General features: G+C 42.9%; 10 protein-coding genes and 1 non-coding gene across 37 annotated transcripts; 5 read left to right on the top strand and 6 right to left on the bottom strand.

The window, feature by feature from the left end:
• Positions 1–270,711: 270,711 nt before the first annotated feature.
• On the top strand, positions 270,712–802,114 carry FBRSL1 (fibrosin like 1). 20 transcript variants are annotated; one of them, XM_031047800.2, is made up of 20 exons: positions 270,712–271,026; positions 415,019–415,219; positions 506,460–506,561; positions 517,561–517,596; positions 623,747–623,776; positions 702,785–702,838; positions 743,555–743,600; positions 773,340–773,736; positions 775,293–775,546; positions 779,826–780,040; positions 782,246–782,296; positions 783,233–783,328; positions 786,686–786,757; positions 787,320–787,349; positions 788,196–788,267; positions 789,565–789,697; positions 793,777–793,854; positions 795,638–795,721; positions 796,745–796,985; positions 798,992–802,114. In XM_031047800.2, exons 1-20 carry the CDS (start codon positions 270,733–270,735, stop codon positions 800,223–800,225), a joined length of 3,720 nt encoding a protein of 1,239 aa, XP_030903660.2. In that variant the 5' UTR covers positions 270,712–270,732; the 3' UTR covers positions 800,226–802,114. The 20 variants fall into 20 exon arrangements, with proteins under 20 accessions (XP_030903660.2, XP_030903659.2, XP_030903658.2 ...); XM_031047799.2 differs by having other exon boundaries at positions 787,320–787,358; XM_031047798.2 differs by having other exon boundaries at positions 779,826–780,061.
• Positions 802,115–841,192: 39,078 nt separating this feature from the next.
• CHFR (checkpoint with forkhead and ring finger domains) lies at positions 841,193–866,113 on the top strand. 2 transcript variants are annotated; one of them, XM_031047848.2, is made up of 18 exons: positions 841,193–841,212; positions 842,639–842,783; positions 844,962–845,061; positions 851,703–851,812; positions 852,730–852,789; positions 852,943–853,155; positions 854,126–854,341; positions 854,937–855,093; positions 855,380–855,534; positions 856,090–856,252; positions 857,171–857,313; positions 857,725–857,844; positions 858,110–858,193; positions 858,918–858,988; positions 859,951–860,038; positions 860,212–860,319; positions 861,406–861,478; positions 863,626–866,113. In XM_031047848.2, the coding sequence occupies exons 2-18, from the start codon at positions 842,651–842,653 to the stop codon at positions 863,666–863,668; spliced, it is 2,037 nt and encodes a 678-aa protein (XP_030903708.2). In that variant the 5' UTR covers positions 841,193–841,212; positions 842,639–842,650; the 3' UTR covers positions 863,669–866,113. The 2 variants fall into 2 exon arrangements, with proteins under 2 accessions (XP_030903708.2, XP_005147789.2); XM_005147732.3 differs by lacking the exon at positions 841,193–841,212 and adding an exon at positions 842,111–842,187.
• A 4,067-nt stretch (positions 866,114–870,180) lies between these two features.
• LOC101870432 (uncharacterized) lies at positions 870,181–900,561 on the bottom strand. The gene is made up of 7 exons (XM_031047899.2): positions 900,160–900,561; positions 885,333–886,324; positions 879,173–879,224; positions 878,970–879,072; positions 877,570–877,733; positions 873,474–873,719; positions 870,181–872,831 (listed from the first exon to the last, which is right to left on the bottom strand). Exons 1-7 carry the CDS (start codon positions 900,175–900,177, stop codon positions 872,094–872,096), a joined length of 2,313 nt encoding a protein of 770 aa, XP_030903759.2. The 5' UTR covers positions 900,178–900,561; the 3' UTR covers positions 870,181–872,093.
• Positions 900,562–914,099: 13,538 nt separating this feature from the next.
• On the top strand, positions 914,100–942,334 carry GOLGA3 (golgin A3). 3 transcript variants are annotated; one of them, XM_034068259.1, is made up of 24 exons: positions 914,100–914,408; positions 918,390–918,671; positions 919,556–919,668; positions 920,152–920,843; positions 922,039–922,150; positions 923,368–923,674; positions 924,288–924,490; positions 924,849–924,986; positions 925,930–926,091; positions 926,850–927,218; positions 928,372–928,449; positions 929,447–929,710; positions 930,234–930,328; positions 930,980–931,196; positions 931,971–932,114; positions 932,687–932,884; positions 933,438–933,554; positions 934,004–934,143; positions 934,956–935,088; positions 935,333–935,455; positions 935,924–936,088; positions 937,063–937,226; positions 938,189–938,432; positions 939,125–942,334. In XM_034068259.1, the coding sequence occupies exons 1-23, from the start codon at positions 914,276–914,278 to the stop codon at positions 938,394–938,396; spliced, it is 4,557 nt and encodes a 1,518-aa protein (XP_033924150.1). In that variant the 5' UTR covers positions 914,100–914,275; the 3' UTR covers positions 938,397–938,432; positions 939,125–942,334. The 3 variants fall into 3 exon arrangements, with proteins under 3 accessions (XP_033924150.1, XP_033924151.1, XP_033924149.1); XM_034068260.1 differs by having other exon boundaries at positions 918,390–918,548; positions 938,189–942,334; XM_034068258.1 differs by having other exon boundaries at positions 938,189–942,334.
• Positions 942,335–943,158: 824 nt separating this feature from the next.
• ANKLE2 (ankyrin repeat and LEM domain containing 2) lies at positions 943,159–962,467 on the top strand. Of its 3 annotated transcripts, none has more exons than XM_005147733.3 (13): positions 943,159–943,277; positions 947,810–948,292; positions 949,323–949,514; positions 950,738–950,931; positions 951,902–952,090; positions 952,360–952,482; positions 952,862–952,928; positions 953,367–953,548; positions 954,538–954,644; positions 955,480–955,673; positions 956,556–957,264; positions 957,811–957,942; positions 959,757–962,467. In XM_005147733.3, exons 2-13 carry the CDS (start codon positions 947,821–947,823, stop codon positions 959,992–959,994), a joined length of 2,799 nt encoding a protein of 932 aa, XP_005147790.2. In that variant the 5' UTR covers positions 943,159–943,277; positions 947,810–947,820; the 3' UTR covers positions 959,995–962,467. The 3 variants fall into 3 exon arrangements, with proteins under 3 accessions (XP_005147790.2, XP_033924462.1, XP_033924461.1); XM_034068571.1 differs by lacking the exon at positions 943,159–943,277 and adding an exon at positions 943,486–943,534; XM_034068570.1 differs by lacking the exon at positions 943,159–943,277 and adding an exon at positions 943,593–943,848.
• Positions 962,468–963,372: 905 nt separating this feature from the next.
• Positions 963,373–973,420, bottom strand: PGAM5 (PGAM family member 5, mitochondrial serine/threonine protein phosphatase). 3 transcript variants are annotated; one of them, XM_031047873.2, is made up of 6 exons: positions 973,102–973,420; positions 969,245–969,423; positions 967,764–967,889; positions 967,175–967,263; positions 966,827–966,960; positions 963,373–965,085 (listed from the first exon to the last, which is right to left on the bottom strand). In XM_031047873.2, the coding sequence occupies exons 1-6, from the start codon at positions 973,383–973,385 to the stop codon at positions 964,935–964,937; spliced, it is 963 nt and encodes a 320-aa protein (XP_030903733.1). In that variant the 5' UTR covers positions 973,386–973,420; the 3' UTR covers positions 963,373–964,934. The 3 variants fall into 3 exon arrangements, with proteins under 3 accessions (XP_030903733.1, XP_030903734.1, XP_033924463.1); XM_031047874.2 differs by having other exon boundaries at positions 966,827–966,957; XM_034068572.1 differs by lacking the exon at positions 963,373–965,085 and adding an exon at positions 965,974–966,330.
• Positions 973,421–987,967: 14,547 nt separating this feature from the next.
• ZDHHC8 (zinc finger DHHC-type palmitoyltransferase 8) lies at positions 987,968–1,104,825 on the bottom strand. The gene is made up of 11 exons (XM_031047871.2): positions 1,104,695–1,104,825; positions 1,013,964–1,014,085; positions 1,009,668–1,009,825; positions 1,006,327–1,006,499; positions 1,005,551–1,005,653; positions 1,003,184–1,003,275; positions 1,001,377–1,001,509; positions 1,000,408–1,000,525; positions 999,594–999,703; positions 995,584–996,620; positions 987,968–992,778 (listed from the first exon to the last, which is right to left on the bottom strand). The coding sequence occupies exons 1-11, from the start codon at positions 1,104,796–1,104,798 to the stop codon at positions 992,607–992,609; spliced, it is 2,322 nt and encodes a 773-aa protein (XP_030903731.2). The 5' UTR covers positions 1,104,799–1,104,825; the 3' UTR covers positions 987,968–992,606.
• An 8,592-nt stretch (positions 1,104,826–1,113,417) lies between these two features.
• On the bottom strand, positions 1,113,418–1,123,547 carry RANBP1 (RAN binding protein 1). The gene is made up of 6 exons (XM_005147737.3): positions 1,123,394–1,123,547; positions 1,121,271–1,121,407; positions 1,119,377–1,119,534; positions 1,117,382–1,117,510; positions 1,115,418–1,115,483; positions 1,113,418–1,114,489 (listed from the first exon to the last, which is right to left on the bottom strand). Exons 1-6 carry the CDS (start codon positions 1,123,406–1,123,408, stop codon positions 1,114,365–1,114,367), a joined length of 630 nt encoding a protein of 209 aa, XP_005147794.1. The 5' UTR covers positions 1,123,409–1,123,547; the 3' UTR covers positions 1,113,418–1,114,364.
• Positions 1,115,203–1,115,335, bottom strand: LOC115946309 (small nucleolar RNA SNORA77). The gene has a single exon (XR_004080411.2). It is a non-coding gene; the product is annotated as a small nucleolar RNA SNORA77 (small nucleolar RNA).
• Positions 1,123,548–1,123,646: 99 nt separating the features above from the next.
• On the top strand, positions 1,123,647–1,131,702 carry TRMT2A (tRNA methyltransferase 2 homolog A). Its single transcript, XM_005147844.4, has 11 exons — positions 1,123,647–1,124,733; positions 1,125,410–1,125,518; positions 1,126,012–1,126,193; positions 1,127,091–1,127,205; positions 1,127,452–1,127,567; positions 1,128,173–1,128,284; positions 1,129,270–1,129,392; positions 1,129,986–1,130,061; positions 1,130,588–1,130,704; positions 1,130,926–1,131,022; positions 1,131,325–1,131,702. The coding sequence occupies exons 1-11, from the start codon at positions 1,124,123–1,124,125 to the stop codon at positions 1,131,611–1,131,613; spliced, it is 1,947 nt and encodes a 648-aa protein (XP_005147901.3). The 5' UTR covers positions 1,123,647–1,124,122; the 3' UTR covers positions 1,131,614–1,131,702.
• Positions 1,131,703–1,132,636: 934 nt separating this feature from the next.
• Positions 1,132,637–1,153,167, bottom strand: DGCR8 (DGCR8 microprocessor complex subunit). Its single transcript, XM_034068236.1, has 14 exons — positions 1,153,064–1,153,167; positions 1,146,606–1,147,606; positions 1,145,995–1,146,157; positions 1,144,976–1,145,118; positions 1,143,912–1,144,194; positions 1,142,125–1,142,322; positions 1,141,456–1,141,557; positions 1,140,219–1,140,317; positions 1,138,958–1,139,040; positions 1,138,200–1,138,300; positions 1,137,661–1,137,767; positions 1,137,319–1,137,446; positions 1,136,796–1,136,909; positions 1,132,637–1,136,427 (listed from the first exon to the last, which is right to left on the bottom strand). Exons 2-14 carry the CDS (start codon positions 1,147,326–1,147,328, stop codon positions 1,136,344–1,136,346), a joined length of 2,328 nt encoding a protein of 775 aa, XP_033924127.1. The 5' UTR covers positions 1,147,329–1,147,606; positions 1,153,064–1,153,167; the 3' UTR covers positions 1,132,637–1,136,343.
• Between the last annotated feature and the right edge of the window lie 266 nt (positions 1,153,168–1,153,433).

Here is a 1,153,433-nt window from a genome sequence, read left to right as displayed (position 1 = left end):
AGATACTTAAATCTCTAAGAAAACTTACTAAGCACTTGGAGCCACTGAAGCCTGCAAATGTGGGCTCTGCAAGGGGAGCTTTTGCATCACCATGCAGACACAGACATGGGCTCTGTGTGGAATCAGGCAGGCTCCATCCTCCTGCAAGCCAGCTGAGCGAGGAAATGAACATCCTCCATCTCTGCCAAGCACAAAGAGTCACCGTGATTTCCAGCCTCCATGTTTCCTAACTGCACACACACAATTTGAACTGGAAAAACAAAGAAAACGACCCATCAAAACACTTGCAGCAGCTCTAAGCCACCACTTATGCATGCAAAAAGCAGGAACATGGCAGACCACTGCAAACCACCCCATGGGGTGTCTCAGCTCCTTCTTCACACTCGTTACTGCACTGTTCAAACACCATTTAGCAAACTGTGGCAGTCTCCTCCTGCTCACCCAACAGGGTTCTCAGCATCCTGACTCCACATTCATTGAGACAGGTGCAGAGGCAAACACAGAGTGACCAAGGTCTGACCGACAGCCTCTTCCCTGACTCCCAGTGCCTGACATTTCCAGCAGTTTCACTAACCAGTCCTGTGTCTTTCTAATTTAATTTCCCAAAACGTTTTTATTTCCATTCCCTTACCATTCTTTTCCATTCAGTTATCCCCACATCACGTATTTACTCCTTCTGACCTCACCACCTTGCACCCTTTCTTCTTTACATTCTTTTAAGCATATGCTGCTCTTCCCAAAGCTGTATTTTAAAGAGCTGTGAGTTACTCACTGTAACCAATGCTGGAATTACAGAGGTGTTTATTAGCATCCCCTAGTGAGTAGCAGATGACAGACTGCAGAAGACACTGCAGATACTCGACGCAGTTCCACTCCAACCCTGTCCAGACTGACACCTCCCAGTCTGGCTGGAAGAACTTACAGAGCAAGAGAACACACTCATCAGCTTGTAGAAACAGCAGCCAACAGATATTCTTGTCTCACATTCCCCCTTCATAAATGGTACCTCAAAGCTTCTCTATAACCAGTAACAGCCTCTTCATTACCTGCAGTGAGTTTGGACAAGACCGACCCAAAATAACAACCACAAAGTAAAACCCAGAGTATGTTATAAATTGTTAGACAAACAGTAACTTTACAAACAGACTGCAACAACATTTCGGTGCCTCCAAAAATGAGTCAGAAATTCCAATATTCACTTTTCCATAATAATTTAAACTCCCATTTAAGCTCACTAGAATGCCTATCCCAACAAAGCAAAGTACAGAAACAAAGGAAATAAGCAGTTAAGTCAGGCAAGCCCCAACTCCCATACAATCACCAGTTCCCAATCATACCCTCAATTACCTCCCTCTCACCACACACAGCCCACATCTCCCCACCCTCACCCCCAGGAGCCAGCACACTCACTTCATTCCCCCCACAATCACTGCTTGTTACAGCTGCTCAGATGGGAAGGGGTTGATGTGGCTTTCTTCAATTAGGCTGTAGAAATTAGGGTTGCTTTGTACCAGGATGACACAGAACAAGGGTTACTGCTCAGGTTTCCCCTGATGGGGTTGGATGTGGATTGCTCCAAGAGTTTCAGGAAAGCTTCCAGGTGCAATATGTGAATTCCACCAGAAACTTCAGTCTGAAAGTAATCTTAAACCTGTGATTTTGGCTTGTTCTTTTTGCTACAACTGGAGGCTGCTGCAATCCAGTGCAGTCTGCAGTTTGCTTTAAAACAAGAGCGTCTGGTGGGCATTGCTCCCATGGTTGAATCCCTGCACAAACCAAGCACTCGGCTAAACCTCAGGGGGCTTGCACGCTGCAGGGCACTGTGGATTCAAGAATGAGGACGACCACACAGTGAAGGGAGGAGAGAAGCAGAAATTAACATCTTGGGCATTAAGGTTTGACTAACTGGATGAGACAGGATTATTAAAATCTCAGGGATGGGAAGCAGGAGAGGCAGACAATTTTCCCTAACCTGCCCCATCCTGCCATTAACATTTAAATTGAAATGATGAATTACTGGAATAGCCATGGTCAAGGCCTCTGTATCCTCCCCTGCAATAAGTACCGTGATGCACTGTCATGTGCAAACAGCTCTTTCATGAGACACCAAAAGACTCTTAATAATGGATATTACACTTCTGCAATGATCACAGTGGAAAGCACCCAAAATTACCATCTTTCTTTGCAAAGTAATTTGTTATTTTAATGCTGTCAACCTGCAGAAATAGATTTATTGTTATTAATAATAGTGATTTGCCACATTTTGCTAGTTAAATTACAGTGCTGTATAGTTAGTTCCACAATAAAGGCCTGGAAGTGTGCCAGGAGATTGCTCATAGCTCAGTGTAACAGCAATTGGCACTGTTCCCATTAAGGCATTAAAATTTGAGTCAGAAACATAACAGATGCAAAACAAAACATGAGGTCGCTCGCGGGGATTATATAAAAACAATTAAAACAAATTAATTACCAGTTATGTTAGTGTTTCTCAGTGTACACGTAGAATGATTACAAATCCATGCAGAGGTCTTTTAAAGACCATAAAAGTCAATAAGGATCCCTGAGGGATTACAAGGGAACTTTTGGTTTCCAACACAGCAGTGGGTTTAGGGAGATGAAACACAGGAGGCACAGGCTGTGGGACAGGCCCCAGCTTCCCAGGAGCAGAAGCAGCTTCTGGAGGCTCCTGAGTACAAGAGTTAGGAGTGAAGACAGAATAAGGCACAGTCCCTTGGTGCTATAGATGGCAGTGAAGCCCAGGCACACAAGGAGTGGAGCTCTTTGGGGCAGCCCTGCCCAGGCTTAGAAAAGCTGGTCAGATGAACTGGAGTTGAGAGGATGCTCAAGAGCATGCAGCAGGATGAACGTCATGTAAGTGAGCAGTTTGTTGAACAGGCTGCAGTGATTTTCTCCCCATCCTCTCCTAAGCAAGCCTGCACATTTCTGGTCGTTGTGGAAAACTTGTTGGAAAGTTTCTATGTGAATCCCTATGAGGAGCCTGCCCATGGAGCACTCTTTGCAAAAAAAAAAAGGAAATTGTCTTTAGTATGTTAAAACAACTTCTTGTACCCCTGCTCCCCAGTACTGTTGCTCCTAACAATCCCTGCCAGTTCATTCCCTCCATCCTGTCTCCCCACATCCTACCTGATCAGTACATCAGGAGAGCTCAACAGAAAACAAGTACAGAGCTGTTTGGGTATCCTTTACATCCTAAACCTGGTCACATCAGCATCACATCAGAAACTCCAGGCACACATGAACCAGAGAAAGCAGTAAACTACAGATCCCCTTAAGAGCACCAGGACTTTCTGGAAACACATAGCGCCTTCAGCTTTCAATTACAGCAAAGGCTTCAGAACTGAAAGAAAACTCCTTGGACAGCACACAAGGTGTTACTTTCCTGTTGGATTGTTGTTTCTAGTTTTATATTACCAAGGAAAAGAAAAAGTATTTTAGTGTCTGAGTAATGGTGTGAAAACATTATCTTACTATTGCTCTCCAAGGGGTCTTTTAATTCATATTCTATCCTTTGGAATGCAGTAAGTATAGAATAAGCACACCAGTTCTTATTGAGCATGTATAATACCTGGTATTAAAGAAACAGAGATCAGTCTCACTACAAGCCTCTCCTTCTGTCCCTCCTATCTGCACATCCACACCATCATTTTTCCTATTAGTTCTTCATTAAGCAACATTTATATGCTTGACGCAGTACAGGATAGTACCCAGTCCTGCCCTCAGGAACACAGCTATCTCCTTTTTCAAGAGACATAAAAGTGCTCATGTAAGCACTGCTCGCGGGAGGTGGTCTAGGTACACTGCCAGGATTTAGGCCTAAAGCCACTTATAACCCCTCGAATAGGTGAAACAACCTGATTTCTTTCCAACACTCCATGTATTTAAATTAACCCACAGAAACCTCTTTTCCTGAATTGTTCTAATTTGCACAAATACTGGGAAGGAAGAAGAAAAAGAGGTGACACACAGCTCTATGGGACATAGACCTCCAGGTGCTAGAGACATGTCAGCAAACATCCTCCATCACTGTTGGGTGGAAACACACCCTTTTTCCCCAGATCACACCCTTCAAAGCAAGCAAGGCAGGGACAGACCATAGGAAGGAAAGAAGAAAGGTGTGTTAACTCTTGCAGGACATTCAGTAAGGAAGAAGGGAGACCAGAAGTGGTGGCAGCTCTGCCTCTTCATTGTGAAGAGGTTGTGGTCAGCAGACAACCAGCCCCTGCCAATTTCCTTTACGGCAGAAAGGCCGCAGGGAATAAACCCTGGCTTTAACCATAGACTTTCCATTAACATTTCACTGTTTCGCTCTGGAGAATTGACAGAGAGATTGGCAAAATATTTTTCATCGATAGAGAGCATTTTCTATCTTATCTGAACAGTCTTCCCCTAATTATTAGAAAGGATGAACCAGTTTGGATAAAACCAAAGCTCAAGGTCTGCAACAGTAATAACGCACCTACAGCACAGATTGCAGTCCCTGCACTTCAGGATGCATTAACAGTGATGGGAGAGCATCAAGAATTAAGAAATTTATGTCCCTTCTTCTCACTTTAGTAGCACAGGGCAGTTTATCACCCAGCCTCATCCACACACAGCAGCACAGCACCCTTCCCTGTGGTGCCACTGCTCTGCACCCAGCCTTAGCCCATGAACCATCAGCAGGCTGTAGCACAGACATACACAAACCGAAGGGAGCAAGCTGGCTGCCAGGAGCAACCCAAGTGCTTCACTCTAAATTACTTCTCAAGTCATAAGGAACTTGCAGACTTTAACTCCACCCTCTTTAAAAGCAGATGGAAACAGTAAATATTGATGGGTATCACCAGATGTCACTGTTGTACAAAGTCATTCAAGTTGCATTTCTGGGAGAGCACATGGTAGACTTGAAAAGACACTTTGGGCTTTGCCCTTACCTACCCCTGCAGGGCTCTCCTTGCCCTCAGCAGTCCAAGAAAATGTTCTACAAAGGGAGCAGCAGCAAAGTTTGCTCTCTGGTATGGGTGGTTTTAAAGCTAATTTCTTAAAGCAGAGGTATGCTAGGCTGTGGTTTGGGGAAGGAACCACAGTGCACCATGACAGCTTTTGTTTCAGGTCTATGTTTATATATTGAGCTTTACTTTCTAGCTTTGTTCCAATACATTTCTTTCTGCTGGAAAGCTAAATTGCAGGGCTGCAACCACTGCTACCAGCTAGCAAAGAGATAACAATAATTAATACTTAGTGATATTGGGCCTCGCATGCCTTTTGCATGATGCTGCGTTATTAGTTTCAGCAGGGATTCTCTGAGATAATCAACCCCAGGATTTTAGAGTTCATTTGCTTAAAGTTTGTTTCATACTGATTTTGAAGTACTTCTAAGATGGCTTAAGCATGAATATTTGCCTTCTAATAAGAAAGTATTGTTCCCTATCTGTGAGATATGAATCAGAAGAGTAGAGTGGTAATTAGAAAAGCTTAGGTTTGAACAAGATATGCGGCAGAACAATGTTCTTTCAAAAGCAAATCTGTTGAGGAAATAACTAAGAAAACAAACATAACTGGCACTGCATCAGAAGAGCAGTGCAATAATGCTGACCCACTGAAGGAACACACTTAATGTTTTAAAACAAAACAGATCTGTGCAAGAAAGTGTTTGCTCAAAATGTGTGCCTTTTTCTTGAGACACATTAAAAAAAGAAAGATGACAAAATATACACTCATATAGGGCCCTTCAGCTCAAGCATGCTGCTGATGGTTTGTTATGTATCATTGGCTATGCCTAGGGTGTTAAGTGTTACTTGAAAGCAGTTTAATCCAGAAGCAATTACAGATGAGAGAATGGTTTGGGCTGGAAGGGACCTTAAAGCTCATCCCGCTCCATATCCTGCCACAGGCAGGGACACCTTCCACTACAGCAGGTTGCTCCAAGCCCCTGTGTCCAACCTGGCCTTGAGCACTGCCAGGGATGGGGCAGCCACAGCTTCTCTGGGCACCCTGTGCCAGCGCCTCAGCACCCTCCAAGTAAAGGACTTCTTCCTTTAATCTAAATCTCTCCTCTGACAGTTTAAAGCCTTGTCCCATCACTGTATGCCCTTGTAAAAATTCCCTCTGCAACTTTCTTGTTGGCCCTTTTAGGCACTGGGAGCTGCTGTAAGGTCTCCCTTCAAGGAACCTTTTCTTCTCCAGGCTGAACAAGCCCAGCTCTCTCAGCTATTACATGTAACAGTGCTTCAGAAAAGTACACCAAATAAAGAAAGAAGACATGCCCACTGAGAAATGCGCTTCTCCACATTCAGGTCTTGAGGTGGCACACGCTCATCAGCTCCCTGGGAATACCTGGTCCCCACTGGTCAGAAAGACTAGGCAAGGTATTTCTATGGCAAGAGTTAATGGCAATTGGCCAGGCCTCTGCTTTACACTATCAAGGCATTTAAAAGACAGCTCCTTCTGCCACAAGTCCTGCTAGGAAATGTCTGCAAAGTTTGACTGTGGCACTGCATAGACTGGTACATCTGTGGTTAGAGGTGACTGGTAAAGAACCTTCAGATACTGTCAGCCCTCTGGTACCTCAGCTATGCCTGGGCATGTACATGCTCCTCACTTCCAGTAACAACAATCTTTACCAGTGTAAGACTCATCTCCCCTCTGTATAACTGGGTGATCAGGGATGCACACACCTATATGCTAAGGCCACATCACAGGCACCCTGGCAGTGAATGAGTCTCACACCTTGCTCTGGCATAGGCGTGCACCCACTGTCTCTCCACTGCTGTCTGCTGCTGGTTCTGCACAGCCACACTGTCATGCAGCCAGCAACCAAGAGCTGGCTCAATGCGAGGATCACAGCATATGAGCTATGCTGGATTGGTACCTTCAGTACTTATCAACACTAACATGAGCCATCCTCTCCCCTCAGGGCTGTTTTCACTAGGCTATTTTACTCTACACCTCATTTCACAAATGTACAGCAACTTTTTATTACCCATCAGCTTCCAATTTGGCTCAGCTACACACACCTCCATCCCTGTTTAATGCTGCTTTAATGAACACAGGAAAAACAAGGACCAGAAATGCATCAGCTTGAAGGGAGATACTCATGGGATACTACAGGGATTTGTCTGTAGTCTAGTACAATTTAAATTATTTTTATTAATGTGCTGAAAGCAGAGCACAGAGCAAACGGTGCACGAATTGAGTTCAGATCAATGCAGAATGAAATGCCTTGCAAGGAAATAAAAGGAAAATAAGAGGCCCAGGGAAGTTCACACAACACAGGATGGAGCAGCAAAATGATGTTCCAGGCAGGAAAATGTAGAGCTAATGTGTATGGCAGAGGTTGGAGAAATAAATCTCACGTGCAACAGCCTGAGGAGAAGGAAGATGCTCATGAGGCATGATAAGGGGAACACTCTGGGATGACAGCAAGGCTGTGTTCTGCAAGGGGCCAGCACAACACTGCTGCTGAGCTCTTCTCCCTCTTCCCACTATCTCCAGTTTTTCCAAGGGTCACACTGAGGGGAAACAAAGGCAGTTCAAGCTTTTAACAAGGAAGCATAAGGCAAGAGCTTTGGGAGAAAGCCTCCTCATTTCAGGATATAACCAAGCATGAGCTACCTGAGGTCAGGCAGTGAGCAGCCTGCCATCGGGCTGTAATTGCCTGCTGCAGGATCTCTGACATTTTCATCAAATACATCTGGTAGCACAGTGGGAGACAAAATATCCCACTCTGATCCGGCCCATGAGTAGACTTAATCTATCCTGCTCTCTCCCCCTGCCACCCTTAAGTAGTGTTTCCTACTTGTGCTCCAAATAAAACAAACCAAACAGTGCCAGCTTTCAAAAGACTCCAGGCAGTGCTCAGTGATGCCCGCAGCGGGTCAGCTACAGCAGCTATCTGATGGTCACCCAGGCAAGCCGGGGCTAGGTCACCAAACCAACCCAGATGTCCTCAATCCCAGCCACACGTACCTGAACTTGTAAAAGCTGCCTTGGCCTTGGTCTGACCTTTTAACACCTGCCAAGGGCTTGCTGCAGGGTGAGCTTTGCTGGGACCTCAGGTACCTGCCCCCTTCCCTCTGTGTAGACCAGAACCCGTATGAACCTAGGATGCTCAGGGCTGGTCACACTGCACCTGGATGCTCTTACTCCAGATGCTTGCCTGTCACCTTGCTGTGTCACTGCTGTCCTCACCTCCAGCTTGCTGCTTCTTCATACATCCTGCATCCCCAGACCTGCATGGAGCCTTTCCAGCTGCTGGCCTGTGGAGTTAACATCATCACCATCCCTAAACACAGGGTGACCTCAGAGCTGTCCTGCAGGGACACAGTCAGATTCATAACTTCAGGAGGGACCTACCAAGCACGTCCTAACCCCACTGCCTCTCACTCCCACTGACTCACGGCTGCCTCGGTTGCCAGCTCCCAGCAGGAATGACACCAATGAGATAGGGAAGAATAAAAATCACAGCAGAGGAATGGAGGAGAGCCCAAACCTGAAGAGGAGCAGCCCTCTGTGTTTGGTCTTGGCAGTGTTGCAATGCAGCCTGCAAAGGACTGGGCTCACAAAAGCCTCTTTGCAAAATGGAAAACAGAGAGCAACAAAGAGTCATGCATTACTTTGAAAGCCCTGTCTGGCTACTTCTGTGACTGGAGCAGCAAAAGTCGATCTTAGATTCTGAGGTCCCAAAACGCAGCAAAGCAAGCAGTGGAAGAGTGCTGTTTTCACTCTTTAGTCAGGTAGGAGCTCCTTTGAAAGAGGTAAAGTTAGCTACAGGGCCCAGAAGGCAGAGAACTGGGTTTGCTCCCTCCTATCCATATGATCAGCCCTAGAGCTGTCAGTGAAAAGTAAGTCCTAAAAAGCAGAGCAGAAATATCATGCACAAAGCTCAGAACTAACATGAAAATTAGTCCCATAGGAATCATCAGAAAATCCTGTTGGCTTTGAGTGGATGAGGGTATGTGCTAGACAGCAAAAAATCCCCCCACCCAGCTATTACCAGTTCACAGGCAGGTACAGAACAGGCAGGATGAAAGTACCACATATAAATAACATGACACTTGGCAGAGACTTCAGATCCCTTCAGTTCTCAACAGAAGCCTCCTGAAAAGTCCCCCTGAGCTCATGAAGACACCTTCTTCAGTGCAACACACACAGGTGCTCATCAGTGCTCCCACCTCCCACTGAAGGCTCTCCCTAGCATCTGCTCTGCAGCACCAAGCACAAACACACCAGCACCCATGGCATGTTCAGCACTGCAAGGGCAGGGGCCATTCCTGGCAGTGGGGTTAGGGCAAAGAAGTGTGAGGCTGTCAGCTTGGGAGATAAGGCAGGGAAATGAGAATCTGAGACAGCAGTAGGAAGGGGAAAGAGACGGAAAGGAAAAGCCTTTCCTAAACACTTGCACACGTAAGAACAACGGTTGCCTGAAGCTGATCTTTGAAGCAATTTCAGCCTTGCAACTGCACAGATTGTCCTTTTGCTCTCAAATAGGGCCTCTCAATGTCAGTGCAGATGAGCAGCACAAGCTAGAAAAACACTAAACCAAGAGGCACGGCAGCCATGCTGCAGACTCCAGCTGCACTGGAGAGCTCCTAAAGACAAAGAGGTATTACGGAGCAGGAACAGTCCTCTCCTGTTTCCTTAAGCCCTTCAGAAAGCTGGGGGAGCAATTACAGCCTTTCAGAGCTGGTGGTTTGACCCTCCCCTGACTGCCTGCTCCTGGCTGCTGATCCCCAGCATCCCCCTTAACACTGCACCCTAAACAGCCCCTCCTCCAAAGGAAACCGCAGCCTCGCTGGGGACATCTTGGCTTTGGATTGAATAGCCAAGTGCTGTCAAACAGCCAGAGCCTGACACTGGATAAATGCTGTCACCAAGCCAACAGCAGAGTCATCGGGGGCTAAAGAAAAGAGCAAATGTTTGTAATCAGAGCTGCTGCAAACTTACTGGTTCCTTGCTAAGCCCTAAGAAAAACAAGGAGATGAAAAGTTGGCTTCTGCCCTTTTTAGTAGGCACTGGAAATGCTTTGGCTCGCTGTGAACCAATAGTGTTTACACAGCCCCCCCATCGCCTCCTGCCTGCATTCACCCTGTAAGCAGCTTCTGTTTACAAGCAGCAGGGAATGGGATCTCTGTCCATGAAAATGGATGATGTCAGGGTTAATTAATCCGACCTGAGGTGACATGGCCAGGAGCAGGCACTGTGCCTCCCAGAAGGGAGACACTATAGATAGTTCTGTGACACGATGAGACGTATCAATCATGGAGCAAAGAAAACAAAGGAGGCACTTTGGTTTAACAGCAAATCCTGCTCTGCTATCCCAGGAAGGCTGAAACAGTTGAAACAGGAAAGTTGAATACAGGGCAAAGTGTATTTTCAGATGTGGCACTGATTGGTAGTGGTTTGCATCTTGAAAAAAAGGGCTGTTAGAAGATTTGTGCATCTTTAACGGAAATTTCCTTCTTAGTCTGGGGGTCACAGCTGTGCAAAACACCCAGCGGCTTGGCTTCCCCAGGGTACAGGAACATCGTGCTCAGTTCAAGCAGCAGACTTTGTCTCCCCTGATTTCTCTGGCAAATCAATCTGAGCTCAGAATGTGAAGCAAAAATCACTCAAATACCTAGGCAAAGCCACACACAGCCATGAATTCCTTCATGGGAAGCTATAAATCCACCTAGGGCTGCCCCTAAATGTTTCCCAAGCCTTTAGGGGACTCTTCAGCTATTTATTGGTGGGATTTCAGATACAGGATGCAGCTGAGCTAGGGTGATTCTCCTGCTGGGTTTGTTCCTGAGTCTTTCAGAGCTGCTGGGGAATAGCAGAAATCCTCCTCACTCTCTTTTGCTTCCCAACAATTACCTGACCATGAATCCAACCCCCTGATCGGTGCTATAAAAGCCAGTTTCAGGAACCAGCTGATGTTGTTGGACAGCACAACAACTAGAACAGGCTGAAATTTCCCTTTAACATAACACAATGTGATCTGAGTGTGTTGCAGAGATACTCAACAGACACCGTACGTGCCATGTACACCAAGAAGAGATGACGCTGGCCCTGAAAACCTACAATCAAGCACCAAAAGGATATTATTTAAATATATATATTTAAAGATTCAGAGAAAAAGGTCTGACGGCAGCAGAAAAATAAAGCCTGGAGTTTCAATAGCCACAGTGTAATGGGGGTAAGTGGGCATTAGCCCTGGGTGTAGACCCCCTATAGCAAGCATTTGGCTCAGCCCTTACTTTGTCAGACTAGAGAAATAGGAGTTCAGACATGGTTTAGAGCCCAGCCTCAAACCAAGCAGAGAACCTATGTGAGGTGTGGGAACAGCAGTTTAGAGCTGTGTTTGACGGGCAGCTGCTGCAGGATGCTCCTGTAGGGAAGCAACTCATCTGCATCACATCATAGGCTAGCAAACACCTTAAACTCAGGCAAATCCCACCCAGCAAACACCTGCTCTTGTGCTTGTTCTGCTCCAGTCGAGAAACTGATCTCCATGCCCTGAACTGCAGTCAGAAGTAACAGCAAGTACAGTTCTGTTTGCACTGCTGCAGGCCCTGGCTGATGTGCCAGACTGCAGATGGGCTGATGCTGCTCTGCAGCTTATGGAGGGCAGAGCACATAATGATAAACGCTCCCTCTTGGCCTTCAAATAGATTAATCTATAAATATTGATAGCCCTGAAGATTTAAGTGCTCTGTTTATCCACAAAACAGGTGAAATCTTGGCAACAGCCAAATATCTTCCTGGAAATGCCTCTATTTTATGCGCTTTCCCAGCCTGGAGAGAAGAAATCTGCAGCACGATGCATTAACAGGCTACCCAGCGATTGCCACCTAGCACTAACACCACTGCTGGCGGCTACAGCAAATCCATAAGGAAGAGCCAATTTGTGCTAGAGCAAAACCAGAGCTCTGGGACGAGGGATTTTCCTTGCTTAACTGAGGGACAAGAAGGAAAACTATTAAATCTAAAACTTCAACATCCCTCTGAAGTAAGACTCAAGTGATTGAGCACGGTAATGACACAGTGCAGGTGCAGCAGGGATTTCTCAATGACAAACGTGTGTGAGAAGAGTGTATGTTTATCCTGTAGGTACGCTGTGAAAAACAGAGCCCCCCCATCGGCACCATGCCTGAGCACGCAGCCTGCGGATCAGCACAGCCTGACAGCTGGGTATTATTTATGGCAGCTTTTCCAACTAGGTAGGCATTTACAAATCAAAATAACTGTCATCTGTGTTGTCTGAATGCGACTTCTGGTGTCGTTCATCCTCTGCCTTCCCTCACCTACTGTATTATCAACAGCCCTCGGCCTCTCCCTGCCAGTCTCTGTCTCCCTGTGGATGCCTTCCTGACATGTCACAGCCCCCAGACCAAAGCCCCCAGCCTGGTAGATGGCACTCAGTGGCTCCTGGGAAACCCACGTGCTTCCAGAGCTTTGCCCACCCAGCAAATGATGGGATAATTGAGATTGTGTGCAGGGATCCTAAGACCAAGAGCTCCCCCCTGGGCTATCCAGGGAAGCCTGAGCCACAACTGCTCTCTGCTAGGGGGGTTGCTGGACTCAGGTGGGTGCTGTGTGGTCACCCCAAGCCCTCCATGGAGCAGCCTGAGTTAGGGGATGGACACAGCACCCACTGTTCCATACTGGTCAGCCCACAGAGTGCAATTGCAAGGCAGGGAAGAGTGGGGTGGAGTTTGCACTGGTGTTCAAAACCTGCTAAGGCAGCCAAAGGGGAGGTGTTACAGCCATCCAGTTACTATAAGGGCTGTGGGAACAGTCCAGCTTAGGGCTACCTGGGACTGCTTCCCACTGGGATGCTTTCCCTGCAAAACTAAGCATGGGGCAGGTCATACTACAGACCTGGAAAATGCCTGCAGCAAACTCCCGGGGAAGCCCCAGGATCAGAATTTGGCTGGCAGCCTCTCAAGAGGGGAGACAACTTGTTCCAGCACAGCAGCTAACACCAAATGCACCTGCATTCTCCCTTAGGTTTTCCATGCAGCCACACAGAAGTGAGAGCCGGGGACAGGGAATCAAACTCCACCTGCAGTTCTGCTTCTCCCCCAGGGCAGTTTCATTATGGAAATGGAAATAAATAGATAAACACACCAACCCTCCTCACCTTCACTCTCCAGAATAATCATTACCCAAAGGCCACACAGATTTATCTTTACCCTTTTACTGCAATGGGAACTAACATTTGTTCCTAAAAAGCTGCATCTTTCACATCATGACCCATGACCTGGCTGTAAGTGGCACCTGCTTCAAGCAATATGTAGGTACATAGGTACATATGGCTGAGAACTTGGCAGGGGGTTCAATTAATGAGGGCTTAAGGAGGCTGCAGCCCTCCCCATTAGCTCTCTATCTCGAGCAGAAAGAGCAGCCATCCTACTGTGCAGCCCTTCCCATTCCCATGGAAACCACTGGTGCATCCAGCCAGGAGTATAAATAAACCTCTCGGATGAACTTCATCCTACGTGTCATTTTACAACTGTGATGTCTAACACTCTTATCTGGGGACAGGGGTGCCTCTGTGGTTGTGGTGCACCAGCATGGTGCTCTCCCCACATGTACCTCAATGCAGAGGCACCAGATCCCAAGGAAGTGAGGGACTATAGCCAGGAACGTAACAAGACATGGTCAAACACCGCATCTCTCAACCATGCAGAACCAAAACAGTCCTACCACCAATTTTAATTGTCCTGTATGGGGTTTTTAAGGTGACAAAGAACAATGCTAAAGACACACTTTAAAAGAACATAATTAATCTTATGGAGCTATGCAAAAACAGCCCTGCATCTGCCATTCCAGCTTTTACCTACAGACATTACCTGCTCCCACACACACCTTCTTTCCCGTGCTCCCATAAGCATTTTTACCAGGGGAAGGGGGTCTGTCCAAACAATTTCCATGTTTGCTTTACAGAAAGGATTAGACTTTGCACAATATAAAATCACCTGCTGCTGCACATCAGGATTAAAACTGTTAGTGCTATGAGCTGCCACAGCGCTTCTCATCCCAGACTCCAGCCCTTACGCACAGGCAGAATTAAACATTAGAAGGAATGGTAACAAGGGAAACGTCAAACCCTTCCAGCGTCCCCAAAACCTGCTGCCGCCTGCACTTTACCAACTATTATCACTAATAATTACCAGATTAAACTCCAGGTAGAGAAACTTCTCCAATTAATTACAGCCAGAAAAAGTAACAACAAAAGCATCGCCAGACCCCGATCAAGCTCCTCAGTGACTCTGTGAACCCGTGTTACAGCACCGAGCCGCTGACAGCAAGGGAAAAAGCCCTGCATGACTTTGTTGGAGTAATTTTATTAACTCTGGCTGGTTCTGTTAGTTGACAAAGTGACAGGATCCTGGGGAAAATTCCTCTGTGTGTTTAGTACATCTTTGGCAGGTGTCAAGGTACATTCTCTGGCTTGTCACTCACTGTGCTGCCCTTTAGATAGTTATTATTTCATGTAATTATGATTATTACATGCTGAGATGCCACCCTTATGAATAGCCTCTGGTTGCTGTCACTCACTGCAACATGATGCAGGAGGATGAGTTGTCAGGAAGGAGCTGCAGGGTATGAAATTGCCACATTTCCCTGGTTTAGAACAAATAACCCCACGTTTTTGCTGGTCATCCCATTCCATGCACCCAGTGCCATGCTCTGGGCAGAAACACTTGAGCAGCATGGACAGAAAGTCATTTGCTGCGAAGCACCCATGCCAGAGTCACACAGTAACAGCACCCACAATAACTGTGACATGAAGGTGCCAGGAGCAGGAAGGATAACCCCTGAGCTGCACACTAGTGCTGTCTTGTGAATTCTCTGCAGTGTTCCTCTTCCACAGATGCTTTCTCCTTAGCTGCTCAATTCAGAATAACTACTGCCCATGCCTAACCTCCAGGTGAGGTGCAATAGGACATCCACCATAACTTACACACTTACCCGACAGCTGAGCTGCCTTTTGAAGGACCCACACTCCACTTCCTATGGAGAGGGCAAACTGCACAGGATTTCACACTGCCTACTCAGATGTTCAGAGAGAATCCTCAGCATTGCAGAAGTGAGGTTTCTATAGCAGACATACCAATAATTCCTGCTCTGGGATTATTTCACATGAATCAAAGCATTTGACTCGGACTAAGTCAACTTTGATTCTTTCCCAGAGTTTGCTACACATGCTAAGTGATCTTGGGCAAATCATTTTGTACTGCTGAGGCCCTGCTGTGAAATGGAAGGAATGGTATTTTCTGGAAACTTTTTGGACCAAGTAATCATTGAGTAAAATCTGAAAAATGCAGCACAAGAAGGCTGCAATCTGGACTAAAGCCTTTTGGAGTAACTGCAATATTAAAAAGAAATGCACTTATTCAGTTGATTTCAGGTACCCAATGTTTCATACAGTACACAGGTTCCACAGGGCGTTATTCACAATTACAAGTAGATCAATATTCATAAATCACCTCCCTACAACAGCTGAACAAATCATTTGTAACAATTGATTTCCTTGACGAATTTTGCCTCTTTTTCAGTTTACAAATTACACTTGAACACAGTGGGATTTTCCACACAGGTGGGTTCTTTCCCCAAGCCTTTTTCCGTTCTATGTAATACCTGAGAACAGCTTTAAGCCCTGAAGAACTCCAGAACCAGGACCCTTGCCTGCCCAGAGCTCACAGTTGACCACAGCCATCATTAGCAGCAATCAACTCATTACCATCATGGTTGTTCTACTTGGTTTACTAGCACGTGTGAGCCGCTCAGCTGCCTGTTTCTTACTAGGATGAACACAGCAGTCACCATTAGGTTTCTAGTGCAAACAGGTAGAGCATCTAGGTTTGCCATCCTCTTGGAGATTAATTGATCCAGTTCCTCATGAACTGATCCAATCCCTCACGAGGAAAGGTCATCAATTGACCCTTCCTCATGAACACTCCTGCTGGTAAACATGCTTGCTAAAATGTGCACAGACCACTAAGACAAAAAGGACAAAGCAAAGGCAATATAGAAGCCAGGCCTGCTGAAGCATTTATTCAACTTAATACCTGGTCCAGCTCAGACACAGTTCTCCCTGCTCAGCCTCTTTCCCACACTGGGAGCCACGGATGATACACTAAGCATCCCAGCTCAAGGATGTTCCCCTGCATGCTCTGCACATTGCTCCCTCCTCCCTTGTGTGCAGAGCCATTGCTTAGACACAGCAAACTCAGAAAGGATGAAGAGGCATCGCTGCACACTGCAGTTCAGCATTTGCATCTCATCCAGATTTACCGCTTGAGCACGGCCTGCAACCCAAGACCGAAGGAGCAATCAGCTAAAAATAACAGCAGAAAACCAGCATCAGCTACAATTCCAGAGCAAAGCAGCATGAATGTGTCTGCAGCACAGCTAGATCTGCAAGCACAGGGCAGGACAAGTTGCCTTTCACATGGGTGCTCAGTGGAGCCCTTTTGGCCCTGCCTGCCCAGCTAGGACTGCACACATCCAGTCTGGGGCACATCTCCAACACTGGCTCCAAAGAACCCCTACAAAGGGGTGATGCCGGGACAGACACACACAGCTGACACCATGCTGCTCATAAAATGAAGAGCAGCAGCACAGAATTGCAGGCAGAGAGCCCAGATATGACTCCCATCTTCTTTCTAGTGCTGGAAGCCATCTCCCTCCCCCTGCTTAGCCAGCCCTCCTCCCTTCTTCCCAAGCATCCTCAGGTCTATTTTAAGCCCTCACCACCCCAGCCATGCTGCTGGGGGTAACCAGCTCCCTCCGGCTCAGGGCCACCTCTGCACCTCCATACTCTCACCCCGTAGCCATCAGGGATCTTGGTTCCACTTCACCAGCTCTGAGATCTGCTCTGCTCCACAGGGGAAAGACAGATTGATAATTAAATCCGCTATTGAGATATTCACATTCTGTTCCCTTGCCATTTAAGCAGACATAAAACATTTTATTATTCTGCTGATTTAGGAACCTGAATTTAAATATTAGAGTATTAAAGCGATCCTTAATTAGTTGACTGAATGTTCTCCCTTTTATCAGTGTTGACAGATCTTAATTATAGCATGGGCTGTGAAAACTGATAGAACAGCTGATGGCAGCAGCACTGCCAGGAATACTAAAGTGTGTCAGAATTACTTGTCTGTTTTCCCTCTTCCCTCTTGCTCTGTTCTTCAGGCACGCTCTGAAGTCCTTGGCAAATAAAGCTAATGCCACAGCCAAGCCTGAGCAGTTTGGCATTTACTGTCAAGGACATGAGAAACTGCTCACCCTTGAGAGAGGCATGGGCCAAGACTTGGAAAAAAAATAAAGAAACCTGCAAATGATGGGAAATTATCTCCCAGTTAATCATTTTCCTATCCACTAATCAAGTGGACATGGGGATTACTATAGAATCAGAGTGCTGAGGTTACTTATTCACTTAAGCCCTGCTTTAAAACATGATTTAAACATGTGGGAATTGTTGTCCCAGTGAAACCTGACCTTAATGCTTTTAGTTGCTATCATCCATGGCAAGCCCCTACTCCAGTGACAGCAGGGCTGGCTCTGATGACTGGCCATGGCAGGTAGATCAAGGTACACCACTGGCTCCTATCCCCTCAGCCACAGCCAGCCCTGACTGTCTGCCAGCACGGATCCAGCATGTTGGCACTGTGCCATTCCGATGCCACCCAGAAGAGGATGACAGTTCTGTCTACTTATTCATGGCCAAGGGCTCCACTGTGCTGCAGGGATGGATGATGGCTCTGGCAGGAGGCCTCTGCTGAGGTGAATTACATCTCACAGTAGCACATCCTTCACCTTCCCAGGATAATAACAAACATCCCACCTTCAGGGAAGGCGGCTGGCAGCAAGCATGTCTTGAAGAACATATATTTTACCTGCCTCCTGCAGAGGCCAATCCATTCTCTTTGAGGCAGTAGTATTTAACACCACTTTGCAGCAGTGGCAGTGACAAAACACAGCGCAGGCAACAGGAATGAAGAAATGGTAACTTGGTTTTAGGCTACAAGCCGACAAGGTTGGGCTAGTCACTTGTCCTGGATTCCTGACTCACTAGCCCACTTGCCTGAAAACTGCCATTAAATCTGGCGTAGGGCAATACAAGTATCTGACTTTGATTTTATTTTCCCATCTCTTGCTTTCGGCACAAATCAGATCTCCAGCTTTATTTCAATCCTGGTATTCTACAAGGTATTAGCAGATAAACTCCCCTTTGCCCAGGAAAGATGTTCAGCCTCATCCAGTCCCCAAACGCTCTAAATGCAGTTAATGCTGTCCCTTGACTGCTCAAGCAGGGACAGGAAGGACCACTGCACTTCAGGCTCATTTCTGCAAGTCCACTCCTTAGAAACTAGTGTAATAGAGTCTGTTTATGTTACATTGGTTGCAGAAAAAGGTTGCTATGAAATAAGGGAAGTAAATGAGGTAGAAGCAATGTATTGGAGTCAACTGTCTTCATCAACTAGAGTTTCAATCCCAAAACAGTCCCTAAACACCAGAAAGACAGCATGGCTCTCCAAAGTGCTGAGTGCTGATACATTTCAGCTCTGCATCCCCACCCATAATTTTTCAAGACTATTAAATTATCCCAACCCAATTTTATTCTGGGAATAAAATGTGGTAAAAATAGTCAATAAAATCAGTAATTTTCATCAGTCTGTGTATCCTGCCTTTAGCTCCTTCCTTTTAAGGCTGCAGAGAAAGAGAAGCTTAAATCCCTATAGTACATTGATGCTTTATAAGTTATTCCAGCATGACTGATCTCAACCTCAGGAATGATGTGTGCAAATGCTGCCAGAGCGGAGAAGACAGGCATGGAAGAAACCCTTTGTTGTCATGATTCAAGCATGTGATGGGTTCCCACACCTTTTCTCTGAGTACCATCCATCACTCACAGATGTTCAGCACTGAGCCACACTACCTGCTCACCAAAGGGGCATTTGATTTCCACTGCCAGGCACAGCTGGAGACAAAGCCCTTTTCTTTCCATTATTGAATGAGGTAATAAGTTAGCTTGCACTTAGTATACACAACACACTGGGCAGCAGAGGACCTCTGCACTGGCTAAAGGCATCTCTCTGCTACCCGATGTCATGGGCAGTGCTCCTATAGGTTAGACATGTCCTCATGAGGACAGCAGGACACTTGTCCCACTCCATTGATGGCCAGCACTCTCCAGGATCTCATCAGGGGATGCTGCACTCACTCTGAGCTCCAGGGGATGCACTATCAGCAGGTTCCCATAAACACCCATGTCCTTTACCAAAGTAACAGGGGATTATTTTACTCAGGCTGGCAAAGAGCCGAGGCACAATTATTTAAACAGCTATTACAATCCAGCCATTCCTAAGCCAACCACCCAGACCACATCCAGGAAGGCAGAGACTGGGAAATCTGGAAATCAGCATTAGAAAGAAAAAGTGGGCACAAAGTCTTTTCCATAAGATTGTTTTCCATTAGCATCCAACCCCAATAGGAACACTAGTTATTCCATACTTGTGACACAAGCCCAGCAAAGCAACAAACTCTTGTTTGTTCTTTAGTAATGGCTTTATAGCAGCCCAGGCAGGCAGTTGGTTTTGCTAGAGCAGATGTTCCTCAGACATGCTTTCTGTTGTTTTCTGCCTCTGATGGTGCTGATAACCCAGCTTCTCACCTTACTTACTGTATTTTCAGCATTTCTGCTGCTGGCTGGTACCCAAATAAACCAGAAAATAATGGTTTGGAGGGGAAGGGAGATGTTTACTCAGCTTCTACTAATAGTCCCCAAAAGTTCAAGTGGCAGCTTTGACTTTAAGCCAAATGATTTTTCCAGATGGGGCCTTGCTCCATCAAGGAGACAAAGCTGGTGTTGCTGTTTCCTTTCCCAGTGCCCACAGCTAATTCCAACCCTCAGCTGGGCTGGGAGAACGCCATGAAACAGTGAAACACCATGTGGAGTGGTTGATACAGACATATGGGTTTGTTTCAAAGGCTCCTTCCTTCCCAAAACCCTTGCCACTAGTCCCTTTAGGAAACCTAGGAGCAGGATAGCGGGGAAAGGTTTTGTTCTTGCCAAAGTTGGTCTTTTTTAACTCCAGCATTGCCACATTTAATTGCTCCAGCCTTTGGGCTGAAGGAGCACTGACACCTGAGTACTGAGCAGGTACCACCCAGGGCCACTCCAGGCTGCAGACCCATCCCTGCACTGCAGAGCAAGAAGCCACTCTGCCACCCTAGGGCAAAGAATGTGTCCCTATGGAAGGAACCCCCCTCCATAGAGCACAGCATCCAGCAAGGCACACAGCCAGTCCTTGGACCTGACTTGTGTTGGGGTTCTGTAGTTTAAAAGAGAACCTAGCTGGGAGCAGAATTACTCAGGCTTCATCCCCTTGCTGCTGGCTCAGATACAGCAGCGGGTCTGGATCAGTGGGGCCCTCCTGGCTCCTGGCCTTGCCTTTATAAACACACTTAATGATCAGCAATGAAGTCTTGGCGGCTTCACCCGCTTACACTAATGCCCATGTGCTGGAAGGGCATTCTGCCTACTTGCAAACAAGCCAATCCCGTTTAACAGGGCAGAGATTTAAGAGAGGCAGCCTGCATGGTGCAGCCGAGCAGCAGACAATCCTCTCCGCGCAGCAGCCCAGCTCCCTGCTGCCACAAAGCTCTTCACTTAATGAACCTGCCTCCCCCGAGGAGGGAAAAGGCATCGAGGGGAGAGAGCAGTTCTGGAGATCTGCTGATGCTGGTTCACAGCAGCCCTTTGCACCAGGCGAGGAGACGCTTCGCTGCCTCCCCAGCTCCCCACGCACTGACCAGCAGGGATAGGCAATGAGTTAATTTATCTAGTTGAGGTCTCCAGGGCTAAATGCCGCAGTAGCATCCTGCCCAGGCGATAAATCCACCCTGGATTCAACACACTGCACAGATAATCCAAGGCAAGGGGCAACAGTGAGAGATGGGGTCTGCCTGCCCTCCAGCCCCTCTCTCTTTGCCAAGGATACCCTAATGCTTTGGTGTTATTCTTCAGCAGTTCCTTGATAACTCCCAGCCCTAGACTGGTAAAAAAGGAGTAGGATGCAGTTACAACAGGGCTGAGTTTGTTGGAATGGAGCGGTCACCAGTTTGTGTTGCTGGTGTGGGATGTGTGTCACATCAGTCTCCTGCCCTACCCCAGTTCCATGTGCCTGGGGGATGCTCGGTGAGCACAGCTGCCACTCAGGGACTTCCCTTGAGCAATCCAGCCTTGAGTGCTTCAAAGGAGGATGTCACTTTCCTCCAAGGTAGCCCATTACACAGTCATCCAAAGCAAATCTGGCATGTTACAGAAGAGCACGTTTCAGAGATCCACACACCTGGGCAGCTGCCCACAGAGGGAAGAGGAGAAGAAACCATCTCAAAATTGGACTGTGTTTGACAAGCCATCTCTCGTCACTGACCTCAGCAAGCTTTCCTCCCACCATCAATGTTTTCCTGCTGCTACAATTACACTGAATGAGTTGTAGCATCTTCCTAACATACACTGCCTTTCTTTGGCCACCATCCAGTGTTTGCCCCACGAGTTCCCTTTCTGTCTCCAAGAAGCTGTCACAAATGGAGCCACAATAAACTTAATACACAGACCACAGCTTTCCAAAGAGTTGGCAGGCACAGCCAGCAATGATAAAAGATCAACAGGAATTTCAAGTGTTGTTTTAAATGCCTGTTAGGCTGCGAGCTCCCTACCTTTGATCACCAGCCACACACAGTGGGGTTGTTTTCTTCTCATTTAGTCTGTATGCACATGGTGCCCAAGAGGGTTAGGGTGCCATAGCGATGAGGGCCCTAGAAACAAAAGGTGCTGCCCATGGAGCCCTCCCCTTGATGTACAGATTGAGCTGGATATACAGAGAAAGCACAGAACCGGGTACCTTTTCCTCCAGATTTCTTTGCATTTAGGACAACTTATTTTTCAATACTCATCAATAAAAAGGAGCAAGACCCAGTTTTCTCAGCACACAGCCTGCAAGAGCCTTGTGTTGGTGCAAAGGGCTTCTCTCTGTGCAGAAAACAGATCAGATCCCTCCACTGCAGCACATCAGGCCTGGGCAAACACCAACTGCTGTGATGCTGCCCTGGCTTACACCAGCTGAGGCTGTGACCCCTTCTTGTGAACTGCAGCTGGCATTTCTCAGCCTCCTGCTGGCATTGCTCCTGGTGAGCAGCAATAGCTTCTACAACGCTGACGTTATGGGAGCTCACTGTCAGAGGACATAAACCACTTTGCAGCCAGCTGTAATATCATTTCTGAAAGCAGCACAATAAATCAATGGCTGTAAATTAAGCATTTTGTTTATGCTCCATGCAGCAAGGCTCTTCCCTGGATGTGAGGCCAGCATCAGAACCCTCTGCCATTGGATTTCATCGTATCCAGCCTCACCCGTGGCCAGAGGAGCCGCCTGGCACTCTGAGCTACTGAGCAAGCTGTGCCACCCTGCGAGGTATTGCAATGTGGAGGCACCCACCCAAGGGTCTGCTCCTGCTTCAGGCAGTGAGCAGTTTGCTGATGGCTCATAGATGCTTCAGTACTGCCTGCGTTGGCTGGAAGGCTGTGCAGCATCCACCACCAACATCCCTCATACTGGTACCAATAACATGATCCTCCAGTCACCTCCCAGCTGGTCCAGGCATTGCCACAGACTGTATGGATCACACCCTGCTTCTGCTTCTAGCTCTTCAGTAGACTAGTGCCCCACACCTCACACTGTTCCCCATAGGAACACCTTCAGCCCCAGCTCAAGTCAGTGTAATGATGCTTCCCCTTGCTCCCACCCTCTGGATGTGTGAGTGACAAGCCTTTTATTGGTACTTTTTATGGTTTCCTCGTAACATACATACGTGTCCCTTTACGGCAGAGGTGAGACTTCAACTCCTATAAACCACCAACACCACGAAGTCAAACAAGTCCCTCTCCCCACATAAACGGTGCAGAACAAGCACAGCAGTCACTCACCCGTGCTTCCAGGGATTTCTGCCCACACCCCCTTTTCCTTTCATCTGAGCTGCCACTTTCACCCTCCCTCCCAGTGCTCCATCCCCCCTGTCCTGCTTGTGCTGTCCATGGCATTTTCAGGCAAACACTGGATTAAGAGAAAAGCACGTCAGGAGCTTTGCTGCTATTGTTGGTCCTGCAGCCCGTCTCTATTCACTTTAACCATTATAATCCCTGCTTCTCGGTCAGACGTGGCTCCAGTCACACAGGAGACACGTTGGTCAGATCTTACATGACTGCTTTAAGCTAGAGCTTAATAGCACTTGGGTATCAGGGACTTCAGAGGACTACAGTATGAGATGCTGCATTGACATGAACAGTGGTAACCCCAAAGATGCACTGTACAGATGCATACAGGGACAGGCTGAGAGGGGAGGCAATTTACACAGCAAGTCAGGGAACAACACTCCAGACACAGTCCTGACAGCCTGGCCAAAAATCAGCACATCACCACCTCCTGCTCTTGTTCAAACACATGTGCACGCATGGCTGTACGTCACTGCTAGAACAGCCTGTTGCCTGGAGAAACAAATGGCAGTGGAAGGACCAGAGGCAGATGCTTTCTGCTTTGCCAGAGGCTGCACAGCCTCCTAGAGCAGAGTGCTATGGACAACAGGAGTTAGCACAGCAAGACACTACGTAATGATACTGGGATGACTCTGCCTCCTTCTCCCTCTGCAGTCATGGACATGGGCCCTGCAGGCAGAAGCCATTCTGCTCCATGGTTAACACTCAATGCTCATGAAAATCAGGCTGCTCTATTTTTCCCACTGAACTGCAGGCTTAACTCTGGATAAGCAACCCAGCAAACACCAAATGTATGTGATTTGTCTTTCCACTGCACATTGGTCCAGGAAGCATGACTTGCATCCCTCCCTAGACATGGCTTGAAGGTGACTTGAGCAGAGATAAATGTTATTTCCCATATCACAGGCTGAGGGATTACTGGGCTGCAACTGATGCACAGGCACATGGGGATGGCCAGCCCTGTAGATCTGCCTGTTTCATTGCATTGCCCTGGTCGCAGGTCTGCCTTCTGTCCAGGAAAGTGAATGGTGATCAGCAGCCAGATAAAAGAGAGGGGGAGAAAATGAGTTTGAGGTATACACACCCCTTTGTTTCTTCTGAAGGCCCATCCTTGGATATGCTTGCACTGAGCATTAGAGCGGAAAGGCTACAGAAGGACTTGTTTCTCCTGTCTCCAGCCAAAAGCTGGTCATATCACCCAAGAAAAGGGCAGAAAGCTGTTTGCAGGTAACTCAGTCATGCAGCTCCTTCTCTATCCTCAGGAGACGGCTGCATCTTAACAGCAAAGCAATCCCTGCACTTACTTGTAGTTAGCATGGTGGCTGCAGATCCTTTGGGATTAGGGACATTATATATGTGAATGACAGCAATATTTCAAAGGATGACAGTGATAGCCAATATACACTGTTGAGCTCCCTGCGAGGAAGTATTATGAAGCCCATAAAAGCTGCAAAGGACTTTGCAATTGCCATCAATTTAATGGAGAAGATGCTGTGATGATGGGCAACAGGCAAAAACCTGAAAACAGATTTCCCAGCTGAGACAGGAGGGAAATGGAACATTCTCAGCTAAAAACCACAGAAGGTAGGCAGCAGAGCTGAGAATTGAACATCGATTCCTGCATATCGAATCATGGCCATAGGCTACAACATGATAAGATTTCTAAGAGAACTCATTCAATAACTTACTGTGAGGGCTTTGCAGGGGTTTTGTGGTATGTTCGTTTTGTTGTGGGGTTTTCCCTGTGGTCCGTTGAAAATTGACTACTGTATAATTATTTGTGAACACATCTTTCCCACGTTTTCAGCCAGCTCCGAGGAGGTGAGAAAGCTGTATTTGTTCTAGTTCAAGTGCTCCGCCTCTCAGCAGAGCAAGTATGGAATAAGTCCCCAAGCCTCCCAAAGGGAGTGCATGGACCACTCTGAACTCCTCGACCCCTCTGCGATATTAGCCCTTGATTGCTCCTGGCAGCCCAGGCATGGGGATACAGCTACGCCACTTTACACCAGCTGGGAAAATAGATGGGAGCCTCTAAGCCTCTGCTCGTATCTCAGATAATGCTTTCATTTCAGTGTGAGGTGGGTACAGGTACCCTGGGATGAATTCAACTGTAAATATTCAGAGTGATTCATTGTTTGGCTTCTCTCTCCAGTCTAAATAGTCGGAGCTGTCAAAATTGATCTGAGTTTTTATGGTACAATACTTTAGAGAGAGAACAAACCGTGGATTAAATTTGCTGTTGTGGCCCAAAATAGTTTTCAAATATCAACACAGGCAAGATACACATAAAAGAGACTATTTCCTTGTGAAGCAAGGCAAGTTTCACATCTCCATTTAACCAGCTTTCTCCCTGGAGATGCACAGCAGAAAACTGAACGTTTGAGCTGTCTCACTCTCTCCTTCCCCACCACAAAACTGACTTGGGTCCAGTAAGCTGTCCAGGATGGCAGCAAAGCTAAAAATAATAAGGAGTGGCCCTTGCTTCTTTATTACATCATTAATTTAGTGCTAATCGGAACAGAATATTGGTTCTGTTCAGTGCCTCTAAATGGTGTAACTTCTATTTCTGTACTCTACACTCTTCCTGCCCCCCAGCAAAGAATAAAAAGGAGTATAGATCATCCAGCTCTCAGGTCCAGGGATGTTCATGGGTTTACACACCCCTCTGCAAGCACACAGGCCTCCTAACAGTGTCAATGATACTATCCTCTCTTTCCAATAAGAAGAGCCTGTTTCCTCCTCCATTGCAGGGAAGCCGCAGATCCAAGAGACTGATGGCAGAATAGGGATGCATATCCACAACAAGGAATTAGCTGCTTGCGAAAATAAACAACAGATAAAATCTCGTATCGTAATTGGCAGGTCTCCAGGACCTGAAGTGGTAACCTCTAAATGACAGCAGATGTATAAGGATACATGTATATTGATTGACCTGTCATTCTGATGGGGTGTATCACTCATCTTGGGTTCAGCCCTGAGACGCTGCAACGACAAGACGCTGCCCCACTGAGCCTGTCGTGGTGGCACCGATAACTTTGTTTTGATCACGTTGTTTTGGGATGACCCTTTCTCCACAGACACCCATTCCCAACAGATCCCCTCTGGCTGCAATTCCGCTACAGGCAGTGGGCAGCAGGGTGCATTTTGTCACTTCGTGGTGAGAAAGGAGCACAGTAATAAATGAAAAGCCCAGTCCAGAGGGAAAATAAAAAGACAGAAGCAGCAAAAAAGTTTCCCCAGCTAGAAAAAATATCCATGGGTGCTTATCACTAAAGCTTTCTAAATGTGAGCCACTGCCTAGGTGAGAAGCAGTCAGAAGCACATGTGGCTATTGGCTGTACTTTAAGGCAGATCCCATCCCACTGTAAGCACAGGACAATTTCAATTACAAGATGTGCTAGAGGAAAAGATAACATTTTCTTTTGTTGGTTTCAGTTAAAAAAGCAGAAGGCAGCAGTTTCTTGAGAAAAGGCCAGTTCTGCAGGAGGCACTTTCCACAATTCCATGCAAAAAATTATCAAGGAAGCCACTGTGAGGCGATATTATATTGAAAAAGACAAAAGCTGCATGGGCAGGTGAAATGTGTGGCAAGGCAGTTAAGAATTCCTCACACAAATACACCACCATCAGCAGCTCAGGGCTTATAGGAAAGCAAAAAAGGATGCAAGGAAAGAAAAAGCCGAAGGATGCTCTCAGGTCTTACAACTGTTTTTCATTATTCTCTTTGGACATCTCACAATGAAGTTAGGGATTTTTAAGGACACAATTGTAAAAGTCACCAAATGAACATTTTGACATTTGAATTCCAAGATGAAGATCAGTGCTGCAGTCACAGTCTCCACTATGTGACTTGGTGGATCTCTGCTAAAGAACAAGCTGTGACACTGACTCGCTTCCATCTCCAGACTACTTCCCAATGACCAGAATAAGCTCTAACTGAAAGAAATGCTATGAGATGCTTGTTGACTGTCACACAGATAGGAAGGCCATGCAAGTAAACCTGTGCCTCAGTTTTCCCATCACAAGATGCAGCTACAGCCTTTGCTTTCTCTGACTGCTCTCTGAAGCAAAAAGCCTTTTACTGTGGGTTTCTGCACCAGGATGTGCAGAGCAGAAATGGTGCTACAGGGACACACTAAATCAGGAATACTAAGCAAACTCCCTGCCTTGAGCTACAGTGCTTGTGACCACAGCCACACGGACACCATGCTGCGAAGAGGCATTTCCAAGGGAGAGGGACACATTTATAAGAACAACGCTGGAGGCAGGAGGAAGGGGCTGCTTCCCAAAGCACCAGGCTACTCTCCAGAAGCCACATTCCATCCTGCTGGATTCCCAGCAGCAGACAATTAATAATGTAGGGGCTGTCTGCTCCTGCGAGGGCCCCAGGGAGGCAGGCCAGCAGCTGCCTACTGCTCCATTATTGAACAGATCTAAGAACAAGTGTAATCTGTTTTTCCATTCACTTTCCAGGGATTACTGCATGCTGTCTTCGCCTAGAAACTGTCTCCACTTTTCAAGCCTTCTTCCATCAATTTGCATATCCACAGTTGGAATATCCCGATTTCATGGCTTATCTCTAGATCTCAGACCCCCTAACCATGCCATGCTGCAAAATCAGACCATGAATATCCAAGAACTGGAAGAGGAGAAACCAGTTTCACAGGGCTCCTCTGCAGAGCAGGTGAAGAATTGAGGAGTTGTAGGTGTCACAATTTGGGGAACAGTTGGAGATGCAGTCTTAGGTTCTTTAAACTGAAATCAAACAACCCAAAAGACACCAGTTGGGTTTATCGCTGGACCACAGCCATCTCTCCTCACTACCAGTATCAACCAACAGGAGATACCCCCACAGCACAGGATGAAGGCATTGCTCAGTCAAACAGGGGCAGATCTGTCACTTTGTTTGTCTTACAGCAGCAGTATCCAAGTCACCAAGGAAAGAGGGATATTTGCCTTTTGATTTACCTAAGACTACTGTAGCAGAGATTCTCTAACAACTCTTGGATCACAACTGCAAAGCAAACCCCATATCCACAATATATACAACAGGGGTCAGTGAAAGAAAACAGAATCTAATAGGATCCCTCTGCAGTGTCTCAGACCACATCCCTAGCGCCAAAAAAAGCACAAACATCTGCCCAGCAGATCACTTCAGCTGGACCCTTACGGCTGTCCCACTAGCATACCTACAGAGTGATGCCACTCCTGAAGTTTATAAACCAGGTAGGGCAGAGCAAGGCTCAGATTTGTTATTGCACTACGGACAGATGGATGATAAGGGTGACTAATCCCTGATCGCCAACCAAGAGACCTTTCAGCAAGATACAGAGCAGAAACATGAAATTACCATTCCCCAGGCTATTTCTACACAGTTCCCATTTGCAGCTGTCAGCAGGTGGTATGGGAAAGAGAATCTCATTTCTGTTGCCAGAGGCAAGGAGACCATGGACGACTCTTACAAATACAAGATTTTCTGAAAGCAATCTGCAACTTTTCGGTTCACTATTTTTGCCTCAGTCCCACAGCACTCAGTATACCTTTTCTACATGAAGAAACAGCTTAAAGTGCTATCATGAGCTAATAGACAAGTCTTAATGGGTCTGCACATCACTGCCCAACTTGCAGGCAAATGTTCCTCTGCATTAAAGCAGGGCTATTAGAGGAAGAGACACCCTTTGGAGTATTAGCTGGCATTTCCAACACCAGATAATGCTTTCCCTGCAGAGACATGAAGCATCTAAAGATGAAAGGAAGAAGAAAAACAGGATAAGAAGAGATACAAGAAAAATAGATGGAGCCTGCCAATGTTGCAAGATGTGCTGGCAACTGGGCAGTCAACTTCTCTCCACTTAAGATGTATTGTCACAAGGTCAGGCCTCAAGAACTTGACTGTTGGATCTGGTAAGCACACATTCATTTCCCTAAAGTTACACAGCTCCTCTGTAATCCCTGCTGGCTGCCAGGATGTCATTACAGAGTCAGACCTCTATCTAAGGACATGTGCCCCATAACAGGACCCCAAGGTTACAGTTAAGGTGCTGTTACTCTCAGGTCTAACCTCAGAGCTGAAGGAGTCAGAAGTTCCTGTTTCCCAGCAACACACCAGAGACCATTTAAGAGTTACTCAAAGAGACTTCATAAAGGCCAGGGCTGAAAACAAAAAGCCCTTTTGATACATATCTGCGACAACACTAACGTACATTAACCCACAGCACAAAAACTCTTTTAAACAGCATGAAGAAACCATTAAGCAAAGCCCACCAAAACCATATAAAAGCCATGCTTGCAGAGGAGGAAAGGGATGGGAGGAAATGTACAGTGCTTTCTGAATGTCTGGCTAGGGAGGAAATGTTTGCAAAAAGAATGCAAAGACCCCAAGGAATCCATTAAATTCAACATCACCACAATGCACTGCTAGTGTGGAAGGCTTAATTACACTCTAATCATAGCCTCTAACCCAAAGTGCAGACCTGCTTCACTGAGATTTGTACCTGGAGAGGATATGCAGTACTACTTATCAGAGATATTTGCCTGCTACCACCTCTTGCTCCAACACAAGAGGATATCTGATGTCTGCATGCACTGTGCCAAATCACAACACACTCCCGTCTCAGCATCTTGAAATAATTGAGTCCTTGGAGCCAAACGCAGAAGTGGCTTAGAAGCCATAAAGCAGTAGCACTTGGCTCCCATGCTGTGTGTTCACCTGAAGACCTCAAAGCTCTTCAAAAACATCAGTGTCAAAAGGACCTTGCTGAAGCCTTTATTAAACTCATTTAGCTGGTGGGTAGACAGAAGCCTAGACAGGATAAACAATCCTTCCACTCAAGACTCAGCTCTGCAATGACAGCCCAAAATGATCAACTCTTATTTTCCTATTATCCCAAACACTTTTCCATTCCACTGATAAGGCAACTTCTCCTTCTCCATCCCAATTCACTGTCCATCCCCATCTGCTTTGAGACAGCAGCAAGAGAATTACCATGGCTGCTTTTAACTTTGTGCTACTCAAACACAGTCATAACTGAGAAACACTACTCTCCTGCTATAACTGTCATGGGCAGATGACAAGTCTGTAGCTTAACAACAGGTTTTGGCAAGCAGGAGTTCTTGCCACACACCAAAGGCTGGATACAGAATCACAGAATCCCAAGGGTTGGAAGGGACCTCAAAAGATCATCTAGTCCAACCCACCTGCAAGAGCAGGGTAACCCAGAGTACATCACACAGGAACTTGTCCAGACGGGCCCTGAATATCTCTAACGCAGGAGACTCCACAACCCCCCTGGGCAACCTGTTCCAGTGCTCTGGCACTCTCCCAGTAAAGTTCTTCCTGATGTTCACGTGGAACCTCCTATGCTCCAGTTTATACCCATTGTCCCTTGTCCTGCCACTGGATATCACTGAAAAAAGCCTAGCTCCATCATCCTGACACCCATTCTTTACATATACAAAGAAGTAATGAAAAATTTGAACCATCCTTCTGTCACATTAAGGACATTGATCAATAAAAACATTATACTGAACAGCACAATAGAGTTGTTACAGATCATTGCTGCTTCTTCAGCTAAGAAGTCAGCTTCTGAAAAAAAGCTGGTTTATATGGAATCTGAGTAGATACAGAACTGGCTGAGATCACCAGCAGCGGTAAACTGATGCAGTTCCACAGATGACAGTGGAATTGCTTTGATTTAAAATCAGCTTAGGACTTGAGCACGTAGTGCTATGCAGGGATAAATAATACCCATAAACCTTAGGCAGAGATCGAGGGGTCAGACCAGACTGAAACTGTTTTCTGTCTTCAGTCTCCATGCCACTTCCATACCATGGAAGTCTCCATAGCACTCTACTTTCAATACTGTCAAGCTCCTCAGGGTCACCTCTGGGATCCTAGCTGGTACCACTGATCTGTGAGACTGTAACTCATGAACCAGGCTGTTTCCTTCAAACTGAAAACCAAGGATGACAATAGCATAATTCATCAGTTCAGGAAGGATCTCCCACTCCTGGCCTGCTGAGCCAACCTTTCCTACCCATCACTGATAAGAGACTGGTTGGGAACACCAGGCACTGTAGGCTTGGGACCTGATGGGATGAGTCCTAAGGGACCTGGATGAAACCACTGGGAGGCCACTCTAACCTCTGAAAGGTCATGGCACATCAGGGATGATTCCTGAGGACTGGAAGAGAGCAAATGACACTGACATCTTCACGAATGGCAAAAAGGAGGATCCAGAGAACTACACCTTGATCTGTGGAGAGGTGGTGGAGTGAAAGATCCCAGAAGATCCCCTGAAGGAGGAAAAACCTTCACTAAGATAGCATATACCCCCCAGGGACAAGGTACTGAGGTAGGCACGGGTGCAGATTCAAAAGGCAGGGGTAGCTTGTTTTGTACAAGCTTTGCTATACACAAAGCATCCATGATCTGCAGAAGCCCTAATCTGATCAACTTGGATTAAGCCCAGAGGGATCATTAAGGTTAGCAGGATTCCAAAGCATAATATCAAGCTGACTTCTCATGGGAACTAGACAGCTCTGCTTTGATATCCTCCCCTTAGGCTCAGGCACTAGACTGCTGCTTCTGGAAGCAAACAAAACTGGAGAGAATCAATCAACACCCAAAAAGCAGTTAAAAAAATGAATGATTTTCTGCCAGAGTCCCCCATAAGCTTTGCCTGGAAGGACATGAGTAATACCAATCCCAAAAGAATGAAAGAAAATGCAATGTGACTGCAGCACAGAGAAGGAAAGCATCTCCCACAAAACACTGCAGGGAGGAGACCAGCATTTGCCTGCACACTTCATGAACACCAGCAGCTCTGCCCATGACTGGTACCACCCATCCAAGGCAGGTACTTTTGTACCAGCCCAGAAGTGAGAGTCTGAGCTCAGATTCCTGCTCCTGCCCTTGGCCAACAACCTTCCATGCACAGGAGCTAAAACTGCCCTTGTTGCACCTTCAGGTACCACTGGGTCTCAGGTATTATTCTGTTTCACCCTTACAAGCTCAGAGCTCAAAATGGGCTTTTTCATCTTCCAAAGGAAGAAACCGCTTCGCTTGATCCTTTATGCCAAAACACAGGTAACTGGGGAGTAAGAGGTCTCCCAGCTCTCCTACCTGCTCACTTCTCTAACCACAGCAGACGTGTCTTCAGACTCCTCTGTGGCTGGTGCCACGAAGCACATTAGAGCAGTCAAGCTGCACACAGCCCTTTGCTGGCATCGCTTGCTCTGTTACCTTCCAGATGCTTGGCAGTCAGCAACTTCCCCAGCCCATAAATCGCATAGGACTCGAAATGAAGTACTCTGCTTCCGCTCCTGGTTTATTGACCCCGTGAGGCGTTAGGGGGCTTTTCAGAAGCAGAATGACAGATAAAGGGAAAGGTAATAAAGCAGAAGTGGCTCCCAGACAAACAAGCTTTACTCCCCACAGAGATGCTTTTGGTTCTATCTTTGAAACATTCACTCCAGCCATGGCTCTGCCACAAGCTCTGCAATAGAAATGCACTTGGCTACCAGCAGCTGATGATTTTCTAAAGATTCTGGCATAGCCACGAAGGAACAAGCAGCAATGCATCACGCTGTCTTCAGCAGGACACTTCAGGAGCATTTATGCTTTGCACACAGAACTCACGTCTCTACAATCCAACATCACCTTTAACACCTCTCCAAATGCTGGGCTCTCAAAAAAGCCGCCTCTCTCTGACTTTAAGGCAGAAAACACCAGCAGCTTTAGAGGCAGCAACATTTTCACCTATGTGAGCAATAGCTGTGCAGGTGTGAAAAAAAGATGCTCATATCACCTCATATTGCCTGGTATAAAGGACAGCACATGGGAGGATCTGGTGTCACTTCTGTCTCACTCCAGTAACAGCCTCCAGGCAGAGAAAAGTACTGTGACACCCAGGCCAGGGCTTATCCACCTCCTTAACATCAAAACCCCATCAGCGCGACAATGACAAGGGATGTTACAGTGACCTGTATCTCTAATAAGCTGCAAGGCCTCAGCGTTTCTTCACCTTGCTGCCCCTGTCTAGCGAGCAGCATCGCAGTAATCTGCTTATTTCACCTCGCCTTTGCCTGAAGTTTCCTGCCAACAACAACAAAACCCATTCTGTGCATTAGGTACGCCTCTGATCGCAATCACCGGGCCCTGTGTTACATCCTGCTCCCCAGAGAAGGAGCCTGCCGTGTTTTCCAATTCCATGCCCCAATCTCTTTAGACAGATTTCACAGTCATTGTGAAGCTGAGCCACCCGGGTTGCATGCAGCGCCTTCGCTTCAGTGTTTATCCAAGGTGTCGCAGGTCTCCAGCTAGGATCTGTCAGCGATTATTTCCATACCCTTCACTTCACCCCTGGATGCAAGCATGTACTGAGGAATGAGCAGTAATTAAAAGAATTGGGGTCTATTTAATTACCTTCTGACATGATAGTGCGATGGCTGCCTTCAAAGCAGCAAGAGTCCCAGCAAATGGAATCTAATGGAGCAGCAGCATGGGACCTGCATCGTATTAGCGCAGGTTGCCTCTGTTTGTAGGCGGAGAAGCAGCAAGCTTCTCATTTCCAATTAGGAAGCAATGTGCCACTTTCAGACCAAAAGTCAATGGCCTTCAGGCTGTGGTATCTCTTGGCCATGACAGGCTCAGTGGGGAGCAGGCTGAGGTTGTTGTAGAAAGAAGGCGGGTTGCCTGAATCCACCCAAATGAGCCAGAGAGATCTGGTTTTACACAGATCCACACAACTTTCCCCTCGCTCCTTAAGCCTCAATACATGTTTTGAAGTTAACACAGCCTGGGAAGACAACAGGAGATATGAATTGTGAATGTCTTCCACCTCAGGTAGACCCATGGCATGAGTGGTTCCTAAAGGAAATTCCAATAGCCTGCAAGTCCCAGCGTGAACTGGATACTAGGACTGAGCAATTCCACCTCTGCTTGCTGCTGTGCCAGGACATAATTGCTTCTCCTTATCACCCTTTCACCTGGATCCCATGGGCTGGGTCTGTGTGAGTTTGCACTTACAAAGGTCATGGCCCTGCAAAAGGCACCTTATTTTTATCCGCGTTTCAGGCAAAAGACAGGGCTGGAGCCATGGGGAAGGATCCTCCTTCCCTGCCTGCCAGTAGGTGACCTCAAACCTGTTGAAGGAGATGGCTTTTAGCAGCTCTCCCTCCTAACAAGCCTCACCTCTGAGCTGTATCCTTGACCCTCTCACACACCTTCTGCCTTTGGGAAAGGCATCATTCTCTTTGGAGACCTCTGGAAATTAAGGAAGCCTGTGTGATGGCTCAAACACCCCTGTACCAGGACCACCACTGCAGTGACAAGCACTTCCAGTCCTACCTTTGTGGATGCTGGCTCCCCACACCAATCTGTGACAAGCCTGCGGTGAAGAGACAGGATGTAGAACCCACAAACTGTTCCTCTGCAGAAAGGAAATGAAAACCAAGCAGAAAAATCTAACCACACATTCTCAAGCTCATCAGGAGAGTACCCGAAAGCAAGCAAGGGAGGGAGATCCTTCAAGATGACAGCAGCGTCCGTGCCACCAGCCTGATTCACACCAGCTCCAGAAGGAGATACGTGCAGAGTGCCTCTCAAAGCAATATGCTTTTAGCTTTGGAAGTCACCTAGGAACTCACAGACACAGGCCAGATGTTTCTTCAGAAACACATGGTACCATTTCCTCCTTTAACAGAAAGGATATTAGGAGAGGTTTCTTTAATGATAAAAATTCAGTTAAGTGAAAACCTTTTCCCCATAAACCATTCAATCTCTTCTGTCTCAACTTCTTTCCTATTTTTACTGGTGCAAACAAGGGAAGAAGATGCCTGTCTTCTCCTAAGCTGTTTGCTGGACATATTCACAATAGAGAATGTTCTGGTTGATTCTGGATGTAAGAATCAATGTCACATCTCTGTTCTGCAAGGAGCAGTTCCTCGGGACCCAGTGAGAATATTCACATTTATGACTTGAAATTAATTCTCTGGAAAAAGCGTTCCACGCTTTGTTTAAAATTCATTGTTTCTTGTAAACTCATTCGCTAGAATATTAACAGAAAGAAAGTATATAAAAGGAAAAAATACAGCTGACAGGAATTTGGTTAAAAATTCATACCAGTGTTCAGAGGACCTTTCAATCTCCCAGCTCTGGGTTGCATCATTTTTGATGCACAGGCCCTGAACAGGCCTGAATTCTAATGCTATTTTGAAAAGAAAAGGCATGATGAATGTTTTGGCAGATTCTTGATTTTCTCTTCAGCTCATTGTGAAGATATGACTGGAAATGCAAAGAGACAGCATGAAAAAAAAGGAAGGAGATGAAGGACAGGACGTTACGCAGGAGGAAAGAGCCTGCATAGGCAGAGGCCAAAAATTGTGTTTCTCCTAATACAAGCTTGGGTCCAAAGCAACCACAGTCAAGGCAGAATGGTGCACAAAACCACTTGCCTCTGGTGGTGCTCCACAGGGATGAGGAGATTGCTACAGGAGACAAGATCAGTGGCCTGGAAAACACTCATAGAATCATAGAATAGTTTGGGTTGGAAAGGACCTTAAGATCATCAGTTCCAACCCCCCTGCCATGGGCAGGGACACCTCACACTAAACCCTATCACCCAAGGCTTCATCCAACCTGGCCTTGAACACTGCCAGGGATGGAGCATTCACAACTTCCCTGGGCAACCCATTCCAGTACCTCACCACCCTAACGGTAAAGAATTTCTTCCTTATATCCAATCTAAACCTCTGCTGTTTAAGTTTCAATCCGTTACCCTTTGTCCTATCACTACTCATGTGCTTCTCTGTTGACTGTCCCAGTGACCAACCCACTCAAGCATTCAGGTCCTGTAACTACCTTGCTTACCACTGTATGTATTCCCATTAGACAAAACAAATACTTACGATCTAGAGCAATACTATTCTAAGTAACAGAATAAAAGAAAGTGGTGAAGGCAAGGAGAAATGACTGAAATAGTTGTTAATGAGGAACTACCCTGTAATTAAACCAATTACAAACACCCTGACAAAAGGCAGCAAAGCCGCACTGAATTAGCACCCAAACACTTCCAATAGGCACAAACTATTTCATAGCCAGAGCTCTCCTTACCACAGACCCTGCAAGTAGCAGAAGACTTGGCCTCACAGATGGCATCTGCTCTCCATCCACTCTGTTTCTCTCCAGCCGTAATTGAGCAAATCACCGGCAATCAGAGGAAGTCAGCTGCTCCCAGCCCATAATGAAACAGGGCTGGAACAGCTGTGCCACATCTTTTTGCAATTATCCTTCCTCCACCTCTCTAACTAATGACAGTTTCATGAAGAATAAGCCTTGCTACACCTGAAATACTTTTTTTTATAATTGCTATACCTGAAATAAAAGGATGCCCTGGCTCTGCTTCATCAGTAGCGATGAAGGGACCGCACCAGAGCAAGCTGCCTTACTACATCCATTCAGGCACTGCTATGGGTGTTAAAATACAACCTGTAAGACAAGCTGAGATACAAGCTGGTAGCCCTGGTGCAGGGCAAAATATCACATACCTAGGGAGAAACACACACACACACACCCAGCATTAAATACTACCCAGAGCACTGTTTGGCACTGTTACTAAATTAGCCTTTTGGCACCATGGCCATGGTACCTGCCTGCGAAGCCCTGAAGCCCTCCCTGCTGCACTGACAGCAGCATGGATGGCTGGATTCCAGCAAAACTCCCACCAAAACCAGGATCTGAATCCAACCCAGCTCTCTTATCTCCCCCCACCCCAGCTACATGCACACCCTTCTGCAGGAGGCAAACTGTTCTTCATGGAGAACCCCAAATTGCTATCACTGCAGTTGGGTGCTTGGAAGGAATTCTTTGGTGGGAAGCAGTCAGAGGCTCTTCCCAGGATAACAATTTGTCAGCACAATGTACACGTTCCCCAGCAGCTCACATCCCCCTTGCCAAGTTTGGTGCACCTCCAAGCTAAGCGCAGACAGGATGGGCCCCTGGGTACACGTCTGCATCTGCCATTATCAGGGGCAAAATTAGCTCCTGTTACTGACAGCACCTATCACTCATTCCTACTCTAATCTCTACCAGGGGAAAGATTTACAAGCAACAATGATGAAAGAGAAAAGAAAAAACAGTGATACAGAGGGGAGGAAAAAAAAAATATCAAAGCAAAGATAACAAAAGCATTTGTGAGGCTGGAAGAAACAAACTGCATTATATTACAGGGACCAAGGGATCCTTATCATGCCCAGATAAGATTTTCATTCAACATGTTGGGAGCTGGGGTTTTTTCACTGCTTAAGCAGATTCAAATACATTGCCAGGTACCTCCAGCTCTACAAGGGTTTTGTTTTAGCTATGCAACATTGCAGCAGCTTGCCTCAATAAAAATCCTAAGAAAACACATACAATGGGAAGCACATCAAAGGGATACAGGTGTTGTAAGATTCATACTGAACAGCTACAGGAGCTGAAGGTGGGAAAAAGATAAAGCTCAGATATTATGTCAGTGTTAGTCTTTAAAAGGTTTATTAACCCTTTAAAAGAGTTTATTAAAAAGCTATTAATTGCAGAATCATCAGTTAAAATGAACCTAACCCATAGATCGACACAGAGCACACTATTAGATAGCATGTATTAGTTAATGACTATGTAATGCAAAAACTAATGAGTCACAATGAAAACTGCTCTTCAAATAAAACACAACCAGGAGAAGAAAGAAACCACCTGCCTTGCTGCGGAAATCCCAAATCATCTTCCCTTTGTTTCCCTTAATAAACTTCTTGATTTCTTGGCTGAATTAACTGCCACAAATAAAACTTCTGGATGCACTATTCATTGAGCAGCCCACGGGGCGGACTCCTTCCTTCCCTGACAGCATACAGCTCATGCTGACTCAGGGGTACCTCACACCTATACTAACATCATCCAGAAGAACAGTGTGATTAAAGTGTGCCTTCTACCCACAGGTCTCAGAGTACCTGATCAATAATTATTAATGGAGCTGTACAGCAATCCATCCACACAGCCACTGCTGAAATTATGCTGTTCCTTTTGCCATCTCTCTGCCAGAGGGAGAGCCAGCCCTGAACTTCCAACCTGACTTCATTTCACACAGCCAGCTGCAGGTGTCAGGGGCCTGTCTGCATCATGTTATAAAGAAGAAGGAGGGAGGGAATAGATTAAGAACCTGACATGTCTTTAGAGCAAGTCTCCCATGAGGTTTCTCTAGAGAGCCCATACAGATGGGAATCCCTGTAGGATATAGGCTAATGGGAGCTGAGAGGTAGAGAGCCCAGTGTTCACAGAACATCCCACTGAAGCTGCTGCCACACAGGGTCTCACTAGGAAGAGCAGAAAGAGAACGTGAGGCTGTATTGCCACCTAATAGCATTCTGTCATTCCCTCTCCTTCTGCTCCTAGCAAAGGGAAGGGAAAGCATCAACATCACTCTTGAAACAACACTGAAATGAATGTGAGGAAATTAGCCATTTGCTAGGAGAGGCTATATGTATGCGGATGTGTTTTGGGATGTCTGATTTGCATTTCTGGGCCTCAGAGTGCCCCTAATAGAATTTACAGTGGGTTGTGAAGATTGCCATCCCAGCTAATCAAAAATAATAAATAGCTCTGGCTGAGCAGATGACTCTCCTACAGCATTGTGGTTATCAGAGGGATCGGTCTTAATTTGAGGCTCCATTCATCAGCCCTGCTAACAGGATTGTGCAGAGAGTGATATTTGACAGAAGTGTTTCTGAAATTCCTAAACTGAGAGAGTGCACTGAGGGAGACAAGATGGATGTTCCCATTACTGTGACTGTGCTGGATGTCGCAGTGTCCCCCTCTTCTCACCCAGCAACCAACAACTGATGGACACACACCATTACAGTGAATATGGTGGCCACAGATTTCTCTTCATTTTGTTTATCTACAGAAAAAGATTGAATTTATTCTAAGGATGAAGGGCGGCAGGAACCTGGCAAGAGCCTCAGCTCTGGGCTGTATAATCACCCTGACAATCAGCTCTGAAGCTCCATCTGGAGAAGGTGGTGAGGGCAGGAGAACCTTAAGGGGCACATACACATGTGCAGGGAGTCAGCCATGAGCTGCTGCAGCACCTTTCTGCAGCCCTGGGCAAAGGGGTTATTAAGGATTAAAGGGCAGAAAGAACCTCCTGATTTAGGGATCCCCATACCCTGCAGGCAGAAACATCAGATTATCCCTTTCTCCAAATTATCATGTATCACCTTAAATCCAGTTTAGTTCTTAATCCCCACCACTCTCACTATGCACCCTCACCATGCCGTGTTTTGTCTTGATCTTAACCTGCAGGAATGGTTCTCCCCTATGAATGCTTATCCTTCACCATATGTCTGAGGAGCCCTGTAACCTCTCTCAGCCTTTGCTCTGCTTGGCTGAACATCCCAATCTCTTCAACCTCCACTCATAACAGAAACCCAAGTGACTTCCTTTTACAGCCATGCCAAACTGAGCTCATCTTCCTTAGTCACCTGGGGCAACATCTTTGTACCGAAGCATTAACACATCTCTGCTTCTGCTAGCAACACCATAGGGGATATATTACAGATCTGCATCAGGATAAGCCCCGCTTTGATGACTCCTCCCCACACCTTGCTAGTCCCCAGTTTCACGAGCATCTGTGTGGCAAAGGGAGGGATGTCAGTCTGATTTACACTGCAACAGGGCTCAGTGTGGCAGACTACAGCCATGGCACAGCAAGAGTTTTGGCACAAGTCCTGCTGCAGGTGGAGTTATCCCTTGCAAATGCCTGCCCTTCCCCACCTTCTCAGGAACCTCTAAGAGCACTCAATCTCTTTCCAGTCTGTCTCCACTTCACAGGGACAGAGGTGGACTCCCTCCTGCCCTGGAGAGCTGTGATCAAAACAAGTACTTCAACAGCGAGAGGCAGAACTGGCCCACAGTAATGCAGGCAGGTCATACCCCGTTTGCCATGAGAAAACTCTCCCACAACAGATTAAGCCAGTAATGAGGGATTAATGAAAGACATTAATTATCACCACCACCACAACCACCACAGACCTGCACAGTTTGAGATGTGGTTGAGAACAGCTTTTGGCACTAAAATCTCCCATTTCGTGGGAGGACGATAATGCAAAGCCATTTTCTCCTTCTGTCAACAGCATGGGCTGAGGGGCAGATCAGACACAGCAAATTGCTGAAGGGAAGTAAGAAACCCTATTCCTGGATCAGCTGTGCAGCAGGCAGGTACATGGGGAGCAGTGAGTGCTCCTGCCTGCCACAGCCTCCTCTCTGCTGCATGGATCCAGGGGCTTATGGAGGTTGGTGGCTCCTGACAAAGAAAAAGGCAAAGAGGCAGAAAGGAGCCAGACAGAAGAACAGAGGGAGGAAGAAACCGGAATTATCACATTTCTCAGACCCATCATCCAAGCAGAACATTCTGCCCCAGATTTTGTAAACAAGAGCAGCAAATGATAAATCCATAAAGTTAAAGGAATTTCCCATATTCTCCCCACCTCCCCTTTAATTCTCTTCATGTGCAGCCATTCCCTTTGGCAGAAACAAAGGGGACATGAAATATGCTGGAAAAAGCTACTCAGCTCATGCCTGCTTGTTCTACCAAAGACCTTGAATAGCCACAGGGCCGAGAGTTACTGTCCCAGTGTGAAACAAGAAGCACTATGAATCCTCTTCAGAGACTACTCCATGCTCATGGGGCAGAGGGGAGATGAGACAGGTCAGCAAGGAAGAGGGGAAGGAAACAAGCATTTTAACAAACAAAAGGAAAGAGGGAAGCTTATTCTGCAAGTCAGACACAGCCTGGCATTTCCAAGTTAAATAAAAGCCAAGCCTCTGTCCGCATGCTTCATTGTAACACTGTTGCTCTAAATCCCCTTTTATCCCTTTAATTATGCATGAAAAAACCACACGACCTCCCTGCTCGTCTGCTCAGCCGAGCAGTGGCTCACAGTGCAGTAGGCTCATTATACAGCTTTAGTGGGGCTGAGTGCTCTGAATTATTTAAATCTCCATTAAGCCTCCACTATGGCATATCTGTGTGATAAACGGATCAGGTGCTGCTGGATTTCTCCCCTGGCCAACCCCCTCTCCCTTCTCCTTCCCCTTCTCTCTCTCCTTCCTCCTGCAGAACTCAGTAGGAAGGGAGATAATTGCCAAGAGGGAAGGAGTTTGCACTCGTGCTATCAAGTGTTCCGTTGTCATTTAAAAAAGGCCAACTGAGCCAAGTAATAAAGCCACTTAATCAGGATTAGCACTAGAGGGCATGGTAAGGTGGTCAATGCATAACTTGTTTAATGGCCATTTTATTGTTTAAATTAAATAAATCTTAAATCATTATGTTTTACTTAAGCAGTGCGAATGCCCCATCCCTGTCCCCACAGCACCACTGCAGGAGCACATAGAAGAAATGGTGTGTTGCCAGACATGGGCAGGTGTGATGATGGGGCTCAGTACCCAACACAGGGAGTCATCTAAAGAACCTTTTCATACGGCTGTTTAAAACACCTCTGCATGGCATGGGCAGACCTACCAAACAGCATCCCAGGGACCATGGGAGGAAAAGCACAGGTTTACACTTTTGTTTCCTTGGTTTCCTGTTGCCAGGGACAAGCAGACACACGTGCCATCCAGTCTGGGCACATGGCAGCCACCAAGTTTGGAAAAGAAATATCAGAAGTGTCAGGTAAAAATGCTTTCAGAATGCTTTTGGATTTGGGGAGGAAGTTCTTTCGATGGACAAGATCGACAGCCCCCAATATATCACCTTGCCTATCTCAACCTCATGAAAGAGGAAGGATGCCATGTCCTTCCATCATGTTGGACCAGGGCAAGTTGATGATGAGCTTGCTATGGGTACTGGCCTCAGTACCACTCATCCCCACAGCACATTCAGCTCATGGAGAGCTGTGTAACACCTGTGCACCATCACAAGCTACATGTGCCTGTCACCTAAGGTACAAACACACCTCAGTAAGAGGACCATTCACAGCAAGTCAGCCCACAATGGTTTGTAAGGGAAGCAACAACCCAAAAATACAGTTATTACATCAAATTAACAATTCCCTACCCCTGTCCCTAAAACACTGAACAGGATTTAGCTCCTGCTCAACCACAGGTTTCCTGAGTGGCAATGAATAAGTCCCAGATCTCCACAGGCTTTGGCTCCTTGGCTGCAAGATGGAGATAAGAGTCCATCTGTTACCCGTCACGGATGCAGCAAGGCCAGAGCATCACAAGGGGCTTTTGGAGGCTGAGATAACCGGGGAGCTCTCCCCACAGTCTCAGGAAGTGCTTACTGAATGGGGCAGGAAGGAGGTGCACTAAGTTATTTATTTGTGAAAGCAACTGGGAAATGTGCTGAGGAGCTGAAAGTGTTTGGTGTTAAAAATAACCTGTCAGAAAAAGAATAAAATAAAGGCCTCTTATTTTAAAAGTTTCTTTCTGTATTTACTTGAGATAAATGGCAATAGAACAGTGGCAGCATTTTCTTAAGACATGAGAAATAGACGGCAAGCCTCTAGAGAGACGTTTTGCCCATATATCATTCCCTTCCCCTCCCAGTCTCTGAGGGACACGTGTTGCTGTGACATCTTTTACTAAGATTTACAGAGCAGCCATCCTGTCAGGGCTGTGAAGGCAGCCTTGCTGCCACAAAGCTGCTGTCAAGCCTGCACCATGGTCAGGAGGCAGCAGTTAACCCTGTCTTCAAGCCACTGTCCTCAAGCCACCTAGAGAGGCAACAAAGCCCAGTCTGCTCCGCCTGCAAGGGGACTATTTGCTGTCTATTCACACCATCAGTTTTTAAACCTAGTATTTATTTTGCTGCTCTGGCAGTGTTTATTTCTCCAAGATGCAGAAAGTGATTAGAGCTGAGCATCCTGTTCCCAGCCCTGCTTCTGGTTCCCTCCTTGTTACCTTTGGGGGTGATGGGGAAGCCTGACCTCCTGAGCCTCAGTAGCAACACTGGAGCTGCCCCTGCCCTCAGTTTCTCTCGCTCTTGCCAGCTCCCATCTGTATGTTTAAAAATAGCATGAGTCAGGCATGAATCAACATCCTAAAATGTAAGGATCTGGTTTTAAATTCAGGCTGTGTTTTAAAGAGGAAGATGCTGTGTTGCTGGGTCTGGTTTTGGGTTCTTTTAATATGTGAAATCTCCAGCAATGACCTCTAGATGCTGCCACTTCCTTTTAAGTCTGAGATTGAGAGTAAATATACAATATTTACTAGCATGAATCACGGGTTTACAAAATAAGTGCAGTTTTGCTGACAACTCTCAGACTAACCTAACTATATCAAGATGTCCTTTCCCAGGGAAAACACACAACATAAAGCATTGCTTCCCATTAGTAATAAAGCCATAATACTAATAAGTAAGCCAGGATGGGCACTGAGACCTCACTGGGTGCCCCCAGCCCTGGTGGCAGTCTGGACCAAAGCTCCAGGGTTCTGCCAAAGAGAACCACCTTGGCAGCCTCCCATTGCCCCATCCATCCTCTGGGAAAGCCAGCGTGCCCATGTACTGCTCCCAACTTCCCGCAACTGATCCCATGCAAGTGCCTTGAGATGGATAACCAGAGAAACTTCAGTATTAAACGAAAACCACTATTAGTTTCTAATGCAATTAACAGCCCCCTGCCAAGAGAGCCAATAAGAGCACTTCATCAGACCATTATAACCCTGGAGGGTATAAGAGAGGCTGCCACGGTAACTCCTTTAATTGCCCTTAATGTTTCATTAAACACAATTACATTTAAACCTAAACTGTGCCATTTGTTGTGGTTTTAATTAGACAAAGGGCAAGATAAAAGGATTGGATTAACCCTCCTCTTCCCTGCCTCCCCTCTATCAGGGGCTGGCTGCAGTCTGAAACAGGATTCCTGAGGCAGTAGGGAGAAGAGTCTCAGCATGGATGGGAGCTCCAGATGGACACTGAAGGATGGCTTGAAGGAGAGGAATCCTGTACTTCCATAATCACACTGCTAAGAGCAATCAACAATCCTTGAGCTCATGTAGATTGTATTTCCCTATTCAATCTGTTTGAAATCACTCCAGTCATTTCCCTTGTATATACCTTTTACATCATGGATTAAAGGTTCTCTGAGCTTACCAACTTGTTTCTATGACCTGCTCCGGTAACCTTTGCAAGGGGAGCTGGCAGCACCTCTCTGCTCTGAGCCTTTCTTCTTCTTCCATGCTCTGTGCTACAGCTCCAGACTTTTAACATAATTCTGCAGTTTCTTTGGCATAAAGAGCAATTCCCATGGCCACACCTGTTACTTGTGTCTTCCCTCTGTTAGGGAGATGTGTCAACCCAACACTTCTAAAGAGAGTGTACACTCGATATACACTCAGACCCATATGATTGTAAAGCTGTCCTTGAAACATGCACAAAAATAATGCACAACCCCATTTATTTTAGCCTAATAAAGAAAACTGTTTCTTCCTTTGTGGAATTTATTCAGTACTTCCCCACATATTGCTTCTAAATTAGGTCTAAGGTTTAAATGCTGGGATTCCGCAACCCCTATTTGATGTTGTATATCATTTCAGCAAACCAGGCTGCCTCCTCCATTTTTTTCCTGAGCTTCTCAGTGATGTAGAGGAAACAGAAAAGCAGATTTAGCTGCAGTGCCACACACCCAAATCAGAACAAACTGCTGAAATGCTGCTCTGTGCAGAGATTTATGATACAATTAACATTTTCGTTGGTTTCTAATGACTTCTTTCTTCCTTTTTGAAGCTGACAAGAGAGTAGGAATAGCCACAGGGTATAATCAGACTGTCTGCAAGGTGGAAGGGAAATGAAGCAGAGCAGAAAGGGACCTCTGAAGCAGGCGGGTATCATTATTATCTCTTTGTGGGAGCATTAGCACCATTGGAGGGCACTCAGGCACCACTGGAACAAGAACAGCGTAAGAACTTGAATAGAACCGAGGAGAAGATGAAAAGAATGGAACAGGCACTCAGTGACAGGTCTGAACAGTCTCCTTTGTGCCACAAGACTTGCTGAGATTTTGCTATCGCCTGACAAGTGCCAAAACTCCACAAGTCTGATCCAAAGACTACACATGTCAACAGGAAGCCTCCCATTAAACTTCAGGGAAACTTAGCCCAAGCCAAGGTGTAATAGATCATGTACCACCGTTACAGGGAAATAAGTGAAATCCATCTTAGAATTCTCATTACTAATTTCCAGCAATTTTTCACAATACCTCTCATCATCAGAGTGTCTACTCACACAATAAATCAATGCTTTTGCAGAGCTGTGAGTAAAATGAGGGGATGGGGCAGATGAGAAAGATGGTAGAGAAAAACGTGTGCCATTGCTGAGAAGTAATAGCAGCAAGAACAAGCTCCCCCTTGGTTCGTTAACACAGCTATGTGCTGCAATGGTACAAGGTGGCCTCACCAACCATAGAGACAAAGCCTTATCTCCATTTGAAAGGGAACTGAGGCACAGATGAGGAGGTTAATCAACACTGCAGCAGGGCAAGAGCTGACACACAAACTGGGTCAGCCCATATACAAAGCAGAGGTGGGATATGTGGGGTGAGAATGTGCCTTTGTAGAAAAAGCTCCCAGTCCTACTAACTCCTAGATTAGAGAGCATCATTGTTTAGCATAGGGAAAAAGTGCCACCACAAGGAAAAGAGAACAGAGCAGCCCATGGAGGATAAAACTAGGCTTTCATTCTGAGGCTGTGCAGCGTGGAGCATGTCAGCCTGGGATCACAGTGCTACAAGGTAGAAATACAGAACTCTGAAGCCGTCAACAGTATCTGAGCAGGTTGCAAGCTGCCAGTGTTAAAAAGCTCCACAAGGGACACATCTTAATGTGCCATTTCCGATTTACTCCATCACTCCTTAAACTTTCAGTTTGCTCAGGAGTCAAGCTGTAACAGTCCAGGCTGCCGCTTCACCCCTCTGCAATCACCATTGGTAACTCCTTTCCCCTCTGCTGAGGTATGGAGAAAGGAACATCTCTTCTGACCATCACCATGGTCGAGACAACCCAACATTGGCATGATACAGGAATAAAAACGTAGGAGCAAGGACTTGTCCATCAGTGGAGGCTGCCTGCCTACAGTAAAGCTCCACCCACTGCTGGAGAGCATGCACACATCATTGCTTCTACCTCCAGGATTAAGGGGTGACCCTGAGGTTTGAGCTTTGGGGAGCAAGAGGGACTGAGGGGCAGGGGCATACGAGGGAGTGGGGAGAACAGCTGTTAAGCTCTTAGAGATAATAAATTGAATAGCTCTGAAATTGGACCCACAAGGATAAAAGTGATTTTAGTACCTATAAGACCGACTATAAACTCAATCTGTCAGACAGCAGCAGCTGTTAAAGATAATGGTCCTGGTAAATTTAACTTCCAAACTGCCACAAAGGGACTAGTGTGATGTTAAGTTTCTCCCTTCTTTGAAAGGAGGTGGAGAGAACAAAAAGAAAAAAGGCATCAAAAAACACACAAGATCTTAAACAAGCATCTCCAGTCAGCTAATCAAAAACCTGCTTTGAAGAGCCAGGATGGGCTGTGCCCCCATGGGGGAGAAGAGATCCCCCAGAGGCTTTTAGGCAGATGAATACCTCTGCGCTGCTTTGATAGAATTCCACAAACGATACCAAATATTTGCTAATCAGCCAAGGTCAGCAGGGAAAGAAATGACTCTCTGCTCCAAACCCAGGCAACTCTTCATTATTAAAGTCCATGCTGTGGCTTTATCATAAGCCCTAGGCAAAGAAAAGCATCTAGCTGGACTGCCCCTGAGCAGATAGTGACTCCAAAGCATCCCCTTTCCCTCAGTCCTCCCTTGCCCTGGAAGGAGGCAGCCCTTCAATCCACATCAGGCCCCTTTGGGACTGAATCCTTCCCCTAGGAGCCAGCCCAGCACAAGGAGCAGCAGGGCAGTGCAAGACCAGCCCTGCTGAGGGAAGCCCAATGCTGGCTGACCCTTACCATGGGTGCACTTACCAGCCCGCAGCAGTGTTGCTTGTAGCAAGTGTCCCACCAAAAACCCAGGGAATTTTATCATTGAACCCAGTCAGGGTCTGGCCCACGGAGATCAGACAGAAATCTCTAGGCTGGCAATGTAATTCTTCAAAAGCTATTTTCCCTGCCAAGCAGGTAATACAGCGTGATTGAGAAGGTGTTGTATGCAGACCACTGTTCCAAATAAGCTATTTGCAGCAAGTGTTTTTAATATGACAATTAAACTACTTAAGCAATTTTGTAAAGACGGCAGGATTTGGCTACAAGACCAGAAGCCAGTCCAATTACCTTCTCCTAACAAAGCAACCACATCATCAACTTCCTACAACGCAAACAAGACCTGAATGGTCCTGGGGAGAAGTGAGGAGGGATGGAGGCCTGACTCCTTCTGGATGCATTTCAGCAGCACTCATCATTTCTAACCAGCACTCAAAGAGCGTTAAAGGTCTCAAGTCAGCAGCAGAGCAATGTAAACTAGCTTGAAGCTACTTTGAGATTAAACCTCCTGATTTTATTCAACACTATGGATAATTTATCATTTTTGTTATTACCCAAGGACATAAGAAGAGCTCAATCAAACTTAAACACATGGAATATCTGGGGGAGCATTTACAGATACACTAATGAACAGATACCCCAAACCCCAGTGCTTACGTATCTGATTGCCACTGGAAAGCCCTACCTCAAAAGCAGCTCCTCCAGCCTTTTCTTCATCAGTGCCATGTGAGGACAGTACAGAAGGGATGTAGGATTAATCCCTGTGCAATGATTTATCCCTGCAACCATGGACAACACAGCTTTTGTCACAGTTGTCCATCTCTTCCCAGCAGTGAACCGGGGAACCTTATTCCCAGGAACATCCAAGTTTGCAACCAGAGTTCCCCTAAAGCAGCTCCCCAGCCATCAGCAGCCCCGTGCACATGACACACGCTGGTCATCTTCTCCCTCCCTCCACATTTCTTTGTGCTCTCAGAGGGGAAAAAAGAGAAAAGAGGAAAAGGGAGGCCTCTCCGGGCCCCGAGGTTAAACTGTGACCTACTTCAATCCATACTGTGGTCCATTATTACCAATCCAATTATTGCAGACAGGTTAACTCAGCTTTAATTTATGTCAATCCAATTACTTTCTTTTTTATTATTATTAAATAAAAAGATCAGTTCATGCTTCAAATGAGTTATGAACACTGGGTCACAGCATCACAGGGAAAGGACTTGGAAATGCTCAAGGTCAAGGTTGGCTCCATGCAGGAAATCCCTTTCAGAGTTTGGGGGGGAGCTTTACTCACCTCATCTGTGTTTTAATTGGATCTCTCACACAAAAGCCTGTGGCTTCCAGGGCTCTGCTCAGGGAGCAGGAATGGTTTTCTGATGGCAAATACGTTTTAGCTGAAGTAAGAGGCACCTAAATTAACCAGATCTGCTACACTGCTGCAGTATAATGGGACAGCTGAGCACAAAGCTTTCCCCTTCAGGGGAAAAAGGAACTCAGGATGGACGTTTTTCAAAGGCACAAAGGAGAGTCAGGTACCAAATTCCCAGAAATATCCGCTCAGTTCCCCTCTGTCAGCCTTCTCCAGAAGTCAACAGCAGCGGTGTTTTAAACAGCCCTGTCACTACCTTCACTCCTTCAGTCACTGCCAGGGTTCTGGCAAGCTTCACTGAGCAGTCACTAGGCTTGTCTTAGGGTAGTGGTAACGCCTGCTGAGCTGCTTCCCCTGAGCTAGATGTAAAGCCTCAGCCTCTTTGCCACCAGTGCCAGGACTGAGGCATCATGCGATGCTTTGGTTCCTTACATCTTCACAGCTGATATTCCACCTCTCTCCAAGCAAGGACTTCAGGTGACTCAGCTGAACTCCTACTTCTGTACTAAACCACCCAATGACCTTGGCAAACTCCTTTTGACTTGCATGCCCTGGTTTCCTCTCCCATGGAGCCACCCTTCCACTCTGCCTCCTACCTACATGCACCTCAGGTCAGTCACTACAGCCCCTGCAAAGAAGCAAACAAATGAGACCCTACAGCCTTTTGACAGAATACTTCCCTGGCTCCCAAACAGGCCATGAGCAGAGCTGGTGAAGTCTTTATCATGTATTTCTCAGTTATTTCTCCCCAGTGTTTCTAATTAGGATCACAAAAAAATGATCTTAGCTGCCAGGGCAGCAGGGTCAGTTCTACAGAGAGCTTGGATCCCAGGCCATTTCCAAGGCTTTGAGTTAAAACCTTGAGAGGTATAGCTTGAAGATAAGGGACAGCTGCTGAAAGTGGTGAGACCCAGCTTTCCAAACCCAATTCCAATAGCCAGGAAGACACACTCTATATGGGATGGTGCTTCCAAGGCAGCCCTGAAGCAGAGCCCTAGGAGTTAAGGCCACAGAGGAGTGGCTGAGTCACAAGAAGATGATGTAAAGCCTAACTGCAGACAGATTTCAAGGATGAACACTAAATCACTTCCAAAAAAAAACATTCTTTTGGAAGGGGAAAAGCACCTCAAATCAAGAATGTAATGTTAACAAAGTGTTTCTTTAATCTCCTTACCTGAACAAACCAAGGATTACCTACATCTTGGACTTCACTAGATTTGGACAACAGGAGTATTCAAAACCATCCCTGTCAAGGACAACACAACAAATCTTCTATCCAAAACAATGTCCAGACCTTCAAACACCGAGTAACTTTGGTATCCCAGCCTATATGTCCTTAAGGGGGAAAGCCAGACATTCAGCTGGGACACCCCACAATGCCAGACACCTTCCTGGGGCAGAGTCAGTTTAAAGCAGTGCCAATCTAAGTGAGGATCCCTGGATAAGAGGTGGGATGTTGAGGTAACATCTCAACCTCTCTTGCTTTTTCATTTTCATACTACCCAGTAATTCCCAGCAGCCTGGGGAGCATCTATTCCCTATGCCCCCCAACTTTACCTTGGGAATAGGAATGTTTCTTTTTCCCAAATACAGCTTTCCATTGAACATACTAAGAATAATTATCTGTGTGCACACACAACTGGACATTGACTAGATATGGCCATTCTACCCCAGTTTTAGATGGGGACACAAGGACAGGTCAGCAGGGTACTAATAGGGTACTTAGTACCCAAAGATACCACATTAAGTGGTGAAGGACTTCAGAACTTATTTACTACAAAGTTAAACACTGGATAAGGAAAGCACCAACATGCACAAGCCTATTACATTATTCTTTTCCTTATCCTCAGGCTGTGCCATTAGGAAAGTATATGAGAAAGTGGAATTTTGCTGTATGGCTACAGTAGATGCCCACATGCTTTTCTAGAGGACTTTCTGGATGCTGCTCTGTGGAATGCACAAATCCATTATGCTCCGAAGCAGTTGTTGAGTTGTCTGAGAACAGACAAACGAAAACACACCACCAACCAAAAATAACAGCTTTTGCAGAGGGATTTCTGGCGTTCAGGAAACGCATCAGTAAAGCCAGAGTACTTAAAGGTCCCCTTGGGCATGCCACTAAAGCAATGTGGATGGGCTTCCTTGGAGAGAAAAGAAGACCAGAAAACCCACACCAAAACAAACCTAAAAAGTCCCTGCCCACCAAGTGGCTTTGAAATGTCCATCCCAAACACCAAGATAACCCTTGGGCTAGGACAGCATTGTTTCAGTTACTGCTGCTCTGCCCCACCTAATTGTAAGAGTTGGAAACAGCCAACATTCTCAAAGGGCCACGAGCTCTTTCCCCTATTGTTTTAGGCTCAGCATCGACAGAGCAAGTGAAGGAGGGGTAACAGTGACAAACATGAGGAAAGCAGCTGTATTCACTTTCCTTAGGGCTATTTCTGCCAAGCCTTAAAATAACACTGGATCCTCCACCCTCCTCCCACTATACTTGCTACCACAGATGCCAGCTTTCTCCAAGGTTGTCTGTGACCTGGCACTGTGTTTCCTAAGTGGGATCCCTCCTGAGGGCAAAGTCGATTATGGGCAGATGAAAGAAAAAGCCTCGGTTACTGCTGTGAGAAGGTTGCTTTGGGGTGAATGCAAGGGAGAGAGTTTGCTTTCTGCAAACAAGGACTGGAAACGCTTTCAGCTTAGGTACACACTGAGTGGAACCAGTGCTTCAGGATCTCCTCTCTGCCCTTCATTTTGAAACCAGTCCCTGAGCAGGCTCCAGCTCAGCATGTATCTTCATTTCACTCATGACATGTGCTAGTGCTGGTTTCCTGCCCACCCTCTTCAAAAGCAACAAAGAGAAGACAAAAAAAGAAGAAAAAGTACAACAAAAAATGATGCCACTCTCAAGAAACGGCACTTTAGGCAGTCTCCACTACATCAGTAATGACAGTCACTAGTGCCTCCAAGGACTTGCTTTCTTCAAGTCAATACTACATTCTGACAGCCAGTTTATTCCTGGGATCCATGAGCCTCTCTTCCAGATTCAATCTGGCTCAGACAATCATTCCTCTGAGGCTTTTATCCAGCTTACAGATTGTAAAGAGATACAAGAGCCAAACGATGAAGAAGTCTTACTGCTGCTCTGCACTTCTTCACTAAGTGGCCATTCTACCTGCCAGGGTCACCCTCAGCACTAAGAAAGTCAGAGGTCAGTAGAAATAAAGCAGAGATGCTAAAACAAACACCACTTCCTGGATTCCACATGGCTCAGGCTTCAGGCAATCCTCTCCAACAGCTTTCTCAAGATTTTTACCACTATACTGGGTTGCATATGTATGCAACAAGAGGAAAGTGAGGCAGATAACATAACCTATATGAGGAAACCATGATTTAAAGTGTGCCGGCTTGACTGCCTGAGCCAGAGCTAAGGTTGTACCCACCAACATCTATCCCCAGTTCTGGTGTCTCAGAAAGGAAGGCTCCACCTTTACAAACTGCTCACCTGCATCACTGAAACATCTTTAGCCCACAGTCCTTTTCCTCAGGCTCAAGGAATAAAACCAGCCATTTTTAAAGTAGGCTTAGAGAGAAGAAAGCATGTACTAAAACAAGTTCAATGCAGCACGCCCCTGGCCTTCACCTGCAAAGACAAGCAGAATTGCAATATTAAACAGATACATGAAATGCCTCCAGGACATAAATGGGTTTTGCTGAGATCAGCAGCAGGGTCTGTGCTTTGGTGAGAGCAACCTTAGCAGCTTCCACACCAAAAGGTAGGTGCTTTGTGTTCATCTCCATTGCTGTCCCAATTTTACTCACATCCTTATATTTCAGCAATGTCCATCTCTGCTGTAAACCCCAGGCAGAGCCTTGGTTTTGGGGCACATTCAGAAAGGACTTGTTCCTGTTGCTGTGTTTTAATGTGCCTGCCTGTTGTGGGCTGCTGGGAAGAGCAGGATCCCTTCCTTGCCAGCTGGTGAGCAGCATGCGCAAAGAGAAAGAGTCACAGTAAATTAACCTGCTGCTTCCATCTTTGGAAGACCACAGTAGAAATGTCATGCCACAGAGCTGCAGTGGTGTCCTTGGGGTGCTAAGCCTTTCCTTTCTTATATGTCAAAAGCCTTTGATGAAATGAAAGCTGCCTATCAAAGAACATCTCTTCAGCAGCCAAACTTAGCTCTGCTTTATACATCACCACAGCCTCTGTCCTCCTCCCTGCACATCCAATGCCTGGAGTGAAGGAGTTAACATGAAGTTCTCTTGTGCTATAGCAACACCACACAGGCGGTGGTGTTCAATGGGTAGATCAGGATAAGCCTGGGAAACAAGGAATGAGATTCTCCTCCAGCACCCTACACTTTATACGTACCTCTGCAGCACCAGCAACAGAGCATTGCACTCCTAAGAACAAAACCTTCCAGTGCCACAGAAAATTCACCATCTCAACCTGAGAATTTCATACCTGGTTGGTGACTGCTGAAGTCCAGGGAGGTAAGGATGGCTGCTGTTTGTACAGCTACGGGGAAGAAGCTGCAAGAGGGCTCTGTAGATGAAATCAGTACATATTTGCACGTTAATGTAATTTAACCTGAAACCATTCTGTCTCTTAAACCTCTGGAGTGGCAGGGAAGACCCATGAGCAAACACGCAAAGAACATCTTTATTATGGAGAGGCTAAGGTGACACTCCATAATGTGTCAGACAAGTGAGGCTAGCAGAAGGCTGTAGATCTAAGCAAGAACAATGGTACCAAAATGTTCCTTGAAGGCATTCTCCACTATGCACAAAGAAAGGGAGAGTTTTGCCTGGCAAGTGCAGTTAAAGCAGTGTAAACCTCCACACTCACAAGTGACTTGTTTGCATGGCTGTACCCTTAGAAGGAGCTGCTTTAACAAAGCCAGATGTTCACACAAAGTCCCCAGAGGCTTCTGAAAATCCCCTGCAGTTAGGAGCTGTCACCATCAGTGTTTTGTATAAAGTAATGACAAGGACTGCTCAGCTCCCCACAGGGCAAGGTAACTCCTGGAGGTTGTTGTTACCTCAGCCTTCTTCTGCTTGTTCTGCTGATCCAGGACAAACTCACCTTGCAGGTCCAAAGCAATGATGACAGGTTGACTGTACTGCTTGGCTTTCTCCCAGCTCAACCTGTCCTTCCACAGATGGTGCACAAGTGTAACAAGTCACCTCCAGGGCTCCAGCTAATTCAGCAAACAGGAGTACAGACTGGGTGAGCTTGTAGCATGAAGAGCCTCAAATATCACCTGTGGACCTCCAACAAAACCTCTGTAGAGATGGGCCTTCAAGTGCAATGTATTTCAGGAAACCTGTATCTCCAACCCAGCCATGGCCACCATATACCACAGACATACTCTGAGCTGGCTCTCCCACCAGTAAGGGCTGTCCATGCATCCCAGGCAGGTATTCCCAGCCAAGCTGAGGTACCTGCTGTCTTCATTGGTCAGATCCCAACACTTGGGCCCAGGTCCCCAGCCTTCTGTATGCACAGCTCTGACAGCATGACTCCAAGCCTAAACCTGACAGCTTTGCTCAACTGGAGTCAAAGGTCTTTAATGAAGTAATAATGAACACAACACTGTTAAGAAGGGACTGAATCAGAACAAAGTAGTGGATAGAGCAGAGTCAGACTGTGTAAACTCATAGCATAAACCACTTTGAAACAAGTTGCCTCCTGAGCACATCTTCCTCAGAAAGAAGAGGTGTGTATGTGGGGGAAATCCTGTGAAGTGATTAAGGACATTGCTAAGAAAGATGTCACAAACTGTAGGATTTCTCATCACACCTTCAGGCTGAAACTACATGAGGCAGGATGCAGAGCTCTCTCCCACACAGCCCCTTTACTCTGCACTTCAGCCTGCAGGGAAAGTACTCCAGCTCTCATTAGCCACAGGACTGCTGTTACCCAGCCTTTTGACCACCCCTGCCTAAGTCAGGGAATCCAGAAATTGTCTGGACAAGTTCACTTTGCCTGTCCTCCATGGGACTCTCAGGGGGATGGCATATGCCCTAACCTTGTGATCCTGCACTGCTCCCCTTGTCTCAGCCACAGTTCCCACTGGCTGAAGTACAGGATGCTGAGCAGCTGGTCCACCAAAGCGAGAGAAGAACATTGCTTCCTGCCAGGTTGACTGCAATAGTATTACACAAGGAGCTTCAGTGAACATAAGCAGCCTCTGGTAAATACTGCACAGGCTTGTTTAGCCTGTGGCTCTTTACACGCACCCACCAGACTCTTTATATGTTCCAACATGGTGTTTCATATAGTGGAGGATAGTGTTATGCAAGGCTGAGCAATGAAAGCAGAGATTGTTACCAGCTTTAACAGGCTTTGGATTATGCCAAGAACAAGTCCCACACTGTTTTAGTTGCTTCAGTATGATATCCCACATCTTTTCTATAATAATCAGATGCTCCTACACTGCGATCGGGAGAGAAGACAAACGACTAGTAAACATATGAGCAACAATCTCTTTAAAGAGCTGAGAGTACTGCCAAGAATATTTGTAATCTGATTTCATCCCCTCCTCTTTGCCTTCCATGACCTGCCACTGGACCTCAGTGTGATCTACCCCGTGGTTTTCAGCCTGAGTACACAGATGACTCCTGAGCGGACCAAGAAAAGCAAACTGATTGGCAGGCTGAGATGCATTACAGACCCACATCATTGACACAGACCAACCCGCCAGCTCATTTATGAGAGTTTCACTTGGTTACAGGTCACTGAAGAAAAATTTAGTCTAGACTGGTGATGCATTTATTTCAGGAAAACAATCCACCTAATGATGACCTGAACATCAGTTCCCCGCTATCCACCATGCAATAGATGGACTAGAGATTGAAACAAACGTATAATCATCTCTGATGTAAAAAGACTTCTGTTGAACAACATATTGGGAGCATGCTCCCTCCCGGGTATAAAAAAGAAGTCTATTTACCATTTAGTGTCTGCCACAGCAGAGTTGAAATGCAAGAGCACAGCATGTGCTGCTCTACGCCCGAGAGGGAGAACTGCAGCCACTTGTCACCTCTTCCCCTGTGAGCTGCAATTCTAAGTGACACAGCAGATTTTTGAGGCATGTAATAGAACACACACAAAAAGGCAAAAAACATGCTTCACTGGAGGGAAAAAAAACCCTTGTGTTTCAGGTTGGGGAACCAGAATAATTGCTAGTACATGACAACACAACAGGTATCATGCCCTTATCCCAAATGGCCATTCAGAAACACACTCCTCTGCATCCAGCTTCACAGATCACCTTCCAAGTTTAAAAGCGACCACTTTGAAGGGACGTAAGTTTCCAGTGGCATTTCCCCCCCTTAAATAACTCTGGTTCTGCTGCTGAGTAAGGTAATCCCCACCCTAATTTAAGGTTCTGGGCTGCTTTTGGCAAGCTGTGGCAAGTCAGTCATTCCCTTTAAGTTTTCCCTAGGTTGACTTGCCTCTCCTTCAGAAATGGCCAATGGAAAAGAAAGAAGTCGCTGTTCCCAGATAAAGCCCCAGTCTGAACAAGTGATGTAAGAAATGAGTAACATGGTACAGCAGATTGCCTCCTGCTCAGGTACTACTATTAAAATGGTCAGGGTGGAGATGGAGATGAACAAAACAGCCCCTCTACTCACATCCTTTAGCCCATACTACAGCTCTCACATGCAGCCCTGCAGCTTCTACACACTTTGTACCTACACCAAGAGTCCCAAGGGCAGGCAGCACAAGAAAGCTTGTGAATCACAGGAGCCAATGGGGAAGAACAATAGGAGGCAGAGGGCAAATGGTTAATTTACACCTTTCTGTTGGAACATAATCACTGGCTTTAACAGTTTCCTGCAGAAAATGGGGAGGAGAAGGCAAACCACAGCCAATGGCACGCCTAATGATTCCTACACCTCAAAGGTTCTTCCCTTCTAGTATCACTCCAAAGCCAGCCACATGCACACACTGATATATACAGCAGCAGCGTGCAATTTAAATACAATGAGAGCAGACTGCTCCCTCCCTGGGTGCTACCCAGGAGTCTGGGTGGTGGTATGCAGCTGTGCATGAGCAATCCCCATCACACACAGAGCAAGGCTGGAGTCTGACTCCAGTAAATTCCTCTCCTCTTACCTCTGAGGAGAGAGGTCAGACCAGCTGGGAGGGAACCAAGAAGATCGATGTGTGGCTGCAGGCCTGCAGGGATTAACTAATTAAGCAGCACTTCTTACAGTGAAGCGAAGCTTATTTCACTTGGCCTGCTTAAAGCGTAAAGGGACAAGAAGCCCCATCATCTTGGGCACATTGCCACGACCACACAAAACAGCTGGTTTCAGAGGGACCCAGCACTAAGCCAGCGGTGCAGCCACAAAAGGACTAAGCAGGAGCAAAGTCCCTGCCTCCTGGGTGTTCTGCCATGGGGTCTGAGGTCCACAGGGAGAGATGGGTATGGAGTTTCCATCAATTGCCCCGCTATGTTCTTCCAATGGGACATGAAGTTGGGCTCTCTGCTCCTTTCCTGGTATGCAACCTGGAGATAAGTTCAAAGCAAGCCAGTCCAAGTCTTGCAGCTGTCCCTCATGGGACTGGAGCAAACATTTCCATAGGCCTGAACTGACACTACTCTTCTATTTGGGGATTACCTCTTTGCACATGGCAGCAGCCAGAGAAGTTTCTACTTCCAGATGAGGCAAACCAAAATGAAAAGGGACTTTTTAAAAAGTTAACTTAAAATAACCAGCATAATGTACTCAGTTTTGGTCTTACTGAGGTTCTATTTGCAATTTCTGTGGCTCATTCCTGAATAGAAAATGGGACATTTCTTTCATTCCTACAGACTGGTGGATGCTTTTGTCCCTTCTCTGCCCTTAAATGAGCAATCATCCCACCCCTTGAGCACACAGACCTTAGTGTTAAGAGGAGACAGAAAACGGTATCATATTCACAGAGATGTAAGGGAATTACTGTGTTCAAAGAGATACAGCCACCCCAGGAGGAACATCAGAGAACCTTTACAAGAAGAAAGAACTCAAAAGAGCAGAGGGCTGGATATCCTGCAGCACACACATTTCAGTAAATTCCCAGCCTTCAAAGCCTCATGGAGGCCTCTGACTAAGCACTAGCATGTGAGCAGGTCCCAGAATTGCCTCTCCAGGCCCTTAGGCTGCTTCAAATGCAGAACAAGCACAAGACATGGACAACATGGGTCTTTTCCCAAGCTTTCAACCAAACACCACCATTTCTTTAAGTTTCTGCTTCTCTAATCTCTGTGGGGAGTTGTCAGCAGCCTCCTGAGATGGACAGTCATTGCAGAGGGGTACCCAAATACATCTACACACAGGAAAGGCAAAGACACAAAAATCAGGTAGATTCCATCCCAAACCCCACAGCAAAGCCACTGGATCTTTTCCATGGTGGTTTCTTCATTAATTCTGCTCACCACGCTTTGTCAAACAGGTTAAAACCCAAGGTGTTTATCAGCAGTCAGTTGGTCAGACTCCATCAGCATCACCTCCCCTACATTTACATCTGTAAATTTACTCTGTATTGAATGCAGTGGTTTTACTTTGTTTTAAAATCTACTTGTAAGGAAGCAAGAGATCCCAATGTCCAATGGCTCTATTAAAGTACTACAAGAGAGTAAGCAAGCTACACAATGCACCCACATGGCAACACAATCCAAGCTAGCAGCCACAGTACTTTAAATTGTTACTTAGCAAAATAATCATCCCCTAGTCAATGTAGGTCACCAAGTTGATCAGGCACAAAATACCCCATAAAAATTAGCAGTTCCTCCTTCCCAGGAGCTTAGGAAAAAAACAGCACCCCACGCTCCTGAGGGAGACAGATCATGCAGGACAGAGACAGTGCCTAAATTGTCCCTGTAACACATCACACTCTGGACAGTCAGGACATTATTCTGTGGCCAGTGACACGCAGTGGAAAGCAGCCACACTGCTAAAGGAAGATCTCTGTCTTCAGGTTTTGGAGCAACATTTCACCTTAAGTGGTGTATATTCACTTTGGATGAGAAAGGGTATGTAAACTTCGATTGCAAGATGACCAGTGAAATATAAAGGACAGGCTCTTGACCATCAGGCAAAGTGCATGCAAATTAAGGGAAGGAAAGCGTTTGATAAGCTTCTCTAATCGTAAGACTCAGCATGATTTATCTAGTCCTTGCTAACCCAACAAGACCTACAGAAGAGTGAAAAACACTATTTACTGAAGACACACCATGATCTCAGCAGCAGCACCACGACTGTCTTGCCTTGCACAGGGTTCCTCTGCTCAGCCAAGGACCTTCTCTATAGGATGCACAGTAAAATATCTGCAACAAGTGACTTAATGCCTTCAGAGGGATAATATTCTAGCACAGCTCTTCATGCTCATTTACAATCAAGACACTGCACTAACTTATGCTTGTTTGCACATGAAAATTACTTAAACATTTACTGTACATTGGGGTGATCAGAACAGCTTTAGAGCTGCTGTTCTGTGGCCATCATACCATACAATTAAATACATTTCATTACTCATTTCAGGAAGAGCATCCACAGTTGCAAGGGAGAGACTGAAGCAGATGACAGGAGAGTTACATAAATGTTATTGATTCTGGTTCTCCAAATGCTCATGAAATAGGCCAGATAAACACACCAACAGGCTTTGCTCAACAATATAATGCATCATTCAGCTTTTCTGCAAAACATATCAAAGATCAGCTGTGCATAGCATACACACTTGATGCTGCCACAAAGGATCAAGGAAGGGGAAGTGGTGATCAGATAAAGGGTGCACATTCACTCCCTCCAGTAGCAATGCAGCAGCAGCTGTATTTCCCAAAGGCAGCAGAAATACAGTGGTATTTCTCATAGACCTAATGTGCTAAAATGTATCTTAAATCAGCCTATTTCTTAGCAATACCTGGAGTGATACAGGGGTCCTGCTCATCAACACAGCAAGAAAAATCCTCACCCTAACACTAGTATCAAAAGTAGTCATGACAAAAGATGAAGGAAAAGCTATCTTGTTCTTCCCACTTTCCAGATGGGAAAGTGAAAGATCCAAATGGCTAATGTGGTCACACACACACGCACACAAAAAGTCTCAGCGTTCTTGTGTTAGAGACAGGAAAAACAATGCTGGGGAGGAAATATCACCAAAAAGCGCAGCAGATACTTATGGGCAGATCATCTGCAAGACAGGGCGTTCCAGAAAACAAACCAAACCATGTGGCCAAGTACAGGGAAAATGTTGTCCTTGTTTCACCCACACCTTCTCTCCCAATATGTCTTTTTCTTCATCAGCTAGAGAGCTGATAAAAATTTTACATTAAGTAAAAAGAGACAAACTCAATTCTTCCATCTGCTCAGTGCCTGTTAGCTCACAAACCATGACAGTGTTTAAACAGCCATGGCAAGGAGTAAATGGACATGCAGAAAAGTGACAAAGCAGCCCAGTTTTTGCATGTAAAGACATGAAACACAAACCGCTTTAGTCTTTAAAGGGTTTGGGGACAGACTTTGCTCTTTGATACATCTAGTTCCATAAATTTCAAGACACAAGGACAGAAAAATCAATGGATAAGAGAGATGGATCATTCGCCTGAACCCAGAGAAATGAGTAGGTCTGTATCTGATCTGCCAATGAGGCCTAGGCAATCTGTCAGAGTGTGTGTTTCAGGGGGAATAACCCCTTTAACCAGGTGGGAGAAGCCAGAGGTACCAAGGCTGTGAAAACTTGATGGAGGAAGGTAAGAATTCCCAAAACATTTTAGGTGGTTTTTTATTTTAACTCCAAAGTGTTCTTCACTCTTTCACTCCATTCAAAAAGCCCAGACAGGTTACAGCTTCACTGTTGTATCACAGAACAAACTGATCCCCTATGGTTAACCAAAACACAACCCAGTATTTCCTTTGCTACAAAAAGTGAAGCTCTGCACCAGGAAACAAAGGTCAGCATCAGCGTTCCAGACCTTAATTACAAGAGGTTCTTATCCAAGCCTTAGAGTAGAACATTCAAAAGCATTTTACTTGCATCTAGCTTTAATGGAAGCGATTTTCATTCATACATTCAGAGACATTTAACACAGCAACAGACTGAACCTTTGTTCTACTCTGGTGTGCTCAGCGCTTCTTGAAGACACACTGGGAGACCCAACCAGGTCCTCAGGTCAAGCCAAGGGGCCTAGCAAAGGAAGAAGGGAAAAGCCATCTGTCTGCAGTGCCTGTCTCTGTGGGCAAGGACTGCATGGCATGTCCTAAAGCCCTGCCACAACGCCAGCTGGTACCAGCCCATAAGAAAGGGAACAGCACATGCTTTGGAAAGTCACACTCAAATCATTTACATTCATTGTCCTTCCATGGACCACATGTAGTTCAAGTTTCCCCTCCAGTGACTCAGCTGCCTCACCCTCATATTTTTAACATGCCTAGTTTGGATTTCTCTCCTATTTCTTCATAGCACAGCTTCACCTGTCACATCTCACAATCAGTCTGGGTGGGTTCTTTTTCCTCTCTCATTTTATTCTCAATGCATTTTGTGTGGGCAAGTACCTACACTTACATGTGGAATGAGGGCCACAGGGAGGGAGGAGAAGCAGGTGGTAAGGAACTGGAGATGCTTTTCCTTCTCTTTTTTCTGTTCTGGCAACCATGACTGAAATGCCACACCGAAGCCACCCTCTCCAAAAAACTTCAGTGGGTACAAATGCAGCAGCCCATCTGCTTAGCAACACATGGTGCCAGCAAATACTGTTTTCCAAGCCTCAGGCCGAGGTTTGTCGATACAGCGAAGACACATTGGGTTACCAACTCCAAGGACAGGCGCTCAGATAGGGGGTATGGCAAGAGTGGCCTTTCCATGGCAGGCAGATGCACTCAGCAGGACACACAGCATCATGCACCTATAACCTGATTTACAGTCTTCTATATTCTGTAATGATATTCAGATGCACCCTCTTCCTCTGCTCCTTCAGTACAAGGATCCTCTGTGTAAGCACACCTTTGCTAGAACATAGGAAGAACATCTCTAATCAGACACTCCTTTCTCCTCACTGGCAATCCAAAACATGTATTCAGATTTTCCCAAATACATTTTGACACCTTATGCTCCAAAACCAGATATATAAAAAGTTCAATCCCTATGGCATGAGCTATGCCTTGCAAATGCCCAGATGCTGGGGTGCTACCTGATTCATGTTCTTCTCCTTCCCATTTCCCAGTGAGCCCTTTCATCTCCCTCAGTGCCAGCCTATCCCAAAAAGGCTCAGCTCAGAGCAGCTTTATCTCTCTTTCTGCTATCTCCTTTCTGTCCTGGGCAAGGAATGAGGCTCACTTATGTTGCCCCACACCAGTGCTCTGCTGGCCTGTCATGTTCAGGTCATACATGGGAAGATGCTATGCACAGGGAGGCACAGCACAGACTGACAGCACTGTAGAGAAAGAGGTATCCAGTGGCTTTATGGGATCCGGCTGCAGGATTTCTGATGTATGTCATCCTTGATGCCAGCAGCTGCAAGAATTCACCACATTAGCGAAACACAATGAAAGCTGGCCTGTGGGTCACTCTGCAGGTCAGGATATTGTAGCTGCCCTGCCTAATGTGAGTCAAAGCACCCCAGGGAAACCTATTAGAAGATTAGCTTTATTTGAAGACATGCCTTCGATAAAATCCCACCCTAGGAATAGTGTCTGAGCACTGCTTAAAGGTCCTCCCCAGGATAGATATCCAAGGTATAGCCCAAACATAGTATTCCACAGCCCTGCTTTGGCCTGGGGAAATGCTAAAGAGCAGATGAAGCACCTGACCAAGAGAAATCCTGCTTTTTGACATCTCAAGTGCAGAGATCAGTCCGCATCAGTCCAAAATTCAGTATAAACTGTTGTAACTGAAGCCAAAGGAGCTATGGCTGCTCGTGCCAATCCAGGTTGCTCTGCACGGTGACAGAGTTCTGGCACTTGAAATTCTCTGTGGGTCAAGTGAGACTTCAGAGAGGTTTCTAAAAGAGAAGAGGAAGGCACTTGGTACAGAGTTAATCAAAAACCTGTGACGAGCATTAGAAACTGGTTTGAAAGGCTACAGAAAGTCAGGACGGGCAGGAAAAAAAGAGATAAAAAGATACAGAAATGCCTGAGTGATCATAAGGAAATGATGCTTTGTTATGTGATCCAAAGCCCTCTGCCATGGGTGCCATATAAATAATTATTAATTATGCTGTTGATTATCTGTGTGAGCAGTAGAACTAATGAGCTGGTTCTTGCAGGAGATAAATACAGCTTCTGAAGAGCAGGGCAGCCATTCTGCCAAAGGCAAGTAATTACAAGTATTTCTTCTCTGCTGAAAAGTTTGCCTGTTTTTTTTAACCTGAGGACAACCAATGCACACTGTAGATATTTGCTATTAAAAACCTACTGCATTCACAGTCCCAGTAGACATAAACTGCATTTCCCTTAATGACTGGGCCCAATTAACTGGAACCTGGAGCTCTACTTTGTAAGCAGCGGGGATCCTCTTTGGAGGCCTGGCCCCGATGGGCAGAAGACATCCAAAGGTTGAGGATTAAAGTTGCTTTGTTTCACTGAGCGTGCACACCATATTGCAGGGTGGTTGGCATGGGAACACAGCTCCGGAGAAGCCTGTAGTGCACAATAAACAGTCTCCATAAAACACAGAAGCAAATAACTGGGGAGATGAAGGGTAAACCCTTCACCTATCATTGGGAGAGCTCAGCAGATTGAGGAAGAGGGAGCAGCCCTTCCAGTTTGCAATTCTTCATCCATGCCTGAGGAACACCTGCTTCCAGGATTTTTGTTTTAACATTACTGCTTTAAGCCTTCACTGCATGTGTATACTCAACCCATTTCACCACCCAGTGACAGAGCCACGGGAATCCAAAAGTTCCACTTTAACTGCTCTTATCACTTATAGCTTTGAATTGCAATGTCTCCCGAGGTGCTGGTTAATCTCAGGACAGGGAGAAAAGGGCTGGTTTAAAGGGGCAGGATTAGACAGTCAATATTCCATGGGTTTCTTTGTCAGAATCATCAACAAAATCCTAACACTTCTTTCCAGCAGTGGAAGTTCAGGCCCTGATGCAGCTAATTAAACACAAATAGCTGTGGTCAACACAAGTGCTTATGCAGGTTAAAGAGGTACATAAGTACTTGTCTGGCTCAAGTACTGTTTCTTGCTTTGCTTGTCTGGTATCAGTTAAGCTGCCTGATCAGTGAACACTATACATTGGATACATAACCTCAGGTCCATGTATATCATATCCACTGTGTGATTTTACCTTGGTGGCTGAGGAAATACCCCATCAGTTACACCTCATGCAACACCATCAAGCCATTTGTCCAGTGAAGTGACACGAGATGGCCCATCCAGAGGTTATGGACAAGACAACCACTGCCAGCACTTCTGGAAGCAGAAAGAGCTGAGTGCACTCACCCACTGACTGCAGCCCAGATGCCCCATAAGCAGGCTGACATGCCTCAGACCACATCAAGTCCTCACTGCAGTTACCTCACCTTACCTTGCAGGAGCACCTCAGAGGTAAAGCGGGTGGCTCAGCCCCTGCTGCACCCTCACTGTGGGCAGCCACCCAAAAATGGAAGACCTGGAGACACTTGAGTACCTGTGTTATGAACTGGAATTTAGCCCACAAACACAGAGCTACAGGAACAACCCACGGATATGTCTGACTGCACAGCAGCCATCGCTGCTGCCTCCATCTCCTCCCCAGGGGCTGTAAGGAGCATCCTGGAACACAGCCATTCCAACAGAGAGCTGGCAGAGCCCAGGCAGCCAGCACACTGTGCTCACCCAGCACTGGAGTCATGGGCTGTCAGCTTCAATTTCCAGCTGAATTCCTGTCCAAGTTTGTACATGACCCTACCAGGGCATTTGACTTAGAGCTGAGGATTAGCACCTGCGTGCTTAGGGCTAAGCAAACAGAGAAGCTCTCCCAGCTGCAAGCTTTGCTGGAAATCGGCATTAACCCCCTTCAGTTCAAACCTGGCTGCAATTCATTCTCCCACACAACCCCGAAATGTGACACTCAACCAGGCCTCCCATTACATCTTTAATACAGCCGCATAATGACTGGAAGATACAGTACATATTTCACATGGGCAATGTTTGGCTATTTTACACACTTAAAAGGATCACTATGTGCTAGTTACCACAAATGGGTGTCCCAGTAACTAGGCAAGTCACCCAGGTGGTGCTTTACTGGTGCAGGACCAATTCCCCTCTCTATCCACCTTTCTAGTACAAAGCTAAAGTTCTCCTTTCCTTCCCAAGCACCTCTGAATATCTCCTCTATTAATAAAAGGGAAAGGGCACGTTTCCTCTGCAGGTAAGCTTCCTTTTTCTCAGTATCATAAACTTAAAAGTACTTGGACCCCAAGTCACTTAAATATTCCCTGCTAGAAAGTGCAGTAGCAAATCAGGAATAAAACTCACAGCCACACTTCTGCATAAGAGGGGAGATAGGGGAAGAGGGAGATGATCAACAAGCTTTAGAAACCTACAGGTTCTCTCTTAACATTTCGCTTTGCTACTTGTTCTACAGCAATATGGTCTGCAGATGAAACACCACAAGCATCTTCTGGAAGTTCCTATTGCTGTGATCTCATCCAGGGATGTTGTTCTAGTATGCTGACCTTCAGCCTGTAAATATTTCCTGATCCCGGCCAAAGCACTAGATAAAACTTCCAAAACACCCTTGGGATTTGCTCAAGAGACAGGAACGCAGAGGCTCAAGAAGGCAAAGCTGGAATTTATGGGCTTGCTGTCAGTCTGGCTACAGGATGGATAATGGTCTGCTGCAAGGGCTGGGAAAAGTCACCCTTTGGTACCAGACCAGAACAGTCACAATTGCCTGTAGACCCAAAACTATGAACTCCAGATACAAACCAGTTCCCCATCACCACTTCCCAGCAAAAGTAAAGACGCACTTATGCCAACCTAGCATGAAGACCTGATGTTGTTTCTCCATGGTTTTGAAGTATGCAGTGAGGAATTAGCACTTTTTAGGCTTTCAGGGAATATTTTTTTCTATGTTTAAAGAAGAAAACCCATGATGCACCAAAATAGGAACTTTGGAAATGTAGCTTAAAATTTATCACCCTAGGCACTGACCTACGCAGACTGCTTCACTCAGCCAGGCCATCCACTGCTTTATTAGACATGGCCCAGAGAGTCTTATGTATTCCCCTACATTTTAAAGGGATCAGACAAGAGCTTCCAAAACAGGCTTAGAGCTCCCAAACAGACCTCATTTTTCTCCCTCTTTTTTCCCTTCAGTAGCCATGTGCCAGGAGCAGGGCTCTGCATCCTGAGGTTATTACTCTAATGGATCCCCGTGCATAATAAATTAGCTCATTAATGAATTGATTTGAAGGAAGGGTTCACTGCAGGGGCCAGGAACCCAACGACACACACCTACAACTGAACAAATAAGTCACTTCTGCAATATCATATCCTGCATCCTGCTGGTGAAGGTCCCATTAAATCACCTTCCATTTCTGTTGCCTGTTCTCCACTCCACCATTATAAAAGATATATGGGAACTGCTTTTGACTTCACGACGACTTATTTGTGGAGGTCTGGTCTCATTTCTTACAGGCCTTTTCCATTTGGAACTGTCATGTTTGTTGTTCACATTAAGGGCGTCTGTGATTTTAGCACTAACTTTTGCAGTGCTTGAATTATTTGGATTGCAGCTCATTTGGACTGCAGTAGGGACTTGCAGGTCCACCCCGAGGGCTGTTACCAGACTGAACAATCCCAAGACTATGCTGCCTGCTTGCTATTGCTACCCAAAAAGAGGGAATCAAGTCTGGAAACAGCTGCCCCGAGCTGCTAACTGAATATTTCCAGATGAACCCAGGAACGTACCTCCATGCTCCAGCAATGAGCACTGCCTTGTAAACAAATGCCCTTATATAGGTCTGTGTGGGCAAAGTTAATTATCTCCAAATAGCTTCCAGAAGCCTCAAATCAATTTATGAAAACAAAAATTAACTTTCCATATAAACATAATTACAGTGAGACAACAGTATCCAGCCTGGTGTTACTGCTGGTTTTGGAAGCTGGGCAGAAAGCCAAATGAGTTCATTAGGCAGTGTAATTAATAATGCCTTTCCCCTGCTTTAGGAAGCCATTTATGGTCCTAAGAGGCAAAGGTACTGGGGGAAAAACCCCACAGCTGACAAGTTTTAAGAGGTGCGTCTGCATCAGTGATTTATTTAGAGCCTCCATGTGAATATATAGCATTTAATGAACATAAAAAGAGCAGAAAAAACAACACTGCAGCAAGATCCGTCCGTGCTGGTTGAAAAGGTGCCTTGGAAGACTTCTTGAGAAGGAACCACCAAGTTTCTCTTCAAGAAAGGAGCATCACCCACCTTACCATGCAACAGGCTGCATAGCCAGCTTGCCCTGGTCAGTCCTCCCCATGCCACAAGCCTACAATAGCAGGAGACCCTGAAAATGCAAGAGAAGCCCACAGGCAAACACTGTTTCATAGTTCTTATCCCAGTAAAACACAATATCTTTGTGTTTTAAGCAAATACAATTATTTCCTATCAGCTCTCAATGTCATTCTCTTATTCTCAGGCTACAGACAGATACGCATTTTGCAACCACTGATTGTTTCGTCTAAGTGCTTACTGGCACCATGCAATCTGAAGTGGAGCTTATGTTGATGCTACCAAGAAGGGGCCAGTCAGTGTTGATAGATAATACACTGGATGACAAACATGTAGGAACTGAGCCACATTTCACCACGTAGTCCTTCCTGCAGAAGCAGGAGGTCAGTACTGCACAAGCCACCAAACATCTCATTAACAGGACAAATTAAAAGCAGATGAAGACAGCACCCATCTCATCATTTATACCTACATATCTAGACTTTGAACAGCGCACCCTAAATGCCATCACCTCTCTCTACATCCTTCTATGACAGCAGCTCCCTGGATGCCTTGCACAGCTTGCAAACACATCACACAGCACCAGTGCTGACTGCAGTTGTCAGGTCACCAGCTGTTCTGCTGTCTCATGTCTAGCAGCAGCAAAGCCACACTAACCCACTCATACAAGGCAGCTGCAGAATCTCTGAGTAACCACTGGGAGCAGCTATCATGGGCATTCCTCCGTACCCGCCGAGTCTTACTGACCTGGGATGCATTATGTGGCTCAGAGCCACATAAAGGGAGTATTGGGGTATGCACACCCTTAAGCCCAGAAGGTTGGCAACCCCTGCCCTCTAACACCCCAACTCAGCATCTTGTTTGATTACTTCACTTCTTACAGCAGAGGGAAAAATCCCTACTGCATATTGCCTGGTGGAATACACAAACCCACAGCTCAATCAAGCTGCCTGCCTCCAGCACACCACAGCAGAGCAATGTAATCTATTTATGAATGGCAGCAGAACCCCTAGATTGAATTACAAGGCAGGTATTCAATCAAGCAGGATGTGTAGCTGCTTTCTAACAGACTGGAGGATTAAGGGAGCGATAGAATACATGCTTCCCTTCCACATGACAGCGTCTCTCTCTACTCTCTTCCTCAGTCAAGAAACTAGCAGAGGCTGTACTTAAAGAGAAGAGGATTTGCAATGCTCAGGGCCCATAGGAAGGATTAGAGAAAGGTTACAGAGAACATGCATACAAAGACAACTCCCCTGTATCATTCCCAGCAGAAGGATTATAAAACAACAGTCTGCACAAGACAGGGCCAACACACCTGAACCACCAGGAGGAGAAGAGGGTGCAGCTGGAAGAGCTGGCAGATGCTTAATGCCACACAGCCAACCGTTTGCACTGTGTCTACTGTAAGAATACAGCACCTGCTTTGAGCACAGCTCCAAGACAGGCTTCACAAGCTTTAAAATGCCTGTGCAGTGCAGAGAATTGCAAGCAAGAGAGACTGCAGTCAGCTATTCTTTATATTCCAATAACACCCAAGGTTTATTATTTCCAACGACATTAATTCCTGCACAAGCAGAAGGCAGAAAGAGTCCCTGCTCAAAAGAGCATGTCACATGCAATGTAGAGATTCCCATTTCACCCATTGCTACCATTCCTAGGGACATACGCTGTAGCAGAGCATGGCAAGAAAATAATGGAGTTTATTGCTTTGAGCCTAGAGAATAACTACAGTGCATGGATGTGAAAGTCATCCATGACAGAAAAAGGCTGCAGTCTAGTGCAAGAAGACAGAGGACAGTGTTTCACATGACGCAGAAAAGAAATTCTCTATCTGATGCAGCAGGATTACATCATGTCTGATGGCAGAGGCTCATTGTGCTCTCACTTGTAAAGGAGGATTACTGTATATCTGATCTGCAAGAAGGATTATTGTGTTTGAAGTGGGTCGAGTACAATCAGGATAAACTGAAAGGCAGTAATACACTGGTGGAAGGTTTCACTGGATTTGTGACAGCATAGATGGAAAACTGCATATCTATCACAGGCATTAGCAATAATGCATACACACATTGAGAACACCCCAGACCTCTTAGAGATGATTTCAGCATGTGACATGGGTCCACTTCACCACCAGCCCCCAGCTCAACTCTACAGGTTACCGAACAGAACTTATGCCTGAGTTTTGGAGGTCCATGCAGTACTTGGAAAGAAATGCCAGTATCTCAATTCTCCTCTTGATCTCAGCCCTCTTCAGTCTGGTCTGACCCTGCACCTATTTTCAGCCTTTCCCTTGCACATTCTTTCCTGTACTTGAAAGGCCACTTCTTTTTATTTATAATTAAAATCTTAATTGAATTTGACAGTGATAAACATGTGATGTATACCTTGATGTCTTACAGTATATTAACTCTGGAACATGGCATCTCTTGCATTCTCCATTATCAATAGTCCAATAAACTTCCCATTAAACCTTGTTACAAGAAAATTGAGTTTCCATTGAAATCTACAGGACTGGTCTATTACTGCAGGAACCATATCAGGGAAGACATCACAGCCATTCTACTACAACACAAGCCAGACCACATTTAACACACGGGATGGCATTTATCAAGATACAAACTATAAATCATTGTGATTGGAACTGCAAGAGAAGGAAGAGCCCAGCTGCCTGTTGGGATCATGCAGTCCCTATTTTACTTTATGCTGGGACATCGCAAGATTTGCCTTCAAGATTTTCTACATATGTTCTTTTAAATACCGTCCCATCAGCGAGGGAAAGCCCTGTGGCTCACCTGACCTAAAGCTTCTGCATTAGACATCACTTTCAGGGGCAGAATAATGGCCATGAGGATCTGGTAAGACTCATGCCAGCTCTCGAGCATGCAGCCTACAGACAACCCTCACAGCTCCTCATCTGAGCTACTAGGAGGTTCACACTCAGGTTTGGCACAAGAGCAGGGTGTCTTGATTAATATTCCCCCACAAACACACATCTCATTCTTTCCTCTTTCTCACCAAATCCTGCTAGAATCCATCCTTCAGGGAAGACGAAATAATCTGCAGCAAAGCAAGCAGATTTGCTGCACTCTCAGTATTTGACAGAAGGGAGAACAGATTGGGACTCCATGAAGAGTGACTCATTATCAGCAAATAGTTTTAAGTGATGATTGTTTCATCACCACCCACCCAGCTCTTCCCTCTGTCTGCAGGCTACAGCAAAAACTCATTGCAAGAGAATGACAAAAAGGAAGAATTAGGCAGATGACCTTACCCCTCACTTCCTCTCCCAGGATCGAGAGAACTGTCTAAAAAGGGAATGCACAACAGGCTTTGGAAACTGTGAGTTACAGAGTGCAGGCTTATGGGTTTTCTCTCCTTCCACAAGCAGTATGTAATATTGTCTCCCTTCTTAACCCATCCAAGAAAATACTGAAAAACACTTGGAGATATCTGCCCTTTCCCTGTGCATACATATGCTGAGCCTAACCCTTAGGGACACCAACACCCTTGCAGTCATTTAGCAGATAAACCCTTGCTGTAGGATCAAAGCTCAGTTGCAATGTGCCAATTGATGTTGCTGTAAATGAGCATTAGCACATTTGGGATCCAGCAGGACTGGTGCCTGAAGGTGAAGAATCCCATACTTACTTCAAGTCAAACACATCAAAACTCTCATCAATAGCAGGGTACAGAAGGTTATGGCAGCAAAAATGAAACCCCTGCCATAACACATTGCTCTCAGCAGCTACTTCCAGCAGTGAGCTGTGCTTAGGAGAACAGCTGCAGAGCAAATCTAAAGAGAGAGAAAAAGAGGGGAAAATCATCACATGCACTCTGCCCGGAGAGGATTTTTGAATCGAGATGGCTTGAGGGCAACCATATAAGTAAAACAGAGTTGTCTTGCTCCAGGCACGATAGCCTGGCTTCTCCTGTTGCAAGCAGGAGAAAAGGCAAAAGGCTAGAGGGAGGGAGAGAAGGCAAGAGAATGGGGCAGCCCCCATGGCACTGTCCTCCCTCCCACACAGCAGCCTTTGAGCAGAGGCAGCAGGTTCACACACACACACACCAGGCTTTCCAGGACCCTGACTTCCCTTGTCCAGCTTTCCATACAACAAAAAGCTGCTTCAAATTCCCAAACGCTCTCAAAAGGATCCTCCGCAGGGAAACCTGCTCACTGAGGAGCCGTTTCCATCACCTCCCAGCCCTTGCCAGGCAGAAAGGCACATGGGGAGTTCTGTTATGGAGAGATAATCGCATCCCCAGGGCATTACCAAGCATAAAATGCAGCTGTGCCTCTGGTCCTCTGGGTGCAGTTACCTCCTCACAAACCCTGCTCTCACCTGCCCTAACGCTGCCTGTAGTGCTATTATGAAATTGTAGCTCTACGTTGCTGTAAATTATTGAGCAGTATTTGAAGCCCTGGAAGGCATTGCTTGACATATCCAAAATAAGCAAATAAGCAAAGCCCCTTTCCATCAGAACATTCACTCAGGCTTGGAAATTTCACAAACAAACAAAATTGCCACAAAGTCCTAAAAAGAAATCCCCTTGTGTTATTAAACACAAACCCACACCAGGAAAAATGCTTCACAACTCCCATCGCTTGTACATCCAGATGAGCCTGCAGGCATTTTGTATCCCAGCTACCAGTGTGCGTTGTATTTTGCAGGCTTCTCATTGCTACCAAAGCTGGAGACAGCCATCATTGAGTATCTGGCCAAGCAGTGATCCAAACATAAACTACTCTTCAATTGCTTTTCTTTCTTTGTTCTGAGCTTGTTTCTGACCAGGGAGATTTATAACTTCTGCTTTCTTGCAACACTCTGAGGAATACAGAACCAGGTACGGTGAATAGGAAGCATTTTGCATATAGTTGTTCTTCTAGATTATTGCCACCGCTTTGTCCTTTAGAGGAGAACTGAAGATTTAATGACTTTGCTATTAGCTCTCTGTCACTATGCTTTAAAACATCTCTACAACACAGAGGTAGGAAGTGAGGAGAGAGAAAGACTGAAGTCAAAGTGACACAGCTCTTCCTGTCTGACAGAGGTAAGAGTCTGAAAGTTTCCATTATCCAACAACTCAACCCATTCTGGGTCATGCAAATGCCCACACAGGCCAAGGTCACCCTTAATCTCCATTAGCATTAGCCCTTGTTTATTTTCCAACCTTTACTCCCAGGAAATTGAAAGCCCAAAGCAGAGCAGGAGATACGATTCTTTTCCCTGGACACTTACTGCATTATTAAACATGGATTTATAGAAGATTTTCTATCTGTATGCTAAAATGACTCTTTTTTTCTTTAAGACAACTTTGCCTGAGGGAAACCGCTCTTTGTTTTGGCTTAACTGAACACCCATTAATTTTATCAGAAGGGTGTAGGGGGAAGGGCTTCTGTCTCCACAGATTTATAGCCTTTTCATGCCAACTGGGAAGGAAATTCTCACATGCTTGTGTAGCATCAGACTTCTCCCACAAAGCTCATATTTACAGAAGAATGCAAAGTTCCCCAAGGGAGTCTAGGAGCTGATGAGACTATGAGGATCTGTTATTTATATTACAAGAGTGTCCAAAATTGAGGGGAAGACGCAGCCGCTCCCCGGCAGGGTTCACGCTCATAGCAAATTATTCGCTTCCATGGAAATCAGCATGAGTTTCACGTGTTTTTCTAGAACAGAGCTATTAGTTCACACAAACCAGAGGCAACCCGATGCCTGCGTCAGGCCACTCCAGCAAACAATGAGCCTACTCATTCAGATCATAGTGGCTGTGCCCAAACTTGCCAAACAGGATTGTGGTCGAGCAACAGAAGAGCCACGCTGTGCCAGATGCACCAATCCACCCTGGAAGCAGCTCCACTAAAGTCACTGGAGCCTATTGTGAAAGAAATCTGTGTGTAATGTGAGTGATTTCATGAACTTGCTGGATTCCTGGGAGTACACTGAATCGACCAGCTGCTGACAGAGCTGGTGTCATCACTTCTTCAAGCCTCAACTGATTCCCTGCAGTTAACGTAACCCATTCTCCACTGGCATATGCTGAGAGGCACAGAGTGAAGGAAAGCTGCAGTATGGTTTGCCCTAGAGCCAGAGAACGCTTCCCCCCCCCATAAGAAATCCTTTGCTGAAGGGAAGAATGTTATTTCGTACACCTGAAAGCACCCACCAAGCTTACAGAGCCTTCAGGAGTGAAAAGGCTTATATAGACATTAATTTCCCTTTAATCCACTTTGTATTTGCCCAGAATTGCCTTGTGCAGACACTATGAGAGCTTTCTACTGTATCTACCTACAAAGAAGGGAGGGGGGAAAAAAGCACACAGATTATTCAGTTTAAGGAAAGGCCTAGGATGGATGGGGAAGAAGGAAAAGGCCCAATAAGGGTCAAATGTACAGCAGCCTACTGCAGGTTGGAAAGACCTTATCCTATCTGCAGTGCATGTGCAGAATAAAGAAGTGATGGATTTACAATTACAGAAAGGAAAATGTGGGTTAAAACGAAGAAAACCCTTTCTACCAGAATGAAAGTTTGTGAATAGGAGAGACCACAGCACCTCAGCTTTGGAGGTCTACAAAGCGCTGGTCAAGTGCATGTGGCCCCGTACAGGCTGGGAAAAAAGACGGGACAGCTTCATGGGGTCCCTTCCAGCCCTCCAACCAACAGAGAACTCCTGGAGAAGAAACAGTAGTACAGAAATTCAAAGCATTTCCTGACAGTAGAGCTCTGGGCTAGGCACATGGGGACAGTCTCCACTACATCCAAGTCCCTCAAGCACATACCAGACAGGCTGCATCTGAACAACAGAGCTCCAAGAGGCAGCTGGAGCCTGCTCAGGAGACCAGCAGAGCCCTCCTATCCTACCACCAGATTTGAGTACATCTATGTCAGAAACATGGATCTGAAGCAGCACAAGCAGTAACAACTGTATTTCCCAGATCTTGCCCAGAGCAACCCCACACACAGGATTCAGCCAGATTGAGCTCTTGCTCCCAGAACAAATCTCCTCAGAGCTCAGGTTCCTGAAGGTGATCTGAGCATCCTCAGGGCAGCAGACAAGTAGTACCAAGTCCCTTTCCACACCAGTTTTAACTTTCTGTTATTCCTTTTCTGATAGGGAGCAAAGCCTGTTGTCATGCAGAGGTTTGTAAGCGATGAACATTTCTGCAATGTAAGCGATGAGTATTTCTGCCTACGGAAAGCTGCCAAATCATAAAGCTCCATCCTGTTTGTAAAGCAAGCCCTAGGGTATTATTTTTCCTAAAGTCAATGATGTCACAGAAATACTACTTGAAAACAGAATCTAAAATTACACTCTTGAGTGCAACACATTCTGGAGTTTTCGTTGGCACTGCTAAAATTGTTCTGTTGTGTTTTTCTGGCACAGGCCATAGTCAGATAATTGCTTGGGGCTAATCTTGAGAAGGCAAAATATACACAACCAGCACAATTCCACTTCTGCTCCATCTTCTATTAAGAAACAAATATTCTCCACAGTGTGAAGTCGGGTAATCTTTGCCAACACTCTCCTAAATGAAGCAGAGTGAATTTGGGGAGTGGGAGTAGAGAGTGCAGTTTTGGCAGGGCCAAAAGGGTTTGTGAATTGTTGTATAGCCAAAGTGTTACCTTTATTTTATTCTTTTAAAGGGGGAAGAGAGGCTACATCAAGAGGTCAAAGAGTTGTGTTTAGTCTGAAGGATTTCCAAATTGTTTTCCCCACAGAAATACAGGTGGATGAAGGAGAAACACCTAGGCTATTTAGCCTACCCTGGCTCCAAATAGGATTTCATAACTGCTCCAGACAATTCAATCAGTCACTTTAAAGACCTTTCCACCTCCTAAATTTACTGGGTTATAAAAGATTTGCTGCACAGCATTTACCCACCCTACTTCCAGTAGTAGAAACTCAGTGCCAAGAGCCAGAGCACACAAAGCTATCACGGTGAGGTGGTAATAAGTGCCAAGTCCAGCTTTCAAGAACATGCCTTCAACACCACTGGTGTAATTGAGACAGATATTGTGTAACTCAGTGAGGTAGAGATTCACTTTATGATGACTGGCAGAAATAACCATCATTGCCAAAAGACTGGCGCTTTCACCCCAAACTTTGCTGTTGAGTGAGCTACAGCAACTTGTACTCTCCTGCATGTCCAGATATTCCTTGAGTACCTTCAGATGAACAGCCTTGCTTAAGCAAAGCAACATACTCAATTTGAGTCAATATACTGCAATATATTGTTTACAAAGGTCTTACAGAGGTTGATGCACCTTTGAAGGGTGTGTGAAACACATGCTTCCTTCTCTCTGTGAAGAGATGTTGTATAGGAAGAACAAAATACTACACAGGACCACCAAACCAAGATATTGGATGGGGCTCTGTGCAACCTAGTGTAGCGCAAGGTGTCTTACCATGGAAGAGGGTTTGGAACTATACAATATTTAAGGTCTCTTCCAACCCAAATCACCCTATGATTCTGATATTGCAATTTGAGAACCAGAGCACTTAACTTAGATGGCAAAAAGTCATCTATAGTATTTAGTCTGTCAAAACATCAAGCTGAGACTACTATAAGAAAGGCCAACCTTTCTGGACTTGGAGTGAGAATAACAAGAGTTGGACAAAACCCGACAGCATACACTGAACCAGTAATTCTGGTTGTACATTGCAAAATCCACATTCTTATTTGAACAATAAAGCAAAAGCCTGCAGAGGAGAAAAGTTGGGGAGAAATACAGAGGATGCCACCTCCCTTTGTGCTTAATATCGCAAGGTATTTCTAAATCTGTGCATTTAATACCAATAGTCATTTCAGGCACTGACTGAATGCCAGCTTGCATGAACTAGCCTAAGAGTCCCCAACCCAGGCAGCCCATTTGACAGGTGGTAGGCCAGCAGATACCTATCTTCAGCATAACCCAGCTCCCCACATCTGCAACTAAGGCCAGGCACCCCATTCCTCCTTCCCCTATACATTAGTATGAGAACTAAGAAAAGTCTATACAGGGAACCAGCAGCATTTCAAATCTGCTTTTTTAGATGCATTGCCAATGCTTCCAGCAAAACCATCCCATCCCAGCCAGCTAGGATTTCTAATTAGAATAAGAGGAAATTCAGCTTCAGCTGACAGCAAAATGCTTGAATGAGCCACAAGCCATGGTAATTCAGGATTCTGGTTTCTGTCATTCCCTGCAAAGCTGACACTACAATATGCAATTTCTGCAACGGAGAGAAGTCGAGTTTGTTCAAGATAAGGCCCTGACACAGTTTATTTACTTACACTCTTTCGGGAGCATTTAGCCAGCACTAGGAACAGGCAGAATAGGGTTATATGCTGGATTTTGATGATTTAGTCCATCAAGCAGAATTTGCACACTAACCCACCTTCCCAACACTCTTCAGATAACAGAGACAAGGGAGAGGAAAGGTGGAATTCTGACTAGAACCCAGGAAAAAGTGAGTGAAAAAGATGAAAGTTTTTACTTTAAGCACTGGACTAAAACCAACCAACCAAACCCAAAGAGTCAGCTTCTTACCCATCAAGGAATGTTGTTATAATTGAACTCAGAAATGCTAATTTTCTCCTCAGGCTCTTGTGGCATTTTGTTTGCAAATATTCCGGAGTGCAGTGATAGAAGTTTCTCAAATGCCAACAATGATTATTTAGGCTTCTCTTGAGCAACATCTCTATGAGCTGGGATCTTCCTTGGGAGCCATGACATGTGACATCTCTTTCAAAGCAGCACAACAACAACAGCATCTTAAATGTGTTCCTTCCTCTGCAATTTATCTAAGGGGCCCAGAACCTCCATGATAGATTAATATTTCAAATAAAGCTCACTGATTACCCTCACATTGCTTCCCAAAAGGGCTGGAAGGAAAAAGATGCTCTGCGCTATCTCCACTCCTGGATTCCTTCAAGGCAAATTGTTACACAATGAGGTAAGAAAACACTCAAGCTAACAACAGGCCCTCTTGCTTTGTTTTGTCAGGCTTGGAAAAGCCCAAGACCAGCCAGTCCTGCTTTATTCTGGCACCTACGCTATTGATCCCAGCTGCGGCCAGATACCCCAGAGCTGCGGAAACATTAAAGAGAACTACGCCACACTTCATCAAACCTCAAACCCCAAATCTTCAGAGTTTGGGCAAGTTCTCAAGTCACTTTTGTTTCATCTAAAGGTCGATCTCGATTAGAATAAGCAGATCTGTAAAAGAAAAACACACATATGCGCAGCTGAGTGTGCAGGTATCAAGGGAACACAGAGGTCAGGCTTCAACCACACACTCAATCCTTTGTTTATTTTTGCCCATCTTATACTTCTGATCTGAGGATGGAATAGGAACACAATGCTGAAAATAAAAACAAATACTTGGAGTTCAGCCTCAACACAGAAGCAGAAGTTTTAGGAGCCTCCTAAGAAAGCCAGCACCCACACTCTGGATTCCTATCCTGCAGTTTCAAAACAGCCTCTGAATTTGATGCCAAATCAGACAAAAATCCCAGTCTTCCAGGGCTGGCTTATAGTAATGAAGTGTTTATCAGCTATATTCATACATGTAGTCACCTAGGAATTGATGTGGTGGAACCTCATCAATAGCAGTTAGAGTTGATGTTATTTAAGTTATCCCTCAAGTGGTAAATGGCATCAGACCAAAGGAAACAAGCACCTATGAGTGTGAAGCACATGCCTCCTTCTCCTAGACACGATCTTGGTCTAGCATGTCTTACTGTTGTTTCCTTAAAGCCAGGGCTAAGTACTTTATTCAGTGCTGAGAACACATTTCCACAGCAGTGAAAACTGGTAAATCCCAGGATGCTGCAGGTCTTGCTTCCATGCTCAGCCACGTGCTCCTACACATTGTTCGGAAACAATAAAGGTTTCCAAACAGGAGGCTGCAGTCCTTGAAAGGCCACATGTCCCTTGTAGCACACTGCACAAGAGTAGTACACAGCAGTTCCACAGACATGAAGCATCTGAAGGGCTCCCTGTCTTCACTGGAAGGGTTTAGAGACCCTCAGAGGACATGAAAAGATGAGGGATATATGCTAGTGTACCCACCTGATGCTCAATGAAACTGAGAACCTGACAGATGCAGGGAACAAGGCAGCCCAGGTTCATCCTGAGGGGGCTGGAAGACTTGGTACCCCAGCCAGGGAGAAACCTCAGCTGAGGGGCAGGCTGCTCATTGCTAACTACATTTACCACCAAAGACTGGACGAGCACTACTTACCAGGGCAAGACACAGCTACAAGGCAACACCAAGAGCCCTGTACCTTCCTCCCTCACTGCCAAACTTGTGGTCAGTGTGATGAGAATCATCTTCAGTTGCATCAGGCTTTGAATGTTTCAAAGAAGGAAGAGGGGTGGGGAAAAGCCAGGAGGAGCCTTTTAAGTGTAGGAAACCCACTATCAGGATGGAAGTTGACACCTTTGCAAGGCTGGCATGCGAGAGTCCAACTTCAAAGCCATGAGAGCTGGAGGCAGGAGCTCTAAGAGGGTTTCAGCCTTTTCCAGGGAGCTCACAATATCTGCACATCACTGTGCTGCAGTCTCACATTCACATTTCCTCCAGCGTTACAAGGAATTTCACTGCAGATGAGTGATGCTTCCAGAAAGACGGATGTGTGGGAAGGCTGCATAAACAACATCACAGCTCAGCAAGCTCACTCACTGCTGTTCCAGGGGCACACATTAAAACTGCTCACAACATTTACTCATCCCTCACTCCCATAGGTAGCCAGAAGATGACAGACAGCAGGAAGGTCAGTGTATTTCCCTTGTCATCGTATAAGACAAGAAATGGCAACAACCTACATGCCCAGCTGCAGCTGGTCAGGAAGCCTGACCACATTTTTTAATTGCAGTGTCATTTTATAACAATCAAACCTTTGCAGAACAGTTTGAATAGGGATTACAGCTGGCAGAACCAGAAACAGCCTGTTATCCTCCCATAGGGCAGCCTACTTCTCTTGCTTCTGTGCAAAACAAGGACTCTCCTAAATCACTGGCAACCACTGCACACACAATGGTCACTATTCACATTAAATCAAAGCTCACATATTCATGTGGCTTACAGTGCTATCTTGATTTTCTTTTATCCTGAAATCCCATAATTAGAAAAAAAAGTGAACTGTGTAAAGACAACAACATGGGATAAACCAAGAACTACCTCGGCCTTTCCATAAGAAAGGCCCTATGCCCTCATCTCCATTGAGTCTTAGCCAGTGTCTCCACAGGGACACTGTCATACAGCTACCAAGCCCCAGCTGAGAAAGCAAGGCAGGAACTGGTGATCTCCAGAGCTTGCACAACTGGAAGAGGAGATCTAGAAGTCACCATCTTAAGGCTGTAGCAGCAACCACCATCCCATGCTGCTCCAACTGGGTTACAGCTCCTTAACACAGTTTTCACACTTGAGTCCCAGGGGAGTCTGGTCACAACCAAGCAACAGCCCTACTGACAGCACAGGCTTATACTGCTCAGGGAAGGCTGGGCAAGAAACAGTGTTTGAATCCAACAGCTGTGTTTTAGCACTGCCCTGAGGCCTCATGTCATAAATAAGAGTCCTGTTAAGCCTCAGGCTGTACAAGACAGACAGATAGCTCCAGGCCCAGGATACAGGCTATTTCAGCTGAAGATGAGGCAAGAGGGAAACAAAGTGAGTACAAAATGAAAGTGGGGAGCATGAAAGGAGCAGTCCTAGCATAGCAGCCACTTATTTGCAGAGTGTGTCAGCTCAAGAATAGGTTTAAATCTGAACTCTCATTAGTGTCAGAGGCACTGGCCTCACTACATCCCTTGGAACAGCTCTGAGGCTTGTGCTGCCATTCACTGAGCAGAAATAAGCTCAAACAAAACACCCACTCCCTCTGCTAGCAGTAAAGTAGCTGCTAGAGAGGCACCAGAAATTCAGAGGCATGCAGGAGGCCAGGAAAGCTTCTCTTCTGGTTTTGCTTTTAAGATCAGATTGTGGAGTGGTCCTGCAGGCATCTGTCAGATGATGACCCTGTGCCTGAAAGGCAAATGGTGGAGTTGCTCTAGTTAAATGTGACAAACAGGCAGTGAAACCTGCAGCACTGACCAACAACAGGAAACAGCAGCATGTAGAACATGTAAGGGTGAGAAGGCAAGCAGTTTGTGATAGAGGACTGGAAAAAGGCAAGGCAATCAAAGCTAGGCTATGATCCTCGTGGGTTACACTAAGGAAGTAGGGACACAGTTTGGGTGAGAAAGGCCAAGTACCTTTTGTGTATCATGCTGGTATTCAAGCTGTGGCAAGAGCCACTGGGAACAGATACCCTCCTGAAATGGGAAGATGCAACTTCCAGGAACACAACCCACAAGATGTGAAATCGGGAAAGGAGGAGGATGGGCACAAGCAGAGGCACAGAGTGAGCAAGTCAGATCAATTCCAGCTTAAAACAAAAGATAACTCAAAGTCAAAATGAAAGGCATCTGTTTATTGATAGGTATTTGAAACTGAGCTAAATTTAAGATCAGGAACACTCTGAAATGACACATTCTGCAGAGATGTGGTTATTTGTACAGCTTTGGTTAACACCCTTCCTGGCAGTGAAAGGAGCTTTAATGTGGTGAAGGCAGAGCAAGAACATTGCTCTCTTCTTCTCACCATGCCTTACACAGGTAGATTTTTGTCCTCTGTGCAGCCCCCATCCCCATAATCAGAGACCCTAGAAGATTACTCAAGTACCAGAAGGTTGATATCCTCAGTTGTCAGCACTACATTACATCCCAACCACCACTCAAAACAGAGCAAGCAGCACAGCCTGCAAAGCATGGACAGTCTCAGAGCTCCCTCAGCATCACCCAAGCCTGAAGAGAAGGCTGGCTCTTTCCAATAAATCCCAAGTCTGTCATTGCAGAGGGTCAAGACAGACTCCAGAGAGTCATAGGCTTCATGCTGTCACTCATATTAATGATGCAATGCTTTATTAATTGGAGTTTTCCTGAACAGCATGTGTACTATCAGTGACACTCATAATTAAATAGGCAGGCAGCTTTTCTCTTTTTTTTAAATGAGCAGAGAGTTAATTGAATTCTGGAGTCCCTGTGATCAGCTGTGAAATTTATACCTGCAATTTGTGCAGGCAGCAAGAACTAGAGCCTTTGGGGCCTTGTTATTCATCAAAAATAGGCTGATTTATTTGTGCCAAGTATCTCTGTAGGAGGCTCTTGGGCCCGATGTACAGTCACTTTCCTCCAATTAACCTCCCTGGCCTAGAGGGAAAAGAAAATTAGACATCTGTTAAAAGCACAAACCCAGTCTTGAGAAAGTAGGCACATTTCAGTGGAAGCCAGCTCTCATTTGAGTTAACCTCTGGCCACCAAGAGTTGAGGAGCTCCCAGCATGAAATATGTCAAGAACAGCTGAGACAAACTATGGGGCTGAAGTTACTCACAGATGATAGGAGGAGGAAAGGACCCAGTGTGAGGCAGCTGGACCAGTCTGCTTCAAAGAGACCAGGCTTCACACTGATCTGTTTTTGGGAACATCTCCAATGTCTGTTTTAAGGCTTCCAATGATGGTAGTGCCATAACAACTGCTATGCCTCCAAATACCTGATATTCCTTTCTCTTGACTGGTCCCATATATAACCTCCACAGGCATACAACTAGTTTGCAAACCTGGTTCATCTTCACCATTGGGTGCATGTTGCTTCTCATTTTATTTTTGGCACCAAGAGTGGTTCACTCACTGCTATACCCTCTGACATCCAGCTTATGCAGCCCAGAGACCTTGTCAGCCAGTATGTGGAAAGTCAGTTTTAACTGCCAAGTACCATATTCTAAATTAACAGGTCACAGTAGATCCCAACAGGGACATAAAGGAGATCATGAAGATAAACAGAATCAAAGGTGCCCAACCCTGCAAGCGAATCACAGAATCCCAAGGGTTGGAAGGGACCTCGAAAGATCATCTAGTCCAACCCACCTGCAAGAGCAGGGTAACCCAGAGTACATCACACAGGAACTTGTCCAGGCAGGCCTTGAATATCTCCAACGCAGGAGACTCCACAACCTCCCGGGGCAAGAGCCCCAGTGCTCTTTGCTTACCCAGATTGTACAGGGTAGGGGGTCCCTAGCTTAGGAGCCAGCTCCTGAGACAGATCCTTTCTGGACCTCCCCCCTTAGGACCAATCATCACTCAAGAGTACCCATGAAACTGTATGATAGAGGCAGGAACCCACAATATCCTTGCTCAATGGATTTTCCAGTCCAAGACTAACTCTGCCAACAATATGACAACATCGTTCTTCATCACTGCAGCACTGCACCAGTGTGCATTAGCTAATCCCCCTGACGTGTGTGGGAAACAGTTCCTGCAGTTGGCTCCTATAAGGCCTTCTATCAGAAACAGCTCCAAGGCATAGACAGACCTGCCCTGTAAACACTCTGAAGAGCCCACAGCATAACTAGTTTTGCATGGGAGAAATACAGGCCAGCATTTGTTTAATAATGTTTGGTTTTGCAGAGAAAGCCTGTGATGAAAATGGCACCTGCTGGTCTCAAAAGTACAGCAGAACAGTACAGCCAAATTGTCCACCCTGCTCTTGCTCACAGATTGCAGCATCAGGTTTCTATCTTCACCATGCTGTTTATATCTACGGGACCTGTGACTTTTGGTTGGAGTTTGTTTGTTTTAATGTTTGATTTCCTTTAAGAGGTTAGAGTTTGGTTTGCAATTTATTTTGACTGTCTTGGATATAAAGTTTACTCTGTCCACCATCCAGGAAAGCCCATTCCATATCCGACTCTGCTGGAAATCATGGGTCACCAATATGACACCTATCTCAAACAGGTCTCCCCCATCTAGTATCACTGGTTGGTTTTGGAAACAGTAATTCAGGGGGGAAAAAACAAACCACAACACACACACACACCATATTGACAGCCCAATTGGCTGTTAAAAATCTATCTTTCCTCATGGCTCAATGTAGCCACTTAAAATGAGCAGTCAAGACTTGTTAATGACTCTTGTAAAGACCATCAAAGATGCCCTGTGAGATCAATGTGACAAGAATCTATGTAAAAACTGTTTGCATAGAAACTGGTTTCACAGGCAAACTATTTAATAAACAGTTAGGAATTCCTTTTTGTATTTCAATTACTATTTCTTTATAAAATAGCTCAACATCAAATGCAACTCAACCACCAAACAGCTCAGGTGGCTGTTGGCAAAAGAAGGCAATGGCAGCAACTGCTCCCAGAGGCCAACCTGGGAACCTCTTATAGTAAGGACATTTAGTTCCCCCAGACACTCATGCCTTTGCAGCATGGCAGTTGCCATACAACAGTTGTAGCCTGCCTGTATTAGGTAAGATCTCCAGGAGGTTCAGAATTGCTCCAGTGACTCTGGAGGTCTGCAGCGATCTCGCAACAGGAGTGTCTCCAGGGAACACTTCATAGGAGTTGAACCATGCTTTCATGGCTGCTTTCAGCAGGGGTCTCAGCACGTACCTTTGCTCATTAGACAACAACAGCCCAGGTCATTTTTTGCTGATTCAGGGAATTTCCTACTGCCCTACTGCTAAATACCTGTCAATCCTCAGAAGCACACAGCTTCACATCCAACCGCCATCTACAGTGCACAGGTTCACCAAGCAGTAGAAATGCCACAGTATATGATTAGAAAAAAGACATAACACATGTACAACTGCAGAGAAATACATGACAGGAGTCAGATGCTTAAGAGCATGGGATTCACAGCTCCACAGTTAAGTAAAGCAATACCACAGAGGGAGCAACCTCCTACTGCCCAGACAGGACTACTAGCCGGGAGGATGTAACTAGTGCTTATGTAACAGCTCCTGACATTCACAGTGTATCCATAGCTGCTTCTTCGACTTGAGCTGTTTCAGCAGTATTTGAGTGCACTTGCCTTAAGCAAGCTTCATTAGTAAAAATGAGCTATTTGCACCAGAGAACTGGATACCAGACATCATACTCTGCTAAAGCCAGAGAGAGGAGCACACCAGCCCTGAGCCAGCCAGCCAGGACAATAAACATCCTTGCTGGCACCTGGGGCTCCCCCCAAGACCTCTGCAGAATCAGTTTGGTCTTTGGAGCTGCCTCCAGAAAGTCTCAGAGAGCTCATGGACCACAGGCTAAATTCACAGATACATTAGTTGGAGTCACTCCAGAGAAGTGAGGGCACAGAGGCAAACAAAATGAAGGGTTTTCAAGGCAGTTTGTGGCAGAGGATCCTCATGATTATTTGCATGCTAAAAAAAAAATACATATAATATATATACACCCATATGTAAACACACTTACAATGAAACTGGAACATTTACTACGAAGTTACTTATGCAACCTCTATAGGTTTAAGTCATAGACAAGAACATTGCATCCATCTGTCATGCTGGATCAGATAACTAATCCATCAAACTTAACAACTACTTCTGGAAAGCAGGCAAAAACCACACTGGCTTAATTGTGCCTCTTAAAGACACAGCCTCTCTCCTCACTCTGCAGGCAGGCAAGGAGCAACCCAGGCCTGAAAGGTCTGTGAGATACCAAAGGTTTGCTGCAGGTCTCAGAAAAATCCCAGTCAGCAATAACTACAGGACAGAACTCAAGCAGGCGCTCCAGGTGAGCCATCCAAAGCCAGCCACCAAGAACTGACCCCGAACAAAGCGGCCATCTCCCAACACAGGGCTTTGCTCACCATCCCACCCCAAACACAGCACAGCAAAACCTCCGATCCTCGGCGAAGAACCACCACCAGCAGCCCAACAATTGCCCAGAGCCCAGCCATCCCTCCCCGGCAGAGTGGGGCCGGGTGTTCCGGCCCTCCGCCATACCTCCATTCCTCAGTGCCACCGGGCCTCTGCTCCTCTCTATCCCAAAGGAAAACGCAAGCCTCCTGCAGCGCCAGCTCCGGACCGAAGCCAGTGGTGTATCCGCAGCGCTTCCGCCCTTCACGACAGAGTAAAGCAATGCCCACGTGTTTCTGGAAAGATCTATGTCTGCCATTGCTCCGAAGGGAGCTGCACTGCCCAGCCCAGCCCGACCCGACCCGGCCCCATAGCCCGAGCAGGACGGGCGATGGCCGAAGGTGCCGTCAGTTAGCTCGTTACCTCGTTAACTCGTTAGCTCGCGCTGACGACCTTAGGCTTGGTCATTAGCGCTGATGAGCGTTAACTGCTGGGGTCAACAGCTGAGGGAGGGCAGGGGGTGTAGGGAGCACAGAGCAGCTGGGAAGAGGCCGGGCTGGGAGGGCCATGGTGGCAGGAGCACACGCAGCCCACCCAGTTAGGATGCTGTACACCCACCCAGCCCTGCCCGCAGCATCCATCCCCAGCCGGCGGGCACCCACCGCAGCCCCAGGCCCAGCCGCCCGCTGGCCGGAGCCGCTTCCGGCTCGCCTGCCGCAAGAGGGGGACAGAGCACTGCAGAGCACTGCAGTGTGCGTGGCCGCCAACACACCCTGCCCCCGGGCCACGGGGAAGGGTAATGAAAGCCATGGAAAGGCAGAGGGGAGGTTCCCCTTGTTCCCCTTGTTCCCCACGTGGAATGGTTTGGGTTGGAAGGGACTTTAAAGCTCATCCAGCTCCAACCCCTGCCATGGGCAGGGACACCTTCCACTAGAGCAGGTTGCTCCAAGCCCCTGTGTCCAAACTTGCCTTCAACGCTGCCAGGGATGGGGCAGCCACAGCATCTCTGGGCACCCTGTGCCAGCGCCTCAGCACCCTCACAGGAAAGAGCTTTTTAATACCTAACCTAAATCTACCCTCTACATGCTTAGGGTGTTGGGTTTCGGGCCTCTCCTCTCAGCTGGCAAGCTGCCTGCCAGCTGTATGAGATGCAGCCAGGTGGAAAAGCATGGTGTGGTCCCACACAGCACCTACCCAGTGGCTGCTGCGCCGCAGCATGCTGCAGTTCTGCATCGCCGTCTGATCAAACACTACAAATAAAGTTGTTTATTTAAAAGATATCTGAGCAGCTCTTTACCATAAGTGACAAATCATTATTTAATTCCTTTGGTACTCATGGAAATAACATCAATCAAAATGAATGCATCTGCTAGCTAAGTACGAATGTAATCATCCATTAAAATGTTAACATTTATGAAAACTGTTTATTAAAATGAAGTTATAAGAATCTCATTGTGATTTGATAATCAGCTAATGTCCCCTTAAGGCAGAATTTGAACACTTGATGTTTGGAACTAGATAACATTTTAAATGCCCCATCAGTTTATAACTCCAGTCACTCTGAAAGATTATTAAGCCTTTGCATTGAAGCCCTGGAAACAGATGTCCTTTCTTTATCCTTGTGCCCATACACTGCAAAACAGACCTTCCCCTCCAGCCACATGTACAAACCCCAAATTTAGATACACAGTCAAAGATGAGCACATGGAGGTAAAGTGAAATCAAAACTGTGTGGTTTTGCCCTACCTGTTCTATTAGGGCTCACAAGACCATTTTCCCTTCAGGCATGGTAATACTGGGAGAGGATGGCAAAGGAGCATCCTCATTGCCCAACAGTCTGTGCTCAGGAAGACCTGGGGCCAAGAGAAACAGGAGCAGTGGTCCAACTACCCATGTGCCCATGCAATATGTGGCCTTATTGCCCACACTCAGTTCTTGTCCTTTTGTACATCCCAGCTGACACATCCACATGGACATGCAAAATGGCATCCTTTACCTCAAAACCAACCCTTTCCTTTTCTAGGAAGCAAGAAGCTGTACATGTAGTTAACATTTTGCTGTAAGAGAGCTGACAACCATAGGCAGGTTTCATTTTGAGTCACACTTTCAATTAAGAACCCATTAGGTCTGGTTCCTTAGGTCTCCAAGTAGCTTGCTGTGTGCCCAGGCTGGCAAGCAGGAACCACACAGTGAACTCATGTGCACTGAGGTTTTTTGCCTTTCCTGTTCTGGTAACACATCAATATAGTTTCGAATATGACTGTGACAAATTCAGTTGGTACCTGTTTGCTACATCTAGCATGTCAGCAGACAGCTCTGAGGGGAGCCAGGCTCTGAGTCCCTACTCTGCTTTAATCTCCAAGCTAGCTCAGGGGTATCTCTAGAAATCTCATATATGTCATTGTCCTCTGACAGGTGCAGCTTTATCCTAAAGTACTATTTCCACCACAAGTAGTAATGATTCATAATGCACATATCTTGCAATAACTTACCAAGGAACTTAACTATTTCAGACACCCCCAAAATTGGTAAGCTTAGTCATAAAATCCTATGTGGAAACATCAAACCTCCAATGCTGTGTGGGAATAAGGGAATTTTGTATCTTTGTTCTGTTCAGTGTGTTCTCTTCAAAAATCTTGATTCTTAACACATAAATAAGGGCTTTTTCTGCAGATTTCTGGGTTTCAGTTGTTTCAGTTGACTATAGTAAACAGTAGCTTCTTAATTCCCAAAAACTCGGCTATAAACCCCCAATCACCAGCAATTCATTACATATCAGCTTTAATGGGATATATCCAAATTTGTTTGATAACCACAAGGAAACTGTGAGCCCAGCCTTTGTCCTGGAGAATTTGCACTCTCATTCAGCATTAGCTGAGCACTAATGGCCATTAAAAGATACAGAATTGCTGGAGACTGTAAAAAATACATCATTTCGCCTTTCCCATGTGACTGAGGCCTTGAGAAATTGACTGGCATAGCTATAACAAAATAATTATCCTGTTATAGCTGTGCCTGTATAACTTCTCCACATGGACACTCTATTCTAAAGTTTAAGTGACTTTATTACAGAATAATTACTCAAGGACTTTCGTCTGGAATGAGGTTCTGCACAGGAGAGTTTTGCCAGTGTGGCTTTGGTGATTTAAATTCACTGTACTAAGCAGGTGAATTTTGCTGTGTGGACTCTCGGGAGAGTCTGTCAGCAGTATTAGATAAGACATCCCCATTCCGTATTATCTGAAAATTGAACTTCTGCACTGTACAGGGCATAGCATCCTATTTTGCATGCACTCTAAAACAGGCAGGGCTTTTGCCTCCTGGGGGAATAACCTCTCACAGCTTGGAAGAAAGGACAGATAGACATCATGCAGCTGCAGAAAAATAAGTGGGATTTGGTAAACCCAGGGTCCCATTTTTCAGGTGCTCTATCAGTTCCATTTGCAAATATGAATTCTGGATGTCCAGCCTTCCCACCCACTCGCCTATGCTTTTGGCTAGCAAAAGGCACCTCTTATGCCAAATTCACTTTCCTGACTGGTGTTCCATTAATGGGCTTTCAGAAACACACAGACCTCACATGGGTTACAGCTGGCCATTAGAAAATGCTATGTTCTTAGCACATGTGCTGTCAAGCCTCTGCCTTCAACAAGCCTCCTCTGACCAGCTGCTGGCTGCCAGCAGGGTTTGCCTGAGTCACCCTCGCCACAAATGAGTCATTAAAAGCCACCGAGGATCGTCACAAGCTGCATTGTTTTAAGGAGACTTCACACGCCCCCATTAAGAAACCTTGTCATGGTTTGGGAGCTGGAGACAGGGAGAACCTCAAACCTGGACTCCACAAGGGACTCATAACCTCCTCCTCACGTCAACCAGTTTCCCAATGACACAGTGGGCACTGACTATACCAGAGCAAGGAACCATGCTTTGCCTTTGTTCAGCAGCAGAAGCAGCCCTGGTCTCTGCACAGAGACCACCCGGGAACCTCGGGTGCTTCAGGCACGGAGTCATTTACCACGTGCTTGAAATTGAACTAGTGGAAAGATCTTGTTCAGTCCCAAAGCACAGCTGAGCTAACATACAGGAATCAAAGGAAACAAGCAGTCCTCTTAACAGCAGAATCAGTGAAGCCTGGTTTGTTGTGCATTTATCTTTCAAAGTTGAGCTCCTCTGTGGATTCCCTCGTGCCTAAAAGACTGAGTTTGTGCTTCTGCTTTGATGAACAAGTATACTGGGTTTGTGTGGCAAGGTTTTGGTAGTGGGAGAGCTACAGAGGTGGCTTCTGTGAGAAGCTGCTAGAAGCTTCCCCCATATCCAACAGAGCCAATGCCATCCAGCTCCAAGATGGACCCGCAGCTGGCCAAGGCTGAGCCCACCCCCAGATCAAATTTGCTTGGAATTAAACAATAAACTGTGTCTCTGTTGGAAACAGTGAGCATTACCCATTGGTGCAGGCAAGCAGAGTGGGAGGAAAAGAGCACAAAAATGGGCTTATTTATAGAAGTTCAAGAACTCATGCAGTTCCTGGATCAAAGACTTCCTGGGTACATGGGCAGGTGAATTATTATAGACTGTTCTACCACTTCCCCATCTGTCAGACAAGGATAGTATCGCCCTACTCCACACTGGTATCATGAAATTTGAGTGTAATACTTGTAAAAGCATCTGCAGACCAGGCTAGGTAATTTATGTTCAAATCAATTTTCAATGGTAGTAAATCTTATCATATCAGCTTCACAGTGGAAAAAAAAAAACCCATTCAGGGCAATGTATGTCCCCTTAACAAATTAAAGAGGTGAATAGCTCCAACTGTTCATTGACCAGAAACTAGAAAATGCCCAGTTGCCCAAACTGGAGTAGGTGACCACTGGTTTTGTTTGCCCTTCACTAACACAGACACCTCTGTTGCTCTAAAGAACAACTCCAGCTGTAAATGTCCTCTCTTCTCCAGAACCAAACCACTGTTCCATGCTTTCTCTGAAAGCATTGTCTCTGGTACTCCAGATGAAGTCTATTTGGTGGGAAGATCATGGCTATGTGCTCCCACAGGCATCCCTGTGTGAGATGGATGGCATTTCGATGAGCTGTGAACCACTCCACAGGACATCTGGGGAGAGGACTGAGCTGGAAAGAAGGGATGAACTGTCTTTCTGTGCAACTTCCTTCTTAGTCTGGAATGGAGTAGCAATACATGGAGCATCTTGTTTCTAAGGAGAAAGAGAAGTTACCCTTATTTTCCCCCAGAAGTTTTGACATTCCCCATTCTGGACTCCTGGTCACACCATAACTGGGTTTTACTGTCATGGGAAAAAAAGGGTTCTGAAGCATTAGAAAGCACGGAAATACTGAACAGTTCATGCCTTGCCCTGGGGTGTGACTCAGACTCCATCACAGTCCGAGCTAGGAATCCCACCGACGTCAGTGAGGCAGGGATTTCACTCCTGGAGGCTTGGGGTTTGTTCTGTATTGCTGTTAAAGAGCCTGGGAACCTGTGCTGGATAAGGTCAAGCAAGCCTAGCAGGGGTGATCCACTGCTCTTTTCCCCTCTCAAATCTCAGGCACAGCCCAGACCGCTGTGTGTGTCTGCATCTGAGTTATTTAACTGTCCGGCTGGTTAAAAATAGCACACCAGCAACTCCCTTTCCAGCCTTTGACTGTTAAATGGGCTGTCAGTGCCCAGCCAAGTGCAGAGGTCATGGCCTGGGCTCCACATGTGGACAGGGTGAGCTGGATGCCAGAGGGAGAGAGAAGCATGTCCCCACAAAGCCTAGTTCCAGCACGATGATATCAGCCTGTGGAAGACATGCAAGGCAAACTCAGAACATTATGAAGCTGCCAAAGAAAACACTGTCTTCACAATGAACAAAAGTCTGATTAATTATTAATTGCTTGCCAGCTAATTAGCATTCCCTCAGGCAGCTGTCTACAGAATGCCTTGTATTTCCAACCCACCCCGGGCCAACCTCATCTATGCAAATGGTTTTGAATTACAGTTAGCAACTGATTTGTTGCCTGAAACAAGTTGTTCCACTCCCATCTCCCCATCTCCTCCTGTCACCCTTCTTTTCTCCACCCAGGGACTTGAGCTCATTACAGTGTCAGCTGAGCAGAAAACATCCCTTGCTGAGGAATCTCTTTCCTCTGGTACTTTTCCATTGAAGCCGGACACCTCCCACCAGCCACCCCTGTGCACTGCCCTCAGCCTGTGTTAGGGGAGGGTGACTGCAGAGCCCCAGCCCTGACAAAAGCCTTGTTTGGCTGCTGTGTGGCCAGAGAGGAGGGAGAGCAGCTCTGGGCTGTGAGAAGCTGATCAGCTGCAGAGGCAGGGACCAGCTCTTGGCTTTAGAACTGAAGGCAGCATTTAGGGAATTCAGCCTCAGCTAATCATAGGAGCTTTTAGGTTAGAAAAGACCTTCAAGATAGAGTCCAAGTGCTAACCCAGCACTGCCAAGTGCACCAAGCCATATCCCCAACTGCCACATGTACACATCTTTTAAATACCTCTATGGATGGCAACTCAACCACTTTTGTGGCCAGCCCATTCCAGTGCTTGACAGCTCCTCTGATAAAGATGTTTTTATTAACATCCAGTCTAAACCTGCCTGCATTAAACTCCTGTTAACCTAATGGAACTTGCACACATGCACCAAGGGCAAGCAAACCCCTTTTGAGAGCAGAAGCATGAATTACAGCTGTGTACAGGCAGAGCAACCCTGCAGCTTTCTGGTTTACCATGCAAAAAAAGGTGCATTTTAAGAATTACTATCTTTTTAATGGATCAAGCCAATGTAGTTGGTGAAATACTGCAACAAAACATGAAAATATCTCAGTTTACCACCACACTGCTCAACAAAAGCTATCCACAAACCTGGGCAAACTAGGGCACTGGATTAGGATTACTGATGTCTCCAAGGTGCATCTCTCTGGAACTTAAGTATGTATCACAGTATCTCTGCAGTGATGGGCAAATCCCAAAGAGGGATTGTCATTTTCCCCAAGCACTTGAGCCAGCCTCTGTATTTTACACCCAACAGCTGAGTGTACCAGCAACTCCTATTCACTAGATGAAAATGTGCTTGAGAGCTTAACAGGAAAGCAGGTAATGTTTATAAGGAAAGATGGTGAAGGAAACAAGGATCAGCTCCAGAGGGGTCTCAAGTGTTAAACCTGACCATTAGATGCACCAGAGAATCCAGTACGAGGTGAGCTGACCTGGAATCCAGTGGTAATGGCTGTCTCTCCAACAACCTCAGACTGACGCTCCAGCTCCAGAGATTCGAGGAAGGATCCCTTCCCGTGCAGACAAGGCCACGTGAGAAAAGCTGCCACAGTTATCAGAGAGGCCTTCATGAACGGGAGCACAGGATCATCAGGCTGGGGAGCGGTTTCCCAATCTGTTTACATATTTTGTAGAACAAGGAGTCCTGCATGTAAGACCATGCCCTGGCTCTTACTGCAATATAAACATCATAAAGGGACTGTTTTCCCACCCCATAGCCAGAAGATAAGTGCTGATGCAGCTAGACAATTGCGATAAGAACAGTCGTCTTCAGAGTGAAGAGACGTAGTCTGTGGGAAGATTGTTTGGTTTTAGGCAGGGAACTTGGCCTGCCAAGTACAAAATAAGAATGTCCCAATTACCACAGTCAAATTCTTATTCTCATCCTACAGGTTTACTGTGCCTGCTGGTAGCTCCAGCCCTCCACCATGCCAAGAAGGCAGCACATTAGTCAAGTATGAGACCATTAAGTTACTTCTCTACAGATACAGGATATCACCCCTTGAAATATATAGGCTTTGCAGAGGCGCAGAATGTGGTTTTGTAGCACCCCTGTTAACACGACTGCAAAGAACCTTCAGCTACAATCCACAGCCAGGTGTTTTATTAGGCTACATTTTCCTTGCCTACATGTGTCATATAAAGTACATAAACTCATGAAGTCCAACTAAGACTAGCATAAATCAGCGATAACACCACTGAAGCCAATAGAGTTGCACTGGGATGAAAGTGGCATAAATCAGAGGCTGATCAGGTACACATTTTCTTTAAGGTAGACAGACCATTAAGTGGCTTACATAGACTCCTTATCACATTACAGTTCTGTAAGGTAAATAACAGCCACCATGCACTGTATATAATGAATTGCAGCCTGCAACATACAGCAAATGGCCATTTTTCTCAGGAATCTCTCAGCTCAGAGCTCTGGGACCAAAAATAATGGGCAATATTCTCCAGCATTCATGTGCGACATTCCCATTAGTATTAACAGGAGGTATGTGCCCAAAGTCAGGATGTATTCATCAGCAATCTGAATTGGATATTACTGAGGCTCCTGACGAACATTCCGGTTTCATCCCTAGCAATGATCCTCCTAGGGAGCAGCCACAGCTCTTTACTCATCTTTGCACAGCACTTGCACAGGAAGATATTTACTCAGTGGCAGGTAGAGCTGGGATCAGAGGAAGGAAGGCAGTCTTGTATTGCTTACCTTGGAGCTTCAATCCCCAAAGCAGCCTTGCTCAGCCCTGCACTGGCAGCTCAGTTGGTGCAGGTGCTGAGCATCCATTACAGCACCAGGGCTCACAGGCTGAATGATAGCTGAAGCCTGGAGAAGGCAAGAGAAATGACCACAAAGTCCCAGGGTAGATCTGCAATAGAGCTAGTGAAGCCAAGCCTCTGACCTTATAGTCAAATATTCCGTTATATGCTATCACCATCCTGCATTTACCCTAAAGGGCTGTAATCTCTCTCTTTCCCATAATGTTGAATTATGGACTTCAGAGAAGCTTGCAACTTTGTTTGAAAAGGTGAAAAAGAAATCTGATCTCCAAAGGGCAAGAGAAATAATCAGTGAAAAACTATCATTTGGTAAGCTTACTGATGAATGTTACAACAATATCCAGCCTGCCTGTTTTACTTCCAATAAATCCTGCTTTCTGCCTATGTACATGTGTTTTACCATTGTCTGCTTAATTTCTTATTTATACTTCAAGATGACTCAAATATAGAGGCTAAAGCAAGTTCAACAGGCAACCAAACTGTAGCCAACACAGGCAGAGTGTGCACGTGTACACAGCTTTGTTAACAAGAACAAATTGCTTCCTGCCCTGAATTGCACCTAAGAAGAGCTGTAAACTGGTTCAAAACTATATGCCACAGCATATGTGCTTGCTAGGAAGGTCATTAGAACATAGAGCTCATAGAGAGCAGTGTGGCAGGAGAGAGTAAACACAAGAATAAGATGCAGTGGAAACTGTGCAAGAGAAAAGAAGTGAAAGACACAGAAGGCCAGGGAGCACAGCTGCTTGAAATAATTCAAACAGAAGCCATACAGCTGCATGCCTTATCCTAACCCCCTGCCTCTGAAAGCATGAACCTTGGCAATGCTATTCCTCCCCTACCCAAGCATAAGGGATCAGGCACTATAAAGCACCTTACGGAGAGCCAAAAGTGAGACTGACCAACTAGCCTAAAGCATAAGGTCTTCAGATTCTGGAGGTGTTGGCTTTGCAATTTAAAAAAGCTGGTTTTAGCAAAGACTTTCTTTACTGCAGAGATAAAGACTACTTGCAGCTCTAAACGCAAGGGCTTAATCCCAAGAGTTACAGGGCCTGTAGACAAGTGTCCAAGAACACTGCCCATACCTTTGACAAGCTGTAATTAGTATAATAGAACAATGTAACCAGGACTAACTCAAAGATGACTGACAGCAATACAATAGAGGGGTCAGGGGGAAGCTAATCCAGAAATTCAGTGTGCACCCCCTTAAGCAAGGCATTTAAGTGCAACTAAAAATAGCAGGTGAGACTATCTGACAGCTAAATTGCCAGTGGTAGCTTAGCATGGATTCAGTTACATTGCTCAGCGACCCTCAGTGAATTAAATAGATTGAAATGCTAATGATAGAGTGAATTCCCAGCACAGAGGTAGAATAAAGTAGTCAGATTAGGTTTCAGACAAGGTGAGTTCAATGGCAGCAGAGAGATCAGAGTTTGTTTAGATCAAGGTACAAAGGTAATTTGTCTAGATCAGGGTAGAAAGATGGTTCTTTAAAGCTTAGGGGCTCCCCTATGTTAAGTAACACACTGAAAACAGTGTAGACCTAACAAGCTATTTCAGTGACTGTTATTTTATGTGATTTCCATCAACACTGGTACATTTCTCCCTGGTCTCAATATACTCTTAATGGCATCGGCATTTATCTCCTAATTAGTTAAATGCTACTCTGATGACAGATGTGTGACGGTTCACCTGGGCTGTCACTCAGACTGTATTTATTTCTTCTCAGTGAGTATTCTAACCAGCATACAGCTTTGGTGAAACCATGACTGTGGCATTTACTGTCTTCTGTGCTTACCATGGCATCACAACTGCAAAAGCACACAGAGATTCATCCTCACTGCTCCTCCTAGAAGTCTGCAAGCAATACTGCCACAGAAAGGAGGCACAGGCTAGATCAAAAGTCTTACCTGCCATTGCACAGACAGAGCTCAGGTCACCTGCTAACAAAATTTAAACCCTAAGCTAATGGCAATGCAAAGCAACACCCACAAAGCACACACAAAAAATAAGAACTGAGCCTGAAACTCCATCCAGGGTTCACCCCTTTAAAACAACCCTGGAGGCTCTCCAGAGTGGGTATATTACTACATAAATTCCAAGATCAATTTAGCCTGAAACAACTGATCCATCTCTTCTCATCCAAGGTCACACAGCAAGTCAATGCCATTAGATTAAGAAAAAAGCCCCAACAACTTGAAATAAGATGCACTATCCTAGCAGTAAGGGCAACTAACACCTTACTTGACAAGATAGGGGGCTCACCATCACTTGGAGCTTTAAAACTGAGATTAGGCATCTTTATAAAGGATGCATTTCAATTCACTACCCTTATAATTTGGGATAGTTATTCTTGTGAGAAAGTGACATTGCAACCTGTCATTTGACTATCAATTGGTGGTGTCATAATACCTCAGTGTCAGTTGTCTGTTTCCACTACAATAAATAAGACTTATGTATTTTAGTGAAGAAGCATTGTAATCCTGTGTAAGGTCAGGGGGTGGGAGTATAGCATGTTTTGCCCATGGGAGCTTCTTTTGCAGTAGTGCTTATAATCCTATAAGCAGGAAATCCAAGCTCTCCAACACCTTTACTTTTGGTCTATGCACCAGATTACACCATCTGGTCATTGGGATGATTACTATATAGGGAAAAATACAAGAAAACAAGATTTTCCAGAGTGATTATGTAATTTAGGGTGCTCTGTTCCATACAAACAGGACTGGTTCTGAGAAGGCAGCTGACTGTGCGGTAATTAGTCCCTTAGCTAGGCAGGCTGCATTTTGAGCAGCGCGCTTCAGATGCTGCATACGGGATAAGACTCACTTCTGCCTTCCTCTTCACCAAGGTCAGTTCTTTGTTTAGTTTCAATATTCCCAGAGGAAAAAGACTACATGGCCAGTAATTAGGAGCTGCATGAGACAGCTTTGATGACTGCTCTTGAACCTTATCCTCTGCATCAAAGGCTAAAGAGTCTGGGATCAATTCTCCCCTGCTATACCAGTGACAATCTCATCCCTTATGGTTCCAAGCCTGAGTGGGATTCAGCAAGTGGAAATGATCTTGAGAAGCAGAACTTTGATATGCTTTCTCCATTCATAGTAACAGTCTACTTTATGCCAAGTGACTCATTACCATGAGTGAAGGGAACATGATTCAACCAGAAACACGCATGTAATTTGCACAGATTACTTCCCCCACTTGGTTTTCATGCTGTGGAGTAACAGGGACTGCCTTCAAGACAAAAAAGGATAGTCCCATGAGTAATTCTTTGCTTAAATATTAAGAGATAATAGATTGAAGAGACATTCAGATACGGTAGTCTAGAACAAAAACAACATTATGAAGGAAGCCTTGTGTTCCACAACCCTTCCAGTGCTGCGGAAGTGAGATGAAACTAATGTTTGGAGGATGCTTCAAACACCACTTGTGAATTACGGAATGTTTCTTTGCAGCCCACAGAGGAAAGAAAGAGGAGGTGGCCTCAGGCGTGGGTTGGTTGGATTTCAAGATTTGCTTTTCTTGCCTGGCTGGGTGCAGCTTGTGTTTGTGTTCGGTGGTGACAGCACCCTCACAGCCGCTGTGGAAAGGCACACCACTGCTGCACCCGCTCCTGAAAAGGAGGTGCTCTCCTTCAGACTCACACCTTGCTCCGGACACTGCAGCGTTGTACAAGATAGGAACTCAGAGAGAGCTGTCAGCATTCATGTGTCAGACCATTAACCTAAAATGAGGATGTGATTTCACTTACAATTCAGCACTGAAATGCAGTAGCTGCAATGGATAGTTTATCATTTCTTTTGCTGAAGCTCCTGCTGGCAGAAGCACATGGGAATAAGCAACCAGTTCCAGTGCAGTCACAAGGGCAGATGCAAACTGCTTACTTTGTAGCATAAATGGTTTAATGTGACAGGGCATGGGGGAAGCAGAAGATCTGTCAGGGAAAATAAACAGAAAAGAAAAATATTCCTTCAGAATAACTCATCCCAAGTAAATGGTGCTTTCCAAAGCAGCAGCATGCAAAATACTTGATTTCAAGAGTTTCATCCTGGCTCCAGGCAATGTATGATGCTTCACTTGACAAACAAGCCAAGCTCAAGAAACCGACTTTGCTAGATTAAGAGAGCAAGGAGAGATCAGGGAGAACTGAAGTGACACGTGGCTCACCAGATACCGGGTTTATTTTACTGTAAGAGAGCAGCAAGGCTTTAGATGAGGCAGATAAGCATACGGACTTGAAACCCACAAAACCTTTCCCCACACTTTGAACCAGCTGCAAAGTTGACAACGCTATATTGTAAGAAGTGTGCAGAAGCAAAGTTGCACCTCCTTAGAGCAGCACAAAGCAGACATGCAAATCAGCATCCAGCTGCAAACCCATGGCTTTACTCAGCTTTCCATCCACAGGCTTAGGTCTCATGGAAACTGCTCCCTTTACCTCACATTTCTTATCCTACTGACTCAGCCAGCCTAAACCCACAATGCTGCTGGAAAAGGAGGTTCACCTCTGCTCTCCTGAAAGATGCCATATGCTACTGCAGGGGTGGGTGAAATTACACCCTCTACAAGGCACTCCCTTAATCTTCCAAGTTCTTTTTCTGGAACCACAAATAAGAAATCAGCTGGAAATTAAAGAGGAAACAGGCAATAGGAGGCACTGCAAAAATAAATAGAATCCAGCAGGAACAGAACAAAAATTAAAACCCTGTGAAGTGTCTGAAAATCAGCTTCACATTTTGAACTGGTTCAAAGCAGGGATGCCTCACGCTCCTGGGAAAACCAGGATGCAGGAAAGGATAGGAAATACCAAAATATCCTATACAGAAGTGTTCCCAGTTCCCACAACCCCACAAATCCCGTTATTACCTTTCCCATTCTTACCACATATTTCAAACTCCTTTGCTTTCCCACAGCACCTTGGCTGTGCTCCCAGCCACACTGGATGCATTTGCTTGAAGACAAAGCCCTGTGAGTCCATTCTCAGCAAAAACCATCACCCAGGACCTGGACACAGAAGAAGCCACATTTCCTTGAGAACTTCCTTTTAAATGGAAAAGTGATGCCCATTCTGGGAGATCTTACAGCAGGAGAGACCACATAGGTGATGAGACCATTGCTTCCAGCTGAGGAGCAAAAGGGTGTGGGCTCTCCTTAGGAGCTGGCAGAGGTTCTTGGCTACTTGGATTGGCTTTATTCTTGCTGCAGGCAAATTAGAGCAAACTCACTTCCAGAGTGTGTTTAATGGCATGCACTGAACCACATGGAGACAAAGCAAAGAGGTGGATGCAAGTTATTTTAATGTGAGATAAACTAACCTGCAACCGATTCCTGATGTAGGTAACCTCTGCTGCAAACACCCCTTCAGGATTTTGGGGCCAGCAGATCCATCCCTAGCAATATCCTCCCAGGTCTTGGTCTCCTTCAGCTTGTTCCACCTCCCACCCCAGTGAAATGGCTGATGCTCAGGATCCACATGGATGTTCTTGCCCTGCGGATCCTTTTGAGGAAGGGGGGGTGAATCAGCTCTGTCCCATCTCTGCTGCAGGAGGGGCCTTTGAGCCACTATCAAACAGGCACATGGCATTTCTTACACTACCAGCTCCTTGGCCTTCCCTAAGGAAAAGGGTTGGTTTTGTCCCTTTCAGAAGAGAGGAGGGAGGTGGGAGGAGATGAGACCAACAACAAGCCCTTGTGAGCACTGATACAGCCCTAAGGGCTTCTCCACATTAAAGCTGATCCAGCAGTGTAACTCCTACAGGCTGCTATTGTGGTTTCTGTTTGCTCTGTCTACTCTTTAATTACAACTGTTGCCTACAACTGTTTGCAAGACCACTTGCAGTTCTGTCTTGGAAATCAGATGTCAACAGTTACACCATGAATGGGCTTAAAGCAAATGAATAAAGACCATAAACTTGACACCAGAAAGTGTAAATATCCAAAAAAAGAAAGAATTGGACTTCAGGCATATGACAGAGGGTCCATGACCAGAGAAGACACTGAGGGAGCCTCAGGTCACCAGAAGAGTGCATGCACAGTGGTGTGTTTGCACCCAGTGGGTCAGTAGCTTTGCTTTCTTCTGCAACAATGACATGAAAACACAACACTGGTAATAATCTGCATCATCAATAGGTTTAAACCCTCCAAGACATCAAAACTGTAGCTTCTCAGCACTTCCAGGGGCTTTGGCAAGCAGGCCATGATTACAAGTGGCAGAAGCTGAAGAGCTCATCTCCAGCTGAGACATCCTTGGGCACAGCTCCATGGGCAAACAGAAGTCAAAATGCACTAGGTGAGAGTTTACAAATGGGGAACTGAGGCACAGGAAGATTAATAATAATGATACTCAGCATTTATTTATTGCTTTAAAAGGTCCACACCCATTTGCAGACGTTGACCCTCTCAATACCCGGGGGAGAGGTGACTGGCTATTATTATCCTGTTTTTCACAGATGGGGACAAAGAGGCTGAAATGTGGCTTTCCCCAGGCCAAAGAGCTAACAACTGGTGAACATAATTCTGTGCTTCAGGTCCAGCTCAAGCACTCCATATCCTCATGAAAGAATATATCACAGTGTGACCAACCTTGTCTTACTGCTCCTAGTAAGTTCAAGGCTAAGTGTGAGGTGGCTTCACCTGGTGAGGACACAGGACTTTTCCTTCAGACAACCCTCTCCCCCAGCCCTGCGCTCCGAGTGTGCATCCTTGCTGGGCTCACTCCTCATACACATCTTACTGCACCACCACTTTTATTGCTCCAGTGCTTCCCACAACAATATCCTCCTTTTCCCTTGCTTTTCCAGCTGAAGAAGGACCACACAGGGCTGGGAATGGGGCTGAGCGATGATTCCTAGGAGGATAAATAGAAAGAAGGGAAACAGCTACCAGGCAATGTTGACATAAGCCTGAGTGGAAGTTAAACAGTTTCTCACCAGCAGAGTGAGCTTCTGGAACAGACCTGGGAGAGCAATAGTGGGGGGTAAAAATCAAGGACAAAAAGACCCTTTAGCCAATCTATGTAGTTTTAAGATGGAGGTTAATAAATCTATAGGAATGGCTGCCTGGGACACATGGGATCACACCTACTGATGAAAGAGGTCTTTCCAGCCTGGTGCTCCCTCCAGCTTCCTTGAAAGCACTGAGCTGTGCAGCCTACAGCTGCCAAGCTTCATTTCTTCAAACAAACAAAGCTGGGACACCAAAGCGGTAATCAAGAGAATTGCATTGCAACACTGAGCTCCCACTGTGCTCCCCGAACTTTAGGAATTGTCTTCATTTCCTGATGGAACACTCCCTTCTCTCCTGTGGCAGGGGCTGCACTCCCACTTTAAGGAAGCCCTGGGGTGCCTTGCCGTAAGGCTGGCAGTCCCAGTGGCACTCAGCCTGCCTCCCACTGTCCCATCCAACTGCTCTGATTCATGTGGCTCTGCTCCTGCAATGAATTCACAGCCAGGGTTTCCTGTGGTTGGCATGTCCATGGATACGGATCACAGCCTTGTTTTGTCAAGCTTGTGGAGAAGGTTGTAACAACAGCAATGGGAGTTGGTGTGAGTGGGTAAAATGTGGGGAACTTCAATTCAAGAAGGCAAACCCTCCGCTCCCTTCCTTGCTTCCCCAGGCTGCAGACACTCCTCATCCCCCCCCAGACTCAGTGAGGCAACGGGCACGCTTCCAGCCAGAAGGGATGAAAGGGATGGGTCAGAGGCCAGGTCCTCCCTCCTGACCCATGTGGTGTCAGAAGCCCTGAAACTCATCCATCAAATGTAAGTGCTTGGTTATCACAGAGGGAGTGCTTGGGTCTTTGTCTCCATGGGAAGGTTGTGTTGGTATAGTTCAGGGTATGAACACAAATTGCTGCAATCCCTTGGGGCCCTTCTTTGCTAGGAAAATGTGAGTCCTTAATGCCCATTAATTAACTTGAAGTAGGCTTTGCAGGAAATGTGTAGTTTCCACATGAAGTTATATTAAAGACCAGCTCTGCATACTTTATTTGCTGTATGATTCAGCAAAACTCAAGCATGCACTTAAGTTCAAACATGCACTTTGAGCTCAGTGAAGTCAGCGGAAGGCTGCTAAAATGCTTCAGTGAATTGGAGCTTGTTTAGAATGTGTGATTTAGGGATAGGCATCAGCAATCAAAAACTCCCTATCCTTTACCTTGTACTGTAGTATCTGAACATGTCCTCCTTTCCTTGTGGCTGCAAAACTGCTAGTGCTATGAAAATAAGTAAGACTCAAGTCTAAGGAAGATGGGCTTGCTTAAGACTCAGTAGAGCTTTGTGGTCACAGTACAAAGATGTGTGGTTTTTCTGCAAGCCTAAGTCAGCCGCTCTGCAGTAAGGTTCAATACCCTGGTTTTCTGATGTCGTGAAAGCTTTTGCACTAGCTGACTGAACTGCTTTGTGCCAAGAGGCTACAAGGCACTGCCCAGATATGTTGGAAAGCTTGTGGAAACCGCTTTGTGTGTATGGAAAGCAGTAGGAGCCCTGGAATGACAAGTTACTGCTATAAAGTTGAGAGGAACATCTCCTGTTCATCTGTGCTTTCCTGCCTGGATAGTAGCAGGCATAAAGCATGAACAGCAAGAAATCATTTCCCATAGCTTTTTTTTTTCTCCTGCCATAAGAAGACAATATAGGAGGGGCCCAGAAGCTGTAAAAACACCATCCTTCAGGCTTGGGCCGCCTTGCAGCTGGGGCAGCAGATGCAAGACTCAGGCTGTTCCCCATTCTCTCCTGCCCCACTTAGCCTTTGAAAGGGCTCCCCTCCCTCCATGCATGCAGTGACAGCCACCAATGCCTAATTACGGCTCTTTAACCTTAAAATATGACAGCCCTGTGCTGCACTTATGTGATCCTGTAATCGTCTCTTCCTACAGATGCCCTTTTCATGCAGCTTAAATATTTTACAAATACATGTCTAAGTACAAATTTACTGCATTAACTCTTGTATAGAGGGTACTTATTTTCAGCATGGTGGCTGGGATTCCTATAAATATAATTTACCATGCAGTATGATATAGCTGGGCTAAAATGCACAGCTTTTACTAGCTAAAATACAATAAAATATGCTACACCATGTTTCACAGATGAATCACTTCTAAACCATGCCTTTAAGTATCATCTGTCACTGCAGTTCCTTATTGTAATACTTTGTGAGAGCTAAAGGAAAAGAGAGAGAAATTGCCCTTTAAATCTCTACAAAGCCTACCATCCAGAAGAAATTAGGGACATTTGTTCTTGGAGTCAGATGGGTTATGTAAGAGAAAGCTGTACACAACAGGTTTTATTGGGGTGGAGGTGAGGGGAATGTGTTTTCTCTTATTTATTTATGTGTTATTCGAGGCATGTTCAAGGACCAGCTCATGAGCAACAGCTCATGAACAACTCCCAAACTCTGTAAAGAGCAGCTGTAATCCAAAGCGTGCAGGAAATCGTTTCATCTCAGCCCAAGATGAGAAGCCACTGGGGTAGAGACCCCAGTAAAGCAGAACTGCCTGATACCTGCTTTAAATTAGGTCCCCAGCAGATAGTCTGCATGTGGACAACGCAGAGGAGTAGGTCAGGGAAATCATCAGCAGATAGTAAGATGTTCCCACATTCAGTAGGTGCCAGTTGTTGTACACAGTTCTTGCTTCAAAGAAGAACAATACTGGAAAGAGCTACTTAAAGCACAAACCCCCAACAGTCACAGACAACCTGAGGAGCAGTTATTTGGGAAACAGCCATAAAAGATCCATGCCAAAGGCCTTTGAACACTTCCCAATGTATAAAATCAAACTTAAGTCTGAGAGACCCAAAGTTACAGAAAGAGCAGTAATGATCTCCAATGGGATGTCTCCAGTCTGGCCAAAAGCTTTATATAACTTGTGTGATTGGAAAGCACGCACTTCATTTCTGCTACTAAATGCGTCTTCACTTGCCAGATCCCCAGGTTTTCCAGCATTCCCTGGCTTGCTGCAAGGGCCCTGGATCCAAGTGTAGGGTTATCCCCTGGGCTGCTGAAGTCCTTCACAGACCCAAGAGGTTTCCTGTACATTGCAGCAGGTTTTTCTAAGCCAGACTCTCCGTGGGGTCTTCTCTCTCTTCTTTAAAGCTACCACTGAAATAACGTAGTAAAGGCAGAGCTGGAGCAACAGGGATGTCACAGCTGGTGGCCACAGCTGTGAGTTTGGGCCAGAACACATTGTTCTTCCTTCTGCGGATGCTTTCTGTTAACAAGACGCTTTCTTTTTTGGGACTCTACAGCACAAACCAAAAGAGAAAGTCCATTTTTTTCATTTACCATTTTGGCAGGATAAACAAGAAACCAGGAATGATTCCATTCCACCTGACATGAATAAATAACACCCCTGTTGTTCATTGCCTGTCTAAAGTTTCATCAAAACCCAAGCTCAGGCTTACAAACATATCCAAAAGCCATTAAAATGCTTCATGATAGAATAAAACTTGACCTCTATTGCAGAGTAGCTTGGCACAAGTGCATCAGCTATGCACACTTGGTGCAGGGGTGTGCATACACAAGTAGCCTGATCACCACAGGGACTCTCATTACAGCTGCAGGCACCAGCTCCACTGTCCCTTGTCCACAGAAGATACAACCAGCATGGAAGTGATTCCAGCAGGTTTCTGCCCCTCCAACATACTACAGAGAGGCATCCTCTCCTACTCATCTGGATGCAAGCGTTGCAACTATTTCATCCTGAACCACAGCAATCTGTTGAGGTGAAAAGACACTGGATTGTGTCCCCCCACCTTTTGTTCATATGTATCTGAAAATAATGTAATCAGAGGGAAAAAACCAAGTATCATCCCAGTGCCAGTTTTCTGCCACCTTTGGGGAAAGGTGTGATTCAGGATCACTGGACATCTTTTTCATGCCCAGCACTAGTCCCAAGCCTTGTGTAGCTTGATGCAGCTTCTTGCTTCACTCCATCCCAAGAGCTCAGGTTTTCTGTCTCAGGCTGCACAGCTGAGTGTGTCTCAGTACAAAACCCATTATTAAGTCAGTTGGACTGATGCCTTCCCGCACATTTTGTAAACAGCTTCAGACCGTGGGGTTTCACTATGTCTCATGACTTCTCCAGAAGCAGGGTGAGTCAGAGCTGGCCAGTGAAGAAAGCTGTAGTGTCTGGGACCCCCACTTCATTCGTTTCAGTAGCTGGAAGGTGCACACTGTGCTTTGCATGCATTTTTCATTCACTTTCTTTAGTCACCCCGGTGATCTGGCAATGGGGAGGTGCGAATCCTTTCTCTTTTTGACAATACCAGAAAAAAACCCCAACAAACCCCAGAAGAACCAAGTCTCAGTTTTATGCAGGAACCTTCACAAAGCTCCCCCAGGCATTTGCATCCAGAATAACTCTGTCTCCAGGAAGCTGTTACAGCCACTCACATCACTTCCCATTGATCATCATCAAGTATCACCTCACCATGTGCCCTGTGGTCCCTGCAGTTGTACTCACATCCCAAAACACAGTGCTCACACCAGTGCAGGACAAAGCTGCTGGGTTTGTCTGCCCCTCTCCTACCCCCATGCCTGCTCGAAGGAAGGCTGCATGCTTTTGAAGGCATGCAAATCTCTGTCCTATAAACCTGACTCCGTTCAGCCTCTCTTTTAGCCCCAGAGATTTATGTATCCCCTCTGTTTTAAGTAAGCTCTCTTCCAAGAGCATGACTGCAAAGGTAAGTTCAGGCTTAAACCCATGTAAATTATACGGTCTGAGTTCCCTAGGGATTAGCATGGTTTCTGCAGTCTCTCTGCTACTCAAGCTCCCCCGTATGCTCCATAATCATTTCCAGCTTCCTTCATGCTCCCTGACTCAGGGCTATAACTCAAGCTGTCACCCTTTGTGCTCAAGAGGCCCCTCTGGTAGCTCCTTAGCTTGCCTGGGCACCAGCCTGCACACAAAGCCCCATGTCCTGGGCAGGAGGGATGGGGTGCTGGTGCCATGCACGGTGGCTTGGTGCAGCAGTGCCCTCCAAGGTGCCACTGCAAGAGCTCTGCATGTAAGACCCCCAAGAACAGAAACTAGGAGACAGAGGTCAGCTGCTGTGACCTGCCCCAGGTCAGACCCCCAACACAGCCCTAATGAGCCCCTGATTTGCCAGGGTGTGCAGCAGGAGCAGTGCAGCACACTACAGACAACCTCCCTGCCCATGGACAGCATAACGTCCTTATAGAGAGGATAAAACCTGTCCTAGGCTTTTATGTAGCTTGTACTGAAAAACATACACTGGTTTGTTTGGGGTTGTTGGCAGAGGAGGCTTGTGTGTTTTTTAAGACCATCTATTTGAAACCTACATTGAGAAGCTAAATTAATCTCATCCTTGCAGCAAATGACTTCTATAAAGACCAGCCATGGACATTGCTTATTGCCCATTGATTTCATGAATCAAGTGCACATGGCATGAGAGCTGACCCTTTGCACTGCAAACAGTTGTATAATTATGGGAAAGGTACACTTTAATGAGGGACCGACTACATTTTACTTAAAAGTGTATTTAAAAGGAGAAGACAGCTCCTAGAGCTTTTGAAGTCGGAAGCTGTTAAGCAGACAGTGGCTGGAAATTTAAAATGCCTTCACATCAGGGCTCTTGGATCTGTGATCAATAGGGATTAAGTCAGACAGGACTTTTCAAAGCCTCTAGCTTTATCAACAAACAGGAAACTGGAATGCTGAGACACTGCTGGAGACCCTTGTGAGACCTCGGTGCAAGAGAAAGGCACGGGGAGACCATTGCCTCTCCAGTGCTGAGGCAGCAATGTGGGCATCATACCAGGCTGACTCAACTATAGCCGCAGAAATGAAACCCAGATGCTAATTTTCCCTCCCTTTAATACTTGTCTATCTCCTGATCTCGTGCCAGTCTGCAGGGGAGGTTTCCTGCCAAATTTCTAGACACCCTACTTCTAAGTGTGTTGTTTTGGTACGTGTTTCCCATCAGGAGCAATCCACTGCAGCAGCATGGGGGTTGGTGTGTGGGGTTTTGCTTCCTTGATGACAGTATTTTTCTCCCTGGTGAAGAAGAGGTGAGCTGGGCACCCAGGAGGATGTCAGTGTCTGCTGCCCCAGGGCAGTAGTTTCTGTGGGACACCAGAGTGCCTTGGGCAAGCAGGCAGAGGCTGCCAGGGCAGGCATCCAGGCCTTGCTTGCAATAGAGGGATGCTCCGTGGCAGTTTGCTGCAGCTCAGATAGTCATCAGGTTCTGGAAGCAAAGACACCTGCAGGCAGACAGGGCAGGGAGAGCAGAGACTACTACACTGCAAAGCTCAGTGTGCCTGCATTTATTCTAATAAATAATCAGAGGAGGTTTTCTTGTAGTTTTTTTCTATAAGCTTAAAGCTTCTCAATCATCTCTGGGGACCTCAACTGAAGATGGAGCAGGTCCTCTTTAAAGCTGTGTCTGATGCAGGGTGCCACCACAGGTGACTTGTGCAGACAATCCCAGAGCCTTTTGCAGAACTTGTTTCTGCTGCTACTCAAAGCCCTAAGGCCTTTGACTTAAAAATGAAGTTGTGAATAAATTCCCTCTGCTGCATGTTCATACCACAAAGCAAGTGGACTGATCTGTGAAGAGCTCTATGTGTCATGTGAAAGTCAGCTGCCTATTTCTGGATATCTGGAACCACATGAGTGCATGTACATCACCTAGAGCCTCCAGGACCAGTTTTAACCCCTCCTCCACTACTTCATCTTCACACCTGCTGGATCTGGCTCGGATTCACTCATTGCCCCTCTGCATAAAACTCTTAGATACACAGAAGAGCAGTCAGAGTTGTGCTCATCTGTGCCCACTGGCAACCTCCAAACCATCAGTGAGCAGCTGGAGCTTGTTCAAGTCAGGCCCCTATTGCCCTTCTGTGTAACCTTGTGCTGCACCTTCCCTGCCCTGGAGCAGGGACAGGATCAGGGAACCCACCTCTGTGCTCTCTGAGAACTGCTGTGAAGAAATGCCTGGCTAAGGAGTTATGAGACCGTCCTCACCTGAGGAACACAAAAAGCAAAGCCAAAGAGTTGATTAAAATGTCTCTTTTCTCAGTTGTTTTTTGCTTGTTGGTTTAGTGTTTTTTGGTTGGTTGAGTTGGTTTTTTTTCTATCAAGAAAAGAGAAAAGAAATTCAGCTTCTTTCCCTTTCCCAGCATTTTCCACTTGAGCATGGACCAAATAATGCATTATGTCCTGAGCCAATAGAAGCAGCATCCAGGCAGCAATTCTATAAAAGAGGAACAAAGATTAAGAGCTTTCCTCTGATCAGATCCAGAAATCAATTTCTTCTTGCGGGATTCTTTTTATTTCCCAATTTTTGCAGATTTACTGGAGTTATAAATATGCTGCCTTCTGAGGAAAGAGTCCTGCAAAATCATGAAATCCAGTCCCTTCCTTTTTATATCTAGCAGGTGCAAGCTACCAAAAGAGATTTCCTTCTCAGCAGACACTGTATCTGAACGCTGTGGTTTCATTTACAATATTTCCTGCATGAATGAGCTAAGCCCTGTTGTTGCCACATCTTTGGATTTACGATGTGGTCAACAGTTTGTTATTGTCTTTGCCTTCCAATTGCCTTTGTCTCGCTCTGGCTGAGAGAGGCTGAGGTGAGTCATCTGGCCAGTGGAAACTGCTATGCATCTTAACCAAGTGGCAGCTTGAACCTCCGGGAACCCCAGTAGCGTGGCTCAGCCAGAGATGTATTTCAATGACAAATCACTGGGATGAACACAGCTCAGAGCCTGAGTCTGCTGTCCTCGGCACAACATCATCACATTGACTAGCAGAGCAAAATGCCTTATGTTGCTGTGAAAGGAACCAACACGGCTGGAGATGTAATCGTTTTGGATTCATCTTGGCATGATGCCACTAGTGCGTATAAATGGAGCATTTAATGTTTAATGTTCTGTTCTGACTGAGCTGTGACCTTCTCGTGCAGTTGCATGTCGGGGATTTCTGATGCCATGTCACTACAAGCAGTGCTGCCACTTATACCACTTGAACTGGGTGACACAGCAGCCTGCCCATGCAGGGGCTTGGTGTTCAGTTGAGGGTCCAGAACCAGCCTGGCAATGGTGGGATGCCTGGAGCACAGCACTATTGGCTTCCTGACTCAGCAGCACACGGTTGTGGTACATACTATGGTGCCCTAGGATGCGATTTCACAGACTACATCGAGCTGTGGCTACTAAATAACTGCAGGAGCTCAGAAAGGACATCCCTCTGATAGCATGTCCCTTGGTTTGGATAAATACAACAAGCTGGAAAATAAAGTAGCACAAACTGCAGAAGCTCCCTCTTCTCCTGCTTCACTCCAGGTGAGCTTTCCATAGCTGGAAAGCACAGTGAGAAGAGACTGAAGTCCTGCATCCCTGTCAAAGCATCAGGAGACCTGGATCTCTGCCTCACATTGTACTAAAATAGGATAAGTACTAAACCTGGTCCTACACCTGGGTTGGAGCAATACCAGGCACAGATACAGGTTGGGCAGAGAAAAGATTCAGAGCAGCTCTGCAGAGAAGCACTTGGGGGTATTGGTCAATGAGAAAATGAACATGAGCCATCAGTGTGTGCTTGCAGCCCAGAAACCAACAGTATTCTGGGCTGCATCAAAAGACGCATGACCAGCAGGTCAAAGGAGGTGATCCTGCCCCTCTACTCTGCTCTTGTGAGACCTCACTTGGAGCATTGTGTGCAGTTCTGGTGTCCTCAACATAAAAAGAACATGGAACTGTTGGAACAAGTCCAGAGGAGGCCACGAGGATGATCAGGGGACTGGAGCACCTCCCATATGAAGATAGGCTGAGAAAGTTGGGGCTGTTCAGCCTGGAGAAGAGAAGGCTGCAACGGAGACCTCATAGCAGCCTTCCAGTATCTGAAGGGGGCCTACAGGGATGCTGGGGAGCGACTATTCATTAGAGACTGTAGTGACAGGACAAGGGGTAACGGGTTGAAACTTAAACAGGGGAGGTTTAGATCGGATATAATGAAGAAGTTCTTTCCTGTAAGGGTGGTGAGGTACTGGAATGGGTTACCCAGAGAGGTTGTGAATGCTCCATCCCTGACAGTGTTCAAGGCCAGGTTGGACAGAGCCTTGGGTGGCATGGTTTAGTGTGAGGTGTCCCTGCCTCATGGCAGGGGGTTTGGGAACTAGATGATCTTAAGGTCCTTTCCAACCCTAACTATTCTATGATTCTAAACTATCATGAAAATCAAAGCGAAAGGGAAATGCTTATTTTTGTGCATGTATTTTTCCTTCTATTTCTCTCTGCAGCCCAGCAAAATGACAGACTCCTACAATGTGCAAGCTTCCTGAGGATGCCTTTATCAGCCAAAACAGGGATTGTTTGCAATGTTCCTCTCTTTCCCTCTGCCACATCATTTTTATTGGCTTGTTTGGTTTCCGCTGCATGTGCTTCTCAGTTCCCCACCAGAGGAAATGAGCAACACACAGGATAGGCATGAGAACGATATTAAAGAGAAAGAACTGAAAACCACTTAATGCAAAGTAACCCAGGATCAGATCCAGCCTATCTGTTCCCTATCCAATACCACTGTTGTGTTTTAAGAACATAAATGCTGGGAGAAAATTTCAAGTGGTGGTGCTTGTACTTTGCCCCAGTGTGGGTCAGACAGAATACAAAGCAAACTCCCACACTCTCTGCCTCAATAGGACTGCATTGATTTCCTCCTGTCCTAAGAATTAGGTATAGTGTGTGCCTGAACATTTCAAATGCCAAGTGCTGCAAGGTTTGCTCTAATTAAACTCGGTACTACTGCTGAGAAATCAGCTCAAAATCTGAGATATGTTATAGAATCATAGAATAGTTAGGGTTGGAAAGGACCTTAAGATCACCTAGTTCCAATCCCCCTGCCATGGGCAGGGACACCTCACACTAAACCATGCCACCCAAGGCTCTGTCCAACCTGGCCTTGAACACTGCCAGGGATGGAGCATTCACAACCTCCCCGAGCAACCCATTCCAGTGCCTCACCACCCTAAAAGTAAAGAATTTCTTCCTTATATCCAATCTAAACCTCTGCTGTTTAAGTTTTAACCCGTTACCCCTTTGTCCTGTCACTACAGTCCCTAATTTTGAGAATGTTCTTTTCTTTGAACATTTCTTCTGGATGCTGAACCTTACACCACTTCCAGTATCTGTTTGGTTTCTTGATGGGATTTCCCGGGACTGGAATGCACCTCAGGGACCTGCATAGTTCATCTTCTTCCCAGAGAAGGACTGGGTAATGAAGTCATCCCTGACAAACATTGACTGTTCTTAAAGACCTTTCCAAGGTGGAGGTCTTGCAGTCTCCTCAGGTGAGCCATTCCAGTGCTTCATATTAGTGAAAAATGTGTGACACCTTGGGAAAAATCTCCATAGCATTACTTCAATCCCACTCTACCATCTGCTTCAGCTTCAGTAATGACAGCTCCTGGCATCAGTGGAAATCTCGGACTCAGTATTTGCAGGACAATTGCACACACAGGTATCATCACAGTGAGAAAGCTTCCAGGAACAAACGGATTTCAAGAGATTTGCAGAGCTTCAGTTTTAAGGTTAGCTCTGGATATAAGAAGAAATCACAGAGGGCCTGTAAGAGGAGAAGAGCTGTGTTGCACAAAGAGGTGTGGAATTGTGCAAGAGCAGAGGACATCTGTCCTGACAAGCATCATTATCCAGTGGGAGGTATGACCTTATGCTGTGCACCTAAGGCAGTCAAATGTCACCCTTTCTGGTCATTGTCAGGGCAGAGCTGTCAGCCGACAAGCAACTAGGCAGGAATTGGCAACTCCTATCAAAGCACTGAACACCATCAGGAGAATGGAGGATGCTCATTTGTTACTAACATTGACTGATCTTGAACCTATGCAGTGAAAGGGAAAACACCTCTGAGTCATCCCAACTGTGTTTACTGTTAGCAGTGAGTGCTGGGAAAGGAGCAGCCTCCTGCCACGGAGACATACAAATGGGCAACACTTTGCAGAGCAAATAGAAAGGCTGTCTGCTGAGGAGAGCTGTTTCCTAGTGGGAAACAGTTCAGAGCAGAATGAGACTTGCTGTGGTTTCAGTTTGCATGTTCCAGCTTTTATCTCCAGCAAGTGCCCCTGCGTGCCCAGTTCTCAGGAATACATGTATTATGATCCATAATTTAACTTCTCCGGTAGGAAGTGCAGCTGGGTTCCTCACTCAAGCACTCATCCAGCCTGCTCAGAAAGGTTGTTGCACCTCATTTAATAGCTACCAGTCCCAGCTGTTTCCCATGCTGAGAAAGGCTGTTGTTGCCAAACCTTCCCTGTTGGAGGGAGGACCTTTTCTTCTTGCCTCCCAAGCAAGGGACCTGGTCCCATGTCCCTCAGCCATCATCAGCCCTGGGTGCAAAGAGCCGAGTCTCACAAATGTCAGAGCTGGGTCTGTGAATCCAGGGCTCAATCTAATCAATTAGAAAAGAGTCTCAATGCCACTGAGACAAGAGACCATGGGCAGATGGTGTCCTGTTCATATTCACACAAGGATTGCCAGCATGTGGAAGTGTTCCCAGGTTCTAACATGTTTGGGTTTCTTTTAAATATGGGGGTGTTTTTTTAATCCTCTCATACAGAAATGATTTTTTAATAAAATACTATTTGACACTAGCATAAAGCTGGGATCTGCTGAGGCCAAAAGTCCTGGGTAATTCTAACTGAGTGATGAAACAGTGCTCAGCTAGCCTGGTTAATGTGTTTATCTGGATGGTCTGTGGGTTTTCCCTTGTCTCCTAGACAAAACTTGAGAAAACACCTGCAGCCAAAGTCTTACCTGTGCTCTTCAGTTTTCTTCCCTCCCTCATCTCCCGCACCATGTGTTATTAATAGTTTCTTTCCCTCCTCCCACTTAGCCTGTTTATCAGCACAGCACTGGTTTTGTTAAAGCAATGCTACATTTCTAGGACCAGGCTCCAAGTGTTTGTGGAAGGATTTGGAAGTATTGTGCATTCTTCTGTTCAACAAACAGAAATAAGATGGGACCAAATCAATGAAGAAGCTTCAGGCTGATACCCCTGACCTCCCAGCTGAGATTGTGCACCAACAGGAGTCAGCCATGGCAGTGCATCCAAGCAGTGGTGACACTAAGCTACCCTGAGTCCCTCTCAGTCAGGTGCCAGTCCCCACCATAGCAGACACAGCAGAGATGGACAAAGGCAACAATCACTTACCAGCAGCCCAAGGAAATTGTGAGTAAATAAGAGTAGGTTGTGTTGGCCTGGGGAGCATGAAGACATCCAAGATGTTTGCAGATGGCTCATGTAGAAGGACAGTGCACAGTAAGACCTGGCTGCAGGGAAAGCATACCCCCAGCAACATCTCACTGGAGAGGGAAAAGGAGGGATTCACAGGAGGATAAAGCAGAGCCCTAGTTCCAGCATAGGTCTAGAATAAAGGCAACTCCAGCCTGATGACCCCAGGAAGAAGAAGGGAACAGCAGGTACTTGGCAGCTGTCCTTGATGTAACTGCAATGGAAGCTACAGCAACAACACAGCATCTCTGTCCCTGGTTAATTTATAATGGGAAGAGCAAGAAGTGAACAGAGGATGTCAGAAGATGTGCAAACAGAAAAGCAGATGGCTATGCATACCCAGAGACCTGACATGGAATGCATTTCACTGTACTTGAGAGACATCTCGCTGTTCTCCTCTGCATGGTGACACTGGACTCCCTTTATAGTCACAGGAGAGAAAGAGGCCCATTTACAGAATGATTCATCTGACCTATTTTAAACATTTACTCTAGCATACAATGACTCATGTCCTTGGGGTGCCCATTTCTTTCCTATAAACAAGAGTCTAGACAAGTAACTGAGATGTAGACATCCACAATTAGATGTCTACATTTGGACAGATGAATTCTGCTTCTAATGCTCAACCAGAAATCAACCTACAAGCTATGCCAAAGACAGCTCTGGTTGATAGCCACGATAGGGAAGAGAAACAGGGTCATTCATTCTTTCTGATGGTGCGTAGCTCCCTGCACAGAATGCTTCAAGCACTAGCTAAAAGATTAACCATCCTGTGAATGGCTGTGATAGTACTACTGAAACAGTAAAAGGAGATTCATTATTGCAACTATTTTTCTAACCTGCTCCTGTGTCAAATTAGCTGGTGTCAGATCCCTTTTCAAAGGCATTTGGCAAAAGGAACCACAAATCAAACAGGATTGTCATGCCATCTCCTCTCAGGGTGGGCTGGGTGGGAGTGTGGCCATGGGCTTCCACTCTTCCAGACCTGAGAGGCCACAAGAAAAGCTGGTGCCAAGTCTCTTGGTACTCCCAAGGGTCCCTTTTACTGTCTGCAGGGCTGGTGCTGTGCTTTCCAACATTGGGCTCTCAGGAGTCCCTTGGGGTAGTAGCAGGCAAGATCTTGCGAGGCTTTAGGAACCAATAATCTGGACAAGAAGTCAGACCACTGGGAAGGGTTTTTGTTTTGACAGGTTTAAAGTGTTTCCCATTTCAGCCTGTCAGTCTGATTTCCTATGGCTCGCACATTCACACTGTCTGAGTCTCCCTCAACATCTTTGAACCCATTGAGCAATTTCAGCCAAATCTGACAGAGCGATAACAGCCTCCGAGATGAGTTTCTCAGGGGTTCACAAAAATAGGCATCAACGTACAAGGAGGGAGATGTTATGAGTAACCTCAACTGAACAAGAGGCTGCGATGTGCGCTCAGACATGCTTAGACACTGGAGAATCCATAAGGGAAAAAGTCATTGCAGATCCCTCAGACCCTAACCCTGGGGACACTTCCTGAACTCCTCAGCAACCCAGACACCCAGCCACAGAGCAAACCCAGTTTAACCCAGCACCCTTAGGACCCCCAGGATTATTCTCAAAGGGGTTCTGGTAACAGCCAACTGAAGATGCAGTGCACAAACCCACCTCAAATTAAAACTCAGTTCTGTTTTAATGTTACGGCTGCAGTTTCACACATGTGAATTCAGGATATTTATGTCACTGAGCTGAGTTTTTGGAAAGCAAAGGAAAGCCTTTTCTTATTTAATGTGCTTGATGGGAAGGTTCCCCACCACCTCCTGCCATCTCACCCCTTGGGACAGCAGCTGCCTGGGCACCAGCTGGCACTGCTGGCACCAGCAAGCCAGTGGCCCTGCTTTAGGTGTGCATCCAGGAGCTGCTGGCTGTCCTTCCCTTCCCTGAGCAGGGAATGTTGGGGGAGTTGTCATCTGGTTCCTGATGCCACAGAGCTTCAGCTCTGCTTTAGGTCCCTCAAAGCTGTTTGTGTGCTCTGCCAACAACTCACAGAGACTGCAGGAGATGCTCTGAGCTTGGCAGAGGCCCTGGGGAGCCCTCTTGCTTCCCACTGATAAGGGGTGAGTGGACTGGAGGCTGCCAGCATCGCAGCCACAAACTCAGGGACGGGTCAGGGAGCCTTGCAGGAAGGAGAGGCTGGAAGGGGTATGCAGCTCTCAGGTTGGCACTATGGGAATCAGGGTAATTGGGCTCATAGGGTTGCTGCAGCTCTGGATGAAAAGGAACTGCTCCATGTTAGCAGGGAGCTTTGCATACTCTGGGCCAAACTCTCCATGGCTCACTCTGCAGTGAGAGCCAGGAGTCTGGCTGCAAGAGTAGCTCTGCTCCAGAGCCCAGGGATGGAGGAAGGCATTGCAGAGTTATAGCTGGATGCTCCTTATGGAGGGTGGCTGGGAGCCATTCACTCTGCATGCCAAAGGGCCTTGCCTGCAGGAAAAGGGCCACTGAAGAGTGGGTAAAAAATGAATCCATTCCGCAGCATCCCACAAAGCCACAAGAACTCCCAAGCCAAGTCTGGGAGACAGAAAAACCCATAGTTCTGTGTCTTCCTCTCATAGATCAAGTGGTGGGAGCAGCATTCTCAGGCTAGCAAGGGGGGCTCCTTATGGGGAAACACGGTTTTATCAGCCTGTACAAAACCTTACAACATCTGGCATGGGAGAGGCAAGAGCTGTGAGAACAAGGACTGAGGAGGAGGAAATCTGCAGCACCGTTTGATTTCTGTTGTCAACTTTCAACCGTCCCCTTTCCCTTCCCACACCACCCTAAGCTGTAGCACCTGCAAAAGGCCCAGAACAGCTTGGCTGTCCCAGAGGAGTCAGTATAAAAGGCAAGCCAAGGGCTCTGGCTTCTTTAGTTGCTGCCCCTCGCCAGAGCACAGAGTCCAGCCCTGCACTGCCTGGGAAATTCCTCTGGTCTGCCCCTCTGGTGACCCCCAAGCGATGAGTTTTTATTCCCTGACCTTATCACTCTCACAAGTGGCAGAAGCCAGAAAAGGCCAGAAATATGTGCTTGTCTGGGCAAAAAAACCAGCATCAGAAGCAGGGGCCTGACTCCGAGGGGAGAAGCACATAAAATGTTCCAGACATCCTGAAGAGCTCAGATGACATGAAGGCAGGCTGCCGGCCACCCTGAGGAAACACAGATAAGCCAGAAACCCACATCTCCTGCTTGCCAGCACTCTGTGAGCTGCAGAGCTCAGCCCCTCTGCAGCCAGAGCTGCATGGTTGCCAGAGACTTCCAACCAGCAGCCGGGTTCAGGAGAGATGCTCTTTCAAGGCATCACCTATGTCATTCAGGCACACACCAATCACACAGACACCAGCTTATTTTCAATACATGTATTCTCCCCCTAGCACATCTCCTTCTGCAGTTCAAGTAGCATGAGTGGTGCATCTTGCTACCTCATTTACCTTAATTGAGCTTTCTGCTGGTATTAAAGAAACAAACCTCTCTCCCTTTCACAGCCATGATATTGATAGACAGGACTAAGACCCCAAAGAATTCCAGGTCCTCACAGCAGCTCTACAGTGATGCTTTTCCATCCATATATATTCCAAAGTGGCAGGGGTATCAAAGATCACAGCAAGCTCTTTCAGATGTCCACCCTCAGCCCAACACTGCCTGCTACCTCTGTTTCCAGATGGCATTACCATCTCTGATGACACATCAGGACTATAAAACACCCTCTGAAAAACCACATGAGATGCTGGATTGGGTCAACCAGAGCAGCAGTGATGGAAGAACATGCTGGTGGGATGCAGAGCTCACACACCTGCACAGGTAGGAGACTGTCTGCAACAGTGGCTTTTAATGGTTTCTTACACACTGTTCTCCTGATTGATAGCTTACCACAGAGCTGTTAACACAGCAATATCCCAGCCCTATTTACAGGCATCTCTGCACATTTACTTTGTCACAAGTAAACTCTGCACAAGGCAATAAAGCTTAAGGTAATGACTTCTTCAGCACAAAGCCAGCAATTTCTGTCAGCTTGGTTTACAAACGGCTGACTCTGGGGTTAATTTTCAACTGTGGCTCCAAGATTGCTATGCAAAGTGGGGCATCCCTACACTGAGGGATGAACACCATGGGGCAAATCCACCTCGTGTTCCTGGGTCCTTGCCCACAGGCACACCATTTTGTTCTTCTCCCATCAGCAGAAAAGCAAGTGAATGGCAAGTCTCAGGCTAACTCTCACATGTTAAGGTTTTTATGCATCCTTCTCAAAGCTAACTTTGCTGCTACACAGCTGAGAACACAGTGCCAAAACCCAAGAGGAGACCACAGTGGGTTTCTCCTCCAGAGGTCTTTGAGGGAGAGGCGTGATGGAGTCAGGCACCTCAGCACACTTCCTACAGCATCATGCGGCAGTACTGGTGTGACCCGGGTGTGCACTGTAACCTGCACTGCTACCACTACCAAAGCACTCCAGCTAGCAGCAGCTCCACCGGCCCTGATGACCATGCAGAGGTATGGCATTAACAGCAGCAGAGCAGATCATCAGCCTGAACAAGCCTGTGAGTGCCTGCTTGGGCTTCAACACCCTTCTCTGGAGCACACAGAAACAGGGCAGCAAAGCCATAAACCAGCAGGCAGATCACCTGCATGCATCACCCACATCCAACCATCTCACTCCCTGTGTCAAGGAAAACAAAGTGGGTATTATTGCTGTCTCCTGCATGCATCAACTTTCACGTGCTGAAACCTGGAGCTCAACATCTCCAGCCTCCTTCTATAATTAGTGCAGAGAAGTGATGTCTGAGAACAGGAGCCTATTTTAGGTGGTGTGAGTCACCTTCCAGAGACATGTATCTGTTTTTGAACTGACCATATAGAAAGATCTGAAAGTAGATACCTAAAATAGATGGTATAAATATGCATTAGAAGCTTGGGGTACGCTGCCCTTTAACTGGGTTATGATGTTCTTCTTTAAACAAGGGTGTGAAAACACGTTGTCACGCTGAAATCTAAACCACTGCACCTAGGAGGGCTGTCAGCAGCTGACACAGGAACAGAGGGGACAAGATGATGCTGGTGGAGTTTCTGCAAACCATCTTGGTCCAGCATCTTAATCCCACTTGAAAGCAGCAAACTGCTCTGCCCTTGACTTGGTGTGGGCCTGTCTTGCTTTCCAGCATAGCACTGAACTGTGAGGAAACAACTCTGATATCACTGAAAAGGAGGGAGAAGTTAATATAATTCCATCTGTGAAAAAAGGGCCAAAGGATCAAAAGCCTCTCATGACTCTGTCTCCAAAAGGTGATGGTTTTGTTTGTAGCCATGGCTAAAAGGAGAAGAAACTAAAGATGGGAAAAGGCATCCTCTTGATGCAGTCCTGTGTGTCTGTGGAGGAAACAGCCTTATGGAAAGGGCTGCAGTGGAGCTTCAGAGTTTTTCCATACTACAGCTCAAGGTTTGGGGTCTTCTCCTTTTCCCTCATCTTCCTGGTTTTTATTTTCTCCACTCAATGTCCCTCTGCCCTTTCACAACAATCTCGGAAACAAACTTTGCATTGTTTAGAGGAGTCCCTTCTGTTTGCACAAGCCCAACCCTACACCTTTTTTGCTTATTGACATCTCACTTCCCATTGTTTCACTTTACCTAGAAACCCTTCAGTCTCCTGTTTCCATTATGAGCTATTGTATCTGTTTCCTTTTTCAGCCCTTTGCAATTTATCCTACAGCAAGATCCTCCTTTACCCTCCCAGTTTTTATGAAGATCCTATTAGTCCCTCTGTAAATGCTTCAGAGCTTTAGAGAACCGACCTCACTTTGGCTCCACATCCTCTCAAACCACTCACTGAATGTGCTTCATGTCAGTTTTCAGGATCTGTTAGAATTAAACCCCAGTAAGAAATGTGTCACTGTGGTGGGAGATAACACATTCATCACAGACACAGGCCTCTCCCCAGCTGCCTGGGCAGAGCCCAGCCTGGGATTGATAAATTACACATGGAGGTAACTAATAAATCTGAGGAGTCATTTGGGTTTTATGAACAGGAGCGGTGAGGGATCCGGCTGCCAAAGGAATCTGGGTGGAAGGAGAGCACCTGCTCCCTGCTGTACCTAATGTCCACCTGCAGACCTGCCACCAACCAGAGCAGGTCCTCCCATGCTGGGATGGGAAACACTTAGTCACTGGAGTTTGTTCTGAGGCACATGGCAGGAGTGCAGCCAGCACATCCTTCTGCTGATATGGGTCCATTGGTGGGGGTGGCATGGCTGAGCACAGCATCAGCCACCCAGGCAGGAGTGCAGGGCCAGCAGTGAGGAGGAAAGGATGTACTGGGGTTAAAGCCATGCCCCAGGACCCAGCAATGCTGCAGTCCTGCAATGGGCTTTGCAATCTGGAGACACTTTCTCCATCCATTCCTGCCTGTTCGCAGTCTCAGTGCAGGAGAAGCTCCTTACAAGGGGTAAGGCTGGACTTGGATATGGTATCCTGGGGCTCCCCAGCTCCTCTCACCCAAATGTTGCTGCCTTCTTCCCCACCATGGCTCTGACCAACTGTCCCTACTTCCCACTGAGCACAGACTCCAGAAGACAAAGGCATCCCTTGTACTACCATTTCAATACCCAGCACCAGGCACTGTTTTCTATCAACGTTACCATGATGCATATGTCAAATAACCACCCGATGGGAAACATTCTCTGCTATCAAAATGAGCATTTAGGCATTATCTCGGAAGTTTGGGAAACATATTCCTTATCTTTCTAGGTTGGAAACATGTTTACAATGCCCACATCATAGAAATCTGCAAAAAAAAATAGGATAAATCATTAACTAACTAATCATTATTAACTACATGTCTGGTCCTAGACAATACTGCAACCAATTCTATTCAAAAGCACAGAGGTTATGAAAAACCCCATCTGCTGTAGTACTGCCCAAAATACCATTTCCTGTTTTCTCCAGATCACAAACTCACCATGGCAAGCAGCCTTTCATACCTCTGCGTTTCACAGAGCTGAACACATAGTTGCTAACAAACACATAGCAACCACATTTCAGATATCCAAAAGGGAGGATCACAGGACGTGATCACAGCAGAGATCAGGCAAGACTTGAACATCATTAAGGCAGCCTGGAAGAGCTTTCCTGACACAACCAGCAGTTCCAAGAAAACCAGGAACGCTGATGAGCAGCTTGGCTCACCTCCTGGGTGCAAAAGGAGCAGGCCAGTGGCATCCACTTTATCTATCATGGGAAACAAATGCTTTCCCCTGATACGAGGTGTATTAGACATTAGAGCACAAGTTAGACGTTGAGCCTCAAATCACAAAGCTGCATTAAAGCTTGTATTTCCCCATTGACCTCATGAGAACAGAGGATCAGAAACTCGTTTGGAAATTCAGATGTGTTTGGGATTAAGCACTGCACACTGAGAGAGGCAGTCATTATTCTGCTCCCACCTTTGCTGGCCTCTCCTGAAACTCTCTCTGATTTATTTGGTACCAAATAGGATCTCTGACATCTAAATGTCATTTATTCAAAGCTGATCCCTCTCCGGGCAGGGAGGATGAAAGAAGAGTCTGTTCTGCACTCCTCATTGCCACGCCTGGGGGATAAATCTGTCCTCTCCCCTGGGGCATCAAGTACAGAGCTGGTTTAGGTGGTGTGACCCACCACAGCTACTATTAGGTGCAGAGCATCCAGGCTAAGGCACCCCCAGGAGACAAGCACTTCTGTGATAGTTATGCTGACAGACACCAGTGAGATGGGGCATTTTGATCCCACTGTGGCCAGACTTAGGGCAGGGGTGGCAGGAAAAGTCCCAGGAGAATTGCCAAAGCAGAGCCAGAATATCCCTGTCCTCTCTCCTGCACAAGAAATCACAGCAGTGCTATGCTACCTCCTGCTCGGAGGACATCCACAGTACTGAGCAATGCAACCTCCTCATCCAGAATCACACAGACACAGCGGATTTGGATATCACATCCAGTTAGAGGTCTCACAGTGCTCCTGGACCACGTCTGGTGTCTGCAACATGTTTTTCATTGCAGAACATCAACCCCAGATTCAGCCCCTTGGTCATAATCAGCAGCCGTGACTTTTTTCATCTCCTTTTGTAAACAGGGCTGCTCTGATTTGTTCACAATACGGGCTGTGTATAACATCAGAGGGGGATTACACATTGCCAATTACTACGTTAAAGTTCAAGTGGAACACTGTACTAATTGCCTTGTTACAGCTATTAAGTTATATTATGCAAGCAAGGCACTCTCTTAAGAGCATCTGCATGCTGCATGGTGATACATGAGGTATAACATGATCTCTTAAGAAGTGATTGCTGATAAAATCATAGCCTCTTTCATAATGTATAAATTATATTTTTATGTATTATATATAATTATAATAATAGGGGCTTTTATATACATATATATATGTATATATATAAAATAACAGAAACATTTAAGATCAAGGTTTGCCAAACCACTGAAAGCAACTGGTCTGTCACTGCCTGGCCACCAAATCAAAAGCACTTACACTGTACTGGGCATATCCAAACTCTTGAACATCACCAAATACAGCAAGAAGCACCACTCTTACAAAGAAGAGGAAAGGAGGCATCTCATCTCTTCCCAACAACATTACAACTGAGGGCTGCCTTACCAGCAGGTATTTCACTGATCCCTGCCTTCCCAGGGTCTGATCCCTCAGACATACAGGTATAAGGGAAGCTCCATGAGATTTCATGCAATGCTCTATTGCATCTTTGCAGGGAGCTGATTCACTGACTTTCAGAGGGCTTGCAGGCAGACAAATGTGTGAGCTGCTGGTGGGATTTACAGCTGTGGGTTGGTGGAGTGAGATGATGTGAATGGCACCATGGCTTTCTGCTGTCTCCCTGCTTTCCACCATCATGCCCAAATCAACCTCCTGGATCACAGCCAGATGCACAGACAGGAATCATATCTGCTGTTCAGACATTGCATGAAGGTGTCAGACTGTTAACAGGAGGTCACTAACTATTCCCTCATGGCAGTGTTGGTGAAAGGCAGGATGAAAGGACAGAATGAGACAGAAACCAACTTTAAAAGGCAGCTCTAGGGTTTTAGCCTCAATCAGGTTCACAGCTGAGTTTCATGTCCAGCTTCCAAAACCGCGGTTCAGACCACTGGAGTAGGGTCTGTGTCTATAAAATGCCTCCCCAAACTGGAAGCTATTTTGACACAGAAACCTAAAGACCTGAAGCAAGATGGAGATGAAGTGAAGAGCATGAAGTTCCCAGGCCAAAGGGGTGTGCACATCCATCTCCTGCACTGTTCCCAGTCCTCCCATGTGGTCCAGATGTGTAAAATCACCACAAACACTGGGTGTGCTGCCCAGCTGGTCTCCAGTGGATGCTATATGGCCACAGAGGCTTCAGTTTATGTGTCAGCAGGTATCTCAGCCACTCACTATTGTGGGACCAGAGCAAGGACAAAGGTCTCAGTCATTAATTTCTTGAACCTCCTTCACAGGTTCAGGTTGAGGACACCAGCAAAGCAAATGCTGTGGCCAGAAACTTCCATTGTGGTTGGCTGAAAGATTTTGGAGATTAAGGGAAATAACACGGAGAAAGAATCTCCCTTCTGTGCCAGAAAAGCACATAGCCAAAAGCTTTTCACCATGCAGGAGAGGATGGGGATTTGGGGGGCCTATATTAATACTCAGTAAAGTCAGTGGAAATATTTTGTGACTACTTCAGATCAGTGCTGAAGGATCCTTTAACCCTGAATTCAACTCTCCAAGAGCAAGTCTGGTCAGATTGCTATTCCTGTGTTTTTATGGGGAATTGACTGGGGATAAGAGACAGATAAGAGTTGGGGTCAAAAACTAATAATTGTTTTCTTTCTATTTGAAACTGTAGCTTAATTTTATCAGTACAAGCCTGGTACAGCCATGGTACCAGCAGTACTGCACAGGCTGGCTGGTCTCACCACTGAAGTACAATCCTTCCAGGTTTTATAGCATTGCATCAAAGGGAGGGCAGAGCAACGAATTCATTTTGGCATGATCTTTAATAGGACGTCTGAGAAAAACTGAGAAGAAGGCAGCATTTCACAGAGACAGTAATGAGAGATGCAGTAATATTCTGGTCTAAATATGAGCTCCTCTAAACTATCCAAATTAAGCTCCAGTCTGGATACATTTTATAGGGAGCATGCATCATGCTAGACATAAGCTACAACTATAAATAGGCAACTTTTAGCAAGGAAATAAGACTGCAAGCTAACCAAACAAATGGCTTCCACACAACTTCAACTCCAGCTTTGTCTCTCATGTTAACCGCTGCCTGGGTGTCCCTGTAGCACACAGGGACCTTAATGGCAGCATGACTCAGGGCACAGAAGCCCACACTTGTGTGGCCATTTGTAGGGCTGAAGCTGACTCTCCCCAAGCCCCAGTAAATCTGAGGTGATCTGGAGCAGGTGTTGCTGTGAGCTCTTAGGAAGCCAACAAATCCACCCAGAGTCAGCAGGACTCATGCTGGTACCTCTGCAGTCCAAGAGATTAAAGCAATATGCCAGCAGGCCTTTTATAAGGCATCAGTGTGTGCTTTAAAGCCCCGCAGGGGCACACTAACTCAATTACTGCACGATGTGGACTCCTCACCAACCCATCCCCTAATAATGAACAGACCTGCAGGTTCCAAATCTTTAAGGGGAAAGAAAACACCACCAAATAGATTAGCTCCACAGTTGTGCTATTAATTATGGGTCATTTAGTTCAGTTAATCAATAGGCAGACTTCTTTAACCGGCTAATTATGCCAAACTGCTTCCACAATGAGCAGGTTTGCTGCTAGTTGTTAACCATGAAGGGATAATATTTCACTGTAAAGATAAGCACAGTCCCAGTCCTCAGACAAATGCTTTGCAGGGCCCTGAGTTTACATTGTCACTGGTTGCAGTTTAACCTGTTTCACACCTAACAGACTTACAGAGGGACAAAAAGGTATCAGAATCACTGGCTTCTTGGTGCTGAACCATCAGGGTAAACCTGGTCATCTCCTTGAGGGAATCATTCAGGTCATTTATTCTCCAAATCCCTCCATGTCCAGGCTAAACAGGAGCTAAAAACTATCTTTGCAAACCAACCAGATGAACTTCTTAGTGTAGCCCAGGTAAAACCAACCAGCCTGTGTTGCCTTTCAGGCTGGGATATAGTTCCCCCCTTTGCTTTGCCAGGCAGTCGCATGAGACGGCATATCTCAGCCAAGGCGGGAGCCTGAAAAGCCAAGCCACATCCTCTGTCTGGACCCTGATAAAACAGATCAGCATGTGGAGGTGGGGGTCTAGGCCTTCAGTCTGCCAAAACAGATAAAAGGTCAAGACAACCTCTTGTTAATTGTAATTGTTTAGAAAAAGGAATGGATCCTGTTGCACGCTTGAAGAGCTGATTACTGGATTCAAGGCCTCTGTTGAGGTCATCAAATAGTTATTGCAATAGAGCAAGATAAGAGCCAAGTGATAGCAAAAGTCTGTAGCTGAATTTCCTGGATATTTGTTTTAACAAAACAACCCATGCTTGGGTTTGCTAGCAAATTGCTTTAGCTGAAGAATAGCAGGTTGCTGAGCAAGCATCTCCACCAGAGCACTGTCAGAGGTGCAAGGCAAGTTGGGGTCTCCTCTCCCACTGATGGGGTTTCAGACGTCCCTCACCTGAGAGACTCCATTCCCAGCCCCAAAGAGTGGTAACAGCACTGGCACATCGGCTCAGGGATTGTCCTCAGTGCTTCCACTGGCTTCTGAATGACTGTAACGCAAGTCACAGTTCCTGTCCTACTTGTATTCCCCTTTTTGAACTCCCATCTACTGGCAAACCAGACGTTGGCTTTTGCTGCTTGAGAAAGCATTATTGTAATAAAGAAATGCAAACACAAGCCCTGGCACTGTTTGCCAAAGATTTATCTCCATGGAAAAGTCATACTGTTGTAACTACACCAGGATGACTAATATAGTTTGATGCTGTCATAAAACCGCAACTAAACAACTAAAGACAACACAACTAAAGAGAACAAATAAGCTATGCCACTAGCATTAGTTACCTTTAACTAGAGGAGAGTTCAATGTGTCAATGTGAATGTTCAGAACAGCTTCAGATTAAATCACTGTGTGTCTAATTCAGCCCATTACACCAGTGCAAAACTTACATTTCTCTAAATCTCAATAACAGGAAGCTTGAAGCACACAGCCCAAGGTGGCACAGCAACCAATGTCCCACAGGCTGTCTCTGCCTCCTCTGTTTGCATCTCTGAAGGCCTTTCTGGGACCATTTCGCTGCATTCAAGCACAACGGACCTCAATAGATACAAGGCAGACGTTTATTGCAGGTGGAAGTTTTATCTTCACCTTCTTTCTGGCACTTGGAGATGTAGTGCTTCAAAAGGGAAGCAAAGCTTAACTTCACCATTTGTCTGCAATCAGCTGTAAGACATACTGCTGAAGCACAAGCTTTAGGTAAGCTTTCCAGGTTTAGATATTATTTTCTAACCTCCTAAAGCATTAAAAACGCTGCAGTGCTGACTGGAAAAAAATAGAAGACAGAGAAAAAAGGGCTTTGCTGAATCATTAAATCCTGAAGAAATGATAAGGTTTGTGTCCTCGAGGCTGCTTGTTAACCAACCACAGCTTTTTCCTGCTGAAAAACAAGATGCTATGAAAAAGGGCTACAAGTTGGATTCCAGGGGAGTTTGGACAGAACTGTAGGATCAGATTCCAGGCTAATTCCAGGATTACTCTGAAAAAGTGCTATTGAAATTTAAAACCTCTCCTTAACAGTACAAGTATCATACATTCCCACATGCAACTGATTTACTAAACAGGAGTGCATCTGCCAGGAGCTGGATTTTCAACCTCAAAATTGGGGATAAGAAGCTTAATAGTTTATGTAAAGAAACAAACAAAAAAAACCCCAGGACTTCTTACCCAGATCACTAGAAAACAATGGGATAAGGAGTATTCCTTTGGGACACGTGGTGCTAGATTGCAGATGTGATTTACAGAGACATTCAATCAGATGGCACATCAAAAGCAATGGTAAATTACACATCTTCAATAAAAAACCCCATTAAGTCATAGATACTTGGCCATGGAGGAAGGCAATTAGACTTCAGCATTATTTGTTAAACAACAGGCACAAGATGATACGTAGTGAATTTTTTGCAATAATAGCCATTCCTGGCCATTCATTTTGCAGGGAATAAATCTGTCACTTGAGTGAAAACAACTGACAGCACCATTTATTACCTTGCATGCTTCAGAATAACAGCACAATTTACATGTTGCCCTTTGGCACTGGGACTTTCAGCTTGCTTAGAAACAAGGCAAAAATATCTACAGACCTGGTAGCAAGGATTTAAGCAGCAGCTGACCTTATGTGGTTTATTTAAGCTTCTATAACAGTCCACTCTTGTTCAGCCCCTGGTTATAGAAGAAATAGGTTCTTCTGGAGAATCCACAGCCTCGAGACTCTGCAGCACAAGGGGTCACACAGAGGTCTCTGTATCTGATAGTTCAGAGTAACGTTTTAGTTCTGATCCTCTGAGATATCCCCTGGGAATTAAAGATATTTGGTTTTCTTTCAGAGGCTTTAAAGAGCTGGGTCTATTAAGAAAAAAAGGAAATTTTCCCCTAGCTCATGAAGATAAATCTTAGCTTTCTTTTTCACACGAAGAAGGACAGATCCTTCGTGACATCCAAGCCATTTAGCCCAGCAAAACCTAAGGGAAACGGTGTGCTACTAGAATAGAAAATACTCAGCCAAAACCATGAATATCCTAGGATGGTGCCCTTTATAGTAACATCTTTGCAATATTAGCCATTGGATGGCGTTTCTTTTTAATACGTTTACTAGAGAGGTTAATAGCCTTCCTATGGCACCTGTTATAAATACATGAGCCACTCAGATTACAAGAGCTAAAATATACAGCTTTTCCCACCACAAAACCACTCAATTCAGAGATGTCCATTCCAGCTCCTGAAGGTTCACGCTGCTCTTCCCTTTGGCAATGGATCCCCCAGTCCACAGAAAGGGCAGGGCAACACCTTGTAACAATCTCTCTCATTATACTTTAAATTTAGAGTGGGCTGCTATGTTTAGTCTCATTTTCCCTGCTGTTTGATAGCATACAACAAGGTCAAGAGACTGGCCATTTACTAGGAAGCTCTATTATTCCCAAGCACTGTTCTACACATTGTAAAATCCTAGGGAGATTAATACAGCTGGTGGTAGCACTTTCATTCTTAACACATACCCTGTGCCTTTGTGCCTCCTCCCACAGCACCCTGGTCTTTGTAGAGCTACCAAGAAGCTGTCACTCTGAAGTGTCCAATTCTCAGTACTGAGACAGGAGAAAGAAAATGAGATCTTGGGTTTCAGGGATCTTAGTGGAAGATTTTAGCCCTTTGCTCTTACAGAACATTCAGAACGATCCAGGCTATATCTGGTTTCTCAGTCTTCCTTTTTTTTCTTCTCCTATTGTAACTCCTGGAGATGCTAACATATAATCAAAATGTCTTTTTTTCCTTTTTCTTTCTTCTTTTCTAGTTGTCACCAATCTGTAGTTATGTTGTCAAATAAACTGCTGATACAGGTGTATCATTTACTGTAATTTCTAGCAATGCTGAGAGGGGAGCTTCTTTTTATTTTCCCTCTTTAAATACTGCAGCATGAAATTCCACCTGACTCACGTGTCATTTCAGAGCTCAAAAATCCCCTAAACTAAAATCTCCATTCGAGTTCATTGAATGACAAAGAAACAGACCTGGACAGCTCAGAACCGTGATATTCCAGAAACAGACCAGAAACTACTGAGGGACCCCAACCCCTTATAGCAAACAGCAAACATCTGGAGGTTTAAACCTCTCCCTCTCTGGTAAAGTCAAGAAAAGAAGACTCGAGGTAGGGGTTATTTAACCATTCATTCCAATATTCAGAGGATACAGCTGCTCCTCAGAAGAGCCAGGGTAAGATAGTATAAATTGTTCTTGGTTTTACACTGTTTTACACACAGATGTGCCAACATTTGGGAGCTCGATGCAGATTTCTGGTTTCCTCTAGGTCAAAAGTGTTTTTTCCCTTCCTGAGGCCTGATGTGTGTGTCCTGAAAAGGAATTGTGCTTAGTCTGGCTATAGCTTTGTAAGGTGAAAGCTAGGTCTTGCATTCTGTTAACCAGACCTAAAATTCTTTATCCCATTCCCTTCCTTGTCTCTTGCTCCACATCTGTCACCTTCTTAAAACAAACAAAATTTGGCAACAGATAGAGCAGCACAGTACCAGGCTTGTGAGGCAGAGGTCACATACCCCACCTTTCTATGGAGTCTAAGAGCAGAGTGCTCAGTGTTATTAGCTTTTCTGCATGAGAAAGCAGTCCCAAATTGGACATATGGGTGCCATGGACAGACTGATAAAAGTATAATTTATTTGTTCAAAATGGGCTATTTACTACTTACTCATAACTGCAGTAGTGGACTGGAAGCCATACTGCAATGATACGCTGCTATCGTACTTTGTGATAAAGCTGAAACCATTAGGCAGACAATAAATAATAAAAAAATAAAAGGGAAAGTGCTCATGTAAATGCTAGGAGAATACTCTAAGGCAAGCTGGACATGTGCATAGGGAAATGACACCCCTAAATTACTTCCTGGTTTCCTAGGTCTACTTCTGCTACTTCTTTGCAGGGATATCTGAAAGTATAAAATAGTCTCCTATCTATTTCAGGTAGGTGCTGTAGGATCCAGTTCCACCCACAAAAACTTCACCCAAAAGTCTATAGAACAGAGGGATCAGATGCTGTTTCCCTTTCTTAGTCATACTCAGAAATAGGAAGATGAGCAGTTATTACACAGCTTTCTGCACAGCCCTCAGTGAGGGATGACATCCTTTATTGTAGAAATGGGGAGAGCAAGTCACAGTCATGCACTGCCAGGCATGGCAGAGTTTCCCCATGTACTGCTGCGGGGCTTCACTCACCAGCAGAATAACAGCAAAAAAACCCACCAGATGAATCACATTAAAGTCCAGGTAACCTTCACTGCAGTCTCAGGAACAAACTGACACTAACACCCACACAGCCTGTAAGGCAGTGGGATGATTGCCTGGCTTTGACACAGTCTTCTCAGGGCCTTTCACTGTTCTCATTGCCTTTGTTTGAATTTGGAGTTTCTGCTTCCCAGGGAGCAGGACAGGTGCATACAACAGGAGGGCTTCTGACCAGCCTGGGGGCAAGCAGCTCTTCAGGAAGGTGACTACAAGGCCCATTGCAGCCCACATTCAGTCTTCCCTATTCTCAAGTGTCTAGAAGGAACTGAAAGAACTTGTGTCTTAGGATCAGGGAAATCAGAGCAGAGCACTGCCCTGAGTCCGGTCATGGCCTCTTGCAGCATAAGAGAGCCACCCATTTCTTTAAAATACTCCCTCAGCTTCTTTTTCTCTTGTTTCACTTCCCCTCTCTGCCCCACTCTTTGACACTGCAGACCTCATGTCAGGACTTTCAAACCCGGGAGCCAGCAGCCAGACAAGCTCAGGTCACTTCTCCCACTCACACCCCAGCAGTGTGGGCACACTTGGGTGTTTGCCTGGCTTGACAGCTTTTGCAGCACCATTTGCTCCACCACAGCATCCAAAGTGGTCTGAAATTCACTGCTTTAGTGCTCCTCAGATAACTCCCTGTACAAGCAGTGCTCTTCTCATGTGGCAAGCATGCTGATGTACACTAGCACATCTTACTTTGCTCCAGAAAGGTCTTCCCCCAGCTCCACCAGGAAACCATCACACAGAGGCTGAGGGTCCTGTCTGAGCACAGCAGACACCAAAGGAGCAGCACAAGAGCCAGAACCTGTACAAAACGGGGCAGAGTTTCCCAGCACCAGGAAACCCCAGTTATCTTAAACCCCTGACACCATGACCCAAACCAAATAACAACCCCTTATAACAGCACATTATTTATTTATTTGCATTACCAGAATAACTTGGGGGGAAAAAAAGAAAAAATCATTATTTAAAATGAGGAAAAATATTTCCATTTCAGAACTTTACAAGTTGCTCCAAGTCGTTTGCAGCCCAGCAATCTGAAATGTCTGCTCTTGCAAAGCTGTCTACATTTTTTGGCACAGCTTAGTTTTTCCCTGCAAATCCCCTGTGATTAATCTGTTCTTCAGAAAGCGAAAGGCAAATGAGGAAGTCCAGTTACGACAGAAACATATGGGAATCTTCTTGTGAGTTTTAATAGGAACTGAACTAAACCCTTGGTTAACTGAAGACATTGGAACACTCCCTGACTTGAGACAGACACAGTAAATGCTTGGGATGCCAGACATTAGGAACAGACCTCGAAGATCGACCTTCTGCATACCCAGATAGTGATACTCCCAGCTCCGTCTGACCAGCACAGCCGCTTGTAGGGCACCTAAAAACAGGAGCTGTATCCCAGAGAGCAGGGTCTCAAGGGTTTGTGATAGTTAACTATTGTGGCTGCCCCTCAAGGCTGCTTGATAAATGAATACAAACAGTGCACGCACACACCAGCCATATGTGCAATGCACCTTTTATGGGAGCCACAGCTAACCATGGGCCAGGGTCTGGCGGATTGCTTTACAGACCACCCATGGGCTGCAGCCCATCAGCCTCACACATGCCAGTGAGGGCTGGCTCTGCACCAGCAGAGAGCAGGAAACCTCCTTAGGAACATGAGTTCCTCCCTGACTGCAGAGACCACATAAACTACAGGAGACAACGTCAAGGGGGAAACTCTACCTGTGTCTAGGGTAAATCACAGGAACGAGACACCTTACAAGTCACCTTGTGCAGCTCCTTCAACAGCCACAGCTACCACAAGGCTTCTCCCTCCAGCATTCACCCTGTAAGAGCTTGTTAACAAAACAAGCCCATAAGCACTGCTGTTCTCCAAGCCAGACACATGAATCATGAGATCATAAATAGAGCTGATCGAATCATAACTAACATGCTTGATAGCTTTCACTGCTTGCTCTCCTTTTGTCATACACAATGGGGAGAAAAGGGGACTCGGAAATGAAAGCAGAAGCCCATGATATGTCATTGCAGCCTCAGAGGTGTTAACTGGGATTTGTGGGCAGCAATCGTGTTTCTTATGCTGCAATGTAAAACAGGCTGGATGCATCACATCCTGCGTGCTTGAGCACTGCAGCGAGGGATGTGATGCAGGCAACCTCCCAGCACAGCAGGCAGGGGCCCAAATGGGAAGCATATGGTGGAGGGAGGGAGATAGGGTGGTGCAGCACAATCCATCCTGGGCTGTTGAGCTGCAGGTATATGAGAATCATGCTGAAAGCATGATTTCTATAAACAGAAAGTGACAACCATAGTAAGTTATAACAATGAAGACAACTGATAAAAATCAGCAAGAGCCAGGAAAATATGCTTCCTATCTTCATCCATAAAACAAGGATAACAATATCCCCTTACCTGACAGGTAAAGCATTTCTGCGAGTCTTCAATTACAGGGTCAGGAGCATCTTCTGGGACTCAAGCAATACTCAATAAAACAAAGGCTCTTGCCTCAGGAGGTAACAAGCGGGGCAGCTGCAGAGGCAGCTCCAGCCCTGGGTATCAGGCACCTCTCAGTTAAGGCTGAGACAAACCATCACCCATGCATAGTGCCTGTCTCAGCAGGGCCAATGGCAAGGCAGAGCCATGGCAGAGCTGGGGACACTGCAGCATCACCAGGAAAAGAGGATGTCTCCAAGCAGAGCTAAAATGGGCTCCTAGAGCCACAGATGGGACCCATTGGAGCCATCAAGGCTAATTAGTACCCATCAGTCAAGTGCAGGTGAAGCTCTTACACCACTCTCCAAAAGCAACTGCTATGCAAGAGCCACCTCAGCCATAGCAGTTACCCCATGCTAGGTAAAAGCCACCATGCCATGGGGCCACTTCACTCATTTTGACTGTCCTAGCGCACGTAACCCAGGATTCAATTCAAGAGGTAGTTCAATGTTAAATGTAGATTCATCAATAAGAAAACTTACTGAAATTATTCATTTTATGCTGAGCATTCAGAACTTTGCCAAAATTCACGAAGATTGGGATTTGTTGAATTAATTCCACCCTTGTGAAATGTGCAGGTTTCAGCTGGCCTGCAGTGATGCAACACAGTTTACACACTCAGGCATTGAGTGCACTCAAATTAAAGGGAGGTAGAAGAAGATAAACCAGCTTGAAAGAGTGGCATTTACCCAGGGGAAAGGCTGGGAGAGGGATTCACAGCAGTGAACAGTGCAGACCACAGGGGAGAATATTTTAGGGAAAGAAAATGATGTAGGAGTGCTTAGACCCCACTGCAAGAGGATACAGGATTTGGCATTATAGGGGAAAACGTGGGATACAGAAGACCACCAGTGGCTTTGCAAACATGTCTTAATCCCCATGCGTCTTCAGGCTAAGCCAAGCCCAGCTTCAAAAATAGAAATACTTAAATAGACATGAGTCCATTCATTATTCCTCTGTGTTTCAGATCTTCCTCACCTTCTGCCTGGCTCATTTACTGCAATTAAATACGTGTAAACAAATTATACAAGGAGGCTACATTTTCCTAGTAAGTGGTCACCTTAACCTCCTCTGCTTTAACTGTAGCTGCTATTCCCCAGGTCACGCTGTAATTACTGAGTAATGGGACCAAAGTGAATTGCCAGGTCACTTGGTTCAACAGAACCATCTAGCATCCAAATCACGTATGGAACTGTGCTGCTCACTGCAGCAAGCACTGCTTAGAGCCAGGGAAAAAATGGTAGTGTTATAATTCCTAAAACTCTTAACAAATCTAGCCCTGAACACAGGACATATGCTGCTGGGTTGAACTAGTGAGTGTAGTAATGAACTCTAGCACTCATCTACTTTTGTTTTCTTGCTGGTTATGACCTTGTACACATTGTGAAACCAGCAAAGTGGAGCCTGCTGTGAAACAGTGCTCTGGAAACATAGATAAGCTTCACCAGGACATTCTAAGAACTGGGGTTTGATTGCCTTGTTTGTAGCTTGGTCCAAAATAAGCTTCATCGCAACCTATGGGCAGGGGGAGCTGTGTGAGCATCCAGTAGAACCTTTTAACAAGACTGTCTTTTTTAAATGCTTTGTTTGATTTTAGTGGCAAGGTCTGAGCTGAAATATTACTGACAGGGCCAAAGTTTATTACAGTTTCTCAGATGGGAAGTGTATTTTGAGGTAGTACAGATGAGGGTATCTCCACTGAATCAAATGGAGTTACCAGTTTATAGTAATTGGTAGTCTTTGTCTGTATTTTCTGTCCTCTTTGACACTGACTCTGTTGAACTGCATTGCTTGTTTCTAACAGCAAGAAGAAAAAAAAGCATAGGGGAGAATAAATGTTCCTTCCAGATTCAGATTAGAAGATTTTGTGCTCTCCTGAACAGGATTAGGCAGATCTATATGTCTATATGTCTATACCACTCCCCTCCCTTCCTCCAACACAAAAATCTCTGCAAAAATGAGTAAGAAAAGTGAAGTTGTCATGAAAAGGAAAGAAATACATTGCCTAAACTGAGCTTGTAGCATGAATTTTGCAGCTCATGAGAGTGCCCTCATGAGCTCACCTCTCTACATCCCTTTGGAGAAGCAATCTGAAAATATACACATGTGCTCTCCCCCAAGCCAGCACACTGTGCTTTCCTTACTGCCTAGACCTAGCAGCAGAGGGGAAAGGAGGCTCCTGCACGCAAGTCACTACAGGAAGCCAGGTCATTGTTTTTACATAACCATCTCTATTCTGAGATTTATGAAAAGTCCATAAAGGGAAGGAACAGAGAGCACAGTGACAATGCAACCAAAACTCAGAGATGCAGTGCAGTGCTTAGTGGTGTTTACCTGCTCCAATAATTCTGATCCCAGGGCAGAGCACTGAGGATTAGCTCCAGACCTCATTAGGCAGGATAGAATTATGTGGGTTAACAAAGTATTATTCTTGGCTTTCTTTTGCATTTTAAAAGTGGCTTGAGACCTATAAAATCCCTTTGAATTTTATTAAAAGTCTTCCGCGATCATTTTTCATCCTGCAGCCCAGTTGAGCTGAACTAATAAATTAGCATGTTATCTGTGAGGATATCCATTAGAGCTTCAAATGAATGTTATTAGAGCCAAAAAACTAACAATGCCAGTTACAACTGAGGACAAAGCAACCTGGCCCACTGAGCAATGGGTACTGAGATTAATGAATGAGGGACATATTAACCCTATGAGCCTGCAGGAGATGGGCAGCATGAGGAAGAGCCTCTCCAGCTGCCAAAAGGGCAGGCTTTGGATGCCCTGAGCAGGCAGCCAGAGGCAGGGAAAGCCAGGCAGGAGATCACTAGAACTGAGCATGTATGAAAGCTTCAGTGAAGCCTCATGAGGCTTACCCTTACTGCACTGCTCAGGTGAGTTTTTACTCATACTGAACAGGTACCAGTTGCCCACACACGAGTCCTTGCAAATCAGATCGAGTCCCTCCAAAAGCAGATCAGCTCTGCATTTTCCACTGAGTTGTCTGCCTCAGTTCAAATCCTGCTAAATGCAAGACTACCACAATATGAACATAAATTACACAACTTTCTAGTTGCTACGGCTTCAGGCAGCATAGTGGCAGACGTGGTTTGGAGTCGGAGTGATGTATTCATACTTGGCATCAGCTTCCCCCAAGTCTTCTGCTTTTTTCCCTCACACACTGAGATTCCTAACCCAAACGTCAATACAAGTAGAGTGTAATGCTTTTTTTGCTGCTTTGCAAAGCTCATAAACAGGCAAACTTGAAAAATGAACTCAGGCTATGAAAGACATGGATAACATGGAAAGCAGATGCTGGGAGACTGCCTCTTTAACAAGCTTCATCAGCAGTGCTCTTGGCCCGAGTGCTGTTTGCTCAGTGAATGTTGGCAGGATGCTGGCTACACCTCTTGCGGTCCTGAGCAGCTATCCAGAGAGCTGCATCTGGAACCTGCTGGTGTAACTGAAGCACATTGCAAGGGCAGAGCTGCGCAGCCCCTGAGCTCCCCACACCATCCCAAGCAGAGAGCCAGGGCTGTACATCCAGCCCCTAGGGAGCTGCATGCTGATTCCCACTTCCTAATGGCTCTCCAACAACCCAAAGAAACTGCGGGATCACAGTGAAGAGGGGATTAAAAGGGCTTTATACAAACACATGCACCTGGCCACTAAGCATGACCAAAAACCTTCAAAGGGAAAGCCACCAAACAAACCTATTTTCATCTTCTTGTCCATGCCCTCCTTCTCTTCTTCCCTGCCTCATCACTGCAGGACCCATCTTTCTCCCTGCTTGCCTACCTTCTCCTTTTTCCTTCTTATACCTGATTTATTTCCATCCCCTCTTGAAGGAGCATGAGGGTCACCTATGTGAGCAGGATTAAGGCACAAAAACCAGGAGTGCAAAAACAGGTTCATTTGCTTTCTCTTCAAGGTATTTCCCAAGGATTACTTTCAACCTCTCAACTGCTCTGATTCCCTTTCCCCGTCTCTGAAAGGGCAGGCAGCCCAGGCACATCCACAGGGTGCTGCATGGCTCCATTGTGAGCCCCCCAGCATCTCAGCTTCCCTTGAGCAATCTAATCACAAGGCAGGGATTTAAGGAAATGTCCTCACACCGCCTGGTTCACTGAGCCTCAGCAGCTTGGTTGTGCTTCTCTGGACTTGTTTCCTTTACCTTAAACAAGTCCCAGCTCCCTCTTTCAGGACTTCAGCCTCATACTTGTGCACCCTGCACCAACAACACGCCAACATTTAATGCAGACACGGGTTGTTCTTCCCCAAAAGTAAAAAAACTCCTGCTTGAGCCAAGTCTCATAATTCACCCAAAGTGAATTTCAAGACAACTCCAAGCTGCTGCTCTTTCCCTGGGGTCATAGAGACACCATTTTGGTACATCATCATTTTCAACCTTCCTCCTCTTCATCTAATTCCCTTTCACCTCCCACTCCTATGCTTTATTACTCTTCTATTCTTTTCTAAAAAGGAAAACGTTTCTTTTTACTCTCAATCTGTTCCTTTCCTCCTGTCATTCCCTTCATGTCTCATCCGCAATGATATTTTTGTTCATGCAATGACTAGTTTGCTCTTTCTCCTCTTCCCGCTGGGCTACTTTGATCTCCTGTTCCTATGTCTGTTTTACACATTCCTTTTCCTCCCTCCAAAGACACATCAGTCTGTTTCCCATCCCCTCCTCCTTACTCATCTCTCTTCTGCTGCTCTGATCTATTCTTGCTGCACCAAACTTGTTTCATGTGTGGATGGTTTTAAAGCCTGCTCTGCTGCCCTGATCAGCATTGCAGTAAGTGCTGGAGGATATGGTCTGTCAACCCAGTCACCTTGAACCAGCACAGGATGCCACTTGAACACCCTGCTTTAGCCATTCTTTATTAAGAACAACACTTGACTCCCAAAGGAAAACCTAACCCAGGGAGTATTTAGGACCATAATCCCTTGGTCACTTCAAGGTCAGAAGATGACACTGCAGCACAAACCTGGAAGAACCCCTGGGAACCCATCCCAGTCACTGCCTGGATCTTGAGCAGGAGAGGTGCCAACCAACAGTAATAGCCTTTTCATTGCTTGTAATCATGAAAATCCCCTGAAAAGGACTAAAATTCACTTGCAGCCTCACAGGACTGTGGAGAGAGGAACTTTTAGAGCTGTGTACCCTCAGTTACAATAAATCACAGCAAGATTTGCTGTCAAGCAGCAGGGAGCCTCCTGGCCCCCACAACAGGAAACCTGAGGGTGAAAATTACTCTTCCCCTTCACATGACAGCCTGTCCCTTGATCAGGGAGCCTGCAAGCAGGGAGGAATAGAAGTCTAAAAATCATGCTTTACCAACCTGTGCTAAACAAGACCCTAGCACTTTCTGCAATGCCTCCTGATGAAAACTCACTTCTACCTGAACTGCCTGCTCTGGGGAGAAAGTGGGAACAACTGGCAGGGGAACTGGTGTAGCATCCCCTCCAGAGACTGAATAACACTCACTCAGGGGCAGGCACTGAAAGCAGGACCTTTGCAGCTGAAGTTATGGAGACAGAGCACAAATGCCGTTTGGTGCCCAGCAAGTGCCTCCTGGGCACTAGGGCTGACTGCCAAGCTGTTTGCCCAGTTGCCTTACCTCAGGGGTTTGATAAACAGGACTTAATCTGAAGATTACAATGGAGTGTTTTGGGCACTTCAGTTTATATAATATCATCCAATGATTTCATTAACGCTGCAGAGCTGTGGGACTGGCACAAATGTTGGCATTCAGGCCTGGACAGGAGAAAAGAGGCTTACTTCATTTTAACTTTAACTCCAAAGTGGAGGCTATGGGCAGAAGTGACGCGCTTGTGATAGGACTGGTTTATCAGCAGAGTGAGTCCAAGTTAAAAGACTCAGTTGACAGCAAATGAAACATACTGCTAATTTACCAGAACATTTGCAGTGTCATTCCCAGAAATCTGGCATTGCTTTCTCTTACCTTACACAGCCATGTGAATCGGTCATTTCCAAGGTAACTGCAATGAGAGCCGTGGTAAGGCCAAGTTCTCCTCCCTGATCACCAGCCCTGAATCCCCCAGGCTCACTAATGACAGTGACTTGCAAGTGAGCTCTGTGTGTACTCAAGCACCCATGAAATAATAAAGCAGCCATAGCAATCTCCATGTCATTGCAAAGGTTAGGTGCAGGCTGCCCTTTGCATGCCCCAGATCCAGACCTGGTCTGTGCCCAAGTAGGAATAAGCAAATAAATAAATGAGATTAAAATCCAAATCAAGATGAAGCAAGCCTCTGTGATTGCTTCACACATACACATGCACACACAGCATGCTGTTTCATAGTAATGGTCTGAAGTATTATACTTCCCCAATGCTGTAACAGCATCACTTAGAGTCATTACATGAGCTTTATGCAGTTCAATCTGGCAGCATGCAGTTTGCCTGGGTTTTTTTAGTATAGAAAGGAAGAAATAGAAACCTCGTGAACCTTTGTGAGCCCATCCTAAATAATTTCACTGATATACAAATTACCATGCCTAAAGTCAGCTCAATCTCTGGGAAATTAAATTAGCCCATTTACTGAATATAGTTATTTCTGTATGCAAGGGAACAGTTTGAGTACCTGATGAGCAGCTATCGCCACTCTGACGTTTAACTGCGCCTGTTGCAAGTGGGCACAAGTCTCCTGCATCCTAGATGCCAACCATATGGCATGTCTCAAATGCTCTAGGGCATCACAAATGTCACACGACGCCTACATTTGGGCACCTGATTCACTCCCACATACCCTTGGCAATGGCAGGTGATGTAACGTGGTAAATCTCAGCATGGAAAATCTCTCCTCTGCATGATTTCCAACCCACTTCTGACCGTGATCTCACCAAGGCCTCAGAAAATTAACCTCTTGGTATGAAGCCAACTGATTTAATTAGAAAAGCATAATTAATATTAAACAGTCTACATATATAGGATAGATTTCACATGTAATTGTGCCTCTCTTGAGATTCTACTTACCAATAGTGACAAAATTCTGTCCTTCGAGGTATACTGAAAACCTGTTTCTCAGATCAGACTGTAGTCAAGGGCAGCGTTCGTGCATAAAGTGAAGTGACACAGGTTAATGGAGAAGAAAGATAATTTCATTATCTGAATCTGAACAAACCTGGTCATATGAAAAACAAAACACTTAATGTGGTGCTGATGGCAAATATTAGTAGATACCTTACTACCTATCATTGAATAAACCATATGAATACCTAACACAATGCTGTGTTAGAAAACAGCTTTAGACCTGCTGGTAACATTTCATTTTGAACTCAGCACTAGCCACAACCCCCAAGTCTTTTGAACCTGGAAAGATGCATACACTACACATGCAGTGAACTCCTAGCCCCGAGGCTGAATGTTGCCTTATTTGGTGAAAATTGATTAGATTTGTCAGGTGAATAAAATCCTTCATTAAATTTGCCTGGTTGAAAGCATGCCTGCAAATTTTAGTTTTCATTAGAGCACCACTGCATTTGTCTGAAGTAGTTAAGAGCATCACAGGTGATACACTGGTAACAATTGGACCAAGCCATGGCAGAAACCCCCCAGGAGAACACACTGCCTATGAAACTGAAGGCTAAATGCTGCTGGTTTCTATTTCTCCCTGCCAGAGGGGAGCAGAAGAGGGGTTAGGCTAGAAGAAGAGAAAATAAACCCCTCAAACCCACCTTTCCTCACCCATACAAACACTGCTGGCAGGGACAGCACAGACACATCACAATCAGCTGTGTAGTTCAGCAACATGCACTGGACCAGAGCACTAAGCAGGGTTGCCTGTTCCCCTCCCCTCTCCTGCTCCCCACCATCCTCTCCACAGAGAGCATATCCACCATCCTATGCCTGGGGAATTCGTTTCAGTTACCCGGGTCTGATTTCTAATTATGATGCAGGATGCACAGTAATAAATTTCCTATGGGATACTCATTATATAGAGCATATGAATGTGCTGTAATCAGGCGTATTTGTTGCTATGGAAAAACACAGCAAGCATGCAGAGCCTTCTGTGTGGCATCTTTAGTGTCCCCACACTCAGAGTGCTCCGATTCCTTGGCAGCGTGCAGCATAGCAACATGTTATCTGGCACAAAACCCGAGGATGTTACAAGTTTCAACTGAAAAACTTGCAGGGCTCCCTAGCTCATTGCATCTTCAAGGGGCATTAGACAACGTTTTGCATTATCCCCTTTTAAAGTAAAGGGATCAAAGTATTACAGGCAGCATGAGGCTGGAAGTGTGACCTTTCCCTCCTCGTTTCTAAAGCCTGTTGTTGTTTCCCTCATGTATATACTGGCCACAGCCACTTAAGAAGGTGAAATGGGATTGTTGGACCGTGTATTTGCAGTGTTACATGCCCTGGTTACACAGAGCTCAGTGTGACATTCCCTTTGCTCAGGTAAAGCAGTATTAGCCTGAATGCTGAACACCACATAGGGCAAGGCCCAGGTAGGACATTCTGTGCTATATAAAAGTGACCATGCTTATTAATGAAATCCCTGCTAATCCCTTCTGTGAGCAGCTGGGGGAGGTGGGGAGGGTGCCAAAGGGCAGTCCTCTCTGTGTTACTGAATTAAATGGATCTTGGTGGCACATGGAAACAGCCTGTTTGTTTTATGCCTCCTGTGTTTTAAAGCACTTAACCCACAGCCCAGGCCTGCAGCACATTCCCTGGGGACTCACACAGTCTCCATAGAGAGACAGGGACAGCGATGAAGCCACCTCACTTGGGAGCCTGCATCCTCCAAAGAGATGGGAAGATAACACTTCCATCCTCTTTAAACCGCACCCAGAGCTCTGTGTTTCTGGAGGCTTTGACCCAGAGGCAGCTTTTTCTGACCCGGTGCCTGAGCTGAGAAATGGTGAAGCTGTGAAGAATTACCATGAGTTTACTCATATTACAGCACCCACATTTCTGCCCACCTCAGGCTGGAGAAGAGATGTGATTTGAACTTAGCTTTGCTGTCCCTATGCAAAAAGTAAAGATAGAATGAATTTATTTTCTTTCATAAAGTGGGCACCGGTCCATTGACTGGAGTGGCACTAAGCAGGACTGCAACCAGCTATTTCTGTGATTTCTATCAAGAATAACAACTCCTACTTCAGCAGAAGGGGTTTGGAAAAATAGAAGCGCGTGTGTGCATGAGAAGTGTTGAAGCAGCCAGGCTCAGAGAGATGCTCTGCCTTCTTTGCTTTCCTCTGCTCCCATCTCCTCACCTGAACTCCACAACAGTAACACTATGATATCCAAGGCTGCGTCTGCCCAAGCCATGACTAGTCCCACAAGCAGCCAGTGCAGGACCCCACCAGCCTGTCACAGATTTCCACTTGTTCTTCCTCAAAATGAATCTATCCTTGTCCAATTCCCATCTCTACAGGAGCCATGATTCCTTAAGAGAGATCAGGCATGAGAAGGGGGCACCAGGAGCTGCAACAAGCCAGGAGATGAAGGCGACATATTCCTACGTGCACACTGCAGATGTGCCAGTCATGCAGCTGTCAGCCTCACTGCTGGATTTGGCTGACTTGAGCTGAGAAACCCTGTAATGTAGGAAATCCAAGCAAGTGAGTAACAGAGACCTCCCCATCTGTGTGGTCCATGCACAAGTTAACAAAAAGGGGCATTCTTTCCAGCAGTCCTCTGCTGGCATGGCCAACAACCCAGATCCAGCTGGGGCAGCCCAAACTAGTGCTGCTGGTCAACTTTTGTTAGCCTCTGAGCAGTAAGTTGGGAGCAGGCCAGTTCTGATAACTTGTAGGGATAATACCATATAAAGTGGCTTCCTCACAGTGCAAAACTCTCATAGCAGCCCAAGAGGGAGGTTTGGCTTTGCTCAGAGCCTGGCTGCCTAAACAGAAACACACAGCCATTGCGGGAGCCCAACGTTTCTTTCTTGGGCTTATTTTCATCTGAGCATCTTGGGGTACTCCACAAAATTAGATTAATACAACCAGTCCTATTGCTTTTGAAGACTGGCAGCTGGGGAGGGAAACACTAACAGGGTTCTTCTGAGTCACAACCAAGGCAGTGAAAAAGACAGGGCTTGGTTCAGACTTGCTGCCCTACTGGGATAGGTGGTGTTTCCTCCAGCCCGTACACTCTTAACCACAGCATCCCAATCCATCTTCTCCAAAGCATGGGCAGAACCACTGCATACCATTCATGCATGCAGAGAGCAAACTGAAGGTAAGCAGGTAATCTGCTTGACTGCCACTTCCCATCAGTTCTGAAGAAAATTCCACTCCCTGGAGAAGCTGTGATTTATTTGCCTGCTAATTCCAGTCTACAGCACATTTTGAGGAGACACCATTACCTATACACCTGTACAATGCCATCCCAACATCCTAACTGGTATAAAACATAAGCCTATGAACTTTATTAACATTTACCAGCATCTCAATCTCACAAGTATCTCCAAAACAAGTGCACTACTGAAAACTAGTGTCTCTACTAAGAGGCTGCTACATAAAACCAAGCTGACAAAAGACCAGAGACTGCCACACTCCCAAGTTCCTAGCAAGAAGGCAGGCTAATGGTGAAGTGGGGCTCATCAAACTTGAAGGAAAAGCATTCAAAACGTTCTTGGTTTGGTTAATGTAGATTTTCAAAGTGTTCTAAATGAGGAACTTGACAAGAAATGTGAATACACAATTTCTCAAACAAAACACACAGAAAAGAGTGAAATTCCCCTCCTACTTCAAGGGAAAAATGTCTCATTTGCTGATGCTGAATACCGATTTAAAACACTGGCAGATACAGACCACTAAAACTTCCCGTAATGAACTGCGGTTTTCAGTGTTGGTAAGAAACCTCAAAACACAACAGGAAATGAGGCAAAGGTTTTGTTTCTTTTCCCCTATTGCTGCTCATATAAAGGGGAAATTGTTATTGTTTATTGTTAAATCCATAGCCCAGAAAACAGGTCTGATGTTCCCATCCATCCTGCCCCAGCACAGGCCCCTCCATGCTCCCATGCACACATGTCTGGAGGAGCAGTATCAAAAGCAGTGCAGGTCTAGGTCATGCCATGTGTAAAGGAAAACAGAAGCTCAATTACTGATTTAAAGTCTTTCAAATGCTGCTTTTTTTTTGGGGGGGGGGGGGGGGGAAAGGCAAAACCCATTTTTCCTCTGTGTCCATTTTATCTTGCCTGCAAAACTGCCTTCATTACCATTGAGGGCTTTGGTGTTGATGGTGTGTGTGGGGCTTTCTTGCACTGCTGAAACTATTTGTATTTTGAATCTGTCTGCTGAAATATCTGATACTCCCATAGGGCTTTTCATGCCTCAAGCAGAGGAAACTCCTGCCTGGAAAGTTTTGGAGAAGTGATTTTTGTCTTGCACATGCAGCCTCCTCACACCTCTCATCACCCCCTTCTTATCCAAACAGCTTGTTAATGAAATCTGAGTACAAAACAAACGTGATGAAGCAGAGAAGTAAAGATGTTCTTAAAGCCATGCACTCACAGGAGGGATAGCTGGAGAGTGCAGCAGGTTGCTCTATTACTGCACCCATTTCATATGCTGGATAATTATCAATTCATAGAAGAAGTGAAAAGAGCTATTGTGAGTTCTCTTGTTTCTTGCCTGAGTGGGTCCATGGTGGCAGCTACTGGGACAGTACCAGTAAGCACATTCTGAAAACAATACCCCAAAAGATGACCCTCATTTCTGCTTTCAGCTTCTGGAATGCATCAGAACTCCCCTGCCTTCAGTGCTTAAACTGGTGGCAATTTAATGATCCTCAGATTTCTTCAACTCTGAGCTGAGGATGAATGCAAACATTTAAGATTGCACTCCCAGTCCTGGGGACTGACCACACTTCCAGGCTATCGAGTTTGCAAATCTTGAAATATAACACCTGCTTTCTGCAACAATTCTTGCCTAGAAACAACAGGCAGATCATTGTAAAAATCCATAGAAATATTGCAGGCATTTCCCCAAGTGCACTGAAATTAGCTGTGAATCTGAGCTATTAACTAAGGCAATACTAGCATACATGTAGCAGAGCAGCTCTTGGCTGTAATAGTCTGCCTGTGTCACTGCATATGTTCCCAAAGGACAGAAAATACACAGGATCAGCTCTCTGAAGCAAGTGGGAGTGTTGCTATCCCATGATCCCATGAACAGAATTAAACATAAACAAGACAGGAAAAAGAGGGGGGAAAATACCTTTGTTTTGAGGACAGAGTTCAAAGAAAGAGCAGTCAGGATCTCAGGACTGCATCACTTTGGTCATTCACCCAGAAGGTGACACAAATAAGGTCTGCAGGCCAGGATGCATTAGGGAGGCATGGAGATAGTTTTCCCAAGGATAGAGATGGTAATCTCTGCCCAGCTGCAAAGGGCTGCAGCTGCTGAATAATTGCTTCAATACCAACGGTTGCAGAGACAGCTTATCAGCCTGCCCTGTCCTGCCCTTGGGTGGGAGGTTAAGATCCAGGAACAGAGACAAATTTAGAGGGACAAAGAAATGATAAGTAGAAGGAAGAGGAAGGCCCCGGTTTGATTCCCATTACACTTCTAGTTTAGAGAGATAAGGACCCTTTTTTTTTTGGTCAGAGCAATAAAAGGAAAGTGGATTTGCTGTGTTGGCCAGGATTTTCCTCACGGACCTGGAGGGAGTAGGAAGCAGTGAGCTTCAGTTGTTGCTCCCGATGTCCAGCTGCTCCTGTGATATCCATGATAATGACTGTCCTAGAGGTGAGCAAAGTCTCTTCCACACGGGGTTTCACTCCATCGCAGGTAGTCCATATTTTAGGTGAAAAAATAATCATTACTTTCTACCACTTGTGCCAGATCAGATGGGATGTTTTTAGCAAGAAATAGCCCAGACCGAATAGCTGGGGCACAGCAGTGAGCTGATGGCACTCTACAGCTTCCAGATAATAAAGCAATGCCCAGCAGTTCAGCCTGCAGCAGTTCAGCTGCCTGTTCTGGCCTGAAAGATGACATCTTAAGAGCAGTGAAAATAAATACAAATACCCCTTTTAAACCTGAACCCAGACGCAGTGAGACAGAGGTCAGGTAGGTGGGGAGAGGGAACCCAAAAGCTCCGATGAAGAAGTTAAATCTCCTTTTGTTTTCAGATGGAAAATACACCATGGTATATTGTGTTAACACAGCAGTTCTGTGCTTAAAAAGTACCTTTGCAGGGGATTCTGCCCTCTTGGCAGCAGGACTGCACCCTGCTTCTGTGCTAAAATGCTTTGGAGCAATGGATCCTCTTGCCTACAGCAGGGCACAGGCAGCCCTCCTGTCCTCAGCCCGGGGCCTCCCACTTAGCTTCACCCTGGGGAAAAGCCCCATGGAAGGGCACAGCAGGTATCTCAGAACAACGTTTTTTAGCGGTTATCCATGGTTACACTGGGGTTTGTCAGACAGTTCAGCACTGTGATGATGTCACTTCTTAAACCACAGTTTAGCATAATTCTTAGGTGCCTTGATAAGTCTCATAGAACTCACAGAAAATTAAACAGATGATTATCTAATCAACAGCACAAACAGCAATAATTTTCCCTTATCTCCACATCAGCCTAGGATCTCAAAGCAATTTACAGACTGTGTAAGTTAAGACATGTAGCTATTCTCCAAGGGATGGTACTGTGCCCATTCTAGAAGTAGGGAAACTGAGGCACACAGTTTCCAAGCACAGATAACTATGCTTTCCCATTACACTGTCAACAAACTCATTACAACCTAGGGAATGACTGTAGAAATGGGAAAATTTGTCTCACGAATGAAGGGAATAGAAACAGCCCCAAAAGTCTGCATCAAGTTACATATGAAAGCACAGGGACAGGAAAAGGCCTAAAGAACACCAGCTCCTCGGTGCAGCAATGGCTCTGCCTCTTACAGACACATACAGAAAGTCTCTCTCTTTATGAATAGATACATATATATGTTCCTCTTTGAAATTCATTCTTACATTGCACTGTTGACTTACCAGCCCTGTGCAGCAAGGGAGGGGTGATGGATTCACATTAGTGTGCATCCCGGGAAGCAAGCACATCCCCAGGGGAGCAGCATGATTCATTTTTAATGACACTTCCCTGAGTCTGTAGGCCCCATAAGCCAAGAATTACAAGCCTTGAAAGTCATCATCACTGACTGAGCAGTTGTTGGTGAAGGAGGGTTTCCAGCCCAAGTGGGAGTCGTTACAGCAGAGGGATCATTTTAAGCTAAGTGACAAGAATATATTAGGGAAAGGAAAATTACACTTTTCAACAACTGAAGAAAATAAAAAACCACTTCCTGCCAGAAATTCTGATTCAGAAACAAGACAAGAAGGCAAATTGCTTCCCCCTGTCTACACTGCATGGAGCAAACCTACACGCATAGGTCAGAGGCCTAGCGAGAGCCTGAGGCTAAACTAATTATTGTGATTTGCTCGTCTTTTGTAATTAATCTAGGAAAGGCTTAAGGCTGTTAGCAGCTTTAAAGAAGTAAATCTGAAGGACCAATTAATTAAAAACAGCAGTGCTTAATGAGGACCTTTTGGTTCTCTCATGTTGATTGTTATATTTGTTGAAAGTTAAGTTTCCGCTGTCTGTCAGATCTTGTCTGGTCTTGTAAAATAGATCTTCTTACTTGGTGCTTAACCACTTGACACTGGAACAAAAGCTTTCGATTACAAAGCAATTTGTGGGGATTATAATGGAACGAGCTACACCCACACCCCTGATTTAACAATCAATTTGAAGCAATGTTCAATTCAACCAAGAAGCTTTAGGAATCCTGAAAGTACAGTTTGGATCTCCTGGTTCCTTGCCTCCAGGCTGGACCCCACAGGGGTTAATCATGGAGGCAGGTTGAAGCATGCACTGAAATCATCTTTTGAAAGCAGAAATACAAATGTACTTACTCAGCCTTGGCTGCAATTGGCAATGAAGCCCCCATCTGCCTCCATGTTTTCTGTGTAAGGGTAAATCTAGTGCAGACCAGGAGAATCATGGTTTGAACCCAGAACTGAGATTCAGCTGAGCACCACAGAGCTACTGTATTTTCTTACAGCCGAGGTCACAGAGCCAACAGTCAATCCATGTCTGAAATACCAGCTTGCATCCCTGGATCTGCTGTTACTATTAGAGTCCTTGAACCTGGAGATGTAAATGCAGTTGGGTGCCAGAGAAACAAGGAAGGTGTTATGGATGGCACAGTCAGCAACTGAGAGAAATGGCCAGTTCTGTTTCTGGTACACTTTGGGGTCTGGTATGTTCAGGACATCCTATGCAATTTCCCTGCACATGTAGAAAAATGTTGATGCTTTAGTTTATTTAATCAGGGGAACAAGTAATTCACCCCAAGAATATCCATTCTTTGTTTCTATTAAGCTGGACCTATGAACCAAATCCCAGCAGCAGAGCTCTGCCATGGGGAAAACCTGGACCAGCGTGCCACCTAAAGACCCTGAACACCTTGCAGAGAGCAATAATATTATTGAGGAAGTGAAAGAGGCATTTGTCATTGACAAAGACCAGGAACCTCCACATATCTGCTGTGGTACACAAAATGTTTTGTACTGGAGGAGGCAGACTAGGAAAGGAGCAAACAAGTGTGAAATGGATAAAGATCAGGTTACCAACTTAGCCCAGAAACAGCCCTCTGTGAACAAAATTGGGCTATTTTGCTTGGCAAGACAGAGGAAACATATCCGTGCTATTCTCCTTCAGACACCTTCCCTGTCATCTGTCCCCACAACCAGCATTTTTCACATGCAGCAAATTAATTTTACATTCTCAGCAGGCATCCCTTTTGGAGACCAGCAACTTCCTGATCATCTCTGTTCGGCTTTTTTATCAGCAGATCTACTTTAAATAAAAAGCTATGTGTTTTACAAAACATGAATGCCAGTAACACACAGGAAGAATGTGACATTTTTCTCCCCAGGATATTTTGACTGACACATGAAAAAGTCTATAATCTTACATCGGCTCAAGCTGCTCATGTTGACATCCAAATGTTTGGTGAAAAGGAACTTGATTGCCTTCCATGAAAGGTGTAGGCTTCTGATTCAGTCTCTCCATCCCAGAAAAAAGAGCTGACCTCAAGCTCTTTCCTCAAGGTATTTTATTTACCTGTCACAAGTGCAGCAGGTGAATTGTGGGTGAGTTGTCTTTCCACTGCTCAACTGACTCTCCACACAATATCTTACTTATCTTCATCACATTCTCACACTACTGGCTCATGTGAGGCAGCTGAGCCTGTCCCAAAAGCCATCTCAACCCAGCTTGGCAGAGATGTTCCCCAGCTTTTCCAATTTGATGCTTAGCTCAGTGGCCCATAAAAAAAACTCCACAGTTGTGATCCCCCACTACACATGGACATCTATAATCCTCCTGGAGAATTCATCACTCCCTGCAGAAAGGAAGCATCTGACTTGTCCGCAAAAGAGATAAAACCTTCCCCAACCCAACCACCGCTGTGCTGCATCAACTCAACATGATTCAACTTCAAAACCCTCCCAGACAGCAGCATGCAGCCTCCTTTGAGCCTGCTGTAAAATTAGTTAGGCTCCAAACAACAGCCAGGGAAAAGCTTTGTCGGTTTCTGGTATCCTTATGACCCTGTACCCAAGTGAAAGCACTCCAACACCAAGACAAAAAACATCCTCCAAGGGGTTTTCCCCATACACCACAGTGGAAACTCCACTTCATTGTTTCAGACTGATTGTTTCATCAGTGACTGGGAGAAACAGACTGGATTCACCCCTAACACCTGCAGGGCATGGAAAACCTGCTGGAGCTGGGAGTCACTGAGCAGAGATGCCCAAAATCAGCTCTGCCTCCCAACAAGGTGGAAGTAGACATGTTACCAGTGCAAACAAGTAGCTAATCTCTCCAGGATTATGAATGAACAGATTTCAAATTGTGTACATGAGGCAGCATTTGTGGGTTAAGTTTGTGGCTGAGCTGTATCAGCATGTAAGACATGAAAAATCTTATTTTTTGAGTGCAGGGAGAGGATATACTTGATGCTCTGGATTCTGCCTTTATAGCACCACAGGCTATCACACTGCCCAGGAAAAAGGTGAGACTTTCTCCATGTCAAAGCCCTGATGCTCAGGTCACTACATAATAGCAGGCAGAAGGCAGAGAAAGGATAGCTCTATGGAGAAATCCCTCCAGCTCTCAAATCTCAGCCTGGCAACACACCAGTTTGTCACACCAACAGCTGTGCCAGTGTTTTGTGTGTCCATACAGTGAACCGAGTTATCTAACTGATCCATTATAAACTGTGTATAGACAATTTTGCAGCTTCCCAAGCATGAATGCATGACAGGCAGAAAGCTGGCAAGTTGATAATCACTCTGGCTTGATGGCTGAACAGCCTCTGTCCACAGCAACTGGGAAGGGAACAAAAGATCCTGGTCCAGCAACATTAATTTCTTGTTTGTTTGGTTCAACTTGATAAAGACCATGGCAGCATCTGGCTGCTTTTAAACAGAGGGGGCAGAAGTGCATGAATATCTGATTAGTTGAGTATTATTCCTCTATAGCTGGACCTCAGCAGCTCTCCGGGTTTGGGATTTTTACATATTCACCTCAGGGTAGGACCCTGCTGGGAATAAGGGAATTTAGTGGCCACTGGAAACATTGATCTCAGACTCCCTGCAAATCGCAAAGCAGAGGGGAAAAAAATGTGTGCAATGCTTGTTCTTCCTGTAAATCAAAGTATATAACAACTGAGTGAGATATTCAGGAAAGAAATGTCTAAATACTCTGTGTTATACAGGACAAGAACACTTGCTTGGAAACAATCAGAAGATGCTTGATAACATGTTTGCAGCTATATCACAAGTGACCTATCAGCCTCCTTACATATGAAGATAGATGTCAAGGCTGAGCCATTGTGTATTCTTGAAATACAAAGGAGAATACTTTGAAAAGTAGTCCCAGAGCACTCCAGTCATCACCATGAGATGAAGCACAATAAGACATCTGAAAAGCTTTGGCAGTTGTTTTATCTCTGATATGTGTTTTTGTGAATAGCAGCTTCAGTAATTTATGTTCTCAGTTGAAAAGCTTTTTGTAGCCTTAATACACACAGTGGTTAACCCTTCTACGCCTCAGCTCAGGAATCTGTACAAGTCACGGAAGACAAATAACACTACCCTTGGCTCCATCTCCAGGGTTCTTTTCACATCTACACACTAACATCCCTTATTTCTTATGCATGTAGACTAGTTGCATCCCTGAAACACAGCAGATAGACACCCCAAAAGTAGTATCGTGAAGCATAAACACGACTTTCTCTATCCTTCTGGAGCTTACCCCTGTCCTTAATATTGTTCATTTTGCTCCTTGTTTCTTTCCTGAGGAATCCATCTTTTCCCTTCACTGCCTGTATAAACGTTGCCATCCAACCCTTCCTGCAAACATTTTGCAAGGGATCACTCCTCTAAAGATTGATTCCACACAGTTTCCAGTCTTCCTTGGGAAATGCAGGTTTTGCAGAATGACATCTACAAATCATTCCTGGCTACAGGGAAACCTGAGTTGTTCCCATCAGAGAAAACACTTCTTAGATGGTGGGACCTCAGCAGAAATATTTGTTGTAGTTTTGTGTATCTGTGCACATGCATAAAATGTAGGCGATTACAAAGACAAAAATATCACACAAACCAAGAACAGAGTGGATAATTCTTTATTACACTAATACCAAGTAGGACATAAAATTTAGTCTTACATGCTGGAAAACACAGAAATCATCCTTGCCTTCTAAAGGATACTACCTCTCCTGCCTCCATGCCTGTCCTCCCTCAGCCTACCCTCAGCCTACATTGGCCTGCAATGAAACCCTCAGCCTACATTGGCCTGCAATGAAACCCTCAGCCTACATTGGCCTGCAATGAAACCCTTACAGACAGCTAATACAGGGACACAAAATGCACTAAGGTCCTCTAAGGTGTTCACAAATCAGTGGAAAAAAGTGATATAGTAACAAGTCTGTACAATGTCTGCAGCTGCCTCTGTTGCACCGTACTGCCACTGCATGTCACTGTTAAGACAGAATGGCAATGAATGACAGGGATTTTAGGGAAGGCTATAAAATTGCAGTGGAGATGGACCCCACAGTCCTAGGAGCTGCCCCTGTTGTACTTTAGTCAGCCCCATTCTCCTAATGCAAATGCAGGATTGAAGACCTGAGGCCTCATTAGCATCTGGGCTAAGCTGAAAACAGAAGGAAAATACAAACACATGCTTGGAAGAGAGAAAAAGTGGGGAAATAGGTAGGAAGGGAAAAGGAAGAGGGAATGGCAAAGAGCAATGGTTACAGATCTCTTGCAAGCAGAGTCTGAGTTAAGTCATTACCTCTGCCGATGTCTACCAGCAACAAGGTCCTTACGAATTTCATAGCACTATAACAACATCTTTCTCCACTAACAAAAATAATCTATCAGTCTGCCCTAAATTAGGAGGAACTAATCAGGGACCAGTTCTTATTACACCTTGCTGAGCGTGAGCAGCCCATCGGAACTGCTCCTCAACAGCACTGTAATAGCACAACCTAAAAGAGGCACTATCAGAATCATCCCTTCGGCCACTACAGCCACAGGAGGCCCTTTGCTCAAGTGCAGGTCCTAGACCATCTTGTGTTTGGCCTTATGTGTTGTCCTCATTTCTAGTTATGAGATCTGGGAGACTCATTTGACATTAAACAAAAGGACTAAAGATTAGGTGTTCTGTAATTTAGTACTTCCTTTGCCTGCTTTATATTTAGCAGCTTTTGGCAAAGAAAAAGAACAGCAGCAGCCAAGATGGGCTCTTTCTGTGAATCCACACAACCTAACCAGAAACAAGAGCATGTCACTTGACTCTAGCTAGCTAGCTGACTTTTTATTTGGGGTCCCCTTCCAAACCCTGCACTTGCATTCATTCTGCCATCAAGCCATGTGGTTGTTTAACTAGCCTCATGGAAAACACATTAAAAAATAAACCATAGAGCAGATCCAGATGTTTTGAAATGCTAAACTTAGTGCCTCACACTCTTCCCTCCTCATCCAGCTTTCAAAAATTCCTGAAAAACTCCAAAGCATTCCTGAGCTGGTTTGTAATGAGCCATAACTTCATACTAAAAAGTGTACTCTAACACAGACTTAAGTAATCAATCTTTAAACCATAAACACGATTACCAAAATACTTTGAAGGTTTGGATCAACTTCATAAAAGGGTAAAAATTCTTTGCTCTCTTATTTTAAAAATTACTCTGGTTTCCAATAAAAGTTAGTTTTCACATTGAATATATACACACAGGCAAGATCCTATCTCTTACGAACCTCAAGATGATGCAGTAGGCAAGGAAGGCTTGGAGGTAAGGAGGCAAAGGAACTTTGCACTAAATTTTCAAGGTGTTATGCACAAGGCAGGAGAAACCAAGCTCAACAACGTTGCCTTGTTCAAACCATGCAGTAAGCACACACTTGTCCCTCACCAACTTAAAGAGCACTCATCATCACCCATCTTACTTACAGGCAGAGTTTGGGCTAGAGGGCCATAGGGTACCACTAGCACTCCTCTGCTCTTATTTGAAATCACTGAAGACCTTTATCTTCCATGTAAGTCTTAAATGCCCCCTGGTTTTGAGAACCTCACAGTTTCAGAAAGTTAGTGCCTCTGTTACCAGATCAGTATCTACTGCATCAAGGAGCCCTCACTCACCTGAAATCCAACAACATTCCATGGCCCAAAAGAGAACCAAGAAGGTGCTGGTAGAGCCATCTGCCCTGCCGGGCAGCCGAGGAGCCTGCATGCACCACAGACATGCATGATTTCCTCATGACTTCTGCAGAAACATTCACATATTCCTTGAAAGAGAAGTGAAAAGAGCATAACTACCAGCAGGACCAAGCCCTGCTCTAGTACCATGAAAAGGGAAGAGAGCAAAACTTTGCTAGTTCTCCTCAATTCTGGAGTTTGCTGCCATTTGCACATAACTTATTCCTCCCAATCCAATGTTTTATTTCCAGTGCAAGGATTTTTTACACTTGATCTTGTTCCCTCGGCCTGGCCAGGAACCTCCTCAGCTCACACCACAAGTCAGACTTATAGTTAAATAACTGCCACGCCAGAACCAGTTACATCATTCTCCCCTCTTTTCCAGGTATTCTCTAATAGCTCCTGAGCTCTCCCCCTATAATATAGCTTCCTATAGCTTTCAGGCAGTCTGAGAAACAATGGAGATCATGATTTATTTTTTATAACCCTAGACACAGTAATTGAAGCCTTGCAGCACTGAAAAGTAGTTGAGGGCTGTTCACTGAATGAATATGTCAAGTGCATTAATATATCCAGCCTTAGGTTCAGCCATGAGAAGCTTTACTGGGAAAGATATTAAGACTAGGTCAGGAGGATGAGAAAACTGAGATGGTGACCATCCTCTGTGTCCTTCAGGCCCAGTTTTCAGGCTTATTTATGCACAAATAAGAATGAACTAGCGAGTCAGCATGCTCAGGTGTTTTTGAGAATCCCCTTAAGGTACTCATCAGCAGCTATAAGCACTTTACTACCTCTGAAGCCTCGACCCACAAGCTCTTCTTTACATATGGTGCACAGAAACCCCATAAGCCACCTACATTTCCTAGATAGGGTGTTTCTAATCAATGAAACAACCTTGCTTCAAAATCATCCACTGAGATACATTAAGATTTAGACTGACAGTAGTATTTTAAGTGCTTTAAAAAGAAAGCTAAAAATACTTAGAAAGTATCAGTGAAAGAAAAATAAGAAAACATTTAGAAAAAATGTTTTTCTAAAAAGGTTTGCATCAAAATTGTCATTAAAATGTTCCCAATAGCATGGGTTGGGTCACGTCTGCGTATCCTCTCTGCACCTCCCCTCCTTCTCCCCCAACCCATTCAGAGAAGCCACTTTAGCCAGACCAGTTAATGGCTAGTGTAAGTCTATATGCATCAGTGAAGATTTTTCCCAATAGGTTTTGTTTAAAAACAAGTGTCCCAGCCCACCTGCCAATGCATTCCTTCAGGATCTTGGCCTTTGGGACTTACCTTAGCTACATGCTGCAGATCAGCTTTAAAATCAGCTCCAAAACATTCAGAAATTATTACAGTCCACTGGCTCTGTAATTATAAAAAGCTGAAATTACTTTGAAGCTTCAGTTAGAGAAGACTAATGCTGCAATTATCCAACAAAACCACTTGCAACCTGATTATCAATGAGGAGTGTTTGTTCATATCTGTGCATAAACCTAAACTGCTGAAGGACTGGACACTATGAACCATATACCTCCAGGCATCTCTTGTTAATATGCTGCCCTATAAAACAATCTTCTATAAACTAAGAAAATAATATATTACATGCTGGTTTAATTGTTAGTTACAGATTCCTTGTAAAGCAGCATATATAAGAGGGTTCTGTGAAAAGCTGGTAGGTTTTATAGAGGAGGCCAGCAAATCATGGTTCAGCTGTATGGAAATGATTAGCACCTGCATATCGGTACAAAGCAGCAAAGTTTAGAAACCATGATCTCAGCTTTTGGCAGAATGAAGAGCCTGAAAGGTCTGAAGTTTCCCTGGGCAATAAAGCCAGTGATTACTGAGATTTTATTAACTTAAATTAACTACCATCATTTTTGTGTAGCAGTGTAAAGAATCCTACTCAGATCTCGCCCAGCCGGGCATAATGTTAAAGAAATTGCTTCTTGTGGACTGGAAAGGTGATTTGCGTAGGAAGACCTGACCCTATGACTCACAGGAGCAGACTAATTCCAATACACATGCTGAGTAATCAAAAACTGACAAGTTTTAGAAGTTTTTGTGATAATGACTTCATTGGTAAAAATCTATTTTTCATTTACAATTCTTCAAATGTTGGCGGGGAGGTTGAAAAGTACATATGCAAACACACACACACATACACACAAGTAAATTCATTCTGCTGGTAGAGAAAAGCCTTTCAGCAATTTACTGACAAGCAAACATTTTTCCAGCCATTCTAGCAAGACAAAAATACAGTTCAAAATAATTCCTATGTAAAAACAGTGATTTGGCTCGTGAGGGTTTGTGTTGGTTTTTTGGTGTTTTGATTTGTTTTTTTACTCTGCTGTATTCATTTTGATTACTATTATTTGTGTGATGCAATGCAAAAACTTGTCAGAGTAAAACTGCAGAATTAAGGTCTCTTTAGTTATTCAGCCCATTCCAGCAAAACACTTTACAATCAAAGGGGTGCTTTGCCCAAAAGAAAGGTACTGTGCAAGGGCCACCACAACCCCTGTTCAAGAGCTGGTGCATTCTTGTGCACTAGGAAATCTGCTAGGTCATAACATTAATTTATCCTCCATTCACATGTGCTGTAATTTAGGAAAAGCAGTTGCTGGCTGGAAGCAGACATGACCATGGGCTGTAAAACCAGACAGAACCACCAGCCTTCTCCTGCAGTCACACACATTGCAGTGAAGAAGGGGAAGACAACTTCCCCATCCAGTCACTTCTTGTGGGTTTCCTTCCAGTTCTTACAGATGTGCAGCCCTTTTTCATCAGCAGGGCTGCATGGGCGCTGGAGGAAGGTTCTTAAACGTGTGTTTTATTACTATTGACCATCTTGCAGAGTGGAAAATGACATTCTTCTGCCTATCACTGCTGAGAAGATGATGAGCTTAGTAGGAAGCAGAAGAAAACAGCAGGATATCAGACATCTTCACCTCCCACCACCTGCAGGGACCTGGAGGAAGGCCTGGCATCTGCCTTGGGAGTGCTTGTTGGGGCTGGTGATGATCTCCACACAGCTGAGCCCTGTGCAGCATGAGCTGATAGACTCCAGCAGCCTCTCCGGGTTCACAAAGCATGCACAGCACCCAAGCAGCTCCCCAGACTTCACACAATTCTGCAGCATTAAGCAACTCATCACAGCCCAAACATCATCACAAACATCCCTTATCTAACTCCTAGGAACTACTTCAGCTCAGAGGAGAGCTAAGGCAGACAGGGTGTTACCGCCTGCCTTCAACTAGACACCACTTAGGAATAAAAGACTACTTTCTCCCTGGGTAATACTGCCACTTTCACTTAATTAAAACCTCCTAATAGGCATCTCCCTCCCTCACACCTCCCTGTTAGCAGATGTCTCATTCAGAGTAGGAAGATTAACAGCATTTTTGTTACTTTGATGTTACCCAGAACAAATTAAAAGTTGAATTAATCTAGTTAGTCACTTCTGGAGTAGAATGTATTCCTGTTAAGTAACTAGTTGGTATTATTTCCTTGTAGCCTGACACACAATCTAGAAAGTAATTGGATATTTGTATGTGTTGGAGCATTCAGATCTTCTGCATTAGTAACCCTGCCTTAAAGCTTTGAATCAAAACCATGAAGTCACAGGTAGTTGAGGAGGGAGAATAAAGTCTCCCCGTTCTACATTGTTATGCAAAATTATTGCGATCACTGCTTTACAGCTCTGATTATCCCAGGGGCTTATTTCAGTGCCATGTCCTGTTGTTTGGTAGTTTGACTTTGAACCAGAACTCATACAGCATTGCAGCAAACACAAACTCAGCCTGTCAGAGAGCAGAGTGCCAGATTAATAAAGGCTTGGAAAATTAACATTTTTTAGAAGATCCCACAAGTACAGAAAGGGATGCAAACAAGAGAGATGAAAAAAGGCAAAGCCAAACAAACCCTGTTTGCTTGTCTTCAAAAACCCCCAAACCAAGCACACAGAAACGTGGATTTTTGTTTCCTAGTAAGGGTTCAGAGATGTTCTGATTTTTTTTATGCTGCCTCTGCATTCCACCATCAGTCACAGAACTGCACACTGAGAAAGTTCATCTAACCTCAATTTTACACTTAAACAAATGACTCTGTGGGCTTGTTCCATTTTAAGTCCATCATCATAATAAAGTTAGTACCTGCAACCAAGTCTTACCTTTGCCCTCATTCAGTGAAACTTATTTACTGTCAGGTTAAATCAGATCCCCACATCCACCTAATCGCAGATGCTGTTCCTGACCTTGCATGGCACAATGTGTCTCAGAGGAAGAATCAAGGACTCTGCTGGGATAGAGGGAAATGCAGCTGCCCTTGCTGAGACGCTTATGGCAGCAAGACTAGATTCAGAGTCATTCAAGCTGCTCCAAATCTGAATAGCCCGAACTGCAGAGCCAGAGCATGACATAAGGAAGGGGCTAGCTGGAGGTCCCTGGTCCAACATCCCTCCTCACAGCAGCTCTGATTACATCAGGCTGCTCAGAACCATGTCCTGGTAAATTCTGAGCATCCCCAAAGATGGAGATCCAAAATCTTCTCTGTTCTCTAGCTCCAATCTTTGACCACCCTCATGGGGAAAAAAAAATAACAGCACAACAGCAGCTCTACCACTGTCAGGGCAACAAGGGGGTACAACTGTTAATCTTTTATCAAATGTGCAATCTGAAGCAGCCATGGTGTAACTGCATTACTGCCTGAAAACCTCCTGACCTCTGCTGAGCAGGCTGCCAAGAACATGTGCACAAGAAGGGAAGAGAAACTATTTGGAGAACATCTTTGCCTGCTGCCCATTTGGTTGCTGAGGGGTAGGTTGTTCCTCTCCCTTCCCATCGAAGCAAGCTGTTGTTTCACTCCTCCGATAAAGCTGTTGGTATGGTAAATCCAGCATCGAGATACAGAGGGTTCAACAGTGCAACAGTTCACCAAGCGAGCTGTGAAGCACACCCGTCAGTGGAGACAGCTCTGGCAGAAGTGACTGCTCAACCCGTTTCTATTAAACATATTCTGCTCCCTCTCCACACGGGTGTTTAGATGCTGCTTTCCCCCCTAGACAAAGGTGTTTTCCTCCCCACAGCTCAGAGCAGAGTATAAACGTGTAAGGAGGGAACTGTAGCTATTCCTGTTCACAGCTTTCTTACTGTAAGCTGAACCACATTGTTCCTCTCCAAATATTTTATCTGTTCCTAGCAGTGGGGGAAATTGCCTTCTTTCTTTTCTCCTATTTTGAATATAAATAATGAAGTAACAGTGTGGAGTGCCTCCTCTTTGCCACACCAGCTTGAACCAAGCCCCCAGGTTTAAGCCCAGGTTTTCAGAGAGATCAGATTTATCGGCTCAACAAGCACTTGTGTGCTCATGTCTGCCTCTCTTCTCTCTGACAGGATGCCCAGGCACATCAGACATCAACCCCCAGCTCCAACAACCCTGCAAGTCATCACCCTGGCCTCCTCACATTCACCATCTCCTGTGGTTTTCCTTGTCTCTCTGCAAAGCAGCTCTCACTGGGGCCATAAAGCTGCATCTCTGCACCACATTTTCTCATCCCTATATAAAGATGTCACACTTTAAGCCAGGTATGATCTCTCCCTCCCAAAGGTAACCATGAGCCTACAGTGATGCTTGAAAACGAAGAAGCCTATAAAAGCTACAATAATTACAGTTCCATTTTAATTCCTCTGTGCAGGGGAGGGAGGAGGTCTCCAGCACATGTTTTCCCACCACTACAACAGTTCATGCATTGTGCTATAAAATTTTTCGGTGCCATTTATTTTTATTTGGCCTGTGAAATACTTCGGGGAAGGCCTTCTCATAAATGGCCCATAAAGTTTGACAGGAACTAAACCTCCCACTGTTTTTGTGACTGATATAAAAGAAAACCAACTTAGCTGGCACCCTTAATGCATGCTTTATGGGAAAAGGAAGACTGTCCCTCTGTACAAGCAGCAGATTCCTGAGCAGACCAAGTTCAGTCCTGTAAGCATCTTTCGTGGTCTTTTGCGAGGTAAGGCTTTCCCTATAAAGTTCTGGCCTTGCCACAAATCCACTTCCCTCTGGGCTCATCCATTAATAAGTACTTTCATTAAAATTCCACCTTCTTAGAGAAACAGCCAAGCTAATTTAACAGGAAATTGACTTTCTCCATCACCCTCATGTCTTTGACTGCAGCAACACAAGCGAGCATTGGCCAAAGACATCCTGCCCATTAGTGTTTCTCCTTCATGCATCTATTTGCAAAAGCCACAGGGTTCCTTGCCCTTCTGGGGGGAAGAGGAAATGTGAAGGCCTCAGGACAATCACTCCAAAGATGTACTTGCTCAAAAGGACTGGGGACAAATAGTGATGGCACTGGTCTGAGTGTTGCTGGTGCAGTCAAACACACAGAAGATGAACAAGAAGAGGAGATCAATTTAAGAGAGATTAAGTGAGGGACAGGGTCACACAGACTATAGGCAGAGATCTGGTGCTCAGTCCACTGCACACAGTCATTATCCTCCTGGAGGTGTTAATCCATCACTACTAAAAGATCAATCCTATAAGGAAAAACCCCAGCTCATGACACAGACTATATCCCAGTAAATAAATTTCATCATCATGCCAATACTTTATGAGCAGAGAAGGAGGCCGAGTTCATCAAACACATTATCTGCATCCTGTATATTGGCAAACTTAGAAGAATTAAGAACTTTTTTGGCTTTCCATTCATCCATTTCATTCTCTTTGGCTTCCAAGACAAGCTTTCAGGTGGAAGGCTGTACATAACACCACTGTATTTAGAAATGAGAAACCAGAAACGACACTGACTCCATCTGTCCATAAAAAAAATATAGCATCGGAAAAAATCCATATGAATTTATCTTGCATTCTAGTGACGTATCTCTGCCTTTCACAAGAAAATGTCCAGGGAAAGTGACAGGTTTATTTTTAGCCTTTCTTTAATCTTTGCAGAGTATGGCAGCAGATTGCAACCCATCATGAGTGTCCCAAACTAGGCTGAGATATGCTGCCGAAAAAGAATGGGTTTAGATTGACTGTCATCCCGCAAAGATATGGAGATGTTCTTAACAACCAGCCCCACTCCAGCTATAAGAAATTTGATCATATGCATTTCATTCTCAGTGTCACATATAAGTGGGAGATACATTTGTCACTGGATAATACATTCAGAATTAACAAGAAGAACTTGTCAGGTTTTGGCTGCAACCACTGAAGCTAAAGCCTAGAGCGAAATAAACTGTCAGATCAGAGCTTTGTTAAAAGGATTAAACCCATTCTTAAGGGTGGAGCTGTGGAAAAGCTCTTAAGCTTTATACTTACACCTGAAAGGTTTTTAAACTGGCATTCCAACAAAGACTGACACAAAACAAAACGACAGCTAATCTGACCTTGTGAGAGGGACCATCTCCAGCATCAGCTGCATTGTGAACCATGGGCCAAGAAACCCTGGATCTGTCAGGCGGTCACTAATTATTGGCCACATTTTTTGGCATATGCTCAAGTTGCTGTAGAACCAGTAACTGTTTTGTTACTTGGTCTCATTACAGACCTCCTACAGTAATTGATTTGCACTGTGGCCATGTGGTAACCCATAAAACTTTGCACCGGGGTCCCAATTCTGCAAGTATTTCCTCCTGCGCTCATGGAGAACAAAGCACCCTCTGGAAGTCGGAGTTCAGCCACACTCTCTGTCTGCAAGCAAGCATGAAGAGGATCAGACCATAGCATTGCAGCCTTTATATCACAGGGAAAAAAAAACAACACTTCCCTATATTCAATTAATTGCAGAATTGTACCACATGATCCCCTTGTGAACCAAGTAGGTGTTACCGCACCACTCATCTTGCAGTTAGGGAAGCAGAGCTATGACTCAGAGGTGCAGCGAGCTGCTCAAGGTCACGCAGTATCTCAGTCATAAATAGCACCCAGGTGCCCTGCTCTTGCCTAACTCTGAGCTTTCTCACACTGCTTCAACAGTATTTTGGGAGTGTGACTTCAGCTTCAAAGAAGTTTTGAACCCACTCAGCATTTGGCCTGTCCTGCATCCGCTTCATCACCACTTCACCCAGCCTGCTCTGAACCATGGTGCCCTGTGGCTCACTGCCCTCCTGTCGCCTCTTGGTCTTCAGCTGACTGAGCCAAGCACAGACATCTCCTTAACAGCACTGATGTAAAGGAAACATGTAGTAACGTGCACTGGGTGAGATGCAACAAGCAGCATAGCAACGTGAACATGGCAATGTGTAGCAAACAACACAAACTCTGCAGCAGAGGCACTGCCAGACACCACAGCAGCTCACACTCACGGGCGGCTGCTGCTTGCTGGGAAGAGGCTGTGAGGGTCCTACCACATGGGTCCAAAAAGGCGCATCAAGAGGGGCACCTGGAAGCAAACTGAGGAGGTATCTGCGGGTCAGAATGTCCTTGTATGGCTCCAACAAAAAAATTCTACCAAAGAGGCCACAAATCCAGTCATCAGGTGAAAGATTTCACTATCACATGTAACCTGCAGGCAACAGCTTCATAGCACCTTGTTAACTTACAGGCTTTTTACATCCATATCATCCATCAAGCAAGGCTGGATTGGATGGGACCAGCTTCCACAACCTAGTCTAGTTGAAGGTGCCCCTGCCCACAGCAGAGGGGTTTGAACTAGGTGATCTTCAAAGTCCCTTCCAGCCCAAACCATTCTGTGATTCTATGATCAATATGATAAAAAGACTGAGTCATTCAAATGCCTAGCAAAGCCCAGGCACTCAGTTAAAGGTTTTCAGCCAGCTGACAGTCAGCTTTTCCTCACCTATTTGGGCTCAAAGTAAGGCTTCTGTGCTCTGCAGCTGAACCTGGGGGAGTTGAGATTTACAGGACTTGACCCCAAGGAATTAAAACACATGAACTGTGAACCTTCTGGCTTTGCAGAGGCTACAGGCCAGGGACAAAGAACCAGAACAAGTTTGCATCACACAACTTGGATATTCTTCTGAAAGTGCCATAAAGTGAATCTTGATAAGACTAAAGTTTAGTGATTCCAAGAGACATCAGACAGCACAGCATCAATGGTCTGGGACCACAAGAGAAGACATCTAATCTCCTTATAATATCGCTATAGTCATCTAGGAATATGACCCAATCTGTTAAATTCTCCATCTCTGCCACATGATAAGATACTTCTCTATCGACTCCATCTGTCCAGGTTATCAAGCCATCAGATCACAGCCTATTCCTCAGCAGTGCAACACCTGGCACAGCTGTAAAGCCCATAGTAGATAGCCTTTGACAACAGTCTCATATTTAATGCTGGTCTTTCTGTAGACAGTGATAAATCTTCTCAAGAAACACGGGCTTTTTTATGAAAGCAAGGAATTTTTGTTTCACATCTCAAGCCTATTTTGATTTTTGCCCCACCTGGGAGGAAAGGCACTGCAGCATCATGCATTTCCTAGTGCTCCGACCAGGCTATGAAGCATCAAACCTCCCAACACCTTTGATCATTACATACCACAACCATGCAGTATCACTTCTCGTGTGAAGCTGTTGCTGTTACCCATCCTGCTTTTTACACCAACCTGCTTGAGGGCTGGGGGGGGGTTTAATATTTGAACTCAATTGTGCTAAGAACCGTGTACTCGCTGAACTATCAATATACCCCTGGTGACCATCCCTGCCAGGTAATTAGGTTTGTTGCTTTCACAAAAATGAAAGCAAATAAAATAAAAGAAGTGTAATTATGGTTTGGAGAGCACTGGTCTCAATTTTTTCCCTTCTCAAAAGTCCTCTAGGGAAACAAAGAATGAGAGCTACTTATTGATTTCATCTTCCTGATGCTCAAACACAAGACTTTCTGGAAAACAGGACCCCTTGCTAGAAATCATCACTGTCCTCAGCTCCCCAGGGGAACAGGGAGAGAGAAGCAGAAGTGAAGGCACTTGAGCTTAAAAGAGAGGAAAAATAGAGAAGGAAAAAGAAAAAAATAAAAAGAGGGCAACAGTTTCGGCTTTCATTATAAGCGCTGTTATATCAACAATGGCTGGGGAACAAAGGAAGCCATTTCCACTAGTTCCTGCTTCACTTAGTTATTTGAACTAGTGAAGATTGTGCCACTTTATCTCCCCCTTGTAACATAATCATTGTATTTTACATCTCATGAGAAAAAAGGCCTGCCAGAGGACGTTATCTGGCTCTGGGTCATACATCACAGGAGATAACATCGTTATTCATGTCAAAAGGGATGATCAAGGTCTTCCTGTTTTATCAGCGATTAGCCAGGAAAGAAAAGCTGCTGCTGCTGCTGCTCTTGGCAGGTAGCCAGGCACTGTATGAGTACTACCATAGCTCTGCAGCCGGCATCACTCACCGCGAGACTGCGCTGGCTTTGGAGCCGCACAGAAACGGCTCTTTCAAACCCATTAAACCCCCGGCTGACAGGGAAGGCACTGAGCCTTCATTAGCTGGCAGCAGCAGGAGGTGGCCTCCTCCAAGAGAGGGTCCAATCCCGCTCCCACCTGCGATGCTTGTGCTCTGGCACACGCCACCATCTACCTCGCTGGGGTTCAGAGAGAGAGAAGCTGGCAGCACAGCCATGCTTTTAGCAACTTAGGATGGACTGGGAGGCACTTGAGTCACTGGGGCTTGACCCACACTGCTCCCTTGAACCCCAATGCCCCCACCTTGGCTGTTGCCATCTCCTTTCCACTTGCTGCTTGTACTGTTCTGTCTCATTCTCCCCCCAGATGGCATTGCATTAAAAGCTAGGGCAGAGCTCAGCCTCTGGCTTTGCCACTCGCTGAATTATTCCACTTCCCAAGCACCTTCCCTTGAGCTCAGAGCTCTTCACTCCTGAATGCTTAGCGTATTCCCAATTTAAACATCTTGAGCAGTTTACCTACTATCTGAGAGCAACAGTAAAACCTACCCACCTTATCTCTGCTACAAGCCCAAAGGGAGTTAGAATTCAGTGCCTTTATGCCTCAAATGCTAGCAAAAAGAAGAAAAACACTGCTATTTGAAAAAATATACCATGTTGAACTACAGAGGTACACTGCACAGTGGCTTCCTGAAGTGACTTGGCTTTATGTACCTGATGCAAGGTCCATTGAACCAAGAAAGTCTTTCCACTCACTCACCGAGCTCAAGCACTGCATCCTTTGGCAGTTAACACAGCATCATGGAAATTCAGTACTCAAAATCACCAGGCAAAACTATTCTGAACAAGCTTTAACTGTCTTCTCCCACACAATTGACAATACAGAAGCCCATTCATCATTAGTGCTGTAAATCAAAGCACACAGAAGATCCTGCTCAGGGGCTGGGTAACTCATTTAAGACCAAATCTACAATTCTTGTATGTTGCTAAAATGCAAAACTCATCAGTGCAATGAACAGACACAAAAGCACACGAGGGATACACAACCTCCTACTTTGGGGGAAAAAAAACTACCTTCAAGTGCACATTTTGGATAGATCCACTGTGTGGGTTTTATACCTCTCCCCAGATTATCTATCACTGGCAGTAGATGAGGAAAAACAGGCAGGAATTGCTATATTAAAACACTCCAGTACTTATTCCAACTATTTCAACAACAGTTACTCCAGCTCAGAGCCTAATACGCAATGATGTTGTTGCAGCAGCCAGCCTGAAACCTGAAGAGTGTTAACAGCAAAAGTCAAGTGTGAACCAAAACTTATTAAACCTTGTGATACATTAAAAATAATAACAAAAGGAATCTGAGACCAAACTCCATTTCCCTTCAAAGGCAGATAAAATTAAAAATGACTCAGCAACTATGAGTCAGGGCAGGAAACTTGACACAGAGCCAGTGATTGTAGCTCCAGTAGAAACGGGCATGAGGGCTCTGAACTGATGTCTCTGGCAAGGTCATCATCAGCAACGCAGCCAAACACAGTGTGTGACCTGTCTGCAAAACCACATATGACAAGCTTGCCATGAAGAACTTGAGAAAGTCAGATGTTCCTCCAGATGGGTTATGGAAAGGAGACGTAACTGCTCAAACAGACCACAAACCTCAGCCAGGTTAGCCAGGACAGCTGGGACTCCTGCAGGTCACACAGTTAAACAGGAAAGCAGCAAGGGTTCTGGGCACAGCTTTTTTAGAAGGGATTGCACTGAAAGGCCCAATGCTGACCTGTTCCTGTCTCAGATGCTGATCTCAGTGCAGTGCTTCCCTCCTGCCCACCCACAAGGTTAAGGTGATGATATAAAGCAGCTGCCCATAAACAGAAAGGTAAAGGGTACCCTGAGCCTTCCAGTCCTTTTGAGGCTGGACACAGAAGGATTTTATCTGCAGGACATGTTGTCTGACCAACCAGCAGCGGATCCATCCTGGCCTTCTTTCAGCAGAGCCATGGTTCAGGACTGCCTTAAAGCTCCTAAAACCAGGTCCCTGGCACCCACTGGAACTTGGGGTATCTCAGTGAAGCTCAGACTGAGGCCCTCCTCCTGCTCCCCACAGCATCAAGAGCAGGAAACCCTTATTGCCTCTGCATCCTGGGGCACTCCATGCTCCAGACCAGGGGAACTCCACTGGAGTTCTGCTCTGCAACATTCAGCTGATGTCCAAGCTGCTCATTAAGCAAATCATGGGAAGCTGAGCTGTACAGAGGGAAGCTACCTCCAGTGTCACTCATCAGGACAAAGTCAAGCTGACAGTTTTGTCTTCCACCCACAGACATCCTGGGCAAAACAGTCAGCCCTCATGATCTCCATTTGCTAGAAATCATGGGATCCAAACTGCCAAATAAACTCATGAGTGGTTAGCAAACCCTGCATTGCTCTTTAGGAGACAGAGCCAGAAGATCACTGTCTAGATAGAAGAACTCATAAGAGATCATATAAGCCCTGCAACCTTTAATAAAGCAATTGTAATTACAGAGGATTATTATTTTTTAAATCAAACATTTCAAGTACCAGGTATATAAAACACAGTAGCACAGGTTTGCCAAAAAAGAATCAAGAAATATATGTAATTTTCACAGTAATTAACATTCATTAGGGGTAATTTGCATGTGATCCCTCATCAGATCTAGAAATGCCAACCCTGAAGAACTGCCCAGTTTGTCCTTTGGGCATACTAGCCTTGCTCATATCCCATCAGACCTTACAGCCAAAGACCTCAAAACACCACCAGAAAGGCAAGGTACTTGTCGCCACAGGAGGATTCTTATCAAACATGTAGCAAACTCCTCACAGAGCACAGCAGCAACAGCTACAAAGCAAAACCTGTATCTGAGCTCTATTAATTAGCTGATATATCAGGAGTGCATTCTAATCTTCCCTCTTCAAAGGTGGTCCAGATCATCCCTGTGGTAGAGTCCTCCCAGGAAGCAAAGCCTCTCCTGCAGGATTCCCCTGCCTCCCCTCAAGCAGTTTCCCACGGCCTCAGCCCTGCACATCCCATCAGGAGCACCACCGCCCGCATTGCTCCAGCTCTGCGGATGGGGCCCACAGCCCCCAGTTAACTGGTTCAACACGGCTGGTGGGGTCTCTCCAGGAGCAAAGCCAGAAGCACTGGGCTGGATCCAACCTGGCAGGGGCAGCCTGAGCGCAGCCCAGTGCTGATCTGAGCCGGAAGGGTCTGTCACGGATAACGACTTCTACAACTGCCCTAGAAAAGGGTTTTGGTGTTGGGTTTTGAATACCAGGGAGATGAAATCCATCTGCAAGGGTTTCTTGTGGAAGAGCTGTAGGAACTGTACGTACTGCTCCTAGCCAAAAGTGTTACTTTGCATGGGCTGCACCACATGGATATTTTTATTACTACACTTCATAAAAAGATTTCTGAAGTTTCCTGGAAGATCCTGTTTCACATGCCACCAACAAACAGAAACCTTGCTCCAAGCAACTCCTGACACATATGCAGAGGAGGAGGAAAAGAAAATCACCTAGAGCCTTTTCAAAAGCCCTATCTTCCATGCATTGCAGAGATAAGAGCCACGAGTTGTGATGGATGGGGCCATCACTGGAGTCCCACTCATACAGAGCTTTCCCAGAAAACCACACACTCACTCCATCAGGGTTTTTCTTGTATCTCGGAGCGTAGGATGGTTTCCCACATAAGCTTCCAGATACACCCTGCCAACAACATGTTCCCCTCTGCTACCCAATAACTCCCACTTACAGTCATTCTGTGACTGTTGTAGCCAAAGGGGAACCAAAGAGACTCTCCAGGTGGAAAAAACATTACTCATGAGGACTTTGACCACAGCACACTGAGGTATCAGCCCCCTCTGCTCACACTCCTCCTCACCCTGTGATTTTAACTTTAGCCCTGCAGCAGTTGTACATCGGTAGCACAGAAGAGATCCCCAATGTTTGAGCCCACATGCTTTAGTTTCAGGCACTCTGCTTGCATGGATATCACTCACCAACATGGTTGCATATCTGCTCCACAGCATCTCCAGCAACTGGTATTTGCATCCCCGCTCCAGACCTGGAGCATCACTGTGGGGGTCAGCAGGGGTAAGTTTAGCCCATCTGCTTCAGCTGGTGGAGCAGGAAAGGCAAGGCAAAAAGAGCAGTATTTTAAAGACATAAACTGCTCAGAAGTGCTGCTCTGAGGCAGCAGCTTGAAGGAAAACAATGTCTGGTGGAAAAGCATTTTAAGTGGTGCTTGTTTATTCACCTATTTCTTAGGTGGTTGTCAGCTTGGCACGGGTTAGCAAGGCCTATCAGAGCCCTGAAAAATTACTTTGAAGTCTCATACTGTGACAAAATAATAGGTGGCTAAGAATAGAGTGACTTTTAAACCACACTTAGGAGATATTAATGAAGATATTCCCTAACTTCTAACTTACTGATATTGATTACATCTGTGTGATGAGGATGGATAGGATTTCAATCTGAACATTAACCCAACTGCTGAAATAACTGATTGGAGATGAAAACACTTCCGAGTCAGTTACCTCTCGGTTCTTTAGAAATGTTGACTTTGAAACACATCAACAGGTTACTGAGACCTTAAAAGAGAACATCCCAAATTCCTCCTTCATGCTTTAGTGTAGTGGGGTCCTCAGTGATTTCTTTCTGTATTTGTTACAAGTGTTTCACAAATAAAAGTATGGATCAAATATCTGTGTATGAGAAATGGTTAATTTTGCGAACCTTGACTGAAATCTTTACCACAGAAAATCTGAGGGGCTTCAGACAGGATCTAACCGGGGAGAGGAGCAGGAGAATCTCCAATTACTTTAGTTCCTTAGAAGCCAAAGGAAGATGAGACAAGTGTGAAAAGAAATAATAATCATAACCATGGGCATGCAAAATTCCTTTAGTCTGCTATAAAATGATTATTGCATTTGAATCCTTATAATGTCATAGAACAAATTACCAGGAGGACAGGGTCATTGTCCCATTGTTGCTGGATGCTGCTGCCAGCACAGTTAATAACTCCCTCCTGGATCCAAATGCAGATACTGGAAAAGAGATTTGTCTTTGCAAGTGTACAAATGGGGGGAAATAACAAAGAATGCTCATCCAAGTCTCTAAAATAGAAGCACAGATTTATCAAGCCCTTCTTCTAAGAATGTGACTGCCAGCGAGCCATAATGTCTTGAGATTAATTTTTCTGAATAAAAATTATGGAAGATGACACTAAGCAGTATTGAATCTCTGCTCATTTGATGTCCTAGCCTTATTTGTTGCTCCTGCCTCAATTTCTTTGCCTTTTCCTTTGCTCTACTTTCACCTAGAGTTCAACCACAAAATATGAGCCTAAAACTATTTGATTTCTAACTTCCTGTTTTATCTGAGTTCCCTATAATAAAGAACTTGAAAATGACATGCTCCAAAACCTATGCTCACTTCATTTGCTCCCTTTCCTGGTCTGACATGGGTGGTACAAACCTTTAAAATGTTCTTGTTTGGGAAAGCAGGGCCAGGAGTGATGGGATCCCACAGGCAGCCCCCAAGCTCACAGGGTCTCAGCCCCACTTCCCATAGGACAGGGGCTGTGCCACCCTGCCAGGGCAGCTCCCTCCTTGTATCCTGACTTGAAAAGAGCATCCCTCAGGAGACTGAACAGAGCTATTGGCCAGGAGGCACTAGAGCCCCAAATAGCCTCTTTGGACAGCTGCTGGATGGAGCAATTCAGCACAACCACACAGCCCCATTCAAAAGCGGACGTGCTTTTCCGCAGTTATGTTCATACAAACCACCCAATTTTAGGGGAGGAGGGGATGTATCCTGGGGAGGGAGGTGTTTAAGATAAGAGCAAAGATTTGTGCTGCTTTTTGGCTTAAAACTTTGCATACGTAATCAGTAGCCAAGGGATAATTTATAGACAAAGTTTGCGCAGATCAGACAAGGTGTTTGTGAGATGTGGGACTTTGACAAATGAAGTGCAATTCAGCCCTTGAAATATTCCTCTAACAATTTATTGTAAAGCCGTATCTCAAAACCTACTTGGCCTAGAAACTTCAGGTTTGTTTTATTTGAGAGTCCTTGGCTAGATTCAGTGCACAGGAATACTTCAGATAAGGTCAAAGTCTTATTTACTGTGTGCTTTGGCCCCCCATCCACCAATTTTATTTGTTTATTATTTGTTTTCTTAAGCCAAGCATTCCTTCAGTCTGGGAATAGACTGTAGGAGGACAGGTTTTGCCAGGATTTTGGCAGGGGGTTGTTACTGCATGAGAACATGGGCACAGACACACCAGTAGTGCTCAATTAGCTCTCCTTTAGAAGGTTAATACTTGCTCCCCAAGTAGTCACTGGCTCTGCACACACTGGTGCTTGAGTCACTCCTGCTGGAGCAGCACAGGCATCAGAGCAGACTGATCTTATGAACTATGTAAGGCAAAATCACTCATGTTCAGAGCCTGCACACACCAGCCCAAGCAGCAGCTTCCCTGCACACCTACAGCAGAGGGGCTTTCCAGGAACAGTAGATTTCCAGGCAAATCTCACACCATTATAATCATAGAATGGTTTGGGTTGGAAAGGACCTTAAAATCATCCAGTTCCAACCCCCTGTCGTGGGCAGAGACACCTCATACTAGGACATGTCACCCAAGGCTCTGTTCAACCTGGCCTTGAACACTGCCAACAATGGGGTATTCATTACTTCTCTGGGCAACCTGTGCCAGCACCTCAACACCCTCACATTAAAGAGCTTGTTCCTTACATCTAACCTGAACTTTCCCTGTTTAAGTTTAAACCAGGGGAAGTTCAGGTTAGGTATACGAAAAAGATGTAAGGAAAAGAAGAAAACCCTTGGGTTATCAAGTTTTCTGTGTTTCATGGCTCAAGGGCTCCAGCTTGAAAGCATCCCACATCTATATAGCAATACATCTGCTGTAGCCAGTGTTTAGAGACCTTTGCTAAGTCGAATACTCTGGTTATGTTCAGGATGCATCTAGGTAGGAAAATTTATCAGCATAGAGAGCATCAGTTTAGCTTTATGATTACAGAATGGGGCAGGTTTCACCCTGGGCAGGAAAGGGAACCAGAGCAGTTTCTAGACTTTCATTTCATTGAAGCTATTTTTAGAAGAACAGAAATAAAAAGCCTGCAACTGCTGAAAGCACAACAACTTCACCCTGGGTTTATGGATGCTAATTTAGCTTGATACAGTATTTGACAAAAGAGAGAACTCAGAAGTTCTACAAGTATTTTCCTTGTGGTATGTCACCTCCACTTAGTTTCTAACATTTAGACAGACACCTTATCTCAGCTCACCTCTGATATCAGTGCTGGCTTCTGGCAGATAAAAAGCGCTCAGGCTCCTGGAGTCAGGATAGCAAAAAGAATGAACAACAATCAGCAGTTTCTTGATGTATCAGAAAACATCACCCAGTTTTCCAAGCCCATACTTCAACCAAAACCCAAGGCTTCAGGCACCCCACTCCACTACTAGCCCAAGGACCTAAGACTGAAAACAAAACCCCTTCTCTAAACCTCTTTAACACCTCTGCCTTACCACTCTCATAAGTAGTCCTCTGCCTGACTCACCTGCTCCTTATCTGTGTTTGCCCTGGACCAGCATTGGCTATAAGTTGCCATCTGTGGCAAGTGGATTCAATTTCTTTTGACCTTACCATTTCAATAATCAGGTAGGATTCCCACCTGTCAGCTACCTTGACGAGCAAAGTGATGTTGCAAATAGGAATAAAACAGCAAGGAGGGAAAGAGAGCAGAAGAGGTGAGGAATGACAAGCCTTTTCCTATCTTGCCCCAGGTGAATGTTGCAAATTGGCAGCAGCGGTAAAGGAGTCACCCAGGGTTACCATGCCATGATTTGAGTATTAACAAGCATCCTTGCATTGTTTTCATCCAGAATGTATAATTAACCCCTTGGAGCCAACAAGTCTGGCAGTGTCATTGTTAGGGCTGATGTAAAAGGCGGTGTGGCATGTTGCACTGGGAATTCCTAACAGCCCACCATCAAAGGTTTAATCATAAGCAATTTTTGCCTTCACGGTTTATTATATATTGGAGCTTGCTGGAACCTCTCCTGTTATCATGCACTAACATGCAACAAATCTGGGTAATCTCCAGTTGAGTGCATTGTCTCATAAGTGCCCTTTTGCCATAGAAATAAAGCACTAACAAGATATTTTTAAACAGTCTAGACTGTAAATTGAATAGGAGGAGGCAGAGGCTGAGAATGAAAGATATGGATGCAGCTCCTTTCATATAGGACAGCACATATACATAACTTTAACTCTCATAGCTGTCTTGGAGCACCCAGCGGGAAGCCCAATCAGGGAGTTTTAACTCTTCAGGGCTCTTAAATGTTTCTGTTAGATATATATTACTTTTTGCAGATGCTATTTCCTAATACCCAATATATGCATTGTGCCACTTGGCAAACAGATTCGGTAACAACAGAGAACCATTTATTAAGATACACATTCAGCAGCAGCAGGCTGTCCAAAGGAACTGCTGGGACTCAGTTTTTATGCTTATAGTGTCAGCTCCAAGAAGCTCTGAGCCCTTCAGTGCTGACTGCTGCACATCTGCCCTGAGCACATCCCCAGCACTGCCTCACAGACTGCAGCATTTGGTGCTTTTGGCAGGACTTCACTTAAGTTAGGTGGTTCACTGATGGTTCTTTGTGCCTCCACTGTGTGTTGAATGGGCACATGCAGATTTCAGCTGGAATGTACCCATATAAATCAGGACATGTAGCTTCTTTCCTGGCTTCAGCAGTAGTTGTGCCCAGGCCCATCCCCACACACAAGACCAATGAGTTGAGTCTGGGGCAAGTCATGAGATTGGCCCAAACTTCTTATTTGAAGAAATAACAGATTCCAGCCACCTGGAGTCATCACCCTCTGGATCTTTGTTGCACTGGTGATAGTGAAGTACTTTTAAAAGATAAGGCAACCCCCAAAAATACCCAGCACCAAAAAAAACCCCGAAAACAGCATGTTCCTCATATAATCAATGAAGTCCAGAAATTGGGATATAAATATTGCATAAGATCTCACAAAGCTCACAGTCTGGTTAGCAGTGAACTGGGGGAAACTGGAAGGTCTTTAGCTCCAAATCCAAAAGTTAATCACCTAAAGCTCTTTTCTTATTTAAAACAATCTGCTGAGACACCTGCATCCAAGAGATCTCTGCCTGGCTCACCATCTGACCCACAGAAAGCAGGCAGGCAACAGGGAGGGAAATGCAATGTTGTCTTACAGATGAGGAACAAGACAATTAAGTGACTTGCACAATATACAGGGGAAATGGGGACTGAATTTAGACCTCATAAGCTGTCATCAAGGATTACTGGCACAAAGCTGGCACTCAGTGCCAGAGGAAAAGTCACCCAGAAGTCACAGTGTTAGAAATGACAGGACAGCTCCCAGATAACATATGTAAATAGATGTTCATTGCAAAATGTAGCAGGATGTTGTTCACATTATCGCCTTTCAAAGGTAAGGTCTCAGTACAGACAGAGATGTTTTCAAATAGAGAGGATTTACTGACACTGGTTCTGCAGCAAACACTGTTTATCTTTGCTGTAGTGATGTGACTGGAGGAATGGGACCATGTTATCATCATTCAGGTCTTGGAGTGACACAGAAGCTCCTCCAGCAATGACTGCAAAAGATAGCAGGATCGCATGGCATAACATCTGCTGTGGGAAATGTCTTCTCAGGGGATGACTCAGCTCTTCTGCTTTCCAATCTGCGTAGGAAAAAGGGATACATTTCATATTAGACCTTTTAAGATTGATATGTGGAGAAATCACCAATACACCATGGACTAATTCCTACCCCATGTTTATTGTGGGCAGGTTAAGGGGAATGCTCATCTCCGGGTTCCCTTAGTATGGCTTGAAAAATGCCTACCAGGAAAGGCCTGGGTATAGAATTACTCATGTCCCAAAAGAGCAGGATAGGCTAAAGGACATCTCTGTGCCTCCTCCAACCTCACTGTTCAGCAGAGGAATATGAAGACGAGTGACAGGTCCATCACAACCATTAGAAAAGAGACCATGCTGAAAAAGGCAGTGACTGGCAAGAGACAACCCTGGGGAGCAGGTACAAGTCCTGATGGTGGTTCATTTGGCATGCATGTTTTCTTCCTGAAGTCTGTTCTCATTTAAAAACAGAAGAAAAAGTCATGGGCTAAACATGAGCATTGCAAAGGTGAAGACCTGCAAAGTACCTCTCCAGGGTTGTCTCTGCAAAGTACCATCTGCAGGGCTGACAGTGACTGCCCAGTGTGGGGAGCACTGATGGGATTACTCCTTAAACAAACCCTCAGGAGAGCTGCTGTGCCCTGCAGCCCCTCTGGGCTCTGGCAGCCAGAGTAAAGGTGTCTTGAAATTATGGAAAACTGTCAATAGTGCTGAATGCCTGTGGTAAAATGAAAGTTGCTAAGAATCCAACCACACAGGCTTGTTACTCAGTTCCCACTCAACATCCATCTCACACATCCCCCCCACAGGGCTGTGCACCATATCTTTAAATCTTGTATAACCACCTCCTTTCTTCCTGCAATATTGTGCTGCGGATGTCTGTGCCGTGCTACCAGGGCATTTCCCTGGTGGGTGGGAATGAATTATGTATTCATCACTCTACAATGCAAACTCTTACGGCAGAGGAAGCAGAGGTCACAGAGGCATCGCTTGCCACTGCTAACCCTCCACTAGGCTTTCACACTGGAAGGTGGGGTTTGAGCAAATAACCTCAATTCCCACCCCAATGCCCCTTCCCGGCTGGATTTACAGCAAAAACAAAAGCAAGAGGCTAAATGTCTTGATGTAATCAGGCAACAGCTGTAAAAGGAGAAGCAGCAGTGGGCTGGTGGCGAGTGCTGGAATGCCATTCATCTCAGCTGGGGCTGTAAGTGAAGCCAGCTGCTGCTTAGAGGTGGTCTGGAGTGTTTTGTGGGGACCAGCCCACCTCTCCAGCATCTATCCACCACAAACTGGATTCCAGCCTCAGGTCTCATCTTTTGCTCCCCAGCCACGCATGTTGTCCTTCATTCCCTCTGAGGATGGCCAGAAAATGGGGGAAAGCTGCAGAGAGGTGGAGAGAAGCTCTACAACATGGCCATGCCCTTCCCTCTGTACCTTCATCCACAGAGCACCACTGTCCTACTCATTGCAGGGGTGTCCTCCCCACCCCGTGGTGGGTAACATTAGGGTCAAGAAAACCCAGGTTCAGTACCAGAAGGAGTTCTTCAAAAATGAGTGAGTTTTCACCATAGCATTATTGGTATGAATAAAGGCAGTTTAAGAACATGGCAATTGCTTCAGGCAACAACCAGTTATTTTTCAGTGTGGTATTGTTCACTTATTTTTCCTGTAATGTTCAGAATGGTCTGAACCTCTGGACCAACATCTCCCTCACACTTTGTACTTCAATACTCTTTCTAAACCTAACAATTTAGGCTATTCCGTCAAGAAAAGCAAAGAAGAAACCTCAGCTCATCCCTGTCCTAGATGTAGTTAATTGCCTCTGAGAAGAAAGAACTCCATTGAGAGAGAAAAAGACAGTCTATAAGCTAAAAGCCCATATTCTGATTTTTGCAGACTTCTCACACATCCTTTTTCCTCTCCTTTGAACAGCTACTGTCACATCAAAGTTCGTAACATCAAAGTTCATAACAGAGGTATCCACCCAGGAGCTAATAATTCACATATTTCACAACCAGGAAGTAATTTGGGCTTTAACCTCTCCGTTCTGGAATCCATGTTAACAAACCACTCTTTCTGGATCATTCCTTGTATATCCAGGCCCTTTACTGCGAGAAAAGCAATGGTTAGTCAAGGAAGAACTAAGAGGAAATAAGTCATTAAACTCAAAACCTTCAAAAAAGCCATATTCAGTTTAGGATAAGCAGAACTGTTGTAATCTCAATTGCTCTGGTTTCCGTTGCCAGCTCTGCAGACACACACACACACACACAGAGAAGTCAAACATTCCATGGCACTTGAGAGGAGGGATTGTGACAGATCAAAAGTGGTTTTGGGTGTGTTTCACTATCTCCTCTTAAGCCTGTTCAGTTGGTATCTATGAAGGAATCACTGCATGTTATTAAGATATCTCTTAATTAACAGTAGCTACATTACACTTCCATTTTTTCATGGGCAAAACAGATTTCTTTACAGCTGCATAATGTCAATAAGTGCTCTGTGGGATGAACCTCAACCTCACATATGTTCAGCTTAGAAAGAAGTGTAGCTTAAATCTGAAGTGTCCATCATGCAGAAAGAGACCTGATACAGAGACTGTACTTTTCCATCATGTTCTGCCTGCTCCCTAAACGTGAGTGCAATGCACAGACCTTCAGCTGAGCAGAGCACCTCCTAGGAAAGGGTATGGAAGCTATTAAAGTTTAAAATGCAATCATGTGCATGAAAGAGAGGTCATTCCTTCACACTGCCTTGAGATCAAGCAGAAGAAGGAAAAGGGAAGCTGATTAGAATAGGTCAATGGAAAAGGAGTAGAAAACAGGAGGGGGGGAGAGATCCCAAAATAACTTAGATTGCAGTGTCCACACCATGCACAGCACAAGGAGCCTGGCAACCTGGTCATGACACAGTGACCACCAGCATATCACTTAGCCTCTCCCGGCCTCAGCTGAGGAACTGAGGTGAAGGCAGGGCAGGGTAACACATCAGCTTTGCACAGTGGTAAGTTTTTCTTCATGGCTATTAGCACTTCAAGGTGAAAAATGGAAGATGAGAAACAGCTCTTGTGCAAATAACCATCCACCGGTCAGGGGCAGACCTCTGTCCTTCCGCTGTGCTGAGTGCAGGGATGCATAGGGATGGGGGACAGAGTGGGAAATGCCTCTCCCACCTCCCACCCTTCCCACAGGCTGTCCCTCCTGCACACTCACCCTGCACATGCCTGTCCCATGCATGGCCCAGCAGGAGGAAGGGCTAAAACATGAGAGGGATAGAGGTGACACTTGGGAGATGGGGTTATTTAAATTCTGCAATGCATTCCTCTGACTTACGAGTGTCCCTCACCAAAGGTGATGACAGACAAGGGATTAGAAGGACAAAATCAAATCTCCATGTGTGCAGCTCTGATGGAGCAGGGCAGAAGGCAACCTGCTGGATTAATACAAGCAGAACAAGTAAAGACAGAGGTGAGGGATGGCCTCAAAGACAGGCATGTTATTTTTTAACAGCAAAGCTCCAGAGAAATGTGGGGAGATGGTGACCTGTGACTCTCCAGCAACCTTAAGATCCACACGTATCTTTCATAAAATAATACATTCTTAACCCAGGTCCCTGTCAAGCTGCAATGTTGGTTGAGACTTGTAGAAGCAATGTTTGATAAATTATGAACAGTAGCAAACAAACAGCTTTTTCAGCATCTGCCATTGTTTGTGGAAGAGGTGTATGCAAAGCCCCAGGAGCCTTGAGGTGTCAACCAGCAAAACAAGCTAGTGCAAGTTTCCCCATCAATCAGAGTGACCAGCACATCTAACCACAGCTCAGAGGAGCAGAAAACAAATGCTTCCAACAAGCTGCTCTGTATTTATTCTGCTGACTAACAGCTTGGGGGGGGGGGGGAATAATTTGCAAGCAATTTATGAGTGGAAGAGAAAAAAGGTAACACTCGAATATTATTCATTGCAAATTATTCCTGCTCTTTTTCATGCAAGTAGTCTGTTCATTCATCACAATTTTTGCTCCATCCAGGGCTGGGAAACAAGCTGTTACTCATTTTTATTTCCTTGTATTGCACTCAAGGTACAATATATAAGGAAAGCCATAGTTGGCTGGTATAAAAGCCAGGGACAGAATTACAGAGAAACAAAACTGCAGGCAGCAGAGCCATAGGCTGCAGGCAGCTCTCCTGGGGAAAGGAATAGCATCAACAGGGGTAAATTCACCAAGGAAGGGCTGTTGTCATTGCAACAGGGAAAAGTGAGGCTTCACATCGCACCTTCAAACAATGCCACTTCTGGAATGTGGTCAGTGCAAAGCAGGGCACCATCACCTGCAGCCCTCCAGCACCCCACACCAGCACAGAGGGCCTCACCCTGCACCCAGCACATAACTCGATGCCTCCCCACTGCAAACCCCAAGCACTCAGCATTCCCTGTGGGGAGACAAGACAGTGACATGGTGGAATGAGCCGAGTTTTCCACCGGGTGGTCCAGAGCACCTTGGCCCTGCTGTGTGAGGTGGTGTGTGCACCAGGCAGACACATGCACCTGCACACAGATTGAGTCATTGCATGTGGCAGGTACCAGACGGGCCTTTGCATGCATAATTATTCACTGCATTTGTGATAATTGCCTGGGCGAATCCGGCAGCAGGCGGGTGTTATCCTGGGCTTGTTAGGCTGCTGATACTAGAGGAAAACAAAGACAAAGCAGTCAGACTTGCTTACGCATTCCTGTTCTGTTGTTTTTCCATTTCATTGATTAAAATGTGAGAGTGAATTTAGCCTTAATGAATGTCAAGGACTCTCTCACTGGAAGTAAAACTAGTTCAGGCGGTGCTCTGCAAACTTTCCACTCTGGCTGTGCCAAGGCAGAATGTCCTGACTTGCCAAGCTCCCTGCCCCAGCCAGTGCTGCCAGTGGGGCAGGGCACACCATGACCAGGATGCTGGCTCCCCACTGCTGCAGCATCCCAGCCTGGGTCATCCCTGACCACAGGGGTGAAGTCAGGTAGTCCAATGGGAAAACAAGCTAGCCTCAGCTCACATTGTTGGCTAACAGTTGGACTTCCCAATTGGAAAGGTCTTTTCCAGCCCAATTGATTCTACTGTTCTATGTAGAAATGCTGTGACCATCAGTCTGCTCCCAGAGCTCTTAACCCAGCTCAACCCCAGAGCTCCTGCTCTGCTTTTGCAGGGTGAAATGTTTACCTATAGCCCTGCCTTTCTGCAGCAGCTGGAAAGTAGGCTGAAATACAGGAAACATGACATCATTTGCCTTCTCCCAGCACAAGATAGATTAGCTCCTTTGTAAGGGGAAGCAGTGGTGAGAAACACACACCCCCAGCAGTAAATTCCACTGTTACAGAGACACATTTATTGGGAGATAACAAAAGAAAGCTGCTTCTGCAGTGACTTTTTGGATAGAAAAAAGAAGACATCTATTTTATTCTTTTGAAGTAGATGCTGTTAGGAAATGGCTAGCTTTTTACAGCTGGCTGTGTTTTCAGCTATAGCTTTCCCCAAACCTGCTCCTGAAGCTATGTGCTATATGAGTCACTCCATCAAATAAAGAGCAATAATAAGTTATTGTGAGCACCAGGCTTTTAGATTTCTCAGTCTTCTCATCTGAAGAATAAAAATTACCCCCCTCCTGACTTCTTAACTTTGTTGGCCAAACTTTAAAGCTGTGGCTGAAAACCAAGCAAAAAAGTACCGACCGCGCTACTGTAGTGCAACTGGTTTCAGGTAGTTCAAAGTCAACGTTCCTGGTTCATTTCCCACCTCAACCATGGCCTTTTCTTCTCGTTTTTTTTATTAAACCTTTAGCGAGTCATTTGATGAATTTCTCCTCTATAAAACACAGATGTCCTGAAGGACACCAGAAGGTGCAGAAATTCATCTGAGTAAATTGCTTTAAATTGTTCTTTGTTTGTATATAAAGCCAGATAAATTAATGATGAAATTAGTTACTTCTTCCTGAAGAGATTAAATTTAACTTAAATGTAATCCTCCTGCTCCCATGGCCCTCACATCCAGCAGGTTTTTTAGGGTAGGGAGGGAAGCTGATGTGACTGGGGCCTTTGAAAGGCCACATTGGCCACACCAAGGTGCTTTTGGTCAACCTGGGTTAGCTGTGTTCAGTTCAACACAGAAGATATAATGGCTTTCCTCATTCAGGCTGGTTTCTGCATTTTCCTGTCTCTCATATCAAAATCTCCCTCATATCACCCAGCTCCATCCCTGCACCCCCATTCCTTACTGGCCTGGATAGCTGGGGACAGGAGGAAAGGACCCATCAGTGCCTCTGCACTGTGGGTAGTTATCGCAGTGCTTTGGGTGGCAAGGACGACCTTGTGTGTCTGCAGCAGCTGATACAGCTCCAAGCCATGTGCTTCACACCCACAGAGAGAGAGGAAACCACCTCTTCCAGTGCCTCTGCTAATTCCCACAGAGCCGGGGAGCCTGCCAGGAAGGAGGATTTTCAAGAGAGCAGATCCTAGTGAGGTCTGATTTCTAGCTGGGAAATGCATTATGCATCTGGTACCTTGGGGAATCTATGGAAAAGGCTGCGAGAGCCTGTCAGTGGGTAGATATTAAATATATTGCAGCTATTATTATTATTACTGTTGAGAAGGCAGGCACTAGGATATCATTGAGGGAGGCTGAAGAAGAAATACAAGCAAATTACAAGCAGCACACATGAAATTAAACCATCTTCAGAAAGTAACAGAGGGAAACACAGAACCAAAGTACAACTAGCTGGAAGAGGCAATTTGTCTGCAAATGTCACATTCACCCCATCACCTGCTCCTCAGCCACAATCAGAGCCCCATTTTGCACTACAGTGGAGCGTTTAAACCTAGCAGCAATCCAGCAAAAGTAAAGGTTATGTGCTCAGTGTGAGATTTAGCAGCCAAAAGAGCTCGTTGACTCCAGGAGTCCCTGGGTCAGAGATACACTTGTACAGATTTGGTTGGAGTTATTCCAGGAAGGATGTTGGCTCATTCTCAGTGGCTGTGCTGGTGCAGCCATGCGTGTTTGGGAATATGTGGGATCGCGGTACCCTGAACCGTGAATGCTGGTTCACAGAGATCAAAGATGCTGTATCCCTGTAGGGCTGCAGTTTGGCATAGAGAGTAGATGGTCTGGGGCAGGAGCAAGCAAACTGCAGAGCAGGCATTCATTCCCTCATTTTGGCAGCAATACTGCCTTAAATGCAGTATTTCCTTAGAAATAAGAATTAAGGCTATTGTAATAATATCCGGTTTAGAGTCAAAGGCTCCACCCAAACCCCACTGAGGAGGAGTTTCTCAGCGTGCCTGAGACTTAGCCTACAGTGCAAGTTGCTCTCCTGATTTATTGGAGACTGAAGCTCACACTCCCAGGGGAATCCCAGCCAAAGAACAAACAGAATTAAGGCTGCTACCTCTGGAAATCGGATTTCAAGACAATTAGCAACTGCAAAAAGATTGCTGTTTGCATCACAGTCCCCCAAACTGCAACACTCTGCCTGTTATTATTCCTCAGAGATGCTGTGGTATTGCACAATTCTGTTAATATAAATAACCCTTTCCACGCATAAATATCCCTCTAGCTTTTAGACACCCCTCAGCTTTTTCTGTTCGTGTCCTGGATCTGCTACTGCTCTAAGAAAAACACATTAGAGCAGCATCCTTATTATTCTCACTTGTAAAGATTGTCATAGGAAAGTAGATACCGCATGACCTAAACACTCTACTTGGTGGAAATAAATCACTACATTATCACTTAAAATATGATGGAATTCACGGGCTCATGTCAAAAGCTGGATCTCTCTGTGCAAGGGGTGACACAGACTTCCAGCAGATAACCCCTATACAAAAAGCAGAAGGAAATGGAATAAAGGTGCATTGAAAGCACACCTTTATTCCATTTTATTGAAAGAATAAGAACTTTAGATGTGTTCCCAACTCTTTTCTTCTAAGAAAATCAATGGGACTATTGTCACCACTTTCAAAAGAAGCAAGATCAGGCCTTTCACTGAACATAGCAAAACAGAAAGAAATACAGTTTTGCTTCCTTGGAATACCGGCCAGCCTCGCCACTCTGCAAAAGGCAGGCAAAACAGCTGCCAGCTGCGGCACATTGGGACCACACCATGAGGGCCAATTACACTGAGAGAATTCAATATACTTGTCTTTACAGCACCCAGGCCCAGCTCAGGGGGTCAAACCTTTCTGGATACTTGGCAAAGCCTTTCCCAGTGTTGGAAGAGGGGGTCTGCACCCTTCCCCTCTCTCTATGGCAGAGTTCAGGACAGAGGTTTGCTACCCACCTCCAGCCTGCATTCCTAGGGACAAGCAGATATATGGAGGCAAAGCTCTTCCCATACTTCTTTTCTTTTCCAAACCTCTAGTTCCCAGAGAATTCCAAAATAAGGTTGTGTTCATTCCAAGTTAGACTGGAAGTTTCCAAATGGCAATGACATTTATGCCTGGCTCCAGGTTCAGACTGGCCCTCAGCAACTGGAAGTCTGTTGCTTCCTTTGCTGGAGGAGAGTGTAGAGCATCTTCTGTTTCACACACCGTATCACGCTGGCAATCTTATATCTGCCACCTGCTATTATTTTTATGGGCTTTTGATGAATGAACCATTGCCTACTTTATCAGGTGTTTGCTTCCACGTGCCAGTAATGGGTGCTTCTGCTGAAGCTAGTCAGGGAGGTTAACGTACCTCATCCTACTGCAGAGAAAGGCAAAAATCCCAAAGCGCTCCAGACATAGCTTCCAGCATGCAAGAGGTGCAGTAGCTCTCCATCTCCAAACGTCAAATCCTCCGATCCAGTGAAGCAGTGAGCAGGCAGCTGTAGGCTATCCCCCAAAGGTGGCACTGCTGAGTAGGCATCTACAGCAGGAGGGTCCCACTGGGACCCTCACACAGCTCTCCTCCACATTTCCCATCACAATATTCATGTATGAGGTGTTATCCAAGCTGGTGGTGAAGGGGCTTGTGAGCTCCACCCCCTTGCTAATGGCACAGGCTAGCAGCAGGGCCCATTCCAGAGAAAGCATGGCTGAAACCAGCCCTGTGCTGAGGCCCCTACTGATGGCCAGCTCCATCCTGGCCACCCTGCACCTCCCCAGAGCTCCCAGCAGCAGCTTTCCCAGCACACCCCTTTGTCAGCACTCCACGTGCTCAGAAACACAAATTAAACTTCCTTTCACCAGGCCTGTCTGGCCCTGGGCTTGGTTTGTGGGCAGGTCAAGGCTTGTGAAAGACACCACCTAATTGACTGCAGGGTATCTGATGCTGCCATGTGGTTGTTAAACCAGGCAAGGATTTCATCTTCCTTCCAACTTCCTTTGAAAAACCCAGCCCCAAGGTCTCTCTTTCTTTAGCTCTCACAAAGGGAAACTTGGGAGAGGATCTGAGGCAGTCAGGTTTGCCTACATGGGGGGTTTTTGACATCTACCTGGTCTGTACAGCATCCTTCTCTCTATGGCACGGGGTGGAGTGAGGTTCCACTTGGTCAAATGCTATTCCTCTTTCATCTCTTAATTTCCAGCCCTGCAAACAAGTACATCTGCCAGGCTGCATGTAAACAGAATAATGGGTTCTCTGGCCAGCAGGATGGTATGACTCATTAATTGCTTTACACCGCAGCATAGAAAGATATCAGTGTCTGCTATGGCAAATCTCCTTGTAGAAAAGGCATATTTGGATTGTATTTTTTGAAAGAAGGTTCTGTGTGCTCTGTCACTGTTTGCTATGCAAATTTTGGTGTTAATTGCACCAAAATGAGCAACATATTACTTAAATCAGTGCACTCTTCAGATGGGCATCAGCGCGTGTGTGTGATATTCTGCCAGATGTTATTTTATTACTGCAGTTTAATACCTAACCATCTGCTTCCTTCTTATTTTGTCATGGTTTGTATTTTCCCTGGGACCTCATTTTTGTTACACTGGCTTTTATCATCTGCATTATGTATTAGTATGGCCAAGGCTAAATGCTGGCAGTATCCCGAGCACCATATTTGAGCAGAGAAGCAAATAAGCAACAGATCATTAAAGTAAGAGCATGGAACTGATGCTCCAATTGGACCAAAGAATGAAGTTGATAAGAATAAAGATAAAATCAGAGTTGAATGTTTGAGGATTAGCTATAGGGATCCCAACCGAGACAGAGCTTGCTACACTCTCAAACACCTTGCAACTTGCACCACCCAGTAGCTTAAAAACCATAATGTTTTAAAGCCTATGAGGGTTGGAGAAGACAAAATACATTTTATTCAGTTATTTGAAATTAGGATTTTTGCTCTTTTCTCTTTCCAGACTGCTCAGTGCTGCAGATGCCCAGTCACAGACCAAAAGAAGGAACAGGAGCAGGGCTTTTAGCTCAACTTTACTGGAAAATAGAGAGACACTGGCACAGGTTGCCATATGAGATGCTGTGGCTGCCCCATCCCTGGCAGTGTTCAAGACCAGGTTGGACACAGGGGCTTGGAGCATTCTGCTCTAGTGGAAGGTGTCCCTGCCTGTGGCAGGGGTTTGGAACTGGAAAAGCTTTAAGGTCCCTTCCAACCCAAACCGTTCTATGATTACCTAGCTCTTTATATCCTCAAAGCGTCATACAAACACCAAAATAATGGACCCACATGATAATTGTCCAGTACAATAAAGAGCCAAGAGTGCAGCATTTACAGTAAGCACTGGAAGCACAAGATTTATTCCTCTCCACAGAAAAATCTCACTGTTTTGGGGGATCGTGTTACACCAGGACTGTGTCCCTCCCATGCTATCCCAGTTTGTGCAGTGATGCTATAACTGCGCTGTGAACAGAGCCCTGTAAATGCCATAAACCAAAATCAGTTGCATAACAGTAACCCATTTCTGGCTCCCTTTAAGTTAAGAACAAAATTAACTTTCAATTGATTAGGAATTAAAAGCATGACAGGGAATATAACCCAAATGCACTGCTGAATGGACAATGGACCTGAGCAGCAGAACCTCCTGCCTCCAACCTTTAAAGCTATTAACCCTGGCATGAATTTTTATTTAGTGTTAATTAGGGGACTGGCAGCAAAAATCAATTAATTAATTACATCTCAGATCCACTGGAAAGCATAATGGAAATCAAAGTGAGCTAGATTACCCTGCATCCATGGAGGAAAGGCTGTTGCAACAGTGCTGGACAATGGCACTTCTTTATTCTGTATGTGTAAAGAAATAAGTGCTTAAACCAAACCAAAACAAAATCTGAACAATATAATTTCTCTTAGTTGGAAACACCAAACCCTTCCTTGACTTATCCCACCCATCAGGACAATATCCCTGGCTCCTGCTTTCATTTTCACTCCTGGAGCTCTCTAATCCTGGGGATTTCTTTGTTCCAGTCCTGCAAAGTTTACCCTTTCTCCTGCCTGCTTACAAAGCACCACCCACAAACTACCCCACAAGTTCAGGGTACAAGACCTCTGGAGAAGATCCAGAAGGTCCCCAGGGGAGGTGTTTCTGCAGGATCAGAAGGAGACAACAGCACGTCACCAGTTCCCTGGCCATGTCCCTGTAGAGAACACACGTTTTGCTATTTTATCTATTGTGACCAAATTACGTACTGGGTTTGGGTTTGCTTTGGTGTCTGATGCCCAAGGTACAATTAGCTAACTAACATTACTGACAGTGATTAGCGGGTGCTAATTACAATGGAATTTCTGTCAAATTACATGGTGCATAAATACAGCCTGACAAGCTAGTTCAATCTTTAGACAAGAGGGAGCGAGCTGAGGGGCTGGTAGTGCCTGTGCTGCTGGCAGGCATCTCTCAGGCAGAGGCAGGGCAAAACCCCACCATCAATTAACACATATCCCATCTCAGGCAAGCATCTTACACAGAGGGATTTTTTTATTTGGCCTTCATGGTTTCAAGATATGAAAATGAAGATGTGAGCAAGAGCATGTGTTTGTGGTGGGTGTCAAGAGCTCAAAAACCTCCCACTGCTACAGCTTTTGTCCTATGGAAAACATTGGATTTCACTGCTGGGATGTTTGAGAACAGCTGGTTAATAAGGTCTTGGGTGTTCTAATTTGAAAAACTTTGATTGAGTTAATCAAGGGATACTGCCACCCTAATCGTGTTCCCAGCCTGCCCAGGAGAATGTTGCTGCTGGACCCACTTGCCTGGAGAGGACAAGGCAAAGAGGAGCATTGCAGTGAGCCTCCACCAGCGGTCCTGTGCTCAGCCATTTATCAGTGCCACCATGGGGAATAAATATTTATAAATGGTATGTCAGCTCTAATGTGATAAATTATCTCCAGTCATCACAGAGATGGTTTGAGATGTGTTAAGCTGGTTTTAAACATTCGGTTAAGAATATGTCTGAGAGGGGAATTGAAGGGGAGAAAGGAGGCTAAAAAACCAAACAACAAACTACATATACCAAAAAGAGAAGTACAAAACATTTACCCATTTGACTTTGCACCATACTTCTTGCTCCAGGTCTGTGAAGTGCAAGTAACCTGCCGAAGTACATTAAAACTCTCTCGACTAACCCCTGTTTATTGTAAATATTACAGCAAATCCATTGTAAACAGCAGCAAGAGGCTTTTGGGAGCCCATTAATCAAAATAAACTGCTCTGGAAAATGCCTCTGCTCAGCTTGTTTAACTAGCGCTGCAGCTCCACACTGCATAGCTGATTTCAAAAGATACAATTTATTGCCTTGGATGTCTTTGCTCAGAGTTAGATCTAAATTCCTCTGGGTACTTTAACATACAGTTAATCAAAGCACAATGCCACCCCTATCATATTTACAATCTGGCAGGCAATTAGTCAATAATAAATAAAATGCATTGGAAAGACTGTGTATGTATCGATGGGCTTATAGGCTCAAAAGATTTATCAGTACCACTGGAGAGAATAAATATTTATAAATGGATGTGTCACTCATAAAGTGATAAACTATCTGCAGTCATCACATGAAGAATGCATATTTTCAAGCTGACATACTTTATTATCTACCTAATCATTTTTCAAAAGGTGTTTTTCAACTTTATTAGCCATACTTAACAACTGGAGGAACTTATTATCATCATCATTGAATTGAAGTTGTACAGCAAAGCCCCACTCAGGATTTCCATTGCGGGTTGTACAAAGAGAAAAATCTTCTTTCCCCTTTCTTACCCTTTGGCCCCTAATGAGTAACCAAAGTCCTGCAAACCCTGTTTATGTGAGTACAACCACTTAAAAACATCAAAAATCATAGACTTCCCCCAAATAAAAGTGTCAACTTTCAAAATCTTTAAATTTCCAATGCCACTGATATAGAAATTAGATAGCCAGGACTCAAAACATGTCAGTTATTCTACCACAGCTCCATACTGGAAGCGAACAGAGTTTGAAACATCAGTATAAAAACATCTCTTTCCCTATGGTTCTTTTCCCACCATCTCCAAAACATAGGAGCCCTGCTTATACCTAGTCCTGCTGATTTGAATGAGTAACAGTTTCAGAACTAAGTATGAGTTTTAAAACCCCCATTCTTTCTTTTATATAGATATTGAAACAGGAGTGCCTTTGAGTAGCATAGCTTGTGTTAGCAGAAGTGTGAATGAAGTTATATCTGTATTAAATGTTTACCCTATAGCTGTATTTGTGGAGATTTAAACCAATATAACTGCATCCACACTTCGACATGTTCAGAGCAATAGCACAGAAAAGAGTAATTCTTTACTGCTTGCATCCTCACAAACAGATCATTAGCTAATGATTAACTCAGCCATAATTATTTATTGAACTTTGATTTTCATTTTATGTTATTATCTTTCACTTTATTGACTGAAAAGCTAAAGCAATGTATTCTAAAATACCTGTACAGCTATTTTAAGGCCATTAATAACCCCATAACTAAGCTTTAGCTTAGAAGTAAGATAAAAAAGCCAGGAGCTATGCCCTTGAATTAGTCCAACCAGACACCACAATTCTTCTAGGACAGACACTTCTATGTTTACGTATCTCAGCTGCTGTACCTATGGGTATCCTTCCCTCAGAGGCTGGAGCTGTACTTGGCTTGCACATTGAAGCTTGTGAGTAAGCAACAGGAACTGGATATTCTCCACATCTGCAAATCTCCCATGCCAGACAGTGCTGGTAGGATTTTAAATGCTCCCTTAGATGAAGTTTGGGGTTTTTTTAAACACTGCTGTTGTTATCCCACTCCTACATTTGTGTTTGGCAGAGGATGCCATTAGTGAATGTTCAGTGTCAATGGTGTCATGATGTTACTCAGAGATGTGTCAAGTACCATAGCATCATCTTGTTGCATTTAAAATTAACCGCAGCAGTAGGACTGTGCCAGTTTCCTGCATTAGATCCAGAACGGAGCCAGCAAAGGTGTCAGGTGCACAGAGCGTGGTTCAAGAACAAACAACAAAGGGAACTCCTTCCTTCTGCTGCTTTTTATTTTGCACCATGTCTTGTCATGCAAATTAATTGTTGGGTAAAATGTCTTTCTTCTACTCTGCTGTACTGAGCAGTCTGCCTCTGCAAAGAGAAGGTAGCTAGACAAAAGGGCCAAGACCCCTGGGAATTCTGTCAGACAGCCACTTACAACCTGGTTGTAACTTGTTTCTCATTCAGTACCCATTAAAGAAACTAACTTTGGAGGCAGGATGGATATTCAGATAAACCAAGCGGATCTGGTTACCTCGGAAAAGAAAAAGTGTACTTCAGAAGTGCATTGCCCAGGCCATGTTAGTTACCAGATCTCACTTTAAATGTACTTTTTTTCCCTGATGCAGTCACAGAGTTTTTCTCTGCAAACCATTTCTCAGTCTAAATCTTCAGTTTCATGGAAACCACATGACTGATGGTTCTCAATGCTCAAGCTCAGATAATCTATTGCACTTTAGCTGCAGAGTTGCCCACTCAGCATTATACATGGCTCTAGTTTGCAGAACTTGTTTTACAAGGTATAACACCAGCCTCATATCCTTTGTAGCCGAAGCTCTGACAAATACTTTGCTCTATGATTCAGACTGGAGGAAAGAAATGCATTTGTTGATTTGAGAGAAATGCTCACGTTAAACCATTTTCATCTTGCTTATTCACATGAAGAGGTTTGGAGTAGAAACCCTGAAGCATGTGTGTACAGAACCAGGGCTGTGCCAGAGACCTGACACATCAAAAACCAAGAACAGGTTGCCCAGGGTCATCAGCAGGACCTGTATGAGACCCAGAGCCACACCAGCCCTCACCCATGGCACCACCCAGGTTTTGATGGAGCTTTGGTTAGCTGCAGTTTCCACTGCAGTGGTTAAAAGGTTCCAAGCAAATGTATCATCCATCACAGACCCTTTTTTCCAGTTTGCCTGTGTGTTTCTATCAAAACACCTTCATCAACATCTGCCTGATGTGAATACTCTTACACACCACTTCCTTCTTGGCAAACAAGCAGTCTCCAACTCACCATCTTCCCAGCTACATGGCAGGTATCAATGTCCTCCACAGGACCTTGTATGGATGTCCTGCTGGGGAGTGTGTGCTTCTGCCTTGCTTCTCATCCAGCTTCAGTTCCCACTGACGCTGGTGCACCCACAAATGCCTGTCCTGGGAACTGCTCTCCAGCAACAGCTATACCAAACACCAGATCTGGCTCTCCTTCCTCCATACCATTCCCTACTCACTATTCCTTGCACTGCTGCTGGCTGAGAGCCCAGCTGTGTGTCTGGGGCATAACTCCTCAATCTCACACTCACTTCTGCTTTAACCCATCACACCCACAGCAACAAACATCCCTGTGACCCTCAACAACCAAGTGCTTTGATATTCTCTCACAAGCAGCAGTCCCAGCTCACAGAGGTGCTCCTTAAGGCAGCAAAGGTTTGTAACAGGATGAATATTGTTAACACACATTCACAGCAGACAAAACTCTGCCTGTCAGCAGGCTGGTGAAGTGGCCCAGCATAGAGGAGTCTCCACAAACAGCATCATTGCCCACAGCATGGTTTTCCCAATCTGTAATAAGAAGGTTTTGGCAAGTCCAGCACCTTAGCAAGCGTTGAAAAACCCAGCTCTGCTCTTGTTTCCTAACACAGTGCCAAGGACCAGCCTTCCCAAAGAGGCTTCTTATGCAACCAGTGTCATTACATCATCGACTGGGAATACTGCTGGAGTGGGGTCACCCAGGCCCTTCCCAGCTCCCTCTGTATGAGTGATGCAGTGGAGGAGCTTACCCTGAGTTAAGCCCCACTTCACAGAGTGCACAGCCAGGCTCTGGTGATCTCCCCATACAGGGGCCATGCCAGGGGCTGTCGGGTGAGGGAATCCTGGCCAGGCTGGCTGCAGTCTGCCTGTGCAGAGAACAGCCTGGGTTTGTACCGCTGGGATGAGGCTTGGTTGCTGTCTAACCTGATAGAGGTATTTCCTAGGGATGAGGATTTTTTTTGAGGGCTTGCAATAAGACAAAGTGCTGGAGGCAAAACCAACAAAACAGGGACTCTGAGCCCTGGTTTCCAGTGGGTCACTGAAGTTAAACTCTTTGAAAATAGCAATCTTTAATCCAAGTGCATCTCACCAAAACATTTCCAAGACAGATACCAAGTGACCTGCAACAAATCACCCTGGGTTATAGCTGAAGTGCCAGGAAAAGCTGAGCACAGGGAGCAGTGCCTGAGCTCACCTGCAGGAGAGGAGACTGCTTATGCTGTGAAAGGTTATTTGGGTGTTTAATAACAGAGAAATGATCTTTCAAGTTGAGGATTTCTCAGCTGAAGATGGCTGTTGAATAAGCCAGCATCAAGACTCAGAAGGACATCTGAAGGAGCTAATAATTCCTTACTGCAGTGCACTCTGCAAATGGCATTTTACTTCTAGCAGTTGAGCAAAATTGCAAACAGCTGCTGGATTGTTGGAACATTTTAAAGCATTTCTTTCAAGGTATTTTATTGCTTTCTTAAAAATAAATACACATGCCACACATTCCCCCCTTTGCAGACACAGGGAGCGTGGATCCCAAGGACCATTCTTTAGTTGGCGAGTTTCTTATTCAAAGGAAAATCTCTCCTCTAGTTTCTCTGCAGCAGTGAAATTCAGTTTCTTCCCCCCCCCCCCCCCCCCCAGCCTGGTATTCCCTCTTTACCAGGTAAACAAGTGCCTTCATATATCATAAAGGAGAAGAGGGCGATCACAGCACAGCTGTGTTATCATTGTGCTCACACTCCCTCATGGGGCACAACCCCTCTGCAGAGCATCCTGGCTCAGTGGGGTACGGACAGGGGTTTTCCAAAAGGTGGATGGAAAAACCTTATTACTTTATGCATGAGGAATCTGTCTTAAACACTGCTGTGAGGAGTCCCCAGAGGTCCCAAAAGCTAAGGACAGATTTTGGAAACTGTTCTTGCATATGGAGGGATGAAGGGATGACTGCATTCTTCCATTCCCAATAGCAAAGGTCAGGGATAGAAAGGCAGAAGTAAAAAATCCCAGTTCACAAACTGTCTCCTCTTGTGAATATCTTGCCACCAGCTGACTCTTACTGCAGCCAAAACTTCCTCCTACCCCCAAATCCTTCCTGTCCCTCCCTTCATCGTTGCTGAGAACACAAACATCCTCTCCACCACACAAGGTCACACGCATCCCCCAGACCCAGCCTGGATCTATGCTTCACTCGTCCTACCCTAGACCTGCACTTGTATCAAGTAGCACCTTTTATGTGTCAGTCTACAACAGTTTAATGGCAGTAAACCAACAGTAGGTACCAGGTGGAGACAACCAAAGACAAGGTGAAGCAACCCTCCAAAGTGAAGGGCACAGAGTCAACAGAGCACAGCTGCTGGAAACACTGCAGCCAGTGGGGGATACGGTGCTGCACACCATGCATTTTAACACAGGGTTTAATTGAATTCATTATGAGAACCACATCCCTACATTATGAACACCATACGGTATTTTGCAGCTGCAGTCGTAACTCAGCTTCACCAAAAACCTGCAGTGGCTCGGAACAAGCAATAGCAATGGCATATAACGTTTTCAAGGGCTATAGCACAGTATAATGCTACAGGCAAGTACATGCAAAGTCAAAGTTTCTTAATTTTAATGGCAGTTTTGGCCCATCAGAAGAAGAGACTCTTTTGCCTATAGATAAGATAAAAAGTACATATATACTAATTAGCAAATACAAGCGCTGAAAGTACAAGGTCTGTGCTATTAATGTACCTACGGGTGTATGTCACATCAGTGACAGTTCCCAGATTGAACCGCTCCAGGATCTGATGTTGCCACAGGGCTGTACCACACACAGTCCCTCTTGTCTTCTCTCTTCTCCATCCTTTCCTCTGTTCTCAGAAAACCACTATGTGCAACATCAGAGACGTGTCCTCACAGTCCAACTGCTTTAGCGCAGAGCAGCCTTTACCTTGGGATAACAGAGTCAATCCTTTATAAAGTGAACTTCATAAAATCACCGTTCTGTCTGGACTGACACACAAAGACATCGCAACAGAATTCATGCAGACTCAGTACATGTGACCTGTTTCCACAGATCTCAGTTAACTGATGCCTTACTGAGCTCTTCTGCATCCATGTGCCCAGTCAGGGATTTTCTGGGCACTTGGGGGGCTGTCCCTCCTCTCACAGGGATGAGCTTGTGGCAACAGTGGCTGAGCACTAAGAAGGGGCAGGTATGTGTTACAAGATCCTCTGCAGGACAATGGCAAGATTTTTCCTTTTCCGTCATATGGCAACTAAATATATTAACTTCATATCTTGCATTCCCCCTTTTCTATTATACCAGTCTTTAGAGATGTCCCCTGCATTATGCACATGGGCACACATGCACACACTCATCTACTTAAAAAGCCTCCTGTTTGATCCACGCCAGTTAAAGCATTACAGGCAGTGACAAGAAGTCCTTTCTCTCCCTGTGTGCTACAATCAAACTGTTGAGCAAGCCAAAGGACAAACACCTGACATTTCAACTCTGCTGATTATCCCTCTTATTTTACAGCCTTTCTCTTCTCCCTGTTTCAGAAGTGCCATTGCTTCCAGCAGCTCTCTGCTGCCTCATGTTTGGCAAGGGTCCCTTTAGGATGTAACTGCAGTTTCTTTAAGTAGACAGGGGCCTGAACTGAAAAAACTAGGAGGTTGGACAGGGCTTACATGTGAGGCTTTAGCAGGAGACTCTCTGAAGCCTGAGAAAAGGAAATTTCACAGAATGGTGTTACAAAAAAGGAGAAATCTGTAATCAGTCTAATTTGAAAACCAATTTGTCTCAGCCATGCTCTCACCCCTGCTTTTGATATGAATGTTCTTTCAAGACAAATGTCAGTGAGCTGGGCTGAAGTGTGAAATCCATCACAAGCACAGCCACCAGATGTGCCTGCTTTATGAACTTAGATTTCCTGAAGCTCTTGGTTAAAGATCATGTGTCCCTATTACTCAAGATCAGGAGCAGCGAATTCAGCGGCTAGCGATTGAGCCGTAGTGATTTCTTGAGAAGGTTCATCAGATGAGGTTATTCATCATGGATTTCATGCTCAATTCAAGTAGTTTCTAATTTTCCAACAATTATTTGGCTCATAGAGTCACTACTTGGATGCAAAATAATCTCATATTGTTATTTTCAGGTGTAAAAATTCAATAATGGACCCAAACTTGACTTGTTGAAGTCTCAGGGCTCAGCCTAAGAGACACATTAATCTCTAGAAACACAGACTTCTAATGCAAACTGTGAAATTATCCATTTGGGGCAAATCCTAAATCCCTAAGCCACACATGTGCATCGGAAAAGGCTTGATTTATATGACTGTAAAACTCTTGCAGGAAGCATACACTTTTTGACTTAGAAAGAAAGCTGTAAAGAGGAAGCCTGCTTCATTTGCAAATTAGGCATTCTTGTCTTCTGATTTCCCTGCAAAATGATTTTTAACATCATCACGCCAAGCAACATTGCATATGTGCCCATATTTATAGAACTTGCTGGTATTTCTATCAAACCAAGGCTTAAACTTAGTATTTTAGCTCATGCCACCTCTTGCTCACACAGCATGTGTGAGAGATGCCCCCTCCCCTGGGGGATCACAGCCCCCAGCAAAGAACTCTGGGGTGAGTAACCCCCTGCAAAGAAACACTGACAAAGCTGGAAGCGACCACAGGTGCCCCAAATCCAGGTTCAGCACCATGTTTGCAAACTTCACCTATCTGGTTACCTGTTACAAGCACCCATTCTTACAGAAAGCTGCAGGGAGCAGGTTGGATCCATACGGAATAGGAATCTATAATTTTTACACATTTCAATCTAAAATCTCTGCTGGGGTCCAGACAAAAGAACTGCACTGCTCATCTGTGCCTCCCTAATTTAGTTCCTTATGTCTGGGAATGAGACAAGGCATTCATTTCACATCCCACACTTTGAGACTGAATGCATTTCTCTTACTCAGCACCAAGAACACCACTGAAACAGACCTCAGCTGGGCATCTCAACTGGTGCTGGACGATGCCCAGCCCTGCTTTTCCACTCACCTTCTCTCTCTTTTCCACTTTTGATAACCAATCCGTTCCAAAAGCCAAGGAAAGCTCAGGGGATGATACGCCTTTTACAGCTTATCTGAGAGTGCAGTACAAAGGCAGGCCATGAATTTCCGAAGCAACCTCAGTGTAAATTGATGACCAGGCAATAAACCTGTCTTTAGATAAGTAGAACAGTTTGCATATGCTTTTGTGCGTGCACCTGCCTGTTCAGCGAGTCATCATTCATTTCACAGCTCATTTCGCTGACTGTGGTCTACAGGTTTTATCTTTTTAATTGGGCAAACAATACACACCTTGTCTCTGCACATGGAGTCCAGTGCTAACCTGCATCACTCCTACAAGTTGGTGGTTTGGGTTCTTTTCAATCAGCTCTCTGCAGTGCTGCACATTTAAGGTGGACCTGTTCTGCTTTTTGACAGCTCCCTATCTGCAATGCAAATACATTTCTGCAAAGATTTTGATTTTGCCTTAGGCAAATCTCCAAGAGCCCACATCAGTGTCCGTGAATGCCCAGGCAGAGAGTCCCTGTGATTTCAAATGGCTCTGGGACAGAGCCAACAGCGCTAAATAGAAAAGGCAAGAAGTGTGAGTGCCCCTCACTCCCTGGCAAGTAATATAAGCAGATAAAGAACAGCAGAAATTTAGCAGTTACCCTACTTCATGTGGTTTCTCTGGGAAACTATTTGGGTTATTTTAAATACACGAGCAGTGCATCACAGAGACCAGGTTTAGCATTTCCCGCAGAGGCCAGCAGAGTTAATGTCATTTATGCCAGCCACAGCCTTGGCCTGAGGGAGAAGCTAATGCAAAGAGCAGGTGAAACTGGCCAAGCAGAGCATGGTGCACCAGCGGCTGCATTTTCCCAGCTTCTACACTTCGCACTGCTCACTGCCATCAGGGGTTTAAATCCCATCCCACAGGGCCTGGGAGCAGGGCCCTGGTATGGGGACACAGACCAGCCCCACTCACTCAGCCCATGGACGCAGGGGGATGCCAATGGCTGCACTGCCTCCTGCCAACTGGCCCTGCATAACCAGCTCTGCTCTGGGGCTTCTGTTTGAGCTACCAAGACTCTAGCATCAGCACAAACCCAGCCAGACCTCAACTGAGGCCACTGCAGAGGAGATGAGCACCATTCCTGCTGGCCAGGCCAGCACAGCAGGAGAGAACCGCTCGATAGCACACACCACATCCCCTGCACACACACACACTTTGCAGCATGATTAGTTTTTGGCGAAGACACACTGAATGTATGGGGGGAAAAGTGCTGTCTTTGTTCTAGGATGCAAATGAGCATCTTTTTTAGAAGCTGAGAAAGAGCCCCAACTAACAAAAATTGCGCATTGACTGAAATAAGCCAGGCTGCCTTTCAGATGTAGACTTCAGACAGAAAATGAAACATATCAAAGTGTCTGATTTGACGTGGCTTGCAGCTGCAAGGCAAAGCGACTGTCCCATTTTTTCCCCCCGAGGCAAACACTCAAGATTTTCTTGATCTTATCTTTGTCTTTCTATAAGTCTTTGAAAACCATCTGTAGAGATTCATAAAGGGTATTTGTGTTTTAAGTAAACTGCAGAAGTGATCTATACCGAACAGATGGAAACAAATCAAAAAGCTTAACGGGATGCAGAAAACCAGCAACACTTAGAAAAATACTAGATATAAATGAGTAGGCAGGTTGTCTCCCATTTATACTGCATTTGGTGTAGCATCTCTTTCCCCTAGTAGCCTCCAAAGCCCGCACGGTCCAGTCTCACCGCTCTTCTCCTGTCTCCATTCATAGTCTGCAAAGCACTTCCCAGCTGCATTTGCTCTTCTGGACAAGCATCCCTTCAATGGGAATTGCTCAGCTCCTTGGCAGAGCCCAAACACCCACCCAGAGCCCTTAGCGCAGCTCCCTCAGAAATAGATTGCATTTGACAGCAAAGGGCTCTGATTTTTCACGGCTTGCCAAAACATTTCTGAACAGATAAGGTGGGGGAGAAAAGTGCTACAAATCAATCTCCATCTCCGGCAGGCTCGGGTTTGTTTGTTCAGGGTGATGTTTTTCTCCCTGACAATTTCCAAGAAGCACAACAGTGCTTCCTCAGTACCAGCTTTTCATAGAAGGCACAATAAGGTGCAAAATGATGTGTGTTACTGGAGTGAGTGGGAGTTAATGGGACTTCCTGAGCATACTAACAAAACCCACAGAGCAAAGAGAGAAACTTTATGCATTTTCCCCCAGTGTTTCAGCTGCAGCCCAGCCTGTTCTCTCCTCTCCCCATTAGTCAGAGTCCTACGTGCCCATTTTGAGGATGCTGTGACACTGATGGAGAGCATCTGTACTAGTTCAGATCAGTCATTGTAACCCCAAGCAAAAACCACGCTTGGCCACATCTTCACCACAAAGACAGTTTGTACATCAGCATAGCTCTGGCTTTGCAAGATTCCCAGCAGTGGGTCCGCAGAGGCCAGTCCCTGCTAACAAAGTCTGGGCTGTGTAATCCCCTCCATAAATTTATCAGCCTCCATCATAAAACCACACAGGCTCCACACATACACTCAGACATGCTATTGCTGCACAGATGTTTCATAACCTCACCCCTCCAGTGGTAGCAATACCTGGTTTATTTCCAGTTTATTAATGGCCAGTTTGTACCTTTTCCTCCCCTTCTCCTTTTCTTTTTCTTTCTTTTCCCACCATTCCCTAACAGACCCAAGGCAAAGGTTAAGGTAAATCCCAGATGGGAGAAGACTGCTGGAGTGACATCAAAGCACTCCTCCAACTTTGTTTCTGTAGGATGTTACATGACAGAAGTTCAAGATAAATGCCTGTTTCTATTGAGTTACTTCGTTTATTACAAAGCCAAGACACAGGTTCTGCCTTAAGCATCTTGGGAGGAAGGTGATCTTACCCTGCAGTCCTGCCTGGCCCCAGGATGTACACTAAGGACAGTCCTATCCCTTCAGATTCCAGGACCACACTTTGGTTGGGGGTCCCCAGACACACAAAAAGGGCACAAGAATGGACTATGTCAGATGAAATGACAGGGTGAGCTCCGACCCCACACTGCCCTTCCCTCACTGAGATGAAACTCCAGCACTCATAAATTGTGAGCTGAGCTCAGTGCAGACCCAGATGCATTCCTGCTACTGCCAAAGAGAATTCACCTTCTGCTTTGCAAGAGCTGAGCAGGACAATGCCAAAAGCATCTGAAAACTCAGCTCCCCTCTCATGCCAGGAGGCAGAGCTGGAGCAAACCCTTGATATCCCTCCTCTCCCTCAGTGTGGGGCTGGGGCCACAGGGTTCCAGCATGAGCAGATATGGAGATGGAGTGATGCCTGGGCAGCTGTGGTGGGAAAGGCCCTTCAGCTGACCATGTCTACCCACCAGGGAAATCACCACAGTGTGTTGCACAGTTTCTCATCATCCCTCTTAGCCATAGCATAAGGAAATGAAACATTCCTACGTATTCCTTTGCTCCAGAGGGGCTCACTGCCCTCCACTCAGCAACACTACCTTCTCCAGAAGAGAACAGGCAAAGACTGACTTTCACCCTTGCCCATCACACCACAGTCATGAGACCACATGTGGATAACATCTGGGGCATTGTCAGGCTAAATATATCCTTTTTTCCCCCCAGTCTGGAGCTGAGCCACTTCCAAACTCTGCCTCCTGAGCAAAGCATGAGACATCCCATGCTGTGGCCCCGGTGGACCTTTGGTATTTGGATCCATGTAAGAGCAGATTCCAAGTTCTATCCACCTAGCAGCCTGGAGAGCCTCACACGCAGAAACAGAGGCAATACTGTGACTGATATTTTTAGAAAGGGAATACATATGTAAATTATTCCCCTGAAAAACGTTCTGTGTGCGTCAGACTCTCCCCTGATTCAGAGAACATCCCTTCCTCAAGCACACGCTGCGTACAGCAAAGCCGAACATCTCAGGGAATCTGGTGGCAGAGAAGGTTGCTGCAAAAGTGATTCATCTATCACATCTTTCACAGCTTTGGTAAACTGGAACAGTGAGAATTTCTCTGCCCCCAGTCTTGGCTGCTCAAGAGCTTCCCGACTTCTCTCCCATTCACAGCTTCATGCGCGCGCAGCAAGAAGCGAGGAGCGCTGCTGGTTTCTTCACCTCCATGTCCCCAGCCTCCTGCCGTATGCTTCCTGCTGAGGATGCCGTCAGAATCCAGACAGGCCCATCTGCTGGGAACACTTTCTCAGTATCGGCAGCTCGGAGACTGCAGAATGATGTAGCTCTTGGCTGGTGCATTGGCAGGGCAGTGAGGAGCATCAGCAGCCTTCTGCATGCATGAGTAGGCGACCCTCATAGGCAACTCCTGCACTGAGCCCATCCCACTGGTGAGAGCTGAGCTAGCATCAGGGCTGCTCAGCCCAAGGCAGACCAGACATCCCACCCATGCTCAGTGCTGGGAAAATGAGGCCTCCCAAGAGGAGGTGGCACTTGCTGCCATCAAAACACGCAGCTGTGCTTCTCAACCCCCTCACATTCACACCCTGCATCCGTGTAACCTGCCCAGAACTCCCCCAGTCCTGGAGAGCACTCAGCAGCTAAGGCAGAGCAGGAGGACACCATCAGGCATCTCGCCAGTGCCCCACACTTTGGGAAGTAAACAGCACAGTCCTGACGTTATGTTCCATCACTGTCCAGAAGCTATTAGGAAGCTAATTAAAATGAATACATCACTTAAGTATTCAGAGTTCATATCCCATTAATCCAACAGTGCAAGATACAGAGAAAAAGACAAAGGCTGAAGAAAAGGCCAAGGACGGCACAGCAATGTTCCTTGCTGTGGATTTTTCCCCCCCTCTTTGTCATACAAAAGATAAGTCTGTCTTCTGGCTTATCTAAGTACAGTTGTAAAGATTAAAAAACACACTTCTTTGCCTTTGCATTTTGCTGTAAATGATTAGCCTGTGGTATCATTGAGCAGGGCACTCTGCCAGCCTTAAGATTCTGCTTTAAGCCATAAAGACAGGGAAATTCAGCGTTAAACCTGCTGCTGCCTGTGCATGGGACCAGTCAGGCAAGCAGGACCCTGCTGTTTCCCTGCCCTCACAGCCAGACGCAGAGATGGTGCTGCACACAGGTGATACAGCCTCAGCTCTACAGGAAAGGCTGACCCCAATTCCTGCACCCAGAGTGGGGAAAAAAGAGCATTTTCCTGTTTACTGGCACTATCTGGGCACAAGGACAGCAGCAGCCAGGCAAGGGGGTAGCTCCCAGATCCCTGACCTTATCATCGAGTCTGCTTATGCAAGGCTGGCTATGAGATAAGAAGTCTCCAGAGCCTCAGGCAGGACTCAAAAAGGTGTCCCTATGGAGAATGCAGTCCCAGGCATATCCCAGAAACACAGCTTGTCAGGGATGAGCTGGCAGAGAGAAATGGGATCATACCACCTTAAAAAAACCACACTGAAAAGTAGCTGTTGGGCATCCCCGGGGACAGTCTGCAGCCTTGGATATTTCTCTGTTGCAAAGATCTGTTTGCAATGTTTAACATGGGGCCCAGAAGAGAAAGATTCAAGAGTAGCTATGGTCCAGATCCCCACCTTTCACTGAAGGGTTCATGCTGCTGTACTGCTCAAGTCCCTTGCTTCATACCTCTTCTTAAAATGAGCACTACAGAACTTAAAGTCCTCCCTCTCTCTCCGAGTGTATTCCTGAGTCATAGAAACTCAGCTATAGGCATTCCACTGAAGAACACATGTGCTTGTACCCCCAAAACCTGTGGTCCAACATGTTTTGGAGCTCTCAGCTTAAGAAAACCTAACCCAAGGAAGTATATTTCTTTCTTTGTCACATTCCAGACCAACACAAATTAATGTATTGGCATTAAAAGACCATGAAAAATGGGGTTAATTACAGAAACAATGACCTTTACATACAGCAGCTCAGGCATGGGCTACTATCATATATCATAATGTTAGGAAGAGCCACTTACTGACACACAACAGCAAATAATAAATAATAAATAATAAATCCATCAACCTAAATTGAACCTTGTGTAATGTACTCCTGACAAACCACAGATTAATTTGCCTAATCCATCATTTGTTAATCTTTCATCCGCAAGAAAATGCACCGAAGTGCTACAACTGCAACATCTGAGTCTATTCATACAGGCACTGTGACTCAGGTACAGTCATCCAGAAGTCCATCAGCTGACTTCCCACCTTTAACAAATACTGCCAACGCACTGCAAGTGCCACATTTCAAAGGTAGATAACTGGAGCATCAGAAGTTCTGGATTTACAAAGCCACAAAAATAACAATCAGGGTTTTATACCATCCATAACTAAGACAATTATACTAAACTTCACACATTGTTTGCACTATATAAATACTAAATGCTAATATCTAATGTTAAAGGAAACTGAAGTGTAAATCCATACTAGTAGGTTTATACCATGGAGCTCATTGTATAAAAGCCTGCACAAGGATGAGGCTCTTGATAAAAGAAGGAAATTGAGGATTTTTACACTTATTGTATTTTATCCTGAGGCTGTTTAGGGTTTTCCAGCTGGAGAAGTAAGACAGCAGACCTGGGGAGCTGTAGGTGGGGAAGACACAGTGAAGGTGGATGTGTCCACCTTACTAGAAATACATCACCAATTTCCAGTGTTTATGTAGCAACTAAGGGCAAAGTGGTCCCAGAAAAGAATAACTGATGGGGATTAAATGCAATTAAAATTACCCAGTCTCTTTGCAGGAGCCAGAAACTGCTGCATTGAACTCAGTTGAAGGTGAAACCAACAACTGGCACTGAGCTCTCCGGTGGGAGTGGGCAGGAAGGAAGGCACTTCCCAAGCACCCTTGCTCCTCAGATCCACCCAACTTCCCATGTTAGGGGGGAATTTTTGACAGGATCCTCAAATATTAGAAAACCCAGCAACTTTTCCCCAATCCATGCTGAGTGACGAGTGACAAGTGCCACAGCAGCGGTACCTAAAATACTCACTTATTAAACCCATTCTTTGACACAAGAAGGATGTCTACTCCCACATGGGAGCTGGAAATCTGTGTCTATTTTTAAAGTGAAAGCCAAGAAGCAAACAATGGAAATATTTTCCCTCCCCAAACAGATTACTCTGAAATTAAGTTGTTTCCTGGTGTTGGTGTCAAATCTAATTAATCTGTTCTTTGCAACACTGCTTGCATTTGCTTTGTCAAGTGACACCATGAAGTGACAGTGCCAAACCTGCCCCAGAGCTGCAGTGGGCCCCTGCAGCTCTTCTCCATTCAACATTAACACCTCTCATGTTCACACTCAGCCAGTGCCTTGCTGCTACTCAGTCCTCACTGAGCAGATAGGTGAGAGTATGCAGGGCTGCAAGGGCTCCTACATCCAGACACAGGGACAAGGGGCACTGCACTGTGAGAATGCATCAGCCCAACAAAAGAAAGTCAGAAAACATTCCAAAGATGGCAGAAGCAGTGAGGACAGGAGGAGGGTCTTGTTTTGTTGCCATGCTTGGCAGTCAGGAACACCAACTTGCGTTGATCCTTCCCCACCACAGAAGTCTCCATCCCCAAGTGCTAAATATAGTTTGAAGGAAAAGCTTTCAAACAGGCAAGGCAGGAGAGCTAGGCAGAGGTTGGACAACACAGGCAATGTAAATACAACCAAGGCAAGACCTTTGCTACACTTCGGCAAGAAGGCAATGCACTCCTGACACGGTCTCTAGGGTAGCATTACAAAGTGCTAACATGTTTGGGCATTATATGTGCAGCAATGGCTGAAAGCTGGAAACAGTAGGTTAATGGAACCACCAGAGTCACCTGTGCTGAATGCATATTTAATGCTCTCAGGGGACAGCTGTGCCAACTGCTCAGCAGCCAGGAACCCTTAAAAGCTATTGTCATAAGCCTGTGATCAAGTTCATAAATAATCATCAAATGAAATGACTTATGGATTTGCTGAACTAAAGCTTTCCTATCTCTGCTCTTCACCCAGCTCCTCCTGGATGCTGGGAGAGGAGGGAGGTGGGGAATGGGAAGCAGCAGAGTTGTAAGAGTTAAGCTGAGATTGCTGGGTGCAGGTTTAAGGGTATGTCTTGCTTTGCAAAAGGCAGCCTGGACAACTTAACCTGGCATAGAGGTACCCATACAACTGGGCTCATGGGAGACCCAGCACTCTCCTTGGCTCCCAACAGCTGTGCCCACATCTGTCACCTCCGTTGGGTTGCTCCTGCTCTACACAACATCTTTCAGGTCCTGGCTTGTGCCAGGCTAAGAAAACATACCCCGAGGCAGTGATGGTTCAGCTACTATCTAGATACCAATCCCAAAAATCCCAGTCCCTTTTCTCCAGTTACCCCTTTATTCAGAAGGGCCAGGGCAAATAGAAACTGACACACTCAAGTGTTACATGATTATCGCTGTATAAATAAATGTCATCACATTTAAATCGCAACCTGATCTAACTTTGAGGTCAGTCCTACTTTGAGCAGATTGAACTTCAGGACCTTTAGAGATCCCTTGCAACCTAAATTATTCTTTGATCCTGTGATTTTGACAGAAATTTTCCATTCCTTTGAACAGAAGGAACTTATTGCAAGGCACAAGCAGAAAAAGTGTAATAACAGGTACCTCCTGCTTCGATGCTTCTTAGGATTCAAAGCTTTAGGGGAGGCAAAGGCATTTAAAAGGAATCACAGCCTTTAAAGGAGGGCACAGGATGCAATCCTGCAGCACTCCGCACAAGGCAAGCACCAGGTTCCAGTGCTGGCACAACTGCTTTCACACACATTGCTATTTCATTTTATTATAACGTCTAATTCCCTTTCATAGCATGGGAGACACAGACTTAAATGTGCTACAATTATATTTTCCAGTTGCTAAAGCCCAAATTCACTTGCAGTGATTTGCAGGTTGCCCTCCTCTCCTTGGGAGCACCAGTCAGCTCCCACCAGCATATTTATGGTTATAAAAACTCGGGGCTTTTGTGGCCCCCCAAAAATGCCTTTCTCTTGCCAAAAGCAGGGGTGTCCCCACAGCACCATGGCACGAAGCAACCCCAGCTGCTGCAAGGATCAGGCCATGCTTGTGTCAGGCTTTGATGTTCCCGGGTGGAAGGAGCTTTAACTGTGCAGTGGAGTGTTGTTTTTACACAAGATTTATCAGTACAGTTAACACACTGCCACAGAGCTGCTATTTGAGCATGCCCTGAATGTTAATGAGCACACACAAGGCAGGCTGCCGCTGCAGGTACATGCTAACATTCACCTTCAAAGAGCTTTATAAACATTAGCTTGGCGGGTCTCACCTCTGCCTCCCGAAGGAGCGCTCAGCTCCGTTTCATGGGGAACAGGAAGAGGCACGGAGGTCACGGACAGGTTTTGCAATGGTCTTGGGAGAGCCAGGATTCAAAAGAGATTTAAGTATCTTATTTTCGCACAGACATTTATAGAGGGCTTATGCATTGTACTGCCTGGAGGAACCTCGTACTTGGGCATGTGAGACTTTTGGTGGGTTAGGATCTATTTCATCCCAAGCCGTGTAATTTCTCAATATCCATCAGGATGAGCTGCTCTGTAAAAGAGAGTTCTCAAACAGCAGCTTTGTTGAATTTTAACAGACACACATCAATGAATCCCCACTGATATCCTAGGGAGATTAAACAGGAGGCTAGAAAAACACATAGGAGAAAGCATTTTGGATCTTTTGGGGGAAAACTAGCAAAGCATCATAGCAAAACATAAAGCTTGATTTGGTATCAAGGGGTCATCCAGTCCAGTATTTTTCAACCTTTAAAAATCAATTAACTAACTCCTTCATTTAAGAAGTCACACACTACCTTGTATACTGTTGGCACAACTGCCATACTTGCAAACACCAACAATATTAGGATCAATGCTAAGACATCAGGGTTTTTAATTTTCCCATTTTCTTTTATGGTTGTCTTATGAGCTGCCCTGTGGACACTCCTGGCCTCACTTCTAAAATCACAGGTCCCACCAAAGCCACCTGCACTAGACTAAGACAAAACACCATTCCCTTCTGTGACATCCATCCAACAGCTCATGCAGCTGAGTTCAGGGCTCCTGTGGTTTGCATGCCTCACCTCTGGGGTCACTGCACACAGACATCCTCTGATGTTGTCTTACTATATACTCTTTAAAATAGAGCATCTCTTAACACACCTCTTGTCAAAATATTCCCAGTTTCTTCCAGGCAAAGCTGGGATGAGTAGGTCTAAGAAAAGCGAATGGGTCTTACTAGGCCTGCAAAGAAAGATTGCTCTGAGATACCAGAGTCAGCCTCAAACCTCTGTGGACAGCACATTTTACAGATCCAGCCATGCTGCTGAACAGAAAAGCCCAGTTATTCAAACAAATACTATGCCTCTAAACCTTGTAGCTTACTATCCTCCCCAAGTCTGACTGTCTCCTGAGCTACACTGTGCTATAGGAAAGGCTCATCATTACACATGGACACAAGATCATTTGTGCAGACTCTGTACAAGATCCTCCTGACCTCACTCAGAGCCAATCCCACCTGCCTTACATCTCAGTCCAGGACTACAGGCACAAAGCCATCCTCCCGTCAGGATGCACATCCTTTGGGATAACACCAAGTGGGTATTTTTTTCATATTCAGGCAGATGGAAGTGAGTATTTCCCACACCTTTCCCACACCTCCTCCCTGGAGCAAACCCAGCCCATCCAGCTTTCCCTAACCACAGGAACAGCGATTCTGTGTGGCTTGTGTATGTAACTAATGCACAGAGGTCTGTTTTTGTTTAAATAGCTGTGAAAAGCACTGTGTGTGTTTTACCCAGAGATATATTACACTTGATTAGGCGGTGCGCTGGAGCGCAAATGGTACAACAGGAGACGGACGTGCTTAACTAGTGGTTTCAGCCCGCTCTCCAGTATTGGGAGGTCAAGGGAAAGATTAACTATATCTGACTGCCGTGTCAAAACACTCAATTGGAGCATTTATAAACCCACAGAACTAGTTGCCACAGTCAGCAAAGCAGATTTATTTCCCTCCACGTAGCTCCCACAAAGCAAACCAGGGCAGTTGCCAGGTCCAGATTTGCTTTCGGCTCCTTGCAAAGAGCAGAGAGGTGTGAAAGATTCAGAAGGAGTTAAACCAAGAGAAAAAATGATGATTTTCAATCACCTCTGCATATAGGTGACCCACAGCCAGGCAGACTCCAGCTCTGGAAGTAGCCTGTCTAAACAGTTTTAATAGAGAAAAAAGAAACCAATTTCCCTGCCCTGACAGGTATAACATATGCAGAACATCTTGTTTTACACTCAAAACTCTTGTGAAAAGAAGTCCTGCTTTTCACACGTCAGGGACATTTGGATCTTTCTGTGCACAACAAGTTGAAGACAACCCCTGAAGAAAAGTTCCCAAAGGAGCTCTCCCATTATCAAAATCAGCATCCTTTTAGGATATCATGTTTTAAATTCACAATTAGGTCTGGAATTGTACATAGAGCTCTTGAGGTGAAAGTCTAATCCTTTTCATCTCAGTATACACCTCCACTGAAAGAGACTGAGCAATGCCCAGTGGAAGCATATGACTGCAGAGGGTGGCCACTGATAATCAGGATTTGAACAACTCATACCACCATTTTAAATACAAACCAACAAAAAGCATAGCTTCAGTTTTACAACATACCTATGACAAAGGAAAACAGATTTGCTTCCCTTCTACTCCCAAACTGAAAATTACTTTTCAGCATCCAGATTCAGTTCTGTCAAACTTGTCACCTCAAATTGCCCTCCTGTTCTATGTCAAACTCAGTAGTCACCATGTGATGTGCAGTGACAGCTTATTCCTTCCGATTTCATCTATGGTTTCAGCATTAAGGTCTGGACCAGAGATGTCACAGGCACTTAAAGGAAGGAGTGCCAAACACGTAGGGTCAGCTTCCTGAGAGCACACCTTTTCTACATCTAACACATTGCAGGTACTTTAAGGAGCCACTGCTTCATGCTCTGCAAAAGCAGCAACTTTCATGTATTTCAAGACTGTAAGGAGCGACTTTGGGTCCAGGGGTAGGGTCAGTGCATCCAACAGGTACCACACTTTGAAGAACGCATCCTGCAAACCCTCCTATGCATTTCTAACTCTTTTCCAGGCCACGTGGACTCTTCAGGTTGAAACAGCTTATATTCAAGGGTTCCTTCTCCACATCCTGCTGCACAAAGCAGACATGCCCATATTACCCTGGCAGAAGGCAGCAGACAAGACTTCTCTTCTCAAGTCACAGGAATGTTCTGGGTTGAGACCGTCTGGATAAACCAGATGCTTCAGCACCCTCAGCTATGCTGCAGGGGTGCGATTTTGTTTTTAAACTGCACTTAGCAGCGTTCTGACTTGCAGGTTTCACTTTTTAATAGTAAACACATTTTGTAGGTGCCAGAGAACATTTCAAAGCATTTCAGTGGAGTCCTTTTACCTTCACAGCCTGGGGGCACATACACTGAAACAACAGCTGAAATCCAATTACTGAAGGAATATTCTCAAGTGCATTTCCATAGGTAATTTGTTAGTCTGTTGGAACATGCAAAGTGATTTTTCTCCACTTCTTGATGCTGTACCTCAGGCTCCTTGGGTGAAGATTTCTATCCAGATTGCATAGTAACTACCACTGAAGAGGAATCCACATGACTGCTGCCTCCTCTGGGGGAGCAACCTCCCAGCATCTTCCAAGACCCAGCCCTTCCTTATAATTTGACAAAAAAATCCATCATCCCACCACACTGCGATGCCTGCTACCAGCCAAGCTTCTCATTGCCCAATCAGTGTGATGCATAAAGACATAAGAAACCTAAAAGTATTTTTCCTTCAGCATCTTGTGTATTGATTTAGCAGGGAGCTGACACAGATGTACAGTTCTAGAGACAAGCTGTAATACAATCCCTTCATCTGCTGTCACTCAATCGCACAGGCTGACTGCTGCCATAAGGTGAGGAGTAGCCACTCTCCTTGGTTTGAGGCTGGCAAACAACCCAGCCATGAGCTTGTTCTCATTAGGGAGGTATCCCCAGCTTGACACCACATCCACATTGCGTGCGCCTTCACCCTATATCAAACACCATGATCAGGAAACCCCCATGTGCTGGGTACACAGAGGTGGTCACAATACCCTCCCCAGTCTGGAAACCACCACTGTGATGACCCTGCTTGGGTTACTTTCATGCCGTGTTATTAGGTAACTGCAGCCTCAACCCCGTGTGGGGACTCCAGCTGGGTCCCTCCCAACCATGTCAGTAATGCATGACAGGTTCAAATCATGGGCTGGCTTCCAACAGAAGCAGCTGAAGAGTTCATCATGCACAACATTCACCACTCAGTATCATTAGCACGGGGGAGATACTGTTGAAAATGGGTCTATTTTCAGAAAGAGGAGACAGAAATTAAACAGACAAAGTTTGGGTCAGAGTGACACAGAACACAATCAGAAAAGAGCATAGATGAACTGCCTGTGGGTTAAAGATAATTCAGGGCAAATTAAAGCATCTGAAATCCTACTGAGAGTCACTGATTTAGAATTATGAAGTTAACTTACAGCAATCATTTTCTATATGAAAGCAATTACAGATGGGTTAAAAGCTTCTGTTATTATGGATTGTGTATGACTGCCACAGAGGGTTCAGTCTCCCAGGATGAAATTTTAGCCTTCATGAAAAGCTACTACATCCTGTATGTTAAATCTTGTTCACCCATCAGAAAGCCATTGAACATTATCCATTTTATTAACCAATGCAAATGCATACAGCCAGGGAGAGGTAGATAGGGAACATCCTGCTCACCAATAAAACACATACACACAAATCACCATGGTTCACTTCCCAAAATAATCACACAGGCTCAAACTTGCAGCTGTGATGAATGGCAAATTTCCAAGTCTTAATGCATCAGAAAGCAGAACCATTGTTCGAAGTGGTCATCTCTTGAAGGGAAGGGAAAAGCCATGGGAAAACTTGCGAGAAGCCTGCAAATGCAAGGCCATCCCCAAAACAGCTTGCATGAAGGACACCAACAGTGATGGCAGTGGCCTCCTCCATCCCCTGTCTTGCTGCTACCGGGACAGAGCCTCAAAAGCACATCCAACAGCAGCACACAGTGGGGTTGCCTCTGTAAAACAAGGTGATGGCAGAGAGCCATAGCCTGGCTCATCATACCCACCAGCAGAAGGAAAGGGGTCACAGAGTCTGGTAGCACAGCCCCTCCTGGGAGACACGATCCACATCTCCTCCATCATCCCCAGAGCTAGGAGGCAGCAGCCCCCCAGGAATGCTGCCTGCACCTAAGCCAGCCCCAGTCCTGCGGCAGGTTTGCATAGCAACAGCTTGCAAATGGAGCTGACGAAACCACTTACCAAAACAATCTATTATAGTGAGCCTCTTCTTTCTCTTTATTCTTAATTGAGCTTTATTTCTTGTTTGGTGTTTTCTGTGTAGTTAAACGAGCTGACAGACCTTTTGTTTCTGGAATGAAAATGAGGTTTTGACTGCGACGTGCATGGCAATGAGCCGAGCATGCACCTCCATCACGCCTCTTTCAGGAATGAGATTTGAAAGAGAGAGAAAAAAGGAAACCTGACCAAGACCTAGTGGAAACCAAACACTTGTGCACAGGTGATCTGTCAGTAGGTGCAATAATGTAAATATTTGGGTTTTTCCTGCTGCAAAGGCTATGAGAGCAAGAGGGGTGTGAAGTGACAGCCAGCACAGCCCCTGTGCCAGCCCCTCCGAAGGCAGGGAACAGCCTTGGGGCACCACAGGCATCATTAGGCTAATCAGACAGGGACACACTTACTCCACAGGGGCCAGAAGGGACTCAATAGAAGGCTCCTACGGCCAGCATGGATCTGTAATTGATGGTTATAATAAACGAAATTTAGTAGCTAAACTCAGAGGGTTATAATAACAGCACTGAACTCAACATCATTGGAAAGACAGTGAGAAAGCAAGGCTGGCTGCATAATGTATGAGGGGAAAACTCATGGTATTGACAGCAAGAGCTAAAAACTGGTTAGAGAGAGGCGAAAAATCCTCATTGGATTCAATGGAGCCTGAGTCTTAATGAGACAACGGAGCAGCTTGTTCTTGTTACAGCACTACTCCACTCCATCTTTCCTGATGGGACCCCAGATCCTGACTCCTTTTGCTCACCCTAAGGGAGAGTGTAGAAGTCTCTTGGCACAAGGGCTATAAGCCTGCACACTGGGATCCAAAGGCACTTCTATGCTCTCTTAATTTCATCTTTACATGCTATGCACAGTCAGAAGTACTCCTGGGCAAATGAGACAAAAGGTCCTTGTGATTTCTCCAAGGCCATGCAGAAAACCTATGGCAAAGCGCAGCTCTAAGCACTGCCCAGACAACGTAGCATCCTTCCTGCAGCCCTTGGACAGCTTTAGGTGCTTGTTCACTGCATGGGTTCCTAACTCAAAGGTAAAGGTGGTAAGTGAAACAAAGCTTTGCATTCCTAGAAATCCTCTGTTAAGGTGGACTTGGATTCAGGAGTTTTCTTATTTCCACCTCAATTGCTCCAGCCAAAGAGCTCAACTCTTCTTCAGGGAGAAACCCCAAAGCTCACAGTAAGAATTAATAAATTATCACTGGGAAGCAACAGAACAAACTCAATATTCTTTCACTTTCTCATCTTTTCTATGAAAGTTTTCCATGGCATAGTCAACACAGAAATTGCACCTATTTAGCACTATTGATCCAGCTTACTTCAGTAACAAACCACATTAAGTTAAAATCAATACCAGCCACTCTTACACTGATTTAGGAGTGTCCACACAAAGGGACTCACACCAATTTAGACAGATCTGTTCTGTAACCAATTTAGTTAAAACATGCAATCTAAGCACTGAGCTCTAGGCAGCCCAGAGGCATTAATCCCCAAGTCTCATCAATGGTTCTCAAGGGACAGGACACAAAAGGTTTATGTGTCACTGACCAAGTTCATCTTTCCTGGCAAAGTAAGATGGCTCCAGAAGCCAGATTCCTGGGGAGAAACACAAAGATCTTGGGGTTAATTTATTTCTGCAGCTCAAACTTTGCATCAAAAACATCAAATTGCCAAACTGAAGATGCTGGAGAAACAGGTCAGAAGAACTATTTTTGATTTCTCCCTCTGGAACATTTACTCTACAAGACACTGCAGATAGCTTTGCCCACTATAAATCCACCAATACTGTGCTTTGCTGTTCATTTTGCAGCCATATCCAAGTGACCAAGGTTAGGAACCACAGCACAAGAAAGAGTTTGCGAGTGCTGTGTATCACAGTAGCTCAGCTGTGTTTAGACACCTTTTGCTGGTTTAATATCTAAGGGTCTGTCCGTGTGCAGAAGAGGCTCAAGGTGAGCACTGAGGAGTGGAGCACAGATTTCATCATCATGACATCATTGTACCACAGGCAACTCTGAGCCAGGCTGTAAATCACCCTCATGAGAAGGGTGAAAAAAGGATTCTTGCTTCAGACTCGAAGGGAATGAAGCTTTAATGTGCAAGCTCAGGGGTCTCCATCACAGCTGAAATGTTGCACTTTCCCATGCCTCCTAACAGCACAAGGCATCTGTCTCCAAAGAGAAGGGAAGGATGAGACAAGTGTGTGAGCTCCCAGTGCACAAGGACTTCAGTAAATCCTTCAGGGAATAAAGATCAAGTCCCAGCTTTATCTTCTTACAATAAAAACAAACAAAAAAAAGACCTAGTTAAAAACAAAACAAAACATGAAACTCAAATATTGCCTTTAGGATCTTTTTTGGGTTAGAGAAAATGAGATAGTATAGGGCAATATTATTTGTTTGGTTTAAAACCAGACCTTTAAGTTTTAGTTGTTCCTGGGTTCATGGTGGAAACAGACATGGAATGGTCTCCAGAGTGTTTACACAATGCTGCTGGACCTACCTCCTACCAAGTCATCAACCACAGAACTCACACTTCTCTAGTCTCTAATCCCTGTTATTTTATTTCTGCTCCTGCCTCCTTTCTCCCCACTCCTTCCCTGGAGCCACAAGCATCATTTCCCCTCCTTATTCATTACCTTGGGAGAACAGAATCAGCCAACACACTGAAAACCCTCCAAAAGACAGGAAATGCCACACTTCATTGCTGCTCATCCACCTACAATATGCATGTTCAGACATCTTCTCATCCAAGCTACTTTTAAACCTACTGTTCAGAAGTGGTTTGAGGTTTGAGTTTCAGGCTTTAATTCTGCTTTGTGATATTCTGGGTACCTAGAAAAGATTGAGATAAATTTTCCTACTATTACCAGGTAATAATTTGTTCCACAGCACTATTCAGAAGTCCAACTTATGTTGTTTAAACACAAGAATGTTTTAAACAGAATTAAACCTCCTTCACCACCTTTTTCAAAAAGGGGTTTATTTTACTTTAAATCCTCAGGCACTTGAATTCCACTGTTCCATAAAAACACAAGGAACGGGTCACTTCCCATAGTAAATAAGTTAAAGAAAACATCACTTTCCACACTTTGTTGCTAGGTATAGAACATCCTTAAAAAGGGATGAATCCTACAGAGATTCTGCCTGGGGTATCCAAGGGCAATAGGCACTCAGGTTCCAGGAGCCAAGCAGGGTGTTGTACTTGCATCACAAGCTCCATGGGAAATGAGTTGCCCCAGCCCACCATTGTATCTCCACATTAACTGCTCCAGCCACCACTATCAAGTGCTCAAGCCCATCTCACACTGGAAGCAAACACATTCAGCAGAGAAGCCATCACCTTTCCCCAACACTACACTGAAACCCTTATATAGCCAGCAAAATGTTCCTGATCCCACTCACTCCAGACACCACAATGGAACTGGAAGAGCTGGCATCTGTCATCAGTTTTAATGCTCCAGCTGAAAGGCTGAGCCAAGGCTTTGTGAGCTGTAACATCGGATGACAAATTTCAGATCAAGGACACTGACCACGTGTCTACAATTACCATCAGGGGTTTATTGGCAGGGAAAGACAGCATGCAGCTCCCATGGCCATTTAAGGCCTTTTCTGATGCAGAGAAGGAAAGAAAATCCCATCTGGTAGGTGCCCTGGTGCAGGGAAACATGGATTAAGAGACTTCCTCTAGTGAGGAACCCCTTTCCAAATCACCAACCCTAAACAAAGCCCCACACCCTTACCAACACAAAGCTCACATTTGTAGAAGCTTCTACCACCCTGAAGAGCATCTTTAATGCCAAATGCTAACACCAACTGCACTGATGTTGGCAAGACAGTGACATTTATCCCAATCTCTTGCATTTCAGCATCTAAGTACATTTTCGCAGTGGCAAGCACACTTTGCAACAAGAAGACTGAAAACCCAATCGCAAAATACTCTGCCTGCAGTGATAAGAAATTAATCTATTTTCACTGTCTATCAAAATTCATGCGGGAAGGCTCCTGCCACCCCACTGCACCTACCATGGTCTAATCTGGAAGAGCCTGGTCACTCTGCACAGGTCGCTCTCTTTGTGCTTTCGTCAGAGCTACAAGAGCAGCTGGAATGGGAAACAACTGCAGCATCTCAAGACAACATCTCCAAGATCAGCATTTGAACCCCCACCAGCCCCCGCGGTATTTACAGCCAGCCCTTAAGTCGGTTTTAGTCCCAGAAAAGGCCACAAAGACATCGGGTTTGTATTATCCCAGGAAAGAAAAAAATGAAAAGGAAAAAGATCAGGGTTTGTGGCTTTGAAAGAAGCACTTAAGTGCCTACGGACCACATCCTCACAATCCTTTCTGCTCTCCATATCTGACAGGAGTTAGATACATTTAAACCTTGTGCAGCCCCCCTGCAGCACAGCCTCCCTCAGGGGCTCAGGATGTTGCAGGGGCTGGTGCCCCGCATCACTTTCTCTTCCTCCCCTGCTGTGAAGCTGATGTTATCAACACTCTGCGAAGCATCCCTTAAGAAGAGCCCAGGAAGCTGCCCTTACCTCTGGTCAGCAGCCAGGAAAACGTTTTTAAGTCAAAGACACTGTCAGGTTAAGGTGGAAGTAGAAATAAATACCTTTCTGTTGTGAGTCAGGCTAACAGTGTGGAAGAGATCACAGGAGAGGTACAGGCTGTATTTATCCCAGGTTCCATTGCTCACCATCCCAACTCTGCCCATGCTCGCTCCCTCAATCTGCTGAGCATTCTCGAAGACAAATGCTCACATCTGCCTTTAAATTCGCACTGCATAAGGAACCAGGAGCCTTGATCTCTCTCCCCATGTGTGCATATGATGCAAAGGGATTCTTGGCACCCAGAAGAAGCCTTTATTAGTATGGGCTGCCAGGATCCACAGAACTGAACCCGAATGGGCTGCAGTGGTGGACTCCCACCTCTCTCCTGCGCTGTGGTCATTTGCCAGCCCAGATAATAAGAACAAATCGAGACCACTGCTCTTGCACACCAGCACCCCACCACGAACAGGGCAGCTCAGGACAAGCACTGGGAGAGAGGGACAAAGCCACCCCAGACCTCCTGTTGTGGCTGGTTTTAGCCGTAAGTCAGTTAGGAGAGCAGCAACCAGCTCCAGGGCACCTGCTTCTATTTGCAGCACTGCCATTGAGAGAGGTTAAGAAAGTGGCTTTTCCACATCCTGACAATACAGGGATTTTAAAAACACATTAAAAAGCCATTAACTAAGGTTTGTTTAATCAGGACTTGCAAAGCACGGAGAGATACTCAGGCACCATTAAGTGCAGACTAACATCACCACATGCTAATCACCAAGTGTCAAGATGTACAGAGTTGCCTATAAGGAGGCATTTAGCCTACAAAAGGCCCCCTGGAAGGCCAAGCACCTCATTTAAACCTCCCTGAGCTCTTTCATTGCTCCTGGAGGTACCTGTGTGAGCACGGGTTGTGGATTTACAAAGAGATGCAATGCTTCCAGATGAAAGCTCCAGGGATTAGCCTGAAGGGAGATGAGGATCGATTTCTTCTCCTAAGAAGTGATAGGACAAAAGGCAATGGCTCAAGCTGCACCAGGGGAGGTTTAGATTGGGCATTAGGAACAATTTCTTCATTGGGAGGGTGCTCAGGCATTGGAGCAGATTGCCCAGGGAGTCATCATCCCTGGAAGTGTTCACAAACAGTGTAGATGAACCCTCAGTGGTATGGTTCAGTGGTGGGCTTGGCAGTGCTGGGGTAATGGTTGGACCCGATGATCTTTTTCAACCCAGTTGATTCTATGGTTTGAATGCACCCAGGATGGGGGCTTTGGCTGGGTGACAGCTGACAGGACAAAGCCTCCATGGTCCAGGGGCACCTTTGGTTCCTCAAACTGCTTTGGCTGCTAAAATAAAGCACCTTGCCTTTGAGATGAGGCACCGGGGGAAGCAGAGCTTCTCCAGCTGTCCTACCTAAACTGCATCTTCTCTTTTCCTTACCTTCGAAGCAATAACCACAAGAGGATTTATTGCTTTTTAACAAGTGCCACAGAACATGCATTTCATTAATTTACAAGGGGTGCAGAGATGCCAGTTCCATAAATTCTCTCAGACTATTGCTTTGAAACAAACAACTCCGTGCGTCCGGGCTGTGGATGTCACAGCAGAGGCTTTTATCCAGATGAGCTGTGAGTTCAACAGGATGACTGAAATGCTTCAAGAAAACAAGAAAAGAGAGGGTGGAGACAAAGACGCTGCTCTCTACAAAAGGCAACACATCCCTGACACGTTGTTTGAACTCCCTGTGGTGTATTAAGAAAATCAAAATAACCCCCCTCTGAACCGCAGCCCGCACTGCTGTGTTATTGTAGCTGGGAGGGAAAAGCTACATTTGCTGATGCCTTTTTCTGCTCTCTTCCCCCCCACCCAGAGAGGAAAAAGCGTTTGTTTGTCTTAGGGCCAGTGTTTACTGTGTGGATGGTGCAGCTCCGCTCCCTTGGGACTGGAGAGAAAGGAGAGTGTTTGGAGAGGGGTGGCTTCAGGGCGGGATCCTTCCCATCTGATTTACAGGCGAGGCTAGAGCAAATAAAAGGAATCGGCTTCCCCCCACCCCGCGCACAGCAGGGCTGCAGATGTGAACAGTGAATACAAAATCCCGCCTGAGCCCACAGCATTTCTATGACAATAGAAAATAAATAGCTCCATATTTGTTTATTTAGTTAACTTCTGAGGGATTCATTTTGTGCTACTGAAGGAGAGGAAATGGGGATGAGATGAGGGTGATTGGGCGGCCCCACTGCTCCATCCTTGCCGCAAAGCTCAACGCTCTCCTGACTGCATCACCCCAGGGAAGCCTGCGGGGATGCGGTGCTGGCCTTTGGCAACCAAACACATCCCAGAGGGATGCCTGAGATGAAGTGCCCCAAGCTGAGAGGCAGGTGCTGCTCCTTGACCACCCAGGCACTCACCAGGGATCCAAGGTCCAGGGGCTCATCCCAGCTTTACCCTGTGACTAAGGACCACCACACCACTTAGCACACCTGCACAGCTACACAGGGTCAGCAATACATAATCCAGCAGTCAGTGCACAGGATGGTTGGGGGGGTACCTAATATCAGTTATTTATCTCACCTGTGCTGCTCCCTGCACATCATTGCTGTAGAACCTTTGCTCTAGGGAATGATGGGCTTGGGATGCAATGAAGCTGGAATGGGGATACAGGACAGGCAGCATGATGGGTGTCTGCATCAAGAGGGGATGCTCCTTGCCTGCACAAACAACTGCACAATGTCAGAAACTGTAGCCCTAAGACACTGAAGGAGCAGGAGGATGGAGCAGTGAAATGCCAGTTGATTTTAATCAGTCTGCTGCAGAGCAGGACAAGAACTTTTACCTGCTGGCAACTATTGTAACACAGGTTTCCATTGGATTATGGCATAATGACTAGTGCTTTAATTACACAAGCTTTGGGCTTCCCAGTTTGCATTTTGCCTTTCCATTTCGTATCAATTCTCTTACAGAAAGCAATCCAGACGCAGACAAATATCAACATGTGCAAACACATACTTAGTCTTGCCATCCAGAAGAACATATCAAACAAATCTGACATCAGTAGCTCAAGCACATACTTCTCTCTCCCCATGCTATTCTCAGTAGATTTTATTTGGAGCAAACCTTTCGTTTGCACACCTATGTCTGAAATCCACAGACTTCATCTAAAAACAGACCAAGAAAGCAAAGCAGAACAGCACAGTGAAGGTACCTGCCCCTAAGCTGGGGATCAGCAGACACTCACCAGTGCCCCAGACACATCTGAGGCTTGTTCCACAATTAGTACTGCAGAAAGCCACTGACAGTTCTATTGAAGGTACTTAAGTATCAGGAAAAGCAGCTGGGGCTCTGAGAACTGTCCTGAATAACCCCCAGCAGTGAGATACCAGCCTGCTAGGGAGCTGCTAAGCCTCATGAAACACCCATTGGTATTTGAAGCACGTCCTGTCCTCCACACTTCCTCTTGGAAACTGGCTGTGTTTCCTCCAGCGCAATACACCCCATTTCAAGATTTTTTTCCATCATTACCAGAAAATGAACTCCATTCAAACCCACAGGCAAGGGATTTTCCAGTCCTTTTCTGGTTCCTCCATGCCTTTTCCTCACCAAGCACCAAGACTTGTGGCCACAGGAAGCCACTGTCCTTAGCAACCTCTAAAGGCAAATATTGAAGCAAAGGCTTGCGGGTGTTTGTTTAAACAATTAGCAAATACATGGCTCTTATCAGAAGTGTTCCGTTTTATCTGTTCTGCCATCAGATAAAAGCAGAGGGGTTTCCTAAAAACTGTAACGAAACATTACTTATTCCCTCAATAATTACTCTTCAAGTTTTTTAGTTATAAAAAGGGGGATGATTTTTAAGATTTCCTGATAACTTCCAGACTTGTTTTGAAAAAGCCTTCCCACAAATACCAACATTCCTGCTGCCTCCAGTTTCTGCCATGCTCATCACTGCTGTATGTAAGCACCTCACAAATCTCAATTAACCTCAGTCATCTCGGGAGGTAAAAACATATTAATAATCCTGTCTCAGATATGGATAGGCCAAAATAGTGAGAGAACAAGGCCAGCATTTCACACTGAGTGCCAAGGCACAGTCTCCAGCTGACACAGCCTGATTTGGGAAGCAAGGAGGTAAATGGCAGATTTAGGGCTCTGCACATTCCCAGCAGCATGTCAGGAGCACACAGTACAGCAAAGCAGCTCCAAGGGCTGGTGACAAAGCCCATTCAACTGGAGTATGGAGTAATTACATCTTAGTAGCATCACTGAACTATTTCTGCTCAACAAGATGCAGTGTCTAAGCTGCTAGACCAGTATTTTCAGAAGTATTACAAATGTTGAACCCAGGATTGCTGCATTTCAACCCTAAATTAAATCCTATTGCTTTCTTTGTTCCCCATCACACACATGCATTTTTCCTGTGCTCTGCTATGGATCCCGTCCCCACTTCCTTGTAACTTGTACTGCACTGACCTACATGGAATCTGTAAGATACAAACTGATGTTCTTCTAATTGCAAAGCAAAGACTGGAGCACAGACAAGTTAATTTGGTTAGCTGCTATTATAAGTATCTATAGCACAGCAAGGAGAGGGACACCCCAAGTCATAGGCTCAACTTAGCATCCATTCAGCTGTTCCCCAACTCCTCTATCAACTGAGATTTGACCTTGTAGCTGCTTGAGCAAGGAGAGGGAGCTGTAATAGAACCTTCAAGGGAACACTATTACACAGCTGCTTCCTATATCATGCAAAGATAATACTAGCATGTTTTTAAATTATGCAGTACAAAAGAGGGCAATGCAAGATTAAGGCTACTCATATTTTCCCCAGTAGAAATATTCAGTTTTTTTTACAGCAGCTTTGTCACAAAGTTTAAGGCTCACAGAACTGCAGTTACTCTGCTTTATTCCCCCTCTGACCCTCCCAAAAGGCAATTTCCCAGGTTATAGACCCACCTAAAGTGTAACACAATACCTTCCTCCTGCCTTCCTATAAGCATTAGCTCATGCAACACAATAGTAAGCAATCTCCAAAGCCTTGACCACAAGCAGAAGAGCCCGAACTCTGACAGCTTACAGGCAACATCCTCCACTTCTTGGGGACACCTACCTGGGAAAGGCATCACTATGCAGCAGCACAAAAAGCTCACCCATTTATCACCTACAGCCCAGGCTAATAGCTTCTTCTGCCACCTTAAATAGGAGTTTTTCTTCCATCAAACATAGCTTCTCATCTTTCCTCTTCATTTGTTACAAATGAGCCACTTAGCTAGTAATTAAAGCTAACTTCCAGGGCCCAGAAGCTTTTAGGGTACCACTTTCCAAGATAAGCATGCATTTCTGTCTGAGGGGTTTTGCTGTTCTCACAACTCCAGGGCGATTCATGATGCAGTGACTGTGATTTCCCCAGCTCGATGCCCACCTCAGTTGCTGTTCTCCTTTTCTTTCTCCTTGCTGCCACAGATAAACACCAACGCAAGGAACCAGCGCTCTTGGTCCCTTGCCAAAGTCCCTTCCTCTCTGCAAATTGCCCGGAAGAAAGCCTGTGACACCAGCCTTTGCACTGCCTTTTTTTCCTGTTCTTTTTTCTTATTTCAATCCTGCCCTCCCTGCTGGAGTCCTTCCCCCCTCCCCAGCCCAAGCCCTTTGCAGCTCCCTGATCCATGCTCCATCACAGCTGCTGCCTTTGCCCGTGCTCCCCTCTCACAGGGTGTGTGGTTTCCCTCACCTGCTCGTTTGACGTGCTATAAGCTGTCTGTTTGCTAAGCTTAGAGATTACTCTGCCAGCCAGGAAACCATGTGAGATCGGTGGCGAGACCCAAACTGAAAACAAAACTCAAAACAAAAGCGTTCAAAGAGGCTGCAAAAACTGCTCAGATTAACAGCAGGCGACAAAGAGGCTCTTACAGGCAGGCCGGTAGCACAGGCTCTGCTTTCCCTGTGCTGCTTTTGTGTTACTCACAAATAACGTGAATTTGCTGATCTTAGGTGCCAAGAAAGAGAAAAGTAATAAGAGCTTGATCCAAAGAGAAAATCCTTCCACAGCTGGCCTTCTGTTGGGGCAGGATGGGATGGGCTGGCAAAGCAGGACCTGCTTTCCCCAGCCACAATGAGAAGCTGAGCCCCTGCTCCCCACCCTGCCCTGGGGATGCTCACTTCTATTTCTCCCTCTGGAGCAACACATGCACCCATCATATATATGTCATTATATATATGTAATGACTTACATTAATTGTTTATGGAAGAAAATAAGTATTTCCTTTCTCTTTTCTCCTCCTGCACTCAGGTGGGATGGTAGCAAAGGCCACTGGGCTGATGTTCCCTTGGCAGCAGCAGGCACCCGGGGAGGCAGTGGGAGCTCAGCCCAGCACATGCTGCATGGGGTGGGATGGGGTAATTCAGTTGGATGTCAGTCAGCAAAGATGTGATTGCCTCCAGCTAAAAGCAGAAACATTTCTGTAAGAAGCGTGCCTCTGAGTCACGATGCTCCAGGGACCAGTGCTGTGCTGTCTTATCCACCAGACTTGCTTGGGGACTTTCTTAAGGTCAGGATCTGGGCTTGAAATTGCCCAGCTGTGAACAGAATCAACACTTGGTCATGTTTGCTCACTCGAGCTAAAGGTGAGTCACTTGTAATAACTTTCAGAGGGAAAATTACATGAGTAATACTTTGAGAAAAAAAGGTATGAAAAATACGGAGAGGGAGATTTGTGATGTATTTCATAGGCACGAGCCATCACAGAATCATGCTCCTCTCAAAGGCTCCTAACCTTCACCGTCATTCTCTTGTACTGCTCTGGAGCTCGCTAGCCCTAAAATGTTCTGCAAATACATTTGTGTCGCTCAGCTCTATCTGTGTTTAGAGAGCGTCTTGGAGAACACATTAAACACTTGAGCTGCTAAAGCGAGTGTCAGCGCTGTCCCAAGAGCCTCTGAAGTAAATGATGTCGTTAACCATGCCATGGGAATACTCATATTAATCTCCTGTCTCTGTGCAAACCTGCGCTGCTACACCAGAGCCACAAGTGTCAAACTTGGTGTGTTGGCACATTCTCAGCAGTGGGGAATGCTGTGAGGCCAGAACCTGCTGCTGGCTCCCACTGAGCTGCAAATGGAGAAGCAGTGGGAGACCCTGGCCAGGGATCCCCACAACCAGAACTTGGCTCTTCACTCTCCAGCATCTCCCCCCAGTGCTGGCCACCGTGCTTCCAGCCCCACAGAGCACAGCCAGTGCAGCACATCGGCCTGAGGCTGAGCCCCTGCTCTGTGTGATAACCCCAGACCAGATGCAGACAGACAGCTGCTGATGGGTTATACCCCTGAGATTTCATATAGGGCAGTGCACGGAAAACCTGTGTCTTTTTCAAGGAAAAGAGCCCCCGGGGGTTGGGGGGCTTTCTGCAGAGGAAGCATGAAAGGTGCTCCACAGCGACCACAGGACTCACGACACCTCCAGGTGGGTATCTGGCTCTGAGGCAAGGTGTTCACCGATGGGATTTCTCAGGAAAGAGAGTGGATGGCATTCAGCATGGGCTTGGCTGGTTCCCAGGCAAAACACGAGCCTGCCAAGAGCCGGGTTTAGGGCATAGGCAGCATCCTCCTGCACAGCAGTGGGCACCACTCACCCACTTCCCCCGGCAGCACTGCCTTCACCTCCCTGGCACCCAGCTTTACCAGTCTGTGCTTGCTGTTGCTGCCTGTACGTGCATCCAGGCAGCACCAAGACATGCCTCTGCACCACTGGTGGCAGCAGAGATGAGCACAGGTGAAATGGTGAAGCTTAGACCCTGGTTGTGTCCTCAGGGGCTAAGCTCAGCCCTAACAGCACTAACAACTGTTCTGACATGCAGTGCTATACTAAGCCCAGAGAGGCAACGCTATCACTGCCAAGAAGCAATGAAAAAAAAAGGTTTCCATGGCTATTGTATCCCATCAGCTCTTCTCATCTCCTCAAATATAATTGTTCCTTAGGAGGTTTTTTGTTATAATTAATGTACATAAAATGCATCCTTCTGTGCCATTCCCTGCTTCGTATGTCAGCCTGTGTTTTATGCATTTTCTGCACAGATGCAGGGGTACTTCCATCAGGCATGCAGAAAAGTTTGACAAGGGCAAGAAGCTCTTGGTTCCCCTGGCCACCATTCCCAGGTTAATGCATTTGCAAGCCAAACTGTTGTCAGAATCCTTAGGGGCAATCCCTAGGGATGACACTTTGGAAATGAAGGTATTTACTCCTAGATGGACAAACAGATAACAGGCTATAGATAATCTCAAGAGTACGCAGAGATTCACAGCATCTCAGAGACAAGAACTGGGACTTGGAGCCATGAGAAGGCTGTGGGCAGGTGGTGTCATTTGTCTTGGTGTGTGATGAAGCCTGGCCATGACCCCACGTGGCCGGAATCCTGGCTGCTCCTATAGTACAGCTCTTGCAGTATGCCAAGATCTGGTCTTGAAGGCTGGCCAAATCCCTGGAGAAGCTCCAGCATCTGTTCTGCACATCAAGCCTTGAGCTTGCTGGCATGTTTTACGGCATGTTAGAGCATCATGGGGGGCTCAGAGAAGGCTGAGCTCTGGGTGCACACGTAGCAGAGTATCTCTGCAAGCCATGGGCAGAGCTGCGGGTGCCCCAGCCATGGTGCAGGCAGATGCCAGAGCAGATCCCTGCCCTGCCACTGCTGTAGGTATGGGCTATGCATGGCAGGGCGAGGAGCTCCTCACTGCCCTTGTTAATTTGCACCAGGAAGCCTTGCTAATGCTGCTGGGCAGCAGGACTCCTGACACGGCTCTAATGTAATTTTGCATGTGTTAATTTCATTTCTTGGCTTTGCTTAATATCAGTTCTTACTCTGCTGAGATTGTAACCAGGAACGGGTGAAGCTGGTTGAGAGAAAACAGCCAAACCCATGCCTTTCATTTCCCCTCTCCTTCCAGCTGCTGTGACCTTTGCCCATTATTAGAACCAAAACTGAAATAAGCCTTTTTCTTTCTGAGGCTCTGAAAGACTCAGCTCTGAGTCAAATTCATGGAACAAGGGAACTAATTCAGCCAGCCACAAGCTATTGTTTCATTTCCACCTTAAAGCAGTTCCAGCTCTATCAGCTCTTTTCTTTCTTCCTTTTAAAACACAGCTGGGAGCAGCCCAGTAAGAGGCCAGTTGATGCTGGGGCGGAGGCACTGTGCTGCCCTCGGCTGCCTTCCAAACCCCACATCCCCAGACAACACCACAGCAGCACACATCTCCCACACTATCCTGCCCAGGCAGGAGCTACCTGTCACTTGGGGGACAAACCCTGTGTATCACCATCCTGCTAGGAAACCAGCATCTATTGGTATAGGTACAGAAGCAAATACTGTGTGGGTGGCTCCTGTGGCATGAATTGGTCTTTTGGAGTAGGAAGAAATCACTTCAAGGTTTCACCAGCTCCCCAGAAAGCCAGCAGCTGGTACTTTAAACCTTAAAGTAGTGAAGCAGCCCCACTCGAAGAACTGCTCTGTCCAGTCTCACTCCACTATAGCACACTTAATACTAGTCACCACCATGACAAACTCTGCTTGGACATCAATGCAACCTGCACTGATGAATTGCACTGGTGTAAGCATTTTCTCCAATCTCATTATGTTTCTGAACCACAGGTTTGTATTGGTACAGAGGCCTTGGTGTAGCTACACCCATGCTCAATTCTCTGGAGTAGGTAAGCCAAGCCCCTAGGAAAAAGGCTATTATGGGTGCTCTGAGTCACCATGTGCCTTCTCCAGTTGTACTTAAACCTGATACTGACCCATGCCTTTGTTGAAATCAGAAATTAAGCATATGAACAAGTAGCTGGGAAAGCACTTTTAGGACTTTTCCATCAAAGGTGATTTCAAACTATTTTCCAACTCGGCATCCTTTACTGTAAATATACCACCCAGGCTTCCAGAGGCCTTTGGGATAAGAAGATCAGTGTTGTAAGGAAGCATCTCCTTTGCCAAAGCCTGATATTTGAGGAGCTCCTACTTGCAAAATAACACAGGCACCTGTTGTTTGCTTTGGCAATTCTGAAATCACAGTGTTCCCATAGACTCCAAACACATGCACCGGCTCTGGGAGAGCCCTCACTCTCAGCACTGGAAGAGATAGTGTTATTTATGTAAAATAATCCTCAAGGTTTCTGAGTGGTTTAACAAAGATTACATGGAAAAACTGCTCTGCAATTGTCAAATAGTTGAGATTCGGGCCTAAAGGCCAAGAGAGTTGCTTGTTCTTATCTTCATTGGAAGGAAAACATACAGCCGTGAGCACAGCTGCTGGTTACAGAAGCAGCTCCCACAGAAGACGGGATTTGCTTTTGGAGCAACCTTTGTTACCCAGTCCCATGGAAGCATCTCATGTAACGTGGGACCTACTCGTCCCTTAGGTGTTTTATGGCCATCTACACATGGGATGTGATTCATCTCTGGACCACAATGGGCTCAAGTCAGAATAATGATCCAGATTTGGACATTCAAGAGTGAACCCAGAAAGCTGAGTGGTCCTGCCCAGCTTTGGTGATGCAGGATGGTGTCAGAGCATCAGCAGGTACAAAGGGTTGGGGAGGCAGAACAGCCTGCAAAGCCGAGCAGAAACCCTAATGCAGGCAAATCTCATGCTGACTCTGGAACACAGACTTCAGATTTCTCCTCTTCTTGGCATCTCTAGGTTATAGTTTGAAGCCAGTAGGAGATACATCCAGACAACATGCTGGCAGAACAGGTAAAATCCAGATTCAAACTAAGAGCTTGGTGTTGGTGTATGCAGTCTTGAAGATGTGTCAGTGCAGGGATAGGCATGCGGAAACTCAGCACCACACTAGGGAGGATGGTAAATTGCCTGCAAAGAGGCTTTTTATCTTATTCCATTAAAAAAGCAAACCCATAGATCTTAACTACAGTGTCGTGTGTGAAATAGCAGTCTGTTACCTTAACACCCAGCTTCGTGCCTGGAACATGTTTGTTTTGTACAGTGCTTATGCAGAAAAATTTTTCAGACACCTAAGACAGTTGTGATTACTCACCTTAATGTTCAGCATTTATCCATATCTATCTCAGGGTAGTTAACATACACAAGTCAGCCAGGCTTAGCAAATCTTTGCCCTTTTCTACGTTATTGATCTGACATTTCCTCTGGAGTATTTCAACGGAGAATTAAATTAACGCCGTATCTCTGGACATTACCTAGTTAAAGCAGAGCAGCTGCATAGACTGGCACACCCTTTGTTTAGTCAATCACAATCTTCCTTTTATTAATTCACAAAACCTTGTTGTTATTTCTTAAAAGTGGAAGATGCCATTAGCAATGTTAATGAAAACTACCAGACTCATTATAGGCGGTGCCCTTCAGACAACCCCAAAAGAGCTCGCTCCATACTACAGAGGCTTCACTCTGCAATTCCCAGGCAATAACAATACATTGTTTGTTTTTCATCAGGCATGTTCCTGGGAAACGATATACCTAACCATTACCTGTGTCATGACCAGATGTACCAGCCCACTGCCAAACATGGGGCTTCTCCAGCCATCCCCTGGAACAGGCCCATGTTAGTCCTGGCACCAAGAAGAAGACAGCACAGCTGTGAAACACATCATCTCAGCTCTTCACCTTGCTTCCCAAGTTCTCTTTTCAAGCTTTAACTATCGGGTTATTTCCACAGTTAAATATTCATTTTCCCTTTTGCTTTTATGTCATGGAAACACCACTGAAGGATCAGCAGGAAAAACAAATGACTTGGAAAAGATTGCTTAGCCTGAGGAAGAGGTGTCCTCAGCATAGACTCAACTGCCTTCCTGGATTTACAGGGCTTTCTTTGGTATTTAATAAAGACTGCTGTTCTGACAATAAAGAGAAACATCTGCTGCCTTGTAAGTGTCTGGCCTGCGTTAACAGCCTTTATTTTTCCTTTTTAAGAGAACAGTTTGGATTGATTAAGGCCCAAGCAAGTATTTTATACTTTGATACATCCCCAGCTTGTTGAAATCTTACGTGAAACCTTAACAAAACCCTACCCCAAAGAACACTACACTAAATGAAAGTCTGGAGGACACGTGAAGGCCCAGAGACTTCAAAGAAGCACTTTCAAGGCTGAAGACTAGATCTAAAAACCTTTATATTGCTCCAGCACAAAGGAGGCCTTCAGATGGGCTCAGGGCTGGAGCTTCACTTGCACAAAGCTCTGCTGCAGCTGAGGGGAGTCATACAAGCATACAAGCCTCAGGAAGACTAAACTGGGGTACAATGTTTAGGCTTTCACTGTGGCTGATCTTCTACCAGCTGAAGAGCAAAGCATCCAAGAGCTACACATTGCTTGATGACTTAAGAGAGGTCATGGGAGAAACTGAGGATGCTCTAAGCCTGACAGAACTGGGTCTTCAGACTGGAACAACATGACTTTTCAGTTTGAGGAACAATAGTAAACGTATAATAAAGAAAACAAATTTGAGATGTCTTTTATCACATATAAAGCTCTGAACAGGAATCCGTGCAGACTTGCTGGCTCCTAGCATAAAATACCTCTGGGTAAATAAAAATCCTTATGCCACATGTATTGCCCTGGGTTATTCCTCCATGGAATACCTAAAAAGAGGTTTTTGCTGTAAGATGACGCATGCTTCTTCTAAACTCTTTTACTCTTCATTTGCAAAAAGGAAAGCTGCAATAGAAGATGATAAATGCTAATGTTGGTAAATGCACTGTGCTGGGTAAAGTCATATAGCATTCAGGCAGATGATATCTCTCTGTAAAAGAGTTTCAGAAGGGAGATCAGGCTTAGGGCTGGTTTGATGCTGTAATATGCTCCAGGTTGCTGCTCTGCACCTCATTGGGAAGAGGCACGAGGCAAGGGATTAAGCACATGCAGCAAGTGTGTGCAGCCTCTGAACTGTAGTGAGGAGACACCACCTGAACAGCTCTGCTCAGCAAAATGTTTTCTTCATTTCAGAGATAGGGAAATTATGCGCTACAGTTCCTCGCACAGCTTAGCTGATGCTCTTGAGGAATAATCCGCCTTGCTTCTGCTGCCAAATATAAAAACATCTTTGCCTCTACGCACCTGAAGCTTCCAATTGTATCAAAGCATGCGGTACATTCTGTAACATGGGCAAAACATGCACTGGGGATTAGGCTGGGACCTCTAAACTCCTTTCACTTGGATGATAAGAGATAGTAAAGCTCAGGTCCCCAGAGGTAGGAGGTAGAAGCTTCTGCCCCCATACTGTGCAGCTACAGTCACCTCCAAGCCCTCTCTGCATTTTGTTTCCCTCAATGACTGTCCCAGTGTTAGCAGGGGCATTTAATTCACTCCCCTCTCCTGTAGTTTAATTACCAAAATTATGTTATAGAACTGGAGGACACAAACTATACAAACCAAAGCCCTGGAAACACCCCAGCACCCAACCCTGATCCACCTCTCTTTGCAAAGAAGTCACTCTGGGTCAGCTTCTACACAGCCAGTTTATTCAGCAAAGACAAAAAGACAAGAGAGCTGTTGGAGCAAATAATTGAGGAATAATATGTAAAACACAATATTATCAATAGCTGCCGTTACTGATGGGCCTTTGACTGAGATGTGCTCAGTGTGCCACACGTGCCTCACTTGCTGTCATCTCCTTGCTCCACACAGGTTTGCTGAAGATTTGAGGCCTAATCTGTGCAATGTAACATTATCTACAACATCTGTATTTGTATGCTGATCTTCAGTGGTTAGACATAGGCTTTTGCTCCCAGGGGGACTCCCTAACACAATTTAATCATATCTGTTCCAAATAACTGCTTGCTAGTTTTTATATGGAGAAAAGGGGTTTTCTTTTAAAAAATAATTTTTAAAATAGCAACTTATTTTTGGTGCCTGACCCTGACACTCACTCTGGATTTTCAGAACTGCAAAGCAGCAAAGGCATCCACCAACTTTGCCAAAGGGCCTCATCCAGGTGCCCGAAGCAAAGTCTCTGGTCACTGCTGTAAAAGTTGCTTGAGGGGGTCCATCCCACAGCCTTTCCCAAGTGCTCCAGCCTGGGGGAAGATGGGGCAGCATCATGTGAACTGTGAGCCTCACTCTGCAACCTGGCTGGCAGCTCCTGCCCACATGAGCAGTCTTCACAATCAGGCCATAACTCACAAGTGGTTACAGAGACAGTCAAATTATGTTGAGCACAGAGGAGACCCTCAGCTGATGTAAATCAGTGAGAGTCCACAGATACCATTCATACACCAGCCAAAGATGTCTCTGAATCACTTTGCACTGAAAATGCAAGAAGCCAAACACAGACCCTAAACAGCTAGCAATTAATGTTGGGTTTTTAATATGCTCAAAATGATATGGGCTATGTCAGGAGCATTATGCTGAAAGGGAAGAGCACCTGCCACTGCTATGGTCACAGTGTCCCTTTTTCTTTATCTTGGGCTTCTGACTCCTTAATCTGCTGTGGAATGTCATTTAATTAAGCATTTTGAGGGTTCACTCTAGGCCGTGGGATTATGCTGTAAGTAGGCAGTGCTGGCCTGAAGTTGCAATAATTAAGGCCACAAAGGACAGCTTGGCACATTGTCTAATCAGGGAGCCAACATAAATATGCCAGGGCTGGTACTAAATATTTCTGTGGTAGAAGCATTCAGATACACTAGATGGGGCTTCCCCTAATTCTACAAGGAACAGAGAAATTTTAAAAGCACATTTTTTTAGATAAAATAAATTTGAAAAGAAATAAAATACATTAGAAACATACTTGACATTGCAGCACCTGCCCAGGTTTATAGCCTTTTAAAAAGGGCTTACTGAACACTAGAAATAAGAAGAGCTGGCCAGCGCATGGCACTGCAGTCTTCACGTCCTGGCTCCAAACCAGACCTCAACCTTTGGACTTGATGCTGGTACACGATCCAAAGTAACAAGAGATAGGATAAGAAGTAACAGCCACAAGCTGTGCCAGGAGAGGTTTAGACTTGGTATTAGGAAACATTTCTTTATAAAGAGGGTAATCAGGCATTGGAACAGGCTTCCCAGGGAAGTGGTGGAATCACCATCCCTGGAAGCGCTCAAAAACTGTGTAGATGAGGCCCTAAGTGACATGGTTCAGTGGTGGTCTTACCTGGGGTAATGGCTGAACCTGATGATCTCATAGGTCTTTTTCAACCTAGTTGACTGTATGACTTGTGAGCAGCTCTGCAAGGTCCAGCTCTTCTGGACTTGGTGCAGTTGGGCTGCCACTGGCACCAACTGTGTTGGTCCCCACATACCCCGTGGCAGCTCAGCTTGATGTCCACTCAGCTGAAGTGGAGTGTGGGTCAGGGATGCAGCTGGTGAGCACTGGCACCCTGCCACCAGCTCCACAAAGCAGTTGCTTCCTTCCATTGCAGGGTATCATGGTGAGCAGGGCAGCTGGGCTCTCACTGCACCAGTTTACAACCTGGGGGAAGTAAAAGAAGAAGTGGCCTCCCAAGTCACATGTGTTCGCTTGCTATGCACCTCTGTGCAATTGTTTACTGCCCATTGATGTCTCTATACAGCCCAAGTGCACCCCTGGTTCACATGAAGCAACACAACCTCCTCCTCCTCTACTGCAGATACAGAGGTGTTTCTTGTATTCCTGCCTCCATCTCTTACCTTTAGCTCCAGCTGAGTTGCCCAGACTGCTTCCTGGTATCACCTCTTCACCTGATTGTTCTCCATTCTTTCCCTCCCACTCTCATCCTGTGCTCCACACCCTTAGATTACACAGAATCAGAGAAATCCCTCTGGAGAGAGACAGAAAACCTCAGCACTTGAGAAGACTGCCTACCTGGCAGGTTGCCAGGCTGGTGATGGCCAGTGGCCACCTACCACCCAGTACTGATATCCACCCACTCCCAGCCTAGAGTCTGTACATGGACCACACCTCCAGGCATCTTCCCCTGCTCCCTACTCCTCCCATGTGATGGGAATTTACACAACGTGATGTTTCTCTTGCTGATAACCCTTTCCCAGTTTGCTGGAGCTTACATGCTGACAGAGGTTTGTTATATTCTTCAACTTGCTTAAATGCAGCAGATAGATACAACCAGCACTGGTAGCTGCTCAAAAGTCTGTATTATGGTTACACTATGAATGCCTACAGAAAGTTCTTTGAAAATTAACAAGTGTGACACTGAAGTTCTGGTTTCAGGAACTCCTACTGTTTCCAGTATTGCCAGACAGGAAAAGTTCATGTAATACAACAGAATTGAGGACATTACAAAGGAAAAGAGGAATGATGCATTCAATTAAACCAACATGAATATCAAAGGAAGACAAAAATGCTGGTTAAAAGAGACAAACAGGAAAGAGCTATATACTCTAAGCATAATTTCAGATAATAAACTCCCCTGATTGCTAAACTGCAAATTTTACCAGACAGGGAGAAACCTGTGTCCCCTGATTGTACAGCACCTATCACAAACAGGGCTTTGGGCCCTTTGATCAGATGCACCAGCAGATTGCACAGCTGCAATTCAAATAAAGACTTGCAGGAGCCAGGTCATTCTCCCCCTTTTATGTGCACCTGAGCAAAACACAAACCAGACTAGAAACAAGCAACATTCTCCCGTTTTGTTTTCTGCCCAGCAGGCCACAGAACAGACAGCTTCAGGGCTGCTAAAGCAGTGTTACTTCCCCTGGCACCTCCTCATTACAAATGTCTCCTGAAACAAGCTCTGTGTCATATCCATTTAGCGTCGAGTGACAGGCATTTTCTTCTGTAGCATTCACTTTAACAGTGGTATTATTACTTTTAGTTGAGTGCTTTGATTTAAGCCACAGGAGATGTCACAAATTAGTGTTTACAAAACTTAACACGAGGGGGCTGTCAGTACTTGCTTGAAGACAAGGATTCAGACGGTTGAGACCCCATTGCGGAGGTACCAGACTAATTACAGGAGCCAGGGTAAAGAAGGATTTCAGACCTAAGTGCCACCTCAAGCAGAAGTGAAATTCATGATGCTCAGAGGACTGAACACCCCCCCCTTCTGTTTTTATTTGTTTTACATAGCGCAAGAAAGAATTAAAATACCAGAGTAAAATAATCCAGCTCAGCTTGGTAACTGCTCCACCTGCTTACAGCAATGTACACCCCGATGCTGCCCATTAGATACATGAACACGCTTAAGCCATAAGCACCTCTCAGCTAACCTTACTCATAAAATGGCACTGGAGTTAACATGTTGCAAGGGAACAGATTCCAAGAGAGCTTCAATAAATAAATTGCCTGGTGATTCAAGGAGAAAATAGAAAATTTTCTACAATCCAAGAATTCACTGATATTACCTGTTAGTTGGAAGATTTTGTTTTCTAGCTGTTAGTTATCCAAGTTGAAGAAAGCTGGTTTGCACTTGGAAAAGCTTGAAAAACATATGTAATTGCTCTGATTAATAAACAGGAAAAATACAAACTTCATAAAAGTATGATATCAAAATCCTTCTAGGTATAAGTACAGAAGATAACAACGTGCAGAGGAATGCAGAGTATCCCTTGGAAACACAGCTCTCCTAAGAGGCCCTTCAGCAAAGCATGGGATTCCCATGATCACCATTAATGAACAAAAACATGCCACTAAAACCACACTAGCGTTAATTCAGCAATGAAGGTTTTTATGCAGGAGCAGGTTTCTCTGTGAAATGCACACACCACCTCAGAGCCATCAGTGCAGCAGGAAGTCCCATCAGAAATCTCTCCAGCCTTTCATCGTGATTCATTGCGCCATTCAGTGTAAGTCACAAGCTACAAAATTGCATTATCAGTACAGCTCTTTTTAATCAATTCAAGGTACTGGTGGTTAAATATCTCCTGCACTAAGAAGCAACTGCTGTTTAGATCCAATTTTTTTCTTACAGAAATCATTATAACATTCTCATAATTGCTTATCTCCTAGAGGAAGATAACCCAGACACAGCTACTATTTCAAAAGACATTTTTTACACGTAGCTCGAACTGTCACATCTGAAATACAGCAGAGATTCTCTCTAATTCAGGAACCTATTTATTGCTGACTGCATTGTGTGACAGTTCCACAGCCTCAGTTACACTCCCAGCAGAGGTATTTATACACTCATTTGCCTAAGGACTTCCTCTGTTGGGCCCCTGTTCAGCAGAACATTGCAATTGATGTTCGAGATGATGCTCAGGTGATTTACTGAAGAGGGCCAAGCGTGTCTCTGCTGGCTTTGGGAGCTCTTGTTTTCCACTCAATGTTCCTCCCCTTATTTCTGAGGCAGTCACGCAGAGCACCTCATGCTGCTCCACCAAGCACCTCTGCCCAGCATGGGTGCGTTCAAAGCCCTGCAGCTGCAGGCCTGCCTCTCTAATAGGAAACCTCAGAAAAATATCTGTGTGGTAGATAAGGTCACATAATGCTGCTGAGGTCAACAGCAATCTCTATCTGGATTTTAAAGAGGAAATATGGCCTTGACTTGAAATTGAGTATCCCCCTGGCCTGCAGGTAAGTCAGTGCTTCCTGCTCTCTATGAAAAGGGATGTTGCTTCCCCAGCCAACAGAGCTGTACCAGTAAGGATACTTCTCTGCAGATGTTCAAATATGAGTGGCCAGGATCAAGACAGCACCCCCTGATAAATATAATAGGTCATATTATCTGACCTATTATTGACTTCCACAGGTTTCCTTCTCCCATATCTGCATTCCCTTTTTAACTTGTGTGCTTGGTCCTGTCCTGCCTCTCAGCCCAGCAGGGAGTGGATGTTCTTCCAGGAGGCTGCACACAGCAGTATCCTTAGAGAGGGTCTCCAGAGCATCATCTGTCCCACCTTCCCAGGGAGCAGAATAATTCCTTATCAGCACCCTCTAATGCAGTGTCTTCTCTAGCGAGTACGTTTGGAGGCTCTGTGAGATTGCGACCCATATTTCAATCACTGATAGAGACCCCAGGAGCCTTCCAAAAGCCAAGATTACTACTCATTTTGCAAATAATCCATTGTCCTTAGTCTGATGTGACCTGAGATACAGATCTCCAGCTCCATACTACATACTCCTTGAGGCACAGACTTTGCACATGTGTTGAAATCCTTCTATACTTTCCTGCAAGCAAGGTCAGAGCTAAACAGATCCCAAGCACCAGGTTTGGGAACTACAAGACATGGTGGACCATCAAAACTATCCATCTTCCACATAGTAAAGGCCATATAACTTCCAAAAATTAATGCCAGGGGAAAACCAGAGGCAGCTCTTAGGAAAACATACCTCCTGACCTTACTGTTGCTAGTACGGGAGAACCCACTGGTGCTTTTGTTGTTCCAGTGGCTAATTATCTTCACTTCTAAAAGCCTGAGCCCTTTTTCCCTTATAGAAATCTATGCCAACAAATTAATCAAGCTAATCAGTGTCCTGACTCACTACCTAACAACTAAGAACAGGAAAAAGACCATATAAAATACACAGGCAATACAGATTCTAGAAAGCTACAGATAAAAATGTGCTGAAAACTAGGTTAAATTAGCAGAAAGTTAAAGCACATTAGGAAACAGGAGGGTATGAATCGATAATTTACATCTCAGAAGAGTTACTTAGACAAGAGCTTTCAAACGCCTGTCCCCTCATCCCTCTCCAAAACTTGACCCTGACAATGATCCCCAGCAATTTCCTCAGAACTGAAGTAATTGAAATTTTGCTTTCAAGAACATGGCAAGTGAATGGAAAGAGGAAATTCTGGTTGGAGGAGGGGATCCAGGATCCACAGTGATTTCCCACCACTTATAATTTAAATTAGCTATTAATGCAGTTCTACTGCTAAACATTGTACTCAGTAACACAAAAGCTCCCTGTCACTGTTAACACAGCTGGACTACCAGCTCAGAAATGTCAACTTTCTTCCCTACATTGTAAAAGCTCTACTGTTAATTTTGACATCTGGTTTTTAGCAAGATGCATTTCTTGCAGAGCAAATGTACACTGACAAATCTGGGGCCCTCTGTGTATTTTGGTAAATTGCAATCCATTACAAATATATATCTTCCTCTAATGAAATGTTAGCTTTGCAGTTGAAATGCAAGCTGTCCAAGTATCTGGTGGGAACATTTAATAACAATAATATTGTGCTGAAGATAACACAGCTACCTCATTTAGGTATTCCTAATACACTCGCCTGGATGAGTATTTTCCCTTGATATATTAACAGTTTAATAGTACACAGGTGAAAGCAACTTGGTGATATTGAGATAAAAAACTGCCCTGGCAGCTTAGGGCCTTTCTGCAGAGGAAGCAGAACATTGACAAGCCTGCAGCAGCTCCCCCTGGGATCTTGCTGACAGCAAACATCATGGATCAAGACAACCTAAAAGCATGCACAGCTCAATTACTGCACACTGCTTGCCCCTGAGTGTGGTTTGAGGGTCTGACCACATGTCCTGAGGATCTGGGGCTATGATGGGCGCATTGAGCATGTCCTTCCCATAGGGAAGTAAGCAAGGCTAATGGAAAGCATTCTCTGCTCCTGCTTTCCAGCATGGCAAAGAAAGAGAGACCTCCCTTTTTTAGATTATAAACTTGAGGGGTTTTTTTTTCACCTTCATTTAGCCCAAAAGATTCTGAACATAAATTAGCAGACCCTGATACAAAGGGTCACATCTGTCTGATGACTGAACATGTGGGGTGTGCTTTATACATGGATACCACAGAACCACTGCATGCTCCCTGCAGCACTGGCAAGCCTCTGAATGCTCACTGCATCCCAGAATTGTGCCTTCAAATGCTGCTTCCAAGTAATTCTGCACCAGCAGCCAAAGCACTGCTTGCATTCAAGGCAGACTATATATTCTGGGCTGCATATAGTCCTGACCTAAATCAAGATCCACTTGATCTGTTGTCTTAGTTTGACTTTGCTCTGGATAAGTATCCTAGTAAATCATCCCCTGTCAACAGGACAATCTCCTGAAGGAAAGTCTGGTGGCACACTCCTTCCCTCCCATTTCAGTGGGGTGGGCTGTGTTCTGCTGACCTAGATGAATATCTGGTGACAGGAATGATCAGCAAAGCTTTGTCTTACAAGATCACATTGCTAAAGTGCAAGTCCCCAGCAAACAGCAAGTCAGCACAGAGCTGCCATTCCCCAGCTGGAAATGCTGCTCTGGTCCTTGCCTAAAGGCAGCACTTCCAGGCTCCATAAGTCCAGAGCAAGCATCTGACCTCTGCCTGCAGGCAGCACCATACAGTAGGTGGTCAAGAGCATGAGGCTGCAGTGGTGTGCTTCAGACACAAAGGAGAGAGGATAAAATGGAGAACTGGGATCTGTGTAGTGCACAGACTCAGATACCCAAGATACCATGCTCAGCCAATGCTGGTCTCATCAGCTGAAGGCCAGGGCAAGGAGAACAGATCAGGAAAGCACCCCAGAAGGTCCAGCTGACTCAGCTCTTCAAAGTTAGAAGTTTTCTGAGCACAAGCAAGTTATCAAAGCAAAAAAGCAAGCACCAGCACAGCAGATCCAGCTCTCAGCAGGTTGAAAACCTGGCTGCCCCTCTATTCAGCATCATGTTCTTCTGCTGTGTCGCAGTTATTCAACTTGAGGAATAGCTGACTCTACCTGATAGCAAGGATTCTGCTGGGGGAAAGAAATCAAAAGGAGAAAACTGTTGAGTAAATAATTGCAAGTTACGACAAAAACCTCACAGTGAGGCCTAGACACCAGATCAACAGACCAAAGAGATATTTAGACACAAACATAATTTGCAACCCCATTTGTTTCACAAGAAGGGCTATTTTAAGTTATATAAAATAAAATGATAGCATCTAGAAAGAGAACCTCCAGTTGTCATTAAAACTTTTGATGCTGTTTATAATCAAGAAAAACACACAGGCAAAGCAGGGAGAAGGCAAACCAGCAACAGGAGTGTTACAGCTCCCTGGGATTTATGAGGAGGCTTGGTACAGGGCAGAGTGGAGCTTCCCCCAAAGCTCTGAATCCAGACTGCATACAGCAACTGTGATGAGTTTTACATGACAGGCTCAATGCAAATCAAATCACAGGTTCTTATTTCTTCTAAATTGCCCATCATGTTTTGCTCTAGCACATAAAATTTGGAGTGCTATCCAACACATATCAAGACTTCACATATTTAAAACTAGAAGAAATTAGCCCTTTTTCATCTCAAAGTGGTATCTTGTCCAGCTACTGAAATAGTCCTGATACTAGTAAAAAGCAGCTTGCACCATCTGTTATTACTGTCAAATCCATTATTATTATATTTGGTTGTATTGTATTTTAAAGGGTTACTTCATAGGAGAGATGCAAAGCTCACTGTGGAAAGACATAACTGACATTAGGGATCAGGCCCTTAGTGAGTGGAAGAGAATTAATAGTAATTCTTAACTTTCCTATTTGAGCATGACATGCCCCCGGGCTTACTGCTTGGCTTAGCAGAATCACCATCTCCTGTTTAGGCATGACAGTATTTGTCAAGTGTAATGCTCATTAGTTTGCTGGTGTGGTCAGGCTAGCAGTGTATAAACACTGTGGAAGATCAGGTAGGGACTAAAGGTCTGCTCTTTGTGGTCAATTATAGCTATCAACATTAATGATATCACCATGGAGAGCTATGCAGGCAGAAGAGAGAAGTGCTTTTCCAAGGTTAGTCTCGACAATGTACCTTGGCTGCAACGAGCTGGCAATGAAAAATGCAGTGTGCACCTCCAGCCTCTGTCTAACCCTCTCAGTGATTTATTTCAAGAATAGTCTAGTGGCTTTTTTTCTTTAAATACCTGAATAAGAGACATGCTTTCCAACCTGAAGTGCATTCTCTTGTATTCTTCACAACTCACATTGTTGATGATACTTAAACCTGATGTTTAATCAAAGAGAGAAAAAGCAGCACAGGGACTGATAAAAGCTTCCCATCTCTGCCTTCATTTTTGACTCTACATTTTCTCCTAAACCCTAGGATTTCTGAGTAAAGCTGAGATTTTCACTCTATTTGCTTGGAGAGAGTTCATGTCCCAGGTCCTGTGTGAACTCAGAAAAACAGTAAGGTTTATTTTCCCCTGTGAAAAATGACATGTCTCTTCTAATTATGACTAAAATGGAGCTACAGGTTTGTAGATCTCTTAAAAAGAGCAATATTTAAAAAATCGCTTTATTTCTTACAAAAGCAGAAAGACTTGGCAATATTAAAAATATTAGCCAAAGAAAAAAGAAATCATTATTGTAAAACATAACAATATAGATAATCATCCTCAACTGGCAATTCACTACCACTTACTACCAAAGGAGAAGGACCACTTGTCAGCCCCCTGCTGCCAAGCCATTGCAAGGTAGAGCTCTGGTGAAAGCATCATAAATGAAAGCAGAAATAGCATGAGCTTTGGAAATCCTCATACAGTTCCCCAAGCCTACTAGAGCACTATAAATACAAATGAGTGTGAGAGAGCAAATAGCATGTCCTGACATCCTGATGAAATTAGGCATATGCCTAACTGCCTCCTAACTGAGAAAATTAACCTGAAAGTGCATGGTCCAGCCCTTCCCTAAGCAGGACATTACTTAAGTACATGCTCAATCTTAAGCAGGACTTAAATAAATGTATTGAACTTTAGGATAAATGTAATGCTTTGCTGAAGAAGTGCTTTGATCAGTCATCATTAACCTTTGACTATTGATTTCTGTTTAATTGGCATCCATCATCTTCACCAATACAGTGTAAAAGAGTGATAATATTGGGGTTCCAGACATATTCCATCTATTTAATTGCATTTGTCAGCCTAAACAGAACCCTAAAGGTGGGGTTATTTGCATACTTGCCCATGGAACAGACTGCACAGCAAACTAGCACTCAATATTTGAGGCATTCTCTAAAAAGAAAACCACATTTCCAGTAAGTGAGGTGTAGCTCAGTCAGTAATTCAAACTCTCAGCATCCATGAAATCCTGCAATCCATTTATGTCTGCTTTGTAGAACTGACGTTTGCTTGGTGGTCTAAAGCCTTTTATTTTTCTCTTTTCCTTTCCAGCATGTGCTCTTGTACTTACCAGGGCACTTACAATATTATTTAGGTTGCTGCCTGCGATATTTTCAAGCTACTAGAAGACAGTTTCTTAGACATTTTCATAATGTTTTGAAATGCTGATGAGGACTTAGCATTAAAATTAATGGCAGCCAGCCGTGGTCTTTCAGATGTGAAAGACTGAACAGTATTTTCTGGGAAAAAAAAAGGGGGAGCAGTGGGGAGAAGAATGGAGATATAAATAGCCCATCTTGCTTTTCTGCAGGCAGGATCCTTTTAATCATGTAAAATAGATTTTAAAGATTAAAGACTCTAGGCTCTGTTCTGCCTTTGCTCATGTCTCATATCACCAAGTTTTTTTTGTACGTAATTTGAATGAAAAAGGACACACATGGTGTTTTCATTTGCATTACCCCAAAATGGAATTTCCCCTTGAAGAACATAGCCCCTACCTCCTCTGTAGTGAGAAGAAAACCACCACACCTGGGTGGAACAATAGAAAACAGGAGAAAAACCAATTCCAAATCATTACCCTACTTCTTGGACCTGGAACCTTGTTTTACTGAGATTCTATTTAGAGCTGTGTTTTATAAGCTGAAAAGGAGACAGAAGAATTACTGGTCCAGCAGCTATATCTGTATATGTATGAGCTGCAGTCCCAGATTTCATCCAGACATCACCATACTGCACACGGAAAAGCCTACACTAATTGAAATAGGAGCATCAGCACTGGAAAAACTGGCTGCATCATGGCATGAAAGATCTCTCTGTCCTGTTAGAAAGTTCAGTGATACCAGGGGTGTTCTGCAGGAACTGCCAAAGATGGAGGGCAGAGAGGAAAGCCCCAGTTCCACAGAGAAATGGTGAATCAAAGTTCTCCTGCAGGAACAACATGGCCCGACGAAGAGCTAGAGGAGATGCTGGGAAGACAGAGCAGGTCAAACAACTGTAAAGCTGGGGCAGAATAAACTACCCATGACCATCAACAGTCTGTTGGCAGAGCTGGAACTAAGAGGCTTCCTTCTGCCACTGGCAAGATAAACCCTATTTTGCCATATCACTCCCTCTCACCAAAGCACACTACACAAGTTGCATCTCAGCACAGATGAGTCTTCATTCCTAAATTTATTTTCCTAAGGCAAGTTGCAATCAATTCTTCTTATGCATTGACTAAAGCGTCCTTTTCCCACATTACATCATCAGACTTGCAGCTATAGTCCCACCTGGTTTGCAGTCACAACACTTTGGGAGCAGGAAGTTTCTCATCTCCTCCAAGATTCTGAGGCTGACAAAAATCAATGCTGGAATGTATTGATCTTATTATGTATACTTAGTCGTACTTCTCAAATGAAGTACAGGACATCTGGATAATTCTCTTTGATTACATTTGTAAACACCCAGAGCATCCTAACTTTATTCCATGTGCTAAAATATCAATGGCCTCATCAGTAAAGAGCATGAAGCCCTCCTTAAGGGACCATCAAAAGTCATCAGCTTTCCCCTAGATACTCTTCCAGAATCATAAGCTAGAGAAGAGAAAGGAAACAAAGGACACTTCATCAGATACTAACCAATAAATCTTTCTAATGACATTTGAAATTCACCTGGAAATCCTGGCCAAACCTGAGATAGTTTTCTTGTGGAGTTCATCTCCATGGGTCTAACAAGCAGAGTCCTGTAACCTACACAACTCCTCTGCCATGCACATGGCTTATGGAAAAAGAAAGACATATGAGCAAAAGAACAGGATTTGAAAGCAAGATATTGTTATCATTCTAAGCAATGGCTTCTTGTTGGGACAGTATGCTTAGAGTAAAAAGAAATGTGTGCAACTCTATTATAAGAAAATAAAACATGTCTGTAATTGCAACAAAAGACTTTATCTTGACAGCCTTGGAACTGAAAGTTCACAAAGCACATACAGTGTGGGAAGTGTCAGCATAAGCCTCCCACACATGTCTCCACCAGTGTAACCAGGGGATAGGGGCAGTGTGTTCCCAGTCTCTTGGCCTGCTTCTGCCTCTCTGTTGAAAACAGTCATCAATGTTTTTAATCCATTCCAGGTGGTTTTGTACCACAAGCACTGATCACCTTGGAGCTGAAACAAAACTGCTCCCCTCACTGCACAGACAGTAAACATACTCCAAGCAGTCCCAGCCTGCAGATCTGTTTCAAGGTCCTGACCTTAGTTTTTAAAGCCCTTAATAGGCAAGAGCCTAATAAACCTTGGAGATTGCTTCTTATTCCACACTCTGAAGCAACAACTGTGATTGCTGTGGGTGAGCAGAGCTAGGGGAGCTCAGGATGAAACCCTCCTTCCTTTCTGCATCCAAGCCTCTTACCACCAAAACCTCAGCCCTGTCTCTTAGCATGAATAACATCTTCAGACCCTCATCTGCAGTCCTGCTGCAGCCGTTTTCACTATTGCTGGCTGCAGTATTCATTAAAATACAGCACAAGATAAAGAAAAGATGTGTTTTAGGAAAACACATTCCTTAAGGTCTTTGCAGGAAACAGTCCTGGTGTGACCATGTCCCCTAGAGCAAAGGGAGAAGGACACTTTTTCTGAAGTTATAGAAAAGTAGGGTTGAGAGAGAACTTCAGAGGTCAATACCTCATCCCTTTTTGGCTACAGCAAGGGGAGCTCAGGTACCAGAGTCCTGATGGAGCAGCTTTACAGTTAGTAGGACCAGTGCACTTCATGTCTGGGGCAGCACAGCCAGAGTCCTCACAATGTGACCCTTCCTAGCAAGCTTTGGGTGAGGCCAAAACCAGGACACCATGACAGATGAAAGCAAAGGCAGCACTCTCTGTAGGTGATCTGAAAGAACAAATTTCCTGTTTCTGATGTATTAATGCTCCCTGGTTTGCTTATCAGTCTCTTCTGACTCTTCCACATGCAGCCAGTGCTTTTTCTGCTATAAAACTATGAATAGAAATACAGAATTAGCCTACACCCCAATTCTGGTTTGAAAGCTTGTCTGTATCTCCATCCTCCTTGCCACACACTATCTCATACTTTAATATCAACTTTAAAATAGATTAGAGGCTGATGAGCTGAAATAAATCCAGATCATTACTCTTAGAGTACTAGCACCACTCTCCCTGTAGCCTTCCCTCTTCTTCATATCCATCCTCCCTTTGTCTCCATCTTCACCATCTGCAATATCCCTTCAGCATCAGTGCAAAGCACTTGCTCAGCCAGTGCACTAAGACACAGCGGGGTGCTTCAAGCAAGTGCCTACACCTTTCAGTAACCCCCCTTTATCTTGCCAAGCAACTCATCCCGCTCTTCCCAACCTTTGAACTTCATCTAGTCACATTGGGTCCTTTTAGACAGCACGTTCATCTGCTTTCATATCCTGCTCTGTTTTGTAAGAGCAGGTTCCTTCAAAAGAATAAGCAGCAATTACTGCAGCCACACCTATACTGGAAATGCCTGTGCAATGATCTATAGTTTATGCTCACAAAGAAAACAAAAGCTGTAAAGAAATAAGCATCCATTCACTTTGAACTTCGGTATCTGGTCCTTTTCTGCAGCAGGGACCTGATTCTTTGAAGCACTGGGCAGCTATATGCCCTGAGGGACTTGAGTTTCTCACACATGCAAATACAAATCAGAAGTTGCTCTATTGAAGCCAAGTGAATTATGCAGGTGTAACCTCAGCGTGATAGAGAGGGCTCATGGATGTCAGCAGCAACTGGAATAGGTGCCCTTTCATTTTTCACATGGTGATTTTTCATTTTCAGCCACTTGGTTTTGCACAGCTACAATAGCACATATACAGCTGTGATGCAATAGGACACGATGGCTGATATTTAGGAGAAATCACACTCTTAGATCAATGCACACTGCAGGTATTCAGCTGGAACCAAATGTGTTGGAAGCAACGTAAACCCCAGGGGCTTGTTTGCTAATCAATAAACACAAGGAATGCATGCCACTGAGTTATTGCTGCAGTGTTAATTGTAGCTATACAAGATGTTTGGGGTTTGGTTTTTTTTTACACTTTGCTGAAGAAACAGACATCTTCAAGAACTATGAACAAAACATATGATATGAAAAATGCATTGCTATTCACTTCTCTGATGCTTTCAACTTTAGGAAAAATATAGAACCTCATTAGAAGCTCTCCGTGCTGCCTCATGAAGGAGGAAGGGAAGCTCCTAGTGCTTCCAGCCCCCTGGTTTACCACAAGTGACATTTAAGTAGTCACCTGGGGGAAAATCCCAATGGGATCACTGACAAAGCTTACCATTTGAAAAAGGTCACACCTTCTACTCTTGCTTGGAATAGATGGTGCTGACATTAAAAACCTCCTAGACTCAGTCCCCCCCTCCTCATAAGCATATGATGGAGCAGCCAGCTGGGGCAGTTCTACCCAGGAGGAGGTGCAGGGCATCATTGCTCTGCAGAGTTTTCTTATTCCTTGTTTTCCTCTTGACAAATTACAGATAACTCATCTGCAAGCAGGTGGCTCAGGAGCGTCAGCAGCACAGGCACCAGCACACCAGCACAAGGCAGGGCACAGGCTGCAGTGGAGAAGGGAGTTGCCTCTTTCCACAGTGGCTACCTTGAAAACATAGCAAAAATGCAGCAGCATTCAAATCCCTGGTGGACAGTGCTTTCTGTGTGATAGCAAAATGGGGATTCACAAAGACAACCTTTAACCAAGGCAATTGAGAGCAGCATTTCCCCTTTAGCAGCTCTGATTCAGCCTTTGGAAGTGTCTGTTAGATACAGACACTGCAAGAACTAGTCTTACTCAGCTGAAGTCAGCTTGGTGAGACCACTCTTCTTGTTTTACTGGTTGAAGACCTCTCCCCACACATCATTTCTATGGGGGAAAAAAGGGCAAACAAATTGAGAAATAGTATTTCCACCCTGCACTGAAACCAAACCTCTGGTATCACCTTTAGCACAAGATCAGGCAAAGACCTCATAGCAAAAATTAAGCCCAGATTAAAGAGGTTCTATCTCAGGCTCTTAACTGCGAGTTCCTCTTCTTTCTCATGTGATCTGACCCTCTGAGTCTGAACTTGTAAGTATTCAGTGCTACACGTGCAAAGTCCTCAACTTTACTGAGGATTGCAGTCCCAGCACCAGGTCCTAAAACTACCACAACACCAGGTAGCTGGATACAAATGTAACTCCCTCCCCCTCATCAGTACAGCTATGAGAGGCTGATCCTCCACACGGGCTGCAGAAGAGTAGACTTCCGACTGAGTCATCCAGTGGGATGAAACAGGACAGCCCACAGTGGTAATCCCAAATGCTGCAGTATGCTAGAAAATCAGCCCCTAGCTGCTGCAGTCACAAAAATACAATAAACATACCCTATGATTCCATTTTTAGTTGCTTTTCAATGCAGCGCTGCAGTTTGTCAGTCTTTCTTGTCCCAGCTGGAATAGATGAATTGCTGATGCTTTTTAGGACCATTGGCAGAGGAGCACAATAGAAACATAGCTCAGATATTGATGACTAATGCACACAGAACGTTTCCAAAAACTGTGTTGCCATCGCAGCTAAACAAAGTGTACTAAATTAACATTCACATGGAAGGAGAAGAGCTCATTTCCACATATTCAGCATTTAAATGAACCTATGGCACCACTGGCAAAGTCAGCTGAAACCAAAACGGGGCCATGGTTCTCTTGAAAGTTTCATAGACCTCCATAACCCTAACTCAGGTTTCAGGTTGGCAGCAAAGCCTGGAATCTCCTACAGGGTTTGGGATTTCATTAGAGAAATTTCTAGCAGCTACTAGGAGGGCTTCTCTTGGGTCACAGACCTCCAGACCTCTAGATATCATCCTCACTTTAAATAATCATTGCCTTGTTATAACAGTGACATGTATTACTTGTAAGGTACAGCCTGGCACATTTCAAAGCTCACAGAAGTCTTTTACCAGCCCAAATGGATTAGATCAGCTTCTTCATGGGAAGCCTCCTAGACAGTTTTTCCTTTAGGACTGAAAGTAATCTGCCTGAGTACAGCACGAGGCAGGGCGAACCTGCAGAGATAGAAAATCCTTACAATGGCTGAAAATGCCACTGCCATGAGAACTGAAAGCACAGGAAAAAGAGAACCTCATTTAGATTTAAAATTAAAAAACCCCAAACCAGCCACCAGCACATCTATCAGCAAGACAATGAAGCTCAGAGACTGACTAATAAAGCAAAAGGAAGAGCCCTGTCTGGAGCAGGATTAAGTAGATGACTCATGAAGGAGTTCTGTTGCTGTCATCTCTGACTAAACCTCATACTGAAGTCCAGATACAAAATGATCTGACTCAATGAAGAGTTAGAGCAGTCAGAGGGAGCCAGCACTCCCAACTCCAGTTCCCATTTGAGGACTCCTACACAAGTGATCCATCCACTTGAAAATTTATAAGCAAAAAATACTTTGTGTGCTCTCAAGCTTCCTCTTACAGCAACAGCAAAACATAAATGCAAAAGCAGAACAGAGACCATTTCAAGTCTGAGAGATGTGACTGGTTGTTTTGTGGCTGAAGTGTCTAAACACCTGCTGATTCTTAGACACTTTGGGGGTTGATGTTTTAACACACTTAAATTGTCTTCAATACTTTTTTCTAAACATCTGTATAGGTTATAGCTTGTTCTTAGATACAATGGACAACAAAAACAGCCCTCAGTATCTCTGGCTGTGTATTTAATGGTATTAAACATCACCTTTAGATTACCTTTTTGTAAGGATTTCGAACACCTTTGCTCAGGTAAAACTTTTATTGACTCACAGTGTGGTTTTTGCAATGCTATCAAGCAATTAAGAACCCTAGATACTGACTCATACTTCATGGATAAATACCTATTATTCTTCTTCAAACAGGAATATCACCTCCATGCTCCTGGTTATCACAACTGCTGAAATCCAAACAGGGGGGAAATATTTTAACAACCCAGCCTGCCTCTTGGAAGCTCCCTTCCAACAGACTGAAGCCATGTTTGTGAAATTAGTGACAGGGGGAAGGGGAGAACAGGAAATGCTCTCAAAAACAAGAGAATAGTAGAATGTTTTTACACATCTCATGGATTTCTGTTTCACTAGATTAGGAAGCAGTGCCTTTAATGTAACTACCATGTGGCAACCACAGGGTAACCACAGTGAGTAAATCTCCCCTTCAGGAGGAAGCTGAAATGCAGCAGTGTTTGCTTCAACTTCTGGGAAGGAATCAAAAAACCTTTTTAGTACTAGCTGCCACAGGGGGTGGAAGGGAGGAGAACTAGAATACACTAATAGTGACAGCTGAAAACAGAAATCTCACAGCATTTGTGGGTGGAGGAATCAAACAGGTCCCAGCATCCTGTCAATGCTCCTGCCCATGCTCCAGATTTGTTGTTGTTGGGGGAAAAAAAGAAAGCAGAGCAATAGATCTGAAAGGGAAATGCTTGAGGTGGTCTTAAACATGATAAATATATTTAATAACAACAGTTAATCATAACACGTTCGGAGATGAACACATTGATGTGCAAAACCCATACAAGCTAGAGGAATTGCAGCAAGGCTGTGTAGTTCAAATTACCCTGTTGTTGGGAGCTCACAGCCGTTTTCACTGCTCTCCTTCAATATTCCCATCAGGACTGCAGCTCCCTTGCTTTGTTCCTGAGACAGCCCAGCATTTAACAGATGTCCAGAGTAAATCATGATCATTTGATAGGTTTGGGGAATAGAAGCTAGATGGAAAAGTCAGTCTATTAAAACCATCAGAAAAGTACTAGTGCATTACAGGCCATTTCAAAATAAATTGGGGTATCTTTTAAATCTCTCCACAACAGTTTGTATTTTAAATCAAGAGACCATATGTATTGACTTCCCCCTGAGTAATCTAGGTGTCAGCGCGCTCTGAGGTGCAGTAATAGGATGCAAGTGAAGAAGTGGGTATTATTTTATCCTTACTGTGATAATCTGAATGCATCACTGCCCAGCATCATAAACAGTGAAATGAACATGAACAGCACTTTCAAACTCCCCATGCATTTGGGGATTGTAGGAGGAGGCAGGGGTCCCTGTTTCCAGTGAGAAGGAATGCAAACATTTAAAACTAAAGGAGAAACAACATTATATTGTTTAAGACCTAAACAAGAGGAAAACTTTAAAAGCTTGTTTTTCTCCTCTCCAAGAAGGAAAAAAAAAAGCAAGACAGAAGTAATGTCAAGAAATATTATTGCATACAAAGTGCAGCTCTTAATAATCATCAGTACTTTAAAGATATTCCTGAAGTTTTGCACTGAGACACTGTAACTAAAGAAAGAAATCAAGGCTTACCAGTTACCATCTGCCTGGAGCAGGGAAGGAGAAGATACTGTAGGATCTTTTCCACAGAGTAATGCACACTGCAGATGTATCAGGAACAGAAAATGAAGTAGAAAAGACATTACAGACACCAGCAACCATCCCATAGGTCACACACAAGAAAAGCTATCCAGAATGGGTTTCCTCCCCCCCAGACAAGCCCTTGGCACAGCCCCCCTCCCACAGTCACACTACACTCCCCCCCCCCGGGATGGAGCCAGCCACCTCTGCCCAGCATCCCACCACCGCACAGGGAGAGGGGTGCTTGAGGCTTCATTTAAATTATACCAGGAATTGGAACCAAGCTTTTAAACTGCTGCTCACACACGGGCTGGTGTGAACAATGCAGCCAGTTGAGAGCAGGATTATCTAGAGAAAGACTTAGCTCAGTTCCACGTTGTGCCTGAACCAATAACGACAACTTAATCATTTTTAAAGCATGAAGACAGAGAAAAGGATCATTATATGTAACTATTTTAATGTCCTTCTCAATGTGAACTGTGAAGTTTATGCTACACAAGCAGAGGAGCCCACAGAGGTTTATCATTCTGGAAAAGGATTCTCTCACAGAGATTTGTTTCTCAGGAGATAGCTTTATCTGCTTACCTACCTGCATCCTCCACAGCCCACTGAGAACCACAGACACTACCCAAACAGGGCACAGAGCTCCCTCCTCCTCCTCCTCTTGGCTTGCAAAGATATTCTGTGCATTGGCTGACAGACAACTGGGATCAAAGAGCAGAACATGCCACAGAGGGAAGACACATCTACTCCTCTGCACCAAATCTGGAAAAGAAAAAGGTGGCAACTGATAATTACATGCAACAGTTTCTAATTTATAAGTCACCCACCATGAAAACTCTTAAGTGCTTTCACAGAAACTGCACCAACAGCATGTTGCCCTATGCAAAACTCCTGGTTTTCTCCAGAATATCCCCTCTCTCTTCTTCAACTCACAGTACAAGGATCCAGTGTTGTGGGCTTGCATATATTTGCACATCATTCTCATTTAATATCTTGCATCTGTCATTTCTCTTAACTTTCTACAGAAAGGGCAGAGAACACTAAATAGAACTTATATGCCAGCAGAACCCAAAGGAAAATCCAGGTACAGCTTCAGCAGGTTAGATACCTGCACTGAAAAAAACCCTTATAGACTGATCTGTAAGTTGCTCCCAAATTACTAAGGGTGATTGGATCTGAGAAACATAATAGCTTTGTACACCAAGCCACTCTTCCTTTGACTCCAGATGCAAAATTACCATTTTTCTGCTGAAAGGGTGATTTCATGCCATAACTTGCATGACTAAGGTTTTCAGAGAAGACTTTTGTTTTGATAAGGACAAGAGATGCCCTGAGGCTTGTATTGTAATGTTATATGGATATATAGATAGAGAAAGAAATTTTTTGTTGAGCTGAGGGAGTGGTGTGATTTTTATCTGCATGATTACTTACTGACAGACACTGGGAACAGAGAGATTCTTCTTGACCTTTTTTCACCCCTGCCTCATTGCAAACTTAAAAGTCAGCCAGCTTTTGCAGCACCTGGGTACCACAGGCAGCCTGAGCTGCAGCTGGCTGCTCTGTGCACAACTGTCATTCCATTGAACACTGAGCTACCTTTAAAATAGAGCAGTTTGCCACTTGAAATACAATCTGTAGCTCTAGGAAGAAAAAAATAAACTGGTGCTGGCAATGGTCCCAAAGGAAAATGGTCAACAGAAAAGCTTCTTCTGTGCTGGTATTTTTAACAGCTCCTGGGACTTGCCCTCCACTTGCATTATTAAATAAGCTTGCACTTGCAGTGCTTTTGATATACTTTCAACCTCCAGCTAGAGCAATCTGCATTACAAAGCAAGCTGCAGAGCTCTGGGTATAACAGCGGTTGGATGGCCACCAGCATGTGAGTGCTGATGTTCTCCCCCTGTTTACCCTTCTGTGGTGGGTGTAGTCCCTTCATTAATGCATGACAGATAGTGGTTAGATAGGATGAGGTGCTGCAGGGAAAAGATTAACTTTTGGAACGTTGCTGGAAACTTCACTGTGTGTCTTGTCTGAGGCTACTCACTATTTTTCACGTCTTCTACTTGAGACAGTAGATAATCTTAGTTCAGATTACTGAATAGCTGTAAAACTATCTCAGCCTAAAAATTAACTCTCAGTAATTTCTGAACTCGGGAGCAAGAGATTGGATGGTTTTGATTCAGTAACATCTAAGCCAGACTCACTAAAGAGACAGCTAATTACAATAACCGAGTCTTTTCACCCACAGATTTCAAACCAATTCAGAAAATTAGAAGTTATGCCCATTTTACAGACGAGAAAGGACAAATGAGTTACCAGGCTTTCAGGGAGTGACATAACCTTCAACTTTTGTCTAAGGAAAGTTGCAATAGGACAACAGAGAAAGACCCTAGCATAAGGACCCTCATCTGCTTCCTCTTGAATAAGCCACTCCTGTCACTGCTGGCACCAGTTTACTGACCTAGGACCATAGTAGTTTGGTTAAACAAACAAGCAGCAAACAGCTGGTCTCCAAGTTTGCAGCTCCACACATTTCCCCACAAGCACTTCTAATTGATATCCCAAAGCAAAAGTCTTAAGCTTGTCTTTAAACATAAGCATAATCTCAGACTCAACCAAACAATTCTCCTCCAGGAATATAAGGACAAGTCATCTGCACCAGTGAACCTGAGCCATGAACAACTCATGTATATGGTATTTCACAATAGTGACTGTCATTTTCTCGGTGATACATAATTTCATGGGATACTCTGCTTTGTCCATTCATCCAAGCTTCAAAAGGCAAATTTAAATTTACTGCTATTTTTCTAGCTGGAAGAAAGTGCACAAAAGTGCAACAGTTGTAGTTCAGGTGCCATAATTCAACAGTACCATTACAACATCACCTGATAGCCAGCCAAACAAGTACCCTATTAATTCAAGTAATTGGGATGAGGGACTAGAAAAAGATGTATGAAAATGAGCATGCACCTAAAATGTACTCTAACTCTGGAAGCATCAGAACATGAAAGAAATATTTTCCATGAAGTTTCATTGCTAACAAAACAGTCTGAAAAGTTTCAGTATTTTTTTCCCCCTCTTATTTTTGCTTTTAGACTGTTCATGATGCAGCACAGCATCCTGTGTTAAGAAGATCAAACTCTGTTACTTTAAGCTTAAAGACTCTTCACACTTCCAGCCTTATCCTTATTCAGCTACAGGAAGGGAAATAATCTATCTTGGATTTTACTCCATATTTCAAAACACCAAAACCATCCAAACAAGAACCGCTTGTGTACAGGGCAAAGTCTGTTTTGACTGGCACCCAGGAGGAATTATGACATACTATCATCAAAGCAAACTCTGCAGCTTATGGGGTAAGCAAAACAAGTTCTCTCGGTTTTCCAAGTTTTCTCATCATACAAATATCTTTGTAATTAAACAAGTAAAATGTACGGGAGTTACAACCTTAGAACCAATGTAGTAAATTGGTTAGAAAAAGAAAGTAGCTACCATCTATACAGAAGATGTTTCCTGAGCATATGAAAATCATATGCAATTTTATTATGTATCTGCTTTTAAATAAAATCTTTTCTGATTTTCTGGACATGCATACACATGACAGAAGTATTTAACACACCCACATCATAGTCACATATGTGCACAAAGGCAGTGTTCTGTAGTGGAGGAAATAATTTCCTTTACACAGTTCTGTATAGGAGCTACTAATCTGTCAGAAGTCCCCTCTTAACATTAAGTCTAATTTGTGCCTTGGAAAGAGGTGCAGTTCTGAAGCTTCAAAAAGTCTGGCAACCAAGTTAAAACTATTAGAGGTTCATTTAGCCCTAACACTGTATGGAAAATTAGGTTGATTTATGGAGAGATGTTTCTACAGGAAAAGACGTCATGGCTATGTAGACAGATACTAACCCAGGTATTAAGCACAGATACTAAAAGAGCATGAAATTGAAACATATCTGTAAGCTTCATTAAAACCTTATATAGACTTCGAAGATGCAACAAACTGATCCGAATTGGGTATCGCAAAATAAACACTGGGCACACACAAAAAATGAGGTCTTTGTGAAAGTCATTGCTTTTACATCACCACACTGACAAGGTGAGTAGGGCAGCCAGATACTGTCACTGTATCTCTAAATGAATAACGTAACAGAGAAGGACAAACATGAAGATTTCCAACCAAAATGCAAATAAGAAACTCCATACTTTTGAAAGTCTGCTTTTCATCAATTTTGCCCTCAAACATTTGTTTTTCATAATCCCACTGTTCTAACAAAGCTTTTTTCCAAGTCCTCTAATCGATGTGTATTTGTAAAGCCATACAGGTCCTTTGTTGAAGCTTATATTCTAATCTTGGAACTTTAATTTTTGGAGAAGCCGATTCCTTAGTGGTACGGAAGCATCAAGATGAAGGTTCAGTGAACTCGAGGTCAATAAGTCATGCATCTCTTTTGACTACTATTTGTTCTTGACAAGCAAGCTGCTCACAAATCCCTTTTGCAAGTTTAAGGCTCTGTGTAGCCTGCAGAGACAAAATTAGAATATAAACATCTACTCACTAGAGAAAACAAGGGAGTTATTGTCACTGTAAAGAAGGAGACATCTAAACCATACCCTCTCTGCATTAATTCCATTATTGTGCACAGGCAAGCTGACAGTTATACCAGTGAGTAAACTGCAGTTATCTAGTCAAATGATCATTTAATGTTCTTTATTTTACTTTTTCTAAGGAAAATTGATTTCTTGCTATTTATGTTCAGGATATTTCATTGTGCTGTGATTATAAACTAGACTGAATGCATTTCCACTGACTCCCTGCAAAGTGTGTTTTACAGTCCTTCCTGTTCATACCGTGCAAGATGTCTTTTTTAATTGCCAGTCTTTTCTCTTTTATTTTAAGTAGAATGCTTGCTTCTTTATTTACTCAAACTCTGCAAGAGCCAGGCTGGACTCCAGTCTTTAGACAAGCTGCTATGAGATATGGAAGGAAACATCACCAGTAATGATGTTTGCTACGTAAATGACAAAAGTGCCCATTAAACTTCATGAAGACTTTGCAGATATTTGAAGTTTAGCTTGTAAGGACAATTCCTAGGGTGGGTTCTGGGTCATGATGGTCCCTCATGAGCTCTCTTCTGTTCTGCGGTACAATACATCTCCTGGAGGCCAGCAGCCAGGCAGGGGCAAAGCACAGCCAGCTTCTGCAGCCAGAAATTGTGTGACCTGTGCCTAGCATGGTCCTGGCCACCATAGCCTTACCATGGACACCAAGACATGCAGCTCCTGCAGCTGTTAAACCCCACCAGGAGAAACATCCATATTGCAGCAATCAGCACACAGTTCGGCAAGGGATTTTCAGATGGTTTTGTGCAAATTGCTTCATCTCTGAGGAAAAGAAGTGACCCTGTACTTGGGAAAGTGCAAACTTCCCAGCTCTCCTCAAGTACTGCTCATGTAATTAGTTTAACAGCCCCCAGGTTGAGAGCCTTTTAAGGACAGATATTAGGCACAGGTTTTGAAACCCATTCAACATCCTGTGATTATTTTTCCCCCCCTTTCTTTCCCACATCTCAGTATGTAAAATCTTATTGCTGTGGAAATAAAGGTGTGAAAAATCAATCAGGGACCTTTGCAAGCTATTAAAAAAACCTAACATAGCCTCTTTTTAACTGCTGGTGGTAAACCTGTAATGCTATCTCTGAATCTCTGTTGGAAATACTCCACGTGACATAAGGATTTTGACAGACATACAGAGTGTTTTGAATAATCCAGCAACTATTTACTTAGAAAACCACAGTCACTTTCACAAATTCATACCTCTATAAATATTATTTTACTGCTGATGTTTTACTATCCTTTCTTGGTAAAACCATCTCTTGTAAAAACATTTATTTAGAGGGATGGGTTAGACTTGGCTGTTAATATCAATTGTTAAAAAACCCAAAGAACAATGCAGGGGGGTTATTCCCACCCACTTTTAGCTGCACATTTGTCTTGTCTGCAGTACTGTTCATTGCTTCTCAGTTATAAAGAACTACCTCTCTCCTGCTGCCTGCTTTGATTCCACATGTGCAGCAGGGAAGCAGATGAGAAGCCCATGGTGCTGTGTGGTGTGGACAGGAGGATGCCCCTGTCCCAGCAGCTTCACCACCCAGCACAGCAACACAAGCACCGGTGAGCAACCCCACAGCCTACAGTAGGTAAGAACAAGGTAACGTGCTTTTGGTCAAAGTTCAGATTTCTGCCTCCTCAACCCCCTGAGCACCTTACCCAGCTGTGGTCTCTGCTCCACCAACACTCCTGACCATTGCACCCTGCTGTCTCTTCTCCATGCTTTCTGTAGCTATGGAACATTTTACAAAGAGCAATTTCTATGCCAGCATCTTACTCTGCTTCCAAAGAACACATGGATAAATTTTTATTCCACTATTATCCCTGTAATACTGTGAAGACTAGAAGACCTTTCCTACTTGTCTCCACTGAACGTCCGCAGAAAGCATCCTTTTGTCCATCTCGCAGCAGACCCTGTATCAGAGATGCTACTGTCCTGACCACCTCTAGCATCCCACAGACAACCCTGAAACACTCAGGAAAAGTGGGATCTTGGCAGCTGAATAGTTGTCAGAGCCCCACACACACACTGCTTCCAGCTACAAGAAGTTTTCTTGGCTGCCCATACAGAATATTCATGAAATCTGCAGTGAATAGCATGGAACAGAGGTCAGCAAAAATGCAAGAGTCACTTCATCAGCACGAGTGTCAGCTCTTTGCCTACAGTAAAAAGGAAGTTCATCACAGCTTAACTCAACAGGGACAGATCTACATTTGAAAGAATGAAAAGCAAATAAATTCACCTTAATCCAGTCTTGCAAAATGCTGCTCTCATACTTCACAGCTGCCCAGACTGGAGAGTGTTGTGACACCTTTGCAGGACGCATCTAATCATCAGCATGACCTGACCTGCTCTAGAGGGAGAGCCCTTTATGTACACATTCCAGCTCTGACCTGTGTTGCAGCATTGCTGGAGCTTACTCTACCGTTACAGAACACTTTTCTGTCACAGAAGTGTGTCCTGTGTGGCATGGCCCATTAGCTCTCTGAGCCCAAAGCGGCACTAGCTGTCTCCAACCACCTCAACCACACTCCTCTTTGGGTTAAACGGAAGTGCACTAGCACTCTAAAGACCTTTCAAATACCCAGCTATGCCTTTTTAATGGCTTGTCCCTAAAAGAACAACAACTTCTAGAAGCAGACTCTGCTACTTAGATGCATTTCTCAGAATTCTCAAAGGCAAATAGCTGAAGAGGGGGTAAGCCAGACAAGCACATTAAGCTCTGCATGAATCCGTGCATGCACTTTATTTTGCAGACAAGTCATTAGCAGAGCTATTTTCCAGTCCGATTAAGAGGAAAATCCAAGAGTCGTAAAGCTGAAGTTTCAGGCCCTGACTCTCTGCTGCTTTGTAAAACCATAGTGAAAATTTCAGCTAAAGCAAGTGTAAGATAATGCCTCACCAAAACCACCAGGACCATGTCCATCAGTTTCAAAAGACTTAAAGAACATATCATATCGTCTCATTTATTAACCATGGTGATGGAGCTATTCCCACAGGAAGTCCAGTTGCAAGTGAGAACTATGGGGAGCTGTGAGAAAATGCTTCTCCCAGGTTCTGGTTTGTTTTAAGGAGAAACCCTCCCAGCTCTTGGCCACAGCTCCACTTCTTGCAGGTTTGTGAGGAAGCTCACATCGCTGATGGCACTGAGCTCATGTGAGTGTCAGTTATTTTGGAGTCTCTCCAGAGAGAAATATTTTGACAGTTATATTCTGTTCATTATTCTTCCAAGAGAGGAAATACGCATGTCGTTATCTAAAGGAATACAGTCAGCCCACCATGCTCTTGCCTGAGTGGCTGGCTTATCTTGATAAATGCCGGCTAAGATCAGGACTTAGTGCCATTAGATGTGTCTAAAACATGAAGCTGTCATTACTGTGTCAGCACCAAGGATTGTTTCCAACCATGATAATGGTGGGGCCACATTTTGAACAAAGACAGATTTTAGTCTGAAATGGCCTACCACACCAGCTGGTTCCCATTACAGCACAGAGACCTTTTGCTCATGATTATGAGCTTCACCATTATATTTTCTTTAATTGGAAACCAGAAATATCCTCCTCATCTATGACTCATACTGGACCTAGCACACAGTTACCTCATGGTTAGGGACTGGCAGAGTTGAAGTCTGCAGCAGTTCAAAGATGTATTTTATCCAAAGCCTGAAGAACACTGGGATAAATAAACAGCTGCAGACTGCAACCAGCCCTGCCACACAGACCTGCATCCTCAAAGCACTAGCAGTAGCAAGTGCATCACGTACCTAGAGTTAATAAAACAACACTGATGCAAAATCATATCTTCTCTGTACCACCTTTTGACACTGGTCTTCAAAGCACTGGTTATTAACTAAGGTTATTTCATGCCAACACTGAGAGAACTCTAATTCATTCTGAACCGACTCAGCCCAACACTCAAGCAAAATACTAAAGTACTTTCCTATCCAGCAAAGCACTTAAACATGTGGTTTAATTTTTAAAAGGTAAGGAAATGTTTATGTGCTTTGGACTGTTGAACTGGCAACTACTATACCAAGTGCTAGATATGTATATATAATTACATATAGACAACTGTTGCTAAAACTATATCTGTAGCTGGTTTTAATCTCAGGTTTTAAGGATTCTCAGTGGGTTTGTAGAAATTACATAGCCCTGCAAGCAAGCGTAATTACATACATCATTCAAGTTGCTTTCCATTTTCCCTAGCAGAGATCTGTCCCTGCAAGGCAGTAACCTGTGCTTTATTCCCCTAAACCAGCACCTGAAGCTGTCGTGATTCTGTTCCCATCAGACTGAGAGCAGAAGATTTCACATGAATATAGATTTATGACTTGCTGCTTGAAAATGTGCAATGTCAAGTTTCCCACTGAGTTTTATTGAGTTGGCTGTGGCAGTACATACTACCCAGTGCAGTGTGATCATTTCAGACTCTAATCCTGCCTAATCCTGTTCTACAGGGTTTCATTTTCTGACCCCCTCCCTGTCCTCTCTGCCTGACAATTTTGGCATCTACACCTCACACCCTGTGCTACTTGTACTGAAAATTAAGATCAAATGGGCATCTTAAAGTTAGGACTTTTGCTGACCACAGGACTAAAGTTCGGACTTTTGCTGACCAACAAACAACACCTTGTATTCTCACCTCTGAGTTCTATCCTATCTTGCCTCAAACCACTTAGATTCAGTTGTACTGATAGCTCCCTACATTTTGCTCAGTTTACACTTCAGTTCATGGCATCTCTTATTTATGCTACATTGTAATGCAAATTGTTTGCAGCTATTCAGCATAGCAATACAAAGATTTCAGAAGCAGCAGAAAACATGTGCCTTTTCATTTGTTCCTCTATAGCAAACCAACTGTCCCTAAAACAAAACCAGTTTAAAAATAATGTCATTAATTTCCTAGTACACACATGCAGCATCAGATGTAGCTTGTTGGACTGTCTCATCAGCTCTACAGGGTTAACATCAGGTGGAAAGTTGCCTTTTGCTTGAATAGGAACTGGCAGTTTTAGAACAGGCCTGGGCATCCTCCTCCTCCCATGGAAAGGAAGTGCTTTGTAGGTGCCCAGCCACCACAGAGCCACAGGCTTGTTGCCATTCACTAATTGCCAAGTTTAACATTTATAAAGTGATTTGCTTCCATAAAGACAGTTATTATGCCTGTATTTCTCCTAAAACGGGGAGAGACATGAACCCACAAAGCAGAAGACAAAGGGGAGACAGTAAGATGGCCTCGTAAACAACTTCCAATGGAGACAGTGGAGCACAGTAGCACGCTACTAATATCCAATCCCTAGAAAAATGACAGGGTTCCTGAAAACCGTTATGGACATTGCAAGGTGATAGTGAGCTTCAGAGATTGCAAGAGCATCACTTGAAAAGCTAGATGCATATTTTAAAGCTGCCTTTAGAGCAAGTATAATTAAGCAAACCAAGGAGAAAGAAAAATAACCACCAAGAGCCAGCTCCTTGCTTGAATATGTCAACTTACCATCCCAAGTGGGCAGCAGTAAGAAAGGAAATTGCTTACTACTCTCCTGACAGTGTCTGACAGCCCCTCCTTTAAGGTAAAACATGTAAAGCTATCTCAAGGACCAACCAGAAAGTTTCAAATGGCACGTACCTCTGCCAGCAGTCAGAGAGAGCTTCCTAAGCCACAGTCCAAGATTCTAGGATAAAGATTTCAAGGAGGCTGCAGGGCAACTGGAATCCAACATCCCCAGTTAAACACAACAAGATCTGGTACTTGTTTTGGCCCCTAAAAACTGTAATGTTTCAGAACCTTTCCATCGAGCACAAGGAGATTCACTGATAGTGGTTTTGGAGCACCTAGATCTATTCACTAGGTAAGGTCTAGCTGTTCACACACCTTCCAAGAGTATTTGGAGAGAACCAGAGGAGAGAGGAAGGATGGCCCAAAGCCTGTGCTGCTGGGACAGGGAAGTCAGAGTTCATTTCCCCAGTGCAAGCAGCTATGACTCACGCTTCCTCTTTCTGCTTGGGTATCTCATCTGTGCAGTCAGACTGTGCTAACAGTAATCCTTTACCTTCCAGACTACTTGTAGTCAGCTACTGCAGGCTTCCCAGTCCCATAGAGGCCTTGAACTAGAAGTGATACAATGTATGGTAGATCATAGCAGAATGGATTTTCCCATGAAAGCAGCAGATACCTTAGTCAGGGGTTGAGTGCAGTTAACACATTCCAAAATCATTCCTCTATCATATGTTGTCACTACTCAGCAACAAGAAAAAGAGATATATATTTTTATGCCTTGAACTTTCTCTTTTTGACAAAGCACTTTTGCCGAGTATTTTGGAAGGTTGCTACATGACTCTGACTTTGTTCAAGCGTCCCCTGTGACAGCCATATCCTGGAGTGTATTGAGTTTAAAAATACAGCAACAAGATAAGCAGTGGCAGGAAGACAGAGAAATTCAGAACTTTGAGACTCAGAAGAAAAGATATTTCTAATCTCTGCTGAAAATATAAGACAAAGTGCATAAGGCAGTGAAGCACAAGGAGACTGTTACAAACTGGAGGAGAGGTTGGAAAGAGGGAAAGGAAGAAAGGAGAGGAGCTTCTCACACCAGCAAGCAAACTATTAAGCAAGATGAGAGGGAGGTCACAGGAAGACAAGTACAGCAAGCAAGCAGAGCTCCAGAGAGACATAGTCTAGAAGACAGGTCAGGGCAAGCCTATGTCTATGCTTCACTTTGTTCTTATTTTTGGCTTTCCACATACCTTCAAAAGAAGAGATTATCAGATAAGAACTGATGGGACACCATTAAGACAGAAGGTTTTTCCACCTCTATTGTGTGCATGACATTCCTTTCCCTCTGGTCTCCAGAGATCTCATGCATCTGGAGATGTAATTTGCAAGGCATGCAAACGCAACTACACAGCAATGCTGCCTTTGGTTAGCAATTTGATCAAAGGTGCAATTCAAAGTGGGTGTTTAACAGCCTCATAGTGTTTCTTCACCATGGGATTGTACAGCCCAGCCTGTAACATACACTTCTGTGCTACCAACAGGTGCTGGGAAACATGCCAGTTCTCCTCGTCTCATGAACAGCTTCTGCTTTTCCTCATGATGTCCATGCACTCTGGGGTAAAGGAATTCTAGACCTTCACTGCTGTAAGGCAGGAGATTCAACCACCTCAGCTAAAGAACAATAATTGGTACCAGATGCCTGAGGGCTAATTCTACATGAAGATAATATATTGAAAACAAAAAAAAACCGTATCATAGCAGCGCGCTGGGAATTCAGGAGAGATGTAAATGGAAAGGCTGGCTTCCACTGCAGCAGTCAGAAGTGCCATATTTCCAAAGGTCAGAAGAATCTGCATAATCAACATGGGAAAAAAAGATTGGTGTGGAACAGTTGGAAAAACAAACCAGCAACCATAGAGCTGTATAATAGTGTTACCACTAGTGCTGCCAAGGTGAAAGAGGACCTGATGTTAACTTGCTGAATACATATTAAGACACAAGCAGAAGAGATGGGGGTTTAAATGGGAGGAATTACTGTTCTAAGATTCAACCTTTTTTTTTACAGGAGCCTACCAATTTCTCCCTTCTCTGTACTTTCTTTCCATTCACTTTCACACTGAATGATCTCCAACAGTTCCATTCTTGAAGCATTTTGCAAGTTGTCCACCATGTTCACTAAATTTTAACCACTTATGCCTTGCATCAAAATAGCTTCAGTTGTTAAGAAACTCAAGCGCTTACACATTGCCACATGGACTCAGGCAGACAGTACTGGACAACTGCTCAGCACCCACATTCTTGCAGAACTTCAACTTACACACAATACACAACTATGCAGGGCACATGCTGCTCAAAACAACCCATATCATGAGCCATGTCCCTCCCAGCAGCAGGCCAAACATGGGACACGGGAGAAAGCAGAAGCTGTGACATGGCTAAACCTAGAGGGTATGGGAACAAGTCAGAAACATGGTAGAACTATGGTTAATGGTGTCAGAGACAGAGGAGACTGACAGCAGGAAAGATGGGAGAGCTGAGGATATTGCACAGGAAAAATCATAGGGAGTATGAAAAGGCTACAGAGACTGCTGCAGTGGAGTAGCATACAAGAGACTGGTCAAAACCCCGTGGCTTGTGCAACAGCTCCTCTTTTATCATTTAATATTCAGTGCTATTTTATAGCAGCAGGATATCCCCGACTCTTCCTCTGCTTTGGAATGTAAATAGCAGCTGTCTGTATTTTGTTGGTGCAGAGGCATGCTGTAGGCATGCTCTGTCTGTGCTATCAGCAGGGCCTCTCAGGAGGCAGTCAGGAGAAAGCATGGTTTCTTAATCTTGACAGGGCTTAGGAGAGAGATCAGATTTGAACAGTTCAGCATCAACACGGCTTGGATAATTCTAGACATACAGAGAAGAGCTTTAAGTACCTAAGGAACCCTCTTGGTGGTGATACTCAGCTGCTTAGGAAGGTAGGTGGGAGCAGTGAGGATTATCCTTTTGGATTTAGGTGCCTAAAATCTTCCTCAAGTTCCTCCTTAGGTACCTATTCCTTTCTGTAAATCCAGCACTCAAAAATCACCATCCCTTCTTTTCCCTATCCATGGAGCACAGGTTAAAAATACCTGAATATCCAAATAAATCCTGGCGTCTGAAGCCTCATTTGCTCTTCACAGTCTTGCAGCTGACTTCAGTGCAGTAGAGTGATATTATAGAACCATAGAATAGCTTAAGTTGGAAAAGACCTTTAAGACCAAGTTCAAGTGTTAAACAGAAGATAAATAACAGATAAACATCCCACAGAAACAGGCAACAGTGCAGGGAACAAATAACTACAGCAGGAGGACTCTAGCCAAAAAATACCAAAAAGGTAAAAGGGCTGATCCACTTCTGCCTCCGTGAAGTAAATCACATCATTGTTGCTGACCCTGGGATTACCTCTGTGATCTCATCAAATTGACCACAGCCACACAATTGAAGTGGAGAGGGCTAATCATCATTTTTCCCTTTTTACTGTAATTTGGCCCCAAGAAGGCCTCACAGCAACCTTTTCTAATACCTTATCTCCTTTACTAATTATAAAAGAGTACAGATATTAAGATCCTCTTGATAGGAACCTGAGGATTCCTGCAGAGTTTATTTCAATGTAAATCTCCTTAGTAACAAAGGAAATGGAGGGGGAAAGAGAGAAGTCTGCACAGAATTTGCAGCCTGCCTTTCTAGGGGAGTTTGCTCCCTTGCTGCTCCAGAGATTGTTCAGCCTCTCCCCCATCAGCACTCCTCATTGCTCCTAACTTCTGGCAAGGATCATTCAAGAGGAATAGGGTTTTTTTTCCCCAAAGTTCTCAATGAGGCATCAGCTGTTCTTTAGAGGGATTATAGTGAGAGCATTCCTAGCACATTGACTCCACTGTGCAGCCAGCCTTGCGATTAAATGGCTCAGCAAAGGTGGTTTCCAAGGATAAACTGTGCCAGGGATGACAACATTTCCTCACCAAATTGGAGAGAATCTAATAAAAAATAAGGATAGAGGAAAAATGCTCTAGCTCTACAGCTATTATTAGTGTCTCAGAGCATTGTCACTACTTTGCCTGTGCTGTCAGATGTCACTTTACATCAGTTCTGGGCAATGCTCAGAAGAAAAATGGTGGAACTCATTTAATTCTGCAATGCATGACTGGGCTCCGCAGCAGGGCTGCACAGAGGGTTAAGTGACCTCTTAATGCTGGTGGGAGCACTGCTCAACAAGTTCAAGTGGACTCTCCAATAATTTATGCAAACACCTTTTTGCATAGACCTGCAATTTATAGTAATTTATACCTTCTATCTAGCTGCTCTCACAAAGCATAAAGCAAGTACTTACAAGTGAGTTGCAGCCCTCAGTCCTACTGTCCCCTAGAGCAGCTCCCTACTTTACAGGCAAACTGAATGGAGGAAAAAAAAAGACAACTGAGGCACATAAATGACATATAATGAACACACACACACACACACTTTTGGGGACAAACTGTGCTTGGAACCCAAGCCTGAGCCCATGAGCACCATGCATAGCATAGCAGCGAACCCAGCCAGCACACACGTTCTCTGGCAATATGCTTTTCCATATCCTTTTTGCTTATTGGAGGATCAACCTTTTCACGAGCACTTTTTTAATCCCCATTTGCTTTTTCAGGGACAGCTTCTTAGGCTAAAGCTGAGCAACTTTGTCTCAGTAAAAACTTTGGCACCCAGCAGACACTGCTTTTTTCTGCTTTGAGGAAACATATAATGAACATCCTTTGCACTCCTCCACAAGGAATCCAGATTATTAAATCCTTTTTACTGCTCAGAATGACATAATGGTTAATTTTGCTGACCATGTAGCAGTTTACTTTGAACTATATGTATAAGCAAAGTTAATCAGAGTTGACTCAAGATCTACACTCATCCTATAGTACTTTCATTACACCCTTCAAAATGCCTGCCTTTGCTCTGAACTGAAAGCCACATCCACCAAAATGAACTTAACTAGTTTGTTTTATGATCTTAGTCACCTGCCAACACACTTTGCTAGAGAAGGACACAGGATTGTTTAACAGCTACCTGAATGCAAATTAAAATGGCAGCTTCAGGGAAAAAGAAACAAAACCTCAGGTGTCAGTGATTTCTCTAAGTGGACTAAAATCACACCTCCACATTCAAACTGTAGACAGAGCCTGTATTCTTGAGGTGAATTTTAGGAAGCTAATTTAACTCCTCCTTTCAAAACATCTATTAGCTATTCAACACACTTGATGTGACTGGGAGTAATGTCATGCTGACGGCTGCAAGATTTCAGCCAGACTTGTAGATCGGAGTACCTGATGGATTGCACTCCTAAGTACCTGCATAGCTCTAGAGCTCAAATTGGCTGTCTTTAAGAGTCTTTCTGTACTACTGCCTTTGAATGCTTGGCTTTAATGAAAACCTTTGTTTTGACCACATCATCCAAATCTCAGAATATACAGAGCTCTTCATTGAGGAAAAAGTTTTTTTTTTTTTCCTTTTTTCTGAAGACAACAAAAGGCAGCTGTGTATACACACATGCTGTGATGTAACATTAGGAAAATCAGAGATAGATTGAAGTCCTCTTTGTATACAGACACACCTGATTCACTAGGAGAAGCAAATACGCTGGCATGAATTCTCTGTGGTCATACTAGAGGAGGAAGACAGCTGTGACAGTTGCTTGATGAGACAGACCCCACAGCTCCCATTCCATCAAGGGCCATGTCCTCTCCATCTGCTGGGCTCTGCTCCATTACAAGCTTATTACTGGCCTTGTCCTGCTATTTTGAGAGTCAAAAGCTTCAGTAAGCATTGGGTTTTTTTCTGCTAGACTAAGTCAGGAACAACCCCAGAACTACAGGAGGAGGCAAGCAAAACAAAATATCAGCTCAAAGACTTGTGCCTGAGAAGTATCACTGGGGAACAATTAGGCTAGAAAGCACAAACAAGATTTAGTAATCATGCAAAGATATAGCTGTGGAAGCATTTGAATTCCAATGTTAGGACTAAACTCTTTGAGTCAAGCTCCTTTGCTTTCAAGGTCTATATTTGTATTATATTTCTTAGCAGCAGTGCTACTGGTAATGCTTTCCTCCTTCCCCCAAGAAAAAATAGTAATGCCTTCTTTAATTTGTTTTCTCTTAGCTGCTACCTTTGAGCTTTTCAGAGCAACACAGAAGTCTAAGCAAAGCTTCACTGACTTCAAATTCTTTTCTTTTAGTTTAATCACAGCTAAGAAAGCTCGAGTAACAAGTACCTAAAACCTCAAACCCAAGTATAAAACGAAAAGGGTGATGTACACCAAGTGCATCAGAAGTCTGCCTGGCAGAAAACAAATAGCTAGATTCACAGAGGTGGTTCCTGCTTACAGAATAACTGCTCAGCCCCAGCTATTTCATTAGCAGTGCTCTAAAAGGTCCTAGGGACTTTCTTTTTGAGGTGTAGGCAATTCAGAGAGCTGAAAGATGACTGTAATTTGGCCTATGAAAAATGAGTAGGTGTTCACACTTCATTTCCCAATAGAGAAAGTCATGCTCATCACAGAAACCATCATCATGCACAGAGCTAATAGCTGCCCTGCTTGGCAGGCACACCCATGCACATTAAGGAAGCCTTGCAGTGCTCCAGCTGTTACCACCTATGAACAAGAGACTTTGGCTAGCAACACTGTGAGCAAGGCACATTTATTTTTTTCCACATCTACAATGGCATGAAAAAAAATATAATGATGTTCTAAGTAAGCAAATACAAACAGCCAAAACTAGACTTTTGGAACCACAAGACAAATAGAAAACTATGAAGTATTCCCAAAGAAACTCCCTGTTCCCAAATGAACTGGAATAAAAATCACAGTGGAAGAGTCATAAACACAAAAAGTTAAGGATATGGGGAGAGGATGCGAAGCTAGCAAAATGTTGAATCAATGGAATAAAACATGCTGCCACTTATCTGAATGATTAACATCAGCTGCAGTCAAAGGGCAATGGCTGGACAGGAGTTGGTATTTACCCATTTCTTATATAAGCAAAGGAAAGTGCAAGACCTGGGAACAACAGAGCACCAGCTCTTGGAATTCCAACAGTCAGTTATATGACTGTGCAGGGACTCTGCCCTAATCCCATGCAGTCTTAAAAACCTCAAGGCCCCTCTAGAAGAGCATTTAGCAACGGACTTCTGCTTGGATATTGCCAAAATAAACTGAACTCAAAGTTAGACCTGCCTGAGTCCAATTTCATCTTGATTAGTATTTACATAACGCAGAGAGAAACACAAGAAGAACACATAAATAATGTACTGTTTGTTGTAGGCATCTCAGGAGGAGAGTTCTCAGCTATAATATTGATCCTCATGTACACTCCAGCTCACTGTGCAAAAACCCGAAATCTTCTTCTCTATGTACAGAAGTAACTTCCAGAAGCTAAGCTGCACAGGTTGGGTTGCAGACTGCTGCTTTATCATACGAGATCTAGGAGCCAGAGCTGCACTTTGGATAACAGCCTCATGTAGAAAAAAAACCCCAACCCTAATCATGGGGAATTTCCAGATCTGGTTAATGTAGAAGACATCTTCCATTTCCTTCACTTCTTTCCTCCTAGTGGATTTGACATTTCTAACCATACTCCCAGGAAATGGAAGCTTGGGAGAAGCTGGTTGTTGCATTCTTTCTCCTGTTACAGTACCACTGCTTATCCACCCAGTCTTAACACAATTCAGGGGGAATCCAAACCAAAAGTGTTACTTAGGAATGGCTCAGTACCATCACTTTCTGAGGCAGCCATATAATACAATATTACTCAACAGCCACAAGGAGTCTGTGCCACCTGTGAGAATAGTTCCTCTTCCCTGTTCTTACTCTTTTCTTGTTGAAGGAAGGGCTTAACTTCATACCCAGTCCATGCGGACAAAGATGAAGGGCATCTGGACATTGCTTCTTTTCTACCCCTTTGAGAACATTGTTAGGAGAATTATTCCAATACTTTGATTTGAAGAGACACTTCCACTACTTCACCTAAAGATGCCACAACTCCCCAACACCTTGCTCCCCCAAAGCACCTTGGTCAAGCACCGGCTGTACCTGATCCTGGTTTGCAGCTTGCTAGGTTCTGGTAAGCCATCTGCATACCTTCAACCCACCTGAAAAATGGCTGACTGGCAAAACTAAGTGTGGTCAGAACCCACAGTGTGCCTCTGCTGGTTTACAGCCACAAAACAAAGTAGCTGAGGATATCATTATTGGTTTAAAAGGCATCTAAAGCACCCAGCACAGCAAATATTCTCTGATATTCATACTGAGCCAGCAAGAGAGGTAGTGCAAAGATTCAGCATTACTATTTTTCTGATGCATCAGTGTCTCATAAGTTTGCAGCAGATGAATGTCATTCTCCATACTGTTAGGAAAGATTGCTTAAAATTAATTAGCTTAGTAACAATGGCCTGTCATTATACTACTAAGTCACCAGCATGAGCACATAAGTTACAGTGACAGCTCAGGGTATAAAATAAGTGCCTTTATATTGGAATTTGCAAAGTGCTAGCAGTCAAATGCCAATCTATTCCCTTCTGGTAATATTACATAGTTTGTTCTTAACAGACTGCTCCAAACTCCCACACAAAAGTATGACTTATTTTACTACAGAGAAGTCTTTCTACTTCATACACTGACCGTGCCCAAATTTAGAAAGCTTTTTAAAGTGTATTTATTTGTAGAAAGTTGATTCATTCAACATCAAGTTGAATGTGAAATATAGAACAAGACATTAAAAAAAGGCTGAAGGTAATGGAAAACAAAAAATCTCTCAAGTGACTTATCAGGGGATGCATGATAAACTGGAGGCAAGGACTGAATTGTGAGGGGCAAGAACATCAGCAGTTCCCACATTCAGCACTTTACAAGATTTCCCCAGTAGAGAAGGAAATAGTTATTGCTATAATTATTTCATAGTTCCAGTCAGCTGCATTCAGTTGTACTGTTATATTCCAATGGCAGGAAAAAGGAATACAGTAAACTATAAATATCTGTCAGAATTCCTTTGAAAGGACAACAGTTAATTGCATAGCTTGATCTCCTGCCATGCAGAGCTTGCATTTCAGGTTAGAAAGGTACAGATTGTTATTGATTTAATTCTCTTGAAACATGTGCAGTATAAAACTGTTCAAAAGACTTATGGGGAAGAAATATATGCTTCCAAAGGAAGTCCTATAGCACAGGACTGTGGCAGGCTTCCTTCTTGTAAAATGCTTTCTGAAATTCAATACAGCCCCTTGCAAAGGCCCTCACAATCCCCTCATAAATTGAGGTTCCTTGCTTCCTTTGCAGCAGTGAAATTAAGTCTGTGAATCAGATGAAGAACAACAAAAGATCAGCAATAGTAGGAAGAATGTGCAAAAAATAGTCCTCTACATTAAGAGTAATTCAGTCCTTATTACACACTCACTCTAATAGCGAGTAATACATTTCAATCTCCCCTGTTTTCCTTTCATTTAGCTTCCACTTCTGTATTTCTCTTCAAATTTTTCTGGAATCAAAATAATTCCAGACAGTCAAGCCAACATTTTAGCTCTTGTATTCTCCTAATATCTTCTAATCCACTTCTGATTTAGCTCATGCAAAGTTGGTCTGACCACCCAAAGACATTAGAACATGTAACTGTGCAGTAATTTGTAAAGCCTTGTCCATTCTGGGAAAAAACTCCCCATTATAACCACTGACAACAGTGAGGCTGAAGCCCTGTTTAACACTTGTCCAGCTCACCTCCTTTCCACAAAGGGTAACTTGACCCAGTATAAATTATATATCATGGTGATTTTGCCAGTCTACAGCTGTGTTTAGACTGCTGCTGGTACACAGGGAGCTGAAATCCCCAGTGCAGAAGCTTTTATTAACAAGTTACACACATACTAGTAAACTCCTTGCTCCCAGATACTGCAATTAAGATGACACATCTTCCTGATGGTTGCTTTAAAGAGACAAAGTATTAATGCAGGAAATACTGCTAACATGTTTTAGCACCTGCTTATCATTAATAGCTGACCACTTGTTAAGATACACTTGCACACCCTCCTTTATTAGGGGAGTTCTGGAAGTTGTAGGTTGTCAGATACATCTTCTGAGCTTGTTTTTGCTATCTCTCCCCCCAGTTTCCAGGCTTAGAATGGAAAAATATATTTACAGTCTAAATTTTCAGGGTTCACAAGGGGGTGGGGTTTGGGGTTTTTTTGTTTGGGATTTTTAAGAGTTTTCTTTCCAACATTAGCTGAATAATATACACCAAAAGATTAAAATAAAATGTATTACTCCAAGAAATTTAAGACTAAAATGAACACAACCTACAACACACTCAGAAGCAGCTTCCATCCAAGGAAAATTTCCAATGGTAGCACTTAATAATGCTGACTGAGAAGATTTTAATTTGTACTCACCCCAAAACATCATGTACCACACGGCACACTGAGCACTGGATAAGGTGGTTGTATACCAGCAACGTTCTAAAAGCAAGCAGAAGAATCATTAAATAGATTACTGAGCCCAACAGGATTTAGGCATACCTAGTCAAGCAAGACATAGTATTAGGTACTGATCATTCTGCTGCAGGGCCTGACAACAGACACAGCAGTTTTCAGACTTCACACATATGAAGCAAGAGGCAGCGCATACCCTGCAAGGGGTACAGCCTCCTGAAATCTGACCCATACATATGCAAATCCACAGGCAGAGAACATCAAACTTCATAAGGCTGCAGGCAGGAGTCAGAGCCTGCCCACATGGAACAAGTTCGACAGCTAGAACCTGAGGGAGATCAGACAGGCAAAAATACAGGCAACAAGTTAGGTAGGAGAAGGGTGGGGAAAGTTTTACTGAGATGAAGTAGGCAAGAAGGAATCTCTGGGGGAGAAAAAAAATATATAGATTTAAGATAACAAACAGTAACAGCAGACAGGATGCAAATGGGGAATTCTTCCAACAGATTTCTACCACGCAGGATCTCAGAAAGCATTTGTGCTCACCACCACACAGATGAGGAAGACAGCCTACTGAAGTTACTGGAGAAGAATACTGAGGGCTTGTCCCTGTTTCTCTATTTCTCCAATTTAAAATGAGACTAAAGATAATAACATCCTGTCCTGATACAATTTCAGCAGCTAAATAGAGTATATAGGGTCAAGTGAAATTAAGCTGTTATTAACTACCACCTTTTCTTACCTATGATATCAGAAAAAAAAAGATAGTTTCTTTGAACAAAAGAATATCATAGGAACTACCATTCATACTACTATTACTCATGAAAACAAAACATTGCTATCTGGCTATTACAGAAAGACTTGATGTCCTTCTATTTCCTATTACAATTCCCTTCCCTCTCCTTTGTGCACTTGGAATGTAGAGCCAACTTCTCTTACACACTGGCTGCACCATAGCTGAGGCTAGGAGCTGAAACCAGCTAAACTCCCAGCTACCATACTGTGTACCTGCCTGGCACAAAAGCTGAACACGTGAGACCAGTACCCCTACCCCTCCTTTATGCCTTTACAGGCCAGCAAAATCACTGCAATGTCAGCATATGGAAGTGGTTAGTAAACGAGGGGAGGGTCAGATGCATTGATTGCAAGCACACACTTTCTCCCAAAAGCAAAAAAAGAGAAAGGCATACTTGAACCCTTAACGCAGACAGGCTGCAGCTGATTTATTGGGGTGATTTAGATCAGTTAAAACAAATTTAATTTTGAATACAATTTTATATCAATTAACAGAGTCTCACAAGTGTAGCCATTAAGGAATCTCTTTCCAAAACCAAAGCCAAATATTCAAGATTTATGAGATGGACTTGCTATATTGGAAGTAACTAATTATTCGTAATGATTCTTTGTACTCTGACAGTGATTATGTATTTTCAGTGCAAATGACCATGCTGAAGCAAGTGATAAAGGCAGCCTATGTTTGTGGAAGGGATACCAAGCAGTTAAGGCCTGATCGTTATAGCCAATCATTGGGGTAGCAGGGGGAGCAACAACAGACACCAGCTAAGCCCAGTGATGCAAAACCCAGCTTATTTAACATCAAGTGTGGTCTGCTGCATGTCAGAACTGTAATGTGGTCTCATTTTACTGCCTTAAGAAAGTCTGAATTTGTGTGTGTGTTTTTTTTTTTTATTTTGACCTTTTGGTTGTCTTTCCACCTTGGACATGATAAATCTTTAATAGAGCAAGGCCTCACAGATTCAGCTTGGAGTGTTTGCAACAGATTATAAAGTACATTTGGGGTGAGAAGAACAACCACAGGCTTGGAGCCTAATTCTCACTTGCACTGGTTTCTTCACCTTGCTCTGAGAGCAAAAGGCAGGGAAAGTGTAATAGCAGCCCTGCTTCCAGCTCCACAGGATGAAGGAAATGTCTCTGGATTACACTGCTCTGATTAAAGTCCCTGGGAATCTGAAAATGATAGTTAGACAGGGACTGGGTCGATTTTCATATTGCCTCAGGCTACAGAGAATATAAAAGCACCACCTTTCTCCCCATAACTTCCAGTCCTACCCCAGACACAGGAATAGAGTAATTGAGAACAAAGTCCCCGTTCCAGTGAGGTGTTCCAGTGCCAGCAAGGTTAATGTCCAGGGGCAAGCTGGTGGCGGAGCAATGCCATGTTTACTGCTATGGTAGCTGCTCTTCTGATGCTGTATGTGCTCAAGCTACGAACAAGGCTTTAATTTCTGATCCTCAAAAAACAAAGGCAGAGCAAGTTGGTCATTAAAATCTGCAGCAGCATGCATGTGATTAAAATGTTAATGTCAATATTGTAATCAAGGTCTGACTCACAGGACAGCTGGTAAGAGACCTGATCTGTATTGCTTAGCCCCGGTCACCTTACGCAGACCAGGGTTACAAAAAAGGTTGTGCCCAGCACAGGGCAGGGATCAGCATCCACTGCTTGGTGTGGTAAGCTGTGGGCTGGTGTCTGAAAAGAGGAAATCAGATCAAATACAAGTGCAGTATTGACAAGTTCAGTTATACCTGCACTCCTGTAAGAGGAAAGCTTTCTATAGATCTCCTTGGTATCATCTAAGTTGCAGTTCTGCTGCAACAGTCCTTTAAGTATCTCCTATTTGCCTTTGGTGCTGCTGCCAGGCTATCTTCCCTCCTTCTCTCTCTGGCCCATCTCTTTTGCTTCTTTTGGAATTTTCTGTGCTAGTTTCTATCTAGTTGAGTTTTATCCATTTAAGCCTGTGGTAAATTTTGCCTGGTGTTGTCTGAACACCACAAGAGCTATAGTCTGCAAAGCTTCTTTTCAGTAAATTCAGGATTAATGAAGAAGGCCTCTCTATTGTTGGAATGTCTGATAGAATTATGAATTGAATGAACGGACCAGGCAGCAGTGGAGGGCTCCCAGGTTTGTGGCAGGGAATTGCGTGTTCTAACATCCATCTGTTTTCATTCCCTCTGATCCATTACCATTCACCTAGAGTTGTAACACGATGAATATCATTGTGCAAAAAGCCATTTGATGCAGGGGAGGGGAAGGAATTCACTGTAGCTCTGCCTTCTATTGAAAACACGAAATTGCCTTGGTGGAAGGAAAGGCACGATTGATTCAGAGATGCTGTTTCAAATAGAGCTCTTTCACACATGGACAGTTTGATTTTGTTAATTCCTCTGGACAACCCTTCTGCTGAGTCAACAAAAATATACATATATACAAAATTGGGGATAACGATGGATATCACAGAGCTGCTGAAGGTGTGGAGTTAATTAGAAACGAAATTGTATTCACAACTTTCCCCAGAAGGCACCTTTGGTTTACATTCGCGGTGACATTAAACTGCTGAATGTAAACATAGGCGGGATTTGAATCTTGATGACCCTGCTGACAGGAAATAAAAGAACTATACAGGCAATTTCCACTGTCCTTGCTGGTCAGCAAATTTGGAAGTGAATGAAAAAAAAAGAGACCTAGAAATGCATATTAATGATGACAGACCTAAAGCACAATGGGACTGGAATGAGTGCTAAAAATTCCCCAGTTTCTCTTTCTTAATGACTTACTCTTATGATACACTTATAAGCAACAGAGAAATTACCTTGTAAATGAAGGGACAGCCTCTCAAATGTAAAAACAGCTCACTGGACTCAGTGTAAATGCTCTTTTCTAGAAAGTGACTCTTCAAGAATTGGTGAAGCAAATACAGTTGTTAAGCTCAATTCACTGTTTAACTGAGTGTATCTAAACTCCAGATTTTTCATTAACAACCATCCCCTAGATTTTGGCTATAGCTCTAAAATACCATACATCTAAAAAATTATAGTACTGTCCTTCAGAGAAACAGGAGAGAAAACACCCTGTTGGAAATCCACAGTCCAACAAAACCCACAGCATATAACTGTGACTCCCAACTAGCCTTGTAATTACCCAAGGAAGCGGCTAGACTCAGCTATCTTCCCTGTTTAATTGGCACGGAAAAGATTATAGGATTTTATTAGGACACAAATGACACCGATACAAGTGTGATTGAGGCATGCAATGCTTGACTGACTATTTGCATTAAGAGGCTTTGTACCACACATGGGATTTCTACCTTTGGTTTTAAATTGCTTAAATTTAAATGACATTTCTATGCTGCATTTTAAAAGGATGATACTTTTAGCTCTTGTTTAAGTAAGGTAGGGCAAAGGTGTTGTCAGACACCAGACATCTTTCTAACTGTGCCTGTTGGGACAAGGTGGAAGCAGGCTGATTTTTGACTGCTCCGTCACTACAGTTAGATCAGGAAGGTAGGAAAAGGGGCGAAAGGTAGGAATTGTGTTTCTCACATTAAAGCCTTTGACCACTGTGTTAGACACCCACCTACCAGCCTGCTGCCGTGGGGGACACTGGCCCGAGGAAGTCACTATCCCTGGTGGTGACTGAACTGGAACATAAGTGGTGGCAAGAGGCACTTTTTGGCTTCCCTTACTTCCACAGCTCCCATGAACACTGAATCTCCTTAATGGATTTTTCCCTACTTATTTATGAAGCTCGGTGGACTTCTTCAGGTTTTATTTCACACCATCCTTCCAGCTCCTCTCACATCCAGAACTGGAGGCTACCCCCTGGGGAAGGCAAAAGCAGCTAAAGACATAAGGAATGAAGCCAAGACTGTCAAATGGAGCAAAGCCAGCCACACACAAGGAAGGGAGTATGCAGGAGCAATGGTAATGTGTGGTAGTATCTGACTGGGTGCAATAAAAGATGATAACAAGGAGGATTAAGTCCTGCTACCACTGCGATATGTGAGGCAGCCAGGGCTCTATGCTGGAGCCCTGAACCCCACACACCCTCCTCAGTGGTCTCCCTGGGGCTGGACATTACACAGTTCCCACTAAGCAATCCCTTTTCCTGTGAAGTGTCCAGGGACCAAGCCCCAATGGAGATAATCCTGGAGAGAGGGCCTGAAACAGCAGAGAAACAAGATGGGAACTCCTAAACCTCAGGTGTTGCAGAGCCTGAAGTAAGCTTCATCAAGGTGGACAGACGGGGAGCAGGGGCTAAAGGACAGAAGGCTCTCCTGCCTTCATTTCTGTGACCCCAGCCTTGGCCCTTGTGCTGCTCCATGTCCCACCTGCGGCTCGGGATGCCCAGCTCCTGTGCCCTCACCACCATCGTTCCCTAACTTGTCCCTTGACTCCCACGCTGCTCCCGGGCTCATCCCTCAGCTCTTCCCATCCCTTTCAGCTCCCTGTGTCCCTCAGGTTGTCCTCAACTCCCAACCCATCCCTCAGCCCGTCCCCCATCCCTCAGCTCATCGTTTAACCCGCACCTCATCCCTCGGGTCGCTCCTCACCCCGGCTCATCCTGACCCCCAGCCTGTCCCTCAGTTCTGTTTATCCCATAATCCCCAGCACACCCCAAGCTCACCCCTTGTCCTCAGCTCGCCCCCTGTCCCCTTCCCTTGCCCTTCGACCTCGGCCAGCCCCCCGCCATTTCCCGGGGCTCCCCCGGCCCCGTGAGGCAGGAGCCAGGCCGGGGGGAAACTTTTCCCTGCGTGGGGCGAGGTTGGGCCTGGGGCCTCCCCCTGCCCCGGTCCCAGCTGAGGCGAGGGGGGGAAGCGGCGGCGGGGCGGGAAGGAGGAGGAGGAGGAAGGGGGGGGGGCCGGGGGCACGGCCGGGCCTGCGCCGGGGAATGACGCGCAGCTGGCAGCCCTGCTCATGCGCGGCCGGCCGGGCGGTGCTAGCGCCGCGTCCCAGCTCGGGGAGAATGGGGCGGCATCCGGGCAGCGCCGACTGAGCGGCTTCTGGGGGCCGGGGCTGCGCCGCGCCGCGGGCGGCCGGGCTGGGGCGGGCGGGCGAGCGCCATCCGGCAGCGGGCGGCGGCCGCGGGGGCGCCGCGGGGGGCTGCGAGCCGCCGGCGGCGCCCGGCGAGGAGGGGTCGGCGGCAGCGGGCGGCGGCGGCGGGCGGCGGCGGGGGCTGCCCAGGGATTGTCTCGCTCGCTCCGCGGCAAGAAAGTTGGGCGGCGAGCGCGGCGGCGGCGGCGGCCCCCCCGCCGCGGTGTGCGGCGGCCGGAGCGGGGCCCCGGAGCGGCGCTGCCCCCGGGGAAGGGGCGCCGCGCCTGGATTATCCCGAGCTGGGTCGAGCCTCCTGGATCTGCCTCTCTCTTCCGCGCCGAGTGAAGCCGAGGTGTCCTCGTCCTGATCCACAGAGATCTTCCCCTCCTCTCTTTTTATTTTTCCTTTTTTTTTCCTCCCCTCCTCTTCCCGTCTCTGCTTTTTTTGGGGGGTGGGGGGGGGCGGGGGGTGGAAATTTGTCAAGGTCATTCCGTGGATTTAATATTTTTGTGTGTGTGTGTGCCGCTCGCCCCACCGCCACCCAGCCTTGCTCTGTGGATTATCATCGCCCTGGATCCGAGGGTCTGAACAGCAGGATTTTTGTTGTTGTTTCATTATTATTTTTTTTGCCCTTTTTTAATTATTATTTTTGAAGGGCTCCGGGGTTTGGAGAGGGGAAGCGGTGAGTTGGAGGGGGCGACTTTTCTCTCCCCCCCCCCCTTCCGTGCCACCCCCCACTCCCCCCCCCCGCGCGCCCGGCCTTCTTTATTTTCTTAATTTTTTAGTTATTATTATTATTTTTAAATATTATTTTTAATTCGCTGCTTCTTTCGGCGATGGATGGGAAAATCCGGCAGAGCCGGAGGTCGAGGTCGCAGCGGGACCGCGTGCGGCGGCGGGAGGCGGCGGCCCGCGACCCGCGGAACCAGAGCCCTTCCTCGGGCTCCGAGAAGGAGCCGAGCCCCGGCAAGGAGAACGGCGGCCAGAACTGCACCGCCCCGCGGGGCCCACCGCCCGCCGCCCGCGCCGCACGGCCCCCGCGCCGCCGCCGCCGAGAGTCCAGCTCCCAGGAAGAGGACCTGATCGATGGCTTCGCCATAGCCAGCTTCAACACCCTGGAAGCCCTGGAGGTAAGAGCGGAGGGGGCCGGGGGGCTCTGACCTCTTGCGAGGTGGGGGCTGTGGAGGGGGGCATGGAAGGGAAGAAAAAGAAAGAAAATAATAACAATAAAATATAAAAAACGCGGCGCTTTCAGGCTGCTGAATTTTGCAAATAGCAATTAACGTGCATTAATCCTGGTGTCAGCCCGGAGGGATCTCGGGCTGCGGTCGGCAGGGTGGTGAGCCAGCCCGGGTGCTCGCAGCCCCGCTGGCAGCTTGCTGCCCCCCACCTCCCTTCTTCCCCTTCTTCCTTCCCCTACTCACCCCTCCCTCCTTCTCCCGGCTCCGGTGGGTGTTAGCGATCACTTAGGGCAAGTCAAATGTTTGTTTGGGGTTTTAATTGGTTGGCGAAGGGCTGCAAAATATTCCTGGCGTGTTGGGATGGTCCGGTGTTGTTGTGAATGGTGGAGCTTCCCCCTCCCGCCCTCCTTCCTTCCCCCCCCCCCCCTCGGTTCGAGGAGTTTGTGTTTGCTTTGCCAAAATGTTACTTTATCTGTCTCCGGAGATTGTTAGCGAATGGCTAGTGTTTGACATTTTGTGGAAAAGAGATGTTTAAATGGATAATAATCCCTTGGTTGTAATTCCCATTTTTGAAGTAATTGAACAAATTCTTCATCTCTTGTTGACTGTACATATTTTTCTGATGTTAATAGGCTGGCAAAAAATATTGCTTGTCTAACTTATTACAAACAATATTTGCTGAGCAAATACTGCCTGCCTTGTCTGAGCTAAGTTAAGCGGAGCAGGAAATTTAATATTTTCAGAGGGGCATTGACAAACTAAGACTTTGGCTTTGGCTTTTTGGTTTGGTTGTGTACGAGGGGAAGAATAAGTTGTTGAGAGAAGGCACCCAACAAGTTGCTTGATTGACGCAGTAACTTGGGTTCCCAGCAAATAAGAGCAGTTCTGGTGCTTTTGCCCACTTTCTTTGGCATGCAGTGGTAGGAACGTGGGCAAAGTTTTGGGTGCTTTGCTTGCTTCAGGTTTCCTGTCACTTGTGTGTCTATTAACCAGTGTTCCAGTGCAGGCTGATGAATACTCTCGGGTTTGCCTTGGGATCTCCAGCATCTTTGGCACAGGCTTTGAGATCCCATTTTGTCCATGAGCTTTGTTTCTCCTCAGCCCACCCCTCCTGCCTTCAGGCCTCTGGGATCTGGTGTCATGGAACCAACTTTTTTGCTCATGGAACAAACTTCTCAAAGTCCCAGAGATGGTCCCTGTGCTCTCATGGAGGTGTCAGCAGTGGCCTTGGTCACCTACCCTGGTGCCAGGGTGATGAAATCTTTGCTTGGAGATCCTGTGCTCCTGCTCAGGAGGGACCTTTAGTTTAGCCTGACAGTCCCCGAGCAGCAGTAGGTGTACAGGTACTGAGGTGGGAAGATGATTTGTGTGAGCTTAGTAATGGTTATTCTTTGGCCTTTCAGAGCATCATTTTTGAGGTGTTGTCCCAACAGGAAAACCAACTGCTGATAATGAGGGAGTAATTTGTGTGCCTTTAAAACAAGCTATGGACCTGTCTGTATCTTCTTTTTCTTTTCTTGGGTATGCTGTGCTCTTAGTCAAATATGCATCAGCAGGTAGGTCCAATTAAACCCTTGAGTCTCTGCTGAGCTGTCAGTGGAGAAAGTAAAATTCATCTTCCTGTAGAAATTTTCTACCATGATGAGCACATTATCAGGAAATAGAATTCAAATGATAGTGCAGTACCTCCAGGGCTGACATGGAAAACTCTGGGCTTTTCAAATGGGATAAGCCTTGTTATCAAATCAACCAAACCATAACCTTGATAACAGGGCGCAGAAGGATGGAAGGTGACCTTAAACTTCTGCCACCCTCAAGTACATCTGTCTGTGGGAGCACTTCTGTTTTTTCTTAAAAATAAATAAATAACTAAAAGTTTTTGCAAAAGTGTCTCCTCTCAGATTCACAGAATACTCAAATACCAAGTAAAATTAATTGATTTTTGCTGTATTCACCAGCACCAAGAGACTGTGTACACCTCAGCATCTTGGTTGGTAGCTGGCACCTCAGAGGGGGAATAGTGTGAGCAGAGAACACCTGTTTCGGGTGCTGAACTAGGAGATATGTTGTCTTGGAGGTTCTTGGCCCCTAATGATAGTGTGCATTTTGTAAATGCCAGTAACAGTAAAAAGGCGAAAATATTCTGTGCTACATGGATTTTTCCATGCAGCACTGTGTTTAACCATAAGTCATGTTTGGCAGGTTTGATGCAGCAGCAGGGCAAGGGGATTGTTAAGGCAAAACTACTTTAAAGCAATATATGCCCATTTAAATGGCTGGAACGGCAAGGTCATCTTGTGTGGTATAGGAGCTGTGTTCTTAGGAACTTGTCTGCAGCAAGTGGGATTCTTCTGCTTTGGAGATTTGTATTTCAGTGTGTGTTTGTTTTTAAAAAGGACTTAAAATAATCTGTGATGATATATTGAAAATAAATGAGAATAGAAACCTTCTGTGTTTATGAGGGGGGAGAAGGAATAAGAGTACACAGCCTAGGGACAGTACTGGACAAAAAAGACTTTCATTTCTAATCCTAAAAGGAGCTTTTGTTGCATGTGTGGTAATTAGTTGTGATCCTTTCTTGTGGTGATGTTCTTAGGTTGGTTTGTCTCTTGACGTTACAGTGGTCTGTGATTACGTATAGCAGGATAGCTAAGCTCTGGGCTTCCCCTTGGAAATCAGATTTCTCGGTGGTTAGGCAGAACTTAATGGTAGAAGCATTTGGGACGGTTATAGTGGCTTTTTGTTTGTTTTTCTTTAGATCTCAAAATATTGTGAATTCCCCTTCCCCGCTGAAGAAAATTCTCACCACTGGTATTCCTGGAAATAAAGGGTTCTTTAAAGAATAAATAAATATACATTCTTCCTTTCTGTTGACCTGGGGGTATGAGCACTTAAGTTTAATACTGAGGGATGGCTTTGTGCAATCTCCTTTAGCACTTTGGTGTGAATTTTAAGCAATCTGGATTTTGATTTAACGCATGTGGCAGTGTTTCCTTTGGCAGTTGTCACCTGAAAATGTTGCTTCTTGTTTCAGTGACACTTGTGACTTGACTTATGGATCCTCTCTCCTACCATCTTTCACATAAAGACAGAGTTGATTATATATATGTGCATTTTTTTAAATTAAGGGAAAAGATGAAATAAATCCCACAGACAAGCCAGCAGCAGCCTCCTTCTGTGCAGAATAAATTAAAACTTCCCCTTTCCCTTCCTTCCCCTGGATCTTCTTGTATAAATCTGTCTCCAGCTCAGGTTACAAGCAGCTGGGGTGTGTGTAGTGTTGGATTTTAATACCCAGCCACCGAACACAACTTTAGAGTTAACCTGGAAGCTTAGTTTGCCCTGACCTGCAGGCTTGAGGTGGTCAGTGGGACTGGCAGCTGCTGGGACACCATCAGGTGATGGTTCCTGTGCTGGGATCAGAAAAGCTGGCAAGCTGAGAAACAGGGGATTTCTCACCACCTTCCGAAATGAATGGTATGGATGTGAGCATGTGTGTATATTCATTACGTTCAGACGAAGCTGCTAATTATTCTTGAAGGTGATTGGTGAATCAGAGGGAGAGAATCTAAATGAGTGAGTTGGTAGTTGAGGGCTCTCTCTGATCATAGCTGTTCCTTTCAAGTATGAAAAACAGCGCTAAAAGGGAACTTCATCAGAATGTTAATGAATGCGATCTTTGAGAGCAATTGTTCTCCCAAAGTAGTTGGAAAGACAAGGGGTTGTGTTTTCTTTTTGGCTGTTGTTTACCATTTTTACAGATTCCAGCAAAGCTTTGGAATGCCGTATGGAAATGTTAACTCTCCTGGTCTGTGTGTATAGGTTTGGTGTCTGTGCATATGGATTTTTTAGGAATGTTTAACTTATTTATAGAATTTCATGGAGAATCTACTCGCAAATGCGTGCGGAGCAAGGTGTTGTCTAGAAGTAGATCCCTGAGCTGAGAAGGGCATAGCCTGACTTTGTGCATGTTCTGTTCAAGTGGTGATGCTGCCCTTACAAGCTGAGTTAGGGCCCAGCTGCATCTGGTTGCAAACCCTGAGGAGATTAAGACTTTACCCACTTTTGTTCCTATCCAGAGGTCTGGCGGTGCTGAATCCCAGTCCCTTCTCTGCTGTTTGCGCTTGAATGTAGAATATAGAAAGCTGATGGTGATGGTAGACTTCTGGACAGAATCCCTAAGTTCTTTGGCTGTTATCTTGATAAGGCTGTTTTCACATGTGTGTTGTACACTGTGCTGTTACTGTTGCTCTGATCTCTCATTGATAAGAAAACCGGTGTATTTAACTGCAGCTTCCTGTTCCAAAGGTTTTGTTCTAGTTCCACTGACCTAGCTTTGTAACTTCTCATTTATCCTTGTATCTTTGTGTATCTACGTTGCAGCTTAGTTTTCTCCGTACCTAGTTTCATGTTTTAAACCAGGCTCCTAGATATTTAAGTATTTTCACCTTCTATTTAATTGTCAAGTGATGGTGTAACAACTTAGTGTTCCTGATGGCTGGTTATTCCTTTAAAAAGGTGCTTTTAACCTCAGGAAAGCTAGTGATTTTCTGGATGATGCCCTAAAGGCACTAAATGCCTTTTGGTTTTCCGTAAGGCTGGTTAGTCTCCATTGATTTGTTCTCCTAGCTGTTGATTTTTTGCATCTTGTCCAAAGCAGGTACTTAAGGTATTTTTATTGTTGTTGTTAAGGAGCAAGAGGTGGTTAATGCAGAGCTAAAACAGAGCTCTGGAAAGCCTGAAGTATGTGATTGGTTAGGCCAGGCACTAAGGAGAGGTAGATGCCCTGCACACCTTACCCTCCTTGCACACCCTGGGTGACGGGCAGCGGTGAGGAATGATCCAGCTGTTCTGTTGGAGTTTTCTACCTCATCAATAAAACCTGCTGGGTTTTAACATGGCTGCGAAGGTATCTGAGAGAGGACACAGTTTGCTAACCTGAGCCTGGGCTGTGGAAGTCCCAGCTAAGCTCAGGGGTCACCCTCATACCCACCTGAGGTTTCATTTTTGGCTCCCACTGCACTTGATGCTGTCTGTCTGGGTGTTTTGAAACACCTCTTTAGTATTATACTAATTTTTACAAAATGGTTTCCGGTAGCACAACTGCTCTGCCTTTCTTCAGCAGTCTGAAACCTGGGCTAGAACATGAGATGAAGCTTGCCAAAATGTCAAGTGGGCCAAGCAGCACAGAGAAATTCAGACGATAAATGATAGTAAATTGAAAACTGGAATCTGTCATGTTTGATAACATAAGGCGCTCTGTAGCGCACAGGTAAGATTCTTTTAATCAAAGGGATAAAATAAAACTAGTATTCCACTTCACCCAAATAATAAATGATATTGAATCCAAATTCATGTTTACTTCTAGTAGTGTGTTTGACTTTTTGTCTAGTAAGAACTGAAAACTTCACTGTCCTCTCCGTATGATAAAATGGTGCAATTCTTATCATTTATCTCGATTATTTTGCAGAATGGGACTGACTATCACAGTGTTACTGTCTGGGAAATGCTATCAGTGGCCAAGGCAGCTGGGTAGGACGAGATCAGCCTGGTTATTTCACTTATTCCCTGATAGATTCCTGCTTGCTCTGTAGAAGGGCTGATGTATCACCCAACTGTTTAAAGAGTCACAGAGGTACAGAGATATGATACCTGGGCTGGAGACACTTACACTGATAGCAAGGTTTTGGGGTATGGGCTTTTTTCCCCCCTCTTGGTATGCTCCTGCTTTCTGTTTCTTGGTGTGAAGTGCTGAATTCATACTGCTACTGCGGGTTGCTCCCCCCGTATCAGGCTTAACTAGGATTGGTGGGCTTGTAGATTCTAAACCTGTGTGCACCTTGACTGGGGAAAGTGTTACCAAAATGTACTTATTGCTTCATGTTCTCTCATGCCTGGTCTTTATCCTTGTGCTAAAGGCTGTGGGGAACACTGTGTAGTTTGTGTTGCTGCAGCAAGTAGTTGAGAGCCAACAGTATCAGCAGAACTGAAACACTGTGTCCTGCTTGATGCAATAGTTTTTTCAAATGAAGATTTGAAATACAGTGTGTGGGACGTGCATCTTGGTATCAGTTGTATGTGAACATCCAGCTCTAAGTGGGAACAATTTCCAATTCACTGCACTTTAATGCCTCCAGTTTATCACAGTAAAGGTATAAAAGAGTTTTATGTAGGTGAAGTGGCTCTTGCTGTTTAAATATCTCTTGGCTCTGCTGTGTTCTGCACAACAGAGGCTGTGACCGCTGCAGCCGTGCTCCTCAGAGAAGAGTTGGAGAACTGTTTTACTGGCCTTGATCCATCTCCTTGAAACACAGTCTCTTTTCCAAATTGGGTGGACTGTTAACGATACTGCTCAGATGCTGAAAGGAGAATCAGCCTTTATGTTATTAATCCAGAATGCTTAAAATGGAGGAGAGGGTTAAACAGCTTCCGAGCCGCCTAGACCTGCCAGCATTTAGTTGTTGGTCCAGTTCCTCTGGTGCAAGCAATTGTGAAAGCTGGGCAGGTACAAACTGCACCGGCTGCAGGGCTCTCCCACCCTGTGCCCAGCCAGGCCAGCAGCTGTGTTGGGCCCTAATGACAGCCAAATAAGGGCAAATCAATTTTTGTAGCCTAATTATTTTGTACTGAGTGACTGGGTCTGAAGTTCAGAAGTACCTGGTATGGAAGGGGGCTCAGAGGCAGCTCTGTACATAGCACTTCCAGGATCTGAGATGAAGGGAGAGTATTTCCTTTGCAGCTCTGTCTTGTTTCGAGCCAAAAAGGGCCTAAACTTGAACAAAAGTTGCATCTGCAAGTTTGGCGGTTGGCATGGATAAGGGGATTGAAGGGATCAAAATTATTTCCCTGCCTTGCTGGCTGCAAAACATGAGCTTATGGCACCATTCCTGTCTCTCCCTTTGTGCTCAGAGCAAAGCTTTTTTTAATCTTGTGTCAGCTATCTATAGTTGGGCCATACAAACATGGCAATTTAAGTCAAATGCTCTATTTTGGGGACTGTTGGGCACTGTCAGCAGGGTAAAGGAGCTGTGTTTGAGCTCCTCTCCTCTGTCTAAAGCCTGCCTTGGTCTGCTCAGAACAGGTTGTGATAGAGACACATTCAGAAAGTATGTGTGTGTGTGTGTATGTATATATAATATATATATGATGCACTTGTGCCTGTAGTCTGCAGTAATTGCAGTTGGATATCATTGCATTATCATCTTCTCAACAGATGTTCTTTCTATCTTCATAATAATATAACTATATTTGTGGTATTTTTTCCAGTTTTAAATATAGATTGACTCTGGTGCTAGGGTATCCCTGATGTAGCCTGTACTTAGTGCAGAGGTGCTTCAGTCAGGAGGAAGCACGCAGCCCAAGTTGGGAACCAAATGATAAGTTAGGGTTCCTGGCTGTTCAGTGGGCTGTGGTGTGCTGATGGACACTGAGCTCATGTCTTTAACCCCTCTTGTTGATTAGCAAGGCTGCAGATTCTTTTCTGCCGGCTCTTATTTGTACAGAGGAGCTAAAACCCCAAAGAATTTTAAGGTAAAATATGTCTTAAACTTTAGAATAACATCGAGTGCATCAGCTAGTAAATGTATTATTGCTGTTGATTTTTTGGTGGCTCATAAATGTCTCTTGCACTGCTGTCAAAGAGGACGTGCAGCCTCTTTATTCCACTTAGCCCAAGCACATACTTGCACTCAGGGGGAGCAAGGCTCAAGATAGTGTGTAGCTAAGAGATGTTTATGGAATCAGTCAAACTTGATATAAAATAATTATGCTGTTTTGACAGCTTGTTAATAACTTGCAGCCATTGGAAGAAATGGAATTATGGTGCTCTTGGTCCTTGATGGAACCTTGGCATTTCTTTTGGATTGTAAAATTAAAGAAAAAATGTGAAAGCCATTAAAATAGTTGGATGTGGTGCCTGGGAAAAATGATGGGCTGCTTAATTGAAAAAATGCTTCGTTCCGGTTGAAATTCATTGCAGTTCAGTTCTGCCTGTTTCCCTGTATTGGTAATGGAGAAGGAAGAGGGCTGATTGCCCCAAAATCTGTCTGGGAGAGGGTTTTGGGTGTCACTCAGTTCTTCATGATATCTGTGAATGAAGTGGAAGGAAATCCTAGTGAGCATTAGACATGAGAGAAAAGTCTTGTCACCTGTAATGACTAAAATCCCCTGAAGTGTTGCCAGCGTGTACTTTAGGAATCATATAATTATATGATTATTGAAAGAGACATAAAAGACCTCATGGCAAAAACCTTAGAAAGGGGGAGGAAGGAAATCCGTATGCAAATGAAGATACACAGAATTTGCCGTCTCTCTCTTTTTTTGGTAGTTATTTTTCAGTCCAAAGCTCAGTAATTGCCTTTATGGGAATTACTTAATAAAACTGGGGCATGCAAAGGAGGGAGAAATTGTTTATGCTGCATCACAGGGCTGGCTTGCAATCCTGCAGAGTTGGAGTAAAAATGGATTTTTTTTTTTAAAGTAAAACTACAAAGTGGGTTTTCTGCTAACAGAAAATAGCTATTTGTTGAAATGTTATCCTACAATAAAAGTGTTTTGTGGTCTGGTGGTTAGCAGAGGGGTCCGGAAGTTGAGATAATGGGGTTTTCTTTCTGACTCTGCCACAAGTTTCCTCTCTGAGCTCCAGGCAGGTTTTTTCATCGCTGCCTGTGTTGCCTCAGTTGCCAGTACCGTTGCTGGGTACCTGATGGGAGGCTGGAATTGCTGCTCAGGTCATCTCATGTCACCCCTCTGACTTAAGGGAGCTGTCTCTCAACCCTGGTATGTGTAACCTGAAATGCATGCTGTGTTAGCGAAGGAGGTGATGGGAGAGGCTTGGGTGAAGGAGTTGCTTGTGTTGTCAGTGCTTAGGAGCCACAGCAGTATTCTGTATTTGCCATGTTATGGTATAGAGATGTGCTTGTCTATGGTTGGATGCTTCCAGTGATGGGTCCTGGTCATGTACAGGATGTTACAATGGGGAGCAAGTATACTCATTTGTACCTTTTGGCCTCATTTGTCACTTGAGTAGCTTGAAGCCAAAGTTGGTATCTCCTGTGTGAACCACTAGTGAAATGTGTCCTCTCTGCCCCAGTGCAGGTTCATATGTGGTGTGTAAGCATCATGTGGGATGTACTGACCGGTGCAGTGTCCTGCTGGGTGAGCTACACTTAGGGTACTGCTGCAAGTGTAAAGTCAGCATGAGATTTTCCCAAGCTTTAGTTCTCTATTTCCTCTTAAAGTACAGACCTTTGGCTCAGGGCTTCTTAAGTTCTCCTGGGTTTCATCAGTCTTTACTGATGCTATGGATTATAATCTTGTGTCTCATAGAGCACTCATTCATGCATTTACTATGAAACCCTCCTGATGCAGAACAGATATATATCTCAGCAGAGGTTTTGTTGCAAGATACGCAAAATCCTCCTTCCCTTTTTTTCTTTGAAGCTAAACAGTACCAAGTTGTGATGTGAGTTTGCTAATGTGATTTTTAGCTGAAAATGACAATGGTTATTCAACCAGATGGATTCTATAACTCGCCTGCTATCAGCTCATCCATCAAGCTCCGCAGATGTCTGTCTGTTCATTATAACCTGCACATGGTAATGTTGTTGATTACAACAAACAAACTGATAACCGGATTCAAGGCCTATTAATGCTCTCTGGGCAGCTCCCCTGCTGTGGGTTTGGGCTGTCCCTGCAGGTACTAGATGGAAATTTGGAGTTGAGCTGCTTTCTCAGATTCTTTCCATTGCTGTGGAGGTGGCTGCATCTGTGGGGTCGATGTAACTTGTGTAGAAAGAACCATTTTGAGATGACTTTGATACAGGCGCTGACGTTTCCAATGCTGTTTCCATTGGGAAGAGGGTTAATGAAAGAGAAATGAGAGCCTCTGGGCTGCACATGGTCTGTAACTGGATTTCATACAGCTCATGACTCTTCTTCCACATCGCTGGATGACGCTAAGTCACATAGGGTATGTGACTTAAAAAATTGCTATCTACATCTAGGCAGAAGTGCTTGCAGGGCTCGATCAGAAGAATGTTCCCATGATTGCTGCTAAGTCATCTGTACAAGTTTTAGGGTTTTTGTGAGAAAAGATGATCTTTTTAGCAGCTGTTGGTTAGGAGGTTGTCTGGAGCCTCCTCTTAACATCAAACCCAATTACCTCAGTTAGAAAATGAGCTTGTGTTTTGTTGAGGGTAGGATGTGCCATTTCCAAAACAGAGGTTATGAACTGCTGTAATGGGGGGGCCTATGTAATGTAAACTCCCAGGTGATACCTTGGATAAGGAACTATATGTAGTTCATTTTCTTGAATTATATCTGCAGTTAGTCCTTTCTAAAAGACCAAACTGTTTACACAAGCTGTTTCCAGACAGAGCATCTCTGGTTTCTTAGCTTCAGCCATGAGGTGTCCTGAGGAATACATTAACGGGTTGTGAAGTCTCTGAGCGTCTTGCCTGGTTTTCCTCCACCCAGGAGGCTGTCATCCCAGGGCTTATGAAGTTCCAGGTCTCTAGGGAAGTGCTGCTCTTCTGATGCAGCTTTGAGGCAAGCCAGGCTACTGAATTTTAAGATCTTAGAATTATTTCTCTTCATTATTGAAATGTGCTGTGCTGCTCAGATGTGTGGGTTTCCAGGCGAGGGTGTTAAAGCCTCCCTGTTGGACAGGAGTGAGGTCTTTGGTTTCCTGATCACTGCTTCCTGGTCAAAACATATCCAGTGGATTTTCTATAGCGCTGCCAAAATAAATGCTGCAGATAATCCAGGGCCAGGAATGTCATCATCATCGGGTTACTGAGTTTCTGTCTGAAGGTCAGCTAGCTGTGACTGTTACTAAATGGCTGTTTGCGGTATGTCTGTGGTCTGCGCTGGTACACATGCGTGGTTGCATGTCTTCAGTGTTGCTCTGGTCTAAGGCTGTGTAGCCAGAATGGGAGAATGTTTTGTGATACTTCTCTGTAACTTTGTAAAGTTGCTACAGCCTGTGAGGATATTAATTTGACCTCAAAAAGAACAGAATGTAGATTGCTGGTGTTCATCTGTGTTAAGTACAAGTTATCCACAATCAAGCTGTTTGGTTTACTTTGTGGTTCATGTGTGTTGCCAGAAAGATGGGTCCTTTCTTTTTAACACCTAGCAATTGGCAGATTCTTCTGCCATCGCTTACTGCAGTTGCTTGGAGATGAGAGGCTTGTGCACTGCACCAGCAGGACTGAGAGACAACCTGTTTGTGCAAGAAACCCGTCGCTGTTGGGAAGCAAGCGAGTGATGTAGAGTCACTGAAATAACACTGGTAAGCTCACAAACTGGCCCCAAACTTCAGCTGAGCCTGGCTTTCAGGAAATGCCAGATCTGGGCTGGATGGAAACAGGCAGCAAAAGCTGTCAGGAGGCTGCTGATGGGCTGTGCTGCCATGGGGCCAGGAGCCAGAGAGGTCCTGCTGTCCCTGCCCATGCCCACTTGGATTGGGTGGACATCTGCTTCCCTGGTGTGCCTATCCTCTGCTCCTGGCATGGTCTTGTGAGTGTGGTGAGATGCTGTAATGTGGAGTGTGCTTCAGTATTAGGGCTAGTAAATGGGCAGCTTCTGGTGGTGTTCCCTGCAAATAAATAAAGTGTGCCTTCATTTGAGGTATTTCTTGGTTTGATCTCTATGTAATTCTGGTTTTCTGTTAATCACCAGTAGGTGAATTGTCACTGTTTCACTGCGCTTACCTGAGCAAAAAGGAGCAGCTACTGAGAAGGGGGAATAGATTTTTTGTCTCAAGCAATAGATTAATTCTTTTTGTTCTTTTACATCTCTCTCCTTTTGTGCATCTGTGTGTTAAAATCCCATTCCCTATTTATAAATGTTTAGCAGATGAAGTCGCTGGTGTTTTTTCTAGTATTACCTTTGTGATGTTCAGAACATAAGCAAAATGTGATTATTCACAGAGTCTCTGCTGAATACTGTAGGAATAATGAGTCTGTGCCTAAAGTGTAAACCCAGACACAAAAAGCATGCCAATAAGAATGCAGACCTGGGAGGGGAAAATGCAAAGTGCAGCTTATTTTACCAATTTCACTGGAGCATTCTTGTACCTATTTTGGGGCTGGGAAGGGGGTAATCATGGGGTAAGACTGGCTTTTCTGATGCCAGGGAGCAGAAAATGATGTGAGCATGGGGGTCTCCCCCAGGGGTAGAAAGATGCAAGGGAGAGTAGCAGCTTAACCAGGGTGCTTCTGGAAGCAGGACTGGGAGTGAAAAAGCATGGGAAAGAAAATAAATCAGCAGTCTTTGTGTCTTCATGGTGATGCAGCCTTTTCAAAGAGTAAATGCTGGTGTCTTGCAAAGTATCCCTGATGCTGGTGAAGGAGCAGAAATAGGCTGGAGGTTTTCCTGACCAGTGAATTGACATCTCAGTGCTGACGCTTCCCAGACAGCTGCCAAACGAGAATAATTCAAATGTCTTTTTCTGGGAGCTGCAGGTCCCTTTCAGGAAGGTCAGAATTTGGGTTGCAGCTGAATTACAAGGTAAAACCTTTGCAGTGACTACAGAAATCAGAGGGTTTTTTTAAGACTTTCTAGTTCTAATAATACCCTGTCAGGCTTTAAAGCTGAATGAACTTTAAATATCATCAGTGTTTAACAGCACTTAATTTTTCTGTTTTCTATTTTGTTCATTCTGAAGAAAGAAATAGTGTTGTGTTCTCTTCAGTCTATGGTAATTGAAATGGGTTGTCTGTATTTTTAAATAAAGAAGGAGAATTTGGGTGCCTGGATACTTAGAGCTGTTCCTTTGAATGGTGAAAGTTCATCCTTTGCCCCCACTCTTCTTAATGGAATTTTTTAAAACAGCATCTAAAAATGTGTTTAAAAGACCTAATTAGTGTTGATATTTCAGTATCTGGACTTATAATTTGGCTTTTTTAATAGGACACCTGGGTATCAGCACTAAATGTGAAGAAAACTGAACTTCTACCCGAAGTGAATGTGTGTAACTTTAATTAGGAGTGGGGGAAGAAACAACCCTAAAACTTCAGACTAAATTGGTTGGTGTGGTGCTTGTCCTGTGTTCCTGGTGCCACATGGAGAGAAGGGGGGAGATGGTACTTAATTAGTGCTTAAGTGATGCCTTACTTATTGAGCTTTATGGGGTTAGAAAAATCTGCCTAAGCAAACACATCCGGACAGATATCTGTTTGGTCGATATTATTTTAAGTCTGATGAAGCATTGTTCACACCTTCTTGGAATGTAACACAGGAATAAATGGGAAACCCAATCTCCTTAGCACTGTGTCACACAGTCAGGCCGTGCTCTGATACAGGGATTTATTTCATGCATGGTGGCCTAGACATGAAGCAAATGTGTAGAAAAGGGAATTATGTAAAATTGAAAGTGACAATTATGCAAACATTCCGGTTGAGGAAGAAGTAAATTCTTCTCTTTTTCCATGTGCTCAGCTTCAGAGCTAACACGTAGCCTCTTGGGGCCTTTGGTCTGTGTGTTTGTATCTGTCATATCTTTCTCATCTCGCTGCTTCTTGTTTCATTTTCTTTTTCTTCTTCCTTTTTTTTTGTTTGACCTTATTTTCCCTTTTGTTCCATGGAGTCATTCAATCTTTGTACTGTGGAGTTTGTTTGCCAGAGAAAACGTTAGCACCCTTCCATTTAGGAGTCCCTTGCAGCACAGCACCATGGCCTTTACTCCATACCTGCTTGCAGGAACATGGTGACTGATGGGGTCCAAATCCCTTTATTCAATTTTTACTTTGTTTTTAAAGAGAGGGGAAGCTCCTAAGAGAAGAAACAAGCTGTGAAAATAGCTCTGTGTTTAGACAGACACCCTTTTGCAAAGCTAAACAACTTGATCTTCCATGCTGCTTGGTAGTTCCCACGCTTGCAGAAATAGGGAGAGAGGGAGCTGAGGCTGTGACCACTTGAGTCTGACATAAGAATGTTTTTGCTGAAGGGGATGGTCCTTTCCTGTCCTGGCTGCTTGTCCTGATTACCTCCCTTGTGCCAGCGTTAGCATTTGTACTGCCAGGAAAACTAATTCCCTGGTTCTGTGGACTGGCTCGCTGCATAGCCACGCAGATGTCCTTCTGGCACAGGGAGAGGGGGATGTGAAGCAGATGTTTATTGATTAAGGAAACCCTTCAAATACGGCCTGAGCCTTTGTAGCAGGAGTATAGCTACATGTTCTTCCTGTGTTTCAGGTCATCTTCTAAGTCGGGGTTCTGTGGATGGTGATAAATGGTGATGGAATGACTCTGGTCTTGCTTGTGAAGTTAGGATGATGGGGTCATATATGGAGTAGCAGAGAGTGGCTGAGGATAGAAGGGGTTACTTGGAAAGATAAAACCTCCCTTGCAATTTAATTGCTCTGAAAACCCGGTTTCTACCTTGTTTTCACTGATTAGTTTCAATGTGACAGGGAGAGAGAAGAGACAAGCTTTTATTTGTGCTTGGTTGGGTGCTTGAAGTGGATGATGTATCTAACCCTTTTGATGGCAGAAGGCTGAAAGTAGTTCAGTCTGCAAATGGCATTTGTAGCTCAGTTCACACAAGGAATTCCTTCTTTTTTAGCCTTTTTTTTTTCCCCTCCTGTCTTTCTTTCTGTACTATATCATGTGCATGTGCTATATAAAGGAGAAGTCTCTACTGGATATTAAATCCAGCAAGTAGAGAAGAAGCAGCTCTTCTCATCAGTGTCATTTGCCCTGCTGTAATCCCACGGAGGGATTGAAGAAAGTGTTGGGAGGATAAAATCAGTGTTTGAGCCTGGCTAAGCACTGGCTCTGCTGCAGAAAATGGTTTTAGTGGAGGCTGTTTGTGTGGGGAGGGTGAGAAAATGGCACACAAATTGTGCAGATTTCTAAATAAAAAGCATTTAATTGCATTAAAAGAGGGGGAGGGACCCTCTTGTGTGCACATTGGAGACTTCAGTGAGCATAAGTAACCTCTGTGGCGCAGTAGTCATTGACCTTGTCAAATCATGCCATTGGAGGTCATGTGTGGTGAAGTGGGTTGCCACAGGGGATTAGCACATCTGGGCAGGGGGTTTTTACATCTGAGCATGCATGCCAAATCCCATCTCCAGCAGTGCATATGGATTCATCAGAAAACACAAGGAGAAGATGGGAAAGCTCCTGTCAGAAATTCGTGGGAGAAACTTGTCTGGAGCCGGGGTTCTCTTGACCCCAGCTGCAGGAGAAGGAGCAGTTGGTTATACCCCAGACTCCCAGCTCCCAGAAGATGGACTTGAAATTTAATGATAAGAAACCTGCAAGCTTCCTTTGGTAATCTCATAGTAGGGCAATCTCGGACACATGTCTGTCTTTTTGCCTTGGTTTCCCCCATAGTTTCACATGTACAAAGGTTCTTTTTCATCCTGCCTTGTCGGTTTGGTTTGAACAGGCACAGTTTTGTGCAGGGGATTCACTTGTGTATGCTTTAAGGTTTGTATTTTGGGCTGAAAACGTGAACAGAGGATGAAGATTTGTTGTAAGTCTCAGAAGATAAGAAATGAGATGACAGTGGTATATCAACTCCAAATGTAGAACTAAAATGTATGTCTAGATTGATGGAGATACTAGGCCCATTCCACAGATGGGAATGCCTGGAGCACAGGGAAAGCGAATAAGTACTAGCAACTGATCTGTGTGCTCTGTTCCTAGAAGAGAGAATATTCAAGGTTTTAACTTCCCTGCTTTATTCAAGTGTTTAGTAGAAAGCTTGCTGGCATGGAGTCCTAGAAGTCTAAGCATTTGAGTGTGAGGTTTTAGACAGACTTGTTCTGCTTTGCCTCTTATGTGCTTCTATAGTTCTGCCTTAGTTGATTTAATTTCATTTCCCACAAAGGCAGCATTAAAAGAAAATCAGCAATACTTCCAACAGGAAAATAGCTGGTATCTTAGCAGATAAGTGGTGTTAAAGTTGAAGCAAGCTAGTCTTTGTGTTTGCAAGTAACAGAAGTCATTTGTCACTGATTTCCATTGCCTCCTGGATGAGGGGAAAGATGACTAATGCTTTACCCCTGCCTTAGTGTGAGGATCTCTAATGGAGCTGGTTGTAGTTACTAAAAGTCTAAATGGTGATGGGGTTTTATAATTGTGCTGAATTTTTGCTATGCAGGAAAACGTGGGAGTTCTGCAAAGTTGTGAGTTTTAGAAAGTGCTGTTGGAATAACATCAGAAAACCAGTGCTGAAGGTGCTCTGTTTAGGAGAGAGTGCCTGTCCTGACAGATAGATGGGCTTAAGAGTGGCATTGGTGACAACAAAGCAGCAGTGCAGCCCATACTGGGGCTTTCAACACTGGTGGCTTCTAAGGCTTCAGCAGATCTAGTTCCTATAACAATTTGTTCAAGACTGCTGGGAATGACTATGCTTTTTCTTCCCCTTGACTTCCCTCTGGGAATTGCAGGGTGCAGATTAAAGTCTGTACTTGTGGTGGAGCTCTGGATGGAGCCTAGTTTTTTTCTGCTTCTCACTTTGTTGCAGTACTTACTGTACCATATTGCGTCCAAAATAGTAAGTTGGACTTGGAGAATTAAGTGGTGCAATTATGAAGCAGAGGGAGAAAACACTTATGTGGTGGCTGTGATAGATTAGTCGTTTTGTACCTCCAAATAGCCAATTATTCCTCTGACTGGCTTTTATCTGCCCAATTTGCATGTGCAGTCATGGTAACTGGTTTGCAGATTAGGTGCAGGATTTCACGTACATCTGATGTTGCGTTTTGGTCTCATAAGCTTGGTGCTCCTTAAAAGCAAAACTCACGGGTGATGCTTTCTGTGTAACTGATTACCATTAGCTGCTTTGTATTTCTTCACTCTGAAAGCTTTTTCACACTCGAAGGAAACAAGATGGCTCACTTTTATTGTAGCCTTTTCTTCTTTGTTTTTTTCCTTTTAATATCTGTCAGGACGCTATAAAGTGGCCCCAGCTCTGTAGAAGCTGCAGCCCAGATTTCATTTGTGTTGGTGTTCTCAGCTGTATAGTTTGAGAACACATTGTTTGAGGGCTGGGAACTCTCTGGAGCTGCAGTGTGTTTCAGAAGAGCTGTGAAAGGAGAGAACAAAAAAGAGCTGGAGGAAAGAAGGAAAAATAAACTGAAGCAGCATGGAGTGACCAGGGGTGAGATCCTGCTTCCCTGAAGCCAGCGTCAAAACTTTGTCTTCACTGGTGCCAAGTTTCCATGTCTACTCTCTGATTTTGATCTTCACTGGTGGGCTAAAAATGAACAAATGGTACTAGATTTAACACTGTGCACCTAGAGACCCAAGTGAGGTCTTAATTTGAAGGATATTAATTATTCAGATAGCTGAAATTTGTTAGTAGGTTAAATACAAGCTCTGTTTCTGTCAGGGATTTGTGTCGATTTGGTGTGCTGCGGACTTTGTAGAATCTGTGATATGAACAGTCTTTGAAGTAGAGAAATGGTCTAAAATATTTGCCAGCAGCCAGCTAGCTCTTTAGAAGCTTCATTTGCTTCAAATAAGCAAGTCCTTTTTAAAAAGCAAACAACAGTTTGCAAGTGCAAGAATAACAAGATACTTTCTCAAAAGCCATTTTTTTCCCCATACAGGCTCCAGCAACTCAGCTGTAGTTAACTTGGTCTCCAGTGCTGCTAAAGACAAATTAAGCTAATAAAACAGTATCTCGCAACATCATAGCAAATAAATTAGCTATTCTGTATTCAAGTTTCTTGCTATGCAAATGTAAACTGCTTAAGCATTTCCTTTTCTGATGAAGGTAGAGGGTTTTATAAATGTAACCTTTCCAAGGGTCTGTGAAACAATGCCTCATCGAGCATGCAGCAGTCTTCTGCTGCGCTCACAGAGTAAAGATTGTAGGTTGAGGAGTGCTTTAAGGAATCTATATATTTATTTTCTTGTGTCAGCTTCCTCCTAAACTGATAATAAGTTTGTACATTAGAAGGTGGGTTCAAAGGAAGCAGTTGTCACCCAACTTCACTGGTAGCTGAAGGAGTTTCTTCTTTTGCATCATATACTCTCCATATACCAGCTAAAATTAAGTGTGTGTGTGTGCACATCCATACATGAACAGAAGTGTTTTCTCTTTCATGTACTTACAATAGTTGGACCTGTCTCAGTTTTCTTGTAAACTCATGTTTGTTCCTTTGCCTGTTCTTTTGGGACTGACCTCTCATGGCACTGTGCATTGATTTTTGAACAGTGCAGCACCTGTGAAGTCTCCTGGCCTTGCATGCAGCCTGCTGCTCACATAATTACAGGTGCACAAGCACCTAGTTTGAGTTCTCTGAGCTCTTTCAACTTGTGAGGCTTTTCATGTCCTGCTGATTGAGCATCAGTGTGTAAGTTGTATTAAACAGTGTGACTTCTTTGCAGATATTTCCTCTGCAGTAGCTGCTCAAGAGCCCCTCCAAAGGACTTTGAGCACAGCTTGGGATGGGGGCTGCAAAAATGAGAGTTGAAAATTGGGGCATGTCCTTTTTCCCCCCCTGTCTAGATGAGTTATTTAATCTCAGTCCCTGTTTCTTCTGTAGAACAAGGATAACTCATCTCCTGTACTTCTACTGCTTCACAGTTGTAAACCCGGCATGCAGGATCTTTTTGATAGGAAGTACATTAAGATTAAAGTACATAGTGTTTTGTTCTGAAGAGTTTGAAGATGAAATTTACAGGCAACCATAAGATGTGTGTTTGTTTATGATAAAATTGGGAGATGAAGTATAAAGGAACAGGCACTGGTACTGGCCGTGTAACTCACAGCTTTACATTACAAACAGGCTCTTGTTTGTGGTGATAAAGGCAAGAAATCGGTGTATTCTACCAGCCACAGATAGCTATGTGGGGTAGAGTTTTTCACTCTGTAAAAGTGATCTGTTTCTCATTCTCAAATCAGTCTTTCAGCTGTTCCTGTTAAGAGCCTTCTCTCCACCTGTTTAGTAACTGTGAATTTTTGTGACTAGCGCTGAAAAGCATCTTTCACTGCTGAACATCCTTCGGCTGTCACTGTTCCCTCCTCCCCTGCCGCCTTCTACATTCTCAGGATTTAGCTTGTGAAATTTCCCCCCCCCCCCCCCCCACCACTGCAATCCTTTGGCTTAATCAGTTGGAAAGTGCAGACAGCAGCATAGCAGGGCAAGAGGTTGCTCTCAGTGATCCCTTTCCCCACTGTTTCCTGCCTCTCCTTGGGTCTGTAAAATGCCTGTGAATTCATCCTTTCTCCCAGGCGTGCACAGCTTTGGCATTGCCTGCTGATGTGGCCGGGACTGCTGAAGCACGTGAGAGCAGAGCTGCCCAGAGCAGATTCCTTCCTGCGCATGCTGCCCTTGGGATTTCTGCGTCTCATCTTCCGGAGGTCTGCCAAGAGCAGTACAAACCCTGCTGTGCACACACAGGGACCACTTTTCCCCCTCCCCATCCCTTCTGGATTTTGTGTAAATGTTAGAGGGGGGAAGTGTGTTTGTGCGGGTGCTGAAGGATTTTGGAGGGGGAAATGGTTTTGGCAGCCTTGGGGTGTGATTTTATAACTGATGCAGGAGATGTCTCTTCACTTCTCTCTAATGGAGCCACTGCTTTTTGGTGACAGGATCCAAAATTGATTTTTAATCATCCATGAGGGGAAAGCTGCATCCTATTCCTGGATGTGTATCTGTGTGTTGTTCTTCATTGCCAGCCCCTTCTGCAAACACAGCTCATCATTTTGTTGTGCCGTGGATTGTTCCCTTGTGGTTTTGAGCCAGAAAATCTCAAAGGTTTCTCATACCTGCTTAGGGGACTTGTTACTAACACTGGGCTGCTGGAGACAGATGTCCTGGAAAGCTTTTCAGTGGTGGATCAAAAGTAGGAATAAAAGGAAAAGTAATAATTGAAAACCCCAAAGCACCCAACCCCAAACCTCCCCAAATTGCATAATGCATATCATCAAGATTGTGAGCAGTTTGCTTCCCCAGAATTCAAACTAGTGCACCACTTAACCCACGATGTGGGTTAACTATGCATAAGAGAGCTTGTGCTAGCACAAGCCTTAGATCTTGGGAAATGAGCAAATTATAGTTTAGTCAGCTGCATGAAAGGCTACTTTAAAAAGAGCAGAGGGCCATATTACTGTGGTTGTAGCTGGAATAACCAGGAGAGTGATGCATGTAGGTACTGCAATAGTTGCTGCCAGGTCAGCTCCACATCCCTCGCAAGTCCTTGTATTAAGAGGGTGGTGGGGGAAATTTCATCCTCATATTACCATGTTTGCATCAAATCAGTGCTGAGTCAGGGCTAGGGCACTTCCTCTAGAGCATTGCCTAAAGAGGGAAACTAGCAATGGCAGAGGAGCACCAGGGAGAAAATATTCCTTTGGGACGTCATTCCTATTGTTCTGCTGATACCGTTTTAATAAATCACAAGAACGAGCAGCAGCGTGCCCAGCTATAGCAGAGCAGGCAGTGGTGGTTGGTCAGTGTGTGGGGTGTATGCATGCAGTAGTTGTTACTGGTCATAAAATGACCAGTTGTTGAATTCTCTGTCTCTCTTTGCTTTCCATGGACATCATAGATGGGGAAATTGCAGGGAAGACTTGCACAAAGCTGCCTTTCTTGTCATTTCTGCTTAAATCTCACGTGACACTTGGACAGAAGCTGTTTTCACTGCATGAAGTGAGGGGGAGGTGAAATGGGTGATGGATTTTTAAAGAAAAACTATATATACTTATTTTTCTGCATGCAGGCGGCTTGTGTTTGTGGTGGTGTGGGCAAGGAAGCACCTCATTATGCAATCTCTATCAGATCTATAGTGGAAAGAGCTCAATTTCCTCCTGAGTACAGATTTATCCCCCTTGTCAAGCGAGTTGGGATGCCCTGTGAGTTATAAGCCTCTTTTGACAAAGGGGATTGATTCTGTCTTTCCTTCCCCACTGGTGGCTGCCGCGGGAGCTGCCTGCAGGGTGTATTTTGCCTTTTTCTTTCTTCTTATTTTTTCTTCTGATTTAATTTCTCTCTTGCCTTCCTTTTAGTGGGACTTTGGTGCAGAGTGGAGGACTTCCTAAATCACATTAATTGCTTGTGATGCTGCTCCAGTCTCTCTCCAGAGCTGACCAGTCAGGGCCAGTCATCACCCCTTCAGCATGGGCAGACTGATCTGGGCTTGCATTGCCTGAGCAGCTCAGTCTCATGAGAACTGGAGAGCACCCAGTGTAACTGTGACTGGGGTTCCCTGGTGTGACTGCAGCAGCTGCAGTTCTGTCTCCCCTGGATTGGGGCTGGACAGGCAGAGCTATTGCTTGCTATTGTGTGGGGTCAGTAATGCCATTGAGCTGTGCCCTGGCCAGGGGTTTGCAGCTGCATGGTGCAGATTAGCAAGCTGCAGGAAGTGGCAGGGCTGCACTTCCTCCATCTGCTGCTGCCGCCTTCCCACTGTTGCTCTCCCTATGGCTGGAGGCATGTGCTGTGCTGCTGGAGGGTCAAGGGGGACTTCAGAGGTGGGGTGGGTATGGTGGGCTGTGTAGGTGCCCTCCACAGCTGAAAGTGAAGGACAGTGAGGTGAGTTACAGTAAATGTTCAAAGAATAGAGAACTAGCCATGTTTGGCCCTCCATCATCACTTCCTTCACCCTGAGATTGGTCCTATGTGGGGAGCTGGCTCTGGTCTGGTTCCCGTTGGGCATTGCTCCTATTGCCAAGGAGCAGGAGGGAGGTGAAGGAGCCTGAATAAAACAGTCAAGGCTGCAGGCTAAAAGCAGAAATGGATATGATCCCCACAGGCTTGAGCTCCAAGGAAGCTCCTCGCCAGCCCTCCCAGTGGTAGCATGGTGCCTGCTATGAGGTCTGGTGAGCCAGGGAAAGGATTGGTGACCAGGTCATCATCCTTCACCCGCTGTTCCTTGGGCTGGGCTGTATACAGCAGATCTGTCTTTACCATGTGGCTTAGTGCTAGGTTTCACTTGGTCATCTCTCTCGGTACGTGTCCTGATTTATTGGCATTTGGCCATAAAGTTTGAGCTGGAGAAATCAGGAGTGGATGGCTCTGTGTGGGTGAGCTGGGGGCACACGGGCCTGGCTCTCCTATTGCTATTGCAGCAGCTAAAAAGGAGCTAAACCTCAGGTTTCAGGTTGTGTTTTAAAACCATACACTCCTCAAAACAGCAGTTAGGACTGTGATGCTGTACTGTATGGGTGAGAGGAGCAGGTGACATGGGTGTTTCGCTTCAGGTTATCTTCAGTGTGATAGTCCTATTGGTGCTTGGTCTTTAAATAACTGAAAGTAAATTTACTTCCTTGTTGATTTAGATCCCCACATCCCTGACTTTGGGCAAGTTCAGGTGTAAAACTGAGGCCTTATTTTAGTGCAGAATCCTCTTTTCTCTCATTTCTGGCACTTCTCTCTTGTTGTCACCCCTGCCTGGGCTCCTCTGGCTGCTGAACTCGTTCCACTGCTTTTCTCCCTCCGAAGGGTGTGGGGATGCAGGGCCGGGCTGCAGCTCCCTTAACGGGCTTGGGCTGAGCAGTGAGCCAGGCTTTGTGCAGAGGCTGCGAGCGGGTAACGTTATCCAGGGCTGGCGTTTGTGTTCCCTGGGTTCAGCAGGACACACGGTGTTCTGCTGCCTGTTGGGAACAGGCGGGAGAATGAGCACCATTGTTTGTGGGGGGATAATGTCTGCACAGTGTGAAAGTCAGCTGGAGACTCCACACAACAGAACTGCAGCGTGCACATGCACGTGGTGCGTGAAGCCCTCGGGACAGCCGGTGCTCCTGTCTGCCTGCCTATCTTCTGGTGTGGTCCTCTGCCTGCTGGGTGCGGGTCAGGCACGCTTCAGCAAGTCCAGGTCTGTTCGCTTGAGTCGGCAAGTCCGACTGCGTGCGCAGGGTCTAATGCAATGTTTAGTGGGAAGGATGGGTGATCAATTTTAGTTTGGTTTATTTTAAGTTGCTTTCATGATTGCATAGAGAAGAGACAACTTGCGAGAGGAGAAGGAATAAAGGTTGTTGTTCACACACACCAAAAAGGCATGGCAAAAATACATTGAAATTGAACTGATTTTCTTCACCACTGTGGTTTTATTGGACTAGAAAGGAAACGGGACCCTGAGGGACATATATTGGAGAGGTGACCTTGTGGAGTCCAAGGGAAAAATAATTTGTCCAAAAGCCTACAGTTATTTATTAAAAGTTGTCACCTTCCTACCCCCTCTCCATATCTTTCTCCAGTTGGTTTTTTGCCTCAATCCTGTAGATTGTTGTTGCTGGCTTATTTGCTGGCTGTACATGTGTGCCACTTGTCCGTTCTTTCTCAATCTGGTTCTCTCTGGTCATCTAAAACCTTCTTTGGCAAGGAAGGAGCATCAAGCAGCAGGGATACAGGCAAATGTGAGTAAACAGCAGAACAGGATTTGAACGTTACTGCATGTTTTGAAAACTGGTGCTCTTGCCCCTGAAGGATTCAGCTCTCCAACCTGGCTCTGGCAATCCCCCTAAATTGGACTTGGCTTTCTCTAGGAACTATAAACCCAGCGAATTTTCAAAACCTTCTGCTAATGGCTCACTGAGCACAGATCAATAGAGATGCTGAGAGGAGCCAGGCCTGGAAAAAGAACATATAATGCAAGCTGCCTGATTAATTTGCTCTAGAGAATAAAAGCCTTCAGAGATGAGAGCCGGGTATAAAATAAGCAGTTATAGACTTCCTATCCACTGAGTAGAAAATGTTAACTTCTTCAGTGTGGTAAAGGGTTTCCAGTGTTACTTTTGTAATGACATATTATATTTGGTGTAAGAGGGAATAGCTGGGATATGGACAAGGACCCTGCCTATTCCTCTGCCACCCAAGGCCACCTTTACTCAATGTGTCAGGCAAGTGCTGGAAAGGAGATGTGTTTGACACTGTGTGTGTCTGCATCTAATCCTCAGATGAGGTTCACCATTTCAGTTTTCAGTGCAGGAATTCAAATAGCCCTCAGTATAAACAATAATAAGAATCTGTTTTCTTCCCTTTTTTGGCAGTTAAAATACTATTTCTTCAGAACTAAGGTGTCATCTCTGTTCACTGAGTCATGTTTAACCAATTTGTTGAGCAGCCACTTCTGGGATGCAGCATGTCTTGGGTGAGCAGCTGGGTCCTGAAGGTGAAGGTAGTGGATAAAGCAGCCATTAGAAGTGTGTGCATGCTTGCCTTTCAAATGCTGCTAATGCAGAGGACTGTATCCTTCCCAAGCCATGTGACTTGTGTGCTCATGGCATTATTTTGGTGTTGCTGATTTTCTTCTGTATGGCTCAGGTTAGGGAAAAGTCAGTTTTCTGAAAGAAAAGAGCTTCACAGAGGCTGCTTTCCCACACAGTCTTGTGATGCTCAGACCATTACTGCTAAAGAAGGGAAATCAGGAATTTTCCCAGAGATTTTGGCCGAGAGAATGGAGGTTGTGTGTTTCCTCTGCTTAGAAAGGTTTCTTAACCACAGCTGTCCAGAACTTCCAATTGGTCTGGTGGTACTTCGCCAGTGGCAGAGGTGTGGTGATGGTGATGGAGTAGATCCTGGCATGATTACTTGGGCTTTCTGCAGGACTGTGTTTCCATTGGGAAGAAAAACGTTATCCTAAAATCTTGGTTTTGTGTTTGTTCTCAAGCTACTTAACATGCATGGTTTATTTTTAGAGAAAACAATGTCAGCCAGATTTGTGCTAATTGTTGGCAACAGTGTGTTAGCCCCTCAAAGGCTGACAGGGAGACAATGTTTGGTGATTGCAGCCATGCAAAGCTAAAAATGACTTTAATTAAACAATCATGAAGTATACTTTGCAATGTAGGAACTGAACAGTGGGGTTTTTGGTTTGGAGTTTTATTTATGTAGGTTTTCTCACTCAGCTGATGGCAGGTGTTGTGTGACAAATGGGGTCTCGTTGTGTTCTGACTTTTAATTATTATTCCTGAATATATGAAGAAATCAAAAACTATCATCTCTGAATTGGTGACAAGTTTCTCTCCTCACTCCCCCTCCCCTTTGCTAGCATTGTTGCTACTCTGTACTTTAATTGCATTTATAAGTGTATTTGTTTGATTTTTAATTTGCTGTGGTAGGGGTTTTGGTGGCATTTCTTTGGTTGAGTTTTGACAGGTCTTTTTCTTCTTGGAACGTTTGAAGAACTCATCTCACTTCATAGAGCTGAGACTCAGCTGAATGACAAACACATTTTCTTGCTTTGTGGGTGAGAGCAGAGCAGGTTGGGTCACAGCTTCCCTGTGGGCCAGGTTATGGAGTGCAGCATGGATAGGTCCTCACCTTCCTCCTAAGCTGCTCTTCCTCCCTTGGGTCTGGGGAGCCCAACAGGTACATGTCCTCCAGCTGCAGGGTCTTCAGTGAGTCCTGTGAGTGCACTTAGTATTGCTTCCTTTTTGGCTGTGGGAAGTAAAAAGCAAAGCTATGATTTAGACCCCTCACTTGCTCGTGGTAGAGACTTCAGGGGTAAGGATGTGGTTGATGCTCATGGCTTTTTGTATGTCACTAGTACCCTGGTGATGCTCATGGGTCACTTTAGAAAGCCCTTAGTAGTAGTTTGCTCCCCATACTCAAGTGAAAGGCCGAGTCATTAGGATTCTTTGAAGATGCTGTGCTGTGTGGTGGCAGTACGAGTGGGAGCTGTGCTGCAAACCAGCAAACCCGTGAAATCAGCCTCTCTTCAGGCTGTGCTTGTAATGGCCTCAGGCTCCAGCTCTTTTCAAGATAGAAATCAGCCCTTCTATCTTTGCTACAACTGCAAAGATGTTAGTGGTGTGTCAGACATGCTGCAAAGAGAAAAGGTTTCTGGCTGCTGCCAGCCTGCCCATGGCTCTGAGTGCCACCAGCTATTTGCTCTTTTGTCCAGAGCTGAGCAGCACAGTGCATTGCTTGCCTCAAAAGTGTTTGTTTTCCTTTTTTTTGTCTTGCTGGCAAAGGTAGACAAGTGCTTAAAGATGCAGAAACAGGAACAGAGAGGAGAAATGATGGATGGAGCTGAAAGGCCATTTCTGGCCACTGCATGTATTTGCTGTAGTCTTTCATTTTTGGACAAGTTGCTTGTAGTTCACTGCATCATCACCCAGCTTTGACTTCCCTGGAGTGGTTTGTGGTTGTGGCTTTTCACCTGCTGTTCGTGCTGCGTACAGTACAGCTCTCTTGTTTTTCTGACTTCCTCTGCTCAGTAAGGTGGCTGCTAAGGTATATAAATAGAGTGTACAGTATATTTCCTATAGAGAGATTGAGTGGCAAGTCCTCAGAAAATTATATTCAGTGAGACTTGAATGGATGGATGTTTTGGCGAAGTGTGGAGGTTAAAGCTGCTGTGGGATGCCTAACTTCAGCCTGTTGATGGAGAAAATCTGATCAGTTTGTCCTTTTTGGGCTGTAACCGTAGGAGCACTGCAGTTTGGTCACACTCACTCCAAGTGTTTAAGGTGATGTTAACACTCCTGGCTGAAAAACTGGTTTAGAGGAGCTCTGAAAGGGTAGATCTCTGTGGAGGGCTGGGCTCTGGCTGCTGAAGTGTTGTGATATATGTAAGACTCTGTCTTACAAAGCATGAAGGAGAATAAATTGGTATTACTGGAGGCCAACGAAGTGGAGGATAATCATTCTGTTACTGATCATGCCTGGCTAGTCTTGCATATGTACAATGGCTTTATCTGCTCACCCTTTTGAAATTTATTCTCTGTGTCTCTGCTTCCTGTTTTCTCCAGTCAAAATATTCTCAATGCTACTTTCCCCCCTCTTTTCTAACCTAATGTATGACCTGCCGAGCATCTTAAACCTTGTTTCCCTCCAGAGCAGTGGGATAGTGCTGAGCAGCTCCCCGGTTTCTAAACTGTCTCTGTCTCAGGATGTTCTGAAACCCCCTGAGAGCCTGGCTTGGCCTTTGGGGGAGAGGAGCATTTGCAGTCTGAGGACACACAAATAGTTCCTGTGCAGCTGGTGGAATTACCAACTGACTCATTTGGAAGTGTACTTAGGCACCATGTGGTTTATTGTCAAGTTTCATTATAATTTCACAAAATCTTAATAAGGAAGTTTGGAAAGGGGAAAAAAACCACTCAGGAATGATAAATGTTCTCCAAAGTAATGTTATTAAATTTATTTTTAATTTAATTTTTCTTTACGTCTGTATATGCTGGTAGAAGTGGATGCTTCTGACTCAAGGGAGGTTCTTGTTAACAGCCCTGTGGTCCTGTTGATGGCAATTGCAGTAAATGAATTTTAATAAATAAGAAATTATGATTCAGTTGCACTTCCCCTACCCTATTTAAATACAACCCTGATTTGGCCTGAAATGCACCTTTTTACTTCTGTTCTATAGAATAATGAGGCTTATGGGGCTGATCTTTTCTCTTTCTTTTCCTTGGGAAGTCAATTGTATATTTTATGTGATGGCAGTGCATTCCCGAGTGGAGTAAAGAGCACAGCAGCAACTTGACTCTGATTTCAGTGTTGCATCTTGTCTACCTTAAATCTCTAGCCATTTTAAAACCACTTAGAATTAATTATCTAGGCTTTAAAGCTCTCCTTCCATGGCTCATGCCTACAGTAGCCAGCCACAGAAAAGAGGACTTGGATATAAATAAATGGTGTTGCATTGCATTCTCTAGTTTGAAGACGTCTTTTTTTCCTTTCATTTATAGCCTTTCAAGTGGAATTGCCTATTGAAATGTGACTGTTGGTGCTGAATCAAGTGGCAGAACTCCACAAGGCTTCAGAGTGTTGTGCAGTGACAGTGCAGAGGAAATTAGGTGTTTCAAAGAACCGAACAAATTAGAAGGCAGTGAGTGCTTCTTACAGCATATTAAAATGGCACAGTTTTAAAGGGCCTTTGAACTTATTTTTCAGTGGCTGGGTCAGAAACATGCTGTTTAGCTTGACAAAACTGTTCTTTCCCTTTTGTTTGCTTGCATTGCTGGGTTAAGGGGAAGCAAGAAAGGAGATTTTACATAAGCAGGCTGGTGCAAAAGCTTGCTTGCAAAATCAGTTGGGTTTGTTGTTAGGGTTTCCTAAATATTCTTTAGCACTACTAGCACTGATCATGTATTGCTTAAGCCTTGCTTTGCCATTATTAAATCCTTCTGCCACCACAACTCAAAAGGCTTCTGCTCCAGTGGGTGCTGTTGGCCACTGGAGCTTCTTCCAGAAGATAAATGTATTTGTGTAACACCTTTAGAGCATCTTCATCACCTTTAGCAGTTTGCAGTTCAGTTTGTTACTGCTGTAAGCTGGTTTTATTCATGAATGCCCCTGTGCACCAGTATCTACTTTGAATTTAAAAAGCATAGAGCAAGTGTTCTACAAGCAGGAGGATTTAGTTCCTTGTTTTGCTTGTGCATGAAAATGTGCTAGGAAAGAAAAAACCCAGGAGAAAGGGGTTGAATGAGATGATCTTAAGGTTCTTTCTTAACCAAACCATTCTATGATTCTAAGGGCTTGTTTGTAGTTGGAGGAGCTGGCTGTGCTGGCTCCTCATGTGATGCCATGGTCCGGCTGATGATGGATGTCTCCAGGTGAAGAGGCAGCTATCGAGTAGACCCTGGCAATGGGCAAGAGGGCTGTCCCCTGCCTCTCCCTGCCATGCAGAAGGAGGAGCACATGAGTTGGGAAGAAGGTAGGGAATCAGAATGGTATCAGTGGGAGTGATGCCTGGTTGTCTACAAGGGAAATAAGGGGATATTCCTGAATTTGTGGGACCTGAGTGCAAGCGACTGGGTGTAGCTGTTGGTATCTGAAGGTTGAAGGTGATTTGAGGTTCACCTGTGTTTGTGTGAATTGTATAATAAAATAAAAAGCAATGCCCCCCCTTAAAAACAGCCCCACCAGTGCCTAATGAAGATGGGCAGCTTGAATTATTTTGGCCATATTAAAAGTAGCTGACAATATTGTTTGTAAATAGATGATTTTGCAGTAAAAAGGGGAGAGCAGTGAAGGGAGAGTAACAGTGGAAGTGTGTTCATTGGGATGTTGCCTACCTGTTTTAACTGCTTTTATCCCACCTCCCATCTCTCAACTAAAGCACCAGGCACACGGAGATGTGGCCATCTCTGATCAAACAGCTTTTATTTTTGCTCTTTAATGTGAGAAACTGGAGCAATTTTCGTAATACATTGGGTCAAAACCAGCTTCAGAGACGACTTGGTTGGAGGAAACTTGGCATATCCCAATTAGCCAGAGGAGGCAAGAAGAAAAACATTGAGAGCAAACCCAAGCGAGCAGCCAGGAAAGCCGGCACTGTTTATTTTTGGCAGGAGCTGCTCAATGGAAGCTGCTTGTAGTTAATGCTGTTGGTGGCAAGACTCAGCCAGGGTCAAGTTACAGCTCTGATTCAGTGACCAGTAAATGGTTTTCCTCTTCCTCCCTCTCTCTTCATTTATTCCCCTTCTCCTCCTTTTGCATAGATGTTTGGAGGACTTCTCTGTTCCTCCCTGGCCCTGGGTGCCCTAGGAGAAAGATGCTGGGGTGGTGAAATGACTTCCAGCAAACCCAAGCCATTTAGAAGCTATTGCACATTGCAGACGAGTCTGAATATGCCTGTTGTACTGATCCTGACACTGAGAGCTGCTTGTGTTTCAAAGCATTGCTTTACAGGGAGAGCCAGACTGGGCCAATGCAGTGAACTGGGCCAGTACAGCTTTGGCAGGGGGGGGCAGGAGCTGCTGTAATCACTTCTAGCTGTGGTTTCATGGTGTTGTTTGGCCACTGAGATCAGGTCCGTATGCAGATCCAGGCAGGTATGAAATCAGCATGCATGCAGTGTATTAAATAGATCATGTCTTGTAATGCGGGAGTCTGATCACAGCAATGTGCAGAAATGAAGGCTTTTGATATGAGTGAAATACCCTTTTGAAAGATAAGTAGAGGATTTCCTTAGAAAACAACTGGGACATCTGCTGGAAGATAGAAAATGCATTCGCAGGTGGGTGGGAAGGGAGCTCTTTTCTTGCCTAATGTTGGTCCTCCAGTGCCTCTCAGGCCTCTGTTACCTGTGGCAGCTGGGTGGTCATTGCCATCTATGGGGCAGAATTAACCGGGGGAAGAGGAGAGCTGTCACTGCATGTGAAAGGGATCTGGGAAGGCGAGACTTCCTTCCTCACATCAGAATGTGAGGGTTAGGTACTTTTCTGCTGTTGCATCCCATCACACTGGTAGAGCAGCTGTTTTCCAGTGCAGTTCTCTGAAGATGGCTTTATTCTCAGTGGCAGATTTTCACTTACTAGGATGTTGAGTTAGGGCCTTGGGGTCCCTCACCGCAGTTGCATGGGGGATGATATGGGTGATTGACTTGGGTGTACAATGGGGCTGAGTGAGCTTCTGGACCCTTTGGGGCCTGCCCAGCTGAGGACTTGACACCATGGGGTGTTGCTGTCACATCAGAAGGATGTGGCTTCTGGTAGAACATCTATAAAACTGGCACAGGATGCAGGGATTTCAGGGTTGCTTTTTGTTTGCTCCTTTATGGAATCATTAAAGGAGATAAAACTGAAACTGAAAACCAACCCCACAACAAAACCCAACCAACCAGCTCCCCTTCCCCCCCCCAAGTCCAACCAAACAGGAACCCCAACTGCCCACAAACAACAACAGAAAGCCCTCAAACAATTGAAACCCCATGTTTTGTTGTTGTCTCCCTCCTTCCAATTGCTCTGTTGCTTGTTTTCTTTCAAGGAGCAAAACCCCAAAGCATAATTTGTCTACGTTTGTAGGTTCCAAGAGATGTACTCCTCTCAAAACAGAATATGGAGTAGAAGTTTAAATAGACTTTTCCAAGGTAAACAGTTTCCCTCAGTTTTCCAGTGCAACTGCTTTAAATACTTGTATTCCCTGTTTTATAGTTCCTGGATTGAAGCAGCAAAGCAAAATCCCCCCCAGCTTCTACTGACATGTGGGCAGAGCTCTATTATCTGCCCACAGTCTGGTTTTATTAATACCTTTTGCTACAGTGTTACGGTTCATTAACACCAAGTTGGGAAGTTTTAAATCCAGACAACAAATACTTGCTAATTAGAGTTAATGGATAGCTTGTTGCAGCTGTAATCTTCTGTTTTGCTTTAATGGCTTTGGAAAAAGAAAAAAACAACCCACATCATAAGAATTTTCTTTTTGTGTGGCAGAACTATTGGAAAATTGGTCATCTCCTGGCAGGGAATGTCCGTGTCATTTTTCTTTCCCCTCCCTACAAATCAATGATTATAACTAGTTTTTGCCTTATGGTTCCCTTTCTGGCAACTGCACAAGAGTTCATCTATGAAATACGGCATTTACATTTCTGTATGGAAGTGCAGAATTGAGATGCATTGGCTGTAGTGTTGGAGAGCCCTGCTGCATTTTTCATATTCCCATTTAGTGAGCAGCAGAGATTAGCTGCAGCTCAGTCATCCTGCAACATTTCTGGAAGTCACTGAAAATCCATCTAATTGCTAAGCCAAAAACTAATAAAAAGCACATATGTGCAAGTCTCACAAAGGAGAGCAGCTACGTATTGGAAGGCTATTGTAATCTTATCTCAGTGGGGAAAAAATTAAGGATTTATTTGGCTCAAGTTATTCTCTTTGTCTGCTTAGCTGTGTCTGATGAGCATCAATAATAACCATCTCCATACAAAGCTGGAGTTTGAGTCACTTCTCTCACTTGCTTTCCTGGGAAGGACACTTGATAGTGGTGGGGGTGAACCCCTTTAGTTCAGTTGGCTGGCAAAACTCTGGTACCTGGCACTGAAGCTGGAATTAACACCAGCAGAGCTGAGCTTTTTTGCCATGGGTTACTCTCAACCCACCTTTTGTTATGGCTACTGAAAGTTTTCCATAAAGGGACTGAGTTTTCCTAAATGCTTATGTAGTGTCCACTTTGTATTATTGCTGGGATAATAATATGCTTTTTTCCCAAAGATTAGGAATTCCAAAGATGAGGCCTTTTGAATGATACCCTTAAGCACTGGAGGCGCTTGCATTTTGAGATTAACCTGACTAGACTGTGGTCACACAGATGCTAATAGTTACACCCAGTTAACAGGTACACTGCTGACTTAAACTGCTTTGCTTGTAAACTAAGGGAGGGAAGGGCAGAGAGTAAATAAACACACTGGTACATTTCCTTCAGTACACATACCTGAGATGAGTTTCCAATAGAGGCACTTGATTCACTTCATTCAAATGCATTGGCAGTGCCCCCTGAGAGTGGTGTGGGACCAAGCAGTAACTTGAGAATTGTAATATTGAAACAATTGCTCTTTCCTACTGGAAAAAACCCTTGGATGATTTCTTTTTCAAAGGAAACGCGTGGAAGCTCTGCATGGAAATGTCTGGTTCTGGAAAAAACCAATATACTGCTGTTTCTGGAAAAACCAGTATGCTGAGCAGTAACCAGCAGCTACATTTGTTCCTTTCAAAGTGTCTGCTGGAAGAGCTCATGGGGAAGAAGCATGTTGGAGACACTTGTGTGAGGGAATCTGATGCTCCTAACCGAGCACATGGATATTTGCATACTTAAGAACTGAGTTTAAAGTTTAATGGGCAAGTGTAACTGTTGAGAAAGCAGATGTACTACTTTTAGTTCAGTCGTGCAGAGACTTCTCGCATGTTTACAGTTAAGGAAATGGGAAGTCCCATGGGAAGTTGTGGGAAGCACTTGAAAACATGCTGTGGATCTCTGCTGAATCAAGACTAATGCTGTATTCCTTCTTTTTATTTCTTCTTTTTCTCTCTCCCCTTCTACTAATGTGTTGTTGGCCAAAAAACTAGAAGCTGCACTGTAACTGTACAGTGGTGCTTCCAGTTGAACTCCTATTCACAAAGTCCTGGAGTGATTCCTAGATTTTTTTGGTCAGCTATTGAGATGACCCTCATTTCACTGCTGCTAATACCAACCTGGCTAGTGAGACAAAACAGCAGTTTGCTTTACCTGGACTTGGATGGGCTGCAGTGGTGTCCCTGCAAGAACTGACCCCAAACCCTTATGGAGTAGCCCAGTTGCCTGTTCTTCCCACACACATTGTGCTGGGTCTCTCCTCTCTGTGCTTGTCTGCAGTTTCCCCATACACTGCACTTACTCTATGAAGAGGAATAAACTGTGCTACAATATTATGCCCTATAAACGAGCCTGTGTAATCTTTTAATTCGCTTTAGTGAGCTTCACCCACTCCTTGGAGCCAGATGGGAGATTGCCTGGCAATGCTCTGGGAGGGTTTGTGCTGGCCATTGCTCAAAGCACTTTTGGGCCTTTTGAAAGTAGAATTAAGACTTCAAGAAATGGTGTGGTTTGTTGGCAGAAAACGCAATGACAGAGTGCATTTTCTATGAGCACCTTACCTCATTCCTTTAGCAGAGATTCTTCTTCTAGAGCAGTGAATTTGAATGAACTTGAGCTTTCTCTGGTTTCTTGGTTTTAAGGTTGCTGTAACTGTAAAGAGAGGGAGATGTCTGACAGCTACAGTGCAGCAAACCACTAACTTCATCATCAGGTCTTAAATTCAAAACAGAGTGTTTCACTGAAATACTGCTTTGTCTGGGCATTGCTTGCAGTCAAAAGTAGATTGAAAGTAAGCTATTGAGCTGAAATAAGTAAGAGCAGTTATTCTTCATCTGCAGCAGGTAAAATAGAGTTTCAGTGATTCTTACTTAGTTCTTTGGGGTATTTTGGTTTTGTGTGGGTTTTCTTTCAGTGCAGTGGTACATACTCTGGAGATAGGGAGCATTAGTAACTGAGGAACTTGCCTAGGTTTGCTTTCAACTGAGCTGTCCATGAAAGGCATCATGCAGTGCAGATGACACGGCATGTTTGGGAAAGCAGAGGGTGTTGAACTAAGACAGAAAACCCCAGCTATTATTTGAACTACTCAGTCAGTTCCTCCTGGCTGTGACCAAGTCCAGGGCCTTGCTGTGCTTGCTCTGCTGTTGAAGATGGGACAAGTTCTCCCCCAGGGAGCTTGTGGTCCTCGTGGATACGCTGGTGTTCCTGCCCTTGCTTCCAGGAGAGCAAAGAAAGCCAGCGACTCAGTTGAAACAACTTGTCTACCACTGCGGGTTGAATTTGGAGTTGTGATTTCCCCTGCCCACCTACTCCATAGAGACTTCCCTGCACAATTAGAGGCTGCTCAGAGTTTTTAATGGGTTTTTTGTCAGTTGCATTATTTTTGCAGCAAAATACTGTGGTGGAGGCTGAGTGGCTGAGGATTGCCATGTATGCGACTCCTTCAGACTTGCTTTTGGAAGTGAGCCTGAGGTGGAAGGCAGTGAAACGTGCCTAGCAGTGAGGATTATTTCCCTCCCACCTGCCTTTGAACAGGTTGGGTTTGATGGCTGAGGAAATGACAGTGTGACATGTCTGTAAGGTCAGTGGGATCCAAGTGCTTTCTGTTAAATCTCTGTTTCTAATATTTTCTGAAGTTCTTGAATTCGGTCCAACACTCATTTCCTAGTTTGTCAGGAAATTGTTTTGCTGCTTTATTGAATGAACTGTAAAATAATCCCGAGGAGGGGAAAATGTCTTAAAGACAGTCTCAGCATTGCTTCAGCTGCTGGTGCCTGGTAGAATTGCATAGATCAAAGGTATCCATCTAGCTTCATTTTATCCTTACTTCTTTCAGCCATGATATTAAATTGATTCTCAGGCAACTGGAAGATTCACACTTGAAGTTAATCAATAGAAGCACAGCAGTATCTCTCCATCCATGCCAGCAGGACCCTGGTTGATGGAGGAGCCACTTCAGGTCTGTAGAACTCTGAATGCACCAGAGGCAAAGCTGCTGTGAAGTTGTTCTTGCTCAGAAATCTGGTGGAAGGTTTTTGAGCTGTGTTAATGATCTTCAGCCTTCTGGGATGTAGTTTTGATGTTGGGTCATGGCCGGGTTTGATGTTGGCCTTTTGGAGTGTACTTCCTTTTGGATGTGAGACTGTTCTTCCACCTTTATGGCCAAACAATGAATAATAGCCCATAAGGAATTCCACATTTTACATCAGTGTGACTTGTAATTTACACTATTATGGAAACAAGATCTGAGTTTTCCCCTCCTTTCATAGGTCATACTTGCTATTTACTTTATTATGTGTTCTCTGATAGTGTCCCACCCTCTTGCTGCACAACTTGTTTTCCTGGAGGCTGGACCTGCCTCTAGTTGAAAATATTGCCAGGCCAAAACTAAATAGCTGGCTCAGATTAACTGCTGGAAAATGGTTCTACTAAATCTGTGTAGGAGGATAGAAAGGGAGAGGCTATGTCCTGGCTGCAGAATAATGCAGAAATCATAAGGTAAGTAACTTCCAGTAAGTAGTGAAGTTTTTCACTAAGTTGGTATTAAGAAATGTGAAAAAGTGACAAAATAATAGTGCACTTTGAGTATTGTCTCCTTCTGTGCACTGGCCAGGCTTCTGCTGTGCCTGCCAAAGCCCCAGCTTCATATAATAGATGCTTTCTTAAAATAAAGCTGTATTGAAAACCAGTGAGAGGCTTTAGTGACACTGAACCCCCACCCAGATATGAAATGCTCAAAGGGGTTTTTGTGTTTGGTTTTGGTAATTTTTTTCCCTGTTGTGGTAAAGCTGTCAATGACTGAGGAGATCAGGGGAGGGGCTCGAGCTTGAACGTTTGCTTTTAGAAACACCCAGACTTTGGATGTTTTATTGCTGAGGTGAAAGAGGCACTGAGGAGCCAGGTCTGGCCCGTCCCCTCCTGGGCTGTGTACAGTCCAGAACAATACAGGCCAGTGCCAGCAGCCTTTTAAGGGAAACCCTGGCTGGGGGTAGCACCAAGTCCCTTCCAAAGGGTTAAGTAACATCCAAAGATCTATCCCCTTTGAGATGTCAGTGTCTGATCCAAGCCACAAGCAGCTGTGTGAAAACCCAGAGTAATTTACCCAATTCCTGCTCCAGGAGGCTTTTGTTTTTGATGTATGACTTGATGGATGCCTTGGGGAAGGTGTGAAATTCCCTTCTGATACCAGTTCTGGAGCTGAGGGAATGAACTTTGCATCGAGGCTCGTGGCCCATGCAGTGAAGCAAAGCCATGTTACTTCCCTGGAGCCAGAGGCAGTGGAAACAATCTTGGAATAGAAGCTTGAGGTACAAAGAATTTTTGCCACAAATGCAGCTCATCCTGGGCTTGTTGATGCTCATTATCCCCTTCCTCTTTGTGCCCCCCACTTGTTTTGGAGCTTGTTACAGCCCTGGATTGGGAGCTGATACAGCAGGTCAGCTTGGAGAATCTGCAAAGCTGGGCTCTGTCCATACACTGCCATGGGCAGCCTTTGGAAGGAACACCTTTCTGACAAGGAGATGGTCTCTGTTTTCATTCTAAACAGTGCAGGTCTCTGGGCAAATACATGGGGTCTGTGTCTCAGCAGGGGAGCTCTGCTGTGTGTGCATACCAGGCAATCCTGCTTATGTTATGTATTCCTGTTTCTATAGCACTACAGCACTCTGAAGGCATGTACAGTAGCTTTGTCTATTGGTATTGCTGTAGGTAAGAGCTCTCTCTAGGCTTATCTCTATCCCCTATAAGAAGGGACGTGTCAGACCTTAATTCCCTTGGGTCTGTGTCATTGAACCGCAGCATCTCATTTTATCCCGTTATACAGAGACTCAAGGAAGATACAGTCATCCGAGTGCTGCAGCCATGCTGGGGCTGGACCTGAGTGGTGCTCTGAGAGGATCTGCCTGAGCCTCTGATGTGGATTTCTGGCATTTCTTTTCAGTCACATGGGTTCCTGCTCTGTCTGCTCACAGGCTTCTCTGTGAGCTGAGGCCGGGTGCTCATGCTCTGTGCATAAAGAGCTGCTGTGTTGCTTCTGGGATCCTTAACGCAGTGCTAGGAGCCGTCTGGTTTGTCTTTTCCTCTTCAAATAATTCTTCAAACTTGTAAGAAGTCTGAGTGCAAATTTCAGGATGGAGGAACCTCATGTAGAGAACCCAGGCTGTTCTGCAGGAAGGGTTTGTGCCTGAGCTTCTGCAACATGTTGCAGAGCAGAGGGGAAAATTGTGTATGTATACATGTGGATATATATTTATATTTGTATACCTGCATGTCAGGTGGGATGGGGATGCCTCAGGATGGTGCAGAATTTGCCATGGTCTGCTCAGCTGGTGAAGGTGCAGGGAGAGGTTTGTTAAACTATGGCCTGTTAAGCTATGGTGTGCAAAGTGTCTCCATGAGATCACAGAGATCATCAGATCTATAGATCTATCAGGTCTGTATGTCAGGGAGTCTGATCAAATGCAATCAAACAAAACATTTTTAGTTTCTCACCGTTTTTTTAAACTTTACAATCAACTTTAAAATGAGTTTTGAAGTGGACTTGGTTGTCTCTTTAATTGTGCAGGGTTTTATGTTCCTCTTGCTGCAAGGGGAAGGAAACCACCAGTACAAGGATTAATTGTTTGATAGGGTGAATGGCTCTATCAGCTCACTTGACCTGGGGGGGTTCCAGAGGCTGCCAGTCACTGAACTTCTCACCTGCACAGTCATCACATTAATTCTTAGAGAAAGTGAATGGCTGCTGCCTCATTCTGTGCTGTTAGCTGGCGAGGAGGGAGTTTCAGCATCGTGCCCTTTCATCAGCCCAGGCGTCACCAATTTGAATTCAACCTCCAAGGAATGTTGGAGGAATTTCGAAATCTTTTGTTCCTGATACAAAGCCCAGAACAGTTTCAGTGAGAAGGCATGCTTGGTTGTCCTCCAGCAGCCAGACGTGCGTTCAGTCCTGCTGTTCCTGCCTGCCCTCTGTAAACTTCTGTAGAAGGCAGATTGAATTGTGGTAACAAGGAGCTTGCATTGGTAGACAAGTACAATAAATGCAAAATATGACTTCCTACTCCTTTTCCTGTGGCGCAGCTTGGGTACCCAGCTTATATTTGATGAAATTAAGTGGTTTATTCTGAGTAAGTGTATAAGACTTTATTCTTTGCTTGTGTTGGAAAGACGAGCACATATCCTACTATCCTATTTCTTCCTGATGGGGAAAACACTATGCTAACTAACCAAAGACAAAAATACTCTTTTTTTCTCAGACTGAGAAGCTACATCAGTGCAGATACAAATCATAATTAGAAGCCCTACTGTTAGAATTAGAGTGGAAGATCTGGCACAATCCGAATTACAATTTGCTTAGTGTAAAGGGCATGTAGTGGGAGAAGCTTTAAAGATCCAGGTCCAGGTGAGAGGTTTGAATTCTGGGTTTGCTTTGACCCATGAAACAGTTTATAATAGCAGATTTCCTCCATCTGACTTGCCCTCACTCTCCAAGGGCTGTACAGTCTGCTGCAGGATTGTAATTCTCTTGGTAATAAAGTACTTCATCATAGAAATGGTCATACAAGTGCCAGTGCAACACTGCTGTGGCAGACCTGGGCTATCGGGACTGTTGACTTTCATTAGTGTTATCGGGAGGCTGAAAGGGAAAGGAACTGCTAATATGTCTTGAAACAATGGCCAAAACCCAAGGGAGGGAGGCCAGAGGCATGCACAAATGTCATAGTTAAACACTTAATAGGATTTGGAGGAATTCTATTTTTCCCCTCTAGATTGGTTCTCTTGATTTTTCTGGGATCTCTATAGAGCTGTGCTGTTCTTCAGTGAACTTGAAACCAATTAGGGCAGAAGTTCTGACTTAAAGTGTGAATTTTCAAGTTTAAACCAAGTTACAGAGAGCTTTCAAGGTCAGTACGTGGTTGCATGCTATGAAATTTAATTGATATTTTTCTTCCCTAAAGCATCGACATCCTAGCAGACAGCTCATCACTTGCACAGAATTCCCCTGGACATCATTAGATTTAACCTGGGATGCTTTATCTCTGAAGGACTTATATTCAAATTTTAAATGCTTTCTTCTTCCAGATATAAGGGATAAATTCTACTTATTGTTTCCAAAGTAAAGTGTGCACTATGAGAAATAGAGGAGGATGAGGTATTGAAGTGTGGGAGTGCTCACACATAATACTGAGCAGAAATGCTTTAGAAGGAAAAAGATTGGGGAGCTGAGATTAAAGCTTTTAAGAGCAAAACAAAGCAGAGAGTTTACAGGCATAAATATCACCAAGTTAGAAGTAATTTTATGTTAAAATATTTTAATCTAAAATAATGGCTTTGCCATTATTGTGATTTATAGATGAACAGAATGCTTAGAGATCAGTCCCAAGGGTATTAGCAAATGTATAGAGAACAAGCACCGTTTGTTCGCAAAAGAGCATGTTTTTGGGGATCATTTAAATCACATAAAGGTAATATGCAGAAAGTGCTTGCCCCCTTCAGAGATTTGGACTCTATTCAAGTTTTGCATTGAGTATCTAAGCAAGACATTCCGGATTATTAATCACCTTAACTAAAGTCCAAGTTTTTCATAGCTAATGAGATTTTTCCAGAGTGGCCAGTACCTGAACAGTGCATTTAGTGTAATAACATACAATAACAGAAAAACGATACACGAGCCAAAAGCTATGTGATTCCTATGCTGGACTCTGGCCTATTTATTCCTGGCAAGAGATCACGTACCATAAGGGAGCAGTGATGCTTCCAGAAATCTGTGGCACATGATGTGTTTTTCTTCACTGAGGCACGAGGCGACGTGCCATGAAATGTCAGCTCCCTCTCCGTTTCATAAGCGAGTTTGTTCGTTCAAGGGAGATGGCAGCATTTGTAATTAGGCAGGTGAAATTGCTAGGAGGAGCATCCCATGCCCCTTTCCAAATGCAGGTCAAGGTTTTGTGTGCACGTAATCAAATACAGAGTATAATTTGTATGTATGGCATAAGTCAGCGTGAGCAAAACCCTGGCCTGTGAGAAGCCAGAGAGCAGAGGGGGGTTTATTTTCTTACATAATCAAGTGAAAGGAACAATATCTCTTTTATGTTGATAGCCAGGATTAAATTATTTTTGGACTCATTAGTAAATGAAGCATATGATTAAATATTGAAATGAAGACTAATATTTTTCATATCTGCATTGGAATGAGGAAAAGGAAAAAAAAAAACCCAACACATGGATGAGTCAGTTCCTGTATCCAAAGCAGTGGGGGAGAAGGAAGCTGTTTCCTTGCAGACATTGAATCCTAAGCTTGGAGCCTGGTGTGGAAGAGATGCTTCTTTACATGTGATTCTTGGGGGGAATATCTATTAGTTACTCCACATCTCAGGTTTGCAGGTGGAAGGGTGAACCTTTTGTAGGTGCATCATGAAGACCATCAGTGCTTGGCATTATGCTCTAGAAGCTGGTGCTTTTCTCAAAGGGATCCTGTCCCTGTGAGTGCTGGGAGATAATGATCTCCCAGAAGACCCAATTTCCTGCTGACTTACATGTGTGTATGCCTCTTAAAGCAGATGCTGGCTCAAAACACACACATAAGTGGGTAAATAAATGCAATAATATTTTGTTGCTGCTGCTGTAGGTTGCAGAGATCCCAGTGAGGTTACTGTGATGCTGAATCCTGTGTGACAGGGCTGTGTTTTACTCTGCTGCCCTAAGAGCTGTGTCCCAGGGGTCTGCAGAGCAAAAGCGATGGACAAAAAGGAAAAGGAAGATTATTAACCCTGAGCTGCGGGAGCTGTGCTTCAGGTCCCCAGTTTGCAGGTACAGTTCTCTGAAGCTGTGTTGAAAGGCTTCCCAGGGGTTTGAACCCATTTCCTTGTTTGTGGCATGGTTACATGTGTGTGCATGTAAATTAAATGCACACACCCCATCTTGCAGCATATTTATGGGTGGCAGTGAATATGCTTCTTTGCTTGCTGTCTATGGCAAGGAAGCCAAATAGGTAAAAGTATGCCTGAGGGAGATGTGGTATTTGTAGAGAATTAAGGGTATCATAAGGGATAGAGATTGAGAGGGCAAGTGAAGTTGTCAGGCATGATTTGCTGTATATAAACCAGTCTGATGAGGGGAGCTTGGGAACCCAGGCTGTCCCCCCCCCAAATAAATTCTTAAGGACCCAGAAAGTGATGTTTTGGCAACTTGTGTGCTATAAAACCTCTTTATAAAACTTGCTTGTTTCTGAGACAGTAGTTACAAGACAGTAAAATGCAGTTAGGAGTGCTTTAGATAGCAGCTGTGTTATGTTATCAGCACTTCCTTATGGCAGCTGTCTGTCTTGCTTGGTTTAGTTTGGTTTCTGCATTCACTCCTACGATAAGGTGGTTAAAGCAGAATGACCCTTTTTCTCCCAAATGAAACTGGAAAGTTTTAATTGGTTTCCCTGACATGCCCACAGGCCTTGAGGAGTTTTCCCTTGTGCAGTTACAGGACTTTTCCACATGGTCAGAAAATAAGAGTTTGAAAAGGCAGAGGAAATCTGTGGATCAGAAATTGTCTGATCTGAAATTCCCATTGTATTACGTGTGACAGTTTGCAGTGTAAGCTGAGTGAATAGAAAAGCTTTGTGTTGTTGTGATGTACCATTATTAACCTCTGTCTCTGAAGGTGTATCCCTCTTTGTCTTGCATCGCTCCCAATTCCCAGCAGTGGGTTTAGAAGGAAGAGTGTGTGAGAAACTTGGTCTTTCTCAAAGGCTGGAAAAGTCAAGCTCTCCTGACTCCAGCCATAGTGAAGCACATGAAAGTTTGCTTCTTATGTTACAAATAAGATCCTCAGTGTTTTTGTTTCTGCCAGATCTCAGAGGTGTGATTATGGCTGCAACCCTGAGATGGCCTGGTGGCTCAGAGCTTTTGATGTCCCTCAGCCCATCACTGTCCCCTCCCATACCACACTGTCTTTATGCAGTCTTTGTACTTGTGCTCTTCCTTGAAACAGGGCGAAGGAGCTGCCCAAATCATCACAAGGCTGATTCCAGTGATGAACAAAGCTGTATTAATTGCAAGGAACACGAGTTAGTAGCACAGCAGTACATGTGTTTTATAAAGCTTCTTTTTGCAACTATGGTGTATTGAACTCTACTGCTGTTCTTGCATGGTTTGTTGCTTGTTTTGTAAACTTTCTACTACTGCTATTAAAAGTATTTAGTTTATTGCTGCATTGATGGTGCTATTAATAGTCTAACTTGGTAGGAATGAGTGGAAGTTGATGCAGAAGTACAGATAGGCCTTACCCAGGCTCCATTTTGTTATTTTTATTAGTGACAGATGTATTTTGTTGGCACAGTGTCCCACACAGCTGAACTGCATCAAACTCCTCATGCTCTTGGAACTATACTTTAAAAACGGAGTGGTTCAAACTGCAGAGCTGAATTTTAGATGGAGTCTACTGGGTTGTTTGTGTAATGACTCAGAAGTTTATCCCCAACTTGCTGAGCAGTGTTTATAAATCAGGCTTTAATAGAGTTTGCAGTGTCAATAAACCTCACCAATGACTTGGCAGTTGGCTTTTGAACTGTTGGTGGGCAAAGTACAGATGCAGCCGATCCTGTGTCATGAGCGTTACTGAAATGTCCTACTGGACAAGCGTGTAGAGTTTAGTTTTAGTGTGTGTTTTCCTGTACCTGGGACCCCTGAGTTCTTATAGCGATCCAAGGACCTGCCGCTGTTGTCTTGATTCACGTCTTTAAATAATGAAACCAGCCACAGCCTGATAGCATTGATTCCAAACTGGCAGCTAATGGAGCAGATCAGATGCACCAGGGATGCTCTGGTCTTCCAGAAGTTCAAGTTTTTGTTATAGAAGTGTGGAAATGGGAGAATATTAATTTTGTTCTCTTTGCAGTTATTATTAAATCCTATTTATTTCATGTGCTCTCAATTCTTTTCGGTTTTGACATTTCAGTGCACATGAGATCCATGGAAAAAACCCCCAGTCACTCTAGAACTAGTTACTGATAGATCTGAAAGAGTTTTACAGGGGGAGACCTGGGTTTGGTTTTGCTGCCTCTGATGCTGAAACGTCCATAATGAAATTGCTCTTAGCAGTGCAGAAGTGTGCATCTCTGCAGCTTGGGAGATAGAATTGTGCTGTTTATACCAGAGCTTCCCCTTCTGAGGCTTCCATAAATGTGAGTAGAAGCAGAATGCTTCTGCTTATGTACTAGCACCATTTCTAGGTGGAAAACAGTGTGAAAAAGAGGGCTTTTGTCCAAGTCTGCAATGGGGATTTCCTAAGCACGTATAAGCCTGAGTTAGGAAACCATAAAGGGGAAGGTCTGAAAGATAAGATTTTTTTACTCCTATTAATACTTAGAGGAGGCTTCCCAAGATGCTTACAGTGAAGAGCATTATGGATTTTATTTTAAAGCTATACCATGTTTAACTTCATTGCACAACTGGAAAGATCCCAGCGCTAAGTCAAACTAAACTCTTTTCCCTCCTGCTGCTGCATTGCAGGTTTGATCCCTAGATACAGAAGATCAGCAGAAATCCCCTACCATTTAAAAGGATTAGAACTGGATGGTGAGATTTTGGCTGTAGAATTAACTGGTGGGAGTGGTTTTACAGTAATAATGCACTGGTCAGACACAAGGCTGAGTTGCTTGTTTGTGCACCAGAGCAGAAGGCAAGGTGCAGTATTCCTTTAGCACATCTAGCAGTCTTGCCTGCTCAGAATGTGCTTTCATTTTTGTTTTCATTACTTCCCTTCTCATGTGGCACCTGTATTTCAATTACTTGTATTGCCTTGTACTTCCTGACTTACCTTTCTCAGTCCAAGCAGTCCCTTTCTTTCCAAGCGTAATTCCCCATCTGCTCTGCTGGTCATCCCTCTGGTGTGGAACCTGTTCAGCTGGTGATGGTGATTAATGACCACACCAGGCAGGGTTGTCTAAACTCCTGTTTTTGTTCTGGCACACAGTGAGAGGCTGAGGGATCTGGCAGGCCTCACCACGGCAGCTTTTCACTTTGCTTCATTGCCTGCCGCTGCTCTCGTACTTGCTAAAGCTTCCTTGTATTTCTTGGAGCAGTGAGACCGGGCTCATGCACAGTGCTATGGTAGTGAGGCAGGGGAGAGCTCGAGCAGTTGGGGTGCAGGTGGATCTGGTTACCCAGAGGTGCTCAGCACAGGGAGAATGATCCCCACAGTTTATTTGTTCTTCTGCAGTCTGTTTTCTATGTGCCATTGTAGCTTTTCCCTTTCCAGTCAATAGAAAGAGAGGTTCAAAATCTTGTGCTAATAGATCCTGTTTTCAAAACTGGATGAATCTGATCTTTGTTAGTAGCTTTGGGAACTCAATGGGACTTGACTGTACCTGAGTACTCCTTATGCTGTTAAATCTGGAACTTATTTTCTTAGAAATGGAAGTGAACCTTCTGGGCTTGATTTATTTCCTGTAAGTTTATTTTTCATTCTCAGCTAATGTTCCCAATGACTTTTTTTGGTGCCATCAGTAGACCTGACCGAACAGTTCCATTACATTAATCCAGGCTATTTTCAACTCGGTATTAAGCCAGGATTTTTAAGGAGAATGTCCATCAAACTGACTTTGGACAACCTTTGTCCTCCTGTAACTGGCTGACTCTAATCTCTGCTCTGAAGAGTTCTGTGACCACTTCAGCGTGTGTCTGTCCAGTGGTGGCATTACTTGGGTGTGTGTTGGTTGCCTGTGACATGATCACAGCATCCTTAACTTTTAAGGGCTACAAGGATGCTTCTTTTATAACACAGTTCTGGATGTCAGAGAAACTGTTGGGAACTCTCTGAAGGAAGTGAAAGAAAACTGAAGTGGAATGGGTTTCCTGAATAAATTGAGGGTTATGTCCCTGTGCAAGGGAGTAGAGACCGTCTTCTCCTACAAGGGTGAGGGCACCCATCTGTGCAGTTAGCTTATGAGCTCCTTGGAAGAAAATTCAACTTTGGAACCTATCCAGATTTCCACCTGTCAGAAAGTACCTTGCAAAACTGGCTCCAGTTACTGTGTTCTGGGGTTGGCTTCTTGTTACTCTTGGAGAAGGGAGGGTTGGTTTGGGTTTGGTTTTGGGTTTTACTTGCTAGTCATCTTAAACAGGGCTCCAAACCTTCTCTGGCTTGGGCTAAAAAAGACCTGTCCTCAGAAGTGAATAATTTTCTGGCTATGCTTTGCTGTATGTATGAGCTGGAAAGAGCTCTTCACTCTGAGAAATTCAATGAGCCATGTGAAGAGTGAAGTTTCTGGTGATTTGAGTGTCTCTTGATGTGTATATTGAGCCAAATCTGTGAGTGCAGCTTTCTCTGTGTAATGGCGGATTGATGTACACTGGTTTTGTCATAGATGCTGCTGTGTTGTAGGGATTGGGGCAGGTACACACATTTCATACCAAATATTAAATATCGCTGTTGAAATTAGATATTAATTTGGGTTAGTGTCCAGTTTCATAGCTAATTTTTAGGGAGAAAATCTTTTGTATAAACCAATGTTTTACATTTCAACAGCTAGCCTGAAGTGACTAAATAATATCCAGAAGTATGCAGAACTATTGGTCTTACTTGACTGCAACATTAGTCTTCATTTTTAGAAATGGAGTGTATTGGCCTAGGCATGGAGCTTGGGAGCTCTAAATACAGATAGTGTTATCAGTGAGATTGCTGCAGATATGAAACCAGGGCAAAAGTAAACAATTTGCCTGAGGTCAAGTAAGAGATAGCTACTGATGTCCACTTACTCTTTTCTTGCCTTGTCTGCTTAGAGTTTGTCAGGAGCAACCTAGCACCTAGCAGTCTGGTTTTGATTTAAGCCTTTGGCCTTTGATTTAAGAGTAGGGGAGCTACTGAACATGGTAATGCTGAGCCCTTGGAGTCTCTCAGAATGTAATGATGATCATTTGGATAGAAGTAGCAAAAGGATTGTGAATACTCTAATTCCTTTTCTTGTGCTGTCTGCTGTCTTGCTAATAAATTTGCAGAGCTTGTATGATTAAAAATGTGAGAACCTGGTGCACTCTGTGCACTCTAATTAAAAGTGGTGGAAAAAATGAAGCTTTCTTTGAAGGGCCATACAAATCTGAAGGTAGCTTTGAAAGCTGGTTGCAGAGGACAAGCCTGTGGTGCTGTCATGGGATTTGCTGCAGGGGCAGGATGTGGTTCTGTGCTGATCATACCTGGCCATGACTCGGCAGCTCCAATCGTCACGTTTGGGTGTCTTGATACATTAAATGTCTTACTGAGTCAGAAGCATCTTAGTTTGACTGTGTATTTTGCTCAGTGCTGCAGTGGGTCACTGCCTGTGATGTGGTCGAGTTACTGAAGTGAGCAGAAGAAGTGTTAGTAAAAATAAATGCTTTTTGCTAGCATCTAGTCTGTGGAAGTGGTATGCTTGCAGGGTGAGAGTCCATGTTTAGTGGTTCCAGAATTAAAACCTGTTCAATCTTTGCCTCCAGATCCAAGAGTGGCCCTTCCATCCTGCCCCTGTAAACTGGTGTGCTGCAGGAGCTGCACCTCTGCTCTCTCTGCTCTAACCAGCAGTTGTAGTGCCACTGAGGGAATGGGGGGAAATATCTTCATATGAAGTGTTAATGAAATGGGACCAGTGTTTTAATTAGGAGCAGTGGGCAGCTGAAGTCTGCTGTGGCTGGGCAGCCTCATGTCTGTCCAGAAGCTGGATGATGCCATAGCTGTGGGTGAGGTGAAGGCTGGAGGCTTTAATGTTCAACATTTGGCTGTCACCACTCAGTGAAAGCCATCACTGCCCTCCTCGCTGAAAGAAATTGAAGTAAACCAGTGTCAGGCTGTCCCCAGCCCTCCACGTTTCACAGCATGGCTTTAACCACAGTGCTGTGTCTCTCTTAATTGGGTCTACTCTTGATTGACTGAAAGAAATGAATGTAATTTGAGGTTCGAGTTGGTGCCCAGCCTCCTGGGTGGGCAGAACTGTGTTGAGGAAATCCCCTGATAAACTTTGGCTTCTTGGCTGTTAACCTGAGCTGACTAATGCTGAATGAATCACCTCCATACAGCAGCAGCCTGGGGAAGGACTTTCCTTCCAGGATCGATCCTGCAGTCTTAGTGGCCTGAAGTGCAGTGGCTGTGGCACATACATGGCGTATGAGCTATGAGGGTCACTCTCGGTTAGGATGCAACATGCTGTACTTAAAGAAGCACAGGAGTCCAGCTGCGAGTGCTGGTGTCTGCCCTGGATCCCAGGGAACCAGAATCTGCTGGAAGCTTGATTTTATTACAGAGCAATCAGCAGTGGATATGAGCATAACTTACTGGGTATCAGAAGGTCTCTTTAAACACTGCACTGAATTAAAAAAGAAAAACTGCTGTGCACAGTTTTATTGTCTCTTTATGAAATACAGCTGTTGAATTTGTATTTTCCCCATTATATTCCCTGTCTCCCAGCCATTCATCATTACAGCTCTCTGGAGTCGTGATTGCTCCCCAGTCTCCAGTATTAAAAGCCCATCAGAAGAGTCCAGTTGGAATTTCCCAAGCATGCGTGGCATCTCGGCATCACAGCTCTCATTAATTTTGGTGACATTAAGGGTTGGGATCCCACAGGCAGTCTTTTGGAAATACTTCAGTTTCCATGAAGAAAAAAAGTGGTGAGGGAATTTCTGCCTCCCAACTATTTTTTCCCCACTCTTTTATTTCTCTTTTAAGTGAATAGAAGCAAGCACTTGTGTTGTGTTAGACCATTTGCGGAACCTCCCCTCCAGCAGTAAATGGGAGTTGTTGGTGTGGTTGGGAGCCCGTAGCTGGCACACTGAAGGCTCGAATTAAAGCAGCATCTCTGCAGGTACATATTTAAAACTAAAATATTACAGCAAGTTAAAACAACTTTGGCAGCATGTGCAAATTACTTGGCAAAAGTGTTAATTTCCTTGTTAAACGTCGTAGCAGAAAGGGCCTTTGATCCCAGCAGCCTGTTGGGAGTCCTTCCTAATTGTTATCAAACTATCCTGTAGCTTTAAACAGATAAGACCTAATTAGCTAAAGTGGTGTTGCGTTTTTCAAAATAAAGAGTGCCCTCTCAATGTTAGGCACCTGTGTTTCTGCTCTTTCAGCTAGAATTACATCTCTGGCGCTCAGCCCAACATATGACTTCAAGCGAGGGCTGCTATCTGGTGGCATTCAGTGACTTCCAGCAGCAGAGGAGAGGGGGCTGAGGCTTGCATTTACCCCATGGCCTGAGCCCTGTGTACAAATAACCCCCTTCAGACAGGAGGCAGGTTTTAAACATTTTTAATGACAGGAATATGAAGGGCTGATGTAAAAGTCTCTTTTTTTGTATCCTTTACATTTATGAAAAGGAAGAGGGGAAAATTGCCTTGATGGCGTAAGGTCTGCCTTCCTTGCCTCGATATGAAGAGTCTTTTCCACATCAGAAGATCACTTTAATGATTAATCTGAAATCTTCTTTACTGCTTTTAACCTCAGGCTGTTAGTGAGGCCACCACAGAGAAGGAGTAAGGAGAGAGATGTTGGAAATGCAAGGTTCTTCTTTCTGTCTCCTTCACCCATCTGCTTCCAATGGGAAAACTGAAGCATTGAAGATTTGGTTCAACACCTGTTAGGTTACTCAAGGAAACACAAAGACTTTACCAGATGTTTAAGAAGAAACATATGGCAGGCAGGGAAGGAGAAACTGTGCCAGTTTGTCTGTTTAATCAATCAAACTTGTAACAATCAATGCTATTGTCCATACCCTTAATAAATAATTGTTCACATGAAATAGAGTTTAATGCAGTGTAGAACTTCACTAATTGCCCATTGCAGTGGGCAGAATGAAGGGTGCAGTAGATTCTCCTTCCTTCCCTTACTGATGGTAGAGAGCTTTTGGATTTCTTTTACCTCATGTTTTTAAGCCCCCAAACACAATAAATCAGTCCTGGGAATAGGCTGAAACAGAATTCACAGCCCACCTGCACAGTTTGCAGAGGTTACAAGGAAAGTAAAGAATATAGGTTTAGTTTTGCAAGGTATTTTGTGAAGGTGAATGTTGATACTTTGAAGATCTGAAGCTTAAGTTCTTTCTTGATGTTTTTAATAGTATGTAAAACAAATATAAAAATACCAGCATTGTTTTCACCACAAGCTACCACCAATTGCAGTTTATCTAGAAAAATATTGTTGCTGTAAATCCAGAGAAGCCCCTCTTATGGTGTAACTTGCGTGTAAAAGACAGTGGTTTTCAGTTGTTTCCTAGAGAAACTATTTACACCAGCTACCACCAAAGATGCTTTTCGTTTAGGTACCATCAAGGATGGAACCCTGATTGTTTCACCTGTCCAGTGGTACCCTGGCTGCATCTTTTAGCTACTGGCCATGGGTCAGAAGGAAATAAGTCGAGGATGCTTCTCAGTCATACCAATGTGGAGCATGTTAGGATAAGCATCTTATCATTAGAGGCAGGGCACAGTTCAGTTCCTGATATTATCTCACAGTAGTACGCCTTCTGTCACATCGTAATGATTAATCACAGCTTCGTACCATGTGTTACCAGGCAGCCTGCATTTGCTTAACAGTTGGTAACTACTATACATACTTTGCCTGCTTAATCCCTAGTGGCTGTTTTCTAATGCTAACAGTGCTGAACAATGGAATATCATGACAGTTTGTGATTGATTTTGGCCCTCCCTCCCCTTTCGAAGAATGGAGAATTTCCCAGTTTCAGAGGCTTACTTAGTTACCTTTTACTGTCAATGGTTGAGCATTGCACTGGTTGCTGCCATTATGGAGTAACTTGTAACTCTTCTCTAATTTAGTATTTGGGCAGTTTAAAAGCAAGGGTATTTCCTTTCTGTAAGTTCACCATGTGCTGGTGTTGGTAACTAAGTATTAGGTCAATCGGGGGGGAGCATTTGGAGCTCAGGTTTGCTTTGGTTTTGCTGTACAGTTCATCCCTCTTCAGGCTCTGGAGAGGGTGAGGAGGCTGAAAGACCTTTTATCTTTAATAAGTCTCCATGAACCTCCTTGGATAACAGTTCTGCAGTCTTTTCATCATTAAATGCAGATGGAACTTGTTTTATTCTGTTTAGAAAACAACCAGTTGTCACGATGAATATACAGTTTGTGAAAGGGGAGTCAGAGTTTGTCTTGGTCTTCATCATGTAAATTGGATGGGAGAACTCTGCTCCATAGGATGTGGGAACAAAATGATTTTAACAGGTACTAAAGTCGGCTCAAGACTATTTTTCTGAATTCAAACCTTTTTACTGGTGTTATGCAAAGCATTACAGGAGAAGAAAGCTTGCTGAGACCTGGATCAGTGTATGCTTTATCTGTCAAGCTCTTTGTGAACACGGCGATTATTAAGTGAGGCATATGCTGATCCGGGTCTAAATATGTTTTTCCTCTACTGCCTGACACTGCATTAATTAAAACACCCCATTGCTGTAGGAGCTGATGATGGCAAGTGCCATCTTGTTTCCTTAGCAAGGCTCTGCTCAGGTCAGGTTCTGCTGCCAGCAAAGGGATGGGGAGGGTGTGTGGAGCCTGGCTCTCCTTCCACTGAACTTTGTGCCTTTAACCCAAACTGAGTTATTACTGGAGACATAGGTTAAAACCAGGTTTTCTCAAAACCTGAAGATTTTGGCTGAGTCTGAACATTTTAGGGCCATTTCTTCCCTATCCTGTGCCCTGCAGAGGCTTGATTTTTTTTCTGGGAAGGAGAGATGCCAGGATGTAGAAGGAGAAAGGACTGTGTGGCTTCTCCTTTTTTCCCTGAACCTCATATAATCTCCTTAATTTTCTTTGGATAAACTGATTTTCATTTCCTGGTATTCCCAAACACCTCTTTTCAAGCTGCTGGAGGCATTAGGTCTGCTGAACTCCATCCTGCAATAATGAAACTTTGTTTTGCATTAGGGCCTAAATGATGCCCCTGTAGAATTTTAGTTGTTCTTTTATTCCCCCCCTCCCTGACTTTCTGGGTGTGTGGAGTGGGCTTTCCTGCTTTAATCCAGATCACTGGGATTTGCTTATATATCAGATGCAAATCTCTTTGCATCCGTAATCCTTCTTTATAAACTATTGTTGACTTTTCCATTGAGTGTTTTTTTTGTTTTATGCCCTATCTCAATGGCTACATATGGTCTGAAGTTTTGAGAAGTGCATCCCAAGTGAGTTATGAGCCAGATCTGTGCTAATACGGTGGGACAGTCTGCTGTGAGGTTTGGAGGAGGATTGTGCTGAAATACAGTATCCTGTGTAATATATCTTGTAGAATATATATCCTACTCTGTCTAAGCTCTTGCATTTTGTCAGAGATACAAGGATGATAAATTTGTCCCTGCTCTGACAACTTATTTTGTGTGTTCCCCAGAATTTGAGACTTAGGGAGTGCTGTGCTCTGTGATCATCAATGCTTGCTTTGGCATTGAGTTGTTGAGCAAAGTGCAGGGTGTCTGTAGTGCTTGAAAAGATGTTGAGCATTGGGGTGAGGAGTGCTGGAGCTGGCAGTGGAGCTGTGATTACTGCAGTGTCTGTGCATCCCACTCCTTGCTTGGATGTTCTCTCCTGTTCACAAGCCTCCAGGGGAAGGAAGCAAAGCGGAGCTGTGGCTTATCCAACATAAATGGGATCCGAGGGTGTCACAGCTCAGTGTTTTCACAGAGAGTACAACGTGCTTCAAATCTGTGAGGGTCATAACAGAGAAAAGAGGAATTCTGTAATTGAAATTACTCTGAAGACAGCTGGGTTTAGAACAAGTGCATTAAGTAATTTGTGAGGCAGTGGAAAACATCGCTTCCATGGTTGAAAGAAGAGCAAAGATGAAGATGTCTTGGAGTCTGATTAATTTATGATCTGATGCTTTGCTGCCCTTTGCTACGGAGGAAATAAATCCCCAGGATGACTTATTAAATGATTAGTTTTATCTTTGTGTAGTTGGCTGATTGCAGTACAATAAGTAATTTTGTTGCTATTGCTGTTCAAAATTACAGTATGATCTGGGGTAGAACAGAAGTATAACAAATAGGGGAAAACTTAATGGCACCAAATGCCATGATTAGAGACTGCAAACAAAAACAAACTGAGGAATTATGTGGAGAGACAGAAAAAGATGATTGTGGTAACTGATCAAGGATGGCTAGTCCTCTGGGATGGGTTGGATATCAGAAAGACAGCAAATGCCTTCTGCTTCAGCACATCTCTGCATTTTCCTGGCCATTCCCTTATGTTCTGGTGTAAACAGTATAGTTCACATCAGTCTGTTAGAAAAGATGACTTAATACTTCTGGTTTAGGAAAGCAAATCATAGGTTTAAAGTCTTCTATGTGTAAAAATCTGTCTTGCAGGCTGGTCTGTTAGGACTAAGGAGGGGCCTCACAAGCCTTTTTCATAAAGGAAGTGGCTTGAAGCTGTTGTCCTTGCTGTGGTAGCTGTGATTGTATAAGTGTTATAGCACTAAATAATCCCTAGATTTGGGAAACTGAGGAGTCCCAGTTTCCCTGGCAACTGATCTGGAAAAGGTGGTGGAAAAAACAATCGGTCCCCAAACCCTTACAGTCCTTTGTCTGCCTGGAGCTGTAGATTAAGGGACTGGATTCAGCATGGGACAGTCCCTCTTGATCCTCTGTGTTTGTGAAGATGCAGAGTGATTACTTTGTCTAGTAATCTGCATTTAGTTATTCCTAAGGAAAAAAACATCTCTTCTAGGCGCAAGTATCAGTGACCCTCATGACCGATTTTGTCTCTTGAAGTAGATATAGCAATATAAACCAGGTCTGTCCGCAGCTGCGGTGGACGGCATCTTCTGTGTTGGGTGCTTTAATAATAGGAAAAGAAAGAAAAAAACCCCAAACCTCAACAAACCAAATGTATTTTTATCTTAACTGGAATGCACCTAATTAAAAACAACAACAAAAAGGCATCCAGATTGTAATAGCAAAATACACTTTAATCACAGTGGGGCCCTTTTATAATGGTTTTCCTGTCATAAGTGTAATTGCTGATGCTTTGATACTTCCACCAGTGTGGCTTATGAAAGTTGCAACATGAATGTAGAAAGGATGTGTACTAAGTTTTGCAGTTTTAAAAACATCAAAGCAGATCTGTGGCATTGATTTCTGTTCTTTTGTTGTTCAGCTGTGTGTTCTTGCATCTATAGGAAAGCAGGTAGTGACTAACAGCTTGTGAATACTTATGAGAGTGCTTTGGGGTTAGTACAAGGTTAAAAGACTAAGCAGTTATCCAAGATCTATTATGTATTTACGTGCAGCTGATTACCTTTAGAAGCAATTGTTCTAATATTTAAAAGCTAACTTTTGCTGTCACCTTGTTGTAGGACAATTTCCTTGTGTTGTGACAGCAGCAGAAATGCTGATGTTTTGTCAGTGGATTTTCATTGCTCAACATCCTTAAACAGAGTTGGGGACTTTGATGATGTTTCCCTCTGACAATTTTTTGCTCCCACCTTCACAGACTCATGGAATGGTTAGAAGGGACCTTTTAAAGCTCATCCAGCTCCAACCCCTGCCACAGGCAGGGACACCTTCCACTAGAGCAGGGTGCTCCAAGCCCCTGTGTCCAACCTGGCCTTGAACACTGCCAGGGATGGGGCAGCCACAGCTTCTCTGGGCACCCTGTGCCAGTGCCTCAGCACCCTCACAGGGAAGAACTTATGGAGGCCCAACCTTCATTTCTTCGTATGCATCTTACAGGGTGCTGTAGCAGTTAAAGGAGGTTTGGTGTTAATAAGCTTGATGGGATTTTTTGCTCAGATGGCACAAATTTCTCTTAATGAAAGTAAAGGTGCTCCTTGATGGCACAGTCCAGAAGCAACCCCAAACATAAAGCTTTTTAGCCCAGTAATGTGCTGGGGTCGAGACAGCAGCATTTATGCCATGTCCTTGGTGAAGAGCTTAAACGATTGTATTATTAATTCCCTTTCTAGAAAGTGTGACTCTTCCAGCATCCTCACCCCCGCCTGCGTGAGGGAGCAGCCTCGCACGCCGGGGAGTTGCAGTGAGCAGGCTGTCAGTTTGCGAGGCAGACAATTGAATCAAGGCACTAAAACATGCCACTCCAAAGCTGTTTAAATCATCGTAATGCGAATTATGAATTTATTACAATACATATTACCTCAGGGGACAGCGAGGGAAGGGAGATCTGAAGGGGCTGTTTGTAAACATGTAAAACAATAAGCATTTCCTGTGTTGCCACCACGACAGGGGAGCTTGCCTGCTGGAATAGAACCAGAATAAATGTGTGCAAAGGCAGCAGCTCACCTGGGGTCAGATGGCTCTTGGGGGTCAGGGAACAGATTCAACAAAAGAACCTCAAAACCCATAGAAACCAAGGAAACCTCCTCTGTAGATAGGAAGGTCCTAGATTTCTGTTTTTAAAGCCCACCCCAATTTGTTTTTCATCAGTGGCCATCTCTATCTCCCCTTTCCCATCTTTTCCTCCCCCACTCCACTGCTTCTTCTCCCATATAAACACCCCCTGGCGCTGCTTATCTCAGGGTGTACCTGAGTTCCCACAAAGCTTTAGCAGATGGGTATTAGTGTGTTCAAGATGGAGCTAAAACAGTCACTCTGAAGCCATGAGGTTGTGGGGTACATGCATATGAGAGTTGTGCTTGCTCCGTGCCTGCAAACCAAGCAGTGCTGAATGTAAAGTCCTGGCTCATTTTCTCCCCAGCTGTATGTAGATGGTCTAAGCTGACCGGGATGCCACCAGCCTCTGGCACCATACATCTGCTCCTGCAGCATGAGCTGCTGCAACCATCAATTTAGTGCTGGTTTGGGTAAGGTTTGGAAACCTTGGTGGGCTTGAGCCTCTTGCTGCCCCTCTGGGCTTCGCTGCAAGTGTGTGAGGGGCAGCTCACACTGGAGGTCTCTTGTGAGTGCCTGGTTAGCCTGAACAGTGAATCTTTCTGCTGTGTTTTGGCTCTCCTGCTGAGGGACATGTGTCATGCAGCAGGCATGAGAAGTGGAGTGAGTTTTGCTAAGAGATTTCCGGGAAAACATTGATAAGGCTTTCACTGGCCCAGTTCCTTCCCAATGAAAGGGATTTCTCATGCTAGGTGAGCCAATTATTATGATTATGTGTGCTCTGATGTTCTCCACCATGCGGCTGGTGGATCCTGCAGTGAGCCCTGTGCCCTGCAAAAAGGGGCTTGGTCTGTGAATGTCATGCTATGCTGTTTGTGGGACACAAGTGCTGTGCTGTTGGAAGGCATAATGTGTCCTGTGCTTTGGACAAGCTGCCACACATAGAAGAGGCAGCTGAGGCTGGAAAACTGCAAATTCATCAGTGCTTCCTAATGGGGGAGAAAAGAAGTGCAAACTTTTCAGGGAGCATCACAAACAGTACATGGACCCTCTGCATTTCCCTAAACAGCATTTTTGAGTGCATATGGGGGTTATTTTGGGGGGTTTATCTTTGTTTTTTAGCAGCAGTGCTGATCCTTGGTATCTGACAGTGGTAGCCTCAGCTATGATCCCTCTCAGATGCTTTGGAGGGTGAGAAGATAAGCAGCTGCCTTCTCCACCTTTGGGTCTTCATTCTGTTGGTGGGCTATCTGCTCAAAAGAAGATGGGCATCCCCCAGTGGTGCAGAGTCCTACTAGTCGCTCCATACAATTTATTGCAGAGCAGTGCTGGGATAATGAATTTTAGTCATTACTGGCGAGGAGAACATAATAAAGGAACTGGCAGCTTGCAGAGGGATAGCTCCGTATCCCATTACTTCTGCAGTCTGAGAAGCAGCATGCTTCAAGTGAGCTCTAAAGGGGATGGTGCTGATTGATGTGGAGGTAATGATTTATAAAGCGGAGAACCTAAACTTAGTGCAGGCTGCATTTGCCAGCATGCTGGCTGTCCTTAAAGGACTCCTGAATATGCTGCATTGCAAGACTGCAGCAATTTGGCTGCAAGCTATATTTAGCCTATTTATTCTTTGTTGGTGTATAATGTGCAGTTCAGTGGAAAACTTGGTCTCTCCAAAAAGGAGATTTGAACTGGAGTCAAGACAGGGAAAACACCATCTGTGTAGAAAACATTCTTAAGTGATTTGAAGGGAAAAGCTGTGTATGGAAGATACATGTACATGTTGCTTGGTGTGCTGCTTGGGTATTTTTGGTTAAATTTGGGGGGTTTTTATTCAGTGATCTCCCATCCTTTAGGTACTAAAGTCTTTTAAAAACACAGATAGAAAATGCACCTTATAGTAATGCTTTTTAGACCAAGTCTTTAGTAAGAAAATGAGAATTTCTTTCTACTCACAGTGATTTACTCCAGTGTTAGGGTAAGAATTAACTGTGTTGAGGAGGAGGTTGTTCATGTTACACAAGGATTAGCCCTGTTGTGGTAAGGAACAGAAAAGAGCAACAAATACTGTCTGTGTTTTAAAGTGCTTACAGCCTGGATTAAAGGTTTGCAAACTTAATTGGTCATTGTGAGCAGGAACAGGCTCTCTGGTGGCTCCCAGCAGTTCGTATGTGCAGGAAATATTTGTGCTCTGGTTTGCCAAGGAATGTGTGCCATGGCTTTGAAACCGGTTCAGGAATTACCTTTGGGAAGTGCCTGTAGTTTGTGTACACCCCTGGGATTTGCTTCTGAGAGACCTAATCTGGCTGCATTGATCAGCCCCCAGCCAGTGAACTTGCTCTCCCTCTTTGAGCAAGGCTCAGCGCTGACCTTTAGGCCACAATGTGAGGCTTTGTCATGGAATTCTTCATCCGGAAAGAGCTAAGTCCATGGTTTTTTAGGTGAAGAAATTTGGGGAGAGGGTTTTGTCTTTTTGGAGGGCTTTTGGTTGATGAACTGTTGATATCAGTTGGGAAAAATGGATTGAAAAGATGACACTGTGTGAATGAAGCAGAGATGGAGGGAAGGTGGAATCTTTGCATGCATTAGCTGTAGAAAGGAAAATATTTTGATGTTTAAGATGGAGAAGTTTTTAAAGCTTAATTATTGTCAGATTCCTGATCATTATTTGCCTAATTGGGAAATGCAGTTGTGCATAACTTGAGCAACCCATTGCATTAACCCCACTGGACATGGTCCTGAACAGCCTGCTCTGGCTGCTCCTGCTTTTGAGCGGGGTTGGGACTGGGTGGTCTCCAGAGATCCCTCCTGTCCAGCCTCCACTCTTAGGTGATTAAAGCAGATACTCAGTGTTGGAAATTAGAGCCTGATCACCTTCCCAAATAGGTAATACAGAAGATGTTTGCATGTTGGCTACTAGGAAAAGATAAATTCTGAAAGCTTCATTAGGTGTTGTATTTTCTGAGTTCATAAATTGTGCCTACTTACTGATACGTATATATTAAAATACCTCTGTAAAATCACTGCACAAATAAACTCTTGGTATATCATACCCTGAACAAAATTCCACCTATCCTTTACGAGCTTAAATAGATAAAGAGTCTTTATGCAGATAACACTTTATCAGATAACATTTTTTTAGTTTTAATAATGTTATATATGAAATATTGCTTTTTATGGCTGTGCAGTATCCTTTTATTCTGTTTCTTGGGTGTCTGTTCATCTGTCTCCATAATTATATTTTACTTCCTGGAATCATGCAATCCATCAACGTCGGGAGGGGCAGGATGGTTAAGGGTTGCTCTGAGACTCATCAGGCAAATGCAATGCATTGCTAGCAGTTAAAATTGTGTCCTTATTAAAACTGAGGTATTCTCCTTACCCCTTCTTAACATCCATGATTTTTAAAAAAGCTCTCATAAAAAGGAAATCTCAATTTCTTGTCATGGTTTTATAAATTTAGAAATGAATTTAAAATGGGCCTTGGTGAATGTTTTTAAATTAATTGTTCTTTGGCTTTGATACAGCACGCAAATATCAGAGTCTGTCTGTAATGATGTTTGATCACTGCCTGGCTGTTCTTGCTCTGGAGACTTGCTGTGGGATAACATAGGTTGTGCTTGGGGAATGCTACAGCAGCACTGACTGCTGTGTGCTGGGAAGTAATTGGCCCCTGAACTACATGTGTGGGTAAGTGCTGCAGGAAATGCCTCTGTGCCTGAAGAGGTGAAAAGCATAAACCAGAGCATGGTGGATTTTTTTAAACAGCCTGAGTTCTCCATGGTGGCTGTTAATGACAGCTTTAAAGACTGAAAAAAAGGGAAAAAGAAGAATTCCAGACAGATCTATTAAGGGAAATGAACAAATAAATATATATAGAGACTATGCACCTTAACTAATACATGGTTTGAAAGACTGAAGTAACCATTTTGGGGATTTCAAATGGAAAATGCAAGGGGATGGATTCTTGGGAGACACTTTGATGTTTCATGACCTGTATCCCCCTCTGTCTTGTACCAAAGTGAATCCATATCCATACTGCCCTGGCAGGTGCTGGTAAAAGATGATTTGATTTGCTTTTGATGTGAAAGATGCTTTTTGGATAGTTGATGTCAATGTGATGCTGCTGTAGAACCACAATCAGTGTTACTGATATGTTACTGTCATTGTTAACCCACCCTGGAGGCTTGAGTGCCTGGTTTACCATGGAGCAGGCTACTAGGTCTTAGGAAGAAGTATAAAAAGAAGCAAGGTCTTGACCTCAGTTGGCACTTTAGATAGTTGTGGTGATAAAGACGGACAGCAGGAATGCTGCAGAGCTGGTGTTTGTGTAAGTGTGCTCTGATGAGCAGTAATGCTTTTGGAGCCCATTTCAACATCTGTAATCTGGCTGAGGCTGTTTCACCCCAAGAGTTCAGTGTTTTGAGAGTCTGATGCATTTTATTCTGCTGAGGGGAAAAACAAACCTGAATGTTTAATTTGTGATGCAGTGGTGGCTTTTTTCTCCTCCTCATTTTATGCACGGTGGTGAATATTGGGCAAGCAGGTGTTCTCTGGCTCTCCTTCAGCCTTTGCCATGCACAGGAATTCACATGTCAGACTGGATATCAGCATGAAGTGTGAATCCATAAATTATAGAGGCATGCTGATAAGTGGGAGAGGCTGCAGGTGCACTTCAGCGCTGGAGTCTATTAAATCCTTGTAGCTGAGGGTTTTCTTCTCTTCCCTTTTCTTCCTCAGCAGTTAAGCATAAAGGCCTTGGGCTTTGCTTCCACCTCCTTGAATTCTTCAGAGTGCACATCACAGTGTCTTTAAACAGTGTGAGACGTGTCGGGGAACTGAAGGCATTAGCAGAGCTCTGGGATTTATTGGCAGATTGACAACCTGATAGGCACGCTCCCTTTCTTCTCTGTTTGTCACTCTTTGATACTTCCCTTTTCACCCTCCAAGGGGAGGGAGTCCCACTGTAGCACTGGGTGTCTTCAGCATTTCTACTCTGCAAAATGCTTTAACTTGGTTTAAGATTCTGATTTTCTGTAATGTCTGAAGTTCACCTTATCCTGAAAGGTGCATAATTTACCAGGCCTCTTGTGATAGCTTTGTGTCTTGCAGAGAAACTGAAATGGGAACTGAGCTCATTAAAACTAAATTAGTTTAAAAAGGAAAAAGAAGTTTCTCCTTCATGGGAATGCTTGTAACTCATATGAAAGTGAAGATGCTGCTGCTTTGTTGGTGTGAGGATAGAAAATGAGGTGGTATCTTGGGGAAACCGAATATCTCTCATGAGTGTGGAAAAGTGTTTAATTTCAGGCTTAAAAGACTAGAAGAGGTTGGTTACGTGGGTAAGGCTGGGATTTAAATCCAGTTCTGACCTCTGATGTTTCACAGGTAGCTTAATCTCTTTGTGGCTCCTTTCTCTGACACTTGAAGCTCTTCAGCCTTTTTCATTTAATAGATATTTGAATCCAGGAGTGCTGCAAGTATTTTTGACTGATTGCATCTGCACACTGTGCAGTGAGCCAGACTGGGGTGCAGACCAATAGAAGTAGTTTATTTTAACCTATATGAGACAGCACAAGACATTGATCCTTAGCCTCAGTTTACTCCTCCAGCTGTTGCCAGCCTTGATCTACCCTCGAGCTGAGCAGCGCCAGCCAATATTGCTTACCCTGGATCCTCTGTGTGCAGCAGATAATGCCTCAAAGCTCCTTCCTCCTGTGCATTTAAAGTACACAGAGTATTAGGAGATTAAGTTACTTTGAACAGGAACAGCTCCCTGTATTGTAACTCGGGCTGGTTTTCACTTTGTTCCACTTAAGATATTGCCAAGACTCACTGTGACTTTTTTCCCCCCGTGAAGTAGTTTAAGAGCATGAAATTGTTTGGTGCTGGATAATACATGGGGCTATTGCTCTTATCTTTAATGTACTAGGCAGATGTAATTCTTTATGGCATTTGAAGTTCAGGTAAGTTGGTTACTGTGGATTGGTAGGGCCTTCTTTTTTTCGTGGTGGATGTTATTTCTGCTGCTTCTTGTTTTGTAGAGGTTCTTTGCTGCCTGACTTTGTACTTCACCAGACTGTCAGATGAGGAATGAATACATTTGGTAGAGGAGTTAGACGATTAATTCCAGAAGATGTTTTTAGAGATACTTCAAGTTCTCAATTTGATAGGAAGGACTGGATGGAGAAGGAAACCATCTGATCACTTCAGATTGAGCAATTAACTACTTAACAGCTGGAAAAAAGCTTGCGAGTGATGTGATTCTGCACACCAGCAGCACTTAGCTATTCCATCCACAGTTCTAAAATGCTTTGAACAGGAGATTAGTATCTTGCTCATTTTGCAGATGAGCAAACAGAAGTACAGAGGGGAGATGAATAGGCTCAAGCAGCAGGTCAACAGCAGAGCCAAAAGATTGAATCCCGGCTGTCTAAATCTGATCTCTTAGAGCCAAGGCAGTGATGTTTCCTGAAGGATTATTTCATCTGCAGTACTGACAGGGCCAAAATTGTCAAGGTTTGGGTTTGTTTTTATTTTAATTCCCTTTTTCCCCCCCTCTTTAATGTGTGTGTGTGTCTGCGAATGAGATCCCTGGCTGTGTTCAAGGCCAGGTTGGACAGAGCCTTGGGTGGCATGGTTTAGTGTGAGGTGTCCCTGCCCATGGCAGGGGGCTTGGAACTGGATGATCTTAAGCTCATTTCCAACCTTAACTGTTCTATGATTCTATGAATGCATGTACAGCTTTCCAAACCCCTGAGGCCCCCTGGTTCAGGCTGGAATGCATAAAGTCTTATCTTTGCAATACCAATTGTATTGTTTACAGTAATAAATAGCAAAAGCAAAATGCTTCCTAGTTCATTGATCCTTGTGCTGTTACTGAGCCCCAGATCAGTATGCTGGTCACCTTTTCCATACCCTTGGTGATGTTTTGCAGCATGTCTAGAAAGGGAAGTAATGGGAACAGGGCTCTGTTGGTTTCTAAATCATGGAGGCAGCCAGTTGTGCATCCTGCATGGTGCGGAGAGCCAGGAAACTTCTCCTCCTGGCTCTCCTGCTGCCTGTGCTTGGGCAGATCAGTTCAGTTTCCCTTGCCTCCATACTCCTGGGGCTCTGATCTCACGTAGCTCTTCCATGGCACTGATTCACCGTTAATCACGAAACTGCAGCTAATTTTGGGTTTGAGTTTGGCTTTGGGAGTTCATCCAGGCTCCGCTTCTCACTTGAGAAGTCTTGCTGTTCCCCGTGCTCTGTTGTTCTTTAGCTGGGTTTAAAATATATGCTGTTGCTGGCATTTGAATCCATATCTGCTCCCAACATATGCTATTGGCACAATACCAACAGATGCTGTTAAGCGGTATCAAATCTTAAAGTGCAGCTATGTTCTGAAGTGCGACTGTGAAAATGGCACCGTAGGGTTCCTCCTGTGTGTCTCGGTGATTTGCACGTTAAGTTCTCTCTTAAGAAGTAGAAGATGTTGACTGTTTGTTTTTAACAGTCTCCCCAAACTAAACCTGTTTGTTCTAAGGGAGGTCTCAGCAGGGCTGGTGCATGTTTCTTGCTCCTGTACTTGCTGTTGTCCTTGCTCACAGCTCCTGTCCTCCCACCCTCTCACCATCTCAGCTACATGGTGTGGAAGCTCTCAGGGCTGGGAAATGGGGTGTTTGTCAGTGCCATAGAATTCAGACTGCTCTTGCAGGTTATACAGGTTTCCGTTTTGCTGTTTAATAACAAGGTGGTCATGGTCCATTTGAAACTCTCTTCAAAATGCAAAAATCCATTTGTGGGGAACAGAAATGTCAGAAATGTCAACAATTACCATTGTCAGGAGAGGGGTTTTACTTAAATAATAAAGTGAATGTGCACTGAATTAATATTCTTCTTTCGCTTTTTCCATCTTATTCTCCTTTTGTTTGAGATTAAATGATAATAAGCAAACTTACTGCACAACTGACTCTTTGCTTATTGTTCTTCCTCCTATGAAGTGCGGTGCCATCTGGCACATGGACAAGTAGGGAAGATTGATGGCTAACAAAGAGCACCATTCATTTTCCTCTACCAGATTTGGACAGAAAGCAAATGTTTTTAATCAAATCTATATGTTTCTAAGGAATATTGGCTGCTGAAAATTTGCCAACAGCTGAATTTTCCCTGTTTTCTTGCCCTGTGAGAATTACATCCTGCCAGGCTAATGCATGGATGGGACAATATGCATGCTTTTTCTCTTGTGCATCATTTTCTTTGATATTATTGAGAGAGCAGTAAGGTTAAGGGGATATTGGTGTCGAGGAGAAAGAAAAATGGGAATGGTTATATGCTTTAGTGCAAATAATCTTAAAATGTAGGAGTATAGTTCTTCTAATGGCCTCGCAATGAATCATGCAAGACAACTGTCTGAACAAAACACACAGTTGCTTTCAATGAAGCAACCAAAACATCAGTGGAAAGTTTGCCTGCAGTGGTTTTGCATTTCTCAGAGAGAAATTAATGATTTATGTATTGCCTCCACCATGCCATCTTCTCTCAATAATTAGGCAGTCATGGGATAATTCCCATGGAATTCTGGATCTGTGGGTCATAGGGAACTCAGCCATGATCCTCAGCTGGGAGAGGGAGGTTCAGCTTTTCCTAGGAGGGAGGAAGGGTTGAAGTGCAGTATGGAGCAGCATGCAGTGAACCTTAGACCTCTCAGGTTGGGGAGCTTGGGGGAAGTTCTGGGAAGTAGCTTGGTTTCTCATCATAAGGAAGGAGGTTGTTAAGGAAGAGATGGTGTCCATTTTAGGGTTCAGGGAATACTGTCTCTGATGTTTATTACTGCAGGTGCTGGATGGATGCAGGCCTTGCTTAGCTGTGTTTCTTTACTAGGCACACATAATAAGAAGGGCTTTTGCTTTATGATAAGATACACAAAGAAAAAAATAAGACTTGGCCATTTGGATATTAAATTCAGATGCCGTTAATAACACCTATAAATTAATAGGATTTCATGCGCAGCTTTCAAAAGCATTGTAAAGAGGATGTGGGATGTGTAAAGATAGAACGGATTGTGTAGAGCTTTATAGCTGTGGAAGGAAAATGATTTTCATTTTGATTTTTTGAAACTATATTTTTCCCCTTTGAAGTGTAATAATGGAGTTAATTAGCTCTGAGCACCTGGATTTGGAGCTTTGAAAACGATCCTTTCATTGCAGTGGTAGTGAATTTTCTGGAAGGCTGCATCCACACGTACACAGCTTTGTCATGGCATATGCAGCCTTGTACAATGTGCATGTGGAGGCAGGGACTGTAACTCAGAGGGACTTGGAGAAGACCTCTGTTCTTTTAGTATTGGAAAGTTCCTGCTGTTCTAAAAAGCAGTGTCTCTGATAAGTCTCTGATGTCCTAGTTTCCACGTTGGGAAGTTTTGGCAGTGCTTTCCCCTGCCAAGTTCTCATCTGTGACTTGGGTAAATAGATGAGGATGATGATGATGCAGTGTGGGAGCGCTGGTCCTGAAACTGCTGAATGATGAACAGAGCCTCTGGGCAGCAGGGACATTTCCTTAGTGTTCACCCTGCAGCAGCAGCCCTACTGCCTCCCTGCCAGAGGAGGACACTGATGTGACCTTGCTTCCGACAGTGCTAATTCAATTTGAGTTTACTATGTTCTGCATGTCTATACTCATCTTAAATGTCTTCACTCCTTAGCTCCTCTGGATTGAGCACAGGGTTATGGACACTTGGCTGTAGCATGCCTGAGGGTTCATCACAGCTTGTCAAAGACTAAAATGCTAAAGTGCTAAAATTGCCCTCTCCCTTCTGCTTTGCTCTGGTGCTGGTAGAAGGCACAGCTTGGAGGTCTTGGGCCAGTGCTGGGGCTTGGAGCCAGGGTCCCCAAGGGGGGTGAGAGTATCTGGTGGCTGTGCCAGAGGGGAGGAGAGACAGCTCTGCTGCATGGCGTTTGGAGGAGAAATAAACCAACTGAGAGAAGGGAGTGACTGTGTTGACACAGAAAGTTTCCAACTGTTATATTTATATAACAGTTCAGAGCTTAAATTGCTCTTGAAGCAGGCAGATTTATATCCCTTCCAAGCCTTGCTGCATACTGTTCCCCTCTTCTTCCTGCCGCTATAAATCTGGATGCTCTTGTTGATATAAATATTCTGTCTTTTAAAGAATTTTACCAAACTTTGTGGGCATTGAGTCAAGTCTCATGGGCTTTGCTCTGCATTGGGTGGCTGAGTTTTTCCTTTGTCAGCCTTTAATTTGCTACCTTTTAGATATTGCCTTGCTCCTTTTTTTATATAATGAGAAAATGTCAAAAGAAAGTGTATTTCTGATATAGTGACATCTGGCATTTCTGTTTGGAAGAGAAAACTTGCATTTCTCTGCTTTTAGGATGGTTGGTAGAACAAAAGTGCCTCTGAAGAGAGCAGCATGGCCAGGAAAAGGTTCGGGGTGCGAGTGTGCATATTCTCTTCTCCTTTAAAACATGCTGATGCAGCCTCTTAGCAGGACTAAAGTGAGAAGCAGTGGCAGAACATGGAGGGTTTTATTTCTTCCCTCCTATGAATCTCCACAAAGGCTTTAATAAATGAATCCAGTGCCTGTGGTGCTCCTCCAGGGATACCCTGAGCCATTCTGTACCCAGGAGGGTGCAGAGTCCCGGCTCCCTGGGTCTGACAGTGCTGTGCTGGGGACAGCCCTGACAAGAGTCCCTTGGGTTAACCCACAGGACTTCAGTTTGTGGAGGGGCTTTAGCTGAGTGTGTGAGATGAAAATGTGCAGATCTCAGTGCTGTGAAGAGAGGGCTTTTGGTGCCCAACAAACCCATGGGTGGGCTGGAGAAGCAGCACGAAGCAGCGGTTGGGGCTGGGTGCTGGGTGTCCACCCACCCTCTCCTGAGTGGTGTTCGTGATGGTTTTCATGTCTTAAATGTGTACTTAAGCAGTAGCACGGCTAAGAGAGCTGATGTGCAGCCAGGAGGAGTAAAGGGGAGGCTTTCCATTGTCTTTAGTGGGTTGTGGATTAAGTCTCGGGAGAATAATAATATCATGGTTTACTTGGCAGTAACAATGCTAGCGGTGCTGTCTCACTGCAGACAATAAACTGCGCAAGTTATGGAGAGCATGATAGCCCTCTCCTGAACAGGAGGGGAGTCACTCAGACGTGAAAGCAATCCATTTTGTGTACGATTTCTGTGGGGAACTTTCAACAGGGTATTTTGACATATGGCTTCGATGTAGATGAAGTGCCAGAGATTAACTAGATAAAGGTATAATTAAATATTCAGTGAAGTCACTCGGAGCAAAGTATGGAACATTTTCTGAATGCTCCTGGGTTAGGTACCTCTCTGCATGTTCGAGATGCAGAGATCTGGCACTGGGGTGCTTGTTGGATGTGAGCTGCAGTAGCCAGGAATCATGAGCTTGCTGTAGTACACAGGGCTGGGCACCAGAAACCTGTTAAGATTCCCCCTTTACCAGTATTGCTCTGAAGCTGGTTTGTCAGGTCTGGGAAGGGATGTTCTTTGATTGTTGTTTCATACAAACATCCTGCACTTTTTCACCATTACGGGTGTGTTCCTGCTGATTAGAGCTGCTGTCATCAGAAATCTCTGAGTATCGGTTGAGGAAATGCTCTGGGTTTGATGCTGAGTTAATGAAGTGGACTCTCAAGCATTAACATTCTTCCTGCAGATGGATGGAAGCGGAGCAGCACTTGTATATTCATAGAGGTTTAGTTTCCAGCATAGCTTTCCTTCACCATATGATGGAGGAAGCCTTCTTCCTGTGTTCACTGAATCTGCTTTTCCTTGTAAATCCTGGGTAGCTTTGTATAGAAATCAGAGAAGCGAGGGGTGCAGGGGAAAGCAGCACTTAAATAAAACATACCCTGGTTAACCAGGACAGTCCTATGCGAGTAGCATGGGTAACAAATGCTTTTATTGCACACCACAACATAGTTTTCCTGGCATCTTGTTTTGGTATCACCAATCAAATGTATTTGATATAGCAAGAGGTTGAGTTTCTGATTGCTGACCTTTCCAGCACAGGCCAGCTGGCAAGGGGAGACTGCAGACTGCCGCAGGTATGCCAGGGTTGCTGACGGAGTAATGCACAGCGCAGAGGTTTTGGGGGAGAAGGCAGGGAGTCAGGTCGTGTTTGCTTCACATCCTTTGACAGAATTCTGTATTATTCCTTTGAAAAAAAAGAGGAAAGGAAAATAAAAATGAAACAAACCACAAGAAAACACTACTTGCTGCAGTGGGTTACAGCTGGCCTGTGCTTTCCTGGATGTTAGTGCAGCTCCCAAGGCAAATGACTGGGGGAGAGTGAGCACGGCTGAGCAAAAGGCTGGTTCTGTGCCATGGAAGCAGGTTTTAACATCAGCTCTTGTTCACTATAATTCAGTGCTAGTTCAACAGTTTGAGGCAGGAGCAGGAATTCCCAAATTGTCTGTCTCCTAATGGTCCATTAGGCACCAGAACTTCAGAGTACCCCCGGTAGCAAAGCACTTGCCATCACTGATGGAGCGATGCTTACAGCATGGCAATGGGAGCTGCCTCAGCAGCCATTTGCTTCAACTCCAGAGGCAACTGGTGGCAGGAAAGTGAATACAAATATACATCATCCAGCTGTTCAGATCACTTGTTCTTCCTTCATGGGAGGAAGTTTTATACCCAATAACACAGGATCTTTTGGGGAGCTCAAAGCAGTGGATGCATGAATCTCACTAAGCCTATAAAACTGTGTAAAGGGCACAATTCTGTTATTTGAGCAGAACTGCTTGATGTATTCAGCCAGAAGAGTTCTTGCAAGGCAGCAGCAATCTCAGGCCTTCAACTTAATGCTGGTCTCTGCATGAGACATCAGCATGTAGGTGGTTGTTACTGACTTACTTGACAGTATTTGTGGTCCTGTTTGGTTTCTTTTGTTTGTGGATGGCAATTTGAAATACAGAGCTGCTTTTAAAAAAGGGGGAGCAAAAGAAGACCATTATGTTGTGTGCTTATATAAAATAAGGTGGAGAAAACTGAGCAGAGAATAAGCCAGTGTTTTTAAAGTGGAGGAGTGCAAATCCTCAAGGAACCCAGTGGTCTGATCCTCAGAGGTAATTAGTAGGTAGCCCTATTAATTTTAATGGCAGCTCTGAGCTGTTAAAGCCTGGCTATTGCCTCTATATTTTAAATATTATTAAATGCTACATACTCTTAAGGACTTCATTGCTCTCATTTAAGAAAAGTCAGCTTGTTCATTGGGTACCTCATTTAGAGTTACATTTATTTTTAGTGCCTCTTGGAAAACGGGTGTACTCTGCTGGGAGGCAAGCTGCCATTAGGATAATTGTACTCCTGTGCTGCTCACAGCTTCAGGGAAGTCCCCTCAGTCTGTACTCGGGAAGAAGCACCAGGTGATGAAGATGTGTGTTGATAATCCTTGGCTTTGAACGGTTCTCCAAAAACAAAGCTGTGCCACAACAGAGCAGCTGAATGATGGATGCTGGAAGTGTCATGCGGTGCCATAAGAAGTCATTTGACACTGGAGCAGGGATGAGCGGCCCTGCCAAGTTTTAACAGCCTTTTATTTCTCTGTCTGGTAGGTGCAATTCTTGAGTGGCAGGGGCTGCTTTGAAAGGATCTCACCTGGCGTTTCCAGAAGCTATTACGTGCCTCCCCTTGCTCCCCCAAAGCAGGAGCCTGGGATCTAAATGCAGCTTCTGAAACATGCTAAAAAAACCTGACCCAAACCCCAACCAAACCCAACAAAACAACCCCCCAAACCCCATGAAAATACAGTTGTTGTGAACACCTGCTTCTGTGCGGGGTTCTACCAGGCAGATGCAAAGGTTTGTGTGTGTGGGGAAATAATGACTTGTTGCAAGAGGGGAGGATGGTGTGGCTGGCTGCCCTGGGGCTGGTGCTGCACTGCACAGATGTGACCCTTGTCTGGGTTTGGGAGTGGAAGTGAGGAGCATTTAACCTTTCCCTGGTGTTCCGTGGTGTGTGGGGTGAGATGAGTTCTAGTGATTTCTTTGAGGAGGCCCTGGCAGCCTGTCACATCCCTGGTGCAACATTAATTGCTTTTCAAGTGGAGGAGACAAGAACATTTTCTAGGCTTTTACTTACTTTACACCCAGCTTATTCTGGGGTCGTGTTGTGAATGGGGCCATGCCCCAGAAATGGGCAAGCCTTCCATCTCACCCTGCGTGCAGTGGGGTTTCCATTGCCATGGGGTGTCAGGAGCTGGTTGGTGTTTGCAGGTTTTTTTAGGGCCTGGGGTAGTCCTGAGGGCTTCTGATGTGATGTGGTAAGAGGTGTTTGAGAGGGTTTCTGTGTTGAAGACAGGCGTGGCACAAGCAAATACCCTCTTGGGAGAGCAGGCAGAATGAATTGCAGTGGCAGCCTGGGTGGTGCCCAAAAATCTCTTGCAGATTGCTCCTGTGCTGATCCTTCTATACTGGTTTCAGGGATAAAATATGTCCTGCAGCTTCTCCCTCTGGTACCAATGTCCTCCCACAGCTCCCTTTTACTGGAATGCATGTAAAGTGTTTCAAAACTTGCCTATTCTTTTTATATTGAAGGATTGGAAAGACGGTAGTAAGACTGAGGCCGCTGCCATTTCCAAGCAACCTTATTTGCCTGGCACTGAAACTTATTGCTGCTTGCAGTTTCCTGCCTTTACAAATGGCTGTTAAAGCAAGAAGTGAGCTGTCTCTGGATGTATGTCTTCCTCTGCCTCCCACCCTTAGGAAGCAGGCTCCCTGTGTAGTTTATGCTTAGAGGTGGGTTGTTTCAAGCTTCAGATGAACTTTGTGTGTATGTGCGTGGTTGGAAAAGTGCTATAATGAACAAACAGGATGTGTGTATGAATAGATTAAATGTATAAAGAAGATGAGTTAATTCCTCAGTCGCTGAAAGCCTTTTACAGTAACAGTAATAAAGAAACATTGTAATGCTCCTTCTCCTGTGGATGTTTACTTCTCTTTTTCAGGGGCGATTTTACCCTCCAGTTTGTATAATGAAGGTTTCAATGGGCATGTCCTTAAAAAGAGCTTGTCCTTTCATATGCACAGAGTTGTAGAGCCTGGATGCAGACTGCTAAATAGTGCAGAGCTTGTCTGTCTTCCTGCCCCTTTCCACCTGGTCTCATCATTAGCATGCTTGAGTAGATACTATAGCCAGTGAAGCCCTGACTGAGTAGAAGGGAAGAGCAAAGGCTGAGAGGTAGTTAACCACTCACCCTAAGTTAGCAGCATTCTTGTTTATGAAGGATTAATTTTCGGCTAAGACAATACCTTTCTGTAATGCTTAATCCTTCTGTATAAGCTTTTAATCAGAGTCACTTGTGTTTTTATGTCGTCTTGTTACAACAGTTACACTTTCACCATAGCTGGTGATTGAAATACCATAAAGCTCTTGGGTAACGTGGCAGATTGAAGAAGCAAAGAAACCACTTTGTTCCTCCAAAGGACTAGCCTTGTTGGACAGTATTTCGTACACTGCATTGCACTTCAGAAAAAACCCTCCCTAATTAATACTTAATAAGTATTAATACTTGCAAAGTAATTAAAAAGCTCTCTGAAACGTGTTTTCCTTTGCTGCTGCTGACTTAATGGCAAATAGGTTGTTTTTGTTCTAGTTTGTTCTAGCTTGCTTTTCTTTGAGCATTGCAATTCTGAGCTTAAAGTCTAGTGTTGTCTTTTAACTATCTCATGGATGTAATCCAGGTTTTGTTTTCTTTAAAATCAATTGGTTTATGAATTCCCCTTTTCTCCATGTGTTAATGGAGTGGAAGTAAAATAGGAAGTTGTCACATTGATCCAGCTAACTTCCCCTAACTTCACTCGGTATTTTCAGCAGTAAGAGTTACACCAGGTTGACAGTAATTTAGCACAGACAGAGTTTTACAAGCCACTCTGAGAACATCTCAGGTCAATCCCATGATGGTGTATGATGATAATTATGCTTTAACAGAATAGGCCCATTCGATGAGCAGTTCAGATTGAAAGACCTATATCCAGACTGCTTTAAGGTCTGGAATTCATTCAGTGTTACAAATTACCTTTTCTTCTCGGTGTATTCATATCCTATGTGTGGGATTAGCTTGCTGACTGTGTAAAACTCACCATCTATTTTCTGTTTGTGTGAACCTGCCTACTATGAATGATCTTCCTGGTGTCACAGAAAGTGACTAAGTCCCAGCAATGTCTTCTCTGAGTAAATGTTCTCAGAAGATGTCCTCATTTAATTGTAATTGAAAATGAATTTTTCAGCTGTGGCTGCTTTCTTCATGCCTCACATATTCTGCCCAGTAACATTCTTCTGCCATATGATTCATTAGTCTTCAGATTGCTTAAAAATATCCTGGACAAGGAAGACATATTAGTGAAGTTGTAACTATATTGGTGGATGAAAATCATCTCTTTTCAAGTATCTGCGTGCGTGCCAAGATCACATCGTGCATAAAGAGAATAACTGAGTGGGCTTGTGAATGAACAGGCTTTGAAGGGCTTCTTTTGTTAATCACTAGCAAAAGTGGTCAGAGAGCTTGCAGACTTGAAAGGAAAATCCAGTGGATGTTTTTCAGAGATTTTACCACCTTTTAGTCATCATCACGATGCTTTTTTCTGTTATCTTATATGTAAGAACTCCTTGTCCACCTGTTCTCCTGTGAAATTACTTGCTCTAGGCCTCAAATCAGCTATTTTAATGTGCATAATAGCTTGATAGTCCTCAGTCTTGAAGGCTGCTCAAGTCATGTAATATGTAGTAAACTTTTTAGAAGTATAGAATTGCTATATTAATCTTACCATATAGTTACAGATTTTTTGTGGCCTGCTTGGCCTGACATGTGCATATCCTTCCTGGCAGAGCTGGGGGGCAGCCCCTGAATGCTCACTGTGTAGAAATAAGAAGGATTTTCTGAAGAATTGGTGTTACCTGAGAGTTAAAAATCCACTGTAGGGAAATTGTGATTCGTGTTTGAGGTGTAACTGATTCACTGTGATTTGCCATGATTTCCTTGGTTTGCAAATCAGACCCAGTTGAGGGAAACCATCCTGTGGAAGATGGATGGGAAGATAATCCCAGAAGAGATCTGTGTGTGTGTTCCCAGCTGCTGCTGGGGGCTCGGGAGCGCTCTTGTATCTGCTTGGGAATGACTTTTTTGCTAACAGCATTTAGCTGGTTTTTATGATGGATGATTTAAACACGGGGTCTTGAGTTTAGCTTTGGGAGAGAAGAAATGACGGAATTGACAGAATTGGCCTTAAATGGTGAGTGCGGGTGCATGTACTATTGGTGCAGAACACCATGCAACTTTAAATGTGATCGTTCTGCTGCATCAAGGAAGAGGAAGAGATGGAAAAAATCTTATGGACCTGAAGTGTGACCTCTGACCTATTTGTATGTGTTAAGTTTCTATCTGTTCCACAAACACTGATGAGCAGGTGTTGGTCATAGTGTGGCAATCAGCAGGACGGGCTGTGCCTCAGGTGTGTCTGGTTGCAGGATTAGTCTTCAGCCAACCTGACTGGTCAATGGATCTCAGTTTGGTGAAACAGTAGTGTGTGTCAGGCTTTCCTTTTGGTTACCTTCATAGGTTATTATGTAGGACATCCGAAGTGTCTTTCTAAATATGGTGAGATTTAGTACTAGGAGTACTAAAGGAGTACAAGGACATTAAAATGGAAAGCATAACCAGGCATTTATAAATGATTGAACTAAATTATACTCACTAGAATGAGCTGCAGCTGTGACAAGGATGTTTCTTTCCTCAGGTAAATAACTTTACCCATCATTATTGGTCATGCTTAAAGGCCATAATTCCATGTTAACATGCCTTATTGCAGCTTGATAAGTCATAATCTAATCTTCCATTACCAGACTGCCCATAAATATTAGAGATACGTGGAGCAGGGAAGGTAAGGAATGAAATCTGGTATTGATGGAGTGCTATCAGCATTGCCTGGCCTCTGACCCTACAGAGCTGAGTCGTTTTAGGTAAAGCGATTCTTGTGATGCATATGACTCTCCATTTTTATTTCCTTAAGCATGAAGCTGTATTGGCACCTATTCACTTTTTTTAAAGAACAAATATTTGTTTGTTCCAAAAAGCCTTGGTAACTTGTGCACGTGAGGAAATAGAAGTTTCAGCTTTAAGGTTGTGGGTGTGTTGTGTTGCTGTACCACAAATGCAATACCGCTGTAGTTTTCACTTCAGTAAGTTACTGCTTTTTGTGGACAATAAAAACCACAGGCTGTTGAAATTATATGGTATAATAATGGAGTCAAATCTACATGCCCAAGTGATCCTGTGTGTTTCTGACATTTTGTTGAATTGAGTAGGTAAAAGGATGAGTTTGTTTTGGTTTTTGTCTTTGCTAAGCTAAAACCAGAGAACCAGTTAACTAGTCCTAGAGAACATCATTGGCATTTTAGTTCTTCTGGCAAAAGCAGTCAAGGATGGTCCATCCTTTTGGATGGTGTGGATGTGGACACTGTAGTCTCTTCAGTTTGAAGTCTTTAACTTCTGAATTCATGGTGAATTTCAAGCACAGGCTAGTTTACTACAGAAGCATTTAGCCTGAAGTTGAAATCAATGGATTAGCTTTGTTTTGTGACCCTTTCAAAAACATTGCATGTCAAATCCACCGAAACAATCTCCATTGTAAAGCTCAATGCATTTGTTCCTGGTTGTTTTGCATGACAGAATGTGCAAGAGCAGTGCTTTTACTATTTTAAACTAACAGGAGTGGCAAAGAGAAGTGTGATACCATTACGTGACTAACCACAGGTGACTCTTGCCAACTCTATGCTCTGCTCCTTCAAGTTGGAATAGAAAAAGGGGCACATAAATACCTGTCCTGGACAACCTCATCCGTGGGATGGGGTGAGAAAGAGAGTGCTCTGTGATGTGTCTAAAAGGTAAATTATTTGGGCTCTAATGGAGCAAAAGCTGACTGATAATTGGAAAAATCCTTCCTGGGAGAAGGGGAAGAAGAAACTTTACACAGGGGTATGAAGAAATCAGCATGGAACAAGTTAGGGCATGGACTGAGGCAACACCTGTGATAGCTGTGTGCAGTGAGCACAGGGAAGCCTGTCCATTTTCCCCAGCTGCAGAGACCAGTCTGCCTGGATTTGGGAATAACATTGGCAGGACTGTAAGGATAGATACACTTGTGGTATTTTCCCCAGGAAAGCAGGAGTGTGCACAGCATTGCTCTGAAGACAACCATGGTTTTGCAGAAATAAGTTGAATTTATTTCCATCTCTCTGTTGCATGTTTTCCTCTGATTCAGGCTTGAACTTTGCTGGTTTTTTTTTCATGTTCTCTGTTGTGTGAACACCATTCTGTGCTTTCAAAGCTCTCTTTCCCTGCCTTAAATTTATTGAGGGAGCATGAGGAGAAAAATGAAATGAAGCAATATGTTTTGCTTGTTGTTGCCTTGCTGTCAATTGAGCCTTAGTGGTACCATTAGTCATTTTATGACACATCACCTTACCTGGGTGAATTTTGCTCCTCTCTTTCTGTTTATTTGGCTGAATTTTTAAACATGCTTTTGTGGCTTGCCATACATCCTGCAACTGGATAGTGTGCCTTTATAAACTCAGTTACTTTTGGAGCTTTCAACGCTTTCCTCCCCTCACCCCCTTTCTCTCAGCCTGTATTTGTGAGTGCTTTCCAGGGCTGGAAGTGAGCTTTATCTGTGTTGGCACAATTAGCTGGTTCACCATGTGAGTGTGACAGCGACTGTACACTCTTCTGATGGAATGTAATTACAGAGCAACCACAGATCCCCAAAGAAAACTGTAATAGTGAAGACGACCAAGAAATCTTTCTTTCTGCAGAGCTCTGCACTGTAGGGCTGCATAGGAGAATCCCAAAGCTTATTTTACGTACATGAATGTTCAGAACGGTTGGCTTGGTTACATTTATCTTGGTAGCATCCATTTCTGTTCCTAACCAAAATGATCACATTCATAGATGCTCAGTGAAGCTACTGGTGAGCTTCAGGAGACTTCGCTCTGGGTGACTAAGAGGGGGATGGAGCTGAGCTCAGTACATACACTCTGTGCTTTCCTACTTCTTCCTTGCAAACTCCAAGTACAGTAGAAATTTGTCATGAACTTTATATAGTCTTAAGAGAAACTGAAGTTTATTTTCTGTGTGTGGAGTCGTCTGTGTGTGCACATGCAGCTTATGATTCCTATTCATAACAATTGGTTTATAAAATGTGGTTACTGGAATTGGCAGTGTGTATTGGCAGCAAGGCAGTACAATAGTGAAGGAGCTGAATGCAAGCAGCAGGCCGTCAATGCACCCCTACAGTATCCTTGTTTGTGCACTTTTAAGTGACTATCTTTGGACTGTACATGCACTAATTGCTTCTTGAGTTCAGCTACTAGAAATACAAAGATCCTGATAGCAAATAACTAGCTAACTTGTACTGGTTAAAACAGAAGTGTTAAATATGTTTTCAGTGAGAAAGCTTGTAGCTGAAGACTACAATAGCAGATCACAGACTGGTTCTGATCCCAACTCTCTTGAAAGTAAAACTTACTTCCCACTGCTCCTCCTGACTGTTGAATCATTCCGCTGTCTCCCTTGGCATGAACCATCAAACTGTGTCTCTGCACAGTGCAAGATCAGACCAGTCCGGAAACTTGGGTTGTCAAGTTCAATTTAAGGAAAGAGGGTTTTTATTTAGTTTGGTTTCTTCAAATGTGAACATCAGGAAGACAAGCCAATGGCATGTACCACATTATTGCTGTGTTGTGTTTAGGGTTATAAAGCTTACTGTAAAACTAACACAGTCTGGCATCTGTTTTGTTTCAGCTTTAGTGATTGAAGATTACCCAAAGCATCATGCTTTTGAGACCAAGTCAGATAATACAGGGGAAGGGTTAGCCGAGAAGCCCACTCAAATTGAGACTGTTACCCCTACTCACATGTCTCTGTGGGTGACTTGGATGTTGGTAAGAAACTCGCATGTTGGTTTGGAGGAAAATTCTTTTGAACCTAGAGAGTAATTTCATAATTAGCCCTCAAAATTACATGGTAGTGAAAACTCGGGAAACGTTAAAGATCACAAACATTAGAGCATCTGTTTTATATTTTAGCTTTTCTCAACTTAATCCCTCTTGCTGCCCTCAAAAAAGGAAATAAAAAAGATAGTGTGCTTTGAGTTAGTGTGAGGACTAGTTAGAAGGGTAAGGATGATTAGAAACAGCTACTGAACTGGCCATAAGCACAGGCCATGGGGATCCTGGGAAAGGACAGTGTATGATTTTTGCACAGCAGAAGCATGTGTGCACTGAACAGATTTCATCTTCACTATCTTTAATATTCACTGTTGTAAAGCTGAGTCCATGTAACATCGTTTTTCAAGCATTGACACAGCAGTGATGCTTGTAGAGTACAGGATTTTCTATCTCTTTAACATGAGCTTTGTGAGTTCAGGAAAGACTTCCAGTGAACAGAATTCATAAATCTTAATTGAAAAAGAAAATCTAAAGATTTGCTAAAAAGGGTGTGAAACTGTTTCCACTGGTGTTTTCCACTTAGATTTTTCATTTTCCTTGTGGTAAAAGCTTGTTGCTCAAAAAGAAGCAGTAAATGGTGATACTGGAATAAACTGTTGTACCATATGACTAAAATTTAATCCTGGTTGCCCTTATCACAACCACCTTCTTTTTCTTAGAAGCTGAGAGTTGTTCAAGGGTAAGTCCATTTTTGGGGCATTCCAATTGCCTGGGTTGCACGTACACAGTGAGTTCAGGAGCTTCTTTTCAGACATGGGCATTCTAAACCAGCTCAGGCCCTAATTATAAGGCCACTTAAGGTCAAGGCATTTGAAGTGTTTTTAGAGCTTGTCCACAGGAGACTGCACCTATTTACTATGTTATTCTAAAATCACACCTTTGTGTTGGAGTAGGTGGAACCGCATGGCTGGGTCAGGCCTTGTAATTATCATCCACCTGTGTCCAAATAGAGTTACAGCCCAAAGCTCTGTAGGCTGGAGCTGTTGGGGTTTCGTTTCTGTCTCTAGTACTTGAGAAAAAGCTTCTTGTTGTACAGAAATGTGAACTGTTTTCAGCACCCCCATTGATAATTGGCTAGACTGATGAGTTAGGGACCAAAAATATGCAGGAAAATCAATTTAGCAGTCTTTGACATTGTATTGGAGAGAAGGAAGGTACAACTTCATTTCTTTTCTGTACTAGTAGAGGGCTTTTAGAAACTGTTGAAAAACATTTGCATTAATTTTGAGTCTAAAGAGTGTTTAAGATATTTTCTGTCTAATCTCTTCTTCCTGTATAGACTTCCTTTTTAAATGTCAATTTGCTTTTCTGTAAAATTAAGGGTAAGGTGTGGTGACGAACATCACAGCTATACCCGACAACTTAAACATTTGCATATTCCTAGGGCCTTCACTCAAGTCAAACAAACAGAAAGACTAGGTAGGAACAAATCCTCTCAGGGAATGCATTAGTGATAGACTCATAGGATCAGCAAATGTGTTGTCTTCTGAATTGTGATTTTCCCACCAAATCCATGTAGGTTTCTTGCTTTTGTTTGGGGTTTTTTTGCCTCTTGGGGAGCATCTGTGTGAGACTTGGAAGCCCAGATCTGCCCCAGCTCTAAAGGAAAGAATGGAGTTGCTTCCTTCCTTCCAGAATAGGTATTGCTTGTGGAGAACCCAGGGCCATTAAGTCCTCATTCTGGAATACCTAATGGAGTAGGCAGTTCCTGGCACTTGAGAGAAAAATGCAAAAGAGCACCTTTCCTTGGGTCTGTAATTACACACAGATGGTGATTATTCATGAGACTCAAGTGTTGAAAGTTAGTAGTGGAAGTTGAACCTCTGGCATGCAGATTCTGCTTGGGCTTCATGGTGCCAGTGATGGGCATGTCCTCAGCCCAGTAACAGCAGAAAGCCACATGGTTGGGTTTGAATCCGTTTTCTTTTTGGCTTTGACATGGGTTTGTGTTATTGCTGAACGTGTGCTCAGGTGCTCTGGGGTTTGCTGTTTTGCCACAAAACTGGTCAGTATTACGTGGTGCCATCAAAAGAGCAGGAACTTAATGCAGGGTACGCCAAGGTGCTGAGGCTTGATTGTGTTTAACACCTTGTTGAAAGAGCAGTGAATTTTTAAAATTATCAGTCTTGTCATCACGGTGCTTTCCTGCCTCTTGTCACCTTCATGCCCATTCTACTTACAGAGTATTTTAAAGGACTGAAACGTTAGCACTTATAGCTTAAGTATCTCTTGAAAACATAACAACAAAATCATGTATTGCTGTATGACAGTTCAGCAGAACTAGGCTAGAGACATCTCCAGCCTACGTTTTCTTACAGACTTACTGTAATCTCTTGTTTCAGAGAGCACTTAAAGCTCCCATGCATGCTCTGCAGGAAGCTCTTATTGACTGGTCTCTGCACCATGCTATCTGCTGAGCTGGTTGCTGGCTGCTGGGATGTTAACCTATTGAATTTATATAAAGTAGGGTATTTTCTGACTGCTGACACTGTTCAAACCTCTCAAATCCACAAACCTCTAACGCTGCTCTCAGGAAGGAGACTGTTGTAACAGATGTACCTCATCTTTTGCAGGGTGGTCTAGACTGTCATGGTGGTTTAGAAATAAGGTGTATTAATAATTAGTGTTCATAACACCACCATTATTATTAGTGTTATTTATTCACAGCTGCTTTGATCCTTCTTTCTTCTGTCTCAGCTGCAGTGCAAGGGGCACCATAAAACTTGTGATTTGAAGCCCTGGTGAGGAGGGGTGAGCAGGGGCAAAGGGAAGTTCCTCCATGTGGAACAAACACAGCACGTGAGGGTGATTTCTGCTGGGAAAAGGGCAAGGGAAGGGAATGGGAAAAGAAGTTAAAGTATCTTTGAGGCCAAGAGTGCCTCTTTGTTTAAACAAACTTTTGTAGTTAAAAAGGTTGAAAGAAGGGAGGGTATGGTGTTGCAGGTTGAAAACATGAGTTCAGCAGCATGGATGTGAAGATCTGGCAGTCTAAGGTGTGGTGGAATTGCTGTATATCCAGCCCAAGCAGCAAGATGGGGGTTTCAGACTTAACCAGAGCCATTTAGCTGCTGTGGCAGTACCTGTTGACAGCCGGGTTTTTTTGGTGCATCCCCTGCCTCCTGAGGGCTGCAAAGATCCCAGCTTGCATTTATGCTGGGGGGAGAACTTAAATGAAAATAGAAACTGCAAACAGAAATTGTACCCCAGTTTCAAAGGGGGTAGTAAGTGGAAAAAACTCTGCGTGACCTGCTGGTATGAGAGGGAGCTTTATTCCAGGCAAACCTTTAAAATATTTATTTCCAATACATATTCCCAGCCAAGTTAAGATGCTTCTCAGGTTTTTGTTCCCAGGGCCAACCCACCCTCAATGTTCATGAGCAAATAAAAGCACCACATGACCCACACACTTGGCTAGCACTACCCCAGCCATCTTGTTAGCATTTGAAGTAATAGTACAACTTGCATAGATTTCTCAAGCAAGCCCAGTAATTTTATGTTTGGAGAATTTGAGCCAACGGGTCCTACTTCCAAGAGAAACACTGCATGTTCACCCACTCTACCTTTAAAACAAGGGAGAGGGAAAGGTTTTGTATGGCTTGTGTTTTGTACTCTCTCCCATGGGGGTGCATAACTGCCCTCCTGAAAATGCTTTTATGGTTAAAATAGTGGCTTTCAACTTTATTCTTCTTGAGTTCCCTGAAAAAAATAAGTAAAAAGAAATCAATGAGGTGCTAGTCCCCATGGAGGGAATTAAGGCTTACTTGGTGACTGGCTTGTATTGTTCATAGTTACCTTTTGCAGACTCTTCTAGAAAGTACTCAAAATACCATAAACTAGAAATCACTGCTGTAGAAACATAGGAGACTGCTGCAGTGACGTACCTGTTGTACCCTCAGAAAGGGATAGGCTGTCTCTACCATCTTTCCATCTGTCCCAGCTTTGGATTTGTGAAAAGGCTGGAGGGAATTGGAGGGTTGCTGGTAGACTTTACCAGTTTGAAAAGGCTAAGGGGGGAAGTAAATGTGCTTGAAGCAGCCTCTGGGGATATTGATGAATGAACATCTGGTAAAAATTATGTATTACTTACTGCAATAAAAAAAGCAAAATGCAGGGTGGCTAACAGCCAGGAGATATCTGATGATATAGAGTGGATTACATTCTGCAAACTGCAGAGAGGTCTAGTCTTCTGCTTCCACCTCGAGCTATACAAGCCTATATACAGCATAGATAGTACCTACTGCTGTTTCTTGGGCTTTCCCCAGCTCTGCTCTAGAGCATCAGGCATCTGCCTTCTAACATCCTAACCAGTGCTGTGAAATGACCTGTGACCATGACAGATGATTCATAAACACGTGTGTTTTATTTAGGTGGTCAAATTGTGATTTGTTTTAATAGGGTCTTCACAGGAGGTATTTTCAGAAAATTGGGTCCCTGATTGTAAAAAGGGCCAAACCTAAGTTTGAACACTGGTGGAAAATAGCCATCTGGTATGAAAATAGCTTTCATCTTAACCACTGCATCCTCAGCTGAGGGGTCCACTCAGTTTATGGTTTCCGGTTTATATATATATATGACCTTTCTTGTTGCTTTCTTTTGCACCATGGCCAAATTCATTTCAAATCATGATGAGTCTGTCTCTCTTGTCCTGCATTAAGGTAACAGTTTGGTTTGTAATGCAGCAGAGTGAATTGTTACAGAACCAGCAGGTCTGGGTTGTGAAGTAACTTCAGGGTTTTCTAAAGTGCTTAATAAAATAATTTTGGTAATTTGACAGTATTCTGTATGAAAACAAACCAGACAAATCATGTGTTCACTGCTGTCAAGTGTCAACAGTGGCTTGATTAATGCAAAGTAATGTTGTCTGGCTGACCGTTTGTAGCTGTCCATAAAATCTTGAATTTGAATGTGGGGTTGTACATTAATGAGCTAGGGAGCATTTTTCACTCTTCATAGTGGTCCAGCCCCAGATTTTGACCGCTATGCAGGGTTTGGAAACGTGAAGGATAAATGATTTGATATGGATGTGCTGTCTTTGCAAGGGAGAGAACATCATGTTCTTGTAAGTACTTTTTTAGCAAGGGATTTGCTTTAGAGATGGTGTGTCATGCTCCAGCCCTGGGCTGATACACCACCATGCTTCTAGCTCTGTCCCACCACCAGTCCAGAAGACTGGTATCTCAAGACAGGTTGTAAAAGTTCATACAAGCTTCTTTTTAATGTTTATTCTTTTAAAATTTAGTGGTGCAAAACCATTTTGATGGCAAAAGCCACAAAAATGGGGCTTATGGGCATACTTCCAGCTTTTAGCAACAGCTTTAGATATCTCAGATGCTTCCCTTTTTCGACTAAACTGTGGAGAATTGTGCTTACTTCGGAGCAAGTACAGAATACCACAGAACAAGATGAAATGTCCTCTTTGGATATAGTTATAGAGTTGCATGAATGTACTCAGATTTTGTGCATATAGAAGTAATTTCTGTGGTCAGTGAGAATTATTTTCCTGGAAGCTATTTCTAGTGAATGATAATCTTCGATATTTGGCATATTCCGTCCTTGTTAGAAGGACGTTCTGATTCCCATGCAAGATGAGAGTTCTGTTTCATGTGAGCAATTTTATAAGCTGTCACAGAGCAGGCAAGGTTCATTTGCAGTACTTGGTCACTGATGTACCTGAGTTGAATTCAACAAACCTACTTGGGTGATTATTTAAAATGGTATTTAGTGCCTCAAGTGCACCATGTGTTTTCCAAATACAGGAAAAAGTGTTTTCTCTGAAAAGCATCTTTCAAGTGCCCTGTGTGTCAGTCCCTGTTTATTTCTAGTCTTCCTCAGTTTTCCAGCTGATCTTAACCAATTTAAATAAATTGACCTTTGGGGTTTTTTGAGATAGAAAGGAATAAAGATGCAACTAAAATGTCATGAAAACCGCTGGGTTGACTCTAGGGATCTCTGCTCCATGTTATCTTTCCTTTTATCTAAGACTCTGTTCTGATGTGCTTTGATCTTGGAGGATTTCTAAAACATGCTTTTTTTAATGTGCAAATGGCCACTAAAAAGTTTTCAGATTCACAGCATGTGTGCTGTGTCAGGCGCTCTCAAGACTGCTTTTGAAATGTGACTATATCCACATAAAAATCCTTGAGCACCTAAGCAAGCTCACTCTGTATGGTAATACCTGGGTCTTACACAGTGTGTTTTGTCTCTGGGTACAGAGGCTTTTTAAAGGCTTGGTTTCATTTTCCTCATTTTACAGGGGGTGGGAATGGGAACTGGAGAATAGTTATTTAGGCTTGGGAGTGAGAGAGAGAAAGAGGGAGTAATTTTCATTTCCAGAAGGGCTGGGAAATGGAGGTACAAATAGCAACTGCTTTGCCTGAAAACCCAGTCTTGCAGTCTGTAGGATTGCATATGTTTATTCTCCCGGGCATGCAGGCCTACAGCTGATGAGATATATGATGTCTGATGTTTTGGTTTACATGAACATTTATTTTTATTTTGCAAAGGTTTTTAGTATCTCATGAATATGTTTATTGTGCCTTAAAATCCAATTTTCCCTTGCATGATTTTCAGCCTCTGGAGGACTTTTAATATCTCAGTTGAAACCAAAGCCCAGTCTTTCTGTTTGGTTCTGGCAGACATTACAGAAGCTAAACAAAGAAAAATAAAATCAGTGAAGCTTTTCTGTTTATTTGTAGTGCAGGCTTACTTGGGTTCTGGTGGAGCAGGAGTATGGTACAAGACTGCAGTGAGTGCAGTACCAGTGGTATAGGAAGAGAAATAGGAGGAGAAGGATGTTACCTCTTTCTGATTGCACAGTTAGACTGTGGATTGCAGTAGCTGAACATTTTCATGTGCTTAACTAATTTGTTGTAACACAAGGCTAGCTGACAGCAATATTCTAAGGAATCCTGACTGGAAATAGTCATGCAAATTACTTGGCACCTTTCAGTGACCAACAAAGCCATTAGTTTCCTTGGAGAATATTGAGAGGAACATTAATTAAATCAACAGGAATGGACAGGGGAAGGAGTGGTAGATAAGCAGCTGTTTGCAGAGGAGAAAAAAAATCATGGAGCGGGATACATGGTGTGTGGGGAAGAGGGGAGATCCCATAAGTACTTGGATAGTGGCATCCAGTAGTGAGAGACACCCTCCCTCTTCCCAGATCTTTCCCACAGCCTCTGGAAAAGAGACTGAGATCAGGGAAGCAAGCACTGGTCTTGGTGACCCTTCTTTGCTAATGCCTTCCCTCCCTGCCACTTCCCGAGAACTGGCACAGCTTTGCTGCACCAGCAGGCGCGTCTCTCCTGCCATCTGTACTGCGTGCAAAGAAGCAAAGGTGCCAAATTTCAGCCAGGGTCTGGTGAGAGACTTGTTGTGTTTGGGGTGGGAGACTGAACAGAATTGGAGCTCCTCCCCACGCCTTCCAGCATGGTTTTCTCTCTATGGTCCTGCCCACTCCTCTGGAGTGTGTCTGGGTGACCTGGGGTGATGAAGGTGTAGGTAGCCTGGAGCTGCTGCTTGATTAAGGTGTGAGTCCCGTAGTTAATTTATCGAGTCAGGCAGGGAACTCAAACAGTAAGGAGGCAGAGAAGAATTGTGGTATATTGAGGAGGGTTACAGCCAAGATGTGTGCTCTTGCTCCTCTTCACCTGCTGGCGGTTGGCTCTGTTTTTTCCCAGTGCACTGCTCAAAGCTGCTGTAAACTGCAGTCGAATTTGATAGTGCCAAATGCAAGTTAAAATGTCAGAACATTTCTCAAATCCTCTTTTAAAATTACAAACTTCTGAGGCACTCTCCTCCCAGTATTTTCTCTTCTTTTTCTTCTATGATTCATAAAGTGACCCTTTGCTTCTGTGCATTAAAGGAAAAAAAACCCCAAGCATTATGTTCACGATGTGTAAGATCACAGGGAGCTACTTTTTGCTGGCACATTCGTACAAGCTCCTATTCTCCATAGTTGGAATATTTTCATGCTGGCTTCCAAAATTCATGAGCAAGGGCAAGCTAGGTTTTTGCGTTGGACAGAAATCAAAGGATCTGGAAATGTAGCCAGTGACTGTAGAATAAAAGCAATTATCACATGCAACAGTATGTAAATGTGTTTATTAGGAATGTGTATGTCCCTTATTATGTGTATCTCAGAGCCACAGTGTCTTTGATGCTGAGAGTGGTCTTGTGAAACATAACAGCACTGTTCTTCCCATTTTGCAAAGCTTCATCCTAAATAACTTCCCTTGCAGATTTGTTCTCTTGGCCTCCCCTTCAGATATACTGTTATTTTCTTAGCAGCCGTCTAGTGATGTGGTTAACCTTGGTTTTCATATCCTAAAGGCCAGATCAACTACTTCCTAAAAAAATAGTTGACCAAGGGGAAATGCAAGGCAGGACAGAGATTTCTGATGTATTCTGCTTTCTGTGCACAAGTTAGATGGTGATGAGGGATGCAAAGCCTGTGGAGTAGCCTCAGAGGCAGCTGCAGAGAGGATGATCAGGTAATTCTCACCTGCAAATCTTTCAGTGCTGCCTCTGTGCTTAAAAGTGAGCACTCCATACACCCGAAATATACAGAAACAAGACTGTGGGCCAGGGAGGTTTGTTATACCTAGGTAAGAAAGAAAACCTGACAACTGGTTAAAGGCACAGGTGGGGTGGTGCGGTGCAGGGCTGCTCTGTAGAAACATTTTGTGAAGCTTTTTTGTTGTCTTTACCTTGAACCACATCTGTGCAACATCTGTTACTTTAAAAGCACATACCTGTCATTAAGTATACATAATTAAACTTAATTTCATTTGAAACTCTGTTTAATTTCTTATAATGACTGCACAGGCCGGTTTTCTCTGCTGTGTGGAAACTTGGTTTAGGAGTACGCTTACAGCAAGTGAGTCTGCCCTAAAATGTAAAAGCAGCAGAGCTTTTGGTCTTAAAAAGAGGGTGAAGATCTCTGACGAAAACACCTTCCATTTAATAATGTGCTTCTTGCAGGAAAGGTTTCTTCATGACACAAAGTTTATCTTATCCAACCAAACATCCCATTTGTGTGGCATTACTTTAAAGAGAGTTAAATAGATCACCTGTCATGTTTACTCCCAGAGCCTATGCAAGGTGCCTCTCCTGTCTCCTGTGACCACCAGCCCATCGCTGCTGAAACGCATAGCATGGCGTCTGCCGAATTCACCTCCTTTTCCGACTTGTGAGAGCTGTCCTGAAGGCTGGAAACAGGAGAGCAGTGAGCTTGAGCCAGGGTGGCTTTGGGAGAAAGGGGAAAGTAAATAAAAAGCGCAGACTGCAGCTCAGGATATGAAAATCCCTTCCTTCCTGTAAGCAGTGGCGCAGGGATGGGGATCGGTGTGGCGACTGGTGCTCACCCACTGGTGACTTTCCCAGCAGCTGTCATAATGTTATTCTTTTCAGCAGCCTCTTGTTTTTTGTTAAGAAATTGTTTCAAACATTTCAGCTCTGATCCTGTGAGAAGGAATTAAAAGTTTTGGCAGCTGGGCTTCATCTACTGCTCCCTTCCCTCCCCTCAGAAGCACTCCCTATGGAGCTTTGGCCCCAATTACTGTCTGCACGGATGGGTGCAGGGCAGCTGGCAGCTGAGCGATGCCTGGGTGAGTGGAAATGGCAATGCTCTGTGGTGAAGCAGCTGTAAGAGGCTTTCCTGCCATGAGCGAGGGAGCCCTTAATAAGAATTGAAGGCTTATTCTTGCCATGGGATGTGGTTCAAAAGGCAACATGGGCTGTGATGGGGTCTTGTGGGGATGTGCTGGCGCCATGATGGCCACTGGGGATGGAGAGGAGGGGGTAGCCCCTCCGCTTGTCACTGCTCCTTTATCTGTTCACTGAAGGAAGGAAGGGGTTACTAGAAAGGCCCTGAAAGCTGTTTTACCTCGTTTTTAGTGTTTACCTGGTGGTGAATGGAGGGCTGTGCTGGTGCCCTGGTTAGCTTAACCATGACACCCAGCAGTGCCAGTGTGGCCCCTGCCTGAGGAGATCCCTCCCTGAGGGGGTCTCCACAGCTTGTGTCATGTTCAAGCTGGGGAGAGAGGCTGAGGATGGTGCAGCCTGTCCTTCATCTCTCTTCATCAGCAGCAGTGCTTCAGCTTGGCTCTACAGGATGCAGAACAAAACCCCCAGCAAATGGGGTTTTCTTTCTGTAGTGCTCTCTGTCTTCAGAGGTCCTGCTGCCAGCCTGTGTCTCCATGTCTGGAAACACCATGAGCTGGGGCCCTTGCTGTCTGGGAGGCTGTGGCGAGCATGTGGGGAGGAGAGCAGCAAGAGGTGAGTTGGGTGGTGGCTGGGATGAAATATGAAGTTTGTGAGGAAAAACTGTAGGGATTTTATTTGAGCATGAATCATAGAGTGTGGATGTGCCTGCAGGAGGAGAGAAGTAGTAGTGCTGAGAAATGAAGGCCTGAAGAAATGGTGGGGTGCATGTGGAAACAGGGGTGGAGGCCAGGAGCGTGAGGTAAAACTGAGCCAGCTCTGCAGGCAAACTGCCACAGAGCTGCCAAAACCACAGAGCCAAGCAGATTTGGTGCCCTATGCAGGGCTTGACAGGGCAGCTTTGCCTCAGAGATCATAGGGTCCCGTGTGTTGGGGAGGCCATGTTGCTCTGCAAAATGGAGGAGGTTTCAAACCACCTCCGCCATGCCTGCAGCAGCTGCCTGTGAGCTGCCAGCCACAGACCAAGTGTGCTGAGAAAGTGTTGATGGAAACAAAAGCACAATAAGGACGCTCAGGTCAGCTGGTACAAAGTGAAAAACTGGAAGATGGAAAAGCAGTGCAACTGGGAGAGGAAGGGTGTGTTGTTGCTGTTGGAGTAGTGCTGCTTCTGTACCACATACAGGGGATGGATGCATTTCTGTGGCACTTGGGGAACATCTGTTTCTGGAGGCCTTTTTTCTTTTGTTTTTCTTTTTTTCCTCCAGTTAATTTCACACAAAAGGTCATGGCCTGCTGTGGTCATGGCTGATTGGCAAAATCCTGCTCAGGAGGGTTGTGGATCTTTATACTTTAAGGACTATTTGGTCAGGGCCTCAGTTTGATTCCAGTCCACCTGCTTGTTATTCATACTGGCAAAAACTGTTCTCTGCACTTTTTCCCAAAGTAAGGTTGTGATTTTTCTTGGTTTTGCAGTGATTTACCTCTCTCCTGATATAATTTAGACAGGGAAGTGTAATCAATCAATCAGCAAAGTAATTGCCTGTTTAGCATTGACGACAGCTGAGAGATTGCCTTGCATTTAACAAGTCTTCTCTGGTTGAGGCAGAGCTCAGAGGTCAACACCCTCTGATTCCAGGGATACACTCCTTGAGGAACATGTGGCTCTTTTTTCTGGGGATACAGGGGGGAGAGAGCAGTGTAGTTTAACTTGTATTGCTTGTTGTATGGGTATGGTGTCCTTGAAAAGAATGGAAGTGGTAGGACTTTGTGGGATCATGGCTGCTTTGGCTAGTATGTCATCATAGGAAATACTTCAAGGAGAAATCACATGGTCAATTAATGTCTTGGGTTAGTTGGAGATTAAAGGTGGTATTTGCTTGTCTTTGGGAAGGTAGTGTGGGAGATGTTATCGAGGATTTCAGCTGATAGAGAACATGTTTTGTAAACTCACTCTTCAGTATATCTCTGAAGAGGAGGACCAGTGCATTGAAACAAAGGGAAAAGACAGCTTGCCTGCAGGACACGTAGAAGTATAGTAACATCATTTGGTAAGCAGACTATGAAGATTATTCCAGATACAGTTATGCTTCCTGTGATACTGTTTTCAAACTTACTGATTTTACTTTGTCAGGTAGGAAGACCCTAGTGGGTTTTGATCAACCTATTTTTCTTGCCCATCTGCATAACATCTTGCTGTCAGGCAGATGTTTACAGCTGTTACTGTCCCAAAGTTCCTTTTCAAAAGGCAGTAATCCATATAAATGGTGGTTCTTGCAGAGAAGCCATTTCAAATTGTTGGTCAATGAACCACACAGTTCTTCTTCTATAAAACCACTACTGCTAGTTGCAATGTTAGAAACATGTTAAAAGTGTATGGCTTTGTCCCTTCTCTTTCCCTTGACAACTGCTGTGTGGTGATCCCAGAACGTTAACTTACACTGCCATTATCAGCAGGAGCTTGCTGGTTGTGTTCAGCAACCACCAAAACCTCATACATTTTTCCAACAATTTGATTTCAGAAGCTCTCCCAACAACCAAGTAATAATAGAACATGAAATCAACAAACACTGCTTAAAATCATGTCAGAAAAATAAAGGTCAGTAAGTGGCATTAAGATGTAAAATCTGAGACAATATAAAAACAAATGAGTTTTTGAAGAGGAAACATCAGTGGATTCGAGCACACCAGAAATCTGAGCTCCAGTCCAGATGCCTGCAGTTGACTGTGTCCAATTAAACTGGGGACACATCTCGCTGGTATGCAGTTCTCAGCAATACCAGTATGAGTGGTCTCATGTTTCTCATTGCCACACACATGATGTGCTGAACCAGTGTGAGGGTTCTGAGATGGCTGAGCCCTTCCACACTGTCTGGTTCCCTTCCCCTTCACCAGTTCAGGCAGTTGGTAGATGCTTGAGGGCAGTGAACTGTTCTGTGAAACCGCATTGTCAGTTGTGCCAGCACAAGATGGTCTCCTCCTCCCCTCAATATTTTATTTTCTAATGTGAAAGGAGGGTGTTAATTCCTTCTGCCATTCTTCATTTCCTGATCTGAATGGATGTTGAAATAGTTGTGCTGCCACAACTTGCAGCAGGGAGCATACAGTGGCATGAGGCCGGGCATGTAGTGGGCAGTAGAGGAAAGGGAGAGAGCGTGACAGGAACTGCTGTAAGCCACTGTTACTGCCAAGCACATCACATCACTGAACCACAGCTTAAGTGCTACTGAAAGACTTAATAAATATTCAACAGCAGAAATATGTTCATTGTGAACTAAATTGAAAAGAAAATAGTTAATGCAGATTTGGACATCCGATAGGAGGGTTTCTGTAGTTGGCTGCAGAATTGCTCTTAACAATTGAATTGTTTTCTGCTTATTGTTTGGACTTCCAGTGGAAGTTTGATACTTGGTTTCTGAAGCCTATTTAAAGACAGTCTTTTGACTGTTTAACACCTTAGAGGGGTGGGGAGGGAAATTCCATTGCAGTCTAAACAGAGGAGATAAGCACATCTTAAACTATTGAATGTCATTAAAAAGCAGCTGATGAGCATTTTACTGTGGGTCTTTGCATGTTATGGCTGTTGTTGAGTCTCTTTAATGGGGTATAGGGGTGTACATCATTAGGTAGTGTACAGAAGCTGAGACAAGGTACAACTCTAGAAATCACACTGAAATGCTGCATCTAAACTGGGGAAGAAGAAAAGGATAAACCTGGTTAGGTCCCTTTTCTGAAGACTCTTTAAAGCTCTGGGTTACATAAGGAGTGAGTTGCCAGGTTTCCTTCCTTGCTGGCTCCTGGTCTGATCAACTAGAACACTTGCTCTCTTCTGCCCATCTCCAAAGGCTCTTAATGAACACCAGATTGCAGAACAGGTGCTATGTGACTCTTGCTCTCTAGCGAGGTGATGGAGTTGCATTTGCTTGTGGTTTGCAGCAGTAGTTTGTGTGTAATTTAAGTAGTTTCCCTGTTCTCTGAGAAGGTTTAAAAAATACCCCGAAAATCAAAGCCTCACCTTGTGTCTTTATCTATCCAATTTTCACTGCTGTGAAGTAGTTGGCACCACGCTGCGTGGCAGTATGAAGCCATGCCTTGCCAGAAGGCTGGCAGGTATTTTTAGCATAGCCTGTTTGGCAAGGAAAGGAAAAGTGTCCCTCTTTCCCCCCTGAAAGGAACAGGGACTGCAGGCTGTGCTGTGGTTGGATGGTGTTCGACTATTGCTTTTTGAAGTCTTACTGGGGTAACTGGTTGCCTTCACCTCTTGTTTGCAAAATGTTTAATGCATGGGTGCTCCAGTTGCCACAGCTGTCTTAGCTTTTGCCTTTCCCTGTCTGTCTCTCCCTATTTTTTCCTCTCTTTGTCTCAAATTAGCGCCACAATTAAAGTGTGAAGCCTGCTGGCAGCTCACTAGTAATTACTGTACAATGAAAGAGAGGAACATCTGTCAAAGCTGGGACAAGATAACAGCTGTAATTGATTGCCACATCATGGAGCTTGACCACCAGCAGATGGCTGCGGCCAGTTTTTAATAACTGATCACAGTAGTGGTCCCAGGGATTTGGTGTCACTCCTCAGAGGTGACTGCCTGTGAGTTACACCTGTTCAAAAGCAGCCACGCAAGGCTCCATCCTTTTGCCTCCTTTATTTTATTTTACTTACATGAGTTTGTGCTTGCCTCTGAAGCCGTACCACAGAGCAGCATATGCCTCTGCTCTTGCTAGGCAGGGAGCAGCAGGGAAGAGCGAGTGAGGCACTGGAGCTGCAAGCGATGGCTGGATGGGAATTGGCAACATTTGGTGCTCTGCGGCACAGGAAGTGCCTCCAGTCACTGAAGCACTTGCAAAAAAGCACAAAGGCAAGTTCAAATTCATTGCAAAACAGAGGAATCCCTTCAGAGGCAAGATTTTAAAAAGCAAATGAAGCCATTTGCTGCAGAACATGGGGCTCCTGCATCACAGTTAAATCGCTCTGAGTACTTGCCCTGTGATTGTACAGTTTGGGTGTCCCTTCGTAGCTCAGAGCTCCTGCTCTCATGTCCTGTGTTGTGCCTCGATGGCAGAATTGACAGGAAATGGTCTGAGTTTATTACAGCGTCACAATTCATAAAACCCGCAGACTAAAACTAACCAAGGAACTGTCATTATTTCCACTACAGTGTTGGCCATCAGTGTGACTGCATTGTTAGAGCATGCTGGTGGCGCATTCTCTCCTTCACTAGAAATGTTGCTGTAGAAGTAGAGAATAAATAATCTGGAGATACGGTTATAACTTTTATTATACTTTATTAACTTTTATTACAATGGCCTTTGCTTTGTGGTAGCAATGAGATAAGGCCCGAAGAATCAGGTCTGTCTTTAAAGCACATAGGATTTTTCTTTTCCAGTGTCATCAAACCTGAAGGAATAAGTGTGTGGCAGGAGGGGGTTGGGGGAATCTTATGTTGTTTTCAGTGAGAAAGCAGAATGTCTCAATGTAAATGAATAGCAGAGATTGCATGTGAATCCCAAACTCTGCAGAGAGCCTGAATAGCTGCTGCCATTCAGCTCTCCTGGTGTTCAGTCATAGGGTTAATTGTTAAACAATTACTGCTGCATTTCAAAGGCAGTAAGACAAATTAGGTCAGGTATCTGAGCAGTTTCACCTTGCACACCATCCTCCTCCCATCCTTGCAGTGACTCAGTTGGACAGAGTTTCTTGGGTTATTGTGTAAAACAGCAGTTTGTTTTACACAGTGCAATCTGTCATTAATTCAGCTAATAAATCACAGCATAAGAACAAGAATCTTGCAAGATTAACATCTACAATCAATTGGGAATTACAACATCGGCTTTCATAGGCAAAGTTGATCGTTAAGTCATGGAAAATTTATTACCTTACAAATCTGCTTATAAAAAGTGTTGACTTGAAGCCTTTATAGATTGTACTTATTGCTATTAGATATTCACAGTTTTTTTGATGAAAGGTTAAATAAACTACAGTTGTGCTCTATGTTTTCATCAGATTACAAAAAGTGATGGACAGTCTTCTAGGGTAGACTGAAATTTTTGTGGAATGATCCTACCAAGTATTCAGTTCCTGTGAATCACAATCCTCTTAGCATGCCAAAACCTGTGTTGTATGTCAGAGGAGGCCAAAACCACCTTGTTCAAACAAATCTTCAAACCAAACCTTTCTGGTGCAAACTGAAGTGAGATGTATTATTTTTTTCCTTTGCCTGCAACAGGGAGAATTGTTTTGGAGCTGTAACACCACCATTGTCAAGGATTTCATATCCTGTAATGACCAAGAAAGTCTGTGGAAGTTTCGTGTTAAGGAAAACATTGGCTATCTATGCAAAATAAAACAGTCCAAAGAACATACAGTACAGTGAGTCCTTGGTCTGTTGTGTTAGTTTGGAGCTTTCTTCATCCCTAAAATTAAGCACCACTTAAGTGAGAACAGGGATTCTGCACCTTAAGTATGAGAGTAACTTCTGTTCAAAATAACCAGAAGGTAACAGGACACTGTGTATGTTATACTGCATTTTTGTCATGTGAAGAACATGTAATCTTAATTGAAAGTGTTACTGGATATTCCAGTGGCAGATCACCCTGACTGGGGCTGAGCAGCTGGATGCTGGGGATAACTGAGTTTCTATTCTTATTTTTTTAAGCTGGATTTTTAATAGTTTTGCAACATTCATAAAACGTGCTGTTGTACAGATAGGATGCCGGTAACTGGTTGCTTGGCACCTATTTAGTTATGTAGCAGTCCTCACCTACCTTGTATACAAGGTGTTTCTTCAGGCTTGGGAAAGTAACCCAAGTACTGGTGTCTGTCTTACCCTGATTTGAGAAGACCCCTCTTCTTTTTCTTTTTTTTTTTTTTTTAATATAGATATATTGTCTCTTGCTGTGATTTAATAACAGAATTGTTGCAGATGAAGCTGGGAGCTGGGGAAAGGCAGCAGTCAGTGAATTAGGCACAGGATCTGGAGCCCAGCTTGGTGGAGGCTGAGGGTGGAAGAGGTGATGTCAGCATCTGGGGCACGTGCCAGTTCGGTGCCATTCATGCTGTACGTCGGCCTCGCAGTGTGTTGGCAGCAGTCTGCACAGAGAGTGCAAGAAGATGAAGAAATAGAGGGGGAGGGCAGAGAATGCAGGGAAAATAGCTTTGAAAAAAAAAAAAGAGGAGAGCAAATGCACAGATCGATAAAAGAACAGCCTTTATGTTGTGTGGACAGGGTGCAGTAGCAGCTGGACTACCTGAAACTATCATACAGCTTCAGAAATCAATTCCTTATTCTCTCACCCCTGTGCCTTGTTGGTGGCACCTTGGGGTTAGTGTCCTCTGCATTTATATGCATTCCAGAGTGGTGGAAACGGCAGCAGCCAGCACACTTGACATGGAGAGCCCCTTTGTGCTCCTGAGCAGCAGGTCAGCGAGTGAGCAGAGTTTGAATAAGCAGCCCTTGTGCCTTCATATGTCTCTCTGATCCCTTGAACAAAACCAGCATACGAAAGGCAGCAAGGCAATGTGAAGGCCTCCTAAATGTCACTGTAATGTCAGCAGCATTGGGAGCAGAGCAGCCTTGGAAGAGCAGAAAGCTTTGTAATATTTATAGAAACAGAATTTGTTAAAAATATATTTGCCTGTTACAGTTCAACCTTTTTGAGTCCTTACTTCTTTCAGCTCTGGAAGTGGGTGGTGAGTTGAGAGTCTTTGCATGTGTTTCAGGCTGGGTCTAGGTTGTTGCAGTCAGTCTGGGCTCCTAGAAAATGTAAAAACCTGAGGGTCTGCTAATTCTGTGGTCCAGGAAGAGTCCTGGTCCTACTGAAAAAGCTCAAAGTCTTTTGAAATAAACCTTTGCTACCTTTCTCAATGTAAACATAAAGGGCCTCTGGACCAATTTTGCATCTGCAAAACAAGGGTAAATACAGTGCAGAGAGTGACTTGTCTATGCTATAACAAGCCAGTGGCAGTACATGGGATACCTGGTATCCTGTCCCTGAAAACTCTGTTTTGTCTCTCAGTAGCTTGGACTCTGGAACTGACTGCCAAGAACAAAGCAGACCTGTCTGCTTGTTTTTGCGGAGCGTGCTCCCTTTATCTGCACTATCATCGTGGTATGTCTTGTCACCATGATCACAGGCATGTAATGCTTTTACAGCACAACAAAATGGACCTGGAAAACAACCAGGAAATGGAGCAAGAGAATGCTGTGAAATTATCCTGGATAAACCTGCCTCATGTTGTGCAGGAATACCAGTGATGGCTCTGCTGTTCCATGCTGCCTGTCAAATAGCAGTGGTGGCAGGCAGCAGGCAGGCAGTGTCTGTGACCCAGCAATCAGCAGTGCTTCCTGACACAGCCTCAGCCTGTTTGAACTACTGGGAGATCTGGTCCATGTGTTGCAGGAGACAGCTTTTGCTCTTAAACAGCACTGCTTTCAATAGCACTAACAGCAAACTCATCCAGCCTGGTCACCTGAAGTCACAGGCTCCTATGCAACAGAAAAATGATTTTTAGTAGCAAGCAAGAACTGCTGTTTTCTCCTCTTGGTGGTTGATTTTTTTTTCCTGCTCTTGATTTCTGTTCCTAAGGGTAAGTGCTTCTTCAGTTTAGGGAAGCACCCTCTTTAATGTGGTCAATCTGCACCATATCCAGGATTGTTAAAAGACAAATTACAGCTTAACAAATGCTGTGAATTCCTCTACTTTCCCTCTCATTTCCCCCATTTCCAAATCTTAATTGCTTAAATTCTTGATGCTTCCGGTGAGCAGGAGGCTGGAAGATGCATTGATTTCTGACTTCCAGCTTGATGCTACAGAAACCTGGGCTTCTTGTTTCCATTTACTTGAGCTTTGTTTCAGTGAGGTGGCAAAAACATCACCAGTCCTACCAAATCCATGTTTATGTTGATCGGACAGCTGCTGTATTTTAGATCATAACATAAGCATGGATATCGTATATTCCAGTGGGGGAATAGGAAACCATTCTTTTGTTCTGTGTGTTTGACATTACACAACATTTCCTGGTACCAGATTTGCTACTGTGCTCCCCGCCTCTCACTTGTGTCTTCTTGTGTGTAGCAGCATGCTGGTAGAGCAAAGCACTTATTGCCCCTACTTGCTCAAACCATATGTTTTGCCAAGGCTTTTTCTTCTCTCCCCACTGTTCTGAGCAGGAAAGGTCCAACAGAACATTACCAGTTCCTGCTCGTTTTCCTTCCCTGCATATTAAAGTCACTGAAAAAGTCAGCACTTTAATATTGTGAACTGAAAGCTGCCAGAGCTCAGGTGTAGGACCGAACCTGCTCATGCACTGCTTGCTGTCCCAGCAGAAAGCCCCAAAATCTGGGGCAAGGCAGCTGGCCCGAAATCTGCTGTTGTTTGCGAGTTAACACAGTGATGTTTTTGCTTCACGTTCATTGCCTACCCTCATCAGAACTGCTCCCACAGGAGCTGGAAATCGAAGTGAGGGAGGGAGGCTTTGTTTTACTTGCTTGGGATGGCTACAGAGTGAAGGGATGGAGCAGTGATGCTTAGTGGATTAATAGTGTTTCTCAGCAGTTAGTGCTTGCTTTGATTACAGTACTTTTTTTAATGACCACTTGACTGCAGGTGGTGAAGGATGGCTTGAAAATGTCCTTTCAAAATTACTTTCAGACTCTACAAAGAAATATAAAATCATACTTTTCCCTCTTACAGCAGAGCTCTAGCAGTGCTGTGTTACCTGCTTCTGGCATATAGAAATATGTGCACCTTTTGATATGTTTCTTTTATCAGTCTTTTCTTGTACGTTTTTTCCCTGTGGGCAACTAAATGACTCTGGAGGGAGGAGGAGGAAGATTAATGAAACTAGTGTTTATCCATCTTAATTAGTGCTCTGTTGACACAAATTATTTTGAGTATTTACTGCACAGTAGTTACTGCTCATGTAAATCTTTTTTTTTTCCCCTTGAATTAACATGTTTATTTCTTGCACTAAGTTATTGCTGCAGCTTAGCACAGCTGGCTACTGATTCCCCTGTGCAACCAGACACTTAGTGGCTTTTTTTGGCCAGTCACTTGTCCTCCATTTGCTTGCAGGGTTCCCATAGACAGTACTTACAGTACAGTCTGTGGCGGTTTGAAGCAGGGGAGCTGAGCTCTGGGAAGAAGCTGAGGTCACCTGGTTTTGCAGTAGCACCATTAGAGGTTTGGAGCTGCAGTGCAGCCCTTGATCATAAACAGAGTGACTGAACACAGGGTGGCTGGAAGGAGGCTTCAAAGAGAGAAGTTAACAGGACACATCAGAATTAAATGAGGATCCATTTTGTGTCAGGGCCTCAACCCTGCATGCTATCAGAGGCAGAAATGTTGGGCAGAAGGACTTGAATGCTGCGCAGAGGCACTCCTTGTTTTCTCTGGGTTTTTTTGGAAGACTGCAGTAGCTTGGTTCGTTAATCCTGTGATGCACATGGGAAGTTTTGTAGCAAAAGCTCAGCTGTTCTGCAGCTTGGAGAGGAAGTAAAATACCTCATGGGTTTTGAAGGGGTTTGTGGATTTGTTTGGATCTTGCACTGTGTTAAAAACTACTCCAGCTCTTCCAGACCACAACTTTTTGGAATAGCTGCTCAAAATTGCTCAGGAGTTTGATAGGGGACTGACACTATGCCTTTCCAAGAGCAGTTAGGCATTAAGTTATGGTATGCACTGATGTCTGGTGCTGAGCTTGCTGGTGCTTATAAATATCTCCCCTTCACAAGCTAGAAATGGTGTTCAGTGGAAAATTCTCTGTAAAATTCCTTTTGTCGCACTGTGGTGATGTACAGTTGTGCACTAAAGAAAATAGAAATTCATAACAGGATGAGATGTTAAGATGTGAGGAGTCGATTTTCTCCACATACTTAGATGAAAAGCTGGCCGTGTAGCTCATCCTAGGTTTAAGTAGTCCTGATCACCAGTGGCTGGTTTAATCTCAGGGTTAGTGAAAATAACTCTAAAGTGAAAGTACCACATGGCCATAGAGGTGGAAGGTTGCCATCACTAATGCTTTACAGAGTGCCTTGAAATTCTTATGTGGAGGATACTAATAGATGGTCTTCAAGACTTTGTGGTATTGCACTAACAACTTCCGAAGACAATCCCTGCTTGTCTTGTTCTCTCCCATCTCCCCACTCTGCCTCAGGTTTTGAAAGAACTGTGGCAGGAGCATTTCAATTTTTAACAGAACTTTTCAAGTCTAATGTGAAAAAACTCCTGCCTCCGCGCTTTACTGACTCCTTGGGTAATGTCCCTTTAAAGCAGCAGCTGCTGCCAAGGTCTGGATGCCCTGGTCACTAAATCATTTAGAGCTGTGCTGTAGCTGAGGGCTTCCAGCTTCGCCTTTTGTTACTGTCACACAGTGGGACCTGGAAGAGCGCCAGGGCTGCAGGCGCCCATTGTGCAGGAAAGCCGCACATCTGCAGTGGAAGGCGAAAACTGGATGTCAGCTGCCTGAGCAAAACTTCTCAAAAGTGGTGTCGTAAGGCCCTGAAAAGGGGGCTGGCAGGTTTTTTTTCTTGGTGCAGCCGGGCTGCTCCAGCGTGTTTTGAATCCTGATGTGCTTCTGTGTTTTTAAGCTCTACCTTCCATTTTGGTGAAGGGGATGATGGTGGTAAGAGAAGCGTGGCCAGAATCTTTATAACTGTAATAGACTGCAACAAAAGATCTATTCACTTCTTGATGAACCAGGGATTTACATGAGTTAGTCCCCACTCTGTACCAGAGGGGAAGACTGCTGGATGAATGGAGAAAATTCCTCTATTCTTTGCATCCCTCACGTAACCCCCCCTCCCCCCTCCCCAAGTCAATCCATGGTGTCTGATGGGGCTGTTTAGTAACTGGGAATTGGCAAACTCTGTGCTTGGGATATGAGGGAATGAAGTGTTTCTGTTCATTGCTTTCTTGATCAGGCGGAGCAGCAGGAGCTCTTTTATTTATTTTAGTTTTCTATTAATTTTAATTTTCAGTCTAAATATATGCAAACATAAATTAAGTAGGGATGGGTTTACATCACAGCTAAGATACTTGTTAAATGAGATTTGTGTATAATGTGCATATATATAGTACAGTAACAGCACGCTTGTCTCATTAGTGCAGTCACAATTGCTCAGTCTGAACATTTATGTTGTAGCAATGTCCACAAGATTTTCATAAAAGGCTATGCTGCTGCATGCTGTCTGAACATGTGCAGCCTGTCTCAAGGACAATATTTGCAATGCTAAAATAGTGCATGAGAACAGGGTGGAGTGAGCAAAAGTGAATGAGTTTCAGAGCTTACTCAAAAGTTCCAAACAGAGCTGGTTTTCCTTGGGTCAAGAGAATAACTGTTTCTTGCAATGTATTTCTTTACCCTTCCCACCTCCCAGTACTTCCTCAAAGACTCTTCCTGAAAGATCCTGAGGTCAGATGTAACCCACTGAGCCAGTCTCTGTGTAGTGTGTAGGCTGAGCCCATGCTCTGCATTTAATGGAGAGGGTTGGGCTTCCATTGGCCACCACGTGTTCGTAGTGTTTCATGGCAGCACGGTTATGGTAGAAGCTGAGGTGTTTGTCTATCTCTGTGCCTTGAGCTGAAGCTACTGATGCAAAATACCTTGTGAAGAGTGTGGAAGCCAAATTCGCTATACTGCGGTTTTTCTGGGAGCTTGTGTTGACTGGGGAAGATTGTTCAAAATAGCAACGTATCTGTATATGTGATGTAATGCGGAGGAAAACACCAACTCCTGTGTCATCCAGCGCCTTCCTGTCAACTAATGCTGAAGAGGTCTGACCCTTGGCGTGTGCTGCTGTCCTTTTGTACTTGTAGAAGTCTGGTCGGGGAGGATAGGAAGGAGAAGTGCGGCTTTCCTTTAAAAACAGAGTGGAGGACAGGAAGGAACAGCTGGTCTGTAAGCAGCCTTCTACTGATGCAAATACATTTTCCATTAAGACACAATTGGGAACCGTGTACCCACGCTAAGGGAAGAGCCAATGCTGCAGTGTTGATGCTTTGGGGCTGGAAAAGTGACTTTATCCTGTTGCCATAGCACTCTGCTTTGGGAGCTCCTTTGTTCAGGCCCCTGCATGCTGCCAAAATACAAATGTTTTTCTAGGGACATGGGAAAGACTCAAGTTCTTCATTCCTATGAAAAGCAAGTTCTCTGAACCGTCTCCTTGGACAGGAGAAGCCAACACAAAGAACTACATTTTCGTTTCTTCTTTTAACATTTAAGCATGACCCTGTACTACAGTTCATGAGGTCAAAGCTGTGAATCCCCACTCCCCTGAGGCTTTCTACTAGCTGTCTTCATCTCTGGGATAATATGCCAAAAAAACTCCTTGGGTTTATGAAACCACAGACTGACTGGATTACACTAGTAGTATATTTGGAAATGCAATTGGTCTCTTGAAACCAAAAATAACAGTGCACTATCTTTCATATGGGGGATCATACTGCTGATACAGCTAATGATTGGAGAAGATTCGGAAAAGAGTTATAACCAATCATAAAACTAAAACTGAACTGAGGTAATAATTCAGGAGGAACCTTTGGTAAGTCCAGGCATGTAATATTTTCTATAGTTAGTTAATTCTGTACAGCCTGCATGTTAGCATCCATTATCTGGTCTAACCAGAATAAACCTTTATTTTTCATGGGATTATATTTTGTAGCACTCTGACAGCCTACTTTTATAGTTACTGACAGCTATAGTTGAATTTTGGAAGGTGGATTATTCCTCTTCCCTTCTTTATACCTTGCCTCAGCATAGCTCACCTGCAATACAGATGAATATAGCCGTGCTGGGCAGAGGCATTGCAGAGGCACCAGGGAATCCAGCACAACAGGCTGATCGTTTTGGCACCAGTTAGCATGATGGTATTTTGGTTGCACATGTGCTGCTGTGGTGCTTAAAACACCAGATAGGTGTCTGCTAGGGGAATGAGAAGAATGAGGGTAAAATAGTATAGTCTACAGTGGGGTTAGCCTTCTGAAAAAGCCAGCCAAGTTTTGATCTTGAGGATCATTCTACTACTAGTAGTGCTTAAATGGACCTTAATAGACAGAGTTTGAAACGGGAGCCCCCGTGAATTACTGATGTGTTCATCTTTATAGTTGTTGGCCATGGGAGGGGGCACGGGATTTGCGTGTTGGTGGTATGATGTGCTGGTCCATAGCTAATACTGGCAGCCAGGAGCATCTTTAGCTTATGCAAATGACCAATGCATTATTAGCGAGGCACTCTTCAATTTTTAATGTGGTACATGGCAACATAGTGATATTACTGCCATTATTTAATTAGAAAGTTGTCTGGGTAACCATTGCAATCCTACTTTGAATTTTTGCATGTTAATAACCGCTTTATACAGCGTTGGGAGTGCCCGGTTTTAATAACATCACATGTGTAAATACTGTTGTCTTCAGATTGTGAAGACCTTTTAGCAATACTGAGGGGAGTGGAGCAGTCTGTATACAAATGTTTAAACTTCATTCTGACCTTGTAAATCCTGTTTCCTCCCCAAGTGCAAATCTGGTGCAATGCAAACAGCAGTGCTTCAAAAATAACCCTAATTAGCAATTAGCTGCAATAAATCAAGCTTGGATGGTGTGCTCAGTGCTGTTGAATTTGATACTGTATTATGGCACAAGTTGTGTAATAGACATTTAACTGTTTTAGCTTGTAGTGCTGCTTTTCTCACATTAAGTAAAATATCTAAATGTCACGAGTTTCAGCAGCAGTTTAGCTGATTGTATATTCACTTCTTGTCTAGTGGAGACATGCTTTCTGCATAAAGAGAACAGATAATCTTAGCTGTGTGTTTCTGAGGTACCCACGTCTTTATTCAGTATTAATAAATACAAAAAAAATCAACCCTTCTGGTTTCCTGCTGAAATGCATCAAGTTTAAATGTAATGATTTCTGATACCAACCAGAAAAAGTGAGTGTCATTAGAGGGATCTGGGGTCTAATTGGGCTTGTAAAAAGGCAAATGGTATTTTGATGATGTTCTAACCAGAATAATAAGTGAATTTTCATGGCCCTGGATTCATGCGTTTTCCAAGGTCCTTTAGAAGTAACTGGAAAGCTGTTCAGCATTTGGTAATGTGTCCTATGGTGTTTGTAAGGACTGGAGATGCAATTCTTGTCTGAAAATAATCTGTGTTTTGGAAGCAAACCTTTAGAGGTTCTGGGTTTGCTGGTGATCTCAGGTGTGGAAAGACAACACTGGTCACCACAGCAGCAGTAAAATGCCTTCACAGCATGAGATTTAAAAAAAAAAAAGAAGCTTTTAACTAACATTCTTATAAATTGGTTTTTATTTAAAATGCACCTTTTTGTACAGCTGTAGTGCTCTGAGTGTAATTCTGCAGTGTGTGGGGTCTGTGAGGAATAGCAAAACTACTCCTGTCCCCTGAGCCCCTTTGGTAGGGAATTGCCCTACAGCTGTCAGCTTCAAGGAGGCGGCTGTGAGGCAGTGCGCAACGGTGCTATGTAAGCCCAGTGACTAACAGATACTGCACCAGCAGATCTCATTCCTGTGGTAGTAATTTAGGGATGGAGTTCTTTGCTTTCAGTGGGATCTTATTGCTTTGTTTCTTCTGGCTAGTTTGGGCATTTACTTGACAAGTGAGTTCTTATTTACTCAATTTGAATAGTCCTTGAAATTTTCTATCACTGTTAAATTGATATTTTGATAACAAAATCTGTATTTTTGGGGAGTTTGCCAAAGTTGTTGTCAAATTAAAATGTCAATATATTTCTAAAAAGTATACACTGGTGAATCAGTGTCTTAAAAAGCAGTGATACTAATAGAACTTTATATTTCACATGCATAGTATTTTACCTAATGTTTCTGTTTTGTTTAGAACTTCTATAAGCTACATAAATATTGCTATGTGCACCTGGGTCTGGTGCTGAGACTAGGACCCTTTTTTGTTGATTCCCAGTCTCACACCTCAGTTAAAAGATTACATTGACTGGATTTATCTTTATTTAAAGTTGCCATAGTGTGAGCACTGTGACCTGGTATTATATTCAGGGCCTCTAAAATGGCCATAAATCGTGTCCTGACTTGGTCAGACAGTGTGCTTTCTTTTGTTGAAAAAAGTCAATGTGATATTATTTGCAGGAGAAGATGCCATTAGTGTCTTGTACACTTCAGTTTCCTTGAAAGAGAATGTACTTATTGGTACTGATTAGGATGGTGGATCCCTGATTTATCACTTGCTGTGTTCCCAGTGTAGTTTACGTAATCCTTTCTTGATTGTTTTAATCTATGCCTTAGAGAACAGTAATGCTGTTCTTACAGGTCACTCTTCAGCTTATGGATGGATTGTGCATTGTTGAAGTTATACTGAGGCAAGAATCATACTGTTGTGTAAAGAAGGGGCAGAGAAAAGTGGGTGACCTGGGATCTGATTTTTGTAGTTGAAAGAACTCTTTGTGAATGTTGTGGTGAGTAAGGAGAAGCATTGTGTGTCACATGATCAAGTAGCAAACTTGACAGTTTCTTTTTGTGACTTACTGAGCTTTGGGGAGTAGGAAAAAATCAAGATGCACTTGCAGGAAGTCAGATAAAACCTCTAATTCTAGATGTGTGGGTGGGGAAGGTTCTTTTATGGGGTAAAATCCATGAATTTGAAGACCAGACCAACTTAGGGGTGATTAATCCTTGTGCAAGGACAGCATACATAGCTTTTAATTTGAAGTAAGTGCTTCCTTTGGGGCTGTTTTTATATCTTTTGTTCTTATGATTCATTATTTCTACCGAGTTTTGCTGTATGTCATCACTGCCAAGGCTCATTGCAACTTTAAGGGCAGGCAGCTGCTTTTAGGACAAGCTGCTGTTGTGCTGCTCCAGGAGGTGTCTGTGGTACTGACTCCGCAGTGCTGCCTGCTTGGCAGGGCACCAGGGCTGCCTATGTTCTTCTTACCCTCTCTTTTACTCTTCCATATGTTATAAGGTCGGTTTGACTGAATTCATTAGTTAAATTATATTCTCTGCAATAATTGAGTTGTAGGATTTACACCAAACATAGGAGAGTGTCATTTTTCTCCGCCTGTTTTTGGTTCTTTGAATTTGTATGCAAAGGCCTTCTCAGTCTGTTTTGAAGACAGGTAGTTTCATTTGGAACACTGCTTTAAAGGGTGCTGGCTCTTATTCAAGTAATAAGTGAAATCCTGTAACAGCTCCAAGCTTAACCTGGAATTTGTGTTGGCTTCTCCATAAGCTTACTCCACTCGTAAGTGACTGTATGTCATGTAGTAGCAAAGATGCTGATAGTGTTGTCAGCACCAGCTGTCCCTCTTTGCAGCAGTTTCTTGTACTAAATTATTTACTACTGGGATTTATGCTATGTATATGGTGTAAAAGTTTTATCACAGCAATTGTACATGTAGTACTGGGTACGGAGATGGTCCCCAAAGTGTTAGAAGAAAGCTAAAGGGAAGGACTCTGATTTAATTGGTTTTATCTGTGGCTCCAGATTTATTCATTCTTCTCTTTATCTGTAGTTTAACAAATAATCAGTCTCCATAATTTGACACGTTATATGGCTGAGTAATTATGTTTTAATTGTGGCATCCCTGAAGTGAAAGGTATAGTTTCACCAAAGGTTTGGGTCTTTTATTACTGGTAGGCACATTTCCATGGGATCTTTTTTTCAATTGAATGTGAAAGTCCAGAGTAGTGGAGAACTTCAGATTCTTACTGTTCAGACAGTGAAACAGGAATTGGTAATGAAGAGAAAAATGACAGAGTTGAAGGTCAGCTGCTGGCCAAAATATGGTTAGTGGTTTTGGTGCAGCTAGCAAGGATTACACTACTTAAACTGAATTGAAAGGGAGGAGGGCACCTGACTCAAAAATTACTGTGTGGTACATTGAAATGTAAGTAGGAGATTTAAGTAGTTTCATGTACCTGTGACTCGCATCTTTTTTTGGTGACCCTTTTCTGGGTATTTTTCTTTAGATAAAAAAAAGCACTAAAGTGTATCCGTTATATGGCTGTTGTAATAGTTCAGTACTTGTCCAAAGTGAAAGTCAGCAGGTGATTCTTTAAAAATAACAATAAAATCCAAGTTATGAAAGACTCAAAACCATAGTGAGTGCAGCCCTGGCCAGGATTGTCACTGAAAGCAAGGTCACCATGGCTCTTGGGTGGAAGATCCTGGAGTGTATTTGTTAGAAGTTTAGGCCCCATTGTTCACTGATGCTTTTCTGGGTAAAGACCCCCTCTTATCTGTCTTAACCTGCTCCATTAGAGTTGCCTCCCTTACATTTGTAAAGAAGATTTTTAGTAATCATTTTGTTTAAATGTTCATTTAAGTGAAAATGTTGTCTTTCCACTGAGCAAGACTGAGAGTGCTTGAAGAAAACACTGGTGTGCTAGAAAAGCTAAAGGTGCCAGATGTGTTGGGTCATTTTTAAGGAGTTTGAAAGTATTAGCAAAAGCACAGAACAGAGGTGTTAAATGCTTTGGCAAAGACAGCACTTGTCAGTTGCCAGCTGTTCCCTGCTAGAGTAGGGGAGAAATGCCTTCTCCTCAATCCTCTTCGAAAAGACTGGTTTAAGGGCTGTGTTATCTGGTATTATCAAAGATAACATTGCAGAGCTTAATACTCTTCTGAAGATTATGTGCTCCTATTTTTGTTGTGGTGTAACTAACATCTTGCATCTATTAAGACCTGGAATTGTTATGGGATGCATGACAAATTCCCAACCATGTAATTTGATGCTGGTTTGTTTGACAAAGGTATGTCGCTCCAAGTTGCCAGGGTGCAAGTGGCAAGTGATAAATCACAGGTGTGGTGCTTAGCTAGGGACTGCTGAATTGTTTCCATAATCCCCAGAGTATGTGGAGGTGGTGGTGGAAAGCTGACCTCCAGATTCGGTTTTGTGGGACTGTAGGGTTTGGTGGAGGCAAGAGGGAAACAACAGAGGGAAAACCTCAGCGCCATTCCTGTGCATGCGCATAGGGACTGGAAAGCCAGTTGCATCTTCCACCTTTACTGGAGTTACGCTTTTTTGGTATGTGGCATAATACCGCTTTTAGTTTAGCTGACTGGGTAAATATTGAAGAATTGCATTGCCTTCAGTTTTAGGGAGGGATGAAGGAGATTTATTTTCTTGTACTTGAGCTGTGCTAAGTAGACATGAGAAGTACAGTTGCTGTTGGTACTTGGGACAAGGTGAGGGCAGGGGTGAACATGTGCATAATACACATGCACAAATGCAGGGTTTTTTCTAAGTGTGTTTGCCAGGGTGATCTTTTAAAAAGAAGTGTGTGAAGATTTATTTATCCAGTAGTCTTCAGGCAGAGGAACTCAGAGATGGATGTCACATCCTCCTGGAGTCCAAAAAGAAATAGCAGATCATGGGTAATAAATATTCTTCTCTGCCAGAGGAGTTCAGAGGGGGAAGTGCATGATCTGATCCAGAGGTGGACTGTCCTTTAGTTATCAAACATGATATAGAGAGCCATTTGTGCAGTCAAGTTGTCCAGCCAGCTTTTGGTATTGTTTCTGTTTAAACTTCTTTCCTGAGGAAGAGGCTCTTACTGCCTTACTTGTTAAAGGGTATTGTGCTTCACTACCAGTGGGTAGAATTTGGCTCTTCAGAGACCTCCTATTAAATGCTTTAGGGAATATGTCGTACATGATGTGTTCATTTCCTTAGTATAATTCCCTATCACCAATGCCATTAAATGCACCATTACCAGCCATCTTATGTAAATGATTTTTCCAGTCTTTTCTCTTAGTTCAAAATACCCTTTTGGAGGGCTCTTGATGAGTTGAACTCAATTTGCTCAAAGGTTAGCATGTTAAATTGGTATTTGGTTTTCATTAACCTGTGGAGTAATATCTTGTCATTAGGAAAGTCCTTTTGCAGGGTCTCTGTCATCATTCATTTCTTGTAGCTAGGTGCCTTGCTTTTTCCTTTTCCATCCAATTCCTGCTGTCAAGGATGGTGCCTTAAAAAAATCTCTTTTCCTTTGTGTCACATAAGAAAAAGCTCTGTGGCAGCCTGTTAACCCAGAAGTGTCCGATGCAGTGTGCTCAGTTTTTAGCAAGAGTATTTGTTTCATTCAGAATTTTTTTTGTTAGGATTTAATTAGCTTTCTGTGAGGTTTTTTCATAGTTACAATTCCTTAAGGTAAGAGTATTTATTGCTTTGCTGACCGAGGCACAATTGAGTGATCAAAAATAACACTATAAAGAAAGAAACCAGCAGGAACTGGTAATTTTTCCTGCAGTGGCAGACTTTCAAGAAACACAAACTAGAAAATCCAAAATATATTGCTAAGAAAGAAATAAATAAGAGGGCTTATAAGTATAGAGTGTATCTGCAATGTAAAAGCACAATTCTAAATGTAGAGTTGCAGTAGCCTTCAGAATAATGCTTGGACTGTCTGTTACCTGGCAATTGCTACCTATCAAAACTGCATTGTATTAATATGACTGATCATCTGAGGTGGCTTGGTCATCTGCTCCTGTCCTTCCCAATGCCTCATTGTGAAGTACAATCATGTTTCTTTCTCCTGATGCATCTCTTCTCCCTCATACCAAATTGATAAAAGCAACGTATTTGAACATAAATAAAATTAATGGGGCAATAAAACAAAAGAAATTGTATTCTGCTAAATCCTGTTTGCTTTGCTTAAAAAGACAATGTGTTACTCTAGGGATAAAGAAAAGCAGCACAAGATGAGCTTTGAATCAAGTGAGTTTCTTATATGCTTTCCATCTCCAAAGAGGGAAGCATTCACTGAAACACTTATTGTAAGAAAGCAAAACCAGCAAGTTAATTTTAGTGCTCAGCACTGACATTAGGGTATGGAGTGTGACTTTTTCCAGTTCTGGACAAAAGCTAAATTTTTTGCAAAGGAAAGATGTCAGATTCCAAGGAAAATGTGAATAATAGCATTTTTCTCTTGTAGGCTGGAAATTCAGCCTACTCATGATTTATTAATGTTATCAACTTGCCAGTTCTGGCTGCAGAAAGTGTCATGAGTTTTGCATAACGGAAGTGTATAAAGTATGTTTTTTATTATTACTATGTTAACAATACTGCTTGTAGAAGGATGTGTGGCAGTGGGCAGCTCTCCTCCCCAGCCCCCTTTGCCTCTAGAGCTGCAGCACAAATCATATTTCTGCTGAAATGCTGCAGGTTGGTGTCATTTCTTAATGACAGCTGGTGACTGAACTGATTTAAGGAGTGCCTGTATGGCCATTCTCTGAGGTCTCTTAGCAGTGAGACTGCTTCCCTTACAGAATTGCTCTGATGTGCTTGGAGTGTTTGAATGCTTTGGGCATTTGAATGTTCTGTGCAAAGCTTTGCTGTATTAAAATTACAGAAAAAGTAGAAAAACTATAAGCACCAAAACTCTTTGTTACCTTACAGAAAGCCAAGAGGAGAAACAACCCAATCTATTATGCTTCATTAAACAGGGATTTAGAAAATCCCCTTAATGATTATTTTTTTTCAGTTCATTTACCAAATTTTTGTAGTCTTTTGTTTGTTCTGTATTTGCTCTTTCACCCTGACGAAGGGTTCCACTTTTAAAAGCTAGTCCTGGCATTGACAGAAAGAACCAGATTTGTCTTCTGTGTTGCAGCAGCCTTGTGCTGTTGGCTTCATTTGGCAGTTTGAGCCTTTCTGCTTAGGCTGGGTAAGCAGCTTGTTCCCAAAACACCAGCAGAAAAATCAAAGATGATAAGGATGCTTTCCTCTCCCCCCTGCCTCCAAACATGTGCTAATAAAGAACTTGGCAAATGGATTTAAACCGAAGCCCAGAAATACGCTGTCTGAAGAAGCTGACTGTTCCTCTCTGGAATGAGCCCTAAGTGAAGCTCTGAGTTTCCTCAACCTTTTAATCAGTTTGAAGCAAGATGTCATGAAGTAATCAGGATCAGTTTAGAAGAATTGCCTGGGATTGTTGCAGGCCAAACCGTTAAGAGCAAAGAGTGGAGAAATAGTTTATTGAATCTAATAACCAAGCTCACCTTTGATACTTCTACATTCCAAATCAAAGAGCTCTTAAAATGGCTTTCTTGTGTGCTTCTCAGCAGCACTGTGTGGATGAATGTATTCTTTTAAAGAGTTTGCTTAGGGATGTAAATATGTGCTTTGTGGGAATGAAGTATTTTTCTGTGTTGTACGGCTGTGTCCCCTGGTGGGAGGACTGGCAGCAGAAGCCCAGATGGCTGCATCATCTTGGTTATGTGGCAAAGTACTCTCAGGACTGGGTCCTTGAGCAGGCTTCTGATTTCTCCAGTAACCCAAACAGCAGTACCTGAATGGGAGTCTTCAGGGAGGGGTGGGGGGAAATGTCATGTGGAAAATAACTTGCAGAGCGGACACTATGCATCAGTTTTTCCTATTGCTCCAAATTCATTGGGTCTTTGGGTGTGTGTTTTGCTGTTTTTTTTTCTTTTGAACATTGCCTTTTGAGGACACAGGGTTTCCTCTGACAGGACTGAAGCCGGGTCATAGTAACAAAAATTAATTGCTAAATATTAGGCCTAATTATATTAATACGTGGTTTAGATGAATCTGGCTGGTGTAGCATACAAAGTATCCTTGGTTAGCCATGTAAATGGGGCCTTTATTAGTGGGCTCTGTTCTGCTGCCTCTCCACCCAGCTCTCAGGTGCTGTAACCCTTTAGGGAGCACTAAACAGCTAATGCTGACTCTGGGTGGGGTGCAGCTGCCCTTCTTTCACCCTAAACCACTGGGAAATGGGAATAATTTCTGGGAGAGTGAAAGAGGGAGTGGGACATGCCGTTGCTGACAGCGAGTGGAGAATGCAGGCTGTAGGCTGGAGTTGCACTGTCTAGGTAAGACTGTATGTGTCTTAAAAACTTCATTAGGGATTGGTTAGACTAAAAGGCTTGTGCCTTTGCTCCTTAGCTTCACTTGGAGGAAAGTATACCAGCTCTTGTGTGCTTTTGTTGGTTTTATTCTCCTTTAAACCACTTTTGGAAAGGGGGAATCAAAAACTAACTTGAGAGCAGGCAGGAAAATGAAGCAAAACAGTTGCGGGCGTAAGCTTTCAGCAGAAGCAGCTGGCCCAGGCACACGTCCAGGCAAGTGACCATCCTGACTTGTAAAAGCACATGCCACTTCTGGTTGGGATCGTGTCATGATCCTGGAACAGTCCTGGAGTTCTTAACCTTGCAGAAGTTCTTCTGATGCTGAGAACTAAGCTGGGCAGGATCGTGTTCAAACAGCTCCGTCTACTTCTGTCCCCCAAGGTTCTGTTTTCCTCCATCTCCTGTCCCTGAAAGAGTGAAACCTGAGGTTTTTTTCTGGGCTGTCTGGGCTGTGTGGGAGAAGGCCAGGTCAGGAGAGAAGGGCTTGGTGCATGTCATTTTGATGCAAAACAACAAAAAGGAACATATTCCTACATCAGTGGCAGCAGAGCTGCTCATCTGTAACTGTGCTCCTATGTGCCACCCCTTGTGAATCGCTGCAGAGTGGGTGGAAGTGGGTTTTCCCTTTCCTGCATGTATTCAGTGCTGAGCTATGATTTTGTCATGTTGGCGTTCTTGATGGCGTATCATTGTGCTAAATATCATGTGTAGGAATTAGCATGTGAAGGTGTGCCTTCAAATACAAATGTGCTAGGGATAGTTAGCAGTATGCTTGCTTTTCAGCAATGAGACGTGATGAGAAATAATTTAGATCTGGGGTTTTCAGAACAGTATGTGCAGATGCGGTGTATGAATATTCCCATGAGGAAAATTAGGTGCCTGATTCCTTTGGACTTTTGTTATGGATTCCTTATGTGTCTTTAAGTATATTGGTGAATTTAGTGGTGCAAACTCTGTAGGATCCATGTGTGAGTGCAGTTGTGTGTATTGCAGTGTCACTCTAAAACACCTCGTTACTTGGTCCTCAGTAATATAAGCTTTAGTAACAAATTCTAGTGTATTAGCCTTGCCAAAACTATGTATGCCAAACAGCCTGTACTGAAAACTGGAGTGGTAAAAAATCATTCGTGTTTAAGACTTTCCTGTTTTGCATAGTTGTTTTACCCTCCTAAAACTGGTGTCTCAACCATTGTACCTTCCCAAGCCTTGATCAAAGTTTGCTTCCTCCAAAGCACTGGTTTGGTTTTCTGTTCCTTCCACACAGCGCTGTCTCAACGTCTGGAAGAAATATTTTAGCCTTTTGGGGCTAGAATCTGTGGATAATTATCAAGGCTCCAAGCAAGTTGAATAATAAAAGCAAGTTCGTGTGTGTGCTGTAGAGCAGTGCTTGTGTATGAAAATTCTTAAGGTGTTCACTGGAAAATTGGCAGGAGGTCTCAGTTTGCAAAGGCTGTAAATCATTGCTTTATTCATCCATCAGGCCCTTTGTTTTGCACGATTTCTTGATAAAGGAATACAAAATAGGTTGTGTTAGAAACCATATCCCTTCCCCTCACTCACACATGCACTCTGTTATGAATTTAAACTGAACCCATAATACCATTTGTATTTCATATATGTGTTAGTTTCTTTGATTCTTTTTTTGTTGACTGAAGAAGAACCTTTCATGGGAGTTCAGAGAATTTGCTTTAAATGATGTATTATTTACACAGTGGTAATGGCTCCTTTGTAAAGATGTCTTTTGAAACTTTTTAGCATGCGTATTATCATTTAAATTCACACAGAGAGACTATTTAAAATGTGTATTACAGTGTACATATGTATTTAGGGGCTTGTGTATATTATTTTATCTTAATGAGTAATCCATCTTTTCACTGTGTATTTAGGGACCCTTAAATCCATGGATTATTCAGCACTTGAGCCATGCAGTTTAGTCTTGCAAGCTGAAATTCAGATGAAATGTAACTGTGTAAAAAGAAACACCCCAAAATGAGGAGCAAATTGGCTTTCCTTGCACTGCTCTTGGGCAGTGAACCCCTACGAATCAGTCTGTATGTTTTTTTTTGCCTTGAGCTGTTTCCTTGATGTCAGAAAAAAAACTAAAGAAAAAGCTCTCCAGTAATCAGTTGTGCTCTTACTCCTTAGCTCTGTTCTCTTTGCATTCCCTTCAGGTTCCAGACCCACAGCAAGGAACCTAAACAGTTTTAATTTAAGAAAGAAGGTTTCTCTTCATTCTTGGCAGTAGCTCTGCCTACTAGGAAAGCAGAAAAACATTTTCTTTGTCAAAACTGCTGTCACTTGAAGTAGTAGGAATTGGCAGGTTTGAAAAATGCTACTTTATGAAAACTTAATATTCAGGCTTCAATCTGGTCACTTTTTGGATGGAGAAATACTAATGACAAGCTTAATTCTGATCTCATTTTGCACGTGTGCTTTGACTGAAACCAAGAAGAAACACGTTAAGGTTGGCTTGCTTTTCTTTTTCTAACCAGCTGACAAAAGCCAGACCTGCTGGCACTGTGCAGGAAGCTTTGTTGTGTAGAAATAATATAAATGATGCATTTCTCTCTGTTTACTTGTTTACTTCCACGAGTTGTAACATGAAAACACCATCTTTCAGGAGAATTCATGGGCTTCTGGGGCAGTCTTGAAATGTAGCTAGCAATCAATGCTGCTTGTTCAAGGAACACAAAATAGCAGCTTCCAAGTAATAGTGGGCTGATATTTGCTCTTATTTAACAAATCGTATCATGATATTTGAGGTGGGCCAGGCTTATGAGATAGAAATGTGCAGGCAGGGAAGCAGATTCCAGCAGCTCATGAGGTAGCTCTTTCCCTTGTGAAATCATGCTGCACAGAGAGGAGAGAGGAGCAGCCTCAGGACACTGCCTCCCACCGCAGGAGCTGTTTTGTGCTTCCAGGGTTTTGTGTTGTTTTTAAGGGTGCTAATCCATGACAGTTGCCACTGAATTTGGGAGTAGCGGCTATAATGCACTGATTTTTCTTAAAAGATCTGTGACTATTTTTGCTCTGAAGTCCCTTCAAACACTGGGTGAATATGGGAATGGTGCTAAAGCTGGGTAGCAGCAAAAAGAAATGGAATACAGAAATAATTTCTGTTCAGTTGTGGTAGAGGAGCTGAAGTCTATAAGCAGAGTGCAGGTGCAAAGGGGCATCTTGAACAGCAGCCTCTGTGCATCCATTGCCTGCAGTCCTCCTCAAATCAACTCTTTGATATGCAAAAAGGAAACGGATTGGAGTCAACCATCCGAGACAAGGCAGTTCAGGCAATGAACACTCAAGCAGAGAAAGCAAGCATGTCCTGAAGAATGAGCCGCTTGTACCTACTGAAGTCAAGCAAGCAGATGTCTTTCTGCTCACTTGTATTCCACAAATACGGTATTTGCTGCTGTATAAGCAGCTATGCAAGCCAGTTGCTAGAGTATCTTTTCATCAAATGGCACAAAATTGTTAATCAGCACTATCTATTTCAAGAAGAAGGATGACATGCAGCAGAAAAACAGTGAAGTGGTGGGTTTTACCAAGCCTACAGAGTTGAGACATGGCCCTGGTTAAAGTTTGTTGGCTGTCTATAGAAAGGGGTATTGGAGCTGCTGCCATCTGAGACACTGTGTCTTTTTTTTCTGGGTTTTTCTGGGGGTTGGATTTTTTCCCAGGGATGTTATCTTTTTGATTGTGCAGTTTTCTAATACTCAGCTGCACCCAGAATTTCAGTTGATGGCAACAGAGGGGCTGCTTCATCATAATATGTTTCAGCTCTAGGCTGGTGCTATTGGTCTGCTATGAACTATGGCTACAACAGACCATCAGTCCTGCTGACAACAGCAAGTGCTGTTCCCTTGGAGTGTCTTGTGCTGGAAGTAGCTGAGCTTAGGGAACATCCAAACTTAAAGTCACTGTTCTGCTCTTCTGATTTTTGGCATAAACACTGTAATTAACTTTTGATCACCATCAATTTTCATATGCCCAATTCCATGGAAATGTTAATGTAAGATAGCAAAGGCTTCAACATTTATCAGCTCTCAACCCAGTAATGTATGGGTGTATGTCCTGAAAGTGCTTTAGGTTTCTGACACTGGTGTGTTATTTACCATTTTCCCAAATATCTCTTAAAGGCGGTGGTGAGTGAAGAGACGATACGAAAGCACAAAATGTCAAGCTTCTTACCATCTTTAATGGGTCATTTTGACAGCTTTCTCCAAACCCCAGCTGTCCTGAATTAAATACTGCTAGGTAGATGTTACAGCATTTGCCTTCTGCATGAGCAGAGTTTTTTCCACCCCCACTTTTCAGCCTACTATTAGCCACTACAAGAGGTTTGTCATCCTACACTTCTTAAGGAAGCCAGATTTTTGGCTCGGGTTCAAGCATATGCTTCTCTGCTGCTGCCTGTGTGCTCTCTGATCTGCCATTGGAAAACAGTTTCAACTGATGCTCTTCCCCACATTTCCTTCCCCCACTCCTGAAATGTTGCAATTATGTATGAAGTATGGCCAGTGGGTTGAGAAGAAAATTCCTGTCTCCTCAGACCGGTCAACTTTTGTATTTTATGACCACTTAATAGATTTATCAGTTTGTTAAAAAATAATTAAAAATCTATAGAAAGTTATTAGAGACATCAGTAACTGTACTAAAAAGAAAGGCACTCTATTTATTAATAGCAGTGTTATTATTATTAAAAGATTTGATGGAGAAATTATAGACTGTCCATTGGCTGCTGCACAGGAGTTTCAAGGACCTGAATTCCCATGTTAGCAATTTGTACGGGTTTGTGATGCTTTCTAGTCGGTGTGAATGTGACCTGCATCTAAATGAAAGCAGCTGGGGGAGGCATGAAGTAGGAAGCACTGTATTCAGATGCCTGAAAACTGGCTGCTCCTGTGGGCAGACAGTGTCCTGGGACCTTGGTGCTTCCAGGTTTTGGAAGTTTTAATACCCAGTTTGGGAGAATGGTTGTCCTGTGGCTTTGTAACTGTGACATGCTCATATTGTTTCAGCCTGTAGTGAAGTGTCAGCAAGAGGATGCTCAGTGGGGTTACTGTTGATGTGTTTTTAATAAGTACCTCTATGGGGGGGGGGGTTGGGAGGGGGTGTGAAAACACACCAGACTTCCACTATGTGAGAGGAGGCTTAAACTTGGCTAACTCCCAAGTCACCTGAGGCATGAGGGACAGATAAGTGCTTTTATTTACTCAGTTAGGAAATATCAGAGGATTTAGGAGCTGCTCAGTTGTGTGAAGTCAAGACTTATTGTAAGGTTTGTGTAGTCCTCTTTTATTTTGTCACAGGTAACTTCAAACATTGCATTAAAGAAAAAAGGCCACTTTCAAAGTCCCAGTACTCTGTGGATGTTTTTCTTGTATTATTAACATCTAGAATATCTCTTCATGCACATCTTGACTCTTTAAATGAACCTGCTGCTCCTGCCTGCTAATCAGTTACTGCAGCTTGCAGTTGGTGCCCGCAGTCTCGGATTTGGGCAAGCATTTGCCCTGGCACTTTGCTGCCAGCCCTGTGAACCTGGCCCTTTGGTTCTGGTGCTTGTTTTCTTTAGTGGTAGTAAACTCCTTGGCCAGGGATGCCAGTTGCAGTAATTGCAGAGGACTCAGTCCATTGACTAAGCTCACAGTGACTTTACTGATCCATTTCTCACCCCAACTCCTCTAGTCATGAATCTCTACTTTTATAAGGGAAGCAGCCATAAAAATGAACAAAAGTATAAATTCTGGAAAGGGTAAATTAAAATTAACAGGTTTAAGTCTGGGTTTTCTCCCACATTTTGGGAGTAGAGAGAAGTTTTTGGGTCATCTCTAGCAGTTTTTGGTGGACTTGTTCCAGCAACAGGAATAACATATCCCCTCCTACTGCAGTATGTATTTGCTAGAAAGCAGAGCTCCCTGGAGCTGTTGCCTTACCTGTCCTGGGCACCACCTCTCTGTTCCTACCCGCTAGTAGACAGATCACAGCTTAATCTTCCTGTAATGGCTGAAGCAGCAGGAACCATTTGTCCAAAATAAGGCATTTTCAAGTATTTATTTATTCAGGGCTAAGGTTTCCAATAAGCTATGTAAATATACAATAGTGGATGTAGGTACAGTGGTAGTTTTAATGACTCCTTAAACAGCTTTCTATAAGCAGATGAAGTGGGCTAAACTGGGCTCAACAGGGCTAAGCTGTGCTGGACTGGTCTGAATTGGGCTAAACCCTGCTAAACTGTGCTAAATAGGTCCGGGCTAAAATGGGCAGAACTGGGCTGGGCTAAATTGGTCTGGACAGGGCTAAACTAGGCTGGGCTAAACTGGAATGGACTGTGCTAAAGTTGGCTGTGCTGGGCTAAGCGGGCTGGGATGAGCTGGAATGGGCTGAACAGGGCTAAACTGGGCTGTGCTGAACTGGGGTAAAGTGTCTAAACTGAGATAAACTGGGCTGGACTGGTGTGCACTGGGCTAAACTGGGCTGGAATAAGCTGGGCTGAACTCGCTATAACTGGGCTAAACTGGTCCAAACTGTGCTAGGTTGGGCTGCATTGGTCTGAACTGGGCTAAACCTGACTTAACTGGACTAAATTCGGCTGAACTGGACTAAGGCAGGGTGAACTGGGCTGGACTGATTTGAACTGGGCTAAACTTGCCTGAACTGGGCTAGACTGGGCTAAACGGTGCTGGGCTTGGCTTGGCTAAACTGGGTTATCTTTTTCTTGCTTTCCAGGCAGATCATTGTTAATATCAAGTGTTTCTGAGCGATCATTCCAAGACTGGGAATCCTGTTGGGCTCAATGGTTGTGTTTTGGCTCGGGGTGTGAGTGGGAGGTTGTAATCTGAAGGCTCCGCAGATAGCAGGAAAATATTCTTTGCAACTCAGATTTGCCAGAGCCGAATTCCCTTGTTCAACAAGTCTGACATTAAAGAGCCCCCATCATCCAAAGCCTGAATGCCATTAAATACAAAAATCCTCTCCCAGGAATGCTGCTGTGATGGTTGTGGGACTCGCTAAGGGGAGCGCCTGGCTCTACTGGGTGCTGGTACACAGTAGCTAGGGCATGGGCTTCTGTTACTGTTGGAGACAGTGACACTGAGCGGCCGCGGGGAACAAGTGCTTCCGGCGGGAGGGATGGGAAGGGGGACACGATCCCCTCTGCATCCCGGGACAGCAGTCCCGCCCCGATGCGACTCCCCCCCTTCCGCTGCCGGGCTGCCCCAGACCCCCTCGGTTCTCCGCCGTGCTGAGCCGTGCCGAGCCGAACCGTGCCGAGCCGTGCCGTGCCTTGCAGATTCTGTCCCTGCCCATGGCAGAGGGCTTGGCCCTAGGCAATCTTAAGGTCCTTTCCAACTCTTAACTATTCTATGATTCTATTCTATGACTTATTTGATTTCTCAAAACAGGACCTCAGTAGGGGATTTGGTGGGCTTTCTGTTCTCCAGGGCTAGGTTTCACGTGGGGACCCAAGGGTTACAGCTCATTTTTCTACCCCAGCTTCATTTTCATACCATCTCTATTGAGACTAGAACCACATGAATTTTCCAGTGAATGGCTGAGGTGAGTAGCTTGAGAGAGGGAGGCCGCCTTCACCACCGAAGCGGAGGGAGATCAGTGCCCAGGAGCCTCAACTCAGAGCGGCAAGAGCCACCGGGGGAGCCTCAAGTCCTCGGCAGGACTTGCCCAGGAGCCGGCAGCTCAGCTGATGCGAGCAGGGATTCACAGGGGACAGAGCCAGGAGAAGCGGCATTAGCCGTGAGGGGTTGAAACCTTGCCCCTGGGAGCGCGGGGTGATGAGCACTCCCAGTATGACCAAGGTCCGGTCTGGGAACACAGCCCCGGCGGTGGCCAGCGTGGGCACCCAGACAGAGCCGATGGGAGGGAAGGCTGCAGTGCAGAGCTTGGAGTGTGGAGAGTGCTTGCACTGGTCTGGTGAGGGAAGGATGCACAATGGGCAGGGCTGAACTCGGTGCTCCCTGGTGGAGGTCCTCCTGCAGCAGGTGACTGAGCTGTGGGATGCTATTAATAAGCTGCAAGATGTCGGGGAAGCTGAGAGGAAACAGGTCTGCTTGCTCCAGGCCCAAACAGTGTAGGGGCCTCAAGCTTCCCCTCTAGCTCGTGGAGGAAAGAAGGAGGCTGTTAACCAGGGAAACTGGGAGTTAGTAACAAAAGAAACAACAAAAGGAGGAAGAGAGCAATTAAAAGCAAGGGGCTTCCTCCTAAATCTGTTGTCCCCATGCAGAACTGCTTTGCTGTCCTGCAGGAGGCTGATGAGGAAATGCACCAGAAACAGCTGGCTGGTGTACTGGTACAGAAGATCTCTACCGGTGCTGCCAGGAAAAAGCGGCGCGTTGTAGTAGTAGGGGACTCTACTTTGAAAGGGACAGAAGCGCTCATCTGTCAGCCTGACCCAGTTGCAAGGGAGGTGTGTTGCCTATGTGGGGCACGGATCAGCAATGTTGCAGAGACACTGCCTGCTCTAGTAAGTCCTACGGACTATATTACTCTCTTCTAGTGATACATGTGGGTGCTAGGGATATAGATAGTAGTAGCCTGGGGAACATAAAGAAGGGCTACAGAGCCCTTGGAGAGGTGGTTGGGGGCTCCGGAGCTCAGGTAGTCTTTTTGTCAATTCTCCAGGATACAGGGGAGGACCTTCTAAAGGCAAGGAGGATTGGACAGGTTAATAAATGGTTGAAAGGGTGGTGTCATAGTCAAGGGTTTGGGTGTCTTGAACATGGGGCCCACATTTATAGGCCAGGCCTACTGGGGTCTGGTGGAACTGCTCTGGTAAAGAAAGGGAAGAGTGGTTTTGCTGGGAGGCTTGCCAAACTGGTCAAGGATGCTTTAAACTAGTTGTGTTGGGGGAGGGGAGCATCATTCCATCCCAACACACCCTGTCAGTTGCCAGCACCTATAATAAATGCTCAGAGCAATGTAGTGATATTCTAGCCGCTCCAGCCACTGAGCCGGCTTTATTTGGAGCTTGGCTCAGATGCCTCTATGCAAACGCCCATAGCATGGGGACACAGACAAGAGGAATTAGAGATGTGGGCATGTCTATGGGGGTATGATATAATAGGCTTCACAGAAACATGGTGGGATGGCTCCTATGACTGGAGTGTTGGAATGGAAGGTTACAGGCTCTTTAGAAAAGACAGGCCTGGTAGGCAGGGAGGGGGAGTTGCCCTTTATGTTAGCGATAGGCTGGAGAGTATGGAACTCTCTCTGGGGACAGATGATCAGTGAACAGAGAGTTTGTGGGTCAGGGTTAAGGGGAAAACAGCGATAGGGAGGCCTTTCCAACCCTAACTATTCTATGATTCTGAGATTCTATGCTTAAAATACATTTTCCAAACCCTTAATTTTTTCTGTTCCGAATAAAAAGTAGTAACAACTTGATTGGAAAGAACAACAGAAAGAAACACCCATTTAAAAAATCCATTCGAAGTCCTAGGAGTGAGTGTGGGCAGAGCCTTGGCAACTTTTTTCTTCTGGCAGCATCGTCCCATGGAGCTGCCTTGGGCAGTGGTCTATCAGATTTACAGACAGCAAGTCTAAGCTGGCAGACTTCACAGCCAGCACATTGCTTAAACTGAGGGGAAGGCTTTTCAGGGAGTGAAGAAGGTGGATAGTCCTAAAGTTCTCAGCAGCAATGAGAGATGTTTATTACTGAAGAAAAGTGTGTTAGGGTTTCATTTGTGCCTTTGTTCTAAAATTGAGGACTAATTCAAGTGTAGGTTGAAAAAAAAAAAGTGGAAGGCTTTGTAGTGGGAAGCGCAGGTCAGGAGGAAAATTGAAAGGACTTGTTCAGGAACCAAAGCTCTTGACTGACAAACTCTTGTCTTTTTGTTCCACTGGCCCTCTCCAAGCCTAAATACTAACGTTACTTTTTTTCCAAGTGCTCCTCCTGACTTGATCTCTCTGCCTGTACTGATAAAACACTGTCCATGTCCTTCTCATCTCTTGATGGCTTTAAGCCTCTCATTGCTGACCTCTTCCGCATAGGTCCTATACTTTTTCTTTCTCTGCTTGCACAGTTGTTGAAGATGCAATTTAGACATAATCTCTCTGTGCCATGCTTGGTGTTACTGTGTGGTATTAAAAAGACGAAAGGAGCTACCTTCAGAATTAGTGAATGTGAGCAGCAGACAAGAGGTTTGTCCCAGAAAAGTCCAGGTATTTGCTGTGTGGTGAGATCCCAGCAGAATCACTTGTTCATTCTCCCACTACCCAGCCTGCTGTGGCTGGAGGTGTTCTGATATCAAAAAGGCTGGTTACTCTATTGGTGGCAGTACATGTTTGCTTTATCTTTAACCTGACAAGCCATTTGTGCTCCAGGGCATGTGTAAGAAGAATTAAATGCAAACAGTCAGAGTCCTCTGCAGGTTAGAGACAAGAAAGATAGTGCAAAGGGATTAGGGATTAAAGGGAGAACAGCCATAAGCGGGATGGAAGGTTCATTTATGCACTTGGCTCCAACTAGATAAATATTTATGAGCAAAGGGAATGGATGGTTGTAAGAATGTCTGAGGTTTGTATAAGCAGAGCAAATACAAAATTCTTGAAGATTTTGGCACTATTGACATTCAGAGCTGCTTTTTTTTAGCAGTTTGAAGGAGTTAGGAACACACATCCCATTAAAGACCTCATTAGGCAGATATTTATGGCCACTTCAGTTCTCTTCTGAAGTTTGAAAAGATTGTATTTCTTGGTTGAGCTCTACTTGATCTCCTCTTAATATTCTTTTCACTTGCATCTCTTCAGAGTAAGTTTTCTATTAATGGATTTTCCCTATTGTATATTTATAATGTACTACCCTCACTGCATGGTATATTCTCAATTTATTGTGTAGATCCTGACATAATAAGTAGCACAAAGTGAGAGGGCTTTTTGACCTGGGAATTATTTATCTATTTAGTTATTTATTAACAAAGAAGAAAAAAGCATTGAGAGGGGTGGGAAATCTGTTGGCAATGGAGGTGAAAGAAAGATTCCTTGAAAATGAGATGGTGACTCCAGTCCAAATTCCAATATTTCAGGGAGATACTTGGGTAAAGGCTGCAGGGAAGTGAAGCATGTTAATTGTTTGCCTTGAAGTATTAAATGATTATGAGAGAATATACCTACACTTAGAGTGACTGGATGCTTTGGCTTCTTGACTGGCAGCAGTCATTTGTGCAGTCTCGAGTGTCTATGTTGGATTTAACCTGCCAACTTTTGGCAGACAAGATAAAGGTTTTACACTGACTTGGCTAAAAACATTGACAAGCATCAGAAAAGCTCATTTATATAATTTTGGTGATAAGTTGTTATATGAATATATTCAGAACCTCATTTTGCAGAGATGAGTCAAATCATCTTTGTAGGGGTGTTTAAACAAAAACTTTGGATGGGGCAGACATGCAGTTGTAGCACTTTCAGATCTAAAAGGAAAATGAGGAGTTTTGCCTGGCTGATGTTGCAGACTTGCTTCAAGAAGTCCTCGTGGCTGTTCCTGTCAGGCCAGCATCAGGGGCTTCCCAGTTCCAGGGACACAAATTGCGAAGCCGCTGAACGATGCTACAGCCAAATTTGTCAGGTACTTCCCTTGGTGTTGTCACAGTAGTGGTAGAGAAAATGTAAGGAAGAAAAATCCTCAGTGAGCAGACAAACTGCTTGCAGAGCTCTGTGGGACTGACACAGCTGTCAGCTTCTCCAGGGCTGGATATTGCAGTAGAGCTCCCAGGCTCTGCTGCTGGGACCTGCTCACCCAGGCTCACTGCCTGCTCTCTGCCTTACACCAAGCTATTCCTGCCAAGTACAAAGAAAAGCGTACTCCTTCTGCAGCAGGATGTGCTTAGTGCAGGGGATAAGGTGCTGTTCAGGCACTTGCTACTGTGCAATAGGCAGTATTGCCCATGAAACTGCCATTTTATATTGATTTCCAACACCCCTGCATGAATTCTTCACTAACAGCTTTATCATGCTGTTCTCATGAGAAATTCCAGATTGTTGCCCCTGGGAAGTTTGTCCAGGGCTATCTTTATAAAGCTTTGGGAGTGGGAAGGAGAATCTAAGCAGGGATTTAATGTCTCTTGATGTGGGGGTATTAGACATACCTTTTCTGCAGCTAATAATAGATTTTCTTTCTATTTAATTGTATGCCTCTTATGTCTATCCTTAGTGCTGAATCTCAGCACTGACAGGGACTAGTCAGTCACAACCTCACTAATTTTTAGGTGAAGTTGGTTGTGTTTTCACTGATGTCATTGATCCATTAATTTTACCTGGATGCTGTAATAACTCACACTTCAAAAGCACCACATTTTCTTCCGCTGATTCTGTATCACATGGGGTTTGTGTTGTGGTATACGCTCTGAAGAATTGGGTTGTTAACCATAAACATCCAGGGACCCCAGTTTGGGTCATCAGTCATCGCAAGGAAGGATGAAGCCTGCTAAGGTAAAGAGGAAGGTGTCTTGCTCCTAAGTCATTCCTGCTTCTGTGTGCAGGTGAGACTTCAGAGCAGAAATCCTTTTTGAAATGTCTCACTAATGCAGAAAATGGTCATTTTTTTCATAGCACACACAGGCAGCAAAAACACAATTTCACTTTTTCTTGCACTGGCTGTTTAGATCCCTGAGTAGCATTTAAAGTCTGTGGTTTCCAGATCTTACGTTTGGAGTGGCTCATGATCAAAGTTGTTTTAAAGGTTAAGCTACTTATGATTTTATGCCAACAGGAGCACTTCTTAAAGAATAAAATTTGCTTTGATTGAGAGCTAGCAGCAATCCAAGAGACAAATGGTAGAAATTGTCATTGACTTCTGCACTGTGCAAGCATGGTCATGGTGCTGCTGGGAAGAAAAGCAGAGCAGTGGCAGGCACTGGTGTCACGAGGATGGATTCTGAGTTTTAGACCCAGAGGATTCAACTGTGTATGTTTAGGTATTGTGTTGTTTCTTCAGAGCATTCCTTGCATCCCATTTCTCATGTTTGCTTGTCCATCAGGGACTTAGCTCTAACAGGGCTTGTGGAAACATGATTTTGTCTGTGGCTGTGGCTTTTCTAAGAGGCTGTGAAGCAGAAGAAAGAGTTGGCAGTTATGGTATTTTGATGTAGAGAAATGTAAGTTAAGCACAAAATGGGGAGTGTGAGGTCTGGTGGCAAGTGGAGGTGTTGTCTGGTTTCCTGATCTGTCATTTGGTGGAGATGTGGGAGGAGGGGGGATGCATTTCATCACTGCATTCACCATCTTGTCTGCATGACCTCCTGCCCCTTCTCCACCAGAGCAGCAAGCACTCATTTGCAGAGCACATTTTTCTAGGATTTAGAAGAAATCATGGAGTAAACCTAGAAAATAACTTGTAATATTATAGATCAGCAGGCATGCTCTTAAAGTACCCTATTTTCTTCAAGCAGGGCTGCACAGCGTGGTTGTCCCGTGCAGCTGTGTGCTGTGGGTGGGGTGAGGCTTGTAGCTGCATGATGGAGCAGGCTGAGCTCATGCTGGGGCCACTCGGCGCTCTGCACGCAATGGGGCATGTCTTGCATGGTCTTATAACTCTGCTGTTGTGCTCATTTGGAGAGTGTTGTTCTCATTGCATTTAAATCTCCTTGCATTACAGATAATCTAATTCTATCATGTTAGGATTAGGGGACCTCACTGAGAGAAGTTAAGAGCACCAGCTGCTCTGTGCTTCAAAGGCACAACCCTGGTTTGTCTAATCTGGGGAAGGGCACCTATATAACCCTGAGGAGTTTGTTCTGGGAGCAGCAGCTATCCTTTTCTCTGCTGGATGTGCTGCCAGTACTCCTCTCATGCAGGATAGTGTGTCAGGTGTGTGCCACCACCTCCAGCAGCAACCACTAAACATGCAGCTCTGTTCTATAGAGGGACAGCAGCAGAGCAGGCAGCTGGATATGGGCTGCTGGACTCTTATGGTAGTTCATAGATCTGTTTTTCTCTGAGATCTTTTTCGATCAGCTGTGAAAGCCCCAGATACTTGATTTAATATATTTGGAAGTTGGGTGGTTTTGTCTCAGCTTTATTATTTTGTTAATGCAGATATTTCATAGAAGCAGCATGAAAACTGGGTTCAAAACTGTCTAACTGGAAGGTTTCAAAATAGAGCAGGCAAAGAAACAGCAGCTTCCAGAAGGTATGTTTGTAGTAGGTCCTTCGCATAGCACTATTTAACTTATTTTAATCAGTGACCCGGAAAAAAAAGAAGAAACCATTACTAATAAAGTCCTCAGATAACACAGATTAGGTGGAGTGCAAGATAAGGAACAGGACCTGAGTGACTGGGATTGCTTTGTGAACAGTGTGTTCTGATGCAATAAAATGCCCTACTCTGGAGACAAAATAAGGGCCCTTGTATAATGAGGAGGTGAGGGAGGAGACGGCTGTGTCCTCAGAAATGGCTTACCTGAAAGGGCTTGGGTATCAAGATGGATAACCATTTGAACTGGAGTTTTCACAGCTTAGCTATGCCCAGGATCTAAGGGCTCTAGGAGCTCTGTCTGGTTTATTGTAAGAGGGTAAGGGATGACATGATTTCAATTTATAACAGCTTCTATAGGGAAGAGAAACTTGATAATAGAGAGTTCTTCTGTCTGGAATCAAAACTGTCAGGAGAACCAGTGGCTGGGAGGCTACATTGATATGTTTAAATTAGAGACAGGCTGCAAAATTTTACCAGGATAAAAAATGAACGACTGTAGAAGTTTATCAAGGATTGTGATGACTCCTTCATCGCTAAATATCTTTGAACTGAACTTTTCTTAAACAAGAGGCTGTGTTTCAGTCTGGAATCAATTCAGATCAGTCCAGTGGCTTGTGTCATGGTAGTGTGCCTGCAATGAGGGGTTTTGAGGCAATATATTTTTCTGTTAAAACAGCCCGGGGATGAATTCTGTCCTTGTTTACACCTGAGGAGCTAATGCTGCTGCCAGGCTATGTGAATTTTAAGAGTGCTTTGTGCCATAGTCCTTTTCCTGTGTTGTTCTCAGAGGTCTTGAGCAGTTACAGCTTGCAGGTGCTGCTACAGCTCTTGCTAGGAAAAGTGCTTTTTTGTGGTTAGTTGTGTACCAAAGGGAAGTGGATCTCTTTTTCCCTGTCATGCTGCTACTTCTAAAGATTCAAAACCACTGGAGCAACAGCATGTGCTATTTTTTTTCCAGGATGTTTCAGTGGTACTTTGTAAGCTGATGGATGTCTAGGAGGAACTTTTGAAATGGGAGGGATGGGGACACTTAGCACCTTTGATGCATTGGTCCCTTTTGTTTGCAGGGTTTGTATTGAACTACACTGATGTATGTTTGTGCTGAAGAGTTATCTAAGCCTTCACTTTTTACCTAGCTGTAAAGGATCCTGCCTGCCTGCCTCCCTCTCCTGATTTCAGGGGAATATATTAGCAACTGACATTAATGTTGTTGAGAAAACATTGTAATGTAGGTGCACTAAAATTGCTAGGGCTCTAAGCACTCTAATCTCTTGCTGCTTTATGAGGTTTGTGCTTGTTTTGCTTTTATGTCACCAAGTGGGTCATGACTCAAATTTAGCCAGCACTGTTATTAATGCTGGAACAAGTCTTCAGCAGGCTATTTTTAGCAGTCAGGGCTGTTGTTGAGAGCTTGCGATTGCTAAAAATGCCTTGGAAGGATTTCACAAGCGATACTGTCTGTGGTGGAATTTGCGCACCAGCTGTCTGTCTTCAGGCCAGTTGATTGTGTTGACACGTATTCCCTGTGATTTGTCATCTCTGACTCCTGCTTTGCGATGCCTGTGACAGGCGTGCTATCAGTGTCTGATGGGAGAGAGTGAATGAGGGGGTAAGTGACAGCAGCAGCCTCATTACTGACAGCTTGGGAAGTGCTGAGATGGCAGAGGGGACTTTGGCCTTTGCTGAGATTTCATTTTTCCTTTACCACCCCATCTCCTGAAGCATAACTCCTTGCTGCCATCTTCCTCAGGAAATACCCGTTCTGCCACTGAGGCCTTTTCTTGTATCCCCTCAGTGGGATTTTAAATGTTTTCCTGACTTAAGTGGCATCCTCCAGGCAGAGCAGCTGTTGAGCTTTATTTTGTTGCTATCTTGATCTTCTATCCTAAGGTAGTCTCCTCTCATGTAAGCCAAATTTTCTGAGATAATGTCCCAAGGAGCAAGGCTTAAAGGTGGCACCACCGAAAGCTGTTTCTGAGTATGACTTGGCTACTCTGTGTGTAGTCTGACCATGTTGGATGCAGTTTTCCCACCAGAAATGATAATTAAAATTGATTACCTACTGCATATCCTGGATAGCTTTCAACCTGCAAATAAAAGCCCTTGCTCATAGTGGTGAGTGCCCTCACTCCTGTAAAAACAATACACAGAGGTGTGAAACTACACTTGTAACTGTTTCTTAGTGACATGACTATTTCATTTAGTGCAAAGGTGTTAACTCTTATCCAGTGATTTTAAGGTGTTTAAACCCTAGGAATACAGAGTCGAGGCGTTCTTTTATGTTCTGGGGCTGCTGTAATCAAATGACTATGAATTAATTTCAGTTTTCTGTTTTATAACAAATCCACTGATGAATGCAAACAGCACCAAAATTTCAATTCACACACCTTCAAAGCAACTATTTGCTATTGTCTCTTCAATTATAATCTGAAATACCCCATCTCTTTTTTTAATGTTACACATATGTGGATTTGAATCAATGTAAAAATATGCAAGGAAGGCAAATAAGCAGCCAGTGATGATTTATGGTACTGCTGTTTTGTTTGCCTCCAAGAGACCTCGATTCAAATCTTGGCCCAAGCTTTAAGAGGAAATGAGTTTGGGTTTAGACTAATTCTTGGTGGATTTTTGTCCACGTTACAAATGGTGTGTGGCTTATCTGGCAGTTGGAAACCTTCCTCGAGTAAAGGCTGAATGTGTTTTAATAAGGCTTCATGGGGAAACGTGTCTGGATGAACCTCTGACCAATTTTGTATAACTTGTCTTTATTAGTACTAAGTTTGGAATACGCTTGGGACACACACACATGAACTGTCAGTAGGGGGTATATTTCTAATTTGCTATAGAAAGCAGTGTCTCATCCGGAGTCTGTATTGGTGTTTGTGCCATCTTGATTTTTATACATAGTGTTGTATATCTGTTCTTTACCTCATGAGTTTTGCCACATGAGAGAGCCTCTGTTCCAACACAAAGGGATTTTTTTCTTTCTGCGTCAGTCTGAGGCAGACACCAAGTTGTCTGTCCAGAAAGTGAAGGGGCTATGAAGAGACTACTCCAGCAGCAGTAAGGAGTGGCTAGAAGCACTGTGCACATGGCTCTGAAATAATTCAGTTGGCAGGTAGCTCACACTTGCACTCTTTAAAATGAGTGCATTACCTGAGAGCCTGCTTGAGGCTTTTTGGTTCTGTATTCTTGGAAGTGATTACAGAGGAAGGTGTTTGAATTGTGCCTAAAATAATTTATGCCAAAAAAAGCTTTTGGGACAAGAAATGTTTTTTGAGACCTTAAGCTATGGGGGTGCTGCTGCCTTACACTGCAGAGGTGATGTGGAGGGCACTCAGTTCCAGTCCCTGCACTGGGGGACCTGCCCAGGGTCTTTGTTTCTGGCTGCTCAACAGCTGAATTTCTTTGTGGGCAAACTTTCTGGAGAGCCCAGATGTTTTCTTCAGAGTGCATGAAAACTGAGGGCTGGAGGGATGGGAATTCCTGCACTGTCTTCAAAAGAAATACATCCTTCTTAGCCCAGCTGTTTGAAAAATAATCTTTATTTCCTTTACTGTTTCATTCCCAATATCTGTATTTTCTTCTTCTCAGCACTTCCCTTCCAGTGACTTACCCATTTTTACCTTGGCTGAAGGCTGAGATTAACTCTGTGTGTGTGGACGGTGCAGACAGCTTCAAATTACATATTCCAATATTAGAGAAAGATCCCAAATGAAGTGTTCTGGGAAGCAAGCAGCAAAGGGGAGGGAAAGCAGGCAAGGAAAGCTTGCTGGGCTGACTGGCGAAGCAACTTGTCAAAAACTGTGTGATACAGCAACCCGCTGCTGCCAGGGTGGTAAGCATGGATGGAGCGGTTTTCAGGATTCCTCTGATGCTGTCAGTTGGTAAATTGCAGTGTGAATGTGAATATTCAGTGCTAGGGAATGAAGAAAAGCAGATTTAGGAGGTTGCAACTTCAGGTTGCAGTTTTGCAAGTGGTTGACTCTGCTCTGTACTGGGATCAGAAGCTGCTCCGATGTTTGGTCATGTTTAATTTTTAACTTGTTAATACACCTAATTTATGAACTAGTCATTTGTGCATTGCTGCCTTTAGTTTTTGAAAGTCTTTTTGGCTCAGAAGTTCACTTCTCAGCTGTTTGATGGTGATCGCTAGGAACTGACATACCTGGATTTTTCCTTGCAGTTTTTGGACAGAACAAATGTGAGTGCTATGTTTTTTTTGCAGTTGGCTACATAGTGGTTCATTTATTTAACAGATTAAACTCAGTGGGTTTGTCTATTAGGAGTGGTGTCTGTGATGAAAGAAGAAAACACAGCAGTACATCTTAACTGATTAATGTGACAGCAAATGCATCTGCTGCTTCTGAAAGTGTTTGCTGTTTAGTTATCACTATGAATCTCCAAGTTTGTTCTGATTTATTAGTTAATCCATTTAATCTGTTCTAAAGAGATTCAAACCTGGAGTTTTGTGTATTGTTCTTTTATCCCTCTCTTAACATCCTTCATGCATCCTTGACATAAGTCATCATGGCATGTTCAGAGCAACAGCAGTTTGTGGTTCTTTCTTATAGCCGGAACTTTTTAGAAGGTGCAGCGATGGTTCCTTACTCAGATTTATAGCCACTTACTATCAGCTCTGACTGATAAGAGTAACTGGAAATAAGTATATACACTTTACTGCAGTGTCCTTAAATATCCTTTACACTTGAGCAAAGGCCTATGAGTTTATTTAAAGGATATGAAACCATTTGGATTTGGTGACCTTTTTCAGACGAACTCTGGTGGAGCTTCATCATCTCTTCTGAGTAAGATGATTTGACCTTTCTCAGGAATTTAAAACCTCTGGACTCAAAAGAAGAATGAAAAAAGGATCTACTGCTTTCAGAGTAATTCTGAGTGTATAGATAGATACAGCAGAACCATTTCTTTTTAACTGGAGTCATTTGCTCTACACAAGTATGTGCAGAGCCTCAGCATTACTAAAGCAGGCTGAAGTGAAAGAGAATTCCTGCATTTTCCATAATATTCCAGGTTCTGTCTTTATTTTCTTCACAGTTGAAATGTTTCCCTGTGGAAACCAGGTGGGGGTAACTAGCATGATTATTTACACAAGTAACTTAAAACACACAGCAGAAGAGAAGCCAGTCTGTGGCATTATACATTCTTATGCAGGATCAAGCTTTGCAGGCAAAGATCAATTTCATGCCCATGAGGAGGTTACAGGGGCCTTAGAACAGTGAAATCCTGTTTCTTCACTGTTTTCTAGGCCCAAAGACAAGGTAAATAAAGTACTTCTATAAAAGTATTCTTTGGGGGGAGAATGAAATCTGCACTGCTGAGTGAATAAATTCAGGTGGAGTAGATTATTTCCCCTTCCTCTGCTGCACACAAGTACTTTGCTTCTTTTAAGTCTTAATAAACCCCTTAATTTTGTGTGGTTAGCTTTCATTCACAGTTCTCCTTTTTAATTTCTTTTATTTCTCCTATCTCTGTAACTGACAAGCTGCATTAATCCTTTCTGTATACATAGATTAATAATCTGTTGTTGGAAGTATTATCCTCTGCTTTTAGGGATCAGATGTCAGAACCAGTGAGTTTGGAATTCTCTTTTTCTCCAGATTGCTGTAGTGCTTGTTGATGCTACAGTTCTCTTCTTTATTGGATATAGGATAAATCATTCTCTTCCTGAAGAGAGGAGGACTTACACAGCCTTTCTGAAAACTGTATCCCAGCGTAATGGTTTTAACTTTGTAATGAACAGTTACTCTTCTTTTAACAGATAAGGAACAAAAGCAAAGACCCTAGGGCTGCAGATTCATTATCCCTGTGGGGTTCTGCTGCAGCAGCTGAAGGTGATTTAGCTGTGATCAATTTATAGTTTACAGTAATCCATCAGATTATGAACCGCAGGGGCTGGGGGCTGGATACACTCTTCTGTCAGCTGTACTTGTGGAGTGGTAAATTCCTGCAGAAGGGCAGGGAGGAGGCACATGATGGCTCCTTTCAGTCACTGTCATTAACTCCAGCAGAGATCCTGGGTCCAGAGCATTAAGGACACACCTGTACATCATTCCCACAACTGAAGGGATAACCCAGCTTAGTTTGGCTGGTTACCAGCAGCACCCAGCTCAGGACATCTGCAGGGCTGCTGCAGGTGTGAGGTTTGCACTTTGTTGCACAGGATGCTGTGGCTGTGGACAACGTGGCCAGCTTTGAAAGACCACTGCATATTGCAGTCCCCTGGTGCCTGCTGGCAAAACCAGCATTACGCAGTCATTAAATTGTCCCAACCAAACCCCAAATCTTGCTCCTTTCAGACGGTGATCCTCCAGAAGCCTTGTACCTGCCTTTGTGGCAGGTGCTTGTTTTGCCTGCAGCCCTGGGAGGAGCTTTGCTAATGGTTTTCTTGCAATGGTCCTGAAATTTCAATCTCAATTACTTTCAGCTGCACTTCTCTGAGAACTGTGCTTCCACAGTACATGCTAAATGGTTTGGAAGGACTACATATGCCTTAGGATCAAAATGCACAAGAAACATCAGCAGCACGTCTAAATAAACATCTCTGCCTCTCTTACAAGAGTGTTTAGCAGCTCTGTTGGCAGGTGTTTCTATAAAATGTTAAATACAGTGTTTTTCAAACCTCCAAAATGTTTGTAATGCAGTAAATAGAAAAGAACAGGGAACCAGCTGGGGAAGGTGTGTCAAAGACCTAAATAATAATCATAATTGGTGCTTCTTCTGAAACAGAAAGTGAAGCTGGATCTTGGTAATCTGCATTTCATTGATAACACTGCAGTTTAAACTGATTTATTACTGAGGTGCATTGTTTCAGCTGTGCAATAGTGCAGAGGGCAGTAGGGGTTGGTTTAACGCAGGTAAGGGGTTTGTGACTGATGTGTGAATTTAATCATCAGGGGTTTCTACTTGCATATTTGTATCAGCGTCAAGTGTTTATCTAGCAAGTTTTAGAAGTGCAAACCCTGACTAGAACTCAGTGTTTTGGGGTTTTTCCCTCGCATCCTCCTGCAATGCTAATTTATGTTTTCTTATAATTTAAACTTTGGTTCTAAGGGGAGAAGGGACTCATTCTTCCTTTTACAGTCCCCTTTTGTCTTCTGTCTCTGCATTCCCTCCTCATACACTATGTTTCAACTTGAGCTCAGGGTTATCTTTGTTTTAAAACTTTTTGGTGACTGCTGACTGAGGCAGTCAGGGACATGGTGTCCTCGGCTCCTCAGGTTCCGCTGTCTGCTGCATGTGTCAGTGCTGCTGTCCCTGTAGCTGGCTCAGCAAATGGGTCCAGCTCACTGTGCTGCTGCCCAAATCTGTGCTGGTGCTGCATGGGACTGCTAAAGCCATTTGAGTTGTATCATGAGTGACTGCATCACACTTTGCCCAGGAAGGAAGGAGAAAGGCTTTCCCAAGGTCATTCCTGGTAGGTCAAGGGGCATCTGGGGTGGGTAGCAGGGCTCGGGACCCGGTCTGCTGCTGCAGAATGGGGCTCTTGCACCAACACCTCCTCACTGGCCAGCACAGACAATTAGCGCTTTAATTCTAATCTCACTGGGTGCTTCTGCAGTCTGTTTTTCTTTCAAATGCTTTAAATGCCAGACCTGTGATACTATGAAGTAGTGTAAAGTAAGATTAGATAAGGGCAAGTAGTAACTGTGTGCTGAGGGCGAAGCTAGTGGATGTTGCCTAACTGAAACCTTTGCATGGGTATAGCATGCTGTGCAGGCTCAGGGAGCAGTGGGGCCCTTTCCTTATGCCTCTGTCCCCATGTTTCTTGGCTCTGGAAGGAGGCACCACCCCATGTGTCATGGTTCATGCTGGAAAGGAGACAACCCACTTGTTCTCTTGGACAGATTGTCATTTGTGCTGTTACTTAAGTACTCTCATTTCCTTACTGCTAAATCATCAGTTAAATGCTAGAAAATGAATATGGAAGAATCTGTGCATTGCATCCTGATAGCAGGAGAGAAGGAAGGAGAGTGGCCTGTGCCATATTGGAAAGGCCAAACTTTCAGAAGTTCTAAGCCATAGAATAACATGTTGGTTTTGACTGCATGTGATGCCAGGATAGCATCATGCAAGAGTGAATGTAAAAACAGAGGTGGAAAAAATCAGGCTTTTGAATTTAGGGTTTAGCTTTGAGGCATGGGGGGAAATGTGATGCACTCTGCTTCAGATCTACAAAAGGAAAAGCAGTTTGCTTTTTCTGGGTTTGGGGGGTTTTTTTGGGTTTTTTTTTTGGTTGTTTTGTTTTGTTTTGTGCTATTGGCAATGTTTCCTACAAACATTTACCCAGACCACATGTGTGTGAGACATTCTCAGCCCTCATATTGCCCTCAAGTCACTAAACTGGCCTCGTGTTTCCAGCGTGCTTAGCTGGCTTTAAAAACTCTGAAGAGATTTCAAGTCCGTGTTGCTGCATTGATATGTCACTTTATCTGTCAGCCAGGAGTCTCTTCTGTCCTCTTTGTATACATATGCCCATGCTAGCCAGATGGTGCTGGATTTGGGTGCCATCCAAAGTAGCGCATTAGAAAGGCCGGGTTATGTGTCATATTTCAGAAGCCAAAAAGAGCTGCCAGTTCTTCTCTTTTGGTAACAAACAGCTTGACTTAATATATTGATCATGTTGTCTTTGCTGTTCCCAAGCTGATTTTATCTAAGGGTCTCAGAAGGATATAAGGTTGAAGCTGTACAAATTCCACCTGTTGCATCCTCCGTAGCTAGTATCTGTGTTTGCATTTACTGTGTGTCCTAGAAAAATCTGCTCTCTACCACCATGAAATCCTTTCTAGTGTCAGAAGGAGATTTCAGTGCTCTTTAACTGTGGGTTCTCCTGTTGCTGTACCTTCTAGGAGTTGGGAGGTGCAGTTTCTCCTCCTAGATTTGTCAGAGGACTGATGGTTGCTTTTGAGGAGGTTGCTTTGTATTTACTGATTTCTCATTCTGTAGCACAGAGGTCAAAATGCTGATTCCCTTTGTCTGGTGCTGTAAGAATTGCTAATGAAAAAGGCCCAATAAAAGCCAAATAGTGATGTTATTTATAAATTATGGAAGAATTTCCCCCCACCTTCTCAGCATGCCTCTTTTTAACTTTTTTTTCTTAGATGGAGGCTTTTCCTAGTGGGATTTGAAAACCACAGACCTCGTGTATCAGTATGAGAGTATGTGTGGAGAGAGCTGGGGGATGAACTGCTGTTAAGCAGACATTAATTTAACATGGCCCTGCACTCCCCAGGTTCTGTGGGGTGGGTGGATGTTAGAGCTGGTCTTTCTGGCTTTTAAAGCCTTTATACTGTCTGTGTCTCAAAGACATTTGCCTTTGGCATCATTGCAAAAAGAGTGCTTGTGACTTGGTCATCTGCTTTTACAGATTCTGCTGCAGCCTGACAACTAACACCTATAATTTTGCTGGGTCATGGTGGGGACCTTGGGAAATCCATATTCTTCACTGGAAACAAATACCTGGAAACGCCTGTGTTTTAGATGCATTTCAGTCTTTTAGCAAGCACTTCTGATGTGTGAAATTTCCCCTTCTGCCCTTTTATCTGCTTTTGAAATGTAGTATTCTTGATATTATCTTTTTATCTGCAGTTTTTACTATCAGGGCTCCCTGAATGCCTTGACAAGAGTGGCTTTACACATGAAAGCAAGATTATCAAGGGCTACCAGAGAGACACCGTGGCCCATTGGGTGCTGCTAGGGAATGGGGCCGAGGTCTGGGTGGGCAGAGCCAGAGGATTTTGCAGATAACGGCGGCACTTTGTCGCTTAGCAACAGGCTCCCGAGATGGAGGTGGCAGAGAATAGATGCCCTGAGTATATCCCTGCTCTGCCTGCCGGTACGATAGGCAGTGGGAATAGGTGTGCACCAAGAGCCCCCTGGGTTACCTCTGTGGTGGGATGAGAGCTTTATTCATAGTAAACTGTAGTTGTGAAATGCTTTCTAGCTCTGTTTTTCATCTTGAAAGTTCTTTATATCATAATGCCCTTGAGACGTGCTGCAGCTCTTACCTGATCTTATGAGTGCTTTTTAGAACCATTTATGAAGTGGGTATCTTGCATATGGTTGCATACAGAATTGGTGTCAGAGCCTGGATGAGAATTCAGGATGTGCTTATTCTCTATAGCCCGTGCTGTTGTAGCAGTGAGGGCTGTTAAGGTAGTCTGTGTGTGTAATATAATTGTCATGTCAGCTTTTCTGTTTCTGGTTATCTACATAAAGAAGCAGATAGCTGGTGGAGATGTCAGCTGTGATGTAGCTTATTAAGAGCTACAAGACAGAAGTAATCACAAGAAACCCTGCTTCCATGCACACTGTTCTCCAGAGTCTCTGGTTGCATCTGTTCTGTCTTAACCCTTCCCACATAGACTTTTTTTTTTCTCTCACCAAAGGGTTATGCCTGTTTGAACAAGTAAATGTTGTGTGCTACATCTGTATTTCTCATTCTCTGATGTTTAGCATTGACAAGGTGCTGTGAACAGTAAATGAGAAGCAAAGTTAAGCCCTCAAGAGATGTGAATTGTGAGATGTGCAAGGGCTCTTAACTAATTTGAGTGGGTTAACAGTGATGAAAGTTGCTGCTCTGTATAATGTTTGAATTCCCTATTGAATTTCAAAATTGAGGGCTAGCAGCAAATGGAAAACTTTTGCCTGAGTGCCCCTTTCCCTCAGCTGTGGCTGGTAAAGCCTTGTTCCAGACAGGAAGAAACCAGGTCCTACAATGCAGCTGGCCTTTGGTTCCAGGTCTGTGAAGTGCAGATAGAGGATTCTGGATCTGAAAATTAAGCATTTAGCATGGATTGAGGAGGTGGTTGCAGAGACCCAGTTTAACCCTGCTTGGATGGGGGGAAACACAAATCCTTTAAACATAAGGAAAGAGAGTGGCAAAGCCAAAGAAACTTGTTCTGGCTTTGCTGAGGCAGCCAGGAGTGATTGATGGCACCTGCTCTGCTGAGGTCTTTCTCTGCAGTGGGTTATTGTCCTGTCAGCTCTGCTTGCCTGAGGCCTTATTTGACATGCTTGGATAAGTGGGTCGCATCATTTTGATTCTGCACATGTTCTCCTCTGCAGTTTGCTGGTTTTGTTCACTCTTGAGCATTAATTGTCTACTGTCCTGGTGGACTGTTTGTGTGGTTGCTTCTTCCATAGTGCCAAGCAGTCTAACCAGACAAAAGTACGGATCTCCTTTCAGGAACGTTAATGAATGAGCTGATTTATCTGCTCCTTATTGTGTCACATATTGCAAACTGATGTACCCAAGAATTGGTGTTGTCATTTGTCAGAGAAGTCTGACAAATGTCTTAGAGAAGACATTTGTCTTAGAGAAGTCTTTCTTCCTATTAGCACTGCTCTTGCCCTCTGTTCTTTGCTTTCAGTTTCATCTCCCAGAGGAAACTGGGATGGAAATGAGAATGAAATATGGGTTTCCTTTTTAAAAATAAAATAAACCAAACCTTAAGGGCTTCCTATTGGAATATGATGGGATTGGGCTTCTCTCTTATCCTTTGAAAATCCCAGCTGGAATTATTTAATGTCAAAGCATGGAATTTCCCAGTGTGAAATTCATTGCTCGCTAAGGATGCACTGGGGATTAGAGAGACATCACTGCCAGCACAGCGTTGCTGTCACCACAGGAGACCTCACTTGCACAAAGGGATGTTGCTGGTCTGTCCTGCTTCAAAGCTAAATCTTGGGGATGAGATTCTTCAATTCCCATTGAGATTACATGCTGTGTGACTGACAGCTGGATTTGGGCAGAATAAACCAGAGTGGGTAACACTTCCCACTGCCTGGGAATAGAGGGGAAACAGTAAGAGGCAAGAGCAAAACCTAATTTGCTGATTTTTATATTTGGGAAGGGGCAGTTTGCTAAGGCACTTCCAGTCTTTCCTTTAAACTGCTTCCCAGTTGGGTGGTTTTGCTCATTTGACTGCATGATAAAAGGCTCAGATTAGATGATTACCATGGTTTCTTCTGGTCCAAAATGAAAATAAACTAAAAATCTCTAGTGTGGAAGCCTGATGTCTTACAAAGCTTTAACTTAGATCACAACACTCTCCTTAGGAGAAATCTCTAGGTTTTGGAGGGTGTCAGTTTCTAAGTACTTGCATAAAGAAGTGGGAGCATATTCAGACATTTCACTGGGTAACCACTAAATGCCTTAATGCTTTTTTTTCTTCCTCCTCTGATCAAAGATGATTATTTTAAGGAGGCATCAATGTCTGTGTTAGGGATCTATAAAGCACTTAAACAAAATACAGGCTGATGGCTGTTTGTGCACTGCTGGGGTGGTGTTAACAAGGTGCAGTGCTGTTTCTGAGACTTGTAAATCGGCAGTGGTTTAGGTGATGGACGGAGAGAGAGGAGTATTTCTGTCACATTACAAGAATAACCTTCCTGGCCTCTTTTTCTAAACTGGTGATGTCTTTCATAAAGAGGATTTGCCCTGCTGTTCTAAAAAGAGTTGTAAAATAACACATGTGTAATTAGAATTTAATAATGATCTGTGTGACTGGATCTACAGCACAAGCCAGTTCAAGTGATTGTGTAACCTTTGCATTGTGTTCATTATCTAATGTTGAAATAACAGCTGGAAGTTGAGAGACTGACATGTAGTTCTAAAATTACAGAGCTTGAAATTGCTGCTGTCTGTAAACATATGAAAATCTATTAATGACCTTTGAGCTCTCTGACTGAAAATGTTTTGTAACATAGAATACATCAAAATTGGCTGCTACTATTGTGCATGTTTCCTCTTTCTCAGCACTTGCCTAAGATATAAATGAATGCTTCATTCCTGACACAGATATCAGAATATTTGGAACTGTTCTAGGAAGCCCTAAGGATATATGGAAACATTTGGTCGCTTGTTGTTTGTTCTAGCAAACCAGTTATAGATGAGCTGCTCATGAGCACGTGGTGTGCTAAGCCGCTCGACATGGGAGAACATAGCTGCTGGCAAGACTGACAGCTGTAGACCTCTGCTGTACAATATATGTCTCCAGCAGCATGTTAGAGGAGGAGAAGGGTGATGAGGGTGGCACAGATGCATGGTCCTGGACTTTTCATTAGCCCCTGTGACATTTAGATACTTAGAAAAGCATTTCTCACCAGCTAGAAGTCACCTCTCAGTTTTCCCCTTAGGTTGAAGCAGTGTGCTGTGGGCAGCTGTTTCTGGAGACGGCTGCTTCTACATATTTCTTGTTGTTGGATCGTTTATATTTCTTCTCATTTGTTTCCTCGCCAAAAGAAACTACCAGAGGACTAATTATTTAATACACATTGTAGACCTCATGACAGCTGAACTGAAAATTGTTGCCTGCCACTGAGGGCAACTGCAGAGTTGGTAAAAGATGCCTCTAGTGTCATAGTGTTTAAACATAAATTAATCTCTCATGCAGCACCATGGGTCAGGGTATGGCTGTTTTTTTCCTCTGGGGCCTCTCACCCCTACAATAGAGTTGGCAGAAGTGAATTTGTGAGTGTTGGTTGGCTTTGTGTGAGCTGTGTCAAACCCCAATTGAAATTAAGCTTGCAGACTGCTGCTGCAGAACATTGTGTCGCTGTACTGCAGTGTCTTTGGGAATGGCACCTTTCCTAAGAGAGTGGTAATAAAGAGTGTAGGCTGGAAGCAGAGTCGCAGAAACGTCCGCACCTACTTGTGGAGTGAATGTGTTTGAGGCTGTCACCACGTGGGAGATTCGTCTGGAGCTTTCGTTCCATAGGTGCCACTGCCTTCGGAGCGGTACAGTTCATGGCTGTGTTTTAAAAGTAGGTACCAAATGAGTGGAGATGACACATGTGGTTGAATCAGGAATCCTAGAAAATAAGACTTTGCATTTGTAGTTAGTGAGTGGAAGCTTTGAATTACTCAAGAAGTATGGCCTGAGATTCTTGAACCCATGACTGAGCTACCTAAGGATATAGTGGTATCTTTCAAGTCTCAAGTATGAAGCTATTCAGATGACAGTCAGTACAGTCATAATGTGGTTGCTGCATACTTTGTGCTATGAAGATCAGAACCTTCAATGCAGAAGCATAGATCAGGAGACCAATTTAGACCCCTGCCTTTGGTAAATGAGCCATACGACCAGTCCATCTGCCTAGCCTCAGGTTGGCTGAACTTCATTTCCAGAGTCCGGCTCATGGAAGCATGACATCCCCCTTTCAGCAGAGTTTGAAACAGTTCTGTCTTCTTATTAATTTTAAAGAGAGAGACAGTATTCCTAAGCATTCCTGTCAATAGTGACAAATAGGCTGGAGACATCGTTTATTTCACAGTGCCTTCCTAGTTTTTCTGACTAGTTCAGCTGAAAATTCTAAGGGGTGAAAGCATCCAGCTGCTGTACCAGTTTGTGCTGGTAGGACCCTCATGCCTTTCCTTCAGCAGATTGGGGCCAGCTGGTGCAGCTGGAAACTGGGGCTTGTGTTACCTTCCTGGCAAGATTGGAAATGAATGATAAAATGGCCACATCTGGCTTCAAGCAAAGAGCTGCTGCTTCAGGTCCTGATTCTGTCACCATGAGCTATTGAATTCAGTATGGGTGTCTGTTTAAATAATCTGGGGAGAAGGGGAATTAGTAGAGATTAAGTGTTAAAGGCTGTTCTGTAAACAGGCTTGTGATTGCTGCCTATCAGCAGTGTGGGCCCAGCAGTGTCATTGAATATTGGCATGCTTGAGGAATGTCTTCCCAAACCAGTGGACGTGGAGCGTGTGCCTACCCGTGCCTCTTACTTGCTGGATACCTTTGGAAGTTCATTGAGGTTGATGTCCCTCACATCACATTGTTTAAAATGGAGGTGTTATGCATAGCCTGTCACTTGGGAAACGGGTTTCATTGGTACTGTTGCCATCCGGACTGCTTGGGAAGGCACTTGCCAAGATAGAGTGAGTTTGCAGGAGGCACGTGCTCTGTGTTCATACCCAGCAGTGCAACAATGCTGCTCAAATAAGCACAAGTGGGTGCTGTCAGATAAGCACAAGCTCTTTCCCAACTCCTTCATGCACTACATACACTGGGCAGGCTGAATTCCCAGTCCTGGCTGAAAGCAGCTTCAACCAAACGTGCTTTTATCTGCTGTGAAAGCTGGGCAGGTTGGCTTCGCCATGCACACCCAGCAGCACCTTTCAGCACTCCTGCAGGCTGTGAAAGCTGGGCAGGCTGGGCCTGCCTCATTTCCTCTACCTGCAAATGGTTCCCAAGCTTCCCTTCAATCATTCAAGCTCCCTTGCTCTGACACACTTTCCGCTCACAGTAATTCTGTGAGCACTCGTCGGGCATTTACTGCCATCACTAGAGGAAATACTGATGGCTTAAAATGGGATCATTTCCTTTCTGATGGACAGCAAGCACCTGTGGGAGTTTTAATAGCTGTTACAGTATGCCTGCTAGTAGCGAGGAAGATGGGTGCAGCTTTCTGCAGTGACGTTCCTGCAGGCCCTGAAGAGGAAATTAGAGGAGAGGGAGAAAGCCACCCCGCTTCCTCTTGAGCTTGCAAAGTGCAGCTTAAACCAGTAGATTTTGTGTATCCATCTCCCCTATGGGTGGTGGCGGGGAAGGATTTATACCAAGTAAGTGGATAACCTTATGCATGCTTTCATGCGGATTTCCTTGACCTCTTACTAAAGAGAAGATATTTGCTTTATGTGTTTTTCTTTTATAGTTCCCAAAATTACTGTTAAACGCTGTTTCCAGGAACTTGATGCTACTGGGGAGGGACGGGGCTGGTTTTTTTCCTGCTGTTCTTTCCTCAAGTAATTGAGAAGGAAGGGAATAGTACCAGCCCCTGCTCCCCAGCTTTTAAAACTAGTTACTGCTCAGCACTTTGTTTATTCAGATCTCATGCAAACTAAAAGAGCACTCAAAGCCTTGTAAAATCATAGTGATTGAAGTATATTTAAAAGCAGAGTGATTTTGAGCTTCTCTGTTGTATTTTTTGGCTACTTTGTGTTGGACAGCTGTCCAAGGTGTCTCTAGTTGGTATTGTGTCTTCAAGGTCCTAGCAGCAAGTCTTAATTCTTGGGTGTCATTACAAGTGGGTATTTAGCACAGTAGTGGCGACTTGCTCCTCAGCTCTTCACAGGTGAAAGGAGCGCAGCCTCTGGTAATAAATTTGACTGGTTCAATTACAGTGAGTTTCTCAGTTCATCCACTTTTATTTTTAAGTTAAATCATGTATCATAAACCTGCAAACCAATGGCTGCTTCAAATGTCTTAACATTTCCAAAGCTGTCTGGTCAGAAAGTCATCTTATTCTTGAGCTAAACATGTGACAGGGTCAGAGCAAATGTGATGCATTTTAAAAAGTGAGACCCAAATTCATCTGGAACATGTCAGCTTCGGAAAGAGAATTGCAGTCTAAGGTTAAACAAGCAAGGGTTTCATTTGGAATCATTTTAATTGATATTGATTGCGTTACTTGAATGTAGGGTCAAAGCAAGAAAGTCACTTTGAATCTAGATTAATTTTTTTGCCTTTTAAAAAACGCTTTGGTGGCTTTGGCTGAAGGGCTGGGGCTTGAGTTACATCTTCAGTGAAGCTTGCAGTGGAGGAGAAGAAAGGGAGGGGAAGTAAAGTAAGTGTATGTTATATTGGAGGAAAAATGGCAACTTTCCTGTCCATGAGAAGGGCAGCGTGTGGCTGGAGGTTCCAGCAGGCTGCAGGCTGCCTCCCGGAGTGCCCTGTGCCCTTCCAGCTGGAGCTGCTGTGCCGTACTGCCAGCCAGTCCCAGCTCTGCTGCAGCCTCACTGCCTGCTCCTTCTCCCAGCTCTCCAGAGAGAACTCTCAAACTTCTCTCCCAGTGTTCAAGTGTGTTCCTGCTTGTTTTTAGATCTCCACTTGCATTTGCTGCCTGTTCACCACACTGAGTTCAAATTAAATCACCTTGGTGTGGTCCTAACCAATACCCTCTGGTAGAGTTACCTCTTATCCCATTCCTTTTTTCTTCCCCTTTTCTTTTTTTCCTCTCCTTATTATTCACCTCATTTTGTTTGCCTGTTGGCTACTCTTCTTGGCTGGCTCCTGTTCTTGCAGTGGTTTCTCTCTCTATGGAGCCATCTTCAAATCCGTGCCTTAATTTCTTTGATGTACATTTCTCATGTATATCTCCAGTATTATCTTTCCATTTGAATTACTGTCTCCTGTGCCACATTTATGCAAATAAATGGACAGCAGATTTCCCTTGGTAGTGGTCCTGTCTGTGTTTGTGATGTGCTTTGTCTACATAGAAAGCATGAGAATATGAAGTCAGCATTTGTTTCTATGTTGCTGTTCTATTAACTGGGTATCAGGTCAATAGGAATATTTAAAAAGTAACCTAATTAAAAAGAAATCTGTTTCAGTTCCTCTCTGAGCCAGGATCTCTCCCTGAACTATTAAACAAACGCATTTGACAACCCTATGCTAATTGCATGATGAAGTTGATATAAGGGTAGATGGTGTTTAGATCCTCAGAGGCTTTTCCATTGCTATTTTGCTGTGAGAAGCTGGAAGCTGAAACAGGGACAAGCACGGTCTGTTTTAGAGACAGCAGTGGGGTTTTTATTTCCTTTGTGTGGATCCTTCTCCTGTTTGATGTTCAGTGGGATATTTCACGTTCCTCAGCTTAAGGAGTAAGTGCTACAGTGAAGAGCTGTGGAGAGAGAAGCTGGAGGCTGTTCCCCTACTGGGAAATCAGCCCATATAATCTTGTGAAGTTGGCAGAGGCCGTCTGGCAGGAGCACTCTAACCGGGCCTTGCCTGAGCCTTGCAATGTCCAACAGGCCCTGGGGACAGGGGCTTGTAATGGACTTGATTTCACACCAGTGCTGAGTTCTGAATGGATGCTTGAGGGCTGAGGGTAGTTATTTTATTAACTGTAGGTGTATTTTTTTCCTCTGCACCCCTGCAGCATGCTCAAGGTTTTTCATCTACTTGTGTGGGTTTTCCACCTTTTTTTCAGGTTCAGCAAGTGTTCCCTGTGTCTGAAAGGCATTTGCAACTCCAGCCTCCCCCACGTGCTTTCTGACATCTCAGAGCTGTGTAAACTTGGAGGATTAAGGCAGAGTTAGAGCTGGGCTGAGCAAATACACAGTGGTAGCTCCAGCCATGGATGCTGTGAATGTGGATCTCGCATCAGGGTCCTTTAGGGCTGATCATTATTTCTTGATCCAACAGACAGCATGGAGTCCACTGTACTCTTGCTGTGGCATTTTGGGGGCGAGAAGAGTCTCATTCCAAAGCTGAAGTCTGTGCACCCTCATTATTCACAGCTTTATTTATACGCTGAGTGGTGTGTGCACCTTGAGTGTCTTTGGAGATTGCAGCTGTGCCTTGGTGACAGAAGAAAAATGGCTTTTCAGGAAGGAGTCTTCTAAGTGATTAAGGATGCAGCCAGCTCTGCTGCAAGCAGAGGAGCAGTTGCATAACTTTAGCTTGGGCTAAATAGTGATCAAAAACCTCAGATTTCTATTGGACTCTCAAAATCTGTTGCAAAGCTGAGGTTGCATACTTGGGTTGCCAGCCTGTGCTGAGGTCTTTGCCAGTGTACCGTCACATCTAGGGGTCTGCAAGTTATGTCAGGTAGAGCTCGAGGAGGTACCACAATTACATTTTCAGCTGAAGTGTTCTTTGGTATCTGTGCATCTGAATAGGAAAATGGGGAGGTGGAATTTGTATGCTTTGTGCAGTAGCTGCCAAGAAAGAGGCTCTAAAGAAGGGCCTACTCTTCCTTATCTGTACCCATGCAGCCAATTAGAACCATCTGCTCTCTGTCTGCAGCCTAGACAGAAGGCTGCAGCCTGACCTGGAAGGTGTAAGAGAGATTCCTAAGTGAGGACAGGTAGGAGACAGCTCTGGAAGCAGTGAGTAATAAAGAACAAAATAGTTTTGTATATTCTGGAACAGAATTTGGCAATCTCCTTACTGGAACTGAGAAGAGAGAATGAACCTGGATCCACGAGCCTTCCTTGGAAAAGGGGACTTACTGGCCCTGACAGCAAAGGTAGCCACGTCTGCTGGCTCCGGAGTTGAGCAGAAACCGCAAGGCTGGATATGGAGACCTTTTAACTTCAGGGCCTGACTTCAGACATTGTCATTATGTGAGCCCTTAGGCTTTACATGGTGTGCAAAAGGCAATAACTGCTGGTCTGGGCTTGTCTGGGGGCAAGGCTCCAATGCAGCAGTTTGTCAGAGGCCAGTCTCACCTCCCCGCTGGCATTTCTGAATTGAAGTCAAGGTGTGTCAATAAACATTGTTCACTGTAGTGATGTACTGTATATTCCGTATGTGCTTAAGTTTTCCAGCGATTGCCTGTGCACAAGCACAGATTCACATCCCAAAATAGTAAGTTCTTGCACTGAGGTCCCCAACTTGGAGGTCATAAACTTGAGTAAAAGAGCAATTGCTGGAAGACTCTTTTAGCAGAGTAAATAGAAAGGAAACAAAGGTGGCAGGAACAGAAACCCCATTAGCCCCCTCCTGCTCTCTGCCTGAGGCTGCAAAGAGGTCTGCATTTAGCAGCATAGAAAGCAGCCCCGCTGTCACCCTCTGTCAGTGACGAGAAGCTGAGTTCAGTTCCCAGAAAAAGCCAAGTCCTGTGAGCTGAATCCTCTGCTGAAGTGGGGAGGAACATGGAATAGCTTGTCTTGTCCCAAGGCAGGAAAACTTGGCTTCTTCCCCACAGCTGCCCCATGCTGTGGAGCTGAGGATGACTCCTTCTGCCTTCCTCCTGCGGGAGACAAGCAGCAGCCTGGCTACCAGGGCTTGGAGCTTAATTCAGGGCTGTTTGGAAAGTACTTGAGATTCTTGGATGCAAGTGGCACTACAAGTGAATGCATTATTTCCTTGGCTTTAATCCAGCTATGACTGTATTCCCTGAATTAATTTTGCTAGTGGCTCAGTGATGAGACAGGCCTTAAATCTTCAGACAAAATGGGGATAAAAAGCTAAATTATTAAGTAGGGAATTTTATAGGATTCAGTAAGGGGAAAACCACAGCTTTCCAGACTAGTTATGCAGTGAAGCAAATTATCTAAAACCTGCAGTGAATGTGCTGTGGGCACCGAGAGAAGGCTTTTCCTAAGGCATTGAGTCACCAGTCACCATGTGAAGCCATGTAGAATTTAAACTAAAAGTGGCCATTTGCTGCCTTTGAAAGCATCTTTGAAAGCGAATATTACACACTGAGCTAGGAGTGAGTTGTTTGTTGGTGCTTTCAGGTGGGGTTATTCCTGCTTTCTCCCTTACTGGGGCCCCTGTCACCTCATGCAACATCTTCCATGTGTCTGCTGTCACGTTGCAGCTGCATCTGGCTTTATAAAGAAGTGCAGGTTTCTGGTGACTTCTGTTTCTGATATTTTGCTGAGTATTAGTTAACACATGTCATTTCCATTGCACTAGTTTTTGATTAGATACTAAAGCTTAGCATTTAGATTTATACCTCAGCAACTTCCCAGTAAACAGGACAATCAATGTGACCTTCTGTAAGTGCCATCTGAAGCTGGTGGTTTAGTGTGTTACCTTAAAGCTAAAAACCAAAGGGAGCAACTAAACATTTACTTGAATTCCTCATTTTATCGTTCATGGGGAATAATGCCAGACAATCATTTTCCTTGCTCATTCATTAGTTAAGGCCTTGGTGAGCTGATCTGTATTCTGGTGTGTTCTACGTCTTTGAGACAGTGCTACTGGCTTTAATTTTGGAGTGGGGGTTTTATCTTGGGGGTTTGGCCACTTGCTGTGTATGTATCTGCTGTAAGAGGAGATTGCCAGACCCACAGGACCATTGTGCAGGGTGTTTAGGGGTTGGATACTTGGCTGATTGTCTTTGAGCCTGTGTTGGGCTAGAAAGCAGCTGCATAGGTGTTGATGTTGTGATCGAAATGTCAGTGTCTCTGTGATCCTAAAGTTTTAGTACATCATCTTGCTTCACAGGGAAGGGTAACTTTTAAGCAGCAAGTGATTTGGAGTGGAATCAGCATGTTGCACACTGAGGCAGTCAATTCACTAATGAAATGAGGGGGGAGGAAGTAATCTGGAGCAGTCAGCAGGACATTTCATCCCAATTCCTCATTGTCTTTGTTGTTGAGCTTTAGTTTTGGAGAGACTAGAGAGCTAATGATTTTCATGAGCTCTTTTGCTCATGAAGGTGTGTGTGTTAATGTGAGTAGTTGTACTGCGAGTTCCTTCCGTGATGTAATGGCTTGAGTCGGAAGCAAGGCACTGAGAGCAGGGGAGATGACAAATTGCCGTGGCTGAAGCTGACAAATTTTGGCATGGTAAACAGGGCTTTCTAAAGTATCTCCTAATCTGATATATTTTCCTCTCATAAAAAATTAATTGGGATAGAGATTCTGTGGAACATTCCAAAAAGAGTTTAGTTTTTACCCTGGAGCAGTTAATAAAAAGCACTGGGGGAAAAAATGTATCTAGCTGTTGTGAACTAACGTCATAGTGATTTGGCATGTTATTTCTTTCTTAAACTCTCTTCAAGTGGTGTGTGTAGGGGGAGAGTTTGACACTGTCACCATGAGTTCAGCTTTCAGTCCTCAAAGATGCCAGGGATAGCAGTAGTAATTCCCTTCTCTGATCTCACTTCCGATGTTAATCATTCTGACATGACATACCCGCTTTTAAAGTGTGCTTAGATTGTATGTTATAGTCCTGATTCAGGGCAGACACTTAACACTTAGAAGTGTTCAACCTCTGTTATGTGTTTAGATCCCATTGATCTCAACTTGCTTATTGAATGCATGGTAGGCTTTAGAAGTGCATTTCTCCATATGAATGCTACTGTGAATCAGACTGTCAGGCCCAGGGGGGCTGATATGTTGCTTTCTGAGATCAGAAGCAAAATAAAACCCACCTCTGTTTCAGTTGAACAGTTAAAGGCTTTCCTTTACGATGCTGATTTGTTCATATACTGTTGATGTATGGTTTCTGAATTAATCTGAAGCAAACTCATTTTCATAACCAGTTCCAGCATCTCTGAAATTAATCAAACACATAGCCTGGAGAGTATTCATCCTAATCTAATCTAAAATTACTGTTTGCATTGTGTGTGCCTAATTATTCATCTTAAGTCATCTCTGGAAAAACATGCTGTCTTGTTTGTGTTTTTGTTCAATATTGATATTGCTTATTGCTTAAAAGTAGTCTCAGAGAACTTAATGTTTCCCTCCTTTACAGAAGGACATGTCACTAAAGCCTCAGGAGCGGAAGGAGAAATGGGAGAGGCATCCAGGAAAGAAACCTAGAGAATCTGAAAACTGTGTTTCTGCTGAGCCAAGTGAAAATGGCCATAACAATGATGCTGGGAGCTCGGAGAGAGAGGCAGAGAGAGGCAAAGAACGGATGAAGAAGAAGCTCCCCTTGAAGCTGTCCAAACAGGTAGGGAAATTACTTCTCATTTGTAGTGACGGTACTGTGGCATGGGCCACTGTGAAATGTTGTCCAAGGTTGGTGTTAATGTGACTGGCTTCTCTGGTAACTTGTGCTGGTGAAAACAATGTCTTTTGCAAGACTTCTGGCTATGTGCACAAATCCTGCGTTGTGGAGAAGTTTCATAAGCTAAAATGGAAGATCAGATGTATTGGGTAGCGTAGGAAGGAAGGAGCAGACCTCCCGTGTATCCTGCAGCTTTGAGACAGTGTGGTAATTCACACCATTAGTTGTGGCTCTTACAATTTTAAATGCAAATAGAAATCGTCAGTCAGACCATAGCTGCATTTGGGGAAAATGTGCTTGTTAATGTGTGCCTGGAAGTTGCAAACATGAGTGTGTCCATCCCATGAGTCAAGTTCATGTGCCCCTAAAACAGTATGTTGAGAAAGAGAAAATACTCGAGTATTTTAGGTGGAAAGTCAGTTTCAAAGAAGACATGCTCTGGGGAGTCTTTTCTTTGTGTCCTTCTAAAATGTGGTAGAGCATTAATGAATGAAGAGTTGTCATGCTGGAGGGGACAATTGCCGGCTCCCATCTGAACCGCAGCATGGAGAGAGCCAGGAGGTGACAAAGAGGAGGCAGTATGCCTGGCAGGCTGTTTATCACTTAACTGCTGCTCAGCAGGGAGAGCTGTTGGTGACTCAGTGTTCGTTCATTGGTTTGAAATCCACATGGCACAGCAGCATATAGTTATGAACAAACACTTTCCCAGTTGTCTGTTAGCACGGTGCCAAATGGCAGCCAGCGGGAAGAGCAATGAACTTGACCCTCCAGCATTTGTTCTGCACTAAGAAGTACGCTATGGTGGAAAACTACTTTTGTTCTCTGTGATGCAGAGAAAAGAGCTGTTTAACCCAAGCACACCTTCACTGCTGTGAACCTAGTTCTGTGTGTGTGCCAGACTGTGAAAGACTGAACTGTCCAGTTACTGACAGTGTTTTTTTCAGACTTGGAATATTTTAGGATTTGAAAGGATCATTAAGGTTACCTAATGTCACCCCCCACAGAACTTCACCCCCCCACACAATCTTTGGTAGCATATTCGTTCAGAAGGGCTCATCGCATTTAACGATATAAATTCTAATGATCTGCTTATGGCCCCACTGATTAACAAATTAGGAATCTTTTGTTTTCTTCTTGATTTAAAAAGAGTAGTTGGAATAATTCCATACGAATAACTTTAGTGAAGATGTCAGTATTTTTCTGCTTGCAAACATTTAGGTAGCAAATCATGTAACCGTGCACTTCTAGTAAAATACTTGCCAGGTTTGTTTTCTTTTAACTCCCCAAGTGATACCAAATGTTTTGTTTCTAGGCTCATCAGTGTATATGTAGTTAAAATGTATCAAGTTTCTTGTTTGTTTTTCCTAGTAATTGAGTGATAGGGTTTCAGTTCCCCCTCTGGTAACAGGTGCAAGGAGTTTGCGCACAACTGTTCATTCTGTGCAAATTAAAATGACTGTTTATTATGGGTGAATGGATGCACATTTTAGTTCTGATGGAAGTTTGAACAAATAGGATCCTCTTTTTGGCATCTAAACCCACAAAATGCTAAGTACATTATTTCACCAGAAGTTCCTGGCTTTGATATAGAATGTTTTTGAAGCAGTGGTGCTGAATGGTGATGCTGGATGCTACTGCTGCCTGCCAGGACTGTGGTATTGTACTTCACCAGCTCCTCTGCCTCTAAAAGCTGCTGTTGTGTCAGAGATACTTATGTGAAAAGCCCCCAAACAACAATCCGGTGACCCTTGCAAAGCATACATGGAGCTGGCTCACTTTCTGCTCTAGTCCAGGGAGTAACCTTACACATGCTCATGTTGATGCAACTGAGAGTGGATGTAGTTGGAGTATGGAAACAAGGAGCACTGTGGGAGGTCGTTAGGTCTTGATTGCCACCTGAATATCTCTAACATGAAAGCCTGACTTCAGTAGATAACTGCCTTTCCACGAGCTAGAGTTGTTCCTTCAGGTGCTGTGTTTCCCTGCAGGAGTTCAGTGCTGTGGATGTGGGAGGCTGTGCCCTGCTGGGCAGTGGGGAGGCCCTTTCCTGGAGCTGGGAGCAGCTGGTTCCTTACCTCCTGCAGAGGAGGGAAGTGTTGTTAGTAGTGACACCTTTAAGTTGCAAGTAGCTGTGGCCAGTAGTGGGATTTCATGACTCTTCCTTAGAAAGCCTTGAGGTAGAAGTTCTGTTACACTGACCAAACACCGGTTCCTGTAATGACACACTGCTGCCCCAGTCTACCAGCCATTTAGATTATTTGTATTTCGGTTCTGAAAACTGAGGACATCATTACCTACTTTGTTACCTGTTTCTTCTGGCTAGTATTTGGCTGCCATCATGACGTAATAGGGTATTTGCTGCCATATTAGTGAAAACCTGAATTCATCTTTCATTGTTTAATCTTTCTTTCCCTGTAAGAATAGGTAACAAATGCCAAAGAGATTAAGAATTTGTACAAAGAGTATAAAAAATAAAGCCTGTGATGAGTGACTCATTAATACATGATGCCTCTTTAAACAAGTCACACTTGAATTCATCTTTTATTGAAAAGGGAGGGGTTTGAAATACTTCTTATTATCCTACCTGATAGAGCTGTGAAAAGCAGACAAGTGTGCAGGTCTGTAAGGTTGATGGAAGTAGCAGGGAAATTGAAGCTGGATAAACCAGGCTATTCTTAGTTCAAACTCATTATGTAAATGATATAGGCAAGTTCAATAATTTTTCCTTTTTTTTAATACCCACAAAGTTCACACCTAGAGTTCTGACATTTCCTGCCAAACTGTCTAGACAAATTGGCTGTAATATGAAGTTTCCTGGATTTTGGGGTGATTTTTGCATCTCTGTCTTATTAAATGTAGGTTTATACCTAATTTGGAAAGCTTACTGTAATTAATGCTAATTATGTTGAGAGGTTGCTTAGAAATTACTCTTCTATTTGGTGCTTTCCTTACATTCTCATCCTTTCTCTTTACAAGGCTACTGAATTGTCACCTTCTCTATACAGCCTCCTCCAATAAATCAAATTGGGCATTATAATTATGGCATTCTGCAAATTCTTGTAGAGAGGTGCAAAGTGGCAAGCTGATTGGAATGCCAGGTTGTCTGCTTTGTTTAGAAAATTAGGTTAATACTTCACTTCTTTTGACAAAGCATCCAGACTATGATTTGCTTCTGAATACTTGGTTCTGTTGTACCTCTGGCTGTGGGGAGAGAGTTGCAAAAGCCAGTCTGTCCTTTCCAGCCTATTATTACAACTGCATATAGACAGCATTCAAACACGTTTATCTGCTACTGTAATGAAGCAGAGGGGGAAGAAAGCATTTCAAATAGTTTAAGTCTTTTTGCCAAAGTTTTGTCATGATTTGGGGCTGTTCTCAACATGTCTGTGCAGGGAAAGGGGCTGACTTGAAACTGCTGCTCTGTGATGAGAATTAACGACAGATATGGGAAGAAGACCCCATCACCTCTGTAAAAGATTCCTTGATAGTTGGGTGTATAATTCACATAAATTAAAAGGTAGACATAAGATGAAACTTCTTTGTTCCAGTTTTGCTTCCTTGGATTGTTCTAAGTCAATCTAATTTTGTGAGAGACACCCTTAGAACTTTGAGTCTTTTATTAACCTTAGCTGAGCTGTTTTCTGGGTTCATTCTTGGAGTTACTTTTTCCTCTGAATGTATGAGCAGCCTGGGGCCACCCTGGTTGCAGAACAGTGGGAGGTCTCTGAGTTTTGGGACCCATTGCCCTTTCTGTACATGGACTAAAAATGGGCTGGCCTCCTTCTGTAAGGAGTTGGAGTAGTGGGAAAGAGTTGCAGATACTTCAAGTTAGCTTAACCTCAAGCTCTGTAGTTAGTCAGCCCAGGAGCATCATGGTGTATTGAATATGTTTAGATGTTAAATGTGGCTGTAATAACACTCTGTTCTGCAAGTAGTGATTTGTCACGAAGATGAGTGTCTTACACCTCCTCCTTCCTTTTCTCACCCACTGTTTAAATCACTCAAGATGAGGAAGAATCTCAAAGAAGCTGAGGAGAACAGGGTGGTGTAGCACATATTTAGTGCTCATAAATAGCCTGCTGGGTTTGGAGCATGGGAGGAAAGGGCAGGAAAGCTAATGCTGTCACGTTGCTCTGAAGGTGTGACATCTCTGTGACTTCAGCAGAGCTTCCTGGAGGGAGGGAAAGCAGAGTTAATGACTGTGTCTCATTCACTCCCCAGCCTTGTCAAACTGCTCAGCACAATTGATGATTCATGTATATTGTTGCTGTGGCTCTTGCTGGACTGGAACGGCTGAATTACATTAACATGTTTGATTACCTATTCATGGGGTTTTTCTGTGATGCTCACCAGCTTGTTATCCAACATTCATTGATGAATATAGCAACCTCTCTGCTCCCCTAGGAAAGCACTGCTCTGGGTGACTGCTGATCTGAGCTGAAGGTGATACACTAAGGCCTTTTCCATCTAGGATGCATGTTGTTTCTTCTGATGTCTAGGTGAAAGTTGATAGTTTGTCTTCAAACTAATTACATAGCCTTAGCCTCATTTTGTGTGTGATGCTGGTACTGAAAGGCTATGGGGCTCTTACCAAGAGAGTAATGGTCTAGAAACATACCTGGCTAATGAAGTATTTTGTGTGGGCAATCTCGTTTGGCATCATTCTTCTTGTGCTGATGGTTGGGAGCCTGTAGCTGCTTGATTTTTATTTTTCCAGATAATGGTAAATGGTAAATCAAAGACTCGGACATGCATTGAAGCTGCTTGTGGGCTGGAGGCTGATTGTTCCTGAAGTGTACCTTTCTTAGCTGAGGTTCAGCAGCCATGTAGGAGAATAACCTTTGGAGTGTTTTTCTATAGGCCAGAGGACAGGTATGGTTATGTCTGTCCTTCTATGACTTAATGTAGCATTTAGAAACAAACTGTGTCTGAGAGGGTCTAAACATATTAGTAACTTACTCAGTTACCATCAGTATTTCAGACTATAAAGCAAATGAATTCTCGGCAGACGGCTTACAAAAAAAAGCCCGCAAGAAAGGTTGCCTTTAATGTGGGTTTTGGGGATTGGTTTGGTTTGGTGTGTGCTCCTTTGGTGTTTGCATTTCACCGCTTTTGAACAGTGAAATTATAGAAATGGGTTTCTTTTTGTTTCTAGTTGATGTTACCCTTTTTGTTAGCAGATATTGTTATTTAAACGTTCTTTGAAACTAAACAACAAAGCAAAAGGGAAAAAAAGTCCATTTTCTTTTAATCAGGAAAATGTTGCTTCATGTATTGCTTAAACCCAGGATCCATTTCTACCTTTGTAAGTACAAGAATTTACAATTTGGACATGAAAGCTCAGTGCCAATTAGTTTTAAGCACACATTTATTATTCCTGGGAGAGTTGGGTTGTTAACATGGTGCTTTTTGTCTGGGTGAAGTTCCTCTACCACTGACTCCAGCCAGGCTGTCTGCAAGCCCGGGAGGCGGCTTAGGTTGGTTCTTGGAGTACAGTCAGCTTGAGCCAAGGACAGTGTTGGAGGCCTCCTCCAGTGGAGGCTCTTTGAGGTGTGATCCTGCGCCAGCAAACCCTTCTCAAGTATGTGTTTGCTGTTCAGCATGGGATCAGTTTCTCGCTGGCTTCAAAGCTCTTACTGAGCTTGTAGTGCTGGGGGCCCTGTCCCATGGGATTTCGGAGGAGGTCCTTATTTCCGGCTGAGTAGTGCTGCACACACAGACACAGATGGCCTTGCCTTGCTCTCTCACGCTAATCTGCCAGTGCAGAGGCTTCACAGCTGCCTGGGAAACCACTGGGGACTAACAGTGCAAAGTACTGCAACGGGCAATACAGTATTTAGTCATTAGGTTTGCTAATCCAAGGCCTAAAATCAGCCTCATTTCAATCAACAGCAATCTGTTTGCACTGTCAGGAACTAATTTAAAAATCTGCTTTAAGTCCTGGTTAGGCACTTGGTGTTCTGTTTTCTGCATCAAAGTGGAGGGGAAGCAGTGGGCATAGCACAGCAGTGGCAGGAGGAGGAAAAATCCTTTGTAAATAAATGGTGGATGTTTATTTCCCAAATGAAACCCTGCTATTACAAAGAACTGCTGTTTCTGCTAAATTTATCCAGGAATTCATCAAGATTCTTGAAGTGGCTGCAGAACCCACTCTGCAAGAGAGGGAGCTTTGCTGTGTGTTTAGTTCAGTGTTTCTTTAAAGTCTTCTACAAATCTTAAACGCTGAAGGTTTGCATTATAGCTGTGGCACAGCTAACTTCATCACTGCAGCCATGTTTTGAGAGCTACAACACAGCTTCCATAACAGATCCCTGCAACACGTTGTGCTTCCGGAGGAGTACTGCAAAGTAGTGCCATAAAACCTCTGGGAACTATGGCAGGAGGAGGCCTTTGCTTAAGCTGGAAAAATGGATTTCCAAACCCTCTGCAGTTCTGGTAGGGAAACACAAATTGAGGAGACCATGTTTATTAGAACTGGGGGCATCCAACTGTTTTTAGACTAATGCTTAGGTATGAAACAGAAGCATAGGCTGGGTTTCATTTCACCACAAATACTATTTTCTGAATGAAGTGATGTAAACTGTGTTTTGACTGCTGAAAGTGTTATTCACAGGAGAAGGTGGATTTATCTTTTTCACTAACGTAGTGAAATACTTGCTCATTAGTCTGTACCAGTGAGTTTCCCTTTCATAGCTGACCCTCACTTGTTAATATTGGTACTTACAATGTGCTCCACTTGTCCCTGCTCTTGTAGGACTCACCTGATCTTCCTAGAGAGGATCAGCCACCTTTGAGCACAGCTTCTGGTGTGCCCCAGCTAAGGAGCAGAGTTGGGGGATGCTGGGTCTGCAGGGCTTACCTGGGCCAGCACCCTACTGGCATGCACCTCATTGGCTGGGTGACAGACGAAGCAGAGGTTGGGTGGCCCTGGGGATGCAGTGTTTTGATACATGTGCTCTGCTCCCTGCCTTGTATTTAAGAATCGTAATGCTCTGATGGTATTGATCCTCCTGTGCTCAGATCTGGACCCCAAGGCTTTGCCTGCAGCACTGGCTTCAACCTTCCTTGTTTCTACTTTTCCTCTTCTCCAGAATTCCCTGTCCCCATTCACCTCTCCCACTTCATCACACTTGAGCAGAAGCAATGTGTTCACCCTCCAGGTGGCTGCTGGCATTTTAACATGTTAGAGCAGGTTTAGAGAGCACGGTGATGAAAGTGCTGGATGCTACCAGTGTATTGGGACTTCTTGCACTACCACCAGTGGAGCTGAACCCAAGTGTCTTCAGCATCTTACGTTACCATCTCATTGCCCATCTGAGAAGATGCAATAGCTGCAGACCCAGTGAGGTGCCCGAGCAGACCTCTGTAATCAAGACACACAGACACTTTGTAAAAGGAGCAGAGTGAAGGAAGCTGCTCAGAGCAGCTCTCATCTCACAAGACTCCTTCCTGGCAAACAAGGTTTGATCTAACATTCCTGGTGTTGTCAAAGTTAAAAAAGGCAAGAAAATTCAAGTAACAGAAAGGCTGTTAAGCCACACTGCTTGGGTGTAGGGAAGTTAGATTGCGTGTATTGAAGAATCAAACCAGTTGTAGGCTCCATGTTATAAAATTCTCACAGGTCATCTTCAACTTCTCTGCCTGCAGTTAGATAACTGATAAGGACCTTAGGTCACATTTGCTTAAATATAGTCTCAGACAAGAGCAGAATAAGGAGAAACAAAGCAATCCTCTCTTCTCGCTGATGTTCTCTAAGTAGCTGTGAATGAATCTCATACAATGGCTTCTTTTGAAAAGAAGAAATAAAGAGGAAATTTCATTGCTGACAACTTATATGGCATCAGACCCTATTAAAAAGGTTGTTGGTGGTCATCGGTTACATTGTTATAAAAGAAGAGCTAAATGGTTTGCAATTTAGAGAGGGGGATTTAATTGCATGAAGTAATTTACAGGCAGCTATAACCACTTGTATCTTTTTCCTCTGTTGAATTTAATTGGTTGATACAATGCACAAAGCGTTCTTTCTTTTCCTTCTTCCCTGCTCTCTTTTTGTTGTTGTTTTATTTGTATATTTTCTTTTGGTGAAGAGAAGGCACTAAGACATAGGGCTTGTATTGTATCCTGTGATTTGAGCAAACTGAAGAATGGTGAAACACAGCAGTGCTTGAATGGTTCTCTGTCTCCTGCTAGTCTTGCTAGTGTGCGCTGTTTGAAGAGATTCAGAGCCTTGGCTGGAGGTTTCTCTTGTACATCTTTTCATGACAGTGAGACAGGGCCTGTTCCAGGTTTCCTGTGGGCTGTGTAGAGCCCCTTTCCCTGGATGTATCTCAGATGCCAGAGAAGCGGCTGGGACCTACAAGTAGCTGCAGCAGCCATGGCGTTTTCATGTATTGTTTTTCTGGTTTGGACAATAAGTATCTAAAGGGTTATTCCAGCTTGGTTTAAGCACCAGCTGCCTAATACTTAAGCTAGCTTCCCATAAGGGTTTGGGATCTGTTACCTAATAGTAGTCATTGTTCTTGAGCTTGTAAAATTCAAGGTCTCTGAATGGCAGCAGGTAGAGTGTGGTTCCTTGTGAACATTTCTGTCACTTTTGCCATGATTGCAGGCTGGGTTTTGCATGTGTGTGTGAAAAGGGTAGTAGATGCAGATGGACAATATTATATCACAATATTATTTCTCCTGCATGCTTATCAGTATAATAACTAAACCATCTGCACAGCGCCAGTCTAAATCTGAGCTGATTTGAAACATAAAAAAGACATCCCAATGTCATTTGTGGTTGAGGCAGAATAAATATCTTTGTCATGAGGTACCATTACTTTTAAGATGCAGAAATTGTCCTTGCTTGCTGCTGGCCATGGATCGCCATTTCTGCATGAGACTGCTAGGATCAGTGCACCAGGAGCTGTAGCAGAATCACTTTGGCAGTTGCCAGTCTTAGCCTGAAGTCATTCAGTGGCACTGGTCCAGCTCACTTGGCTTTCCACGTGGAAGCGTATCAAAGATGATGCTGTTTTCCACCTCTCGGTTGCTCTCGCCTTGCAAACTGCAGCCTCAGGCGGCGTTACCCACATCCCTCAGCCTCTTTTCTCTGTGGATTCTGAAGGGAGCTAATTTTCATACTTCTGCCTGATGGATGGCTTACACGAACTGTTGAGAATATACACAGCTTGAGTAAGCATGTCTTTGGTTTGGAGACGTCTCTTAAGTAAAATAAGCACTTATTTTTTACCTTCAAGCAAGGTTACTAGCAGCTATTCAGGTGAATGCCATTGCACTATTTCTCTGGCAAAATCAGTCTATTAAACCCATGCTATTTTGTCTAAGATCATGTCTAAAAGAAACTAAAGAATTAAGTAAAGCCAGCAGGGGTTTGTGATAGATTTAAAGCTCTTCCAAGCTTAGGTTGAGGGAATCCTAAGGCATAGTTGGGTATGTATCTTTTAACTCAGCAGTTGAAATATGCTCTATGTGTAGCAACTGTTAGCACTGTAAATTGATTCTAATATTTTTCTGAAGCAAAGCCTTGAAATTATTTTGTTTAAAGAAAAACAAATATCCTAGCAAGGAAGGTATTTCAGATGTTAAGTTTACGAATTACACTTACAAATTCTTATATGTAACTGTTTCAGTGGTCTTTTCCCCTTCTTTTTCTGGTAGCTTCCTCTCAGTTCTGTTTCTTTGCAATTGGAGTTGTGGATATTACAAAGTAAAATAATTTGGGTGGCTGCTGGATTCTGAATATAAGTGTTTAAAGTCAATTGCATAAATATGTGCTGCTCGTAATTTAAAAACTAATCTTTTGTCTTCATCCTTCCTTCCACGTTCCACTTTCTTCTGGTTAAAGGCTTTGATTTTGGCACTAGGGAAGGAGCACAGGCTCTATTCTTCCTTGAGTTCAGATCCAAAGTGCAAGCTAAAGTTGAAGGCTAGTAACAGGTTTTGTTTTGCACTCTAATGTTTCCTCTTCCAGCCCTGCTTGACTCATGGACACTGAATAGTAAAAACAAGGGAAAAACCTTTTCCAGACGAAACCTTATCTAGTGGAATAATATTGCTAAAAGAATCCAGGGACTAGATAATAGATCAAGTAGTGGATGCTGTCCAAGGCAGCTAAAATAACAGTGCTATGATGAATAGTCCTCCGATGCTGTAATATTGCAGCCTCCTGGAAGGTGATGCTGGATCTCATAAACTTGTCTTCTTGTTGCTTCTCAAAACTTTGGAGTGGCTGTAGGGCAACATTTTGTAATGAAACATGACGTTTATTGGTTATAGTGTCAGTCATGGGTATCTTTTTGGAGTTAGTGTCTCAATGTTTTAAAATCAAAGATGGAGATAGTTTCGCTGGTCAGATAGGGCTGCTGTGAAGTACATCTGCAGCTTTAACATGAAAAATAAATGTACTTCCAGTTAATTTTCATCTCCTATTAGTAATTTCAGTGTATAAAGGTGTAAACAGGGATGACATGAACCAAGATAGCTGTATTACAAGCGTTGCCTGAATTGAGGCTTTTAAAACTTGTTCCTCATTTGTACATGTGCTCTTTTTCATCCAGGTGCATACTGCCAAAAGCAGTAATGTAAAAATACAGAAGTTATTCTTTGCTTACCACATAGGAAATCACAAAACCTGAACCCCATTCTGAAGAGCTGAATTCAGTGTTTCCCCAGCACGTGTCTGCGCTGCCCTGCACGAGGGGCTGGCAGCACGGACAGAGCGGTACCGGGTATGTGGTGGTGTGATGGCTGCATGCCATTGCACATCACTTCCCCATTTGCCTCTCCTGCTTTCCTTGCGACTGGCTCGTTTTGTTCATAAAGCAGCTTGTAATTGAGTGTTTGACAAAGAAGTGTTTACAAGCAGTGTTTCTTGTGCATAACTGCCTAGCTGAGGGGAATAACAATTTGGTCTGAATTTCAGCCCTCCTTTGTCACTGTCGTATCATCGTCAGCGGTGGTGCTGTCTCTGCTTAAAGAGACAGATGGATTAACATTGTGACAGGCTATGGCACCGGAGTTGTGGAGAGGGAATGCTTGCTCCTTCAAGAAGCTTGTGACAGCTCCTTGTGCCCATGCTTGTTGTTTGTGTCTTGCCTTTGTACCCCACCAAGGTGTCTGCTAATTACATGTGTGGTGACTTCTGGGGTTTCAGAGATGAACTCTGTTACTTTAGGGGGAGTTTTATTCTGATCATATGAAATGTGGAGGTTGGAGTTTTGCCAAGTTTGAAGCCTGCTTCAGCCATGGTGTGGGGTGAGGTATTGTAGCTGTTCTAATATGGTGGAGTTCATTCTTCATGGGGTGAAACCTACAGTGCAGATGGGACCTGTGTTATCAAAAGAAAAGTCTCATTTAGCTGTCGCTCAGAAAGAACAGGACTCTGGGAACAAGCTTTTCGTTCAGGCAGCATGTGGGTGTTTCAATTGTCCATGCCAAAACCCTTCTGCAAATTATGCCAACTGGGCAGGGTGTGGAGAGAACAGAAGCCATGAAGTTATGCATGAGTAAGGAACAGCTCAAGCTTTATTTAGACGCATTATAGGTCATTTGCAGAGGGGACTTTTTTTCTTGCTTTGTTGAAGGGGTGTTTTTTTAACAGGGCTGCTCATTCCATGTTTGCAGGAATTCCCATGTTTCATCAGAAGTGATGGAAATCTGTACATAGTGAATTAGAAAGACAATCCTAAGAATCCTCTACTAATAGCTGGATGTACCTGAAGCTCTGCTGTTCCCCAGTTGCAGGGCTGAATAGGGCTGTTCCCATTAACGTCAGGGCCAGTCTGTGACTAAAACCCACGCATAGAGATGAAAACAAATCACAGCATATGAAACAAAAGTCACGCCATGGGGCATGAGTAAGAGTGGTACTCAGCCCTTTTGGCCAATGAGTTTAACTCCTTCCCTACTGCCTGACTGCAAACAGGAAGTGGTTTCTGTAGCAAGTCTCCTCATATTGAATCTGCTTTGCTGGGTATAGTCATTACTTAATGGTAATTCGGAGCTGTTGAGCAAAAGTTGATAAACTGACAGCTAGGTTAACACAATGGCTACACTGCTAGGAACATCTCTGAATTAGTGCTATTGCTTGTCAGAATGTTTTCACTCTGGCAATGTACCGAACTGCTAAATTCCTGTATGAAGAAGACCACATGACACTCGCATCCAGGGTGCCTTTTATTTGTCCTCATGCAAAATAGCTTTGCAGGTGTTTTGCTAAGACATCTTCGCAATCCCCTTAGCCTTTTTCTGAATCATCCTCATACATTGAACAGCTTGGTAAATAAACAGTATGTTTTGATGTGCCTGTACAAACACTGGTCTCTTACAGTCCTTTGCAGCTAGATATTCCCTCCCTGTGTACCTGACTTGTCAAGAGCAGAGGGAGAAGAAAAATGTCTTTGTGGCAGCTTTTTTTGTTTCCTTGCAGTGAAGCAAAGGAATAAAGGGAATATTTTCTTCTTCCCCAGACAGTCTCCACACAGCAGCAGCACTATGGACCTTTAGTAAATTGATCAAGGGACACATCTGACCTTAGGGCTGCTTGTTAGAGAACATTATTATAGGCACTTGTAATAGCAGATGTAATAAAGTCTGCATTGTCCCAGAGAGGAAAAAAAAGGAAGTATGTTTTGTGGGGAGTATTGGTGCTTTTGTGTGTATGCTTGTGTGTTATTTGGTAGGAGCTGAATTATTGTCTGGCAACCTTGGGTCACCTCGGATAGGCACAAGCCTAAGGCAAAGCCAAAGGCAAATGAGTGACAGAGTAAGTTGTATGGAAACTTGACAAATACCTGTTTGTTATTGTTTATTGAAACTGAAAGCCCAGGGAAAAATGGGTTTATGAAAAAATTATTTCAACTGCAGAATGAACAAGAAGGTGTGAGTTGTGGCAGGAAAGGAGCAGTGATGTGGACCCTGGAAGCTTGCACTTGCGTAGCTCTGCCCTTATCAGGTAGAGGAGAACTCACACATATGAGGCTTTTGGTCCTGAATTGCTTGGGAAGGCAGCTCTTGGATATTCCTCAGTGTCATCCTGCTGGATTAGGAGGGTGAGAAGTGGGAGCTCTTCCAGACTTGTGCTCTTTTGGTAAGAGGCAGTTTTGTATAGCAAAGCAGGAAACAAGTAAGCTCTCTGTAAACACAAATAAAAATGATGCTCCTACAAAAAAATTACCACTATAAGGATTCAGTTAGTTGAGAGCCTAAACCCCAGTGACTTCTTGGTACAATGTGCTCCTCACTTCAGCATTTACATGAATCCTACTTACCACTTTACTCTTATTTCAATTCTTATATTCTGGTACCTCTTACTAGAATAAATGTGTTTCTTCTATTTTGATAGATCCAGGCAAATAAAACGCGCAAGCTGTTGCAAGATGTATGTTGTGTTCTATTAATGGGACTCAAAATAGGATTTCTGATCATTTCAGAGGCTTCCTTCTGTGGCATCATGTGCTTATTTTCCTCTGTGTTGTTATTTATTTTGGCAGAATAACTTACATTGGTAATGACAGGAATTTATACTGCTTCAACTGTATTCATTTGCACAATGTAGAGAACAGACTTTTTGGGGGTGTTCAGAACCCTGTGACTTTACATTGGGAACGTGTATCCTGCTGATCAAAGACTTACTGAGATGTGCTGTAAGTCCTTAAGGTGTACCTGCTAAAACAGTCTGAAAAGCTTTGTTGTTTTATGCAACAAAGGTTGTTAATACAAGTACCCAAATGAGAGCCTGTTGTTAATTCCTAGTTCAGTATTGATGTACTTGTTGATTTGAAGCTTGTTCTGGCAGAATTAGGATTTAATCAGTAAAAGTCAATCTTTTCCTTCTACTAATCAGAAAACGAGTAGTTCCCAATGCTGAGCTATGTATATTAACTTAAAAATTGAACAAGTGATAGGATCTGTTCCACTGTCAGATACTGGCTTCCACCTGGTAGTCACTCCAGAAGGACTTAGCTTGTATGTGATGCTCTTATTTCTGAACTGAATGGATATCTTGATCCCTGGCATGATGCATGTTGCTATCCAAGTTGGGTTTTTTTTCTACTTGCAGATGCTGCCAGACTCATGATTTGAAAACCGTTTTCTTTTACTCCTCAAAAATAACCGTCTGGGAGAGGAGAAGCTGTGTTCTTGCCAGTAGTGCTAATTGGTGGAGCTGTTGAGGTTAAAGGATTTATGCTACCAGGTTCTGGTGCTAGATTATTGGGCAACATGGTGAATTACTCAGCAATCCACCATCTGATTGCTTATCTGTGACATGGAGATAACAATTTTTACTTCCTTTTTAAAATGCTTGCAATATACAGAAGAAAAGTAATAGGGACATGATGATTATTTTATTACCATACAGGAAAATACAAGGCTGTTTTTTCAAGCTCAAGAAGGAAGGGAGTAGGTCATCGCCGTAAGAGTCTTGGTCTTGCTAGCAAGATTTAAGGGACTGGCCTGAAGTTATGGAACATCACACAGAGACATGAGTAGGTCTGTAAACAGCACTGCCGCATCAGCTCAGAGCTGACCCAAAGCACAACAAACTGGTTCAGATGAAGGACATCAGAGAAATCTCTCCATCCAGCCAATATTTCTGCATCATGCCATGTGAATGTGCCACATGAGGTGCCCAGGATGGATGCCAGCTGCACTTTCAAACAGCTTGCTTAGAGCTGCTGAGCACCATTCAATAATTCAATCTACCAAGAGCCTTGCAGAAAGCTGAGGCAGTTGCTGAGGATGATCTAATGCTGGTATTAATCATTTTGTCATGATGGAGAACTAGGTGTGAATGCTGAGGGTGTTTTCACTGTGCAAACCCAGGGAAGGATCTTGATAGCAAACTCGCTGGGCCAGTTTTCTAGCCTAAGCGTTTTCTTTTTCTTAATTATAAATCCTCCAGAGGTCTTCTGGGGTGAATAGCTGGTTATAAATACAGAGTATATAATTTTGTGGTTTTCTGTCTTTAGTAACTGGCTTCCCGGGAAGCTTTAGGAGGGAATAGATCCACTTAGGCATGCTTGAAAAAGGGCTCAGGTATCTATTACTCTGAAATAGCCCCACTCGATTATGCAGTTTGGAGTATAGGATATACATAAAAAGGGCTTTCAAAGCCCTGGCTTGCCAAGCAAAACATTTTTTGCAATTCAGTATGAATTCATGCCTTTTATTCTTCCCAGTGGTGGGATTTGTCTATGTACTGCCCTTACCTCAGAGACTCAGACATTCACCTCCAGCATGCTTCTCCGATCCTCCCTGGAGTCACTGCCTAGAGGAGCTTTGCTCTTCCCTCACTGATCTCAGGTGGGAAGAGGCAAAAGGAGTTGTTAAGGTCCATCTGGGTGTGAGGGTGGTAGATCTGTGCTTCAGGGGGGTTGGCATCCAAAAGATTTTCCCTAGCAGAAGACGTGAGGGGAGTAGCAGCTGCCAGTGAGCGGTGTTGGCACCTCCAGTGCTGGTGGGTTACATTCTGTTTTCTGAAACCAACTGGAGAATATTCCAAATTCCTAAAATTCTGCCTGCCCAGCAGAATGAAGGGGGAGTGTGGCATTACTGGCCATGTGAATGATTGCTTCATTTAGCAACAAGTTATGACTATTCAGTGGCACAGGCTTCAGCAGAGAGGAGGAACAGGAATGTAAACCCACAGGGATCCACGCTTGTTAATCTCTGCTACCTTGGGCTCTGCTACCCTGTCTGTGTGCTACCTGGAAGGGAATTATTGCAGGTGCATTCATCCATGCCGCAACTGAACCTTCAGTTTGCTTTGTACATGCTCCTTTGGAGCTTCTCATGTGGAAGTGGGACAGTTGGGCTTTGTATGAATGCAGATGCATGCACGTCTGTCAAGTTTACTTTCACAGCTTAACTGTAATTCATTACATAAAGCCTGTTTGTCACACATGGCTTTAAAAATCACAGGCCAATTCAAGTAATAATTCCAGTGCTGATTTCAAATACAGCAACATAGGGGATGCAGGTTACCTGAGTTCTAGGCTTAGAAGGTGAATGTGGTTTATAATGCGAATCTTGCTTCTAACCCAGCTCTGTAGCTGTCTGGATTGAAACACCAGGAGGTCAAATGACTTGTCAAGGTTGCAGAGTGAGGGAGCAACTCCAACTGACATTTGATACCAGGAGCCTTCTGTTTCCCAGCCTGCTGCTGATTTACACGTTCATCCTCCAGTACACATAACTGCTGCTTGAATTAAGCTGTGACACATCTTCACATCAGTGTAAAATTAGTTCAAGTTATCCCTTGCAGAGGGAATGCTGTTCCTTCTGCAAACACTGTGTAGGTTTAGTCCGTTCCCACCTGGTCCATGTGCTAGCTCAGCACCACCAGCTAATAAATTACAATTATTGAGGTATCAATTCATCATGTCTCAGCAATGGTGTTGATTGTTCCACTGCATTGACCGAAGCCCTTTGCTAGCTGGCTGATGTACTGCGGTTTTACTCTTTCTTGTCCCATAATGATGGGATCCCTTGTACCAATTTGAATCCTATTACCTTGCAATTAATTTCTCCTTACTCCAAACTGAGCCTCAGTCAAATGCTGTTCAGTGTTGAGCTACCACATGGATATATCAAAAGGGTGAAGTGCTAAGAAAGACCCCAGCCTGAGCAGTATTTTAATCTGCACCTCATGTTCCCCATCTTCCCTGATTGCTGTAATTAGCAAACCAAATTCAGTGCTGTGGGAGCACTAATGGGAGTATCGTGGTTTAACCCTAGTGAAGAGAGAAAGAATAACTGGATGCTTTAAGAATGAATTTCAGAAAGGAGGACAATTGCAGAGGACTTGTAGGAGAGGGATATCTCTCTGCCTTTACATATAAAAGGCTTTTAATAGCATTGCAGTGGGACATTCTAGTGTAGGACTCTTTGAGCTGGTTATACCTCACAGTGATTAATTTAATGTGTGGAAAGTCCTGCTACAGGATCCATGGAGGAGCCTGTTCAAGCTTTGCTTCAATGTTTGTAGTACAGGAGTGCCTGGGCAAGGTTAGTGTTGGGCTAGAATCCTGCAGTTGGTGCAGGCATAGCCTAACGGGCACAATCATTTTAGACCAGTTGCATTGTGAAATCCTCTCCAGTAGGGAAATAGCTGGAGCTTTGGGAAGTAGAGGGAAATCTGTAAATGTTCTTCTTAAGCTTTAACTCTATGAACACCCTGAGAGTGCCAATGCACAGTGCAGTCACCTAGTGTATAGTAGAAAATAAAGCTGCTCCCCTGAGGAAAATTGAATAAAAGCTTGGGGCAAGAGCTCACATCTGCCCTGCTTGCTTGTCAGTACAGTGCTTGAGCTATGCATTCAGTGCTAGAGAAGGATTTAAATGTCAGCGTGCAGCCATAAAACAATAATTGTGTTTTATGATTTAAGCTCAGATTTCAGAGAAGGAGGAACCTGACTGCACCATCACAATGCGGTTTCTGCTGGATAAATTGATCCTTGGAGGCAAACTAGATAAATACTAGGAGGAGACAGATTTAGAATTTGCCCTTCTCTGTGGTTTCTATAAACTGAGGAATACTTCTGGGCTCTTTGTTGCTCTAGCAATTTTCTCTCTGTTGGATGATGACCCTTTCAATAAGTGGTCATCCACATTGAATTTTTCTGACTCAGAGCTTAAAAACCAGGGGTTTTATTGACTGTAGAATTCCCACACTGTAGCTTGACCTCTCTGTCGGCTTTCTTTGGAGACTATACAGAGATTTCAGCTAATGCCAAAAGAAGCTGTTCACCTTTTAAGCTTGCTTTTCCCTGGCTCATAATCTACATCTGAGTGAAATATAAAGTATTGCTTATCTCCTATCTGCAAAGCTTCAGTAAGCTCTGGGCTACGTGTTTGCTACCCGGCAGCTGTACTGCTGCTCCACCAGGTGCTTGGAGCTGTTGTACACCTTCCCTGGAAGGCAGGTTTTGGGGTGGGCAGTTCTTCAGACAAGGTGAGCATACTGCTTTACTTCTGTTATTTACTTACAGGATCACAGAATCATTTAGGTTGGAAAAGACCTTTAAGATATGATCAACCATTTTAGATCATTACCTCCCTTGATTTTTATCTCTGTGGCCATTGGGATCTATTCCTTGCAGTATATAAAAGAGATTTAATAAGCTTTGTTTGTTGTTATACATTTGGATACATGTTCACATGTATGATTAAAATAAATAATCACTGAAGTCCTTCTGCTCACACAGATCTCTGAAGTAGCTGAGACTACAGCAAAATGCATGTGTCACCAGCTGTCCGTACGTGCCAGACGTACATTCAGGAGTTGTATTTTGGTTTAGCAAGAAGCTTATCAGTGTTTGGTGGTGTGTTTTGTTTGCTTACCCTTAGATAATGCTGCTTGTGAACTGTATTTGAGTATTAAAATGGATCCAAGCCACTAAACCCAGTACATAGTGGGTTCTTGAGAGCCAAGCTGGGGCACGCATGCAGATCCTGTTTCAAAAGAGCACTCTCCTTGAGGAGAGAAGCCCGTTGTAGTTATACTTGCAGAATATTTTGTATTTGCATGTAGGCTTTGAAAAGGTACCATCTTTCATTAGCTTATGCTGTCCCGTATTGCATTATGAGCCTCTTCAGTGCAGTAAAACCTCTGAAAAAGAGAAGGGATAGAAACTCACTGTAAATCCAGACAAGGGGGGGGGGGGGAAGGGGGGAGCATTGCATGTTATTATTTACAATTCACATTTGAAATCTTTGGTTAAATTTGTTCCAATTTTTTGTTGGGCTTTCATTAAGAATTTGCAGCTCTCTGGGGATATTATCACAAAACAGTTGTTTGAGGTTGTATGTAAAGGAGAAGGAATGGAAGGGTGGGAGAAGATTTTGGATGATGCAGAGGGATTCAGAAAGCTTCTACTAAACTCTAATTCTAGCATTTAATTTGCAAGTTGAAATGGGTTTATCTCTAATTCTGAGGCACCCTGAGCACTATGTGCTGATTTTCTCCTTAATTAACATAATTTTGGTTTATTACATAGATTGAACATGTTTTATTCCTGTAAGTAAGTGGCTAAAATAATACCTCTAAACAAGGCTTCTTGAAATGACTTAAAGTCAGTGTTTGTGTGTAGTTGTGGTTTTGGGGTCTTTCCAGTGGAAAGAAATGTTTCACCCTATTTTATGTTATGTAAAAATCCCCTTTAGGTACTAACACAGTCATACAAGGAAGAATGGCTGTTTCTTGAATACGCAGTAAGGTATGAAAGGCTCATGGGTCATCTATAGATTTCAAATGCCACCTTTGGTAGGTTGGTTAAGGTACTTTTCTCCTTCCTGTTTCATGTCTAAAAATAGGCATAATATCTTCCTATTTGACACAGAAGTTACAAGCTGACATTTGGTGACCATTCGGTACTTTAGTATGGATGAGAGGCTTGGATAGCGTATAATGGAAAACATTCTAACCTTTCCTGTGCTAGTAGCAGGAATTTGACTTTCAAAGACCCCATCAGAACAGACCTAATAGAAAGCTATTAAATCTACATCTCAGATAAAAAACATGTAAATGCTCTTGATGGTGGGTCAAGGGTACAAATGGCAGCCTCTAGATCCTGTCAAAACGTTATAAAATCAAGCTTGAATAAACAAAGGTTTTGAGAGCATCTTGCTAGATATGTTTGTGTGAGGATTTCATGCTGGGCTTCTGCATGGAATTACTCATTGCTGGTTAGCAAAGGAGAGGCTATAGCTTTACACCTGTGTATACTGGCTGAATGCAGCCTGCAGGAAGTGTAGGGGATTTTGCCTGTATTTGAAAGATGTCTCTGGATGATGGATTCTCTGAGTAATTCTTAAAATAATGGAGCAAGCATGCAGGGGAATTAGGTCTGTCAGCATAACGTGCACTGAACTGTGCCCTCTCTTTGGGAAGTGCAGCATGGCCCAGATAAGCACATGTATCTGAAGCTCCAGGGGAGCAGTGCATAGCCAGGTCTCCACTCCGGTTGTGGACTTTGAATGATATATTTCCCCCCCCTTGGCTCTGTATCTGCCACCTTCTCCTCCTCAGAATTGCTTTGCCTTACGAGCTGCCCCAGTGACTTCAGTGAGTATTTGAGTCCAACTCTGCAAGCCAGCGTGCAATCAGAGGAGTTATTTTTACAGTTTACATTACTGGAGGATCTGGCCCGAGTTCCCTCTTTGCAGCTATGTCTTCTCATGCTCTGCCAGGGATGTGAACCGCAGAACATTTCCCAACGTGCACTTGACAGTTTCTGCCTGTCTTTCTCCGGCTGGGCAGGGTGTGAGGGTTGTGTGCATTGATTGCTAACCCTTTGAAATGCTTGGCTCTTCCAATTGCTTGAATTTTTAATAAATATTAAATTTCTGCATAAATGATCTCGTACAATTTTTACAAAGCATTAAAGAGGAGAGGTTAAATTGGAAATGAGGTATATTGGACTTCAGAGCACAAAGATAAATACCTATTTATGGTGAAGTTTAAATGAATAGCTCCTCTGGATATGTACTAGTGGGTTCAGAGGGTCATTTTTTTTTAACCTTAATGTATTCCATTCTAGCTGTGCAGATCTAATTAGTGCTAGCAGCCCTGAGAGTACTGTGGCTCTGTTGGGTGTGTGGCAAACTGTGGAAGCAGAAGAAAACCAGATTCAGTGTTGTTCTGGTCTTTTTCCCCATTTGTCATTAAGCTTCATTCATCTAAGTCTTGTCAACTTGCTGATGTTTTCTGTCAGTGGCCCAGCCAGGGAGGCTATTCTGTGTGCATCAGTGTGAAGGGTGGGCTCCCAAATGTACTGCAAGGTAGTAAACCATCAGTTTTTCTTTCCATTTGCTTTTTCTCCCCTCTTCCTTCCTTATGACTTTTCTTGTTCACTGGTAAGTGGTACCTGAAGAAGCTAAGTGATAGCCAAATGTGTTTTGTCTTTGTTTTTTTTGCTAGTGCATCTTCAAAGGATGTGACCATCTCCTTTTGTTCCTCTGCAACTTGGCCTGTCCAATTTGGTTTCTTACAGAAGTGATAGACTTTGCATAGATCCATTTGTGCTCTTTTAAGGGGGCCCTGTTTGGAAAACTCATCTTCCAGAAAGGAAGTATTTAAAAAATACTGCTGGGTGTTTCTACAGTAATAGACACCTTGTGGATATCCTCAGAGGTATTTCCATGTCAAAGATGGTTCAGAAAAGTAAATAAGGCCATTATATCATGTAAGAATCAATGGATTATGATTGCTCCATTATCTTAACATCAGTCACAACTGTGTGTAAGTCAGCACAATTGTGCAGCTGTAACAAAAATGGGAATTGGGACTGTCACTTTTGAGAATGATCAAAGTTTTATAGAGAGACAAGGAACAGAAACCCTGCATGTTGTAAACCTGATGTTTGGTAACCACTCTGAGGGTGGTGAGGCACTAGAACAGGTTGTCCAGAGAAGCCCCATCCCTGGCAGTGTTCAAGGCCAGGTTGGGCAGGGCTTGGAGCAACCTGCTCTACTGGAAGGTGTCCCTGCCTGTGGCAGGGGGTGGGAACTTTAAGGTTCCTTCCAACCCAAACCAGTCTGTGGTTCAGAATGATAATACTGCCCTGAAAATAGATGATGCTTCAACATAAAATTGTAAATCTTTATCCTTGCTCTTTAGGTGAGTAACTTTGAACCCTGCAGTGATGAGGGTGGCCAGAAAATGCTTTTAATAAAGGAAGAAAATTCAGATTTTCAGATCACGTGAGTCCAGGGGCTTGAATTTGAGAAAAATCAACTAACTATCAGAAGACTGCCAACTCTCTTGAGTTAATGAATGTGTTCTCCCATCACAATGGTTGTGCTTCATTTTGCATTACAATGTTGTCTAACAGCAAGTGGCACTTCTGATTCTTTTGTAATTTCCAAGCAAAATGCTGTTTGCAAAATAAGCGTGCTGAGAGTTTCCTCAAGCTAATGTCATCAACAGAAGTGAACTGCACAGCTAGGTCAGTTCTTTGGTGGAATAGAGGTGGGTAGGTTCTCTTAATAGTTGCTGCACAGATGTGAGCCCCAAATTGTTTTCTTCCTTCCTTAAGCTGGAGCAGATTGCAGCTGTGCTGTGTCGATTTATTGCTGTGCAGTGGAGAATGAAGCAAAACCTCTTCTGACTTTGCTGCTTTTCAACACAGTTGGCAATAAGACAAAGCAGAATTGCTGTGCTACTGTTGTGAGAGCTCTGCTCTGGTGGAATGGCCTGAGGACTGCTGCCACACGACATGGTTTGAGTACTGGCTAAGGACACATCTTGTAAATAGAATTGAACATTTCTCCTTTGTATCTACTCTCCTTAGGGAAGGGAGGGAGAAAAAAAAGGAGGTTTACTTAACCCTATGGCTGTGGATTACTACATTATAGAATTAGAATAATATAATAATTAGTAATATAATGAAAATATATATTCTGTAATTGAATAAATGGGGGGCAGTGACACACTGAGTTGGCATTTCTTCTCCACATCTTTTAATGTTAGGCCAGTTAAAGGCAGAAATTCACATAGCTGTAGCAATGAAGCATATACTGGGCCAACTTGAGTGGGATGTGATCACGGTTTTCTTTAGCCAAGACTGAGTTTCTTCTTCAGAGAAGCCTTCAAAATTTAGGGGAAAATGTCATTAATGAGCATGATCGCTGTCACCTCTTCACATGTGTGGAGTTTATTTGCCTTCTGTGCATGAAATACTTCCTTATATTAGATGAAAAGCTTGAGTGCAGCACACAATTGTTGGTAATAATCAACTAGCCACAAAATTTACCTTTTGTCATTAATTTCTTCGTCTTCTGCAGAAAAGTTCAGAATTACTATTGAAGTGTTGAAGGTGTCAAAACTGAAAGCAGGTTTGTGATGAGTGTTGGATTAGTTGTGCACCTCCAGCAAGCAAGCAGGAGGATTAGAATCAGAGGTCAGGTCCCTTATATTGTTAGACTGATGGGACTGCATTTCCTCACTGTTATTAAGCCTGCATTACAAGTGGAGATAACTTTCAAGAGGAAAACCACAGGAGAGCAGTCAGCCTTATAGTGGTATTTGAGTTTGTTCGTACACATGGGCGATAACTGCTGGTAGTTAGATAGCACCGTAGGAAAACTGCGGGTAAACGTTGATTCATGTTTTTAAGGGTATCCACTGTGTGAGCGGAGGAGGTACTGAAGTTGTCTCTGTGTATGTGTGTAGGAGGGTTATTAAAGATCCAACTTGTCAGGGTGTAAATTCATGCCAGAATGAAGAAAAGAGAACACTCAAAGTGGAGGCTTGCTTTATGGTTAAATTCCCGTGGTGCATCAGTGACACAATGAAGATGATGCAGACCTAATACTGAGGTTGTGTGATGCAGGGGAATTAGAAAGGAAACCACAAAACCCTGCTCTCAGTGCAAATGAGAGCAGTAGTGGCAGTGAAGATTCATGTCGTTTGAGAAAGCTTCAGCTGTAGGCAGGGTAGAGGGAGCCTACAGGTCAGGATGATGGACCTGGTGGGCTGTTGGTAAATTGATCTAAACCACAGTAATGAACTGCCTTAAAAATTTGCATGTCATCTGTTGAACCTTCTTGGAACAGAAGCTGCAGAAAGAAAAGGGAACTAGGACAAAAAACTAGTTAGCAGCTGTCAGCAAACTCTGACACCACAGAGTGGTGCGTGTGTTTTAGACTTCTGTTGTTCTTGTAGAGCACATGCCCGCACACATCACCAGCACATCCCACTTGGAAAGAGCAAATGGCCCAGGCACTCCTGTCTGCAGTGCCTGCCATTGGCATGCAACTGCTCCGTGCTATCTTCTGGTAACTTAACTCAATATTTATTGCTTGAACCACAAGCCAGCCAAGCCAGTCAGACCCAGTCTGGAAGAGCTGAAAATATGACAGCATGAGTAAGTACCATTTGAGAGTATCAAAGAGCTGTAATAATATGGATAGCATTACATTAGAAAACCAAGGTGGGAGGATTACATGAAAGCAAAACGCACAGACAGGCCCCAAGGGGAGACCATCCACCACAAAGGATAATTTCCTATGGGATTCAGACCCAAGAGCACATTCCTCTGAGGCTGCTTTAAAGCATCCAGGCAAGACATCTAAAGAGACGAAAAATGCATAATGCTTTTTTTAAACAACTGTGTAGCTGGAGCAGCTGCACGATGCCTGGTCTGCAGCTCTAGCCTTTCGTCTGGACTCCTACATGTTTTCCTCCCTGTGATCTCCTCCTCAACCTAAGAAGGATGTTGTTTTTTGGTTTGGGTTGGGTTTTTTTTCTCCCTTCAGGGAAAGAAGAGGGGAAACATCTTTCATCTGTGTTTTGGTTTTTTTGCTTTTGCTGTGTAGACAGTGCTGCAGTCAGATCCAAGGTGTTCCCAGGGAATTGCTTTGACTTTGCAGGACAGAACGGAGCTGTTACCGTGGCTTTTGCCGCAAATCTGAAAGGTTTTCAGAGTGTGCTCAGCACTTAGTCTTGGTGGTTGACAGACCCTGATTCAGTAACTCGTATTTTTTATCTTCCCCACCACAAGTGAGCTGTCTTGAAGAGATGCTCTTTACAGTCCTTTCCCCCAGACATCTTTCGGAGTAACTGAATCCCACACAAACGTGTATATATGCCTGTACATGTAGTGTCTGTATACATTAATCCAAAGGATAATGTACAGTCATGGACATGGTGGGTTTAGACTCTTAGCAGAGCTGTTATGCTGCTTTGCCCTTTAGTGTTTGTGTGAAGGGCCAGGGGTTTCCTCCTTTTTTCCCCTCTAGTCCATGATGGAAGCACAGCAGCACCATGACATTAAGAGTTGCTGCTGTTGCAGACAAGTGCCTTGGCAGGGGTGGAAGGAGGCTTGGGGGGGGCATGTGTGGCACAGGTTTCTTGTGTGTCAGAAGACAGTGGGATCTCTGTGTGTGGGTTTCAGTGCAGAGGAAAGCTGTAGTGCAGTTTGTCATTTCAGCTTCAGGTCTGTGGAACAGAGAGACTTTTATTATGAGGAATGTGCCAGGGAAGGAGCAGTAGCATTAAAAAAAAAGTCCAGTTCCTCTATATGACAGTAAAATATTCAGAGAAATATGTGTTCTTTATGCAGGAGGCATCCTGAAACAAGGCATTGGCACCTCTGTAATACAGAAACTGAAGCAAGATGTTTGGAAAAGACAGATAGACAGCTGGTTTGTGCCCAACTTGTGGTTGTATGTAATCCATCACTGCCAGGCCTGAAAACAAGCAGGAGCTCACAGGCACTGACTTCCTGGCACTGTGTCTATTCAGCAAAAGCTCAGTGGTGGCATGAAGTTTTTCAGGGCTGTAGAGAGATGCAAACAATCCCCTCATTCTCCCTTCACTGGGGAAGCCGCTGGTAGGTGGAACCAGCCTAAGTCCTTGGAGATTTGCAGTCTTGCAAGAGCTGGGAGCTGGATGTATTATTCCTCATGCTAAATTGGCACTGGCACGCTGGCCAACTGCTGGGATAAACAGTTTTTTAAAGGAAGAAGTAAATGAAGCAGGATTGGGCTTGGGTCTGTAGGTTGTGTTAGTTTGCTCAGAAGTCTTTTACAGTTCTTGCCTGAAGTTTGGTTGCTAGCTTTTGTTGTTGTTATTCCTGGAGCCTGCAATGGGATACAGATTTCTTCTGGCTATAGTGCCAGTATTGTGCCCTCAAGTGCTGATGCCAGAGCAGTATGTGGGCCACACAGTCAAGAAAGAGCTATGTCTACATTAAAATATCCATCTTTTTGCCATGAATCTTCTGGCGACTGTGTTCCTTGTTACTTCATTTGTCTGAATTACAGGATCCGGGTATGGACACCAAGCTCTTGTAGCTTATGTGAAGGCCATAGCTTGGATACTCATAGTCATGTGTGTGTGAACTGAAGTTGATGGCTGTGAGGGTTCTCTGGGTGGGTTTTGTTTTTATAAGGACCATAGGAGAGCCTGTAGTGCTGTGTGTTTCAGAGCACACTGAAGCAGTAGGAAATTGCCTGTGGAGGATTTGGAAACCAGCCAAACATCATTTTATCGCAGATTTCATGTATTTGTCTTAAAATCATTGCTACTGAATGTATGTTGAGGCCTGCTAGTGATTAACAGCCAACAGGGAAATATCCTCTTTTCCCAATATTGTTAACGATTTACAAGCTGGTGCTGATGTGGAGAGGCATTTCCGTTCTGGGCTTTACACAGCATAGGATTGGGCTTGGTGCTAACTTCAGATATCTAGTATCAACAGTTCCAACTTTTGTAACAAAATAGCAAAGAAATTACAGTATCATGTAATTAAATATCCTATTACAAGCCCTAAAGGCAAAGCATAGAACTGTAGAAAGGACCTAATTCCACATTTCTTTTGCTTTTGAGGCCAGACTTCAACTTTTTAACGCTGAGTTTGTGCTGCTCTCTCAGTGTAGAGCTCCTCTCGCTGCCTTGTATAGGCTGAATAATGTGCCCCTTCCCTGCAACAGATGAATAAAATACTTGGGGAATTATTGTGTAAACTGGCTTAGCTCTGCTGACTTCGGTGTAACTGTTGACGTACTTGGGGTTCACTCTTTGTTGTTCCAAAAACAACAGTCTCTGTGATTCGGAGTTTGATTTTTCCCATAACCTTCCTCCCCAATGTACTATTATACAAATATTGCACAATCTCAGAGATCTTCAGTGACTTTCTTGCACTTAATTTCAGCATGTTTACGACAGCTTCTGCTCCTCTGTAGTGATGATTGGTAATAACGTACATTCCAGTCAAAGTGACACAAACAAACAAGTGTTTCTGCAAGAAGTCCTACTAAAAACATGGTAACAAATACAAAGCCTGTGGCACAGTGTATTTTCCTGTGGCAGTAATTGTTCTGCTCTTTGTATTATCTTACACAACATGACCACACCACCCGCTGCTCTGACTTTTGAAAAACAAAACTGTTCATCCATGAGCCAAGAGGGACCAGAGTGATTCTAAATTGTATAACTTGTAGAGGAAATGACTTGTTCATTTGGGCCACTTAACTACTGAACCAGCCTCTCTTCATCTGCAGCGTGACATAGATCAACCTCTATGAAATTTCTATTACACACAGGTGTCTGAGGGCTGTTGTAGAAGCTGAAATGCCAGATGTGGATGCTGGTGGGTTCAAGCACATGCTGGTGGACTCTGCTGAGTCATTAGGATCCAGGATGGTGTCTTGGTAGGCACAGACATAGGATTGCATAGCAGGAAACCTGAGGACAGGACTCCTGGCATCTTTACCACCCTAAAATAGGCTTTCTGGCCTTCAATCAGCTACATGATGCTGCCAATCTAAAAACCACATCCCAGCTGTATGCAAATGAACCAGAATTACAGCAGAACTGCAGTGCTTCCCAGTGTTTTAACTTAGGACAGATGTGTCCATTACTTGACTAAAACATACTTTGCTTTTTAGCTTTTAATACTGCTTTTTATTTTAGCAGTTAAACACATCTCAATTCCCAGGGCTTTTGCTGGGAAAATCTCCCCCAGACACTGTCTTACCACACATCCTCCCTCATTCTCATTTTGCATCCCCTGTAAAACGACAGTTTCCCAAAGGGGAATTCACCTTAACGGTTGCTAAGTTGTTTCTTTCCCTGGGTCCCCAGTATCCTGCCATTTCCCCATCCCCAGACAACTGGAGGGTTTAATTTGTTCCCTGTCTCTGGTGGGCTGTGTCCTGTCCTTGCAGGGGATGGAGTGTGTAATCTAATAGGTGGTTTGTTTGCTTCCTCTCAAAGTGAATAGTCATGTTTCTGTTGGAAAACCTGTTCTGTTTTTGAGGATAATGAACATTAGCAAATCACTGAAAATAAAAATAGAGAAGGAATGTAGGTGAGATACCACTGCAAGCTTGGCTTGTGCTTTGTGGATCGTTTTCTAATAGCAAAAAAAAGTGACATCAGCTCTGCTGCAGGCATGAATTAAAGATGAGAACTTAATAAAACTTGTTGGAGGGGAGAGGGAGGAAGGAAAGTGGAGCTAAAGCAACGATGTCTTTATTTTTAAGCAGACAGCACCACCTCTGCTTCAGCTCTTTGAGATAGTGATGGAGAATAAAAAAACAACAGCATCCGAAGTGGTCTGTGAATCAAAAGTGCCCTCTGCTGGGAAAACCCTGCATAGAGGAGCAGTTCCAGACAGTGCTTCCAGCTGATACCCAAAAGCTTAATTACCCTCTTTTGTTGGGGAAGAGGCTGGATATTATCCAGGATGCTCTCAGCAGTTGCCTTTGCCATTACATGCCCAGTAGGGATTGCAGTCTGAACATGTCACTGGGTATTAGTGGCGTCTGTGATTTCATTAGGGTTTGACATCACGTGTGCGTGGTTGCTCAGTCACTACTCTGTTCCTTATGAACAGAAAACAGGAATTTGCATTTGCAATATTGCCACATGAAAGATAAGAATCTGGGTGTGAATACTGTGCAGATAGCATCACTCTTGGCAAAGAAACAAGTGATAAAAAAGGGATGGAGCTAGGAAGGAGCCTTCAGTAGCCCTGATTTAACTCTTGTTTGTTTTACATGAGCAGCGTTGATGAAGCATGCAGTGTCAATGCCAAGCTCCTCCAGCAAGCCTTTCTTGTTCCAAGGCTCCAGACCTTAAGTACAGACACTGCCTGAGTCTGAACCTGCAGGTGATTCTGTTGCCACAGCAGGAATATTCATGTGAGCTCTGCTGGTCAATCCAGTAGTTCTTGCTTCTACATCTTCCTTCATCTCTTACATGGGACTGTATAGAGCGGGCTTCAAGAGTGGAGAATGAAGGGCTTTGGGGAATATATTGGTGTGTGTGACCATAAAGCATGTCAGGAGGTAAGTGCTCAGATGCTTCCTGCAGATGTCGTGGGGTTCTGTGGGTGTCCAGCCTTCCTGCCAGCATGGCTCTTGCAAACTTGCTTGCAACCTGGACCTCCTTCAGATCTGGAAAGAGTCCAGGCTCTGTCTGCATGCAAGTCCCATGACACAAACCCATTACTTTGCAAAATGGACTATATCAGAATGCAAAAATAGAGCTTTCACCAACTAGATCCTTGCTGTAAATTCAGCTGCTGGCCTTTTCCAACTAGGTGTTGCTGTTCTGGTCTATCAGTCCTTGGCCTCTGAGGAGTGTGCAGAAGCATGAGCAAGAGAAACAAACCAAGAACAATAAAAATCCAACTAAATCTGTCAACTTCAGTGTATCATGTTTCAGCTGTTTGGTACTTTGTTGTATCTTCAGCAATTCCAGTGATAAGGGCTGTTTCTTATCTAAAATACTTTATCTTCACATCTGGAACAAAAAGGAATTGATCTCTCTTGTTATTTCTCATCACAAAAGACTGTTTTAGAAGATGAATAGTCAGAGATATAAAAATAGCAGAAATCAGAGGAAATAGATAAATCAAACTTAAAAATACTGTTAGTACTAATATGCTGTTCATGCCCCTTGGGAAGAGAAGCTGCCATGTGATTCGTCGTGTTGATGTTATATAGCAGCGAGGAGTGATACTGATGAATTCTGAAGGAAGAGCTGGCCAGGAAAAGAGGGAAATAATCCCTGTGGCTATGAAACAAGCTTGAAATCCTCAGGGATTTGTAACGGAAGCCTTTTTCCTCAAAGGAGCTGTAGAGCTGGTGTCCCATGTTTCACTGTGCTGGCAGTGGTTGACTTTGGCAGGCACCAGTTTTTCCTATAATTGTCCTTGAGAAGCCTTTGATTGTTCTGCCTGTGCTCATGGGTGGGAAAGCAGCTTTATTTAAGGAGGAATAAATATTTATTCTCTTCGAGCGCTTGCCACAGCTGCTGCTTTGCAAAAAGATGGTGGGTTCAGTTAGAAGCGAGTCATGCAAACTCTGTGCTTTTATGAATTTGCACCTGCTGAGCTGTGGTTTGGGTTTGAATGAATCTAAAACCTCAGAGGTAAAGTTCACCAAAAGTGGGAAGTTTTGACTGTCAAAACCTGGTGAATTATTCATTCCTTTCTCCCAGTACCATTAAATTGACACCCAAAGCTTCTGCCTGCACTCTGAGCTGATTTCTTAGTAAATGTAGCCCATTTCAGGTGCACAGTAATCGTTTGACCTGTTTTCAGATTTGATTTCAGAAGAATCGCAGAGCTAAGTCTTACAATCCATAACACCTGGGAATTCAGACACAGGGGGTTTTGGTGCCTAATTCAAATCATTTATTGAATTGACAGGGCAATTTCTGTCTGTTTCTGTTTACAGCTCGAAATGGTAGTTTTGAACAATGTGAAATGCTTCAGGTGTAGAGAGTTGTTATCTCTGAAACCTACTGACAGTTAAATGTCATATTAACTGTAAGAGTGCATGGTGTGCTTGGTATGATGGCGGACTTGAGTCAAATGAGGATTGTGCAGGAAGAATTTACATTATACTTACAGTTTTAACAGCATTTGGGTTTTAGTTACTGGATGTTTGTTAGCTGTGATCTGTATTGGCACTTAATGCTGATGATGACTTTTATATCCAGATATTCATGAAGTGACTCTTTAGAGTTGCAGGAATAGAGAAATATACTGCAGACAAAACATGAGTTCGAATGCTGTGAATGCTGGATTTCTGTAATTGGCTTCCTTCAGAAATGGAGAATTTAATTGCCTTTTTATAGTTACTTTTTAATCCACTCCAGTTTCTTCCAGTATCTCCGTGCATGCTTCCCAGAGAGTTTTTTACTTTTAACATGGAAGTTATGGATTCAAGGCACTCTTTCAGATAGGGAATTTGAATCAGAACAGTGAGATTAAAAAATAAGGGAAAGCCGTCATATATAATGCTTATTGTTAGGTAGTATTCACTGCATTCGGAAGGAAGAGTGAGGATAATGTTTTCCGAGAGATTCAGTATTCTGTTCAGAGCCAGGATTTGGTAATATTGTAATAGAGAGGCTTACACTGGACTGCTGAAAAAAGGCACCTGCTGCTGAAAGCCTCTCCAGCACAGTGTCCTGGGACCACACGTGCTCTTCCTCTTTCCTTGTGGAAACTTTCTGGATAGTTGGAACTGGAGCATACAAAATTCATGAGTCACGTCCGCCTTAAACAGGACAAACAGCAGCTGGCAGTGCCTGAGGGGCAGTCCTGGCCTCACCTCCCAGCACAAAGCAGAGTCAGAGCAGCTTAGTTCCCTCAGCCGTAGGTCAGTGGGACTAGGTCGGCAGGACGGGTGCTTGGGACGGGTGGCTTTGCATCAGGAGAGAGCAAAGCAGAGGTGATGGGGAGGAATGGCTTCAGGATTGCTGATGTGCCTGTACCATAACAGAATTTGGTTTCTTAATGCACACCGGAGTTGCCTGGAAAAGGTACAGGCAGTGCTTTTCAATTGCAGCTCAGGCATCATCAGCATGGAGATCTGCACCCGGTGATGGAAACAGGCACAATTGAAAGAGGTTTTCTAAAAAACAGATTTGTTTCCTGCAGGCTTCTCATCTGGAAAAGCAGCACATTGCTTTCTTAACACGTTAGTGAAAGGGGATACATTTCAAGGGATTGATCCATTCGTTCAGAGTACGTGTTTAGTTGACAAATCAAAGGAAACCCAGCTGAGAGAACTGCCTTGCAATCTCAGCATGGGTCTGACGTGTGAAGTGAGATCTGTAAAATGACTCCTCCTGTTAATTTGTCTCATTAGCAAGATGGGGGGCTGTACGTGATGCAGTGTTCCCTTTCTGTTATTCCCCATTTTGGTGATGTCTAAATATAAGAAACAAAATACCTTGTGCAGAAACAGTCCCTGAAGGCAGTTGTTCCATTTATATTCCTCATCTTTGCACCTTACTTCTGTGTTTCTGCATGGAGAAACAACTGCTTGTCTCTGTGTAGAAAGTAACAGATCACAAATCAGTGCTTTGTTGCTCCTTTGCCAGCATTTCCATGTGGGTTTTCTCCACAGAGTAAGTTTAATGTTTCAAACTCCCCACAGCTAAAGCAGGATGTGCTGCTGTCTCTGCCCCTTGCCAGGGAGACAAGGGCAGCCTGCAGCTTTGGTGTGTCCACTTATGAGATCAGACCTTCTTGTCTCTTCCTTTCAATGCTTTTCCTTTTTCCAGTTTGGGATTAAATGAGGCTATCCTGGCAGACAGGAATGCCAGGTACTCCTGGTGTGTCTGGGTGGTTTGTTTCTAAAACATCCTATTGAACTTTGTTCGTATTTCACTAGTACTTAAAAAAGGAAAATGAAAACCCATACAGCAGTCTTCACTATTTTGATCATGATGCTTTTCAAAGAGTTTTTTCTAATACGAGGTTCTGTTGCATACATGGAGTTTAATAGTGTTTGGTTGTTAAGAATAAACTGTAAGAGGAAGTGAAATTTTAGGAATTTCCTCTTACAGTGAAATAATAGGCTTTGCTTGTGTGGGGTATTGCAGATACCAGTGCTCTCCTGATTCTCACCACGTGTCACCCCAGGACATGTACCTTGGTCTGCAGCGAAACGTGCAGCTGGGTAGGCAGAGAGAAACTGAGTGTCTGATGGGCATCGGATTTGTGCCATCAACTGAGCTGGATGAAGCCTCATCATCCAAACTGTGTCAGTGGAATGGGAGCTTGTGAGTGTGCCCTGGAGTTGTCATGTGTGTAGAAAGCCTCAAGTGCTGGAGGAATGGTGACTCTTTACCAGAAGAATGCTGGAAAGTCAAATGAAGAAAGCAGCAAATCTGATACTAAGTTTAAGCATGTTTGGGTGTGCAACCAATTAAGAAACTTATCTCAAGTTGGTTCCTAAGCATTGCCAGAGCCATAAAGTGTTTCTGGAGATACCTATTGATGTCTGCATTGGTAAGCACCTCCTGCTTAATGACCTTGTTTAGCTGTAGGGCTGCCTTTGCTGCTGAACATGAAGTGCTGGTGGGAACCAGTCCTGCTGGTGATTTGTTCTGCTACTGGTTGAACTGGTATTTGCAAACGTTCAGGCAAATCACAACACAGTGTTGTGATTTGCAGGGCTTTTCCCTCCAGAGGAAAAAGCTGATTCCCTCCAGATTCCCTCCAGAGGAAAAAGCTGCTGCCTTGCACATGGTGAAGTGCTTAAGCACACCTTCTTGGGCAGGATCCTTGCTGTCAGGGTACGGTTAAAAGAAGATGCTTGAACCCTTCTAAAGCTACTGATTATTGAACAGAAACCTGAGCTCAAGAAAGCTATTAATATGCTAAACTACACTTGTTCTCTCACTTAAAGTGAGTAACTGTATTTTAAATTGATGCTGGGAAGAACTGGGAAAAGCTCTCTGAGAGGCTTTTTCCTTGCTGTTAGAATAACCTCATTTCAGGCTCCACCGTGAGACTTCATGTGGCAGCTCCTCTGTGTTGGAAGGTTGCCCCAGGTGACTTATGGTTCATGCACTCTTGTAAGTGCTGTTAATTTGTGAGGTTTCAGTGGTTAGACTGAGCTGCTAAGTGGGCTCTGAGCAGATAATGAGGTCAAACAGGGAAGAGAGGGAAGAGTCCTGCTGGTTCCCGCTTGGCCTTTGTACCCAGGTTACATGTTCTATGGAGATGTTGTCCTAAAAGCAAAGCTCTTGTGAAGTTGACATTTTGGAGAGGTGATTTGCAATACTTGTCCAAACCTGACAACAAACCCAATAGCTTGTGCTCAGTGCAGTCCTGCTGTTGAGATGCTGCTGGCATGCTGAAATGCAAATTCGCTGGTGTTTGGTTTGGATTATTTTGTTCTGCATTAGAATGAAGAAACTACTCAATGCTGATTCTTCTCTGAGGGGTTTTTTACAAGGTAAGTTGCACCTTCAGTGAGGTGAAATGGCATTGTGGAATAGCACCATTTTGAATGTTCTTTGAGAAAGCAGATGAATGGAGCAAAGGAGGGTACAAAACTAGATGTGGAAGGAACATTACAGTCTTATATTCATTAGTTGGAAAGACTCAAATACAATAACAGGAGGAGTTTGCAAACAGTTGTCTTCTATATTTTACCCTAACCAGCTCCCTGACTTTGATCTTATATAATAATCTCCATATTATATCACAGTGGTCCCAGGTTACACAGAATTTTGTCATTTCTGGGATTTAGTATATCCATTACATTCACTCTGAAAGTTTCAAATACAGTCATTCAGTGTACCTAAGAAAGAAGGTAGCTATGAGTATCTCGTGAGAGGCCCTCTTTTTGTATCTGATACGGGTGCATGACCCTCCACTCTTAAGAGTTGACAGGAATGAAGCTGTCAGTGGATATGGACTCAAACCAAGAGTTAAAGGAAAGTCCCTCTGTTTCTGGTGGTGTACAGCAATCCTGTCAATTGATGCTTTTCATGTAATGCTTAATTCTTGCAGGACTTATTCTACTGTTTAACTTCCAGGCAGTAATTTGAGTGGGACTACTGGTAGTGTATAAAGTTAAGTGCTAATGTAGGATCAAGATCTTTAAATCTGCTCCCTGTGGGTCCAGATACAAGTGGAGTATCCTGCAAACTGGAATTGGCAGCACTGGCTGAGGTTTACAGGCAACTGCTCATTCACAGATGAATCAGAAGTTACTTGAAGAAACTATGTCTTGAAAGAATCTCCTTCTGAAAGCATGATATGATTTTCAACAGCTGTCTTATTGACCCAAGCAAGTACAACTGTCGTTTTTAATAGAGCAATGAGAACATGCCTATTCAGTAATACTGCAGATGGCAAATATTTCTGTACAGTGCAGAAACTGTTGGGTGAAGGTGACCGTGATAGTCATAAGATGTTTCTGTAATAACGTACCGTGATTTCAAGATACACGTTTAAGCTCCCTTGACACTTACTTGTTCAGTGCTCAGGGTTTCATTAACATTGTAGTGATTATCTTCGGTTGGGTTCAATTTGCATGCAGCATACTTGTTGAAAAAGGGGTACGTGGCCGAGTTTTTTGTTGCCTTTTGGCTGATGGGTCTTTCCTGCCAAGTCACATAGACCAACATTTCCCTTGGGTACAGCTCAGCGAATAGCAGAGCAGTCCATCATTGCGCTGTTGCACTTTCCATTAACTTCTTTCAGAGGGCGGTATTTGCATTGTGGTAACCTACTGTTCTGTAAGTGCCATCACACATGGGTCACATTGTGACTAGGGATCTTGCCTAAGCAATATGCTGGATGATGGTATCATTTGTTTTTTTTAAAGTGTGAATGGAAGACGGGGTCATGGTAGTTGGCATCACTGCAGCAGAGCTGAATGGGATATTTGGAGGCTGTGGAGGGCTTCAAAGTGAAAAGCTGCTCAGGTTTAGTGTCATTAAACCCAGTTGTGTGTTGAAGCGATGGAAGGGAAGGATGCTCGACTGGGAGCAGGGAAGTAGCAGGGAGTTTTGTAGCCACCCTACTATGACAGAGTAGGTAAATGGTGCTATTGTGATTATAGCAAAGGATGCACAGTGCAGTCCTGGGCAAGTGCTTCACCTCTGTGGAAAGAGAGATGTTAGTAAAGTGGAAAATGTTTTAAAAACACCATGGTTATGGGAACACAGTATGGGTCTTCCGTTGAAAACAACAGTCTGTGGAAAGGCTGGTGCTGGAAGCTGAAGTGAAGAATAATGAGGTTAGGGAACAGCTTTGGGAGGTCAGCACTGTGGTAGCAGTACTCTGAGCTACCCTACCTTTGGAGTCATCCTCTTGGGTTTACATGGCACGCAGGTCTGCAGAGGCACAACTCTGCTCTCTTGCTTACCTAGCCAAGGCATGACTGTATCTTCTACCACAAGTGGTGGTTCAAGTGCTCCATTGAGCTCTGCAGGGAATGTAGCTCCCTGCTCTTCACCTGCTCTGTGGAGGGCTTGGAGAGCAGCTGAGCACATGAGCCACTTACTCTTGTAAGCCTGTCCTTAGGTCTGGGCAGCTGAGCGTGTGAGAAAGTGTGTACTGTTTTGCCCAGGAACCTGCTTGAGTAGAGTGGGAAAGTTTGATATTAAAAAATACAAATTAAAATGTAAATAAATGTACAAGTGTAAGTCACCCACCCTGCAGACCCCTTTACTGTCAGTGTTACTTGTAGAATAATGTATTAGAACCCTTCTCAAGGTGGGAGCTAATGGCACTAAGCAAATTGCTGCCTACTGCATGTTTTTTTCTTGTTTACATTGAACTACTGATGCCTAGAAAATAGAGGAGGAAGCTCAGCTGTCACAGCTGAAGTCATAGTGCTTGTTAATAACAGGGTTTGGATATTAAAGCATGTATCACCAAAGGAAAAATGTGGCAACCTTGTTCTGTTTTCCTCATTTGTTGCCAGATGTTAGTCATAGGCTACTACAGCAGTGAACTCAGAAAGCAGCGAGTTCTTTCTGGAATTGTAACCACTTTCTCCAGCCTTCATAAGTTTTAATTAAAAGGAGCATGTAATGATTCTGGGATTGAATCGATTTCATATGCTCTTTAAATTGAGAAATAAAATTATTTCCATCAGGCTTTTAGTTCGGGGTTTGTAACTGCAGGATCATTTCCTTTTTCATCAGTTTCTGAGTTTTAAAATGGCTTATGAACTTTAGTGAAATCATTTAGAAATGGATTTCATGCAGAATAGTTAATAAATGAATAGCACAGCCCTGTAGTGAAATGAATCTTGTCTGCATCTCAAGCAGCACAAATCTAAATAGAACACAGGGCTTGTGTAGCAGCATTTGGTTTTACTGTGGCAGTGTTGTTCAAGGCACCTCCAATATCCTTCATTTTTCACAGGGATATCTTTGGCAGCAAGGAGGATTTTCAGGGGCTGATTTGAGGTACATAATTGGAGCAGTAAGTCTACACACACAAAGTGTCACTTAATGTATGAGGCTCGTTTAATTGTAGGCTGCTCAGAAATAACCCAAGAAACACTTCACTGGTAGCTAATGCAGAGGTGTAATTAGACTTCAGCACAAGTGTAATTAGGCTGATTGCACAGAAAGAATGAGAGTTCAAAAGGTTTTTTAAATGTGTCTCTGAGTCATTTTGTCTCAACTGTCTTGTCCCGAAGCTTCTGCCATATTTGTGTTGGACTTAAGTGCATTGCTCTTTAGCAATTACAGGTAATTCTCCTTCCTTCCACAGTGGGGTTTGTTGTTGGTTGGGTGGGTTTAAATAAAGCTCAGTCATAGCCATGCCCATGGAGGAGGGAAAAAACCCTGCCTACCTTTTAGGCAATGTCCTAGTGAGTCAGTGGCGTTTCTGAGCGTAGAATCATAGAATAGTTAGGGTTGGAAAGCACCTTAAGATCATCCAGTTCCCAACCCCCCTGCCATGGGCAGAGACACCTCACACTAAAACATGCCACCCAAGGCTTCGTCTAACCTGGCCTGGAACACCACCAGGGATGGAGCATTCACAACCTCTCTGGATAACCCATTCCAGTGCCTCATCACCTTAACAGTAAAGAATTTCTTCCTTATATCCAATCTAAACCTCCCCTGTTTAAGTTTCAACCCGTTACCCTTTGTCCTGTCACTACAGTCCCTAGTGAATAGTCCATCCCCAGCATCCCTATCAGATACTGGAAGGCTGCTAAGAGGTCTCCATGCAACCTTCTCTTCTCCAGGCTGAACAACCCCAACTTTCTTAGCCTGGGTGCTCCAGCCCCTGATCATCCTCGTGGCCTCCTCTGGACTTGTTCCAACAGTTCCATGTTCTTTTTATGTTGAGGACACCAGAACTGCACACAATGCTCCAAGTGAGGTCTCTCAAGAGCAGAGTAGAGGGGCAGGATCACCTCCTTTGACCTGCTGCTCATGCTCCTTTTGATGCAGCCCAGGATACAGTTGCTTTCTGGGTTGTGAGCGCACACTGAAGCCAACTCATGTTCATTTTCTCATCGACCAACACCCCTAAGTCCTTCTCTGCAGGGCTGCTCTGAATCTCTTCTTTGCCCAGCCTGTAGCTGTGCCTGGGATTGCTCCGACCCAGGTGTAGGACCTTGCACTTGTCATGGTAGATGACATCCTGCTTATTTCTGGCTTGTTTTTTCTATGGAAATTTGCCTAATGCAGCTGTGTGTGTGTGGTATGGAAACAGCTTTCACAGGATCCGGGGCTCAGTGTGAGCACTAAGAGATATGGGTGAAGTTCTTGTTGGCTTCTCTTATCCCCATGTATGTTGCAAATTCCAGCTCAGCTGATCGTGTAGTTACTTCCTGAACTGAAACCAGTCACTGCAGGCACTGTAACCGCAGCGGGATACGGTTCAGTTCAGACTGACACACAAACCAGGGGCACTTCTTAGATCAGAGTAAAGGTATGTGAGATACCACCAATCTCTCAGACACGGGTGTCTCACTGGAAACAAATCATTTGCCTCAGTGCATCACCAGGTGTCTTTGATGATTTTGTTGTTGGGGGGATGTGAGTAACATGAGAGAAAAATCACTACTTCCAGATCTTTTCCTGAAGTTTTTTCATAATTCTGTTTTGCCTTTTACATTTATTGAGGAATGTGCTATCCTGTGAAATGCAGTATACGTCAATCATTCCCTTACTTGTTATTTATCCAGTATACCTCATGGAAGCCTGAAGTGATACAATCTCTAGCAGACTAATAGTACAGATTCACAGAATGTAAATTTGTTGGCTTATTTCTTCTAGTAACACTTCAATACAGTTTTAAACAATATTCTAGTGTCTACAGAATGTAGAGAAACATACCTATTGCTTTCATTTTTCTTTCCGATTTTTGAAATCACCATAAATACTGCTTGTGTGTGTGTATATATGTATGGTTTATGAGTATATGTATATACATATATGACTTTTAACATATATATTTATACATTCTAGAAACTATCCGTGTGTTTTTTATCTCGGTATGGTCCTGGTATAAAAAGCACATCAATACAGGGAGGCAAATGTAAAATACCAACCCAGTTACTTCTGCAATGCTGACACTTCATTCTTTGCTGTCAGAAAATCACCTTTTGGCAAAGCTGTAGAGCAGGAGGGAGGTTATTTAAAAGATTAGCACTTGTATGGAAATCTCTGTATTTGCTTTGAATTGCTTCCTGCATTAATAATTTTCTTGCAGTTATCATTTTTAGCTGGAGCTGTTCCCTGGGAGTACATTGCTGTACATACTCCATACAGCACTCAGATAAGGTAGCTCCTGGTTTTACCAGCCTGGGTTTTGAGGAATGCCATCTAGGATTTTTCTGCAGTTATTCATGTACTGGTAAAGAGAAGGAGAACGTTTGCAGTAATCAATAGCTGTTGCCAGTTGTGAGCGTATAGAAACCCAGAAGAAACGTAGCTCTGGATTAGTATAAAATACAGGACTATTTCAGGCAGCATCTAACAAGGGAAACAATTTTTACTATAAAAGGCAAATGTGCTGCACAGGTGAGAGACACAGAAGGGATGCTGTGGATTTGTTTATATCAGTATGAATCAAAAAGTGAAAGGCCTGTATTGGATGTTCTCTGGATTCCACATAACTGAGGAATGGAGATAAACAAGCAATGCAGAGTGCTTATGAGCTGTCGTTTAAATGCAGCAAACCCACATTTTAATCTGTGTCCCCACTTCTGCTCCCAGCATGCCAGTGCGCATCTGGCTGAGCCCTCTTTGGACTAAGGGGCAGAAGTGTTCTTAATCTCAGTTTTGGAGAGGATGACCTAGAGTCAGATGGTTTAGTAGTTTTCTAAGTCAGCTGTGGATCCATCCATACTTCCAAGTTATCTACTTTCCTGTTGTGAAGGAAGTTGCAGGTAGTTCCAGCATTATTGTGCTGGGTATATTCTTACGAAGAGTAACTAGTTAGGTAAGTAACTTATATGAAAAATGAGTCTCACAAAGAAGTATCTTAAGTTTGCTAATTCATACTTCCACACTAGAGTATCTCTGAATGTTTTTGTGGTGTAAAGGCCAACATATGGCTCAAAGTTGAGTATAAAATACAGACACTTCTGTGTAGGTATCTGGCTCCATTCTTTTCACTGCTTGGTAATGACAATAACTGTTCTGTCTGACAGCTGTGCAGTGGCTGTACAGAATGAGGTGGTGGATCTGGTCCAGTTCCCAGAGTGCCAGCATCTGCACTCATTGGCTCCTTTTTTCTTTTGGCAGTCCTAACTGAGAAAGCAGTATTAATTCAGCAGAGAGAATGAAGCTGAAGGCTGACCCATTGAAGAGCTGCTGCTAGTCAATGGAGAGGCACACTGGTGTATTAGGAAAATTGAATAACCTTCAGGTCTCATACTAATTTTATTGTGTGTAAACATGATTTCAGCATCTTATTACATCCATGCAAGAGCAGGGGCAGTTTCTCTGAAACCTCTGGATGCAGTGGTGCCCTGTATCATGATGGGATGGCCAACTGGCCTGGGCACCTCTTGGTTTTGTCTCTGCTGCAAAACCAGAGGGAATTGCTCCCATAACTAAAGTTAGAGCACAGGGAAACCACATTGGAAGAAGTCAAATGTGCAGCTTGAGGGAGGGATCTGAAGAAGCAGCCTGGGAGGTAGTAACAGGAGGTACACAGTACAGAAAAGAGAGAAGAGGAGAAGAAAGTCTCCTATACCATCATATTGTCATCAGTCATGCTTTGACACAGGGTAGTATTAATGCCATGTGGGCTCAGAAACAGAGCTCTGGAGGCTTTGCAGGCATTTGGTAACTATTTATTTCCTGTTCTGAATTCATCATGTTGCTTAAGCAGAAGATTCCTGACCAAATCCTTAGCTTTGGGGATTTTCAGAGGACTTTTGGCTCCCAAATGCTTCCTCATCAAATATAATGGGAAAGAATATAGAAAAGCACTGTCCTTAGCTGCTGTTACAGGCTGGTACTCATAGCTGTTCAGCTACCTTTAGCTGAGGCTGTGAAACCAAATGTAGCTTATTCTATAGGTTTCTTAAGTGGTAGCATATATTATCTGCCAGGTGCTAGTAAGTTGTGTGATTACAAGTGCTTGTGTTTGTCTTTGCCCTCTAGCTCAGATGGCTCTTCCAAGCCTCAGTAAGTGAAGAAACACCATCTGGCTGCTGCTGCAGGATGCTGGGAGATTTCCATCCTTCAAATCTTTAGAGCTGGAGTCTTCTTTTTTACCTTTCAGAAAGCCTGGGGACTCTTCAGCTTTGTTTTCCCCTTGCTTCTTTCTGAGCTGGAGAATGTCTCTTACCCTCTTATTTACAGCCTCTTGCTCCAGGCATGCTTTGTCAGAGTGCGAAGAGCTGACATAGCTTTTCAGGGTTACTGCCTCCCTGGTTTCCTGGTAATTTAGATGAGAGTATCCTGGTGGTAACTCACTGAAATGTCTGCCAGAGAATTGTTTTTGTGAAACTGGTGCAGGTAGTACATAGCTGATCAGAGCCAGGGGGTGTCTGTATTTCCCCCACCCACAGAGCATGTAGGTCTGTTTCTGGGAGAAGAACCCTGTCCTTGATGACGTGTGTGTGTCAAGTGACAAGGTGTGTAACAGCAACTCAAATCTGACCAGGGTTTTGGGTTTAAGTTAATATTTATACCAGGAGGGAGAAATATATCTAATTGTTATTGCCATGCAGAGCTAAAGGTAGCAGTGAGTGAGTTGGGGGAGCAGCAGGATCTGAGTAGGTCAGCTCTCATCTACCTGCTCTGCAGGTGCATTAAAAATGTTTGTTATAAAATATCTATTCTCAATCTAATGAGGTAATGTATCCATTCCTCCATATACCTATAGCTGCTGTAATAAGGCAGTGTAATTTCACAAAGCAGATGAGGTAAGATACAGGAATATTGCTCAGGACATGGGGTTAAGGGTGACCTGTGTGGGTGGGAGATGTTTGCTCTTCACTGTGCTTTTGTAGATGCAGTGGTGGCTGCAGGCTGTCTTCATGGGTTGTTTTTTTGCCATTCACCCTCCAGTGGGGAAAACCAGGATATTATTTTCCCTTGAGAAATATCGAATGCTTGAGGCCTCACCCATCTCCTTGTGTTAGCAGCTCTTGGTGGTACAGTCTGTGGAGGAACTGGATGGTGAGCTTCCAAGAGCATGCTTGAAATAGAGCTCATACTTTCCGCTCAGGGCTTCATCCTTGGCTCTGCTTTCATGCTCCTGTGGTGTGAGGATTAAAACTGGCTTGAAGAATGACAAATCTGTTTTCTTGCAGCTTCTGAGATTGCAAAGTTTGTTTTGGTTCAATGTTGTAACAAAAGAAAGTTTGTGAATGTTGCTTGCAACATAAGCATGTGTTGAAACACCTCATTTTAGCCAGCATCTGTGGGGATCGGCCAAGTAGCTATCAGTACCTAAAATGGCTGAAGACAGCTCTGTGTTAGAAGGGAGGAGAATGTGCATGTGGGGATTGTATTTTGTTTCCCTGGCCTTTTTCTTTAACAGAGCACTCCTGTCATCAGAGAAAATAACACTCTTGCTTTGGAGGCCCAAAATAGCCACCTAACAGCCACCTCCAGAGTTTGCTCCTTAATGCTCTATGGGGTGCATTTACTGCATATGTTTTGGAGCAAGGTTTTGTATAGGCTCTGAGCTCATACTGCTGCAAAGAGGCACTCTTTCCAGTTGGAATTTCTTCCTGATGCCTGCTGTTGTGGGTAAGGATCATAGTGGGTTTGTTGTTGTGGTTCTATTTGTTAGGGTTTTGGGTTTTTTTTCCCCCCCAGTTTTTACCATTTTCCTGATGTGCACCATCCCTTTTGCTAGGGTGCAGGAGCAGCAGTGACCCAGAGCAGGAAGGTGCCACACTTCTGGCTGCTTTGTTGGCTTGTGTCACACTGAAGCACATGTGAAATTATGTCCTTAAGGTTGCAGCACACACTGATATGTTATACTCATTAACCTCTTGAAGCTGAGGGATTATTGAGATGAATAAATCTTGACAGCACAGAGGATTTAGAGGAGAGGAGGAGAACTTATATTTAACAAAATTGTATACATATCTATATATCTCCAGCCAGCAAGCCCCAGCATTCTGCAGGGAGCTGCCTTATCCAGCCACAACAGTTTACAAGAGCTAAAACAATCACAGGCTGTGGTGTATGATTGCAGGTTTGTCATGTGAGGGTTTAGTTAAGCAATACTCTGCCACTGTTTGTGGACAAAACCACCTGTAATTTTAGCAGCACATTAAAGGGGTTTTAGTTTTCCAGCAGTACAAGCTATGACAAATCATGACTTCTTCAATTAAAATCGATAATGGTGTAAGCTAAATAAAAGATTTAATGGCAAGAGGGTGGCCTAGCTGGTAAATTGATTTTTCGTCGGGTGCAGGTGAATGTGGATGACAGTACCTCCATCATTAAATAACTTCTGTGATGAGAGACACAATCAGCTTTATTAATGTGACTATTCTTGTAGACTTCCAACATAAATCAATGCCTGCTGGAAAACATCACATAATTGGTTAGAGAGATGTCAAAGCAATATATTAGACAGCAATTTACTAATCTTTGCCAAGTGGATTAAAAAGCGTGTTGTCTGCAGAGGAGTAGTAACAGTTCAGACTCTCCTGTGCAGAGTAAAATCAAAATGAAGCTTACACAGTTTTAACAAGGAAAAATCTACAGGATTAACATCTTCCCTCTGCTGGTGCTACTGTAACTTGAATGCATGATCAAACCCAAGATTGTATTCTTTTAGTGACACAACTGGACAAAGTTCTGGATACTTCATATTTGCAAATGGTTTTCAACTGTGGAAAGATCACAAAATGACTGGGATATTGTGAATTGAGCTGGTTAATATTACACTGCAAGTGATAAGATAGGAGACTGAAAAGTCCCTGAGTCTTTACCTTCCTTATCTCTTATCACTCTCCTTAATAGTTATAGTTTTAGATTAAATAACCTCTCTATCATAAAATAATTTACAGTTTATTGGTGCATGATACTATTTTGCTTCCTATTGTCATTTATTGAGCTTTCAAAAATGTCAAAGGTCAGTCCTTTTTTTGTCGCATGTGGCAAGTGCTTTTCAGTTCATAACCAAGAGCATTGCTGCTTAAAAGAGACTAATTTCCACTTACCTCATCAAAGTTTGTAAGAGAATAAACCAGAGGAGAGGACTTAAATCTAAGAGGTGATATTAGAAGCCAGACGTACTTCTTTCAGGTTGCTGTGCCTTTCTCTGTGGCTTTAAGCTCGTTCCCCACCTCAGTTTCCCCCTCTGCAAAATGGAGAAAAGACTCAACCATGTACTTTCCTTACTGTGGCTTTAACTGCTGGTTAAACATTTTTAAAGATGTAGGGGATAGTAAGTCCTCAGTGTTAATAATTAACCTGGCTCTGTAACTGTCCTGCACTGTGGCTTTCACTTCTCCGAGTTTTGCATTTTTCTCTGGCTGTTAATCTTGGTGACTCCCATCATGTCTTGTTCTCCTTCCAGTGAAGAACCAACTTTCCCTGTCCAGTGAACAGTGTGGGGTTGTGTTAGCCCAAGTAAACCTGGGCTCTGGTGTTGGACTGTGGCTGGGCAGGATGGGCTTTCAGTGGCAGTCAGTGAAAACAAACCTTGTGAATCGTGGCTGCATATAGCTGAAGATGGGAGATAAGAAGGAAATGGTTCTGGTCCTGCCTTCCTCTTTGGTTTCTCTGTTGTGTGGGTGCAGCCAGCATGTTTTGGCTGCTTGCTGTTGGTTCAGTGGGGTACTTTGATCTTATTTTGTTTAATTTTGTTTAATTTTTTTCTTTTCCTTATTTTCCAAAACCAACTTTCTGCGGTTTTGGTGGGGGTGGTTGTTGTTGTTTGTAACAGTGCACTGTACTGAGTGGAGATCCCGATCCTGTTTTCCGTCCTTGTGTAACTGAGAAACCACTCTAGTTTTCTTAGTGGAAAATGAAAATACACTGTAAGTTGCTTAAAGCTTCATTATTGCATAGGGCAGATCTCCATTTGAAGGCGAAGCTTGAAGTGTTCAATGACAATAGACTCATCCTTCAATGGGAGATTCTGTGCTGTAATGCTGTAGGTAGAAAAAGGGTCCTTTGTTTTTAGTACCATTGATTACATCTATCTTTTTCATCTGGCATCTGCTGAGTGCAGACATTGGCCCTGTTTTTCCATCACAAGCGTCCTGACCATTTACTGAACACCAAAGGAGGGTTGTATCTCTCAGATAAAACATATCTGACTGTTTTTTAACCTGTGGGGAAGCCTTACATCTCAAGTCAAAACAGATGCTGCTTTAGTTTCCTTTGCAGTCTTTCCAAGCTCCCCCTTTCCCTGTGGAAGCCATGCTAGCTCAGCTGGGATTATTCTGCCTTCGCTTTTCTCTCCCTTATGTACTTTCAGCTTAGAAAATGAGAAAAGACAAGTTCAATGAAGTTTACAAAGCGATTTGGTTTTTTATAGCCCAGGTTTGCCAGTGTTACATTGCATCTTTAAACTGTAGACTTAGGGCTTTTAGGGAAGAATGTTCTCTCACCATGAGGTTGAGCCTCTGCTGGCCTGTGTGTACTGCCAAGCTGCACATACTAATAACAGCAACAAATGAGGCTGTTTCTCCCTCTGCCTGTACTTGCGGGCTCTTGGTGGGCTATTCTCTGCTTGACCAGCTGATGCAGCCATCGGGCAATACTGATGGTGGTGGTGGTACTTTTGACATGGGACATCTGTCTGCTGCGAATTCGAGAGCAACCTATTCCATGTAAACCACTTCACAGCTGTGCAATACCTGCCTGGATTGGAAAGGTTTTAGGCTGAGTTGTCTGTGGCTCGTGTTGAGCTGCTTCATTTGTATTCCAGTCTCCTATTAAGGCATAGTAAGCCGGCGTTACTGAAATACCAGTTATATTGCACTGACTGGTGAATAGAAATGAACTAGTTAACGTGCTCCTCTTTGAAAAAAAAAAGATTATCCTCCCTGTAATTAAGGTCTTAGAGAACTCCAAAGGAATAAAATACAAACCATATTTCCAAATCCTCTACCAATTTGTGAATCATATTAGTATTGATCAAGAAATGTTGTGTGGTACAAAGCACTGAGTAGGGGTTTTGAATGATGGCTGCGGCGTGTGATTCTCTGAATACCAAATCTGTGTTAATGAAAACATTTCTGGAGCCTGCGGAGTTAAGATCACGAACAGGAACGAGAGTTCTGATGCTCAGCTGTTCCAACATGCAGCAGATGGTTATCTTGCCTTCACAGTCTTTGACAAATTGAGTAAATTCTCAGGACTACCCGTGATCTTTCAACCCATTCCCAATTTTTTGAGCACTAGTAAAAGAATAATTTGCAAATCAGTTCAGGCTGTGGAAAGGGAAGCATTTTGCCATAGTGACAAAGCATGAGTCAGAAAGAAGACCTCAGATTCTAATTGCAGCATGTTGCCTACTGCAGGTTGCTCTTCTGGAAACTGGGAATCTTGTCCTTGAGGTGGCTGTGAAATGAGCTGTTTAATGCTTATTCTCTGATAGTCTTGGGTGAAGTGCAATACAGAAGTGCTTTGTGTTGACATTCTTGAAATTATCCCAGCAATGCTATGAGGAATAATGTTATTCTAAGTTATCTTTTCCTGTAATATCAGCACTAATTCCTGTTTCTCTGATATTTTATCTCCACTGATCTCTCACAGAATCTGAGTTTTGCTTCAGCATTTTTCATGCGTTTTTCTTTTATTTCCTTCATGAGGAATTCAATTTGCTGCAGTAAAATAATCTTAGTGCTGAAATAATAGATATATTAAAGTATGAATTACCTTGGTGGCAATAAAGGACAGGTTTTTATAGCTTGCTTATCAAGGAGGGCTTGTGTTTATGTGTTCACTGAGTTGTAAGTGCATTACGTTAGAACTAAATTTAACCTGGCTTTGTAACAACAGCATCCATAGGTAATCCGTGAATACAGAACAGATTTATATGGCAATGATTTTTTAAAGAAGCAATAAAAAATTGAAGTGCTTTCATGTTTTTTTCCCCAGAGAAGTTGCTATTTAAAAAGATTTTAATTAAAAAAACAACCAGTTAATCAAGTCCTAGATCAAGACCACTCAGAGTCATCCATGGAGGAGCTCAGGCTGCAGCTCAGGTAGGAGGTGAGGTACTAGGAGCTGTGGTGGCAGGATGCTCCTCAGGGCAGACCTAACATCCCATGCAGCATTTTCAGCAGCCCTGTATTTTTAGGGCTTGTTTACAAGGAGAAAGAACCTAAAGAGCTCACCATGTGGCTCTCGCAGCAGTTTACCTTAATTCAGTAAAGTGAACTGCAAAAGGCTCTTTTTCTGAAAGGAATATTGTGGATAGCAATTCATATCCTGCCTCAATTGGAGTCATTTCTGTCTGTAGTGAGGCTGTAAGAGTTGTAAGCAGCAGTGGGCAAGTTGAGCTTAGCAGAGCACTATAAAAGAGTGTGTGCTTGGCTGTGTGGCAGCAGAATAATAGGAAGATGTCTTTACAGCTAGTCAGAAAAATATTAACACTGATTGCCTTTGGTGGTGGCACAGAGAGAAGTGAGTTGTACATGCACAAAACCTGGCAAATATCACTGCAGTAATTTGGATAATACTGATTAAAATCAATCTCTGTAAGTGCAACTGAATGTTCTTTATTCCAGATAATACAGCTCAGCAAAATAAAATTATTGTTAACAACAGGTTATAGATGCCAAATGTTTTATTCTTAGATCCTATCAAAAGTAGAGAATAGACACTTCCTAGGGTAATTCCATTTTTCAGGTTAATTTGTCATTTCTGATGGGGGGTAGATGTGTTCGAAGGAACCTTCTGCATGCCTCAGGAGCATGGGTTCACCAGGACTGTGCAATTCTGTGTGTGGGTAGTGTAAAGTCAGCTGTCAGCAACTCAGCACCTGAAATTCTTCTGATCTTTTTTAGTTTAGGAACCTAACTGTATGCATGTAAATACAAACAGTTGAGTTTAATAACAGTTGTTTCAGAAAGCGTGAATAATCATACAGGAAACATGCTTCTAGGTATCCATCTGGCTGCTGTTTACAGGGTTACTTTCCAGTGCCACTGCTGTAAACTTGTGGATGAAAGGTGATCTATAATGGTATCAACTGTTAAACTATAGTTAATTAGATGATTGTTAATTAAGTTAATGTAAGTTACAGGCAGTAAGTTGGATCCAACCTGTTCTGTTTGAAGGGGCTTTTGTTACTTTGCCAGTAAGAGAGCAGAAGTCTAACAGCCACTGCAGGAGTAACTCATTCTGCATGGAGAAATGTGCCTTTTGAAGGGAGCTTTAATAGTTGTATTGGTCAAACAAAAATACTTGCTTCTGTGTGCTTCAGAAATGCCCTTGTTCATGCAACTTGTTCATGCCCTTTGTGCAAGCAACCTTCGTTGTGTTGCTGAGGTGCAGGCAGATGCACAGGGAGGGCTGGCGCAAGCAAACACTGCCCTGGTGGCCATCGATCCCTGCAGGTGGGCACAGGTGAGGGCCTCTGGTGGCACAAGCTGCGTTTATGGATTTTTGTTCAGTTCAGCAAGGTTCTGTAGGGGATTGTTCCCATGTGCCTAGCTCTAAAGATAGGACTTTGCTTTCAAGGGCAGACAAGGAGGAAGCAAGTCTATGAAGTCTGGGCAATGTAGCTTTAATTGAAGTCATGAGTCTTGATGGAGCAGAGGTAAAGAGGAGGAGGCCATGTGGTGTAACCTTTATTTTTGTTAGGTTCCCTGATAAGCCATTGATTTGATAAGAAATGCTGCTCCATTGGCTGAGCTCACAGGGTGTAGTTGTTCCCTGATAAGCATGTGTTTACTGTCTACCATAAATGCCTGAAGTGACAGTTTATGACAGGTTGGATTGGATGTTTTAAATGCTGAGTGGATGTATCATAATTGTGCTTTCACAGGCCAGTTTGCTGGGCACTTGGGTTGGTTGACAAAATGGGTTGAACTCTGATGTTCATTTGTTTTTGAAGCAGACCAGTTGGACCCAGGAGAAAAGCACAGTCCTTGCAAAACATATACAACAGAGTCTATTTGAATACAAGCCCAAATAAACCCCCCAAAAAGCCACAGAGGAGGAACACGCTGATGATGTACAAACTGCACATCCATTTAGAACGAGATGATTGTTTTCTTCCTTTATGTTAGATATGCAATCTGGATCATGACCTAGCTTCCTTCAGAACAATGTTCAGACGCATCAAGACTTTCAAACCTAGTAAATCAACTAATATCTGGCTGGTTTCCCTGGTGCCAGAGACCAAGTTCTGTCCCAGTCAGAGGTATTCAGGAATGAAAATATCCCACCCCTGGTGGTGTTGAAGCCCAGGTTGGATGGGGCTTGCAGCAAGCAGCTCTAGTGGAAGGTGTCCCTGCCCGTGGCAGGGGGTTGGAACTGGATGAGCCTCAAGGTCTCTTCCAACCCAAGTCATTGAATCTATGAAGAAACTATTAGTCTTCATACTATAAGAGAAAGGCAGTAACTCATGGCTCTTGGGTTAGTGAAGGTTCCATGTTATATTTATATGTTCTGTTCCTACTTGAGCTGGGTGATTTTTCTGAAACTCAAGATGTTTTTTCTGATTAAAATCTGAAGACATTCTATTATTTCTATAACCACATTTAAGTCTTGTAATTTAAACAAATTAGTTTGTATTTCACATGTCACACACAATCATTTATAGAGGAAAATGGGATTTTGCATCTGTTTTGTCTCTTGATTCATTAAGTTTTGATTGAAGAAAGCTTTTGAAATAGGGTGTAAAGGAATTTTCCATCCTCAGTGAAGGCATTTCTTGGTTTCTGCAGCATCTGGTTAGGATTTTTTTCCCCTCTGTGCATATGCCAAGAAATCTTGAATTCTCTTTCCTGATTTTGTGAGTTCAACCTGGGGGAATTGAGCAATTTCTCTCATTTACACCATTCACTTTCTGTCCAGATGAAGACAACAGCTCTGACACAGTTATGGCACCACAGAAGGGACCTGGTTGCAGTTTGCTCCAGGAACTTTCCTCTAGTTATTTGAGTAGCTTTAGTAGCTTTGACTGCTGTTGCTGATGCACTTGCAGATGCTGGGTGTGCCCAGGGTGATTGCACAAGAGCCTCGTGGGAGCAGTGAAAAGCCAGTGGTAAACTCCTTTTATTCTAAAGCTGTTCTGCCCTGACTTATGTACATAAGCGTTATGCGATATAGGCAAGTTGCTGCTTAGCTTTGGAGAACAGGAATGTGTTAGTAGATTAAGATTACTTTTCTGCTCCAGCATAAGGAGAGAAATAATGAGGAATTGTGTCAAGGCAGAGTCTAGCCTCCAGAAGAAATTGCATCAGATGGACTGATGCTTCTGTCCAGTTGTGGTAGCTGGTTTTGTTTTGGTTTTGGATGTCACTTGCCAACTGCATTCAGCATGAGTAAGTCTTTTCAGATGTCCCATAAATCAAAGTCTGGCCTGATTAAAGAAGTCTGTTATAAGCAAAAATGGAGAAAAAAGTACTGGATTTTCTGGCAAGTTAATGATTTTGGAACAGGAGACATTGAACTAAAAGGCTCCTGAGCCAGTCCTGCTTTGTGATCTGTGTGTGAGATGTTCTAGGTGAAAATCCCACAGGGCTACAAATAACATTTGTATTGTGTTATACCCAGTCACACCAGGGCCAAGGCTGATTCTGCCTCGTATTTGCTGCCTTTGATTTCCCTTTCCATTCCCACATAGCAGCTTGTGACAGATGTAGCCACCGCTTTTAATGATGGACCTTTGTCAAGCCAGCGAAAACAGCCACTTGAATTCAGAGAGAAAATAATGATCCTTTTGATTAAGCCAGCGTTGGTGGATGGGCCGCACACACCAAAGGGGAGAGCTCAAAGGGCACCTGCCCATAACACAGGCGATGGCAGGAAGTACACCCGGCTGTAAGAGAAAAATTGGCCCCATGTTTGGAAAGAGCAGAGGAAGAGAGATTAGAGGTTAAACTGGAAAGAGTGTTAAAATATTCTCCATGTATGATGGCTGTAGCTGTGGATTTAAATTGCTGAAATTACCTTGTCAGGATGCCTTATCAGCTGCTGTTCTAGTGATTGTTTGGTTTAGATAAGAACTGGAGTGTGATAAAACCTTGATAACAGTTTAGAGATTACAGCTCTTTTGAAACTGCTGGCACTTGCTAGGGGCTCATTGAGCTGCCCAGAAGCTACGGTTGGATTTATTCCACTGCGTACCTTTTTCAACGCGGCTCCTCTTTTCTTCTTGTGTTTCATGGTTTTGTTTAAGCGCTTAAGCTCTTGGTTTGGATCATTGTTATTTTGAGACACGCAGCCTCTTCTGAGGCACTTTCTGGAAACAGTGCATGTGTGCAGAGGAGGGACCTGTGCGGAGGAGTGGAAGTGAATGCTGAGAGGAAGAAGAAAAACAAGGTACTCCTGCGTCTCTTGCCATCTGATCTAATTAGATGCTGAGCTGCATGCAGGCTTTCAGAAGCTACGGGGACACACAAGGCTCAGTGTGCTTGGTAGCATTCTCCTGGTACTTCCCAAAATACAAGGTTCCTGTAAAAATCTATTACTTTATGACAATTCATTTAATGGGATGTAAAATACCAGTCTTTAAAAATCTACCTTTTTGTTGCTTATACTAGTTTTGACTGTTACATTTTGGGGTTTGTGATTTTGTGGATTTTTTTAGATAGAGGCTAATAACAAACCTCATCCCATATATATGTGCTGAATGGGACAGAAGCAGGGTTTTTGTTGTGGTGTTTTTGTTGAAGGTGGTTTATATGGTATGGCGGTATGGCCTTATTTTGCTTCTGCCTTTCTTGTAATAAATGATGTCCTCAGCAGCTCTTGCACATCTGAAAGTGTGCTACTGCTGCTGCTTAGTTTTTCAAAATAATCTAAATTGATTTGTTTTTCATGTAAATAGAATTTGAAATGAGGAAGCAGAGAACAATGGTGCTCAGATGAACAGTAGGAAAATACTGAAATTGTAGGATTATGGCTAGAAAACAGAAATTCAGGATGAATTTTCATGGTGACAACCTTTTTAATGTTGTTTGCTTTTAGATTTTGCTCATGCTCTTTAGGCTTAATATTAAAGCAGTGCGTTCAGGCATTCCTTGTCTGCAGATGTGGTTTTTAGTCTGTCCAGCAAAAAGCTAAACTCAAAACTTCATGAAAGAACCCTGGGGAAGAAATATCTGCTGAGATAATGACATATCTTGTGTGTTGTATTTAGAAAATCCCGAAATAATCTGTGACTGGTCACAGTTAAACCTTTCTTGATTTGGTTGGCAGTGGAGCTGTTGCACTACACCGCTTGTTCTCTCACCTAGAAGCATTACCACCTTCAACAACATACTACAGATGACTACCAGGTTTTGCCAGCACAACGTGACAGTTGTAATTTGTATAGCAAAGAGCATTGGTAACACACTGATATGTAACAAATACTCTGTTGCTATACAGATATTAAGAGGAGTGACCTGTTGGTAAGACTGGATCTCTACCTTGTCTTTTACAATGCTGTGCTACTGTGTTTACCATATGACATGGTTTTGTCCTGTGGTTGTTGAGGATGCAGTTTCATCGGGAGCTGGGGCAGGCAGGGCAGTGGGATTGCAGGTGCTGAACAGAGCAGGTATCTAATGGGGAAGATTTACAGGTTAGATGTTTTGCCCTTGCATGTGCAAGAGTGGAGAAAAGATTATTTGGGACAATATGTGAGGAAGCCTTAACTGCAGCTTTCAAGTACACTTCTTTATGTTTTGGGCTAAAATACATGATAATGTATTCGCTATGGAGCCCCTGTTGTTGAGCTGTTGAGGTCTCAGCAGCTGAGGTTGTTGAGAAGCTGGATGATGCATAGCTGAAGGTGTTGATTACTAGCGCTGTTCATCTCACCAAAGAGTTTTGAGATGTCAAGGGGGTTACAACATCCTACTTTGTGTAATGTGCTTGAATTTTTGTATTTTGTTGTGGTTTTTTGACTTGGTGTTTGTGAGGAGCTGATTTTGTGCCACTTACTGATTTCCTTGGTGTATTCTTTAGTAGTAAATCTAGAGTATCCTCTGTTCCACCATTCAGGCTGACAACACACTCTAGTTGGCACAGGCACAACGTGTTCTACAAAGTCTACAACAAAACTTTGGACCACATCAGTTTGACTATCTGGGGATGTGTCAATAATTGCAACACAGAGTACCAGGGAAAAGGTACTCTGGAATAACCAGACTTTGCTTGGTTGTTGGTTTTGTTTTATTTTCCTTGTTTTTGACCCAAAAGGCTTCATTTTTTCCTGTAATATGGGAGGAACCCTTTTGGCAGTTGACTTACTGAATGTACGCCCATGTGTGCTTGCAACTGCTGAAACACATCGTCTAAATCACTGGTAAGAGAAATACAGATTTAAGAGGCTGCTCATATGTGGGGGAGAGCATATCCCTGGCAAGTTTTTAATGGGATGGTGCATGTGTTGGGGCTCTGATTCCTGTTCCAGAAGCAGGTTAATTGTTGAGATTGTAAGGATTAGGTTTCCAATGTGATTTGTTGATTCTTGTATTAGTTAGGTACTCATATTGGAGACTTTGAGAAGCACAGTGTAAACTCTCTCTAGCCCTAGAAGAGATGACAGTGGGTAAATACGGCTGTCAGTGTTGGAAGAATAAAAATGATCAGCCTTTATTGTTAGAAAAGCTGGACTGAGGTGTAGGGTGACTGCATGATTTCCTCAGGGTTATACAGGAGGCCTGGGAAAGAGCAATTAAGCAGAAGATGAACCACAGCAGAAATACAACTCCAAAGTATTTGAGTTATCTAATCAAATAGTAAGAATGAACAAATAAGCTCCTCAGCAACCAAGATACTTAATGAGTACTGGGTTAGATGCTGCTTAATTGCATTCAGGCGCTCATGGGCTGTATTTTCAGGTCTGTGTTTATGACTTGAGACTGTACACTTGGTTTTTTCCTCTTAATGAAAGCTCAACATTTCTTTTGCTCCAGCAAATTTCAGAACTTAAAGGATAATGCTGAATTATCACATGCCTCACAACAAAACAAAGAGCTGGCAGCACTGCCTTTCTTGGGGGAACTGTGGAAATATCCCAGGCTCCCTCCAGCCATACTGTAATTTGAGGTTTAACGCTCTGTTAATACCAGTCCATCACTTGAGTGCATGTGGGCTGGGACTGGTTAAGAAAGAGGAGTTGCTAGCCACTGAGCTGTGTGGGGATGGTCAGAACCTAGAGCTTGCAAAGGGAGAGTTAGGTGGCTTTTACCACCCAGGTCAGACGGTGCACGAGGATTGTAAATGAAGCCGTATGTGAGCTGCTATGACAGTTTTAGTTTCTTGTGGGGTGACTTGCAGCTGGTTAATCTTCCATCAGAAGTTTGCAGTCAATGGTTTGGGTCAAAGTCATCCTTGTGGGTGTCCTCCCTTCAAGACGCATAGTTTCATAGAGCTGCTGAGGGTACAGACTCACAGATTCCTGTGCAAGATATGATCAAAGCTTTGGAGGGGCATTTGAAAGATTTCTTTGCAAAACTCAGAGGTTTCACTTTTTACCCTACAGTTTCATTTTGAGTCTCCGCTCCATTTCAGGTGATGCTAAAAGTGAAACTCAGCTAGATCTTCTTGGCTGGAGCAGTTACCAGAGACTGTCTCACAAATCGTGTGCAGTTTGTATGCCTGCAAAGCAGCAGGATAGGAAATACATGATAGATCCTTCTTCTGGTTCTTGAGAAGCACCTTTTGGAGAGTTACAAAGACCTGGATGTACCTGCTTTCTGGATGGTTTTACTCAGGACTTGCAGAAGGAGACATCACCTTACCGTTCCTTTCATTACATGCTGCTTTGGCAATTAGGAGGTAAACTCTGCATTACTTGTGGTCTGGTGCTTCCTAGTAGAGACAGGACAGTGGTGTCCCTTCCTCTAGAGTCTGCCTTTGAGTTACTGTTACACCATTCTTGAAAATATTTGTATCTCCTACATACCAGTAATTGTTATTGTTCTCTACCACCAAAAAAGCAGGAACTTAAATTACACTGAGAAGACAGTGCCAATCACTGTTGTGGCTGTGGACCTTTACACCACATCTGTCTGAAGGAAAGGGTGGTGACAGAGCTGCAACCCTCAGTTTGCTCATCTTCTTTTGTGTATGTGTGTGAAAATAGAGCATATATACAAAGATGGTCCTACTAGTGAAACAACAGTGCTGTTCCTACAGAGGCTCAGAAGTTACGACTCTGTCCAAAGACCTGCTGGGCACCTTTCTCATGTCTCTTAAGACACGAATGATGGTAAAAATTTAAATGCAATTACAGTGCTCAGAACAGTTTCAAAGTGGCCAAGCTAATTTTGGGGTTGAGTCTGATGCCAGAACCAGTTCAGTTGCATGGGATGTCAGGCTTGCATCTTGAACTTCACGACTAAACCACACCAATTTATTTCCTACAGTGAAGAATTTGAATTATTCTGGTTTGTTTTTTTCTTGCCTTTTTCCCTTATAACTTCTCAAGAAAGGCAAACTTTAAGCTACCACACACAGCTGGTGTCTCTAATAAGACACAGATGTGTTTTGGGATCTCTCCCATCTCCTGTAACATTTAAATGTAGATAAATAGAACTTAATCAGCTATAAATAACAGCATGTCATGCCTGTGGATCACTAACCTTCTCTGGGGCTCCCACAGGACTAAGGTTAAGCTTAATTACTTCAGTCTACTACAAACAACAGCATCATCAGCTGTTGTATATTGCATGGGGGAAGGTGCAGGGAGCATAAAAGCAGCAAGTCAGCATCCATAGCTGGTGACATGATGCCCAGTGCTCAGAGCAGGATGGGATTCTTCTATTCCCTGTTTTGGATTCAGTGCACTGGAGGTTTAATGGCAGTACTACTAGTTCTAAAAACATATTAAGGAGGCACCTATGGACTCTTTTTTTGTCTCTTTGGGGATAACTGCTCAGATCTGCTGGAATAAGAAGCTGGTGGTTGTGGCTCTTTAGCTCTGTTGTAGATGAAGGGAAGTTATTCCTCTGTGACCATTCCATGTTGCTCATTTAGGAGGGCAGATTGGTATGTCTGGTCTGGAGTATGGTGACCGTCAGCCACAGGCAGTTTGTGTAGCCTGTGGCATGCAATGTCTGTCAGCCTGCAGCACTGGGATCTGGGTGTCTGGCCAGGCTGGTCTGCATGGGAATGTGCTGTGGGGCTGCTCTCTTCTAGCAGCACTCTGTTCTGCTGAAGCAAATGTGAGCCACATGCTGGTGAAGCCACTGAGACACATCTGCCTTCGCTGCCAGGTTCTGGTCTTCAGCACAGCACTCTGGTGTCAGCTGTGCCTTCACTAGCTGCTGGGCAAACCATGGTTATGTAAATACCAGAGGTTACCACAGATGAATAATGAAAAGAGCTGCCACAAGGGCAGTGCCGTGTTCATGTGTGGAGTTGGTATTTCTCCTCTAGAACTCAGTGCTCATCTTTTGATCCTTTCTGAGATGTAGGCTTGCAGTGTCTTGTCTGCCTCTGTGTGATTGTCACACCTCTTGATGTCTGTTGCACTTGAGCTGAAATATCTATAATATACAATCACTAATAGGTTGTCTTAAATGTATTTTGTGTGTTAATCCAGAGGTGCCAGTTTGAACATGATGTCCTTTGACCTTTGCTCAGTACACAGCCTGGCTTTTCCAGTTAGAAGTGCCCAGTGGCATCACCCTTCCAAATAGCAGGCCATGACAAGGGAAACCGACATCCCAAATTGCTCAGTTGTTCCCATTTGCATTGCTATGAGTGAAGTACATTTTTGCTTAGTAATTTGTTCTTTGATATGTTTTTGGTCAATTATCATTTCTCTCAGAGCACTGCCAAGAAGGTATTTCATAGACATTTTTCTGTGTTGGCTTCTAATCTTGCATGATGGTTAACATAAATGAAGTCTGTGATTTGCATAGCCTTTATAACCTTTTCCCAGATTTGGCTTCTTACAGTAGGTTTGATTTACAGCGGAATTGTTCCTGTCCGATGTATGTGCTCTCTGCTATCACAAGTGTGCGGCTGGTAAAGTTGGTGAAGCCATGGGTGCTTCAGCCAGGAGCTGAGGGCTGTCCTTACAGCTCTGCTCAGCAAAAGGGCCTCAAAAGGGCTGTCTGAAAGAACAACAGCAGTGCTTTGTCGTTCAGGGCTTGGTTTGTGGTGCAGGTTACATGCAGTTCAACTGCAGGGAGTCTGGGTTGGGCTTGGCTCTGCACTGCCGGGGTTTTGATGTGTGTGGTGTCCCTGCACGCCTTTCTGAGCGAGAGCAGGTTTTGGGGTGTACAGTTAACACAAGATTGCCTGTTTGCCTTTTTCTCTTTCCTTGTGGCCGTGTAAGCTGCGTTTCCTTCAGGCTGATGTAGTGAAAACACTGATGGGGCAGAGCCAGCCCCGAAGCACTGCTCCTGTGGCCGCCCTGCAGGGTGAGCTGGGCTGGCAGCCCCGTGGGTTGATCCCCCCGCTGCGGGCCAGGCGCAGCAGACCAGGGAATACTTATTTATAAGCTGCCTGTACAGATGTTTTCGTTGTGGTTTGCGGTGCATTGGTGCCACTTAGTGGGGGGAGAATTGAATTGACAGCTTTAACAGTGCAGGGGAAAACAAGGCGAGCCGGGGTTCGTGTTGCAGCCCCACCTCTCCCCACCAGCAGTATTTCTGCAGTTGAAAGACAAATTCAAGTGTTCCACTCACCCAAGAGCTGCTGTGGGCAGTGGGAGTGGCTGGTCGTGGTGCTGGCAGACTGGATGTGTGCTGACCCTTGTCCCAACAAGAAAACTGCACTGCAAGCACTGCTGAATATTAGGTTAAATAGTCTGGCTTTGCTGGTAGAAAAAGTTAATGCAGCAATGCCTTGTGTTACACAAGGTTTTGGCAGGCTTAAAAGTCATTCTCTCTGTGTGTTATGATTTCCACAGTTTTAGGTGTAACAGGAAGGATGATGGAATAGGATGGTATTAGCTTAGATTCTACTTTTGGAGGAGCAAATCCATACAAAATGTTAGCAGTGTTTATTAAAAATCATTTAACTAGATTTTCTATTGATCTTCCCACAGAAGGGCCTGTGGGAAAAAAGCAAACCCTGTGCTGTGGTGTTTGTAAGCAACCTACTCTGCCCCCCAGAATGAATGCTAAGGGTACCTGGAAAAGAGGCATGGATGTCTGCTTGTTGCAGTTACAGAAATGGCCATCAGCCACAGAGGTCCACAAGCGCTTGGACTGTCACTGCAAGGTTGCAATGGACCATGTTGCACTCAGAGTGCTTTGAGCATCCTCTGGTTTGTATGGGGCAGGGGCAGTGTGGTTGTAGGAAAGGTTCTGTCTTGTCAAGACGCTTAAGAATATCTTGCATTCCATTGATATCTATGTATTTTTGTCTCATGTAGGAAAGGACACTTCAGGGTGATTTTATCTTGAGTTGAACAGAGTTATTGAATTGCTCTTTTGGGTTTTTTCACATGGGCTCCTTACTTTGTTGAGTGGTTTCTCTGTGTTCCTCTGCCGGGTCTGTAGCATGCAGTGCCCCAGGGCTCCAGGGAATCTGAGCCTGGTCTTACAGCCACATGGGGAGCTGCTGCTAATTTTAGTGAAATCTCTGGATGTGGAACAATTACACTTTTCAGTCCTAAAGAAAACATACCACGACCAAGGATCACTTACTGGCCCTAATCATCCCTATAGCTTTCATCTTAGCTAGTCCCATTACCCTCAGCAGGAAAAGCAGCACTTCACCGGGGTCAGCAGGTCCCTGGGTCTGAAATGTTTCCCGGAGCCCTTGGTAGCCTCCTTTGTGCTCTGTGGAGTTCTTGGCTCCTCCAGGAGGGCAATGAATGCTGGCACAGACACGTGTCCTGGTGTCACCTCTTCATAGCTCTGCCTGCAGCCAAACCTTCTGTGCACTGCCCATAGCACACGTGGTTCCTTTCTGTCCATGCCACTGCCAAGCTGAGGGCTTTGGGGCGATGATGGCACAAATCCTCACATCTTCCACCCGGGTGTCAAACCCCTTTGTGTGTCTCTTGCGCTCTCACCAGAGGGCACTGCACAACATGTTGCAGCCTAATAAATAACCTCTTAACCTGCTTAGCTGCTTTATGCTCAGTGGCATGTTTTACAACGTTACCTGGAGTCCTTGAATGCTGGTTCCCATGGCAACCTGATATAGCATTTTTATTCTTTATTACTATCACTGTTTTATTGCTGCCTTGTTCAAATGTGCTGTCATCTTTATTTTGCCTTGGTTGGGGGGGGGATGTGTGCGTGTGAGCCACAAATCTCTGCTAAAAATTATATTATTAAACCATTTAGTGAATTTGGAGAAAGGGTGATGATCTGTCACTGTTGATTTAGTATTAAATGGAGAAGCAGCACCATAAATGGAAACAAGCTAGAAAGAAAAAATAAACCAGCAATCCAAATATTAATACAGACAGCTTAGAATGTTTGATGGAGATGCAAGTAGTTAGATAAAAGGAAATCAGAAGGAGGAAGACTGCTTCTGTAGGGAACATTATAATCTCAATTTCTGTGAGAGGGCAGTAGTGTGTCCACATGTTCTTAGGAGTGGGTTTTGGCCAAAGAGTATGGGAGCAAGGACCTAAATTGTTTTAAGATGGGCTTGAAACATTTGCAAAAGGAGCTGTGCATCCCAATAGGGAATGTATGTATTAAGGATCCTTATTACCAGATATTCAGCTGTTAATATGGATCCTTCGTACAGATCAAGTTGTGGATAACTCAGTGTTTGCACTAGATTTATACCGTATTAATCCTCTGGCTGATTTGTCCAGCTTCTCTGCAAGGGCAAAGCAAGATTTCTTCTTCTGGACTGGGTAATAATTGGGCTTCAGGAGTGGTGACAGGAGAATTGCCTTTGCTGAAGGATTGGTGGTGAAGCTGGAGCTGGAGTGCTGGTCTTCCCAGCCATGCTGCTCAGTTCCTAGCTGCTAAGATCACAGATCTTAGCTAAATTGACAGCTTTGATGCTGGGAAGCAAGGTGGATTCCTGCAGGTAGGATTAACAGGGACCCTGGGGAGAGAATTTCCTTTCCTTCTGAGTGCAGGGTACAGTCAGTTCCCTGGGATTGTTTGGGGATTTTACCTAAAACACGGGTTTTTGCTGTTGCAGAGATAATGTATGATAGTGGTGATGGGGATTTGAAGGACCTGAAATGTATTTCTTGAACAGGCCTCCTCAGGGCAGCTCCCAGCTCCCTGAGTGCCGGTGGAGCAGTGAGGCACCCACGGGGCTGGCTGGGACCAGCTAATCACAGTGCACAGCCAGAGGGGATTTTCCTGGAGGGCAAAGACTGCCTTTCTGGGAATGGTGGAGCAAACAGAGTTAAAGGCAGTGTGATCTTGTGCATACAGGAGCCAGCTGGCAAACCCCAGATAACAGATATCTTTCTAAGCACATGTTAGGAGCAGTGCTGTTTTCAATGGCTCCCTTGTACAGGCTGTCGTCTTCCTTCCCTACTCAAAGTATTAGGGGCTGCTATAAAAATATTTGTTCTTTCTTAGCTCCTCTGTGTAAGTCACTCTTTCCTATTGACTGCTACTGTGCAGCTAAGCACAACAGTAGGATATAAGTATCCCTTGTACAGAGAGAGGATGTTGAAAGGACTGGGGTCAGGGCTGCCTCCTCGAGGGTGATCTCCCATGTTTAAGGAATGGAGAGGCATCATTTGGAAAGGTATAAATTATCTAGGACAACACAGAATTTTACAACCTGTACTTAAATCCTTCATTATATCTTGTGTCAGCAGCAAGGCGGATTCTACAGCCTTTCTAAGGATGCTAACCTAGGGATTCAGATGCTTTGGATGATGCGCCTGTCCTTCCAGAAAAGTCTGAGATTTATTTATTAACCCCTTCATTCTTTGCACTTTCCTCTGTTTGGGGGTGATGCTTTGTAGCAGGACAAGTTTGGCTGTGAGGCTTTGGCAGGGGAATTAATTCAAAGTGCTCGAAGTACATCGTTATTCATGTCCAGAACCTGAAGCAGAACATGTGGAAGCTAATCTGTAACTCAAAATCAGTCCTTGGTTGGGAAATTCAGGGAATAATTCTTCTTAGGCAGAACAGCTTTTCTGAAATAAAAGCATTTCTGGATTGCCAGACTGCTAATTATTAAGAAAAATGCAAGAGCAGCAGCACGGGGAAGATGATGGGTTTCAAGGAAGTGGATTTCAGTCAGCTTAGAGCTATGGGCTTGGCAAGCTGCTCGGAGTGAAAAAGAAGTTTGAGAGTTGAAAGTGTCTTAGAGAAGCAAATTTAATGGCACAAGTATGAACTCCCTTAATGGAGAGGACAGATGGGAAACGTAGTACGAGATTACTTTAGCTAAATCATGGGCTTTTTAATGACCTGAAACTCAAAAGCAACATAAAAAAACTGGACAGTAGGTCAAACTATTGAGAACAATTTTAGCATGAACATGCAAAGAAAAATGAGAGGGCCAAAGTCCAAATGAGCTACAGTTGGCAAAAGACATAAAGGGCAGCCAGAGGGGTTTCTATAAATGTATTTGTAGCAAGAGCCTGGCCAGGGAATGAGTTAGTCCACTGCTCAGTGGAAGGGAAAGGCTCTGAAAAGCTGGAAGTGAGAAAGCAGAAGTGTTGAATGACTTTTTTATCCATTCTGTTCTTCGTGAGGGGGTCAGCTGCAGCCCTGCAGCCAGCACGCTATCAGGGAATAGGGGAGGAATAGGTTTGAATGCTTAAGTTAGCAGAGCCTGGAGGAATTCAGCTTTGGGTAGTTAGAAGACTGGCTGGAGCGATTTCAGTGCCATTAGTGATAATCTTTGAAAATCTGTGGAGGACAAATGAGGCTTGAGAAAAGTGGAGGAAAGAAAACTTAATGGGGCTCTCTTTCAAATAGGGAGGAAGGAAGGAGCTGAGAGAATTTCTTTCAGAAAAGTACCATAAAGATGATCAAATTGTTTCTAAGCACATAGAAGGCAGCAGTGTCTGGAAGAGCTGGAGACCTGCAGCTCCGCTGTAGTCACTGCTTCCGTTAATACTCGGCTGACATCGCAGAGCACGCTCAGTCACTTTGCAGAGCATGCTAAGCTGAGACAGGTACAAGCACAGGACTGGCAATTCAGGGGGATTTGAAATGATAGAAATGGTCTGGAAAAGAGTAGTTACAGCTTATCCATGCTCAGCAGAGAAGGAATGAACGACTGTAAAAGACCAGAACTGGTCAGGTACTTGTTCTGCCAGAAATCCTAACAGGCAGTGTGCATGGAGGGTTTTGGGATTACAGCAGATCACTAAATCTCCCTGGGTCTGCAATGCCATCTTGTTATAAGGGAAAAAAATAAGTCATCGGGACATAGAAATATGGTTTACTATAAAATATGCAAGGCATTCTGTTCATTGAATTCAGTTCTGGTGGTGGGTGCAATATGTTTCATTCGGAATGTCACCATTCATGGAGGATACTGGCTGTCAAAAGAGATATTAGGGAAACTTGCCACAAGAAGGCTGGTTAAGCATGGACACCAGCTTCCCTGAGGAGGCTGCAGCTGGAATGAACCAGGTGATTTTTCTACCCAAGATGAGATTTATTTATTTATTTTAAACCATCCTTTTACCTTGTGGCAGAAAACCTGAGAGATTTAGTCATGCCCAGGGAGTTGTAGTGGGAAGTAAATGAAAATGCAGAATTCCAACGTAGTTAGAAAAGAAGAGCTTTTTTGAACATGCAGATAACCAGGTAAGACATGAGCTTTGCGGCATCTCATGGAAAGCCTGTGTACCTGGAAGTGGCTTTTGTTTTCTTTTCTTCTTTGGGCCCATATGGGTAATAACAATAAAGGTCCAACTCCTTCCTGTAACTTTGTCACTTGGAGCCGTAGACTGTTCCAGTTAAAGCATCGGCAGAACTGTAAAATACTCTTGTGTTCTCTGTGTACTCAAAAGTTAAATTTTCTAAGTTTATTATGTTGTGGTTTGAATGTTAGTGAGACCCTAATTTAAACCCTTCTGTTGTGCATGAAATGCTGCAGTATGTTGCTGGAAATTCCTGAGTCCATTGTTGATTTTTCATATCTCCTGTCTAGCATTAAGGGTGCCCAAAGACCTATAAAAACATGCAAACCTGAATAGGCAGAAATTAATACCAAGTTCTTCAAAAGGGAAATGGAGAATGTAAGTGGTGTCTGGGGTGACATCAACATTTGGATCCCCCTCTTTCAGTCTAAAATCAGGCTCAGGATGGAGATGAAATAGCATCCAAGTGTTTCCATGACAGGAAGAGTCTTCAGACATCAGAAGACTCTTTAATTATGGGCAGAGTGATTCATTCAGTGGTCAGCATCTGTATCTCATTAAAATATGAAATCCTTCACTGTTTCTCCTTTAACTATGAAGGTACCCCTGTTTTATCTTTTCTGGCTCAGCAGAGCCATATTTTATGTCAGATCGTTGTAGCGTCCCTTTTGAGTGAGCTTGAGTTATGTGCAGATTATTTAATGCTGAAAACATTGAGCAAATGTAATTCACCTGTGTTGCTTTCCCCGGAATCTTTTCTTCTTCAGCAGCCAAGCACAGCAGCAAAGCAGCTTGAAATGAAATTGGGAGATTAATTTCAAATTATTTGGGGAATGGGCGTAATCAATAAAAATAAACCATTCATTGTGGGGTTTTTTCTTGCTGAGCCCTAATCAACAAGAGAGGATTTTCCTGAAGCAAACTATCTCAACAGGCCCATCCCAACCCCTGTTAAAATTGATGGAGGGAGAAATATCTCCCAAGGACTTCAATGAGAGCAGCCTGCTTTGAACGGGCTTTTACTGTGGTGGGGAAATAGGCATTTTGTCTGCAAGAGATTGACCGTAAATACCTGTGCAGATGAATACATCTGCCACGTGGTGCAGCAGTGTGAAGCTGTGTGAGAGTCAGGAAAGATAATAACAGGTAAAAGCCTTTCATTATGCATTTCTTTTCCCCTGCCCCACCAGAAATAAACTGGAGGTATATTTAGGATCAATAAGGAGCATTTTTAAGCTAAAAGAGTCATCATAACTTGCCAGAACAGCCCCACTTTTTCCACCATCTTGCTGTGATTTCAGATTTTTGGGAAGTAAGGGTGCACATGCATAGAATTTTACACCAGATTAGAAGCAATTAATGTTTTCCAGTTTTCTTACATCAGCTGTGATTAGCACAAAGGCTTTCTACTCTACCACCTCTTTCCAAAGTGTGTTAAGGCTGTCAGATCTATACATTGAAGGCACCAAAGCACTTTCTCCATAGGGTTATGAGCTGGTCTGTATTGCAGATTGCTCTGAATTCTCCAGTGTGCCAAGCACAAATTGCATTTTAAAAGCAATATTTTATTTGGCCAGTGTGTATTAATCTGACTGTGCTCAGCAGCTGCGAGGTTAAATTCTGGCTTGCCAGTTGGCTTTGGGGTTTGAAAGAGGAACAGCAGCAACAGGTTTCTCAGCCTCGCCTGTGATAAAGTGACACTGGAAAGAGTGGGAGAGGAGAGAGCGTGGAGATGCCTTAATTTGTCGAGGGCAAGCACTTAGCCACGCAGCCATTTGTCACTCCTCAGTGGGTGTTATGATCTGCCCAGAAATACTGCAAAGAGGGAGAACGAGGTGGAAAGTTGGGACAAAAATATATAAGGAGCTGGAAAGAGGGCTGGCTGCCAAACTCAGTGGTGTTACAGTTGGCCCCCAGCTTTGCTCCTTGCTTGTCTTGGCGCTCTAGTTGCAAGACAAATATATTTGTATTACTGTTGTTGGTGCAATCTGGCTGCGTAGTGAGTGGTGCTAAGCAGAAGGAGGCTTCATCTCATGAGTCATCTGTGAACCAGGAGTAGGATGGGAGGGTGATGATTCGGGTCATGCAGGCTGGGCCATGGGGTTTTCCATATTCTCTTTCATAAGCACTTCAGCAGCAAGAAGTGGTCACAGGATGAAGCCTTCTCTCCTGCAGAGTGGGTCAGCAGTACTCTGCTAGCGTGAGGCTAGCTGATAAAGCAGAGAATTTGGGATGATCCATGAGTTCTTTCTTGCTATCCCATGGGGAAACGGGTGTGGGGAGTAAGAGGAAGAATAGCTGGTAGTTGCAGCATCCTGATTCAGATTAAGTCTCCTTGAAGCAACAAAGAGCTGAATTCAGTCTTGTAGCCTTGCTCTTTATGTGTGTAACAGAAATCATGCCAGTGCCCAGCTTGCTGGAGCACTGTGAGGATAAATCCACTGAGGACTCTGAAGTGCTCGGATAAATACTTGTGAGAGCACAGGGAGGCATTTGTGCTTGTATGAGGGATAAGTGCTTTATTAGTAATGACCCGGAAAGGACAGAGCTACTTGCAGGTGTAGTAAGCACAAGCAAGTACCTCCTGTAGTTGACAGGCTCTTGGTATAAATCATCTGTGAATAAATGACACAAGAGAATTCATGCTTCCTAGTGGAGAAGAAAAGGAGTCTCTGCTGAGCTTAATAAAAATGAAGATTTGGTAATGGATAATAGGAGTCTAGAGGGGGTCACAGTCTGCTTGACAGGAGCTGTAAGGTCAAAGATTAAGTAGGTGCCCAAGTTGATTGCAGCAATATACAGGAGATGGTTGAAGGAAGATGCATCCCGGGGATCTCCCACAGAATAGCAAGACCTGGGATAGTCGTAGCTCTGGTTTTACAGAGGAGAATTCAAAGAACTTACTGCAGCAAAAAACCTGTGTATTTGACATCCTGCCTTTGAAACAGCAAGTGGGCTCCAGGATCCTCCTTTTTTGACCTCTGTCTCCTGAGAATGGGAGAAACGCATGAAGCTGTGGTCAAGTTGTTTCGCACATGGCAGCACACAGACTACTGCTGCTCCATGGTGCTCTGTCTAATCCTTCCCTGTCAGTGTCAGTGCTGTTGTGCTTTTTGCATGGTGTGTTCCAGTGAAGGAGTGCTGGAGGCAGCATCCTTGTTATGTTCTTTCAAAAACTGGGTTGGCTGGGGAGCAACAAGCAACTGCTGCTGCATCACAGTGGTCAGAACCTAGAAGAGATCCAGGCACATACCTGGACAGGTTCTATTTCTAAAACAGCATGAATTTGAGCTCATTAAACCACAAGCCTCCAAAAGTTGAGGTCAGGAAGCAGCTGTAAATTGAGTGACTGGAAAGGAAACCCAATTAGCTGTGTGTCACTTTTCCAAGTTCCTGCATGGAGGTCATGCTGATGTTCGTCATAGCAAAGGCCTCCAAGTTGGTGCAGTTCATCTCAATCGATACAGGCTTTCACTCTCCTGCAGTGATGTTCCCTGGTACTTACCTTCAACTGTAGAAAGAAACTGAGAAAAGGTCTCTCTTCTATATAGCTGTTCTTTACCCATTATAATAGTTTAGTCTTCTTCTGCTACTCTTAATTCCTCCTACTCTCCAGAATTCATATTCTTTAGGCATATAACAAGTGCTCCCAGTTATTTTCCCCACTGTGATCACTGCAGAGCCAAGTTATACATCTCATGGTTTAGAAATCTTCTTTTAAAAACATGTTACTTCAACTGCAATAATAAGGTTCGGTGGTTTTTTCCCTTCCAACAACTGTATTAGTGTCTGCAGTTAAGCTGCACTCACACCACAGAGGTGCTGTTCTCTCCTTTCTCCCTGCAGTGATGGGCTTGCCCAGGCACTCCACCTTGCCGTGCTGTGTCCTGTTGCCTGGGATGCTGTTTTTCCTCATTGCCCCTGGGCACTGTATGTGCAAGATGCACTCAGCTCATGAGACACAAAGCCACTCTCGCATTACTTTGCAGTGTGACTGTGTTAATAAGATGCTTACTGGCCTGGTAATCTCACAGCTAAGCCAAGGGGTTTGCAATTCAAGAATGAAACTTTCACTATTACCCTGAAAACAGAAGCCTGGAAGGAATTAATTTGGAAAGAGCTTCATGTAAAAATTTTATATGCCATCCTGCTGCCAAGATACCCTGCCAATTGGGTGGTAGTAGCATGGGTTTTGACTTCTGTCTCTGTATACAAACAGGATGACTTCACCTCTTCCTCTTTATCCTTGAACAAAAAAAAGCTCATGATTTGAACAGATGTTTTGCAAATTGGTAGCTGGCTGGTGGTGCAGTAGGGAGGCAGTGTGGGCTTTGAGCAAAGCTTTGTCATTTGCCCTCGGTGCTTCTCGGGTCCTTCTTCCAAAGGACGGAGATCACAGGGAGAATCCAAAACAAAAGCAACTGACAACAGGAAAAGCTGGCAGATGGTGCCTGGTGGTGGCCAGCCACACTGAGCCCTCAGGAGGAGCAGCTCCACGAGCCAAGCTCTTGGGTACTAATGGCAGGAAGGCAGCACGGGAGAGGAGGAAGGGGTGGAGATACGGGTGCCTGAAATTGTGTGGTGTTGCCTAGACAGGGGGATGATAAAGAAAGGTTTTGGATACGCACCAACAAGTGAGAATCCAAGTCTGCGAAGTTGATTACAGTGGCTTGAATGGCTCCTTCCTCATGCAATGTGGGGAGGAATATGGGGCCCTCCCAGGTCTCCTTAATCCAAAGAAATTGCAGCAATTTAAGCTCTCGTTTTCTGAATACACATTTTTAAACTGGTGTGCTCTGTTAGCAGGAGTGCTCAAATTGGTTTAAGAGTGGCTGATATAGATCAAATATATTGGAACTGCCTAATTTGAGGGTGTCCGTGTGTGGGGGTTATGCCAATTTAACTTCATCAATTTAGACGCTGGTAGTTGCATTAGTTTGGGGTGTGAATGCAGACTAACAGGGAGAGCAACTAGGAAACAGCTTGAAGAGGTATTTTTCACTCAGTGTGTAAAGCTAGTGAAATTAATAAAATGTTTGAGTATTTAGAGCAGAAATTGTGATAACTTCTCAGAGGGCCTTGATCTTTCTGGGGAAAGAAGGGATCTTAATGCTGTTTATTTTTCAAGAAAGGAAAGATTAGGGGAAGTACATAATTGATGTATTTTATGCTTGTATCACCTAACATCTTTCAGAACCGTTCTTCCTAAAGTACAAATCTTAAGACTCTTTGAGAGCTAGATTTGGGTCTGGATGACAGTCAGGTGTCCCAGCATGTGGGAATAGTCAAAAATGGAAAAATAAGTATAATCTTTCTACATACATGAGTGGTTGACATCCCTCAAGGTTGCTATCATGACTAACTAAAGTTGGTATTTAAGCACTATATCTCTTCCTTCCTACACTTGAGATATTTCTCCCCTTCCTGGTGTTCCTGTGCTTCCCTAAGTACAATTAAAATGTTGACACCTGGCTTGGCTGTGCAGATTAGGTTTTGATTTTCTGTAATTATATGTTATCGCTCACATTCAGTAGCAATTTTACCTTCTGTACAGTATGATAACACTTATTAATTCAATAAAAGAAATCAATTCACAGGCAATTTCCAAACGTAACACCTTGGTAACTGAGTAGTAACCAATCAGATTATGCATCTGACATTGTGCCTTGTCATTTAATCAGTAATGGGTGATTGCAAAAGCAGATATATGTCAGATGTTAATTAAGAATAACACAGTTTGGGACCATAATGTTAGCAGTGCCTGTTTTGTTTTGATGCTGTTCTGAATATAGCTAATATTTGACTTGCACTTAAGTATTATTTACAGTAAATGGAATGATAAGGGTATTTATTCTGTCTCTGTGTTCCGACAGATGTATTAAACTTTCTTTTTAATCAGTGGAACACATTGAGTGTTAATGGACAACTGCATAGTACGTGTCTGTCTATGTGGGATGTGGAGGTGGTTTTGTTTATAGTGAACGCACTCTGTCTTATCTTCTGCAAAGTTGTATAGTCTTACTGTTCCATGGCTTTGTTTTATCTTCTCTGTTTTATTTGGCATCTGCCAATCAACTCTTTCCATCAGGTTATTGTTACAGTGTTGAAAACTAAATGTGAAAGCTGTGGGTATGCACCACCTCGGAATGTGCTGAAACCCTCCCACCTCTCCCTCCTCATCACTTGCAGCAGATACCGGGTAAAATGTGCTCTCCTTCACTAGGGACACTGCCTAAAGACAGCTTAAGTGCTGCAGTTCAGGGGTGCTTGGTGGCACTGACCTCCAGGACTTTCACTGGCGATGAGGGACATGAGGACCTGGCCCTTAATTTTGTATCTTTGTATTTTAAAGATCCATTTGTTTTGTGTGATTAGGACCTACTAGTCCAGTTAAATTAAGATGAGAACAGGTGAAATATGCCTGAAACTGGCATTTCAGCTTAGCCAAATGTTATCATGCTGACACAACCTTCCTTTCTGATCTGTAATTAAGTTAGAGTCAAGGCCACCAGCTATTACTCTCTACAAAGCAAATGCGTAAGATGCAAGGAATCTCCAATAAAGTTGTAAACCTCAATTAGGTGGCACCAGCCCAGGGTCCTGAGCTTTCATTGGATGCTGAACTAATTTTATTATAACAGCAGCATCCTAAATGAGCAGCTCTGGGGCATAATCTGTTCATTTAACAGTCTGCATATTCATTAAATCTTACCAGTTTGCCTCAGAGTTTTGTTTTTAGCAACTTATTCATTGGAAAAGGGAAGCACATTCAGTGTTAGGTCACTACTGGCTGATAAACCAGTTTGTGAAACTTAAAAATTCCATCAAGAGCTGTCTCTTTCACCCCAAGACACTGATTTCAGGGAAGTGGAAGGATTGCAGGCAGAGATGACAACAGCGGAGGTTCCCTGCTTTTCTCTGCAATAGTCTCTTTCACCTCCCTCCATTTCACTAACCATTAGGGGGTTTTCTAAATCACATTTAGATATTACCATCTTCTGCTGTGATTTCCCATAAGAAAAAGGTGCTTCAAAATAACAATTGCTCTGTTAAATTCTCTGTATTGTAATTTCATATTCAGTATTCCAGGATGGGGCCTTGTTTTGGCTTCTTCTTTCATTATTGTTCTTCCTTGTAATTGAAGCAGTTAGAACTTCAGTGATTTAAGCAGAGCTCTGACAACTCGTATCCTGATGTGGGAATCTTGGCTTATTACTCGAGTGTGGCTTTCCTGAACTTCTAAGGAAGCAGAGTGTTTATTTTCAAATGTGCCTGCCAGTAATGAAGCAATCCTGTATTTTGCAATAACTGATGAATATATCTGGAGAGAGTCCAAACCTTGGAAACTGTCAGTTTTTAAACTGTGTTGTTATACTAAAGTCGAGGAAATACACTTCAAGAGGTCTTATTGTGCTCTATTTTGTGTTTCTGTAATGAAAGATAATTATGGCCTTAACTCTAGTCAGGAAAAGCATAACAAGCTATTGTACCATGAGAACTTTCACCACTAATTTGGATCTTACTGCAAGTTTTCTCAGTGTCCTTAAGAGACTGAATAAAGTTTTCTCATGAATAGCCACTTTCATAGTTTATGTTCTGCTGCTTATCCTGTCTGCGCAGGGAGCTCGGAGGTGATTAGAGTTCCCAAACTCTTTCTGTGGGAGGAAGTGATGCTTATGAAATTGAGATGGATCAATCCATTTTTCAAAATACCCACAGATTCCACATCCAGAATGGTGAAATGATAATGAATGTTGGGTGTTGGGCTAAGAATGGAAAACTGTCCCCCAGTAAATGGTTTTGATAAGGTACTTCTTATTGAGAGCTTTGGGTTTACTGCATGGATTTTCTTAAGGGGAAGAAAAAGATCACAAAATTCTGAGTTGCTTCAAGCTGGATTCCCTGTCATAAAGTCACATCATTATTTCTTGCTTCGTTAGCTGCTCATTTTCACAAGTTCAAGAAGAGCTACCAATTTTCTAGCCCATAGCATGGCAACTTCTAACAGCACTTGTTTTTAAGGGAGTCTGCTACTTGTGATGTACTTTGTAATCTGTACTGTCCTCAAAGGCAACTGATAAAAAGAAGGGGCCTGTTACAATAATGGACAACAAGCATGTTCTTAACCCTTAGTGTTGAATTACCTCTTCTCCTGAATAGGAAAATAATCTGTAACTTGTGGGGATCAGGCCTGAATATATGTGTAGAAATCAGGACCCAGTATATGTGCAGAAAATAAAGTGTCCTACAGATTCAGTGGGCAAGTTAAATGACCCTCAGTCACCAGAGATGACAGGGCTTTGCTTCCCATAGTTCCTCCTCTGAAACAGGGCCTGGGTGCAAAGCATGACCATGGTGTTTTCATGGCAATTTCAGGGTGTAACTGATAGATAAATTGATACTAGAAATAATCCAGAACTACTGAAGTTAGGTCAAACTGCTGGTTTGTCTCTGATACAGGAAACTTCTATTTATTCTTCAGAAGGGATTTATAATGGGATTCTCTGCATGCTTTTGTATATAGAAGGAAAAGCAGATCACAGGCTGCAGGGTTTGATGGAGCTAGGACAGAACAGTGATTTTTAACAGGGCAGTGCTGGCAGAAGTGGTGAAGATTTTGTAAATGTGCAAATAACCTCATGTCACACAGGGATTATGCCTTTAATGCGTTTATGCCTGTATCAAGGATGGGATGGCTTTGTTGCCTAGCTATATACCATTAACTTGCTACTATCTGAGAAATAATACCCATTAGTAAGTTCTGACTTATGTATTTATTTCCCATGCTCCTTATCTGGTGTTAGTTGATATAAATCCTTCTCCTGCCAATTCAGAACATGGATGAGCTTCCTCTGGCAAAAACTGATACTGCAGCTTGTCCTTTAGCTCTCAGGCCTCACGGGTTTAACAACAGTGGTTTGACCTCTCTCTGTTCAAAGGATAACGTGAGCGTTGCTATCTGCAGAGATGCATGATGACAGAGTAATGGGACTTTGCACTGAAGATTACCATGCTTTTGGCAGTCACAGATAAACTCTGCCTCACAAACTGAGTGTGTTGACATTATGTACATTTTCCTAAATACAAACCAGTTGTACACGGTTTGTATTTAGGAAAATAAAAAAGGATGAGAAGGAAGCACAGATGAACATGCCTAAGGTCAGAGCTAGCGGTAGAACTTGTGTGTGTCACATATGCTAATTCCTGTGCTGGATGACCATCTTGTTTTTTGCTGGATAAGCAGATGTCCTGGAGAATTGGGAACTGCTGTCATGGCCTGATGGCAAGAGTGCAATCTGCTCTTTGACATGGAGGCTTTGCCTTTATTGTGTCTCCATATGTGTATTTTCCTGCCCAGGGATTTCATGGAAATAACTGCTAGACACTGAGCTGAGTGAAACTCCTCAAGGTCACTTTCTTGTGTGAGTAGGCAGCATTGCATGGCCTCTCTTGTGAGTAATTGAGTCTTCCTAAAGCTACGTGGTGAAAAACGTAACAGAGCTCAGTCTTCTCCCAGCAGGACCTATACATGCCACAGAAACTGTATCTTAACAAAGACATGTAGAAAACACTTCTAAGAACATATATTCCTTTCTTATATTTAAATCTGACTACTATCATAGGTTTTATCTCAATAGTTTTATGGCCACTAAGCAGGTTCACTAAGTCTGGGGAGCTGTCTGGCCTGTATTGCTTCTACTCACTTAAGTGACAAACATTAGCCAGAAAGCAAGTAGAATTTTGGCCTGTAACAAGCCCTGTACATCGGCAGATAACGTATCAAGACTTCAACATTCTCAAATAGGGTTGGAAGGATACAATATAGATCTTAAAAAGCATGGTTGGTTTAGTTCAAGCTGTGATATTAAGGATGGATAAAACCAGAAATAAGCTTTTGCCTTCAAGGTCATTATTTCTCAGTTCTAGGTCATTTGATGCATTTGCCAGTGTACTGCAGGCTCTGAGTAGCTGCTTATCCATGGTAACAGTTTTATTTTACCCCACCTAGTATTGCTGCTGATTGGTGGAGTAAAACCTGGCTTTCAACCGTGATGTAGGGACACAGAAACATTTCATGGCAAAACTGGAATCTCTTCCTTTGTGTTGAACCGTGAGATTTGTCAAAGCATACTGTAAATTAGAACCACACTCATTCAGACTTGCTCTTTATCACCCGATTTCTCCATGGGAAATCAGAAATCCATCATAACACCAAAGCACTTCATTTTAAGGCATCTGTGGGTCTCTCGAGAAGATGGGAGAGAATTGGGTTGAATTAAAACCATATTGTGAGGGGTGATCATGGTCCTACTCTGTGTGTGTTTCCTGCATTAATTTAGGAGCATGTTTAGGAGAAGAGGGAAAGGACTTGATGTTGCAAGTCATCATGCTGGGAATATAGTCCCTGGGGCGCTTTTTTCTTTAAGGGAGCTGTACTCCAGAGTCATAGGAGTTGGGATGGAAGTTCATCAGGTAATTCAAATTAGTCCTCAGAATGCTGACCATTGCGTAACTATTCCTGTCTCAGCCATGCAAGGAATCTGTCTCCTGCCTTTCTGCCCTCACCCCTTCTTCCCTTTCATTTACCCTTCCTGTCTGTCATGCTCTGCAGCAGTGTATCTTACTGAGTTTCTGAGAAGATAAGTAAGATCTGTAAGATCTGGGGGAAAATGTCTGGAGAGGACAAATGGTATTGCACTTGGTAGCTAACAGCAGTAAGTAGTCTACAGTGTATGACTACATCTTTGCAGTGAAGTATCTACTGCAGAACCTGTCCCCTACTTAGGCTCCACTTGTCTTTACAGAAAGGCTTTTGGATGTCTTAGTATGTAAACCTTGTGCTCGTCCTCTGCACGCAGCTGTAGTTAATCCCAAAAGTGTGTTCCAGGTTGTTCTTCTGATCAGAAATGTGGGAAGAAAGCAGTTTTGTGGGAAGATGGGAGAAGGCTTTGCATTCCCACGCGTGACAGCAGCTCTGCGGTTTCTGGGCTGTGTGAGGAAGGAAGAAGGGTGGTGGCTGGGGGGAGGCTTGGGAGAGCAGCAGCAGAGTAAAGTCACTTCAGTTCTGCTTAGGGCTGCAGTTAAAACTTGCAGAGATTTGAAGTTCCTGTGTCCAATGTGAGAGACTCCCCTGCCAAATGACGTGATGAAAACCAGAGCAGATGATGTCAAGGCTCTCTTACAGATGTCCCCCAGCACCACCACCACCGCTCTTGGATTGATCATAAGGAATTAAAGAGCCTTCACAGCAGCTAAGCAGGGGTGTGCATCTTTCATAGTACCCCGAGCTGCTTACATGGTTTATATTTCCATGGTATATCAGGAACAAAGCAGCCTGGGTACAAAGCCTGTTTGAAAATTGATCCTCAGTGAAATGGGAATTTACAAATGTGGTGTGTTCTTCTCCAAAATAAAACTGAGCTTTACCCTTATTACTATTAAAGTCTAAAGCTTTAATTATGCCCTAAATCCACTCCTGTAGCTGGGGGGCTCACATGATTAGCAGCAAGGTAGGAAAAAAAAAGGCATCTGGAGAGGCTGTGTGGTGCCGTGTTTTCCCATATGTGAAATTTTATACAGTACAAATTATTAAACACCAAACCTCCGGAGAAAGATTGTAATGAAAAATTTAGCACTCCCCCATCAGGCTGTGACTAATTTGCCTTCTGACTAGAACTGCAAGAGCAGAGGGCTGTGCTGGGGTAAGCCTTGATGAGTAGCTGGCAGGAGGAAGCAAGATGTGTTATAAGAATGCAGTGCAATAGGAGCAGCGCTGTGATACTTGTGGGGATAGCATCACTGAGAGACAGGTGAGGTACCAGTAAAGGGAAGATAAAAACCACCATTTTCAGTCAGTCTCTGGGAGCTTATCTTGTTCTTTCTATTTTGATTTTGGCCTCAAGCTCCAAATTTTCACCTAGCAACACTTCTTTGTAATAAAGATGTACAGGACAAAAGAGAAATCAGACCTGGAATGGATGCTGTCTTGCTCATGTGTTGGACAGTCCCATCTTGTTCATGCACATGGGCCTCTGTGCACCTTCTCTCTCACGTGGTCTTGCACCTTCTCCCTACCCTTACGCTGCTCACATCCAGTCCCAGGATGCTGCCTGCAGCACAGCACACCCAGACCCTGAAACACTGACCCATGCACACTGTTGGGCTTCAGATGTGAGAACACGAGGAGCTGCTTAGGAACTCAGACTGCAGTAAATGCTGGCATGGCCAAGCTGTGGACTCCCTCCTTCCCAGCTTCTTGTGCTCTAAGCACAGAAACATGGGACATGGGGCAGTTTCTGGCATGTGAGAGCTGCTTTTTAAGTATCTGCACAGATAGGGTGCTCTTCTGAAATACAACCTCCAGTCATCACTGAGAGGTTTGTCTGCATCCATGCCACTGCTTGACCTGACTGCAGAAGCCAGTGATCCACTCAGTAGTGGCAGGGGCTATTCCCTGGCTTGGAAACCCCCTGAATCTCCAATTTTGTGGAACAACAACTTCCCCCACCATCCATAAGCTCATATTTGCCCCTAAAATGTATTGGTTTAGTCTGGATGCTTCAGAAGGAAAGGGCTGTAGGCACAAAAAAACCTGTCTCCCCACTGAGTCAATCTAAAATCCAGATTTTACAGTCTAAGTTCAAGGAAAGCCAGCACCGGCAGATTGCTCCTGGCCCCTGCCTGGCAGGGTGTTGATTAATAATTTGAACCTGCAAATCCTCTTTCAACTTCTGTGAAATCTAAATTGTCCATCTGAGGCTTGCTTCTTTCAAAACAATTCTACTGTGATTTTCACTGCTAGCATAATTCTTTGTAAAATAGATAACCCTGTCAGTGGCAAAGCTGTGCCGCACACCTGGAAGGCAGCACAGCTGCCTGTGTGCTGGTGTACAAATGTGGAGAGCAGACAGTAGCAGGAGATCAGAATTTAAACTGAATTTGGATATATCCACCTGCATTCTGCTTCCTTTGCTCTGTACCATATATATTTGTCTGTTCTGGGAGATGTGTTTATTTTTTAAGGCTGAAATGTTGAGGTAGAACATGAGGGATTTGGAATCTCAACACCTTTAGGAGTCAAGATACCTGAGGCACGTCAGAAAATCTCAGCTCTGGGACTCAGCAGAAGATAAAGGTGCAGCCGCTTAGTCAAGCACAGGTCAGTGTTTGATCCTGCTCCTGAGCTGTGGGCCGAAAGAGCTGTTTCAGGGGATAAACCAACAAATTTCTGTGAGATGAGCTGTGGGCTGTGAGGTGGGAGCATGCTGGTCCTGCTGGGTGGATGATTTTCTAGGAAGGACATTATCATGTGTTGACAACCATGGCATAGTTTGTATGAGATGCTTTCGTGTTTTGTGCTTAGCTGTTCTGTTTCCATTTTGGGTCCTTGTTTTGTGGTTTCAGGCAAAGGATATAATTTTACTCTTGCATCAGTGCAAATCCATAGTAATTTTATTAATGAAAGGAAAGAAACCCAAACACCTAGGTTTAGAAAGTGTGAGAAAAAGGATCACCTCTGGTGCTTTTGGAAAAGGACCTTGTTTGCCCAGTAATTCAATATTGCTCTGTCATCCTAGTAATGAGAGTTCAGCTGGTAGTGGCAGCACATTACAAAAAAGGCCATATTTAAACATGTTGTAAAGCCAACTAATAAGTATGAATTGATTTTTAAGGGGAAAAAATGTGCACAAAATTAGTCTTTTGCCATATGTTTCAACTCTACCAGAAACCTTTCTTGAATGGTATTTCAATGTGCTTTACCTATTGTGTTGCAAACTTTTTCAGACTCTGTCAAGTTGTACTAAAGCTTTTAAAATACAGATGGTGGTAAAATCCCCAGTGGAAAACAGGCTTCTATTTCAAACTTCAGTGCTGTTTTTTTCTCTTCTAGTTCATAGCAGATTTTGACAGATCAGAAGAAATATTCACAGCTTGATGCAGCTGGATTCTTCTTTGGCATGAGCAGAAACATCTGGCCCCAAAGCAGTGCATTTCACCAAAGGGCCGCAATACATGCACATGCATCTGTTGTGCTAATATATTTTCCTGTGAACTCAGATGTTAATTGCTTTGTTTAGCCGAGACAACACTGTTGGTTCAGTGAATAAGATTGTTTCCTTCAGCCCTCTGTTAATGGCTTCCTTTAGCAGTAATATTGTTTTTAATAGGAAGCTGTCAGGTATATTGTGAACAGCAGTAAGGTGAAGTGTTTTGAGGAAGAGTATTTATAGTGCTATGGTAGCTAGACATGTACTGTTACATACAATTTGCATACTGACTGAGACAACTATTAGCATAAAAGCTCCATGTGAGACCAGTTTTACATCTCTAGGAGACATGTTCAGTTTTTGCATCACGATTTTAGAGGCTTTCGCCCTTCCCACTTGCTAACTTTATTGTTCTCTTGTTGCTCATCCACAAGAGAATGTTAAAGATCTGAATCATTACCTGGTTATCCAGCCCTACCCACAGTTCTGCCTTTGTGAACTCTGCTGTTCTGGGCTTTGTTCCTTCTTTTACGCTTGCTCTTACAGGAAGAGCTGCAGTTTGGAGAAGTTCTTTTGCTGACTCTTGGTCTCTGGATTGAGTTTTCAGGTTTGTTCTCTGTGGCTATAGTAGTTCTGGGCCCCAGTGCTGCTTGTAAAGTTGTGTGACAGACTTTGGCCACTTCCCATATCTGTGTCCATGGTACCTTGAAGCGCTCAGACACAGGTCTTTCTATACCCAGAGTAAAACCTCATGGTCCCTTGTATCAAGAGCAGCCCTGCATCCCATTGTATCTCCCCAGTAAGCAGAGATGTGCTCCCCTACCCCTCTTCCACAAAACCCTCCTATGTGATGGCTTCTTTTTTTCACATTGTATTTCTGAGCCTCTTTAGAAAACATTTCTGGTGAATGTGCAGAGTTTCCATGCAGAATCCAGAAAAGCAGCTTTTTTTTCTTGCTTTCCGTAAGCTCTTCCCAGTTAACATTATACTTTCTTTCTAAGAAATAATTACTTGCACTTCAGCCAGGGAGAGCAATTTGTGGTCAAGATGCAAGATGGTTGCTATTAAAAGCTGCAGTGCTTTTAGCCATCCAGTTTTCACTATAGTTGTAGTCCTAGCCTTGTCTTAGGTCTGTTGCTTGACGTTCCTAAAGGTATCTAATCTTTTAGTGCCTGCTGAGAAGGATGATAATACTGCCCACTGCACATCCGTGCTGTTTAACTTGATAGGCATTTGTAGAATGTTGGAGATGCTCTCAGGAAATGTTAGTAGGATCATTAATAAATGCATCTTGCTATTACTACGTTATTCTCTAAGGTGCTGTTTGTATAACTCTAGACATTCCCTTTGAACAAGTAGAGAAAACAGATACCTATTACTGTTTAAAATACCTTTCTGCACCAAATGTGACATGGAAGATAAGCATTTCCTGCAGCTAAGACCATTCTTACGGGAAGGACTGCAGCAGTCTTAAGTTAACTAGGCTGTTACTTGAATTTTGCTTTAAAAGCTGCTTCTTGCAATTCAAGTTAGTCTGAACAAAACTAGGGTTTGCCTTAAAGGTTGGTAAGCATGCTATACACCATTTACAGCAGTTCAGATGAGCTTCAAATCAGGCTTTTAGTTCAAGTAGTGGACTTTGTTTTGATGCTTGAGAAGTCTTTGTGCCCTCGGTGAAGTGATGCAGCTGCTTGTTTTTCTTTGGGGCAGCCTTAGGCAGGTTTCCCCTCCTCTGACCCTGGCTCATCCCCAGGCACAGCCTGACTCCTCTCTGAAAGGCACCAGCACAGCTTTGCTCTCCAGAATCAGTGAGGAGAGGATGTCTCCTCTCACAGGGAGCAATTCAGACCAGCTGGATAACCTTCAGTAGGTGGTGTGACTATCTGCTACTTCTGAAGTTTGCCCTTTCAACTGTATCAGACCGTAGTTCACACATTTGGAGGATCAGGACATGCTAGTGTGTGTGTGTCAGGGGGGTCCTTCAATTTTTATCTGTAACTATCACGAGAAGAATAACCTGAGCAAACAGTTTGCATTTGGATTTTGGATGCATCCAAGCCAGGAAGAGCACTCCTGACACTCTACATGCACAAGGACACTTGAATTAGCTGCTCTGTCATGATAGAAAATACTGTGTGAAATCCAGATCCTGTTTTTCACTCACAGCTACGGCATTTCAGCCAGTCCTTTTGTGTCTGAGAAATGTTAAAAGCTGTGATTGTGGGGTATATATAGGTAGTGCCAAGCCATTCTTGTGCTGCACATCAGGAGTGTATAGTACAGGCCAACAGGAAGCATTTTACTCCACCATAAATTGATGCTGTGTTATGGGATGTGCTCTGTAGGAAGAGGGTAGGGCAGGCTCACAGTCCATCTTTACTGAGCTTTCTGTGCTTTCTTTACTTCATTGCATCTTTGGGCAATGCACTGTGCCTCTTGATAGCAAGTTTCAACCAGCTATTTCACAGAGCTCTGGGCTTTGCTGAACAGCAGTGTTGCCTTCTAAAGAGCTGCTTCCTGTTCCTCAGCTGCGGATGTTAATCTCAAAGTTCAGTGATCATTAGCTAAAATTAATTGTCACTCCTTTTTAGTCATTCAGGGCTGAAAATTACCAAAGGGCTTCACCTTAGTTGCTTTGGCTTTAATTATTCTTAGATTTTTGTTTTCTTCAGGATGTCAGACAGCAAACAGGATGTCCCCTGGGCACTTAGAGGAAATTGCTTCTCTGTTTCATTGTGGAGTTGGCTGTGCTTTCTCTGGTAGTTATAACACTGTTTTCTCAAATCAAAAGACTTGTAGTGGTAGGGTAGGGTCTCATGGCCTTACTGAAAGTTTCCTTGACAACATTGATGTCTTGACTGGTCACAACCAGACAGCAGTGGTGTTTCAGGTTGCCTCTGCTTCAAGTGCAGAGGCAGGGGGGGCTGCTTTCCAGACCTGTAGAGGTGTAAGGTTTGCTCTGATTTTTGCCAGAGGGCTTGGTTCATCTGCTGGTGCAGGGAGCCCGGAGAAAACTGCTCTTGTTCTTGTTGGGGTTTAGCTGAAGCAGCTGTGGTTAGTGTTCCAGTGCCTGTGGGTGATGAGGGACAGTTGGCTGGGGGATGGAGAGCAGCCAGGGAAAGGACAGGTCCCAGGAAGTCTATTCAGAGTACCGGTAGGGGCTTAATAGAATTTGAATTAGAGATAAAAGTAAATTGTAGGTCAGACGAGAACAAGTTGGAATGAAAATATTCATGGTGGTGGTGTTGGCACGGGGGCTTGTCTCTGCTTTGCTAAATTCACATCATACCACAGCTTGTGCCAACCATCCATCCATTCCCTCTGCACTGAAGTGGTGGTTCTCCTGCCTTTCCCCAGCCTTTCCCCCAGCTGCTGCCACGCTGGAGGAACTTGCAGGGTCTTCAGACAGAAGAGGGACGTGATTGTGGGCTGGTTTGTGGAACGTCTGAAAACACGCGATTTAGGCTTGTGAAAGACTGACTGCTGTCTCCTGTGATTTAAACCCTGCAGTGAAGCTTGACCTTATGTCAGTAATGGGCAAAAAAACAGGTTGGTCTATGTTTGGTGTCTGTTTCCACTACACGCAGGGTCCCTGTTCAGATGAGCTGAGGCCATGCTGTGCCCGCACTGCTCCCACCTGTGGCTCTGTGCTCAGCACCATGATCTTTGACAGCAGTTTCTGCAAAATTCAGCATTCCCTGGGCAGCCTTTGTATTTATTTATTTACTTTGTTTCTTTTCTCTTTTCACTTTAGTTTATTAATTGCATGTGTGGCTCTATCTAGAAAAAACTGCATGCATGCCTACAGTAGCATATGTTTTATATATTGGGTTTATAGGCATGGTACTGATTCCTGAATTAATTCGAACAGCAAATTGTTGTTGTATCTGCACACAGTATGTCTTTTCTTTTTTTAACATGTATTATATGACACACATCTGGTGGTGTTTTAATTGTGTTATTGTGGTGCCTCAGAGTCCTAGTAATGAATTTGAAACCCTACTGTACTGAGCATGGGTTTTCACATGGGACGCTTAGAGGCATTGAGTGAATTGTTGAGTGAGAATGTGTGGATGGTTTTGTCCTTGCCTTGAACTACAGACAAGAACCCACAGCCTTTGCAGGTTGCCATTACAAAATCCTCCTTCACCATCAGTGTCAGGAAGATAACCTTTGTTCCGTGCTCTCAGTAAGGAGAAATCTGCTCTTCATAATGCATGGGTAGTTGCTGGCAATTTTTGCACTTTCTAATGGCAATTTGATTGATCTCTGTAGTCCTTGTAAGAAGGACTTGAGCAGTTCAAGACAGCTATCCCAAGTTTGTACCACAGGTCAGAGTGTAGCTGCTGTGGGTTTCTCTCTGTAGTAGCAGCAGGCATCCACCCTTGTTCTTCATGATCATAGTACAGCTTTCTTTTTGGGATAGGTTTTTTTCTGATGAGGTGTGTTTTTCAAAGAATCAAAGCTGCTGCCTAAAACTGCCTTCTTTCCTTATTTATTTCTAAACAGGTATTGTTGGCATCTGAATTTGGTTTGCAGTGACTTTGATAGTATTTTTCTCCGTTATTGATGGAGCTATTGAGTAACTGCAAGCTTTGTTTAAATCCTTTTACTTCCTGTAGCAAGCATTAATGATTATTTATTGACACTACTTGTTGATAGCTGATGCATTCCCCACTTAAAATATGTTTTATTGATATTTATATAGCACTAATTTTTATCAGAATGTCTTGCAGTGTGAATACATCAACACCCCTAAATGTATCACATCTATCTAGCTCCCTTTTCAAACAAACTTATTGAAGAAATGAAGGCTTATTCAAGAAGGTTAATTTTCCAGAAAACCTTGTTGACTGGAATAGTTTAATTCAGTCAGTTGAATCCAGAACTGGTTTTTTCCTGGTCTCACAGCATTGCCCAGCCAGGCCTGGTTGCTCCTTTGAAATATTTCTCCAACACTTGTCTTTTATCAGTTTTCTCAGTGACTGTTCCAAGATCTATTAAAGCATCTCTGTGCACATGGTCTCCCATTCTATGGCTTGTGCAACAGGTCTGGACTTTGTTCTTAGCAAATGTTGTCTAATATCTTCCTTTTGTTATCAGAAGACTGAGGAATGACTGTTTCCTTCTCCAGGACAAAGCAGAACTGGGTTAAATGTTTTGCCCATCTGACATCTTTAGTAATCTATTTACCTTGCTTTTGGGGATCTTCTCTTCCTAGAATCACTTCTGAAGGTTATCATCACATTTTGTATTAGATTCAAACCCCTTGCTTTTGGTGGGTAATATTACTAGAAGAGAAATATAGGATACAGATTGTTCTTGGTTGAATTTCCTAATATATTTTGAAGCATCTCCTGCAGCTTTGGATAATTTCATATGTATATTAAATCTACTTTTGCTTTGAACATCACAGCTGTTGATATTAGCCTTTAATAGATGGTATCTGTATGAATAGATGGCAGCAATGTTAAAGCTGTCAATTCTGATTGCCTCCTACATGATGTTTAAAAGCACTTTGTAAACTCAACCTAATTTAGGCCATTGGCTCCAGCTGAACACAGCTCTATCCTTGCTAAATGGATCCTTAAGTCAATCATATCTCCATCCTGCTCAGTTACTTTCCATACAGTGATCCTTTCGATATGGGCAGCTGCACTGGTGTCAGTAACACTTGATGCATCTGTTGTAAGAGTCCTGAGCTGATCTTTAGTGTATCCAATTTTTCCCATCACCAAAAATATGTGCAAAAATCAACTTCTAATTTGGTGCATATTGGACGGCATTGTGTAACTGAGAGTCATGGGTCTGAATCACCTTAATGTGAAACTTGAAGCTACAAACCTTATACTGTAACTTGCTCAGAGGCTTTTAGCTCTCTCATGGAGTATTCACTGGATGCTATTCCTTTAGGCCTGTCACTAAATTAAAGTGTAGTTCAGGCATCTGATTCTGGCTGAGCACTACAGCTGGTGCAGTAATTATTGAATGCTGCTTTTTGTTGAGAGTGATTACGTCTGTCCTAGCCCACCTATGGTTTCATTCTCATCTCCCAGCTCTACAGGCTGCTTCTGTTCAGTCACCAAGTAGTGTGTCGTTTCGTTGGATTTTTTGTTTTGTTATTTGGGGGGTTTTGTGATTGCAGATGCTTTTGTTTATTTAGATGCTCTTTGGGCATGCCCCTGCTCTGGCATGTGGTCCTCCATGTGCTGCAGGGCACAGTCTGGCTCACCATAGTCTGTACCATGGGCTGCAGGGGAATCTGCTCCAGAGCCTGGAGCACTTCCTCCTCTCCTCCTTCACTCAGTTAGGTGTCTGCAGAGCTGTTCCTCTCCCATTCGCACTCCTGTCTCCAGCTTGCCCAGGTTTTTTCTTCCCCTTCTTAAATACATTATCCCAGAGGTGCTCCCATTGTCACTGATGGTCTTGGCCTTGGCCAGGATCTTGGAGCTGGCTAGTGTTGGCTGTGTTGGACATGAGAGAAGCTTCTAGCAGCTTCTCACAGAAGCCACCTCTGTAGTCACCCCCCCCCTCCCAAACCTTGCCACACAAACCCAGTACATTACCTCTTTATCACCCTGCCTGCAGCTCCAGACAGCCCCGAGGGCTCGTTGGTGCCGTCTGTGTACCCTGTTGTGGATGGCAGGTTTTAGCTAAATTAGTTAGGAATGCTATTTACCCTTCGCCAGTGAAAGTCTCACTCCTGCACACATGCTAGTGAGCTGTAACCTAAGCAGGTCTACACTGACACAGTTTATCATTGACGTATGTCAAACCCAGATTTTCCCAGCTGTCTGCTACCATCTGCCAAGTACGGCTGGGGGCATGCAGAGTGCAGTTTGCTATGCAGGCCTGATGGCAGCTGTAAAATCGAGCAGTTTTGCCTGCTTAAGCACCAGCTTTTCTCCAAAATAAGCATTAGGTCTCGCATGGCAATGCATTCCCACTATGGAGAGCGCCGGCTGCTGCGGGACACGGTGCCGACTCTGCTCCGTGGCCACCTGCCAGCCCAGAAGCTCAGGAAAAGCTTTACAGCAGTTCCAATGCATCCGTTGAACTGCAGAAAGACCAACCCCGCTTGTCCTTATGGCCTCCTTGTGCTGGGCACTAGTGCAGAAGGCTTCTCCAGTCCTTGAGGGCATGGGCCCACTCATTTGGCTGCACCTCTCAAAAATGATGAGATCAAAGATATTTTCTCTCTAGTGAGATATGGCACCAGATCTGGAGAAGTGTCTCTTTGAGAGCTAAAGCTGTGCTTGTTGCAGGATGTTACCCTGGCTAATCAGAGCCCTATTTAGCAATTCTCCCAAAAATGAGCTGGGCTTTCATTTGGTTTTAAAAATGGAAGGTGGCCCACACGTCTACTTGCAAGCATTAGGATGCAAGGACAGGTTTTTAATGAGCAGTTAACATTGCTTAAGTAGCTAAGAAACTAATAATAGCTTTTGAGTATTTTGATTTTTCACTAATAATACTTTTTATTACAGTAGGTTGTTGTATTTGCCTTCCTGCAGCAGCCGACTCTGACAGCTTCTAAGCACAGAAATCCTTTAGCTAACATTAATTCAACCTCCCTGCATCCCAGGGAGAGGTAAAAATTAACCACAGTGTCACAGACTGCTTGAGTTCAGTACAGGTTATTGAAGTAGCTTAACCAGAGGAAACAGGTAAGCCAGGATTAGAAACCAGGAGTCTGCATGCCAGTTAAATGTATAAATGCTAACCTTCAAAATGAATGAATGAATGCTTACAGAAAAAGGACAAATTTCCTTCAGTTTCGTAACACTGCTGCTGTTTTCTGCTTCATCACAGTAAGTAAAAATGGTCATGTCATATTTAAAATGAGTTACAGCAAAGGTAGCAGGTCACAGCATCTGCAGCAGCACCACCCAATTAGAAAAACTGCTCTAATCTAACCTGATGCTACTGTCATTTTTTAAAATGAGTCCTACTTCAATCATAAAATACTCGGACCATAGCAGTGCTTTCTACACCATATGTCCTTATTTAGAGGGAAAAAAATGATTGCACCCTTAATTCAAAGGGAACGTTTCCCTCTGAGCCAGAACTCAATAAAATGTATCAAAAAAATTGTGGAAAAGGGCAAGCAAAGAAAATCAAATTGCAGCGTGTGAAACGATTTAAGAAGGGACCTGGGGAATACATAATCTCCAAACTGCCAAGTTAGAGCAAGTATAAAATATACAAACAAGCCTGATATTTTTCCCAGTTGATCTCATTATGAGGTATGCTTGGGATAGATAAATTTTGTTAGAATGCATTAAGGCTGGATTTTCAAGGAAACAAATCAGAAGTAATGTGTTTAGCTGATTCCACCTTGTTTTGATACATGGGTCTTTTCAGGTTTAAAGAAGTACATTTTTAAAGCCAAATGGTTTGTTTTGTTTCAAGCATTAAAACCAGAGGCAACTGGGTGACTTTTGTTTTTCTCCCTGCTGGAAAACAGACGTTTATAATTTCAGCATGCTCTTTAATCATCAGGGTAGAGCTCTGTGCAGTATGTTTCACTGCCACTTATTGTTGCCTGTTTAAAATACACTGAACTAGCCTTGAGTGCAATCCCTTAACAGACTGTTTCGTCCACAAATAGTACTTTTTCCAAGTCTCCAATATATTTTAATTAAATTGTCCATTTGTATTTATTAAGGCAGTTTACTGTCTCCTGCTGCAGAAACCTGCTACTGCTGATAGTCTACCAATAGAAACCTGAGCTTATCTGGGATAATAAAACGCGGGCATATGTGAGCAAAAAAGTCTTCCCAAAATATTGTTTAAGCATCATGTTCGTGTGTGTTGGGAAGGGGACAGGCCATACAATTAGTTAGTAAGTTTTTGGAACAGTTGCTCTTAATCCTTGTAGCCATGGGCAATCATCATCTTTGTTAGCAGGAAATGTTTCCTGCAGTAGATTTTTCTTCCTTAGATTGACCCTATAGAAAGAGTTGGAAAAGAATCCTTTGGCAGAACAGATGATAAAGTCATTACACACTGATGAGATGTAAAGTGGCGTTCAGCAGCATTAGTTCAGATAGATGAGCATGATAAGGTGAATTCATCCCTATCTCTGGTGATCTGAAAGCTTGGACCTAAACTCTGGTACTTGGACGCCTCTCAGCTGTACTTGCTTATCTCCAAGTAGCTTCTGCCAAAACAGATTTGCCATGAAGTCAGTAAAATCCCAAATCTAAAGGTTGTGTTTGGTCTGTCCTTTCTCGGAAGACAAATGAAAGTTGATCACCCAGAGCTCTAAAAAAGGAATTAAACTTTCCTTCTTGAGGAGTTAATGTGTTCCTGAAAGGAGGCAGTGTGGTCACTGCTGCCAGGGGTATCTTTGCTCCTTCTGATCTGTATGAGCTGCTTGTTTTCAATCAGATTATTCCCTGCTCCCAAGTGTAGCACAAAGATGTGGGTGCCATTCCTGCTGGTGCCTCTCCACTGGCAGAGGTGAGAGGATTAGTGGAGTAATAGACCCATCTGAGGCACTGGAGGAGGCATCTCTGAAATGAGTATTTTAATGATGTACCTCCCCGAGGTTGCTGCTTTCTCTCCTGCCTTCAGAACGGAGGGAGGTTGCTGAGAATCCATTTCCCACTGTGTGTATATGCAAGATCCATTTAGTAAAAAGCAGACACAAACCCAAGCACCAACAAGAGGTTTAAAATCAGACTGCTGTGACTTTAAGAGTGAGGAAAAAAAACCTGTTAAGGAAGGAAAATAAAAATCCCACAGCCTGTTGTAGCAGCTGTAGCTTCAGATCGTGTGGAAAATGAAGGCAGATGATTCAATTTGGCCTGTGCCCCGAGTACATTTCCAAATGCTTCTGTGTGTGCGCAAGATAATGAACAAATATATTGAGATGGCACAAGATCAGTCCAAGTTTGCCGCTGCGCAAGCCGTGGAGCTCCCAGTAGGAGCACACTAGCTGTGCTGGGTTAATGGGGGTGAGGGTCAGGAAGCCCAGCACCTTTCAGAACAACTTAAGAAAAGAATTTGTCTCCTTTTGCCCCAGGCTCCCCGTGGCACTCAAACGGAGCTTGTGATAAATCGAAGTGTATTTATTAATAATGAGCAGGGGCAGCGTGCTCGTGATTTGAAAATAGGTGCGCCCAATAAAAATGTGCTTTCCTCTGACATCGGAAAAGCTTAAATAAATGGTGAGCAGGCTGATCTATTATGATGGAAAAGAGGGGGCTGAGAGCCAGCCTAGCAATAATGAAAAAGCCATTTTAGGGAAGCAAGACCTGCTCTTGCCCATTCATATATTTCTCCACCCCCGCCCCATAAGATGAACTAGGGAGGGGGGAAGTTGGATGGGAGAGATGAAAAGGCAGCAGCAATCCAGGATGGCAGAACTGGACTTTAATGAGGGCTGGAGTTATTACCAGAATGAGTTATGATATTTAATCATGCTACATGATGTCCAACAGCGCAAGGTTCATAATTCTTGGCTCCGAACATGGCCTGGGACTGTCCATGAGCACCTGCAGCATACAAATTGATCATGGCTTTCAGACCTTGCCCCTGGTCGCTCCCTGCCAAGCCAGCCCAGGCTGCAGTGCTGGCTCACTCTCACAAGAGCTGGAAATGGCGTCTTCCCTACTCTCTAACAGGAATGTGCAGTTTCTGCTAAAGGCTGAACGGGAGCTGTTGCACATAGGTGGGATTGCTTACCATCGGCTTTTCTCTGCGGTGTGAGGTGTGTTAGTTATCTTGTGGGAGGCTGCACTGGTCTGATTTTAAAGCAGCTTTGGGTTAAATTCATGCTTTTGGAGACTTCTGTTAAATTCGGTGATTAAATAGGCTCTGCTTGAGTGAAACTCAGGCACCTGTTTAATGTTTCAGTGAATATATACTGACGTGAATGTCTCACTGACTTAGGGTTTGGATGTGGACAGGATTTGGCCTTTGGAGGAGATAAATTACCAGAAAACTTCACTTGCCCCCTTGTGCCTTTTTGTGTTGCTCCAGCCTGGCTGTCCTGAAGTGACACAGCAGCCAGCCTACGTTTCAGAACAGATTCCCTCCCACCCCTGCCCTCGGGAGGCACCTTCCCCACACTGTCTCTTGCTGAGCTGTGGTGGGTTATTTTGAGAGTTTCTGTTTCTCAGATGACTCCTGCAGTGCTCTGAGCAGACCTGACGGCAGCACCGCCAAACACACTCCCATTTGGCCCACATACGCTTGTACCTGCTGCATCCCCATCTCTGTTGCACTGACTGGAAGGCGCCATGGCAGGGCCTGGGGAGGGCCCTTCACTGCCCTCAGAGCAGAAAACAGCAGCGCGCTCTGCGGGTGCTTTCAGATGGGCAAAGTCATGAGAGAAGAGAGAGGGCTCCTTCCGAAACACTGCTTGTAAGTGATTTTAGTGCTTTGCTGACACAGTAGTAGGGCAGCTTTATCTAAGTGAGAAGGCAGCTTCTCTCAGATGGGCCCTCTCCTTCCCAAGCCTGTGTTCAGGTGGGTTATTTGGCTGCTCTACCTGAGGTAATTAATAATGGCGCTGGTTGCTCTGGTAAGCAGCATCTCTCTGGTAGTGTGTTCTGTGTGTGAGGTGTGGCGGCCATTTTGTGCCCGTGCTGGGGCTGGGATCCCACCTTGCCTCTGGCCCTCAGAGACTTTGTAGGCTCTGGAAAAGCAGTGACCTTTCCAAAGGGAGAGGAATTACAAGTTTTAATAGTAAAGCTCAATCAGGGAGCATGGTCAGGAGGAATTCCTGGAACTCAAGGAAAAACACCCTGAGAAAATCACTAGAAATCAAGCAGCCGAGCCAGAAGCAACTTTGGGAAAGAAGCTTTTGACCAGTTTGCTAATACCCAGGTCTGCAGAGAGTGCCCATGAAACCAATGCATCCATTTAGCAGAACAACTTGTCCCCCTGGTTGGGTCCTGCATGTGGCTCATTAGGGTAATTACTGATGAATTAAGGCAGCTTGGCTCAGCGCTCGGCTGCGGGTGTGCGGGCTCCCCTGCTGGCAGGCAGCAGGTGTAAATGAACAAGATCTGTCAAAAAGGCTGATGACCCTCTTAATTCACAGCAGCAAACTGGGGACAGAGGTAGTGCAGCAAGTTTAATAATTGATATTTACTTGGAAAGGTTAATGGCAGCAGTGATGCTTCTAATTTGCTTGCCCGTGCAAGACCTTGTCAGGTCAAATTGTCTCAATTTGTTACCGTGGGTGTAGGTGTAGTTTTCCTTTAATGAAATTTGGAGAAAAGAAACAGGTGGTGTTGGGAGCCGACTGTAACTTAAGGAAAACAGCAAAAGGTTTGAGTCTGGTAACAGGTTGGGTGAGTCTGTGCTAACTTTAAGCAGCTGTCTATGAGTTGTTTAGGTCAAAAGTATAATGGTTTTGACAGGCTTTGATGTGTTCCTGGGTGGGAGCAATGGGGTTATTTGATCAGAAATCAGTAAGCCACAGAACTCGGTGGGTGTTGCTGTACTGTATTTAGGAAAATTGTAATTCTACTGTAATGGTGAAGTGGCTCCTGTTTCAGGGACAGGCAGCACCTGCTGTGTCTGGAAGTGTTGGAATTGGCAGGTCAGATACTTCACGCCTGAGTTTTCAGAAGAGCTGGCTGATGACTGGGAACTGGTAGAGTTGGGGTTTGAGAAAGTGTACAAAGATCCAGATGACTCAAGTAAGCTGGTGTGCCAGTGGTTTTGGAAGGCTGCAATTAATGGGGTATTACCACTTGGCCTATTGGCTTGGCAGCAGTCCTTGGCAGGATAACAGGATAGCTGAAACCATAGTTGGTTAATAAAGACCTAAGAAAGAAAAAAATAAGTGAATGACAATTGTATCTTTAGAAAAAAATCTTATCAAATTTATTGAATTAAATATGGGTTTAAAAAATTGATTTATAATGGCCACAGCATTGATGTAGTATAACGAGATTTCTGTGCTTGATTCTGTTGACCTTTTTATTGGGGAAACAGATAGTATGGATTCAGCATGCTGAATTTCAAGTGGATTATTTCCTGCTTTTACACCTGATGCTGGTAGTTGGGAATGCAGGCTCGCTGTTGGTTGGAAATGCTCCTAGCAGATCCCACCAGGGATTACCTCCCGTTGCTGTGTTGTTTGAACATTTTGATTTAGGGGCAAAGACAAAAAAATATTCCTGATAAAAGTTTGCAGGCGGGCAGCATATTGTAAAGGTGGTTTACAATGGCTGAGATGGGCAACTGATGGTGAAAGTAGTGGTTGTGTGACAAGGCTGTGAGCAAATTCCTGTTTCTAACACTTTGATGTAGCTGAGTCTAAAAGTCTTACCCTTAGGAAAGAAGTGTATTGATGAGGTGTAAGGTGGCAGAAAAGCATGCAGAGGAAGGACTTCAATCAGAAACATACTGTTGCTTGAAAATGAGCATGGTATCCCTGTCTTTTACTCTACAGGGCTGTGTATTGCAGAGTGGATGAGTACTGGAGCTTGTTTTCCATATAGCATTCTGAATATTGTATTAAAATATGAGTAGGCTGTGGGGAGCTTAGCTGGCAGCAATGTTGAACATCCATGGGATTGCAGTGCTCAGTGTGTGCTGGGGGCCGAGGTTGCAGTGTGTGCATTGTGGCAGTGTGCCCACCCAGCACGGCTCCTTGGGCTGCAGGGGCAGGCAGGTTTCATCAGAGCACCATAGCAAACCCCACTAGCTGCTGAGACTGCAGGGAGATAGGACAGAAAGAAACTAGGGGATTTTATTGCCAGTTAAAGTACCAATTTGTACAAGCCGACATTTTAAATAGTGTAATTTTAATGGAACCAAACTGATATGAATAGAACCTATTAATAAATTAAACACTTCTTTCCACCCAATATTTCACAAGGGAATTAGCAGAATAATTTGTTAGTAAATGAGCCCAGGAATGAAGCTGTGAATGACATCTATCCTATCCTTCTCCTCCCCCTGTAAAACTCTGCAGATGTTAAGTGGAAAGTTGTTGTGATGTCAAATATTGGCATCCGTCCTTATGTACAAATGACAAGCACAGCTTCAAGAGAAGAAAGAAGGGTGATCTAGTGGTTAGAAAACTGGCCTTAGCTATAGGAGTTAATCTTGCTTTACTTCAAGTTTTTTGTGTTATCTCAAGCAAGTTGTTTCAGGCTAGCATCCTTCATGGCATTTAGGCACCCAGCCATCTTGCTGGTACTGACCTCCTAGTGCAGTTACCAGGGGTTGGCCCCAACGCACGTCTCTGGACTAGGAACTGGAGACCTGGCTGTTGGGTCATCAATGGCCTGTCAGCAAATAGCAGTACTGAAACACCAGCATCATAGTTAAGGTTTGTTGGTAGCAAAGAGCGAAGGGGGCTGTCTGTCTGCTTCCCTCTTGCATTGAGCCCCAGGACTTTGGCACAGCCCTGCCTGCTTCCAGGAGTGCTAAAAGCACCCCTTCCCTTGCATGTGAGTGAAAGGGAATATGGACACATGTGGTCAAGTACAACTTCAGAGAAGCCCCTTGCACTCAAATGCATCCTCTCCACAGTGCCGTGGGTGTAGGAGACATTGAGTAAACACCACTGTTGGCAACCTCGGGAACAGGTGGCAGAGCAGTGCTTGAAAATCTCCTTTTTCCCCCTCCTTCTTCTCCCTCTAGATGAAGGTCCCTACAAGCAGAAGTGGCAGAAATAGCGAGGAAGACAGCATCAGGGAGGCCACAAGCTCTCAGCGGAGCAGCTCAAGGGACCGTCTCAGTGATGTAAGTACCATTCAGGAGAAAGCATCGCTTCATTGCAGCAATTCCCGCTGCTGACATGGCTTTTCATAAATCTTGCTGAACAAATGTTGGCATCCAGAGGTCACTGTGTAATAACTTTTTTTTATGTCATGATTGAGTGTTATGGCATAAGTGGTTGAGCTGCCTTGCAAACACTATAATCATGGTGCAAATAATATGATAAGTGAAAGATCAGAGATGGGAAAACAAAATGGAATTGTTATTCCTTGGGGAGAAATGGCTTGATGTTTTGTTTTCTCAAAGAAGTTGTGTTAAAAAGCTTCTTACAGTGTCTTTGGGTTTAGCTGTTGCACATAATCATGTAGTTTGGGTGCAAAGTCACTTCATCCAATTTTGTGCTTCCTGCCTCCAAGATAAGAAAGGGTTTTTGGGGAAAGCTGCCTTTCTCTTAGGAAATTCTATGTTATGTTGAGTGAAATGTTATGATAAAACAAAAGCAAACGGTGCCTTAGTGTGTAAACACACAAATGGGCTTTTGAGTCACCAAGAAATCAATGGCAGTGCTGGGATAATTTTATATGAAGGCTTTTTGTGTTAGCAATTAGCATTTCGCCTTCATTAAAACATGATTTTTTACTAATTAGGACCTTTCCCGTTAGGAGAGATTTAAATGAAGAACAATAATCAAACGCTGGCACGAGCATGTCTGAAATATTAAATTTGCCATTTCAATGGCAAGCCACAGAAATCCCAGAGCGAGTGGTTTTCATGTTGAGTTCTATTAATGTAAAATATGCTTCATAACTAAAACCTGTCACAGAAAACGGCTCACACCAGCTAAATTCAATTGGACAGTTAATTTAGCTTTAAAATTGAAAACACTACATCCGCTTCAGGATGCAAAAGAAGGGGGGGGGGAAGCCTTTGATAAGTGTAATGTATTTGCTATTAAGGCTTTCAGAGCCCATTCTACAGGAGGAGAAGGGAGAAAAAGGGGAAAAAATGGCTCCCACAAATGTGTTTAAAAGCTGAAAGTATTTATTAAAAATGTCAGCAGAAAAGTGCTTTTGGCAGATTAAAGCGGGATTCAGCTTGACAGCTCTGACAGGGAAATGTGACGGGGGAAAATTCTCTCTACATGTTTGGAGTGCGAATGGGGCGCTGTAAACAGCCGACGCAGTGGGAGGAAGAGAAAAATAACGTTGTCCTGTGATCTGCTTCCAGGATTGCAAACCCACGCGCCGTGGTGGGGAAAGTCAGCAGGGGGGAGGGTGTCTTAGGCAAATCCCCTTGCTGCGGGGTGTCTTGGCTGTGTTATTAATCAGTAATGATCGTCATTTTATATATACATATATTTACGTGATTCTCTCCTTCCCCTCCCCTTGGCCACTCTTGACAGGTACTTGAGCAGGGCCACCTGGTAGCATTGCTGTTCTGTAACACGGGGCTGTGGGAGAGGAGTAAGATCTTCAGACTTTGTGCTTAGCTAGGTCTTGGAGTCTCCAAGTGGTCTTGGAGACTTTTTTTGTCAAGCTGATGCACTTGCAGTTTTTTCTTTCCTTTTGCCCCCAGAGTTGCAGCTGAACAGGCAAGAATTGAGTCTAAGTGCCTAAATCCTGCAAAATCTTCAAAGGTAGTTCAGCAGCCAGTGGAATTCTGTGGAAAATAGGCACTCTATTCTTTTTTAGTCAACGGGGACATACAGGCAGTGCCTGAAGGCCGGGGCACACTTCAGAGCTTTGCTGAAGCTGCTCCCATGACCTGACGACCCATTGCAAATGAGAATTTTTCAAATTAGTAATTAAACAGTTTGAAAAATAAGGTTCATGAATCACAGAATGCTCTTCGTTCATTATTTGATGAGTGCAATTTAGCTTTAATTACGTATAACGCTTCCTCGCGTACTAGTAAATGTTCTGTAGTCTATTTAGTGACTGTCAGAAAGTCTTCGAAAATCCCGCGGGTGCAATCAGATGGTTTTCCCCATTTGTGGGCACAGGAATAAGGCAGCAGGCTTCTCCTTTTCATAGAGGGAGCAGGGAAGTGGTGAAAAGACAAGGACATGCTACTGAGTGTTGATTCCTGCAGGTTTTCTGTCCAGTCATGCCTGGTCTCTGCATGGCTCTGAGGCTACTTTGCAGCACGCTGTGTGCAGCTGAAGTGAGGCAACCCCATACATGTGGTACTGAGGATTAAAAAGCCACAGTGAGGGCATGAAGGGAAGGCAGAGGTGGTTTTCCCTTGTGGTAGCAGTTACAAATCGAGGCTGTAGTGCATGGCTGTGCTTGGGGTTGCCCTTGCCCTTGCACACGGATGCTCTGTGGCAGGAGGCACCTGGGCTGTTTCTCGCTCTCCCCTGAGGAGCTCTCCTGCTGTTTCTTGGTGCATTTGGCCTTCGGGACTGTTTTTCATGCTGCCTTTCCCTCCCATCTCTTTCCCCATTAGCTTGGGTGAACAATGGAGTTAATGAGGCGGGAGGTGGCAGGTTTGGCTGCTGTATGGCAGCACACAGCAGGTGTGGTGGGAAATGTGTGTGTATGAAAGTGTTGGCTGTAGTGTTCAGTGTTGCCACCTCAGGAGCACTGGAGTCCTCCCTTTGGCTTCATTGTTGGTCTCCATTTAGAAGGCACTATTATGAACAGCTTAGCTCCTCTGTGTGATTTGTTTCTTGAGGTGACTTGTTCAATGGGATGCCAGCAAGTTGTTCTTTATTTACATTAATGCATGTCATTAGTCTCTAATGGACCATGAAGTCAAGAGGTGGCCTGGGCTGTCATCAAATAATTGCACTCTAAAGAAAACTGAAGCAAATGATTGATTATGTCTTGCACAAGCACACACAGAGACATTGGTCTGTCCACAACAAAACCCAGGGCATTTTGCTGCTTCTTTGCTACAATGAAACTTCTGTGGGGAGAGAGTGATACAACTTCATAGTAAGACAGCAGTTGCCTGTCTTGTATAGTATGTCTTCACAGACATTACACTGAGTGCCATTTATTATGGGTCATTGGGGAAAAAAATGCTTATTATGATCTAGTGAAATCATCTCTGGCTGCAGAGGTTTGATTTGTTGAGGCAGGTCTCCTCTTTGGGATGATGCAACTTCGGAGCAGAAAACTAAAGAAGTTTTAGCCCAGGTCTGCACAACAGACAGTGTGGTGTGGGGAGAGAGGGTGGGAATTTGACGGTCCTTTATGTTCCCAGTGTCAATGTAAAATTCCCTAAAAATATGCTACAAAGCTGACATCCCTCTTACACATGTACTCTCGGGTCTTCTACAACCAACATAGAGTCAACAGCCTTTTTCCAAAATGGGATTTTCCTCTGCTGTCTTTCATAGTGAGGTAATTGGAAATTGCTAGAGAATTAAGAGCCAGATAAGCCATATTGCTATTTTGTTGTGTTGACCCAAGTAAAAGTGGAAGGCTTGGGCATTTTGTTTTGGTTTTTCCCCATGTTCCATAATTGACCTAATCTTTTCTGATGTCCTGAGCAGTCCAAAAATCCACACAGAGCCTTGTATAATGGCTTGAAAAAAAAGGGTTTTATCTTTTTCTTGACCCATCAGCTTAAGAACTGCCTGCTTTTTAATGGATTTTCTCCCTCACTAAATTGAATGGATCGTCCCTCATTATCATTTAAATAGAAGCCTCACTCCCTGTGAACATGGAAGATTTGAATGTGGTGGTAGAGCTGTGATAATTTGAAATATTCGGAAGGTGGGGGCATGGAGGGGGAGCAGGAGGCAGAGTGCAGAATTGCTGAATGTAATTGTCATGGATTCTCAATTTTGTTGCCACAAGATGGGAAAATAGACTAATAATTGTCTTCCAACCCTAGTAGAATAGTTGCCCTAGTTAGCTGAAGCTAACACTCTAATTGTCAAGGGGGCACAGAGATGAATGAGGATGTATGCAGGGCACAGCCAGGGCTAAATTGAGTGATATACTAAGGCAAAGAGCAAATTGGCAATTATTGGCCCAGCTGAAAAGGTTGGCAGGTGTGCTGCTTTCTCACGAGCCCTTAGGGGGAAATTGGAAATATAAAATATCGACCATAAATACTCACTGATTAGGAAATATGTTGCAAGAGGTGCCGGCCACTTAAGAGTCAAAACTCTCCTTTTCAGGGGATTGGCTTCAACTGCGCATAAAAGCAGCGAGCGCTGCTACCAAGTTGTTCAGAGCCTCTTCTACTCGTCCCCCATCCCCAAGGCTATCTTCTCTAATTTTCCATCATCCTCTATCCTCATATGTTTGTTTGTTTTTTCTTTAACCATAATAAATGAAAAGCAGTCTTTCAGGAAACACTGAGATTTTCCTCTCTCTAAATGTTCTTTGATAAGTGTTTAGCATATTCTATAGACTAGATATAAAATTCTCTCTCTGGTAGATGAATGCAAAATAACTTCTGTGATTTCTAATTCAAACAGTTCACAGTGATCTGTTTTTCTTTGTGTGCCATCACAGGCACTATCTCTTCCTACCCTCCTACTTTCTGTATTATGCTTCCTCTCTTGGGGCAAAAGGATTAAAGCAGCAGCAGGATACAAAGCTGCAGGTCTGTTGTGTGTGCCTCAGGCTGAAGTACCTTGCCATGATCAAATACACCTCTGAAGTGACAACTGGACCACAGATGTACCACAAGGTCCATGTTTATCTACTTTGCAAACTTTGGCACATGTGGGATGCCTGGTTTTTGCTTTGGGCAGGGTGGTGGTCGGAGAGCAGAGCTTGGCATGTCTTAGGCCAGTGCAATAGTCAGGGATGTTACCGAGTGTGTTGAAGGAGATTTTTGGAAAGCCTTGGAGAGAGCAACATGGAGGCTACAAACTCTTTGTGGGATGCACTGTCTCTATTCCCCATGTATGACACACTAGAATCTCATCTGCAGTTTGAAGAGCATTGCATGGCTTAGTGAAATAAAGGCATCAAGAATATAGTTTGAAGACCTCCTCCTCAAACCGTGAGTCTTGGGAAGCTGCTTTGAATATACATTCAATGATTCTGAAACCTTTCAAGTCACATTCTTCTGGAGGCAAAAAATTTACGTCCGTCCAGCATGCTATCTACTTTTATGTTTGTAGCCCTCGAAATAGCAAAAGGTTGCATGAAAACTGCTGCAGCAGAAGTTAAGACTTGCATAAAACTTCAGGTAGTGAAGCATAGCTAGGAAGAAAGGAAGTCTCGAGAAAGTTTTGTGAAGTTGTCTGAGAGGTGATGGTTTGAGCAGGAGCAGCACCTAGGCATGTTCCCTGTCTTTTGGAAATGTGAGGTCTTTTCATATTGTTCCTGGGTTGCTGGATACAGTCACTTGTTCCACCTTTTCTTCCACTGTTCATAGCCATCTTCTGTAGGAATCAAAGTGTATTGGCTGGAAGCTGTTATGTAGCTTATCAAGCCAGTTACAGATGTTTAGACCTTGTGTAGTTTGCTGTCTTATTTAACTGGTTTTGCAGTATTTCCAATAATAACCTCCTTTGTTTATCCAACTAGTAAGTGAATTAAAGAAGGAACATATTAAAGTTTTGCATGACATCCAAAATCATTCATCATGTATTGTGATTATCTTGTCAGGTCCTGGCTTCTAATCTAACTGAACATCATGTGCACTCTGTGACCTTTGCCAAGTCAATTGAACTCATTGTGTTAACAGACAGGCATGTGACTGTGGAAATTAATTGTGTTAAGAGACTCGGTGTTAAGGTCTGGGATATCTTCTGCCCTTGGCCCTTTTTGCCCTCCTTCTCACTTACTCCTCTCATTCCAAGACACTTGAGTTGTATAAGGGACTTGCTTGGAAAGGGAATACTAGATTTCATCAGTATTTAAAGATGACCTGGTATTCTGTTGTTGAATGCTCTATAAATGACCTAGTGGATGGGTAAATATGCATGCTTCCTTGTGCCTCGGTCCTATCTGGCTGTAGGATTGGAGTAACTTAGGAATAGTGGGAGACAGGTACAGCTGAGTTTTCATCATGAGTTTCAATGCTATAAAACATAACTGCAAATTAGTTCTCTCTGTATTATTGCTGAACTCTGCCAAGTGCTCGTCAACCAAATCAGGATTGCAGCATCAGGCTGTATGGTAGTTTAGGCCTGTGATTTGGCACTCAGTAGGAGCTGGGAAGTCTGCCTCGGTTCCCTCCTCTGCTGGCGTCTCCTCAGGTGACACTGGGCATGTCTCAGTCTTTCTCTGCCTCAGTTTCCACATTACCATGGGGGTGGTGTTGACAGCAGTGCTGGGAGGCTCTTCTGGGGGATGGTCCTGTGCCCAAGTAGGAGTAGTTGCTTGCTGAAACTGGCTGTGTCAGCAACTGATTTGGAGTCACTTGATGCACTTTTGGTTTGAGCCAACAGAAGTGGCACATTTCAGAAAAGCTGGAATGAACTCTTGATGTGTCTGGAATATGTGAATTTGGGTCTTTCAGCTAACGAGGAGGGGAGAGTATACTAGAAACAGGAGCTAATTCTGTTGTCATGCTGCATCACCTCCTTTCATCTAATCCCCTTACAGTTAGTTCATATATCAGGGATACAGAGGATCCAAGTTGAAACCTGATTGACCCATTGAGAGTGGGGAATTGGCTATTACTTTGATTATTGCTGGATTTTAAAGCCCTTCCTACTGTCTCTCTAGTTTAAGAAACTGAACACAGAGTGTCCTGATTTCTTTTACATCATGAGAACCGTGGAAAGCCGTGCTTTTATTTGTACAAGGGAAATAACTTTTTCTGACAATTTAATAGACTAGATCTTTGGAAAGCCTGTATGATTTTCTTTCCCAAATTGTAATTACAGTGTTTATCAGGGATAAAGGAAGAAATCTTTTAAATACTATTGCAGATTGCAGTGTAACTCAGACTCTCAAGGACATCGGGTGGGGGGATAGTAGTCTTTCAACAGTGAGATTTTGTATTTGCTGCCAGAAAGGTGTATTTTTTATATCCAGTGTAATTAACACGAGAGCTATCCCGGGGTAGAAATAATTCACTCTGTGACATAACTGAAATGTCTTGTCTGTGCTGTCTGGTTTTGTTTTTAACCTTGGGCTTAAAAGGAACGAAAAATCTTTAGTTGTAAAAGAGCACATCATCTGCAAAGTATTATGAGCCATTTATCTTTATGCACAAATGCCATCTAGCACTGTAGTTCCACTTACGCATCGTTAAATGCACAGACCACACTCATTTTGCCCCTAACTAGTAACAGTCGCCCTTAGAAACCCAGCGCTGCAAGAGGCATGGGAGGCACAAAAGCTGGTGCTTAAGCCAGGCAGGAGGGTCTGTGCCCTCCCCAGGGGTCTGCTGAGGATCACTTCAAGTGGCAGCTGCAGCCGGTGGGATCAGTGTCTGTAAGCTTGGCATGGATGTCTGCTGCAGCAGCTTCAGCCTCTGCCCAATGGCCCTGCTGCCTCTGAGCAGACAGCACGTGGGTTCATGGACATGTGGCTCTCACTTATCTCACTTCTACAGTGTTGGGATTTGTAGATGTGAAGGTTTTGGAAAGGCCTGGTGTGGCAGCTGTTCTGCATCTGGCTGTAGAGTTGGCTAGGTGGGGTCAGGACCCTCAGTCTTTGAATGGTGTGTTTGGCTGCTTTCTTCTTTGGAGGGCCGGAGCTGAGCCTGTTTGGTGCCTGCATCAACACAGTAAGATCTGGTTTGGGTTTTGCTCTTGGGTGAACTAAAGCTACTAGGCAGATGCTGTGCTGGTCACTGCAGCACTAACGTGTGTGGCTTGCTGGGTACCACAGTGACCATCATGTCCTGCTGCTTGAGGTACCTTCAGACAAGGAAAAAATTGGCCAAAGTAACAAATTGACTATTTTGAGAAGAATTTTACAACAGTCCTCCATGTAAGTGTTCCTTTCCCATAGGTAAGAGCCTCTGTTAAGTCATTCCAGCTGAAGATCTGCCCTAGTGACTGTTCTTGCCAGACAAGCACTCATTCATAGTCAAAGGAGGTTTCTTCAACTTTGGGTACATGCCAAGTTAAACTTCCACTAAGATTTCTTGTATTTGCAGGCACGATTGATTACTTTTCTCATTATTTGATCTTGATATAGAGACATATGGATTGAGCTATGTTTATATCAACCCCCAAAGTTTTTTTCTTTAGGAACATCCATCACAGTTGCACGCAAACTGTTCTGCTCTGGCACTCATAGCTCATATTAGCTGGGGCTTTCAAAGTTTCTCCATGTGGCAGTTGGTGTGGATCCTCCTAAAGAGCCCGCAGTGTTCCCAGTTAACCAAGAAAGCAACAGCAATTTGCTAGATGTGCAGAAAAATGCATGCAAACAGCTCTGGAGAGTGTGGGACATGGCTGCGCATAAACCTAATTGTTGGAAAGGATTTTATGAGTTAAATCCAAGTATTCACCAGTTACTAACTTCATGCATGAAATAAAAATTCTGGGGGGAGAGGGGAAGAAGTCTCCTTTTCCTCTCTGATTTCCAGGAAATCTGACATTATTTGTAAGGGAGGAAGAAGTTCTTAGATGTGAGAAATGCCAGAGTAAATTGCCATTCAGTTTTAATTATTTCTGATGTAACACTTTATTCAGCAACTGCTTTTATTGTTTTCTACTCAGTGATCTTAAATCAGTGGTCTGGAGATTCCTGGGGTTCTTGGACAGCTTGGGATGCCTGAAAGTTATCTATGAAAAGCAGGTCTGTTGTTAGCGTGTTTGAGTGTGTTATCCAAGGCTCTGCTCCATCCCAGGAAAATATTTTGGGCGTGCGCAAGATTCAAAGACTGAAAATAACTGTTACAGTGAGAACGCTCTGAGAGGCTGTTTCCCTGGAGAAAAGCTTCTAATGAAACCTCTTGTTTCTGGTTTCGATTATTATTTCCAATTTGTTAGACGTTGTCAATCTTTGTTAAATCTGAGTTGACGGGGGAAGAGAACTGCCACCCTTTCTCCTTTCCTGCCTCTCCAAGCAGGTAATTTGCCTTTTCCTCATTTCGTTGTGTACTTTAGGTGAACTGCTTGATCAAGCTATCCAAAGTGTCAGAACAGATGATTGTGTTCAACTGTTCAGCATACTTGTGTAGATAGCAGGATATTGCTATTAACCTTTTTCTCTATACAAGGCTGAATTCCATGAGTTGCTTGGGGTTTTTTAAGAAGTATTTAGAGGGAGGCACAGATTTGTCTTAGTTTCTCAAAACCAAATAAATGCCGCTGCCCTTCATTTCACCAGTCTATGGCTTTATTTCTGTGCAGTTTACATTAAAGAGGCTTATAAATAACTCTACCTTTTTGTAGTGTTTGAAGGCAGAGGCCAAATCAATATGCAATGTGGAAAAGGTGGGAAGTTAAATGCTGTCACCAGTTTTTCCACAGACACCCTGTGGAAGCCGTTATTTCCCTGCAGAGCAGAGGTCTCTTGAGCTACAGCAGGACAGAGGTGCGGGTGCTGCATGTCAGGGATGGGAACTGTCACCCAGCCACACACTGTGGCTAGACCTGTGTGTAAGGCCCATGAAGAGCTGTGCCCCAGCTTTCCTTCTGCTGCACCCTGGTTCCTGTGCCAGCTGCTGACAGGGTTTACGGTTACACTCACTTAATTGTAGGGCTTTGCTATTGTCTCCTCTTCGCTTTGGAAACTTTCCTCCTTGGGCACTTGGCTGGCAAATCGCCTCTCTGATGGCCAGGGCAGTTGCAAGACAGTGGCGCAGAGCATGCATGAGCAGACCAACAAGACAATCACATCTTCCATTGAGAGCAGGAGTCTGGAAAGGCTTCAGCATTTATCTAGGTATCTTCTGATCAAAAGCTTTGCAAACTGGTAGTACAAAGGAGCTGTTATCTTACCGGTGGAAAATTACAAGTATTTGCAGTAGCCTGCCATCAGTTTGCATCAATCTTTGAGAGTTTTGTGCTGTTGTGCTGATTTAGTAACATGATAACTTCTGGTGCTGCTACAAAAAGACAAATAATCGTCAAGACCAGCCTGCAACAATTCCTTGGTTTTATTCAGGCTTTGGTACCCTCTAGAACATCAGTCTTGGAAAGAGGACTGCTAAGGCTCCCTGAATCTTGTTTAGTAAAATCACATAGCAAGAGCATCATGATTATAAATCACACTTGGAAATTGCCCTGCAGAGTACTTGTTGGGTCATGTGGTGTCATATGCCACCAATGTGCCTGTCTTCTTTTTAATTTCTGAAAACAAAGCAAATAGCAGCAGCTGGAGATAGAGGTGGAATTCATTTAGCTGCTTTGAGAAAGCTATTGGCAGCAGAAAACAGCCGCTCAACAGCCCTTGGGTCTGAGAGAGGGGAAAGGGATCCAAGTGACTGTAGATGGTGTAATGAAAAGGAAAAGAACCAAATGATTTGGCAGCCTGTAAAAGAGGTAAGGATGTGGTAGAGAAAGGAGCAGGAGGAGCTGAAATGAAGAGCAGGAGTAAACAATGTAATTTAACTTATTCAAAAGGGACAGAATGCTTATTAAAGCTCTGAGAGATGATAAATCAGAGCTTTGCTGCTATTGTTGTTCCAGATAGAGTTGTCATATGGTAATACTGCAGTGATGAAAGCTGGAGGCTCATGAATTCATACAGGGGAATGAAAGTGGGATATATGGTTACATGATTGAAAGTTGGAGTTGATGAGGTAAAATGTGCAGCCCTGATTCAGGAGAGCATCCTTACACATGCGTGCTGTTCCTTGGAAGCTGGAGAAGGACTGTTCAGAACATGTACTCTGCTGCTGTGAAGACATATCCCACACTGAGAGTTTTCACCTTAGTTGGGAGGTGCTGTCAAAGCTCTGCTCTAGCTTATGAAACCCTTGTTTGATACAGCCCCAGAGCCCGCACCTGGAAATGCTTTTGCTGTTACTCCTGTGGCAGCACGCAGAATGTCAGAAGATCATTTGAGGTGTTCTGTTTGCAAAGTTTTCCCCTAAGGAATACTGGGCTGGGGGAGGGAATCGCAAAATGATTCTTATCTTACATTACACAGAATCTCTTGCATTACTTACTGTGGCATATTGTTTCCTCCCACAGAGTTCTGCTCAGTCGCTTTCAGGAAGAGGCTACTCCGTAAGTCATTTTACAGCTAATTCTTTCACTTCTGTTGATGTTGATTGCAGAGGTTTACACTACCTGTTGCATATCCACTGACATGAAAGAAACGTGGAGCATAAAAACTAGGGTTAGAGCACCTGGCAGGGGACAGCCCTAATCTGCGAGAGCACATGAAGAGAGTCTGGGGGCTTCTTCAGTTTAGTTTTATACTTCTAGAGAGGGGTTTTTGTTGTTTAATAGTTGACTTTAGCTATGTCACCTCCTTAGAATTAAGAGTAGGGAGAGTTTTCAACATTGGAGGGAGGTGCTTCCTTCCTCTCTTCCCTCCACCATACACGTTTTCATTTGTGCGTTAAATACAAGGATCAAATTTACTGTGTTTTGAGAACTGTGACCCTCACCAGTGTGAACGAAAAAAGGTCAATATTCTCTTATTTACAGGCTGTGACTTAGAAAACAAGCTCCCTTGTTTTCAGAGAAGGGTATTGCTGGTGTTTTCTTTACAGGAGTGCTATAGGTACCAGCATTACTGGGCCAGGACATGTCTGCATGAGTATGCAATATAACTGTGATGTTTAATTTCCCATTTCTGTTCACATGTACCTTATTTGTATGTGCAATAATGACATTTGTTCACATAGAGGTGGTATAATTTTGTGTGTGTTTTGAGTACCTTTGCTGCTCAGCTGTCCCAAAGGCAGGCACGTAGACCTTATTTTATATATTAATAAGGAAATAAGAGAGGGTGTGAGTGGCTTAGTAATGTCAATGTGGAAATTCCTGGAATCACATTATGTCTGACTCTCATAACAAATGTATGGTGTGTAGATGTCTGTTATCATACCCTGGTTGTTCAGCCAGTAAGTCACATGTACTTGCTAGTGGAAAGACTGTAGATGAAGGCGTATGCTAACCTCGTATGCAAGTCTGAATGAGAATGTCTCAGTCCAACTACAGTTCCTGTCCTTACTGACAGCTGCCATTTCACCCCTTCTGATGTGGTAAAGTTTGGCCTCCTAGATGGATGGTTCCAAACTCTGTTTCTTACCTAGAGCTATAACTGTTCCCTTTTCATAGAGCAGAACAAGGCTGGATTTTATATAGTGCAGAAAGTTGATGTGGAGACCTGGTACACTTTTGGTGATAATCACATGAATGATTTTTCTTTCAATATTTGTCATATGTTCAGAGTTGTGTGATGGAACCAGTGAGCTCCTGCACAGAGAAAAATTACTTGGCAGTGCAGAATTTATGGTCTTATGTCATAGTGCTGCTGTCGCAGGCTATCATACATGCTGTCAGAAATCCATAATACAAGACTACATTTGAATCATAAAGCCATTACAGGATAACATATGACTTGAAAAGTCTTACGCTTTTAATGAAATAATGTCACAAATTTTTAGACAGTAATGGCATGTCTTCTATGTATCCTCCTATCTAAATCTTTTCAGCATCCCAGGTGAGTATCATTGCTTAATTCACTGAGTGATGAGGAATGTTTGTTCTAGGACCAGTTGAGCGCTGCCTCCCATACACGTGAACAGTTGGATTCACCTAAGTTTCTAAAGGCAGATGCTGTATCTTCTTTTTGTCTGTAAAATGACATGCATGCCTGTGGCACCACATAAATAATAATGAATCATCTTCACAGATTTTATGGCTGAGGGCATGGTTTGGGAATTAAACAATTTCCCACTGGCTATAACATAGGTTGCAAAATCTCAGTGGAAAAAGGCCAAAGAATTCTTTTTGCAGTCTCAAGGTCAATAAATCTTAGTGCTGTTTTCCTCCCTTGCTGGCTGTTAAGAAATTTACTTTGTCTCTCAGAGAAATGATTTGGAGAAAATTTCTAGCTCCTTCTCTGTGCATGTGTAGGGACAAGGTTCTTTTCTTCAGCCAACCCATAACTTCTCAAGGGAGGTAAGAGCTTTCTGTGTGCCAGTGCAGCATTTTGAGATCATGAGCAGTGTGAGCTGGGGTTGCTTTTCCTTATGGGTTGTCATTTTGCCTACTAAACTGGCTTCTGCCTCACCATGTACCAGCTGTTGAGGCTGACCATTTCCCTTAAAACTCTGATGCTGCTCTAAATTGATTTAGCATAAGGCAGACACTATCATTTCCAGCACTACCAGACCTCACTGGCCCAAACCTGCATTGGAAGTTGATTCTCCCAGGTGGCAGAGAGTCGTTCAAACCCACCAGTTCAAGACAAGTGGCCCCAAACCAGGGGTTGTCTGTAATATCTTGTAACACTTTTCTTTCTCTCTTGAAAGCAGCTGTATATGAAACACTAAGTCAGTATTTTGGCTCTACCCCTGTTTACATCAAATAGGTTGTTTGCCAGACATGATGAAAGCATGATAGAAAATAGCACTAGCAGGAGGCATGATGGAGACACTGTTCTTGCACTGAGTGTTCCTCTTGATATCTGTGCAGGGCTTGTGGTGTGGAAGACTGTCACTTGTGGAGTGATGATATATATCGTTACTCGGCCAAGTTCTTGTACTGGGTTTCATAAGCAGCTGTTTAAATACCACAAACTATTCTGTGCCTGTTCCTTTTTAATTAGCCCGTTTCGAGTCTGCACGCTTCAATATCCACTTGCTTGAGCCCTCCTTGCAGAGATGTTTGCTTCAGAAGCATTTGTAGAAAATGCACATTTAAAGGAAATGTGCATTTTCAAAAAGAGGACTTAAACCCTGTGGGAGTGATCTTGTATGAAAGATCTTAGTAGAAAGTCCAGCTCACCCAGCTGGGCTGCAGAGAGAACGCAGGCAAGGCCTGTCTGTACAGCCAGGCTACTATTGAAAACCTTGGCAAATTGCTCATACATAAGGTACAGACAATGGAGCTAGAGTTAAAAAGAAAACTAAATTCAAATGTCTAAATAATAACTCCTGAGCATTGAACATTCCAGCAACTTCATTGACTTCAGGCTTCCCATGGAATGTTAAGTGCTTAAATAAAGACCATGCTTGAAATAACTCCATGAAATTCTGGTCTGATTGAAGTTACCACATAACCTCTGGTTAACTTCAGCTGCACCTAGATTTGCATTGTAGCCTCAGAACTAGTGTTAACAGTGACTTGGCGCATTGTTTCACAGCATCTGCAGATATCACCGACAACATTTCCTATAAATCTATCTCCCAAAATAAAGTTTTGAGTGGCATTTACTTTTACTTGGATAACATGAGACATATCAAAGCCTGTGCTGTTTCTGCAGGCTCCTTATCTCATCAGCAGCATATGTTTCATATCCTTATCTTATTAAATGTATAATTCCGCTGTGCTGAGAAATAGATGCTAGTTTGTTTATGAAGGTTGATATCTTACTCCCTTTATGACTTGATGGTTACATACGTGTGATAAACTACTCCAGCCATTTGTCGCACTTCCTGCATGCACAAATGAGATTAATGATTTTAGTCAGAAAGGTCGATCTGTCCTATGAGCAGGCAAAACAGATTTTTTTTATGGTAACAGGATGAAGCCTGTCTACCTGAAAATGCACCAATTTGCCTACAAATACACAGAGGACTAGAAAGTAACTGTATGTTGAGGTTTCTAGAGATCACTGATACATACCCATCCTGTGGAGCATTTTTCAAATCCATTTCTGATAGTGAAGTCAATTTAGGACTTAACAAAGTTACAAAGTAGTTACAATGAAGGTAGAATCGGTACATGCAGTTTGTTGTTAGTGGCTGAAAAGTTGCAGTTGTTTATAAGAGTGAGCACACTGTATAGACAAACCCAGGCTGCAGTTGAACTCAGCTCAGATATGTAGAGAGCACGGACCAGGATAGAATAGGGAATATGTGGTAGCTTAAAGAAATAAACAAAAAACCTCTTCCAATAAATTATGTAGTTTATTTATAGAGCATCTGTGCAGCTGTTCCTCTGCTGAAATGGAAGGAGCTAAAATGTAGGAATGAATAAAAGAATAAACTTGAAAGCATATGGCAGATGGATAAGCCAGTGAAGCAACCTGTACCTTGGAACAAAAGTACAGGAGGATGAGATGTCTTTGTTTGGGTTTATTTGTTCTTGGAAGATTATTTTTTTAATAAAAACAGTAACACACATTTGGCAACAGCAGCAGCTGATTCTTATTCCGAGCTTCTGTAAAATATCAAAGTCTTTGCAGCCTAGTCAAATCCCTGGCAGCTCATCAAATTCTGTTGATTTTACATCTTCCTTGTTGAGCGCCGGAAACCAGTGTCTCGGATAACTCAGACTGCAGCTCACGGATAGAGAGGAACGTGCAAAGCACCATAAGGCTTGCAGAAACATTTGGGTCATCCGGAATCAACTTAGTGCTCTCTGCATCCTTCTTGCCTTCTGCTTGGTGATGTAGCCTGAGAGTGATTAACACCTTACCCGACGAAGCTGGAACCTGAGGTGGTACAGGCAAGCAGTGAGCACCCTGAGCCTCTGCCTTCACCCCAGTCTGCTCCTTCCTTGGTGTTTCTCTCAGATTATATTGTTGATTTTTAGGACTGGCTTTCCAATTGCTAATGATGATCTTTACAGCCTCCCAGGACTCGTGTCCTGTGCTGTGTGCTTGGTGTTGGTGTACAGGGGGCTGTCACCCAAAACAGCTGCCTGTGACTGCCACTTACATCTTTTTAGCTCATACCCATGAGCACACTTGCCAGAACAGCAAGTGCTGAGCTGTAATTTACCTGATTTACAGCATGGAGGTAATGTCCAGTGCAATGAGCTCAGGGGGAAGCAGCACAGATATGAATGACTGCAAAGCAGTGGGTAATCATCAGCATAGGAACTGTTGACTCTTAGCAGGTTTATATACCCTTGTATACCCTACAAAGCTCTTCTTATGGCCTGTTTTAGTTCTGTGCCAGCTCAGTGCAGTTCTGTGAAACACTGAAGCAGATGGTCCCCGCTAAGGAGGCTGTTCCCATGCCAGAAATCCTCGGTGCATGCACAGGCAGGTTCTCTGTCTCAGTGTAACGGTGACAGAAGCCTGCTGAAGATTACACCATCAGCATTCCCCTGATCTGCTCTGTGCTTCAAGGATGTTTTTGTGTCCTGGGCTGGGGACCAAATTGACAGTCTTGGAAAGGCAGCTTCAACAGCATCTTTCCTTTACAGAGCTTAAGTCAGTACCATTTCCTACGTGGAGCATGGTCCAAGACCCTCGGGTACCTTGCTGTCTTTGAGATTGCAATAGAGAAACGGCTGTCCTGAAAAAGATACGTTTCTACATGAAGATCAACAAAATTATTGCTGTATTGGTTGGGAATTGAGTGTACTTCATCTCATGGATGTGGAAGCAGGATCGGTGATGAGAGGCAAACCTGAATTGTAACTAATGGGGTTTCTCCACTAATGAAAAATCTCTCCTCTGTAGGTAGGAAGGTAACATTTCTTAGCTGGACTGGAAAATTCATTGTATTTTAGGACCTTTGATAAATTAGCATTTTTACTTGCCAAAAATCAATATTAGAAACAGGGCTCTTGTTAAGAATCTAAAAATCTTTGAGCTGGAGCCAAAGTTAAATGATAAAAGTTAATTTAATATGTATTTTCTACAGTAGCGTGCCTGTGAGCTGGCAACATGAGCAAGACATTCTGGATAAGATTTATGAACAGGAAAGTAATAATTCCAAAATAAGTATCAATCTCATTTTGCCATGATGCCAAGTATAAAAGAGGAACTATAATTGTCTTTTTCTTCTGGACAAGAAAAAGAATAGCAGATACGTCTCCTTGAGGTGGAACAATACTCTGTCTTCTTTGAAGACAGATACTTACAGAAAAGGAAAAGGGACTGTAATGAAGTGATGTGGCCTGCAACAGCAATGACAGCAAAAAGGATTAAAATAAAATAGATTAATAATAATATGTAATATAAACATAAAGAATTTTGAAAGGAGTTCTCCCTCTTAAGACAGCAGGTATTTCAGAGAGCCAGGCATATAATGGTAGGTGTCAGTCTAAAACACTTAACTTTTCCTGGTTTTCTTTTCATGTGTTCCTAAATAGCTTTTAAGCTTAGCTTTACAATAACTATCCCCATGCTTGAACTCATGTGGGTAAGCTGAGTTCGCTGAAGAAATGAGGAGTTGCTGGGAGTGCTTTGTGCAATGGAGCCAGGTTGCTGTAAACCAACCAGGCAGCTGGCCCCTTCACTCCAGAGGCTGCCCCATAACCCATGAACTCAAATGCTTTTGAGCAATTAGTGCACATATTATCCCAGATCTGTGGGAGCTCTTGAGGGTTTTTGAAATGTCCCATGAAAAGTGTGAGCAGAAGTACAAACATAAATAAACTACATACTTCAGCTTTACAAATACTGAAGTCTGTGAACTTCCTTACAACACACTTTCCTTTTGAAGTTCCTCTTTTTGAAAGTCTGTTTCTTCTTAGATGACCTCTGCTTTTAATTAGGACAGAAAGTCTGATAAGTTTTTGCTCCTCTCCACAGCTGTAAATCAGCACAAAGGGTTCTCTCTGGCTGAATTTGCCTGCCTGAACCAGTGGCCATGGCAGAAGGCTGCTGAGGGGCTCCCATCCCAGCAGCAGTGCCCCTTTGTCTCTGCAGCTGGAGCACATGGGATGATGGTGATTTCCATACCTCCCAGCTGCAGGGGAAGCACAGCCAGCTGACACCACGAGTCCTTCTGAGCCCCTTGGGGAGTGGAGCATATGACTGCTGTGTGATTTTTGCCCACTTTTTTAATCTCGCCTACCATAGCCCTCAACTCAGCTCAGGGTGGTGGTGGAACAGCTCTCTAATCTGACTAGAAAGACACTATTGTTATGCAGATGCAGCCCCTGAAATTCCCAGTGCTCCATAGCTTTTGGGGTAGGGTAACCTCACTGTCACTGGTCTTGCATATTAAAATGAAGAGTTGTCCTAAATCCATCTTGAATTCACCAGCCTGGAAAGGATTACATCCTGCTGAAGAGGAAAGGCAAAGGATTTGGAGACTATCTGGTCTTTTTTTCTGGACCTTTTTGATTAAGACTGTCCTGCGGCAGTTGTGTCATAGCTATGTTGTAGCTTTCTTTGTGTAATAGGGCTAGGTGTTTGCTTGTCTGTCTCAGCTATTTTCACATTGTTATTTGCTCTCACGGCTCTCTTTCCTTACAATCCATTGCCTTGTTTTAATTCTCTTTTCCCTTTACCAAACCCAAGAAAAAGATGATTAAAGCAGACCGTTGATTAGAATCAGGGCTACTTATCTGATGAGCAGGGGTTAAGTGTGGGGCCTCTTGGGGGATTTGCTTTTGATTTCTCTTTAATTCTCTGAGAGTCTTCAGCAGTGAGAATTGGCAGTGCTGGAGTTTTATAACAAGAGAAGGTGTTAAAATAGCTCATTTCTGAGGGCTGCCAGAGTACAGTGTTTGTTGTGCTGGGTGCTGTGGTAGGTTCTTTGGGGAGGAAGGAGGGAAACAGGGTTCACACTCTTGTTTGATCTCATATCTCAATGTGCCCTTGCAGAAACCTGCACCCAAAACCACGGAGTGTAAGGGGAGCAGCAGCAACTGTGAATGCTATTGTAGAAAAAAAAGATGAACAATATGTTTTGTTAGCCTTAAAAGCAGGTAAACAAAAGAGAGCAAGGAAAAGGGATTGAGTGCATCAACCTTGTGGGTGGTGTTGGCTTAGAGAACATTGTCCATTGTCTTAAAGCATTCTAAGATTTAAAATACTTAATTGTGTGGCTCAGTGGAATACCCTGTTGTAATCTCTGCTCAGTCCCAAAATGCTTTTCCCTGTGTTAAACTGCAGCGAAAAAAGCTAGTTTGGAGAGGGTAAGTTATTTAGGTTAGTGATAAATCTGGTCACTACCCATCCTGAATGTGAGGAAGGTTCCCTGTGGGTCAGTGGTCTTTACTCAATTTCATCACTTGTATTTTTTCCTCATTGTTTTTTTCTTTAACTGGGATATGTATTGAAGGCTGGAGAGAGATCTTCAGTTTCTTCCCTGTCCTGACAGAAGATAAAGATGCAACTTTAATTTAACAAAACAACAGATGCAATCCTAAGTCAGATCTCACACCAAAGAAAGCTTTTGGTAACATGCTGAAGGTGTGGTGGTTCTGCTGTGAAAACTGCAAATGGGGGGAAATCTGGTGTAGGTTGAGGTTTCTCTCCTCGCTTCATGTTTCAGCTTGGCTGTGATATACCTGGCTGCTGAAATGTAAATAGACTGAGGCATGTAGTTGCATCTGCAGTGGAAAGGCAGCACTCCCCCGTTCCCAGGGAGTGAGAGAACAGAGAAATGGCACCACACCACTGACAGAGGGGAGAATTTAGATTAGATATTAGGAAGTTCTTCCCTGTAAGGGTGCTGAGGCGCTGGCACAAGGTGCCCAGAGAAGCTGTGGCTGCCCCATCCCTAGCAGCATTCAAGGCCAGGTTGGACACAGGGGCTTGGAGCAACCTGCTCAGTGGAAGGTGTCCCTGCTTGTGGCAGGGGGTTGGAACTGGATGAGCTTTAAGGTCCCTTCCCACCCAAACTAATCTGTGATTCTGTGCTTGCTTCTGTAAGATGGTGGTTCAGGAAGGATCCCAGGGTTCATGGGCTGCCTTTCTAGGAATGATTAAGCTCCTGCTGCAAGAGTAAAATGGCTGCTGAAGAGCCTGGATTTCTCATCCGCAGTCCTCATGTTGCTGGAAGAGAAGCGTTCGGGAGGAAGCCCTGGTCAGCCGTGTGAAATGTTTCTAGCACAGGGTCAGTGTTTTCAATTCTCACCACCTTAGCATTTCAGCATTGAGTTCCTCATGCTCAGCTCCAGCCCCAGTCACCATGACTTGCTTGTATTGCGTTAGAAAGGTGTCCTTTCTCCTTTTTATAGCAAATAAGTAAATGAAACTTAGAGTTTTCGTCTTGATGTGGAAGTACCAACTGCAATTCTAGAAAGCCAAGGAATGCAGGGCAAAGGCAGAAATGTAGGCGACTGCATTGCGCGTGACTTGTGCTTGAGATAGGAATCATGCAGGGTGGGAGACCTTTGCAATACCGTCTGACAACTGGTAAGGCCAAGTACTCACTGCTTTTTCTTCAACTCTTTGTTTTATTAAATGGCTTTAGGGAGACAATGATGTAATGCCAAAATTCAGGCACTGCCATACCGCAAAGTTGTTTTAAAAGCCATTGATCAATGAGACTAATTTCTTGGAGACATTTTTAACTTCCAGTTCCCAATACCCAGTGTTTCAGCTTAGTTTTCAAGTGATTGTAGCTGTTCTCTCATTTTTCAGCTTATCACAGGTCAGGAACTGAAAGGTGCTGAGGTTGAGTGAAGCAACAGTTCCTCACTCTGAGCTCTGCTTTGTTTTTGTGGGAATTGTCTGCTTCTGTAGACTTTTGGTTTCATTACTTTTTTAAAGTTTGGTTTACTAACCTGCTCCTGGAACAGATACAACCACCAAAGCTGCTTTTTAATTAGCCCTGTGGTCCATCCGGTGTGTATGTGCTAACATCTTGGCTGTACAATGTACTTCCAATGAAAGGAAGCAGTCTGCCATAGATTCTTGTAACCTTGGGGTCAGTTTTGAGCTCAAAATTGCTTTTGATTATGGTGTTAGTATGTGTCTCAGAAAAAAATCAAGAAATCCAGCAAGCACTGGTGGTTCTTACATGGTGCTGTTGAGCGACACGCTCAGATGGGATCACATCTAGATTTTAATAGTATTAACTGTTTTAATTATTTACTACTGTGCTACTGGTTGTGAATATTCTGAGTTTTGCAGTCAGGATGGTGGAAAATCAGCACACAGTTCCATAAGTGTGGACATGCCTGCAGTGGTTTCTACAGGAATGTAGCCTGGTTCATAACTTTACTGTCTGCATTTCATCCCTGTGCTATATGATGGATAAGACCTTCTCTGCCTGAACACTTAGGGCCTAGATCTGTAGTACCATGAAGAATTTTCTTGTCTGATTAATTCAGCACACATGTTCTCCAGAAAGCCTCATGACATTGGCAATCTTTGAGAAACATATTAGGGCTATGTAGATGCTAGTGTTTGCAAACCTCAGTTCTGTTGGAACTTGGCTATCTGTAAGCAGCAGGAGGGATTTTGGTTTGGTTCAGAAGCTGTTAGTGTGATTCTGGAGTCTTCTGTACACCGTCATGCTCAGTGTTGGAATGGTTCACACTACCCTTGAAATTGGCTAACCAAAGCAGGATGATGGACGTGACATAGCAGTTGGGGTGCTATAGGTGAAGGGTGGTATAGACTGCTTACTAGTGTGTGCTTTTAACTCATGCAGCATCATACTCAGAGCAGTTGGTAATTACCAAAGGAGAAATTATTACAGTGGTGGCAGTGAGAGACATTTCTGACTGGCTTCACTAGGTGAGGACTAGGACCACAGGCTCTGTGAGCAGCAGTGTGAGCAGCTGAGAAGCTAAACTTAATGTGATATTTGTAATGAACCAGAGATTCAAAATCACTGATTTAAAAGGCTTTTCTCTGTAAGCATTCTTTGTAGCAAAATACAAGCAGATGTTGGCACAAGCATGATAGTAAGGCTCGTGGTAAAAGTTACATCAAACCTCCCCTTGCAGAAGACATTCTCCCCACTGTATTTATGTTGTTCTTCTAAAGCTGCTTAATAGCATCTAGGCCAAGTGGCACACTGGTTTGAGAGAAAAAGAGCTTGAAGCATGAAGATTAGGATATCATGGTGAAGATGCCTAAGGCCACTAGGCATTGTGTAACCGGCAGGCATTGAGTTGTAACAGGTGGAGGGTGATCACAGACTTCTAAGCATCTTTTCCTCCCACTAAGGACTTCTGTGCTCTGAAGAGCTCTAATTCATCTCATTTCTAGAGAGCCAGGAAAGAGGGTGGGAGAGAGCAGTAAGTGGTCCCTTGAAAACAAGAGTCAGTAACACACACCAGGGACCTAGAGGACCTAGACAGCCTGTTTAACCGCAACCAGTTTCCTGCTGAAGATTCATTTTGGAGAGATGTGAGAGCACTCAAACAGGAAGCTGCAAATTCACCAAACAGTTTCGGTATCAGTGTGTTATCTGTGGTCATTCCGCTCCCCAGCTTGCGGCTGGCTTCTGGTTAGCAGAGCAAGACACTTTGAGCTGAGCTGGCATCAGTTCCCACCTACTTAATCAGTTAAGCTGTGAGCCGTGTGGTTAGCGCGAATCCCCTGGTTGTCTTGTGGATTGCCAGTGACAGGAAGGAGATGCATTGAGTGGTTCAGACAGGAATAGCTTGGTTATCTGATGGTCACCCCAGAGACTGATAATATTATGTTAGCTCTTTTCTGAGAAGATATCAAAGCAGCAGAATCTGTTGGCTCTAACCACCTGAGGAGTTTACAACGTCAAGGGAAATTTTGCTTATCTTTAAAGCCTCGGAACTGTTAACCTGTCTTCACTGCTGCAGACCACAGCAGGGCCTTAGACTCTCAGTGCACAGAATGAAGCCTACAGAGCATTGCGTGCAAAGCTGTAAAATCTTACTGAGGAAATATTATAGTTCAGATCTTCCAAAATTACTTTGGTACTTCAAATTCAGAGGTGAACAACTTGAAATATATCAGAAGAACCAGTGTTTTCTAAGGGAGTTTTCCCTCCATATTTTTAGGGAACTCGTCCTCTTTTAGGCTGACACATTGTCAGGAGTTAGGGATGCAAAGGGAAAAGACACTTTTTAAAGCATACCTTGTTTGATGAGCCTGAACTAATCTGAAGCCAAAATGATGGTGGCTGTAACATGGGCGTGCAAGGGTTAAACCAGAGAAGGTGATCACATCTTTGGGATCACTTAGGGTTTGATTTTATCACATGTTTTATAATATATTTGATGAGCAAACCTCAGGGTTAGAAGGAACAGGTTTCAGTGAGAAATCTTGAAAAAATTAGATTTTAAATTAATATTCTCAAAGTGGCCTTGGGCAGGTTGATTTGACCCTCAGTGCCTGAATTTCTCCAGCTTTAAAATGGGGTATGGTAGTCATCTCCTTTGTACAATGAGATGCACAGTTTGAATTTTACCCAGCATTTACTAAAACAGGCAAGGTACTTCTGAATAAAGGGTCCTCCTAATTTTTGTGTTTTATGCCTCGAGTATAAGGAGCTCTGTGCTATTTGTCTTGTGTCCCTGTCTAACTATCGGTCTCCTCAGCTCCTGTCCTCAGGTGCAGCCCCACTCCCTATGGTGTAGGTGCGCACCCTGGCAGCAGATGATACCCTGCCGAGCACCCATGGGGAAGGCAGTGCCTGCCACTGGAGCGAGGGGCTGGGATGTCTTACACCAATGAGGCAGAGACTCCCCTGGCCCAGAGCCCTTGTACCCACTGGGGCCCTTCCTTGCTGCCAGCCTTAGAATAAAAGCAAAGGTGGGCTCAGCAGCAGGGCTCTGGCAGCGCAGCCTCACCCTGTTACCTGCATGTCATCAAAACTTCCTATTGAATTCACACAGTCTGGAGTGTGATTTGTAGCTGTAATGAGTCCCATAGTGAAATCCTGCTTGTCTGTTGGTTTTGTTCAGGTTTTGAAATAAAGCCGATGTGTTTGTAAGGGCATGTGTCTGTACAGGAGGCATGTTAGGATGCTTTTGTCTGCTGATGTTGCTTGGCTCAGCCTCTGTCAATGACAACCATAACAATCAGTGCATTTTTGACTCAAAGCTATTTCCTTTCCTGGTGCAGATTATGTCTGGTATGCATAACGTGTTAATTTAACAAAGCAGTTCTTTTGATACAGCTTTAATTTTTTAACAACAGCTCGGGGGCAATGATGTACAGATTATATAGTGTCAGTTTCCCAATTAAAGTTTTACAGGAAGATACTCTGGTTTTGCTTTAAGCCTGTGTTGAATCTTCCTTCTGGCACTTGTGCAAATGGAAACTGTGCTATTGCAAAGCATCCATTTGAAACCTTGAAATATTTATTGAGGCTGCATTGAATACTGAAACAGGAATCTTCCTGTAGGCTTGTTGATGTCTGTCATACGCATATATTTTGTAATTAAATGTCTGGAAGCTTGTGTGTGTGCGTATGTGGTTGGTTTCTTGTGGGTTTTCTTTGCAGGTCTTGTTGTTGTTACACTGTTTTTCCTGATAAATGCATTTAACACATCCCTTTTAAGAGTTCCTATGAAATCTTATCCAAGGCAAGACCACATCTTTGATGTATAGCGATGAAGCTCCTACTAATTGTTGCACAGAACACTGAGGAGGTTGCTAAACTGCTGCCCTTCCTAGAATGCCAGGCCTTGTGAAGATAATTCCTGCAGCATAATGGGCCTGTTTGGAGGGTGTGGGGTAGAGAGCACTTGAAGGGACTAGAAGAAAAGACCTAATTCTTAAAACACTGCCCACAAACTTGAAAGAGTTTTTTTATATTTCATTTTTTTTCTTCTCACCTCTTCTTCCCAGCCCTTTGTCTTGGCTAATACCAGGTCAGTGACTTTCCCTGTTTGCATCCCTTGGACACAACAGGGACTCACCATATCCAAAACTGTCTGCGGGTCTTGGAAAGCCTGTGGCCCAGAGCGTGCTCCAAGGGATAAGATTGTGCAGAGCGTAAGCTGAGACTCAAAGGGCAAAGCAGAGTAGCACTGGCATTAGACAGGACTAGGAGTCATCAGCTCCAGTGACAAAAGAGCAAGTCACTGTGAACCTGCAGAACCAAGAGCTGATGGCATCTCTATTTTGTCCTGGTCTCTGATGTCCCGGTGACACTTTCAAAGTACAAGCCCCTGCTCAGTCCAACTATTACCCACCTGGATGTTGATGATGAGATGAACTGGAGTATCAGATACCTAATTTAGGTTAACCTGCAGCTTGCTTCAGCATTAGTCAGTGCCCAGATTTGCAGTTGTAGTATGAAGATATCTGCCACTGCATCTAAATCTGGCCATTAGTGGGGAAGTACAGCTGCTGTTGCAGGAGAGTGAGCATGGTCTGTGAACCTGCGCCGACCAAGCAGGATGGGGCTGGAGCAGGCAGCTTCTCTGCCTTCAAATTGTGCTGAGAGCCTGAAACACTCTCTGCTACCAAAGTGCCAGGGAAGCCACCTGGCCCACTTTGAAACCAAATGCTGCAGTCTCATGTGTTTATCACTTTCCTTGTTTTCTTTCATTTTCTATTTCCAACTAATCTCTTTGGATTAGTCTTACTGCTAGATAATTATGACTTTCAGATCTATATCTTTTTCTCAAGCTTGCCTGCTTTGGTTTTGGGCAGCTATTTAAGACTTTTATTATTTTTTAAAACACATTATGTCCTTATTTGCATTTTGGAACAAACAGACAAGGATATTTCTCCCAGTACATCATTCTTCAAATATTTTTCTTAACAAGTAGAACTTTTTCAGGCATGCCAGAATCAGCTTCATTATATGAATCCTATTTATGGATCCTATTTAGAGCATGAGAGGGGAGGGAATTAAAGGGGCTGTTTCCACAAACACTGTATCTGGTGTCATGTAAGAAGGTGGGGTAAAAGTTAGTTAATATGTCAACGAAATTATAGTAATTCTCTGGAAGAAAGGCTTTTGTTTTTCTTTCTTTTTTCTTCTCAGTGTTTCTTCTGCACTATTTCCTTCCTCAGACACTGGGGCAGAGACTGAGGACCAAAGCAGAAGGGCAGAAGGTCTAGGGAACTGGGTTGGGTCTGCAGGATGAGGGGAACTATATAAAAATCCTTAGTAGACACTAAACAAGATAAACACACCAATCTGTTACATTGCTGTGGTATGATGGGTTCTAGATACACATACAAAAAAATAGACATTTATGGGGGAAATAAGTGCCAAGGCATTCATTTTCAGAACGAAAAGAAATTGATTCTGCAGCGGTGTTTTATTTCAGTGACTTTATTTGTGTAATGGCCAATGACTGATGTAAAGTTAATCGTTTTATCTGAAAGATGTAAGCACAAGCAGACAGTGTGTACATCACTGATGGGTTTCACTGTCATTGGTGCAGAGAGCAAAGGTTTGTCAGGCCCAGCTTCATCCATGAACTTGGTAGGTTTTGAAGCATCCTGGGGGAAGGGAGGGACAGCAAACCAACCCTGAGGTTTTCCAGAGCGTTTCTGTTGAGTTCCTCCTTCGAATGATGGCTACTGAGCTATTGGGTTGGCAGGATTGATGTGGTAGTTGCCTTTTGGAACTGAATACTGAAATTTGAATAGTCTTGCAAATATTGAGGAAGTCAGTTCCTCAAAAGCTTCCAGTACTACTGCAGCATTGAATGAGAGAAATAATGGAACCTGTTCTAGGCATTGTAGTTTAAATGAAGTGTGCATGTTTAAACATGCATGAAGAGCAATGCAAATTAACTTTTGATTAACCTCATGCTTTGGAAGGAGGAGTTTGACATGTTTTTAACTCAAGTGTCCACATGCTGCCCATCTTGTTAGCGCAAAGTGCTCTGACACACTGTGTGTGCATCAGCAACTTGTGCTTCAAAGTTTCAGTCAGATGGTTGGGTCAGCAATCAAAACAGGCTCACTGGGAAGATCAAAGAGGAGGGCAGGTCCACAAAAGAGAAAGAAAAATTAGACGGGCAGTTTGCAGTTTCACATTAATTTTCTTCATTGCTATGCTGGACAGCTGGGGAAAGTGAGGAGATGATGATTGCATGGAAGAATTGAGTCCTCCAGACTTGCTCCGACAGCTCCATCTCCTTCTTATGTTGAGACTAGAAGAACAGCACATTTGGCACCTACTGGTTTTATCTAGAGTTTTCTGGGGGCAACAAAGGGGGTTTTGGAGGTTTTGGCTTTGTTTTACTTGAGGAGTAGAGTGTGAGAGATCCTCAATAGGTCTGGTTTCTGCTTCACCTCATGGGTATTTTACACCTGATCTGATCAGAACCTTATCTCTGATCTGTCTTTGCCTTGGGCAAACATCCTTGTGCTGTTCTGTTCAGGTAGCTCTTTACCTCACTGGCCTTAGACAATGAGTAGGAGAACAGTAGGATTTCTTTCATCTATATCAGTGGCAGCAGTAGGAAATTGCAGGAGTCCCAGAAAAGCCCAATATATGGAGGGAGAGGGTCTTCGCTGGCTAAGCAGGACCACAGCGTGGCTGTGACCTGCGGCTTTACTGCAGGTGGTATTTTTCACTCACCAGTACCTTCTCAGTCAAATTGATTGATTTTGTCAGAATTTGAGTTAAAAGAAGTGAATTCTTATCAGCAGTTGTGAAACCTAAGGCAAACATGTCACTGAAAATAAGCTTACAATTGCTTGATCAAGATCTCATGAATTGAGGTTTTCAGACATTTAAATGTGTTCAATTGCTGTAAAGCTGGGAGCACAGGTAGGAAGGACTCGACATTAAAGTTGCATTGCGAGGAGCCAGGTTCAGAATTCCATGGAGCCTTCCTGTTGGCATCTTCTGATTTCAGACTTATAGTAATGTGCTTTTAATATTTTGGGAGTTTCAGTTTGCTCAAAGTCTGTTGTTCTTTCGCCCAGATCTCCTTTTTCATGGTAGGTTTCTCTCATACCTCACTTGGTGGTTTTCAACCTCTTCCAGTTTGCAAACACCCTAAGAGAAACACCACTAAGGTTGCAAAGCCCCATACTTTCAGTTTAAGGCCATCTTGACCACAGGCTTGCTTTTCTTCGCTACCTTTTTACAGCTCACTGAGGAAGTACTCAGCAAAGCTGGAGGTCTGATGTCCCAGGGCTGAAAACCAGTAGTTTGATGTAGTGGGGCCCTGTTTCTGGCCCCTGCTTCTGAGCACTGCTGTAGCATGTATATAGACTGTGCAAACCACATTTTACAGAAACTGTGTTCTATAAAAGTGTATCTTTAGCATCAGAGCAGATTCTGCTGCAGTGGGATCTCCTCCTGACTGGAGTGGGGTCACGTTGGTTTGGATGTTGTGGTGGACTCTGACGCCTACTTAATTTTGTTAGTGGTATTTTTGTGACACTGTGGTGCCGTGGGAGCTGTAAATGATCCCGTTACTCAAGTAGACTTTGGATTTGGTTGGAAAATTGCTTTGCAGTGAAACTAAGCCTGAAAGGTACCATGTTCATTAGCCACTGAAGTGGCCTACAGTAGTGTGGCTCGTGGATTATTTTACAGTAGCTGCTTTTCTGGTTGCTTGCACAAATGTAATGCGAAAGTTGCTTTTATATTAATCTTTAAAGTTGCAGCCTTGAATGCTTATAATTTCAGCATCCTGAATGCTAACCAACAAAGGAAGCATGGTTTTGTGTTCAAAGCCAGGAGGAGGAGACAGGAGGTCTGTGTTGTATTCCCAGTACTCCTATAATCTTGCCCTGCGATCTCGGGCATGCTGTTTGTTGTGCCTCGGTTAACTCATGCGTGGGGCAGGGAGACCTTCGGGTGCGTTGAGAGGCCCAGTTGTGTGAAGGCTTTAATGGTCTATGAGATCTGCTGGTAGAAAAATGTGATGTTGTTCAAAGTGCAGGAATCCGTGGGTTTAAATTTAACCCCAAGAATTAAAATTGGAGTTTCCTCCACTACTGTCCAGGGCTGACATCTGCCCTGAACATCTTCATCTTCGATATTATTTTCCTCCATTATATTTTGCACAGAGAGGCTCAAGAAGAAGGGGAATTTTGGAATCAGTGAAAGAACAGGTGATGGCTTATGCTTGAATCCCATCTGGGTATCCATGTGTAAGGTTACCTCTCTCTGTAAAAGTTCTTGCAGAAGCCTGGCACAGCATGTTACAGATGGCCCCTTATTAACTCTGAATTTCCGTAGTTTCTTTGCTTTTCCAGGTTTGAGTTAGCTGGCTTGATGTTACTTCAGAGCAGTCCTTTTGATGGCTGGAAACGATAATAGCCTGTGTCATCTGCCCTTTAGATGGAAGGGTTATGCCTCGTCCTTTATTCCTCGGCTCTCCCTACAAAACCCATCCCACAATGCACCCGAGCCGCTCGCAGGTGTTCCCGCGGATCTGCCCTCTCACATGCACCGCTAATTAGTAACAGAAGCTAATGGCCCAGCATGCGGCCATCAAAGGGCTGACAATTCCAGCCTTTCCAAAGGGCCCTTTATGTCAAAGCCCCCCACGAGACCTGTCCGGCTGAAAAGACTATTTGTCTGTCCCTGTGTGCGGGCCTGCTGCAGCGCCGCGGCCGGCTGCTGGCCTCACGCTGCGCCCCTGACTGTTGCTGCTAGCAACAGATAAAAATCACTGTTAACCACAGCGGGGCCCACAGCACATCAATCATCTGGCCCAGATAAAGGCCTCGGGCCTTTGGCCCTATCCCTCGGTTGTTTCTAAATAATTTCCAGTGGCTGAGCATGCTATGGTGTAGGCTGGGTAATTCAGTCCAGAAAACTTCATTTCACTAAAAATGCTTTGATTCCTTTTTTCCTTTTTTTTAGAAGACTGTTTTTGTTCAAATAGATGTTTGTTTCGAAAGGGGGAATTTCCCCAATGAAAGGGATGCCATGGAAGTTCAGAGTGAGAATAATAAATAAAACTGTGTGGTTAAATGTAAAGTACAACCCAACGGGCAGCAAAAGGAATTAGCATTTACTAGGAGTAACAAAGCAACTCGGCACTTTAGAAGACGCCTCTCTTGGCTTCAGCAGCGTTCAGCTTCCTGAATTTATATATATTTAAATAGAGATTAATCTTTATATATGGGTAACATCATTTCCACCACACCTTTATTAAAGAGATTTATAGCCGAGTATCAAATTACACTTTTAATACAGCCTAGTTGATTTTTTGGTAGCAGCAAATCATATTTGTAACTCCAAATAACTAAACAAATTTGACAGTAGCAAATTTTCTCCTTGACACAGCTAATTCTTCATCCTGTCTTAATGCTCTGCTATAAAGCCATAAGAAATTGTGGTGCTTAGAGCCTGACAGTCATAGGTTTTGTTCTTGCCACTTAGCAATCCTTCAAAGAAGAAACCAGTGCAGTTTAAATTGAGGGACATCACAGGCTTATGGCAGGGAAACACTCTCTGTAGATAAGCCCTGTTTTGCAATCTTGCTGCCTGGTGCTGTAAGGATAGTCTAGGTAGGATATAGTGGGATGCTGAAGGTAAAATCAAGTGTTAGGTCACAAATAAAATCTCTGTGGAAACCCTAAAAATTAAGCCTCAGTCAGCCTGCCTCCTGCACAAGCATCTTTGCATACTAATTTCATAGGCCTTTGTATTATTGTAGATACTAATTACCACTAGTTCTCAGTGGGAATTGGACACCTAATTCTCTAATGCTGCTTTTAACCTCCCAGCTTACAAGCCTTGCATTTCAAGGCACCTCGATTCCGCTGGTATTTTCCAAGTACAGACTGCCTCAGCGCATGTGCACTGCTGCTCATTAGGTGACAAAGAATCCTGGAGAATTTTACAGCCGGCTCAACATTTCTGAGTTGGATCATGGACTCCAGCAGCAGCTGGACAGGTTGGCTGAAACCATAATCCAGAAGCTGCTCTATGTTACCTTCTTCTTGCTTGTATGGTAATGCTTAGTCTAAAATGGACAATTAGAAAGAGTTAAATTCTTACCTGGCTGGTACTAATGGGAGGTGAGCTTTTCCTTTCAGGTAGACAAGACTTCATCCAGAATGCATTTAACAAAGCACTGAGCTTCTGAAGTATGACTTGTTGCTTTGTGGTATGTGTTTCATACTTTACTGGATGAATATGATGAAGAATTTGGGAACTTTTAGGTAGAAACTGGAGGGACATCAGCCTGAAAAAATACACTCGTGCAGTTATGTCCTTCAGTATCGTCTCTGAAGACGAAATATTAAGATTGATCCTGGTGGATTTTGAAATAGGCAAAGTAAAATATTTTTCAGTGAGCAAGGTCACTGTAAATGCCTGCCTCAGGTCTGAATGGTCCCACTATCCTGTTCTTCCTTTTGCCTTTTTTTTAATTCCTATATAATGCTGCCTAAGAAATAATGCAGAGAATGACAGAGGAGGGTAGGCTTAAATAACCCTGATGGTGCTTATCTTCCTTGGCATTAACTTCATATACACATCCATTATGTGAATGGGCCAGGGAAACTGTTTCTCTGACAAATTGGAGTGCAGGGTAGGTTGAACAGGCTCAGTTCAATTTTAGGTAATGGTATATAATCATCTATACAGTTATGTGCAGTGCATGGTGTAGTCCCTCATTTAGAGAAGTTTGAATGCATAAAGCCCTATAAGAAACACTGTGATAACTCAGTTTCTTCTTTTTAGGAAGAGTTGCAGTGCCTCCATTCCCTCCCCTCCCTTCTTTTAATAACTCCAGTAGAGCTTCCCTCCATCTCTAATACTACCTTGTCAGAGCTGAACTTTCAGTGTAGCTGCAGTTGTGAGGAGGATGGGGGGGCACGTGAGAGATCCTTGGGCAGGAGATTGACAGGCACATTGACATGGCCATGATTATTCCATGGCAGACAGGATAGGTTTCTCTTCCATTGCACCACTGCACGCATATATCAAGACACAAGACAGTTTCAGTCTGAATGGGAAGACGAGTGGAGTCAGTACTTTGCTGCAAGATGCGTGATACTTGAGCAGAGCAGCTTCCAGAATCTTAACTAGCATGTCTTATCCTTGCTGTACAGAATGGCCAGTGTTGTGCTGAAAGGCTGCTTGTGGAAAATGCAACAGCATTTGTTGATAAATGTTCTTTGTGCTAATTGACCACCGTGTTTACAGACAGATGTGCTGACCTAAAGCTTCCCACATGCTCGTGCAAATCCCTGAGATGGGCTAATTAACTTCTCCATCTTCATTTCCATGGCAAAACCCACTTAACAGGGTTATGCAAAACAAGTGAAAGAAAACATTGGGCTATGAGGAGGAGGAGGTTGCATATAGTTAGTGTGTTAAGAAACAGCCAATGCTGGGTATCTTTCTTCAGTGGAAAGACACAAAATGTCCTCTTCAGTGGGTAGGTGAGAGTATCATAGACAGTAAGGAATGATCAGAAAGTCAGGATTATGTTTTCCCTACCAATTTTTTGATTCTCATTTAATAGAACTGAAGCTCTTAATTCTTCAGTAGTAATGGCATTTTTTTAAGCTTTATGTGCCCTCAATAAGCTGATAGCAGTAGTTTTAACCTAGACTTAGCATGGGGTCTTGTTTGGGACAGATCTAACAGACCTTAATCTTGGAAGCAGTTCCTCTGAAGCTGAACAAATCACTGCAGTGAGCAAATGGAGTAAATGCTCACCTGAACCCAGGGAGCTGTCACGCCTCGCTGGCTGCTGGCACCCTCCAGTTGCTTGTTGTAGGCCATGCAGGCTCTGCACTTCACAGGGGGTTGGATCACATCTGAGCTCTGCAGCTGTAAACAGTCAAGAAGTGTTGAATAAATGGCATTTCCTGTGCAAGTCTAAGCTAATATGTAAGACACTCTGTGATAATGGAAAAAAACACATTGTCCTTTTGCCTTAATAGATGCCATTCCTTGGGATAGAAGAAATGCTTTTTTTGTAGAAGATATCAGAGTTTTCTTGTTTTTCTACACAAACTAGGCCATGACTTTTGAATGTCATTGTGAGTTATAAATGGCAGCTAATACGTGTTGACATAATGTATTGCTCACAGACCAATTGTAGGTGTTGCTCAAAAGTGGGCCCTAACACCCACCCTATATTGGTTCTGTTTCTTTTTTTTGTTGAAAGGGAATCCAGAGCCTGTCCCCTTTTGGGATCCCTCTGCAAGCTGCTTCTAAACAGAAAACCAGCAAGCTTTATCCTGGTTTTTTAAGGCTTTTTGATAGGTACATTTTGGGAATCATTTTAATCACAGTGACCACTGCTAGGCAGAGGGAGGTTTGCTTTAGTTCTTTTAATTACATTACATACAGTTCTGCTGGCAACATTTGCTTCCATTTGTGTTAGACTGATGCCTGGCTCGACCTAAACAGTTCATAACTGTCATAACTTTCCAGCGTTACTGCCTTAGTTTAATGGTGTCCACTGGTTATCGTATGCTGTGTATCACCCTATTGATCACAATCCGACTCATGTTTCTAATCCACAAGAGGATGAGATTAAGTTGTTGTGCATGGCATCTTTCCAGTATGGGGTGCTAACACTGGGGCCTGTCTTGCCACATCTTTGACCATGGTGTTGATCCCGCTACCTTGTGTGTTTAAATTATTGCTAAATTGCAGGATTTTGAAGCCACAGGAATATTGCTTGAAGAACTCTTCTCATAAAGCAGCTCATTAATATGTGTGCTATTAAGGGGTTGCCAGAAGTTTTGTGGTCTGTCTTGCCTCCTCCACTCTTCACTCCTCTCCGCCGTCAAAATGTCTGCAGGAAAGCGTGGGCAAAATTCATTCCCCTGTGGCTGTTTCAAACTACATAGTTCAGGCTCATCCTTTGATCCCTCCTCATGACTTTATTTCATTATCCCTTAAGTATAAGGAGGAAAGTTAATGACATCATAAAAACTAGAACTCTATAAAAGATGTTTCTGCTGATTTACTGCCAATGTACTAGCAGCATGTCATATAACTGCCCATTAAAGATGGTGAGTTGCTCTCCTGCCTGCAGCTTTCCTTATCACCAGCCCTTTTATTTATGACCAGATTATAGGGATTGGGTGTGCACAGTAAAACATAAAACTTATTTTTATCATGCATATAATTAACCCTTTAATTATAGAATTAAGTTGCATCCATCCTCCTTTTTTATTTAAAGAAGTATTATTAAATATTTCTGTTTGTCTTCAAAGAGCTTAGTGTGTCACCGAGAGAATGCAGTTCATGGTTTCTGGTTATACCATGTTTGCCTTTCCCTTTCCAAGCATTACCTAAAGAATTCCAGATCAGGGAAGAGGCCAACAGAGGTAATAGAAGCTTCTTTACTAAGATAAACAAAATCAGATTTTCCCAGTTCAGGGAAGTTGAATCTGGTCTGTAGAAACTCTGATCATCTTCCTTGCCTGTTTCTTAAACTTCCAGCTCTTTAGACATCCTTCTTCCAGCCCCTCAGGATACATGGCTTGGTAAGAAATCATTTGAGACACCATTTCCTATCACAGCATCCATCACCACTCTCACTGTGATGGCTGATTTGTTTGGTTGTGCCACTTAAGGCTCTTGCTTTGTGCAGCAGAACATGTGTGCTTCTGTAACACCCTTCTGGTTGGACTCAGTGCCAGCTGTTTCAAAGCAAGCCTGTAATTTTGGCTACCAGTAATGATTCTGAATGCCAAACACCCCCTTTCTCCCACCTATAACTCTAGATATTTCAAGATAAGCTTCATATTCTGAAAGCAAGGCTACTCTTCAAGTGACTCAAGTTGCAGACACAGCTGGGGGAAAGGTTGGATATTCAAAGTGATACCTTGTTCCTGAGAACCTTGGCTAGTGAAGTTACTTGTTTGAAATTAATCATGTTCCCTGTACATCAGGCATCTTCTGTTAATGCAATCATAATGGTTTGTTTGCTAGATACTGGCATTGGATCTCAGTCTTGGGAATGCACTGTGATCAACCTTATACATTATTAAAAGCTGTTTGTCTTTCAGTCTTTTACCCAGTTAGTTGTTCTGATTTCATTTTGCTGATTGTGAATTGCTGACAAATAGGCATTCCTCAAGTGAAAAGCAAGAACAAAGCTTTCTGTTCACACCGTCATACCCTGGCTTTATGTTAATACCTATGCAGTTCTTGAGAACATCTAAGAACAAATGTTCTTTAATAGCTATTTTGCTGGGATTTTCCTTGGCTGAGGTATTTCCATGTGCAGTGCTGATAGGCTGTCACAGGGAGACGATAGCGAGAGGAATGCTGTGCCAGCTACACGTTTGTCACTTGTCCCAACTGGGGAAAGCTCTCTGATGGTTTCAATTGTTTTGAGCTGGTTTCCTCCCCCTCCTTGCAGGAAAGGGAGGGAAATGTGATGTATGATTGCATAAGCTTGTTTTTACTCATGTGACTGATGGAATAGGAGAAGTTCCAAATGAGGAAGTCATAAAGAAAAATAATAAAGGAAGGAAGCAATGAATTAAAGTCCCAATGCTTTGTTGTATGGCTGTGATTTATAGAGGTATTTATTTATTTCTTACTGAAGGAATTCCATCTCTGCATAGAGTAAGATGAATAATAATGTTTAAAAATAAAATATTACTGTGTCCATCCTGGACCTTGGCTGTCTGTGATCAGCTCACATTCATTTTCTTCTGTGAATCTATGATTCTATTTAATATACACTAGATATTGCTAAGCAGACAATAGCACTGATGCTGGAAGTCCAAGCAATAGGCAATAGGGTTTTTTTTCATATATCCCCATTTTGAGAGGAGTAACGAGTAACAAGTACCATCCTGTTCTGAGGAAAAGGTATTTAGCATAAAATACATTCTTAATTACAAAACTGTTCTTGTTGATCTGATGGCTTCAAACGATGCAGTACAATGCTGTTGCCTCCAAGGCAAATCTTGCTGCCTAACTCTGTATTAGGTGGGTGTTCAAATTGAATGAAGACTTCTCAGGTCCCTAGGTGCCTAATCCTGAGAATCAGAACTTGTCTGACAGGCAAGGGAAGCCTTTTCCATGAACCTGATCTTACGTACCTGGTTTTAAGGGTAACGGTATCTCACTTCATTGGCTTAATAAGAAAAGGCCTTCTAAATCATGAAGGTTAGATATTCCATGTATGTGTTGGACCAGGTATTCCAGGAGTCCCCCTCCCCCTTGCCTTGGCTTCCAAAGATCCTGTGCTCATTGAAAGCTTAATTAATTAATGAGTAATCAGTTCTCAGCTCTAGGGTATCAATTTGAAGGAAAAATTGATTTTCAAACCCAAATGTCTTATACTTAGACCATTTATATTCTGAAACTCCTGTGCATGTCATTGTCCTATTTAGAAAAGTGTCCAACTTCACTCAAGGGCAGGCAGCCTGAGGAATAAATTAATTCTTACCCATCAGAGAGTGAGTATTACAGAGAGGCTTTGAATATCAGTGTGCTGGTGGGAAGGAAGCTTGTGATTCTCATACCTGAATCGAAATTGGCCAAGTATTTAAAATGCACTTTTCATTGCTGCCAGACATTTACCTAGCATGAGCATTAATAGGATGAGAGGGGAAAAAATTAGAGGTTCAACAATAATTCGGAGTTCTCTGTTTATAATGTGAGAAATCATCAATTAATTCCATACCTGGAATAAAACATGCCCTGAGGCCTACCATCTGCCCACATTTAAACTTGAAGATAATAGATTTGGAAGAGAAGTTTATAATTATTTGCTAGGTGGTGCTGATTAATTTACAAGGAAAATTGCTAATACCGATAGTATATTACCCTAGGGCCAAGTGGAAATCACAGGATTGCAGAAAGGGATAACATGTAAATGATGGCTTCTGCGTTATCTGTTAGGCTGATTGGACACTCTGATTATTTTTCTTAAGCCACTAATGGATGCCTGTAAGATTAGTGTGTGCTTTGGACAACATGACTATAATTCTCACCTAACAGGCTGTGGAAAATAGGAAGTAAATATATCCCAATGGCATTCTTAGAAATTAAAAATGCTAAAGCCTGGATTATGAAATTATTACAGATTTACACCAGCATGACTGAGAGCAGAATCCTGCCTTGTAGCACTGAAAAATACATTTATGGAGTGATCTATACTGGAAGCCTCAGAAATTATCATATAGGGGATGCACATGAGCAGTCTACTCCAACAAGTACCCGTGTGCTTTAAAGTTGTGCTGAATAAGCCATTGTAGAGTCTTGCATTAAATACAAGTTGAAACAGACTTTACTGGACTATTGCCCAGTGGGTATGGACGAAGATAATTTGTCTGGAACTCTGGAATATTTAGGTTTGGCTGCTATTTACCCATATTTGAGAACACTGTGAGCCTTCTGTGCACCATTACAGTTACAGCTGCACAGCTGCATGATTAAAGGCTGACCTTTAAAAAGAGTGTGAATTCTGTGTTGCCAAGGTACAACTGGTAGAGCAAAAGGCATGTATGATGTATGTAGGCCTGCAATAACAGAGGAGAATGGTATGGTGAGGTAGAAAACCCCTGTCTCCATGGCTGCTGGCCAGAGCCGCTGCTATCACCTTTGCTGCTTCTCCAGCCCGTTCTGTTCCTATGTGGTTTACTCAGTTGTAGCAGAAGCTGAATGGCAAAGGATCTCTAGGGTACTATAGGTGGGGCTTTAGATTTGGGTAAAACTACCTCATCCATTTGAAAGAGCAACAACCACCCACACAGTGTGTCCTTCCGTATGCCAGAGTTCTCTGCTCATGTGGATTTACAAAGAACATGTCTCCCTGCAATCCTTTATCCCCTGTTATCTGTGTGCTTCCACCACCCCTAAATCAAATGCCAGCACAGCACTCCATATGAAAACGAGGCAGAAACTTAAGCAAGTCATTACCACTGATTCTTTGCTTGGGGATGGGAGTTGCGAGCAGTAGTTTCACTATTTCCTCTCTATGATCTTTGTGCTGGCTCATACTTAAATGCTGTAGGGATCATTAGCTGTAGATGTTATTAGTTGGTGCCTAACAACTGTATCTCATATATTGTTTCAGAGGCTGTAAATTTTCACTTAATGGAAAAAATGTTGTATGTATGTGTAACAGAAGGTTTGAGGCTTTATGCTGATACCAAGTAAATAGGTCTGAGGTTCACCTTCATGTGATAGCTGAACCATTCACTTTTCTTCTCCCTCTCTGCAAAGTGATGTAATTCAATGCAGCCAGCAAGGCACCCCTGTTTAGAGTGCAGGATGGCTGGACACCAGTCATGGAAATGGTTGCAAGACAATTCCAGTTTTCTCCAAATCTCCCTTTAAATGCGGTAATGAGACCTCTGCCCTATGGGAGAGTGAAATCAGAGCTGTCACAAGGTGCACATTAGATAAACCTAATGGGTTTTGTGTTCATTTACACAGAATGTTCTTGTATCCTAAAGTGCAGCACCTTCATGACCTGCTTTCAGTAAATAACAGCTCTTGTGCAGCAGCTCCTGGCATGTTCAAGAGGAATAATATTACCATGAGCAAAATTTTGCTGGATATAGAAATGATCAGCTTTGAAGGAATACAGTAAGACTTTAAGACCTTGGTGCTTTTTCTCAGATTGACATCTTGTCCCATCCCATCACGATCATATGATATGCAAATGAAATAATAAACACACCCAGTGACTTCAGTTAAAATACAAAATAAATGTTCCCTTCAGCGATTTCCTTCCTAATTTTTGTTATTGTACGTGATAATTGAAATTCTGATGTTATCCTGGAGGATTAAAGTGATTATTGTCTTAATATAAAGTACAGGTCCTTGTATGTCACTGAGATAATCTCATGTAGCTGGGATGGAGCAGGGAAGCAGAGCATGTTGGATCTGTATGCTCAGCAGCTCGTCTGCATAGCCTTGTGCCTGGCAACTTACACAGCATCTCCCTCAATTTCATCAGACCAAATAAGTTATGAGTCTTTAGCCCCTGACAGCCTGCTGCATTTTTAGCAGAGAGAGGTATCAGTCATAACAGAGGAAACAACAGATTGGAATAGGTTCTTGTTTTCCTTCTCTGTTTCCCCATGTTGTGTTTTCTCTCTCATTGTTGAACTTTCCCTTACCTCATCCCTTCTGCTGAGAGCTCTCCTAGCTGCCACTCATCTTTAAATAGTCTTGATAACTTGCAATATCAGTTTTGTGCTGGTGGATTGTTGCCATACGCCGATGTAAATTGTCAGTGAGCATCTGAAGCCGTCAGCCAATCCACTCTTTCGAATCCCTGCTGCTGTGTGAGCCAGGGAGCCTACCCTGAAGCTACTGCCTTGCCCCGGGATAAGGCTTTGCTTTTGGGGTGTAGGGAGGACAGGGACAGCTGTGCTGGTACAAGACCTCGCAATGATGCTGATAGGGATCTGGGCAAAAATCTGTTCCCATGATCAAGTGCCTAATGGAGGGTTGAGCTGGTGGAGCAGTGAGAGGAAAAGCCCTGGAAGTGTGCTCTAGGGCACGGGGTTGTCCCCATGTTATGGGTAGGTCCATCAGCTCTCTGGGCTCCTTCTTACCCTGCTCTCCACCTTTCGTGCAGGGGAATTGTGTCTGCCTGGGGAGATGAGTGTTGGGAGAAGGTGTCAGGTCTGCCTCATGCTGCAGGAACTTTGGCAATAGGTTTGGTAATCATTTCCCCTGGTTTAATCGTTCAGACAACTGTCTACCATCAGTATTTACAGCGCTTTCGTTGAAGCTAAACAGACACATGTGCCTTGTCACTGTGTCAGGAAAGTTACGGATGCTTCATTTCCAACACTACCTTTTGTTGTTCACAAACTACTGTGGAGAAACTAGAAAGGGCTACCTGCCATCTGCATTGTCTTGCCTGGATCTACTTAGTTATATTTCAGCCCTTCATTTTCAGAGAGTTTTATCTGAGCATAATGTGGGTTTTTTTCCCTCTGGTTACTTTTTAATTAATATCCCACAACTGTTTCAAACTTGGGAGAAAAGAGTTTTTTGATTTTTCTTTTACAGGTTAATTTTAATTATTCACACCACCAACTTCACTGAGTTTAAACACTGTAATCTTATGTGTGAAACTGATCCTTGGAACGACAGGGAAATTATTCCTACTTTTTTGGAAGCAAAATGGCTGAAGTGCCACCAAAGTCAGGTGTCCCTGCTCTGCTGTGTCCTGATGGGTGATGCCCCCAGTCTTCCCTCCTCTACACTGACCCGAAGGATTAAATATACGAATTCAATTACGTTAGTTCCAGCTTCTGTCTGTACTTTTTCATTGCTGTTCCATAGCTATGAGACTAAAACAGTGTTGACAGGCACAAAAGGGGACATTGGAAGCAGTGTGGTGAGTTTGCTACGTGATTGCTGATGTTCACCATCCTGTGGCATCCAATGAAACATCTTTGCTTTAGCAAAACACTTTCAGCTTTTGAACTCAGGCATCTTAATGGAGAAAGCTTGTGTCTCAGTTATGTCTCGCAGCATCAAATATGAAAATACTCTAACTAGCAGGATGGTAACCCCCTGCCTATTGTTGTGAAATGCACATTGTTGGCAATATTGCAAATGAAAACAGGAAAATATGGTGTGAAGGAGCATTGTTTCAGCAACTTCAGTGCTCCTTCAGTTGGATTTATTTAGATGTTGCCTGTGGATTTTGGTATTTTTACATTCCTATTGTTTTTAGTAATTATGTTTATTGTGGCAATGTATAAGGATCCCACTTGCATTAAATGCCAAGCCCTGTGTTGTTCTGTTCAATTGAGCTTAACTTTAGCCACTGCTCATCCTGTCACTTTTCAAACCGGCTGCCAAAGTCATTAACACCTTTTAATAATTGTTTGTATAGGTGCTTATCATTACAGAAGTACCAGCAGCTACTTTCCTAGTGCCAGTGCAGATGGGGCACAGATTAAATGTTAAAATGACACTAATAACCTCTGGTCCACACCAAATCCAGATCAGAAGCAATGGTGCAGAGCAGTGCTCACAGCCCTCCAGAGGGTTACAGTCCTATGAGCTGTCCTCTCACTTGGTCATGCAGGGGCTTCACTGAGCCGTGGGTGCTAATTGGCGCATCCTAGTTGAACTGCAGCAGGAACTATCTCCCTGTAGCACAGCTATGTACTCTCACTGGTATCTGTTCTAACTAAGTAGATGAACATGTTTTTTAAAGAGTGACAGTGCAAGCTCCTGTCTTCAGTAGGCAGGTTTTGTCTTTTGATGTAAAATAAAACCAGGAGCTGCAAATTGCCCATTAATCATATAACAACAGGTCTGGTCTGAAATGCCGCTGGGTCCTGTGCCCTGAAATCCTTTATGAGGCAGGACAAGAAAATTAGACTTCCGAGTTAATTTGACATTTAAAAATATATATAAACAGGCAAGAAAGTATGTCCAAATCAATCATTGAGAAGTGTATTTTGAGCTGCAGAACATTTTTAGCCTTGCAGAATGACAGTTAAAACATTGCTGTTAAAGCAGCAAACGTAAATTTCAGTTGCTTGTCAAAACAAGCAGCGCTTTCCTTCTAGGCAGTGTAAGATGCTGAACAATAGGCAGCACCTTTCAAAACGTCATCTTCATTATAGTCAGGTTTCTAATGTAATCTTTTCATCCACGAATAGTGTATTATTTCTCCATAACACTTTATAATAAGTGGACATTAAATTAATGCTACATGACAGTGGAATCCCTGCAGAGTTATGTACTACCCAGGGATCAGTGCCAAAGGAATTTGGTACAATTAAAAGGAGACAGTAGAAGGAGGGGGGTATTGATGGCTTAACTGCAGGTGCCTCAGCTGAGCTGAGAATAACAGGACTGTCTGAGGGTTGCAAGCTTGAGGAAAGGCTAAGAAAATACGCAAGCCTAAGCCTGAACTTGAACCTTAAACATGAGGCTCAGGTTGGTGGGAAAAATACTAATATTCTTTGTTACTTTCTTGCAACTTTAATCATTAAAATCCTGTTGTCTTCATGGTGAGCAGGATGCTTGAGTGAATTTGGCTCTGTGGATCAGAGCCATGGGAAGCTGTAGCTGAGGGGAGTGTTTGGTTCTGTGTGTCACAAGGGGGACTTCAGCTGTCCCCACCAGCCTGCCTCTCAGTTTGTTCCTGGACTCTGGTCTGCATGGGCTTGGCTGGCTCCTTTCCTGAGGTCATCTGGGTACAAGTGACACAGAAGGTGACTTCAGGTGACCAGCCCCATAGCGTTGGGCCTTGTTCCCGCACTACCCCAGTGTGCCCAGTTCTGCCCAGCATGTCAGGGCACAGCCTCAGCTGTGTGCTGTGGGAATGCCACCTGGGAAGGCTGCAGTGCAGCTCTCTGATTTTCACACACTTTGAACCAAAAAAGGCAGGAGAAAATCATAGTTGTCGGATATTCACAGGGGAATGATACCAGCTCCTTAAGAGACCTGTGATGAGGCTATGCCACATGTATAAAACCTTCACTGGCAAGAGATCTGCTTTCTTCCCCTTCCTCCTATCCAGGGTACTGAGTTGCAGCATCCTGGTGAAATGTATTTTTAAAAGGAAATAAGAACAAAGCGTGAAGAAGAAAGAGCAGCAACATTTGCTGTCTTCTTGAACGTGATGGAGTCCCTTGGGCTTTATAGCTGGAGAGGACAAGAGGAAAAGCTTGTATTCATCTTTTCCATGCAAAGCTGAATTACAAGTAATGGAGAGTCCTGTCCCTCTCCACTGCCATTGCCCATCTCATTGTTCTGCCTCTGAAAGTACCAATTTTAACCTGAATGGGGACTCAAGAGCAGCATATTCATGACAAAATTGATAGGTGTCTTTCTCATGAGTATTAGTAACATCCAGTGGCAGTCAGTACATGTTTTTCTTGTATGCTACAAAGCAGTAGCAGATAGTTAGCAGAGCAAGCACGCTGTATCATCATCCCTGTGGAGAACAGAAGTAGCAGACAGCTTCCTTCCTTCATGGCAGACAGCCTGTAAATGAAATCTTTTCTCTGAAGACACAGAAGAGGCCAGATGGGAGAGGAAACGTAATCTGGAGTGTAAAAGCAGCATCCTGCTGCTGACTTCTTGGAGGACAACAAACAGTCAGAAGCAGCCTTTGACCAGCTCAGTTGGTGGTAGGTGCTGATGAATAATTGGGCAAAAGGCAGTGAGTGCTGCTGTTTCATGCCACCAAGACATATTTTGGCCTGAAGCAGAAGTTATTTTCTCTCTGGTGCAGCAAGAGCTGTGTGTTCAGTGAGCATCCTTATCTCCAGGGGCTGGAGTAACACTGGCCCTACGGGAAGATGCAAGCCTCATCCTTTCCGCTAAAGACAGCAAGAATTGGACAGTTCACTCCAGGAAGCTGTAGCCCTGCTTGTCTAAAGAGGTGGTGATATCTATTCCCAGATCTGATTTATCCCCATTGCTTGTAAGAGGAAACTGGCATCCTACTTCAGTGTAGCCTGAGTGCAAGCTGTGAGAGCTCGTGGGTAATTGGTTCCCTGTTTGGCTGAGCTGTGACCTTCCAGAAAGGGTCCCTGCATTTGTGCAGCACTTGGTAATAGTTCTCAAACTCAATCCCAAAATCTCACTTTGGTTTGGAGTAATTGTAAAAATGAGTTTCTTGAAAAATAAATAAGTAAAGCTCATCCTTGTTAGCAAGTGCTACTTGAGGCTGTCAGGAAGCTGTGCCTGACAGTGCGTTCTGCTTCCACAAAGCTGTCTGTATTCAGGAGGGTACAGCATGCAATTCACAGCCTTGGCTGCTGTTTTCCACCTTTTCCTAAAAGAGCTGCAGCCTCCTTGTGAGCAGATGTTACCTAATCAGTCTACCCTGAACCCTTTATAAAGCCTTTTCAGGTAACTCATCCTTCTTTCTCCTCTTTGATGTTCTGATTTTTGAAACACATTCAACCAAGAAATACTACAAATAATTTAAATAGCATAGAGCTCTTTCTTCTTGGTGCCTTAAAGATAACAATGTCTGCCAGTGGTGTGCTCATGGCAAATAAGTATCAAAAATAAGATAGTCTAAAAGGATGTCTCAGAAAAAGAAAACAAAGATATAGGCAGAGATACAAAGATAAGTAGGTACAAAGAAACATCACGAGCTAATTATTCTCAGTGCATTATCAGAGATGAATTGCACATATGTCATGTACAGTTACCTTCCTGTGAACCAGAAAGTATAGATTAGTAGCAGCTGTATCTGCTAGGTCTTGATGGTCAGTTGGGGTGATCAGTAACATCAAGTCCTGTCTTCCTTTTCTCTAGATTAAACTAAACTGTCTTGTAGTTTGGAGGCCCCCGAGCTGGTGTGAGAACAGGCTGCTGTGGGGACCTTGAAACGCTTTCTGTGACAAGCTTGCCTGAGTTCTGTAGCAAAGTATTACTGCACAAATAGGAACAGCAGGAACCACAACAAACATTACTTGAAAGGGTTTGGATCAGCAGGGTTTTTGTTTTTAACCGAATGGTGATAAATGCAACATATTGTGAAGGAAAAACTAGTAGTATTTAATGCATACCTACCAGCAGATACTTGCTGTATAATCTCATAAAAGGACAGTATGCTTCTGTTCAGGGTTGCAAGAGAAGTTCCTTCTTCCCAATGTTTTCCTTAGGAAAAACCTTTGCCTGCCATGCTAAATTATACCATTTCTGTTTCATGCTAAAGTCTGAGCTACGTCCATGGAATTTTCCATGACTTCCTCCCTCCCCACATCTCTGAAAAATGTGCTTGGGCTGCCCCTTCTCTGTCCACAGCCCATGTTACCATCAGAGAAGGTGCTATTCACAGTTTCGTTGTCTCTTCCATCCAAATGCAGGTGCTTTTCATGCTGTTAGTTGATTTTCTTTCCCTGTATCCACTTTTTTTCTGACATTCCTACCCTAGCTTAAATCTTTTCAGCCTAGGCTTTCTAGAAGGATGCTTTCATAACATATTATGCTGAACTGGGATTGACGATTTGTGGTTTCAGTTTCAATTAACTTTTGTGGTCTATATCCACAAGGCACTGAGCTGATAAATTCCCACTGGTTATACTTACTTGTCCACCCATAAAATGGGTTGAATTTTCCTGCTTGAAAAGGTGGCATGGGATAAATTCCTCATAGGTACTAAAGACTTCTGAGGAAGGGAATTATGAAAAGGGAAATACAAGTGAGCTATGGAATGGGGGGGGGGGGGGAAGGGCTGGGAATCTGAGGTGTATCTTGTGTTTCTAGCTTTGCTGCTAGCTGTGGTAAGATGACTTGGTGACCAGATTTTGTAAAACCAAGGTTCTGAGCTTTATAAAGTGAGTTCTGGGAATTAGATTGTGATGAACTTTCTATCTGTTCCTAGTGTCATTAATGTAAAGTCATACAGCATGTTTTACTTGTATAGATACTAATTTGTTGCACAAGCTGCATTTCTACATAGCAAATCTGATCCTGATTTACTTATTCTTCTTCTACGCTATTAGGAAATACAGGTGAAGTAAATGAAGAGCACAGTTTCTTCCCCATTGCCTTATTCTGGGCTGTGCTTTCTGGTCTGTGACTTGGGAAGCGAGGGTCAGGTTGGTTCATTGCCTCTCTCAATCTTTTTTCCGTGTGAATTTATGGTTTCTTCCTCCAATTCTGCTTGAATTTCAAAAACCAATGGGCCAGACCTTTAGCAGGAGTAAATTGTCATAGCTCCATTGATTTCAACCGAGCATGTCAGCTTTCCCAGTGAAAAATCTGTCCTGTAAGCTGAAATGATTAACTTACGAAAACATTTGATTATCACATTTGTAGTTTTCTCTTGTTTTAATGTACTGTGACAGTCTTTAGAAGGATGATGGCTCATGATTGAATTATCTTTTTGTCCTTTTTTCTGAGTTTTGTTATTTTTTGTTCTCTTAAGGGGAGAGATCTCTTTCTCTGTGTTCAGAGTATTTCTTTCACAGTGAGGATGCTTTGCAAATGCCAGTGAAATGCAAGCTCCATGGGATTTGAATTCGACCTTCTGCTTTATAGTTACCACTTTAAACCTCCGCCCATGAATGACTGGGTATGATTTGTACTGCACTTGCACATTATCTGCCAGTAATGCACAGTGATGGGAGAATGCTTGTGAATTTGTGGGCTTACTAGAATAGACCAGGTCAGCAGCTGGAATAAATGGGCAGCATTATCTTTATTTCCCATCAGTTAGAAATCTGGATCAACCTATAAAGATTACCACAGAAGAATTTTGATGTACATAATCCCATCTCTGTGCCAACAGCATTTGGGCTGATTCGGTGAAGACTATTACAAAGCACTGTGTAATGGTGGTGAGTGTGATGTTAAAGGAGGTTCTGTCTCCTATTGTACTGTGCCACAAGCAGCTCCAGCCATTTCCTTCCAGATTTGAGTCTGAGTCAGGAATGGCAAAGAAAAATTTGGTAATTTTAGGCTTGGATTTCTTGTAAACAAGGGAAAAAAAAACTTTACCTGTGCTTAGTGCTTGCAGGAAGTAATTATTCTGGTTTTGTGCAATACCTTTCCCTACACTGAGTGACACAGGGCATTCATCATTTGCCGTTTGACCTGGGTTTTATAGAACATACTTAAATGCGGTTTAATTTCGTCAAGATTTATTCACAGTAAATTTCCAAGTATTACTCATGTCTTAACGGCTTCATCCAGAAAGCTTGAAGCTTTTCCCCAGCACATCATCAGATGTTCTTTAGCACTATAAAATTAGTTAGAAAGTAATTTTCTTAATTTGGTTTCTTGCAACCAAATAAATGAAAATCCATCTCCAGCTGAAGCTGCGGGATTTAGAGTTTTCCTTTATTAAAGAGAAATGATAATCTATAAAGTAGGGATGTGGCTGGGGACAAATATTAACTACTAAAAGGCTTATCGCCTATAATATCTTAGAGATGCTTTGGCAACTAGCGATTCCCCATTGACATATTTTTATGTGTTTTGCTTGCAGCAGGAAGCAGGACAGCTCTTACATATCCTAAGGAAAAAATGGAAGAGCTGGTTAAATACCATCTCTTCTGCATGACTCATGACATGCTGGAACAAAAACAGCAAGGACCCTGATTTAATATAAGTTTGACACCAATTCAGGGAAGCATTTAAGCATTTGCTTAAGTACATTCTTGTTCAAGAAAGCACTTAAAACATGCTTAGCTCCAGGCACTTTCTTTAAGTCCTGTTAATTTTAATGAAATTTAAGCATGTGTCTAACTTTAAATAGATGTTCAGCAGCTTGGTGGAGTGCTGCGTTTTAGATATGTGACACTCTTGTTCTTCCTTTTATCGTGAAAAGAAACAATAATTCCCCATGGATCTGATTACTAAAAGACATTGAGACATGCTGTGATTGATTGCAGATAGAGGGAGCAAAATGACACACTGCAGGTGTTGCTGGCAGAAGTTGAAGTGGAATTAGACCCCACCTTTCAATCTGCTTATGAAGGTTGCTTGCTGTTTCCATCCTAAGGCAGATAGAACTGTGGTAGGTAGATGTGATACTAAGCACACCAAACACAGAGCTGTGCTGGAAGTGTTATATCTAAAAGTCAGTCAGTGGTCTGTCCTTTGATGGCTAGTCTAAGCCAAGACTTCAGGAAGCCTTTAGCCCGGCCAGTAAACAGTCTAAGTTTCTAGACAAGAAACCAGAGAAACTCGTAGAGTTCCTTCTTCTTTCAGACTCCTGTTTTTACTGGAGGCTGCTCATTGGTCTGATCACTGCAGCACCAAATGTATGAGCTGACCCCAGATCTGAAATTCCAAGCTCCTCCAAAGCCTTGTATGTCTTTGAGCTGTCTGAGCAAGGTTCGGTTTTGAAGTCTAAGGTTCTCTCCTGTGTATTCACAGTGCAAACCCTGTTCCTGTGGGTTAAGGTCCTGTCACTTTGCTCTGTCATCTCTTTGTCAAGTTTTCCATGTTTTGTTGATGGGCACTATTAAGTAAGCTGACCTCAAACCATTGCCATAAGCACAGATGATAATCAGGGCACCCAGCAGCCAACATTAACCATGCCAGCTCCCTGTCTTCTGCAAAGAAACACATAAAATGTGATAATGAGTAAATGAAGTGTGAAGGCTTTCCTTCCTCTGATTTATGTGCAGAAGTGTTTCTAATTTTCCTGATGTTATCTCCCTTTACAGGATATAATTACCTGATTTACTTGATTGCCTTCTGGGAATATTTTTTATAAATTGACTTAAAATTGTTTATACTGTTGCAAACTGATAATTTCATAAAGTGCCTGCTAATCTGCTTGAGTTGTTTGTTGTATTTTAGTTTGTATTTTTCCTCTTTGCCCTTTATTACTTCCATTTGTAGTTATTATGGGAAGTTGATATCATGCATAGGAGTAAACTGAAAGTACAATGGCTTGTCAAGACTTCTCATGTTGTTGTCTCAACATATTACTAAGAATAGTCTCCCTTCGTTCACTTCATCAAACAAAATCAGGGCTTTAACTTCTACTGTGCATGACAGCACCTCAGGAGGTCTTCAGATGAAGTCTCCATGTGAAATGTAGTGCATAAGATCCCTTGTATCATTAGTTTAGTTATATTCAAACATATGTTAGTGAGAAGTCCTCTGACTTCACCTGTTTTAAACTCCTAAAACCTGAAGGCTGGAACTGAGCAATAAAGCATGTTTCCACTGTCCTCAAAGACACTGAGGAAGGGAACTTCAGGAGCAACTTTTGGGCTTCCTTGAAGTTCATGACTAGACAATTAATGCTAGACTTTTGTATTTCCAGTTGTTATATGGACACCGGTAGTGGTTTGGCCCTTGAAATATGTAAAGCTGTATTTGGGAACAAACAAATGAGCATGTTGAAAAACATCAAGTATTTGGTTTGTATTTTACATAGCTAAATGACTTGTAGATGTAACGCTTGTGGATGCCTCGAAGATCTTTGTATTTTCAGAGAGGAAGGCCATTTCTGGAGATATTTTATGTGCACTCTATTCCACTGCCGAGAGCTATGTGCTCCTCCTCCATAGTAGTGATGATGCCTCCCTGGTACCGTGGCAGATTGGTCATTTGGACCAGTATTTCGTTGCATCCTGGCTAACACCTGTTCTGGGTGGTTTTACCTCTTCACCTCTCACACTAAATCTCTGGCTCTCATTTTCATATTTTGTCCTGTTCCACTCTGTGCCTATTACCCTGATGTGAACACACATGTGCTAAAGAGATGCCAGAAATAAAGATGCTTTCAGCTACCTCAGGGCCAAGCTTATGTGAAGATCCCCATGGTGAAAAGGTAAATGGACACACTGCAAATCAAGCGTTGATTTTGGTGCTGTTTTAGTAGCTCATAGTGTTTTTATTTTGGGTTTGTGACTTCAGATGTGTTACAGTTAGAGAAGAGCTAACAAGTGCTTGGTGTTGTTAAAGAGAGGGATAATTATGATTTTATTTAGCAGCTCCTCTAACATGCTGCTTTATCTTATTACCATAAACTAAGCACTAAGTGAAGTGAAGAAGCCTCTTCGCTATTCCACTCGCTGTGTTTATTGTTTCTGTGCACATCTCCCCCTGCCAGAGAAGCCTTTCGGTTGATAGCTTGCATTTGTTCAATGATACTTTACCTCCAGCACTCCCAAAATGGCATCTGTTGCCCGGAGGCCACATGCTCCTCCTGTATAGGCAATTGTGTGATCTGTAAATAGCTATTAGACTGGCATGGCCTAAATTAACTGCAAATTGACAACTCAATTGTAAAACAAAAAATGACCTAGTAATTAGCAGGATATTTCCATAAAGGCATAATTGCCATTTAGCAGGGCGCTATTTGTACTTCCCTTTATTCTAATAAACCCTTACTCCTTTTTTATCCTCTTCTGCAATGGAAAATATTATTGTTTCAATCTTCATCAAATTTTCAAGCTGACTTTAGAAAAACAAATGGGGATGAGGAGTCGGTCTGTGTCCTCCCCTTCCCTCTCCTGTAGGGAAGAGATGAGTTTGTACCGAACAATCTTCCCTTAGCAGGGGTTTGGTTTCTTTGTTTAAACTTGGCGATAGCATCTTAACTCTGCTCCTCAAAGTTAAGGGCCTTCCTCTTTTTGTCACTTACAATCAATGGTGTGTTTGGCTCTCCTGGCAGCTATTCCCCACCCCCTCGTCCCTTCTCCTCCTCCAGCCCAGGGAAATAACGGCACTGATGAGCTCTTATCTTTTTGTCACACTCCTGCCAGCAGAGGAGACAAATTGATTTATGTATGTGGCATCCTACTCCTGATAGTGCCATAATTTACCACTAAATATTGCTTTGACACAATAGTTTTGTAACAAATACATAATGCATATTGCTCTATTTTCCCTCCACCTCAATCGGTTTTTGAATTAATGGAGTGAGACTCCCTCAATTCAGAGGAATCTCATGTCCAACGCCTGTGTGGAGCCTCGCAGAATACCAATCTGCTGCCTCTCCTCTTTCTCTGCTTAGTGTCACCTTGAAATGAAGCTGGCTCCCCCATTAGGTTTTTTTCCCCTTCCTTGCACTGTCAAATGAGGCGGTTCTTCACTCCTTCACAAGGAGCGATGCTTTACTCAAAAAGGCCTGACTTGATTTATTAGATAAAGAAATAAATTGTGTAAAAGGCTGGAAGGCTTTGCGTGTCCTTGCACCGAGCTGAAGTGCTACATGGGAGCTTGCAAGCGCTGGTTTCATTAAAGTGGAGCAACACACTTGGAAATGCAAAATCCTTTTTGAATAAAAAGGACAGGCTCGCTCTGTCTGGCTTGATTGATAGACTGTTTCTGCCTCCATCCTCACTGCCACAGAAGAACATATCCCACGAAGGGGATTCTGCATCCTCAGTAATTATTCGGGCAAGTGAACAGTTCAGTGCTGATTTTTTTTTTTTAACTATACCATCCACAATGTTTATACTACTAAAATCACCATCATGTTTGCTCATCTCCTGGTTTAAGAACAAAGCAGCAAAAGCAAAGGTGAAACTGGGAAGTGGAGGGCTTGGAGGCTTTTCAGGATATGTGGTATGAAATGCAGGATTAAGTTGGAAATGAGACAAACTGGTTGAAAGGATGGAGGTGTATGATGACTTGGTCTCTCTTTCTTTTTAGTCCTTTTGCTGGTGTACATCAGACTCAGTACAGTTTTCCTCAGTTAACCTTCTGAGTACTGAGATTTCTTTTTTTCTGTATGATTCTGTAAGTACTCTGGACTGCAAAGGGAGCCAACATTGAAATCATTCTGTATTTGTATGGGGAGCGGTTTGCTGAGGCTAACAGAAACCAGGTAGTTTTGCCCTCCAGAGCAGTCTGTAAGTTTCCGTGATTCCCAAAGCCTTAGCATTTTGCTTGCCTGTTTTCTGTGTTGCCCCTTCCTCTCTTTCTTGCTTGCAATTTCTTCTTTACCAGCCAGGGGGTAGAGAGCCTTGAGGTACAGATGAAAAGCTTGAGGAGCAGCTGCTTACCACTGGTAACACAGGACAAGCTTGGCAGGGGCTGAAATGTCATCTTTAAACCCAGACATTTTGCACCGATTCCTGAATTCAGGTGTGCTACCCCACCTCCCTCATCCCTTCTTGCAGTTCAGAGCAACCCTGCACCTGCTTTGTGGCAATTACCTTACACTTATGTGTTACTAATAATGGATGTTTGCTCCCTGCAGGTCTCATATTAATTTTCAGTCAAGCTCCACTATTGAAAGAGAGGAACTTCTGAAATGATTATGGGTTGTAAACTCTATCTGGCAAATTACTGCATATTTCTAGCACAGTTTCAGTTGTCAGAGATGCTTCTCAGCCTTCCAAACAGTCCTATCAATTATGTTTCTTTTGACGTTCGAGTGGAGCTACTGTCAGCTTGCTTTGCAGCGGCTTCTCTCTGCTTTTGCAGCTTGCTTGTGTAACCAAGTATGAGACTCTCAGGGGAGTCTCAATCCTAAAGCACTGATAAATGAAAAGTTCTGTTTTGTATCATATTTTATTTTCTAGCTGTGAGAGAGGTTATTTACAGGCAGGCCAGATTTGAATTTCAAATGACTGTGGAAGATAAGAGATAGAAAAGACAGTTTGTCTCAGTTCGTCCTCTTGCAGATAACTGGGATGTGCCCTGCCATGCACGTGGTACATTAATATTTCCCCTTTTTAGGTGCGTACATTGTTCAATGTTTTGTTGTAGTTTTTCTCAGCATTGTTTTAATGACAACATACTTGCACTCTGCCATTGCATTCTTGCATGGCTATTACTGTCAGGGCCTTCTTATTCAGTCTGTTCTGTTGTAACTCATGAGCAAATTGCTTCAGTTCCCTAATTATTTTTGCTGTTTGATTCTCTCCAGTTGAGTAACATCATCGTAATTCAGAAAGGTCTATTGCTGACCGTGGTCTTTAAGCAGTATCAAAGCTGTTAGACACAGAATGATGGATCTTCCTCCTCTCTGTCATGTAGTGCTGGTCATGCGACATGGTGATACATCATTATTAGAAGTTTTTTAAATGAGTGTATTAAACTGAAAACACATGACCCAACCAGCTAGCCTTAACTAACACTGATATTAATGCTTATGATTTGGAAACAGAAGACAGCAATATTGCAGCAGTACATGTAGATAATCAACTTGCTTGTTCTGGATAAGCAAAGGAACAGTATTCTGCCCGGCTACTGTATGGGTATGCTGAGAATGTGGTACTGAATATAAACCTCTTGATGTTTTAACCAGCCTTTACTGCTGCCCATTTCATGGTTTTGTTGTCTTGCATCTTTTCAGGAAGGTCTTTTGCAGCATCTTTGGTTGGTACCATTTTATTACTTGACCTCGTGAATTGTCATGTTGTCAGATGCTCGTACATTTTGGGAGGGAGGCTATTAAATGCAATTCCTTCAGCAAACTCAAGAGCTGGTAATCTGTCATTACATATGGCCAAGAAAATTTGTTACCTGAGCCCAATGTCATTTCTAGGTGTGGAATATTAATATTTCTTTCGACTTTCTCATTTATGCAATGCAAAAAGCAATGCTGATGAGGATTATGTGCAGTAGTTAACAAAACAAGACTGTCCAGTTCTGGATTATTGCGGTTTCCTTAAGTCTCTCTTCTTGAAAATCATAGCATCGATTTACTTTAAATATTGCCTAAGCAACCAATAGTGAGCCAACTCCTTCCATTCCTCTCTTGTCTGAGAAATCCCTTCTTAAATTGCTCAGTAAAATTGTAGCATTTAGGGAGAGGGAAATAGCTCACAGTCATCAACATTATCTCTTCAATCTAAAGAATACCAGTGTCTTATCACTCAGGCAGTTGTTGAGCAATTCGTTTCTCTGCCTCTATGCAAGAGGAAACAAAACAGCTGGGTGCCTATGAGAAACATTCATTATAATGCCAGAGTAATTAAGAGGTTCTCTTAAATGACAACTTTGCTGAGCTTTCAGATGTTCTAAAGTAGGATGCCTGCTAAGGTTGCAATGTACAGGCTACATTATTGTCAGAGTCAGTTAATTACTGTCCTACAAATCATTAAAGTTTAAAAGAAGAGCAGTGCTGGTTGCTGCTAGTTTTGTGTGTGTTTGGAAGTACAACAGCATGGAAGAGAGCAGCAGTGAAGGCAGTGAGCGTTTCTTACATTGGAGATGTTTGATAGCATCTATGCTCCTCACAAAACAAAAGATACACCTCTTGCTTTAAACCTTGTATTTGTATCTCTTCCTTCAGTTCCCTTTCAAGCATTTTATGTCCAGGAGCTATTATCAAGATTGGATTTTGCCACAAGGAAAAGGGGCAAGGTTAGAAATTACCAAGCAAGTGGTTCTAATTTGCAGGATTACTGTGTGTGATTGCAGGTGATCCCCAGTGAAGCTTTTAGTTGAGCTTGTCAACTAGATCCTTAGTTGTCCCCAGAAGGGTAATATGGATGACATTTACCTTTGTCTTTAGAGTTAAGGATACATGCATACACCAGTCTGCTTTCTCCAGTTGTATCACTTTTGCTGCTGAGGGACAGCCTAGAAGATGTTTTCCTACCCACATGGTTGTGCTAGTGCTGTGCAAAGCTGTAATTCTGATCAAAGAATCTGAATTCTAATTGGCATCTTTTAAAATGAATAGCTTTCTGAAAGCAGCCTTTCCCATTTTTCACAGCAAAGGTCCCTCCTTTGCTACAGGTAAGGTAAATCAGCTGGTTCCTTGCCAAATTGTCCAGAATTTGGTACATGTCAGGAAACTACCAGGCCTTTAAAGTATGGAAAAACAACAGCTGAAGTATTTGTGCTGTAGTTCATGGCCACCTTAATATTTCCAATCAGGGGTACTGACAGTTCAAGTACAATGCAGCCAAGTGCACTGTCTAATAAGGTTGTATAATTTTGATATAACAGCCTAGCTCTGTTGTACTATTAAAGCTTTAAAATATTAATGCTCGTTAATGGTGTCACTCAGCCATTTTATATGATTAGTTTTAAGTCTCTCTTGGGTAGGCAAGAAGGGGAATTTTTAATGAAATGTTCCCTGCTCATCTGACCTGCTGTATTACTGCATGAATGCCATTTTTATGAGGCAGGTTTATGACGTTCATTACTCTGCTCCTTGAGCCACTTCATGGCTGCTGTAATTTTTAAAGAAGAGATAAAAATAAGTCAGTTCTTTCTTTGCAGTCAAGAAGCTCTGCATTCTAGCTTTGACCTTTAAGCTGTCATGCATGGATTAATCACATTTCAGCTGGAGATTGTTTTAGGCTTAATACTAGCAGTAGACTGATTAGCTTACTTGCCTTACTGACGACTTCTTAAGGAGGTTTGTCAATGATTTAGACAAAAAAAAAGACATATTCCAAATAGTTCTCTGTTTCTAACCTGCCAGCTTTGTGTGTGTAAGTGCATCATGTATGTATGTATGTCAGATCTATGTGCTAATGCATATATTTTTTATGTAGATACATGCAGATTGTTAGCATAGAAAACAGTGAGTTGAGCCACACTGGTACAGGAACCAAAATTCCTGATGCCCGCTTCAGAGCTGTAACTAAAGGAGCTTTTACTTTGGAAAGATGAAAGAAACATTAATGAAAGAAAAAGTTACCCCAAAATCTCAGTTCTTGCATAGCTGTTTCCAGGTGAAATGGTATCATGTTTTTATCTGCTGTACATGGGATCAGAAGTTTAACTGCAGCCAGCAGCTGGGTACAGAAATTTGACAGAACAATAGCACAGAGCCGCTGCTGTTATTAGCAGCAGCATAAGGTTTATGACCTTTGATAAGCAAATCTGGTGGGAACACTTCAGTGGAGTGCCCAGGACTGGCAAACCCAGGGCATTTCATGGTTCAGTGATCGTTTAAAGAAAGTTCTTGAAGCAGAAAAAGAAATGAAGTGATGCCTTGGTCAGAGCTGCAGAGTGGGAGCAGAATCTCTACTGTTGGAAAGTGCCAAGACATAAGGAAAGCCTTTAACATGCTAAGTGACAAATGTGAAAGTCTGAGGAGTCCTTAACTTGTAACATAAGGGTTGTTTTCCTTTTGCTGTCAGAACATTCCTGTAAGCACTGGAAAGAACACTTGCTTCCTAAACCAGATGTTTTGAGGACAAATGTGAGACATCACATTGTAGAATGTTCACTTACATAGTGAGAGCTGTGGTGCTACACAGTGAGTGAAACTTTTAGCCAGTAGGTCAGGTTTGCATGTATTTTCTTGTTGACAAGGTCCTGCACCTCTGTAACATAGCTCTTTATTAGCTGACTGGGCAAAGATCATGATTTGAGTCATCAGTAGCTCTTGGGAAAAGACAAGAAGGGTCAAGTCACTTCGTGACCCTCCTGCTGCCACTGTGCAAAACATCAGAGAGCAGCTAGTAGGACCATGGTTAAGTGTTCACATGGAGAAATACAGAAATGAGAATGACAGAAGAGAGACACAAAGCTCAGTCTAGGTCCCCTGTACAGAGGAGCAACACAACACCCCTGTGATGTGCTGTAGTGTGAAACAGAGACCATTTCTTGTCAAACTGCATGTAACAGGCTCCCTTTTACTGGGGTTTCAGGGTGATAAAATAAATCATGACAGCAGAGTCAAAGTGGTTGCTGCATTCAGCTAGAAGAGCCCTGTGATAAAAATAAAGCTGCATAATGCATATTATGTAGATGTACTTTACTGTTTGATACTTGTATAGCAATGAAAGGTGAAGATATTTTATTCCAGTGTCTAAAATGTCTATTTGCAAATGGCTGGATGTGCTTTATCTGTGATGCCACTGCATTTGTGTGACCTTCTGTGAGCTCCTTTCCCCCAGAGAACTGCTGCCTCCCTCATATTGTAGTGATTGGGGGGCGGGGGGGGGGCTGAAGAAATACTACTGCACTACAGTAGCTGTATTTAAGAACCTGAGTTTTCATTTGTGACAGCAATTTGAGTAACATTACAGTATATTATTGCAGTATATGGCATCACTTAGTGAAATATAAGGCTCTAACATACGCTATTTTAGAGTCCTGGTTGAGAAACAAACCTATTAGGCATGCATACATCTGCTTTTACTAAAGTGACAGGTACTAACTGTGCTGCTGTTCTCTTCCATTCATGTTTTTAATATGATTATCTGACTGTTTCAACAGAGCATAATTTGGAGAATGGGTTATATACTGAGCATTCTTAATAAGATATGATACAAGAGCAATTCATTTACTCCTCCTCTAAGTTTCACATGAGCTGAGGGAAACTTTTGCCAGTGCTTCTTTTGTGGAAGAAGACAAAACTCCTTGGTGCTGGGAACTGGTCTTGGGCATCCTGGTTTCTTACTCACCTGTATAGGTAACGAGACAAAGCATGCTACAGATATTAACACATCAGTTGGATTCAAAGGAGGAATGGTAAGCTCAATCCTTTTTCATGGACAAATTGAGTTGTTTGTACATGTGGACCATTATTGTGACAGAGTTAAAATAAGAAACCTGAAATTCCCTTCCCTTGACCTCTTTCATCTGAGGAGCATGTTCAGTACAACAGGGACGGCCTTGGTGCTGCTGAGGATGAGGCCAGGAATGTGATACTTCTCCACTCAGAGCACAGACCATCCTACGTGTCTTCATCCCTTGATGATAACGTTTAACCACATCAGCTCCTGCATTTGAAACACTGCTGGCTTCATCCTCACCCTTTTTTTTCTTTTTTCCTTTTTTTTCCCACTAAAAATGATGGTGCAATTATTTCCTCTCAAAGTCAGCAACTGTAGCTTTATCCTTTTCTCACTTTACCTGCCATTGAATCACAGTAAAAAGCTTCCTCAGGAAAGGTTAGGGAAGAGGTGAGGTACCCAGACAGTCTTTTATTGGACAAACTGCTCTAGCTGGAGAAAACAGACAAACCCTTCCTTAAGTCTGGAGCAGAAGTATCAGACTTCACACTGAGTGCAGCTTGGGAACAGGTAAATGGGATGAGCTTATTGTGTTCTTCAAGCACCTCTAGTCTTAGAAATATAAAATATGGGGAAGCAGAAGCAAATCCAGCTTAATTCATCTTGTTGAGGCTCATGATGTGGCATGTTTTTCTCTTGCTGGATGGTTATTTGTTCTTGGAAGCCATTAGATATTTCCAACACTAGGCAAAACGTGCCATGTTGTTCAGAACTCTCAACTCGGCCTCAGTCTGTGAGGGATCAGCTCTTCATAAAAATAGAGTAATTATCTTAGCATGGACAGGGAGGTGCTTACTGTGGAGTGACACAGGAAGTACCTGCTCTGTATGCCGAAATACCTGTTTTCCCACAAAAATACCTGTCGACAACAGCACTCCTCCCTGGCTATGATGGCTTTTTCTTCCCTATATTAGTGGTGTGGGATATGTACAGGAGAGCTAAACCTGTGCAGGTAGCGCTGTGTTACAATGCACTTCAAGGTGTAGAGTTGGATACATAACATAATATCAATTTAATGGAGTTGCAAAATCAATAAATTAAGTTGGACATGCAGACTGATCAGGCACCCCATCCTGCATACACAGTCTTTATCTACACATTCACTTCTGTGTTTCCTCAGTTGCAAACTTAAAATCTTGGTGGTGTGACCTCAGGCAGGTACCTACCATCTGTGCCTGTTACCTCCTAGGCAAATGCTGACTGTATTTACAAAATGCTTTTTGATTCTCATTGGGAGCTTTACATAGGCAAGTTTCTAGCAATTAATTACTTTATGTGACCTACATGCTTTTATTTGTACACTGTGATTTTATCATGGTATGAAGGCTCCTAAATACCTTGCAGCACATTGGATTCCATCTGCAGGCACCAGAAAAGAAATGTGTGTCTGTTGTGTTGTGCATGACCCTCCCAAGGGAGTTAGGCACTGTGGTTTTTACGATATCATGGACAAAATAAGAAAAGAAAGGTGATCTTGCAGCAACAAAATACCTTTTAGTATTACAAGTGCTGTGTTGCAGTCCCTCCCCTGCCTGGGTCCTGGAGTCGGGACCCTCCCTCCTCAAATGAGTTGCATGTATGCGTATCTTACACTTACGTATGCTTGTAAAATGATTCTAAAGACAGACTTTGTTCTGTTGCTTCCCACTTTCTAAACACTGCCTATCACCCCCTTCCTCCAATAAAATAATCCTGGAAGCCAGGCTTATTGTGGTGGCCTTCCCATCGAACTGTATATCATACAGCCGTCTCTGAGACAGCTATAAATTCCAGCGTTTATGTACCCTGAGCTTCCAAGTATCTTCAACTTTTATTGAAAAAGACAACATTAAATTACAGAGTCTGAGTAGATCTCCTCCTCTCCTCCCATCTGGCACGAGGCTGCCCTGTATTTCCATGTTGTATGCTGTGGGTGAAGCTTGTGCAGACCTTTGATGAATTCACAGTCAGTCTCTCCTGAGGTTACATTTTCTTCCGTGATACTGAGCATCTATCAACATGTGGGACCTTCATTTACATCTACCCTTTTGTAGCTCTCATAAATACACCATCTCAACACCTTACTCTGAAGGACTGGTGGGAAGCGTAGTGCTCTCCTGCAGTAGATGAGCTCTTATGCTAAGGCACAAAGGCAGGAGTGTTGTCTTTGTTGTGCCGGAACCTATCAGCACATTGCTAATTAACTCAACGTTATTTATACCTCACTTCTTGAAGTCTGGAACACAATCCTTCCATTTTAATTTGAGCTCTAGTCTTGAAGCTGAAAGATAAAACCAAAACATTACATTTACATGGAGATATCTGCTGGGAAACAATTTGGACAACAATTAGGATACAGTCAGAGGGGGGGAAACTCCTCATGTGGTGTGTCTTTAAGGAAGTACCAGAAGATAATGTTTTTCAAACTTATAGTAATGTTCTGGGCACTCTAGCTGAAACAGCAAAGACATGTGGCAAGCAGCTAGGACTCATCTTCATCAGTGTTTTACTGATGGCTGTACCACTGTTGTCTTTCATGGCTTTCCTGCTTTGGCCAAACATTGTATGTTTTGGAATAAAAACAACTTAATGTTCATTTTGCACTGTCTAGAAAGAAATCAGCCTCTTCATACCAAATGGCTGGAAAACTGCGTTCATGCTGCCACCAGTTATCATTCACTGGGGGCTCCTTGTAGCCAGAGCTTCTGTGTACTGTAAATCTTTACACTAGTTAGAGCCAGCAGGCACTAACTGTGAACTGAATTGAATTGGAGGTGGCCACCGGTGCTGTCCTGGGTATCTAGCCTGGTCATGCCTGTCGAGTGACTTCTTCCTTCCATAGCCATGGGCTTCTTCTGATTGTTCAGGAGCTGTCTGCTACCACCACTTGTATTCTCACAATGTTAAATTGTTCTCAATTTCAATTGTCTTGCTAAATCATATAAAACCTAGTAACTAGTGGCCTTGTTGAAGCAGATATTTGCTGCACATCAGCTGCATGTATTAGTAGAGAGTACCCATCATCAATGTGTCTTATTTTGTAATGAGAAATTCTGGACTGCATGTGCAAGTAAAAAATTCACTGTAGCTGCTTATTAGTTACCATTGTCATTCCATACCCAGTGTTCTCTCTAAGCGTTATACCATTGCTTCATTCTTATATTTCACTACCTAGAAAAGTGGATGGCAGAGGAGTCAGAAAGTCCTTCTGATCTACAATTGTATCTTAAAACTAAGAATTGCATCTTTATCTTATGTTACTGTTCTCCTATCATGTATGCCAAAGATGGATCTTTTGTTTAAAGGGGTTACAGACAGGTTAACTAACTTCTGACTTAGTAAAAACCCATATTTCTCTTGAAAGTCCTATATTCTAAAACTGATTCAATTGTTCTAAATTTGGAGGAAGCTGTGCTCTGTTTTCCCTTTAGAGCTCTCCCATATGCTAATGCTCATTTTATATCATAAATATGCAGCGACAGCACTCGTGGGTTTTCTCTTTTTTCACACCATACATTATGTTACATGTTTGAGAGCAGAATTCATCATTTACACCCTGACTGGAAGGATGCTCAGTGCCATGCACAAGTTGTTTGGGTTTGTCCCTGTCAGATACTGGTGGCAAGTGCCTGTGCGGGATTGAGGCAAAGGCTGTGTCTGTGCTGATATTGGAGGTTCTACTTCATTTCTAGTTTATGTTTTCTGGCTACATTTTAAATGTACTTCAGTGATTATGTATTCTCCATTTAAAAAGTGCGGGGGACAGGACATGGGGGGACAAGGTCACACCAGGAGGCAGGGAGAAAGAGAAATAGGGATGGCCAATCTGAGCAGTTTGCTTCAGCTTCCCTTTTATTTCCAGTACAACAAGCTGTAGGTTTTCCTTCCAAAGCACTTGTTTAATTACAGCTTCAGGAACATAAAGCCTGTTATTATTTTAACGGAAGGAGCTGAGACTGAAATAAAACTGAGCTGGGCCCGTATCTTTTCTTGGCAACTTGTAATTTCATGGATGGAAAAAACACCTGTTCAGTGGGGAATCCTTATCATTATGCTTTAGATTTCCCCATTAATTTATTTTACAGTCTTTAAGCACATATACAGATGGAAAGCAATCACGTTTAAGGCCTCTCATCACTCTCTCCCTTGAAATTATGGTGGGGATGTCGCTTCTTCATTAATTTACTGCAGGCAGGCTCAGGATTTACCTGTGCAGTGAGTGCTCATTCGGAGACTTGGGGGACATAGGGAGTATGCTGTCCAGCCCATGGGCACAAGTGATCTCCGCCCATGGGTGGAGGTCACCTGCAGCTCAGGGACTTAACAGTGCCCTGGGGCTTGATCTTCAGGTAGAGCCACCTACCTAGCAGTTATAAAATCTGGGCTTTTTGGTGAAATAGTAGGAACAGTTAAACTCAAAAAGGGATCTTTGTGTCCTTGTAGGCTGAATTAAGCAGCGTTTGGTTCTGTAGGTGGCTGCCTTTAGATCCAAGCCCCAGGGCAGGTTTTTGAGGATGCAGTGTTCCCCGTTGCTTGAAGTAGCAGGCAGACAGTGTGAGCCACAGCAGGAAGGTGAGCTGTGCTCCTGTAGCCACACAGAGTGTGCAACTTGGAGGGAAACAAGGAATTCCTGGAGTGAGCAGTTGGAATTGCAGCCATTAGGCTGTATTTGAATGAAAACAGCACATCTTTGGAGTGCTGAAAACAATGATTTGCTTCTTTGATCTTTATTCTGTTAAGGAATATATAATTATATTTTCATGCTGTAGAAGTAGAATAAGGTGTGACCGTTGAACTGGAGTGACTCTTCACAAGACCAAAGGACTGCATCTGGAGAGGAAGGCTGCCCCTAGTTTGGGTTGGAGTGATTAGCTTATATTACAAATTACAGAATGAGAAGGTGGTGATGGGGTCTCCCAAGCTTGGGGAACCACTAGTGGGGTGCAGAGATTTCCACATTCACTGACCAGCCCAAGTCAGTATCAGTTAAAAATTTTAGCTACCTGATGGCTGGCTAGCACTCAGTCCAGGATGGACTGGATGATGGCATACTGTGTCCCTGCAGTTAGTGGTGGGTGTTATCCAGACACCTCTGCAGTGGGGCTGGCCCCATGGGTGCTGGGCTCTGATGCCTGTATGCACCTTTGCTTCAGCCAGAGTGGGGACAGCCTAGGCAAGGAGCAGCTGTGGTAGTCCCAAGCTAGCTAGCACAAACATGATCCCATGGCAGTAAGGGGGCAGGAATCTGTTGTGGTGTGCAGAGAGTTTTGTGCCATTTCTCCAAGTTCTGGAACTAGAAACTTTAAGGTGCCGTGTGGACAGCAGGTCCTGGTGCTGTTGCACTAGTGGTATCCTGCCTTCAGCAGGGTTTGGTAAGGCAGAGGAATGCTGCTTGTTGTATGATAAACTGAAGAGCTGCTATTCTAGCAATGTACTGTTAATAAATATGTATAAAAATCAAAACAAAAGAGTATCAATGATACCTGATGGTCATTTGCTTAAAATCCCCAACGAGGAGGAAAGCAGTCTGTTGTGGGGGGAGAGCAGGGAGGCTTCTCTTATTTCATCTTCCCCTCCATCATTCGTCTTTTAATAAAGAAAATCACTTTTCTTTGTCACCATTTTAATGATTCCCAGGGTGCTTCACAGCACAGACATAAATCTGGAAATCAGCTCTCAGAAAGAATGAGAGATTTCTCTTCTCTAAATCACAAAAGTATGCTGAGCTCTTTGTAAATCCCCACAACAATGTAATTGCGGTTCTCCCATCATTATGTGGAATGTTTTTGGTGGCTTGTTTACAAGCTAAATAAATAGCAGTGCAAAACATCTGGAACCACAGTATGTCTTAAAAGGCTGCTTTTAGCAGGGCTTAGAAGCTCAGTTATTACTGGTCTTAAGTCTTTCTGATCTGATTGGGATATATTAATAAACTGAATTGAAATATTTGCCTGAAATATGATTAATGCTTTTAATTATTCATAGTGAGAGTTAGAATGATGAGTGCTTTAGGAAAAAAAATGCATTGATCTTTCTGTATATTAAAAAAAAACCCCACACAAACCCAAGGCGTAAATTCTTTATGTCTGGGTGGTTCTGCTGTCCAGTTTATGTTAACTACCTACAAGTAACAGGGACTGGGGTGGCAGTAGGAGTGTGATGGTGTAGGAATGTTTGTCAAAATCGTATGAGGTGCCTAAGCCCATAAACTCTTGGGGTTCCAGTGGTTTTGTGTCACAGGCTTTGTGCTCTGGAGCAATGGTGGGATTTAACCCTTCAAGTACCTTTATGAAGAAGAGAAGCCAGTCCACTGAAGCTCAGCAGATAGTAAATAACAATGATAGGCTATGGAAAGGCAGCTTAGTTTCTTGTGAAGTCTTGGCTGCAGCATCTTGGCTAACCTCAGTACACCCATCAGCTCACAGTACTTGCATGCTTCTCAGTTACACCCTTCAGTACTGATGTCAGGCTTTGCACAGTTACTGTTTGAACCGGTTTTGAACCCAATGGTTCACATCCTATTACATTTCTGCAAGCCTAGCAGAGCAATCCCATTTCAATGAACTTTTTAAGCCAGATGGGAAAGCACATGAGTAGGTAAACATTTTCCTTTGTTCCAGGAGGAGCATGCTACTTTCTCTACAGTCTGTGATTCACTCTACCTTTGTATGGTCCTCTGATACCTGCTGTTGGGTGCGCATTATGGATTGGTAGGAGATAGGGTGCCTGTACTCTAGCTCAGCTGGAAACCAGGGAGCTCTGAGTACATCAGAACAATTATCATTTGAGTTCTGCAACATCCAACATAAGTTTTAGTTCCAGCAGTCATGTAAGGACTTAGTAAATCAACATGAAATGTATGGTACTTACTGTACTGGTAAATCACGTTGCCTGGGTCATTGCTCACATTAGCCTAACACAGTAGCTCTTGTGATTTGTATGGGTTGTCAGTGCTGGGCTGTGTCTGGTACAGGTCTATGTGTTGTTTTCAGACCAAAAAGGAGTTGTGATTAGGCTGTTCCAGAGCAAACATTCTCCCGTGTGTTTTGGGAATTCATCTAAAATGGCTGTTGAAACCCTGAGGCAAACAGGGATGGAAAAGTATATGAGGACACTATGGAAAACTTTGCAAAGGTGAGGGCACAGGCATGCTAGGGTGGATCACTGCTCTTCCAGCAAAGAGCAGGTGGTGGCTGATCCTAAGACAAAGGAGGCACTAGATGATTCCGTTCGGAGTTGTCGTGCTGTGAACGCTGCAGGGTGATGAAGTTCTTCCCAAATAATAATCCCAATTTAACCGGTCAAAAGTCAAAGTTGGGTGGCAGGGCCTGGAGGCTGCTACTCCCACTGAGCATCTGCCTCATTCTGCTCATTTCCTGGGGCTTCAGGAAGCACCTGGGATTCTCACCAGAGATTGAGCAGTTCTCTATTCCTTTTATTTCCAATGAGTTTTTTGTCATGGCAGCTATTTGGAGGTTTCTTCTTCCCTAATACCCAAGGGAATTATGGGCTCTGAGAGCAAGTGCTGCAACAGCCAGGAACCTTTGAGATGATAGCCCAGTCTTCAGAAGGCTTTGTATAACTGTGGGCCATTTGCTGCGGTTACCAAAATGTTGAGAGAGGGGAAAATTGGCAGATTGCTGTCCTTGTCACGTACAGTGAAAAAGGATTGACCCAGAAACCTCCAGTACTTTTCCCTATCAGGTATTTGGGAGTTGCCCGCTTGTGGCCCTGTGAAAAAAAATAAACTGAATCAAACCAAAACAATTTAGATTAATATGTGATTAAAACAAGCTTTTCTAGGCTTAGCACTAGTTCTTGTGCTGGTTATTGAATACAATGGAAATTGCACTGTAAATTGTACATGCAACATTGAGAAAATAATACTAACAGTATGTTTGATGGTCTTTTACACTGCAATTAACAGGGAAAGATTGCTTTGGGGAAGGGTTTTCCCTTTTAAATACATTTCAGGATGGAATAAGACTTTGTTTACTAGGCTGGCATTGAAATGATTACTTTTAAAGCGTGACTTGAGCAATCATGATTGCCTCGTGCAGTGAAGGCGGAGAAAATGAAATTCCCATTTTCTAGCAGAGGAAAGTCTCTTTCCTTGTGTTGCTTGAAGGATCTGTTGTGCTCGGCCGCATTAATTGAGTCCTACTGATTCCAAGAGTTTTGCTTTTTAAATTTCAGAAGAGGTGCACCGGTTGTAAGTTTTATGAGGAAAAATCTGTTATAGAATAAGCCTAAAAGGGAAAAGAAAACATGTCTGTCCAGGCTGGCCAGCTGGCACAGGCCTCCATAGTAGTAAAATGGGTAATTTTCAGCCACATGGGCCAGGGAAGATCCAGAACTGGGCTTTTTTCCTTCCTTCTTTCAAAAGACTTTGGAGACTTCTAAAATAAACCAGGGTTGAGGCCAAGAAAATAGCCACTCGAAAATGATTTCCATGCGTGGTCGGGGGTATGTCACACCGGGGTTTACTGGAGCTCTGTGCAAAGCCTGTGCACTTGTCAAAAAAAACAACCAAAGACCAGGGGGAACGGACCTACCTCGTCTCCTCTTTCTTCAAACCACCCCTCTTTCATGCGCCTTCCCAAATCTGTCATAAAAGGTATCCCAAGGTGGTTGTTAGTGAGCTCCCCTCATGAGAGGTGATTAAAGCCAGATGAGACAGAGCCCTGAAACACAGTCCCTTTGTTAGAGAAAACAAAGGCCTTGGTAATTGGATTCACATTGAGTGAGGCACTTAAAACAGCAAAGTAACAAGAAAAATCTGCCGGGTTATGTCATAACTGCCAGGGTGGGTGTTTTGTTATTTTAAAAGAGCATGACCGTCTCATTTTTTTACTAGCTTAGTCTGGTATATTGAAGTGGAAGATTAAAAAAAGTCATAATATCCCCAATTGCAACATATTTTATCCAACTGACAGAGTTTGGGACGCAGAAAGCAATGGGATAGGAAGCAGGTCACCGTGCTGTTGAAGAGCTATAAAGCAAGGAGCTATTTTTATCTGTTTGCCAACGTTGCGACGCCTTGTGTAGGATATAGCTTCCATGAGCCTTTGGTGGGGGCAAAGAGTCAATCCCAGCGTATCAGTCATCCTTAAACCTCATTTGTTTGGCTCGTGTATAAACTATTCAGCTTCCAGTTGGCCTACAGAGTCATTTTCCATAGCTCGGGAGCAGGCATGTACGGATGGGAACTAGTTGTCACCATCTTCTGCTGTGTTTGGGGAAAAAACTAATAAATACCAAATTCAAGGGAGACCTGAGCTGTCTTAGGGATTTACTGCAGAAGCGCGTGTCTTCCAGACCTTTTATCATGGGTTTTGCTCAGAGCACTGACTGTACAAGGAGCAGCTGAATGTGCCAGGTTATCAGGTCTCCAGAAAAACAGGTTGGTGTTACTTACAGAGGTGCTAGTGAGATCTTGCAGGAAGGATGTGAAGTGGCTTTCAAGAATTGCTGTTCACTGTGTCATGGCAAACAATTTTAGATTTAATATGCAAATGTCTGCCAAAGAAAAGTATCTGGTTTGGCAAAGGCTGATTTATTCCATCATAGGCTCCAGAGTAAAAATAAAAACAACTACAGAAAAAAGTCTGCTCTGAAGATCCCAGCGCCCATAAAAGATCAGTCTTCAGAAGAGTTAGCAGAGTGTTGAAAAATGTCATGTCTTGTTTTCCATTGAAACTTGGCTGGCAATCTTGGACAGAAAACCCAGGATCACAGCGCCTGACACCCACAAAGCTCAGCACTTTTCAGCTCAGATTAAAGCACTTGTAGTCTTCTACTTTCTTGTAGCAAAGGTGTGATACACACAGCTCCTGGGAAGAATGAAGATTTGATGATCAGGTTGCTCATTAGGTATGGGGCAAGGCTCATTCCTCACTTCAGAGATGGTGGAGATCTTCTTTATTAAAATTTTTCAAAGCCCTCTGGGGATTAAGGCACCAAATTTCCGTTAATTTAAGGCTCCAGATCCTGCTGGCAGCTTTGTGAAAGCACAGCTTTCCTGTCTCACAGTTCATGTTCCTCTAGTTCAAAGGGTTTCGTGTGGATCTCAACATCCCCAGCAGCAGCTGTAGCTCCTGAGCCAGGGAGGAGAGGTTCAGCATAAAGCAGCAGCAGGTTTAGCAAATGTAGTCAAACTCATTCCCTTTAACAGGCCACCAAGACAATGGTTAGCGGAGTAATAGGGTTTTTTTCCTTTATTCCCTTTTTTCTTTAGGTGAGGTTACTGTCCCTTGAAGTAGCTCAATGAGCTGCAGCTTACATGCTTCACAGAGTGTCTGCCTTTCTCTTCCCTAGCAGCATGGTCACTTGTCTGAGCTCTTGGTGCTTCTCTGTCATTACTGTTCAGACCCATGGTCTTCTGGAGGTCTGTCAGCAGCAGCCTTTCCCTGTGCTGGGCTCTCCTGGTTCCCATTCAACCTCTGGGTCTAGGTTCCCAGGAAAAGAGAAGATACCTTTGTAAGGCTAAAGAGTTCCCACTTCATTCTTCACTTAGATGAGAAAGGATTTAATTCTTCTCTCCTTGTCCTTGCTGACCCTGAGAATGGAGAGAGAAACCTGCCAACGCTTCTGTTTGGCTGAGTTGTTCCAGGATTTAGAGCCTAAAGTCATGTCTCATTTCTGTAAGGCCCTCATGCTCTGTTGGTAATCTCTGAACTGTTTCTTCGGGGATGAACAAACTTTGGTCACTGAGTGTGAACTGAAAAAAACAAATAGTGGGCTGGTGCTGATTTTGCAGGAGCTGTGACCAGAGGCTGGTGTATTCCACCCGAGTGCAGAGGCATTTCCCTCCTGCACGTGTTGTTACATCTCTGCTCTTGGTCCAGCATGAAAGTAATTTCCCAAGACACTTCTGGGAGAACAATTGTGAATACAAGCCTTAAGTCCTAGCCGAGCCCTTATATCTTAGGTCTTGATAGGGTTGGGTTGACATAAATGAAGCTTAACCTGTAAATCAGTTTGATCATTACTCAAAATTGGCATGGGACACCAGTTGAAACCCACTTCTACAGCTGCAGATGAGGGATTTGCAGAAGCTTATGAATTTGGAGAGCATCTAGGGGAGAGCAGGGAGATCGACGGACCCAGCTGAGGCAGATGCAAGAGCAGAACCAAGTGCCAGAGCCTTTGGACAGTCTTCCCAGCCCTATCCCATGTGGTTCAGGTGTACCAGGAGAAGGCGTTAGCACATGTCCATACCAGTCCCAATTAGAAATAACAATAACAGGACAATAAACAGTTCAGTATCTAGAATTGTTTTGGGGTGGAGGGAGTCACAGCACTTCTCACTGCTGCAGACCCATGCCACATTTGTCTCCAGTTGGGCTTATTGCTTATAGAAACCTGAACTGCCTGTAATGTACCAGATGTGCAAAAAGAGCAGCCGTTCCTCTTGCTATCATAGGCAGCCACACTTACAACAACAGCGACTTGTGCTTTGATTGCTTGTCTAAAACTAAAATTCAATTATGCAGTGCAGGCAGGCTTTGCTGTGACACAGAGGGTTAGAAATTAATGTTAACACTGTTTCTGGTTAAGACTTTTTGTGTTGATAAATAATTCATAAGGCAGTTAGCTCTTTGAGTCTGACAACACAAGAATATATTAATACAGTAGACTCAGCTAAAGGTCAGCCCTGAACAGTGAAGCATCTGAGCCATCTTTTATTCATTTTCTGACACAGACTCATTAATTATTACCGCATTTGAAGGTCTGCACGGGAAAAGTGCTAATGAGAAAAAGGATATTGGGTTTGATATCTGACGCTCACTCTTTGAAATGACTTTAGATTAAAAAAAAGAGAGAGCAGAGAGAACAATACAAAACAGGCCAGGTAAGACCTTTACTTTAATAAAACTTAAAATTAAAAAATGAAAGACTAAAGATAGAGTTGGGAGACATTCAATCAAAACACAGATGCTGCTGGGCTGCAAGCTTGAGTGGCTGGTGGCTGATGAAGTTTCTAAGAAAGCATTAATATAGACATGATTAAAAGATGGCCCTCGCTAGGTGAGATGTAGTTGCTTTGAATCTTGTTTGTTGCCTTCAGGTTTGTTTTCCACATTTTTCATCTTGGCTGACCATTTGCCTTCCTGCACTGTTTATGATCTCCAAATGAGTACTGGTCTTCCATAGTGCTGTTGTTGCCTGATGTTTTCCCATACCTTTTCCATGCCATGTTAGTTTTAAATACCTTACAAAACCTAACTTCATACACTCAACCTTGCAGCAATCTACCCTAAAAGGAGATTGTTTTCTGTTTTATCCTGGTTTCCTAGGAAAACTAGATTTATACAATCACGTGTCCTTGTGTCTCTCCCTGTGCTTCCCCCATTCTAATAATTTTGTTAAGCCCATCAAGGTGGTTGGTCCATCAGATTTGTTGGAACAATAAACATCTCAAACCTAGTAAATTCTTGCAGTGTTTATAGGGAAAAAAGAAAAGAGCTCATCTTCAGTATTCCCACTAGGCAAAATGTGGAAGCTTAAGCTTACGCCTTATTAGATATCAGAGAGTATGTGCAAGGAACTCTAAGCATAGGCCAAAGGCAACAGAGCCTCATTAGCAGCTCTGTTTGGGGAAGTGTCTGTAAGGTACAGGGCATGAGCAGAGCTCTCTTTATCCCTAAGACAAGTAAGAGAGCCTCATGGTTTTGAATTCATTAACATAGGCGTGTCTATGTATTAACAAATGTGCAGGAACCAGATCTTTAGTGACTGCTATAAATCAGTGCAGTTCGTGGGATTCACTGGGACTGTGATGGTGCCAGCTTGAGAGTTTGATGTGTGGATGCAACTTGGAAAAATATACACTTCCAGCTCCTGGACTTCCAGATAATGGCTTATCTTTAACATCGGGTTAAAGTCAGGCCAACAGTATACCCAGTAATCTTTACTGCTTACTGCAGGTTTCTGTGGTGTTACTCAGGAAATAAAACATGCTTGCAGAACTGCACTGCTTACATTATTTTGATGTGAAACGTTCCTTATTTACATAGTCCTGTGTTTTGGAGTGATACTATGCCTGTGAAAGAGGTGAGCTAAGGTTTTATGTGCATTGGTAGGTACATGGAAACCTGTCTAATACGGGCAGAAATAAATGAGCTATATGACCTATCTGTTTTGAGACTCAGTTAGTCTTGCTCAGAAAAAAATACATTTTCTTTAACAAAGATGAAATGGATTTTTTAAAGATAAAGCTTTTCTCCATTCAATCAAAATAGTATTAAAAGAGACACCCACTATTGATGTGAAAATTGAACCACATTGAAATATGTTTATAATACCATGGGTTTGATGTAGTCATTGAGAAGAGAACACAGGAGTTGAGAACAAAACTCTGCCCTTCACTTTCATGCCACTCTGTCTTGGCACTGCTCGGTGTGTATGAGGGGAAAGCCCACTTCTAACACTGGACCATAATTTGGGGATATCATGCTTTGCCATAGGTAATCCTGTCTACCTAAAGGAGTTTGCAAAAACTTCTTGTCTCCTCACACAGTAAAACATTCACAACCTGATTGCAAACCTAAAGCTTCCAGCACAATGTCACCTGCTCCAGAGCATCTTAGACTCCTGCAAATAAGTACATGTATTTGTTGAAAAGGAATGGAATAGTATTTCTTCCTAAATTAAGGCAGAACTTAGAAGTTTAAAGGTAAATGTCACTCACCTTGGTTAAAAGTCCCCTTATATTTCAAGAAGGCTTTAAAATACAGAGTCCCACTTCTCTTCACCCCCTGGGCAACAGCTGCTGGTAAAGTGTGAGAGCCCTTCCTTTTGGCAGGCCTTGGCCGAGTAAACTGGCAAACTCTATTCACTAAAGCAGTGAATGATGTTCCAAGGCTGTGAAAATATTAGCATGTAATGTAACATCTCTGGAAATGTAATGTTTGCTACAGCTGTGTATAAATTTGTTTAATGGGTCTCTAACTCACCATCAGACTCATAAAGGCAGCCACTGTACAGGCTATTAGGCTGCAGTAACTTAATTGCTCGTTAATTGGGTAATTAGTGCTTTGTTTTGCTTTAAAGCCTAAACACTCATAAAAAGTGAATTAGCTGAGTAAACAAGAATGGAATGTTCATGCTATGCTGTCCCAGATATTGCACATCATTAATCAACCTTTTATTATCATTCCTTTTTTTCCCCCTCCTCCTGAGGTGACTGCCTCAGGTAAGCTGGGTAAACATCCCAGCTCAAACCCAAAGGAAGGCATCCCGAGTACATCTGCATTCCACAGTCAAAGGTGGTTTGTGTACCGTCCTAGCACCACTCGTTGCACCCAGAAGTAGAGAAGCTCATGGGCAGCCCAAGAGGCCAGAACCTGTGGAGCCAAGTGGCTCTTAGGTGGAGAGTTGCACAAGAAGGGACTCATTTACCTATTCCCATTTCCCACCATACATGGTGTTCAGTTCCATAGCGCAGACTAATCTACCAGAAATGTAAATGAAAACCTAGCAGCCTGGAAAACTGGTTTATTTAACCAAGATGTGCATTAACATGAAACTGTTGCTGTACTACTTTAGGTATTTGGGCAAGAGATGGGCCTGCAAATGAATGCACTTAGCAGCAAATGTTCCTCCCAGCTTTAACACAGGTAGTTAAACTAAATATTGGAAGAGGGAAAAGTTAATGGAAAGCCTGTTTGCACCCAACTATAGGAGGCTTAATTTGCACCCCCAGACAGGATTGCAGCCCCCCCCCCATCTCTGCCAGGGGCACACAGGGTCTTGAATGCTGGAAGGATTGCAATTGCTTGCGCTGCTTAAATGGTGTCCTTAATTGGGATTACAGCCTTTGCTCTGAGGAGCAGTTGCAGCAGTGCTGTAGGTGCTCCATGCTGCTCTTTCTTACATTGCTGGGCCTGACTGTTTAATGATGTCTTAATTGGCTTTGAGAACTCCTCCAGAGGAGGAGAGCTGGAGAGAAAGGAATGTGTGAGTATTTAATATTTATCCTTGCTTTAGAGAAGAACTTCAAAGGAGGGAAGCTGACATAGAATACTACTCATGTAGTATAATATTGCATGTAGAATTCTACACGTAAAAGACATTTTGGTTCCAATATAAAGTGATGGAAGTTAATGCTGGATTTCTTCATTGAAGGGAGGTTAAGTATTTACTGGTAGAAGTTGCCTGAGCATGCACTGAGTACAGCTAAAGCATTTGGCTCACAAAGAGAGCACAAAACGCGATGAAAGCAAGTCCTAGTAACTTTTATATTTGGCACTTGTGGTCAGATGTTGATACTAAATATAAGCAGAACTTTACTGTAAAAATTAGACCTCCTTTATTGTAGAGCAATTGAGGTTTTACAAAGAATGGAACCAATCCACAGAGACTTTTTCCTAGGGAGCTGATAAAGGGAACAGCTGTGAAGTTTGATGCATAGAAAGTTTAAGTTAGAAATCTTTGATCTGGTTGAATACTTATAAAGTTAAGCACTTCTTTCATGCAGCACGTTTTCCAGATTCAGCACTGTCTATGGTTGCTTTCTTGGCTGCGCTCTGTACGGTTGTCAGTTAACGAAGGGCTAAATGGCCTGTGAAGGAGAGCACCAGGCTGTTCCCTTCAACGTTGTAGGTTGGCTGCAGATGGCCTCCTGGGAACAGAGTTTCTTTGAGATCTGGTTTGGTGTGTGCTTTTATTTAAAACCCATTTGTCAGTAACGTGCAGAATTTTGCCATGTAGACAGTGCTGTGTTATGAAAGATGAGAGCTGGTGGTGTGACTGTTCAAAATGCCAGTTGGATATGGTCATTTCATTCACAAGTACAGCTCAAATAAAAGAAAGGCCTAGCCAGGTGCAGGAACTTGCGTGCCCGGAGTTACAGTAGCCCCATGAATCCTCCTCTCTTACAGACCTGGCCTTTCTTGAAGTCACTAATTAAGCAATAAATACTCCTCTTTTCTTGACTGCAGTAAGTCCACTAGACCATCACTTACTGGTTTAACTTCTTGAGGCACTGGGCCCCACACAAAACCTACAAAAACTCAGGAAAGAGACAGGCTACTGGTATGAAAAGACTTAGAGGAAAACTGAATGAGTGATCTTAATGAAAGAAATATAAGTTATTTGAAATACCTTGTCTCTCTGATGTGCTTTTATTATCTGTGCTGCAAAATTCCCTACAAAAACGCTGAGTTACAAAAAAGGTATGTATTTTTTTTCCATGTAGTCTCACACACTTACCTTTCTTTTTAAGAAGCATTCCAGGTAAGTTCGCAGAAGCTGTATTCAATAATTTGTACTATTCATGTACTTTCAGGGTTATTTTTCCCTTTTGCAAAGATTTTTCCAACCTACAATGAAATATTGGCTCCTCCAAAACTATACTGGAATTTCTGAACTTGGCTGAAGGTTTAAATGCCTGGGATTAACAAACTTCAACCTTTTTATATGAACATGTATTAAGCTATGTATAAAATACATATTTCTACCAAAGAGCAATTTATCATCTATTAGTATGCAGGCTGCAGTGTCTGGCACAAGCTGCACTGAGTAGACATCAGGTTTCCCGTTTACCGCTGCTTGCCTCTGCCCATGAAATACACCCATCCATGTTCACCCCAAACAGGGTGCAGATTTGCAAGCAGACTGCTGCTGAAGTGAGGCAAACTTGATTTATTGTTTCACAGTTGTGTAGGTTCTGCTTGTGTTTTGGAAACTTCACTTGCTTGGTAGCTGCTGAGGAGATAGGAAAAGGAGGAGACAACTGGTAAGCACCAGTGCTCAGTGAGTTGTGCACTTTCTGTCTCTTTTGATGTGATAGTTTATTAGTAGCAGTCAGCATCCAAATTGGAACTCATCCAGTGAAGACAATCTTTGCAACTGAGCTTCTTGTACGTTTTGCCTTTGATGAAGCACACAATATACACGCTCGTACACATATCTAACCAAGTGAAAGGTAAGTTTACCTATTTGGTTAACCCATTTCAGTGGGCTTAGCTCACTGGCCAAATGAAAAATCCTCTCACTTTTGATCAAGAGCTTTGTTGCTACTGTGTTTTCTCTGGTTTTCAGGATTATATCTTTCCATTTTCATTTGTGAATTACCTTCCTTGAAAGCACAGTTCATAGTGGAAAAACCCTTTAGTGGATGCCGTGTGTTCCTTACCGAAATTGAGCTTAAGGAAGAAAGTGAGCACTGGTAGAGCTGAGGGGAGTTGTTACCTGGAAGCTGGCACTGACTTTTAGCTGTAACAGGGATCAGTGAAGTTTCTGGCAGGCTTGTTATTAGATGTGGCCACCTAGTAATGAAAGCAGAGAGATTGCAGTGGGGTGCAGCTTTACTGTGGGAGAGCCACTGTCAGTGAATCACCCAGATGTCAGATGAATGATGGGGTGCGATTCTTGTTTTTAAGCATCTTCCCCTCAAGCCTTTGGACCAAACCAAGGAAACCAGAAGACAAGCATGCAGACATTTCTTCTCCCTCCCAGCTCTTTTGCTGTGACAAGAGTGGTTCAGCTTGATGTTACCATCATTATTATCGCTAATATGATAATAAGGGTGAGAGTCTTGTCCTGGTGGGGATACAGCCCTCTGTAGAGAGTCCCACCTTTGAAAGGCTGTGATATTGTTTGGAAGCTGCCTTGATCTCTCTGTCTTCAGGGAGTTTTCAGAAAGACTGTAGGCAGTGATAAAGGCTGATGGGGAAGATCCAGGTGATAAATAGTGAGAAAATTTCACATACAAACCCCAGCAAATCTGAAAACAGAGCCACAGCAACAGAGAGATTTATGCATTATGTATTGAAACATGCTTCGTAAAATGCGCAATGGCCAGCTCTCCTGAGCTGGGGTTTGCACTCTATTAAATTACTGTGGGCTGCAGTCTGTTACAGTAAATCGTTTGCATAGCACCTCTGGAGCACACTGCCAGCAGAAAAATAGAGACCACTTTTCCTCTGAAAAGCCTGCAGCCTGACCAGTGGGGTCACAAATGGGACAGTGAGGAGGAGATGGAAGAATTATTAGGAAGCAGGATGGCAAAGGAGTGTTTCCTGGGAGGGCTGTTTTATATAGTGGCTGTGGAAGAGGACAGGAGTTGGGGCTATTGGGGTACCTGAAAGATTAAGGAGGAAGATGCTGGAACTGTTAGAAAGCAAAAGAAGAGAGCAGGAGGGGATTTCTATCCTTCAGACTATATGGGATCGAATGCATTACTACTCTGAATAATGCCCTCGTTTAGCTCAGTTGTGTGATGGATTTGAAGCTTCAAAACATAAATGAAACTAAGGGCCTAGATAGCCTAATGCTGTTATAAATTTTGAAGACCTAATTTCAAATATGATTCAGGGGCCTTAGTGAAATGTGTTTGGGGATCTCAGCTCCATCCCTGTTGGGTAATTGCACACATCACAGAAACATCACATCTTGGCATGATGCTGGTGCTCTGCCAAATGGAAGCTCCAAGGCTGCAATAGCAAGGGCAGCTGCAAGTTGTGATTTAAGGATGTTGGCTGGGAGATGTGGAGGAAAAGTCCACAAAGTTTCTGCCTAGAAAGCATTAAAAACAAAAAACAAAAAAAAAACAACCCTCAAAGTTATTTCTCTTTTGTGGAGAAAAAGCACATTGGAAAAGAGGCGAGTACTTTGTGAAATTGCCAATGCCCCATTTTCCTGGGGTATAAAACTTCTGGCATATATCAGCTGTATTCCCCTCCCCTGTCAGTTAGATATAGCGTTTTAAATACTTTTTTAAACATTCCCCAACTCACAACATTAAAAGTGTGAGTAAAATCTGCTAGGTCAGAGATGAAATGCTGGCCTAATGCATAGCAAAATTAGCTGCATCCCTTAATGCTGCTATTGTAAAACTCATGGGCACTGTCTGATTGTGTCCACCACTTGGAATTAGTGACATTTTTCTCTGGCGTTCAAAAATACAGAAAAACTTAGGCTGGAAACATCCTCAACTCTGTTTGAGTAGCTCTAATTTACATGACTTAGGTAGGCGTAAAAAGTGAGAAATGACCTTTTCAACATGACTTCAGATATTAAAACGATCTTACAATCTTATTATCATGAGAACATTTCGCAGAGTATTAAGCTCAATAAATTACCTTTTCCCCAAGCTGCTAACCCTCGATCCCTCAGGGGCAGCTGCAGCAACGATGTTGGTTCACGGCCTTCTTATTTTAGCTGAATTGCTTAATTGGTATGTGTTCTACATCCCCGATTGAGTATTTGGAGCACAAATGAAGGTTAGAACCTTTGCGCTAGTTATCGACTGGAAGAAAATTGATTCACGCTCAGGAGTGCAGTTGGGAGACAATTCACAAGCCTCCCTAGGAAGGAAAGATCCTGCTCTTCTCTTTTCCCCTGGATTTCTTACAAAGGTCACTCTGGCTGAGCACTATCATAGTTTTGGTTTGGTGGTTGCTTTTTTTGACACAGCAAATCACTGCTCAGGAACCTGAGGTTTAGTTTCCCAGACATGTTCATAGCTGAGCTTGAAATTGTGGTGCTGTTGACGCTCTCCTTTCTCCTTCTTGCCTCCCTTTCTTTGCACCTGCATTTGTTGTTCTCTGGGAGACCCTGCTGTGTGGGACATCTATGGAAAAACAAGTTATAATCCCCTAAGTGTTTTCCACCTTTGTTGAATCCAAGACAGGGCAGGAAAGGGTTATGGCTGAACATTAATGTTCTAGCTTCCAGCCTCAAGATGTATCCTATAAAATGACTTTTAACAAACATGTTTCCATCATAATGAACATCTTTAGCTCAGTGAGTGAAGATAAACCCTTAAGTAAAGGTCATTCAAGAGGAAGTTCAGGAATGCCAGAAAGTGACAGCAAAACGTACCAAATAGCTGTGTTGAACGAATTTAAACTAAATTCATGTGCCTTGTATTGCCTAATAATTGCTCTTTTCTTTTCAACATGATCAAGCCCTTCTGTGCATCAACTGCTACAAATCCCTTTGTGTTTCTGTGATCTTTGTAGCAGGAACCTGAGCTTTCTTGTGGCCTGCATTAATGGAAACATCAAAATGCCATAGATTCTGCTTTCTTTTTAATGTTTGTTAAAGGGCAAGCATGTGACTTAGCCAGCCTCAGCAAGATTCCCTCTGGCTCCATGAGCATGCCAAAAAGAGAGACACGGCAGCCAAAGCAAGAGGCATTCCTGGACTACAGTGCGTGTTACACATAATCCAGAAGGGAAATGGAAAGAAAAAGCTTAAAAGTCAGACAGACACGGAGGGGGCAGCAGGATGTCAGCTCAGCATGTTGACATGCCGCAATCTGTTACCTCAGTCTCATTGATACAAAGGCCAGTGAGAAAGGAGATAGATGGGACTGGAGGAGGGAATTTGGCAACGTCAAATAAACTCAGATACAGGCACTGAGGTGTTGTGAGATGCTTCATCTGTGGAATGTTGTAAAATCTTGAATTCACCCCTGAGGAGTGTGCAACCTTGAGTGTTTTGTTCGGTGGGTGGTACCTAATATGAGAATTGATAGGTTTTCCCTATTGCACCAAGGCTCAAATATACACTAGAAACAGTGATTTTTGTATAATACATCACCAGGTACTATGAGAGAGCACATTATCTGTGACAGGTCTTGCCTCTGTAATCTGTTCAACCTGTGGGCTCTGCAGAGCTTGGATGTGCTATTGGATAGCATCCAGGAGTCAGTAGCTTTCCCAGTCACTGCACAGCCTGGATGTTTGTGGAGGCTTAAGTGTGTGAGACTGCTGGTACCTTAAAGGTGATTTCAGTGTTGGCTGTTGTCTGAAGACAGGTAATTGCCATAGTCTGAAGAAGCATATGGGAAGGTTGGAAGTCATTTTAATTGGCCACTTGCTGTTATTTCTTGTATTTTATAGCACCTTATGCTTTGATTTAAAGGCTTTTGATGTCACTGAGGGTCTTAAAACTTGTGAAAAGCATCATGGTAGTTTAAACATATCAATTCGTTCTTCTGTTAAAAGAGTGTTTTAGGCACTTGCACACAAAGTCGTGTGAAAATCTAATAGAAAATTAACTGCTGCATAGAATGTAATGCAGGAAGATACAGAAGGCTGGCTTAGTAATCTGTAAGGTAAAAATATAGCAAAATGAGCTACACATTTCTGTCAGCATTTAGAGATGGTGACAGTCTCCAGTTCTGTTGAAGTCCTGTGGACGTCTTGGTTTGTCTGTGGATTTACCCTGAGTGAGTTGTGTATTTAGTTTTAACACAGCTAAGATTTCAGAGCCAAAGTCAAATATCAGCACGATCAGTGACTGACCATAAAAATAAGTAAATGGAGCACTCCCCTGATTTTTGGCTCTTCTGAAATGTTTTTCCTTGGTATTGTTTGGAAGAGTCTCTGGGGAGCTTCAAAATGAAAATGTTTCCGTATGTTTTCTCTTCCATTAAGTCTGGCACTGAACTGGAGGGTTACTCTTAACTGTCAAACTGTTAGTGTTAGTGTTTGGGATTTCTGTTTGGGAGGGTTTTTGAGGAAAGAAAAAAGCTTTAAATAATTTATTTGAAATTCTCTTGCATCCCACACACGCACAGTTAAAACAGGGCTGGAGACGAATCATGGCTGAAGCAGAAAAAGCAGTATTTGCTTCATATGTTGCAATACTTATTCAGCCTTGGCTTGTAGTACCATGCTGTGCTGATAGAAACAGCACATAGTTAGGCAAATACTTTCTTCCTAGTATCACCGTATGTAGGGACACAAAGTGCCCATACATCTATTGTAGGTTGGTCCAGATCCCCTTTGTGCTTGCAGGAGGTGGAAATTCCACCCTTTTCTATGGAGGAGACACCCTTCCCAGGGAGCAGTAGGCACAAGGGCCAGAAGTGTTTCCCAGGGTTTTCCCCAAGGAAATCCTTCAGACATGGGTGGGTTAGGAAACACAAGAGAGGTGCAGTTATCTCATGCTGAAAGCAGACTGGGTGAACTGCCCCTCCTGCCATGAGCATCCCCAGCAAAAGACCCTCCTGATGGACCATGTGCTCCCCCATGTTGGCTTGGTGACAGGGAAGAAAACTCAGCTCTTATCGTTTGCCTTTGAAACTTATTGACAGATTTCTCTCCTTCCAAAAGAAAAATATACACACATAGATTTTCTGTGGCCTAAATGTATTTATAATTCTTCCAATAACCTGAAGGGTTATCCTGACTGCGCCTGTGCTACGACGTGGCTGTGGTTCATTTTGCCATTCTGATAAAAGCAGCCTAGTCCTTAAACCCCTTGAGATCTCTCTTCCCAAAGAAGAAATATGTTTGTTATTAGGCTGTGTAGGGGAACATAAATAATTGTATTGGGAGTGAGATAATATTTGTAGCTGTTATTTATATTATGAATGCTTGCAGCAAAAGGTCTAAGGAGCAAACAAGCAAATACCTTCTTTTTCCAGTGTCTGTATCATGCACATTGTCTGTGGATACCAGACATTGATTCTGTAACTTAAGAGTTCTAGCAAAGCTAACTGTAAATATGTCAACGTTTTCTTTGTCATCCCAGAACACTCAATAATCTCTTAGATAACTTGGATGTTAGCCGGGGAGTGCCGTAGCAATAAGGTCCAAGGCTTTGAACTTGATTCAGAACTGTATGGAAACTTATTGTCAACATGAAGATTTTGATGTTCTTGCAGTAAGTTCTCTTGCCAAAGGGACGAATTCCAGTATTTTATATTACTTAGGGTTTTTTGAGTGCTGTACACTTCATGCCATCAGTTCTGTGACCTACACAACAGCATGGCAACTGCAGTCCACCCTCCCCTCTTGACTGTGTCCTTTAGTTTCACCCCAGATTTTTAACTTCTATGTGTAGATCTTTCATATGAAGACAAATCCATTCTTGTATGAAGTTTCCAAGCTTTCTGTGGCAGTGAAAACACCAAAGTGGTGGCAGTTTGAATGTCAAGTGAATGAGGCATGTGGCATTTCAGAGACTTTTTGCTTTTGTTTCTGCCTTCTTGAAACTGAGATCATTCTATGGTGATGAACCTTCAAGAGCCATTACTGTTGACTTGTTAGTGCAAGGATGAGAATATGTCCCATCTTTCCTCAATATGCTGTCATTGAAAGGAATAGTCAAGTTCCTGAAAGACAGGAGTCCTGGTGGTTGCCCAAGGGAAGTGGGGAAGCAGAGACACCACAGACACCACTGCTTTAGCAGCAGTGCCCAGGCCAAGCCAGGGGCACGAGCTCCATGGGGAGAAGGGAGCAGAAGCATCCAATTCTCACCCTGCCAGCTCCAGGCTGGCAAACCTCCCTGCTGGCAGCCAAGCTGCTGGGGGCAGCCTCCGACTGAATTTCCAAGCCTGGAAAATCTTCTAAGAAAGGAAAAAGAGTTAAACCAAAAATAAGGGAAAACATGCCAAATGGCAGCCAGGAAGCAGAGTGCAGCTTCTAGGCCAGAGGCCAGCAAGTGTGAGCACAGCAGAGTCTGACACGTGGTAATTAGTCATTATGGCGAAAGAGCCCTTTACCTTGCACAGAAGCAGCCAGTATTGGTGGCAGTGGGGTTTTCCAAAGGAAAGAGCCCTCCAAGTCTTTTTAGGAAAAGCAAGTTCTTGGGGCAGAAGTAATGACTTTTTAGGAAAAACAAGTCAAGTGAACACAGAAGTGTACAATTCTGATTCCTCAAGCCAATTTTTAATGAATTCTTTTTACCATTTTTTCATGGTCTGGTTTCTCAAAGAAATGTTTAAGTTTCAGGGTGAAAGTGGTACTTGTGAGGCAGAGAGCAGCTATGAAGGCATGAAGTGGGAGGTGCATGAGAGCAGACTGAGCACTAGGAAGGCATCTAGATGAATGATGCCAAGCAGCCACCTCACAGTCAGACTGAAGGGATCAAATACATTTGGCTAGAAACTTTAGGGAGTTCTAAGCCAACATAGCAAAGTATTCTTTCAAAGGAAGTAGGTTTTTAGGGCCAGATGGAACTAGCTCCTTCAGCCACTTCAGCTTATGTATTACCCAAGCCAAGTAATACTATTCTTTCAGTCTTGTAGTGAGCCCATTAGCTTGTGTTTAACCAGTTCACATAATCCATCAGATCACCTAGTCTGAATCAGAAGACTTCGGGCAGTGATGCACTGTAGCAGGTAGGCTGGCAGCTGGGGGAGGGAGTGCTCTGAGTGGCACCTTTGTGGGAACAGCTAGACAGGTACCTCTTTACCTGCATATCACACACACTGCATATCACAGTTGCATCCTTCAGGACAGGGCAAATCCACCATTTCTCTTTCTCTTTTTTGTGCACGTTATCTGCAGTGGTGACTCAGCAACATCTTGCACCATATTTCTGAATTTGTCCAGCTTTACCATCCCACCATTTCTTCTTTATAAGTTGTCTGTTCACCAAGGAGTAAAACCAATTATATTAGCAATAAATATCTTCAAAACCAGTGAAGGAAACTGTGAAAAAACTGGGATGTTGTGGCCTTAGCTTTGGCTTAAAGGAAAGAAGCCCTTGGGTGTCCAGCATATATGTAATTCTAGCTTCTGTCTTCTGGAGCTCCTGAATCATCCGTAGGGATTCCACCCAAATTTGGAGGGTACGTATGAACTCAAAAGCTATGAGATTCTCAGATCTCTCTGTTCTTGGAAAGGGTGGGAATAAAAATAAGACACAGAATGTTCTCGTAAGCTTTCCCAGGGAAAATGATATAGTAACTTGAGAAAATACACATGTGGAAGGAATGTTCTCTTAAGATGGAGGCACTAAAGAGGGAACTCTTGGGCACAAGATGCATTTTCCCGATGAATTCTCATTGGGTGCACGTGTGACCAAGGACAGAAGGATAATGAGCACGAGCAAGACATGCTTATGTCTTCTCTGCTGTACCCTCCTGGTGCACCTTTTCTGGTGGATTCCTCAGCTCAGACCTTCATTCCAGTTTTAGGAGGAGAGTTGTGCTTTGAAACTGCCTGGTTTATATCATCACCCAGGCTCCTTCAGGGTGGTTGTGTCACCAATTTCGCGTGAAGTTACAGTTACGCAAAAGCCATTTCTTCTCAGTGAGTTGAGCAAGTTTCCTCCTCCCGTTTCTTAGAAGGACACTGAGAAGCAGATCAGAACTGGGAAGCAGGAACTGAGAAATGTTTATTAACGCTTGCTTTGAATGTGTTTTGCTGCAAAGAAGCTAAGAATCAATATATATTTTAATTGCTGTAAAGGAGGGAAGGGTGACTCACTGACAAAACTCCAGTGTCTGTTGAGTGGAGTTTTGGGGGTTTATGTTTGTTGACATTAATATCCTACAAATTGCCAGGTTTAATTAAATAATCTGACCCTAGTAAGAAATGTTGTTTCTTTAATGTGAAAGAAGCCAAATCTTGCAAAACTGTCTCACCCATTCAGATCAGGATGTAAGTTTATCAGATAAAAAGTGCACTTTCTTTGTTCCTAAATGGAGGGTTGGGTGTTTTTTAGCACGTAGCCATCCCAAGTCACTCAACCACAGATGACTTTTCAAAGGTATTTAAATTGACAATACAGCCCAACATAAAGAACTTGCTTTTGTTTCTGTTTTCATGACAAAGAATTACATTAAATGGGGGAAGTTATCAGGCTGAATCTTTGTTTTTCTGAACTTCTGTTTGGAATAGAATAAATTACAGGATTGGGTTCCTCTGTAGTCGCTGCTGGATTTCGTGACCATGTAACTGAATATGAAATGATGACCTAGTTTTTTGGAAGTGGGAGAATACACAAATACAACCAAAGATTTCTTTGATGTGGTCTTTGTTTTTTTGCAGTGGTAGTTTTTAAACATGCAAACAAGCTTTTGCTGAAACCTGTGAGACAAAGGTGATGATTAGGAACCAAAATGCTTGCCCTTGAAAGAGTATTTGAGACCCAGATTTGCTTGTGTTGAGGAGATGTGGAAAAGGGGAATTACTTGGTGATAGCTTCTGCTTCCTGTGAAGCACATACCCACATGGCAAAAGATGCCGCATTCATACAGTGTCAGTGACAAATGTGTGAAGAGGGGCTGTAGTCTCCATTACAGCAGTGGTCTCGTTCCTCCCTCAGACTCCATGTTTTCTAAATAGTTGCATTGATTTCTTGTGTTTGGGATGTTATTTGATTCCTGAATGATAAGATTTTTTGGGTGTGAGGACTGTGTTTACTCTAAAGGAGCTAAAAGTGCCTGAGAAGAGAGTAAACAGTTAATGTGTTCAGGAAACAGACTTCAAAGTTTGTTGTGAGAGTAACATTCTTCCTTCCTGAAAGTTCAAAATGCCAGAGTCTAAAAGCCACTCAGTACTTCAAAAGCAAATGTATGGCAGTAATGCATAACCTTCCAGATAAGGTGTCTCCTGCCAGCAGGAAAAAAGTGTGTGTGTGAGGGAGATGGACAGAGGGATGCAGGGTTCGGTTGGCAGGATCTGGGTTACAGCTGCAGAGATGCTTTTCCTCAGTGAAATCCTGAAGTGGGGCTGGAGGGGGAGCTGAGAGCTCTTAGGTGACACTTGACTTCATCCCATCTCTCCATATTCCTTGTGGCAAGAGGTGTGATAGAGTGGGAAGCTGTTACACTGCACTGTTCCTGGTCAGTCCAGGAGCATGGAAATTATTCTTAGCTACATCAAAGCCCATGCGTGCTCTTGTGTCCTCCACATTTCTCAGTATTTCCAGTCCTGTTGCAGAAATCTGTGTCTGCAGCACATTCAGGATGCTCACCAGGAGCACACAAGGAGCATTTGGCAAATGCTTTGCTGCATGCAGGTTTTTTTGGAAAGCAAGTCAAAGTGGGAGTAATCACTTTCATGAATCATTGTGGTAATAGAGAAATTCTCTTCTTTATTGACCTGTGTAGCATGGCACTGATATCAATCAGTACTCTGAGCGGCTATGGGAAACCTTATGAACATCATTCATTCAAGCAATAAACACCAAAAAAAAAAAAGCATCTAGGCTACATTTTGTTCTAATTGCAGCCTTCTTGGCAAAGGACTGTCTCTAATCCATTGTGATTGTTTAAAGTTTCATATATATATTCATTATTATTATTCCCGAATTGAAATTGTCTGCAAAGACATTTTAATTGTTATTTTTTGCTATTAAAAGCATCGTTTTCCTTCAAAAAAAAGTAAAGCATGTTACTAACTGGCTGATGGTCAAGCAGTAACTGTGTGACAGCAAACTTTGTGTGTTGGTGGGAGAGTAATTTCAGAGACCTTTGCTGGGAGGCCAAAGGCAGTTTTTTACCTCTGATGCTGTTTGCCATCCAGATGCTTAGTACATTATAGGACTCAGTTTCCTTCCCCCCCTCTGCAGCTGGTTGCATCACCCCAAAGAGAATAAAGAGCTGTCTCCAAGCACCAAGTGTGAGCCTTAGCAGGATGTGGTGGGTCTGTTAGAAGAACAGGATTCTGCCTTCAGCTCCACTTCCAAAGCTGCTGCAATCCTCGGTAAGGGCAATTCCTGCAGCTTCTTTATCTTTGGAGCAGCAGAAGTCTTTAATGCTGTGTTGGCACGGTGCCTGAGGATGGGCAAATGAGAAAGAACTCTTTTTTCCTGTCCTACCACCAGATAGATAGGTGTGTAGATAGGTAGATAAGGATGTAAGTAAAAATATTTATTCTGTTTCAAACTGCAGCAGTTAGACTGCCCTCTCCCACTGATGCGTATCAGATAAGTGCATAAAACCATGCAGCTTCTTTTCACCTCCAAGTACTCTTGAGTATTCTGTGCTGTTTTCAATAGCGGTACAGCTGCAGCAGGGCTAGCAAAAACCAAATGCTCATGTAGACAAGGCCTATTTTATCCGTGCACTCTCAGTTTTTCTTATGACATTGTAATAAGAACACCTGAGCCCTGTCTATTTTCAGGTACATGGATGTTGAAAAATGGGTATGTTTTGCAGTGTACCAGAGACCACAGAGACCAAGCTTCTCGGTCTATAACAAATACCACTGGAGAACATTAAGCAGCAATTTCACTGTTTCGTTGGCAGGAAATAAGATGTTTTTGAAGTGTGACAATGTGTCTGTTTAAATTTTGATGAGACACAGGTTCACGAAAGGTAATAAGGGTTTGTTAACCATCCTGCAGTGCTTGCTGCAGAAGTAGGTGTCTGTTTTCAGCGTCAGCTGATGGGAAAGAACATTTGTTGGCCAGAGCTGTGACACATGGCTCATTCACTGTATCTGTTCCCCACATATTAAGAAGAGGGACAGAAAAGTGTCACTGTTCACTGTTACCTTGAAAATAAGCTATTCAAACATGCTTGAGGTATGCACTAGAAAGAGTCCTTAATTAAAACTCAGTTGGAATTAGAGCGTAGTACGGGCCAGGTAGTTGAACAGCACTGCAGAGAGAGGAGGCTCGTGGTATTTTACGTGTTAATTTGTTATAAGTGCTGTATGTCTTTTCCTAGTTGCCAGGGCTGATGCTCTTAGAATGGGGCTTTCTCTGCACTAACTTCCACCTTCCTTTGTAAGGCTTCTATCCTGGTTTTTGAGTGGTCCTTTCAGAGCAGACCTGTGCTTCAGGAGCACTGTGGGATTGTTGGAGTCTTGCTGCGTCATCCTGTGCACTTACTTTTGCAAGGTAGAAAGTGAGTTCATAAGGTAGCTCCATTTCAAAGCTGAGGTGTCTTTATCCACTTCTTGTCTTCTGCTGAGAACTATTAGCAGCATTTGCTTTCTTCTTTCTCAGATGTTTGAGATGTACTTTGGACTGTTCTACATTTGTTTGTGTAAAGTACAGTAAAAGCTGCAAATAGGAAGGATGTATGTGATTGCCTGCTGGTTATGAAAGCTCCCGTGAGCGCCAGCTTGGAACAAAGGAAGCACTGAAAAAGGCAACTGTAAAGAAGCAAAGGATTAATTTTAATGCAGTTTAGAAATTCCAGCAACTTTTCTCTGAGTATAGAATAAACATTTTAGTGAATCGAGTGAAACAATCTGGAGGAAACAGGGATTTGTGTTCTTGATGGAGCTGATCCAATTTTTAGTGGAAATTAGCCTTCAAAGCTTTACTGAGGCCCAGATTAGAAGAAAAGCAGCCCTTCATATCAAGCCTGTTCAGATGAATCATTGTTCATTCTTTGTGTTATACATTAGTGACTGGTTGCTTCAATCAAGATAGATGCTCTGCCATATGCAAGCACATATTAGAGATAGTCTTTGCCAAGAACCTTCTAGATAGCTAAAGTGGGAAGAAGTATGGAAGAGGAGGAGGAAAGGGAGGTTGAAGGATGTACCAAGCACCAACAGAGGATGGGATTTCCAAAAAAACCCTCCACTGAAAGCCTGCAGCAGAGGCAGAATAAAACCAAGGTTGCCTCCCCACACATCTTCCTTTAATAGCTCATCATCCATGAACTCCCAAGACATTTGATTGCACCTACCTCTTCCTTCTGTGCATCTCCTTAGCTGGGAAATCACACTGTCTCTGAGCATGATTTATTAAGGCTCAAATTGAAATGCCATAAATAATGGGATCTGAACTTGGTGGAGCTGTGCTGCTGTCCAGAGCACCAGCATGATGAAGGTCACAGCACATGCAGAAGAGTGTCACCTTCACAGCTTGGTTTCTTAGCCATTATTCCTGGACTTAGTGCTAGACTTAGAAGGAGAATTAATAGAAACATCCCAGCAGTAGTGGTTATACAGCAGTCCGAATGCACCACGTTTTCATTTGATTCAGCATCAAATACAGTCTACAATTCTTATCTCCATCTCCTCAAATCAAAACTAAGTAAGACACAGGTTCTCCAACCTGTTCTGCATTACTATACTCATCCTCTGCAACTGAATCAGAATGAGGTGAAAAGAGGATTAATTACCACATATTAGTGCATCAGAATCCACAGATTTAGGAATTATGACACTATTCAAAAAATTGCTAGAGATTTAGAGATAAATGTTTTGCTCCTCATCAACAAGAAAGTTCCCTCTCTGGAAACATCCCATCCTTCCAGCACATGTGATCCCAAACTGAAGCAGAGACTATACATTGCACCACACTCTTGGGTAGGAAGGGAAGCATTTCAGAACCAAGTCATTCCTGTAGCCTTATTCTGGTTCATAGATTTGGTGGCTGAACATCATCATGGATGTTTTGCAATTAAGGAAATAGGACAGCAGAGGTTTTGGGCCATCTCTTCAGAAGTAAGAATCACTTATCCTGACTCCATTGCCTGGTTCCTAATGTGCCCAGGGGGGTCTGCAGTCAGCCAGACGTGGACGTGTGTTGGAGCTGTGGAGACAGGTTATCTTTCACTAAAATATCCCATCCTGATTTTCAAGTGTTACAAGGTATTACGGTGTTAATGATGGACTGCCATATTCAGACACCTCCCTTCTGTGTTTGGCATCAGGCACATCATCTACTTTTTACTCCTTTTTACTCCTAATAATAGTTTAATTTGTTCCCTGGTTTCTGGAGGTACTTATAAATAGTGCCATAGTTTTTCTCTCCATTTTTGCCAGTTGTAATTACATGTTACAGTAACTTTATATCATTGTTCTTATAATGTTAGGAAGACAAAATCTAGAAAGCTATTATGAGATAATAGCTTTCATTTTTGTAGCATTTTCATTCCAATTCTGGAAAACCCAGCAGTGGTGAAGGAACTGAAACTCCCCCAACAGAGAAACCAAGGCACAGCTGAACCAAGTGGTTTGTAGCTCGGTTAGGAGCAGAGGTCTCTCCTCTGGAGCTTGGGATCTCTCAGACAAACTGGGAAGCTGTTAGGTTCTGTGGGCCTCCTCAAAGGCTTTCAAATCATCTTTTTACCTTTCTTTCCTCTGAAGAAAGGTGTTAAATAGGATTGCTTTCACGAGGAGTGCATAAAGGCAGCAGCTGTTACCAAGCTCTGAATAGACCTGATTAATCAGATGTATCCACACCGGGCTGTTGTGTGCCTTGTGTGTAATTTGGACTTGTGTGTTTTTACCTCTAGCACACCTTAAAAATCTCTCTGGATAATTCTCCGTAAGTCTTCTCCATCGATCATAAGGAATTTTTCAGCTGAAATCTGCTTTCCATTTACTTTTCACCTTCAAATTGCAGTTCCCCAAGGTCCTTTATAGAGAACTATAAATTGTAGATAGACGTTTTTGATTCTTTTTATTCAAGCTTAATATCTTGCTCAGTTAGTGAACCCTTAGGAATTGCCGTGTGGCCCCTTGTAACCGGGGTGGTAATAAAGTGGCGGATTTGCAGAAACCCTATAAAAATGTGTGCAACGGTAAATTGTATTTAGGCTACTACTGGGGAGAGAGGCATGAATGTACAATTATGAGAAGGATGTCCCTGAAGAGAGATTTCAATCCGTTGCCATAGTCTAAATCCTCTATCTTCTGGTGCACAAGGTAATTCAGGCATAGAGCAGAGGATTTTTTTTTTCCTAAAGAGATTATATTACCCATCTCCTCTGTTGATGGATTTTATTGCACAGGTTCACTGAGAGTTTTATTATTGCATTACTTAATCTGTTTTTGAGGTTCCTGAAACATTTTAAATATAATAATGAGTTGGGCTGTATGCCTGTGCTGGGCTCTGCTCAACCCGAGCGAGAGCCACCAGCCGGGGACCTGCCACCAGCAGTGCTGAGCAAAGCCAACTGCTGTGCTGGATCCCCGAGTGCTGATTCCCTGGAGAACGCTGTGAATGCTAAACAGGCTTGTCGGATAGTGTCTAAATAACAGATTCCAGTCCTTTGCCTTCTTCCAAAATAGGGCAAGGGTGAGTTATGACAGCGATGGAGATGTCTGTGGGACATAGCCGTGATTGGCAGCCTGCTTCTGCCTCTCAAGCCTCTTGTGCCACGTGTCGTTTGAAAAGCCAGCTGCTCAGATAGCAAAGTGTCATTAAGAGGCATGACACTTGTCATACCATTTTAAAGAAGTGTTGTGGTGTTATTAAAAAAAAAAAAAAAGCATTCCCATGTGGAAACCCTGGCATAATATCCTGCTTAATAGTGCGATAATGGGGAGGATAGTCTTAGTTCTCTTCAAACAGATAAGAACTTCTTCCTAATTGTCAAGAGTTTAGTGTGTTGATAGGCCTGGTTTCTAAATGGGACTTAATCCAGACCTTTAAACACGAATATTTTTTTCTGACAGGTTCTTTTTCATATAGAAAACACAGGATTTTGCCTGCCTGGCTGTGTAATTTTTTGTTGTTCTCAGAAGAGCAGGAGTGGTAGATATATCTGTTGTAATAGTTCAGCATTCATAAATTCTGCTTGCTAAACCAATCTGAAAGCAGCATGGGAATATAGATCACTCTTACAGTGAATTCCCATACTGCTAACATCAAAAATGATTCAGTGTTTTGGTAAAAGGGCTACTTCCGTGACAGGCAGTTCTGGGTTTCGTAAACCAGAAATGAACACACCCCCCCCCCCCCCCCCTTTATTCTGAATCTCAATTCATAGTTCAGATGTAGCTAAAACTGCTCTTCACAGCAAACTTTTTGTGGTGGGTTGACCCTGGCTGGACACCAGTTGCCCACCAAAGCTGTTCTATCAATGCCCTCCTCAGCTGGAAGGGGAGAGAAAATACAATGAAAGGATGCTGGGTCAACATAAGGACAGGGAGAGATCAGAAATTACCTTCAGTCAGAAATTACCTTCACAGGCAAAACAGACTCAACTGGGGGAAATCAGTTTAATTTATTATTAAATCAGATTAGAATAATGAGAAAATTTAAAAACCCACAAAAACCTAAATCTTAAAACACATCCCCCCTACCCTGCCTTGTTCCCAGACTGAACTTCAGTCCCAATTTCTCTACATCCTCCCCACCGGCAGCAAGGGGGGACGTAGGATGGGAGCTGTGGTCAGTTCATCACACATTATTTCTGCCACTCCCTCCTTCTCAGAGGAGGACTCCTCACACTCTTCCCATGCTCCAGTATGGACCTCCATAATCTGCACCACAGGCTGCAGGGAAGTCTCTGTTCCAATCTGGAGTATCTCATTCTTCCCCAGCCTTGGTGTCTGCAGAGCATCTCTGTGAGGCTCTGTGAGTTTCTTTCACATGTTCTCACTCCTCTCTCCAGCTGCAATTGCTGCTTCTGTTGTAGTTTTTTCCTTCTTCTTAAATATACTATCCCAGAGGCATTACCACTATCACTGATGGGCTCAGCCTTGGCTGAGAGCAATTTGTGTACTGCCAGGCACTGCCAGTGCTTGAGGTTCATGCCTTGCGATGGCACCCAGCACTTGTGCCTGTGGTCATGCACTGCCATGCACTGCCATGGCTGAGACAAGCATCTGAGCAATCCTGTTTGATTTCTTTGACTTAATTTTGTTCTCAAGTGGGTACATGGTTACCTGCAGCAGCAGAAAGTTCTCTCAACAAGAAGTTTTGTGCACACTACAGGGCATAATGAATTCAATTTGTAGCCATTTCTTCATTAATGAAAGCCCACAGTAATTAAGTAGAATGCATGCAAATACAGACTTTTAACAGCTTGGTCTATTTTGAATTAAACCCTCAAATGAGTTTACTTGAAAGTTTATATTCATTACATACAAAGCCATGCTTAATGTGAGGCAGTAATACTGGAGAGCCTCTCCAGTTTAAGTCTTTTCCTGTGTTCTTAACCCAGTGAATGACCTGGATCTAGAGTTTAGGATTTAGCATCTGAATGTGGGGGTGAACTGAAACTATTTATCCTACTATGAAGATGATGTAGCAGCTGGATATAAAGGAATTGTGTCTCTATACTCTGTAAAGTTGCTTTATTGAAAACAAATCCACTTTGTTCTTAATGTTTTTTTCTTTTCTCTTATCACAAAGATCTGGCTTCCTTTTTGTGTTACCTGTACCTTGCAGTATTTCTGATGCTGGTGAAATAGCAAGTATCAGGCTTACATGCTCAAAAACTCCTTTGGGATTACATTCAGTACAACCAAAGCAGCCTGCCTGTGTCTAGTAATCTCTCTTCTATAAGCCACATCCATGAATAAAAAACCCCTGGATAGCCAGCTGGAGACAAGGAAAATGTCCTACTATTGCATGGCTGAGGACAGCTAATCTGGCTGCCTTCGTTAGTTGATGCTTAACTGATAATGAGTCTCAGCAAATGGCCTGCATTCAGCATAAACTCTCTTGTGTGTTTGAATGTTTCACCAGTCCACAATATAACTTAAACTTTATGCTTCTAATTTTACTCAATGGAAACCAGATGAAATGAAAACAGGAATAGTCAAAAGAAAATACTGTGTTTGAAATATAGGCCTGTGAGCAAGGAAAAACCCTGAGTTTTTTCTAAACCCAGATGAGTCACTAACCCAGTGTAAGACATGCCTAAATCACTTGAGTACTCTCCATCTTTTATTAAGCTCAGCAGGAAAATAGCTTAAGCCATGATAAAAACTGACCCTGCAGCTGCATTACTTTCTTGGGTAAATAACCATTGGATGGAGTGGAGGATTCTGTGATTGTAAGATCAAAATGGTGGAGATTTGCCACAGGACTGTTTCATGCAGCACATTAGTCACTGCTCTAGTGGCTTTGCCTGGTTATATTCCCCTCTGCTTCACCATCAGCCACACTCAATTTGGCTGTATCTATAGAGAGTTTCATCTTTGTGGTGGGTGTGTGGGAGGCTGGATTTTGGTTCTCATGAAAGCAAGAAGTGAAGGGTGGCCAGACTCAGTGCATGCAGGTGCTGCACGAGCCCTCCAGTCATAACCCCACTCTGCACCTCAGTTTAGACCCGAAACTGCCACTCTACTCAAATGTAACTGCACCCGTCCTTCAGCAGTACCCAGTTGTCTGGTGTTTGAGGGATATCGACATGCTTCCACAGAGATGAATCTGTGAATATGAATCTTATTTACATTGCTAGTGGACACAGATAATTCTTTAAACCTAGATCTTTAAAATGTCAGGATTAGATATTAGCACAGTTTAAACTTATTAGGAAGTAATAAATGGAAATAAACCTCTTAAATGCAAGAATTCTGGGAACAGGCATGCTTTAAAGCTTCTCTTTTTCAGTCAAGGATTTTTCCTTTCCAAGTTCTGTGTCTTCAGTCAGAGTTTATCTTGTACATTGGACCTAGAGCTGAAAGGAAAAATACACAAGCAAAGAGAGGTGTCTCAAGGTGTCATGTAGTTTGGTACCATCTAAGGCAAGTGCCTTTTTAAATGGCACATGATACACCAGCTCTGAGTTCCCTCTTTACTTTCTGAATACTGAGACATACTAATCTTTTGCAAAGCTATTTCCAGCCCAGTTTCAGCTCAGTCTTTCCGATTCCAGGGGTATCTGGGAAAAACACAAGGGACCCACTGTCTGAATATGTAAGTCATTAGGCTTGTCTGTTCCCTTGGAGGTTTAATTACAGGATTTCTGGTAAAGTAGAAACCAAATTGGTCATGCTGGTAGTACTGGTGACTCATATCTAGACACTTCCATACTCAGAACTGGAGCACAGTGTTGCAGTTTGCTGTGTCTGCAGCTCTAGTGTGATAAATGTGTTGGGTGAGGAACAATGGATAAAACCTGCCCTGATTCACCCCATGATGTTCTCAGTGAGGAGCCCCAGGGCACAACCCAGACTACAAACTGGTCAATGTGAGATACTGATATGAAAACCTACAGGGCACTCTGTTGCATTTGTTGCTCTGTGGTCTGGCAGACTTCACCTGCAACTTTGCAGTGATCTGAAATGAAAGACAGTGCTTCCCACCGTGGCAGGAACAAAAAGGATTGCAAGGGAAGAGCAGGCAGGGGAAGAGACAGCTTGCTTTGATTTAAAGCAAGCAAAAAAAGGAAGGCACTTGGCAGGAGTGAAAACTTGGAAAAAATGGTTTGTGGAGGATTCACGGTAGCTCACAGTGAAAGCAAGCAGTGGAGCCCAAACACTCATTTCAGAAGGAAGCTGGTCAGGATCTCAGTAACCTCAGTGGGAGCCTGTACCAGCAAAAGGAAACTTTACATCAGTGTAGGATTGACGCCTGAAGTCAGCTCTGATGTTCCTAAGTGCAGAGCCAGAAATTCTTAGAGATGTATATTTATTTTTTCTCTTCCTATTGGGGTCACAGCAGTGTTGTGTGATAAAGAGCTGGATTTTGGATTATTCTGTTCTGTTATCAGGCCAGGTAGTTTCTTAGGAACCACAGAGTCTTGTTGTGCTTGGGTCATGCTGGAATCAGGCTCAAGCTGTGACCAGAAATCCAACTTAAACACTCCCCACCCCATGCTGAACTCTCTGCCAGGTCCACAGGCACTGAAACAGCCACATATGAATGGGGTTTGCTAGCATGGTCTGTCCAAAGGACACAGTGAGCACAGGGTCAGCCGTAGGAAAGTAAAAGCAGTAATTTAGATCAGTGCTCTTTCCCCTCTCACTGTCCCCAGCAGATTTCGAGTGCAGCTAAGAATCCATCCTCACAATTTTGCTGGTAAGGCAAATCTCTAAAAGATGTTTCCTGCAACAAAAATACATGTCCCAAGTAGGAGAGGATTGTTTGCTCAGAGGAGTGCAGCCAGGGAGCAAAGTGTGGAAAAGAACAGCTGGGAAGAGCAATATTGTGCCTTGTTGCACCCAGAAGAACTGAGGGGGGTGGCGGAGGCAGTAATGGGAGGCTGCAGCATGAAAGCTGAATGTGGTTAGCTGAGAGCTACAGTGCTCACAGCACACAGAGCAGTGTGGGTACTCCAGAGAAGCATGTTGATGTTAAATGCACTGTATCTTTCTTTAGCACCAGTCTAGACACAGAACTGATGAAACCAGTGTGCTTATTTATTTCTCCTTTGACTTTTCATCTCGATTTACTGTGTTTTCTCTAAACATCAACAGTTATCTCTCAAAGACCAGAATGACATTTATCAGCAACGGCTTATGAAAGAAGGAAGCTGCTAGCATTCTTTCCTGTCATTTGATTGTAAAACAAAGACTTAATATTCTTAATAACTTCTTACTTTTAGCCTAGAAGCTTAATCATTGCTCTTCTAGTCAGGGAGGTGGTGGCAACAATTGAGTGACTTCTCAGCAGATGTGAAGGAAAAAGTATTTTGACTAGAGGGTTTGCTGCTTGTAATGGTTTGTAGTTCTCTGGAACTTGGAACTTCTTGATTTTGGTGGCAACAACTTGAGGGGAAAAAAAAAACAAACAGATACATTTGTCTACATTTGAGGGTTATATGAGTGTTCATAGTCTCCTGCTTTAACTGATGGGCTGCAGCCTTACTTCTAAAGGCTTAGGAGTAAAGTACTCCTTAGTTTCCAGTTAGTACTGGTAAATGGATGTTGCCTTCTAGTTCCAGTGTCCTTGTTAGAAAACACTGGTAAATACCTCTGTGACTGTGAAAACCCTTCTGGGTTTAGTGGTGCCAACACTAGTGAGAGAAACATCTCCCAGGCACAAGTAGCAGTGTGGTGTCCCATATGAAACTAAGCTATATGAAACTCAGCTATACGAGCCAAGCACAGGTATAGGAAACACCTGCAAACCATTCGGACTAGGAAACTGGTTCTAAAGATGAGTCTAATTTCAAAACTTACTTGAGAGAATCAGTGTATGTGTGTGAGCCTTTGGCTGCAGTGAGGTCTTAAACACTGACATGATTATGAGAGGTTTCTCCTTGTTCGTCAGTATTTTTAGCTGACACTTGCCTAACTTCAAAGACTTCAGCATATGTTACCAAAAGGCTTTCTGGGAAGGAAATGAAATAAAAAATTGTCTTAAATTCACAGTTCAGGATTCTCATCTTGCAGCATATTCTGTGCTACTGAGTTGTTGTGTTTGTGTGAAAATCAGTGCAGGTAGAGCACAGAGATTATGTTTGTGACTATCACCTTGTCTTGTCCAATAGTCTGTGTTCTGGAAGAGATGCTATGTTGAGACTTTTGGTGCAGAATCATTTTTAGAAGTGTGGGGCCATGGATTAAAGAAGATTTTTATTTGAAGAATGATTCTTCATGACTCACCTGAGGGATTTCTCTTTATTAAACTAACAAGGAAAGAAAACACTGAGCAGTTCAGACTGCGAAGACCTCATCAAATTCCTGCTTCTGCTATGGTGAATTTGATTAGGGAAGGGAGGGAGTTTCACATGATCCCAAAAGCTTTTGTGTTATGCGTGTTTCTTGTTAGTCCACTAAACAGCCGTATTCTCCTCACACTTGATCTGTGCCTGACCGACATGTCAGCAAACAGCAGCTTCTTTTTGTAACCTTTAAAAAACCCTCAGATGAGATTTAATAAAGGAACAGCCAGCTTGCAGAACATCCACATGTCTAAAGCCAGTTCTTTAAGAAGAGATTTTAGATCTAAGAAGCCATGGTGGGGTCTTTATTCCCAGTTAGAGTGACATTTTGGACTGCATGGAGTCCAATCACAGTCTGCAACTGGCAAAGTTTCCCTGAACCCACTCTTTAGTTGTCAGCACATGGGTACATCTAGACCATTTTGGAGTGATGTGTGAACATCAGCATTTCTTGACATCCGATGAACCATCTTAGTTGCTATGTTATGGTCAGATTGGTGTTGCAAGTGCTCTGTCCTTAGGAAGACAGGCATTTTAGTCTTTGGGTTTTATTGTAAACTGGGTGAATGATGCTGGAAGACACTGTTGGCCAGTGAAAATACATTGACAAGGTCACATGTAGCCTATAAAATTCCTGTTGCTTTAGATCCAGCTGACAGGCATCCTTTAGACTTGAATATTGCTGTGTAACCTTCCCAAGGACCTCCGGAGCTGAAATATTTGACAAGAAAACTGAAGCTCAACACCAAGGTCTTCCCTGCTCATGAATTTTTCATGTCTTTGTCTGAAAAATGCTCGGCAGTAAAACCCTCTGGTTATCTGTGCTGTAAGGCACAGTAATTAACATTCACACTGGGAAAAAACCCCAAAACAAAACAGAAAGAACTTTCTTGTTTCTGTTGAAGCTTAATTGCTTTGTTAATTTTATCTTTCGGGTTTGTGTTTGTTAGTGAATTGTCCCCACTCACCCTCTCTTCTTTCTCTTCCTGGCTCACCCTTCCAATTACAGATGCCAACATCAATCTGTAGACCATTGGCTATGGTCAGGTCAGGATTCAGTCTTGAATCCTACATCTTCTCACAAAACAGGATTAGTTCTCTAACCCTGCAGACAGTTGCTCTCCTTTGCATTAGGTGCTGATAAAGTGTTTTGTCATGATCGGTTTAGTAAAAGCGATGGTATCTTACACTTAGCAGCCAAGACTGAAACAGTCTGTGCAGCAATTACTCCATCCTGTTGTGCTCTTCCATCCCGAGTTTGTATCAGGTTGATACCCAGTATCACAGTTCTGTTAAAAGCTTCGTATTTGAAGTTACAGTCAGAGCAAACCTTGTGTTGGAGAAGGGTAGACTGATACACGCTGGCATGTATCCAGACATGCCCAGATCTCGCACTGCTATCCCAGTAAAATACTGCCAGCCTGAAAATATATTCTGGAGAATTGTCTAAAGTTTATCTAAAAGCCCTTAAAATATGAAAGAGCCCTTAAAATATATAGAGAGATTCATTGTCCTTAAAGGGAATCATCTTTATCAAGTGGTAGAACTGGCACATTCCAGGTGTCACTTTTCTCAGGAAATGAGATCTGATGCCTCCTAGAGTTGCACTTTCCAGTTCCTTCTCTGACCCGCACTCATTCGTAAGTATGACCAGAGAGAAGATGCATGAGGTCTGTATTCCTCAGCCTTTCTATAGTAACTGAAATGAACTTTTCATCTTGTTAATGTTCCTCATAGTCTGTGACAGTGGCTTTGAGTTGCTGTTTTTGGTAGAGGATTATGAAAATCAAAACCTTTGCACAACTGTTGTGCATTCCCACCAAGCCCACCATGTCTTTGTACTGAGTCTGAAACCAAATAACAGATGAATAAGTTTCTCTGCAGTATTTGTTATTATAGAGTTTCTGTTACTCTTACTGAAGAGAGGGATGTGTGGAGCAGCACACAAGAGTAGTTCTAGACTACTACCCAGGAGTTAAGCAGTTTCCCTTCTCACTGATGGGATTTCATCTGCTTAAGGGGTGAGGAAATGTGCATGAAGTAACTCCTCAAAGTCCTAAAGCTGGAAGAGAGCAGGAACCCACCCTGACATCTTTCTCCTCACTGGCCCAGAACCATTTTCATCTTGCAATCTGATGTCATTCCCCACACTAGGTTTTTAAACTTCCTGGTGCTGGGAGTTGCTTTTCAAATGCACCATAAAAACTGCAGTAACTCAGTTATCTTGGAGCCTGAGATACCATCTCTCCTCTGATGAACTGAGATGGTGCATGCTGTGTAGACCCAGTTGTGCAGATCTCCAGGGGTTGGTACCTGTTCTATGCACTGCAGGCAAATGTGAGATTGCAAGTGTTAATGTAAAAAACTGTGTCACCTCACTTGGCTTTTTTGGTGCCAAAAGCTATGGATTGTGCACATATGAGAAGTTATTGTGCATTATAAAGTAGCACAATGGCTTTAGCGCGATCTGCGATATGATAGCAGGAGTGTTGGAACAGATTAACCACCAGTCAGCTCGCTGGGAAACTCTCCTAACCCCTAATTATCAGCTGCTTTATCAATGAATATCTGAGCATTTGGTTCTGGGTTTTTTAAATGGAAAATCCTGAATCTAGTCCTTATTGCTGCTGAAAGGGAAATGAGTATGCTGATTACCTACATGCCAGTTGCTCCATCAAGTCAGTGTAGGAAAACAATTATGGTTTGGAAAATTTGCAGTTCATTTGCATTAAGAGAGAAAAAAAAATCTTCATTCAAAGATAATTATTGCTTAAGAACTTGCTACAAAAATACCAATGGATTTTTTTTTCTTTTAAAATATTTAATATTCATAATCTGTTACACCAAAGAAAAGTACATATACCTGCCTATCTGTCAAAGGTAGGACTCGTGAACAATAGATACTGTTCTACATGGGAAGTGTAAAAAGCTTTAGCTAGGATAAGGGTCATTATCATCATTAGTATTATCATTTTATTCCTCCTTAAACTCTGAAATAAATTGAACTAAGACTTTTCAACAGTTAAGAACCTGATGGAGTTTAATTAACCCGTTAAAGAGAATTCCACTACAGTTTAAGACTGATGAGGAAAAATTTAACTTAATGTATTTTAGTTGATCAAAGCACAATCCGTGGAACAAAAGCTTTTGAACATAATTCTTTTCACCTCCCCTAGATGTTGAAGAGCATTAAGCCTTTAAAAATTAGCATTAATGTATGTCAACTCCCCCAGTTTCATTTTCTAGAGACTTTGAGCAGATGTAGTTCACATTTATAACCAGCATGATCTTCACCATCTGAACATTCATGATTTTATGAAATAAGACCCTTGAGACATAATGTTTTATTCCCTCGGGGCGAGATGTACCCATGAAGTGACTCAGATGGAAAGCTTGTATCTGTTACACTGACTACACTTTCTCTCTGTGGTGGCACCCAGCCTGTCAAGTCGGTGGGCGGCGTGGTTTGATTGGCAGCACCGTTTTGAAGGTCGTTGTGCTCAATGTATTCAAAGTGAGACAGATGTGGCTTTTTTTTTCCAGTTCTTACTCTGATTAATTGCCTCATTCAATTTCAACTCTATTGCAGTTAAACATTAATTCAGTAGGACTTAATAATGTATTCATTTATGATCTTGCTTATGCATTAATGACAATGATTTGCTGTTTTTTTAATTATAGGGATCCATGCAATGCGTATTTTACATCCACTTACAGGAAAATGCTATACACTCTTGTTCTTTTATGTCAGATAAATTAAACACTCAAAGAAGTGCTGAAGTACTTTATGAAATATTTTATTCTAAATATTTGCTGCAAAATATGTATTGCTACCGAGGCTGGCTTTAAAAACACTTGGAAAAGATTTGTATATACCTAGGGATTACATCTGTTCATACATTATGTGAGTGATAGTCCTAGACCTCTACAAGAGCACGCTACAGAAAAATGTGCCTCCTGCTTAATAAGAAAGTGCCTTTGTTTCATTTTAACACTAATTAGGAGCTTTGCTTTGTTTTGGCTTCCTTCTGTCTCAGTTCTTTCCAGTAATTCAGGCATTGGAGGATGAGTGCTTTAATGTGGTTCCTGCATCATGACAACATGCCTTCTAACCACTGGGCATCTCCAGCAGACCCCTCTTTCCCTGTCCCCCAAATGCTGGTTTTGAAGTCAGCTCACAAAGGATTTGCTAAGCTGGAAGTGCAACTGCATTGCATCTGTGGTGGCTTTAAGTCTACGTGTTTTCTGTATTATTGGGACTTACCTCAGTCACGTTTCTTATTCCATAAAACATACCGCAGTACAAAACCAGTTTTTGTTCCCTAGGTTTCCATGTCTATTTCTGCATCGTAATAGAGATCAAAAGTAAATATTCATGTGCCAAGTATTTCCTTGTTTGGCACCTACTGTTTTAGTACATTTCATCATTACTTGATTTGAAACCGAAGGGTAAAGGACCATTACATGCAGTCTCTGCTCCCACAGATATGGTTGTCCAATGGTATTTCGTACCTATAAAGAATTGGAGCCACACGTCTCCTCTTGGTGGCACGGAGCACGGTTGTCTCCTGTGACATCAGTCTCAATCCAGATGTGGCTGGAGCTGAAAGTACTGATTTGCCTGGAAATCCTTAGCTGGTTACCAGATTGTGCAGTACCCATCTTCCTATGGGAGTATTAATACTACACATGGTTCCTGCTAGCAGAATTACTTAGTGTAGCTTGAAAGGTCTGATCACCTACCGCTAAAATGACACTTTAATGAGGTTTTCCAGCTTGAGTGTTCAGGAGCTTTAATTAAGCAGGAAAAAGCCAGATCAGTAGCAGAGTCATCATCTCTCTGTTGAGTGGCATTTCTGGTTTGATTCTGAGCTCTATATTGGCCCTGTGCAGGTGATGTATTGGGGTGGCCTTTTTGCTGTAAATGATTTTACATATTCTGCTCACTAAAACTAATTGGATGCTGTGAGGCACGTATTGTTCATGTGCTGCAAGTTTCATTCTTTCCCCCATCCTCAAGTCCACTTTTGAAATTTCTGATGAAAGCTACAGAGGATTTTCCTCTTTTTCTCTCTTTTCCACTCTCAAGTCTGAGGCTACATCCTTGTCTCCTTTGCACTTGTCAAACTAAGTTATTTATTTCATTCTCATTACTACAGAACGACTCATGGGAAGACACTTGTTTATGTTCCACTGAGGTCATTAGATTTTAAAGTTTTGGTTCAGCAAATATTTACAGGTTCCTGTGCTATCTATCTCAGGAGCTAACGGGAGTATTTCTGGTGATGATATAGGGAAGTGTACCTGTATTTTTCAATAATTACCAGCTATATGTTTCTGTCTTAAATATCTTCACTGGGGCATTGAATTCTCCCTCTCTCTCTCCTTAATACCTTTGTTTAGCCACTTGAAATTTAAAGCATTTCTTAGTGTCTCCTGGGTTCTTCAATCTCTGGGCAGTTAGTTTAAATTTCTGCGTGGTTTTTTATTTACTGATCTGGATTGCACTGGGGCATCAACCAGCCTAATCCAGAAATTCTAATTAGCACTTCACATCTTCAAAGCATTGTACAAATGTGAACTAATCATATATTAATCATGCTGAGTTTTATGTTGGCTTATGTATTCTCTCTCGTGTGCTGCACATTACAACCTGTCATATTAAAAGCCATAGTATTTGAGAGATGGATCCAAGCTCTTCAGCTTTGTGTTCTTCAGAAAAAGGCAACTGTCTCAAAATAACTGCTACTGCTTCTCTTCATTGTCCTTAACATTTGGTACTATCATTAGTCATTTGAAAAATGAGTATCCTTATGTCTATGGATTAATGATGTTTGCCCTAATCCTTTCACTCTGATTTCTGCTTATTCTGATTGTTGATTCCCTTTGCTGTTTTCTGTCATTATGTGAGTTCTGGAGTATCAAAATAGTATGTAGTATTGGGTTAATTTAAGAAAAAAAATGTGTAATGTTCATGCCAAAAGTTGATTACTATTAGTATTCTTCACTAAGCCCATTTAATTAAGTTGGAATCTCCCTCTCTCTCCTTGTTACTTGTTCTTAAATAAAATAGTAAAAAGTTGTTAGGATACCAATAGTGGATCGTTCAATGAGTGCATTCGTGCTGTGCTAGGTCTGTCTGTTAGAAATGCAACCCTGTTGCTAGTGCAATGGTTCTGATTCACATCTTGTCAGGCGTGACTTAGTTACAGGATCTGCTAAAAATAAAACCACAGTAGGGGTTTTTTTTTTAATAGTCTCTCCTTGAGGAAAATAAGCAAATTTAATTGTGAGGAAAATTAGCAAGAGAGCATCTAATAAAGTGTCCTGCTCTCACACTGCAGGTGAGAATTTAGAACTCAGTCCTACAGGATACGAGTTCATCATTTCCCACCATCTACAGCTCATTGCAAAAGCTGTGCCCAAGTGATTTCCATGCTTCAGACAGATCCTCCAGGAGCAGTGCTCAGCACCATGGGTTGGTAATGAGCAGCAGAGCATCTGAGTTGGCAGGGTGTTTTGTGGGTGCTGCACAATCCTGTAGGCTTTCAGGTTACTGAGCATCATAGGAACTTGTAATTCATGCTGGCTCTGCTCAGGGGATTGTTTCTGATCTGACCTCTATTAGCTCTAGAATGATGTAATTTGCCTAGACATTACCATGCTAATTACATGTTAACTTCCCATACTTACCATATACTGTACCTCCCAGAGGAAAATACTGTATTTAGAACAAAAAAGATTTAGAGTTCGTACACTTAGAAGAATGCATAAAACTTAGGAACAGAATATTAAAGTGATGTATCTCCTAATATCCAAAATAAGCAGAACTGTGTTGCAGCTGTAGGAATGTTTCAGTTAGCCTTGGTTAGTTGTTTGAAATATGTTAGGATGATAGTTCCCACTCAGATATTTCATTTGTTTGTCATCTTGTTTAACGTGGAGAACTTCTGAGAACAGATTGTGCTGAAAACCTTTATGAACTAACTGCCGAAAGTACAAAATGTGTGTGGACCAAAGTTACAAATACACTTTAGAGCAAAATATACTTTTTGTGGGTATTTAATGGCTTAGTGCTGCATTTCTTAACATTATATTAAACCAGATCAATACAGTAGAGGAGGGAACATGCTGCGCTGTGCATTTATCGAGCACATCATTGTCCTTAGAGGTCATCAGATAAGCAAATAAAAAAGTGAGTTCTCATTTCTTATTTTCAATGAGCAATTACTAGTAATGTTGAAGTATATTATGCATCATTACTTGTTCAGTGTCCTTATTAAAAAAGGAGAAGTGTAAAGGTTTAATGAAAGGGTTTAGGTAACCAGAAAGTTGTAGAAGTAGCGGGCGCTCACTTGAAGCAGATTTTTTATGGAAGGTGAAGAGTTACACATTTTCTTCATCAGTTTCTTGAGCAGAATGTTCTCAAAACAGGACTGTGTGATGAAAGATGCATCATTGCTATTCTTAAGGAGTCAAGAGGTTTGAGGCACACAGTCACACAGCAAACTGTTGTTCAAGTTAGGGAGTAAACTCAGTTCGTATTTGCACTTTTGTCTTCTAACCACTTCACTGCTTTCAAAACCTCCAGTGTTTGAGCAGCAGCAGAGAGGAAGGAAAAATTAATCTTACCAGTAACATTTGTAATAAAATAAATAGGAGCTATTTTATCAACTCCTGGTGCAGTGGAGGGGTACCTTTGTGGCATCAGTGGTGGAGGAACAGCCAGGGTAAAGAAGCAAACATGTAGCAAAGGTGGCTCATGTGCAGAGCAATGCCTCTTGTTCTGCTTCGCTAATGGTAGCTATGGCAACCTCAGGACATTAACTTATGCAGTGATTGCAAGCCGTGAGCATCAAAGCAAGTAATTAGGGAGACAAATGGGAAGTCTTGATGGATTCTTCCATCAAGATCAAAGCTTTGTATAAGTTTTTCATTAATTTAGGAACAAGCACTGAGGTGATTTGTATGTTCTAGTAGGCTATCAATGAAAATCAGGAACAGAGCTGGATTGTTCTGTAATTTTTCAAGGAATGCCCACTCAACCCAGTCAAAAACCTTCTGAGTAGCAGTGATAGTAAATCAGGAGTGCGCTAGTTGAATCAGGCCATTGGCGTATTCAGCATACTCCCGGATGTTTTCAGCAGAAATACAATTGTGCTAAACTTAGGTTGCTCTCATCATTACCAGGATCATTAACTGTAACTCACAAATTTGAAGACTGCAGTATTTAATGCATGACATGTGCTTCTGATAATTCATAAGATCAGGGGATTCACTCTCAGTATCTTTAACTCAAGAACTGGTTGAAACTTAATGACCTGTGCTATGTAGGTGCTTTGAAATGATGGACTGTGGTCACTTCCAGCTTTATACTATAACCTGTCTTTGTTAATGAAGGAGTCTAGGCAGTGTAAACCCTATGGACAGCATGAAGTCCTCAAATAATAGGGGAGATGATAAATTGTCTGAAGCAACAATTAGTAATTGTAATGTAGATCTTTACACAAACTTTTGAATGGACTAGTTCTCTCTATATGGAGTGAATCCCAACTGCAAGCAGTTGAATAACCCTAGGCTACATTTCCCTATTTCCAGGATTTGCTTTTCTGAAACGTAACTTACCTGCATTGGGCAGGAGTTTTCCAAATCAGTAAAACTTCCACAGCACTTATTTGGGTCTAGAGCTTTCTGTAGGATGCAGCAATAGTCCCTAGAGCATCAATAACTTCATTTTGTTGGGATTTTGAGGCAGGCATTAATATTTGGGTTGGGCTTTCATTTTTAATTGATGAGGGAAAAGACTGTCTGCCTTTCTTTCCTCCTTGATAACACAGGCTTCTCTTTAGTAACTTCAAACACCCCAATTCTTCAGTTAAAGGCGAATTAAGTTTTCCTGTATTTCAAATTAGCTCTCTGAGGGTGGCATCAGCTCTGTTTCTTTTATGTTTAAGTCCCAGTTCTTTAATCTGTTTCTAATACATTCTGTTCAGCAATTTTGCATTTCTGTTTTAGTGGAAGCAATGCTGATTAATTCCTTCTCATGACATCTGTGGCTGCATCCTAGATTAAACCTACTCTAATACAGAGCCTATCATTAAGTGTTAAATATTCTTGCAAGGCTACTTAAATTAGATTCAACATCAGTGGATCATTTAGTAGAGAGTCGTTAATTCTCCATCTTACGGCAAGGCCACATTCTGGTGATGCCTTTAATCACAAGATTATTGAGGTATGATTTGAAAGGGATATGCTGCCCATATTTTGCCTTTGGGCAAATTATGAAAGGTCAAGTTGCCAAGGAAACAAAACTAAGATAACATTACTAATTCCTGAGTCCAAGAGTTGTCTTTTCTGATCATATCATTTGCTCAACATACATGCTTGGAAAAGATACCAGCTAACAGTATCTCTGCCAATTCGATCAACAGAAAATGGCTTTATAATTCTTGCTTTTCTAGATAGTGTTTGTGGTGATGACAAGGCTCACCAGAACACTCTGCCTCTATAGAAGTCAGATTGGTTCATTTGATGGTTTACAGATATGGTAAATGTTATTCCGGATTTACAGAAGGGAAAAGAACAAAGGGAAGGGTTAAGATTTACATATTCAGAGGTAGCTGCAAACTTAAGATTTTACCAATTTTGACAGTCTAATTTGCAGGCCTTTAGAGAATCCTCATGTTCATAAAGTGAAGAGCAATTGATAACACAACTTCATTAAGGCACCTCAAGTTAAATACTCAGAATCACAAAGCCCTGAAATCTTTCTTCTGGTCACAAGTCAGGCCTGTGGCAGAGCCAGAGGGAGCTCTCCAATATTTGCTGCTACTCAAAGTGTAGTGCTTCCTTTTTTTCTGTTATTTCCTTTTTTCATTAATATAGCATTGGCTCCAGAACATGAAAGCCTGTATGGAATAGTAGCATGCTATAATGAGTCTCTTACTGCTCTTTTGTCCCTTCCATCCATAGATATGTGTGTGTTTGTGTCTGATTCCTTGTCCTTCCTTTGGACAACTTATGAAAAGAGAATAATTTAATTCCCTGAAGTATCAGCATCTGAGATTGTGGTAGATTCTGTCCTTAAATTTTCATTCTGAACTCTGCTGTGTCATAGGGCACTGCATAATGAATACGACCCTGCCAATCAAGACACTCTGTTTTATATCACTTATTACTAAATTGAAAATGGTGTTTTACTACAGCAATAAAGGGCTGGTACAGCATGAGGTACATTTTTATACAACTCTATGAACTTTGTCATTGAAAACATTATAGCCTTGAATTTGAGAGCACAGTGGAAGGCAATATAATTTGATTACCTATATTAATCAAGTAGAGTACAACATATAAAACCAGTAATGCATAAGTCTGACTGGAGCCAGATAACCCTCTTGTGCATCTTAGAAAGATTTATTTTCAGTAATATAATTCATTTGACATGAAAGTATCATAATTGCAGTTGCTAGGAAGGATTTTTCTCTTTCCTTTTTTAGGAAAAAAGATCATGCTTTCAAGAGCAGCTTCTTCTTTTAAAACTCTGCTTACTAAAAATTGAAAACAAAGATTTGGGTTTGTAATTGTGTCAGTTTTTCCTTAGCCAGCTGAGCTAACAAAGTGCTTTGGTTTGAATGCAATTTCTGCTTCATAAACAAAAGTGCTAGGGGTGAATGTAAAAGAATTTCTTTAATGCACATTGATTAGCATGAGACCCTGTCATTGTCAACCTGTGCTGCTAAAACCTGGCCAGAAGTTCTTGAGCTTTCAGTTATCTGTGTAAGTACTTCACATAAATGCTGAGGAGAACCTTCCCACACTCCAGCTCTGTGAAAAGGCTTTAAAGCATATTTAAAGATGCCTAATTACTCTTGCAGTCCATGAAAGCCCCTGTTGTTATTATATGTGCAATAGCGACACTTACTAATAATAGCATTATCGTGAGTTGCTGTTTATGCATTTTATTGCTACATGTGGCTGCAAACCACACGTGAGTTGGTTGGTTTATCACAGCTGATGCAGCAAAAATTACAAGTGACAAAGGAAGTACTGGCTGTTCTGCACATCCCACTGGAGCAGGAAGACCTGCCTGCTACATAGTGCCAGTGCACGCAGACTGAGAGGGGCTAAAACACTGTGGTCAAGGCATTTTCCAATTTTTCAAACAGATTTCACATTCACCTTTGTTCATAATAACCTATTGGAAAATGAAAAGTTTCTATAATTCACTCCATGATGAATACGTAGTTCCATCTAATTATTAGCAGTTTTATCTTTGTGCAAGTAATAATGGTTTCTGATTAAAGGTGATAGAGTTCATTCCCAAACAATGTTTGTAGTCCCCTCTCATTATTGGTCCACAGTGCACAGTGCAGTAAGCTGTTTATTCCATTCTTGCTCTTCAGTATTCTTCCTTATTTCCCCTCCTGTTGAGACGTTTCCTCTTTCTTCTATTCTCTAATCACTCTGGTCTGTGTTAGCCATAGTAGGGGCTGTCACTACTGAGGAAAGACTTCAGTGTGTTGGAGCTTCTATTCATAAATGACATCTATCCACACAACTGAGCATTTCCACTTCAGTCCTGGCAGAAAAGCGCAAATGAAAGAAGTCCATAGTGACAACAGGAAGGATAAATGTCCCCAAGCCTGTTCGGAAAGTTTCAGGATAGTTTAGCTGAAGACTCTTTCATTCCCATCTTTCAACATGTACTACCAGCCATGGCTTGATCTCTGAAGTCAGTGCAGGTCAAACTACCTTTGCAGTGTGAAAGCAGAACAGTGAGGTAGGAGGCTTCATCTTGTAAATCATTACATTTACATCCATCATTGACATTTTGGGGGCTGACAAGAACAAATGAGTATCTCAGGGGGTCAGAAGAGAGGAGCAGTAGTACTTAGAGCCAGACTAAGAGAGTGGAGAGTCCTTACAATTTCACCTTAAATAGCAAATACATTTTTTAAAATTGCTTAATGTTTAAAGGCTTGTCATTTAGTGGTCCAAAGAAGTATTTTCCAGGTAATGGCATAGACCTTGAAGCTTTTATGTTTAGCTTTGTCAAGACATAATTTTGTAAGAGTGAGTAACCAACTACATTATTTTCTTATCCATTTAGCTTGCAGCCTCTGCTATATTCCTTAGATTATATTGAAGACACCCAAATGTATGCCCTGGGCAATGCTTGTCCTTCACTTCCAAGACTTACCTACTTTAATATTTTAAGATCTAAATGGAATGAAGGGAAACAAAAAAACTATATTTAATTTGCATTGTATTAATGATTGCTGCTGGAGATCTTTTTTTGTGGTGTAGGTGTGGTTTTACTTTTCATATTTAAAATCTTTTCTTTCTATCTTGGTGAATTTCTTTGTTGCAGGGTAGCTTGCCTGTGGCAAGTGGGGCATACATCCCTCAAGGTTTATGTTAAAAGCAGCGGATGAAATCTGCAAGCACATGCTCTGAGGGTTTCCTTGGAGGAATAGGTCTTCCATAGATGGCTCAATTCTTGTGCTAAATCTTTTACCAGCTTTGAATTTTAATGTTCAATAATGCAGACATTAATGGGAGCCATTATAAGCTTTATATTTTTTAGTCACAACAACATAACCCTTGATATGAGTTAAATAGCAGTGGAATTAAATAATTTTATTGTATTAATTATACATAAGTGTTGTAAATCTTGTCCCTGACAGCAACAGGGACTTGTCTTCTCAGTGGCTAAAGGCATTCAACAAAACAAAGCAGCTGATTCACATAACTTCTTAGATTCATTAAATTAAGAGTGAACTCTACTTCATTTTACTGAATTCATGTATGTTGAGAGCACAGTAAGTGCTTTAGATTGTTTTCCAAGTTCACAGCTCCTAAATGTGTGTTAAAATGTTACATACAGCATCATAGTGCTATGTTTCAAGGTAGTCTGTCATTCCACCTGAATTCAAATTCAGCACACTCATCCTGACAGGTCCAGAATGAATGGTTACAAGGACAACAGGTATTAACCTTCATACGTAAAAGATACCAGTTGTGATTCTGAAAATAATCTCTGCTTCCGAGTGTTTGTGTTAGGAATTCTTGGGGTGTCCAGCTCACATTCGAATGCAAAAATCTGTGATACACTTAGGGGGGAACTTCAGAGTCATCAGGTGGAAGTCTTCATGCATAGTCTGGTATGTTCTTTTGTCACTGCACCACTTAAACTTGCAGGGAGAAGTAAGGACGAAAGCAGTTGTCAGAAAAACTGTGTGAATGTATATATATGTATATAAAAGATTGAAATGCATAAATGAAATAAAATAAACATTCATGTGAATCAGCTCTAACAAACCACAGCTAGTTTCATAACCAGAAATCTATCACTCTCACTCTGGAGGGTGACTGTTACTAAGCAGGAGACTAAAGTATGAAGAAGTGCCTTTCCTCCTGAGTTCCATGCTGAAATCCCCTCTAACAGCTTCCTGCGGCTAATAATGTTTCTGCACTGAGGGAAGACAGCCATGCATGTGCTCCACTAAATAAATATGTAAATGAAACTTCCAAGCAGAGTGGAGTCATAGAGCTGAGAATAACTAAATGCTTTCCATTAAAGCAAGGCTACTTTAACAAATCTTATTGTTTCGTACTGGACGAGTACTTTTTGGCCACTCCTTAGTGACATGGACATGGCATAGTAATGGACTAGATTTGCAGTCCAAATTGAAGAAGAAAACTGATGTTTATAGTAAGTGGAGAATTACTAGACAGACCATTATGGTTAAAGTGGCTTTTGGCTATATGCATATTAAGTCCTAAACTCCTCTTAATTTTTAAAAAAGCTTATAACCCTCCCTCAAACTGCAGCAGCCTCTTATTGTAAATAATGGTTTGAAGCCACTTTTTTCCTGTCGGATGTCCTGTTTAAGCATCCTTGCATTAAACAAAATCAGAGTTGCTCTGTGCAGGGAGTCGCTGTGAATCCTCTCCTGGTTTCTGCTCCTCCCTGGAGAGCATGAGGGACCAAAGCACCTGAACAGAGGCGTCCAGGTAGCTCAAAGCCAGGAGGCTCATGATAAAGGGCAGGCAGCAAGACGTCTCTTGCAAGCAGATTATGTTGGTCATAGCTTAAAACTGTACAACAAGAAAGTAATGGAAGTTTCTTTGGTTCCTTCGTGAAAACCCTCATACAGCATTTAAGCTGTAAATGTCTCCAAGAGTGTCTTGTCTAATGAAAAGAAAATGAGTGACAGGTGACACAATGCCTAAGTGAGGGGAGAATGAAAAGAACCTCTGAGCACTTCACAGGAGAAGCAAACAGCATCTCTTTTCTTGTCAGAGTCTCCTCCGTTTCGTAAATTGGTGAAATGCAGTGTCAGCCATTCAACTTCATGTGCACTCTCCTTTCAATTACCCAAGCATGGCTGTAGGATTGCACCACTGGGGCTGTGTGGAAATCAGCTGAAATAGGGAAGAGGTGAAAAAGCCTCAGTTCGTTGTTTGTATGGTCCTTGCAAATGCTGAGCTAAATTTGGCCTATAATTCACATTACCCCTTGGTGTTACAAGTGAAAGTGACCTCCCGCTTTGTCCAATCTCCCTCTTTCTTGGCAAATGTGGGCTGAAATTAAGCATGAGATTGTAAGTATGAAATGGCTGTCTTTGGGTTTCCCAAAGCATCCATCCCAAAGGTACCAAGATTCTGCAGCCGTGGATACAGTGAGTCAATCACAATCAGTAAATTGACTTCAAGGCAGCTATATCAACCTACCATTACATACTTAGAATGAGTCCAGATAGAGAGAGGGAGGGAGAGATTATATATTGGAAGCGATATATGGAGATCAATCAATCAATCAGTCTACTTTTTTTCTAACCATAGAGCAGAATAGATTGATCCTGGAAAAGGCATCATTAAATCATCCAAAAATTATGGAAAAACATTATACTGGTATATTAAGGCCGAAAGTAGGAGGTATCATATGGTAAACCAGGCAGAAAGCCTCTCTTGAATGTGGTACAAACATTGCTGTGTAGATGGCCCTGGATGCTGACATTTCTATTTTTAATGAATGTGTCTTTATTAAACGCTTATGTAGCAATATTCATCTGTGTAGACTCCAGTGAAACATTGCATTATGAAAAGATATTTCTACCTTTCCTACAGGGGGGAAGGGCAGGGATCTAGTGGCTTTTGACAGCTTTTTCAGGATGGGTTGGTCACTCTCCTGTGAACTAGGTCATTTTTCGACTTGGCTTGAAAGTAGGCAGCTGTAGATCCTACTTTGTAGATCTGAAGGAGTAATTTGTGATTACCCCTTTTTTTTCCAAGAGTGCCTTCCTGTATATAGGTGTAATAATAAAGAAACCATTTTCAGCTTTAAAGATGTGCTTGTCAAACCACAGCAATGATTTTCCAGTTGCTGGCTTTTTTAGTTGCGCAGCCTTTTAATATTTCTGCTTGAATTCTTTCACGACAGAAGCAAATGAAAATTACACCGTGGTTTTTAGGTCTCTGTTCCCTGATTTTTGCTTGTCATGTCATGAACTTCTTCGAAGCAGTGAAATGGCAGCCCATCTCCCTGAGAGCTCCAGACAGATTTCTAAAGTTGTCTTGTTAACAGCTTGTCAGAAACCTACATTTCAGTCTCGCTGAGTTTATATCATGCAAAGAAAAAAAAAAAAGGGAAAAAAAAAAGTTGCTGGAAATTATGATTTTTACAGGTTCTGACATTTTTCTAAAGAACTGAAATGCTCAAGGCTGCTGTCTCCCTTAACAGGCTGTGCTGTTTTGGGTAATATTCTGCGTTGCATCAACTGAACATCAGAGCAACATTCAGTTTCTTCCCTTTAACATGTTCTTTGAATTATTTAAGGTGTTTTGATGTTGGCTAGAATTTGTAACAAAGTCCTCCAGCTTTTATCCTAAAATATCAAAAAGGTTGAGATTTTTTCCTCCCCCCCCCCGCTTCTTTTTCTCCCTCTTCCCTAACCCTTCCTTCCTCCCTCCTCCCGCTTTAATAGATCCTTGCATGGATCATCAGGGGACTTTCTTTTATGTTGTACAGCATGAAATGACTTAGTCAGGGTCTTCCTGATTAATTTATGAGTGCTAAGGAAAAGGGAAGGGGAAAAAAAACAGTCCTTGAGGGACTGACCCTAAGCTGCAGCAGATCAACTCAATTTTATGGAATGAAAAGAGACTTAACCAGTATTTTTAGCGTTGGTTCCTTGACCTGCAGAGATAGGGAAGCTCCCTGTGTCTGGCCAGCTGAAGCAGGGCAAGAGGTACCCATCTCTCCCAGTGGCTGATGGAGTGGAGTTTGTCTCTTCGCAGGCACCGAGCCTTTTTAGAGTCAAAGCTGTGGCAGATTGGTGGATTAATGTGCTCTGCCTCCAAGGGACAAATGCTCTTTTTTTTCCCCCTTTCCTTTTTTTCCCTGTTCCCTTCCCCTTGCTCCCTCCTTCCCTACTCTGGGATTGCAGATGACAGCTGTTGGTCACTTAACAAAATGTCCTCTTGATTGCTGCTTCACAACAGGAGCCCCCTCAGACCAAACAGCACATAGCCCGTACAATGCATCACTGCCCCTCAAAATTAGTTATAGTGCTCAGGGCTATTCTCGGCTGCCATAGCTAATACTCTCTTGCTGTTCTTCTCTCTCCCCTTCACCCTCCCCCTGCGCAGACAAAGGCTCAGCCTATACATCTGTAGTGCTCATAACCTCCCCCTTCCCCCAGCCAAATGCTGAGGAGAGAAAGGGAAGGGAAAAAAAAAATTGCTGCCCTGAGGCTCAATCTGTTTCTTACAGCTCTACCCGGCACTTGGAAGCCTGAGCTGGTCTAGCCATAGGGAGGCCCTGACTCATTTCATCAAACTGTCAGGGAGGCAGTGGAGCTAAGAGGACTCTGCTGCCTGGGGCAAGTTCAAGTCAACATTCGATTTCCATCCTCCCCCCGGCCCCCGCCTTTCGCTTGGACACTTTCTGTGCTCTGGATCTAAACTTCTCCCGGAGCTGCAGCAGCTCACAGCTTCTTGCCAGGAGGAAGGACTTGTGGGACCTTATAAAGGACACAGTGGCAAAATTGCTGCAATAAATCAGTGGCCCTCTGACACTTGGCGGTAGCTTAATGTTTTGGCACTTTCTTTCCTGTGTATGCCTCAAGTCCCATTAGCAGGCTTTTCTGTCAGTCTGGCTCATGATAAAACTCTCTCTTCCTATCATCTTAAGCAAGCCCCTGCAGACACGAATCCAATGCCAGACTTAATAGGAAACAACACCTTCCCCTTGCACACACAAGCGCGCATCCATACGCGCTGCTGATGCTGCGAGCTGCTCCTGGGAAGTTGGCTCAGAGGACAGGGAGAGGGGGAGGGCTCTTATAAATAGGCTTGACTTATTCCTTTAAAAGAAACATTAACAGACCGGGATTTAAGCCTAATGCTTCCCTGAGCCTTGCTATTAAAGGAAAATTCAGTAACTAAATATGGTTGGAAATAATAAGATAGCGGTAACATGGCCGTCCTCTGGGACTGTGTGAGTGGGTGTGCTGACTCCATAGGTATCTATATTGTTCACATGTTCTGTGCAACGTTTTACATATATATTCTACCCTGCCAGCATGCATTGTTATATTATGGACTGTATAGTTAACATTTTTACCTCCTCTGCTCTCAGCCTTACACTTCCCCAGACAATTTTAGTTGCAGGTAGACTGGTTAGATTACATGTCCCTCCAGGCAAGGATCTGTTTTTTCACACGGCTTAGCTTAAATGTCTGTCACCCTCTGCTTAATCATAATATAAATAATATCTGTAGGTATGTGTGTGCAAAGGAAAAACAAACCTTTCTGTCAGCTGTCTGGGCAGGAACCTGTAACTTCAGTGCTGTGTAGAATCTGGCACAACAGGGCCCTGCAGCCTTGAGGCTGTGAAGGCACAACCTCCATCATAAACCTCTGTGTTTGGGTGGAATAGGATATACCACATTGATGTGAGTAACCTGAGGTGACTTCTGTGCAATTTCAACAGCTTGGAGGATGTGGCCCCGTTTCAGATAAGAGTGTTTCTCTGCACCTCACCGATGGCATAACACCCAAGTGTTGCCAATGTTGCAGTCTTGCAAGTCTTGGGTTGTTTTTATTTATGTTTCTTGGAGCGCTCATTCCTGGCATGAGGCAGTTGATACGAGTATCTGATTTCATGTTAACCAGTGTGGTGCTTTTACAATGTGAAGAAAATCTGGAAGTTAAAACACTGGGGGTAAGAAAAGAGTCAAAGGATGTTTTATGGTTCTCAAAGTCACAAGAAAACATCCAGAATCACAGGACAAACAATTTTAATACACATTGCATGAGTCTGCTGTAATGGAGGGGATCTTGAGATGTGATTTCCACCTCAGCCATCAGAAGAAGAAAGAAGCCCCAGGGCCTGGTTTACACTTACAAGAACTCTTTCTCAGGTGTTTTGGGTGCGAGAGGGGAATGGAGGACTGGCTGCAGTTGCTCAGGTGGAGATCAGAAAAGCAACAGCTTCTCTTCCTGCTTCACTCCCTGCTTCATCTGGAGCCTGAACCTTCATCTGTAGGCAGATTCTGCCCTGTCCTGGTGACCCATGGGCACCATTGGGCAGGGGCTTTTTGGCGCCAAGTCATCCTGTGTGGAGGGCCGACATGTTCAACAGCCTCTGTGGGGGGCAGCAGGAAGGAGGGAGGGAAGAGGCCTTTGCACAGCTCCCTCAGCCAATTCCACCTGAATTACGTGTTGTTTCTGCTTAACTTTACCTCACGGGAGGCTTTTTTCTGACGGGAATCTGTCACTGCAAGAAATTGTTTCCAGAAAGCAGCACAATTAGGGGTCGGCTTTGCAAACATTCTTGGTGGAATTGAGAGGCAATTGGCACAGCCCAGTGAATAATCCTTTTAGGAGCCTTTATGAACCCGGCACAATGGCTGTTTACAGTTTCGCTTATAGACCAGGAGTGTTAACAGGCCTTTAGAAAAATCCAGGTAATTGAAGCTTTTGTCTTTCAATGAGCCCCCGTAGCTGTCAACAGTTGCCATTCTCCACGTTTTCTTTAACTTTTTTGTTTTGACAAGGGCTTTTGTCCCTTCACAACAGCTGTGTGGGAGGCAGTGGCCTTCGCAGGGAGCACCACCGGCCTGCTCCTCACCAGACCAGAATAAGTTGTCTTTTAAGACACAGAAAACCCTCTGGGTCAAAACAAAGTTTCTCCTATGGCTTCATTATTCGTTTAAACATCCCAGCCTCACAGCACCAGCCTCGGTTTCTCTTTGTTGACCCAGGGCTTTGCAAGGGCGAGGAAGGCTGGAGAAGAGCGGGTGTGTGGAGACCAAGGGCTGTTACCACAGAAACTGAACCAGAACTGTGAAATGGTGGTTTTTAACACCCTCTCCAAAGGCAAGGGGTCAGCTGTGGTTCTGGTTTTCACAGGTCTGTCCAGGAGGGTTTAGTTTTACTCTAGTTGGGGTTTTTTGGCCTGTTCAGCAGCCTGTGAGTTCCTGTTTCTCGATGTGAACGTGGGACCCTGTTCCTTTAAAACAGAAAGAAGGAAACCAAAGTGAATTATGAGGCCTGGGAGGTTTTCCACCAAAGCTGTCTATTTTCTTCAGGAGTCGGTGGGGGATGAGCATGGGTTGGCAGCCATGAGTCTCAAGCTCTCCGTTTTCCAGGATGATGTATGTTAAGCAGAACTCCAGGTTTTATAAATAATGGTGTGTTAATTCTTCCCCAACATCTCTCATCCTTTCCAACCCTAACTATTCTATGATTCTATCATGTAGACTGCTTTTGGGTCAGACTGGGAGTTCATTCACATGGATTAAGATGTGATATTTTGGTGGTTTAAAGCCACGTGGTGGGAATTGATGAGGGCATTTTGTGTTCATAAGCACTGCATAGCTTGGAGAGGTGTGAGAAGACAGCTATTTCATACAGCAAACAAAAAGTTATGCAACTTGCTTCCAGAAGTACATTTTTAAAGCACCCATGTTGCAGTCGCAGCTGCACAGCAGGCTCCATGTTCACACAGAGCTGCATTCACATGTGGATCTGCATCCACATCCCCGCTGGCTTCTTCAGTTGCAAGACTGATGCAGTCATGATTAAAGTAAGGAAGATGTAAGCTAAAATGAAACGAAGTTCTTTGCTGTCCTTTCCATTTTAAAAACAATTAATTATGGACTACTTACAGATCCTGCATGGGGAAAAATACATCCTCAGAGAGCAGATGTTTGCTTCATTCGTATGCCTGTTTATGAAACTTAACATGTGGATTTGATGGTTCACTGGCTTTTTGCATCTTCCACATACCTACATGAGACAAAGTTGCATATTGGTACAAAGCAAAATTAGGCATCTAAATGAGGCAATTCTGCACCTTTTAGTAATGCAAACCATCTGTAGTAGGGTTTTATACTCATTATATTAATTTTTGAGGTCAAATCTGGTTTCAGCATGAAAACTTGTGCTCTTTTTATTTAAATATTACCATGCCATAAGAAATAGGAAGACAAGTATTGTTACAAAACCAGAGAGCAAGACTGAAATACTGCATTTTATTTGAATAATAAAGTTCCCCAAAATTGTTTACATTTGCTCTCAAATATTTTTAATCTCAAACTGATTAAGGGTTACAGTACTGTGGTTTTATTAAACCAGTGCTCCTAGGCAAAAGTGTCTGAGTTTTAATGATAATTTTGAATGTTTTCTAGTCAATATATTTCTGAATTTAATTTATTTGGGGTTTTTATTACCTCAGCATATCATTCTTGAAGTCCCTTTAAGCATTAAAACCTGTGTTGCCTAAGCCTACAATTTTAGGCAACACAGGTCTGACTATACAAACTTAAGTTTTATGCTGTTTTGTGATAGGTGTAATTCCCCTGTAACATGCTTTAGTCTGAACTGTGCAGGTTGAATCACGTTATCCATATATTCTGCCTCTAAAATAGGAGTGTGCAGCTTGAATGAGCACCGTGATTAAAATGGTGACGTAGGATACTTTAGCATAGACCAGTTTAAAGGGTAAAATAACGTGGTCTTCGTGACCCACTCAATTATGCTGGTAATTTGAGGGGATGCGCACTCCCTGCAGCACTCTGACTTGATTTGAGCCCCTCGGGTGGAGGTGAAAGGTTTCCCTTGAGTCAGCCAGCATTTCTTGGAGCCTGTAAATAATAACAAGTGTATTGCTGTGCCTGCATCTTCCCCCGCCCCCCACCTTGGTTTTGATGAATGTGTTGCTTCCTCAGCATAAATTAGCACTGTCTTGAGCCAGCACAAATGCAGCAGGTACGGGAGCAGCCTTTGCCCACCAAACCTGCTTCAGCGTGTCTCAGTGGTGATGTTCATTCAGTCCCATTCCAGGCCCAGAGCAGAGACTTCTGATTGTTAGTGGTTATGTGGCATGGGTTTGGGAAAGTGAGCAAAAGGCTGCTGATGGTGATTTGTCAGGACTGATACTACTTTTGGTCTGAACGTCTAATTTGAGGGCTCCACAGCCCCTGCAGAGTAGTGTCCTCCTTCCTGTTGTTTCTTCCAGTTCTGCTTCTTTTTTTCCAAATGGTTACAAATACGATTAGGTCTGTGTGCAGATACAAACAGTTGGATTTCTTTGTGCAGAAACATGCTGTGGACCAGGTGAAGCAATGTAAAATGGTTTAATTTTGGGAGAAAAAGAGGTCTGCTTAGTCAAGACTGTAGAAAACCAGGTGCCTTAAATGCAGTTAAATTGAAATAAGGAATTAGTTGGGAAGGTGAGCAGTCTCACTGCAGAATCACCATGGGAGACCCCCTTCAATGTATCATGGCTCTTCACAGGCTTGGTGTGTTTCAGAGAATTTAAGAGTAAAAGGTTGTTTAAGTGCTTGGGGTCAATCATTTCATGTGCCAAAGAGAAGAGGAGATTAAACAGTCTCTCAAAAATCTGCAGAAAACTAAGAATGGAACAGCTGAAATTTCTGCTTCATAATTTAGTATGAAAGGATGTGACAGGAACATTTCCCCTTCCTGCTCTGAGGAGCAGGATCTGGACAAAATGACCAAACTATTCCTTCTTTTACATTTATGAAACCGAAGCATGTGCATCCTTGTGGACCATTTCCACATTTGTAGCTTGTCATTGCTGTCTTGCAGAGTCCCCTCTTGTTGAAGCAAGGGACTCAATAGGGTGCTGCCAGTTATGGAAAGCCATGGACCATCCATCTCTGTCAGTGAGTGGCTGAAGGAGAAAATTCCCATTGGGCACAAAAGCTACAAAGTACACTAGCTACTCTCTGTCAGTATAAGACACACCAAGAGATTTATTTCTGTTGCCCATTATGAATCTTTCTCAGCTCTAGCCAACAAGATATGCATGTCCTGATATGTTCGAGGCTCAAGTTATCATTTGTGCTGTGAAAATAGAGCATTTCATTTTCAGAGGCTGTAAGAGATCACACTCCAAAACTCTTTAAGTAAACACTTCCTCCTGGGATCATGATCTCATTCAAACTAAAAAATGTATCAGAATTTATGATGTATTTTAATTACTATTCTTGGTACCACTCATTAAATTAGAAATTGATTGCCAGTTTCACAGTTTCCTTGTTAGATGACAAAGTGCTTATCAAGGTGAAGCAATGCAAAACTGTTACTATATATTCCACAATTTGAGATGATAAAAAGGCATGCTTTTTGTTGTGGTATTCATTACAGTCATTACTATAATGCATCACTGATGGTCTTTTTTGTTTAAAGTTCACTTTCATCATCCAAGTAATAGTATTCCATATTTTTGTATAAGAAAGGAGAATCTGGCTTTGGTTTATGCTAGCAATCTAAAAGGCATTACTGCAGACATCAAAAGTGTGTTTTATTGAACTGAGAACATCATAAACAGCTATGCTAAAGATTTAAGAGGATGATGCAACAGATCCCTATACATAAAGGTGTTTATCAAAATCTTTTTTTCTCTCTCTAATCCACAGTGTGACAGCGAGAGTGATATTGACGATAAGGTAAGACTGAATTTTCTTCTTTCATGTGCTTTACTAGCTTGGAAATTCCCTCATAGTCAAAATAAGGATGAATTTGAAAAGAATATTTTTCCTCCAGTCTTCATGTCAAATTTAAAATACCTATGATTGAATGAAAAAACATTGGATCTGGCAGTGTGTGATCTTCACTAGCTTCTGTTTACAGGAGGGGAACTTCCATTAACATAATAGTCCTTCTGGATTAGTATGTGAGTATTTGGTGAGACTCAGTTCATAACATCTAGTGCTGTTTTAGAGGAAGTCTCCTCCCATAACTTGTCAGGAGCACATATTTTATTTATAGTAATCTTGAAGATGTCAATTTTGTAATCAGCTTAGAAGATGGGACAACTGGTACCTGCCCTCAAAGGCAGTATGGTAACTGTCAAAGAGTGTTTTGTCATGTTGCATGCATATTTATCACAGAGCAATGATTTCCCTGACCTTCTGTTGGATATAGAGGTGGGTCATTGAAAGGCTGTAGTTGTGTGGTTTTCTATAGGGATTCCTTGTTTCACCTTTGCGAGGCAGAGAAGTCCCACTATGTAGCAACATTTGCACCATGCTTTTAAGCATCAAATGTGTAAAAGACTTGAGTATCCCTTGCTGACTTCTCTTCTGGCAGATCAAACTTGGCAGTCTCAGGTTAGATCTTCATCAAACTTTTATCATATTTTGGCTGTCCAGTCTCTTGCATTCATTCATGAGAAGCTGTGGCATGGAGATTTCTACTGGATCAGCATTACAAAAGTAAAGGCTGACTTCAGATAGCCCTGTCTCCTTGGCAGCACACTTGGCTGCAGCCATACATACATCGGAGGTTACCGTGAGTTCAAGAGACTACGCTAAAAGCTTCTTCTGGTTAAGCCTTTTTTTTTTTCCTTTTTTCTTTTTTTTTTCTTTTTTTTTTTTTTTAATATTGTTACAGTTTGGGAAGCATTAAGGTTTTTTCAGCTGCTTCTTCTAAAATCCCATCAGACACCAAATATCCCTGGAGTATGGCATAAGCTGTGTTCCGAGATGAAACACTTAAATTATATATGTTGAGTGAAAGATACTGTACATGTTTTGTTTTGTTTTGTTTTGTTTTGTTTTATTTTATTTTATTTTATTTTATTTTATTTTATTTTATTTATATATAAAGTCACTCCCTGAAGCCACCCCTGCTCCCTGAGTTCTGTTTCTCACAAGGTTACATACCAGCAGAGCTGATGGTGAGGGTGAAAAATGATTCCCTAAAAGCTTAGATACCATGGGGTTAAAACATTTCTTAGGCTGCCCAATCAAAGAAAGTAAAAGCAATCACTTAGAAAACTGTTTAAAGATCTGCCAGTCAAACCCCAGATGAAGTTGTAAGTGACATGTAGTTTTATTATACAGCTATGCTATTAATGATTATCTAAATTACACTGGTAGACCCAGCTAGCGGCATTACATCTGAGACTGACGTTTGTTAGATTACGTTTGACTTCACCTTGTAGAGAAGAAATTGAAATCTGAACAACATTGATTAGCTTTCAGAATGTGGGATCTGAGGTTACCTTCAGAGGAAGCTGCATTGTGTTTGGCTGGTAACCTACTGTCCTTTACAGCAATGAAAGGCTATCACAGTGTTCTTTACCATTAATATGGCATTTCTTTACATATCTATAACTGTAATTTGACCTTCTAGGCTCACATATTTCCCAGCTACCTTCTCCTTAAGGTGACTCCACCTTAATAATAACATTTATTTTCTCCATAAGGAGAGCAGCATGAGATCATCATTTTTCTCTCTCTTTCCTGATCTGTAGAGATACGAGACATGTCATTGGTTCTGTTTAACAGGTCTCTGGAATTAGGTAGGGTTGCTTTTCCTGTCAGCAAAAACATGTGCACATGCATGTAAACTCACCAAGGTTGAAGTGAAGAGACTTCAAACCTTTCATGGGGATATGTAAATGCAACATTGCCTTCCAGTTGGGGAACACAAGGGCAACCTGGCTTCTTCCCCTGGAAAAACATTCAGTATTTGTCTAAAACTTAACTTGGCTGATACAACAAGAAGCTATAAAAGTATTGGTGTGAATGTCCCGAGGGATTACCTGAGTGTTTTTTTTCCCACTTCCATTTGTTGGCAAAATACATCTTCTAATAATGCTCTCTGGCTAGTACAGCCAGATGGATTTTTCAACTCTGGTCTAGCCCAGCATCAGGCTTCCCAAATGATGTGTAGGGTTGGCTTCATTTCACAGCACTGTGGAACAACCTTGCTTTCCTGCATGGTCAGCAAGAAGCAGCTTTCTCTAGGTATACCTACACACTGGCACTAATGACAGGCAGGGCAGGAATTACTAATGTACTTCTGATTTGCCTAACATTTTTTGTTAGTCATAAACAGCAGATCACTGTCGTCTGTGTGTAACTCATGAGGAAAACAGACAAAAAGAGAAGTTCATGTGCAAGTACAAATTGAGTCAGTGAAGCAAAACTGAATTTTTCTGCCTCCTACTTCTCTCTCTATACCATGTGACTAATTATCCACTATTCATTTAGTTTGTTCCTATATGAGCTATTGGAGCTCTTGATGTTTTAAAACATAGTGTAAAATTAAGGCTTTACCTTCACTGCATTGAAAAATATAAACACTCCTGATGGTTTTGGTTTTTAAGTTGCGCAGTGTTGTGCAGGACTCCAGGGGACAAAAGTAATTGAGCATAGTCACTTGTACGTGGTGTCTGTCCAAGTTGAGGAGCCGTTACTTCAGTGCAAGGCAGAGTTTTGCAGCAGATTGTGAGAACATTTCCAACCAGTGTGCTGCTGGTTTTAATAATCAGAGAAGAGCAGCTCAAAGCTGGGGACTTGTCCATTCCATCTACTTTCTGAGAACTGTCTCTGGCCAAGTGTAGCCTTTCACTTCTGAATCACTGTTGAAATCTCAAAGGAAGTAAGTGGGATGATACATTCTCACACCTATCATTCTGTCACCATGCACTTTTCCAACTGTTTGAGATACCAAACTAATAAAGTGAGCTGTCCAGCCATTTAACCAAGCGAGAAAGTTACCAAGTTGTGCGTTTCCAGAAATGGAAATGCAAGTCCTGTTTCTTTTACTGTATATTCATTGAACGACGTCAGTTTGGACTCTGCTACTGTTAGGAAGATTGAAGAATAGTTTGTGGAAGCTGTGGAAATGGTACTGTGCTTTTTGTGAGGGAGGAGGGAGAGAAAGGGAGTTAGTCTGATAATAGTATTATGCTGTCTCTGCTCTGTGCAATAGCTGTGATGTGAGGCTCACGGTCCATAAACATTGTTACTGAAAATATATACTTCCTTTAATAGCAACAACAGCATTAACAGATAGCAATTACCCTTCATTTTCAGGAACTATAAAGTCTCCATTAATTCAAGATTTATGTAGTTATAGCATTTAGCACAGGAATAACACCACAGAGAATTGGTTTATACACATGTAATGAGAGAGCTTATGGCATACTTTAGTGAACATTAACATAATAGAGTAATATAAACCATCAACAGTTCCACTTATTGTCTCTTACCTGCTTTAGCATCACTGTGAAAAGTGGCTAGCAGCTTGGTAATGTGCCCTGTTAAATGGTGTTCTGCAGAAAGCCAAAAGTCAACTTGTGTAAAACAAGGGAATGAGTAATCTCTGCTCGTTACTCCAAAATGTTGCTCTCATTTCTTTAATAACAGTGTTCAAGATTGCATTGGGAAAAAAAAACCTCTGTTGCTTTCTTTAAAAGTAATTCAGTGTTCATGTTCCCTCAGTCTTGGACTTCTGTCTACTGTGTGCCAAATTGTAGGTTGTCAGCTTAGTTACATGGCCCCGCTGTATGAGTCTCCAAATCAGGGGTTAGATATCAGGCATTCCTTTGTTTATGTGCTGCTAAGGGAGATGTACAAAAAATGACACTGTATTTCTAAGTTGAATCAGCGTTTCCTGTATATTGTTCTGTAGTTTATGGGAGTTTTTTAGCTATATCCAAGATGGAAGAAAAAAGTTTTGAAGTAAGGTGTCTAAAACAGTGTTTTCCCACTACTTGTACCAGCACAGTGAGTTTATTAGGCTCTGCTTGCAGCTGTGTGAATTCAGCCTTGCTGGTGCTGTCGTTTGCTGTGCTAATTTCTGAGTCCCAATAGGTGCCTGGAAGCTTGCAGCATGGCATGAGCAGTAGAGATATAGCCCTTAATACCTAGGAGAACATAGTAGGGCTGTGATCGCTCCACCACAGACTGGATTCCCCTGCTACTGCGTGGAGGTGCTTATTTGAAAGTTTAACAAGGGGGAGATCAAGTCAGACTAGTGAGAGATGAGAGTTTACATCCATACTGTCAGTGTTGGGAAGAAGAGGTAAGCTGTGAAAGAGTCAAAACATGGAGAATGATAGTTTGCAATTTCGACAGTGCGAAGCTGTGTAGGGAGCAAAGCCATGGACTAGCAAAATGATCTTGCAGCAGCTTTTTCCTTGGTGCAAGGACAACAGTTATATTTGCCATCACCATAGGAGAGGATGAAATGGTAAATGAAGGGTGGAGTAGTGAAAGCTTGACCAAGAACTCAGTTATATGCGTGAATAGAAGATGCTCATTATGTCATAAGGAAAGAGAATATACAGAACTTAAACATAGGTTGGATGTCAAGATGTTGGGAGTGGTGTGAGTCAGAGTGCTGAGAACTATGGGCTTGAGTGAGAGGTGGAAGTGATAAGAGTGGAAGCAATGAGGAGAGTAAACTGTGTGGAAGATGTGGGGGATGAAATTATCACTTCTGTTTCAGCTGTGTTAACCTTGAAAGGGTGTTTATAAGCCCACAGGAAAACTCATAGTTTAGGCAGCAGGAGAAGGGGATGTAATAATGAAGAGAAATACAGGAGTCGCTGTAGTAGCAGCGGTCATTCTGTGTATGTGTTTGTGTAGGAGATTACCCAGAAATAACATAAAGCCGCATGACACCAGATGAAAAAGCTCAAGGAAGATGGTCTTAACAGTGCTCAGAATTACAGCAGCAGTTGCAGAGGCAGGAACAGAGGAGACAGGAGCTGCTAAAGCCCAGAGACAAAAGAGCTGTGTCATTTAGCTGGTGAGATCCAGAGAAGGGGATTATGAAAGACTTTGGAAGTTGAGATGCAGTTCAGTGGGGGAGAGGAAGCCAAACTGCACAGTCTCTGTTCCCAAAGATCCTACATCAGTCCAAATTTCCATGTGTTTTGTTGCATCTTTACCCTCCTGCTCTCATGGCCTCATTTGTCAATGCACCAGTACAACATCAGTGTGTTGTTTCATGATGCTGGAATAAGCCTTCAGTCCCTGGACCCCACAGTGCCACTCATTTGAAGTCCATGTGGGCCATTATTGCCAAAGGCTTCTTTGTCCCTGTGCCTCATATTTTATCCTAGTGATGGAAAAAGTGGATTCCATCTGTCTGTCATTTCTGTGAGGCTGGAAGTTTAGTTCCCACCTCAGGTAATCTGCTGTTTGCTATTTTTGAAGCCTACCCAAGCCAAGGTCCACAAATTGGTTTTGTTCATCTTTGAATTGTCCCTTTCTCTGAGAGATGAAACTTGGTACTTTTCCAGCAATCCCAATTCCTACTAGTTGCAGCAGAAGGGAAAGATCAAACACAGAATTGAACTGTGGGCTTTCACATGGCAGTATTTGCACTTCTGTTAGCATTACTCTTCAATCTATGACAGTTTTCAGCTGTGACTAACAACGAGAAGCCTACATTTGTCAGTTACTTCCCAGCTGGGTTTTCAGACAGTATTTAAGTGGTCCTTTAACCATAGTATGCTCTTTCTTATGGAGAGCAACGCTGAATGGAGTTGCAGAAGCATGTCCTAGTCCCTGTTGCAGGCTTAGCAGCATGCCATAGTGTAGCATATACACATGTGCATGCACATAGATGCACAGAATTGGTGTTTCTTCTAAAGTTTAATTCTTACAGACTAAAAGTGATAGGGAGTGAGAATCAGTGAGAAACCTGAGTCCCATATAATAATAGCTGGGTAGAGGTGGTTAGTTCTCTTAATGGAAGAAAGTTTGACAGATGAGCTGCATGTTGTTATTAAGCAGATCTGTTTTTTAAACAACATGAAAATATTGAATTTAGAATAACCTTGTAGCCCTTGAAACATTTGGGTGCTATAAACAGGAAAACATGATGTTGTTGGCAGTACAGGAGGACAGAAATTCACTGCTCAGTGAATTTCTTTTATGTCATCATTCTCCATGAGCAGTTTTACCAGGGAAATTGAATCCTGCAAGCCCACTGAACACCCAGTTCACTCAGTTGCTCTTTAGCAAATGCCAGATGGGGGAGAGGCTTGGCATGCCCTCAGCTTCCATTGTTCCACCCACCATGTGCATGGAGCAGACGCAAAGGTTCCCACTGAGACCTGGGGCAACTGAGTTAGGTTCTGTAAGCCCTTCCAGAGGAAAAGGAGCCCTCCAAGTTGTCCTTCCCAAGAAGAGAGTCTGCAACTCCAGGAAAAGTATTAGTAATAATGGTCTTTCTTGATCTTTTTATTTAAGTCAAGCAAGAATGCAATAGAACAGATTAATCAGACTCAAAGATTCGGCACCAATGTTCTCCCCTCCTACTGAGATTTTGTTTTTCTTTTATCCAGACAAACCCTCAAATTTTAAGTACGTTAGTCTGTATGTGGCAAGCTGAGTCATCACAGGCTGTGGTGTCCATATTCATTCTTGAAAATGTAGGGGAAAAAAAATTAGAGCAAACAATGAGAAGAGCCTTCTAGTTTGCTGACAAAACTCCATCATTAATTCACATAAAAGAGCTGAAGAGATCTTATGGAGAGGTCTTGGGCAAGACAGGATAATACCAATTCTGTCGCTGGCAGTCACAATGTCCCTAACTGTCTGCTTTCTCTATTATTTAACATCTCCCTATTCCAGTTCCCCATTCATAAGCATTTTCTTATCTTACCATGGGCCTTCTGAAGAAACTTCAAAGATCTGAGGCAATAGGGAAGAGAACAGTCTTGCACAGCTTCTGCCCATATCAGCTCGAACGTAGTCATAAATCCACTGTTCAATGGCAGTAACTCCTTGGAAGATGATCGGATAGAACAGGTGGGTGATGGGAATTGGCAGTTGAGTTAAGCAATTCCATTAATTACATTGAATTATTTAATTAACTATAAAGGTGCCAAGAAGATGGGAATTTTGGAGAACACATACTCCAAGAGCTGCAATTGCAGGCCCTCATTTGGCTTGCAAAGCTTTTCATCACTGTACTCCAGAATTGTTTTACCAGGTTAAATAAAACAGAAAAGCATAGTATTCAGCACTGTGTGTTCTATGCAGGCATAAAGAATACAACACGAGGATGGCCCAAGAGTCAGCTTAGGGTTTTGTAGCATTCCAATAGTTCTTGCTTCTGGGTCCAATTTGCAGTAAAATCCAGACTAGGTTTTACTGCGGGAGTTTTCCAGATATGTATGAGGCAGCAACAGCATTTGAATCAGTAGTAAAGACTGGAAGTAATGTCTGCCTGACCTTGCTTGGGAATTCACCCTTATCCAAAGCATCATGATTGAAATGGGTATTCCTCTGCCTAAGTGAGTCTCCTAACACTTATCAGCTGCTGTTTTCACTTATCAGCTGCTTATCAACCGCTGCTTTTGTCTACAGAATCAGTAAGGGGCTTGCCATGGCACCCTGAGTCAGGGGAGAAGTTTCAGGTGGTGCTGCCCAGCCTTTGCTGTACACCCTCTGGGGACAAAGTCCCCCAGAGCCAGAGTTCTGGCTTTCCACATACACAAACCAGTGAGGTACTTCTCAAGGAGAGAAAACTCAAAGCGACAGAGATCGAAATAACTGTGTAAATAAGTCTCCCTCTGCTCCCTGCAGGGTCACCCCTTGGTTCCAGTGCTGGCTGTGGTACAGACAAACTGGCTCTATGCAGTTCTTCCCCAGCAGCAAGGAGAAGTCTTTGTCTTTCATTCACCTGTGAACCTTCAGTGCTGGGTCTGCCCAGGGTTGAGACAGGCATTTTTCATGGTGTAAGCTGACTTCCTACCATCTCTTCCACTCCCCGCATAAGACAAGATGATGAGTCTGAGCAGGATGAGTGCAGGTTAAAGCAAAGATAGGCTCTGTGGTACACAGCCTTGCACGCTCCCATCAGCACTGTGTCCAGAGTGTCATTAGCATCAGCAATTCTGCTTGATCCTATCCACTGATGCCCAGTCTTCCACTCTTTGATGGGTCAGATTGAAACATCTCACACGCACACACAAAAGCCTTTGGTTTCCAAAGCATACAGCCCAACTTACAGCATCTATTTCTTTGGCCTTTCACACACCTGTGTCAAAATGAGTTGGAGATCTTTGCCTAAATCTGTGGCAGCAGCTGACTTAATTTGTGGTTTACTACTCCTGACAGTTTATTGGGGAAGCAAAGCGCGCCTTCATCTCCAATAATAAACAGCCCACCCGCCGACACTTTGACAGACTTAATGGTTTTTTTATACAAAAATGGACAGACTTAATGTTTCGACTGTAGCGATCATCTGTCCTGATCTCCTTAATGAAATTAGATTAAGTGCACCTGGGAAAATGCTGAGACGGCACATTGCCTTCATCACCTTCCTTAATTTAAAACCAATTTGCGGGGAAAATATCCTCTGAAGCTGAGGGAGGCAGAGAGAAGGGGGAGGGAAGGGGATTTTAAAATCTATCTGGATAGCTACTGGCAGTTTTAATTCCTTTCCCTGCTGGCAATGTGAAATATTAACAGCCTTAAGAACTGAGAGTTTAAAGACTTAGTAACCTTTCTGCCTTTCTTGGGGGAAAAAGAAACAACACAGAATCTTTACCATCAAGACCACATACAGGGACAAAGTCCGGGACATGCTGGGGCTTGGAGGTGGGGCTGAGCAGGGAATATCTGGTTAAAATATGGGAGTTTCTTCTTCCAAGATTTTCCTAAAATGCATTGTATCCACTAGCTGTTGGTGACACTTGCTTTCTGCTGGTACCTTGATAATGATTCAGTTGTGCAGAAAACCAGTAATTTGACCACGTAGCTGTGAAATCAGCTGCATTAGGTACAATCTAAAGGAACCTGAAATTGATTACAAATGTTCCTTGGGCTCATTCTGAAGAGAGCAAGAAACATGGCTTTTTAATTAAAAAGAAAATGTTGCAAATAATAACCATAACTTGTTTTTCCATGAAGGATGGTTCCTGTTCGCTCACTCTGAGCCCACTGATGAAAAACACACTAATGCTTAGCTTAAGGTCTTCCACCCGTGGGGGTGGTGAGAGAGCAATCTCTGATAGGCTGGACAGTTTCTTTATAGCAGAGTTTTAAAAGTCTGCAGCCTTTGTCACTTGGACTGTCGTAGTCCAGGCTCAATAGTGCAGTTGATTCATCCATCTCCTGTCTCAGATTTCAGTGTTGCTGGAACAGAAGTGCTCCTGGTAGAGATGGGCAGTTTCTGCTGCTTGGAGATGCTTTTCTTCATTTGCTTAGAGTCAGTTTTGCTCTTAGTGAAAGTCTTCATAGCCCAGGTTCTGCAGAGATGTCCCCCTTGTGTCTGGCCACTGTCAGGAACACCTGGAACCAACACTGAAGAGGTAACGCAGTGTTCTAGAAATGTCTCGCAGCAGGCGTGGGTTTTGTCATGGTGCTCAGTGCACACTCACTCATACTCCTTCAGCTGTGAGCAGTCACCACTAAGATCCTCAGTCCTGGTAACCTTTGAAGAAAATACCATTCAGAATCACCACGTTGAAAGTCTCGGTTAAATTGTATTTATTAGTGAAGAAGGGGACCAATTTTCAAAAGTACCCCTCACTCTAATCAAAGTTAGCAGTATCTGTGGATGCTCAGTGCATCCCAGAGTGTGCTCAGCCATCTTCATCCACTTGACTGGTCCTGTCACTGGGGCTCCTTATGTAAGTGGGAGTTTGCATGAGTAGCCCAATTGCTGTCAATGAATAATTTAAATGATTTAAGCCTCAGACATGCTGCTTAATAATGAGAGAAATCAGCCCCATATGTCCTTGTCCATAAATACTAGAAGATAGGGACAAGTCACTTTTAAATGGGATTCATTTATTTTTAAATGGAATCATGATAAGTATTTTAAAGGTAATCAAGCTTGTGTAGCTATCCTGAATATTATAAATATAAAAGAACATTAGCCTAAAATTGAAAGGGATCCCATTTATATATAAAGTGAGTTAAGGGTATCGTGTGAGGATAAAACTGCAGAGTAACCTTTGATAACCAACAATGATTTCAAAGTGTCTGTTCTTTTTATTAATCTCGACAAAGGTGGCTGAAGTGTTCAATGTGTTTTACATGTCACTATGTATTATGGACACTCAGATCCTGATTACTGAGTGACTGCAGTCACTTTCCCCCTCTTTAAATCCTTAGATAACCTCAACCTACCAGGAGAAGGTGCAGTTTAAGTAGAATTTCTTGTATTGTGGTTATTCAGCTTGTCACCATAAAAAGATATTGTATATCTCACCAAAAAGGTCTCTCTCCCATCCTTGTCCATTTTTAGTCTCCCCTTTTTTGTGAAATGTGAGTTTCTCCTCCTGCTTTTCCAGATCCTGCACCATGCTACTTTCTCCCATCTCTCTTTTTATCTGATGGCATCACTTGCACCTCCTCTGCTTTGCCCATGCTACAGCCTCTGGGCTGTGAGTCCACAATCCCTCATGGGTGGTTTTCCCCAGGAGATAGGCTGTCTACAAGAACTAAGCTGTAGTTTCTTCCCCACAAAGCCTACCAAATGTTACTCATAAGGTGGTGTCCATGAAGTGGTAGTTTGTATTTACTGCAAACATTACATTTAGGATCCATAAGACAGAGAGTGTGTCCTCCTATGAAGGAGGTGACCTAGCATTTTATGATCATTCCTAGAGTACAAATAGCATACAGAAATTATTTTTGAGGATGTTTTATCCAAAATCTGTTAGGAGATTGTATTTTCCACTGAAGAAACAGGCTGAGATAAAATGTGACTTACCTGTGGTCCTGCGGTGAATCAGTCAGAAGTATTGCAGGACACAGATTCCTGGTTGTCTTGTTCTTTGCTCTAAACCCTCTCCATGCAGGCCTGGATGGCAGATTGTGCTGTCTCAGCCAACACTAACCATTCGATGTTTGCCTTCTACACCCTGTTTCCACTGGTGATGGATGGTTCCTGAGAAAATAATTACCTTTAGCTGAACTGGAATATGTTTTAGTTTTGCTTTGTTAAGAAGTCATAAAGCTTTATATATTACATTGGAAATCTTATTCTGAGGCATTGGAGGCTGTTTTCAAAACTTCACAGGAGAAGTGTCTTTTAAGGTGGTGGAGTATCAAGATGTTTTTTGGACGACTGTTTCCTTTGAACTCTTTAACACACAGAGATCATTTGTGCAACTGCAACAAATTAAAAGGTGGCTCCAGGGAGGGAGAGCAGGGTTGGAAGAAGTGACAGCAGCGACAGCTTCTTGGTGTGCATTTCTGTGTTTAGTCAAAACAATCATAGAATCATGGAATTGCTTAGGTTGGAAAAGATCTTTAAGATCATCAAGTGCAACCCTTAATCCAGCACTGCCAAGTCCACCACTAAACCATATTTCTGAGCACCACATCTACACATCTTCTGAATACCTCCAGGGATGATGACTCAACCAATTCTCTGGGCAACCCTTTTGGTGGAGAAATTTTTCAAAATATCCAATCTAAACCTCCTCTGGCACAGCTTGAGGCCATTTCCTGTTGTCCTATTGCTTGTTACTTGGGAGAAGAGACACAACCTCCTTTCAGGTAGTTGTAGAAAGCTATAAGGTCCTCCCTGAGCCTCCTTTTCTGCAGGCTAAATAACCTCAGTTCCCTCAGCCATTCCTTATAAGACTTATTCTCCAGATACTTCACCAGCTTTGTTGCTCTTCTTTGGACGTACTCCAGCACCTCAATGTGTTTCTTGTAGTGAGGGGCGCAGAACTGAGCACAGTATTCAGGGTGCGGCCTCACCAGTGCTGAGTACAGGGGGATGATCACTGCCCTGGTCCCGCTGGCCACACTATTGCTGATACAAGCCAGGATGCACAGATAGTAGTGGGGACCTTCACCAGTGGAGGTTGGAGGGGAAGCACTCTTTCTTCCCTCTATTCAGGATAATGACTGAGTAGTGCTAAAGTCTGATTATGTACCTAAGCCTCCTCTGCATTAGTTTAAATACATGCTGAAGTGCTGTGGGACAGGGGTTTAAATGTGCCCGAGTGCCCTGCTAAAATGAGACTTCTGTTTTCACTCATTCCTAAACTTACAAAGCCTACAGGCATTAGGAGTGTGCTTGGAGTCTGGGATGTAGTGGCAGAAGCAACTATTTCTTGTGGCTGATTGCTAAAGCTTGCTGTTCTAGGACCTTCAGTTGTGGCTGTGTCTCAGGCTTGTACCTTAGGCAAAATTCCCATTCATCATGCCACTGCAAAGAGAAACATTTGGGGGGCAAAATAACTCTGTGGCGAGAATCAGATGATGCAGTTCAAGTCCGTGGCCTAATTCCTCTCGTGATGTTGTTTAAAACATTATTTTCTCATTATCCTTTGTGAGCTGAGCTTCAGAGCTCTCCATTAAAATAACAGCAGTGACTTGAATTAATTGCTTAGAAAACATTTCTTCTCTCAGCCATGTTCCACAACAAAACCGGGGGAAGCCAAGAAAAATGCTGGCCCAAATTGAGACGAAGTTTTGTTTAGAGGCCTGAAGCCTACATGTTGCTGTGCAGACAAATCCACACATCCATGGCTCTGTTGGAAGTGCTTTGGTTTTACAGGAGGATAAGCCAGGCAGGCTGCAGGGCTCAGAAACAGTTGCTCTCCAGATTCTGATTTATTTGACAGCCTCCGTAATAAAGTAACTATTTGTCTAACTCTTCCTGATTAGTCTGAAGAGGTCTGCCAATCTGGAGAGGATTGACTAGGCAGGAAACCACTGGTATTTTGGCTTTTGGGGCCTTTTGGGTTTTAGTTTTTTTCCTTCAGGGTTGTGATATTATTTGCAATAATTTCTCCTTTATTAAGTTTGGCATTTCAAAATAATTCACTGCTGCAATGTGAACATTTTCCACATCAACAATAAGTCTATTACGGAGAAATTTACAAAAACAAAATGACTTCATATTGCTTGCAGATGTATTCTGTAAAAATAATTGTTTTTCACTAGATTTTAATGTTTCTAGGCCTTTGTAAACATAATGCCTAAATACTTTTATTCAATAAACGAGACCCATTCAGTAATTGCTTGCACATTTGAAGTCCAGTAAATAAGGACCAGATTTTGACCAAAATCTGTGTATCATTTAAGCTGCTTAGGTCACAGCCCAAGGGCGGAAAAGAACTGGTGAGAAACTTGTGTTTTCAGAAGTGGAGAACTATGACTTCAGAAACCAAGACAAATAAGCCCCATTTCTCTTTAATTAGTGGATTCCTACTTATGGGCCAGGCTTTCTTTATTCTTGGTTCAGTAAGGCTGGAAATTCAAAGGAGGCTGGAGATGTTAAGCATTCTGTTCTCTGGACTTTCTTTATAGTCTAGGGGTAGCAAAGTCCTTCAGGCTCCATTGGAAATCCTGTCACACAAACCCATATATTTTGCTTGAATGCATTGTTTTCAGGTTGGAAACACCATTGTGCATAGATGGAGCAAATACACGCACACATGTGGAGGGGAGGTTGTGGCTGATGTCACTCATTGCGTGCTATGTTTTTATGTGTATTAGGTTTAGTATGTACTAATTTTTAAGAGCCAGCAGTACAGGAGACCTGGTTGAAGCCAGAACCACTCTAGTAAGCATCTTGTGGTCTCAAACTTGGGCAAAATGTCAACTTCAAACAAAACAAAAAAGGCAGTGCATGAATAATTGGATATTGCTTGTCATGCAAGAAAAACAACTTACAAAGCAAAGTAGAATCCAGAAATAAAATTGAAATAAAAACAAAAACAAACAAATACCACATGTATTGTAATTCCTGTGCGAGACATGTTTTGGGGAGTCCTTAAATCAACTAGCTTTGACTGCATTGATGAGCTCTCATCAGGCCTGATGAAAGTTAATACTAAGTGAATTATTCTCTGTAGTGGTTTGTTTTCCTCTACAGATATTTTGCAAGGCACAAAGACCTTTTAATGGAATCAAGGAGGGCAAAATATCTCAGACAAGGTGGTTCAAAAGATAATGTGTGGTTTTTCCTTGGACTTTGTTACGTTCTGTTCTCCAGACACTGTATTCTCATGGGTGAAACTCCGGCATGTTCAGAGGCAGTTATAAAACTCTATTTAATATGACCAGGATTTCAGCTCATATCAGCAAGAATACACCTCACTTCCCCTTAGGCCACCATGGTCTTTTAACACAGAAGTATATGTAAATAGTGACAAAGCAGCCTTTTGATTTGATGGAGAAGCTGGGTGCAGGAAATGAGCGGTCGCCTCTCATGGTACTGGGAGTGCAGGAGACAAAGTGGGTCACAGTGACCCTGTTCCAGGTGACAAATCATGAAAAGCAAATCCTTAGAACAAAACAGCTTCGTATGTATCAGTCCTTAATCTTTGGCTCGTGTGTGTGACTGTGCTTTCCTGTGATCACAGGTCAGCCTCAGTCAGCTCACTCCATATCTAATTCCCTCTCTTTTCCCCCTTTCCTATCCAAAGAGCAGCAGCCTTCAAACCCTATAGAGTTTTGCAGCAGTTTTTGCACATGATTAAATCGTTCTGGGTAATCCTCGCCCGGTGCCTTTCATACAGTGGTGGAGGGATAGCAGTGAAGCCACCACTGTGATTTGATTACTGGGGTTCCTGTGCAGATCAGCTGTGATGTTTCCAGGGCTTGGAAAAGCTTCACACAGGAAAGAGCTGTTCACTGTAGCAGCTGCCTCTGCCTGCACAGGGTGAAGGAGACACATAGCAGGAGTATAGCTTTGGGCTCCATACCTGGATGGTGCCTGTGGCTCGGATAATGTCCAGCTTGTAGCAGACCCTGTGTCCAGTAGCACCACCAGGCACAGAGGAGGTAGACAGTAGTTTCTGCCTCTGTTGAAGCCACCTGAGATGAGTTTTCTCATGGCCAGAGGTTTGTACACATCTTTGACCCGGGCAAAGGTTGGAAGAGACATTAAGACACAGCAAGGTGAAAGGTGTAAAATTATACAATTAGAAATAATTGCATGCCCAAAGGTGTGATCTCACTTATGTTCAGTTAGAAGAGAAGAGTGTAAAACCAGGCAGGCTTAGTCAGAAGCATGACAAAATCTCTGTATGAGTTAATACAAGCACTATGGCTTTTCCTCTACCTGTAGGAGATCAAAGGCTTTAGCTAATGAAACAAGCCTCTTACATTTTGCACAGCTTTGTATTTCACATAGGCAGGTGTGTCTATTCAAAGTGAACCCTGCGTTGGGTACCTGTTTCTCACTAATACAGCAAAATTTTCTGGTTTGCAGGCTTCATTGGGGTATTAAGCAGCACTGATTATTGATTTACTTACATGGCACCAGAAAAGCCGACAGGGAAGCACAGGCTGGTCAAGCGTCCGTCCCTCAGAATTTTGGCCACGGCACAGATTTTTATGGGCTGTGTTGTATAACAGTGCCCCCGAAAATAAGAAAAGCTGTTTGTTTTAGTGAGCAATGTAGCCTTGAGCCCTTGCCTCATGAACCTCTAGACAGGCTACTGTGACCCTTTGCTTTTAGAAAGTCCCCTACTGGTTTGGGGTTTATTTACCATTTTCCCATGGTCATAGGTGTGCCCATTTCTACACCTTCTTGTAGTTTTTGGGTCTTATTTTTTCAGACACTCTGTGTCATAGCATAGTGTCATCTTCATGTGTTGAAGAGAAAGAAATAAAGGGTATTTAGAAGTGACCCTTGAGCATCAAGAACTGCAGGTTTCTTCAGGAGTCTGCAGGGCCTGTAGTGTTTTTCAGAGCAGGAGAAAAATGAGAAGTGTTTTTTACTTCAGGAAAGTCAGTGCAATGAACAGGGGCATACCAAAGCCTTTTTTTCTCACTGGGTAATCTCTCCGGAGAATTCTGTATGCTGAATATTGCCATGATACTCTTTATTATGTCTCTCAGTGCACATCATCACTGCTGAAAGCACTTCCATTCATTTGTCATCTAATCTCTGTCATCAGAAGTCAATGGATACAGGCCAAGGTCCTCCTTTGGCATATTTCCAAGCAAAAGCCCCATGCTTCTTGAAAGAGCCTGTTTCAAATGGGGTATAAGCTGGGATTTGCCTCACATGTTGGCTAGGAATCCAGGTTCTTCTAAGTTTCATTTGTGGGTCTGTTTGCAGATTTCTGAACCCTTGTTGCAGGAGAGGCTGTGGATTAGATGCTTTGATAGTCAGTCTTGCAACCTTGTCACTGATTTGCAAAGAAAGCTCTGCTTTGTGATGCTGGAATCATACCAATCTTATTTGGTCTATCAAAGGCCCCAGGAGCTCTGGCTAAGGACCATGTATGTCCACACTGGGTTATGTACCTCATGAAAAGCCTGTCCCCACTCTAAGGAGTTCATGTTCCAAGGGAAAAGGAAGGGAGAGTATGCATGGGCTCTAGAGGGTTCCCATAAACCAACATGGTAAGCAATGGCCTCATCATGCCCGATAGGCCCTGCTGCCATCAGTGCCATTGCTGTAAAGGAAAATCTTGAGGAGAATAATGAGGCAGCTCTGTAGATGTCAGTGGGAAGCTCTGGTGGGTATGAGGGGAGGCCTGGAACAAAGCATGGCCCAAGAATTGGGTGCAGGAGACTGGTCTCAACCTGTTCTCATTTGCTGTTGGGGGTGTAATTGCTCTCCAGACGACTGGAAAACGATTAGAGAAGGGGAGATGCAAAGGAGATGCAATGTTTTGTGCAGTAGCGGTGTTTTGTAATAACCTCTGTTATTAGAGAAACAGAGGTTTGCATCATAAGAAAAACACACAGTTGATAGGTTATCCTGTAGTCTGACAAGACAAATGCATAGAGTAAGGTCACATCAGAATAATTGGATTACCTAATAAATAGCTGGATGTGGGTCTGTTACAGACAGGGAAGGCTTGCAAAGCACTCCCACTTCTTTAATTGCTGCTTTAGCCTGCTGGTAGGAATGGGGAGGTATTGGGAAATGACATTTACAATAGCAGGTTCAGAGGTACTGGTCATGAATCAGTGTTTCAGTGCATCCTCTGCTCGTCTGTGTCATACAACAAGGGGATTTTTATGAGGATTTTGTTTGTCCCTATGATTTATTCCTAGCATTCTTCTGAAGCTGCCAAGGCAAGGTAGAGGATGCTTTTGACTCAGTGTGGTTTTGTAAGTCTAAGTTCAGGGTTATTTTCTAAAGGCAAGATGACTTTGGAAAATCTTGTCCCATCTGAGCGCTGTTTTTTCCCTTGAAATGGCATTTGTCTCTGTCATGTGCAGATACTTCATTCTCTGCTAGAAGCTTTTTTACTGACAAGCTCTACTGTCATCCTGGATACATAACTTGTCCTTTTTTATATGGGAGGATCTTGAGAGGTGTGTTCTCTTCATTCTCAAAGTCACAAAACATAGAGGTCTTTCCCATCCTCCTGTAAACAGGACAGGAAGGGAAGCCAAATGTTATGGTTGTATTACAATTGGTACATGAGGCTTTGCTTTATTGTGCTTACAGTCTGGCCAGACTTTGTCGCTGAGAATTTCTTTGCTGAGAATCTTCTTCAGACTGCATAACTTGTGTGGATTTCCACCGAAACACTTCAGCACAGGATGTTCATCCACTTACATCTCCTTGCTGCCAGCAAAGTTCTGGAGCAGAAAAGATGGGTAGATGGCAAAAGCACATCCCGTTTACACTTACAGCTTTTCCTGTTGGCACCCGGCAGCGGGGAGGAAGATGGCAGATGCTGCATGGTGGAGGTGTGGGCCTGATGTGCTGATAGGGGAACCAGAGCCTGTGATGGGGTTGCTGAGGAAACAGGGGTGCCAGTTTTGAAAACAAAAAGGGGCTTACTGCACAACTAAAACATGCGTGCAAAGGAGAGCTACATTCAGGTTGTGTGGATAACCCTCAGTATTTTTTCTGCCAATTTTTTAAAATGCTTTACTTTGCGTCTTTAAGCATTTATTTTTTTTCATGCCTGGTTGTATGACACTCAAAATGGGTGAGACTACATAAAAAGTGTTAAATTTTGTGTGAGCCAAAGAGCCATCCTAAAGTGAGAAGAAAGTGTTTATCAAATTCCTGTGTATGTTTTAGGGTGCAAACAGATGTTCTGTATGTGAAACTTGGATAGAAACACAGTTTAGCAAAGCCTTCTCTCCACTTTTGCTGCTGTTTTTAGGGATGTATCAGCCTTTCAGAGCTCATGCTCTGCAGATCATACAAGCCATTGTTTTTTCCTAACAAGGTTTGCCAAGCTTGTCCCTGATTGTAAACCTTTATTTCCTGTAATTTAGACAAGCAATGTATTTCAGAAGTGACTCAGTTCCTTAAAATAAAGTTGTCTTTCTGCTAGCTGACTAAATGGAAGCCTGATTTATCTATACTGCTGCCTTGCCCAAAGCCTACTTCATAGCCCATAATGCTGCATTCAGTTCTCTCAACTTTTCCCTGAATACTTCTACAATCTCTTTCAAGTACAACTTGAATCTGAAGAAAGTGTTTGGATAAGTTTTCAAACTGCCTATATATGAGTGGGGTGGAAAAAAGGAAAGCAGGTTTTTCTAGGCCTGATGCTGCTTTCCAGAAGAGCAGGTGTGTGTTTGAGGTGATCCCTGGCTTTGTGTCTGTCAGGGTACACAGAAAAACTAATGCAAGTCATCTACAATGATAAAGCCAAGTAAAAGCATGTCCACATGGAGGTTGCCTTTTGAGCCTAAGTGGCATTTAATTACTGAACTATACTATAAAGATCGAAAGCCGTTTTGTGTTGTAGAACTATTTGAACTAATCTACCTGCCTTTAAACCTTTACTTGCCTTCTCTTACCTTTCTTTACCGTTCCTCTATTTTGGGTATCATAATACTAGTCTGAAGCTCAGAAACCTCTGACTGTTGCCTCTAGTTAACATTAATTCTTCTGTCAAACCTGTCTAACTTGTTGTCTGACGACCCATTAAGCAATTGTTTGTGATTAGCAAGCAAACAACTGGTTTGCAATGCAAGGATTCAACAGCAAAATAAAACATTCAGCTTCTGGAAAGTGTGGGTTGAGTTATTCACAGTGCTACTTGTAAGCTTCTTGAGTGTATTTATTAAAAGCAGCAAAGGTTGGTAACTGACAGGCTCCTTATCTTGTACCAGTGTCTTTGGTAAGCAATGAGAAAGAAGATGGTGGTTCCTTCTTTTTGAAAAAGCCTAAATTGGGTACATTACTGACGAGAACAGAGTTCATCAGATACTTGTGGTCAGCCAGAGAGATTTGCACAGGCTTCAGACACCTGCATAAGAGTTGCAAAACCTGTTGTTGGAATGAATGATATGCAGGGACTCTACCAAAACTCTCCTTAGATTTCAGCATACGTGAAAACAAATGTTCTGCTGTAAATATCCCCCGGGTGAATACGTTTATTCTCTTCACAGCTTTGAAACAGGCTTCAGGCTAGAGAGGCTCCCTGGAGAGGGAATTTAGCACTCAGAGCCAAAGGTCAGGGTCAGGTCACTCTGCTCCATTTGAAATTTGGCACCTAGGTACATATGGCAACTGCATCATCCCAGGGGCTAATTTGCCAAATCAGATTGCATCCTCTTTCATTGCTCTGTGCCAAGCTCTTCTGTCAGTCTTCCCCCTGCAAAGCTGAATGCTGAACATCCAAGACCTGCTTCTAATACCAGCCACTTCCAGCAGCTGAGCTCTTCTGGAAGAAAACCAGAGCACACCTACCTGATAATAACAGAGACATTTACATAGTGGGTTTGATTTCAAAACTTTATTAAGCATCAAAGGGAAAGTTGTGCTTGACCCTTGGAGGCATTTACAAGGAACTCTTACTTGCTAATACACAAGCTCAGTGGGGTGAGTGGATGTAAACTATAGCCTCCATAGAGACTAGTGCAGACCCTGACTTGCAGCCTCTTCAGGGAAGCCAGCACCTCTCAGGAGTTTCCTGAGAGCTTATAATCAAAGCACAGATGCATGAGAGAAGGAAGCAGAGACACAGGAGAAGGTAAATGGTAAGAAAATAGGTATGCAAGTATGCTTGTTTACCTGAGTGCAGAATCCACGATGCTCTCAGCGTTATCACGCTTGAGTCAGTCAGGTTATTACAAAGCCCCATGTGGGATGCCATGGTTATCTTTACACTACAGGTTCTAGCAGCTTAATTAAGTTGGTCTGGGGTAGAAGGAGATCAGCAAAAACCCTTGCTGCACATGCAGTTGTGCTGAGAAACAATCTTTTTTCCAGTACAGCTTTGCTTTGGTAGGTTTGGCTGCTGGATGAGTTGCATGCAGTGTTTTGCTGTTCCTGGTATTGACACACATACATTGTTAATGGCTCCTAAACCTAGATGTCCTTTCTTAAAGGTGGAAAAAATGAGGCACAGACATTAAACAATGAAAGAACTGCAGCGAGTTTCTGCCACTGATTATACTGAGATTGGGATGTTTTTATTCCTGCTCCTGTACCCAGGCAGCTATAAAAGGCATCTCTGTTGTGTCAGTCATCTGGATGCACTCACTTTTACAAAGGCTGGGCCAGGGAGGGAGGCCGCAGGGGAGGACAGAGGAAATGCTGAGATAGAGAGGGAAACCTGGGAGAACCCAGAAGGTGCTGGAGGCTTCAGCTTGCTTCAATTAGTGGAAGTCAGCGTGCACCTCCTTCCCTCGCTGCCTAACTTTGATCTTCCTTAAAGGTGTAATGCTAGAAACAGATTTAATCATGATACAAAATACCTGGGAAATGCAGTCTGTAGCTTTTATGATTCTTCTCCAAAAAGGGCCTTGGAGATTTTAGCTTTTCCTTTCTTGTGGCCTCTGAGATAGACATGTTCATATAACCCTGCAGTTTTATCATTTGTATCAGTAACGTGCTCACTGCCAAGATACAGCATTTCCTGATACAGAATCTGTGCCTAAAAATTGCAGCTCTGAGGGTTTTCGATTACGATGGTTGTTTTTCTGGCAGAGGCCGGGCTGAGCAGTGGTTCTGGGTAGTGTGTTCCCTGCCCCATAATGGTGCACCCACCCTTTGCCCTCTGTTTCTGCTGAGCAGTCAGCTGGCTGATTTGTATTGCTCTTCTCTGCCTGTGCTCTTTTTTTCCCCTCTCCCTTTTCTCATTTTTTACCATGACAAAAGGTTCATGTGTTTAACCTTTAGAGTCATTCCTGTTGGTCTCTGTTCCCCTTGCCAAGAGGATGGGGATATTTCTGAGTAATGAAGTCCGGGAGTGGGGTGGGACTTCAGACCAGAAGGTTGTGTTTATCTGCTGTGGCATCCTCACCGCAGTCATGCAGCTGAGAGGAAAGATAATCTTGTATTTTGAGTGAGTGAAGCCTCCTAGCAGGAGAAATACCTCTCAAAAGAACAGCTCGCTGAATACCCATCGGTATTATGCTATGTCCAAAAGTCAGTGAGGAATTTTTAGCCCATCAAGCTACTGAGAGTAAATGCGGGCCATGTTTTAGCCTAATTCAGTAAAATAAAACCCAAGCCAAAATGTTTTGTAAAAATTAGTCTTTGATCTTGCCTAATGCACAGCCTGTGTTAGTGGTCACAGCTGTCCAACTCTCTCAGCCTGTTTCTGTTCTCCCTGATGCCATTTTTACATTGGTGCAGTTTCAGTGGCGTCAGTGGAGCGGTTCCAGATTTATACCAACAGTTTGGCAAACACCAGATGCTTCAAAATCATGAGTCAGGCTCCAGAAAATAATGTGATTGTTCTTCAAAATCACCATTCAGAACAACGTATTGAATTAGGGGTATGGGTTTTAATCTGCCTTTCAATGTTTCTGCTGATGGTGCTTTTCAGGCTCTTTTTTAATATATCTTAAAGGTCTGGAAGGTTGGTCAGTAGTTGCCAATGGAAGCTGTGACTCCTGCTTAAGCACGGGACTCTTTTAAAACTTAATCTGGGAACTTCTGACGCACAGCATTTCTCACATATTCTTGCTGTTTGTCTGGGCAGCACTTGGAGGGAAATCTCTTTCCTGGCCCAGGCTCTGAACATCTACTTGTATTTGAGATGTGATAATTATCAACACAATCAACAACCATCATTTCAATCAACATAATTGTCAATATAACAGTCATCAATACTTCATATTAAAATCCTGACTGCTCTCATCATTGCATTTCCGTAAGAACAGGGTGCCAATGATTCGCCCCTTTGTTGACTCATTTTTATCTAAGTCTATAGGTAGAACACAAAACTTCCTACCCTAAGTGAGTTTGGGTTTAGCTTGAAACAGCAGTACCAAGAAAGTAGGCAAGTGTTGGAGCTCACTATTTTATACTCATGGTTGGATTAGTTAAACTGCTCGGCAGGAAAGCCTGTGTATGCATGCACTTGCACGGATCTAAACAGTGCTCCTTATATACATACAGGAAGCCTGCCAGCTACTCCATTGATTATGGTTTTGTCTTTCTGTTGCCCATGCCTATGCCTTTTATCATTTATTTGGAAAGTTAATGAAAACAAGCTTAGTACAAGGAAAAGCACCCAGCAGAGCAGCTATCAATGCTGCAGAAGTTTCTTCTTGCCTGCTTATAATTAATGCCTCTTCCAGCAGAGAGAGACTTCATGTGGCAAAGCCAGCCAGCATATGCATCAGGCTGCTGGAACAGTGATTATTGATAATGGCTGGGAGGGAAGGCTGCCTTAGGTGAAGAGAAGCCAGCATGTCCTACCTTGGAGCCAGGGAAGTGTGAAAGCTGTCATTTGATTGAAAATTATTTCAAAAATGAGTATTTTCTCTTCACCTTCCTCTGCCATCCACACCAGCAGCGCCGAGTGGTGTCAGTGCTGTTGTACAGCTGCTCTGAAAGACTTCACATGTATTAAAAGTCCAGCCTGGCATTCCTGTGTGCAAAGGCCACCCTCTTTGAGCAAAACAGTGAGCAAATGTGTTTTAGAAATGAAAGATGAGCCAAGTGTGGTGTTTCTGCTCAGTGTAAATCATGGGCTATGTGAACCTGGAGTAAATATGCATTGAGCCTAATGAGGGCAGTTGTAAACTAAGCAGAAGAGTGATGGGGTGATCTCCACTGAGGTGGTCATGAAGATCTACTAGAGTAAACATGGTAGGATTTGTACTGATCCATAGCATGAGACTCACTGTGAAGTCTTGCAGGCCTTGGCCTTGGGCTTTGGAGACACTGCCCAGAAATGTGCCTTCAGCCCAACTGTGGATATGGTTTTTCTGCTGTGGGATTTTAGAATTCCTGAGTAGATGGTGAGTCAAGAACCCAGAAATTAATTGCTTCATGCAACAGCATTAATAATAGGTGTTCTCTTACCCCATTTCATATAGTATACGAACTGCCCACTCAACATCTGCAGCTAGAATGGGCAAGATGACAGAACTGCACACATTCCCTCACTGAGCATGCTGCTCTGACGTCAGGGACATGGTCTCAGTTTAGTGCTGTACCATGGACATAAATTGTATCAACAGCAACTGAAGCTGCTGGAAAACTTTTTGCCCAGTAACTGAGAGCACTGGTTGATCATGATGAAGAGAAGGGGTAGTGAGAGGTCAGTTTTTCGGATTAAGATTTATGCTTTTCTTACAGAAAGCCATATTTTAGTTGATACCTACCTGGTTACTGGAGAAAAGAGTATTAAAAACTCTGACGTAAACCCACATCAGCAAGAGGAGAACACAATTGACTTGAATGTCCTTATCTACACAGAGTATTGTTAGTTTTGTTTTCTCAATGCACATTTCTTATTCTTGCAGCTCTGCCTTTGGGACCCCCGATAACAAATCATTTTCACTTCATTATCTAGGACTTCTTCCTTTTTGCAGATTATTAAATGATTATTAATGTTTAAACATTACGTGCAGGATACCATTAACGTGCCTCTCAAGCTACTGCACTACTGGGATAGATACTTAGAAATATAGACATATGTTTTCAAGGAGAACATTTCTAGGAGGAGTTAGATTTAATAGTGACTGGTGTTTAACCTGGTGTGAGGTTTGATGGCAACTGAGGCTGGTCTAAGCTGGTGTTGCTGTGACCACCTGTTCCCCTGGCACTGCCACCACTTGTATTTGTGCAGTGAGCTAGTATTGCAGTAAACTCATCTAGCTGAAAAGTTGTGGATTTAGGGATACTTGTGTATGGCGTCTCTCCAGCTGGGTCTGCTCTGGATTTCTGCGTTACTTCACAAATACTAGTGCTAGCACTGAGGAGGAGATGGAAACATGCAACCAGGGAGCCCACACTGTTTGAAGCTGCTCTGGCAGAGCACCTAAGTATCAAAGATGGAGGAAGTTTCTTTCTAATCAACCGGTGTTACATTTCAATCAAAGAGTTTAAATTTATACACATAAATAATTCATGCACTTATTATGCTACACATTCAGAATGCGGAACACACATTAACTTGTCCTTGTCCCACTCTAACAGATCAGCAAGTGTGATCATCCTTTTATTAGGGAAAAATGGTACCAAAGGTGAGCTCCTAGTGCATTAGAATTGACAACAAAATTCTTACAGACCACAGCGCAACTAGATCTTCACTTGGAATAACTGAGATCAGTGGCTGTTGCTTTTCAAGTACCAGTGGCTCGCCTTCCAGCTCCAGTGCAATGTTTGTGTCACAGAAAGGATATTAGTGATGTGGGAGAAATGAGTGAGTGTGGCATTGCCTCAGTGCTCCCAGGAATTAATAACCCTGTGGGGATTTGCATACATCTTACCTGCAATGCCATTCTTAATCCACTTCTCTTCTGAAAAACAGAGATCATTGTGATCACTAATGCTTTATACTGACAAATACATCCTTGCCACTTACAGATGGGTAAAATTTAATGATGAGCTTGATTGTGTTCAGTTAAAAACGTAATCTTTGGCTAGTTCCTGAAAGAATATGTTATACATGTTTGTATAACAAGCTTATTTGTTCCCCCAAGCCAAAGCTTGGGGGAAGTGTTGTGCCTTTCCAGTTGCTGCTCTGTTTTGTGGTGTTCTAATTCTTTTTCTTTGTTTGATTTTTATCTTTCCAAGGTCTTGACTTGTTATTTTACAGTTTGAGGAATTTCCATTTCCTTTTGATTGATGATACAATTTAATACATGTAAAAAATGTATTGCAGCAAGTGTCACCTGAAATGTCTAAAGCAGATTCCAAATACGAATAATGGATAAGTCTTTCATGTTGTACAGAGTAGCTGTGGTGGATTCATCTTCCACTACTATAAAGTTCCCCAGCTGTGTGGCTGTGCCTTCTTACACTCCAGCCTCCACATTGTTAGCAATCTACTCACAATACACACCACAAATCACTTCTCCTGACTCCTTAAGAATAGCTGCTTGGGAGAGGGCATGGACCTGACTCAGTGCCCATGCAGTCCTGGCCAGGCTGCAGGTGGAGCTGGAAGCCCTTCCCAGCTCTGGGATTGTCTGGCACTTCCCCTTGCAGGGCTGCTGTCAATTGCTTGTAGCTTTGCCAAACTTAAGCTGTTGAAGCTGAAATTTTCCATGTCGTATGTCTGCCTGCAGCTGATTTCCTTTTCTTTGAAAGTTCAAATAAAAAGATTTGGCTCCCTCAAAAAAATAAGATGGGAGGGAAATAAATTGGTTTGGTCATCCTATAAGCACTTGCAAGTAATTTGATGAGAAGCTTGCACACTTCCATATTTTGGAGCAAGGATGTGAAATTTGGCACGGGCTTAGCCTCGTGTGAGACAGATGCCTTTTGCTATCCCTGCAAAAGTTGCATCAGATCCAGCCAAGTAAGAATACTCCTCAAAGGATCAGTTTGCACATTCTAAAGGTTTCAGGAGAACAAAGCCCTCATGATTGTGCAGGTAAGCTTTTGAAAGGAAAAGACTATTTCCTAAGTAATTTTCTGGATAGTCTGTATGAGGAATTTCCCAAAAGTCAACTCATAAGGACATGTCTTCCATCAGGAGAAAAAATGAATGCTCAGAACTGCTTAGCAGTCAAGATCACCAGAAACCCCAAGTATACTTAAAGGGCACCTGATGAGATGAGTGAAAAAATAGCCATTGCCTCTGGAATGTCATGTAATTCTGTCTGCACTTGCCTTTCACACTTTGTATTGAAAACATAAAGGGGTGGGGGAGTGTTGGAGCAGATTAGCTGATTGATTGATTGATTGATTGATTATTTAGGAGGAATCAAAGGGACAATGATGTCTTTTTAAAAGAGAGGTGTCAAGGCAAATCATCTGATGATTAGTTTACCCATATGCACAGTTTGACATGTGCAACACCACGGCATCCATTTGAACGCAAATCATGCACCAGGGTTTATCCTAACACATTGGAAGAGAATTTAACATGCCTCTCTCAAAACCACAAAAGCAAAGCCATGGTGCATTAAGAATGAAATATTTAGCTCTGGCAGCAAGTGCTTGTCTACCTCGTGGATGCCAGTAGAGGTTTCAGCGCAGTATGACCATGGTTTTGCTGAATGTACCAGGGCCAAATCCCTCTCCTGCTTATTTCTGGGCCAGGGACAGGCCCATGAAGAATGTGTGTTAATGTGCACCATATTCTCAGCCATCTGTTGACCCCATCTGACTTGTTCTTGCATGTGCCTGTGGGGCTGCTCTCTGGGGAGAGCACAAAGGTCAGGAGGGCACCAAATCCTTGTAAGCTGCCAAGTGGCAGTACCATCTGTAAGACTTTCTTCCTTTGCTTCTGTTCCAGATCCGCCTTCTTTAGGGGGGTGGGCAAGTATGTTGATGTAATTAGTTTATCCTGGAAAAGCCAAGCCCCAACAGTCAGCAGTCCCATCCCGGCTGGAGCAGACCCACCAAAGGGAGGGACCTGCAAGTTCATTCTGGTTGTGTTTGCTGACAGCCCTCTAACCCCATGGGGATAGGTTGGCCAGAAGAGATTTCTTGCAATGAATGGTGTGATTTGTGCCAAGCGTTACAAGGCCAGCTTTTTTTTTTCTCTCTTTTTTTCCTGAATATTCACATATTTAAGCCCTGCCGTGTGATTGCCAGTTCTTTTGTCTGGGGATGGGTACTTATCTTTTGGGTATTTTGAAATTTAAGCACTTTTCTTAGTAGCAAACGCAAGTTCTCATATGCTTCCCCTGGTAACAGTCACTCTTGGATGACTGTTACAAACTTGGCAAGCAAAGATGAAGGATCAAGCACAGAATCTGCCCTCCTGTCCCAATTGCCTTGATTTCTTATCTCTGAAGCAGAATTATTTTGCACAGATCTTGCTGTTTCGTACGTTTCCCTTTGCTTTCACAGTACTATTTCAATTAATGCCATCCTGGGGACACATGAGCCCAGTGTAAAACATCATCACAGTGTTTGAAAGGGGTTTTGAGAGTCTGTTCTGCATGTATAAAAAAACTGTGTCAATACATAGGCTTTTAAAAGTGGTGTTTATAGCACTGTAATTACTCTGTATCTAGGTCTTGAATCAGAACAGGGTGTGGGCCCTTTACAATGTGAATACAATAAGGTGTATTAAATAACATTAAGAAGTTACTGCCACAGTAGCCAATTTTCCAATGTTAATACCCGAGAACAACAAATAGCAAGTGAGGCTGGCCAGGCTGGTGGCCTGGGGCCAGCTCTTCCCCAGGGAGGGCTCTGAAGTCAGCCTGGTAAAGGTGAGCTTGCTGCTCGGTGGGGCTGAGCCTTTGCAAGCACCAGCACCCATTTCCTCCCCCTCTGAAAGCAGGAACTGTGGCTGGGCTATGCACAGCACCCAGGGGAGCCTGACCTGCTTCCCACGGCTGCCCTGGGGTGGCCGGACAGGCAGCCAGAGTTTAGAGACCCTGATGTGAAAGTGTTGATCTAGATCCTCAGGAAATCCTGTTAAGCAACAACAGAAGTGCCTGGGGCAGAGGAAAAAAAATCTGTCTGCTCTAAGCTGTGGCCCTTTCATTTGCATGCAACATATGTCCTCTTCGTTTGCATGTCAAAATAACCCTGCCCCAATTGCCGCAAGCGGAAAGATTAGATCTGGGGAGGAGGCTTACACCAGGACAACTTTTAGCACAACAAGGAAATTCTAAAAGAGTAAAGATAATTAAAAGCAAGAGATGAAAGCTAGCTCAGTCAGCTTGCTTGACACAGCCAAGTATCTCCCAATAACTTGAGAAACCTCTCAGTATCCAGAACTGTCCATCATCCAGCCTGTTTTCCCCTGCCAGCACGACTTGGCATTTGAAAATCAAAATTGTTGTGCTTGTCCTGCTGACTCATATGTTGTGCATCTCTCTTCTGTCCAGATTTGGGATGAAATCTTGGCCCGGTGCTGTGTGCAGGAGGTCAGAGCAGTTAATCAAAATGGATCATTCTAGCTTTATAGCATAAAAGTCAGTTAAGTCATTGGCAAAATTCCTGCTGATGCCTATAAATGCAGAATCCGAACTATATAACCTCAAGACATCCAAGTGGCTGCTGTATGATTCTCTGTCTTAGTCCAGCTCTTCCATCAGGAGTGCAGAGCTGCTCTGGTTATTTACTTTCCTTTTTTCTGCATGCATCCATGGATTTGAAATGCTGAGCCTTTTTTAATGACAAGAGCAAAGCCTTATTTCTTAGGAAGAAAATGCGGTTTATTCTTTTTTTGACTGAAAATGAATGACTTGAAAATACCCCCAAACCATTTGTTACCTTTTCCCTTCGAATTTTCTTTTACCTTTGCAATAAAGGGAATTTATTTTTAATAGGATCGAAGGGAAAAAATCTTGGCTGGGTTTGCACGATATTTCTGCCTACAGCTAAAATCTCAAATCTAAACCATAAACCCTTAAAAATAGTGAGGAAAAAAAGATCATTAATAACCCTAAAACTAGTTTTGAGACTCACCATAAGAACATTATCTGTAAAGGCAACATGTCAGTTACACTGACTTAGCAATAATAAGCAATAAAAATAGAACACACTGCAGGGCCCAACCAAGTGTGGAAACCCTGAAATGTGAATTTTAGGATGTTCTGTAGGGACGTGTCCAGGGCACAAAAGGCTCCTGGATTCAGGGTTTCTGCCCTTTCTCCTGCTCTTCATTAGCCCCATGGCTAGAAAATGCTCATGCAGCACCAAGGATATAGCTGGCGATGCATCTGTGAAACAAGGTGCCTATCAGACCTTCATTTTAAATGAGTCCTAACTAAAAGGAAAACTAGCCTTGGATCAAATGCCCAATTATCTTTGTGTCTTCTCTATGGGCTGGGAACTCTCCATGGGACAGAAAGAGCTCAAGTAAGTTATGCAAACGCTATTGTGTTAGACTTGTGTAAGGGATAAATCATTTTAGCCTCTGGGCTAAATTATTTGATTGGATGGAAACCATTTAAGATCAGACTATTTTCTTTTTTCTCCTTGAAAAAAAGTTTATTCCCTGACCACATTTAAGTAGCTAGAATGTTTTGCTTGGTGGAGTGTGTGATTGTGGGGGGTAGAGAGCAAGGGAAAGGGAATTGGGAATTGTTTTTGTGGATATCCCAAAATAACCCAAATGAAGACAACCCAACCTGAAATGTAAGAATTCCCAGAGGCTGCTTGGTCACAGGATGTATTTCCACATTGTATTAGAGCAATTCCCTGGACTGGAGAGGACAGAGGCAGTACTGGCTGTCTTGTAGTTTTACTGCCCGGTTGTTTATTAGCAATCCTGCTGTGCAAAAGCATTGAAGAAATGGAAGTGATTCAGAGGCAGCTCAGAGCCAGACTTGATTGTTAGCAGCTTTAGGGATTTGGCTATTAGCTGGTGCCTTCTGTGGTAATGGAATATTGTAAAAATGTTTGTATAAAAAAGTGCAAATATCAAGGCAGTGTGTGTGGATGTGAGCACCTCTTCCTACAGCAGTGCTTCTTACAAGCAGAATTTACCACAAGTGTAATACAACAAAAAGTTGCTTTGGCAGATACACTTGGGTTTTAAGTTACTTTGCTACAAAACAAGGTCCTTTACCCTGCACTGCATGCCAGGCCCAAATTACAGGGTTTGGAACCCCACAACTGTCTGACCTGACTGCTGATGCTCAAGTCAATTCTTGCTATTATTGCCATGAGGTTTGCAGCAGGCTGCAGGGTTGTGCACTGAAAGTGCATCAGTGCTTTTAGGGTGAACTGGTGTTTTAGGTTGATCGGTTGGAGACAAATTGGAGCTTTCAGCACCCACTAAAGAGATGGAGGTAATTTTTTTTTTCTCTTTTTCATCAGCAATTGGCACAGCCATTTCCAGTAATGGGGATAGGACACATCACAGTTTGGGGGCTAAGGGTGACTTCAACAGCAGAGCATAAAAAAGTATAACCCTCTTGTCTTTATCATACCAACTCTCAGCTTCACCTGACTGCTCTGCTGTTCCTGTCTCCCAAAACTGCTGGTGTTTCTAGACAGCCATAGAAGTGTATGTTAATTAAAGCCATTGTTACATAGTCAGGCAGTTGTACTCATCTCCAGCCTATGCTTGGTGGGTTTCTGAATAAATGCCCACTCGTGCTGTCTCAGGGTCACTCTTTCTGCCTGTTTCCAGGCTCAGATAGCCTGGTTGCATCAGCTTGCACTCTGAAGGTTATCTACCCAACCAGTAGGATTACAAGGGCAATATATTTCTTAATGAGAATGTTGATTCTGGAGTACAGTTATAGGGTCATTTACATTATTATGCACATAATCTCCACCATAATCTCTTTCAGAGCAGGGGGTCTAGAATGACCTTTTAAGGTCCCTTTCTGTACTGCATTTCTATGATTCTGTGAAGTCCTTGCTGAAAACAAATAAATGTTATCAACATTCCTATAAATTATTCATTTTTTAAATCCACTGGTCATTATAAAATGATTGGCATAAGTAATAATCTGTGTTAGGGATGCGAGGGAAAGCAAAATGATAAAAAGCCTCCTTGATGTTCTGCTGCTGTTTGTCATCTTTTTGGAGAGAAAGAGGGCTCTGACAAACCTCCAGCTTTGCCCTCGGAGGACTTGGGCTCCAGTCCCTGCACTTCCACTGCTCCTTTTGTGGTCTTGACAAGTCATTAGTGAAAGACTGAAACACTGTTTTCTGAGCATCTTAACTGTGCTTTCAGCTGGCTGCCCTCCTCCTCCCATCCCCCAGACTGCCCAGACTTGCAGACTGCATTAATCAAAGCTGTCCATAGACATGCAGCCAGTTGTATCCATCTCCAGCTTATCCTGCTTCTGTTTGGCCCTTAAATAGTTTTTAAATGTGCTTCTTAGCTGTATTTTGACTTTTCGAAGTTTCTAAGGTCTTTGCTTTGCATTTCTGGTTTCAAAAATCGATTGTAAAACATAGTTATTCTCTACATAAATACTGTGCCTTCTTTCTTCTCCCTCTGCTGACAAAGAGAAGAGTTGAGCCTCTTTTAAGTAAGCTGCCCCATGGTTTGAACACATCTGACTAGATACGCTGCAGCTTCATTCCACTGTGCTCGGGTCAGTGAAGTAACCACAAATACGGGGCTCTGTTCCTCCCTGGCTAACCAGAGTGCTGCATGGGAATAACAGTAAAAACAAAGAATAAGAAATAAAGCTGCTCATAGTCATTTGGCTGCAATAAATGGGTTTAAAACATAATTCTTTGGTTTCCTCTGTAGACACTTTCAAACGCCATCCTTACAGTTATTATTGTTAATCCCTGCGGACTCACAGCATGGGCCAGACACTAGTGACCATGATGGCGTGGGTTACACTACAGCTCCTTGAAATGCTGATTGTGAATCTAACTTAACCAAATGTTGCTGGTGGGCTCAGATACGTACAATTAGCTCACTTAAAATGATGCCTCCGGTGTGCTAAGACACTTAAAATTAGGACCAGAAGTTAGGCAGTTAATCTGTAAAGCTCAATAAAGCCCCCTGTTTCATCCAAGGGTTGTCAGAAAATTCGTTCCACATCTGTACAGAAAAAAGCGAGGTGTAAACTGCCAAGAACCATTTTAATGATGGCTGGAGAAAAAAGCAGCCAGATGGCAGGCTCTGCTGTGGCTGCGGTTGGTATTTAACTGCTTTTTTATTGGAAAAATATGGGGTGAAAAATTGTGTGGGACTCATTAGGCAGCCTGCTGCGATTCTGATCAGCTTGCCAATCTGTTCAGTGTGGCAAAGATCCAAACAGCCATAAATTTTTAGCAGCGGCTTATAATCTATGACTTGGAGCTTGTTAAAGCTTCTCTGCTCCCCCCACTTTTGTACATTGCTTGGTTTGGGGTTTTTTCCCTTTTTTATTTTTTTAATAAAAGCTTCAGGGCTCAAGCTGTGCTGAAAAAAAAAAGGGAGCTGGGGGGGGAAAGTCTCTCACAAAAAGCTCCAGTGAATAGCACGTCTCTTTGCTCCTCAAAGTAAGGCTCCGGAACACAAGTTTAATTTTCCTCATTCTGCATATTAACTAAAAAATTGGGTGTGCAGCAACATCTAAAGCGAGAGAGTGAGTGGTGTTATCTTTGCATTGGTGTAGAGGAGCGGTGGAAATCTTCCTCCTCCTCCTCCTCTTTTCATGTTCAGGGGGCCGCAGGTTGTCCGAGGAGTGGGCTGTGGTCGCAGGCAGCTCCGCGGTGTTCCACCTTTTAGCTGAAACAAGCCCAAAGTGAAGAATATGCAGATTTCAGGATTTCATAGCTTGGAGCGAAGTGTTGGGATCACAGCATGCCTGGCGCTCAGGGGAGACAGCAAACTGCTGGCAGGGGTTTCATTTTCCGTCGTAGCGGTGTCTGGATTCTGCAGGATTCACAAAGGATCCTAAGAGGAAACTTAAAGCTTCCTTTTTCTTAATATTTGCATATTACAGAAATCAATTTCAGACAAAGGAGAAAGAGGGTTTAGAGGCTGCTGTGACATGTTTCCAAGAAACATACACAGAGCTATTGATCTGACCACTTTTACGGAGATGGAAAATAAGCAGCCAGCACTCCTTCATGGGAGTATAAATATTGGTCTTGAAAGATTTATGGAAAGCAGCGGCCAGCAGCAGTATATATGGTCTCTCGTATACGTGCTGTAAAAAATACTGAAGTATTTCTCAGAAATTGCCCCAAGTAGTGAAGTAAAATTATAGGCTGTGTAGTTTTGGTGCTTAGCTGAAGCATTACTGTACTGTAACATTTTTATAACGGTAACACTGAACTTGGGTACGCACTTACACTGCAGGTTCAAGGGTGTTTCGAGGAGATGTTTTAAGCAGAGCAGAGAGCCAGCTAAAAAGATGTGTATGCAAATGGATGGGTGTGCACAGTGGCTGTGGAGATGTATACAAGTTGGATTGCTGTCACAAATGTCCAAAGATCTTTCCCACTTGGCCATGGCAAAGGTGTTGACTCCTGCAGAAAGTGAGTGGGACTTCAGCTGGTTAACTTTGATTTTATGTGCAATGAGTATGTACATTGAAAAGAGCATCTGCACAACCCATGTGTCAATGATTTAAGTTTTTTTTTTTATATGAACTAACATTCCAAAGCATGTCCCTTCTCATTATATTTTGGTCTAACAGTGCAGCAGAAATAGAGAAGAGCTAGCAGACCTCCTTGCAAGTGTCATCCAGTCAGTTTTAATGCTGGCCAAGCCTTCTTTAGCTAATTACCTGCTCCAAAATCAAAGCCCTCATAGATGGATGCTCTTCTGTTTACGTCCAAGCCTACATGTACCTATTTCCTTCACCTTCTACTATGCAGTATGGCATTTCTAGCTGATTTTTTCAAGCTGCTACCTTTGTGTAGAGTACACATGTAAATAGGGAAGATAAAAGGTTACTTCTTTCTTTTCACAGCATTTATTGTAAAGAACAGAAAAGAATGGTTTGAAAAAGCCTAGGGAGGTTGGCTCATTATTTGTTATAAATATAATACAATCAGGAAGTCTTTATGTTGTGAAAAGAGCATGAATGAGCAGATAGCAGTAACAAAATCCAGGGGTGCAGTGATGTACTTGAAGGCTTCCTTTCCTTTTCTGTTCTGCCAGTGGGAATATTTGTATATTACTGTTCAAAGTAAACCTGGCTGTTTTCTTCCTAAAGTAATAGTTTATGATATATGAAGGACACTTTTTAATTCACACTGACTTGTCTGTGTTTAAAGAAAGTTGAGTTTTTCCTTCTCTTAGTACAGGGCTTAGGGGGTTGGGGCTGGTTACAGGGGTTTTTTTTTGACATTTCTGACACTTTTTGTGGGTTTTATTTAAACAAAAAGTTGAATCACGCCTCTGTCTTCCCAGCTGGCCCCAGCCTTTGCAAAGACAGCCAGTTTTTCTTCACTTCCAGGAAACTGGTTTATTCCTTCCCCTCCCCAACTCAAAATATATATTCATAACACAGCTCCTTGCCATGAAAAAGCTCCTCTCGCCCTCAAGCACGCAGCATCTCCTTAAAGGTGTTGAGAGGACTCTACTCTCTGTTGCCACCTTCTTTCTCATTTCTCTTTCTGCCTGTCTGTGGGGTGTGTAGCCATGAGAACAGCCTTATCGCAGCCTGTCTAGCAATAAGGTCCAGGAATCCTTTGGCTGTTCCCCAGGATGGTGTGAGCACGGCATGGCTGTCACTCACAGCAGAGCTGGGAGGGGAGCGGCAGGGTGGCAGCCCAGGCGCTGAATGCTGTTTGATGTGGGAGGAGGCTGAAGAGGGACCACTGTAGTGTCACTGAATCCTGTCATTTTACTGCTAAATGGTCCCTTAAAGGCACAGATCCTGGAATTCTGCAGTGAGAAAAGGATTTTTGACTTCCATGTCAAATGTTTAATGTTCAAGAAAAATTAACCCATGCAGTGACTGAGGAGATTTGTCAGTAGGAGTCACCCCACTGCAAAGCCAGCAAGCAAAGTAAAGGAATGCACACTGTATTTATTAAATCAAGTTTTCATCTTACTATTTGGAAACAATTCCCTGATTCGGTGGGGAGAGAAGGAGGAAGATATGCGCAAAGAGTGATTTGGGTTTTGTACCTCTTTACCTATTTGTCGTAAACAAGAATTGCCAGCACATATGACTAACAGTTTCCACTAGGAAGAGCTTTTCTTCCTTGTTATGAAGAAGTAAAAGGATGAGATGGGATAGGATGGAATCTTCCCAGGCACCAGTAATTTTTCTTGTCTCCAGAGACTTCCAGAAAAGACTGGCTGTGATTTTGTGAGGTGATTTTGTGAGTAAGAGGCAGATTCAGCCTTTTCCTCTCTGACATAAAGCATAAAATGAAACATAGAGGCTGGACTCAGTTTGGGTCAGTATCCTGGAAAATAAGGACCAAGTCCACTAACAGATCTCCGAACAGTGATTTTTCTAACTGTATAAAGCAAAGCATCCTCCTATCCAGCCTCTTCAGTGCGGGATGGTGTCTGGAAGGTGATGTCCCTTGGAGTTGTGCCCATTGCTGTGAGCAAGGCAGTGGCTGCTAAGCCCCATGTTGGGAAAAGGAGCCCATGCCAGCTCAGAACAGGTCCCAGCTTGGCACAGCCATGCTTCAGTTCTGGTGTTCACCAGGATCATCATCTGCTGCACAAGCTACATATGAACAGTGCTGCTCTTAAGCAGCATCTCCAGGACTAAGCCTTTGGGTTAACAGATAGAGAAGATTTGTGTGTAGTTGCTATTATTTAAAGGGCAGCATGAATACCAGCTGGCTGTATTTAGTCACTATGATTTTTTTCTGTGCATCATCAATGTACAGAAAATGTTTACCTTATTTTAAATGCCATGTTTCTATGCACAGCAGCTTTCTGGGGGTTACAGTGCCCTCCCAGTGCTGGGGTCATCAGCCCATTCCCCATACCACCTGCATGAACAGACTGCTGTAACAGCCTCACTTTATAAGATGCTCTTTTAAATAAATAAAGACAACTCCCAGCAGATACTAGCCCTTTACTTGCTAATAACACTCAAGTCCTTTTGGCTCTTCAAAACATCCCTTAAGAGAGGGGATTCTGCATTAAGCAACTTGTTCTGTCAGGAGCGATTCGCTCTGCGACAGGTCTGGCCCGTGGAAGAGACAGTTGTCGTCTGTGCAGCCTCTGCCTGGGGAGGAGGAGACACGATAAATGAAAGAGATTAGTCATCTACAGGAGGACTTGGTCGTCTGTCTTCCCAGATCTCTACGCTTCCAATGGAAGATCTAATTTTTCAATAAAGATAATTCAATTAGGAGGTTTTAATTAGGGAGTTGAAGCTGAGTCCCCCCCACCCCTTCCTGTAGCTGTCAGCCTCTGCACGGGAGCATCCATGCCCCTCCGTCCCTGCTTCTCTTTTATTTATTTCTTTTCATTCCTAATCATCCTGGTGGAAAAAAGCAGGGAAGGGGGAAAGATGATGGAGGGAGAACAGGGACATAAAAAAAGAAAATACAAAAGAAAGCCCCACAGCATGTTGTGTCATTAAAAAGTGCCTTGTATTACCCGGGAGCTTCTCCATCTGCTTTCGGTGGGCATCCCAGGAGGACTTGGCGATTATGAAGGAATTCTCGGAGGCCATTACTGGGAAGAGGAAAAAAGGCTTGCTGCAGACAGCTTAATGGACTAATTTGTAACTGTGAGAGCAGGAGAAATGAGTTGTTGGCCACGTTTTAATTTGACAGCAAGTGGCAGAACGAATGCGAAATGTGATGAGTGAGCAGGCACGTTCATTTTCATGGTGCACTCTGCAAGGGGCTCTTGGCTTTCCCATGGGGGCTGTCACTGTTATTTTTTGTCTTCCCCACCCAAGCAAGGACAGTGGGGGCAAAGTGATGGGGAGGCGCAGGGGGTGAGGACAGGTTGGAGGAGGGGAAGTGTGATCAAGCAAGCGAGGCTCAGGATCTGATTTTATGCCAGCACTTTGAAGACAGAAGAGGACAGGCTAAAGAAATTAGCAGCATCTTAACTCTTTCTGGGACAAATGGGAGGAAGGTTCCTTATGAAGAGCATTTTTTCCATACATGGTGACTTTGTTGTCATCTGATGGATATGCAGTCCCACCTTTTTTGTTCCACTTGACCATAAGTCATGGGTGATATTTCACCAGCCAAAGCAAAATTTGGCTGTCTTCCCAGGGGACATGGGAGCTCTTAAATGGGTTCATGAAGCTGATGTGCAGTTCTTGACCCTTATCCAAAACTTGGGTCCTCACTACAGCCACTCAGAGGCTGTTGCCCTCTGATGTCAGTGCTTCTACCCAGAGACCTCCTTGCTGCTATGATGCTGCCCAGTCCTACCTGTGCTCTTTAGACCATGGTGTTAATTCAGGTGATACCCAATGTGGAGCCAGGCCTGTTTGTTGCTCCTATATTTAAACCCCGAAAGTCACCTCATGTGGGGCTTCAGCACCCCCCTTACCCTCAAGTGCCTCTGGGCACATCTCTCAGCCTTTGGACTGAGGCTCCTACCCAAGGGTGAGGGCAGTGCTTTGCCTTCTCTGCATCAGGAGGACACTGTTCTACTCTGACATTTTGTCAGATCAGTTGTTCTTTAGCTTGTGATGTATAAAAATCGATGTTTCCACACCCGGAGGCTATAATAGAGCAGCTTGTATGAACTGAAACATAGATAAATAAGTGTGGTTCTGTAGATGCTACTTTCTTGGCAGCCAGTGCTCACCATTGTTCCCCATCATACACTGTATTTTTTTTTCGTTATATGTTCTTTACTGAAGCTCTCATAAGGGGAAGAAAATCCCAATTGGCTGCTGTGTTTTGTGCGTTCTTTTCAGTGGCCTGTTGTTAAATTGTGTGATTAAACAGAGAAAAGACTAATTTTGCCAGAGAAACACACATGGACTGGTAAAAGAATAAATTCATATATATGAGCTGAGATGATTATTTATGGCTCTCTTCCCAGGCTGCAGTACCAAAGTATGATCATACCATAAATTGCATGACAGTTTCTTGCAAGGCAGCAGAGCAGGTATCATCTCACGCCATTATGGGCTGTAGGGGTGGTCTCGGGGAGTCTGTATGAAAACAAGACAAAATTCCAGTTCCCTCTCTTGAACTGCTGTTTCTCACAGCTACGTGCTGCACCGAGGGCTCTTGTATGGGGGGGAGAATCCACTGCATGGCCTCTCTGTCATGTTCTTTCAGTGCCTGTGAAACCTAGTAGCTACAGTTCAGGGAGTCATAAACCTCCACACAGGTTTTACAAAGCATCTAGAAGAAAAACGGATTATGGGAATAGCAGATGAGGAGGAGGAAGAAGGAGGAAGGACCTTTCCTGTTTTCTGCAAGTACGTTAGCACAGAAGAGAACATGGGGTATGAAGAGGTGTGTGTAGGCAGTGATTTTGCTGAGCAAACACTTGACTGTTCTGGTCTGTCAAAGGGTGGGTTGTTTTCTTGGAAATTGTTGGCTGGAGCAAAATGCTGTCAGCAGTGTGTCTTCTAGCACTGTGCTGAGGACAAGGGATCCTGCTGGATCTCAGCTCCAAGCATTGCTGGATCAGGCTGGGAGCAGCTGCCCATTGTTACTTTGAAGATACACTGAGCCTGGTCAAGACCCAACACGTCATCGGGAAAAGTCCCACTGGCTTCAGTAGGTTTTCCTTCAAAATTTGCATTGGGTCTGAAGATGTCAGTGAAGAGCAGCATGGAAAGGGTATGAGCTGGGACTCATGTGCTGTTGACTGGCATGGGAATTCTTGTGCAAGCTTCTCTTTGTTTTTGCTGGTCTTCATTCTTAGATTTGTTAGAGTTTTGTCCTTTTGAAAAGTACACTGACACTTGCAGGAGGGGAGAATGGAGAGCAGTCTTCGCCATGTGTGTGAGAATGGAGAACAGCTTTGCCATGTGTCATGAATTGTGTTCCTGGTTATCTCACTAAGGTATTGCCATATTATTAGCAGCAAGTGGCCTGAGTGGAGGAAGGAAGAAGAGCTGTGACTTCCATCTCCTTTCCTCCTGTTGACTCCCTCTGTAGCTTCAGACAAATTACTCATGTGCCCTTCTTATCTTCTCATCAGTAAAACAGGATTGAGATAGAGCTTGAATGGGTGTCATGCAGTAAGTGGCAAGTAACATCCTTTCAAAAAATGAAGTACTGCACTTCCGCTGCCTCCGACAAGCCAGAGCATTCATTCCAGTTTAGGCATCACATGAGGCTCTGTCATCCCCAGACCATGGTGGAGCTGCACTCGTCCCAGCCAGGCCTCTGGATATTGCAAGGTAGCTGAGAGATGTTGCTTTGAATGAGTTTATCAGTGTGCTGAAACAAGATCTTTTCATTTATATATGGTAGATATAATATGTGGTTGGTGTACATACTTCCCAAATTAGGTAGGCTTGTATGAGCACACAGATGCCCAATGTGATTTATGATTTAATGGATGCTGATTTTGTACTGATGTAACTCTATGGGACTTGAAGAGAAAGGTTGAATTTCACTGTGATAGTTGTATACCATTTCTGAAGGTGAAAATCCAGTAATTAACTCATGAGTATGTGACTGGGGCTGATATTTGTTTTCTGTTTCCTTCAAAAAAAAAACACAAAATATGTTGGAATTCTACGTTTTTCTCTTTTCCCCCTTGCTCTTTCTCATGATAAGAAATACCCTTTGAAAAAGCTTTCTTTTTTTTTTAATATAAAATATTGCATATGACTTTAGAACTGGGCTGTTTCTCTTGTTTGTTAGCTTTTGTTTTTTCATTAAGAACATCTGCAAATGATACATACAGTCATCATGTATAGAAATCTTACCAGCAGGTTTAATGGTATTGCTTTGTCCTGCACAAGACAAAGGTTTGTCATCCTCCACTCTTTGAGAGAGGCTTGAGTGAATCTGACGCTACCTGAGTTGGATTACAGGAATGTATTTTTATTCCTGCTGTTGGAAGGGATACAACATCCAAACCCCCTGGATTTTCTAAATGTTTCTTTGGAGATCAACTAACATTGTTTGAAACCTTCACATTAGTCACCTTAATTATATGTAGTACTGGGCTTTTAAAACAGGGTGGGAGAAGACCCAGGAAGACAGAAGCTTGTGCTTGGTGATGGCATGGAGAGAGGATTTCAAAAAGGAGAGACATGTTCCCAATCAGAACAAAATACTGGCCTTGTGCCTCCTTAACTCATTAAGCCTCAGCTCTTGCTTTGGTGTTTTGAGAGAGGGTGACAGGCAAAGGGCTCATTTTAATCTCACCTACTTGCCTCTTTCATCTCTATCTCTGAACACTGATCTCTAGGAGAGAAAGCTTTGGGGTTTCTCCAAGCTGTCACCCAGCCCTGGGATGTGATCAGTCTAGGGCAGCAAGGAAACTAAAGGAAGACAGAGTGTGTATGGCAGTATTTATCAAGAAGACTAAGTGAATGAAATCCATGTTGCCTCCGGGATTTTTGTTCACACCTCAACCTGTCCCTTTTGAATTTAGAAACAGGACCCTCTGGTTTCAATCCTGAATGCACAGACATATGAATGGAAACTGAAATTCCTAGATAGCAGCGGGCAAGACCATTAATTTACCCAAGCCGTGATCTTACACCGACCGGGGAGTCCCTCTCACTCTGATCCATTAAGTCCACCATAAGCAGGTTTGCAGGGCTGGAGAACTGGCATTAAGGAAGCTTCAGGTTGTTTCATTCCCAGATAAATTTCCTCTTTTAAGGATCATGTAGACTTCTAGGGGATCCTGTGCCCCCTTGTCTGTGGTCCCTCAAAAAGCAGAGCCAGGGTTTGGTGCTTGTCTGGATTCCTGCCTTAGTGCAGCTTCCCTTCTGCAGATAGCACAGCTCTGCGGCTGCCATGGCCACTCACACCCCCCCACACCCCCCCCTCCGCTTTTACCTTCCAGCTCACTGCGTCTGTTCCTGGAGGCCCCGGGAGGCTTTAACAACCACTAGATTGTTAGTGACAGTCAGACACTTTAACACTTAAAGTAGAAGGTTTGATTTAATCGCAAGGCTGTCATTTATTATTTGTCTGCTGTGTTCCGCTGGGGCGCCCGCTGATCAACTGCCTGCTCCCAGGAGGGCTTTTTTTTTGTGTGTGTTATGTCTAAATCCTCAATACAAATTGCAGCGCTCCCAGATCTCCCAGCGGGACCCATTACCGCCTGTGGGGCATTAAGGATCATTAATAGTGCTGTCAGCAAGCTAGCCAGTTGGTTAGCTTCTCATAAATAGGAAATTAATCCATCTACTTCATTAATAATGCCGAGTGTAGCTATTTTGTTGCACTTGATGTAAGGGGCCTTGTGTTTGTCTGTAATGCGATAAGACAGGACTCCAAATTAGCATTGAATGTCTGATACATGAGCGCAGACTCAATTACTTAGTGGAAAGGTTTTTGTTTTGGTTGGGGGTTTTTGTTGCTTTTTTCCCCAAACGTCTTTAAAGTTCTTGAGCAGCAAGGAAGAAAGAAAGCAACACTGATTTGCTTCATTATTTGTTCTGTTTCCATCGTTTGCTTCTGCTTTTGAAGAATAAATTGCTGGGGAGGGAAACCAGTGAGTGAGAAATGGGACCACACCTGGCAGGAAAGCAAACTGCCGTAATTAGAGCCAGGGCTAACTAGCTGTGCTCATCTTGCCTTTGTGCTGAGAGTTTGGGGGGATTGCTTTGCTTTTGCCTTGCATCTCTAGTTAAGGAATCATTACAATGCTGACGGGTGTTGTATTTCACTTTGGAGGAGGAGCAGGGAGAGTATAGGTTAAAGGAGAAAATGAGCCATGATAACAGTCGTCCAGCTTTTTATGAGAAAATCATTTGCCTACCCAGCAAATGCAGAGCCCCCGATGGGTGGTATTGGAATCACTCAGAGGATATGAGGAATTCTGAGTACGTTTATCTATCACATTTCTAATTAGTTTTATTCAATAATATCTAGGCACCAGAAGCAAAATAGAGATTTACGTGGCAATTACCCATAAAAGTACTTCATCCTATGCATCTGTGCCATTCGGATCTTCCTGGGTTTCCTTCCTTCCGATAAATTTCTCATCAGTGTGTGGGAAAATGCAAGTAATTTTTCAGCCTTAATTATTAAAGAACAGCTTTTCAAGGTTTCTTTCCTGCCCTTGAAACACTGCATGTTTGCCTTTTTGTACTCCAGTCTTTTGCGTTTGTTTTCAGCCAAACAAAAACTTCAGCTAGGATGACCGACTCCTGCTGAAGTCTGGAGTATGGGGAACCACTCATCTTTCTGGGATTTTTATCCAAAGCTTTGGGGAAACTTTGTTGGCAGTCTCCTTTGTGATACTTGAAGAATCTGCTTCTACTGGCTTTCGAGCAAGTGTAGAGAAAGGATTATAAACATATAACCATATCAGGTCCCAGCCTGTGTCTGGGGCTCCAAGGCACTGCCACAACATAAATAATAATCATGATAACTAATTACTGTTTGGGCATTGGGGAGGGAGAGCACTTGTATTTATTTTTATAATGGGAGGTAAATACATTTCTGAAATATGAAGAGGAGGGAGGAAAGAGCTACAAAGTGATGAGATAAATAGATCTGGAAACATTCCAGTTCTCAGAAGCCAGTAGTCTGGAATGAATGTTTTCTGTTGACAAACTCTTCAAACCATGTGAGCTGTGCTGTATTTATTTACATCATTCCTGCAGTAGAAATGTGTTTGCCAAAAGTGGTGTGTGACCAAAGAAGTACAGTGCAGCAACAGGGATGACCCCAAAATTCAGAGGAGCTGCAGGAAAGCATTTATGGGGACTTCCATCCCAGGCAGTGGAGATGCTTGCACCATTTGTGTTAGATTTGTGTCGTACTACCATGCCATCTGGGAAGTGGCCCTGAAGGGGAAAATATACAAAGAGACACAGGAGGCATAAACCCTATCTCTAAGCATCTCACTATGGGTGCCCTCAAACTTCACAAGTATTCATTGTCCGAATTCCAGTGATGGTTCTGGATTTCACAATTGCCCTCTAGGATAAGCAAGAACAAAAGGATAAAACCAAACAGCTTTGAATCTAGAGTTGCACTAGAGGGAGAAGGAGGGTTCAGTGTTGGAAATTCATATGTATGAATTGTGGAGATTGGCTCTGTTTCCAGAGTATTTTGTCTAACTACTGCCTTTTCCTGTTTGGAACTGGTTTGCAGTGTAGGGTGAGTAGCAGTCCCAGCAAACTGCCTGTCTCCATGTCCCCTCACCTATATGTATATTATTAGCAGCGGTGGTGCCGAGAATCCAGTGGCCGTAAAAAGCTCAGCTGCAGCCAAAATCCTAATGCACTTCCAATTCCCACTGCATTAAGCTTGGAGGAGTCTGCTGTGTGTTATCCCAGGCTCTGTCCAGTTTCTCTAGAGGTTTCCTAGTGCTAAAATCTTTGCAAGCATTTTTGTCAAAAGCTTAGTGCTTTAAAACTTAACCTCATTAAACTCCAGTCTATTTCTGTATTGAAGGAGAAAGGAGCATGGGAAGGATCTTTTCCCTGAAAATAAAAAGTCCAGCCAACATAAGTTAGATGCTTTGGAGGTTCTTTTATTGTAAACTACAGGAAAGGACTTTGGCAACGTGTTGAAATTGTTAGATTAAAGCTTTCCCCTCCATCACCCCCCATTCTGCCACTAAAGACCAATGCTGCTGTAAACAATTTATGGCTTTCTTAAAGGAAGTCAGATAATCCTGGCTGATTTGTGGCCATTCCTTTATTGCCTTGCCAAACTCTGCTTTGTCATTTCTGGTTGGAGGAGAAAGCACACACAGCCACATATGTTCAAGTTTCTGACCTCATTTTGACTGTTATGAGAGAGTGAGCACATGTGTCTTTGGGAAAAAAAGTAAAGGAAGAAATCTTGGAGTAAAAGAAGAATAATTTCTCTGGTAATTGTGTTTTTTAAGAAATATGGGGTGTAAAATATACCATTAATGATTTTACAATCACTTGTCCAGTCAGGCAGGAGAGCTGGCTGACCCAGCCTAGTAGAGAGCACCACTCCACATTAGTGTCAAAATGGATGTTTAGTCGTGTGCAGCCATGGTGAAATTGGAAGTGGAAAGGAGCCAATGCCTCTTTCAGAAAGAGGAGAATAAAAACCCCTCTCTCTTGTTTTACAAATCTCTCTAGGGGTGATGAAAAGGGCTCTCTTCAGCATCCATCTCCTGCTTAGTTCTAGATCAACACATGTGGTAGGAAAATACCCTGCAAAGATATGTCATGGCTTCAGAGAAACTGTGAAAATAAAAGGGGCACGTTCCTCCCCTCTGCAGCCCTCCTCCTCCTGCCTTTTGAGTAATCATGTTACTGATTAGTGAATATTTATTGTTATAACCAGAGCTTGTAGCTGTGCATATAATGACAGTGAGCTGGCACATTTCATGATTAGGTCTGGTTTCCGCTAGTGTGCGTGCGTTGCCCATCTCTATTTGGTGTGGTGTAGCTATAGCCTGGTTGGAGATCAAATCACTTCAGTTTTAGGATGGCACAGTTATGTCAACAAGCAATGTAGAGAAAGACATGGATTTAAACCAGACCAAAATGAAAGACCAAGCACCAGCATAGATACAGTTTTATCAACAAGAAATTCTGTTGTTGGCTCAACTTGTTTGTTTTTTAGGAAACTGGTATTCTCTTGCCCAGCAGAAGCTGAGTCTCCGTCTTCTGCAAAAGCTTTATTGGTAGACCCTTTTCGGCATACATAAGGTCTAACCTGCAGGTAGTCGTAGAAATTAGAGTTGGAGAACATGTGTTAGGTCACTTCATCCATCCTGCTGACAAGATAGTATTTTCTATTTAAATATATTTTCCAGTTCTTGTCCAATTCAGCCTTAAGTAACCAAATGACAGCTTCGTCAGCCCCCTTAGGAAATCATTCCAGAACCTAATAGCTCTCACAGTCAAACAGACAGCTCTTTTGCATGCAAAGCCTGGTTCTCACTTAAACTAAAGGTCATTCATACCTAGTGTGGCCCTGTGAGATAACGTATAACAGAAACTGTAGTTGTACTCATGTTACATTCTCCTGTGCAGCCAGAACAGCATTGAGTAGACTGAACATAATTACACTGAAGATCAACAGAGCGTAAGCTATCCTGTCTTACCCCCATCATCTCTGCTCTTCAAATGGACATCCCACCTCCACTGTTACTCGACCACAGTGGAGCATACAGCCAAGGGTTAGAGAGGGATGTATGGCTGTAGAGTAAATCATCATCTGCAGGTATGGTTTTGCTTCTGCTGGAAGCAGTGGAAGCATTGCAGTATTCACATGGCAGAACTCAGCAGCTGAAGGTGTTTAAAGCACAGAGCTTCTTCCAGCCTGCACTTGCAAAGCATTTGTTAGGTACTCATAATGTAGCAAATCTCATATCTCTGATGTGACCTATATGAGCATTGCCATGAAATAGATGATGCAAATGAGGTACAGAGAATTATTTTCATGAACTATTGCTTGAAATACCCAGTGCAAAAGTTGTTGAGCGCTCAATACTCCCATGACCGTAGGAGGGTTTGCAGGTGCTCACCTCCTTGGGAAGCTGGGCCAGAGGTGTTTTAAGAAACACACCCTGAAATTCAGGGATACAGAATTATTTTGCTGTTCTTTTTCTTAAGAAATTGTGATTCTAAGATTTGTGTCCAGATCCACGTGGCAAGTCTTTGACAAAACCAGACTTTCCACTTCCAAGAATCTGCATTCTTGGAACTTTCTGAAAAGCAAGAACATTGTGTCCTGTACCATAATGGAAAATTCTTTCAGGAAAAGACTGTCTCTCAATTCCAAATCTGGGGGTATTTTGAAAAGCTGTAGTGAGGAAATTAAATTTACATTGCTCAGAAATGGCAGCAATGGAGAAGACTTGTTCTGGTTCTCGTGCCACTGTACTGCTACAGACTGTTTACATACCAGCTTAATTTTTCGTTCTTTCATTTTCCTTCTGTCCAGCTCAGCAGTGCGTGAAACGCAGACTACACTGGAGGTAACTCAGTTGTAAAATGTCATTTGACAAACTGTTAAAAGCTCTCCTGAATGGAACATCATCCATGTTTGTGGTGAGGTTGAGATGATTATGCTATGAAATGGCATTTGATGCAAACCAAAGTGTTGCCACAGCAATAATTTCCAACACTGAGCTCTAACAATAAGTCAGCCCCAGATCCTTACCACAGAGGGCTGGGCTCTGTGTTTACAGTCAGAATAAGAATTGTGAGACTGCAGCCCCACTTGGCTTAAGCAAGAGCTGTGGCATCTCACCAGCATTATATTAATAAGGAAGCTAGCAAGAACCTACATGGCTGAGTCATGTCTCTAGTGTGCGACAACCACTGTCCTGAAAGATATCGTCTGAGCGCAGCTTCTCCTCAGTCAGTGTCAGCAATGCCCAGCAGTCAGCCAGGAGGGGATCTGCCTCTGGGGAAGCAAAACCTGGGGAGGGAGAGATGTGGGCACTCACTGTGAACACCTCACATCATTTCTGTGAACCCACACTTAGAGGTGGCTCCTTTCTCCAGTTTCACTGTCAAGCTGGAGTTGTGGAAGCCTGAGGTAGTACAGCTATAGTAATGCCTCCATTTCTTCAGAAAGTCAATGGTACATGAACATATCCTTTCAAAGCACATGTAACATCTGTAGGTCTTTACTACTTTCCTTTTCTTTCACCTGCCAGGTAAAGAATGCTGTCACATGAATGTGATGCTTGGACCTTGAGATTCCTTGGGTCCAGGTTCTGTGATCAGCCTCCATGACATCACCTACACTCCCATCTTTCCCTTAAGCAAAAGAGTTATATTTTATTTTTATAAGTATCGTTTAATAAAGGGACAGTATTGTTACAGATTAGTAATGAACATATCCCCCTTTGAAGTATATAGATTTTATTAGCCTCTTCCTAGCACAGCCTATTTTTCAGGTAGTGATAAGTTCTCCTACTTATTCTTTACTTCATAAATTTTAGGTTTAATACATGCATGCCTGCAATAGTGAAAATGGCCTTTGAAGAGATGTTTGTACCTTCCTTTAGCCCATTTTTCGAAACATACTTTATTTTTTCTTTAGAACAAGTGATTTTTATTATTGTGAGGAGGACTTTTTTTGTTTTAAAGTCATAATCAATAGAGATTGCAGAAGAGCCCAGAGGACTCTCTGGTTTTGTAATGCCAGGGAAGCCTAGGTAGGCTTTTGAGATACAGTTCATTGATATCTGATGATGGTTTAACTTAAAAGATAAAGAGATTTTCCCTTTAACTCCATGTTTTGGTGATGTTCCACTTATTCACTGGCTTTCATCTGCCAATTTCCACTACTCACAGCAAAGAGAAAAACAGTAAATGAAACACCAAAATATTTGGGGTTTTCAACAGTTTCTGGCAAATCCCAGCTTCAGCAGTAGCCATTAGATCTCTTTAAACTGTACGATCTCAAGCAGGAGCACATAGAAGTGTTCGGCACTTTCTCCAGCATCTTGGAGCAAAGCCGTTGCACCACTGCTTGCTCACTCCTAGTGACTATATCCTGAGGTTGTTACTGAGCCCATTTCCCCTCATTTTGGTTTAAAATCATTGAACAGTCCCACTGCCACTTCTTTATTGACAGTCTGGATTTGTCAAGCTGTAAAATTCAACTGGATGTGAAATGCTGCAATTAGGCTTCAGTAATTACGTGGTTTTAACATGAAATCATCTCTGCATTTAATCCTGTCCCTTCCTGCTGTTTCATATCGCAGTGCTCCTAATCTTTGAGAGTGCAGTTAGCTCCCTCTGCATGGAGTAGGAGCCCTGGATTTCCCTCCAACCCTCTGCGTCTCGGTCAAGGCAAACCCCATCTGGCTAATTTATGGGCAGTACTAATGGGTCCTCAAGGGACCCCATCAGCAGTCTCATCCAGGACACGATAACCGTGACACAAACCTCCAGGGGACATGGAGGCGGGTTCTAGGAAGAAGCTTGGAATGAATGGGGAACCAAAGCACAGGGTGTCTCTGGGACATGGAGAAATTACAGCCCCCCAGCTGCCATTGTTCTGTCTCTCATGAACTCTGAACAAATGTCCCTGCATCATCAGGTCAGAAATCTGCACAAGAAAATTTATGTGACATGTTTTTCCTCTCCTGTGTTTAATGTCAACCCAGTTGATAAATAATTATTAAGCGATGATATAAGAGCTGCACTATCAGAAAATTCAAACTTTTAGGTTCAGGAAAATGAATTCATCCAGTTAAAAACACCTTTGTGCAATAAAGACTTGAGAAAGTAAAATGAGATTGTGGGCTTTCTTTCCCCAGGCTTGGATATTGCTTTATCAATACAGTTCTGTCAATAAGCTGTGAACAAACGCAGGCCTTGTCAGATTTACTAACTAATCACAGAAAAGTGTTGGCAGGGCTTAAAGGATTGAGTGACCAGACATAGTAACTCATTTTAAGTGCTCCTGCTTGCTGCACTTTTTTCTTCTTCTTTTTCCTTTCCCACTCCCTACTTTTGCTCTCTAAAGTGGATAGGACAGCAGATATCTTCATCTGGCACCTTCTGTCACACAGAAAGATGTGCAAGTTCCACAGCTTTTGCGTGGCTTCAGCCTTTTTCTTGAGCTACAGCCACAAAAATATGTATGAGCATAAATAATGTCGCTCATTTAGTGCACCCAAGTCTTTACAAGCAAATGCATGCATTATGTGTGTGTACTGTCTGTGAGCACTCTGCAGTTTTTAATTGAAGAAGCTCCACTGGCACTGATGGCTCTACAGTGATTCCCACCCTCAGCTTTAGTGGAGCTGTTCATTTGGGCTCTTGATAACAGGTTTTCCTTTAACTGGAAAGATGAAATGAGTACATTGGAAATGCTTTTTTCTCTTTCTCTCCATAATTTCTGTCATGAATTCCTCTGTTTTTGCTGTTCGTTCCCTGCTGGCAGTTGCCATCTGTAGCAATTTTTCTTCTGCCAGAAGGATTGGCAAGCAACTCCCTGCAGTGCCCACATCAGTGATGCCTGGGCGACAGCCGGGTGCCAGGGAGCTGCACTACCTCCACCTCTCCCCATCCTCCCCTATTCATACGAACTCAGTATGTCACCTATGAACAAAGCTCTGCTGCTGGTGACCTAAAATACCCATCAATCTGCCTGGAGACTCCTCAGGTCCAGCATGTCTGCATCTCATGAGCATGCCCCAAAGAGGGAAGGCTGTGTTTTTTTACAGGATGATACCTCAGTATGGCTTGCTTGAAAGACACTGCTTAGCTGAAGCACTGCATAGCTACAGCTTAAATTTGCTCTCCATTGGGAGATTCAGACCTAAAGTTGTAGTTAATTAAGTCAATAGACCCTGTTAGAAATGCCACAAAGCAATGATCGTGTGAGGAGAATCCTCCTTCTCAAAGACTGGCTTTTAGTTTCAAGGCATTAATCTTTGCAAGGGTGAAGTAAAGAAAGGGAAAACAGCCATGACTCAAGTATGACAATTTGGTAGATCCCAAATAAAAGACAGTGTTGTCATGTGAGGGAGCAGATCCTCCATTTGCTGAAAAATGCCAAGAAAAGTCTGTTATGCAAATTACAAATATTTCTGTATGTGTGAGGGTTGCAATGGTTACTAACCTGCTGTTTTGCTGATGTGGTTTGAAGGATGGAGCTGGTGTTCTTTGTTTAGAGGCAAGCTTTAGTTTGTTTGTTGTAAAGGAACAGATACATCTGTATATGCATATATTCACAAGATATATGTTTGCATGTAGACTTTTGCTTCCTTTAAAGCACCCATTCTGTGTTCCTAATGTCTGAGGCTTTGCATCATCTTGAAGGAAGTTCAAACAATGACAACTCGTAACTCAGTGCAGCGGTGGAGGTAATCTGGCAGCTAGAAGATGTGTTGGGGTTATCACAGCTGCCATAAATATCTCTGAGACCTGCAAGGAGCGTGGTGCAGTGGCTTGGTGTACGTAGGGGCATGAGAGGCAGGCAGTAACCACCTCTAGTTGAACATGTGTGGGTCGGGGTGAGCAGGAGGGATATGGAGCGTGCTGGAGGCAGCACAGTCCCTTGGGGGCTCACCTGGCTAGTCACACCAGTGGAGTGAATTGATGCTTTGATGCAGTTGTGGTGATGAGCAATGGCCTGGGCTGCTATTAATTTCTCCACGTCTAAGCACATGCCTATCTATTTTAGTTAGTGCAGTGACAGTGAAAACAAACTGGTCTGTTATTTCCGAAGTTGAAAAGAGTAACATATGCTGCAAAGACTGGGGTCTCTGGTATGCCAGGATTTGTTGTTTGCGGCTGTGGGTGAATTTGGCCTTGGAACAAGTGGTTGCAGGTCTCACAGGACCCGTGTGTGTCAGGCCTGGATGCAGTTCCCTGCACTCAGTTAAGCCTTGTGCCTGTGAGTGACTTGAAGGGAGGATATGGCATCGCGAACCCCATCTCCCTCAGCACCTTTCTTCCTTTCCAGAACCCCCCAAGCCCTGTCTCCAGCTGTGTTTCACAGTCAGGCTCTTCCCCTCATTTCCCTCGTGGCAGCCCAGAAGGACCTGAACCGGCTACCTAACAGCTCCTCATGGAGAGAGCATGCTCGTATTTCACCCGGCAGTCAGCGCTCAGTCGCTTTCCCCCAACATCTCCGCTGGTGCAAGAGCAGTTTCGGTGGCTCAGGCTCTGGTGGAAAGACTTAAAGAGTCTCTTTTTCCCCCAGCTGTCAAGGAAACTCGAGGAGGCATTCAAATGAGAGACACATGGATGTTTATAATTCACAGTTTTGCCATTGTTGTCACCAGAGATTTGTTCTTCCTGCTTGGTGAGGGGGAAAAAAGGAAGGATAAAATTGGTACCATAACATGGCCAGACATAACTTGTTTGAAAGATGGGCCTCCAATTATTTACTTAAGGAAATAGTGGGAGATTTATTAATAACCTCTGGCGACTTAAATAGCTCTAGTGATTTCCATGTGTGACCTGAGGCCTCAGCCTTCCTGGCTGATTAGACACGAAACTCAACTAAAGAGCTGACCTGGTTGGTTTCAAGCACTCTGCTGGTTAACTCCCAGATGTGAGGCCGAGGAAAAACAACGTCTGTCAGAGCCATTACGGAGCGCTCCGCTACAACAGATTTAATCTTGCCCCTGATTTCAGAGGAAACAGTGCAGTAGGAGGGCTGAAGCTGTAATGAACTCTTAACACAAAAAAACTATTCTCTTGCAATCATCTGAGAGTGAGCAAAAGTCCTCATCTATCACTGCCTGCGCCGGCAAGTCTCTGCTGCTGTTTGTGGATATGTCACTTTTTTATTCTTGACAAAAAAGGACTTTATTTAAATAAAACCTGGAATACTCTACTTTTTTCTGGTGATGTGTACCAGTATTTCCTGGGGCTGGTATCCATATTGCTGCTGGATGGGTTTGCCAGATGTTGTATGCATAAGATAGCTGGTGACCCTGAAATATCTCTTAGGCTTTACGTCACCACAACAGGATCTGCTCATTCTCTTTGTTTCCCTCCTAGTAGAAGCTGCCATAGGTTGGAAGCAAAAAACCTTTCCTAATAATCACAGAAGACTCTTCCTGCCTTCCCATTGCCTCCAAATAAACAGGAGAAAAGTAGGACAGGAGGGGATAAGAAAGAAGAGTAGACCAGAGGGAAAAGTTTGTAAGTGGGGACCAGGACTTGCTTGGGTTTTGCTGGGGTCATCACTGATTTCAGATGCCTTGAGCTCAGCGTGGGCAACTTAGCGCAGTTTCCAGTATGTTGCCAACTGATGAGGATGACAAGTGGTAACACCATCACTTGCAGACTTCTCCTGGGACTAAAAGACAAAAAGCAAATTAGGGTAAGGCAACAGAAATTAAAATGGCTGGAACTGCATTAGCATAGCGTAGTTCTGGTTGAAATTAAGGAGATGTTCAGTTACCAAGTGGCTGCTGGTATCTGACCTGAAAACAACTGAGTCTGATGCAACAAATTGAATAAAATGGCACTGAAAAATAGTTTAGATCGACTTAAAGAATATGCTGATGGTGTGGAACTCGATGCTGTGTGAGCATTCATCTCGATCCCTGGCTTCAAACTGGCTTCAGCACTCAGGCCCTGCTCATGCCTTTTCTTTAATGTTGCTAAATTTGTGCCTAATAGAAATTGAAAGAAACCGACATTTGTCTTGTCTATAGATGGTACCTTTAGAAAGGAAAAGAGAGGCTGGTGTACTTCTCCATGCTTTAAAAAGCTAAAGGCTGACTGGGGAAGTTAGGGGGTTGGTTTGTTCTTTAAATCCTGGTGATTTTCTGCTAGACATCTGGTCGTGCATTGTCCAGCAGGCACTTAAGGACCTATGGAATCCATGAAATTACACATCCATGAAGGATCATGACATGGAAAGCTTGGAAGAAGAAAATATTTTTACTGATGCTGTTTAGGCTTTCTGCTGCTGAAGTTTCTTGTGTTACAAATACAGTGGATAAAATCTCAGCAGGTGTATACACATAATGTTAAATATATTTTGGAAGGTTCCTGTGCAGGACAAGTTAACACAAAAAGCACAAGCAAACAGCTTCTTAAAGAAGTCTTTTCTAAGAATTATTTTAGAAGTGCTAAAAAGTAAAACTCCTGCCCTAGGTATTGTTTGTATTCACAGTCGTATCAGTCAGTAACTAAGGGCATGGCTTAAATCATTGAGCTTCAACTACGTGGAACTCTGAATGGACATTTTTGTTTCTTTTTAAACTGGGGCTAAATAGATTTGTCTTGATCTTTGTTTAAACTTGACTAAGCTTAAATCAAATTGAATTTGAAACAACTGATGTAAGTTTTGTCACACATTAGCAAAACTGGTTTTTAAACCAGTGGAAATTTATACATAGATGGGCTGTTCCTGTGAATTTGGCTTTTTAACTGATTAGATGTCTCTGACTAGTGGTTAACCAAGGATTTTGGTTCATGACATTTTCCTTACATCTTGTGACAGACTCATGCAGGTTCATTCCAAATCTGTGTCATGCTCTATAATTGAGTTATGAGACCAGAGAATTTTTGCTACTTTGGGGCTCACAGAATAGGAAATTTAAACTACATCTGGGTGCTTGCACTTTAGGGCTCGGTTGTGTCTAGTAAAGAGATTCAAGCTACATCATCAAATATTATGGGTCTCAGAAAATATTTTGGTTTTAAGCAGGAGGTCTTGGTTTTTAAATGAGGTCTTTTTCTCTGCCTTACCCCAGCCTTTGGGGATGAGGGAATGCATTTAGATCACATTTTTAAGCTTCACAGTGCTAGAAATTTATCATTTTCTGTTTCATCGACCACCAAGATTCTCACAGAATTACACTTGGAGATGGGCTTCATGAAAAGTACCAACAATCATAAGACTTAAAAATTGCACTGTAAATAAGTCTGAGAAGGAGCTCTAGCCCTCAGAGTTATATCCCTGTGTGTCTGCACCTCGTTGAAGCAGACTCCTCCTGCAGAAAAAGCTGTAATAATTCTACTTTTGCAAGACATTTGGACACAGCGTTGTTTAAATTACTGAAAGGAATATGAGTCAAAAAACTGCTGAATATGTTCAGCTGTTTCACCAGGGTTTGGTCAAAAGAATAAAACCAGTTGTAGTACAGCTGCATGATACCAATAGGAATAAACAATGTATTCTGTTATGTTTAGTATCTTCGGATCTCCTTTCTAAATGGTGAGGGGGGCAAGAAGTGTGAGATGCATTGTCACTGAAGTGGTTAGTAAAGCTTTGTTTTTATTGAGAATCATGGAAAACTTTTCAAGATGTGAGAAAACAGCATTCCACGTGTTACCAAATTCCCTGCTTTGCAGCATATTTTAGCTCAGATCCAAATGTGAAGATCAGAGGAATTACCATATGGGGACAGTTTGTCTAGCACAGAAATCCCTGCTCCATCAGTGGTCAACAGGAGATGCTCAGGAAGGAATATAAGAAACAGGATTGTACAGCTTGAACCTTTCCCCGGTCTTATCCTCCCCGCGTCTGGCAATCGGTACTTTAGGAACTTCCTGAGCCAGAGGTCATATCCAGACCATTGTGTTTAATTGCCACTGGTGGACTTATCCCCCGTGAATTTGTCTAATCTTTTTTTGAACTCATTTATATTTTTGGCCTCTGCAACATCCTGTGGTAGCGAATTCCACAGTTTAATGACATGTCATGTGGAAAAACTGCTTCCTTGAGTTCGCTGTTAAAAAAAGAAGTCTACAGGTTTCATTCAGCGAAACTGATTTCATTTCAAGGTAAACATCAAAAGTAAGCACTTTTCTGAAGCGAGGTCTTGATTCAGAGCTCTCTGAAGTCAAGGAGAAGTTCTTCATTATATTTTTTGGTCAGAATTAAAAGCGTTTTAAGTCTCCAGACTTGTTTTACACTCACAACATATTTTTCTGTCACTCAGGCAAATTATGTGAAAGAATTTGGTCATACCACTCAGGGGATGGGTTTGTGACTCTTACAGCTAATTCAGTTGCTCTTATTGATGGTGTTAGTAGTAAAAACTTACTAATACCCAGGCTAGGAGTAGAGTGATAGCCAACATATGGTGCTAACTGAAGTCCCTGAGTTTCTTCACAATTTCACTGATAGCAAGAAGCATTTGTGCTGGAAGTAGACAGGCATTATTTGTAGTGGAGTATGTTTTACTTCATTTTGACCACTTCAAACAAACACGTTGCATTGGCTTGCTCCAGTTCTTGGTGACATTTCAAGACTTCAGTCAGTGGAGAATTGGCCCAAGAATTACTCCGGGGCTGGAGAGGGAGCAGATTTGGAGCCTTTCAAGAGAAAGGAGCACACTTCTGCTTCCTACTGTGTCATCCTCCCAGCTCAGCTTCCCTCCCCTCCACAGAACCAGAAAGGAAGCACGCCTGGGAGTCCTCAGTGAGCTGCTGACTGCATCCAGAAGCCTGGAGCTGGCAGGCTGAGTGCTCGCTTGGAAGTGGTGGGTCCCTGACAGCAGGCCTTCCTTCAGAAAGGAAAAGACAGGGAAAACATGATGAATAACCAAAATAACGCAGTGATTCCAAGTGTGAAATGGAACATCAGCCTCCTTCTTCACTGAGGGGATGCAGCAGGGCAGGATGCAGAGGGAAGGAGAGGGTGCCTGGTGTTTGGCCAGCAGATGGAATTGGGGCAAAAGGAGGAGTTTTCTGGCACACAGCCCTTACAGAAAGGCCACTGCAGACTTCTTCAGGAGAGATCAGTGCACTTGGCATTTGTTATCCAGCTGGTTAATGTCATTAGAAAGATCACCTCTGCCTATAAACCTCAGCCTGTTCTGATGGTGGTACAGAGGGTTTAACTAGGTGATGAGGAATCGTCATTCATCCAGCAGCTCTCCCTTCTTATTGCTGGGTATCTGACAGTAATAGAACACAGGGCTCTTTTGGCCGTTTCTAAAATAGAAGTGTGAAAACCCATGCATCTTTCCATACTTTTTCCCTAAATATTCCATGTCCTAGTCTCTTACTCTTAGTGGTGGAAGTTTTTCCTTCAGCTTCAGGGTCTACTTGAAGATGAGGAGTTGCAGAGGGCAGAGCTGTCCCACAGCTCATCTTACTGCTTTGGTGTCTGGGAGACCCAGAAGGAGAACAGATATTTCCCAAGCAGGGATTTCACTTTAGGTGTTAATGTTAGGAGGTTTAGTTAAATCTTTGCCTATCCTGTAAACTTGTTAATGTAGGTGCCAAAAGCTAAGAACCAAAATCCATTTTTGAGTTTTCCATTTGTCTTGATTTCCAGAGCTCCTTATCTCATATTGACTTCGGTGTCTAATGACCCAATTCATCAAGTAGTTTAAGCATGTCACTAATTTTAATCAAGTGCATAATCCCACATTCAGTTAGGCACATGTGTAAGTATCTCACTGAATGAAAAATGGGTATAAAGCCTAATTTAAGGCAAATCCCTGCTTGAGTGCGCTGCCTTTGTTCTTCATGAGGAAAACGAAGCGAGTATTTTTATAAGGACATGGGGCAGCCAGCAGCTCTTGAGCATGGAGCCACCAATGTGCAGGTGAGCTCTTCCCCTCCAACTGCCGTCTGTAACCTACGGTAGCTGAGGCTTCTCCAAGCTCCTCCTCATCTGCTGACCCTCGCCTCCCTGACATCCATTCCCCTCGCCTAACAATGACAAATGGAGTTATAATATTGGTTGTTGAACCATAAGCTGTAGATAAATGTGCTTCTGAGAACCACCATTAAGTCCCTAAATGGATTATATATATTTGGTTTAGAAACCTAATATTTAATATTAGTGTACTCTCCAGCGGTTGGCTTTATTTCTCTTGATAATCTATTCCCACTCCATTTCCTTTTAGATTTCTAACCTCATTAAACCTTTCATATCACAGTTATTTTCTGTTCTAAACAAAATTAAAGACACACCATCCCCAGGTTTTAAGAGTCTAATTTTACTCCCGAACTGGAGAAAATACAGAGATAAACATTCTTTTCAGTGATGAATTTTAAAAGCGCTTTACGAGTCAGCTGGAATTGCTAACCATATTGAGGATTGTAAAAGTCTGTGAAAGGCAGCATAATAAATGATGCTTGAAATGGCATTTGTTGTATGGGAGTTCAGATGCTTACATGCTATCTTTCCCTTCTTGGTTTTGTATAAAATGTAAGGATCTCACATCGTACAGTACCTGAAGAATTTATAACATTTTGCTTCTGGCCTGATTGTCTGCAAGGAATCTCAGTTACCAGCAGGGGTTCCTTGAATTCACATGGCCAGGAGAAAGCGGTATCTGTGTAATATTCTGCTCCCAGTGTGCACATTAAACTGTTTTTTCTTGATTGGGGACACATTTCTTCCTTATCATCAGACACTTTGGCACATTGCTTGTTCTGATATATATATAAGTATTGCACTCTGCCTTACTAGACACATTAAAATTGTGTTTGACCATTCTTCTTGTTATACAATGCCCTGGCCCCTACAGCAGCTGCTTTAAGAAAAAAAATGCAGTATATGTGGCATTGAAAAGAAATCTGCAGTCTGGAGGAGGCTCTAAAGTACATCCTGTATTTGCCCAAATCCTTTTCTCTTTCCCTTGTTCTTCTGTAAGGCCTGTAACACCTCTGTTAGTTATCAGATAGCATTAATGACATCAAATAGGGTTATATACTTTATAGTCCATCTGCCCCTTCTCTCTCCACTTCCACCTGAGTCATACTGCTGAATGATGACATCAGTGTGTGACATGACCATCACAGCTGATTGTGATCTCCTAAGTCCAAGTTCATGGTTTCACTCAGGGTTGAACAGGGGCTCTCTACAGGTGGAGTAGGTTTCTGTTCTAGGAGAAAACTTGTTGCTAGGGCCACAGTTGAAACCTTTCTGTGAAGCAGCTGAATAAAATCCCACCCCCCTTTTTCTTAATGGTGAAGTCTGTTGCAGGCCTGTTGTATGTGGTGACTGCAACAGTAGCTTGCATAATTTTGCTGCTTCTAATTCCAAGACTTGCAGTCTGAATACTAGCAATTAGCACTTTGCATCTTAAAAAGTCTTAGGTTCCCTTTGCCTCATAGCAGGAGATAATGCTATTTTCCATCCCTGTTCTGCACACAGGTAGGGTTGAGGCAGGAGCAGGGTGCCTAGGATACTGCACATCAACAGCCAGAATTACCACCTGGCTCCCTGTCCTTTGCTCATCTGTTGATTTATAAGGTGAGAGCTAACATTTTAGGGATTTAAAATCCGAGACAGGGGTCTCTGCAATTTGCAGAAGCTCTCAACATTGCCACAGGAGCAGGCCTGGTGACAATAGGCATTTGTTTGACACAGAAAAATGATAGAGAAAATTGGCTGAGCAGTTTCTGATCACTGAAGTCCCTGCTGATAGCTTTGTGCTACTCTTGTTTGAATTCACAGTACGAAACAGCATGGTGCTAATCACTGGGTAGGGAAGTTCTGGGAGAAGGCTGGTCAGCAGGGTGCTTATAGGAAGAGTGATGTGATGAAATGATAGGGAAATAGGTCTTTATGCTGACCCTTTTCCTCTCCGTTCCAGTTGTGCAAAGCAGTTAACAATGACCAGAAGCTTTCCTGGCATTCTCTGCCTAGCAGTTTTGCTAATTTACATTTGTTTTCAAGGGTTCAGCATCATTGTCTTTAATAGGATGCTTTTGTCCGGGACTTGCTTGCGGCTGTTTATGAGGTCCCTACATTTATGGTCTCCTGTTTTCTTCCACCATACATAATGTCTTTTTGATGAGGACAATGTCCTTGAGAGCCCTGCATTGCAAGAGGATGCATTATTACCACAAGTCTATTTTCAGCCAGTTTCCACCAGGTTTATTACACCCTGTGAATTCATTACACTCCAGCTCACCTGTGTTAGATGCATGTGGCAGTATTATCATCCTCCTTTCAGAGGGCAGGAGAAGGCACCTGAGCTGCTCAGTTTTAAGTTCTAATGGCTGCTTATTTAGTACCGTTACATCTTCACCCATCCATAGCAATCATCTCCTTAAAAATCACCTCCATTATAACCATTCTGTTCTCCACTGCTGAACAAATCAATGCACCTCCAACAGTCTGAGATTGTGTCAGTGATTCTGAGGAAGCATCGAACCCAGGTGCATCCAAGGGGATTAGTAGTTTTCCCCAGGGAGAAACGGCTGGCGATACTGGCCCCTGTTCTCATGACTCAGCAGCTCCACTCCAATTTCCCATCTCAAACACAGAGCAGCAAGCTCTAAATCTTCCATGCCTGAGTGCAGAGTGGAGAGCCCAATACAAAGTTACATTTCACTTTGTACTGACAGATGGAAAGCTATAATAACATCCCTTTCTTCATGATGAGTGATGGGTTCCCACAACACAGGAGAGGTTTGGAGTGCCGCTGCCGAGGCACAGGTGGTGCCAGGAGCTGGATGTTTGTGTGAGAATCCAGCGGATGTCGTTTGGTGTCTTGCCCTAAGTGGGATGGTTGCCATCTGTTCTGTAGTGGTGGTGTCTCAGGCTGTTTGCAAATCCTCTCTGGTACCCCCAGAATGTTGGATGTGGAAGCAGGCAAGGGGAGTCCATCGGTCTAGGATAGATTTCAGGTTAATAGGAGGTCAGGGTGAGAAAGCATGCTTCTGCTCCATTGAACAAGTGAAGGAGACAAAGGATTTCACATGAGGGGTTGGTAGTTCTCAACAATATTAAATTTATTCTTAGCCACTGTTATGGGGTAACTGAACCAACTGATGCTGAGCAGCCATCAGCATGAAAGAGCAGATCCTTAGGACCATAAAATACTGATAATCCTATGCCATAATGTTAATGAGCATCAGTTTTTCATGCTTGCCATATGCAACCCCCCTTATGGCTTTAGTAGACACTACCATATGTGTCAGAGGTCCAGAATCAGCCTATTTCCCATGTTGGAAGAGACTCCTTTCTGCAGAGAAAATCTGCAAGTTTGCCTGTAGGTCAAAATAAAACATTTTTCCATCAAAGGAGCAAGTTTCCTTCCCATTGAGCTCACTGGTGCTTTCAGAAGCTCTTCTCATTTATGTCCAACGTGCCAAGTCAACTCTTGGTGTTCCTGTGTAGTAGATGCTCAGCATGCCTCAGACTGACTCTGCGAGTTGGGAGCAGATGTTGGCTCCGTGACAGGTCTGTGTCAGCAGTGTGTTTTGATAAGAACAGACTATTCCCAGCTGGTTTCTGAAGAGTTTTTCTCTGCTTTCCTCTTCTCTTGCTTTGAGCCCTTCTTCATCAGGCTCAGAGCATGCATTCTCGAAGGATGTGCCCAGTTCTTTTCTTGATGTTGGTTTATTTTCTGCATCATTCATGTTTTGAGGCTTTTTTGAATCACTGTCCTTCACATGGTTGAGAATCTCTGAAATTCTGCTTTTCCTTCTCTAACTGATTTCCCTGGAAGAAAAGTCTGCATTTCTTCCAGTCTGGAAAGAGCATGGAGAGATGCAGTCCCTGCTTAATGTAGGTCTGCCATCAGAAACCCAATAAAAACCCAGATTTAACACAGCTACATCCATTCTGTGAGCTCTTGGTCTGCAGCCCAGGGCTGAGCTTTGGTATCACGGATCTGGGCGTGCTGTGGGATATGGGCACAGCTGAGCCTAGGGAGTGTCAGCAGCGGAGAATCACGTCCAAATGGGAATGTGTTCCCTGCCTGCAGCCCAGCAGTGCTGTCAGCCAAACCGTGGTTTTCTGTCAATGTGTTACTGGCCTCCAAATAAAGACTTGAAGAGGCGGAAGCTTGTGATGTCTCTCTAGATTAAATGTGGGAACTGAAGTTCACCCACTGCTCTTCTTATCTTCGATCAGATTCGAAGTTAGATTAATGTTAGAAGACTGTTGAATGAGTTGGGATAATTCTTTATTCCACCTCCACCTTCATACATCTGCTTACCTGGTTAGTTGTGGTTGAAAAATCCTGCAAGCCCCGGTTTTAAATACATATGACATTTCTGCTGCCTCAGCAGGGCAGGAGCTCTATGCTGGGCCCACACTGCTAGAGGATACTTCAGAAACAGATCAATTCAGAGAGGCAAAAGCCAGCTTCCAGGCACATTATTGAAGCAGTGTGTGACTGTGAACTAGTCACTTGACCTCTTTATACTGTAAATCTATAAAACTGGTAGAAAAGTAGAACCTTGGGGAGCTCCAGACAATTCACATCTGCTGCATTCTCTTGGGTGAAGCTGCACGAGCCATGCCAGCACAAGTAAATACCACTCCTTATTCACCAGGAGTCTGAGAGACCTGGTTGTTTGTTCACCTACTTTCTCCTTGAGTCTCACACTCCCTGGAGCAGTTTCTGGGCGAGCAGCAGGTTTGGGGACTGTGTTGTAATGGGAAACCTCTGTTTCCCTTTTAACCAGGACTTAAACCCAACAAAACAATCAGCTCTTCCCTTTCCATTGAGAGGCAGCAGTATCTAATCAGGTTTCACTCCTTTGTTGTATCTATTGATCCTCAGCACTGTAAGATGCAAATTGCCATGCCTGACAGGATTCAGGGTGTTTTATCATCAATGGAGAGTAATTATCCTTGGCTGCACCAATATTGGATTGTTAAGCCCCAGGATAATGCACAAGGTAAAGACATTTAGAAGGCAGTCCACCTTGGGGATTTCTGTAAATGTGATGGATAGAGTGAGAGCAGGATAGCTGAATTACAGCCCCAGGGACTGACAGCTGCATGGGGGTGTAGCCTTGATAATCCTTGCAGAGAAGCTAGTGCTGCAGTTGGTATTGAGACACAAAGTGTGTCTAAAGCTGTAAGTTTCCCTTTCTGTTTAATCCTTGTAATGTGTATATGCTGAAGAAGAAAACATATGCAAGATTTTGAATGGATTCTGTGTGCTTGCAAGACTGGCCAAGTAACTACTTCTGTTCATTTATTTATCTAACCATAATTCAAGCTTTTCATGTGTGCATATTGTAGAGGCACAAGGGGTTTGGATGCTTATTTCTTTGTCTGTGGATTTCAATTCCATACTAAAAGAAGAATTAGAAATGAATAAGTATGAGATACTTTCCTTTTCGAAATCATCTGGTTAACCATTGCATATTCTGGTGTATAAAGTAGTTAAGCTGCCTTAGCTGTGAGGAGAAAATGTATGTCAACAGAGATGGCTGTGTTAGCTGACTAATCCTCGACTGATAGCAGCAAACCTGAAAGTAGACTTGGGGAAGGAAATCTCTTTTTCCAGAGTTATCCATATGAGCTCAGTCTTCTACCTGTCACTTCTCTTCCCTCCCCCCCCCCTTTTTTTTGTATAACCAGACCATTTCTGTAGTTGCAAAATAAACAAGAACAGGGCTATAAAGAGGAACAGGAGTGTTGGTGCCTGAGAACTCCTGCTGAGATGGATGTTGAGGGCAGCTCCTGAAGACCATCAGGCTTCAGATACAGCACTGAACTTGCAAACATTTTTAAATGGTTTTAGTTGCAGTTCTTTCTTGTCAAGCAACAACTTGTGTTTGACCAAGGCCGTGACTAAGATCAGCCAACTCGCTTGGCATGCAAAGCATGCTTTATTCTTGTTGAAGCTGCTAAGGACGCTGAGGAGTAAATGCCAGAAACTTCAGCGAATAGCCCGTGCTTTACAAGAACTGTGCCAGACTTTGCAGCTCTGTGCTGGCAGCACGTGCCCTGCTCTGCCATGGAGGTGTTGAGGTGACTGTTCCCCTGTGGGATTTTTCTGACATCCTTCACAAGCGCCCCTGGCTGCTTCATTTCACGCATTATCATTGAAGTGTGCAACAAGCTCCTTACGTAGCTCCATACCTTCAAACAAGCAGGAAAGGGTTTTGCTCCACAGTCATTTTTAACTGCAGTTTTGAAACAGGAGAAAATTGAGAAAGATTAAGAAAATTGTCTCGCATACCTACGCAGTTTGTCATGGTTTTAGAAGGGAGCAAGTCTGGCACATGGTTTGATTGCCAAGTCAGAGACGCACTGCTTGGGAGGGTGAAACACAGGGGAACTTGTGTCACGGGGGGGAATTGGCACCGCTGTTCCCTTTCTTCTGCCTGTCAAAATAGCCCCCCCCCCCCCCCCCCCCCCGAGCCAGAAGGGGGTTCTGTGAATGGAGAAAAATTATGCAGCAGGAGCTGATGCGGTTTGGGCTTCTCCCCCCTGCTCCCCCGGCATCCTGCACTGCTCCGCAGGTAACACGCTGTGAGCGCAGGAGCCCCGCAGCCGCTCAGGCAGATGCTGCGAGCGAGCAGCCTGGAGCCTCACATCCCTAATGGGCTCCCTGCAGCGCCGCGGCTCCCACTTCACCCACGATCTCCCTGGGAGGCTGCAGCACCGTCCCTGCCGCCGTGCCCTGACAGCCCATGGGCAGCCCATGGGTATGGACAGTACATTAAATCACCCCAGTGTGTGAGGCACCGACAGCCTCCAGCAGAAGCACGTAGATTCCACGTTGCGTCTGCTGCTTTCCTGCCCGTGCTCCTCGTGCACTGCGAAGGAATGGTGGTGCTGCTCCCAGCTGTCGAATTCGTGGCTGATTTCTGGAAATGTCACTGCATGTAGGGCATTATCTTAAGGGAATTGTTGTTGCTTGCTCCCTGTTCCCCACAATCACTCTTTTTTTCCTAGAAGAGATTCAAAGCTGTGTGGTTCTGCAATTGAAATTTGCCATGGCTCTTGGAGCTCCTTGGCATGCAGAGAAGCAGGTTTCTGCCCAGAAGACAGGCTTTCTCCACAGCTCTAACCATTGCTTTCAGAGAGGGACACAGAAGTAGAACCATATTGTAAAGATGAACCAATGGCAAAATTCCAAAACCAACAATCCTTGAGTTTGGGCATCTCAGGATCAAGACCCCCATTTTGTGGCAGGGTCTGAATCTTAAACAGACCGAGCCAAAAAACATGTGAGCTGAGAGGTTTGGTCCTTGGGTGGGGGGAGATGCCAGTTCAGACCCAGAGCTCAGGGTTGAGACCTCCCATGCCCCATGGCGTTGTACCATAACGCAGAGCTTGCAGAATCCCGTGGTCGGGATGGATATTTTAGGTGAAGGGTATGTGAGTGGAGGATCAATACCATATGGCATGTGTGTTAAAATAAAAACATGCATGCACTCACGGCTCTATTTGCTATATTCCACACGAAAGTAGTTATTTTTTTTATTGGGAAAATTGTTAGATTTGATGGTGGTATGTAATTAGTAGTTTGCCAGCAATAATTACAGGGCTGTGCTCCAGAATAAATGATGTAGCATTCCTGTGCCTATAATATGGTATACCACAAAATAGGAGTTGGAAAATTGCAACATTGCTGGATCATCATATATCTGACATGTTGAAGGGGTTTTTTTTTGCTCTGATAGTTTATGAAAAATAGTAAGTATGGTGCACTGTGAACCAAAAGGCTTTCTTTGTTAAATTAACCACAATTGCAACCACAAATTATGGCTTCACAAACTATAGATTTAAGACTGGCTTTTCATAAATAGAGCTTCTTTGTGTTGTAACAAAACATACATAAAAGAACTGAGCTGTACACTGATGCCAAAGTAGCACTTTCAAAATTATCAGCCCATTCAAGCTTTTGGAATACAATCATAATACTTGTTTTAAGTTTAATATCCAGGAAAGGAATTCACAGAAATCCCATAAGCTTAACATAGTTCTAATGTCATTTCTATGTGCCTTAATGAAACAATATCAATATAGAGGCCTTCAAAAGATAGATTTGTATGCATTTGAAAGTCCATATACATTTGAAAGTTTCATTTATGTAAGTGAATAATTGGTCACTAAGTGACTAAGCAAAGGATCTGCAATAGGAAACATGACGGGAAAATCCTGGTGTGGATATTTTACACATACCATGACCATATATGTGAAGGACCCAAATCTTCCAAAGCAGAGGAGTTATGCCAGTTTCCACCAAAGACAAATTTGCCCAGAAAGAGTCTCCTCCAACACTGGATGATTGCTGTACATCTCTCCAAGTTTTAAAATAACCTACAGATTATTGGCATGCTCATCCCAATTTTGAAAGGCATACTTTTGGCAGCAGCAGGCTGAGGAGAGCCATGTGTTAACATCCTGGTTTAGCAATATGTATTCCCACATGCTAAGCTCTCGTACAAATGCAGTTTTTATTGCTGTTGACTTCAAACAAAGATGCTTTGACATCTAAAGTTGTATATGTTACAGATGCAATGCCTAACCATACTCATGCTGTATATTTTAGGATGAGCTGGCTGTGGTCCCAATTATACAATCAAGTATAAACACTCCTAGGATACAGGGCCCCATACGGAGAGTCACTTATCTTTGTTGTGCTGTGTAGTACTGCACTGTAACATCTTGCCACGTCTGATATTTTGTTCTCCAGCTCATTTGCACATTGTTGCTTAACACAATATATAAATAACATCTCGGAGCAGGCAACATTGCTTGTCTCTGGATGTGGAACCAGTATCATCAACGTATCGCTTAGTCGCTCCCAAATCCACAGCGTGGGTGTTGCCCGTGCAGGGTAGCAGGCTGTGCCTTACTTTCTCGTTCTGTATTTTCTCATCCTTACACTAACAGTGAGGAGGAGGATAATAATCCAGTCAGGAAGCATTTTTAAGGAAAAAAAAAAAAAAGTATATTTATTGGCCAAAATCTTTTCTGCCAAGCACAGAAACTGCAGTTTAAGGCCTGGTATTTTGAAATAATGGTTGGTGGTTGGCTGCTCAGCCTTGCAGAAATAGCTTGTTTTTCTGGGAAAAATCCTTAGAAAGTTGAGTAAATCCTCCTTCTCCTTCCCAGGCTGTCCTCAGAAGGAAAAGGGAGTTCTGCTTTACCTCTGCACTCATCTTTATGAGAACTGTAAGCCTGTAAGGGCCAGCTGGGACTATCTTCTTCATAAATCCGGGTTTAGTCCTGGCTGTTGGAATAGCTGGGTACTTGGGGTGGGTGGAAGTTACGCACCCACTTTCACTTCGATTCATCTGCTGCCTATTCTGTTTAGACTTTCCCCAACAATAGAAGTCCTGCCACTCCTTTCATTTGCATCCAGGAGACAGTTGAGCCGTCACTTCTGAGCACCCCTTCCTCGCTCAGCAGCATCCCTTCGGGGCCCTGTTTGCAGGTTGGCTGCATGGGGGTGGCCAGGAAGGAGGTCCCACAGGGCTGAGGGGTACATGGGGAGCTGGGGAGCCCTGGGGGCTGCCCCACACTGGTGACCACATTTGGCAGGAGTCCTGAAGACAAGTCTTGCCGTCTCCTTGTGTCTAACTGAATTTGTGCGTGAGGTTTTCACTCCTATAGCTGGCAGCGTGTACAGGAGTTCTTGTAATAATAATTAGCTGTAAACATTTTGCATCTAATTCTGAAAGGTTACTTCAAAGAAACGTTTCTTCTTATCGCTTGGGATCTTTTCTTCTGTTGAAATACACATTCATGAGTGAAGTATTGCAATTACAAGGATGTTTAGAGAATCACAAAGGTATTTATTCTTGTCCTGGCTAGTTTATAGTAGCAAAAATTGCAAGTGGAAAGGCTAAGAAAATGTATTCTAAAAACAAATGTGTAATTGTTTTGTTGAGAGTTAGAGTCAACTGTGTTTATTCATGAGGCTTAGCTGCCCCAGGCGAGAGCAATCAGACTGGAGGTACCACCTCCTGTATCCTTGTTCTCTTTAATTGGAGCCATAGCCTTGGATGCCCTGAGGCGAAGGGCCGTCTCTAACTGTATTCTGTTCGGTTCATGAACATTTGAAAGTGCAGTGGAAAAAAACATTCTTTTGTTTAGACAGTTCCAGGCTTCCCCTCCCTTTTCTGTTCAGCAAGTGAAAATTGTATGTCGAAATAAAGCTCTTGAGCAGCTATAGATTTTGCATGTAATGTGAAACTCCAATGGCTAAATAGTTCTGCAGTGTTATTAGGATGGGAGAAGAGCCATGCGCCACCAGCACTCAGGGATGGAGAGCTCAGCCTCACTGTCCGCATTCAGGTCCGCGGCTCCCGGTGTCCATGAGGCTAGAATGCCACGCTGGCTCCCAGCACCTTCTCTTTAAGCAAATCAGAGCATATCTTAACAGTCTCCCTGCAAATTCCTATGTCACTCCACTTATATTTTTAGGCCCTGGTGAGGGTACCAGCCATAGCTACCAGCCTAGAGACAGACTCAATACAAGATTCAGTAAAACTTCTTCCTGGCTGCCTTGCAGCAGAAGTCCAGGTGGGGGCACGGAGTGCAGGAGGCAGCTGGCATCTCTTACTGAATCTAGCCCCGAGTTTATCCAAGCTCTTCCTGAGTGTTTTTCTGCTCTCCCTACTGTAAAATCCTGATTTCCTTATGCAGCGCTATGGTTAAGTGCTTTCTTCTCCTATTGTTAGCGTTGCCAGTCTCAAATTGCTTGAAGCTTTTAGCTCCAAAACAAGTAGCATGGTCTGGCTTTGAGTGTGAGGAGAGTTCTCTGTGCTCTCTTCCAAGCACCAGTCAGGTCAGATGGAGGCCTGTCTGGAGTGAGGGCTCTCCCTTTGGGATAGACAATGCTGGTAGAGCGGCTGGCTGTGATCCTGCTGCCTTGAGCCAGATCTGAGTAAAAGCGATAGCAGCCTATCTTATCTCATCTCCTCTCTCTGCGAGTGCTCACACTGTCCCCACACCCTGATATCCCAGCATCTTCAAGAGATTAGTTCAAGCTTGGTATGGAGTCCCTTGTGTGGCCTTCTCACACTGTGTGTAAGTTGTTGGTGGTCAGGTGGCATTTTGAAAAGATGAGAAAAAAAGAATACACTTCACCTAAGCTTTGCCTTCACAGTGCCCCAGCCCATGCCTGGCCACGCTGCTCCGAGAGGAGAGTTCAAGCAAGGAATGCCCAACATTGACATCGTGGTTTGCACATTCTAGGGCTGAAGCGAGAATGCTAAATAAGTATCTGAGATTGCACCCTTCCTGATCCACTCACCCCTCCATTCTCTGCTTTCCTGGAAGCGTGTTAGGCAGTTTCTGCTACTTTGGGTTTCCTTTGCCCCGCTTCAAGCCAGCTTTGTCCCCTGTGGTAGTCACTGCAGTCAGAGGTAGGTAAGAAGGCAAAGGGACAGTGTGACAGGTGATGGATGGGATGGGTGGAGTCCTTGGTCCAGGATCACTCACGGTGACTGGTTGCTGGTTTATCCTGCTCCTGTAGGTCAATGTGAATAGAGATTCTGAGCTCTTCGATAGCTCTTCCAGGGCAATGGCCTTTTGCTACATTTTGAGGCAGTTACCGAGTAGTTTACCAGATACCCCGTATTTTCTAGGATATCACTCCAGTCATATATTCACTGCAGCAAATAGCAAGGCTTTAAGAGGCACTTATTTATTTAGTAATTCCATGCAGCTGGCAAGGGTTAAGAGCCATCCCTGGATGATAGCAGTTCTAGTGAGAAGTATGTCATAGCTCTGGAGACTTTATCTAAATACTCACATACTTTGTGGTGCGCAGGTTTCAGATTTGAGTTACTAGTTTCAAACTCCTGGTCTTAGGAAAACACCTCCCCATCCGTCTCATTTCACTGCCCCTGAACCAAGGTTGGACTGTCTAGAGGATGGCATAATATCTGCTGTGTGTTTGCCTTGATGAATGATTAATTCCCAGTTGGATCGTGGGGGTTTGCTGAGCACTGGGGCCAGCAGGCTCCTTGGCTTCCTTTCCGAGCATATTTGTTTAAATGCAGCAAGTCCTTTCTCCAATGTTGTCTTTGCAAAATCTGGAGGGGTGAGCCTTTTGATGTTTGTATTTACAGTGTTTTCACATCTGGATGTCATTTGTGACACAGGCTCTCCTCCTTTTTCTATCCCTGTGTCTTCCTGTAAAATTCATTTTGAACATATAAGCTCATGTGGCTTTAATGTGTAGTAGTCGGCCAATGTATTTAGCAGGCCTGTAGTAGGCCAATAAAGAGGTACCTTGGGTCATGCTGTGCGCTCTTGTAAATTTATCCCGAATTAACCCTGATTGGCATCCAGCTCCCCTGCTGTAGAGATACAGATGTGCACACTCTCCAACATCTGCTGTTTCATGAGGAGCTGTGCCATAAATCCATGAGCCCCAGTGACCTGGAGTCTGAGCTGAGGCTTTGGGGATGCTTTTGCTCCTGTGCCTCACGGTCAGGAAAGCTCACAGGACAGGTACCTGCAAGATGCAGGTGGCAGTGCTGCTGGTGGAAGGGCAAGCTCTGTCCTTGTGTTTTCACATAAAAACCCTGTCGGTGTTGCAGGAGGGTGTTCTCCCTGAGCAACACCGAGATACGGCCTTCAGTGCATATCCTTCTTGTGGCTCCCCTTTCCGTGCAAGTGGTTTGAATATCCTTGTCCAACAGGTTTCTTTGGGGCTTGTATTAATTCAGCTTCATCTTTTAAAATGCAAACTTGGGCATGGCAGAGCAAGCTCCTTCATCTGCCTTTACTTGCAGAGGAGAGCAGGGGAAGAAGATCAGAGCAGGCAGTGTGTCGCTGCAGTCCTGCAGGCAGCCTGGATGCAAGAGGAAAAACATAGCCATCAATTTCTAAATATCAGCAGAGATCCCCTGGAAATTATTTATTGCATCTGCTGTCGTATTTAATGATTTAACAATATACTAATAATCATAATATATTAACTTTGTGTAGTGATATACCAATCAATATAAAATAATGAACACATCTAATGGGTTTAATAGTATACAGATGTTTACCGCCGTTCTCCCCAAAGGTTTTCATACAGCTCCTCAAGGCCGTGCGCGGGCAGTTCCGACCCCAATCCCTGAGCAGCCGCAGTGCTATGGCTGTGCCGGCTGCTGGTGAGTGTGGGGTCACCGCAGGGAGCAATGTGGCCATTGATCAACCCTTTAAAGCGCCTATGAATCACCACAGTGGTGATTGTATGAAACGTACCTACTAACAACTGCTTAGCAATGTGAAGGTTAATCACGATGAAACATTTCCTTTGGTTTTCTTCTATCCTTCCACCCAGATCCAAACCACCAAAGATCCAAATGTGTATTAGGGACACTGGAGGCTGCAACCAGCATAGAAGGCAAAGGTGCTCAACCTCAGCCCACCAGAAGGACCGGGTGGGTCTGGCAGTGTGCACACACTCGTCTCTGTGTTCAGAGAGCACAAACATGCACTCTCTGCACTCGTGGGGGCCATGTGCACCCACTGCACAGAGCTGCAGACTGTGCGCACACACACACAGACCTGTGCGCAGACACGGTGTGCATACGCGCACACTGTGTGCACAGGCAACACACACACACCATGCACACACCATCGCCATGAGTGCACAGATAGTGGCTGTGCACACACACACCAGTGAGGCACACACGCCTTGAACACAAACTGTGCATAACACCCAGGCCACACACATTGATACAGATGCCATGTGTGCACACACATACACACATATAAATTGCATGCATGCGCCAGGCCCATGCTGACCATGCACATGGACACAGCTTGTGCACAGACCGCACTGAGCTATAGACCATGCACACACACAGTGTGCACATACTCGTTGTACACATGGCCGCGCACACACACACAGTGTGCACATACTCGTTGTACACATGGCCGCGCACACACACAGTGTGCACATACCCGTTGTACACATGGCCGCGCACACACACACAGTGTGCACATACCCGTTGTACACATGGCCGCGCACACACACACAGTGTGCACATACTCGTTGTACACATGGCCGCGCACACACACAGTGTGCACATACCCGTTGTACACATGGCCGCGCACACACACGCGTACACGCGCGCTTCCCCCCTCCCACCAGCTCCGGGGCCGCCCGCGCGCCCTCATCCGGGTGCGCGCTCGAGCGCCCCGCGCCCGCCGCCTCGACGGCGGGTCCCGCGCGTGCCCCGCGGCGGGGCGGGGCGGGCGCGCGCGCGGCGGGGATCGGCGTCTCGCGGGTGGATTGGTCTGGCCTGGCGGCGGGCGGGCGCGGGGCGGGCGGTGCTGGGCGCGGAGCAGTCGCGCCGCGGAGCGCCCGAGGAGCGGCACCGCCGCGGCGGAGCGGAGCCGAGCGGCTGCTCCTCGTACATGTGTGGGAATAATGGTTACCGAGGCGTGAGCCGCAGCGAGAGCGAGACAGCCGCCGCCGGGGGAAGCCCCTGCATGGGGCCGGGCTGGGGCTGCCTGCGGGGCTGAGCTTTCCCCCTCTCCCTCGTCGGATGCCGGCCGGAGCCGCCTGGGTCGCTTCTTTTGCTGGTTTCTTTTTTTATTCTTTTTTTATTCTTTTTTTCTCTCCTTTTTTTTTTTTTTGGTGTGTCCGTGGGCTTTTGCCCCCCCCCCCCCTCCCCCCGCTTGTTTTCGGCCCCGCCGCGGCCCCGCGGGTGATGGACCCGTAGCGCCGTCTGCGCGGCTCCTCCGGGGCTGACCGGGCGGCGGGGACGCGGCCCGCCAGGCGCGAACTTCGAGCCCTGGGTTCGGCCAGCCGGGGGGAAAGAAAAGAACAGGGGGAAAGAAAAGAAGGGGATAAAGAAAGGTGAAGAGACGCGCTGCTGCACGCCGCGGAGGAACGAAGGAGCAGCAGCGAGCGGCGGAGGACTGCGGCGGGGGCCGGCGGGACCCCCGGGGCACCTCCGGGCCGGGCGCCGCGTTGTGCCGCTGCGGGGGGGCCCCGAGCGGCTCCGCTCCTCGCCGCGCCCGCGGGGGCCGCCCGGTCTCACCCCGTGGATCGTCCCGCGGGGGCCCGGCTCGCCGGCGGGGCTCGCCATGGTCTGCGCGCTGCGGGGTAAGTACCGGCGGGGCGGGTGGGATCCCCGCGCTGTTTCCTCCATACCCGGAGCCCCGTTGCGTTGCGGGGCAGCGCTTTTCTGCCGGGCTGTGGGAGCCGGGGAGCTGGGCGGGTTCGCGGGCAGACGGGAGAAGGAAATCGCAGCGCTTTCCGCCGGTGCGATCGCTGGGTGCGTGCGGGGCTTTTTGTTTCTTGTGCTTTTTTCGGTGCAGCCAACGAGGTGGTTTGGTTTTTCCGGCCGCGCCGTTTGCTCGGTATCCCCCTCTCCTGCCCAGCCCCGGCTGCTTTCGGGGCCGGTTCATGTCCCTTTCTGCCGGGAGGGGAGGTGGGGAGGATGTTGGGGTGCGGCGGAGTGAAGCGCGGAGAGGCGGAAACCGGTCGTTACTCGTTGCCGGAGGCGAACCGAGGAGCTGTGCGTACGGAATTGTGGAGAAGGACTGTTCTGGGGGGAAACTGGGTGTGTGTGAATTAAATAACATAATAGAACAGAGCCGCAGCAGCGGGGAGCTGCCGGGATACGCTGCGCTCCCAAGCTGCTTTTTTTTCACCCCATTTCGCACATTCCTCCAGTGCGACCGCATCCCGCTTCCCGCCCCCACTTCCAGGAGGGGATACACACACAAAACTAATAGCGATTGAACCACTGCCTCCGTCAGGGGACCGAGAGAGGGGCCAGGGCGAGACACCCCCCCTCTCCGGTACCCAGGTGCCCCCGAGCCGTGCGGACTCGGTTTCCCCCCCGCTGACCGCCGCCCGTCAGTGCTCCTCTTCGGCAGAACGAGGCGGTTCGGCTCCTTGGGGTGCTCTCTGGGCAGGCGGAGCTGTACCGGGGCTGCCGGGCGAGGACAGCGTTAGGTCCGGCATTGCTGGCGATCAGAACCGGTGACAAACTCCCAGATCTGTAGCCGGCGATTTAACCCCTTCGAAGCCGACCCGAGACCCTTCTGCGCACAAAGAAATACCAACTCTGAACATGGTTTTCGTGCGTTGTTTTCTCCGTGTGTCTTTTGGCTTGAGAGCTGCCCCGTCCTCCTCCCATCCTGGCAGATGGTGCTGGAGGCGCTGCTGCTGTGCCCCTCTGCCCAGCTCCAGAGAAAAATTAATCCAATTAAGAAACTAAACCTTGTGTGTTTAAAGTGACAAATTTGAAAGGAGAAAGGGAGAATGAAGGCGCATTTCCAGATCACTGGTTAGCCAAAGGTGGTTTGGAAGAAGAGCTCAGGAATAAGGGGAAGGCAAGAGGGACCTTTTTAAATGGCAAAGGCTTCTGTGTCTCTCTGGAATTTAAACCGGTTTTTAGGCTTGTAAAATCTTCTTGAAGTTGCGCATTTATCTCGGGAGGCTGCTCGCGAGCTAATCTTCTCAAGGCATGTCCTGATTTTTTTGTAACATTGTAGTATCTGAGGTCCTTTTAACCTAATTCTGTAACAGAGATAATTTCTTGTTATGTAAGTTACTGTTCTAAATGATTGCTTTGGGTCTTGGAGATCGTCCTTAACCGCTCTCCCCTGTGCCGCCGAAACTGGAATTATTTACTTCGTTATCGATTCTTGACAGAAAGCCTCGCTCAGCTGGGAAAGGCTGCTGAGGTATTACAGGAAAACAGTCTCCCCATTCTTCTTTCTAGAGAGTTAAATCTCTGGTCATCCCTGATCAGAGGTTTATGTTTATGTATAAATCCGATTTTCCCCACATACAGACTTACAAGGGCGAGCTGCTTGATTTATACACACAGCATTAACTTCCTACAAGTGGCAGACTTGTAAAGCTCTTCAAGAATTTTCTTCTTTGCTGAACACGGTTCTCTCAAACTGCCCTGTGCTAAAGCCAAAAGGCACTAGCTCGGACTGCCGGATCCTCTTTTCCAGAGGAGATTAATGGTATAGAGCAAGCAGGCAGCGTTTTATGTAGCTGGATACTGAGTTTTTGCTGGTACAGAGTGATTTTAAATTGGAAGGTGGGTTATTCTGAGTGAAACCTAAAGCCTTGTTTATCGGAGAGTGGCACTCTGTTCTCATAAATAAATGTAGGAGCAAAATACATCCTAGTATTACTCTGTCAGGACACGCAGTCGTGTTGGACCTTTTGGCCTGGGCTGGGTGAATCGAATAGTGGTGTCACAAGTAGCTCTTGCCTTAAGTTAAAGAAGGGATTGGAGTGTGCTTCAAATTCCAGTGATAAACTACAGATATTTAGCAGTAGTTGGTATTTATTTTGCAAGAATGATGCAATTTAAAGTGTTAACTTTTGGTAAGAGGTGCAGATACCAGTGTTTGCTGTTGTTGCTTTTCAAACCAAGAGCTGTTGAGATGTTTAGTGGTGAGATGTTGATAAAAGTGGCAATGAAGAGGGCTGCATTCTTCAGTGAGCCCCTGTGCTGCATTGCTTTGGGAAAGCACAGATGTGTATGTCATTTTCTGCCTTAAATCTTTTATTTCTTCTTTTTTCCTTGGCTCCCAGCATCCTTGTGTCAAGTGACCCATAATAGCTAGGGGTTGTGCTGTCTGGGTACACTTGAATATGAAGCAGTCTTTTGAAGGCCATTATGGAAGATGTAGGCAAGTCAAATTATTTGTATCATTGGAATAGGAAATGTAACCTGGTTAATTTTAATGACTTGATGAATTTGCAAGATCTGAAGTCAGGCAGGTATAAGAGCGCGTTGCTCCTTGCTTAATAGCATGTTTGAGCAAAGACTGGCATTCTGCATCAGAAATGGAAATTTTAGGGTTTCTTGCAGCCTTTTATTCTTTTGAATAAGATGGAAATTCTGCACTAGGTAAAGAAACATATGGGTTTACCAGAAATTATTTCCTACACTGATCAATTACCAGGAGATGTAATGAGAAATACACTCCTTAGGGAGAGGAAGGAGGGATTGCCATTACATAATATCCCCTGGGAGAATTTCTGTATCCTGTAATGAGGTTGGTGATGGAGCATTTGGGGAAAATGCCTATGGATAGGAATTTATTCTTCAGATTTCCATAAGGAAAACATATTACTGAAAAATAGGCTTGTTAAAAGTAGTACTGATATGTTAGTAGGTGGGTGCTTTGCCTTTACACACATTTCTTTTGTTCTCATAACTACTATGTAAGAGATTAGGTAACCATAAGATTAAAACATCTGCAAAATGAGAGATGCTCCTGAATAAATTCCCTTACTTATTTAACACCAAGGGTAAACCATTAAGGGTTTATGTTCTGTTCTAGGCTGTGTTAAATCATTTCTGTTTCTGTATTAAAAATAGGTCCTAAGGACAAGGAAATCTCTAGTCTTAATGATGTAAACACAAACGACCTTATCCTCATGCTGGTGCAAATAAAATACGTAGAAATGCATATATGTGATACTGTGGATTCAGTAAAACTTGGTAGCTGGATACGTGTTTTCAGAGTTCTTGTAATATCCGAAGGATTGCTTAGGAGCTGTCAGGTGGAGAAGAAAGCACTTTAAAATGAGTTAAATACCCTTAACTTATTTAGTAGCAGTTGCTTTAAACAGGAAAACAATTCATCCCCACACACCTGCCCTTCACCACGTTTCACACTCAGAGCCCAATGGTGAGCACGGAGCTGCTCAGGCACAGAGGTGTTAAAACCAACAGAGGAAAAGGTGAACAGCCTTAACACCTCTGTCACTGCTGGGGAATTTGCCTAATTGGAGCTGCTGCTTTAAAACCCTCGGTGACTCGGATAATTCTTGTCCAGCTTTTGTCCCCTGAGTTAGGGATGGGTGGGTTTCTCTGAACATGGCCCTGGGGCAGGTTCCAGCAGCCGAGGTGGTGCAGGGACCCCAGAGGGAGGCTCTGGAGAGGGAGCCAGGTCTGCACCGCTCTCTTCATGGGGAAGTTGGAGGTGCAGTGGCTATTCTCAAGTCCTGGCCTTGATTTCAGTGTTTCATTGATAATATTTCATAGTATTCCGTGTGCCACCTCGTGGCTGCGGGCGCACATTGCAGCCCGGGGGGTGCCTTCGCCCCGTTTTGGGGTGGTCTTGGTGGTTTTGCTTTGTGTCAGTTACCTGTTCTGCTTCACCTAACAGTGACTCAGTTGGAAATACAAGCCAGAGTGGTGCCCACTCGCTGCTGACCACTGTGTGGCTTTCAAAGTTTGTGGTAGGGTTTGGCTTTCCAAAAAGGGGGAAAATGGTGGTAGATTTAAGTACTGAGAGTGGAATCGGTGATCTTTCTGTGCCCTGTAGAAATGGTTGCCATCAAGGGAACTGAAAACTGAGACTGATACTGGTGGAAGGGCTTGACTGTAGATGGTGACACCAGGGTGGTCATCTTCCCTGCTGCCCCAGCCCCTTACCCTGCCAGAGCTTTACAAACAGGGATCCCTGCATTAACCCCCTCACAGGTGGGATTTAGCACAAGAGCATCTCTCAAGGTAGCTAACTTCATTTCAGACTGTAAGAATGGCAACCTGTGATTGCTGGTTCTTCTAAACTTAAACTAGGATGGTGCTGTTGACATGGGTGTAGAAAAATAGGCTCTCCAGAACATCCATCTGTACCTTATATGGCTGCATTGAAGGGGTGAATGATTAAAAAAAGTGTATTCTTTAATACTATAAAAATAAACCTTGCTTTCTGGTGGGTGGTAGGAGAAGTGTTAGAGTTTACATGAGGGCAGCATTTCAAGGTGGCTGTTTGTGCTGTTACCAAAGATATTTCTAGCTTGCTTACAAAATGAGATTTTTTAGAAATACTTTTAATTTTGAAAGCACTCAGCCTGGCTTCTTGTGGAAAAAATGTTGCCATGGAAGATAGCTACAGGCTTTTTAATACTGAGTCAACGCAAGCTGGGTATGTTGTTTGCAATAATGTTGTTGTCAGGGGTAAAAAACATCTGTACGTGGATGCTGTTTCTGCAGTAACTGCTGTACCAAAGAGGAATCAGGGACATAATGGGTATACATTTGGGGGATTTTTTTTCCCATGGATTAATCAGCAATAGAAAGAAAGCCTTTTGGCTATTAAGATACCTGCAAGTAGATCCTTACTCCAGAACTGTAGGTTATGAAGTTATAGTCTGCCTTCAAAATGGTTGGAAATCTGTCATAAATATCTCCTTACCACATACCTCCTATCTCCCTGGATGATTGGCTCTCTAGCAAAGCCTTCCGTAGAGGGTGTACTGTAATCCTTTTACGTTACTACTTCAGTGCAGATTACACAGCAAGAAATAATTAGGAGATTAATTTTCACCTGTCACTGCCAATAATAGATAACCTTGATACAGTGACAGGGCGAGGAATTTGGGGAGCGGAGAAGCTGTTAACCCTGTAGTGATTGCTGCAGGGAGCAGCCAGAAAATGGTTGCCAGAACATGACCTCCCTGCTCGCTGTCAGCGAGGGGAGAGACGTGTTCATCCTCCCCCTTCCCCATCTCCTGCGGATGCCGTGCCTCTTCCCACAGCCTGCACTGTGGAATCCGCTCTGTGCTGCAGTGGGGCCACACGCGCCTCGTGCTAATCAGCCTCGAGCAGGCGTCAGAGACCTTTGTAGCCTCATCTTTTAATTCAGATGCAGTTCTGTTGCTTTTCATGCTTTCCATTCCCAACCTGACTGGTGTTCCTAGTCTGCGAGGGAAAGGAGCAAACTAATGAAGATGGCTTCATTAGGCAGAGCGCGGTTTAGCCTTTGCTTCTCTCCAGCAAATGCAGCTGAAAAAACATCCCACAAGTAACTGTGCTTTTGGTCTTCAGAGAGGGCAAAGCTGAGGTGCTTCTGCCTCCCTTTCAAAACTAATTACTAGCTTGCATCAGGTGAGCCGAAAACCATAGCTTGTGCCCTAAGACAGGGAAGAAAGCCCCCACCCTTCCCCTTCCACTTCTCTTGTAGTTCTTGCTTTTGTGCCTAAGTTGAAATCTACAATCTGTTGAAAACGTAATAGGAAACCAGCCTACAGAAAATGCCATTATTCATATCATCGTGAGCTCATTTATTTTATCTGCAATAGTAATGATAAGACAGACTGCTTGGCAATGCTGATAAGCTGAGAAATATCTTAGAGCTATTTGTAAAAGTTAAAGCAGATCTTGGTACTGAGAGATAGGGAAACTGATGAGCCTTTGGGCAATCTGCAGAGCTGAAAGCTAATAAAGATTTTAATGGCAAGGCCTCATTAGGATTAGGGGGAAGATCTATTATCTGGGATTTGCACAACACAAACACTGGGGCAACTTTAATTTTTGCTGCTTTGTTCACTAAATAGTATTGCTGAATGTGAAGCCTTTTAGCTCTGATCTGGATCTCTTCGTACTTTCAAGGAGCCATCACTGCTGTTGGTTGAGGAAAGATGGAAGGGCACTTTGTGTGGGAATGCATTTGCCACGCGTGAGAAGTGCCAGACCCCATCATGTTCAGGGGCCAGTCACTTTCTGGAGGTGCAGAAATACAATTGTTTGCAGGTGCCCGGGTGGGAGGGTTTTCAGTATCATCATTTTTCCTGTTGTGAATGGCATTTCTAATCTTTGGGCCCTGAAGAACATCTTTAGACAGAAATTAACATATTGCTGTTGTGCTGGTTCTTCTGATGGTGAGACTGAAATACTATTCCTGGACAGCTTGTCTGCCCATTCAGCCTCATGTTGTACTGCTAACTCCCAGTTCCACAGTGATGGCTTTTTTGTTAGTTGTGATACCCACATGGATAAGACTGTTTTGGCAGAGGAGCTGTCTGCACTGCCACCAGAGCTGGTATGGTAGGAGTATGTGCCATGGGTGAGATGATCAAATGGCTTGGTAATTAAACAGCAGGATTGAGTTAGCACTGTGTGTTTGCTTGTGCCTGTGATGTACAGGACATTCACTTTCTGAGGACCCTCAGTGTGTGTGCCAACACCTATCTCATGGGCTTAGTGGCTTTATTCCTCATGTTCAACAAAGTATATAAGGTGCATGTAAGCTGCTGAAAAAGCATTAGCTTATCCAGGGCTTAGAGATGTATTTAATACTTTTTCTCCCAAGGACCATCCAAACTTACTTTTGTGGTTGAACTGAATTGGGAAGCAGGAGAAGCCATGCTGGAACATTTTTTGGTTTGCTTTTGAAGACCAAGCATGTTGTAACCTGATTCTGCTAACCTGCAGTTTAAACCACTTTTACACACAGCCAATGAGATCTAGTTGAAACTTTAATGCAGATTAAGGGGTTTGGTAGGTGATATCCATGCTGGCTGTGAAAACCACGTGTGTGACTACATGTGTGTTTGGGAGCTGTCTCGTTTCTTCCTTGTGTGGAGCACCGATGAGTACAGGAGTCTCAGCTTCTCCCTGTTCTCATGGCACAGACCAACTCCTCTCCTGCTGGATCAGATAACCCTAGTTGTAACTACAGGAAGTATTGCTTCCATAGAAGAGTGATGTTTGGAAACCATGTTCTTGTATTTTCAGTTATCTTGAATGTGACATAGCAGCCAAAAACCAAAAGGGAGCTCAGCACCATGAGCCACAGGGAGGCTTATTCCAGACAATAGTTTGGGTTCTGCTGGTTTAAACTAGAGCCTACAGTAGACAGGGTAATGATAGATTTAACTCCAAGTATTTCATCTTCCATGTGCTTAAGGTACTTGCTTTGTGGAGACAGATGGGCAGGCTGGCTGCACCCACTGCCCGGGACATAAAACACATTCCTTCAAGCAGGCTGGTGTCAGTTCATTGCAGTTTGTTGGTAACAACTCACAGTTTATGTCAGCAAACCAGTGTGGCCTCCTAAAGAACTAGCACGGTTTGCACGTAACATGTTGCTCCAGCAGGGCTGCCGTTTGAGAAGTTTCTAATACTTATGTTTGATATGAATGAAACTTTTTGTTTTGTCTGTAGACCGCAACGGAACTGGAGCTGACTCGTATCAGGAGTGCCTTGATAACAAGCAAGGTATGAGATCAAGTCTCTCCAACATGGGCACTTGGGACTGATTTAGCTTTATTTCTTGCAGCTGAATTGGTTGCTGTCTCTGTGTCTCTCGCTTTGTCTCCCCTTTTTACTTTCTTTTTTTTCCCCCTCCACTGTCTCCAAGCCAATTCACTGTTAACAGCTCCATGTCAGCTAACCTGTTAGCTCAGGGTCTCATTACACGTTTGTAATAAGGCTTCTCATTTTTACCATCCCCAAACCCTCTCTTATTCAGGGAGGAAGTGGGAAGGTTGTAAAATAAAAGTAGCATGTGCTCTTGCTTGCAGCTATCTTCTTCCTTGAGCTTTAGTTGCACAGCCAAGCAGAAAAACGTATTGAAGTAAAAGTTGAGTTCAGGGAAGGCACGTGCTAGGCTGGGTTACCTTAATGCCAGACATGCTGTGAGGATTTGTGTGCTGTGCTGACATGCTGGCCCAGACTTGTCCAGTCTGCTGTCTTCTGTGGCAAAGTCGATGAGAGCTGGAAAAGTCCCTTGTGTCTTACAAGGGAGTGATGATGGTGAAGGAGGGACCTGTTATCCTTTCACTGTAAACATGGAAAGAAGAAGAGTCAGTAGAAATGAAAATTGTAGAAGTGTCTCTGAAACAGGACCCAAAGGCAAGGTTATTGATTTTGTACTTAGAGAAAGGGTTGGTGTATTATGTTCTCTTCAGATGTCCTCTCTCAGAACTGCAATCAGAAGTGCTACTCCATCGCTGTAGCTGTGAAGTGAGTGTTGAACCTTCTGGTAATCAGGGAGAACAAGCACTCTTCAGTCCAGAATTTCATTCACTATAAGCTACAGCAGAGAGAGAAGAGGAAATACTTATCCTGACCAGGTTATAGGCATCAGTTACATGTCAGTTTTCACTCTGCTGTTGACCCAGATCTGTAACAGTACCTAAAAGGATAATTTGCTGAAATTTTGACTCTTCTTGCACAATTTAGTGAAGTAGTACCAAGAAACACACACAAAAAAAAACCTATCCCAATTTTGGTGCTTGGTTGGGTTTAATTTTCCACTGGTGTCTTTGCTTTCAGTATCCATCAATCAATGTTATATGTGCTTCAAGTCAAAGCTGCTGTGAAGTGCATCCCCCTGCTGTCATTGGGTTTTGGGGAGGGTTGCTTGGGAGGGGGGTGGTTGTTTCTTGTGTTTAGTTTTGTTTTCCTCCTCTCAAAAAAACCCAAAAGGTTCATTGTCTCTCTGGTGACCTTTCTGCTCATCTTTTTTCACTACTTCCCTCTGCTGATTGTGGTAAATACCTAATCATTGCTAAGCTTTTATTTCAGAAGTTACAACTGGAAGAATAATGTGGAAGAACTGTAATCAATAATGGCTTTTATTATTAGATTAACTTTAAAAGTCTTCTATAGCAATGTAATTCAAGATGCTCCTTTGATAGTTTGTTCTTGGGAAGAAGGTTTTTTTCCAGTGACGTTTTTCTGGTTGTTGGGGAGGGATGGGGAGTTGTTGCATTTGACATTTTGTAGAAAGCAACTGAGTTTTAGGTTTAAAAACACTGAGTATTATCACCTTTTGAAACCAATTGAGTCCCTGAGATGCACCAGTTACCCTGGGTTATCCAGCAGGTGGTTTTAAAGGGCATTATATCCATCACTTTCATTTGTCTTTCAGTACCCCAGATATATCCTATAGTGTGTTTTGTTGATGGGTTTCTTCTACTTCATTGTTAACATGTGAACAAGCTGTATCACTGTAAGTGCTTTCAATCCAGTCTGAATTGGATCTGGTTTGGGTAATTTACCGTGTCCATGCTACGTGTTAAAGCAACAACCTTTAAGAACACAGAGGTTTAAAGGTGAAAATATACACAGTAACTTGTAGTCAGTCTCTTACTGTCCAATTCACCTTACATTTTGTGAGTGTGCAGCAGAGCTGAATCCACCATTTGCAGCAATTTACGGAATATAAAATACACAGCTGCCAGTGGACCCATTTTTCTGGTTGCTTTCAGTTATCTTCAAAACAAAACACCACCAATGGCTGGAAGTAGCAGTTGCTCTTTAAAAGTATTAAATCTTCAAGCTATGTGAAATGCAATTGCCATGGCTTCTTTTTGTAACAGCATGCTTGTCTCTTAGAAATTATGCTATAATGAGGTTTGGTTTATATATTTTACCCCTTTCCTCATTAAAGTGCTATCTCTCGGAAGAAGCGCTTTGTGTCTTGAAATACTGTTCGGTTAAAATGAAGGCAGGTTTATAAGGATTTAATGTACTTAGGAGCCAGGGTTTTGCAGCTTTATGGCAAAGATGTTTTAACAAAGGGCTTTACGGTAAGGGTGTGCTGTATTTTAGTCAGGCAGTTGCTTAAGGGAAAATTTTCAGTGTGAACTCGTCACAGCAGCAAGGAGAAATTCAGGGAATTCAGGCCTCTGAGATCCAGTCACCGTCTTGGCTGATGTTAAGTCTTAATTCTTTGCAATTTCAAGCCCTGAATCTTTTTTTACCTTTTGGCTCAAGGAAGACAAAGTCTTGTGCCATGTCATGCAACAACACGAGCAGGTCATGTAGGTTTCTCATAGTGCTCAAAGGCAGGGTGCCTGAGAGCATGCCCAGGACAGATGGCATCTGAATCCTTGAAGATTCACATCTTCTCAGGCTAGAGCTTGATTTTTCAACCTTTTATCTCCAATACTCATTCTTAAATTCATACCTTAAAAGCAGACTTTCTGAGGGTTGGGATTTGGAAGTGAAGAAGGCAGCAGTTCTGAGCACTTGGCCATCCACTGCAGCAGAAGACGTGTCCTGGATCTGCCTATTTCTCTGGGATGCAGTTAATACCCCATGGCTTCCTGAGAGCCAGGGGTTCTGCCATGGAAAACAGGTATAAAATTACAACCAGACACAGTTGTTGCTGGAGCTTCTCAATAGGAACTCACTGTTAAAAATAAAACAATTCTGTTTTAAAGGTTAGGCAATGAAAAGCACTCAGCTAGGGCTTTGATGGCAGCCAGCAGACACAACCTCGCATCCTTGAAATAGTGTGTAGAGAGGTGGTCTTGGAAAGTGATTCCAAGTGTTTCATGCTGTCATTTGCAGCACCTTCTCTTATCCATAGAAAATAGTGGTTTACTTCAGTGGTCTTCTCCTTCCCCATGCGTTTAATGGGTATTTCGCCCTACTGGCTGTTAGCTTTCCAAGCAGGTTCCTTCTGGAAGAACCCAACACCTTTCCCTTTTCCATCTTTCTCTTTCTTGCTGATTATCATGGTTCTGTGTTACTTTTCCACAGATGAATTAGTTTCTGTTTTCCCAGGAGGAATGTGGTTGCATCTTTCTGATGGCACTATTGACTTCCTAGGACTCTTTATATTTCTTCCCTGGCGTTTTACACCACGTCCTAAATTCAGTACTGCTTATTGATTTTGTTTGCTCACCTCTAGAGTGAGGATAGATGTGATTTGGAGCAATGTTTGGGAGCAAGGACAGAGGGTAGTTAATCTTGACAGTGATCAAAATCTGGCTGCAGTCGAGGTGATAGCAGTGCCTCTGTCATGAGTTTATGGAGGACCCTGGGTTTGTGCTGAGTGGTTCTTGGGCAGGTTGCTGAGTAATTGTCACAGTCTGTAGGGCTTCATTTTGAAATAGTGGCCATAAACCGAAGACTCTTCATCCTGCTACCAGTCCCCTGGGCCGTGCAGTCCCAGTGTGTGTCATCTCCTATTAGTCTTGATGCAACCAGTGACCTTGTTTGTGTGAGCACATTAAGCACAACATTAATACCTAATTTGACTACTTTGAATTCAGACAGGCTGTAATCAATCATCTGAACTCTCTTGACAGTGAATATGGCTGGGCAGGGTAAGGAGAACAGATGAAACGCATGCTTGGGCCTAAACTGTAGGAAATTAGAAATCTGCTTGTGAGCCTGTGCAGCTGCTGTAACTGTAGCAGTTGGTGGAAACGGGTTCTTCACTGGAAAGCAAAAGCAAGAAATTTGTGGTCTTTGTAGTGTGGTCTGTTCAGCCTTCTTCCTGCCCGTTAAATACCAGCATGGTAAATGAGACTGCCAAGATACAGAGGCACCTTTCTGAAGGTGTTACTGGGAGAAGTTCTGATATATACCAGTCTTTGGATCCCTTCTGAACCCCAGCAGGGTTAGTTTCAGGATGGCAAAGATGAATTATGAGGCAGATAAATAAAAGTGGCAGAGCGGCATGGCTGGATTGAAAAGTGCGGTCAAAACAGCTCTGTTGCTGAGGACATTATTTCCATTAAATGTTTTGAGATTTATTATTGATTTCAGTGAAATTACCCTTGAAAACAGATTTCCTCCAAACCTTTACTTTTAGATATTTGTTTTGGAGCTCCTTTAGGAGGCAGAAAAAATGAAACTCCTGCTTCAAACAGTTTTTATGTTTTGAAATTGGCTTTTTTCACTGTATGAACAGTTTAAAAGATATTATTTATTATTTGTATTCCAGTCATGCCTATGCACTCTAGTTATGGCCTAAACGTCATTCTGCTAACCACAATGCAGACAGGGGGAGGGGGATCAGTTTCTGCCTGAAAAAGCGTTGGGGTTTGTATTTCTTAACTGGGGCTGCATTGATTGAGGGTGCCTGTTTCCAAAAGAAAGAAAAACTAGAAAGAAGCAGCAAAAAACCCAAACCCCAACCTTCTCATTTTACAATATGTTGGCTGCCTTTTTGTTTAAAGAATTATAAATACATCAGCAGATTTTCCACAAAAACACATATGCTTTCTTCCTGGTGAGCGTGATGACGCACTGCGGATCCTTGCGAGAGGCCTTGAATCTCCTTCGAGTAGAGGATAGTGCTGAGGTTGAAACTGAAATTTTAAAGAAGTGTCTTCATTACAGAAGATGCTGGTGGGGCCTCGTTAGCTGAAGAATTGCCATTTTCTGACTAATTTTTTCTTTTGCCAGCATGGGAACAAAGAAAGAAAGGAGAAGGCAGAATAAAAGCCTGTGTGAGTGTACGTACAGAGGCTGCAGCTCTTAACTGGTAATGGTATCTGGAAAGAGTCCAGGCTGTTGTAAATATGAACTTTTGTCAATATTCCCCAAGCTTCTTTGGACTCTAGGGTGGGCTTTATTAGCTGAAGGTCACACCATTGTGCTGTCTCCCTCTCCTGAGACCTCTGATACCTTCCTGAAAGGACAGCCCATTATCCCTGGGCTTAGAAGCCAGCTTTCTCTTCAGTGGTGCTGAAGCTGATAAGCTTAAGAGGCATATTTCATCCCCCTGCTGCTGCTTTCAGGAGACAAACAGTGTTTATCGTCCCTGATTAATTCCAGTTGAACAAAAAAACAAAATAGGAGGTATGTGTGTGTGCACACGTGCGCACACGCACAGACACACGGGGTTGACTCTTGGTTTAGACTGGTGCTCGTGCATAAGGTCGACTCATCACGCTGGCCATGGTGAGCAGCGCCTGGTGCTGCCTCTTTGTTTTTCCTAGGTGGTGTGTCTGAAGATTGATTTAGTAACATGAGAGGATCCTGGGCTGCGATCAGTACAAAGAGAAAGGGGTAGAAAGGGGGACAGGGTAGCAGCAGCCTGAGCATCGAGGTTGGAATTGATTTGTGGCAATTAAACATTAAGGTCTGTGAGAGCAGGACCACCCGCTGGGAGAGTGGCTTTCCATCACCTGCGAAAGATGAATAGCCCTAGGAGAGAGAAGGGCAGGGATTTCATACTCAGGTACCTGAAGAGAATCATAAAAACACACTGTATCTCGCCTCTGTATCTTACAGCCCTGTTCATCACAGCTAAATCCCTTTGCTGGGAATTGTATGCAAGAGAGTTGGAATATATAAATGCTAATTGCTTCTACTGCTTTGGTTTCTCCATTTCACTCTTTGGATCTGGCTTGAAATTTGTCAGGAGGTGTCTTGCTGATTTTTTTGTTGCTACTCTTTGGGTAGGAATGTGTTCCATGCATGGCTCCCAGTTTCGTAGGGTTACTTTTTCCCTTGTGCTGAGATTCAGAGTACAGAATGAATAACAATGGATAACACGTGCGGTGAATAGCATATTGTCCCTCTCAGTGCTCCTCTGTTAAATGCCCAGGTAACATGCCGGTGGCTGGGGCATCCAGGGCTGAGACCTGTGCTGTGTGCTCTCTAGGGCACACCATGCTGTGCAGGACACCTCGCCTACCTGTGCCTGAGGTTTTATGGTGGAAAATGAGAAGACTGGGACTGTGCATGGTAGCGTTTGTTTAGATGATCATGTAGTTGCAGTCCAAGTAAGGCCTTTTACAAAGGACTCTGTATTTCCTTCAGTTTTGTTGTGTGGTACTTGCCAAGGTTGAGGAGTAAAAGAAGTCACACATGGTTGGAAGGAGCCTGTTGGTATTGGGGCCAGAGGAGAGTTTTTACTTTGTAAAACTCTGAATTTTTCAGCCTTTTGCAAAAAAAGAAAAAGAAGGCTACAAATATTACAGAGCTGAGGTGAGTGGATGCTTTCTCTCGCTTTTTTTGTTCATACTAAACAAATGGGCCCTGACAGTACGTGAGGGGCTTCACTGCTCTGCCCCCCACTCTGTGGCAGAGCTGCTGCATGTGGGGCATGTTTAAAGCAGAATGTAGGTACTCTGGTTACACTGAACTTCATTTCCTTTGCTAGAACAGACAGAGATGGAACAGTATTAGAAATAATTTTACTAAACTATGTTTACTTCTTACCACTGAAGACAATATTTAAAGATGGATTTTGCTATTACAGCTCCAGTGCTAGTGTAAACAGGGTCTAATGGGAAAGGCTGTAAAGTAATAGGGCTATTGGTCATCTCTGGGGAAAAAGGAATTTACATAATGCATTTCAAACTAGAATGGATCTGAAGCTTCGGCTGACCAAACACAACTAGCATTTCTGCATTAAAATGTGTACAGTAGCATGAAATGGGAGTGGTGGGCCTCTAATACTATTTTTTCAAGGTAAGCTGCACAAGCCTGTGTCTACTGGGTGCACTTATATGCCTTTGTGGATTGGGTTAAATTTGTCATTCTTCACTTAAAATAGAACACAGTTAAGTTTTAGATGAGAACCTCCATAAATATACCACAGACTCCTTTTTCAGGGCAGAGTAGATTTAAGGGATCTGAATTGTTAATGGCTCTTTCTCCAGATTGGACAGCGCAATGAAGGATGCTCAGTAGTCCAGTGGTGCACCATAGACTGCACCAAGATATGGACTTGCTTGGGCCCCAGGTTCGGTGATAAGTGACATGTTAATAATACGTGCTTGGCAGAGCAAGCTCTTCATTTCCCTTAAAATGGAGGGGGCAGAAATGATCTCATTGGACAAGATGTCTTTGGGCTACTGCCCATCGTTAGGTACGGCCTAGACAAGATTGATTTACTCGGTGTGGACAGATTATTTCCCCTTCTCTCCGCAAATACGGTTTGCAGTAGCTGCTAGCAAGAGCTTTTCACCTCCTGTATCACATGAAGCATTTTAGCTCTTGTTGAAATATGAAGCTCCCTTTCTTTATTAAAATTAAGAAGCACTTTCTCACATGGCAAAGTGATAATAAAGGCTGAAATTGGATCTATAACTTCATGAAAAGAAAGAGAATTTTTTTTTTAAGGCAAATCATGCATGGTAATACCTCCATTGTTCTCTCACTGTGTTCTTTGTATTGCTTAACTCCCTGCGAACAAAGAACCCATAACTGGAATTGTAAAAATAATCCAAGCATTTAAGTCAAAACTCAAAAGGCCCTTGGGAATCTCATGCAAAGGTGTGCCCTTGAAATGGTGGTTTATGAATTGTCTGAACAGGTTTGAACATCCTAGCCCTGAGGAAATCTATGGGAATTTCGCTGCTGACTGCAGTGGGGTCAGGATTTCACACTTGGCGCTTTGTACGTACATTGAGCGGGGCTGGCTTTCAGGCTTTGAGAAAGTCTGACTCCCTCCTTGGAAGCAGCCGGGAGATTTTCTAGTTGATTGCACTTGTGAATTCTAGTTAAGGGAATTGCTTTTGGTCCCCCCCATCTTTGTCACTTACTTAAACAAATAGGCAAACTGGAAACATGCACGTGCTCAAGCTTGAGCAGTAATGCTTCCTCAAGAGCCCTTGTTACTGATCTAGAACTGAAACTGGTTGGGAATGTGGTTTTAAGCTAAGGTTCAACCCTGCTTAAATGAAACCAGTTCAGCAGAGAGATAGGAAATTTTATTCCTACTTGCAGATGGCTGAACCCAGCTAGTTTGAAGTGTGAAGGTTTGGTCTCTGAGCTTCAGCATACATCAGCAGGGAGGCTGCATTATGAATTGAAGCTATGAGTACTTCTTCACCAGTTTATTGCAAAATAATGTGTTTTTAAAAGTACAGAGTTATCCAGGGTCAAAGTCACTGGAAAAGAAGGTACTTAAATGGACAGTGAGGGAATTAGTCCAAAATTTGTGTGCAGATTCAGCTGAATGTAGAAGTTAAGCCCTGTCTGAGGAGGAGGTTGAGCCAGGCGATGTCTCCAAGTCCCTCCCACTAAGTGACTCTGTGCTTCTCTGATGTCTCATGCCTGCCCAAGGTGTTTGATCAAACCATTCGATTGTCTGCCTCTGATCATTGTAAACAAGGATATCATATTCCTCTACCATGTTATGGGCCATGGAAAGTCACCAGAGTTGTAGCAAACTCCACTTTGTCCTCAGGTCTTTCATATTCATTGTGCACTGGCCAGTGACATCATCTGTTGTTTAAAAACTGCCGCTGTTGATGGAGTAAGCTCTATATATAATGAAAAACAGAACTCAAAGAAACCATAATCCCCAAAACACATGATTCAGGGCTCCAGGAAAATGGAACATTTAAGTTACCTAATCATGGTTCTCCATCAAGAGAGAGAGTTTAGGAAAAATTACTAGGAAAACCTTTGAAGCTGTCAGCAGCGATCTCCCACAGACTGTTGTCAGCCCAAAGTAGTTCCACAAAGCTCAACAAGCTGATGTCTGTTGAACTTGTTTGCATCTCATTCTAGTAGAACTTGGATCAAAAATGTGGGCTGTGTGCCCCTCGTGTTATTATCAGTAGTTGTAAGGGGGAGCTGGAAAGCTACATCATGTGTACAACATGAAAGTTAATTTGGACTCTTATGCTGCTCAGGGGATCACAGGAATGTTGCAGTGCCTGAAAGCTTGGCTGTAACTTTTCCATGCTTAGCTGTAATGGAATGTGCAAAAACATAACAATTCCTTGATGGAGCCTGGAGACACCCAGCCCTGGTGCCGGTAGTGGTACACACTGACGGCTGCTCAAGGGAGGGACGTTTCTCAGAGCAGTCTGCACAAAGTAACAATCACAGCCCAGCAGGGACAATTAGAGAACGTTAGAAGTAAATGGTTCATTTCCAACTTTTTGTGCCCAAACACAGCCAACAGACACTTAAAAAACCCCTAAATGAAAAAAGCTGGGTTGTTCCTCACTGTAGCTGTGTCTTGAAGGCTTTCCTTAATGAGCTGTCTCCTTCTGTCCAGTATGGAAAGAAAAACAAAAGAGTTAGGGACCTTCCTTTGTCTCCGTGTGATTTTAATCTGATCTATTCATTCCTAATCATCTTGAAGGATTATAAAAGCAAAACCTGTTAGTTCTTACTTCTTTTCTTCCTCTCCCCAACATCATCATTTGTTCTTTTATCATGTTGCATTTCTTTACCCGTGAATCAGCTGCCTTTTAATTTTTTTCCTATATAACCAAAGTCGGACAGGGAGGGAGGAGGGTGATGGGACTGCTGCTGTCTTTGATTCATTTGACACACAAGTGTTCCTTGGCCTTTCATACCGAGGAGTGGATGTGGCTCTTGAACAAATTGGACCTACTTGTTTGCTGGCCTAGGCCATCTTGTTATCCAGCCAGCTGTGTTTTGATCTTGGAGGGCCGTTTGAAGATTAAATTGAGACATCTTTTGTTACTATTAAGTGCAGTAATTAAATCAGCTCAGTGTTATTTAAGTGTGGAAAATGTCGCTTCGCTGGCCCATGGGTGCCTGAAGTTGCCATTAGACAGCTGTGTTGCTTCCAGTGCTAATGATGAAGAGGTGGGAGAAAAGAGCCAAGTGCTCTCCAAATAATTTTCAACTCTTTCTGGGTTATGCTGCATCCCCTCCCCACCTTTTTGTGTGGCATTTCTCCCCCATCTCTCCTCAATTCATGAAGAACAAGGTTTTTGAGAAGGAACTCCAGTTTTTGTGGATAAAGAGCTGGAAGCTAGTGCCCTGTCCCGTGTGGAGGGGTGGTGTGCAATGGTGAGTTCCCTGGATCAGCAGCTGCTGCTTCATCCCTGAGTTTGCAGGCTGTTGACTCTGTGAACGACAAAGGAGGCTGAGCTAGCAGGATGGATGCAGTAAATGAGCAAAGTTGTCTGCTTCCCCCCTTCCTCTGTAGGGGGGAGTCTGCCAGTCAAGTCAATCATGGCAAGTACATTTGTTCCCATGAGGGTCATTGTAATACAATTTGCTGGTGAAGACTGGCCTGACTGTGAAGTGGTGGCACCTGGGAGATGTGAACTCTGGCTTAGGCCAGGGCTGGTATCATTCAGAGGTCACCTAAGGCTTAACAAGCTGAGAGTCAGTTGCCCTTACCCGGCCCCCTTTGCCTTCTGCTTGCCAAGCAGATTGCTTTGAGAGCAGTGGCTGGACGTGATGATTGGCAGCAGGGAGCGGAGCAGAGAGATGCTGGAAGAGAAAGCGAGATCCTCAGTGGGAGAAGCAGTTCTTCGGAGGTCGAGTATGTTTTAATGCCAGGTTAAGTTGCGCAGCAGTATTGGTTCATTGCTACTGGCAGCACTGATCACTTGAGCATTGCCTTACTCTTTCCCATCATGCCCTTTAAAAAACCCGTCTTGCCTCCTGTCTGCAGCTGAACATACAACTTGCTGCTTCTCTGGTTTCCACAATGAAATTTGGCACTCTCACTTCTTGATAGTGGAGCAGAGCAGCAGACAGGATCACCCTCAGCCTCTTTTGGCTACTGTGCTGCCTGTTGAGGTGAAGCAGTGTACTCCTCCCTGAGCTCAGGCTCCAGCCTTGCTTCTGAGCCATCTTGTTATTCTGTCCTCCCGGATGCACCCGACCATCCAGCTTCCATCTCCAGTAATTGCCCAGCAACATCTATTTGCATTGCTTTGTACGCTTCTGTGTTTTATAGAGGGGGAAGTGTATTTGCACTTTGCGAGTGTTTTTGAGCTGTGGCAAGGGCAGAAGTATGGCAGATGGGTGGGGATGAGAGAATCAGGAGCATGATGAATCTGTTTTTCTTACCTTGTTTAAAATTGCCTGTTAAAATTCAGCAGCCGCACCTCCGATCAGCCTAATAGTGTCTGCCATGTTGCGAATACACAGTCATTAGTTGGTCCAATTCATGCATGCTGAGGTAGGAGGGTGATGTGAATGCAAAGGAGATGGAGAGAATAGGAGTTGGGGGGGCAGAGGAAGGAGGGGGAGAAGCTTGGTAATACAGTGACAATGAAACATACGGTAGTCACACTGGAAAACTTTCTCCTTCATTAGCAGGGATCTGTTGAGTTTCTGCTCACATTAGGGTAATTAACACAAGTACAGATTGTTGAACATCTGTGCAGTTTAACTATATGGCCGGTTCCCAGGCTTTAAACAGGGCTGTGAGGAGCCAAATGCAAAGCAGTATGAAAAGCCCACACACTATTCATTTTACTGAAATTAGCATTTCTGGATGAAAGCTGATGTTGCACGTCGGCTATAAATTTTCTCTGGTCGGTTGCCAGGCTGGCTAATGATCTGAGGGGAGGGTTTGTTAAAAAATGTGAAATTTGTTACTTTTAATATTCTGGAGGGGAAGGTTCTATCTTGCTCTTCCTTTCTTATAAGGCAAAACAAAAAGCCAGCACAACAAAGCATATGGGTATATTATATCTAATGTGCTTCTAATCTTTTTCCAGTGGAAACCCAGGAAGGAATTGCTGGATCAGCCTCCATCAGGGGCTCTTGGCCTTGTGGAACCATCAAGGCTTTTTAATATTTCTGACCAAACTGCAGTTTTAATTTTCTAGCCTTGTAAAAGCCTGGGAGGCTCCGCTTACAATGTGTTGTACATACGAACTGTGTAAATGAAATGTGGAGTTGTGTGTGCAGGATGGTGGTTACACAGGTATCGCCTCCCTGCACATCATCATCCCATAACCCTGTGTGTGGACATAGAGTTTCCAGGACAAAGGTTTAGCTGTATTTGTGGAGAGCCTTCTACATTGATTATCCCAGAGGACTGTTGTTGTGCTGTAGCATCTTGAAGCTTCCTCCTTGCTCATTTTAACCTTGCCAGCTGAGAGCATCTGGGCCACAAGGCTTGACAGGCTCTTGACTGTAATGGCTGGCAGCAGCGAGTTCTCCACAGAGGGCCCTTCACGCCACAATTGCCTCTTACACCTTGGTTCATCAGAGCCAGTGCTTGTTGGCCTTCAGGCTATGTAGCAGTGCCACTTATACTTCAGGGTTTTTGTTGTTCTTCCCTGTGTGGATAGGGACAGGGAAATCATCCTTAATAAATGGATGGTTTGTGAAGCCATCTTCACATGGGCTTCTGACCCTAACAGATAGTCGTCATTTCTGATAGTAGATATTAAAGATCTTTTCACTTCTTACCTAGAAAGGTTCACTGGGAAGTTGAGGACAATGGTTTCAATACTTGACTATCCCCAATTTTCTCTTCTTGACTGGATTCCCTTTGCGACATTTTTTCTAACCATCTTCTGGTGTTCTGCAGTGTTCCCAGTTCTGTATTGACTTGGGAGTTCTGGCTGTACCTATACTACGGCCTATGAGTGCTGTAAGTGCATACTGGAATACACAAACACACCTGGGTTTGTATACAATTAAATTAAACACATTTGTTCAGATACAGGATTTAACATACACTGAAATTAAATAAACACGCACACAAAAACCCCAAAACTGACCAAATTTTTTTCATGGGTGTAATTGCTATGAGGCAGATAAACCTCAGCTGGGACAACAATTAGTGTACCATGTGTGTCAGGGAGTTTTATTTTAATGGAGAAGACATTCATGTGTGGAGATAAAAAGCCTAGCAATGTGCATAAAAATAATAATCCTTGTTAGCTCTGTTTTGTCCCCGCTGGTTTCACTAAGCAAAAAAATGTTGTTCTTGGTGGGTTCTTTTAATGTAATCCCTGTGGGCTGATGTGAACAGAGCTGACCTTTGAAACCCTACTTAAATTTGAGAAGGTTTGTATATTTTTTTGTGTAATTGGGAAAGGAAGGGACTTGGTGGCTTGGAGGAAATGTAATTCTTGCCAAGAGTGCAGTGATTTGGTCCTTCAGTCCACACTCACCTCCTGCTCTGTAATGACTTGTGCTCCAGCCCAGAATTTAGGTTGGCATCACTTGAAGTTGTTGGTTAAATTACTGCTGTCGCACCCACTAGCTCCTCCACAGTCTGCTGACAAACATCAGAGCTTGCAGAGCTTTTTGTGACCAAAAAACCTTCAGGGACCAAAATGCAGTCTTCAGATTCAGCCCTGCAAATGCCTGGGCTTCAGGAGCACCATCACCCACATGCCTGTAAGGCAAGCCCCGTAAATATGGTTCTCAATGCTTTGTCATTGCAGGATTGCTTTTTAGGGGGAAGGTGTCCCCACAGGCCAGACCTGCTGAATCATATAAAACTATGCAAGTATAGTTAAAGATGTGGTATATTTTTGAAGAGCTAATTTTGTTAATCTAGTCCAAAGGGAAATTCAGGCTGGCCTACTTAGTCCTCTGACAGTTTTGCAGATAATTATTTGTGTGTGTGCACATGGATGCACACCAGCTTAGTTAGGAAAATGAAAATTGAATCAAAAACTGAAGAGTGCCATGTATGGATGGGACAGGAGAGTGCTGACGTTTTCTATTCAGAACATTACAATGAGGAATTGTTTAATCACAGTGTTACTGTGTTAGGCAGTGTGTTTTTCCCTGGACTTGATGATTGTCAGTGGTACTTACAGTATTGGCAGAATTGTGTCACTAAAGTTAATGAGGATGTCCAGTCTTACCAAGGTTAACATCTGTGGTGCCTGGATATGTACCCCATGTAACTCTGCTTGGATTTTATTTGGTCTCATTCTAGGAAAACACAGCTCTGTACAAAACAGTGAAGCTCAAGAAAAAACCTAACAGTAGTTGTATTAAAACAGACAAGCGTGGATTACTCTTTGTAACTGTTAGGCAAACCAGAGTCACCTATTTGCGTATGCGGAACTGACTATGAAATTAAAGGGCTGCTATATCTCTAGGTGCGCTGCCAAAATGAAACAAAGCGTTCCTTTATGAATACCTCAGCTCTTCCTCAGCCCTGCTTCTTATTTCCCAGAGACTGGACTTAAAATGCCTGTTCTGTTCCTGGAGAGCAGAAAATGGCAATGCATCCAGGAAAGTGGTTTCAGAATTGTGTAAGAAAGCAGAACTGCAGCTGGTGAAATGGAGACCCATGGCTGTGCCTGAGACCCCATATAACTCACTTCACTTACAGTGAGACTACTTGGAATGATTTTTCAACCAGATTTTTCCAGCATGTGCACAATGATCCCTTCCCAGCTAGGAGATTGTAGGGCATGCACTGAGAAACTCGGGGACATCATTTTGAAGGACTACCAAAGTTTCCTTGGAGGTGCTGTTTCATTCATCACCATGTAACTTCTGCAAAGCAGCTGGTTCTCTTGTTCTTGTACATGATCACTCTGAACAGGTAGTTGCATTTATTTAAATAACTAAAGCTCATAGAACTTGGCTGTTGTTTTAGGTATGCTGCATCTCCTCAGCCACCTCTCAGATCTTTATCAGACTGAGCCCTTCTTGCTAGCCTTGCAGTTGCGTGATTGGAATTACCTCCATTGTGTAGATGGGAACACTGAGGCAGATTTGAAATTACTTGCCCCAGGCCACCTAATGCTGACAATAGACCACACAGTCCCTCAGCCTCTTTCTATGCCAAAACCATTCTCTTGTGTCTGTGTATGGAAAAAAAACATAGTTGGGCAAGCGAAGAGCAGTGTTTGTTGTGATAACAATGTGCTTTCAGTCCCAAAAGGCCATCGGACAGTGATGGATACATTGCTGTGAAATTAAAATCGCCATTGATGCACAGGGGAAGGGCTTCTGTGCACGCAGGAGGACACGGGAGCAGGCAGGCAGTGGGATGAAGCCGATGGCGTTTGCAGGGTCCAGCAGCCCCTGCGCCAGGCAGCCCATTTGCATTCTTCTGTCAGGGAGCTGGAAGCTGCCATGGAGCAGTTTACACTCCAGCCCGCTCTGGCCTTGAATTATGCATGACCAATTTATCATGCCCCCAGCTGAAAAACTAATTGTGTCCCTGGGATATATTTACTAGAAATTGTAGTTTGCTGTGCTGGGGTCCCCAGAGTGTCCGGCAGAGCAAATGACTGGGAAGTCAGAGCGTGTTCAGAGCAGGACTCCTGGCTCCACTGGAGCCACTGCGCTGTTGATAGATTTTTCACTTCAATTGCCTTTCTGAGGGTTTCCCCCCTCCTTCCTATTTTTCTTACACTGCATTACACTTAATCGGGCTGCAGGAGTCCTTCCAGTAGTCTCCAGTATTAAAAAGCACACCAATGTGCCCGAAAAAAAAGGCAATTTATTCAGGAGATGCCAGCCAGGTTGGGGGGAAGGGGCTGGTTTCTTCTGTGTGTGGTGGTTGGGGTTTTTTTCTAAGCACAGTGTGGCTTCATGTAATGTCTCCAATTACCGTGCTCATCCCCTCCCTCTCCAGGTCTAAAGTGATGAGATTCCCTAATTACTGTCATTTGAATGAGAGGTTGGCGAGGAGAGGGTTTCTTCCCATAGAGAGCTCATGGGGTAGGCCTAAGCTTGGAAATGGTATTACCACCAGGTCTGGCAAAGGAGCATGGCATGCCCCAAACTGAATTTCTTGATGATGAAATGACGACTGTCAAACCTGTACCAGGCTGTAAACCCTTTCATGAGGTAGAGCCAAGTCATAAAGATTATTGGTGGGGGCGAGGTTTGAAAGGGAAGACGGTAATTCACTGATAAATTAATCACCAAGTTCAGTCTGTCCTCCCCCACTTGTCACAGAAGGAGGATGTCAAGAAGTTAATCACAATAAAGAAGTCAACAGTAACATGACTTCAGAGGCAGAAGAGCCCTCTGGAATCTCCTGCTCCTGTTTTATTACTCTCCTTGTCCAACCCCATCCAGCTCTGCCTGACATGGTTTGCAGTGAGGAGCCCCCATCCCAGGGGACAGCAGCAGCCTCTGCATGGCTTCACAGCCCAGGGAGATAAACTTGGAGGCTGCTTTTCCAAGAGGCTGGAGGGCTGCAGGTTGGGACTTGGGAGAAAGGGATTTCTCCACTTGACGATGGGTAGGAGCCTTCTTGTGGCTGTGCTGAAATGGGCTGCATGCTCCAGAGCCAGGCCATGCTCTCCCACCTCTTTAATGGGAGTTAATCCATGTCCCCCTGGGAGGAGAGCTGTAGGAAGTTAATGGGGCTGGAAGAAAGGTGTTGGCAGAGGTGCTTTCTTAAGTAAATTCAGGATGTATGAAGTAGTGAAACTGCTCAGCAAGTGCATTGTATGGGAAGCTGAAAGAAGTGAAGGTGGGTTTATTTTATGTTACTTCTGAATGTCGCAGATCTGTACCAGCTCTTAAACATTCAGAAGTTCTCTGCTCCTTCCTTCTAGGTCCCCAGATTTGTATTCATCATCAGTTCCCCCAGAAAGATCTGGTGAAAAGATTTTGTTCAGGTGACTGCATGTCTTGCTGCAGAAAAAATAGAGCAGAGCTGCTGTGTGATAAAACCATGCTTCTTTTTGTTGAAATATGATACAACCCGCATAAAAGCAGATCTGATCTGAAGCTTGTAAAATCACCTCAGAGAGAAGGCATGAACAGGTTTTCCCCTGCATGCAGCTAGCCAGAGCAAAAGACTATGGAATGCAAGGTTGGAATGGACTGCCAGATCAGGACTACCATGCTGTTATCTCCCCATACCCTGGTGAATTGGAAGTAGGCACGAGTCTGGAGTTAAAATCCTGTGGGATCCATTGCTGTAAGGTTGCTTTTCCTTCATGCTATTGCATCTCCTGATTTCCAAAGAACAGAGACTGCTCTTGGAGGTCTCTGCCAGAGGCAGAGGGTATTTTTAAGCGGTGTTATACAGAGTATGTTACAGTCTGCTGTTCTGGGGAGTGTTACAGCACATGTGAAATCACTGTGCTTTTTGAGCAGTCAGGAGAACACAGGAAAGAGACTGAGAACTAGGATGGAGACTGTTTTCACGCAACAGCAGTTGTTGATGAAGGAAGGAGTAGGGTAGGAGACAATATGAATCACAGCACATTGTGTTATTTTTTTAGCTGCAGTGGCTCAGTCTGGGTGCTTTTGCCCTTTCATTATTCAGAATGAAACACATTAGTGAGTCCAGGCTATGCTCCTTTTGCTGGTGGTTCTTACTAGCTTGTTAATGATCTTCCTAGGTTTTAAGTGCCTACAAATGTGAGTTCTTGGATAACATGAGTTCAGGGCAGCGGTCCGTGACAGGGTGTCCTCATTTCTCCTGCAGAAATCTTCCATGTGTTGTTCTCTTCCAGCCTTTCTTAAACTCATCATTATAAACTGAGGAGAAAAAAACACTGGCACCATGTTGCCTTGTGGATACTGCTTTTCCCTGAACCTGCTCCTGTCTCTTCCAGGGGAGCTTGTCTGCCTGGCAGTTGACAGCTGCTGAGTGGCCCTACTGGTTCTTCTTCCTCCTTTTTTATTATTCAAGCACTTTTGGCCTTGCTGCTTTTTATCAGTCTGTTGCTGTGCTGGAGTTGTCTGAGCTGTTTGGTTTTCTCCCCGCTGCTTTGCTGCTGCTGTGGCTACGGTGGGATGAGTTGCTACTGCGCTGCTGGGAGAGGTCAGGTACACAGAGCCACAAACAAGCCACAGCAGCAGCCCAAAAGATGAGAAGAAGGCATTGGAACTGGGGTAAAAGAGAAGTCAGTGTCTGTTTGGTAAGAGGCTGTGTGATACAAACTGACCCTCCCTCTCTCAGGTTGTTTTAGCCAGAGATCCTGTCCTCCATTCTTTTCTTCTTCCTCCTCTCTCCCTCCTGTAGCTGGGATACACTTCAGTGTCAGTTTTCATTTACTCCTGTGCTTAAAGTTATGCAGATAGAGAAAAACAAGGTGTGATCAGCAAAGAGAGAGGGGATTTACGTGCCTTTTGAAGAAGGGGAATTTTTTGTGTTCATGCTGAAGGGTTAAGGGAAATTACGCTAACATCACCTACAACTTAAACATAGTACTTGCTGCCAGTTTCAAATCAATGTGAACATAGCTAAAACACCGTTCTGGCTTGGGAATTTCAGGGGGATGTTGAGCCCCATGTCCTCAGCACGATGTATTTCTGTGTCAACACGTTCCTCCTAGTCAGAACAAGAACTAACAAAAATAGAAGGGAGAAAAAGGGGGCAACATATTTTTCTCATGGTAAAACCATGGCAGCATCTCTGGAGATGTGTGCCTGAGCAGTGGCACATCCATACCCCTGCCTTGGTTGAACTGTGGAGGAATTCTGCGGGGGACGCAGGAGAATAAACCTTGCCGCTATAAGAAATCCTGAAAATGTCCATCAGCGATGCTGCAAGTATTGGGAAGCTGCTGGAAGCGTTCCAGTATCGGAGTCTTTGTCTCCATCCATCACAAGCACTGCAATCTTTGTGCCCCCAGCTTCAAACAAGGGCTTCACGCTGTCCTTGCAATCTGCCTTTATGCAGCGGAGTGTGGAGGCTTCTAATTACGAGGCCGAGCTGCGCGGCGGGTGGGTTGGCGTGCTGTGCCCCACAGCCGCGTACCTGATTATCCGTTGCTGAGGTCGTTAGAAGGGTTACTCCTGAGTTTAAGCCTGCTCCGCAAGACCCCTAATTATATGCTGCTCTGCAAGTTGCATTAAAAAGAAATTGTTGAAAAGACAAAGGACAGAATAACATTTCCTCCCTCGTCTTCCCCTCTCTCCCCCCCCTGCAACACACACAGACACACACTCCCCCACCTCTCCCTGCTGGGCCCAGAGCTACTTCTCACGCTTGAGTTGGTGCAAGCTCTGATAAAGCCATTGAAAGATGCAGCAGGGAGACAGAGTGCTCCCAGGGACAGAGGGAAGCAGAAGAGGAAGCCGAAGTAAAATGACCCCCTCCCAGGTAGATACAGCCAGGCGCTGCTTGCTGAAGGAGTTGTCCCACAGAGCAGAATTAGAGAAGAGATTAACCGTCCTTTATTGTTTTGTTTCACTTCCTAGGGAGCAATGTAATGTGGTTTCTTCCATCGTGAAAAACCTGCTTCAGCTGGAGCTCCGGGAAGCCTGAATCACTATAGATAACACATTCAAAGTGCAGTATCCCTTGCACATGCTGCCAGTTCTCATTTTAATCTCCCCAGACATCAAAAAAATTAAAATGTAAAATTCTAAGCTCTGCAGTTGAGTGACGTGAAGGCTGCACTCACTGCAATGCAATTTCCAAATCTGGGACATGCACACATGTGTCCGTCCCTGTCAGAGATAACGGGTTTATGTGTGCTTTCCTTGAGCCCATGAAGTGTACCACTAACAGAGATAGAGAATTGAATGGGTTCTTCATTACCACATGTCTGGACTACTAATGAAACTAAACCCAGGTTGATTACAGTAGCACCAAATATTTCCAGCTCCTCTTGGTGCGATGGTAACATTTCCAGTTTACAGTGGAGGTTATTATAGGGGTATCTCTGGTATCAAAAGTAACGTTTTTTCAAGACTTCTATTTCAAGGGGTGGGGTTTTTATTGCTATTTGCATACACCTGAAAGCCCGAGTGCCAGACCAGGATTTCACTGCACTATGTTCTGTACAAACATGGAGGGGGAAAAAGGGATTCTGTGTGGCAGACTTGGGGGGTTTGAGATGCGGCTATGGGGTTTTTTCATTGCTTTTGTAACTGGAGAGAAAGTCATATTGGAACAGGAATTTCAAAGCCAGAATGTCAAAGTTTGAGTCATTTCAGTACTGAGGAAGCTTGTCGACTATCATGTTACACTTTGTGTAATACGAGAGCTTTAAACCTTGCTCAGCCTCTTGCGTATCTCAGTTGTAGTGCACAATTGCATGCACTTTATTTCTTACCAGTTTGCCTTCATTTTATTCTGGTGTCCAGCACTGGATTCGCTGCTCACCCAAGGCATTAACAGCAGGAAAATTTCTGCTCCTCCTGTCTAATGTGATTTTTTTCTCCTCCTATGATTTCATGTATTCAGTTTGTCTTTATGTAGTGAGGAAGGTCCCTGCAGCAATATTTGTTGGTTGGATGGCTGAAGAGATGCAGCAATGCAGCCATGCCGGCAGCACAGCATGTCATTCCTGTGCATTTCTGGTGCTTGCTTTCTCCAAAGCACAGGGTCAGGCACCAGGTGGGAGGTGGAGCATACTTCTCTTGGTCACTCACACATTTTGCTTCCTCAAGGCAAGCTCTGAAACCACCACTTTCCCTTTGTTTTGAGTGTTTAATATGAACTCATAAGCCTTTTTGTGTAATAAAGTGAAATAATCCCAGACCTTGAACCTGATAATCCACACCTTCTCTCTCGGTTTGTTGTATCCCTTCGCTTTCTCATGTCCTGCTCTTCACTGTCGCCTGTTGAAAGATGTCTTAGGTGTGGTTACTGTGGGGCATCATTCCTGGGTACCTACCTGACAGCAGGTTGAAGATGGCCCTTATCCCACTTGTAATTTTATGTGGCTTTTGTTTTGGCAAGATGACACGATAGAGATATCAACTGTCTTGAAACTACTCCAGAGAGCAAAATCTTTTCTTCAAATGGTATTTGGAGATCTTCCAGTCATGCCTCATATTTTCATGGCATCTGTGTCTAAGATAGTTCAAAATCTCTTTGATTTAGAAATGTCATATTGCTTGAGCTGGGACTATAATCCTGTCTTCAAGCGGGTGCAGGAGCACTGGTCCCTGTTTAGTTAGTGGTGGTTCTCGCATTGTCTTGCACACTGTTCAGTTAGAAGGTCTTATGTTGGCTTTTCTGTCTTTGTTCTGCCATAATCTCCATGCTTTAAAAGGTGCAAAGACCAGTCACAGGTTTTGTGTGCGTCGTTTGTTGGTTTCTTCAACCCCAAAATCCCCAGAGTCTGCAAGTTGAGTCATTTTTCTACTGGCACAGATTTGTGCAAGGGACTTTACTCAGAGATGGCAGCTATGTAGTCTTGAGGCTTCAGCCATGTGTTGTTGAACAGTCTACAGGGTGACTGTCCTGCTCATTTTGTCAGTTTGGAAACAAAAGAACTTGCAATCTAGTAGTAGTGAAGGTAAAAGTGAATTTCATTACAGTGCTTGTCAAACCCTGGACACATGCAAGACAGTGGAACAGGCAGCAGGTTCAGCCAGCTCACGTAGCACATGTTTGACACCGTAACCCATTTCACTGAGTACATAAACAGTGGGCATGAGCGACTGCTGCTGTTGAAAGACAGCACTGTGACTTCCATCTGGACATCAGCCAAGGAGTGGTAGAAGGGACATGATGCTAACATCTTGCTTGAGCCACGGCACCTTGAATGGGATCATTTTCCATGTCCCAGAATCCAAACTGTCTACATTCTTACCTCTCATCTCAGAAATATGGTTCTCCGGTTTGGAGACCAACTACATACAAACCCAGGCAAACCAGATGTGGCTCTCAAACCTCTAGACTTAGGATGGCTTAGTATTTGTTGTATTTTTACTATGCATGTCCTTCCATTGTGTGTTGGAGATGGTCTTTAGGCTTTTAAACAAATAAGCAGTGGCTGAGATCAGGTGCACAGTCTGTACTAGTAGAGGTGAACCAAGAGTACTTTGATGGAGCTGTATTTGTTTATTAACTTCTTTACTGTTGTAAAGATGAGATCTCACGGCTGTAGCCCAAGTAGAGCTGAAATACCTACTAATAGCAATGCAAAAAATGTATGCTTGTATTTATATAAGGCAGTGATAAAGTGTACCTGGGAAATTGTGTGTGCTGAGTCAATGCAAGCCCTGGTCCTACAGTTGGTGTCAGTACACAGTGACCACATCCAGCAGGATATGCTGCCATGCATCGTGACACAGTTCACCTCTGGACTGCTTCATTTCAGCACAAATTAACTTAATACTTCGGAATGGCTGCTGCAGATTTATGTTATTATGTGTTTGTGGCAATGCTCTACATCCGCTTCGGTTCCTGGTGTGGTGAAGTATATTGAAACAACCTGGTCTGGGAGGACCTGGAGAGATCAGGGAGCAAAGGAAAGGATACAGGCAAGACAAAGCACACTGGTGATTGTCTGAATTTAAGTGGAGGCTCTTAGCTGCAGCTTCCTGAGCACTGTGAATTTCACTATTTAAAAAAGGCAAATCTCTTCCATTCTTCTAAAGCAAAAGAAAATGTGTTTTCATTGTGTTTATATTTGGAATAAGGTGTAAGAAAGTGACTGCTTTGTTTATTTCAGGCCTTGTCTATGGAATGAGAAAGTGTGAAGTCCCAGGGTCAGTGGTCATGAGTTGAAAGGTTATGGGGTGAAAAACAAGAGGAAGAATAATGGAGCTTGTTATTTGTGCCTCCTGGGTAGTTGAGCTTTCTGGCTGTCCAGCTACCACAGGCTTAGGTACATGGCTAGACCCATGTATGGAAGGTTTCCTTTTCTAACGTGTCATCCAGTTGCTCCCCCAGTCTGTGCCTTCCACTCTTCAGGATTGATTCTAGGCAGGTACATTACAGAAATACTGTCAGTGGCTGCTGCTGGACAATTTGTCTTCACCAGCATGTGTGCTGTGGCTCTGCATGGTGGACCTGGACCAGCAGAAAGCTTAGTTCAGCAGTGATTTGGTGCCAAACACAATTGTCTGTCACCAGCGTGCTACAAGAACCCCCTCTGAATGGAGCAGTATTAAATCGGAACCTTGCAAAGATGTTTGAAAACCAGCAGCACGGGTGGCTGGAAGATTAACTCTGCACAAGGACACTTTGGAGAGCAGAGGGCCACAATAGCAGCTTCAGTGCCAGCTTTGTCCCAGCTGCCAGAAGGGACTTTGTCAGGGGAGTCCTTTACCATAGTGCTGGTCCCCCAGCTGCTAGAACAATTGCTTGAGACCACTGGCAGTCAGCATCATTAAAGCAGCCTTCAGGCTGCTTTATTTTACATGGGCAGTTATCCAGGTCCAAGCTTTGGCTCAGACTGGAAAGATGTAGAAGGAAGTTTGCCATATTGTACCCTTCTGCCCTACATCTCTCTTTCTTCTGCATCTAAGGATCAGGCCTGGCTTTGTGTCTGAGCTGCAGTCACCCCAGGTTGTAGTCCATGAAACGTTCCCAGTACCTCTGGGTATTGATGGATGTGACAAGATAGATCATTCTTTTTCCTTCTACATAAAGGAGACATTTAATTGAATTAATTATCTAATTTATTGCCTGCCAAACTGGGACTCTAGCTGGATAAATTAATAATACAAACCAAGAGCACCTTTAAAACCTTAACCCCTTTCTGTTAAACCACATTGCAGCTGTTAGATCACATTTACAAACCATAAGTAATGCGCCTGCTGATAAGGGAGTTAATAATTTTGTGTCAAGATGGAACTGCAGGAACCAAACAAGGCTGCTTGCTCCTTCTTTAGTGTCTTCCATAGGCCAGGTAGAGCCTTCCCTATGCCTTTGTATGTTTTAAAAGGGGAGCTAGGTATATTTACCAAAATGGATTTTTGCCCTATTGGGAATGGCCCTCTCTTGCTTTCCTCTGCTTTTTTTTTATATGAGTATGTAAATATATGTAAATGTATACAGGGGCTTGGATTTACCCTCTTCGTCTCCCCCTCCCATGTATAATGTATGTGTTAAACACGTAATCATTAATCAACTTTGTGGGGAGTGGAGACAAGAAGGGCTCTTTGATGATAGATGTATACTTGTGACTGTGCTTGTATGTGTGTCTATTAGGCAGCACGGTGCTATCAAAAGAAACTCCAGATCCCCAAGGATAAGAAACAGCATAGGGAACAAATGAAGAGGAAAAAAAAACCCAACCCCTCTTACTGTAAAACCCTCTGTCTTCTGCCATCTGTCTCCTTTTTTGGAGTGGAATAAATTGGGGAGAGATCTTTGAATGAGGTGCTTATTTATAATGAACAGAAACATTAATGTAGAGCAGAAGCAAAGTTCTGTCTAACGTTGCCTCTGATGGCTGAGAGTGTTGGAGGCAGGATGACATTATTCCTTTTGTCTGTACATGCTGGAAGTGGTTTAGAGCAAATAAAAAGCCTTCGGGTTATAGTGCACAAGCACAACTGTTTCTTAGGCTTTAATATCATGTTTGATGTTGTGGAAGGCACAAATTAAAGGTGATCATTGCCCTGAAGTGTTCACAATAAAGACAACAAAAACCACAGTGGTTTTTTGTGAGTACCGAGTTCAGAACCAGCTTCAGGCTGCTCTGTGTCTCTGGAGGAGGACTTGGGGCACTGGAATTACTTGTCTGGAGATTAAGGTAGAGGTGTAGGGATTGACTTCTTTGCATTTCTCTTCCCATGAGGTACAGCAGTAAGTCTTGAGACCTTAAAGCTTGGATTAAATGTAGAAAACCGAGCATTTCCTTGACTGTGCTAAAGAGGAGCTTAGTCAATCTTGTAGAGTTGTTCATATGGTCTTGCACAAGATTGTGTTGTCCAAAATGATAAAGATGGAATAGGTGTGTTGGGGGGAATTGATTAAAACTACAAATTATTTAAGTGCCTGACTCTTCACTGCTTTTAGCTTGTTCATTTGCAAATGTCTACTTAGAGAATATCTAGCAAAATATGTATTTGAAATGAGTTTAAAAAGTGGCTTTGCTCATTGGGTATAGAACTGGTGCACCTTTTGCTTTGTGTTCTTCCAGAGCTAGGCAGGAGACACCAAGATCAGATTGGAGCCACTGAGGTGCATAGGAAACAGAAGTCCTGGCTCCATCAGCCATCTGCTTCAAGTCCAGCAATCAGTCACCAGCCAGGGGAGCATGGAAAGGAGTTGGGAGTGTGTTAGTGGGGAGCAGCAGCAGTGAGAAAAACTCCATTTCCTGCAGCATGCCCCGTGCAGAGAAGCAGAGGGATTGGCTGCAGTGTGCCAGATGTGTCAAGGTGTGTGTGGTGTTGTTTTAGGAAAGTTAAAAAAACAACAGTAAAATCTGAGGATGAGGATTCCCAACAGAGAGTACGCTCATTTGCTTTGGACTAATCCAGGCTGTCTTTGTGATACGATAGCACCTTTATTCACTGTGGCCGTGTCTCTTTATTTTCTGTTTCTTTCCTCCTCTCATTTGCCAAAGTCAGCACTTCCAGATTGTTTTGCAGATAAGCTGAAAGCCACAGAAATCCAGAGCCTCATTAGAATTTCCTGAACTGTTGACTTACTCAAGTCTACGTTTTTAGTTTTGGAGGCCTTTCCGTCACTTTAGTCTTTGCAGAAGAAGTAAACAAGGTGTTGGTTTAGGAAAGTGCTTCAGCTACAATGAGATTAAGCACATACATGGAGCTAAGTGCTTGATCAACTGCTTTTTTGAATGCACTTTCTAGAAAATTTATGTCCCTTCTACTGCTCCTGCTAAGCTAATCTGAACATGCTGGGGCCTGATCAGAACCTTTTGTGCATTTTCAAGACAGTTTCTCTGGAGGATCATTACATGCATCCCTCTGCAGTGAGCACAAGGAGATTGTCACCAGAAAGGTGTTAGTTATGTGTATTAACATGCAAGATTATTCTGCCTCTTTTCTTGCTGTAGGCTTTTCATCTTCTTACTAAGCAGGCACAGATTCACAAAGGTTTCTTACAACACTACATTTGTGCTTCCAGTTCAAGAAACAAGCTCCAGTGACAGGCACTGTTAGCTGTATGACTTTTGAAGGGAGGCAGGGAAAGGGCACTGGTGGCTTCAGCTCTAGAGACTAAGAGGCTGAGGGGAGATGAGCCAGGACCATGCCAGGGAGCTCAGCACTTGACTCCTGCAGTTGTCTGGAGGGGTAGAAGACCTGACAGCTCAATTGAGCTGTTGCTCTCTTGGCACATGAACACGTCATTGGCCAAAGAGAGGTCAACAGCTTGTTCACCTCTTCCTTCCAAAAGCATCTCTTGTGCAAAGCTGTTGGTTGAGCACACACACCAGTCGTGTTCCCTCTCCTTCAACTGGGCCAGCTTGCTTCTGCCCAGAGCCAACCTGGCCCTTTGCAAACCCTGTGTGTGAGTGTCCTGGAAAGTCTCTAGTTGGTGTCTGAGCATGGCAAGCATTAGCTGATGACTCAAAACCAGCCCCATGAAGGGAGAAGAGCAAAGCCAGGTCAGTGGTGCTCTGCTTATTCAGAGGTCCATGAGCAAACACAGGAGAAGGTTTCAGAACCCAAAACCCTTGGCAGACATCTACCACTCACCACAGGCAAATGAAACTTCACAGGTGAGATCGTATCAGCATATATGGAAAATAAACGTAGTAAGCACCATGTAATTAACCCTTATCATAACAACTCCTGTTGGATGGACTGGCCTGCTAGAGTACACCAGCTCCACAGTACAAGGCATGCATCTACAGTTCAATCTTCCATCCTTCTTGAGACTTAACCAGGCTCCAAATCTGGTAACTTTTAGTATGTAGAACCATGGGTTTTCTGGAAAATAGTTGGTTACTGATACAAGCTGGTAACTGGGAAAAGTCCTTTATGGTTTGTGCATGAGGGAATGGCCTGGTGTGTGGTCAGCAGTTGGCGTGGTATATATTTGACTGCTTTAATAGGTTTTTTCTTGCAACCCCACCCCAGATAGTTGCTGTTGAACAAAAGAAACACACTTGGAAGAGCTGCATGGGTGTAGCTGATTGCATTTTCACCCTATTAGCTTCAGCTGGCTTGTAGAGTTCCTGTACCCAGAACATTGAGAGCAAATAGCTTTTTCAAATAAAACTAGTTGTTCCCTATGTCAGATCAGTTCATGTCTGTACAGATGGTTTCTCAACTGGATTAGCCAATAACATCATTGGCAGAGGCTCTGAATAGCGGGGTTTGTTCATTTGGATTTGGGGGATTTTTTGTTTTGTGTCTCTGATTATATTTATAAAGGAAAAATTGCAAAGAAGAGAGCCAAAGGAAAGTCAAGAGGCATTGTACAAGAAGGAAAAGATTATAGCAGGGAGGCATAATGTATAGAAGTGAAAGACCATTCCTGTCTATTGGGGATTTTCTCAGGAATGTGAATGTACATGTCTACCAGAAGAATGGGAAAAGAAGGCCTGACACTTTGTGGGGTTCAGACAAAAGAATATAGATCCTTTTTTCATTCACATCAGGTGGTCCATGGAAATTAAATTGCCCTCTCAGTGCAGGGGGGAGTTCCTGTCCAGAATGCATCACAGCATGGTGGTGACTGTAAAGAGGTTTTCTATTCCACTACCTTGCTCCACGGGACATTTATTTGAAGAGCATAATTAGGATATGCATCTGGAAAAAAACACCACCAGGCACAGATACAGTGACACACTGGAACTCAAGTGTATTTTAGTCTAGAGTGAATGACAGGGAACTGAGACGAGCAGCATCAAAACTTACTTCCCATGAAATATCTCTCCATTTCTTCATGTACTTTGGCTTATTCATATAGAAACCTCCTTCTGTAAGGAAGTCAGGTTATTTAAATGCCATGAAAGAAGACTGATTTAAGAGGAAACTTGAAAATGAGAGTGAAGACCTGGTTGGTGAGGACAGGAAAGATGTCTGTGCTTTGGACAGAGGACACAGAGAAGCTTGGCAAACCTTTGGCCTCGGTTTTATAGGGTGGGTTGTCAGTGCCACAGCTGATGTCTCCAAGAGCTGGGAGGTGGTGAAGGAAGTTCATTGTTGGCTGAGGTAGTGTTAGATTGGGGAGGGCGGTGAGAAGCAGGAACTGTGAGTCTTTAAGGTTTTGGAGACAGAGATGAGAAGATTGTTTGTGAAAGCAACTGGAATGGGGCATGGAAAAATCCAGGAAGGCTGTTTTACCCACGAGGTGAAACTCTCTCTTTGGTTTGGACTGTAGCCAGTGGCACAGAGTAACAGAAACGATGGAATTCGTGCATCTGCTGCTTGGCCGGTCCTTGCTGGAGACTGTCAGGGCAAATGGAGCTGCCTGTTCTGGAACCATTTTAGCTAGAATCAGCTCCCAGAAGACGGGTGTTAATAACTCATGTCTCACCAGCCCTCTCCTCCTTCACTCCACTCCCTAAAAACTGGGCTGAGAGACTGTGCAGGAATTTGGGCTCTCTCGGGTAGGCCAGCAGCAAGGCGACGGGCTCTTGCTGAGGTAATCTGCTAAAGCCATTCCCATGTTGCAAAGCAGCCACAATTCAAAGCGCAGTCATGTTTGAACACTGGACTGAATTTTCTGTCTATGTTAATGCTTTAAACAGGGCTGTGCATTCAGCAGTTATTTGTATAAGCGTTCTCCAGGCATTTGAAAAAGCCTTCTGTTTTCCAGAAAAGAGGAGGAAAGAGACCGGAAGGAACTACGTGGGGCAGAGTAGGGGCAAGTGATAGGGGAGCAGCCAGAAAGAGGGGTTTGGCTGAGCCTTGTGTGTGAGTGACTGTGGGCAGACACGGTGCTGCACATAGACTTACTGTGGCTCCCCCACACCTGGTATTAAATCAGAAGAAAGCCTTCCACCTTCTGTTGCTGGGAGTTATGCTCTTTAGAGCCGAGTTCGACAGTTGTTATTGCAATTTTGTGGTGCTCTTTTGATTTACAGCTGGTTTTACGACCATTGAGGCAGCCACAAATCGAGGAAATCTCATAAAACAGAGAGTAAACGTCTCCTTCACAACCCAGGCAGAGTTTTGGCATCCGTGCTTATTCCATAGAGCAGGATGTGTAAACAATATTGTGTCCCCTGAGTGGCTGATATCAGTACAGTTAAGTGGTAACAGCTTGAAAAATGCATTTCTCGTATATTAGCGGTAAAACTCGAAATGGGCCCCCAGGCTAAAGTAAATTGGTGACATTTTGCAGCAGAAAGGGAACAAAACAAAATGAGGGCAAGGATTGAAAATGCGGAGCCCCAGCTTTGAAAGCAGTGGGACTGGAGCCAGAGTTGGATTTATCTGCATTATTGCAGTATGGAAATAAACGGATCCACCACACTTGTTGCAGAGCATATCTAATTGGAGAAGACAGATTACATGTTAGCCGCAAACGGTGGACTGCCCCCTTCACCGCCTTCTTACACAGAAGATGAGGTCAGTTAATGCCATATTTAATCAAAGTATAATGATGAGAGCTTCTTTCTTGACTTACTGGCTAGCACAGGAGAAATGCCTGGTGCCTCTTCCCTGTAAAAAGTAGATGAATGCACTGCACTGTCCTTGAATGAGTGAGGGGTAGGGAGCCAAATGCTTTGCAGATGTGAACCATAGTCTGTCTTCCATACTTTTCCCCTTACAGCCTCCATTTGTAGGAAAATCTATCTGCTGTCCTGGTTCCCTTTTTTAGGGACTCCTTATCCCATCTGTTGGGTCTTCAAATACTACTGCACTCTGAAGCATTGGGGTATCCACATGCAGGAACAGAGCTGGGGAAGCAGCTAGTCCAACAGGAGCATATTTTCCCTGCAGCGTAGAAACACAAGATGTGAGAGGGAGAAGGGCTGATGGGCAGACTTGATAATGAAGTTAAAAGAGTCGATCTGATAAACACTGGAGAGACAGCTTCTAGAATTTCACCACGTTTCGGGATTACCACATTGGTGTTGTTTATCCAGTGAATATTTGATGTTTCCTTCATGTATAGAGTTGCTCTTATCTGACTGGGGTGATGGGTGGTATCATCACCTTGTAGCTGCTTTGTCTGATTACCCATGGGTCTGCTGGATGTGATGCGTGGTGGCCAGCCCAGCTCAGGTTAATCTGGTGTCTGCTTATGGAGCAAAGCTATGAGAAAACCTGCAGCTGCCTACTGCACAGAGCCTGGCAGGGAGTTCTTTAATAAAAGAGTTGTCATTCCTTTCCTAGACTAATACTCAGAATCTACTTGCCCATTTCTAATTAACCTAATGGATATTATTAAAACTTGGGCATCTGCAAGAGTTCACAGAGCAATAATCGGGGTGGTTCAGGAAATAGTTTTCTCATTGGATCAAGAGAGGAGGAGAAGGCAGATGATTCATTCTTGTTTGATTTTGCTTTCCGGTGCTGTCTGACACAGCTAGCCTGAAGGTGTTCAGGGAGGCTGTGGCAGTCCTCCTCTGGATTTCTCCAGTTTCCATAGGCACAATGGGAGTGGACATTGCCCAGCATCACACACAAGCCCGGTGCTGCTGGTGGCAAAGCTGCAGTGAATGAGGTTTTTATCCAGCGGTTATTTGTTGGGTTGTTTATTGGTGTGATAATAGAAAGGACTAGGCAGGAGGTGGTCACAGTGATCGTTTATGAGTGTCTTCATGTTGGTAATGTTTCCCTAAAAGCTCAGCCTTCTGGAGCCATGTTGCTTCATGAGAATCTCAGCTGACATATATACTACACTTCAAAGGATAGATCTAGCTGTGTTTTTATTGCAAGGATTATACTTGAAATCTTAAAGATACAAAAGAATGCTGACAAATGCAGACAGATGCCAGTCTGGTTTCCTTTAAAGATATATTAGATTTTAAACCTCATTAGTGTGAGACCCCTTGGTCTGTGTAACTACCTCTCGTTGTCCTGGCACAAGCACAAGGCTGGAGGACTGCAGTGGGTACTAGCACTGAAGTAAAGGAAGAGCAGTGCCTGAACCACAGTGCACTAGCATAGGCAAATGTCCTGAATCTCTGTGCTATTACAGTGGATGAAGTGCTCAGAGGGGGCAGGGCCAGCGCTGCTCCAGAATGATTCATGCAACTGTAATACACATCTTGTAAGAAGAATCTCTTCTATGCGTAATTCTGGTGGAATTGGAAATTTCCCAGTAAACCTCTTAGCAGGGCTGTGAATTAAAAGGAGGAGATACTTCTGAGGTGGTGAAGCCACATGATCTCTGCAGTTGCAGTGGGAGCTGCTCCAGAGTGCTGATGCTCTCACCCAGGAGCATCCTTACGCTGGGTATCAGATGCTGGTGGACCAGCAGACCCATCTAAGCGCTCTTGGTCTCTTAGGATTTGCCTCCAGTTTCATTATGAATGCTCACCCAGCATGCTGTAGCTTTGGGTGAAGCCAGGGAAGCGTTTTATGTCCAAGTAGAGCTGTTTTCTGCATCAAAGGGGAACCCGCTTCAGAAGCCCCATCCTCCTCCCGGATTGCACAGCTGTGAAAGGAGTGGACCTGGGAAAGAGCGGTGCTTTTGTGCAGCACAGTTATGTGTTTAACATAATAAATGTTTATTGTCCTCTGGAGCAAAGGAGCAATAGGCTAAATTATAGCCCGGGGAGGGAAAGCTAGAATCATGAGGAATAGGCTGTTAATTATCTTTTTTTTTAGCTGTCATAATGTACTGGCGTTTGCCTGCAGCTCGCCCCCTCCCACCGCTCCATTACCTCCACCACCACTATCTCTAAAATATCTGCTTCCCGTAGCACTGCGCCCTCCTCCTCTCTGGCCTCCTGCTCTTTCATTTGTAAGGCATCTCCGGCCTCCGGAGAGATTTGTGACTTCTCTCCCAGCAGCCGCTCACGGTGATAAAGGCCCTCAGACTGCCTCTCTCTGATTAATCAGCCCTCGTGCAGCCTCGATAGGGTGTTAATTTGTAAACTCAGTGGACAGGCAGCCGTGATAAGCCTCCGCAGCTGCTGTGTGTCTGCCGGGGGGATGGGCAGATAAGGCTTCAGCCCTGGGATGCAGCCAAGAAATATTTTGGAGCAGTGAATTAGAAACAACAACAACAAAAGAGCCTTCTGCAGAGGCACTCCTTTGAGGTTGCTGCGGGTAATACAGCAAGTTTCCATAGCGGCGGACAAGAGCTGCCTTCCTGATAAGCTCCCTGACCACCCAGCCGAGGAAAGGGCCACACCAGGATCCCATCCCTAACTGGGAGCTTGTGTCAGAGCGATGTCCATGTGTCATACGTCATGTTCCAGGCTCGGAGGACAGTGCAATCTTCTCTGCATCTCATGTATCTTATTGCAGTTAGCCTGATCCTCTGCAGAGAATTGGACGCTGGTCTGTCAGAGGGCTGTCTGTCAGGACACGCCAACTGCAAAAAAGGGGTGGACATAGAGGGCATCCAGAACACCATCAATGTCAAATAATTTTTGAGCGTCCTCAAACCTCTGTGATGTGTTCACATGAACGTCCTCTGCATCTCCACCATATGGAGATGATAATATTTCCCCTGAACAGCAGACCAGCCTGAGTGGTCTGAGGCCATGGAGTATTGCAGTGTCCTGGGAAATAGCAAAGCACGGTGTTAAGCTCTGAAGCACCCAGGCAGATAGGAGAAGGCTGCAGTGGTGACAGGAGTATTTTGCTCTTGCCTGTTCAAGGTGGGTATGTCAATGTTTCTGGAGTGCTCATGCAATTTTCAGTTTTTTATTGAATCAGTTGTGTTATCATCAAAAATTGAAAGGAGGAGAAATTTCACTGAATCTGTATCAGCCCTTTGGTTCAGTTCAATCCTAATGATTCTGCCATTGTTGGCCTCCCTAATTGTTCTAATATTATCTGACAACATGCAGCAGACCATGGAAGCGGTTCCTTCCCTGTCTGCCAATGCAGGTTGTTATTCAGTGCGGTTTTGAACTGCAGCAATTCGCAGACAGACAGTGACCTTTTTATGAAATCAAATGTCTTGCGAAAGCCCTCTTGGTCTCTGAACTGTGATTTATAGCCATTTGTGTTGGAGAAGGCTGCAGGTGGGATTTGGGTGACGTGTAATTGGTTAAAAGATAAAATAAAATGAAGGTTGCCCTGCTGGTACAGTGATGGCAGGAACTACAGGAATGAATTGCTTGGCAATGCAGAGCCTGGCCCTCCTCCTCCCACCCTCCTCCGTCGGTTGCCAAGTCCTGTCTGGCAGGCCATTACAATGATAAATGCAGGTAGCTGGCAAAGACCAGAGCTGAGAGTTTGTTCTAGCATGCCAGGCCCTGCTTGGCATTCCCAGTTGGTGCCAGCATTTGCACTCTTACTCAGTTTGACGGAAACCAGGACATGAGGTGTGAATTTATGTCCGCATCCTTCCAGGAGAGAGTTGGGATAATGAAATGCCAAGGCAGCCCTGGGAGCAGCAGAGTAATTTGGTAGGTACCAAACAACAGTCTGCCACCTGTCATTTGCAGTACAGTCCCTGCTCTCCCCCATCACTCTTCCTACAATGCAGCCTTTGAATTATAAGAAGTTTTAGGTAGTTCTGCAAAGAGCACTCGCCATTCTGTTTGATTTAGTGCAAATAAAAACCCATATCCCAGCCAAATAGATGGTCTGGCTAGATAGTTTCAAGCTGTAACGACAGTAATACAAAATACTGTAGTAGTATGTAACACAGTGGTCCCAGCCTTTACTACTCATAGTCAGGTTTTCATCTACATGTGTAGAAAGAGCTCGATCAGTAATCAGATCTGTGGTTGCCCAAGTCAATGCCTGGGTAATGGAAGAATTTTAACAGTGGAAGTGCAGGCTGACAAGCCTGTCTGTTCAAGGTTGGGATCAGCTCTCGGGAAAAAGCATGACATCTCTGATGTTTGAGATGCTTAACAGCAGGTTGCACAAAGCCCTTTTATAAGTGTATCGTGGAGAATTGCTTTTCACTGGCTGGGGCATCTATCAGCTGCCCTTAGCATAGACACACTGCAGCCTCTGATGTATGGTGAGAGGTGCAGCCTCATCCAGTGACACAGGGAGAGGACTGTGCTCCGGATGTCATTCGTAGACCAGACAGCCCAGAAGCTATGCTGATGGTGATGTCTCTGAAAGCAGAAACAAAAACAATCCAGTGTGAGTAAAAGAACAGGAACATCTTCACGTTCTGCTTTACCTTTTTTTCCTGCCAGCTGTAACTGGCACTTGCTTGGTGGGAATAAGCCAGGATGTGGAGCACACAAACATGCAGTAAAGGGGAAATCTCAGTGCTGGTTGGCATGGAAAATAGCCAGGAGTGTAAAATCGAGGTAGGTTTTGGTAGCAATTTAGGACCAGAGGTTTGAGGGAGGAGGATACTGAGATAAGGACACAGTGCACCTTAATGTAAATTAGGACACACAGGTACAATAACATTAAGCAAGTGTTTTGGCTGGGCTTAATAGGGGACAGCTGGAAATTTTCTTTTCAGTGTCTTTGCAAACAGCCGAGGGACCTATTGCAGCTTTATGACCAGCCTTAGTGAGGCCCAGGAACTCCCCAGCTTCCTCCCTTCTCCTCCTTCACTGAGGTTTTTTTCAGTGCATGTATTTATTTATTTATTGGAGCTGAGCTGGGAAGGAGAGGGAGTTTGATCTTCTCCTTTGGGAGACAGCAACTGCTCAGAGGAAGATGAATCATAAAGCATGGCTAATGGAGGAGATAGGAAGGGGAGAACTCTGGGCTATAGCCATTCTCCAGGGGCTGAAGGGATGGTTTTTGAAGAGAGGGAAGAGGAGTTAGCAAGGCTGTGTCCCAAGGCTCTGATAGCAGACATGCTGTAGGTCAGGCGTCCCACTGCTTTCAGAGCATTAGGTCAGCCTTCATCACGGTGAGAGGCACGTCTGTGCAATAAGTCAACAGACCACAGCAGCATATGTTTAAGAATTACAATTGCTGCTTAGTCTAAACTAATTTGATCTATCCCAAAATGGTTATAAAACAATAAGGAACATGTTCTGGATTCAAAATGGTGTTATTTTAAGCTCATCAGTGTGTTGCCAGAAGAGAAGGTCTAAAGCAAAACCATAACATCAAACTTGAAGAGAAGCAATGGTTTTGGCTCCTCATTGTCCTGTGCTGAATCAAACTGTCTACACAGCATTTCCTTTGGTGCCTTCCAGCCATCATCCAGTTTGCCTTGTTTTCCGTTTGCTGGCATGTAAAGTCAGTGTAACTCTGGTGAATTGGGACCAGTGATCTCTGCTTCTAGGCTCTCTACGGCCTAATTTAATTCTCTGTTCCCAGACTTGTGCTAGCTTCTCAAAGGGGCTGTTGCAAAAAATAGTCCTGGTTATGTAACATGCTGAGCGAGAGAAGTGTTCTTGGAAGAAAAAGTGATGCAGAGAGGGGTGCATGGTGAAAGGCCCTTTCCAGGACAGCAGCAGTACTGAATATGCATGTGCTAAATGAATGTGAGGTGGGAACCTGATCAAGTATGTTGCTGGGTGAAAGTACAGTCTAAAAAGCTTTTTGCTTCTAGTGGACCTTCTGTAGACTGTACTTTCATGCAAGATAAGGAGCCATCAGTACCTCCTAGAGAAGGTATTGAATCAAAATTGAACTAGAAGTATCTTGATCATTTAGGGTATTGCCATTTCAATAAGCAGTTGTCTTTTTAGAATATTTCACTGTGACATGTTATAGTGTAGCTAAAAGCACAACTGAAGTATTAGAATTGTTGCTAGAAAGCTGGCATTCATTCTTGGTTCGGGAATGTTATTTGTTATTAGCTCTTACTTGACATCAGCAGCCAGAATTGCATAGGTGATCTGGACCATCAGCTCGAACCAAACTTTTCAGAACAACCTGGTCTGAAACAGACAACCATTCAAGTGTCTAAATGGATTCTTGGAAATGTTCCATACCTGGAAATCTTCATCAGGTTTGTGTCCCAAGGGCAGCTGCTGAGTGCTGAGCCCTCTTGAAAGCCCAGTCTATAAATTCTGGGAGGAAGTAGTCACAATAAGCAGTGTGGATTTCTAGAAATCCAGTGTGCGTGTATCATAGTTCCTTCCCTCTTGGTTAATCCCTTACATGGATGGGTTGTGCTCTTTCCCAGCCAGCTGTGTGCCACAGTGCTGGATTTTCCAAGAAGATAGTCCGTGTACTTCTTACAGCAGCTTTTTTCCAGTGGTGGTGCATGAAGTGGCTGACTTACAGGTCTGACTTTTCTTTTGTTATCTTAATTGAGCTGTGATTTCCCTCCAAAAATAATCCTGGTTTTGAAAAGACCATAGGTTCACTTGAAACACCCCCTCACAATGCAGGCAGTGTTACTGTGGGTTGCTTCTGTATGCTGGAATGTGTTGAATACTTTCTTGGTCTTAAGGGGGAATTTTAGTTTGTTTTTTGTATGTGTGTGTGTTTGATTTCTAGGCTTCTCTTGCACCCTTCCATAGGTATTGATTTCAATTTCCTATAGAAGAATCACAACCCAAACAATACCTTCCTGTTTTAGTTATTGTTCTCATATTACTGAAGGGGTCTGTTATGAATGACTTATAGAATCAACTGGAAACTAGTAAAGTAATACTGACATGCAGTGAAATTCTCCACTAGAGAAGCAGTCAAGTGGCATGAGAGCGGTAGGTAAAAACAAGGGAAGCGAAACAAAGGGATGAATGAAAATTCATCCAGAATTTTTAGATAGCATCCATGCTTTATGCTGAAGGTTTCTCTAAGTCTGTCTGACACTTCTAGTTGGAAAATCTCCTGGAGAAGGGTTTTCATGTAAGCATTTTAGTGCTTGCTAAGTTCAGTAACAGTGTGAAAACAGTCACTCTTGAGACTGGCTCTTGGCTGTCCAGAAGATAGGCAGCTATCCATAAGTCAAATTCAAACTGTAATTTACTGCCTCCTTTTCCTCCTGCCTGCCATACTGGACTCACATTTGGAGGGAATACTCGGCTTTTGCCCTGTAGAAAGCATGTGTACCAGATCCCTAACACCATGTGCCCTTGCTCCTTGTGAACCAGAACTGCAGCCTTATTAGCAATTTTCCAGTGTCTTGAAGTATCAGGCTTGGATCTGGCATTTGGTGCTCCAGGAGACTGCATAGAGATCTGCAGAGCTTCTGTGGTTGGTGATAAGGAACAGTTTTATTCCCTGTTAGCCATTCTATAGGCTACAGGAAAGAAAGAAATGAAAGTAATTACTGTGAGGCCTGACATAGTTTATAATGCTGTCTCTGCCAGATGATGTTGTTCTGTTATATATAATCATTAAATTATTAATCTGCAAGAGCTCTTACACCTTTCAGCCGCCTTGGCTTAGTGGGAACCAGGATGAATGAGTCATGGACTTCATTATACCCCAGTGTTCACCTTCAGAGGAGAGGGTGTGCTACATCCTTTGTGGTTACCACCTTGTATTTTGAGAAGAAAGCTGTCTTTGATAAGCTTTAAGTGATGAAAATTAAGTCAGTGTTTGTATGTGACCAAGGGGAGGAGGGATGAGGGACTGGAGCACCCACCACTCCTGCTCTGCACAAAGCAGCAAAGGGTAGAAATGTGTTTTCTCTGCAGTGTATTCAGCCTGGTTTCAAACCATCACAGAACTGGGTGGGAACATTTTGCCTTTTAGATCTGGTGTAGAAAAGAAAGAAAATCAAAATGGGACAGAGAAGTGCTCACTTTGTTGAATAAACCACAGATGGGGACTTGCAAGGCTTGGTGCAGATCCTAGCGTGTCAACAGTGTGCTGGGTCTTAAAACTTTCAGTAACATGAGTTTGCCTCAGAAACTGCTGCTCTCTGAAATCATTTGTGTGTGTTTCACTTTGGGGACAGATGTTAGATATGTTTAAAATGCAAAGGTCATTACGGGAGGTGGGACTTTGCAAGCGGCAGCTTTATGAACACAGGTCTGCCTTGGGCTCTGTGGTGGTGCTCCATGGGGAGGGAGATGAGCAGCAACAGTACAAGGAAGGCTGGAGGTGGCTTTTGTCTGAATTTCATGCTGGGGATGCCTCTCTGCCTTATGCAGCAACAGAAAGGAATTGGGGGGGGGAAGAGTGAGAGACTTAAGGGGTGCACAGAGCTGCTCCAGCTGCCCTCATCCCTGAGGTGGTCCTTCAGATGAAAACAGGCAGGAGGCAGTAAGAGGGAGGGGAAAGGGAAATTCCTCATTTCATTTTGTAATCAAAAGTATGATTTCCTGGGATGACTTGAACCCCTCACATGAAGGACTCCAAACGCCTGGGTTTGCTCACAAGGGAAGATTCCTTTTTTTTTAATCCCTTTTTAAACATATGCAAATGATTTGCTTGAAACAGCAGAAAAATTGGGAGGGGACTTGTTTTAGCAGATGCGTTGGTTTGCTGGATCTTTGCACTCATTAGTGGGCTCCCTCAGACACATAGGTTTTATTGTATGCTTCCTTTAAAGGGTGGCTGATGGAATTGAATTATGTATTCAGGCTCTTCCTCCCCCAGCTTCCCTCCTGCCTTTACAGCAGCTCGCAGAATATCCTAATAACAGGCATTCACTGTTTCAGAACAGTGCTCATGCCAAAAACTGCTCAGATCTGGAGCTAGGAATCATCAGAAGTGAGAGCAAAAGTTGCTGTAAACTCTAGGTGTGAAGGTTTGTGTCTGTAAACTGTGTCTGTGATGTTGAAAACGCTGCTCTGCAAATGTTGACTGTTGAAGGCGGTGCCACGTAGTGATATCAGAAGACTGAGCAATAACCGTGTGTGTTTTACTTTCTCTTAAAAGTGTATTTTCTTGCTTGACTTCCTTAAACATTGTTTTTATGTAGTCTGGACCTGTAACACTGAGACCTTTAGCTCATGATTAAACAGTGCCAGTCTAGATTGGGTCTTCGGTGCTGAATTACACAGAAGGTGGTGGGTGCCATGAAGCCCTGTGGGCAGGACCCAACTTTCCAGACCAGGCAGCACACAGAGTTTCTCCCAGTGAGTCCTGCTGCCAGAGAGCAGGCTCCTCTCTTGGGCTGCACACCCGGAGCTTAGGATTTGTGCCTCAGCTGCCAATTTACTGCTTGGGCTTTAGTGCAAGCCATGCCAGAGTTTCATTGCCTGTAAAATGGGGGAATCTTATTTATCCACCTGCCACTTTTCCTAGTGCTTATGGAGTGCTCTGAGCCTAGGTCCTGCCTTTGTGTGGGCTGTTAGTATGGGTGAGTTCCTGGAGCCTGCAGATGCATTCTGCATCCATGGTGACTTTGTGGTGATTATAACTGAAAAATCTCTTAACAATGGGTTGTAAATTCAGAGTTGGCTGTCAAATGTTTTATTTACCACTGTTGTTGCTGCTGTGTGATGCTGTTACACTTTCTTTGCAAACCAGCCTAGGCAAAACCTTGTTTAATCCTGATTCTTCCTCTCTTTAATCCATGCAGTGAAGGGATCGTGCAGGTAATTTCAGGATCCTTTTGCTGAGCTGTGTAACGATCATACATGCCACAGCTACACATGCAGCTTTATCGTGGACATGATTCAGAATTTCTTCATGTGTCTCAACCTTAACCTATTTTTCATGTTGTTTTCCCTCTTTTTTATGCATTTGTGTTTAGTAAGACATTCAGTGCTTGCAGTGCCACTTTCCTTAGAAGTAACATTAATAAATCGCTCTTTTTTGCTCCTTACTATATCTCATGCAGATCTTCTTGCATTTTACTATTTGGTTTTTTCCTTCTGAGTCGTCATTTAAAATCTATAACAATGTAATGCGATTCATAGTGCTCTTTTTCATGCAAATCTCCCAAGGCACCTTAGAATAAAATCAGTAAAATCAAAAAGAAAATCAACTTCGTTCAGCCATGTGTTGAATTAATTCATTGTTTTTAAAGCAGAGCCAGGGGAGAAAGACTTTTTTCACTTTCAGTATCTTTTGCTCTTCAGCTCTGTACTTCACTCCATTTTATTCATGCAGCAGTGCCAAAACATTGATGGTACTTTCAGCTATCTTGTGGATGGTGGTAATGTTGATCATGCTCTTTGCTCTCAGACCAGCTTTGATTCCGGAGAGGCTACTTGCTGTTTTATCAGATAGTGAGGAGGAAAAGCTTATGCCAAAATACGTTGACTGTTTCATATCGGGTGATGAGGGAGAGGAAGCCATCAAATTAACTTGTAAAAGCTTTATTTAGGATGAATGGACTTTTTTCCCTGTCTGTCGTTATCATCTTGTCTGTAACCCACTGACCCTGATTATCACAAAGCTGTTTACAAGGTTCAGGTTAATTGGATTTCTTTAACTATTTCGCAGAGCTGTGAGGAGCACAAATACACTGCTGTGGAGTTCAAACAGCATGGTGCAACCCAGTTTGCAAGGAGATGGGCTTCTTCCCAGAGGAAGTCATTCTATTTCATACTCAACTAAGTGCATAACAGCACGTACCTATGATTTGGCATAATGTTAAATAACACCCTCTTTCATACGGATGTGTTCAGTTGCAACTTGTGTTCCCAATACACAGATTACATTTTGCATGTTCTGCAAGAAAAGAGCTTATTTTCAATGAGAGAGGCTTTGAAATGGTTTTTGTTGTTGTTTTTTGGTTTGTTTTTCCCCTCAGCTTGATAGCAGTTTCACTAGTTTTGTTTTTATAAGAGGAATCATGGATAAAATAGCTGTGCCCTGCATGGCTGCCTAAATAAACGAGACAGGAGGATATAGTTGGGTGAGATCAGGACAGTACTTGTATCTGCTTTGCTTTCATCTTCTTAGGATGCATGCTTATTCTTTAATGGCACAACATTGCACCCTCCAGGTGCAATGTGTAATTGCAGGTCTACAGATAACCGACTTGTTTTATGAGCTGTGTTTTTTTGAGCAAGCCTTCCTAAAGTCTCCTTTAGTATTGCTCATCCCTTTCTTCTCTTTCTTTTTCAGGCTTCTGTAGGCTCTGAGAAGCTGTTCTCCCCTGCAGCAAATAAAGGTAAGTGATCTGGAGAAATGCTTTCCTTATCTTAGAGCAAGAAATTTGAGCTATAAATCCATATCATGTGAATAGCAGGACATTGGTTTTGCCAGCTCCTTTAATTGTGCCACACACGTTGTCATAAAGATCAGCTTTACAGCCTTGCGATGATTAAGTTAAAATTTAGAGCTGTATTGTCTCAGTTTGGGGTGGGACTTCTTCCCTACCAGTGAGATTTGTAATAAATGTCTTCGAGAGAAGGATTACTGACAAAGGAGAAGTCAGCTTTACTGTAGGGGATACGCTTTTCCCTCTAATACAATCAAATCCTCATTTCTTTTAAACAAATCAATATTTCAGTGTTATCTGTGTTATCCTTACAAGAGCTTGTGCATCCTTCTCAGAGCTGCCAGTGTACAGTGAACATTCGTGTCTGTATGTCTCAGTTCTCCACAGCGAGGTGGAAGGTGCTTGGCGTGTTGCAGGGTCTCAGCTCACAGCTCCCACTATTCCTATTAATTGAGAGTTACCTGTGACACGTGCTGGGTGTTGCTAAGAGACTGTGCCATTTCCCATTCCCCTGGAGAGGTGCAGTGACAGATCTCTAAATACACCCAGCCCTCCTTTGAGGGCTCGGTACAGCTGTAAAACAGGGCTGCTCTACTTTCATGTGTTCACAGGGATATTCTCACTAGGCAAAAATACTGAAGGAACAGCCTTGGAAAAGGCGAAGTGTGGTACATGATGGAAAGCATTGCACTGGGAATGGTTCCTCTTTATCATGTGAGGAGTTTGGTGATGTGGCTCTGAATGCATTGTGAGATCCTGGTGCTGTTCTGCAGCATCCTAATCCAGCATTGAGCTGCAGAATAAAGTCAGTTCAGAGCAGTAATGAGTACTAAGGACATGCACATACTCCAAAGTGGAGAGATGAGGCCCATTAATAAGAAGTGATGAAATAACCTTCTTGCATTGTTTCAAGAGGCCCAAGGAAGAAATAGTTTGCAGTTCCCTAGGAGTAGGTGCTGGAGATGGAAAGGCGTTTTGGCAGTTGTGTGCTCCATTACCTGGATCCAGGCCCATTGTATAGCTGGGCTCTATGGCAGCAGTAAGTATTAGGAATTCTCTTTCTTTCCAAGCTTTGCAGATTTTCAGTGCCAAATGTGGAAACCGATGACAAGCCCATTATGTTATTACATTTGCAGATATTTTCATGAAAGTATGCAGCTTTATCTGGGGGAAGGAGGGAAGTTTAAACAAATGGTGGGGAAGAGCATTTCTCTTCCCTCAGCCTTGGCTCACTGATAAGGCAAACCAGATTGCCCATACGGCACTGCCTCAGCAAAACACAGATCTTGCCATCCTGCATAAAATGCATGGCACAGAGATCTGCCGGAGAGGCTTATGCTGAAGCGTTAGCAGCTTTGTTGGCTCCTCCTTGTGCTGAAGCCTGAGATCCCCCACCCCTTCGTATCATGGTGCAGCTCAGCAACATGAGTTTTCAAAATACCTCCCTATCAGGATGTTAAATGTGTGAATGCCTGTGAATTTGCTGTCTTGAAGTTTGTGTTCACTGCTGTTTATATCCCTATAGCTTAAGCATATTCTGTTTGGTGTACTGGGGTTGTAGACATTGTTCAGATCATGATTTTTGTCGCTTTCACTGTGGCCCTGTACTGGTGGAGCCTGGCTGGTCAGCATGGGCTGCGGCTGAGGGCAAGTTCTGCTTGGGCTACCTCAGCGTTTGATCCTTGGCTTGAGGGGTGGGACAAATTTGCTTTCGTGAGATTTTATGCAGAAACCCAAACAGTTGCTAAATTCTACCCCTTGCCCTGTTACCACTCCCGCAACACAAGAGCCAGATTTGTCTCTCACACATGCAAATGAACGCCGCTCCGACATGACCAGGCTCAGTGATGCCATATGGCCAAGAGAAAGTGACTTTCAAAGTGTTGTGCTTAAATTCCTTTTGTGAGATAAGAGCGTTGATTTAAGGCCGTGTTCTGCAGGGCTGGAGCCGTGGTGGCTGCCTGGGGAGGGGATTAGCTCAGCATGGTTTCTCGATGGGCACACGCATGGTACCGCACGTGCTCATCTTCTCCCGTGGGCATTTGCACTGTGCCCTTCTTTTGTAAACAGTTGCGGCCTTTTTGGAGAGATATGAACTATCAATCTGCAGCATCCGTGCTACAGCTTTTATTGGAGGTAACAAGGCTTTTAAAACACAGTGAAGTGGCTTCATTGTCTGGTGCAACTCCCCCTGTTCCCACAAACTTTCCCTGGGGATGTGTTTAGCCCCATGTATTTGTTTTATGCTGTCCTAGTTTATCAGCAGCTTAGCAATGCAATTAAGTATTAAGATAGACGGGTTTCACTTATTTGAGGCTGGAACAGCTGTAAAACGTAACCTTTGACCGTATTTCACAGCTCCACAAAAGGCCTGGGGAGCAGCATCCTTTGTCTGGGGCTCTGTGGGTAACCTTTGTTTTTGCCCCCTTGCTGCCGGGGCTGTGGCAGTGGTGGTGCTCCTCCTTTTGACACCAGTTCATCTGCAACAACAGATGCACAACGTAGATGTCCACTTCGGGGACCAGTCTCTATTATGTGACAGAGAGAGGTGTCCTGACCCGGGGTGACCTCGGTAGTCACAGCTGTGAAACAGGCTGAATGGGGCACTTTGAGCTTCCAGGAGAAGAGGAGATTAAATCCTCTGTGTAAGGAAATAATAATTAAAAGTAAAAGCAGAGAATCCCTGATCTGCTCTGCTGACAGGTCTTTGTTTTCTGGCGAAGAAAAGCGTTTGTTGAGCCAACTTGTCGCTGCAGCACAGAGTTACAAGGGCATTTGCTGCCGAGGGCTGGGTGTTACATCCTCCTGGTGAATAAATCAATAAACAAATAATAAAGGTCTGTTTGCTCTCTCATGCAGCTCCTTTCTCACAGGGATCTCCCAGACAGTCCTTTGCTTTTTCTGAAGGGCAAGTGCCATCCAGAGCAAGGGAGGTGTAGGCAAAAGCTGAATCTGTGTCTTTGTCTTCCAATGGGTGGTTGAGGCAAGGGGAGTGATGGTTATTGAAAGGAGGGCAGATGTGTTGTGGGTCTGAGGAGGTGAGAGGGATGTTCACCCCCATGTCACTGGGAGGACCTCTGTCTACCGGCTGTGATGAGATTTTCAAGTGTGTGTGGGGCAGGATGGTTTGTGTTTTAAGGACTTGAGTGATGCGTTATTGCTGCTGGCTCCCTTCTGCAGTCGGCTTCCCTGACAGGTCTGCCTGGAGGCAGGTGAGTTGTCTCCTACCTGTCCTTGTTCCAGCCCTGCTGTATGCCAGGGAAAGTGAGAGACATTGTACCTTTGCTACTACAATAACTTTGCAGCTGTAACCCAGGAGACCTGCTGAGTTGCCAGTGTTTGAACCTATGGCTTTAACATTGATCAGTAAGTAAACAGAGGCTGCGCAGCAGCTAAGGTGTCTCCTCCACTCATAATCCCAGGTTATTGGTGTGGGGGTATTAAGGGGCCCCCCAGGGCATCAGCCTACCATGGAGGAGCCATACCTACACAGCTACATTTGCCCTGCGGCCCTGCATGGCACTGGCAGTACAAGGGCTTTGAAGTTTATTGAAGCCAAGTATATGGCTCCTATCCTTGGATCAAAATCAAGCTGGACATGGAGGGAGCAGTGTAATCCATCTGTCTGGTGGCATAAAATGACTGGCTGGGACCCAGCTCTGCCCCAGGCTGGTTGGGGGCTTACTGAGCTCCATGCCTCAATTTCCCCTTCCTGCAAAATGAAGGCTAATGCTTGTCAGCCAAGTGCGCTGAGAGACTTAATTAATGGATGTTTATCAAGCAATTTATCAAGAGATCCTTTTAATGAGAGATTCCATAAACAGTGCAAGGCTCCATTTTCATGGCAATAATAGATGACAGCGAAAATAAGTCTTATCCTTCCCCCACATACGCACCCCCCAGGAAAAAAGATTGCTTACCCTCTGCTCTCACTTCTCCCTTGGTTTCTAGGCAGAGGGCTTTGAAGTGCTATCTTTCATCATGAACTGTACACATCCTCAAAGCTCTAAAGCTCACAGCCTGTGTCTTATCCCTCTGACAAGAGGGAGGCAAGCTCTCTCGGCATGCAGGTCGTAATTGTCAGCCATGGGATGTGCCACAGCCACCCGCCCCAGCGGGCTAATGCAGCTTATGGTTCTTTGAAGTTCCCTTCCTTTATTTTCTGTCCTCTTGACCACAAAACTGTGCCTTGAGCCAGCAAGGGAGATTTCTTGTTCAGAGACGACGCTGAGCTCTGACAAGCACATCTGAACCAGAGAAGAACCCTTGTTCCTCTGAGATCACTGCTTCATAATGTTGTTGCCTTAAGGGGACTGTCTCTCCTTTTTCTCTCTGCTTCTTCTCTTCCTTTTTCTTTTTTTTTCTTTTTTTTCTTTTAATTCAGCACTATACTGTCACACTAAATCATTTTAAAAGCTAAAACTACAAAACCTCCAGTGTAGGACATGCTGTTAAAAACTGATGGTTATTACTGTGAGTTGGGGTGAGAGGGGAAAAGAAGGGCAGCAGGGCAGGAGCAGGATGGGAGGGCAGCAAGTGAGCTCTCCAGGAGGAACCTCTGAGTGCCTGGTGAAGCAGAAAATAACCTGAATGCAGCTGAGCACCAAGTAACATGCTTGGCACAGGTTTGCAGCAGCAGCACAGCTTAATGGTTGCTCAGCAGTGTTAGAGGAATCGAGAGCCCAGTGTCTCCTGAGCTTGTTGTGCTGCTCATGTGCTTTGGTCTGTTCCCCTGGCCCTCTCTGCAGTTGTCACGGTTAGAGACTCCCTGTCTGGGCTGAGACAGCATCCCCTGTAATAAAGTCCACCTCTCCTTCAGGGCCTCTACCTTAGCATGCAGGATGTAAGGCTTTCCATCACAAGAAGGTCTGCTTAGACAGACAAACAAGTCCCACAGCACCCAGTCAGGCAATTAGCTGTGTTTTACATGAATGGAGGTCAGCAGAGATACCATAAATTTGCACAGTTTTCTTGTGTGGGTCCACAGCAGGATCTGAGATGCAGGAAACACAGTGGTACATCCTGTCTCCTCATCTGTTTTATCCCCAGGTTTTGGTTACATTTCAATGAGGTCACCATCTTTTCTGTGATTACCTGCAGTCAGTGACCTTGAGGGGATGATAAATTACAGCTGAATCTTTGGACACGAGTCCACCATAATTACAGGCATGCAAAATCTTCCTCAGCAGCATCTGTAATAATAAATAAAATAAGTAATACATTTATTTAGATAGCAACCACTTTGTTATGATTTACACAGTGCTGAGGATGTTCTGCAGCTGCTCTACTCTGCATGTTGCATCTCTTGTGATTTGATCACAACCTTACAATGTTCTGTATTTTCATGAAACCCATGCCCTGGAGGATTGTACAAAAATCTGTGCTTTAGTTTCATTTTTTACACAAGACTTTAGTCTTCCTGGCTACAGAGAAGAGCCTGGAACTCTGATTCTTCTGTGCTTCAAAGCCAGAGGCAGTCAAAAAGAAGCCCAAATACTTTGGTTTTAACCTTTTAAAGATGGTTTGTGATTTGTAAGTGCTGGGGGAGTTGGCAATACTTGATACCCTGAACTACTGCTAAATCCAGCCTGTGCACCCATCCTGGCATCTTAGTTTTGAAAAGTTCTATTGAATTTTGTCACCCTGGATGAGAACATTGGCTTTCTTGCATATGCAGATATGGAATTATACAGCGGCCTGAGGAGGAGGAGGACTTTGATTTTCAAACAGTGTGGGTAACTGAGATAATCACCCAAGTCACAGCCAGTTAGCTGCATTTCAAAACAAAACCCAACACAGAAAATAGTGCTCTGGGTGCAGTTTCTCAGTCTTCTTGCAGTTTTTGATTTTGCAGGCTATGGAAAGCTCTCAGCCTTTCTTTAGGGAATAGCAGTGTACTCTGTCTCCCGTTAGCTATGTTACATGTATTTATTAGTAGTTCCCTATCCATAGCAGCTGTCTGTGAAAATATGATGGACAGGTAGAAGAAACCATTCACCTTAACCACACTGTCTGGTTAACTGTGCAAAACTCAGGCTGCAGAAGTGGATAACTCATTAATTTCAGCACAGAGCTGTATGGCTCCCAGAGTGAGAGCTGCCTCCTTCAAGTGGGCAGGATTTCTTGCACCATTTGCTGAGCGGTTTGCACAGCTATCTCCGGGTTTGTCTCCTCCAAATGAGCCAGCATAGAGCTTTCTTTGTAGCTTCAGGCTGCAGCCAAGAGAGTTGAAAAGTTGAATTATAAACATTTCCAGGCCTTCTGGTTGGTATCTTGTGTTTGTTTTGTTATTTTAAGGATGTGGGGTATGTTGCTGCATTCCTGTCAGTGGGATTAAAATGAATAGAAGCAATACTGTGGGAGATAAAATGTGTTTAATTATTTAGTTGAGAATTACAGGCTGAGATTGCTTTTTTGATTTAAAGCATTCAAGTCCTGGCTATGCTTTTGGAGTAGGGAGGCACACAGAAACATATATATGCACAAATTACCTAGGGTAACGTAAGAAGTCTCTTTGCTCGGCTGCCCTTCCTCCACAGAATTTGTTCATTTCCTTCAATATTTTCAATTTCAAATGCGGCTTTGTTAAGTGTCAGGGCAAGCTAACTGCATGCTGTGCCTTGCCCACCAAAACGTAAATAAAATAAAGAAGGTCTTTGCTGTATAAATGTTATGAAGTGGGTGGTTTATTTTCTTTAATTATACTTTTTGTTTAAAATAAACCCTAAAAGCCAAATAATACATATCCTGAATGGGCCAGCATAGACTTCTGTTGATGGAGGAGGCACATTCTAGCTTTTCTCGGTTCATGTGAAAGTAGATAAAAGGACCATCAAATGGTAAATCAAGAAGAAAAAGGAAATTCCTTCCAAATGCATGTAGTAGTTTACATTGCCTGGACTTTTAAAGGATATTTGAAAGATACCATCTTTTTACTCCTTGTTTATAGTTTGCTTATCTGTCTTCCTGAGCAGCAAAACCCAAACCTTAGTGCTGTTTCCAGCGGCTGTCCTTGATTGCAGGATGCCGGTACAGGTTCTATCTCAGCACCAGAAGGATGCTGTCGGGTGCTGATGTTAACAGCAGCAGTTGCAACCCCCACAAAGCTATCAAGTCTTCTCAATTCTGCTTTTAAAATCCCTCAGAGACATGTTTTATTCATGTAAGATTTTGTAAAGCCTCAATTTCTTAGAAAATTAAATGCTGGGTATAAACCTGATTCTCTCTTCATGTGAACTAATGCTGGGAGGTGTCTGGACCTCTTCGACAGGTCTGAGCACCCTGTGACTACCATGTCCCCATTTAAATGAGGCTTGCTGCTCACAAAGTAGAGTCATCCTCCTCTGCAGCCACCCATGGCCAGTGCTGGAGGTGTGCAGTGTGTGTTCACTGCTGGGTTTTTAAGCTCTCTGATGCTCCTTTCCACGCCACTGCCCACCCCACTCTCTGTGTTTGTGCCCCAGTGAAGTTGTTGACAGGTTACCGATGGGCAGCTATCCTGTGCTGTGTAATAGCCTATTAGGGACTCCTGGGGACATGGTAACCCCACGCTCCATGCAGGTCATGGGCATAGAACAGGGCAGCCTGATGGTCTACAAGTAATTTGACAAGGCAGTGGGGGGTAAGGAGGCTGGTGCTGGGGAAAGCTGGATCTGACCCCGGGCTGGCTTGTGTTTCCTTCTGGGCAATCAATGGAAGTGATCAATGGGACCAGGGCGTGCTGTTGAATTGTAAATGGACCTGGTTACTCTTTTGTGTGCAGTGCTGGCAGGGTCTGTAAGTCCCAGCGAGGCCCCAGCATCCAGCAGCAGAGACTTCAGGAAAAGAGGATGCTGTCAGCATCTCACTGCTTCTCCCTCTCTTCTCACTGTCCCCGCATAGACTGAGGACTTCCTCCTGGGACAGGGACATGGCTGATGAGCAGGACCCTGCTGTCCCAGTCAGCCTGTATGGCAAGCAGTAGTAGTTCATGCTGGGTTTTTGTTTTGTTTTAATATATTAGCTCCATTTGAAATCACTGCTGTAAGTGATGTAGCTTTCTGGTCCTGTCCCATGGGAGGGGAGGAGGGAGGCCAGGGTTGGGGCTTGCTTTCAGCCCAGAAGGTTCCTGCCATTTTCTCCTTTAATAACTGCTCAAGCCAAGCACGCATGTGCTCGCCACTGCTCTCACCTCTGTGCTTCACTGACCATCCTTCCTGCTAACAAGGGCTGAACACAGTTCCCCGTGGAGCCTGTTAATGTTGCTGCCGGGCTGCCTGGGGACTCGCAGCGTGAGGCTTTCCTTCCATCTCTGCTGCTTTGTGCTCGGCCCCAGCTCTCAGGCTCAGTTCAGCCAGGTAAAGCCATACTGACTCCATTGACTTCACTGGATTTATGTATAAGAGAGCAGGACTTGGCACAGCGTTTGTGTTTGCGTGTCTGTGTTTCTGAAAAGGATACTTGTTCTAGTTTGTTGGGTTTCTTCCCAAACAGTAAATATTTTCTTGTAAATCGCTGGGACAGAAAAGTGACTGCAGTGCTTTTAGTTCATTTGTTTGCTTTAAATTGATGGCAAAGTCTTACAGGAGGTAATAGGAAATTAAAATCTCTCTAGTTTTTTTTTAACCATCCAGCAGAATTTATTGCAGAGTTATATCCCTGCTCTGGGATCCTGTCGGACAGTTCAAAAAGCCTGTGGAAAGGTTCTCGTTTGCCATTAAATTTTAAAAGTTATTGAAGTAATTTTTATGGAATCCTATTAAGTTTCTGAAGAAACATATTGGTTTCATCACTAATAAATTCTTTAACGCTTATCCGTAAGGGAATAGTCAGACTTCCAGATCCCTCTCCAATGAAATGGATGTTAACTTCTTTCCCTGTTGGAGACAATATTCTTCAAAGATACCAGCAAGGTGAGCGGCCAAGCTGGGAAAGCCTGATTGCAGCCAAGTACGTCATCCAGCACTGGGGTGGGGATTCTTCACCAGTCAGTCCACTGCAGTCTGGATGGGGGTTTTAGAAGGAAGAGTTTGTTTTAAAAGGTGAGGAGGAAGAAGACTCCAGATGGATCTGTACAGATAAATCCTGGTGCGGGGTTAAACTTAGATCTTGGCATGTGTTTGTGAGAGCCATGGAGTTTGGGAGAGGTGGAAAAGAGGATGCTGCAGCCTGGAAGTCCCTGTTTCTCAGACATTCCTGATGCTTTCAGAGTAATATAAAATAATGTGTGCACTGTGCTTTTCCAATGCATGCAGAACAGCCCACGGAGACTTCCTCCCAGTGAAAGGAAAGTATCAAGCTGGCTTTGTGCTTAACTTAGCGCTCACAAGCGCCTTTCGTGTGTGAGCACAGAGCCACCTGATGAAAAGCGAATGGGCTAGGAGGGAAATAAAATTGTGTAATTGCCAGTTTCCTTCCATCCCGCTCCCTCTCCCATTTTGCATAAAGGAGGCTATTTAAGTCTCAGCTGGAGTGAGGTTTGGTAATAAGCAGACGTCTATGAACCTGCATCTGCTGCTGGTGTCTGCTCAGTTTGTTCTGTATTTCCGTGTTTACTGATGATCCAGTTTTGAGACTGTCTCCCTGTCTCATGGTGTGAAACCCATGGAAGAAGAGATTGTCCCTGCAGGCCTATGAGTCCCTGTGACATCTTGAGAAGTGTGGGGCCAGGCAGCATCGCCAAAGATCACACCAGAGTTTGCAAACCCACCTCAAACCACATTGACTCGTGAATGTTAAACTGTGAAAGCACAGCCAGAACCTGCTCCCTGGGCAGCTATCCACAGAGCTGGGTGGCAGGAAAGGCCCAGCCTTGGATGAAGCAGCTAACATTTTAATTTTCTCAATACTATGTGATTTGGCTTCCAAACAGCTAAGCTGTCCCCAGCCACTTGCTTTCCTACGTGGCTGGCCTTCCCTGAGCAGAGCGAGAGGTGCTCACAGTGCAAGCTGTGCAGTCACAACCTGATTTAATGCAGGCTTAATGGCTAGAGGAAGAAATTTATGGTGTGAGCACTGAATGTTTATACAATAATGAACATTGTCATCATTTTTATTAGTGAACTGTTCTTCAAAACCCAGCTAGAAGCCTGAAGCCAGCAACTAGAATAGGTCTATCCCATGCGATTTAATAATCAAAGTAGAGCAGATTATTTTATACCTTTCATTGGCTCGACAAAAAAATTCTCTGAGCATAATGTACCTTTTGGCCTGGAATATTTCTGCATTACAGGCCAGTCTCTGGCCCTTTGGGTCATTCCAGCAGTTCAGTGCAAGCAGACGTCTGAGGACTCCCCACTGGCAGTGGCACTGTAGTCAGCCAAGCCTAGTCCTGACGCCAGGGTAAAAAAGGGCCTGACACCAGTGGCGGTGAGCAGCAGAGCACCCCTTCCACAGGCCATGCAGTAATTCAGGGATACCTTAAAGATACTCCAAATGGTGGTGAGAGCAGCACACCAGGAGCTTAGATGCCCCTGAGGAGAGCCTGTGTCGGCCATCCCAAGACTGGTCCAGTGAAAAATACTGCTTGGGCTACACCTCTTGCAGTCTCCCCCAAGAATACTGTTGTTTTAAACTAAGAATAGGCCAGCATGACTACATCAGACCTGGATCTTGAAAATATTGCCACTCTCTTTTCCTCCCATCCCTTTCCCTCCCCTCCCAACAGTTAGAGAGGGCTAGCTCCAGGTTTTTGGCTCAGACCCGTGCCTGCTGCATACATTTCCTCCACCAAATGGACACAACTATAAACCTCTTTCTGCATCATTTCCTGCAGGCCTGTACTAAACATGCCACCCAGGTGTCCCCATGTAAAGCCACTTCTTGCTGAGCCTACTTCTGTTGCTGCTGGCGGGCTTGCCTTTGCATGCTCACTGCAGGACTCTCATCACAGTGTGTTAATTTTAAACAAACAAAGAGGGTGTTCTGATTTGGGAAGGTCTTTCCCATGAGGTTATATCAGAATTTCTCTTAAAAGGCAAGGCTGGGTTTTGTTTTGTTTTATTTTCCCTTTTCCCCTCTTTTAATATGATCCCTGCAATTTTGTTTTCACTGAAATATTGACTGGCAGCATTGCAAATTGCCTGCATGCAGACAGGAGCTTGCCAGCACTTTCTTACTCAGCTAGCCGTCAAGGTTGTGGATTCCACCACGAACAGTGCCAGGAAAGCTGTTGATCAAAAATATTCCTAACATCTGTGAGTCCTCTCCATCCAAATGAGATGTAGTTACATTCTCTTTTTCCCCATGCTCCTTCCAAAGTGTTGCTTCAGACACCTAGAAAGCCCTGGTTGCAAATCATAAGCCGATCTCTGATTTGCAGCTCCGTTTCCAACTCTGTTGAAATCCAATGTAAACTCTGACGTGCCCTTCCCCTGATATGTGAAAAGTACTGGCCTCCAAATGGAGAGCAGACTGGGTGTGTTTCTTTGCCCCATAACTCATTTGATCCAGATGCTGTCCCATGCTGTCTACAGCCACTGTGGTCACAAGCCAACAAGGAGGGTCTTGTGAGAGCAGTGGAGGAAGGATGCAGCTCCAAGCAGGCTCCCAGGCGTGCCTGAAGCCTCACACACACGTGTGTGTGCACACACACACTGCCAGCACAAGGAGGGGGAAAAGCCTGATTTCCCTTCCACCCTGTTCCTACCACCACCACCAATTCACAGGCCAACTATTAAATAATTAACGTACCCAGTGGGGCAGGAGGAATCAAAAGCTGTTGTGTTCCCAAGTTTTCTCTGGCTCAGAAAGGCACGGCTCACTGTGTATTCTGGCACCTTGGAGCGGGTTTTCCTCCCTCCTTCGCCTCCCCCTTATTATCCCGTATGTGTGCTGGAGAGGGAAGTGGCGTTCCCAGCCCAGCGGGGGATGACTGTTATTTCAGACTAGCAACAGGGGAAAAGGAACAGCCTGTTGCCTGATTGATGTTTGTTTTTTGTGGACAGACACCAAAGGTTCATTAGAGACGGAAGGTTTGGGAGGAGGGGGGCGGTGGCGGGGTTGACGCTCACTCTTAAGGAACTATTGTACCCCTGTGCACTAACCTGGGTCTGCACTTTCTTTGACTTCTGTGAATGTCTCAGCTGTACTGTTCTGGCCCTGGCAACTTAAGGAAAATATACACACCACAGAGGTTTCAGTGAGAGCTCTGCGATGAGGGGGTCAGGGGAAAAGGAAGGGGAGGAGAGAACAATGCAGTAGGTTTTGCTATAATTAATTTCAAATGTGCTGCTCATCTGTTCTCCTCGGGTTTCAAAAGGAACGAGGGCTTTTCCTACCACATCTGTGTCTTTCCAGAGGTGGGGATGGAAAGGCGTCTTTCCTTCCATCTGCGGGTTTGACCAGTCTGTCGACGTGGAGCCCTGAGGGCAGCACAAACCCATGCTGGAAATGTCCAGAGGCGGAGAGGGAGAGGAGAGAAGGGCAAGGAGGAGCTTTCCTTCTTGTCACACTGGGTAGATGTAGCTAGAGAGACTGAGGAGGTTGGTATTGGGTAATGCAGATTTCTCTGTAGAGTTAATAGGGTACATTTATTTACATTACAAATGTTATTTGCTGCTGTTGCTGGCCCTGATAAGTTTCCAGGGTGATGCCCGTGGACTGTGTGGTTACAAGGCTTTTAAACATCTGGGTCAAACCCTCAGTCTCTTGCTAGCTTTATACTTTAAAAAATCTCCCTTCGTGTAATTGTGGTGGGAACCAATAAGTTAATATTAAACCTTTGGTGTTGTGGAATCTTGAGTAGAACCAGTTCCTTCTGCTGCTGTTTCACAGATCTCATCTGTTGGACTGTGCTGTATGACACACTAAACAGGGGCTCGGCACCTGCCATGGGGCATTGTCCCTGTGTCCTTTGCCTTCATGTCTGAGTATCAATGAAGTCACACAATTGCAGCAGTAAAGAGAAGCGAAATGGGCCTGTTAGATTATTGACTTTACTCCTCTCAACAAGATACCCAGATGCTAATTTGATAGCCCTGTGAATCTTAGCCAGAAAAATCAGTAAAACAGAAACTTACACTATTCTAAATTACTGTTAGGGCTTTAACAGCTCTATTTTCAAATTGCTCTTTGCTGAGGAGCTTGCACTGAACCCTGGAGCTGGTGGATAATGACCTCTTGTTTAAACACGTGGCTACTTTATGATCTTCAGCTTTTAGAAAAACTAACCTCAATGTGGGGTGGAGAATATTTCTAAAGTGTGGCCATAAGGAAAACATTTCTACGGTGTGATTGAAGAAAGTGTTCCCTTTTCTGGTCAGAAACTAATTCAGTGCAGCCACAACATGCTGAATACTCCAGAAGTGCTTGAGACAGGCTCTTGTTTGCGATACAGTCCCTCTGCAGGATGCCAGTGCTGGTATGTGATTAGAGCTGGATCATATAGTGATAAATGTTTCTGTGGTTCTTTGGAAAGGATATAAATGCTGCAGTGTAGCAGCAGTGTAAAGTGCTGCAGACTGTGTAAAGGTATATGCCAGGTTTTGCAGACCTACAAATGAAATAGGCTTTCTGATAACTGCTGGGAATGGCTGCTGAAAAGCTGTTCAGCGATAACATCTCCAGACATAGATGGAGACATCACCAGTTGCTGTGCATGGGGACTGGTGAGCACTGGTGATGCATCTTGAAATGATGACAGTGCAGGTTGTGAACTGGTTGATATGGAGAAACAGAGAATCAGGGGGAATCCCAGAATGTGGCTTATCTGTAGAAGACTGCAGGAACTTCAGACCCTTTTCTCTCTAAATTACTTGTGGAGGAAAGGGAGGTCACATTTGGAGAATATTCCAGCCCAGCACCACTCCCTCTTTGTGGAGAGAAACCCATATTAGAAAGGAAGGAAATCTGAGTGAAGTCCGGGTTTAATTTCCTGGTCCTCCTCCATAGGAAGACATATCCTTTCCTTTTAGCTCTTGAATTAACAACTGTATTAGCCACATCACAGCAAAGCATCCCTTAGATCACATTCAGATAAACCTGGATTCCAGCATTTGCTCTTAGCCATGGATATTTCTGTATCTTCTGCTTGCCAGCTAATACAGGAAAGGAGCGGTACCTGAGGTCTCTGCAGAAAGCAAATCTATTTCCCTGCCTCCTTTGCTCTTAGCCAGGTTGGGACCATATCCTAATTCCCTGCACACTTGGAGCAGCTGTAACAGCACTTTGGAGCACAGCAGGAGTGCTTTGAATTCTCATTCTTGAGTCTTGGCTATGCCTTTCCAGCTTGTCACCTCTCCCTTCTTCAGGTTTGACAATAAGGGAAGAAGAAAGGTAGCTGGAAAGGGGAGGTGGGAGCAAGCTGCTGTCCCAGGGCTGCAGTTCTTTCCCTGCCTTCTGGGAAAGCTGCTATCTCCAAGTGCCATACAGCAAACACACCTTTTGCCAGCTGTGCCCTAGGGGTTCTTTCCTAGTTACACTTCTTTACATGACAATTATAAGGCAAGAGATTAAGGTATATTGTTAGCCTGGGTATATTGTGATGTTTCTCTCTGAGGCTGAGAATCTGAAAGTTACTGTAAGAGGGAGGGTTTTGTTAAAGAACAAAACCAAAGCCCCAGGGGTGGTTTTGCTTTTTGATCTAGCACAAAACTTGTTCAAACATTGGATGGTTTCTGTGTGTTAGAGAATGTAGAGGTTTTTCCTGGTTCTGGAAAGCCTAGATCTCAAAATCCTGGGCAGAAGATAGGCTCAGCCCCTGGCCATCAGGCTCTGGGACTGATAACAGTGCTGGTATCAGTCCCAGATAAAAGTGTAAAGCAGGCAGAGCCACCCCACTTCTCAGCGTTCCGGGAGGAGAGGGTGCAGGTGCACGGGGACTGTTCATCCCGTCTGTCCTACAGCTCTGGTGCTGGGGTGCCAAGGGAGCCACAGAAGCACACAAAAGAAGCAGATGTGCCATAGTTCGAATGTCTCCCTTGGGGGCTTAATAGAACAGCAGGAATACGAATTTCCTTTTCTTTTTATTAGTTACAAATGATTTTTCTGTCCTTTAAAGCATTCCACCACCTGTTCCAGTCAGCCAGCGATGGCTGTGTTAAAAGCCCATCTTGCTCTTAAAAGGGGAGAGGGGAAGGCTGGGGTATTGCAGGAGCCTTGAACTACTGAGAGTTTGCCTGTGGAGATTCACAAGGGAAGAGAAGGAACAGGGAATGCTGTAGGGAGGTATTAAATGAGGCCTTTTTGTTTCTCTCCTTGTAGAGCATAAAAATGCCCAAGGCATGAATACTCTGTTCTGATTACTCTTGAACATTTAAATGTCTGTTCTGGTAATTTATAAAATAAAGGAATGGGAATGCCTTACACAAGGAAGGAAAAGGGAGACCTTTACTGACATGCAGCACTGGTAACAGGGGAGTTGTTCTCTGCTGCTGTGGGAAGAGCAGAAGGTGGATTTATCTTGTGGATGCAGTGAAGCTTCAGTCCCTGGAGATCTGGTGTGGCATCAGAGAGGCTGACTGCTCCCTCTGTGCATTTTTCCTCCTTTAATGACATGAAATATCCTTGCTTCCTTCCTGCCACTCTTGGTTGTGTTTGGTCTTGGAAGAGGGTCGGGTTTTTCAGAAACACTCAGCACCTTTTGTAAGGAAAATGTGGCTTTGGTTTTCATGAATTAATGGGAAGAAACTATTCATTCAGAGCAGCCACTTGGAGCATGAGGCAGCCTGACAGCTCTGGGGAGCACCGGGTCTGTGGGAACAGCCCAGCTCTGAGCCCACCTGCCTGCCAAAGGGCTGGGGAGAAGGTTTTAAATGTCACAGGAACACCTACTCTCTGCAAGGGGTTATTCCATGATTTTCTTTGCTTCACATATCTATATAGGAAATAATGGGTGCTCTGTCCCTTCTGGCCTTATTTCTGTTTGTGGAGTCATGATAAGGTAGGCTGTGATAGTCCCATCATTAACATTAGTCATGGGCATATCGTGTAACAAAAACACTTTTGCTTGTGGATTTCATGTGACAATTATCCCACTGTGAGGTCCACAGCTATGGACCACTGGTAGCGCTTGCCATTTCCTGGGAACAAGCACATGCTTCTGTGTCGGATGAAGAGCTGCTGTTGCAATTTGGTTAGATACCCAAGAAAACCGCATTGGATGGGGCTGGGAAAGCAAGAAGGCAGGGCAGAGGGATGCAGATGCTCTGTGGTGTTCCATGCACAGCAGCCCAGCCAGACAGGTTTGCTCTCCTGCACTGCAACATCCCAGTCCTGTATTGCTCTGGTCCTTCAGCTTCATTTGTAATCCTTGTTACAATTGCATCTGAGAGCTGAGCAGGGCTTCCTGTTTCCCTTGTTAGAGCAGAAGATCAGTGGAAACGCAAAACACTAGATGCAGGATTGGTATCCCCACTTCAAGTCAGGGAGAAGGAAGCTAAAATGAAGACGTGAGAAACTGCTACCCCTTCTGTTTGATCTGTAATTGTGGTTACATATCTGTGTAGGTTCCTTACTACTGATAGTGCAAAGTAAATGTAAGTCAATTCACAGTTAGGGTGAAGAATTGGGAGGATGGTGTGGGTTTTATTACTTTCAGATATTTGGGCTAGAGGGTTTTCAGCTGTCAAAACTGAATCAAACTCTCAGCCAGTTTGCACACAACATATGTGATAGATTTTGCAAATTAATACGTTAATGTGGGAGGAGGTGGCTCCCTGAAACTCGCCGCTGGCAGTTTGGAGTGTTGTCCTTAAAACCAAAACCATATTGTGTCCTCAAAACCAGTGGCATCAGAACTTGGATTCTGCCCACTGGGAGATGAGGCATGTAATTTGTAATCATTGGATTGATTAACCATTTGGTGTCCATTAGAACAAATGCATTTCTTAAAAGAAGGAATCTTCTCTCTGCAAGTATCTACTATGTAATCTCCAGTTTGTTTAATATGAGCAAAGCTGCCTCAAACCATTGCTGACAGGCTGAGTTGAGGACCCGCATCATCACTACCACTTCTTTGTGAGCCCTTCTGGTGCTGAAGCTATGAATTGCTTCTAACTGTGCCAAGATCTCCTATCAGTCGCAAATACTTACCATTTAAAAGGCATGTAGATGTGGCATTTAAGGATGTAGTTTGGTGGTGTTAATGGTTGGACTCAATCTAAAAGTCTTTTTCCAGCACAAAAGGTTCTGTGATTCTATTTAGGAGCCTTGCCTCATGTAGGGGGCAGCATTCTTCCAGTCTGTGTGATCTGGATGTGATGAGGAGCAGGTGGCTTTGGGTAGAGATATGAAGGCTCAATTCTGACTTTACAGAGTACTGCTTGCAGGGAAATCCAGATCTAATGAGTGAAAGGTGTTATCCGCTGTGCTAATGTGGAGTGGAAACTCTAAAGTATTAGCTTGGACCCCACTTTTCCCTCCTAATGTGCAAGAATTTGGGATTACAGGAAATTGCCAAACCCAAGTTATTGCTTAACACCGGGTTTCTGCTTGTTTGTCTTTCTGCTGTTTATGAAAAACTGACGTGGAGAAGGCTTGAAGGAAAAATTTACAGTGAATTCAATAGGATTGTTGATACACATGGCAAACACGTGAAATCAAGAATATGAATTATGCAGCAATTACTGTCTTGGAAAAGTATCTGCAGGCTAAACCCAAATACTTGTCTCTTTCTTTCACCCAATACTGCAATAAAAATGTGCAGCAGTTTTGTATGAAACAGTTCCTGTGATTATCCTTACGGATGTCTGAGTGTTGCTGCCTAAGATGGAGGTTGTGCCAGCTCAGTTCTGTCTCAAAGGGTAACATGGGAATTGTGAGTTGTGGTCCTGCCTGGGAGGTAGGAGAGAACAGAGCTGTATGCTTTGGGGCTCCCAGCAAACTCTTGGCACCAAGAAAACAAAATACATCACTTAGTGCCTCAGTAAATGCTCAGCTGACTGGCTCTCTCTCACTACAATGAGTAGTCCTCATGCATGTCAGAATCACAAGTGCCTTCCATGGTCTTGACAACCTGCAGCTCATAGAAATTGTGCTGATGTTTAACAGTCATTGCAGGGCCACTACAGTGGGTGGAAAGGGGCTCCAAGGAATTAACAGGAAGAGGAGCAGAGCAAGCATTTGGGTTTACAAGTCTTGAGTTACTGTTTCAGGCTTTTTGCACATTCACGCTGGCATCACAGGGGTCCAGCACCTCTAGCCTTGTAAGGTTTCTTTCCAAAGCCATAAACCCTTATGCAAGAAGACATTCAAGAGTACCTTTTTCATTAATGGGGTGTGATTCCATTGCAGTGCACAACACAATGTTCCTCTGTTAGATCTTACTAGATGCCAGATCTTATATGATCCTCAAGCATATCCGGCACCAAAGTATTTCCAAAATTTCTACTGCCCATTGAAGAATTCACACTTCATCAAAGGAAAAAGCTGGAAGGAGCTTCACAGCTGCACACACTGAGATCAGGCTGAAGGTGTTTGCCTTCTGCAGTGCAATGAAGTATTCTTTATTGCATAGCAAGCCATTCTTCCTGTTTTGAAGGAAAAGAATAGCATCCCTCCTATTTTCCTTCTTGAGCATGCTGCCAAGCTGTCCTTCACATGCTCTTGCATTCTCAGAGTTTGTCTCCTTTTGAGCTACATGTAACATCTTCCAAGGTGGAGAGTGGAAACCATCACAATTTCTGAAGAATTGAGAAGAAAAGCTCCTTTATCATAAAACTTTCATTATCAGTAGCCAATAGATGTGATTCAACACCCCATGTGCAACGCAGTCCAGTTTTTCTTCGTCTTTGTAGTGGGTGTATTTAAAGGAGAAGTGGACTCTTTCAAGCTTAAAAAGCAAAAGGCCGTCTGTGGCTTCCTAATGCTGTTTTACAAACCTTTTTTGCCTGTGCTGTGCTTGTCAGTAGCTTTATTCATTGCTCACTCTGTGAATTAAAACATTGAGGCAGCTCCTGACATGCTTCTTCCAGTGCATCCTTTTGGAGTGGGTATTCGGTTGCCATAGGGACCAAATCCAAAGGGCACACACCATTCAAGTAAATGTTCCCTGATTAACAACTTGCAGCTTGTCCGTTAAATATTTTAATTATCCATGATGCAATTTGAAATGTTGTCTAATGTATTCAGTCTGCTAATTTTAATATCTCCATTTTTTTCTTAAGATGCTATTCCAGCACTAGAGCTGGATTTTGACCAGGCAGATAGGAGTGAGGTGGGAGACCTCAAGGTTCCTCAGCTTGTAGGAAAAATCTTCCAGTTTGTCTTTATCTTGACTCTAAATTCTCAAGGAAGTTCATGGAAAGAGGAGCTACTGCACAACTGCCAGCAAAATGGGGGCAGTTTGGTAACAGCTAGATGGATTGGCGTAGAGTAGTAATGTGCTGCTACTGACTGTAAGGGGAGGATCTGCCTGGAAGGTGCCTCCTTGTGCCCGGTGATGGAGAGCGAGGACAGTGGGAGGCTGCAGGGTATGTGAAGCTGCTGGTTGGAAAGCACTGGCCCCACTTGACAAGCACTGAATCTCAAGTGTCGTTTTCCCAATTATAAACGTATTAGTGCTAATGTGTTACTGAGCTGTGCAGGCTGCACTTAACAAATAAATAAGACAGGATTTTGCTAATTTGTGCATGGTCAGTCACTCCTTTCAGTTCCTGTTTAGCAGAGACTAAGTCACTTTGCAGCAGAACTTTCCATTCTCACCATTCCAGCCATAACATCGGGTATGGAAGTTAGTCAAGTTCCTGAGACAGTATCTATAAACAGGTCTGTTTGCCACCTTTTATGTCTTTCAGTTCTGACAGTCCTGGGCCAGAAAAGCAGCTTTGTCTTGCACACAGGCACCCCAGGTCTTTTTTTGCACTCTTCTGACATCTTGCAACAAAACACCACAGACTTTAAACAACAGAAAATATTACTGCTGCTTTTGTTATCCCTGAAAATTTAAATGGTAGGGTTTAGCACAGAGCCTCCTGCTTTGTGCTTGGAACTGAGGAGGCCAATCACAGCTGCCTTCAAGCAAATCTGGATGCCTTTGCTGTTCAGCATTGAAGATCAGTGGTTTAGAATGGTGTCAGTTAGGAGCCTAAACAGAATTTGTGCATCTTGGCATTTGAGTTATGGGGAAGGGGGATCCCACACAGTTACAAAGAATTCTCTGCTCTAAGTAATGCTCACTTAGTAATTTAAGTGGAGATATGATTCTTTGTATCCTTATCTATAGACTCAGGAAGGTGTGAAAATGGGGGGCTTTTTCCCTTAGAATTTTGGTTTTTACAGCATTTTCCTCTGCCCTGAGAAGCCAGTTTAAATCCGTATGTGTCTGTCTGGTTGCTGAATTTTGCTGTGCGTGTGTTAAAGGGTCTGTTGTGTGCTTCTGTTGTGTGTTTCCAGTAAAAATGTTTGGAAAGCCAACCATGAACACAGAATTTAATGCAAGTGGTCATCTAGAGACTTGAGATGAGCTCTCTTTCAGGAAATCTGTGTAGGATGTTGGATTTGAGCTGATGGAATTCACATGAGTAGCACATACCACATTCTAGATGAGAGAACAACATGATTTGATATTTCAAACCCCAGTAAAAATCTCTAGGTTTTTAGGCAGGAAGAAAACTGTGGTTTGGGCTCTTCCTGCTGCAGTGGGGAATAGATGATCTGTCTTTCACCCTCTCTTTTATAAAAGCTACTTGTGTGTCTAGTGATGGAAAGCCATGGAGAGATCCCAGTACTGCCCCTTTGCCTGCTTGTTTCCTTGTGTTGCCTGATTTGGTGTCAGCTTTCCATGTGTATGCTCAGCCTTGGCGAAGGCTGCTTTAATACATCTGCAGTGAGCCAGCAAGGGGGAAGAGCAGTAATGTGACACACATGGTAGACAGGATCCAGAGCCTGCAGGCTAAAGGGTATGGTATGAACTCATCTTGATTAATTTCATGGTGTGGGTCCATCACCACTTAATTGGCTGCCAATAGCTTCCCTAATGAAGGATGATGGATAGTGCTCAGGGGCCTGCTTGAAGGGTCCAACCCATGGGAAGCAAGGATGCGTGCAGAAATACGGCTCTCACCTGGAAAGGCCACGGGAGGTGGAGCTAAGCAGCATGGCAACAGTCGGAGGAGCCTTTTCCTTGCATCAAACAAGCATCAGTTGTCTTCCAAGACAGAGATGGTAATTTCTGTGACCCTGCATTCGCTTTGCTGGTTAGGGTAATCATCTCCTGTTCCCAGCAGAGATGATCTGGTGTTTGAGAATGTTCTTTCTTGCCTTTCTCTGGTTTTGGTTAGCAAGTGTGCTTTCTCAGCCAGCCATTGACTTAACTTCTCCAAGCTGGAAGGTCTGAAAGGTCACTCGCGCTCCTGCGGAACAGTCTCACTTTCTGATCCCTGCTTTGGATGATTCTTTGGGAGTTTGGAGTTCTCTGATGTCATAAAAAAAAATCAAAACCTTCATAAGGCTGTGCAGATGAAACAAAATTGTTGTCTTAGCCCATACAGAGTATTATGCAGCCTGGCAGATCCCTTCCTTGTAGCAATAAGAAAAGGATTTGGCATTTAACCTCTTGAAATTAAAGCAGAGTGTGAACTTCAATAGTTCAATCTTATCAGGGCTTTGCTAGAATAACAAATTGGGGAAAAATGTAACCATGTCTCCAATGTGACCTTGGCAGCTCTGCCCCTGTGATGTGAGAGATTAGGTAACTCTAAGCAGATGTCTGTTTATTGTGAAAATAATAGTTATAAAATCTTTTCTTTCCCCGGTTTGTTTGCACTCCCTGTGAAAGATGTGACAGAGAGAATTGTGGTCTGTGTGGAGCACTCTGTAAGAGGCTGCTCTATTATGCTGAGCAGTAATTGCTCTTGGAGGTTTGAGTTATCGATCTATTGGTGGGGGTTCAATTTCAGTGTAAAGACCTGTGTTCATGATTTAATTGGAGTGATTAATAACTCACTCGCAGGCTAGATGGGAATCAATACAGATTTCAAACAGCAGAAGTAGTACATTTTCTCCTGTAATGTAGTACTTGATGGTTTATTATTTGCTGTTGTTTGACTAATTAAAATCATAAGATTCCTTGGTATATAGGAGTTTTGTCTGTTTAAAAGCACACATCTGGAGTTGAGTATTTGTGCTTGCTTGCTTTCACGTTGGGGGCAGTTGTAATAGCTTATTTACCTTGTTGCTTGTGTGGCGCTCAGATTAGGTGTACAGTATGCCATTGCACGCAAAAAAACCCCATAACTAAACAAGACTAATTCACCTTTAGTAGTAACTACAAGAAGCTTTACTAATGGTTTATGGCCAGAGCAATAGAGTGGCTCTTATGTCACTAGTTTTTAGGCATCCAGCATCTGCTTGGGAGCAGCCCTGAGGAGATTTAACCCTGCAGCGTTTGATCCACCATTATAGCCTTAGATTAAAAGCCTGTATGAAACTTTCAATCTCATTACAACACCAGCATCCACAGTAGGTGCTTTAGCTGCAAATCCAGTTTCAGCTTAGCATTGAAATGTTGCCAGAAGCAGCATTGCTAGGAAAATGCAGTGTGACTTACTTTGGAGGGATTTGAATGGTGATCCTTCTTCCTTATGCTCTGGCCCCAATCCCTGTGTTTGGCATCCATTTTCATTCAACTCCTGCAGCTTTGGAGTGTCATCGTGCATGCTTACAGCTAACATGAGCATGGAAAGCTCCCAAATCTCTAGGAATAAAACATTCCATTAAAGAACCATAAAGCAGCAGATCAGGTCCATAGGTCTTACTGCTGAGGCTCTCAGTTTCTAGGGGAGGCCATGAAATCTTTCTGTGCTCCAAGCTTTCACAGTGAAGGCTCTTACCTACATAGCTGGCTAAGGAGAACATTTAACACAGTGGTTTTGAATCTTCTTGATTTGCAGAGTCCAATAAGCTTTCTACTGGAAGTGCAGATTCCTGTATTGCAAATTAAGTGTAATGACAACAGACCTTTTCTTTTTCATCAGCGTTCACAGATATGGTGGTATATACATGAGCCACAAACTGAAAACACTGATCCAGATGGAAGTGTTTCAATTTTAAGTAAATGTTTCCTTAAGTAATCTTTCCTACTGGTCCTGAAAGTACCAGAGTAAATGTAAATTGGCTGTGCTTGAGTTTGCAGTTGGGTGGGGAACTTGGCTGGAGTGGAGGGGAGCTGAGCCCAAAGCCTTTGGCTGCATCAGCATCACTGGGGTGGGTGGTGATGACCATGGATAGAGCTAATGCTAGGGAGTGCCCACATGGGTGTGAGAGAAGAGAGGAGATGTGTCTGTGTGCTCCCAACATGAAGCTCGTGGAGCATGTCAGCCTTCAGTCTTGGGTTTGCTGGCTTTGTGTTAAACATGCGAGATGCTTTCTTTGTCATGACTTTCTGAAAATGACTCGAAGATATTTTACTACTAAACTTGGATGCTTCAGAAAGGAGAGGGGGGGAAAGACACCCTTGGATGTTAATTCTGAGGACTAAGCTGACAGCTTTTTGCCACTGTTGCTTTCTTCTAGGTTGAAAAGCTGAAGGCTTGTTACAGCCCCAGCGTACAGCAATCTAGCAGGTTAAATGACTTGGGCAACACAGTTTATTAAAACTGGCAAGTGCTCGCTCCAGTTCTCTTCCTGATAGTCAAGGCTGTCTGGGAGAGTAATTGATAGTGGCAGCTGTTCGGGGGGTGTTTCAGATTGCAGCAAGACGATTTGACTTGACGGACAGCTCTGTACAAATGAACTGAGTGATAGGAGCTGGATCCAAACCGGGTTGCAGAGGAGCTCCCACTGAAAGCCATGAACAAAGCCCTGCTCCCTGCATGCAGGCCCTGCACTCGACAGCGCGGGTCCCAGGCCAGGCATGAGGGTTTGTGCTTATTCTCAGCTTACTTTCCTCTGTGAAAAAACACTGCAGTTGCTTGTGGAACATCCGCCAGAGGCCTGTGATGTTCTGAGGAGACCTTGTCACAGGAGAACATTTATTTGACACGACCTAACGTGTGCAGTACACTGCTGTCACGATGGAAATTTGGCTTTTGCTTCACTATAATGTTAAAAATGGTTCACGTTGCACACCATGGAGCTTTCCAGACAGCGGTTTTGTGTACAAGTCCCAAGTCTTTATTTCTTATCTTAATCTGTTTTACATTAAAATAGGTGGACGAGCTCAGTGTCCCACATATTGGGTAGCTTCTGTGTTGTAGCTCTGCTTGCCTTGCCTGTGCAGACCAAGCTAATTGTCTCATGTCTTAATAGTGCTTCCCCCCTAAAATGCAATGAAAAAGCGATCTATATAAAAGCAAAAGCCAGCTAGGGATAAAGAATTAGCACTTAAATATTGATTTTCACTTGTAAGCACTCTTACCAGTGTCAGTGCTATCATTGCCAATGCAAAATGCTTCATTCTCTCTTGTGCTTATACATGCTGCATATCCACAATACATTATGCAGCACTCTAAAAGCTCAGTTTTTTAAAAAAGAGGGTTTATTGGCTTTCACTGAATACACTCCTGTGGTAATTTGCTGTAAAATCATGCTCTTCTGCACTCATTCCCTGTGCTCATGGTTCAGAACTCGTCTCTGGGACTCATCAGCCAACTTTGAAATACTCAGCTTCTTGCCACATACGTCGTTGTAATTCCTGTGGTGATGCTTTTGCAGTGTTTCTTGCTGGAATTCTAATATGGAGCAGGGTTCATCACAGCCAGCCTGGCCTGTGTCTGTTTTCAAGGATGTGTACAGGGTGGATAGATAGGCTGCAGATGGTGGTTGTTGTGTTTCTTGGGAAATTGCCATTGGTAAAGATGTCATTGATGGATGTAGGAGAGGAATTTCTTTCTCACATCACCCCATCACCCTTGCTGTTTGAATACAACAAGGGAGACTGCAGAAAGACATCTGAATGACTCCACTTTTCTTTTTTTCAAGAGACAAAGGAAAGGCGTGCAAGCAAGATTAGATTATTTCCAATCACATTGTACGTGTGTTGACAGTCCCCTTTCAGCAGCAACCAGCAGCTTGCAAAGAGCAAGAGGCAGGGCTGGAACTGCTGGTACCCTAAGTACTGTTTGTATAACGCAGTAACTGCTTATTGGAGTTCTCAAAGCAGCCTTTACATGTTTAATCCCTTGCACTTGAGCTGCTGTTAATCAGCTTGAAAGCAAATTCCTGTAACAGAAAGGTTTAATTTGTGTCTGGGACTTTCTGTATTGTATTTAGCCTGTAATGCTGTGCAGTTATACCCTGGCAAGCATGTCGCCATGTGCAGCCATGGGGATGGGCAGCGCATGTTTATTCCAATCACAGATTCTGAATTCACAAGGTTCATGTTGGATCCGTGCTGATGGTCTTTCAGGTTCAGGTAGCTCCTTTTGAAACATACTTTTAGCAGCAAATTCAACTGTAGTAGACATTGGCATTTCCCTTACACTTCACTGTAAAAACTCTTGTTTTTACAGATGTACAGCAGCAGTAGCTGAAGATCTCTGCACTTTTAAAAGTTGCTAAATGTTTTCATCTTTACCAGGTTAAATTGGAATGGGACACAGCCCAAGACACAGAGGTTAAAACTTTGCAATACTCAAATGAAGAATCAGTCAGTCAAGGAGGCAGGAATTACTAATCCCAGGTTGTTGTTATTTTTCTTGTTAGAGCAGTTTCAGACCTTTCTTCCCTGTCCCTCCCGGTCATCATTCATCCCTGTGAGATCAAGACATGTTTCACTGTCCATTTAAGAAAACCTCTCAATAGAAGAAGTCCAAAGTATTTGGTTAGAAAATAAACAAAGTTGGCATGCTGAAAAGGGGTAGCACTCTGCATGGTGGAGAACGGCAGATGTGATCCAGCCTTCCCATAGCATGGCTGAAACATGAATCATTGCAAATGTCAGATTTCCTATGAAGGGACGAGCTGAACTGACATGCGTTCAGGTTTAATTAAGGTTGAATTATTGGAGCTGACTGTCAAGTCTTAGGCAAATTGGCTCAGCCTGTTACCATTAAGCACAAAAATTACTCCATAAAAATAAACATGTTTTGCCTCTAGAACATTCAGGTGTGGTTTGATGGGCCTGTGTGTTTGTTGAGGCAGTTGTGCTTCAGCTTCATCAGCTCCGAAGCAGTAGATGAGGAGCTACAGAAATTTCTGAAAGGATCTTGATGAAACCTGATCCAACATGCACAAAAAGGAATATTTGGTTTCTTTCCTTGGGATATTTTCATATGTGACCAGCAGTCAGCCCAGTCAATTGGAAGGAACTTGGGCATACAAAAGTATAGTTCCTATAGGAGGGATAGTTGAGCATCCTGCAGAGAAACTGCAGAGGTTGAGATCATGATGAAAATGGGCAACATCTCTTCTTAAAATCATTAAAATTAACTCGGGGATTTCAGGGAAGATAGCTCAGAGACTTCCATGTGAATGGAAAAGAAAGTCTTGAAGAGGAGATTTTTGTGACAAGTATCATGATAAGGATCTTGTTAAGTACCTAAAAAACCCTAAGGTAATTATAGCCTTCAGAATTCGTTGTTTGGTTGCACAGGGAAAGTACTCCTCTTGGGTATGGTTAGCTACTGAGTGGTACTGGAAACAGGCACTGAACAGGTAGGAATAAGTGTTGATAAAAGTGTCAAAGAAAGAAGCTTGTCCTGCCTTTGTTCACATGTGATTTCCTTCCATTCACCTATTGCAGTTCACCCTCAAGTCAGCCACATGAAGCAGCTTCTCTGTCTTTTATTGCACCACAGCCATCAGAAGATAAAACAGCAAAGTCACCAAAACACCAGGATTCACCCACCATCATCCTTCCTGTGTGGTGGCTGCGGTGACATGGGGATTTTGCTGTCTCTCACATGCTTCTCCATGCTTGCCTATGAATTCACACTGTATCTTTCCCTTCTCACTGCTTATCTGCTTTTGCTCTGTGTGGCTACAAAAAGAAGATACACACACTCATGCCTGTAGCTTTTCCAGAGGGAGGGGAAAGGCATTGGGCTATTTTCACTGTTGTTAAGAATGAAACACAGGAAAATTTCAGTATTGCAACCTGAGAGATGCAAGTTAGCAGCAAAAATCAGTCAGTACCCCTAGTACCAACTCATACAACCAGGCTGGCTGGTCAGTGCAGTCAGCATGGGAGCATGAGCTTTTGCTTGAAGAAAATTGCAAAAGAAAACTAATGCAGAAACCACAGGGAATCAATAGTTGTACATAACACTGGTCAAGCAGCTGCTTTTAATACAGGACTTCATTGATTTGTTTTGGATCTAATTGATTTTATACTCAACTAATTTTTGTGGTGCCAGTGTGTTTTGAATATATACCAGTTGTCTGCATTGTCTGTAATTACACAATAAGTTTAACTGTAGGAAGAGGCCTGTTGGATGGAAAGAACTGATAGGCTCTCAGGAAACTTATGAATGAATCAAGAATTAAACCAATTTCTTTTAATGGGTAGCTCCTGAAAAACAGTGGGATCTACAGCTGTGGGATCCACCTCCCAACTGCCAAGTGCTCTGCCAGTGGCCCACAATGGACTCAATAATATCAGGCATGGGAAAGTGATACTTATGTCATCTTTGTCCTACTTCTGGCTAAGTTCTAGGCTCTCAGGAAACCTATGGATGAAACAGGAATGAAACACAATTGCTTTTAACGGGTAGCTTCTGAAAAACAGAGGGATCTGCACTGGGCCTCTAAAATGCCCAGTGCAAGGATTCCTGACTTGACTAGTCAATGGTAATTTTTCAGTTGAGGAAAATTTATAAACATATGTGTCATTATAAAAAATAAAAGTGCACAAGAGAAATTTCTTTTAGAAATAAATTCTTTGACACCTTAAATAACATTGGAACCAAGTCTGGGTGCATCTCAGAACCAGGGTACCTGTGATTCATGATCTCATATTTGAAAAAGAAATTCACTGAAACAAGAGTTAGCCTTATATTTGTTGTAGGGAATAATTTAGGACCTCCAGACATTGTGTCAAACCTGTGAAGATGTATAAGGTGCTGGAAAGTACAGGGTTGATCATACTTGCGGCCAGCCAAAGTACTAGTGTCTGGAAAGACTTCTGCTCCTGTTATTTGTGAGTTTCAGGCCATACGTCCTCAGCCTTCTTCAGCTGTTAAATACAGTTCATGTTTCTGTTCATTCTTTTTTCACGTTCCAAATTTATACAGATTTATTAATTGACCGATTGATTGATTGATGAAAGAAGTGGTGCAATGGTGAGTATGCAAGCAGAGCCAGCTGCACTGAGGGAAACTGCCTTTCATCTCAAGGAAGGAGATGCCATCACCACGCAGGCATTTTCTGTACAGAAGGCGAGCGGTTATGCTACAGGTTCTGATTGATGCCTGTCCTCCTCTCACCTAACACCAGCAGGGTGGTGTTCAAGTCTCCCAAGCAGCAGCAGTGATGACTTTTGGCCTCACATAGGTTGTGTTCACAAACGCTTGGTTGGAGCATCTGCACAGCCGGAATTAGCCCATGGTGTGTGTTGTGTGTTATTTCCACACCTCCTACATCAGGAACTTTGATGTCTCAGTCCTTTGATGAGAAGGGAAAATTTCAAAGGTGGAATTTGTCCATGAGGATGTTGGGAGCATGTTAATGAGTGTAGGTAGCATCTCTTGCATGTCTGCAAGCCAGCTAAACGCAAACAGCCCCCAACACATTTTAGTGGACAATAGAAGTATGTATCCTAAAAGTGAGATTGAAGTGCTGCGTGTGCAGTGGGATGTATGCATGTGAAACAACACTAGTTCTTGTAACCCCTTGTCTTGTAATTGGAGGTATTTGTGCACACAAGGATACACAGATAATGTTAAAAAGGGAGTCACAGTGGGAGTTGAATCATGTTCATGTTGGTCCTTTCACTTGTCTTTGACCTTTGGATACTGTTTGATCTGAAATACCTGTCTGTTCCTCCCTTTTCTCTTTCCAGCCCTTTGGGCTGCTTTGTTTAGCTTAATTTGGGAAAAAAAAAAAAGAAGTACTTGGCATTGTAGACTGAGTAATTCCATATGGAATTCTCACTGTAGGTGCATTTTGCAAGGTTGCAGCATTCCTGATAGTTTTGTTATGCTGTGCATACAGGCATGTGCAATACTTAGGGTGAGCAGGACTACACCTGGCTTCTCACTGCACTTCTGACCGGATTTTTCCAGCCTTCTCTGTTCCATTCTTCCAAGCAAGCGTGTGGCCAGGGAGCAGCAGTGACATGGCTTTGCTGCAGACCTTTGCTACACGAAGATCCCAAGTAGCCTCCTCCCTAGAAGCCACATGGGATTATCATGAATGATTACTGCTTGGGTCTCAGTGTGTTGTAGCTGGAGTTGAGCCTAAACACAGTATAGATTGAAAGAGTGTTGAGAAAATGAAATGTCTTCATGTTCTTGTGTTTGTGAGCTCATTATCAGCCTTAAAACTTGGATTGAGCAGGAAATACTGTAGCAGTAACTTGAGATAGGTTCACACTCCTACTGTATGTAACCTTGGGACTCTGTAGAAGTCATAGAGCTGTATATTCATTGTATGAATGCATTCGTTTAATAACTAAGTCTCTTGCACACACACACTAACGAGTACTGTAGACCGGCCAGTCAAGGACAGAAGGACAGACACACACACATCCATCTTGTAGCAGCAGTGCTCCCACGATGCTCCCACAAGCTGAAAGATGACTTGTTTTTTTCTCAGGCATATGTTCTACCAAACAGAGAAACAAACACAGACCTTTCAGCATGTGCTTTGTTCTTTTTCTCGTTGCTCTCTAAGGTCCCACCTTGAATGACAAGCCAGAAGCAAAAGCAGCCAATGTCCCAAAGGTGTCTGGGCTAGAGCGGAGCCGGGAACTGAGCACCGACGTGCCCTTCGCCCTGCCTATCCCCAGCCCCCAGCCAGTAGCTGCCGTTGTGACTTCAACTTCCTCAGCGCCCACGTCAAGTGCCAGAGCAAGCCCACTGTTGAAGAAGGAGCCAGTGATTTCAGCACCAGCACCACCAAGGCTCACGCCTCAGCCTCAGCCTCGGCCACAGTCACAACCTCAACCTCGGCCGCAGTCGCAGCCTCAGTTAATACCTGAGCTTCGGACCCAGCCTCCGAGTCACATCCCTCCACCTCTCAACTACCAAGTGCATCACCAGGTGGCCCACAACGGACTCAATAATATCAGGTATGGGAAAGGGATACTCATGTCATCTAGCCTGTCCTATTGCTGGGCTACAGCTTGTTTCAAATGGGTTAGAAATTGCTGAGAGGCAAGACAAGCACTCTGTCTGTAATAAGATGCTGCAGGTTTTAGATACTGGACTTTCTGACTCCACAGGCTGGATTTTCCAGCAGTGGTGAATAACTGAAACATGGCGATAAATTCTCCCTTTCTAGGAAAATGGCATCTGTAACCAAGGTTACACGTGGTTAATGTTGAACCTTTATTGTCCAGTTTCCAGTGGAGTTTCACAGTGTCTTGTCTGAGCTGACTAATTCGTGCCTTAGAAATTTAAGGTGGTTAGAGTTTGAGCAACTCCCTTGTTTCATATTAAGAAAGATTTCCATTGAAGTAGGTTTGTTCATGGTTATCACAGGGTTTTTTTTTGTTCATCATCATCAAAAGAGGGATATCTATATTGGAAAAAGCTGTGTCCCTTAGAACAGGGCTTCCGTGTAGGCTGAGAAATCTGCTTCAATCTGACACGTTCAGATGTAGAAGGAGGCTTAACTTCACTGTTTAAATTGCCTCCATCCAGTAAGCAGGATGGGTGAAAATGGTATGGATAAAATGTTTCTAAAGAAAGGAGTTTAGCCAGTCGACTGGAGCCAGTCTTTATGCTGGTACAGAAAACACACCTTGCCTCCCAAACCAGAACCAGGCTAGTTTAAACAAGATGAAAAAAATTATTTAAAACATAATATTTGTCTGCACAAGGGTCAAAATATGAATGGAGAGCTGCCATTAATGTGTATTTCATAATATCCTGCATACTTAAGCTCTGTTGTGATTTTACTCTGTAAATGCCACCACAAAATAAATGATTAATAATATTGAAACTGTTCAAGATACATCAGAGGTTTAGATGGCAACAACTAAAATTGCTGTGATGGGAATTACACTGAGTAGTAACTGCAGTGGTAGTGCCTATCACCCCAGAAAAACTTCAGTCACTCACAGTGGAGTAATAGTAATAGAAGAAGATGTAAAATACAAAATTTTCATAAGAAAAAATTATTAAGATGGTGTGTGTTTGCATGCTTGTGAATATAACTGCACAGCATGCACAGCAGATACAACATGTTCTCAGAGTCACTCATACTATGCAACTGTGTGTACACAGAGCCACAGAAAACGGAACTGAAGTAGTTGCATCGTATGATCACAAGGACGCACATGGCCACTGCAAGGTCATCAGAGGCTAAATAAAGGTGGAAAATTCAGCTGCCTCTGTGACCTTCATCATTATCTCATAGATAGCTCTGAGGATTGTAACTTGTTCAAGCACCAGAGGAAATGTCACTCTGGAGATCCCAAGCCCTGTCCTGCCCTGCTGGAGAAGTTCACTGAGATTTGTCTACGTCACCACTGCCATTATGAAAAACAAAAACATAAGCTTGGGGAGGTCAGGGTCACGCTGTTGTGTTGTTTCTGGTGGTACATTTCTTGCACTGTTTCAATCATGTAACACCCTGTCTGTCTTTCTCCCCTCTCTTCCCCCCATCTTTTTCTCTCTGCAGCCGGAGCAGCAGTGCTAGCAGTGCAACAAGCATCAGCCTCCCGAAGCACCTTCCCCTGTCGCCCCAGATTCCTCCGCACCATTCCTCCGGCCCAGCTCTGCCCCTCTCCATATCTAATCTTGCTACCTCGCACTTCTCTCTCAGATCGCAGACCCAGCACCAGCACCATCCGGCCATGTTTGCCACCCCACCTACGCTGCCACCTCCACCAGCGTTACCTACCAACAGCCTCGTGATACCAGGTCATCCTGCAGGTAGGTTCCCTTCTTCTTCCAGGGCTCATCTGCTGTGCATGTACTGGAGGGCATTGAGAGATGGGCTGGCTGGTGGGTAGGTAAAATATAGTGACACAGACCCCTCCGCAGGCAGTGTATGCTGGCACTGGGAGTGCTTGTGAAACAGGTAGGAAACTTGGACATGCTTTAGCAGATGAGAGATTTCACATAGACAGCACTGTAGCTTCCTGTAAGAAGTCTCAAAACACTGTGGCATTCTACAGTCATCAGACATTTTTATGTTAAGAAAGGACTGATGTACGGTTTTCCATTCTCCCCTTCTTTGTCCCCACTAATGAAAGCTCTGCTGTTAGAAATGACTTGAAAAAACTTTCTAATCATGCCAGAAAGCTGTTGTAACTGAACATCTATTCCCCCCTTAGACAAGCAGCACATCCTGCTGGCAGAGCAGGATCCTCTGCCTGCGGCAGCACAAAGTTTCTGTGCGCCTGTGGCTCCATGGCCTCTCTGTCTGAGGCAGAAACAAGCTGACAAGCTCTGCTGTTCAGCTCTCACTATCTTTGCACCCATTAAAAACGTTTCCTTTGTTCACCCTGGCCCCGATTCTATTGTCACTTCTGCCCTAAATGCCCTGTTTATAGCTTATCCATTAGCCTACAGCTGTCCCTGGAAGAGACCCTGGCAGCTGGAGACTTCCCTGCGACTTTGACTTGCTGGGGCCTCCTTTTGATCTGGCATTTGACTCCACAACTAACTCAGCAGGGATTTAAACAGGACAAGCATTTAGCTTGTTTCCTATGAAGCCAGTTAAAGGAATAAGGAGAGGGCAGATTTTGCTGCGGAAAAATGTGATGGCCTTGCATCCCTTTTTTTTTGTCCCAAGAGCTAAATAATGTCCTGTTATTTATAACTGTTTCTTTAAATGAAAGAAACATGTGAATTGGTCCAAAGCGAGCTCTCAGAACGTTGATAGACAGAAGTGCTTGGGGTTCCAGCCAGAAACTGGACCACATAGGCCAAAGCTGCTGGCTTTCACAGGCCCTGGCACCATCTAGAATTTCAACCACATGGCTGGGAAGATGTTGGCAGCACTGTGGGAGACCTATTCATTGCTTCCCCTGTTTAAGGCAAAGGACTACTGTGATGGAGGCTTTGAAAGTACTGCAAAAGGAAATAGCAGTGCGCTCACTAAAAGCGTGATATTGCAGTCACTGAAAGCAAGTATGTTTTCACCATTAACTTCAGGAGGTGCAAGATCAAGTGACCTATTCACATTCAGCAGCTTGCCAGGAAACAGTAACAGTCTAGCTCCTACTAAAAGGATTTCTCCTGCAATTTAAGCAGGAGAAGCCTAAGTTAGTGGAGAGAAAGGTCTGGGCGTCTAACCCTGCAGACAGTGAAATGCCTCTTGTCTGCATTATATGAAATGCCTGCAAACTGGCACATCATAAAATCAATACCGAGTGCTGCAGAGCCAGGAGCTTCTGTTGTCATTCCCATAAAAGTTTCTTAAAAGCAAACAATATTGCTAAGCAGCCCTGAAGAACTAGGATCCAACTGCCGCTAGCAGCATAGTCCTTGCTGTGCCATTTGAGTGCCTGTGTGCTCTCAGTAAAAGTGCAGCTTAGAAAAGCCATCAGGAGAGGGTATGGCCCTTTGAAGTCTCCTTATTGTCATCTTTTCTCCTCCCACTTTGGAGGAAAATGTGCTCTTCCTTCAAATTTACTTTGGCACATTTGTTGGTGTTACCAAGAGAAGCAGGGCTCAGAGCTTCTGCATTCACTGATTCAGATTCAGTCTTTGAATAGCAGGAAGGTACTTCTGGTGGCATTTCTTCCCTTTGAAACCTAAAGCTTACACAAGTAACTTAGGAGCAACCCTTGTGTGGGCTGCTGCCCTCTACTCAAGGGCACTGAGGCTGGCCCTCATGTAGGATGCACAGAGGAAACAGCAGTCTTTGTGTCTTATCTTCTGCACATGAGGATACCTAGCAACATTAGCAGGGTTGATCTTTTTCTGCTGTGCCCACCTCATGTGTGCACACAGACCAGTAGTGTTTGGACATTCAAAGGGCTGCTCAGTTGCTCTGCTCCTAGTTGTGTTATTACATAGCCAGACCTAGTGGACAAGGCATCACTAGCAGGCACAACAACTCAGTTCTGATCTTGACATTGCCCAGAGCCCCTCACAGAGTTGGTTATTACGGTGCAGTCCCATCCTTACTATGAAGCAGCCACCTCTCCAAGTGCCACACTGCTTCTCCAAACATCTCCAGGCCTTTTCTTCTCCTGACAAAGGCCAAAGTTGTGGTACAGGGCTATGGGCTGGAGCCAGCTGCAAATCTATCAGTCTGACTTCAAGTCTCTTAAAGAAATTGGATATCAGAGCACTTACAAGTGCCAGCTCACTTTTATCTCTCCCTCCAGAAAAGTGGATTATCTTGATGCTAACAGAAGGATTCAGTTTCTTTAAGTCATGCCAGATTTAAATGCGTAAACACACACACATGAAATAATACTCATATTCTTTAAAGAGGTTAGGGTTTGGACCTAAGTGCTTTTAAGCCTAGTTACTATTTTTTTCTTGTTTGCTTGCTCCATTGTAGGCTCTTTTTCTTCAGTGCCTTAGGCTTTAGTATCATGAGTCTATATACGTTCTGCTTTTGTATTAATTATTATAAAGATTATAGCAGTACACATTAGTTGCTTTTAGCAGTACATGTATTACTGAAAAGCACCTAAAGTTTGCTTTCAGAATTTACTTTTAATAGGATGTAGGCTTCTAAGTGGTAATAGAGACCTTGAAGTTCCCCATCAGAGTGCCTGTTTTTATAGATCTTAACCATGTCACTTCAGAAGGTGATTGATTTAGACATTTCTAATGTTACTCTAGAAAATTTAAGTAAAAGAAAATCCTGTAGAACATGAAATAAAACTTCAAAGCACATGTATTCTTTCACCCCTTTTATATTCAGTGCTGTAGTTTAAAAAGGGGTGTTATACTGAAAGAAGTGGATTCATGTAAATTTAGAAGCAAGTAGGTCAGTCAGGACTGGGTGGATGTCATCCACAGCTGGTGACAGAGGTTACTCTTAGCTTAGAAAATATATAACACATTAGGTGCTGATTCCTTTTCGAAGTCCTTAGGCAAAAGCACAGATGGATTTAATTGGTATCAGCCAACACTCTGGGGAAGTGGACTTAGGAATTTGTCCTTACTCTCTTCAGTCACATCATTTCTGAAGTGCTGGTATCTTTCACTGCCCTAAACCACATCAAATTTAGTGCAGGTTTTTCTTCCAGAGGAAGATGCTGAGAAGAGGCCACATGTAATTTTGTTTCTGCAGTTGTTGCAACCCTGAGCCAGTTCAATGTTTCTCCTCTTCCCAATGATCCTCCTCCATATTTTCTCATAGGAGAAAAGCCTGGAGGCAAGGACAAAAATTATTATTATAACCTGTTAGACAATTAGGAAAGGACTGCTTAGTATTTAGAATCTCAAAAAAAACCCAAAGAAGGCCTGAATTTGTAGGAAGGATGTTCTTGATCACTGTGTGCATGTCCTGGGGCTGAGAAGGGGGATGATGGTACAGGCCAAGCAGGTAGTTTCCAGCCACCCAAATCCATGGTTATGTCACGCTTTGTAGATCTTGTCACAATTTCACCTCTTTAAGTACATGTATTAGAGTTAACACACACATTAGGCCGCCATCCGTTTTCAGTGTACATGTATGCTTCTGCCTTTCACACCTCCAAAGGAAACAGGTCAGTATTACTCATTTTAAAGCGATCCATTGTCCTCGAGGGCACTCCCCAGCATCTCGCTGGCGCGGGAAGGTCCGGCCACCGTGGCCGCAAGACCAGGCCTCCAAGGTCTGTTCCCAGAGGCACCTTGGAGCCATTGGCCGGCAGGTGCCGGGGAGGAGGAGGAGGAGCATCCTTTGGGAGCTGCGCGGGGGGCGGGTGGGGGGGGGGCGGGCGGTGCTTGCTGAGCCCCCATGATGTTTTCTGCTGTGATGACTCATGGTGTTCTCTCTTGTCTTTAGATACCAGCCTGTTGATATCATTCAACCAACCAATCATGTATTGCCAGCCTCATTCGGGGATTCTGATTGGTACTTTGTCACAGGCATCTCTCTTACCTCCACCAATGAGTCCTCACGTAGAAAACCACCACAGCATGACCTGCAGAAACAGGGAATGCCAGGTGAATATTGACTCTTTCTCCTCCGTCTTTGTGGTACTCACGGGCCCACGGGCCTCTGTGTCTTTTTTTTTTCTCTCTCTCTCTCCTCTAGATCACGAACTGCTCAGGCAAGAGCTGAACAACCGGTTTTTGGTTCAGAGTTCGGACCGGGCCGCTGCCTCACTTGGCCCGGTGCCGCTGCTGAGAGCGGAGTTTCACCAGCACCAACACACGCATCAGCACCAACACACCCACCAGCACACATTCACTCCTTTTCCATCCAGCTTGCCCCAGACGCCGCTCATGCCGCCCTCTGCACCTCCCATGGTGCGTACCCCAGCCCAAAATGTGAGGATAAGTAGAGCATCTCTGGTCAAAAAGCCTAACCCACTCTTGTCAGACAAAACCCAGTCCTCTGCATTTCAGCCAGGTGTGCTGTCCCTGACCTTCCGACTGGAGGCCTGAACAGACAGGCCCAGCACTCCCAAAGGGACCCCTTTTCCATCCAGAGCCTCCACGCTGAGTCTGGGTCCGCTGCGCTGCTACCCATGAGCAGATAGCACACCCATTAGACAAACCCAGAGTCCCTTTAGTTTCCCTTTTTGTGTGTCCTGCTGTGCATTTCTATTCTCCCTTTCCCAGAGCCAGGTGCCATGACACCACAACACCACAAGATCAATGGCATCTAATACACCAAACACAGTCCCCACGACTGTTGATTGTGGGGCAGACCATACTTGCTTACCCGGGCAGTACTTAACTCTCACCAGTGCAGCATCTCATCTGATACGAGTTTTGTCCCTCTTCCTCCTAATTCCCTAATCTATATCAATTTTGGCATTTATTATTTGATTACATCAAGAAGCAGTAATTTGTGTGGGCTGGTTCTTCTTGCAGGAGAGATCCTCCTGGCCATGTCATAAGCCTTAGCGTTTTACCATTGAATTTGCTTGTAACACAGTGGGACTTTGCTGCAGCTGTTACAGAATTGTTAGAGGTCTGCCACAAATGGATTTTGTCAGTGCTTTAAAATGCACTCTCCCCATTTCTGGCAATTACTTTGTGAAATTGAAAGAACAAGATCTAGCTTTTTTCCCCCTCTCAGTTTCACACTGTGTCCAAAATGAACAACCCTCTTCTGCTAAGGCTAGCAAAAGCCAGGAGTAACAACAAAAGCAGCATTTGGGAAGAACTACCAAGGATTCAAGGAGGAGAATGTTTCTCACTTTTCTTTCCCACTGCTGAGTGCCCCATGACATTCTTGGGTTGTAATCTGCTTAGCAGCAAGACAATTAGAAGTAATATCATCCACCCAAAATCCAGCCCCAGGTGTTTGCTCAATGTACTCGTGTGTAAACACCTTCCCTTCTCTTCTTGGTCTGCGTAAAACACTCCCGAATCTTTCCTCAGAAACCTCCTCTGTTATTTAAGAATCATGATACTCAATCCTGTGAACAGCTCCCTCCCCTCCCACCCCTGTCCTGTTGATGTCAGCCTTCATACCAAAAACAACTTGCAAGGCTCCTTTGTTATATTTCACTCACATCTTCTTATATTCCGCTAGATCAGGTCTGCTAATCCCAACACCAGAGAAGAGTGTTGAAATTTACAGCTGCATGTGTTTGGTAATTTATGGTATTTACACTGGAGGGGACATGGCTCCAGTAATAACTGTAATTAATGAAATTACAAATCTACTCTCCTGCACATAGAGGAGTGTGAAACAGCAGCTGACTTGCCAAATAAGCAGCTTTTCATGGGGTCCTACAGCTCCCTTCCCTGCCTTTTCCCCACTCCCTCCTCCCCAGCAGAATGCACATACTGTTCAAAAATGCAATGTATATATGCTTTGGTTTTGTTTCCAAGGTGGTACAGGACAAATGGTCATAAAAATAAATATGGGGCACAGACTGCACACATGGAGGTGTTAAAACCCCATACTGGAAGGGAAAACGATAGCAATCACCTTTTCTCTGGAGTGCTCTCTCTTCTGCAGGGGTTGGGGGAATATGGAGAGACTTGTGCATCCGGAGCAATTAAGCCCTATTCCAAACGATTTTGGCACTTACAGGAACTCAGGAAATGGGGAATTGGTATTGGTTACCCCACAGTAGAAGCTGAGGTCTAGTGGAAAGTATTCCCTGCCTTCTAGTGTGTGATGTAGTTCAGTGTCCCAGGGGCAAGTCTCAGACCTGGACCTGGAGCTGAATGTCACTGTGTTTCACTGCACTGCAGCTATCAGGACTGCTCTCTTCATAGTGAAGGATCCTCTTCATGTAGTGCCTGCAAACAGGGGTCTGCAGAAATGCTTGGCAGCACCCAGCACAGCCCAGGGGCTAGCACCTTTCTGTCTCCATTAGCTTTGGGAAATCAGTCAGCTCCCTGACGAGCGAGAATGGAATAACCAGTCAGTTCTGCTCTGTTAAATGCTGTACAGATGGGCCGTGATATTTGTCTGTGTTGAAATCCTGATGTGTCCACTCCTATTGAAACCAGACTCACGTGTTTCCTTTTTTTCTCTTTTCTTTCCAGTTTGACAAGTACGCTCCCAAATTAGACAACCCTTACTTTCGACATTCCAACGTGAGTGCTTACCTTTCTAGGTGGTGTCTTTGTTAATGGTTCTGCTTGCACTTCTTTTGCTTGTTTTCGATTGATCAGTGGTGGTTTGATTCATTCATTTCTAAAGCTCTTTTTCTGTCTTTATTTATTTTTTTAAGGTACAAAATTTTCTTTGGGCTTTATTTTTTTGTTTTTTAATCTTTGCCTACTGCGTTTTTGCTGCTGCAGCTCTATGTTGCTGTGCCTGGGATGGCAGGGAATGCGCACAAATGGCTAAATCAGTGGTCATTGCAGTATCTTTGCAGCTGGTGCTTCTCACAGTGCCGCAGCCTGGAGTGCATGGCTCTCTCACAAGATTTTGCTCAGGTCACAGGAGTAAGTCAAACTGGTGGTTTCTTCCTGGTGCTCCCCACTGCTCCAAAGCACAAAAACTACATGTTCTGGGACTTGTGAAACTGCTGTATGAGCTCAGGAGAGGCCTAAGCAAAACTTAACCCAGCCTACACAACTACAAGGTGGTGTGCATGTTGCCTGTGGTTAATGCGCAATGCAGCATCTTGTGGTTCTTTTTTGCTTTGACAATTAAAGCAGGGCACATTTCAAAATGGGGTCAATTTGTTTGCTACTGCAGAAAAACGCAGAGTTAACAAGAAGTGAACATAAAACCCAGATTATTCTGATTCTTCTAAAAATGGTGAATGAATGCTCTGTGCTTCCTGCAATAGTCCACCAATTTTGAAGGCAACACTTGTTCAGCACTATCTAGAAAATATATCAGTTGAGCGCATTTTCCAAATTTTGGCTTTGCTCTTACAAATTTTGAAAGCAAATTCAGTGTGTATTTTCACCATGGCACTTGTTCAACACAGTACTATTTTTGTGTGTGCCAGGATTGGCACCTACCTCCATTATTGTTCAAGTTGTCCTGTGACATAAGCATCTCTTTTTCTTTTGTAGTTCTTTCCAACCTATCCTCCAGCAATGCCTGGAATGCCACCCATGCTTCCACATTCAGGTCCCTTTGGGTCACTTCAGGGAGCATTTCAACCGAAGGTACAAACTTCTTCTTCTGAAGGCTTTGTTCTTTTACTGTGTTCAGAGTCGTGTCTCTGGTGATTTTGTAGCACATGATTTAACTAGCACAAGTGAAGCACAGGGTTGGAACTGATCACCCTGCAGACCTATGAGCATCCTCTGCACAAAACAGCCAACACTTTAGGCGTTTTCTCTTGGCACTACAGATGATTCCTTGGAAAAGGATATAGTGGTTCACTCAGGAGGTCAGCTGAAACTGAAGGAGGAACATACAGTCAAATGCATTATTTGATTGAAATATTTATAGCTAATAATAGACCAAAGAGTCCCAAATAATTTCATAAATTTAATGGTCTGAGATGGCAAAAGATAAACTGTGTTTATTCCCAGAAAAAAAGGAAAAAAAAGATAAATTGACTGTATAAGTGTGGGAACAATAGGGAGAGACTGCTGTAAGTGGGTAGAACAATTTCAAGGAGCTGAATCTTTATTCCCAGCTCCAGCACTGTCTGACCTTGGGCAAGTCGCTTAAATCTTCTGTTCCTCAGCTTCCTCATCTCTAAAGTTGATCTTGCAGTGGGTTTTATAAGGGTTGATTAAAGCCTGCAAGCTTCTTTGAGATAGTGTGTTTGAAAGGTGCACTGCAACTGTAACATATCATTATAACTAGCACTGATTGGCATTTGGAAATGTTGCCATGATAACCACCATTTTTGACAAATTCTGTGGTGTGCACTGCTTTTTTTTTCCCTCCCCGACATGTTCTTTTTATGAACTATTTTTGAATGTACAGAAACTGTTAAATCTTTCCAAACAAGAAATATGCATTGTATCTATGTAATATTTGTTTGAAAATGGAGCAGTTACTCCGTTTGTAAGGTGATGTGTTTGGTTTCTTTACATTCTGTGATTTTAGAGATTTCTTATCTTGAACTGCATTTCCAGAGAGCTTTGCTGCTGTGTCAGATGCCTAAAAGGAGCAGCACTGTAGCCAGGCTGTTTCTGTTTGCATTTGGAAGGTGATTTCTGTAATCACACCAAGCAGGGCTGTGGGGTGTGCTTCCCTCTGCAGTCTCATTGACATCAGTGGGAATCAGTAGTCAGCAGCTGCTGCAAATAAGGCCTCTAGCAACCTTCCCACTTCATATTTTTAATGGAAGCTGGAGTATTCCTCAGTGTCTATCAAATCCCTTAGTTTCTGGATACATTGCAAATAGTCTCTAAAATGGCTTTTTTCAACACAAGTTCTGTATGAAGTAGCTACAGGCATAGAAAAGGAGTAGTTTCATCGAATCAAGGGAGCAGGAGGGACAGAACATAGCTGTCCCTTGATGGAGTTGTCCGCCAGTGTTAATTGTTGCTATTCTTGCAAGGGATGCCAGGGAGTCCCTACAGACCCTGAGGTGTCAGGGTGTGAACTTGACTTTCCAAGCAAAGGAGCTGCACAGATAAGGTGGAATTGGCAATTTTTTGCTGATGTGAAGATAGGCTTCAATTTTGCCATAAGGCTACTTACTGTTAATGAGAAGCTTCTGATACAACAATAGCATGTTCTTCTGGTTTCCATCTTCATTAAAGAGCTTTATAGATACCATCTCACTGCAAAATACCATTAGACCAAAGAGAGGCAGTTACATAGCGAGAAAGAAAGAGACCCATTAAATTTTTAAACAGTTCTTAGTGCTGAATTATAACTAGCTTTTAATTCATTTTAATGATAGATATACAGAATATGTGCTAGGTTGAGTTTAAGCAGCACAAGATCATGCTCTGGTGCCATGGTTAACCATCACTTGATCTCTGTACAGTGCTGTGTTTACATCCAGTCTAACATCTGAAAAGAAGAGGGATGGGTTGAAAAATGTATCTGCCACTTTGGCACATTCTTTTCCAGTTTCCTAGAGGAAACAGAGCTGAACAGCTAGGCATAGCCGCTCTAGTCATCATTACTGCTTCATTTTTCCGTGCTCTCTCCCTTCCAAGCTGTTTGACTAAAGCCTTCGTAATCACTACAGACCTGATGATGTGGTTTTGGCACACTCAGTCCTGCACTTCTTGCTTTTCAAAGCAGAGGTCTTGGTTTTGTTTTTCCCCTTCCCATGTCAGTTGCCTACAGCTGTGCATGTAAATCCACTGCACATAAATCCAGGCTGACGGTAAACTTCTCAGTGAGTGTCCCAAAGGCCATTTCTCACAAGCTAAGAACTTGAAAAGGTCAGAAGTATTCAGTTTACTTTGCTGGAGGAAGCATTCACATCTTTCTCCAGGGGACATAGGGACAGGATGACACCATGCTATTAACATGTTGTGATCTTAAAGTTCTTGCCTGTATGATAGCTGTAACTTATTTGCCACCTTCTATATACCTCAGCTGTCAGACAGCCCCTGAGAGCACAGATCTGCCTGGGGAGTTCATTGACTTACCTACACACAAGAGTTCTCTTTTTAATGAGTCTGAAAGTTACATAGCTTTAGACAAATTAAAGCCTATCTTTCTTCCCACCCCCATGATTGTATTCATGGCTCATACAGTTTGACTGTTTGAAATCTACTGTAATTTGACCTAAAATGTGAGTGAAATAATCTCTTGGGGAATAAGGTTTGAACCCTCTGCACTCAGCTGTGTGGAGGCACCAGCTGCAGTTGCTCTGGGAGTGGGAGATGGAGGAATGCCAGAGTGAGAAGATGAACGAGTTCTTAGGGATTGTCTAGGGCAGGGCAGCAGGTGGGATCCGGAGGAGGAACAGGGATTCATTCAATGGAGTGTTTAATTCTTGCTGGAAAATGATGGGATAAACAAATGCAAAGCTGTAAAAGACCCACAAGGACCTTCTAAGGTTTCTCATTTTGCCTTGTCAAAGCAAATAGATGGGCTGTTGTCATTTTAGCCATTGTGTTATCTAGCCCCAGTTGGAGAGGCGCTGCAGTCCAGTAGGTGGAATATGGGACTAGGATGCTTGAGTTGTTCCGTTCCTGCCTGCTGTACTGGTTGCTGCCTGAAACATGGAGGGAGTCAGTCCACCTCTCATTCTCTGTCCTACTGCCTGCCTGTTTTGTCTAAAGAATGAGCTTGGGGGGCAGGGACTGTCTCTTCCCATCTACTTGCATACCGCATAGCACAATGGGGTTGTGATTTCATTGGGGCTTAGGGGTGCTGCTGTAATACTCTTACTGCTGCTAAAGAATAATAGATGACATGGTGGTTAAATGCTGTTGGCTGTCAGTAAGAGATAACATTTAGCACTAATGTAGCAATATGCGTGTTCAAAGCACAGTACAAACATGGACTAATTAATGCCATTAACATCAGATAGAGATGTTAAATGTACCGCTGGTGTGATACAGTATTATTCACGCTCTATTCTTGTCTTTCAGACTTCAAACCCTATTGATGTAGCAGGTAGACCAGGCACAGTCCACCATACACTGCTGCAGAAGACTCCAGGGGTAGGCAACAATATATAACCTTCCTTTCAGCTTATCTGGATTTACAGTAAACACAGTGATTGCTCATAAAAAAGAGAGCAGCTGGTGAGCAAATTTGCCTTCTAGACTCAGAGCAAGCAGTCAGGGCAGAAGTTTCTTTTTCTGGTGAGACAACAGTAGCCTCCACTGGTCATGAATACAGAGAGATGTATTGACTTTTTCAAAGTCAGAGGGAAATGGGGCAGGAGCCCCCTTCAAGGTCTTTCCCCTAAGCATTGCTTGGAGCATAGTTTTATGTGCTCCATTTCAGAATGATTATAAGCTACAGAAAAGCACTCACACTGTTCAGTTGCTGGCATGAAGCTGCTTTATTTATCATAAAATTCTGCTGAGTTTGATGCAAGGAATGAAAGAGAAGTTTTAAGCCTTCTTTAAACCTTTTAGGTTTCCTGTGTCACACGGGACTTCTCTGGAACATTGCTTTTTAAATGCTTTTACTGTTTAGAGGAAGGAAGTTCTCTGCCTTTTGGTGTATTGGCTAGTTTTTGAAAGGCTGATTGTTTTATTTCTGCTTTTTCCCTAGGTGTCAGACCCTTATAGGCCTCCAGTAAGAGTAAGTAAGGTTTGTGGGGGATTTTATATACATATATATACACACATTTCATTGTGCATGTGTTTTTGGAATCTAACATGCCCAGTAGAAAATGTCATGTTTATCCTTCATTTAAAGCAAAATATCATCATAAACTCTTAACTGCTTCTGCTTAATAACATTTGGGTTGAATCCCAACCTTATTTTGCATCCCTTTATGTACATTAATAGTACACAATACGAAATAAGGGTCACAGAAACAAGTGACTGTAAACATGGACAGACATCCAGCAGTGATCAGATTCATGGTGGCTTTCTTTTATTTGTGCTTTTCATGTTCAAAGAAACCACCCAGCAGTGAGAACCACAGCTCAGCTGTAAAACAGTAACTTGTTCAGCTGTGGCCCTGCTCATCCCTGGTGATTGTTTGTCTGTAACCTTTTCCTCCTCAAATGCAAGTAGCCATAATAACCACGCATGACTTGTCCTGCAGTGCAGCAGGGATGAATGAACAGGGCTCTTTTCAGAAACAGAACTGTTAACTATTACTTGGTTTTCTCTTAAACATGCCATACCTGCCTTTGCTGCCATTTATTTCCACTTGTGAAGTGGGGAGCACAAGTAGGACAGGCAGGCATCTCAGGTCTCTGAGATGAGAAAGATATCCCACATTCTTCCTGTTTGTTTCCTGAATTTAAACATCATCTGCAGTACACATAGAAGTGTTGATCACCTATTGTGCCATTTTAGTAATCAGCCTTTCTCATTGCTTAGCTGCCTGTTTGACAGTAAGGGAAATGAAATGTTCTATCTGATGTAGATTGCTAACGTATAAATGAATCTAAATTCTTGTGCTTTCCATTGCAGAAACCCGGGAAGTGGTGTGCGGTTCATGTACAGATTGCCTGGCAGATCTACCATCACCAGCAAAAGATAAAGGTAATTCAGACCGTTTCTGGAACAAAGCCAAGTCTTCTGGCTTATATTTTAGTGAGTAATGAGCAGGAAGCAGTTTCTGTTGGTGATTCTCAAGCTTGCCTGTATTGGTTAACTAACACTTTCAATCCTTTAACATTTACTGTAGCAACCATGAAGTTTATCTGAGGGAAAGGGATTGGGTTGAAGGGTAGAAAATGAGCAAGAGATACTAAGTGCACAGCCAGAAAGAGTTGAAGAGATGGAGGCAGAGGGTAATTTTGCCCCAGATCAATCTTTTTTACAAAGAATATATGTTTAATGTCATTCCCCTTCTGTACTGGTACCTCCTGGGGAGGAGGTAATGAAATTACTAACATGGTGAAGAGCATATTAGAAAACAGAGAGCAGGCGAGTAGATTCATAGTTACTGTGTTAGGCAGTGTTGGGCTTTCTGCACTGCAGTGATGATGGACAGAGGGAGAGGGAGTTGTAACCTCTTGTTGCAACTCAAGAGGTAACAAGATGTAGGTACTCTGGGGTGCTGTTACAGACTCAGAGTTTCCTGACAGGCAGAATAGTTGATAATGGGACTTCCGTTATGTCTGTTTTTTCATAACTCCTGCTGTGTTTTTTTGTCCCATTAATGAAGATTATTCAGTGCTTAAGTAGGTGCATTGTAATTAGTGTTTCTACAAGTGATATATATCCTTTTTTAAAAAATAAGTATATCACCTTTAAGCTGTTGAGAGACTTACAGGACTTGGGTGCAGTTCTGACCATGCTCCCTTCTATAAGGGAAGGATAAATATAGCCTCTGGAGGAGCCTCATGGTTCTCTTTATCCTTTTGTCCCTTGTCTGCATTCTGAGCTATGCTAGCTGCAGGAAGGGCATAGTCTAGGAACATCTCTCTTTCCAAACTGGAGAAGCAAAACAGACAAGTCCATCAGCCCTCTCTCAAGACTTCTGCCAGCAGCTTTCTGCCTGCAGAATGTTTTTTGTCAGGCTGAGAGCACCAACTGATCCTAGGGTGCAGCACACTCAGTGTATCATCTTGCATGCTCCACTGTGTGTGCTGAGGGGCTGAGAGCTCACTTCAGACCTTATTCATGCGAATGAGGCAGGCAGCTGAGAGGCTGTGGAGAGGAATGGCCTTACAGATGCTGTCAGAGCGTGACTGCAGTACATGACCAGAGACACTGCTGTCACTCTCGCTAACTCTCCCTGGCAGGGCTAAGCAGGAGTGAGCCTGAACTCCCTCTCTGTTTCTCCCTTAAAGAAGGAAGTGTATAATGAGATTGTTTTTATATCATTTGACAGCAAATGCAGCTGGATCCCCACAAGCTAGAGATAGGTGGTAAACTTGACCTGTTCAGCAGACCTCCTGCCCCTGGAGTGTTTCCAGGCTTCCATTATCCACAGGATCTTGCCAGGCCTCTGTTTTCTACCACAGGTAAGGGAACATCATCATTTGTAGAAAAAAGAGAAAAAAACAAACAAAAAACAGTCAATATATGTGATGTGTATCTGTACAGATATGTATGCGTCAGAAACTGAAGCAGACAAGATTAGTTCAGAGGGTGTGGAGACACACTGGCAACTGTTGTGACTGGGGCTCTCAGAGCTGGGCTGGGCTCTCCACTGCCTCCAGTGCAGTATCCTCTGCATGACACTGAGCTGCAGCAGTTGGCTCTTACATTCAAGTCTGTGCAGCTGGTTCTTGTGTGCCTGATTAATAGGCTATGGAGTGATTTTTAACAGTGATTTTGACAAAACACTTGAAAATGTTTCCATTGCACAGGATTGGAAGTGGCCCCAGTCTCTTTCTTGCCTTTATATTTGCCATGTTGTTCTTCTCAGCTCCTCCACTCACCAAATTTCTGTTTGTTTTCTGAAAACAAGGGTTTTCTGTAAAAGGAAAACTTCCAATAACAGCACTGAAAATATCACAGAACGTGCTTATGAAGTGTTTGTTTTTTAAATATAAACCCTCCCTATGTGTTACAAAGTCCAGCAGTCTTTAAGGCTTAAAATGGCATATTGGATTTTAAAAACACAAAGAATTAGATAGTTTACCTTGATCAATTGCTTTCCAGTCTGTTGGAGAATTAGTTACAATTAATGTAATTACCAAAGTGCAGTAGGCTCCACTGCACTGTTCTCAATGGCTCTGACCATAGGAGACTGCAACTCTGACATTCTGATTTTGGAGGTCACTGTCAATTCATGTCGATGTCAATCTACCAAATGTTGTTTTTGCTCTGTTCCCAGGCTTAATCTTCCCCCTAGACTTTTTCAGGTTTTTGTTCTGTGTTTGAGATACTAAAATCTGCCTTCTGAATGAGATGTATCAATTGATGAGATGTAACTGAGTTCTTTATGTGTATAATTAATTAGCAAATAATGTATTTTCTTTCCTAGTGTTAGTCTGTTTTTATGATTCAGTATTGTGCTCTTATTCTAACTCAGGGCAAACAGACATATTCAGCCTCGATTCAGCCCTCTTGAAATGAATGAGGTTAGAAATGGTTTGAATTCTGTCCTCAGTATGACAGAAAAGCAACAGATAAGAATCAAGCTGAAACCTCTGTGAGAACTGAGTTTCAGATACAGCTATCAGATAGCCTTCAGGAACCCCACCAGTGATTCAGTCTGTCTTTCTGCCCTTATCTGAATGGAAATTCTTAAATGTCAAATGCATGTTTCTACCACATACAATCAGTGCTCATACTAGTTGTACATTGTAGGATGCTACCCTGTATTTTGGTCTCTGTAAAGTTACTTTGATAGTACAGGGCCAAGATATTTGTTGCATCTGGTTGGATGCATAAGCACAGCTTATTTAAAACCTCTGACAGTTTTCATATGGCAGCTCTTTCCTAATCACAGTCCTTAGTCTGTCCTGTGCTGTTATTACAAGAATCTTGTTTTGTGTGTGGCTTTGCTATCGGAGGCTGTATTGGGCAGAGTTTACCCAAACAGGCAGAAAAACACTGGTGCAGTTGGTATCTTGAGCTTTTTCTCCTAAAGATGCCAACATGGTTTGCTTTTCCATTCATAAAAGCAAGTGGGGAAATAGTCTGCAATAGAAAGATTAAAGAAGGCAAATTAATAGAAAACTTTCACTAAAGATAAACAACCTTACAGCAACTTGGCTGTGACTTTATTAATCACAAGAGCCATCGCACGGTAAATCTAGGTAAAGAGTGCTGTCAAAGTGAACAAACATTGCAGCAGTAATATATGGATGAATAAATCTTTTACTCTGCAATATCCGAGGCATTCTTTTCACCTTATCCAGCAAGCGTGCAGTTGATGTGAATCATTGGTTCTGCTGCATTGCCTAGTTACTGTGGGAGACATAAGTTATCTTCGGGCCACCTGTCTGCAGGACGGATGTTCGGCTGCCTGGCAGACGCTATATTTAATAACTACCTGACAGCCTGCAATGCTGCTCCTGGCTTTCTCCGGAGGATTTTTTATTATCAGCCCATGTAGTTGAGTTTGTAAGCCGTCTCCTTTGAAGAAATCTCCCATCCATTATACACCTCCTGAAATCTTAAAGGATTAGAAAGATGACAGTCTCCATCCGTCTTGAAGCATTGGAGCAGTCAGAATGTTTATAGATAACTCCAGATCTCGTTGCTGTGGTCTCTCTTAAGTTTCCTCAACTCATTTTCTGGCTGCTTAGGTTTGTGGTGCCCAAGCTGGTGAGAGACGTGCAGCACTGTCTCCCTCTCCAGCTTTATAGTCTGCTCATGTTCTGAACACATGAGTGCATTTTACAGTGGCTGTCTGTTGCTGGGCTGTCACCAAGACCAGATCAGGGACTGACCAACACCTCCATAAAACACTGATAGGGCTGTGTTTGGGATGCAGTTTATCCTGTACATTTTAGTTTCTTCTCTACATTTCCCCCAACTTTTGCTGTGACCTTCCATAGCATTACCAGCGCTGATACCGTATGGTGGAAACATGCTTTTGATGTGGCTCAGAGGGGCAGGTCTGCCTCTGGTGGGAATCATCCATAAGGGCCACAGATAAGTCTTTGTGGTGAAGGTGACAGGAGAGCTGAGTGCCAGGTGGGAAGGATCGTAATCCTCTTTTCTGTAATGGAAAGTTATCATTTGAGAAAAGCAGTGACTGGTAAAGGAGCTGCTAGTGAAGAGCCCACGCTTATTCCTAGTATGCTGATGTTTGCTAGAGTTGACCTGTTACTTCCCAGTAAGGGAAGTTAACTGTTCACCAACAAAATACATGAGACAAGCACTGAAAGTCTTTTGGAGTTGGTCTGTTTTGCGCGTGATGTAACACATCCTTGGGAAAGTGCTGCTTCTGTCATTGTGTGCAATGACTACTTTCTAACAAAATGAGACAGTTAATGCACAGGTATGGCAAGTCTTGCTTCCTGCAAGGGAGGCAGAAGTTGTGTTTGCCTCCAGGCAGCATCTGAAAGTTATGGTAGTTACTAATTCTGCTTTGTCTGCAGTGGTGGAAGAACTGGCAGGGAGGAGGCACCAAAAGGACATTCATAGTCTGAACAGTGGGAGAGGGCTGGTCTTGTCAGTGTAATGCTGGAGCCACAGAAACATTCTGTCACTCACATCTGAAACATAAATATTCAAAAGTTGATTTCAGGTGCATCCTGAAAATCATCTGTACTAACTTGAGGGAACAAAAGCCAGCCCATGAGATTGCCCAAACATACTGTCATTTGCAGGATACATGGGAATTAATGTTCTTCCAAAAAACACGTATCCCAATGGCAGGTGACATCACTGCTTTTCACACTGCAGTTGCAAGCCTGTTCAGGTTTGCATATGTCTGCCTGCAAATGAGGCAAATCTCTCATTTTCTGCTTTGAAAGGAGAGCAGAATTTTCTGTGTGAGCCTGGCCCACCTTGAAAGACAGGGCAGAGCAGCTTGTTCAGCCCATTCTTGCCCCTTGCTTCAACCTAATGTAATCCAAGCATGCGCAGTAGTGATACTGCTTTCCCATGAGGTAGCATGGCTCCATGGCAATGAGTAGTGTCTAGGAAAGGGCGGGGGGGAACTGCATCGGGAGCTTGGGGATGCAGAGACAGATGTGAGAGTGTAGATGGAGCTCTCATGGGAGAGGCATGATTGATGTTCCCTGCGTGCCTGTCATTAACTGGTGTTCCATATAGACTCTAATCAGTCACTTCCGAGCACCTTCTGTCTGGGCCCATAACCTGGGCTGACCTTTTTTAATGTAAACACAGAGTAATGACTGAAAATGCCAGACAAAGAGATTGACTTCCTCATGACTACAGGTGAGCAGCAATGCATCAGGCAAGGTCTCCTCCTGCTTCCTAGTGCCCACAGACTCCTTTGAAGGGCACTCTGAGCAATTCTGCCTATATCAGCTGGTGTTCAGGATCTTCCCCTGCCTTTGCTGTGTTCAAGTCTGTCCTGTGCCTTTGTATCTGGCTCCTGAATGTGATGGCCGGGACCTCTGTGTATGCAAGCAGTCACTTGCCACTGAACTAAAAAGGGACCTTGTTCTCACAGGTGCAACACATCCAGCCACCACCCCGTTTGGTCCTTCACCTCACCACAGCAGTTTCCTGCCCACTAACCACTTGGCAGGTAAGCATAAGTAAATCATGCCTTCATCCTTATACCTTTATACCTGTGACGCATTTCTGGCTCTCCAGTGTTGTCCTGCCTTGAGGCACTGTAGCACGAGGGCAGGGAGAGGTTTGAATTGTCTCAGGAACCAGAAGCTAGTCAGGTTCTCACCCATGCCAGCTTCCCAGCACATTCCCTCTGCTCTCCTCCAAAGAAGGGGCACGATTAGTAGACCCTCTCTTGCAAGAGAAGAGGGCATTGCAGAGCAGTCAAGTCTGTCACTGCTGAGACACTGCACAGGAGCTGGAATGTGACCTTGAGAGCTGTTCTTTGCTGCTGAATGTGCCCAAGGAAATGGGGGAAATGTATGCAAAGGTACCTCAAACAAGCCACAGCTTAAAATGGGCTCCTCCCATGCTGTTCCCCACCTATGAGAGTTCTTGGCTAGGTTCTTTAATAAAGTTAGTGAACAGTTCCTGGCAAATAGCTGTTCTGCACATTTTGCCAGGCTTTCAGTTTCCTAATTGGCAGTAAGTAGAGCCTGATTTTCTCAAATTTCCTCATTTTAGAAGCTCACAAGCAGCTCATTGCCAATTAAAGTTCAAGCTCTGTTGATTAATGTTTTAGTAACACTCATCCAATCAGTACATGTGGCATGCCACATGACCTGGTAGACTTTTTTCTATTGCAAATACCCAGATTTACATCAACTCCTGAACACTCTGTCAAAATTAACTGTGTATCTCTACAGTCACTCAGTTACTTGATGTTGAAGGGAAAGAGCAAGAATGGCTATTTAAAAATAAGTAAATAAGCAAAGAGCTGTTTGCTTAAAGATCCAAGCTATTTGTGCTATTTGCACTGGTATTTTAAATATAAGGATATCCATGAGGAAGTGGAGAGCAAAATAGCTCCTGTAATATGGTGAGATAAAGACTTTAAAGGGGAAGTCATAAAGCCAGTAGGCAGAAGGAGTTGTGTAGAGATGGCCAGCAGGAAAGGAAACAAATACATTGGTATGATTTAACCCATAGCCATCTCTGGAGGGCAGAAACCTGAGTCTGGCTGTATCCACTCAGAGAGGAATCTTTATATTAAAAAAAAAGAAAAGCAGGACTTTTTATAAAAACAAGTGCCAGTAGCCAAATAGGTACTTGATGAGGAAAGGCAAGATTCATCTTTTGTCTCAAAAGGTACAGTCCTCCCATCCCTTTGTCGTAGTAGCTCCTAAGCCTACACTATCATTTCCATCACCACTGGGATCAAGGAAGCCATTATAGGAGAGAACTTTGGCACAAACAGGCCAGAGTTAATTGGTGTAAGGATGGATGTAGCAAAGTACATATCCATAGCAATTAGCTTAAGACTCTCTCCATGCACTATTACAAAGAGGGTAGAAGGCTGTATAGAGAAAAGAGTGAAACAATGCATCCTCTCAGTATGCTGACTGAGGAGACTGCTGAGGTTCTTCTTTCAAGGCAACAGCAATACTTCTACTATTAGTACTGATAAGGAAGGCTCAGCAGCAGCCACCCTAATTTCAGCCATTAGACCTTAATTTCTAGCTCCCCTCTGACTGGCATACAAAAGTTTATTACAGCACCTGTTTGCAGAGCACTGAATCCCTTCTCCATTTTAACATGATGGGAATTTTCTGTGCAAAGAACCTTGCAATGAGAAGGATCAGCTTAAAGTCTGGCCTAATCCTACTTGGATTCAGACCGTTAAGAAGGGGAGGGGTGCATTTCATTCTCCAGCATTCTTGGCTAAATGCCTGCTAAATCCCTGTTTGCCTTTCCAGATCCATTTAGCAGGTCAAGCACCTTCAGCGGCCTTGGGAACTTAGGCAGCAATGCCTTTGGAGGATTAGGCAGTCATGCTCTGAGTAAGTACTGGCTGGGTTACTGCAGACAAACATCCCTTCCAGAAAAGCCACATGCTAATATTTACAGCAGCTGGTGGTAGTTTTTAAAGAAGTTTAATTCCTAACCTCCATTCTCCTATCTGAAAACACTGCACCTAAGATTTCCAGGTCTCTGCGGTGGGAGCTTTTCTGCATGTCACAAACATCACTAGCTGTGCTCTGTGTCTCCTCACTGCTGAAGGTTGGTACCTTGTGTGCTCCTAGAGGTGCTAGAGCTGCAAGAGCCCACTGAGCTCTGGGTCCCTATGGGCATCTAAAGTAACACCCTTCGACAGTGAAGATGCATAGTGGAACGGCTATTGATACTTCTCCTAATGCAGCATGTAGACTTCCTCAGTACCCATTGTCTAAAGTTTAAATTACCTGTATAAAATTATTTTACTTCAAAAACATCTTACCTGTAGGCAAGACATGCTTGAGAGCCAGACATAAGAGAGCATGCTTTTGCATCTCATGGTGCAACAGAAATCAGCTGAAGATTGATGGAGGAAAATCACGTGACTGTTCTGAAAAGCCTACAGCCAAGCTCTGTTTTTATGCACACACGTACATACCACCAAATAGTCTTGTTTCTTTAACAAAGAAGTCCCTGAATCCTTCAGCTGAAGGCAGCTGATTGCTTGTAACTATCCACAAGTTAAAAGTTTCTGCCAGTGAGAGGAGCTGAGAAAAAATACTGAGTTTGTGCTGGAACCCGTGCTGGGGTGGGGGGAGAAGAGGAGTTGGGCATTTTCAGTCATCCCTGACTTACTCAGATGTGTAGTTAAAGCTTCCTCCACCCATAGCCTTAAAAGCGCTGGCGGATCTTACACCCGGTGTTGGAGGTATCTGTGTCCACCTTCTAGTAGCTCCCCCTCACCATTAGTTCCACATGAAAAAGACTTGAAAGGACAGTTGTGGTTGTGATTAGCATTGTCAGAAATGTTTATGTCATTATTTGGTTTGAATTATTTTTAACTGTTCCTCCCCCTGCCATTATTGTAGCTCACAACAACATTTTTACTCACAAAGACGGCCCAAACCTCCAGAATTTCAACAATCCCCATGAGCCATGGAATAGACTCCATCGGACCCCACCGTCCTTCCCAACACCTCCACAGTGGCCCAAGCCCACTGATTCTGAGCGAAGCTCCTCAGTGACAAACCATGACAGAGACAGAGAGCGGGAGCGAGAGCCTGAGAAGAGGGATCTTTCTCTGAGCAAAGATGACAGAGACAAAGAGAGGTAAGCAGCTTTTGAGCACTTCTTTCTGGACCTATTTTCCTCTATATTTTTCCCAATTTTTCCAATCATAAAATGATCTTCAGAGCAAAGCATTGCTTGTCTTTGAAGCAGCTAATAGGCCTCTTCTTTAGATAAATACAAGTACCACCAACACAAAAAACCCCACCTCTTTGTCTTTTAGGATTTGTCCTCTGTGAAAATATGTTAAGCCAGTCTCTGCTAGAAGGTTAATAAAAAGCACCAGGCTGAGGAAATGAGCATGTTGGTGTGTTTTCAGGGTATACTTGGCTGGTTTCAGTGCAGCTGCTTTAGGATCACTCTATGTTCTGAAATCAGGAAGGTAGCATTGTGATAGATCCTTTGGAGACAGTCATAGTTCTCATTAGTATACAAATATGCTGATGAATTCAAATGTTAGCTGGACATTAATGAGATAAAAATGCAAATGCCTGTATGTGGAGCAGAGTGCATGAAGCCATTAATAAAACTGATCTAAAAAAATTGCATTGTAGACAAACCCTTATTAACAGTGACAGGACTGGATCACCTGGGCTATAGATACTTCATTAGCTTCCAGTTATATCATTTTGAAGATGTAAAGCCCTTTATATTTCAATGCCCAGTTGTCCCCAACAGGCTATTTCTTTGTAGGCAATAACAGCCTGCAAGTCTTAGATGTGTGTATTTGCATAGTGAATAGTTTGCCTGGAGTGCCTTTAATGAGATCGTCAGGTAGTGCCTGTGAACAAGATCATACAGAAGCAATAGGCTGAAAATCATCTTGCTTTAAATGTTAAATTGTCTGACACCTTTGCATGGATAGTCATCCAGATAGGAAGCTCCCTTCTTGGCTTTAGTGTAATTCGTTTGCAAACCAAGGTTACTCTGAAGAGTGTTCACACAGGGGTTAACATCTCTTACTTTTCTATTAATTCAGCTTCGGCTGTCCTCAAGCATCCGTATTTGGATATGGTTTTAATAAACCACATCCTTGACCAGCAATCAAGACTACCACAGAGGAAGAAATTTGGGTTAGCAAATGTAATCATAAGGGATAAGTACTTACAGAACTCCCCAAAACACTTCCAGCTTTTAGCACTCGGGTCTTACAGCTCTCAAAAGCAAACCCAGCATAAAATTTAAGCATCAGTGAGCCTCTCAGCTGCATAATGCAGTTCTCTTAATCATACAATCATACTTTGCATTTAAAGTGTCTCTCAGGTAGAGCAAAGTGCTTTTAAAAGGTGAGCATTATTTATTCCCCTCTTAAAGAGGTGGGATTAACTGTGACTAATTGGCTTGCTCAGATAGAGGTGCAGTTATAAATGTAAACCCTCATGCCTCTCTTCCTAAACCACGGTCATTGTCATCGACCCCTTTTTCATCATAGCAGGTCCTTGAAGCAGAGGTCGATAACTCGCTTTTGTGACCTGTTCACAGTTTTCCTTAAGCACCTAGCTTACCTGCCAAAACCAGCAACAGCAAAAACTCCCTTGCAGCTCCATAGGAAAATAAGCATTATCACCTCTTCCAGTCAACAGGCTATCTTGTGAAGGGCCTACATACATTTCTGTAGGCCTCTGGACTGATATTTTAGGAAAGAAACCTGAGTTAAGAATGTTGCAGCCAAGAAGATTGTCGTCTGGCAGCCAGATGTATATATGAACACACAATAAGTATCATTTCTTTAAAATAAACTGTCTAGAATCTTGTCCTCCATTTCTCAGTGAAGTGGTCTTTCTCTTAGGGTGAATAGACTGTTCTCTCAAATGCATCCCAAGTTTAGTCCCCAGCTTGTGGGCATTTAGCATCATTTGCTGTGTAGTATGTAAAGGCTGGTAGTGCATGTCTTTTAGTGTAGCATCATATCTATAACAGCTGCTAGCAGAGCTTTTCAAATAGTTTTCTGATCAATCTCAAATTGCACAACTAGACACAGCACTGTGTGTGTCCAACATCACGTGTTTGTTCACACAAAACCAATGCTGTGTTCTCTCTTCTTACAGAGACCTCATGGATAAAAACAGACATTCAAACAGATCCTCACCGGCATCGGCTCCAGTGACACATCAGATAAGCAATCTCATCCGCAGCAACAGCCAAACCTCCAGTGATCCCATCAGGCAGGTTAGCCTCAATGAAAGGGAAAGGTCCAAAGAACCCGAGCGAGAGCACCCTGACCGGCTGAGAGAGCCACCCATAGCAGAACACAAGATTAAAGAGAGCCGTTCCCCAGTGAAGGAAACTCCAAGCCATGATAAGAGACCCTCTGAGGACAACACAAAGCCAGTAATCCAGTCTGTATCCCCATACAGCAAACCTGCACTAAGTGAAAGCTTGAAGCTTACCAATCTAATGAGCAAGGATATGGAGAGAAAGACAGAGCTTCCCAGCGACCTCCAGAAGATTAAAAATGACATCAAAGTCAAAGAGGAGAGGAAGGAAGACAGTGATGTGCTAGTGGTAGGGTCTGAACCCTCACAGCACTCCCGATCAGTGGAGCATCCCCCACCACCTACTTTGCATGGATTATCATTGCCTCACTCAATGGCTGCCTCTATGCCCATCTCCATGGGTAGCGTGCACCAGATGAACAACATGAATGTTCTGGACCGCAGCAGAATGATGACCCCGCTCATAGGCATGAATCCTTTGTCAGGAAGAGAGAGGCTGCCGCATCCTGGATTTTCTTGGGACCCAATGAGGGACCCATTGCGAGATGCCTACCGGAGCTTAGACCTGCACCGTCGAATGGACTTCCAGCTCCGGACAGATCCCATCCATAGGTTCCCTACCACCTCCGGATTTTATGACCATGAGCGTTCTTATAGAGACAGGGAACCGCACGACTATAACCATGAAAACCTTCTTGAAGCCCGCCGAGAGCAGGAGCGGTTGCGGCAAGTGGAGGAAAGAGAGCGCTTGCACTTACGGGAAGAACTTGAGCGTGCCAGAATGCACCACTTGCACTCATCCCCCATCGAAAGCCACCTGGCACACGTGCCATCCTTCATGCCTCATTTAAGCGGGATGCATTACCCCAGACTGAGTCCATCCACTGCCATGCACAATGGGATTTTAAACAGGAACCCACCAACCGCAGCGCTGAGCGCCCCACCGCCTCTTGTACCAGCGAGCAGCACCAGACCTGCCTCCCCACGCAGGACTACTCCACTCACAAACTCAGAGGCCAGGGACTATTCCCCCTCTAGGAACCCCAAAGAAGTAGAGGCACGATAGTCCCCACCAGTGAATTTTCAACTCGCCTGTATATAACACAAGCAAACAAAGAAACAAACAGGAAAACAAACAGAAAAACCCAACACCAGAAACCAACAAACCTTTTACAAAATGCACTGCTGTAAACTTTTCTTTTTTTGTTTTTAAATGTAAAATTTGTAGAAGTTAAGCACATTTCCATAAATAACGGGGTCGGGGATGCAGACTTTCCAACAAGAAGGTTGCTGAGAATGGGAATTTAATATATAGGTCTTGATTTTTGGTTTTGTTTTTTTGTTTCTGTGCTAAAAAAAGAAAAAACAACAAAAAAAAAGGAATACAAAGAGCAAGTTTGTACATTTTTTCCCAAATGTGAGAAACATTTTTAATGGATTTGTATTTTTTTTAATTTTGTGCTCTTTATTCACTTAAAAAAAGAAGAAATTTTGCTTTTGTTTTTAGTTAAATTTGCATTTGAAAGGCCTCAGATCCTTAAGAAAAAAAATACCCAGGGTTTCTTAAAAGTATTATTTATGGAAATACTGTAGTTTTACAGTCCACTGTGAGGTTCCCTTCTGAGGCCAATTGATCACTTACCTTGGTACTTTGGAACCGAAGTTACAGATATATATTAAAATATTAATAATAATAATAATGTACAAAACTGTTTGTTTTTTGCCTTATTATATTATGCAGAAATTTAAGAGGAATTTTTTTTGACTTCTTGTTTTAAACAAAACAGAAAAGAAAAAAAAACAAAACAAAGCAAACTGTAAATACTCTGTTAATATAAATGTACACCAATATTAAATTCTTAACATAGGTAGACTTTATAAAAATGGTTTCTAGAACCACTCTGGTTATTTGTTAACATGGTTACAACTCATACTCTCGTCACAGTCAGAAATTCACACTCAGAAAGCTAAGTATGGCATATATACTTCAACTATGCAAGAACTCGGAGGCAGGTCGTAGTGGATGTTGGGGGGAGGAAGGTTTAAAAAATAATAAAAAAATACAAAAAAAAATAAAACCACCACAACCAACCCAAAAAAAACAACCAACTCGCAATGCTGGAGACAGAACGGGAATGGCAAGTGAGCGGCAAGAAGGATGCTTGTGTTCAACAAAAGAAGCTAAAAGAGAGACTGTATTTTTTTGTACAAACACAAGGGACAGTTCGCCGAGGAAAGAGAGAGACACGCTCCTGGAAGGGACTTTTGGTTTCCTACTTCTCAAGCTGGCAAAAGCAGATGGAACTGGCACAGACCCATGCGGCAGACCCTTTCCTTGGTTTTTGGTTTCCTTTTTTCCTGGTTTTTTTTCTTTTTTTTTTTTCCTCTTTTTTTGTGTTGTGGGCAGGATCGCTGGCAAGCAAGGACAAAGGACAATTTTCCGTGGACCCCTTGTGCTAATCGTGCAGTGTTCTTATTGGAATCTGTATACAAGACAAAGTAGAATTTTAGGAGTGCAACAAAAAAAAAAAAAAAGAAAAAAAAAAGTCTAATGGTTGATTAAAAAAAAACAAAAAAAAGCAATTCTGATATATCCTCTCTAGTACATGAAGACCATCAGCAGATGTTTGTTTCAGTGTGGTTCTGCCTTGAACTGCTTTTTGGCATGATTTATTTTTTATTTCCAATTTTACTTTTCATCCATATGTAAATTTTGCCATGTTTTACTTGCTGTACCATCCCCCCTCCCTTATTTTATTTTTCAGTGTCCATGTTTTATATATCCTGGGCTTTTTCTCTCTAGTTAATTCAGCCATCCGCTACTATTTTCTTGGCTCTGTAACTCTTGTTTCCCCCCCCTCCCCATCCTCCCCCCTGCACCCCCTGTAATTTTAAACATTCAGTTTCCTTGTAGATCAATGAAGATAAATACAACATTGATTTTGGATGAAAAAAGGCAGTTGAGTGTTTGTGTGTCGGAGCCACCGCTGTTGACTTGGAGGCTAATGGTTTATTGATGGCCTTTCAGCTGCTGGCGAAGGGCTCGGTGCTGGGAGAGGGGTTTGTTTTGTTGGTTGGTCTTGCCCAGCACAAGGAGTGTGGTCCATAAAGTGTTTAGGAAGTGGTCGCTGTGGGGTCAGGGCTTGGGGAGGAGAGAGGTGTTCCTGGCTCCTGCACTGATCTGACACTTCTGCTGGGGGACAGAGGATGGACAGGGCAGCACAGGCTCTGTGCAGCAGCTTGCTAAAGGGATGGTGCTGCCGGCACCACCACAGGAAGGGCATCACCTCAAGCGCTGTCCCCACATGCGTTTGCATTTGCTTCCCCAGCTTCTCCCGTAGGCTGAGAGCAGACATCTGCAGGGGGATAGAGAAGTGCTCCAAGCCCCCTTGCTCTCAGTAACTGATTTAGCAGTGGGCGCCTGTACTTTAACAGCATGTTACAGCTTCTGGTTTTAAGTTTGCGTGTGACTAAATCACCCAGCATAAAAAAATAAAATGAAATAAAATAGCAGGGTCCTTAATCTGATGAAAGGAGGCTTAAAACAAAATAGGCGTTAAAAATCAGCACCTGCTCTCCCAGCTGAAATCGGAGGAACATATAACACATGGTGGAAGTGAAAAGTGTGTTGGGCTCAGCATAAAGATACCCGTGATGCTGGCCTGGGGGATTGTAATTCTCTCCTGGTGCCATTGTCCATCATGGCATCTTGCCTGACACCACTGCTAAGGCAGACCCATGTAAATGGGCTTCCCAAACCTCTGCTGGAAAGAGGCCAGAGCTGCATCTCCTTGATGCAGACGACTGCTAGCAAGGGGTGGTTACTGCGCACTTCAGAACGATGCAAGGCCTTACCCTTTGGAAGCGTTTAGTCCGTGTGCAATTTGAAAAGTGAGCATTAAATCGATGCCATGCTCCCCTGGCATTCCTGAAGGATTGCTTATTGCAGCCACGCCGGTGCCAGAAGAATTCATCATGACTGATGTTGTGGCAGCCTGAATATTAAAAGAGACTCAGTGGTTTGCCAGTCTCTGTGTTGGGAGGCATTGCTCTGAGCTTCCAGAGGATGACCCATCAATAATGCTGCACTACAGTGGGATTCCTGCAGAATTACGCAGTGCCGAGTACCCGCCTGCGCATGAAATGGTTCATCGTGATTAATGGTTTTATTACCTGAAGAGAGAAAGTAATTAATTCAGCCTTATTCCTTTAAGCCAGCCAAGCTGAGCTGCCTTCTGTTAGAAATGGCTGGTGCACGAGGACTCCCTGGGTTTGTGCATTTCTGCCACTGTTGAGCTTTCGTTTTGTGCCATTTCCACCATTTTTATTCTTTCACCTCCCTTGAGACTTCTCAGTCACTGACAAAGGGTGGGATTTAGCAAACAAATGGCAATGGGAGGGAGGAAGAGGATGGGATTTGTGAGGCTTTTTGCTTGCCTCAGGCAACCAATCTTTTAAGTTGCTCAGGAAAGCACAAGGAAGGAGACCAGCTCCTGTACTTGTGTCACCTTTTGTCTGAAACACACCACTGTGGCTCAGTGGGATGGGATTTGGTGTGCACCCACCTCAGTTAATGGGGAACTGATCAATAAAACAGATAAATATCCAGGAGCTCATGGAGTGAGGGAAAAAGCCAATCTGTAAAGCTGTAATGAATCCTCAGAACTGTTCTGTGAGGAAAAGATCCAGTACTTCCCTAAAAAGCAAACTTTATTGCCTAAAATAAGCGTGTGGCAATTATCCATTCCAGCCTTTATAGACACCATAAATATTTAGTTACTGGTGACCCCAAGTTAGACGAACAAAGGGTTAGTGCAGGGGAGCTCAAGAACTCTGCAGCAGCCTGAGCTGCCCCCACCAGATCTGCAATGCCAGTACCAGCTGGGTGCAGAGGAGGGGCAGTGCAAGAAACCAGCTTGACAGAAATGCAAATATCCTGGGAGCTGAGGCAAGAGCCAGGTAACAGCAGCTTGGCTTTGAGCAGGAGAGCAAGCCTCAGAACAAGAGTAGGGCTGCATCATTGGCACGCAGCTCAGGCTCTAGCCAAGAAGCCCTCGGTGGCAGGGAAAAGAGGGTTTGTGTTTGCTTTGACTCGTGCTGGACAGAACAAGGAAACTTTTCCTTCACCTCCTTCAGGAAATTCCTTTTTGCCAGTCTTAGGAAAACAGCTGTGTTGTGGTTTGGGCCAGGGGATTTTGGCCTTGAGAGACCAAAATGGCATTGCCCATCACTGAAATTTGGGCTTCAGCATGCCAGGGGCTGCCGTGTCTTTCCCTGCACACCCCCTTACAGAGCTTTCCCAGTGCTTCTTGCTGTCCCTTTGCACAGGCACTTTGCTTTGGGAAGAGGCCAACCAAGGAAACACAGTTAAAGGGGCTTTGGCAAAGCTAGCACTTCACTGACATCCTGGGGAGCTGGTAGCCCACGGCTTAGCTCGGAAACACGGTGCTTTGGGAAGAGGGTAGCTGTAGCACACTGCATTATGTGGAACCCAATAGCAGGGAGCAGGGGAGGGCTGCAACGGGCCGAGGTTGCAGGCTGCTATTTCTGAACATGATGGGGAAAAAGGAAAAATCAAGCAGTGTTTTGGAGTTTAACCTGCAAAGTATTTCTCCAAGGCCTTTGAGGGATGTGTGTGAAGGAAAAGGATCCATTCCCCTCACCCCAGCTCCTGCTGCTGCTGCACAGTTGGAGGCCTCCCTGTGGCAGGGGCTGGGACCTTCTTGCAGGTGTCAGCACGGCGATTTCTTTGTCTTCTCACAAAACCCCTTCTGCTCCATTAAGCTCCCCTAATTGCTGCATTTATCATCAGTCATTTTCTGCTTGTTCTGCTCCTCATTCAGCCAGGACGTTTCAAATAGAGACATACCCATCCGCACCTCCCGCCGATGGAGCTGTGCACAGGCAGCGGCTGCCTAACAGGCCGGGCAGCAGAAGGTCCCTCATTGCTGGCTCAGTGGCAGGTTGTTTGTCACACAGATCACAGCAGCTGGGCCGGGTGTCAGGCGCTTTGCACCGAGCCTTGGTCAACAGCTGAGAGGGGAAAAAGGATTTTTTGACTCCAAACCCAACCAGCTTCATCCTCCAGTTCCTGATACGAATTTGTGCAGCTGCCCACAGCAGGGTGAAGCCCTTCATCACCCCCCCAAAAAGTAGTCTGTGAAGCAGAGGATGTATCGAACACCCGAAGGAGACCGGAGCCCAGCTCACACCCGCATCAGCCTCCATCACACTGTTGTCCTTGCCAGTGGCAGGAGGAACCATTGAGGACAACAGCTCAGCCGGGGCGGGCAGGATTCTGCTGCTGGTTTGCAGAAGACCTGTCACATGAGCAGTCACACTGAGCTCTTCTGCAGGATTTGCTGCTGGTTTACCAACACTTTGTTAATAAATGCCATTTCAGGAAAAGCAACACAGAGACACTGAAGGAAGTGACCAGCTTTTCACATTATGGGAGCTGTGCTCCCTATGGCAGCCTCTCCTTCTCTCCAGCATTGCCAGGTGATGGAGAGTCAGTGCCCAGCAATGCTCCTCAGCATCTGTTGTGGAGTGGGTGGCAGTGGAGGGATCGCTCAAAGAAAACTGCTGACCAGGAGAACTCTGTGGAAATCCGAATCCAAAGGTCTGGGCAGTGATAAACGCAGTGGTGGGGAACTGGTCTGGGGAAGCTTTTAGCTTTCATCATTCAAAAATCTCTCTTTTCAGTCTGAGTGCTATAAAATAGCACTCAAAATTTTGACTCCAAAACCCCTGAGACAAAGCGATTCTTGAAAGAAAAGCAGCTTGATGAAATAAGAAAGGAATGTTTAATTTTAACTTGAGGGGGAATGAATCCAGCTGAGCACCACATCGGAGCCTTGTGCTGGGTGAGACCAAGCCTCAGAGGGTCAGGATCTCTTCCACATCAGCCTAATGGTACCAGCAGAGTGGAGATGCTGGAAATTCCTCTTGTTTTAATTATACCAGAAGGTAAAGATCCTTCCTGACTCATGTCCTGTGTGACTTGGAAAGTTCTTTCATCCAGGTCAATGGCTCTTGAACAGACATGCAGGAACCACCGTGACCTGTAAAATCCTTCCTGGGGTCTTGCTGAATTACTGTCACGGACACAGGACAAATGCAATGCTTTGGAAGGAGGATGAAAGGATTTAAGAGTGTGTCCTTAATGGCTTGTTGAATGAAATAGCTGGAAAAAAAACTGACCTAAAGTATTTTAAGTTCCATTATGGAATCTGTATTATTCTTCGTATTTCACCAATATGAGCTGCAAACTGAAAACCTCCTGCCTGCTTTTAAGGATGCATTCAGCCAATTGTGTGTAGATTCCTATAAATACATTAGGATGCAGACAGCCATACCTTGTCTATTGTAGAATCCAAGACTGGTTTGGGTTGGTAAGGACCTTAAAGCTCATCCAGCTCCAACCCCCTGCTGCAGGCTGGGACACCTTCCACTGGAGCAGCTGCTCCAAGCCCCTGTGTCCAACCTGGCCTTGAACACTGCCAGGGATGGGGCAGCCACAGCTTCTCTGGGCACCCTGTGCCAGTGCCTCAGCACCCTCACAGGGAAGAGCTTCTGCCTAAGAGCTCATCTCAGTCTCCCCTCTGGCAGGTTAAAGCCATTCCCCCCTTGCCTTCTCACTGCACATCCCTGTGAAAAGTCTCTTTCCAGATTTCTTGTAACCCCCTTGTTTTTTTATGGACATCTAAGAAACTACAGCATGTGAAAAATGTCTGACAAGGGAACCTCACCTGACTGGTGGTTTGCACTAAGCCCCTTTGTACAGGGGAGGTGATAGTGCCATAAAATACACTGTTATGTCTTCCATTTGAAAAACCACACCTTAACTGCCTGATAGCCTCGTAAAGGCCAAAAGCCAGGCACTGCTGTCATGGGGCTATACAGGCTAACTGTGTGTCTGCAGCTGAGCAAGCAGGGGTGGAAAGCAGTCTAGCTAGTCAAGGAGTTAATTCAGCTGTTGGGGATGGCTCTGGAGGTTCCCCATGGCCAGATGAGCCTTTCCAAGAGCTCAGCATTCTCTCCAGTTGGAGCTTCACTGATCAAACTCTGCAGAACTTAAAGGTTAAGACTCAGGCATGACCCAGCTTCTGGTCAGATACAGGATCAATACCGCATCTCTGGCCAGCACGTTAGGGCACGGGGCTGCCAATGGCACATGCCCAGGGCACAGGAGAGCAACAGGAGGAACCAGAAGCCTCCCAGCTGGGTCTGCTAAGTCCCTGCCAGCCCACTTGGACCATTATTAACAGATCCTGTGGCAAAGACACTGCACGGGTTTTCTGCACCCTGCCTCCAATGTGTTCATTGGATGACTTCACACAGCCAGACATGGCCAAAAATGTGCCTCTGTGAACTAATGAATTGGTTTAATTGTCTGCCAAACCTGAGAGCAGCCAAAAGTAACAAATTAAAGTTTACAATCCTGTGGTCTCATTTACAAGGGGATAATACAGCAACTGTTTATTTTGTGAGATGTTGCAGTGAGTCGGGAGAAAATTACAGCCCCTGTATAATATTAATAATAATCATCATCATAAAAATACTTTTAATAGGAAACACCGATGGTTGTTTTGCTCCATTAACTTGCACTATTGTTCCAGGCTGTCTGGCTGCCGACTCAGCAGGGCAGGGGGTGTTGATTCCCTGGAGGCAAAATTGGCTTCACAGCCACAACAGCTCCCAGCAGCTTCACGCTGTGGTGCGAGAGTTTAATAATCGCCACGGCTGTAGCATGGCAGCATCCATGGGAGGATCTGCAGGGCCAGATGAGGCCTTATGGGGCCATGGAAAGAGCTCCAGGGGAGGAAGGAGGTGCCAGGGTGCCTGGAAGCTGCTGGCAGACTTTATAGCTTATGTCCCCAGCCTGGAGGGGACAGGCGAGGTGGGAGCAGCAGCTCTGCAGGCTTTGGAAGACGTGCAAGCTGCACCCTTGTGCAGCGGTGCCACGGGATGGAGGAGCAGGATCAGCCCAGCATGAGACAGAGCCCTCCCAGTGCCCTGGCGAGGGGGGAGAGCCAGGGCTGCAGGGCTTTGACACTGCTGCTCTGACGCCAGCCCCAGGATGACCCCACTGACAAGTCAGTTCATGGCCCATGGGCAGGTGGCTCCTTGTCTGCCCCATGCCTGGACAGCGGTCCCTGCACTGTGATGCTGCCAGGGCAGGAGGAGCCCCCCGGGCTGGGGATGCCTGAGCCCAGTGCTGCGGGTGCTGGCACAGGCTCAAACACCACGGGCAGGGACCAAGCAAAGCTGGTGGCAGCATCTGTGCTAGTGAGGCTCATTTCAGGCTTTCTGCCTCTTTCAAGCCGCTGCTTCAGGAGCCCTGGCTGCATTTTCCCCCATGCAGGGGCTGCCCAGCGCTGGGCCTCCACTGGGCTCTGGTCCCCTGTTCCCTCCAGTCATGGCTCCAAGAAGGTGGGGACTTGTGAGAGAGGCTCTGGGATGAGGGAGGGTCCTAAATATGGGAAAACTGCCTTAAGTGACTATTTTGTCTGCAAAAGAGAAGAGGCCCATAGGAATGTCAGCAGCTGGGAGAATGGCTGCGTCGCCAAAGGCAGCTGAACGGGAATGCGAGAGGGGGAAAATAAATAAATACATCCGTACATCCCCATGAAATGAATCCCCCCCCTATTCAGCCATTTCCCTTTATTCCTTCTTTTTAGAAGCAAGGTTATCAGGTCTAACATCACATCCAAACATTTCAGCACTAGCATTATATGGGATTCTCCAAGGTCAGTGCCTGCAGCTGTAAACTCATTAGTCTTGTCTTTTGTGAGAGAAGAAAGCCTCTTCATTCCTCTCGAGCCCCCTTCCCCCCTAATTAAAATTAAAGTATTTCCTGGCCAAAAGTCATTTCTGCATTCATTCATCTCAATTCTTTTCTGTTTGGATAAACCACCCTCTGGTACTCCGAGGGTGTTATGTATACAAACTATAAACTCTTAATGGTCCTGCAGTGTGTTATGACTGGCCTAAAGAGCTAAAGCAGGCTCTGAAAAAAGTAGTTCTTGGCAACGCTGTGTATGGAGTTCAGGCTCATCAGTCATATGCAATTAGAGATTAAAAGTGCTTGATGGACTATAGGGGAGACCAGCACGGAGGGAGATTAGGAATGTAGGAGAGGAAATGCAAACAAAAGCTTTTATCTTGGCACAGCAGTTGCTACCACAAAAGCAGAGACAGGAGGAGAGTCCTCATTTTCTGGAGGCACCCACAGCCTTTCCAGGCTGGAGGGCCCAGGCATGCTGAGCACCATGCCCCATCTCCCTCTGATGGCCACACGCATCTCGAGTGGGGTGACGTGACCCCTCAGGGACCACCGGGTGGATGGCTGTGGCTTGGGGAGGGCACAGGAAAACCAGGCTCACAGGATCCCATTGCCAGCTGCCTGCAGACAGTGCTTGACAAATCCCCCCCAGCTGCTGGCAAGTGCCAATCTGCCCAAAACAGAGGCACCTGGGAGGCATTGGGAACCTGAAGGGCTCATAGGGATGGGGAGGGAGCCATGCTGCTTCTTTCATGAGCAAAGGGATGTTTCTCAGTTGTGGTGCTGCTACTTGGAAGGGGAGGTGGGTGTTTGCCCATAAATGCTTTTGAAAGGTTTGTAGCCATTTTTATCTCATGTTTTGCTATGTGGGGGCCCTGCTACCTGCTGAAAAAGGCTGATGGGGCAAGGCAGTTCCCTGCTGACCACATCCGTGTTCAGATGCACCCAAGGACAGGCAGCAGCAGGAGATGAGAAGAGGTGAGATAAACAGGATTGGCAGGGACTGTTTTTCCCTTCCATACCTTCACTCTATGTCGCCTCACTGATTCTGGGCAGGCTTAAAACACTGGGCTAATATGGGCTACAAGGGTACATAGAGATGTCTTTTTTGCCAGTAGGTTTGCAGTCTGCAGATTGCATTTTTCCTTGCAGTGAAGCATAGTTGTTTGATAACGAACTATGATTAGAGCTATTGAAAATGCTAGGAGGGGAAAGCTGTTAAATGAGCTGGGTAGGGCAGTCCTGACCCCATGGTGGAATGCAGACCAGCCACCAAGGGTTAAACAGCCTCTGTGCCATCACAGTAAATGTGTGCTGGAGGCTTTTCTGCTCATCATCAGGACTCAGAGCACCCTCAGGGGTTCAGTGCCCTTTGCTGGGTCACTGACTCAGTGACAAATTAGGGGAAGGGCTCCATCAGAGCTGCCAGTGTGGCCTGGCAGGTCTCCTGTGGAAACAAGGACAGAGCTCAGCCTACGAAACTGTGAGATTTCAGCCCTTCCTTCTGCATCTTCAAACACTTTTGTGCTTTGCGTAGGAGGAAGGTGTCAGACAGCTCTTCTGTGCTCAATGGTCACTGCACTCCAATAAACTGCTTCCCATGGTATCAGGAGACACAGGTGAGACTCACAACCTTGTGACCTTGTTGATGAGGCTATCTGAGAGGGTCAACCTCTGAAAAACAAGGACGCTTCCCTCCTTTCTCCCCACAGCACAGCAGTTGTCCTTCCATCCTTTTGCTTTTCCTACCCACAGTTAGCAAGAGAGCCAGGGAGGCATTTTGCTGAAGGAAGGAGCTGGCTCTTTATGGAGTTTCGTTATAGGTGTCTCAGTCAGCCATTAGAGGTTCATTTAAATGGGTTTTCTTGAGCATTAATAGGCTACAGTAGTGCATTCATAGCCAGCTTTTCTCAGGTTTTGCAGAAAGTGGTATAAGTGGGTTTCTTCAAGTATATGTGATTGCTCATAGCTGCTGAAGTTGATTTGAATCACTTGCTACCAGGCTCACCAATTTAAGCCTGATAAATTGTGCATTATTAAATGGGGGAAGGGAACAAAGCTGTGTTCTCCCAGAGAAGAAAATGCAGGATTTCTCATCAATGAAGAATGATTCCTCTCATCAGCATAGTCTGAGAAAGGCCACAATGAACCATTTGCACCTGAGAGCAAAAGCCTTCTCTCTGCTACATTCTTGATCAGTCTTTGTGCTCTGAGACTCAGACATCATGGGCTCTGCCCAGAGCCAGCCAGGAGGAAAGGTAAATCTGACCACAGTGCTATGTGTGTAATTAAGATTGTGCTTGTATCTATGTTCCTTGGCCACTCATTAGACCTCAGTCCTATCCTCCGTACAGCTGGTGATGGCTCTTCCTTTCTGTTCAGGAACGCTTACAGCAAACTGTGCAAGGAAGAGGAATTCAACCCCTTGCCCCAGGCATTAGTATTGCTAAAGAAACAAACACATTTCAAAGGTTTTTCTCTGTGTTGGATAGAAAGCATCTGCCACACAGGAAATAACTGTCTGACTCTGGGAAGCTTGTCTTGCTCTCACTCTCGCATGCTGCTCGCCCATCAACAGACTCACTGGTGATCACTCGTGAGGTCATGGAGTTGGTGCTTGAAAAGGGACTGTCTGGTCACTACTGCAGCAGTAATGACAGTAGTGTTTTGGATTTCTATTATGAAATGCATTTTAGGCAGTCTCAACCCAGATGCCCCAGCCTCTGACCCTATCTGCAACAGTGACTGGGCATGTAAATAATTCTCTCTGTGTTTGGATGACACTGAATTAGTGCTTTTCATATACTTCATAAGCACATGTGATGGATCCCACTGCCTCATCAAGCCTGGCATCCCACCTGAGTGTTCCAGCATGCAGGGGGCTGTATCATCAGGTACCACAGTGGGTTTTCATGTGAGCACCGTGGTTATTGACGCATTGCTGTGTGACAGCCAAGCCCTGTGCACAGGCTGCATGCTTGCTCCCAGGGGCTGTGGGCACCATGCATCTTGCTCTGAGCCCCATGGCCTGATGGATGGACCCGTGTTAATGAGCTCCGAAGGGAACCACATGGAGCCCTCCTTGCTGGAGGCACAAGCCTCTAAGGGAGGGAGTTAAAAGGGGGCAAAAAAAGAACAGTAGACAACAGGAATAGACTCCAGATAGCTCCTTTGGGGATGTGAAGGTTGTGTTTGATTAAAAGCAGTGCTTTATAAAAATCTTATTTGCTATGCTTGGAAGATGACATTAGGAGTGTACAGCAAACCTAATATGCTCCCTATGGAAATGGCTGAGGTGTGTGTCCGTGAATGCATCCTATTGTCTTATCTTTGATCCCTTCTGTTTAGTAGCTTGGTTTTTCCTCCTGATGCTGGGAGGTTCCACCTTCTCCCAACTATGTAGACATCCTTCCTCTGTGGCAGTGTGCAAGCAATGGTGAAGGAAAGGTCTTTGATGAGAAGATCCACAAGAGCAGAGAACTGTGACTGCCTCTCTGGGACACACTGATGACTGATATCAAAATCCCAACCCTCAAATCCCACCCTGAACTTTCAGAGTGTATTTATTTTGGATGCTGTCAGCTTAGCTACATCAGTGCAGCTGGAATGAGCCTTTCAGAAGGTGATGCACAGATCTATTTCCAAGTAGTTTGCACTAGACTTTGTCTGGACGTGTTTGGGTTTTAATGCTTTCCCAGAACACTTGTAAATTCTTATTCCTGCTGAGAGCAGGAGAAACGAGCTGCTGGACATAGAATCGAGTTGATTGTCTACAAAGTTTAATGCTGTTTTCTTGCTCTATTATTTGGCCATTCTGTGTTTGTGCAAAACTCTGTTTTAAAGCTCACTCAGAACTCCTGGGCTGTGCAAGGAAGAGAAGGGGGAAAAGCTATTTCTTTGCTCTGCCAAAACATACAAAATTTTATGTACCATGATGGAAAGTTGAGGTGAAAAGGGCTGGATCTGAGACAAGAAACATTTCTTTAATTTTCTCTACCTTTTTTTTTTTAACAGGATTTGCTGTTGCTTTGAAAGCCTCCTGCTATTTTACAGGCAATAAAAAAGAGAGACTGAAAACATTTATTTCCTGAGACTTGCTCATTTCTTGAGCTCTGTTAAACTGAGCATGCCTAGTGAAGGGAAGGGAGGGCATGAGCCCGCAGACCCTTCATTCAGCTGGGGAGACCAAGATTTGCCTGCCTGGTCGTAGTAACTGGAAGCTTCATTCTGCTTTGTAGCCCTTATCCTAAGCCCTGTGCAGCCCTGGGATCCCCTGAGGATGGGACCTGCCTCCCTGAGGCCACATGAGCTCCTGGGTGCTAAGACAGCCATGTAGGTGAGCTGTTGCCACCTTGGTTCCTACACTGGTGAATGGTCATTGCTCTCAGGTAAGCCAAAAGATTTCAGCCATCCAGATGCTGGCTGGTGTCAAGAGCATCCCCCTGCTTGGCCAGTAATGTCATCCAGCTTCCCATAGGCATCACAGGTACAAGCAGCAACAGATCTTGAGGTCCCAGCTCCCCTGCACAGAGAGGCACATGGGTCATCTCCTGCAGCACTGTCTGCTTCCAGGGCTCCAGTGGGATGGTGACCCTGTGCTTGGCTTCTCCCAGTGAGTTTTGGTGGCAAATCCAGGTCATGGGTGTAGAGGTCAAACCTGCAGCTGTACCTTAGAGTTCACAGAGCGTTTCAGAAGCATGTGCTGTGAATGAGAGGATGTGTGAAATCAAAAATATTTTCACATGATTCTCATACAGTTTAGCCTTCCTTTGACCTACAGCTTTACTTTTACTTACTGCCATTGTTTTTGGCTGAAAATTACAAAGCTGAAAGAGCATCTGTTCCAAATAATGCTGGTCAGGCTTCTGGATAGCGGCTCAGCAGCTTCCTGCCAGGAGCAGTTGCTGTGGCTTCTTGATTACTCTCAAGATGTATTTGATGTTTTGGGGAGGATAAGGGAGTACTGTGAGGAAGACAGATAGGAAATATTTGTTTGTAGAAAGCCTGGATACCAAAGGTCCAAACACCTTAACTAGAATGTGTTTAAGAACTACATAGTTTGGGTGAAATCCTTCAGGGGCAAAGGACATAATACAGCCTTTAAAGATCATTAAACAAAGATGATCTTTTGGAAAATTGACTATCAGACACTAAATGAGTATGAAATGGGATCAGTTGGGAGGTATGTACACTTAAGGAATCCACACCTTTTAATATCTAAAAATATATCCTTTATTCAAGTGCCTGTTTTTTTAGACATGAGCCAACTTCTTTGTTTGCTTTTAACAGAGAAAAGTCAAAAACCATTTTCTTCAGCTCACACCAGGCAGATACTAAACACAGTAGTCCCTTCAGTTCAGAAGGCAGCCCTGCTTGCCTGCATACCCCAGCCTCAGAGGAGCTGTGTTAAATATCCTGCACAGCCTGGGGAAGCACCCCCCCCTGCAGCAGACCCTTTCAAGCCTGGCTGCCGAGCAGCAAGCTGCCTGACCTCAGTCTGCAGAGCTGGCCAGCAGCTTCGGCTCTTCCAAGATAGGCCTGGTTTGGCTTTGGTTGCTGTGGTCTGTTTGTCTCCCCACAGCACAGGTAGGCAGGGATTGCCAGGCAGTGGCAGGAGTGCTGCTGCCACAAGCAGACCAGCTACCTGTCCTGGTGTCCCTGGCTTGCTCACAACATCACTCCAATAGCAGTACTCCCAGCCCTGCTCTGTTCAGCCTAGCCAGCAGCAGGATCACTGGTGCCGTGGTTCTCCTTGCAATGGTGCCATAGGATGTCTGCTGTGCTCCTGCCAGCCCCTGCCTGCTCCCTCCACAGCCCTCCTGTGCTGAGCTCTCCTTCCTGGCTGGGCTCCAGCAGCACATCTCACGTTCTGCCAACCTCAATCCCTCCTGAATGCTTTAATGCAGTGTTTTTCTTCACTTCTAAAATGGTTGGCAGCTCAACCTCATGAATCTGTTGGTGTTGTGCACCTCTGCCCCCCAGACACATGAATCCATTTAGGCCACATGTACCATCAGCCTTTCCTTTTAATGAAGTTTTATTTTGGGCAGAGGACAGCAAAGCAATCCCAGTGGCTGGGCAACTGCACCACTTCTTGCAAGTGGAAGAGACAAGTTCTGTTCCTGGGGGGACAGCTTGGGCTGGCTTGTGCCTGCTGTCCCACACCAATGCACATCTTGTCCACCCAGGCTGCACCTCAGTTTAACTAGGGGTGAAACCAAAGCTCCCCATCTCCTCACCTTCATAGTCTTTTGATCCCAAACTCTACATTGTAGCAGCTCAGAGCTTTAGAAATGCATGATGGAAATTTTCTTTTTGAAATATTGGGCTTTAACTGGTATTTTCATTTGTGGCTTTGACTTTAACAAGAGCATGGCTTTGAGTATGTGCGTGAGCAGTGCCCTATCACGCAAGCAGATCAGTGGTGAGATGCACACTACCATGTATACCTGAACCTATATTTTTCAACCCTTTTTATAGCTATATTTTAGCCTCTTGAAATTTCTATAACTAGAGGACAAAGATACAACATGACCAGGAGGGGTGGAATTAAATCTCAGCTGCTTATTCACTCCAAAATATTTACTAGCAAAGGTAAATACAGACAGAAGTTGTACAGAAGTTAAAATACTAACTCTCAAACAGAGTAAATGGGACATCAAAGTCTTACTCTGCTCCTGCTGAGGTTCTTGGCTTCAGTGGCAGAAGATCCCAAACTGAAATTTTCCTTCTGAGTAAGAAGGGACAATGACAAGAGCTGCACCTTCATCACAGTCCAATGTCTCATTGCTGAGTGTGTGACTTGAACTCTCCAGCAATAGCTGGAGACTGGAGGTCACAGAGTCTGCAAGCCTGGGGTTATTGATGGGATCTTGTGTACACAGGCCCTGTGCTGGTCTGCATTGCTGTCAGATGGAAATGCACAGCAGGTTCCTCACATTTCCTGGGATAGGGTAGGAGGATCTGGTTTTGTCCTGATTTACTTGCCTCCTGGTATATTGGATGACTCTTACATGTTTCTGAGCATTATTTCTCTCTTTTACTTCAGTTCTGATTATTCACTATCTCACAGTGCTTTATTATCTGTTCAAATGGTTAAACAGGAGATTAAAGGGTGTAAAAAAATGTGACATTGAAAAACTGAAACTTCTCAGGTTTTTGGCTGAATTCCCTTTACTAAATTATCTGGGGTTTTATTTGCTATATTGGGTCCCCAGGCTCCTGACTAATGCTTCAAAGTGTTATTGGGGTTTCTCTCACTTATCCCACCCACCCCACAGCCACTATCACAGCCTGTCCATCCTGAGTGGTTTGGATTTTTGTTGGGTTTGGAGTTGGCTTTGTTTGGTATTTTAAGGCTCTGTTTCCCCACTGTAATAATATTAGTGGAGCTTCATTAGTGCTAGCACACATGGGCCCTGTGGTTACCCCTTGGCTATCTAAATATGTACCCTGAACTTCACAGCATGCAGATCATCAAAGAAATGACAAGATGGAAGTCAGCAGATTGCCACACTTGTGAGAGAGAGTGTGTCACTAATTTACACCTATGTGTAAGGAATAAATATTTTCTTGCAATCATGTTACTCAGCCTGAAGGTAGACAGCTGAGTCTTCCAAGGATAAAACTGATATTGCAACACTGGGCTACAAAACAGTACTGCAAGAAGTGGATTTCTGGGATTTTATGGGGTAGCAGGCTGAGGCATGCCAAGAGGTTTCATCCAAGGTGGATGCCTGAAGGTTACATCCTCATCTGAAGTGTTTGGAGTATGGGAGTAAACAGAGCTTCCTTGGCAGAGACCATCCCTGAGTTAGGGATGGGGTGGAGAAGTGCTTTAGGAGTCACTCACCCAAAGCACGATCCCCCGTTAATTAACAGGAAGGTTTCCATGTGCTATACAATCCAAGAGGCTTTGCTTGGCAGCCTTGTCAATCATTCCCAATGCACTGTAAGATGGGAAATTTGGGCAGCTTATAATTCTTTGTTGCCTACTACTGAGCTTTGCATCTGCTCTGCTGCTGGTGTACCAGGCAAATGTTTTAGTGGGGCTGTTTTGCTTAGTAATGTGGGCATGTGAACAGCTGGCAAAGCTGAGCCATATCCCTCCTCCTCCCATGTGCTGTAGAGGCCAAAACCTTGCTGAAATGTTCATTTTTCTAACATCCTGCAAGACATGACACAGCCCTGTGTTCTGGGGCCCACTGTGCACAAACCAGCTGCAGGTGGTGAGAGGGCAGATTACAACAGCATCAGTTCAAATCTTTGTTTTTATACCTGTACCAAGAAGCCTACAAACAATTATCCCCTGGGTCTGCCATGAAATGAAGCTCAGTATCCACAAGGCAGTGAAAAGAAAAGGAAAAAAGAACAACAAAAATAATATAAGGGACTTGTTATTCCCCAATCCATGCATTATAAATGTACAAAACCCACAACTGGAGTTGCGTTCTCAATTCTGCTCAGAAAAGCCTAAACGGAGCACACAAAAAAAGGTGACTGCATGGGTATGACATCCAAAGTAACCTCAACCTGACCCTGTAGTGACCTACATAATGACCACAGATTTGCAATTTAGGCCTGATTACTTCAAACTGAGCTCTAAGGAGCAGTGGGGGAATTTTTTATTTTGTTTCCTTGCTCCTTTGTGGCACTGCTGTGGTCAGTTTCGGTGGGAAGTGGCTGGACAAAGCAGCCTGGAGATGCTTCGCAGCCACAGAATGTCTCCACAGGGACATGGGGATAGTCAGAGCTATGCAAGAGGTCACCTGCATACTGCACAGCTCCTGCAGTATATCTGGTGCTGGGCTGAGGGGGTGCCTCAGGTAACTGGGATGCATTAGTGAACATGGAGCTAAATTTCCAGTTAATTCAGTGATTTATAGACTGTGCCAGACCCTGCACCAAGGGCTTCTGTGCTTTACAGGAGCTGCACTCCTGCCTCAGTTTCTCTCCAGGTAGTGCCATATTGAAGCTGAGCAAAGGGTGCAATGGCAACCTTTAATGTTCAGATTTGGGATGAGCTTTAAGACATGGGCAGCCAGCTCAACTACCAAAGCATCTCCTGCTGCTGTAGCACTGCCTCATCCCAGGGAACAGTCTACAGACCAAGGAATCCCCCCGTGCAGACTGTCAGTCATGGGAAGGTGGCAGGTGGTTGCGTTCTTGTATCACAATAACTCCACTTTTGTTACTAGAGCTTGTTTGTAGCCTATCTAATCATAGCAATTAGATACAACCACTCTTAGCTGCATAGCTTAATTACAACTAATGCACATCATTTCAATTAATTTTAATTATATGGAAAATGTGAAGAGTCTGTTACTCCATTGTTAAAATCATTTGGGGCAAACAAGACTAAAGTGCTAGATTTCATAAAGGACCTAGTTATTAATTTTAACTCACTAATGAATGGATGTGTTTCTAAATTCTCCAAAGATGTAGTCTCTACTTGAAGAGTCAGTGCTGTAGATTTATGAATATATTGGCTTTCACAGAGAGATTTAGTCCCAGCTTTTAATGCAAAATGGAAATGCCCCATAATGCTGTCTCAAGCAATACTTCCACAGAAAGTTATTTCATGATAATTAAAAGTAACTACCTTAAAATTAACATCATTGCTGTTGAAATATCACTGTGTGGACACTCCTCTAACAAAATAAATGTGGGTATGACCACTTACTCATAATAATTTTAGCTTCTAATTAATCCAACAATTTTCTAAGACATCGAAATCTACCGCCTACAAGCTCATTTCTATTTAGTCTATAAAGGAAAATGTTTAATGCTGCTTGAGCAAGTTTGGAAAGTCTTATTTATGATATGTACTATTTTTATCTGCTCTTATAAATACCACTCCCTTAGAAATAAAATGTTTCTGGAGTTTGCTACATTAAAAGGAAAAGAAAACATAGCAGAAACTTTGAGTCCTGTTTTAAAGCATAAAAACGTTTATCTTATCTAGAGCAACCGGTACAGGATAACCAGTGTTATCTTATCACCACATATTGATGTCAGGGTTTAAAAGGACTTGAGGCTGTTATGCTACACGGAGCAGAACTCCTACACTGATAAACACTGATAAAGCTGCACTGCTCTAATCTAAACTACACCTTCTTTCTGCCCCAAATACACTTGAGAAGAGCCAGAAGCATTTTTCCTAGCACAGCACAATCCTCTGAGTGAGGGTGGGCTCCTTGGCCTGCTGGTGCTGCTGGGGAAGGTCCCTGAGCATAGCCAAGGCTGACAGCAGCCTCAAAGAAAAGAAACAAAACCCATTTCCAGGCTGAGCTTTGCCCAGGGCCATTGCTAAGCTCCAGCCTTACAGGAATAACCTGAAACAAAGGCATGGGGTTTTGTCAAAGGGCGATGTTCATGTGAGAAGGTAATGAATGGTTTTAAAACTGATTACCTTCTCTAAGTGGTAGCAGCTCACACTTGGCAGTGCTGACTGGATCAGCTTCAACCCTTCAGCAGCCTGGCTGGAATCATGTGTAATTTCTTCAGGAAGGGATGTGCAGCCCTAAGGCCTTTGCTTGAAGAAAAAGAGAGGTCCATAAAGTGAATCAGGTCCTGCGAAGTGAGAGCTTGTCAGGCATGGGATGCAGGCTGAGAATACAAGTTGCATGCATGGTCTCTTCTTGCGTGAGTAACGTAGAAGCCCAGTGACTGATCTTGATGTAATCTTACTGTTTTAAGCCATGGAATCAGCCTTCCAGAGGAACATGGATGCCAGTTAACAACACAGTGATATGAGTGCCCGCCCCTGCTAGAAACATGTTAGAAATGTCAGGGGTCTCGCTTTGCCCTGTATGGCCAGCCGCTGTGTTCCAGCAGTGCTCACCCACAAAACCACCAGGCTTTGGTCATGGCCTGCAGTTAGCCTAAGTTTGCTTCAGGATTTCCTTCAGAGAAGGAGCTTCTCTCCAGGCTGTGGTAAGGGCACGGGTGTGACACTGATAATATTGGCTGTGTTGGAGCCAGGGAGATACCAAGTCATGGACAATGTCCCTGAGTCACTTCTGTCTGCACACAGCCTTACAATGGGAGTGGTACAGTGCAATGAGACAAAGGGCAGGAGGATGTACAATAGACATAAGGATGTATAAAACTGGTAACCGACATAAAAGCTCATACTAAGTACCAAAGTACAAGGCTGAGATAGTCATGCTGCAGATGTTCAAAATGTAGTACATAGGACACCCTCATATTCTATGTATGAACTCCGAGCTTGACACCTCTTGCCTGCTTGTGCAATTCCAATTAAATTTGGGTGCATTAATCTCTCTATTCTTAATAGAAACTCAGTTGCTTGCTCTCTCTCACCTCCATTTTCTGCCAACTGCAGATAAAACACCCAGTCAGACCTCTGCTTATTTGATCCTAAGGTGAAGCGATCAAACAAGCTTGCAACCTCACTGAAGGATCACACAGAATGAGAAAGGGGGCTGCAAGGCAGATTAGTGAAATCTCTTCCATTACAGCTGTAAGCACAGACACATGCTATCTTGGCAAGTTTCTTTTACAAGCCTAACTTTCCTCCCTTTCCTTCAGTTTTGCTGTGGTGTCAATGTCCCTTTCTCAAAGCACTCAGGATAAAACCCCACACTTTAGAAGCATGGCAGCCATGAAAGGCCTGATGTTACACTCTACCATGAGCTGGACCAGCTTCTTTTACTTCACTAGGACCGCTTCATCCAGACATAGATGTCATGACACATATGGTACAACATATATCCCCTCTGTGTTGCCTTGAGCTGACAGAGTGTGATTCCCAGCCATGCAGCAGCAGTCACTGCACTACAGTCCTAGAGACCAAGATTCTACTCACTTTTTCCACGCTTTTTTATAAACAATAGGTGGCAATTTTACCAATTAAGTATGTGGGGAAGCAGCGAGTTTGGATCAGATGCACACAGCAGCTGCCACAGCATGACTACACAGCTCAGAGAGGCTGCAAGCACTTAAGCAAGACAGAATTATCATAGCGCAAGATTAGTTCAGATATCATAAAGTACTGTTCCACTTCCAACAGCTCCCCACCAGGAAATCTCCACCCATCCCTGCAGTTAAGATGTGTATCTGTCTTGCAGTGTTAATTGTGCTGGCCTGCCACTTTGTGTGGTTTATGTAGGCAGCCCAACTTAACAAACCCAGGCAGTAAGGGCATTCCAGTGCTGGGCTGGATAGTTCAAAAATGAATGTAAGGCACGTAGTTCTGCTGAACCTGTGGTTTAAAGCTTCTAATTGCTAACTTTCATCTTTTACCAGCATAAATAATAAATGTGGCATGTTCCCCATTTTCTATCATCACCACATTATTAAAGCAATAAAACAATTTCAAAGGTGTGGTTATCATAAGCTAATGGCACCTCTAGGGGATTAGTAATGCCCCAGGAGACTTCTTAGTCTTAAAAAAACCGATACCCCCTGTCAGTCTCTATTAGCTCAGTTGTGTGAGAGTGTGTGCACAGAGCTCCCTGCTCATGCTATGCCACTCGGCACACAGGACAAGTTAAGTGACACAACTGTAGGCATAATTAGGTCAGGAGATGCTTCCAGGCAGACAATTAAATAAAAGAAAGGAACCCTGCAATCACACACAGCTCAGATCATGTACACTTGCAGGTAAACCAGCTGCAGCTTTTTTTTCAGCCCAATTCAGAGCAAAGGGAGTCTCCCTTTTTACAGGAAGAAATGGTGAGCAAGTGCTGCCATGATTGCAAAGAGCTCTCCTTGCTGCACACCTGCGGGCATCTCCTCAAGATCAGGCTAGTCAGGAGGGAGTAGGTGACTCTGTGGGAGCCATTCGCCTGCCTGGAAGCATGGGTTTTGCAAACCTGTGCTGACAGCAGAGCTGTCTGAGAAGATGAGTCTGCTGCCTGCCACACCAGGTGATTTGGGAGCACTCCCTACACACAACTGCTTTGTGGATCTTCCTCCCCTACCTCCTGCCTCCCCACAGTCTCTGTAATCTTGCTGTGACATCACTGGGGGTTAGGTTAGTTTTAGTATCTTCTGGAGCATTAAGACCAAGCTATTTAGCACATCAAAACAACAGTATTAGCAAACAGACCTTCATTTAAGGTAATTATGCATCAAGGAGACTGTCTTATCTTTCATCTCCTGTTTATTTTGCTAACAGTCACCCAGATTCTTTAAGTAATACCTTCCCTGCTATCAGTTATCAAAGCAATGGTGGAGGTGGAAGACAGCTGAATGCACTAAGCTCTAACACAGCAAAAGCTTCACAGGTGGGAAGGGAGGAGGAGGAGGAGCAGCTGAATAAGGCTGAATAAGGCAGCTATCTCTGTCTTTGTCTGTCTGTCAGTAATGCTGATTTGGGAGTCCCGATCCTACAGGACTTTGTACAGCCTGGAGCAGGGCTGGGATCTGAAGGATGCTCTGTCACACCATAGAGGCTTCAGGTGAGCACACGCATTTGCTAATTGCTATTGTAAATGATTACAGTGAATCTTCAACTCCCACTGTGTCCACACAAGGCTATCATCCTCAGTAAAGATAAAGGGGGCAAGGGTGGGAGGATGTAGAGAATGAGCGTAAACTAAAGCACAATGACCTCAAAGATCAGTATCATGCTAAGAAAGTCCTTCAGATACACATTTCTCTCCCCTTCCACATGAAGGGTGTATTCAAAGTCTGTGGCAGTCGGCAGAAGGCATTAGTGTGACCAGTGCTTCAGTCCCATCACCCAAAAAGCACACTGGGAACTGAGCTGCTTGATCCCACACTTAGCTTTAAAATAATAATGCAAAAAGGAATCTTAGGAATATTTAAATGTCTATTTCCACCACAGAACAGTGGGGTGGGGGGTGGCCTATGTTAGGTGACAGTGAAGCAATGGAGTACCTGAGTTAGGGGAGATGTATTGCTAACTGAATGTTCTTTGCTGTGATTGCTGTGAGGACTTAATCAGTCAATAGCCTAGTTGTAGAGGTAAAAATCCTCTTAATGTTACTCATCAGAAGAATACACTACATGGGTGCTGGTTCTCAAGTGTGTTCAAAAGAAAAGGGTGATGAAATGCCTTGAAATAACAAGTCCTTGGAGTAAATCATACTGCAGTGCTCAAATTGCAAACCTACCAGGTGTAAGAGTGAACACAAGATGTAGGATCTGTCTCCCTATTGAGAAAAGAGCAGAGGGAAATGGAATTAGCTTTCACTGAAAACAACGCTAGGACATGGAAGCAGAAAATAATGCAAGTGTGCTGCATAGCCATTACTCATTGCTTTGTCAGCAGGCAGCACAGCAAGTTAGCCCTAAGCCTCCTTCTCTCCCGATTTCTTGGTCAAATGAAGCTGGACAGTCACTGGGATGTACTAGCTAGGCACTCTTGGTAGTTTTGCCATGTGTATATCCTTCAGTGTAGGTTTTCTCATCTGATTTAAATGGTGAGCTTTAGGGCTGTGGCAGCCCCAGCCTCCAGCTCTGCTATTTCTCCAAGACAGGTTGGATAGTATTTGACCTGAGAGTATCAGGGTCAAAAAAAAAGCAAGCATATTTGGCTGAACTACAGGAATGCTGACAAGGGGATGTGTGTTGCAGGGATGCAGTCTACATATGCTTTCACCCTGAATTCAGTACATGGATAAAACAAAGGGCAGAAAACCAGACTCTCTGAATTCATTCACCATCTGATTTCATCCTGTTGTTAGACATGACTGTTGCCATTCAAAGTTTTTCATTCCTTTTATGGGCATATTTATAGTATTATGTCCATGGATTAAAGGACAGGAAATATTTTCTGCCAGTTACAACTGCGCAATGGAAAACTGATGTTATACAGACAGAAAACAGGGTGAAAATTAAATATCCAAACAAATTTCAAACAGGAATCAATAGTTGTCTGGAAGTTACTGTAAGCTTATATTTAGAAAAATAAAACAGGTGGCTGATAAGCAGAACAATTGGGAGAATATTTTGGGTTTTATAGCTTTTTCATATGTGTCTGATGGAAAGAGTAATTTAAATCCTTTTGGATATTGGCACAATCATGCAGATGACAAAAGCATGAACTGTAAACAAAGGACTGCGAGAAATGAATGCACTGTGTAACAGAAGGACATCCAGGAATGTGTAATTCATTCATAGTCTAATACAAAGAGTAAATTGGGATACCAGAGCACTTTGCTGACTCCATTAAATGGGGAGATTCTGAATGCACCTGGAGGAATAATACCAAAAAAGGAGCTCAATAGACTAGAAAGCAACAAAATACGGAGATTTAATGTGGAAAAACTGTAAGTAAATCTGTCTAGGGAAAACTAATCCAAAACACAGATGTTCTCCTGGAGAGAGAAATCTTGAAAGCAATCATGTTAAAGCAGACAAGGAATGACAACAGAGTTAATGGTAAGTCCCTGGTGCAACAGGCAGCACAAATCAGGATGGGGAGCTTGCTTGCGTGCACTGACAGCCCACTGTTAGCCACTGCGGAGCACATCACTGCTGTAATCTTGTGCTCATGAAATGTTAATTCTAGCAGTGTGATCGGCAGAGAGATAACACAAAGTGGAGGCAACTGTAAGAAGTACAACAGAATTATGACAAGCTTGGAGGAAACAACTCATATAACACATACTACCACTGGGTAAGGTGTAAGATAGGAGATAAGCCCATTAATACTGAAACTGAAATATTAAATGTTCCATCGCATGGCAGATTTAAAAACTAAACAGCGGACTAGAAACCTAGTAGCAGATCATCTCTGTGTTACAGTGTTCAGATGTCCTCAATCATTCATCTTGCAATTTCATCTTAAAAACCTGCCCATGACTGACGGTCAGCATGCTGTTCAAAGGCAACAACAGAAAAGGTTATCAGTTTTTCTTAAGAAAAAGGGTTTTTCTTAAGAAAGGTCACAAGATTACGGGTAATTAAAATGTCCAGATGCAAACTCTCAAAAATGTTATTTTGTACTCAGAAAAGGAAGTATTAACCTTTTCTGGGCAGAAAGGCTGCAGAAGACAGCCAGTGTTGGCAGTTCCTGGTGGTGACCAGACTGGTGCTTTCCTACCAGTGCTGCATGCAGAACTGAGGGTGTGTTTGGGCACACAACAGCTTGGGCATAAATGTAATGCTGTCTCATTGTGATTACTGCAGATGAGATTTCCTGTCCTGGATTGTCTCCAATGGATATTGTAGGTCCCAGAAACAAGCAGGTTAGGCTGGGCAGTGATTCCCCATCCACAGGAATATGTGCTGCAGCCAGCACTAGCCAGCTAGTGCTGGCCTCTAGCATTAGCTGCTAGCTGAAGCTTTTATTTCCAGAGATGGATAAAATCCAATTTGGGAAACAAGACAGTTGTTGGAGACACAGGACAATGACAGCCACTGAGGAACATTTCTTTCCGCATTTTGTCTAGGAGACCGCCTGAGGTCTTGAGAGGGTTATGGGGACGGATGCTCAGTGGTGCTCAGGGTGCCTAGGGGTACCCACGCCCCTGGGCTCCCCGAAGGCTGTCTTCCCACAGCTGCTGAAGACCCACATTGCCATCTAGTGCCGAGGAGCACAAGCACAGGCACAGGGATCGCATCCGGTTCCAGCACCGGGCCCAGGAGCCGAGCAGGGGCTCCCCATGCAGGTCGTGGTACCCCGCTCGCTCTGGAACCGGTAACTCCCTTCACTTCGGACGCTGAAGGCGGGGGAGAAAATCCTACGCTCTTCTGCCAAAACCCAATTTTGTCATAGATCCTGCTTTGCCCCACAGATGCTAAAAGACTCAGGGAACAAGCAAATTGCTTTGCTTAAGCTCAAAACATTATAGCTACTAATGATCTCATCCTAAAAATGCTGCAAGGTTCAGCAGTGATTGAATATCTAATATTTATATATTTCCATAGAAGTTTGCATGCTGGTATACCTCCTGCCTACTTAACCTCAGCCTGGCTGCTGAGGCCCTGCTTTGCCCCAGAAGCTAAGCAGGGCAGGCTGGGGTCCAGGCTTAGGTGCCCACAGGAGCATCAAGATGCTGCCTGGCACATGTATTAATAAACCATGGCAGCTCTGGTGAGAATCTGGGTGTCAACCTTCTCGTACTGGCCAGGCCCAGCTGTGTAGCTCAGCCCTGCCAGCTGTGGTTTGCCTGCAGGGAGAAGGGAAAAGCAAGGCGGAGCAGGTTGGGTCCTGCCTGTGCTCCTGCTGCAGATGCTGCATGTTGGTCCTGGCAGCTTGTTGCTGTTCCTGTGCGGTCTGGAACAGCTGCTGCTTCCCACCCAGAGGTGATCGCATTACAGTAGTAAATGCCTACCTCCAAAAGAATAGATTGTAATTACAGTATTTTCTGTGGCATCCTTTCATGCCAAGCACGTTTGTATACACACAGGGATGTACTAAATATTTTTCATGGGACTTCCCACCACAAGAGATTGAACTGTTAAGTGTTATTATTGCATGCTACAAGAATACCTAGAAGCCTCAGGTGAGACAAGGGCTTCACTGCGCTCAATAGAGTATACATGTTTAATAAAACTCAGTCTTGTCTGTGCAGAGCTGGCAATCTGGTTGGGATGAGACAGAAGAGTGAGGAAGCAAAATGATTTCCTCCACAACATAAAACAGTGCAATAGCTGACCCAGGTGTCCTAAGTTTCAGTTCACCAGCCAGTCTGTTCAATTAAATGTTGTACATGGTGGAGTTGGTTTATTTTTCAGACTGTAGTTATGCCTTGTAACAAAGGACTCTCAGAAAAAGCAGCCCCTTCTTGGTTTCATGGACTCATTGATAGAAGAGAGATCCTGTTCACTCCCCTTCTCATGTCTAAGTGAGAACTTTGCAAAAGAACTTGGCAAAGACACAGAGAGCTGGATTCATTAGTGGATCCTGGAAACCATACCAAGCAACTTGATGGCAGACGGCAGCTGTTAAACTTCGGCAGTGAAGTGGCAATCTATGACCAGCAAGAGCTTGTGGCTTTCCAGCAGTGCAGGTACAACTGAGCTTTGCTATGGCAAAGATGAGGCACAAAGGAAGGTCAACTTGCTCATGCCACAGGAAAGGTGGCTGGAAGGGGTAAAGCTTTGGGCCAAGTGTCCTCCTTGCATAACTTGGTCTTCTGCCAAAAGACCTCATAACGAAAAAGCTACTCAGAAACACCAATTGCAATCTGCTCTTCAGCTGTCACTCAAGTGTACATGCACTGAAGGTCACTCATCAGGCAATGGGGAGCAAATGTGCTGCTTTGGGAACCAGAAGTTTGCATGTGTTCAGGAGACTGGAAGAGCATTTTACCCACAGCCCATTAAACTGCTGCTGCCTGGCACAACATCCACTGGATGAAACTGAGGCCCTGTAAGCAGAACAACCTTTTACACAGGCAAGCAAAACTTGAGAGACCCAGTCACTGTAAAATCTTTCTTCCCCTAATACCAGTATCTCAGTGAAATCTGTTTATTTTTAGGACTCCTGTACCATAGCAGATCCCAGAGCTGCATTTTCTCTTAGAAAGAGGCAAGGTTTTACGTAAAAATATTAACTTTTCATGACATTTAGTCTCAATTTCTGTACAAGCTTTTGAACTCTGTCCTTCTGGTGCAGATGAAGGACCAGCTTCTCTCTCAGTGTAATTCTGCCTAAGACCATGCATTTACACTGGGAGTCAATTTTGTCCATACGGCTTGTGATTCTCAGGCAGAGGCTTATTGACAAGTACTTGCTGAAGATATTTGCATTCAGCAGGCTCATAAGCCACTGAACATCTGTTCTCTTGTTAGCAGCCTCCTCAGCATTTGCCCTGTAGGCAATAATCTACAGGACAAGTTTCCCAGCACCTACACTACTGTAGCATAATTCTTTAACTAAATGGAAAGCAAAGCCCAAGGCCCTGGGAATTCGCTTTTGTACAATAATCTTTTGTGTGCATACAGTGGAAACCAGAGGATTATGGAGTCAAATCATGAGAATTCAGGTCAAGTGAGATTCAGGCGGGGAGGGAAAAGATGACAGAAGCACCAGTGGGAAGGTAGTGATCCCAGGGGAAGTAACGTGACGCTTGCAGATAAGCCTGTTCTGCTGTCATGGTTTAGTTTTACACATCAGTATTAAAATTTCTGAGCATTGCTCAAGATGAGCTCTCCCTTTATTGCATGAGGTTCTTTTGCATTGGATTTTTTTTTCTCCTCTAGCAGCTGTGTTATATGGGAGTATCACTGTGTCTCAGTTATTTTTGTGTGCCATGTCTCCATTTTCTAGCTCTTTATTATTTTTGTGCAATCTGAGAGTTGGTGTATTTAAATCTCCTTCCTTCATTCAGCTCCTTGTTATTTTTCTCAATCTTGCACACTTAGCCTGGATCAAGGATTTCAAAGACCCTCTAGATATACAAAGCAATTCATTTATCTCCTCTGGACATTCGCTTAATGGAAGGAAGGAAGGAAATGTCATTGAAGAAAAGCACTATGAAAAATGTGATGCTGCTTTTTCTCTTTCTGGCAAGGGAATGATCTGGATATCCAGACCAACACCCAGAAACTGTATTGAAATGCCTGCCTGCTCTTTCTACAATGCAGAAAGACCCAGCTGAATCCAATCAGCTATTTAATGAGACCTTGGCTGATGAAGGCTGCTGGTCAGTGACTGCTGAGGAAATAGTGGAATAGAAGGTGTTAAATTAGATACGTGTGTAAGCAAAGGAAAAAACAGCATCAAGGAAAATTCACAAATCTTCTGCAAAACTGAGCAGCTGTACTGCTCATCTGAACGTGAGGATTTTCCTTATCTTTTTAAGGTGAGCAATATGGCTAAAAGGTTGTGTTTTACCTGTAGCATAAAATCCTGTCTCAATGGCTGTATATGAGACTTGGAACAAAACATCCTCTCTGCTGCCTCTGTGAAATCTAGCATGCTAAGCAAGACAGGACAAAGCCACTGCACAAAGCAGCTCCATTTTCCACTTTGCAGTGGTGTTGGGCACAAGAGTAAGTGTCTGTAGGTATTTAGATCATGAAAGTGCTGTGGGCTGCAAAATGCAGGGGGGTTTGTTTGTTTGTTTTGTTGGTTTGTTTGTTTGTTTGCTGTGGGTTTGGGTTGGTTGGGGCTTTTTTTGGTCAGTTGGTTGGTTTTTGTAACAGCATTATACTACTTCCAGGAAAAGAGTATATGAATCTGCCTGGACAGGAATGCTTCATTTTACAAGTCACATGTGATTTTAATTATTAATTTGTCTTACTTGGCATACCATACATTTACTCACTGTCACGTTATTTGCATAGGTGTTATGTCCTGTCTAAGTTAGCCCCACACACAGATTGTGTCACTTAAGAAGAAAAGATAAACCCTTTGCTTCCCAGTCATCCTCTGCAAGAGAATATAAACTTGAAGCCTATCAAAGGCAAAACCAGAAAATACCTTGTTAGTGCTTGTTTTAGTTGAAAGAACGATCAACTTCTAGTCTAATAAGTAATGTTTATTATTGCCTTAAGGAATGACACAATCTTGACTGTTGCAAAGTCAGAGATGTGTGAGGAAAGATCAGAACTAAGGTTGTTCAAGGAATCATAATTCAGTCCTCCTCAGTGTGTGTTACGAAAGCTCTGAGCTGTGTGCCTACATTCTGGTTTTCCTAATACCTTTGAGATATTCTGTGTTCTTGTTCTTTTCCTTTGTGTCCCATTTTTAGTTGGTTAGTTCATATGTTCCAGATGAGCACAGACTGCATGGTGGGCCAGGGAGGGGGGGCAGGAGGGTTAATACTCTTCATGGGGAGTAACCTACAGTTTGGACATCGTATTTTAAAAGTGCGGTACAGAGTACAGATGTTATGGGATGTATTAGTTTGGTCTACAGGGAACTACATCCTGTATTGGATGAAATGGTTTGACCTCTCCTATTGAAATGCTAATGTTTGTCCATTTCCTCCAGCAAAGTGACTCTCATTATTTCTCACTGTAGCCTACATTTACCCTTCCTCCAGTCTACACCACCCTGACCTCAGAGTTTCTGCTTTTCAAATATGCACTTAAAATTTGTCTGCTATGTGATCATTTTATGAGGTGATATCATGAAGTATAAGTATGTGTTCCAGCTGTGTTAGTGACCCTGCCTATAAACCAAGGAGGCTGGCTAAGCACACTCTTGCCCTCCCACTTAATGTGACTCAAGACAAGAAGATGCAGTGATCCACAGTGCAAAAGTGAGAGAGTGAAAAATCTAGATTAGACCCTGGGAAAAAAAAAACCTTTAAATGAAACTGACTTTTTATCTCCTTGTGTCTTCATGTTGACACTACATTAGGAAGGCTGACACCAGATATCCCCAGAGGCCTAAATCCAATTTTGAATCAAATGCAAAAGACGAGCTTGCAAAGGCCAAGAATGAATTGGTTCTGCCAGAAGAAAAATTAGCACAGAAACAAGCTTATTTTCAGAGAATCTACTGAAATAACTACCTGATGCCTTAATAAGGATTGTCCTTGACTGATTTTTTTTTTCCAACTTACTGAAAGTTCAGGCTTTGAAATGACCAGTCTGTGTAAGGAACACATCCATCTCCAGATTTGTTGCATGCAGTAATCTGTAGTCAAGGTTACTTTAGTTAGCACTGAGATGGGCTGCCTTTTTAATCTTCTGGGCCTGTTTCAACACTAACCCCCAAATACTTAAAAAAGCTAAACAGATACGTGCCTGTCCTACTTGCTTCCATTTACATGTGAGAAGCTGCAGAGATTTTGTGCCTCTTAGCTGTCATGCTATTTCTTAGTGCCAAATTCTCATATTGCTTCACTTCTAGGCCATTTGCTCTTGCAGAAGATTTAGGTCAGTGGTTTTTCAACCTTTTTTGATTTGTGGACCCCTAAAAATTTTTCCAGCAGTAGTGCAGACTCCTTTAGGAATTTCACATATGTCAATTGCTGTCTGGCACATATGAATTTGCTTTTTTCTCAATCACTTTTTGCAGACTCTTTAGAAGTTTTCCATGGGCTTGCCAGGTTCTACAGACCATAAACTGGAAACCAGTGATTTAAGTGAGCTCTTGAACCATTACTACTCCATGTATACATTGCTGTAAAAGATGAGAATGACATAAGGTGACTAACATCAAGGCCAATGTTTTGGGGTACTATGACTTTCAGTACTTTTACAGTCTGTGAAACTTGAATGCAGGGTGTTTAAGCAACCAACATTCACATATGAAAAAATACATGGTGATGGTGTACCAACACCCACATTGTCCTGCTGTCTTAGTGGCTTTGAATGCTGAGCTGTGGGTGTTCCAACACCCCCACAAATCATAACCAGTTGCCTCCAGAGCTTTAGCTATCAAATGCTACATACTTTTTGGCTTCTCTAAGCCTAGCCCAAATAATGGTCTACAGCATGATTTCTTTAGATTGAGAGCAGGTTTAGGAGGAAACGTGGGATAAAGTCCATTCATAAATCAGCTTTCTCCTGTCACTGTTTTATGTACCATACCATGAGTTCCTTTAGAACCCACCAAATCCTCTCTCCTGGCTGACTGCTATTAGTAAGCAACACCATCCTTACCATAGTAGGCTGAGCTTGCTAGCCTTTCTAGCCCTACTATTTATGCAGCATCAGAGTACTGTATCTTCTCCCACTCATCACTTTGCTATTGGTGAACTGGAGTACAACATCCAACAGCTTAGAACTGAGGAAAGATTGCTGTTAATTATTTATACTGCTCTAGTAGCTGTATGCCCCAGTATTGACCATGTCTCTGCTAAATGACATTCAGCACATGTGAAATAGGAGGAGGGTCTATATGCCAGAGATCACCTAAGTCAAGCATGCAACAGGAGATAACAAGTGGGTATCAGTGATAGGTGGATGGAACAGCACATAAGATAGTGTATTAGCCTATGGTCTTGGCATGCCTTCTAGTCAGTTAGTGGTAGGTGCTTTTGTAGGTATCAGCAGAAAAAAGCTTTGAAGGATGATTTCTGTAGCTGTTACAGAACATTTTTATACTGGAGGAATGGCAGTTTTGGGGGAAAAAGCTTATGGTTAGTTGTGATAAAATGTAACAGAGTTGATACAGACTGGCAATGTGGCTGATTGGAAGTAAACTCTGATTCCTAAAAGTGAATTTAACAGGCTGAATGGGCACAGGTCAAAACAGGTCTTGGAAATGAATCAAATAGCTTTTTCATTACTGCAATAGAGAATGCTGAGTTAAAGCAGGTACGTACGTATAAAGTGATCTGGTCAAAGCAGGGCACTGGCTAGGAAAAAGAATGGGGCAAGACATCAAAGAACAGAAACAGAGGAGAGAATAATGCAGCAGTGGCAATGCAAAGTGAAGAGAACCTAGTTAAGAGTTCCAGCATGGATGGCAAGAAATTATTACGCATTTTTTTTTTGTCACACAGGAAGAAACTATAATTGTGTACATTTTTTTACTAGAAAGGCCCAGAACAAGGTCCAAGTTGAAGATGACATCTGACTTGCGTTTCTTCTTTAGTTGGCATCTGTTTTAAACCTACTATTCCCTAGCCTGAGACTGATCTCAAGGTCACTGTTTTGATTCTACTCTTATCCCTCCCGCCAAGACGTTTATAGAGCTTGGTGATCTTTATAATGAAAGTATAGTGCCCATCAGCTGATACTTTCAGATTTTCAATTTTCTTTTTGGCCTCCTAAGGCTTTAATATGAAACCTTACATCTCACTGCCCATCAGAGCTACTGCTCCTGAATTATTGCCGACTTCCTCTTAATATCCACAGCAGGGATTTTTAATAAATCAAATAAAAAAATAAAAAATGCTGTCCCATACCCCAAGGTTGATGGATCTGAATCCCTGCCAATGATAAGACAGAGAAGATGTTATGGGACCTTTTGTTTTTATACAGGATGTAGAAGACAGACTCTTCCCTTTCTCAGGAGGTAATAACTAAAGCAGGTTAGTAAGCAAGCCTACATCTCCAAAGGTAATGCAAAATAAAAATAACAATGTGTCTCTAGACTATGCCATTGAGAGAAAACAAGGAACAAGATAAAATATTCCATTAATCCCAGTGTCTAGCCAGTAGATGATGCAATTTAGGGCATGCTATCATTTACAAAAGCAATGACTAGGCTTCTAGGTATGTACTGCAGGTGATATCTAATTCTTATCTACTTGTCTCTGGCTCAGTACCTACACCAGTCAATTTAAAGATCATTACACTGTACGATATGTAAAATAAAAATAAACCTCATTAAACATCTTGACTGTATGTTGCTCAGCCTGCTGCTCTCTCAGGCTGTGATTTAAAGACTTACATACCTCAACAGCTTGGGAGGAGGAACTGTACTCAGCCTGTCATTCCCACTTCCTTCAGTTTCCTTTTCTGCCTCTACATCTTGAAAAGGGGATTTGTCCCCCATGTACCAGGGACAGTACTTCCTGGGGTTGTTGTACAGCGATTACACAATTTATTACAAGGATGTTCACCTGAGAGGGGATCTGCAAGGCAGAGTACCTGGATGGGTGATCTGCTTATGCCAAACTCCACCAAAGTGTGCTCTCCTTCCCCCAGAAGAGCTGATAACAGCACCTGCTTTCCAGGAAGATTAGGAACGCCTTCCCTCTGGAGCAATTGCTACAGCTCCCTACATAGTCACAGAAATCCCTTCCAGCATTCAAGGGTTTGGTGCATGAATTCATTGTGCTTCCACTGCAATGCAAAGTTTTACCTGGCCTAGACAAGTGATCATATTTTGAGCTGATGCAAAGTTGCTTCTCGGTGAATGCAGTGGTACTGCACTGGTATGTGCAGCTGAGAATTTAGTGAGGTGATTTTTTGGTATAATGAGCATCTCTTCTGCATACAATGTTAACTGACAGCCCCAGATGTGAGATTGCCTTAATAATGGATTAATATGATATTTAGGGGTTGTTCTGTTTTTTTTTTTCATTCTGAAGATGTCCACACTTATATGATGTTCCAGATTAATTATGTTGGTTTTATCTGCTAGCATTAGATTTTAATGCCAATCTCAAAGTAAGAAAAGTAAACCTACATTTTCAATTGAGAGAACCATGTAAGTATATATTAGGGATTTTTGTCTTTTACTATTGGAGCATTATAGAGGTTTTGTACTTAAATAACTATCCAACAGAGATTTCACTGTCAAGTAGAAGATAACTAGGCACTCTTTCAGTAATATTTCTAATGTGGTAGGTGAAGGATCCAGAATAGCTGGACTGTGTGATTATTTTAACTGCTGAGTTGGTATATGAAAAATGTGAGCAGTGAAATGTGGAAAAGGTATATATTTTATTATATTACTTCTCAACGATTTTCTCTTGCTCCTTTGCCTGGAAACAGTGATTAGATTGATTTTTCTCATGTAGCAAATAGACTTCCCTAAGAGTAAAGTGGTCACTTGTTCAAAGCAAGGTGTCTGGTTTAAGTGATAGCTCCCTATTTTCTGAGCCAGTGAAACTTTTCCTCTGCTATAATGACATTTACAGACATCCTACATGGGCTGACATTCCCTGCAGACCTGTAGAAAACCTGATGACACTCCTGATCATTTTTCCTTCAGTTTTTCCATATCAGTTTAGTTGTGTGCAGGTTTCTGCCCTTATTCATAAGCCAGTTGAAGCTACATAGAGCTGTCACTGCACTTCTAACTTCTTCCCTCCCCAAGGTCTCTTTCTTTCAAACGCTGAGATAAATGTATTTCTCCACTCAGCCACTCTTAAAGCTCTCTTCTGAGAGATGTGTCATAGCTGAACTTAGCAGAGAATGTGTATGACATCAATTGTAGGACCACTCAGTACTGTTCCTGACTGCAAAGAGAGACACTCACAAATGAAGAGCTGAGAAATTTCACTCTAAATGCTGGTGCTTTTGGCTCAGGCTGGAGGGGTGCATCACTCAAGGTACACTGAAATGTACGGTTACGTCTTTGGTGTGGATAATTTATATATTTTTAGTTTTCAGTGGTGTTAATTTGGCACCCCCTGGAGGAAATATGTTTGAAAACACTTACAGGAAGGAAATACTTTAAAAATCCCTTTGATAAAATTGATTCTTTAACTAGACTGTAAATTTTCCCAGTTATCTATGGAGAAGGGAGTCTGCAGAAGTATTCATGTAATTTTTCTGTAGGCAGTTTTTCATCCTGAGATAATACATGCAATTTTTTTCTTCCTCAGACTAAACACGTCAATCTAAGACTGTGACTGAAGAAGTGCTGGAGAATTTCTCGAACATCATGAATTAAATGATCAAAAAGAAAACTTGGAATGTCACCTATAAATGACAAGAAGAACTATTAAAGGAATCTGTTTGAACCTGGTCCAAGCCATGTAAGAATCAGTATGCATCCTCACTCTCATGGCTATGCCAGGTAAAATGTGGGAAGACCTTACTGTAGGGCTGTGCCTAGATTTACAAACCAAACCAATGTCTTAGAAAACCTAAGGCTATTAGAAATACTTCAGTTTTGCTAATTAGGTGGAATTGCTTTCTTTGTTAGACAGAAATGGCCATCTGCTGGGCTTGCAAGCTAGCTATGGAGTTTGATACTCAGAAACTAAAAAATGCCAAAGGCAAAAAATTAAACCGCTTTGCCCATCTAGGCTGCAAGAACAGAAGCACATAAGTAATGCCAAAATGTGTATTTTAGACAGCTTTAAAATTCTACTTGAATGTAACAAACTAATTTGATGTTAGTGATTTCCAAAAAGACATGTCAACAAGCTGTTTTAATTATTGTCATTTGACAGCTTTCTTTAGGAAATACCTGAATGCATTTACAATGTGGTTTCAAAGAGAACTGGGCATGTTGTCTGCCAGTGCTGCATCCAGAGAAGCTAACCTGTGAAGTCTCAGTAATAATTGCTTATTTTTGATCTCTGTCAGCTGAGCACATAGCAATTTCTTCTTTAGTCCTTCTGGCCCAGCCACAACACTCAATCGTGGTCCTTGCTGAAAGGAACTTTTTCCTGGGAACTGTTTTGTTTCATTAGCTCCAGCTTTTTGTGTGTTGGTTTTGTTTGTTTTCCCAGAACATCCTCTGAATTTCCCAGGAGTCCTTCCTCGTAACTCATGGGTAATTCAAAGGCTTAGCAGTGGGCTAATATGGAGAGAGAGTCACACCACAGGAACTGCCATGCTAGTTTCCTCTAGATCAAGAGTTTCCCAGACACTAGTAGTGGTCAGGAATCGTTGTCTAGATAAACTGCGTAAGAAAGAGGACATAAACGATTCTTTTCCTGTTCCCTTTTCATATGGTGTCTCTGGACGTCTTCCTTTCTCTAGGAGATAATAAAGAAGAGATCAGGGGCTGGCTGCTTGACTCAGAAAACCCTTCATGTTAATAGTGCACTCTCCCTTACAGCATGGAAGGAACACAGATTGTCTGCAGGACCGGGCTAGCAGTTACTTGGGAATGACTGACTAAAAGGCTGTCCTTTCTGTGTTTTCTTTTACACTACAAAGCTATCTTTTTTTACCCACAGACAAACAGCCAGGAGTAGGAAACCACAATTGAAGATGGCTGTATGATAACATTACTCTTTCTGGCTTAGGATGATGTCTACATAGTGTATTTTCCATGCAGAACACATAATTATTAGTTTAATCATGAAAGATGCTTTCCATGTTGTGTTTGCCAGATCTGATGTTAAGAATTTAATATTGTTTTCAGCAGAGGTGAAAAAAATTGCAGAGAAAATTAAACAGCATCAGTCTTTCTGAATGTTATCTATCACAGGTCTCTATCACAGTGTGACAGAGAGCTCCAGGCATTAATGCAATACAAATACAATTAAAACTTTGCAGTAGAATTTGAGCAGCTGCCTGTAGGTCCTTTTCAACTGGACTGATTTCTGTGTTGTTCTTTATCAGGAACTCCTGAATTTCTTTTGCTAGAACCAGTATCAGAAGTGGCAGTTTCTGGCTTGTATCCATCTATGTATCATGGAGTATTTTGAAACTGCTGGTACATGCCGTAGTTGGTAGGAAAAATAAATACATAAATAATATTTGTAGATTTTTTCCCCCCTGAATCTAATATATGTGTATCTACACAACTGAAAGCATGAAAAACTAATTCCATCTAGAATGACCTGGATTCTAGAAAGAAAGACAAGGGGGAGGTATATTGCTAAGAAAACATTAACTGATGGAACAGATGGGAAAGATGGCCTCTAGAAAAAGATCCTGTCCATTCTGCCCAGCTCAGGAGGATGACAAGTACAAAATGGGCCTGTTGAGGGATGGCTTATTTGGAATGTCACATAAAACTACCCTGAGCTGGGAGGGAAGTGTCATCGGTGTACACTGAAAGCAGTTACAGCAGTCTGCTGTTCAACTGCACATAGCAGCAGATCAGTACATCTCTAATTATTATTTGTCTGTCTGGCTAAGCAGCACAGCATTTAAAACCTAATTTGTTGTATAATTTAATTTTAATTGAGTCTCCTATCCACACAGGACTCGTTAAGCTAGCTGTATGTTTCACTTGCTGTCTTTTTACATGGATACTATGGGAGAGCTGCAAGAGCTGAACCAATCATTTGCTTGCACTGTGCTATCACCAAGGTGCAGTAATTCCTTGGTGTGATTGCAGAGGGATCTCTTGGCAGGAATATTTAGAAAATACGTTTTCTCAGTGCCACAATATAACAAAACTTCTTCCCTCAGCTAATGCTATGGTTTACACAAAAGATTTGGTTGTTAGGCTTTAAGTTGCCTCCCCATGTGCTCCTATTTTCCTCTGCCACTCAGAGATAACAATTACAAGTCACTGTGAACAGTAATAAAAATGAAGCACCATGACAATGCTTTTGAGTGATTGTAATTTCCACTGATGTGCCTCTCTTCAAATGTGTAAAAGGCATTAGTCCTCAGTGAGGACAAAGTTGAAAGCAAGCAGGGTATTTTACAGACAAATCCTTTTGGAGGAATGCAAACAGGCCTCAAAAAAACAAATTTTTTCAGTAGCATTATTAGTAAGGGAGGAGTTATAGACTAAAGTCAATAATGAAAAGCCCTTAAGTATGTGCATCAATTTTGACTTGCATGAGTGCCTACATTTTCTCCTGAACCAGGGCACATGTGATTAAGAACTGTGAAGCAATACGGTGCATTAGGTATCTCCTCCCTGAGCAGCAGAACCTTTTCCCTCCTGAAGTCCAGGGCTGTGACTCTGCTGCCCCTTCTCTACATTCATCTGACAACCGTTTCATGCTCATGGTGGCCAGGACCATGCCAGGCCCCCTGCGTGCTTGTCCAGTGACAGCTGCCAGCCCAGGAGGGCATCTTTGCGAGCTGGCACAGGGAGAACTCAGGACAAGAAGTTCTCTTGTCACCAACTTCAGAGCTGGCCCCAAGGAGAGCCTGGCCCTGGGAACAGAGCAAGATTGCAGCCAAAGGCACCTGCAGCCCCAGCCCCTGAGAGAAGCTGGTGGGGGCTGGGGGAGCCTCAGCCCCCCTTAACCCTTTCCCTGCCCAGGAGCAGCTGGGGACAGTGCAGGGGCATGGCGGAACACGGGGAGCCCCAGCATTCCATGGCTGATGTCAAAGAGTCATTAGCAGCAGGCAGCGGCCAGCAGGGACCATGGAGCTGCCGCCACAGCAGCTCCCAGCGTGTGGCCCCCGGGCCACCCCGGTGATGCAGATGCTGCAGGATTTTGTGCTCCCCAGGAGCTTCTACCCGCGAGGTGGGGACCGAGCCCGCAGGCGGGGACGCTGCTGGGGGCAAGAGCGGAGCTGACCGCAGCCGTGGCTCCTGTCTCTCTTTCAGCCTTCGCCAGACTGTCCCGGCTGCTCAGCCAGGTGCTGCCCTTCCCTGTGTCCTGGATCGCCTGGACAGCATGGGCACTGTCGCACCTGCAGGAAGCACCAGCAGGTCTGGCACCCATGTCTGCTCTGGCACCTTCGCACCTGCAGCATCCCCAAGGCCGGGTGCTGCGGGATCCCACCCTCTGTCCCCCGGCAGATATGGCACAGGGGCTCTGCAAGCCTGGCCGAGCATCCCTGCCCTCGCCTGGCTGGGCTGTGCCCAGTCAACCCCATCTGCAGGGACGTTCCCAAAGGCTCAGCATGGCTCCCACTCCCCCTCACAGGGTTGTAGAGGGCTCCATGTGAGGGCTTCGTGGAGCCCCAGGTCTCCTCCCCGCCCTGGACCAGCCCCAGTGTGCCTCCAGCGGACACCTCCACGCTGAGCTTCGGCGCTGCTGCTCTGCTGGGTGCTGCCCTGCTGGGCCCTAGAGGCTGCGGGTCCCCCCCCAGCGTGGGCAGCCCCTGGGATGCCCCAGAGCCATTGGGGGAGAGGAGCAGAGGCCCCAGCAGCCCCAGTGCTGCCGGCGCCTAGCCCCAGGAACAAGCAGCTTGAGGAGGTTCCTGCAGGCATCGACATCTGCAGCACGGCCACCCCTGTGGGGACACCCCCTGGCAGCAACAGCCCCCCAGGCTTCAGTGTTCCAGCAAGCCCCTCTGGGGACCTCAGGAGCCAAAGTCTTGGAGACCCAGAAAGCGACATGGAAGCCACCGAGGAGATGCTCCTCCACGAGGCTCCGTGCCTCTTTGATGTTCCTCAGGACATGGTGGGTGCCATCCATGATGGTCTGGGCAAAGTCACCGTGCCAGAGGACCACGATGGCACCATCAGAGAGGGGATGACGGTGGCCCCAGCTGCCGCAGAATGGCCAAATTCCATCTGGGGCAATGAGAACATCGAGGGGGTGCCTGCAGCACTCAACATCTGTGGCACACCCTCCCCTGTTGGGATAATGTCTGACAGCAGCAGCAGCTCTGCAGGCAGCAGCAATCTCTGCAGCCCATCTCATGACCAGGACAGAGAGGGTCTTGGGGACACAGATGGGGACCACATCCCCCCAAGCCCAGCTGCTCAGCTCCACTGCCAGGGCCTTGGGGAGCTGAATATGAAGGAATACGCCAGGGAGGTGGAGGCCTTGCGCTCCCTTCTCATGTACGAGAAGATGGAGACGGTCAGGGACGAGTGTCCCATTAGCAGCCTCTCTGGCGGCCACGTCCTCTCCAGCCCAGTTGCTCACCCCAACTACCAGGGCCTTGGGGAGCAGGAATTTTACACCTTGGAATATGCCACGGAGGTGGAGGAAGTCGTGCGCTCCCTCAAGCCCTACAGAGAGTTGGAGGGTGTCAGCCAGGAGGGTCCTGGCAGCAGCCCCATGGCTGGGGAGCCTGGTGGCCTGGGCTCACCCCCACCTGCCAGGGCAGGGATAAAGCGGAGGAGGAGCCACTTCCCGACTCCCCCCAGCAAGCGCAGGGCTCCCCCACAGGGGGATTAGATGAGAAAAAGCTTAGGATGGGGATGAGGGGAGCAGGAGCGGCATGGGGGAAAAGTTATGGGGATGGGAGCAGTGGGGATGGGGGGAGGAGGGTTCTGCGGTGGGCAATTATATTGTTAATAAATTGTTCCATGTTTTATTTAAACCAGTTTGCTCAGCACCTCTCCGTGATTGTGGGGCGGGAGGGAGCAATGGGGGCACTGGGAAACAGCTCCCAAGAGGTGATAAGGCCCCACTGGACCCCACATCAGAGGTGGCTGGGTCAGAGTCACCGGCAGTGGGGCAGCAGTGGCGGGGGAACCTCCTTTCCCCTTCCCCAGGGAGCCAGGACAGACGGGTCCCTGCAGGACCCACGGACACAGTCCCGCGCAGGGGCAGCACTGAGACCCTGGCACCAGAACAGAACTTGGGGCCAGGCAGGGACAGACACACAAGGGGGGGTTGGACTAGATGATCTTTTGAGGTCCCTTCCAACCCTTGGGATTCTGTGATTCCGTGATCAGTTTAAACTGCAGATCCAAAACACTTCTGTATTTGATCAATTTTGCTTACATCAGGCATCCCATGTAGCTCTCTGGTGTTGCTGTTAGGTTCATGTGGCTGAGGGGATCTACAGGGTTTGCAGGAAAGGTTAAGAGAAAAGCTAACTCTGAGAGCTCAAGGCTATGAACCAAGTAGGAGTATCAAAGCAAAGGATTGCACATATTTTTGTTTTCAGTGTTCTGTTTCTGTTTTCATTCCTTCTGATTGTTGTGTATTCCTTCAAGGGTCAGATCAAGGGAAGAAATTCTGACGCATAATAAGTCTTTCAGCAGATCGTGAGGAAGAGACTTGAACTGTTTGGACAGGTCTGGCAGAGGAAAGGCAGCTGCGGCTGGAAATCATCCAGGCCCAGCCACACGGGCGGGCGTGAGGTGCGACTGCTGGAGGTAACCCAGCTGTGGGCTGGTGGGTAAAGGCAGTGCAGAGACTGATGGGGAGAGATGGTGCCACCCCATGGGACTTCAGGACCTAAGGTGAGAGTGGGATGTTCTCTGTAGTGGCTCCCAGTGGGATGGAGAAGGTGGGAAGACAAAGCAGGGACCTGGGGAAATGAGGATGAGCATGAGGAGCACTCAGGGAGTGGGCAGGGAGCACGGGCCCTGCAGGCCCTGCTGGTGCAGGGCTACAGGAAGTGTGGCTGCAAGCAGGGAATCAGTGAGATCTTCCATTTTACGTTTTGTTTGGGTGGTTTTGTCGCTGGTTTGGGGTTGTGTGGGTTTTTTTGTTTGGTGATTGTTGTTTTTTGGCTAGATTCCACTTACTCTAGAAGAGGAAATGAGGTGGTTGTTGGGGCATCAAAGAGCAAAGAGACATTTTTAACGTGCAGAAAGTTCCACTGCTTGCTTTTTGCCACGTTAGCATCAGGTTTGGGGTTCTAATAGCCTCCTGACTGAAACTGGGGCTGTCCCTCTGGGCGAACTGCCATTGACAGGCACTTATCCCGCCTCAGTGTGAACTTTTTAAAGCATGCCCCTGAAAGAGCAGGTATGTTTGTTTTATTTAGCCGCAACCAGCAAACTTACAACTCTTCAACAGTGAAGTGTTAAACTACAATTATTTTTCCCTATATGTGACCAATTAAACGACCCTAGCTGGCTGCCCTTACAGCTGAGGCGCTCTGTCCGCCCTCAACAAAGATGGCGTCGAGCACCTTGCCGCGCTGCGAGCCAGCCCCCACTCAAGATGCCCGCTGAGGCGTCTCCGGCTCCCAAGCCCCGTTATTGCCCTTCTCGTTCTATGCAGGGCTGCGCGCCGCTGCCTCGCCGGAAAACGCGGCGCTCTACCTGGTGGACTCGGTGGTGTCCGCCGGAAGGTCCGCCCCTGCCCGCGGTGCGTTCCGTGCGGCCGCGGCGCGCCGCCTCCAATGGCAAGCCTGGCCCTGCCCAGCCCGGATCAGCTGATGGTGGCAATGTCTGTTGACAGGAGCCGCCTCGGCCGCGGGACTGGGTGTAAGGGCTGGCGCCGAGGGGAGGGGGCGCCGGGCTCAAGGGGCGGGAGGAGGCGGCCGGGGAGTGTGTGTGGGGGAGCGGCACCCCCTGCCCTCCCCTTGCCGCCCTGAGAGAAGTGAGGTGGGGGAAGGAAGGGAAGGGGGAGGCCGATCCCCCTCAGGCGAGGAGCGGCCCTGTGGGGTGGGGGCGAAGGGAAGGGGGTGGTCTGGCTGCGGGGGGCCGAGTAGCTTAGGGGGAGGGCTTTCCTACGGCACACAAAAGGCAGCGGGCAGGGCAAGGCCGGGGGCGCCCCCGGGGGTCTGAGGGGCTGCGGGGCGGTGGCGCTGAGGGCCCGGCCTCCGGCAGGGGGAGGGGGCTGCGGCGCGGCTGCCGGCCCCCAGCGAGCCCTCTCCCCCCAGCCCGGGTGCTGTCTGACGGTGGGGTGTGGGTTCGCTTTGTTTGTTTTTGTCAGATGTGAATCCAAATGGAGCACTCGGAAGGAGGCGAGGAGAGCCAGCAGCAGCAGCCCTGGGGAAAGCTGATCCGTCTGGGTGCTGATGAGGCAGAGCCGCACGTCTTGCTGCTGAAAAGAGAATGGACAATTGGTCGGAAGAAAGGTGGGACAGGGACACGCTGGTTGGGGCGGTGTTCGGGGGACAGCAGAGACCTCCCCCTGGCCTTTAAAACATCAGAAAGATTGAAACTAGTTAGGTTTGGTGCTTTCAGCTGTTGGAGGTGCTTGTCAGGCTGTCTCTTATTCCTAATTTAACTCTTGGCTCTGTGTGAAGGCAAAGTTTTACACTGACCTTTTAATTTTACCGACTTGTGACGTGTGCACGCTTAAGTGCAAGGGTGCCTTCTAGTTTGTGACAATCCATACGGATAAGAAACAGCGATTGTTGATTCAGAAGAGTTTCTGAGTATAAGTCCTGTTTACGTTCTCATTTTGTTTCTGTGGTTAAAATAAATTGGAACTGCAATGCAAAATGCTTGTGCTTCGCAGAAAGGAAAACGCCCACATAAAAGCCCTTAATTCTTCAGGCCATGTGAAGGCTGCCAACAAGTACTGAAAGTTTCTCTGAGGGTGAATGCTAAAGCTTTATTCCCAGAGTCCACAGCTTTTACTGTTTGCCTGTATTTTAAAGTGTTTCATGCTTACTGTATTTCAAACAGTCATTGCAGTGTTTTGATTTTTTTATTCTGCCCTGACAGATTTTTTTCAGTTTCCTGTTCATCAGTTCAAGCTATTTGACCAGTCACATTTGTATAGTGTTGAACAAACAGTAGATGCTGTAGCTGTATGAGACATTCAGATAATTTCTCATACATCATTTCCTAATACTTATTTCCTAATAATTGTAGGAAAAATGTTTTGCATATTCACATTTGGTAAGGTACGTTTAGTTTGCTCATCATTATCTAAGCTGTAGGTAAATTCTTTAAATTGAGGTGTAGTTGAGGGTTATCTTGTAGGAAAAACGTGGTTTTTTACATGTTCTATTGCTTCCATAACTGTTTACTAATGGATTAATGAGTGGTTACAAGGATACCAACCTTGGGGTCATAAATATTGCTTAGAAAATCTTCAGGAGCATTACAAATGCTTGTTGAGAGCTTTGCCCTTCCCGCTCCCATGTGAAAGTCTTAAGTCTGTAGAAATGTTGGCATGCTCCTCAACAAAATTTAGTCTACTGGTTTTCAGTGGGCTTCCTAGCATCACAGGTTGTGTGGCAACAGTTACCTTTGTAATTGTTGATTGTTCCTTGAACACTAGGAATAGACAGGTGATGAACTGTCATCAGCATGTGTAGTGTTTTTCTTCTGGATACATTCTTGCGGGCTGAGATGGAGTGTACCCACAGTGTGAACAGATGGAAGTGAATCATGTTTTATTAATTGTAACTTTTGTCTAAGCACCTACTTTGAGTCATTTGTGCAAGAGGTTGCTGGAGATTCGGTTGCTGAGCATTGCCTTGAATAGGCAAATAAGTGAAGTGGAAATACTAGATTTTAAATTGAGTGGTACTTGAAATGAGTATCATGAATTTGGAGTAGTGCTGCAAGGAGCAGGAAGTTGGACTCAATGATCCTTACGGATCTTTCCAACTCAAGGTATTCTATGATTCTAGGTTCATTCAGAGCCCTGGAGTTGTAGGTAGGAAGGTTTCTCTCAGGTCAGTATTGTCATTGCACTTCTACATCTCTCTAAATCTTAGTCCTGGATTTTTAATCTCCCTTCAGCTTTATTAACATAATCTTGCTGTCAACAGTTTTCCTATTTAAAAACAAGCAAAACAAAAAGACTTAACATAGAACAGTGATGTCAGCTACTTGGTTCCAACTACTTTCCCCCATTATGCATATCAGAATGAAACAGAAGTTAAATCCAATGAAACAGTCTTAAAATTATGTAAGAAAAGAAGCTGGGTGCTCTGTGATGTATGCCTCTAGAATTGAACATTTCAAATATGTGTGAATTTATCCCTGTTCCACTCTAGAACAAAGTAATTGTAACTTGATTTCCAACTGTAAGGGCTAAGACTGGCAAGAAAAGGGAACCAAACCATCTTGAAGTGGTTGCAATAAGCCTATATCACCTGAGGCTATCTCACTGTTTGTATTTATGTATCACATATTGCACTGTGTTGCTGCCTGTATGCCAGTAGTTTTGAACTACTGCAGATGTACATGAGTCAGTTTGCTGTGCATTTATAGCTGTATAGAATGCTGATCTGTCTGTGTAATGTGTATTTTTAAGCACACTGGAAAATCTGTTTGTTTTTTTTTTTTTTAAGGTTGTGACTTATCTTTTCCTGGCAACAAGTTGGTGTCTGGAGATCACTGCAAAATTGTAGTGGATGAAGAATCTGGTCAAGTGTCATTGGAAGATACAAGGTTGGTTCTTCCGTGAACTTTTGCTCTTATCTTCTTTTTAGTCTGTGCAGTAAAATCTTGTGTATTGCTTGATACATCACAGTAAATCCTTCTCTTTTTTTGTTTTTTATTTTCTTCCCTACTTTTACATCTAGGTTTGGGGTGTTTTTTTTGTTCTTTCTAAATATATTTTTTCTTTACAAAGGAATTCATAGTCTACTGGATGAAAAATACTGTTGACGTAATAGTTCAGTAGCATATTTCTCTAGACTTGTAGACAGAAAATGATGCCAGCATTCTTAAAAACTCTAAGCACGAGCGTGCCTCATCTCAGGTTATTGTGTAGGGAAGAAAATACCTGCAGTGAGGATCTCAAAGCATAAAATAGGTGTGGAGTAAAAATCTGTCCTTGTTACACATCTTTCTGTTATTCAAAATATCTGTAGTCTATATAGCGTAAGTATTGTAGCACTCTAGCAGTTGTGGTGGGCATGCCAAATGGAGATTAGAGCCTGTTCAATCTAAATTTAATAATAAAAGATCTTTGCTGGATTTCTATTATTGATATTTCAGGTTTGTTTCTTTTGTTCAACCAGGATGATTATTTTCTTTTCTGGGTGTTTCTGTGTTAAGTCAGGGGTGTGAAAACTAAAGCCCTTAACATAGAAAGATATAAGGGCATACTTCACTGGAACTACTGTTATAAAGCTAAGCTAATTTAGTGAAACTGCTTTTAGTATATAAGGTCAATTACATACTTTTTCACATACTGAATTTCAGTGAACTTGCTGTACAGGTGAGGCTATTCCCTGTAGCGTTCTAAGGCTACTGTGGGAGTACAAATAACGTTGCGGGGGTTGTGGGTGGTTTCCAATGACTTTTAGCTTGTTTTCTAGTTTTCTTTATATTTGAGAAAGGCGTGTATATGGAAACATGTTTCTTAGGAGGATAACTTTCAAATTTTTCAAATGTTCATGTGCTTTATTTTTGACAGGATTTTTTTTTTATCTAAGATTGCCAGAAGCTTCTGGTTTATTACATTTCAAGAACTCTGTGACATTTTAAAGTGCTTCTGTAAACCACTTTCTTTTTCTGCCAGGTTATTGCAGTCAGTAAAGAAACAAATAATACTTTCTGCCAGGTCCCCCCCATTTTTCATGTCTGGAAGGTATTTTACCCAGAGATGAAGAAGATTTCAAAAATATATTGATGTACATACATAAAGAGGAAATTCTCACTTTTGAGGTTTTTAAGGGTATCATGCTGAATTCCTGTTCCAACTTACCAGAATGCATTTAAATGTATTGTTCTGGTAGGTCAGGGTTAGTTAGTATCCAATACCTACTGAGCTTTTGACAAAAAGCTCTTCAAGAACCTGTGAACTTACCTGATTGTATGGTGTATGCATTTGGGGAGGCACTGGCAGAATTTATGAGCTTTAGTAGATGGTTTTCTTTCAGCAGAATTTTTGCTCCTTTTCTGTCTCTTGATCAATTAATAGCTATGTTGATATTAAAAAGGGTCTTTTTCAGGGTGAGGAGCTCACTTCTAGATATTTACGTGGGCAATGCATTTCTTTTTATTTTTATTTCCTCAAGTAAAAGAGAACCTACAGAATCATTCCAGTTGGAAGAGTTCATATACTTAGTTCAAACTCTATCAAAGATGGGCCACCGCTGGATTTGAACAAGATTGTTTAGGCTTTCCCTAGTCAGGCCTTGAAAACCTCCAAGCACAGAGATTTTGGAGGCTTTCAGGGCCCTTATTTCAGACCTTAATTGTCCTCACAGTGATATTTTCTTTTTCTTTGCATCCCTTTGAATCTTCCTTATTTCAGTTTGTGACCTTTATCACTTCAATAAAGAGCCTGCCTCTGTCTTCTTGGTAATATTCTCAGGCACTGGAAAGGCTGCTGGCAGGTCGGTGGCTCACCAAGCCACCTTCTTCCAGGCAAAACCAACCCTAGTTCTCCCAGCACCTTGTGTCACAGGTCTTGTGCTCCTGACCTCTGGCCATGTCAGTGGCTATCTGCTGGATTTACTCAAGTTTGTTAATCTCCCTTGTACTAGGTAGCCCATAAGTAGATGTAATGTTTTAGATGTGCACTACTGAGTTCCAAGTAAAGAGGAATAATAATCACTTCACTTGAGTTTCTGACTACACTCCTGTTAGTACAGCCAAGTGTGCTGTAGGCCTTCATCACTGCCAGGGCATGCTGCTGACTTAAGCTTAGGCATAAGTCCAAGGTGTATGATCTTATGCTTACTCATAAAATCCAGCAAAACCCCTTGCTGGTTTGTCTCTAGCCTGTACTGTTGCAGGTGGTTATTCCATTCCAGGTGCAGGACTTATGGCTTTTCCTCATTCAATGGTATGATGTTACTGTCAGCCCATTCCATTAGCCTGCCTAAGTGCCCCTGAATGGCAGCCCAGCTCTACCCCTGCTTTGCTGTCATCTGTGAGCTTGATGAGGGTGTATTTCTTCTCCACTTCTAGGTTGTAGCTAGAGAAAATAGCCAAGTCCCTGGGTAGATACCTTCTGTACTCTCAGAAGCTGTGAGATGGAATGCTAAATTTTAGGGAAAAGTGTCAGGCCTAGCTAGGATGTCTAGGAAATGCCTTATAATTGTCATTCTCCGATGTTACCCCAAGTGTCAAGATGTTTCTAACTAACAAATCAGGTCATGTTTGCCTAACATGGCAGTCTCAGAGCATAGCTGTGAATTGAAGCTTGAGAAACCATCCGTAGTTTCAGTTGCATGTAGCTGGTAGAATTGTTTTAGATGAATGTCATGATAATACAAGCTAAAGAAACTGTGAATGATGCAGAAACATTACTGTGTTTTTTCTTTTGTAGTTGTTGTTACACCACTCCTTTCCCCTGAGGCAGAAGGTGCAGCCAGCAGAAAAGTAGCAAAACTAAATTAAAGTTAATTTTCTATCTGATAGATTCATGAAAAGGTGGGGCTTATTACAATGGTAGTGTAATGAAAGGCTGCACCTATGGAGTACTACCAGGTAGCTGCTTATGCATGTTACACTTCTGTGCATCTAACAAAAAGGAGTAAGATCCTTTGCATGTTCTGCTTGCCTGTGAGTTGGTATGAAGTGTGGCTACCATTTGCTGAATTGAAAGACTAAACGGGTTGATATGACTACTTGCATAAGGCAGCTCTTCTGGGTCTTCCCATTATTTGTGCCAAATATCAGATGAGCTCCAAAAAAATCAGGCAGGCTGAAATAAGATATTTCAATGTTTGGTTTGGCAATACAGGTGCCCAGAGTCCCAGGAAAATACTGCAGAGTCAGCTTTTTCTTCTCTGAAGTGGAAAATAGTTTGGAAGCATTGCTGTGGTCAAGCTCAGTTTTTTTCTGGTGAAGAGGAATGAATTGAAGGAGGCAGCTAGTTTTGGGACAGTTGAATTGAATGGTCTTTGTTTCTGCATTGTAGCTAAACCAAAGAATATAATCAAATGCATGTAGACAGCCAACACTGGTTTTTATCTCCCTAGTAGCATAATGAGTTCTTGGATCTACTTTGGAAAGAATTGCCATGAATTTGCAGGTGAAAGAAAATGTGTAGAGAACTCAAAATTATTGAGTAAATAGAAGCTTGGGAGTAACAAAAGCCAAGAGTTAGCAAATAGTACAATAAAAGATTCAGATTTGCCCTTTTTGGGGGGTGTTTTTGCTTCATTTTCCGAACCATGCACTAGTTGCTTTATACTGCTTGAAAGAAAATAGATTGTACAAGCTCACTTAACTCAGTTGAGGCAGTAGTTGGCTTGCCCTAAGTAAAAGCAATTGTGAGGTTCTCTATTTTGAAAAAGAAATATTAAAGGCAACTAAGGTAGTTTCTTTAGAGGCCTCCTCTTGTCTTCTGGGATTTTTATTTTTTTTCTTTAAGGATTCGTAGTACCAAGTGATGTTTCAGAGCAGGAAACTATACAAGGCTGATACTCATGTGACAGGCAAGTAGATACTCCTTTCTGTGAGTAAATTGGAGGCTCATCTTTGCTTTGTCCTGGTATCCTCTCTGCTACTCAATTCTCCTCATCCTACCAGTCAAAACGATTTCTGTGAACATTAAAAGAATGGAGAATGACACAGAAGAGGATTCTGTAGGGATTCTAGAAGAAGGGATTCTGTAACTTAACAGAGTTCAAAACTCATTTCAGTTTACAGTATGTTCAGGATAATACCCATTTAAATAGCAAATAGCTATGAAAATTACAAACCCAGAAGCTTTACCATAAATGATATTCCTTCCTGGATAGACCTTAGTTATTACTAAGACTGGAATTTTTCTCCAAAGGATACCAAAGGATCTTACAACACACACATCATTCACCTATGTTAAGAGTAGGTCTGTTCCGAGTAAGATGTAGGTGTTCACATCAGTTCTGTCTAACAGTTGGGATTCGGAAGTGAAGGCAATGTATGGTTCATTAATAGAGCTGTAGTCATCAGCTACATTGAAATTGAGTCAAGGCCTGACTTTTTTCTTCCACTCTTTAGAAATTGTGACCTTTCATGACATTGTTTCATAACTCAATTTATATTTGATAGTACTGGGTCTTTTTTCTCCAACTTGGCACTTGCAGTTTTTTTCTCCATCTCAACAGTTGAGTGGCCAGTTGATATCAATTCAGGTAAGTCCTAATGAATGGCCTTCTTATTTGGGATTCTCGTTATACTTTCTACTTATTTTATGGGGACCTTTCTTTAATTTGAAACATCAAAAGGATGTACAGATGTCATAATTATCATGCGTTTGTTTGTTTTCCAAGAATACCTCATTAGAGTTGTTGTCCTTAATAACCATCTTGGAACTTGCCAGCCATGACAGAGCAGCTTCATAAACTACACTGTTGTGACATTTTTTTCCTATGTTAAGTGAAATATTAGGAGTAAGAATTGCTAAGCCTCAGTAAAAGACAGTTCTTGTTACCTGAGTTCAGCTGTTTTATTACAAAAGAAGAACTAAACCACAGCAAATGGGAGATGCATGTTATGTTTTGCTTCTGGAAAACTAAAGAGGTCGAATTTGGTGTTTCCTAGTTTTGTTAAAGGATCTCAGACTTTTCAGGGATTGTTGTGAACTTTTGAATTGTGACAATTGAAAGAGGTGTGATTTTTGCTTTGACATAATCTTTTTAATATATTAAGTTAAAAATTAGTATAGGTTCTAAAAGACTAAAATTCTTTTTTCTTAATTTTCTTAATTGCTAAACTTTGCTTCCTTTTACTGATGTCTCTGTTCTGCTGGCTCTTTAGCACTTCTGTCTTTCAGGCTAGTCAACATCTGCATGACTGATGTAAAAAGGCAGGTTTAAAATAGCTTTCTTGCTTAGAAGAGAAGCTTGAAGATTCTTTAATAGAGCAAATGTCATTGTAACCCAGAGATGATGTTGTTTGTTTCCTGAGGTTTAAAATAGCTCTTTTTTTTTTTGTTACTTATGTTCTATTAGTTGATTCAACTGTGTACATAGTAAAAGCATTTGCAGAGGTAAGAGCGAGAGCTGCTACCCTGATTAAGACCTGCAGTTGTGATTCAAAAGGGCTGCTTTTCCTTTTGACTTTGTGTCCAAAAAGGTCCAAATTTCTAGTTTTCTTTCTGTGTTCCTGTTACTAAACAACAAGAGATTTTCCAGGTTTCTCTTAAAAATAATGAGAAGGGAAACTGCTTATTTCTAAATAACCATCTCTCCTAGCGAGAAGCTGGTGTGTTTGAGAAGTCTTGTGTTCTGAGCACAAGTGATGGCCTCCAGAAGGTGGCAGCAGAGGTTTGCTGTTATTTTATGCAGCAACTCGCGCTGCTGGAGGAAAACAGATTTTCTGTTCGTTTTTATTTGGTACTAACTGCTGAGATTTTGAATGGCAGAAGTCTGAAATTATAGAATGCTGTAGTCCTGAAAGAGGCTTATTGCAACTGAGTTGGAGTTAATCAGAACTTTAAAACTTGACTTGGTTATAAAACACTAATAGCTTGTGTATAAAACATAACCCATAGTGAAGGAGATACCTCTATTAATCAGGAATGCACTCTCCTCTTTCCCAGTTAAATTTCTTCCATGACTCTTGAAGTTCTTATTGAAATAATTTATTCCAGCTCATTTGTTAATTATGTTTAACTGTTTTTCCACCTTATTAACTTCTCACATACAAGGTGCAAAGAATCTAAGTAACCTCAGAATTTTAAGTTTCTTACTATTTTAAGCAAAAGGGAGAAAAATTAAGGCAGTGTGGCATCCCTGACTTCACAGGTAAAGCTACTTTGCAGAATGTCCTAGGAGATTCCCAGTGTTAACTGGAAAACATAACCTAGAACTTGTTGAAAAGAATTCCTGTTGTGCTTTCCTGTTTTATACTTAAAAGGTTGGGATTATTGTCTAATTATTTTGAGATATTTGCCACATGTCAGATCTTTTATCTGTTTGTTTTTCAGCTACCATCTCTTTACCAGTAGCTGCAAATGAGCTTTGAAGTCCTTTCTGTCATTGAGAGCAACTTTTTGTTTCTGGACTTTTCATCCTAGCTTACATTTTGCTTTTTGAGAGCCTGTAGTTTTTCTTCATTAAAAATATCTTGTGTTTTCTCTTCCTTCTCCTAGGTAGTTATGAAAACATTTATGCTAAATTGTATTTTCTTTCTCTTTATAGTACTAATGGAACAGTCATTAATAAACTGAAAGTGGTTAAGAAGCAGACATACCCTTTACAGACTGGAGATGTGATCTATGTTGTTTACAGAAAAAATGAGCCAGAGAACAGTAAGTAAATGATATTTTGGAAATGGCACACTTAGTCTTTTTTTTTTTGAGTAATGAGAAAAAAGAAATAGCAGTACAAATAAAACAGAATTGCTCAATTTTAAGGCAACTAATTTGCTACTGTTTAAAAACAACTCTCTCTACAAGAGGTCATGGATGTGCCAGTTTTTACAGAGACAAGTCTGAGCAACTGTCTGCAATTGAAATGTGCCTAGAAGTAGTTTTGGAAGAACTTATGCATGGAATGGTAACTAATGAGGTCCTGATCACACACCCAATGCTTCTTTTAGAAGTCAAGTTGCTGGGGTAGTTAGTGATACTTTATATATCATATTAAAGCAGCTTTGGACACCAGAAGGAAAGGCTGCAAAAGCTTTTTGGTTTGTGTTAGGATTTTTTTGGTTGGTTGTTGTTTTTTTTTTTTTTGAAGAGGAAAGAGGAAAAATGGAGGCAGGTGGGCATAGCCCTATAGTGAAAGTAGAATTAGTAAACCTGGAAAAATATTCATGTGGTCTTAAAGAAGAATTGTCCCTCTCATGCCTATAATTTTTTCAGAAATTCTTTTTAGGGTGATGCAATTGAAATAACATAATTAGGTTAAAAGAATAAACTCATGAGGGTCCTTCCCCAAAGGTTTTCCAATAAGCCAAGCTATTGTTGGACAGAAAATAATGTTCTTCACGTGTTAACTGAATAGAAGTCAGGGACCAACATTTAGGGGTAAGTGCTCAGTTTTTGCAATGGAACAAAATTAATAAAAGATTTCATGAATGATCAGTGTTGTTTGTCTTAAAGATGTTCATCAGTGATTTGGGAAATGAGAACTCTTGAGGCAGCAAGATTTTCATTGGTTATGTGATACTAAGGTTAGTGAAATTTTGGTTAAAGATTCTGATCGGTATTTTTTAAACTTTCAGATGTTGCTTATCTGTATGAGTCCTTAAACACAAAACACGATGCAACTCAAGAACCAGTAGGTAAGGAAAAGTAATTCAAGATCTACGAAGAGGAGCTATGCTCCAATGACTAATGTCCCCTTTTGACAGAGTTTGATTCCTTGGAATTTTGAAACCGTGCTGTGGTGACTGTCACACAGATCTTTTTCTTTCCTTTCCCCTTTCCAACTGTAGAAGTTAATATAGAAAACCAATGCCATGTGACCAAAGATACCTCAAATACAGGAAGAAGTAATGATGAGACCCGAATTACCTCATCACCATCAGCTACTCAGTCTTGCTATGAGGAACCACAGCCATCTACTTCTACATCTAACCTCTTTAATGCTTCTTCTACCTCTCTTAATGAGTCTGCATCTATTCAACAGGATAATCCTTCTACATCTGGTAAGGACTGTGTCAAGTATTTAAAGTTTGATATCCCATCAACTGTCACTCCAGTTTTGAATTTTAACAGATTAATCTCTGGCCTATCTGGCTCTTTAGCATTTGCTTTTTAAAGTTCTAGTGAAAATACTAGCTGGATATGTGCATTTTTAACTTTCTATGAGTAGGCAGTGGATGGGTAAGGCAATTGAGAGAATTCCTTATGCTCAGAGGGGCAGGAAATGCACATTAACCCAAACTGTTCTATCTTTATGATTTTGTAGTGGAGCACTAGTGAAAACTAGGAGGTCTTTGTGGCTCATACAACAAATTAAGTAAATATGTGTGCTTGTGCTCATGCAGTCATTCTGAGAAACTAATTCAATTATTACTGTTACTGCTGGTAGTCACCAGTCCCCTCTCTTTTGCTTAGAGCTCTTGCGCCAAAATATACCAAAGGGATCCCTAGTCTAGTATCTTGTATTATGTTGGCACATGGAATACCACAGTGCGGCACAGTGCTTGAAATAGAACTGGAGCAAGAATGGCTCTCTAGAAAATGGCGTTTGTCAACAGTTCGTTGGGACTTTCAGAACATGCTCCTATGGAAAAAAAGCTTTGTCCTCTGCTGTGATCCTGACCTGTTATGTATGATCAAAATGACATAAATCCTCTGCCTGGTATCTTCATTGGGAAGACCTGGCATGGATAATAGTCTTATGAATAAATACTCTACAATTTAAAAAAGGAATGGGTATTTTAAATAGGGTTTCAAAACTAGTAGCTTGTTTTCCCCCAGGTCTTTCAATTAGTCAGATTGGCTCAGGATGCATTTAGTGTAGTTACACAGACTTTGCTTTTTTTGCTCAATTTTTTCCTGTTTGGGTGTTTGGATTGATGTGTGTGCATCATCAGTGTCCAAGTACCTTTTGCTTTTTGATGTCATGAATGTGTATGCAACTACATTCGTGTTTCTGGTTTTGTTTTGCAGGATCACAATCCTTAGTTTTCACTCCTGTGCCTGCTTTCCCCATGGTAGAATCTGTGTGTGTAAGAGCACTGCATGATGAAGATCAAAAGCTTGACATGAATACTGAAACTTCAGAAATCACTTCAGAAATTGCTGACAAAGAAAAAGCAGATTCAGATTCTCAAAGAACAGGGGAGGAGGAAGGTTTGGAACCTGCTAAGAAGAAACTAAAAGGAGGCTAGTATATTACTAGTATTGCACAGCCTACCCTGTACTCATTTGTTTTAATGCTGTTGTTGAAAGTTAGGTTAAAAAACTTAATCAGGAACTTAAAGCTATCTATGTCCATTTTTCATAGAAGCCCAGTGAAATGAACAGAAACGTGCTTATTTTTCTTTATTAATGTGAAATATGTTAAAAAATGCACACATACCAAACCTAGAAGGTTTTGAAAGTTTATGTTGGTAAGGGATGAGTAACTTTTTTCCTCCTCACAATGTTATTGTATGTTTTGATACTGTATTAAATAAGAAAAGCAAAATTCCCCTCTCATTCCGTGCCTGCAGCCCTTTCACTCCCCATTCTGAATTGTCAGGTCAGCTGTCATCAGCCCTTCTTCAATTTGTGTTTTGTTTCTTACTGACTTGATTTCTGGGCCAGTAAAAGTAATATCGGCAGTGGCAGAAACAATTATGTGCAAAACAAGAATCTTTAGCGGGACCACTGCCAGTGAACAGAGAATCTCTGTATGTCTTTCAGGTCTCTTTTTAATACTTAAATAAATCAATCTAAAAGAGCTTCCTACATACTGTGGAATCTTCTGTCTTTGTAGATGAAGATACTTGTCCAAATCTTTCACCAGCAGCTCCAAATGAATGTATAATTAAAATTGGCTCTGAAGATGCAAAAACATCAAATGTGAAACCAGATAAGATGGAAGAAACGTTAACTTGCATTATCTGCCAAGAACTGCTGCATGACTGTGTGAGGTATGTATGATTAACAAAAGCTGTAATCATGTGGTAATAAAATACGTTTAGTGACAACTGCTTGAGGAGGCCAGGATATTTAGGGGTTTTCACAAGCCCTTCTGAGTCCTCTTCCTTCCCATCCATCCAAACTGTATAGTCAGTGCTAATCTTCTGTTGTTTGGTTTTTTTTGGGTGTGTTTTGGTTTGGGGTGCTTTTTGACTGTTATGAATGTATCTGAAAAAAAATGAAAGATTTGTGTTTTGACTCTGTTTTTTTCATTGTTTTCATGATTGTGTTTTCCAGCTTGCAGCCTTGTATGCATACTTTTTGTGCTGCCTGCTACTCAGGATGGATGGAAAGATCATCTCTGTGTCCAACTTGTCGTTGTCCAGTAGAACGTATTTGTAAAAATCACATATTGAACAACTTGGTTGAAGCTTATCTGATTCAGCATCCAGGCAAGTTGAAGTGTGTGTAGCACACATGAGCTGTGTAACTGATCTATGCACAAATTGATGACTAATAAATTTCTATGTATGCTTTATTATTCTGCTGTTTTCTGATACAGCTGTAAGAAAAGAAGTGCATTTAAAATGACATATTATTTCAAATTCTAGGTGAGAATTGACAGGTGATTTAATACTATAATGGAGTATGCGAAGAATTCTGAATTTTATTTTGGTACTTAATAATAAGAAGGATATCAGTTTTTTCAAGTAGAGCACACTGACTGATGAGGCTGCCTGAACTCAGATACTTCTGAAAAATATACTTGAATATGGATTTAATTAACTTTGATCATGACCTCTTGAAACCAAAATCTAAGTTGCCTGCCTGATACTACTCTTGTGTTAACAGAGAGGGGGAATTTAGCTTCTGGAACTTGGTTATTTAAAAGTAAGTTTTATGGAAATGAAAACATAGTAATCGCAACTATGTTAATGAAGTAAAATGGAAATAAGGGATGCGATGTGTTCTTTTCCGTTGAAATTTTTACTTGGTTCTCATGCCAGATAAATGTCGTAATGAAGATGATGTACGTAGCATGGATGCTAGAAACAAAATTACTCAAGACATGTTACAACCTAAGGTGCGGAGATCTTTTTCAGATGAGGAAGGAAGTTCCGAAGATTTATTGGAGTTGTCAGATGTAGATAGTGAATCTTCAGATATCAGGTATGTGTATTTAAGTTGTGCACTGGCTCAGATTTACTTACATTTGAATGCACAAACCCACAAACTGAGCTAGTTTCACAAATCCTGTTATTTCTGATAGTGGTTCCATGATCATTGCCAGAATTAATCTTATTTTTGTTTTCATCTAAGTTCATTCTTACCAATAATTGTCAGTGAAATTCTATAGGTCATCTTACTGAACCTTAAACAGTAAACAAAAAATAATTCAAATTAGAACTACTTACAAGTGTAGCACGATTCAGTTTATGGCCAACAGTTCTGTGCTGAATTGTACAACAGCTTCATGTGACATACATGAAATTACCTTTTCCAATTATGAATTGGCTGCTGCTTTAGAGAAAACAGGTTTCTGACTAAGATCTTGTGAGGAGATAAAGCAGTCCGTGGCCCCTGTGAGTGCAGCTATAATGATTATGCTTTCTTATGTGCCTGAAATGCTGCTTTCACCAGCTGTATGGTACTGAAGCAGCTGATGCTTGACCTAGGGATTCCCAGACACCAAAATATCTTCCCTTTATCTTCAACAGCAAACATTTCTTGCTATGTCTCTGGAGAGGAGGGGAAGAACTCTTCATGTAGATAATTATTCCAGCTTTGTTCCTCTTTTTTCTTGTTCATCCCATTTCCAGTCACATAACTTTTTTTTCTTTTTTCATTTTCTTTTTTTTTTTTTTTTTACTATTTGGAGAATACTATAAAACACAAAGTTTTTGTCTGTTACAACTTTACAACTACACAGTTGTGACGTACTGAGTTACGTAAACTTCCATATGTTACTGGATGAAGAAATTCCAAATTTAAACTTTGAAAGTAGGACCAACCTTGTCTAGCGTAGGGATATGAGTTATATTTGCATTTGTTGGGTGTGATTTCCTATAGCCTATTTTATTCTTTCAGTCAACCATATATAGTGTGCAGACAGTGCCCAGGGTATCGAAGACACTCTGTTCCAACACTGCCTGGCGCAGGCCAAGAGACAGAAGCAGGAGGAATGCAAGCACTGGGAGATGCGCCATCTACGTCTGCCAACTTCCCTGCAGGTTGGAAGGAACCTTTAAAGATAATCTAGTCCAACTCCCCAGAACTAAGCAATGAACTAAGTTGTAACAATAAACTAAATTATGAACTAAGCAAGCTCACTCTTACAGTACTGCGAGAGTAACACCACTTCACATAGGCGTCTTTGTAAATACGAGATTTGACCTTTGCTTTTCTGGGGTTGTCCAAAATAGATTGCTGATCATTGGTAGTTCTTAAACTGTTTTACATATTGAAATATTTTACACACCTATGTAGTTTAGAAGTCTGAATTCTATTTTGTTGCTCTTTCATGCAATCTTTGTAAAAATTGTATTGCTTGCCTTTACATTCAGGTGTTTGATGTGGCTGATAGCCCAGATTGCGATTGTATGCTTTTTTCAGTCTGTCCTTTCTGTTTTAAACTCATGTAGCTGTCCAGGAATACGTGTGTCCTGCTCAAGGAAGTCATGTAATATGCACCTGCTGCTTTCAGCCAATGCCTGACCGAAGAGCAGAGCGTGAACAGAATCCTCATGTTGCTCCTCAGCAATGTGTGTACTTTTTTTTTTTTTAATTATAATTTTGGCTATAGAACTAAATCCTTATTTTTCATTAAACTAAAATTTACTTTGAAGAGTATTCTTTATTTGAATGTTCTTTATCTGAACTCTTGTACTGACAGCATGAAAGAATCTTCCTTTGAAAACTTATTCTATAGGATGTATTTTAAATGAGAAAGCTGTGCTTTTCTAACCATGTTTATGAGGGCTGTTGTGTGCAGATTCTTACATGGGGGTTTTCTTTGTTATTTGACAGGTACAGTTTGTCTTCAACCCTTCTGTCACTTATACTGGGGCTGCACTCGGATGGCATGTTTTGGCTGTTTGGCACCATTCTGTGGTATTGTGGAATAATCTATTTCTTATGAGTGTACTCACTTTGAAGTAATGTCTGTCTGTCTTGAATTTTAGGTAATTTAAGAAACTTAATAGATTAGTTTGAAGCACAAACATGCAAAGGCTGTGTCCTCACGTTACAAATGTGAAAAAAACAGAACTATTGAGTGGTATGTGTCTTAACTTTGAGAGGATTTAACTTCTTTTCTTCATACCATATTGGGCTTGAGAACTACATTTGTGGAACACAGTGCTTTCCAGTATAAAAATAATCATGGTGCATTTCACCCTAGTAAGAGAATTGTACAAATCGGTGCAAGAGTACCGAACATCTGATATTAACTGATTAGAAAAGAACCTTCTGCTGTTAAACATGCAGCCTTCTGAAACTCAAGGTTTTAAACATTTTTCTAAAAATAATTTAGAACAGTTGAAATTACTTGGCTGCAGTTTGAAGCTAATAGAATATACCTTAATAGCACTGTTAATTTGTGCAGCTTAGTAGTAGTGTTTGTGGGCTGAAGGTGAAAATGTAAAATCTCAGTGTCTTCTTTTTGCCTCTGGAAGTGCTATATCACATGCTCTAGCATATGCTGAATGCAGTCATTTACTTGGTGCTCACATAAATCTGTGCACGTTATTTCAGGAAAAAATAACCTTCAGAAAAATGGGGGGTAGGAGACATTGGGGGAAGAAATAGTAATTTTTTTTCTTCTTGTTTTGATTAGAAATAAATCTTGGTGATAAGTGTTTAGATGGAGTCCTAAATAATAACCACTACGAGTCAGATATCCTAAAGGTATGTTTAAAAATCATTATTTTTGTGCATCATACGTAAATATACAAAGCTTTAAGATGTACTCATGAATTTTTAGTGATGTACTGCCTAACAGTTACAGTGGCAGCATTGTCACTTGCAGCACCTAATTCTAAAAGGCAAATTTAATGAGCCCCAAATGATCAGCTGGACCAAAGTTATAGTTACTGTGTCTGGCTAGGAAGTACTTTGGGGTGATAATTTGGGTCTTTCAGTCTGTGAAGAGGGCATTGTATTCTAAAGATGCATTCCATTTAGCATGAATTCTTCTCATACCACCCAAATTAACAACAACAATAACAAAATCACTTTCATGCAATCCTGATGCATGACTTCCCCAATGTGTATGTCTGACAGGTGCCAAGAAGGCAGAAATTCTAAATATAATTTTGGAATTTGAGTTTAAATAACTGATGCACTGTAGAATTCAGATATGGTTGGTTGTTAAATAATAAAATAATTTTATTTGTGTGAAGCATTTGTTAAGGAAGCCAGTTTTGACAGTCTAAAATTAAACATCCAAAATACTAATTGAGAGAAAAAATAATTCACTGAAAATACTCCAGGAAAATAAGGCTTGTTAAATATTTTGTCCCAGGCAAGTTAAGTTTAATGCTAGGTTGCATGGAAAATGTTTTACCTGTACAAAAACAAGAGTTACCTAAATTAGGTAAACTGGATAAAATCTTGACTTAAGGTATATGACAGTGCGGCTGAAATGAATCTATTTACATTCATTTGGCAAAAGTGGGGATCTTCTGAAGAAGAGATACTGAATGGAAGGGTTTATTGGTGATTTGAAAGTATCACACTAATTAAGTTTAAAGATATTTACTTGTAACCGTCATCAACCCATGTTGAAAACCTAGCTATATATTCAGAAATATTTGAGAGTAAATGGCTTGGTCACTCTTTAATTCATACACTTCAATTGCTCTTTTCAGGATTACCTGGCATCCAGGGGTTTGACATGGAAAAATATGTTAAATGAAAGTCTCTTAGCTCTTCAAAGAGGAGTTTTTATGTTGTCAGGTATGTTATCTTCATTTTTGTACATGTGTAACTCTTTGTCTATATATAGCTCAGTAATACTATGAAGAGGTTTTAAGTTCTGTGTACATAACCAATGCCATCATGACATTTTCACTAAATCTGGTTTTTCAAGCCTTATACTGACATTATGTACAAATTGGTTTTCTCCTCAGATTACAGAATTACTGGGAACACAGTGCTTTGCTACTGTTGTGGCCTTCGCAGCTTTCGAGAGCTTGCCTACCAGTACAGGCAGAATATTCCTGTTGCTGAATTGCCAGGTGGGGATTCCTTTGGTTAGTAATGGGAAAAAGTAATTTAAAGAGTTAAAGTCTGTTTTATCCTTGTATCCTTGGTGTTTTGTCACCTTTGTCTAGCCCAGTACAAATTTCTTTGCAGGGCTAATATCTTATGCTGATTGCTTTACTTATCAGCTGCTAAGTTTGCACATAGTTATTGTCAGACTCCCTAATGGAACCTTTTCTTTCAGTAGGATTTCTCATCTGTAGGATAAAGGTACCTGTATAGTGAAAAGAGGAATTCGGTAAAATCCACAATATAGTCAACAGGAACTAGTTGCTGTAATTTAATTTATTTTCCTATTTAAATACATAAAACTATGCATCTCCAGAACTATTTCACATGTTATCAGCTCTCAACTAGAAACAAGAATGTTTTCATAAATTAATTCTAAATCTGTTCACATTTACAGTTTTAATATAAAATCGCATGCAAGCAACTGTGCCTCCTTCAGTCCTAAATCTGTTGGAAACAGAAGCTCTTCCAACAATCTACTTTTAAATGTTACTCTTGTCCATGTAGTTCCTTTGTTAGCAACAGCTTACTTGTCTTTAACTGTTGAGAACTCTGCTTCTGTGCATAATGAGAGTCAGTCAGTCTACCTGCTTCTCCTTAGTATTGCTTTTAATTTGAATGTAACAGCTTTCTGGACAGTTGAGTTATGTATGTAGAACTGGAGGAAAACCCCAAAACTCTACCCAAATTAAGATTTTTTTTTTCTTTTTTTATGGAAATGTATCTAGACATATGCCCAGTGTCTTAAACTGTGAAGTTCATCTCTATTAAAATAAATGGTACCATTGACAGCACTGAGAACCAAATCCTTTTGTCTTAAGTCTGCATGAGCCTAATACTCAGAATGAATTTTTTGTCCTTCATTAAGTGCTTGTTTTGTTTCTAGAAAGGTGAACCAATATAGTTCACAGTTGTTTCTTGCCAGTCATGTCTTGTTTCTCTACAAAGCCTGCTCTGATGAGTAACTACAGTTAGCAACGTCTTAATAGTCTACATCACCTTATTTAATGACTTCTGTAATAAATGTAGCATTTCATTTGCTCTTTTTGTAGTGACTGTCACATCACGTCCTGATTGCTATTGGGGGCGCAATTGTCGAACTCAGGTCAAAGCACATCATGCCATGTAAGTCTGATAATTCAGAAAGTGGCTCTTGGGTTTGTTTAATTTGTAAAAAAGAACAAACAATAACAGCAAAAAACCCTGAAGCTTTAAAACGCCAGAAGCTGCATGAGTAACACCATTGTAGCATAAGCAAAATTGGACCAACTTTGGGTTGGGGTTGTTTTTGTCATTTTTAACACAACTTTGAAACAACCCCTTTGCATATGTCAGAAGGGCACTGCTATCACTTTTAAGTTTATACAACCTATTGCTGACACTCCTCGAGTCTTTTCCGCCCACAACTCCCCCTTCATTCCCATTCTTCTCCCGCTGAAGCAGCTTCTCATTTGCTTGTGTCTGGGTGCTTCTTAAATATACTGTACATACAATAATTAGCCTGGTGTGATTTCCATTTGAAACTATGAGAGACTCTTCTAGTAAAGTGCAACATACCTTGGAGGGGTAAATTGGTGGGAATAATTTGCAACAAGAAAAGCAAGAGAAGTTTGGAACATGTAACATTAGGAACTTGGTGTGGCTTAGCAGTTCCTGGTTTTGGAGGATTTTCTAGGTTTTATGCCTCTGACCCAAGCAATCTGGTATATGGCAAAATTGAAACACTGAGCCTGAAAAGTGATTAACACTCTGCTTTTCATGTGATTTAGTACATCTAGGGAACATGGACTTCTAGTATCTGGTCATTCATGAGAAATGTCTATCCAAAATAAATTGAGGTCCTTGATTTAAAGAAAACAAGGCCACTGATAACCAATGCAGTTTAATTCTTATGAAAAGACACACGTAGTACCACAAGTATTAGGGACTTGGAAAACAAAACAAAATTTATCTGCCTAACTGCTTCTAGAGAGGGTAGAAAAATCTTAGTTGCCTTATGAATAGTTCTGTAAATTCTCTGTGCATTTTAAGATAGAGGAGCTGTTAACCCTTGTTGAGAAACCACTTTAATGAATGGTAGAGTCTGCAGTATCTTTCTAACACTGCAGTGCACATACATTCTTAGCATACTTCCTTTAATATTTCAGGTACTGTGGGTTGAAAATAAACAGTGTGTACAGCTCAGGCAAGCAGATCATAAGGACTTGTAAAATATTCATCCTCAGCCTGTTACGAAGTCAGAGGGTTTTACCAAATATCTTTCAAAAATAATTTGGGATTTAAGTTGCAGATGTAATTCAAAGTGCCACTGTTGTAGATAACTTCACATAGAAGACTGTGTTCCCAGAGGTTTTGTTTGAAATATTACAGAGTTAATTCATTATCAAAGTACTCAGCAGTTGTCTTTTTTCATATTGTGTTGAATGATTCCATGTACAGCAGAAATGACTCAGGTTTTCTTCCTATTTTTTCTTTTTCTTTCTTTCAAGCACTAGCTGTTCCTAGAACTCACTGGCTGCTACTCATAGCTCCTAAAACCCATAAAAGCAAATAATCCTGTCATACCACTCATATCTACAGATACTCAATTACCTTTTTTTAAAAAAAAAAACCAAAATGTTGTACTACATAGTGGTTATATAAGCAAGGTTTCTTTCTAATATTTTATCCAAACCAGCAAGGGGGAGAAAATTCATGGTCTCTTTTGCATCATCTCTTCCACATATATGTATATACACACTCAACACGTCACCTCCTGTTTCAGTTATGTATCAGGGGATGCATAACCCAAGTAAGAGAAAAATAAAGAATGAATAGTAAGATGTTTCTAAGCCAGTGAAAGAACATGTTTATATTGAAATGTATTACTGGCCTGGTTAGTTCTGGGACCTAGTGACTTGTGTAATGCTGTCTACTGAAAATTACTGATGTCTCACAGGGCAAAATTAATTCACTGATTCCTGGTTTAATTGCCTTCTGGGTTTGAAGTATGCAGAAGTATAGAGGAATGCTTTTAATAACAGGTTTTCTGTGTGTCTAATAAACCTAACAGGGGTTAGGCAGGAGAGATGTTGAAAATCCTGTTACAGATGTCATGATAGTAGAGTACAATCTAAACAGGTTCTGGAAGACGGGTATGTTAGTGTGTAAATGTTCTGCTTTAAACTGTTTAACATTTAAAGTACTCTGTGAAAGATACTGACTCATTTTTCTTGTTAGCTTCTGAGAAATTTGTTGCATTTTAATACTTTCTTTTTTTTTCTTTCTCCTAGGAAATTCAATCACATTTGTGAGCAAACAAGATTCAAGAACTGAATACTGAATACTTGTAGTCTGTAGAGAAGGGACAAAACCCTGTCACACTGCTTGTACAGTTTAAGGTTTCAGGGGATCTTCTCAGTTCCCCCATAGCAGGGAATCAATAACGTTTGCATCAGGTAATCTGGTGTGAACTTTTTCATTTGTCGAATTTTACAGCTGTACATGAATAAGGTAGATTAGGGATTTTTTACAAGAAAGTCCAGCAAGCATTGCATTCCATCCTCATGGATACAGTGTCACTGTATCACGTCAGTGAAGAACACAAACAGAAATCACACACGCACAAAAACCAGCCATATCTTGGGACAACCTAAGAATAAGGAGTGTATTTGCACTACTTGTGAAGAAACTAAGAAAGTTCCTTAGAGTTAAAATAGAAATGTTTTGTAAAAGTATCTGATTGATATTTCAAGAGCCATTAATATTTAAGAAGGAAATTGTGAGTGTATATTTGTAACTGCATTTTGCGGTAGTCTGATATTTTGTCACTACCCATTGCATTTGTGCTAGAAACCACATTAATATTCACTTTAAAAGAATATTCATCTGTTAAACAGCTGTTTCAGCTTGAAGCCTCTACCATATGTGCAGTGTTACAGTGGAAGTAGTACAGGGTTTTTTTCTTAGTTTAGTCATATTGATGTTTTTATTCATATTAAATTACAAAAAAATTGCACAAAAATTTGAAAAACACATTTAAAGTTGGGGTAATACTTGAAGCAGAACAGACTTCTGCTAATATTGCTTCTGTAATGTTTTGTATCAGAAGACCAAACAGTGCTTTTGACATAGATCAGTCAGTAGGACACACTGGTTCTTTTTATTTCTTTTATGTTTGATACCATATGCTAAATATGTACCTCTGCCATGCAGCTGTTCTCTAGCATGCATACACTGGTGAAAGTGTAGAGAAAGTTATAGTTTAAAACAGAATATAGCAGCTTTGCTGGAAGGAACAATCTTACAAGAAAGAATTCAGTTTGGACAAATTGTAGCAATAGGGTGGCATTTCTGGATGGGGATGATGAAGGGGAACAATGGTGTCACTGACAGTAAAAAAAAGTAGATTTTATTGCCATGCCTCTACAGAGCTCATTCAGGAGATGTCCCAAGCATCATTTAAATTAAAAATCCTGACACAACCCACCCCACCCCAAACTGATCTGTTTCATCATAACCTGTTAGTAATGGTGACAAACTCAACTGGGACCAACATTTATTATCATACATAGAAGCATGAACAGAATGAGAAGAAAGCGTACAAAGTTACCTCTGTAGATACCATGTTGCTTTTAAGTTTGCCTTATTTTATGAGCAGGATTTATACTTTAATGTTCAAAAGTGTACACACAGATCTTCTGATAGAATGGAGCACAAATGATGCAGCACAAATGATGCAGCACATCGTGTCTACTGGTTGCAGTGGATTAAACAACTATTTCCAGTAATGCACATCTTTATATGAATGCTAATTAGATGTATTTCTGTTTAGATTTTTATTTTTCAAAATAGCTGTTGCAAGGATGGGTCTGTTGACCATACCTGTATGCTATTAAAAATACACTTTGGTGTGGACTTTTCTTCCTAATCTCTGGGCATTTTCTCCTGTGAGTAGGATTGAAATTGGATCTGGAATAATACTTGAAACTTCTTTTAACAACAACAGTGTGTTTCTGTCTTTTAGTATTATTAACAATGTTCTGTGGCTTCTGTATTTGTATTTTATGTTTAGATTTTTTTTTCTAATGCTTATTGTATCTTCTCAGGACAACCATTCTCAGCTGGTTTTGATCTCTTTTTCATCTCTGGCTGTGCATGTAGCAAAATGAGTGCAGTTGTGGAGATCAAGCCTTTGCACATTATATGCAGAAATGTGCTTCGTGTTTTCATTCACCACTTTCCACACCCCAGATGGGCTTTCAGCACAGACTTGCCACTGTGCTAGTGTTCAGGCCTCTTGTGCTGAAGTTCTTTTGTTGGTCAAGAATAACATGTCTACAGTACTATGTACAACCTCTCTTGCACTTACTCAAGTTGTGTTTGTAAAGGGATGTGTTGTGTGACTTCGAGAAAAAATTTTGGGGAAAACCCCCAAGCAAACAACAAAACTCATGTGCTTAACATCTAAACTACCTGTGCAGTAGAGGTTCTTCAGTTCCTTTTTTAAACCCCTCTTCCTTTTCCCTGTTACAGATAATTAATCTGCCTTTCTATGCATATAGGGTTGCGGTAGTGCAATGGAATGAAGGGATCTTTTTGTCATTTATATTGTACCAGGAGGAGATGAGAAATTAACTTGCAGAGGTGAATAAATCCTGATCTTTATATGCTCTTAAGTAAGTAAGAGTATCTGTCATGGGTATTACATACTCTATACATTAGACCTTTTTAAATGTATGGTTACCAGGTGATAGTTAATGTGATAAATGTATGAACTATGCTTGGCGTAATTGTTTAAATACTGTAAAGGTGCAGCATATTTTTAACCTGTCTAAAGCACATCCCCACCTCCTTTATAAGAGATATTTGGAAGCTGAGCATGAAATGTGGTAGAATAGATGTTACAGAAACCAAGATGATTATTGTAGGGGTTGACGTAGTGGTAATCAAGGTGTATAGTCTCTGTGTTTGAGGAGGTTCTTTTATAAAGAAGGTGGAGAGTAGTTCTTCCAGTTCTCTTTTGTGATTTATTTTTTTTTCCTAAGAAGTTATTAAAAAAAAAAAAAAGATACTGAAATTGTCTGTTTCTGTTTCTTCTGTGGCATATTCTCATCCCACAGAATGGAGGTATGCAACTCTTGCTGATCGCTGTGTCAAGATATTATGTATTTGACTGTTGAGATTTTACAACTAAATATCATCCTTGAACTAGTGACTAAAAATGACATGAGTTCGTGTGTTATTCCAAGAAATTCTCTCAAACTTTCTTAAAAGTGTCAGAGGATATCACAGAGGATCATCAGTATCTCTACAGTTTTTATAATGGATAAGTGTAAAACTATTAAATAGATTTCAGTTTTGTCAAGAGATGGCTTCAAGATGCTAGTATATGAAAAAGTTTCCTACTTTTGAAAAGTGGATGCTATTTTAGTTTCTCGCAATACCATAAGCACTGAAGTGACAAGCATTATACCACTACTGATTTAACAGCAGATTACAGAAAGTGATTGTCATATTGTGCTCATCTTTAGAATGATCTAAACTGCATCAATGCTAAGATTTCAAATGGCTTATGTTAAGAGAACTTTTTCTGAATAGAACTTTTCCCTTGCAGAGTAAATAGGACTTGTCTGCGCCCTGTTCTGAGATGAAAGACAGTGATGCCAGAGTCATTAAGCTTCAAATTGCAGTTTAGTATCCCAAGATTTCTGTGCCGCCACCATTCCTATTCTTGAAGCTGGATATCCATTAATGCAGTAGCTAATCTATATTGCTGTTCTCAAACCAGTTGTCATTTGTTCTTCAGACTAATAGAAATTCAAACTCAGGTTAAGTAGTGTAAAAGTGAAAATGCTGTGTTGTTCTATATGTCATAAAGACAAGCTGATAGACCTTAAAACTTATCATGGTTTTGGCTTGCCCTGCACTTAACCTTGGAAGGTTTAAGTATTTTAAACTCCACTATATCAACCAATGACTTGTAACTTACTTAGTTTGAGGAAGCTGCTGATTTTGGATTTATCTCCTATCAAGTGGCCAGTTCTGGCACAGCATAAGCTCTTTCAAGCACTTCCTGCATAAAGAATAGGAAAATTTGGTACAGTTATTGTGAGGAAGAGGATGCAATATATGGCATTATGCAGCTGACCATATACTAATTACAAGAGTGAATGTTAATCTGAGAGCCCTCAGTGCATCTCAAGTATTTGAATCAGCAACTGAGTAGAATATATTTTTTTAAGCTCTGCTACTGTTTTCTTTTAATAGAAAAATGCTGGTATTTGTCACTCAAAGATAAATCATTCTGCAAACAAAATACATCCATTTGGTATCAATTTCTAGTCTGCAGTAGAACTGTGTAGTGTAAATGCTTGACCTACAGCAAGAACTTAAGGAAACAAGTTGACTCGAGTAAAAGGAGTTAGGCATTTGAGAATTCTAAATTATGCTCTGAAAATCAGGTTTCTTATGGGCTCTCAGAAATACCTGCTGGAAGGGGGTTTTATTTTGTACAGCCTCTGAAAATAAACCAACAGTCACTGTATTGTAGTCCTTTCCTAGAAGTTAGGAAAAGGAGCTCTTTTAAAAAGAATGTGTTGGGATTTTGCATTTTCCCACCTATTTTATGTAACATTTTTTCTGCGTGATGTTTGGGAGCTGAAATACCACTTACACAATTCCAAGGAATAACTTCTGAAGAAAACTAATTATACTATTTCCCACAGCAATGCTTAATATGCAAAGATTGCCTCTAAATCTGCTTTTCAGGTCATCCTTCTTTTCTTCACACTTCACCATTTTGACTTTCAATGAGGTAATTTCACCCTTAAGCTCATTAGTTTCCATAGGAAATGAATTATAAAAAATGCTAAGTGTGCCTTATGAGGTTTAACATCAAAGACATTTCTAGACAGACCATGAATGTATGTTGAAGCTATACTTGGTCTCTGTTGGGTATTCTTTTCAGTGCTGCTGAGTGTCAGTTTTTTGCTTTTATTAGGTAAGTGTTGGCTCAGGACTTACCTTTTTTTCCCAATCCAAATTAATCTTTAATTCTTTAGAATAGAATCTAGTAACTGACTGGACTATTTGAGTCAAATGTGTTTTGTCTTGGCTCCATGTGCCCTTCTAATGGGGAGAAAAAACCCTGAGATAGTTATGAGTAGGTTGTTTTATAACAATTGCTTTTAAAGCAAGTTAAATTTCTGAAAGGAAATAGTCTGTTTCTGCTAAGAAGTTTATAAATTGATTTTTCTTGGTGAATGCTACTCTGAAGCCTCAAAGTTAGGATGCAGCAGCTGCATCTTAAGTCTTTTGGATGGTTTTCCCATTGAGCCTCCATGCTCAACCATTTTGACTACCTGACAGTAAGAAACCTAACACAGAATTCTTTCCAGCTTGCATGGCTTCAAGCTTTTATTTTGAAGCTCTGTTTCAACAATGAAAAAACAGGGAATACCTGCATATTTTTGTCCTATTCAGTCTACTTAACACATTGGCTAGAAGGATTGTCTGGTATATTCTAGAATAATTAATTTTAAAATTTAGCATTATTCAAATCCAGTTTTACTGAAAAGAATACTCCTGTTTGGTAGTGCCATAACAGTTTTGGGCACATTTTTCCTATGCATTTATGATTGGAATTATTTTCCTCCTCTTCAGTAAGTGTTTAGCATGCTTATTCCATTTGCTGCTTAGTTACAGTATGCAAAATAGCCCAGTAAACTGCCGCATTACACAAAGGTAAAACTGACTCTCAAGCCCATGTATGAGTTAGGAGGTTTTCTGTCATTACAAAGTATTAGCATTGCACTCAGAAATAACATATCTGCTAGCAATAAAATAAATGCTGTAAGTAATACTACCTAAAAACTAATCCTAGTCAATATTTACAGCTGAGAGTATGAGAGCACCTTATTCCACCTGGAGCTTTCAAAATTGCTTAAATTTGTGTGATGACTCTTTTGAAGAGTAGGGATGGAAACTATTTCTGTTCCTGGAGGGTGTAATAAAAGAGGTGGAGAGTCTCAAAACAGTACCTTTAACTGTAAGGGGAAGAAAATATTTTATAAATTCTTTGAAGGTACAAAATAAACCACAAATATCTCTTTAGCAGTTAATTTTAGTGATTTTTTTTGTGTGTTAGGCAAAAAATAGGAACTTCAAAAGCCAAGTCAGGAACTTAAGTCCTCCCATGTGTTGTACTCCTGACTCTCTTCAGGGCAGACCAAGAGTGAGAAGGTCACCTTTGTGTACCTGCAGCAGTTAGGTGTTGGGCTTCAGTACTTTCTAGTGGCAGAAAGACCTCACCTTTGAGTAGTTTGGTGTATCAGCCACCTCAATTCTGAAAATAAGCAGCAGTGTTCAATATCATGTATTTTTCAAGAGAAGGGTGTCTGTCAACATATATATGTATGTAGTCCATGCTAAATATATGATACTGGATTTAATGTCTCGTGTAGTTGCCTACCTGCTGCTGTAGCAAGCAGTGATGGAAGAGTTACATGATGTTGAGAAAAGCCCTGTGACAGGAAATCAAAGCTCCTACAGAAACCAGCCACTGGCAGGTAGGCTTCACTCAGAAAAATCTGTTCTGATGTCAGTGTAAACAACCACCTCATTACCTCACTAAGTTACTGAGGAGAAACCATAAAGGATCTGATCCTTGGGTGTTTGCTGACTGAATAGTGCAGCAGCTTTTGTGCTCCTTCTGTTGCAGCAACTGCTAGGGAGGTTGCTGTGCTGGTGTACCCCATGTGACTGCTGGTGACCATACAACTTAGTCTTTCAGCAAAATAAAAATAGTGTCATTACATTGTAAAAATGAAGAGTTAAACATGCTTTTATTGAAAAAGTCACTTTTTCCAGCCCTTCAAATGTAGCTATTGTCAATAACTGAACAAATACTTTTCAAAAGTTGATTTCAGTACTTCAATCTTTAGAAATGTAAGAAGTAACAGAACATTGACTCTGAATTACAGTGTATATGAATTTAATGAAATGGAAGTTATTATTAGAGTACTGAAGACATCTAAACATTTTCTTAAATCATAAATATATTAACTCTTCCCTTTGAATCAGATAGCATTAATTAAAAAACAACAATGACAAAAGCCAATTCAACAACAACAAAAGAAACCAACTTGGAGCCAGACCTTCGTGCTTCAAAACTACTCAACACAGGCTGGTAATAACAAATGTAGAGACTTGTTTGCTGTTCATGTTTGAGTCAACTGCTAAAGGGCATATATGTATTTGCTTCCACTGCTGCCAGATGAAAAGCTCCTATGCCTACGTAGACATGTAAACACACACTCAAAGTATAAGGTAAAACCAGCAGTCTTGTGTTGCATATCTCAGACATTAACAGGTGGCAAATGGAAGCTGTAATAGAAGGTGAAATCATAAATAATTCATTTAAATATTTCAGGACTCAGACTTAAATGCCTTCACATAGAAGGATTAAGATAACTCAATGCACTGTACCTAATATAGGGGAAGATTTGTATGGAAGATATTTCTGACACCTGTTTTATGGCATACTATTGCTTTAAAACAATGTGCTGTTTCAGCTGCAAAATACAGCTTCATAAGGAATTTCTTTCATTTAAGAAAGCAAAATAATTCTAAGTTGTGGGCTGAACATGCAGGATTTTCTTGCAAAGACAGGAAAACATGACCAGGAGGCAATTAAAATACTGATGGGGTGAAGGCAATAGGACTAGCACGCTTCCCTTTGGTTCAGCATTCAATTGAATGCCCTGTATTTGTAACCAGGGAGGCACAACCACTTAATAGTCCATTCCTAAAGAAAGTGAGCACTCAAAGTTTGCCCCATTTATTTTTAAGTCCTGCCTGCTAAAGGAAGTGAAATAGTTCTCTAGGCAATGTGCGTTACCAGCAATAAATAGCTGGTGGATATAGCATCAGAGCAGCTGCAAATATCCCAAGTGTTGGATGCTGAAAACTATCCCTAGTATTTCAGTGTTTCTATACACATGCTCCTGTTGCCATGAGGAGTCACTTAAAAATGTAGTGGACTAAGGTGGTTTAAGCCTATGTAGATCTAACAAAGATAAAGCTACATCAGACTTTTATAGAACTAGCATCCAGTACTGGGTTGCTTAGCTTGTCCATATGCTTCTCTAAAGAGTTAGGATATGAAATAATCATTGTTTGTAATACTAGAGATGCTAATCCTTGGTAAATTGTGCTAAAGTACAGAAGTTATGAAATGCTTAAAATTAAGTTTACAAAACTGTGCGCAAACATGCATGATTAAATTCTTACCCTTGGCTTGGCAAGGCTTGGATTGTACAGGCATAGCTATAAACAAAATTTAACTCAGAGCTCCCAACAGAAAGATTCGAATGATACCACAATGGCAGAGGACTGATTGACATTTCAAATATAAACCATGGTGTAACCATGTCAGATGACTTTCATTTCTCATTCCAGAAAAGGTTTTCTGCAGTCTGAAGTACTTTTTCAGAGGATACTTTCTTGTATAAACCACATCAAAATTCCATGCAGAAGAACAGAGATGAGGTTGTGAACATACGAAAAGGTTGAATTTGTGCTATGCTATTGTATGCATCATCATAATCTCAGTCCCAGCAGATGGGAAGCAAACACCGTTTTTAACGAAGTTGCATCCATCTGTGACTGCCATGCTCAACTGCTTGGCACAGCTTCCACTCTCATCATGTCCCTGTTGTCTCTGTTTTTGTGAACTGATGTCTCAGTCTTTCTGAGGGCATCACTGGACTGAAGCTTGGCTTAGTGTAGGAGCAGCTATGGTATCACAGTTCTGTGAGGTCTCAGTAGTATTAGCATCCTCAGCTGACGAGCTCTGCTGTTCCCTGGAAGAGCTTGGGGCCTTCACATGACCTTTGTATAAACTGGGGGATTTTGCCCAAAGGGGAAGATTTGACATGAAGCTGGCAGAACTGTTTCCCTCCACAGTCAGAACCATTGGCTGTTTATCTGGCACAGCTGGAGCATACACAGCAGTTTGCTCTGACAGATGATCTCCACATTGACTAAGGTGTTCTGCTAGGACCAGAGGCTGCTGATCATCCCCTTCTTCAGAAATAACAAAAACTGGTTTGGTTTTGTCTGTTTCTAACATAAGTTCCTTCGTTTTGGAACCATTGACCAAGTTGATTTTCAGTGGGTTGGAGCTGTCTAGAAGATTTCTGGGGCTTTGGCTATTAACTGGAGATGTTGCCCCTAGATGTCTTGATGGATCCAAGGACCTCACATGTTTGCTGTCAGGGGAACTGGCTAAAAATCCAAAATAAGGGTTCCCAAACCTGGATTTCTTCAAATTGCAGGAGCTTAGCTTCCGCTGCCTTTGTGCGGACAGAGTGAGGGGGTATGAAGCATTACTGGCAGATGAATCGGAGTAAATGGTCCCTGATGCTCCCTCTATCTCAGTGGCTGAGATTACTTTTCTGGTTGAGGCACCTTGAGATCTTGCAGTTGTAGGAAAACCCTGCACAAAATAGTGATAAATTAGCAGACATGGCAAGAAAAGCAGCTAGCTTTTACCTCCAGGGAACTAAACGTTAAGACTCCTGGTCATGTTAAAGGTGAGACGCATTCTTTAGCAAAAACCTATGTTTTAGCAAAAACCTTAAGAAAAAGAAGAAACCTCCTCTATTAGCTTTGTAACAAGCTGTTGGTTTGATGACTACAGTCAGTGAGACCTAGATATTCCTCCCACACCTACAGATTCCTTGCAATGCAATAGTAATATATCAATTAAAACAAATTTAAGACATAGCCAGGGGAAAAAAGGTACATGTCAAAACATCCAATGAGATAATTTAGTCTGAAGGCATTTTTAAATGTTTTTCTGGACTGGGGATCATTTCTTAAGCAGGTGCTAACTGCTGGGAAATGCAGCTTCTTAGCACTTCAGGAAAGCCTGAATAAGTTGCAATATAGGTAGGCAAAAGAGTTTGCCATACACCAAGCAAGATGGACTGCAGTGTGCATCACATTGCAGTCTGGGAAGGCAAAGCAGTAGAGCTTTGACAGTCCCGTAGAGCTTTGACAGTCCTGTCAGCGAACAGAGGGGAGTACTGGGGGACAGACCCCAAGCACCATGTTCTCCCCTCCTTGCAAGACTTACACTGTTGTCAACCAGCTTTGTGAAGGGACTGTTAGTGGTCCAGCTACACCACTTTTTCTGTAGCTGTGGTATTGGAGCCAGGAAGTCGTGGAAAGTGCGGGCACTCCATGTGCGTTGTCTGGGACAGTGATTTTCCAGCTGGGCATTCCCCTTCTCAACAGTGTCTGCTCCTGCAGCTGTGTGATTAGAAGCCAACCAGTCAGACACTGAGGCTGGGCTCGTGACGCTTCTTTTTAGATTTTTGTCCTGAAAAGATTAAATAAAGATTGTTTATAGCATCTTTTATCAAAACATTTTAAAAACACTTCAAAAATATGCTGTTAGTGCCAGAGACTTGATTTTTCAGTGGTTCTGTTCTCAGGACAAGACACCAGAATGCAACTTCTCCTAGTTGGTTTTGTAGCGTGCTGCCTGGATGAAAGTTTTACCTTGCTTCCCCAGTTTTAGGTTTAACATTAAATTGGGAAATTTCAGTTATGTAAGAAGTCCTACCACTCTTACTACCAAATGTATCAAATATCTACAGCTTTATTTTACTGGAGATATGTGATAGATCAGAGTAGTAAACTTCAATTTGTAAAACATAATTCTTCCACTTTGTTTGCCTCTTGGAAGGCTCTAGATGTGTCTGTCTGGGGAAACAAAACTTCAAGGAGGATGGGGCCTGCATAAAGAAGTCCAGAAGCAAGCAACAAGAGAATCACAAGTTGAAAAAGTGCATGACTCAGGAGGGAAGACTGAAGTAAGTGGTGCTTTTTATCAATTTTAGGGAAGAATTAAGCAAATAAAAAGAATTAAAAACAAAGAGAAAGGGAATAATCTCTTCTTGGTGTCTGTGGTGAATAGAACAAGAAGCATGAGACTCAGATTAGAGCCAGAGATTTTCATTTCGTATAAGAAATGCTTTTCAAGTGGAAAACATGCTTTAGCAGTAAAGCAAGATATCCAGGCAGGTGTAAAATTGCATAATTGGAAGATGAAACCACATTAAGCCATTTTCACCAACTCTGTGTATAAGCGAAGTTGATGTGACATGTGAATGAACTATAGATTACTTCTAAAGATCTCTTCCATGCTTTATGTGTTCCCAACTTTTATCCTTAATACTGATGTGGGTTTAGGGTTAGGGTTAGGGACTAAAGAGTTAAATAATCCCTGACTGTGCTATGAATCTCCTTTAATTCTTACTAATACTTCACCTGCTATTTATATAAGCCTCCTGTTCCACAACTCCCTATGTATTTTTAATTTTCAGCTGTGCGAATATGGTTGTCATGAGAGGAATGCAAAATCCACATTCCCAAAGTTTACATAGTCGTTAAAGAGGGTCTGAAATAAATCCAACAGTGTCCTGGATTTAAAAGTCCTGAGAAACTAGAAACTTGTCATTTGTTATTTCTGAGAAACTGAATCTCTCAAGTTTCTGCAAATCAAAGAAACTATTTAGTTTAAATGTCATGTTGGATATGGATGGGCAGAGAGGCAAGAAATTAGCTAGTACAGTAGAAAAAAATCTCAGTAGGAAGCCATGAGAGGCTTCAGGATCTGGATAAGGTTGTTCAATATTAAGCTCTTGGTCTCAGACTTGATTAAAGTAACAATCTCTATTTATAAGCCAGATGTCTTCTCATCAGAAGCCTCTTCAGGCTATCTTAGGATTTATTATTCTAGTATTATTATAAGTACTTCCAAAATGGTGTAAAAGCTTGCCACTGGTTTTGAGACAAATATACTGGAAGGTAAATAGATATACAAAGGTGAATAATATATTTTCTAGATTTTGGAAAACGTTTTAGCAAAAAAGTATTTCTTAAACCTCCATGATAATACTCTTTACTGAAACCTTTGCATCTGAAACTTGTAATGTCTCGATAGAAGCCAGAGGTTATAGTTAGAAGTTAGCCAGAGGCTGAACTATGACTTAAACCAAATGGGACTTAGAAAGCCAGGACCATCCTGGGGAACACCTCAGAAGCCATCTGAAAGCCATCTTACACTCCCTTTCCTCATGCTAGACTATAAACAGAGATATGTGTTTGCTGTTCCACCTCTTGCCTTCTAACAGGGGATTGGTTTCTTCAGATGGGATTTAAAAGCTAAAAAGAAATGACAGTTTATCATCTGCTCCTGCTCAGCAGAGCTAAGGCTCACCCTTCCTGGGGAACACAACACCAAGTGGCCAGTCACCATTTCTCAGAAAAAAGTTCTAGATTATTTTTTATTGAAAGCTCCTTGTAGCTTGCTTTGTCTAGTCAAGCATTTTGTGTGAGGTGAGTCTGATGTTGTTATTTACCGTACCCTAAAGGCTCAAGATTTCACACATATTTTCATGTGAGGATAACTCCTTAGTTCCTGCTAGGGAAGTGGCTACATACCACTGAATAACTCATCCTACTTGCCTCATGCTGGTTTACAAAAGCTGTGCGCCATCCTGTCTGTGTGGGGCTCAGAGGCTGGCCAGCTGCACTGTACACCCTAAGAATACACATTTAGAAACTAAGCTGTAAACATTTATTTCTAACATCCAGTAACCCAGATTATCAAGCGGCCTAAAGAGATCCTGTTTGAGTGCAGGTCTGTAATTAGCCTGCTGTGCTTCATTTCCACCCCCCCTTGATGAGGATAGTCTTCAGCTGTGGGGAAAGACCAGTGCCTTTAAAGAGGCCATTATAGCTTTCCTGGATAGTTTTTCTGCTTCTTAAGGGAACTGATTGAGAGCATTGACTCATTTGAGGGCAGCATGGACATCACTGAGGAGATTATGTGGTAAATCGCTTTAATTCTTTGGGTTATCTTCACTCAGGACTGTTTTAACCCTAAGTATTTTATTTATATATATATAAATCTCCTCTGATAGGTTGGTTGCAGAAGGGATGGCAAAGTAGAAATGTTTTTTCTTTAAGTCTATTTGTTTATTCTAACTAGAAAACTAACTAGAGTATGGAAAAGAGGAAGGAAAATGGGTTTCCCTCCTGTCTAGAAGCTGTATTTGTATGTGGCTGCCACCAGGTGAAGCTCTGTTCACTGGAAAGCAGGACCAAGGAATGAAGGTGTTAAGGGGTGGCCAGTTTGGTCAGTGATACAGTTCACAGTGTCCTGCTCTACAGAAAGTAATGTTTTTGGGCAAGGGGAGGCAACAGAGCTATTTTCCTTTCTTTCCCTCTTTCTGTTAACCAATGTATCCGATGTGAGGAAAAGCTTAATATGTGTCTTACACTAGCATAGGAAAATACTGACCAGCCTGGCCTTCTGGCTAATTTCCTAATCAAGTGCAGGGATACAGAATGCTTTTGTTTTGTAAACTGTGACAGAAGTATTACATAGCCTGTCCTGGGGCATGTGAGCTCCTTGGGATGGTTTGTTTCCCCTCTCGTGGGAAAAAAGAGAGGGCACTGGAGAGTATTGACCTGGGAAAGGCTTTAATATAGACTTGTAATGGATGTGCTCTGTCAGGCACTATGTGTAGGGGTTGAAGAGGTGATAGCTAGACCTGAGACTTCTGAGCTATCATCTCCTTTCTAAACAAATAATTAACCAGGTGAGAAGGAGAAAGAGCTAAAATAAGAGAGAACTTACTGAACTGGTTCAGGTTTCTGTGTGTGTGTGCTTGGAAGGACCCCACTACTTTCACTTGAAGTGCTTGATTATTTGGTTTTGGAGTGTACACTGTTACTTTTCACATCAGCCTGGTGAGACAGTTAACCAGCTTTCTGAGGAGCTGAGTAACCTTCCTGACCACTTGGTAGTGGTGTGCAAGAGCAGATCTGACTCCCAGGTCCTTCAGTTGTGCAGGTGATGATTTTAAAGTATTTCTGAGGGCTGGTCCTACTGCCTACTGGCAGACCTCTGCATCATTGGTTGTTAGATCCAAGGCAGACTGCTGCATTTGCTCTTATCAAATCCAGGAAGATACCTGCTCAGAGGATCACAGCCCTCATTGTTTGATGACAGTTCAGCTTGAGGGTTAAGAGAACTGCCTAGCTTGTTCACTACCTTTTGTGTAAAGTGGGCAGTAAGCATAAATGGACAGATTTCACTAGTACTGCCCATGGGGGACATCTCGTAGCTTGTTAGAGATGCCAGAGAACATTCCTACCTGTATTCTGTAGGTGGTAAAGCTCAGCCCACTAGTACCAGGTCCAGCAGAAATAATAAATACTTCATCACTCCCAGTCTCAGTGGTCACTGCAGATATGGAGGAGGGCACATCTGGGTCAGTGTCCTGAGGAGACCGTTCTGTGCTGCCTATGCAGGAAGTGACTGAGAAAATAAAATCAGTAACAACTGCTTGTGAGAGTCCAAAACAGCTGTTCCCAACTCCCCCATGACAAGCCCCTCCTCCTTCCCAAGACAAGCTAGAGCAGGCTTTGGCTGGCTGTCTCATCAGCCAGAATAAAATTCAAGCCAACAGTTTGCTCTCCTGAAACTGCAAGCCCTTAAAAACAAAAGGGGAGGAACACCCTTGGGTCTGCTTTCTAATAAAGACAAACCAAAACTAAAATCCCTTATACTAAATATTCAAGGTTATGCTGGGTACCAGAAACTTGCTGATTTGCTTAACTCATTCTTTATTTGTATTTACTCATCCCTGTTAATATTGGGAGCTATGCTTTTTGCTTAACCCTAGTGATCCTGTTCCTACAGAAGCAGCATTATGCTCTAGGGACTACCACAGGGGTGTCTGTCTACATGTGTCCTTAAGGCCTGTACATCTATATCTGGTTGATGTTAGGAGAACTCTGGCCACAATGTCATCAATGACTTTTCCAAAGAAGCAGATTGAAAACTGCCGTGGTTGGGAGCACAGAATTAGCTTTTTATGAAGATGTCCTTGTGTGTATATAATGGTTGATGGTTTAGTGGGAAACTGATGGTGTGTAGCACCAGAACATGAAGAAGCTCCCTGTTGGCCTTCACCAACCAGAAGGGGCACTGGTGCAATTTATGTGTGGTGACTCAAAATTGCACCAGGTGACATTATCTGCAGCTTGACTGGAGCCTTCTTGTTTTAGAAACACACTGTGAGCTAAACATCACCTAAAGCACTGTCATCCATAAAGACCTTCAGAAAGCACTAGCTCCAGGAGTCAAAGTTGACCAAAGCCAATCTAAGCATTCTAAACCCCATCCTTTCTGGACGAGGTTAGGCACATGGCAAGTGAAACTCTTCCATAATTTAAGTTGCTTGTAGCAGCCTGAACCTGACATATTTGCTCTGCTAACCCAATGTCTCTGCAATGCCATGTGCTATGACAGCTTTTGTTGGCAGCGTCTGGAGCTCTGCTTGTGCATGCTCCTTGCCAGAGGAATTACCCTACCAGTGAGGGGGGAGAGCAGCAAGAGATAGCTTCCACAACAAAGGCTTTCTGCTGTGAAGTGGCTCTCCAGCTGTGCATGGGCAAGACAGCAAGGAGGACTGCAAGGAAGAAACGATCTGATTAACTGGCCGGGGCTACAGGGTGCACTGACCTGCTCCCATGGATGTCCCGCACTTACCCGCCTGCTCCCGGCTCACAGAGTGGTTGTTGTTTTCATTCTCCCGGTTTGGCACCACCAGCTGGAGCTCATTGATATCAACAGTGGAGTTCTGGATCCTGTTCTACAACTCAGAACATGCCCCAGTAAACATTGTCAGATAAACAGTGCAACAGCCAATATGAAAAAGAGAAACAGAAATTGCTGAAGCCATTAGCACTAACCTCCTGGTCACTGCATGTGTTGGATGAGCTCCTTTTGGGGCACATTCTCTGTCTGAAAAGAAGAGACAGAAACAACAACAAGCCCACGAGTAAGTTAAAGATACACAGAAGGTCTCACCTGTGCTGATCTTGTGATGGGGACCTAGAAAGTTATGAGCTTTTCTGCCTACAGGAGCATCCAAAACTCAGGACACCAAGACCAGTAGGCCAGGGGAGAAAATTATATGTTCACGTAGTGGAAAGCCAGCTGAAAAAGAGAAGGATCTCTCATCATCTTCCCAGGATCACTGCAAAAGCAGGAGTAGTTCAGACCTCTGCCAAGTCCTGCCAGGATCCCCCCAGTCAGCTGCTCTTTCATATCAGTAACTAAATAGCAGGATTGAAATCCTGCCTTTGGTCTGTCTCTTAGACAGAATATTTCATCTGCATAGTCAATATTGTATGCTGGATTATATTTAGCAAGCAGAAAGCATCGAATGTTGTGCATGTGTATGAACATTTTATTAAAAGATAGCCCTATGGCAGATGATTACTGGGTAAGTATGCCTCTTGGCTGGAGGGAGACATGTTCTTAACCATTTTTTCCATGCTTTTACTAAAACTAAGGTTATGAAACAATACTTTTCTGTACTTTTGGATGATAAGAATTGAAGGTGTCACAAAGAAAGGCTTGCAGTAATGAACGCCATTATGACTGAAGCAAGTGTATTTTGTCTTTGTGTACAGCAATTCTCCATGGGGCAGTACAGACACACATGGGAGCATTAAGATGCTGAACAGATTGAATGTGGCCCATGGTACAGTTTTTCCTACTATCTGTGCTGTTGGCTGGCATTTTTTGCTGTTGTTTGGAGGATTGATTTCCTTGAAGGCATTTAATCTCCTCCATGAAAGCTTTTTTTGGTCGCATGATTTCAAGTTTTTTGTCACGATATTATTACTGATTTTTTTTTTAAGAATGGGGGCTCAAAGGCCACCTGACAAGGCTGGACAGGAGCTGGTGTCTGCTTCATCTCAGGCATGATGTGTTTCATTCCTTCACGGTATCACTGGATCTCTTAAAAATGCTTATTGACTGACAAGTGAATTGAGGGAGGAAAACAAAACATGATGCACCCCCAGCACTGTTCCAATGAATCAGAGAAGACTACAGAAAAAGAGAAGAGAGAGTTGGCACTTGAGAATTTAATCCAGAAGAGATCAGATGGATAGCTGTTACTCCAGGAGGCACAATGGCATCAGCCAGTTCTTGGGTTTGGGGGAACTTGGGGCTAAAGCAGGGAAGGATCTTCCTTAACAAACAGATTTAGGAAGTGGGATCAGGGAAAGGCTTCGAAGTAGGAGTGGTGTTGCCTTATCAAACAAGATAAAACCAAGTAGAAAATACTTCAGAGTGGAGAATGTTTAAGTAAATATTCCTCAGGCGCACACCAGAACCATGCCAGCAGGAGTGACCTGCAAAACATGCCCCAGAACAATGAATTAGTGTGGTGGTCAGGGCATTCAGGTAGATGGTAGGAGAACTATGTGTAACTCCCTGCTTTCTTCACATTGCATTAATTTTCTTAATCACTCCCCCTCCTCCCAGCTCTTTCCTGCCAAAACCCATGACAAAAATTTAATCAAATCTGATATATTCCTTTGAAATATTCTTGTTTCAAATAACTTGCATGTTACAAGCAAATTTGTTAAAATATTCCTACCTAGGGATTGAAGAGCACAAAGGAAATGTTCTCTTCTAAGAAAACAGAACTTAGCACATATTTCTTCCTCACTGAACATCAGGCATTGGCAACTCGGACGTTTTAGTTAACTGGATGGTCTCACTTCTAGGTTTGCTATTTGAACTTTTAGCATGACTTAACAAACAAAAAGCTCAAGTTCTCAGAAATACAAATAAAAATGTGTTCCTTAGATCTTTCTATGCAGTTGTCCCATTTAGAATATATTCATATTCCCAGGGACAAAGCTGAAAGGATGAAATACCTATTTTAAATTGGCTCAGCAACTGACAGCTATCCACAACTGTGGATAGACAGGGCAAGTTCTGCATTAAGAAACTGAAATACCTTAGATCTATTTGGTGCCTTTCCTTGCCATTCTTTATAAATGTGTGCTATAATATTAATCAGGCACCATAACTACCTTGAAATCCACACTGCAGTTTGGCGGCATAAACCAAAGTAAGGTATCCCTGGCAAAGATGTTTTCTATGTGAGTATGGTAGGTTAAGGGGAATAAGAGGAAGAAGAATCCAATTCTTCCCAACATTTTCATTAGGATTAGAACATGGTAACTGGCTGGAATGTCCTCATTTTAACTTTTTCTTTCCTCATCACACTTTGGGTACTGTGTTTGATTTCCACTGAACTATTTGATTTACTGTTTACAAAACATGCAAAGGGTAAGAGTCTCTAGATTCAGCCAACAGTTTAGGTGGAAACTTGAGACAGGTTTTTTTTTTCTTCTATTCAGAGCTGCTGCTATAGTACCTACCGAGATACATTAGTTTGCAGGACTGGGGTCTTAGTCTTTCTTTAGCTCATTCTCCAGTTCATTCTCATTGGACTAAACCTCTCACGGCACACTGCAGTACCTTGCCAGGGAGAGTGGCAATTGTGGTTTAAGCCCATCCGGTTTAAGCTGGTAACTCAGATCAGTGTTCAGCTCATAGATATAAAACAGACAACATGAAAATACACCAGTTTCCATCATTTAGAAGAATTTGTAATTGTGTAGAGGGACAGAAATGGAGGACACAGCTACGATAGGCAGGGAGCGAGTTTTGGGTTGTGCCTAACACAAGGATGGCAGAGGAAGGGCCTGGTTTTAGCGCAGGAGTGATGAGGATTCTCTAAGAGGGCATTATATGACAAAGCAGAATTTCAGCCCCAGGTGATGGTGAGGCTGCATGCAGTGATTGGCAGGATAGCTTGCATGGAACGAGATGGCAGCACATGATGACTTGAAATAGCTGGGGGGGGCGTAATTGGAAACAGGTCATTGGCAGGCTATGCAGATGTAAAATGCAGTTGCAATCCATGAGTTGCAACCATCAAGCAAAAGTCTGACTGCATTGGACAGGATTAAAATTAAATAAGGTGGACATGTCTGTTGTTCTTGGGGCTTGGGAAATTAAGTAAAAATTACCCCATTACTCGAGCCAGGCCTCATGGCCAAAAGTAATTAGAATTATTGGCCAACTAACAACTGAAGCTTTCATTCCCTCCCCAAACAGCAAACAAAAGCTGCAGTGTGGCAGAGACTTGGAGTTTCCCCAGAGAGCTTTGCCCTGGCTGAATGCAATGAGCCTGAGCAGACATTGCTGACGACTTGGTGCATTGGATTGGCGGTAGGTGCCAAGCCCATCCCGGGCCATTTCTACCCCTGGCAAGGCAGAGCCTGCTACTTTTAGCCTAGCAAAAGCAGCATATAGAAATGAGGGGGGGGGGAGATGCAGCTAAACCTGGTACCTGAGGAACAAGTAAAGAACAAAGAGAAAAGAAAGTGGAAGGCAAGTTTGCAAGGCCAAAAGCCTGAAGGTTATTATTAGCATCTTTTGCAATGTCACGCTCCAGCCTGGACAAGTATTACCAGTCCCATTTCTGAGCATGCTGCATTGTTAAAGTATTTTCATTTCTCCCCTCAGCCCACCCCTTGCCATTCTGACCTCTTCTGCAGTGAGGAGATGCTGTGGCTAATATGCATTTGACACCTGATTTCAAGCTGTATTTAGGGCAAGAAGCATAAAATAGAACTTAGTGGGCTCAAATTAAAAAAAGTTTAGATGTGCTTAACAGCCTCTGTCGTCTTACTTCAAGCTGCATTAAAAGCCCACAGCTGGGAAGTATAGGTGAGTTCCGACCAGTGCCAGCAGTTCTGGGGAAGGGACCGATATCCTTCAAGCAGTTACCACAGTAAAGAAGAAAAGACAACTCTTCCAGTGCAATACAAGTGAAGTCACTCAGCACAGGTCATGGCACCACTTCCACATGTGCCAGATCTCACTTAAATACTTTAAGTTTGACAAGAAATAAAGTATTGTTATCAAGGCATCCTTGGAATAGCATGGAAGCAATATAGGCAACTGGGATAGTAAATGGCCTTTCAAGAAGATAGAGGACTAGGGATACTCTCTATATACAGTCAAGAGCTGACTGAGGTATACCTTCCTTTTAAAACAAGAGTCATAGAGCAATGAAAAGGCATAAATGCCAGCGTAAAAAGTGAGTTTAATCCTGGTCCTGCAGCATAGGACCCCAGCAGGATGTATTTGCAGTGACCAGGACATACAAACATTCGTATGAGGAGAAAAAATGCATTCAGTTTTTCTCTGTTGGTCAGCAAGAGCAGAGGATTACTTTTGTAAACATCTGACAAGCAAAAAGCCAAATTGTGCATGTGAGCAGCATGGCCTGACTTTCCAAAGAGGCTACACAGAGTAAAGTTCAGCCAGTAAAATCTCAGATTGCCAGTGTACTTCTTGGTTTGAATAATACTCTGCTTCATGGACAGTTACAGTGAAATTAAATAGGGGTAATGGAGCAAGAACAGCCAGCTCAACATGTGGATCAGCCCAGACTGCTGCCATGGTGAAGGGAGCATGTTTCTGTCTCTTTTGAAGACTGGAAAGGGTATAAAAATGAAGTGTTTGGTTTCTGGAAGACATTTTACACCAGACGTTTTCCTTTAGAGCTAGCAAAAAATTGTGGTCTAAATTAGTGTTCTGCAAGTTCTTTGAAAAGGAAAAAGGTTAGTTAGATGTAACACATGCAAGTTTAACTCTTACAACTATGAAAACCTCAGACTCTGAAAGCAGGAATTTCTATATGCAGCAAGAGAGAGTATATTTAAGCCTCACCACCTTGCCCACATCCTCTTATACCCAGTATGATGGCCTACATTTTGTATTTATTCAGCAAGAGCTACAAAAGCAGCCTCCAAAAAGACAAGGAAAGCAAAGTTCCTCTATCAAGCTAACCTCAAGGACTAGGAGTAGCTGGGCAATCCTGACACCTTTTGGGCTGGAGGATGCACAATAGATGAGGCAGGAGATGCAGGAAGAGTGAAGACAGATGAGTTGCATGCTGCCACTGGGAAATGAGTGCTATTACTAATACCCACTCCACCACAGTGGAGCCCCTGTAAGGGACAGTACTTGTTTCAGTCTACCTGATGTTTTCATTGAAGTCAAAATGTTTGAAATATACTGTTTATTTTGACAAAAACCTGGGGATCTTGGGCTCTGGTTTGAATTTGTTGGAAGGGAAAAAAATAAAAATCACTTTCTACAAAAATGTTTTCACTAGGGAGTTAGTTGGAAAAATGCAAACATATACTGGGGTATATGGGAAGCTTTCTCCTGAGCAATCTAAGGAAAAGAAACATAAAATGAAAGCAGTTGACTGGAAAGGGATGTTTTTGTCACTGTCTGGTTTTAGCTGTTTGACTAGTTAGCATCAGTACCTGAAAATCAGCAGCTTATTAGCCTGACCATCAGCTCACTTGACCATGTCATTTCAGATGACATTTGGGGACAATGACAGGTATTGTAGCATGGCACTCAGCCCTTCAGCAGTCAAAGGATGTGCAGATGACTGCTTAACACATGAAGTGTATTGCAGTTAAAATGTCTGCGCAGTCTTTTGGATAAAACATGCTACAGACTGGAAAGTATTTTTAATCTTAATTCTAAGTGGTAATACTTTTGTTATTGTGTACTTTTCTGCAGAGCATTAGTGATGGTTAGAGGCAAACTGGAATCGCTGTGAGAAGATGCTGTGGCTGTCAGGTCAGCCTGCTCAGGAGACTTGAGGAAGAATGATCTTTGTTCTGTATTTGTTAGTGTCCCAGAACTGAGATTCAGAGGCAGCGCTGCCACTGAAACAAAATAATGCCCAAGAAAGTCATCACCCTTCACGTATTTCTAGAGGAGAAAGAAAATAAATTTGACGCACAGAAGCTGTAGAACTAGGAAAGGAAACTAAGGCGCCTGGGGCAGGAGTAGTGACTGGCATTGATCTCCACTGTATCCACACACTACTACATCTGGAGGACAGCAAGCATTAGCAGAGCAAAGGAAACAAAACATTGTTTTCTGGTCTTTTTCCTGTATGGATAATATCACATGCTTCAAAGGCTCAAATATTCATCATCTTACCTGCAAGTTATGCAGAGTGCAGAGAGCAAAGCAAGTGCAAAGAAGGCGAGCCCTATTACAATTGCCAGCGTCATTGTATTTTCCTTTCTCCCCTGCCTCACGGCATCTACAGTGTTGGGTTCGGTGATGTTCTTGTATTCAAAGAGCATTGCAAAGCCTCGGCCTCGGTCTGTGGTGGTGATCAGTTCCATGATAACCTCAACCATTTCCAGAGATGAACCAAAGACCATAGTCTTGTTTAAAGGTGAGTTTGGTCCACAGAAGCGAGAGGAAAATGTGATGAGATCAGAAACATATAGTACATCATGGGGACATATATCCACTGCTGACTGTGGGCTGGAGGATATTTCCACAGGCAATACTGCTGTGGGAAAAGTCTGGCTCTCTACTGTAACTTCATCTCCCTTACTAGCAGCTAGGTGGGCAAGCAAGATTTTCTCCTTCAAATCTGTTTCCAGGCCACTGGTATTTTGCTTCTGCGTTGTGGCACTGCCAGCCACAGGGAATGGCAGTTCTTCTGTTTGAGTCTTGGTAATTGCTTTAGGTTCCTTCATCTGCTTCGACTGGTTTTCTTCAGATGCTTTTTTGGCTTCATCTTTTTTTGAGGTTGTCCCTGGAAGGTCATCCAGGTGACTAGGAAGGTCCTTTGACTGATCTCCTGTGCTGCTCAGATTCTGAACCACCTTTGACATCCAGGTCCCTCCAAGGGATGGTTTTGTAGTATGGAGATCAAAATCCAGGTTTTCCTCAAGAGAAGGAATGTCTTTGTTTCCTGTTTTAGTGGGGGCTGAAAAGCCATCCCAGGGGGTTGAAGTTTCACTAGAGCTCTCAAAAATGTCAAAGTCAAAAGTTTCCAAGATAAGATGGGTTCTCATGGGAATGAAAAATTGCCAAACACAGTGTGTCCCTGGGTAGTAGTTGTTTGGAAAACCTGGTGATAAAATCAGGCCTCTTTCCATTGATTCCACCACTGCACCACAGGAATAATACACCTGGGAAAGAAAACAAAGAAGCTTACATCTTGCCAGAGATTGTATCCAGGATGCAGTCTGCTAGACCTACTGAAGGTTCTTTTCTTTCCCTTCAGGGACTCGTATAAGATAGCCTCAAGAAAGGAGAATTCAGTAAACTCGTACAAGTCAATTTTCTACTTTCCCATTTGAAGCATTAGTCTAATAGGTCCTTTATGGAAAGCCACTCTTAGAGACTATGGAAGTGTATACTGAATGATCAACCTAAATAGAAATAAAACCCAGATGAGTAATTCACATTATAATCACTTTCTGTTACTGATTGTAGTAGCATCCATTTCTGCTGCTGATTAGCATACAACTTTTTGACCACAGAAATTTGTTGCCCTAAACAGCTGGTTGTATGATAAAAATCTTGAGAAGCTAAAGAAAAACTGTGTCACCATAGCATCCTGAACTCTGTTATTTTCATTACAAAACCATGTCTTTAATGTAAAAAAAAACAAACCCTTGGGTTGATGATTACCCATGATTCATACATCCAACTCACCTTCTGTTTCAAAAACATTCAGCCTTACTTCAGTAAGCAATTAAATCTGGGTGGTTTTGATTGGGTAAGTTGTCTGTTCTTCAAATACAAATCAAAATAGTGATAGCAGATACCAGCTTTCACTAGTAAAATAGCAATCAACGTGCATTTTACATAACACAGCGTAGTCCTATGTGATATTTGCTATTTCTTCTTTCTCCATAAATAGTCTGTGGACTCCAAAGCGGAAGGAAGTCCACAAATGGTGGCACTAACTACCATGCTGCTTCTTCTCTAAAAGTACATATGGCTGCTTTCACACATCATATTTACAACTACCTTCTCCCAGAGACACTCTAAGAGTCTTTTTTTCAAGACTCTTTCGTAAATTTGGAGAGCACAGATCCCCATCTGCACCTTGGGCAATTGGTTTTGAAATGAGGAAAAATAAATCAGAAGTACTTGGGTCACAAGCCCTGTCTTGGAGCATGGTTTTATAAGCATTAATTGGAAAAGAAATGGAATGCTTTGGGTTTGGTGTGGGGGGGTTTATTGGAAATGATTTGTCATCTTGGTCTGTTATCTATTTAAACACAAAGGAAGCTTGGCAGTAGAACAAACAAAGCTTATGAAGTCCATGTAAAGCCACAAAGATCAAAATACTCCAGATTTTTTTTCTTCTCTTAGTACCTCCCCTTGGCTCATATTGAAATGAAAAGGAAAAAAAAAACTAAAATGCAATGCCAACAGTTAAAAGCCCTTAAATCCCTTAAAGGAAAAGAAAAAGCCAGACCTGTTCTGCAAGGCATGACCATTTTTTCCAGCAGGTGCTGTTCATATTCTGTGTTATTTCAGGGTGGATGACAGTAAAAAAGGACAAAACCAGCCACATGGGTGGAAATTCTGTATTCAATTTGAAATACAATCTTTGAGTTTTAAAAATGTCATTTAAATCAAAGCTTATGTTAATTATAGTGGAATAAACTATACAGGATTCACATTTAAGGCACCTGGGCTGGACTATGTCTTGAGGTCTCAAGCAGAAAACAAGCTGTATTCATGTGTCAAATACATATTAGTCTCAATCTAATGCCTTAGGAGTTCCACAGCATGTAGTACCAAAATAACTTAATAGAAATTTACTGATCTGTTCCTTAGGATGTAAAATTTTTACATTTAGTCTGAATTAGATAATTTATGGTAAAAATCCAGGTGAAAATAGCAAAATTTTACGTCAATTTAGAGCCATTTGCTAATTCACATCAGAATTAGTTATATTTGTTGTTCCTTGGATTTTACTGAAAACTAGCTGGTTTCTAGTGAGTATGATCCTCTTCCCTCAGCAGGAGGATTGCTCCTATACTAGGAAGAATAGAATCATAGAATAGTTAGGGTTGGAAAGGACCTTAAGATGATCTAGTTCCAACCCTATCACCCAAGGCTTCATCCAACCTGGCCTTGAACACTGCCAGGAATTGAGCGTTCACAACCTCCCTGGGCAACCCATTCCAGTACCTCACCACCCTAACAGTAAAGAATTTCTTCCTTACTTCCAATCTAAACCTCTGCTGTTTAAGTTTCAACCCATTACCCCTTGTCCTATCACTGCAGTCCCTAATGAATAGTCCCTCACCAACATCCCCATAGGTCCCCTTCAGATACTGGAAAGAGGGCTTTACTGTGACTTCTCTCATATTCCTTTCTTAGGTCCCAAAATATAGGGAATATAATTTAGTGGGAGGGGTCCCTGCCCATGGCAGGGGGGTTGGAACTAGATGATCTTAAGGTCCTTTCCAACCCTAACTATTCTAATGATTCTAATATCAGTGCAGACTTCACAGAACCACAAAATGGTTTGGGTTGTAAGGGACCTTAAAGATCATCGAGTTCCAACCCCTCTGCCAAAGGCAGGGACACAGACTTGCCTTTGTTCTGGAATATCAGTGCAGAGTTACCTTTGTCCCATGATAGTCTTTTGAGCTCACATTTAAATAAGATATTTGTATAGCAAGAAACAGTAAATAATGCCTAACTTTTCAACAAAAATATGTACCCAGTTTTGGAGCCAGTATGTGCACCAGAACTGCTGCTATTGCAGGGTGGTACTCCTGGATGTGGGAGGATTACAGATTGGCCCAAACCTCCTTAAATTAACAGTGATCGAGGGTTGAGATTTTATTTTGAGGAATATGTGAACTGATCTAGTTGCCTTTTTTCAGACACTGAGAAGGCGCTTGGAGGCGTTCACAGCTCCACCTCTACTACCAGAAGAGTTTGTTAACACTCAAAAGCAGCATCCATCAGCTCAGTGGATCATGTGGGATTAATCACCAAAGTGCTGAATGGGTAAGCGCACCCCCCATAAATCCCTTGCCCCCGCTCTCAGGATAGGCTCCCTTTCCTGCCTTCATTTTCACTTGAATCTGTCATCATTTGGAAAGAAATATCTTGCAGACTCTCTATATATCCAAGGAGTCTCAGGTTCAGACTCAAATGCCTCTTGTTCCCCTATGAGCAACGTAGCCAGCAGCTGGCTGCAGTATCTACCTGAATCCCAACAGGTATCCTGCATCACCTGGGCAGGAGGGGATCTGTGCAATATGGCTGAAAGGCCACAGCAGTGGAGGAATTATACATTTGTTATGGCTTGGGAGACTGAAAAGCTTCAAGACTTGCTCTGAGATCAGGAAAAAAATCCCACAAGGGACAGGAAATGCAAGACAGGTCCGAGGGGGGTGGCGAAAGTTTTCTGATTAATTTATAATCCACAACTGAATTACTGACAAAACTGTTCATTTGAATCATGCATTATGAAGGCTGAGTTTCATCAATTAGATACAGATGTTCCCTTCTGCAGCAAGTTATAGATTCGTAGGCTCTTGACAGAGGCACGCAAAAAAATTGGCACACTTTTAATCTTTGTAAATGACAGGTTGTTGTGCTTTTTAAAAACAACATGATATATGCCCACACAAATTAGGTTAGTTATGAGCAGGGTGGAACAGATTACCAGTCCTGCTCATCTGCTTTTCAGTACTTCACGTTCTGTCTGGGAGTCCCAAACATTTGAAACTGCTGTGTTGAGATGAACCTCCTGCCTACTGTGGTCAGACATACCCTACCTGTCTTCTGAGTTAGGATAACTGGGGAACAGCATTTAGTAGGTTCCAGAGAAGTACTCAAATCTCAGTTATAGCTTCTTAGGCAGAAACTCAATGGTCGGATATTTAAGAACATGCCGAGATGTTGCATTTCCCCTTTTCACACTACACAGCCCACTCAGAAGCTTAAATCTATGCCTGTTACTTAAAAAAAACCCATTGTCATGCATTCACCTCCTCCTTTGCTGACATTTGGACTCTCTAGAAATGAGTAGTTAATACTGGCACCAGCTTTGAGCTACTTAATTAAGATACATATACTTAAGGACTTATAAGTCCTCTGCACCAGGAAACATGGGGCTAAGGAGTACAAGAAGGACCTTGTGTAGGGCCTCATAGGTAATTCTGTCAGTTGTAGGATGAATGCTCTGCTGTTCTCTGAAGTGTAGGTTTGCAACAAACCCATGTGTAATGCAGTTGTAGAGAGCCTGGGAGTTTTTCTTAAGCATAAAGCTATGCTGGGTTGGAACAGATGTGGCCACAAGTGACTGCAAGCCATTGTTCAGAAAACTCACAACAAGCATCAGTGTCTGCTTCCTGAGGAGCACCAGCTCTCAAAGAAAGAGCAAGCCCTTGATAGGTAGAGGTGCAGCACAAAGCCAGGATGTTATTTCTTCAGACTGGACACTATACACCAAAGAGCTCTCAAGAAGCAGGTGGCACTTGTGAAAACCACAATTCCCATGCAAGAAAGGGAGAAAATAATTATTTTGGCCAGATGGGAGTTTATTATGCAGCCCAATCAAGCATAAGAAAGAGTAATTAATCATCATCTGAGTAACATAACCCTCAACTCTGCTCTCCATTTGCGCAACATCTATAAATGTATCCCTGAAGCCCCTCTGCATCATTCCAGTAGGAACTTCATCAGGGAACCAACACATTCTAACAGAATTCCACTCACCACAAGGATAATTTAATGAGCACATTTTCTTTAATCACAATTACGGCTTAACAAGGCACCAGATGAGCTAAATCAGAGGCAAGCACATAGTCAAGCTCTTAATTTTGCCAGGACAGGACAAGTTCTTGCAGCACCTTATGGGAAAGCCAGGAGACCCTTCCTGGCTGCTTCCACCAGAGCAAAACCACACTCAAAGCATCTAGGGGGGTCTTGCAAAAAGCCATGAATGGCAAGTTGTGGCAGCCTTGAGTTGTCCCACAAGCACTCTTCAGTGATGGGTACCAGCCTCTGCCTGAATCACTAGAAGTCAAGTGAGGCTCAGTTTCTTAAGTTCCTCTGTCCTGCCTCTAAGAAAGAAATGCTTCTGGCATGAGGTGATGCAGGGAGCCCAGAGACAATGTGGAGAGGATGCTGTGATGTGTAACTTCTAAGAGAAGGTGATATAGCCATGTGGTTTAGCTTGTAAAGACATAAGTCCTGCTGAAGAGAAGTGGAAACAAAGTGATGCAAGGTCCTGGCTAGGGAAACCCTCAGTGCATTTGTGTTCAGTTTTTGTTGAGGCTCAAAAAGGTGAAGTACTGAATTTTCTTTATTCATGTTAATACTGGTTACAAGAAGCTGCTGTTTGCAGCATCCTGGAGGATGCTGTCTCACATCCCAAAGACTGTTTATTTTTAAAGTGTATTTATTTCAAGGAAGATGAAAGAAGACATCCTGTCTTGATGTTTGTCATTCCTCTGTGAGTACAATCTCAGATTCTCTGGCTTGAGACCTGTCCAGTGTAGTATATTTTCTTGTATAATGTACTCACCCAGGAAATGACAAGTTCTCTTGATGTATACCCAGAGTCAGAATGAAAGCCTCAGCAGAGGAAACTGGAACTGAGCCACTACATTTCCAAGACACCCTCAGGGGCTAAGCTACACACTTCATAATGATACTCAGTTGCAGGCTTGCAAGATCATAACCTATTTTGTCCTTTTCAGTTTCTGTGCATTTCTCACATGGATTTCCAGTTTCAGGCAGATTTTAAAATGTCACTTCCACTTCTTTTTAGAAGTGACAGGGAAGGAATAATCCACTATATTCCAAACTGAACATTTCAGATGTACTGCATTTATTAGATTTTTCAGGAGCAGATGTGTATTATCCCCTTATCAAAGTTAAAGGCTTCTTTTTGGTCTTTGCTTGAAGACATGTACTAGATTTAATACTAGAAAAAATGAGTGAAAGTAAGCATAAAAGCTATTTATGCAGATGTTAGGCCCTTTGAAGTGAAAACAGTTAGTTATGATCCTGTACTTTTGACTGAAGAATTATTTTGTTTTGTCCCTTCCTGAATAATATCCCCCCCACATAAATGATCCTTTACTTATTATTTTTTTCAGTAGAAAAGGGAGAATCCCTCCCCACACACAATTTTTTGCTTCATGTAAAATACAAAATCCACTGCAACTGCCTGGTGCCAGAACCAGACTGCAGTCTATGGCAGTTCTATAGTAACCTTATCTTGTCAGCCTATAGCTGATTCAACAGCAGCCATAGAGGTAGGCAGTTTCTGGATGCAGTCTAAGAATCCAGGATTGTTCAGTCTGGATGACTAAATTTAGCCATTTGAGCTCACTGTAGTATTAGTGGGGTGGAAATCCAGCAAGTTTTATTTACATCCCTCACCCTTCCAAAATCAAAAACATCTTATGTGCTCACATGCACGCACATGTGTGTTTCTCTCAAAGAACTGGCAATGCTTTGAAACTACCTCACCAGCTCCTTCACATTTTATTCTGCCCTGGGGACTTCTTTAAAGTTGTCTCCACCAACATCTTTGCAATTGCTCTAAACATGTGGGGTGAGGTACAGTATCTCAGTTACTTCCCCCTTCTTACCTCCAAAGACATGAGGTTCATTCTGAGATAAAGATTACTTGGACTCATGAGAACATTTGAACAGAGCCAACCACATGGGGTGAAATATGAAGTGGCCCAAACTTTCAGCCAGAGCAGAAAGAAGATGTTAAACTTCGGTTTTAAAAAGAAAACAAGAAGGAAAAAGGGAAAGTGGTCATTCCACAATCCCAGCTTAAGGAGGAAAACCAAGACAAGTCTTTACTTGCTGACGTGGCTGGAACTAGCTGCAAAGCTACCAGAAACACAATTCTTGTGGTTCCCAGTGAAAGCTCCAAGTTCTCTCACAGTATTTCCAAGTTAGGGAAGTCTGAGCTTTTTGGATGCTCATCAAATACAGGATCTGAGGAAAGATTATCCCAAGAGTAAGATAGAAAACTTCAGCCTATTAGTTGAAGAAGTGACCACATTTACTTTACAAGCTGACTGATCTAGAGATCAAAGCTGGTAGGACTTTTTCCAAGTAGAGGACAAAGTTAAATAGAGACTTTATAAAATTAGCGCTCTACTTAATTTTGCATTTTCAGCTCATCTTTGCATGCAAGGTTTATTTTCTTTCATTAGCATGAACTAGATACACCAGTCGCACATCTAACCTATTTTTCTACCTAGCAGTACAAGAATTCCTGGAAGTGCCTTGGAATTACCATTTCCCACTCTGCCAAATCGCCTTGGCTGTTTAAAGCATGAGGCAACAGCAAAAGAAGACTCTCTCATCCCATTTTAGGGCACCTCTTCAAGTACCTCTGGATGATTGAAGGTAGGAGACCTGGCAGAAGTAGATAAAAACATGGGATTGACACAGTGTAACAAAACTTGCCAATACTTTGCTTAGTTATTAGGAGAGAGTTTTCCTTGTCTCCTTTTTCCAGTCCTTAACTGTGATCTATTTGAGAATGATCTATGAGAGAGTTCTCATCCCTCATGAGAGTATCTTCTTTGCTGCGAGGTCTCCCTTGTCCTCCCAGTAACCCTCCCTCAACACAAACCCATGTACCTGAACACACACTTTCTATTCACTCTTAGCTCCTTGAGCAAATTCGCATAAACAAGCACTGAACAGGGTTCAGTTGTGGGACTCTGAAACTGAGCCGAGCATACATTTGCTTTTAATACACTTACAGCAACAGAGCAGTTGCACTCATGTTTTTAAACAAGGGTCTAATATTTCTTGAAGTGAGTGCAACTTGCTGGATTTAAGTAAAACCGAAACTGCATTTTTTAACAGATGCTCTGATATTTCAGTGGGGGGTAGCAGCAGTTCCACCACATGAAAGTGATTATGGATGTGACATTTCCACTCTGCAAATCCCATTTTCTCTTATATATTCTAACTTATATTCCTTCTTGGCATACATCAGACACTTCACAGGGCCCTGTTTTCACACCTATCAGCAAGATTTATGTTGCTTTTAGTGGGACATTTGAAGAGAATAAATGTGCAGGTAGGAAGGGGAGGATACTATGAAAGCCTGTTGCTGCAGGAAACAAGGAAAATATTGGTAGAAGAGTAGAGCAGGGAAGCAGGAATTCAGTGCAGCAATTATAGCAAAGAATGCAAAATCTGAACAAGACTTGGAGGCCCAAATATGCCTCAGACTGTAGGCATGCTATTTTCTCTTATTCTTCCCATATGTGACTTTGCTGCAGCTGAGCCCTGAGCTCAAGCGTCACAACAAGATTGCTTGGAAGGCGCTGCTTTATTTCAACAGAGAACAGATCCCCTCACTTCTTAGGAACAAAGAATGATCAGGGAGGGTGGTAATGTTTGCGTACCCTTGGAAGAAGGTAAATATGCCCTGCCGGGATGGAAAGAGGCTGGCAGGGCTCAGGATACCCTCACCTGCTCTGGGTCTCTGAGGCTGGCTCCTAGTGCCTGCCTGTAGACACAGCAATTCCTACAGCAGCTTGCCAAACTGTTAGGCAGGCCATTGCCACAACAAATCTCTGTGAATCAAAGCAGCTGCAGAAGAAGTGGCAGGAGAAGGTCAGCGATCTCATTAGAGCTGAGAGGCCCTGGTCCCCCAGCCACCGCAAGGTCCCGGCTTCACAGCTGCAGTGTATTTTGATACCTGGCCTCAAGCAGATTGCATAATTGCACCATGAGGTCACCATCTATCCCTCCTCCTTGATCCTCTCTGAGAACAGGAGGTGGGGAAAAGGAAAATCACAAAAAAACAAACCCGGGTGCTCCAACAACCACCAGGCACAGTGACACACTCCAGTTTCTGTTGAGAACAACAGACCTCATTTAACTCCAGAGATGCAATGCCTTTTCCTCCTTACAAAAAAATGCTTGTTCCCAGAGATACAAATAGGGGCTGTTTTCTGAACAATCATCCATGGAACAGCACAGCTTTCCATAGGATGATCAGCAGTATATGCAGTGTGGGCATACATTGTAACTTGACATTTTGTACTTGCCTTCAGAGCAACTAGGGGAAAGACAGCCTAATGCTCTGCTGGTTTTGGGATGCTCAGGTGAGAAGCAAAACCAGTTTATCCTTATTAGGCCAGAGTAACTGATGTAAGATTCCTATGTAAGGCAAATAATGAAGATCACCCAGCTCTGGGTATGGGGCTTTGCTGGCTAATTTGGCTTGCCTCCCTCCTGCAGAGAGAAATTCAGAGCATGAGCTAGAGATGGTCTTAATGGCCCTCTGAAAGGATAACCCCCCCCTGTCAGCGAGGGTGGGTTTTTAGGAGGCTTACTGGCTAACTCAGCTACCTAAAGTTTCATAGCTGAAATCTCAGGGTATCGGAAAGGCAATGAAACATTCTTGCTCTTTCCCCCCATATCATAAATAGGCAGAATTTTTAGTTCTCCTTTTTCAGTTCTTTAATTAAGAATGAGTTGGAGTCAACTACAAGGTGTCTTGCAAGTTACAGCTATGTAATTCTGGCTAAGTAGAGTTCTCTCTACTCACCCAGTTCTTTCTTTGATTTAGATTTTTCAGGCTAGAAATTATATGATGAATAGGTTTTCTCTGGGCTTGGCAGCAGCCTGGTAGTCTATGGGTGCATTTGCTACCTGACAATTTCCTAGGTTGAACTTAGCACCACAGGAGTAACCCTGGCATTCACTGATTATTTAGCAACTGGCAAGTAGAAGACACACTTATGAAGGGGATAAAATATTGGTAGGAGCATCAAATACAGATAGAAATGCTCTCAAAGAGACATAGGCCAAGGCATAGAAAATTTCCAATTCTTTCTTTAATTTCACTGATACACTTATATCCACGTGATTTTACTAGAAACTAGGTGCCAGGTCTTATTCTCAAGTCTTCTTCATCCTTCACTGCAGACCCACATTGCAATATTAATTTCCTCTTCTCATTTTGTTCTGAAAGGGACAAAAGATAGATTGTTTTCCTATGAAAAATCCATCTAAAACATGCAAATCTGGTTCTTGGAAAGACCCACTTGACTGGGCAATGTTCCCTTGGGGGCTATAACTATTACACTCGTAAAGTAGAACCTGTCACTAGTATCTCATAAATTTATCATGCTATGTTCATGCAACAAATGCAAGTGAGACATGTCATTATGAGAGCAGTCTGAACACTGGGTTTTCCCTTTCAACCCAACGTTATCTTTTATGGCTAAGAAAGCATACAATAGCTTAGATAACATCCACCAGGGAGTGCTAGAATTCACATCAACAACCAGCTTTTCTTGTGGTCTTTTCAGACTAATCCTTGCAGGGGAAAAAAAACAAGAGCTAACTCTTGTGACTGGACATGCAACAGACAAACAGAGACTCTCCCAACAAAGAGGCAAGATGCCAGATCAAATATGATCCCACATATATACAAAGCTGCTATCCCTATTCTAGAATTTGGAGTTTTGTTGTTTGGTGTTTTTGTTTGTTTTCTTCAGCAAATACCCTCATTCAAACATACAAAAAAATGTAAAGCCTTAGAAAGAGAAACAAAGGCATCATTTAGAGTGTCTCCTCAGGCAAATAATCGTGAATATGATGGGACCATACTAAATAAAAGTAAGGCAGTGTAATGAAGAGTTCAAGATGCCATGGCCATTTGCTTCAGGGTTTTAATAGGTCAACATAGGTCTTTTTTTTCTACTAGAGCAAGTTCTCATTAACAAAGTGTACACAACACAGCGTAGAAGAAATTAACAGTAAGTGATAGGGTTGGTGAGAACTAACAGGGGTGATGAGGAAGTTTCCAGAAGATCAATCTGGTTTTCATTTTCTATAAATTGAACAGGCCAAAGCAGCTCAAATTAAAGAGTAGAAAACATGGTCAGACTCTTTGAACTTCTTGGTAACCAGATGAAATATATAACAAAACAAAAGCTACAGCACTGCAGTAAAAGTTTGCTTGTAGAGTTCAGTATAAAAGTCCATTGAGCAAGTCATGTCTGTTCACAGGAATCTATAAAACTAGTGTTCCCAAATTAAATTTATATATATATAACCTCCCAGAGAAGAGGGGGAGATTTAAATAATGAAATCCATATGTAGCTTAGGTGCCCGAAACCGCTTTGTTTTGCTTTGAAAGTACCAGAAACAGGAGAAAAGGGAACTGAAAGGCGATCCCATGCAAAGTCTGCTGGCCACTTCCCAGGAAATAAATTTGGATCTTTAAAAACAAACAAAAACACTTATATGTGTAAACTGGCCTTGCAAATAAAAGAGAACTGTTTGTGCTCAGATTTCCAGCTGCATGACGCTGTTGTTTCATCCAGACACTTCAGATGTTTCACATGTTGGAAATCTATTGTAGAAACATATGGAGAAGGAAACACTCCACACATGAAAGCCAAAACCTGCAAATATTCCTTATTGCCACTAGCATGCTGTGGAGTTGTTGCTGGGTTCCTAGCTGTTGCTAGGAACTGGGTTGTTGTTTCACTAAATCTTAGTAGCAGGTGAGAGGGCTTATGCAGAAGACATAGGACAGTGATCCTTAAATAGTAAGCAAAGAAAAACCCTCTCCCTTTCATGCAATATTTTTAACTAAGCTCCTAAGTAAGCCATTGCTATGGTTGAGGTTGGGCTTTCAGAGGTCTGGATGCACATCCTTAGTTTTGGATGGTATACAAACAGCAGCACTTTTCCCCACCTCATTCCAAGATTAGTCTCTTCTTATGCACTCTGCAAAGGGAAATTTCCAAGACTGCACCTTTGCCAGGATTTCAGAGAGCAGAATGCTTGTAAATTTTACTTTACTGCCTACACATAAGGAGAGACCATGAGGGCACAGCAGGGAGGGTGTGGGAGAACGCAGAAAAAAGTATCACAGATACTGCAGCCAGAGGAAAAACTAAGCGCTGGGTTTGTTGTTACAGGGCCCCAACCAGTGAGCAGTTTATTTTTCCAAATAAATGTGCTTTGCAGACATCCTTTCTTCTTCCCCATTCAAGTTTCAACCAGGAAACCTGTAATAAGTTACTGTTGATTTCAGAGGCAAATCAAAGTGTTCAGCCTGCTAAGCTTGCATTTAAAGTTAGTCTTGATGAACAATTCCTTGGGGCCCTTGTATTCAAATAGTGAGGTCTTGGATTCACCTGAACTGCCCACCCATGCAGATCTATAGCACAGACAGAAGGACAAAGGGACAGGCAGCCTGAGCATCAAGCCCCCATTCTAAGTAAAGGCTCCACAGTTTAAGTCAAATCCAGAAAAAAAAAATCCTTTAATAAAAACTTAAGAGAAAACTAATTCATAACAGTGAAACATTTACTAAGCAAGACAAGGGGGGGGGGGGGGGGGGGGGGGTGAGGGGGGGGCTAGATTTAAGTAGAACAAGTGGATCCAATCCCGTATTGCTAATCCCAAATGAAGTACAGTACAGAGCAGGCACACCCTCCTTGGAAAGGCTGAGCAACCAGCTATCTGGGATCTGGATCAGGATGGACTTTGAGAGGCTTTTCATCACAGATCTCCTGTATTCAGGAAGCTGTCCTTATTGGCATCCTTGGCACCTGAGCCCTGCTACAGTCCTGCTACTCCTCAACAATAATGAAACACTGTGGAAACAGATCAGTAAGAGATCAGTGAAATTCCAAAACTCCCTTCTTCAGAGCTGACAGTAGGTCTGAATGGAGGCTTGGACCAGCCCATTTTGTTTAGCTGGTTTGATGTTGCAACCTGGCTGCTAATATAAAGAAATGAGAAGAATAAAATACTAGATGAAAATGAGATAGCACAGCAGGTTACGGCTTGCATTTGGCAAATTTGCTTTTGTTTTGCCACTTTGAACACCACCCACCCCTGCTTTATATTGAAGCATAATGGTACTGCCTGTACTCCCCCAGGACTAAGGATTTCACACAATTTCATAGTTTCTTTAATTAGATATTTGTGAAACTCCAAAATCCTCTGATGAGAGGTGCTGTAAAAGTATTACCAACTCTTCTACCATGAAAGGACTCCACCCAAACCCAAATACAGATGTTGTACTCAATGTACATCATTACTAAACCAAGACAGCAGTACTTATGGCCTGATTTATATTCTCCTGAAGTCCCAGATGACTTCTCTGCACTCCAGTAAGGCCTCAAGAATTCTAGAAAGAAAATATAGGAAAATTAGCCTTTTTTCCTCTCAAAAACGGAACCTCCTTTACATTGCCAATTACATAAGTAAGGATATTCAAAATGAACCATAAGGCCATTTGCTGCTGAGAACCTGTAAGAGGAATTATAATGTTCTTGCACTGAGTTTGAGAACTAAGGCTGCCATTAAGTCTTTTCCCTACTTCTGTATAATTGTTCCACATATTAATGCAAGACCCCATAGTGCCCTGTCCCTATTCTGCCATCCTCTTGCTGCGGATTTTTACAAGTAGAAGAGGATTATTTTCCTACTTAGTACTTCCCACACTCAAGGAATTATCTAAACACCAAGTTTAATATTTATCATTTATTATTATTTATAGACCTGAGATATCTGGTCTGCATAGACTGACCTTCTCATAATAATAGTGTGTGATGGAATGGGTTGCTATACCGGACCTGATCTAGCTACACTACTGCTGGGTAGGCATTCTCTGGTACCAAACACATTACAAGTTCTCTTTTTTTAAGAAGAAAGATAGGCAGGAAGAAAGAGGCTTGAACCTTTTAACACCATTCCTCATCTGTCATGCAAAGAAGCAGGTGGGAAGAATAGTAATTGTTTGCTGGTTACCACAGGAAAGTTTGTTTGCTGGATCTTTTTAAACCAGTGCAACAGGATTGTTTGCTTCAGCCTACTTAGATAATAAAGAAACAAAAATGACTTCAGTAATTTCATCCCAAGGATGGTTTTCATCTCTAGCGGTTCTGCACTCTTTTAGCTCCTTCTGCATAATTCCAGAAATCTTCTGCTACTGCCTTACTTCTCTTACCTTGGCTGTTGCTTCCATTGCTGGCCTTGGCAAACAAGAGAATTATGGTTCAGGGGTACAAAGAGAGAGTCCCATGTGCTGGGCAGGACCTGAGGCCAGCCTTGTCCATCTTCTCAGCTTTCAGCTTCTTCAGTGCTTCAGTAATTAGAATTATCAGGACTAAAACACTGTGGACATTATTGCTGCTTAGCGTGAAGCTAACAAGTGAGCGCCAGATTTACAACGTTCTGGCCAGACAGAGAATTAAAAAAAAGTTACAAATCATTGCCCAGTTCCAGGGTACGTACTCCAGGATCTTGTTTCACCAGAGACTCCACATGAACTTTAGCCTCTAGGAGAAATCTGCCTGCGTTTTTCTAATTGAAATACCAGTCAGACCAGTGGCGGGGTGCAAACTAACATACATGAAAAATAAAGGTTCAATGACCCAAATCAATTATGTTTTAAGAGCACTGCTCTGGAACTCAGTAGAAAATATTTCAAACAGGAAAAAGAACTAAATAGGATCATTCATCGAACTGGCCTGGAAAGGAGGCAGAAATCTTGTAAACAAGAAGTTCAGTGCTAGCCAGTTTTAGGTACTAACTGTAGTGGATTAAAATAAAACAAAAAACAACCCCAAGCCTAGATATTTCTTAGACTCGAATAATGTTTCAGCTTTCTGGGTACTACATTGAGAAGTGCAATAAAACAAAGCTATTCCCATGCCTTCCTTGAGCACAGGCAGTGTTTACTTCCAGACATTAAAAAAAGATAGTTTATAGAAATCCTGGAACTGCACCTTTATGAAAATAGAACAACCTGCAGGTCTTCTATATAAAACAAAAATAGTAATTCAAAGCAAAACCAACTTCTGAAGATTAGAACCAGCTATGAGGGATGGATTTTTAAAGCACATAGGCACAAGCTAGGAAGGAGCTGCTTTACTGCTTCAGAATATATGAATGTTGCTGCTCCCCAAGCTGGCCAAACACCCAAACTCTCTGTACAGTAAATATCTGCCAAGGTACATTGTAAACACAATAGGATGCAGCTGTGGCAATTAATCAAGATATAAAGAAAATAAGAAGGACCTATATTTCTCCTCTCCTAAATCACAGAGCACTTTCACAAACAGTGAAAAGATGAATCAGTATCAAGCTCATTGCCAACAAAACTTTCAGATTCTTTGAAGGTGCCTTATTTGTCTTGACTGGCTTCATTTCTTGAAGACACCCTGGTGTGCGTATACATTTCTTTACAGTGACCTATAAAGCAAAAGCTACCTGGACCTAAAATTCACATTAAAGTGCTACTAAAATAGCCCACACACCTGGCAGCAGCTGGGATTGGAACCAGATGTGCAGGACATCTGGTAAAGGACAGGGCTGTGGCTAGCAGACACTAAGCCGTTTGAGGGATGTAATACTTTTTCAGTTCAGCAATTGTCTGGAAATCCTTGATAAAAGTTACATATTTTGCCGCCACTTTTCTTAGGCAGAGGTGGATTTCTAAACAAATCTGTGTCAATTTAAAACATTTAAGGTTTTCCATATCCTTCCCCCCTAATCAGAAGTGCATATTTTGCTGCTCCAGTTGCATAACTTACTGATTCAGCTGCATGCTTGGTTGATCTGGTAGGAGACTAGTACAGTAGTTGAGATTCTGGATACATTGCCAATTGTGCAGTGTGCTTTGTTGATCAGAGCTGTAGAATTTAATAGCTGAAATTTCATACACTTTACTAATCAGGTCACATTCTTTGCTAATTGAGGTGCATATTTTAGTACTTGATTTATTTTATGGGTTTTTTTTTCACTCCTTCACTGATCTTGGGAAGGATCATGCTCCCTCTGAAACCAGCAAGAATTTTGCTGTAGTCCTCACTGGGAGCAGGACTAACTTTGTCACTGGAGGGTCTAGAATTGCTAAGATTTCTTCTCTTAAAACAATAGGAAAGGCTTGATTTTTTTTCTTTAAGCTACCAAGTGAACAGAATAATACTAGATGAAGGATGGCACTAACTCAGAGACCTTCTCCATAGGGATTTGCTTAAACAGGTTCTATTTTATGGACATACAGAGACATAATTTTGACTGTGTTATTATTTCATCAGGCTTACATTCTTCCTTCAGGATAAACAAGCCACTTATCTGCACATCTTGTTACATCTGATACAGACACACAGGAGGAAACATCACATGCCTTATCTTGAAATTTTCTTTCATTTGATCTAGCTCCTATTTTTATACTGCTGTAGTACTCAGTGAAGGATTCCAGAGAGAGCTCTACTTTGCCACAAAACATGTTTCAAACATTCACACAACCTCACAGCATCCCAAAGTTCCTGAGCTCTGAGTGGCAGAGACCACCTTCCTGGATGAAAAGAACAATTCTGTTTCCTGAACCTCAAGGCAGACTTTGCCCTTGCCAAAGAAGTTTCTGTTATGGTTTTATATTGTTAACTCTAAGCCAGAAGACAATTCATTTCTCATAAATCTTTGCATATCTTTTTTCAGCTGCTAACTAGAACTACATTTGAACCACCAACTTTGAGTGGGATGCATAGTTTTTTACTAGCATAGCAACACTATCAGAATGTAGCCAAAAAAAAAGGATAAAAATAATGAAGCCTATGCAACATAGTGCAGTCCTTGATGAGTGAAAAGCAAGTGCAACTTAAAAAAATAACTTAAAAGAACCTGGGAGCAAGAGATGTACACACATGTCTATTTGCACACAGATTTCACTGTCATGTTTAGAAAAGAAGCAATAGACAATGCCTGTGTTTCATTCTGCAAAAGAAAGTGTCCAGTATGTTAAGAGACTATAGACAACATGTGATCTAAAGAGTAATTGACACAAGTCAAGTCTGGGAAAGTATGCAGGAGGCTGCTGCTTCTTCATTAAGGAGGCAGTTCTTTTTCTATAGTGCTATTGGTCAGTACTTTAGTTCAGATACTGCCTGAGGGGAAATCAAACAGTTCTGATTTCAGAGGTAGAGAACAACAGAAGTTGTCTAGGAAACATAGTACAAAGAAAAATTAAGCAAAAATAGTACAGCTTGCTGATGTCCCACCAATGCCATTCACACCCAAAAGTACATCACACAGCTAATATTTGGTCCATCTAGTGACTGTACATGCAAACTCAGAACACAACTATCACAGGAAGGATGTAATAACTCAGGGCAGCAAGCAAGTTATGTATTTTAATAACAGAAGTATGCAGCTGGATGCGGGTAAGATTGCAGGTTCCACAATGAAATTCTGAGTTAAAAGAGACACAAAACACAAAAAAACCCACGACTATACAACTCAGTAGGTTTAAGTGTGCACTTTTGTGAAGTTAATACTCGGTACTTCAGTGCCAGAAATGTGGCTTAATTCAGAAGTTCTTGCTATAGCTATCTTTGCTAAGATATCAGAGTGAGATAAACCATCTTCCTTTCAACCACAAAGTCAGTGCTGTGTTCATATGTGCAGTGGCAGGGAGTTGGTGTAGCAGGCAGAATTACAATGCTGTTTTCCACCAGAGAAAACAACCCCCACCGTTGTTGTTTATATATAAATATGCACATAAGACATAGATGTATGGAATATTATTTTCTTATACTGTAGTGGTTCATGTTTTATAGATCTGAGAATCTCTACCAGAAGTGCAAATCCTGCTCCTGTCAGGGTCCACAGGAAAAGTCCCACTCACTTCAGCAGGACCAGGACTGTTCACCCTTTCCAAAGCACAGAGCAACTGTTTGCTCTGTGACTGCTCCTAGTTTTGGGGTACTCTGTGCTTCTTTCTCTGCCTTTCCGTAACTGCTCTGGTTTCTCCAGTGCTTACCCAGTGACTCCCAGCCTGTGCCAAGATCCCTGTCTTGAGCTGTAGCTGTCATTTGCAGGGTTTACCTGTTCTCCGTACTACATACGAGGTGCACAAGACTGGAGAGCATGGAGACAGTAATACAGGGTGGTTTGGACTCCTTATGCCAGGCTGCTCCTTGCTAGGGCTGCCTTTGGGCAAGTGCTCCGATTTCCGCTGGAAATTCTGCTCTATCGGTTTCCACGGGGCTTGCACCGGTTTCGGGTATGGCTGTATAGGAGAGGGTGACCAGAGATAGGCTCCCGCAGCGTCGTGTCTCCCGGTGCCTTTCGGTCTCCGAGGCGAGTCACCAGCCAGCCCTGGAGATACTCACCCAAACCCCGCCACCGGGCGGACAGGGGCCGAGGGGAGCAAGGGGGCAGCTATGCTGCATCCCTCCTTCCGGGAGCCGCGGCGCATCCTTCGTCCGGGCAGCCACGGCTGCAACCCCGTCCCGGGACTCCCGGTGCTTCCCCTCTCCCCGGCGGATCCCCCTCCCCGTCGCACGCCGATCCCTGGGCACCCCCTTCCCGTCAAGTTTGCCGCTGCCCGCGCCGCGCTGGGGCGGTCGGGTGCCCGGTGCCGCGGGGGTTACCTTGCCTCCCGCCCCGCCGAAGCAGAGCGCGGCGGCCGCCGCCAGGACGAGCCCCGCGCCGGGGCAGCTCCGGAGCATGGCGCGGGGCGTTGCGCGGAGCCGAGCCGAGCCGTGCGCTGCCGAGCCGAGCCGTGCCCCGAGCCGAGCCGCTGACAGCGACCCCCCGAGCCCGGCCTCCCCGCCCCTCGCCCCCTCCCCCGGCCGCTCCCGGCCCCTGCCCTCCCCCGGGGGGTCACCTGCAGCGCAGAGCTCGGCGGGTCACGGGCGAGGCGCCGCGGGGCTCCCCGGCGTGGTGGGGAGCGGAGGTGCCTGGTCAGAGCCCCCCGCTGCGGGCAGGGGCAGAGCGGGGTACGCGGGGCTGTGCCTTCTCCGGACTCGGGAGCCGCCGGGGACGGAGCAGCCCAGCGGGCCCTTGCGGGAAAAGTTGGTCCTGCTGCATGGCAGGGAGGCGGAGGGGCTGATGTCCGGCACTAGCGAGGCACTAGCGAGGGCAGCTGCCCCGGGCATTGAAGCCGGCCGGTGCTCCGGTCAACGGCCAGACCCTGGAGCCCAGTCATAGGAGTGAATTATTAGAGGAATGGGAAACGGGAAAAGGGCTCAGGTCTTTCCAAGGAGGGCATGAAGCTAAGAATGTTTCTGGGTGTCCTGGGGAGCCCAAAGTGAAGGAACTGCACAAAAATTAGCAGTAAGGGTATAACAGCCACTTAATCTTTCTGGAGATCACGGGAGGGCACACGACACTTCTTGCTGTGGCAGCTTTCTTGTTTTCCAGAAGAAACCCTCCCCTGTACCCCATCCAGTGCAAGGTGTATCAGGCAGTCCCGCAGTCCCCAGCAACCAAAAATTATTCTGTCCTTGCAGGTGGCAGCAAACATCCATTGCTAGCTGCAGTTAATTTTTCTGAAGAGTTACAATATTCTATTTTAAAAGTATGTGATAAAACACTGTGGGTTTACACTTGGAGCTGCTTTTCAGTAGCTCAGTTACCTCCTCCCTGTAAGCCGCACAGGGAGCATTCACAGATCCAGATCTAACTGTCTGACATAGGAAGGGAATCTGCCAAGCAGCAGGTTGCTGCAGGGTTTCTGACACCTTTCCCACAAGATTCTTGTGCCTGCCACTACTGGAAAAGGGGCAATGGACCAGCCAGGCTGTTGCACTGCATTGGCATTCCAGTTCCTGAATTCCTCTTTCCCAAAAAGCAGAGATTAACCTGATTTTCAGAGGACAAAGTAATCAATAGGAAAAAACTGAGTAATACTTTCATCTGGTGTCCAAGTGGGTGCATATAATAAGCATGAAGTTGGAGGTCTGGTGTTGAAGAAAACCTTTATATATGTGTGTATATATATATATATAAATGCATGAATATACTTTTTATTTGACTTTCCATATTGTCATTTCATTGTGTATATTGGAAGAAATGTCTTGAATTCATACTTTGTAATGAAAGCAGGAGAGGCTGAGCACAGGCATGGAGGCAGCAGCCTGGTGCTGAATGCATGCTGATGCTGTGTAATCCAGGGCTATTCACCTATTCTGTGGGTTTGATGTGCTCTCTATAGAAATTAAGGCTTGACTCCCAAATAGGTGAAACAGATAAGATATCCATGTAACCCTTGCAGTGCTTGTGAGGTGAAGCTTCCTGTTATCCATTGTACAAACTGTGGACACCTAGAAAAAAATAACATGATTAGCCCAAGGCTGAGAGAGAATCAGGGACAAGGCTCCGACTGCTCACTGTCCTCTCGGACACACTGTTACTCTGGGAAGTTTGCATTTGCTAATGTAGAAATAGCCTTTCACTTGAAAGACACGTAAGGAACATCTTGATAGCTTAATTTGGTTGTTTATTCTTCTTGCACTGAAGGCAGAAGACGCAAATAGTTCTTTGTGCAGCTGATTCTTATTTCACCCTTCTCTTTTCAGGGCAAATTCTGTGTAAATGCTGTTCCTAGGCTATGACCTTGTCAGTTATTTGCTGTGATTGCTCATGGTCAAATTTACATTTTGCTCCTCCTGGGTAATATTTGTTTGAGTTACCTGTCAACTGAGAAAGCACAGAATATGTAACTACATTATATCTATTCTGAACAAAAACATAACCCAGGACACTTGGCATCTATGGCAGGAGTGCTTTCTTTTTTTTGAGAAGGAAGCGACTTTCCAAGCAGAACACTCCTGCCTGAAGGGCAGTCTGGTCTGCAGCATAGTGCTGTGGTGCATTGCTTTTCTTAACATTCACAGTTAAATCTCAGGGGGATGTCACCATAAATGTATGTTAAGCTTTGAAAAATCCCTAAACCAAAAAATCTACTTCTTTTGCACAAGGCTCAGTGTGACAGAAGTAAATACAGTGGTTCTGTCTTGTCTTTCCTGATGTTAATGCACAGTTGTTGAGGATGTAAGTCAAGGACTAGCTGGTAAGAAAGGGTATTCAGTGATTCTTTCTTCATTTGGACAGGTATGGAATAATAATATAAAAATTTCTAAATGAAGGACAGAGAGAGAACATGCCCAGGTCTAGCAATGCAGCTCTTTTTAAGGATCTTACAGCCTTGATATTTGGATTCCTTTCCAGGGGTCATCTGAGTGCAGGCACCTGTAATCCTTTTGTGGCAAAGAGGCTGCTGTGTGGGCTGTGCTACTGTTCCAAGGTGTAGACCTTGAGCACGTAGCACAGACAAATGTATGCTGATTTCTTGTGTTCGTGTTTACTCTGTTCTTGGCAAAGCAAATTCCATCAATACATCTTTGTTCCCTTATCTCAGCATCCCTCTGTTAGCAGGACCTCTCCACACAACACTTAATCACTATGGCTTAGCAATGACTTAGCATCTAGTATTAAGGATCAAACTCACAGTAGTCTGCTTATAAGTATTTTCAGCTCAGATCGGTGACCCTTTAAAACTGTAGTTTTTATGAAGATTTTGTTTTATATTTATGAGCTCCCTCTGTGAGCAGGCAGTGGGACATTGTACAGGGACTGACAACTTCCCACACTGGGCGGGAGAGAAGACTAGGTCCAAAAGATGTCTAGCTGCCCAGTGAAAGCAACAGCCATGAAGCCAGGCTTGCAAGTAGTGCCCTGAGCCTGAAAGCAGGGCTTCTAATGCCCCTTCCAGGGAACACCTAGCCGGTGAGCTGTCTTCCCCTGCTGTCTGGCCTGGCTGCCCATTAGACAACCATGCAAGGCAGTTGGAGGTAGTGATAGATTTACCAGAAGGATCAAGAAAAGACAGAAGGGTAAAAGGGACTTTGCTTTCTGCCTACTCTTTATCCCTTTTTTACACTCTCTACAGCTCCACCTCTCAAATAGTCGGCACACAGCCCACGTTAGAGTTGCACCCCACTCCCACCATGCATCAGGAAGGGGAGATGCAGGTGGAACTGGGCACATCCCAGAACAGACAAGGCCAAGCCTCTTCCAGTCACTGAGACATCTTCAAGAAAGTAAATGTTCTGTTCTCTCTGTTGGGCTCCCTGTTGAAAAATTCAAGGTTTCCACACTCTTTAAGCAAAGACCGGCTGATAGTACCCACTGTACTGTGACACTTTGGGGACTCTTGAAATGCTGAAGCAAACATTACATTTCAGTGGACGAGTACCATTTATGTAGTGGATAGGACTTGTGTGTGTAATGGCAGCACTTTCTTAACCAGTAGCCCCAGGCTGGGAAAGTAATTTCCAGGGAAAAAAAAAAACCCAAACAAAAAATAGAGTAGAAACTTAGTGCTTCCAGGCTGGCAGCAAAAATTATTTATTGTGGGAAAGCTAAGCTTGAAACCACTAAACCCCAGTAATTTCCATCCACTCTGTCTCTTACACGCACAGAGGTACATGGAAAGAGATCTTTCTGAATTAATTTTCTTAAATATGTAAGGCATTCTGATACCAAAAGGAGCCCTCTGCACCCAGGGAGACTCTAGTGGAATGTCCCACAGACATGAATGCAGCTCTTTGCAGTTTCTGGTTTTCAAAACAGCTGGTGTGACCAAACTGAATCCAGCTTTAAACAGGAGGAGGGCATTGGCAAAATGCTTTCAGTAACGAGGCCTTAAATCTTAGTTTATTCTCTGTACATAAGAGCTCTCATCTGCAAACCTTCTGGTCACACAATGTGGCTTTTTATATTTCCCAGCTTTCTCTTATGTAGAGATTGATTAAAGCTATTCTGGGCTATGCTGTTATACCAGACATGCCACAGTTACATCTGAGCATCCCCTGTTTATAGCGATGAGTCACGAAAGTAACACTTCAAGTACTTATCCATGCTAGAACAGACATGCTAAAAACTGCTTAGATAGAATGCTATATAAATGTTTCACATATATAAATAACAATTATAAGTAAATAAAATATATAAAATATTAAGACAGTATTTCATAAAGTACATTTCTGATGACCTGAATTCTAGTTCCATGGTATGATAAAACAAAAGTACTTTTTTTCTCAGTGGCTGTAAGAGGAGAGCTGGGTGCCTGAGCCTGGTAGCAGTCTGCCAGTAACAGAGCTATTTATATGTGGTTAGCACAGGTTTCTTTTTTAATGAAGTTTTTGCAGACTGAGTGACACCAAATAATAGAAATATGTAAGCAGAAAAACACGCAGTGAGCACAGGGAACTGGAACATGGTGTTTTCAGTGGTTAGAGAACAACTGCTAGAGAGTATTTCTGCTAAGGAAATATTTAGAAAAACATGTTTGTAGTTATAATAGCTGTAACTGGAAAGCACCACACAGTTTTGCACTGTGCAGAGAGTGCCACCCTCTGCTTCTGCAGGGTATGGAGCCTTTCTCTTACCCAACTCTTCCTCTTTTGCTACTCCAGTTCTTTCTCACACATAGCTTACAGGAATACCCTGCAGGATGGGTGACTCTGCAAATGGTCTGTAATTCCCTGTTAATTTTCATTGTTAGCTCAGCTCTTTAACTTGGAATTATAAGCCTCTTTTTTGTTGTTGTTTTGTCAGAGCAAAGCTGAATAAATTTGCTTTCCCCTTTTAGGGGCAAGGCCCTGTGGGTTTTTGAAAAAAAACCAATTCCTATTAAGGTCTGAGCGAGCTTACTTGGAGAGAAGGCAGCATGAAGCTCCTGCACACAGCCTACTTACAGGGTGAAAGAATGCTGCAGTCAGCTGTGGTTAAAGGACTCTTGTGGTACCTTCTGATTTTTATATTGGAAGAATAAAAGAGTGCTTTGCAAGAGGAACTTGGATAGACTTTGGGATAAGCCATAGGCACATTCTCTACTGGAGACAGAGACTGCAGTTTACACAAACAAGTCTCCTACAAATTTACTGGAATCCCTGCACTTAAAGGCCCCATTTGTGTTAGACAATTTTTCTGCATTTATAAACAACTACCACCACGTTCCCCTGTTGTGCTAAAACTTACGTTACTGATGACAGATATCTTTCAGTATGAAGAAATCTATTTCTCAGACAGCCTGTTTAAGCCTGTTCCAGCTTTGTGCCATGCTTGGGCAGTAGTTCTCGACAAGTGGTTATTCCTGTAGCTGGGGGGCTTGGTGCCATGTGGTGAACTAATAAGTAAAAAAAGACATACTTTGGAGCTTTATCCAAGCAATAAATTGTCCTAGAGAAATGGGATCAAAGTGAAGAAGCAAACATGGACAAGTACTCCAGCTGAACAGCTGCATTAGTGACTCAACAGTTCTTGAGTTCTCTGCAAGAGGTTAAACTCCAACTTTTTATGTTCTCCAAAGACTACCAAAGCAACGGACTGAATGAAGATTAAGAATTCAAGTCTTCCTCACCATATGATCCTTGGCATCTTCTGTGGAGGAGTACCCAGCAAAGATCACTACTAAAGAATTTGAAAGACTGATTCATACACGTGACTTCTTGGGGATTCCTCTCAAATCTCATTCTGTTAATGTCCATTTACTCAGCTCTCCTTTACCCATACAAATCCCACATATGATTTACAAGCTCAGAGCTGAGCATGTACATCCAGCCAAGGTCAAACTTCAGGCCACATCAGTGCTGGGCCACAGCCTAGGATTGTGCACTCATACAGGTATCTGGCTCAGGTGGCAGAACAGAAGGAGGCTGCTATTCTCCGGAGCCAAGCATACTCTCCAGATACGTGTGCAGATCCCATACTGGACTGTGCTTGTGGATCTGTGAACAGTAAAAGATGTTTCATTCAGTAGAGCCTCTAAGAAGATTGCACTGAGGCACCACACTACATAGTTCTTCTTGATCAAACTCATTTAATCCCTACCTCTGATCATTGGGCTTGCTAGCTTCTCTGACCTCATGCATCTGCACTTGAAAATAGTCTTCTTCCTTTATTACTTTGTAATGTTCTCTCCCAGATCATGCCTCAAGGGCTACCTCTGCTTACTGTGGGAGGAAAACACCCAGTTACTGTCACCAGCAATGTGCCAGGAGCTTGGTTAACAGGTTTGCAATTTAAACAATTTAGACTTGCTGATGGTTTGGGTTTAACTATCTTCCTGACCTGTTGAACAGCTTCATGTTTTCTAGAGAAACAGCTTCATGGCTTCATATCCATAGTAAGGATGATTTGGATAGGTTGATAAGAGGAATATCTGGAAAAGCAAACTAGGTATGTTTACCTGGCAATTATATTTGGAGTGACAATATGATGACTTTTTTTTTCTATGAAACTAAAAATGTTCAGTTTTCTGAGCTGTTGGGCAGCCATGTCACCTTCCACGTGTCTGGTTTTCCATGCCCATTTACTGAACAACATTCCAGTACATACAGAGACTCTAGCAGGGTTAGGAGTAAAATCTACCCAACTGATAAACTCTCGAGCAACCCCCAGATAATCCCAGTGCAACAAAATAAACTACTGTACTAATGGAAACATCTAGACAAGCAGCGTAAGCATAGGAGGAAGCAGTGGTGTGAAATACCACTCAAACCACCAGGCCCCAGTGCCCTACAGGACTTCTGGGATGCCCCATGCCAGAAAGATGCTGAAAACTTTTAATGACCTATTTATGAGGAAAGGCCTACCGGGAACACTGCGAGCATGCTACCAGGACATGTCATTGAACTCCCCTGACTAACCCAGTCACTGGCAACACTAATAAAGGAACGTGAATGATCAGACAATGAAGGCTGCATCACTGTTATGCACAGGTGTAATTTCTAACACACGCACAGGTTAATTTTAACGTGTGCAAGCCGGCTGCCGCCGGTAAGCGCCCTGGGCTTGGCCTGGGCTCGGCCCGGGCTCCGCCCCGCAGCGGCATCCCCTCAGCGTACACTCGACCTCGCTGCCCGGCTGCCCCCAGCGCTGAGGGAAACCCCCCGGGAGCCGGCCGAGGTAAGGCGCTGCCCCTCCCTCCGCTCCCGGAAGGGTCCGTCCGGAAAAGCCGCCGTCTCTCTAGCTGGCCCAGCGGCACCGGCCGGCTCCTCGGCTGCATCAGGCAGCCAGGGCTCGCCGCCGAGGGGCGTGGGGCCCGGCTGGGCAGTGGCGGCGCGGCCGAGGGCCGGAGGGGTCCGCGCCGGGTCCGGCCCTCGGCGGCGGCGCCCGGCTGGTGGGGGAGAGAGAACCGAGTTGCACCGCCCCGCCCTCCCCTCCCCTTCCCGGCGGAGGCAGCGCCACGTCTCGGGCAGGAGCCGGCGCCGGGAAGGCTGCCCCAGGTCTGCGGGGTCTCTCCGGGAAGGGTGGCTGCGGGCGCGGCGGCAGCTGAGGCGCGGTGTCCGCTGGGGGTGGTCTGGGGGTGGTCTTAAACTGCCCAGTGCTGCTTCAGGCCTGGGGGGTGCGTTCGGGGGCCGTTTTCCTTCGCTCCCGGCGGCCTGGCGGGGTGCGGGGAGCAGCTGGTCCGGCCCGGCTCTGTGGGCTTCGGCCCCGGCCCCTTGGGTCTCTTTGCCGGCGCCCGAGAGGCACCTGGCGCCTGCTCAGGGACCCCTGAGCCGTGTCTCGCCTGGGGGCTCCCCGGTCTGTGACGGGGTTCTCTTGATTATTGGTGTTTCGAGCAAAATGAGCTGGTTTCGCACAGTTCCTTTTCCTGTGGGGTTGTGGCTCGGTTCCCTTGGCGTGCGTACATCTTTGTGCTCGGCACAGAGATGTAGAAGGACTCTTGAGGCCAGAGTATTTTGACCTTAATATTTGTGAATGGGTTGTACAGGAGAAAGTTGTTCATTGTGACCCTGATTACAAAAAGGTGTTTTATTGCAAAGATAACACACCGTTAATGTTGGCTGGATTTTGCCAAGGTGTGAGCAGTCCAAATTGTGCTTCCTTTTGTCTGTAATAACTCTTTGTGTCTTGTGTGGTGTCTACTTATTGTACAATGGCTGTTCTGTAAGCTTTGTTATATAGAAAAGCTTTTAAAATCAGTAACAAATCTTAGTGAAGGTAGAAATCTTTTTGTTTGGCTGAGGCTTCTGTTTTATAAGTGTGCTTCAGGTTTCTGGCTCATTTTCAATTCACCTACATAAGGGTCACCTACATAATCGAGTCCTGTGTATCCTGAACTGTTAACAGCCTTAGTAATGGTTTGGAGATGAGTGATGGTGGTGCTGGTGACCAGGGCAGTTTGGTAAAAATAGTTAACACAAGTACTTTCTGCAGATACAGAAGGAATGTTGTTAAAAATATTTGTGTTCATGTAAAAATGCAGTTAAAATATTCCTGACTTGACATTTCCCCTTTTTCTTAACTGGGAATTTCTATTTTATTAGTAAACAGGAACCATCTTGTAATCTGAATTAAGCTGGCAGTAACTATTTGAACAAAATTTGAGTACTTGAAGTGACTATGTACAACAGCTTCTGTCACGTTGTATTAGTTGGCTGGGCTATACCCAAAGGTAACATCTGAATGTCTGGAGAGTCTTTTGTAAAGTCTATAGGCTGTGTTTGGAAATTCTCCTCTTGACTGGCCGCAGGAGAAGCCAGTGTTGAACTGCAGCCCAGGACCCATTCTGACTGCCAGTACATGCTGGAATCAGTAGAGCAGCTCTGTACTGTGGAACATACTCATTGCTCTGCAGACAAGTAATGATGTAATTTTATTTAAAAAAAATAATCTGAATTCCATACTGCATTGTAACTAAGGTTCTTGAAACTGAAGTCAGAGTAGGTCCTTGAAATAAAATATGTGGTGTGAAAGTCCAGGCTCTTAATTTGCAGAGTAAAATGCTACTCTGAATACTGGCTCACTTATTAAAGCAGAGGCCAAAGAGGCATTTCCATTAAAAGAGACACTGATCTTAAACCAGTTGTCTCACAGAATATTGTCTTGTTGCATCATTATACTGGTGTATCAATGCTACTTAAGAAAAGTTGTTAAACAGATCTCTTCATCTTCACAAAAGCTGGATACTTGGTTGTATTTAATTGTCTCTGTTACTGTCCCATGTCCTGGTTCAGTATGTTGAAGTTGGGCTGGTGGGTAATGTGTGAGCATGGCTTTCTTTTTAACTTGTATCTTCCAAACTCAAATGTTTGTACATTTACTACGTTTTGTTTCTAGAGGATGAAGCTCCTTGGTGATTACAACTTCGGCTGCGAGCTGTTTCCATGATCTCCAGCACACCAACAGCTGTGAAGCTCAGAGCTGTGCTCCTGGGTAACATCTTGATGCTGTTGTTGCAGATGGAGAGAAACAGGACTTGGTAGTTCAATTGGAAGCAAATTATTCAGAAGAACTTTCTGGGGATCTGGATTGCTTTTACCATGGACTCCTCAGCTGTCCAGCAGGATCTTCATTTGGAGAACAGAAGCAGTAATGGGGCCCCTAGCACCTCTGAAGAACTTCTGGATTGTAAAGCCAAGTCAGATTTGCCAGTTACAGCAGATGAAATTAACAGTAAGTTATGTCATATGTATCAAATAACTTCCTAGGCTTATCTACAGTCATATCTTTTGTTGTTCAGCTTATGCTGAAAGATGTTTTTTTCCTTGAGGTCAGGAATTTCTTGTATAGCACTCTTAAGTTTGGTGAAGGCTATGGCTCTATTGATGGGAAAACTGTCTTTTGTTTTAAAACTTAATCTTTCAAAATGAAACTGTTAAGTACTGTTGGCTGCCATTTGAGTGTGTTTTGTACAGGGTGTTACTCTGTTTTCTGAGAGTGTTTCCAAGAGTGTATACTTGAAATTCTCTGGAACTAACAGTTGTGAAATGGTTGTTATGGAGTAAGCTCATGACTGGAGTACTTTGTTTTGGCAAAAGAAAATTTCCTAATAAATTAAATTGGTTACCCAAAATGTACTTAAAAAGTCTCCCTAAACTTCCATGTATGGAAGAAAGATGCTGGCAGGTAGTCCTCAGATTACCTCAAAATAACTTTTATACGTAGACTAGCTCTGTAATAAAATAATTATGCAGGTGTTTACAAAACACTTCAGAGGACACTGATCTGGGTAAATTATAGAGCCAAACTTAGGCTGGAAGGGATCTGTGTGGGTTATCTAGTCCAACCTCAGGCACAGAGCAGACCTAGTTTTGAAGCTGGGTGCAGTTGCTCAGGGCTTTGGTCTGTTGAATGCAACAGCCTTTCTACCCATTCCAGTACTTAACTGATTTCATTGTGCAAATCTTTTTTCTGCATTGAATTGAGACCTCCGTGTCTTCACTGCAGGTATATAAGGATATGGTGGTATATGGGTGGAGGGGGTATTTATGTTGTGGCTGCCTAGATACGCAAAAGTACAGAGGCTCCATATATAAAAGGAGGGGATCATGTGATTGTTAGTCCTCCACCCTTCTCTTATACCACAGATATATCATCTTGTCACAGATAAGAAAGTAGAGGCCTAAGACTTTATTTGCATTTCTTACACTGCCCATTATCGGTCTGGCAGTGTGTAGTTATATGATGATTAATTCATCTTTTATGAAGCTGGAGATAATGCATTCCTGTTTTCTCCTGTACTGGACATCATCCAAACACTTAAATTGTGGCCTACAAATAGGTAATATGTCTTTTTACTGTTTTCAATCTAATTGCATCTCCTCCTCCACTGTTCTAAAAAGACTGCAGCTGTATTGACACTACCGCAATTAAATTACTTTACTTCAAGGCAGCATTTAGATTCTGAGTGTCTCATAACCTCAGGAAGTTGCCAGGAAACCATTTTTCCAGAATGTTGCTCCAGCATTGCTTTTGTATATGTACACCACTCAGAGTTGTGGAAATTAAAATGTAAATAAAGTATAAACCTGATGCAGTAGTAGCTGCAAGTTCTGAAAGATGGGCAGAAACAATACTTCTGAATGTGTGAGGTATCTTCTTATGTTTGGCTTCTTGTGGCTAGTCTTAGCACTGATACCTATTTTTAAATTTCCTTTTGATAGTCTTTTGGTTTTAAAATGCCTTAAATTCTGACTTCAGTTAGTTATTAAAAAGACAGGCCTGTCCTCTGTCCTCCTTTGTATCCTTGTTGCACCCATTCCTTCCATTGTGCCTGCAGGTGTTTTTGTGACCACCTGGTGAACTAAATCAGAGAACTGATTCGAGCTAAAATGGCCTGAAAATGTTCTCTGCATGACAGATAAGATGCTCAAAAGTGCTTTAATTGAAATCTCAGAGAGCTGATGAGATTTGGCAATGTGAGGCTGGGAACTCTTTATTTTTACCCACATTCAGTTTCCTCGTTCCCTTTTCTCTGAGCTGGTTCACTGTACAGACATCTGTGCTGGCTTAGGGGAGGATGTACTGCAGAGGTGGGAACAAATGGTTAGGGGTGGAAATGTATCTTTTCTTTTTTAAACCGCTCTGAAGTGAAATTTGACTGCACTTAAAAGGAAACCTTTTGCTTTCTTCAATAACAAAAGGGAAAACAATTAAGAAGTCTTACCTTCCTCCTGGAACCCTTTTTTCCATACAGCTTATTTAATTCCAGGATGCACTTTAATGTTCCCCACATACATGAAGGATAATAGCTTTATTTTTTAATTATTCTGCTTTCAGGAGTTTGTAGTGATACATTGTATGGAGAGGGGAAGATCCAGTAGCAATATGTTAATGGGCTGATCTAAATCAATAATTAAAATTTTACTGAATTGTAACTGACTTCCTGGCTACAAAGTATTTCTGCATATGAATCTTAGAAACACTTAGTTTTGGGAGGAGTGGAGGCTTAGAGCTTGGGAGCCCCATATCCTGGGCTGTATCAAAGGAGTGTGACCAGCAGGTAGAAGGAGGTGATCCTCCCCTCTACTCTGCTCTTGTGAGACCTCACTTGGAGTATTGTGTGCAGTTCTGGTGTCCTCAACATAAGAAGGACATGGAACTGTTCAAATAAGTTCAGAGGAGGCCACGAGGGCGATCAGGGGACTGGAGCACCTCCCATATGAAGACAGGCTGAGAAAGTTGGGGCTGTTCAGCCTGGCGAAGAATAGGATGTGTGGAGACCTCATAGCAGCCTTCCAGTATCTGAACAGGGGCTATAAGGATGCTGGTGATGGACTGTTCATTAGGGACTGTAGTAGCAGGACAAGGGGTAATGGGTTGAAACTTAAACAGCAGAGGTTAAGATTGGATATAAGGAAGAAATTCTTTACTGTTAGGGTGGTGAGGCACGGAAATGTGTTACCCAGGGAAGTTGTGAATGCTCCATCCCTGGTGATGTTCAAGGCCAGGTTGGACAAAGCCTTGGGTGGCATGGTTTAGTGTGAGGTGTCCCTGCCCATGGCAGGGGGGTTGGAACTAGATGATCTTAAGGTCCTTTCCAACCCAAACCATTCTGTGATTCTATGATTCTGAGATCTGTTTCTCAGTTCTGGTTTGTTGTGTTTTTTTTCTCTATCTGTCCCCCTCAGCTTCTTTGAGCAGGCTTAAAAAAAACTAAAGTGCTTATTCAAGTCTGTAGTACTAACAGGAAGAAAAAAATTGAAGGAGGAATTTGGGTTTTCCATTTGCAAATACTTTGTGATCATAATGTTAAATATTTTTTTATTAACTTTGTGAAACAGTAATGAAATCTTCCATATTATTCCAATGCGTTCCAGTTACTCCAGTGAAACATGGTGTGGGAATGAAAGGCAGTGACTATTTTGGTACCCTGCTTATTTGAGATCTATAATAATGCTTTTAAAGTTAGATACACAGTTTTGTTGCAGCAGCAGTTTCCTAGATTAAAGTAGTCCCCAGCCAAGTGAAGTAGAAGTGTATGAGAGCTCCAAGATACAACTGGTTTTGAAGATGTATTTTTCCTGATGGAAAATAAAATCAAATATTAGTAAGTGGGGATAAAATTGGCATTAAAGTCATTCTTTAATTGCCTTTTAATTGGTAGATTTATTATTTTCCTACTTGAGAGCTTCGCTGCTGTGCTTTTGATCAAGATGCCCTATTTGAAAACATGCAGAATTTGTTTAAAATTGAAGAACTCTGCTTGGCCCAGGCTGGAAATGGGATGGTGGATGCCTTTTCCCCAGTGGCCAGCAGCATACCAAATAGCTGAATCATTCGGCAGAGACACACAGTTACTGAGTCTTATTTGCAGTAGGGTGCCACTCAGTGTGACACAGATCACATTACTTACAGTTGGTGTTTCATGCTTCTAAACCTAATAAGATTTAAAAACCCATGTGAGGTTTTGAAGATACTTTATGATAATTTTTTAGGTTCTGCTTGAAGGTAATGTAGTAAAGCAGATGAATGGTACTCCTGGTCTTTTAAAATGAAGAATCAGAAGTTCTTTATGAAGTTTCTCTTGCAGTTGCTGTTAGCAATTTTCTTATTCTTACAGACTGAAGGCAACAGTGGTAGCATTGTATTTGGGTGGAGGTGTGCAGATAAATGGGGTAGCTTAAAGTAGCTCAGTGAAACTTTCTTTTCCAGCTACCAGTGTTAACATCAATGAAGTGCCAAATGAAGAGGGAAGTCTGGAGATAAACTGCAAAGTGGATGCCTGCCAGAATGGGCCAGAGTCGCTCTTCCCTGACTCTCGTGTATCTTTTGGCCCCACCAGCAGTGCACAGGGTCAAGAGTCATCCCCAGGTGTGACTGGTTTCCATGGCAGCCTAAGGAAGTCTCAGGGAACTAGTGCTGAGGGCATAGTTCTTAGAAAAGAAGCTTTGCAGTCTCTCAAACTAAGTCTTCCCATGCAAGAAACTGAATTGTGTAAGCATCTGTTTATGGTGGTGCCCCTGCTTTCTCTTGCTGCATAAAGCTTTTTACTCTGAGCCTGGCTCTAGACGTCTGTAACATCATTTAAGCTTGGACTAAACTTCATTTTTGCAGTAAGCTTTCACTTTGAACTGAAATTCATTTTCTTTCAGTAAACCACCCTCTGCTGCAGCTAAGGCACTTGCCCTGCTATTTAAAAACTGTTCTTATGCTGGAGGGGAATTTATGCTTTCTGGGGCTGAAGCTATTGTAACCCTCTTGATTATTAGGAGTAACAAAATAACCAACAACACACACATGGTCAGAACCAGATGGTTTTAAGCGAAGTAATAAAGGAGGGAAGAGAAAAGGGAGAAGCCTTTATATTAAGGTGCCTGTTGCTGCAGGAGTTTTCTGAAGTAAGATTTTAAAAGAAGCCTTAACTACCAGAAAAGTTGAATGTGAGTTATCAAAGAGTAAGAAAATACATCTAGGGAACGTCTTTCTCTGACCCGTAGGGAGTTAGTAGACTGTGTAGGTCTCGCTTAGTTTTATAATTTTAGTATTTTATAAATTTAGTCATTTTGTCAGAAGTGCAGGACAGGTGAGACTAAATGACACCTGTAGTTATGTTCTCGCTGTTTAATCTCTTGTCATATATACATGGAGAACACACAGTATTTACAGATGGAGCAAGGGAAACACACAGCCTTCATCAGTGCTTACACAAGGATTTATTAAAAGAGGCCATTCTGAGGTGCATGCCACTGGGCTTTCCTTGCATTCCTTGCTTAAGCATGAAGCATGTTGCTGATGGTAGAAGGGGCTTTTTCCTTTTTTATCAAATTTGCCTGTGTTGGGATTTTCTCTTTTACTATAAAGATCCCTTTCACTTACAGGCTCAGTAGAGCCTTCACTCCCATTGGAGAAAGAAGAACAAATAAGACTTCAAGCAAGAAGACGGCTAGAAGAACAGCTCAAACAATACAGAGTGAAGAGACATCAAGAAAGAGTGAGTACCACATGGCAGATCTAGATTCAGTGTTAGGAAGGTTGAAAACATTATAATTTCTGTGCTCTAAAGTACGTTTTCTCTGCTTTAAATACTCAGTGGTTTTCTCAAATGTGAGAAAACATTTTTTTTCCTTCTGGACGTGCAACCTCATCAGTAATGTACCGTTTTGTGCTACTAAAAAATGCACGAAACGGTACATTTGTGGAGGCTGAGGGGATGAACCAAACCTAAAACTTAAGCAGATATTCCATTTTTGTCATTTTCTACCTTGATCGTTTTCAACATGCATATACTGAATCTTGCTTGATTGCTGATGTAGTTTACCTTGTTTATGAAATGATGTGTGTATTTAAAAATGTAGGAGTTTATGAAATAAACAGTAATTTAGTGCTTTACATATTTTGCTGTTGAACTTAAATATTTGATGCTAGTTCGAAGGTTACATTCTGGAATTTATCATTGACTCTCTGCTTCTTTTAGTCGAATCAGTCTACATCCAAAAACCGGCCCTCCAGCACCCTAGATCCTGAGCTGATGTTAAATCCAGAAATCTTGCCAAGAGCTAACACTGTAGCAATGACAAAAGAATACTCCTTTTTGCGGACCAGTGTCCCCAGGGGGCCAAAAGTGGGTAGCCTGGGACTTCCAGCATCCTCAAAAGAGAGAAGAAGTTCAAAATGTAAGGCCAGTAAGATACGGTCCTTGGCTGACTACAGAACTGAAGATTCAGGCTCTAGAAATGCTACTGGGAATTTTGTGGCTACTGATTTACCTGGTGGGACTCTGAAGCAAAACAGAAGTGGTCCAGCATCAGTTGTGTCTGAGATTAGTCTACCCTCTGACACAGATGATCGAATAGATAATTCCTCCTTGGCAGAAGATAGTGTTTCAGAGGTTGATGGGAGTGAAGTGGGAATGAGGCTGGATGGAAATGAGAGTGACAGCTCTACCTACAGCAGTGTGTCAGGAAAAGGGCTGTATAACAGTTTACAGAATGCAGAAGGCAAACAGGGTACTCCATATACAGTAAATGGTCAGAAGATACATCCTGATGCAATGGGGCAATTTCCTTCTATCAGTGAGGTGCTACAGGCTGCAGCAGTGGAGCATCAAGCCCAAGAGCAAGAAATTAATGGGGAAGTACGGAGCAGGAGAGACAGTATTTCTAGCAGGTAAGAAAGATCACCATACAGCAAGGCCATTGTTAGGCATTGTACTCTCTTTAGGCAGCCTGTTAGTCTTCTGCTAACTTTGGATCCAGGTTTAACTTACACTCATTGTGATAAAATCTGTTCTTAACTTAGGGATTCTAAAAGAAACCAAAAGGTCATCTCACTTGAGTACCTAAGTGTATCTTTAGAGAAAGATCTTTTTGCCTCTGTGTTTTAAATGTACTGCTAGCTTCTGTGTGTATTTACTTGTGAAGCAAGCATTCATTCACTGTATTCCTGATGTGGCATTGGTGTTTTAAGTTTGATTATGCAGACTTAACTGACTCAGTGATGTTTAATAGCATCCTGTTCCTGATCTACACACGTATCTTTCAGACCTCAAATAGTTATGAAATGCTAAGAGTCTTGTCCTAGATGTTCTTACCCTCTTCAGCATTTAGAATGAGATGTACTTAGTCTCACAAGCTTTTGTATAGGTGGTAGGTATCAAACTGTGATTCAGCAAGTGGACAACTGCTGAAGCCCTTATCAATTGTCTATAGCTGCCTGCTTTATACATGCCAATTTTGAAATTACTTTTTTTTCCCTGCATTGGAATAAAGCATAATGCCCTGAGATGATAACATGAAATCTCTTGGTGACAATTATTCCAGTTTAGACTTAATTCTTACTGTAGTGAGAGATCTTTTTTTCTAGATTCCTTGGTTGTACTTCAGGAAAGGACCATAAGGAATCCCTACCAAATACTTGTTCTTCCTTCATTTGAAGCAGCTGTTGGTATTTCTCAGACACTCTCACATTAAAGCCAGCAATTGCAGATAATAGTTGTGGAGGGTTCGTGCGCCCATTATGTCAATTTGTCTGCTTATAATGAGGTGTGCAGTTAGAAAATATAATGAAGTCAACCATTGCACTTCTGTAAAATAACAAATGTGGGTGTTACACTAGATTCTAGTTGCTGCGAATGTAAGAAACTAATGTGTAAAATCTTAGCATGAATATAACTTCTTTATCTCTTTAGATGGTAATGAAGGTTGTTTTGCTGTATTCTGGATCCATCATAGAGCCAGAAAAAAATGTCCTAAATTGTAGGTCACATGTAGAGTTTAAGTACCTTTTAATTTCGGTTTCATTTCAAGCAGATGAGTGTTGTGTTCTAACCCTTTAACTGTGTATGTGCTGTCTCTGTCTCCAGTGTTTCTATGGAAAGCTCTGTCACGGGAGCTCATGATGAAATGTTGCAGGTTCTGAAGGAGAAGATGAGACTTGAAGGGCAACTAGAAGCACTCTCACTAGAAGCTAATCAGGTAGAAAATGAATTTGAATGTATTTAGCAAATTATATCAATATGTTAATTTTCAAGAGCCTTGTGCTCATTACTTGTGGGGATTCTGTTTTGTAAAAACATTGTTGAACGTGGTACTTTACAAGGACACTGGGTGTCACTAAGGCTGCTCTATTGCTGCCCTCCTCAGCTGGAAAGGGAGAGGAAAAAAAATGACAAAAGGCTCATGGGTTCAGATGAGGACAGGGAGATTACTGAGCAATTACTGTCACAGGAAAAACAGACTAGACTTGGGGAAACTAATTGGTTTGATTGGTAATAAATTCAGAGTAGGGTAATGAGAAATAAACTCAAATCTTAAAAACACCTTCTCTCCACCCCTCTCATGTTCCCTGGGCTCAACTTCACACCTGATTTGCCCGCTTCCTTCTCCCCCAGCCGTGAAGGGCCGTGGTCAGTTCATCATGTTGTTTCTGCTGCTCCTTCTTCCTCAGCAAAGAGAACTCCTCACACTCTTCCCGTGCTCCAGCATGGACCTCCATGTGCTGCAGGGGCACAGCCTGCCTCACCATGTTCTGCACCATGGGCTGGCAGGGGAATCTCTGCTCCAGAGCCTGGAACGCCTCCTCCTCCTCCTTCACTGACCTTGGTGTCTGCAGAACCGTTCCTCTCATATTCTCACTCACCTCTCTGCCATTGTTCTTTTGCAGTTTGGACTTTTTTTTTTTTTTTTCCCTTCTCAGCATATGTTATCTCAGAGGCACTACTACTGTTGCTGATGGGCTTAGCCTGGCCAGCAGCATGTCTGTCTTGGGGCTGGCTGGCATTGACTCCATCAGATGTAGAAGCTTTGTGTTTTTTTGTTTAAAGTCATATTAGGAGATGATAAATCTGGAATAATGGTAGCAGTGTATGAAAAGCTGTATTTTTCTCTTTGTATTGATTGATGCTATATCATGTATAATATAAAGTATTCTTCCATACAGTGCAGAAATGTGTCTTAGTAAAAGTTCTGACATGGTTGCTGATGTATAATGGTATATGTCTTGTCTGTGCTTTCCTCTGTATTTTCTTTGATTACTTGAAATAGCTACTAGGTGAGATGTAAAAAAGAATTTTTTTATAAGCAAGTGGTCTTTGCCTTAGCAAAGCCATTTTGTAGGGCATCTTCTTTAATCAGCTGCTATTGTATTTTCTCTTAAGACTTCTATATTTTGATTTTTTTCTGGACACATTCAGGCTCTCAAAGAGAAGACTGAGCTACAAGCCCAACTTGCAGCTCTGAACATGAAGCTTCAAGCACAGATGGAGCACAGCCAAAATAGCCAGCAGAAGCAGGAATCTCTGAGCTCAGAAGTGGCCACATTAAAGCAGTCTTGCTGGGATCTGGAACGAGCTATGGCTGACCTGCAAAATGCCTTGGAAGCAAAGAATGCTAGTTTGGCTTCTTCAAATAATGATTTGCAGTTAGCGGAGGAGCAGTACCAAAGACTCCTGCTGAAGGTTGAAGATATGCAAAAAAATGTTCTCACCAGGGACAGCACAGGTGGGATGATGTATATGTCAATCTTCAAAAGTTGTTATTCCATAAATAATTTTATTTCAGCATAATTCTGAAGCCCAGGAAGAAGGGATTTTAATCTGTTTCATTGATGTCATACTAATATAATGGTTTGAGTTTTAAGATGGGTTTTATTTTTGTGTCACAGAACTGCCACAATTTGCAAGACGCCTCTGCCAGCTTGGAGAAGAAGTTATAAGTATTTAGTCTAGTAACTGTTTGACAGTGGACTAAGGGGTTTTAGAGAATTGTACAAATACTGGCTTATAATGATGGCTGTGCATGTCAGCATACCTGCTGCTTCCTGATTTTTCATGAGTTGGTAATTTCTGCCTCTGAGGAGCTGTGAATACTTACAGAAATGATTCACTTATTTTCATTTTATTCTGATAATGACCTGATACTTTGGATTCTAGCACTTCACCTCACTTTCATAGGAAAAGCCAATCCTTATGTAATTAGGCATATATCCTTTTGTTCAAAAAGGAAGGAAAAAAAATAAAAAAGCTATGAATATAGCAATAATCCTTGAAAATGTGTGTGTAAAACTACAACAATGGAGTTTGCAAGTCCAAGTTCTTTATTTTTCTTTTTCCAGTTCATGATTTAAGACAGCAGATGGCTTCCTTACAGAACCAGCTTCAGAAGGTGCAGTTGGAACGGACCACACTGACCAATAAGCTAAAGGCATCTGAAACAGAAATCACATCACTCCAAAATGTGCGGCAGTGGTACCAGCAGCAGCTTGTACTAGCACAGGAGGCCCGTGTCAGGCTGCAGAGCGAGATGGCCAATATACAGGTATTACGATTTACTTGCATATGGGAGGACTGAGAATCTTTATGTTAATTTTAGCCAGAGGATGTTGCTTATGAGCTTGGACAAGGGAGCCAGTCTCACTTATATATTCTACAGGTGGAGAGCAGAGGGAAATGGTGATTTGTTTTCATCATGAGGTGTTAAGTCACGTTAATGCTGAGGCATAAATTTAATGAAAGTACTTGCCTTCTGTGGATGAAGCTCTTAAGTGCCATGAAAGTATTGGTGAGATAAAACACAGATAGATTCAGTGTAACTTTTCTAACACTTTTTTTTTTTGGCTAAATTTTGACTGTTGGTATTAATCTGTGAATTTTTTTATTTTTTTCATTCCCTTAAGGCTGGGCAAATGACCCAAGCAGGTATGTTGGAACATCTCAAACTAGAGAATGTGGCCCTGTCTCAGCAGCTGACTGAAACCCAGCACAGATCCATTAAAGAAAAGGAACGTATTGCAGCCCAGCTGCAAAATATTGAGGTATGGTTGTAGGTGGTCTGCGTGATTATATGCTGTCTGGGTTGTGTATTTTAGGTTTTGCAAACTCAAGGTTATTCTAGCAAACTAGTGTAGCATTTGTAAGACAAATTGATTCAAATATTGTATTATACAAACAGTAAAAATTTTGGAGCAAATAAGTTTCATGACATTATGAACAGTAAGAAGGAGCAAGATCATATGTTTCCCATTTCATGGCGATACTTGCCTTTTCAGCTCTGATACTTCATTTTAATTGAATTTTAAAGGTGAATGTAAATATTCTCTTTTGCCCATCCATAAACATTTTCAAGAGAAAACTTAACTGGAAGTTAAGCCAAGTCAATAAAGTGCTTAAGTGTGTGAATTGCTCAATACTCACGTTTGTCCTTCGTACCCTCCAGTAAGGAAAGATGGGTAAATTTTGAAGTGCAGTACACTTACTTTCAAAGCACTTAGAACCTTAAATCCCATTGAATTCCAGTGACATTCCTGCTTCGAAGTCTAAAAGGGCAGTAAAGCAGCAGGTTAATGGAAGCACCCTATTTCTGTGTGCAGTTGCATAAATGACAGGAATTGCAATTTCACGGAGTAGCTACATATCTGAGAAATCTCTTTTGTTTCAGAATTTTTCCAAACAGCTTAATTTTAATAAAGATTCTTCTTTACATCTTGTTTCATCTATTGAGAAAGGACATGGTGTTATTTAAGAAGAATTCTGGTTGTCACAAGTATACAAGACATTCACTGTTATTCTAGGGTGTCTTAAGTATATGAATGAGTGATGTCAGTAAAGACATACAGGTGTATAAGATGGACATCAGAATTATCCTTGTGTCTTTTCTTGTAAAATTTTCTTGACAGTTTACCACCTTCTTTTTTTGTCTCTCTGCCCCTCCCTCTCTGTTAACATTTTAGAAGTTGATTCTTTGCTTTTTCGGTGCAGGCTGACATGTTAGATCAGGAAGCTGCCTTCATGCAGATTCAGGAGGCTAAAACCATGGTGGAAGAAGACTTGCAGAGAAAACTAGAGGAGTTTGAGGATGAAAAAGAGCAGCTTCAGAAAATGGCTGATTCTGCAGCAACACTGGAGCAAGAATTGGAGCAGGTAGAGTGTTGTTAAGCAGCTTCTCAAGGGTTTCAAGGGAATTACTTATTTGGCTGAAAAGGCAATAGTAAATAGATAGTGGACTCTAAAGTTATTTTAAAACCTGAAAGATTGCTGCATAAATGAAGTCCTTACCAAAGTCACTCTGTCCCAGGTGAAAAGGCTCTCCTTTAGTTTCAACTGTCTCAGAAACAGTACTTTTTTAAATTTCGCAGCTACTGTCTTGTAGATATTGGTTTTTTTTTGTAGTGAATTCAGCATGTGATTAAGTATAGACAAGAAGCACAGATCCATGTTCAAAGTTGTTAGGCAATCAGGGTATCATATATACTTACAGTGTAATAAATCTGCACTTTGCTACTGCTTTAACCTTGTAACATACAAAAAGGCATGACAAGGTCTGGAATGAGATAAAGTAAATGATAGCTCAGTATTATATTCCATGTAATTATGACATTACCATAATAACACTAATTTTACCTTATATCTACACATTTCAAGTAACAATTCAGAATACTGTGAATCTTCCTTCAGAATATTCTAAGTTTGTCATCCTGGTCATTGCTTAGCCTATAAAATTAGAGATGCTGCAGGAGTCAATAAGTATAATTAATCGAGAAATAAAAGAAGTGGCCTAGGAAAGTTCTGATTGTTTTTTTTTTTTCCCTAGAAGCTAAAATATTCTATTTTGGTTGGAGTGCATTTGCAAAGATAGCTTTCATTTTGTTTGAATTTAATCTTAAAATACTGCTTCTTAGGTCAAGTTGACTTTGCATCAGCGAGATCTGCAGCTTGAATCTTTACAGCAAGAACACTTAGACCTGATGAAGCAATTCACTCTGATCCAAGAGACATTGCACACCAAAGAGCAGTCCCTGGATGACCTGCAAACGCAGTACGATGAACTGAGGGCTAGATTAGAAGAGTTCCAAAGTGATGCTACTTCTAAAGATGACACGATTCAGTATTTGCAGAATGAGAAGATTGTCTTGGAAGTAGCTCTGCAGGCAGCAAAAGCAAGCAAAGAGCAACTTGATGAAGGAGCAGCACACCTTGGAGAAGATACAGAAGTAGCATCACAAGTCTTGGAACAAATGAGGCAAGAAATGGCAATCAAGTCAAGCCAGGTAATGAATCCCGAAAAGGAGCTCATTTAAAGTAGCTGTTGCAGGGGAGTATTGCCACAGGCACATGATAGACCCAGTTACAGGAGAGGAGATTGGTACATATGTGTAGTTGCAAGATTCAGCTAGAGGGAATATTTTGACCAGTTCTGTCACTTTTGCCTGTTGGCAGACAGTCTGGTGTAGCTTTACATCCTGTTATGTCATTGGTGAGCTTACAGTTAATACCTCTTGGTATCTATGTGCATTTACACATTTGTGTGTTATGGAAGTTGAGATTAATTGATCTTACTCTGTCTGCTTCCAGGAGACATCTTTCCAGAATCTGCCAATTTTAAAAAGCAATACCTTTTAAGTATTGATCAGGTTTTTGAAGTATTTTTTTGTGTTGCTTTTCTGTGTACTGTGGGGCAGATATCTTCTTATGCAGTAATTTGGTCATGTGTAGCTGTGCCTTTTCTCTTGAAACCATATACCAGGGTTTACTTTTGCATATTGTATACCAAGACTTTTTTCTAGTCGTGAACTGTTTTACAAGATCAGGCCTAATGCATGTCCTTATTTTTTTGTGGCTGCTTTAAATTATGGTGACTCTCCCTTTCACAATGTAGTTTTATAGGTGTGTATGCTCATCTTTTAAGGCATCAAAGCTCTGTAGGAAGAGCTTTCTTATTGATCATTGGTAATGATGAGTTCCTGGGAATTTTTAGAGATTCTTTTGAATATAATAATGGGACTTGTTAGTAGCACAAATAGAAGTATTGAAGAACTATGGAAGTATATTTAACATAAAGATTGCTTTTCTTCTTTCAAAGAACTGTCTGGTTTCATTTGATCCTGTATGTGTGAACAGGTTCCATCCAGATGCAACATGTACACTGATGATGCATACTTAAACTTTAATGGCAGGATAAGGGGACTTACACATTCCTGAGAGTTGACAAAACTCCCTATGCGATAACCTGTGTGAATGTATTTCTATATAAAATGTGTTATATAATAGTGCCACTGAGATGCCTAACCAGAAATGAGATTTCTCATTAGATTAAGTAATTGGTATGAGTATAGTAAAAGAGACGTCACTGAAGAAGTAATGTAGAATATGACATTTGGCATGTAAACCAATGTGCTTGCCTTTTTTTTTCCCCTCTGCCAGGTAGAAAATCTACAACATGAAAATGCCAACCTTAAAAAACAGGTTCAAAAAGTGAAGGAGCAGTTCCTGCAGCAGAAGGTAAGGAATAGCAGACTTTTTCAAAGAAATAAATCTAAGGAATATACTTTTTTTTCCTTCTTAATCCAGTGGAGGCATGTGCTTTTGAGGGGTTTGTGAAGACACTTAAATCCATATTCTGTATCAAATAACTTTGTGACATAATTATAGTTTCTATATTTTGTACAGTTTAATTTTTATCTGTAACTAATGTAAAAGCAGATCCATCAGTGAATTTATGCTTTTGTTGAACTCCAGGGAGTTTGCCAAATGATCCACCATATAATAATCTCTCTCTGGTTTCTTGATGAGATATGCTTTTGCAAAAGCATCCATGAAAATCTTCAAGTGTCGTTGTTTTCCCACAGCTTTGAAAAAAATAGTTGCTTTGGTAATTAGATGGTAAATAAGTGCTTTATTGCAAATTTTACTCTGAATTTGCACAGTTCTGAAACAGTAATTTGAAATTGGTATGTCATGAGCATTGCATATATATGTCCTTTTTTTATAGGCTGGCACCATTAATTTATTGCTTGATTGCTTATTAACCTAGCGTGAAAGGCTGTTTTAGCTTGCTGGGTTTAAGTTTGGGAAGGCTGTTTAAACTGTCATTCACAGTTAAGCTCACTTCTCATGGCAAAAGTTACTATTTGTGTACATGGAATAGTTATTTTTTTTACTATTAGTTTAGCTTAAGAAAATGGCAAATTATTAGTGCAGTTCTATAAAGAATGAAGAAGAGCATCCCATATTGCTATAAAACCTCTTAGTCAGAGGTCTGGGATATTTTTTATGAAATGCTGACATATAGTGGTATTTGATATCAGAGTTTACATTAAAGGCTTTGAACCAGAGTAAATATGTTACAGATGATGATGCTGGTTTGTATTCTTTGATATACACCCTACATCCCCTCCAAACTAAACGAATATCTGTAAATACCTTATAGTAAATTACTCTTAAATTTGTAAAGATGTAACGGAGGTGACAGTGTCCTCTTGAATCTCTTGTGTCCAAGGTAATGGTGGAAGCTTATCGAAGAGATGCAAGTTCTAAGGACCAGCTGATTAGTGAACTAAAAGCTACAAAGAAGCGATTGGACTCAGAAGTGAAAGAGTTAAAACGAGAGCTAATGAAAGTTCAAGTTGAAAAACAGTCGCTTGAATCTGAACATTCAAAACTACAGAAGGAAGTATCTCAGGTTCACCAGCAGATGGTGGAAATAGAAAATCAGCTTCAGTCAGTGCAGAAAGAACGAGATGAAATGGAAACACGCCTACAGGTATGGAAGGTGTTAAGCTTTGGACTTTGAGAGTGTTAGATCCAGGAATATAGCATGTATATGTTGATATTTCTGTTAACTTTTGAAATAAACAGAATGGCCATCTACAAGTTAGGATTCTTGGCTTCATAGGTAATACTGTCTACACATTTGAGCATAAACCTAGCAAAATCCTATAAATACGTGACTGCTTATTAACATCCATGTAAGTGGGGAGAAGTATGCTACAGGTGTGGCAGACATGTGATGTGGAAGCAGTTTCCTTGGTCCCAAAGTGAACTCCATTTGAGGGCAAAGACCAAACTAGAACTCTGTTCATACATGTTGGCAATGATGGCCACAGAGGGAGAATTAAAAGCAGGAATAAAAGGGAAACAAAAAGGATATGGAGAACATTGAAGAAGTTTTCATATTTAGAAATGGAAATAATTCTGAAATTTTATGCTTATTCTTTTCTAATCCAGCATACAGCAAACATGCTTTTGTTCTTACTGTGATGGGTGCTTTTTTCCTTCCTATTAAGTCTTTGCAGTTCGATAAGGAGCAAATGGCATCTCTTGCTGAGGCAAATCAGGCATTGAAACAACAAGTAGAACAAATGCAAGAAGAAGCAAAAAAGTAAGTGTTCATTTAGCACACACAAAAGAACTGCATTTGTTTTTCATAGTCACCTTTTTAGCAATCATTGTTTTCCTGTTCCCTAGTTTTTCCTTTGGGAAATTTAATTAGTCATAGAATCATATCTGTGGCAAAGTGTTCGTTGCATGCTACACAGGAGTTGCAACTGCTCCTCTGCTTTACTTAAGCTTTTAACCAGCATTTTCTGCCATGCATACTGGAGCTAATCACTGACTTTTAGCCTTGACTGGCTAGAATGTTGACATTAGTAAGAACCATTGTTGGTTTGGTTTTTTTTCCACTGGTGATCACAGGGTTTTAGGATATCTGGTAGGATTCTTACTCTAAATTCCATGTTATTTTTAGAGAGAGTAGTATATATTCCTTCATATTGGAGTTTTAGTAATTATGACAAAACTCTCAATTACTATATGTGTTTTCTTAGAATGTTACAGAGTCTTCAAGGTATGGTCTTGCGGAGGGCCAGATTGTACCTTAGCAACCTGATGGCTTTCTCTAATAAAGTGGGTAACTCTGGGACAAGGACAGAGAGGCAGATGTTGGGTTTTGTTAGGCTATGTGAAGAATTAATCCTTTAGTACTGTTTTCAGGCAGTTTTAACCTGATGTTTTATTTTAACTTTCACTCTAGGGCCATTACTGAGCAGAAACAGAAGATGAAGCGTCTAGGGTCAGATCTGACGAGTGCTCAGAAAGAGATGAAAGCAAAACATAAAGCCTATGAAAATGCAGTTGGCATTCTTAGTCGTCGGCTGCAGGAATCTCTGGCTGCAAAGGAATCTGCTGAAGCAGAGTTGAGCAAACTAAAAACACAGATCACTGATGGTGGAAACAACCAGATTGCTCAAGTATGCAGGTGTCTTTTAACACTTGTTTAGTACAAGGACAGAGCTATCTTGGTATTAAATTAAAGTCTTGAAATATTATTTTACACTGAAGGGATTGAAAGTATTTGGAATATAAAGCTAGATAAGGGTATGGTATCAGTGTTCTGAGCACTGAGAATTTTGTTAACTACATCTGAGGGAGGTGATTTAGCCGCCTTTGCTTGCTTTGATGAGGATTTTTCCTTAATTTTACTTGCATCTTTCAGGTTATCAATTGTAATCCAAGCTCAAGAGGATCGTCAGCCTTAGTGCTAAATTTCTGGATGAATTTCTATTGTTGGGTTGTTCTTTGGTGTGGTTTCTTCTTGTTGTTTTGGAGTTTTGTTGTTCTGGGGTTTTTTTGTGTGTGTGTTTTTTTGTGGGTTTTTTTTTTTTTTTACTAAGGACTCAGCATCTGAAGATTTTTCCAAAATTCTAACTCTTACTACTTTTTTTTTTTTCATCATTGACAATTAAAGGTTCCTGAGGGTAATTCATTTAAGTTATGTCTATGGTTAGAAAATTAATTTACTGGGGGAAGCTCAAAATTCCTTGAACCAATGGAGCAAGATATCAAGTGCACTAACAGCAGCAGCTGGATGCAAGGGTGGAAAGATTTGAGCAAGACCTTTTACATTAAGCACTGGCACCTCACTTAGCTTTTGCTAGAGAAGTACACTTTTTAACTAAAACAAAATTACTCCTGTAGATGAGTGATATATTTATTAATTACACTTGTGATCCATTTGTCTTTAGGAAAGGATTCAAGCTCTGGAGACAGAATTGCAAGCTGTTAGCAGCAGTAAGATGATGCTGGAAAAAGAGCTGCAAGAAGTGATTTCACTTACCAGCCAGGAGCTTGAAGAATACAGAGAGAAAGTGCTGGAACTTGAGGATGAGGTGATTGCTTGAATTTGCATGGTAGATGGGAAGGTGACAGTAAAAAGTGCCCAAAAGGCAGGGAGAAATTTTAGTAACATAATCCTATTCCAACAGTGTAGGAAATCAGAATCTTACATAGGAAACTTGGTGTCAGTGATATTTGCTGATTTTGTTGCCCTGTGCTGGTTCTTCGTGGTTTCGTGAGTCATCATCATATAAGGGAAAAGAAGAAGAGAGAGAAAAGTAGTTCCTGTATCAGATACCAGCTTTATCTGGTCATGAGACAGAGAGGATGCATGAATCATTATCTTTTGAAACTATCTGGAGTCATGGATGCTCAGTGATTTTGAGGACAGGGTGGTGGTGTTCAGTTGCACAAAAAATTGCATGTATCAGCTACTCATGATCTACACCTGAACAGTACTCCTGGATTCTGCTTTCTAGCAAGCATTGTAGGCTTTCACAAGGAAAAAATAAAATACCTAACCGAACTAACTTTAAGGTGTTCATTTAAAAAAAAGAAAAAAAGAAAACTAAGAGAAATGGATATGCTTGATTTGGTTGTTGTTTTTCTCTTCCTTTGGCTATAGCTTCAGGAATCTAGAGGCTTCAGGAAGAAGATAAAACGCTTAGAAGAAATTAATAAGAAGTTGGCCCTTGAACTGGAGCATGAACGTGGAAAACTTACAGGTCTTAGTCAGTCCAATGCTGCTTTGCGGGAACACAATAATATCCTTGAAACAGCACTAGCAAAAAGAGAGGCAGACTTGGTACAACTGAACCTACAGGTATTTGACCTTTTAATGTTATATCTTCAGAGGGGAATTAGCTCATATTTCCAATAACAGGGTGTAGACATCTTCACTCATTTGATACAAAGATTGTGCATTTTCTCCAGGTCTGGATCTCCCATGTGTTGTATAACAGAAGTAATACAGGGGGCTAAACAAGAGATCAGAAATGAGTATTTGCACTAAACAGAGTGGGGGGGTGCTGGGGGGGAAAACATGCTAAAAACATTTGCAATAGTGAAAGTGTGGCTTACTTAAGTTAGTTGGAACATAAACACTGTTACTTATAGATTCAATGAGATGCGTGATATTTATGCCAATAGTACCTATTTGTGGCATATAAGCAAATGGAAATATAGGCAATGAGCTACCATTTAACCATAGCTACTTTTAAGCTTGAAGGGTACCATAAGGCAAGAGCCATCAGCAAACAGCAGAGAGGAGTTCTACAGTCCCTGAATTGGTTTGTGTTTCTATTTCCTCTGCTGGCATTTCTCGTCTTCCAGTGAGCCCACACAAAATATGTGTGTGTTTTTGTGATGTGATACAGGTTCAGGCTGTCTTAAAGCGGAAAGAGGAAGAGGATCAGCAAATGCAACAACTTATTCAAGCTTTGCAGGCTTCCTTAGAGAAAGAAAAGTTAAAAGTTAAAGATCTTAAGAAGCAGGTAATGTCTTTTATGTGCTTAAAAGGTGGTTTAATGTATTTGAAAAGTAACTTGAAACAAAATACATGCTTTATGACATACTGCTTTCTGCAGGGTCTCCCTCATGATAGCCAGTGGCTGATGTCTTTTCTGTTATGCCCTGCATTAGGCATGCTCACTGACTATCAGGAAAGTTCCGTTATGACTTGTAATGTATGGGATGCATCCTGCAGTGGTGATAATTCCCAATGAAGAAGCAGAAGCAAAATGTTTCTTCTGCTATATACAGTTAACTGCCATTAGCATTAGTAAAGAAAACACTAATAATAAGGTTTTTTAAGCAAGAAGAAAAGTATTAACAGCTGCACAGCTTCCTCCTTGGTTAGTTTTATACCCCTTTAGTCTAGCTCTGTTTATGATTCACCTACAGTGATAAACCAGAGGAAAACTGCGTCTCTTTTTTGTGGCAGGAAGCAGCAGCCAAAGCAGATGCAGCACATAACCGCCGTCATTACAGAGCTGCTGCGCTCGAGCTCAGTGAAATCAAGAAAGAGCTACATGCCAAAGAACTGCTTGTCCAAGCCCTTCAGGCTGAAGTGGACAAACTGCAGTAAGTAAATGTCCAAGCTTTTAGAGAATAGTAAATAAATTCTCTGAAAAGGCAGAGAATCTATGGAAAAACATGTTGGTGAATTTTTGGTTTTGCCACTCTGTAGTGGATTATGCTGAAATGGACCAAAGCTGAGTCTGACCGTAAGGTACATGTTTGGACTTCAGGCAAATACTTGCAGTTTTGTGTCTCTTCCTAAGTCAGTTAGACCTGAAGTGTGCTGTGTTTGGACTTCACCATCTGCTTTTTTCACAGTTTCAACACAGATATCTATTTCATGTTACTAGTAAGAATTCACACCTCATATATATATACTATTATTATTCTGTCTTTCATATCCCTGAGGTACTATATAGAGGATGAATTTGATTGTTGAATATATTCCACAATATATTATAATTCAATTTGGTTTCTTGTATAGAAAATAATTTCTTATAATGTAAGAAACTATCAAACCTGTATGAGATACAGAGTTAAACCTATTCCTCTGAAAACAAAAGCAAAATTCCAGTCAGATTTTTTTCTGTTGTTACTACATAATCTGTTGTTTGTAGCTGGACTCTTACCAGAGCTCAAGGATTGGGGTTTTTTTTTCACTGTATCATGGTATGTTAATGCACCTGTCTCATAAAAAAGTCTTTTTGTGATTTAACTCTTGCTGTGAATGTGTTGGCAAAGCCTTCATTCAAAGCTATAATTAACCAGGTTCCATACACTGTCATGTCATTTATAGTTACATAGCTAACCCAGTGAAGTGCATGTTTTAAAGGACAGATTGAATAACGGCTGTGTCTTTTAATTGTACTGTGCAGGGTAGAGGATGAAAAACATTCCCAGGAGGTATCACAGTTTCAAGAAGAGCTGGCAGAAGCCAGGTCTCAGCTCCAGCTTTTGCAGAAGCAGCTGGATAACAAGCTTAGTGAACAGCCTGTAGGAAGCCAAGAGGTAAAACCTGCATATTTACAGTGTTTATCCTTCTTTATGATGTGTTTCATAACTTCACTTGTCTTTAACTCTACATATTTTAATGAAGTTTTGCTAGGTTTTCTTAGAACCTGTCAGGGTTCATGAGACAATAATACATTTCAGATTTTGTGGTTGATTGCACCTATAGATAATTCTAAAGATGCTGGTTTATTTTGTTTTGTGTTTTCCTCTTTCCTGCCCTTCCTGCCCCCTGCTGTGGTAGGTGGAAGACCTAAAGTGGGAAGTAGAACAAAAAGAAAGAGAAATTGAAACACTTAAGCAGCAGTTGGATATGAGTGAACAGCGCAGCCACAAAGAGTTAGAAGGGATACAAGTTGCCTTGCAGGTAATCTTGGTGGAGATTCTGATGCTTAACTGGTATTGTTGTATTAAAATAATATTTTTATTTTTTAAAAGCATTCTATACTGATACTTTTTTTGATAAATTTTTATTCGTAAGAACTTAAATCACTATATGTTTTGCAGTCTTTATTTTTCTCAGTTTTACTTTGACTGTACTGTTAGCTTCTGGCTGGACTTGATGAATCAACCAACCTAGCTGATTCTGTGATTCTGTGGTTCTTCTTTCCTTGACCTTATGCCAAAAAAATAGTCTACTGACTTTTTTTTTTTTAATCTGACTTCTGGTTTTTCTGCCAGGGCAGATTGATTTCAAACAGCAGTGTTCTGTGCTGTTCCTTTTTCTAGTTTCCCCTAGAAATTGGAAAAAAATAATATATATGAAAACATCAGTTGACTGGAACTTTTATACCATTTCTCTTTGTCACACTGATTCTCTTCTTTTACTATTTAGAATATTAAGACTGAGTTGGAAATGGTGAGGGAAGACCTGTCAGTGACTCGGAAGGATAAGTTTATGCTTCAGGCTAAAGTGACTGAACTGAAGAACAGCATGAAGTCACTGCTGCAGCAGAACCAGCAACTGAAGCTGGACTTGAAGCATGGCAAAATGAAGAAGGTATTTAGGAAGAGTACATGTTGTAGGATACTAGAGAATACTCTACTAATGCTCTTAAATTTAAGTACCAGAAAATACTCTGTTGCAGGAAGCCTGGTGAAAACTCTGAACTAAAATGCCTGCCTGTCATAGACTTCCTGATGTCTTGTATCTAAATGATAAATACATGAAGACTTGCAGGCAAAAGTAAATATACTGATCTTGACTTCCCACCTTTTATTTCAGAAGTCTTTGTGTTAGGTGTAGTATTTTACATTTGCATTTAGACTTATAAAACAAGGAAGTTACCACTTGAATTATGACTCATGGGCAAATATGGAGTTAGTATCTTCTTATCGTTAATGTCTACCTAATGTTTATGTGCCTGTCCTCTCCATACAGTCTAGTTTTATATCCTTTCACAATTTTAGAAACTAGCTACTAGTGGTTTGAGTTTTCTGATCTGCTACTAGTACACAGAAAATCCAGTAATAGGAGTCCCCTTGTTCTTTCCCTCTCTGAAGTAATCCTCTCACTTAGTGAGACAGGATTTTGTATGGAAGCCTCTGTTTCATTCTTTTAGACATTGGTTCTGATACCTCATTCTGCAGGTTCCAGAATTTCCAAAAGGATTAATTTGATTGTACTTAAGTCTTTTTTTTTTTAATTCTCTTAGCTATACTGATAGAATATTATTAAAATATTTGTGAAGATCCAGGGCATTAGCTTTAAAATCTTCCTGGTTTTATTTCTTTAGTAGTTCTTGAGTAGGTCCTTCTAAATGCTGTTTGTTTACTTAGGAGTATGGCTAGCAGATGGCATCAGGTTAGGAACTTTTGCCTGAGACCCATGAATGTGCTCCTGATTTCTGCTTTGTAAGGCATATATGTACCACTATTGTGATGTGAGATTCTTCATCATGGTAAAAATGACACTGATGAAATAATGTCTTTGTATTTTGGGCTGTTCTTTTTTTTTTTTTTTCCTTCAACCAGAAGAAGGAACTAAAAGGAGAGAATAACTCTTCAAATCCTGTGACTCCAGTCAAGATTCCTGATTGTCCAGTGCCTGCTGCCTTGCTGGAAGAACTGCTAAAACCATCGACAGCTGTGAGCAAGGAGCCTTTAAAAAATCTGAACAGCTGTCTCCGGCAATTAAAGTATGACCTGTTGTTTTCAACTATATTAAATAATCTTAAAAATGTTTCTAAAAAACAGCTGCCAGCCTAAAGAAAAAAAAGATTTTTAATGATTTTCCTCTTGTTGGGACTATATTTGGGACAGTAGGATGTTCTGTCGCTCTGCTTGCTTATATAGTAATGAAATAGAGAAAGAACTCTTTACAGCAAACTAGGCAAAATGTCCATCCTAAATTATGCACAGCAGAACAAACTGGAAACAGCTGTTTCTAGTTGTTCTTGCTGGTGGTGAAGATGGTGTTTCTTCAGAACATCAGAAGGCTCCTCATGATAGTAGACAGGGAATGTATTAATAAGAAACTTCTATAGAAGTTTATTCTGCCAAAAAGTATGTTTTCAGATCTTCCCTTAGAAGGTTGCACATGAGATTCTGAACAACTTTCAGAAGATGGGGAGTTCAGGCTTATTAGGAGAACTGAACTGCTATTATCACCTCTGTTTGTTTGAGGGGAGTGACCTGTGATAATGTTCTATGATCCTCTGCTACTAGACTAGTTGCTTTGCTAAGCTGGTGTCTGACTAAAGTCATAATGCGTTTCCTTATTTTTCAGTGCTGCTTTCCTCATCTCTGCCTCACCTGTATGCTTTCATACTTGCAGAAGTACCATGTTCATCAAGTTGCAGTCACTAAGTACCTTTACTGAGGGAACAGTGCTGCATCATCCCTGGCAATGAGTATGCGCAGCAAAGGAACTGCTGCATTGTTGGCCCTTAGTTTTGAACTAAGCTTATTGTAGTTTTGCTCTTTAATTGAAGACAATTTCTAAGTTTCCTGTAGACCCCTTTGTCTTGTATACAGCTATAGTATAGATAGTCTTGGGGTAGATATCAAGACTCAGAATAGTAATTTTGTGATCTTGCATTCAGCAGTTAGCTTTCTGTTTGTTAATTTTTGCTTTTTTTGTTCTCTATAATTTTGAAAGGCAAGAAATGGACAGCCTTCAGCGTCAGATGGAGGAACACACCATTACAGTACATGAATCAATGTCTTCATGGACTCAGATTGAAGGGCAACTAGTGGACTTTATTTCTACCAGTCCTGCAACTGCATCAGACCAGCAGGAGGTTCCTATCGTAGATGAAAAGAAACAGAACTGTAGTGTTAGTGACCAGGAAGCTCTGTCACTATAACTCCCTTATCAGTTGTCTTTCTTCCTATTGCTTTAAGTATGTAAACAAATCTTTATTGAAGTTATTTATTTATTTCGTTTTTAAGAACGGTGTTTCAAAGTTGTGCTTTTGCCTGTAGAAGCAAAGGACATGGTTTTGAGAAACTGGTGTAACATTAAATGCAGAACATGCTATTCCAAGGGTTTGTTTCAAACCTTACCATAATAATTCTGTTATGTTGGGGGCTTCCAAGTGGTGAATCTAGCTCATTTTGGTGTTGAGACATTCAGATGAAGGTGTAAAATGAGGTCAAGAGGAGCATCTGGTTCCAACTCTGTATTTGTTCAATCTGAGTGAGTTTGTTAAGGAATGATTATTAATAATATGGTATCTGGGGTTTGTTGTTTGTTTTGCTTAAATGTGGGGTGTGTTTGGTTTTGGTTTTTTTTCCCCATATCTTGGGTTGTATCCAAATCATAGGGAAAAATTAAGTTCTGCTCACATTCGGCCATTACCGTTAGTTGAGAACTTCCTCTGTCATCCCTCCTATAATGTCTTATTCTTGAAGCTTGGGTTATAGATATCTTTATATAAAGAAAAAAAAATCATTTGAAGCCATTTCTAGTTACAAAGATGACCTCTGACCTACAGCAAAAGAAAAGACTGTAATGACAAGCAATGCAGAGCAGAATGTACTGTTGACAGATCTGCCTGGGATGTTTTCTGAAGTATCAGTTTTTCTCTTACAGTCACAGGCCAGTAGGGAGCTTTGCTTCACTGCACAAACACTTCTTGCACCTTTTTAGTTCAACTTTTGAAGTAGACACCCTTGAAACAAGGTATGTGTGTAATATATACATATATATATATAAGAAATAATTTTTTGACTCTGAATATCTGTTCTAATATGCTTATATACTGTAAGATAAGGCTGACATGAGGGGTTTTTGTTACCTGTCGCTGGTTTAATGTTACATTTAAGTTTGCTGGTTTTTGACATACTGTACAAGTGGCTTAGGAAAATTAGCCCCTAAAGCCAGAGCTTTTAGAAATGTAATTATTTTTACTTTAAAAGACAAAATTATAATGCCTGTAAAATTATTATTTTTATTAGCTTTATCTTCTCCCACACTTTCCCTACTTACTGCACCCTCTATTACAAAGTGACAGTCATGAATGGAAACATGAGTACTGTGGTAGCCCCTCTGCAGAGCATCTTGACTGGATTATTATGAAAGCAGGCCACTCTAGATTCCTTTGCCTTTGATCCTGTTGCTCCATGTGACTCCTAGTGCAGCAGTGAGCCTGCCCTTTCCTTCAAAGATTCTGTGTGGAGTGGGACTTTCAGAAATTTAATCAGTTCTATCCCAGATAGTTTGGATTTAAAAAAAACCCAACAATCTCTTAAGTATACAAATAGATGAAGTGGCTGGTGGAGGGAATTCTGGTTTGTGTATTTTTCCAGAGAGACTGTTGCTGCTTTTAGATGGATTTGGTTGATGCAGGGGAATGATTGTAGCTTGCTTAGCAGTAAGGCAAAAAATAAGCAAAAACCCCAGTCACACCCGTTTAATTTAATCAGACCCATAAATCCGATTTCTTGTAACTACAAATTCAAGATCCAGTCCAGCTGAAGGCTTTGCACTCAGTGTCTATATGGACTGACTTCATGCCCCTCAGCTATTTCACCTTACGTTTTATTGGGATCAAAGTCAAGTGATGCTAGAAGTCGAGGTTTTGAAATTGGTGAAGGAAGAAACGCATTGTCATGGCATTAAGTGCCTGTCAGACAGAATTACCAAACAGTTAAAAGTCAAAAGTTTTACAGATTAGCTTAGATGTATGTTAATGTCTGCATACTGCTGCAGTCTGTTTTGCAGAGTATATGGTACTGATTATCTCACTGCTGTCATGTTCTTGAAGTTGCCTGTATATTAAGCTTGAAGAAAAAAACCCAGCACAGTATTGTTACAAAGTTAAAAGTATGTAATGAATAATATATTCAGCATAAAAAAAGTTTTCAAACGTTCAGGATTTTAAATAAACTTAACACATGTTCAGCATTAATGTTGCTGTTCATTTTAGTAAATACACTGCTTACAGTTAGGAATCCATTATGTTTTAATCTCTGAAGTTTGGTAACACTTGTATGGACAAAGTTTTTATCTGGTATCAAAGAAACCAGAATTGTTAGAAACCTTCATAGCTCTTCAGAATGTCTGCTCTTCTCTCCTTTTTGTATAAATAATCATACTGCATTCTGTTTTCAGTGCAGTGCTGCATTTTCTCACTAGTTCCTTAAAGACCTCTGAGCTTACACTGTCAAATACCCTTAGGTGCTGTGTGCTTTTCCTTTTTAAGATGAGGGAGCAGTTGTGAAGTGCTCAGGTTACATTTCCACTTGGACATGAGGTATTTTTGGTTTATATTCACCTTGTGTTTTTTCTACAAACAGAAGCACCATGCTATTTACTTCAGTTGAGGACAGATGGTGAGACTTGAGAGTCTAAATGTAGTGAGGTACTAAGTCAAGTTACAGAAGTCAGGGGGAAACCTAGAAGGAGCACACAGCATGTGATAAAAGAAAGGCCTTTTATTTGAAGCTCATAAACTATGTTTTTTAATTATAATGGGAAGTAGTTGCTGTTTTATTAAAAAGCCTCACTCTGAGGTTGAACTTGCTCACGCTACAGAGCTTCAGGTCTCTGCTGTCTAGGCAGTAAGCTAAACTAATGGTAGGAAAGAAAACTGCCTCCCCTTTGCTTGTCACAGCACTGCCAGATGGGAGGACAATCTGAACAATACTCTCTTAAACACTCCATTCTTTTCCAAGCACTGCAATAGAATGTATTTTCTGTTTCTTCAGTGGTTGCTACCTACTAAACCAAGTCTTAGTGAAGGAGAAATGTCACTGCAGTGTGAGTGTGTTTCCCAAGTGATGAAAGTAGGTAAATGCTGCATTACTTTTTCAGATACTGTTGGGTTTTGGGGGACTCTTGAATAATTTTGCATTAAAAAAAACCCCAAACCAAGCAAACCCAAAACATGACCAAAAAAGACCAGCAAACTGTACAATGGGAAAAAACATGTTAGAGTCTCTGTTGTTGCTGAATGCTCCATTCTGTTGTCTTCCAGCTTTCTTGGAAATACATGTGCACTGTATTGGGATCTGTTGAGCCCCTTACCTACTCATACAATGGGGGGATCTGATCCTATACTGTTTATTCAGGCAATACAGTAACTGAAATCTATGAGAATCTCACATGTGTAAGGAGAAGAGTAACATCCGGAATGGAAGTTCTGGTGCTTGCATTTTCATGGATTATGTATTCCTTCATAGGGGAGTGAACTGCAGTGGTATGGATGTTTTAATGTTAGCTATGACAACTTAAAAGGTGCACTGGGGACAGATACTATTATCAGTATATATTTAACTTGAAGATGACACATTCACTACAGGTGATGCAAAAGCTCACGATGTATGTTTTATTAACTTTGCCAGGGAAGTGTGAATAGTTGCATGTGACTTGCTGTGACCAGAGCCTTTAATTATTTTCATGTGAAAGCAATTACTAGTCCAAAGTAATTACTACTGCTCATCAGCTGTCATCTGATCACTCTTGTCTCCTATGCTATTGTGTAACACTTCAGTCTTGGGCAGTAGGGCAGCCTAATTTCCAATACAGATATACAGATTTCTAGGGGAGGGAAAGATATTCTGGATATTGTAAATGAAACACTGTTATGTTTTATACATGACATTCAGTAATGTCTGCTTATGCTGTATTTGTAAAGATAGAAGTTAATCATTTCATGTTCTTGAATGGGTAACCCAGGGGATGGAGGAGTTACACTATGTACAATTAATATTTATGATCATACAAAGCATGTTGATTATAAAAAATAATGTGCATAGGAGTTCCTTTAAAAGTTTTGTGCAATAAACTATTTTTGGTAAAGGGCTCCATGTTGTTTCTACTTCTAAAGAGAAAGTGATGCCATCTTTTTGGGTTTGGACAGTAGTTTTTATGTTCAGGTTTCTGAACATGGTTTATAGTCTTTCAAAATAAGGTGGGTGTTTTTCCTTAAAGGTGGTTATGTTATTGCTGATTTTTTTTTCCACACACCTAAAACAGACTGTGCTTGTATTGCCATTACATTTACTTCTTCCTCAGTTTGCTGAACTTGGCAGGAAGGATATGGTGGATCTCTCTTGGCCTGCATTTGTCAATGTGCACTTTGAGCGTACACAATGAAATGATGCAGAAATCATCTTGAGTTTACTAGCCAACTGCAGTAATGGAGACATGACTGTACTATTAGCATGAGTTCAATGGATGTTGTCAACTTCTTGAAGGCCTGCCATTTTGTCTCACCATTTAAACCAGTAACTGGGCTGCATCTTATTGTACAACTAGCTGTGTACCCATAAGGTAGGTATAGTATCACTAACAAGCTGACTAGTTTAGGTCTGTGAAGGGACTTGTTTCTTTTCTGTCCTTTCCTTCTTCATCGTTTTCCACCTCTGCCCCCTTCTCCAAGTATACTGCAGCATTGTGAGGCTAGCAGTTAGACTGAGCTTTCCTTTTCCAACGGGATTTTCAACTTGGTCGTGTTTCCCCTCACACCAAAGCACCAAGCTGCGGCCCTAGCCGAGGGAATGATGACTAAGTGTAGTCCCAGATTTCTGAAAACCGCCCCCCGCGGTGCCGTGGTGCGCAGCTCCATCCTGCGCTCTGCTGAGCAACCAGCGCTTCGCTGACTGCAGCTTCCTGCGGCTTCTCCTTCGCTGCCCTCGCCGCGGATAGCACCGGCCCCACAGCAGCTTCCTCCGCCCCTTACGGCCCCAGACACCTGACATCCGGGAACGACCGCCGAGAAGAAAACGCGGCCGCTTTAACCGTAAGTCGTGAGGCGGCGGCCCCCAGCCGAGAGCTGCAGTGCCGCCCGAAGCCGCAGGGCCCCTGGCAGCCGGCGCCATGGCGGGGCCGTGGGTCGTCCGCTTCTCCATGGCAGGCGCCCTTCGCGGCCGCCCGGCAGCTGCGCCGCCTTCCCGTCAGGCCCCGCGGGCCGCCGTCTGTCAGGCAGCGGGCAGGGCAGGCCGGCGTCTGGCGGGGCGGGGCGCGGCGCGGAGAGGCGGAAGCCGGGAGGCCGCTGAGGTACCGTCCCCAACGGGCTGCAGGCGGTGTCTGCGTGCGGCGGGGCGCGGGCCGGGGCATGGAGCGGTGGGTCGGGGCCGCCGCGGGCTGGGGCTCCCTGTGGGGAACCGGCTGGGGCCGCTGGCCGTGCTGGGAGCTCTTGGCCGCTTGCGCGGTCATCGGTGCTGTGGGCTGGCTGCTGCGGCTGCTGCGGCTGCTGGAGAGGAGGCCGGGCGGCCGCGGGGCGCCGGCGGCGGCCATGTCCTCCGCGGGCCCCCTCTCCTCCGCGGCGCCGCTCTCTGCGCGGAGCCGGCGCTGCAGTGGGAGCCGCCCAGGTGAGGACTCGGGGAGCTCGGCAGGGGGTGGCGCTGCCTCTCGCTCCGCGGGCAGCCGGCGGGGCCGCGGGCACCGCCCGGGCAGGCCTGCGGCCGCTCGGCCTCAGCGGGCCTCACCCGCGGGCGGAGCTCAGGGCGCCCGGCTGCGGCCGCGGCCCTGCCGCCCGCTCCTTCTTTGTCACGCTCCGATCCCGTCCGCGTCTCTGTCCCCGTCACGGCGACGGGGTCTGTGCCCGCGCCGCCCTCCTCCCGGTTCCTGCTCCTGCGCGCTGCTCCCAAACTCTCCCGCGCCGTCTGTTGCTGGGGACAGAAATAGGTGTTCGTTTTTCGCTCTTGACAAGTCGTCTGGACCCCCCCCCCCCATCCCCGTCCGCTGTTTCTCCTTCTGGTTGTGGCTTTCCCGTAGTTTATTCCAAGTTTGCTTTGCAGTTCTGCCACGTAGCTCTTAACTGTTGGTTAATTTGGCAACAGGCAGCATAGAGAAGTACCCGACTGCACAGTCACAATTAGTCTGCCATGTGCGGATCCTAGCAGTATAAATACAGCCAGGGACAGGCTTTGTGTCTCGTGTAATTCCTGTCTCAAAAAGAAAAAGCCACCTTGTTTTCTTACATTGCTCGTTTATTGCAGGATTTAGTAAGTGGTGGAATAAAACAATATTGCCACTTTAAAACGTCAGTCGTTCATCCTCACTTGGGGGAATTTTTTTGGGGAAGCATTCTGCTGTTTCATACCTGATGGAGTCAGACAAGGGGAATGCATTTCTTACTCATTCTTCCAGATTTTGTTTGGTTTGGAAGAAGGTTTGAACATGGGGTTGTTGTTGCGGTGGTTATTAATATCTGTAAAGCTACTAAAGGTAACTTGTGTGCTAAACTTGAAAAAGCAGCTGCATCAGTGCTGGCTGTACTCTGGATCATTTAAAGTTACGTGAAATGCATTTTTAGGTTTAAATAATCACCTTTTGCCACCTGCAAATGATAAAAGTAATGATTGAAGAATTATCTTAGGCAGTTGTGTATTTCTGAGGTTGCAAGTCATGCCGTTTGTTTTGGACAGATCAGAATAGGTGATGTGGTTAAAAGCTTATTGAAGAGAACTCTTTGTGCTGACGAGAGATCTCAAACCAAAGATTGATTTCTTCACTGTTGGTCTGCTTTGTCATTCCTTTGTTGATTTAGTTGTGCCTGAGTTGTAATGGGTGTATGAAATAAATGCTTTTTCATACCTAGAATACCTTCTTACATGGATGAGGAAGAAAATTATAGGTGCTAAGTTCTATCAAAACATAAGACACCAGAGAAACCATTCCTTCCTGACATTTACTTAACCATAAGCCAAGAGGAAAGATTATGCCTATGCCTGCATACCCTGTGTGCATGAGTTACACATATGTGAGGGTCTGCTTTTCTACAGGTTGATTGTGCTGGCTCTGAACCTTAAAAGTAGGAGCATTTCTGAGTTAGTTCTTTAAGGCATTACATTATGCTGACTCTCTTTTAAATGTTTGAGTTGTTTCTCCAGTGATTTTTCCAGCCTCTTGAGTTTTCATCTTTACTGTCTTTTTCCAGTTACACAGTCTCAAAATCCTGAGCTTAGCAATTGACCTTTGGGGTACATTTTATCTCTTGATTAAAGCATAATGGCACCACATTTATTTAAAAAAAATAAAAAGTAGAGGGTTAAGAACAAAAAATAAGTGAGAAGATCTTTCATATCTGTCTTTACCAGTGGGCAAGTCAGATAATGCTAACAATGAGGTTGCTTGGAGGCTCAGGAGTCATAAGGGAGCTAGAATACTTTGGGGAGGTAGCTCAGCAGCAGCTGTGGCTCTGCCACAGTTGTTTGGTATGTTAGAGCTGAAATACTTTAGTTTCCCATCGTTGCAGTGAGGTCCTGGTTAATATCTGTGAAGCGTTCAGTGATGAGGGATGCTCTCTGACCACAGGGTTTCAAAACTGGACATTCAGGGAAAAAAAAAGAGAACTCCCGAAGGAAATGTCCCTCCAGGAAAACAACGCTCAGGCTCACAGCACATCAAGTTGTAATGATACTTGAAAACCTGCCTAAAGTTTGGCATTAACATATTTTCTGTAGTATTTCATACTATTAGAAATGTAATAGTTTTGCAGTCAGATTCCAGTGAAGATTTTTCTTGACTATATTGATTATTGACTGAAAGTTACAAAAATTGCTCCGTGCCTTTGGGTTTGGTTTGGGGTTTTTTTAATACCTGAAAAGTGTGGGGTTTTACTAGCTTAATCCTTGGGTAATTTGCAAAGCAAAATTGTCATGGCTGTCTTTATTGGTGTGTTTTGTGATGCTCCTTTTGGCAATACACATGGAAAAATAAAGGGGTTTGTACTGCGAGTCTGTGATCAAGGTGCAATTTTGGAATTACTTCCGAGTTTGTACATTTTGACAGAACTAATAATTAACTTGGTAGCAGCCAGTATTTCGGGTGCTGCATCCCCATTGTTTTAGGGTTCACCACTGTTCAAGCCTCGCATTATTTTCCCAGACGAAAGGTTCCTGCCCATTGGAGTGGATGTTCTACTTCATGTTAAGGACTGCTTGTGCACCCTGTTCATAAAGCTGGAGAGCTCACAAATTGTGAGTGTTTCTCATATTGCCATATGCATCCACAAATGGTCTTTTGAGGAGATTTAGTTTAAAATTACAGGTGATACTGACTTCATACCTGGGAGATCGCTTTGGCTCTAGTGGAGTAAGCTTAGGAGTTCTATTACTCTAAATATAGCATGACTTAAAAATAGAAATAAGTGGAAAAGCTGCAGATGTGTGATCCAGTAGTTTTAAATTTCATAAACTGAGGATGAAACCTGGAATTGAAAATAAAGTGATAAAAATGTCATACACATCTCCAAACCAGCACAACCCCTGAAATGCCTAGGGAAGGGCCAGTTTAAGGGTGGAGTGAAAGCAAGCTGAAGGAATACAAGTCTAATGATTTCTGTGTGGAAGCTGTCCTTCCTAACTAGTGTACAGCCAGAAAAAGTCACAGCCTTTGTGGAGATACGTGGATGCAGTATCTGATGAAATAACTTGAAAGCTTCCTATGTTCCTGAGGTACTCAAACCCTGTGTTTTACAGTTGTGTTTTTCATAGCAAGAAATTTGTAATGGCATCATGTTGGTTTTAGTATCTTCTTGCTGACCATGTTGGAGCTGCCTGTGCATTATATTGAGGGAAGTGAGCTGGGGGATTTGCAGTATCATATCAGATAGAAGGATTTTCCTTTGGAAACGGGCAAATTCTTCCAGCTCTTGCTCTTTGTCGGAGAGGGAAATCTGAAAAGGTCAGCAGTTCTCATTTCTTGGTTTTCTTCTCAAAACCAGAGCTGGGAAACAACATCTTGTGCAAAGAGTTCCAACCTTGCATCATGGCCAGAGGTAGAGAGCATGCAGAGGTCGCTGGATCATAACTTATGCTGTGTACTGTTGTCAGCTAGAAATTCTTCTGGAAATAGTAGAAATGGAGTTGTGCTTCTAGCTGTGGTGCTGCCTAACCAGAATCTCTTACGGGGGCTCACTACTTACCCTGTTCTTGTATTCCATGACACACACATATTGTGTCTTCCTTGGCAGGAATCAAATGTTTCCCAGTCTGTCATAAATCGTATAAATATTCTGCCTTGAATTTTCACTCCAAAAGGAATTTGAAAAGAGAAAACAAGAAAAAAATGTACATTGTAATTGCTCTTTCAAGTGGTTGTGAGAGAGGGAAGTAAGCTCTTGGGGTCAGTCCAATAGCTTAAAAATGGTTTCAGTGCGTTGAGTTGGAAAATGTATTGTCTTCCCTGCAAATGCAATAATCTCTTCAGAGCAAATAAATAGTTACGAGGCACTTTTATCCTTGGCTTTAATACAGCATTTAAATAGCAGGAAAAACAGTTGTGATGCTCTTTATAGTTCATCTCCTTTCTCTTTCACTTCTATAGGTGAAATAACAATGGATGCAATATTAGCCCGCTTGAAGCAGCTCAGTGCTGATGAGCTTCGACAAGAAATAATAAGAGCAGGACTGAAATGTGGGCCCATTACCTCAACCACCAGGTTTATTTTTGAAAAGAAATTGGCTCAGGCATTGTTGGAGCAGCAAGGAGCTCAGGGGGAAAAGGGATCTGCTGCGTCAGGAGAGGCTGCTGGAAACGTCCCATCTGACAGCAGCCAGGCAGAAGCACAGAAGGCTTTGAAAACTGCAGCAGTGAATCACAATGGTCATGGAAGTGTTCCTGAAGAGGACTTTGGGTACTGTGTAGGGCTGAACCCTCCAGAAGAAGATGCGATGCATGCGAACGGTTCTGCTCCAGCCTGTGGAGCAGGATGTGTTGATTCACAAATTAGTACTCAGACACCATCCAGAGATCCTCCACTGTTCTATGGTGTTTGTCCTGTTTATGATGACATATTGGCAAGAAATGGTAAATATTAATTTAATTTATTTCCAATGATAATAATTTTACAATGAGGTCTAAATCTTTTTCTATATTATTATGAACACCACTGTATTAGTGCTTTAAGCATTACTTGAGTTATTTTTTGTTTCTGTAAGTAGTATTTGTTGGATCGGCTGAGGCACAGGAACAGTTATAAGACATCCCAGGTGTTCTACTGTAATGGTTGATACGCATGACAGTCCTCTACTCTGTGTAGCTCAGATAAAGAAAGTAATTTCCTACTGCTGCTTTTGTACCCATTCTGTGCCTTTAATTCTCAAGAATAAAAAGTAATCCTGCAAATAAACCCATATTTATAGTGTCATCAGTTGAAGCTTAAGTGATTTAACAGATTTCATATATTCTTTTCTATGTTAATGCCAAATGGTGTCTAGAAGCATCAGTCATTCTTCACATTTTGTTGATGAATACTGCAGTAAGGAATTGCTACATTACGTAGTGGCAGGGTTACAGTAGAGCATAAAGGATTGTTTACTCTGAGCCAATAGTATTCTTTCTCATAAACAGTATATTCAGAATTCTTAATTTGTACAAATTAATGCAGAAGGAGAGGAGGAAGGATTTGTTTAATATCTAAGGTTCTGTGTAGAGGTCTTAAAGTTGTGACAGTGGTTCTCTTACACAGTTGATTTTTCTGAACAGGAGAACATGGAAGGCAGTGCAGGGTGAATAAGCTGTGAGTTTGCTTTTCAGTGTGGATGTGAGGTACTTGCTTGTTTAAGCTAGCCCATCTGTTTGAAAAGATGGTTGGATATGGACTGATAGGAACGGCTGAACAATGGCTGTGTATTACCTGGTGTTAGCTGGAGTGTGTGAAATTCTCCTACGTGGTTTCCAAGAGACAAAAATTAAAAGGACTTTTGATTGTTATGCCACATTTGCTAGAGAAAACAATTTGAGACCGAAGCTGGGAGGGTAGTCTGAGAATTTTGAAATCTGTTTCTAGGAACAAATCTGAGATTATTGAACTAACTTTGATTGTACTATATTGCAGAGAGAATACATGTTTATGAAGATAGAAAGGAAGCTCTTCAAGCTGTTAAGATGATTAAGGGTTCCCGTTTTAAAGCTTTTTCAAACAGAGAGGATGCTGAAAAATTTGCTAAGGGAATCTGTGATTATTTCCCATCTCCAAGCAAGTCCTCTTCATGTCTGTCTCCAGTGAAAATGGGATCATTTAACAGAGGTGAGGCCGTTTGTCTGTGAACAGTAGATGCAGTACAGAGTCTGTTATTTAAGAGAAGAAGCAACAGCTTAGTACCCAATATACTAATAATAGAAGAAAATTCAAAGGGTGATGCATCTTAATAAATTGAAATCCCTTTAGAGTGTTGGTATTTAAGATGAGCTGTACAAATGTTAACTCAGAAGTCCAGAGCTTGCTCACTAAATAAAGTTATTGTCTGACAACCACTGTTTTCATGTTTTGGGTTGTTTTTTTTTTATTGTGAAATAAATTGGAAACAAGCAATAAAAAGCTTATTTTAGTTTTTAAATCAGAATATGGTTTTAGTTCTCTATAAAGTGATGCTGTCACTGGAGAAGTCATCCTTAAAGTTACCTGATGCTTTTCCAAGATCGGAGCACTGAAGTTTGTGTGCAGAAATTAAAACAGCAGCAGAGTATGTTGGAAGCTTGTCATTCCTTTTCTGAAGGACTGCCACGGAAGTAGAGCAGAGCCCAGGAATTAATGGAAAGACTGCTTTTTGAGTTTAAAAGCATAAGGTTTAAAAGCATGTGTGGTTTCTATGGCTTGTTATGATGAAGCAGACTGGGTACTTTTAGAAGCAGTTGTAATTGTTTTGGTTTGCATGGATTTTACACTAAAAAATCTTGCTCCTCTTCTAAAGCTGACATGTTGGTAATGGCCTGCATAGATACGTTGCTTAATAGTCTGTGGTTATATTTGGTAGGATTTGATTTTACTCATGGACATCAGGATTTTCAGGTTTAGCGAGACGCTAATAAAAGTGCTCAGTATATTAAAACTATTTTTGAGTAACTTTGTAAGTCCAGAAATAAAATGGGGAACAAGAGCTCATTTCCCAGTGCTCCTGGTAGCAAGATTGAAAGCACTCAGTAGCCACAGCACCGTAAAAATAATTCTGCTATTCAAAACATTCTTACTTCTTGTTGAATTTTGACTGGGAATTGTAAATGAGGTTTACAAGTCCCTGTTAAATCTTGAAAGTTTTACAGGATGATTGTCATGTTCTGCCTCTCTCCCTATTACTAACTACTAGTATGTTTGAATGTCTTGTCATTGACCTCATTATTTTTACTCCTGTACATTAAAGAGGCAAAGTTAATACATATTGTAGAATAAAACCTTGGTTTTGTGACCTGGTTATGAAAATAGCCATCACTGAAAAGAATTTATCTTGAAACATGTTACTTGTGTTTTGGTAGATGGTTTATGCTCTCCTGAGACCGAAACTGTTAATAAGGAGAGAGCCAACAGCTACAAAAGTCCCCGTACTCAAGATCTTACTGCTAAACTTCGGACAGCTGTTGAGAAAGGAGATACAGCAACGTTTTCAGATCTTATTTGGAGTAACCCTCGCTACCTGATTGGGTCAGGAGACAATCCTACAGTTGTACAGGTAAAAAGCTAAAGTTAAAAAATGCAAGTTCTGGTTCAGTGATTTAGCCTTGAGGCCTGACGAGCAGAACTGGAAGGAATGTTGTTTCCTATTCTTCCTTCAAGATACCTTGTGCAAAGATTCTCAGTGCTTGTCGATAATAGCTGGAAGCTGAGAGAAACATGGGAGTTGTCTGTCTTGTGTATGTCCCCCATCACAACTGAGAGTTTGCTTTGCTCCAGAAGAGCTGCAGTAAAGTAAAATGAATGTGCAGTTCCTCAGGGGAGGAACAGTTTTATCCAATAGAGAAAGAACAGTCTTGTCTTCGTGTAGTATTGATCTTTGAACAATTCCAGTCTTTTTGAAATAGAATGATTTTAAAGAAGAGGTGGTTCATAGGCTGTAACCAAGTATTCCTACAGCACTGCTTACCTTGCACCACCATCAAATTTCAAGCCGTGCTCTGCATCTAAAACCCACGTACAAGGGACCTTTTAGCAGATGCTGACAACCTTACTTTAACAAATTACTTCCATCAGACCAGCTTTGTGAAGCTGTTGAACTTTGGTATGTAATAGATTACAGCAAACTGAATTTTAGATATATACATACACGGCCCCATTTTCCTGTTCTTTTTACACACTGTCTCTTTTTAGTATTTGATCTCTTAATATACCTCCTTTGCCACATTTTTGCCTAGATTTAAAGAATTGCTGTATTCTTATACTACAGCTAAGTACAAGAATATTGTTAATTGTAATAATAATGTGGGTATAAAGATGCATAAGTCTTTATTGTGTAACTTACTGCAGTTCTGGATGTTTATGTACTGGTTTGTAATCATCTTTTCCTAATAAAATATAAAGAAACAAAAAATCTACCTATAAGACTGGGAATCTGTATTTTCACTGTTAAATCACGTACATTTAGGGGCATAAGAAAGCTGTTTAGATCTCAGTTCATTCTAATATTTGGTTATTTTATGTTTCAGGAAGGATGTCGATACAATGTCATGCACGTTGCTGCCAAGGAGAATCAACCCGGTATCTGCCAGTTATTACTGGACACTTTGGAAAATCCTGAATTTATGAGGCTTATGTATCCAGATGATAACGATGTCATGCTGAAGAATCGCATCCAGTATATTGTTGATCTTTACCTTAATACACCAGATAAAGTGGTAAGGTTGGAATGTTTGACAGTTTCTTATTATTATAGAAACAACTGGAAGGTGTTAAGGATGTGTAAGGGAGAAAATAGAAGCGGACACTTCTAGCAAAATGAGCTGTTAATGAGTTTTGTGTGTCTTAATAATCATTATTCTGTAGTGTGGTGGAAAAAGATGTATTAAGAGCCTTGATATTTGCTTATCCAGTCTCAAAGTAAAATATGTAGGATTGACTTTATGATGTTTACAGATACATGTGACTTTTTCCCCTTTCACTGCAGGGATTCGATACTCCATTGCATTTTGCCTGTAAGTTTGGGAATTTGGACGTTGTTAATGTGCTTACCTCACACCCAGCTATTGTGAAAAACCCAAGGAACAAATATGATCAAACTCCATCAGAAGTGAGTCTCTCCTTGTCCACACAAAGCCAAAGATGTTATGTTGGATCGATATTTTTCAAGTTCAGACATGTTCTGACTTCTGTAGCTAGAGGCTTGTTGTAAGATATTGGTGTCATGATTAGAGTGTAAATCTTTGGAACATTAAAAATAGTTTATGTTGATCGTATCTTGGGTGAAGTTCGAGGTTTTACTATTCACTGCCTTTTCTTTGCCATATCCATTTTACGGATGTGGCTGTATTTAGTGGTTTGTTCTATTACGGATTAGAAGTCCTGGGTAGGTAGAGGCCAGTAATGTGACTATTCAAAAAGAACATGCATTTCAGTTGTTTTGAGATTGGTGTCTTCTGCTTTACTAACAACTAAAATTACATTAACAGGTAGTTTGTGAAAGAAGCAAGAATAAATCTGCGGAATTGAAAGAAAAATTAAGAGAGTACTTGAAAGGTCTGTATGCAGGGTTTTATACTGTATCAGGCATGTGTTCTGGCTCTTTGCTGTCTTCTTTTTGCTTTCAGTAGCATTCATGTTCATAAATTATGGTAGTGTACAGTGCTGTGAGCACCAAAGAGAAACTGACAAGGAACAGAAAACTTTTTGTCTTTCAAATTGCTTGGGCAGCACTCTTGCTGTATGGATCACAAGGTTATCCTCAGAGCTCTGTAATGTAGACATGGCCCTTCTTTTATTCAGCAAGCCTGAAGCAGAAAGTTTAATCTAAAAGCAAACAAAAGGCCTTTGCAGAGCAAGAGATTTGTGCCATGTTGGGGACTCGTGTAATTTCTTTGACATAGAACTTTTCATTGTTGTGTTGATATTCTAGGAAGAAGCAGGAGGCTGATGTAACACAGACTTCTTGAGAGAGCTTTGTATTGTTTATTTTAGGCCAATACTATGTACCACTCCTGAGAGCAGATGACAATTCCTCAGCTCCTGTAATTGGTGCTCCTTGGTCACCTGATCAGATAGATGACAGCTCCCAGAGAACTTTACCTAAATACATGGGCAGCCCCAAAGATCCAGTGTTGTCCATTAGAGCTTATGCAGGCCCCATGAGTCCCTCAAAGGTAAGGAAAGAACTTCATATGTCTCTAATGCCTATTTTTTAACCTTTTTATTCACAAGGAGCCAAGTAGTAGGTGTTGGGGTAGTTTTTGAGAAGTATTGATTGTATAGTAAGAAAGCAAAACCTTTTGTTTTCAGGAGGGTTACTTTGATACCAGTTAAATATATTACAGATATTTCTTAGAGTCATTTGTTTAATGTGACCATGCTGGAAGTATGACAGCTTTCGAAAGGGTGAATGAATACAACTGAGGACTTTTGTTCGATGCTTGAATTCTTCAGGATGGAGTTTTATCAAAATACTTAATGCTTTTTCTTCTAAATACGCTGTTGGTAAATTTTCTGCTCACATGACAGAAATGTAAATTCATTTTATGCTATGAAAAACTTCACCTGGGGTATAAAGAGTGCATTGTTTTGATTGCTGATAGATACTTCTCGTGTATGAATATAAATCTTGGTTGTCGATGATTTTTGCCATATAGTTTGTTAGTTTACAAAAATCTGAAACTTTATTCAGTACAGGAGTTAAAGTTCCAACTTCAAAATTGACAACAATAATATACTCCTAATAATTATAATGTGTCTGTGGAATTAAATATATCCGTATGAAAATACCAACTTTGCATCCTAGAAATTCCATTACAGTGACATGGCAAAATAAGGCATTCTGGTTTGTACTGCACAGAAATTAAAACCAGGCAGACTTGGTATCTGTGCAGTTTAGTTCAAGATGGTTGTACATGGCGATCTTTACTACCCTAATAAGTAGCGATGAGATCAAAGTAACCAGTAATACCAGGAGGGGTCACTTTAGGTCCAATGTGAGACTCTTCATAACCAAAGCTGAGCAATATTTGTGGTAGAACTTGTTTACATGTAGAGAGCAAACAGGTAAAGGCCTTCTAAAGCTAAGGGTAGGCATTCACCCAGCACTGAGGTAGCTTCGTGTCCTAGGGAGAGGATTTATAATGATTTCTATTTTTTAAAGGCTGAAGAATTTCGCAGGCTTTGGAAGAATCCGCCTCGAGAAAGAGCTGGCTTCTTTCACAATGTCAGGAAATCTGATCTGGAGAGAGGTGTTGAAAGAGTCGGAAGGTATCTAAGAGAGTATCAGTATTAATAAATAGCAATAGAGCAATTAAAAGCAGAAGACTTGTGCTGAGAGTACAGTTGTTACTGAACAATATCTTGGGACAAAAGGGACTGGCAGAAATACTGTGTGAAGTATAGGCTGGTTGGATTTTTACTGTATTTTTGTGTAAACAATATTGCTAAAAATGACCTGTCTGAGCTTTCAGAGAAAATTTTAACTATTACTGAGGTTATCTATAGAATGCTTTTCTCAAACATTTACTTGCCTAATTTGTGAGAAGATCTGCAGTTAGGCATAGCCTACTTCTGTAAAATGAGGGGCTGTTAAAAAGACAGCAGGGTGAAAAGACCCTGATGCAAATGTGCTGCCTTATAAAAGCTGTGTGTTGTGGTGTGTGTCAGTAATGTATGGAAAAAATATACTGTGGTGAAAGCTAATCAGGTTTCTGCCTTTACAATAACCCCTCACTTCCTCCTGCCTCCTCCAGTCCCAAATAGAAAAGGCTATTGAATGCAATATCGTTCAGATTATGCTTGCATCCGTGGGGATTCATCTCTATCTGATGTCTACATAAAGTTGGCATAAAAATAGCAGTATTTATGGTGCTGTCAGAATAGTATGGTGACATTTGGAAGTGGTTACATTAGAAAAATGAGATGATGCTGTGTTTGCTGAGGATGTATGTGTGGCTGTTGCAGACTGCTGATTGTAGCAGAACTGTGTTGCCTCGTTGTGCGTTCGTACTCCTGTTAATAGCTGATAACGTGTTCACAAAAGTTACTGTCAAACTGATATATATGTCTTCACAAATGATTCGTTTTATTTTATTTATTGCAGGGAGTTAGCTCATGAGCTGGGGTTCCCGTGGGTTGAATACTGGGAATTTCTGGGCTGTTTTGTTGATCTGTCTTCCCAGGAGGGGTTGAGAAAATTAGAAGAATACCTGAGTCATCGGGAAATGAGCGAAAAGGCTCAGCAGGAAACAGGGGAAAATGAAACCTGCAATAGATACAAAACTCCACATCCTTCTGGTAAGAAAAGGGCAAATGCTACAGTTTGTGCCTAGGGAGGAGAGGGAGAGAAAAGCTTGGGGCCCAGGGGAAGTAGTATTCACCTGTCGTGGTTGCTATTATTAATCTGTTACGCAAACAGTCTGATTACAGCATTGACAAAGTAGCTACCAGCACTGTGAGCACAGGAAAATTGGAGCAGATCTCATTAGATATTTCTTATCTGTCCTGTGAAGTACTTGTATTTGATTGTAGCTCCCAAATGAAATTCCTGTAAGAAAACCTTTCTCTTCAGTGTGTTTTGACTCGGAGCATTTGGGAATTTATCTTGGAGTACAGAGTTTTGTAATCCACAGATACAGAATAAGTAACTTTTTAAAATAAAAGGATACTTCTTTACAGTTAGGGGTGAAAGACAAAGTGACCAACCTGGGAAAGCCTTTATACTTTTGTAGACCACTGTTTGCCATGTGTTCATAAAAGGAGCACATCAGTCCCAAATCTTTGTGCTGCCTTCTGTGCTGTGGGATTACAGATTCAAAGGGGCTCTGGTACTGGGATACACCTGGCCTGACACCCTGCAGGACAGTTGATGGACTAGTCATAAGCCTTTGGAAGAGATGAAAATTTAAGCAATATTTTCCTACCCGATTCTGCTTTATCCTTTGTTACTGGTTAATGACTGAAGTAGGGAGTGTAGGAAATACAGCTCTCAAGTGACTGCGATATAAAAGGTTATTTGCAAAAAAGATTCAGCCATAATGTTGTCATTTTACATTTGTAGCTCAGTTCATGCTGCTGCATAAATACAAAAAGGAGGGCTTCAGTCATTAGAATAAGGCATAAAGATTGTGTTCTGTTTAAAGCCTTTTTATGTGTTGCTCTTATTACAATTGTTTGCAGGCAGGAGTAAAAAGTGCTGCAATTCTATTTCTGTTGGAGCGTTTCTGGATGATGATGACGATGATGACATGAGCTTAGAAGAAATTAAGAACAGGCAAAATGCAGCACGGAATATCAGCCAGCCTCTCATGTCCAAAGAACCCAGCATTGATGCCATTGGAGATGCTGAGTGTGACATCTTGTCCATGGGGCATACAGTAAACATCATAGAAACAGCAGTTCACCCCAGGCACTACGAAAACGCAGCTTCTTCCAGCAAAAATGGATTTTGTAGTCCTGTGTCCAGTGAAAGGATCATCAGTGACAGAAAGCATCTGCATGATGGAGAAGAATGCCTTGTAGCGCCTGTTTGTGATTTGATGTCGGAATTTGAAAGCCTGTCATTCCAAGAACAAGACGTTCCCAGAGAATCAAATAAAATCACTGCAAAAACTCAGAATGAGAGAATTCTGGCTGAAGGAACAAATCAGATGAGAAAATCCAAGGCCTGCAATGCAGTTTCACTGGCATGTTCTTCTGAGTCAAGTGTTACAGGCAAACCTGGAGAGACCAAGTTAAGGACAGAACACAGAATACCACTAGAAAAGGACAGACAGTCCAGGGAAGCTGGAATTCAGGCTAATGAAGCACAACGTAAGGAACTTTCTTCCCAGAAATTTCTCTCAAAGACTTCACCCACAAATGACAATTCTAAGCTATTCCTGTTTGGGTAAGAATTGTCTTTTTTAACACTTATTTGTCCTTTGGTTATTATGTATGCAAAACAAGATGCATTTTATAATACTACTGCCAGGCCGAAGTGATACCTAGCAACAGTAGCTGCAGTCAGCCTTGAAGGAACTTCAAGTGTTTCAATGCCAGTACAGAGCCATGAGGTTCCCTTGCAACTGGAATACTGTATCTAAAATAGGAGGGAAGAGAAGTCTTTGTTTCCAAGTCAGTTTCAGTTAACTTTGCTCTTTACCATTCATCTGACAAACTTGTGACTTGAGGAGGAACCTGGCTTGGATTATCAGAGTGTTTACACATCTCTTGGGATGTCTTCAGATTAAATATTCAAGTTTTATTTTATGGGACTACTGTGTAATAAGGGACAGTCAATTGGGGGGGGTTAGAAAATTTGCAGAGAAACTGCTTATAGAGAGCATGGGTGATTTGTCTGCTTATATCAAAAAGAAATGTTTTGGGATTGGGATGTTTCATTGCCAGAACAAATACATGGTTCCCTTTTCAGCTAGTTCTGTTTATATTCCAGGGAGCAGCCCTCAAAGCTGGACAGTGATGTCTTAGCAGCGATAGAAGCAGTAGAGGTTGATCCACAGAAATACCCAACAGTCTACAAATGGAAACATACGGTGCAGTCGTACTCTTCATCTGACAGGCAAAGGTATTTCTGATGAGTTGAAATAAGGTTTTTAGCAGAATAGCTGTAATTTCACAGCTATTTGATATGTATATTTTATATTTTATTAGCTTGTTGCTCACAAAAATCTGGTTTAAAATACTCAACTATACTTAGTGTGTTTCTGAAAGTAATCCCCAAGCCTTTTTGGCTGGTGTCTTTTAATAAGAGAAGTTTATTTGGTGCTACAAATTTCTTCCATTGCCCTGCACTTCCAGATAGGTTCATCACACCTATACAGACAAATCAACTGTGTTTGCTGATTTATTACTTAATACTTGGGTCCTTCATTGGTCTTAATGGCAGTTGTAATGTCAGTTGGTAATTCACCCCTGTTGTGGATGCAGGGCAAGAGGATTGTGTTGCCCTGAGGCACTCAGGGTGTGCAGAGCAATTTTAAGGTTAATTTAATATCTGCAGGCTTCTTTTTATTAGCTTTTATTTTTACCTCTACTTACCCTCTGCCGCCCCAGTCCGAAGGAACTGTTAGTGTGAACAATGGTGTGTGTTAAGCTTCTGTAAAGCATGTCATGTTTTGCTAAGAATAGAAGCATTTGATGGGACACCTGAAGATGTTATACAGCTCATATGTTTTATTTTGAATGCTGTTGCTTTTGGGGACTCAAAGGGACAATTTTTGTATAAAATACTCTTTTGATAACTGCAGTAACGTTTATTTCTACTGTGACAGACGCTGGTTGATGCCGTGTCCTTGGACCACTTCTCAAAGGCAAATTCTCTCATCTCCCAGTTTTTGTGACTCTTTTTTTGAAAGAAATAGGCTAATTGTCAGGCTATTTTTCATTCTCATTCTATTGGCTGAAAGGTCCAGGGTGTTCTTCTAAAGAGCTGAAATTGAACATGAGGTTTTTAGATGTAATCACTGTTCTACTGCATAAGTAAAAATGATTACTGTAATTATTTGACAGTGTCATGGCTTGCTTTGCCACTGCAAAAAAAGCAGTGCAGTGGCACACTGGATCACTTTCTCTTCAAGTGTGTAGGATTTTGCCAGCAAAAATCAGACCGAAGCAGTAGGTCAGACAAAAGCTGCTTTCAAAAGATGCGAAATATGCCCTGGGCAGGCCTCACTCTTCCAGCACTGGGGGTGGGTGGGTTGAGGTTCATTTATTAATTTTAAAAGCCCTTTTAAAATACCTTTAGCTTATCCCATGTTTTCTGTAGTGGCTCAGCTGAAGAAATAGTCTCACATAGGAAGAACAGCTGCTAGAATCAACCTTTGGTCATTCTGCCTTGCTTAAGATAAGTGCTTAAGATAAGCTTAAGATTTAGAGGAAAAGGAACAGTTTTTAAAGAGAAGGGGGTTTAGTTTAACAAAGGAAATACTTTGCTCTGCTTTCAGTGCAGTTGTAGCTGCTAGTGCTCACTGAGTTAAGAAAATATCTGACACTTGCTATATATAATAATGGTGTGACTGCTGTGGCACCCAAACAGATTGTTTCCGGGGAGGTGATGAGGAAATCACACTCAACCCCAGCAGGCTCTGCAGCACCTACCAAGGTCAGGTTGGGTTTGACCTGGGTGCCCTCTTCTTAAAGAGGGCATTGGGCTAAAGCTGCCCAATTACCATCTTTTGACGCAGATGACCTCTTACTGATGAGACAATGTCCACATGTAATCTGTTGTGCTGGCACTGTTTCTTCTCAGACCTATCTGGCCAGTTATGATTTGTCTCTGCTGGTGCTTTATTTCTAAGCTCTATAAGTGATGCTGAGTAAAGAAAGATGCTACTCTCCTAATGCAATTTTCTTAACAAAATGACTTCTTGTTTCTTTCAGTTGGCCAAGTCCAGCACTGAAGGCGAGATTCAAGTCCCAAACTGTCACTGCTGGCCTTCCAGGTGCTTCTGTTTATCCCAATTCAGGAAGAAACAGTCCTGTGACAGGAAGTCCAGGAAAATACAGCAACGCGGCCTCATTCTCTCCAGATCCTGGGAGTCCCGGGCGCTACAGTCCAGCTTGTGTCAACCATGCTCTGCTGAAGCTGCGCTACTTTTCAGAGCCTCCTGCCCACTAAAACACAACTCATCTTCCTGGACTTCAGTTGTATTTTCTTTGTTAGAGTGGAGGAAATACTACAATGTTACTAAAGTGACATGAGGTTTGTACTTGGCTATTTATTTTTCCTCAATTGAGGACAACTGTATGTTTAAAAAAAAAAAGAAGAATCTATGTCTTTATGCCATATAGGAGATAGATTACTGGTGATGCGCGAGTAGTGACAGTGCAGTTGTCCAGTAGCTGTGAATTAACCCTTGTTGCCAGTGAAGCAGTGCCCAAACCTTCACCTAGAAATGAACCCATCAGCCCTTAGCTGCAGAGCTGCTGCTGGGCTGGACTGGGAGAGGCATGGCCCCAGTGAACACACATGACAGGAGAGCAAAGTGAGGGCAAGAAGTAAAACATTCTTCCACTTGCAGAGGGATGCTCAAAGAGAAGAGCCTAAAGCAAAGCCTGAGTAATGAAATGGCAACGTTCCAGTGCTAAGTAGGGACATGAAACCCTGTGCATGAAAAGTGTTCACAGCCAGGGGTTTGGTCTAGACAGTTGGACACACACACACACACACACACTTGTATAGATGGTGTAGCTATGCACAACTTTATGCAGAAAAGTCTTTGCTTGTTCTGAAGCTGTTAAAACCCCTGTGGTACGCCAAGTGCTTTGTCAGCAGGGCAGTAGAGATCACTGATATGCCTTTACATCTTAGCTTGAAGATTAGAAAAATAAAGATTAGCTGTTTTTTTCCCACAGAAGCTTCTAACATTAGCAAATTTTGATAGCTGTTACACAAAAGCACATCAGCAATAATTACAGCAAATTTACCAGCAAGACACTGTAATGGTCTAGTTTGTCCTCTCTTGGGGTGATGGCCAGTGGCCCATAACTTATTTCCCAACTGTGAGGAGAAATAGGAATAAGGACTAAAGATATTTTTATTGAAATCTAAGCTTTTAGGATGTCTCTGGGCTTGCTGTGCTCATCAGGTTTTTTACAGCAGTCAATAATTCTATTCTTTAGCCTTCTATCAGACTTGTTGCGACAGTGCGGTGCCAAGACTGGCAAATGCTTTTTGAAACTGAAGACAATATCCGTTATCATCAGGCTTAATGGTTGTAAGGTTGCTTGAAACAGAAAGTTCTAGGTGTTGACAGCTCAAGGTAAAGAAAAAAAGAAACCCTATCGTTACAACTTAAATCTGATCAGAAAATTGAAGTCTGACAAGGCAGTGCTGGTAAAAAGGGAAGGGTTTGGAGTCACTGGTGCCACACAGTAACTGATGGGAGGCCTTGGGCAGCTGTAAGCCAAGGATAGCGCTGAAGAGACAGAATGGGGCAGCACAGAGGGGCTGAGCCCCAACCACTCCAAGGCTGAGGCTGGACATGAGGATGTGAGTCTGGAGCTCAGGCAGTGCGATGCTGGTGCAAATGCTGCCGCATGGACACAAGGGCACACCCGGCAGGAGGGTCCTGATTTGGTACAGACCTAAAGAACTGCACTTAACACTCCTGCAAGCTTAATAGTGCCTTTTGTAACATATTTTTTTAATTACACTTTTGTTCTTTTAGAAGTTAAAAAAAGTGGCATCCACTTACTTATGGGCACGTAAAATAGATTTTCTTCTGGGCTTTCTGAACAGAACATGTTTTATGTCTCAGTTGGATTATTTGGTGCGACAGCTCTCCACTGGGGGAGAGCATTCCTGTCTTAGAAATTATTCTTTAAAAGATTTTTAAAAGCTCTTTATAATGGTTCAAGCCTATTTCCAATGAGCTGGGCATTAGAAAGAGCTACTTGACACAGCTGCCTATTGGTCAGTGAGATGCCCTACATGGAACTAGGGTGGGAGGGGTGTGTGGGATGTCGTTCTTCAAGAGACATTTTAAAACCCCACAGCCATATGCTGCTGCACTACCAGGGACATTAACTGACTCTTTCCCCAGGGTTCTTTTCAGTCTGGTTTCTCACTGCAGTAGGCTCTGTGGTCACAGACAACTTCTACAGGTCACAAATAACTTATGAAGGTCACAAATTCCTACTGCTTTTGGGAATTTTATTTTCAATAATTTAATGGAAATGTTTTTGTTGTTCTGGAGAAATGAGGCAATTGCCTGATCCCCTGTTAAAGCCAAATTCCTGGGGTGAGGGGCCACAACTGCTGTCAACCCACCCCCCCCCTTCTCCAGCCGTTGCCCTTTTGACAAGCTGGTTACAGAGAGGGATATATGAACACTTGTACTTCTCCCCTTTTACCTGTATTATGTTTGGATTTTTGTACTATTTAAATGTATATTACTGGTATGTACATGTAGGCAGACACCACTCCCTCCCACCTTCCACTTTGTAATTTTGTTCTGGTTTGGTCAAGAGAGTATTTTTTTTACCTGTCTTACTAATGTGCATTAGTCCAGTTGTACTGCATCTTCTGAGGTCATTTTTCTAACAATATCTACTTCAGCTATTAAAATAAATAAATAGCCATCTATGTAGCAATTTGCTTATTCATGATTGTGCTCTGCCACACTGAGCCTGTGGCAACACTTAAAATCAGATTGATAGTGCTTGTGTTCACTTCCAGAGGTGCAAAAGCTTAGTTGTGGGTTTTAGTTTTTCATGAGCCAAATGTCATATTAAAAAGTTACCACACTTTCTTTTAGGAAATAAGTAGCTACACCCATCATGCTGTGTTTGGGGCACGGTGCAAGCAGCTGGGCTGATACCATGGGCAGTCATTACTTGTACCTGCACAACAACATGCATTGTTTGGGTGTGTGCACAGCACCATAGGATTGTGTCACTGAAAACTCAGTCTTAAACTGTTTAAGAAACAGGAAGTCAGAACACTGTGAAAATTATGTTCTTAATTTTACATTTCATACTTCCCTCTCCCCCTACCTTTAAGTGCAGCTGAAGATACTGACTTCTGTACCTGTGCAACGAGGTGGTGGGTGGCCTCTGGCTGTCTGCAGGAACCTGTTACTGGGGTGTAGAAGGGCAGGTAGGGGAAGGGCTGTGTACACACACAAATAAAATTGCACAGACTATTCCACTTACTTGCTTGTGTCACTGCTCCTGTTCCACCCAGTGGGAAGGGACACAGCCCTGTCCCTCCCAAGGTGCCAACATCCAAAAAGCTATGCCAGCTATGCAGTCCCCTCTGTAAATGGCAGTACTTGCACATGTGCTTCTGGGGGTGTTGATCATTTCCTCTAACAGGGAGTTAATGAGACAGAGCTAAGCTACATTTCAGCTATTTGGAGTTAAAAGGACAAAGCTGATAATTAATGTTGTTCCCCCAGGCAATGTGGGATGTAAAGGCTGCTCCCCTGGCAGGAACACAAGTCCCTGTGAAGCACTCCAGCCATGCGTTCTACCCAATTTACAGTCATACAGCTGAGACAAGAAAGACCAGTTATTTTATTCAAAACTTTTAAAAACTTAATAGACAAAAACTGATAAATTATTCTCATTGCATCAATGGGAGAGACTTCATGATGGTTTCCTCTTGCCCCCACAATCTGCATTACACAACTATCATGCTTTGTTCTCTACTAGCCCCCATTTCTTTGAACTCGTACTACTGGATCAAGCAAGCCATTAAACCACATCTTGCTCGGTCATGCTGGGATGATGCATCATACAGCTCAGACAGGAGCAAGTGTAGGGTCTTGACATGCTTGGTGACAAGAGAACCTGTCAAACAAGTTACTTGGGTTTGCTGTCCTGTAGCATGTGCACTGGCACTAAGGCAGACTATGCGTATGGTGAATTTGACATTCTGGGTATTGCGAAGTGAGGCAAGTTACTGCACTGCTTCAGGTGCCCAATGAACATTCTCAAGTTGAAACCCTTCTGAACGCCTCAAAAACAAAACCCAGTTTGCAGCCACCTGCACATTCCCCAGAACAAGCCCAGCACGGTCAGAATGAAGGAGCCACGTGGAGCATTCTGTCTGCACAACATACTTGGCCTAGACAAGCCAGCCCACAGCTAGTTACTATTCTGGCACCAGCAGTTTGCTCCAGGACTGCTCAACCTCTGCCCTGAGCTATCACCACATGACCTCAGTGGTGGGATGTCTCTATTCTGAAAGTAAGGGATTAAAAAAATGCCAATCAGTGGGTGAAAGCACTTTAAAAATGTGTCAGTACCAAAACCGCTTTCAGAAAGTTGCTTTCCTTCCATCTCACTGCTATAGACTCATCCCTACATCCTTGTACAGACCAAGTTTTAATTAAAGGCTTTATGAAATCGAAATACATGGTTCAGAATAGCTAAAGTACTTCCTGAGGATGCAGGAACACTTAATTTAAGCAGCAGTTAATTCTAGCACCACAGGTCTGAGGCAAATAATAGGTTTTTTACCCTCTTTGCTTTATGCTTGCAACCTCCAGGCACAGTTTTACATGAGCTTGTTGGGGGCAGAGGGGAACAATGACACAACAAACATACATTCTCAAACACTTATAAAACCTGATGCCTTATCCCTTTGAACAGCAGAATACCCTGTTTGTCACCTCTCCTGCAGGAGCTGAAACAAGCTGGCTCACCCTCAGTTTCAGCTGCAGTAATACAAGGCTGATCTTCCAGTTCCCACACCCACAAGAAAAATACCCACAGGAGAAAACTGCTTTGGTTATAGAAAGTCACAATGGGGTGGGGGGAAGTCAGTGCTCCTGGAACTACTGAGCAGACATTCAATCTCTGTATTCCACAGCTCAGCTTTGAGGTCTGGTGAATACTTGAGGACTGGAGAGCTCCAGGCTTACAGATACACCTTATTTTCTGGACTGGAAGGCAGATACGAATATGTATAAAGGAGGCAAAGGGCTAAAGGACATTTTAAGACAGCATCACACCCCAACATAACAGATCAAAACCTAGTGGTACGGCAGCTGAATGTACTAGTGCAAAGAGGCTAGAGGCTGCTCCTGGAAAGCCATCAGTTCTGCACATTCAGGTGCGAGTGATTTTATCTGGAGGCATGAAACCTGTGTCACCCAGTGTTCGAAGTGCCACTCTTCCATTCGGACGTATCACCAAGTGAGTTATGCTGCCATTGTTAAGAGACATTCGCAGCCAGCCTTCTGGGGGGAACTGCAATGCTCTGTTACAAAACGAATAAAAACCAACATATTATTCATTCATAAACAGTTATATTAATGTGCCCTCACAGCATCCACAGCCACCCCTGGACAAGGCATTTTTCTTGTGTGATTGCTGGGAGAATGCAGCGCTGAGAACTGGGCCAGTGCCAGCAACACACTCACACAAGCAGAGTCCAGCAGATGGGTGTTATTACTGTAGACAGGATTAATTCAAATGGACAGAAGGCAGCAGCAATAATGCAGTCAGGTTGCTGGGAGCACTCTGAGCCACCTCGTAACAAGCAGATAGATGAGATTGGTTCAAGCTGGTCACTTGGCCAGCGGAGGATCATAGAACCCTGTGCAGTTCAGGACGGAGTAGAAGAATGCCTCCTCCACAGACCTAAGGCAAATAGCACACTCTCACGCACTCTTTTAGCCTTATCAACACAGCATGTAACAGCCAAGAAGAGGTAGTGAGATAAGGATTCATTCTAATTGCCCACATGTGTACATGGAAGAAATTCACCAAACTATTTTTTGTTATCTATACTGCTCCCCAGAACCAGCAAGAAGTTACCTTGTGCTTTTTGTACAAGTACAGTACCACAGCTAGCCTCCAGCTATTCTACAATTCCTAACTGAACAGCCTCAGGACTTCAATCAGTTGTAGTAAGCAGCTGGAAAAAAAACACGTCTCAAACATGGTTTGCCTCAGACACTGAGAAATAATTTGGTTTTGGCTCTTACAACAGTCTTGTAGAAAAACTAAGAAATTAAGTAACAGCTACAATCTACTGTGTTATCAGATAGCCTGAAATAACAGGCACAAAATAGAAGTTAAAAAGAAGAAACAGCAAGGAGAAAAAGTACTTCTGAAAGCACCTAGGTAGCAGCAAGACAATCTCTTTTTTTGGCACAGGAAAGAATATTCTGTTTACCTGATCAATAATTTTAAGTACAGCAATTCTGAAAAGCTCTAAAGCAGTCCACAGAGCAGACAGGCTAGCATTTAACCAACTCAGCTAAACAGAGCTAACTGAAATTGCTGTAGGTATTGATCAGATTAAAGTTTAATCACACCTGTCCTGCTCAAGAAAAATTATCTTACAGACAGTGCTTTGCTGATAGGGAAGAGGAATAGAATGGACTCAGCTGACTGGATACAGAGACAGGCAAAGCTCCAGAACTGTCTTCTCCTTCATGAACAACCTTGATGTTAGTGGGAAGACTCACTCTTGCTCTAATCCAATACTGGATGGTTACTGCAAAACCACAGTAATGCAATTTTAAAATAATACAAAAATTTCCATTAGTAAATAATTCTCAAAACTAAATTAATCTTTCATTACATAAGATCAAATCTCATCACCTCAAGAAGAGGCAAACACTCATGCTCTACTTGCTGTCTTTTCCAACAGTCTACACAGGCACTGTCCTTAGTTTTATGGGAAGCAGAGCCATATGGTATTAAAGAGACTATTTGGGCATAAAGAAAGGGTTTGAGTCTCACCAATTCAGTCATTTCACTTCAGAATTAGAATGAAAGTTTTAATTTTCAACCATGTCCTGTATCTCCAAATGAATCCTGTGATGAAGTTGCAGAAGCAGCTGCTGACAATGCAGGCACTGATCTCCAACCTCTTCAAACAAGCCAAATCAAAAAACACATCCCCTAGCTCTGCAGAGCCCTAAACCACCACTAATTCAGTAGAACCATGAGCTTTTAAAGAGCAGAGGAACACACAATGCAGCATGTACCTGCACACAATATAGCGGATCACATTGGCGTGGCAGACAAAGATCTCGTAGCTATCCTCTTCCTGCTTTACGTCAGCTCTATGAATGAAGTTTCGAAAAGCTGCCTCAATTCGAGCTCCATCTTCATAATACTGCTAATGGCACAGAGGTCAGAATTAAGTATTTTAAGTTATTTATTGTAACTGTTCTCTACACTTACTGGGGAGGAGAAAAGTATGCAGTTATCCAAGATCTGTGATGAAAAGCATCAGCTCAGACTCTACCTCATCTCTACTGTCAATATAAAGTCTGTTAAAAAAACCCCCAACAAAACAGAACAAATACAGAAAAGAAAAAGTAAAAAGTTACCACAGCTTCTGGTTTCCAGTGAGAGACTGGAGGGTCTGGTTCTATAGGTGCTCCCTCTCTCAGCAGATCAGTACTAACTTTTTTGACTCCTGAAATATTAAATGCACATTTGGAAAGCAGTTGTTATTCCACGTGGCACTTAAAACAGGCCCACAGCTCTACAATCAATGCATTTCTCATATTCTTTCTTTGAGGAAGTCTTCCTTTCCATCCTAAAAATCATCTTAGTCTACATGGTTTCTCCTGAAGAGCATGAATCTCTCCAACACAACTGGTTTGTCATCAACAAGACTTTTTATTCCAACTGAGAACAGCCAAACCAGCTTGGCACAGCAAACTGAGTCTTCCCAGTCTGCTGCATTTTGCAGAACTGCACTTGCAAGGATGTTAATCTAAAGCTGTGTGTCAGTTAATGCTTACTGCTAACTGGAAACAAGCAGAATTAAGGTTGCTACTTTCTTTATAAACACAGACATTCACACAGGGCTGGAAGTTGACTAAACATCTCAACCTTAAGGACAAGCTCAGAATTCTACTGGAGGTACTTGTAAGGATCAGGAGACAATGAAAAATCAAGGAATTCACTTACCTGGGAGATGCTTGCTTATAATTTCAGTTGTTTCAGTTGCTCTAGTCATGGAGGAGTGGATAATCTGATCAAATTTTATTCCCAAGCTTGCCAGCCTTTTTCCAGTAAGCTCAGCCTGCTCTCGACCTTAAAAATTATATTCATTATACAAATTGGTGACACTCAAGTAAGTGCCTCACACAAAGTACCAAAAGAGTTGTCCAGTAGACATCAAAGGCCTTCATTTCTGTCAAGTTTTTCCTTTTCAAAAAGTAACTGGAAAGCATTTTTACCAGAGGCATCACTTATTCCTATCAAGCCTATCAGCTGGACAATTTCAAGTCATATTTCATAAGCAGGAAAGAGTCGGTTGCTTTGGGTTTTTTTTAAGAACACAAACAAAATTACTCAAGAGACTTTCACTAAAGTATTCAGTCCTTGTCAGCTCCATCCCAAGGGAGCCACTTCCAATAAAAGGTAGTGCTGACCCAAGCCATCTGCTATGTTCGGGGAGCACAGAAGATGAGACTCTGACAAACAAACGCACTCAGACCTGACAGGGCATTTTTCATAAAGGCAACACCAGCTCCCAGCACTCAAGACCAGCACTCACATAACCAAGGAAGGCTTTATTCCATCTTCCACATTGGTAGGTGGAAAGGTAACAGTTGAAGTAATTTACTCAAGGCACAGGGTAGACAGGACTAAGATTATACCTTGTTACCAGTTTAAGATAGCACCTTAGTCTGAAATTAGCATTTCACTCCTGTTCACACACTGGTGATAATGACTTGCAGGGGAAAAAAAGTGCTTATACTAAACATTTGGCCCCAGACTTCCACAACCTCAAGCCGCACTGCACAATAATTCTTCCCCCTCAAAACACTGCTGGCATACATGTGGTCAAGAAAGTGTCCACTGTCACAGATCAATGAATTCAGACAGGCAGAGGTTATCCCCATTTCTTATTGCTGATTAGCAGAATTCCCAGAAATAGTGAATAGGAGCAAAAGTGAGAGGTATTTAATCATAAACACTCCAAAGGAAAGTAAGGGGTAATTATTATTTTCTTTAAATTAATCACAAATCAGCAAATTAACTAACAGAAACACAAGCCACCCTTTAAGAGGAATCTATCCCAAAGTCAGACATGAAGCTAAGTTTAAAAGCCTTGGTCCTGGGGAGTTATGCCAGCTGGTATGAAAATCTGCTCAAACAATCTCAAGATAATTTGAAATTTCCTTTGTGAAGTTTCTTTACAACTGAGCATGTTTAGGGCTCTGTAAAGTAGGTTTTATGCTTGGATTTAATGGATCACAAATGAAAAAGACAAACTTATTCATTACATCCTTCTGGCACAAAGGATCCAGAAAGTGGATTAAGGTTTGGCAGCGAGACCCAGAACAGAGCTGAGTTACTGACCTGTACTCATCAGGACGGCAGCACATGAAAAACAATATTCATTAAATGCAAAGGATGATGAGCTTCTTAGTCATACATACCAAGTGGGGTCAGAGTTCTGTCTTTATCAGCCCGGCCATCCAAATTATACTGAGAATGACGGATGAGGAATATATGCCTGGTGGCTTTTGCTTTGAAGTGATTTAAGCGTGAGGAAAGCTCTTCCTCCCCAGTTTCTTCATTTTTCTTTTTGAGGTTGATAAGAGCCAGTGGTTCACGTCTAAACAAACACATTTAAAACACCATATTTAGAGAGGGGATACTAAAAGGCATAAGAATCTTACAAATGGGTAGTGCTGCCTTACTCCTAGATCTAGCCGAAGTACTAAAATTAACTATTTAGACATTTATATCTCAAAACAGGCTCAAATAATTGAGCAAGAGCTATAAACAAAAGCCTGCATTAAAACAAAATTGTGTCATAGGCTAACAGGTGTAACTGACACAGAAATTTGCTGTTCAGTGACAGCCACCTCTCAATTAATTCTTTAATTGAAAGAAATTTAAAAAAAAGGGTAAAAAAGGCAACAGAAAAGCAAACAAATGGTGTACACTAAAACATAGGTAAGCTACAGTTTATCTGGACAAGAAGACAATAAACACTAGCAGAGACTGCATTTGAATTCCTGTTGATTGGAAAGTTGTTCTTGGGATTTTCACTGATTTGCAGTAACAGGTATAACAGCAGGTTTTTTGACAAGAAAAACTAACCATGAATGATACCCAAGAAGTGTTTTCAATAAAGGAAAGAAACTGTTCTGTATCTAAAAGGCACAGTAATAACACATTAAAAAATTGTACTTTATCAATCCATTTACATCAAATGACTAAACCCCCCTATAAAGACTCCAACTTCCTGTAGTGCACGCTGAGAATTATTTTCCACCCTAATGTAGGTAACATTATATTTCTCCAGTAACACAACTCTATTTTTCAGCTGGGAGAGTTTATTTATCCTTTCATCTTTTTCATCTCCCTCCCCTCATGCCATGTTAGTCTTTCTTCCATTTTGTCACACTGCACATTAATACTCCTTTCTGCATACCATAACCTTCCCCCTTCCACATCACCCAGACAGTTAATCCAGCTCCTGAAGAGGTTACCAGGCAGAGAGGATCTCCTCCTCTCTCCCCAGGTATCACAGATTAGTGCTGCAGATCTCTCACTGCTGACACCAACACTGCACCATCATCATAAACCCTGCCCATATCTTTCACAGATTAGTCTTCTGGTCCCCTCTCTGCACTGATCCTGTATCACACTAGCATAAATGCTTTTGCTCTGTCTCTCCATCTCAGAGCATAAACCCTTTCCCTTGATCTCATACCTAAAGAACAACTATATTTATTTAGCTCACACCAGACCTCACTTCCTCCATTATTATAATTAAACTTGGGAGGGGGGTATTTTCTATAGCTTTTTTTTAATTAAAGAATATAATTTTTGTTAAGCTTGAGACGAAATTTGGTTATAGAAAACTGCTGCTTCACATACATATTTCTACAGTTCACAGCAAGACCAGCTTCAAAAAGCCCTGCATTCATTTTGCTCTAGGAAAGATATGGTTGCTATTAAACAATGAAGTTCAACACATCCCTTAAGCTGTTAAGAAAGTTCAAGGCATTAAAAAAGAAATAATAGTCCAATAACAAGAACTTCCATTGCTATTTCAAAACATATTTCTTTTCATTCAGGAGAAAATGTATTGCTGGAAAGATACATTAGGGAAAAGGAAAAATGTCTGAAAAAAATCAACACAGGGATTAATTCATCCTATGGCAGGAAATCACAAAAAGAAATGCCTGAAAGTCCTGCCCTCTCCCCCCAGTACCTCTAAAGTTATTTGATGGTAAAATGCACTCAGAAAAGCAACAGATACTTTAACAAGTCATGAGAAGATAGCCAAGCTTAGCAATATTTTTAGCACAGTTTTAGAAAGTTTATGAGCAGGACATCTTATAATACTGTTAAGACTTAAGTAGGTTCTTTTAGGCCACTGAACCTCAGAAGCTGACAAATGCAGTTTTCCGCATTCCCTTCTAAAAGACATTGCCCAAGATCGCAGGTGGACAGAACTTTGCTAAAAAGCAACAGCAATGTCAGGGACCATCTTTACACCTAACTAAAACAAAAGTATCACTTAATCCATGCCAGTGCCAATTTCACCTATCTTCCAGAAAGCCCTGCATGTCACTGAAACATACCAGTCAGCCTGCTTGAAAACAAGATATTCGCGTTCTTTTGCTTCAAACCTTAAAAGCCATCAGTTAAGAGTATTATAATACCTGGTCATTCGCTCATGACTTGGCTTTGTTAGCCATTTCTTGCTCCCCAGAAGAAGTGGTCAGATGCTCTTCGTATTTAAAAGCCTTTAACAACTTTACATGTTAAGTGTTTCTGCCAGAATAATCCAAAAATCAAAACTACACTTCCAACCATAGTCAAACCCATACCACACCATGTGGTAGATACCAAGTAGAAAACTAAAACTTAAACAATTCAAAAAGTGGAGATGGTGCTATAACTGATGTTGTCACAATTGCCTGAACAATTATGGCTAGATAACTCTTAATAGCAGTTACAGATACTATATCTCCATTCATCATAGTGTGCACACAGTGGAAGTATACTGTGTCAATGTCACAAATCAGTTTTAGTTTCAGACTCTGAAAGTACTTTAGAATCCTTAAAGAAAACAAACCATTTATCAGAACCAGAAAAGCTGGGATCTGCAGTTAAACAAATAGCTTTAGTACCTCCCTCAGCATAACCATGTAACCAGGTAAAGCCTTATTTATTGTTTTATTTTTATAATCAGGGTGCACACAGCCCTATTTATATGAGCATCTGATCTTGTAGCATCCCAAAAAAAATCAAAACAGGATGGATTATACAATAAAAATCTGTTAGTGCTTAAGTTTGGATTTACTATGATTAAACTGGAGCCTGACATAAGTCTCCCTGGGGAGATAATTCTACCAGACGGAAGCTAAATGAGCCAAAGCTCAATACAGACATTCGCACACTCTAATTAAAGAGTCAGGGGATAAAACCAAAACCACAACGAACCCTTGGATGCGTGAATTTCTGATGAAGAACACAACTAAGCCAGGTTCAAAGCAACATGACCTTTCACACGGATTTAATACCACAGACTTGCCATTTGACAGTCAGCAGCACTAGTGGGCCTAAGACATGCCTACTATGTGCAAGCCATTTTCATCTGCAAGGGTGCTGTTATTAAACAGAAATACCTTAGTGTGAACATAAAGCAATTCTGAGATATGGTTAACACTGTGTTAAGAAAAACCAAACAGGCACATCTACACCGTGCTCACCCTGATCACAGCTCTAAGGCTTTGTGATCTTGCTGGATGACAGCGTGAGAATAAAGGGATCTGCACATCTTTAGGGAGAGGAAAACCTCTGACCAGCCTAAAACCGAACACAGCGAACGCAGGCTCTCTCCAGAGTGCTCAGAATTGTGAATATTCAAGAACTTCAACTACACTGACCCGCTGATCACCTCAGCTTCCACCTGCAAACAAGTACCGCGCACCCTTGACTGGGCTCTGGGGGCCGAGCCGCGGGGGGAGGCCGGGTCAGCGACGGCGGCCCAGGGGCTCCTCGGGCGCGGTGAGGCAGCTCCCGAGGGGGACCCCAGGGCCTACCCTTTGCCCCCGTCCCGTCAGAGGAGCTCCTGCCCCGACCCTGAGCCCGCAGACATCCGCTCCTCCAACACGGCTCCGACGGGCGGCTATACGGGCGGCTATACGGGCAGCTCCAGACGTCTCCCCCGCGGCGGGGGTCCCTCGACACAGGCGCCGCCCGGCAGCGTGGTCTCCAGCCAAGCGGCGGAGGGAAGCCCGTCCTCTCATCGCAGCCCCACCGCTCCTACCTGTCCCAGTTGCTGTCCCAGTACCCGCTGTTAGCGGCCGGTCTCTCGATCCAGCCGGGGGCCGGCGGGCAGGAGGCGGAGGGCGGCAGCAGCAGCAAACCTGGCGGCGCCGCGGCGGCGGGAGGGGCGGTGGAGGCGGGAGGAACGGTGGCGGAGGAGCTCCCCTGCCGCGGGTCGGTGTCGCTGCCGCGGCCCGGCTGCTTGCCCACGACCACGGCGGAGAAGAGGACGGAGCCGCCGGCCAGCCCGCAGGCAGCCAGCGCCAAGGCACGGCGGAACGACATGGTGCGGGCAGCGGGCCGCGTGCCCCCTCAGCCGCCGCGCCCAGCGCAGCGCAGCGCGCCCCGCCCCGGACGGAGCGCGGCGTGGGGCAAGATTCCTCCGCGAAGCGTGAGGTGCTCGGGTAGGGCCTGGGAGCTGGGTCTGGTTCGTGGTGGGGGCGTCGGCCTCGGGGCTGTGCTGCGGCAGCCCTAGTGCAGCCTCACTCAGCGGGGCCTGGCCCAGAGGAGCCGGGTTCTGCTGGGCAGGGAGATCACCTCCGGCCCTGCCTGCCTTCGCCCACCTGACTCAGGTGTGAGCACTCCCCCACATGAACGGGAGGCTATAGCTTGTATGGGCAAAGTGTGGGTCATCTTCAGTTACTGGTGCAGCACTGACTTACACAGGATTCAGTCACCTACAGTCAGCGCTGGGATCCTGGTGCTGGACACCATTCCCTGGGTTTTGGGGAATGCAGGTGGTCACTAGTCAGCTGGGCTCAGTGGGGCTGAGCAGGCTCACACCAGGGCTGAGCACTCCTGTCTCCACCTCAGAGGAGCTTTGTGCCCTCTGTGGCCTGAACACTTCACCAGGAGACTACTTTCAGAAGCAAGTTTAACTCCACCAGCATTGTCTTGTGCAGAAGAAACTATACAGTCAAACTGGAACTTTAATGATCTGTAGATCAGCAGTGGTACTGTCTGCAACCTCACCACATAGGCCTTGGGGAAGGAGAAGCAGAGATCATTTCTTTTCTGAGCTGACATCCAAAATTCAGCAGTGATTTCTACTTGTTAAGTTCAGCACTTTGCCACTGGTGACAGAAATGCTACTGAACGTGGGTCTTGGCATGCTGGCAGCTTTAGCAGATGCCATCATTCAGCCTTCGTGTATTTAATTATGCATTCTTACCATTCCCATCCACCTGTTCAGGCTTTCTATACCTCATTCCCCACACTACCAATAGTGTTACTTGTGTTATTCCATTAATATGCCAGCTGGGTAGACAGTTTCAAACAGCCAGACTTCAATCAGTATGAGTGACTTCCGAACAACTGCACGTAGAGTCTGTTCCCTCACCCAGCACAGAGATCTGTTCTGCTTAGTTGTCAAGCTAAAGGGGCTCCTTCATCCTGCGGTTCATACAGCAGAACTACAAGGGCACTGTGCCCGCCCAAATGAAAATGGTCTTTCTGTTACAGAAGTTAAAAGCAGCTTTCCAGCTTTCCCAGCTGAGTGTCTTTCCCCTGTCCACCACTTTGTGTCTCTGTCTCACACACATGGTGCAGACGAGAAAAAGATCTGACTCTAGTACAGGTCCTTGGCTCTCGGACAATTTACAGATCAACAGTGGCCCCCAGGGGTCAGACAAGTGAATCAAGTCATGATTAACACCAAACTAGGTGTTTTTTCCTTTCCATTATCCTTCCTGCCTTTCTCCTTCTCCATATTTAAGGTACTCAACTTTCTGCTTATTTTTATATGTCTTTAACATTTTAATTTTATTCTTTAGTTTATCTTGGAAGTATTAGCACTTATCCTAGAGGCAGACATGTGTGTTTATACTGTGTATATTCTTTCTTATCCAGAGCCCAGAAGGAAAAAGTTTCTCTTCAAAACTTCACATCCAATTCCTCAAAAATAGCACATTTCTTTTCCCCCAGTTCTTAGTTTCCAAACTTCCTGCAAATGACTTCTAAATATTTTCCCCCTGTGGTGTCTTTTGTATTTTATCCCTTATAACATTCACTCTCCACTCACTGTCCCACTTGTATCCTACCTCTTCTCCTCCAGCCCACCCTCTAAAATGAATCCCAGTTACTGTATTTGACTCCAACAACTCAAAAGAAGGAAAAAACTGCAGCAGATGCCATTGTTCACTTGGGGACAGGGACAGGCTGAATATGAATGGGACAAATACTACAGTTTGTGATATATCCCTCAGTTGCTTGAACTGAATTCTAAAATCATATGGTTCACTTTGACATTTCAGTGCTATTAAAAGTGGATCAATTGCACAAGTAATCTGACATTTGAGGTCAAAATCCCAGTTAGAGATACAGACAAGTGCATGACAGTGCACTAGGCTTCAGTACATCAGTGCGTGACAACTTACACCAGGGCTGAACTCAGCTCACCTCAAGAAAAGTTTGAGACTGTTGTTAAGCAATAAACAAAATTGTTTCTTCAGCAAAAATGCATAGCTGAACATGTGGTCAATCATCCCATTTTGCTGTGAAAATGGATAATATTGATTGTTTGCCTCTATGCTGCAGCTTGGATATCATTCTCCTGTGATAACACTTCACCATCAGAAATCTCCTGTGTATATGCTCACATTCTGCAGTTTATTTTTCCTTGGTTTAGGTACTACTGCACTTATAAAATCTGTATGCAAAAGTCTTTTGAGGTTATCTTAGATTTTACTTAGTCCAAAAGTATTCTAATGAGATTTAGTTTGCCATTTTGCAAAACCTGTAATTCAATTAGGTTAAAAGAAGGCTCTAAAATACTGGATGGTTAACTTGAAAGTTACCATTAATTAGCCTGAATATACAGTCCTGCATGACATTAATAACTACTTAACTTCTTGCTCCTTTTTTTTTATATGTAATTATATTGCTGCTATTGTAATACAGTTTTGTTGTGTTGTATTTCATCTGTGAGCAGAACATCCATCTAAGAGGATAGCAATCCACTGATGGTACCCAATGGAATTATTCTGTTAGCTAAAACAGTAATGCCTGTTCTACTGATGCCATAAGTTCAATGCTCAGGGATGATTCCCAGGATTCATCCCATTTCTGTGGCTAGATGCAGAGACACCTTCAGGCAAGGTGCCCAAGGTTAGGGTGGCCTCTTAACTATGCTGTGACTGCAACAGAGCAAAAGAGAAGTCAGAAAGCCAGTATGGTTGGCATAAGAGCCAGTGCAGATGTGGCCTCACAAACAGTGTTTCTTTCCCCTGGCAGGCAGAAAAACCTTATGGCAACAGCAGGAGCAATGGCAGCTTGGGGTTAACTTCACTGCACAAGGAATATGAAGAACTTCTGCTTTCTGTATGGGACCTGGATCACTAGAGCGATGAGTCAGTGTTTGGATGTTTCACCATTAGCTAAAGGGCTGGTCTCTAGCCTGCAGTTGGCAAGCAAAATTTATGAACTTTTAGGCATTATTTTTAAACAAAACAATTAGAGCAATAAAAGGACATTTGAAATGAGGAAAACATGGCTTTGAAAAGCCTTTTCCATGACCCTGAGCACATTTACTCACCATGTATCCCCTTCCCAATATGTTAAAATTTTTTTAAAAAGTCCATAAATTTGTTCTCAAAAGAGACAGAGAGAGGGAAAAAGGAAACATTATGTCATTTGATCCAAATGCATTCAGACATGTACTATGGACTTACTGCTGGCCTTCTTGAAGGAAATATTGATGTCATCCTGGCCTGCTTCAGACCCAGCGAAATTTAAACTATACACTAGTTTAAACTTTTGGGTTATAGAAGGATGCTATTTAAGCTCACTTAATAAATTTTTTTATATAGAGCAAGAGAGAATACTGCCTTTAGGCAGCTTTGCTTTTTATGACTCGACCAGTAAAAAAATAGAAGATTTGGTGCAAATACTGGCTTCCTGACCAGATCTGACTGCATTAGTGAAGAGTAAGCACAACAACGCAGGTACTGCGTTGGTTAAATACAGTACAAAATTTAGGGAGATTTTGGCATGAAAGGAAATCTGTATATATATATATATATATATATATATATACTAGCAATGATTCAGATCTTGAATTTAATCAAGGTTTTGTGAATCACCCACTAGAAGATCCTTCAGGTCTTTCTGGACAAGAAAAAAAAAAAGAGGGAGAAGCTCATTCAGGATGAAAGACTTGTCCTCTTCCCCAGATACTCCATAAGCATATTTAAATCTAGGCTTCATCTTATCTCTAGATAGGGCCTTATATCCCAAAAGAGTAATCAATTTCTCACTTTTACACTCACAGTCACCATCTTTCTAACTCAAGTAGACTGAAAGAATTTCTTTAGTTATACTGGGTATCACTGGTAAACTGAAATGTCTCAAATACAGCTGTAAGGAACTGCTCTTCTTTCCTGTGACTGAAACTCCTTCCTTACTTCTTTAGTAAGGAGTAAACCTCTGTATTACACTGTGACTAAAGTCTTGTTAACACTGAGAATTTAAAAACAATCTTGCAAGGTCTTCTGCTTCTTAAAACTGTCCCAAAATGGTGGAGCCTGCAGTGTCAGGATAGCTCTAGGGTAAAAGTTTGCCTTCTGCTTATGGGTGTTTTGAAGCCTTGCTTCTGACCGAAAGCAAGAGAGTTGCTACAGAGCACACAATCACATGCCTTGGATGCTAAAGGGTGATACATGAAAATGGATGTCACCCCATCATCTACAGGGGGTTGTGTTTTCAGCCTTAGGTGTCTAAGGGTTTAGTATCAAGAAGTCCTTCTCAGTATCTTACCTTTCAGTCATTTAAAACCAGGTTTCCCTCTACCAAACACAAACATTCAGAGTTATAAACCAAAGAAACACAACCCCCCATATTTGTGAAATGAAAGACCTAAAATAAAAAGCAGTTTCTGAACTGCCAAACTAGTTTTATTAACACAGACTCTAGCCCTTTCATTAAGTAAACACATCCAATTCTGCCCCTGAAGTCATACTCATGAAACTAAGGGTTTATAACAGCAATACTAACACTACATTATCTAATGTAATGCTCTAATAAATAATGATGTATCACGCCAGAAGGGTTTAATTTGAAACAGATGGTCTAAGGAATGGAAACATAAGCAAAGTATTTTGCTGTAATCACTATCCTGGAAACAAAGGGGGATTTAATATTATTGCCTCAAGGACTGTACCCAACCCCCTACGTTTTTGTTTTAGATAACAGTAAATGTCTCTTTAGCTAATGAAGCCCAGGTGGGGCTGATAGCTCACAACAATGAAACAGAACTCAAGCATTTTTCCTAATTCTGATTAGCAAGTGAGAATTTGCAACAGCATTTGCTGCTTTTGCAAATGTCAGCTTATCTCGTTTTTCTCCATTTTTTTTCTGTTTTAGAAAGGAATATATATTTGTAGTTATTATGGACTTGACAGTGTTGCCTTCTGTTGCATTTTATAGTCATAGTCACTACTAAGAGGTTAATATTTAGGCACAACAGTCTATGCCCTACACCCAACTCTGCTGCACTGGCAAAACATTTAAAGACCTGAGCTGCATAATTCACTTAGCAGGAAAGAGAGCACCCTGCCTGCAAAATCTTTCGAGGTACTGTGACATACATAGTTACACAGTCTGGGAGATTTCTAGTTTTAACAATCTGTTTAAGGCAAAATTCTAGTTCCCCCAAAATATCCTTTCCTATCTCTTTCTCAGGAGCTGTTTCAGATATTTCCTGCTCTACTTCAGAAAAATCACTCTAGGGATGAGCTTGACACAGGCTGTCAGAGCACCACTGCTCCCCTTTTGGAAACAAGCATTTGAATGCAGTGTTTTCACACACAAACCACATTGAGGCTGTGTAGACAAAACCACGGGATGAAAGAGGATTTGGGGAAGTGATGCTAACTACAGGTCTGGAGAACCTGCAAGATACTCAGCCTCGTACATGACATTCTCTGCTGGCAACACAGCAGAAATAGCAACTGCAGCTCAGATTTAGCTAGACTAGCTTTCCAAACACCACCCCCGCTCAGAGAGACCAAGGCCCAGAACAAGCAAAATACTTGCTTAGACTGCACCTACCTTTAAATACAGGAATGATGTTTCTGAAGTCAGTAGACCATGCCCATATTGTGCCCGTATTTAAAACCCCCACACTTTTCAAGAGAAATACTGAGCTTGATGCTTATTTTTGTCTGGTTTGGGGACTTCGGAGGGTAACATTTTTTGCATTTTAAGCTTTTCTCTGTGATGCTGAAGACATTTTTTCCCCCCACTTCTAGTGGGAAATTCAGAAACTCCCATAAGCAAAAGTGTACTTGAGACTTAAGGAGCTTGGGGCCTTAAAAATCCCAAGCATTGTGAGATCATTCCAAGTAGTTTGAGAAATAAGAGAATTTAATGGGATCTTCAACTGTTTAAGATGTGTGCTTAAGTGTCTTCCTACACATTAGCTACACTATGTATGCACTTGGTATAAAGCCAGAAGCTAAGAATTCTTTAAAATTAATTGCTATTCTCTTGACTCACTGTGTGACAAACACTTCAGGAAGAAATGTCCTGAGAGCATTGTCCTGAGTGCTCTACAGAGATGGTGTGAGCACAGGCTCCTTTCAGACCCTGTGTGGATGAATTTCACACTATGTTCTCTGGGTTTATACCTCCAGGGAGAATACCAGTGGAAAGATTAATTTGTCCCAATGACAGTATTTCTCAAGAAAAAAAGGGATGTAATGTACATCTACCTGACTGACGAGACACAGAAATAGCCTTGCCTCTGCTGACAGACAGGATGAGCAGAGCATCAGACTGCGCAGTGCTGTCCCTTGACAGCATGGTCAAAAGCCATTGCTTCCAAATAAAAGGAGTTAGTACAGCTCCTGTGTCTGTTCAGGGTTTATTTTTGCCTGAACACAAAATGCAAAGTCAGGACTGAGGAAACAGTCTGATCTCAGTTACAACAATCAGCACCTGGATCCTGTGAAAGTATTCCAAATTTCCATTAGTATAACTGAGACCTGTCCTAAGAACCTCCCCCCCCACACACTGTCACAGTCTGAATCTCCTGGCTGGAAGTAGCACAGAAGGATGTTATTTCACCTGAGAATTGTCATTATTTCTTCTGATCAACAAATAGAAAATCATGGAGTGCCTCTTGTCGTATTACATACTCATTATGACATGTCATCTTTCTGTCTCATGCTAATAGGAACAGGACCTGATTATCACCATTTATAAATAACTTACCTTGTCCTATCTCTGTCCAGCAATGTTTTGGCAGGCATCCTCAGCAGAAGATTCAAAATTATGTTCCTGCCAAAAAACATTGCTGCTGACAAATGACAGCACACACAATCAAAAGGTTGTGGTTGCTTTTAGAAATATCTGCACATGTACATATATATGTAAATGTATGTGTGTGTATATATATATGTATGTGTGTGTGTGTATAGCAACTTGGAAACTGCTATATGTATAGAGCAGGCAAAATGGCATCAAGTCACCAGCTGTAGGACTCAAGTGATGAATTTACTCTTGAGCATAGAATTAGGCAGGCATGGAGCATTCAAGGAACTAGTAGGCTACAAAAATCAACTAATGTTAACCCTGACTCAAGAGGGCACTGCTTTCACATCCCCGTGCAGGGGATTGGTAATAACAGTAGCAGATTCAATGCCATGTTAAAAGATGCCTTTGACGCTTTTCTCTTGGTCCAGTGACAGGGTTTTCATATCAAATTTAATTTGGCGATTTAATCTGCTTTCTTGAAAAAGTTCTGCCTTGTGTTTTTACTCATTCCTTGTTTACTTCCTTCATGGCATTAATTATGTCATTTATCATTTTTAAACTAACTGGGTTCAAGAGAGAGTTCTTGATGGGAGATGCTCCAGAAAGAAACTGTTTGAAGAGAATTGTTTGTGTATCCTGACTGATTTGCCACTAGCACCTTATTGTTATAACCTGGTGTGATTTACCAGTGTCTTTGCTTCAGAAAGAAGGAATGTATGAAAATTAATCAGCGGAAATGAAGTACAGGTTCATTAGCTAAAGTAATTGTTGTTATTAGTAGGAATTTATGCACATTTCTTTTTAAAATATTAGCAAAATCCACATTCATCAGCCAATGCTGTAGCAATAGCTGATACTCACACTATACATTCTATCCAAGCTTTTTGAATCAGTGTTTCAAATCTTCCGTAACATTTTATATCTGCAAAATGAAGAGTAATAAGCAATTTACTGTCTCTCCGGATTGAATTTATGTTTTGTAATGAACTAATATGTCAAATAAAACATAACTTTGAACTGTAAACTGGCCTGGAAAAAAATTACGAGTGTTTTCTTCTTGCCAACTTCAACAATCTGGGAAGGGGAATTACTTTTACAATGCTTCACTTTGGCTTTTCTACAGTGCATTGGACAGAGACATGGCATTGAAAGACTGCTGCTTAAAATAGTAAAATACATTTTATACTAAAAATCTCCCTCCAAGATAAGTGCAGAGGAATGTGGAATTGCCAAAAACTGATGACTATCCTGTGAGGACAGAAATCCATTTGAACTTACCCCTGCCAGCCTGATGTCAATTCTCAGCCAAACTGGGAATAAGGCTCTAAAGATTTATGTTATTACTCTGCCTTATTCTCCTGCCCTTGTCAAGGCCCTGCCTACATTATAACATCCCATCTTTCTGCAGAATAACAATGGAAATCCATCTGGAGTAGGATAAGGAGGCCTTCTATGTATTTACCAGTGTACAGCCTGACCCAGCCAATCCATCCTTCATGCTGACAGAAACCGGAGGAAATTTTTCTTGCCAAGCAATAAACCCAAGTGCCCTTTGCTCTCTTTTGTCACTGCCTATTCTTTTTCATGTCAGCCAAAGATACTTCTTTTGCATTTTTCACTACCTCTGTTTACTCTTTGACTTGAGCTAGGCACTGTAAGAATGCCCTCTGAAGTCACACACCTTTGCCACAAGGCATAGTGTTCATATGGTCATCACAGAGCCTCTAGCAAGCAATGACTACTGACAACAGATTACAGATGTGGCCCCAAGGAATAGCCACAGGACTGCAAGTCACTTAGCAATATGAATCCAGAGGATCTCAACTTCTGTGTCATGCTGGCATAACAGCTGCCAAGTGTGACCTGATGTTTCCAAGGTCACAGAGTAAGGCAGTGACACGGCTGCAGACACAAATCACATTAGTGCTTCCCAGGTCTTTGCCTCATCCCCATTGGAGTGGCAGGTAACACACTCTGATTGCCAAAGAGAAAGACCACAGAAGAGCTCACTGCTTACAACTGCCCAGTATTTGAGCTAGGATGGAGTGTGGACACACTCTACCTAGAAACATACTTCACAGGTCTCTGCTGCAGCCAGGCAAAGCATTTCTGAGTGCACAGAATGTGTAATGATTCCATCCAACAGCAGGATGCTCAGATTCCTTCTGGTGATCAATCTCTGTGGGTGTATATATATAAATAAACCAAGAACAAGGGGTAGCACGCCCCAAGTCATTTGTATCCAAAAAGGACTCTCTCCATCATTTGTGACACAATGCTGAAATGCAGCTCTGCAGCAACCATGGCTTTAGATATATGATGAGAATCTTTATCTAGAGATCTCTAGAATTTGTGTAGATATAATGCAAGGAAAAAATACTTTAAAAAATAAATGGAAATACTCATACAGAATGATATAAATTCAGTAAAAAATGAGAGAGAAATACACTAAATGACTGTGGTATATTTTCTTATGAAGGTTTTACAGGTTTTGAAAAATGTAGCTGTTCTGTCTTTCAATGTTACTGGAAACAAATATATCTATTTTGCCTTTACAGCTAAACTTATGCAACTTCTGTTTACACATGCACATACCTCATCTTCCTATCCCTTAAAGCAGGATGTGCTTTCCTGTGTTAAAAGATCTCAGTGAGTAATTATTTCTAATTATATTCTGCTCCTTTATTAGGAAGTATTGAGTAAAAGATCATACTAGAAAAGGAATTATTTTGTGCACTAACAGACAACATGATTCCTTCTCTGATAATCTTCATCTGCTATGAATATAGTACTGTAGATTAATAGATATCTATTTCTGTGCAACATTAGGACACAAAAAAGACAGGAATTAATAACAGTTTTCTCATGGCAACACAGCAGCTTAGTCGTTGCTTTCAAGAATGTAAAAGCCTGTATTTCTCAGCAGCCCACAACATATCAAAGGGTGCAAAACTCATCTCTCACTGTGTTCTGTGCTACAGGAGCATACTGCAGTGCTCCCTCTTTCTGAGGTCAATTCCAACCTACAACTATTTACTTTACTGTATTTCTGTTCAGTAATTTTAGTTAGTATTATATATATGTACAACTATTCCAATAAGCAGTCAGGGAAGAGGGGAATTGCTCAAGGCAATGAAGCATATGGTCTCTTGGAATGAGGGTTGTGCTGTGTGGGTGTTATGCAGAACGTTTGGATTATAAGGAAATATGCAGGAGGTCAAGGGAAGGATCAAGGCATAAATGCCTTTCATATATTTTACCACAACAGCTTTCCAAAGCCAGTGTGAAAGACCAAGACTACTGTCAGCAGCACCCATCATACAAACATCCAAACCCTTCCTCCCCAAGAACATGACATGGAATGATGCTTTCATTTGAGGTTAAATATGCCCCAAATCTGCCCTATTGCTCCTGGACACCTATGGAATGCATATGCTTGGCTCCAGCTACACAGCTGATCACAGAATGATAGGGTTTGAGCCTGTCAAAAACACAACCCGTTTGTGAGGTCAGGAAGTTGTATCCCCATCTGACATGGCATGAAGAGGTATGGAAAGACATATTAGTCAGCAGTAATATGTAGTGGAGCCAAGAACTGGTGCTAGAATGCCTGAAGCCCATTCCTGTGCTTTAAGTGCAGACAATGTTTCCAGCTGAACATCTCACTGGTACATCTCTTATTGTGAATCATAGCTTACCACTGGGAAACTGCCAACAAGATAGCAGTGCAAAGCACATGCATTGTGATTTAGAAGATGGTGGCCAACAATAGAGCTGTTTGTCTGCATTATGTTATACTGTGTCTGAAAAATTATTCATAACCAAACACCACCTATTTATAACTACTTAATTCTCTGGTTTTAAGTCTGTTATTTTAGATATCTGTCAGTGAGACAATAAGGGCTGATCCCAAGGCCAGATGGATTCACAATATCCAGGCTGCAAAAATAGGATTGTGCTGTTACTCACTGAGTTTACTCAGACACTGCAGTTTCTACAAGGTGAGGTTTTCCTAAGTAGCAACTGCATTGGTTTGTATTTATAAAAAACCCCAACAAAACCCCTTTCACCATCTGTTCAAATGACTGTACAAGAGAAAAAGCTGACAGTAAAGCTGTGCTCTGCTTCACCACCTGTGCCAGGACTAGAACCAGATTATAATGCCATTTTACGAGCTTCCACAGTCTTCTTCGATCCAAAGATCCCCATGTGCTCTGCACCTACATCACTGAAAGAGGCTTTAAACTTGTATTATTCATGGCAGGGAGGTGTGCTTTGTAACACAGGCATACACAGGAGCTGTCCATATCCATTGAAGCAGTGAATGCAGGAAGCAACCATTGCCCAGCAGCCACTTACCTGCATACTACATGGAAGGACAAGCCAGAAGGCAGAAGAGCACCATGCTGCAGCTAGAACTAACCCAAATTCCCCCTTGCTGCCTGCCACTCAGAAATGCTTACATGAAAACTACTTAGATAAATTCTCTGTAGTAGGGACAGAAGCACCATTCAAAATAGAGTTGGCCCCAAAAGTGTATGTTTATTAAATTCCACTTTCCCCTTTACCTCCTGTTGTAGGAAAGAGATAAAAGTATTTGATTTGCTCCAAGGTAAAGGCTTGAAGAACTCCTAATATCATGGAACTATAGCAGTGAGCTAATGCCTGTGGGTGCCACTCAAAATGGCATGTCAAGTGTGATGAAGCCCCATTAATATTAAAGCAAAAACTAACATTGACTGCAGGGGAGCTACGATTTCAGTGTGAGCTAAGCATGGCATTCATGAGCTTAATATAGTATTGTGCCATGCTGAAAATAGGAATTCTCATTTTAGGTGCTCATTTCAAATACTCAAAGCTTGGGATTTTGGCGTTGAAAGGCCTAAATTGAATCCTCATTGCTGACTGTATGTAATGACATTGAACTCAAACTCATGGGCATGCTTTGATTGCAAAACAACACCAACAATTCTTAATTTGTATGCAAGACTATTTTTTTTTCCCTTAAAGTGTTAAAGGCACTGCCTTATCTCCAGCTCAACAGACATACCCTCCCCATCATTTCTTTCAGTTACCAATATGAGTTCAATGGGAGGAGGATTTTGCACACAGACAACGCTCAAATACATGCTTGAAAATCCTGGTTTTATCCCATATTGAAGAAGAAGATGGACAGTACATGGAGACTGGGGGCCTGAAGGTGTTAAACTTTAGGGGGTAGTGTATGGCCCTCATGGTTTTTTACATGACAGGTATTTCACAAAGTCTGTTGAAAGGAAGGGGTTTTAATTACTTACATTTGTAAAACTATTTTATTTCAGAAAGGGGATACTTTTTAAAACACAAGACTTACCTGTGGTACCTCTACTACTCTAAAATGCAAGTGAACTCCTAGAAAAGCTCATGAACTCCAGAATCTGCAGCTTAAGTTATGTTATGCACTTCTGTCATATAGTCTGATCAAACTAGCTTATGCCCATGAAAGCAGAAATTATGTTGGTTAATGAGGAGTGGATAAACAGAGTATGTTAACACAGTCTAGAAATATTGGTAAATCTCAGCATTACCCACAGTGCTCACATTAGCCTTGTATGCTGTTGATCTCAGGCCAGGTATATTCTAGATCTAACTCAATACGGATAGGCTATGAAAGTGCTTTATATTCCTTGTAAATAAATGGCAAATTACTGTCTGTAAAATCCACACAAGGGATGCATGTGTAAAAGGTGAACAGGATGACAACACAGCATGAAATAATTTGTAAGGTAAAAGAAACATGAATAATCTTCCTTACAGTCAGGAGATGAAAGTCATTTCCACAGAGGCCACTTTTTTCTCTCTAGGTAAGATCCACTATCTGAAGCTTTGCAAAAGTCCCTGTTCCATATGTAGTTAGTCACAAGCATTGCATCCCTGTTGGCAGGAAAACAAAACCAAAACCAAACAGCTTTCCCTGAAAGACAGCCCATCTCCTCCTCCTGCATCTCTCCTTCATGGGCCTGAGCACTGGGGTGCTCTCAGGCACCCCTCACGTTCTTATATATTCTCTACTTTCTCCAAGTTTCCATCACTTTCTGAATTCTTTCTGAATATCCCTTAAAATGGTGGGTGCACCCACCAGTCTTCCATGGCCTGGAACATAATCGTTGGCAGAAACACTGTTTCCAGTCTATTTTATTTGCTTATGTTTTAGTAACTTTTTGGTTTTGTATTTTGCTGCTGATACAACTTCTGGGTTTTTTTTCTATCAACACAGATCAGTTCCATTTAAAATACATCAGATAGGGACACCTGTAACTAGTTTTACTTGAATGTATGTACACAGTTACGTATACATTATATACATATATGCATTATATATACATATATATACACACATATATATAAGGCACGGTAAAATGTACCATTGCTTCTCTAGGACAGTTTTAAATCTGAAAAAGTAGATCATATTTTTGAGTAATTTGAAATGTCTAACCAAGACATTTTTATAATGTTTCAGGGTTACAGAGATATATCAGCTGGGAAACAATCCTTACTTTAAAATTCAAGTTATTGTGACAAGATGAACAAAACCTATTTTGACAGTAATTCTAATCTATTTATTATATAACTGTTCCTCTTTTAAAAGATATATTCACCTGTATAGTTTCCTTTGTCTCTCCTTATTATGTTCCAAAATGTGAACTGAAACTTGTCCTGCAGAATAAAAAGTAACAATAATGGAGAACTGAATATGAACTTGGATAATTTATCCATTACTTAGAGAGAGGAAAGCAAAGATGTCTTTAAATAAAATGTATTAATACAGATCATGCATTTATGTAATTCTGTTTGATGTAGGCAAAATCAGTGGAGCCTGATTACCAGGGTTTTGACCATTTTATATATAAGATAATCTCTGCCACATGAAGACACAGCAGCACACAAATATGACTGGCATTTATAATGAACGTGCTTGAATGGATCCTTGGTTGTTGTAATTAGCCTATGTATGCAAATTATGGCATCAGAAACCCTGCAGCAGCTGCTGTTAGGAGGGCTTGGCAGCTGTGTTACAAGCCAGTCTTACAGATCAAACGGACCTATTTTCAAAGGACAGAAACAGACAGATGAATGCAGATTAAAAATTGACATATTTGGGATGTATAAATCTACCCCTATCATGGGTAAAACATTTCAATAAATACCAAGAGAACATTTTTTCCACAGTAACTCTATAGCCGTGATTCACAATTGTGCTGGACCACAGGATCCCTGTTAACTCCAAAGATTTAATAAAAAATGGCATAGAAAACTTCATTTAGTGTTGTTTTATGGACAACTTACTGTGGCCTCACAAGCATGACACTCTTTAACAGACTCAGCCTATCTCCTACTCTACCATAAGCACCCTGAAAATGAGATTTAACCTGCAATCACTTGTTTTAATACTTTGTCACATGAAGATTTTGTATTGAAACTGGAATTTCCAGTTCTACTGTTTCAGTTCACGTTTTGCACAAGTGGAAATGAAAAAGGTTTATGGGCTCCATGAACCATCTCAGCAGACGAATGCATCTGAAGCGTAACTCATCAGGGTAAACAAGACACTTGAAAATACTGAAGTGACTCAAAGGTGTAAAAAATATATATGTATTACGAGAGCCACAAAAAAGGTTACAGACAGAGCTCCACAAAGCCTGCACGGATACATTCCAACAATTCAAGGAGGCAGAACAGGTGAAATACAGACCATAAGAACGGTTCGACATTAACCTTCCAGACTGTCAGAGACAGCAACCTTGACCCCATCTTTCCCACACACAAAAAAATATTGAATATATATATCTCTCTATATCTCTAGTCTGGACCACACATATAGTCCAAAGAAAACCACATTGCAATTCCCACATTAGGCTTATAGGAGAATAGGCATCATCTGAGGAACGTCCATTATAACACCCATGAAGTGATTATCTTAGGCTGAGTTGACATAACATTATGCTTGGTTAGCGATTTTAGAACAGCAACACAACACATTTCATCTGCTGCACATGGCTACTCACACATAGCTCTGTGCAACCCTTAGAGCTGATTTTAACCAAACTCAGTAATTACACTTGTTTTGCTTAATTTAAAAAGAAAATGCAAATGTAAGATATTAGGGCAGTTCCTGCTATCACCTTTCTTAAAAGTTCAAGACTTGAAGACTTCTTTGATGTACTTGCTTACAGACACATTTTGAGACTGTATTCATGATCTTCAGGAAAATACACCACCCTGACGGCTTTTTCCCTTGTTCACTTCATGTTATGTCTGCATCCAGTTTTGACATAGGAGGCCAAATGCTGGTTGTATATCAGTGCAGTATTTGGCCCAGAGTTTCAAAGTCTTTGCTATTCAGACTTTCCTATGAGGTCAACAAACAAAGTTGTAAAAAAAGAAAATATTAAGGCTTCAAGTAAAAATATTTCCTCTCTCTCCCACCCATGTAATAAGGTACATTTAACTTCAGAATACTCAGTATATTATACAATTAAAGATACAGAGATCCAACTTTTCAAGGCAGATTGTACTACAATGAAAACCTGGAGGCTAAATGGGAGTGTATGAACAGGGAACAAAGGGCTAATAAAATGCAACATGCAATGAAAACGGATGCATAAACAAAAACTATTGCTGTTTTTTAAATAAGTAATACAGTCCACAGCTAAAAATAAAAACATGTCAAAAAGATTTAAGACTTCTGAAGCATGAAATAAACATGACAAAAATAAAGAAGCTACTTCACAAGATGTGGTAACTTGTGCTGGATTTTCATGGCTGATCCCCACCTACTGTAAATTAGCATCACTTATATGAGCTTTGATGGAGCCACACCAATTTACACCAGCTGAAGATTTGGCTTGCAGTGTCTGTAAAAACTGAGCCTGTCTGGGCAGAACCACCTTGCTCCTAAACTGTAAACTACTTGAAGAACTATACTTTAACATGGGCTGGATTCTGCTCCAAACTTAGCTTTAATAAATAGGTCCCCGGTCCTGCAACAGGAGCTATGGAAACAGACACGTTTATGAGAAAATAGCTGCAGGTTCAGTGCCTTTGATGGAAATGAAACTGGATTTGCTGCATGCAATCTCCTGTTAACAGTTATTCTTTCAGAAGATCTGAATAACTTACTCCAGGCTATGTGCACTGAACTATATGCAAACCTCAAAAGGAAAAAAAAAAAGAATACTTTGGTACCATTGTAAACCTATGAACAAGTTGAATGTCTCCCAACTGTGGGCAAAACTACTCATAAAATATACAATCCTTACAACTGAACCTGTAATGACAGAGTGCATTCATTCTTTCCTCCCTTACTCCTTGTGAACCATGTCAAAATAACCCTGGATATTAGTGCTTTATACACACAATACTGTGTTTAGTCTTACTGAGAAATTCTCTCATGAACTAATGTAGTTAACTTCAAAGGCTCTTTGGCCCTTCAAGTTCCTCAGTAGCTTTGTTTTTCTGTTTACAAATGCAGGAGAAAAAACGATCAAAGTGGAGCATCACTGGGATGCAAATCTCAAATATTGGTGCAAATTTTCAGCCTTGTTTGCATGAATTTCATGTACGTATTCAAAGATAAATGATAAAATGTGCCCTTGTCTAGCTTCCTTGCCCAAATTCAGTGTGTCACATATCCCCTCTTTTTCAGGGCTTACATATGGCATACATGATACTTTAAAAATAAGTAAGTCTTGTGATACTCTACGCAACAGAGTGAATTCCAGTCCTTAAGGAAGTACTGCATCTTCCTGAGGAGTTAACATTAGGGTAGAGTTGCAGATTCATAACAGTTAAAGATGGAAGAAATCTGTATGGCCATCTGGTCTAGCCCCTTGCCCCTGCAGGCTCACCTCTTCCAGAAATTTATTTAATGACTTGTCCAAACACAATTTGACTGTCCTAAACTGTTAGTCTCCAATACTCTGCCTTGGAAGACTATTTCACTGCCCCTTCCCCTCTGTCTTCTCTGTCCCCTTCTAAATGTAGACCACTGGTTACCAGTGACAACCCTTTGATTTACCTTTGGTTTTACATCTTTTAAATAATGTATTTGTACATATGATAATCAATTTCCACTTCACTGCTTAGCCAGTGACATGTTTCTAGCCCTTTAAATCTTCTCATCAGCCAGCTCGTCCAGTCTTTCAATATAAATTGTTCCATCTGTACCTGATCTAGTTTGCCAGCATCTTTCTGGTACTGTGGTGCCTCCAGCTAAAGACAATATTCTACATGCCAGTGAGCAAATCTGCATAGAAAGACTATTGCTTCTCTGCTCTGCAATGTCTCTACAGTAGGCATTTAAAATATCACCGCGGCAATAAAATGCACACTGATTTCTAGTTCACTTTCTCATAACTTTGGCCTATTGCAGTTGCATTGTTTTCCAGGTTTCTCCCTTCAGGCAACATAGAGCATTACACAGAGAGATGATTAACTTTCCTATGTTATCTTCAACCTTCGTCTTCAAAAATGATGTGATATACAAGGGACATAATAAGCATATATTGCAGCAGATGACAAGATTTATCAAATCAAAAGATAAATTTTAACCAGGCAAAACTGAGATCAATATTTGCCTTCTGGAATAATTAATCTCAACATACATGAAAACAAGTAAGTTGTTATCAACACATTCTGAATTGCTACCAAATATCTGGAGAGCTCTCCATTATAGTCAAGGATTCAACTCCTTGAAATAAATATCCTGAAAAATGACATATTTAGCTCTCTAATCCAAACTATTCACCAGGAGAACCAGGTGGGAGGTCGAGGTTTCATATGCTGACTGGGTCAATAATGATTTTTAGTGACTTTGGCAACAGTTGTTCAGGATGTTAATAATTGCACACATGATCTGGCTAGTTAGCATTGGTCCAGATCTCAGCACTTTTGACTTCTGAGGTGGTAACTGAATGGAAAGGAAAAGGAGAAAAGAAAAAAAGACAACAATTTGTCCCAAAATTAGCTTTGTCAGAGTCCTCATATTTGTGATAAAAGTAATGCACCCCTTGTTTTTTACAGTAAAGTTGTCTTTAAATCCAACAAAGTAAATGTAGTTTTCTGGAGACAGGAAAAGGAAACCTTAAAATGTTAAACAGATTTGATTGGTATTATTTTTAAAAGTTGTTTCCCAAGGGGAAAGCTCAAATGGAAAATCCTTTGTCTAAAAGTACTGAAGACCAGAGGGAATGTGCTAGTAATTAGGCAGACGGAAAATTTATATCCTTTAGATGTACGCTTGGCTCAGTTACACACACTGTAAATTCAACAGACCATGATAACCTTGCAGCAGGATTACACAGATGGCACCAGGGCAAGGCAGTAAACCATGTTATTGCCTAAATCCAACAGGTAATAAGAAGGGTGCAGGAAAAGCAGCTGATGTTTGAAGTATGCTCCCATCCAAATATTTCCTATCTACTTGGTTTTGTTTCCGAGTCAGAGAAGCCTTTAAAAACCAGAAGGAGCAGAGGTCAGAGTGGAAGATCCTTACTGGTGTTGCGGTCCTTTTCCACAAGAGACGAACATGCGCACACGTACACACAGTTTCACACACAGGGAGGCGAACGGCAGACAGTGAGAAGCTGTTGCTATCCTTTCTCCTGCTCACAGCTGGACCAGGAAGGCTTTTCAAGACGATAAGGTGTTTGTGGCCCAAGTGCCCTTGCCTTGCTCCTTCCCAGGAGAAGGAGCCAAACCTGCAACGCCTGCGGGACACAGTTTTCGCACATGCAGACTGCCCAGCACAGGAAGCCTGCTTTCCACATCGATAGGAAAATAGCAGTTGGGCCTCTGACTCCTTTGCTGGTCAGAAGAACTGGGAAGGGGCATGGGGAAAACTGAATGATCTGGGACTGACCGTACTTTTTCACAGCACAACTGGTACACAACAGGTTTATTGGACAGACACACTCACAATGGCTTTAGCGCTCTCTTGCATGAAATAAATCTGCTCTGTGGTTGTGGTGTTAGGTCATAGCCAGCTCCTGCCTGTCGGTTTAGGAAGAGTCTGATGGACTGTACAATTTTATTCCCTCAAGAATAAGGCTGCAGCTGGTTTTTTGGCCAAAAGAGAAAGATGGAAACAGAACAAACCCAAAACAAGAAAAGGAGAGTGGCCGGCTGCTGCTGCTCCTTCTTTGTTGTTGTTTGAGTCTTCACAGTGCTCTTAGCTTCATGGCTGGCTGAGTGGATGGCTCTTTTATTAATTTTATTTTACACTGAAATTTCATAGGTTGTTCCACCAACTCCAGACACCTTCTTAACATTTGAGTGTCTAGCAGGGCTGACAGGTGTCCCCTGGGAACTTGATGTTGAGCCCAACCTGGATATTCCTTTTGGCTGTCCATTAATTTTATTGTGAGGTGTCTTCAACTGCATTTCATCCCTGCATCAAAAGACATATCGAAAAATACAGTGTCAGTGGCCAAAGTGTGACAGCAGAATGGTTTCATTTGGGATAAGCAATTTTTCCTGGCACCCTGAGTCCCAGTGTCACAAAATATCCAAGAATGGGAGCAACCTGGTTAAAGCCAATACACTTGATGAAAAGTTACTGAGAGAATTCATTTGGCCATTACGTTAGTGGATCAGACCCCAGTAATGTAAATTTGATTACTTGCCAAAGTGCTTTGTTGAACCAAACCAAGAGTGTAAGTATTTGTGGGATGCAGGAAGGTTTAACTGTACCATTGTTGACCCTAAACCACATTATATCTTACAATCATAAATAAAATACTCAGAAAAAAAACACTTCCCAGTTAAGTATCCAGCTAAGCAAAATTGTTGCCCGTCTCTGAAAGACATAAGAGAGGTGAAGTGTTAAAACTACTTAATGACAAGGCACAAAGTGAATCAAGTCAGGAAGCACTTTAGGATGCCTGTAATTGAAGACCATATTCTGGATAAACTTTTAAAATAACTTCCTTTTTTATGACCTACTGCCACGGAGCACAGACAACAGTCTTTCCTCAAAAGATCTTTTAAATCTAGGCCACTACACACTAAAGCATAATGTGCCTCATCCCCAAGATGTAAATAGCACAAAGTAATTAGATAAAAGCCTACCAAAGAACTCGTGTGTGTTCTGCAAGTACCAGCACAACTGGGAGTTGCTGTATTCTCACATCTTACTCCTGGCACAGTGGATGCCTGCTTGGGTTTGCCTCAGTCTGAAGTTTAAGACTGGCTCATGCCAGCAGCAGTGACCAGGGGCTGCAGAGCTTTCTAGAAGGGAACGCTTACTGTCTGCCTGTAAATTGAGGCAGCCTGAGCTATTTCAGACCACCCCAACTCTTTCTGGAGGCCAGACGGTTTGATGGATTAACTATATTCAAAAGCAAATTCTCTCTTTACATGTGTCTGCAAAACAAAACAAATGACCCCAGACTTTTACACAGCTCTTGATAGGTTCAGAATCGTTCCAAAACTAATAGCACTTTTTATGTGGAACCTGGTCTGACAGCTGTATCCTGGGGCTGGAGCAGCAGATCCATCAGCTCTCACCAGCTTCTGCTACATGTTTACGCTGTGCTTGCACTGAAGAATGGATTCATGGTTATTTGAGCCAGAAAAACACACATACATAAATATATAAACCAATATTGTGTGGTTTCATAAAACGCTGCTGTATCTCCAAACAGCTGAGATATGCAGGGACCAAATTCTATATTTGCCTCACTGAGGTATTATAAAAGCCGTGATTCAGTGCTGAAATTGCCCTGAAGAACACAGTCTGCCACCTGCAACAAGTCAGAAAGGAGCTGGGGAGTGTGTTAGGGGAAAAGGGAGAAAGGAAAGTAATTTGTAGTGATACTGACAGAGAAAACCTGCTAGGTTTACAAAGCACAGATGCTGGGGGGGGGGTGTTACTTCACTAGCTAAAAAACATCAAGTTTATTAAGCTATTTATTTATCAATCTAGGTACTTGACTTTAAGAACTTCAGAAAAAACCATGTCAGTCCCACTGCTTCTACATTTTAAACAAGCACAATGTAAAAGCAGTAGGACCAGCAAGCTGACAGCATAACCAAGACTGGTTATGACTTTCAGAGACTAAGCAAAGGCAACTAGCTTTTTATATGAGCATCTTTCTTATAGTAGCAGCTGATATGTCCAGGTCTCAAACACAGGGTAGAGAGGCAAAATAAAGTCCACAGTTCTTCTTTCACTAAAATAGAGTTGTTTCTTTAATACATATATAGAGGGAAAATATGGTTGTCTACCTCCTGAAGGTTAGATCCTTCCACCAGCAGACAAATCATCTTAACAACAACTCACTTGAAAACACTGAGGAAAAACTTACTGGCACTAAACTTCAGGAGACCAATAATAATGGATCTCCCACATTCTAATAACTTTTCCCAAAATGCTGGATAATATTGGAGTGAGAAACCTGGGACCTTAATCAGAGGAGAGCATAGTGCAGTCAGTGCCAGATGCAAAGAAAACCTAGATATTTCTAATGAACCATCCAGGCCCCCAGTTTGCTGAAATACTGCATCCTTGGGATGATGTAGCTCTCTTCAGACTTTCCAAGCCCTACAGTCTCCAGAAGAAAGAAAAAAGCACATGCAGAAAGGTAAGTGCATACAGAAGTTGCAGCTGAGGATCTTGCTCAGATACTTCCTTGCAGGGGGCATACCTTGCATGTGCAGGGTATGCTTGCAGATGCTGTGATCCCAACTTTGCTTCTGTGTCCAAGCAATGGAGGGCAAACTAAAACAGCTCCACCCCTTTGTGCATAATAGAAGGATAATCTGCCTCACATCTTGCAAATAATTATCCAGTTTAGCTAAGGCACTAAATCACTATGACTTTTACATCTTGCTCCATCCCTGGCAGTGTTCAAGACCAGGTTGGATGAAGCCTTGGGTGATATGTTTTAGTGTGAGGTGTCCATGCCCATGGCAGGGGGGTTGGAACTAGATGATCTTGAGGTCCTTTCCAATCCTAACTATTCTATGATTCTATGATCTTAACTGACCACCTGCAGTTCAAATAACAGCAAACGTGCAAATGTTTTGTCATCATGAGGTTGTTAGGAGGGTGTTGCAAAATCAAAGCACACCCACAAACCTCCCACCCTTGCTGGCCTGCAGCAAATGTAATCCGTGTTGTGCCTCCAATGAAGGGCTCTCCACTTGCATGCAAACATTCTCATTGCTAAGCAGCACCTACAGCAGTACATACCTTTGTGCTCCCACTGATTGCACCTCTGTAATTTCCACAGTGTTTACAAATGAGACAGCCTTTGGGCCTCCATAAGAGGGTGACCTAGGCATCCCTGTGGGAGACGACGGGACCTGGTGGCCTGGAGACTTGTAGGAGCCATTGCTCACCCTGCCCTGTAGTGCTTGATGGGACTGGACGTTATTATTGGCTAAATCAGCTTGCAGAGAGGTTGTAGAAGTCCTTGGTGCTCTTGTCATTGCACTTGAGAGTGAAGACACTGAGGACTGCAGTATAGGGTTCCTTGTGCTAAAAGTGGTAGCAGCCATCAGATTGTCTCTAGATCCAAATCTCATTGCCATGCTGCGTGGGTCTTCAGAGAGCGTGCTGACTTGCTGAAGGCTGTAAGAGCTAGGGGTGTCATAGACACCTGAGTCTGCAAACACCGAATCAGGGTGCGAGTGGAGGAGCTTCTCCCTCTCTTCCATCTCTTTCCTCTCCTGGATAGATGCCATAATGGTTTTGGAAAGGTTATCATAGCGGACTGGAGAGGGGTCTCGCTGATGTGGAGCTGGACCCCCGAGCACTGGGCTGAAGCTCTGCGGTGGTTGGCGCTGGAGCTCACTTCCCCTTAGATGGCACATTTTGGCTGATAAATAGGGGGAGTGGTACCCAACAGAGCTGACAGCAGAATGGGCGATGCACTTCCTTCCCGAGGGTGACATGGGGTTTAGCAAGCTGTCATATGAAAGACTCCCATTTCTGTTTGATAGGGAATTAGGAGAAAAGATGCTTTTGTAAGGGGTGGAAGCTGTCCCTTCAGACTTTATTGGATGAAGGGGCACTTTGTCTGTCCCTCTCCTGCCAGCAGATTTCAGGCTCAGGGATCGTGAATTGATGGCAAAGGAATCTATCTGGAGTGGGGAAGACTGATAGGTCTTGTGGAGGGAACTCTTCCGGTAGCTGGGGATGTCCAAGCTGGGTTCAGACTGGTAATCAAGGCTCCTGCCATCCTCTTCTATCAAAGCCCCTTGACTGTGTCCCTCCTGCATGGTGATCTAAAACAGAGGTAAATATGAGAAATAGAAGCCAATGATAATAAGTACAGGTTTGCTCTCCACAGTGAGTGGATGGGAAGAAAAGAGCTGAAGGTCTTCCCTCAGACTTTCAGCCCAGCTACGACACAGGTTCATTACAAGGAACCTTCTAACTCCCGTTCAGAGAGTTGAAGAGCATCTTAGAAGCAAGGAGGAATTATTCATAACAAGTGCTAAATAATATTGACAGGAATAGATATGTCAATAAAGGACACTGAAAACACAGAATGAGAGACTTTCTAAGCTGAGAGTCAAGTCTCAGTCAAGGTAAATCAGACTGTTATCTGATAATACTGCCCTTGGAAAAAGCACTTCAACTTTTCTACAAATAGCTCCTGAGTTGCAGGATGTCTGGCTTTGCATGCTGAGTCAGAAATACTTTAGGCTTCATTTCAACACACTGGGGACCAGCACACTCTCATCCATCTCATCCACTTTACTCAGAGCTATGAATATTCAATAATTCTGAATTCCTGGTAATAGGTCTTCAAAATTAAGCACCTAAGCTTAATTAAAGCAGGGAGGCTCCTTCCCACCATTTAAACAACAAAATGAAGCAATTTTCTCTTTTTAATTGCCTGTGCAGGAGAGAGTAGCCACATCAGAGAAGAAAACATAGGCCATAATTTATTTATGTGCATTGAAACCAGATAGGACTTTACTTAGTTTTACTCTATGAAAGATTGCTTACAGTCCTGCTCATCTGAAATGCCATTCTCTGCTAAAGCAAGTAATTTCTTCTGTTATTTTGAAGGAAGAGTTTGACATAATGCACAATAAATTGGCTAAATCAGCTCTGCAAACGAAGAATTATTATCAGTCACATATTTAGTCAGAGATGCAGTCAATGCAATTTATTCTTTATCTAACTTCTTTTAAAGGAAAAAATTAAAAAAAATCTGGTTTATTCTGAATTTTTCTTCTTTTTTTTTTTTCTTTGAACTAGAAGATAGGGAAATATGCAAAATAGATCCCTGTCTTCTAGAGTTTGGTGCTAAATTTGTCCTTCTCTGGAAAAAGGAGACCAAGTGACAGCCTGTAAGGAGGAGGAAAGAGCAATGACGTAGCTTGTAAGTATATCTGTGCTACTTATCCTCATGCCCTGATCCCTCTTTCCTAACAGCTTTCACTGCTCAAAAGCAGAATTATATTCACAAGCTGAAGAACTGATACAGAAGAGACAACATGATATTCCTCACACAAGCTAGTCTCTTTCCCTCTATAACTTATATTGAGATATGGCTTGGCAGACAAAGACGTGCCATCCTATCTGCTTGCCAAGTGAACTCCTTTTTGTAATATTCCCACTTGACTACTAGAAAGTTGTGATTACTACAGAATTGAACAGTCCACAAAGCTGATTGTATTCACACCAGTCAGCCTATAGTAACAACATCTTTTTAGATTAGAATTGAAACAGGAACTCTCATCAGAGTGAAGATGCTGTACCCTGTTATCATTTCATAGGACTGCCAAGTCTCCTGGCCTAATGAAAACCTATCCTGCATCTATACTCTGTATCTGTGGCTGTGTACTGAATGAATAGGACAAGCTTGCCTTTCATGGCTCTCCAACTTTTGCTATCATAACACTGTGGCCTATACAGCTCAAAAGTGCTGGCTGACACAAATAGAGTAAATAGAGTATTTTGAATTGGATGTCAAGCCATTTTTTATGAAATAAAGTGAGGGTGATAGGATATTAAACTTTTTGGATACAGTGAATATGCTGTTCTCACTTTCTCTTTCATAAGCCAATCTTTTCTTCATTAAGTGGACAAACCCAGAGAATAAGATCTACAATTACTGCAGTACGACTAAAACACAGACTTGGAGATAGCTGGAATTCCATTATCTCTCACTATCTTTCTTTTCAAAACAAAAAATACACAGAAAAAGTTTTCTTCACCATCTAAGGAACACTCTGTCTTATTTCAATATTGCTACAGTCAATTATATATCTCTACAATGTTTTCCTTTCTCTTATGTCACCCCCTTCCTGTTATTGCAGGGGTGACATTGAAGCTCCTGGTGAAAATAACTGTAAGATCACTGCATTGTCTGTGGTACATGTGTTTTACGGGTATCATCTCCACTGGTGTGTGAAGACTTGAATACATATTACAAGCATATAGTTAGACCAGTGATTTTCAAACTGCTGTTCTCAGGCCCTATGGGGCCAAGGAATAATTGTAATAAATCCATGAGAAATAAGCGAGAAAAACAAGTTTGTCAGCAGTGGACTTACTTTTGCACACTGCTTCCAAAGGAAACAGTTGTAAACTGTTTCAAAAATCCTAAGCAAAAAGTGAAAACAGAATTCCAGAGCAAGTCTCTCTAATTGGACTTTGTTTTCTTGATAGGAGGAAATGATGCCAAGTATTAGGAAGTTTTGGGGTTTTTTTTTCCATATAACCTAAATGTTCTGAGAAGGCGCTCAGGAAGGTCAAACATGAGTAATCTTCCATTAATTTTAACTAAAACATCTCTTGGGATGCTTTAAAAGTTGTTTCTGTTTTGCAAGCTGACATCTTAGGGAATCACTGAGCATGTTGCCTGTTGGCTAAAAGCTCTCATCCAGAAAAGCACTAAGCATGCCCAGCTCCTTCTGAAGTGAATGTGAATTGGCACCTATGTCTGGAGAAGCCAATGGGAAATGACACTTCTCAGCATCTCAGGATCAGGCTGAAACACTGGTAAAGCAGCAGCACATGCCTGTGAGCAGGACTGACATGTAAAGCTCAACAGAGGAAAGGTGCAAAAGCAGACATGTTTTCCTAGGGAGCACAGTGCAAATATACAGTGTTGTACAACAGTGCCAAGTGCTGTTATTTACTTTCACGCTCTGACATTTACTAGAGCCCGACGATGAATTTACCCTCAGCTCCATGCTGCCCAGTGTTAGATGGGAGCAGACTCTCCCAGGCTCACTCACCTGCTCAGCAGTAGCATGGTAGTGCACTTTGGGATTGTTGGTGAAAGCTGGTCGGTACTTGTACATGGCAGGTGTGGGAGGGCTGATAAGTTTGGGTGAAAGGCTGCCTTCTGTAAAAGAAGAAAAGAGGACTTTCTATTGAAAAGTGTGGACAGAAAGCTATCATCTCTAATTCTTTGCTATCCATGGTCTGCTGCAAACAGATCTGTTCTGGAAAGAATAAAACTGGCAGTATTTTTGTGCAGAATTTCACCAAAATCAATGGAGTCCTTGTGGAAATAGCTGTACATTGCAGCCAGATCAACAATCTGGAGCAAAGAAACAAGATATAATATATTAAGTTGGGTGACATATTTTGGTGAATGGTAATTTTGCCATAACTTGAAATATCAGCTTTGAAATATCAGCTAGTTTTGTCTGAGAAAAAAATCAGAGTTTTTGTTAATACTAATAAAGCTTTAACTTTACATTTGCATAAAATAAGTAATTTGGTTTGCAATACCTAAGCATTTCATGCTAATATTTCTGACTCCTTAGGTCAAAATACAAATTTAAATTTTAAAATTGATCAAAAATTTAAAAAGGTGGTTAAAAGGGTTTAAAAACTCTGTGAAACTGATCTGAAATATTCAACCTAGGCTTGAATGGACCACTTCAAGTTACTTTTCTCTCCCTTTACTGTTCTGAACTCCTATAAATAGAAAATACCCTTTACCCAGATCCCATTACTGTTTTGAAAGAATACCAGAAGCCTTTTAAAGAGGCTAAATATTTTCTTATTATTGAAAATAAAACACTGATCATGTAACTATACCTTCACTGGTCCCCAGCTGCCCTTTCAGCTCAGAGTACTTGCTTGGATCTCCTTTGGGTGGGAGAGGTGGTTGCACATCCATACTTTTATCCTCCAGACCTTCCAGGCTAATTTTGGACTGAAAACGACCAAAGAGTCAATCATTACTCACAACTTGGTTAAGTAACAGCACATGTCAGAGTGCTAGATGTACCTCAGAACAAGAACTACCTATTCTACAATGACAAACATGATTAAGCATCCACTGCAGACGACTGTCATCTGTAAAATTAGCATTGTCATAACAAGCCAGTGTAATTTTAAATGCACTATCCTAGTATACTTGGCATGCTAAATAAAATTATCATCATGCTAGCTAATACGTGGTAAAAGGCAATGGTGTTTTCCAGTATTTTTCAGCAACTTTCAAGGCAGAGTGTACTGAATAACTATACACAAAATCTTTCAAGGTGTCTTCTTCTGAATCCACTGCTCTTTATGTTACTAAACAATTCCTTCTCTCTATTTCATAACAGGAGAAACTGAAAAAGAGAACTCAGCTTCTGAGATAATATTTCTTTCACTGGACCACAACACTTCCTATAGTCTGGAAGCTCAAAACCTCTGCAGTACAACAGCTGACCTGATGGTACAAGGCTTCCCACAAAGTATTAGATTCGTTAAAATTAACTTGGACACCAAGAGGCAGCAACTCATGGGACAGAAAGCAGCTATTGCAAACAATAGCCAGATCCAGAAGATGCCTGAGGTATTCTATTACAGAGCTGCAAAAACAGCTGGATCAAGAGCTGCTGTTACTGAATCTGGGTTACCTTCACAGGAGGAAGTATACAACAAGGACTCAACCTCTATTATTTTCTAAAACAAACAAAAAGCATCATCTCAGAGATTTTCTATTACAAACTCATTCTCAGGCTTCATAATGCTCAATGCATGCTCTTCAAAAGCAGCGCTTGAAGGTTGCCTTACCTTGCTCCGGTTGAGGTTGGCCTGGATCCCGTTGTCACTGATCTTCACTGTGATCTGACGCTCAGATAAATCAGGTCTGAGGAAAGGAGGCTTCACACTCACAGCTTGCTTTTTCTTGGGCTCAACTATGTACCTGATTAATTTTTCAACAGTCAGCATTACAATAAACAATAACCTATGAACAAGGCATACAGACAAAAAAAATCTTCCTGCTTCCAGGGTATGATTTAAGAATGAGTCAGAACCTAAGTAAGCAGACTCAATTTCACTGGATGCAATAATTAAAAAGCAATAAAAAGAGCTTAGCGATCAAAATGAGAGGATGCATTAAAAATCCCAAGAATTTCTGCGACTGTGACGGACATGAGTGCAATTCACATGAAGAGAAAGAAAGGCCTAACACCAGTGGAAGTGATTTATTATCTTAACACAAAACATCTTCCCTGTAGTGGAAAACAATGAGTGCAGCAATAAGACCCAGCACATGGGGAGTTAACATGGAGAATATGATGTGCAGTGAGTTTTAGCTTACCACATGGTCACTTGTATATGTAGCATGTTTAGTGTTTTCAAATAAAGGGATGTAAAAGAAAGGGACAGGTCTATAGGAAGAAACAAATTTAAATGGCAATGGCTGACTTTAGATATCTAATTTCTTTCTAGTTGACGAGAATTCTGTAAGTGTAAATAAGCAGTGGCTGTACAATGCATAAATATCAATACACACAAAAGACTTCTCTGTTTTATCTAGTGAACAGGACATTCTAGTAGTGATGGCTCAGTGATTTTCAATACAAAGGACAATTTGAACTGGTCTTCACAAAATGCAAACATTCTGCTTGCTGAAAGTCTGAGAATAGCCATGACCATGGTAGTACTCACACCCCTCTTAACAGGAGTGTCTCCCAGCTTCTAGTATCTAGCTCTCTTAAAGTATCTTGACCTGATTTTCACATTTCAGTAATTTTGAGAAGCAGCCATTCCAGTGTCTTCACTGTAACACACATAACAGTCTTTTAGGACTTATTTGTCCTACAGCAAAGGGAAGAGAAAAAAATGGAGGCAGATAATAATGCCAGGGTCTGGAATCGCTCAACATCCTGAAAAGGCTCAAATAAGTCTTCTTGTAGTGTGACTATTAACATGTCTGCATGCTGGACATCTTCTGCACCTAGGATATTAATACTCCATCTGATCTACTGCATTAAAATCCTGGTTTTAATATGTGAAATGATAAATCCATTTCCCCCAAAATAGAAAGCCATAAATAAATCCCAAGTTCCACGATACAGACTTCATTGAAAATCTGTTTTATGATAATGAAAGTGCCAGTGAGATTGAAAACCACAGCAGACTTAAATTAGATATAAGATTTAAGGAGAAAGGCTGATTTTAGATTCTTGCCTTTTCTCCAGCAGATTAGAATACCTGGATGATGACTGTACAGTGCAAAAGTCATGTTGGGAATAAGGTAACATATGGAAACATACCTTGTTACTGATATCCACTAGGTAAGTTAGTGAAATCAAGGTTATAGGCTTTTGATACAATTTGACATGCTCATTACAAATAAACATTTCTGGGATGAGGGTTATGAATAACATGAAGAAAGCAACTGCTTGGACAGGTTTGAGCAATGCAACAGTGGAACGGCTATCATAGAGCTCTACCTTCAAGAGTGTTTTGCTTTACTTCCCTGATATTTCATCAATGGTCCTTTACGTGTGAGCCCAACGAAGCACATTTTCTTCCTCTGTCTCAACAACTACTCCATCTGCCTCACTCCCAGCTGAAGCATTTCTCTTACCTGGGAGCCAAGGGGCTGCAGAGCACATGTTCCACATTTCCACAGCATCCTCGGGTAAAGGGATTCACTCCTCCACGGAATTTACCTGTCACCTGCAAACATATTCAGGACAGTGCTCAAACCTCTGGTTACATGAAAATCATCATACAACCCTCACAAAGCCAAGAACAAGTATGCCTTACTCTGACCCTACTGTCCTTCCCAAACAGATCCCAAACATTCTTTGAATGCTGCACTTCCTCTCTCCTGCTCTAACACGCCATCTTCATCAGCTGCTTCTAGCTAGCAAGCACACCAACTAAAGATCCCTTCCCAACAGGGCAGTGTGAGTTTCAAAGTGGCAAGGTTCACCTGTCCATGCTGCCTCTGTAATTAGATTTGTGCCTGCTGTCAGCCAAACTTCCTGCTTTGGTCCCTTCCATTGCCGTCACTTCCACTCCTCTGCCTTGGCAAGTCCCCTCCAAACAAACAGGAATGCACTCCTCAATCAGTCTGCCTACTATGACTGCTCAAACCCAATGGACTCCAGAATGAACAAATACCAAAAATTTACAATAAAATACTAAAAAGGTCTGTACCACTGCCTATAAAAGTTACTGGGAAAAAAGGAAAAGTGTAACTAAACATATTGTAACTGGAAAGCTGAGAGCAGATAATGTTACAGATAGGCAGTACACGCAACTGAACAGAAATTAAAACTAGATTATATATAATCTGCAGAATGGCATAGGAAAATTAATTAATTTTAAGTGGTTTGATAGCTCAAAAAATCAAACCAAGCTAGGATACATTTTCCAACAGTTATTTCAATCAAGTTAAACACAAAATTCTCAACCTTCTTAATGTTAATGTAGCCACAAACACAAAAAAAATTACCTTTTTCTCAATTTAAATCTTTTGTTTCTCTTCAGTCTAAAACTTTCATGAACAGTTTTCATTACTGCACAAAGACAAGCTTAAAACAGACCATGATTTGAGCTGAGACCAAAATGCCCTGGGTTTCATGCTGCTATTGTAGCATGAACTACTATTGTAGCATGTACTATTGTTAGCACTATCAAACCTTATTCTTAGCCAAAATCAGTTTTACAATTAAGAGCAGCTGATTCCAAGGAGGACAGAAAAAAGCATTTAAAGATCTACAGCTATGGTAAGCCTGCTTTGTTCAGAGGCCATGTTAGGCAACAATTCAGGATGACTTCAGCTTCTTTGCGTATGTAAACCTCCCACACTATTCTGGATAGAAGTTTGTATTGTCTCTTGTGGGATAGGAGACCATGTTATCCCAGTTCCTTAAGGCCTGGCCTCAGACAGGTGTCTTCAACTCTTACAGTCTGCAGAGAAGCCATCTAAACAGGTAAGCATGGAGCCATCAGCCCGCAGGACAGCCAGAAGCACACTGCTCAGCATGAGCTACAGAGCACCCACAGGTGCAAGAGCAGTAGAAATGCATTTGAAAAACAAAAACTGAAAAAGAAGTGTGATGTGAGAAACGTAGTGAAAAAACCCAGGTGTGTGACAGGCACTTTGAGTGGAGCTGAGTAAAGCCCTGGAATGCACACAATTAATTAACACTGGGAAGAAAGCTGAAAATGCTGCATGCAGCTGACTGGCACTTTGTGTGACCCAGTGTCAAGCTTTCTAACTGAGCTACCCCCTATGAACTGCAGGGCCAGTGATCCCATGACCAGATCACTATCACCCATATTGTGCTATTGATATGCACATTGGTCTGGATCCCTTGCAAAGGGGTTGTGGATTATATACATTTGAGTAACTGCAGCAGAACTGAAGTTTTACAGGCTTTTTGGCACAAGATGTCATGTTGGCACTTGGTTTGGAGAAGCAAAACAAGTTAAAACCAATAGCCTCTCTCTGTGTGTGCACATATACATGAGAACAAGAGACAGACAGTGAGGCAAAGAGCTAGTTCAGACCTTAGTATGTGCAGTGTGGCTTAGCTGGGGGAGTTCAAAATATCAGGAGACAGGGCAAAAGCATGACTTAATCTTTTCCTTTCTTTCTTTCATTGAAACTTATTGTTTCTTCAGTCTGACTCATAAAGTTTGAACTTCTGTGGTTGATAATACTCCACATAAAATCTATTTCAAGGCCATGAGCAGATTTTAAATGGTAAATAAGCCTGCAATGATCCTCTGTGGTTAGAAGGGGGAAATCTTTGCTTGTAGTGCATTCAAGAAAAAAATCTAAGAAAACTAGGCAATCTTCCTCGATCTTCATGAAAACTCCAGTAAAAGTATTACTGCTGAGATTTGGATCATTTTATGCTTTACCTAAACTGACTTGCTGACTTTCCTTCCCAACTCAACATCTTAGCCACCAACAGAGAGAAAGATTGCTTCTTACCTGTTCATTCGTTGTGCGCCCTCGGGCCACTAGAACGATATGGAAGCCAGTGAGACCAATGACTGGAATAAAGAATAACCCAGCCACACACATGACAGCCATTCTGTATGCAGGAGTTAAAGAAACTGGGGTAAGTGAAGGGAAAAAGAGGCTATGAATTAGAGGGAGAGGAAAAGGAGCAAAAATATATCTTGGAAATAGGGAGGGTGTCCCTCACCTTTAATTATTTAACTGAATTTAACTGCTCCTAGCCTGAGTCCTTGTAGCTGACATGGCTAAAAATAATATGAACTCATTGATTTTGACTCTGACCATCTTGTAAAGTCCATTCTATACTAATGTATCAACACATGTAGCACCCCTCAGAGTCAGTGGTTCATGTATTACACTAACATGCAGGGGGGCTGCTTCCAGGGCAAACTCTCTTTTAAAATACAGTAACTTTTAAATAGAGTAAATGGTACCCAGCAGTTTAGAGTCACACCCAATTGGAAGTAAAATACAGGGAGGCAGCAAATTCTTCTGCTGGGTTGTCATGGCAAAGATTAAGATCAAAGACCAAAACAAAAGGTCAGTGTTTTGGGAATAATTGATGGTTATACAGGTAAAATGAGTACAGAGGAAAACCTGCACTAAGCATTTACAGGGTAAGAGTAATGGAGGATCAGGAGAGGAGTAGATCTCCACCAGTTCCAGCAAAACAAATCTTCAGATTCATTCTTTCACATTTCCCTCAAGGCCACTTTGGGTCTTTTAAAAACCAAAAAGAAGGATACGTAATGGTAGTATGAGCTGCTCCCAGCTTTTCCATATGGTTTAGTACGAAGATGAGCCCAAAGGTGAATACTCCAACCATGTGTGTACTTAAGGACAGCAAGAAGAGAAAAAAATAGCGATAGTTCCTCCGTCCTATGCAATTGTTGACCCATGGGCAGTGATGGTCAAAATCCTTGTAAAGAAAAGGAAAGATAGGGAACAATATCCAAACAATGAAAGAAAATATATTGTCTTGGAAATAAATCTGAGCCATTGTCAGTAAAATTACATCAGGCTACTCTGCAGCTTTACAACATGCTACAATCTCTTTATAAGGCTTATGACCAAGTGGTTTCTGTCTCTATGGATGGAAAGGTACTTGAGTGTTTATAGGGTTCAAAAAGAGTTACAAAAAATGAAAGGTTATTTATCTGCTAGCAGCAGATGCACTATTTTTTATCATCACTAGCATGAGTCATCAATAACAATACCACTGTTATAACCTAGACTGTTCTGAAGATGCAATACTGCTGCAGGATTCTCTGCCCCACATTTTTGTATTTATACTTATCTGAATGAAACTACTTTAAACAATGCACATGATGAAAAGTACTTTTTTTACCAAACAGGTTCCCAAAGAAAAGCAACAACTGGATAAGACACAGGCAAAGTTCTGCAAAAGATCTTTAACAGTTACAAACCGAAGCCTGACTATTTGTCTCAGTTAAAAGTTCAAAGTCTCTCATAATGTCAGATCCCTTCTACCAGGAGATTTAATAATGAGGGCAAGTCACAGACACATTCCAAGTGCATTTATACAGTTTCATAAGCATGTAAATCCACTGTCTTCAGTGGGATTATTCTTGACGTGTGAACACAGGATCAGGTGCAAGAAATAACCCCTTCTTATTTCTGTATTCTTCAGAGCCAATAGCTCACACTCATTACGACAACAAATTAATTATTTATTCTTTGTTTTGTGGTAATGTTATTTTTAAACATTCCTCAATGATGACAAAGGCTTTTTGTATTTTTAAGTTTTGCACAATGTATTTACCAAAATTTACAAAATACAAGAATATGGATTGGAGCTTTTTCAAATCATGTTAGAAAATGATAGGTCTTCTAATAAAGATCATTTCAGGCTACATCTGAAATGCTGACATAGCATATGTCTATTATGCAGGTCTGGTTGTATGCAGCTCAAAATATGGATTGAAACTGTGTAAGTAACCACTGCCAACACTTCAGTAAAGAAAACAAAAAAATCTGACTACTTTGGTCACAGATTCATTTTTGGGTCCCTCTGGTCACAGCAGGCTTTAGGTTTTACATGATTTTATTTCTGCAAGTGTTGTCAGCTTTTGTTGTTTGTTCATTTTTATCAAATTAACTCAGAAGTTTTCTATTTGGGAAAAGAATTTTTTATTGCACATTCTAGATTTAAAGTCGAAAGATGTGAATTACAACCCTGAAAGGGCTCCACATGGAACAGCCAGTAGTCGCTCCTATCACTGTCTGCAAGCTCTTCTAGAATAGATGAGTGGGAAATAAGCATCACAAGAATCAATAAAACATGCTGTTTAGGACCATGATTTATTGATTCAAAAGTCATTAATGCTTTTTGCCTATATTCCTCCATAGCAGTCATAATTTAATTATACAAGCAGAGCTTCTTACTTGCCCACCAGAATAGTAAGGAACATTCAACTGATCTGACCATCAATAAAACTTCTGGAGAGCTAGACAGAGTCACCTTGCATTCTGCTACTTTATTTCAGTTCCTTTTGGATTTTCTCCCATTGTCACTTCTGCTACAGAACAAAAATGCCTCCGTGAAGGCTTTATGGCAGAATGAAATGGCAAGTGTTTATGCCAGTGAGTTCTGAGCAATCTTCTTCTGAGAAAATTTCATTTGTTCAAAATGAATTTTCATGCTGAGCCACTGGGGAGGGCTGAAAAAGGAAATTCCATGGGACAACTGAGAATTTACATCTGAACAATGCTCAAGAACTTGGATTAGTGAAAACATTTATGTTTTAAAACAAGGAATATGTGACTCAGGTTTTCCACAGAAATCCACCTCTATTCAACAATTCACAGCAATCTGAAGAATCTGATGCAACTTATGAATAGCTGTCACTATTCCTCTCTACCCAGGGACCTTGGCAGCTCCTTACTCTCCAGCTTCTCAAATTCTGCATCCTTCTAAGGCCTTCCACAACAGGACAGCCTTGTCCTATTTATTGATGGTTATTAGGCACAGCACTGCTTCCAGATAATTACAACTTAGATATATATTGCCCTGAAGGAGGAAATGACTGACACAAGATAAATCCAGGCAGCCTTTCTCTCACAAATAACTGAGCTGCTTTCTTTGGGACTATTCCTTTGCTTATGGCAAAGAGGATTAGGACAAAGATGGTATACACAGTATTCTAGCTGACGTTGGTACTTTTTTCCTTTTCTGATTAGTAATTCCTTTCATCTTAATGGTACAGCTGAATATATTTTAGACATATTAAAGATTTCATCTTTCTTTTGGAAAAAAAAAATAGACCTTGCAGCAGAAATGATCCTTAAGAAGTGGAATTTTTAGCTCAGCAATAAAAAATCCCCCCTGGCAATATGCTGCTGTGGATACAGCACTCTGTACTTACAAACCTGGGAGACGTTTATAGCCCAAAAGCACATCTTACTGTTTGGGGTTATTTTTTAAAATCCTGTGCCTCACCAAGACCCTAAAGCTATTAAGAAACATGAAAACACATAATTCAGAGCAACCAACATTAGAGCCACAAATGAGTTCATGCTCTGAGCTTGTGTGTTGAAATAAACAGGGGGTCCTTCTATTGCCTGGAGAACCATGTGCTAAATCCTGAGCTTGGTTTTCCTAAAGCTCACACACCATTCTAGCTTCTCTGTTCCCTAATGTAGGCACCAGTTTGTTCTGAATTGAATGTTGAGTGCTATGCTCATACATGACAAGTTATAATGGTTCACCCTAAATTTCCTCATCTCCTGAATTCTGCCTCTACATCAACTCTTTCATTTACCCCTTCTTTACATTCATAATCCCTTAGCTGCTTCAATGAAAATATAGCCAGCATTATAAATGTTTATTCTAATTATTACTAGCAACAAAGCCGACATCAAACATTATTGTGTATTTAACACACATCGTAACTGAAGGCTATGTTTCAAATGGTACTGATTAGTAGGAGTCCATCAACAAGGTTACAGCTGAGAACTTTCAAGAACTGAAATACTGGGGGAAACACCTAACTGCATGTTTCCCGTAGGATATGCAACCCCATCACTGAGACAAAGCCAAGAGATCACATAATAACAGAACTGTTACCTCAACACAGTTGTCACAGACGCTGCAGTGGGAGCAGCGTGGAGGCCGGTAGAAGTGGCAGGTAGCACACCATTTCATCCGTACTTGGATTCCTTTAATCTCCACGTTCTTGTAGAGTGGAGCTCGGAAGTCATCATCTTTATCTTCATCTTCATCTGCTGCTCAATGCAAAACTAAAAGTTAGTGGAAATAACAGGGTAAAGATAAAAGAGCTAATTCAGTCAGTGCCTTGGATACAGGGGCACTGCATGTGCTCTTGGGCTTGTCAGACAAATAACAAAGCGGTGGAAGTGATGGACTGTCAGAACTGGTTGTTCAGGCTACAGAACACTCCAGTGATCAAGGCTCATTTTAGCATCTCCCATAAGAGTGCTGTGCAGCCTTACCAGCCCCTGGACAAAGAGAGGAGCCTGAGTCTTATCTTATGAATGAGTTGCAGACTAGAGTCAAAGGGGATATGGAAAGCTTTTGTGAGAAGTTCTGCTGCATGCATTTGGGATTAATTCAATGCTACCCTACCAGCAGATAAAGTGAAAGGAATTACATCAACAAGTATTAGAAGATTGTGCTAGCTCAAACCTCAGAAAGCAACCCAGATGACCCTAAGTGACAACAAAAAAAGTGTTAGTCCACAATCATCCCAAAGACCTGTTGCCCCAGGAAGTCTGAGTCCACTGTGAGATTTACCATTCTGAAGCTATCTGTGTGCCCATGGAAAGTCCTTGCATCCTGTGCTCACCTCTTCCTAGCATACCCAGAATGCTCTTGCTTTAGTACCAGTACATAACTGGGAAGATCTCACCTCTCTCAAAGGCAGAATGGTTTACAGATCTGAGCACAGGACTGGGACCCAGGAAGTCCTCTATTCTAATTTTCCCACTCTGTGGCCTTGAGCTTTTAGCTTTTCTTTGCCATTAGTAAGATGAGGATGACAATGCCACAGTCATCTTCTTAGGGACAACACAGAGAGCAGATGGTTTATCATCTCAGCTAAGCGCTGCTCTGTTTAAGAAAAGAGGCCATTTAAAAATGAATGCACAAAATAAAAGCCACACTATAATAGCAAATACATATTGGTAAGAAAAGGAAAAATATGTGAATGAGGTTCATGAAAGTTCATCTTTTACTCTAGATTCCTGTGATCTTTATTTGTTTCCTTTTGACACAGGAAATCTAAGAAGTTCACAGCTATTTAACACCTGGCTAAACATTATAGTGCAGCTGGCATTGGCTGACTGAATCCAAATTAGGTGGAATTTGATAATATTGCCCCAGTGGGCCATCAATCACTGTCATTTAGTTCTATATTAAATCTTCTCTAAATGTGCTATCATGATACAATCTCCACTGACTTCAGAGGGAGTTTCTCCCTTCACTTAGATGAGCTCAGGATCTGGCTCAGGTACCGTATTTACCTTTCAGGAATATTCTCTGGATTAATGTTTCTGTATGGAAGTAGAGTGCTGTACTGGCATAATTCTCTATAATTTCCCTTCATGATTAGTCAGTGGGACTCCTAGTGAGAGCTAGATTGTAAATCCCTTAGGCACTTCCATAAATACAATCTTTATATTCTTCAATACTATTATAAACTAGCCCATGCTGTATAATTCATGTGGGCATATGAAAACAAGACACTAGAACAATTAAACCATTTAAACCCTTGTAAAAAACCCTGACTATCCAGACAAAAGTCTGTACATTGCACGTATCTACATGCAATTAAACACATTAGTCTTCCAGAACTGACACATACTTGAAGAGTTTGTATAATACAGATTCATATCAAAAATACTGGAAGCCAGTTTGTAGTTGGTATCTGTAATTAGTCAGCAACAAACACTGTCAGTCTCAACCCAGGCTGTAAATCAGATTTGTCAGTGTAGCCCCAATATCAGTGACTTAATAATTCCTTTCATTTTCATTCATTTTGGTGTATTACTGGCAATTCACTCACAGAGAGCCAAACCTGATTCGTATCAGAAACATTCAGTGAGCCAACAAGTTAAACTATGAGTCAAAAATGAGTAATGGGTATGGGAGTTTGATTCAGGCCCTCTTCAACACCATATGAGTGAGTTGGGTTTATCTCCCCCATAGCCCAAGTTCTATCTGCCAGAGAACCTGTAAGCTCATATGACAGAGCTAGACATGTGTTTATTTCCAGCTTTTAGTGATCTGAGCAGAAGAATACATTGGCAGAGGTATGTATCTTACTACACACTTTCTCATACTCTGATGCACGGACACAGGACAGCCAATTCTAGTGTTTTTATAACATACAATACAATTTTTGGTGGCTTCCTTAAACAAATCACGTGATTTCTTTAGAATCTCAGCTTCTATATTGCTTATTTGTTGTTCTGGTTTTGAAGTAAATTTATAACTATCAGAAATGTGCAAAGAAGCTGGAAAATCAAGAAGACTCAACCTAATTTCAGTAACAGAAAGCAAATAGCTTTATTGTATATTCATTTTACATCACTCCTACAATTGTTGAACTCCTCACACTGGCAGCTCTGCGGGTGGCGTGGGGTGGTGATAGCTTTTTTCACATGCACGCTTGTGATCTGAAATAACATCTGCTCTTCTTTCCTCCCAGCACTGCTAATTTCTTATCTTTTCTATCTCTTCCATATCAGTTTGCTTCCTTCACACATCTAAGCTCCTATTCCATCACCTTCTTCCAGGATGACTTCCATCCCTTTTCCAACTTTTCCCCTTGCTCCCAGCCTCTTCCAGACCAAGCACATGCATGTCATAGAGATACAAGACTAAGGCCTTATAAATTAAGAGAAAGAGACAGATGAAAGGTGAGATGTAAGAACTCCTCTTCCTGCTTTGCTCCTGACTCCCTTGTGTTAAGGGAGACAGGAAGGAAGGCAAGGTGATAAGAAAATTTCAGTTTCTACCTGATCTCCCTGTGTGTTTCTCCTTTAAATGCAAAGTCCAAAATAAAAAACTTTTTGAGAAAGAGAAGTGCAAAGGAAAGTATGAATTTACAATACACTCAGTACTGATCTTCATAGGGCATGCTGAGCACCCAGTTGCAGGATCCGTCCTGAGGGAACAACCCTGCACAAAGATATTGGATTTCCAGACTGAGATTTTCAAAACTGAGCAACTTAATTCCAGCTCTCCTACCAAAGGGAATGAGCAGGGTTGCTTTCAATAAGCTCACACCCAAAGCATGTTTAACCACTGCTCTCTCTGCTGAGATGGAGGAACTAAAAAGCCCAGGATTATAAATCCTAAATGCTTAAGCTCTTTTGAAAACCTCAGTAGCATCTATTTGTACCTTTAAGCACCTCAACATGGCATCACTTAATCTTGTACAAATGACCAAATCTTGCCTTTGTCTTTACACACAATTATTTCCTTAACCGGAGTGCTGCAACACTTAATTAGGGATTCAAAACCTTCAGCTGAAAGGAATAGCAGACAGTTACTCATCATTAAACCCTACTACCTGGAGAAACCTGGCACTTGCTATTCAGGGAAGTCAGCAGGACAGGTGCCTTGTTCTTGCCAGGTAGCAATTCAAAATAGATACTGAATTCAGTGAATAGAAGTGAGAAAGCACAGCTTGCACGGAGAACAGATCCATTGGTTTAGCAAGAATGCCTAGAGCAATCTCTGCTGCAAACTCCATGTGAATAATTATTGGAAGACAGATAAAATGAGGTGATAATTCTCTCATTAGGATGTGTTAAAAGAGATAGCTGCACTGTGGTTCCCATTACAAAAGCTGAGAGATCTTTATCCTAATTTAATCAGCTGTGAATCAGTACTAATTTAAGCAGGCATATCTTTCTAAACATTTTTAGACACTCTCAGGCAAGCCTTATCCATTATCTTTTTTCAGCGTTCAGTGCTTTTGCATTTGTTTTAAGGCTTTTTGGAAGGTCTCCTTAGAGGAAGCTGTTTAGCCTCTCCCTCCACCATGCTACCTATTGTGAAGACAGTGACTTAAATCCAAGGTGCCAGCCTGACACAAGGGATAGCAATCACAATCACATCAGTCAGGAGAGGTACTCAACGAGAACCATTCTATGCAGTCCTGTGCCCTCAACTGCCAGCCTGAGCAAGTGCAAGGACAACTGGCACCTAACTCAGAATAGAGATGGAGGGTATCCAGCATCTCACTACTATCCCTCCTTTACTGCCAGCTGTGCATAATAAATAAAGTCTACCAGGAAGAATACCAGGGGAAAAAACGGAGATTAGTCAGCAAACAGAGTATACCTACTTTGGCTTGGGTTTTCAAATTCCCTCCCAACAGTCCCATTCTGTTACCTCGAGGGAAAACTCCAGGATCCATGAAAGTTGCCATGCTGAAGTTTGCCAGTACAAACAAGAACACGAGCCCATTGTACACTGGGATGGCTGGGGAGATGGCTTTTGTCAACCAGGGGCACCTGTGGAGAAGAAAAGTTGTAGGTAAAGGCTCCTTGGCTCTAACACCTAGTTTCTTCCCACTCACCAACATCACAAAGAGAAGTAGTCTCATCCCCTCCCCACCAGCCATGCAGCAAGGCTGAATATGCAGTTTAACCACAGAAATTTCCATAGAGCCAGTTTCAGTGATCTAAAGTTCACTGCAGACGACCTCTGTGAAGCTTTGCTCCATAGCACAGAAAACACTTGGCTCATAGAGCTTTGCAACCCTATTGACTTATTTGCAACCTGGCATTTTGCTTATCTATCTGTGTAAAAGCCCCATCCCATTGTTGCATTTCTGTTTACTGTCTATGTAGCCTTACTGCAGTTGCTGTTACTTTTAGTCTTCACTGGTGCAAAGCAGAATAGGGTTTTTTAACTACTGGTCTCCACCAACAGGTACAAAGAGATGCACACTCACTTATTGCTATACTTCCCTGAGTGGTTTTTAACTCTGAATAACACTAAGAACCAACACTACAAAACCTCTCCTTGGGGGAAAGTTTAGTCAGACCAAGCATGGACTCTGCAGGTGTCAGGAGAATGTAAGAATGCAATACTGAAAAGAAAGTGGATAGTGTTTGCCATGTGAACACTTTGAGAAACACTGGATAGGCTCGTTGCCCACCCAGTGAACATAACTGAGAGGAACTGACAATAAAGGGTAAAGGAGAAAAAGTAAGAAACTCTGGAAAGAGGATAGAGAAATGCCTATTAGCTATAGGAAAATTGTTCTAACTGCAAACAAGAACACTTCCTGCCAGCAGAGGAGGGCAGGACCAAGGCAGAAAAAAGCCTGCCTTACAGGCAACTTCACCCAATAAAAAGCAGCGTTTATTCATTCAGCCATTTACAGCCTCTCTAAAGATTATTTCTAAACACTAGACCAAACCTACTTCTCTGTTCTGCACAAGGGGGTTTAAGTCCTATAGGGTTGTTGAGGGGAAAAATCTGATCAATCTCATGAATCTTGCAAATATAAATAAGGAAACACATGGGACAAAGAATCTCTTTGAATAGAGTAAGACCCCTGACTGAGCAGCTCAGATTTTCACCTGCATTGCCAGCCAGGGCCTCCTCCTAGCTGCTAAGCAGAAAGCAATCCAGCAGCAATACCCTGCTGCTATTAGCATAAATCATACATTAGCTTACAGATTCTGGATTGTATTTTGCCTGAATTGCATCTACAGTTGATTCCAGTTGTCTGCCAGACTGAAGCCTGCAGGGAGAAAGCAAAAACAACAACAAACAAACAGCCTTCTCCCAAATCTAATTTGTGCTGGTTTTGCTCACAATATGCTGGTTTGAACAGCTGATAATGGTGTTACTGACCTTGAAGAGACACTGTTAAAACATGCTCTTGTGGCCAGCATTAGAAGGGCACTGCATATTCTCATCCCATCTCTTTGTGAGCAGGCAGGAAGAGATTGTTTTCTGCTTCTCTCCTCTTCACAGCCAGGCTTTTAACATCGCACTGGTGCAAACTGCTTTTAAAAGGGCCTTTCCTTGCATGTACTCCAATCAGCCTGGCCTGAAGCGAGTAAAAGATGGACAAATGCTACCCAGGGTGACTGAACTGTAAAGCCAAGAGTGACATATGTCTGTGGCTGTTGCCAAGCCTCCAGGCTGACTAGAGGAGAAGGAAAAACTAAATCTTCTCACTTGAGTAAGGATGCTTTGCTATAGCCCATAGAGGGGGAGCAGAAGCATGGGGTTTCTCCTGGGACTGGTCATGGAAAGTCCCAGGAAATTAACACCTATGAGAAGAGGAAGAAATGGCTGGGAGTTCAGTGGAGGGGAGATTCATTTCTCTGTGTTTCTCTTGCATTTGGGATCTCAGCCATGGTGGTCATGGTGCTGGGGTAAGGGAGCAGGTCTTGTAGAAGAGAACACTGATAGAGACGAACTAGCTCAGACAGACCAGGCTTGAGTCCATGAGGTACCCTAAGACCCTTAAGTCTCGCAGGAGGTGTAATTTCAATGTGCAGCAAGGTCATGCTGACTTGCTGCCATGCTCAGTTTTCCTCAAAGCAGCTGATGATGACTGAAAACCAACGCAAGGCAGAAGTTTCTCACTTGCCATGAAATGTGCTACAATGACCTTGCCAAGCAAGCTGCAAGGCCTGTCACTAACAACAGTTTCTGCCAGCTCATTTGGAGGAAAGCAAAGTAAGTTCTGAAATAAGCAGTTACAGAATGAATTCAACCCAGGGAAGGGTTCTTCCCTCTAAATTATAGTGAATGGGCATGACTGGCTTAATTTCTTCCCATGAAGAAATTGCCTACATAGAGAAAGATTATGAAGTTACCCACTGCTTGTCAAAAAGGGGGGAGAGATTTCCTTGGCAGTAAAGTAAGTTGGCAAATCAAGGGACAGGAAACCTTTTCTTTACAGATAACTAGTTACTCAGATGATTCTGATGAGAGAGACTGTCTCAGATGATTAATGTAAGCATTTATTAACGTTCTCATTTGTGATTTACTTTGTCATGTTCCCAGCAAATACATCAAAATACTTTGAAAAACTTTAGCCATAAGCTAAACTGAACAGCTCATTTAATGGGTAAATAGTGGATCTGAAAATACTACACGGAAGTTGAAATAAAGAATAGAGTGAGTCATTGTACATATTAGCCAGAAGGACTGTTCACAGTCCTTCCATTTTTAATTCCCAGAATCTTTATGCAGCATCACAGATTACATAACATTATACGGGACAAAAGGGGCCTAATTTGTAAACCAGACTGACCAATAAAACCAGATGTGGAGATCAAGTCCTGGCTTGTAACTGTAAAAAGGTCTGAAAAAGAACATAAAATTTCTACTAGGATTCTCAAAAGATGATGCATCCTCCCTGTCCCCCCGATGCACACATCATTTTAGGCAAAGTAACAGAAATTCTAAACCAAGTCTGGCAGGTTGCTTTATCACTAATCCATTGTGCAAAAACCTGGCTTCCGACCCACTGTACTCTCTGCCTGGAGAAGGAAGCTGCAGATATGGCTGAGGAGGATGTGTAGTGAGTTTCTTCTCACTTTGTGCACATCCTGTCTCCAAGTAATCTGCTTCCAGCAAATATATGTCAACCTATGGGACAATTCTAGCTGAACTTTCTTTTTCTGTTGTTAAGAATCTAGATAAATAAAACATGGATTCAAAGCTTTCTTGGGTTGGTGAACCCAAAACTTCAAAAGGCTACAGTCTGGTGTCTTTAGCTCATCTCACAGTAGAATTATATACCACAAAGGGTACCACAAACTCTATAGGGCCATATAAATTAAGTAGAGCGAACAGCAGTGTATAGTCCCCTAATGGAGCACTACCACCAGATTTTCCTGACAGAAAAACTAAGATTTCTGATGTGCACTAGCAGCAAAACCACAATATCCTAACCCAGAGCTTTTCATTACAGCTTAGTTATTGTCAAAGAAAGCTGCACCCTTTGTGTTTGCTGGAGCATCTGCAGAATCACAGACACTGCGGAGGTTGAAGGCAATATCCTTGGACCGCTGCAAAGTGATGGGACACACCACCAGCTGTGCTATGACTTGCTTTTTTGCATAAGCAGCTACACATGCCTCACCTGCATCTCTACAGTTCTGAAGGCTCTCTGCTCCCCATGGCCATTATTCCCCAATGCACAATCAGTTCAAGGTAGATGTGAAAATAAATGTACAATGGGTGCTCTATACCAAATTAGTCTGGATCCCTCACTTGAACCAGGAGACCTGAAGGATAATATTGCTACTGTACCAGCCATGCTACATCAGGAGCTGCTCAGGAAAAGAACTGCTCATCAATGGTTCTGTTTACTGTAGAAATTGAGAGCCAGCACGCGCCACAGTGGCACAGTAGGGATAATTATGGATCTCAAGTTCTTCTGAACGAAGCACACAATTACACAGGCAGCATTTTCCTCCTAATTATACTTCTCTAGCACAGAGTGATTCTGCTCATAACTCAGAGGAGAGTAATTCAGGGTGACAGATTTAATCTCATTTATCCTATTTGCTTTTGAAACTCTATCCTAATAAAATGTAAAGTTAAAAAGATTAACAAACAGGATCACACAACTTGATAGGTGTCAGATAGACTTATGCATGATCAGCTGTGTTTCTCTGCTAAATTAAACAACAAATAATCATTTGTGCTTTTTTGGCTGGTGGTTTGTAGCAAGACATGTTTGTGTCTTATAGTTCATCTAAAATTAAGTAATTGAATAGGACATTTTTCTTGAATCCTGCTCTAAATTAAGATCTGTTGTTTTTCATTAAAACCTTATACATGCTTAGAGAGGGAGCAGGCCATTGAGGATGCAACCTGGAATTTCAAGAACCAGGTTTTAGTCTTGGCCCTGACATTGGCTTGCAGAGTGGCTAAAAGCCATCTGCTTCCCCCTTCCACACCAGCCAGGCCTTTTGCAAATGAGACATGAACTGCTGACAGACCATCTTCCCCACTGCAGGACTGAGAAGGGATCACCTTTGATTTTGCAAATCTCAAAGCACCTGTGTTAAGGCCACGCTGGTGGCTCTGGTGTTTGCTTTCCTGGAGCCCAGCTCCAGGCACCCCGTATCCACTCCTGAACTGGGCAGGTGTGAGACACACTCCTGCTGATGGGCTGTAATGTGAGGATGCGTCTGTGATTTACCCAGTAAACAAGGCTTCTGGTTCACTTTACACTTGGAGCATACTAAGTATGTGCAAACAGGGTGCCTCGGGATCCCTCGAGTCCAGAGATGAGAAGCAGAACATAGAGCAGGAGGCTACAACCTTTCTCTAACAGAATTACAGTGAAATTGGCTTGTGTAGTGCACAGAGAAGATGTGAAAACCTCAAGAGTACAGGCAGACACCTAAACATCAGATAGTTATCCTCACCCAATAAGAAGACCCTGAGGATTGCCTATCTGGCTGCTCAGCTGTACCTAATACGTTATCTGAGATTACCACATCTTTCCCTCAGTCTCAAATAAATGGCAAATATGCAACACAACAATTTATTTCTTCACAAATCACAAGGCATGGGTTTATAACACAGAAGAGAAAGCATCTCTTAACTAGAACAAACTTCTTCCACCGTTAGAGTGGTAAAACAGTAACATGAAGTAGCTGATTCAATGCATACGTGTAGAAGCAGCTCAGTGAAGTAGGAACTAATGAGATAAGAGGAGTCAATAAGCAAACATAATTTGACTATACACTGGTACTAATCTCACTAAAAACATTCAAACTGTGTCCATAAGCATGTAGCAGCCTGTTCTGGTTTGATTTCTCTCCAAGAGTTTCTAGCCAAACGTAGACTGCTCAGAACATGTACCAGTTTGTGCAGTGTAAGACTCGTGTAAACCATTTCTAATCATCACCAGATCTGACCAAAGATTTAATTTTTCTAATGTTAACCAAATATCCACGAACCATGGGAGCTGGACCCAGTGTCCTGGGCTGCCTGAAAGCTGCCAGAGTTGTACCTTGAGAGGCACAACAGTCTGGAAGGCTGAGACAGTACACAGGTACACACAGAGGTGAAAGTCCTCCTAACCCTGCACTGTATCAGCAGGACCATAAATGAAAGGGCTATCAACTGACTGATTCCCAACACCCACATTTTAGAAGAATTTGAAGCTAGAGGTAAACAGTGTACCTTAAAGGCAGTGTGTACACAGGACAGAGAAGGTACAAGACAGCATTCTGAAGGCTGTACACCACCCAGTCTTCAGCACAGAGCAAAGAAGGGCAGAGCTTAGTGTTTAGTAATGAAAATCCAACACATTTCTCACATATCCCAGTTTGCGTGAGATTTTTCCATTTATATGCTCTCTCCTACCCTGAAATCACAGAAAAATACCTTCCTGGAATAGTAACAGAAGAAAAAAAAACCCAATCCTTTTCCATTTCTTGTCACTACCAAAGATAGCTTGGAGATTATTGTGCATCTAAAAATATTTTCCAAGGTGGTAAGACATTTCTAGGTTTAACAAGGCATCACTGGGAACAGTCAGGAGAGAATGTATCTGAGTGTCATAACCAATGTGAAACAGGATGTCTATTTGTGACGACAGCAGGAGGTTCAGGATAGGCAGGTCCTTTGCTCAGCTCTGCCAGATCAGATTTTGATAAACGAACTAATTTCTGCACCATATCTTACTCACTGGAAAGATTTCAGTTAATACATTGTTGCCATAGCACTACATCCTCACTGTGAGTTCGGCAGTTGTACTGATAGAAAGTGATTATCAAAGTACAGGATAACAAATCCAAATGTTACATAAAAATAGGAAAAGGAGAAGTAAATACTGGAGAATTTACTACTAAAAATCAGAAAATGATAACAGCTGAATGCCACTTGGAACAGGTCATGCTGGTGATAAGTACGAGATACCAAAATAGCTACCCTGAGTTTCCAGGTACAGTTATCCATCACAGGAGACAAAAAATCAGCCTAAACCTCACCACCAAAACCCTTGTGAATTTCATGGGCCCTTCATACTTGAAATATAGCTGAACACTAGAGATAGAAGTTCAGATCCATCACCTGCTTAACTGTGTTTAATTATTCACAAGAAATGTGCTAGGCTGAAATTCACTCAGGTTTAACCAGAGCTGATGGGGTTTCAGTGAACTTTCCATTACACCCTGGACTCCATCCAAAGGCTAGTGGTTCATGTCTGGCAACATATGGATCAGAGGAACTAAACCAATTCAGAAGTCATCTTGAGATATAATGGTTCTTGGTGAAAAGCCTTATCTGGGCTATATATCACCCCCAAAGTAAAATGCATTCTTTCCACAAAGCTGCTTGAAAGCTCTGGAGCGTGTTCTCTTCCTCCCTTTTTAAACAGTCTGCTGTTCACAGTACCTGTGAAAAGACACCACTGTTATCTGGATTGATGTGGGAGAAATACAGAGAGGGAACAAGAACACCCATAACCAATTCTGAGTGAGACAACCACAGGGGTAAATATATGGATCATCATTCTCAAGTTTAGAAGCCATCCAGCCATTCCAGACCTATTGCACAGGCACAAATAAACCCTGCAAACAGTGGGCAGGACACACTCTTCTGAGCTACACACATATATGACTTTACATCATGCGCACGGTGAGGAGGCAGGACTGGAGTGTGCTGGACTCAACATGCAGTGCTTTGCAGAGATGCTCTCTGCATTCTCAGTAGTTCCTGGGAGCTCAGAAACCTGGTAGGGCACCTATAAAACTAGCAAAGGCATCAGTTACTGTCAGGATCTGCATTTGATGCTCACAGCAGCAGGGCTGGGGTCATTTGCAAATACAGATTAAACCAGCAAAATCCTTCTCTACACAGTGCTTTAAAATTTGTGCTGTTCTCTAACGAAATAAGGACCTACCCAGACTCAATTATCACTGGAATATACAAAATCCCAGAACAGAGTTTTTCTTTGGATACACTTGTAAAGAAATATGCTGTAATGGTGTAGCATCACTTGAAATGCTCAGCTTTTTATCTGTACCTCAAACTGAAGGCCTTCATTGCACACTGATTCTAGGGTATCTATAGGCTGGATTTCAGAGTACACAGGAACATATTAGAAGAATAATAATGCTCTTATCAAATTGAGACATCAAAGTGAAGGTCTTCACAGCACTTCAAGTGTCTAATGGGCAGCAAGCAGAGTCACCCTGAGCAGCAGTAAACCCTCTGTGGCTTCATAGAAAGGAGCCAGTTGCCAATGCATAGGCAAATCAGAGGGACTCTGAGCACAGATAGAGTGAGCACTCAGATCCAGAACAAACCCCTTTATGTGAAGGTCCCTGGTTTGCCTTCTCAGCCCTGGACTCTGCAAAGCCTAAAATGCCATGCAAGCCAGAACAGGCAAGGACAAGTGTAACCCAGGGCTTCTGAAACATGTACCAACCTTTCATTGGTACCACACTGAGCAGTGAGAACTGAGCCCCACTTTTTGCAGCCGCTAAAAAGACAGCTGAGTGTATGGGTGGTCTCTGGGTCACAACAGAGGAGAAGGACAGTAAGGAGTCCCTGCAAAATAACCACAGTGCAAGAGACACAAGTTGCCCTGTCACACTGAAAGTTTTAAATCCATTTGGTTAGGAAAAGAAGGAACTGCTGCCCAGTAACATTCCTTTACACTTCTGTCTGCATATGGCTGGCCACCAGCATCGCTGTACTGCAACAGCTCAATGACTTCCAGCCTGTTCCAAAATTCACATAAGGGAATTCTCAAGCCACAGAAACCTCGCTAAATGGGAAATCAGAGAATTACCTCCAAAAGATGCTGTATGAACCAGTAACTCATAACACAGCCAAGTTCTCAGTGCATGTGGCTGCATTGCCCTCAGTCTGCGCTCCCCACATTGCAATGCTTCCAGCAATAATCACAGCCCAGCTGCCCAGCATGGTGTCCAGGGAGGTCAAAAAATACTTGACAGTGCTTGAAGGGGACACATGCTACACAAGCTGAGTTTGTCTGAGCATTTCTGAAGACAGCACATGGAATGCAAACTTGTGCTTCTAATTTGTAAACATCAGAATTATTAGATTAATGCCACATCTACTGTAGCTATGAAGAGCCAGGCTCTCACCTTGAGTCCACCAGAGTCTCATTTCCTTGTGTGATGAAAAACACAGTTTATTTGGGTTTTATGCCACTAGTGACTCTCATGATCTTTTAGACCTCTCAGCAATCTGTAACCAAAGTTTTTGTTGGATTGATGAAATTGCACTTGCCAGATCCCATGCCTCTCTGATGGAAGAAATGCACAGGATAACTCCTCCCTGACTGAGGATGTTCTCCAGTGTTTTCCCTGTTGTCCTCATCCTTGTCAACAGACACACGAATCCACCAGCAGTGCAGAAAGGTGAGTTGGGCTGCTCCTACAGAACTGTCTTTCAATTAAGTTCAAATTATCAGCAGCTTAATTCAGATGCACTTGAGGTGATCCGAGCTACTGGCACAGAAGGATTTGTACAGTCTTTGCTTACTCTATTCCCCAACCACATACTGACAAAACATCTAGTACACATTCAGTGTTTGAACTCATGAGACAGTGGTGTAGTGGAAGCAAAGTAGCTCCTTGTAAGCATGCTGTGACAAGAGAAACAGAGAAAGAAATATTATGAGATAAGGAGGGAGTGGTGACATCACTGATAAGATACAGTCTTTATTACCCCTGTTGAAAAGTTAATTTGACTTTTTAGACATTCCTTTTCCACATGAGCCTAGTAGAAAGAAATTAAATTTTACAAGAAATATCATCCCTTTACAGTGACTGGAGAAATTACTTAACTAAAAGACAGCATCTATTAGTTTAAAGCATGTGCCACTTAAATTAAGAATGAGCCAATATGCATAAGACTCATTCAATCTGAGCTCTGAACTCTGTAATTATGTCCTCAGGGTAGTAGCAGAGAATGGGGTAACATAATGTGCTTTCCAAAGTGGAGGGCAAAAGAAGAAAAGCAGAAGACACTAGTAGAGAGACCCCAGGTGTCTGAGCTTGCCCTGGACAGCCTAGGTGCCAGGTCTGCATCAGAGAGCAAGCTGCCTTGTTAAAGGCTCTGCACTGGAAAGAGCTTCAGGGTCTGCCTGGGGTAGTGAACACTAGCAGGGACTATCTTACTGAAAGACCTTATGTATCTAGCATATGTGCCACTTGCTTCATGAACCAGCAGTGAGATGCTAGCCAGCCCTGTTCTCAGAAATGTTGCATGGCCTGAGCTGGAAAGACACAAGGACCATCGAGCTGCTGGCAAGGTCTGACATGGCCACCACAGTCCAGGTATTTGGGGAAGACACTCAACCCAGTATCCAGCCAGTGCTGAAACATTTACCAGCAGCTCTTTGCAGTTCTGGGGCAGCTAGAGAGACTTGCCCAAAGGAGGGGAAGGAAAATCCAATGAGACTGGTAACAGCAGTTACATTTCTTCCATGACTTGAGAGAGCTATTCAGGAAATTTACAACAAATTAAGACCAGGGGTTCCTGCAGACTTGTCTGGATCATGTACTGCCTTTGAAATCTGGAAACTACACCTGTCAGTGGCCTGAATAACACATTTCAGAGCTGCTACACAAGTTCATTTATCTACGAAATAGCTGTTATGTAGGGAAAGGAAGGCAGTCCTAATCTGGACTCTTGTTGGGAGATTTCTAGACACACATGCAGCAAAATTAATGCAGTTATTCCAAGGTGGAAACCTTGGAATATGTATGAACTGGGAAGATTAGGGACTTCATATCTTACAGAAGAACAAAACAGAGATAGAGGTACCTCGATTGCAAACAGATACAGAAGGTAGAATGTGTAAACAATCTCATATAGCAAGTACTGGAGCAAGTATATAGTAGTAAAATAAAAGCCTCTCTTAGAATCCCATCTTTAGTTTCCCTGTGGAATATGCTCCCAAGGGGGTTTTATGGAAACCTGAACTGGGAGCATGACATCTACATACCTTATTCTCACTACACTGGAAAAGAACATTTGCATAGCTGGGCTAAGAGGGCCCTGATATAGTAATGTATTTAAAGTGGAGGGGAAAACAAAAATAAAAGTTACTTTAGCTGGTATTTAAAAAAATAAAAATGCAAGAGACCTGTTTCATCCCATAAACCAAACTTTGCATTTGGGAAGAACATGGCCCTGTGGCTGCCTGCTCTGGGACATTTCACCCCTTCTCAAGCCACCAGCTGGTACCAGCCACCTCTTGAGACAGGACATCAGAGAAGAATTATCTAATTCAGCTTGCTTTGGCAAGACCTTTGTTTTTGACCTATCCACCATGGCCAAGGCAACAAAACAGAACAGGACACATCATCATCCAATCCAGCACCTCGCTATCACATACCCATGGGCACCACCTGGCCCAGCCACGCACTGTTCGCTGTTCAGACACTTTATACACCAGGTCTTCTCTCTACAGGATGGATGCCAGCAATAGCAGGGCAGAACTGGGTTCCTCCCGAACTAGTTCACAGCCCGTTTCTGCTGGAAGATTGGAGCTGTTATGGGCACAAGGAGACAGCAGAAAAATCCTCGTTTCTTCCAGCAGAGGGTAGTGGGACACACAAGCCAGCAAGGAAATGCAAGCAAGATGTACGCAGTTCAAAACAAAACCAAAGGTGCAATAACAATAATTACACAAAAAGACACTGCTTAGCCCAGTGGAAACGTTACAAACCTAAATTACTTCTGTATTTGCCTTCATCAAATTAAAAAACACATCAAACTTCAGCTTGTTCTCATTATCTCCACCCTTTCCCAGCAACATCACCATCTTCATTCCCTTTTCTAGCTCTGGGAAGGAGCACCCCCAAGCAGCAGCAGGGTCAGAACAGCCTTTTTTTCTGAATCTATACTAGAAATCTGTCTTCTCTTTTCCTCTATGGAGCTATTTGGCTTTCCCTGAGTCTCCCATAGGAATCACCAAATAGCTTTCAGGCTCTGTTTCCTCTTTTCTCCCTCCCATCGTCCTGGTGCTAAATTAAATGACTGAGCAGCATTACACATGTATTCATGCAGCAGAGGCACATGGTACTATTGCTGCTTTAATTTTGATGTGGGATTACACAAAGGCATTCTCAGGTGCCTCAATGGGTCTCCCAGCCCATGGGCAGATCTGGAGATAGATGTCCCTGGCTCAGAGGCAAAGCTGACACATGCAGGAGATTCATGGCTGTTCCCTCCCATACACTCTCTCAAGAGATACCAAAAGGAGCCGCTACAGTACAGGCACAGCCACAGCCCTGTCAAACTATTAAATTACTGTGACCCCCTGGCTTAGATTAAACATTTGCAATTTTAACAGCACAACCCAAGCCCGAGTCCCAAGCCTCCCTTGCCTGCACATCTCTGACTATAGCATCTCTGCTTGGCATCTAACAGGATTAGGGTAGGCTTCTGGAGGCAGCTTCTCCTGCAAATAAAATCTTATTACAGGAGCTTTCAAACCCAAAATTGCTTTTGGGGAGCCATAAAAACCTAAAACAATCCACAGTGACTGTCACATTAACAGCAAATTTTTTTTATTTAAATGATGAAACATAGCATTTCATCTTAAGCCTAAATGTTTCTGCCAGCTTGGACAAAATATAAAGGAAAGTTTTCCAATATTTGTTTTGGTGCACAGGTATTCAATTCAGGTTGACAGAAAACAAAATTACTTTGCTTGGAAAACATCCTAGGAGAAGATAGCATCTTAATTACAGAGACAAGGAAATGGGATTCAGCCTGCTATACAGATTTGTTTCTTGCCGATTCCACTCTAAAGTGCACCAAGGCAGGGATCTCGCCAGCAGCCATGGAAGAGTCCTTGCTTTACTTGTGCATTATCTGCTCTACCCTAAACCCTTCATTTTGAAAGACAAAGGAATAGCTTGTTTGCTCACATACTGCAGTGGACCTAGGGTAGCTGTTTCCTCTGCTAATAGCACAGTACTCACTAAAAGGCCTTGTGAACTGGGGGTGTGTAAGAACCACAGTCATCAGAAAAGTTACAGTTATGCTCTGGGCCTGATGAACTAAATACCTCCCAACTCTGTTGCCATAATTCAGGAACATGAGCCAGGATTAAAGTTACCTGAGATGTATTAACAAAGCTTAATACAATCCAGAGTCAAAATGGGACAATTAGCAGCTCCTGTACCACAACAGATGACTATGGAAATGGCGTGTTACCATCTGCTAACGCTATGCAACAGGCAAACCAATTCAGGGGGAAAAAAAAAAGAAAGCATTTTTTGATGAAACTTGTTCCCATTTCCAAGAATCAAAGTGAATATTCAGCTTAAGCTTTACACTTTCCAGATTCCCAGCTGGGACCAGAATGAGAAGAGTCAAACATCTTATGATTTAACTGTTGAGAAATTTCCAGGCCAAACTTTCAAGCAAGAGGTTTGGATACAGATCTGAACTGTGGGATGTTTTGTCTATGGAGTTCTCCCATTGCTTCCAATAGCAATAGTTAGCATTAGTATGTGTACTTTTAAAATACCCAGTTGCTCCTGAACTTTGCTGACAACCATAATTCAGTTTTTTTTCCCCTGATCTAATTTAAAGGGTAGGGACCATCATCATTCTGCTCTTCAGAAGAATCTGACCATTTACCTCTTGCTGAACAGCTGTCAGAGTGTAATGAAAATAATTTACTGTTCCATTTTTCTGAAAGAACCCCTTATCCCTCCTGCCCTTCCTCCCTCAAATATTTCCTGAAAACCATATGCCACAAGCAAACTAGTTTTGGCTTATACCAGCAAACGTCTCAAACTCTGGGATACCTTACTTGCCTTTACATTCCTCTCCAACAGCAGTCTACCATCATGGTGAGGGGAAGCGTGAAGCTGTACATCCCAGAAGAACAGCCACAGAGATATAAGCAAAAATGTGCTTTGGTCTCCTTTGATTTGAGGGGATAATAATAATAATAATAATATCCCAGTCACTATAGTCCTTTTCTAAAGCTGTTTTAAAGATATGCTAAGATAACACAAACAGCTACAATCTTCCTGGTCTCATATATATCTCTCCAGATCGGTGGTAGGTATTTTGTTTCAACATGCCTACTGGAAAATCCAAACACAGAGCTACAATTTATATCCTCAAGAAAACTTTGAAGGAAACTCAGAAGTTCTCAAAATGCTGAACATTGTACCTGACTCCAAAGGGCAATAACATGGTAAAAATGAACCATATTCTGGAAAGTTAAATCCCTGAAGTGCCATTTGGTGAATATGAAAAGCAATTTCTTTTTCAGAGCCCAAAAGGTCACTTTTTTATGTCTTAATTCCAGCATGCACATTTGAATCCTACAAAAGTATTTTTTCACTCACTCACTCGACTAAAAGAAATTCCTTTTTTGCTTACCTAAAGTACAGTCAAGTAGCAAGAGACCTGGTCAAGGGTTACTTTTTTCACCAGTTTGCCTCTATATTCTACAATACAGCCATTTTTTACTCTGGGACCACCTCATTTTTAACATCAACTGCCCTCCCTCAGCAGCGCTGGGAGGTTTTCCTTTTAAAAGACTACAACAGTATGTAAAAAAAAATTAACTGAAAGTGTTTTAGCCAGTCTCAAGTTCACCAGCTAGGGATAGACAGATGTACTCCAAGAATGGCTGAAATCAGTGATTATCAGCAACAGATTAGTAAATACTTAAATCAAGAGATTTACACTGCTGCAGGTCAGGCATGGAGATGCGGATGTGAATTGGGGCCCACCCTCTTCATCTTGTATCACAGCAGTTCTCCCAAAGCTTCTCACTTGTGATGTCATACTTCATTGTCTGACATGCTTACAGGTCTCTTTCCATACACTACAGTTAGGAATCATAGAATCATAGAATAGTTAGGATTGGAAAGGACCTCAAGATCATCTAGTTACAACCCCCCTGCCACGGGCAGGGACACCTCACACTAAACCATATCACCCAAGGCTTCATCCAACCTGGTCTTGAACACTGCCAGGGATGGAGCATTCACAACCTCCCTGGGCAACCCATTCCAGTACCTCACCACCCTAACAGTAAAGAATTTCTTCCTTATATCCAGTCTAAACCTCTGCTGTTTAAGTTTCAACCCATTACCCCTTGTCCTGTCACTACAGTCCCTAATGAATAGTCCCTCCCCAGCATCCCTGTAGGCCCCCTTCAGATACTGGAAGGCTGCTATGAGGTCTCCACGCAGCCTTCTCTTCTCCAGGCTGAACAGCCCCAACTTTCTCAACCTGTCTTCATATGGGAGGTGCTCCAGTCCCCTGATCATCCTCATGGCCCTCCTCTGGACATGTTCTAACAGCACCATGTTCTTTTTATGTTGAGGACACCAGAACTGCACACAGTACTCCAAATGAGGTCTCACGAGAGCAGAGTAGAGGGGCAGGATCACCTCCTTTGACCTGCTGGTCATGCTCCTTTTGATGCAGCCCAGGATATGGTTGGCTTTCTGGGCTGTGAGTGCACACTGCTGGCTCATGTTCATTTTCTCATTGACCAACACCCCCAAGTCCTTCTCTGCAGGACTACCATGAATTTCCTTTTTGCCCAACCTGTAGCTGTGCCTGGGATTGCTCCCACCCAGGTGTAGGACCTTGCACTTGGCATGGTTAAACTTCAAGAAGTTGGCATCAGCCCACCTCACAAGTGCGTCAAGGTCCCTCTGAATGGCACTCCTTCCCTCCAGCGTATCAACTGAACCACACAGCTTGGTGTCATCTGCAGACTTGCTGAGGGCACACTCAATTCCATTGTCCATGTCAGCGACAAAAATTTTAAACAAGAGCGGTCCCAACACCGATCCCTGAGGGACACCACTCGTTACTGGTCTCCAGCTGGACACTGAACCGTTGACCACAACTTTTTGAGTGTGACCATCCAGCCAGTTCTTTATCCACCGAGTGGTCCACCTATCATGTTGAACACTCCAATTTAGAGACAAGGATGTCATGTGGGACAGTGTCGAACGCTTTGCACAAGTCCAGGTAGATGACGTCAACTGCTCCACTCCTGTCCATCACTTTTGTAGCCCTGTCATAGAAGGCCACCAAATTAGTCAGGCAGGATTTTCCCCTAGTAAAGCCATGCTGGCTATCACCAAGCACATTTCTCTTTTTCATGTGCCCTAGCATGCCTTCCAAAAGAATCTGCTCCCAGATTTTGCCAGGCACAGAGGTGAGACTGACTGGTCTGTAATTCCCCGGGTCAAACACCTTCTACATTGTTTGCTCTGCAGGCATGTGTGACACTCAATTTATCACATTAAACATAGGTATCAGCAGGGGTTTATTTTTTACAATACTGGATCAATCAAAGTAATTGACACATTAACAAATCTGTTTGCTTTTCATGGTGCTTTGCTTTGGGTTTTTGTAATGAAACAAAAGACTGCTTGATTGCTGTTTTTTCCCTCAAAATGAAATACTGCCCATATAGGCACTTTAGCTCTGTATCTGCTTTCTAAAGCACCGTGTTCTCTCTTCTCCCTCCCCATGACAGCTCAAGGCAAACCACAGTCCCTAGGACATCTGGAGGTTGTGGTCTGTGAATCCCTTCCAGCCACGAACAAAAGTAATCATCTTTGCTGAATTAATAAATACTTGAGACTTGTTAGTATTTCTGAATTGCAAAACTCTGTGCTAGCAAAGGCTATACAGAAAACAGCTGTCCTTCAAAAGGTTATTAAAAAGGAAAGCAAAACCTCCATGTTGTCTTCACTGTGCAAGATGAAAAAACACATCTGCCTTGTGTCTTCAGTAATTGATACATAGCAGGTCTGTTAGTATTCCTTGCTTCTCTTGGATTCACATAACCATGGCTTAGTTTTCCAGGGACTTTTTGTGAAAGTTGAGGAGAAAAAAAACGACTAGAGATAATGATATGTATATACTAAAGATACAGTGAACACAGCCAGCAAGAAAATGCAAGTATCCTCATTCTGAATGGTAAGAGATGCGAAGATAGAACCCTACCTTAAACTGCAAATGTTTTAAATTATTCACAGTTTCTGCCAGCAAGTCAGGAAGGAGTTAAAGTGAATCCAGAATATCTTAATAGACCTAGAAAAAGCAAAGTCTGTCCAAAGCGTGTGCTCCCGTGGAGCCTGTGTACAACTCCTCCCTCTGGGGTGAGGGCCAGTACGGCATCTGTGTAGTTAAATCACTGCAACAAAGCTGTGCCCTTCTTAAAAGTCAGTCTGGGTGTGCACTTCTGGCAGCAAGGCTGCCTGGGCAGCAGAGGGGAGGAGCAGGCGAGAGGAGCAGATTCACTTTCTGCCAGGATTCTGTTTCCTACGTGTTCAACTCGACTCTGAACGCTCGCCTTCACAAACATTGAATTGTTCGAACTACATATAATCTCACATTGCTCATTTATGACAGCTCAACTAGTGACAAAGAAAAGAACTTCAAAGTGCTCGGCTCCCTTCAAACAGGAAGAGACCTGTGGTGATAGGCTGCAGAATGCATAACTTGTTTTTCCACCACCCCATGATGCACACATACCACACCGAGTTCAGGAAACTCCAGCGAAACTCTGCATACAGGCTCTGAGCAGTCATCTGCAAGAGTTTTATCTCCAGCTCCCCCTCCCCAGGTCAGGACTACAAATCATGAAAAGCAGAACCTCTCTGGAACATCTCTCTTGCAAATTGTTGTAATTTCCCATCTGTCTTCAGCTTGGATGGCTTTGCTGGGTCCATAGGGGTTGATTTACAGCATTCGTTTTGGATTAAGGGTTCCTGAACTGTGACTCAGGAGACAGAGTAAATAATCTGCAGCTGCCTCACAGAGCCATGTTAAATGGTGAAAGTGCCTTTCCCATGGGGCTCTGCCAGTGAGTCCTGAATGAGTCTGAATCCAGCAGCTACGACCTAATCCAAAATTTTGGGAATCGATTAGCATGTCGAGTTGATTTGCACACTGGTAAAAATGGGACAGATCTCTTGGGTAACCTGACTGCAAAGAACATGGTTTGTCCAGGCATCTTTTTTTGAACTAGTCAAGTTGTTGGCTGAACAAGCCAACATAGTTTTCTCTATTAGTGAAATCTATTGTTTGTCATTTGGTTTTGTGTTGGAAGCTACTTCTAGCACCACACCTTGCTTTGTGTGTGAACAACATTACAGTAATTGTCAAGCCAAACACAACTGTTTGTAACTGCACAGCAGTTAACAAAGGCAAACAGGCAAAATAAGAACTGCATCCTCTGGATCAAAAGGCTTTTCAGCAAGAACACATTCATTTGCTCATTATTTCTCTGTCAGTTTCTGAATTTTGGGGATTTCTGGATTTCACAGTAGGCACAAAGTCCTTTTTCTAGTAAACAGGAAAGGCATGTTTTACATTTGTCTTTTCTGATACCATTTTCCATATATTCAGTCAAAGGCAACCATACAGCACCATAACGACATGGTATTTCCCTTCCATTTCCAGTTTCCATACTCTCACATTTTAGTTAATGAGTTGTTGCTAAGCTGTCTCCAGTGCTCCATGAACTTTCCCATATCATATCCCTCACAAGTGAGGGCTAGACTGCGAGAGTCACCTTGAAAGGTTTTGCTCCTTGAGCATCCCCTTTCTGCAGCATGGGTACACCCTTACAGGTGGTGCTGCCAGCCAGTACTGGGTAATTAATTGCAGTCTGGTAGAAAAATTGCATTAGCATAGCCCAGCCTCACACTGATCTACCAGAGGAAATCTGCAATGCAGATGCAGAAGCCTATTTAGCCAGTTCACTTAAGTATTTTAGGTTCAGTAACTGAAGTGACTCTACTAGTTTGCTGCTCAGCATCTTCCACACTGTGGAAGATTCTTCATAATCTACCATAATTCTTGGTCACTGGGTGGTCTGCACGTAGAAGCACTGTTGTTTTTGAAACAGTGAAAGCAGTTGTGCCTGCAGTGTTTGCAGACTTCTGAGATACAACACAGGAACTAAGTAAGCATAAAGGAACACAGAGCTGTTTGTATTATAACCATTTAGTGCTACCTCATCTGCCATAGCGGCTGAGAGAGGAAAAGGGTTCAAGTGAGGATACATGCTCAGTGTCAGCTACGCTCCCTATAATGTGGCTGCAAACTCTAGCCCTTCAGAGCTTTTGCAATCTAAACCAATTGCTGCAACTCCACCATGTAAGGCTCCAGGATCATTTTATATTTACTTTTAAGCCAAATCACAACATTTGCAACATGGACTTTGAAATTCATTAATAACATAAAACAGACTAATAGGCCAACATTTCTACCTAAGCACACAAGAAGGCAGTTTTTCCTGTGGTTGAATGAATCCCTTCCTTCTGAATATAGATCTGACCAGAACAGGCTTGTAGTACCAAGTGCAGGGAATCAAAAAACCTACCTGCCAGCATCAGCTGGAGCCAGCCTCTGCCCTGCTAAAAAGGAAGACAACAGCCTCAAATCTGTGCCTTCTAGAGAAGATGGCCAGGAATAGTGTCACCAGCATCTCACTATACAAGATGGCCCCTTCCACAGAACAGCACACAGAAAGGAAAGCGTGACTTTTACAGATTTTCCTACAACATCCAACTGCACCAAGGACTGAACTAGTTAAATCACTGCTCTGTGCCAGCTGATGAATTCTGTTCAGAAACTAAGTAAGCAGTTTGGAAAAGGTTTGATTAGAGCTGCCTGGGGGCCTGGCAAGATGCAGGAAACTTCTGCGACCCAATTATACTGCTTATCAGAAGCCTGTTCCCAGCAGATGGTGGGACAGTGCATGAGAAAAGACAGTGAAGTTTCAGGGGAAAGCTCTCCATAGAAATACTCTGTTGTTCACTGTCTCCAAATTTCATTACCATCACCATGCAGCATCACAACTTTTTTGGGCTCTTGTCTACCAAGAACACTAAAGCTTCCTCATGCAGTTCCTCTCACTTTTGCTTTGAACTTGTTTCCTTCATTGGAACATTTCTGTAACTCTGAATGATTGTGCATACTATGAACACTCCCTGTGCTGGACTATTTGAAAATTGTTCACTTCTGACAAGAAGGAAAGCTCAGAAAGAAGCTCCTGATGGAGCAGAAGTGGTGATGTTAAAGTCCTCCAGCCATGAAAGACGAAAATAATTTAGTTGGATCATCAAGTAGATGCTTGGAACATATGTCAAGGCCAGATCAAACCAGCCAGTTGTTGCTGTTATCTACTTAATCTTCTGTTGTGTGGAAAAGGGAGTTAGGAAATTCTTTTCAGCCAACGCGAATGTCTAAGCCAATGCCCAAGGCAAATTGTGCTCTAAACAATAAGGCATTTTGTCTAAGTCTGTAGTAAATACTGAATTTGCAAAGACAGTTGTTTGGTTGCAGTCTCCTCTTGCAATTTCCAGTCAATAATTCATATTTACATAAATGCATAACCCCACCTCATCCCCCCACCCTCAAGTCTCATCCCCTTCAGAAAGCAGGCATGAGGTAGCAAATGGGAACTTTTAATCCTTGAAACAAAAAATTAGGCTACTTCCTTGAGAGCTGCCAGATGGTGTCTGTTTAAAAAAGTGACATTCAATAGAGGCACAATGGCACACAAGATCCATTTGTGGATTTTTACTTTCGAGTTATTGAAATCTTTTCATAAGATTATCAGTCACAGAACAGTTTCATTGCAGAAACTGTTTCATTGATCTTTTGGCAGCTATATTATTCATACAGTAGATTAACTGATTTTTGTTAGCCCTACCTATTGATTGTGAAAAGCTAATAAAATGTAACTCTGGCTGAAAATTGTACATCCAAATCTGCACATTTATACTGAAGACACCAGTGAACCAAGTCAAACCCACAAACAGAAGTCTTAAAGAGACATTATCCTGGAGGTACGCTTATCTTCCTATATGTCCAGTAAAGTTCTATGATCTGTCTTTGGCAGCACAGAACATAAAGAGCATGATCCATAGATTACAAGATACACTGTAGAAAGACAGGAGTATATTAAGTTTTACAATATTTAATAATCCTCAAAATGCAGGACTCTGGAAGCTCACATATGATACTTTGCCAAGCACAGAGTTATCCATTCTTCCACTCACACCAAACTCTGCTAAATTTCCATTCCAAGACCACTGAAGTTCCTTGAATGAACATGAATGGGCACAGCTGGTTACAGACAGGAGCAGACAGACTAAGCCTGCCTTTCTCTGCACCACAAGCACTCCTGCCTATGCCCACATGTCTGCATGATGGCATAGCACACTAGGGATGCTCACCCAGTCACTGCTGAACATTCTGAGGATAAAAAAGTTTTGAATCTAGCATAATTCCTTTGAAAAAATAAAAAAGGTCACTTTTTCCTATATGATTCAAAGCAAGACAAAAACCTCTTGCAGTTATTATGTTCAGCAGGACGAGTGCAAATCTCTAACTTGATCCTTTTAGAACCTAACTTGCATATGGCCACTCTAAGGCTTAAATAAATACATCCTAATATAACCACAGATCATTAATGGTTTGGATCTATAGCTTGAAAACTTGGGTATTTTATGTGCTATTGAAACTGTAGATGCTTGAAATGTGCAAGGAAAAAAAGAATGTGAGCCCCAATATGGCTCTTATACCCAGGTGCATCTGGCTTCCTCTTCCCTAATTCTTCACCAGGCACATGGCCCATTCATTGACAAGTATGTTTTCCTCATTTGGTTTCCTGGGAGTCTTTACTGGCTGAACATCAAGCCAAATGTTCATTTCGCTATCGACATAGCCAGGAGGCTGCGAGATGCTAGCCAACCCTTGTTCAACTAGTGTTACTGCTTTACAACATGTCATGCTTGGTAGTATTGAAAGGAAAAGCCAATAAAAGAAAAAAATTAATCTTGTGATTAGACACAACACTTTGGATTGCTGGCTGCTGACACTGGCAGCACGCCACCCTCTCTGAGGACAGAATAGAACCTGTCTGCTGTCTTCACCAACAAAAGGATTTCTACAAAATAAGGGTCTCTTGCTATGAATGATCAAAATCAGCAGCTTGGCAAGGAGACCTGGCCAGTCATCAATTACAGCTTTGTTTTATCCCAACTTAAAGCTGGTATTGTCCAGTTCCAGACTGAGATGATCCAAGACCTGCTCTTACAGAATTTCTGCATACCAAGTAAGTTATAGCTAAATTTACAATATACAGAATTTGTAGCAAATTTGTAAGAGAATAAAAGTTTGAAAAATTATTTCTAAGGTATTTGCATGTGTCAATGCAGAGTACAGAATGTTTTAAAATCTGAATCCTCATGGCTTGCTAAGCACCTGCTCCCTCAAAAACAGGCTTATGTACCATTGAAAGATTTGTGCTGATCCTTTGGAAAGGGATTAATTCCTTTTCAACTATGACTATTTGCATAGGATACTGTGTTAGTTATGCCAAAGTCCTCTTTGATACGTGCACTCATGCATAAACTGTAGGTTTTGTGATCAGTTATACAATGTTCACTTTAATACTGGCAAATGTTAAGTCTGATTTAAACTCTGCTTAGAAGGTATCCCTTAGGGAAATACAGATAGGCAAATGTACTTAGTGAAAACAAGAAAGCTCGTAAGCATGATCAAATTAGAACACACTTTTGAATGACTTCTCATCATCATTGTGTTAGAGAAATATGACAGAAACTCCATATGATAGACAGCAGGATCTGGCCTCTATGTTACTTGCAAATGGAATCCCCCATTTTCCAGTCCTGTTCTCCCTCTTTCCACACATTCTTTAGTTGATCACAAAATCTCATAACTTTATACATGCAGTACTTTCTTAACATTTAACAGCAATAAGCATGGGACAGTCCTTCATGGTCCAAAAAATTATTATCTATGGCAAATCATGTGAGTGACCAATATAACACCATCACCACCAAAACCATCAAGACCTTCACACAAAAACATTTTAAACATGAAGAAATCCAACCCCAGGACACTAATGCCTCTGATTTCTTTTTTTTTCAGTATGTTTGCTGATGTTACAGTATACCCACTAGTTTTGGCAACATCAAGCCTCTCAGTCTCAGTGTGATGAATGATGCTTCTTATAAAATAGCTTTCTAAAAATCAGTTTCATCCAGCAGCTGTATATGGCTGTCTCCCAAGAAGTGTGATGACATATCTGCTTCCCAGTAATAAATGGTAAAGATATGACTGCTTTCAAAAACCCCCACTATCTTTATGAAAACCTCTCCATTTGTATGTTTCATTACTTTCATCTATTCCTAAATTGCACCAAAGGGGACACTGGGACGTCTCACTAAGAGGGTTGTGAAGACATAAATACTGTGACAAGAAGAAACCTTTGACCAAACCTTTGATGATGAATAGCAAAATAACAGTTTCTGGAATCAATTTCTCAAGCTTTAATGGCTGTGGTAGACAAAAATGGTTCAGAGACATAAACCACAATCTGAAATGGAGTACAACCTGTTTGTTCATGTGCTTTCCCTGTTGAAGTAACCTTAAGAAACTGTTCTTCAGCTCACCAAGCAAGAAAAACCATGTGTTGATAGAAAAGTTGTGTTAACTTACGCTGTGAATCTATGAAAGTGACAAATAGCCCTAATGTTGATGCAGCCGGTGAGAAGATGCTGTCAGATCACTAAGGTGATTTGTCAGTGTTCAAAGATGTTGAATTTTCTGTCTTCCACTTCCTCCCTCAGGCTCCTTGCACATGCACATGTCCTCCAAAGCCATCTTTCATTACAGCCTGAAAAATCATATTTTTCCTTCTTTCCTCCTTATTCACCTTAAAAATCTGCCAAGTTTTCAGAGACGATTTTCAGCTCAATTTCTCATTTCTCAGAGAGTCTGGCTTTGTGCACAAGCATTTCTTAGCAAGTATAGACTAACACACTGGACTGTGATTATCATGTTCAGTGTTCTTAGGAAATTCTTTGCTGCTGAATGCTGCCACCCTACACATGGGTTTTTCCCCCTCTTGTGATTACAGACAATAAATAATGCTTACGTATGCTTTTTACAGAGCTGCAGATTGGTATGAGATTAATTCTAAAACCTATTCTATCAGATTAGTCTGATTAACTTGGGATTTCAGATCTGTTCTGCAAGACATACGAAAAATCTCTCTCATCTCAAACACATCATAACAGACAAACAAGGGTCCTACTAAAACCCAGAAATGGTCACTAAAACCATGACAAACAGAAAAATTAAAGCACAAAGAAGCATCAGGAAAGCTCCTCCAGAAATACTCCACCATGACCAATGTGCCTATGACTTCGCTAAGTAGCACTGTAAGATACCATTAAGTTTTTTTACTTATGTGAGCAATTCTACTTAGACCAAAGTGACTGTGCATATGAGTAACCTGCCAGGGATGTTTTCAGCTATTAGAGTTCATGGTCTAATCCCACAGATACAGGTAAGAAGGTAACTGGAGCATTTGTCACGTTGTGCACAGGGTGAATGCTCTTCTGACTTAATCATAATGCTTGAACTGAAATATCTCACAGGAGACAAGAGGAACAGACACAAAGATTATAGTGTGAGAAAGGATCTTCAAAAACACAGTACAGAGAAAGTGGTTTTCACACTTGTGCAACTAGGATAATTTCTACTGGAAAAATCCATTCCTGCTGTACACTAATACTCTGCATACAGTGAACATAACCCCTAACAAAGTGATATCAACTAAGCCACATAGAAAAGCAGATATCTTTACATTCTTAAACAAAGCTACCTTTTGACCTGTTAGGGCGAGGGTGGAGACACAGCAATCTCATTTTTGTCTCAAGAATCTGCCTTCCTGTATTTCCACAGCAGCTCTGCACTGCACTGACCTTACTTTGCAAATGCTTCACAACATGGACTGGCTGGGACTCAGGACATCTGAAAACAACTCCAGAGGAAACTGCCTTTGTGTGCTCGATGCCTTGTTTTCAGACCAACCGTCATCTTAGTATTAACAATGCAATGGCAGCTCTACTGTGGAACAAATTCCTCATAAATATGGATTTGCAAAACTGAAATGCCTAGGTAATGAAGACAGCTGAGACACAACCCCACACATTTAAGACTGGTTGCAAAATGTGACCAGACTGACAGCATACAACTCTTCTTAACATCTTTATAAAACTCAAATATGAGAAACATGCATTTAAAAAACACAGCCAAGGACAAAAGTAGCATTAGAAGACTCAAATGAATCCAAGTCGCAGATATGTAAATGTAGTATTTTATTATTGCACTACATTTTCAGGCTGCATGAGTAATTGTACATATATTCTGTGGTTGTACTAAGCCATTGTGACAAGTATGACTTTATTGTGGCAACAAAATGCCAAGAAATCCCTTAAGATTAAGCAATAATTTCTGACACTGCAATCCTGCAGCTATCTCCACAAGCAAATAAATGAAAATGCTGCACTGCCTCCTGCTACATTCTGGAGGGCTGTGTCAGGCAATGCAGCGTGCCCAGGAAAAACACTGAAGATGTACAGCCAGTGACTGGCAACTGTCAATCAGCAATAACATACTCACTGCCACTTCCTGAAGTGGTTCAGGTAGGCTTGCAAGAGAAATGCTACACTGTATTCCCCTCAATATGTGAAAATTCTCTTCCAAAAAGATTATAATCTTCCTGAAAAAGAAACCTGTATTTTTCATGGGGAAAAATACGAGTTGTGGAAGACAACAGGCTGGTTTGCACTTTTTATGACAACCCTTCCAGCCACCCCATCACATTCAGAGAAACTGGGCTGCACTGCACCAAGCATGGCAGCAGCCACCAAGAATATCCCAAAGGAGAGATACTCAGCTGAGTCCAGCCAGGCACCCAGGTTGGTGCTATCAACTACTTGCTTGGCTGAAGAGCAGGAAGCCTTTCAACTGCTAAGACAGGACAGTGTTGGCATACAAGCCTTGGGAAGGGAACAGAAAGGATGTAGATGATTCCCAGGGAGTAAAGGCCAACAAAGAGCAGTTAAAACCGCAGTTAAAACCGACTGCCTTGCATTAAGTGTGTAAATGAAGAGTAAGTGAAAATGGAGATGTTGAATACTGAAGAAAGAGCAGGAAGGAGAAAGTACAGAGGATAAAAAGGAAAACAAGAGTAAAGGATGTGCCAGAGTGTTGCAAGAAAAGAGTAAGTCTGTTTTCCATGGTGCTATAGTAATGGCATTCTGAAGACAGAAATGATTTTTATTCCAACAATGGCTTAAAGGGAGACAATTTTTCCACCTTCATTCCTGCTAGTGTGATTCTTGCTCAATCAGCCCAGAATAAAAATCACTGCCTCACAAGGACTACTGACAACCAAATGAGTGTGTCTTCTGAATCACGCACAGTGTTGAGCATGAGAAAGCTTGGCATCACACAAGACTGGGCACTGAGAGCTGCTAGGAAGAAATCTAGTACATCCTTGAGCTCAAAGCTACCAAGGATACTTCTACAGTAAAGCTTTCAGTGGTCAAGGTCAGAATCACAGATGGGTCTCTGAATCATCAATATAGTCTTTAGCTCTTACAGGTCATTCATACAAGAAAACATAACAGGTAGACGGAAATTTGGGCTTTTTTTTTTTTGTGGTGGGGATGTGTGTATGTTTGTGCCTGGTTTTGGCTCTTCGTCCAGCTAGAGTTGACAGCTATGCTATGTCATTCCTGAGCTGCAATACACAGAGATGCAGACTGTATGCAGCATCTGTCTGACAGCCCCTTCCTCAGTTTGTTCAGACAGCTACTGTGCCCACCAAAGGGCATACTATGCAGGAAGTTCACACACAGGAACTGATTTTAACACATTATTCATGATTTTGTCTGTTTTCATCATGGTTTTCTATTACAAGCAAAATCACTTTCTGAAACTATTAAAGGAACTGGTATCAAATAAAGCAGAGCCTCGAATTCCTGCCTGGAGGGTCTATGCAAAGTTTGCTGACAGACAGCCAGACTTTTAAACTTCATTTGCTCAGGCTGTACCAGAAGCATCCAGCAGTAATGCAATTTTAGCAAACATAGCAATCATTTGTCCTGCTTGACAAAGGTCATCAGACATCAGCTTGAATCTCCCACTAAAGCCAGTTTACTGAATTCTGTTTTCAGTGGCAGAACCAAAAACTTACTTCACATTGAGCTGGGCCTCATTTTTTATACTGAGCAGTCAGAAACATTATGCCTTTCTTGTACTCTGCAATTTTAAATTTGCAGGGTATAATCCTGAAAACCAGGATTAAATTTAATATGCTTTGAATTCACCTCATCTCATTACAGGATGAGATGATTCTAGACAGACTATGCACAAGTTAAATGTACTCAGAAGCCCAGTATGTGACAACTATGCACATAACATAGCAATTCTGCGTGGAAAGGAGGGTCTGTATAATTTTACTCAAAGAACCTTTTGATTTTAGTCTTAGTCAAAATCCAAACAGCAAATTCTGAACACTGAAGGAGCCTTCCTCTTAATAGCAACTCCCCTTAAAACTATTAGATTTTATTATGGGGCAGAAAAAAGATAAATGGTTTTTAAGAACCTTAAACCAGCTCCTTATTATAGCATGGTATCAACTTGCTTTTTCCTTGCAGTAGGATTTGCAAGGTAACAGCAAGCTGATACCCTGTCTAATTCCACAGGTGCTGAGGTATGTGGCTTGTGTGTCTAATTTATACACGGACATTTCCAGCTTTCAAAGGGGAAAATGTGATTTAAGTACAAGACTGTCTGCCAAATTCCTCAAACAATTACAGATGTTTCTTACATGTCTGACCTAAGAGGGCTGACTGCTGAAACCCAGACTTATCCAAACCACTACAATTTCCTCTACAAGCCATTTGTCTAGAGTAAAAGGACAAGAGGAGATCTAGATTTATGAACCATGACACAAACTTATAAATCTTTGCTCTTAGTTTACAATTTAAAAAAACATTTAAGTATGGAGTTTGTCAGCTGAAGTAGCTTTTGGTCCTTTAATCATGTGTTACCATTGAATGGAGCAGAAGCAGCACTTGTGTTTCCCTACCTTAATACATGCTTACTGGTTTTGTTCCATGCCAGTATCTGCAGCAAGAAAGCATGTAGCCAGATTTGCAGAATACCAGAAATGCAGCTAATTCCACAGCAGAAAACAGTCCAGAGGAGGTACCTTTTCCTCCCAGCCTTAATGGCTTTCAAGCCTGTAGGGCCCCCTGCACTCCAGAAGGCATTGCTGCTGGCACACCAACCATCATCACTCCTCCAACCTTATAGAGAGAGGTTCCCTGGCATGGCAGGAACAGAATGGTAATTTAGAATCCACCTGTCCAACACACAAGGTCTTCAGCATGTATCAGTGTCACCCAGAATAGAAGATGGGGTTTGGTTTTTCAGTTTGTCTTGAGAGGTGTGAAGCAACCCCAGAGCTGCTCTAATGTTCAGTTTCTTATTCTGGATCAAGCTGGCCAAAAATTACTGTTGCTTGACAGTTGCAAGATAAAAAACATAGCCTTAGCTTCATGTAATTTACCAAACTTTTATCCATTTTGGGTGAATCCCCTGAACATATAATTTTCAATCTCTGTCAAATGATTTTTTCAGCTATTTTCTTTAAAACAAGCAAAACACTTCTTGCCCAATTAAATCCCAGTAACTTAATCTTTGTGATATAAATGGTGATGATGTTTTGGGGCTAAAATTTGGCAGGGTGTTGCCACTGACATTTCTTCAACCCAAAACTTTTAATCATGTATTATCCCAATTTTTTAAATAGCTTTAGCTGGTTCAAAACACCATTTTTTTCAGTGAATGAGCTATTCAAAAATCCTAATCAGGGACCCATTTTACTAGGAGCTGTATAAACACAGCTGCTAGGAAGGGTCTGGTACAGATTGTAACATAATGGTTTGAATTCTGTTTGGAGAAGAACCTCACAGTGGCAACTTAACCATGCCAAACATGCTTCTGTGATGCCAAAATGTGACCTGGTTTGATTAAAAATAAAGTGAAATTTAATACTCAAATATAAAGAGCGGAAGGTGGAACGAGGGCAACTGTGATTTATGTGTATTTGCACAGAAGAGCAACATCACATGGGTAAGATACAAAGAAGAGTAGCTGAGGAGGAAAGACTGCTGTGAAGAAAGAGGAGTGAAAACAACCTGAGGCAAAACTAGAGCCAAAGGAACCACCTGAGACCTCTTCTGCTGACCAGAGCACTACTAGCCCTGGCCATTAAAGCAACTAACGAAGCACTAATCCTGAAGGGAGGCTTTCAGGGCTTAGCAGTAACATGGGGAGGGCCCTTCAGGTTGTACTCTGCTTCTGTCAGGTAATTTTCCTTCAAAACTATTCACCGCTTTCAGGATCCAGGTGAAATCCAGTTTGGAGCCAAAAGCAGATGGGAAAATGTTTAATAACAAAGAGACTGACTCAGCGTCGGAAGAAAGCCCAAATGCAGTGATTCAGAGACAAGGCATGTGAGGTGGAGAGCACAAAGAGGACTGTTTCAGGTGGTTGCTTCTGCAGGCTTCTCTGGATGCTGCAGAAAAACATCGGATACTTGTATTACACACTTCTTAGTGATCTTAGTGAAAGGGGTGGGGAACAGGAAGGCTGGTTAGTTTATTTGCTCAGTGCTGAAACAGCTCTCAGTTCCAGCTACAGACTTATAATCCTAGCAGTCATCTTATTGTGTCACACAAAAATGTATTTGAGATAGTTGGTTTTGATTTGTTCAGTATATGTAACAGTGGCAAGGAGTTTTCAAAAATGGTTTGTGGTTTTATTGATGGACATGTAATCATTTTTGGAAGGCAAGATGAATCACTCAAACTAGCGGGGTAATGCAAAAATACGCACTGAAGTCTCCCTGGCCAAGGAAGCAAAAGAAGAAATTACCACATTCTACATATACCTTAAGGTATTACAGGAGAAAGATAAGAAACTTTTGCAAGAGAATAACTTCAAAGAATATTTGAATTTCAGATTGGTAGGAATTCTAGGGAAAAAAATCTCTATCTTTTTGGAATGGACGTGGAATCTGTTGTAACTAACTACATAGCGTACCTTCTTGCTGGATCTTGCAGTCTCATTCCTAGGAGAGAAGAGGAACATGTCAGTGCTGTATTGCCAGGCTGAAGCTGGGGGGTGCTATTAAGAGAATCTGCAAAAGTAACTACTTACCTAACTCTGTGCCTCTCAGGTGAAGAGGAAGATCCCTAAAATATTGATTCTTTTGATCATCTTCCAGGAAAAAACAAGAGGGGTGTGTGTATGTAAGAAAAGAGGGCTGCATCTCAGATTGCAACTGGTGGTGATGCCCAACTTGCACTATCAGTGTTGGCTGCTGCAGTTGAAATTAGCTATGACAAAGTAAATCACACTGCATAGCAATGACTATGATAACAGATGACTTAAGTCTATTGTCAGTCCCACCTATACTACACAAAAAGAGGGCAACTTCCATTCAATAACCAGGTCAGGCTGCCTGAGCTTTTGAGCATTTCTGTTTCTTAAACTACCAGCTCTGTAGACTGGACAATTTTGCATAGAATAAACAGTTCCTTTCAAAATCCCATTACAGACTATGGATTTTCCCAAAAAAAATCTATTTCCACTAAAATCTGCAGTCTTCTCTCAGACCTTCCCTGCTTATAAGGCAACACATCATTGCCTATTCTTTGGATTGTCCTTGCTTGCTTGCTTATAGGAAGTGGTCTGGCCTTCCTAATAGATTTCACCTGTGAGAGACTTGCCCAAGCAGCAAAATCACTCCCAGGGAAATAGTTTTCAACCACACTCCCCAGTAATGGTCTCTGGGATGTATTGCTCAGACTGTGGATTTTAGTATGTTGACTGACAAGATCTTTCCATGAAACAGAGCCTTTAGTCTCATTATGAGGAACTGTCTTGCTGGGATTGATCTTTGATGCTCCTTTTCTTTATGCAGAGATTGCTAATTTAGAGAGGGAGATAAGTATGGCAGAGGAGAACACCAGGGGTCAAATCAAGGACAGGAGACAGGCCACTTGCTAGGGTAACTATAGCTCCTCGTATTTTGCTGCAGTATTTGATTTGTACATCATGCATTCATTAAGAAGTAAGACACAAAAGCCACAAACTGTGTATCGTGTTCAATTCTGGCAACCTACGTGGGCTACAAAGCCCAAGCCTATTAGGAGGAAGCCTACACCCTATGTTTGACATATGTTTGTTCTTATACAGCCTCTCCTTGTAATTTTACCCATACACTCCCATGCTTGACTGTATGGCTCACTTTTGGAGCTCAGTTTTGGAAGGTACTAACAATCCTGACAGAGTTTATCTTATTTCTGTCAAAACTGTTACGCAGATTGTCTGACAGGACACAGGACAAATTCATTCCAGGCATAAAATGAGGATTTTATTTTGCAGCTTTACAAGGAAACTATTGATGGATTTGTGATACCTCATGACATCTCTTCCACTGCCATGCAGCTGACATTACTTTGAAGCTTTAAGCAAAAGAAGTTTCAATTGCATTAATAAATATAAACCAATAAATTATTTTTTGTGACCTTAGAAGATTGCTTACATGCCAAGTAAATGTCTATAATTACTGATAAATTCTTATCAGAACTTAATTAAGATTTCTGTTGATTATTGAAAACCTTGGAGACTTAACTTTGCACAATGTGTTTATTAGACCTACTGACAGAAATCAGTTTTCTTGGGCCTATAATGAAATCTTTCTAGGATAGGCATTGGGTTGGTTTCAGCCTTCCCTAGTGCAGTAAAATACAGATCTAAGCTCAAGTTTCTATTCATGCTGTGACAATGGATGCTTGCCTTTTTCTTTAATTTTGCTCACTAGGAGAGTCTTCGCACACACTCTCTGAGATTATGCTGCTACCCAACTTGACAACAATAGAAACAAAATCCAAGGCAGTAGCTTAGATATGATGAGAGTGCTTTGCCAACAGGATTTTTCAGGAGGATAATGAAGATGTTTGCTCCAGTCTCCACCAGTTAAGTTAAAAGCTCGGAAGCTTCGCTGACTCTCAGCCACTGACAACATATCCAAAAGTATTAGTGGTGTAGGGTCCTTTACAGTGTGATACTGTAAGTGGAAAAGACTGTGTGATCACAGTCAAGTAACTTTCCATTTCAAAAACTGGACAGAATCTAGTTTGATTCTTTAATGAACTCACCTAAGGAATTAGCTAAAGTCTCAGTTATGTTATCTTCTGAAGTACAAGAATGAAAGTGTGACAAGTGTGACACAGACCATGTTTTTAATTCTTCCTTCATTTAAATTCTCTTCTCAAATATTAATTATAACATAGTTTGCATTGCACTGATTTTCTTTCATAGTATCAGGATTCAGAAATAAATGTAAATCACCTCATAGTTCTTAAACTTATGTTAAGCTAGAGCTTAAAAACTTCTTTCTAATGTACACCCTGTGACTGAACTTACATTTTGAAGTTATTTTTGAGAAGTAAATACTCATTTCCAAATTAAGGAGAAGAAAAAGGTTGCTACTAAACAAGCCACTCTTCTCAGTAATCAGATTTTTCTCCATCAGAACTAAAGAATGACTCTCGAATGGATGACCTCTTACATCAAGACTCTAGCAATAACCAGAGATAACTGAGCATTGTCACAACACAGAAAATGGCAAGTCTCAAGACTTGTCAGATCTCAGTTCTGCAAACTGCCTCTGCTGCCCCCACTTCCCCTGAATGACTTACCACCCTGCTTCACAAACAGAGAAGGGATGTACTGAAGATTCACTATTAAAATAATTATCAAGTAAGAAAGTAATAGGAATAAATCTTGGAACAAATCAACCTTACAATGGTTGTACAGTAGCACCCACAACTGGGATTTATATTTTTATGCCAAAGGACCTTGGTTCAAACCCACAAACTCTTTTGGGGTCACTGTGTAAGTGCTTTAAGTTTTCAAAGAGAAAGATAAGCAAAAGATTAGGTTTAATAGTCTGTTCTCCTTAATAAATAACAATAATAATCCATGAATCATACTCTCCTTGAGTCAAAGCTTCCCAGAATCATTCCAAATCTCCCTCCTTCCAGCCTTATTCTAATAGAAATCCCTGGTAAAGTAAAATGAGGAAACTCAGTGCTTGTTTGTAAGAAATACTGCCTCCCACACAGCAAGTGTTTTTCCACCCTTGGAAAAACACTACCTCCCTAAATGGGGCACTGCATTCAATAGATATCCCTACATCTGAATAGACAGAGGCACAAATTCCTCTTGTTTTTGGGGAGGAGAGCAGCCTCCTAGGGTGAGCACAGAGCCTGACACCACAGGTGGAGAAGCTGTCTATACACAGCTAATAGGTATTTAGTGACAGAAGTGCTGGAACTGTGCAGCCCTCTGTGCAGGCCAGTTCCTCACTAAGTGTGTAACTACTCTTTGGGTAACACTAACAGTGCCAAAATTCCACGTGGCCACTTTGAACTGGAAAAGACACCAAAAACAGGACAGCCATCCAAAGGGAACACAAAAGCAGATTCCAGCAGCTTTGCTTACAGGCTCCATTCACATTGCTTAATTCTGCACAATGGATCCTGGCAGCGCCTGTCTGATCAAATTAACAGCATGTCCCTAATGAGCCTGCCTGACACTTCAGTATGTCGCTATTAACCAGTCGATGAGACTTCACAGTCCTCCCCAGTGCTGGCCCTGACAATGGCCTTGCCCCTCTCACTGCCAGATTAGTGACCTGTCAGAGAGGCTGGTGATTCTCACAGAATCCCGGACTGGTTTGGATGGGAAGGGACCTTAAAGCTCATCCAGTTCCAATCCCACGTCAAGGCCAGGGACACCTTCCACTAAACCAGGTTGTTCAAAGCCCTGTCCAAATTGGCCTTGAACAATTCCAGGGATGGGGCAGCCACAGCTTCTCTGGGCACCCTGTGCCAGCGCCCCAGCACCCTCACAAGGAAGAATTATTTCCTAATATCTAATCTAAATCTCCTCTGTCAGTTTAAAGCCATTCCCGTTCTATCTCTTCGTGCCCTTGTAAAAAAAAAAAACCTTTCCAGATTTCTTGTCAGCCCCTTTAGGTACTGAAAGGCTACTCTAAGGTCCTTCCTGATCCTTCTCTTCTCCAGGCTGAACAACCACAACCCTCTCAGCCTGCCCTCATAGGATAGTGGCTTCAGCCTTCTAATTTCCCTTTTTTTATATGGCATCTTCTGGTGAACTACAGCCTTAAGCCAAGAGGCAGGGAAAAGTAATCTACCAAAATTCTCCTAAATTTGCTAGGATTGCTTCTGTCAAAAGAATTTTGCTTAATACAGAGGTACAGAAAGGGAATGCCACAGCATTGATCTTGACTCAGATAGTGCTCATCTAGCAGCTGTACTGGACGCTGTGGCAACGATACACCACTGTGTCCTGATTCAGGGGTGGAACAATGTTGTCACTTGGTCTGATATTTTCTGCAAGGACCTTCATGCTTCCAGCCACTCCAGTTCCCATCTCGAATGTCAGATACCAAAAATAAGAGCTATCCTACAAGCATTCCCAGCAGAAAAGGAAGTGATTGGTAGTTCTGGGCCCTCCTGACCTTGAGCTTTTTCATGGACACACGATTCAAGACAGGCTCACACTACAATACTCAAGTTCAAATTTTAAGTGTGAAGAGGCTTGGAGAGAGTTGTTCAGTATATTTAATTACAAAGTTTAGTCTCTTGTTAGATGGTACAATAGGGATTCAGAATTCTGTGGTCTATTTCTATTCACCTCTTTCCTCATTAGTGTGTGTTCAAGGGCTCTTACAGGGAACATCTGCATGAAAACAGAACAACCAAACTAAATGACACTTCAAGATCAACACTCCTGAATCTCCCTAAACGCGTACAGTGCATATGCAGCATGGGAAGTTTTCTTCCATAAATGAGAATTCAGATGGTTTGAACTCTTTTAGAGGTCAGAGACAAGAGGATAGCCCTGAGGTTTTTACTAGGCTTCATTCTAAAGCTACTTCTTCCACTGAAAAATGAAGTGTTATGATATTGCAGCGGAAATTCAAAAGCAGGATACAGGGTATAAGATACACATTCGAAGTGCCTGCAAGAATCAAACATAAAAGACAGTGAGCACATTGCTGCTTTCAGAGATATGAACGATGACGATGATATCTGTTCTATGTTAGATTAAAATCTTCCAATATCAGGTCAGCAGCCAGAAGACAGGTGAAAACTGTAACAACACTTAACTCAGCCTCTACGCTTGGGCTTCCAATTCCCGTAGTAAGGAGGCCCTCAACTATCCCAAACTGCAGCCTCTTTAATCTAGATTGGTTTAGCTGCTTTCCAGCCTGTGGTTCTTTCATGACTTTTCAAGCACAGCCAGGGGAAAGGTGCACACTTTCAAGGAGAATGGAAATGGAAATAGTCCACTGAAATATACAGTATCCTTGATCATCAAAATCCTTCAAAATAGCACCTGCACATCTGCCTGAAACATAGGCTTCAGTGCTTCAAAGCCAAAGTTACCAGCTCTGTGCTCTTAGCTTTCCAAGAAACAGAGTTCATTGATAACAACTGCTCCTCCAAACCACGACTGTCTTTAATTTTCAAATCCATGTTTCATCTAACAAAGCAAACAGTAGTTAAGGAGACTAGAAGATGTCATGTACAGATAGTTAAGTAGTCTCATGGAGCTATTTTACATTTTAAAAGACAGTTATATTCTTACATGTCTAAATGTTGTGACTTCCATTCAAAAAATAAGTCACTCAACATTTTTATGTTAACTATATTTAAAAAATTAATTTTCACATTGGATATTTTTTGTTAATTTCCCCTCAGCAAGTTTCCAAATACCAAACAGAAAACATTTCCCCATTTGCCCCAGCACTAACAAAACTGGGACAGCAGCAAAGAATGTTCCTTGCTTTGTCCAGTGATCTTTCTTTGCAGCTTTTTTGCACACTTACTTAAGATGCCATAAGGAACCTGTATAGAAAATGAATCTCTCAATAAAATCCTAAGTAGTACCAGAAACAAGGCGGAGCTCTTAATAAAAACCCAAAGAAACCCTTCCAGTTTCATACAGAAGCTTTCTAAAAAGGAAGTATTACCAAAGAATCTCACCCCTTATTAATTTATCTGCAGTTAAAGCAGAACAACAAAACCAAAGAAACAACAAAAAAGCCCTGTCAAAACACTTCTGTGACACTCTTGCACTGCTGGTTCTCCACAGGTAGGACAGCAAACTAAGGAAATCTATGAAGGCAGCGTATGCATTGGTTTCAACTGGTTTTGAAGTCTTAACTGCTTTTCTACCAAACAATAAAGCACCCTTTTTTTGTTAAGCCAACGACACCATTGTTTCCACAATTTGAGTTAATTTGAGTTTTAGCTTTAAAAGTTAATTTCTCATCCTTATTGCTGGGGTTGAGGAGGAAGGCAAAAGGAACCTCCAAAACAGATAATATTTGTAACAAAGATACTGGACTCAGATTTCTCCAAAACTGTGAAAAGTTTATGTGAGGCAGTAACCTAATCTCGTTCTTGCTGGTTTTACTACATTGCTCAGTCATGTTTTCTTCATCTTGCAAAGCAAGATGATATGGGAGGAGATACAAATTCCTATCCCACAGTCTTGTACCACCGACTTTAGACCCGAAATAAGTTCTATGGGGAGAGAGAGAGAAGATATACCCAACATGACACAACCCAACACCACACAAAATGAAACCTGACTGAAGTGGGAAATTCAGATAGAAAGGTTACTGGTTTAGCTCACCTGTTCAGAGCAAAGCTTGCTTTAATTCCTCTCCTTATTACTTATTATTCCACAATGTACATCTGTGCTCAGTGTTGCTAATCAGTGCACAAAAAACAACACCCTCTCTGCAGTTAAAGCCAAATTTAGGTCTGCTGTCCAGTTCATAAAGTTTAGTGTTTCTATGAATAAGCACAATTAAGCCTTGGAGAATACCCAGGCTTCAGGACATAATTCCCAGACAGAGCCTTTGAAGCAAGACTTTCAGCATCTTTCCTCCAGGAGATGAAAGAATTCCAGTGACATGGCATCATTTTATTTTTCCTTTCCATTTAACCTGAGACAGCTTAAAATGGAACATTGTTACTAAGCAGGAACCAGCTCTTCCTCTAGGTATTTTGTGTATAATGCCCTGGAATTTATCCAGATCCAACATAGGAAAGCATCCAGAAATAAAAGTAGGAAATAAAACTATGAGCAGCCTCAGGCAAAAATGAATAGCGCCTTATCCTTGTTTTTTAAAATTCCTCCCATGTACCACCAAACTGCTGGAAAACCTCTTCCTTCCCAAGCCCCAACTTCTGCCTCTCATCACATGTTCCCATTCAAGGCCAGTGACCCAACACCTCAACAGGGAAAACAGTTCAGGCTGAATTTTATACCCAACAGGATGGGAGAATGTTAAGCTCATTGCAAGAGGAAGGAAGGAAACCCCATTAGTAGCCAGAAAGGAAGCATGTTTCAATAAGGCTCTTTTGTCTTTGGAAAAGGGAAAGCAAGCAGAGAAACACATTCTCCCTGCTACAGTTGTGCTTGCACAGGCTTCTTACTATAATTTCTGCAAAAACTATGCAAAAGAAGATAGATTACTAAACTGCTAGAGAAACCTCCTATATAACGAAAATGCAGATCTGTTCTGGAAGAGATCTACCTATGTGCACCTCTCAACAATACAGGAGGAGTCAAGGACTGTCAGTGACAGATAAATAATACACACTGACTAACATTTAAAGTGTAGCTCTTGAGCAATGATTGAACGTCACACTGGCTCTGCATGAGTGGTTGAGCAGACCTGGGACACTGCTTGGCTGCTGGACTCTCTTTTCTATCTCAAGAAGAATGTAAGAAACACCACCCCAGGGATTCTAGGGCTTTTTCTGGCTGACTCTGAGACCCCACTGATTTATAAGACCTCTTCATCGTTCAACTGTCCAGTCTAAAATGGAGATTTCAGCAGGTATACAGGGCAATGAAGTGCTTCTGGAAAGGATATAATGTAAGCTCACGTGGACAGGTCCCACTGCATACTTCACAAATGTAAGATTTAGGAACATAATGAGGTTTTGATGCATTTCTCTGCTACCACAGCAAGCAGATCCTGGAAACAGGCAACTGTACATCACTGGGAGCTGGGAGTCTCTGCAATGGCATCTCCACAAGTAGCATGGGCTGAGAGACCATCCATCCACTGGCACCACGCAGCAGCTCTGTGCAGGACTGCAGCACTGTGCTGATGTCTCTGCTTGCAGCACACAGTGAGTAGTTTTCCAGAGAAGACACAGCACCTTCTGCAGCTGTGCCCGTCCATCTGTTTCCTGCCTTTGATTGAAACTCAGCAGCTCAGTGAGACTAGATTTGAGCCTTAACATGTGTTTTTCTTTCTTTTCCTCTAACCCTCTCCACTGGCAACTAGATACTTAAGCAAAGCTCTCTCTTAAGGTCACAGAAGACAAGGTACTACAGGCTGTCATCTTAGCTACCTTACATCTGACAACTCCAAGACTAGGAGCATTATGTACCTATCACTGCCTGTCCCCATTAAACAAAAGCTGCAGTAATATACTGCTTTCATTCACAAGTTTATGCCAAGAAGAATGAGTCTAAAGCACCGCTGACTCAGGCAGTCCTAGACCACCCAATGGTGGGTGGCACCAGCTCAAGACCAGAGCACCTTTGTGTGCACTGCAGATACGGCCTGGCCACCGTTCACGCCACCGCACATAATGTGCCCTTCAGAAACGGGTCAAACAATAGAGGATTTGTGAGATAATGTAGTGGAGCAGAGCTGAATACTTAACATTTTGAAAAATGCAAGGGCCTGACGCGCCAAGCAGAGGCACACACTGAACAAAACCTTTTCAGAGGCAGACTGAAGCCTGCCCACATGTTACCAGCTACCGGCCTCCATGACAAGCATGAACTGAGGCTCGATTGTGTAACTCGGATCAGAGGCTTTCACCAGAAGTCTGGCAATCTGAAAAGCTCTCTAAGTTTCCAGCAGTGGGGCTGTTATCGGGAAACACAGTTCATATGGCCTCCTTGCACCTTCATCAGGCACAGTAATCTTCAGGAAGAAAAGCAACAGCCTGAAACTGCAATGGAGAGTGGGGATCAGCACTCCCGAGATAGCAAAACAGCTCCTAATAACATCTGGTGCCCCTTTGCTTTTCTGAAGAAGGCTTTTCCCCTGCGTATTTCAACCCTCCACTTTAGCTGAATAGCTTTTGGCTGCAGAAGGTGATGTTAACATTCTTAGCCTTAGTACAACATTTTTTACATTACAGTCCATTCTACTTCATTATGCACAAAAAATATTATTGCTTGAGCTCAGGAAAGCAAATTCTCTTCCCAGACCTCCTCGGAGTAGTCCGCTCTGGTGTGGGACTGCCCAGGGCATGCTGATGACGAAGGAGCCACATTCTCACCTGAGCAGACTATCCCCCCTAACCTGGTAACCAACACAGCCTCTCCATGGAGACATCTGGATCTCCTGGCTCTTCTGCACAAGAAGCTGGACACTGGAAGACCCAGACCCACCACTAGCCATACTGCCAGGGCACTCTCTGCAACATGTTTTATGATCCTTGCTTGACACTGTGCAAAAGAAGACACCACTGCTGATTTAAGAGCACTCTGGATTGCAGTCATAGGAAGCAATGAGAATTTTTTGGCCAAGCATTTCATCTGGCTTGTTCTAACACTCCTCTTCGGGCAACCGCTACTGGCTGCAGTAAAGACAGGATATAGGGCGAGATGGACTCAGTACAGCTGAAGTAACAGTTGCAAGAAAAGCACTGTAAGAGGAAGTACAAATCAACACAGATTAATTTTTTTAGGTGTCATACTGGGAATAATTTGGCCTGCAGAACTTTGGCAACGAGGGCAGAGGCTGAGCATGCTGCGACTTTCAGATCTGCATGCCTGAAAGAGCTGCTCAGTTGAAAAAGCAATTCCCATCAAGAGCCTCATGAGGCTACAGATTTCTCTCTAGTCATTCAGTATGAAATATTCTGTTCAGAAAGAAAACTATTTTCAAGTTAAAGCAGGGTTTTTTTAACTGAAAATTGCTTTAAAACCTAATGCTTTTTGGCTTGAAGCTGTAAATAGACAAAGTTCCATTTATATTTATAGATCAGGTTACCTTCTTGCCATTCACACATCCATCTGTTTAAAAGGTGCACTTTTTATTTAAACTTTGTTAAGAAAAAACCTCCACCAAAATAAACTCCAAGCCTTTTAATTTCTCCAAAGCCTTTCAATGACTATAACTGAAATTAACAGCATCCACTTTTGTATGACTTCATTTCATTGCTTTTTGGCATATAAGCCTCCATTTTGTGACCACATTAACTTAGATGACAGCAAGAATTTAAGAATTAAACAGAAACCTGAAAAATAATGGCTAAACCTGGGGAGGGTTTGGGCCGTCTGATTCTGAATGGATGGAAAACTAAGCTCATGCTTGCAGCCGCTACCTGCCAACACACTGCCTGTGTGCACATTTCCCACACTCCCACAGCTTCCCTTCTGCCATGGGTTAACACCATATCACAGGTTGTAAAATTCAAACTATGAAACAAGGAACAGGCCAACGCATTCCTTTACAACATTAGCTTGGATGCAACTACATAGGTGAGTTTTAAGCTTGGGGCTTTTTAAGTAAAAGCTTGTCATCTGTACACAACAGCCTCAGAGAGAGACATGTAACACAGGAAATGTTTGGATAGTTCTCTATTCAGGTGTACTCACAAACAAGAACAGTCTGACAGCATTTCTTCACACAATCCTTTCCCTTTGCAATTATCTCAAGTTAGTTGTTGAATCTGGAGAAATTCAAACTTCAGTATCTGCTGCTATACTAAGTAAGAGGGAACCATGTCTGAAATGGAAATGTTGATTTTCAAAACAATTCATGCTTTGGCCCAGATCTGGAAAGTGGCAGTCTGTAAAAACGCTGGTCCAAGTGTCCCCCTGCTGTCCCTATTGCAGTCCTGGAGCATAAATCCTGGTACAGCCACACAGAGTGGAACAGCTGTGTGCTGAACACCCCAGAGAAAGCTCTTTACTAAAGCTCCTCCTACAGCTACTGTTTGTTCCCCTTTACTCAACCAGATCAAAAAATAACAACACTGATATAAAGAAAAATATTTAGTTAATGCTGTAATCTTCTCAACAAGGATTGTTCTGGAAAGAGCAGCAACAAGGATGCATTGACCCCTGCAAGCAAATGACTCTTTTCCAAAGACAGTCTTGGAATCCCCACCTGGAGCTCTCAGCACACCTGCCGGTGGGCTGCAGATGCTTAGTCACCTCCTCAACAGAGCAAACAACCAGCAGCCATGTCTGTGCCTGCAAGTGATTTCAGCTGCAAAATTACAGATGTGCCTACTCAAAGGCACACTATAAAGGCAGCTTGCTCCTCAGAACATTAAGCTCCTTTACACCTTCTAAATAATTCCAGTTGCCTGGACAGCAGGGATGTTATTTGTTATCCCATCCTTAGGATTACATTTAAATTACTTTGTTGTACGTTATCCTCCACCCAAATATTCCAAAAGAAATCACACTGACTGCTTGTCTGTGCAGGAAGTAAAGAGTTTTAGCTGTACCAAAGGGGAGGAAAAATCCAAGCTGTGTCTACAGTAAACCTTCTCTAACATCCCTCCCCCAACAGCAAGCTGCACGATCTCAGTGTCAGCACTACTGTAGTTCAGACAGACTGCCAAAGCCTACTTAAAAACTGAGCAACAGAGATTAGAGATGGAGTGGCTCAAAAAATGAAGTTAAGCAAAACCTCTATGCATTTATCATAAAAGGATAGGCTTCATAGTCCATGAGGATATTACTTGGAAAACAATCTGTAACTGTGATGAATTTCCTTCAGCTTCTGCAAGCACAGGTCTGTACAAAATGGGATTAATTCAAAACCTTATCAGCAAAACTTCTTATGGTCCAATTCATGGATCCTGCTTTCCAGGGTTAAAATTTAAGGCATGTGATGTACCATGGAGGAAAAAATTGTTTTTATAACCACACTGATGAATCTCAGAGCACAATGCTGCCCTTGAGCAAGTTTGCTGTTTCACTGTTAATAATGAAACCCTAAAGGAAAATCTCAGAGGAGCTAAAAGGAAGAAAAAGAAATCTCACACTATTTTTTAATCTGTTCTGCTGACATACCCTATCCCCCCAAATAAATATTTATTGCACCCCATAAGCAAAAGGGGATTTAATCCATGGTTCAATTTTGAGATAATACTAAGCATACTATGGATTTTAGTTCCATCCTTGTTTTCTAGCAGTACTAGCTGTAGGTGAAAATACCCTGAACAAGTATTTCTTTTGTTGCTGGTACAGAAAATAAAAGCTTGAGCATCTTGTGGGAATTTTTTCAAGCACGGTATGCCACATGCCTATCTCTACAGTGATATGAGAGCAACTGCCTCTCCAATCACTCACAAAGGCAGATACACTGAAACAGAAGTATGCACATAGGCCATCAATTGCATTAATCCTGCTGAGAGCAGATGGCTCTTCCTCACCCTTATAGCATGGGTACTTTGATAAAGACATCAGTAATGGATAATTCAAGTTATCAGAAGCTCCATCAGAAGCATGTATGGGGTGTTGCCTGCATAGCAGCTGCCTTCAGGAAGTGATTTCCAACATGAGCCTGCACTATTTTGATTTCAGCCAGCCTTTTCCAATTCTACTGAGGGCTAGCAAGACTGGCAAAGACATATTGAGCTTAGTAAAGATGGATTTATGCAAGACTAAAATAGAACTGATTTTAAGCTCCACACGGATCTTCCCTCAGCGTAACAGATTCTTTTTTGAAATTACAATTTAGTGGTACAAATTTGCAAAGAGGCAAGCCCTTGAATATTCTGGAGCCTCTTCAGTATTATCTTGCAAACAGAAAAAGCCATCTCATCTAATCAGTTATGCTTCTTCTCCCAAGCCTTAGTGTGTGATATTATCAGTGAAGTCCCCTTTCCAACATACTGCATCCCGGGAAGTTGCTGCAACAGCTGCTAAACTTAAGAATCTAAAGCAAGAAATCTGCTGTAGCCTTAGTTTAATTTTTGACTAGGAGGCCAGGCCTCTTTCTCTGCTTGTCAAGGAGTTCAAAGATTTAAGAAATGCATGTTAACTTCAGCTAAGCTACAATGAGCATTCCTGCCTGGAAACATTTAACATCTCTTTCGACTAAAGAAGACACAAGAAGAAACTTGACTTGTGAATCAAAGCATAAACAATGACATCAAGTACAAACATTGTCTTTACCAGAGTTTCTGACCTCCAACCCGCACTTGGAAAACAGAAGCACATTAAAAGAGTCACCAATGTCTTGATGGAAGCCAGCAGTCTATGATCTATTTGAAACACTTTCCTCACACAACACATACTGTGTCATCTCCACATTTTCCAGTCAGTTTTTAACAGCATCAACAAACAGATACTCAGCCTGTAATGAGCTCATTTTTAAACCTCCCAGTGCAGGATAAACTGGATGCAATTCTCCATGGTACCCAGAAGAAATGACTGCTAACCTCATGATAACACTTCAAGTAAAACAGCTTTGGCAACTGTAGCCTTGTTTGTCAAAGATCAATGCTGGACAAAAAATAAAAATTTTGCATAGGTTTCTTTTAAAGGCCAGGAATGCAACTAATGGCAGTTTCAAGGGGTTTATGATACTGATACTCAAACAAACTTGATTTCAGAATTTGAAATCAATGGTTTGGTTAGCAGAGTTAGTTGAGTAGTTAAGATTTTCAAGGCATATGACTTATACCACATGGTATTCTGACTAGAAATTTGGCTCGTGTCAATAAAGCACATGTTAAACAAATTATGGGTTGGCCAACTGACAGATCTCAAAGTAGCTGACAGCATAAAGTCACTGCGGAATAGAACTGTTTTAGTTTGGTTTTGCATTAATCAGAGCTAGCCAGACACTCATCCAGATCCATAAAAATGCTGAAATCTAGATATAACAAATTCCTTGGAGAAAGTGTTCTGCTAACAAATAGATTGGCAGGATGATATAAATAATAAAAAGACAAAGACAATCAAATGTGTGCATACATTCAGTTGACATCAGTTAAAGCAGGCAATGCCAGAGGCACAGTACACCTCTGACAGCACAGAGCAAAGGCTATAGCTACAGAATAGAGGACAAGGCTTGAAGAACTTGAAGTGCATCCTGGCAGTTAAGTAGCTTGTTTGTCACCTCCACAACAAGATGTATAAATGACTAATAGCCTTCAGCTATCTGTCACAAGGGAGAAGGAAGTCAGCAAGTGCTTCTGTGGCACACTGCTGTTTGAAATCCAAATCTGGGTACCAAAGTCTTAAAATTTGTCTTGGAAAATTGAAGGTGAAAGAAAAGCCACCATGAAAAGAATCTGAGGGTTAAAACCCCAAAACTTCTCTGTAAGGAAACTTAAACACTTTATCTGTTGAGAAGAGACAATTATAAACACCAGAAACTATCCCTACAGAGATCCTAAAGGACTCTCTGCCTAGTGGGGAAGGGACAACAGGGCTCAGACCCACAAACCCTTGCACAGCTCAAGCAAGACAAATTAGAAACATAGTATGAGTGAGGCCAACCATTACTGGAACAAAGCTGAAGAAGTGATACAGCAAATATGTTACTTGGTGTCATTAGAACCAAAATGTAAGCTTTTCAGAAAAACGTACTTTCATCAGCAAGATACTCAGTTGCTCATGAGAATAAGCCCATGGGTTACACATGGTGAAACAAGACGATTACCGATTACCGGTTCCTCCTACCTAGAAATATTTTGCATCAGAGCCTGATCCTGCAAACACGTTGAGGTATCGTTGCGGGCATTCAGGCCTCTATCCTTCTACTGAGGGTATGGAAATAAATATTAAACTGATATAAGTTAATACTGAAATTGACAGTAGAAGGAAAAGAGAAAGTCAATCAAGGCTATGATGGTGAGAGGGACAGGAGAAACATTAAGTAATTAAATTCTTATTGATGTTTTCTAGCCAAAATTAGTATTTGGGAATCAGTGACTTGATGTTACAATCTCCCCTGAACATTACAGGGGAAAAAAAGGGATAAAAGCTAGTTTGGTATTATGTACATATTTATATAATCCACCAATCATTCCCTTAAATCCTTATCACACTGAACATTTAAACATGAAGTTAAATAGCTACATGTTTTCCAAATTTTACATGCATTTGGAAAGCTTTCTGTGCCACAGCCTATTATGATCTTGCTCTATTCATTGTATGCCCACAATCAGGTACTAAAATAAGAAAGAATAAAACAGGAAGGGAAACAAAAGCCAAACAAGAGAAACAGCAGAAATACCTGCACTCATTCAAATAACACAGCAAGGCAACTTTTATGTTTAGACAGCTTGACCTCAAATTTCCATTATGAAGTTTCAATTCATAACTCAGGAGCCAATGTAAGTAGTGAGGTTTTATTTGCAGCTGAGATAATTCCCAGCTTTTTCTTGGATTAGATCCAAACTCAAAAAAGGGCAAAAAGAATACCCCAAAGAAGGGCAAAAAGACATCTATTCTATTCAGGAGCTTTCAAGACCTGTCAATATTGGAGATTATCATATGTTCCCTGTACAAGGCCCATCCAATATGATACCTTAAGGAGTAATGGAAAAGTTTAAGGCTCAAGCCTACTAAACTGGAACATTAACAAAGGAAAAAAAGTTGAATTGAGAGATCACTCCACTTGCATCTGCCCTTGATATTCAGATGCAAAACACTGCTTCCCACCATTTCCTTATTAAATCAGCAGTGGACTCATCGCCCAGTTAAAAACAGATGCACTAAGATTATTTAAAGATTTTTACTGTTCATGAAGCTTTTATGTCAAAAGCTGAAATGACCTTGTATGTATTTCCGTGTGCAAGCATTTGCAGGACCATGCTTTTTAAATTCATAGATGTTAAAGTCAGGAAATTTCAGAAATTCAAATTAATCAAGGAGGGAGGAACAGCAACAAACTAATGAAACAGCAAAATCAGAAACTATTTACTGGTGAAAACATTATGATTCATAGCACCAAACTTAACTTTTAATCTGCAATTTCAAATATTGAAAATGGGTACATTTGCACAAGTGAAATCTAGACACCCCCTTAGAAACTTACATATTAGATACATGGTAATTTAGTTGTTTACGGTCTTAAACTTTGTACACATAAGTCCTGATCCAGCTTTTTTCCCATCCAGTCATGCCCTGCAAATAAAAACCAGAATCTCTGGCTAAGTTACTGATTGTTTTGCAAAGTTAAAGATAAGAACAAACATTTTGTTTCAAAGGTGGTGTTACGAACCTCTGATCCATTTTTCTGCACAGTTTCCAGTTCTCAGTCAACATATGAGTGTGATTGATTAGCCTCTCATGAGCACAAATATTCTTTGATACACGAGCATGAGAGAGGAAGAAAACATTTGCCAAAGCTGTTTGCCTGAACAAGCAAGCGATGTGTGGCAGACAAGAACGATGTGCCACCATTAGTCATTGGTAAAGGGAGGCAACATGGATGCTCTGCTTAGCAACTGCAGTCCTCCTCCTCATGTAGGACACATTACAGCAGTTCAGTCATGCAGGACTCCCCTTCATGCTCTCCTTTGTTTCAAAGAGAGAGGCTTTTCAAAATTCTTAAGAAAATAACATTTGCATCGTATCAGAGCATGAGCTGAGCAGGCTCAGCCTCCTGTCTCTGACAGTGGCCAACATCGGATGCTTAGTAAAAAAACCCCTCTAACAACTACTCATTCATCACATCTTATCTATTCCAGCATTCCTGCGTCACTGATGGTCAAGCTCAGGGAAGACAGAGCTAGCAAGATCATAACTTAGCACCAGCAATAAAATCCTCCATTCACATTCAAAGCAAGACATCTAAACTATCAGAAATTTGAAGCAGTTCAAGACACAAGATGAAGGGCAGGTACATCTATCAACTGTGCTTTCGGTTGAATGTACTTTTTCCATCAGGCTGGATTTGATGACCCGTGAAGCTCCTCTCTGCAATAATATCGAATCACACAGTACTCTGTTCGCTTTGACTTCAAGCAGTCAGTTGAGCCCCAAAGAAAAACAACTCAAGGATCGTTGATATATTTCAGAGGAAATTTGTTTCAAGTCTGAGGTAGTCTCTTCTCTTTGTCATTTGACATTCTCAGGTGTATCTTATAGCTCTTCCCAAACATTGTTTTAGAAATGTGTGTATAGCTCATATATAGAAAATACGAATAAAGGCCAAACATTAAAGGGAAAAGATACTGTAAGTTCTACAGTGTGCTAGGCTGTATGAACTAGAATGCTGCTAATGAACCAGTAATCAGACTTGCAGAGATTAGTCTGTTTATGGGTAGACAGAAGCAAGTTTCCTATAAGCTGGTTTTGAAAGAAGTGCAAAACAACTTCTGACTGAAAAAGTACATGAAAAATGAAAAATCTTTCCACATGCACAAGAAGGAGAGTAAGTGGGTTCTGTCAGTAACCTCCTTTCATAATCACGCTGTATTAAATTGCACACAGCAAAATAGAATTTACTCAGATAATAGGGAAAATAAACCCCACAAATTACTTAACAAGCACAGAAGAAGCTTAATTTCCTGCTTGTATCCTTTACCCTCTCACCAAGTCACCCCTTCCTTCCAATAAGCCCACACATCTCTGCAGTAATTCCATAGGCAGAAGGCATTATATGCCACAAGCAGTCAGGACCTCCATGGATGTGAACTGACCCCTGGTCCATGCTGGCCAATTCAGCTGCTGTCAAATGCTGTGCAACAGCTGAACGCTGTCCGCATGCTGCTTTCTCCTGAGCAGAAACATTAATGTGTTTCACCCTTCTGTTTCAGAGAGAGCAGTGCTTTTCAAGGCTTCTAGCTCTCTTTTCAAATGTGGTTAAAGCTGACCAATGAATTCAGAAGTTATTCAGCTGACAAGGCAAACACAGAAGCCTAGCATTTCCTTTGGAAGCAGTCTAAAAAGAGTAAGTAGCCTTATATAGTATTAGGATTCCATCTGGGCATCTTTGGTTTGAATACTGAAAATAGTAAAGACAGATAAGAAGTTGCCCAATATAAATGTCTTTTGAAAAGAAAAAACTAGGAGTTTAACATTTGCAGATATCTGGGAAGTTGGGAAATACTAACATCTGAATCATTCCAGCAGCATCCAAGCTCTAACCATAACATCTAGTGTTTTTCACTGTTAGACCTCTGAGAGGCTAGTCCTTATTGTCAAATGGTATCTAACTGGGCACAGCTTTCCCTAACATAACATCAGACTTGCTTTTCTTTCAAGGTGAACTTTGGTTCAATCTCTTCTGCAGAGACAGCCGATTAGAACTTGCTCAAGAAATATTTTTCAGGTTTCTTAGGCTTATTGACATTATACCTAAAGCATATGAAAGAACAGAAACCAAAACTAGACTTTCTAAAATAACACCACACAGCATGCCCAGGTATGCATACTGTAGTTTTCACCTCCTAGGCAATTATATAGTCTGCTTTGTATGTTACTAATTAGGCAACTTTATAATTCTATTACATTTTATGTAAGGGCCATTTATATAAGGTCTAATCTCACTAAAGCATCACGACTAAAAGCTCATTATTCTAAGGCAGGAAGGCAATAAAAAGATCACAGCAGACAAGGCAAAGCCCTCCTGTGTTAATTGCTAGAGGCCACTAACCAGGCACCTCCACATACCTGGAACAACGCACAGCAATCTCCGGAAATGGCTCTCCTCATGAAGGAAACTGGGCAAGGAGTTCACATGCTGATGGCTGCTGCAGAACCTCGGTTTATCACTTCAGCAGATGCTATTTCTATTCTTTTCACTGAGATGAAAGTGACTGATGGAGTCACTGATTAAGCCTAGAAACATTCTGTACTGCACAGTTACTATCACAGGTCATCGTTCTAAGGTTTATGACACATAAGCAATAACACAGATACATTGACCAGCTGTATCAAAGAAACAAAATTCATTCTTAGTGAAGCCTGTGATGAAGAAATGCCAATCACTTGCCTAGGACTATGTCCTGCCAATTAAAAAAATACAGCTTGCTGATATTGTTTTTTCACTATGAGGATGGTGAGACACTGGAACAGGTTGCTCAGAAGTTGTGGATGTTCCATCCCTGGAAGTGTTCAAGGCCAGGCTGGATGAGGCTCTGAGCAACCTGGTCTAGTGGAAGGTGTCTCTAAGTATGGAAGGTGTTTGGAACTAGATCTTTAACGTCCCTTCCAACCAGAACCATTCTGTGGTTCTACGATTCAATGAATGCCAAATATTTCCACCTTTTTTATTTCACAAATATGCATGCTCAGGAGAGAATTAATGTAGGAGGGTGTGAGGCAATCACATTCCACTTCAGCTTACAGCTCAGCAAGCTGGCAGGAAGTTTGAACACAGATGTTTATTTGTTTAGATATCTCACTGTAATCTACATTTTGGCATTGCTAAAGAAATCTCAGAGGTCTGAAATACCCACAGACACAGAGTACTCAAATCTTGCTTTTCACTGCCTTTCCACCAACAGACAAGGCACACAATATGTGACCTCCAAAGCTGCTGTTTATCACATCATATGCATAGTGGAAGTGAGAAGCAGCTGTAAATATTACATATTTTTACTCCCATTACCAAAAGTGGAGGCACAGCCTTCACCCCCTTGAGCATCCCTACTGACAAACAATGGCCTTGGAGGACAATGTCATTCTGTACTCAACTAGGAAACAAAATAATCACTATGTGATGAAAGTTTGCATTAAGAATCTTTCCCACCTCCAAATCCACATCTCAAGCACCACCACCAAGCATATTTCAGAACACTCATCAGCTGTTACACAGAGAACTCAGGCTCAGTCTCCTAGCAGCATCACTATTAATAGAATCCATTTAGAATAATCTCCAGTTTCAACCTTACTGAACTCTACGGACTGAATTTCCAAAGCCACTATTATCCATAACAGATTTCTCCTCCTTTGCATTCTGCCATTAGTATATGTAATGTCATGATCAGTGCAAAGAACAACATACTCATTAAGCAGTTGATCAGTCCAAAAGACAGGAATATTTTACCTTAATTACAAATTAAGTGGCCAAAAGGGGCTTGTGTTTTTGCCAATGTGCTTGTGCTATGGTAGAAATGTTTAGGGACTGTCTAGTTCTACAAAGCTGCTTCTAGAATTAAAGCAACTCTCTAACGCTAGTGTGACGCCTTTGAAATTAAAAATACACACATGCTGACATGTTTTCAAACTTGTCAGCTCCCATCTGGAGCAGTATTCACTCATCTCTGCCTTCAGCTTTAAAAAGAGTGCTGTTCCTGGAATCACAAATGGAGAAGCACTGTGTGCACAACCCTGGGCCACACAGACATGGGAGGGGATCCATTTGAAATGCGCAGCAGAGAGAGCAATTGCATCTGTATCACACTGAGACCAACTAACAGAAGTCTGACCTCCTCCTCCTGACCAGGCTTACAGACAAAACTCTCTTCCAGCTGCTTTCTGATGCTCGCAATTCCCAAAACACATGCTCCAAGCTACCTGGGTTTTATTTCTTTGGGAAACAGATTGCAATTGAGGGGTACTACTAATTACAAACAGCCAGTTTTGACTTAACAATTACAACAGATACACACAGCTGCTTCTTTCCCCTCTAGGTTTTTGAAACACTCAAGCCACTACAAAGTCTTTGTTCCTTACAGTCTAAGTGTCTTTCCCACAGTCTTAACCATCTACATATTGCTCAAAATTGTCTGTAGCATCCCTTCACTTCAGCTCTTTCCTCTTCAGTCCTATCCCACTTGAAAACCATTTATGGCAGCTAAAAATACCAAAGATATTACTGTTTTCTGAAACAATCTCAGAGTTGCCTTTTACCTGAAGTCAAGCATGCAGGAGACAATCACGAATCTTGTTTTGGCAGCTGTTCTGCATACTAAGCTACTTTTACTCTTTCTACAAAGAAGGGATTTCTTTCTTCCATTCCCCTGTATTCTGTCTTGTATCCTGTTCAAATATCAGTAGCCTCTGTGTCATGTCAACACTGCTTTTGAGCCCCAAAACAAAGTGTTTTCACAGACAGGCAGATTCTGATCATCAATATCTTATGATGCAAACTGCTTTCGTTGCATTGGGTTTTATGCAGATAGATTTTATGGTATCTACAGTGTTTTGAATATTTTCAAAACCCACCTATTCCACGTACTATATCAATAATAACATTCTCAAGGCTCTCTTCAGTGCTTTACATCCACTGAGCATTGGACAATTCTTCAGGGGAAGGATTATATATTCTTTAACATATTTTACCTTTTGTAAAGCATGGCATAAATAATGCTTATAAGGGGACATCGTCAAAGTCAGGCACCCAAAAGTTTAGTTAATTTTTAAATTTTCATGGGCTACCAATACTTCTTTTGCATTCTTTCACAGTTTTACCCTCTCAATATCAAACCAACATAAACTCACACACTCAAGATTCTCTCCTGTAAACCACCCATTGGGATCTCTAACTCCTGTAATGCAGGAAGTCAAACTCTATGAAAAATATTAAGTTTTTTTAGATTGCCATTGGATCACAAATCTAGAAATCTGTTTATAGTACAAGACTTTCTATAAGTCAGTGTTTATGTGAGGTATTAAACAAGCTCCCTGAAGACTTTGGACATTCCCTTCTAGCTTTTTTGTCAACTTCTTTGGACAATATATGACAAATAGAAGTCATTAAATCCAATATGAATCAATACATATATCTAGCTCTTGCATTTTAGGGGGGAAAAGGTTTAGTTCTATGAGACAAACTGTAACTTGACACTAAAATAAAGGTGTTTCTGATCACCCTGCAGCTAACAGGCTTGATACTGAGAATTTCAGATTAAGGACGAGCACAAATGGCTGGTAGGTTTAAGCACTCTTTACTTGGCTCCCTATGCTCTATGGAACCTAAGAAGTTACATGCTATGAACAACTCACATGCCTGGCTGCACTTCACAGCCATAAAGGAAAGATTAGAGAGCAGAAAACCATCCCATTACAATCAATTCACCATGCTCTTCCCATCCATTTATATTTGCACAGCACCACTTTGCTCTGAAGAGGAGGTAAAATAACCACCAGCCACCTATACAGAATCCTCATGCTTCTGAGTTAAATTTGAAGCCCAGGAAATCCAGAGAAAAACGAACAGTAGTATTTAAGCTGAAGAGTGAATCTCACTCTAGATAAAGCTAATCCATCCTGGCAGGTCTGACTCTTACCTGTAGTTAAAAAGATACTTTCAAGAGAGACTGGTTTGTATTTAAAATGCATCTGGTTTGTATTTCAAATGCACCTCAATTCTTGTGAAAGACCATGCAAGGCAGGATGTCTCCCAAACTTCTCCACAGAAGATCGCTTTTTTTCTTTTACAAATCAAAATGAGGGCTGAACTCAACCTTAGGGTCTGGGTAAATCTTCTTTGCAGAAAATGTTTCGTTTTGCTCATGGGTGTATCACCTCCAGGAAAACTGAGGCAATATTTGCTGTGTTTTCACCAATAAGGGGTTGAGATTTTTTCCTGTAGTGAAGGGAGGAAGGGAACTAAAAACGCCAAAAAACAGGTGGTAAGTACGGACTGCTCTTACTATTGCTCTGCTTGGTAAGAGAATTTGTTACTGGACTCATGTAAATCTTTTGAAGAGCTTCCAGATGTTTGCCTCTCATGTTTGCTCCAATTTACTGTATCTATCCTGTAAATTTTGTTCACCCAACTGAACACTGCCTCCCCTTTCTGGACCTTTCACTCCTTGGTAGCAGCTGATTTTATGTTGAGCATAATTTACTAGTAAGTAAAGGAATTATTATTTTAGGAATCTTGATTTCTAAAGACTCAGTAACTTTCGAATTTTTACCTTTTCATTTAGACATTGCTGTTGCAGCAAGAGACTTGGTGCAAATCTCCTCAGGCTGCAAGCTTTCCACTTCGCAGGCAAACTTCTTAGTAATGAGGAATTAGGTCCACCATTGTCCTTATCATGCTTTCCTTGAAAGGAAGTAGCTGGGGTAAGCAGAAGGTAGGCAGACTGCAGCTGATCACAGCTTAAAGTGGATGTTCTTTAAAACCCCAAATTATTGCATTATTTTGTGATTGTTGAAGTAAGGCCTGCACTTGCAAAATGTAGGCCAAGTTTTCAATACTGGAATGCTATATTAAGGTGCTCTGCTCTATATTGGTTCAGGTATAAACTCCAAAAGTAGAATATTTAATTATGTATATGGTCGATATTTGGTGTCAGAGAAAGCCCATCGGGTATTCTGCAGGTCTTAGAAACAGATTTACAGTATTTTAGGAATGAAGTCCAGATCGAGATCCTTTCTGGAGAAACTGACGAATGCTCCAAGTACTCCAGAAGACTGGAGCACAGGGTTTGGGATTAAGTTTCAGCGTCTGAAATGTTAAAGAGGATTTATTTAGCCCTATTTCAGATTTCAGTGAATAGTGAAAGAGGGGGAGAACGTTAAGAAAACGTTTTTTGTCATCTTCACCCAAATGCACATATAATATTCTGCAGAATCTTGCCCAGTCATCCTGGTAAGTATCACTGGAAAATAGTCTAAAAATTCACTACGATCTGCTTTCAAAGTTTAAATAGCTGTATTTATATATACAGCTAGCTACAAAAATGATAAATTTGGAGATACGATTCTAAAGGCATTACCCGTTCAGCCCTGCAACACCTGGGATCTCTTACCCTATGGTCTGTGTCTCTGCAGTCAACCAGTGAAGTCAGACCCTTTGGTCTGAGACACACTGGCTGTGGCTGATAGCAATTTAGAGTCTGATCAGCTTTTCCCAGAGCTAAGTTGATAATATCCATTCAAGGAACAGATTTAAATCTGTCTTGCTTGAGATGGTTTACAAAAAGACAAAATAATGGCTGAGCTCTAAAGGAAGCAGAATTACTACAGAGACTCAGAAGCCTATGCAAGATCTTATTTTGTTCAACTGCACTGTAAATCCACCCACCATCCCACAAAAATAACAGATTGCACTATTCTGTTTCTCAGACGAGATTTTCAAATGCTTCCTAGTTGGCCAAACATGCTCCAAGACTTTTACTAGCAACTTTAACAGCAGAAAAACTGACACACCTCTGGTAGCATTGAGACCAGTTCCAGTATGAGATGTGTAAGAAAGCACTCGGCTTTTCAGCCATCCAGGCAGTTAAAAGTAAGCACTGCCAAATAACCATCTTGAATGTGTTAGCGAAAAAAACCCTGGCTAGCAAGTAATCTGCATAGTAGATCTGGATGTTAGCATGAAGCTTGCAGATTTAAAAAGTATCCACAGGTATGTTCCAAAGTACTCAATTTCACTAAAAGCCCTATTTTAAGTATAATATTCCCTGCTGATAAAAGCTTACATTCCTATACTATGTGGTATACTATAAAGTGAATATACAACTTCTACTGTGCTAAATCATAAAGCATACACTTGATTTCCTGAACAGTAAGGTCTGAAACACTGAAAAGCTGGTCAGCAGTCCTAAAACAATCCCTCCCCACTAATACACCTTCTAGTGCTCTTCTGCAGAACCAGAATAAAGACACACTTTCAAAACAGCTCCTTTTTAAACATATCATCTGGTGTGCCAACCCCAGGATAGAGCCATCCTAAACTAAAGGAGTCCCATCTCTCCCTTGAGCTAGTCTTTCAGTGCTATGCAGTGTAAACTGCAAACTTCTACAGGAATTCTACAGGAATTGGTTGAGGAAGTAACGTTACTTGGCATCTAATTAGAACATGTATCTATTGAGTCAACTAAGTCCTGAGTTTCTCCTGCTCTAAAGGCTGCAGCTCTTTAGGGACATGGCTTTTGTTAGGTTTATGGTTGAACTCTTGAAGGTCTTTTCCAACCTAAATGATTCTATGGTCTATTGACCGAGATTTGTTTCAAACTTTACACACTGCAACCTCCACAACCTAACACCTTTCTCTCTTCCGTTCCACAGTCAGGAGATTAATGCAGCATGCAGGGTCTCTGCTAGGTTAGCAAGCTAGGGTAATTACCAGTCATTTACTGCTAATGCCTACACAAACTCTCTGGGTACTGGTACACTGTCAGAACAGGTAGTCATTCAGCTGCTTTTTGCTAACCAAAGGCCAGGAAGCCTGCACTGTTAACAGTGAACAGTTTTAAATCCCACTAAAATAAAGGGGTCTAATGCATGGCAGAGTTATGCAAGCTGAAACAAAAGTTACAAGAAGTTCAAGTATTGCATGGGCATTCCTTTATGCATTTTTTTCCCTTAGGATGTCATCAGCCTTCCAGAGTAATCTAAAAAGCTGAGTACAGAACAAGACCTCTAGAACAACTCCCACCTCTAGAAATCACTATAGCTCAATGCCTTGACTGCATATAAGGGATAGTCAGGAAAGAATATATGGAGGTTTTGAGCCATTTCCACTCTTTTTTCCCCAATAGATCCTGAGAAGTTCAGATTTGCTCAATACTATTTCAGATATTTCTTAAATAAAAATACTCTTGCCAAAGCAGGAAAGATAAGTCAATCTTGATATTTTTCTTTAGCTATAACTTCGCCTAGTATAAGCATTTTTATTGCAGTGCCACCTAAAATTACCACTCATGAAACAATACCCTTTTAAGAAAGGCATTCTGCAAGCATATATGGTCTTAAAAGTATTTTAGGACTCATTGCAAGCAATTTGAATTATAGCTAAGAGTGATGCTTTTAAAAATTCCATTGCTTACTTGTCCTGCAGCATCTTGCATGCATGAACTCTTCTTACAACCATCAAGTGTATTTTATCACCAACAGAATATTGAATATAAGCACAAAGCTAACTACAGCCTGTGAGACAGCCTGAAAGCAACAACAAACTATTCACTGTAAAGTGTTAAGTCTAGTTAGCTAGAGAAAAGGGAGAAGCAACTGGGGCTTTTTTGTACTGCAGACAAAATGCAGTTCATCTGGGTCTACTTTGCTGCCAAGATTTTATCATGGCTTAGTTTGGGTTTTGTTTTTCTCTTCAAAAGATTAGTGTCCAAGCATATGAATACATGGTATTTGTTTTGCTGTCAAAACATAAATACCATGTGTTTCATCCAGCAACACAGTACGCTTCAAAGATTCATCCTAAGTAGAAGACATACCATAGGCTAAGCCATTTGTCAAGTAGGCAGCAGAGCCTGGGGTAAAGTTCCCGACTTCCAGCTCAGTCTCTAAAGATGAGATATTTTATACTCCACAAGCAAGTACTGATACATTCTTTGCTCTTCTGTTGTTTGAGATCCACTCAAAATCTCCCAGTGCATGTGTTTTCTTTAAAATTTCTTCCCCATCCCTAACTACTTTCTCAAAGGGAAATGTCAACGTGAGGAGGCCCTTATATTTGCTTGATTTATAGCCTTTTATTAGCTCCCTGTGCATGTGATGCCAAAGGCTGGTCTTTGCCAAGTCTCTTCAGTCCCTGCTTAAAGCAGAAGCAGATGCCGTACACTGTTAGCACAGAAACACATGTTCCGATTTAAGCCCCCTATCCCATTATTTATAGGTAATTTCAATTCTTGCAGAAGCATGAATATCACTTTCTCATGCATAGGGAAAGAACTGCTTAGGAGTTAAAAATGTCTTGTTCCTATACTCCCACCTCAGTATGAAATATTTCCTCCACACCTACTGGCAGCCCAGAACGAAGCCTTCCCATTTCAGAGCAGAGCTGGGGACATTTTTCATTGCAGCAGAAGAGGACTTCTCCTACAAGAACAGCACAGACATTGCCTCTTCCTATGTGTGCTGAATGCTTGGCCAAAGCCCTTTCACCAGGTGCTGCGCAATTAAATCACAAGGCCATTACATATGCTGATAGATTAGGGAGTATTAAGAGTTAGCTGACAAATAACCAATGACAACACACTAAGGCATGTTGCAGGTGTGCACTTCACTCTTTTACATAGAGAGTTTCTACACTTCCACTATACGTTCATGTCTGCTAGCATATCTTTCTCCTTCTGCAGAAGTGACTCTTCTATCTTTGTATAGCACAGCCATGACAAACAGCATGTGTCACTAGTCAAGGACACAAAAAAAGCGAGTACCATTCTTTTCCAAATGCTTCAAAATCCCGTTCCAAAAGCCTGCAGTTTCCAAACCAGCAGCATGCAGCTCCTCGATCTGCAGTTAACCAGCTGCCAGCCACTGGTAGAAAGCTTTGTGCACATATAACACTTCATCCATTCCTCAGCCAAACAACAACAGCATATGTCAGCTTGTGTATTGTTATTATTCTTCCTTCCTTCATATATCCTTCTCCTTCTATGCTCCAATTAGCTCAGCTCTTGAAGAATGAGTAATACGCTGCACAATCCAAAATAAAAATATTAAAATTACTAGCTATGTCCAGTAACATCCTGACCCTGTTAGAGCTTTCTTAGCTGTTTCCGATCCTGCATACTGTCCAGACATCCACAACTTCTTATACTCCTTTGGACCAAAGGGAAATAGTACAGTACAAAGCATGAGGCCCTGAACACACCTGTAGCACTCTGACATGGCCTCACTTAAAGATTTTCCATAGGATCAGTCACAGTAGTTCCAGTTGCCTTGGCACAAATCTCAAGTATACATGCTCGATGCTTAAATTCAGAAAAACAGACCTCAACCATCAAAATTCACTGTAGGGTTTTTATTATTCAGAGAAGGAAAAAATACAGTTTCTTTTTCCAAATCAAACAAAATGCTGGAGCGGTTTCAATACACTAGTCAAACACCTGAAAAGTTCAAAACCCTGTCTCCTGTTTGGACATGGCTTTCAATCACACATCCCTCATACACAAATTATTTAAAAGACCATTTAGGTGTAGCAGGAGAAGCGAACAATGAGCTGTGCTGGGTCAGCTACAGTAATGGAGAGACAAAGAAAGCAGAGAGAAATGCAGGTCCCTGCTTAACAGGTTTATAACTGCGTAAGATGAGGAAAAATTAAAATCTTGTGAATAAAGTATAATTGTCCTACCTCTGTTACGGGTTTCCTAGGTGTTTATATATACATACATATATGTATGTGTATGTGTGTTTGTGGGATATGTGTGTATATGTATGTATGTTAGTGCTGCATAAACCACTGCAAACGTTATAGAGAGAAGCTGATTTTCCTGCTTCCCTACCCAGTTACCTTAAACCCTTACTACTGAAGCGTCTTACAAGCCCCAGGAAACCAAAAGGCACCCAGAATTACATTTTTGTAAGTGTTCTAATTCCAGAAATACTAATACCAGACACTGGCTCCTACTCATAGCCCAGTTAAAGCCCAACCAATGGATCTAGCAATCTTTTTTAAGTCATAAGTGCCACAACAAGAGACAGGTTTACTCCTTATTTCTTAGTAATCTTGAGGCTGCCTGGAATTAAGCTCTGCAGCAATGTATTCCAAATGATGCTTTATTGGCACAGCAAGCTATTTAAAGGTTTTGACAGTTACAAATTTTGCAGTAATTTTTCCCTGCTGTATTTCTTAATATTTTCTGCATTCCTTCCCCTTCCTTCCCACCTGCCTCCTCCAAGCATCCCAGCAGCTGAACAGCAAGTGTGTCACAGAGCCGCATTCATCTTAAACCTACCTAATAGACTCTTGTTCAAGTTACTAAGAACAATGAGTGGCTTAAAAGCAATAACCTTCTTCATTGTAAAGTAGCAGTGTTTATGCAACAGTTTCCCCTTCTAAGAGCATTATATAAACACAGCCTTCACAAGCCCTCTTCATTAAGTGCCTGTCAGAAGAGTGAGGCATCAGAGGCTCTTGACTCTCCCATCCAACAAACCTATAAGCTATTTTGATACCCCAGATTGCTGAAGCCAAAAGTCATAACACAACCTATACTAGCGTTCCAGCATTGCCTCTGATACAACTCAAACATCATGAAATTCTAATCTTCACATGCACTTCGAAGACATGCACAAATTCCTCAAACCAACTTGATTGCAAGGAAGGTATTAGGAGTATGAAATGGGCCTAGTTAACCAGTCCTACGCAGATAAGAAAACATTTTTCTAAAACGTGTGTCTTAAAAACATACTCCCATTTGCAACATACTTGCATAACAGCCTGATATGAAGAAAAAGGATAATAAATCATTCCCTTAATATCCTAACTGGGCAGACTGTTTCATAGCTTTCTTCCAGTGAGGGAGAAAATAGCCAGTTTTGTAGCTACATCTGTGGTGTTCTTTGTTGGAAATGCTCTGCCAGTATCTCAGAAAAACAGCAAATATAAGAAAGAGACAGGAGACAGATGTTGGCAAAAAACAAATTTAAGAAACACACACCAAAAATCCAAACCATGCAGTCTGGAAGATCTTATGCTTTATACACTGGTACTTCATCATGCTTGCTTAATAATTGTTTAAGAAGAGGAGAAGGATGGGAGTATGATAAACAATAGAAGCCTGGCCCACAAGGAAGGGAACTGAAGTCTAAAATGAAGGAGAAGTAAGCTACAAGAGAATCCAGATGTAGCCTTGCTAGAAAGAACTGACAGATGCTTAACTATCTATTTGCTAAAAACATGGGCCAAATCCAGAACTCTTAAAGTGACTGGAATCACTTCAACTACATTCAATAGCCTTTGGATCAGATCCTTAATTGGGCCAAAAGCAAATTCACCATTTCTTGATCAAAACGAAAGCTCAACAAGAGCTTTCAAAATCCATACTTTTCTTGGTAAGGACAATTTCTAAATGTCTTTGGCGCTCCTGCTGAAACCACAACAACCAAAGCATACTGTTGGCCAATTCACTGGTGTCCCCTAAATATAGCTTGAGAACACACAAAAAAACCTTTGTGTATCTTTTATTTCAGGGTATTTATTGTACTGCTGTCATTAAATGGAACCAATAAATAATAACTTATTAATACAAACAAAATTCCTGAAAACCTAACTAGAATTGTAAAAATCCTTTTTAATTAGTAACATATTTGGATTATCCCAATGAAATGTTTCTCCAAGTTGTAACTTAGACAAAAGGCTCCACTTATACGTAGTGGGTTTATTTTTATTTGTTTCTAAATTTTTACAGCTATGGTCTGTTAGAGATCTTGACAAAAAAGCCTCCCCATAATGTACCTATTCACTCAATTTACAGCCCTACCGAAGCAGGGTCTTTTTCTGCAAAGACATTCTTTGTGCTCCCATATCTAAGTAATAGGGTATTACTGTAAATAATGCACGCCCTAGGAATAAACTGTTACATTTCTAACACACAGTGAAGTGCCAAAGACTAGACAAAATATCCTCCCAAAAAAGAAATACTCTTTAGCTTCCCTAAGCACAATGAACTTTGCACAGTGGGCTGGCTGGCACAGAGGCGTGTGTGGGCTCAGTGATACTAAGACAACATCTTTAGTATGAAAATTCAGCTATCCTTCCAGTGGATATTAAACAGCAAAGTATTGCACCACTTCTGCTCCTTACCCTAGAGGAAAACAAATAGATGTTGGTGCAAATTTTCTCTCCAGAAAATGTTTTTTTAAAGTATATTTTTTAACAGAAATGTGCTGTAAAGCTGTCTTATTTCCCCAGCTCTTCAAGAGAAACAGCTCTTGCTATAGAGCTCTTGTTCCCAGGGACAAAATATTCAGACTTACCCTCAAAAAAAGAGGAAGAGCTTCTTACCTACACAGTTTGTGTAGCTGTTAAAACCAGTTCAAAGCTCTCCCATGGGCAGAGGCAAGGTGAAACAGACCAGAAACTTGATTTGCTGTCTATATGAAGCATGTCTAGTTGAAGAAAGCATCTTCAAGAGGATCCTCAAGCCCAAATGGGAGACTGTGCCAGCCTACTTTTGCCAACTTTTGAGGGGGGCCATTTCACTAAAATAGGACTGAAACCTTTTCACACTTACACTGTCAAATAGCAATGCACAATACGATACCTCATTCCCTGGCCTTCGATCAAGCCCTTTAGTAGGGATTCACTAGAAAGAAGAAAACAGCATGACATTCCCTTTTTTTTTTGTGACTAAGGAATTCTTTTGTTGTTTCTCTAGGCAAAAGGGTTACAAAAAAGGGTCCAAAGTTTGTCACATACTTGTATAAAGTTGTCTGCCTCCTAATAAGGCAAATTCACAAGTGGAGTGAAAAGACAAGCTCTCACAATGCTTTCAGTAACTTAAGGGGAAAAGTTGCATCAGTTAACCTACTGAGCAGAAAACCTAGAGAAGAAGCAGGCGATTGTAGGGTCTGTAAAGCATAACCCTGCCAATCTCAGCTTTTTCTTAGTTCCAAAATATTCCAGTACTCCATGGATTTCACTAGAACAACTCATTTCAAATGAAGAATAGCATTCTAGCATTTTTATGGTCACACCTGCACACACATTTAGGAGGTCCATTTCCTGCCTTACTGTATACAAGCACAATGAGGCTCCTGATTTTTTTATTGCTCTCCAGACAATATTTTTACACTGATGAAGAAATGAGATGTACAAAATTGTTAAGGAAAGAAAAATAGAGAACTGAAAGTTATAAATTATCCTAAATGCCAGTAGTTCAGTAAATGTCTATGATTTACAGTTAGGTAGCACAAACAGTTTGAAGAGAGTAGTCTTTGCCAAGACTTAGTTTTATAATCAAACTGCCTGAAGCTTAGGCATCACAGGACCTCCAGCATTAAAAATGTGGCAGCCATCCAAAATACTACACAGCACCCAACAGATCTTATCTTCCAGATGTATGCAAGCATCTTTTGCTTAATTTCTCCAGCTACTCAAGATTGTTGAAAAGAAAACTGGCCAGGGGGAACACCAGTTGGGATCCTCTGGTGTACCCTCCACCACAGACTCACACACGGAGAGATTTCCTTCATCTGATGAAAGGAGTGCAGCAGAGGAGCTGGACATTGCCTAACAGCTGGAAGAAGGGGGAGGAGATCCTCACTTCTTCTACATTCTCTTCATAGGAAAAGGGATTTCCCATGGATAGGGACATACGAAACAGCTTGGCAGCTGCAAACAACTAACTGCAAGGTAAAGGGAGACATCAGAGAGGTGGAGACCACTCCCTCAATGATGCAGATACACTTTAAGTGCAGAGAAATCAATGCCATATAAATGTTACAAGGCCTCAAAGCCGTTCTACCGTTGCTGCCTCTCTCTATTTTCAACCATGATTTCTCAATGCTCCTCCACTCCTAATAAAAATAGTCTTTTAAATATGCCAAATGTGCATGGCAAACATGTTTGGCTTCTACATTTCATTTTATAACCAAAAAATGAGGAAATTGTACTGATCTGTGACATGAAGCAAGGTGGTCCACGTTAGCATTCTCTCCCTCCTGTATAAATTTTTTCATGAGAGGACAATGCAGGTTTAAGGACTTGGAAACACATATTCAGCATAGTGTCAACAGAAGCAGATTTTTCACAACAACAATAAATGAAATGAAAGATCTCCCCACCATCAAAGCTGTCAGCCCCTTTTGAAAAAGGAAATTATTACACAGATATAGAAAATTTCACAGGAAGAGCAGTATCACAGCTCCACTTTGTGAGACAGTATCATTCCCTTCTCATTCCTCTTCTAGAAACACAGGACTATCGAGATGATGTTCAGTGAAATCTATTTGACGTGCCTCTGTCCCTAACCACTATTTTTTAAACTCAGTTAAATTACAGATCTAACGTTTTCTCAAGGGACATTAGCCTCTCGCTGCCCAATCCACCCTGCATTCTTCTGGAATCTCAGCACTGACTTATCTGCAAGCAGAGATGAAGCTCACAGTAAAAGACACAAGAAAAACATCCTTCCTGGGTGGCTACACAACTGACATGAGCATTTATTCTTGAAATTCTATGATTTCTCATCTTGTTTTCCATCAGGTTCACAAGCCAGTTTTATAATTAATTTTATGTTCCTTCCTATTACACAGGAAATGCACACCTCCAGCTGATTAGTGGTAACCGATTTCCCTAGTTATAACCAAGGGAAATCATTTCAGTACCATAACGGAATTCACAGTAAGAAATTAGCATGTCTTAACATGATTCATCCCTCATACTATTCTATAAAGGTCTTTCCTCCTATCTTAATTACTTAGAAGTGACTCTAAATCCAGCTCTCTTCAGCGAGCCAGTATTTAAAAATACCTCAGTCTGGTCATTCATGAGCTGCATTTCTAGAGCAGGCAGGGCACAACAGCTTTTTTAATCATTAGATTAGTTAGAGGCTTCTTTTAAAGCAGACAAAAGGAGGTTTGTAAACTGAACTGATGTTCAAGACCCAATTAACACCAATAGTCAACAGAAATACACATGAACTCTATTTATTCTTACCCTCCAATTTTACTCGGTGCCTTAACAGCCACCCAGACAAAAGCAGAGTATTTCAACTTCCAAAGCTTGGCAGGTTCCCTTTCAGATTGCCTACAAAGAAGTTCCCACAATAAAATAAGCCTTTCTGTATGCCAGAGGACGAAGAGAAATGTAAGCCCTCCATTTAGCCATTCTACACAAGACTTCGTGAAAATTCACAACCATACAAACCAAGGTATTTATTTTAAAAGAATGAGGGACACTGTTACTCAATGGACAAGGTCATGCAATTCTTTGTATATTTGGTACAAGCTCAATGATTATTCCAGGCCATGACATTTTTACACTACACATTCCTGGAGTGAGTTCTTTTAGAAATAGAAAGTTACCATATTTTCCTCTAGAAAAAGTAATGTTTCCTTTAGCTGAACCACTTTATGATCGCAATAAAACACTCCAGGGTGCGGTGACAAACTGTCTAATAATCACCACACCTACATATGAATGAAGTCAGTGTGTCCCAGCACAGTTTAGGTGTGGCCAGATTGGACAACATCATCATATCCTGTTGTGAATTAATACTTAATGAAAAAGAATATACAAGGCGGCAGGGAGGCTTGAACAGTGCTGAACTTTAAAACAACTCTACATGTACAGTACGCAACATGGAAAGAGAAGAAAGCAGACAGAAAAACCCATCTGCATGCTTGCATTTGCTTGATAATGTACAAAGTTACTCAAAAACTCCTTTCCCAAGTGTAGAATATATAGATTTTTTTCTTCCCTTTTCCACTTCTTTCCTGTCAAAAGGGACTGGAATAACTTTTCTTTGATGACTCAGTGCTTACTGAGCTTTTACATTCCAACAAATATGTTACATTAGAGGGAGGAAAGCAAGCAATAAACACAAGAAACTGTTATAAACCCTCTGAAGTCAATACAATGATTAGTTTATATCATCATGACGTTGACCCGATCTAGTTCTGTTTTTGCTGAAGCAAAACCAGGTTTTAAGTTTATATGAACTTTATATTAAGACCAAGCTCCAGATACAGAATCACAAAATCATTTAGGTTGGAAAGGACCTTTGGGATAGAGTCCAACCATTAACCTAATGCCCAGTCCACCACTAAATCTAGGAGTCCAACTGAAAAACCCCACAAGTATTCCAAGTGTGGCTTGCCATCTGACAGAATATTGCACTTCATTCTGACAGTTTTCTTTCCAAGAAAACAAAAGCAAATTTTGAAACCTCCAAAGTTGTCCCACAGTAGAACTGTGCTTCCTGGCTGTTCATCCACCTACTCTTCAAACAACCAAAAATTGAAATCTTTACCTGTATTTGAAAAGAAACAGGACCCCAACAAGAGCAATCATGATTTAAAAGTCATGACCTTCACAACAGACATGCTCAGTCTCAATGTTCTTTCTCAATATAATAACATTTTTCATATGTTTACACTCAAACTAATGCAATAGTGTCAATTTCAATTGTCAGCTTTGAGGATTTGTCTAAAGTAATATTTATTTTTCAAAATAAATGGTCCAAACATTTTCTTCTGGCCTCTGGGGAACTGACAAGCTTCAAGCACATGGTTTGTTGCTCTTGCAACTAGGAGACATGGAGGCGACAGCCATCCATACAGACAGAAACCCACAATTCTCGTAACACAAACCAAAAATATTAAGATATACAGAAGTCTAAATATCAAACAATTTCATTTCTTGTCTTCCCAAGCTTTTTCTTACAATAGAATAAAGAAATTTTGATTTAGTGTTCCAGACTGGGACAGTAACCACTTCCCCAGCAGCATGTCCTCCCATTGTACTCCATTCCCATTGCTACCACCAACCTCCATGTGATTCTTGCAGGAAGAAAGTACCTTCGTTAGTCATTTTAAAAGATCAGAATTTCATCAAAAACATAATTTTACCAAATTTTTGACCCATTCAGCATTCTCTCACACCCTACATAGTTTTATTCGAAAAAGCTAAAAACTGAGGAATTACATTTAAGCAAGAAATTATTTACCCTTATCCCCACAGCCTGAAAAACCTTCCCGCCACTCTCTCTTCCCCCTTTTCTCTTCTTCCTAATCGTTACTTAAAAACACTAGAGAAAAAAAAAAAGGTATCCTATCTCAGGACTGGGACTTTTAGGACACAATATCCTCCTTGTTTTATTGTGCCACAGAAGCACGGCTATTACTCCTTTCCCCCCTTCCATCAGGGACTGATTTTTACTTGATGAATAGCTTTGCATGCAAGAATTTAAAATCCCAGTTATTTCTGTCTCAAATAATTGCTATGCTTGTAATTATTTCAAAGAATAATAATTACTTTCACTCAATCTATTTGAAGTTATAAAATAAATTAAAAAAAATCCATTTTGAACTCAAATCCATAAAACCACAACTTAAAAAGTCATAAAGGATTGCAAAGAGTCAGCCTTGTGAAATATTGCACATTCATGGGGAATGCAAGGAGGCCTAAGGTTTTGTTCTTAAAATATAAGACTTAAATTTATGATACTGCTTACTGCTTAATACATCATTCGATCCCCTTTTTTAGAAGTGAGAGATGGAATCATCCAAGTTAGTCTTGCTGAAATGTGACCACAACAAACTGAAGCCCGTAATTCTATTTGTAAAAATAGGCTGTGTGCTAAGACTAAAATACTTTACTGTAATTCTAGGGAAAGCAAGCATTTTTCCTAACATTTCTGCATGCAGCAACATCTCATACTTACACTGAGCTCAGCTGTGATGATTTTAACAATAAAGAGGAAAACTGCGCCAAAACAAACCAGATCAATCCAAGGCAACCCAAACTGCATAATAACCTTGAAGTTTTTCCACTTTATAGATACAAAATGTGATTTTTTGCCTTCCTCAAACTAATAACTGACAAAAAAAACCCGAGCCACACACCCAGCTCGTTTTTGCAGCTTGACACTGAAAGTTCATATTCATCTTGTTTTTTAAATACATTAAAGTGACATCCATGACATAAGGGCAAGTGTTCAGAGAACTGGACTCGTGGAATAGAACTGTCCATGAATCTTTAGTCACCTGCACGTAACAAGAGGGCCAAATTTAATCTCTTTATTGTCTGTATTCCCTGAAGGGCTTCTGCTACTTCAAGCATGCTCAAAGAGCAGGTAGCTGTCAAGTATCACTGTACCCAGTCAATGTGTGGCCTCGGGCCATACTTGCTGCATGCTATACACATTCTGTACTCAATATAGAATTGTTCCCCTTCTGGGATGTTCTGTTATAATTAACTTCATATGAACATTGTGCTAACATTAGCATTTATCATTATAACACCCTAGCAGTTGTTATAAACTCTCCATCTAAGTCTGATTTTGCAGATGGGAATACAAAATGTTTGTGCCACCCCCAGAACCTGTCTTTTGAGGAACCTTGGCATTTTGCAGTCAGTGAAAGCTGCAAACCCACATGTTAAGATAAGAACAATTTAATAACTAAAAAAAAGTAAAATGTAGTGATAATAGAAAGAATACCAATAATAATAATGGGAAACAAGAGAAGAAAGGAAAGCTCAGAAAACACAAGTGAACGCACAATACTCACCACCCACTGACCAATGCCCAGCCCAACCTGAGCAGCGATTGCTCCTTTCTGGGTTATTCCCCCCAGTTTATATACTGGACATGATGAGCTGTGGTATGGAATACCCCTCCAGCTAGTTCGGTCGTGTGTCCTGTTTCTGCTCTCTCCTGGCTTCTTGTGCCCCTCCTCACTAGCAGAGCATGAGAGACTGGAAAGTCTTTGATCAGAGTAAGCACTAGGGAGCAACAACTAAAACACTGGTGTGCTACCAGCACTGTTCCCAGACTTAAGTCAAAACACAGCACTGCACCAGCTATTAGGAGGCAAAATAACTGTTACAGCTGAAACCAGGACACCTAAGCACACACAAATCCCTCAGTGTGAAGCGTATTTCTTGACCCAAATGGCTACTTTCACAGAATTAAAACTAAGGTCTTATAATGGCAGCACTGAGAATAATTACGTTTAAGGTAGCTTGTCACTGCAACCTGTAATTTAAATGACAAAACAGTGATTTCATGCACAAGGGAGGCTCAGGGCACAGTTTCACAGAAACTTAAAGCCAACACCAGTGGCAACTGCAGAGCAAGCAGTCCAACCCTCTTTGCCACTGTTACATAGCAATATGAATCAGGGAAACACATATGGAGGAGAAACATCACCACTTTGCCACAGGTAGACTAATGCTAGCACACAAACGCTGGCACACAAAAGAAGTGAAGATCCACAGCAGGGGAGAAGGTATGGCACCTTTTTCAGAAGCAGCACAAGGTAAGTCAGCTGCTGCCAATCATTAAACAACATCCCACAAGTGTTACAGTTTTTAGTGATCTCAGTCTTTGCTTTTGTCTTCAACACATGCAGGTTGGTATCCATTTTACTGCTTGAAGTCTTGTTTTGCCATGTTTTTCTCATATTTACACAGTACCCAAAATGTCCAGGAAAGATCAGAAGAATTAATAGTCTGTGTTTTCTTTAATTTCCTTGCTTTCAGAAGCTTTTCACATGGAAGCAATGAAAACAAATTTAGGAAACAGAAAAGACTATTGGAGGACTTGAAAAGCACCTGAAAGTACTTACTTTTAACAGGAATACATTACAACTCTCTTCCAGCTGTACAGAGCTGGGCAGCTTTCTACTCCTAATGCAAGCCTTGGTGTCAACACAGAAAGCTTCAATTTGGACAGGTGATCTGCTCTACTTTGACAGAGCAAAACAAATAGGGAAGCTACAAACAGTAAAGAGACATTAAATCATACCTTGGAGCTGCTGTCTCCCAGGCTTCTCATCAGTTACAAATGTCAGAGGGAAGGGTTCCACCTCTGAGAGTATCTATTTAAAAAGCAGTGTGTAGAACAAAGAGTGGCTTCCTACAGCTTTAGTCATCCAGTTTCCAGACAAGCTTGCTACTCAAATGGAGGAATGAGAAGCAGAAAACTCAAGTGTTACTTCATGCCACTGTTGTTCCCCAGCCCCAGTTGGAGCTCTGTATTCTGCTCCCGTGTGCCAGTCCCAGGTGGTGCAGTTTGAGGGCCTGCCAAACGATGTTGCTTTGTAGGGCACACTGGCAACTGATGAAGTCCTACTCAAACCAGTGAATGAGGAGTCAGGGTTTTACAAAAATGGACAGCTCTTTAATTAAAAGCATGCAGATCAATAGTTACTCTTGTAGATATACACAGCATGGGATTAATTAAACCAGCTGGTTCATTTCTATCCATGGCAATCAATGAAAACAATTTTCATTGATTAACCCAACACCACCCTGGCTCTTAAGATTTTACTATGACACTGCAGCACCGAGCAAGCAAGGCAGTATACATGGGAGAAGAAAAGCCACATGTCTTCAACCCATGGACAGCAATTATTTAATCTCAAGTTTTACTTGTTTTCTAAACAAGGCCCTGTTGAAAGTAACTATGGGCAGTAATATTTTTTCTTTGTTTTCAAAAGGACACTTGGCACAAGAGCTTATCAAGGGCAAGTACTTACTTCCTCTCACCACAAAGCAGATAGAAGAACACACAAACATCCAGCCAAGTAAATTACATTTTTCATTAAGAACATAACTTTCTGAGGATGTGCATTTTTGGATTTTGCAACTAGAATATAAAAATCATTAAATACATACTAGTGATTGAAGAAGCTGCAAATTTCAACACAGAAATTCCCAGTGCTGGTCTCCATCCATATTAGAACCCACTTAAGAAGATTAGTTGTTCACACAGCTACAGGAGGAGGCTGGTAATCACTGCAGAGCTGTTTATCACTTACGTTTTCTTTGTTGTACTATAGATGCAAGAAAATAGGCCAAATTTTTTAAAACTCTGATTTGTTCTGTACACATTTGCTGTTCAGTGACAGACCAGCTATTCAAACAAGCCTCACTGTAACTAGATTAAACATTGTGACAAATTCAGTCCTTTGCAAAATTTGCTTATTCAAGACTTCATAATTAGTTCAGGATGACACAAAGAAACATGTTAGTTCTACCTGAATTCCAAATAACTCCTTTGCACTAGCTTAAATCAACAGAATTGCTTGCTTAGAGAAAAAACTTAAGTCAGCAATACATGCATGAGAGTCACTTAATTTTTCTAATGAGTTTTAAAATAGCTAATAGAGGAGAGGCTTTTTATATAGCACATTTGTCAAAGATGTTTGATATCTTTGTAAGCCTTAGGATCTGAATTTTGATTAGCCTCTTCTTTTGGACCTCTGACACAGTCCACCTGTCTCTGGTCATTCTGGATCACATTTCACCCCAGAAACAAAACAGGATGCAGTGGGATAGTTGCTCTCCTCTTGCTGCCCAGTGACTTTAATGAAAGGTCTCTCACAAATCATTCCTGAGGAGCAAAACCTCCCTGACAGCCCCCGAGCACCCTTCTGAAATTGCAAATGAAAACCCAGACCACTGACAAAAGCACTCAGATTCACTTTACCTCTCCCTCCTCCTCCCTCCTATGCACGTTTGTCCAATAAACCAGCAAAACCAACTAGTGTGAGGAACAGCACTGCTGGTTAGCTCATTAAAAGAGCACAGGTTAAACACCGAATGTTCTCAGTTGCTTCTCTCAAAAAGAAGTGTACATTTGGGCCTCACCTGCTTAAGCAAAACACACTTACATGAACAGCAGAGACAGCCCAGGGTATCCTGGAATGAGACAGCAGCCTTGCACGTTGCCAAGGGTTCAGAAAGGGCCAGGAGCCCAAAGTGGAGCTTGGTACATGAGAGTCACGTTTGGCTGCTTCAGGAAGCTGCAATTTCTGCTTAGAATAACTTTAAGGTGTCTATGAGTCATCTCCATACAATACTACCCCCCCTTTCAGCAGGTGATGCACCATACCCAGCCGTCTGGCTGTGCCTCAAGAAAGCTGCTGCTCTCTAAGGAACTTCAGCATGTAAAAAAGGAAGTAAGGAGTACGGCAAAGAAGACAAGCCTTTTGCACCATACAGCTAATCACTGTAAAGCCCCAGCCAGACAAGGGTGTACTGAAGGCAGTTAACATGCACACATAAGGCCATTCCCTTCCCAAAAGTGCTCAATCTTCAACTTGTTACTAAAAACTAGGAATGTTCCTCAAAAGCAAAGGGTGAGCTTGTTCCAGTAGACCGTTTGTGCTTTGCAAGCAAGTTACTGAATGAGCCAACTAGACTCACTACATCAAATTTGGGCTTTGAGTATTCAATATATTCCTGGCAACAACTCTGCTACATACAGAAAGAGCTACTACTCCAGCAGATATTAGTTCCAGTTGTAATTCAAAAAAGTAGTTTATTAAAATGCTGTCATGGTATGATAACAGTGTTTTCAGAAAAAACTCCATATCACTTAAAATGCCTACATTCTGCTGAAATTTAGGATTTAACTACTACTCATATTAAGTCAAAACACTGACAGAGAAGTTATTCTATAAAGCTCATCAATTCTCTTCTCCAGCCAGCCTTAGGAGTTCATTATTATTATTATTATTAGCTTTTTGACTGCTTGAGATTTAAAAGTGAACACAGGCACTTTTCAGATGCACACTGGAAAACATTGCCATTCAGTTCCTTCTAACACACACTGAAGCAAAATTCACCATACTCTGTGCTAGCTGCATCAGCAGTAAACAGCCAACTGCAATAAAGCTTCTCCAGTGGTTTTTTAGATTTGGGAGAACAAAGGAAGAGAATGCCACATTTTCAAGTATTGTCCCATTTCAGGGAGAAAGAGCTAAGTCCAATGGTCTCAGCCTGGAGAGAAAAGGAAGAGTGAGCACCAACTCCTTGTAAGCCATGAATAACTGGGGCAGGGGGATATTCACATGGCCAGGGAGAGCAGGTGCAGAAAACTGGCTTTTAAAACCATTTGGGAACAAACTGTAACTTCAAGCAGCAAGTTTGACCCAAACAACTCCAATCTTGCACTATAAAGATTATCTGTTCAATGTTCAGTATCATTCTTGTTTTTCAAAACAAACTTCTATTTTATTTTATGCCTCAAAACCTTTCCCCGTGCTGAGGAAGATACTTCTCTCAAAACGCACAGTTTCCAGAGCTGTCTTCCAGCTAATGAAGTCAGTCATTATGCATCAGGCAAAATGCACTTCCTTTTGGAAAAGAAGCATGAAGAAAAAGAGCTTAAAACTACTACATTTAAGTAGGTACACAGCTTGGAAGCATGGTGAAGAGCAGTTTACTCCAGGAACTCACAGCAGTTATAACTCCAGTTCAATGTAAATACTATTTTCATATACTTGAGTTTCTTGCATCTAAAACACTAACCAGATTTCCAAAATGACCTGGAATTTGTGCTTCACAGGTAGACAGTAAATTAAAATGGTTTCCCATGAAGTCATCAAGCTTAAATACAGATGACCTAATATAATTGGTGATGTTCACAACACAGATCAGGTGTTGATAACCCTGATTACCACAGAAGTAAATGAACTCCACAATAACTAGGATCACTCTGTACCAAATGCTTAGCTAAGGTGGCATTAAATAGGCAGTTTCTCATGGCATTAACTGTTAGTTCAAGCCAGAGTCTGACATAAATACATGTTTAGAGAGCATCAGCTTTTTCTATCCAGCCATGAGGCACTGGAATCTTAAGAGAGGAGCCTCAGCTCATTAGACTGTGCTATAAACATGTTTCCAGCAGTCTGGGTACTGTACCAAAATAAACAGAGGCATTAAAAGCAGTTCTCCAGTATTTTTAAAGGGGCCTAGGAAGGACAGTCAATTGGGTTAGCATCCAATGTGTTTTTTCTAATTATACATGAAGGTGATCTGAGAGTTCCTCTATATTAACATGAAACAACAGATTTCGTGAACAGATGAACAAATGCTTTCCATGGATGAGCACCCTGCATCAACCCCACCCTAGCAATCACTGCTCACGCTCTTATTTTCCTTTGTATATTATGTCTGTATACACATATATCAGTCTCCTCTAAATCCTCCTTCAGAATATTATAACTCTGACGAGGCTCTTGTTCCCATTTTCCTTCAACTTCCCCTGGTAGGCAAACAAGGGAAATCACATTTGAGACCTGGATGAATAGTTTTCCAATGAGGATAGCAAACTTGGAGATCTGTCCAGATGTAAAGTGTCAACGTTACACGAAAACTATTGTCTCAGCAAGGCAATAATCCATTTTTTTTTCTTGTGCTCAGACACCATATTTCTTTTATTACGTTAAAGGTATCAGTGCCCTTACTGAACTTGATAGATATGGGTAATAGTTTTAAGAGTTCAGAATAGAAGGACTAGATAGATAAACCTCTGAATAACATTTATTTAGGGAGACAAACTCCAAACAGTAAAAGTGTTCAAAAATCCAGAAAGTCATAACAAACTTCCTCTAGTTTCCCGAATGACACAGTGTTTGTGAAAAAGAAGTAGGTATCTTTAGCAGGTTTTTAAGCATACAAGGTGAATCTGGCTACAGGCACTACTTAGATTTAAAAACGTACTAGTGAGTAAAGATAAATGCTGCGGGGCTTAGGACAATAGGTGTTATCTATTTACTTCTGTGTACCTTCAGCATTGAAAAACAGCTGAATAATTACCACTACACAGATGTTCAGAACAATCCTGGCAACTCCTTCCTCTGTCCAATGCTTGGTCTTTCTTGACACCACAGTGAGCTCATCACAAGCAAGGATCAGCTGCTCCCAGTGAGCAGCCTGTGCCCACATGCATACCACAGGTTTTACAACCAAGTTTCTCTACTGATACTTAATTCTGCCTAGGACATTCAGATCAGATGGCTCTGGGTAGCCCCACCAGATCTCTTGGCATTCAGGCAAAAACCGTGTCAAGAAGACATGCTCATACAACTGTACAAGGAACACAGAAAGCATTTACAACTATGTTACCAGGACAATTAACCAAAGGGGAAACAGTTAAAATGTAACTGTTTCATATTATGTCCTGCAGATGAAGGCAAGTACTAGAAGATGGACATATGCCACCTCCATTCTGGCAGGGCAAAACACATTACTGTCACACCTACCAGGTTTAATATGAGCAAAGGCAATTATGATGGAGTGCTTCAGGGCAGGAAAAGAAAAAACTGAAGCAAGCTGAAGCTTTAGTATTTCTGCTCTGGAAACTCCATATTACATACAGTTTTTGACCCAGTCACTTTTACTGACATTGACAGATTATTATTCCACTTCATCCCTTCCTGTGTACTCTCCAATAATAGGGTACAGCTGCCAAATTTACCCATATTTATTCCTGGAAAACTGTGGTAAATGTTTCACTTTTTGTCCCTGTACTACACAGATGCCAGTGTATGCAGTCTCCACATCTCAAAACCTTCTTTTGCCCCGGAGGAGAGACAGACACTCTCCAGAAAGTTTGCTCTAAAAAACTCAGATCTGTAATTGAAAAGCAGCAGTCATCAGGTGTTAAAACCAGAGGGAAACATCAAATAAACATGAAGTTAGCAAGAGTGACAAGGCTTTTATGCAGCCAGTCACAATTAGTGTGAGATAACATAGTTAATACCTGCAGCCAGCCCTGACTGGGGACGGTTTATGCTTGGTGCAGCCTTTCCACCAAGCAGCTCATGGCTGCACAAGAACTGATGCATGTTTGTGTCTCAAGCCTGCATGAAACTCCCAGCTTGGACTCTGACAACCCCCAGATCATGACAGAGAAGCTGTTAAGCAAGCTATGCAAATGGAAGGTACTTGAGTTGCTGCTGAAGAAGCCACGTTAACATGACTCACAGAATCACAATGGAAATTCTGAAGGATTTAATAAATCAGAGTGAGCCATCACAGCACTCTCACGTTAGATAATTTTCCTGATGAGTGTTTGTTAAGAGCTGCTAAAACTCAAGCAGCTCATATGCAGAAAAAGTTAAGAAAATCCATTTTCCTCCCAACTTGTTGGACTGACCTCAGTGGTGCAGCTGGGGACGAAGAAGGTCAAAGAGGCTTTTGTTATTGTTGTCAGTTATCATCGCTCTGTCAGTCTCCTTCTCCTGCATATGAAGATTCACATAAGTGTAAAACTGCTACAACATCTATGTAGAAAGTTCTATTTTGGGCGATTTGGGTTTACTTGCTGAGGTGCTGCCGGCTGAGGCACTGCAGTGACTGCTGTGAGGAGCGGGCTGGGCTGCCCCGATCCGGACACAGCCGGTTCCACCACAGGACACAGGTGAATCCCAAAGCACGGCTGGTGGCGTCTGAGGGAAAACATGTCAAACAAGGGCAAAAACCGTGCAGAGTGAGGGGGAAAGTGTGAGAAAAGTGTGTGCAAAAAGTGTGCGAGTCCCCTGCAGCCTGTGGAGGAGCCCATGCTGGAGCAGACCGATACTTCCTGAAGGAACTGTGGCCAGTGGGGCAGGTGTCCTGACAGAACTGCAGTGCATGGAGAGCCCACACTGGAGCAAACATGAAGAGGAAGGAGTACCACAGAAGGACTGTTACACACTGACCATAATTCCCCATTCCCTGTCCCCTCTCTGCTGCTCAGGGTGGGTAGGAAGAGATAGAAGATTTGGGAATGCATGAAGATCAGCTTGCAAAAAAATAAGAGAGGTATGGGGGGAAGGTATTTAGTTTTTGTCTTTGTTTCTCACCAGCCAAGGCTATTTTAATTGGCAATAAATTGATTTTCCCCAAGTTGTGTCTGGTTTGTCCATGATGGTAATGGGTCTTCCTCTCAACCCATGAGCTTTTCCATCTTATTTTCTCCATCAATGTATTGAGGAAGGGGAGCATGACAGTGGCTGGTAGGTGCCTGGCAGCAACCAGGATTAACCCAGTAGGGCAGGGTAAAGGGAGAGTCTGGAGTGCGAATTCACCCAGCCTGCTGTATGCAGGGCTGTAAGCAGGATGATGCCCTAGCACTGCAACAGCATGCTTTATACGGATGGCTCTAGCACCTGGCGCAATCTACCTGCACAGAGTATTTCCAGACTCTGAAGCCATAAACTGGTAATTCTATAGGAAACATTAAAACATGAATCATAAGCAAGGGTGCATTTAAATCTGTTGTCATTGCTAGCTCTGATCTTTTAAGCTTTCATCCTGACATTCACTACCCTTGCAATGCAATGATGAAAGAAGGATAGAGTAGTGACAAGTCTCACACAAAACACTGAGGAAACAGCAGTGAAAAAAAAACCCAAAAAAAGGAGAAAGATTATTTAATCAGACATCAGCCAGCCAGATTTTACTAATCCTGACTGTAATTACAGCATCTAAAAAGGACTATGGACAATTGTATTCCTTTACATAATTGTTGCCAATCACCTTTAAGCTAGAGACACCACACAGAAAGCTGTACAGGGGAAAAAAAAAGAAAGAAAAAAGTGGGAAAAAAATCAACCTGTTTGCTTTAAATTCATCGAGACGCTGGACTTGTAGGGAATTCCGGGAAAAGAGATATGTACTGGGGGAGGAGGATGAGAAAAAAAGGGTAAAGTGCCAGAATTTATTTTGAAGACTATTTAAAGTATTTGAAATTGCTGTTGACCATAAACTGAACAAAAGCCACAGAAAAAAATATTGCTGTATCTAAGTGCCATGTGCTATGATAGTATGGAACAGCATAATATGTTGCATTAAAAATGTTTTAGCTGATCATTTCTTGTCTTTTTGGCACTGTTTACATACTTTAAAAAGTGTTAATTAAAAAAAGAATCAAATCAACACTACAAATTGGATAGACTTGTGTCCTACAAACAGTCTCTTCTGACCACTCATTTGTGGAGCTGGGGCTCAGCCAAGTTCCAATGAATCTGTGGAGAGTTTCCAACAAACTGTCATCACAGCAGGACACAGCTCTTCGTAGGGTGATCATACATGGCAAGTGAAGTGATGCTGAACTGTCACTAAACAAGTCTGGTTTTCAGTACTGAATCTTCCCCTAAGGCTCATCCAAAAACGGAGATTGGCAGTTTATTTCGAGATACACATTTATAATCTAATGCACCTAAAACCTTATAGTATGGAAACATGTTTTTTTGACTATTATCATATTGTGGGAGTGCAATGAAGAACACTGAACTAGCAGTACCTCTAGAACACAAAGAGTTTTAGCATTTTTTATATTTATAAATAAAATGGGCCATGACAAGAGACTTGAACATGCAGTACCTTCCCTTCAGGGATTCTGGTTTTTTATTATTCTTTTTATTTTCTTTAGTTTGAAATCTAAAATTCTTGATTTTAATTACATTATTGCCTCTCAAGTGTGCCTAGTGCAGCAGCCATCGTCAGTTCATTTATTGATTATATTTTTAGAATGCTATTTCCAAAATCTAGTTAAATAAGCACAAAAAGAAAGATAATATGTAGATAGAGTACTACTAATAATTTGGAAATTCAATGTAGATCCATTAACTTTTGACAGGTTTCTGCTTTTTGAACACAGACCTGGACAAAGTTATTACAGCACAGAGAAAAAATCAGCAGTGAGTTAGTCTAGGCCTCCCTTATGTAGCTTTCTTCCAATAACCTTCAGAATATCACAGGTAAAGTCAGGGAAGTGATACTCAAATGTTTTTATATTCCTGGAGAAAACATAAAATGCCTTCTGCGTTACTTCTGTGGGAACCCAGAATATCCCTTCCCATTCTGCAGTTTCTTCCTTAGATATACTTCCTTTGTCTAAACATTTAGATGGGGGGGGAATTAAAGAAATCCTTGCCTTGACACATTAATTCACAGTTCTACTCTCCTGTCTTTCCATCCTGCCCCCTAGCAATTAAATGAGAGCAGACTCGCATAGTGTCTGAAGTGTCTAAGTTATCTAAAGGAGATAATTTTGTTTGAATCACTGTTTTCAGAACTCAGACAAAGAGCAAACACAACCTTTTTAGAACTGTCACACTATGGATGTAGCAGATTTAAGAGGACTGACTTTCAGCAGATAGGCTCTGCTGCTTGAAAATTAGGAAGTCCAACTTGAAAACTGAAGAGTGAAGAGAAATACCTGAAAACTAGCAGCCACTGGAAACACCAGTGGAGTATGTTCAGATATGTTTATGGCACTGAGAGTGCACAGGTATACAGCAGTGTTGCAGGGTATTTTCCATTCTAAAACTTTGCCAAATTAGCTGTTAGACTGCAGTCTTTCTGCTAGCTCTCCTCTTCAAGCAAAATATTTGTTCCACTTTAAGGTTTTAACCAAAATGATTCAGTCATTTCCAAGAGGAAGCTGAGGAATGTTACTCTTTTTTTCTGTTGAAAAACTCATCACTTCTACATTATGGAACAGGATCTTGTCCTTGGGCAGCAGACAGTTCTCTTTTAGAAGGATAAGGCCCAGGACATGGAGGCTAATAGAGGCAGATGCAGTATCACAGGACCAACAGCTCTCCAAGGGATTTAAACCAAGCAAGCACCCACTTGAATGCCTAGAAATAATCATTTTGCAGTGAGATTCTAACTAGCATGTCAGGAGATTAGAACCTGGTTCTAGCTTTAGATGTGATTTTTGTCCCATCTGTGTAATTCTTAGACAGCTTCATCGAGTTATTTAAACAGGCATGGTAGGAAAGAGTGAGAAAGGAACTAAGGGAAGAAGTCTGAATTAGATGCAGACAGTTTAATTTATCTCAATATAACTGTAAACTCTTATTTATTAAAAAAAAAAATAAAAAATACATCATTCCTTGCTCCAAAGAAACACTTTCCAAAGGAAGAGGCCAAACTGGGAACAAGAGACAGAATGTATATTAAAACCTCACGTTTTCTAACTAAAGAGTTGGCAGGACTTACATGCCCAGGGGAATCAACCCCTCATCAGACATGCAAGCATCCACCCATCATACATGCATAGTTTGCTGTTTTGGAGACATACCACAACATACATAATAGCAGAAGCAGCCCAACAGAAAAGTATTTCTAAGGGAACTGAGAAGAAAACTGGCAAGAAGAGACACTTTTTTAATGCCAAGTGGATATTACACTCAAAATAGCTTTTCCTCATTTCACAGCAGCTGATGCAACACAAATAAATAAAAGCCACTCTGAAAGATGCAAACAAAAGCATACAGCATAACCATCACAAAATTGCAGGATCCAGTGCATCACTCCACTAAACAGCGCTCTCATGTTCAGAAGAGCACAATGTAACTGGAAAATTGCTGGACAATTCCCTACCTGTTGACCCAACTCAACTCTGCTTACTTTTCTGAACAAGTCTATTCACAGAGAATATATAACTTCTTAATGAGGAATAAGATAGAAAAGTTGGTCAGCCTCTGTGGAAAGGATACCAAATGCAGGTGAGTCACAATAAAGACCCACTGAGAGCACTTACAGTTTCAACAAAGAAAGATTTTTGCACAAACTCATAAAAGGCACCCCAGCCCAACACATGGGATTAGAGTTTGAGCTGCACCTCATACCATGAATCCCTTTTCCGTACTGTGGCATTTCAGAAGTTGAACAAGCAGCAGATCACCCTATGCATGTGTACTGGGCAAAAGGCCTTACAGAATCTACCTTAACAGACTGATCAGGAGGGCAGCTGCCAAATGAGAGACTGAGAACAGCAAAAAAATCCAGCAAAGAGCCAGACAAGAGGCAGCCAGATATCCCAGGAAGACCCAGAGTGACTGTGAGGACCGCTCAAAAGTCACACAGGAAGTGAAGGATGTATTACGTACAAGGGTTGGTGCTTAGTCTAGACCCATGTCTCTCCTTGAGATGGAGTGGCTGCACCTAGTTGCTTATGACACTTAAACCCCCTGTACTTCTCCATTTCTTTTTGCTGTCAAGTGCGTCTGAAAAGGTAAGCCACACAAATTGTTCTTAAAGTCAGGGGTCACAGCAGCAGCCTGCTGCAGCAGCTCCGCAGTCTGGGGTCAACACAGATCCTGGGGCCAGACACTAGACCAGATACAGAGTCTGAAGGAAATGACAGGTGAAGAACATGTGGGTCTGGCAACCACCTGCTCCAGGAGCACTCTGTGGCCCAAAATTCACAAGCCCCCAACATCCATCAAGAGAACACTTAAAAAACCCCATCTAGATAATAAATGAAGAGACAATAGCTGGCTCAGATGTGCATTTATGTTTTATCAGGTATGAATTATAAATCAAACACAGGAGGCTAGAAAAGGAATCATTAATTTTTCAGTTCTTGAACCATAGATACCATGTTCAGTTCTATCTCACTAGCCTTTTCTTGCATTAGCCATGAAAGAAAAATTATTTGGCAGAAGTAATTAGCCATTGTGGAATCACATTCAAACGGAAGTTTAAAAGTCTAAATGTTACCATTAAACTTTTAAAGGCAGACAATGAAGCTTTAGTATGTTTATCTCCATAATTATACATTCACACAGATTTAAGTGTTAAAGAAACAAATGGTCTTGCTGTATGACTCTCCCTTGCATGGTCCAAACTGACACGAGATGGAGAAAAAACTGTAGAATAAACCATATCTTCAGGAGCCCTCTATGAAAGAATGATCTTCATTGAGTCCTGGGCTGATAGAGCTTTAGCCTGGAGTTGGCATATATGTGCAAAACCTCCTCAACATCAATACTACAGTTGTACAGTGACATCCTGCCTCAGTTTCCCTCTTTGAGGAACAGGGATGATAGCACTGATGACCTAATTCACAAGTTATGCTGCTGGAGTCCAGAAGGGGCAGGGACTTCAGCAAAGGGAGTAGCACAGTTCTGCCCCAGTGTAAGAAACAGCCACAGGTAAAAATTTTGCACTTAATTCAGAAGGATTAAGGAAGTTGCCAGAGTACAGAAAGCTTTATGCAGGATTAAAACCTGAGCCCAGGCACTAGGCAGCCCTGATAATAGTGTAACCACAAAATCATATTTAAATACATATACACATGCAAGCATTTTCCCAGCTTTGTGTCTTTTACAGCCTTGCCCTCTGACACAGCAATGGTGTCCTCTGGGCACCTCCCAAAGGGGAATTACACGTATGTAAGTGAGAAAGGGTCCCATGAAGGCTTATGACCACACTCGAAGTTTCCTACCAATAATGGCCCAAATGTCACACAAAAGACCACTATGCTATTTTCCATCTAGTCTTCTTCAGCTCAAGCATTACAGAAGGAAAGCAGATGTTTCCCAGCCTGTTGAAAACATTGTTTATCATCATCAGCCAGCGCAAATTCAATGTCACATGTAAGATCTTGTATCTTATTATCATTGCCATCTTTCTGTCAAATGCCATTTTCTGAAAATATACAAAGATGACACAACCAGAACCATCCCATTTCAAGGGACCAGCCCTTTCACTATTATAAACAAAACTGTCTGCCTGTCCTCCTTCACTATCCCCCAGATTCTTAAGAACATTGTTCATTGAGACAGACTTTTATTCCAAAATTTAACTTTCAAAATGTATATATTATATGAGATGAGGGTATGTTCTCAGCACAGCTCTGCCAAGAGATGAGGTGGTGCTTATGTCCTGATACAGTTCTATATCTGCACATGGACTAGAAGCTCTGTTCCACAATTTAAAGAAAAAACAACAAACAAAAATATATAATAAACCCCACATTGATTTAATGGCCACACCCAGCAACTCCTGTCACTGTAATCTTGCATTGTCTTTGCACTTCGAAATTTGCGGCAAATACTAATCCCCTTGCTGCTGCAGATGCTACAACTTCCATACGTGAATTTGAAGTTAGCTCATCAGATTCAGTGGTTCCATATCTCCTGCTTTTTGACTCATACTGTGTATTAGGAAGCAGTCATTTTGTATACCTCTTCCTACAGAATTATCAAAATTTGGTAATATGAAAAAGCATTCCAGTGCCTGTTGATGCCTTTATTTGTTTTGCCATGAAGACTTGTTAGCCATTTACACAAACTGTGGTATGTGCAAAGCCAGCCTACTTGTGCACCCCTCAAATTAAAAATGATAGAGGCTGTCACTTTGTACAACTGTATTTTAAAATGCACATAGTATGAAGTCTCTTTTTAGTGCTGCATTACTACACAAGTTTGTACCTGGTTCTTTGCAGGGTAACTAGCATGCAGTGTAAACAGAGTTAAAGAATATGGTGAGAAGTAATGACCCTCTGAATTAGGATACTAAATTATAACTATATTATATAACTGATATATAACTTCATTGTAACAGGGTTAGCATGCCCTGTCTGTTCACTGTTACGCCTCTACCTGTAGCAGTTTTCGCTAGCTTTTGTACACTTCTCCATCAGCTTTAAGCATTTAACTTGGTTCAAGGCCAGCTGGAGAAGTTATAACTGAAGGCAGGCAAGAAACAGAACTGATCTGGAGGTACAGACCAGAATAACATTTCTCATCAAACAAATCTGTTACAGTGGTGAGTTCCACTTGTCACCTACATAGCAGATAAGAAAGGAGATAGGATCTTAATGCACATATACAGCGAAGTCTTACTAATTTTAACCAAGGCAACATCAGGACTATATGCCACATAATACCCAAAGAAAGTGAGTCCTGCCAGGCTAAATCCCAGCTCCATCAGAGTGACCTCTGTGAGCTACAGATGTAAAGTCTGTACAACCTCCAAAACTTAACCTAGATTGCAACTTGAACCACAAACCTCACTCAATCTACATTCAAGGAATGACTCATTAGAAATTTGCTTCCATGTGGCCAGGTGATAAGGCAAGACCTTCAAAGAGCAGATGTAGATGTGAGCCTTAAGAACCATACAAGGGAAAAATGAGATGATAATTTAAAAAGGAACCTAGAGTTACTGGTCAAAGTCACAGGTCCGGCCTCATGAAGACCATACAGACATCCCCAAGGCCCCGTTCCACTACTGTGCTTGTAATGTTAAAGAGCAGAAGCCACATTAACAACATGGTTCCAGGGGGAAGTCTTTGGGCAGAGGTTCTAGAGCCCACTGGTGGATACAACCCCAATGGAGGGAGAGTGTGCCCACCTACTCAACTAATGGCTCCTGCTGCTTGGAGCCAAGAAAGTGCATAATCAAAAGCTGGGGTTTGGTAAAACACATGAGGTGGTTCAGCAAGCTGCTGACAGCAGACAAGGGTTAACCACAGTGTTATTAGATCATAACACATCTGGAGAGTCTTACTGCTCGGGCAAACATTAATCTTCAGAGAAAGCTAAACATGCAAAATGAGATCTCACTCATGAGAAAAAAATTGAGAGGGAGGTTATACACAATGAAAATAATCCCAAATAATTTTTGAAACTGAACTTGCTGAAAATGAGGGAGAGGAAGTGTTTTTCCATGAGAAAATACCTGCATCTCCTAGCCAACTGGGATCAGAGTAGGCAGAAAAGTTTTAAGTTGAACTTTTCCATTTTGAAGCATTACTGTGATTGACTCAAGTTTAAATTAAAATGATGCTTGTTTATAAAAATGTCCAAGCTTTCCTTATTCCCAGCACCATACTTAAATTGTGTTGATATAGATATTACATTGGATTATTTCCCTGAAGACATGCAAGAGAGCTAATGTAAATGCCAATTTACTTTTAGGAATCCTGAGAGAGTAAGGTTTTGCCTTGCCTTTATTTATGAAAGCCCTTATATATTTAAGCAGTTTCAAGTTTGCTTTGTTAGGCTCCAACTTAAAAAGTAATTTGTTCATTTAAGACTGTTCTGTGATTAGTTTAGTCTGAGTGCACACAGGGGTTTTCTGGAGAGTAGTCATTTCAAAGTGGCACATGCAAACCTTATTTCCATGAATTACTGAGTAGCGTGCCCCTATGAACACCACCCTTCATCAAAAAATAATGACATCATTTTATATGTGGTTTGACAAGAATCCATATTTCATGTATTCCCATCTTCATATTGCCTGCCCTGCTCCATAGAGCTTCTAGTCCTCCAGCACAAAGGGCAGCATTTCCCAATTATGTGATTTCACAAAGCAGTAAAGTGCATAACAAAATGGTGCATGTGTGTGCTGGTAGCAGATCCTTTGGTGTTTAGATCAAAAATTCAAGAGGTCTTTTTCCTGCACCTGGCTCCACTGTCCTTTGTTACTGGATGATCTCAACACACAGCACTAGAGTACACATATTTCATAAGGATTTCACATTTGAAGTCCACAAATTCTGTGTTTACACCTTCGCAAACAGAAAACCATAGTAACCACTGGGATAGTCAAGTATGGGTTACTGGACAGTTTATACCATAACATCAGTCAAGAGAAAAACAAAGAGTCAAGTACCCACTAATGTCTGTGTAATAGGTTTAGAGCTCAGAATTTGAGGCACTTTGGACAGCTTTGGAGCAAGTCTAGCTAAACTGCATTAGTAATTGTGGAAAAACAATCACTGAGTAATTAAATCCTCTTTCTGGATACAGATTACGGTTTACAGATTTACATAGTATACACCGTGCTGTGGTGTATTCATTTGAATCAATTATGACAATCACTAAGCAGGGATCCCCAAAACCACCTCTCCTATGGTAAAATAAGATTTAGGCTGGCTACATTTTTCCAATCTCCACTATTCCTGGCAGAAGAAGAAGGCAGAATTTCCATTTAAATCTGCAGCATTACTCTTTCAGCCCCCATGCCTCTTCCTTTCAATTTCATTAGCAGCTCCCACTGACAAATGACCAACTAATAGTAGCTCTCTAACAGTGCAGCCAAATTGAATATTACTCTTGAATTAGTGAGAAAGATGTCTTGTATCTACTGGCTCAAATCAAAGGACAGTAAATCAGTATTCTATTTTTGCACTGGTTACACAAAGGTACTACCAATTCAGCTTTTGAGATACTTTTCCTCACTCCAGTATGCCTCTATTTCATGCTCTACATTGGCTTATACCACCTTACACTGTATTTCAGACATCTTCTAATGCAAGGTAAACAGAACGTATGGTTTCCCTTCGTAGGCCTTGAAAGGTTTCCTTGTACACTTAGTAACAGAAAACCTGTTCCAGGTTACCTTTCACAGGTCCCACAGATCCCCACGCCACAGGATCCTACATCTGATTTCAGATAAGAAGCACCCACTAACAGAATAAGTTGTTTACACAAAAACCTTACGTGTGTAATTAACAACTGTCCCAGGCAACGAACCTCAAAAATCAGACCTCTGAAAGACACCATGTGTATGTGTCTCTCAATTTAAGTTTTACTTGTGTTTAGAACAGCAGCATCCCTTAGCTTGCATTACCAGTAAGCCAACTGAATTCCCATGTTGTTGGAGCAATTTTGTAGAGACTGCTTCTATTTATAAAAGAATACATGTGTGGCATTCTTGGGGAAACATTGACAATATTCAAATCAGTATTTTGAAAAGGACTTTAAACAAAAATAGAAAAATATCTTGTACATTCATGTACAAAGGCTGAGAGGCCCACCCTGATCTAATTGAGACACTCACTCATTCCTGTTTCCATACCTCTTTTATCTCTGCTCATTAGGACAAATAGGAAGGAGGTTGTTATTGGCATAAATCACACACTGAACCGCAGCTGTGCATGGCCCATGGACAGGAATAACTTTTATTGCATTAGCTCTTCTGCATTTAAAACTAGATCTACAGTGAGCATTGACATGCCATTCTGATGGCTGCATGTGCATAGCTGTGCATCCCCAGCTGAAGATGTCTACATACGGACTCCCACCAACAAACATGGTTTTCCTTCTCCCTCTCCCAGACTACAGGAAGAAAAAATATTCCTGTTAATAATAAATATCAATGGGGGTTTTCTAAAGGAATTAATTTCAATAGCTTTCAAAAGTGTCCTGTATTGCCAGCTTTGCTGGCCCCTTGGAAGCAGAGATGATAGAATCAACTAGATAAAAGCAGTAGAACTGAGCTCTCTTCCTGCATATTAAAAGAAACCAACACAACTTTTCACACTTCAGCTTAATGGATTTTCCTGCTGAGACTGCCTTTTTATCTTTCATGACAAGTTTGTCTAGATTCTTTTTACAGAAGTTCTATACCAACATGAAACTGCCACAGCTTAAAAGGACATTTCTTTGTCACAACAAGAATAAATATTTTTCAGAAGCTGATAGACATGACAATTGAGATGATTCAGGTCAGTCTGGCAAGCTTTACCTTTTCTGGATCACAAGAAGAGTGGACCAGAAGAACCTGCCGTTAAAGACGCATTTAAGATGGAAAACATTAAGATACCTCAGAAGGCTGAAATGCACTACTTGAAATCACTGTTTATTTGTGAAGTCAGCTTTGAAATTCACTGATTAAACCAACAAACACTTTTTTTGTTTGGTTTTTTTTTTTTTTACACACTCTTTTTCCTCTATATGATGTCATTTACTGTCAGCGAGTGTCTGCTTTTTGAAGCTGCTCCCTACCAGCTCCAGCAATGTCTTGATTTGGCATGTGAGGAAAAAAAAAAGAAATAAATTAAAAAATCTATGAGAAATCCCTGAATACGTCAAGTACTGAAGAACAGTTTAGAAAGTTCAAGAAGGGGGAATTTGTTCTTTTTTACAATTAGCATGACCAACATCAGATGAATCTCTAGAACAGCTACAGACAGACAAGGAGGACAAGCTTTGTGTTGCAAAGATTCCAGAACTTGCAGGGTAGCTGGTGTGACTGATCAGGTAGTAAGAGCAGGAAGCAGAAAAGCAGTGGCGATGTATCCATATGCTTTCACACACACCACAGCAAACCTTGAACTTCTGGCACCACACGTCACAAGCAACTTCTATCAGAGGTACACCACATCCACCAGCAGTCTTCAGCAAGTTACTAGGCAGAGGCCAAACCATAAGACAGAATTCATGCTGTTTCATCTTCATATACTGGACAACCGAGCTATGATTTTTTCTTTAATATCTTTAATTTCTCTTTTTTGTGCATCTACACATCAGCATTCAGCTCTGTTTCCTCTAGGCTGGTACGAAATGCACCTGTGTTACAGATGAAGCTCCATAACTTCTGCAGTATAAATTTTAAATCATTTTCTATCATTTGTGCTAACTGAAATCAGAACACTGAACTGGCAGAAGCTCTGAACATCTGGAACTGGAGTTCAGTGAAGTCCTTAAAATACTTTAGGTAAGAAAAACATCTTTGGAGACAAATAAAATTAACTAAAGCAAAGATGATGTTCTATTAGCTTGACCTCTGCTAGTGACTAAACAAACCCAAGTCAAACCCACAGATGATGCTTTTCCATTTTCAATATATGAACATATACAAGTCATGGGAAGATGAGATCTAATAAACAGTCCAAGAATCTAAGGTACACATATATTTCCACTAACTACCATCTACAATGGCTACTACAGTTTTGAACTTTAAAATGCTATTACATATTTATTTTAGGGCTATTCTAGTGCAGGTTATGATTTAAGAAGTACAATTGTCATAATAGAAATGTATCTGAATTCATATTCTGGTAACCTGGATGTTTCAGCCACTGCTGAAGTAACATGTAACACTACAGTAACATGATACACAAATGTGGAGGGAATACCACCATTTTTTTTTAAACATTCATGAATAAACCCAAACTTTCAATCTTGCTAAGGTAAATCCACCAGCTCTGCTACTGAGTTCAGCCATGCTTTCTCCTTCTACCAGCTGAATAGCAGGGTACAGACTATTGCTCTTATTTTCTTTCCACTCCTATCGTGACTTCAGCTTCAGCTGCTCTTCTACACCAATTTATGACTCCTCAGTTGTTTCCTGAATGTTACTGGTATTAAATTCCCCTGTGCCACAGACTGCATTAGAGTGCCAATGTGCATGTCTATGAAGTATGCTTATGATTACCTCCCATTTATGACTTCTAAGAACAAAGCTGAAGTCTCATTTTCAGTAGTGACTGAGTGAGTTTTCACCTTATTTGTGCTTTCCCTTAACCCAGAAAATTACCCATTTCATTATCCTGTTGAAGGGAATAATATAGCAGCATTACTACCATTTTATCAAAGAAGTAGTAGCACCTGGACCTTTGATGTGAATTATGTGTTTCTGCTGTGCTTCAAAAATGCTCAAGTGCTCGCATGCTGCTGAAAACACAGTCTGAAAAAGGGTATTTTATCAGAAATTTCTAGTCTACAACATTCAGTGAGAGAATCAAGAGCTTTTTTTTCCCTCCTTAATAATAAGCCACAGTTTTCCCCTACAACCTTATGCTTTTAGCTTGCTGTGTAATCTACAGATACAGGCACTGCAGCTGCTAAACTTGGAGGCTTTCAGCAATAAAAAAACTACAGTAAGTAGCACAATTTAAACAAGTGAACTGTTAGCTCAAGAAAAATTATAGAATCATTTAGGTTGGAAAAGGCCTTTAAGATTGCTAAATGAAACAGCTCATTGGGTGACATGCTTTACAGCATTATGCTTACTGACAGTTAAGTTGCATTCTCTATTATTACTAAAGTTAGACAACCTAAAATAAGGCAGGAAGTTCTCAAAACTCAGTTCTTTGAATGAACGCATCATAGCAGTTGCCAGTCCAAGGTGTAAGAGTCCAGACTTCACTGAAATAGGTTAAATTGCTATCTCTAACAAAAAGCCTTATGAGAAACATGAAGAAAAATAGTTTGGGTAGAAAAACGTTCATGTCTGTTACAACTGAATCATTCTGGATTCTTGCAATGTTAAGAAAAATTGGTTTTGCCTTCATAATGCCATTTGATTTCATGTAAGTAAATTAATCTAATCGTTATATATTGACACATCCCTTCATAATGCTTGCAGTTAATGCTTGTTTACCCCTCCTACTGTGACAAATTAGACACCTACTCACATGCTTGTATTTATTATTAAAGGAACACACATGGAGAGTTAAAAGCCTGTGATAATACAACTGCAATATTTAGCTGCCTTTCCAGGCAATAATCTTGATAGCTAAATAGTTCAGTTCCCCCTCATAAATCCAGAAGGAATATAACAGTGACACAGTGAATCCTAAATAGCTAGATGAGGAAAAAGAAAAAAGGAATTTACCCAAATTACAGTGTATCACTGATCCATACTACCATGAACTAACAGTGGGTACCGTGTATTTCAAACACTCTATATGCTGCCATTTAGCAAAGCTGTTTGGACATAAGCTAAAAATAAAGGCTATACTGCTAAAAACTAACCCTGGCCTTCAAGTTCAAAGAGCTTTTCATCTAGCAGAAGACACTTAACAACATGTGGCTTGAGCCCACAAACACCTAGGGAGAAAGCCCAGTCAGAACCTCTGGTTTTCATACCTGTTACTCAGAAATGTTTGCAGTGCCCTACAAGGATTGCTTTTTCTATTCAGTAAGTGGTTTGTTAAAAGTTATTATTCAAATTTTCCACATACATTAACCTTCATTATTCAGTTCCACTGCACTGAAGTTGCTTGTGTCCCTGATAATCCCACTGAGCGGATATGCACCCAAAATTTGATATCCAAGACCCAGGAATCACCAGTTTCACATATTGATGCACAGGTTAGTTCATTAACAGACAAAGCAGCCTTAAAGCTTAAAAACAAATAAGGAATTAATAAACACACATGTAAATCTTCTGCTGATAAAGTTCTTGCGCTATGAAAGTAAGCATGGATTGATTCAATAACACTGCTTAGAGAAATTTTAGACCAGTACCTCAATTGCTGCATGTCAGAGATCTACCCAACAGCAAAAGAGTTGTGCAAATCAACACCCCTGAAAATTCAGGTCTACCTCCTCTGCCTTTAATAACATATCCCAACAAAAAGATCTTCAGAGACAAACTGCTGCTTGTGGAAAAAGATAAAAATGGGAGATGCTTGGGAAAGAGGAAAATACCCACTGTCACGTAAAAAGACACTGATCCCATGCATAGTATGTGCTTTCATTCCAAGACAAAGATAGATTTTGTTAGAACTGCTCAGGGTAAGAGACAACAGCGATTCCATACACATTTATCTGAGTATTTTTGAATGGACAGGACTCCAGATACTGCCTGACAACAGTTGCTCAATTATGTGTTACTTTTATTACACACAAGACTTGGCAGCAGCAGAGAACGTATGTCTGGGACAGTCCTCAGAAAAAATTACTAACACTTCAAGATGCACAGGCCAAGTTACAATATGGAGAGAGCCTAAAAATACTTCATCTTGCATGTAATTATTCACTGATAACAGAGGGAGCAGAGTTAAGTTAGAGATCTGGTAATAGACTAAAGCAAATTGCTTCTTCCGTGCAGTAACAAATCCTAAAGCAAACATGTCAGTTGATGTCCTGCTGCCAAAAGGATGTTTCAACAACAACTGTGTTACCCAGAAAGTCTTGTATCACTAGCAATTTGTAGCTCCACATTGGAAGTATCATGTGAAAACAAACATACAACTCCCAAAATAACCTGAGCATGCATTCATTTCTCAAGGTGCAGGAAAAACAAATGTTTGCATTAAGATCCCACCTTTATATTATATTTGAAAAGCATTCACATCACCTGTGTCAACCAAGTTCATCCCAAAAGCCAATTTCAGCCTTGTTTGCCCACGAGCGCCAAACTATAATTAGATGCCCAAATGATGAATGATGGGCTTATATTTACACCAGTTCTTGGGGCTTGCACCAGTTCTTGAAACAGTTCAATATCCTGAAAGGATTTACCAGCACTTTATATCAAATGCATTAAAAACAGGCAATGACAAATCAAGTCACATTTAAGTCAAGAGCATAACTCAAGTGTCAAAATCTGTTCTGATTTAAAGAAACTGTTAGACAAAACAACATTTGCATTTTATTCTGGAACCCTACATTGAGATTATTGTGCCAGTAATGAACATTTTGAAACATGAAGAATCATGTCACAGCCAAACCAAGAAGCATAAGGACACGGGCACAGACACATACTCCCACTGTTTGATAGCTTTCTGCTTCTAATAGCTTCGGTGGGTTCAGTTTAAAATTAGCAATGGCAAACCAAGGGAAACGGTTTCAAAATAAACGAAACAATAAATCTTAATATCCAACAGCGTTGTTTTCTCCTCCCCAAAAAGCGGCTTAGTCAAAGCTCATTTCAGAGCAGTTCTGTAGCATCTCTCTCGAAATACCAACGCCTCTGCAGGGAAGCTGCCGCTGCCCCAGCATAGGGAGGGGAGGCGATCTACATAGCTCAAGTTTACATAAAGGGAGAGGAAAGAGAAAGCTGAAGCACTACACCGCTCACATACTAATAGAACTACAGGAGATCCGCAAGCTGCCCTCCAGAGCTCAATTCTGCATTTAAGCGAGAAAGGAATGAGGGAAAAGGAAACAGGGAAGGGGAAAAAAAGTTTCCTCCTCCCTCTTTCAAGCAAATCTGAATTGGTTCATTAGATCCTCAGGCTTTTAGGGACAGTTACATAAAAACACATAAAATCCGTAACGTTTAGAATAGGATTCCCTCTACTTCGACAGGCGCTGCCGGGTAACCCCGAAACACAGCGGAGACCGAGGGAAAGGCCAGCTCGCCCTCCTGAAGCAAAGGCTGGTTCACGCCTGTCGGCACCAGAGCGGCCGCGGCTGCAGATGCATTTCCCTCCCAGACACCAGCGCTGCCTGCACAGACCGGGGGGAGCGGGGGCTGCCGTTACCGGGCGCCTGTGATGTGCACCGCCGGCAGCTGCAAGGCGTCCGGCAGCGTTTGTGTGCCATGAAATGGAGGATCCGACTGTCAGATACGTTTTATGGCACGGAGCGATCACCAGCCTCCGCAAAGAGAACCAAGGAAGGGATAGCAGGAGGCAGGGATGCAGACAGCGAGCGGGACCGGCAGCGGCAGGGCCTGGAGGAGCTGTCAATCCCCGTCGCCTCCCCCCGCCCGGGCCCCCCTCCGCCGGAGCGGTACTTACGTGAAAACAAAAAATAAAGTAGTCGAACCCACTAATAAGGCAGCTGCTGTAGAGACAGGGATGTATTTAGTAGGTTTAAACCTCTTTCCAGTGCTGCTGGGCATCCTGTAGCTTACACATCACTCTGTAAATCCGACCCGAGAGGAGGGAGCCGGCAGGATGCGGGTCCCTCCGGCGCGGGCAGAGCGGGACCCGGGCGCGGGGCGGGGCGGTGGGAGCAGCTGACCTCCGGCACAGGAAATCCCACCCCCCGCCGCACGGATCCCGGCCCCTTAAGGTAGCGCTGCGGGCGGGGCCGGGCGCGGAGACAGCGTCGGGACCGCGCCTCCCGCAGCCGCTGCTCACGGTGGGGACTGGGCTCCCCTTTCTTACAAGGGCAGCAAGCGAGGAGGTTGTTCCGGACTCCTCCTGGGATGTTAAACCCGTTTTAAGAGCGCTCCGGAGCTCGGCTGCGAAATGCCTCAGCCCTGCGCTGCTGCACTGCCGCAGCCCCCGGTCGCGGCCGGGCTGCCCGGGTCCCTTCCCGCAGGTCGGGGCCTGCAGCAGATTCACAACTGATCAGTTGAACACGAATACAGCTCAGGGAATAAACCCTCCATTCCGTTCAGCTAAACCCGGATTTATAGTATTAAGAGAACTGCTGCACTCTGCCAAATGTAACGGATTGTAGGATGCACACCTCAGTGCAAACAGAACTGAAATGACACTATGTTCTTTTAAAATCCATCCCTTAACATCAAGAGGTGATTTAAGGTAACATCAGAACGCTCACCGAACGGGCTTTCTCGAGAGCACGGTGGGGACGGCTGCTCGGCTCACATCGGAGACACCACCCTGCAGCAACCGGTCAGAAGCAGATTCTCACACGGGAGGAAGGGTTCAAGGGCATCTGGAAGTTCAGAAATGAACACCAGGAGCTGCACCTTGCCCCCTCCCTCCTGCTCTTTTCCCCAGCAGATCCCATTTGCAGCTGCTGAGAGATAAACTATACCACTGTGTAAGGCAACAAAAGCCACATTTGCAGCTTGTTGGGTGTTCTCAGAAGTAAGCTTGCCCTAGAAGGTATATACTCCAGTTCTGTTCTGAAAAGATCTAATTTTCCATTTTAAGAGACCAGATGAGCTCCACAGTCCTAAAGGTATTAAGGACAAACCAAGTAAAACTCACCAAGCAGCTGGCAAAAAAAAGGTAAGCCCTGGAACAACCAAACACCACAAAAAGTGTTCTCTACCCCACCGAGAACAAATGCCAAGTTTTGTCCAAAAGGGATGAAAGCCAGAAGGCAACTTAAAATGAACTCCAGGGTGAGGTTTCTGAGGAAAGGGAAAGAGAACACCTACTTGTTATTTCTGAGTGCCTGGGGGACACTGAATGGTTCCTATGCCTCACTCTCCTTGTCACACCAGCTTATTGAAATAAATGATTCTTACAATCCTTGTAACTCATCAAAAGGTCAACAGCATCACACAGAACTCAATTCCGCATACTGATGTGGAAGCTGCAGATGCATCTATGCTGGCGTATCCAGCTGGTTTAAAATCACATCTCTCCATCACTGTCACCACAGGTTGATGCACACTAACAAGTGGTCTCAAATAGGTGAAACTAGATTTCTTTTCAACAAAACTAAGCTGGAAGGAGCACACCTAATGCACTCAAGTCATCAGTTCAGCACCACTTGCATGACATCAACAGAGGCTTCATGACTTACATCAGTTAAAAAAGCCTTTTTCCTCTCCCCACTCAAGCAACATTCTTGGTGAAAAATTCCAGTGGCAAACAGAATCCTCATTTTTCCACTGATATTTTAAATTGGAAAATGTGACTGTAAGAAGCATTACAGATTGTTTATGAAGTTTGGTTAGTATCCTGTAATGGGAAGTGAGTCTTACTCAAATGTATTTCTTAAGGCTTGAAAAGTAGTAAAGAAGTTGTCCTCAAGTGACAGATCTGCATTTTGAGCATGGACATGCAAGTATCCTTTCTAGGTAAGCAAGAGAAGCAGGAGTTTCTAGCAGGAGTTAGGGAGCAATAAGTTCATTTTAAAACAGATATTTGGAAGTTGGTGCTTTACTTCAAATGTCATTAAGGACAAAGCTTTTCTGGGACAGTAGCATTCCTTTATGTGAACAGAGGAATTATTCTAGAGGAGATTATTCCTACTCTGCACCTCATTTACTCTGTTACATTTTCCTGTGAGGATTCTCACTGCTCTACAAAGCCTGCTTCTCAAATGCAGCTTTGCAAGTGAGTATTCAGTACTCCTGCTCCTTCTACCCTTCAGAATGGTTTTCCCTTTATCAAATGAACTAATGCTTCTCCACAGTCCCACTGTAACAGCCCAAACTTAGAGGATCAATTTTCTAAGCTACTCCTGTTCCAAAAGGATACTCAGCAGCAAGCAACTGCTTTTTTAAAATGTCCTAGCCATGCAGCGCTTCTATAAAGGGACACTAAAGATACTATGTACTCGCACTGTTTGTTATCAGGGCACAAAGAACTGTAGCTTTCATAGAAATGAGTAAGTCACTTCACCAAATATCAACTGATCTTAAAGATCACTGTGCAAGCTGGCCTGGGCTGCACAGTCATCCTGTGGATCAAGACTTCTGCTGTGCAACAGTGCAGTCATGCAGAACCAGCATTTCCAAATGAGGGCTCAGTCTTTCCCTGTTACAAGGCTACAGTGTTAGGCTGAATTGTGTATTCAGATTCTTTTTCCTGCTGCACACTGTAGATTACCTACCAGAAAGCTATGAAGTTCTATAATTTGGTGTCCAACAATTCCCACAGTTCACCTCATTTCCTTCCCACTAATGTTCCAATTCTTGAGAACTGGTCTATTTTCAAGACAGCATAAAGCACTGCTGAGCAACAATCAATCTCACTGTTACAAGGCAAGTATATTTGAAGTCTTGAAAGTTTTGACTTGACCATTGAAACAGTAAGGATGTCTGAGGAGGACTTGACTAAAGCAGAAAAGGCACATCTTCGAGTTGCTATCGTCAGGAGCAAAACCTATAAAGATGTTCAAGGACTGTAGTTTCTGGATTCAGGCTACCTTGTTAGTATGAAGAAGATTTTGGCAGCACCAAAATAAAGAGCAATGGCAGCACGAATTAGGAAAAGACTTAATGACTACCCAAAGAACAAATACAGCTGCAAAGAACAATATAAAAATAATCTGGAAGTATGGCCAGTAACTGCAGGTCTGTTTGCAAGATTTTACTCTGAGGTTTACTCCCAGAGGAAGGGCCATCCACAGCAGCTGTGACAGAGCCACATGCCAGGGTACCATCCTCAAAGCTGTAAGATGAAAGTTACAACAGAGCAAGCACCAAGGAATCTTGATTGCCATCAAACTGTCATATCAAATAATGGCAATAATGTTAGCTGGAATCTTTTCTTGGTCACTGGGCAATTCAGCACCTAACTCATATTAGCTGTTGCCATTAAACAATGACTAGAATAAATAATTCTACTTTTCTTACTAGATTTGCTTGCTACAGTAAATGCACTTGTCAGCTCATGCAGTACTGGTAACCAGTGAACTGTTCAGGGTCACAGCAGACCCTGAAGGACCAGCAATGAGGTGTTCAGTAAAAGCTTTTTTTTCCCCCTCTCAAATTTGCTGTGCTCCATACAGAGCAAATCTGGATTATGCCATGCAGCATGGTGCTGGCAAGGAGTCCAAACAAGGCTAGACAGTTCTGGGTACAAGCCAGGCCAAATATGTTCTCCATTGGAACTTGATCCAATTGGATGTTTTTCATTTAGTTGTTCAAGATTAATTCTTACTAGATATATCAAAACATTATTGCCTAATAATGAATTTTCAGTAGCCTACACAGCTATCCACAGAATGCTCCAGAGTCTTCCAGTGCATATTTTCCATGAGATTGCATTTGCTTAGAACAGAACTCATGTACTTCCAAACTGCACTGATAAGGCATGTCAAGTCGCATTTATTATGAGACTTCAATTATTTTATTTACAGACTGATTCCTAAACCATCCCCACAAGGAACTACTTACATATGAATAATGTAGGCCTCTGAACAGTTCTGAAGATGCATCAATCATCCTGGTTAAAATCATTAATAAAGTGTAATTCTCCACTAGAATGGAGTATCATTCTAAATCATACTGCTGAAACTCAGAGCAAACAGCAATTCATGTACCACCAAACAAATTAAGGTATTAAACCTGATAAGTACTATTTGTATGAAGCAATGTAACTTTGATTATATCTAGAATAGTACTTAAAAAAACCCTCCAAAGGATGCAGAATTTTCAGTCATTTTAATGTTCAATCCATCCTTGTTGACATTTACATAGCTGTAATTGCTTTTATGGAAAAACAGCATTAGAAAACTATACCCTTTTAGCTACTTGAAATGAGGACAGCCAGCCCAACAATAATAGGCAAGAATTTATCACACCATTAGTTCCTCTATTAACTCATAAGTAAATTGCACATCTTTATGAAACAATCAATATCTACAATACAGTGGATCAGCTGGTGTAAATTTGTGAAGACTGATTAGTAATAGCAGCATCAAAAAGCTGGATTTCTCCAGCTTCAAAGTTGAAAATATCTTTAAGACTATGAAGCTCATTAAATAGGTGCAGTATCGGACACCTTCCTCAAGAAGTTTGCTGTACCATTTTTGCATTTTCACTAGATTATAGCAAACTAGTTACATAAACAAGTCTTTCAAATACAAACTGATGTTAAGTCAATGGCTTATGTCTAATGTGATAGAAATGGCCAAAGATATCCCATACCTAAATTTGCATATTGGAAAAATACACCAGTGCTCATAAATTGGATGCATAGCTAGAAATACTAATAACTATCCAACTCTTAAAGGAGGATTTTGCTCCTGTGCTTGTCAGTTTTCACAAATTTAAGAGTTATTTCCTTATTATGTAATTGCACAAGCTGCTTACTTGAGAGAGCACCTTGTTTCACATGAACTAGTCTGAAAAAAATCACTTACATGTACAATGCACTCTACAGCTGATTACTTCAGATTTATCTTCCTCAAGAAAACTAATCTTGATCTGTTGAAGTTAGTTTTCATTACCTCCTGACTGAAAATGATACATTGTCAAAATTTAGTTAAGGATAGTGAAAGACTGGTAATTCCTCTTATTTCCATTTTAAAGAGTAATTCTAGCTAAATCTAATTAGGAAAACCATTAAAGTAAGTTCTAAATAAACCATTAAAAATCCTTTAGACACACCTCACTTTATTAAAAGAGTGCAAGTTTACACAGAGACAAGACCTCAGTAATGTAAGAGCCCTCTGAAATCTGTTTGGCCAAGGGTAAGAGACTAGGCTTGCCACAACACCTTAGGAAACACAGCTTGCTAGAAACGGATAGATATATTGGGAACAGAAGGGCATAAATGAAGATGGCCTCAGAAACTTGATTAGAGAGGTTTGGGTTTGTTTTCAATAATTGCACCACTGTTTAAGGAGTCAGCACTGAAAACTAACGGCAAACTGTACCGGAGATCAGAAAACACTGAGGCAGTTTATAATGTTATCATCTCCCCCACAATCTCCATTTCTACACAAATAGTTGCAATTAGACAGGTAACAAGTGGAGTTTTCTGAACTCTGAATCAGACAGTATTGCCTTTAAACTTTTTCATTAAGTTAGGTGACAGAATGCATTGAGACGAAGCAGCACAATGCAGTCTGTTATGGTAAATCAGAGTTCAGCACAACTCAGGATTAGCCAGAAAGCAGATGCAGCATCCACCTTCTGAACCAGAATGATTCTCAAACTGGGAAATCCACACTCCCGACTGATACAGCTAGTTGGGGCAGTAGGTGCTCTTACAGCATAGATGCTTCAGCATCCTCAGGCTGCAGATGCTTTCTGAACCAAATACTTCTCCAGACATCTACATAAAATACCAAGTGAGAAAAGAGGTGGTACACCTGCAAACCTCACTCTCCTCCTCCTCTTCTGCACAGCCCTATCAGTTCTTTCCATGATGAAGATACACATACAGATCAATCCCTCATTTTTTCAGTTAAAACTGGAAGAACTATTCAGATTTCTATTTTTGCCCTTTACATACAGGTATTTCTCAAGCATGCTGTATCAAGAATACTCATTTACAACATTCTTACATCTGCATAGTGTTGAGAATTTTAATTTTCTGAGGTTTTGGTATCACAGAGAACGCGTGTTTGACACAAGGTACTCTATTACCTATTACAAGGTACCCTAATAATAATTTAGAGTGTTAAAATGCAGCAAATTGGGATGCTTGCAATTTGTGAATATGACATTCAGTATTACTAATACAAGCTTATTCCTTGAGGAAACCCCGTTAGTGTCATCTTCAAAATACTTAACACATAATTTAGAGAAATACTCTGAATTATTTTTTTATAATAAAAGCTTAAAAGTCTATTTTTTTAAGACCTTAAATATCTCTTAAGAAGACACTATTTTGACACTCACGAAATTTAACTATTTCTAAGTTAAATTTGTTATTCAGGTGTCCTCAGACATTCGTTCATCCAATTTTATGCACAGGAAACCTAGTACCAACAAAGGCTGGGTTATTGAGCCTGTCTATATAGCATCTTTCTTTCCCTGAAGCAAGAAGAATTTGTACAAGTTAAACTTTAGCACTTGACAATGCTTTACTAATCTTACTATATCTTCTGATTTTACCGAAAATGGATTAAAACCTCTTAAAAGCACTTTCTGCAAGATTCAGCCATATTCTTAGCACCAACGCTATTGAAGTGAGAAGTGCTTAAAGTGACTTTATTCTCTAACCATAGTTGCATTAACAAAACTATATTCCCCATTATTTTAGTCAGCAATTAAACATGCCAGAAGTTATCATGCCTTGCTGGGAGTAAAAGGCAAAGTAGCCACTATTCAACTGCAGGTGATTAAACAGCCTAGAAATCAATTTGTCTCTAGGGTTCTACAAGCAAATCTCAACAGACCCCTCTAAAGTGAAGAAATTTAAGATTCAGTTAATTTTTGTACTGTGTCTGAACAATGAATTTGATATGTTTCTGCATGATCCATTTTTACTATGGCACAATACTTTCAAACAAATCCAGACATTAATATCACACTGCAGTTATGATCTGAATTTGTTGCCCACAGATTCAGGAACTTCTGCATGACAAGCCAACCTTGTGGTCAAAGGGCTATTACAATTTTTGGGTCAAGTAATTACTTTAAGACTCTTCATAGCCCAGTAAGAAAGGTCAGGTTCTGCCATCTCAATGACCCTGTTAATGGTAAAGATGGTGGGAAAGCAGGAATACCCGCTGATCTAGGCAGGGAGGACAAAATGACACTACATCAGCTAGAACTCTCACTTAGCATACAGAAACCTACAAAAACATTTCAAGGACATCTCTATGTCTCACATAAGAAAAATTATCATTAGAATGACTTAAAACCACAAAACCTTATTTTACTGAGATCAATTTTAAAAATACTTACTGCTTTTTAACTTGTAGAAGAGCACAACTATGGCTTGTAATGTGACCAGAACACTGACTAACCATCCTTTAGTTTAGAAGACTAAGCATTCTTCAGCCAAATGCTATTCAGAGAAATTATTTTACTTTGTGGTCCCTTATCACTTGGCTCTGAAACTGCAGACTTGCATTAAGGATAGTTGTAATCCATGAACCGTAAACAGGGATCAGTTAACCTAAATGGAATAGAAATGCCTTGAAATCATTTAAGCATGCATGAGTAAATAAAGAGGGGCAGAAGAGAGGGAAATAACATTAAGCAGGCATCATTGATATCCAAGATTAAGACAAATTAAGTCATTCAAGTGTTTCCTCCCTTTTCTGTATGATGTTTGACAGCAAAATTAAACTCACCCATTTTGCTGCCTTCATCGCTGTGCTGCCCCTGCAGGCTAAAAATGCACTCCCAGAAAGAGTTCTTTAAATGAAAAGCAAATTCTTTAAATGAAAATTTAAATTTATTTTGAAATTTTAAAATGGCATTTTATCAATTTAGACACACTGTTTGACATTATTAGATCAGAGAATTTACAGTGACTCACAGATAAAGATTTGGCTTTTACATTCAAATGTTAAGTACTTCAGAATAGCTTTGTCTTGTTATTTCCAAACCAGAAACACTAAAGAGCATTTTACTTTACCTTTCAACCATCTTTGTTAATTAACAGATTTCTGACATCTGTTGTACTTGAAGGGGAACATGCACCACACCAAAAGAATAACTTCGTTTGAATGGATGAGTACCTTAATTACAGCTCCAGATTTCAGACTAGTTCATTGTAGCAGCAAAAGAAAGTGCTAAAGTAGAAAGATTTTAAGAAATAAATTTTCCTCAGGTAGACTGCAGAGCCTCACTTACTTGGAAAGCCTCTTTATGAAGACAGAAGGGTCTTGCTATCCAATGCTGAGATCATACAGTCTTAGTTCAGCAAACTTTGTCAAGTTTTCATAGTAATTGTGAAAACAGTATTACAGAATTCCATCCTATCCTGATGCTATCCTTGTATTAGATTAATTGAATTTCACTGTTAATCACCATCAGACTTTAAACCGTGTCAATTTCATTGCTCACTATAGGGTTTTTTCCTGCTCTCTAGCACTGACTTAAAACTGGATAAACAGAAAACACTTGCAGGGAAAAGACTTGATCAATTTGCCCATTCTGGCAAGGAGAGCACCCCTTGAGTGTGTACAACATAACTGTTCCAACACTCATCTTAAAAGTTCAGAACCCCTCTGGTTTGTAAAAACAATGCAAGGTCCAAAGCACTGAAAAAAAAAGCTATAGATTTTAAAGTACAACTTTTATGATGTGATGACACAAGGAATCTCATAGTAAGGTATTCAAACAATTAAGATTCCTTTGTATACACCTTAATACAAGAGGCTGCCACTGACTTCAGGCAGCAAGCAGCACATAATGAAAGATCTGGGACCACAGCATCAGCTTTGTGCTAGAGTCAAGCATTTAACGAATTTATGGGGCATGAGGTAAACTGAGATTTTGTCTTGTAAGAGGAAAATACTTCAAGTCTCACACAATACATTTCCCCCCTACCTTTATCTTCACTGTCTGATGGAACACCATTAAAAGAGTGGCAGGAATGCTCTATTGCCCGATTCCAGAAGTCTGTTGCACATCAAAAATCAGACACATTCCCTGCTCAGGAACACGCAGCAGAAAGTGTGAAGGCTCTGTTATATTACAGTTTTAGAAGCCACATAAAAAACATGTATATAATCTTAATCTTCCCTGTTAGCCTAGTTAATCCACAGGTATGATGATATGCATCTCAACATCCAATGAAATAAGTGTATTCATAAGCTCTTAAAGTACATAGAAAACCCAGTTCTGTCCTCTGATCCCATTTTCAAGTTTGTTTTATTCACTCTTTTGGATGACTATAAATAAGTGTTTCCACTATGGAAAAGAAAGTTAGCACAGTACATTTTCATGACTGGGGAATGGATTTTTCTGAAGACATCTTCAAAAGGATAAAAGCTTAGAAAAAAAATAACCTGAATGTTGAATTCAGTTCCTTATAAAGTCCCTTGTAAAAAAAAAACCTAAAAAAAAAGGAAATAAAGGGAAAAAAAAGGAAATAAAAAAAAGGAAAACTGCAAGGCCCAGATTTATTGCTTTTCTTCAGTTTTTTCCTTGTTCTCTTTCTTCTCACATTCTTTGCTCTCCTCCTTTACAGAAAGCTCTTCTAGTTTTTCAGCAACTTTATCAGCGCTATCATTTTTGTCTGTGCCTGCTAAGAGATTGATTAGGAAAAAAGTTACAAACTGGCAGTAACAGATTTTCCTGTTAGAGGGGAAAGTGGAGTGAGATAGGTGAGGAGACACTGCTGGTATTCAGAGTAGTAATAAGAGTAAAGAAATTCTCCACTAATCACTGGAGTGATTAATTCCAGTTCTTTTCCTTTGGTAAGTATCTCAGATGTCACAGTTCAAGAAATAACCACCTGAGGGCCTAATCCTAGAGACTGAGAAACATGTAACATTTGGTCACCTTTGCTGCTACCAGTAACAGACTCCATACAGTGTCCAGTTAAGACAATGTCTCAAACCCATGGCTTCTTATGTATCTTAATCAGAAGTCAAGTTCCCCAGTTTGAAACTGGGAAGAGGAAGTTCTTAAGACTGAAAAAAAATCTAAGTATCTTGATGAGTGCTGACTGCAGACCACTCATAATCTGTACTTTAGAAAGATGGAAGTGTTTATTTTACAAGATGAGCTACCTTGACACAGGCAATTATACAGGGCAGTGCATAAATCAATAGAAGAAATGTTAAAACTTCATACACATTAACAATTATAAAAATTAAGTATTCTACTGGCATGATTATATATTTGTGGAATTTGGGAAGGGGAACTGGAAGGAGGAAATATTATTGTGGTTGCAGTGTTCACAGTTCATTTATGTAATATAGACCAGAAATGTTTCCTTAGTAGCCTTTCCAAAAGGGCAATGTCCCAACAGCAACTGTAACAGCCTTCTATGAGAAAGAAGGCAATTGTCACTCCTGTGAACTATTACTCTCGCAGACAGAAAAAGCACCAGAACTGAAGACCACAGCTCAGTACAGAGTGAGTCTGCTGAAACAGCACTCCAGGGTGCTGTAACCACTCAAGACACCTGGAAAAGTAGCATGGTACTACACTTAGACTTGTAACCTTACCTTTCTTTGCTTTCTGGTTTACTTCATTCCTGCACTCTTCAAATTTTGCCTTGAATTTCTGTGCATCTGTTTTAGTACAGACAAAATATAGTTTTTCATTAGTTTTACCTCCTTCCAACACTGAATACTTCCAAGTTTCAGTAAAGATACTTGAGGAAAAGTTTTGTGCAAACAAAACTCATAGGCACTTACGAAGTAGTCCAGTTTAAAATCATACAAGATGCTATGTGAAATTCTTGAATCCCATCTTGTGCAGAAGCAGTTTATTTTCTTTAGCAAGTCTATTAAAGCACCTTCTTTTGCAAAGTATTTAAAACTATGCCAGAAGGAGTTGTTCTGTAGTTACTGCAACTCCCAGCTGTCCCTAGCCCACAGGAATAAGAATGATGTCAGGCACTGCTAATATGACTGTCTGCTACTGTCTGCCAGCTACATTATACCCTAGAAGACCTCCAGTTCCTTACCATAACTTACGATTCTTAGCATCAAGAATGCAAGGTAAAACCTGTTTCACTAGTACAGCATTCAAATTCAACACCCCAAGGCCCATGACTCAAACTGTTCCTGACTACAATAGCCAAGCATAACACTTGTTATGTTTTGGCTTAATCCACCACTTGATTTAACAGTCATTCCAAGCAGCTGGTGAAGTTACAATAACGTTTCTATGCAAGTAGTATAAGCAACAGGACACAAGAGCAGATCATGCAAGCTAGTTTTTAACACCAGAAAGGTAAGAAGGTAATTTGGTATATACCAACTCGGTCTGACGGACCACATGAGGTCACTGTTCCGCCACAGGAACTCAGAAGCCATTATGAAACTAGTTCAGGAAGTATTTGTATCAATTCCTTTTTAAGCATCACCAAAAGGAAGGATGCTTGAAAGGCACGCTTATGTCATTCACATGTCAGCTGCTCAGTCAGTACTGCAAGGATAAACAGGCAAAGAGGACTTCTCCCTCAAGACAAACACCCAATGAGCTCAACAACTTCTACCAGAAAGAGACTTTTCTAAGATAAACAAATATTTACCAAACCCCTCTAATTTCCTGATTAAGGAAGAAACAGTTGGACCAGGAAGACTTATTTAGTTAAATAACATGGTATTGAAGACTTCAGGATAAGGAAACAAGATATACTAAGTTCTTCCAGATATAGGGAAATCCATCTATTTAAAAAATATACAACAACATTATTAGCCATGCAGCATGTAGGGAGAAGAGGTGGCTAACACACTAAACTTGTGTGGCAAATGGCAAAGCAGGAAACACATTTTTCCGATTCCTTGGTTTTTTTTCGCTTTTTTAAAGAAAAAAAAAGCACAACACTTCCTTGATTCAATCCTAAGGAGCTGGGAAAGATACATTAGCATTCAGCCCTAGCTAACTGATCCATCTGTAATCACAGATCTACTTTCTGTTCTGGTAGCCCTGAAAAAGAGCATCAACTACTATGATAGTGCTTTTCACTGCACATTTTAATTCAATCAAAATAAAGAAGATACTCAAAACAATTACAGGAATATATCTGATGTTCTGCTAATGCAGACAGAGCAGCAATTTCAGGTCAGCATTTCCTTGCTTCTAATGCAAACATCAACTACAACTGAGCACCTGAAATAAGTGAGCGCAAGGTGCATGTATTAATCTCTACCCCATAGTATTACTGCTTTTAGTTTTATTCTAACTGGCATTACACTTGCATGACATAGCTTAAGAAAAAAAAAAAACAGTGCCAAAGGCAGAAAGCTCTACAGCTGTTATTGGAGACCTAATTACTACACTGTTTGTCAACACATATGGTTAAGCAATTAACCAACTTCTCTCAGTTGAAGCAGTAATTAGGTAACACTAACACGCAGTGGCAAGATATAGCATATCTGAAATAGTGGTTTACTGTAGTGTTTAGACACGTAACTTAACAGTATAGAATCAACGTTTAGTTCAGTGCCAGTCTACTCACTCTCTGCATTTAAAAACCGGATTGCCAGAAGTTCAGGTTTGGGGCTTTCATCTGCAAAGTCAGCATGTGTGTTCCAGACCCACGCCCTGTCGCTCCCAGCATTAGGCCTCAGCTCCATTAAAGGTGTGACTGAAAGGAAAACATTAAAAGATGTACAAAGCACAATAGTAAACGTTTTCCACAAGCGTCCATCAGTCTTACTGACAACTGGCTGCAATGCCTATGTAAAACACTTTATGCAGAAATAGTTTTGAGTAAATAGAAGGTAATGGTGCCCATATGTACCTTTTCTTTACGTTGTCAAATAAAAGGATGCAAGACCATCACAGTATAAAGTATGCTAGATTCCCTGTTTTAAGAAACAGTTTCATTCAATTGTTGTATAAAAAAAAGATGACTGTGATGCTACAAGAGATGCAGTCACTAAGCACAGCTCTGAAGAACAGTCACAGTTTAGGAGGAAACAGACAAACCATATTCATTCTTTTGCACACTGAAAATACTACAGAAAAATATTTAAGAAAAGCCTTTTTCCTACAATTAGTCATCAAACAAGGTTCGTTTATCTCCGATCATGTACTAACAGATATTACACAATTCTGAAGTGCTGCAAGATGTGTACAGCATATGTTCAACCCATTTGATCCTTCCCAGTAAATGGAGCTCTTTCCCTCCAAGACATTATAATTACTCCACTTGATCGAGGAAGTTGGAACTTGTCACAGTGCTCTAAGACTTTTTACATTACACACATGCGAAGTTTAAACAAGGCTTTTTTTCCTCCCCATTCCCTGGGTGCTTTCTTTAGTCTGGGAGAAATCTGAAGCTTACTCACTTTCTTGTATGTTTTAAATTTAGAGATCAAATTACATTGTTTAATGTTTTGGAAAACACAAAAAACCCTTTTGAGACTAACACTATAAATTCATCAATTCTGTTTTGCGTATGTGCAACATTTACTTTCCTAAACAAAAGGTTTATTCTTGTTGGTTGGCGACTACACCTCTTTCATATTTGCCATTTCAATTACTAAACAGGAACACCTGTGTCCTCTGAATAGTCTGATTCTCTGAAAAGATCTGCCCACAGAAAACAAGCATTATTGCTTTTGACTTCAGATTTGTATTAAGCTACTTCAAACAAGTTATTTCAAGTTATCTAAATGTGATTTAACTTGAGAGATTATTGTACTCTTCATGTAAAAAGCTGAGTATTACCAAAGCAAGCAAGTAACGAAGTATTACCAATTTAGACTTGAAAATCAGTAGAACTAGCAACAAGTAGACTATCTTGCCCTTTCATGTTCATTTTTATTCAGAGGATCAAAGGAACAAACCCCATCAGCTCTCACTACACTTCCGTTTTGAAGGATTAGCTGAATATATCATGTTCATTTCAGTTTATTTCACAAGCAGAGAAAGGCAGCCTTAGATTAGTCTAGCATCTCAGTAGGTTTTCTGATGGTTAAGCAATTGCTTCCATCAAATCAAAGTCATAAATTGTTACATGATTACTTATTTCCCATTCTTTTATTAAAACAGCCAGCATTCATTAATTTCTTATTATTTTCTACATTCTATTAACCATTAAAAAGAACATGCACACACCGATTGGGATCAATCACATAATATGTGCCTATCCCAGCTAAATTTTAAAGTGTCTTTAGAACACTGTCAGAGACTGAACAGGAATAAAAAAACCCCAAACCCAAAACAACAAAACCACAAAACCTTCTAGTCCCATCCTTGCAGGCAATCACCAAAACGAATTAAGGGTTCTTTCCATTAACAAAAATAAGTATTCATTGTTTCTGATGCTCGTAACCTTGTGTGCATAGCAAGAGACAACTGCAGCTACAGTCCAGTATGAATTTGGCGCCTCTTTAAAGACATGCAACAGTTCTCTGCCTGCTACTAAAAAGATGCCAAATTCTTAATTTACAATGTACACTTTGACAAGCTTATTTTTAAAATCAAGTAGTAAAGTTTAACATACTATAATGGTTTGCACAGATTTTTAGGGTTTTATCCCTCCTCATGAGAAGGCGAATTGTCCCCTTCTCCTTGTGTTTTAGGAGTTTTACATCACCAGTTCCTCGTTCTTTCCATTCTGGAAGGTCATTCTCGGATGCAAATCGAAATAGCTTTGCTCGCCTTGAAGAAGAGAGAATTCAAGAAGTTAGCCTGCATGTGGAAATGTTTATCAAACAGCAGATGACATCATCAGTACACTTGTTGTTTTAAAAGTCACACACAAGAAAAAAAGAATTATTACTTTAGTAAGGTCCCCTGTTCTGCTTCAGCATTCAGACCGAGAAACTGATAAAAGAAGCCCGTATTTAGTAACAAACTATCAGGAAATATGTAATATTCTAATATTCAACAGGTTCTGGACACACTTTGGGGGGATGATAAATGTATTTGGTGTAGGCCACCTTTTAACTTAAGGTAGCTAATTAACACAATCTGTTATAGCTAGAGTTTTTCTATCTATTATGAATACAACTGCTCCATCCAACCAGCAATATTTATTAATGTAAGAAACTGAGCACCTTGAGGCTAAGACTCTTGCATAATTCCAAGCCCAGTATTTGATCAACTGTTAACAAAGTGCCTCACCCTCCAGAGTTACTCATTTCCTTTTAACTCCTAAAACTTAGTTGTTGCTTTTCTTAACTCAGGAATAAAGGAAGTGCTGCACCTGCTTCAGAACATCCCTGTTTAATTTCCCAAGATGGTAGTATGCCAAGAGAAACAGCACTCTGGTACCTTAGCCAAAACTGATCCAAGAGGCTGTCTGGGCTCTGCTAGTGAGGAATTTAAGACTCTGCTACAGAAAAAGAAGCACCTATTCACACAACAGGATATATATGGAAATGTAAAAGAGCAAGGGATAGGGAATTGTAATAAGACAGGTCCGTCATGAAAAAGATGTTGGGACATGCAACTCTTAACAGACACTCTGGTGCAGAACTACTTCCTTCCAAAGCAATTCCTTCCTTTAAAGTCCAGCTGGGCACTCAGTAAGAATAAAAAGGATTCCTTTCCTTCTTCACCCCTTTGTAGACATAATGAACCTACAGATCACTGGAACATACACTATTATTTCCCCCACTCCCTTCTTAATTAATAAAAATTCTCTTTCCATCTGATACTGCACATCACATGCACAGAGAGGCCTAAGGGTCAGAGACCTCACCATGCTTGTCAAAAACTGATCATTGCTTTTACCAGAATTTGTATAGAGAACTCAAATCTCTCTTCCAGATGAACAACACCCTTCTGTGATTAAGTAAAAGCAGTATTTTCTTAAACCTATTTAAAGCAAACACATCAGCAATCACATTCAAAACGCTGCTTAAACCTCTAGCCTACATGTTTCTTCAGACTTAAGCTACTGTGATTTGAGAACAAGCCTAACCTAAGGATAAAACTACCTCTAAGACAACAGAAAGGTACTATCACAAATGTCCCCATACTGCACTGCATCTACTGCCTTTATTGTTTCAGCATATCATACATCACCCTTTACAACTGGGGATGCATGGCAGATACACTACATTCTTCCTCCCCCTCAACCCCAATACTTGTTTTATACTGTGATCACACAGCTTCAAACCTCTGATTATTATCCAAGTCAATGTTTTCCTACAGGCTAAAGAATATTAAAAGAAGATTTCTGGTATCAGCTCCCTTCTATTTTTCCAGACTTGGAGCACTATTATCAATTATTCCCCCACTCAATCTCTGCCATCACAGTAAAGAGCTACCAACTTAGGTTACCACTTCATACACAGAGAATCTTAACAACTTACCTATTGTTTTATAAACACATCAAATTTAAGCCTAACAAACATTTACATATATTAATTTAGAAATATTCTACTTGCATCTTAAAGAGTTCTTCCTCATCTTCTTCCAGAGTTTTTATTTCTTGCTCAGGAAGGGAAACTATGGGCTCAAACTGAGGATCATGGTTAGAATCGTCTGCATTTTCAGTTGAAGTATCATGCTCATCATGCGTTTCCTGGAAAGAGAGGTAAAAACCAAAAACTTGCAATGTACTTAAAATCTGAAGTATGCATATCTGTGTTTAAAATTAAAACATTTGTGACTATTCAGCAACTGGATTTTAGTAAGTGAAATACCCTGTAATAATAAAGAAAAATTATTATAGTGGAAACCAAAGGTTTAAAGTCAACATACACCAAAGAGAAATAAAAAGGTGCTCTTGCAGTGCCAGATATTTTAGTCCTACCACCCACAAACTGTGCAGAAGCTCAGCTTTGAAGCTCTTAATTATGGAAAAATAATACCTTCACCCGTTTCTCCTATATAATGTGTTTGATTAAAGCACTAGTATTTCTTAGTGGCTAATGGCCTATCATTAATGGAAAAAAGAAAACAAAACAAAACCCCACAAACATACCAATACAACCACCTAACCCAGCTTAAGTGACACATTACTTTCAGAAGTTCATTATTCCAATCTTATGTATTGGAATCATCCACAATCAAAGGTATTTTTGAAGCACAGTTGCAACACATATGACTTTTTTTTTTTGCTTTAAGAATTAAAGTTTTTCTGCTTTAAAATTTTTTGTAGAGCTTTAGGTTATGGGCAAAATATGACCTCCTATTTAGTTATTTAAGAATATGCAATAGAATTCATTATGCTTAAGAATTGTCTTTAGTATGTGACTAGTGACTAAAGGATAAATATCTTCACTACTTCATACATATGCACTGCTAAGGATTCAGTACAGAAGCCTAGAAGGGAAATTCATCTGCAAGTTTAATAAGGCCACAAACAACTATCTCAGGTCAAGGGAATTGATTTGGGTTTTTTTTTACTGTTGTCTGAATAACAGAAAAAGAACAATTTATACATCAAAGACATTTAAATCTTATTTTCACTTCCCAGATGAAAGAGCCCACTCTTACATGTTCTACTTCTAATATCTTTTTTAGAGCAGATACGCATCACACATGGTATGAAGCACCCTATTTCCACTAAGTAGGAAAACAATTAAGAAGGGGCAACGGAACATTAAGTGAGAATGCTGCAAAATAAGTTTTGGGTATGTCAGCATCACAGCAGCCAGCATTAGTTTTCTGTCCTCAGTGTTCCAGCATATAAGAAAAAAGCTAAAAAAGCATTAAGTCACATCAGGTTTTAAGAAAAAAAAGAAACGATGGTAAAACTTTTAGGTAGTTTCCTCCAGAAGCAGGTAGCACATCCCGTATCGTAATTCATCACCTGTTCTGTGCCTGACCAATTAATTACAGCAGTAGTGCGAAACGCGTAATTCAGTATAACCACATGTAAGAGAAAGCAGATCCCGTTATCACGATAAGATCCTGTCCTGCCGCTATGGAAGCACGTGGGGCTGCTTCTCTCGCCGGGCCGCGGCACGCCTGGTTCAGTCCAGGGATGGGGGGGAGGGGCTGGAAAGGAGGAGGAGAAGAAGAAAGGAGAGAAAGAGGACATGGTTCGCCAAGAGGCGGCCAGGTCGCGGACGGAACCGGCTCCAGCTCCCTCGCGGTCGGGAGGAGACGCGGCCGTTGCAGGGCGCCCACCGGGCGGGCCAGAAGCGCACCCTCCCCTGCCAGGGGATGGCCAGGCCCCAGGAAGCACACGTGCCCGAGCCGCCTGAAACGGCCGGGCGCCCGCACTGAGCCGAGCCCTGTGGGACGCGGCGGCGCTGCCTCTACCTCCTTCCGGCAAGGCCCAGAACCCGTCCTTCCCGGCCCCGGGCCTCACTTGACCTCCGTTCCCCCACCCGCCTAAATCCTTCGGCTCCTGTGGGCCGCCCCACGCCCGGCCGGCCCTCGGGCCCTCTCCCCCGCCCTCTGCCTCCAGCCGGGCCCCACCTGTTTCCGTTACTCTCCCCCACCACCGTGGCCCGCGCTACCTTCCCTTTTCCCCCGCCTGCATCCCCCCTCAACGCTAGGACTTCCCCACTGAGGCCCCCGGCTCCCCTGCCCGCCGGAGCGCGCCCACCGCCCTCACCTTAGTGTCCGCCATGGGGCCGGGCTCGCTGTGCTCCGCTCGCCGTTGCCGCCTGGCCGCCGAGCTTCCTGCCGCGCGCCCCCGCCCCTCCCGCCTTTACCTCATTCCCGCAGCCCGCGCCGCCGCTGCCGCAAGGCCCGATGGGAAACACCCACTTTCCCTCAGCGCCGCGCTCCCGGCCCGCCCCCGGCGCGCAGCGGCTGGTGAGGGCCTAGGAGCGGGTAAAGCAGCGGTCGCGGTCGCGCCTGCCCCGGCCTTGCCCTCAGCCCCTCTCGGCAGCGCCGATCCCGGCCCCGAGCCCCTTCTGCTCCCGGAAAAGGGGTTTTTTGTTATCCCTCTCATGAGGCGCTTCCCATCAGCCCTCGCGGCATGGCGGCGACCGCCCCGCGTCCCGACCTAAGATGGCGCCCGCGTGCGTGAGGTACGCGGCACTACTGTAGGTGTTCTTTAAACACTTGTATTTTATTTTCCAAGCGACGCGGCTGACCCGCAGGCGTTAGAAACGGGAATAAAACCGCTTCTCTCCCGTTCCATTTGTGACGGTCTGTGGGTGACGGCACAGCCCCGCCCCCAGGAGTCCGGCACGAAGAAGCGTGAGGTCTGCGCGGTCCGGGTTTGCCTTGGTGTCGGTGCTGAGGGGAGGCGGTGCGGGTGTGCGGCCAAGATAAAGCTGGTGCCTGCGTTGAAGGGAGGCCGGCGTGGGTGCTGTGTGGCCCGGCTGGCGGGAGCATGTCGGAGGACAGTGATCGGTGCGACCCCGACCGCGTTGCGGATCCTGTGGTGGACGCTACAGATGGGGCTGAAGTGGAGGGCAAGGAAGATGGAGGCGAGGGTGACCCAGCGGAGAGCCCCGCGGCCTGTCACGACATGTACAGATACATTAAGGGAGACTTGTTCACCTCCGAGATCTATAAATTAGAAATACAAAACCTTCCCAAATACATCGGGTTTAACGATGTGAAAAAGTTCCTTGCCAAATACGGACTCAATCCTCACAAGATAAAACTTTTCGGGAAACAGACGTTTGCGTTTGTAACGTTCAAGAGTGAGGAGGAGAGGGACCAGGCAATGAAAGTCCTGCATGGGGTGTTGTGGAAGAGCCGGCACCTCAGCGTCAGACTTGCCAAGCCCAAAGCTGACCCCATCGCCAAGAAAAGGAAGAAGGAAGAGGAGATGGAGCAGGGAGAGGTGAAGCGTCCGGCTCCCTCCAATGCCAGTGCAGAGGAGCCCCTGAGCAAGCAAATAGCAGATGTAGTTACCCCCTTGTGGAACGTGCCCTACGAAGAGCAGCTGGCCAGAAAGAAGCAGGAATGCGAACAAGTGCTGCAGAAGCTGACAAAGTAATTCCTCTTTGTAAAGCTACTGTCACGTTTACAAGACGTGACCTTATGATGGGATATAGCTAAATTTGCACAAATTGCTATCTCTAAAGTAAGTTAGAGGTAGGTCAAAAACCAAATCCCCATACAAAGTAAATTAATCTGCAATGCTCGGACCTAAAAACTCTTCCAGTTGATGAAGTTTGTTGTTCTTGGTCAGCCTCAGAACATTGCTAAATGAAAGGGTGTTATTTTAAGACCTGTTAAAAGATCTTGATAGGCCTAATGTTTGTGCCCTTGAAAAAATGTGGTACTGTCAAGTGGTGTGAGAGGGGATCAGGCAGTAGAGATGGCAGATCACTATTACGATTTTCTCTTTAAAAATCCCCTCAAGTGTTTATGCCTAATCTTTGTAGATCAAAATAGCCCTTCACTCCTTTGCCTCACATAGATAAAGCTGGTATTTTTTCATGCATGGGTACAGTCATAATTCTAGTACATGCTTTTACAACTACATTTAACTGGGTTTTTCTCAGGTACAGCTCGTGTAAAGTTGGAGGGGTTTGTGTGTTAAAATCTTTATCTGATAATCTGATACTTTTTATGCCCTGTACAAGAAAAGAAGAAGTCTTGTGCAACTGTTAACATCAGTTTTTCTAAATGCGTACTTCACAATTTTTGTTTCTGATTTGGGCAGGGAAATAGGAAATAACAACAGAGCTTTATTACCTTGGTTGTTCCTGCAGAAGCAGAAGTATAATAAACTGTGTTGCCCAGTAGAGGGAGTGAAAGCGTCACCATTACAGGTAACGTAATCCTCGGTAAAGTATGAAATGGGATTATAAATTTAGGGTTAAATTAAAATTTAAAATTTAAATCTATTTAGCCTTCAAATAGAGTGGGCAAACTGAATATTTGCCTTTATCTTGTAATGATTGATGAATTTCAGATGTTGCCTTTCATATAAATACTATGGAAATATTTAGAGGAAGCAGAATAGTTAAAATTAACTGGATATTCTAACTTTAAAGTTAATATGCTGTCCCTAGAAGCTTGCATTCTGGGCTGATACATTCTTCAACAGAGGTAATATTTTTCTGTTTAAATAGCAAGATTTACTAATAAGTTTTCATTTTTGCTGTTCTCATATATTAAAATCCATTAATATCTTCCATTTAAACTGAATGTCCTATGTTCACATGCAAATACATTTAACCGTATGAGGGTGCTTCAGGAAAAATTTGGCATGTACAGTTAAGTACTATGTAAATATCTTACATAACTTTATTTTAAATCTAGACTGAATATCGCAACAAATGTGAGTTCTTGATTGGGATTGGTGTAAATCAAGAAGACAAAACTGTGGGTTGTCGTCTTGGCAAATATAAGGGTGGTACATGTGCTGTAGTGGAGCCATTTGATACTATTCACATTCCTGCTATTGCCAAAAAAGTAGTAAAAGTTTTCCAAGACTACATAAGGTGAGCACAAGTACAATGATTTCTCTGTAAAGGTTTTGATATCTTACTCAAAAATATCTTTAAAACTAAATATTATGACAGGCCTAGTGTTTGCTCTGAGGTTTATGACCTAAGATGTACCAGTCTCAATGTTCAGCAGATCTTTGATGCTTATATCTTGTACTTACATCACCGGCTGGCTTTTCCTTGCTCTTGCTCAGCTGTTCAGAGATGAAGATACAGGTACCAGCCAAACACAGCTTTATCTCAAGTAATGAGATGTATTAGTCTACAATAAAATATGTCTGTTATTTGAAAGCTTCTTCCACTAATTGTAAAGTAATACTCAGAAAAAGGCTTTTTAAAAGATTAATTTGGATAACAAACATCAGTTGCTTCCTTGGATGAAGAGAAGAATCAACAAGGAATAAAATGGAAGTTGCAAATTTAAGCAAGAATATTTTTGGGGAAAAGGAGTGGTTTCTTTAAAAAGCAACTAAATCCTCAAAAATTGAAAGCTCAGAACTATGAAGATGGGAAGTCTGAACTTGGTATGAAGCACACTAGCCAATGAAGGCCAATGAAGGCATTATAAAAAACTGGGTCATCCTCTGAATGCAGTGAGAAGCTGCCTGTATCCTAGCTGTAATTTTGGAGGGGTTAAAATGGGCAAGAGAGTAGTGAGAAGCAGGGACAGATTATTTTGCATTAGGAGATACTATCTATTTATCAATCTCTTTTTTCTTCTTCATTAAGATGTGGAAGTCATTCTTTTCTTGACAAATCAATATAGCCTCTGTTTGTACTTAACATTTTTCATCACTTTGCATAGTGAGCTGCTTTTGTTTCAATCAGCTGTTGAATGTTATGCAAAAAAAATAGTTCTCTGTTAAGTAACTGAGCTTCTGAAAATTGCAGGTCAACTCCTTACTCAGTTTACAGCCCAGAAACCTATGAAGGTCACTGGAAACAGCTCACTGTCCGTACCAGCAGGAATGGCCACATCATGGCAATTGTTTATTTTAATCCTCAGGTATTTAACTTTATATATAATGTGCAGACAGGCAAATAGCTGTAAAATAACATAAATTTGATTTTATGAATAGTGTATGTTAAAGAGAAATATTATTTGGTGAGTTTACCTTCTATTACTACTCTTCTGTTTAGATGAATCTGATACATGGAAATGAACAAGTAATTAATATAGAATGCATACACTAAATCATATCTTTAAGTCACTAAGATAACTATTCTTTGTTCTTTCAAATGAAACCTTTAGAAATTAAGTAAAGAAGAGCTGGCTGACCTGAAAATCTCTCTGGCAAAGTACTTCATGGAAGGAATGGGAAAGATCAGTGGTGTTACTTCTCTGTACTTTGTGGAAGAAGGACAAAGGTGAGAGAGTTGACTTTGCTTTGGGGGGGTTTTGTTGTTTGCAACAGAAAAGTAGGTGGCACTTCCACACCACTGTTTTGTCTATTTCACTCAGCAGCAGTGTTACTTATTTGGTGAACAGTTGCTTACCTTTTCCGCAGGAGACCCCCAAAATTTCCCATTCTCCTGTAGTGCTCAGGTAGATAAAGGCAGGCAAAAGCTTCAGTGGTTGAACCCACCGGTTGCTGGCTGCCAAGCTGTAGATTTACTGGAGTAGATAGATATTATTATCAGCAAGTAACTTCTGCTTCCTTTCTTCTCTATTTCATATGATTGTTTGATGGCACCATCCTCTTCCACAGAGCACAAGGCTCACACTTCATCTAGAGACAGTGTAGGTCCTACTGTTGACATCAGTGGAACAATTGTACACTGTCAGAAAAAGGAATGGCCAAAAAGATCATCTCTAAAAGGATATGACAAATGTTGGTTCACTATAAATTACTGCGTAGCATGTACTGCTGCAGTTTTTAAGATGACTAGAGCTTTGGTAAAAATTCTGACAAATGTGTTTGTCTTCTCTTTTTTAATCTCTCTTTTGCCCCACTGGCCCTTCCTCCTGCCAGGAAGTCTCCCAATCTTGAAGACTTGCCTTTGGAGCACGTGGCTGGTGACAAATACATATATGAAGAACTTCTTGGCCTAAAATTTAGAATTTCTCCTCATGCATTTTTTCAAGTAAGGATGATACAACTTGCTGATTTGACTGGGTCTGCATTAATGCCCTTAAGCTTGGCTAATGCTGGGTAACAGGATGTTATATAGCTAGAGATCTGATTATTTAGATATTTGGTATGATTAAATACCTTTGAGAATTGTGTTTGGCTATAAAAATAGTGAATGAGTGTAAACATGATGGAAGCATTTTGAAGACAACTTTTTGTTGCTTTTTAGTAGTTCAGTACCATTTGCCTCCTGTTGAATTGCAGCCTGTATGTACACAGGACATACAATAGGGAGTTCAGGAGTCTTTGTAGTACTAATTTTTGATTGGTGTTTCAAAACTTACTTCTAGCCTTCTAACACTTCAAAGCCTCAGCAGGTGGCCTGTATCATTGAAATGGAAAGTATTGAAATAGGAAAGAAGCATATAAATGCTTTGAAGCTAAACTCTATTATCTGCCATAGATTACAGATTATTTCCTGCACACACATAGTGTGCTTTGCTTGCTCTTCAGCACAGAGACACTTGTTGTATAGGCACTGGTTTAGAAAGCTTATTATACGCTACTTCCTTAGCCATGATGTGTAACTATAGAATTTACTTCAAAGCAGTATTACAACAAGGCTATAATTGTCATAGTTAGATTCTGATGGTTTTGAATCTTTCCTAGATTCCTAGAAGTCCAGACTTCACTTTATTGCTTGGTATTTTGCTTAATTAATTTGCTTGCAGCCTCCTCTAGTTTCCAGACTTGCTTTTTAGGTACTATAGGACAAGTCATGTTTTTACTAGAACAGAGATAACAAAATATTACTTCTCAGGAGAACTGAGTGAGTCTGTAACAATGGAATGGTGATGTCTTAGCATGTTCCAGTCTAGATCAGTTACATGGGATTGCAACTTATGTGTCATGTTGACTTGTTTCGTAGAAACAAGAAAAATATATGTGCACATTTACTCTTTATGAAGAAGTAGATCTATCGAAGCATAATTTCACAGGTAAACACGCAAGCTGCAGAAGTGTTGTACACTGCCATTAGAGAATGGGCACAACTGAGCCAAGAGAGCACGGTGCTTGACATTTGCTGTGGTACAGGAACCATTGGGATTTCTTTGGCAAAGGTGAGTGATTTCTCTTCCTGGCTATAAGCTACTTCTAGAGATCTACATCTGTTAATCGTGCTTAACTTGATGCATTTGAAATGCAACACATTATATCTTAATTTTCTGCAACTAGTTTATAATTCAACTGTCTGCAGCTGTTTTACCAAATCATGATGTAATGTTCAGCTGCCTAAATGATTTTGAAACCAATAGACGCAGAGAGAATAACAGGCCTGTAGGATTGCCAAAGTTTACTAGAATCTATCTAACTGGTTTGGACTGTCTCAGAAAGCTTTGGATATGAATAATAAATGTTTACTTACCTAATTTTTTAGAGTAGAGCTTGCTAGACCATATAATGGAGTCTGCTCCCCAAAAAGGCCAGCATTAACTGGGGTCTTACCTGCAGGTTGGGATGACACAATTTCAGTTTTAAAAGTCTCCATTTATTTATATGGGTATTTCTCAACCTTTTTTCTGGCTGCAAGGCAGTAATTCTCTGGCCAGGTACTAGTCACTGTTCATGTACAGTAGTTAAATTGACTGGTGATGCTCTGAATAATGGTTCAATTTACATACCACAGACAGTTCTTTTTCCATTGATTCTATAGCAAGTAAAGAAAGTGATTGGAATTGAACTCTGCCAAGAAGCTGTACAGGACGCCAAAGTGAACGCACAGATCAATGGTTAGTTAAGCTAAACCACTTAAGATCTTTGTTTGTTAAGAAGTATAGTAGTTGTATTTCTAGCTTCTCTTCACCTTATCTAAGCAGCTTGCAATTACATGTTGTTGATAGTAATCTTGTCCATTTTAAACATTTAATCTCTCTTGAAAACAAATACTGTGTTAGTCTGTGAGATCAATTTTCCTGTTGACTAACAGTTAGCTCTTCTTTTTCTGCAAAAAGAAAACAAAAGATTTTGTTTTGCAGAAATGAGCTGAAGCCACAGTTGCCCTCATAAAGAAAACATTAACAGTAGCTGTTTTTCGTGGGGTTTTGCTTTAGTCCAGATAATGGAGGATACTCAAGTTACTGTTAAGTGATCTGAAGTACCAGCACTAGTTTAAATTACACTGATGGCAGGGTTGACTAAACACTTCGTAGTTCATAAAGCATCCCAAATTCATATCCAGTTTGAGGATACTGAAGATGCTTTGACAAGTACCCTGATAACATCTTTTCCTTTTTTCTTTTTTTTTTTTCTTTATAGACCTGACTAATATTGAATTTCATTGTGGGAAGGCTGAAGATATTGTTCCTTCCTTGATTAACATATTAGCTCCTCAGAACCCCATTACCATTGTGGATCCACCACGAGCAGGGCTGCGTAAGTTTATCTTCTCTTACGTTTTTTAAGTCTGTTCTCAATGGTGATTGGTGGTGAACTTCAGAAAACACCAGTGGAATAAATCAAGCAGGAGGCTTCAGGGATAGCTTGAAACATCTGGGTATTGCAGTGGTTTTGTTCAGGCTGGAGTCTCACCTGAGATTTTTCTGTCTGGTGCACACATTTGGAGGTAAATAGCACTCTTGGTTTTGATCATCTAGATTCCAAGGTAATTCTCGCCATCAGAAGAGCTGAACACCTGAAAAAGCTTATCTACGTATCCTGCAATCCTAGAGCTGCAATGAATAACTTTGTAGAGTAAGTGTATGTGGTAAGAAAAATACATGTTTCCTGGGGAGGGGGACGGTGTTGGACTTCTAGTTTGAAGCCACATTCACTGAAGCATACCACCTTTCACCAGAAACAGTTAGATCTGCCGCACAGCAAGCCAGGACTGGTACTGCCCAGTCAGCATGTAATAATAAAAATATTAGGGATGGCGAATAACCCCATCATGGAATTGCAACTTGGGGAAGAAAAACTTTTCTTGGAGGAGTAGCAGTTACAAACAGTCTACTAAAATGTTAATACAGTTCTTCATTCCCTTTGTTCCCATCAAGCCTTTGCCGGGCCCCTTCCAACAGGGTGCGAGGAGCCTCCTTCCGCCCTATTAAAGCGCTGGCTGTGGATCTCTTCCCTCAGACCAAGCACTGTGAGCTACTGATACTCTTCGAAAGGGCTGACTATGCAAATGGGAGCTCTGCTGAAGCAGCACCTGCTGCTGCTCAAGCCACATTGTCAGGACATGACTCTGAGCTCTCGGATGGCACCAACCCATCAAACACTGATGCAAGCCAAGAAACTTGTGTACGTTTAGATCCTGCACTTGAGGAGAAGGAATCAGCTTAACTCCTGAGAGACTTGACAGAAACTACTTTTGCTTGTTAACAACTCCCAATACCATTGTTTCTGTAACATCCAGGTAATAAATCTGCACAACAGAGTAATTGCAAGGCTTCCAAGTTATTTTATCATATCGATCTCAGTTAAGTTTCATCATGTACTTTTAGGCCAAATCCTGCTTTTCTCCTTCTGCCCTCAGGAAGAAAATCGAGTGAAATAACATCTGGTGGTCTTGCTCTTGAATCAGCTTCAAATCCAGTATGCCGTGACTACCTTCAGATATAACTATTTGAAACCTGGGCTGATTCTTAAGGCACCACCCCTTCCAGTGCATGTATAATGCTTGGGATTCTGTAATACACCACACTGTGTTAGTGAATAGCAGCTGTACATCAGCAACTAAAGGACTGAGCAGTAAGGAAGACCTGCCAACCAAGGGAACACAGTACTGAATTCCCAAAGCAAGTGATGTAGTCACAGGGGCCTGTAACTGCCAGTACTAATTCCTTTCATCCCTCAATCTGTCACAATAGCACCAGGCCTGTTGAGCAAGCCAGTAAAGATGGAGCAATCTGAAATTTCCATAAATCCTGCACTTACTGAATCATCATGAGGAAGCAACAAACTCATATTATAAAAATGCTACAATGTCCACAGCTGAAATCAGTTTTATTCCAAGACTGCTGTGTCACTGACACTACAATAAAGGCTTTCCTAGATCATTTCCTAAAACATACAAGTTAAGCCGAGCTGACCTCACTCCAAGCATGCCCTCACCAGTGACAACTTCCAGCCAGGTATCATTTAAGTAAAAATACAAATTCCAATTAAGCTTTAATTTCCTTTCTGGTGATGTCTGACTATGTAAACATTAAATTCCTTGCCAAAAAAATGAACAAATCAGTACTTCCAGAACCAATGAGCCTGTAATGGATTTAACTTCCATTTAAAAATATGTGCAGGGATCAAGGAATGAAAGTTTCTTTGTCTAAATATGCTTAATCTATTGTAATACTGATCACACTGGAGCATTTTATAATATCAAACTTTATTGCTCAAAACTAATTGTCTGAAAAATACACATGTAGTACTCAAAGACCAAACACAGAGGATTATATGATTGTGCAGAAAAAAAAGCAAGCAGAGGCTCAGTGACAATGAGGCTTTATAATTGTACCAATTCAGCACGGGCATCAAGCAGCTGCACCCAGCACGACTCAGACTGCAACCATCACCTACTTGGGCAATAAGAATGAATTCCAGGTTGGTGGTTGTTTCTCAGATACGCATCAGAACACTGTAACTGATGATTTTATTTGGTTAACAACAGAATGGCTTTTTGCACTTCACATTTCTTTCCAGGCAAAGCGAGGAGGTTATCGCTCCCTGAATTTTACTCCCGAACCAAAGTACAGTCTAGAGAGTTAATAAGATCTTAATGATGTTTTTTAAATACTTGGATATTACATGTAAGTTTTTATAAAGCCTAACAACAGCATCACAGGAAAGTGGAAGGTTACATACAACAGTTAAGTTTATGCATAATAGTCTTTCCAAACTTCTGAGTACCCAACTACTTCATCAGTTTTGTTTAATAAATACGGAAGAAAGAGCTGGATGCCTGATGTTTAAATAGGTAGCATCTGACTATTAATTGGAAGTCACAGTAAGTTTTCCATCAGTACCATAAAGATTTGAATGCACACTAATCCTTAAAGTCAATATACCACACTTTTGTCAAGAAGCACATAATATGCAAAGCACAAACTGTCCAAGTCCCAAAGAGCTGGAACAGTTCTTAAAAATACACTCCATCCCTATAAAAATATCCATCCTCCTCTGGCTATAGAAGGGATAAATAACAAAGATCAGTGACAAAAGCAGCAGTTGTTTTATGCATTCGTACAGTCAAGATCTAAACCTTTACAGCCGATTACCTAGAAAACACACAAGTTACACGACAAGTTCAGGATACATCTTGAATCACACTGTAAGTGTTCATGCAGAAGCTGAAGTTAATGCAATGATCTATCCTCTATCACAGCAGCTCGTGCTTATGTGCAAATGCAAGACTGTTACACTCCAAACAATAGTAAACATTAAAACACAAGAATACTTCACAATGACATAAACAGCAGTTAAGTTGTTTGTTCCAGCAGTTATTGCGCTATTTTCTGGACATCTCTCCAGTTAAAGGCTGCAGCAAGGTCTAATACCATCTTTTTTGTTTGTTTTTGTTTAGAATGCATAATATACGTTCTAGGCTTTGGTTCACAATGAAATCTCTGGATGTTTTCATTAAGGGCAAAGGTCACCTTGTGATTCTGATAGTGGCAGACTGAGGTAATACAGCAATCCTCTTAAAAATAATGAAAACAAATTTGTAAGCGAGGCATCTATGTATATTCTGCAGGTGACCTGCAAATGTATTGACATTCTGGTACGAGAAAAATAAAGAGTTCTATAAGGGTGATTTGTCTTTTACAGTGCCATCCAAGTACAGATTTTTCTGCTGAAAACACATAAGCTGAAGTAAAACCTACCTAGAAGAGTAGTACGGTTAGGCATAGGAGATAGAAGCCCTGTCTTTATTAAAAGAAAACAAAAAAACAAACTAAAACCAGACAAACAGTAATCACTGCTTGTCACTACTGCACCAATATTATATACCCTTCAGAAGATGGAGATATATTAAAGCTATACAAAAAAAAGCAGAGGCAGTGTTTTTTTGCTTTTGTCTTTTTAGATAGGCCACTTCTTTAAATAATAGTTTATGTATAGTCTTCCAACTACCCGTATCCTGTCACAGCAGGATTACAACTTGTGAAACTGAAAAGCTAAATCTAATAATATAAAATGGGTGAATTCTTATTTGCAGAGACCTCCAAGCACATCACTCAAACACAGAAATGGTAAGACTCCAAGATTCCTCCTGTTTAACTTCAAACATTCTATGTGGCATTATCTAATACTACAGCTATAAATTAAAATCTATGCATTTCCAAAACAACAGGTGATAATAAAAGGAGGTCTTACAATACTGATGCCAATATTGTTAAAATCCAGTAGGCACTAAGTTCATACTGCAGCACTCTATGTAACATGGTAAAAACAAAACCAACCAAAACCCCAAACAACCCCCTCCCCTCCAGCCCCCAGATCACTGTCCAGGTATGTACCAGGAGCTACAGTAATTATAGCTAACTGAGCAATCCCTCTCCTAAGAGGAAGATGAAATGCAGCAGTACAACCTTTGGCCACCCCCCAAAGCCCTACCACCACCTTGGTTTTCACTCTCTTCCTTAGGAACAAAGCAAAGAACCCACAGAAATGGTTCCAAGACAAGACTTACTGCAACCACCCAGTAAAGATCCTCATAGGCAGAATGAAACCCACAGCCCAGTGCTTTCACTACAGCCTCAACAGTTCCTTCTGTGCTTCACTGAAAGCCTCAGATGACATTGTGAGTACTGCCTGGTTTCCAAGATTGTATGTAATAGTAGTTGCATATTTGTGATTTTCTTACTTATCAGTCTAACCTGTCATAGTCTCATTCTAGTCATTACTCTATATCATAAGCCAAATCTACATTCTAATTTTCATTGCTGAAGTTACACTTCTTCTTTAATAACTAAAAATATAATTAAAAAAGTAAAACCAAACATTCTTAAAACCCCCTAACTTGCTGCAGTTACTTCAGGTTTCTTAGGGTTGTGGTTTTTTAATGCTTTGCTTTCATGTTGCTAATTAAGACTTAGTTGATCAAGTCTGATGGATTCTGACACCAAACAAATGAGAAGTTATTTTATTGCTGGGAGAAGGAAGCGGAAGGTCTTTAAACACATCATTGGCAAAATATTTTCAGACTGTCAACCACCATCAGCTGCATTTTGGCTCCAAGCTTTGAAAACAGCCTTCCAAATTAGTTCTTATTTTCATCAAATAAATAGGGCCATATTTTCCCCCCTTTTCAACTGATCTGTAAACTAACACAGCTAAGTCCCAGTAATTTTGGATATCCAGCCTGTTGCTTTTAACACTACCAGGTATACTTGTTCTGTTCAAGTAATAAAAAGTCTGCATACTGTGGTCTCAGATAACTAAGCCTGGCAGGAGACAAAAAACAAACCAGAAAGAAACAGCGTTACTGGCCTAATCCTATGGCATTAGGAACATTGCTCATCACTGTCATGTATTTGTCACCAAAGTGTCTTATCAGTGCATATTATTATGTGCTGAAATGCAACAAAACTTTTCACAAAAATACTTTTAGGCATGTTCATACAAGAAGGTGTACATATATTTCTTTTATATATACATATATATGAATGTGTGTATATATATATACTATCAGCTTCAACCTGTACATAGATATTCTGAATTTCATCCTTAAAAAACACATCCACTTCAAACAACATGGATGGCTTTGCAGGAAAAAGTGCTTGATTGATTTCATCCTGTGTGAACATGCCTGTCCTCTGTGCATTTGCCCAAGTAGAGATCTTTATGATCAATCCTTTAAACGTACGTGTATCAGAGGTATTAAAACAAGGAAAAAAAAAGAAAATAAACCAGGAAGAAGTAATATTGCCCTGATGATGCAAAAAGAACAATGCATAACTGAAGCAGCTCGGATTTTAAAAGTTATCTTGCATTCTGCAGCAAACAATTTTTAAATAATTGTTGAAAATCTAGTTCCTCCATTTGTTATTGCTCCCCACTTGTAAGTTTTCTCATTAGACATCAACAGTACAGAGAGGTTCACTAGCAGGCTGAGCAGACTCCACTATTGTCATCTTGGGTTTCTTTCGGGTTTCCTCCTAAAAGAAGGTGAAACAAACCCCACCATAGTCATAAAGGGAATATAATAATAAATTTTTATAAAAGTTTGAGTAATTTTAGCCAAACTTGTCTCAATGGTTGCGAAAGGTTAACTTGTAATGTTAAAAATAAATACAATGAAGTACGTAAAATGAAGTTATAAGACAGTTTAAAAGACAGGATGAAAATCTCTCTAGAAGTAGCCCTCCTGCCCTCCCCCCGAACTTCTGAACAGCTCTGTGTGACATACAGTCTAAAATGAGCAGAAATTCTGGTCATTGGCAAGTCTGACCCATTGCATTCTTCAATAAATACAAAATTAAACGTAAGTATTTCTTCAAGAGCACACACAAAAGCAAATACTCACTCTTTCTTGTGCCAGTTTTTTCATTTCTTCCTGCAACTTGTTCAGGATGTGCAGATTTGGCTTGTTCTTTTTGGCATACTGCTGAAGCTCTATCACACTTTTATCAGAGGTTTCCTATTCAACAGAACCAAAAGCAGCAACAGGTGAGCTTTTGGATGAAAAAAATACGTGGAGCAGAAGTTTAACTTGTGATAGCTGTACTTCCTTAAGTAATAACAGGTACTTCCATGAGTTAGTTAAATATTAACTAGGTTATAGAATTCTGACATGGAAGATTCAGGATTATCAGTTACTATTGTTGATGAAAACACTTATTTTCTGGCATTAGCAAGGCATGAGAATAATTTCAGAAGGTTTGAGACCTGCTCAGATGTATAGAGTGCCTATACCTTGATAGGGAGCAACACTATTATTCCAAAACAGGAACCATTTAAGCTTTATGGTAACTAAATTTAAAACTGAAAAGTCCAAAAGCAAACCCACAAACTTAAGGTAGGTTACAACCAAACACAATCATGTTCACCTGTTTAACCATCTTGCTGTTCTCTCTCCCATACATACGCAAGAGAGAGCCCCAGTTCTTCACATGTGGATGCAGTAGCTGTAGGATTTTCTGAGAAGCTAGTTGTTTTCCAACTCTCTTGTTTTTGCCTGTAAAAATAATAATGAAAATATGTCAATACCAGCACATAATCAGGTACACACCAATATTTACTTGTGTTATTCCAAACTGAGATACCAAAGAAGAGTAAAATAAGCATGTAACAAAGCCAGACAGCTGAAAAAGCACCTACGAAATGCACAGCTGATGAGAGCAGGAAAAAAGGAAGATATTATCAGAAGTCACATGATGTACTGTACTTACACCAGCCTCGCACCGTGTGCTTGCCACAAGTCATGACATATTCACTCTTCTGATTTTTGCCAGGAATCACTTCAAACTTTATGGTTGTGTCACCCATTCCGTGGTTTCTTTAGCACAAACAAAATCAGTATCATATACTATGTAAAACTAAACCCAACTGAAGTGATTGCAGTTGTCTTTGACAGTCATTGCAACAGAATTAGTTACATTAATAATAAATTTGTAGATGTTAATTAATAGAGAGTTCTGGTTTAGATCAGTAACTTAACTTAAATGGAAAGGCAAGTCTGTATAAACAAACCCCACATATACTTCTGTGCCCCACAACTAAATCCTAATCTCAGAAGAGGCGTAAACAGAAAATGCAAATTAAAAGGAAGATACAACATTAACAAGCTCTGCCCACACCATATCCCTTACAGCCAGTGTGAGGGCAGAGAGCTTGGCCAGCCCACAGACATCCCACCCACAACCAAACAATGTGCCCTGACCCAAATGCCTGTACACAACAGCATTTGCTCCTTACTTCGCAGCCTTACCTTTTAAGGCACTCATGGAGAATCTGATATGGAGACAACAGTCCAGCTTTACTGGTGAGTTCATATACCCGTGAGTCCTCAATACTGATATGGTTAAAATACTACAAAGGAATTGAAAAGGGTTATTGCTCTTTTGCACAAATGACCTTAGTACTGTTCTTAACCATTACTTCTCCTTTCCAACACTGAACAAATCCTGTTACTCTCCACTTAATACTTGCAAAAGTATTTCTAAATCCATAATGAAGCAATTTACCAACAACATTAAACCTGACACATTTAAAATACATTTGCAGGCAGAAATTTAAATAATTCCAATTTTACATTCTACAAGATGGACATAAAAATGACAGTCTTAGAAATCCTTTATCATTTTTCCTTCCTGTCCTGGTTTAAACCAGGACACACTCTGAGGACATTATTTATTTTAGCTAGTTATGAAATTCTACTTACCAAAATGCTGTGGCTTATAATAAAAGAAAACATAAAATACAAAATGTTCCAATGGGTGTTCTTTTAAAGCCATGGGAAAAATTGTCTGTTTTCTTAATGACCATTTCAGTAGTCCAGGATATACAATACAGCTTTAAAAAAAAGTGTTGTCATTGCCATAGATTTTGCTATAAATGAAGAATTTCACATTTCCATCTGACTGAGAAAACAATGTTATGAATTTTCATTATTATTTCTAACATTGAAGGTGCAACGTTTTAAAAACCAACTCCAGCAACGACAGTCAGTAAGCCAGAGTTCAGTACCTCAAGTTCTTCACTGTCTTTGGGCTTCTCCTCAGAGGTCTGTTTAACAAAGTCAGGAATAAGGATTTCCAGTGTAGCTCGAGCTGCAGAAAGTGATTGAACATCTTGATTACATTTATTTTAAACCATGATTGGAAAGAGCAACAGCAGAATGAAGCACTCTTCAAGCAATCCACATCTCTCCTAGAAATATCCACTTGTGTTAGAAAACAACTTTAACAGCTAAGACTGGCATCTCTTTGTAAGGAGTATATTCACCTGCACTTTATAAGGGGAAAAAATAAATCTACTCTTTCAAGTTGATAATAAAAGTCTCACAACTAATTAAACCACGAAATGTCTATGAAAGGAAAAGAAAAATACAATCAAATCTCATTTTAAAAGTGACGTACAGCCCTAGGACCTAAAATTAGAGAGTTGTTATCATCTATTACCTGTTACAGGCAAATCCTAGCACTGTATCACCAGGGAACTCAGTATCCTGGTATTGTACAAAAAACACACCCAGAATTTGCCTACATTTTCACAGCAAAATACCTTTTTCTCGTGCACAAACAATTCTGGCCTGTCTTTGGGTGATTCAGCTACACTGACATTTCATAAGTGCAGAAAGTACCACAGGTGTATTATACATCTTTACATTTGGAGAAGTTATTTTCTCTTGATTCTAAAAGACATTTAAGTCTGGAGATCAGTAAGAACTTCTAAAGTGTCAAGACACACTCTCTCCTAGATCTTTATTACTTATTTATTACAGATTTACACAATTAGAACCGATTAATGAAAGGAAGCACTTGGAAATCAATAATCACTTAGTTCAATGCAATTGTTTTATTGTCAGAAAGAGAACCACAACATCTAAAAGCTTGATGGATTTTTTTTGTTTGTTTTTAAAGGACAAAGGTTTACATTTTGCTTAAATCCATACACTGGGTGTTTATATCACAGGTGACAGTATAAATATAGAACTCCCAACATGTTCTTATTGGTTTCATCATTAGAGACAGATGCTCTTACAGCTACTTAGCACACATCAACAGTTTATAAGTAACATCTCAACTTCCTTCATCATTTTTTATCCTAGTAAAATGTTGAACCAGGGTTGTCAGAAAGGTTTCTGCTACAGTATGTATCCCTTCTACTGGAAGAGACCTTCTTTGACTATGACTCCTACTCAGTCTTGCAAATGTGTCATCTGCAAAGCAGAAATGAAAACAGATAAACAATTCAGCAGTTGGTATTAAGAAAGGAAAAACGTTACCAGCTTTATTCTTGGCAAGTTTTTTGCTGCTGGCAGTTCCTGCCCCATAAGTAACTCCATCAATAATCACTGAGGCTCCAAAAGGTTCACTTGGGTTCTCTGGAAATGGAGGAGGGAAGAAAAATAAAGCTTTTCAGAACTCCCAATGTAAAACACTCATCATGAACACCATCTCTATCAAGATTAGTTTTCCTTCTTCATTTCTGCTTCAAGAGGGATGGAAATTTTTACTCTTCAGAAAGACAGAAGAATTGCTTACTTCAGTATATGAAAAACAAAGTTTTCTGTTAACAGACTTGCTACCATGAATTCATTCTTCCAAGTGAAGCACTTTAACATTTTAAGGGATCATTTGTAATCTGCCAGAATTCAAATGTTAATTCCAAAGTGTAAATAAAACAGCTACACATTCTGATATTGAAAATTCAGTTACATTACGTAATGCATAGCAAAATTCTGAATAATTACTGAATAATACAAACAATAATCTGGAATAGATTCCACAATGAACTAAGATGCCCAACTTGTAATTCCTTGGATCATTGCTACAGGACTTAAATCTTTTCAAGCCTATTGCTGAAAAAGGTGTAATTTTTAGCATTGCTGTATCACCCCCAAAACCCATCAAAAGACAAAATACAAGGAACACGTTCTATACCACTTTGTAAAGCAGCTAGGTAAGGCAATATGGCTGGAATTTACAGAACAAAAAGCCAACATTAATTTCATTCCAGTTATATATGCCACATGTATTTAGATTATTTATTAAGCATGAAGTGCATTCCCCCATGGTAGTTATCTAAACTTAAATTCTCCCTCGGTTTTTCTTTTCCTCAGCACTGGTATCACTTACATGGTCTCAGCAGAGCCTAACTCAGGAACTACCAAACCTCTCACACCACCAGCACAGAATAAAATTAAAGTTGTTTAAAACCTACAAACACACATTTCCCCCAGCATCTCACATGGATCGTTTTCACTAAGGCTCAAGTTTCCCAAGCAAAACCTCATGTTGTTATTTTAAATGTAAGACCACTCTTATCCTTAAGTCACGTAGAAGATACAGAAGATGCTTCTTAGCTAGAGTCTGACTCATGATAGACTTTCAAGGCATTTCCTAGGAAAAATGTCCATTCTTTGATTGTTGGGTTTGTTTGTTTGTTTGTGCAAGATACCCAAGCATGAGTTAAGCCCTTCCAAACAGCACATGGTCCCTCACAAAACTTAAGAGACTTACCACATTCAAAGAAATTGTAAACAGGGCGAACCTTTAGGACTCGTTGCATATATTCATGCAGTATGCAAACTTCAGATTTCCCATTGGGATTAATGACAAATTCTACAAAAAAGAAAATAGAGGGAGGAAAAAAGAGCTCAGTAGTTCCAGCCTTTAAAAGACAATTTCCATTACAAGTAAGTAAATAAATCAGAGCTCCAAGGGCTAAGTGCCACTCCTCATGCCACAGGATGCAACTGCACACACAGTTCTTTAACTGTATCCATCAGACTGCTTTAAATTTCTATTTTTAATTGTAAGATTTAATCTGCATCAGGCGGGCATTTTAACATGTGGGACCAGTTAAAGCAGGTATAGAACTGAGAAGACAGCAGCATTGAGTGACTAGACAGGAGGATTTTCAGTAACAGTCAACAGTAACAAGTAGCTGAAGGTAGTAACCAGTTACCAGGACAGCAACCTTAAATACAAATCCTTTCATTTAGAAATTATTCATTTTATTAATAAGTATGTTTTGACAGTATCCTTCCTTTTTCTATGTAGTGTCATTTAAGCACACTGAATTCTACAAGAAAGTGGACTAATTACAGGATTTTTCTTTTCAGTCAAGCTCAGAACTGCAATTAGTCTGTGATACAGACTATTTGAAGTACAGGTAAATGAACTAACCTTTCTTTGTAGGTGCATCTTGCACAGACAAGGTAATGAGTTTCTGGTTGGCAGGCAGAATGGGCCGCTCGGATTCTGCCTGTTTCCTCTTCATCTCGCGGTTGAATTGCCGTCTCTCAGCCCAGGTTCTGAACTTTTTTACAGTAACTTGTTCAAAGTCAAAACGTTTTTCAAGATAGCGTCTAAAATCTTCCAGATCTAAGAGACACAAGCAAGTTACTCTCTACCACTTAGCAAGCATTAAGTTCACTACTTCCACTGTTTTAAACATGTTATTACTTTTTTAGACTAGGAGCAAAAGTAACACACTCAAGGTTAAGAGCCTATCTTATACTAACAGAACTAATTACAAGTTCTCCTGTTACTGGGTCAAGTGCAAAACATTTGTGCAAACTAGAAAATGGGGAGGGGGAGCATTTTATTCTGTCACTTGAAGATTTTACTAAGCCATAACTAGTGTAATACTCAGCACAATTGCCATGAAACACCAGTATTTGCTTTATTTCATCACCTATTCACCTTAGTACCTGAAGCAAGGTGTACAGTGAGCAGTAACAGTAGTAACGCTATTACTCAGTTTCCTGAAGCCTGACCTGATTACAGCTGCCATGAAACACTACAGAATGACATTCCATGAGTAACCTCTGGCCTCTAAACAGGATTTAACACATTCATCTTCACATATAGAGTACTAAAACACTGAAGTAGTCCCCCATGAAGTACAGCTGCTTCTCCTTTATAGGATATCTTTGCAGATGTAATCAGCAAAAGTAGAGAGCAGCATCCCAAGATGTAAGCAAACAAAAGGAAGCTGCTGGTATTGTTTCCTTCCACAAGGCACTCCACATGCAAGTCACACTTATAACTTGAGCACTCAGTATTTTGTTCTCAGTTAACACAGAACTGATCCTATTTAGAGAGAGAGACAGACAGATGACCTTCATGTAGAAAATAACTGTGTTTTGCTGCTAAACACCAATTTTTTTCTTTTTTTACCTTTCAGCATGTTGCAGACTGAACGAGGACAGACATAACAAGTGTTATGTCTGAACACTACAAAGGTAAGTGGCAGACTACAATCATCAATACTCTGAGCAGCACTACGTTACTTGGATGGTACTCTCAGATATGTAGTAGCTTGTGGTAAATGGCACATGAGCTTTCTCTCCAGGTTCCTCTGTAAGTTTGGCTGTGATTTCAGCATGACTTCTTCAGGCAGCTTTTTGTGTAAAAGCTATCAGACTTGCATAAATACAATAATGAAGCAACACACCCCTTTGCATGAGTGCAGTTATATTTACGTAACTTACTCTGCTACATTTAAACCAAATTTGCTTATTTGCACAACTGCACCATTTACCTTAAGAGATCATACTGACAACAGATATAATTCAGGCAGTATAGAGACTGCATAGAACAGCCTAAATACAAACACTGTTGACAACATCAATTCATATATACACATCGATTTAACTGGTTCTTAAACTGAGGTAAAGTCTACAGGACTAAACTTCTTAAATTTTCACATTTCTGTGTGCAAACCTTTTGCATGTGGACTGTCAGCAAAAGCTTCCCCTGGTTTCTCTTGCTGTTAAAATCAAACTCTATTTCTAATACTGCATCTATTTTTCCAGGTCTCTGCATACAAAAAACCATGCAGAAAGACAACTGAGCACTTGATCTCAGGCAAGGTATTATTCAGTTGCCAAGTCTGGAATAAAGCATATGCATCCTAAATGCCATTACCCCAGCTCCAGCTGAGAAAAGACTCTACTTTCCATACATACCTACAGATTCATCTTTACATACTTCAACTTTGGCCTTAACTTGTCCTAAGGCTCCTTGTGCTGGATCTCCCCCTGTGGGGTCTTTCTCATCTAAAGGCCCAGAGTCAGCAGCAGTGGAATCTGGTTCTTCTGTTTGGCAGTCCAGTTCTGAAGATTTATCTAGGTGCTTTACAGGAGATACTTCCCCATTTGGGGTTATGTCATTGTTTTGTTCCCTCTCCTCATTTTCCTTCATTTTTTTGTAATGAAAGCAGGGAATGCTAGTAAGGGGAGGATCATGTTTCTGCAAATATAAAATACGGGGGTTTCAGTACCTCAAGGTCACCAAAAGCAACACTCAAAACCAAAAGATGTTATCAAGATGGAAGTTACTTTTATTTACTCTATGCTCAAGCTTCTCTTTGGTCAGCAACCTTACTCTACTCAAGGTCTGAGTATACCCATTCCTATATCTTGGCACTGTATAACTCTGATACTAACCTTCAAAGTATATTTGTTGTTTCAGATCCAAACTATATTCTGTTCAATCACTTGCAAATCACAGAATTGGGGTTGGAAAGGACCTTAAGATCACCTAGTTCCAACTCCCCTGCCATGGGCAGGGACACCTCGCTCTAAATACTACATGCTTTCACAAAATCCATTGAGCTCTCTTGGGGTATAAGCCTATGATATTATATCCAATTTGTGCAAATTCCTTGGGTTCAATGTCATATGCTTACTTCCAGAATGTGGACCATTAAGCCACAGCTCAGGCTAGTTTATAGCTACAAATAAATTATCTATTTCTTGGTGGAATAAACCCCACATTTTGCAGACATACACTAGAACAACAAAGGCACCAAACAAGATCATTTTATTCATTTTAACTGCCCAAACTCACTGCAAAAACTGAAAAAGAAAACACTAAGAAAAATCCTATTATATTTTCAGAAACAGGAGTTTATTTTTCAAATACTTTAATTCTAGCACTGGAAAGAAGCCTGCTAAAGTAGAAAACCAGTCATCTGTTTGCAGGAACATGCCTCATCTCAGTAAGTATTTAAGTAACTGACAGCTCTCACCCTTATGCTTCCTGTTCCCAAGAAATAAGGTCTAGACCAGGTAACAACTCTAGATTCCCTGTGCAGATATACAGGAATGCCCGAGTTATGGAATGTCATGATCCATCCATCTGGCAAAGGTTCTGTAGGAGGGCGGCCACGACCTTTAAAGCAAAGAACAGCTTTAAACTGGGACAGACTGCTCAGACAAACAGAAAAAGAAGCAGGTTTTATTTTTATTGCTTTTTCTGTCTCAGAGGATAAAATGACACTGAAACAAGACTAAAACAGGTTTTGGTTTGCTTTAATAAAAAGGCACATGCTTCTAAACCACATTAAATCCTGTGAAATTACAGCTTCCATTATGTTTACAATAAAAAAGCAATGGTAGCACTAATTTCTATACAGACAATTCATTTCACCAGTGATTTTTCTCTTCTCTTTAGTGTTCTTTATGTACTTGTATCATCACAAGCATCATTGTATTTAATGGAAAAGTCATACTTGCTTTTGAAACAACAGAATTTTCCATTAAGATTTTCTGCATTTGACACTCGGGGATGAATTTGCATTGAGACACCACCAGACCCAAACAGCCAGCAATGCGTTAGACTGTACGTTTGGACTTTCCTATTATATTTTTTAGCTTAGGCACAATATGAATGAGGATGGAGTTCCTAAGTACCACAAATAATCTTCAGCTGTTTTCACAGCACTGAAGTCAAAATCATCCCAGATCATCCTTGTTCACCTCCCCACAAAAAGTATCATTCTTCATAGTTACTCACAAATCTAGACACTAAAATACGTTCTTATTACATAAAGCACATGGAGATCAAAACCCTCTCCAGAATCAACTTCACTGCTCAGGAATGTGAAAAATCATATCCTATAGTAAGAAGCCTTCAAATTATGAAGTTCTGTAACATACTAATAATTTCACAAGAACTGCTATCCTACATTTTGCTTGCTAAGATACTTCTATTCTACAGATAAGCCACACAAGAAAGAATAATATATTTTAATGAACATTAACTTACTTTTAAGTACAGTTTTAATTTTGGTCATCATTGGCTGCACACTCGTTTCTCCATCAGACTGGTGATCACTTTCACCAGCATATTTCTCATTTTCTAGTCTCCTTGTTTTGGGTGCTCGAAGACCCTCTTCCAGCAGAGCATCCACATCATTATCAAAGTCATCCTGCAAGAGACTTCATCAGACACTATCCTTACGGGTCTACAGCCTCCCTTTCCCCTTGCAAAGAGAGAACATATTTTCACTATGTACTTCCACAGAGAGAGAGAAACTAGAATTTTCCAATGATTCCAGTAAAAAAGACTGAAAAATAAGAAAATAAGATTTTGTAAGTGAGAACTGGTATTTTTCATGACATAAAGAGCTGCAATTGTCTAAGAAGTGTTTTAAAAGCTATTTTTAAGCAAGACTATAGAAGCTGCCACACAACTCGGAAGCTGATCAAGACAATTTACAAAGATTTTTAGCCAAAGTTCCGTCTCTGAAAATTCCACATTTTTGACCCAAGCACTGCACATTTCCAGAAAAGACTGTTTAAGTGAACATCTTTGCATATTTTTTCCCAAGCCACTTGGAAGCCTCTTACCCACAAAAACCCTTTATCTTTACTTACCTCATATGAGTAATTCAAGGTTTCTTCATCCACTTTATCTCTTTGAACGATTGCTTTAGATGTGAACCCTCCTCCTTCTTCATCTATTTCCATCAAATTGTCGGTAAAATCTTCTAGCTCATCCAGAACTGCATATTCTACTCTCTTTTCCTGATCAATATCATTTTCATCATCTTTCTTGTCATCATTTTCACCCCCTGTCCCTACAGCTTTACCATTACTACCACCAAAAGGACAAACATGCAAATCTCCATTGACATTATTAATACCAAAATCTGTATCTGCCTTATAATCCTGCTCAATTCCAGTGTACAGAACCTTCCTATCTTTGCTTTTGCAGCTTTCTGTAAAGCTAACACTAATTTTGACATCTTTAAGTAACTTAAGATCTGGGGTGAACTTTCGAACTGACGGTGCATGACGAGCAGTTCTTGGGCTTTGGTCACTATTGTTAGGGTCTACTATAAGACGACTTTTGTAGCAGGCAGATCCCTTTGTGAGAAGCTGTGTTCTGCAGATACTGTGCGTGTCCCCAGCAGGGGTATCTGACTGTCCATCACCACCAGAGCCAACGTCCATTACCTCTGCGTCACTGGACGTTTGCAGGGGAGGTGGTGGAGGCTGTTCGTTAGGCGGCAGAGGTGGGGGACAAGTGTGATTCTCCACATTCATTTCTCTTGCAGGTTCTTTAGGGAGGGGAGGTACATTTTCATATTTCTCCATTTTTAAAACTACTGTTTTTAAAAAACACAACGCTTTAATAAATGTTTGTATCTATATTCCTAACATGCATAAGTCCATCAAGATTGGTTTATCATGTTCTAGTCAATATGCAACACTGATGATTCAGTTAAGCTGACTACATTGTTCTTTTCATTAATGTAGACAGCTTTCAGAATCACTGTCTCAATTATTGGAAATCACAATGCATTCAGCTTAAATAGCTGAAGACTAAGACTGCATCTTCATTGGACAAGCAGCTCTCCCTTTCCTCTTTCAACCTACAAGAAGAAGAAAAAAAAAAAGAAGTCTTTGTCACAGAAAAAAAATGAAAGAAATGGAAACATTGCCCCACCAAAAAGCAAAACTGTGCCTGCCCCGGGCGGAAATCACAAGCAGAACTAAAAGTGACTTCTTTACGGTGAAAAAAAACAAGGTATCTGCTTCCTGAATGGGGCTGAAATGAGATTGTTTGTACTGCTTGATCTGTGCACCACCACAAGAATTTGCTAACATAGTTACCTGTATAATTTGTTGACTATCTCTGCTTGGTTACAGACAGGGCATTAAGCATGGCTTTTGTAGACAGCCGACTAAAAACTGTGTTTTGGGGGGATTCTCCTACTATTTGGCATAACCTGGTATGGAGCCATACTTACCCATGCAGCAGAAAGGGTAATTTACAGTTTAAGACAATCTGCAAAACCAACAAGACTGTAACAAGTACGGTCCCATAAGACACACGGCATTTTGGAAGTTTAAGTTATTTGGTATTTTTGAAATCTCATTGGAAGTTTTAACAGGAAAGCTCATAATTTACTAAACACTCACAGAAATTACTCTCTAGATAACCAAACAGTCGACATCTGAACTTCATTCCATACTACTGTGGGACTATATAATATTTGGGCCCAGACACATAGTGTTAAAGCTCAATTCATTCTGGAAGGCACTTTGAAACCATTTTTTAGGTAACTTAACTGGTAAAAAAATATATTTGCTCTAAGAAATGTTACAGGTGGCAGGGGTGTGTATTTTGGTTTGTTTGGTTATTTACACTAAATGGGTTCTTTCTGCCATTTTTATAATGGTTTCCTCAATTACACTTTTGTCACCTGAGCAGCACTACAAACACCTGGGGAAAGGAGGCATAATTTCTTACCTGTTATTTTGGTTTCTCCAAGTCCCACCATGCCCATCCCAAAATAGGCTTAAATATTCCTACCAGCTACAAATAAAGCAGTGTTCCTCTGCCCAAGGCAGCCAGCTGGCTGGATCTGCTGGCTGCCTTGGACTCAAAGGATTTCCAGGTAGCAGAGAAAGTCTATCCAAGGACTGCAGAAAGACAAGCTGCAAGCCCTTAGTGTTGCTGTGTGACGTTTGATAGCAACAGCGCTGAATGTCTGGGTTGTCATGAGGGACTTACAGAAGCCAAATACAATTCTCTAATGGATCTCTATGCCAGCCCAGACAGAACAAACCAACACCAATAACCAAACACCAGCTGGGGCAAGGCAGGGAGCTGGGAATCAAGAGTTATAATGGTTAAGAAACCATACATAGCAGCATACAGAAGCTACCTACCTGGAAGCTGGAGGGAAGCAAAACAGACAACAGAGCAAACCCTTATTTTAGTGATTTGGAAAGAAAGTATGTTTTGTTGGTGCAGCAGAACAGTTCTTATTTTGTGGAGAGTTTGTTTTTAATAAACTCGAAACAGTAATACATGCAATACACGAGCTTGACATGCACTGTGGAATTACTAAGGAAAAGCCTCCATTTTGATAAAGGCTCTAAAATAATACCATCTTCTTTGCTACATACATATTACTTTCTTGAATTAAAAAGAGCTCATTCACCAGTAAGACAAGCACTTCTATGTATTTAAATCCATTCCATCCTGCAAGATGTTCATACAATCACCCAAGCAGTGATCAATTCCTTCTTTCAAGAAGTTCTGATACACCTTATGTTACACAGAGCACTTCTAGAAACTCATTTGTATAATAACCTTCCCCCTTCCTCATCTTCAGATTAAAAAGAAAGATAAATTATTAAGTTCTTCACAATAAATCATGAGTGTATTCATTGTTAGTTCTGAACAGAAGAATCAAAAGTCACAGTACAAGTTCAGTAACTGCTGGAAAGTAAATGCTGAAGTAATCTAATTTTTCCACCTCAGAGTCTTTAGAAGACTCCCCAAAAGAGCAAACACAAGTAATTTACACAGAAATTACATACTGAAATTGGTATTCTAGAATTTGAAAGGGCACCACCTTCCCATATGACCAAGGCACTGCCTGGTCCAACTAGAAAACCTGGTTTTCACAAGTCTTAAGACGTGACTGTGAATGCAGTTTCCACAATCCTGATACACATCCCACTCCTACGCTAAAGAGTGTTTTAATACCATCCATGTCACAACACGAGAAATTAATTGTTACCTGCCTAGCTCTGGTAGTTCGCTGATACAACACCTCTGCTCTTTGTGGATGAGACATCTCATTATTCAAGCACTATTAACAATTAAATTCTTGTTGTCTTCCCTTGCTTGTTGGCCTTGAAAATAATGAACAGCATTCCAAATCACTGCCAGGGATTGTCTACTACTCGTACTGTAGCCAGAGAAAGTACCAGACCACGATGAGTTCCAGCTAGCTTTTGCATTTCTCGCCACAAACCTGCCACATCCCCAGGGTACGATAACAGAGGCCGGCAGCTCTACAGTTACAGTGGGCTACAATACCTCTCTATGAACTACAAAAAGGCAGGGAGAAGCAGAGCAACACAGGTCCAATTCCCATATACTTTTTTGCCAACTGATGTTACAATATGCCTTTTACATCAGGGCTGGAAAAACCACAAATGACCAAACCAACAAAGCCAATGAGGACTTTCCCTTAGATATCAGGTATTTTAAAAGACAGACGGGATAAATCCTAAAAGGATAAGTTAGATGAGCCAAAGAGCCAAAATGGAATTACATCAAGGGAACAAAATCACCACATGTAAAACCATACTTTGTATACTAGGTCATGTAATATTAGCATACAATGTAAGTCAGTCTTCCTATTGTCAGCCTCAATTAGCTTGCCCTGAAAGAACAGATTTTACTCTCCAAGGCTCCAAGTTCCATTGAGAGTTTCCATAAGGACTCCTTAAAGACATGTGGGACACCACTGACAGCTGCAAGAGCCTATATAAGACACTGACTGACAATATGAATGCACAGCTCATGCTCTGCTGATCACCAGGACATGGAAATTTCACATTCTTAGTTGCCTGCTGTTATTTTAGCTGATCATTTGGAAAAGTTCCATGTCACAAAGTAAACTCAGAGAAACAGGTACATAGTAAATATCTAGATGTAGCAAACTACACAGGTTGAACTACACAGAAGCAGTGTCTTGGCTTGGTTATCATAGAGATTGTATTTTTAGGGCAGAAAGAAAAAACCACTCTTTGTTAGTAAGTACCACTGCTTATTCCCACAATCAGAACATGGAGGGGGGAAGTACAGGGAAAAGGGTGCCTCTTTCCAAGACAGGGCAAGACCAGACTCTCAAAATTTGTAACCAGCACTGGCCCAACTCAAAGAGGAACTCCCTTTGCTGTACAGCATATTGGCAATCTTACCAGGGAGTTCAAGAAAGAACGTATTTTCTTCATGCGTACCTGTAGCTGCAGTCAGGAACACTGAACAGCAGACCTCAGATCCTCTCTCCCAAAAATCACTTCTAAAAAGAAACTGGATTCCTTGTCAGAAACTGCTTCCCAAAGGAACAGTGGCTCAGAGCAAGCTCTCCTTATTCACTATCCAAATACAAAAGTCACCTCCTCATCCTCTGGCTCCAAAGAGCACTTCTGCAGAGCAGGATTCATGAGGCATGGATCACTCTTGAAGATCCACTCCACAATTATCTACCTTCTTCTTATCATACCTATACCTATTTTATCTTTTTCATGCATAGTTCCAAAACCAAATTAATCCTATTATAAACTGCTGAAAAAAGGAGGGCTGAATTTATTTTCTTCAAACCAGAACAAGAAGCTTCAGATAAAAAACATTCTGTAAGTTAGCTACTACGTACCAGAACTCCTTTCTCTCCCCATTCTAAGTTCCAGAATAGAAAGGTTCTGAAGGAAAGCCACTTTGTGTAAGTCATCAAGACAGTTTCAGAAAATGCAGTTTGGGCCCAACCATAATATTATCAGTGGCAAACACAGACAAGAGTGAAAATATCTCTCCAGTTCCTAAGACCTCATCCCATTTCAGAGCGAACAGAATACCTCATTTTGGAGAGGCACCCTCAGAAATGGCAAAGCAGTTGCGTTTATAGCTTGGCCAGCTTTCTGGCAGGGTTTAGGGGGTTTCAATTAGTTGTGTAAAACAAGAAACGTTTTAAAGAAGTCTGCAAATCAGAGCCCAGGAAGGAGAAAAACGCATTACTCTTTTCACATCACAAATAGCTTCTTACTTGCAAAAAGAAACAACAGGCACAATGAACCCAATTCTCCTCTCATCCTCTCAAAAAGCAGAATAATCCTAGGAGTCAAAAGGAGCTGCCCAAAAGAGTGACCTAACTCCTTACCCAGAATTCAAATCGGAACCCTTAAGCTTAGTTATCTATAGAGACAGGAAAAGAGGTTCACTCACAAATGGAAAACTACAGATCTAATTCCAACACCCCGAATGCACAACCTAAAGGAATAAAGACACTGAATGGGTTCACACAGCAAACTCTCAATCCCAGTTTATGAGGGAGTGATACCTGGGTGTTACAGGGCCCACCTAAGCGAGAAAATGGACTTTATAGATAACCTGAAGTCTAAGGAAAAGGAGCGCAAAAGAAAGAACTCTATTTTTCCAGTCAAAAAAAGCTACAAAGAGTTAGAAGAATAAACCTTTTAGAGACTGAACGAGTTAATTTAGACAAACGTGTAACTGTGTGTCATTATTAACTGAAAGAACACAAAAGAATCCTGAGGGTTACAGACGCACCATGTTATCTTCGCTGTCCCAGTGTACCAGGCCTAACAGAAGGGAACGGGCGGGCACACACGCGTTGAGGAACGGCTGCCTTTTCTTCCTAACTTCACACAGGAGACAAGACACGCTCTGCTCCCCCGTATAAACGGATGTGCCCAGCGGAAATCCTCCCTCTCGCCTTCCCCTCACCCCAGACACACACACACGTACTGCGAGATGCACCGCGCTGCAGGAACTCCCCAGGGTCGGTACGCCCCATCACCCCGGCCAGGTGCGGGGAGGAAAGAGATGGCGTTCCCTTCTCTTCTGCCACCCCGAATACAACTGCAGGGCGAGAGCCGGGGGGATGCGGCTGTAGCCGGGACAATTCTCCCCCTAACCAACCTCCCCTCCAAAAAGAAACCCCAAACCTAATCCAAACCACCACCAACAAACGGCCCTGAACAAAACAGGACACCAGCTCTGAGGGAAGGACGCTGGGGCCGCGGGCGGGGGGAAGCGCCGCACGGCAGCACCCGCAGGGTAGGGCAGCTCCTCCCTGCCCGCAAAGGCGGCAGTGCCGCTGCGTTGGCTCCGGCTGCTCAGGGAAGGCTCCTCACGGCTCACCCACCGGCGGCGCCGGCGCTGAGGTGCGCGGCGGGCCGGGCGGCCCCCGCAGGCACCGCGGCCTGCGGGAACGGAGAGGCTGCTGCCCGCGCAGGCTCACTCGTGCCCGCCCCCCGCGCCGCCCCGCGGGGCCAGCACCCACCTGAGCCATCCCCGTGTCCCTGCCGCTGCTCCGCGAGTCGGGGGTAGCCGCGGGCGAGCTCGGCCGCCTCACGAAGAGCCTCCCCCGCCCCGCGCCGCGGCCGCCATCTTTAAACGCCTGCTCCGAGCCGTGCAGTCCCCACAGGCCGGACTCCGCGCTCGCCGAGCCAATGGCGATCCCAGTCTCTTCTGTCACGAATTTGAAATCTCGGCAGCCATTGGTGGAAGCCCTGTCATGTTAATCAGCTCTGCCAATAGGAACGCGGAAGGTATACGCCCTTACAGTAGAAGACCAATGAGCGAGGAGAGGGCGGGATTAGCTGCCAGCCGCTAGTTGGGAGGTTGTGCCTGGCCTGCGGTGGGCTCCTTTG

Source organism: Melopsittacus undulatus, chromosome 12 (assembly GCF_012275295.1).
Source record: "Melopsittacus undulatus isolate bMelUnd1 chromosome 12, bMelUnd1.mat.Z, whole genome shotgun sequence".
Lineage (NCBI taxonomy): Eukaryota > Metazoa > Chordata > Aves > Psittaciformes > Psittaculidae > Melopsittacus > Melopsittacus undulatus.
The sequence above is the reverse complement of the archived record's forward strand: the minus strand, read 5'-3'. Positions and strand labels throughout refer to the sequence as shown.

Bases quoted from the DNA above. Each gene is read 5' to 3' on its own strand.
- CHFR (XM_031047848.2), top strand. From the start codon at position 842,651: ATGGAGCACTCGGAAGGAGGCGAGGAGAGCCAGCAGCAGCAGCCCTGG. The intron at 857,314-857,724 runs GTTGGAAGGAAC...AAACTCATGTAG, and splicing joins GTCTGCCAACTTCCCTGCAG to CTGTCCAGGAATACGTGTGT. The intron at 858,989-859,950 runs GTATGTTTAAAA...TGCTCTTTTCAG, and splicing joins ACGAGTCAGATATCCTAAAG to GATTACCTGGCATCCAGGGG.
- ZDHHC8 (XM_031047871.2), bottom strand. From the start codon at position 1,104,798: ATGCCCAGCAGCACTGGAAAGAGGTTTAAACCTACTAAATACATCCCT. The intron at 1,009,826-1,013,963 runs GTAACAGAATGG...TGCATTGAGCAG, and splicing joins TCCTGGAGTTTTCCCTCGAG to CAGATGAAGATGAAGATAAA. The intron at 1,003,276-1,005,550 runs GTAAGAAGCAAT...ATATGTTTGCAG, and splicing joins GGCGCACAACGAATGAACAG to GTGACAGGTAAATTCCGTGG.
- RANBP1 (XM_005147737.3), bottom strand. The intron at 1,115,484-1,117,381 runs GTGAGTAGACTG...GTACTAAAACAG, and splicing joins CCGGTTTTTAAATGCAGAGA to ATGCACAGAAATTCAAGGCA. The intron at 1,114,490-1,115,417 runs GTAAGGTTACAA...TCAATCTCTTAG, and splicing joins AAACCAGAAAGCAAAGAAAG to CAGGCACAGACAAAAATGAT.
- FBRSL1 (XM_034068208.1), top strand. From the start codon at position 270,733: ATGGATGGGAAAATCCGGCAGAGCCGGAGGTCGAGGTCGCAGCGGGAC. The intron at 702,839-743,554 runs GTATGAGATCAA...TTTCTTTTTCAG, and splicing joins GTGCCTTGATAACAAGCAAG to GCTTCTGTAGGCTCTGAGAA. The intron at 788,268-789,564 runs GTAATTCAGACC...ATCATTTGACAG, and splicing joins ATCACCAGCAAAAGATAAAG to CAAATGCAGCTGGATCCCCA.
- LOC101870432 (XM_031047899.2), bottom strand. The intron at 879,225-885,332 runs GTAAGATGATGA...TCTTCTTTTCAG, and splicing joins GCACTCTGCATAACTTGCAG to ACAGAGAATGTGCCCCAAAA. The intron at 879,073-879,172 runs GTTAGTGCTAAT...TCTGAGTTGTAG, and splicing joins ACACATGCAGTGACCAGGAG to AACAGGATCCAGAACTCCAC.
- GOLGA3 (XM_034068259.1), top strand. From the start codon at position 914,276: ATGGACTCCTCAGCTGTCCAGCAGGATCTTCATTTGGAGAACAGAAGC. The intron at 929,711-930,233 runs GTATGGAAGGTG...CTTCCTATTAAG, and splicing joins AAATGGAAACACGCCTACAG to TCTTTGCAGTTCGATAAGGA. The intron at 934,144-934,955 runs GTAAGTAAATGT...TGTACTGTGCAG, and splicing joins GCTGAAGTGGACAAACTGCA to GGTAGAGGATGAAAAACATT.
- TRMT2A (XM_005147844.4), top strand. From the start codon at position 1,124,123: ATGTCGGAGGACAGTGATCGGTGCGACCCCGACCGCGTTGCGGATCCT. The intron at 1,126,194-1,127,090 runs GTGAGCACAAGT...TGAAAATTGCAG, and splicing joins GTTTTCCAAGACTACATAAG to GTCAACTCCTTACTCAGTTT. The intron at 1,130,705-1,130,925 runs GTAAGTTTATCT...TTGATCATCTAG, and splicing joins TCCACCACGAGCAGGGCTGC to ATTCCAAGGTAATTCTCGCC.
- ANKLE2 (XM_034068570.1), top strand. From the start codon at position 943,593: ATGGAGCGGTGGGTCGGGGCCGCCGCGGGCTGGGGCTCCCTGTGGGGA. The intron at 950,932-951,901 runs GTAAAAAGCTAA...TTTATGTTTCAG, and splicing joins ACAATCCTACAGTTGTACAG to GAAGGATGTCGATACAATGT. The intron at 954,645-955,479 runs GTATCTAAGAGA...TATTTATTGCAG, and splicing joins GGTGTTGAAAGAGTCGGAAG to GGAGTTAGCTCATGAGCTGG.
- PGAM5 (XM_031047873.2), bottom strand. From the start codon at position 973,385: ATGTCGTTCCGCCGTGCCTTGGCGCTGGCTGCCTGCGGGCTGGCCGGC. The intron at 967,890-969,244 runs GTATGTATGACT...ATAATTTTTAAG, and splicing joins CAGAACTCTGACCCCACTTG to GTCGAGAGCAGGCTGAGCTT. The intron at 965,086-966,826 runs GTACATGCTGCA...GTTTTGTAACAG, and splicing joins ATCCGCTATATTGTGTGCAG to AGCATTGCAGTTCCCCCCAG.
- DGCR8 (XM_034068236.1), bottom strand. From the start codon at position 1,147,328: ATGGAGAAATATGAAAATGTACCTCCCCTCCCTAAAGAACCTGCAAGA. The intron at 1,146,158-1,146,605 runs GTAAGTAAAGAT...AGTCTCTTGCAG, and splicing joins CCTTGAATTACTCATATGAG to GATGACTTTGATAATGATGT. The intron at 1,137,447-1,137,660 runs GTAAGTACAGTA...TTATTTTTACAG, and splicing joins GCACACGGTGCGAGGCTGGT to GCAAAAACAAGAGAGTTGGA.